Source organism: Chiloscyllium plagiosum, unplaced genomic scaffold (assembly GCF_037043375.1).
Source record: "Chiloscyllium plagiosum isolate Xiang-an unplaced genomic scaffold, Cpla_swu_hap1 HiC_scaffold_7, whole genome shotgun sequence".
Classification (NCBI taxonomy): Eukaryota; Metazoa; Chordata; class Chondrichthyes; order Orectolobiformes; family Hemiscylliidae; genus Chiloscyllium; species Chiloscyllium plagiosum.
The window spans coordinates 25,529,841-26,683,273 of NW_028270145.1; the positions used below are offsets into that span (position 1 = coordinate 25,529,841).

General features: G+C 42.3%; 4 protein-coding genes and 1 long non-coding RNA gene across 20 annotated transcripts; 4 read left to right on the plus strand and 1 right to left on the minus strand.

The window, feature by feature from the left end:
- The first annotated feature begins 18,872 nt into the window (after nt 1–18,872).
- On the plus strand, nt 18,873–55,062 carry asb18 (ankyrin repeat and SOCS box containing 18). Of its 7 annotated transcripts, XM_043693240.2 has the most exons (7): nt 32,980–33,089; nt 33,541–33,630; nt 37,082–37,150; nt 40,825–41,092; nt 45,541–46,042; nt 49,411–49,524; nt 51,955–55,062. In XM_043693240.2, exons 2-7 carry the CDS (start codon nt 33,585–33,587, stop codon nt 52,138–52,140), a joined length of 1,185 nt encoding a protein of 394 aa, XP_043549175.2. In that variant the 5' UTR covers nt 32,980–33,089; nt 33,541–33,584; the 3' UTR covers nt 52,141–55,062. The 7 variants fall into 7 exon arrangements, with proteins under 7 accessions (XP_087844979.1, XP_087844981.1, XP_043549174.2 ...); XM_087988853.1 differs by lacking the exons at nt 32,980–33,089; nt 33,541–33,630; nt 37,082–37,150 and adding exons at nt 18,873–19,131; nt 51,451–51,520 and having other exon boundaries at nt 51,955–52,090; XM_087988855.1 differs by lacking the exons at nt 32,980–33,089; nt 33,541–33,630; nt 37,082–37,150 and adding exons at nt 18,873–19,131; nt 51,451–51,520 and having other exon boundaries at nt 49,411–49,479; nt 51,955–52,090.
- Nucleotides 55,063–57,694: 2,632 nt separating this feature from the next.
- Nucleotides 57,695–64,006, plus strand: LOC148149580 (uncharacterized). Its single transcript, XR_015757521.1, has 4 exons — nt 57,695–57,776; nt 57,930–58,219; nt 58,859–58,994; nt 63,797–64,006. It is a non-coding gene; the product is annotated as an uncharacterized LOC148149580 (long non-coding RNA).
- Nucleotides 64,007–65,835: 1,829 nt separating this feature from the next.
- On the plus strand, nt 65,836–68,386 carry gbx2 (gastrulation brain homeobox 2). The gene is made up of 2 exons (XM_043694555.2): nt 65,836–66,632; nt 67,602–68,386. Exons 1-2 carry the CDS (start codon nt 66,077–66,079, stop codon nt 68,150–68,152), a joined length of 1,107 nt encoding a protein of 368 aa, XP_043550490.1. The 5' UTR covers nt 65,836–66,076; the 3' UTR covers nt 68,153–68,386.
- Nucleotides 68,387–110,308: 41,922 nt separating this feature from the next.
- On the minus strand, nt 110,309–876,319 carry agap1 (ArfGAP with GTPase domain, ankyrin repeat and PH domain 1). Of its 8 annotated transcripts, none has more exons than XM_043693245.2 (19): nt 587,771–589,586; nt 533,964–534,022; nt 475,473–475,560; nt 432,592–432,677; nt 424,986–425,127; nt 417,900–418,034; nt 370,470–370,597; nt 369,325–369,480; nt 366,035–366,127; nt 322,807–322,911; nt 308,860–309,028; nt 284,014–284,175; nt 256,916–257,077; nt 196,508–196,591; nt 193,426–193,580; nt 192,082–192,172; nt 189,789–190,011; nt 116,838–117,093; nt 110,309–114,079 (listed from the first exon to the last, which is right to left on the minus strand). In XM_043693245.2, the coding sequence occupies exons 1-19, from the start codon at nt 589,278–589,280 to the stop codon at nt 113,858–113,860; spliced, it is 4,026 nt and encodes a 1,341-aa protein (XP_043549180.1). In that variant the 5' UTR covers nt 589,281–589,586; the 3' UTR covers nt 110,309–113,857. The 8 variants fall into 8 exon arrangements, with proteins under 8 accessions (XP_043549180.1, XP_087844982.1, XP_043549186.1 ...); XM_087988856.1 differs by having other exon boundaries at nt 587,831–589,411; XM_043693251.2 differs by lacking the exons at nt 196,508–196,591; nt 587,771–589,586 and adding an exon at nt 875,698–876,317.
- A 147,796-nt stretch (nt 876,320–1,024,115) lies between these two features.
- On the plus strand, nt 1,024,116–1,095,199 carry LOC122551410 (putative methyltransferase DDB_G0268948). Of its 3 annotated transcripts, none has more exons than XM_043693253.2 (7): nt 1,024,116–1,024,358; nt 1,056,786–1,056,938; nt 1,063,135–1,063,295; nt 1,067,310–1,067,523; nt 1,083,514–1,083,614; nt 1,086,931–1,087,068; nt 1,094,765–1,095,199. In XM_043693253.2, exons 2-7 carry the CDS (start codon nt 1,056,828–1,056,830, stop codon nt 1,094,850–1,094,852), a joined length of 813 nt encoding a protein of 270 aa, XP_043549188.2. In that variant the 5' UTR covers nt 1,024,116–1,024,358; nt 1,056,786–1,056,827; the 3' UTR covers nt 1,094,853–1,095,199. The 3 variants fall into 3 exon arrangements, with proteins under 3 accessions (XP_043549188.2, XP_043549189.2, XP_087844988.1); XM_043693254.2 differs by having other exon boundaries at nt 1,056,793–1,056,938; XM_087988862.1 differs by lacking the exon at nt 1,086,931–1,087,068.
- Nucleotides 1,095,200–1,153,433: the final 58,234 nt, after the last annotated feature.

Here is a 1,153,433-nt window from a genome sequence, read left to right on the forward strand (position 1 = left end):
ACACAACCATTGCCCACAAGTCCATTAAAACACATACAACTGACCTTGTTGTCTTATCGAAATGGATTTGTAACATGGAGATGTTCATGGCTCAGGTCTGTTATGACAATGGCTGGCAATGAGTCCCATGCTCATAAGCTGAAATAGTTAGCACTCTTACTCATATTTTCACCATCCTCATCATCCAGATCCTGGGTAAAACAGTTCTGCTGGCTTCTCAACTGTTGATAGCCAAGTGATTTACATTCACGGTAATAAACACCCAAGTGAGAATTTGAGTCTGTATAAGTCAAGCAATTAGTGCATCAAAAAACACAAGAAAGAATGCAATTATATCCCAGATAATTTGTTCCTAACTAAGTCTTGGAGGAGTTATGTGCATGGGAGGGAGAAATTCTTTGTGTATGTGTAGCCTGGGGAAAATCCTATGAGTTGAATTGGTTAAAGGAAACAACCTAGCTTTTGGGTGTGCAAATGGGGCAAACGCTACCAAGTGATAAGGATAAGTGGGGCAAACACAACCAAGTGATATGGGTAAATGGGGCAAACACTACCAAGTGATATGGGTAAATGGGGCAAACACAACCAAGTGATATGGGTAAATGGGGCAAACACAACCAAGTGATATGGGTAAATGGGGCAAACACTACCAAGTGATAAGGATAAGTGGGGCAAACACAACCAAGTGATATGGGTAAATGGGGCAAACACTACCAAGTGATATGGGTAAATGGGGCAAATGCTACCAAGTGATATGGGTAAATGGGGCAAACACTGCCAAGTGATATGGGTAAATGGGGCAAACACTACCAAGTGATATGGGTAAATGGGGCAAATGCTACCAAGTGATATGGGTAAATGGGGCAAACACAACCAAGTGATATGGGTAAATGGGGCAAACACTACCAAGTGATATGGGTAAATGGGGCAAACACTACCAAGTGATATGGGTAAATGGGGCAAATGCTACCAAGTGATATGGGTAAATGGAGCAAACACTGCCAAGTGATATGGGTAAATGCCAGCTCCGTTACGACATTTAGCTGGGAAAGGAGAGCAAACGACCTGTACACAGCTGGTGAAATACATTGAATTGCAATCTGAAAAGATAACGAAACACCAGGCCAAAAAGAATCATAATAAATACAAGCTAACAAAAATCATTATTAAGGGTTTGTTGCTCAAGCAAATGTTATAATGAACTGTACAAGGGTGATGTGAAGATGAATATGGGGGTGGCACGGTGGCTCAGTGGTTAGCACTGCTTCCTCATTGTATTAGAAACCTGGGTTCGATTCCAACCTTGGGCCCTGCCTGCGTGCATTTATGCGTTCGCCCTGTGTCTGTGCGGGTTTCCTCCCACGATCCAAAGATGTGCAGGTCAGGTGAATTGGCCATGTGAAATTGCCCATGGTGTTAGGTGCATTAGTCAGAGGGGAATGATCATGTGATCTTGTTCAGCCAGATGGCCTGTTTCCATACTATAGGGAATCTAATCTAAGAACATGTCTATTTGTCAGCAGTGAACTCACACTTACGGGTGAATATCCCTAGTTCTGATCTTATGACAGACAAAATTTCATTGATGAAGCCTTTAAGGATAGTTGGACCGAAGATATTACCCTGAAGAATTTTTGCAGAGATGTCCTGGGAATGAGATGATAGTCCTCCAACAACCACAACCATTTTCTCTATGCTAAGTATGACAAGGCAGTGGACTTCAATGTTATCGGGGCTCCTTGATGCCACACTCAGTCAAATGCCACCTTGATGCAGAGGGCAGTCACTCTCACTTCGCCTCTGGAATTCCGCTTGTGCCAATGTTTGGAATAAAAATGCAATGTAGTTTGAGGTCGAGTGCCCTCGGTAGAAACCAAATTACTCATCAGTGATCAGATCATGGTAAGTAGATGCCATTTAGGTGTCTCAGGTAGAGAGACAAGATGATGAAAAACATCTAGCAAATGCACAGGAAGTATTGTTAATGAACCTGTCCAGGGATGTCCTCTCATATAGATGGGACTTGAACCCAGGTATCCTGGCTCAATGGGAGGGACACTACCACAGCACCAGAACATACTTATATATCATTTTTAGCCTTGTTGTGACACCTTTCAGCTGATAATTGAAAGTTCTAATTTAGAGAAAGGTCAATTTTGACGGTATTAGGCAAGAACTTTCAAATATTTTTGGGTACAGATGTTCACAGGTAAAGATACAGCTGGAAAATGGGAAGCCTTTAAAAATGAGATAACGTGAGTCCAGAGACAGTATATTCTAGTTAGGGTGAAAGGGAAGGCTGGTAGGTTTAGGGAATGCTGGATGACTATAGAAATAGAGGCTTTGGTCAAGAAGATGAAGGAAGCATGTGTCAGGTATAGACAGGATAGATCAAAAGAATCCTTAAAAAAGTATAAATGTAGTAGGAGTGCACCCAAGAGGGAAATCAGGAGGGCAGAAAGGGGACATGAGATAGCCTTGGCAAATTGGGTTAAGGAGAATCTGAAGGGATTTTGTAAATACAATAAGGACAAAAGGGTATCCAGGGAGAGAATCGGGCCCCTCAAAGATCAGCAAGGCAGCCTATATGTTGAACCGCAGGAGATGGGGGAGAAACTGAATGAGCATTTTGCATCAGTGTCTACTGTGGGGACATGGAAGATATAGAATGTGGGAAAAGAGATATCTTGAAAAATGTCCATATTACAGAGGAGGAGGTGCTGGATGTCCTAAACTGCATAAAAGTGGATAAACCCCCAGGACCTTATCAGGTGTACCCTAGAACTCTGTGAGAAGTTAGGAAAGTGGTTGCTGGGGTCCTTGCTGAGATATTTGTATCATCGATAGTCACAGGTGAGGTCCTGAAAGACTGGAGGTTAGTTAACATTTAAGAAAGGTGGTAAGGAAAAGCCAGGGAGCTATAGACCAGTGGCCTGACATCGGTGGTGGGCAAGTTGTTGAGGAAATCCTGAAGGATAGGATTTCCATGTATTTGAAAAGGCAAGGACTGATTAGGGACAGTTACCATGGCAAGGATTGATTAGGGATAGTTGACATGGCTATATGCATGGGAGAGCGTCTCTCACTAACTTGATTCAATTTCTTTGAAGAAGTAACAAAGAGGATTGATGAGGACAGAGCGGTGGATGTGATCTATATGGACTTTAGTAAGGTATTCAACAACGTTTCTCATGGTAAACTGGTTAGCCAGGTTAGATCACATGGAATACAGGGAGATCTAGCCATTTGGATACAGAACTAGCTCAAAGGTAGAAGATAGAGGGTGGTGTTGGAGGGTTGTTTTTCAGACTGGAGGCCTGTGACCAGTGAAGTGCCACAAGAATTGGTGCTGGATCCACAACGTTTCATCATGTATATAAATGATTTGGATGTGAGGTTAAGAGGTACAGTTATTAAGTTTGCAGATGACACCAAAATTGGAGGTGTAGTGGACAGCGAAGAAGGCTACCTCAGGTTACAACGGGATCTTGATCAGATGGGCCAATGGGCCGAGGAGTGGCAGATGGAGTTTAATTTATACAAATGTGAGGTGCTGCATTTTGGAAAGGACTTATACACTTCATGGTAAGGTCCTAGGGAGTGTTGCTGAACAAAGAAGCTTTGAAGTGCAGGTTCATACTTGAATGTGGAATCGCAGGTAGATAGAATATTGAGGAGGGTGTTTGGTATGCTTTCCCATATTGGTCAGAGGATTGAGTATAGGAGTTGGGAGGTCATGTTGCGGCTACACAACATTGGTTCAGCCACTTTTGGAATAGTGTGTGCAATTCTGGTGAGCTATAGAGGGAGGCTGAATAAGCTGGGGCTGTTTTCCCTGGAGTGTTGGAGGCTGAGGGGGTGACCTTATAGAGGTTTATAAAATCATGAGGGGCACAGATAGGGTAAATAGACAAAGTCTTTTCTCTGGGGTGGGGGAGTCCAAAACTCAACAGCATAGATTTAGGGTGAGAGGGGAAAGATTTAAAAGGGACCTAAGGGAAATCTTTTACATGCAGAGGGTGGTGTATGTATGGAATGAGCTGTCAGAGGAAGTGGTGGAGGCTGGCACAATTACAGCATTTAAAAGGCATCTGGGCAGGTATATGAATAGAAAGGATTTAGAGGGAGATGGGCAAAGTGTTAGCAAATGGGAATAGGTTAGTTTAGGGTATCTGGTTGGCATGGACAAGTTGGACTGAAGGGTCTGTTTCTGTAATGTACATCTTAATGACTGTCTGACTGTTGACTGGTGAGGTGCTGATTGACTAGATTGGATTTGTCCTACTTTGTCTGGACAGGCCCTACATGGCCAAATATGGGGGATATAATGGCCTCATGCTATTATCACTGGACTGTTAATTGACCCAGGGGACCTGGGTTTGAATCCTGCCATGACAGCTGGTGAAATTTGAATTTAATTTTTAAAAATCTGGAATTAAGTGTCTAATGATAACATGAATCCATTGTTGGTTGTTGAAAAAAACCCATTTGGTTCATTAGTATCCTTTTGTGAAGGAAACTGCCCATCTTTACTTGGTCTGGTCTAAATGTGACTCCAGCAAAGTGGTTTGAATCTGAACTACCCTCTGGGCAATTAGAGATGACAATAAATGCTGGTCTAGCCAGTCATGCCCTCGTCCTGTGAATGAATAAAAAAAAAAATTCCACTTTGTCAACTTAATGGCAATGCTATTGGTAACATATGCCAGGGCTGGAACAGCTTGGCTAGAGGTGTGTTTTAGGAATGCAAACCTTCAACACACAATTGGGCTATTATCAGGGCCACTGAGTTTGCTGCTTTGCGTGCAGTCAGCCCATGGAGGGGAGAACTGAGCTGTAATAATGGGGTCTTCAAGCAGAGCTGAATATCGTTGGAACCACTTCAGTCCAATGTGCCATATTCCCCCATTATTGACCTGCTGGAATGGTGGCTGTAATGTATGTTTCTGTGAGCATGTGCCTGCCAGATTGTTGTTTGTCCAGGCTGTGAGACAGCTCTCCCAATTTTAGCACAAGTCTCCAAACGTTCGTGAGCAGGCCATCGCAATGTTGGCTGAGCACGGTGGATCGTCATCCTGCCTGGACCTTAGCTCAATGCCCAAGGTTCCATCCAGTTCTATTCTGTCTTGACTTCGTAGCATTTTGACACACCGAATGACTGTTTTCCCTGGAGCATTGGAGGCTGAGGGGTGACCTTATAGAGGTTTATAAAATCATGAAGGGCATGGATAGGATAAATAGACAAGATCTTTTCCCTGGGGTGGGCGAGTCCAGACCTAGAGGGCATAGGTTTAGGGTGAGAAGGGAAAGATATAAAAGAGACCTAAGGCAGCTTTTTCACCCAGAGGGTGGTACGTGTATGGAATGAGCTGCCAGAGGAAGTGGTGGAGGCTGGTACAATTACATTTAAAAGGCATCTGGATGGATACAAATAGGAAAGATTTAGAGGGATATGGGCCAGGTGCTGGCAGATGAGACTAAATTGGGTTGGGATATCTGGTCAGCATGGATGAGTTGGACCGAAGGGTCTGTTTCCATGCTGTACATCTCTATGACCCTATGACTCTATGACTCACAGGGCCATTAAGTTTCAATTCTTTGTTGTGGGTCTGGAGTCACTTACAGGCTATGGATGGCAAATTTTCTTCCCCAAGGGACCTTGTGAGTCAATGTTTCCATGGTGAATATTATGGATTGTAGTATTTTACTTAATTAACAAGATATGAATTCCTCAACATCTGCAGTGGGATTTGAACTCAAATGATTAGATTAGATTCTCTCCAGTGTGGAAACAGGTCCTTCGGCCCAACCAGTCTACACCGACCCTCTGAAGAGTAACTCACCCAGACCCATTTCCTTCTGAATAATTGACCTAACACTATGGGCAATTTAGCATGGCCAATTCACCTAACCTGCACATCTTTGGACTGTGGGAGGAAACTGGAGTACCGAGAGGAAATCCATGCAGACACAGGGAGAATGTGCAAACTCTACACAGGCAGTCACCCGAGGCTGGAATTGAACCTGGGACCCCGGTGCTGTGAGGCAGCAGTGCTAACCACTGAGCCATCGTGCCACCCTTTTCTAGACTTTTATTCCAAGCTGCTGGAACTGACAGGAGCATAACTGGTATGTCACTGTACCTTCAGTCTGAGCCTGTGGTAGCTGGTGAGGGAACCAACACAAGGATAAAAACCTCTTTCCCGTTCTCAATAACCAAGTTGCAGATGCATCTGTCCACGACAGCACTGGTTACCACAGACCTTGAAGACACACCTCAATCTCATATATGTCTTGATTATGGAAAGCCTGCTTCTTTCTAATTACTTCAAAGCTTCCGTCGACACACAAAACCTTGCATTTACAAAGCAGTTTCAATGCAGTGAATCTTCCCAAGTGTTTCACGGGAGAGATATCAGATAAAAGTTGTCACCAAGCCACATTTTGAGAAATAGGCTAAGAATGTTGAGGGAGAGGAATCTAGAGCTCAGGCCTGGATGGCTGAAGGAACAGCCACCAAAGATGGTTATTTTAAGCAACCTGGTTGGGCATGTGAAACATATCTCCGTGACTGCGGGGGTGGAGGGTGGAATTTGAACTCAAACTTGCTGACGCCTCCCACTGGTAGGAAAGGAGAGATGACAGAATAAGAATGGTAGGCAATTTAATTGCTCATTCAATCACATGGGCATCATTTTACCGATTGCTTGTTGATTAATGCATGTTCTATCACTCTCTCCCACAGAGTTTATATCAACCTCATCAGCACATTTCCTCTTGATCACTTTGCCTCTGAATTAGAATTTATGTGACTTGCCTTTATGCTTCAAAGATTTGAAGTACTTCACACACTAAGAGGTGGCTTTTCATTGGGAATCCAACAAACAGTGGTCTGGTGTCATGGCCTGCACATAAATAGCATGTTCTGGATTAGTGGTGCTGGAAGAGCACAGCAGTTCAGGCAGCATCCAAAGAGCAGTAAAATCGACGTTTCAGGCAAAAGCCCTTCATCATGAATAATGGCAGAGAGCCTGAAGCGTGGAGAGATATGCTAGAGGAGGGTGGGAGTGGGGAGAAAGTAGCATAGAGTACAATAGGTGAGTGGGGGAGGGGATGAAGGTGATAGGTCGGGAGCAGGGGGAGGTGGAAAAGAAGATGGTTTTTTACCCACCGACTCCCACAGCTACCTGGATTACACCTGTTTCCACCTACCTCTTGCAAAAATGCCATCCTGTATTCCCAATTCCTCCGCCTCCGCTGTATCTGCTCCCAGGAGGACCAGTTCCACCACAGAACACACCAGATGGCCTCCTTCTTTAGAGACTGCAATTTCCCTTCCCACGTGGTTAAAGATGCCCTCCAACGCATCTCGTCCACACCCCGCACCTCCGCGCTCAGACCCCACCCCTCCAACCGTAACAAGGACAGAATGCCCCAGGTGCTCACCTTCGACCCTACCAACCTTCACATAAACCAAATCATCTGCCAACATTTCCGCCACATCCAAACAGACCCCACCACCAGGGATATATTTCCCTCCCCACCCCTTTCTGCCTTCCGCAAAGACCGTTCCCTCCGTGACTACCTGGTCAGGTCCACGCCCCCCTACGACCCACCCTCCCATCCTGGCACTTTCCCCTGCCACCGCAGGAACTGCAAAACGTGCGTCCACACCTCCTCCCTCACCTCTATCCAGGGCCCTAAAGGAGCCTTCCACATCCATCAATGTTTTACCTGCACATCCACCAATATCATTTATTGTATCCGTTGCTCCCGATGCGGTCTCCTCTACATTGGGGAGACTGGACGCCTCCTAGCAGAGCGCTTTAGGGAACATCTCCGGGACACCCGCATCAATCAACCACACCGCCCTGTGGCCCAACATTTCAACTCCCCCTCCCACTCTGCCGAGGACATGGAGGTCCTGGGCCTCCTTCACCGCCGCTCCCTCACCACCAGACGCCTGGAGGAAGAACACCTCATCTTCCGCCTCGGAACACTTCAACCCCAGGGCATCAATGTGGACTTCAACAGTTTCCTCATCTCCCCTTCCCCCACCTCACCCCAGTTCCAAACTTCCAGCTCAGCACTGTCCCCGTGACTTGTCCGGACTTGTCCGACCTGCCTATCTCCTTTTCCACCTATCCACTCCACCCTCCTCCCTGACCTATCACCTTCATCCCCTCCCCCACTCACCTATTGTACTCTATGCTACTTTCTCCCCACCCCCACCCTCCTCTAGCTTATCTCTCCACCCTTCAGGCTCTCTGCCTTTATTCCTGATGAAGGGCTTTTGCCTGAAACGTCGATTATGCTGCTCCTCGGATGCTGCCTGACTTGCTGTGCTCTTTCAGCACCACTGATCCAGAATCTGGTTTCCAGAATCTGCAGTCATTGTTTTTACCATAAATAGCATGTGCTCATGTGCAGGGAAGAGTGTTGGATGCAGCATCATTCCTCATTAATTGTTTTAACCATCGCTGTTTTTTTTATTTGTTCATGGGATATGAATGCCATTGGCAAGGACAACATTTATTTCCGATTTTAATTGTCCTTGGTAAGGTGGTGGGGAGCTGCTTTTTTCTACCGCTGTTGCAAGGGAGGGAGTTCTCGGCTCTTGATCCAGCACTAATGAAGCATTGCAATTCCAAGTCAGGAATGTGTATGACTTGCAGATCGCTTGTCCTGGACAGTGCCAAGCCTGCTCCAGTGTTGTTTGAGTGACACTCACCTAGGCAAGTGGGGAATATTCCATCTTACCATTCATTCACAGGATGAGGGCATCGCTGGCTAGGCCAGCATTTATTGCCATCACTAATTGCCCAGACAGCAATTAAGAGTTAGCCACATTTCTCTGGATCTGGAGTCACATGTAGGCCAGACCAAGTAAGGATGGCCGTTTCCTTCCCAAAAGGACATTAGTGAATCAGGTGGGTGTTTCCTGACAATTGACAGCAGTTTCACAATCAGCATTAGACCCTCACTTACAGATTTTTATTGAATCCAAATTCCACCATCTGCCTCGGTGGGATTTGAACCTGAATTCCCAGAACATTCTCTGGATCTCTGGATTAATGTCCTGTCCATTAGATAATACCAACTAGGCCATTGCCTCCCCCAGTTGCGTCTTGTAGACGGTGGATATTCTTTGAGGGAGAAAGGAGAAGATCTGAGGGCAAAATATTTTCACACGTTAACAGATATGACTCTTATTAAAGAGATACTTCTTCTTCACAGTTCAACCACTCCTTTAAAATCTTTCCTGAAAAGCATTGAGCAATTTAACAAAAAATTAGACAAATTCTGAGTTACGTCCTGAATGTCACTTTTTGTGGAAATTCATGCCAATAAGATTGGAAATTGGAAACAAACCAGATGCAGCAATCAGATATAGTCATATGAAAGCACAATAAATAGGAAGGTACTCCAGCCCATATCCAACACCCACAATGATTTCACTTGATTTCCTTGCTGCCTGGTACCTTAACCAGAATCCTCATGGGTTACATTGTCACCCATTCCCCAAAATCAATTCGGCTCAATCGAGAAGCTGAAGATTTTGAGGCAGCTGATGAAATGGAAGCTGTGAAGTTGGTTCCCCTGGTGAGAGAATCTAGAACACAATTTAAAAGGAAGGGGTCTCCCATTCAGCAGAGAAATCAAGATGATTTTCTTCTCCCAGAGAGTCAAAGAACAAAGAGAACAAAGAAAATTTACAGCCCAGGAACAGGCCCTTCGGCCCTCCAAGCCTGAGCCGATCCAGATGTACTGTCTAAACCTGTCAGTCAATTCTTAAGCATCTGTATCCCTCTGTTTCCCACCTACTCATGCATCTGCTCAGACGCATCTTAAATTAATTTACCGTGCCTGCCTCTACCACCTCTGCTGGCAACGCGTTCCAAACGCCCACCACCCTCTGTGTGAAGTACTTGCCGCATGTATCCCCCTTAAACTTTCCACCTCTCACCTTGAAAGTGTGACCTCTCATTATGGAATCCTTCACCCTGGGAAAAAGCTTGTCTCTATCTACCCTGTCTATTTTGTAAACCTCAATCAGGTCCCCCTCCCAATCTCCTTTTTTCTAATGAAAATAAACCTAACCTACTCAACCTTTCTTCATAGCTAGCATCTTCCATACCAGGCAACATCCTCGTAAACCTTCTCTGCACCCTCTCCAAAGCGTCCACATCCTTTTGGTAATGTGACGCCCAGAACTGTACACAGTATTTTAAATATGGCCAAACCAATGTCTTGTACAATTTTAACATGACCTGCCAGCTCTTATACTCAATACCCCATCCAATGAAGGCAAGCATACTATATGCCTTCTTGACCACTCTATCCACCTGTGCAGCAACCTTCAGGGTACAATGGACCTGCACTCCCAGATCTCTCTGCCCATCAACTTTTCCAAAGGCTCATCTGTTCATTGTATAATTCGCTCTAGAATTAGTCTTGCCTAAATGCATCACCTCACATTTGTCTGGATTGAAAACCATCTGCCACTTTTCCGCCCAACTCTCCAGTCTATCTATATCCTCCTGTATTCTCTGACAGTTCCTCATGCTTTCTGCTACTCCACCAATCTTCGTGTCATCTGCAAACTTGCTGATCATACCAACAGTGCCCTCTTCCAGATCATTTATGTATATTACAAACAACAGTGGCCCCAACACTGACCCCTGTGGAACACCACTGGTCGCCTTTCTCCATTTCGAGAAATTCCCTTCAACTACTACTCTCTGTCTCCTGTTGCTCAACCAGTTCTTTATCCACCTAGTTAGAACACCCTGCACACCATGTGACTTCACTTTCTCCATTAGTCTACAATGGGGAACCTTATCAAACGCCTTAGTACGAGGGGCAACATGAGCAATCCTCCAGTCTTCCGGCACCTCACCTGTGCTTAAGGAAGCCACAAAGATATCTGTCAGGGCCCCAGCTACTTCCTCTCTCGCATCCCTCAGCATCCTGAGATAGATCCCATCCGGTCCTGGGGATTTGTCCACCTTAATAACCTCTAGCCTACTCAACACATCTTCCCTAGTTATGCCAACGTGATCCAGACTAATCAAACTTCTATCTCTAATCTCAACATTCATCATGTTCCTCTCCTCAGTGAACCATTAGAGTTCAGAAAGTCATTAGGGTTTGCAGTACTCTTCCCCAAACAGCAGCAGAGGTTGGGTCACTGAATATATTCAACACTGGGTTAGATTGATATTTGATGGACAAAAGGCTGAGAACAGCCTGGAAGTGGAGTTGAGCAATCAGATCAGTTATTGAATGGTGGAGCAGACACGATGGGCTGAATGGTCTGCACTGCTCCTAGTTATAATTAAAGGGCAGCACAAACCATGTGCTCTTTGACAATGAATTCAACAATGGTTGGCAGAAACACAGAACACAATCAGAGTATGAAGTTTCAGATTCCTGCCAAGGAGCCAGTGTAAATATAGTCGCTGTGAAAGCAGCATTGCTTTTATATTTTATGAAGAGGCGGCAATACTTTGATTGCAGAACTTAACCTGTAAAGACAGTAGAAATGTTTTTGCATCTTGCGTATTTAAGGTTTAGATATGTATAACACAAACATTTTAAATTACTTACAAAGTTTCATACGCTGTTCTATATTGGGCCTTTGCAAACATTTTTCCATCATTGCCTCATCACACTTATTTAGTGTAACATAACCCACTTGAAAGCTGTCCAAACTGTTTCTTTTGTTTAATGAGTGAGTCTGGGTTGTCAGTGATCAACAGACCATTGTTCCTGATGACAAAACTGTTATGCTGCACAGGCTGAAACTAGGCTTCTTGAATAGGATTTCAATAGATTCAAGGTGGTAAAAACAATGACTGCAGATGCTGGAAACCAGATTTTGGATCAGTGGTGCTGGAAGAGCACAGCAGTTCAGGCAGCATCCGAGGAGCAGCAAAATCGACGTTTCGGGCAAAAGCCCTTCATCAGGAATAAAGGCAGAGAGCCTGAAGCGTGGAGAGATAAGCTAGAGGAGGGTGGGGGTGGGGAGAAAGTAGCATGGAGTACAATAGGTGAGTGGGGGAGGGGATGAAGGTGATAGGTCAGGGAGGAGGGTGGAGTGGATAGGTGGAAAAGGAGATTGGCAGGTAGGACAAGTCATGGGGACAGTGCTGAGCTGGAAGTTTGGAGCTGGGGTGAGGTGGGGGAAGGGGAAATGAGGAAACTGTTGAAGTCCACATTGATGCCCTGGGGTTGAAGTGTTCCGAAGCGGAAGATGAGGCATTCTTCCTCCAGGCGTCTGGTGGTGAGAGAGCGGCGGTGAAGGAGGCCCAGGACCTCCATGTCCTCGGCAGAGTGGGAGGGGGAGTTGAAATGTTGGGCCATAGGGCGGTGTGGTTGATTGGTGCGGGTGTCCTGGAGGTGTTCCCTAAAGCGCTCTGCTAGGAAGGGTCCAGTCTCCCCAATGTAGAGGAGACTGCATCGGAACCAACGGATGCAATAAATGATATTAGTGGATGTGCAGGTAAAGCTTTGATGGATGTGGAAGGCTCCTTTAGGGCCTTGGATGGAGGTGAGGGAGGAGGTGTGGGCACAGGTTTTGCAGTTCCTGCGATGGCAGGGGAAGGTGCCAGGATGGGAGGGTGGGTTGTAGGGGGGGGGGGCGTGGACCTGACCAGATAGTCACGGAGGGAACGGTCTTTGCGGAAGGCAGAAAGGGGTGGGGAGGGAAATGTATCCCTGATGGTGGGGTCTTTTTGGAGGTGGCGGAAATGTTGGCAGATGATCAGTTTAGCAGAGATCATTCCCTTTTTCACAATGCAGTAAGACTTTGATTTAGCCACAATCTCCTGTAAGTGGAGTACGTAAACCTGCCCTTCAGGATTAAAAACTAAAGTTATCACAGTAACAATATCAACAACAAAAGAGCTTGTATTTACATAACACCTCTAACATGCTTCACAGGAGTGTTAAACAATATTTGATTTGGGAAAGATCAGTAATGTATTTTTTGGAATCCATTTAGTAGTGTCTAAAAGTATGAAATGACAGAGTTCATGGATTAAATTTTAAAAAGGTAGTACACAAAAATCATCTTGAGCTATAATCACAATCAGCTATTTTAATTGGTCAGTTATATTAAAGGGAATTAAAGAAACACAACTACTGAGACTCCACATCAAATATTTTAACTCTACTTTCCTTCTGCACCCAATAGATTTATATCCTCAAATTCTTAATTCACATTACTTATCAAAACTTGAAAGATTACCAGTTTGATCTGGTTGCTGTGTCACTGATTTGTATATTGGTTCTGATTTCTTGAGGCTGCTGTTTACTTCCTGCAAGGTTGTCCCTTTCAGTATTTTCTAAATATCCCAAGGTCTCCATCTCCCCTTTCAGCAGAGGTGGTTCTGGTATCTTATGTGTATCTACCTCAGGTCAGAATGCTCCTGATTCTGAAATCTTCAATTATGGAGTTGTGACTCTTAATCTCTCTCTTCTGTCCTCTGTTTGGCTAAGCCAAAAATTCAACTAAATGTTAAGAGAGTCATTCGGTTAACAAGAGGTTTAACTCTTTTTGTCAATACCACGAATTTCATCTGAATTCTGTTGAAGGAGATGTTTCTTCATTTTAACTTATTCTAAACTCTCAGACTAAAAATTGCTTGAACCCAGAACCACCCCAAGGAATCGATTCCACTCTATTGTTGAACTATTAACCTTTTCTCTTTTGTTCATCTCCCAGGCAACCTGGTGCCCCAACTCCATACTGAGCCTCTCTCAAACCAGAATTCTGATCATTTTTCTTAAAGGAACCATCCCACATATAGCAACATGTTCCCTAAAAGCACAAGGGTCCTCCACAACATTGAGTCACATTAAGATTTTCATTTTGATAATTCGTAAAATTTGACCATTGTTGGCAAAGCCAACATTTATTGACCGTCTCTGATTTACCTTGAGAAGTTGAGATTGTGAACCATCTGCCTGAACCACAAACATTCATGCGGTCTAGGTGCACCCACAGTGATGCTGGGGAGCTGTTTCAGAAATTTGACTCAGTCACAGTGAACGAATAGCAAAGCTCAGATGGTGCACAACTTAGAGGGAAACTTGTAGGGGGTGGCCCCAGTGTCTATTACCTTTCTCCTTCTATATGGAGGTCTCAGGTTCAGAAGGTGCTTTTGGAGAAGCCTTGCCAAGTTGCCATAGTCTGTTTTTTCCATGATTGTAGCCATCCATGTGTGGTGGAAGAAGCTGATCATGTGACCTCCCCTTGTCCTGGATAATGTTGAGCTTCCTGAGTGTTGTGCTCTCTATATGGCTGAAATATTTTGGGGAAGATTCTGGAAAAGTCATTTGTCACAGAACTCCAAGTATCAGATCCGTTCTGCAACCACAGTATTTGACCGGCCAGTCTCATTAGGTTTTTGGTCAATAGTGACCACCAAGTTATGAATCTTTGGAGATTCAGTGATGAACATCAAAAGGAAATGGTGAGATTCTCTCTTGCTGAAGTCTTGCCTGGCACTTGTCTGGCACAAATGTTATTTGTCACTCATCAGGTCAAGTCTGAATATTGTCCAGGTTTACTCATGTGGACACAGACTGCTTCAACACCCGAGGAGTTACGAATGGTGCTGAATATAGTACGACCTTCCTTTCCCTGACCTTATGATGATGGAAGGCCATTGATGAAGCAGCTGAAGATGGTTGGGACGAGGACACCATCCTGAGGAATTCCTGCAGAGATATCCTGGAGTTGAGATGACTGACCTCCAACAACCATAACCAACTTTCTTTGTTCTAGATATGACTCTAATTAGCACAAACTTTTCCCACTTATTCCCATTAACTGTTTTGCTCAGACTCCTTGATTATTCAGGTTAAGGGCAGTCACTGCTGAGCACTGCTCTTTTATCCATATAATGAAGTGAGGACCTGAATATCTCTGGCATAACCCAAACTGAGTGCCCATGAGCAAGTTATTGCTAATCAAGCATTGTTTATCACTATTGAAGACCCTTTTGATGATTGAGAGTAGATGGACTGGGCAGAAATCAGCTGGGACTGGATTTTTCCTTCTTTCTGTCATTATGACATGCCTGAGCAACTGTCCACCTTGTCAGGTAAATTCTAGTGTTATAGCTATACTGGAATAGCTTGACTAAAGGCTAGTTCAAGAGCATGTCTTCATTCTATTCTGGATATTGTAGCCTATAGTTTTTCCCTGAGTCTGGTGGAGTGTGCTGGGGATCACAGAAATAAAACAGGAAATATTAGAAATATGCAGCAACATTTTGGAAGAAACAAAGATAGCATTTCCAGATCAATGATCTTTCATCAGAAGTCAGGATCTATTTAAAATTTGGCCAGAAACTTTGACTTTGTTATACCCTTCAACAATGTAGCCGGAATATTTTTGCTGATTTTTCTGCTTTTACTTCAGATTTTTAGCTTCTGCAGTAGTTTACTTAAACCCACGACTGAAAGCTTGGTTAAAGAGTTTAAAATTGTGCCTTCAAAGAGAACAAAGAGTAAGCAAGGAGAACAATGCTTGATTATATCACATAGGAGTAGAAGTAGGCCTTTCTGCCCATCAAGCCTGCTCTGTCATTCAGTGGGAGCATGGCTTTGAATGACTGTCCTCTTCCTGCCTTTTCCCTAGAATGCTTGAGACCCTTACAGAGTAAAAATCTGTCCATCTCCACTTTGCATATATTTAACAGCCTTGACAGCCCTCTGTGCTAAAGAATTCCACAAATTCACTACCCTCTGAGAAAAGAAATTCCTCCTCATCTCTGTCTTAAATGTGTGATCCTTTATTCTTAGAATTGTTACAGTGTGGAAACAGTCTATTAGGCCCAACAGGTCCACACTGACCCTCTGAAGAGTAACCCACGCAGAGTCATTCCCCTACACCATAACTCTACATTTCCTATGATTTAATGCACCTAACCTACACATCCCTGAACACTGTGGGCAATTTAGCATGGCTAATTCACTTAACCTGCACATCTTTGGACTGTGGAAGAAAACCTGAGGAAACCCACACAGAAACAGGGAGAATTTGCAAACTCCACACATATAGTCGCCTGAGGTTGGAATCAAACCTGGGTCCCTGGTGCTGTGAGGTAGTAGTGCTAACCACTGAGCCACTATGTCACCCCATTTTTCTGAGATCATTCGCTCTACTCTGAGAGTCTCCCACCAGGGGAAACAACTTTTCCACATGCACTGTCTTGAGTCCTCTAAGAATATTATATGTTTCAGTAGGGTCTCCCCTCATTCTTCTACACACCAACGAGTACAGGCCTAATCTATTCAACCTCTCCTCATAAAATTGTCACACGACACTTGATATCTTCTTTGTACTGCGTCCAATGCCTAGTATATCTTTCCTTAGATAATGGGCCCAAAACTGTTCACAGTATTAAAAGCTATTGTCTGACTAATGCTGCATATAGTTTTAGCAAAACCTCCCTACATTTATACACCATCCTTTTGAAATACAGGCCAACATTCCATTTGCCTTCCTTATTGCCCACTGAATTTGAATATGAGCATTTTGTGATTAGATTAGATTACTTTACAGTGTGGAAATAGGGCCTTCGGCCCAACAAGTCCACACCGACCCACCGAAGCGCAACCCACCCAGACCCATTCCCCTGCACCTAAAATTACGGGCAATTTAGCATGGCCAATTCACCTGACCTGCACATTTTTGGACTGTGGGAGGAAACCGGAGCACCCGGAGGAATCCCATGCAGACACGGGGAGAATGTGCAAACTCCAGGCAGTCAGTCGCCTGAGGCGGGAATTGAACCTGGGTCTCTGGCGCTGTGAGGCAGCAGTGCTAACCACTGTGCCACCGTGCCGCCTATGATTCATGGATGAGGATTCCCTCTGTACTTTAGCTTTCTGCAATCTTTCTCCATTTAAATAAAATTCCACTCCTCTGTTTTTTCTGCCAAAGTGCATAACCTCATATTTTTCCTAAGTTATATTCCATCTGTTAAGTTGTTGCCACTACTCGGCAACTGATGATGCGGTCACGGAAATTAAAACTGGGCATATACAAGTAGCCAGAATTGGAGGACACAGACACTGCTGGAGCTGAACGACTGGGGAACAGTTATCCTGTCATCATGAGTCATTATACTGTGTCCATTGGATAGAAGAATTCAAATGGGTGATTGCCACAGTGTCAACTAGCAGCCTCTGGAAATGGGATATATCAACAAGTGCTCAGCTTCAGAGGTCAATCCTCATCAGCCAGTTTTGGAGGTGTCAGAACTCACCAAGAATCTGTGTTTTTTAACAGGTCCGGCAGCATCTGTGGAGAGAAAGCAGAGTTAACATTTCGGGTCCAGTGACCCTTGTTCAGAACTTGATTTTGCTGTATTTCTCCAGCAATCTCTGTTTTAGTTTCTGATTTCCAACATCACCACAGAGTCACAGAGTTATACAACAGAGAAACAGTCGTTTGGTCCAATCAGTCCACACTGACCATGTTCCCAAACTAAACTAGTCTTACCTGCCTACACTTGGCCCATATCCCTCCAAACATTTCCTATTCATGAACTTATCCAAATGACTTCTAAACCTTGTAACTGTACCTGCATCTACCACTGCCTCAGGCATTCATTCCACACACAAACCACCCACTGTGTAAAAAAAAAGATTGCCCCTCATGTCCTTTTCAAACCTTTCTCCTCTCACCTTAAAAATATGCCCCTAGTTTTGAATGCCCCAACCCTACAGAAAAGACCCTTGCCTTCCACTGTATCTGTGCCCCTCATGATTTCATAAACCTCAATAGGGTCACCCCTCAGCCTCCTACGCCCTAGTTAAAATAGTCCCAGTCATTCCAGTCTATTTTTATATCTCAAACTCCCCATTCCCAGCAACATCCTGGTAAGTCTTTTATGAACCATCTCTAGTTTAATATCCTTCCTATTAAACTGGTAATAATGGCATTTTCCTTCCCTAAGGGACATTAGTGACCAAATGGGGTTTTCCCCAGCAATTGACAATGGTGTTGTGGTCATCATTAGACTCTTTATTCCAGATTCCAAACTGCACCATCTGCTGTGGCAGGATTTGAACCTAGGTCCTCAGAACATTACCTGGGTCTCTGGATCAACAGTCCAGTAATAATACCACAAAGTCATTACCTCCCCCTTAACAATTAATAAAGCCTAAGATGTTGCAGACTTTATAAACAAATCTCACAACCCTTTCTTTTATTACTTGGAGGATTATTCTCCCAGGCTGGACCTGTCTGTGACCATGAGATTCATCCTTTAAAAAGGTATAACACTTGCATTTATACACAGCAGTGACACTGAGTAGGAAAAATCTTAGGAATGTGGAAAAGGCCAGAGTTGTGGAAATGCAAATACTTTGGAGAGTGTGGGGATTGGGGGAGCTGATGTATACAGGGTGAGGTGAAGTCATGGAGCAGCTTGAAAATGAGAATGAGAATTGGAAAAATGAGGCTTTGCTGGAACAGCAATCAATGTAGTTCGTTGTGCACAGTGGTGATGAGTGAACAGGACTTGATACAAGTTCGGGAAGTGAATGTTTGGCTGGCTTTAATTTCCAGAGATAAAAATATAGCCCAGTCAGATGGTTCCAAAGCGATATCGTTTTCCAATATTCTTATACAGAACAACCCCAAAGAAACCTCTGTATCAGAGCAGAAATAACCTCAAGCTCAGAGCAACTCGGTCACAAACAGAAAGGTCTTTGCCTCCAGGAAGCTGACGGCTTTGTGCACAGCTTTTCATTCCTCTGCGATGTGTGGCGCATTTCTATAATTTGAGCTGCACATTCCACATCACAGAATAGCTTCAGTTTGCAGAAGCTAAACCCAGCAATTTGCTGTGCCTGTCCCTCCGATGGCTGACAAGAGCAAGCAGGGAGAAAGATGCCAGATACAATTGGGGCCTGGCTCCATTCCCGACCACCCTGTTGGATCGAAATTTGTTCAGGATCTAAAGTGCGCCCTTGATCAGCAGGACCAGGAACGGGTGAGCCACCTCCTTCAGCATCATGTTAAATGCGTGGATGCCATCATCGAACTTTCCAATGATGACTGGATGAAGGATCCATCTGCCCAACTGGACCCTCTCATTTTGCTCGGTCAGCAGTTGTACAGTTCATTTGTGTCTCAGGAATGTTAGATTTTACCGTTTTTAATGAATTTGAACTGCTTCCTGTTTCCCTTCAGCCATTTTGCCTGTTTGTTTGATTGAAAGATTTGGAATTCCTATAATACCCCAATACGAGACATCCAAAGCATTTCATCGCCAATGAAGTGTAGTCACTGTCGTACAGGGGGATATGCAACTTCAAATTTGCAACTCCCACACACTGCAAGCTGATTATGACCATCTCATCGACTTTATGTTGGTTGAGATATAAAGGGAACCAGGGAAAACATCTCAGGTTGACTCAGAAATAGTGCTCTGTGGTTCTTTGCAAGAACCCAAAGGACAGCACTTCCAACAATGCTGCATTCCCTCAGGAATGCACTAGAGTGTCAGAATAAATGAAGTTCTCAGGTTTCTGAAGTGGGATTAGAACCTACAACCTTTGACTTGGAAGTACAAATGTCATCAGTCAGTCATGGCTGACACCAAATTGCTCTCAAACTGTTAATCTCTCCATTTATCTAAATCATCCTTGACTTGTTCACTGATATAGTATTGTTGAAATGTCCAACTTTTATATATGCGTGTCGCTGATAAATATGGGTCAGAACAGAACAGCATTGGAATCTCTCCACCTGTCCCTCCACCTTAAAGATGCTCCCCACTGTTTTTTGAGCAAGGCTTTCTTCACTTGCCCTGATATCTTTACTTGTGACTTGGCATAGTGTTTGCCTAGATCATGTCCTTGCTATGTAGCTTGGAGGGCATTTTACTATGTTAAAGGTGCTACATAAATGCAGGTCACTTTCGTAAATCAAGAAAAAAAATGATTTACAAACATGAGCTGGGAATGGCTTCCCAGTCAATTCACTGGGACACAGTACACAAGGCACAAATGATAACCCTCACCACCCCAAATTACTGAGAAGCCCCCAAAAGAGAATCTAATTTCAGGATATTATGTGCTGAAAAAGGTAGCTAAACAAGATGACCAAGACTCATCTTCTTCTCAAGACCTCGACTGTTCCTTTGTTACCACTAGACAGGCCTATTCAAATGCTGTCAGAACCAACTTGGCTGTAAGCAATGCCAGTGGAATGTCTATAGATGTTGCCTATATTGACTTTCAGTGAGCAATGCTGGGTGCACTGCTTTTTTTCAATTATATAAATGATGGCGGCACAGTGGCTCAGTGGTTAGCACTGCTGCCTCACAGGTCCAGGGATCCAGGTTCGATTCCAGCCTCTGGTGATTGTCTGGGTGGAGTTTGCACATTCTCCCCGTGTCTGTGTGGGTTTCCTCCGGGTGCTCCGGTTTCCTCCCACAGACCAAAGATGTGTAAGGTAGGCGAATTGGCCATGCTAAATTGGCCATTGTGCCCAGGGATGTGCAGGTTAGGTGGGTTAGCCATGAGAAATGCAAGGTTACAGGGATACGATAGTGGGGTGGGTTTGGGTGGGTTGCTCTTCGGAAGGTCGGTGTGGACTCAATGGGCCAAAAGGCCTGCTTCCACACTGTAGGGATTTTACAATTCTATAAAATGATTTGGATGTGAATAGCGGAGGAATGGTTAGTAAGTTTGTAGATGACACCAATATTGTTGGCGTAGTGGACAATGAAGAAGGTTATCTCAGAGAACAATGGGCTAAGGAGTGGCAGATAGAGTTTAATTTAGGTAAATGTGGCAAATCAAGGCAGGACTTATACACTTAATGGTAAGGTCTTGGGGAGTGTTGCTGAACAAAGAGACATAGGGGGCAGGTTCATCTTGAAGGTGAAATTACAGGTAGACAGGGTGGTGAAGAAGGCATTTGGCATTTTCGCCTTCATTGGTTAGAACATTGAGTAAAGGGGTTAGGATGTCATGTTGCGGCTGTACAGGACATTGGTGAGGCCACTTTTAAAATTCTTCATTCAATTCTGATCTCCCTGCTATAGGAAAGGTGTTAAATTTGAAAGAGTTCAGAAAAGATTTACAAGAATGTTGCTGGGAATGGAGGTGTAAGGAGCTATAGGGAGAGGCTGGCTAGGCTGGGGCTATTTTCTCTGAAGTGTCAGAGGCTGAGGAGTGAGCTCATAGACCTCTTGGATAAAATCATGATGGAAATGGATAGGGTGAATAGCCAAGGTCTTTTTTCCCAGGGTGGGAGAGTCCAAAACTGGAGAGCATAGATTTGAGGTGAAAGGGGAACGATTTAAAAAAGGGATCTGAAGGGCAACTTTTTCATGCAGAGGATGTTATGTGTATTGAATGAACAATCAGAGGAAATGTGGAGGATTGTACAATTACAACATTTAAAAGGCATCTGGATGGGTATATGAATAGGAAGGGTTGAGAGGGATGTGGGCCAGGTGCTGGCAAATAGGACTAGATCAGTTTAGGATATCTGGTTGGAATGGATGAGTTGGATCAAAGGTTCTGTCTCTGTGCTGTACATGTCTATGATAGAATGTGATTAATGGTGGCCTGTGAGCATCTACATTGAGATTGAAACTATTCACTGGATTATTCGTGATGGAGATGATGGGAAAGAAAGATGTATAAGTTTGCCAGTGACACAAAGCTGGAAGTCGTTGTGAGTAGTATAGATGGAAATTTAAATTGCAGAGGTCTGAATAAATTAACTGAATGAGCAAAAGTGTGGCAAAACAATTTCAATAGATTCAAATTTAATGTCATCTATTTTGCAACTAAAAAGGATTTGAAAGAAGGTACTTTCTAAATGGTGAAATGTTGGAAACAATGGATGTACAATGAATAATCAAGTGGCAGATTATTATCAAACCAGAAAGAGAGAGAGATTCCAGAAAAATGCAGCACAGGGGAATTTGGGTATTGTGAATGAAACACGAATGTTTAGAATGCAGGTACATTGGGAATTAAGTTGACAAAGTGGAATTGTGGTCTTTATTGATTGGGTATTGGAGTTTGAAAATGGTAAAGACTTGTTACCACTGTCCAGGATGATGGTGAGTCTGCACCTAGAGTGCTGTGTGTAGTTTCAATCCCTATATTTAAGAAAGGATGCCTTGGCATTGGAGACAGTTCAAAAGAGACTCGCTTGGCTGGTTGCTGGGTTGAATAGGTTGACTACAGCTAAACAGATTAGAGTATACAAGGATAAGGGATAATGTTATTGAAAGGTTCTGAAGGAGCTAAAAAAGGGTAGATATTGAGAAGATCTTGAGGCCAGAGAGAGAATCTTGAACTAGGGGACATAGTTTCAGACTCAGGGGACATTCATTTAACACTGAGATACAAAGGAATTTCATTTCCCAGAGGATATTAAATGCCTGGAAATCTCAACACCAGAGAGTCATGGAGGCCACATGGTTGGAAGTAGGTAGGTTGGTAGATTATTGAAATAATGGGGAGCTAAGGGTTCTGATAAGGAGTTGAGGCCTGGGACAGATCAGCATGCTGCATGGCTGGACAGGCTTGAAGGATCAAACGGTCTCCTCATGCTCCTATTTCTTTTGTTGCTATGTTCTCAGAGGGTCATGTGTCTTTAGAATTATCTTCCTGAGAAAGTGGTGAAAGCAGAGTGCGGCAGCAGTTGTTAGAAGGTAGGCGGGATTGTGAATTTGCAGTTTCAGTCAGCCATGAGCTCAGCATCAATGGTGGTGCAGGCTTGCGGGGTTGAATGGTCTCCTTCTGCCCTCAGATTCAGATGTTCACATGCCCAGGCCATGTTGGAGAAGCAAGTCCAGAACCAACTTGGCACAGCATTCAGCTGAAGTCATGCAAGTTGTCTGCTGCTATCAGTAACATGTTACAGCTCACTCAGGAAATCCAAGCTGCTGTGTTGCCAGGCAATCTTACCTGCATGATGTAGCCCAGTGCTACATACAGTGATAGTATCATCTTGCCATCATGTGGCTGACAACGTATCTCACCTGCTCTTACTGCCTGCCATTGGTATGTGTTGGAAGGATTGGCAGGTTGATGCTCCCCTGGGTTTTCCGCGCTATGGTCATAGCTTCCATGGTCAGCCAGTCTAGGAGTGGGTCCCAATGCCAAAGCCCCTGATTCAGAGGCAGGGGGTACTGCACGCTGCTCAGTGTACCTCCTTCACTGGTCCTGGATACTGGTGTGCACAACATTTCAAGGATCTCATGGCAGCTAGGTAATCTGTTATCCAATCAGATTGGTGAGGGGGGGGGGTGCGGGGAGTTGCAGTAGTTGCAGAGAGTACAAACCAGTTGTTAGCTAGGGAAGGAGCTGTATGTGTGTTGAGCTGCAGGAGACTAAGAGAAGAAATTGACACGATATCAGTGTTGCACACTGATAAACAATACCATCTGCCTCATCCACAATCTTCGGCGCACTCTTACCAAAATGGTGTCAGGTGTGGCTCCCGTTGGAAAGATAAGAGTACAATTAGGGCGCCATTTTGGAGGGAAAACAGTAAGCAGAACACTGAAATCATGGGTGTAAAGGAATCAATTTCCACTGCCTACATCCTTCTTATGCAGAAACATAATAAGGGCTGCAGCAGGTGATGAAAAGGGTCAAATCACATCCTCAGGGGCAATTAGTGATGGCTAATAAATGTCAGCCTTGCTGCCAATGCACATATCCAGGGAATTATATTGTTTTAAAAGTAATATTGATTATAGTCCTTTGAGTAAATCAAATAAACAAATAACCATAGCCATGAAAAAAAAGCAGGCAGTCAGGGCGAATGACCCACTGAACTGCCCACTGTTCATGCCCAATTTATCCTGGAATAATGCAGAATATTTGTTACCAGCTCCCGACAGCAATGACACTGGTTTAACTTCTAGCCAAGGGTTCTCTGCTTGTCTTACCGTTCCTTTATTCAGGGTCAGAAATTGACAGACATAAACCTGTCAAAAACTCACATACCTAATGTTCTATTTTCAGCCACTTACAACACTGGCATCACGGGGCTGCAAATACATTCAAACCTTGCTGCCAGACGGATTGAGGGAACCTGGGAATGGCTTGCATGGAAATAAAATACACAGACATATGATTGATAGCACAGCTCAAAGTGAGAGCTTGTGACCCAGCTACTCATTCCAAGTTCGATGGTACCTAATAAGGTCGGAATGAGATGTAAGTGCCTGTAGACTTTCACAGCTCCGGAAGTGTAGAGGCTATACAGTTCTATGCTTTGGAAGTACATTGCAGTGTTTTAGTTGAGGCTGGAGCAAGAGTTCATTGCCTTCGGGCCCTTTTAGTCAAACTTGACCAGCTCAATCCTCCCTCTCACCCTCCACCAAACCGCCAAACAGCAGTGGTCACACTCCAGTCTGGATGTCCCAAGAGCTGAGGGTATGCTTTGTGTTGTAGAGTCAGGCAGGAAACTTCATCCATATGCACTCAAATATTGCTCAGGAAGCAGCTTCTGAATCTCATGAACTTGGATGCAGAAAACTCTGCTCCTGAGTGCAAAAGACGAGTGTCTACATTGGAAAATCAAAGGTGCAAAATAAGTAACAGAACACTTGATTGTGACTGTGAGACATGATCAAGGGTTGTGCAAGATTGCAGAAAAGGAGAAGACAGCACTGATTGTAGCTGAGCAAAGTGAAAATATTGGGATTGTTGCAATTTAAATGAGCAAAGAATAAACTGCAGCTATCCTCCGTTAAGGAATCTGGCAAGATTGTTGAATTTCTTCCGGCATTGCAGTCATGTCCTGAGCGCAGAGCACCTAGCAATCGCTCACACTGCAATGTTTCCCCGTGCAGAGCAGCAGCAGTAACCCAGTGTGGAGTGTGCAGTGGCCAGCAGTCAGAACCACATGGAAGCCCCCTGCGCTGGTCTACTGCAGAGATCCCTCCGAGAGAGACTGTGATTTCTTTTTAGCTTTGCTTCTTGTTTTTCTGACCCATGGTAACACGGAGCATGGCTGTAATCTAACTGAAGAAGCTGTACTTAGGCAGAAGACAGCAAATGCTGGAGATCACAGTGGGTCAGGCAGCATTCATGGAGAGAGAGCAAGCTAACATTTCGAGTCTAGATGACTCTCCATCAGAGCTGCGATGCTCAGCTCTGGTGAAGAATTATCTAGACTCAAAACGTTAGCTTGCTCTATCTCCATGGATGCTGCCTGACCCGCTGTAATCTCCAGCATTTGTTATTATCAGTACAGATTCCAGCATGTGCAGTAATTTACTCCTAAGCTGTACCCACGCACTTTGTACCTAAAATGGCGACTTATAAACCTTTCACTGCACTCATTTGAGTACATGTAACAATAAAGCTAATTCAATAACTATATTCTCATCCCCTCCTCAGTCATTTCTTCAAACAGAGGTCTTCCTTTGATATCTAGGCTCAGAACAACCCTCCCCTTTAAGAAATAGCAAAGCAGACGGTGCTGGAGAAACTCAACAGGTTTGGCAGGATCTGTGGAGAGAGAAACAGATTTGATGACTCTTCACTGGAGAATTCTAACATTGGATTTCTAAAGCAAGGTATTTTTAAGACTAGCCAATTCAACAATTAGAACAAAATTTCTGATGGATAGGGAACTCAAACAAAAATACTCCTCAATCTGATTTTAACAAAAGACTGTTCAACAAGAGGTGTTTTACGTGGATATTTGTAATGTCCACTGTAATGGCTTATCCATAAAAGGACACGAAAGGGTCCAGAATTTCTCCGGTCCTAGGGATTAAGCTGGATCATCATCTCACTCATCAGGAATGGTCAGTTGGAATCACCAGCAAGAAGCAGAGCTCCATACAGAGAAATTAATTAAATGTAAGATGGTGAAAGAGGCACTACAGAAGGTCAGCCTGGGCAGATACTGCCCCCAAGCAAATTCAAATCTCTTGGTTTGCAGCTAGAAAGTCGACTGCTTGAAAATGTTCACATTTAGCCTTGTGGTACTGCATCTGCCATGTGTTTGGCCAGTCACCCAACTTGCCCAAATCACCTTGAAACTTCTTTGCATCCTCTTCACAAACTTGCCCAATTTTATGTCATCAGCAAACTTGGTCCAAGCCATTTATATATGTTATGCGTAGTTGAGCTCACCACTTCCTTCAATATGCTGAAATGGAGATTATCAGGCACTAAATATTTGTCAGCCTTTATATCCATTGGTTTCTCCAGCATATTTTCTTACTAAGATTGCATTTCTTCAATTCCACTCTCTCACTAGATTCCCCAACTTACTGGGAGGTTCCCTTTTTTGTGTGGATAGAACCAATGTATGTGTTCAATTCTGCTGCCATTTCTTTGCTCCCAATTATAATTTCCACAATTTCTGGCTGTAACAATCCCTGCTCCAAATTCCAGTACAGAATCCCAGTACTGTAGTGCAGTACTGTGCCTCAGTATAGAATCCCAGCCCTGTATCCTGGTACCTTGTCGTAGAACAAATACCAAGAACAATGTCTCAGTATAGAATCCTAGTAAAAAATAAAGTTCCCAGTACTGTATCCCAGTACAGCAACAGTACCATATCCAGTATGGTGTTCCAATACTCCATCCTATATCTTTGTATTGTATTCTAGCACAGTATCCCAGTCTTGTATCTCAGTGCAATATCCTTGAAGTATTCAGTCCTGTGGTATCATGGAAATTTGGTTTAAAGACTGGCAAGGATAGCAGGTTAACATCTCCAGCTTTCCAGTGGAATAGAGAAGGAATTAAAAAAGATGTGGCATAGCATTATTGGTTAAAGTTTCAATTATGTTTGTGAGGAGAGATGATATAGCAATTAAGTATCGAAAGGGGGGACAGGAATAGAAAAGGAGCAGTAACTGTTGGGTATGTTCTAATGGCCCCCCCCCCCAAAAAAATTAGCAAAGAGACAGAGGAGTGAACTTGTATTTGAGCCAAAACTAGAGGGCAGAGGTTTAAGGTGAGAGGGGAAAGACTTAAAAGAGACATAAGGGGGCAACTTTTTCACACAGAGGGTGGTGCTAGAGGAAGTGGTGGAGACTGGTACAATGACAACATTTAAAAGGCACCTGGATGGGTACATGATTAGGAAGGGTTTCGAGGGATATAAGCCAAATGCTGGCAAATGGGACTAGATTAATGTAGGATATCAGGTCAGCATGGCCAAGTTGGACTGAAGGGTCTGATTCCATGCTATATAATTCTATAATTCTATGACTCTAGTAGTTATGGACTTCAACTACCAAATATCAGTTGAAATGCAAACAGCATGAAAGACGCAGAAGGCACAACATTTTTGGATTGATTTCAAGAGAACCTTTCAACCACCTGTTCCAAGCCTAATGAGAAAGGGGACAATTTAGATTTGGCCTTAGGAAATGAAGCTGAGCAGGTGAATGTAGTAGCAGTGGGTGACCCTTTTGGAGACAGTGATCATAATAGTTAAGTTTAGCATCATTATGGTAAGGGACCAAGATAGACTGGGGCAAAAATTGTAAATTGAGCAAAGGTAAACTTTACAAAGCTGAGAAATGTGATTCAAGTGAAGTTGTTATAGCTACCTGAAGGAAAATCATCAGCTAATCACACAGTGTAAGCATGTTCCCACAAAAAAAAACATGGATGATACTGTCAAATCTAGAAATCCCTGGTAGCATCCTATTCAGAAACATATGAGTTGAGATAAAGCAAAAAAATAGAGCTTAAGTCAATCTCAAAATAAACAATGCTTTGGTGGCTTAGGGTCAAGAAAATATAGCATAAAGTAAGAAAGGAACTTTGGAAAACAAGAAGAGGATATGAAAAAATATTGACCAGTAAAATTGAGGAGACTCCGGAGATATTTTATCAGTACATTACAGCAAGAGGATGATGAAGGAAGGGGTAGGGACTATCAGAAATATACATGGTTCCTCATGGCAACTTTGCCTTGTCTTCACAGAGGGCTGATAGAGACCTTTTAGTTAAAGAGGAAGAGTGAATATACCAGACAAATACAGTACTAAATACAGTATTAGATAAAATAAACGCAATGAAAAGAGAGTCCTGAAAGGATTGATCTTCTTGAACCACAAGGGCTGGATGAATTATATCCTCAGCTGTTAAAGGAAGTCACAGGAGAGATAGTAGTGGGGAACAAGGAAATGAATAATTACTTTGCATTAGTCTTCACAGTGGAAGACACGAGTAATTTCCCAAAGATTTTAGAGAGTGAAGAGGCAGGGCTGAGTATGGTGGCCATAACCAAGGAGGAAGTGCTAGAAAAACTGAATGGCCTGAAGGTGGATAAATCACCTGGACCAGATGGACTATAAACCAGAGTTCATAGAAGATCATAGAATCCCTACTGTGCGCGGATCCCTATAATTGTAAGAGAGAGAGATGGAGATAGTGGGGGCGTTAGTGGTAATCTTTCAGGAATCACTAGAATCAGGGAGGGTCCCAGAGGATTGGAAAATAGCTAATGTAACATTCCTGTTTAAAAAGGGAGTATGGCAGAATATGGAAATTTACAGACTGATTAGCCTAACCTTGGTCGTAGATAAGATTCTGGAATTCATTGTGAAAGATGAGATTTCTGAAAATCTTGGAAATGCATGGTAAAATAGGGCAATGTCAGCATGGTTTCATCAAGGGGAGGTCCTGTCTGACAAATCTCTTAGAATTCTTTGAGGTTAGATCAAGGAGAGCCAATGGATGTTATTTACCTGGACTTCAAGAAGACCATCGACAAGGTGCCACGCAGGAGGCTACTGAGTAAGATAAGGACCCATAGTGTCAGAGGCAAGGTGCTAGCATGGATGGATGATTGGCTGTCTGGCAGAAAGCAGAGAGTGCGGATAAAAGGGTCCTTCTCAGCCCTTGACAAGTGGTGTTCCGCAAGGCTCAGTCTTGGGACTTTTCACTTTATACATTAATGATCTGGATGAAGGAACTGAGGGCATTCTGACTAAGCCTGCAGATGATACAAAGATAGGTAGAGAGACAGGTAGCATTGAAGAGGCAAGGAGGCTGCAGAAAGACTTGGACAGGTGAGGAGAATGGGCAAAGAATTGACAGATGGAGTACAACGTGGGAAAGTGTGAGGTCATGCACTTTGGGAGGAAGAATAGAGGCATGGACTATTTTCCAAATGGGGAGAAAATTCAGGAGTCTGAACTGCAAAGAGACTTGAGAGTCCTGGTCCAGGATTCTCTCAAGGTAAACTTACCGGTTAAGTCAGTAGTTAGGAAGGCAAATGCAATGATGACATTTATTTCAAGAGGACTTGAATATAAAAGCAGGGATGTACTTCTGTGGTTTTATAAGGTTTATAAGGCCCTGGCACGTGATCAGAGGGGATTCACAAGTATGCTCCCAGGAATGAACAACTTAACATATGAGGAACATTTGAGGACTCCGGAGTTTAGAAGGATGAGGGGGGGCGGGGGGGGGGGGATCTAATTGAAACTTACAGAATACTGAATGGCCTGGACAGAGTGGATGTTGGGAGATGTTTCCATTGGTAGGAGAGACTAGGACCCAAGGCCTTAGAGAAAAGGGAAGACTCGATGGATTGAATGGCCTAATTCTGCTCCTATGTCTAATGGTCTAAGTTGAAGAGGGAACAATGATTGCTCTGAAAATCATTTTGCAAACCACATTCAAAACAGACAAGTACCAGAGATTGGAGTTCTGCAAACATTATACCATTATTCAAAAAGGATGTGAGGGATAGGCTTAATAATTAGAGACTAGTCATTCTGATTTCGATGGTGGGCAAATTATTAGAATCAAGACTGAGGGATAGAATAAATTACTTAGAAAGGCACAGATTAATCTGGGATAGTCCGCATGGTTTTGTTAGGGGGAGGTTGAGTCTTACAGACTGAATTGAATTGAGCAGATTGATTAAGTAGTGTAGTGTATGTTGTCTACCTGGATTTTAGGAAAGTATTTGGCAAGGTCTTATGTGGAAGACTGGTCAAAACAATTAAAGCCAAGTGGATACAGGAAAATATGACAAATTGGATCCAAAATTGGCTCAGCAACAAGGACCTTTTGACAATGCTTTTACAAGCAAAGTGATTTCCAGTATTGTTCCACAGAGCTCCATGTTGGATCCCCTGCTGTCTGTGGTATGTATGTGGTGCAGTGGTAATATCCCTACCTTTGACCCAGGAGGCCTAGGTTCAAACTCCAAATGTTCCAGAGGTGTGTAATAATATCTCTGAACAAGTTGATTAGAAAATAATTAAGATTTAAATACAAGAAGCGTGATTTGGAAATTTGCACACAACACAAAAATTAGTCATATAGTGATAGTGATGAGAATGGCTGTCAACTGTAGAAAGGTGTCAAAGGTTTGGTTGAGAGGGTGATAATGTGGCAAATGGAATTCAAGCTGGAGGAGTGCAAGGCTATGCATTTGGGGATGGAAACAAATTAAGGGAATACATAATAAATGGAGAGTATTGAGAGGGGAAGGGGAAGTGAGACACTTTGTAGTGCATGCTTACAGGTCCATGGAGGTACATTTCGGGTAGATACAATAAAAAAGCTGCCTATAAGATGCTTTCCTTCATTGCATGATGAACTGAATACAGTAGCAGAGGTGTAGTGCTGAAACTGTATCAAACACTGGTTAGGTAACAGTTGCATTTTGTGTAAAGCTCTGGTCGCCACATTACAGTAAGGACAGAATTGCTTAAGGAAATGTACAGAGGAGAATTACAAGAACATAGCCAGGGCTTGAAAATTGCAGCTTTGAGGAAAGATTGGAAGGCCAGGACTTTTATTTCCCCTTTAGAACAGAGGAGGCTGAGGGGCTAATGTATTTGCAGCACATTAAATATGAGGAACGAGGATAGAGTGGACAGGAAATTCCTATTTCCCCTCGTGAAGACGTTAGTTACCGGGCAACAGAGTTGATGTGATTGGTAGAAGGATGAGAGGGATATGAGGAGGAACTTTTCCACCTGGAGGGAGTGGGTGTCTGGAATTCTCTACCCAGTTTGGTGGTCGAGGTGGAAACCCTGAACTTTTTAATAGGAACCTGGAGCTGCATCTGAAGCACTGAAACCTACAAGGCTCCAGACAAGCTACTGGAGCATAGGATTACAATAATTTATTCAGCTGGCGCACTCATGATGGGCCGATTGGCATCATCCTGTGCTGTTCAATGGTTCCAAGTTGTCTTTCCCTGTCCTACATCCTGATACAGAATTCCAATACTGTATCCCAATATTGAATCACAGCACTATATCCCAGTATTTTACACTGATATTCTATCCAGGTACTTTATCCCTGTGTAGTAGCTCAGTCCCATATCCTATTTTACTCTAATGCTGCGTGCCACTATTGTAACTTAGCACCCTATCTGATATTGTATCCTAATCTGATACCCTGTATAGTGTCCCAAAGGTACAGCCTTTTTGTTTTCCAATCATCAGACATTGCTGAGTTGGCTGGATATGCACTTATTACCAGTCCCTCACTGACCATGAGAAGGTGGCAGTGAGTTGAATTTCCTATGATGTACGTCTATGCACAACCCATTCAGAGAAGCAGTTCCAGGATATTGACACAGAAACAGTGAAAGGACAGTGATATAGTTCCAAGCCAGCTTGGAGGGGTATTTTCAGTGGTGGTGATGCTCCCATGTATTAGCTTCCCTCGTCCTATGGGATGGGACAGATCACGGATTTGGAAGGGATTGCGAAAAGACTCCTTGCAAGTTTCTGTGGTCCATTGTACATATGATGCACACTGCCTGCATTGTGGGCCAATTGTAAGAGATGAAACGTCTTTGGTAATGCAGGGTGCCAAACAAAAGGGCTGCTTTGTACTGAATGGCATTTACCTACAGGTCTATTATTGCAGCTGCATTTGTCCAGACAAATATTCCATTAGAAGGCTTGTGTTTTGTAGCTGGTAGAATGATTTTGGGGAGTTAGGAGGTGAGTTAGCACTACAGAATCCCCAGCCTCTGGCATAGTTCAGTAGCCTCAGTATTCAACATGTCAGGCCCAGTTCAACCTATGGCCAATGTTAGCCTTCTGTGTGTCGATAGTGGGGGATTCAGCAATGGTAATGCCATGGAACGGTTAGGGGAGATTAATGGATTCCCTCCTTTTGGAGAGTTGCTGACCGGCATATGTGCTGTGTAAAATTTACTTGTGCTGTGTAAAATTTACTGTGTAAGATCACCTCAAGTCTGAATGCTCTTGTCAAATGTAATCATGGAGTGTTTCAGTATCAGAGGAGTAACCTGTCCCTGTGTTCTGGAACTGTATCTCAGTGCGTGCTGCTCCTACATTGCAGCCTGGACACTGAGTGTCTATTAACTGGGAGGGAGGCGGGGGGGGGGGGAGCCGACAGAATGACCCAGCCTGATTGATTCCTCAGCTGACATTCACACCAGCTTAAACCAGCAGAAAATGGCTGGACAGCGGTCAGGGGTCTAAAGGTCAGCCTCGTTGGACAGATTTAAGACCAATCCCTTCACAGCTGACAAAACACAATTACCCTGTCAAAGCAATTGAAGAGAGGAGCTGTCAACATATGAGCACACGGCAGACAGAACCTTCCAGTAGCCTTCAGTGAAATCCACTTGACTATTATAAATCAGTCAATGAAACAAGTCATGCACCATCTTGAACTCTGCCAATAATGAGATCGCTGCTTAACCTTAAGTATTTATAGAAACACAATGGATGGTGAGATCAGTAATTGCTCAACAGCGGTATATTTATAGAACAACAATAGCCTGTGTCCTTGTGTATAAAATAAGGCATCCAGGGCTAAAATAAACTACAGACACAACTCTCTCCAGGCAATGGACAGAGACTGTGTGCAGCGATCGCAGATATTCCTGGACTCTGAACAACACCAGTACACTGGGCCCTCTCATGCCATGAAACGTCGGGGTCCAGAGGCCTTCCACCAGGCACTGATGCACGGTGACCTGAGGCTTCTCAAGGTCATGGTCAGTGAGTATCGTGAAGATGTCAACATGGTCTTCGAGGTCCGCAGCAAGGAAATGGAGTGGCAGGCAAAACCGGTGGCCCTGGGGGTTTCAGGTAACCACTGGCTGTGATCTCCTTGGTTTTAGTATGGCTCAGTGTTGAATTCTCAATATGGAAGTTAGACTGATGCCTTGTTGCCTGTGTATAATATTGGCACCTCGTATAATATTGGCATTGTGTCGATTGAGTGGTCATTGTAGCAGTTTTAAAATTTGAATGTGGTATGTGAGTCTTTATTGGCTATGATTAATTGCCCATGAGAAGATGATGGGGAGCCACCTTTTTGAATCACTGCAGCTCGTTTGGTGTAGACAAACCAACAGTGCTATCAAGACAAAGGTTTATGTTTTTGACCCAGTGACAGTGAAGGAACGATAATATATTCCCACATCAGAATGTTGTGTGTCTTAAATAGATGGTGGTGTTTCTATGTATCTACTTTCCTTGTAAATAGAAATCACAGGTTTAGAAAGTGCTTGCTGAGTTGCTGCCCTACATCTTATAGGTGGCACACACTGCTGAGACTGCACTGTTGGCGGAGAGGATTTAATGCTGAAGGTAATGGATGGGTGCCAACTAAACAGAATACTTTATGGTATGTACTTTTTAAGTTTTGTTGGAGCTGCATTCCTCCAGGTTAATAAGGGGTACTCCATCACATTCCTGACTTACCTCTTCAAGGATTTGTGGAGTCAGAAGGGGAGACCTACTCTTATCGATAATGGGGGATTTAGCAATGGTAATACCATTGAATTTCATGTGGAAATGATTAGAATCACTCTTGTTGGAGATTGCTGCTGTTAATGTTCCTTTTCTCACATCCATCCAAGCCTCAATGTTCAGGTCTTGCAACATTGTCTCAGAAGCACAATCATCAATGAACATCCCAAGTTCTGACCGAATGATGGACGAGATAGCATTAATTAAGCAGATGAAATGCCATTTGGACACTACTCTGAAGAATGTTTGCATTGCTGGGGCCGAGATGATTCCAACAACCAAAACCATTTTCCTTTGTAGTAGGTACGATTCTAGCCAGTGAAGAGATTTCCCTTGAGTCCCATTGACTTCGCTTTTGCTTGGGAACCAATAAATTAGTTCATTAGTTTGTTGTTTTCCAATTCTTCGTCCTGAATTTGTCAGTGGTGACTTGCCATTGCCTTCCACTCTCAGGGGTAGGATGAGGAAGCAGGTCCTAAGTCTACTGCAGCTGAAATGGAAATCGAACCTCTGCTTTTGCCACTATTTTGAACTACATGCTAGTCATTTGGCCACCATTATCCCCCATTTAAGCCACACTCGATCAAATGCTGCATTCATTTCAATGGCAGTCACACTCAAATCACCTTTGGAATGCAGTTCTTTTGTCCATTTGAATCAAATCTCTAATGATGTCAAGAACTGAGTGTCCTTGCTTGAAGCCGAAAGGTGTGGCGCTAGAAAAACACAAGAGGTCAGGCAGCATCCGAGAAGCAGGAGAGTTGATGTTTCGGGCATAAGGCCTTCATCAAGGATCCTGCAATGGTCAGCTGGTGTGATCTCTTTGAAGATTTGAATTGATTGAACACGGGGAGGCAGAGTGAAGAACACAGGAGAGGGGAAAATGTTTGAGCAGAATGGTGGAGAATGATGGCTGCGGATGGGGCTGGGGTGCAAAGTCATAGGGAGCTCTCCACAGTGCTTGGCAACAGATAATCAGAACAGAAGCATTTCCTTGTCCTTTCTTTCTCACTGTGCTTTGCTTCTCATTGTCATTAAGTGTAGCAAAGATGTTTCCTCATGCAAGAGAATTCAAATCACAGGATCATAGACTATAAATTAGCTATCAATAAATCTGATTGGGAATCCAAGAGAAACTCCTTTATCCAGAGGATGGTGGGAATGTGAAATTTACAACCATGTGGGGATGGCATGATGGCTCAGTGCTTGGCACTGATGCCTCACAGCTCCATCACCCGGGTTCAGTTCCAGCCTCGGGCGACTGTCTATGTGGAGTTTGCACATTCTCCCCGTGTCTGCATGGGTTTCCGTCAGGTGCTCCGGTTTCCTCCCACAGTCCAAAGATGTGCAGATTAGGTGGATTGGCCACGCTAAATTGCCGATAGCGTGCAGAGGTGTGCAGGCTAGTTGGGTTAGCCATGGGGAACACAGGGTTATGGGGATACAGTAGGTGGGTCTGGGTAGGATTTTCTTTGGAGGGTTAGTGTGGAACTCAATGGGCTGAATGGCCTGTTTCCACACAGTAGAGATTCTATGATTTGTGGTGAACGTCAAGGCATTTAAGGGAATTACGTGGAAGAAAACAATATGATAGCAGGTCAAATGCAGAGATGTGGGAGCAGTGGAGTGAAGGATGGACACCAGCATAGACCAATTGAATGGCCTGTTTTAGTCTAGTTAATGCTGCAGAATGTCTTGTTGTAGTCTAGTTAATGCTAATGAATGTGTTCATGTGTATATAGAGAAAGAGAGAGACAGAGAGAGAGAGAAAGCAACTGAAGCCACTGCATTAAAACCTTAACTGGAGTCTGCCTGTCTTCAACAGAAGAGCTTAAAAGCTTGTTCTAATAAAGTAATAAACATTTATTTGACATTTACACTATTTACAAGATAGACATTTGCAGGATTTCATGAGAAATTCTCCCTCACCGGTTCCAGTTGCATGTGATCTGACCTCATTGATGTTAAACTCCACCAATTAGCATAATAGTTACTAATCCTTTACAGTGCAACCATGATCACCAACAGGGCAGCAAGGACAATCAGAGAGTGCAAAAGGTCAGAAATGAAGGAGCACAGAGATCTCAAAGAGATTTCGGGCTGGAGGTCTGAAGGAGATGACATAGTTTGAGAAAAAAGTTCAAATTGAGGCCTTGTTGGACTGGAATCCAATGTAGGCCAGAAGTGATGGGTGAATGGGAATGACTATGAGTATGGGCCATGGAGATTTGGATTCACGTCCCCATAGAGGGTGCAAGGTGGGAATAACCATAGTCTGTAATAATTATAGCCAAGCACAATATAATTCCACTGCTGCAGCAAAGGTAAAACCGATGTCCGAGTTTACCATGTATTCAGGCATATACATTTCAGAGGTGGCAGCAGAAACAGAGACTGAAGTCTTATAAGATATGAGAAACCCTTTTTTAATTCTATCATGGGACATGCGCATCACTGACTGACCAGCATTTATTGTCCATTCCTAGTTGGCCTTGAGAGGGTGGTGGTGAGCTGCTTTCTTGAGCCACAGCAGTCCATGTGCTAAAGTGTGGGCATCATTGATTGCCATCCAGGCACTGACCAATAACCCAATGGCATAGTTTAATAGGAAGGGCTAGGATTCCATCAATATAACTGACACTGTATATTCATTACATAATTGTATCAACCACATTCCCATCTTTTCTTCTCGTTTAGTGGCTCATTAGATGCTTGCAAAGTATGAAATGGGCTTGGAGACACACAATGACTGGCAATTTTTCTAAAGCTTCCATTACCGCATTCACATCACACAAAATCAGATGTTATTAAATCAGTAGCATTTTCATTTGGTTGGGAGTCATTAAAGACAATGTTAGGATTAATTGGACTAAATGATGACAGCTCCCCCTCCCCACTCCCCAAGTGCAAAGCCTGTGCCTCTCATCAGTGCTCACTTGCTGTCTTGGCCATTATATCTGAGCTGGCACCATTCACAAGGGTTGAAGATGGCCGCAAAAGAAAATAACAAAAAAGTGAAGACCAACAAGAAAGCAAGAAAGCAGACTCACTCCTCCCAAAGCCTACAGAGTACCCAGGTCAGACTGTGCAATCATTTTTACCTGAGAAGTATTTTTTTCAAAGAAAAAAGCTTAAAACAAAAACTTTTGCCATCTGCAAAACAAATATTCAACAGTTCTAAGTTGGCAAATTACCAAGTGTCTCTTGTGGAATACATAATTTGCTTACGTAATAAATGGGTGTTCAATTAATGTATCAAATTGAAACTGAAACTGACCTCAATATTAGGTTTTTACCATTCTATTTGTTTTGCTTTTGATCTCCAGGGTATGCACTTCCAGATGACCGTTACGTTTGTCTTTACTCTTTCATGGGATGTGGGTGTCACTGGCAAGGCTAGTATTTGTTGCTTATCCCTAATTTCTCTTCAACTGAATGACTTGCTGGGCAATTTCGGAGTTCAATTGCTATGGGTTTGGAGTCAGACGTAGACCAGACTGGCTAAGGACGACAGATTCCCTTCCTAAAGGATTTTAGTGAAACGGTTGGGATTGTATGATAGTCAATGATGGTTTCATGGTCACCCATCCCTGAGACTTATTTTCAATTCCAGGTTTTATGAACTGAATTTCAATCCACCAGCTGCTGTTTGAGCCCAAGTCCCCAAAGAATTAGCCTGGGCTTCTGAATTATTAACACACTACCCCCTGCTGCAGGTTTGTCTACACACCTCTTATTTTTCCTGACTGACATTTTTAAACCTTTTCATGGTAATATCAAAAAATAGTTTTTTTTAGATTACATTACAGTGTGGAAACAGGCCCTTCGGCCCAACAAGTCCACACCGACCCGCCGAAGCGAAACCCACCCATACCCCTACATTTACCCCTTACCTAACACTACGGGCAATTTAGCATGGCCAATTCACCTGACCCTGCACATCTTTTTTGGACTGTGGGAGGAAACCGGAGCACCCGGAGGAAACCCACGCAGACACGGGGAGAACGTGCAAACTCCACACAGTCAGTCGCCTGAGGCGGGAATTGAACCCGGGTCTCAGGCGCTGTGAGGCAGCAGTGCTAACCACTGTGCCACCGTGCCGCCCACCTGTGCCACCGTGCCGCCCACCTGTGCCACCGTGCCGCCCACCTGTGCCACCGTGCCGCCCACCTGTGCCACCGTGCCGCCCACTGTGCCACCGTGCCGCCCACCACGTTGGGAGCCAAATATAAGGTGTTAGAGTCACATACAACTCTGGAACTGCAGATTGTTGTCTAAGGACATCAAGATCAGCAGATTTATCAAAAGTATTGGGTAGAGAATCCACATTTAAAATATGGCAACCCAACACTAACTTGAACTTCTGCCCTCCAGTCCCCAGGAATCCCCAGCAGCATTGCATGGGTTTGATTTTGTCACGCTGTCCCCATTTTAACATCACTGAAGGTGGGAGACGATGGGAATTAATTGTCACTGCCACACAGCGCTACTGGTTTAGATCAGTTAGTGAGGCAAGCTGAAGCCTGCAGCCCACTCCTGGTCCAGACAAAATCCTTTTCCAAAAGGAATTAGTGCTCAGATAGAATCGTGCTCGAACCTCCAATCTACTCCAGTGTGAGAAAAATCTGCTCAGACAAATGCTAAACTTTTTCATCAGGAATGTCCGAAATGTCAATTCTCCTGCTCCTCCTGCTGCCCGACCTGTTGTGCTTTTCCAGCACCACTCTCTCGACTCTGATCTCCAGCATCTGCAGTCCTCACTTTCTCTAAACGCTAAAATTTCCACTCACAACTTTGTCAAACATAAATCCTTGTTTCAAAAATCACACAAAATTCCAAAGCCAAAACCACTGAGGGTACTGGTAATGTCACTGGTTTAGGAGAGCCAACACTTTGGGGGTTTAAGTTCATATCATATCATGGAAGCTGGAGGACATTGAAATAATCTATTAAATCTAAAATATCGTGGTGACCATAACAACTACAGTCAGTTTTGCTACAATGTGATAGCTCCATCCTCGTGCAATCCGTGTTATAAGAAAATCGCTTAATAGCCACACCATTTAAACTAATGGGGCTGTAATTGCGCTATAACTAATACATGCTTTAAAGAGAATATCCCCAATTCATCGATTACATTATAGCAAATTCGCATTGACGAAATGCGTGCTATAGCAGAACGACCTGTATTATTGATTATTTCTAAAGCCCGTCTGCTTCACTGATGTCTGTCTCCAAGAGGTAATCTTTACTCACCTAGTCTGGCTGCCATGTGACTCCAGACATGCAGTGTTGTTAACTTTTTCCTTAAGTGATCTGGAAAAAGCCACCCAACTCTCAAGATAGTGCCAGAGCAGGTATTCATAAGTTTGGTCAAGCAGTTAAGTATTGAGGATGGCATCAAAGCAGGAGAGAGAGTGGGGGGAATCTGGAACTCTGCTGCATCTGATGGCAGGAACACCTATGGTGATGTTAAGGAAATTGGAGATACACAGGGGACAGAATTGAAGGGCAACGACTGTCTCAGAGCATCAGAAAGCTGAAAGAGGAACAAGATTCAAAAGAGGACAAACTGTCAAAATAGTAGAATTATCACCTTGGCCTTATCCTTTCCACTCTCTGATACACCAGGTAAATGTCGATATTGTAAATTGTTGACATCTCCTGTTGTAAAATTACATCTGTCTACCACAGCTCACACTACAACATATTTTCCTATGCAGCAAGGAGCCTTGTTGTAGTGTTAAATTGCGACGTAATTAATTTACTTAAAATTGGCGAGTGCCCCAGGGCTGTATATCATAATAATTAAAAAGTGTTCATGATAATGAGCTGGAGGATTATTCGAGGCAGGCACTTACACTAATCCTGGTGTGTTTAATTACCATTAGTGCGCACTATCCCATTTTTTATGAGCAAAGCAGCAGATCCTCCCATTCGCAAAGCTAACTGAGTCAAGCACAGTGTTCGATACTGGAACTGCCAAATGGAAATGTGTAAACCCTATGATTAGGCTTTGAGGTAGGTTAAAGCATTTGCAGTTCTGGGACCAGATGTTATTAGTTGCCTATTTGAAAAGCAGTGGAAATCTGGGACTATCTTTCCCATGTCTGTTGCGGTTGAGGTGATAGGTGGTTGGGTTTTAAGGATTATGGATCAAGGTAGGCAAATGTGGCTAATATGCAAATACAATTTATTTGAACTTACAGAAATGAAAATAAATTCACCAAAGATCCTCAAACAGCACCTTCCAAATCCACAACCACTTCCATCTAGAAGGACAAGGGCAACAGAAACATGGAAACACCAGCACTGCAAGATCCCCTCCTAGCCACTCACCATCCTGACTTGGAAAGATATTGTCATTCCTTCACTGTCGCTGGATAAAAATCCTGGAATTCCCTCCCTAATGTCATTGTGGATTGAACTACAGCAGGTGGACTGCAGTGGTTCCAGACGGCAGCTCACCACCACCTTCTCAAGGGCAACTCGGAATGGGCAATAAATACTGGCCCAGCCAGTGACATCCTTCACCCACAAATGAATAAATAAATAATAGAATGATGGAGTAGGCTTGAGAAGTTGATTAGCTCACTCCTGGTCCCTTTGTGCAGATACTCAGGACCTGTACAATGGCTGCCTCACAGGATTGATCTCCAGTGTGCAGTAACACATCTAGGACTGGGATTGTTGGTACTAGCATGGGTTTCCCTCTGGTTTGGCACCGCACAAAGCTCTTGGAAGATTATTGAGCTGGGAGAGGCTGCAGAGATAAGGGGAGGTGGGGCTGTGGGGGTGGAGGGGTGGTATTAACCATCAAGGGATTTGATCACAAGGATGAGAGTTGTAATATCATGGAATTACTGAACTAGCCACAATCAACCTGCTTAACAATCATTGCATAGACTCTCATATTCAGGCACTTGGGTGAGTCAAATAGAGGGCACCTGATCTCTTGAAACAGTGAAAGCGTACCCTGCTGTGAGTAATCACATATGTGAAAGTTGTTGGGTTGGTGACCACTCGTTCTCACGGGTGCTGTCCTTTTCACTCTCTCGTAACACTGCAGGTCTCTGGTCTCTGGAGTACAAGCAAGAGCTGACCAGCCCCCTGTGCATCGCTGCGGGACATGGCTACACTGACTGCCTGCAGTACTTGCTCCAACGAGGGGCCAAGCCCAACATGATTGTGGGGACCAAGAATGCCCTCCATGCAGCCTGTGAGAATGCACACACGGAGTGTACGCAGCAGCTGCTAGAACACGGGGCTAACCCCAGACTGCTGACAGAGGACGGACTGTCAGCCCTGCACCTCTGCAACACCACGCAGACCTTTCGGTGAGTGCAACAGGGTGGCAGCTAAAGGGCTGGCAGAGAAAAGAAATTACATTTATATAGCACCGCGCACTACTTTATGGTGTCCCGATGAATTTTATAAGCAATTAAACGCTTTTGAATTAGTCACTGATGGCCTCTTGTACAGACTGCTTAAAATACTAAAGACCCATTGGATCCAGGGCAATGTGACAAATTGAATCTAAAACTGGCTTAGTGGCAGGAAGCAGAGGATGATGTTCGAATGGTGTTTTTGTTTCTGGAAGCCTGTATTCAGTGGCATAACTATAGGGTTTGGTGCTGGGTCCTTGCTGTTTGCAGTGTACAGTAATAAATACAGGAGATTTGATTCTTAAGTTCACAGATAACAAAAATTGGTGGGGTAGATAGCAAGGAGGAAAGCCTTAGACTAGAGGACAAAATAGATGAGCTAGTCAGATGGACTGAACAGTGGCAAATAGAATTTAATTCTGAAAAGTGAAAGGTGATACATTTTTGGGAGGACCAACAAGACAAGGGAGTACATGTTGAATAGTAGGGCCCTAGGAAGTCCAGAGGATCAGAGAGACCTTGGTGGACATGTCTATGGGTCCTTGAAGGGAGCAGGACAGGTATATAGTATAACTAAGACAACCAATGGGATATCTTCCTTTATTCATTGTGGTGTTGAATACAAAAGCAAAGATGTTATCTATAATATCAGTTAGGTCACAGTGGGATACTGTGTGCTGTTCTGTTTGTCATAGGATATCATGGCAAGGAGAGGGTGTTGAAGAGATTCACCCAGATGTTACCTGGGTTGGAGAGATTCAGCAATGAAGAGAGACTACACACATTAGGGATATTTTCCTTAGAGCTGAGAAGGCTAAGGGTGGAATCTGAATGGCACATACAAAGTTATGAGAGGCTAGAAAGGGAGAACCTTCCCCTTTATAGAGGGATCAATAGACAGGATGCAGAGATTTAAGGTATGGTCCCAGATGTTTAGAGAGGGTTAGAGGAAAAAGGTGTTCACCCACAGTGCGGTGGCACCCTAAAAGGGTTGTAGACTCAAGAACCCTCAAGACATTGAAGAATGATTTAGATCATGTCCAGGGAAGGTGATGGCTTGGTGATTTTAGCACTAAACCTATCAATCCAGAGAACCAGGTAATTTTTTGATTAAATTAATTACTTACTGTGTGGAAACAGGCCCTTCGGCCCAACTAGTCCACACCGACCCTCCGAAGAGCAACCCACCCAGACCCATTCTCTTACATTTACCCCTTCACCTAACACTACGGGCAATTTAGTATGGCCAATTCACCTAACCTCACATTTTTGGAATGTGGGAGGAAACCGGAGCACCCGGAGAAAACCCACGCAGACACGGGGAGAATGTGCAAACTCCATACAGACAGTTGCCTGAGGCAGGAATTGAATCTGGGTCTCTGGAGTTGTGAAGAGGCAGTGCTAACCACTGTGCCCAAATGTTCTGGGGACTTAGGTTGGAATCCCTCTTGGGCAGATGGTGGCATTTTAAAAATCTGGAATTGATAATCTACTAATGACCATGAAATAATTGTCAGTAAAAACCCATTTGGGTCACTAATGCCCTTGAGGGTAGGAAACTGCCATCTTTACCTAGTTTGGCCTACCCAAGGCCTACAGCAATGTGGGCAATTAGTGATGGACAACAGACGCTGGGCCAGCAACGCTTGCATCTTGCAAATGAATATAAAAAGATAAACAGTCCAAACACCAAAGCATACAAGGCCAAGTATAGATGTTTGAGGACCAAGATGATGGGCCAAAAGATTCTTCATAAGAACCACAGCATCCAAACTGAATGGAACCACTCCCACAACTAACATTGTGATACTGGACAGAAAGTCTGTTGAGAAGTAAATATTATCCAGAATATCAGAGAGAACGTACAAGCTCTGTTCAGACATGGTGCCATGGAATCATTTACGTGAGAGAGAAGGTAGGGCCTCAGTTCAACATCTCATTGGAAAGCTGGTATTTCCAACAGTCCAGCAATTCCTCAGAACTGTACAGGAAGTATATGCCAAAGATTTATGCTCTAGTTTCTGGAGTTAATCCTAATCCCTTCCATAATTAAAACTGCATGAGTGAGCAGGATATAATTCAATAGGATGTGCAGTAATTTTGAAGATTCATTTTTGGAAAACACAACATTTAGAGACAATGCCACACAGGGTGGGGTGGGCAGGGTGACCTAGATACAAATCTTCCATTCGTAGAATGTAGGTTGCATCAGTCTCAACCCAGCGAATACCTAGTAAATATATGTCCACAGTACAAATAATCTCTATAAATCAATATAGCATTTTCCCTGACATGTGAATGACAATAAATCTCTGCAGTAGTTGTATCATCATGGGGTTAATTTTCATTCTCAAAAGTATACTTGCTATCTTTCCCCACTATAAATACTGAAATCTAGTATTAAGGAAATAATGGAAAGTCTTGTATTAGAAAGAACTAATCAATTTATCCCACTCCCATGTGTTTCCTCCAATATCCTGCACATTTTTCCTTTTCAAGTATATACGCAATTCTCTTCTGGAAGTTCCTATTGAATTTGCTTCCAACGTCCTTTTGCACAGTGCAATCCAGACACCAACACCTCAATCACCCCAGTCTCTGATTCTTTTGTCAAATATCTTAAATCCATGTTCGTTGGTTGTCTGTTCTCAGCTTGCAGTTGAAGATTGTTAATGGGACTGTGTGGAAGGATTGCTGCTCTGCAAATTGTCTAGGATAAGCTGGACCTGTGGGTATTTAAAAGTGCCTTTTAAATGGTGCTTAGATTGTCGACCATCCCAGAAGCAACAAGCAAACCTGAGAAAAAGAAGAAATGAATTCTCAATGATCACTTTCACTGACTAAGTTTTTGAAGAAAATTGGAACTAATTTGACTGACAATCAAGAATAAACCAATCGATTAACAGAGGAGACAGTGAGGTCTGCAGATGCTGGAGATCAGAGTTGAGAGTGTGGTGCTGGAAAAGCATCCGAGGAGCAGGAAAATCGATGTTTCGGGCCGGAGCCCTTCATCCAGCCTGAAATGTCGATTGTCCTGCTCCTCGGATGCTGCCTGACATGTTGTGCTTTTCCAGCACCACACTCTCAATCAAGTAACAGAGCCTACTGGCTTTCCATACAGGTGATTTCAAAGGGGAGAGAGTATGAAAGAATGGAGGCTTTGCTAAAACTATAGAAGACATTAGTCAGATCACATATGGACACTGTGAAGAGTTTTGGGTCCCCTTATCTTTGGAAAGATATACTGTCATTGGAAGCAGCCCTGAGAAGGTTCACTCGACTGGTTCCAGGTATGGAGAGACTGTCTTATGAGGTGGGGTTGATTAGATTGGGCCTGTACTTATTAGATTGCAGAAAAATGAAAGGAGACCATATCAAAACATGTAAGATTCTTCAGGGAGTTGATAGGGGAGATGTAGAAAGGTTGTTTCCCTTCGTGCAAGAGTCTCGGACTCGAGGACATAATCTCAGAATAAGCCCATTTCAAACAGAGAGGAGAAAAAAATGTCCTTCTCTCAGAGAGCAGTGAGGCTGTGGAATTTGTTCCTGCAGAGGGGCTGTTGTTAAATATATGCAAGGCTGAGACTGTGGTCAGGTTTGGAGAAAAAACAGAAAAGTGGAGTTGAGGATTATCAGATCAGCCGTGATCTTGTTCAGTGGTGACACAGACTTGATGGGCCAAATGGCCTATGTCTACACCTATTTCCTATGGTCTTCTATGAAAGAACACCAGAGGCACTGAGCTAAGGTCACTGGCAGAGGAAGCAAGCGCAAAATGATAAGAAATATTTTCCAAAACAGTAAAAGATCTCCTTCTAAGTGGACCTATTCTACAAATGCCCTCCAACAATCAGACAGGGTTCAAAATTTCAAAACAGGACCTGCCCCAGCTCAGCAGCACAATGGGAGCACATGTTATGTGTGTGGTTAATCCATCAAAAACAACAACTTACATTGATTTAGTGCCAATGTTCCAAGAGACTTCACAGGAGTCCATTAAAGATTTACATTACGTCACACAAAAGAAATTAGGATGGGGATCAATAAAATGAGTCAACAACCCAAGTTTTAAGAAGCTTTATGGGTGGCCGGACCTGGGTTCCATTCCAGCCTCAAGCGACTGTCTGTGTGGAGTTTGCACATTCTCCCTGTGTCTGTGCTGGTTTCCTCCGGGTGCTCCACTTTCCTCCCACAGTCCAAAGATGTGCAGGTCAGGTGAATTGGCCATGAGAAATATAGGATCACTGGGATAGGTCTGGGTGAGACTCTCTTTGGAGGGTCGGTGTGGATTTAGTGAGCCAAGAGCCCTGCTTCCACACTGTAGACGTTTTGGAGCTTTGGAGCTTGCTGAGAATGAAGCAGAGTAGTAATCCACTCTCGATTTCCTTCCCTCCTTCTAGGTGTGCAAAGCTGCTGCTGAAATACCGTGCAGATGTCAACCAGTTGTCCGAGGATCTGGAGACCCCCTTGCATGTGGCAGCCAAACAGGGCCTTCACAATCATGTCCACCTCTATCTCAGATACGGGGCCACGGTGAACACCATGAATGGCCACCGGGAATCCCCGCTGGGCTGCGCCTGCAGCAATGCATGGAGCCTGGAGAGTCAGGAGGACTACCTCCGAGTGTGCCAGGTCCTCATCTTGAGTGGCACCGACGTGAATTCTGTGGATGATGAGAACCGCAGCCCACTGCACAAGGCATCCAAGAATGCCAGCTTCCAGCTGGTCCAGCTGCTGCTGAAACACAAGGCGGATGTCAATGCCATTGACTACAATGGGTGCTCACCCCTCGCCAACGTGATCCAGACAGCACCTTTTAAGGGAGAACTGAATCCTCACCGGACCGTCCAAACCTTACTCAACCATGGCTCCCACAGGGTGTGGCCTGCTGCCTTCCCCAAGGTAAAAGGTGGTGTCCTTACACCACATAAAATGGAGCCTACTCAGAGATAGGTGGCTATGACATGGAAGCTTAAACTAGGGTGAGCCTGGGTTTCAACTAATGCCTCTCCCATTAATGTCCCATCATGACAAGTCCAGAACATCAACTTAAACTTCTATAGTGCCTTTATCATAATAAAATGTCCCAAAGCGGCAATCAAATAAACTTTGTCACCAGGAGGTATTAGGGCAGGTGTGAAAACACTTAGTAAAGGACATGGGTTTTAAAGAGTGAGGCATGGAGAGCTTTAAGGAGAGAATTTCTGAGCTAAGGGCCTAGGAAGTTGGAGTCTCAGCCACCATTGTTGGAACGTTTAAAATCGGAGACTCTCCAGAGGCCACAATCAGAGGAGCATCTCAGAGGATTGTAGAGCTGGAAAAGGTTAGAAAAATGGGAAAGTACAGGACTAGGGAGGGATTTGAAATCAAGGAAGAGAATTTTAAAACTGAGGCATTACAGACCAGAAGTCAACAAAGGTCAGCAAGCACAGGGGTGAGGAGTCAACATAACTTCATGTGAGTTAGGTACAGGCGATGGTGCATTTATTCCCAATGCATTTCGCTTTGCACTTCATTTGGCAATGCATTTCTTGCACTGTAATTTACACCAAAGCTGTTTCACTCTTCAGTGTCTTCTCTGTGTCTCAAACTTTACTTTGCAAAACAGGTCCCAGACCTTGGACCAGTTATCAGCAGTTGGCTTGGCAAAACATGCATTCAAGTGGTTGTGGTGTTTAGGTTATTCCAAACTGGCTCCCGCTGTAGTCACCATCAGCTCATACCAAGAATCATCGTACATGTTCAAATCACTTGGAATTTAAGCCTTGAGTGCTATTGAATTTCTCTTAAGGCACTTGGTCCAAACTAAGTAGATGAGGAAAGAAGCTATAGACTAGAATATGGGGAGAGGCCAGGAACAATAACTGTGGCCTCATTTCCTTCTCATTAACATTGATCATTAAGCCATGATATGGAGGTGCTGGTGTTGTACTGGGGTGGAGAAAGTTAAAAATCACACGACACCAGGTTATAGTCCAACAGGTTCATTTGGAAGTACAGGCTTGCGGAGTGCTGCTCTGAGTCCTGTGATCCTGTCCCACTAGCTACCTGCTGAAGGACCACTGCACCAAAAGCTTGTACTTTAAACCTGTTGGAGTATAACCTAGTGTTGTGTGATTTTTAATTTCGGCCATTAAGGTTACTGTAGTGCTCCAACTGTAAAGGTAAAGTTGTCATAGTCTTACCAGACCATAGGGCTGCTCTTTCATTAGAGAGAGGCAACTGGTGGTGGTGGTTTAAACTGAGGGTCACCATGCCTCAGGTGAGGGGTGAGGGGTGAGAAGGAAAATCCTTCATGGTAATTCCAGCTGGTATAGGAATTGAACCCACACTATTGACATCACTCTAAGTTGCAAACCAGGTGTGCTGTTGCAAGTGTTGCTTTGACAAAGGCCAATCCACCCAACGTCAACAACCCTACTGAATCCTTTCTCAAGTGATAAGCCATTATTAATTCCACAAATATGCATCAAAAATAAAGTCATGGCTCAAAGCCAAATGAGCCAATGGTTTGAATTTTGCCATTTCCTAACATGCTGTCCCCTCCATGTGATTTTTCCTGAGGCAATGGGAGGACATTGAATGATGTTTCCATGGAGCAGTGAGTAAAGAGGACCAATGGATGGCTACAAACATCCAGCTGTCATTCTGAGAGCTTTGAAAGAGAGCGGGGATTGGGAGGCTAAATGGTTCTGTGCTTAATCATGGTCACATTTGAGATGCCAGGGTATCTCAGCATCTAAGGAGCTTGCTACTGTGGGTGTATTGGGAGGTGGGGGCTAGTAATCAGAACTAGTCTGGAGGAGTGATAAGGAGCAACATCCACAGCAACACAGCCAGCACCATGGCACTGAAGGAAGCAGCAGTGCTTCCTCGCTGGCCAAGGCTCCTCAGTTTTGCCAGCTGACTTCCTCCTGCTGTTGTACAGCAATGGACCACATTGTTGGCTCTCACTGCCTCTGGCATGACCTACAGGTGCAGAGAGACAGGGGGGCCTGTGGGTATCTGGAGAGTGTTGCTTGATCATGGAGTCACCATACCTCAGCAAATGACCACCTTAATGTGCTGACAGCCCACTCACTCAGGCCTGACATTTACTCCATCCATTTTGAAAATACACAGACCCCTTTTCAACAGGCCCCCACCGCCACCACTAGTAGCTCCCATCTCCTGACCATATTTGGCCTTTCCAAATGGGACAAATGTTGTGCAAGTTGCCCAGTAATTGGTCACCTCCCACAAAATGCTGGAGCCCTCCGACCTCCAGTGGGGTCGACAACTGGGAATGGACCCAAAGGTCGAGAATCTGAAGGATTCATCAAGGTCCAGTGCCCATAAGCGGATAATAAAACAAAATCTTACATTTCAATAGCACCTTGTCAGGATGTCCTAGAGTGCTTTACAGTCAATTATATCCTTTGGAAACACAGTGCCTGGTGTAATTTGAGTACAGCAAGCTCCCACCAACAGCAATGTGATTGTAACCACGTATTCTGCTTTTTAGGGATCTTGGTTAACATCAGCCCAGGGATAGAGTAATTGCTCTTCTTTGACATATTGCCTTGATTTAACATAGGATGGTGACTCCAATGTTGCAGTACTCTTTCTGTGCTCCACTGATGGTGCTAGCACTGATGGTGCTATACTCCCATCCCTCAGAAAAGGATTTGAACCCAATGTTTTGTCTCCAAGGCAAGAGTTCTATCCACTCAGCCAGGGATTCTTTGTGCAAGCCTGAAGTCAGGCTCAGTAATATTATCTGCCAGTATTTAATATTGAGCCAATGTTCATTACCTTGGTTTACACAGAAGGGTAGAAGAGGTGACAATCTGAACTGCCCAGAATAGCTCAGCATCCTGTATCTCATGGGACAGTAGGTTCACAGAATCACAGAGATGGTACAGTGCAAAAAATGCCATTTTGCCCATTATGCCTCCAACACCAGTTTGTTAAATGAGAATCATTACCTAGTGCCAAATTCCTGCTTTTTCCCCATACCCACACACATCATTTTTTAATCCAAATGATCAGTGCTCTCTTGAATACCTCAATTGAACGCGCCTCCACCACACATCCAGACAGTGTATTCCACACCCTAATTACTCACTGAGTGAAAAAGCTTTTTCTCACTTCACCCTTGCTTCTTTTGCAGATCATGGAGATGTGTAGAGAAGTCATGCACCAGGATGTTTGAATTTGGCTAAGAAATGGTTGAATCGGTGGTTGTTAAGTTTCCCAAATCACTTTCAGGTTGCTGTTTTGCTCCCTAGGTGCTGAAAAGCTGTGCAGACTCTCCCAAGACAATCGAAGTTTTGTTTAATTCATATCAACAAATCCAGGTGACTGAAGAATGGATGGAGGCTGTCCCAGAAGAGTTATTCCAGGTAGCAGCTCATGCAGATCAGGCTCCCCCACAGACTCTGGTGAAATAAGATGGGCTTGTACAATGACAGAGGGTTTCTGTGTTGTTTCTCTCAAGGAGTTATCCAATTTGTCTTGTCCAAATGTATGCTGGTTTTGGACCTTGCATTAACAGCACAGAAACACACTGGTTGGCCTTAACTATTATAACTCCTCCCCCCCCATCCTTTCTCCCCTAGGTATTGATGTGGTATTATCCTTTACATGCATCAATGCAATCCTCCTCAACTACTTTTTGAATTCCACATTCTCACCACACCCTGAGGAAGGAAATTTCCCATTGGATTTTTAGTAATTCTCTGATATTTGTAGCCTTCAGTTTCCATACAAATGGAAGTAGCATCTCTTCACTGACTAGATTAACCTCCCTCCCACTTAGTAATTCAACAGACCTCAATCAACTCACCCCTAAGTCTCCTCTTTTCTAAAGAAAGTTGTCCATAACATATCCGTCTTTTTGAACAGAGATGTTAAACTGGCAAATTTCCCAATATGTAGGATTGATGTAGCTCATCAATGTTTAATGAGATAATTAATTCATTGATGCAAGCCCTTTTCACCCCTTCTATGCATTGCATCCCAACATAGGGAAGTCAGGGTCAATCTGAACAGAATCCAGTGCCACTTCTCTATTGTCCTTCTCTACCTCGGCCCAAAATTAATATCCTGCGTTTCTTTACAAAGAATTGTAACTGTTATTATTTTGTTGTTGCACCAGAATATCTGTTTTCTTTCCTTTCTGTCACACCCGTTTCAGAAAGTTTTGCCTCCCAGGGGGTCTGGATAGATCGAAATAAACCAAATTATATATTGTTCCATACGAGGGCTGGGGTTCACACTGAGCTGCTGTGGTAACACGAGCCACATTCATTTCAAACCAAATTCCAAGAGTCAAGAGAGTGGAGCAAATGTTATTCCATGGTCTGGATCAGAAGCCAACTTAAGTCTTCTAAATTAAAGGACAATATATGACCCTATCAGTGTAAAATGCATGAATGATGTTTGGTATATCCTGGAAACAAACAGTGTGGAGTGGAGTTGGGGCTTCAAAGCTGCTCCTGCCTGATAAAGGAGCTGGAACAATCCAAGATGCCCCAGTAACAATAGCAACTTCACTTCAATGAATAGACTATCATCTTGTGTATCTGTTTAATTCTAACTCATTCCACTTTTGTATATCTCCAGTTAAATGATGGTAACAAGTCTATCAGCTGCATGTAACAGTCTATCAGCTCATCACCTCTTGCTTGTCAGCCCTCACTCTTGGCCAGCAGTACAAATATTGTGTATAATAGAACTTAGTCTGTAAGCCACTGCCATCAGTAAACGGTCTCTTCACTCGTGCCTCCCCATGGTAAAGTCTATAACTTTGTGAATCTGGGGTAAACCACAGGAGTGTCAGAGCAGACCTAGCTCCCTGACATACAGGCCCACTAATGCATGGGGTCACCACAAACTCAATTCCCAGCTATGGATGAGTAGCCCTATTGCCCTGGGGACCTCTGGAGAGGAGATGGCTCAGAGAATAAATTCTGAGAAAAAAAAATCCAGACTGGAATCCCACTGAGTAACCAGTTATCTATCAAACAACTGTCCAGCAGCTCTTCCACACAGCTGGTGCCAGACAGTATTTTTGAAAATTCTTTTAGTGATGTGGATGCATGGCCAGCTTTCGTTACCTTTCCTTATTGCCCCAGAGCAGAATGGCTTGCTCAGTCATTTAGAGAGCGGCTGAGACTTAACCACATCACTGTGGCCTGGAGTCACATGCAGACCAGACCAGGTAAAAATGGCAGATTGCCTTCCCTAAAGTACATCAGTGATTGATGATTGATGGATGACACATGTACCTCAGTACAGTGAAATGTGTTGTTTTTCATACTATACAGGCAGATTGTACCATAAAAAGTGCATCAGGGTAAGAAGAATGCAGAATACAGTGTTACAGCCACAGAGAAGGTGCGGGTTAAATAGGTTGATTTGTACAAAAACAATGATAGCCATCTTGATCATCACTATAGCTAACTTTATGCTTCACGTGTTATGAATTGTATTTAAATTCAACAAGATGCTGCGATAGAGATTAAATTCGTGTCCAGAGCACTCGTCTGGACTTCGGGATTATAGGTCAATTGGTAGTACCAATGCACTGCCCTCTCTCCCAGGACTTTATTGGTTATCCTTTCCTCTGAACAATGTTGAGAGTGTGGGAGACGCCAATAATTGGATTGTGATACAGAGAGGACACTCCAACGAGGTTTACCACCTCCCGCTGAAGTGCAGATTGATCAAGTTTGCAGGAGCCCGTAGAGCTTTAGTTTCGGTTTCTGTTTACGCAGGATTCAAGAGCGAACACTAACAAATGCTTGTATTGTTTCTCTCTCTGCACTTAGCTTCACCGGCCATTCTATGAGTCTCTCTTTGCTCTGGCCTGCAGTCCCCGCTCCTTGCAACACCTGTGCCGCTTCGCTGCCCGGAAACTGTTTGGTGCCCAATGCCACGTCCTCATCCCCAGGCTGCCAATGCCAAAGTGTTTGCGTGCATACCTACTCTTGGAGCCAGACGGCCTGGTGTGTTAATCTCCTGCATCGGTGAAGCATTCTTCCATCATCCGTTTCAAAACAAAACATAGCACCAACCGCAAAGTGTTTAAAGGACCGACTGGAGTCTCCAACATTGGAACCGGAACAAAAAGGGTTAAGTTATACCAACAAAGTTGCGCAGACTAGACTTGTATTCCCTTCAGTATATGACAATTATGGGGTGATCTAATTTAGGTGTTTAAGATTATTAAGGGAGTTGATAAGTTAATGGAAACTATCGCCCCCTGGTGAGTGACTCCAGAACAATGGGTCACAGACACAAAATCAGAACCATGGAGGGTAAATGGAGTTGAGCTTTGCAGTAGCACTGTTGAACTGACTAGCAGAACAGGCTTAAGGGGTTGAATGGTTTTCTCCCATCCTAACTGCAGAAGACGTCACTAATTCCAGCAGAATAGTTGGAATCACAAAGTATTGGAGAGCTCTTTGACTTAATGGAAGATGCTTCCAGGTGCAATTGGCAGGAATGATTTCTAATGGTACTCAAACCATCACCACCCAAGCATTTCTGTAGTTGCAAATAACTTTATTTTTACCCCGGTTCCTGCACCTCTTCCCCAGGTCCGTTTATCCATTCACCTGCACATCTCCAAGGGCTGGAATCCCACACTCAAAGTCAGCAGGAACCTCTCCAGCATCAGCTCAAGTGATTGTCCCTCAAACTGCAGGTTAAATATGAACATTTCATATCAACACAGTTTGTGGCTACACCAGAGATTTAAAGTAAGATTTGCATTTATAAATATTTTTAAACAGCTAATTCAGGTATGGTCTGCCACACCTCTGGCGCAGTTGGGATTTGAATTTAGGCCTCCAAGCCCAGACGTAAGGATGCTACCACCCCACCACTAGAACCCTAATACGTGCATTTATATAGCACCTTTCACAGGTTCACAGCTTCCCAAAGTATTTAAAGCCAATGAAACACAATTGTTGTTGGAATTGCAACAGCCAGTTTGTAAACTCTCACAAACAGCAATGCGATAATGATTAGATCATCTGCTTTAGCGACGTTGATTGAAAAATACGTTTTGGTCACGACATCAGGGAGAGTAGTCCTAACCTTTTTTTTCGAAATTGTGCGGCAGGAACTTTCATGTGCACTTGCGAGAGCTTATGGACCTTATTAATTAGCTCATTAGAGAGCAGTGCAGAATTCACTCAGTGTTGCACAAACTACGATTATTTGCGCCAGTCTCAGGAATGGAGATTGAACCATCTACCTGTTGGCTCAAAAGCAAGTGTTAACCACTGAGCTAGATCTGACACAGCTCCATCATAGGACACCACCCTCAGATACAGTACCATTAAGACTAACAGAATGGCTCTCCAGTGGAGGTCATTAAGATGACAATTCAGTCACGTAAAAGTTACAGAGTTCTTCTTCCTGCTGCTAAGGTTCCGGTACTTTTTTTTTAAGCAGATGTGCAGGTAGCTGTATTCTGTATTCAATTCTCCCACTGGAACTGCATGGCTGGGTTTGATGTGATCTCTCAAATGGAAAGAGGAAACTATTTCAACCTTGCAAAATAAACACCAGATCAAATCACAATGTTGCAGTGACATGTTTGGGCTATATATATATACAATATATACATGTACTGTTTGTAATGTCTGTGCACACACATATGGCAATTTAGGAGCTGAGAAGATATTAGTATTGAAGTTTTTTTTTCATTTACAATATGAATGTAGACGTTTGTACTGTGTGATCCCAAACAACATAAGATTTTTAACCCATGTTTTCGTCTCAGTAAATTTAAGAATAAAAGAAAATACTGTTTCATTTTCAGTGACTATCTTGTGTCACTAATCAAAGGGAGGACCTTTGCAATTATAACATTGTCATGTTGCGAAGATTTGTTCATACTTCTCCCGTTATTGAACTGTGCACTGTACCGAGCTCGAACATTCCTGCCGTGGTGTCCTTGCCTTGCCACGATCTGCCCTGCAGAGGGCAATGAAGCCACGGGATTTCGAACGCTCCCGGCTGACCCTTGGAGAAGTCCCTTTGAAGGAATGTAGATCGATGCACCGGACCATTGGCGCAATTAAGGATATTTCACAGCCTTTACAAAACACAAATTCAGAGATTTCCTCCATTCTTGACACATGGCAACGACCTGTTTGAATTGCCATGAATTTAATCCTTCTAAAATCATATATAAACGCCACAGAAAAACATGTTTTGTTGGATATTTGGAAGAAACCACAAAACAAGTTATTACTACCCATCTCCGTATAGATATGGGAAATATAGATAGGTTTGCACCGTATAAACAATGAGAATACATCATTTTTAAGTTATGATGAGGATAAGCGGATGATGCGTCAATGTAAAGTTTCTCACAACCAGGACTCATTAATATAGGGTTTAGCTCAAACCTTGATGGGGAGGTGACCCCGCGTGTCAGACAGGGGGAAGTTAACGGAATGGGATCCAAGGGCTCGTGCTCCAATCTTTATATATTATGGGCATTTTGTTGTTCTTGTGTAAGCACCAAGTGTCACAGTACCTGCTAAAGGAACTCTGCGGCAGCATCTGTAGAGAGAGAGCAGAGTTAACATTGCAGGTCCAGTGACCCTTCTCAGACCTGAAGTCCAGAAAAATGACTGGACTCGAAACGTTAACTATTTTTTTCTCTCTCTCTCCAGATGCTGCCGGACCTTACCGGGTTTCCACAGCAATTTCTACTACTGTCAATAAAAATGGGTCCTGCTTTTTTTTAAAAAAAAATTCGGAACATGTTCTCGAACTCCCGGCTATTTCAGCGTCAATCTCAGACAATACCTGAAAAAAAAAGAGCTTCAGCCTCCTGTATGTTTCTGCAAACGATTTCAAACATTTGACAAAGAACTTCTGTGTGGCCACAACTTTCCAAAACGGGCCTAATTAAACTGGAAGGGTGGGGTGGGGAGGGGGTGGTGTTGGGTGTAAGGGGATAGCGGGGGAAATGTAAAACATTAACGACACGATGTATTTAATTGGCATGGGGATTTGCAGGATAATGACACGAATCGACGGGCAGTTTTATATGAAAGAAATCATTTCTATTTCATCCTCCGCATCTCATCTTTCTAATAATATTTAACACACCAAGTAAGAGGCAAAACACTTTGTCGATTTAAAATGCATTAGCATTAATATAAATTCGTGGCATTGCACGGAATGCGGCAAATTGCAAATATTTTGAGAGAGAATTTTTGATGAGGGGAAAAAATGGTATATTCTCTCTGAACGGTCTCTAATGTTATCATAAATCATTAAGACTCCGTTTCCTATATTGATGCGTTTGGGGTAATGATTTACAATTTCACAAATGTCTGGTACACTATTTGTCTAATGACTGTGCGATTAAATTCACTTTTTAAATGACCCATGACTCATTTCATGGTAATATGTGAAGTCTATGTGTTTCAATCCGTCATATGTAATTGAATAACACTGCGTTTAGGATGTCTCAGATTGAATGGAGTACAGCTTTTAAAAAAGCTAATGCCTAACTTGGGAGTTTGCCACTTTCTATCGCTTCAAACTTGCATCAATCCCCCAGGCGAGATCCAAAGGTGACAGGGCGGAGGTAATGACACACTTTATGTGTCCGAGCCACTCTATAACCGAGGGAGGGGACAGGGGGAGGGGGAGGACCGAATAACAATGAACCCATCTTGTAATAGTAGCATAAAGGAGACAACTGTTTATGATTTTTTTTTAAAGTTACAAACAAAATTCAACCTCAAATCTCCACATTATTTAATTAAAGGGTTCCGTAGCTTCGGTGCTGTCTCTCGCCGGTTTGGGAGCCCGGTTGGTTTGGTATAACACAGAAAGAGAGAACCCTAGCCCCCTGTTCCCTACAGCAAGTTACCCCCATCACGAAATCCCGTTGTAATCTCCGGTTTTCCCTCAGTTCCGGATAATGCACATGACATTCTGATCGGCACCACCCCACAGAATGCTCACTTAGTTATCACTGTCGGGATGTGCTGCACAGATGTATGCTTTCGAATATTTGCATAAACTTGAAACTTTGGAAATCTGGCGGTGGCAACTAGAAACGAAAGAGGATTTGTGCTGCTGTTTTGAAAACAGGCTTTTTGTTTTGTTCAGAAAGCTATTTGATTTGGCAAAGAAAAAATTGGACCGCCGCGATTTCAGACACGGTTGTGTCAAGGAATAGCACTAATTACTGGAACACGTTTGCCTGATTGTAAAACCTTGCCAACATGCTGGGAGATGAGCGTCCGTAAGTCGAGGATGGACGGTTTTAATGTCTTTGAGAAGCCCATTCAAGGCAGCAGCTGTAATGTAACTGAAATGTAACTCCCCTACATTTTTTTAAAAATGTACATTACCCGGGTGGGGAACAGGAGTGGGCGGCTGAGACCCAACTTGGATTCCAACATGGTTAATATTTTACCCATCTGTGGAGTTTCTTTTCCCCACAATGACCAAGTCAGGTGGCGACTGATAGTTGGATCAACTCTCGAGATTAGATTAGATTCCCTATAGTGTGGAAACAGGCCCTTCGGCCCAACAAGTCCACACCGACCCTCCGAAAGGTAACCCACCCAGACCCATTTCCCTCTGACTAACACACCTAACACTATGGATAATTTAACATGACCAATTCACCTGACCAGCACACCTTTGGACTGTGGGAGGAAAACGGAGCACCCGGAGGAAACCCACACAGACACGGGGAGAATGTGCAAACTCTGCACAGGCCGAGGCTGGAATCGAAACTGGGACCCTAGTGCTGTGAGGCAGCAGTGCTAACCCCTGAGCTCTACTACTCGTTTACGGGAGATTTTTTTTTGGTGGGGGGGGGGGGTGTGGGACGGTGCTGGTTATTCAGTGATCGCTGGCTATGTATTTCTACATAGTCACTATCCGGATTCTCAAATCCGATTCCGTTAAAAACTCAGCCCCAACATCCACACACACACGCACAAAAACCGGGAAATAAATTGTCACGATTGATCACGCCTACACATTAAGCAAAATGAGAAATCTGTTCTGAGACTGAGCTACTAACTGCTTATTGAATATGTATTTTACCAAATACTTTTGGACATTTGACATGGATTTAAGTTAACGCGTTACTCTGCTCTGTAAGGATAAATGCACAGGGCATTGTTTCGGGGGTCGTGTTGGGGTCCAACAAATGCACTTAAAATGTGGTTGCTTCTGATGGCAATATTCTGGTATGGACTCTGCTTGATGCGCGTCGAAGTTCAAAATGATATTGAATTCTCTGGCAACGACTGTGCACTACTTTAACCCTCATAACTCTAACTTTTAACTCGGGGACGAATCTTTGACAAAAAATACTTAGGGTTGTTTAAAACTGGGATTTTTTTTTTGTATTTGTTGTTTGTTTTGTAAATTGAGCAGCAGTGTGCCCTTCAAGGATATGATAAACGATTGTAGCCGTGATCTATACTGACCTGAGACATTGTTTCTGCAGTCCTCACTATCTCCTCAGGGTTAAACATCTGAAGGGCTTATGCCCGAAACGTCGATTCTCTTGCTCCTCGGTTGCTGCCTGACCTGCTGTGCTTTTCCAGCCTCGAAAGAGTTCATATCTGTCCGTCACACCTCACCCCAGGTATATCTGAGTGCCCCCCCCCCCCCCACCCCCTTCTAAAGCACACCATTTTAGTACAACATTTTTCTTAACCGTGTCTATGGAGACGCCTGTCCGGTGTTCTTTAGCTAGTGACCGTTGGACTCCAAACATTAACTCTTTTTTTCTCCACAGGATACTTCCAGAGATCTGGCAAGTTTATCCAGCACTTTCTGCTTTTGATTCCTTGAAGAGAGTACCCTTTCTAAAATGAATTCAACCCGACAGACGCTGTTTAAAAAAATCCTTTAATCTGTGCTTTGCTGTCTTCTCTCAAAGTGGGTGCAGTCGGGTTTCGTTTCAGAGCCGATAGCCCTGGGATTCCGTACTCTCTTTCAATCCCGCGCTTGTTGGTTGACGGGGGGCTGCCTCTAAAAGCAGCCGGGAGGATTTTTATTTAAAACGCTATCGAAAGCGAACATAGAGTGAGTGCTTCAACTGGTTGCCGACATCAGTTTGTTCACTGTGTCTGTGTGTGTGTGTGTGTGTGTGTCTGTGTGTGTGTGTGTGTCTGTGTGTGTGTGTCTGTGTGTGTGTCTGTGTGTCTGTCTGTGTGCGTGTGTCTGTCTGTGTGTGTGTCTGTGTGTCTGTCTGTGTGTGTCCGTTTGTCTATGTTTGTGTGTGTCTGTGTGTGTGTGTGTCTGTGTGTGTGTCTGTGTGTCTGTCTGTGTGTGTCTGTGTGTGTGTCTGTCTGTGTGTGTGTCCGTGTGTCTATGTGTGTGTGTCTGTGTGTGTGTGTCTGTGTGTGTCTGTGTGTGTGTGTGTGTGTCTGTGTGTGTGTCTGTGTGTCTGTCTGTGTGTGTCTGTCTGTGTGTGTCTGTGTGTGTGTCTGTGTGTCTGTCTGTGTGTGTCCGTGTGTCTATGTGTGTGTGTCTGTGTGTGTCTGTGTGTGTGTCTGTGTGTGTCTGTGTGTCTGTGTGTGTGTCTGTGTGTGTCTGTGTGTGTCTGTGTCTGTGTGTGTGTGTGTATCTGTGTGTCTGTGTGTGTGTTTATTTGGGGAGTGGGGGAACTCCACCCTCTCTTGTTTCTTACCCTTTAACTTGGCAACTCTCCTTTTTTCACAGCTGGCTGTAGGATTTGCATTGCTCTGATGTGCCTAAATAATGAAGAATAGAAAATCAGATAAAGGGTGAAACCCACAACTTCAAGGTGCTGAAGAGGAACTTCAATGGGATACATGAATCGGCGAGGGGCTGGCCGGTTAGGAGATAAATAGATTTTTTTCTGCCCACCTCCCCCCTTGCCCCAACTTTTCCCTGTTAACCCACAGCCTTTTTATATAACGTTACGCTCATTCTCTCAGCGACATGCCGTCCGCATGGAAACTTGCAAAGGGGCCCTTTCAAAACATTTCACTAACATCCACGAACCTTCTCCTCAAATCTACCCCATACACATACATAGAGAGAAACACACACACACAGAGAAACACACACAAATACATAAACGCATACACACACACACACTCAGACACACAAACACATAGAGAGAAACACACACACAGAGAAACACACAGACACAGAGAAACACACACAGACACACAAACACACATATGCAAATGCACACACACACACATACACACACAGACATACACACACAAAACACACACATACACCCCACACATATTCACCCCACCACACATGCCTAAACCTCACACATACACACCACCACGCATACACCTCAACACGCATACCCACACACACCGCACACCCTACACACACCCACACACATACACCCCACAACACATACACAAGCCCCATACACACACCCCACCACACATTCACATAAACCCCGCACCTATTCAACCCACCACACATGCATACACCCTACACATTCTTACCCAACCACACATGCATACACCCTACACATTCTTACCCCACCACACATGCATACAACCCACACATACACCCTGCACATGCATACACCTCACCGCACATACCCCTCACCACACATGCACATCACACACATACACACTGCACATGCATATACCTCACCGCACATACGCCTCACCACACATGCATATCACACACATACACACTGCACATGCATACACCTCACCACACATACACCTCACCACAGCCACACTACACACACACCTCACCACACATATACACCACATACATACACACTGCATATGCATACACCTCACCACATACACACCCCACACACATACACCTCACCACATATACACACCGCATACATACACACTGCACATGCATACACCTCACCACATACACACCCCACACACATACACCTCACCACACATACACACCACATACATACACACTGCACATGCATACACCTCACCACACACTTCACACAGATACACCTCACCACACATACACATCACACACATACACCCTGCACATGCATACACCTCACCGCACATACCCCTCACCACACATACACATCACACACATACATACTGAACATGCATACACCTCACCACACATCCCACACACATACACCTCACCACACATACACACTGCACATGCATACACCTCACCACATACACACCTCACACACATACACCTCACCACATATACACACCACATACATACACACTGCACATGCATACACCTCACCACACACACACCCCACACACATACCCCTCACCACACATACACATCACACACATACACACTGCACATGCATACACCTCACCTCACACACCCCACACACATACACATCACACACATACACACCACGCACATACACCCTGCACATGCATACACATCACCACACACATACACCTCACCACATATACACACCACATACATACACACTGCACATGCATACACCTCACCACACACACACCCCACACACATACCCCTTACCACACATACACATCACACACATACACCCTGCACATGCATACACGTCACCACACACACACCCCACACACATACACATCACACACATACACACTGCACATGCATACACCTCACTGCTCATACCCATCACCACACATACACATCACACACATACACCCTGCACATGCATACACCTCACCGCACATACCCCTCACCACACATACACATCACACACATACATACTGAACATGCATACACCTCACCTCACACACCCCACACACATACACCTCACCACACATACACCTCACCACACATACACACTGCACATGCATACACGTCACCACACACACACCACACACACACCACACACACATACCCCTCACCACACATACACATCACACACATACACACTGCACATGCATGCACCTCACCACATACACACCCCACACACATACCCCTCACCACACATACACATCACACACATACACACTGCACATGCATACACCTCACCTCACACACCCCACACACATACACCTCACCACACATACACACCACGCACATATACACACCACATACATACACACTGCACATGCATACACCTCACCACACACACACCCCACACACATACCCCTCACCACACATACACATCACACACATACACACTGCACATGCATACACGTCACCACACACACACCCCACACACATACACCTCACCACACATACACACACTCCACTACACATAACCTCACTACGAACACATACACTCCACTACACATACACCTCACCACACACACATACACTCCACACACATAACCTCACCACACACACCACTTCATCACCACACATAGACAAAACCTTACAACACACAACCCACCACAGGTACATACACGCACATACACACCACACCACACATACACACACCCCACCACTCACATACCCACAGACAGCCGATCACACATATACACACACATACCACACATACATACTCACCACAGCACCGAGACTTAGTCTCCTTCTCGGTATCCTCCTGCTTGAACCGTTTGCTGGCTCTGTCAGTACAGTAAAGGCGCAACCCCAGCATCCTAGCCCGCGGGGATGAGTTCGATTACGGCCCTCCGCTGGGTGGCCTGAAGCTCTGGCTCTGTTTTGCTGCCAATCCCACCCCTTCCCCGTTCCTCGGGCCTTGTCCTTCTTAATACCACCTCACCCGAACTGCACTGTTAACGAGCACTTCAACAAAGAGAGGTACCTTCCGCGCCGCCCCCTCTGGACGGTGGCGATTCCCCCTTGAGAGTCTGCCTCATTACAGAGGAGGGGGCTGGGGGAGGTTCAGGATTTGTTTGGGTGGGGGGTGGTGGTGATGGAGAGAAAACCAAGTGGTCTCTAATTGATTGCACCGATTAATAAGGGCCCTGTCAAAGAGCATGAGCCTATTTATGTGCATCAGTCCATCACTGAACCGACTGAGAATTCGGTTAATTCACGTCCAACGTGTGACATGGTTTAAATCCAAATGGGATAAAGAGCAGGGGGGGAAACAAGGAATTGCTCGGCTGGTGAACCAGTCAAGAGGGGAGAGAACTATTTCCAAACACCGATCTGCAACTCGCCTCCTCAAATCTCTAAAAGGGAGTTGGTAAATACTGGGACACGTGCGGAGACCATTGTACAACGCGCTGTTGGGGTGGTGGAACTCATTGATGGCTTGTTGCAAAGGGCCAGCAGGGGGACGATGGGCCGAACTGGCATCCTCTCCTTGCGCTGTCCCACCCCTTGCATTTGTATGAGGTCCTTGTGGAAAGGCCGCAGGGCCGCGGCTGATAAAGATGTACCACGAAGGCGCGCCGTTCACAACAAAAGGGGAACAAGAGGGCTGGGGAACAAAGTTTTTTAATGTGCAAACTTCCACCGCTTTGCCCACGAAGGGGGATTGGGCGGCGTGACAAAAGCGGCCAGACTGTGGATAGCGAAATCCTCCCAGAACCGAGAGAGGAAAACTGAGATGTCTCAAAACAGCACTTGTACGAATGGTTAGTGACAAAACTGTCAACTCCCTGAATCCCACACATTGATAGCTCCGTTTGACCCAATCTGACGGATCACTCTGTGATCTGAATTACCGCCTGACTCCACCCCTGTCATTAGAGACCTGCACCAGAATCACACCCGCTAGATCACCAGAAAGCTGGACATCGGAGCGGGTGGCGCGTAGGGTCCAAATCCTGACAGTACAGAAGTTTAGTGTGTTTTATTCCTCAAAGTCTATCTAGTTAGTAAAGGGTCGACGCTTCCGGGGAATAAAACACCCCGTATCTTTTGCTTTTTTTAAAAAATACGATTTTCAAACTTATCTTTAGCTGCCTGCCTGCTAATGGTTAGCTGAGGTGTTTAGATCCAGTCTGACAATTCAGTCCAGTCGATTTGTTTATAATTCCTGAGAGACTGCTTAAAGTGCATGACCAAAAATATCAAGCCAGGTATGGGGCAGGTTTTTTTTAAAAAGTATATTTTGAAATGTGTTCATTACGTCCAGCAATTGTTTGGCAACAATTACCAGTTTCATTCCCTAGGGGCTTTCACAGTCAGACCTGGAAGAAATGATGGTGAATCCCAAAACGGTGAACTCCGGCAATGTTCGACGGGATGAAGGAGACTTGCTCTCTTTCACGTGACTCCATGTTCCCTCTCTACTCTTTGGAATCTCTTCTCCTTCCACGCTTTAACACACTGCTTCCTGTCCGCGTCTGTTGTGGTAAATGTCGACTTTCCCACGTACTCTCTTCCCAAGGATCCGGTCCACTCGGTTTCTCCATCCTTACTCTCCTAACCCGCCCAAGCGGCTTCGTTTCCTCCACCTTTTTAACTATCCACTCTCACTCTCTGTTCTATCCCTTCATTCTTTATTTTCGTTCAACTTCTCTGTTTTAAAATCCTCACCTGCCCCCTTTCTCCCTCCCTCACTCATCCACTTTAAAAAGTTAACATCTGTGTGTGTGTGTCTCTCTCTCACACACACAGAGAAACTCTCTCATTCCTCCCATTTCTGCGAGACGTGCTGTTTTGTTTTAAATCTCCGGTTTTAACGTCGCACACTCAGGATTCAACTATTTCTCTGGCGGTATAGATCACATATTTTATATATATAATATACATATTAATTTCCTCTCTCTTCTTTTACTGGCTTTTCAGTGCTGGAGAAACACACAGTGTTGCATCTGCCTTGGAAGCTACCCGAAACAGTAGCAGAGAAAAGAGCAGCCCCTTATCGATTTAATGCTATCACGTTAGTGAATAACTCGTTTACATAATCGCTGGCCAGGGGCTGACTTAGAACCACATGGAGTCTATTCTCCCCTTGAGTTGAAAAAAAATGCAATGAATAAAAAGTTTAACTCAGTGGTCCGCGTCTCGCAAATTAGTGTGTCTGAAGACTGAACCAATGCACAACAAGCCCTTTGTAATCCCAATATCCAGGACACTAAAGCGATTCTTCTCGATCGGGGCCCCGGCTGAATGGCGGTCCCTTTGCCTTCTTCCTCAAATAAAATCAACAAAATAAAATCTGACCAGCCTCCCCCCAAACACACACACACCGACTGTGATAAAGCCCACGACACCGGGATGTAAATAAATAGAGGGAGAGCCCGTGCAGTGTCCCTGGCACCAGCTAACCTGAGATTTCACTCATGGCACATGGTGCACTAAGTACCAGGTCGGACCTTCCTTGCCTACTACGGTTGCGGGGATGGGAAGGGAGGCTTAAATCAGGACATTCCACACACACACACACCTTCTCTGGGTGACGGCTGATCTGACGGATTGTGTGAAACCTTTGGTTTATAGTTATACTCAGTACTAACAGTTTGGCATCCCCCAACACCCCCCTCCTCCACCCAACCACAACCGCCACACACCCCCACCCAATCCCAGTTTCACAAGTTAACGGAGAGATGTGTAACCGTGCCCAGAAATGCAGAAGCCGCTCCAACTCACAGAGAGAGAGAGAGAGCTCCCAAGGACTTTTCGATCGATGGTGCCCATTAAGCAGCGATTTACGGTTACTGGCCGTCAGCTCTGCTCCCAGTCCTGCGAGCTTTCAGACCAATTTCTGAGCTCCCAGCTTGCACTTTTGCGATGTATATTTAATGCAGGTCCTGAATAAATAAAGTATATGAAGAGGTCACTTTTAAAGTTATCTTTGTTGCTAATGTGGTTGCATCTGGACAGAAAGGCGTGTCTGTCAGCGTGCCAGCCCCGGATCAGTGAGTGAGTCTGACTCCAATCATCTTCCCCCAACCCCCGAAAAAGACCCTGTGTCGTGGGCTGCAGGTCCTCCCGGTGTTTGGAGGCAGTTGCAGTTCGTCTGAGGGCCACAAAGATTGGTGTGTATGCAGATCCTGCCACACTTTTGCCTGTTTAGCATCCCACCATTACCCACAGTTAAAACTTTGCACTGAGATATGTGTCTGCGGTTGCAACATTTAAAAATAGACCAGATATCATTGTGTAGCACTCCCGTTGCAAGGAATAACATGCACATGTAAATATATATAATTGCTTGCAAGGTACATCCAGTAGAACCACAGCGGAATGAGTCAGGCTAACTGGCTCGATTGTCTAGACAGCTAGCAGGAGCCAGAAAGGCCGAATGGCCTGTGAAAGGTCATCGACTTGAAACGGCAGCTGTGTTTCTCCCCGCAGAAGCTGCCTGACTTCCTGAGATTTTTCATTCGTTAGTTCAGAAATTCCCAGGTTCCGCGGTTTCCCTCTCTGGCCCCGGTGTACCATTCTGAAGGCGTGCCTGAATTAAAATCAACAACAAACACCTCAGGCACACTTTAATAGCCACATAAAAGTTTGTGACAAATTTGAGAAGGTGCGGGCGGGGGCGTTTGCAATGCTGAGGGACAGCGAGGATGGGTGGACGGGCCAGGGGGGCTAGCTCAAGGTGCAGGGAGATGATGATGGGAAGGGGCCCCGTGGGATGTGTGTGTGTGTGTGTGTGTTGGGGGGACGCCCCGCCCAGCCCCTCCGAGCGCCGCCAATCCACGGGGAGGAGGGCGGGCCCACGTGACCCGGGACGGGCTGCAAGTTTGCAAGAAAATGTGAATGAGAGGGAAAAGGCGAGCGGGATTTGTAGCTGGCTCCCTTGGCCGGGAGGTAACCTCCTTGAAGTCGAGTCCCTGTCCCCAGCGTAGTGAGCCCAACACTCTTCACCCCCCCCTCCCTCCTCTTCCTCTCTCCCTCACTCTGTACTCCAACCTGCGACCCACTCGGACTGAAAGAGTGATGCTGTCCAGAGGAAATCGACCCCTCACTCTACCAGCAGGGAATTGAGTTGTAGCAGGGGTTGGCAGAATTTCTTGCATTCCCCCCTACACTCTCTCCCTCTTCCCCCCTCCCCCCCTTTCTTTTTCCTTCCCACGACCCTTCTCTGAGCCAGTACCCAGCTCCGAGGGCTTTTTTTGTATGTCTGCCGACTCCAGCCCGCTCACTGTAATGCAGAGGCCACTGGGGACCAGTACCGCTTTCAGCATAGACTCACTGATAGGCAGCAACCCTGCTCCCAGCGCCGGGCACTTCGTCTACACCGGCTACCCCATGTTCATGCCTTACCGCCCGGTGGTGCTCCCACCGCCGCCCGCTGCTCTCGCCCAGCCGTCCCTGCAGCACAGTCTGCACGCCGTGCCCCACGGCCAGTCCACTCACCCTCACCCTCACTCCCACCCCGTCAGCAACCTCGCCGGCTCACTGGCCAACGGCTTCTGCACCAGCCTGGGCCAGGGCATGGCCGTCACTACACTGATGGCCACTCTGCCGGGCACCGGGGAAGGCAGCCGCAGTTTCCCCTCCGGTCAGCAGCACCAGGAGCCGGCCGCTCGGAAATTCCTGCAAGCCGCCCTGGGCAGCCCGGACAAGGTGGAAGGCGGCCGGCAGCAGGACGGGGAGGAAGCCAAAGCATTCCTGTGCAAAGACAGCTCGGCTGTCTCCTTCCCTGTGGCCGAGACGGTGCACGCAGTGATCGGTGAGTGAGTGAGACGGAGAAAGCGGGGGTTGTGGGTGGGGGTGGGGGGGAAACAAGCTGACATGGCAGATCTGAGATGGGGAGAAGTTGGGGGAGATGTATGTGTCTGTGTTTGTGTGTGCCTCCCTGTGTGTGTCTATATGTATCTCTGTGTCTGTATATCTCTGTGTGTGTGTGTGTGTGTTTGCGGTGTTGGAGGTGGGGGTTGGTGTGGAAATTGCTCAGTGCCAGGATCTAGCATCCCCCCCCCCCCCCACAACCTCCTCCTTGGGCATGTTTATATCCTCCCCTCCCCTTGCAAGTCCCCCATTGCAACCTTTTTTTTTCATCTCTTTATTAAAGCAATCAAACTTGGGGAGATGGGGAAAATAAAAGATTGCACCATTGCTGAGGTTTTTTGTTTTGTGTGTGTGTGGGAGTGGGGGGGGGGGGGGGGGGGGAGGCTGTGGGGTGGGGGGAGAGAGAGAAAGGGAGGGGAACTACAAACAGAAGCCGCCGCTGGGTCATTCAGTACTAAACTGTCCGGGGGCGGAGGGGTGGGGGGAGGTGGGGCAAGGAAGGATCTTACTTCCCAAAACAAATGGGAATGAGGGACAATAATGGCCTTTGCGGGGAGAACGGGTCATTATAAACACATCAATTGCTTATAAGTTGTGTGTGTGAGTGTGAGGCAGCCAGTACCCCACACATTTTATCAGTAAATCTCTATCATATGAGCGAGTCCCAATTCATTCAAAAGATGTATCACAAATCGTACGTAATGCAACAGTTAAGAGTTTCTTAAAAGTTATTTTATAAATAATTAGCTGTAATCGCGTGTACCACTGACTAGTTTTGGGACTGGAGAAATCTGTCACCTCTCTCTCTCTCTCTCTCTCTGCCTCTCCCCCTCTCTCTCTGTCTCTCCCCCTCTCCCTCTGTCTCTCCCTGTCTCCCTCTCTCTCTGCCTGCCTCCTTCCCTCTACCCAGGTGCTGTCACCTCCGGCAGGGCGCCAGGGAAGGACGATTTGAAAGCAGCGGATGACGACTGCCGGAGTAAGGAGGAGAGCTTCTCGATGGACAGTGATCTCGACTACAGCTCGGACGAGAACGGCGCGGCGCCGGCGCTGCACAAGAGCGAGGACGCGTGCCCGGGTCTGGGAGAGGAGAGCACGCAGGGCCACACCGCGGGCCCGACCAACCCCGCGGCCAACACCGGCGGCAGCAGCAAGAACAGAAGGAGACGGACGGCTTTCACCAGCGAGCAACTCCTGGAGCTGGAGAAAGAGTTCCACTGCAAGAAGTACCTGTCCCTCACCGAGAGGTCCCAGATCGCCCACTCCCTCAAACTCAGCGAGGTGCAGGTGAAAATCTGGTTCCAGAACAGGCGGGCAAAGTGGAAACGGGTGAAAGCCGGCAATGCCAACTCCAAATCCGGGGAACCCTCCAGGAATCCCAAGATTGTCGTCCCCATACCCGTGCACGTCAGTAGGTTTGCCATCAGAAGTCAGCACCAACAGTTGGAACAACCCAGACCTTAAAACAAAAGGGGGAAAGAGAGAGAAAAAAACTAACTTTCAAACACTTTACAAGACTTCTTTTGAAAAAAAAATACGCACCACACGCACATACAAAGGACAAAACGATTTCTTTTTTTCTCTGAGAATCGAAAACTTGCCAATGGACAGACTCCCCTATTTATTATAAATGATTAAGTATACTCTGTTTGTATATAAGTACTGAGAGAGAGAAAAATACATCAGCTATATACAGTATTTTGACTGTTTTTTTTGTGGACCAAAACTTGTACAGTGAGAATTGCACAACATTTTGGAGAGAAGGGACCTCCATAACAGCACCATTTAGCTCAACTCAAAACATTGCTCTCTCATTGTTCCATCAAATGCCAAAAGGTAAATTTCCGTAAAATATTGCTATTTAATACTTGTTTTTTTTAAAGGAAGCAAAAATCTGTAACCGCAGACCTTTCCATTCTGATAGATCTTTGTGTGGGTTTTTTTTTACAATTCTATATAATACTTTTTCTGTTCGTTCCTGACAGCATTTGCTTTTCAAATAGCGGTTCCAGTTTTAAACGAGAAACGTGTGTGTATATGTATATATGTATAAGACGGATGGTGTTAATTTATTTTACATTTTGTCTTTTGGGGGAAAAATGTAGCACATTTCTTATAAATGATGAAAATACTCCAAAAAAAAATCACGTAAAATATAACAGTTGTGTAATAAATTCGAGCGGCGGTTCCATACATAATGCAGTTCCTGTCAAGTTTTCCGTTCGATAGGTTTCCGGTTAAAGATTTTAAGAGGCTTTTTTTATTTGGGGGAGGGGATTGATGGGGTAAGGGGAAGCAGGCAAAAAAAACGCTTCTCGAGACCGGATATTTTTGGAATCATGGTCTGAAAGGGAAAGGCTAGCAATAACGAGGGCGATCTCTGGGCGTCAGAAAGTTTCACATTTCACGGATGGTAAACAGGGAAACGATTAAAATGGTCTGAACGCAGTTCTGAATGAAGTTGCCCTGCCTGTAGCCACCGTTACCAAACTGTTGTCCTCTTAATTTTATAACATAAAACTTACTTCCTAGCCACGTGTAAATTCAAATAATCCACATAAAACACCTTGGCGTCTCTGAGTTTGAATAAATGACCCGAGATGTTGCACAAACGCTGGCAGCATTTCATCTGACCCAGAAACTCCCCCGTAATATATTCGTGATTTGGGTTTCTATATCGGATTATTGTTTGACTTTACATATAATTTAAGATTGTCTATCTCAAACCATCATATGCTTATTACGATTTAAGTTTATAAATGATTCGAGAAATGTGTGTTTCATGTGATGAATTTATGATTTGTGTTGAAATATATACATAAACTCAGACCATGATTTATATGATTTGAGTTTAAATCTCAAATCATACTCACATCTTTCGCTTATATCATTTGAATTTACGTATGTCATTACATGTATGAACTCAAATCGTGTATAAGTCAAACATGATATTTATGATTTAAGTTTATATATTTTATCATATATACTCAATCGTCTGTACATGTAAATTGTGATTTGAGTTATATACGATTTGAGGTAGAGAGATGATTTGACTTGGTTTATATTATGATTTCAGTTTATATATAATTTGTGTTATTTATCACAATTTGAGTTTAGATATAATTAAGTTTATATATTATGAAATATATAAATTTAATTTACGATTTGTTGTGTACGATTTGAGTTTATATATAACCAAATCATATACAACTCGAATCATGTGATTTGACTTTGCTTATATATCTCAAATCATAGACCCAAATCACAGGATTTGACTATATGATTTATGCATAGAAAAGCACTGAGCCAATTCCATATGTCATGCCAATCGATTTATCACAAAGATAAAACAGGGATCGAATTCATCAGATGAACATGTTGGTCATTTTAATTTTTTTTGCAATAAGTAAGCGATAGTGGTATTATTCTCTTCCAATTCTATCGGAAATGCAGCCGGTCAAATACCTGTCCACAAGAATTTGACACTTGACAGCACCCTTCCCTCTAACCCCCATCCCCAGTCCACCTTACTGCAACCAACCTAAAATAACAAGAACTTGGCTGAACTTTCACAGGGTTCAACTTGGCAGCGATTCGTCTGTGGGGAGTTCAAATTGGGGATCCACGTCTGCAGAAACAGGCCATATTTTGCAAATAAAATTACGGGGTGGGGGGTGACTTTGCGAGAAGCGAGCTCACAAGGCGGACTGTTTTCATGTAGAGTTGCTTGTGTATTTTATTTTCAAACGCTGTAATTTCTCCAGAGAGAAAACATTATCTGCAAATCGGTAAAATCAACACCCACAACAATACCCCAGTGACCACTTGCTACACAGCATTCGCTGAACTTCCTGATTGTCCCCTTGGCTAAATCAAATACAGGAGGTCAAAACGATTGAGGCAAATCATTTAGCCCCACATTCACATCGCAGCAATTTCTCGCCCCACCACCAACAATGAAAAAGTCCAAAGTTGCCTCGGCACCCCCTCCCTCTCTCTCTCTCACACACACACACACACACACACACACACTTTCTCCCCCCAGTCCCCCTGACAAGTGCACACACGCACACTCCAAAGTGTTGGCAGCGATGGTGACAGTGTTGTATTGTTGTAGCCCTGACCCAGAATAAACGATACACGTCAGGATGTAGCGAGTACAAGATAAACAACGGGGCATTTGATCGCTGTCACTATCGCCATCATCAGCGCTTTAATTTGGCTGCCTAATGAGTCAGATCACGGGGAGAGATAAAAATTGTCAATCGCCGTGGCTTTTAATGAATTTTTTCGCAAATTGTAATCAAGCACGAACGTCTCAGCCCAGTGATTAATGGGCCCCAAGAGAGATAGCTAGCAGCACCTCGCTTTTCATTACATCTCATACACGCTGCACTAAATTAACAGCAACTTGTCTGCGCTTAAAATTAAGTCCAAATGATTAATTTTGATGGGGAGGCTATAGACTAGCTCGTCCTAATAGTTACTGGCCCGCGCTGCTTCCTACAATGAATAGTGCTTCGGTGCTGAATATTATTCCCTTTCCCTTGTATAAGTTGCCTACTTACAACCGATAAATCGCCGGGGGAGGAGAGGGATATTTGTTAATGTCAGAAAACTATTAATAATGACAACACGCCAGGAAGCACACTGTGACTGAACTATTTTGATTTTCGCGTGTGGATAGGAGATAAATTAACATACACGGGGTATGTACATACATGTTGAAGCTATCTCGCTGAATTTCCCAACAGAAACCCACTCTTGCTTCCCTGAAAATACTTAACAATTTCACTTCCTCCTGGACAGCCACTCTTTTTTTTGGAATAGAGTCATGTCATGGATCACAGGGGGCTTCGGCTAGTTTTGGTTTTTTTGGAAAAGATGTATTTGATCGCCCTTTATGTCTAATTAGCTCACTACCTCGAACTCGGAGATGGGCAATAATTAGAGGGTGGCTCTGGTGAAACAGCATTTATCTGCGCCCGTTGGTTTGGCCCAAAAAAGAAACAAAGCGGTGCCCACCTTTCAGAAAGCACCCGGCTGCTGTGAAATCTCTGCCCGCCGCGAACTCAAAACAAATCGAGTTTTTGAACCATCTCCGACGTATTTTGTGTTGAGCGGCGGCTCTCAGAAAGTTAACAATTTGCATAAACTTTTAGTGACAGAGAAAAAAAAATCACGCAGAGGATTTGAAGAAACGGTGGTGTGTGGTGCATGACAATGTCCAGGGTTGCTTGAAGTTAGTGGGGGGGGGGGGGTATTCAACGCGGGGAAAATTGACTAGTTTACATGAGAATTGATCGAGCCACATATTAATGCGACACTGACCAGATAAGTAAGGTTATTTGGAATGCTCTTCCTGGTCTTAATGGGACCTGGCATCAGTCTGAAAGCAGTCTTTTTCCCACCTCCTCCATCCCCTCCCATACCCTCAAACCAGGAGACTCCCAGATTGTTAAGAGACACCCGAAGCAGGGACGAATCTCTGCAATAATGTTGTGGAGCACGTGTGCCTTCTCTCCTCTCACCCTGGCCTCAGTAATTCATTCACAGGTACACTCCCAAAACACAGCAGCTCCTAACCAACTCCACCACACGTTGATTTACATCTATTTTATAAACCGCGTTAAAATAGACCGAAATGCCAGGAGGAATTCGTGACCCTTTCGGAAGGGGAAATGCAAGTGTGGCAACTTTGCAATACAAGTGTGGGAGTAGACCTAAAGACGGGAATGCTCATTTCTTGAATTACAACTTTTTGAACGTGATCGCCGTGATAGGATATAGTACACGGGCTGGTGTGCTGCCATTTAAATGACATTGGAAATGGCCACGTTGCTCTGTGCGGAGGGGTTAACAGAAGTTGTCTAACTGCGACTTAGCATCAGCCGAGTGTCTTCCAAGGGAGCTTAATATATGTGTGGGTGATATTCACTGTTAAAATGAAGCGAGATAGAACCTAATAAAAACCTATTAGACAGATATTAATGGAGATCTGTTCTCCCACCTCGCGCTGACTCGTGTCTTGGAATCAATGCACACAGCCTGAAATGGTCGTAAAAAAACTCCAGCGTCTCTTTTTTTTCATGCAAGAGGGAACCAGGACCGGTGGGGACTCCGTGTAAAACCTTTCGACAGGCTAAACTTCACATCTCCTCGAGGTCTCGAAATACAGGATTTGCCTCTGTCCGATTTTGTGTTTTGAAGGTAAAGGGACTCCCCACCTCCCCACCCCATCCCCAGTCACTGAGCGGTCCACACTGTCGAGTCGGGCACTGTCAACGAGGGAGCAAGAGACTCCTGGCAAACCGTAAACATTCCAGGGTTGCAAAATGCAAACAACATCAAGATGTAACAAATGCACCCAGTCTTTCGAATATTTATTTCAATATTTTATGTAGCTGCAGTGACTCCCTTCTGAGGAAGAGGTGAGGCATATAGAATGACCTTGGTACTGGGGTAGCGGTGCAGGGATGATTGTTAAATGGTGTGCAGCTTATAGGAGTACCCTCCCCGATTTTACCCCAAACCTCCCCAGTTCAGAGCGAGTGAGCGCTCTCATGTTGCATGTGGCGTGTACTGTGTCCGTCCTACCCCCCCCCCCCTCAAGTGACAGCTCGTCTCAATACTAAACTTCCGCCTTGTTCAACGGGTGAAACTTGGGAATCCGCAAACAAAGATCCAAATGCGAATAGTTGTGAGTGCACCAAGTCCCAGATTCTGTTTTACTCCTGCCGAATCTCAGGGGCTGTTCCTGCATTCACAACACACACAGTCCGTTCACAGGTGCAATCGGTTTCTAACGCGTTCTGTTACAGATACTCTATAGCGACTGGTGCAGATGCTCTCTAACCAGCAGTAATGCTTGCAGACACCTTCAGTCTGTACCGATTTTTTTTTAAAAAGCAGAAACTGCCTGTTGCAGATGTTCACTGCTTTACTTATCGGAGATGTGCCCGAACCGTAACCCATACTGAACGGTACAGATGTACGACGTGATCGAAATTGACAGTCACAGATGTACACTGACTGGTACCGACATAAAGAAGTTATTGCTGATTTACACCGAGTGCCACACTGACTGTCACTCCACAGTGACCGATTACACCGATACTGATTCACAATCACTATCATGGGTGCAGATTGACTTTTTATTGTATATCCCTCTGATTATTGATGTACAGTTACAGATGCACCATGTTACCATGTGAAGTGTTAGAGGTATCCATTAAACATTACCGATGTGCACTGATTATCTCATGTGTAAGCTGATGCTTACAGATGTGAACTGACTACCACAAGTGTACATTGACTGTTACATATGGCTGACAAGGACAAATATACTAATGCTGACAATATACACCGCCATTACAAGTGTATGCTGAAGGTGACCTGTGTACACTTAATGTTTCACATATTCACTGGCATATTGTTCATGTTCACAGTGATGGTTACATACACACAATGGCTTTTACTAGTGAACACTGAAAATTAAAGGGGTACTGTGACTTACTTAGGTAAACTAACTGTAACCTATGTACACGGAGTACTCTGCTTCAAATGCACATTGATTGTTACAGGAACATAACTGATGTAGATTGATTATTAAAACTATACACTGATTCTTACTTCTGTACATCAGTTACTGATGAATACTGATTGCCACCAGGATATATTCTAACTGCTACACCAAGTGTTATTATGTAAACTGATTATGCTCACTAGTAAAGCATACACTGTTAGTGATGTACACTGATTGTCATTGATGTACACTTACTGTTGGTATTCACTAACTGATACCAATCTAAACCAACTAATTGTCCTGACTATTTCACATGTATACTGATTGTTACAGTGTGTATATAGATTATTACAGGTACACTGGTTGTTACAGATGTGAATTTTACAGATGTACACTATTACAGATGTATACCAGATGCTACTGGTATACATTGAATATTACCTACAGACACTACCCAGTTAATGAAGTACACTGAACATTACAAGTGTGTACTAAATGTTAAAAGCATAAATTAATTGATATTGATGTACAATGTCTGTTTCTTAGATGCACTAACTGTAACTAATGTACAGTGACTGTTATAGTTGTACACTGTTAATAATGCCCACTTATCGCTAACAGTAACAGACATAAACTGACCATTACTGTTTTATTAACATTTAGTGGCAAACACCAAGTATTGCAGATGTATACTTGAGTGTTGCAGGTGAACATTGACAGCTACTGATGTACTAAAGCTGTTACAGATGTAAACTGACTGTTATAGTTGTACACAGAATGCTGGAGGTATATACTAACTGGTACCGAAGTATAAAGCTTACTGTGGATTTGCACTGCCTGTTACAGGTCTACATTGAATGTCATAGATGTATATTGGCTATTGCTGATCTATGCTGACAGTTACAAGTGTGCATTGACTTTTATCAATGTGCATTCTTTTATAGATGTACAAAGACAGTTACATATACTGACCTTTACATATGTCCACTGTGTATGCTGTTGCAAATTCACACTGACCGTTACTGATGTATTCTGACTGTTGCAGGTGCACACAAAACATTACAGATGTGTACTTTTCCATCTTTACAGTTTCTAGGCCTGATGAACAATTCATCTTCTTAGGGGCACACTGACAATTAAAGGTGGATATTTACTGTTCATAGACTGACAATGATTCAAACTTCATGTTTCAGGCTTATCCTGTTATAATTGTACACTGACTGTTATAGGTCTCCACTAACTTTTACTGACATACGCTGATGGTAGCTAGTGGATATTGATTATCATGGGTATACATCAACTGTTACAGGTGTGCACTAATTATTACAGGTGTACATACTGAATGTCAAAGATGTTCACACTATTACTGACATTCATTAAAGGCTAGAGGTAAACACTGTTGTTGATGTGTACTGACTGTTAAAGTTGTGAATTAACTATTGCTCTTAATATAAACAACCATTCACTCTCTGTTTTATCTGGACACTAGCTGGTGTTGATGTATGCTGACCATGTTAGGTAAAAGCTGAACATTGATAATGAACATTGTTACTGTTGCGTCCCGGCTGTCCATGATATACGCTGACTTTACAATGAGGGGTTCTGATTTGCGATAACCATTTGCACAGTAACTGTTATTGGCCTTCACAGATTGTTACTAATGTATGCTGACTCTTAGTGGCAAACTTTGACGAGCAATGATTTGTGTTGCCTGTTACTGCTGTACACTGACTGTTAAACGTGTACAGAGAATGGTGCAGACATTTGCTGGCTGTTACTGTTGTTGACTGTCAGGTATAAGTAAACAGTAGCAACTATAATGCACACTATTGCAGATACTTACTATATATTACAAGTGTGTACAGTTTCAGCTGCAAACTCATTGTTGCATGTCTGCTCTGACTATTTGTGACACACTCAAGAAGTTACAAGTATGCATGACATTTTGTTGTCAATTCTGACATACATACTGTTACACATATAAAGTGACTGTTTCAGATGAACACTGCTTCAGGCATGCATAAACCAGTCTGGATGTACATGGTCTGTTATGGATGAATAGTTTGTTTCATTTATGCACTGGCATGCTTAAATTGCACATAGATTATTAAAGATATAATCTGAGTATTTAAGGTGTACATTAACTGCTACTCATATACTATGAGAGTTACAAGTGTACACTGTAGCCGATGTTCATAGTTGCAGTTATAGACTGACCATTATCAAAGTATTTTGACTGTTATATATGCAAACTGATCTTTAATGATGTACACTGATCATTAACATTTATGCTGTGTTTGAGGTTGGTTAACTTGGATGGCTAGCTTGTAACAATGGGTTCAATTCCTGCACCAACTGAGGTTACCATGAAGGACCCTACTTCTCAACTTCTCCCCTCTCCTGAAGTGTGATAACACTAAAGTTAAACCACTGCCAGTCATGTCTCCAAAGTGAGAGAGCAGCCCTTTAGGAGTATGACAACTTTGCATTCTGTATTCTATGGATAAACTGGCTATTATAGATTTGCTGGTGGTATGACATTTTGCACTGATGTATGTTGCTGTCAGGGCAATACCCCATTACAGATGTACTCCACCTGTTATAGTTGTATACTGCCTGTAATGGATGAACACTAACTGCAAAATGACTGTTACAAGTGTACATGGACTGTCACTTACCTACACTGACCAATCCTGATGTGTACAGACTTTTACAGGTGTACACTCTCTCTGATGGATGTATGCTGACTATTAATGATGGAGATTATGAAGGTGCCATCTTTCAGATGAGATATTAAGCAAAGGGACCACCTGCCCAGCATTGTGTCTGGAAAATACCCCATGGCACTATTTTGAAAAAAAGCAAGGGGGAGTTACCCCAATTGTATTGGCCAATGGTTAGCCCTCAATCAATATTACATTTATCTAATAACTATCACATTGTCATCCAAGAGTGTGCAAATTGACCGCCTTAATTCCAACAGTTACAACATTTCAAAAGTACTTTAAGATCTCCAGTGTTTGTAAAAAAAAAGCCACAGAAATGCAAGTCTTCATTTTACAATGAGATGTTAATGAGATGCACTGAATGTAATATACCCTGGTGTACACAGACTCTACACTGATTGTTCCAATATTGTCCACCGGATGCTGCCATTGTGGTACAGTATTGCGCAATCGTAAAGGTACAATAGGCCGAATGGCCTTCTTCTGGGCCGAAACATTTCTGTGATATTGCACACTAGCCGGTTCTAACCATTGTAAATGCACAGTCAAAGAATGGTTACAGCACGGAAAGAGATCATTCAGCCCTTCGAACCTGTCTTGGCTGTCCACAATCAGCTCCACAGCCGGATGGAGTCAGCAACAGTCTGCTGTGTGGTCAGAGGAGCTAGTCCAATGATGCAGACTTTGAAAGTGGCCGGTTTCTATAGCAATGCAAAACACACAACATGAGCTGGGACACGGGGCGGTGCCAGGAGCTGAAGCCTCTCGCCTCCCCTCCCGGGAGTGCATTGACCGCGGGATTCACTCTAATCGGCTTTAGGATTTGATTGTGCCGCCTTTGTCCCACAGACAGGGCTGCCTTTGTGATGTGGCCGCCACTTGTTTCAGGAGCTCCTTCCCTCTAGTTTGTGACTGCAGTGATGTGAGGCATTGCTTGAATTACACATGGATCAAGCGGGATTACACTTAACTGATCCCCATTAATAGTTGGAATCAATCCGCATGATGTTGCAGTCCTGGCCTGCAGACTCACTTACACACAGAGGAAGAAAGGAAACATTACTTTTCCTCACAACGCAGGCGCACTTTCCACTAAGTTTGAGTGAGATTCTCTACTCAGAATGTGATACACGAAAATTATGTTACAGTATTTACCCAGAAATGTTGTGATTGTAACTCTCAACATCTCATTGTGTGCCTGGTCAGGGGTAGTTCTTGAGGTTTGATTAATCTCCTGAGAGAATCTTAATGATTTACTTTCAGGGACGATGGGTGCACAGTCAGAGATAGTGTCCCACATTAACAACAATTAAAAAAAAAAGAAATTTCTGGAAAAATTCAGCAGGTCTGGCTGCATCCGTGGAGACATCAGAGTTAACGTTGCGAGTGCAGCGACCCTTCCTCAGAACTGAGTGTCTTATTTTAATATAGATTCACAGAACCCTGTACAAATGAGGAAACAGGCCATTCGGCCTATTGAGTCTCCACAGACCCTCCGAAGAGCCTCCCACCCAGATCCAACCCCTACCCTATCCCTGAAACCCTGCATTTCGCATGGCTAACCCATTTAACCTCCACATCCCTGGACACTGTGGCCAGATCCACCTGGTCTATAGGTAGCCCTCTATAAGTTGAGAGAGAGAGAGAGAGGCCATTCATTCCACCTCATTCATTCCACCCAGCCTATTTCACTACTTAATAACATATTTGGACAGGTGCAGGTGGGAGTTGAAATTAGAGCTCTGGTCCATATTTAGGATATTACTGCTGTATTATACGAGACTCATCAAAGATACAAAGGCGATCAACACTTTCCAGTTAGTTCCAAAGGAGAGGCATACCTGTCTCAATAAGTTAACTGCATCATTGTCTACAGATGCACATAGACCTGCTGCGTTTCTCTGGCATGTTCTCATTCAAGGCAGTCAGCCTTTGTTGGAAGGAACATTTTGAGGATATGCTCGACTGAAACGTAACCTTTGACATGAGTGCACTCAGTCATATGCCACAGTTAAAAATCACACAGTACCCAGGTTATAGTCCAACAGGTTTTTTTGAAAGCATTAGCTTTGAGAGCGCCGCTCCTTCAGGTGGTTGAAGGAGCGGCTTTCCGAACGCTAGTGCTTCCAAATAAACCTGTTGGACTATAACCTGGGTACTGTGTGATTTTTAAACTTTGCCCACCCCAGTCCAACACTGGCTCCTCCACATCATATCCCACAGTGTCCAGCTCTGTTACCATCTCAGCCCAATGTCGAGCTGAAAAGGCCATCTGCAGCTGAGAACCAAAGTGTCTCCCCAGGGCAGACAGAATCCTTGCTAAAAAACAGTGGAGAAGCACTTTCAACAGGAATACACGACCACGTCTCCCCCACCAGGAGCATGCCAGGGCATTTCCAACATGTTGCAATCATGACTGTCTTTGGGAAAGGAGGTAAAACCGACTGTGGTAACTACAGGGAAGTGTCTATGTTGTTTGCCACAGAGAAGATCATTACAAAGATCCTCCTCAATCATCTGCTCCCGGTGGCTAAGCAGCTGCTCCAGGAGTTACAACACAGTTTCCATCCATTAATTGATACAATGGATATGGTCTTCACAACAAGACAAGTTCAAGGAATGCGCAGAGAGCAGCAAGAACCTCTTCTTTAACTTTACAAAGGTCTTTAACTCTGATCCCTGACCATCAAAATCCACAGTGAGGAACTGGACAATGTGGATCAATTCTCATATCTAAATGGACTCCAAATCCTAAAGTGTGAAAACAGGCTATTTGGCCCAACAAGTTCACACTGACCATCCGAAGAGTAACGCACCCAGACCATTCCCCTACTCTATTACGCTACATTACTCCTGACTAATCCACCTAACCTACACATCCCTGGACAATATGGGCAATTTAGCATGGCCAATTCACCTAACCTGCACATCTTTGGAATGTGGGAGGAAACCGGAGCATCCAGAGGAAACCTACAGAGATATGAGGGGAATGTGCAAGTTCTACATAAACAGTGGCCCGAGACTGAATCAAACCAGGTCCGTGGTGCTGTGAGGGAGCAGTGCTAACCACTGAGCCATCATGCCGCCCCTAACCAACAGTGAATTTCAACATCAACTCCAGTGTGTTAGTACATGACGCACATGTTTGATGACAGATCTCAAACCCAACACCAAGTTCATGGTCTACAGGGCAGCTGTATGTACCAGAGGTACAGGCACCATGCAGGAATCCCTTGAGAAAGATCACCAGAATGTCTTGGTGAAATCCTGCCAATCCACTGGAATAGTTTTAGGGTGAAGAAATTCTGCTAAAATATACCTATATACATATACATAGATATATTGGAGAAACTGAAACTATATCCTTGGAAAAAAAGGTTGAGAGGAGATTTGATGAAGGTATGCAAAATCATGAAGGCTCTGGACATGAGTAGATAGGGAGAGAAACTGTTCCCTTCAAAAGAAGGATCGAGGAGCAGAGAGCACAGGTTTAGAGTAATTGGAAAAAAAGATTCAACAACAACATGTGATAAACCACTTTCACACAGCATGTGGTCAGGGTCTGCAAGGCACTGCTTGACACTGTGGTAAAGGCAGGCTTATTCAAAAAATTTGAGAGAGAATTGGACTATTATCTGAGGAGACAAAATGTCGAGGGTTACAGAGAGAAGGCTGAAGATTGGCATTAAGTGATTTGCTCATGTGGAAAGTAGATGCAGACATGACGGGCTGAATGGTCTCCTTTGCTGTAAAGATTCTGTAAATAGATTGGAGTTCATCTCTATTTCGATTCCATTTATCCTCCCTTGGCCTATATTCCTTGATACCCTTACCCAATCAGTCAATCATGGTTCTGAAAGCTCCAATTGACCCAATGTTCAAAACATTTTGGTGAGGGCTGGGGTGTGGGTGGGGACTGGGGTGGGTGGGGAGATGCTGGGGAGGAAGACAATTCCTAATTTCCCCTCTCCATTCTTTAAAAGGGGGCTTCCCAACTGTGCTCTGAAGTGACTGTGTTTGCTCATTTGAAGATTATTTCCTCTCCACCTCCTCCATCGGAGAAAGCAACTCCCCTGCAACTAACTCACGGAATCACTTCAAACGTTTCATTTAGTTTCCCATTCTATTGAAGGGAACAATACATGTATGAAACCTGTCCTCACAACTTAACCCCCATCAGGCCTCGATAGACCTCAAGAGAACACAAAAGGGCTGAAGGAATGGGAGGACACAGAGCAGATTAAGTTCTTCCTTTTGTTGGAAGAATGGAGAGACATTAAAATTTGAAGCATTAGACAGGGCACAGGAGTCTTGGGTTTCTCAATTTGTTGAAGGTAGCAGGGTGGTTTGAGAAAATGGTTAGTAAGATTTTATACAGAGGGGCACAATCAAAAAGGTCATGGAGACTTTACATACAACCCTGGGGCAGCCTTGATGAAGTTAAATTCTGGTCACTGCAATTGAGGAAGGCAGTGGAGAGGGTGCCAGGGAGAAAGGGCTTCATTTGCTTGGAAAGGTTGGACAATCCTCTTGGTGAAGAGGAGGCTGAGAGGACAATTTCATTCAAAATTGTATGGGCTCCGTACAAAAGTGCAGTTGAGAGAGAGAGGCAACAGTGCCCCTTCACTGAAAGGTTCAATAAAAGATGAGCAGCAATGGGAGAGAAAAAGAACGATTTCACATGGCGAGGAGTTAGCATCTACAATGCACTGCCTGAGAGTGTGGTCCAGTCAGATTTAATTGTGAATTTTGAAAAGGGAGTTAGATTATCATCTAAAGTGAAACTGTTTACAAAACCACATCTAAAGGGTGCGTTGGTGAGACTAAATGAGATTTGGTGCAGAGAACTGACACGGTTATGACAGGGCTGAATGGCCTCCATCCCATAGTGTAACCACTCTATGATCCCGGTCTAGGCATTGTTCCCCCAAAAGAAGGCTCCCACACAGTACTGAGAGTGGGATTTCCCTGCTCTACAGTTCAGTTGACTAACGGTGAGTAATTTGGGCTTGTGTCCCCAGGAATCACATAAGCAGCTCCCCACACCTTTCTGAGAAATCAGTGATGTTCAAAAAAATAGCAAGAGCAGACCAGCTGGCCCCTTGAGCCTGTTCCAGCATTCAATAAGATCATGGCTAAACTGTCAAATTCACTCTGCTTCTCTGCCATTCAACTTCTCAAGTCTCACCTGCCATCCAACAAGATCATGGCTGATCTGCCCCAGGCCTCAACTCTTCTTTCAGGCCAGCTCATCATAACCCTCAATTGCTTGCTATTTCAACATTCTATCTACTTCCTTTTTAAATACTTTCCCCCTCCAAAACTCTCTGGGGTATAGACTTTCAGGCATTCACTACACTCTGGGTAGTTATAAATGAGTGCCCCCTTAATCTGTGTCCCCTAGTCCAAGGTTTCCCCTCTGGTAGAAAGATCTTTTCATTATCTACCCTGTCTAGCCCCTTGGAATCTTGTAAGTTTCAATACGATTACTCCTCATTCTCCTGAACTCTAATAAATAAAGGTGTAAGCTGCTTAGCCATTCTTGATTAGTCAACTCCTTCATCCCAGGAATCAGCCTGTTTTGAACAGTCTCAACACTAGTATATCCTTTTATTAATGCCAGGACTAAATGGTATTCCAGATGCACCCTCACAAATACCCTATCCAGGTGTACCAAGGCTTTCCTGGTTTTAAACTCCAACAAAGCTCAAAATTCCATTTGTCTTCTTACTTCCATGTGGCAGCTGCATACTATCTTCTTGGGTTTCATGCACAAGAATTCCCAGATCCCTCTGTATTACATTATTTTGGAGTCTCTCTCTATGTATGTAATAGTCTACCCTTTGATTCTTCGTACCAAAGTGCATGATTTCATTAAACTCCATCTGCCAAGTTTTTGTAACTTAATTTGTTTGTACGCTCTTGCAGATTCCTTTAGTCCTTACCACAACATGCTCTTTTTTTTGTATTATAGGATAATAATATAAATATAAATAACATCACTTAGTGTTCATTTGGATACATTAACAATTTACAAGAGGAAACAGAGTGTAATGTGGATAGCATATAACTAAGGCCCTAGGAATGATCCTTGTGATGCTCCACTAGTTATAGAGTCATAGTCAGAGAGATGTACAGCACAGAAACAGACCCTTCCATCCAATGCGTCCATGCCGGCCAGATATCCCAACCCAATCTATTCCCCCCCCTGCCAGCACCAGGCCCATATCCCTCCAAACCCTTTCTATTCATATACTCATCCAAATGCCTTTTAAATGCTGCAATTGTACCAGCCTCCATCACTTCCTCTGGCATCTCATTCCATACACGTACCACCCTGTGCATGAAAATGTGCTCCTTAGGTCTCTTTTATAGCTTTCCCCTCTCACCCCGAACCTATGCCCTCTAGTTCTGGACTTCCAGACCCCAGGGAAAAGATTTTGTCTATTTACCCTATCCATGCCCCTCATAATTTTGTAAACCTCTATAAGGTCACCCCTCAGTCTCTGACACTCCAGGGAAAATGGTTCCAGCCTGTTCAGCCTCTCCCTGTGGCTCAATTCCTCCAACCCTGGCAACATCCTTGTAAATCTTTTCTGAACCCTTTCAAGTTTCACAGCATCTTTCCAATAGGAAGGAGACCAGAATTGCACGCAATATTCCAACAGTGGCCTAACCAATGTCGCGTATAGCCGCAACATGACCTCCCAACTCCTGTACTCAATACTCTGACCAATAAGGGAAATTATACCAAATGCCTTCTTCACTATCCTATCTAAGCACGACTCCACTTTCATTGAGCTATGAGCCTGCACTCCAAGGTCTCTTTGTTCAGCAACACTCCCTAGGACCCTACCATTAAGTGTATAAGTCCTGCTAAGATTTATTTTCCCAAAATGCAGCACCACGCATTTATCTTATGTCCTTCTAATCTAAAACAAATGACCCATTCATCCAGACTCTGTCTTTGATATGTTAACTAACCTTCAATATCACAAACTCTTATCTTGTGAAATAACTTTTTATGTAAATATCTTCTGGAAATCTAAATACACTACATTTAATGGTTCCCCTTTATCAACTCTGCTTGTTATATCCTCAATCCTCAAAGATCTGTAGCAAATTTGTCAAACATAACCTGCCTTTCACAAAACCATGTTGACTCTGTTTGATTGTGCTAACCTTTTCTAAATGTTTTGCTATTTCTTCCTTAAGAATTAACTCTGGCATCTTTCCAATGATAGATGTAATGATAACTGCCTTGCAATTTCCTACTTACTGTCTCCCCTCTTTCTTGAATAGGGGTATCACATTATCCTCAGCAGGTTCCGGAATATTTTGATGACTGTCTCTACTATCTCTTCCAGCTACATCCTTTAAGAGCCTTGGATTCAGCCTATCAGGTCCTGGCGACGTGTTTGTACTGAGCCCCATTATTTGGTCAAATATTTGTCTCGCGTGATAGAGACTGTGAAAAGATATTTCCTTACATTAGTATTTTGCTTCGGTGTTCTCCTTGGGATGTTTGTAATGTCCTCCACCATGAACACCAATGCAAAATACTTAACTAAATTATCAGCCATTTCCAAGTCCTCCATTATTAATTCCCAGTTGCATCATCGAAGGCTCCCTTGTGTACTTTAGCTACTCTCTTTTTATGCACCCACAGAAGCTCTTCCCATTTGTTTTTATATTTCTTGTCTGTTACTTTCATATTCAGACTACCCCCTTTTAATTAACTTTTTTAGTCATCCACTACTAGGTCCTTAAAAGTTTCCAATCCAACTGTCTACAAGACTGTTGTGATTTTTTTTATGTCTTAGTTTTTGAATGGATACTTTCCTTGACTGCCTTTGTTAACCACAGATGGTTCATCCTTCTTATAAAAGTCCTTCTTTTTGACCAGAATAAACTATTGCTGAATATTATAAAATATCTCTTTAAATGTTTTCCACTGTTCATCTACTGACCATCCTCCAGTCTATTTATTCTGTGTGCTTTAGACAACCCTTTGTTTGTACCTCTGGAACTGCTCGTATTTCAGTTGAGGACATTGGTTTGAGACCTGAATTGTTCTCCCTCAAACTGAATTTGAACTTCTACCACATTGTGATTACTGCCCCCTAGAGGATGACAAAAAGTGTGGCGCTGAAAAAACACAGCAGGTCAGGCAGCATCCGAGGAGCAGGAGAATCGAGTTTTCGGGCATAAGGCCTTCATCAGGAATGTGGGAGTGGGGATGGGGGGGAGGGAATGGAGGCTGAAAGATAAATGGGGAGTATTTGGCTTGGGGGAAGGTAGCTGGGAAGGTGATAGATAGATGAAGGTGGGGGTGATGGTAAGAGGTCCGAGCAGAGGGTGCAGTGGATAGGTGGGAAGGAAGATGGACAGGTAGGACAGATCAAGAGGGCAGTGCCGAGTTGGAGGATTGGATCTGGGATGTGGTGGGGAGAGGGGAGATGAGGAAACTGGTGAAGTTGATGCTGTGTGGTTGGAGGGTCCTAAGGCGGACCTGGCGTTGGGTGGCTTGGATTTGATGGTGGAGGAGGCCCAGGACTTGCATGTCCTTGGAGGAGTGGGAGGGGAAGTTGAAGTGGTTGGCCACGGGGCAGTGGGGTTGTTGGTGCATGTGTCCCAGAGATGTTCCTGGTAGTCCAGAGGGGTAGTCCAGGTAGCTGTGGGAGTCGGTGGGTTTGAAGTAGATGTTAATGTTGAGTTAGTCACCAGAAATGGAGACGGAGAGGCCCAGGAAGGGGAGGGAGCTATCTGAGATGGTCCAGGTGAACTTGAGGTCAGGGTGGAAGGCGTGAAGTTGATGAACTGTTTAACCTCCTCGTGGGAGCATGAGGTGGCACCGATACAGTCATCAATGTAGCAGAGGAAAAGGTGGGGAATGGTGCTGGCATAACTACGGAAGACGGACTGTTCCACGTGCCTGATGAAGATGCTGAAGGAAGTGGGAGGATTTGAAGGAGAAGTTGTTGATGGTGAGGATCAGTTCAGCCAATGGAATAAGTGTGTCGGTGGAAGGGTAATGGTTGTATCAGCAGGAGAGAAAGAAACAGGGGGCTTGGAGGCCTTCGCCATGGCAGACGAACATGTACAGGGACTGGGTGTCCATGGTGAAGATGAGGCCTTGGGGGCTGGGGAAACGAAAGTCATGGAGAACATGGAGGGCGTGGGTGGTGTCCTGAATGTATGGGAGGTGATGGAAAATTTGAATATTTTCATTCAGGAGTTTAACTGGTAAGCAACCATCTTTGAATCAGAGGAACCCACTTAAAGGCAGATACAGGAAATGCGGAAGATTTGGGCGGATACATAGATGCAATCTTGCCACGGCGGGATGCCACTAAAGGTTTAGTTATTGAGCAGAAACACTTAGGCTTTTGAGGGAATTAGTCTGTTTTCCTTTAACTCAAGATTCTATTGATTATAAAAGATGTTAGAGTCCACGATGATTGTTCTCAGTAGCTAAGGACAACTGGGATTTTAGAAATTAAACAAAACAATATTAAGAGTTAAAGGAAAAATAGAATGAAAAATGGAAATTAGAGGTAGAGCCACGGGCAAACCAAATCCAGAAACTTGGAAGATTATTTGTCGAGCAACCAGGGTCTGACATAGAGAGACGAGCTGGGCAGCCCCATCCTGACTAAGACACTGTGGTGTGACAGAGGCAGCTAAGAGGAAAACAAATCTGAAGAAAACTAAAGAGGAAAGAAAGATTGGGGAAAATTCCTCTCTGACCCTTACCAGGAGATCCCACCCTGACTTGTTTCACTTGGTACTGAGCTAGGTGACAATCTGGTTTTCTCCCAGCGATTGAACATTCCCAGGGCAAACCTTTCCATGTCCAAACTGCACAACTGGAATCTAAAACCAGGGATAACTACTTACGTCGTCCCATTATCCAGCCCATTTACCCAGTTTGTAACTTCCTCCCTGACTCTGAGAGCTGTTTCAACGACTTACAAATGATATATTTCAACGTTCTATTACTTTCACTCACTAACTATTACATTTTGAAATAAATATACCCTATAAAATCACTACTACGTTCACCCACTAACTATTACACTCTGAAATAAATATCCCAATAAAATCAGTGGCCAAGTGCGTTTCCTAAATCCACGATGGTCCAGATTCATTGGTTCTTCCCACTCCTGAACTGTTTCATTTTAATGGCCTCCAATATTTTTTGTATTGTAGATGTCAAGCTAACAGGTCTCTAATTCCAAGCATCATATGTTCCTTTATTATCAGCTTTGTGGCCAATGAGCGTTGAAAAATTACTGCAACGATTCCCCCACTGCCAGCCTCATTTCTTTTAGTACAGTCAGGTCTATTATGAATTTCCAATGACTTCAGGCTCTTAATGACCATCTCATGGATGACCAACACTTGTACCATTGGCACAACAACAGCTTGCATTTATAAACCGCCTATGACACAGTAAAACATATTTCGGTTATCAAACAAAACTTCAGCCTGATCCGCAAAGGAGAACTCCAAAAGGCAGAGAGCATCTTAAGCGAGGAGACAGAGAGTGAGAGAGAGAGAGAGAGCGAGAGAGAGAGAAAGAGAGAGAGAGAGAGAGCACGAGAGTGTGAGAGAGAGAGAGAGAAACCGAGAGAGAGAAAAAAATAAATTCTAGAGTGTTAAGTCCCAGGCAGCTGCATGCATGACTATCAATGTTGGGGGATTGAAAAATGCATGTAAACTTTTAATTCTCTATTTGAGCCAGTATAAAACAAAATAGATTATGGTAAAAAATTATGTTTGTCTATTATCAGCCATGGCTCAGATGATGACAAGCCCAAGTCTGAGTTAGAAGACTATGGCATCCAAAGATTTGAGCACATCCTCCTGCCCGACGCTCGTGTGTAGTGATGAGGGTGTGCCACATTGTCAGAGGTGCCCTCATTCCGATTAGGCATTAAACCAAACCCCCCCATTGGCTAAATGTAGATCCTCTGACATTACTTCAAAGAATACTGTATCCAGTTCTGGTTGCCCAGTTATAGGAAGGATATTATTAAGCTGGAGAGGGAAGACATGAGATTTCCCAGGATGTTGCTGGGTATGGAAGGTTTAAAGAAAGGCTGGATAGGCTGGGAATGGTTTCATAGGAGAGTAGGAGGTCAAGAAGTGACCTTATAGAATTTCATAAAATCATGAGGGTTATAGTTGCCTTTTCCCTGGAATGGAAGACTCGGGAGGCAGATTCTTACAGTGAGGGGAGAGAGATTTAAAAAAGACATTAGGGACAAATTCTTTGCTTGATTATGGTTCTTGTGTGGAATGATTGTTCTGGGGAAGTGGTGGGTGTGGGCACAGTGAAAATGTTTAAATTTGGAAAAATACATGAACAGGAAAGGTTTGGAGGGATATGGGCCAGGAGCAGGCAGGTGGGATTGGTTTAGTTTGGGATTATGGTCAGCATGGACTGGTTGGGCCAAAGGGTCTGTTTCCATGCTGTATGACTCTATAAATGGGGGAATTATTCCCCCAAGTCTAAGAGGCTACTTTTCACCTGTCAAGCAACATTGCTTAGGAAGACATGGTCACACAATGTCACAAGTAGACGCAGGGTAAGCTGTTTCTCCTGGGTGGGGAGTCTAGAACCATGGGGCACAATTTAAAAAATTATTTCCACACCGCTGCAGTGACTGTGGTCTACAACAGAGGTGTCCAAACAACAGAACCATCCCCAGGGTCGAGGTGAATTGGGGCAACTCTTGGAGGAATACCAGGGTGGGGGGGAATCTATCAATGGGGGAAAGTGCCCAGATGTGAGCTGTCCTTTCAGCTCTGGAGGGCAGATTTCAGACTGGAAGCAGCACAGCACGGATTGTGTGGCTAATGAGTTTTTGAACAATCTTTTTCAACTTGGTGACAATTGTACATTAGAAGTAAAATGTAGAATGGCACTCCTGGCAAAGTTTAAACGTGCCGACTCAGAGAGCTTTGTTTGCACAGTGTGGGTGGACTGGGGAGGAAGCTAGAGAGAGCTGGAGTTGGGGCGGGGGCTACACTGTGTTAATTACCCCCTGGGAGTGGGGCTTGGATAGGTCTCCCACAGTGCTAATCACACCAGGGAAAGGGCCATGCACAGTGTGAGCTGATTGGGGTGGGAGGGGGACACACAGTGTAATTTGCCCTGGGAAGGGGGACGTTTCACGGCCTAATTTCCCTGGGGAGTGGGGGTGTGGGGAAAGCCCTGCACAGTGAGTGTTTGCCCAAGGTGAGGGGGTTTGTACACGGGGTTGGGGAAGGGAGCCCAGTGTTTATCCCGGGAGAGGGGGTTTGTACGGGGTTGGGGGGAGAGCCCAATGTTTACCCCAGGTGAGGGGATTTGTACACAAGGTGGGGGGAGGGAGCCCAGTGTTTACCCCGGGAGAGGGGGTTTGTACGGGGTGGGGGGAGGGAGCCCAGTGTTTACCCCGAGAGAGGGGGTTCGTACACGGGGTGGTGGAGGGAGCCCAGTGTTTACCCCAGGAGAGGGGGTTCGTACACGGTGTGGGGGGAAGAGAGCCCAGTGTTTACCCCGAGAGAGCGGGTTCGTACACGGCGTGTGGGGGAGGGAGCCCAATGTTTACTCCGAGAGAGGGTGTTTGTACACTGGGTGGGGGGAGGGAGCCCAGTGTTTACCCCGGGAGAGGGGGTTTGTACACGGAGTGGGGGGAGGGAGCCCAGAATTTATTCTGGGAGAGGGGTTTATACACGGGGCTGGGGGGAGAGCCCAGTGTTTACCCCGGGAGAGGGGGTTTGTACATGGGGTGGGGGGAAGGGAGCCCAGTGTTTAGTCCGAGAGAGGGGGTTCGTACACGGGATGGGGGGGGGGGAGGGAGACCAGTGTTTACCCCGAGAGAGGGGATTTGTACACGGGGTGGGGGGGAGGGAGCCCAGTGTTTACCTTGAGAGAGGGGGTTTGTACACGGGGTGGGGGGGAGGGAGCCCAGTGGTTACCCTGAGAGAGGGGGTTTGTACACTGGGTGGGGGGGAGGGAGCCCAGTGCTTACCCCGGGAAAAGGGGTTTGTACTCGGGGTGGGGGGGAGGGAGCCCAGTGTTTACCCCGGGAAAAGTGGTTTGTACATTGGGTTGGTGGGAGGGAACCCAGTGTTTACCCCGAGAGAGGGGGTTTGTACACGGGGTGGGGGGGGAGGGAGCCCAGTGCTTACCCCAAGAGAGGGGGTTTGTACATGGGGTGGGGGGGAGGGAGGCCAGTGCTTACCCCGGGAGAGGGGGTTTGTACATGGGGTGGGGGGGAGGGAGGCCAGTGCTTACCCCGGGAGAGGGGATTTGTACATGGGGTGGGGGGGAGGGAGGCCAGTGCTTACCCCGGGAGAGGGGGTTTGTACACGGGGTGGGGGGGGAGGGAGGCCAGTGCTTACCCTGAGAGAGGGGGTTCATACACGGGATGGGGGGGGAGGGAGCCCAGTGCTTACCCCGGGAGAGGGGGTTTGTACACGGGGTGGGGGGGAGGGAGGCCAGTGCTTACCCTGAGAGAGGGGGTTCATACACGGGATGGGGGGGGAAGGGAGCCCAGTGCTTACCCCAGGAGTGGGGGTTTGTACACGGGGTGCGTGGGGGGGGAAGGGAGCCCAGTGTTTACCCTGAGAGAAGGGGTTTGTACACGGGATGGGGGGGGGGGGTGGGGGGGCGGGGAAGGGAGCCCAGTGTTTACCCTGAGAGAGGGGGTTTGTACACGGGGTGGGGGGGGGGGGAGGGAGCCCAGTGTTTACCCCGAGAGAGGGGTTTTGTACGGGGTGGGGGGAGGGAGCCCAGTGTTTACCTTGGGAGAGGGGGTTTGTACACGGGATGGGGGGAGGGAGCCCAGTGTTTACCTTGGGAGAGGGGGTTTGTACACGGGGTGGGGGGAGGGAGCCCAGTGTTTACCTTGGGAGAGGGGGTTTGTACACGGGGTGGGGGGAGGGAGCCCAGTGTTTACCTCGGGAGAGGGGGTTTGTACATGGGGTGGGGGGAGGGAGCCCAGTGTTTACCCCGAGAGAGGGGGTTTGTACATGGGGTTGGGGGGAGGGAGCCCAGTGTTTACCTCGGGAGAGGGGTTTTGTACATGGGGTGGGGGGAGGGAGCCCAGTGTTTACCTCGGGAGAGGGATTTTTACACGGGGCTGGAGGGAGGGGGTTACCCCGGGTGTCACACCCTTCCTTGTGCTGTTTCTCCCAATCAAAAGCTTGTGAACACTTGGAATAAGGTATTGGAAACCTTGAAGTGCGGATAGCCCTGGACTGACCTGTGCTCACGTCTCTAATTTATTAGCTCTTTGTCTTTGTTTGTCTGGATCTTTGGAATGAGCTATTGCTTGGACTATTACCTGGATAAATGTATCTGATAGCTGACCTGAGGGGTTATCACGATCAGGAAAGGCTGAACAGGCTCAAGCTGTTTTCTCCAGGGGAGACAAGGTTGAGGGGTGTCCTGTCCTCCAAATTATGGAATGGTTTAACAGGATGGATCTCGAAAAGATGTTTTTACGTATGGGAGGCCATAAATAAAATAGTCACTAATAGATTCAATAGAGACTTCAGGAGCAACTGTTTTACCCAGGCACAGACCCGGTGGGCTGAAGGGCCTGTGTCTGTGCTGTGCTGTTCTATGAGAGTGGTGAGAATCGCGACCACACTGAGTAGTTGTGGTGAATGGCAATCAAGCAACACAGGAGGGAAAACTGAAGTCAGGGAGTTATGGACAGGATAGAGCCTCAAAAGGTAAAATAGTCCAGGGCCATAAATTCTGTGAAGTACTTTAAAACTCCCACTCTAGGGCTACGCCTGCTCATGTATGTGCGAGCTCATAGGAATCTATATCTAAACTTCATACACGGCAAACACTGATGCACATCAAAGCACCAGGAACCGTTTGGCCTCAGGTTTATAATGGATCTTATTGAATGGACAGTTCTTCACTGAGTTGAAAGTCAACAGTGACCCTTGAAACAACACAGCATCCAGTATTGTCAGAGTAAGACACATTTTGGTAAGAATGCTGAAGTTTCATATCTCGAACAACCATGACCCAGTCAGTTCCCAGTCCTCTTCCTATGTGCCTACTGGGGACATTGGGACATTCATCAATAGCTTGTGGCTGGATCATTGCTCAGTCTTATCAACTGGGAAAGGTGGTCAGTCAGTGTAGGTGGCTTCCACATAACCCCCTTCACTCCACAAAAATGTAGCTCCACTAATGGTTTATCGGGTACGTGGACTTTGAGGTGATTGGACAGTGAACGAGTGTTATCATTAATGTCAGTATCCCAACTCAGTCAGGGGCAAGACACAGGGAGGGGCTCCCATTGCTGAGGGCGGTCTTCTCTTTCTTGTTTCATGAGACGTGGGCTTCACTGGAAAGGCCAGCATTTACTGCCCAGCCATCATTGCCCCTGATCTGAATGGCAATAATAAGGCACTGCAGAGGGCATTATCCAATAACTACTGCAGAACAGCAGGATGGTAACAATGGGCGGCACGGTGGCACAGTGGTTAGCACTGCTGCCTCACAGCGCCAGAGACCTGGGTTCAACTCCCGCCTCAGACGACTGACTGTGTGGAGTTTGCACGTTCTCCCCGTGTCTGCGTGGGTTTCCTCCGGGTGCTCCGGTTTCCTCCCACACTCCAAAAATGTGCAGATTAGGTGAATTGGCCACGCTAAATTGCCTGTAGTGTTAGGTGCAGGGGTAAATGTAGGGGAATGGGTCTGGGTGGATGTGCTTCGGCGGGTCGGTGTGGACTTGTTGGGCTGAAGGGCCTGTTTCCACACTGTAAAGTAATCTAATCTAATCTAATGACTTGTGTTTGCGTAGCACCTTTAATGCAACAAAAACATCTAAACACACCTCACAGGACACTGAGACATGGAGGAATCATTAAGATAGACAAGCAACAGCTCAGTTAAAGAAGTCTTAAAGGTGGAAAGTGTGTTAAAGAGGGGGGGAGATTGATTAGATTAGATTCCCTACAGTGTGGAAACAGGCCCTTCGGCCCAACATGTCCACACCGACCCTCCGAAGAATAACCCACCCAGACCCATTTCCCTCTGACTAATGCACCTAACACTCTGGGCAATTTAGCACAGCCAATTCACCTGACCTGCACATCTTTGGACTGTGGGAGGCAACCGGAGCACCCAGAGGAAACCCACACGGACACGGGGAAAATGTGCAAACTCCACACAGACAGTTGCCCGAAGCTGGAATCGAACCTGGTGCTGTGAGTGCTAACTAATGAGCCACCGTGCCGCCCCCGAGAGGGAGAGAATTTCATAGCTTAGGTAAAAGATCACAGAATGTGAATATCTGTAAAGTTAACTTTATTGTCAGAAACCCCCTCTGGTTCACTAATGTCCTTTTGGGAAGGAATGTGTCATCCTTGACTAGTTTAGGGTGTAGGTTTGCTCACTGACCTACACCCTAAACCTCAACCTGAGCTACAAACCTTCACAAACCTTGCAATCCTTAACTAGTGTGAGGTACATGTCACACTAGGCCCACAGCGATGCAGTTGTATCTTACTTGCCCTCTCACATGGGCGCATGGGCCACTCAGTTCAGTTAATGGACAATAAGTGCCAAGTTTGCCAGGGGCTGTCCCCATCCCATGAATCACAGAAGTGTTAGGGTACAGAAGAAGATTATTTGCCACATCTTGTCTGCACCAGCTCTTCAATTGAACATCATTGTCTAGTACCCATCTCCTGTTTTATTTCCCCATACCCTAGGACATTATTTCTATCCAAGTTATCATCCAATTTCCTTTTGAATACCTCAATTGAACCTGCCTCCACCATGCGTTCAGGCGATACGACCCTAAGCACTCACTGAGCGAGAATGTTTTTTCTCATCTCACATTTGCTTCTTTTGCAAAATCTATACCCTTTGGTTCTTGATCCTTTAACATACAGGAACAGCTTGTCCCTACACACTCTGTCCAGCCCACTCATGATTTTGAAAATCACTATGTGGCACTGTGGCTCAGCGGTTAGCACTGCTGCCTCACAGTGCCTGGAACCTGGATTTGGTTCCAGCCTTGGGTGACTGCTCATGTGGAGTTTGCACTTTCTCCCCATGTCTGCATGGCATTCCTCCCACAGTCCAAAGACATGCAGGTTAAGTAAATTAGATTCGATTCCCTACAGTGTGGAAACAGGCCCTTCGGCCCATCAAGTCCACACTGACCCTCTGATGAGTAACCCACCCAGAGCCATTTCCCTCTGAATGATGCACCTAACACTATGGGCAATTTAGCCTGGCCAATTCACCTGACCTGCACATCTTTGGATTGTGGGAGGAAACCAGAGGAACCCCACGCAGGCACGGGGAGAATGTACAGACTCCACACAGACAGTCACCCAAGGCTGGGATCGAACCTGGGTCCCTGGCGCAGTGAGGCAGCAAACCGCTGAGCCACCGTGCCGCCCCTAGATTGGTCATGCTAAATTGCCCTCAGTGTCCAGGACAAGGTAGATTAGCCTTGTAGGGCTATATGGGGTTAGAGTGGGCTAGGTCTGGCTGGGATGCTCTTTGGAGGGTTAGTGTGGACTCGATGGGTCAAATAGCCTGCTTCCATACTGTAGGGATTCTATGATTTTATCTCCTCTCAGCCTTCTTCCCTCCAAGGAGAACAGTCCCAACTCCTTCAATCTACCCTCAGAACTAAAGTTTCTCATCCCTGGACCCATTCTTGTAGACTCCTTCTGCAGTCTCTCCAATGCATCATTTCCAATCTGTGACACCCAGTACTGTACACAATACTCCAGTTAAGGTCTAAAAAACATCTTATGAAAGAACAAACACGAGTTGGGGTTTTGGGTCTGGGGCAGACCCATAAGATGTTTGTTCTTTCATAAGATGTGCCCTCTGGTTACTGACCCTCCCACCACCGGAAACAGATTCTCCGTCGATGCTACCGAAAGCCTTCATAAGGCATAATTTTCAATTTTAATTATAAAGGATGGCTTTGAATACTAGAGATGCCTGAAATATTATTGTGAGCCTGATGGAACGCACTTTAGAAGGCTGGCAGAGTGGATATTGTCTCTTTCAGTCATTTGTGGGGACATTTACAGCTCCTGGATTGTGTCTGCTTGTAATTGACATAGTCCGGTCGCTGCACCACCATTACCCTCATGAAATAAACTAAGAAGAAACAGCAATCCACCTCTAATCGCAGAGAACAGCCAGAGTAAAGTGTTTGACAGTGTCTTCCTCAGGATACTGGCCCCAAGTACCTTTCTTGAGAACGAACCCAAATCTCAATTAATATCAATAGTTTTACTGTCTCATAATTTTAAAATATCTTAAGGATGCTTTATAGATCTAACTACTTGGAAGTGCTGTGGTTATTAGTCCATGTTATTCAGTCTTCATGGGATATGGGCAATCCTTCAATGGTCTTATTTATTGCCAATGTGCAGTTGAACTGAGAATTTGTTGATGGACCTTCTTAGCAATTTTCTGCAGTTAAGGTGCTTCCATGCTTACGTTAATGTTCCTAACCTAGTGTTAATGAAGAAACAGCAATAACATACAGTACGGTCTGTATTTCAGACAGCAAACTGCATTGATGGGCATTCCCATAGTACTGACACTATTCACCTTTCTCAGTGGTTGGAAATCACATGGCTAGGAGATGGTCTTAATGCATTGCGTATATGGCATTATGGTGCCACCAGTAGAGAATCCAAGTGTATCTAAGATGCAAGAGAAGAAGTGGATATTAAACCGAGTGAAAAGGATGCTGACTGAACAGATGCTGTGTCCTGGGATCAATGCTGTTAACAACCATCCAGGCACTTAATTCATTACCACTTACCTTGAGCCTAATTGAAGGCAAAAGGCTTTGAGAAGGCTGAGGCTGGGCCACAGAGAGATTAGTGTTGACCTGGCAAATCCAACTAATGGCCCCAACAAATGGTGATCATTAAAGACTTGAAGGTGGTGATGGCTGAAGGCTGAGAGTGGAGATGCTAACTGTGTAACACTTCTGAGGCACAGACATTACCTGCCACAAGTCAGCCAAATCCTGTGCCTTGCTCCAGACTAACATGGACATCTCCATTGTCAGAACAGCTTCAAATCTTGGGTAAACATTCCAGTTTCTAACCTTATGATGGAGGTATTTTAAAAATGTAATATTTCCTGGGGTATAGATGTTGCTGGTAATTTCTGTATTTATTGCCCATCCCTAATTGCCCTTGAACTGAGAGACTTGCTAAACTATTTCACAGGCTGGTTAAGAATCAACCCCATTTCTGTTGGTCTGATGTCAGATGTTGGCCACACCAGGTAAGGACAGCAAGTGGGTTTTTATGGCAATCAGTGATAGCTTCATTGGTCTGAATCATATGATATACTGACTGTGTCAAAGAGGACTTCTCTCTGTTAGGCCCAGTGGGATTTGCTTCATTTGACCGAGTGGAGCATCAAGGAGCCCGAGCAAAACTGGAATCAGTGGGTATCAGGAGGCAAACTGTCTGGTTGTTGGAGTCACACCTGACATGCAGGAAGATGGTTGTAGTTGTTGGAGGTCAGTCATATCAGCTCCAGGACATCTTTGCATGAGTTCGTCAGGGTAGTGTCCTAGGCCAAACCATCTTCAGCTGCTTTATCAGTGACCTTCCTTCCATCATAAGGTCAGAAGTGGGGATGTTCGTCGATGATTGCACAGCATTCAGCACCATTCGTAACTCCTCAGATACTGAAGCAGCCCATATTCAAATGCAACAAGGTCTGGACAATATCCAGGCAAGTAACATTCGCGCCACACAGTTGCCAGGTTATGACCATCACCAATAAGAGACAATCTAAACACTACCTCTTGACAATCCATCACTGAATCCCCATTATGAACAACCTGAGGGTTATCACTGACCAGAAATTCAGCTGGACTCACCACCTAAATACGTGGCTACAAGAATGTGTCGGAGGCTATGAACATTGCGTTGAATAACTCACCTCTTGACTCTGTCCACCATCTACAAGGCACAAGTCAAGAGTGTGATGGAATACTCCCCACTTGCCTGGTTGGGTGCAGCCCCAACAATACTCAAGACGCTTGAGGACATCCAGCACAATGCAGCCTGCTAGATTGCTACTCACCCACAGGCATCTACTCCCTCTACCACTGACACTCAGTAGCAGCGGTGTGTACTATCTACTAGATGCACTGCAGAAATTCACCAAAGATCCTCAGACTGCACCTTTCAAACCCACGATCACTTCCATCTTGAAGGACAAGGGCAGCAGATACATGGGAAGATCACCACCTGCAAGTTCCCCTCCCAGCCACTCACCATTCTCACTTGGAAATATATCGCCGTTCCTTCACTATCACTGGGCCACAATCCTGGAATTCCCTCTTTAATGGCATTGTGGGTCAACCCACAGCAGGTGGGCTGCAGCAGTTCAAGAAGGCAGCTCACCCCCACCTTCTCAAGGGAAATAGGGAAGGACAATAAATGCTGGCCACCCAGTGATGACCACATCCCACAAATTAATACATTAAAAATAATTAACTGCCTACCATGCCTCTGTGCTGCCCCCTCAGATGATTCTAGCCCTATCTAACTATCACTCTGTACCTGGAAGAACTTGCTGGTGGCAGGATATCCCTGAATGGATTAGCAACTCTGACACTCGCACCATCTTTAAAAGGCTGATGTGCACCAGGGCACCAAGATGTAGTAAAATAGCCAAGGTTCCTTTGATAGCACTTTCTAAACCCACAACCTCTACCAACTCGAAGGACGAGGGCAGCAGGTACATGGGAAGATCACCACCTGCAAGTTTCCCTCCCAGCCATTCACCATCCTGACTTGGAAATATGTTGCTGTTTCTTCAATGTCGCTGGATCAAAATCCTGGAATTCCTTCCCTAAGGGCATTGTGGGTCGACCCACAGCACAGGGACTGCAGTGGTTCAAGAAGGCAGCTCACCATCACCTTCTCAAGGACAACTAAGAATGGGCAATAAATGCTGGTTTTTCCAGTGATTCTTGCATCCTCCACCTGATTAAAATATGTACAGCACCAAATAGTGGTACTCGTAATGGTCAAAACATTTTACACGTTTTATTTGAGCATGTCTCTAAGTCTTCAGCAGCTTTGCCATTTTCTTTATGAGCTTTCAAACCCGGCATGCCCTTAATGGACTTCCGACCTTCTAGATTAGATTTTAGATTAGATTAGATTAGATTAGATTACAGTGTGGAAACAGGCCCTTCGGCCCAACAAGTCCACACCGACCCGCCGAAGCGAAACTCACCCCATACCCCTACATTTACCCCTTACCTAACACTACGGGCAATTTAGTATGGCCAATTCACCTGACCCTACATATCTTTGGACTGTGGGAGGAAACCGGAGCACCCGGAGGAAACCCACGCAGACACGGGGAGAACGTGCAAACTCCACACAGTCAGTCGCCTGAGGCGGGAATTGAACCCGGGTCTCTGGCGCTGTGAGGCAGCAGTGCTAACCACTATGCCACCGTGCCGCCCTACACCATCCAATAAAAACTGTGTTAAACTGGGGAACCAGGCCTCAGTGGGGATTGGAGCACATTTTGCACGAGGCATTTCTGAAGGTCAAACTATAATGACAGAGGGTGTGTTGTTAGAAAAACAGGCCTGAAACATTGATTATCCTGCTCCTAGGATGCTGTCTCACCTGCTGTGCTTTTCCAGCAACACACACTTGACTCTGATCTCCAGCATCTGCAGGCCTCACATTCTCCTATAATGACAGAGGGTCATTTGTGTTCTGAAACAGCTCCTTAACCTTGGCCCTGGGGTTCCTCATGAGATCTGTGCCTTACATGACAGAAATAGATTTGATAAGAAACCCAGTGTGCCATCTACCATTTATAGTGAAATCCATCAGAAACAATGTTAAACAGAGGTCCACTGACCTGTCCTGATGCCTCAGGGGAACGTTAAAGATTCTGGGTGCTACATAGAGAACAACAGAGTAGTGAGGATGTGTCACTCAGACAAATAGTATTGATACATTTAAGAGAAGCTGGACAGAGAAATCAGGAACAAGAACAGATTGAGATGTAACAAGTGGGAGGAGACTTAAGTAGGACATAAATACCAAATGGCCTGTTTCTTTGCTGTGAACGCCATGCAATAGCTTGACACACCAATTGGAGTTGGTCAGTGATGTGTCTCTCAATTGTCCTGATAGTTCAGTGACTCCGTTGATTGCGGAATGGAGAGAGCAGGTCCCAGGCTTGAGTACCTTTCTGCATGAAATTGATTGATCGTGGGGGAGGAGTCTAATTGGTTTAATATATGCAACCGAGAGAGCTTGCAAAATGATGAGTCAAGCTTTCTGTTCCTGGCTGCTCTCCAGGATTCCTGTTGGAAAACATATAGGATGGAGCATTGCCCCAGTCAGTAAATCCATGCCTGAGAAACTTTATACTTTAGTAATGGTGAATGAAAGCTCATTATGTTGTGTCATTATATACCAAATCCTTTCATGGCCTCTCACCACTCTCCCCAACAATCCCACATTCCCCCCACCCTGCCATGTACCCAAACCCACCATCTTGATAGCCTCCTCCTGCCCTACAACTTCTAAGATCCCAGTGTTCCTTCTGTTCTAACTGCTTGAACATGCCCAATTTCCTTTTTCCCAAGCTTTGTGGTGGGGTCTATTGTATGGTGTACCTTGCCTTTAAGAGCATTCACCTTTAAGGCCTCTGTGTGTATGCAATGTTACCATTTTGTCTTGCAGTAAGTCTGCTTGTTTCAATCTCACAAATCAGTCACTTGACTGTAACGTGTGCTTCATAACTTGTAACATGTTTTACCATATTAAATAAACGAACCCAGAGAGTTAATCACTCCCGAATGAGTGATTGATTATTGCACCATTGACATTAACACAATACAATGGACAGCAGCAGGAATCATCATGATGTTGAGGCCCATTGTGTGTGAACAAGCTACAGCTGTCTGAACAGTAAGTCATGGTATTCCCTCTCTCAACCTCTCCTACTCTCCACGTCTTTATTCCCCTTTAAGGCACCCTTTAAAAATTGCTTCTTTGACCCAGATTTTGCCACCAGCTATAATGTGTCCTTTAACAATTCGGTATCAAACTTTTATCTGCTCCTGTGCAAGTCTTATGATGTTTAACTATCTAGAAGGTGTCATGATACAGTGGGGCTGTGCACTAGAAATCAAACCCCAGTATTCCAGACTTGTCACAAACATGAACAAATTTAATTAAATTATCCAAAGTCCCCACTTTACCTGACTGACAAACTTAGTTTAAAGGAAATCACTCAGTAGGTTTACAAAATCAACTAGAAATACTAATGGAAAAAAAAGCACAAATTGCTATTAAAATTTTTAATCCTTAAGTTCCACCCCTTTTAACACCCCCCACCTCTCAGAAACAGATAGTTACACAGAGACAAACAAGGCATGGAAGTTAAGGACAGAAAAGGGGAAATAAAAATCAGGGAACTACATTTCGATAGCACCAGTATGAACCACAGGAGTTGATGAGTAGCCTTTTTACAGTCTCACTTTTTAGTTCTTTGCTCTTGACACAGGGTTGTTTACGCACTGATGTTCGGTCTTTTCACTGGTTGAGAATTTGTCTCTTTTATGAAGATGACTTTTTTTCCTTTCTCATCAGGTGATTTGCAGGGAAGCGAGCGGAAGACAGCAGGTTGTCTCTGGACACTTTTTTACTTTCACACAGGAGAGACAGACAGAGAGAGACTTTTTTTATATAATATATTTTTATTAAGAAAAAATAGATTTTTAAATATTACAACAAATACAAAACAATGCAATTCAAAAAGGTACAAAAATAGTACAAAACTAATAAAAAAAATTCCCCAACCCACCCTCCTATACGAATGTATAAACATATATAGAGAAGTATAAAATTTAAAAAAAACCTAAACTAGCTATTTAACTAACTAAATAAATACCTAACAACAAACAAATAAATAGTAATAACTCAGCCCAGCCAAACAAAACACTCATACATTCACAGTTCCTCCTCCCTGGATATTGGACTCATGAAACACAATCGTTACGGCTATATAAAAGCCCTTGTTAGTGTGGCAGATAAATCTGTGTCCAGGTATTTCAAAAAAGGTTGCCATGTCTTGTAAAAATTCTCAGTTTTGTGGTGTACCATATTTGTGAGAAAATCCAGGGGAATATGCTCCATGACAATCTTCCGCCAACCCGACAGGCCAAGGGGGGTTTTCTGAGATCCAACCTAGCAAGATATTCTTCCTTGCACAGAATGTAAGAATATTGAAAAGTTTTGCCTTATGCGAGTCTGCAGGAAATACAATGGGTAGGCCCAAAAGGAGCGAAATAGGATTCTTCTCCACCCCTACACCTAAAATCCTCTCCATTGCACCACCACAGCACTCCAATATGTATGAAGCCTGTCACAAGACCAAAGACAATGGGTAAGAGTGCCCGTGCAGACCTTGCACTTGGGACATGCTGAAGATACCCCTGGTTTAAATTTTGACAAACGGTCAGGGGCTTAGTGGACCCTGTGGAGAATCTTCAACTGTAAAGCATGGGTCCTATTGCAAATTGATATCTTCCTTGCATTCTCCCAAATATCCTCCCATGCCTCTGAAGAAACTTCAACACCCAGCTCACTTTCCCACATCTTGCAGAGTCGATCAGACTCACCTGAGGTGGTACCCCCCAATTGGTGATATAGAGTACTGACAGAGTGTACTCTTAGTCCTTAGTACCCCTCTTTCTATGTCAGATTTGTAGGGATCAGTCAAAAGTGTGGTCCTTTTTTGAATAAAATCCCTAACTTGAAAAAAACGAAAGAGGTCTCTATTAGGTAACTCGTACTTCCGTACTAACTGATCGAAGGACATCATTACATCTCCCTCAAATAAATCACCCATGTAAGATATACCCCTAGCTGCCCAACGTTTAAATCCTGAATCTATCATACCTGGTTGAAAACTTGGCATACCCACTAAAGGTGTAAACAAAGATGTTTTGCCAATATTACCTTCCCTCTGCCGAATTGCCCTCCATGCTTTAACAGTATCGATGACTATCAGGTCATGGCAATGTTCCCTAACTGTCCTCACCTTGTCCAAACATAGCAAACTGGTAAGGGGGCACCTTGCCTGGGCGGCTTTGATATGTAGCCATATTGAAAGAGGGTCCCCACAAACCTAATCACTTACGTAGGTCAAAAGCGAGCTTAATTGGTAATTTTTAATGTCCGGAAGGTTTACTCCCCCCCCCCCCCCGCCCACTTTGTGAGGCAACTGCAGTTTGGATAATTTAATGAGGGGTCGTTTACGGTGCCAGATAAAGGAGCTGAACCAACCGTTCAGTCTCCTGAGTGTTTGTTTATTGAAAATCAGGGGGAGCATCTGTATAGGGTATAGCAAACGAGGGAGAATATTCATCTTAATAAGCGCTCTCCGACCCAACCATGAGACTGTAAATGCCTCCCATCTTTGGAGATCTTCTTTAAATTTTTTCAAATAATTGAGTAAAATTGGTTTTGAACAGTCAATCCAGAACTGGAGTAATGAATATGCCCAAATACGCAAACCCCCCTGTGACCACCTAAATGGGAATCTATAGTCACTCAAGAGCCAACTCTTTCGTAAGACCACCCATAGGCACAGCCTCTGATTTAGCAAAATTAATCTTATACCCTGAAAAAGCGCCAAACGTGTGAATGCATTGTATCAGGCAAGGCACTGATTTGTCAAGAAAATTAGAACATCGTCTGCATACAGCGAGATCTTATGTAATATTGACCCCACTTCTGGAGCTGATATATTGAGATCCCCATGAATGGCCTCCGCCAACGGTTCAATCACCAACGTAAAAAGTAACAGTGAAAGGGGACAGCCCTGCCGGCTGCCCTAGAAATATTAAAACTGCTTGATCGTACCCCGTTGGTAATGACCGCCGCGAGAGGTACACTGTAGAGAACCTTTACCCATCTTATGAAAACTTCGCCCAGACCCAACCGGTCTAGAGTATAGAAAAGGTACGACCACTCAACTCAGTCAAATGCCTTCTCTGCATCTAAAGAAATTACCAATCCCTGTATTGACTGCTGTTGGCATGTTTGAATTACGTTAAGCAGCATCCTAACGTTATTGAAAGATCTGCGACCCTTTATGAAGCCTGTTTGATCCTCTTTAATAATAGAGGGTAACACAGTCTCCAGCCTTAATGCGAGAGCCTTAGAGAGAATTTTAAAGTCCACATTTAAGACCGAGATGGGCCTGTACGAAGCACAGTCTTCTGGATTCTTCCCTTTTTTAAGGATAAGTGAAATATTGGCCTCTCTCAGAGATGGTGGGAGACAATCATGACTGTATGAATCATTAAACATATTCAGCATCGGGCCTGACAGTGAATTCCTTATAGAATTCACTGAGAAGTCTGTCAGGACCGGGTGCCCTTCCACTCTGAAGCTGCCTCACAGCTTCCTGCACTTCTTGCTCTGATAATGGGGCATTGAGAAAGGACAGTTGTTCGGAAGTCACACCCGGGAGCTTCAGATCTCTAAAAAAAGGATTTCATTTTGGCCTGCCCCTCCTCACAATTCTCAGACTGATATAACTTAGAGTAGAATCTCTGGAATGCCACATTAATCTTTTTAGAATCACATGTTAGATTCCCAGACCCTTCCCTAATCGCTGTAATGGTTGGTGGGGCACTTCTCTTTCTGGCAAGGTATGCTAAATATTTGCCTGGCTTGTCACCATGCTTGTATAACCTTTGCTTTGCAAAAGCCAGCTCCTTCTTTGCCGTCTGCGTGAGCACGGAATTTAGTGCAGACCGCAGTGCCGTAATCCTGTGTAGTTTGACCAACGAGGGTCTGTCAAAATAGGCCTTCTGGCTGTCTTCAATCGTGCTTCAAGGAAACATTACTGCTCACCCTTCTGCCGCTTCCTACTGGTGGAATATGAAATAACTAACCCCCTGGCATAAGCTTTGGCAGTTTCCCAGAGAACAGATGAGCTATTAACCGAGCCTATGTTGATGTCTAGGAATGCTGGAAATTCCCTAGAGAAATATTCCACAAACTTGCTGTCCATGAGAATAAAGGGGTCCATTCGCCAGTACCTTGAATCCAAAGTAACATCCTCAATTTTAACCATGAGGTACACTGGAGCATGATCAATTGTACAGGATGCCACCAGATCCAGGGTTACCGCAGGGGTGAGAAAAAAATCAATCCTCGTGTGACATCTATGCGGATTGGAGAAAAACATGAAATCCCTACCTGTAGGGTGGAGACACCTCCAGACATCCACCAATCCTAATTCCCCACACAAACCCAATAGCTGTTTAGTTTGTGCAGAGGGTATCGAGGGACCTTTCGGCAACCTGTCTACTGTGGGGTCCATGAGGCAGTTAAAATCTCCCCCTATAATGATGTGCCGAGACTTGAGACTTATCAGTTTAGAAAAAGCATCTACCAAGAATTTAAGAGGATGAGCTGGGGGACAATAAACATTTAAAATGCCATATTCTTCCCCATTTATCAAGGCTTTAAGAATTACAAACCTCCCGTATGTGTCTTTAACACATTCTAACAATTTAAATGAGAGATTTTTCCTAACCAATATAGCCACTCCCCTACATCTGGTATTAAATGATGAAAAATAAACTCGGTCAAAGCCATTCTGCTGAAATTTCAGATGCTCCTTGTCATCCAAATGTGTCTCCTATAACAAAGCAATATCCACCTTCTCCTTTCTCAGACTCAAGAGTACCTTCTTCCTCTTAATTGGTGAATGACTTCCCTTGATATTCCAGGTACACCATTTAATCAAATCATTAGCCATAATCTTCTGCAATTACATTTAAATTCCAGAGAGGAGGAACCTGAACCACAAATTGCTGAGCCTTAGTGTTGCATGGTCCACCAAATATGAAAACTACATAAACTACATTTAACAAACATACAAAATGATTAAAAATAAAAAACAACAAAAACCCGAAAACAAACCAACATATAAAGCGCCAATAGCGCTGAGTAGGGGAACTCACCCCCTGCCCAGAGGGGGCAACTACCCTTCCCAAACTGCCCATAAATAGGCATCTAACCATCTCAACCACCTTCACTTCTCCCAGCTAGAGCCGCATCGCAAGCACAAGCTAAAAAGAATAAACACCCCATAGAATATCAATATGAATAAAAAAATCTTTTATAAAAAAAGGGGAATAAATACCACACCCATCCTTTGGTATGTCCTAACTTAGAAATTTAAAATGTACATTTTAAGCACTGCCAGACATAGTTTGAACCAAATTATTATCAATAGAGGGAAAAAAGAGGGGAAAACAAAGCTCCAACCGGATTTCCTCCATTTCTTTTACAGAATGATAAACGCATACCCAAGCAACAATATTTATACGTACTACAATTGTTTAAATTAGGTTAATTTGTCCACAAAGTCTCTTGCCTTCTCCGATGTGTTAAAGAGATGCATGGATCCATCTAAGGTGATCCGAAGCACTGCCGGATATCTCAGGGAGTACTGAATCCCAAGCTCCTTCAGTCTTATCTTGACACCATCAAACGATTTTCGTTTCTGGATCACTGCCGTTGAAAAGTCCTGAAAAAACATGATCTTAGACTCCTCGTAAATAAGGGCCTTTGGATCTTTCCCCTGGAGTCTGGAAGCCTCCATGACTCTCTCCTTATCCCGGTAATGATGGAACCGCACCAGGAAAGGACAAGGGCGTTGACCCAGACACGACCTCCGTGCTGCGACCCGGTGAGCCCTATCTTCAATCCTCTCATGCCAGTCTCCAAGTCAAGGAATTTCGGAAGCCAATCTTCAACAAATTCTGCAGGCCGCTCACTTTCCTTACCCTCAGGCAGACCGATGATCCGAATGTTTTTTCTCCTGCCCGTTTTCAAGATCATCCACTTGGTCACGCAAATTACGAACCTGCGTCTTCAGGACTTGGATCTCATCCTTGAATGAACTGGCATCAGCTTCCACCACTGCGACCCTGTGCTCCACCTCATCTGTCCTCTTCTCCAGGTCTCCCAGCTGCTGCTCATGCTTCTGCAGCATGGGAGAGAGTGGAGCCAGCTTCTCTTCAATCTGTTTCCCCAACATCTCGTGAAATTTCGAGAGCTGGTTCACCAGGTCCTGGAGAGTAATCTGCTCTGACGCTGCTGCAGGCTGAGCTGCGGGCCCGGCCTCAGATGCTCCTCCTCCCTTTTTAGGCATTTCTGGATAGCTGAAAATACAGGTAAGTCAATTTTTAAATGTTTCTTGGCGCTCCACAATCTTTCCAACGCCCCAAGAAATCCTGATGATCTGGGTTGGGTGGGTTAAAGGACCGTCATGCTCCTGCTGCGATGTGAAGCACTGCAGTGTGATCTTCTCAGATCGCTGCCATCTTAGATCCCCCGAGAGAGACATTTTGATGCCTTTTGTCTTTGCAGCTTAGTCATTCTGCTGAACTGGTCCAACATAAGTCCAGAGATGGAAATGTGTTGCTGGAAAAGCGCAGCAGGTCAGGCAGCATCTAGGGAACAGGAGAATCGACGTTTCGGGCATTAGCCCTTCTTCAGGAATGAGGAAAGTTGGTCTAGCAGGCTAAGATTTATCTTAGCCTGCTGGACCAACTTTCCGCCTCCCTATCTTTTATCTTAGCCTGCTGGACCAACTTTCCGCCTCCCTATCTTTTATCTTAGCCTGCTGGACCAACTTTCCTCATTCCTGAAGAAGGGCTAATGCCCGAAACGTCGATTCTCCTGTTCCCTAGATGCTGCCTGACCTGCTGCGCTTTTCCAGCAACACATTTCCATCTCTGATCTCCAGCATCTGCAGACCTCACTTTCTCAACATAAGTCCAGAACCAATCAAAAAGTTTCTGTCAAGCAATTGTCCCCCAGTTCACTGGTGACTTTTTTTGGTCTCACTGTCCCAGGAAAACACAACATTATATAAAATTCAGGATGTGCTTCAGTAAACACGATGTTAAACTCCAGCCATTTCTTTGTCGTCTCCTTAGTTTAAAGCAGTATCTTTCTTCTCTAGGCCACAGTCCAAATCTAAAGGAAATAAAAAAAAGACGAGTTTGTTCAGCCATGATTGTATTGAATGGCAGAACAGTCTTGCTGAGCGAAAGGGCCTTCTCTTGTTCCTACGTTCCCAACAGGAGAGCACCAACACTAGAAGAGGGAGTTTTAGTTAGTAGCCAAGCAAAAACACATCCTGAATGCTGTATTGTGTGTTGGTGGTTTGGGGGTGTGCTGCACTATCAGACATGCCACAGGTCAGACAGAACATGAACATATCTGGCCCCTCAGGTGGACATAACAGATCCCTTGGCAGGCAAGTTATCACCAATGTCATGTCCAATATTTATCTCTCAATCAACACCACTACAGAATTGTTCATCATCACATCACTATTCTGGCAGCTTACTGCAAACAAATTGATTGCTGCACTTCAACACTGACAATACATTAGCAAATAATTTATTTAACTATAGCAGGCTTTGGACATCATCCTGAGATCGTGAGAGTGAAAACATAAAACAACCATTTTATGATGCAGACCAATGCAGTGTACCTCTACTTTCTGGAGATGAGTTGGCTGCCTTTTGCTGTTACAAAGAGCCAGCCTGCAGTTATTAAATAGAAATATAAAGTACAATGGAGTACATGGTATAAATGACAAGATAGCTGGCAAAGATGGCCACCCCCTTGAGCATGCACGGTGGTCAGCTTTCTCAATCTCATTCTCAAAAAAAGATATTTTCAAATCAACACAACAGCCAAATACTGCTGATGCCAAATTTCATTTGAACATAACATTTGATAAATTCCTGCTCTTTGCTGTAATGAAGGTGTCTGGTACATATTTCACTTGATTTGTTTGTGAATGCATGTTTTTTTTTGCACCACCTAAAGATAGCACTTATATAATTAATAGCCATTTCATATTGTCCTGTTATATATGACAGCATATGGAGTTAGGGCAGAGAGAAAAATGCCTTTTACTTGAGAAGCGGTCAGATTATAGGTGGGGACCATGCTGTTCAATGAGCAGAGCCTTGGGAATGACACTTCCTTCTCCCTTCCATGTATCCCAATGGGATGTGTTATGAGGATTCTGGCGACGGGGCATTTTCTAATGACTGTTCTTGGCCTTAGAGTAATCTGATTAGCAAAAGAATCAACCAATGACTTATAATTAGAGCCCCATGGATTTCACTGAAATGTTTGCTAAATTTCACAGACACATCGTTCTTTATTATTTCCTGATGTGTGCTAGACTGGAATTATAGCACTCACTTCAATATCTAATGAGAATAGCAATTATTCTAAATATATATCATTACACTCACCAAAAAAATTAAATATACAATATTACCATCCAGTGATAATTAAAAGATCCATTTTTCCCATTATGTGGAATTATATTCCCAGTTTGTCTTATGCACTTTATGCCGTGTAGTTGGTGCTATCTGCACCGTCGGTGCTGGAGGAACGCTTGTTTTTACTATATCAGTTATGTCTGGTAGAAATAACAAATAAAAGCTACTCTCTCTCTCTTCAGTTCTCAAACAGTTGACATTTGAAAAAAAATCGCCCTTGAATGACAAGATTTCCCAACTCTCATCACCTCAACCACTGATATACCTTTGCTTTTTCTCTCCCTCATGTACTTATCCAGTGTCCCTTTGAACCTATCTAAAGCCATTTGCATCAACTACTCTACCAAGAAACAAGCTCCACAATTTAAACCACACTCTGGGTGAAGTTCCTCCTGAATTTCCCATTGGATACATTGGCGGCTTTCTTAAATTTATTACCTGCAATTTTTGACTGCAGCCCCCCCTCCCACCTTCTCCAAACTGAAGGAAGGAAAATCTTATGAGTCAGCTGTCCTGATAAGCTGTATGGGAAGAAAGCCTGATGGCAGGTTCGATTCTTGGTCTGTGTGGAATTAGTTGTGTTTAGATCAGAACATGTGTTGGATGACAGGGTATGGGTGCAGTGACTTTCGTTTATCTTTGTTGCCTCCCTGGTGAGAGCAGGATTTGGGACCAGGAGGCAGCTCATTATATTCAAGTTTCCTCTTGGGGAGGGGGAGAAGACAGAAAGAATTCTTGAAGATCTGGCCCGGGCTCCCCTTCAAAGGTTCCCTACACCACTTACCTGAGTGCCAGGCTGCTGCCCTCTATCCCCTGGCTTCCTGCTCCCACCACCCTGGCTAAACAGTGGGTCTGCAAGAGTATTTTGAAACCGATGTTCAGCCAAGTTTTTTTATGCCCCTGGACTAATTGGGTTCCCTGCTCGAGTTTGGGATTTTTGCCCATACGGAGGCTTGGAGACTGACTCCAGAAAATGTTCATGCAGTTCTGAGATCAGGTTCATAAGTTCGTCAGACCGTTAAGATTTTGATAAAGGTGGGGAGATGATAGGATATTCAGATCTTCTAGTGCTGTGCTGTAATTTAGATACTGTACTTCGCGTAATGTTACTGCATTATATTGCCACATATCCAAATGTAATTACACAGTTTTTATGAGCTAATTGCTTCGTTTATTTTTATGTATACATCTAACAGGCAGATTATCACCTTCCATTTTGACAGTACGAAACCTTAAGTTTTAGATATTATCCATACATAATTCAAAAACCTTGTGTAGTGTGGGCATTTCATTAACCTTACAAACTGACATCATGAAATCTAGGTACAGTTTTCCAAGAGTGTTATATGTGTACCACAAATGCCAGCACTTAAATCAGCTTTTGGAACCACTGGAGTGGGTGTAGTTGATTGGCATCAGCATCTGATGCAAACAGAGGGTGTGCCTCAAACTCTTGGGCATCTCCATAACATAGCTCATATTGGCTGCTTAATCTCTTGTATTGTTATAAACATGGGAGTTAAAAACATAAGGCTGATTACTAATATGAATATAGTGTGTCTTGGCTGAAAAGGAATGCAGGTGTGATTATATGCTGAGTATATACAAAAGCATCATTTGTGGAGCTGACAAAATTGGATTATTTTATATGTTGCAATTCACGTTTACATGAGCTGCATTTACATGGAGCATTTCACAACCCAGGATGTTCCAACGAATTTGTTTGTGAAATGTAGTCACTGTTGTAATGTAGGAAATGCAACAGAAAGTTTGTGTACAGGAAGTTCACACTATTTAGCCAGCAATGTGATTACTACTAGACAGTCTTCTATTTTATGAGATGTTGGTCGAGTGATTAATATTGGCCAGGACAACACCTATGCTCCACAAGACGAAAAGTAAAATATATCTACTGCCACACTGAATAAAATCAAACACTCAAACAACATGTTAACAAGTTTTTTTTATTGAAAAGAGACATTTTACAATTACAGAGTTTAGTCTCCTTGCATTACTTTACAGTCTTTAACAGAGTACTGTACAGTTGACCCACAAAATCATAATACATACTGGTATGGTCAATCATAACTCGCCTAACAAACTCCACTGGCAAAATGCAGGCAACATCACACAGCTTTCATTATTATTACAAACATATAAATAAAGCATCTAGTCATTGCAAAACATGAACTGCCAAATGAGGTAATATTAAAACTTAAACCATTCATTCTGATATTGTCCATATTATATCTATTTACACTGAGATATGACTGCCAGTTAACAGCTCTTTACAGATACATTCCAGATTAGTGTAACAGCAGATAAACTGTAATGACTGGCACAGTTTATAAAGCACGATTAGGAATATGTTTATATTTAGGCTTGGCACTCTTTAGGGATGCTTTCCCTAAACAAACCAGAAACACAGGAATTACAAAGCAGGAATGTGGAGAATATACACCTCATAATTCCAAAACAGCAATCCAAATAGGGCATTTAGATGACAACAAACTATTAAACTGACCAGATTACCAACTGTCACTGAGAAATATTTACTGTGTATATACATGGCAGTGAATCTTTGCCAAAGTTCTTTTCACCACCTTAGTTCCATACACTGTTGTCATTTTGAGATGGAGGACCCAAAGGATGTTGGATTGATAGTGTGTCTCATGAAATTGTGTTAGATTTATGATTTAAGATCTGAACAGATTGAAGCAGCGACCGAAGCGTGGTATGGCAGCAATAATTCTGAACTTGGAGGAGCAATGGTTTGGGATTTGGAGGAATATTATTGAGTAACGATTTGGGATTAGTGGAATACTGGAGCAAGGAGCTGGGATTTGGGGGACTGTTACAGTAATGACTCAGATATGCAGGGATGTGAGAGAAATGATTCAGGTATTGGATGAGTATGAGAGCAATGATTTGGAAGAAGCATGATGCTTTCTACTTATGACAGTGAACCTAATGGTTTGTTAGATCTGTGACATGGAACCTGAAGGTGCTATCTGATCTTTGATACATATTCTACAATTTTAAAAAAAATGAATGAATTGCAGGAAAGCAAATTCCTTTGTATGTTTTATTTAGATGCTGTGAAGGTGAGCAAAGCTGTTAGTTTTAACACAAGAGCATCACCTTGGCACAACGGCAAACTGGATACTAAACACACAGATGCACTGCACTGCTGAAAGTGAAGGATCTCTGTTAACACATTTTGGGTGGTGCGTTATTCCTGTCACTTTTCCAAACAGAATTGTGTGTGTTTGTTTGTCAGACAAGAGGGAAATCAGCTGAGACACAAAGGTTCCCAGGCCTGCGGAAGTCTAGCAGGGATTTTAGTAGGACATTTTAATTAGTCAGCCTGCCAGATAAACATTGCACACTTCAGTCTAACTTGCCAAGCTGTGTTTCAGCAACATGCGTTATGCCAGGATTCAAACTAGTGGCTGGGTGGTGAATGGATCACTGCCAGAGACCTTTAGCTCCTTTCCCTACTTTCTAAAATCCATGATCAATAGTCTGTAGCATGATTTTACTCAGCTGTGAGTGAAACTAACCTGTCATGGTCTCCACAAAACTTGCCAATCTACCACGGAAGAGATTGGAAAAATCTACATGATATGATCCGTATATTTATGATTGTACTGATGGTGCCCGCACCTCTTCGTCAATTGGAAGGGAATGCAACATGGCACATCCTTCATTACCTTATTTTGCCAAGAAATAGATTTGTAATTGGGCCACGCACAATCGGCATGAATCAATATTGTGCTTCATGATACTCAGACTTGGTTTGGTAAATTAAAATTTTGAAGGCCAGAGCAACTTGACCCTCAAATTTATCAGTGGAATCACTGAAAATTGCCAAGTCTAAGTATTCATCATTTAAATGGTGGGGAATGTAAAATCAATTTCTGTAGTGTGCTGATGTTGATGATCATTTTGAAGGAAGCTTAAGTCTGTTGGAGGGAGCCAAATTCTTCTGATTAAATATGTTTTCACCAGGGATCTGTCACACAGAATGCGCAAGGAAAGCTAGAAAAATGCATTCTATTTGGGCTTAATGCTGGAGTGTGGAATGGAGTTTAAACTGTGCATTACTGGCCAATATTATCCAAATTACTGAGTTTCTACCTCATCCCTACAGCATCACTCCCTCCCAAAATAAACAGCGCAAATGACATACAGCCAACAACTCATGGACTAGATCAGCCATTTTCCAGAGTAAAGAACTGCCAAAAGGGTGTTCAAATCACCCCTTTTCCCCTCCCTGCAAAATAAATCAAAACTCCCATTGGAATGATCAAAATTATGTACAACATATAAATATTATAGCATCAGAGTTTACATCATACTTACAAACAGGACAGAAAATTCTTTCAGGAAGCACTCCCTTAGACAAGAGAACCATCCTATACATTGCGGATGCTGCTGCCAGTGATAACACAGGTTACAGGGGAAGTGTGCTAGTGACTAAGAAAGGAGGCAAAGACTAAGCGATTCCTTTTCTCTCCTTGCTCGAATGCATTAATTAATGCTTACAGCGTTTTAATCCTACACGGCACTCAAATCTGTTTCCAGCACAGCACCTGACTTTCACCAACCAGCAGTTTCTGCATTTACATCTGGGCAGAGTAGTGAGGGGTCACAGCATTTAAAGGGGGGGGGGGGGCAAGAGCTGGGTGAGGAAAAGACCCTATTTCTTTCTTTTGAATAGGATGAGGACCAAAAATTAAATAGACACTAAATTATGACAGTGAATTTAGGGAGGAGGGCTCAAAGGACTGGAAAGAACGTGACTGAGATACTGTGCTTCTTGTGAGAATATTACAATCACATCCAAGCAGTCATTGAACCGTGCCATGTAACTACCTCCTCAGCTAATATGCTTTTCTCTATTATGACTAATCATGTTCTATTAAACAGTGGTAATGGTGGAAGAACTGAACTATACAAGTGTAATGAAGCCAGTATTCTCCCTGGACAGATTAGCCACAACTGATTTGACACATACCATCATAGGAGCTTCAAATCTGACAAACTCTGTGCTCTCAGCTGATTTATGTCAGCAACGGCTCTCCGCAGAAAAGCTGAATCAACCTGTTTGGTAGAGGTGAAATGTACTGACAGCTAATTGTCAATGCCTGAAAGTTCCATTTTCCCTTGTCTGCATTCACAAATCTGTCCTGTTGGTCCAGTGTTGCAAAAGCACAGAGTTCTCACCCTTACCACTAGTCCTTCTGCACATAGACAATTCCTGATCCTTCCAAATCTTTATCTCTCTTTTGACGGCACAGAACCTTGTCTCATTTGTATTATGAGCTGCTCTGCGACTGGTCATCTTGTTTACCTCGTTTCTGCGGTTTTACGTGGAGTGACGCTGCTTGGAGAACATAATCAGGAGTGGAATGAGATTTCACAGATACGAGGCCGTAAAGGGAGAGGTTCAGTGCTGCTCTCTAAACACAAGAGTCCGATGCCCTCTTCTTCAAATAACAGTGGGCAGTTTCGTATCCATCCTTCCATTGTTGTTGTTGTTGTTGCGGTTGCTGCTCTTGCGGGACAGATTGGGTGTCGCCACCAGGATAAAGTGTTCCTCAGGACACCCATACTGCAGCAAGATGTCGCTGCACTCTTGACTCATCGCTTGTCTGGCATAGGCCAGTGCAGTGTTTCCATGGGCGTCACGTGCCATTATGTCAACTCCATACTGCAAAACAAAAGATAGAACACATTAATATATCAGGATGCCTTCCAACTCCCTGAACCTGCTCTGCCATTCCATTAGATCAATGTCAATGTCTCAACTCCATTTACCCACTTTGGGTACCCCTTATCCCTCAATAGGCTAACCCAACAAAAATCCATCATGCTCAGTTTAAACTTTTTCCATTTCACCTTGAGTTTCAATAGATTTTGCATGAGAGAATTCTGAATTTCTACTCCTCCTTGTGTGAAGAACTTCTTCTGAGCCTCATCTCCAATTTATGATGCTAATTTTAAGGCTGTACCTAAGTTAGATTTAGATCAGTTGTGTTATAATTTTGCTCTTAATTGTACCTATGTTGGCAAGTTGGACCTGCAGCTAATGTCAGTCCTGAGGTTAGTCAAAGCCTCTGCTATCTCTATCCAGCTTTCCATATATAGCTGTCAGGTGCCCGTGACTCTTCTACCTTAGGTTTGATACAAGGCTTTAGTAATATCTTTCTTCCATTAGATCTTCCACACCCAACTTTGATGTTGAACTTCAAACTCCATCTCCTCTGTGGTAACTAAGGCAAGTTACTTATAACCTTAACCATTTCCATGCTCTCCACTATCCCACCTTTGAGCTTTGGTCACTTTTACTTTGTCTTGACTGTTTTCTTATTATGTACACAAGCTTAGTTATTATCCAGAATCATTGGATTAGCAGCATAGAAGGCCATTCAGCCCATTATGCAAATCCTCTGCTCTTCCACTACAGTTAGCTAAGTCTTTGCTCCTTCAGATATTTATCTAATTCCATTTTCAAAGTTACTATTGAGTCTGTTTCCACTGTTCTTTCTGGCTATGCATTCTAGATCACAACTCGCGTCCTTTTTTTTAAATTTCGTAAACACTAAATGCATTATTGTTTTTAGGTTTGGACAAATCTGTCTATTCAACCACCACCTCACATGATAATTATTTTTAGTGCCCTTCACAACCAGAGAGTATTGCAAAGTGTTTTACAGCCAGTAAAATGTAGTTACTGCTGTACTAAAGGATAATTGTTATTTGTTTGTTTTCCTTTCCAATTGATTTAGACCTTGCTACCTCACTGCTTCAGTCATTTCAGTCTGTTACTGGATGTGTGGAGACTATGATGGTGAGGTGAGAGAGGGAGGAAAATGAGTAAGGATGCTTTCCAGTCCACTTTGGGGACGAGGGGTGAACAGTACTGTCCAGGCTCTTGAGCAACTGAGGAATTGGGGGTGGGAGGGTGGATGGGGGTTGTTGCTCAGGCTGTCATAGTTTCCAAATGCCTCTTTCAACAATACAGGACAAAGGCCATCATGGTGCCAAGACACCAGGGCACAGGACAACCACTCAATTCTGAGATGGTCCCATTAAAATTCAGGGCAGCTGGTTACCTTGGATACTGAATCAAATTATATTATGGTCACAGCTTCCACAATGTTTAAGTCAATGTTTACAATGAATCAAATTGCTTCCTTTTCTTGCCAAAGTAGCAACATACTGACGGTGAAGACAGGAATAACCACCCTTGAAAAAGATCTCTGCTCTCAAAACATTTCAGATCACTCCACGTTGATGTGGCCAGGGTGCATAATTGATTCATAACCAAAACTCTGACAACTACATCCAGTGTTGATGTTTCTCCCTCTATGGAAAGGTAGAAGACAGATGAAACAGGATGCAATTGAGACATGGATCTTCAGCTTTCTCTTGTTTAAAGTTCAGTATGAGGCAGTGATTCAATACAATTGGCCTCATTCTCAATTCACAACCAGGGCTGGGCGAATGGTAACTATGATTAAATAGTCAGTTCATAACCTGTTGGCCCCCATACTCAATGCAAATTATCTAGGTAAAGCGACCTTGGTTCATGACATTTCCTGGAGTTTACTTTCAATGTCATTCCTCCTGAATTGCAATGAAGTGTTAAATCTGCCAACTCTGATTTGACATATTTCTAGAAATGATCTCCCATTCCAGGGATCTCTCGAACCCTGAATTCCCTTCACCAATTCTTGTCTCTTCTCTTTTAAAAAGCTCTTAAATATTGTACTTTTGGAACCCCATAATAATATCTCATGTGTGATATTTTGCTTCATAACAGATCCAATGGAGCCTGGACAGTTTACTATTTTCAAGGGATTACACATTTCTAAGTTCTGGTTGTTGTTCTTGTTAAGTGGGGAAAGATGAGTCAGGATTCAGCTTATTATTATCCACCTCTAAGTGGAAGCTGAGTGTAGGGTGAAGACTGCAGTGCTCTGGACTATGATGCTTCCGGGAATTCCAGGCTGGAGGAACCAGACCCAATGGATCAACAGGAAAAGAGGGAGGATAAATGGAAGGAAACACATGCAATGCTCCCTCAGATTTCAGCCAGGGATAGGACTCTCATTGAAAAGTCACAAGGCTGCGGATTCAAATCACTGTCCATACCAATACTGGTGGTCTGTTGGAGTGATGGATGTCTTTCAGACGACAGCTTAAAACCTGGCTGTCTTCTCAGGTGGATCCTTTTATTTTGACGAGGAACAGGAAGTTCTCCCCATCATCCTGGTCAATATTCATTCCCCAACCAACATCACTAAGTCAGATTTGAGTTATTCAGCTCAGTGCTCTCTTTGGGACCTTGTGGTGCTTTGCCTTACAACCAGCTGTAAAACATTTCTTTGGGGTGCCCTTAAGTTTCACATGGCACTACAGAAATACAGGGCTGTCTTTTATATTGAATTATCATATTCACTTACCCAGATCAAAAGCTGGGTGAGGACGACGTTCCCTTTCCTACAGGCTAAGTGAAGGGATGTGCGTCCATCCCCCTCTCCGTAAGTCTCATTTACTTCATCCTTGGAGCCGTGGGCTAGGAGTAGAATGACAGCTCGTAAGTTCTCCTCGGCTGTAGCACGTAGCAGCTGTTGTCCCAGGGGAATGTCTGAACACGGTGGTGGAACCAGGAACAGTTTCTGTTCATACTTAGCACGGATCCAACGTTCCTTCTCTTCCCTGTGTTGCAGAAAAAAGACATCAAGTTTTAAGAGTTTTACCCAGGACATTTACACTATTTGTATTATGCAGCACACCCACCACTGACAACACTGTGGCTGTAGCACACATAACTTGCAAAGGTGCAACTTACCAACATCCCTTCAACAACACTTTCCAAACCTACAACCTGTGCTACTGAAAGGATAAAGTCAGCTGATGCTTGGGGAACACCACCCTCTCGGTCACACATCATTCTGACTTGGAAATATATTGCTGCCCTTTCACTGTTGCTGGGTTAAAATGCTGGAACTTGCTGTCATACCCTCACAACATGCAGCAGCTCATGATGATCTATTTCACCTTCTCAGGGGCAATCCTTAATTGGCAATAAATGTGATGCCTATATCCCAAGAATAAATACATTTAAAAAGTGGAAAAATGTACAAGATTACATAGGGATACTACCTAATGTCAATTTAATCTATTGCTAAATTGTTAATATAATCATGAATTAGATGAATAATTATTTTCTAAATATCCTACCTTCATCTCCTTTCTGTCTATATTACTGAAGGTATGGTTCCAAATCAATTGTCTGACTGGCTCAGCCTCAAGATGCCGTAGTTTTTTGGCAGAAAACGGTTCATGCCGTATTTAGAGATAACATGAAGCTTGGAAATGTAGTGAAGAAAACAGATGGCTCCAGGGATGAAAGACTGGAGAAACTGAAATGGTGTCCTTAGAGCAAGGAAGATTGAATGTAAGATTTGTTCAAAAGCGTGAAGCTTTTTGCAAGAGTTTCCAGTGGCAGAAGGATTGGTGGCCAGTTGTAATTGGTGACAAACGGTAATTTATGTTTCCAGATTTGATCTGGAATGCATTACCTGAAAAGATGATAGAAGTAGATTCGACAAACATTTTCAAAATGAAACTGGATAAATACTACAAGGGAAAAAATTGAAGAAAGGGCAGGGGTGTGTGCATTTTGTAGTAACTAACTTGCACTAACTTGGCAGGTGAATGAATTACTTCTGCTTCCATGAACAGCCTTTCCCACGTCATTACATCTGATGGTGATTCTCTGGTGTAGCTAGGAGAAGTGTTTCCATCATAGAAAGGGAAAGAGAGTAAAAATTGACAGAAGGCCTAAAAACACCCTGATGTCCAGAGACTCCTTGACAGAAGCTTAGAAATGAAGTGTTCTGTTTATGCCTAGGGGGATCTTAACAGGAGATTGAAAATTAAAGAGGATGCTGTTGTTTTACCCATTGGAATCCAGGAAGCTTTGCCTTGGGTTTGGAACGGATGGAAACTGACTTTGCAATGACCCTAACAGCTACAATCTATTTGCTCTCATGAGGCAAGGTAAAACAGGATTTGTCCTGAGAGCATCTAAGGGCCTGTTTACACTCTTATTGTAATCTAGTTTGGTGTTCACTCTAATCTGAATCAAAATGCAAAGGTAAATAGATTAACTGGATTAGATTTGCATCATTTCCTGGTGGGTTTGAATGACATTTCAGTGACCTTAGGTTCACCTGGATTCCTCAAACAGTCCCAGTTTAACAGCTCCTTTGTTTTGTCTTGCTCTACCTAACAGTTCCATGTAACAAATGCAATGCAACCCTGTGACTCCAGATGCAATGGGTCAAATTAGCAACCTTTTCCAATAGCAGCAGGAATGTAAAACATTTTTAAGTACATGGTGCTTCTGTTTTGGCATGTTGTGGAAATTATATCCAGGTGCTTACCCTTCAGAGTAGCAATGCGATTAGAAAACTACACAGAACTCGCAGCACAGTGAGAGGCCATTTGGCCCAACAGGTCCATGCTGCTTTTGATGCTCATCAGCCTCCTCTCACTCTATTCATCTCAGTTTATCAGCCCGTACTCTCAACTCTTTCACCTTCATGCACTTATTTAGCTTTACTCAAAATGTATCTGTGCCAAGTACCTCAACTGCTTCACATTCTCATCAATCACGTTTCTCCTGAATTCCCCATTAGATTTATTGGTTTGAATCGGTTATGAAAACCTTAGATTTTGGATACTCCCACGGATTCTCGAAGTGTAATCCTTCACAATTTGGACCGTTTTGTGTTATGGACCTCAATAAAGTAAGCATACATAGTTATTTATTTTCAAGATAATGGAGCTCCAAGCTTGTTCACTCTTTTCCCAGTAGTTACAACGGCCAGATAAAATGTGTTTTAATGATGTTGGTTGAGGTATAAATATTGGCCAGGACACAAAATAATTTTCTGACATTTTTCAGAACACTGCTGTGGGAACTTATATATTCATCTCTGGAGGGTGAACCTGGCCTTGGTCTAATGTCTCAGTTGAAATGTGGTATGTCTGACAGTGCAGCATTCCCTTCATATTGGGAAAATGTGTTCAGTTTTGTGCTCATGTTTTTGGAGTAAAACTCAAAGTTATAGCCATGCGAGTTGGAGGTGACAGTGCTACCAACTAATCTGTGATTAACACCAAACCTCCTACAACAAATACTCTGTAAAAATACTGAATTGGTTGTAAAAAATTTTTTTTGAATATTCAGCTATTGTGAGAGGTGCTACATAAATGTAAGTCATTTATTTTCTCGAATTGCTATAAAAGGTTTCTTAATCTCTATGACATGATCACAGCTTTAAAATCTTTTACATCTACTACATTGTTATCAGAATAACAGTCTTACCAAGTGTAGAGCCAGAGAGACAAATTTCAGAAACATGAAATGTAAAAGACCTATAAAAGCAGTAATATCCTTGTCCCTGGTACAACAATACACAGAATTGCTCCTGTTCACATCTTTTCAGATTCATACAGCGTGTCAATAGAGGAAGATTGGGCAGTGAGAGAGAGCTGTAGAGACAGAGAATGCTGTAGAGATAGGATAAGTGTGCCACAGAGACAGAGTGCATGCCATAGAGAGTGTGCTCCGAAGAGACAGTGCCTTGGAAAGCCAGAGTGTGTCATTTGGAGAGAAAGAGCCTGTACATGCCATGGAGGGATACAGATAGAGTCAGAGTGCCAGAGGGAAAGAGAGAGAGAGCGCACATCAGTTAGCACAGGAAGACACACTGGCAGTACAAGAGACAGTGTAACAAAATTTAATGCATCTCGGCATCCATTCAAACCCCCTAAATTTGATGGAGGGCTTTTAATCAGACAAGAGGTTAGCATTTGGGGATTCTGTAGCCTTACTGCCTCCATCTCAAATAGATCCTTGATGACCAGATCTGTGTACAGTCTTTCTGCTCCTCCATCAGTTGAGCCCTCGAAATGGGCAATTCATGGTTTCATCCCATTGCAGTCAGCAGCGAGGCAAGGCAAGCCACGGTCAGTCAGTATGCAGAGAGTTTACAGGAAAGAAAGGAATTGGAAGGTGCCTGGCAGAATATTGTCTACCTGAAGATTGGAAAATGCCAGGCAGAAATCTGAGGAATGGAGAGGAAATTAAGCATATCCTTTGGGTTTTTCTCTGCTAATTTCCAGTCTTCACATGAACAATGCGTGCCTGGTCACAGACATGGCAGCTATATTAAATAGTTTGTACCTTGGCCATCAATGCAGCCTTTAGAAACTGAATTAGCAGGGAGAAATTTGAGGCCAGCGGTTTTACACATTTTTCCTGCAGTGTGATTTAGTATCCCAGAATATACCCCAAACCTGCCCACCTTAATTCAGCCAAATCTTCATCAGCAATTACTATAAAAATCTGTAGCTGAAACAACAGTCTTTTTGGAACATAATTTTATGAAATAAATGCAAAGAAGGAAGAGAAAATGCTGGGAATACTCAGCCTGTCAAGCAGTATTGAATATAACATAATTGGCTGAAAAAAGATTTTAAGAAGTGCAGACATTTTTGGAAAAATTCACTTTGGAAACTCCAGATTATGTGTCATGTTCAACCGGAAAAATAGAAAAAGTTGAGTAATTTTTCCAAAAGGGTTATAGGTCAACACCTAGTTGATGCTCTTAACTGTAGGGAATTGGATACAATTTTTTTGTTTGTGGGGATATACACAACCTGGCAACAAAAAGGAGAGTGGGCTGTTGGGCTAAATAAACGTCTATTGTTGATGTCTTATCAAAGCTCCATTGTGACCTGTCACCAAAGGCTGTTGATTCATGTCCTGGTGTTCAATGCACTTGGCAGATTAAGCTGCTGTCATCCAAATATTACACAGAGCCCCAATTCCCCTACTTAAATGGTAAGAGGTTTTCCTTCGAAAATAAAAAAAACACTAACGATATACTGAAGTTTGCCTCAAGGGCTCTCTTCAGTTGTAAATAATACCTGATGTGGTGTACAAAGCAATAAGGACATAGTAAGATTCAAATTAAACCCTGATTAGTATTGTGTCATAGAGATGTACAGTACAAAAACAGACCCTTCTATCTAACTTGTCCATGCTGACCTGATATCTTAACCTAATCTAGTCCCATGTGCCAGCAATTGTCCCATATCCATCTAAACCCTTCCTATTCATATACCCAGCCAGATGCCTTTGAAATACTGTATTTGTAGCAGCCTCCACCATTTCCTCTGGCAGTTCATTCCATACACGTACCACCCTCTTGCGTGAAAAAGTTGCCCCTTAGGTCCCTTTTATATCTTTCCCCTCTCACCCTGAACCTATACCCTCTAGTTCTGAACTCCCAGACCCCAGGGAAAAGACTTTGTCTAATTATCCTATCCATGCCCCTCATGATTTTATAAACCTCTATAAGGTCACCCCTCAGCCTCCGACGCTCCAGGGAAAACAGCCCCAGCCTTTTCAGCCTCTCCCTATAGCTCAAATCCTCCAACCCTGGCAACATCATTGTAAATCCTTTCTGAACCCTTTCAAGTTTCACAACATCCTTCCAATAGGAAGGAGACCAAAACTGCATGCAATATTCCAAAAGTGGCCTAACCAATGTCCTGTACAGCTGCAACATGACCTCCCAACTCCTGTACTCAATGCTCTGACCAATAAAGGAAAGCATACCAAATGTCTTCTTGAGTTCAATGACAATACTTATCAGCAGCACAAGTGGATCACATAAAATGTAGAGTTACAGAGTATACAGCACATCATTCAGCTCAATGTCAGCTAAGTTTTATGCTAGACAGATTTTGCATTCCACTGGTATATCCTACTATTTCTCTCTTATTCAAGTACTTATCAAATTTCCCCTCTAATCCATCTGTCCTATTCACTTCAAATTTAAACAACGAGAAGTAGGAGTAGGATAATCATCCCCTTGAGCCTGCTCCATCACTCAAAAATAGGTTCAAATGATTGTGGCTTTAAGGTCACTTTCCTGCCTGAACCGCTCACTGGGGGAAGACAAGTCCAACGATTAATAACCACAGCACCGTCTTCTGGAAAGTTTCACATTCTTACTACCACTTGGGTTTATTTATGATGAATATAAAGTTGAATAGCTCTTTTGTTCCATTTGCATTATTGGAATGGCATCTAAAAAAGTTGCCAGCTGCCACACAGAATGGTTATGGACACATCTGGCAGTGCGGACACCATGATTTGTGGCTGTTCTCCATTTTAAAATGACAAACTGTACTCTGCAGTCAGAAATCTCCGATTTCACAAAGCAGCTATTTGTCTCCTCGGTCAACCACTGCCAAACAATGGAGAGTGAGATGGATGGTCCAGAGAGCAGGTGGGGCTAAGAGTGGGAACTGACTCATGTGATCCTTTCCCAGAAGAAACCCTCGAGAAGTCATCAACTTGAATTGTAGAAGGATAAAGCATAAGGAGTGAACATACACTGCATCAAGTTTGTGTTGGGTCTTTGAAATAACTATCAAATTCAATTTGCCCCAATCTTACATTCTTCATCCCCCTCTTCACTGCCTTGCAAAATTTCCCCTCAATTATCTAGTGCTATTATGAATTGCTACTGAATTCACTTGCACTACCTTTTGAGTCACTGCATTCCAGAAGAGTGCCTCAGGTTTGGAGGATTCCAGATGTTGGCAAAGGTTTAAAATAGAAAGTAATGACAGCTCAAACTACCGCACAGCTACCTGGCTGGAAAAGTTATTTAGTTGTTCTGTTGCTGGATGGAAACTGGCCACAAATTTTAGATGACATGATGGTTTGGAACTTTTAGCTTTTCCCCTAAAATGTAACTCATAAAATATTGATTTAGCTGCAGCTGGCACCTTGATAATTTCGTTGCCCACTGTCATGATTTCTGTTCATCGACTGAATAATGTAGAACATACAGCACAGACACAGTCCATTCAGTCCAACCGTGTTTATGTTTCACACAAGTCTCCTGCCACTCACTTCAACTATGCAGTGTCAGATCCCTCATAATTTGAACACCTCTATCAAGTAACTTCTTAGTTTTTTCTCATTTAAATCCTATTATTTAAGTAAACCTGGAATAAAAAGCAGCTATGCAGGAATGATGGCCAGGAAGCTACAGGACTTTTGTCAAATCTCATCAGGCTTGTTAGAGTTCTTTAGGAGAGGAAACCTGCCACCTTTACCTGGTCTGGCTTATGTGATACTCCAGAACTAGACCAAAGTGGTTCTCTTCTGACTGACTTGGAGGAGTCACAGTTTAATTCATGAGGCGATGGCCACTTCTGGGACAGCAGAAAATCTGGGAGGACAAACATCGCTGGATGTGCTGGAACCCAGGCAAGCAGATGGGATCTCTTCAAGTACAATCAAATAGGCCTTTACAAGGACGGTCAGAAGGGAGACAGGTTGAATTAAAGGATGAGGGCTCTACTAGTGTAGCCTTCCATCACCAAGCAAGAAGGACCTCCTTCTCTCAATAAGCTCTGAGATGAGGAGTGGGAGAAAAGTAAACACCTTGGTCTCCTACTTTAATCCAGGAGAAACCCCCTCAGATCCTGCAGCAAGCCTTAGTGCCTGTGCCAGTGGTGTAGGACTCACCAGGGTATACCTGGTGGTTTGTGTTCACAGGATGGACTCCTCCAATACACCCCATAGGCATTCTACATGTATTGGTGGCATAAGACTCTCAAGTGCAACTCATTTGGCCAGTTATGAGCCTTAACTGGCCAAGGAGCAGGAAAGGTGAATTTGCGCTTACCTGTCACACAGTCATAGAGTCATAGAGACATACAACATGGAAACAGACCCTTCGGTCCAACCCGTCCATGCCGACCAGATATCCCAACCCAATCTAGTCCCACCTGCCAGTACCTGGCCCATATCCCTCCAAACCCTTCCGATTCATATACCCATCCAAATGCCTCTTAAATGTTGCAATTGTACCAGCCTCCACCACATCCTCTGGCAGCTCATTCCATACATGTACCACCATCTGCGTGAAAAAGTTGCCTCTTAGGTCTCTTTTATATCTTTCCCCTCTCACCCTAAACCTATGCCCTCTAGTTCTGGACTCCCCGACCCCAGGGAAAAGACTTTGTCTATTTATCCTATCCATGCTCATAATTTTGTAAACCTCTATAAGGTCACCCCTCAGCCTCCGAAGCTCCAGGAAAAACAGCCCCATCCTGTTCAGCCTCTCCCTGTAGCTCAGATCCTCCAACCCTGGCACATCCTTGTAAATCTTTTCTGAACCCTTTCAAGTTTCACAACATCTTTCCGATAGGAAGGAGACCAGAATTGCACGCAATATTCCAACAGTGGCCTAACCAATGTCCTGTACAGCCGCAACATGACCTCCCAACGTCTGTACTCAGTACTCTGACCAATAAAGGAAAGCATACCAAACACCTTCTTCACTATCCTATCTACCTGTGACTCCACTTTCAAGGAGCTTTGAACCTGCACTCCAAGGTCTCTTTGTTCAGCAACACTCCCTAAGACCTTACCATTAAGCGTATAAGTCCTGCTAAGATTTGCTTTCCCAAAATGCAGCACCTCGCATTTATCTGAATTAAACTCCATCTGCCACTTCTCAGCCCATTGCCCATCTGGTCCAGATCCTGTTGTAATCTGAGGTAACCCTCTTCGCTGTCCACTACACCTCCAATTTTGGTGTCACCTGCAAACTTACTAACTCTACCTGTTTTGCTCGCATCCAAATCATTTATGTAAAGACAAAAAGTAGAGGTGAAAATGTGTTGCTGGAAAAGCGTAGCAGGTCAGGCAGCATCCAAGGAGCAGGAGAATTGATGTTTCGGGCATGAGCCCTTCTTCAGGAATGAGCCCCTTCTCCTGCTCCTTGGATGCTGGCTGACCTGCTGCACTTTTCCAGCAACACATTTTCAGCTCTGATCTCCAGTATCTGCAGTCCTCACTTTCTCCTACAAAAAGTAGAGGGCCCAGCACCGATCCTTGTGGCACTCCACTGGTCACAGGCCTCCAGTCTGAAAAACAACCCTCCACCACCACCCTCTGTCTTCTACCTTTGAGCCAGTTCTGTATCCAAATGGCTAGTTCTCCCTGTATTCATGAGATCTAACCTTGCTAATCAGTCTCCTATGGGGAACCTTGTTGAACGCCTTACTGATGTCCATATAGATCACATCTACTGCTCTGCCCTCATCAATCCTCCCCTGGACTTACTTGGGTGGAGTCAGGAAGGTGATGGACAATCTGCCTTGCACCGAGCCATTTGGTTAGACATCCCCTCCCTTGCTTCCCAAACCATTCCATGCTTGGGTGGGGTGGCATTAAATTCCACCTTCTGAGTGGAATAAGTCAATGTCCATGCGACAGAGGCCAGTATTGTGCCCTAACCATTGCTGTAAAGAACAGCAAGTAACTTGGCAAAAGCTTGAACCAAGGTTGTGAAATGCCCAGCCTACAAAGGCAGCAGTTTTCAAGATGTTGGCTGTGATTCAGTGGGAAGCATAGCTGCTGTGGATTTAAGTTCCAGGGAGTTGAGCACAAAATCTTGTGTGATACTCCCTAGCAGTCCTGAGGGGGTGCTGCATTGTTTCAGATGAGACACTAAACCAAATTTCCACTACCATCTCACATGGACATAAAAAAAACTCAACAGTTACTTTGAAGAGCTGCATAGGAGTAATGCAATGTCCTGGCAAATATTTATCCTGCAATAAACAAATACCATAAAACAGGCTATCTAGTTATTTTTCTTTTTGCTGGCTATGTGAACTTGCTATGTACATCTTGGCTACTGTGTTTACCATATTACAACTGTGAATGAATTTGAAAAGTGGCTTCAGTCTCTGTAAAGAGCTTAGGGATGTCCCAATGTTGTGAAAGGTTATTGGTGCTCTTGCTGCAATTGTATAGGGCCTTGGTGTGCCAACACCTGGAGTATTGTATGTAGTTTAGGGTCTCCTTATCTGATGAAGCAAATTCTGGCTATGGAGGGACTGCAACACAGTTTTGGTCGACTGCTTCCTGGGATGGCAGGAATGACATGAAGAGAGATTGGATCGGTTCGGTGTATTTTCACTGGAATTCAGAAGAATTACTTGGGAATCGCATAGAAACCTATATATTATAATTTGAACAGTAATATACAGGGTAAATGCAGAGTAATGTTCCTGATGACCAGGGAGTCCAGAACCAGGGACTATAATCTAAGGATACTGGGTAGGCCATTTAGAACGCAGTTGAGGGGAATTATTTTCGTGCAGAGTGATAGGCTTGTGTAATTCTCTGCTACAGAAAACAGTTGAGGCCAAAGCATTGAATTTTTTGAAGAAGGAGTTAGATATAGTTCTTAACGCTAAAGGGTATGGGGAGAAACTGGGAGCAGGTTACTGAGTTGAATGATCTGACATGATCATATTGATTGGTGGAGCAGGCTCACAGGGCCAAACGGCCTACTCTTATTTCTGTTTTCTGTTACATTTATATGCTTTCTATGAAATTAGCTTTCAGGATTTTTATTTATGGGATCATGCTCTTCCACTTGATAAGATCATACTGATGTAATTGTGGCCTCAACTCTACTTTCCAGTCTAGCACAATACCATTGACTCCGTTGGCATTCAAGAAACTCTTAAAAATATATTCATTGACCCTGCCAACAGTGCCAACTGTGGGAGATAAGTCCACAGACTAATGACCTAAAACAAACTATGGCACGACTTATATGGTTAATGGTAGGGCCCTTCTAAAATGATTTACAAGGATGTTACCGAGACTGGAAGGTTTGAGTTATAAGTAGAGGCTGAATAGGCTGGGACATTTTTCTCTGGAGGGTAGGAGGCTGAAGGGTGACATTAGAGAAGTCTGTAAAATCAAAGGAGCATAGCAAATTTGAATAGCCAAGGTCTTTTCCCTAGAGTAGCAAAGTCCAAGACCAGAGGGCACAGGTTTAAGGTGAAAGGGGAAAGATTTAAAAGGGACCTGAGGAGCAAACTTTTCACACATAGGGTGGTATGTACTGTACATGGAGTGAGCTGCCAAGGTGGTAGAGGTAGGTACAATTACAATATTTAAAAGACAAAATGGACAGGCACATGGATAGGAAAGTTTGAGGAAGATATAGGCCAAATTCAGTAAAATGGGACTAATTCAGTTTAGGAAACCTGGTTGGCATGGATGAGTTAGGTCGAAGTGTCTGTTTCTGCACTGTATGACTCTATGACCTCTGAAAGAAAACAATCCTCATCTCCTCTGTTTTTAACACTGTGTCCACTAGATCTAGCCTCTCCCACATGGGGAAACACTACCCATCGAGATGTTATATATTACAGTCAGATCACCTCTTTTTTTAAAAACTCCAATGGATACAAGCCCAATCTGTTCTCTTTCAGTTAGGTTGCAGTGGTACTTCCAACACAATTTGCAGAAAAAAGTAAAACAAAATTGTGCAAAAATGTGAAGGCTTCTGAGCACAAGTTACATTCAATGTAAATTGAGCCCCTGTGATACTTGGAGTTAATTTAAAAACTGACCATGGAAATCAGTCCTAGACACAATCCTGGCCAGTACCCCAAAGTCAATTAATCACCATGGCAAATTTCCACTAATTACACCTGTTTGAAGTCCTTTGAATAAAATCTTGAAATTATGGTATTTCTTTTGGCAAAGGAGGGCAAACATTCCAAATTTACAATTTAAAAAGAAACCAAGAAACTAAATTCTTACATCATTGTAACTTGCAAATGTGTCTGTATAGGTGTTGTTAAAGCCATCTCTTTACAACTGGATTACTTGCAGGTAATTTAATGTGGTTTTTTTTGCATGAAAAACCTATTTTCAGCTGTACTTATCAAACTGCACCAAGCTCCTTACTCTTCAATATTTCAAGAAATATCTTACTTGTAAATTCCAATGCTAAATGCTGCTCAATCACACTCATTCATGGAAGACTGTAGTCTCAGTTTTAGGCAAATAAGGTTGAAGAGAAACGATCACTTTTCAAAACAAATTGCTGAAACAGTTTGCAGATTTAACAAACCCACCTAATGTGACTATGCCTGGCTCGTCTGTTTTCTTACAAGAATTAAATCAGAATGACATCTCAAATGAGATTTGATAGCCAGGGGCTGTTTTATTGAAAAAAGACAAAGGCTGATATCTGATAGAGTTGTTATTCAAATGTTGAACAAGGCTAGACATTGAGAGGATGATTCCATGAATGGAGGAATCTAATATTGGAAGGTGCAAAAATAAGGTAGTTGCTTACAAAGTCGCAATGAGGCAATGATTGCAATGTGGTCATGGTCATAAACTAGTAATCCATGGACCAAGATTACCGATCAGGAGAGTTCAAACCCTACTATAGGAAGCTGGGGAATTTAGAAACAATAGGATTGCATTGGAAGAGCAGCTTTTGACGACACAAGGTGTCCCAAAACACCTTCTAGCCAGTAACGTACCTTCAAATTGTAGTCACTGCTGTTATTCAGGAAGTGTAGCAGTCCATTTGAACAGCACAAGCTCCCACAAACAGGAGTGAGACAATGACCAGATAATCTAATTTGATGATGTCAACTTTCATTTCTCAATCAACTAAACTACTGGGGCAAACACACATTCTTCTTTGAAAGAGCACTGTGGGATCTTTTACATCCACCTGAGGGGCAGATGGGCCTCAGTTGGAGGTGGGATGCTCATTCGGAAGGTCCTGGGAACCCCTAAAGCAGGGGGATAAGGGCCTAATTGGATTTACATTATGGCAGATTTAGATTATTTGGATTTTGAAGTGGCCATGGCTGGGCTTTCACAAGCTCTCAAGCTGGTGAACATGGCCACTGATGCAGCCATTAAATCCAGCCCAATGTCTGAGTCTGCAAATAATTAATGATCACCAGGATTAAGAACTGGAGATCTGACAACGCCAGGGAACCACATCATGCAGATTCAAAACAGAACAGGAATAATGGTAGACTGGGTTGGGATTATTACGATCCTTCAAGTAGAGGTTAAGATTAGATTTAATAGGAGTATTCAAAACCATAAGAGGTTTCAACAAAATAAATTAGGAGAAACTGTTTCCATTCGCAGGTGGTTCAATAATCAGATTAGATGTATTTGGAAAAAATAGAGGCTACATGAGCAGATTTTTTTAAGACTGAGTTATTCCGAACTGGAACACAATGTTGGAAAGGGTGTTAGAAACATGCAATAGTAATTTTCAATTCGAGGAATGAAAGGGTAAAAGCTGCAAGGTTTCTCGGGTAAAGAACATGGCAGTAAGACTAATTGGATGGTGTAAGACTAATTAGACAGCTCTTTCAACGAGATGTCACAGGCACGATGGAGAGAATGGTCTCCATTTATGCTGTAAAGTTCCATTACATTAATAGGCTTTACAGCAGAGTGCCACCAGGCCACTGGTGACTCTGATATTTAAAAGAAAATAATGCCTATACTTTAGGCAATAAATCTAACTTTCTTCCAGGGGAAAATGAATAATACTGTGATTAATTCCACAGTGTTACATCCTAGCCTCCCTTTGTTACCACAATCCAAGCTTCATCTAAACCACGTAAGTTAGTCTGATTGCTGGTGTTGTGGATGGTGCTATCTTGAGTTGGCCCTCCCAACCAGGGGTTAACAGGCATTGACTTGACTTGTTCCAACCTCTAACCTTGCATAAAGGGCCCTTGCCTATGGATTAATTAAATGTAAACGCCTGGTATACGTCAGCACTGCTGACTTGTAGCGTCACACAAACCGCTGTGCATGACCCGAGAGGGTGACCCATCACTTTAGCATTTTCTTATCTCCATAATAATCAAGAAGAATAAAACCTTTCACCACATCACCACCCCCCATCTCAAACCCCAAAACAGGCCATTTTCTTTAAATGGTAACCTCTGACATGAGCACAGCATCCAGAAGAGGATGAAACAAAAAGCACACCAACAAAAGTTCACTCAATTCCCAAAGTGTCACTGCGACTGTGTGATTGACAGGACATGACGACACAATGAAAGGACAGGGACAGCTCATACCGTGCAATTGGGATACTGTCCCCTCGCGCTTTCCGATTCTCAGGAATGTCGAATAACTTGGACAATGCACAGCACATGACGGCATTGCCTATATCACCCAGACAAGTGGTGAGGGAGTGGGGACAAAATAAACATAGATTTTAAACTATTCCTGTTGGGAGGGAAAAAAACACCTGACATCTTATACCTTCCCTGATCTTCCTCAGCTTTGAATTCACACTGGCAGGATCTGAAATTGGTTGCCAAAACACAATCGAGGATTGTGAGTTAAAATCCATCTGTTACTTTTAATGATTATCTGCCTGTTTTAATAATCAGTCAAAATTATCCTAAAGTTTTTTCTTTGCTTCATTCTCAATGAAGGTTTATGTTTTTATATCATCAGCAAGTACAGTGATTGTATTGCTATATATAGCTTCACAGCACTCCTCTGGTACAACACTACCAAACTATCTCCTACCCGAACAACACCATAAACTGTTGTCTGCTGGTAAAGGCAGATTTTCTACCAATTCTACTTCACTTCATCTTGCATCATTTATTTGAATTTTGATAATGAATACCTTGCTTTCAAAACCCTCTCTTCCCCTCTATGTGTGTAACCTCCTCCAGCCATTCAACCTGCAAACTACTCTCACAGTTCTGACTGTTTGCACATTGCTGTACTTTCAGCAGTTTACAACCACCCTGATTCTCTCCATCCCCACACCATGCTCCTCTAATTTGGAGGAGCCAGTTTTGGACTGGGGTGGACAAAGTTAAAAATCACACAACACCAGGTTATGGCCCTACAGGTTTATTTGGAAGCACTAGCTTTCGGAGCGCTGCTCCTTCATCAGGTAGATGTGGAGTAGGACCGTAAGACAGAATGTATAGCAAAAGATTACAGTGTCATGCAGCTGAAACAATATACTGAACAAACCTAGATTGTTGTTAAATCTTTCATCTTTTAGAATGAGTTGCAGGTTTCAGTTCATTAATATGTAAATCCCAGAACTTCTTTTAAGTCACATTCTAGAGATAACTTAAGGTTTTATAAAAAAAGTGACATCTCAGAGCTCAGAAAATGTATGAAAGGTGTGAGGTTAAAGTCCAAGTGTCTTCCAATATTGAGTCAGACTGGTTCTATTTCCAAAGTGGAATTTACAAACTATTACACGGATTGACTGCCTGCAGGTTGTATTTTGCTCAAAAAATGCACAATGTATTCGCAAATATAATTCTGCAAGTACCAAATCACCAGACTTATAGGTGTGTGTGCATGCATGCGTGTGTGAGACAGAGACAGAGCATATGAGTGCGAGTGCATGTGAGAGTATGTGCATTTACATGTGTGCAAGCTTGATAAAGTGTGTATGTGAGTGTGATGGAGTATAAGCCTGTGACAGGTTGTGTGCATGAGTGGTGTGTGTGTGTGTGTGTATGTGTCTGAGGGAGAGTCTGCATGAGTGTGAGTATGTGTATGTATGCGTGCTTGTGTGTGTGAGAGCGTGAGTGAGTGAGTGAGTGAGTGCGAGAGAGAGAGAGAGAGAGAGAGTGTGAGTGAGTAATGGGGTCATCTGTGGTGTGACATATACACAAGGCTCCGGTTGAGGCCATCCCCATGGGTACCGAACCTGGCTATCAGCCTCTGCTTGGCTGCTTTGCTTTGTTGCCTATCCTGAAGTCTGCCTTGGAGGATGGTCACCCAAAGATCCAAGGCCGAGTGTCCCTAACCTCTGAAGTGTTCCCTGACTGGGAGGGAACACCCCTGTCTGGTGATTGTTGCGCGGTGCCCATTCATCCTGTGTCATAGCGTCTGCTTGGTCTCGCCAAAGTACTATGCCCTGGGGCATTCTTACCTGCAACGTATGAGATAAACGCTGTTGGCCGAATCACATGAGTACCAGCGGCGTACATGATGGGTGGTGTCCCCATGTGTACGTAGAACATAACAGCACAGTACAGACTCTTCAGCCCTTGATGCTGCGCCGACCTGTGGAAGCCGATCTATCTTACACTATTCCATAATGTTTATCCAATGATCATTTAAATGCCCTTAAAGTTGTCGAGTCTACTACTGTTGTCGGTAGGACATGCTACGCTCCTTCTACTCTGAGTAAAGAAACTACCTCTGACACCTGTCCTATATCTATCACCCCTCAATTTAAACCTATGTCTCCTTGTGCTAGCCATCATCATCCGAGGAAAAAGACTCTCACTGTCCATCCTATCTAACCCTCTGATTATCTTGTATGTCTCAATTAAGTCACCTCTCAACCACCTTCTCTCTAATGGAAACAGCCTCAAATCCCTCATAAGACCTTCCCTCTATACCAGGAAACATCCTCGTAAATCGCCTCTGAACCCTTTCTAAAGCTTCCACATCCTTTCTCTAATGTGGTGACCAGAACTGTATGCAATACTCCAAATGCAGCTGCACCAGAGTTTTGTACAGCTGCAACATGACCTCATGGCTCTGAAATTCAATCCCTCTACCAATAAAAGGTAACACACCGTATGCCTTCTTAACAACCTTATCAACCTAGGTGGCAACTTTCAGGGATCTATGTACATGGACACTGAGATCTCTCTGCTCATCTACACTGCCAAGAATCTTACCATTAGCCCAGTACTCTTTATTCCTGTTGCTCCTTCCAAAGTGAATCACCTCACACTTTTCCACACTACCACCTCTCAGCCCAGCTCTGCAACATATCTATGCCCCTCTGTAACCTACATCATCATTTGGTACGGTCTACAACTCCAGAGCACCTCTGGGCCACCCGGACGAACCAACCCAACCACCCTGTAGCACAGCATTTCAACTCCCCCTCCCACTCCACCGAGGATATGCAGGTCATTGGACTCATCCACCGCCAAACCACAACAACGCGACGGTCGGAGGAGGAGCGACTTATCTTCCGACTGGGAACCCTCCAACCACAGGGGATGAACTTGGACTTCACCAGTTTCTTCATCCCCCCTCCCCCCACCTTGTCTCAGCCGAATCCCTCCAGCCAGGCACTGCCTTCCTGACCTGCAGTCTTCTTCTTGACCTCTCCGCCTCCATCCTACTCCGACCTATCACCCTCACCTTGACCTCTTTCCACCTATCACATTTCCAACGCCCCTCCTCCAAGTCCCTCCTCCCTACCTTTTATCTTCTCCTGCTGAACACTCTCTGCTCATTCCTGAAGAAGGGCCTGTGCCCGAAACGTCGAATCTCCTGTTCCCTGGATGCTGCCTGACCTGCTGTGCTGTTCCAGCAATAAAGTTTCAACTTTGATCTCCAGCATCTGCAGACCTCACTTTCTCCTACAACTCCATCGACCTTAGTATCATCCACAAATTTACTAACCTATCCTTCTATGCCCTTATCCAGGTCATTTATAAAAATGACAATCAGCAGTGGCCCCAAAACACATCCCTGCAGTACACCACTAGTAACTGAGCTCCAGGATGAACATTTTCCATCAACTACCACCCTCTGTCTTCTTTCAGCTAGCCAATTTCAGATCCAAACCGCTGAATTACCCTTATTCCCAAGCCTCTGTATTTTGAGCAATGTCCTACCGTGGGGAACCTTATCAAACACCTTACTGAAATTCATATACACCACATCAACTGCTTTATCCTCATCCATCTGTTTGGTCACCTTCTCAAAGAACTCAATAAGGTTTATGAAGCACAACCTATTCTTCACGAAACCATGTTGACTATACCTAATCAATTTATCCCTTTCTAGATGATTATAAATCCTCTCTCTTATACCCTTTTCCAACACTTTACCCACAACCAAAGTAAGGCTCACTGGTGTATAATTACCAGGACTGTCTCTATTCCCCTTCTTGAACAAGGGGACAACATTTGTTATCCTCCAGTCTTCTGGCACTATTCCCGTAGACAATGACAACAAAGATCAAAGCCAAAGGCTCTGCAATCTTCTCCCCGGCTTCCCAGAGAATCCTAGAATAAATCCCAGCCAGGCTAGGGAACTTAACTATTTTCATACTTTCTAGAATTGCTAACACCTCCTCCTTGTGAACCTCAATCCCATCTAGTCTAGTATCCTTTATCTCAATATTCCCCTCGACAACATTGTTTTTTGCCATTGTGAATACCGATGAAAAATATTTGTGTAATGGTGGTATCCATGCCGACACTCTGACACATCTTGCAGTGTTTGCCATGACAGGGTTGTACAGTGTTGTGGTCCATGTTGTCTGAAGGTTGGGCAGCTTGCTGCAAACAATGTTCTGTTTGAGCTTTGGAGCTTGTTTAAAGGTGAGAAGTGGAGGCATAGGGAAGGTCTTGGCAAAGTGCTCATCCTCAGTGATAATGTGCTGCAGACTGCGAAGAACATGGCGTAGTTTTTTGGCTCCCAGGAAGTACTGTACAACGAAGGGTACCCTATTGGTTGCAACCCGTGTCTGTTTCCTGAGGAGGTCATTACAGTTTCTTGCTGTACAGTTTATGTCGGAACTCGCGACTGATAAGTTGAGCATTGTACCCTGTTCTTATGAGGGCATCCCTGAGCACTTTCAGGTGTTTACATATTACAAACCAGGGATTTACATATTAATTAACCAAAACTTGCAACACATTCTAAAAGATGAAAGACTTAACAACAATCTGGGTTTGTTCAATATATCATTTCAGTTGCATGACAATGTAATCTTTTGCTATAATTCTGTGTCTGATGATCCTGCTCCATAACCACCTGATGAAGGAGCAGCGCTCCGAAAGTTAGTGCTTCCAAATAAACCCGTTGGACTATAATCGGTATTGCGTGATTTTTAATTTCATGCTCCTTTAAGACACTGTTTAAAATCCGCCTTTTTGACCCAATTATTGGTCACAAGAACACAACAAGTAGGAGCAGGTGTCAACCTTATGTCTGTCAATCCTGCTCCACTTCTTGATATGATCATGGCTGAAACCAAACACGTGTCTATCTCAGCCTTGAAAAAACTCAATGGTAAAACATCCACAAACCTCTGGGGTAGAAAATTCCAAAGATCCTGACTGTGTAAGTCCTAAGTGATTCACCCCTTAATATGAACCTGGTTTCCCACGTTCAAGATTCACAGGCCAACAGGGAAACAACCTTGCAGTAGCTAGTGTGTCAAATCCTGTCGAGAGAATGTAGGCTCATTCAACTCAATTACCTCTCATTGGGCAACTCTCCAGGGTAACTCACTCATTTCAGGAGCCAAGCTAATGAAACTTCACGGCAAAGCAAGTATTTCTAACCTTAAATGTGAAGACCAAAACTGTGCCGAGTACTCAAGATCTCACCAATGCCCTACCCAATGTTGCCCTTTACACCCCATCCCCATTGCAATAAAGGCCAACATATCATTTATCTCTGTAATTGCTCAGAAAGAAAGACATAATTAATTTTTGGGAGTAATTGCTCTGTAGAGTTGTTCTAGGCACTAACAGTGCTTTATCTCCCTGTCTTTCTATTTGCCTTGCATATTTTATCTCTCACTTCCTGTTCTTTTCAAGTACAGTACTGTTGATTGTAGCTAGATCCAACTCATTGATCTTTTTCACTCAATCACTTATTCTTTCTGTAACGTTCTCCTTCCCTGCATAGTATTTCTTAGTTAGTATGCACCTTATTCACTCACTTAATATATTTTATCTCTGTGAGATATGAGGGCAGACGGTACAGCCAACATTTATTGGTTCAATGGGAGCTATAACACTGGGATCACGAGGTAGTGGACAGAAAGCCACCAGGTAACCCTGCTGTTCATGTCTTAACTCATATCACATCCATCTTCCATCCCAGCTCTGTGCTCACTGACATACATTGACTCATTAAGCAATGTCCCCATAGCAAAATTATTATTTTATCCAAACACCTCCACGATCTCCCCCAATTAAACAGAGACCACCCTCCCCGCCCCACCCCCCACAACCTTCTGAAAAAGCAAGACTCCTCTAATTCTGGTCTTGTGAATATCCATCATGCCAACGATTCCACCAGTGACCCTGCCTTTAGCTGCCTGGCCCTGAGCAATTGAATCCCTTGACAGAGCTTTTGAGCTTAAGCCCTCCTTAAACATACATTTTAAGAAAGTTTTAAATCATTTCCCTTAATCACCTAAAGTGGCTGACCGTCAAATTTTACTATATTACACCCTTGTGAGATATCTTGGGCTGTCTTATTATGTTCATGTTGCTATATAAATATACATAGCTGTTGTTGCAACATGTAGAATGAATATGGGGTTTGGGAGGGAGTAGGCAAGCTGAAGATTTGGTGCTTAGAAGGAGGAAATTATGAATGTAATGACATGCTGACCTTGTCACCTGTTGAGGAGAAATGGAAAGAGAAAGAAAGTCACTCTGGACAATGAGAAAAAGACCTGTTATGGCCCAACACTGAGGGCTGATGGTAAGTTTTGTATTTGTGAGTGAGTTAGAAATTACAATAAAAGTGGCAGTAGAAAGTAAACTTGAAAATAATGTATGAAATGGATGTTATTGAACAAGGACAAAGGAATCTATTGTACCAAACAGGCTACAGAGCAACCCACACAATGTGTGAACAGGTCGCGGCTGTGTCTATTAAATGCCTGAACCTTGACCCAACATTGTGCCAATTCTTTCAACATAATGAACCAAGTGGGCCTGCTGAATTGGAGCAATGCCTTCCCGCCTCTCCGCTCGCATTCAAACTAACTGGTAGGCTTCTCTTTTTAAGGGAACAGTACAATCCCTGCCCGAGTCTTTTAAAGGCATAGAAAGTACAGCGGACACCCCCAGCCCTAGCACTTGTGTGATTAAATGTACATTGTTCATGGTTCCCTCAGTAACAGAGAATCCTGATAAAGCAACATTGCTCCTCTGCATTCTAGTGTCACAAAACATAGCTTTCACAGCTAGTATTACTAGAGATACGATGAGGTTTAAATAAACATACATTTTGATTTGACTTAATTTATTGTAGTCACAAATACAGCGAAAAGCTTTGTTTTGCGAGCAGTACTGGCTTAGACAGACAAGGCATTCAAGGTTACAGCTATACAGGAGTTTCATAAAACTAGGGTTAAAATTGTGGAATGGTTATAAGAAATGTGAAAATAAGATCTGCTGTAAGATCTTGCAAAGTGTTGCCCAGTGTCGGCGCCATCTTGAATCCAATAAATCAACATTTAGAATCTCTACCTCATATAGAGTCGTAGAGATGTATAGCACGGAAACAGACCCTTCGGTCCAACTCGTCCATGCCAACGAGATATTCCAATCTAATCTAGTCCCACTTGCCAGCACCCGGCCCATATCCCTCCAAACCCTTCCTATTCATATACCCATCCAGTTGCCTTTTAAATGTTGCAATTATACTAGCCTCCACCACTTCCTCTGGCAGCTCATTCCACAGATGCACCACCCTGTGTGTGAAAAAAGCTGCCCCATAGGTCTCTTTTATATCTTTCCCCTCTCACCCTGAACCTATGCCCTCTAGTTCTGGACTCCCTCACTCCAGGGCAAGACTTTGTCTATTTAACCTATCCATTCCCCTCATGATTTTATAAACCTCTATAAGGTCACCCCTCAGCCTCCGACGCTCCAGGGAAAATAGCCCCAGCCTGTGCAGTCTCTCTCTGTAGCTCAAATCCTCCAACCCTGACAACATCCTTGTAAATCTTTTCTAAATCCTTTCAAGTTTCACAATATCCTTCCGATAGGAAGGAAACCAGAAATGCACGCAATATTCCAAAAGTGGCCTAACCAATGTCCTGTACAGCCGCAACATGACCTCCCAACTCCTGTACTCAGTATTCTGACCAATAAAGGAAAGCATACCAAATGCCTTCTTCACTATTCTATCTATCTGCGACTCTACTTTCAAGGAGTTATGAACCTGCACTCCAAGGTCTCTATGCTGAGATTTTCACTAGTTTTTCAAGTTACCTAGATCTTACTGTGGTATCCATTCACCAATAATCATAATTTCTAAACTTACCTATAAAAAAGCAGACTGAGGGCTGTTTGATTGGGAACAGATGCATTTTATAGTAGTCATTCTGCAGGGCTGAACACAGTCTGAACAACCTTTGTTGGTTCAATTCTTAAACTCAAAGCTACCATCTATTTTGCTTCAACCCAGAGTGCCAATGACGTCACTGCATGACATCAGAAGTGTGTTACTGATCTTGACAGTGGCTAAATTGACAGATGGACTCTGAGTTGATGGCAGCATCACTCCTAATGTTAATTCTGTGTCCTTGTGTCCTCAGCAACACAGCTTGCTCCCTCCAAAAGCTTAAATGAAACAATTTCATTGGGCAAAAACAACAGACACAGTATAGGAAGTAACAGAAGTAGAGCATTGATATCAAAGATCCCTCTCAATACCAGCATTATCATCTTCGTAAAAATCAATAGTGTTCAGTTAATTGTGAGCATATTTTTGATCAGCAAACATTATTTATTCAAAATTCTTCTGTTTAAGGATTATACAGAACATTTCCCATACATAAATTAAACATGGAAAACACGCAGTAATTTCATTCAAGTGTTGTAGTATTTAATAGGGTCTTCTATTTTTTAAATGCCCGAATGAATTAGTGCCTCAGGCCATATAAATGCTACACTGCTTTTCAACAATGATATTATTGCCATAATAATCCTAAATTAGCTCTATACTGTATTTCATTCTAACCTTTACACAGACACTTAGTTCATTATGAAACTGGGTGCATAGCGATAGCAAATCAATAGCTTTCTGATCAATGATGCTGTAACATCCTTCACAATAACACTAGGCTTGTTTTGTTGGTTCAAATCACAGTCTATAAAGGAGCCACATTTTCGTTTTGCAGTCACCTTGAATGCAATGTATCTATCGTGTAAATAGTTGTCATCCTGGCGCTGCCGGGGCCTGCGTCTAATTCTTCAAAATAGAGGTTTTAATTTTCCCAGAGGAAGCTTTGTCCCAGGGCCCAGTCATCAGCTGCAGATTGCTTAACTGTTTCCCTATCCTCTAGAGTATGGAGGTTTATATCCCTGTCAGCTAATGAGCTGGAGATCAAATTACTGAAGCAACGAGAATTGGGGAGGGGGGTTGGGGTGGGGGATGGTGAGGGAAGGGGCGGAAAAAAACAAGGCCCAAAGATTAAGCTCTTTTACTTCTGTCATATGCTGTCATCTCCTTCTGCAATCTGTTCATAACCAAGGCTGGAGGAGACAATGGGACTAAAGAGATAAAAATAAATCGGCATGAATGAGAGGTGTTGAACAAATGAGAGAATAAATGAATGAGGCTAAACTGGTTTCAGATTAGTGGGTGATGGTATTATTTTCAGAACAACGCTATCTTGTGTAGACCCAAGTGACAGATATGGAAACACATCCTTGATTGACGAACCATGAGACCATAAAAATAGCAACAGGAATAAGCCGCTCTGTCCATTGGGCCTGCTTCACCATTCACTTGGATCATAGCTGATCTAACGTTCCTCACATCCACTTTCCTGCGCTTTCTCCATAACCAAGTTCCATTTATCCCATAAACCGTTTGGCTAACCATGTTGAAGTACAACTCACACAAGTATTTTAAACTGGCATTAGATTTGGCGAATTCCCTGATGTTAACATTTGGTGAAGAGCTTCTTCCAGGCTGTACAAACATAGCTTGGTCTCTCACCTGCTACTTTGGATAATACATAGGAAAAGATCATAACTATTTCAGTGGGCTCTCTCAATGTATAGGGCTGGGATTCTTAGCTGCAATTACCCTCATATTTCTAATATCAGACTGATCACAGGTGAGTAAGTGGAAACCTAAATGGAAAGGTCCAGGATCCAAAAAACAGTTTTATAGACAGTTAGGGTGATATATGAAAGACACTTTTGATTTCTCAAACCTTTGCTGTGAAGAGCTATTTCACAATTCAAATGTTCTAGAAAATAACATTTCGCATTAGAAATGAAAGATTTAGCTATATAAAATAAAGCCATCTTATAGAGACATTGATAAGCAATTCTGAAGTAATTGCAACTCAAACATGCTTGGAGTGTATTTCACTTACAAGGTGGTGGCTATGTTGATTCGAAGTCAGTGTTTGCAACTCTGGGAAAGAGGGCCATATAATTCCACTAGAGAGAGAAATCATTCAAATGGCTCCCAGAAGAAATGAAATCTTTGGAATTAAAAGATAAGTAATTTGCATTTCTATCCAGGAATAAACCGTGATGTTATGACTGAGGCAGGTCCCACTACTCCACAGTTCACAACAAAATAAAAATAATTTTTCCAGTTATTGAGATGATCAATTACATTTTTTAATCTACATCATCTTTTAAATAAAAAGATTATAAACTGAAATTCTTAGTAAACACAATTTTTGGTTTACTATCAAAACAAAATTTACTCAATGAAGATGCAGTAATTGGTAAACATACACAGTCAGTAATATAGAAGAAGAAATGCTTATCCCACTAAATATCCCCAAAACACACAAACACACTTTGGGAAAAGATAGAATGAGATGAAAATCATTGCAGAGATTAGCTTTCTGACAAAAAACCTTTGGTGGCCAATGAATTTATTCTTGACATCAAAAAGGATGTTCTGAAGTCTGTCGCTTTGATGTTCTGGCATGGTTGGTCACAAAACTAATCACACACATTTGTCTCTGGAGTTTTGTAGATGCAGCTTGCTCAGGAAATACAATATTGAGATGTTTCTTCAGTCACTCTTGTAAAGGAAGAAGTTCTTATCAGAAATAGCCATGATCAGGTTTCTTGTCCCTCAAATTAAGAATAGTTAAAACAAACAGCAGAGTCTACAGCAAAGTAAGCAGAATCACCAGTCATGTGATTCCGAGGAATAGTTATTAAAACTAAATCTCTATTGTCCACAGTGACCTTTCAATCACCTCTTTTGAACAAACCACTCCAGGTATTTCCTCAAACCTTGAAATAAATCCATTATATCACAATCTTTCAAAACTGAAGTCCTTCAAGAAATATTAACATACAAACAAGGAACAAGAGTAGGACTAGCGGCCCTGCCATTCAATAGGATCACTGCTGATCCAGTTTTAACCTCACGTTTACATTCCCGCATAGCCCCAATAATCTTTCGCCCCTTTGGTAATCAATAATCTGTCTAGTGCTACCTTAAAAATATTTAAAGATTTTGCATCCACTGCCTTTTGCAGGAAGGAGTTCCAAAGACAGTCAACCTTCTGAGAAAAACTTTCCTCATTTGTTTTAAATGAGCAACCCCTTATCTTTAAACTATGATTCTAGATTCTTCCAGAACAGCAAACACCCTTTTTATATCCATCTGTTCAAGTCCCCTCAAGACCTTATATGTTTCAATTAAGGCACTCTTGAACTCTTGCAAACTCCACAGGGTACAGGTCTAGCATGTCTAGCCTTTCCTTAGGTTATATTAAATACAAAGCATCTTCGTAACAATAGTGATTCAGGGTGTAGCCTGCGTTAAAAGTTCTTTTAAAGTCATAGAGTAATTGAGTCATACAGCACACAAACAGACCCTTCAGTCCAACTTATCCATGTTAACCAGATATTCAACATCAATCTGGTCCCATTTGCCAGCACTTGGCCCATATCCCTCGAAACCCTTCATATACACATTCTTTTAAATATTGCATTTGTAGCAGCCTCCACCACCACCTCTGGCAGCTCATTCCATACACGCACCACCCTCTGTATGAAAACGTTGCCCCTTAAGTCTCTTTTAAATTTCTGCCCACTCACCTTAAACCTATGCTCTCCAGTTTTGGAATCCCCTACTCTCAGAAAAGACCTTGATTATTCACCCTATCCATTCCTCTGGTTAGCAAAACAGCTCAGGTTGGGAACAGGCAGAAGCAGTTGTAGCTTTGTTTGGTGAAGACTGAAATGGGCCATAATGAGAAAGCCAACAAGAAATGATAGTTATTAGGCTTACATTTTAAGTATAGAAAATGCTAATTTAATAATTCACCACACGGAATGTATGCTGGTCTCCATTTCAGTTTGGATTTCATGAGGGAAAAGCTGCTAAAAGATTTGTTCCAGTTTGCAGCTAGTGGGACAAAACAGTCAGCAACGATAGCTTGGAAGCAGCAGGATGAGAACTGGATACTGGATAGCAACCCAAACAAGCCGCTGAGGCATCCAGAGTCTTAAGGCTGGCAAAGGAAAAGGTTGCATAGGCAAAGCTTAATGGAAAGTTTCCCAAAGAACACTACCTTTGAGCTAAGGAAAATTCAAATCAATTCCAAAAATTGAGTTATAAAATTGGTGATTCTGGTTTTTAAGTACATAAATTGAAATTCAAACTTTGTTTTTGTTCTTTAAAAAAAATGAAACTATATGGCATTATAAGGTGTTTGGATATATTCTTTAAATATTAGCAATTCCTAACAGGATTGTAGCACCATTAGTTTGATATGAACTTCATTTTAAATTAAGAGATTTGTTTCCACTTGTGTTCAGTAAGCTAAGATTGCAATTAACATAGGTCACTTTCACCCTCATTTGCTGCAGCATGGATCTGGGAGAAGAGGATGGAATGACACCAGATCTAATCTGGATGGGAGCCCAAGTTTCTGCTTTATTGATAGTTATCATTCTCATTTACTGAATCATTCCTGAATGGGAAACAATAGCTTCCTAAAGGTGAAAACAATTGGGAATGGTGTCACTTGTGTCCCAATGACAGCACTCTCACCAGTGAATCAGAAGGCTGTAATTTTATAGCGGTTTGTGGGTTCACTCTGGATTCACAAGCACAATAATTTAGGTTGGCACTTTAACTGCAGTAATAGGGAATGCTCCACAATTGGAACTGCCCTCTTTTGGATGAGATGATAAACATACCTGTCCTCTCAGGTAGAGATATAATGACACCATTCTAAGGAAGAAGGGGAGAGCTTTTCCCAATGTCCTACCCAACTTTTATTCCTCAACTGAAATAATTTTTAAGAAATTATCTGGGCATCATCACATCTCAACTTGTTAAGTGCAAATCGTTTGCCGTGTTTCCTACAACTATGTCAATAATTCAAAAGTATTTAACTGGCTGTAAAGGAATATCCTGAGATTATGAAAGACAAATCTTTATTCAGCAAAAATCCAATGTGGTGTGTGGGGCTATGGTATAAGTGGGGAGATAAGAGGCTCTAAGTGGAGAGTTTTTACTTGATGGAATAATGGAAGCGAACTAAGTGACCAGAAAAATCACTAGCCTTACAGTGTGGATTTTTACTGTGGGCTAGATGGGATGCCTACATTAGTCAATGTTTAAGTATCAATTATTCCGAAATGAGTTTTTTCAGTTTAGCTGGGATCTCCTTATCACATTTCTTAAATAAATACTATTTTGATAAACTATAAAATGAATGAAATGAAATATGCTTGAACAGAAATTTACTAAAATGACAGCACAGTACATAGTGAAAGGGCCTCACACAAGTCCCAAAAGAACACTGGAGATGATAATCCATTAATCTGCCAATATTCCCACATTATTAGAGATTATAATGAGCATAAGCTTCTTTAAAGTACATTGCTTAACGTCTTCCTTGTGATTCCACAAAGAAGTGTATATAAAATGTTTTGCTCCATGTTGTCTAGACTAGCAGTCTGTAAACTTTTGGCCAAAGCACAGGGTTTTTAGGAAGTAGCTAATTAGAAGGATCTTAATGATAGGAATTAATTTATGACAAATTAGTTCAGTTCTGTATTAGCTTTCTCACAGCCATCCTTTCCGATATTAGTATATATTCAAAACGTTCAGTTGCTTCCTGCCAGAACTAATTACGTGATCTGTTTAATTCTCAACCTGTTTTCCTTAATTGTACTGATACAGCCATGGAACATAATAGAATAATGTAATAAGCACCTCACACAATGCCATATACACCAATCATTCATGCCAACTCCGAAAATAATTGGGACATATCAAGGGATTATCACAAAGGGCACTGGGTCAAAATTACTCCCAAATGGGATCTGGACAATGGATCGGAAAATAATTTTAGCTGGGACAAAAAAAAAACTTGTGATGACACATCTTTGAAAGCCATTGGACACAAGGCAAACGCACAGTAGATGACAGCACCGATAACTAATGCATAGAGCTCACTACAGATAAAAGATGAACTGGTATGAAATGCTCTCACAGCACTAGGAGAAGGACCTAAAGAAGGGTGTCTGAATGTTATGACACAGGGTAAACCTCTCTGCTAATTTAAACCAGCAACACAGAAAAGATTCACCCCGTGCTGTAATCTGTTAAGAGGCAAAGAACTATCTCAGAGGTCACTATTTAAAGTAAAAGTTAACAATTTTATTCCTAAAGTCCAACACAGAATATTAAAAACCAACAACTATTTAAAACTCCTTTCTTTTAAACCTATATTTTACCTCCCACTCTACAATACTAGTCCTGTAAAAAGTCGGATTAAGATTTACAAAAAAAACAACTTACAAAACCAGGCAGCTGTCAAATTTTCTCTTTGCATCTTCCTTTGCAGATTTTCCTCTGTTGTCTTTTCAATGTTCTGCTGCGCAAACTTCTTATTGCCAGGTACATTTCAGAGAACTTTTCTGTTGGCAGTCTGTACTCGTTAGTGGCTTGGCAGTTCTGTCTCAACTGTTCAAAAATGTCTGGTTTTATACCTCAAAACATTGAATCGTTTCATTGGTTTTAATATTATCAAAATACTAAACTCAAGCTTGATTGGACTTTGCTATCTTGGGGCATAATTTAAACTGATTGATTGAATATGAATTTGTATTTGTCTCATGGTAGTCCAGCCGCTGTTAGCTGTTTTGACCAAATGTTACATTGTTTCTTTGTTCAGAACACTGCTGTGTCAGACAAGCCTTGCTAGCTTTCAGCTCTCAAAGGTACAGGACCGCTACACCTTCATAACATTGAATAATGGTGAATATTCAAACTCATTGTGACGAATTAATTCTTCCTGCATCCTATATTGCTGCTCTTTCTGTAGAGTCAAGCTCCCAAGCACATAGGAATGCAGTTTACAATTAGCACATCTTTTTCCTACATCACAAACAACAGATAACTGAAGTGCACAATATACTATATAAAGTAATGATCAAACTACAGGAAGGAGGCTAGATCTGGTTCTTGGGAAAGGCATGGGCCAAGTAGATCAAGTGCTAGTGAAAGAACATTTGGAGGTTACAAATCATTAAACTGTAAGGTTGGAAGTGACAATGGAAAAGGACCATGAACAATCTAGTCTAAGAATAATAAACTGAGGGAAAGCCAACATCAATGCGGTCTACACCTGGGTTGAATAGACTGGAGTTGAAGGTTGGCAGAAAAAATGGTAGTTGAGCAATGGGCTTCCTTCAAATAAAAGATGGTTTGGACACAATGTATATTCACGCTAAACAAACAAATCTACAGATAATAAAAGGACAAAGGAGAAAATGTGTGTTCTGGACAGACGTTAAGTGGAAAATATATTTGAGAATCAGGCTGAATATAGAAGGTGCAGAGGGGTGGTGATAAAGTAAGTAAGAGAAGCAATGTGGTGGTATGATAAGAAACTGGCAGCGAACATATAATGGAATTCCAAGGTCTTCTATAGGCATATACATAGTAAAAGTGCAATAAAGGGAGAAGTGAGACTGGTTAGGAACCAAAAAGGAGATTTACAAATAGAGACTGAGGACATGGCTGAAGAATTAAATAAATAATTTGCACCTGACTTTACCAAGGTGCGAACCAGGACATGGTGAAAGAGGAGGAAATTCAGATGCTAAAAGGGTTAAGGTTGACAAGGAGGTGGTAAAAGATAAGCTTTTTGCAAGTGAAGTAGACAAGAAGCCAGGTCCACATGCGAAGTGGAAGGTCCACAGGGAAGTGACGAGGGAAATTGCAGAAGCACAAGTAATATTTTTTCAATTGTTTTTTAGACTCAGGCATAATGTCAGTGGACTGGAGAATTGTAAATGTCACACCCTTGTTCAAAAAAACTAGAGGGCATAGGTTTAAGGTGAGAGGTGAAAGATTTAAAAGGGACCTTAGGGGCAACTTTTTCACGCAGAAGGTGATGCACACATACAACAAGCTGCCAGAGGTGGTGGTGCAGGCGCAGGTTGGTACAATTACAACATTTAAAAGGCATCGAGATGGATATATGAATAGGAAGGGTTTAGAGGGATATGGGCCAAATACTGGGAAATAGGACTAGATTAATGTAGGCTATCTGGTCGGCATGAATGAGTAGTATCGAAGGGTCTGCTTCTGAGCTGTATATCTCAATGACTCTTAAAAAAAACCTCTAACAAAGGCTGCACCCAGAACCACTATTGTTATGAAGATGCTTCATATCTAATGTAACCTGAGGAAAGGTTAGACAGGCTAGTAAAAATAATTTCACCCCAGTTAATGTCTGTAATGCACTGCCTGAAAAAGGGTGGTGGGAGCAGGTTCATGGCATCATAAATTCAGTCATTTTTCTCCAGCCAACCAAGAAGCTGGGAACTCTGGAGAGAATAGGGTTTTGTGTGTCCAAATACAGAACCTGCTACAAAGTATAAAAGACGATAAAAGAAAGCTAATGGAACGTTGAGCTTTATATCAAGAGATCTACAAGATAAAAAGGTGGAATTACTTTAGAATTAGCGAGTTTTGAGGAGATTTAAAACAGCAGCAAATGAACGTGACAGACCCTAGACAGACAACAAGCAAAACTAATGTCATTTACAAAATACCGTGCAAGAACTGTAACAAACACTACATTGGACAAACAGGCAGAAAACTAGCCACCAGGATACATGAACATCAGCTAGCCACAAAACAACATGATCCTCTCTCACTAGTATCATTACACGCAGATAAGGAAGGACACCACTTCGACTGGGACAACACATCCATCCTAGGACAAGTCAAACAGAGACACGCACGAGAATTCCCACAAGCATGGCATTCCAACCGGACCTCTATCAACAAACACATCGAGTTAGACCCCATCTACCACTCCCTGAGAAAAGGAACAGGAAATGACATCACCACAGGAAATGAATCACCAACCCAAAGAAACCCAAAAATATATATATAGAAAGCAGGAATTATCAGCAGTGCTTTGTCCGAAGGCCCACTGAAGATGTTACCTAGTATGGTGACGAAACATCTGGAAATGAACTTTCCAGCTCAGCGAGCAAACCTACATCCAATATGTTAGAATTATATGGACTTCGGTTTTATCCTTCCAAAAGAATTGCACTCATTCCTGGACAATGCATTGCAGGAAGGATATCCTTACCTTTGAGGCTAAAGGGATTGAATTTTGATGATAGCTTTATATTTTCTGGAATTTAGTAAATTAACAGGTGATCTGATTGAGGGCTTTATGTTGATTTGGGACTTGATAGGGTAGATAGAGGGTAACTATTTCCTCTGGTGCAAGAGTCCAAAACAATGAGGACTGGGCCATTCAATGTCATGTCAAGTACCCTCACTTCGCACAAAGCGCAGTGGAAATCTGAGCCTCTCCCTTATAAACAAAAAAGCTGTCGAGAGATGGGGAGGCCATGGCAGTGCGGTATTATCGTCGGACTGTTAGTCCAGAGAATCAGGTAATGTTCAATATGAATTCAATTTTAAAAAAATTTGGAATTAAGAAGCTAATTTTTACCATGAATCCAATGTTGATTGTTAAAAAATCCATCTGGTCCACTAATGTCCTTTAAGAAAGGAAACTACGACCCTTTCCTGGACTCCAGACCCACAGCAATGTGGTTGACTCTTAACATCCCATAAATCAATTAAAAAAAAGTCAATTAAAAATTTCAAAATTTTTGATAGAGAATATTAGTTAAAGATGGAGAAAATGAGCAAAACTGGAATTGATGGGAATGAGTGGGAAAACTCTCCACTGGTTAGAGTCACACTTGACAGAATAGAAGATGGTTGTGGTTGTTGGAGGTCAGTTACCTCAGTTCCAGAACAGCACTGCAGGAGTTCCTCAAGGCAGTGTGCTAGGCCCAACCATCTTCATCTGCTTCATCAATAATCTTCCTTCCACTGGAAGGTGAGAAATGGGGATGTTCACCAATGATTGCATAATGTTCAGCACCATTTTGCTTCCACAGATAGTGAAGCAGTCCATTTCCAAACATAGCAAGATCTGGACATCTGGAAAGGCAATGTGGAAAGTAATGTTCGTGCCATACAAATGCCAGGCTTTGACAATTTCTAACAAGAGATAATTTAACCATGACCCATGGCATTATCTTCACTGAATCTCTAACTGTCAACATCCTGAGGTTACCATTGATCAAAAACTGAACTAGCCACATAAATAGTGTGGCTACAAGAGCAGGTCGGAGGCTAGGAATCCTGCAGCAAACAACTCACTTCCTGACTCCCCAAAGCCTGCCCACCTCTACAAGGCACAAGTCAGGAGTGTGATGGAATACTCCCAGATGCATGGACGGATGCAATTCGAACAACACTCAAGAAACTCAACACTATCCAGAATAAAGCAGCCAGTTTGATTGGCAACATATCAACATTCACTTTCTCCACCACCAATGCAGCATTGTGTAATATTTACAAGATGGACTGTAGAAATTCACCAAGGCTCCTGAGATAGAACTTTCCAAACTCTCAATTACCACCATCTAGAAGCATAAGGGCAGCAGATACATCTGAACAGCATGACCTGCCAGTTGTCCTGCAAACCCAGCATCATCTTGACTTAGAAATACATTGCTGCTTCTGCAGCATCGCTGGATCAGCATCCTGGAACTCACCCCCTCATGGCATTGTACCTATACAACATGTACTGCCACACTTCAAGAATGCAGCTTGTTAGCATTTTCTCAAGTGCAATAAATGTATCGCCAGCCCACACAACCCAAATCCTAAGTCAATTAAAGAAAAGTTGGTAAACAGAGCCGCGATGTAACCGAAGGCAGAACAGACTTGGGACAAGCTGAATTGCGTATTGCTGTTCCTATGCTCCTTTCACTACTCTAGGGTTCAGCCTCCTGGTGCTTTTCTGCAGTCCTTGAGTATCTCCTGCCTCTCTCCAACTGCATCTTCCCTGTGAAACAATAATCGGAAATGCACGCGGAAAGCTGACAACTGGAAGAAGGTCCCGAGAAGTGGAAAAAGGCCTAAGAGTTATCTTATCACAGAAAACATTTGGAAAATCTTAACAAATATCTCCATTACTAATACTCATAATGACACACAATATATTATACGCAAAATGTTATCTTAAAAAATCTAGCATCAATTTCTAGAAATACTTGTTAAAAAATGACAGGTGACAGCCATTTGCTTAATAATACCTGAACAAATCAAATCAGCTTGCACAGAGAAATCTAAAATGATTGAACTGTCTTAATTCAGCACAGTCAAACTCAGTTCCAACTACTTTTTCTTCACTTCTGAGACTATCCAGCATTATAAGCATTAATCAGTTCCCCAGATTAACAATTCAATATATAATCATTGAATCCATAAGAATGACTTCAGTGTCTATTATGATGACCTTCTGATTGCTGCATTGCCCTCAGAATGTAAATACGACATTGTATTAACACTTCACATGTTAGATGCTAAGCACTCTTTGCAGTAGACCAGAATGATTACCTGTGACTCAGAGAATAAGATGGCATGCAGCCCTACAATTTCTACTGGAAGGAAGAAAAGGCTAGCAGCAAGGAATTTCCCAAGAGCCTTCCTGCCTTGGGCAAAGTAAGAACTGTTCTGGAAGCATGGAAGAGGAGCTAGAAACAATGTATGAAGAAAACAGAGGATCCTTCCTCTCTGCAGGAGCAGGGCTCTGAATAAGGCACAGGAAGTTCTTAGCAGTTGACTGAGTTCTCACATGCATGCCTTCCCTCACAAGCAAGGTTGCTAGGGGAAAGAACAGGCAGCTGGAGACATAGGTCCGTGAACAATCAGCAAGAGATACTGCACAACACTACATGGTTATTTATTCCTTAATTACTGAAATCTTCCTGATAGTTCACTGCTGTAAATCTCATCTTCACAGCAGCCTCAGGGAAAAAAAAGGGAAGATTTATGAACAATTGGTTGCAGTAGAAATAAATATCCCAGCTGCTCTCAAATCGATATCAGGAATATTTTCTTCAAACTAGTCAGGTGTTTTATGAGGTACAAAGAATAAAAGTCTTAATAGCAGCACAAACTAAACCATGAAGCTAATTGTCCAATTAACCTTCAGTCCAAAATCCCAACGTTTGGTTTAAAGAGTTTTAAGAATATTTATCTGCGAAAACAACTGCTGCCACAGGATGGTGTGGGATATAAGCACTCCTTTCCCTCTTTCAAAGAGTGACATGGTGGCTGAGTGGTTAGCACTGCTGCCTCACAGCGCCAGGGACCCGGGTTCGATTCCAGCCTTGGGTAACTGCCTGTGTGGAGTTTACACGTTCTCTCTGTGTCTGCGTGGATTTCCTCCCACCATACTGGTGCAGGTTAGGTGAATTGGCCATGCTAAATTGCTTATAGGGTTCAGGGATGTTTAGGTTAGGTACATTGTTCAGGGGTAAACAGGGGAATGGGTTACTGTTTGGAGGGTCGGTGTGGACTTGTTAGCCCGAAGGGCCTGTTTCCACACTGTAGGGATTCTATGATTAAAATACAGTATGAAAGCTAAAATTTGTTCAGATTGGAACCATATTCTATGTCAATAAATACTTCATCATACATTTGAATTGGGTACATCACATCACCTCTGCAATCATGGTTATGCTGTTAAATGATCCAACCAAAGTGAACTCACTGTTCTGGGTGACAATCTAACCTGGTTAACCAGGGCAAAGTGTGAAGCAGTTACTCGTTTTCAATCTTTGCTAGCACTTCCTTCCTTTACTATAACACTTCCATCTTCTCCTTTTGCTTCAGTATGAAAAGCTCCCTCTAAGCCCAACTACTTCAAAGTCCTGAGGAGCTGAAGGACAAAATGCTGGACTGGCTGAATCTTAGGTCACAGCCTCTGGTCATGATACATTCAGCAGGGATGCTAGCAGGCTACTGAACCCATTCCATAAATACAAGGTATTGAATATTTAGAATATACCACTGTCTGCATTTGATAGAATGCAGGCTGATTTGAAATGCCATTTGCCTTCTACCACGGGTTATGGGTAAAGTGCAGGGGAGTGGGCGCTGTTTTAAAGACATGGTGAAGGGTTGAAGGGCATCCTTCTGTGCTGTAAGATTCCAGCATTTGAGGCAATAGGCTTGATGATAGTTAAAGCTGTTAATGATTTATAAATATTAAAACGGCACAGAACTTAAAAAGCTACAATGGCCCTTACTACACACCAGCTACAACCTACACAATTCATGTACTATATGTACATCTGCAGCCCTTCCAATCAGATATGTGCTCCTCCCAGCTCATAACTTTCAATCCTGTACCCTGACCAGCAGAGTCTGTATGGTGCAGAATGGTGATATTTAACACAAAGGTGTACAGCTAACTGGCCTGCACACACTTATCTTCCAGTTGAATGCAGGATTGCGCATGATGCAAGGAGAAACTGAATTTAAATTTCTAAAGCCAGATAATGTAATGTATTCCTGACCTCTCCATTAGATGAAAGCTTGATACAGGCATTCAATCAAAATAAGTGGACATGCAGTCATTTATAGGAAATTAACATTTGAACATGTACACATGGTAATAGGCCAGATGCTGCCCCATTAGGGCATTAGAGTTGTGGCTCACTCATATATTCTGGCTTCAGCTGCTCGTCTGTGGCAACCTAAGGCTGGGCTCTTTTCCAGCTGTCATGCTCCCATCTAACCTGCCCAATGGCTTAGAATCATGGACTAACCTCCTCAAATCATTTTCAACTCCTTCTTTGCCTGTGACACTCTATTCCCTATAGAACCAGAAATCTGTCGCTTTAGCTTTGCTTTGAACGATTCAGCTAGGGTTGTATTTGCTACACCAGGGTCACAGGCAAATAGCTCTGAAGCAGCCACTCTGCCGAGTTTTAGATTTCCTTAATTGCTAATCAAGTCTTATTGTTCCTTCCTGTAGTTCACAAGCAACTCACACTTGGAAGCTGACAGAACAGTATAGCCTTAGGGGTGGCCAATCAGCCCATAATTTCTGTGCCAGCTTTTTGAAACAATAATCCAATCGAATCCATCGCCTTGTTATGTTGAGAGCCCTGCAATAATTTTTCTTTGTTCAAGTATTTTGCAATCTGTGTTTAGGTAATTAATTATGGTTTGTCACTGCCTCACACACAATCCTCCACATTCAGTACACCTCTCTCCTCCTAAAATAGCTACCTCTTTGACCAAGTTTTTGGTTATCTATTCCTAACATCTGTTTATATGGCTCATTGTCGATTTGTGCCTGTTATCTCCTCTAGTGAAGGTGAAATCTGTGGAATGGGACTTGCGAGGAAATCCACAGCTTTTTGAATTGGGGTGTATCCAGTACCAGTACATTGGGTTCCCCGGCCACACAAGGGAAAAGTAACAACAAAATTTATAATGGAAAACAAAATGGCAATAAATTTAAAAAATTAAAAATTAACAAATTAGAAAAAGATAGAAATCAATAGATTTCTAGACCAGTGATATGGAGATAGTGTGGCAATGTAGCATTGAGGCAGATGATCAGCCATGATCTAATCGACAAGCAGAGCAGGCTGGATGGGTTGAATGCCTTACTCATATTTCTATAGATATTTTAATCAACTCTATTGAAAGATGTTATGCCCTCTTGGGCAGGTGGGACCTGAATCCAGATCCTCTGGTTCAAAAGTTGTAACATTACTATTGCACTCATTTATATAAATGATTTGGATGTGGCATGGTTAGTAGGTTTGTTGATGGTGTAGTGCACAGGCAAGATGGTTACCTCAGTTTACAATGGGACCTTGATCAGATGGGCTGGTGGGCTGAAGAGTGGCAGATGGAGTTTTATTTAGATAAACGTAAGAAGTGCATTTTGGGAAAGGCAAATCAGGACAGGGCTTATACAGTTAATGGTAAGGTCCAGGGGAATGTTGCTGAACAAAGTAGTGTTGCAGATAGACAGGATAGTGAAAACGACATTTGGTATGCTTGCTTTTATTGGTCAGTGCGTTGCATATAGGAGAAGGGAGGTCATGTTGTGGCTGTACAGGACACCTTTGAATACTGCATTCAATTCTGGTCTCCCTGCTATAGGAAGTGAATGGTGTAAAACTTGAGAGGGTTCAGAAAACTTCTACAAGGATGTTGTCAGGGTTGGAAGGTTTGAGCTATAGGGAGAAGCTGTTTTCCCTCGAACATTGGAGATTCAGGGGTTTATAAAATCACAAAGGACATAGACAGGGTGAATAGCCAAGGTTTTTTTCCCCAGTGTAGAGGAGTCCTAAACTAGTGGGTAAAGGTTTAAGGTGAGAGGGGAAAGATTTAAAAGGGACTTAAGGGGGTGACTTTTCTTCACAGAAAGTGGTGTGTGTATGGAGTGAGCTGCCAGAGGCAGCAGTGGAAGCTGGTACAATTACAGCATTTAAAAAGCATCTAGATGGGGACATGAATATAAAGGGTTTAGAGAGATACAGGCTAAATGCTGGCAAATGGGACTAGATTACTTCAGGATATCTGGTCAGCATGGACAAATTGGACCAAAAGGTCCGTTTCCAAGTGGTACAGCTCTATGACTCTATGACATACCTGTCACTATATCTCTACAAAAACTACTCAATTTTGTCAACTGTCTTGACCATAATCTTTCCTTACCTCCTTATCCCATTCTGAAGTAATCAACCAATTGTACTGTCTGGGCTCTGGACACAAGGAATTGTAGGAGAGATTGTCAAAGATTTAAAGTGTCATTGAGGTTGTCCAATATTAGTCTCCACTTTCAAGAATGGAGAGGAGAAAATGAACGTATATGAACAGAAATCAAATGCTGAATTATAGGTTAGGATGGAGGCCAATTTCTGAGTTTTCTTGTTTAATGAAGAGTGCTCCCAAAGTGTGGACCAGATTGGGAGGGAGCTGATCAACAACTTAAAAGAACTGCAGGTAGTGAGAAGTGGGAGGAAGTCAGATGAAGCATCAAATCAATGTGTCCAAGAGTGTTTATGGACAGTCGACATTCTAATTGAAAACCAGAAAAAAGCAGCAATATCCATAGAAGACAATAGAAATAAAGCTTGATATGGTATTGATGGTCTGCTCAGATGACAATAATGAATTTAAATAAATGTCATTGGGTAATTTTTTCAAGATTAGTCACTGGTGCTGAACCTCAGTCCATGGATTGACCAACTTGAAAATGAAGCTAAAGGCCAGTAATCAGATTCATTCAGACTATCAAGATAAATCACAAAAGAAAATGTGTACTTAAATGGTGATGTTCACCGTTTCAGGATGTGCCGATGCATGTTACACGAAACAAGGAACATTTTTTTTAAAATATTGTTACTGTTGTCATGTATGAATCACAGTGACCAGTTTGTTCACAGTATGTCCCAAAAGCAGCAACGAAATATCGACCAGATAATCGGTTTCACTCATGTCAACTTAATGCTACACAGTGTCCAGAATATGAGGCAGAACTGAACTTGCTGCTCTTCTTTGATGTAATGCCACCTTTGGATCTGCCTGTGAAAGCAGACAGGTCATTGGTTTATTATCTAATCTAAAAACAGCATCTTCAATAGTGCAGAACTTCCTGAATACAGCACTGGACTATCAGTCAGGAGGAATGTGCTCAAGTCCCTGGAGTGAGTCTCAAACCAAAACCTGCTGACTTAAGAGGCGAGAGTGCTACCTACTGATCCTCATGGTTTTGGTTACAATCGGGCAAAGTGAACTGATTGCTATTATGGAACCAGTGAAGTGAAGCCTTTTTGAAGATCTGAATAGCAGAGAAAAATAAGAGTTTGAGCAAAGTGGTGGCTACCAACATCTAGCAGTTGGGAAGATAAGGAAAATCTTTTTTCTCCAGAATGCCAGATGAGTTTCTGTTATGAAGGTACTGATTGTTAGACAAAGCACTGTTTGTAATATGTGCAAATAAGCTATACTTGATGCAGCAACCAGTGATATTTATGCTACTGTAAGCAACCAGTAATGAACAGCTGTCATAGACCTAAATGTTAAATCTGTTTCTACCCACAGATGCTACCTAACCGTCTGCTTTTATTTCAGTTATGATCCTGGGATTTATTTATTTTACCACTAAAAAAAAGTTATTATTTTTATCTCATGATTTGCATTAATCATTCTTTCTAAAAAAAAAATTGAGGGGGTTTGAGCAGGTACATGTGAAGACACTGGTTCCACAGAAAGGAGGTTGGTAACCCAGTTGAGTTGAGAGTGTGGTGCTGGAAAAGCACAGCAGGTCAGGCAGCATTCGAGGAGCAGGAGAATTGACGTTTCGGGCATAAGCCCTTCATTAGGAATGATGAAATGTCAATTCTCTTGTTCCTCAGATGCTGCCTGACCTGCTGTGCTTTTCCAGGACCACATTCTCGACTCTGATCTCCAGCATCTGCAGTCCTCATTTTCCCCCGGTAACCAGTTGACACAGGTTTAAGACAACTGTTACAAATGGAGGAAAATTGAGAAGACCTTTAACTTTTACTCCCTGAAAGGGAGAAGGCAGATATGATAGCAGCTTTCAATAGGGAATGAGATAAAAACCTTAAAAAAAAAAAGAACCATCTTCAGGGATTACTGGGAAAGTGTGGGTTGGAAAGCACTTTAAAAAAGCTGGCATAGACTTGATGTTCCAGATGACAGTCTTCCATGCTGTATGCTTCTACAGTAAAAATATCCTTTTCCTTGATGTATCAAATATGGCCAAACATTCATTGGATTGCACTGGTATAAACAGAGCATAGAAAGCCTTCAAGATTGCTTAACCTCTTCACGTTCTTTTTTTTGTGAATTTGGGGAAATTAGGGAAAGACGGCTGAAAACGTCACATGGGTTCATAAAGGGTTAAGTTCTAAAATCCACTGACTGGTAATTTTCCAAAATTCGCTGTACTCTGGGACAATTCCAGCAGATTGTAAAACAGCAAATGTGACACCACTACTTAAAAAGGTGGTAGACAAAACATGAGGAATTGTAGGCTAGTTACCTTGACTTCTTCAATGTGGAAAATGCTTGAATCTATCACCAGGAAGAAATAGCAAGAAATCTAGATAGAAATTGGACAGATGCAGCATGGGTTCATGAAAGGCAGATCATGCTTAACTAATTTACTAGAATTCTATGAAGACATTATGAGCACGGTGGACAATGGAGGCCCAGTAAATGTGGTGGATCTGGATTTCCAAATGGTATTCGCCAAGGTACTGCACATAAGGCTGCTGCATAAGATAAAGATGCATGGTGTCATGGATAATGTATTAGTATGGATGGAGGATTGGTTAACTACCAGGAAGCAAAGAGTGGGAATAAATGATTACTTTTCTGGTTGGTGATCAGTGACTAGTGATGTGCCTCAGGGGTCAGTGTTGGGACCGCAATTGTTTACAACTTACATAGATGGTTTGCAGTTGGGGACCACATGTAGTGTGTCAAAGTTTGCGGATTACACTAAGATGAGTGGTAGAGCAGAGTGTGTAGAGGACTCAGAGGGATATAGATAGTTTAAGTGAGCAGCAAAGATACAGCAGATAGAGTACAATGTTGATAAATGTGAAGTCATTCATTTTGATAGGAATAACATTAAAAAGGACTATTACTTGAATGGTAAAATATTGCAGCATGCTGTTGTGCAGAGGGACCTGGGTGTCCTTATGCATGAATCGCAGAAAGTTGGTTTGTAGGTGCAACAGGTATTTAAGATGGCAAATAGAATTTTATTCTTCATTGCTAAAGGGATTGAGTTTAAAAGCAGGGAGGTTATGTTGTAGCTGTACAGAGTGCTGGTGAGGTCATATCTGGAGTACTGTGTTGGTCTCCTTACTTGAGAAGGGGTGCAGAGGAAGTTGACTAGGTTGATTCCAGCGTTGAGAGGGTTATGAAGACAGACTGAGTAGACTGGGATTATATCATTGGAATTTAGAGGAATGGAATGGTGGTGGGGTGTATTTTACAGAAACACATAAAATTATATAGGGAATAGATAAGATAGAAACAAGGAGATTGTTTCCACCGGCGGGAGGGCATAACCTCAAAATTAGGGACAGCAGATTTATGACAGAAGTGAGGAGGGACTTCTTCACCCAAAGGATTGTAAACTTGTGGAATTCTCTTCCCAGTGGAGTAGTTGAGGCTTTCTCATTGAATGTTTTTAAAGCTAAGATAGATGATTTTTTGAACGATGAAGGAATTAAGGGTTATGGAGAGAGGGTGGGTAAGTGCAACTGAGGCCATGAAAAGGTCAATCATGATTCTACTGAATGGCGGAGCAGGCTTGAAGGGCCAGATGGCCTACTCCTGCTCCTAGTTTTTATATATTATGTTCTTATGTGTTTATGACTTTGTTTCATTTGATGCCTTTCTGTCCTCCTGATAGTCAGTTTTGTGGCTTATGAAGTAGGTTGCAGTTCCACTGCTGAGAATGATAGAACCTGGATGAGACTCTGAAAGAATTATCTGATTCGTCCTACACTACTGTCTCTTTCGCCACAGTCCTTCAAATAGTTTGCTTTTCCTTTTCATTCATATATCCAAATTACTTCTGAAATTTATTACTGAATCTGTTTCCATCATTGTATTCCAGATTTAAACAACAGGCAGCATAGAAGAAAAAAGAATTACCTCATTGCCCTGGTATAACTTTAAATCTGAGTCCCTCTAATCACTGATCGTACTGCTAGTGGAAATGGCTTCTCCCTATTACTCTAGCAAAACCCTTCAAATTCCACCCCATCCCTTTAATCTTCTGTGCTTTTAAAAGAACACTTTCAGCTTCTCTGGCCTCCACAGCTCAAGGTGAAATGAGCAGAATGTTGGTTTTGCTCAAAGATGAACATTTGTCATCTATTACTAAAACAATGTCTATACTGGTGTCTAATCAGCTCTGATCTGTTACGCTGTTACAGCAGACTAATTCCATCATTAAGAATTTATTTGAGCTGTTAGTGCTCTATGTGCAGTGTGCTATGGTGATAAGGAACGTGACGATCACTATCTGCTAAGATTGTCCTTATTCTGCCGATACATACAGCCACACTTGAACATAAGGGCATATTAAAAATGGGTGCTGAAAATGTGTTGCATTTTCAGCTCTGATCTCCAGCATCTGCAGTCCTCACTTTCTCCCATATTAAAAATGGGTGTCCTACAACTAGGTTGATTATAAAGACAGACAATGAAGATAGAAGTTGGGCAGTAAATAGGCCGGCAGAAGATGGAATTGAATGTGAATAAGTATGGGGCAACATATTTTGGAAGGAAAGGCAAGGAATGAGAGTGCACACTTAAAAAAAGACTGATGCACACAATGAGTACAAATATATCCATTTAGTGAGAGTGAGTGTAACTAAATGAAATCATAAAACACTTTTGTGTTTTCAAAGTAGGGGCATAGAATACAACAGAAAGGACATAATACCACAAATTAGGCTAAATATAGGTAATGCCACCGTTACAGTCCTCTGCTGTACTAAAAGGTAAAGTCGCTATAGTCTTACCAGGTCATAGGGCTGCTCTCTCATCAAAGACAGATGCCTGGTGGTAGTTTAACCTGAGGGTCACTAAGCCTCAGGTGAGGGGAAAGGTTGAGGAGAGTCCTTCATGGTACCTCAATAGAATGAGGGTATTCAAATCATAAAGTGTGTACAATGCTGGTTGACCAGTGTTGGGACAACTACAGTTAAGGAAAGATTGATTTCAATGCAGCCCTGTCAGGCTAGCTTTTAAAGGTAAAGTTTTTAACATGAAGAAAGGCTTTGATAGAATGAATAGGTAAAAATTATTTTATCTGGTGAATGAGTGAGTCAGTAATTTAAATTCTCAAAAAGCAAAAGAGAACTGAGGGAAATTTTTATTTTACACAGAGGATTGTTGGAGCATGGAATGATTTGCCACAGGGGGTGGTTGAAGCAGAGACCATTGTGCTATTTAAGAGAAAACTGGATAACTATTTGAAGCAGAAGTTGTTACAGGGATATGGAGTGTGTGTGTAGCAGTGGGATTAGTTTTAGTGTGTACCAGTACTGAAACAATGTGCTTCATGGACCCCTTCTGAGCAGTAACCTTCTTAAGTTGGTCCTTTTTCAGGATTTTCTTTTCAGTTACACTATGCTTTTGAGTTGACAGTCAATGTCTTTTTTAAGCTGTCCGTTTTTCTGAGTGCTGCACATCGGCATGTATGTTGACTATGCCATTTCCACTTCCACTGCATTCAGTAAACAAAGCATGTATCACCAGATTAAGAATTACTATCCCTACAAAAATAACGTTTACTTCTCCAAGCCAAACATCCAAAAGCAAAAGGTTGGTTTCTCTGTCGCAAAATCATGAGTTCAAGTGGCTAGCGCACAAACTCTACTGATACTCCCACTGAGGGCGTGCTGCACTGTCAGAGACACTGCGATTCAAATCGGACCTCAAACCATGGTTGTCTCCCCTGTTCGGTAAATGCAAGTGATCCCACAATATTATCTGAAGGACAGATGGGAAGTTAGCTCCAGTATCCTGGCCAATATTCATCCCGCAGCCAATTTCACTAAAAAAATGATAGCGTGCAAATTGGCTACTCTGAGGTGATCAGTTTTGTAATATAGAAACAAAGGCAAATTTTTGGCTGTTAGATCTCCTTGGAGTGGCAGATCCTTCATGCATGCCCAGTCTCTGTGTGCCACAAACACTGCCCTGGTAAAGAGATTGCCATACATCTCCTTCTAGAATGTAACTTAGCAAAGAAGGTCTGGAGAGTGATGCAGTGGTTTTTGTCAAGGTTTGTCCCGAGCAGCCCCAGGACGCAGCTCTATTGATTATGCCTGGGGGACCATCAACTCAGTGACAGTCTGCTCTAAACCTGTTAGTCCTCCCATGTAAAGAGTTGACCTCAATGACTAGCACATTCCAAGGTCCAGGACTACGAACTGAGGGATGCTCTAAAGCTTGGGTCAGCTGCTGTCAAGGTACAGTGGGGAAAGACCACTGTTCAACTATCAGACTCTTTCATTACCCCTATGCCTGTAAATACTTCCGTGCATAAGTAAGAAACGCCTTTTGGTTTTCAACTGATGGGAATGTCAAATTCTAATGTTTGTTTTCCTTGATAGGCAAAGACTGCACAAAGCTGCTTTAGTACTTGTGAATGTGGATGACATTTTTAAAGAATAAATTATATTTTTGCAGGAAATTCTTTGTGGATCAGTATAGGAGGTGCTATAAAAACACAAGTCTTTCTTTTCACTGAAAATGAGACTCCATCTTCCCAGCTGCTGCTAAGGGCCAGGAATTAAACCTGGAATCGATCTGGAATCAGAAGTACACCAACTGATGAATGGTAACCACCTCTCTTTCAGTGCTTTGCATCCTCATATATCTATTTCCTAGTTAAGTGCAGGAGGCAAAAATTGCAATAGCCCTTGCCCAAAGAGCACTTCCTGACCCAGAGGCATCATCTGCGTCTTATTCCTATCGGAACTCCCTAATAACATCAGAATGCACCTTTTTCCGATGAAATTGTAATGAGAAACAACTGTCAATCACTGCCCTATTAGCCTGGATGGGCTCACTTCCTGAAACAATTTATTGGATTCCCAGCTGCAAGCAAGACCTGGTCTTTTCAGTCTTTTCTTGGGGCTATTCAGAGGGAGTGTGTGTGCATTCTACTACTGCTGTGCTCTCTTTGTACAGACTGTTTGCTCACAAATTCAGCTTCCTGAGTTTGCCACCTCCCTTTTTCCCAAAACCTGCCAAGTGTTTACCAACCTTTTGCTTTTGGTTTGTAGGCGGTATGGTAATCACCAGCTGTTCCCACGCACAGGGGAAAAGGAAATGCTTCGCGCTCCCCCCTTTCTTTGAAGCCAGCCCAAACAAGTGGGCTTTTAAAGGAACTGATCAAGGAGTCCAGAGTGCCTGTATATCATTACAAGTCACTCGTCAATCACTGTCTGACAGAACCTGACCTAAGCTTCGTAAATGGGCTTTGATTACGTCAAGAAAGAGCTAAACAAATCTGATAATACATGCAGCCAATGGAAGTCAATCTTTCATTCTTATCTAACATCCCCATAAAAATTAGCCAAAGTGTGCAAGTTTATAGTTGGACAAATTGCACTTTTGAAGGTATTAACCGCTGTTTCGCATTTTAGCCAAAAGATGACACCTCTTTTGCACACCCTCGGTACTTCACTGAATGGTTAACCTAGATTGTGCAGTTCAGTTTCAGGAGTGAGTCACAAACGTTCTGAATCAGAGGTGAGTGCAAGACTGAACTACAGCAGGCAACCAAGATTATCCACTGCAAAATGCCTAAATAGAAGGACATCAGGCAGCGATAGAATTGGGCACAATTAAGACGGCTAGCACAGAGAGAATATCCTGCCGATACTACTGAAACTTACACATAAATAATGAACACTGATGAGATGGGTTATTGCCTGTAGAATGATCTCTCACCCAGACTCAGCGTTTTTAGGAAAGGCATGAGAAAAATGGTCAAATGAGGAAAAAAAATTAATTTATATTCTTTATAAAAGAAGCCTTCATTACAAATGATACTCAAACCTAGGTTGATATCAGAGTGTAATATTAGGATATTAAATATTAACTGTGCTAATGACTTGGCTAAAATGGCAAACAGGCATTTTAGACAAATGTATGGGTTACTAATATTGTGCAACATAATTTCAGCCCAGAACATGCCATGTACATTCATGGTAATGGTCAAATCGTTACATAATGGAGACTTTCAATGAAGGTTCTAATCATAGCAGGAACCCGGACACTTTAAATAGCAAGAGTCAGAACTAAAAACAAAATATTCTCAGTGAAACGAGAACTTTAAGGGCAGAAGTTGCAATAGCTACTTCACATGTTGACTGGAAAAATGCATTTCATAAAAAGTACAAAAATCAAAAATGCTCCCAAACTATTCAAGACGAAAGGGAGCAATATGTGAGAGGAGCAAGTAAATGAAGAAACATGGAGAGAAAATTACATTTCCATAACATTTCTGTTTTGCATGCAATTTAAAATACTACATCACATGTGAAGTAAATGGAAAACTTATGCTCAAGCATGTATAAATTAAGAAACATTGTAGAAACTTTACCTTCAAATTTTGCTAAGTTCACAGTGTGAGCTATAAGCACAATATTAAGAACAATAGAAGTTGCAGTGCTTTATAAACCCACACAGTGCAGAAAATTGACACAGGCACTGAATCTTTGTAAAGAGTTAAATTTCTAAGTGTTGAAAGCCCTCTTGCATCCGGAATTATATACTGCTGTTGAGGTAGCTTTTGTCACAAAGGTTTGGTTTAGGTATAAACAATATGCCAAAGTGAATACAATGCTTGCCAATCTAAGCATGAGGGTACCTTGCAGACAGTCTCAGAGTAATCCAAGTGACTGTGAAAATCTGCCCATCATTTTCACATACAATACAAAGGCAATGCACAGCGAGGGCAGAGAAAGCAGAATCCATTCGTTAACACAGTGCAAGTTAAACTCCATTTTTATTAGAATTCTTGGAAAACTCTAATATTTTATTCGGTTTCCATGCCAGACAATAATATATACTGCATCTGAATGAACCTGGAGCAAGGTAAATTCAGGTAACAGGTTTTTAACTAAGATTATATAATTTGAAATATTATATGTGCAGTTCTAAGAGATTTTACTGACTCACTGAAAGCAATAAAAAAAGATTCCCAACTTTATGTGTGTGTCCTGATCCATTAAACTCTGGTAAAGCAAGGCAAGCAGCAATCAAAAATAGAAGTTGCAAGCAAGAATTTATTTTTAAGCCAATATTCCTGAAAACGTTTTCTGCCAGTTTCCTCCTGCACCCTCCCCAACATCCACCTCACTGCTTTGAACATTCTGCAAATGTTTTCCTTCATTGTGCATTATTTTGACATTTTTATTTCATTATTGTGGTTATTAAAAATAACAATGTCAACAGAACTCTTCACTTACAGGAAGAATTATTTAGATTTTCTGCTTCTGAGATGAAACATGGAGACTAAATTTGGACTCTCATTAGTGGCGAATGAGCCAATCATAAGGATATTATTCAGCCATGTAAAAAAAATTATCTGGCTAATTCTATCAGTGAATATTTTACAGATGAATTAGGCCACAGAATCTAATTATTTTTAATGTTCAAACAGCGCTGTCTGTCAAGCTGTGTTTAAGCTACTTAAGATGCAGTAGATAGGTTTGTTCTTATCAATGGCAGGGCTGATAATAGCCCTGGAATGACAAGTACAATCAGCTAGTTACATTGATCAAACTGATCTCACCCACGCTTCATATTCGCCCAACTAGGCTAAATGACTTATCGCAGGAATATATTGGGTTAGACAGAATGATTTGCTTTCCTTGCGTGTGGCTGACAACTATTGGGGATTTTGTGACTCCTATTAAACCTCCCCTCCTCGTCGCTGGACGGATATTGAGCACCTTGTGGGACACGGGAGATCAGACAGCAATGGTCCCTTAACAGGAGCTGAGCTGAAAAATAGCAACATGTGACTAATTAATGACCTCTTGCTCCCTGCCAGAGGAGCAGAGTCAAGGGTGATTAATTAAATTAGCAAAAGGAGGAAATTACAGTGTAAAGAGCCAAAGTTTGATTGCTCTATAATTAACCAGAGTGCAAATAATACCTGCATCTATAAATAATCCGAATGGAATTAATTGCAGCGTTGTTTAAAGCTGTTTCATTTTAAAATAGGTAAGATTTTTCAGTTCTCAAAAAAATGAAAATTGTCACACTCATAAAACTCAGCTGCTGTGCATGTTTTAAAAAAAATTGCGGTTTAAAGATTTGGACGTTTCCGAGATAACAAATACCACTTTTCAAATCAAAGTCAAATGATTTGATCTGTTCACAGAAACTGAGTGCAGCTGTAAGGACCTTAAGAATAAATATCTACTGGGATTTGGAAGCTGTATCAAATGGCATTAACTATTCCTATCTCTTATCCTAAAGACAAAAGCAAGTCTGATAATTAAACCCATGTAACAAGCCTAATTAGAAGTTAGCAAAAGCATTTATTCAACTGATTTTCACTAAACTCAGGCCACAGAAATGCACGTCACTCCACCCAATTTGAAGCAATTGCCAGAATTAACACAACAGAACCCACAAGCTACACAACACCAAAACCTAGAGAGAGAATCAACACAAAGTGAAACATCTCAATACGTTTACCAACTGGGCACCTATCATTTCAATAGATAGCTATAGTATCAGCAGAGGATAGGAAGTTATTAATTGCTCTTTACCACCACTCTGCATAAGCTGGACTAAATTGCAGGTCTCCATTGTAACACTGAGCTTTTTAAAACATTTGCAGCATCACCTAACTTCACAAATCACAGTTGTTCAGAAGCAGTCCAAATCATTTACAGAAACTAAAGTTACAACAGGTTTCAATGAATTTTCAAAACATTTTCCAGAATTTATATGTTGCATTTTTCTGGAAGAATCAACAATATATTTTAGAGGGAAAACAGTTCACAAGGGGCTGGAGTTTGCTGATAAAATCATGGTGAGGCTGTTGGAGCTTGCTGTTATTTTATGTGTAAAAGTTACAGCAAATTGTGGTGTAGCCAATTATGAAATTAAATGACAACATCTTAAAGTTACTGTCCAGTTGAGCTTAGCCATTGGCTTCATTAAAAAGGTATCTCACTGCTTTTAGTGAATGTCATGAAGGTGCTGCACTGATGTGGTAGATATAGTCTAAATGCGCCACAAATTTAAGTCTTGTCATTTCATGTCTAAGTACCTTTTAACGATGTGATAATTGTTAATTATTGCCAATCAACCTCTGTGGCACTGAAAATTAACTATTACAAGGGCAGAATTTCATTCTATCTTATTCTGAATTTTTCATGTCAGTTTTAAATATGTTAAATGTTAGATTTCATTTTTAAAAAACTTTCCCATGTTCCCTTCCCCCCCCCCTTAATTAACTCTTCATTTCCCCTCTTTTCATCCACCAGAAGTCTCTCACTCCTTTCCCAGTCCTTCAGTTCCTTAGGTTAAGTTCCTCTATTGATTGCCCTGTTCATTTGGGTCCACAATGCTCATTTTCTCTTGCAGTGTGGATAAAAGCTCACTTTCCAGCAGTATTGGAAAAAAAATCTTTTTTAGTTGAAGGGTATAGGGGCAATTCTCAAGGCACATGCAGTTAGATGCCTAGCTTGGGTAATTTCGGAGAGCTGTAATAAGATAATAGATGCTAAGAAGGCTTCAATTATTGAAGATTTAAAAACATATGATTTTAAAGTAATTGTTGGGAGATGGGCAGCACCAGGAAGACTGCCATATTTGTCCACTTCCAGTTATCACTTAGGTGAGTCTACCTTTTGCATAACAAGTCCACATGGGGAGAGTAATCCCTTAATTCTGTTTGGAAGCCAGTTGCTGATTTTTGCAATACTACTGTGGATGATACACACTGCTGCCACAGAGGAGTAGTGGGAGGGAGTGAAAAGGTAAAGTAGTGAATACGGCACAGATCAAGAAAATGGCTTTGTCCTGGATGCTGTCAACTTTGTCCTGTAGTTGTTGGAACTACACTCATTCAAGCAAATGCAGAGTACTATATGCTCCTGACTTGGGCCTTGTGGATGGTGGACAGGTGGGCATTAGGGGCTGAATTACACAGAATTCTCAGTCTGATCTTGCAACCACACATTTATATTCTGGTCCAGTTAATTTTCTGATCAAAGGTAGCCTTCCAGATCGTGACAATGGGAAAGTCAGAGTTTGTAATGGCAAAAGTACTCAAGGCACAGTGTAGAATTACCATTTTATATCACAAGTATTCAGTGTTTGGAATACACTGATAGGATGTTGGGAAACAATTAAATAGTCATTGTGAAAAGAGAATTAAGCACATGGTTGAAAGTGAAAAAAAATCATTTAAAGGGATATGGGTAAAGAATGGGGTTCAAAAGAACTGGGTAAGAATCAATCTGCTGTACAATTATACACTGTAACCACACTTCAAAAGTACAAAAGTGCTGTGGCATGTCCTGAGGTGGTGAAAGACACTACACATACACATGCCTTAATTTCTTGAAAAGAAATCCCCAATTTGAATTACTGATAGGATCAGAATCATTTGCTGATTAAATGGTTTAAAAATCCCTGAGCATGGATCCTTAATTTAAATATCAAACACTGGTTTCTCTGCCAAGTTCTCCATGGACTATTCTAACAATAATGTCTTGGCTTCAACCTCCGACATCCGTTCAAACCATCCATTGGAACAAATGATTCACAAAGTCAACAGAAGTAGCACAATTCTTGCAGTATCACTTCAGGTGTAGATTTAGCACTCATATCACTATTCTCTGGCTATGGGACTGGCCAGGTTTCAGAAGCTAGCAGAAATAATATTTAGAAGAGTCATCTTAACTTTGTACCAGTAATCCCAGACAGTCAGTTTCATTCAGTTCAAATAAACCATTCAGTTCAACTCAATCCCATGAAACTTATATTGAAAGCACCTAAATGCACATCTCAGACAGAGCTTGCTTGGTACTCAGATTTATCAACATGACCCCATGCTAGTATATCAGTTCAGTGGCTGCATCACCACTGCAAGATTTTAAGAAACTGAAATTAAAACAACTAATTTTGGAAGTTAGTGCTCCCAGCCCATCCCCTCCCCACATTAAGCTAAGCACACTGTCTATAAATTGGGTCTGGATTGCTGGGGGCAAATCTACCAACTATTTCCAAGTCTCTTGCAGTCTGGGAACTCTATAATGCAACTAGTAGTTGCTCAGTGAAATTCAATTCCTTACAATATGATGAGACCCCACTGAGTTTATTAGTTCAAAGATGCCTATTGCTAGTATTTGCCCTCCCTCTGGCATCTTGGCAGCATTATATCTATGCAATTCAGGAGTTTAAGCTTTTAAGCTTGGCTGTTCACTCACACATTGAAGCAGAAGGACCTTAATATAGAAAGTTATTCACATTAGAGGGCAAACAGGTGATGGCTCTTAATTAATTGATATTTTGATACATAAAGGGAAAAAGGATTGGTTTGCATTGCCCATGATGGACTTTGTATGGAAAGATTAAATTGGCTACACGGTGTTTTTACTGATGGTGGAGAGCAGTTTAAAAAAAATGACAAAAAAAAGACATGGTGATTTTGGCATTTGGACTTCAGAGTATACAAAAAAAAGGAAGGAATGGACTCTTGTGACAGTGGTAGTATCCCTATCTCTGGGTCAGGAGATCTGGATTCAAGTCTCACCTGCTCCAGGGGAGTGTATTAACATCTCTGAACAGGTTAATAAGAAAACATCTACAAAAGGGGAGCAGCTGAGACTCTTCAAGAGAGCTGTTGGACCAGTTTGGTTATAAACTCTGCATTAGGAAAGTCCATTCTTTTACTTTATTTGTTAGAATCTATTAGTAGTCGAGGCCATACAGCTCCTCAAACATGTTCAGTTCATGGCTGATATGTATCTTAACTCCATCTCACCTATCTTTCCTTCACAACTCTTAACTAGCAATTGCATGGATTAGTTTGACATCATATTTAAATTTGAACTTAATCTTGATGAGTGGAAACTTGGAAACAATCTGGAGATGCCTTTATGAGCAACTGAGCGTGTCAAGCTTGGATCAGGCAATTATAGCCCTCCTCTCAGCCAATGGTACCCACTTCCCATAATTTCACAATGGTGTCACAAGCTAATCCACATGTTTCCATTAGTGCTTACCTTGCTTGCGTAACACTGCTCCCCCATTCCCCAAGAGAAATACTGTGAAAAAGTCCCATCAATGGTTCATCCAACCAACTTGAGCAATGGCTACGTAATTGTTTCAGCAAAAATCCAGATCTGAAGAATACCAACACAAATGTGCTCCATATTGTCATCTCATGTGGCAAATCACCTATTGGTGTGAACTTGGATTGCATAAATGTTTTATTGACCCACGTGTTATTTACTGAACACTGGGTCAAGGAATTGGGTAACATTTGTAAGTTGTGTTCAATTTTTAAAAAAATATTGTCAACCATGCCCTCATTGATATCGTTTTGAAAGGATTATGAATGATCAGTGATTCTTTAAAAATCAAATTTGGGGCAGAATGTTGCTTTTGAATGAGTTATTAAATGTTGAATATGCCTGTTCAAATGTACAGTGGGAAGTATCCCTGGTGCAATTGCCAATATTTATCCCTTAGTCACCAAAAACATTTATTTGATCCTTATCTCTTCGCTGTTTGCAAACTGGCTGCCATCTTTCCTACAACAGTGACAACATTACAATAGGTCTTCCTTTCGGGTGTCCTGAGGATGTGATCGACAGTCAATAAATGCAGGTCATCCATTTTTTTTGCATTAAAAAGACTCATGGTCATATGCAAAAGAAGAGCAGATGGATTCTGCTCTTAAAATAACAGACTGTAATGGGCTAAACAATCCCTGAAAGTGCACTGTAACAGAAGCAACGAACAGTTAATGGAAAATTCTCAAAGTAAATTCTCCGGGGTAACGATGGCTACCAATTTCTAAAGGCCTCTATTGTCCAGATGACCCCTCATAATCCCTCTCAATGGATACTTAAGTGCGGTCATAACTGCGAAACCGGGACTCCTTCCCACAGCCTGCTTTGTGGACCTGTTAACGGCCACTTTGGCTAAGCCCAGGAGTAGATCCTCTGATCTGTCTGCCCCTCCTTGCACAGAGCATGGGGCTTAAATACAGCCAGAAATTTAAGACCAGTCCCTTAAAAAACTAAGGAGCTGCAAACAAAACCATTCAACATAAATGAGGAAAATCCTTTCTCCAAGTTCCAGAAGCAACATGTAGTCTGGCACCCAATGAACTTACTCAATCTACTATTTCATGAGATGACTGCATGCAACACTTTCCAACCATGATCTCAAATGGAAAGAGGAAAGTAAAATGTTATGCCAGGGTGCATTCGAGCGACAGACAAAGGTAAGTGGAGAGTGTACAGCAGCAGCCATCCAGAAAATGAGGAAGGGAGTTCACTCTGGCATCCTGGCTAATATTTATCCTAAACCCAACATCAATGAAGACAGATTGTCTGCCATTATCTTATTTGGTGGGAGCTTGCTGTGCATAAATTGGTTGGTACATTTCCCATGTTGCAACAAATTCTAAAAGGAAAAGTATTGAATTACCTGTAAAATGCTTTGGAACATCCTGAAGTCATGAAAGGCACTCTGTAAATGAATATTACACCCACCCCCTACAAGATTTCAAACCTGGAAAGATTGCACTCAGCAGCAGTGTACTACAAGGAGAATTAACAAAAATTCAAAATGGAAAACACCAACAAATTCCACACACTGGGCCATAACCACTGACAAGTGATGATGGTAATTTATGGTGAGTCACAATTAGAGACCCTGTCATTTTTGTGTGCTCATGCCAACTAATTAAATCTGTCAAATGAAAAAAACAGTAATGTTCATGTGATAATTAATACAGAGAGAGACAAGTGATCATGGAGCAGGATAGCAAGCTGCAATGGTCAGGATAATTCCCCCTCCAAGCATTAGCAGGGGAAAAAAAGGTGAAATTGCCCCATAATAATTGTCGTTACTCTGATCACTCAAGTAGAAGAGGGTTGATTAAAAAATAAAGTCAAGCCTTACTAGCTTAAATATCCAAGTGCGGGAATGATAAAATTGGAGGAGTTTATTCATACCATTAAGCCTGGGAGAACTTAATTGAAAGAAGAGCCGAAGCTGGACCTTGACAAGCAGGAGGTCACTGTAATTGCTGCCGGACATATTTAACATTAAGATAATCAGGCCATTAATTACCCTTTGGATCATTAAATCAGCCAGTTGCAAAATGAAATTTCTGCCTCTATTACTCACTTGAGAGACCACGAGGGGGCCTTTAATTTATCAGCAAGCTCGGGATACAAAAGGGCCTCGGCACTAGCGAGTGCTATGCTTCTGTGGCGTACCAATTCGCCATGCTCGCTGCTCAAGGAAAATTAAATAGGTAAAGTAACCTCTGTTTTCCATACAAACCCGGGGCTACGGAAATACAGAGAAGGAAGAAAACAAAGAATGGGGGAGGAGGGTTGGGATGGGGATGTGTAGCGAATGGGGGGGGCGGTGGAGGGGAGAGGTGAGCTTAACAGGAAGAACAGAAGAATAAAGATCTGAGGCTGCTCTCTACTTAACATCGTAATAAGGAAATCATCCCCGATTATCTGTGCTAATTTGGACACTGACAGTAGCTTGTTATGCGGGTTTCTGAGTGACATTTAATTAATTCAATTGCTTGTTAATGAGGGAAGTGACATGTGGGGAGCAGATGCCATCCAAATACAGATCAGGCTGTGGCCATGCAACTACAGAGGGTCAGTAGCTTTCTTCCCTCACCAAAAAAAGCCCATATTTGAATAAAGAAATTACATTGTGACTCATCTGACAGAGACAAATATTACAAGTGCTGCTGAAGGTGGAAGTGCCCATTTTTAACCTGCACTCCATCTCTCACTCCAACTTTTTTTTATCCCTATCCTTCCAAGTGTTTGCTTAAATTGTTTCGATATTCCAATTTTCATCCTTGTGCTTCTTCCATCGGCTTGTTTCTTGTCCATATTTGGAATCCCATACAATCTTGCAAGCCTCTGAAATCTCACACCTCCAATTCTGGCCACTTGTGTTTTCCCAATTTTCAGAATGTCCATCTATACCATTAGTGGTCTGAGCTCTGGAATTCCTCTTGTTATCTTCCTCTTTTGAGGCAGCCCCTTAAAACTAGCTATTTCACTGAGCTTTAAATAATTGGCACTAATGTTGCCTAACACAGCTCAGTATTACATCTTGTCTGATCACACTTGGTGTTTTTTGGACCTTGTGGGCAACTCTTAACTACCCTCTGGGCAATCAGGGATGGGTATTAAATGCTGGCTTAGCCAGCAACACTTTCATTCTGTGAATGAATGAAAAAGCATAGAGGGGGAGAAAGAAATCTACATTAAAAGCTACATAAATGCAATTGTTGTTATTATATTACATTGATCATCGGACACAAAGTGTCAGTATAATCCCCAGAGAGATACAGGATTCACTCTTCCTCTATTTTGCCTCTGATATTCTCTTCCTGCTATCCTTTTCCATACACCTTGAGGTTACCTCTGCATGACTTAAATCCACATGCCATCACTCTGACAGACTATGTTGCCAGCCATCACATGACCTTATTATTAAAGTGTTTTCAAAATAGAGTACAGATTATCAGCAAGTGGAAATGCTGGGCAAGTCACATCAACATTTATGTTTCACGCAGCTTCCAGAAAGAGAGATTTGCATTTCTGTAGTGCCTTTCATGTCTTCAGAACAAGCCAAATCACTTTACAGTCAATTTATACATAAGATCGCACAAACAACATGGCTATCACATTTGGATCATTTGATTTTGCTTTAAGGCGATGCTGATTGAGGGATACATTTTTGCCAAAGCACTAGGGAGAACCACACTCCTCATCTTCCAAGTCATCTCAGGAGACTTTTAGGTCCACCTAAGAAAGCAGAATGAGCTTCCATTCAATATCTCATCTGAATGATGGCATCTGCCACAGTGCTGCACTCCCTTAGTACTGCAATGGAACATCGGCCTAGATTTTGTGCTCACTTCTCTGAAGTGTCATTAGAAAACACAATTGTCTGCCTTACAGGTACCCAACTCAACCAGGTGAGGACTTCTGGATGCATTTAGCAACGTTAAAAATAAAAATTCTGATGATTTGTGTGAAAATGAAACAATGTCAACATAAGAGCACTTAAAAACTTATTGAAAAAACTAGGTGGCACAGTGGTTAGCAGTGCTGCCTCACAGTGCCAGTGCCGCAGGTTCAATTCCAGCCTTGGCAATTATCTGTGTAGAGTTTGCATGTTCTCCTTATGTTTGTGTAGGTTTCTGCTGGGTTCTCCACGTTCCTCCCACAGTCCAATGATGTGCAGGTTAGATGGTTTGGCCATGCTAAAAACTGCTCTACGTGGAGTTATGGGGATAGGGTGGGGTGGGTCTGGGTCGAATACTCTTCAGAGAGTCAGTGCAGACTCGATTGGCCGAATGGTCTCTTTCTGCATTGTCGTGATTCTATGATTCTAATTGATTAGATTAGATTAGATTAGATTACTTACAGTGTGGAAACAGACCCTTCGGCCCAACAAGTCCACACTGCCCCGCCGAAGCGCAACCCACCCATACCCCTACATTTACCCCTTACCTAACACTACAGGCAATTTAGCATGGCCAATTCACCTGACCTGCACATCTTTGGACTGTGGGAGGAAACTGGAGCACCCGGAGGAAACCCACGCAGAACTGTTCGGGGACAGCAATGTGCCTTTGCAACTCCAGCCTATTTCTCAAAATATTGAGACTGGCATTACCTAGAAGGACAAAATAAACCAGAGAATAGGAACCAATCATTGCCCCAGTGGTGATGTATGACTGCTCCTTCATTTTTGATGAGTAAAAATCTTGCACTACCAAATAAAGTTGGACTTTGGTGAAAAATGCTCAGTTACATGCATTTGGGTGGACCATATTACATTCAGGGAGGAGGAAGTTTTAAAAGCCAGCAATGGAAGGAATGGTGGCATTAATACATGATTACCCTCTACACAGCAAGACTGTAATGGATGGCAGTCATTCAAGGAAGCAACTCACCAGCACCTTCTCAAGGCAATGAGAGATGGCCATTCAATGTCAGCCTTGCCACTTATGCCCACATCCTAGGAATTAATGTAAAAAGCAGCAGTGTATAAACTGTCTGGGGCAGGGAACCCAAACATCAGTGCACTCCTGTTACTGGCAGACAGGGAGAGCTCATGGAATATGTGAACGATTAGATCAGTCAAAATCACAATGTTCACATGGATATCTTGAAATGTAATTGTAATAAAAGCAACAAAAAGTTCGAGATACTCTGTCCACTTGACAGCATCTGTCAGAGAGAAGACAATTTTTCATTGCTAATAAGCTGATATTTAATTTTTCACTGCTGATAGGTTGAGTTTTTTTAAAAATCAGAACAAATGACGGGGTATATGCCAGAAGGATCCCATGGAAACACTGAACTGGTTTCTCTTTCCAGATGCTGACCTGCTGTGTACTTCTGTTTTAATATCAGATTTCCAGGTTTTTTTTATTACTCAATGTGATAATTGAACTTGCTCACACTGTCGGGACAATTAATTCCTGCGTGCTAACTCTCTTTCAATGTCATCAGCTCTCGCTAATTAAATGCATTTCAATTTAAAGAGGGAATGAAATCGACGGCTGATGATAATTGCTGTAACTTTGAGAGATTTTCAAAGGATTTACTGAAGGATTGTTTTTGTGTGTGTGTGTAAAAGTGTAAGAAACATAAAACATTACATTCAAACTCAACTCTTGCTTTAGGTGCACAACCTCAGGATATTGGGCGGCACGGTGGCACAGTGGTTAGCACTCCTGCCTCACAGCGCCAGAGACCCGGGTTCAATTCCTGCCTCAGGCGACTGACTGTGTGGAGTTTGCACGTTCTCCCCGTGTCTGCGTGGGTTTCCTCCGGGTGCTCCGGTTTCCTCCCACAATCCAAAGATGTGCAGGTCAGGTGAATTGGCCATGCTAAATTGCCTGTAGTGTTAGGTAAGGGGTAAATGTAGGAGTATGGGTGGGTTACGCTTCGGTGGGTCGGTGTGGACTTGTTGGGCCGAAGGGCCTGTTTCCACACTGTAATGTAAGGTAAGGTAAGGTAACCCCAGCAAAGAACCAAAATTTTGAGTCATTTGTTCATCAATGGCTTATGTCAGGATACATGAAGGAGCAGTTCTCCATATCTTTTATATTGATTCATTTCTCCAAGTGTCAAGAATGCTCTGATAACAGCAGCGGTAAGTGAAAAAACATTTTCATTTCTTATTCCTCACGTCTTCAAGCTCGTAATGCATTCTGAGGCATAGTATGGTGACAATTCATCGATAATTTCAAATATTATAGAAGTAACTTCCACAATACAGTATGAGTCGAAGCAAAAAGTTACAAACTTCTTCACCAGTGTAAGAAGTACCATCTCCCTTAACAATCATACTTATTGCCTGAAGTCACTATTCCCTTTATTATACAGAATTCCCTTTATTATACAGAATGTAAAGATTGTGTATTCCTTAAGATTTACACCAACCTAAGAATAATTGTTTCACTGAACACACTGACCCCTACAGTTACTGTGGGTGGAACAGTTACCCAATAACTTCCACTGTCACCTTTTCACAAGTTCCTGTCCCTTAGTTACTGTTTAGACAGATATTGGTCTCTAGAAATATGGTCTAATTAACACACTGGCCCATGGAGTTACAGTCCCTTAGAATATACTGACATCATAAAGTTACTTTTCCTTAAACGCACTTACCAACAGAGTTACTGCCCCTTTAATACATTGAATACCAGTGCTACTGCCTTCTTTATCATCCAAACTCTGAGTGTCTCTCCTATAATAGAATTAATGCAGGTGTTGTATGTCTCCAGTTATGTGATGTGTTAAGTCGAGTGGGTGATGTATACTGGTTACTCTGCTTATCATTTCTTGCTTTTCAGCTCTCACACTGGCAAGCAGTACAAGTAATGTCTGAAAGTGAACGGAGAATGGAAGACACACCCACCTGTAAATACCTTCATCAGCAAGCTATTCACCATGAACCAGATCCTCAGCATTACCTTAAACACAACATCCCTGAATGTTATTGTCTGCTTTAACAAACTGACCTCAAGAATCCTCATCTCCTGTAACGCACTGACTACAAAAATCCTAGTCTCCTTTAATGTGTTGACCCCGAGAGGCACTGCCTCCTTTAGCACACTTGCCCTGAGTGTCACTGTCTCCCTTAACATATTGCCTTCTGAGAATCAATGTCGCCTTTAACACAAGGACCCCAAAAGTTACCGTCTCCTTTAACATAGTAACCCTGAAGGTTACTGTCTGCTTCAATATACTGACTCCAAAGAATCACTATCACCTTAACACACTTACTTCGAAATGACTGCGTCCTTTAACATACTGACCCCGAAAGTTACTGTCCAAGAATCACTGATTCCTAGTGTCACATGCAATGTTCAGGCACTGACTCTTAGATTTACTACCATTTTTTGCTTCTTTGACCTGCTTTTATTGTCCTGTTAACACATTGATCGCTAGAGTTTTGACACCATGAACACATTCACAATGGTCACTGGAGTTCATGTTAATCTTCACATATTCAATAGCCACTTATGTTACTGTTGCATCAAATATGCTGATAGCTACAATTACTTTACTCTTCAACTCTCTGAGCCTAGACCTGGACCACATCCAGATTTGTGCTCAAACTGCAAGTAACATTTGTGCCAGTCATTGACTATCATGAACTAGAGAATTCTTTTCATTCATGAAATTTTGGCTCTGCTGGCTATATCTGTGGTTATGGTCCATTTCTAGCTGCCCATGGGACAGTGGTATTGAGCTGCCTTCTTGAATTGCACAGTGAATTTGCTGTAGTTAGACCCACAATACTATGCCGGAGAGAGATTCAGGATGTTGACCCAACTATAGTGAAGGAACACAGATGGGGTTCCTGTGTATTTCCTGTCCTTATCCTTATAGATGAAAATGGTTGAGAGTTTGGAAGGTGCTGTCGAAAGAGCCTTGTTGAATTTCTGCAATGTTCTTGTATGTGGCACACACTGCTGCTATTGAGGGTCGGTGGTGGACAGCGTGAATGTTTGTGGATGCGGTGCCAGTCAAGCAAGCTGCTTTGTCATGGATGGTGTCAAGCTTCTTGAATATTGTTGGATCTGCACTCATCCAGGCAAGTGAAAACTATTCCAACACACTTCTGATTTGTGCCTTATAGACTGGGTAGTCTTTAGGGAGTCAGGAATGAGTCACTGTCTGCAGGATTCCTAGTCTCTGACCTGCTGTTCTAGCCAGAGTACTGATATATTGCATTCAGTCCACTTTCTAGTCAATGATAACACTCACAATCTTGATAGTAGGGGAATCAATGATGGGAATGTCAATAGGTGATGGTTAGATTCAACTCTTATTGGAGATAGTCAGTGGCGGGTATTTGTGTTGGACAAATATTGTTTGCACTTGTCAGACCAAACGTGGATATTGCATCGGTCTTGTTGCATTTGGACATTAAGTGCTTAAGTATCTGAGGAGTTGCAAATGCTGCCGGATATTGCACAATCAGCAGCGAATATCTTCACTTCTGGCATTACTTGCAGCGAATGTGCTGATGATGTTTTGGTGTTGGAAACTGTTCTGAGGAACTGTTACAAAGATATCCTGGAGCTGATATAACTGACCTCCAACAACCACAACTGTCTTTGTGCTAGGTAAAACTCCAACCAGTGGAGAGATTCCCCTGATTCCCATTGGTTCCTATTTTACGAGGGCTCTTTGATGCCACACTTGGTGTCAAGTCTCACCTCATCTCTGGAATTCAGAATTCCTCTCTATCAACATCCTGGAGATTACCATTGACCACAAACTGAACAGGACTGGCCCTACAAATATTATGGCTCCAATGGCAGATCAGAGACTGGGAATTCAGTGAATAACTCACCTCCTGTCTCCCCAAGTGCCTATCGCCCATTTACAATTCACAGGTCAGGACAGTAATGGAATACTCTCCATTCTTGCACACACAGTCATGGACGGGTTGGACCGAAGGGTCTGTTTCTGTGCTGTACATCTTTATGACTCTATTCAAATATGATAGCTACATTGATCAAGGAGTTGGCTTATCTTGACGTCAGGGTCATACAGTGGCTGACCACAAATCTTAAAACCTTCAATGGTGTGGGTGCCTGCAGTGTGCCCAAGGCACTGTGAGAATGATTTCAGCATTCCAATGGTTTGCTCTCACATTCTGTATGGCAGCATGGCTTTCATTGTATGCATGCTGTGTGTGTACATGCACACAGGTTACAATTCAAGTCATCGCTATGTTGGCAGTGGCTGGCCTCATCATCCACTCACAACCTCTCACTTTGTGGTAATATCTGAAATGCAGCTGGTCCAGAAACTGCCACAAAGTCATCATGGTGCCAGGATACTGGATATTAACCTGTATTAATCTCTGATAACTGTCACAACAGCAGCTGGTTGCTGAGGGACTGGAATCCCTTTGGGTTCCTGCAGAGGGCAGATTTGACAAGTCGCCCCTGTAAAACGATGTGTGCGCTATCAATGGCACTCTGCCCAAAGAGAGGCCTGTAATCCTAGCAAAGCCGTGTTCTTGATCCACCTGGTTCTCTCTGGCGAGAGAGGATGAATTGTGGCTGGCTCTGAATGACCAGAAAGCTTCAGTGACCTCCCTCAAAAAAAAAGTGGATGACACACACAGATTTCTAGTTATTTCCTGCTTCACCCTGGAAGATGCCAGGCACATTAAAGTTAATCACAACAATCATCCTCCACCTTGTTCGGAGGCTACAGTTGTGACTGAATTACATGGCAGATTTCCTAATTCACTTAGCCGACAAAAATCTATCAATCCCAAGATTTAGGAATTTCCAGTTAACATTAAACCTCAAATTTACCAGAAGAAAGGTCAAGGTTCTTATTTCTCTGAGTGAAGCAGTGCTTTCTGACACCATTCCCATTAAACTGCCCAACTTTCATTTTCATATTCTGTCCCCTCATTCTCACAGACCCATATACTGATATACTCCCAAGGATGCATTCTCAGCCCCCCCCCCCCCAACTGTACTCCTTATACACCCACAACTGTGTTGTCAAATTCCGAACAAACACCACCTATAAGTTTGCTAATGACACCACCGTGTTAGGATGGATATCAAACAACGAATTAGAATACAGAAAGGAGGTAGATGGCTTGATGACATGGTGCAATGAGAACAACCTCTTTCTCAACATCAGCAAAACTAAAGAACTGATCACTGACTTCAGAAAGAAGGGAGTAGAACACGCCTCCATCTACATCAACAGAACTAGGATTGAGTGGGTGGAGAGCTTCAAGTTCCTAGGAGTGATAGTAACTGACAACCTGTCCTGAACTTCCCAGGTAAATGTGATGGTCAAAAAGGCACAACAACGCCGCTTCTTACTCAAGTGGCTCAGGAAGTTTGGCATGTCCACAAGGTCCCTGACCAACTTTTACAGATGCACCATTGAATGCATACTGTCCGGGTGCATAAGGCCTGGCAACTGCTCGACCCGGAACCATAAGAAACTATAGAAGGTTGTGTGCACAGCCCAGACCAGCACAGGAACCAATCTTCTATTCAGTTACACAGTCCATTGCTGTGGTAAGGCTACCAACATCATCAAAGACCAATCGCAGCTGGGCAATGCTCTCCTACAGCCTCTTCCATCATGCAGAAAAAACAGAAGCTTGAACGCACGCACCAGCAGATTCAAGAACAGCTTGTTACCTGCCGTTATTAGACTGATGAATGAACTCTCTTACTTCAATAATGTTGATCTTGCCTAGCATATGCCCTATGCGATATAATCTGTATGCCTCTGTCCAAGCTTTTTTCACCCTATGGTCTGTATATCTTTGCTTACTATGATCTGTCTGTACTGCTCATAACAAAGCTTTTCACTGTACTTAGGTATACATGACAATAAATCAAATATTTATATAACTGAAGGAGGCCATTTGCCCCATTATGTCTATGCCAGTCAAAGAAGATCTGACTATATTGACTCCAATTTCCAGCTGTTGGTCCATAGCTCTGGAGACTATGCCTGTGCAAGTGAATATCTAAATGCTGCTTAAAGTGTTACATTAGTTTTTGACACAACCACCCTTTAAAACAGTGATTTCCAAACGCCCACTATTCTCTGGGTGAAATCATTCTTCCTCAACTGCCCTAATATTCTTCTCCTTCTTGCCTTAAGTCTATGCCTCCTGATTATTGACCCTGCTATTAGTAGGAAAAAAATCTTTCTATCCATCCTAATTAGTTCCCTCAATCTCATACACCTCTATCAGACCTCCTTTCAACCTTTACTGCTCCAAGGAAAACAAACTTAGACTCTCTAAATCTTTCTTTACAGCTCAGACCTTTCAGGTACAGACAACATCCTGGTATATCTCCTCTGCACCCTCTAGGGCAAACACACCCTTCCTATAAAATTGTGAGCAGAACTGCACGTAATACTCAAGTAGTAGTTTAACTTGCATTTGATTTAGCCCCAGCATAACCTCCTTCTGCTTGTATGCTATGTCACTGCTATTCCTTATGTCTTCTTAACCACTTTATCTACCTGATCCATTACTTTCAGGGATCTGTGAATGTGTACACCTAGGACCCTCTGATCTGCAGTACTTTTAGGGGTCCTATTATTCAGTGTGTAATCTCTTGGCTTGCTAGCCCCCCTCAATTGCATAAACTCACACTTCACTTGATTGAATTCCATTTATCATTGCTCTGGTCACTTGACCAGTGGATTTATATACTTCTGCAGTTTAAAGCTCTCCTCTTCATTTTTAAAATCAGTCTACCAAATTTCTTTCCAAATTCTTGATCATACTTCCTATATTAAAGTCTAAATCATTAATGATTACCATAACCTGCGAAGGCCCCAGTACCGAGCCCAACAGAACCTCACTGGAAACGGATTTCCAGTCCAGAAACATCCTTCTACCATCACCCTCTGCTTCCGACCTCTCATCCTGTTCTGGATCCAATGTGCCACTTTGCTTTGGATCCCATGTGATCTTACTTTCTTGATCAGTATGTCTTGAGGAACCTTACCTTGATAAAGTCCAAGTACTGTTGACACATTACTCTAAGAAACAGCCCCTTGCTACCACCTCAAAGACTTTAGTCAAATTTGTCAGACATGACCTTCCCTCACCAAACTCATGCTGACAATCTCAGTCATTTGATATATTCTTTCCCTTAGAATTCTTTCTAATACCTTCCCCACTACGGAGGTTAGACTAACTGGACCTTGTTCGAGACCACATGCCCCAACGCATCAGAGGAATTCGTTTTTCTCTATATACCCTCTGAGATCCTTCAATCAACTTGAATATGGAATCCATGGTGAGTTGGAAAGTTAGATACAATTTTGGGTTGGTCACAAAAAACAGAGGGTAGTTGGGGAAGGCTGTTTTTCTGAATGGAACTTTGTAAACAGTGGTATTCTGAAAAGATCAGGGCTGGCACCTCTGTTCTCTGTACATATATATAAAAATGATTTGGAAGAAAATGTAGGTGGTCTGATTAGTAAGTTTGCAGATGACATTAAAATCAGTGGAGCTGTGCATAGTGAAGACAGGTTGGAGTGTATTAGCTATATGGAGAGCTTGGACAAACTTGGATTGTTTTCGCTAGAATGTTGGAGGCTGAGGGACGACTTGATCAAAGTATATAAAATTATCAGAGGCATGAGTAGAGTGGATAGTCAGTGTTCTTCCCAGTGTGGAAATGTCAAACACCAGGGGGCATAGGTTTTAAAGCATGAGGGGGCAAGTTTTTTTATGCAGATGGTGGTAGGTACTGGAACATGGTACCAAGTAAGATGGTAAAAGCAGATATGTTAGCAATGTTTAAGACGCATTTAGACAGACACATGAATAGGCAGAGAATGGAGTGATTCAGATCATGTGCAGGTAGATGAGACTCATCTATAATGGCATCATGGTCAGCACAAAGTGGATCGAATAACCTGTTTCTGTGCTGAACTGTTCTATGTTCTTAAATTACGTAGCAAGTTATAGATCCGCTGGAAATTTGGGCAGAGAAGTGGCGAATGGATAAGTGTAAGGTGATGCATTTTTGGAGGTCAACTGCAAAAGGAAGGTATACCATGAATGGCTGGACCTTTAGGGTGCAAGTCCATAGCTCCCTGAAAGTAGCGACACAAGTGGTTAAGGTGGTAAAGAAGGCATGTAGCATGCTTGCCTTCAATTGGTCAAGGCATTGAATACAAAAGTTGGCAAGTCATGTTGCAACTGCGTAAGACTTTGGTCAGGCCGCATTTGGAATATTGTGTGCAAATCTGGGGGTTTGCCACACCATAGGAAGATGTGGAGGTTTTGGAGAGTATACTGAAGAGATTTAGCAGAATGTTGCCTGGATTGGAGTGTATTTGCTATAAGGAAAGGTTGGATAAACATGGATTGTTTTCGTCAAAGCGTCGGAGGCTGAGGGGTGACCTGATAGAAGTATATAAAATTATGACAGGCATGGAGAGGGTGGATAGTCAGTTTCATTCCCAGGGTGGAAATGTCAAATATGAGTGGCATTGGCTTTAGGTGAGAGAGGGAAAATTTAAAGCAGATGTGCGAGAAGAGCATTTTTTTTTAAACACACAGAGTGGTAGTTACTTGGAATGCGCTGCCAGGGGAGATGATAGAAAAAGATATAATAGCAAAGTTTAAAGACAGGTAAGTGAACAGGCAGAGAATAGAGGGATTCGCACCATATATGCGGGCAGCTGGGATTATATTAGAATGGCACCATGGTCGGCACAGACATAGTGGACTGAATGGCCTGTTCCCGTGCTGTACTGTTCTATGTTCTATCTCTAATACGTCACCCTTCATGTTCCATGCTAGAGGAAATACAGACATAGTACAATACAAGACTGCATACTAATGCAACATTAGTGGATGGCTGACAATGACTTTCAGATATTTTGTCAGTGCAAACTAGTAAGTGCTTGATGGGATGAGGAAGGGACTCCCGCATGCCTTGAAGATCCAGGGCATCCATCCCTGAAGTTACAGGCTTTTGCACAGTTCACAAGATTGACCTCTGGGGAGCTTGAACAGTGACAGAACTAACCCATAATCCAAAGCACTTGTTGTGTTAGTGAGTTAGTGCTGCCTTTATCCAACACTTAATTTATGTGTTGTTGGCACTTCTTCTCCTAAGTAATTGCTGGATTAAGCATGTAATACAAATTCAACACACCAAAAACAGAAGCTGAGCTGTCAAAGAAAATTACCACTGCATTAAATAAATACATTCAGGAACAAGTTCAAGTTAATTCTGGTCACATTGATCTTATTCAATCCTCACCCTCAGCACAGAGTGTGCCTATATTGAATAGAAGCAGATCAAGAAGAAAAGAATAATGAAAACTTCAGACAATTTATACTGAAAGAGTTTTGCTCACAAGTAATTAAAAAGGTGCCATGGAGGAGTAACAGCCTTTGTGCAAAAAGAATGGGAAGTCGATAGTCTTTCAGCAGACGCCAGCTTCAATTTGTTACCATCTCTGAGGAAGTTTCGGCCACGGTTCGGAGGCTGCTGATAATTGCAGGAAACCATTAAAGCCATTTACAGGTGACATTAACAGATTACCAGAAGGGGAGGTCGTAGGTATGCATCATAATCCGGATCCTGCATGGCTGAAGCTACAGTGCAAAACCTGGCTCTTTTTCTACTGCACCTTCCAAAACTACAAACTTCACCAGATGAGGCTGCAAGTACACAGGCACATCGCTTCCTGCAAATTCTGCTTCGAGTCACTCATCACCCCAACTTGGAAAAACATTGCTTTTCCTACAATGCCACTGGGTCAAAATCCTGAAACTCCTAACCTGATAGCACAGCAACACAGAAATTGCAGCATTTCAAGAAAATGGTTCACCAAATCATTCTCAAGTGTAACCAGAGCAGGGCAATAAATTCTGACCTTGCTGCAGATGCCCACATTCTGTGAATGATAAAATGCACGAAACACATGACTTTCACGGCTGTTTGTGTAAAAAGTGTTTCCTGTTACTACCCTGAAAGATCTGGCTCTAATTTGATGGTTATACCTCCTTGTTTTGGACTAGGCTTGTTCAGTAGGTCAGCACACTGCCCAATATCAAACAGCACTAACCTGCCCCCAAGAAACTGAAGCAGAAGTTGGAGTGACAGAACTGGCCTAGTGAAGGGGAAATGAGAAAAAAAATGGGAGCCCAACTCCTATTCACATTGGATCAGAATATGTTCTCGATTACATTGCAATGCCTCGCTTTGCTCTCCAATTTCCACTCCCTTTCAGTCACGTGGGTCACTGGGTGAGGCACTTACAAATATTTGAGGCTCATTGGACTGCATACCTTCAGGAATCAAACATCTACAGACAGGGCAAGAAAAAGAAGGCACTAAGGAAAAACATTTTTAATATCTATATTGTACCTTCCACAATCTCAGAACATCCTAACACGCTTTACAGGCAACAAGGTACTTTTGAAATGCAGTTGCCATGATATTTGCAGAAATGTGGAAGGTAATTAGCACATACAGCGATGAGCTGATTGAAGAATAGACATTGGCCACAATGTCTCTGTTCTTAAAAATACTGCCATGTAATATTTTTTACGTTTGCAGGTCTTTGCTTAACAGCTCACAAATACAGTTGTAACGTTAAGGTCAAACCTCTAAAATGGGTCTTGAACCCACATGTACAGATGGAGAGGTGAGAGTATCATTCACTGAATCATAGAAAGCACCAATGGAAACAAATCTTTGGCCTTTCCCATTAGCACTGACCATTGCCGTGTGGTCCTCATATCATAAAATATAGCTTCTACATAATTACGAGAAGCCTAAGTGGAGTGGGCAGGAAGGATCCATTTCCGTAATCTTTCATTCCATAACTATGGTACAATCCTTTAAAGTAACTAACAGAAATATTACAGGGAAGCTTAGAAATGTTTTCACCTCAAGCGTGGTGGGGGGCCTGGCTGTCACTGCCTGAAGAGGATGATAATGTAAACGACCCTAATCATATAAAATAAATGAGATACACTTAACTGCAGTAGCCGTGAGGGCTAGACACCAAGACTTGGAAAGTGAGAGGAGAATGGACAGACTTTCATAAAATCCAGCATAGACATGATGGGTCAAGTGGCCTTCTTCTGTGTCGCATATATTCTAAAAGAAAGCCAAGAGCTGAATTCTGACTTGCCGATCACTGTGAGCAAGATATTGATACTAGCCATAAAATTCACTTGTGTAATCAAACAATGGAAAAAGTGCTTCTGTTTGGATTTCCAAGTGGAGGGAAGGCTGATTGTCTTTTACTGAAATTTCCCAAGTAGTTTGGGCAGATTGAGTTTTTGCACAAGGTTCACACCTATATTCACAAACACTGCATGAAAAGCAGACTAGCACCCATGAATCTCATCTAAATTTGATAAATTAAGCTGAAAACTTTGTGATTCAATAGCAGTCCTTAATTATTCCTGAAACAATATTTACATGTGGTCACAAGTTCTACTCTCGACCCTTTTCTATCGTGACTGCGTTGTGTATAATACTTTGAATCCTGCTCGAATTTCATATCCTTAAGGAGCATTCACAATTCAAAACTGCAGGTCACTGATGAAAAAAATACCACAGCCATTAAGAGTTTGATCTCTGCCTTGGTTACTGAAGTTTTCACTACCTGCAAACACCTCTATTGAAGCTAGTCTATAAATGAAAAAAGACAAGAAATCTTAAACAGGCTCTAAAATTCTCCAAAACACACACTACTTTGCTACTGGGGCAAAACACAGCTGAGACCATACAAGGCTGGATAAGCTACAGATAATCCATTAGGTGAAAGTGAGGACTGCAGATCTGGGAGATTAGAGTTGAGACTGGGGTGCCGGAGAAGCACAGCAGGTCAGGCAGCATCCGGGGAGCAGGAGAATCGACATTTCGGACAAAAGCCCTTCATTAGGAATGAGGCTGTGATCCAAGGAGGTGGTGAGATAAATGGGAGGGGGTGGAGTGGTGGGGAAGATAGCTGAGGGTGCGATAGGTAGATGGAGGTAAGGGTAATGATAGGTGGGGAGGAAGATGGACAGGTCATGAGGGTGGTGCCAAATTGGAAGGTTGGAACTGGGATAAGGTGGGGGCAGGCGAAATGAGGAAACTGGCGAAATCCACATTAATTTTTTGTGATTGGAGGGTCCTGAGGCAGAAGATGAGGTGTTCTTCCTCCAGGTGTTGGGTGGTTAGGGAGTGGCGATGGAGGAGGCACAGGACCTGCATGTTCTTAGCGGAGTGGGAGATAGAGTTGAAGTGTTTGGCCGCAGGGAGTCTGGGTTGATTGGTGCGAGTGTCCCAGAGATGTTCTCTGAAGCGCTCTACCAGTAGGCATCCTGTGGACCATCTCAGACACCTCCCTCTCCTTCCTGGACCTCTCCATCTCCACCTCCATCAATGGTGACCGACTCAATATCTTCTACAAAGCCGACTCTCACAGCTACTTGGACTACACCTCCTCCCATCCTGCTTCTTGTAAAAATACTCTTATTCCCAATTCCTCCGCCTCTGCCGCATTTGCTCCTGAAGATGACCAGTTCCACCACAGAACACGCCAGATGATCTCCTTTAAAGACCGCAATGTCCCTTCCCACGCGGCTGATAATGCCCTCCAGCACAGCTCTTCCACTTCCCGAAACACCACCCTCGAACTGCGCCCCTCCAATCGCAACAAGGACAGAAACCCCTTGGTCCTTATCTTCTACCCCACCAACCTCTGTATACATTATATAATACTCCGCATTTCCGTCACCTACAAACAGACCCCACCACCACAGATAAATTTCTCTCCCCACACCATCCGCTTTCTGTAATGACCGTTCCCTCCGCGACTACCTTGTCAGGTCCATGACCCCCACCAATCCACTCTCCCCTCCCCTCCCGGCACCCTCCCTGCCACGGCAGGAGTTGCAAAACCTGCGCCCACACCTGCCCCCTCCACCTCCGCCCAAGACCTCAAAGGAACCTTCCACATCCATCACAGTTTTACCTGCACTTCCACACGTGTCATTTACCATATCTGTTGCTCCCAATCCGGTCTCCTCCACATTGGCGAAATAGACTCTTCAGTCCAACTCGGCCATGCTGACCAGATATCCTAAATTAATTTAGTTCCATTTGCCAGCATTTGGCCCATATCCTTCTAAACCCTTCATAGTCACATACCCATCCAGATGCCTTTTAAATGTTGTAATTGTATTAGCATTCACCACTTCCTCTGGCAGCTCATTCCATACACACACTGTGTAAAAATGTTGCCCTCTCACCTCAAACCTATGACCTTTAGTCTTGAACTCCCCTACCCTGGGGAAAAAAAACTTGTCTATTCCCTCCATTCATTCCCCTCACGATTTTATAAACCTCGGTAAGATCACCTCACAGCCTCTGACATTCCAGGGAAAGGATGCCTACTTGCAGTGTGCTTCAGAGAACATCTATGGGTCACCCACACCAACCAACCCCACTGCCCAATGGCCCAACACTTCAACTCCCCTTCCCATGCTGCCAAGGATAAGCAGGTGCTGAGCCTCCTCCATCGCCGCTCCCTAACCAGCCGACGCCTGGAGGAAGAATGCCACATCTTCTGCTTCTGGACCCTCCAACCCCACGAGATTAATGTGAATTTCACCAGTTTCCTCATTTCTCCTCCCCCCCCACCTTATCTCAGTTCCAATCTTCGAACTCGGCATCGCCCACATGACCTGTCCATCTTCCTTCTTACCTATTTGCTCCACCCTCCCCATCAACCTATCATCATTACCCCCCACCTCCATCTGCCTATTGCACCCTCAGCTACCTTCCCTTCAGCCCCATTCCCCTCTCATTTATCTCTCCACCCCCTCGGCACACAGCTTCATTCCTGATGAAGGGCTTTTGCCCGAATCGTTGATTTTCCTGCTCCTCGGATGCTGCCTGACCTGCTTTGATTTTCCAGCATCACACTCTCGACTACAGATAGTCCATTGCCCAGTCTCCTCACATTTTGCAGCCTAGTGTCTGGTAGCTACTGGCATTTATTTACCTGGTTATGTGGCTGAAAATGTTTCCTAAAAACACCACATGTCCTTTAAAGTTTTCAAGAACAAAAAAGTTCAGAAAAGTTTTACAAGGATTTTGCTGTGGCTTGAGGGTTTGAGGTTTAGGGAGAGGCTGATTAGGCTGAGGCTGGAATGTCGGAGGCTGAGGGGTTTATAAAATCATGAGGGTGAATGAATGGAGTGAATAACTAAGGGTTTTTTTCCCCCCAGGTTAGGGGAGTTCAAGACTAAAGGGCGCAGGTTTAAGGTGAGAGGGCAACTTTTTCACAGTGTGTGTATGGAATGAGCTGCCAGAGGAAGTGATGCATGCTGGTACAATTACATAATTTAAAAGGCATCTGGATGAGTACATGACTAGGAAGGGTTTAGAAGGATATGGGCTATGCTGGCAAATGGAACTAGATTAATTTAGGATATCTGATCAGCATGGCCGTGTTGGACCAAAGGGTCTATTTTCGTACTGCACAACTCCATGACCTCAACCTGTTGTTGTGACTTCACAACTTTGGAGTATTGCTTGCTGAAGCTTCTCACAAAGGACCATGTGAAAGAGATTCTTGAGTATGTAGGGTTGGATGTCCATCTAATTCTCTATTCTATCAAATTCTTAAACATCTCAAAGGGAAAGTACTTTCTGGGGTGGATGGTAAAGTTCTCTAACTTTAAAATCAGTGGTACTGTTCGGGGGAGGGGGGGGGGATAATACCAGGATGCACTTCTTAACACAAAGGGCAGTGAAAATCTCCCTTCACAAAATACTGTTGAGGCTGAGGTCAATTAAAAATTCAGAATGGACTTCACTAAATTTTTGTTTAATAAAGGGATGAAGACAAATGAAACCAGGCAGAATAGCCTCCTCCTAGTCCTATACTTAAAGAGGAGCTAAGTTTACATAATTATACAAAATGACGAGGAAGTGATTAACATGCTAGAAGAACAGAAAGAGATGGAAATGCAGGGTGAAGACAAGATGAACATATTTGGAAATTAAGTGGTAAAGAAATGCAGAAAATATACAGTGTAACTCTAGTTTTACTTCAAGCTGTCAAGTCTCATAACTGTTCGTCATATATTTTTGAGGGGCCAGGATATTGTTCCATTCCATTTGTGCTTTGCCTGAAATCTTGTCCTTGCCTCATTGCCTGTTGACCCTTCATCTTATGTTCCTCAGCATATTTTGTCAGAGACGAGTCACTACTGTCTTCCATTCTTATCGTCAGGGGAAGAAGGCAGATCCGAATTCCACCTTGGTTGGAATGGGATTTGAGTAGTTACTGTTGGTATTATTCTGAATCATACATTAACCATCTAGCCAAATGAATTAATCAGCTCCCATCTAAATATTGCAAATACAAAGAAAAATGTCAGCTGTCTCCAAAAAGGTACTCTTTTACCTTTGGGTAGAGAAATGAACTAATGCAATCCCTATCCTCTGGGGATATGTACATTCTGTGGGAGTTCTTTGGCTCAACTGATCTCATGGTGGGAACTTATTGTATGTTAATTACATCAGAAATTATCCTCTGCCTTTGAAATGTTGCTTTTATGTGCAGAAAGCTAACTGCCACAAAATAGTTATCCTCAAGGTCCAGCAATTTGACACATAAATGAAGTGTTAAAACTAAACCCATACAAACTATAGCAATCTGTTGTTCACAATCTATCTCCCTGAAACTTAAAACTGACTTTGAACATATTTACGTGTTGAGTATGAAAGGACTGTTCTGATCTGAGATGGCAAAGACCTGTTCAAAGTTATACAAGTGAGGCAAATTCTCCCTGTTCAGGAGTTTCCCCGCGTTCAAGCATTCATTTCTATGTTGCATGATTCATCAAATCTCTGTCAGGTATGAAGTTAACTTATCTTAGGACTGATAGTTAATAGATACTGAAAAGGAATCAAGATTTTATTTTTGGGACAGTTGACAGGAATATGTCAAAGCATTATATTGCTAAATTTTTTTACTGCTTTGGTGTAATCATAAATCTTGTAAATAAACTTGGTTACTAGTTTTTGCTAGTACATCATGATCTAACTGTGCAGTATTTTCCACCTATTTAAAAAATACTGTTAGATGCAGCCAAACAACTATATGCATAAAATATCTCAGTAGCAGAGCAGCTTTTAATCTTTGGGTCACAGTTTCAATGTACAGAGATAGTGAAGAGCAAGGCCATGGGGGAATGAATCATAAGACCAGAATTTTAAAATTCCTGAACCAATTTAGTCAGTGGGTACAGGGTGAGGGGTGATGGGAATGGTATGAGGTAGGACATAAGCAGCAGAGTTTTAGATAAGCCCAATTTTAGAGAGAATAGGCCAGCGAGGGCAGTAATGGATTAGTGCAGTTTGGAGAAAACAAAAAAATGGCCCAGAGTTAATTCAAGACTAATGAATAGAGATGAATGCATGTACCTTGTGGAATCGGGTGAGGGTTTAGTGCGTCCCTGGGCACTTCCTTCCCAAATGCTGTTAGCTACTTCATTCCCAATGGATGACATTACTCGGATAAGCTCCAGGGGCCAATCGTCAAGATCGAGGGAGCGGACCCGTGACAGGTGGGTGCCAAGGTTGCGGTGGATACCTGAGCATTCAATACACATGAGAGCTCCTAGGTTCAAACTGGCCCAGTCTGGATCTGAAACAAATTCAAATCAGTAAAAAGCTTACTAAATGGTGCATAATAAATGTCAACACACAAGAAAAATACTGGAAATCTGAAATAAAGCAGAAAATGGTAGAAATACTCAGCATGTCTGTCAGCAGCTGTAGAGAGCAAAACAAGAGTTAATATTTCATCTGATTGAAAGGTCACAAACTATAATGTTAAGTCTCTTTCACTCTCCATACATGCTACGTGTCTTGCTTACTAAATGTCCCTTCGTGTGCCTTTGAACTGGACGATGAGAATCGTTTTATTTGTGGACAGACTTATCCTCTGTTAACAGTATTTTTATTTGAACACTGGGTCCTGATGACTTCAGGAGAAGTTGTTGAGGTAACGTAATAGGGATGAAGGAATACAGTTATGTGGATAGACTGGAGAAAATGAAGCGGTTCTCCTTAAGTGACTGTAAATATTGTAAATATTTGATTGTGTAAATAAAGAGAAGCCTTCTCAAGTGGCTGAGGAGATCAATTAAGATGATCAGCAAAAGATCAAGAGGCAATGTGAAACTTTTGATCCACCAAGTGGTTAGGATTCAGAATGCAATGCCTGGTAGGATAGTGGATATGGAGCAGATAACGAGTGGAGCTGGAAAAAGCACAGCAGGTCAAGCAACATCCGAGAAGGAGCGAAGTCACTTTTCCTCATGAAAGGTTCTGACCTGAAATATTGACTCCCCTCCTCCTCTGATGCTGCTTGACCTGTTGTACTTTTTCCAGCTCCACTCTTTATCCACTCTGACTCTCCAGCTTCAGCAGTTCTCACTACCTCCAAGTTGGTGGATACAAATTTAAAAGGAGCTATCAAAAAGGAACTGAAGATTCCTGAAAGAGGAAAGTTTGCATGGATATAGGGAGAGAGCAGTGGAGGTGCCTTTAGAATGAGCTGTCACAGTGTAGATGGTCTAAACAGCTTCCTTATATGCAGTATCATCTCATAATTCTATGTTAAATAATAAGTGAATGGAATCATTAACCTAAGGAGAGTCAGCCACCTTGCTGTGTAGTTTAATAATCTTTAACACTTGTGATTCTCAGACTGTAAACCTGCTGAGGTCAGGAAATAAAATCAAGACATTTTTAGTTTTTATGGCTCAGTGACACTTTAGATATATCTATGAGCTAAATGAGAAATATAAAGTCTATCCCCAAAAGCCACCAGTTCATTAAACATTTTCAGTATTTATCACACACAGTAGACAAGCACAATATCTTGTTTAACACCGACAGTTGCACTATAGAAGGAGCTCCTAAAGGGATCCCTTCTTGTTACGATCAAAACATATTTTTTATCCAATTAACTGTGCTTACTACACGTGGTTAAAGCAGGGTCTTTGGCCTCAAAGTACTAGAAACTACTGGGAACACCCTCAAAGAATGCTGCCAAGCATGAGTGTTAGCCACTCAAGTGTACTGTTCTGTCATGAGGTACATAGCACCATTAACAACTTCTGAGCATATTATTTATGATATGGTTAAGCCTGTGCTGGAGTACTGCATCCAATTCTGGACCCAAAGGATTGGGAAAGCATTGGAGCAGGTGGAGACATTTCCAAGAAGAGAACCAGAGACCTCAGTTACGTGGAATGGTTACAGAGGGATTGTTTTCCTTAGACCAGATAAGAGGAAATTTAATAGAGATAATCAAAAATTATGAGGCAAATAGAGAGAAATTGTTTACACTGGCAAGAGGGTCAGCAACTAGAGAACACAGAAGGGAAAAAGCGAGGGGGAGACAAGATTACTTTTTTACTGTGTGTTGTTACGAGCTGGAATGTACTAACTTAAAGGAGATTTAATAATAAATTTTAAAAGGGAACGTAATCTGAAATATAAAAAATGAGACATTTGCTAGGTTAAGGAGAAAGAGCAGGAAAGTGGGACCAATTGCAAAGAGCTGGCACAAAAAAAATGATAGGCTGATGGCCTTCTCCTGTGCTGTATGATTTCTGTGATCTCCTAGAAATTCTTTCTGGTCAGGAATGAGACAGAGATGAAGAAGGAAATAACATCTGACAGAAAATGTCTTTTCATCACTTACTTAATGCCTCGCAATCCACACAATGAGAGTTGCCACGAATGTTTCTGATTGACTGAAGAGCGATAGCTTCATTCTGGCTCGCCAGTCGTGACTAAGCAAAGGCAAAATAATAGACAGATACAGTCAGTGCCAATGAATGTAGCCACAGCACATTATTTAAGCTGAATGTTTCTACAATGATCATGCTGTTTTTCTGAGATTAATTACCCCATGTTTCACAAATAAACACAGGTCTGCAGGTCTGGGAGATTATTCATAGTAGAATTCATGTTTAATCTGATCAATAGGTTAAACAGCAAGAAACAGAAAACCTAGAGAAGTACAGATAGTAATATTGATGGTCAAAGTATTTTACAACAACCTTAAAATTTGAGCTAGGGCATTCGGGGGTGTTGGGAGTAAACAGCTGTTACATAAAAGATAATGAGTCAAAGTTCAATTGAAAATTTCAAAACCGAGATTGACAGAGTTTTGTCATTAATTACTCCAGAACTAAGGCGGCAAATGGGAGCTGTGATCCAATTGAATGGTGAAACAGTCTCCAAGGGCTGAATGGCCTTCTACTAATCTATGTTTCTGCCAGCAACACTGCATGCATTTTGAGGATATTGAACAAAACCTTTGTAACAAGGGGATCACTGCATTCCCTCTTTTTAAACATCCAGATACAAGTGCAGAAAGGTAGGTCCATTCCTTGCACGTTTACCAGAAGATGTACTCAAGGCACTTCCACATTTACCAGAAAATATACTCAAGAAACTTGCATTTTATTATAAATTCTAACAAACTGCACTAGATAGATTAGCGCTGTGGAAACACAGGGCTGCTTAGTGGCACCCACTGTCCTTAATGGATCTTGTAAACCAATTGAAGATCACTGTTTGGCTGTCCCTGGAGACTGTTCTAATTGGATTGTTATATACAGAACAAAATTAAAGCTCCAACAGCAAACTAATGAAAGGGAGTGCAGTATTTGTTATTCTGTGCCGTCTTGATGCCAAATTTTACTCAACTTTCATTTTTCTCTTTAACCTATAACAGCTTTTCAATGAGGTTTTAACTGGGGCTTGTTTAAAAAGAAATATAATCTGAACCATGTACTGAAGGCACCAATACCAAATTTAGATTTGGTTGAAATAATGTACAGATGTTTAAACTGGAAGTGCCATGAGCAGACTGTCCTTTTAATAGCATGGAACCTTACTGAAAGGGAAGGAGAACTTTGGCTTTCAGTACCACAGCTACGACATGGAGAAAACCTTAAGAGAGGAAGCAGTTACAGTGCATATGATAGTGGAGCATTGTCAGTAAACCAAGTAGAACAGAGGAGCTCAGGAAAATCACCTTGTTCTTGCTGCTCTCGCAGGATTGCAAACTAGCCAGAATCTGACTTTCAATTGCTTGGACCCACGCGTCCCTTTCCTCATAAGAGGCAGCTTCAAAATGCCAGGTCTGGCCTGTCAGAGACACGATGATAAACTCAAAATTCTCTTCTTGCTCTGTAAAGGAAACAAAAAGTAATAGTCTGAATAAGTAGAGAAACAAAGCTATGGTAGGCAGTGGTGGTCGGCTGGGATGTGGGAGCTTGTTAACACCTGCTTGAACCCAAGGCCTGTTTTTTTGCAAATTGCTTCAATCTGCATACTTTGAGAGTCAGTTTGGAGTCAGTAAAGGTCAGAGAGAAAATGCAGAAGCATATGGCCAATAGGTCAACAAACTGTTAATGAGACAGTATTCAGAGTAAAGCACACTAAGGGTTAAGAAAACTTTGGAATAAGACTGGGTTCCCCAAGTGAAATTTAACAACTGAACTTTCACTGGCTAATGAGTCTAACATGTCTATTAGATTATATTGGGATCAGAAGTTAAACAGTTAAAGAGGAAGGTTAACATTTGGAAGTGATTACTAGAAGAAAATTGACCCCTGTTTTTTCATCATCTATTACAGAGACAACAGAGGCATAATTAGGAATTACTGGTATCATTCAGAAGCAGCTTTGAAAAGTTGACTAGTTTCAAAGGAGTGCCTTGCAACCCGATAGCTAACATTAAAGGGCATCAGAAGATTACTCACTCCTGCATATAATTTAAAAGGAAAGTCACAAACAGCATCTGGACAATTAAAGAACAGAATATGGAGAGAAGTTTTTTACTTCTCAAAAAGCAGAGGAGTTGCAAGCTTCCTTGAGCACTATTTCAGGCTTTGCAGGAGTACTTGAGTATTTTCATCATTTTGTACAACATATTACATTTGAAGACACACAGAATGACTGGAGAAAGTGAAAAGGTGACTTAAAGGATGATGCCAAGTCTGAAAAACAACAACTATCAAGAAATGGTGAACATGCTGTAGCGCATTTCTCTAAAAAAATGAAAGCTGAGGGGAAACATGCTAAAGGTGTTCAAAATTCTAAAACAGTTTTAGATGGACTCACAGAAGATGTTTCTGCTGATGGGACAATCGGAAGCTCAGGGTATAAATTTATCTTTGTCAGTTCCCTGCTCAGTGGCAAACTCAATGGCAAGACTCATTGTGACCCTGTCTCAGAGCTAAAAGGTCTGGGTTCAATCCCCACTCCAGGACTTGATGGCCAAGGAATCTGCTTTCCTAACGAGGCCAAACAGGGTCATGTTTCAACCTGGAAATCCAAAATCTGCCAATGGTCAGTGGTAAAGGTTAGAAAGGCGACCAGTCAGTTATGAAATGGAAAGAAATCGGAGCTTCTACTACCACTGTCCCTAGCTCTATGCTATTAACATGCAAATACAAATGTTGGCTGCCATAGCAACTCAAACCCCTAGAGGTTGGCGTATGGGGAGAGGGTTCAGGATGGGAAGGAGAAGAGAGGAGTGGATTAGATTCGTGCCAACAGCAGAGAGTTCAATTCCTGCTCTGCCTGCGGTGGATCCGAGAGCTGCTTCCTTGCCCTGCCCACGGAGGAGATCGCGATGTTGTGGTCAGACCCGCCTTTGGGCAGAGAACTCAACAAGCGGTTGAATTTGGACTAAATAGTCTCTTTTTGTGCTGTACGATTCCATACACACTCCCTCTTTAGACAGTTCTAATGATAGTATAGGCGGAGGCAACAGGTCTCATGTCAATGTAAAAGTTCATGTGAGAGCAGTGAAATGTCAGAGCTGAGTATATTTTTGCTGAAACGTAACAGCAATCACTAATACTGAAATTCTCTAATCATTTGTGATGCAGTAATGCATTTTTTAAGCAAAAGGTTGAGCAAATACTGACATTTAAATTCCTGCTGGGGGCACCCAGTAACAATGGGACTTCAATCACTTGTGGCTGACTCCACACTTTACAGTACAGATTTATTCAATGCCAATTGGTGATAAAACAGAAGCTGTATTATATAACAAAAAATGTTTCCAAAACAAATCAGAATCAATTATTTAAAAGCTGTGAAAATTACAATTTCAAATACAAGTTTATGGCTTATAAAAAAAACCATACACTGAGGGCCTCAGGCTCCATTCATTGTGATAGAACTTTACACATTAAAAAAAACATTGTCAGGAAAAAATTAAATTAAAACCATTCACTGACGTTGTCTGTAAGTAACATGGCAACAGCACCACGATTATCTGACCCACTCGTTTTCCTTTTAAACTGACAACAGCACTCAACTGGTTGGCTTACTGGAATGTGACCAACTTTGCATTCTGTATATCATATACAATTTCAGGACTACATGTATTAAAATGCCTTGAAATGGATTTCGGGCAGTTGAATAAATTGGCCTCTTGACATTTTGTATAAAGAAAGAAACTAATTTATAATTTTCGTGTACAAATGAAAAAACTCAATCTTCTATTAAACAAACATGTGATTGCTGCCTTTGCTGAAAGCATTTCAAGTCAATTTATGAACTTTGACTTGGCTGACCTTCAGCAGTGCAGAATAACAGGCATAGACTATAAAGCACCTGAACATGCAAATAACCTAGCATGCACCAGCTCTGGATTGGAGGCCAGCTACAAAGAGCATTACAGGCAATGTTTCGCAAAACAAATTAAATACTGTACTTAAATGTCACAGCACACGATTGTATTTTGCCACAGATCATTACACCTGCTACTTGCACCTTAAACTGCAATAACTTGAAAAATATTACATCGAATGCCAACATGTACAAAAAGGGGGTAGGGAGGAAGGGGGGCAGTGGTGAGAATGGAAAATAGGTTTCTTGAAGTAATTTAAACATCACTATTCCACAGCTAGAGGAAAGGTCAGAATTTAAGTAAAGAAAAAAGGAACATGTATGACATAAATGAAGCAGTTTAATAAAACAAAAACAAAACACAAACAGAATAAAAGCCCACACAAGTAGGCAAGTATGCTCCAGGCAAACTAATACCAATTTCTACTGGGTGATCAGGTTTAAGTTGGTGTTCCTCTTGGATTAATTACCTTCTGTGTTGGTGCTGGTGCTGCTGCTGCTGTATATGTTTCGCAAGCTACCTACACGGTTTAGTTTCCATGCTTTACGTTTGGCTGCATCCAGAGAGCAGAAGGAGAAGGCAAAAGGGAGAATGAGAGAGAGAGAGAGATATCAAAGTCACAGCGAGAAAGTAGACAACGAGCGGAGGGCGGGGGATGGTAGTGGCAGGCACTTGTTAAATATCCCGCAGCTAATAGGAGCAAGCACATTCAATTGCCACGGTTCTACCTCTCCAAACCGGGATCTTGGGTGGAGTGAAGACAAGTCTGGTGAAGTGGCAGAGCCCATACAGGCCAAGGAAGCAAATGACAGCTTGCTGATACTTATCCATCTCTCAATGCACTTCCTGCAGGTCTGAACAATCACACACATATTCACATCTGAACCATTATCTAGGTGCTTGAAATAGTTATAAAAAAACACAGTACTTTTCCCAACATAACTTATGTTATCAAAATATCCTATTTATTATAAAATAACAACACCTAACAATTGAAAATTAAACAAAAGGGACAATTTCTATTTAATGTAGCTTAAGTAATTACTGCATATATTCAACAAGACATTTCAGAATATAATTTTCCTCCCATGTTGTCTTTCCTATTTCTTCTGAAACCTTTGATATTTGGTGGCCAACACCAAATGAGTGTGTGGTCCACACATTCAGAGGGAAGGCCTGTTTTTTTCTCAGTCATACAAATCTTTCCCCTTCAAACCTTCATCCCTTTTGAAAATTACCACTGAATCAGCTTCCACTGCCATTTCAGGCAGTGCATTCTGGATCACAATAACTTGCTGTACAAAAATGTTTTGTCCACATCTCCCCTCTAGTTTCGTTGCCAGTTATTTTGTCATGTATTTCACAGTCACTCTTCCCAGCTAAAACAGTTCCTCTGCATTTACTCTGTCACAACTCCCCTTTACTTTAATCACTCCCCTAACCTTTTCTTGACTGAAGAGAAAAATCCCAGCTTCTCCCTCTACATAAATGAAGTTTGTTACCCCTACAAAAATGCACTGGGAGCATATCACAGGTCAACCATTGGAAAGGAATGAGGATAAGGCAGGTATAACACGGAACAATAATAGACGAAAGTACATTAGACTAAGTTGGAAAGTGAGGTTAAACTATGTTTTGGACTGCTTTCTAGATCAGAGCTGAAAATGTGTTGCTGGAAAAGCACAGCAGGTCAGGCAGCATCCAGGGAGCAGGGGAATCGACGTTTCGGGCATGAGCCCTTCTTCAGGACTGAGGAAAGTGAGCCAAGAGGGTTAACATAAAAGGTAGGGAGGAGGGACTTGGGGGAGGGGCGTTGGAAATGCGATAGGTGGAAGGAGGTCAAGGTGAGGGTGATAAGCCGGAGTGGGGGTGGGGGCGGAGAGGTCAGGAAGAAGATTGCAGGTTAGAAAGGTGGTGCTGAGTTCGAGGGTTGGGACTGACACAAGGTGGGGGGAGGGGAAATGAGGAAACTGGAGAAGTCAGAGTTCATCCCTTGTGGTTGGAGGGTTCCTAAGCGGAAGATGAGGCGCTCTTCCTCCAGCCGTCGTGTTGCTATGATCTGGCGATGGAGGAGTCCAAGGACCTGCATATCCTTGGTGGAGTGGGAGGGGGAGTTGAAGTGTTGAGCCACGGGTGGTTGGGCTGGTTGGTCCGGGTGTCCCAGAGGTGTTCTCTGAAACGTTCCGCAAGTAGGCGGCCTGTCTCCCCAATATAGAGGAGGCCACATCGGGTGCAGTGGATGCAGTAAATGATGTGTGTTGAGGTGCAGGTGAATTTGTGGCGGATACGGAAGGATCCCTTGGGGCCTTGGATGTGTAATTTAGGAGCTGTGGGAGTCGGTCGGTTTATAGTAAATGTCCGTGTTGAGTCAGTCGCCTGAGATAGAAATGGAGAGGTCTAGGAAGGGGAGGGAGGAGTCTGAGACGGTCCAGGTAAATTTGAGGTCGGAGTGGAAGGTGTTAGTAAAGTGGATGAACTGTTCAACCTACTCGTGGGAGCAGGAGGCAGCGCTGATACAGTCATCGATGTAGCGGAGGAAAAGGTGGGTGGGTGGTGCCAGTGTAGCTGCGGAAGATGGACTGTTCCACATATCTTACGAAGAGGCAGGCATAGCCGGGGCCCATGCGGGTGTCCATGGTACTCCTTTGGTTTGGAGGAATTGGGAGGATTGGAAAGAGAAGTTGTTCAGAGTGAGGACCAGTTCAGTCAGTCAAAGGAGGGTGTCAGTGGAAGGGTACTGGTTGGTACGGCGGGAAAGGAAGAAGCGAAGGGCTTTGAGTCCTTCGTGATGGGGATGGAGGTATACAGGGACTGGATGTCCATGCTGAAGATAAGGCCGGGGAAGCGAAAATCATGGAGGAGGTGGAGGGCGTGGGTGGTGTCCCGAACATGGGTGCTTTCTAGATCAGTATAGTCATTAGTGCAAAGTGGATAGGGGTTAAGCAGGATCTAAATCTAGAAATGAAGAGAGGCAAGCAATTAACTTAATGGCTGGGGAACAACATAAGAAATAGACCCAAAATAACTAGCTTCAATATAAAAATGAAAAAGAATGGAAAACTTAAAGGTAAAGCATTTGACCAAGGAAAAAAATAATGAAATTGCTCCAAATCACTGGATATGCACAGTTAGAATGTGCCCTCACTCCCTTCTGAGTCACTTTATGGGGTTAACACTGAGACTGACGCTCAGTCACATGCAAGAAGGGAAAATATTAGAGACCCAGGGTATCATGGCTGACTACTTATCAGTGCCTCAGCTTTATGATAACTCATTTTGTCTTCTTAGTTGGGCACAATACATGGCATAGAGAAATCCAAAGAAGACAGAGCTACAAAATAATAATAACTTGTGGTGCAGTATTTTTTAAAAAAACTTCTTTAAATTTCACATTCATTCTTAGAAAATGACAGATGGTAAAAGAACAGAATACATACACTGAAAAAGATATGGAGACTCGGAGTTAAAAACACAGGCTTTTTGGATTACAAAATACTAAATCAACTGCTCCTTGCCACAATTCTAAAGCTTTAATTATCTCCCACTGCTGGATAAGATCCATATACCCACAGTACAGTTACAATTATGTTTTAAACCTAAATTAATTTCACGTGGAGGTGGATTAATTCAAACTTGCTTGCTAGGAAAAGCCACTCTAGTCTTTTTAACGAGTATCAGGATGCTTCGATGGAACTGAATGACTTGTGTTTAGTGTCCATCTGGCTAGTCAACCACCAGAGGTGATGAATCGCAAAGAAATTCTCAGGAGGCTACATTTGGTGAGCAGACGTGACTATGTTCCAAGATGCAAAGCTCACACTACATCCAAACCTGTGTCACGATGGGCAGCTGGTGACAATTCCAGTAAGCCATGGGAAATGAGGTGGCCTTTTGTCATTAATGCAAACATGTTTTTATTTAAAAAGAAACAATGGAAAAAAAAATAAAAAGTTCTCAATCTGACAGACTGTCATAGTATAATGTCAATTCTGTGACAGACTGCACATTTTTATACTTGGAAGGTTGCCTTAAATTTTAATCTTCAGATTTGACATGCGTTTTTCCTTTACCACTTGGGGATTTAGTTTATTCACCTGTTTTTAATTTTATCTTTACGCATGTTTCTGCTTTCATACTTACTCCTACACATCTTTGAAAGGTTGTATAGGTGCAACAAATGCAAGTATTCATAAGTAGAAGTTTGAAAATCTATTTGAGAGAAATTTGCTTAGCTATTGACTGAAACAGTGTTGAACAGGAAACGCTACAAAGTTCTTTTCAACCAGTGGTGTAGTTAATAGCATTCTTGCCTTTGAATCACAAAATGTTTGGTTCAAGTCCCACTCCAAAAACTTGAGCAGGTATATGCTAGGTTGATATTTCCCAGTGCAGTACTGAGGGAGTATTGCATTGTCAGAGGGGCTTTCTTTCATTAAACTGAGGACTCATCTGTCCTCTCAGGTGAATGTAAATGACTACATAGCACCATTTTGAAGAATAGTAGAGTACAATTTTAAAAGAAGTGCAGGGACACAGAGACTTGGTGATGCACGCACACAAATGTTTGAAGGTTGCAACAGAAGTTCAGAATACTAATAAAGCACATGGGATCCTTGGCTTCAGCATAACCATAGAGAACAACAGCAAAGAAGTTATGAATAACTTCTATAAAACACTTTTAAAGTATTTGCATTGGTACAATAGATTTCCTTCTGTACAGTATCATTTTACTTTTCTATAATGGTATTGACAGACAAATATAGATAGTCTTTGCTAGAGCACTGTATTTTTTGGCATTAGGAAAGATGTTAAGATCTTAAAGAGGATTCTTTGATGCTATCTCATTCTAAGATGAATGGCGTTGTTTAAGAATAATGACAGTGGTGAAGTAAACTTCCCTCTCTAAACCTCTGCACCTGACTGCATCTCTCCTTTAAATTATTGCTCAGATCCAATCTCATCAACCAAGCTTGATATAGCATATCCTTGTGGCATACTGTCAAATGTTGCTTGAATATTCATGCACAAAGCATTGTTGGATGTTTCACTAGGTCAAGGGTGCTACATAAATGTAAGTTGATAGTGTTGTTGCTTTAAGATTGAAATAGATAGGAAAGCTGGAAATGTGGTATACATTAATGTGGCTATAGGAGGTTTACACTATGGAAACTGACAACTCAATACAAACATTCTGGAGATGTACAAAGTTAAAAATCACACAACACCAGGTTATAATCCAACAGGTTTAATTGGAAGCACTAGCTTTCAGAGCGTTGACAACCACCTGATGAAGGAGCAGCGCTCCGAAATATAGTGCTCCCAATTAAACCTGTTGGACGATAACCTAGTGTTGTGTGATTTTCAACTTTGTACACCCAGACCAACACCGGCGATTCTAGAGATGGATGGACATAAGCATGCAATTAATCACTGTCCACAAAGGACCATAAGCATTAGAGCTGGCAAGAATGGACATTGAGCAAGATCAGTGCAGGTACAGAAATGATGCACAGGCAATATCGGCAAGTATAAAGTTTTTCAGTGTGGTGGGTGCTGCATGTAACCAGCCAAGTTAGGAAGGTTCTTGTAGATAACAGACAGGTGTGGGAGTCAGGAGGTGAGTTACTCTGTGCAGGATTCAAAGCTTCTGACCTACTCTTATGACCACGATTTATATAGTGAGCCCACTTCACTTTCTGGTTAAAGGTGACCCCCTCCAGGATGTGGATAGTGGGTGATTTGATGATAGGAAGGGCCTTGATTTGATTATTTTCCCACTGACATGGTCAAAAATGCCCTCTAGCGCATCTCCTCCACTTCCTGCATCTCCGCCTTTAAACTCCACACCTCCAACCGCAACAAGGATAGAACCCCCGGTCCTCATCTACATCCCATTAATCTCCGGATACAGCACATATTTCTTCACCATTTCTACCACCTAAAATCAGACCCCACCACCAGAGTTATATTTCCCTCCCCATTCTTATCTGCATTCCACACAGACCATTCCCTCTGCGACTCCCTCGTTAGGTCCATGCCACCCCACCAACCCACCCTCCACTCCTGGCACCTTCCCTTGCCACCGCAACAGGTGTAAAACCTGCACCCACATCTCTCCCCTCACCTCCGTTCAAGGCCCCAAAGAATCTTTCTCCATCTGAAAAGAGATTTTCCAGATTACAACAGGAGTTGGACCTGATGGGCAACGGGCTGAGAAGTGGCAGATGGAGTTTAATTCAGATAAATGCGAGGTGCTGCATTTTGGGAAAACAAATCTTAGCAGGACTTATACACTTAATGGTAAGGTCCTAGGGAGTGTTGCTGAACAAAGAGACCTTGGAGTGAAAGTTCATAGCTCCTTGAAAGTGGAGTCGCAGGTAATTAGGATTGTGAAGAAGGCGTTTGGTATGCTTTCCTTTATTGGTCAGAATACTGAGTACAGGAGTTGGGAGGTCACGTTGCGCCTGTACAGGACATTGGTTAGGCCACTGTTGGAATATTGCGTGCAATTCTGGTCTGCTTCCTATCGGAAAGATGTTGTGAAACTTGAAAGGATTCAGAAAAGATTTACAAGAATGTTGCCCAGGGTTGGAGGATTTGAGCTATAGGGAGAGGCTGAATAGGCTGGGACTATTTTCCCTGGAGCGTCGGAGGCTGAGGGATGACCTTATAGAGGTTTACAAAATTATGAGGGGCATGGATAGGATAAATAGACAAAGTCTTTTCCCTGGGGTCGGGGAGTCCAGAACTAGAGGGCATAGGTTTAGGGTGAGAGGGGAAAGATATAAAAGAGACCTAAGGGGCAATGTTTTCAAGCAGAGGGTGGTACGTGTATAGAATGAGCTGCCAGAGGATGGTGGAGGCTGGTAAAATTGCAACATTTAAGAAGCATTTGGATGGATATATGAATAATAAGGGTTTGGAGGGATATGGGCCGGGTGCTGGCAGGTGGGACTAGATTGGGTTGGGATATCTGGTTGGCAGGGACAGGTTGGACCGAAGGGTCTGTTTCTATGTTGTACATCTCTATGACTCTATAAATGAAATGTCAAAGGAGTCTTTGAAGAGGTTGAGAAAAGTTAAATGGATGGTAATGTGGATGCGCCTCTGAGTTCTAGACATCATCATCTAGACAACAATGTGGTACCTACTGCTGAACTGCAATGAGGGAGAGTGGTGCAAGGAAATGGAAGAGAGGGCCCCTACAGCAGATACCCTACAGCAGAACGAGCATATGTAGAGATCACGAATCTGCAATCAGTAATGGAATGAGATGGTCTGAACAGCATCAATAGTGAAATCAGAATTGGACAACAGTGAAATAGCTTTCATTGACATTAGCATTCCTAGGAGAAATTGGAGAAAAGGTCGGTCAACAGGATTCTGACTGGAAAACATAGCAGCAAAACGATGCTGAGTCACAAAGCTCCCCATCCACAGTAGTGGAGGCTTTACCAATCACCCCACCAACACAACCCACTGTGTTCAAGAATTGGGGAAAAAAAGTAAAAAAAGAAATTGTTTCCTTTGGATTTTGATTTTTCCTTGCACAGATGAATAAACTTCTGCTTCTCACATATAATAACTGCTAGTTTCCTCCACCGTCTGCAATGGTTACAGCAGGCAGAGTAACAAGGCAGCACTGTGCACCTGCACTCATCCCAAAGGAGATGAGCCCAAAGACTGGCAGGCGTACGTGGAAAAACTGAGGTCAACTTTCTGTTAAACCTCAAGAAAAAAAAAGTCTGCAGTGTATAATTCTTACAGTCACTTTCATTTTCTGTCTCCCTTTTCTGAGGAGAGCCACTCACGTTCGGCACAGTTCCACTGGCACTGGCATCCCTCCAGTATCTCAATGAACTAGGTAATCCTTCATATGAGACTAATCAGCCTGTCTTGGCAGGTTATTTGACTGCTGGAATATCACAGCCAAGCCTTTAATAAAACATTCATTTGGTGGGAAAAGGGGGAGCCAACAGAATAAACTGATAGGAATTCTACTCAGTGCACTGACTCTGTCTTTGACTGCTTTACAACCTGTTCATATAAATATGGCAAAATCACCTTTCCACACATGTGAAATTTGAATTCCTGCTATCACTTATATAAAAGTCCATCATTTCCCTTGTGTTGTTTTGGAGTTCAACAAACTTCTTTTTGCATCTATCTACTTGTTAATCTGTTTTTGACGAATAGGTTTCTACTTGTAGCCATATTCCTTCACTCCAGGTGTTATCTTTGCAAAATCTCTGGTGTGATACCTTACCAAATAATTTTTTTAAATTCCTGTACGCCTTTGCTTCTATGCGCGGAAAGCACTGTAGATTTACCAGAGTAATCCCTGGGCTGCAAGGGGTTACCTTTTGAGGACAGATTGCACAGAAATGCTAGAGGGATCTATTCCCAGGAATTTGATTGAATACATGATTTGATTGAGGTTTCCAAGACACTAAAATGAAGCAATAAGGTAGGTAGAAAGTTACTAATTTCCATTGGTTGCATGGTGAGAGATTTAGGGTTTGGGGGCATTTTTATCCAAAAATTAGAACTATGAGTGAGGGTGGGTAATACTCCTACACACAAAAGGTGGTAGAAGTTTGGACTCTCTACCGTAAATAGCAATTGATGCAGAGTGGTTTTGAGTTTTAAATTGGAAACTGATAATTTATTTTGGTCAACATGAATCTAAGGGATATAGGAGTTAAAGTGCACATCATCCATGATCTCTTTCAATGGTGGAACAAGTGTTAGAGGCCTCTTTTTCTTATTTTTCTATGCATTTACTGTGTTTGTCATTAGCACTTTAGGGTTGACCATGTGGGGAGGATTTTCTGCTTTATGCAGTGGATGATGACGACTAGGGATGTACAATCTGGAACAAAAAACACAACAGCTTATCTGTAACATTACTGTATGTGTGGTGAAAAGGTCTGGGTTAATGTTTCAGGAACATGAGCTAAAACAGCAGCACAGGAAGTTAATGTCAGTTAATTAAGTAAACATCAATGAAAAGTTAGTATCTATAATCCAAACAACGAAACTATCACATTCTGACATGATTGTCTTTGAGGCAAAGATGATTATGTTCATTATGTAGGGAGATCTCAGAGATATATATAGGCATAATAACATTATAGTAATGGGGTATTTTAATTTTCCAAACATTGACTGGGCCACCAAAGTGTTAAAAATTTGGATGGTGAAGAATTTGTCAAACGTGTTCAAGAAAACTTTTTTTTATCAATATGTAGGTGCTCCTACTAGAGGAGCAGAACTACACCTTCCTTTGGGCAGCAAGGTCGGGCAGGTGATTGAAATAAAAGTGGAGGAACACTTTGGGTCTAGCTATCATAATTCTACTAGATTCAAAATGTTTATGGAAAAGGATAAACCTTGTATAAAAGTTAAAGTTTTTAACTGGAGCAAGGCAAATTTTAATGGTATGAGACAAGAACTTTCAAATTTGATTGGAGTAGACTGTTGGCAGGTAAAAGGACATCTGACATGTGGGAAGCTTTCAAGAGTGTGATGATGAGAGTTCACAGGCATTATGCTCCTGTTAGGCTGAATGGTAACATTGGTTTGATTAAGGAACAATGGATGAATAAAGATATTGAGGCTCTAGTCAAGAATAAAAGAGAATCTGATTTTGGATATAGACAACTTGGTTCAATTGAATCTCTTAATCAATATAAAGTGTGTAGGGGCATTCTTAAGAAAGGAATTGGGAAGGCAAAGAAGGGCTATGAAATATCCTTAACCTTATCTGCAAATACTATTCCAAATAGATCCTACAAATACATTAAGAGCAAGAGGGTAATTAGAGAGGAGGTAGGGCCCCTTAAAGATCAAGGAGGCTGTCTTTGTGTTGAATCCCAGAAAATGGGAGATATAGTAAATGAATATTTTGCATTAGATTTTACTGTGGAGAAATGATTTGGAGATGCCGGTGTTGGACTGGGGTATACAAAGTTAAAACTCACACAACACCAGGTTATAGTCCAACAGGTTTAATTGGAAGCACTTCCAATTAAACCTGTTGGGACTATAATCTGGTGTTGTGTGAGTTTTAACTGTGGAGAAAGAAATTGAGGCTAGAGAATCCCTAGAAATAAATGTTGATGTTTTAAAAACACTTTACATTACAGAAGAGCATGTTTTGGAGACCTTAAGAGAATATAGAGGTGGATAAAACTCCAGGACGATCTAATGTATCGCAGAACGTTTTGGAAGTAAGGGAAGAAATTGTGAGACAGCTTGTAGAAATATAACTATGGGTGAGGTGCCTGATGACTGGAGGGTGACTAATGTCGTATCTTTGAGAGAAAGCGAGGACTGCAGATGATGGAGATCAGAGTCGAGTGTGATGCTGGAAAAACACAGCAGGACAGGCAGCATTCGAGGAGCAGGAGAATTGATGTTTCAGGTAGAAGCCCTTCATCAGAAATGAGGCTCGTGAGCCAAGGGGGTAGAGAAATAAATGGGAGGGGGGTGTTTCAGGGGGAAAGGTAGCTTTTGGGTGCGATAGGTAGATGAAAGTGGGCGTAATGGTGATAAGTTGGAGAAGAGGGTGGAGAGGATAGATGGGAAGGAAGATGGACAGGTAGGACAGGTCATGAAGTTGGTGCCGAGTTGGAAGGTTGGACCTGAGGTAAGGTGGGGGGAGGGGAAATGAGGAAACTGGTGAAATCCACATGAATCTTGTGTGGTTGAAGGGTCAAAAGACGGAAGGTGAGGCATTCTTCCTCCAGGTGTCGGGTGATTAGGGTTTGGCGATGGGGAAGGCCCAGCACCTGCACGTCCTTAGCAGAGTGGGAGGGGGAGTTGAAGTGTTCAGCCATGGGATGGTGGGGTTGCTTCGTGCATGTGTCCCAGAGATGTTCCCTGAAACATTCTGCAAGTAGGTGTCCTGTCTCCCCGCTGTAGAGGAGACCGCATTGGGAGGGACGGATATAGTAAATGACATGTGTAGAACTGTAGGTAAATCTCTGATGGATGTGGAAGGCTCCTTTTGGGCCTTGGACGGAGGTGAGGGGGAGGTGTGGGCACAGATTTTGCAATTCTTGCAGTGGCGTGGGAAGGTGCTGGGAGGGGAGGGTGGGTTGGTGGGAGTGTGGACCTGAGAACAGAGCCGTGGAGGGAATGCTCTTTACGGAATGTAGATGGGGAGGGAGGGAAATTCTCTCTGGTGACCGAGTCCATTTGTAAGTGGCAGAAATGGTGGATGATGATGATACAATGTATACTGAGGTTGGTGGGGTGGAAAGTGAGGAACCAGGGGGGTTCTGTCCTTATTGCAGTTAGAGGGGTGGGGTTGGAGGGTGGAGTTGCGGGAAGTGGATGAGATGCGCTGGACAGCATCATCGACCACGTGAAAGGGGATAATGTTGTATCTTTGTTTAAGAAAGATTGCAAGGAGAAACTGAGGTACTTCAGGTCGGAGAGTCTGACTTCAGTTGTGAGTAAATTTTTGGAGGTGATTTTAAAAGATAGGATTCATTGACTTTTAAAGATGCAATCATTGATTAGGGACGAGTGCAGGTTCATAGCTCCTTGAAAGTGGAGTCGCAGGTAGATAGGATAGTGAAGAAGGCGTTTGGTATGCTTTCCTTTTTTGGTCAGAGTATTGAGTACAGGAGTTGGGAGGTCATGTTGCAGCTGTACAGGACATTGGTTAGGCCACTGTTGGAATATTGCGTGCAATTCGGGTCTCCTTTCTATCGGAAGGATGTTGTGAAACTTGAAAGGGTTCAGAAAAGATTTACAAGGATGTTGCCAGGATTGGAGGATCTGAGCCATAGGGAGAGGCTGAACAGGCTGGGGCTGTTTTCTCTAGAGCGTCGGAGGTTGTAGGGGTTATAGAGGTTTACAAAATTATGAGGGACATGGATAGGATAAATAGACAAAGTCTTTTCCCTGGGGTCGGGGAGTGCAGAACTACAGGGCATAGGTTTAGGGTGAGAGGAGAAAGATATAAAAGGGACCAAAGGGGCAACTTTTACACGCAGAGGGTGGTACGTGTATGGAATAAGCTGCCAGAGGATGTGGTGGAGGCTGGTACAATTGCAACATTTAAGAGGCATTTGGATGCGTATATGAATAGGAAGAGTTTGGAGGGATATGGGCCGGGTGCTGGCAGGTGGGACTAGATTAGGTTGGGATATCTGGTCAGCATGGACGGGTTGGACCAAAGGGTCTGTTTCCATGTTGTACATCTCTATGACTCTATGACAGTCAACATGGTTTTATGTGAGGAAAATAGCATCTCACAAACATGATGGAGTTTTTTGAGCAAGTTATCAAAAAGATTGATGATGGCAGTGCAATAGGCATTGTTTATTTAGATTTTAGTAAAGCCTTTGATAAAATTCCACTTGGTAAACTAATTAGTAAAGTTAGGTCACATGGGATTCAGCATGAACTTGCCAATTGGATACATAATTGACTTAATGGCAGGAGACAGAGAGTAATGATGGAGGGTTGTTTTTTGAAGGCCTGTGACCAGCAGTGTTCCACAGGGATCGGTTCTGGGTCCTCTTTTGTTTGTTATTTGTTATTTATGTAAATGAGTTGAATGAGAGTATAGAAGGCATAGCTAGTAAGTTTGCAGATGACACCAAAATTAGTGGCATAGTAGACAGTGAACATGGTTTTCTGAGATTACAAAGGGATCTTGATCAAATGAGTCAATGGCAGGTAGAGTTCAATCTGGATACAGGTATTGCATTTTGGTACAACAAACATTGGCAGGACTTACACAATTAATGGCAGGGCCTTGAGTAGTGTTGGACAACAGAGAGACCTACAGGTTCAGTTATATAATTCTTTGAAGTTCGCATCACGTATAGGTAGGGTGGTTAAAAAGGCATTTAGCACACTTGCTTTCATTGCTTAGTTCTTTGAGTATAGGATTTGGGAAATCATGTTGGGGTTTGTATAGGACACTGGTGAGGCCTCTTCAGGAATACTGTGTCCAGTTCTGGCCGCCCAGATAGTGGATAGATATTAAGCTGGAGAGGGTTCAGAAGACATTTACTATGATGCTGCCGGGTATGGAAGGTTTGAATTATAAAGCAAGTCTGGATAGGCCAGGACTTTTTTCACTGGAGCATAGGAGGTTGAGAGGCGATCTAATTGAAGTTTATAAAATAACGAGGGTTTGGATAGGGTTAAGGGTAGTTGTAAGACTAGGGGCACATTTTTAAGGTGAGAGGAGCGAGATCTGAAAAATATGCGAGGGGGAAATTTTTTCCGCAGTGTGTGGTTTGTGTATGAAATGAACCTCCTTAAGAAGTGGTGGATGTGGGTACAATTACAATGTGGAAAAGGCGTTTGGATCACTACATGAATACGAAAAATTTGGAGAAACATGGGCCATGAGCAAACAAGTGAGACAAATTTAATTTGGGATTATGTTTGGCATGGACTAGTTGGACTGAAGGGTCTGTTTCCGTGCTGTATGATTGTATATGGAGCATTGATTTGGGAAATCATGTTGGGGTTTGTATAGGACACTGGTGAGGCCTCTTCAGGAATACTGTGTCCAGTTCTGGCCGCCCAGATAGTGGATAGATATTAAGCTGGAGAGGGTTCAGAAGACATTTACTATGATGCTGCCGGGTATGGAAGGTTTGAATTATAAAGCAAGTCTGGATAGAAGCTGTAGACGACTGCTGAGGCCAAACTGCATCTGCAACCTTCTATTGGAACTGGTATAGGATACTGCTGATAATTCAGTTTTGGATGAGTTATTTGCTTGGGATTTTCTCTCCTGTGCTCTCTCTTTGCCTTGCTTTTGAAAGAAGCAACATTGTTTTTTTTATTTGATTGCACCGGGTCCAGCAATCCTGGAGGAGGTTCTCCCAGCACTTAAAGATGATATCAAAAACTCCTTAGTGAAACCTTTTAAATGTCCTTAAAACACTACCTTTGGCTACTATGAGAATCTGCAGCAGACACGAGCTCTCCAAAGAAGATATACTTTGGTAAGTGGGTGTCAGACATTCTGGCTACGTAACCAGTCTCAGTTCTGATTTCTAAATTTACTGTTGGTTTTTGGCATGCCAGTTGAGCTGAGCACCTAGGAGTGTAGCATTTTTCTCTGCCAACTGATCCTCAAAGCTTCTCTAGGGAGCTTGTGCAAGTGTTCAGCTTCCTGGAGGTTGATATACAGTCCAAATCTCACATGTATACAGCAGAGTGAGCAGGACGAGCAGTTGTTCCATGCCGTTCCATAGAAGGTCAGTTTGGTAAAATTACTCCTCTTCACTCCCTGATCAATGGTTGAACTCTACACTTGCTTTGGTAATTCTTACATGTGACATTGTCAATATAGACAGCTTGGAGGGGGAAGGTTTTATAAGTGAACTGCTGACAGGTCTTGGTCATGGACTGAAACCTCAGGCTCCAGACAGGCTTTCCTGAAGCAGACTAGTCATACTTCATGAAAACAGACCCTTCGGTCCAATCGGTCCAACCAGTCCATGCTGACCATAATCCCAAACTAAACTAGTCCCACCTGCCTGCTCCTGGCCCACATACCTCCAAATATTTCTTATTCATGTACTTATCTAAATGTCTTTTAAACGTTGTAATTGTACCCAAATCTACCACCTCCTCAGGAAGTTCATTCCACATGCGAACCACTCTCTGTAAAAAATTTGTCCCTGTCTTTTTTAAATCTTTCTCCTCTCAGCTTAAAAATGTGCCCCCAGTCCTGAAATCCTTCATCCAAGGGAAAAGACAACTACTATTAACCTATTTATACCCCTCATTATTTTATAAACTTTTATAAGGTTGCCTCTCAACCTTTGCTCTAGTGGAAAAAAAGGCCTCGCCTATCCAGCCTTTCTTTATAACTCAAACCTCCCAAAACTGGCAACATCCTGGTAAATCTCTTCTGAACCCTCTCCAGCTTAATAATATCCTTCCTATAACTAGGCAACCAGAACTGGACACAGTAGTCCAGAAGAGGCCACAACAGTGTTCTGTACAACCTTAACATGACTTCTGAATTCTTATACTCTAAAAGATTGAGCAATGAAGGCAAGCATGCTAAATGCCTTGTTACCATCCTCTCTATACTAATGCATTACATCAGTTTTCATTGTGCTGGTCTAGGGCTAAAGCTGTTGCATTTATTAGAGAACAAAATTATACTTCACAACCAGATCTGTACCAGTGGCCAGTGCATGATTACTGGCAAACAGCAAGTTGTAAAGTATGTTCTTGGAGATCTCAGTCTTTGCCTGGAGTCTCAGATACAGCAGTTCCTGACCATGTGATGCTTGACTTTGATGCCAGAATATTTTTGTATGAAAAGCACAGAAGAACATTGTAGGGCTGTGGCACAAGCACCAAGCCATACTTAAATCCATTAGGAACTGGGAAAAGGTCAGAAGACTCATCGACATCCAGGATAGATGCCAGTGTGCTGTCTTGTAACTGTTTGACTATTAAGATAAATTTCTCAGAGTAGTCACACAAATACAAAACTCAACTTGTTCATTAACCTTCCATAACATAGGATTACATATGACAATAGGCCTATAGAAATATAATTGACTCTTAGCTGTTCTGTGCAGTGACCAAGCAGGTCACTCAGTAGTATCGGGATGGGCAACAAATGTTGTCCTTTCAATGAAATCCCCATCTCACTTGTGATGAAAATAGGATGAGGAAACAGTTTCAAAGTAACTTTGAAAATGAATTGGCGAAATATTTGAAGAGGAGAAAGTAGCCAGGGTTAAAGGGACAAAATCCATAGTAATTGGATAGCTCTTTTAAAGAGCTGGCACAGGTATGATTGGTCTGGTGCCTCCTTTGTTTTCAAGGCACAGATGAACAGATTTTTACGAGGTATACGGGGTAAGGTGGAGTTGAAGGTTATCTGATCAGCCATGATTCCATTGAATGGCAGAGCAGATTTGATGGGCTGAATGGTCTACTTCTGTTCCTACATCTTATTGTTACAGTTAAGAATCTCGGATATCACCCCTTCATACTCATGTTGACTAGACATGATTAACTCATGTTTCTCTAAATGCTTGCAATTTCATTTCATTTTACAGACTCGACTAGTTTGTTCACAACTTTAGTGGGTCTGGTCTATAATTGGTCTGGTTATACTGGTCTATAATTTCCTGATTTACCTGTTTTTGGTGCGGGTTGTCACATTTGCCAATCCTTCATCTTTCCAAACAATTTTTATGTTGTGAAGTGGAGCTAGATACTCTTTACCTCAATAACAGTTGCCAATAATAGTTCCATACCCACCTCTGATGATTCTGCAAGACCAATATTGAACTCCTCTGTGAAAAGTGAAACAAAGTACTCATTTAGTGTCTCAACTAATGCTCCAGTGTCAAATGTATCACCTTTCTTTCTTAGGCACTTTCCCCTGGTTTAACCATCCTGCTCCTGCCATTGCTTCCAGAGAAAGTTTGCTTTTTTTTAATGCTTTTACAAAACTCAATTCCTCTTATTCTACCACTCTGTCAATGAATTTTCCTTCATGTTTGTTTATATTCTTTCTAGCTTTCATTCTTTATGATCTATCTTGTAAACATTGAACACTCCCTTTTCTGGCTTCAAATTTGGTAAAATCATTCAATCTTCCAAGATTTTCACAAACCCAGACTATTTCTGAATCACTTACCTCTCGACTCTTAAACTTTTCAGAAATTTCATCCTTCTTTTCCTTTTCTGTTTAATATGTCCACAGTAACACAAGAAAATTCTTGTCATTATCAATTTAGTGTAAAAGCTTTTATTTTGATGAATTTTGTTTTAAATCCTTCTGCTTTAGTGTAATACTGTTCAGAATGAACACTCTCTTCTTTATCATTTTTGCACACACACACACACACACACACACACACACACACACACACACACACACACACACACACACACACACACACACACACACACACACAAATACGAGGAAAGAGCAGGTCAGGACTAATAGCAGACCCGACTAAACGTTTTACAATGAGGAAGGATTCAACAATGCGGAGATGGAGGAACAATTTCAGCTAAAAGGCAGATCCAGAACAAGGGGACTTGAGTACAGGAAAGGCACTAGCACTTCAAGTAAAGAATCAAAGGTGAATTTAGATATACAGGCAGTGAGGATATGAAGTTGCTGTTACATGGAATGCTGCAAGTGAAAAGCACTGGTGCCTTTTAAGGGAATCTTGGCACATATCCATGGATAAGCTGAGGAAAGACAATTAGCCATGGAGTATAAACACCAGCAAACAGCAGGTGGTCAAATAATCCATTTCTGTGTTATAGTTTTAACACCCAGGGATGCTGGATTCTAAACTTGAGCCAGCTTAAAATCATGTTTTAGTTATTGTCATTGTGTCATGATTTTGTTTTAAGTCTTATTACTTTCAACCCTATTCGTGTTAAACTGAACACCTTCCTGGCTCCAATGTTAGCTGATGTTATTAATGGTTTTCTCACCTTGTGCTGTCCTTTTGCGACAAACTTACCCTCAACTCCACCCTCGTCAAAAAAAATTCACCCGTTCATTCCTTGCAAAATGCCACTACATCTCTAATGTCCAGCTCCTTTCCATAACCCTTGAATATGCCATTACTCCCAAACATATGCCCATCTTTCTTGCAACTTAATGTTTGAATTTCTCTGCTTTTTGCCTCTGTCACAGTACCAAACGTTACAAATGATACCCTAATTGACTGTGGCAAAGGTAAACTCGTCTTCCTGATTTCTGATTTCTCAGCAGTCTTTGAAATGGTTGATCATCAAACTCTGCTCCAATATCTCTCTACCTTTGTCCAGGTGAGTTGGGCTATACTTTCCTTCCTGCATTTCTTAACTCAGTTGCCCATTCAGGTTGCTGATGTTATTTTCTACTGTCATCAGTAATACTATATTCTAAATATTGTTTCTTACACTATGTATTTACAACCCAGTCATTTAATTTAGCTCTCTCAGTTTGATACTTTGTTTTTGGCTTCCTCATCCTGATTTCTTCTGTGCTAACTTGCCCTGTTTAACTTCTTTCAACATGTCCACTTCTTATTATTCTCTGTACATCTGAAAATTAATTTGTCTGCCAACCTGTCTACACCATTCTCTCACTCCTTACCGTCTAACCTTTCCTCCAAAGCGAAACTAATCTACTTGCAAGTAAAAAGATGCTGGCTCGAAGTGTATACTAGCTCCCTTGCCAAAGAACTGATCTCAGTGACCCAAAAATTTACACCCCATCTCAATCCAAAACAGAACACTTGCTGTTCCTCTTTAATGATATTACTGCTGTCCTTGTTATTAAGTGCCACTGATGTTAATGCTAAGATTAGTCAGCCTCGGCTAATCTTTGATCCCCATTCACTTGTAGCCACAACAGCAGTGGAGTTTGCAATTATTACACCTCACTTGACATCACCAATAAACAGATTATGTGGTTTTGACCACACTGTTGTTTAGGTGAGCTTACTATGTGCAAATAGTCTACCACATTATCTAACACTACAACAGTAATTATACTTTAAATCATTCACTGGCAATGGACTGCTTTGTCACATCAAGAGGTTGTGACAAAGGCTGTAGAAATGCAAGTTGATCTTTCTTTTATGTTTATTGAACAGGAACCAGCACCTAATTTTAACAATTTCATTGCATTAATTAAAAACAGTATCGCTCAACGACTCCGAAAGCTTGTGTGATATTGAGCTACACAGATTGGAAAGGTTCCATAATTAATCCCATGTTAATTTGTCCAAGTTGAGTTAATGGTGTAAACTGACCCAGACTTTTTATTAACCTGAGGACAAGGAGAAAAGCAACAACAGTTACTTTTGATAATTGCCCAGTGATCCCAATTGGAGTGTATATAGGCAAGGTCAAGCTCTGCTAGAATGTGTCTGAGCACCTGTTAGATTATGTAATGGTGCTGAAACTGATAGTAACGCTGTCAGAGTACATGGACAGAGAGTTTAGTCACCCAGACAGACAGAAAACATCTAAGTCGTGGAGGCTGCAGGCTTTGGTTCTGAGCAACACAACTGAAAGACAAAAGAACTTAGAGTCTTCAGCTTTGAAAAGACAACTGACAGAGGACCATGGTAATACAATTCGTGTCATTCCAAGTACAAAAAATGGAAAATCTGGAGCAGCATTACAAATCAAGGCAGCTCTTCACGCAATGTGCAATTAAAGCTTGGTTTGGTCTTCTAAGCTGTGAATTCAAATGTTCTGATTATTTTAGGAGCTATTGATTGTTATAATGAGGCAGAGAGGTATTGGGGATTGGTGTTTCTGATCTGGATAGGTGAATGAAGATAAGTTGATCAAATTTCTTTATCAGAACTTATATTTTCAAAATCCTGTCATATAGAAACTTGTCTTCAACCCACTACTGATTATCAAATTCCAATGGATGGATTCTTGTCTTTCAGATATCAATCAGGAATCCATGATCCAACCACCATCTTGGCAGTGTCCCCCAGCCCCACCACATTCTTTTCATCTGAATAGAGATTATTGCTACCTCCCAGTATGGGAGAATGCAATTAGAAAATTGGCCCCACTGCTGCATCATTGACCCATTACACAACATTTTTGTTAGGCCGCTAGCCCTCACCCCTCACTACACTCTGTTCAATCCCATATCCTGGCCACACATTCCACACCCTGGCCCTATACCTATGCTGCTGCTAAACCCGATAAAATTTCCATACCCAGACTTTCAGTACCCACTAATGATTTAATAGAGATTTATAAGATGATCAGAGGATTAGATAGGGTGGACATTGAGAGCTTTTTTCCTCTGATGGTGATGGCTAGCATGAGGGGCTATAGTTTTAAATTCAGGGGTGATCGAAATAGGTCAGAGGTAGCTTTTTTACTCAGAGAGTAGTAGGCGTGTGGAACGCCCTGCTCGCAACAGTAGTAGACTCACCAACTTTAAGGGCATTTAAATGGTCATTGGTTAAACATATGGATGATAATGGAAAAGTGTAGGTTAGATGAGCTCCAGATTGGTTTCACAGGTTGGTGCAACATTGAGGACCAAAGGGCCTGTACTGCGCTGTAATGTTCTATGTCGAGTGTGTGGTGCTGGAAAAGCACAGCCGGTCAGGCAGCATCCGAGGAACATCAATAATGTTCTATGTACTAAATACAGAATCAAAGAGCAGCCCTTAAAGGACACTGATAAGTCATTTAAATGATCATAAAAATTATCTAAATTAATTTCTATCCATTCAGAAATCATTCCAAAGTGACATTACTCTCTCAGCAGCTTGTAAAGAGTCAAACAAAGCCAGATCAATTTGGTGTTTTATTTTTTATTCATTCAATTATGGGGAATGGATGGTCACTGGGTGGGTCAGCATTTCTCAACCTTGAGAAGATGCTAGAAAGTGAGGACTGCAGAGGCTGGAGATCAGAGTCGAGGGTTCGGTGCCGGAAAAACACTGCAGGTCATGCAGCATCGACGTTTTGGGCATAAGCTCTTCATTCCTGATGAAGGGCTTAGGCCCGAAATGTTGAATCTCCTGCTTCTTGGATGCTGCCTGACCTGCTGTGCTTTTCCAGCACCACACTCTCGACTTGAGAAGGTGGTGGTGAGCTGCCTTCTTGAGTGGCTGTAGTCCATGCTTTCTGGGCAGGCCCAGAATGTTGGGGAGGGCGTTTCAGGATAATGACCCAGCAACAGTGAAGGAATGGTGGTATATTTCCAAGTCATGATATTGTGTGGCTTGGAGGGGAACTTGCAAGTGGTGGTGTTTCCAAGTATATGCTGCCCATCTCCTTCTTGAGGGTGGTGGTCATCAGTTTGGAAGGTGCTGTCTGAGTAGCCTTAATGAATTTCTGCAATGCACCCTGTAGATGGTACACACAGAGCATTGCTCATAGAAGGACGGAATGTTCATGGACGTGATACCAGTCAAGTGGTTATTTTTGTTCTGGATGTTGTTGGATTCATCCAGGCAATGGGGAGAATTCCATCCTGACTTGTGCTGTATAGATAATGGCTTTGGGGTGTCAGGAGGTGAGTTACTCATTGCAGGATTTCTAGCCTCTCATGGCTCTTGTAGCCATATGATTTATTTGGCTAATCCAGTTCAGTTTCTACTCAATGGTAGCTCCCAGAATGTTAAAAGTGGGGGAATTCAGTGATGGCAATGCTATTGAATGTCAAGGGGCAATGATGAGACTTTGACCTCACAGACTCAGAACTAGGGTACAGAAAGAGGCTGCCTGACCGTTTGTGTCTGCACAGGCTCTTCAAATGTGCAGGTTATTGGAGATGATTAATGACTGGCATTTGTGTTGCATCAGTGTTACTTGCCACTTGTCAGGGCCCTGATGCATTTGGGCATGGACTGCTTCAGTATCTGAGGGTGGTGAATGTGCTAAACATTGTGCATTCACTAGTGAACATTCTGTGATAATGCTGCTTCTTTAACAAGGTTATGGTGTCCTTAGCTTTTATTTCGAAAGAGGTTATAAAAGACATAGACTCCGAAAAGTCTACGTTTGGGCCAGTTTGATCACAGCTAACAGATACTGCCTCAGGCAAAAGGCTTTTAAGTTTTAAGAAAAAAAACACTTGGACAATGAATAGGGAGTGGCCAGTTCTCCCAACTCAGTTTTCTATGGTTTGATTTACTTTCTCTCTCTGACTTCTCTCCTGTAAGACCCCGTGTTGGATTTTACCTTTTGTGCCAAGGGGTGTTTCTGGGATTGTTGCCAGTATTTGGAACAGCATCATTAATGGGATGATCTGTTGGGTTTTCAAATAGGTTAAATTATTTGTATTCTGTTCTCTTTTGTTTATGTTTCATTCGGTAATCTTGTAAATAAATTCTGTTTTGTTTGAAACTATATGGTTTGACCAGCTGCATCCCTCCTGAAATATCTGTGTTACACCTGCTTAAAACAACTAGCAAAGTTAGGGTCTGGACTACTTCTTTGAAATGTTTCTGGGTGGGGTGGCGTCTGGCCTGGTCCATAACAGATTGGGGGGTCTTTGCGGGATTTGTTATACAGTTCTGATTTGGGATTAGGGTTGCTGGACTTGAAGGAAGAGAGTGGTAGGTGTTAGTGTCATTTGTTCCGGGTGTTGAAGTTGGCTGGTTTAAACAGTGTTTGGGATAGCAATGGCTCTCTCAGTCAACAAGAGTTTTCTGGGAGTGGAAGAAGTGACTTTGGAGGTTTTGCAAAAGGTGATTAAGGCTAAGCTGCTGGGGGTTGGAGCTGCCTCCTTCCATGAGGATTGGAGAGGTAATTACAGCAATAGCTCAGCATTTAAAATTTGCAGGAAATGCCACCTAAATATTTAGAGATGGCTAAAATTCAATTGAAAATGAAGCAAATTGAGTAAGAAGCAAAAGACAAGGAAAAGGCAATAGAAATGAAACAGTTTCAATTACGATTAAAAGCAAAGGAAAGAGAAAAAGAAAGAATTGCTACAGCAGAGCAAAGAAAAAGCGAGAGAAAGGGAGAGAAGAAAGGAGAGAGGGGAAAGGAAAAAAGAAAGAAAGGGAGTTTGAACTTCAGAAATTGGCACTTGGACAGGAGTTCAAAAATTCACTTTCTGTAGTAATGAGAACTCGTGAAAGAGCAGAGAGTTAAAATGGCAAGATTAGCAGCTGAAATACTTGATGATAATGAGTTGGTCCATAAATCAACATCTGGCTTCCAAAATCAATTTCAATCCATGAGGGATAGAAATTGGGGAAAAGAGAAATCATTGTGTGGAAAGGGAAAGGTAGATCTTGGTGAAGATCATAAGGATACTTATCACAGGGTAAAAATGAAGCCCCTGAACAGGAAAGAGAACTTAAAAGGTCCAGTATTTTCACTGCAATAAAACAGGCCACACAAAATCAGAGTGTTGGAGGGTTGGGAAAAGCACTGCGAAGCCAGATGTAGGAAAACAGGATAAGCCAGTGAATTTTGTTGGAGTGTTAATGGAAAGTACAGTGGAGGCTAGAAAGCTGCACCAGAAAGTACAAGCTGGTTGGAGGTTGGTTGAGGAGGAAGTGCCAGATCTTCTTAAACCATGTACATGTGAAGGTAAAGTTTATTCGCATAGGCCAGGAGCAGCACGTAAAGAGGCTATAATATTATGAGATACAGGATCCTCTCAGTCTATGATGTTGAAAAAGAAGGAGATATGTCCTCCTGAAGAACAATTGCCAGAAAAGGTACTGGTAATGGGAATTCACAGTGAGATGAGAAGAGCTCAATTATGTAAAGTGAGATTAGAGAGTCCAGAGAAGAGTGGGCAAGTCGTGGTAGGAGTACTGGACAAACTCTCAGCTCCAGGAATACAATGTTTTCTTGCCAATGATATTGCTGGTTCACAGGTAGGAGTGCTGCCTCCTGTGATTGAAAAGCCAGTGGAAACTCAGGCAACTGAACTATTGCAAGACACACATCCTGGGATTCCTTCTGACTGTGTGGTAACGAAGTCACCAAGTCACCAGTTGAAACAGGTGAGATCAAAGAGTACAAATAAGAAAGGTGAAGTGGAATTAGCAGAGACCATGTTTGATCAGATGGTTGAGACAAGCCAGGAGCAGACTGATGACACAGCAGACATCTTTAGCTCAGATAAATTAACTGAGTTACAGCAGATAGATGAAAATTTAAAGCAATTGTGTCAAAAGGTGTACACAGACAAAGAATCCGAATGAATCCTGAATGTTATGGAGTCATAGAGATGTACAGCACGGAAACAACCCTTTGGTCCAACTCGTCCATGCCGACCAGATATCCTAACCTAATCTAATCACATTTACCAGCAATTGGCTCATATGCCTCCAAACCCTTCCTATTCATATACCTATACAGATGCCTTTTAAATGTTGTAATTGTACCAGCCTCCTCTGGCAGCTCATCCCATTCACACACCCACCCTGTGTGAGTGTGGGTGGGTGAAAACGTTGCCCCTTTGGTTCTTTTTATATCTTTCCCCTCTCACCCTAAACCGATACCCTCTAGTTCTGGACTTCCCCATCCCAAGGGAAAGAATTTGTCTATTTTATCCTGTCTATGCCCCTCATGATTTTATAAACCTCTATGAGGTCACCCCTCAGCCTCCGATGCTTGGAAATCCTTTCTGAACCCTTTCAAGTTTCACAACATCTTTCCGATAGGAAGGAGACCACAATTGCACGCAATATTCCAAAAGTGGCCTAACCAATGTCCCGTATAGCCGCAACATGACCTCCCAACTTCTGTACTCAATGCTCTGTAATTGCTATGATATCCCAAGTCCCATGTTCATAATCATGCCCTGAGTTCATCTGCTTTCCTTGTTAGGCCTCTTTATCAGTCTTACCTTGTTCTCTGCTTTGTCCCTGCCTGCCCTGACTGTTTGACTCGCTTCGTTTCTCAACTGTACCAATCTCAGATTGATTTCTCTCCTCAGTATCTCCCTTGGTCCCAACTCCCCTTCTTACTAGGTTAAATCCTCCTGAGCAGCTATAGCAAATCTCCCTGCCAGTATATTAGTCCCCTTCCAATTCGGGTGCAATCCGTCCTTCTTCTACAGGTTACTTCTACCCCAGAAGAGATTCCATTGATTCAAAAGTGTGAATCCTTCTCCTATGCAACAGCTCCTCAGTCACGCATTCATCTGCTCTATCCTCTTATTCCTACCCTCACTAGCTCATTGCACTAGGAGTAACCTAGATATTATTATCCTTGAGGACCTCGTTTTTAAATTTCTGCCTAACTTTCTATATTCTCCCTTCAGAATCTCAACTTACGTCTTGGTTCCAATGTGTACAATGTCCTCTTGCTGATTCTTCTCCCCTCTGAGAGCATTCTGCACCCTCTCTGGCACCAGGGAGGCAGCACCATTCTGATTTTTCCTTTCTGGCCGCAGAAACGTCTGTCTGTGCCTCTGACTAGAGAGTCCCTGACACAATCAATCGCTTGGGACTCAATGTACCCCTCATTACATTAGTGCCTGTTTTGATTATCAGAAACTTGGCTGTTCATGCTACATGCCCTGAAAACTTGTTTGAAATGGAGATAGTCACAGAAGACTCCCGTACTACCTGTCTACCTCTCCTACCTTTCTTAGAGTTAATCCATCTACCTGACTGGTATCTGCGGCTTTTCTCCCTTCCTCTAACTGCCATCCGTCACACCCCCTAGCTGTTTGTAAATTCCTCACTACCTCTAACTGTTGCTCCAACCAATCTATTCAATCTGACAGGATGTGCAACTAATGACATTTATTGCAGATATAATCCTCAGTCACACGTAAACTCTCTCGAAACTCCCATATTTGACAAGAAGAGCATATCATTCTACTAAAGGCCATTTTGCTCCTTCCAATCGACAGACCCAGAAAATAGCACTATCTTATTGCTCTACAAAACACTGCTCCAGGCTAACTTAATACTCATGGCTTATATTTTAAAAATTTAATCAAGAGACAGAGCCCAATAAAAACATATAATCAAGAACAAACCCACTCTACTTACTATTGTAGATTTAGAGCAAGACTATACTTAAAACTATACACTTATCTGTTTCTATGCTGTAACCTCTCCCAGACAGGGTCTTTCACGATCTGTTGTGAATTTCACTGTTTGTTAAGTTTTCCTAGACACACTCCAATGTCCAGCAATATATAAATTCAAACAGCAAAGGCAGTAACTGCATAGATTCAATGCTGTGTCAGTTAGCAGTGTAGGTTTCTTCTCTCTCTCTTCCTTATAGATCATGTGCTCGCTGCCTTTGTCTATCTTTCTCCCATTTAAAAGTGTTGTTGTTCTGACTTTTTTCCTCTCCAAAGTTCCAAAACAATGCAACAGCATATAAAACAGTAATTGCTGCTCCTGGAGTTTGAGCAAATCATCTCCAACACCTAAAATACCTCACAAAATAAAAAGGAGCAGCTGTTACAACTACAAATTCTTCCCATGTGCCATCTTGGATTACCCAAAATTATTTAATCTTCTTAAAAATGATGTCTTAATGAGGAAATGGAGACTATCACATATTCAGGCAGATGACAAATGGGCAAAGGTTCATCAAGTCATATTGCCAGGGGTTATAGAAAGGAGGTCCTGCGAATGGCATATGAGCTACCACTAAAGGGTCATTTAGGAGTGAGAAAAACTCAAGCTAAAACACAAAACATTTTTACTGGCCTGGACTGCATGAAGATGTAGTTGAATTTTGCCAGACATGTCATACATGTCGGGTGGTTGGAAAACCACAGGCAGTAATAAAACCTGAACCTTTGATACCCATTCCTGCATTTGAGGAGCCTTTTAAAAGAGTCATAATTGATTGTGTACAACACCTACCTAAAACAAAAAGTGGGAATCATTATTTGTCAACGAGAATGGATGTGTCCACTAGATTTCCAGAAGCCTTTCCATTACGCAATATCACAGTTAAAACCAAAATTGTTGAGAATTACTCAAATTTTCCACTAGATACAGACTACCCACAGAGATACAATCAGATCAAGGGTCAAAATTTACATCAAAATTATTCAAGGAAGTTATGGACAACTTAGGAATAAAACAATTCAAATCTACTGTGTACCATTCAGAGTCACAGGGACTGCTAGAAAGGTAACATCAGACATTAAAAACCATATTGAGGTCTTTTAGTCAAGATTATCCAAATGATTGGGATAAGGAAATTCACTTTATACTCCGTCTCTGACTTCTCTCCTGTGTTGGATTTTACCTTTTGTGCCAAGTAGTGTTTCTGGGGATTGTTTCCAGTAGTTGGAACAGCATCATTAATGGGATGATCTGTTGGGCTTTCTAATAGGTTAAGTTATTCTGTTCTCTTTGTTTGTATTTCATTCGGTAATCTTGTAAATAAATTGTTTTGTTTGAAACTATGTGGTTTGACCAGCTGCATCCCTCCTGGAATATCCATGTTACACCTGCTTAAAACAACTAGCAAAGTTAGAGTCTGGACCACTTTCCTGAAATGTTTTGAGGGGGTCTGGCCTGATCCATAAAAATTCCCACTTCTGAACTTATGGAGTGTCCTAGGTTGAATCATCTTCAGCTGCTTCATCAATGAGGAACTCAGGCGGAGATGTTCTGGAAAGTAAGTTACTTATCTGAAAAACTACAACCAACTTCCATCTTGCTGGTCGTGAGAGTGTCTTCCCATTGACTCCAGTTTTGCTAAGGCTCCTTGATACCATATTCTTGTCAAATGTAGCCCTAACATTGAGTGAAGTCATTTTCCCCTCATCCCAGGAAATCTGCTCCCTTGTCCATGTTTGAACCAAGGCTGCAATGAGGTCAGGAGCTGAGTGGACCTGGCTGAACCCAAACTGTTGAACAGTTTCATATTATGCAAGTACGCAAGAAATGAGATGTAGCAAAGGGCTACCTTTGATACCGTTGTGTGTCTTAACTGGCTCGAATGTTAATTTGCAATGAGTTCTCTCAGTTTGGCATTCCAGAGGCACACAACAAGCTTCAACTCATCTACATGTCTGACATCGGTTTACAGAAATGGAAGGAGGAAGGGGAGACCAACACAGCAATCACACGAACTGCCGCTTTTGTCATTTTATGCCAGTGCTCGGACTTGGCACACAACAGGAAGACACAACAGGCAATGCAATGCGAGAGCATGAGACTTAAAGACTAGGATCAATGGGTTAAGTTTTGACCAAGTAATAGTATGAAATGAGTGATAGCAAGTTGACAGACCCAACTAAATCTATCATGATTTCAAAAGAAATAAAATTTAGTAGAGATGCAAATATGGCTGCTGACTTGCTGTTATAGACTATTGTACAAAATCAAGACCTACTCCATTAACACAAGAGGTGGCGGATGTATGTGTGAATGAAGCATCCAATACTGTGTGCTATTAAAAAGCAAATGGCATCCTGTACCAAAGTATTTAATCTTCACTGATTATTTGCGGCAGAGACATGAAACAATCAATGGACCCCTTATCAGCAAAAGGACAGAGTTTTGAACTCCCAGCAGTCTGCATGTCAGACTTTCCCAATATTCCCTTTGGACCTCACATTGATCGGACTCCGTCAGTTCTCAGAGCGCTCAGCTCTAACACTAATAATACACGAGGTGGCAAAGACCTGGGCAAACCTAATGAATAATTATTGACACGGAGAGCCTATGTGGAAACTGAAACACCAGGTTCAATGTGGTAGGACTCAGTAGACAGTAAATGAGAACAATTTTGCAGCTGAGTCGCAGTAAAGTCCAATTTAAAGCAAAATATAATCCAAACTGCTGCTGCAGGCATCAAAATGCAAGAGAACGGCAGTTTGCATTTCTGCAGTGCCTTTAACCTGACAAAATGCCCATGGTCTTTCACAGGAATGCTAATGGACACAAAATTAACACTGAGACACAGAAAGAAATATTACAGCAGATGGCCAACAGCTTGGTCAATGGAATACATTTTAAACAGCATATGAAGGGAGAAAAGAGAAGAAGACAGGCAGAGAGGCTTGGGAAAACAATGCCAAGCTAAGCACATTAAATAGTCAACGTGTTGATATCAATGATGGGTTAAGGCAACGATGGATGCACAAGAGAGGCCAGATTTAGAAGAACACATATACCTCAGAGAGGACTGGGTGGACAGTCTTTGGAAATGTCACGTACTAGGACGCATAGGTGTAAGGTTAAAGGAGGTAAGGTTAAAGGAGATGTGTAAGGCTAATTTTTTTTACACAGAGGCTGGTGGGTGGCTGGAATGTGCTGCCAGGGAAGCAACAGAAGCAGACATAAGACAATATTTAAGAGAATTCAGACAAGACACATGGACAGGACAGGGAACAGAAGGATATGGAAATCAAAAGTCAAAACAACAGCAGTTTTAAAAGGGAGAAGAACAGACAAAGGAAGCACATGGTGAGGACAGTGCAGGAGAGAGAGAGAGAGAGAGAGAGAGAGAGAGAGAGAGAGAGAGAGAGAGAGAGAGAAGAGAGAGGAAGAGAGAGAGAGAGAGAGAGAGAGAGAGAGAGAGGGAGAGAGAGAAAAAACCTGCACAGTTACTGCCTTTGCTGTTTTGAATTCATGTATCGCTGGACATCGGTGTGCGTCTGGGAAAATTAACAGTGAAATTCACAACTACTCTTAGAGGAACCTGTTTGGGCGAAGTTCACAACACAGAATCAGATAAGTTAATCGTTGTTTTAACTGTGTCCAATAGAAAGGCTGCAGTAGTGAGTAGAGTGGGTTCTTCCTTGATTATATGTTTTTGGAGAAATGTCTCTTGACTAAACTTAAAATATAAGCCATCACTATTAATTTAATCTGAGACAGTGTTTTTTCTGGGTCTGTAGATTGTGAAGGAGCAAAAATGGCCTTTAGTACAGTGATATGTACTTCTTGTCTGATATGGGAGTTTAAAGAGAGTTTAAAGGTTTCTGTAGATTATATCTGCCATAAATGCTGTTGAATGTGAATCTTATCAGATCGAATGTATCGGTTGGAGAGACAGTTAGCATCGATGAGGAATTTGCAACAGCAACAGTATGTAATGGATGGCAGTTATAGGAAGGGGGGGGGGGAAGTCTCAGATACAGACACATAACTCCAGGAAAGGTGAGAGAGGTAGGCACTTAGTGCAGGAGTCTTTTGTGGATATACCCATTTCAAACAAGGACCCAGGGAGATAGTGAGGGAAGAGATCAATCTGAGACTGGTACAGTTGAGAACAGAAGCAAGTCAGTCAGGACAGGCAGGGACAAGGTAGGACTGATAAATTGAACTGCATTTATTTCAATGCAAGGGGCCTAAAAGGGAAGGCAGATGAACTCAGGGCATGGGTAGGAACATGGGACTTGGATATCATAGCAATTACAGAAACATGGCTCAGGGATGGGCAGGACTGGTAGCTTAATGTTCCAGGATACAAATGCTACAGGAAGGATAGAAAGGGAGGCAAGAGAGGAGGGGAAGTGGCATTTCTGATAAGGGATAGCATTACAGCTGTGCTGAGGAAGGATATTCCTGGAAATACATCCAGGGAAGTTATTTGGGTGGAACTGAGAAATAAGAAAGGGATGATCACCTTATTGGGATTGTATTATAGACCCCCTAATAGTCAGAGGGAAACTGAGAAACAAACTTGTCAGGAGATCTCAGCTATCTGTAAGAATAATAAGGTGGTTATAGTAGGGGATTTAAACTTTCCAAACATAGACTGGGACTGCCATAGTTTTAAAGGTTTAGATAGAGAAGAATTTCTTAAGTGTGTACAAGACAATTTTCTGATTCAGTATATGGATGTACCTACTTGAGAAGGTGCAAAACTTGACCTACTCTTGGGGAAATAAGGCAGGGCAGGTGACTGAGGTGTCAGTGGGGGAGCACTTTGGGGCCAGCGACCATAATTCTATTCATTTTAAAATAGTGATGGAAAAGGATAGACCAGATCTAAAAGTTGAAATTCTAAATTGGAGAAAGGCCAATTTTGACGGTATTAGGCAAGAACTTTCGAAAGCTGATTGGAGGCAGATGTTCGCAGGAAAAGGGACGACTGGAAAATGGGAAGCTTTCAGAAATGAGATAACGAAAATCCAGAAAATCCAGAATCCTGTCAGGGTGAAAGGAAAGGCTGGTAGGTATAGGGAATGTTGGATGACTAAAGAATTTGAGGGTTTGGTTCAGAAAAAGAGGAAGCATATGTGAGGTATAGACAGGATAGATCGAGTGAATCCTAAGAAGAGTATAAAGGCTCCAAGGTTCCCCATGGGAGACTGATTAGCAAGGTTAGATCTCATGGAATACAGAGAGAACTAGCCATTTGGATACAGAACTGGCTCAAAGGTAGAAGACAGAGGGTGGTGGTGGAGGGTCGTTTTCAGACTGGAGGCCTGTGATCAGTGTAGTGGCACAAGGATCGGTGCTGGGTTCTCTACTTTTTGTCATTTACATAAATGATTTGGATGTGAGCATAAAAGAGGTATAGTTAGTAAGTTTGCAGATTATACCAAAATTGGAGGTGTAGTGGACAGTGAAGAGGGTTACCTCAGATTACAACAGGATCTTGACCAGATGGGCCAAAGGGCTTAGAAGTGGCAGATGGAGTTTAATTTAGATAAATGCGAGGCGTTGCATTTTGGGAAAGCAAATCTTAGCAGGACTTACACACTTAATGGTAAGGTCTTAGGGTGTGTTGCTGAACAAAGAGACCTTGGAGTGAAGGTTCATAGCTCCTTGAAAATGGAGTCGCAGGTAATTAGGAAAGTGAAGAAGGCGTTTGATATGCTTTCCTTTAATTGGTCAGAGTATTGAATACAGGAGTCGGGAGATCACGTTGCGGCTGTACAGGGCATTGGTTAGGCCACTGTTGGAATATTGCATGCAATTCTGGTCTCCTTCCTATCGGAAAGATGTTGTGAAACTTGAAAGGGTTCAGAAAAGACTTACAAGGATGTTGCCAGGTTTGGAGGATTTGAGCTATCGGGAGAGGCTGAACAGGCTGGGGCTGTTTTCTCTGGAGCATCGGAGGCTGAGGGGTGACCTTATAGAGATTTACAAAATGATGAGGGGTATGGATAGGATAAATAGGCAAAGTCTTTTCCCTGGGGTCAGGGAGTCCAGAACTAGAGGGCATAGGTTTAGGGTGAGAAGGGAAAGACATAAAACAGACCTAAGGGGCAACTTTTTCCCGCAGAGGGTGGTATGTGTATGGAATGAGCTGCCAGAGGAAGTGGTGGAGGCTGGTACAACTGCAATATTTAAGAGGCATTTGGATGCGTATGTGAATAGGAAGGGTTTGGAGGGATATGAGCCGGGTGCTGGCAGATGGGACTAGATTGGGTTGGGATACCTGGTCGACATGGACGGGTTGGACCGAAGGGTCTGTTTCCATGCTGTACATCTCTATGACTCTATGTGCAGGCATATGGGATTAATTTAGAATGCCATCATAGTCGGCACAGACATGGTAGGCTGAAGGGCCTGGTCTTATACTGTACTATTCTACGTTGTTCCAGTTGCAGGGCTGGAGGAAGGTTCCAAATATAACCTTAAGTTGAATCTCACTTTACTGCTTTAGTTAAGGGTTATTTCTGAAATTAAAGTAATTAAAATATTAGGCAAAATATGTTTTCTCATAATCAATTATCATAGAAAGTTGCATGCAAGCACCAGTCTTTGTCAAGGAATAAAGCATTAAATGGGATGAGGGTAGGTTCCTTTGGGAGTGAAAAATAATTCAATTAAGAATATGTCAATCTGAGCTTATGTTGCGTATCATTCAGCTGCCAGTAACACAAAGGCATCAGCAGAAATTTGGCAATAAATTTACTGTCCAATGCCTGAGTCACTGGTTGGCTGGGGCAACATGCTGCTTACCCTAAACATGTAGCCTGCTACAACAATATCTCCAGCACAACTACTAAGTGAATGATCACTGTGCCAATAGTGGACTACCCATTGGGGGATCAATGCCCAACATTGGACTACCCAGTGAGGGATCACTGTGCCAATAATGGACTATCTAGTGAAGGATCACTGTGCCAGTAGTGGACTATCCAGTGAGGGATCACTGTGCCAATCTTGGGCTATCCAGTGAGGGGTGACTGCGCAAATAATGGACTATCCAGTGAGGGATGACTGTGCCAATAGTGGCCTATCCAGTGAGGGATGACTGTGCCAATAGTGGATTATCCAGTGAGGGGTGACTATGCAAATAGTGGACTATCCAGTGAAGGATCACCGTGCCAATAGTGGACTATCTAGTGAGGGATCACTGTGCCAATATAGGATTATCCAGCAAGGGATTACTGTGCGAATACTCGGGTCCTAGTTGAGGTGTATTTGACTGTGATCAGGTTAAAAAAAAATCTCACGGGCAAAGGTTTCTTTGGAGGGCCACAGGGAACAGTGAAATTTACCCACTGAAGGTTCAAACTTCCCAGGTAATTCCCATGGAGAGCTCCCACTGGGCCATCTGAGGGGTTGCATTTTGCATCTTCTGAGTCATTATTTCTCCAACCTATCATAGAATGGTCTAACTCAGAAACAGCAATTTGGTCATCATACTTGTGCCAGTTCTTTGAAAGAGATATTCAATTAATCCGATTGCCCTGCTCCTTCCCTAGGGCCTTGCAATTTTTTCCCTTCAAATAATTATCTAGTTCCCTTTGAAAGCTCTTACTGAAGCTGCTTTTACCACTTGTTCAGTCAGTGAAGTCATGAACAATCCAATGAGGGACTGCCCTCCCACTGTGAGCAAAAAACACAATCACAAAGATATTTCTTTTTCCCTGAAATACGGCTGGCAATGAGGGAACAGGTAGAATTTGTTATTCTCATTTCCACTCCTGAAGATACAGTCATATGCTGAGGCCTGTTCTTCTGATGCTCAGTTATGCAAACAGATAGTATTAGCTGTGGTTACCTAGTATCTTCACATCACAACATCTCAGCATATTTTACACAAATTAAGTTTAAAGTGTTGAAGTTCCATTAACACAATCCAAGTGACCCATTGTTTAAGTGGCAACCAAGTCAACCATGTAAGACATCACAGTTGAACCTATCATAATCTGATCAAGAGAAACAGGCCTGGCTGATTTTATTTCTTCTTATTAATCCATTTATATAAAAATTACTGAACAGGAACGGGCCATTCAATATGATGTTTATGCTTCACACATCCTTCTTCATCTAACCCCATCAACATATCCTCTTATGCTTTTCTCCCTCATGTGTGCATTTGGTTTCCTATTAAAAGCATCCAACCTGTGACAAAATACAAGATGACATTAATAGGCTTGCAGAATGGCACATAATTGGCAAATTAATTTCAATATATATAGCTGTGATGTGTTACACTTTGCTGGGAAGAATAAGGAAGCCAAATACTCCTTGGAACATAAAAATCCAAATGGGATAGCAAAGCGATGTGTACAGTTACAGTAATTTCTAAAAATGGTGATTCATGTTAAGAAAGCTATAAACAAAAACAAACAAAACTTAGTGGCTCACTTCTAGGATAGAATTGAATAGTGGAGAAGATATACTAAATTTGCATCAAACCTTGGTTTGACCACATCTGCAAACAGTTCTGGTTTCCATATTACAAAAATAATACAGGCGTACTAAAAAAGAAGCAAAATATTAGGTAACAGATTACATCCAATCTGAGAAGGTACTCTTATAAATGGCTCTTTTCTCCAAGGAAAAAGACCGAAAGATGACCTGACAGAGATTTTAAAAAATTATTAGGCGTTAAGTAAATATAGAGAAATTGTTTCTATTTGTGGGAGATTGGGTGCATGTAAGGGTAGAAAATCTCATTGCCATAATTGTAAGATCATCACTAATAAATTCAACATGACATTGTAGTATGGTATAGTACAGAAGGAAGACACTGGGTTGATCATATATGTGCTGGCTCTTTAAAAGACTGATCCAATTAGTTCCACTCTTCTGACTTTCTAAATGGCCCAGAAAATCTCTCTCCTTCAAATACTTGTCCAATTTCCTTTTGAAAGTTACTACTGAATCTGCTTCCATCGTCCATTCAAGCACTACATCCTGGATCATAGCAACTCGCTGCTTAAGCAATGTTCCCTATTTCCCCTCTGGTTATTTTACCAATTGCCTTCAAGTTATGCCCTCTGATACTGACTCTTTCTCCACGGTGTATTTACTGAATTTTGAATACCTCAATTATTTCCCCCTTCCCTCTGTGCTTTAAAGAGAACATTTCAGTTTCTCTCAGCTCTCTATAAAGCTGGTAGAAGTAAATCTCACCTACAGCCCTCCAAGGTTTTGACACCCATGCTAAAGTGCCCCCAGGTTTAGACACAAAACTGAGACATGATAATTGCCTTATAACAATTTAGCATAACTACATAAGGCAAAAAGCCTGTGTAGTCCTTTTAAGTACTAGAAATTCTTGACACAAATAGGGGTGAGAATGAGGAGCCTTCAGGAAGCCTGGTGAACAGCAGAGAAGCTCGATGGAGAAAAGAGTAGTAGGAGAGACTGATAGGATTAAGAGAGGTAGTTGGGTGGTAAAAGGCTGGAACATAATTGCCAGCATTAATCAATCGGGCCAAGTGTCTTGTTTCTGCTCTTGCAATTCCAGATAACCTTTGTTATTTTTCTACTGTTCTTTACTCTATCGTGGACTGTGCAGCCCCATGTCACACTGATGGCTAAACTATTGAGTGTTGGGAAACAGTCACCCAAAAGTCTCACTGGAAGAGCCACAAAATAAAGGAGCATACTGATCGTTTTATAAGTAGATTAAGGGGTTTGTGATCATTAGACAGTAGGCAGTAGCTTAATTTGGGACAAATAAAAGAAAAACTTTCATCTACAATTTATGTAACAGCAAAGCTTACTGAAATACAGACAAGGGGCACTCTTAGGAGGCAAGAATTTTAAAGATAAATTTAATGTGCTGTGACTTAATCATGCTATTTTTAACCCTTAACAATAATAAATTTAAATCTTACATTAGGGAGAAACTATAGTGAAGACTACACAGCCAATTATAAACTTTCAGCTACCCAGCTTGCACTGATGGATTCTGACTAATGAATATGTGTGGTTCATTTGGGATAAAAGATGTCATTTCAGCATCAACAGAAGCACTGTAATCACTTACATAGGCTACATTTCAGACATTTTGGAAAGCAACAGGAGTGACTATTTCAGTTCAAAATGAATATTTCATTCACATTTAACAACAAAAATATAGGAAATAAACAAAATAGAGAGCTTACACTATCAGGGAAGAATGAACAGACTGGGGCTCAATTCATTCAAAAAGAGGAGGCTAAGGGCTGATGTAATGGAAAACTTTGACCTTTTGTTTTATTCTTTCATGGGATACGAGCATAATGGATAAGGATTCGACACCAATCTGTAACTGCTTGAGTAGGTGAGCCATGTTCTTGAATGTGTGCAATCCACGTGCTATAAGTATATTCCCAGAGCTATTAGGAAAGAAGATCCAGAATTTTGATCCAGCGACAGCAAAGAAACGGCAACATAGTTCCAAGACAATGTGTGACTTGAAGGTAAACCATATGTCTGCCACACTTCTTCTATGCCGTGGGTTTGGAGAGTGCTGTGAAAGGAACCTTCAAATTTTGGCAGTGCATCTTGAAGATGGTACATCATGCTGCCCTTGTGCATCAGTGGTACAGGGACTGAACATTTAAGGTGGTAGGTGGGATGCTAATTACATTGGTTGCTTTGTCTTGAATCTTTTGAAGTTTACCTTTGCTGTTGAATCAGAATCAGATACATGTGCCAGTTGTGGGGACAGTCTTAAACTAGAGATCATAACTTATAAGATAGTCACCAATAAATCCAATAGGGAACTTTATTTACCCAGAGTGTGCTGAGAATTTCAAACTTGCTGGGGAATGGCTAAGATGAATAGCATAGATATATTTATAGCAATCACAGATGATACCAAATGAGGGAAAATGGAATAGAGGGTTATTTTGATTGATTAAAGTGAAGAGTGATGAGAGGAACTTCTGTGAAGCATAAACTCTGGATCGAATGGCTTATTATTGTGCTGTATATTCATGTAGTTTGAGGCTGAATTGCGACTCCCAATGAGTCCTAGACTTTTCCATTGCTCTTATTTTTCAAATGACAGGAAACTGCAAGGAATTGATATAACAGCTTTAAAGAGTGCACCGCATAAACCGCAACAAGTGATAAGGGACAATTATACTATTAGGTTTCAAAGCTGCAGTGGACTGAAATTACAAGCTACACTCATCAAAGGTATAATTGTTTAACCCACCATCATTTAGGATATCCAACAGGAATCTAATTGTTTAAACGCAGCTGCCAAGGCCACCAGCTGTACATAAAATAAACCATCCTAAACAGTGTTATTGGATAGTTATTGTAGAACCTTCATCAAGAACAAAGCCCAAAGACTTGCCAAATCCTCAAAAAAAGCAATTTTATTTTGGCAGTCAGGTGAAGAAGGGAAAAGAGAAAATGGATTCACTACTAAATTTGAAGAAAAGCTGCTCCTTTAGATGCCACCCTCCTTCCAACTGCTTTTCCCACACTCGTCAAGTGACTGACAGCATGACCTACCTTGGGCTCTAATTAAAGACAAAAGACTTTTTGGTGCATTGATGCTCTGGCTGTTTCTTGATCATCCTGCCATATTCAACAAGATACATTCCTTTGCCGTACAGCTCCTGTTCTATTCCAGGATACAAATAAACCAGATCAGGAAGATTGAGCTTGCATTTTATGATGTGTTTGATGCATGGAAAATGTGCTTTTTTTGTTTAAATTATTCTTTTCCAATTTTCCTACCTTTTGTTCCCAAATATACAAATGTTTGTTCCAGAGGCCCACAGTATCTTGTCAATTCGCCATTCTCCTTTCGTGTGAAGACAAGTTGACAGACGATGGAAGGCACCACAGTCAAGTGCAATTTTGCATTTGACACCTCCACAATCTCATTTTTCAGCACTGATGGCTGGCTTGTGATCAGAAATTGATAGCTGGCTGGTTTTCCTACTGTGGTAAAGCAGGCTGGCTGCCTGTTATCTTTAGATGGATGGAGTTCCCATGGCTGCCACCTTCAAGTTGTAATATTATTGACCAAACACCTGTATATCTCAAAATATCTTAGAACAAAAACTTTGCAAATTAAATGACATTGGCCACATTGACAACAGTATTGCATTTGCAAGTAACAAGCTGCTTTAATGGAGATGCATTGTTTCTAAAACTTCCAGAGAGTTCACATGGCCAGCTTATAGGTGCAAAGGATGTTAGATTTAACCACAGAGACTCTGAGATATCTTGCCCCAGGATCAACAGACTTTGCCCTCTATTTTCTTATCTGAAACTCCTCTCATCAAAGTTTTGAGTTGGAAACCCTCAATAGGATCTCATCACAAGTGGACAATACCTGAAGATGAATTTGAAATCTAAAGCACTGTCTCCAGAAAAGCAAATTCAGCCAGCTGTAACTCATTCAGAAAGACATCCCATGCTGACAGATTTTGTGAAAGGTGACATTGGCTCAGGCTAACATTTGGGATAATCTGTGAATAACTCTTCTTCCTGAATTTGACTGTTACTTCGGCAAAGCATTTTTAAGATAACACTGCAGAGTTTTATAGTTTTCGCCCAAGGTTGAGAGAAAGTGTGTGCATACACATCATTTTTCAAGAAGAGTGGTTGCATATGTGTGCGCAGTGTAAAGTTTTCATTAAGAATCTTTATACCTTTCCTTGAATAAGTTTAATTTTCAAAAAGCTAGCTTTCACTTGTTACTTGAAGAACCTAGCTGACTTGTTTCTGATATTGAGCTATACATGCCTGATATATATAAAATGGCAATATCAACTATTTTTAAATTCAAACTTTGTTGTGGGACTAGACAGGAATCAGTTCACCCCTCTTAACTGGATTGTAACAATATCTTCACTTTAAAGTCTGCTTTCTTCTTTTTCTTTTGCACCAGACCCCAAAACATTCTAATGTAGAACTCCAATTTATTACTAGTATGCAGAACTGCTCCACATCTAACTCACAACTACAGGACTGTTTGCAGACTTGCCACAGTGACCTGGGTACTGTGGAGAATGACAAGGAAGGAATAGGCCCATTATACTTGAAGTCTTCAAGTGGTAGCTGCAGACAGTCATGAAGGTGGCCATTATCGACAGCGTTTAAGTTACTGACATCTCTGACTGAACACGGAGGGGATATGGTCTTTTAAAATAGATTTCCATTATAAAATCTGATTTATGACCAATTAATAAATAGGACAGAGTTATTTGTGTGACAGATGGACACACAGACACCAAATAATCACAGTAACCTCCTTCTTTATGTTTTATGGCTGCTAACGGGGCCAATAATCGAGTGTTGCTGAAAGCGACGCCACTATCTCATGCTAAAGCCTGAAGATCATGCGGTATTTCATTGGTCTCGCCCCCCAATCAATTCACAAACCACTGAGGGTGAAATGAAAGCCATTAGCAAGGCCTTTACATCAGGCAGCTAAGGCATGCTCCTCAGTGCAAGAAATAGATTCTGTCAATACACCAGGGGCGTTAGCAGTTCCTACAAACTCCCTGTACTTTATATTCCATGTCACTGACTCCTTGGCAACAGGGGATTTTGAACTTCAGGCTTTTAAAATCAACTGAGAGAGAGAGAAAAATAATCTCGTCTTTAGAAGCCCAGGGCAACCTATTGACTGCTCAGAACAAAATAAAATCAAATTTTGCTTGTACGTTACACAGCTATAAATGTCAAGATTAAATCAAGAGCATTTATCCCCTTTTTATTACTTACTACCAGTTTATTAATGCTTACAAATGGCACAATAAATTCAATTGAAAGGCTAACTCTAAAAATTGCATTCATGCCAAAAAATATCAAGCAGATTGAGGGGAACTTCACCAGTACTGGAGACCAGAATCAGGAAAGGCAGGCCATGGGCCAATCTGTAAGGATGGCCTTGCTCACCTGTATTGTGTGCTCTGAATATTTTAGATTATGTAGGGGCTGGATGCATCAGAGGAAGATCAGAGCCGTAAGAAACTGTAAGCCAACCAAACCAGATCTCCTCGTTTCAATGAATAACTGAAGCTCTTCACCCACTTCTCCTCTGTCTGCTATTTACCTGGGGCCATTTTACAAGACATACATGGGAGAGAAATGGTAAGCAAAGAACAGATGATGTCTTCACTGGGAAAAGCAAAAGGGGAGTGGGGCAGGGACAAAAGCACTGAGCAAGTTTCCTATGAATACTGGATCAGGTTCATCAGTCATAAAAGCCAACAGATGTACTCATTTTGGGGAAAAGCCAGTTAAGCAGAAGAAGCATCTCGTTGGTTTTTGACATGCTATCATTAGCAAAATTCGCCGATGGCTCAGCATGTTTAGGTGCTGACAATTAATCCTTACCGTTAATCCTTACTGACCAGGGAGACTCAACTTGGAGGTTCCCAATTCTGGCCCATCCAGCCCAATACACTTTTGTCCCTTCCTCCAACATCCATCAATCTTCAATATTTTCAATATTGAATAAAGATTTAGAAAGAAAATGAAAACAAAAAGTATTAGTTTTATGATTCTTTACTTGTGTGCCTCAAAGCAGTACCTGGGAGATTAGTTATCAATTCCTGGAGGGTTGACAATCTGCTAGTTTCTTTGCTGCTCTGATTTCAGTGCAGAGTGCAAAGAAGAGTATTATAACTGCCCTTGGAGGGTCGGATGGCAAGGGGCATGGGGCAAACTTGGCTACATTCCTGCCCTTGGTTGCTATCCAGGGACTGTTCAGCAATGGAATGTTTTGGCCCACTTATGCTGTCGTTGTGAAATGGCAGCTCAGAAACACTTGCTGTCAAGTTACTCACACTTGTACCCATTGATTTTGTATTAGATTTGGTATCTGGGGCCTGCTCATTAATCACCAGCAGTATCTGATAGTGCTAGGATAGGAATATACGATGTGAAATGCATCACACAATCAATGCTCTGATAAAGTTAGTAACATATCACTTGGTAATTGAACAATCTGACCACTGATTTCCTGCAAGCTGCTCAAGATGGCAAATCTTTAAATTTTTTGAAATTTTCCATGTTAAAGAGAAAGTAAGGGTTGAATCCACGTGAATATTATGAAATGGATCCAGCAAATTGCACTGTGTTGTTTTTAAGACCCCCATTTAAGTTACTGAACTGAAACTCTCAGGTTTCCTTAAAAGACTGGAACTCACTGGATTACTTTGATTACACTGAGTTTGGAAGGTGCATAGTACTGGTCAGTTGACTTATCAAATAATTTAGAAGGGGAAATTTAAATTCAGTTTTATTTTAAAATAGAGAATTGGGGGGGAGCTGAGGGATGAGGAGTGACTTGGCAGTGGGATGGGGGGAATATAGGAATGGGAGAGGAAAAAGGGAGTAGTTAGGAAAAGAAAAGGAGAAGCAGAGAAAAGTGGAATGGAGAAGTGTTAGAGTAAAAGGAGTGAAAGGCAAAGGGATCGTATAGAAGGAGGGAGGAAAGGGAGGACTGGAAAAGGTGGTGTGTGTGGGGTGGTGTTGAATGAGGGAATCAGGAAAAAAGGAATGGAAGTGAGATGATGGGAGTAGAAGGAAGCAGGTTTGGATTGTAGACTGTGAAATGTGAGTGGTGAAAGTTACAAGGAAATGGGCAGAACCAATTTTATCTGTGAAGATGGCCACTCTCCTTAAACATATATATCTTGCTCAGCTTTAGATATTTATCCAAGTTCCCTTTACAAGGATACAATAGTCTTTGCCTCACCCACACTTATAGCAAAGCATCATGAATTCCAACAATCTACTGAAGGCAGGAACATTGCTTAGTCTCATTGCTCTCACTCTCAGGAAAAGGTTTAAATTGTTGACTCCTCATTTCATAGAATCCCTACAGTGTGGAAGCAGGCCATTCCACCCAACAAATCCATACACTGACCTTCTGAAGAGCATCCCACCCAGACACATCCTCCTACCCTATATCCCTGTAACCTTGCATTTGCAATGGCTAATCCACCTAACCTACACATCCCTGGACACTATGGACAATTTAACATGGCCAATCCACCTAACCTGCACATCTTTGGACTGTGGGAGGAAACTGGAGCACCCGGAGGAAACCCATGGAGACACAGGGAGAATATGCAAATGTCACACAGTTACTTGGAATTGAACTCGGGTCCCTGGTGCTGTGAGGAGCAGTGCTAACCACTGTGCCACCATGCTGCCCCTCCAAGTTCAAAATCCTTTGGGGATTCCTTACTACTTACAAGTCCCATTGTCATAGGAGCTAAATAGCATCCAAGGAAGGAAGAGGAGAAACTTGATCCTCCACATTGACTTATGAAAATTCTAATATAATCATTAGAAGGTATTTTACTTTCTGATCATTTTCCCTGATCCTAGATTGCAGTCTGGATAATAAACCTGCTGCTAGCCCTCCATTATTGTATCTTCTCTCTCTAATTGCAATATTAACGTATGTGGAGAAAAGCCTGGCTGATTTCTCCTTCTCCGATTGACCCTTCCTTCCACCTCGGTTTCTGCTGCAATTATTCTCAAGATCAGGTTGCACCTACTTCAGACGCTCAAGAGATAAGTCAAGCTCTATTAACGAGTGGTACAGTGCCTTAGCTCAGTTGGAAGAGTGTCCAAATGAGAATTTCCCAGCAGTTTGCTCAATAATGAAACAATATGCAAAGTGACAATGGAGGGGGGAAGAACTAATTTGTATGTTTTACAGGATAAATGAAAGATCCTTCAGCTTCTTTACTCTTCAAAATAATTCTTTGCTTCAATATAACGAAGTCTGTAAATACAATGCATTTGTACGTGTGTTAGTGTATAAGGGCTGTTGTGTTAGTGTGCACTAGCATATGTTTTATTTTGTGTTTGTTCTAATCTGCGCATGTTTGATTGAGTTAGTGTTTTAATGAATGTGTATATTACTGTGTCTTATTGTGTGTTTTCTGTATCAAAGTGTTTTGCATCTCAGAGTGTGCCTGTGCACATTTGTTAGTGTATGCATATCAGTTATTGCATGTGCTTTAGTGCATGTTAATGTGCACGTGTGTGAGACCATTAGTGTGCATGTTAGTACATACTTGTGTTAGTATGAATTTGCATGTGATAGTATAAACTGATATTTAATGCATTAGTGTGCTTTACTGTGTGTTAGCTTCTATATGCATGCATTAACATGTGTGCTACTGTGTGAATTTAATTGTGTTGATACGTATGATGCATGGAGTGTATTAGTGTTGGGTTTGAGTGAGTTAATACGTGTTAGCATGTGTCAGCCTGTCAGAATGTGATTTAAGTGTGAAAATGTTAAGGTGTGTTGCTTCAATGCATATGTTGGCACTTGGGAATGTGTGTCAGTGTGTGCATGAAATATGTTAGTATGTGCTTTTGCATGATGTCTGTGCACAGGTGTGTTACAGAATAGTTACAGCTTTGCACATTGTTCTTTGATCCTTGCATTTGCATAAGTCATTCATTTAGTATCGATATCCTTCCGACTTGGCATCGTGGCCTCCTGGCCCAGTAGGACAATCTCTCATAGTCTAAAAGTGTTGCACTGGAAAGGCACAGCAGGTCAGGCAGCATCCAAGGAGCAGAAGAATCGATGTTTCGGGCATAAGCCCTTCATCAGGAACATACATTCCTGATGAAGGGCTTATGTCCGAAACATTGATTCTCCTGCTCCTCATTTGTTGTTTGACCTGCTGTGCTTTTCCAGCGTCACACATTTCGACTCTGATCTCCAGCATCTGCAGTCCCCACTTTCTCCTAGTCTCTCAGCCCAGCATGGTAGTCTTTCGGCAGTACATGGTGGTCTATCAGCCTGATATGGCCTCAGCGTGGGACATCTGGTCTCAAGGTAATTCCTCAAAGTGTGGTCCATCATGACTAAACACTGAAGAAAAACTGTAATATTTAAACTTTCACCTTTTTTTTTAGTTTCTACTTAAAACTAAGAAGGGCTTAAATGTGTAACTTTTAATCGTATGTCATACATTTTACACTATACTTTTATTACTGCAATGTTTAACTTTGTTCTGTCTTGTTACATTGTACTGAAGATGGCACTTTGAATGGCGACATTATACACTTTTCACTGTACTCCTGTACTTTTGCATTTGAGCACACGTGACAAAAAAATCAAATCAAATTCCCCTTTCCTGTAACCCTACACATTCCTCCTTTTCAGATAAGTCCAATTTTCTTCTGAAAGCTTCAAATGAATCTAGTTCCACCAGATGCAAGTTGGAGGCACAGTAGGTCGTCTGAATGCATCTGCGTCAGGCTGGCTTTATTCTTTTCCCCCTCTTGTTTTGCATCTTTTTCCTTTTTTCATGTTGTGGCAACAGTAGGCCTGGAGTGTGGACTCATGGACTTGGTGGGTCGTGGCTGTGGTGGAAGTGGTGCCCAGAGTGGGGACTCCTGGTTGCGGTAGGAAGAGTGGACTCTTGGTGTGGTCACCTTTGCTGTACCCAGAACAGAGACTCCTTGAGGCTCAGGACACATTGCAGAAGCACTGGTTTGAAGATCCCTTGTACAGAAAATGAACTCTGATTTATGTAATTTCTTCTTATTCTTTTTGTAACTCAAAATGGCGTGAATTGTGGCGATAAAACACTTCTCACTGGTTCTTTCTAAATATGTGACAATGAATAACTCACTCACATACTCTGGCGGTGCTTTACACATTGTAACCACTCAAGTGAGATCTCCCCTCCTTAATGTTGTTTCTGCTTCTTACACCAGCTACTTTAAATATGACTCTCTCAATCTCAATCCTTCATGAGTGGGTACGGCTTCTCCCTACCTAGTCTGTCTAGGCCCTTCATGATTTTCAACACCTCCACTGGACTCTGCTCAACCTCCTTTCCTCCAAGGAAAACAAGTCCTAACTTCTCTAATCTATCTTTGTTTTTAAGCTCCCTAGAATTCTGGTGAATTGTTTCTGCCCCTTCTCAAATGTCCTTGCATCCTTTCCAAAGTGCAATGCTCAGAACTGGACATGGTACTGCAGCTGAGGCCAAGAATGTAATACATGGCCTTTTATAAGCTGAGCATAACCTCCTTGCTCTTATCGAGAACAGTATATTTGTCATTAATCACTCTGTCAACTAGCCCTGTCACCTGAAATGAATAATGCACTTATATACCCAGAACTTTCTGGTCTGAAGCCCTTTTAGAATTGTGGCCTTTTTAAAATATTACTGTTCCAACTCCTACTCAAAGATCGAGCAATGAAGGCATGCGTGCTAAACTACCTTTTTAACCACCCTCTTTACCTGTGATGTAAATTTCAAAGAATTATGTAGCTGAACCCATAGGTTTCTCGTTCTACAACACAGAGCCCTACCATAAGTCCTGCCCTTGTTTGTTTTACCAAACTGCAATACCTCACATTTAGACAAATTAAACTCCATCAGCCACTCCTCAGCCTATTGACTCAATTGATCAAGATCTCTTTAAAATCTTAGATAATCTTCTTCACTGTCCACTGTACCACCTACTTTGATGTCATCCACAAATTTACTGACCCACGTCTCCTATATGCTCATCCAAATTATTTATATAAATAACAAACAAAAGTTGACCCAGTACTGACCCCTGTGGAACACTGCTGGTCAAAGCAAACAACATCAACCACTCTTCCCTCATCAAGCTTTTTGGGTACTTCCTGAAAAAATTGAGACATACAATTTTCCTTGCGTAAAATCATTCTTACAACCCCTAATCATTCCTTGCCTTCCAAAAGCATGTGAATCCTATCTTTCACAATCACTTCCAACAACTTACCCATCACCCAGATTCATCAGTCTGTACTTCCAAGCCATTCTTAAATAAAAGCACAACATTACCCACCCTCCAGTTCTTGGGTACCTCATCATGGCTATAGATGATACAAATATTTCTGCTCATGGCCCCGCAATTTCCTCCTAATATACGACAACATCCTGGGATACACTTGATCAGGTCCCGGGATTTATCAACCTTTATGTTTTCTAAGCCCTCCAGCACTTCCTTTTCCGTAACGTGAACTGTTGCCCATGTGTTAGTGCTCAATGTCTTAGTGCGCCTATGTTTGTTCGTGCATGTGTATATTATAGTGAGTGATGTTTACTGAACTTCATTCAGGACTTGAGCACATCTCAGGCTGCCTGCACCATGATTTGTTTTTAAAATTCAGAACCTCCACTTTCATTAATTTTCAGGCGACCCTAAAAATTTCAATCAATTAAAAATTATAACCATCCATTTTCAGAACGACTGCGTGCTGCCTACTGCTGACCTGGCTGTGTGCCAACATGCAGACAAATGCTATCAGTTTTTCTGACTATCACGAGTGCACAGAGGCCATGCATAATTGACTAAAAGATGGGCTAAAACTGTGGCCAATCAGTATGTGATCAAAACCCGTGGAATATTCAGTGCTTCTTGATTACAGAATACATATCCTTTGCTCTCCTCCCCTGAACACACCATGAAATCTCTTCAAGGTCCAGAGTACCATAATATGTTCATTACTGTCATGCAGTATGAAGTGCAGACTATAGGTTTCAGGTTAGAGTCTCATACTTCATAAGAGCAATTTCCTTTTATTTTACTGCATTTGAGATTGCACTCCATTAAAGCACGAAGGCAAAAGGGCTGCTTAACGATCATCGCAGAGCACACAAAGCAGAATATCTGTTCTGGAACAATAGGTGTGGTTCGACGAGAAATAAGGCTTTTATTCCCCTGGGTGGCTGCAGTAAACCTTTCAGGAGTAAATGCTGAAATACCTGCACCCAGAAAGTAGTAGGTGGCAGTCAGCCAAAAAATAGTCCCAGCATCTGGGAAAGGCAGCCCCTTTCCTTCAGAGCACCTTCTGCAGAAGTTTCAAGGCAACAGTCGGGAACCTAGCCAAGAGATCTGTTTCACTGCCATTAAGCCTCCTGAACGAGGCTTCATGCAAGCCCAGGCTGGGTTTGCTTACAGAATCTCCTATTGCCCACACTTTAGTGGGGCCTTCAACTGATGTGATGCCTAAAGATTTATGCCTAGGGATTTAGAGTTTTTTGAATGTGGTCTATGAAATAAGATCAAAGTCGCTTCAGGGTGAAACGAGCAGCATTCACATCAGCATAGGTGCCTCTTCTTAGAATACTGCTGGCAATTACCAATGATAAGGTGCTGCTCCCAATTTCCACTTAAATGGAATGTGAACCTTTCAGATACTAATGGTCATAATGGCAAGTGGGGGAAACCACAGAAAGGAATCATGTCTGCAGCCCTCACTGATGATCTTCCAACCTCTTTTGGTCTGAACATTTAGGGAGTTAACCTCTCTTGCCATTTTCCCCTTCCTCTTTTTCATGAGTGCACTCCAAGCCACATTGTAATATGACAGTCTCTGTGGGTAGTACTCTTGCTTCTCTAATGAAGTTGAGCTTCAGAGATCCGAGCACAAGTTCAAGGCTGATACTCAAGTGCAGTACCATAGGAGTGCTGCATTGCTGAATGCGCACCTTGCAGATGAAGTGTTAAATCAAAGCTCTAGCTGCCCTCTCAGATGGATGCAAAAAAATTTTAATGGCACTATTTTCAAGGGGTTTTCCCAATATTGCGCCACTTTTAAGAAGTGCTACATAAATGCAAGTCTTTTGCTTGCGAGAGCTACTTTGGATCTATCAGATGCCTTCTCTATCTTCACCGTATAATGTGAACATCCAAATGTCTCATGTTGCTTTTTATCTTGTCACTATGTTATTATGCGAATAGACAAATGGCATAGAATAATTCCTTCATATTGTCATTCCCTCTTGTTGGCTTTATACATTTCAAAATTCTACTGGCTTTTATTTTGATGCAATCCCAAAAAGAATGTTTTAAGGAAATGACAGTGATACTTCTAATGGTTTAGTCAGTAATAACTGTATGTCAATGAGCAACAGAAATCACAAGGTCTTAGACGGAATTCCAGCATCTGCTAAATTAGCTGATCTTAGCCGAGGTTGGATGGAGGGAGTAAGAGACAATGTAAAAGAAAATGAATTACAAAAGATAGGAAATAAAACAAGTATGACCCTTGAATTAATACAGGACCTGTCAGGACCCCACGCCAGCCCAAAGTGCTTTATTGCCAATTAAATACTTTTGAAGGGTAGTTACTACATTATTTAGGAAACTCAGCAGCCAACTGGCAAATTGAATCCTAACCTTCTGATACAGGAAACTGCTAGGAGGTTTCACAGGTTTTTGGGGGGTGGTGGGGGGGGAATACAGTTAACAGGGCTTTCTGATTCTGATCATCGTAGAACCTTTGCAGGACAGGAGATCTTTCAGCCTGTCATTTCTGCGTTGGCTCTACAAGTGAGCAATTTATTTAACACCACTCCACTGTATTCAAGCAAAAACCACACATTTTTTTTCAGATAACAATCCAATTGGCTCTTCAATGCCTTGACTCACCTGCCTTCACCACATTCTCAGGCAGTTCTGCATTGATTTCAGCCTGGATATGTATTTGCAAATCAGGTTAGGACTATAGTAATGTCCATACATGGATACATATCTCCCTCTCGTTCGTCTTCTTAACCAACTCAAGTAGTCAGTACAGTGTTTATGTTACTGAACTAGTAATCCAAGCGTATGCATGAATGCTTCAGAGATGTGAGTTAAAATTAACTGGAGAATTCAAATGTACTTAAATAAAGATGGGAATAAAAAACTAGTAATGGAGGTTTTGAAACTTCTTGATTTTCATAAAGACCCATACAGTTCACAGATGTTCTTATCTGGTCTGGCCTATATATGACTCCAGATGCACAGCAATGTGGCTGATTTTTAACTGCCTCTGAAATAGTCAAGCAGCCATTCATTTGTATTGAAAGCGGTGGTTCAGCACCACCTACTCAGGGTCAATTAGAAATAGAAATTCAATATGAGTGCAATATCCATATTCCATGACTGAATGGAAAATGTGAAGAATTGGGTAACTTATGGAAGCTGTACCCCACGCACCTGAGGAATTGTGTATAGCCTATGGAAGCAGGTTGGAAGGTAGCTGGGGTGGGGCCAACCTGGAATTGAATGGAGAATTGTGGAGAGATGTTCAGCCTCTTTCCGACTTCAGGGGTCAATCAAATGCCAATTAATGGTCACTTCTCACTGCTGCTGGCATTCTAACCAAGGGTTGGTGCTGGTGGAAAGGTCTGGAGTTAGCCCTACTCTTCATGGGACAATGCACAGGAAAAACACGTGGACATTCTGCAGACTCAGTGGAGGATGTCCTCTTGATTGGACAGTCAGTGGTCCATGGTTGGAAACCCTGCACTTAGTGCTAATCCAAGAAAACATACCAGAGACCCACAATCAACCAGAACCCCAGCTTCCAGGGCATGTCTGAGCATGCCCATAAGATTTCAACAACTCTTTCCTGGGTTCTCGGACCACCTCCATCATAGCTAATCCACACTGGGTGCAATTCTGTAGTGAGTGCTAAGATTAAAGAGCAGCAGGTGGGCCTTCACTCTTAAAAGGATGTGCATCCTGATGCTGGTCAGTTAATTGCCCAATGTGCAAAGGATTGGGGTGTCTGGAGACAGCCCAGGCACAGCTCCTGTAGATTCTCTGGCCCACATGTCCGCCAACATTAAATTCAGTTCCAGAGTCAAGCATCTTCAGCAGGTAATTGGGAACGTTTGGGAAGATCAATCAGTTTTTCTCTTCCTTTATTCAAATGTTACCTGCCATAAGTCAGCCCATTCCTCGATCTTGCTCTAGACTAACGTGGATGCCTCCATTATCAGGGGAGTTGTGTATTCAGTTGAAAATCACAGTGAAAATTCCAGTTTTTAAAATTGTGACTGAGGGATTGATGTGGACATCAATCGCAAGGCCAGTACTTGTTGCCTATCTCTCATTGTCCATGAACTGAGAGGCTTGCATGGTCATTTAACAGCGCTGTTATGAGTTAGCTCCTTTGCTGTAGGTTTACAGTCACATTTGGTCAGAATAGCTAAGAGTATTAGTGGACCAGGTGAGTCTTTTAGAAGTTCAAGGCTTCTAATACACATGGGGAGAAAGTGAGGTCTGCAGATGCTGGAGATCAGAGCTGGAAATGTGTTGCTGGAAAAGCGCAGCAGGTCAGACAGCATCCAGGGAACAGGAGAATCGACGTTTCGGGCATAAGCCCTTCTTCAGGAATACACATGTGCCAGAGTGGATAAGGATGGCAGATTTCCTTCCCTAAAGGATTTTAGTGAACCAAGTTGGTTTTTACAATAATGGATTGTGGCTTGATAGTCACTATCATTGAGACTAACATAGAATTTCAGATTTATGTATTCATTCATTTATTCATTCACAGGATGAGGGCATCGTTGTCCAGGCAGCATTTATTGCCCATCCCTAATTTCCCAGACAGCAGTTAAGAGTCAACCATGTTGCTGTGGGTCTGGATTCACATGTAGGCCAGGCCAGATAAGGATGACAGTTTCCTTCACTAAAGGATATTAGTGAACCACATGGATTTTTTCAACAATCGACAATGAATTCACGGTCATCATTAGACTCTTAATTCCAGATATTTTTAGATGAATTCAAATTCCATCATGTGCGGTGGTGGGATTTAAATCTGGGTCCTCAGACATTATCTGAGCCCCTCGGTTGACAGTCCAGCGATAATTCCACTCGGCCATCGCCTCCCCTATTAATTATTAATTGAATTCAAATTACAACAGCTGTCAGGGTGGGGTTTCAATTCTCATCCACAGAAAATTAGTCTTGACTCCTGGAATATTACTTCAATGACATTTGCATTGTATCACTGTACGAAGACCCGGGAAAGGACAGGGAAAGTCAGTATGCTCAACAGGGCCGCAGGAGCTGAGGCTAGTAAAAATGTGTCTGCAGGGTATATGAGTGAACAGAATGAAAAGTGAGAAGATGGACTGAATCATCAATCTCATCTTTTCTCCATCACTTTCCACCCTATTACAACTGCTCTAACACAAGTCCGGGAAGACTAATCCAGAAACTCAAACTAATTCAGGGGACAAGGATTCAACTCCCATAGCAGCCAGAGGAATCTAATTTCAATCAATTATTCAACCAGGCATTGAGAGCTAGTCTCAGTAATGGTAACCATGATCATTGGCTATCCACAGAACCCAGCTGGTTCAATTCTGCTCTTCAAGGAAGAACATCCTAACCTGGTCTGGCCAAAACACAACCTCAGAAGAACTGCAATGTGGTCGACTCTCAACAGCTCTTTAAAATGGCTGAGAAGCCACTCAGTTAAAGATAAGTCAAAACAAAGGGGCTGCAGTGGTTCAAGAAGGCTGCTCACCGTCACCTTTTCACAGGAAATGAGGGACAGACAAACAATACTGGTTTTGCCAGCGATGCCCATATACCATGAAAAGAATAATAATAAAAATAATTTGAAATTGAAAGGAAACGGTATCTTTCATGGAGATACAAATTTTGACTTATTCTTTGCTCTGAGATTGGTAATGTAAATGAGAATGATTGCCTGGTTTTGGCTGGTGGAATCCTGTGAAGGGTTGCTGAGATGTGGATTAATGTAGTTTGCAGACCAGGGTAAAAGATGATTTTCTGCGCTGCACTTGATCTGAGAGAGATAGCTAATGAGCTCCAAAGTCACTTTGCACTGACTGCCCTGACCACAAGATACTCCCATCATTTCAAGTTCACAATATTTTATCAATGATTAAAACTACAGATTTAAGGTCTTTGCCAATATACCTGAATGGATTGCAAGCTGATTGACTGGGGTAGATTGTAACAAGGATACAAGTCATTCCTAAGAATACTTGCTTTAATAAATAAAAACTTCCAACTTATATACATATCAGGAAAACGCACTTTGGAAGAAGGCCCCATCATTTGCAAATACTATAAAACACTGAAATCTTTTAAAGGAAAATCAATTGTAAATACAACTCGAAGAATTCTCATCATCTTCTGGTCAGCTTTTGGAATATCTTAGCTTGGAAATGAAAACTTATAATGCTATTGAAGTAACCAGTGGAAAGGGTTTTTGGGGCCAACGGTGAATGGGAACTGATTTATATCAATAGACTAAACTAAAAAAAAACCGTGGATGCTGGAAATCAGAAAAAAACCCAACAATTGCTGGAAAAACTTAAGCAGGTCTGGCAGCATCTGTGGAGAGAAATCAAAGCTAACATTTTGGGTCCGGTGATGGATCAATATTTCTATTTTTGTTTCATATCAATAGAGATAATTGAGAAAAGACTGGTGACAGGAGGAGTTACCGATGCCAACAGGCTGCAGGATCTGCATCAGCTGCTGTAAAGATTCAGTTATAGGAGGTATTACCAGCCCAATATGGTGAAAGGACCAGACTAACAGCAGTAGAGATATAGACTGTTAAGCAGGACAATGACTTGTAGGTTTAACTGAGCTCAATATGGTGAGGGAGCTAGAATGATTAAAGTTATAGGATAATTCAGTGATCATTTAATTTCAACCACAGAGAGCAATTCAGCTCCCTTGCAAATCAAAATTAATTCAAGCTGTAGCTCACTCCTCTTATGAGCAACACCTGATGATCTCAGTTTAAACAGGAAACCATTCAAACTCAAGATCAACTGAAAGAATGAGAGGTGCTTTTATAGGTTAAGGTGGGGGAGAAGGAAGAGAAAGTCAATGATAATTCTTTAAAAACGGTTCTCAAAGGAGTCCTCATTGTGGCACTTCTCTCTAAGTGCTGGTTATGAATGACTGTAATTAGGCTGGAACTTACATAAATGGTATCTTTATGTCATGTTGTTCAAAATGGGTTTCGCCAATATGAATAATTATGCGAGTGCACTTTTGTCAAAACATACTTTCTTTATAAAGCAACGTTTGCAGTCTTGCACTGAAACAAGTGAACAGGATTTTATTCTGTGAGTAAGCTTTCATCCTTTCCATCTGTAGTCTGTGTTGAGCCAAGACCGATTCCCACCCCACCCTCTCCTCCTCCTCCACCAGAGAAGGTTCAGTAAGTCTCCTGACTTCAGTGATTTATAGATTTTAAATACACCAGTTATGCAGTTTATTGAATTTGTATACTCACCTGCTCTTTAGGAGGCAAGTCTGTTGTGTACTTAACCTCTTGCTTTGGCAAATAATGAGGTAACAGTCAATTCATTTTGTGGAAGTTATTCCTCTGATCAAAATTCAGCACTGACAAATGTGAACATGTGTGTCATTGAAACATTATTTGTTGCCAAGCTGAATGCAGTTGTTTACCAACTGTCATTAAAGACTTTGGAAAGGCACCTGATGGGCCCTTGGGAATCAGTTACCCTGTCATCAATTATTTATATAAATCAGTGGCTATTCATCTCAGAGTCTGGCAAATCAAGATTACATGTCTAATAAGGAGTTTTAATCTGTAATTTATAATAAACCCTACAGCATTGTCCTGATCGGTTCTGAAAATAGTTTCAGCAGCCACTAAAAACTGGGCCTAAAGTCAAGAACAGAAGTCAGAGGGCCAGTGAGATCCCATGGAAGAGATAACCTCTGGCAATGGAAGCAGGGACAAATCCTCCAGGGTTGGGTACAAAATTTGAAATGTCGGTGGGGAGAGGGAAGAGAAGGGAAATGATGAAGAAGTGTCAATATTCTTCACATCATAAGTAACCCCTGTTAGAATATGTTATATATGAGTATGAATAAATTACATTGTAAATATTTAGGAGTTTGATTAAAACATCAATGCTTTCAACTTCGCCGATGACATGCAGATACAGTATTAAGCCAAGCAGATCCAGCTGGGATGAATAATCTATGCCAAGTTACTTGGTTTCAGATAAAGCGGTAATTTACCTCACCATCATTAGCAAGTGGATTAAAAAAATTAACTTTCCCATTGCAACCACGAGTGTTGGGAAAACACTTGTTATGCCCACCACAGCTGAATGGTTCATTCCCCAATATAGTGTGAAGGATAGCTATTTTACACATGATCTTGAAAAGCAATTGAAGCACCTCACTTGAATCAGCACTTTCTGGAGAGAAAGGAACAATATTTTTTATGCCCTTTGCAAGACACTTATTAGATCTCAGGTGAAGTACTGCATATGGTTTTGGCTGCCACACTACGGGGAGGCTGTGAATTCTTTGGAGAGTGTGCAGAAGGGATCAGAAAGTTCGGTCGAGGATACTGAAGATCGTTCTCCTTGCAGAGTGGATTACAAAGCGGTAAAAAAGATTTGTAAACTTAGCAAATATGATGCAAGAAGAAAACAAATTTTCCACACAAGTGGTTTGGGTCTGGACTACACTACCAGGAAGTGTCACGGAAGCAGAATCAATCAAGGCTTTCAAGAGGTTATTGGATGTCTACTTGAATAAAAACAATGTGCAATGGTGTGGGGAAATGTTGGCAAATAGCACCAAGTCATAATGCTTGCTGGAGAGCTGTTGCAAACATAATGGGCCAAATGGTTTCCTTCAATTCTGAGATTCTGTGACTTTTTGAACTGAAGACAAAAAATCCTAATTTTTAAAAGGAATTTTGCTCACTTTTTCTCTACTGACCAATTGAAACATCCAGTGGTACATAACGTGGCTTACAATAAATGGGTTTGGCAAAATAATAGGCAGACTTCAGGAATGGCTACAGATGATCAACACAATTTGAATTATGGCGAGCTCAGCAACATGGGTGGCACGGTGGCACAGCACCAGAGACCTGGGTTCAGTTGCTGCCTCAGGCAACTGTCTGTGTAGAATTTGCACATTCTCCCCATGTCTGCGTGGGTTTCCTCCCACAGTACAAAAATGTGCTGGTTAAATGAATTGGCCATGCTAAAATTGCCCGTAGTGTTAGGTGAAGGGGTAAGTGTAGGGGAATGGGTCTGGCTGGGTTGTGCTTCGGCGGGTTGGTGTGGACTTGTTGGGTTTAAGGGCCTGTTTCCACACTGTAAGCAATCTAATCTAAAACCTTTTTAATCATTCTATCGATAATATTAGCAAAAGAAGCAGAGCAAGCATAATACCAGGTGCTCTTAAAAAGGCTCTAACAAATGCAAGTAGCGAAAGGTCAGATGACTAGGAAAACTTTAAAAACCAATAAAGATACAAAAACGTAAAGCTTGCAGTAAGGGAATACAGGGAAAGGATCATCTGAACATACAAAATAGGAGCATAAGTAGATCATTTAAGCCCTTTAAGCTTGTTCTGCCATTCAATAAAATCATTACTGAATTTTTTGTGTTTCAAGTTCCACATCCCCTTTTACCTTGGACTTCTTTGCTAAATACGAGTCTACGTACTTCCATCTTAAAAATACTCATTGGTACCACTTCAACCGCCTTCTAAGGCAATCAGTTCCAAAGTCACATAATCTTCAGCAAGATAAGATATATATTTGATCTCTGTACTAAAAGGATGACACCTGATTTTAAAATATTGTGCCCCTAATTCTGGACTCACCCAAAGATAAATCACCTTTTCGCATCCATTTTGTCAAGACCATTCAGGATCTTATGCATTTCTGCCAATTAACCTCTCGTTCTTCTGAAACAAGCCTAGTGTCTCATCTTTCCTTGTAAGACAACCTGCTTATTCCAGGTAACAATCTCATTTACTTCCTCTGAATGATCTCCAACAAATTTACATCCTTCTTTAAATAAGGAGACCAAAACTGCACATAGTACTTGAGATGTGGTCTTATCAATGGTCTGCACAACTGAAGCATATCACCCCTACTCTTAGTTTCAGTTCCTCTCAATAAAGATATATCAAGGTCGAATTGCAAAAAAGGTTTCTTTAGTATTAAGACAAAGAGAGTGGAAATTGGAAATCCATGTCCTTTAAAGCCAATGCAAGCCAAGTTAAAATGAACACAAATGACATGGCAGACTTGATGAATGAGTACTTTGCATTCATATTCACAGACACAGTGGTCCTCCATCATGTTGGGCTCAACAGCATGGAGACCACTTCTAGAAAATTCAACTTCAGCAGGCCATGTCTCCCACATGGATGACGATAGAATCCTAATAATGTTTCCTATGGAGAACAGCCTCAGGGTAAACTGCATCGAGGTTGCAAGTACAAACAATATGACGGAACGATAAAAAAAGGAATTACAGACTTCTCCATTACAGACTACTGCTCTTGGGAAAACACGAGCGTTGTCTGACCCAGTTGGTGGAGAAAGTGCTGAAATTTGCTTCAAAGATCATCCACATTGAACTCTCAATATCCAACATATCAGAGAAATGCCATTGGTGGCGCAGCTACAGAGACTCTCCCAAACACCAACAATGACAACCCAAACTTCAAGATCAAGCTAATCAGCTTGTTTCATCAGGAGAGGATCCACAGAAGGCAATGTGATCATATTCAGTTTACATAAGTTTGAATAAAAAGCAGTCTAGTAGGAAGGTTCGTATTCATAAATGATAAAGGCAATATATAGTAGCTATAACAGAAAACCTAAAAAAAAGTCTCAGTGAGGAACTTAATGCGCTTTGTAAAAACTAAAACAAATGTAATGGAGAAAATAGTATGGCTTAAGATAGACAAATCTCCAAGGTGGATTCTTGAAGGTAGACTATATTCGAATCATCTGACGAGATTTTTGAGTCAGTCACTGGGATGGTGTCTACAGATGTTATTGAGACAGGCAACGGAGTTTTATGTAAGAGATGGTTTTATGTAAGAGACTATTGGTACAAATGACAATGCCTAAAATTGGAAATAACCTTGTGACATAGGCTGGTGATGGGCAAGAACTTGGATAAAGGAATAAAGTTTAAGGGAATATTCTAACTGGTAGAATTTGACAAATGTGTTTAAACTGATGTGTTTTATGCGGAGACTGTTGGGCGGTAGGTGAGGACAAGGGAGACTCTGTCTTTATTGTAATATGGCGGGGTTTAGAGCAGTGGAACAGGGAATAGAGGTGGTGTGGTGGAGGGCTGTCTGGATGACGAAGGGAGGTAAAGTAAGTTGTTCATAATAGATGGACAGCTGGGATGCTCGCGACTGGAATATCTCCTCATTCGAGCAGATGCTGTGGAGGTGGAGGAATCGGGAGAATGGGATGAAGTCCTTATAGGATACTAGGTGGGAGGAGATGTAGCCCAGGTAGTTATGGGAGTCTATGGGTTTGTAGTAAACGTACATCTGGAGATTGTTGCTGGAGATGGAAATGGTGAGGTCAAGAAAGGGGAGGGTGATGTTCGAGATGGACCAAGTGAATTGGAGGGCGGAGTGGAAGTTGTGGGCGAAGTCAAAGTCATCCAACGCATCATCCTCAAATACTTCCGCCAACCCCAAATAGACCTCACCACCAATAACATCTTCCCCTCCCCACCCCTCTCTGCCTTCCACAAGGACCGTTCCCTCCGACAGTTCTTAGTTCATGCCACCCCTGCCACTGAACCCCCAGGTACTTCCCATGCAACCAGAGAAGATGCAAAACCTACCGGTACACCACTCCCCCTCACCTCCATCCAGGGCCTTAAACAGTCCTTCCAGGTGAGACAGAGGTTCATCTGCCTCTCTTCCAACTTAGTTTAATGCATCAGGTGCTCCAGATTGGTCTTCTCTACATCGGAGAGATCAAACGTGAACTTTGGGAACAGTTCACCAAACATCTCAGCCAGGTCTGCGGGGTCACCCGGAACTTCGAGTTATTGCCGATTTTAATTAGCCCAACCACTCCCTTTTTGTCATGACCATCTTTGGCCTTCTCCATTGCCAAAACAAATCACAGCTCCTATTGGAGGAAAAAAACACCTTATCTTCCATCTGGGTAGCCTACAGCCCGGAGGACTCAACATTGGGTTCTCTAATTTCAAATAACCTCTCTCTCCATCCCCCGACTCCCATCCAAGCCCTTTCCCATCCCTTCCACTGCTCCCTGCCACCAACCGGATTCATTCCTCCCATTGACCAATCTACCTATCTTCATCTATCCCCACTCCACTACCCTGTCCCTGCCTCCCCCATTATCTACAGCTCCCCCCACCCACACTCACTCCCAATCCTGAAGGGTTACATCCGAAATGTCAACTTCTGCACCTCCTAATGCTGCCTGGCTTTGTGTTCTTCCAGCCTCTTGCCTGTGTACTTTGGATTCCAACATCTGCAGCTTTTTTTGTCTCTAACCAAGGAATGTCACTTCACAGACAGTGATATATTACTGAAACATAGTCACTGCTGTCATATAGGTTAGCTGCAGCAACCGTGCCCTCAAGAAAGTCCCACAAAGCCGTAACAATATTTATGGGATTGTTTAAGGGGTTTACGTTAGCCAATACAACAGGAAATTTTTCCTTTTGTTCACAGGTCATTGCTGGCTAGGCCAGCAATTATTCTTATCTATAAATTGCCCAGAGAGCAGTTAAGGGTCAATCGCATTGTTCTGGGCTTGGTGTCACATGTAGGCCAGGCGAAGTAAGGACAGTAGTTTCCTTCCTCAAAGAAGGTTAGTGAACCAGTTGGGTTACGATGACAATCATGGTTGTTTCATGATCATTGGATGGTCACCATTACAGAAACTCTTAATTCCTGACTTTTATTGAATTCAAATTCCTTGCTATGGTGGTATTCAAACCTGGGTGTCTTGATGAACAGTTTAGTGATAACACACAAGGCCATTGCCTCCCCAGTTATTCCTACTCTTATTCAAGTAGTGGTGTGGGATCTTTAAATTTGAAACCATGGTGGCGTATTGGCCTAGATGTCGTGCTCAAGTCTTTGCAGTCGGGTCTTGAATCTGCATCTACCTGATTCAATGCTGTCATTGCTACTGCTAAGCCACAGTCACATCACAATAAAATAACTACGGGTTTCAAATCAACATTTAGTTGAAGTTCTTGGCAAGGATTTGCAGTTTATCCAGACTGTGGAAACCCTTGTGCAGTATCCAGAACTTTTAAATGATGACTGAGTCTTGTTACTGCACTCAATTAAACTTTCTTCTGAAAGAAATACTAATGGAAGTTTCAAATATCTGGAACCAATAATGAACTTTAAAGCTCAGCAAGTTAACGATTGATTAGCTGATCTGAGCGATGTGTGAAATGAAAATGCAAAAAGAAACACAATTTCTTATCAATTTAATATTTTGAGTTATGCTTGCTGATTTAATCACCTATCATAGTAATTGCAATTTTTATGGTTTAAAGAAAGAGAGTTAATTTTTTTTTCATTTGCATCTCTTCTAAAGCCTGGACTCTTGACAGTTAGATTACTTGCAGGTCACATCCATTTGATCAGCTCCACAGAGCAATTGTGCAGTGGTAAGGCAGGGCTGACCAATCCAGCAAATCTCTGACTGCAATAGCATCACAGCCCAACACAAGTAAAATGGGATGGGAGGAACTATTTAGCTGTAATAGTGGTGGACCAGAGTGCTGCAAGATTTACAGCATGTAGCATCACTGCCACCATCCCACTGCCCCAAACTGGATCGACAATGTAGACATCAATAAATCTGATATTGTAAGCAAGGACTTCTCCTTTTCTAAAACACTGGCATTTTGACGCTGTTCTGTCATGAGACTAAGACTGAATCACGTGACACACATGTAAACTTTATCACGATGGATATCACAATAGATAACATAACGTAAAGAAGCATCTCAAAACATTTCATTGGAACATAATTGATTAAAGAATTTGGCATTAAGCGACAGAGGAAGATACAGTATTAGGGCAGATGATGTAGCTTGTGAGGAGTGTGTTAAAGGAGGAAAGTGAAGTAGAGAGGTGCAAGAAGAATATTCCACAGCTTGGGGCAAGGTTACATGAAGGCAAGGCCAGCAAGAAGTGGTGTGATTATAAGTGGAAATCAATCTTTTCATTTAGCCAATGCCATATATTAGAAAACCATTTCATCATGTACAACAACAAAGGTTGTTTATAAAGCACCTTTACTTTAGTTAAACATCCCTGGATGATGGAGGTACAGGAGCATTAACAAAGAGAAAGAAAACATGCAATCAAACAGAATAACAACACATTGTGCACGTCAACCACAGCAAAGAAATAACTTTAGGCATGTACCAGATCTATGACCCATCTGGCAAAACTCAACTTGCATTTGAATTCATGCCATTATTGTGGACCTAGCTTTGGGACAAAGACTTGATAATCATCTGAGACCATTTCAAAGTGGTGCCTACATGCCTCCAGAAATCTTCTCCTGACACTTCAGTGCTGGCAATTAAAGATCCGGTTTCTTGATGAATTATTGTTTTAAAGGATGTATGCTACTCAGAATCACATTTCAAATCCACTTGTATTACAGCTACAATTTCAGATGGCATGATTGAGGGAAGGGGCAGGTAAGTATCAGATCCTGTTGAGTTCCAATCTTCTCAGAGAGAGCAATATGTACTAAGAACACCAACAAGGGTTGTGGGAAAACACTAATTGATGATGTCTCTCAGTCTGTTAGAACCTGAAATTTACCCAGGGACTAAGTGTTCATCTGGCAGGGTGCTCTGTACAAGAGCACCTTTAAAACATCTCAGAACATTTCTGTCTACATTGAAGACACTGCTTGAAATCAAAAGGCTAGTGCAAATCATGCTGAGTTTGTAACATCTGCCAAAGTAGCAGCAGCACTGGAGATCATACAACTGTCCTGAATTTCAGCACAGTTCCTGAAATAGAATGAAAACTACTAGTGTTACAGCTCTTCATCAATCCCTAATGCCTACTCTTGGAATTTATGTTAAGTAGAGCATAGATTAGATCACACAATGTCTTCCAACGCCAAATATGACAACTGACTTTAACTGTTGTACAAGAATGGCAATTCTTGAACAACGGTGACACTTGAGAGGACCATTGACCAGAGGAATGGAGAAAAGCATAATGTGTGTCTCATCTACCTAACCATGATGTTTATAGTTGCCCTATTCACTGGTCTCTCCTCGGCAGAAGAATGCAACAGTAATCTGAATTAATCACCTACAAGTCTTCACAAGAAACAGAAACAGAGATCTGCACTCCAAAAGCTCAACTGTCTTTGATAAGTTACTATGGGATGAATATATGAAGCATAATCCCATTACCAGCTTTCCAGTGTAAGAAACATCAACACTAATGACCACCAACACTGAACTGATTCAGTCATCCAACACCACATAAACAATTCTACAAATAGGCTGTGCTTACAACGCACCAGTTTGAGAAACCTGTCAAACTCGAGAACAGGAGCACACAAGCAGGAATTTGAATGGTTGAAAATCCTAGACTTTTGCTCCCTTCCCTTAAATTAATGACCCTCTAAACAATTTAACTGCAGTCAATGATAAACACTATTAATGAACAATAAAATACAAAGAGTAGGTTACCTTCAGCTGTGCCGGAGATGCCATCTGCTTTGAAATTACTGGTGCTCTTCTTCCTGCGATGCTTTTTACGGTTGGCGTGGGGTGAAGGTGGAGGCTCTATCTTGGGACTGGTGGTGCTTGATATGCTGGGGCTTGAACAGACAGAGTCTCCCAGGCCAGTATCTTCAACAGAAACCCAAAACATCATGAGAAATAATTCAGTGCAATGATTTCTGAACACTTCTAACACATTGTTTAAAGACAAATCCTTATCGCAGCAAACTGGGGTCAACATCTGCAATACTAGACTTGTTCGTGGCCCCTTTTTTCCCCAGATAGACAGAAAAATAGAGAATGACTTTCATCACATCCTTCCTGGAGTCAATAAAGATGCTTAGGGTGCTTATTGTTGCTTGGGTATGTAGACCTGTGGCATACTGATAATGTCCCTGTTTCCTGGCCAAGGGTTCTGGGCTCAAGTCCAAATTTAGGACATAGTGGTCAAAGACGTGCGTTGACAACATGGCCTAACAGGTTGATTGTTTGTTTCTAAATCCTTTCGATCTGTCTGGTGGTAGGCAGGAAGGGGGAGAATCGCCTAGTTGGCCTTCAGCAGAAGGCAATGGCAAACCACTGCAGAACCGTGGAAAGCTTAGCCATGGACAATTCAATGGAAGTCCACAGTTGCCAACACTTTCTTAGTAAATGGTGCCTGAAGAGACACAGAATGCTGACAGACATCTCCTCGAAGATTTTCTCAGATAAAGTCATTGAATTATTAAGGGATAGAGGAAGCCATTTGGCCTATTGAGTACAAGCTATGCTTCTGTAATGCAACCTGATTAGTGCTATTACCAATTATTTAGCTCTATGGAAAGATGTAAAACTTAGGTCTGTTCGAAAAATAGCATCCATATACTTGTGAAATATACCAAATGCCCTCCTGCTCCATGTGGCCTTTTCACAGGCCTATCTGGGTTGAGGTCATGGAGAGACAGAACCTTGAGATATATGTATATATATATATATATATATATATATACACACACACACACACACACACATATCATAAAATTGAACCTGCAAATCCTGACATGTGAAGGATCCTAAGTGAAATCATTGATTGGAAAGGTAGTAGTAGACTCAAGACTGGATCCCTGGTTGGGAATGGTGCTTGCTCCAAATCTTTGGGCAGGGAATTGATGGTAAATAGTAGCACTCAAGAAGTGACTCGTAGGCACATAGATGTTAATGTATCAAAGAGATTCACCTGCACCATATTCTCAATGAGAGCCATGTTGAAAGATTTGAGGGATAGTAAAAGCTGCAATGTTGTAATTAAATTTCCAACTATTTTCTCTTGAGCGTGATTGAGATAAGAGAACAAGATTGGTGAGTTTGCAATCACAGTATCCTTTTTTGAAAATGATCCCCAACACTGTGCTGTGGACACACAGCTATTGGTTAAATCTTCCATTTCAGTTGTAGCTTGCCTATATTTTATATACTATGTCCTCTCTCCCCTACCCTTGCATTATATGTTATGAAGAAGGGGGGGGGGGGGGGGGGCAGCATCATGTCACTCTCAGTCTAACAAAAAGGTCACTGAACTGAAACAATAACTCTGGTGCTTGTTTACATGTTGCGTTCCCACTGAGCGTTGTTCAGCATTTACAGTTTTTATTTATTGTTTCTCGCATTCACATTATCTTGCTTTAGTTCACCTGTTCCTCATTACTCTATTTGTGAATCACACAAATCCCTCATTTATATTACAGAGGTCACTCCAAGCTCACTGCATTGAGCATGAGTAGCATCAGGAATAGAACAGAAAATTGACACAGGAAAATATATCAGCTGCTCACTGACATTCTGTTCACTGAACCCCAAGCTGTGCAAGATTTGAAATGCACATATTTGGTAAGAACTGATTTGGAGGATTATTTTTAAAAATTGTGGCAAGGTGATGTTGCAATGAATCTTTACATCACTAACAATAATTGCTCTTCAAAGTATTTTGCTGTATTTTATAGTAAATGATATTACACTTTGAGCAGATCAAAGGAGAATTATGATACTTGGGGGGAATATTTTTTGAAATCCACTTATCAATAAACATTGGTCTGGATTTTGAGGTAGTAATAATATTGAAAATATCAGCATTCATGGTCATCATTCCACTGAAACTGACAGAAACCTCTGGAGTCTACATGTGCAGAATAACACACAAATTCTGTGCTTCTGTAAAGGAACGGCTGTTAAGGATTCCCCATTGAACTTCCACTGCTTGACTGCAATCAGAGAAATGAACAGACTTCATTTCTATTTGGATACTTTTGGGCTTCACTGCAAACTTCCAGAAAAACATTACACCTTGTTTAAGGAGATGTAACTGGGCTCATAATAGTTACTGAGTTTCATAATTGCTACTCGACACCCTCCCAGGCATACAATAGCTAAATATCTCTGTGGAATGTCAAATTTCTCCATAAATGAGATTTTTTTTCCCTATTTTACCTGCAATATTAAATAACCTCTAAAGACTTATTTTGCTATCTGAAAAATTTAAATATAAAAGTGAAAGGTTTTAAGCACTTCTACTTTCTTGATTTGCTACTTCAGTAGGATTGTCTGTTTAACCAGTTGATGTAAACGTTGTTTTATGTCGGACATCCTCTTGCATCTGATGCCAGAGTAAAAATGCTTCTGAATGTGCCCAACAGATTGCTAGATCTTTGTAAATGGCTTTCTTTAAAATCAACAATGAATGTCTTGTTTCTCCACTGACTTCAACTCTGGTATTGGCATTCAAAATACTTACATCTCTCACTGAAGGTGATCATTGGAACCGATGACTGGAACTCAGTTCAAATATTTTCCAAATACATGAATTTCTAAGTTATTGGCTCTGAGCCCCAAACCCCAGATCAATCAATGTATAATTTTCTCTATTAATAAAAAAAACTCTGATCCTGTGCAGAAGTGCTGAACAATTGTCCGTTTGGCTGTTATGTTGATTTCTATTATACTCAATTTAAGCTCTAATGATACTGCAGACAAATACTTTCCACTACTTTCACCTCAAAAAAATTCAACAAATGCACTTTGCTACCTCCCCCTCAATTGGAAACATGCATTCACCACAGCCCTAAATCATTATCATTCAGTGTAGCATTGAGGTGGTGAAATCCTTTTCTTTAAATTCCCTTAAGGGCTGCTTCCTACTTCTTCTAAACACTACTATGCTCAGAACGTGGTTGCACGTACAGCTGGAAGCAAGCAATGTTTTGGCACACAGGCCTGAAGCAGATCCCCGGAGTTGCCACAGATGAGCACGAAGATGTTATCTTTCTATGCAAGATTACTTTTATTACACATTACAGTGATGTACAGCAGGAAAGCTTCATTTTTTTAAATGGACTGCATTGATGGGGATACACAGAAGAGATTCACTCACTTCACCTTTTTTTAAAAAAACCTGCCACAATTTTCTTTGAAGGATACACTACCCTTATTATCATCAGTGGTAGCCTTAGTCTTTCAGATGAGAATATTAAAACAAGACCCCTGCCTGCCCTGTTGGTTGGATGTTAAATACTCCATGATTTAACTTCAAAGAACAGCTGGGAAGCTCTTCACTCTACCTTGGCCAATATTTATCCATCAGTGACAATGAATAGATAACTTGTTTCAGCCACTTTTATGACACAGAGAACAAGGGCAGCCGATTTGCTTTTCGTGGGATGTTGCGCCGTGCAGACTGACGATCATATTACTACATTATAGCAAGATTACGTTTCAGAATATTTCACTGGTTGTAAGGTGCTTTGGTACATCTTAAGGATATAAAAGGCATTACAGAACAACCTTGATTACCTGAATGAGACGGGCAGGGATTACTTTGTTCAGATAACTAAGAGTTCGGATAATGAATTGTTCAGATAATGGATAACGTTTTATTGGACCTTGAGATCTTGTTTACATAATTGGAAATTCCGATAATTGATGTTCGGATAATCGAAGTTGTTCTGTATGTAAATGGAACAACTTCTTTGTTTTCTATTGAGGCTATTGAGATTATAGATGTAAGGTGAATGGCTTTCCAGGATTTGAACTTCAGGTCAGGAAATCAGTCTTACGGGAGTAACTTGTATTTGTAGGCCCTCGGTTGTTTTCTATCAGGTAGTGGCTGATGGGTCTAAGGTTGTAGCTCACTTACATTTTGCTTCTGCCCGTGCCTGGCCTGAAAGTGATAGCAGTGCCACTGTGTAGATGAGTGTATTGGACATTATGTGGTTTACACCAACTGTTCTATGACAGCACTGACCTCCCTTTGCCCTTCAACAAGGGCATCATGGTGGGTCAGTGGTTCGTAGTGCTGCCTCGCAGCACCAGGGGCCCTGGTTTGATTCCAGCCTTGGGTGATTGTGTGGAGTTTGCACATTCTCTCAGTGTCCGCTTGGTTTTCCTCCCAAAGTCCAAAGACACGCAGTTTGGCCTTGCTAAATTGTCCTGTAGTATCCAGGGATGTGTAGGTTAGGTAGATTAACTATGGTTAAAACAAAATGCAGGATTATGGGGATAGGTTCAGGAACGTATTTGAGTGGAATGCTCTTCAGTGGGTCAGTACAGATTCAATGGGCCAAATAGCCTCTTTCCACAGTGTAGGGATTCTATGACAATATTTACATTATAAAATGATGAGCTGCAGGCCAATCTCAGTTTTAAAACTTCAGCTGGTCCCCTGGAAGGCTCATGATATCTGTATCATCCAAAGGGCGGTGGGCATAAAAAAACACAAGGTTACAAACTGGAAACTAACTACCACATATACAGCACACCTTCAATTGGATCTTGGCTGATCTATGTCTTAACTCCATCAACCTCCTTGGTTCTAAATTTAAGGTTATGCCTTTGCTCTTCATCCAGAACTTCCTTTTGGACCTTCTGCTGTTCCAATGTCTGTTAAAATCCACTCAGCTTCAGAGTCCAAAGTGTAACACAGACAGCAAAACAAACACTGATGTGGAAAAGGAACAACAAAGTGATTAACTAAGCTTCTGATTCCAGAGTTTGGCACTGCTGAGAAAATCTTGAACCTCTCCATTCTAGATTTTTGTCTGTTTATTCTGAACACCACCCTTTTTCCAAAATTTGCACTGTGACTAATGACAGAAATAGAATCACAGAATTATTATGGAGCAGGAGGCAGTTATTTGATCTATTATGTCTATTGTTGTTCTGTTTGCCGAGCTGGGAATTTGTGTTGCAGACATTTCATCCCCTGTCTAGGTGACATCCTCAGTGCTGGTTGTGTCGTTTCGTGGCTAGTTAGTGTTCATGGATGCGGATCGTTAGCTGTCTTCCTGTTTGTCCTATGTAGTGTTTTGTGCAGTCCTTGCATGGGATTTTGTACACTACATTGGTTTTGCTCATGCTGGGTATCGGGTCCTTTGTCCTGGTGAGTTGTTGTCTGAGAGTGGCTGTTGGTTTGTGTGCTGTTATGAGTCCTAGTGGTTGCAGTAGTCTGGCTGTCAGTTCAGAAATGCTCTTGATGTATGGTAGTGTGGCTAGTCCTTTGGGTTGCGCATGTCCTCGTTCCGTTGTCTTTCCCTTAGGCATCTGTTGATGAAATTGTGCGGGTATCCGTTTTTGGCGAATACATTGTATAGGTGTTCTTCTTCCTCTTTTTGCAGTTCTGGTGTGCTGCAGTGTGTTGTGGCCCTTTTGAATAGTGTCTTGATGCAACTTCTTTTGTGTGTGTTGGGGTGATTGCTTTCGTAGTTCAGGACTTGGTCTGTGTGTGTGGCTTTCCTGTATACCTTTGTGGTGAATTCTCCGTTAGGTGTTCTCTGTACCATCACGTCTAGGAATGGGAGTTGGTTGTCCTTTTCTTCCTCTCTAGTGAATCGGATTCCTGTGAGCGTGGCGATGATGATCTGGTGTGTGTTCTCTATTTCTGTGATTTTAATGATTACAAAGGTGTCATCCACATATCTGACCCAGAGTTTGGGTTGAATGTGCGGTAAGACTGTTTGTTCTAATCTTTGCATTACCGCTTCTGCTATGAGTCCAGAGATGGGTAGTAGCCACACACGCAGATGACAAGCAACATGAATTCAACTGGGACAACATTACTATTATAGGACAAACCAAACAGAGAACAGCCAGGGAATTCCTAGAGGCATGGCACTCATCCACAGATTCAATCAATAAGCACATCGACCTGGACCCAATATACCGACCACTGCAACGGACAGCTGGAACTGACAACCGGAAACGGCAGATTCAAACCACTACAAATGCCGGAGGAAAGATCACAGAAGCGCTTCACAGGAGGCTCCCAAGCACTGAGGAGGTCATCTAGACAGGGGACGAAACATCTGCAACACAAATTCCCAGCTCAACGAACAGAACCACAACAACGAGCACCCGAGCTACAAATCTTCTCACAAACTTTGAAAATCTATTATGTCTGTATATGCTATTCAAGTGAGCATGACTACCTAGTGCCAATTTCCTGTTTTGTCCTAAGACACTGTTTAATACCATTGCACACTATTTCTATTCAAATAATCATCCAATACCCTCAAAGAAACCTGCTTTCAACACACTTACAGGCAATGCATGCCATACCTTATCTGTGGCCCCTGTCTGCCCTCATGGTGTCAGGACGGGACAGACTGGGGGTGAAACAGGGTAAACAAAACTAGCCTGGTGGGTCCAATAAAACTTTCGTTAACTTGAGACCTCAGAGCACAGTTCCTAAATCAAAAGCTTTGGTGCTTTTAGCAATTAAAATAGCTCCCTTGGTTCTCAGGAGGGCAAGAATGCCTTTGATTGAGACCCATGGAGGTAAGATCAGCACTTTGAGAGTGTGGTGCTCGAAAAGCACAGGTCAGGCAGCATCCATGGAGCTGGAGAAATTATGTTTCGGGGATAAGCCTTACATGAGGCTGAAGGGCTTATGCCTGAAACGTTGATTCTCCTGCTCCTCGGATGCTGCCTGACTTGCTGTGCTTTTCCAGCACCACACTCTTGACTCTGATCTCCAGTATCTGTAGTCCTCACTTTCCACTGGTAAGATTTACACAGTATTCGAGCCACTTGCCGATTGAATACTCTTTAACTTCTTAATCATCAATTTAACTTTGTAACATTGAAAACAGCAGTAACGACAGTCTAATTCAAGACTGTAAATTAGTGTCTGCTCTGTCTCCCTTTAAAGCAACGCATCCGACTTGGATTGAATACAAAATAGGCATGTGCCTTGTATCAATCAAAGCGTGAAAAGGTTGATTGCTACAAGTTATCTAAAAAAGGGGGCAGAAATTAGATGACTACACCATCATTTTTGCTTCTAAACCAGCTCTGACAGGAGCATTAAAACTCATAGGTTCCATTTCACAGGGGAGGGACATTTGCGACCCTTTCATATATTCAGTGTCTCATATTAGTTCTTCCCAATCGGGCATCAATGTTCAAAAAAAATAATAATCTGCAATAGCTGCATTTCGACACTTGAAGTACGAGTTGGGAAAGTGGTTTCACTTTTCACTCTGGAAGCTGACAAGCATGACTAGAGGGGGAATAAAATAACATTCAGTTCACATAAATATCAAGCAGCCTGCCCGAGACTGATGGGACCAGAATGCGTTCTCAGCCATCATTCTCCAGACAAGCCCAAGGACACCCATAACTTATTTTACAATCATTTAGTTTCAGCTGAACTGGAAAAGTGACAACTTATCTCTGCTGACAAGATGCCATCTCAAACCTTACAATTAACTGTACACGATTAACGGCCCGCTCCGTCATTATCTTCTATCATGATCAACTGTATGTGCAGCCCTCCATGCCAGAAGGCCATTAGGACTATGTAGCTACCCAAATAAGTAGTTGGAAATCTGGTTGAAGCAGTAAGTGCCACTCCTGAGCATCTCTGCAGAAAAATAGATTGTAATAATAAAAGCAACTGAATGGGAACAAGATGGCCCAGGTTTTAGACCTTTTACCTTAAGAGTGCAATTGAGATCAAAGTTTCTTATTACCTGGCTCAAAGGACACTATGTGAAATGCATTCGAGCAGTTTTAACCCAATTCTCACAGGCCTCAGGCCATAGTGCAAACCTATCCCATCCTAGCACTGGTGACATGAAACCCTAGCATTTTATCCATTGGCAATCACACTCAGAGCGAAATGAAATACTGTCAGATTGGCAGGATTAGCTGCCTTTCTGAAACGTGATTAGAGGAGGAGATCAGATTTGAGGTGTAGCAATCCAATCTGGAAATGCCTAACACAAACTCGAAGGCATTAAAATCAGTTAAAATAAGTGCGGATCAAACAATGTCCTGAATAAAGAGTTCCAACTCCACAAACATAATTATTTCTAAAGGCAAAGTAACCTTCAGATAGTTCCACACTTGGGTACTGGTTTTACCTACACTTCAGCCTGCAAGGTCATAACAATAAAATGACAATGTTGTATTGGAAAACGTGCACTGTTCTGAGCATAATTGCCATATCATGACAATCTAAGCCTCATTAACTTTCCATGTGATTCAGTTAAGTTTAATCAAGATGCAAGTTTGGTTTTGGTAGTCCGATACTGTGAAGATTACAGTACAAACTGCAATTTTCAGAAGCTGATCCTTTGTATGAACTGTATCAAAATTATTCAGAATATTATTTGGCTTGTTTGTCTAGGGGATGACTCTTGTCTAGGTGCTTTCAAGAAGGAGTCATATATATTTCTTAAGGCAAAAGGAATCAAAGGGTGCACCATCTGGAGACTGGTGAGTAGTAGGACTTTGATCTAATGACAGTGAAGGAACGATTATAGGGTTGTAGCTCAAGATGATGTTTGGCTTGGATAGGAACTTACAGATGACAGTGATCTCACTCACCTGCTGTCCTTGTTCTTTCCGGATGGTAAGGGTCAGGATTTGGAAGATACTGTCAGAGAAGGCTTGATGAGTTGCTGCAATTTGTATATTTTACATATTGCTGTCACATCAGTGTCGTGGAAGGTGTGAATGCTTATGGTGGGGTGTTGCATCAAGTGGGCTGTTAGCCCCGTATGATGTTGGACGAGTGCTAATGGAGCTGCACTCATTCAGGCAAGTCGGGAGTATTTCATCAAACTCCTGACTTCAGCCATGTAGATGGTGGACAGGCTTTGTGGAGTCAGGAAATGGGTCACGTTCCTGGGTTTCCAGCCTTTGACCAGCTCTCGGAACCAAAGTATTTATATGGCTGATCCAGTTCAGTTTCTGGTCAATGGCAATCCCCAGGATATTAGATTATATTCCCTACAGTATGGAAACAGGCCATTTGGCCCAACAAGTCCACACCAACCCTCCAAAGAGCAACCCACCCGGACCCATTCCCCCACCTTATATTTACCCCTGACTAATGCAGCTAACGCTATGGGCAATTTAGTATGGCCAATTCACCTGGCCTGCACATCTTTGGATTATGGGAGGAAACCGGACCAACCAGAGTAAGCCCACGCAGACATTAGATATTAGATTAGATTACTTACAGTGTGGAAACAGGCCCTTCAGCCCAACAAGTCCACACCGACCCGCCGAAGCGCAACCCAGCCAGACCCATTCCCCTACATTTACCCTTCATCTAACACTACGGGCAATTTAGCATGATCAATTCACATAACCTGCACATTTTTGGACTGTGGGAGGAAACCGCAGCACCTGGAGGAAACCCATGCAGACACAGGGAGAGTGTGCAAACTCCACAGACAGTTGCCTGAGGCAGGAATTAAATCCGGATCCCTGATGCTGTGAGGCAGCAGTGCTAACCACTGAGCCACCATGCTGCCCATATTGTTAATGTGGATTCAATACTAGCTATATTATTCAATGTTGACACAATAACATCAGTGGCATATTTCAAATATGAGATGTGCTTTGGGGTGCTTCTGAGAAACGTGTCATAGCATTGCGGAGGTGGCCAAAAGATTTCTTTCAGTTCACAAGTCTGACCACACTGTAACAATGGCGTAGCTACAGAGTACACTTTGCAAAGTCTCAGCAATCATTTAACTTCCAAAATTATAATTGAATTAATTGCAGCATCTGAAATGTTTGGGGAGGAACAGCCAAGTTTCATTGCTGTCTTCTCCAACATTTGTCCTTTGTAGGAGTTCTGCAACTGACCCTGTCAACACAACTTGATGGCAGATGTCTTGTTCCTAGCTCTTAGTTTAGATAATGCACTGTCAAAACATATAAATGTGTTGTGTAAGATGTGTTTAACGAAAGTGATAGGGGTCAAGGTTATGCTCCTGTTTGTATTCCACACACTGAGTGCTTTATGATAAATGTAGGAGAAATGTAATGCTAGCGATGCCCATTTGAATTAAATACTCAGGAAATTCCTGAAATTGCACATATAATCTTTTATATTTGGAAACATTTCAAAAAGATGTTCATTCTACTGTTCAGTTAAAGAGTAAAAGCCAAAATACTCATGTTATTCCAGATCTCATCAGTTTGCTTTGTGTTATACTGCAAAACCAGTGGTCAGATGTGGCTTGAGAGTGGATATTGCATGTGGGTTTGGGATCTTTGTGCCCCAATGTTTGGAAGGTCGTCCTCCAACTGTCAGTACTATTTCTGGTGAGAAAGGACATGTACAGAAAACCTGTTTTTATTCTTGCTTAAAGAAAGAGGTCAGCATGCTGTGGCCATTAAGAACGTAAACTCCCAAGGCCAAGTCCTGGCATTCAAATCACTGAGATTAGTGACCCAATCCCATAAGGCAGAATCTTGGTCTTGCATCTGTACAGGAAAACGGAGTTAATTCCCAGAACCTGGCTTTTTTGATAAAATGAACTATGGACAATGAAGAGAACTGCACCCAAAATGATGCCTACTTATTTGCTGTTGACCAATAATTTTAAAATAATACACAGAATGAGAACATGGGAAGCAAGTATATAGGCAATTACCTTTAAAGCCTTCAAGATTGGCTGACAATACAAGTCAATGCACTCCCCCAATCTTTGGCATTAGTTAAAAACTCCAAATACTCAAGCTGAGACATGGGAAACTTTTGATCAATTCAACATTATCATTGCATTTTAAGTAGCTTGACCTCACAAGGCTGCAACCTGTAATTTTTTGGACCTTGAAATTCTTGCATGGTTCAAATCAAAGACAACTGCACTGACATGCTGCAGTCAGGTCTTGTTTCAGGCTTGAACACAATGGGATTCTTTATTGATAGGTTGCAGCTGCACCAACTACTTGTTGAATTATTCTTTCTGTCTGAGTTATACATTGATGTGATCATTTTGAATTCTGAAACACCACTAATGTTGACAATCATTAATGAGCGACAGTCTCAATCAACAAATTTGATTAAAAGAATCAATTATGGAGAAACATCAAGAATTCAATGTCCTGTTCACATCGGCTTTCAACTGTTCATTAAAACAATCTTGACAAAATGGTTTAAAAAAAAAGCAAACTTACTGGAGTTACATAATGTGAAAAAGGTCAATTAGTCCCAAGAAATAGCCATGGTCATTAATACTGGTGGAGTTACTGATGTGGGTAGTTTGAGGGAACTCAATCAACTTCAACAGAAATTGTTGGTAATATAGGCTGCAAGTCAGAGAGAAGTTACTGAATCTGACAGCCTGAGGGAGCTGTGTTAACCCAAGTAGGGAATGCACAGTGCTGCTGTGGGAGACAATTCCTCTTTCAAGGAGGCAAAGTCTTAACGGGGCTGTGAAGAGTCATACTAATATTGCGTATTCGGAAAAAGTTCCTCATGAAAGACTGGTACTGACACTGGTGGGAATTCAAAGTAAAAACAGGTAGTAGGAAAGGAGAGAAATAAAGACAAGTCTGAAGGAGAAGCAGAAACAGGTATTTGCTGATCTGGTGTGGGGCAATAATAATCTAGTCCATGTGGATAATGTTTCCTAATCTACATAGTGCTTTAGATTCAGACACCCAAGAATAATAAACCGGTGAAGGTTGCTGTTTCAGAAATAGTCAAAAGAATAACAAAGTTTAGAGTGTCTAGTTTGGATAAGCTTACTGTTCTCTGGTCAAAACATTTTTCCTGAGTTCACCACTGATTCTTTTTTTAACTAACCACTTTTATGTTAATGGCTCTTAGTTTAAGATTTGTGGAAACATTTTCGAGGTATCTCTGTTCTATCAAGCCACTTCATAATATTTAAAGTCATTTTATTAAGTCATGTTTCAGCCTTGCACTTTTCTACAGGAAAATCCAATCTCAGTGGTGCTGTCATTCTGGCAAATCCATCTGACACCTTCACTAATGTTCCTACAATCTTGTAATGTGCAGACTGAAACTGTGCATAGTGATGGCTTACAGAGGTGTTTGTAAGTCATAAAATGCAAACTAGTTTTACAAACTCAACAGGTGACAGCACCAGTACTTTTTCTTGGATTATTTTAAGTTAGAAGTAAAGGTGGTGAAAGTGGATAACTCGACTGTGATTTTTTTATTTAATAAGTGGCAGCCCTTTTGGAGTACTGTTTCAGATGTGAATGAGATTTTTATTTCCATTTTTAAATTATGATACATTGCATTCTGTGGGCAGTGAGGTTCATGCTCATCCTGTCACTGACATATTAATTCGACATTCTTTGCCAGGTAAAGGCACATTGACTAACCTTTATGATTATGCCAGGTTAGTTAACCCTGGTATCAGGGTACTAAAAAATCCTTTTCAATGCTGAAGTAGATTCTAAACAAGTGGAACATAAACAGGACAGCCTTTACTGCAATGCAGCAATTGGAAATAATCAAACCTAGCTTCAGACCAACTGTGACACCAATTTATTGCTGAGATTCATTTGCATGCTGATGAGATGTCGTGGAGAACATTGCTATGGGGAAAAAAAATACACTCTCCCAAACCACCATTTCCCACTCTCAAGGTAGATTTCTTCAACTTGAAAAAGGAATGCCATCACAAATACAGTACAGAAACAAGCCATTCTTAAATGTGTTTGCATTACACGCCTCATCCAAATCAACCCAAACAAATTGTTGGGGTTTCCATATTCTAACGCATCTTTGGGTAAAGAAGGTTCTCTTGAATTCCTTGCTGGATTTATTATTCTATCTACTAGCCATACAAGTGAAAACAGTTTAAGACCTTCATTTGGTCACCCTGAGCCTTCTCTTTTCTAGAGGCAAAAAAGAAGAGACCTGAGATGTAAGGCCTTATACTTATAATATCACAATTCCAGTATCAACCTTGTCAGTCTTTATTTGCAGCAGTTCATATCCTTTTATGTAATTTGGAGAACAGGACTGTGCACAGTACCCAACTGCGATCTAATCAAATTTTTATACATACCTGTATTTAACTTCATTCATCATTATGTGTGTTCGACATTTCTGTGACATACAGATGTTTCTTTTCTCATTGTATCCAAATATTACCAAAACAGTTGATTACTTCAGTGAACCTTTACATCCAAGTGCTTAAACCTATGTTGGACTGACAGGATGGAAATGGTCTCTTTCTGCTCACCATATGCTTGTTTTATTTTACGCAGTTTCAACGTGGCTTCAAGTGGGTATGGGCCACAGAAAGTGGCTCCGAGAACAAAGGCAACATCAAAAGAATGTCTGATGTCAGATTGAAAAAGCAAATGGTAATGCAGTGAGAGGATCTTTCAAGGGTCTGAAACAGGGAGCCTTAGTTAAATCTTACAAAATCCTCATAAGTGGGTGAATGATTAGTGTCAAAAATGAGAAATCTTTCAATACTAATACACTATGATGCCTAGAAGAAACCACTGTATTACATACATAATATGTATGGAGCTAGCTCGGAGTATTGTAGCCTGGTGCAACAGGAGCAGCTAGATGTTAAAGCCCACTCTTTTTCTATTAAATAGGTGTCGCTGGCTGGGCCAGAGTTTATTTCTTGTCTCTAGTTGCCTTTGAGAAGGTGGTGGTGAACTGCATTCTGGAGCTGCTGCAGTCCCTGTCACATAGGCATATCCACAATATCGTTAGGGAGCGAATTCCAGGATTTTGACCCAGTGACAGCAGAGGAACTCCGATATATTTCCAAGTCAGGATGGTGAGTGGTTTGCAGGAGAACTTGCAGGTGGTTGTGTTCCTATGTACCTGCTGTCTTTGTAGAAGTGGTCATGGATTTGGAAGGTGTTGCCTAAGGATCTTTACTGAATTTCTGCAGTGCATTTTGTAGATGGTACACACTGCTGCCACTGAGCAGTGATGGTAGAAAGAGTGGACGTTGTCGATGTGAATCGAGATTGTGGTGCTGGAAAAGCACAGCAGGCCAGGCAGCATCCAAGGAGCAGGAGAATGGATGTTTCGGGCAAAAGCCCTTCATCAGGAATGTGGATGTGGATTTTGGATGTGATGCGAATCAAGTGGACTGCTTTGCCCTGGATGATGGCAAGCTTCTCAAGTATTGTAACTTTGCTGTATTCAGTGCCTGCAACCATTTTATAACATCACAAGGACTGAATTGAATTGGCTGAAGACTGGCATCTGTGATGCTGGGAATCTCTGGAGGAGGCTGAGATGGATCACCCACTCACACTTCTGGCTTTGTTGTGAATGTTTCAACCTTATCTTTCCGTCAGTGTTTGGAAGCAAGAGATGCTATCTCCTGCTATGCATAGAAGCAGCAGAGACATTGGTAGCCCACCTGCCCTTGGGACCTATTAAGGTCCTTAAGTAGCCTATTAAGGCTCACATAAGAGTCTTATTTCATTGCCACAGGTAGTTTTTAAGGCTTCCCATGAATCCATTGACATCCTAGTGAACAAAAATGGCTGTGGGAGATCCACTTTTACTTGGGATAAGCTTAAAGCCAAGTTTTTACTTGGGATGATGGGGCTGGGTGAAAGCAGTACAATGTTTTTTGGCTGTAATTCAGGTCTTTGATGAGCAGTCTACATACTTAACATCCAAAAGTAAAATGTCATCAGCAAGGTAAAATAATGGTGCAAAAATAACATTCTGTGGAAGAAGGAAATCTAAAATAAAAATGGTGCAAACGTGTAATGTTTGGCAGCATCTGTGGACAGAGAAAAATAGACCAGGTCCAATGCTAGCTCTCTGGCTAGAATAGCACAGTCAGATGCAAAGAGAATATTTCCCCTTGTGGGAGTATCTAGGATCAGTGGTCATAATCTTAGAATAAGGGGACGCCCATTTAAGACAAAAAGATACAAATGAATCTGTAGAAGTCATTACTATAGATGGCAATAAGGAGTATGTTGTTAAGTATATTCAAGGGTGAGATAGACAGATTTTTAATCAGTTAGGGAACCGAGGGCTATAGGGAAAAGGCAGGAAAATGGCGTTGAAATGATCAGATCAGTCATGATCTCATTGAATAGTGGAGTGGACCTGATGGGCCAAATGGCCCAGCTTTGCTCCAAATTTCATGGTCTTAGATTATGGGATTACAGGGTTAGAGAACGGAGGTTCAAAACCCACTACAAATTTTCTCTGAGTTTAAAACTTTTGAAATGTAAAAACTAGTTTCACGTAAAGTGACCATGAGGTTTTTGGATTTTTCTAAATCCACCACTGTTTCATACATAACATAAAACACTTTCATGGACCTTGGTGCCCTTACCCAGACTAGAATTTACATGACTCCAGCCAAATACTAAGGCACTCAGTTGGCCTACTATCACCTTCTCATAATCACACTGGAACGGGAGGAGGATGGCAGAAGTTCGATAGATATCTAAAGTTTTTTTATTGCTTTGCCAGGAATTGGCAATAAATGCCAGCAAATATCCAAGAAAAAATCTGAAAGAAACAAATGAGGATAAAAGTTGAACAAAATAGGCAGCAGAAAAACTGTCTATAAAGCCAGTTTAAGACTAATGTAAATTATTGATAGCACTTCTAATTACTGCTGGCGTGGATACAATCAATAATAGGCAGGCTTTAACTGCAAAGGCACAGGATTTTATATATGTATTATACGATATATATTCTTTGGTAACATGTGAAATTTGATGTCAGTCACATGATGCCATTCCCCTTCATACCCAATTTCAGAACTGCACTTTGTGCTGCTGTGATAGTACACACTGCAAAATGGTAAGGACTCTCAAATTTGAATGCTAAAGTCTAGACTACAAAATATAACAAATGACATAAGGTTGACAGTGAGTTTCAGGCCATAATTCATTTTCATAGTTTATGTCATCATTAGAGGTGTTTGATTGAATTACTGCCTTGCAACACCCTGCCAGACAGCAGCTATCGGATATTTGTTACCTTGCAGTGTGTCTGAAGCACCATTGCCGCAATCATTGGTCCAATGAATATCGCTGTCTAAAGTTCTCTCAACAAAGACTTTACAGTACTGCTGCAACCTGATGGTAACTGGCTCACCTGATACTCCAGTCAATTAATAGAGATTGACGTATGCAAGAGAAAAGCAGGAACAGGGTACTGAGTTGGATGATTAGCTCGGGTCATAATGAAGTGGCAGAGCAGGCTGGAAATTGCCTACTCCTGCTCCTATTTGCTATGTTTCCCTGTAATTGTATGTTATGGTATAGAATTTAATGATGACCATGAATCCATTATTGATTGTTGAAAAATTTCAACTGGTTCACAAAGGTCCTTTTCTTCCGGTAGGGAAGTAAACTGCCATCCTTACCTGGTCTGGTCTACATGTGACTCCAGACCGACAATAATGTGCCAGTGACACTCTCATCCTATGACTAATTTAGATTGACAGTAAAACACTCTGGGACATCTTTGGGTCATGAAAGTCACTGCAAAAATGCAAGTTGTGCTGCAATCAAAAATGGTTTGCTTGTTTGGGTTGTGAGGAGGAGCTGGGGGTTGGGGGGGGTGGGGGGGGAGGTTGGGGTTAGTACATCTGGAATTTTAGTGCATGTCCTGTGGTCAGATTGTAAACTTTCACACAAATGGAATAGATGGAACCTATGAAGAATCGTGACCTTGGGCAAAGCACTAAAGTCAGTGGCCTAGAAACCTGTTTGTACACTGACCAGTGCCAGCAGCAACCTGAATGATGAGGACCACACTGATTTGGGACTCCTGGCTTCATCAAGATGTGCTTGGCTTGCCAATAGACATCATCAGTACCCCAGGAGATAGTATGTAATCAGTGCTGGAAATACGAACAATCTGGGAGTCATGTAAAATTAGAAGAGGGAAAAACAAAATTAACTTGATATGAATGGCAATTTGATAGCATTGTCACAATTTTAATCATTCTTTTCCATTTCTGGACTCAATTTTAAGAAAATGCCATGTGGCACACTCAGGTGGCGAAGATTTTCCCTGAAACTGGATCCTTCATATTTTAAGATCTTAAGAAAACTGTGCATCCCTCCCTGGTGTGTCAGCAAATGTGGTAAGAGCAAAACCAGTTCAGATGTACAACTGCATCAATCAATCAATCAATCAATCCATCAACTGCCAGAAATAAGTAAAGCAAATAAAGAGTAGAAATGGGACAACAATTAAAAGAGACAAAAAGAATTTTGAAAACCAGAGCAGAAGAAAATCCCACAGATCAGATAGCTGGCAGAGACACCAGCACTGTTCATTTTCTAAGTTGATGTGAGCAGTTTTGTCTCTGCTGTCTTTCTTAAAGACAGCTGTTGTTGCCCGATCACATACATATCTATAATGGCAGCACAATTTTCCTGGAGACCAGAGTAAGGAGTCAGTGGCACAGAGCATGTGTCATCATGAGGGTACCTGAGGTGCAAGGTGTAAAGGAACATTGACCTTTCAGCTGTTAATTTGTTCAATCTGATACTTGTGAAGATCTGGAGCTGTTGGGGGTGACTATTAGATCGATCTCCTACTGCGTTTTGGGTAGCATGGTGCCATCATGATTACCTTGTGGCCACTACTAATGTTTTGGAGAACATCAGGGAAGAAAGCGAGAGAGATGGGTGGGGACACAATCAATGGAATAGTTTGAAATACAAGACAGAAATTGGAAAAAAAAATTCTGTACAAGAATGCACCATATTTTAAAAATGTATAAATAATTCCTCCTTCAACTTATTTTCTCTGCACTGTCAGGTCTTCTTCACTGCCAAAAATACACAACAAAGTTTGATGAAAAGGAAAACCTACATTTCTCTAGTGCCTTTCACAGCTGCACAGCATGCCAAATAAATTTTACTACCAAATAAAATAAAATCACTAGTGTCTAAATATTGAGTAGCAGCTGTGGTTCAGTTTTAGTGCTCTTGTCCCAATTCAGTAGATTCTTAGTTTAAAACCTACTCCTGAAGCTGAAAATCCACTTCTAGCTGGCAGTACAGAGTCAGAAGGTTGGTGGTTCATGCTTCACTTTGTGTCTTCAGCACAAAAATAAAGGCTGACAAACTAGAAGAGTAACGAGGGATGGCTGCCATCTCTTTGATAAGCTGCTTGATCAAGGCGCAGTTGCTCAGGCAAACATAAATAAACCAAGTGTGATATTTTTGGAATCATGGTGTTCAGACCAAACTTATTCCACCAACATCACAAAGTCATATTGCCTGGTTATTTCACATTCTGATGTTAATCATATTACTGCAGTGCATGTTGCTGCATTTCCCACCTTACAACAATGAACTTCAAAAAAATGCTCCATTGACTAAATCTTTTGGACATCATCAGGCTGCGAACGGTACAACAGATATGCAAGATCCTTTTTTTTCAAGGCTAAAGTGAAACAATGTAAATTAAGTAACATTATGCAAAAATGCTACACAATCACCTTCGCCAGCTTCCCTTTATGTTCAATGACATTACCATCATCAAAATCCCAAACGTCAAAATTCTAGGTTACCACTAACGACAAACTGAACTGGACCAGCCACAAAAATAGTAAAAACAAGGAGTGCAGATGCTGGAAACCAGAGTCTAGATTAGAGTGGTGCTGGAAAAGCACAGCAGGTTAGGCAACATCCGAGGAGCAGGAAAATCAAAATACTATAGATACAGGAGGAAGTCAGAGTCAGTGAATTCTTCAGCCAAGTAACTCACCTCCTGACTCCCCAAAACTGTCCACCATCTACAAGACACAAGTCAGGAGTGTGATGGAATACTTCATACTTGCCTATATGACTGCAGCTCAACAATACTCAAGATGCTCGACATCGTGAGAATGCAGCCCACTTGATCAGCACTCCATTCACCACCTTCAACATTCACTCCCTCTGTCATGGCGTAATGTAGCAACATTATGAACCATCTAAACAACACACTGCAGTAACACGTCAAGGCTCTTTCAACATTCAAACACTACCACCTAGAACAAGGACAGCAGGAATGCCAACACTAAGTCACACAGTACAGAAATTATGCGTTAGCATGATTTTCTCCAGTTGAATCTCAGGTACTAACAAGGCTGTCCTCTACAGGGGGAACAGCAGCCTCTCAACAACTGTGGCCAGAAGACTGCGTGATTATTATGAGATGTAATTGGGCTCTCAAATGACAGGATAAAACAAAGATCTGCAGACGCTAGGGATCCAAAATACAAATAGAAACTGCTGTGAAACCTAGCAGGTCTGGCAGCATCTGTGCGGAGAAAGTAGAGTTAACATTTCAAGGCTGGTCACTCTTCATCAGGACTGTTCTGATGAAGAGTATCTGAACAGAGGTATTTGTGAGACCTCCTGAGTGTTGCCAGCAATTTCTGTTTTTCTCTCAAATGACATGCTTTATTAACCACATTGCATGAACAGACTTTTTAAGTTGCTGGTTGCATAATCCATTGTGGACTTTTATTTCAATTCCTCTGATGAATTACGTGGACAAAAATGAAGAGCTTCAGAGATATGCAAGCAGATACAGGAGACTTTGGTACAGGAGAACAGTTTAATTATATTCCTGCATTAAAGGAAATTGCACTACACTTTCAATATTCTCAATAGCATACATCTGACCATTGTTATGAACCCAGTTGATAGTATTACCTGTACATTGCCATTAATCTCAAAACACACCTTTATAAATTGAAACAAAACCAAACAACAATTGACTAGTCAAAAGTCAAGTTGTCCAAGTCCCAGAGGCTGCTCTCTCATTTGAGATACAACCAGGGGTGATTTGACCTGACAGTCACCATGCCTCAGGTGAGGGGCAAAATTAAGAAACTGGGATCTGCATAGTAATCTCAGATGGCATGGGAATTGAACCCATACTATTGTTGTCATTCTACATCACAAACCAGTCGTCTAGCCAATTGAGCTAAATGTCTTACAGTTATGTGGGTTTCCCTTAAGTATATAAAAAAATTCCAGAATCTAACAAACAAGCCATGCTGGATTGCAAACAAATCAAAAATATGCAGATTCCATTAGTGGACAGATCCATTCACTGCACAGCCAGGCTTCAACAGCGTTTTTTTTAAATTAAAAATCACCAGGATTGCATAAATACAAGTTAGCAGTTAACTTCAGACACACAGAAAAACCCATCAGTTACCAACTCAAACACCAGATCCAAACACATTCCAAATAATATGAGACATCATACCTATGAATCCCACAGCTTACATCACACCATACATAAGCTATTAACAGATTGTTCTACTATAACACGAAGGCTGTGTTCCTCTGCAACCTTGTGCTATAGAAAATCACGCTGTGGAAAACCACTAAAGAAAATCATTCTGCAGGAAATTGCTAATATAAAAGCACTATACCCATTCAAAACAACACCCACAATCGTCAATTGGTTTATAGCCAAATTGCGTTGACAAAACGTGTGTTCTAGCAGAACGACCTGTATGTAAGAACTGGAAATTGGACATCGAAAGAGATATAGTGAGGTTGGCAAACTCATTATTGGTCACGCTCCTGGAGATGCCATCACCTGATCTTTTGCCTCCAATTGCCCCAACCCCACACTCCAGACAGTGGTCAACCAACATCCCAACACTCAGGGAGCCCCACAGCCTTCCCAACAGCCAATCAAAAAGCCAAACGTATCTCTATCATACAGGTTGCATAATCCTTGACAACTGGTCAAAAAGAGATTTGTTTACCCTATCCCTCAACTTTTTAAAACATTCTTCTGATTTTTCTCTTAAGATTGTTCACAGTCCTGGAGGTTAGTCACTAAATCCTGGAGTCTACAAGCAAGCTGAGGAAGATTGAGAACCCCAGAATGCAATAACCTACCCCACTCACACCATGCTCAACCCCTTCTGCCAAGGTGAGTTGTACTGTGTGCCTTGTGCTAGAATCATGGTGAATGCGCAAATCAACGCATTCAGCTAGAAGCAGCTTGAGTTGAATCTACTGGAACATCCTGATGGAAACATATCATGAAGTCTCAATTCTAAAATACAATGGTATGGAAACAATTGAAAATTGAGGTTTGAATATTACTGTGACCTCAATTCATAGTCTCCCTTGGAATGAGTTACAAAGTTTAAAGCAGTTAAAACAGTCCAATAGTATGCTCCATAAAAGCCTCCTCTCATGCTACTTCAGCAAACATCAACATAATAGCTCGGCCTTTCTCCCTTTTGTATTTGTCTGGCTTCCCCTTTAAATGCATTCATGAAAGAGATAAAGAGGGCTGAAATTTACCAGTGACTACAGTCCTACAAGCACAATTTACTGCATTCGGTACTATCAGACACTGGAAATAATAACTGAAGATTAAACTCAATCTCCCTCAGCCTTGCCACACAAGAATAATCCATCATTACTGCTTCATCCAGATCATTAAAGACTAAATGTGACTATAACCATAATGGGTGCAGGAAAATCAACAGACAAGTATCACTGGCTGTAGTTGTTAAACACCGCACGATGAAATCAAACTGCTTATTCACTTAGGGACGAAGCAAAATCTCTTTTGGAAATTGTTATAAGTTGATGCGCTCAGTCTGTGTGACACCATTAGTATGATAAACAGTTGTGCGTGTATCAGAGCCTGAGCCTTGGATCGAAGCGACTTGTGATAAATCTACTCCAGCAGTTACTGGAGGCAGGAGCTTAGCTCTTGGCCCCATTTTCTCATAGTTTAACTCGCACCTCTTACTCCCCTGTTCTGCTTCCTATAGTGCAATGTACCTAATGATACAAGGCACCTCTCTAAATGGCCAAGACCCAAGGGATCCCCAATAGCTGCTTAATAAGGACAGTAAAAATCCCCAGCATACAAAATGTCGACTAAATCTGGGAACTACTCAAAGGCTCCCAGACACTAATGAAGACACAGTATTTTTTAAAACTGTGTCAGGCTGCCATGAGATCTGAGAAACATTTCCCCTGCTAGTAGCTGTTAGTGCTGCTAAATGCTTAAGTTCCCACCTTGAAATCATCTCACTGATTACTGGGGACATCGATTACCAGCACAAAACCAAGATGCCAACAGTATCAAAAAGGGAGAAGCAAATACTACACTGTTAAGAATCGACCTTGTAAAAATGAAAATCTTGATCACTTTATGGTTTCAAGGTATAACATCCCTTCCTTTTGTTTACCTCAGCCTGATCTTTTAAGTAGAGTATTTACATATTATTGAGCTTATATTTGACTGTCAATCCTACTTCTCAAAGGCCTCATCAATTAATTTTAACTTGGCTGCTAACTTAGCCAAGTAATGCTGACTGGGCTGATTAAATGGAATATTAAGAGATTATTTTTGCTTTGTCTAAATATTTAGCGTAAAATCCAGTTTGTGTGGTCCTACAAATTGGACCACCTGGGGAAATTTGTGAAGATAATTTCATACTCCTAGTGCTCAGGGAAAGACTGAGACAGTCCATTAAGTTTAGCAAACGATGATATTGTGCCCAACAATCAGATACCAGGTCCAGCATAGACTTACATTTCCATTTGCTTCAGTAGGTAATAGTAACAAAAAAGCTGACTGTATAATTCTGGTCCTGCACTGCACTGTAAAGGCATTCTGCAAACAGTATAAACACCGCTTTCTTTTAAAGATTGCCTGCAATCTCCATGGGTTCTTGCATCATGAACAAATTAAATTGGTTACAGTTGCTTTGTAACTACCAGAATTTAAATTCATCTGCAGTCATTGAGCTTGATCTGTGTTCAATAATTCAGTAACACAAATGTATATTTTTTAAGCTGCTGACATTTCCAATGACTGATAAATGCATTTCCTTTAGGAACATATTACTGACTTTCCTGCACATTCTTTTCAATTAAACCCAAATTAAGGTGTAGGCAACATCAATACATAATTTCTCTTTCAGTTTGATACAAAGCTAGAGAAGTCTCGCCCAGTATTAGTAATACACTCACCAGTCCTTAATTATTGGAACGAATAAGGCATGAAGGCACATACGACTTTCTATTCTCCATTTCATTCCCCCACCCCCATCTTCCACATGGATTCTCACCTCATGAATCCTTCTTTTACAAGTAATGCTTAGAAACATTTGGAATTTCACAGGAAATGCTGTGTGAGTTATAACATTGCTAAGCATTTTCACCTCTATTTCCATCTTCAACGCCAACCTTAAATCCTATCAGTCACCTTGGTGCATTTCAGTTTTTAATTTTGTTTAATTGTACTTCAATGAAATGTCTTTGGAGGTGGTACTGTGTTCAAGACGTTACATAAAAGCAAGTTACAGAGGTTCATTTTGTATTCCTGAAAGATTTGCACTCCCACACCCACCTTGGATAGATTACTACTGTATAGTCAATTGTGTAAAGCTCTTAAAGGAATGGCTTTATACAGTATTTGCATTGATATGGCTGTAAACTCATTCCCTTCCTTTAATTGTTGTAGTCACTTGAGTCCTAAGAGTCAGATCATCGTGAATGACAAATCCACTCAAGACAGCATAAGCTTTATCACAAAACAACAATAACTACATAAGGCTGGACATGTTTGAGAACCGAAATGTCACCAGAATTCAGTAGTTTGTCCTTTTCAGAGTTCTAGTTCAATGAAACAAGATGAGGTGGAAGAGAGATGGTTGCGTCCAACCTCATGCTGTACCAGGGTGTGCTTGTTGGGATAGTGCAGAAAGAGTTTTATGATGTACTGAACCCTGTATGGTTCTTGTCCTTAGGATGATGATGAGACAGAGTACAGTAAACTTCACTCTATACAATATGCTTAAATTGAAGCAGCAAAACTAAAGTGGAAGAAGTGGGCCAGATTTCCTGGTTAGTGATGTGATGGGCCAAGTGCTGCCAACCACAAGGACATATATGGCCTTACCTTTTACTGTCCTTGCAGCTGGTCTCCCGCACTGGCTGCTGCAGCAATCTCTCATTGCGACCAAGCTCAGGGAACAATGCTGAAGAGGAAAAGGGCAGAGGACAGACTCCCTTTCAACTAAATCAGCTGCAGTGTTAAGGAAATGTTTAAAAGTCTCAAAAGTTTCAGTGGGATTAGTAAGGGGGGAGGGGCGATGGAGGGCTGAGGGGATGGTGGGGGAGGTGGGGGAAGTTGAGCGAGGTGGGGCAGTTGAGCGGGGGGTCATTGGGGGGAGGGCTTTGAGTCAGGGAGGCATTGAACGGGAGGGTTTGAGCGAGGGGCAGTTGAGCAAGGGGGGCATTGATTGAAAGGGCAGTTGAGCGATGGGGCGGTGTTGAGTGGGGGGGGGAGGGTGTTGAGGGAGGGAAGGGTGTTGAGTGGGGGGGAGGGCGTTGAGTTGGGGGGGGAGGGTGTTGAGTGGGGGGGGAGGGTGTTGAGTGAGGGGACGTGTCGAGTGAGGGGACGTGTTGAGTGAGGGGACGTGTCGAGTGAGGGGGCAGGTGTAGAGTGGGGGGGCAGGTGTAGAGTGGGGGGGCAGGGTGTTGAGTGAGGGGTGTGTTGAGTGAGGGGAGGTGTTGAGTGATGGAAGGTTGCATGGGAGGGTTGGGTGAGGGGGGTGAGCGAGGGGGTTGAGTGAGGGGGGGATTCATTGGGTGGGACGTTGAGCGAGGGGTGGCTGAGCAAGGGGCACTTTGAGCGAGGTGAGGAGGAAGTTGATGTGGGGTGTGGTTGAGTGAAGTGGGGGTTTGAGCGGGGGGTCATCGAGTGAGGGGGGCATTAAGTCGGGGGGCCATTGAGCGAGGGGGGGTTGAATGGGGGGAGTGATTGAGGGTGTGTTGACTGGGGAAGAAGGAGTGTGTGAGTGAATGGAGAGGTTGAAAGCACAGGGGGGTTTGAGTGGGGACTCAGCAGATAGGGTAATAGGGAGTGCAGTCGAAAGGGATGGGTGTGCTACTGAGTTGGTGTAGGGTATTGGGCAGTAGGGTGTAGACAAAGGGAGTGGAGATGCAGTTTGGAAGTTTGTGGTGGGTGCTGATGGAATGGCCTCCACTGTTAGCCCTTGACCTGGGACAATATAGAGGTGCCAAGGTATTTTTGGAGGGGCCTGGGTAATACAGATCTATCCATCACAAGGTTAAATTCCCAGGGAGGCTATCATGTACGTACAGTCAGGACATCACAAAAGGTCTCAGCGTGCGACAACTATGAATGCTCCAATCTTCACTGCTATTGCCATCGGAAGATCTGGCCCAGTATTTCAATTTGCATGAATAAAAACACACCCAAATGAAACAGAAATAAAAATGCATTGATTGTAAAAATAACATAGTAAGCAGTTACTTTCTGAGAAGATGCAGTAATTAAATTATAATTAAAAATACATTGCTGTGAAAACACCAATGATAAAAACTGACAGTGACAGCTGGTACATATAATGATGGATGTTTTTCTTTTCCACATCAATAAATCTCAATTCTCTAAATAAATGGAAAACTGCAAACCACATTTCACCCAGGTAACTGCGGATATGTAATTGTCCAGCTTGTAAAGCATGCTGTAATGGAATATGTAACTTCATCAAGTTGTTAATGCTATTAGGCCAATATGATTACTCTGTTAATGTTCATTAGACTCACGGATACACAGTTTAGGCAAGATGCTAGAAGAGCTTAGGCAAGATGCTCGAAGAGTTGGGGGTTAAGGGCATGAAGGACAGTTATATACGCATTTGAAACGGTTCAAGGAGGAGGCAAAAGCAAACAATGGTCTTTGCTCTCTCGGATCTGGTTCGCTTTCAGCTGAGATTTATTCCTTCTCTCCCTCTTAAATACATAAAGAACTCATGGGAAAGATGTTAGGATAATTTTAACTGAGCAGGTCAAATTATTATTATTTTAATTCACAAAGCCTGGGATGACTGGTGTGAGAAATGACACGATGGTACTGCACAGAAGACATGTCTAATGTTAAAGAAGGGAAGGCAGTGAAGGTGGGGGAGGTAGGGAGACAGTTTTCATCATCTCAGGACTTTGCAATGCATAGAGCCAATAACTGTAGTATTTAATAAATAATGTAGTCAATTTTCACCACATTAAGACACGTGATAATGACAAAATAGTCCGTTTCTGTGTTGACTGAGGGTTAAATATTGGTTTGGAAACCAAGGGAACTCCCTTGTTCTCCTTGAATAGCACCATTGGACTTTTTATGTCCAAGTGAGAGAGCAGATAGAATCTCTGCTTCATGCCTCATCTAAAAGGCAGCATCTCTGACAGTGCAGCACTTCCTCAGTGTGGGCACGTCAGCCTGAATTTTGTACTCAAGTTAGTGGAGAGAGTTTTGAAACCATAGCCTTGGGGCAAAGGTGAGTTTGCTAACTGCTGAGCCACAGAGGACACGATGAATCTAAAGTTTGAAGAATAAATTTTAAAATTAAATTTCTTGTCAAGAGAGGACAGATTTACAACAACAATGACAATTTGCTTCTTATATTTTGCAATAAACTATTCTTTAATTGGCAAAGCTGATCACAAACTGAGGATTTTATTATCTCAATCAAGTTCCAGAGTGTTTGATGTGTGAGCTTTATTGAATAAATCATATCCACAGAAATAAACAAGGTCATGAATGTGTTTCCTCCTCTGCACTTGTGGCAGCATACTAAATGGATATGATAACAAGGTGAAGGCATATTATGAGACAGTACGCCATTTCTCAAACACTCGGCCATTGTGAGGAAGATTAGGACTTATTTAGTTTCTGAACGGTTTCTCTCTCCTATACATGCTGACAGACCTGTTAACTTTCTCCAGCATTTCCTGTGTCTTCTAAACCATATTGTGTGACTTACCACTACTGATGCCAGAGTTGGCGATGACCGTGGCTTCACTCCACTGGTCAGCACTGGACACGGAGTATGAGCGTTGGTGCATGCCCTCAGGACGGCTGTTGAAGGAGACCAGGCTGATGCCACTCGCCATCTGTGTAGCTGAGCCTGTAGGAGTCACATTACCTGAGGTTGGAAAGAAAATGAGCTAAGTGCCTTAATGGAAGAATTGCCTTGTATATTGTGCACCTTGTTCTCTCAGATGCTGTTGTACTGATACACTTCTGAAACGATGCATAATGCTCAATGGGGGAGTAGATGGAATAGTAGAGATAGGCTGAGCCTTTATCCTCTGTCAAGTTCAGGCTTATCTATAACTCTACTGCCATATCGTAACCAACAACGAATCCACTCCAACCAACAACAACCAACACTTCACTCATCACTGCTTTGGATTAATACCTATACTGGCTCCTGGTTCCCCAACAATTTTACAATGTTAATATTCTCAAATGAGGTGCTGGAGAAACTCAATAGGTCTGGCAGCATCTGTTGAGACAGAAATGGAGTTAATGTTTTGAGTCCAATGTAACTCTTTGGAACTGAAGAGAGTTAGAGAATTATTTTTATGCTTCTAATAAAGAGCAAATAGAACAGGTGGCAAAAATCTCCAGAGGAAAAGGCAAATGCAGTGCAAATGATAGTAGAGTTTTTGATGCAGAATAGGGGTTAATGACAGGTTATTAGCAGATAACAGGTCAGAAATAAAAACAGAAATTACTAGAACAGCTCAGCAGGTCTGACAGTGTCCATAATGAGAAATCACTGTTAATGTTTCAGGTCTGGTGACCCATCCTCACAACGATAATAGGTCAGCTCTGCTGAGAGCAGACTCATGCAAGCCCAACAAGATGGGGTCAGGACTTAAAATGAAGGACAGTAGTATTCTTGCATTCAAGCTGTTGAATTCAGTGTCGAGTCCTGAAGGCTATAAAATGCTCAAGTGGAAAACAAGATACTGTGCCTCCAGCTGGTACCGGTTTTGTTGGAGCACAGCAGCAGGCTTCGTATAGAAATGTTACCTTCCAGTCATTGGCTATTTTAATATACCATCTTGCACTAAAAAAACCTCAACATCAAGCTGCTGTTTCCGATACTGTCATTAATCTCACCTCTGGAGATCTCTCTCCATAGCTTCTCACTTATAGGCCCCAAGCCCATACTGTCCACTTCTTCACCTCCTTCCCAAAATTCACTAACTAGATTGCCGAGAGCCTCATTGTTTCAGGCTGTTCCTGTCCAACCTGAACTTACTCCTTCCCATCTTGATGGGTATTTTTTTCCTCACCTCGTTCAATCTTTTCCCACTTAAATTTGGGATCCTTCTGATGTTTTATGTTGGTTCTATATTTTCAGTTTCCTGCTTCTAGCTCTCTCTTCACCAGGAACCGTGCAATTCCTCTACACATTCATACTCCATCAGGATGATCTAAAGGCTCTCTGCTTTTTCCTCAAAAGCAGGCGTGAAAAATCCCCATCCACTATCACTCTCCACAGCAGGGCCGAACTCATTCCCATGTTGAACAATTCTTGCTTTTTCATGTCACTTTCTCCAAGTAAAAGCTATGTATCTCCCTTTGCATGGATCTCAGTTATGCCTGATATCTTTGGTGCAGCTTTCTGCTCTTGTCTGGAATTCAGCTCTGCTTTCAATTTTCACCCATCTTCACATGTATTTTGTCCACTTCTGACTCTTCCCTTTACTCCCATGACTTCAGTTTCCATTTCTAGATATAGGTTGCCCACCAATATTAATAAATATTGGGCCGAAGGGCCTGTTTCCACATTGTAAGTAATCTAATCTAATCTAATCTAATCAATATCCATTACAAACCTACTGACTCCCAGTTATCTCCTTTACACCTTCTCACAACATCTTCTTGTATGGACTCCATTCCACTCTCCCAGTTTCTCGGTCTTCATTATATTGATTCCGACAGAATCATCTTGCACAGTTTCCTCAACCCTCAGCAACTCTGTTTGACAGGTCCACAGCTGTGCCTGACCTATCTCTTGCATTTCTACCCTCACTCTTTTGCCTTCCCTCTCAGAACAATGATAGAGTATCCCTTGCCCTTACTTTCAACACCCACAGCCTCTGAATTCAAAGGGCCACCATTTCTGTGATCTCTAGCAATATATCATATCTGCCAATTCCCTCTGTCAACAGCCTAGTCCACTCTGGATCACTGTAACACCTCTTCAACCCCCTCATCTATGCACTTCCCACACAATAATGGAAGTGAAACAGTTGTCCTTTTCCTTCCTTATTGTCAAAGGCTCCAAATACACCTTCCAAGTGAAACAGTGATCTGTTTGTAAGTCTTTCAAATTTAGTCTACTGAATTAGCTGCTCACAATGTGGTGTGTTCTACACTGAGTGAATGCTTTGTGGAAAACCTCTGTTCTGTCTGTAAGAATTATCCCAACTATACAACTGTTTCCTTTCAAATACACCACCTTGCAGTAATATTCTCAAACTTGGTTTCAAATCATTCTATGCTCTTCCTTTCCGCTGTCCTTGCCCTTTGCCATTGTAGTAACATCCTCTAGCACTTCCTTCAATTTGGCCTCTTGCACATTTGATTTTAATTGCCCTACAATTGGTTGACCTGGCTTTCACCGGTGAAGATTCTAAGCTCTTTTTTCTCTTTAAGATACTTCTTAGAACCTACCTCTTTGACCAAACACTGTTCTAATGTTTTACTCTATGGCTTGCAGTTTTTCCAACAAAGTACTTTGGAACAGTCCACTCTATGCAAATACAAGCACTGTGATGAAGAAAAACCATTACAGACAGTATAGATTTATTAATTTTACAGGGCAAGAGACAGTTTGGGGAATATTAACTGATATTTAATAATATTGGCAAAAGATTTCTCAAGCTTATCCAAACATCTGTTGGGTTGCCTGTAATACTCTTCTTGCACAGATAAAAATATTAAGCTGAGGACCTTTAGGAGAGGAAAATGAAATGAAAAGGATAAGAGGGAGATAGGAGATATACAAACAAAGACACAGAAACTTAGAGACGGAAAGAGACAGATGTCAAAGTGCCAAGTATTTGATCTAATAATTTTTAATGCCAATAGAAGAGGTAGCCAAATATAGAGTGCCTCCTGTTGATAACATAGATGCAATCACAACCAGATTTGGTCTCCCTGGGGGAAAACAAATGCTGTAGAACAACATGGTCGCTGATAGTCCTGTGATCCACAGGGAGATGGAGAGAATATACAGCAGACAGACATGGAAGTGGCCGGAGTATGCAACAACTCTGACTGGTTGAGTGAACCTCGTGGTTTGTACAGCCTGTTGCCATTAAATTCTTTGACATTGAACATCACATTTACTCAGGCTTCTCAAATGTGTTTGAAATGTCATATTCCAAGACCTTTGGCCTTGAGCTGAAACATTCCCAGAACAGCACAGAATTATCTGTCTCTGCATCTAAATTGGTTTGTGGTTTGGTGGAATGGGAGGCCCACAGTGACCTAAATCAATTCAGTTTGATCCAAATCAAGCACAGCCAGCTGGAAATCTTACTCCACTTCAAAATTCCAAAGGAAGCTTCCATTATTGCCATCTTGCTATAACTTAACGATTCTTCAAAACAGTTCAGGGATGCAGCTCACCACCAACTTCTCAAAGGCAATTAGGGATGGGCAATAAGTGCTGGCTGAGCCAGTGATGGTGATGTCCTAAGAACAAACAAAACATCTGTCCCCTACCTTCTGTCCTGGGCTCCAATTATCAGAAATCTTTATCTTCTCTTTACCAACCCTCTTGTCAGCAGTGTGCCACTGTACATTCCAAAATCTCTTATAATTTTGAATACGCCTGCTAAATTTTTCCTCAAATTTCTCAGCTTTTCCATTCTCTTCAGACAGAAGTCCTTCCAGAGAAGAATATGTAGCTCTAATATTGGAACATTTTATTTCCTTGTGGAGAGACTTCATTGCAAATCGGGATGCAGACAGGAAACCAAATCAGATTTATGGATTATTTACCACACACTGATTAAGAACACTGCAACAAATCCACTCACGCAGTTCACTGGTTTCCTCAACGTGATTAATTAGATCTCAGCTTTAAATGTGAACATTTAACAGTGGCCATTTTATCCAATTCGCTCTAAACTTCTCAGCAGACTTGGAAGTGAATTCATGTTTTTGTGTGTGTAGAACAGGTGAAAAAAACATTGAAGTGCATTGAGAGAAAGCAGGGTTATAGAAAGAACCTAAAGAAAGAATTAGTGAATTAAATTACAATTTATTGATATTAATTACCTTTACAAAACTGAAAGAAGCTGCCAGCTTTGTTACAAGTATGATGCTTTTATAGCTTTTCTACAAAGTATGCTACTGATCAAATCACAGGTTGATGTGCACATTTCCCTCATTCTCTTCTCTATTTTTTTGCTGATTGCAGTTCCCAGCACAAATTGCTCTGCTCATACTGTCCATGTGCCTATTTGCTTTTGCAGGAACTGTTTTAATGAACCACATGCATTGTTCACAATCCATATCCTGTTTTTACTTGATGCCAGAAACATAAAATTCACTAGTTTCTGGATGAGAATCGGAAACCAATGTGGAGTCTCTATCAGCAGTAGTGATACTGATTTCACTGTCATCATTGTGATTTTCACTAAGATCAGCTGACTAAAGCTTGAACCATTACTCCGAACGTGCTAATTGGCCTACAACAGCTTGTCTAGCCCTACCAGCCCCTGAGTTATCGTTCTCCTCCTTTAAGACATTCTGTAAAACCTAATTTATTGATGTAAAATTTTGGTAACCTAATGCCTAAATATATGGCTTGATATAAATTTACATCTGATTTATATTCCTGCCAGGCACCTTGGAATATCTTATTACAATGAGGATGCTACAGAAATGCAAATGTCTTGTGTATAAGAAACCCAGGCTGAAACCGAAGAATTCTAACATTCAGTTTCTGTGTATAGTTATGTAGAGATTTCATTCAGTGCATTAATCTCCTCCTGCAATTCCAAGCTGGCTGACTGCACCTTCATTTTTCTTGCTCTTTGTTTCTCCAGCAGCTGAGCAAAGGACTAGAAAGGGTTAAATGACAGCAGGCGGCTAATGATGTGCCGACCCATTCGCATCAACTACGATTGGTACCTACACAGGGGAGCACTCTGCTGTTTGCAAATGGATTTTAATTTGCAGTAGACCAGGAGTACGCCTGCACAGCGACTAAACATCACCCCCTCTGCACCCCAAACAAACAAATAATCCTGGGGTGGTGGTGGTGGGGTTGATCACAAAACCTATAGCAGGAGGGACTCAGGCTCACAAATATATCATTTATATGCACTACTGCACACAACAGATCAGTATCTTACTCTCGTGGTTTTGATCAATTGTGTGCTGGATGAGAGTCAGATTCTAGCTATTCAAGAAACCTGTTCCTGAACTATTTTTAGACTTGATTGCCAATGCCAATGCTGAGTCTGTGGTCAGAACAACTAGGTATAATCAAACGCCACAATCTCATTGATCAAAATTATACAGTTGACTTCTAATCACTGGGTTAATAGTTGGACTGGTGCAACACTGGCTTATACTTGGTTCAATCCATGACCCATTAAAAAGGGAGTGCTACAGTTAAGATTCAACGCATCTGGATTAGGATTCCAATGAGCCCTGAACAAAATTGCACATGTTGCTTTCATCTGAGAGCACCCAGCAGTGCTCAGCGCTCCTTGACTCACTTACTAAGCTCAAATAAGAAGCCCAGACATTTCATCCAAGGAGGTAGCTGAAGTCCATAGAAATCACACATCAGCATGAATAGTACATTCTGGAGTGGAGGGACAAAGAAGAGATGGATGTGGAAAAGGATAAGACATACTTTAACATTAATGGAAAAAAAATGCTGTGTTGGCAATTTGCTGGCTTTACGATGCTAGTAGATACTGCTGTGAAAATGTTAACAGAACATAGAGGGAGAAGCTCTTATAATAATGAAGGGGTTCGATAGGGTACACATAAAGAGGATGACATAACTTAAATAGAAATCACAGGAAAAACTCATCAGGTTTGGCAGAGAAACTGAGTTAACCTTTTGAGTTCAATATGGCTCTTCTTTGGATAAAATATTAACATTATTTCTTTCTTCACAGATGCTGTCAGACCTGCTGACTTTCTCAAGTGTTTCTTATTTTTGTTACATTTCCCAGCATTCACAGTGTTTTGCTTTTATTTTATACTCGTAGAAGTTACCATAGCTAGGAAAGCGGAATAGAAAGTAGTTGTGGTTCTGTTCGCCGAACTGGGAATTTGTGTTGCAGACGTTTCGTCCCCTGTCTAGGTGACATCCTCAGTGCTTGGGAGCCTCCTGTGAAGCGCTTCTGTGATGTTTCCTCCAGCATTTATAGTGATTTGTATCTGCCGCTTCCAGTTGTCAACCAGAAGCGGCAGATACAAATCACTATAAATGCCGGAGGAAACATCACAGAAGCACTTCACAGGAGGCTCCCAAGCACTGAGGATGTCACCTAGACAGGGGACGAAACGTCTGAAACACAAATTCCCAGCTCAGCGAACAGAACCACAACAACGAGCACCCGAGCTACAAATCTTTTCACAAACTTTGAATAGAAAGTAGATTCAAAGATGAGATTTATAAATATAACAGGGTTTTTGGGGAAAAAAACCTTTACCTAGAGGGTTGCTAAAATGTGGAACATATCAAGTAATTGATTAAATTATTGTCTAGATCGAATTAAATTGAACCTGCACAAACATGATGGAGAAATACAGGGTAAGATGAAGTTTGAAGAGGCTTATGAGAGATTGAAACACGAACACCGACCTACTGGACTGAATAGTCCATCTCTGTGTCTTAAGTACTATATTATAACATGTAGAATTCTTACATTTTCTAGTTAGTGGCACAAGTTATAAAGAAAAGGAGGTTTGTACTAGACCTAGTTGGAGTATTCTGGGGAACATCATTAAGGGAAGTTGAGTAAAATACAGCAGATAGTCCCATAATTGCTTTCTGGGACAAGACATAACTGGAGCAAAAAATAAATCTGACAGTGGGGTTCTATTGACCATATTGGAAAAATATAGTAACCTGTAGGAGATCCTGACGAAAATGAGCAGTAGTGAAAAGGTAATTGAGATGGAGGTAGATTTTTTCCAGCAGATCACTGAGATGATTTAATAGCAATGAAGAAGCAAATGGCCTTCATAACGAGAATATTTAAATATAGGAGCAGGGGTGTCTTGCTGAAATTGACAGGGCCTTGGTGAGATCATAACTGGAATACTGTGTGCAATTTTAGTCTTCTTTTTAAGGATGGATGCGCTGGCAATGGAGGAAATGCAACAAAAGTCTACCACTCAGAGTCCTAACTAATCCAGTCTCTCTTCATATGTCAGTCCCACCTTCCCAGGAATCACTAGCGTTTTGAAGAATGAAAGGGATTCCAGAAAGTTATAACTTCTAACAGAACTAGATAGAGGAAATATATGGAAGGATGTTCCTGATGAGCTGGGATCCAGAACCAGTGGTCACAGTTTAAGGATATGGGGTCGACCATTTAGGACTGAGATGAGATTTCTTCACATAGAGAGCTATGAGCCGATGGAATTCTCTGCCACAGAAAGCAGTTGAGGCCAAAACATTGATGACTTCATAGCGTTATAGTTAGTTATAGTTCATAGGGCTAAAGGAATCAAAGAATATGGGGGGAAAGTGGGAACAGGGTACTGAGTTGGATGATTGGCCATGACCATATTGAATGGTGGCACAAGCTTGAAGGGCACAATGGCCTCTACTTGTTCCTATTTTCCAAATTCCTATGATAATTAGAGTCCAGAAATTTTAAATTATCACAAAAAGAATTGGTGGAGAAAAGATATGCCTTTGGAATGAGGTGGAAGTTTTTATGGAGAACGCCTCTGGGGTGAAGTGCGAGAGAAGTCCCTCAATTCTTTTGGAAGGGAATTAGGTAGTTATTTGAAGATAAATTTTGGAATAGTTGAGGTTGAGCAGGAAAGGGGATTCAAATAGGTCATTCATGGAGAAAACACTGGCAGAGATTTGAGGGGTTCAGTTGCCTGTTTCTATGCTATGGCTTTTTTTATAAATCCTTTATATTGGAAGCAATTCAGAGATAGTTTACTGCATTGTTTCCTGGAGTGGGGAAATGATGAATAGATTGGGCCAGCATGAATGCATTTAGATGAATGGGAGGTGATCTCAATGAAATGTGTATGATTCTGTGGGGACTTGACGAGTTGGAAACAGAGATGTTCACATTAAGGGAGAGACTGGACCTATGGTACACAGTTTAAAAATAAGGAGCATATTCTCTGGCAAGTGGGCATACTCAATGCTAAACAGTATGTCCGTCTTTTGAGCAGAATTAGTTCAATAAGAGTCAGCTCATGTTGCTCTTGACCTCTCTTCAGTTAACAGAGTACTCCAGAATTCAGAGCTTCAACAGCAGTGCAACAAACAACTTATTTGTTCAGAATGTTGAGTAAAAACTTTAATCTTAACTTCAGTTCCTGGAGTGCAAATGCTTCCTCCATGTCTGTGATTTTTAAAACAACTTTGATTTATGTGGCTATTTTTGGGGCCTTAGCTGTCCCAAAAATCTTTGCAGGCAATGCACTACTTTCAGAAGTGCAGTCATTGTAATGGGGATAAACATGGCAGCCAATTTGCGCACAGCAAGTTCCCACAAACACCAGTGTGAAAATGGCCAGATTATTGGTTTGAGTGTTGGTTGTTTATGGATAAAATACTGGCCAAGGAGAATTTCCCTATGCTTCTGTGAAACTGTTCCCTGGGAACTTTTATACTTACCTGAGTGGCTCTCAGTTTAACATCACATCTGAAACACAGCACCTCTGAGAGCAGGAAACTTTCTGGGCTATCTATTTATAATATGGGCAACAGTCATATGAAGAAGTTGTTTTCTACATTATTCCATCAACATGACCAAATCGAATTTGTGAAGCATAAGACTAATCAATGAGAATACTGGTGATAACAGGGTTGTGTTAAGCAGCAGCATAAGGTATAGTGACCTGCAAGGATGTAGGAGTTTCAAGATTTTAAAGTATAGTGGAAGTGTTCGGCACCATCGGAAGGAAGAGCTATTCTGGCCCACTCCATTATACCAGCATGGTCCATCTTCCTTACCTATGTTTGTGACTTGGTAGAATCAGAGTTGATTGGGCAATTAATAGATTTGGATCATAGTTTGGCCAATTGACTCTCCTCCATTGGGATTAGGTTAAGACTTCATTGCCCAAAGCTAACAGCCATAAGTGTGAAGGAAAATATTTTAATTAATCTAGAAAAATTGTTCTGATGTGACACCTCACCCTTTCTCTTACAGTAGCTGGTTCTATGGGAGGAAAGGCCACATATTCCACTGAACTGAACAGCATTAGAAGTTTTCGCAATTGCAATGTGTGGTACTGTGACATGTCAGTATGATGCCGATATAAGTTGGAGCTGAAGGCTTGTATCTCTGTATGCTGTCAAAGCAATGTTACTGTTTCTTCACATGTTACAATATATTATAGTGTTGTCAGCTATGATGAAGCTCCTCTACTGCACATATAAGCATTAAATTCCCAGACCGTCACAAACTCCATATCTAATAAAATAGTAGTACTTTGCTATAAAAAGATACTAATAATTTGCTTGGACATATAGATTAGATTAGATTAGATTAGATTAGATTACTTACAGTGTGGAAACAGGCCCTTCGGCCCAACAAGTCCACACCGACCCGCCGAAGCATAACCCACCCATACCCCTACATTTACCCCTTTACCTAACACTACGGGCAATTTAGCATGGCCAATTCACCTGACTTGCACATCTTTGGACTGTGGGAGGAAACCGGAGCCCCCGGAGGAAACCCACGCAGACATGGGGAGAACGTGCAAACTCCACACAGTCAGTCGCCTGAGTCGGGAAATGAACCCGGGTCTCTGGCGCTGCGAGGCAGCAGTGCTAACCACTGTGCCACCGTGCCGCCCACATGAGCTAGCATAACATGTAGGGTAGAATTTTTAAAAATGATGTAACTGTTGGTCAACTCCCCAGTGCCTACTAGGCAGCTTCATGTTCAAGTTTATTTTCAATAAGCCAACACCACCAGGATAACGGAGGAAATGGCACTAAGGGGAGAAGGGGGGGAACAACAGAAGGAAAAAAACACAAAGATAGAGAAACAGTGGCAAAGCAATGAGAATATGGAGCAGTTAGCAATAGAAGTACTTAAAACTTTGTTGTATTTCCTGTGTTTTTCTGAGGGTAGGTACTAATAGAAACAACTGTTTTCTAGTTGTTGTTGCTCTGCTGACATTCCCCACATTTCTGTGTATGTAGGGCGAACAGGAACAAAGTAGTGGAAAACAGTTGTAATAAGAGAAAAGGCATAGCTGTGATATGAAGGCACTGTCAGAATTAAAAGGACATTAATTTACTCAATGCCACCTCTCTAGCTACTCAAATAGAAGAGACACTATTTGTGAATAACGTTTCTAGCCATCAGCCAGTATCTCCATAAAACTGGCTTCCGAGCCAGAACTGAACAATGGCTTGCCTGGAAGTCACATCATATTCATCTTGTTATCAGGTATGACCCTCAGACTGCCATGATCACCTCCGCACTCTTTCTAGCCTACGTTTCAGTCAGTTGTTGGGTGCCGGCTTCATCTGCCAGCAGCTGGTTTATGGTGCTTATCAGTCCGTTATAATGAAATGGCCATTAACTCACTCTAAAAGGTCAGAGTGCAATGCGTACATGACTGACACCACACTCAAACATCAGTAAAGAAACGCAAGACCCTTCACTCCCCTGAGACAATTTGTTATGACATTTGTGCCTGTTTTATTCACAATAATGAAAAGCAACTCTAACTTCCTGATAAGCGGAAGCCAAAATACTTGTAGTCAGTTTTTGCAGTAAATTATCTTGAGGTGGAATATAAACGCTTTTCACAAGTATATAAATCTGTATTTGTATTCAAATAAAATTACTTTAGGACAGTGAAAGTCTCAATTATACATTAATAATATACATATTTCTACCTTCAGCAGCGACTACGCTAGTAAAAACAACACCCATTATTTCTCATCAGAGAATTGCCTGTTCCAGTTACAAGGCTATTACACTCATTTTATTTCTTGTAAAACCTTTTTTCTCCCTGGTCAAGCAGTGTGAAAGCACACAGCAAGATCAGGACAGCATAACTGAAGATCTATGCCACATGCCAGTGAGACAAAGTCAGCAGCTAGGGTACTTAACCTCAAAATGAACATGCACAGCCAGAATAAAAAACATGACATATCTATACAGTTTTGCTTACATGTAATTAGTCACCATCAATAACCCACTTCTAACCAGCCTTCCCTTCCCAACACAATGCTCATATTCAAAGTCATCCACCAATCATTGCATGGAGAGATAAGCAATGATTTGTTTTTGTCACTGAAGTCATACAGAATGTAGTAGTGATAGTCGTTCAGAGTTTGCTTGGTTAATGTGTGTGACTTATTGGTGTGTACGTTACAGTATATTGTGGTGGGAGACAATATGAGCGGCAAATTGTCACAACTATTGGCCAATTTATACTTCTCTGAAAGGTGGCTTTGTGAAATTAGCAGCTTGTCTTCAGAGTTGCTTGAGTTTCCAGAAATTCCTGCAAAAGCAAATTCGGGTCACACCAGAAAGTTAGGGCCAATACTCCCTTTAAGCTGCATGGCTGTGCAATTGGTATGCTGACACAGACCATAGTATTGACTTCTGGTTCTGTAAATTGCTGTGGTGCATAGATCTCAGAAATCCATGCAGAAAATAAAACTAGAGGGAACACAGGTTAGGGTCAGTATTTAATGGTGTAAGGACCCTTTAACAATGAAATTTAAGGTCCTAAAATAGCATTCAAATTTTCTGGTGCTGAAATTGTGGGGTTTCCTTACTTCAGAAACTAAATTGTTGAAGTTATAGTCTAATTGATACTCTTTATACTGATTATTCAATTTTTTAAACTTTCCTTTCTGCCCTTTTTTGTCTCTCACCGAGTCCAATGTTTCCCTTTCTGTGCTTAACTTGAATCTAATTCAGTGGATTTCTTTCCCAATCCTTGAATCTTATTGATTAAGGAGAGTGTGTGTCGGTTCTGCCATTTACTAAGATCCCATATGCCACATTACGCACTCTGTGCCATTAGCAGCTCACATTTCTAATGAATTACAGCTCAAAAAAAATCTAACCAGCGAAGATACCCTGCTCCAGCAAAATCTGCGCAGAGTGCATTAGAGGAAGTCCTTGGAATATTCTATAATATAAAAATCACAAGGGTTCACTTTGGATGATGAAGTTTAATCACTCTAATGACCACTATACTTTATCACCTAATTTATGAAAAGGGAACCACATTATATACTAAGTGTAGAGTTAAAAATTAGCTGCTAAGCCACACGCACGTACACCTGCTCCTATCTTGTAATATAGAGTGCCACTGTGGCTTAGCAGTTAGCATTGCTGACTCACAGTGCCAGGGATCTGGTTTGATTCAGTATGGAGTTTGCACATTCTCCCCGTGCCTGCGTGGGTTTCCTTTGGGTGCTCTGGCTTCCTCCCACAGTTCAAAGATATGCAGGTTACATGGATTGGCCATGCCAAATTCCCCATAGTATCCAAGGATGTGAAAGTTAGGTGGATTAGCAATGCAAGTGCAAGGTTACAAGGTAGGGAGTGGGTCTGGTTGGGATGCTCTTCTGAGGGTCGGCGTGGACTCAATGGGCCAAATAGTCTGCTTTCACATTGTAGAGATTCTAAGACTGTTCTATGACTAGCCCAAGGATCCCCTTTCCTTTGGGGTTGAATGCACATCTCAAACTCTATAGGCAACACAGGATTACTTAGAAATCAGAGATAACCAATAACAAATAAAAAACATGATCCTAAACACAGAAAAGTGAAACTTAAATGAGGAAAGGCGCTACATAATTAGGTATAGGAGGTACAGATCTATCATTATCAACTGAAGCTCTAGTTAATAATCATTTGCTGTTTCTATGCAGTATACTAAGAATGAGCTGCACTAACAATAATGGAAAAAAAGAGAGGAAAACATAATTCTAGTCAGACAATATACACTGAGGGGAAAGGTCAACTGATGGGCAAGGAGGCAGATTTGTTCTTGAGAAGACTGACTGCTTCATGATTAATAAACAAACCAATAAAATGTAGTACAGTTAACATCCTTAAAAAAAAAACACCTGTATTTAATATGTCAGTGAAGAGGGTGAGGTATCATCAGCAACATCACAGTGAGAGCATAATAAATATTTTGTGTTACAATCATGTTACAACAGTTTTTGCCTTTTCCTACATATTGGACATATAACTTAGCGAGTTCCACAGACGCACCATCTTTGTACAAACTTCCAATTAAAAGTTTTCAATAACTAACCAATTTCAATTCTCTTCTGTCATATACGAGCAGGCCAATCCAATTAAACCTCTACTGGATAGGTGACCTTCCAATGAACTTGTTAAAAATGTTTCCCTGCTTCTAACCAAATAATTCTTGCCAAGTATTATTGGTGGGATTCTGGCAGTAACGGTAAGTGAGCAAGATTATGAACCAGTGAGAACGTCTGAAATAAATGGGGTGGCACAGTGGTTAGCACTGCTGCCTCACGGTGCCAGGGTCCCAGGTTCGATTCCAGCCTTGGGCGACTGTCTATGTGGAGTTTGCACACTCTCCCCGTGTCTGCATGGGTTTCCTCAGGGTGCTCCAGTTTCCTCCCACAGTCCAAAGATGTGCAGGTCAGGTGAATTGGCCATGTTAAATTGTTCATAGTATTAGACGCATTAGTCAGAGGGAGATGGATCTGGGTGGGTTGTTCTTCGGAGGGTTAGTGTGGACTAGTTGGGCCAAAGGGCCTGTTTCCACACTGTAGGGAATCTAATCTAATCTAAATCATCCACTAAATACATGGCATACATAATACTGAAGGATATCTCAGAAAGCTTCAAACTTTTAAGCATCAGTAGGACAGAAGCATCAAATTATGACAAAGGTTCAGTGGTTCGCAAGGAATATATGTCAGATCTGTGTAATAGAATTGTTCAAACCAGCACACATTAGCTCGTGATCACAGGAATCTGATGTAGCTTAGTAGGTATCACTCTTGCCTTTGAGTCAGAAAGTTATAGCTTTGGGTCCAATTTTGGAGTCGTGAACACATAATGTATATGATACTCTCATGTAGATCGGAGGGAGTGCTGCATTGTCTGGGGTTCCTTCTTTCAGAAAGGACCTTGAACTGAGGCCCTATCTGCCCTCTCAGATCATAGAATCGAAGAGTCATACAGCACAGAAACAGACCCTTTGGTCCAACCAGTCCATGCAGAACGTAATCCCAAACTAAACTAGTCCCACCTGCTTACTTCTGGCCCATATCCCTCCAAACCTTTCCTATTCATGTATCCATCCAAATATCTTTTAAACGTTGCAACTGTACCCGCATCCAACATTTCCTAGGAAGTTCATTCCACATGCGAACCACCCTTTGTGTAAAAAATGTATGTATGTCCTTTTTAAAATCTCTCTCCTCGCAACTTCAAGATATGCTCCCTAATCTTCAAATTCCCCACCTCAGAGAAAAGATCAACTCTATCTATATCTCTCATTATTTTATAAATTTCTATCGGGTCACCTCTCAACCTCCTATGCTCCAGTGAAAGAAGTCCTAGCTTGTCCAGTCTTTCTTTATAACTCAAACCTTCCATACCCAGCAACATCCTGGTAAATCTCTTCAGATTGATAATATCCTTTCTGTAACTGAGCGACTAGAACGGGACACAGTATTTCAGAAGAGGCCTCACCATTGTCCTGCACAACCTCAACATGACTTCCCAACTCCTTTACTCTAAGGACTGAGCAATGAAGGCAAGTGTGCCAAATACATTTTTAACCACCCTGTGTATATGTGACACAAACTTTAAAGAATTATGTACCTGCACTCCTACATCTCTCTCTGTTTTACAACACTACCAATGCCCTGCCAGTAACTGTATAAGCCCTAGTCTTGTTTGTTGTACCAAAATGCAATATCTTGCATTTATCCAGATTGAACTCCACCTGCCATTTTTCAGCCTATTGACCCATTTGATCAAGATCCCTTTGTAATCTTAAATAATCCTCTTCACAGTCTACAATGCCACCAATTTTGGTGTCAATTGCAAATTTACTAACCATGCCTTCTATATTCTCATCCCATCATTTGTATAAATTACAAACACCGCTGGTCACAGGCTTCCAGTCCAAAAAGCAACCCTCCACCATTACATTCTGTCTCCTGCCATTAAGCCAATTATGCATCCAATTGGCAAGCTCACCCTGAATCCCATGTGACCTAACTTTACTAATTAATCTCCCATGTGGAACCTTGCCAAAGGCTTTACTAAAATCCAAATAAACGTCTACTGCTCTGCTATCAACCACCTATTTGGTAACTTGCTCAAAAAATTCAATGAAGCTTGTGAGACACAACTTTCCTCACACTAAATTATACTGACTATTCTTAATCAATTTTTGCCTCTCTAAATGTCCATAAATCCTATCTTTTATACTCACCTTCAACAAGTCACCCTCAAGTGGTCAAACTCACAGGTTGATAGTTCCCTGGTTTCTCCTTACAACCTTTCTTAAACAAAGGTACAACATTAGCCACCCTCCAGTCATCAGGCACCTCACCCGTAGTTATAGATGATACAAATATTTCTGCAAGGGGTCTCGTAATTTCCTCCCTTACTTCCCACAACGTTCTGGGATACGTTAAATCAGGTACTGGAGATTTATCCACTTTTATATTCTCTAAGACCTCCTGTACATCCTCTTCTGTAATATGAACTGTTTTAAAACATCAAAGTTTATTTCTCTACATTCTCTAGAGTTCATTCTTTCCCCACAATAAAAACTGATGAGAAATATTCATTTACTATCTCTTCCATCATTTGGGGTTCAACAAAAAGACGACCCTCCTTGATCTTTCAGAGGCTCTACCCTCTCTCTAGTTACCTTCTTGCTCTTACTGTATTTGTAGAGTCTCTTTGGATTATCCTTAACCTTATCTGCCAACGCTGTCTTATATTCTCTTTTTGCTTTCATGATTTCACTCTTAAGAATGCCTCTACACTCTTTATATTGATTAAGAGATTCAATTGAACCAAGCTGTCTATATCCAAAATAAACTTTTCTTTTATTCTTGACTAGAACCTCAATATGTTTGTTCATCCATTGTTCCTTAATCATACCAGCCTTACCCTTCACTCTAACAGGAACAAATACCTCCAATCTCATCATCACAGTCTTGAAAGCTTCCCACTTGTCAGGTGTCCTTTTACCTGCAAACAGTCTACTCCAATCAACTGTTGAAAGTTCATGTCTCGTACCATTAAAATTTGCCTTACTCCAATTAAAAACTTTAACTTTTATGGAAGGCTTATCCTTTTCCACAACCATTTTGAAATGAATAGAATTATGATCGCTAGACCCAAAGTGTTCCCCTACTATTATTTCAGTTACCTATTACTGCATTACAGTCCAAAAAAAAGTCTACTTTTGCTCCTTCTCTAATAGGAGCAACCAGATGTTGATAAAGAAAATTTTCTTGAACACATTTGACAAATTCTTCACCATACAAGACTTTAACACTATGGTAGTCCCAGTCAATGTTTGGAAAATTAAAATCCCCATTATTACAACCTTGTTATACTTACATATGTCAGAGATTTCCCTACCTATGTTTATCAATTTCTCTCTTACTATGGGGGGGAGGGCTATAGTTAATCCCATCAATATGATCTTTCCCCTCTTTTTTATAATTTCTACCCATATATTTTCACTGGATAATTTTGCAGAAATATCTTCCTTAGTTACAGCAGTAATGTATTCCTTAATCAAAAATGCCACCCCCTCCTCCTTTCTTGCCTCCTTTTCTATGCTTCCTATAGCATCTATAACCTGGAACATTGAGCAGCCACTCTTGTCCATCCCTCAGCCAAGTTTCTGTAATAGATATGACAACTTAATTCCATGTTCTTAAACATGCCCTGAGTTCATCAGCCTTACCTGTAAGACTCCTTGCATGAACTAACTACAATTTAGTGGGCGGCATGGTAGCTCAGTGGTTAGCACTGCTGCCTCACAGCGCCAGGGGCCCAGGTTTGATTCCCACCTCGGGTGACTGTCTGTATGGAGTGTGCATATTCTCCCCACGTCTGCATGGGTTTCCTCCGGGTGCTCAGATTTCCTCCCACAGTCCAAAGATGTGCAGGTCAGGTGAATTGGCCATGCTAAATTGACCATAGTGTTAAGTGCATTCGTCAGGGGTAAATATAGGGTAGGGGAATGGGTCTAGGTTGGTTACTGTTCGGAGGGTTGGTGTGGACTCATTGGGCCAAAGGGCCTATTTCCATACTGTAGGCAATCTAATTCCCCTTCATCAGTTCTAAAAACTGAATACATATTTGGTAGAGGAATAACCACTGGAGACTTTTGAACTACCTTTATACCTTTCCTGACAGTCACCCATCTATCTGACTGATCCTGCTGGGTAATAACTTTTCTAAATCTACTAGCCATCTCACTCTGTACCTTATATATGGCCTTAGTAACTTTAAGCGTAAAAAAGGATGTTTCAATAACACCTTATATGTTAAATAAGCCTTTCATTATTAAAAAACATGTTAAAATGGAAAAAAATTAATAAATAAGATCAACCACTTAGCTGATTAACTGAATAAAAATAATTCCCCTTCAATAAATTTCTTGAAGAAAAAAAAATGTTCTCCAGAGCTGACCGCATATAGGACTCTCCAGAATGAAAACACAACTCCTTATTTAAAAGGAAACTGATTTCTTCAACAACAAAAAACACTGTAATATTAAAAGTTTTTGAATTAAGAATAAAAACAAACCTGAGCCATTCTCTGTAGATCCTTAAAAAATGTTTGTTTGTTTAAAAACGCAGTCCACTTGAAAACAAATTGCAATTTCTTTTGTTTGGTTTTTTCAGTTTTTTTTGTTTGAATGTTAATAAAACAAAATGGGAAAAAAAACTTATACGAAAAACTATAATGACTATAATAACTGTTTAAAAAAAATCTTAGTAAATCTTTAATTAAAGCTGCAATATCCATGCTGCTCCTGCATATCCATCCAGTCATAAGTCCTACTGATGTAAAAGATTCCATGGAACTAGCTTGGATAAAAAAGCAAGGGAGTTTATCCTGTGTGCTTTCCGATATCAATCCCTCAACCAACATCTGAAGTAAAATGGAGTGTTCATGATGACATTCATGTTTGTGGGAGTTTTCTGTGTGTAAATTGACTGCCTTACAACAGTATTTCACTGCTGCAAAGCACTTTGGGATTCCTGAGACTGTAAAATCACTACACAGAGATATCTCACAAACTGCACTGAAGATGAACAATTCGTCAATCAATCAGTCTTTGGTGGTGATATTGAGGGAAGATAATCAATCACAACACCAGGAGGACTCTAATCTTCATGAAGTCATGCTTTGGCATGTATTCCATCACCCTGCGCGTTAGTTAACTAATGCTAAGGAACCTCAGGACAGTAAGGTGAAAGAAGCATAAAATTCAAAGTACAAGTGGACTGCACACAATTAATTAACTCAACAGACTTGTTTAAATAGAAGGAAGGGTTTTTATTTTACCCACATTTTTTTGGAATGCTTGATGCCACCACTGGATGCCAAACATGTAAGAAATCCAGATTCTGCCTCCAATATCTTGACAGACCACAGAGATGTCATGGAATCACAAGTGTTACTAACATTGCTTTTACATAATCATCCATGCCACTTTCCAAAATGTAGTTTCGAGTAGAATTCCTAATGTGTGCCAAAGAATGAACTTCATAAACCCTAAAATAACAGCAAACATCAGAGCTGGGAAGGGAAGACCAGAGTAGCAAAGGCTATTTTCATCTTTACAGCTTGCTGAAGTAATCAAACTAAATTTAATCCACACACTCAAAAGCTGACTAGGGGCTAGGTGCCTGTTATTGGAATAAAAATGTTCTTGTCAAGCTATCCAGACATGACTACATCACTAGCAAAACCAAGGGTCAGAAGAATTTATGAAAATTCATTTTAAAACTAGATACATTTTTCCTCTAAATGCTGCAGTTCTGATTTCTGACATCATGAACTGCAACAGAAGTAGCACAACAATAAAGGGATAGGGTCTCTTTAAGGACTGCCAATGAACTGCTCTCCTACACAGCCAATTACTTTCTCATGTCTGTCAGTCAAAGAAAAAATGACTGAACCCATTAGATCAAACCTTTGCCACTGCTCATAATGCACCTCTTAGGCCTCATTAATCTGAGTCAGCGGCACACAGCCAGCGGTGCTCAACAAGGCAATGAGAGCCTCCCCCACACCCCACGTGAGTCCTCTCATCTCCGAAAACAGTGCTAATCAAGCTATCCTTATTACCCGACTCACTGTCATGTGAACAGCATTCACTCCTAACTGCTCTCATTACGGGCCCATCTTCAGAGACGTCTGACTGGAAAGAAAGTCTGATCGCATTAATATTCATGACAATAATTAGTATTCTAGGTCACTGAATATTCATGCTATTATTTTGGTTTTATGGGTTGGACAAAGTCCTTACTGTCAGCGTAGAGGGGACATGCATTCTCGGGCTTTTATAGATCAAAATTCTGTCACGTTCACATTCTGTGCAGCATGAAAACCTTGTTACGTGACACTGGCAGCTTGCTGACCGAAAGTTTACATCTTTGAAGTTTACAACTGTGATAAATGAATTTATCGGATGAAACAAAAAAATTAACAAGGCAATTATAATTCCTGTTAAGCTGCATAGAACTGGCATATGTGGTTTGCACTCTTTACTTGCAGAAACGCTATCTATATAAAAGATTTGCAGGTTTACTGATCTCACACAAATAAATATAAATAAGTTAATGATGTCCTGGAGGGTTTTGAAAGAAATTTACGAGAGGTTTCACATTAATGTCAGCAAGATGATTAATAGTCAAAACACGTCAGCAAATGCCTTCTTTATGCCTCAATTCAAGAGTTGCTAAAAAAAAACAATTTGATCAACTGATTTTAAGGGGTTTGAGAAATAAATTAGTTCACCTCAGGTACCAAAGAGTAAAGAATTGATACATTACATCAAGAAAGGAATATATTAAAAATTGGAAGCGGGTATTTTAGAATCACAGAAGTGTGCACTTCCCTCTAATTAGTGTAACTAACTATATATCACATGTCACAGTGCATTATTCTACTGAGCTATTTTACGCTATATAAATCCAGTTTTCTCTATTCCTCTCCTGAAGATGCTGACTCACACTGAGTTAGCTATCTGATTCACAGGCACTGGTTCCAAGTTTCTCTGTCTCCTTGGGTGCCACAATCTTGTGTATGTGAACCCAGCAAATGCCAGTATACTACCCTTCCCTCAATTGAGGTGGTTGGTCTATTAAACAAAAACACATATTCTTGAAACAGTATCAAAGTTTATCAAGACATTATTTTTCTATAACCCTTGGATTTATACAAGCAGTTCTGCTAGCTGATGTACTTTTTGGACTCAAACATAGCGTTACACATTTTTGACTCAAAATTCTGCCTTTTCTACTATGTTCTGGACAGTTCTTTATGATAAAAAGGAAATTTGACTTCTGAGGAAGAGTCATGTTGGACTTGGAATGTTAACTCTGTTTCTGTTTCCACAGATACTGACAGACCTGCTGAATTTCTCCAGTACTTTGTGTTTGTGTCCAATTTGACTTCTGATGCCTTCTAACAAAATTGACCTGGCATATTTAAACTACTACTGTACCAATTCTATCGACAGGATAAAGTGAGCACTTAGCCAAGGCTTCTTAAGGAGCAGCTTGTGGCTTAGCGGTGACCTTATAGAGGTTTATAAAATCATGAGGGGCATGGATAGGATAACTAGACAAAGTTTTTCACTGGGGCGGGGGAGTCCAGAACTAGGTTCAAGGTGAGAGGGGAAAGATATAAAAGGAACCCAAGAGGCAACTTTTCATGCAGAGGATGGTGTGTGTATGGAATGAGCTGCCAGAGGAAGTGGTGGAGGCTGGTACAATTGCAGTATTTAAAAGGCGTCTGGATGGGTATATGAATAGGAAGGGTTTGGAGGGATATGGGCCAAATGCTGGTATATGGGACTAGATTAGGTTAGGATATCTGGTCAGCATGGACAAGTTAGACCAAAGTGCATGTTTCCATGCTGTACATCTCTATGACTCTATAGCCGAGAACGACAAGGGCCACAGATATATGAAAACACTACAACCTGCAAGATTCTCTCCAAGTCACACAGCATCCTCATTCGAGCTGGGTCAAAATTCTAGATTTCCTTTCCTAACAGCATTGATTGCATATTCACCAGAGGAAACGCAGTAGTTCATGATAGCTCATCACTGACTTCTCAAGAGCCAATTCAAGGTTGCAACAAATGCCGAGAATCACTATTTTTTAATAAGTGCTGTCTGCAATGAGTTCTTATGCTTAATAGGTTTTAAAAAGTAACCTAACTGGTGGACATCTAAAAATGAAAGAATTGCATTTATATAGAGCATTTCACAACCACTGTGTGTTCTAAAAGAGCTCTAAAACAAATGAAGAATTTTTAATGTGCAGTCACTGTTGCAGTATAGGGAACATGGAAGTTAACATGGAAGGGCAAACTCCCACTATCAGCGACGTGCCCAGGATTTCTTTTTACTTAATGGTGATTGAGGGGGAAGGGTCAACCAGGATATCAGAAATAACTCTCCTGCTGTTGAAAATAAGGCCATATTTTTTCTACACTGACTTGAGTGTGTAGATGAGGCATTGGTTTAATGTCACATTGGAATGACAGCAACACAGTAGTGCATCGCTCCCTTGATATCACACTGAAGTATCAACGCTGCATCCTATGTTCAAGTCCTTAAATGGGCCTTGAACGTGGAACACTGTGGCACAGAGGCAAGGCTGCCACTAACTGAGCCACAGTTGACAATTAATAAAGTAATATAGTAATGGTTCAGCAGCTTTTAGAGAAAATACATTCTTGTTCAATACTTATTGTACAAATGTTGATTTTGTTTGGGATGGGGTTCAGTCTACTTTGAATTCAGAGTCCTGTTTATTTCCTCAAGAAAAGTCTGAACCATCCAACAGTTAATAATAAAGGGCAAAGTTTAATTTGCATGGTTTTTACTTGAAGTAGCAGATCACTCAAATGAAACAATGTTGAGCAAAAAACACAGGGCATGTTCACATCTCATGAAAGAACAAGAAATAAGAGAAGAGGCTGCATCATTTTCAATGAATATTATTTCCTCCAAAATAGTGTGCTTCCCCCATATACTGTACAAATACATAAAATAGTTAAGGATAGCCACCCTTAAACCATGGTAAAAACTATGATTGCAGATGCTGGAAACCAGATTCTGGATTAGAGTGGTGCTGGAAAAGCACAGCAGTTCAGGCAGCATCTGAGGCGCAGGAAAGTCGACGTTTCAGGCAAAAGCCCTTCATCAGGAATAGAAGCAGAGTGCCTGAAGGGTGGAGAGATAAATGAAAGGAGGGTGGGGGGTGGGGAGAAAGTATCATGGAGTACAATAGGTGAATAGGGGTGGGGATGAAGGTGATAGGTCAGGGAGGAGGGTGGGGGAAGGTAGCAAAGAGTACAATGGGTGAATGTGGGTGGGATGAAGGTGATAGGCCAGAGAGGAGGGTGGAATGGATAGGTGGAAAGGAAGATAGGCAGGTAGGAAAAGTCATGGGGACAGTGCTGAGCTGGAAGTTTGGAACTGGGGTGAGGTGGGGGAAGGGGAAATGAGGAAACTGGTGAAGTCCATATTGATGACCTGGGGTTGAAGTGTTCCGAGGCGGAAGATGAGGCTTTTTCCTCCAGGCGTCGGATGGTGAGGTAGCGGCGGTGAAGGAGGCCCAGGACCTCCATGTCCTCGGCTGAGTGGGGGGGGGGAGTTGAAATGTTGGGCCACAGGGCGGTGTGGATGATTGGTGCGGGTGTCCCAGAGATGTTCCCTAAAGCGCTCTGCTAGGGGGCATCCAGCCTCCCCAATGTAGAGGAGACCGCATCGGGAGCAATGGATACAATAAATGGTTTGGTGGATGTGCAGGTAAAACTTTGATGGATGTGGAAGGCTCCTTTGGGACCTTGGATGGAGGCGAGGAAGGAGATGTGGATGCAGGTTTTGCAATTCCTGCGATGGCAGGGGAAGGAGCTAGGACGGGAGGGTGGGTTGTTGGGGTGGTGTGGACCTGACCGGGTAGTCATGGAGGGAACGGTCTTTGCGGAAGGCAGAAAGGAGTGGGGAGGGAAATATATCCATGGTGGTGGGGTCCGTTTGGAGGTGGCAGAAATGTCGATGGATGATTTGGTTTATGTGAAGGTTGATAGGGTGGAAGGTGAGCACCAGGGGGGTTTTGTCCTTGTTACGGTTGGAAGGGTGGGGTCTGAGGGCGGAGGTGCAGGATGTGGATGAGATGCGTTGGAGGGCATCTTTAACCACCCTTAAACCATGGAACAATTTCATGAATAAATATACACCAACTGTGAATTAAACACAATTAGTTGTCAAAGGCTTACTTGGAGGGATCATCATCATTTTCTTTGCTCCTTTCTACACAATGTTCTTCTTTGAGCAGCCTCTCATTCTGAGTAAAATATTAAAGGCCTATTTGTGTTGTGCCTGCTTAATTCAGAACACAGTGCATTGATTTGTCAAAGATTTCAATGTCAACTCAAGCTTTACCACCGTCCTGCATTCTCCCTAAACAATTCATCTGCTGTATCTAAGCTCTAACAGGAATGAATGCGTCACGATAGCTTTAAGGATAGCAACAAACAGACTTTATTTTCTTAAGGTCATTTTATCCAATGGTTGGGATGCAGGACACCTCAAGTGAAAATTCAACAAACTTTTGGCACCTTGAATCACACTTTTTAAACGCATTTGTGTAATGGCTTAATGTCTTGAATAAACCTTTTATTTTCAATGGGATAACAAATGTAGTATTGCGCAATTGAGAGATTACAGAAATCTATCAGTGTGCCTCGATAAGAAATTAAAGCCCCAAGTCAGTGATCAAGCTCACTAATCTGCATTAACAACTTTTCTCAAGCCCCTTTTGAAACAACTGGGAAAAAATATGTTCCTCTTTGAGGGGGGGGGGCGGGGAGTGGTAGTTGTTCTAATTTCACTGTGTCAACCTCTAGACAAGAAAGAGTATCTGATACAAGAAGTACTTGTGTTCCCACATTTAATTTGCTAATTATCTTCGACTTAGCCTTCTCTATTCTCCTCACAATTCACAGGCAGCTGTCTCAGTAACTGATGCAGCAATGTGCCAGCCGCTTTAGTGGGACAGATCGCTTTGCTGCTTCATTAGCTGCACAACTGGCTGGGAATCACACAAAACAGAGTAAAAGAGAACTTTACATTAGCTTCAAATTGTACCATACTAAGTAAGCTGACTAGTGCCATATTACTAAGAGCACCTATACATGAACAGAAGAGCTGGTCTCCACTTCGGAACGGACTCAAGCCTGGTTCCTAGTTATTCCTAGTCAGTGCAAACATCATGTCATGTGTGCACTTCAGGACTATAACAGACATGCAAGCAATTTCCAGTGGTTAATTTCCCTGAGATCACGCTGCATTACTCACCTGGGTTCTGCGTAATGTGCAAATTGCTTAGGTCTTTGGGAAGACCATTTGTTTTAGGACTAGAGAGAGGTGCACAGGCCGAGGTGGCACGAGGGGGCCGCTTTCCAGGAACCTTGACTGTAGTTCGAAGGAGATCAATCTCTTTTCCATGGACATTCTGCATGTAATCCTAGGTACAGACATACAAACATTTTCAGAATGTGTCTCCCAAATAAAACAATAAAATGAAAAAGTACAAAGTGGATTTACATATCTTCCGGAAATCTTTAATTGCAAGAGAAAATATACTGTTATCACCACATTTGATGTCACCACTAAAATAAATGAAATCAAAATCTTTTTGTTCAGATTGCACAGGTTTTAAAAAAAATATCAAATAACTTTAACATATAGATAAAACAAGTTTATTTTTAAAAACTCTCGAGTTTAAAATACTTTTTATTTTATATTAACTCATTTTATTCCCATTAAACTGCCAGGAAACTAACACGAGATATTTGAAAACATCAAGCCCCAGTTATTGCGTGTGTGACAGAATCAGAAATTCAAGACAGTTTGTCCTGGTTTTCATGTGCAAATGCTGTCTCTATAATTAATTGTGTCAGTTGTGTCCCAAGTACTGATCAGAACAGAAAGATCTTAACAAGACACAAGGGCAATTCAGACCAAAGTACTCAAACAACTCTTAACAAGTCACTGGAGACTACTTGATGCAAGTCTCCACAAGTGTGGTCCTTGCAGACCTCTGCCCCATAACAGCTTGAAAAGAGTAATTGCAACCCATTTGCATTTATTGCTGTTCATCAACCCCAAAAAGCGTAACTGGGAGGGCCTTTGGGCCATTGCTCCTCTCACAAAGCATCAATAAACTAGGTGACCGGGTGCTCAAATCCACCCTCTTTGCTCCTATGCTGCCGCTTGTTTTTACACTGGGCTCCTAATTATGTTGCATCTATTGCCATCCACTTAATTAGCTGCATTAATGTGATTTCTTTTCACATAGTCAAGCAATTAAGAGCTATGATTGAGTTTCATTCAATTAGCCTCAACAAACATGCTAATTGATGCCCCAGATGCAAATGAGGTGCGATGAGGGAAACCTGCTAGCGATCCGCGATTCTGTCACAAAACCACAGCTCTCTAAGCACTGACAGGGCGACAGCATCAGTTCAGATACCTCCAGCGCAGCCGCTTGCGACTTCCAATGCACAATAAACTGGTGTCTTGCTAATTGTCGCTGCCGTTTATGAGCAAGTTATTGAGGAAAACAGACACCGTGCATTTTTAGATCGAAGGAATGAAGAATTCCCTCACACTTCTAAATAAGGGAGCAGACCTGGACGGTTGAACAAATCTGCCTTTTTAAAAGGACAGATGTTGCAGTCTCTTCCACGGCACAGACAGGTCTCAGACAAAGGCAGTACATACAGCAGCCACAAACATTTTGACCCAAAATCTCTACAACAATGACACAGAATTTGTTAAATGTAATCATATTGTAAAACCTAAGTTGAGTACAAATTATTTGAACAGCCTGAGCAACTGGCAGCACTACTGTGCTCTGATTCCATCTAAACATGCCAAGATTCTCCAGTCAGAGGGACTTAATGTTGCAAATGTTGCCCTCTCTAAGCAATGATGCAAAGTATTAGACCATGACCATTGTTCATAATGACATGCAGCAACACCCCAACAACAATTATGATACAAAGTGAGGACATATTAACAGCAGTCAGGAAACAATAAGGACAAAGAACACTGAATAAAAGGAGCTACTATTTGAGCTTCATTCTCTGAATAAAATGGAAACCTGAACCTTACTGGCAAATGTTTGCAGAGTTCAGTAGAATAACTAAGTTTCTCTGCTGGGATACTTATGTATACTTATTTACACGCCCACACACAAACACACCAAACAGAACCAGATGTGAACATATATTGATACGTCAAGATGAAACATTTCAGAGTGGACATCATAAAATGAGAGAAATTCTTAGTGAGCATTGCCTAATGGATCTATCAATGATTTGCAATTTCACATGCTGCTTTGTGAAATGGCAATATGCATTTCTGTTGGGTTCAGTGAAGCAAGATTGCAATTTATACTACTATGGCCTGTGCCCCTCAATTCTTCAAGGAGTGGGGATCCAATATTCAAGCAATACATTCTCACCAACACTTTCCATTTTATCAGCCAATGGCACAGGGCAACAGATAAAAGATGTTTCAAGGTATAGTGATCTAGAGTTTGCAGTTTTCCACCACTACCTTGTCCTTGGAAGTGCAGATCTGTGCGTTGAGATTAAGTAGAAAGATTTGCCAAATGTTGCCTAGCTCAATGCAATAGTAGGAAGGTACAGACGATATAGAACAACTTGACAGTACAAATGCAAATATTTCTGCATGCAAGAACAAATCTGTTGTTCCACAACCTTGGGATGTCCCAGAAGTACTTCACAGCTGAAGGACTCTTGAAGTGCATTCACAGTGGCATTTCATGCAAATATGGCAACTAATATGGACACAGAAAAGCACCATAAACAGCAAAGTAATAAAGACCAGACCATCAGTTTTCATTTAATAATATTAGCTGAGATAAATAACAGCCTGGGCCCTGGAAAAAATTATCTCAGTTCTTCAGCAGTTAATGACAATGGATCTTTTACATCACCAGAGAGGGCAGATGTTTACTCAGGTAGGTGTGTGGGGGTGCCGGATGGAACTGGTGAAACCCTAAGGGGGATGAGATGGACACAATGTTTGTGATAAATTTATAATCAAATCTGACTGCACAGACAACTTTCACTCCCTGCCTTCTAATGTACTTTAGAAAAAAAACTTGATATTGAGATTTTTTTCTTTCTATCACAAAAAACATTATCTTTTTTTCATGTGTCCTGGCAAATAATTATAAAAGAAACATCACATTAAAGTTACTGACAAAATGACCTGGTCAAAATCACAGTACTGCTCGTGGATTGTTGCTGTGCTGAAATTGACTGCCACTACGTTTCCTACAAGGAACAGTGACTGCAATTCAAAACATAGCTCATTGGCTCCAACAAACTTTGGGAAATCCTAAGGTTGTGAAAGACACAAGAAAAATACAAGCTCACTTTTGACTAACACTAATGAAATCCCAATTGTCAATAATGTCATGTGATTCATCGTGAGATTTCCTTCCTCCCTTTTGTTCATTGGGGGGGGGGAACAACGGGCATCTCTTCTAACATCATCAAATTGATGTTCTAACTAAATCTAACAGAATATGTAGTACCAGGACAATGGTGCTGGTCCTTCAGCACAGCTTGCTGATGAACTGAAATGTACTACTGGAGGTATCTGAAACAAAACTTACCTGGAATGGTCTGGCATCTTTTCTCAAGTTCAAAGCAAGACTAGAAGATGAGCATAGTTCATGATTTGGCATAATGGTTTGATTGGTAATTGTCTACTTTGCACTGGATGAAAGGCAAAGAATAGCATTTTATACAGCATTTTCCCAAACTGTTTTAGAACTAGTGAACTGCAGATAAAATGCAATTGGTGCTATACCTCAAGAAAAGCAATAACCAACTGGTGCACAGAAGGTTCTCGCAAACAATGAGACATTATCAGATAATCAATTTTAGCTAGATCTGGTGATGGATAAGCACTCAGACTTTCACTTTCACCTAAGGGGGTACGAAAGGCCTCAGTTTAACATCCTGTGAAAGACAACATCTCCAACAGTCCAACAAGTGCCCAACACCTTGTAGTCTTACACCCACAACTTTATTGGCTCTGATGCAAGAGCAATATCCACTTGGCCATAACCTTCTGTAATTATAAATTTATCAGGAATCAATGGCTTTATATTAGAAAAGTAAGCTGGTAGGGTGGAAGTGAAAGCAATCTTTTAAGGAGCAGTCTCTAGGCATTCAATTTACATTAGTAGAAATTGCTGATAGTTCATCCAAAGTCTGCCTGCCTGGTGCAAAAACCAAACAGATGCGAGTCCCATTTCTAAATGGGTTTTCAAACAATGCAATTTCTCCCTGTGATCTTGGTTGGTGATTTCCCTAATGTAACAGAAAATCTTCATCAATAATATTTTTATCTCCCCCACCAGCTTCCTTAATTGTCTGGTAACTGAAATTATACTTAACAATCTAATTGTGTGGACCTTCGGGTGTCATTAACAATTAAACAACTCAAATTAAGGAATGCACTAATTGGGAAGCCAGGACAGTTGGCTCTCTTATTCTCATATAAGCAGCAAATACTAGAGGTGACTTAACATTGCTGACACATTTGTGCATTTTATCTTCACAGCAGCTCAGTTTGAGTTGTGCACAGCATTATATCATTCATGAAGTTAGTGTTACTTAACTTTTTGAAGTTAAATACTGGAAGGTACATTGCGTACACGGTTCACAACAAAGAACAGACAAGTGGGACTGACTGCGTAACTCTTCCAAAGGATCAGAACCACTACAATGGGTAAAATGCCCTTCTTTTGTGCTGTTTTATTCTGCTTTAAAAAAAAACTACATTTTAAAAAAATGAGAACTCCTGGTGGCAATCAGTTGCTCCCTTGTTTATTTTACCTCTCCACTTCCAACTAATAACACTGGCGGGGAAGTTCAAGCGTCTGGAATCATGGTAAGATAGTTATAATTTAACATAATTTCCAAAGTGGTTCTTACTACTGGGCTCACTGAGAAATTGAGTGCTGTTTCAACATTATTAGAATGTATAATTCAATTAGTGGGGAGCTTTCTGGATTGAGGGCTCTTGGGTCAAAATCTGCAGTGGGACTACGTGGCACCCGTGGCTGCAGTTATTGTTCGGCACCAATGAACATGTGCTGTGCAGGTATATCTGTGTCGATGCACACTTGGCTGTGACTGAAGGTGGGAAATAGCACAGTGCTTCATAAGCTTGCCTGTGGTCATAGATATACATTGGAGGTGTCAGAAATAACGCCTGGATTCAGTTGTGTACAGGTATTAGTAATTTCAGCCACTTAAAGGCACTAGTGTGACAGTGGTTCCAGCTGTGTACAGGCATGAATGCAGCAGTGATTCAAAGCTGTGTAATAGTGAGGTTGCAGTTGTTTTAGTGTTGATGTGATAGTAATTCTGGCTGTGTACAGATGTTGCTGTGTCTAATCAGACCTTGTGCAAAGTGATGATGTGGCAGTGATCATAGTAGTTTATAGGTGTGGCTGTGACTGTGGTCAGAGTTGATATTGATTAGGTAGAATCCAAGTATAGCAAGGGCAGGGAATGGACTGATGACACTCAGTATATTCCTGGTGTGATATACCTCTCAAGTAAATGTGATGACAAGGTTTCCGGAAGGGATGATCAACCCACTATTGCCTGCTCTGTACCCATATCCAATTGGAACTTCCTCCCAAGCAGTATACAGTTCAGGGTCATATGTTTTTAACCATGGTACAGCTTGTATTGATAACAGCAATCAGAGTTCAATTGTAATTGGGGGCGTACTTCTGCATCACAGCTTGCTGGGAAGTGAAAATAGAGGTAAAGAGAGATGGCCACATTATAATGATTTCAGACATCGTTCAATGAGTCATTTGCTTCTCTCTGAATCACAAGGTGATGGGTTTAGGACTCACTTCAGAGACTTGAGAATATATTCTAGGACTCTGAGTCCCAAACCTTACTCTACTGTGGCCCCATTTTGAAGCTTTTCAAATTGTCACAACCCCTTCTTTGGGAAAAACCACTTGAGAGCAGAGTAGAATAGAAAAGTCTTTATTGTCACATATACTCAATAGTGAAAAGTTTATCCATTGCCAATTAAAGCACCGACTTCGATGCAGAAGTATCTAGGCACAGCTCCTTTAGTTATAAGGCTTTAGACAATAAAGAAATAAAATTTTCAGCATTACAGAATAAAAGTTCATTACAGCAGATCACTCTGGGATGTAGCTTCCAGTCTGCACTGGGCCCTGGCTTCACCACTGTGCTGGCAACATGCCATGAGGTCACGGCACCAGGCTGGGAGGTCACCATGCCACACTGGGAGGAGGCCGCTCTGCTAGGCTGGGAGATTGTCATGCCACGCTGGGAGACCAGGAGCTCAACATGCCAGGATGGGAGGCCGCTGTGGGAGACCAGGAGGATGCCACATTACTTTAGCAGACGATTATGCAAGGCTGCTGCACCAGGCTCCCAGAAGCCAGGGACTGTCGCCAGAGGCCAGGAGTTGTTGCCCACCAGAGGTCAGTAATCAAAGAAAGAAAAAGAAAGAAAAGCCGAGAGGAAGAAAAAGAGAGAGAATTAGCGGAGAGGACGAGTTCCAGCTGGAGGGTGTGTGGATGGTTTGGTGGGGATGGAGCATTGTGGTGACCATTGCTGCCTTGGAACCTGTGACTCCAACATTTCAGCTCACAAACCCACTTGAGTCACAACCTCCACTTTGGGAAGCCTTAATCGAGGGAGTGCTGTGCTAATGGAAGCATCATCTTTCCATTGAGACATTAAGCTAAGCTCCACTCATCCTCTCAAGTGAGCATAAAAGATCCCATGGCCTTTTTACAAAAAAGAGCAGGTGAGTTCTCCACAGACTTCTGATTAACATTTATCCCTGAAATAACATCAATAAACATAGATCATCTCTATGGTCACATTGCTGGTGGTAGGAACTTCCTGTGCACAAATTGATTCCCATGGTTTGTACATTACAACACCTCAAGTAGTATTTCATGGGTTGTGAAGTGCTTGGGGACATCCTACAGAAGCACATACCTTTCTTTCTTTTACAAAGAAAAGAGAACTGGCTTAAGAAAAGGCAAAGTAACCATACCTATAAGTGGTCTTATGTTTTTGGCGGGGGGGGGGGCTCTTTTAATCAAAAAGAGAGGTTTTTCAAAGCCATGTCGTAAGTGTCATGTTTGCAAAGAGAAGTTGTATTCAATTGAGGGTGAGGGTGAGATGCACAGTCATTACAGAATGAGACATAAGGACAATTGACTGTTTCAGGCTGTAGAGATATCTACCAAAAGTGGGGATTGGTTATCGTTAAAGTAGGTTGTTAATTCCAAAGAAAATTCTGTAGACTGAACAAATTGCAAAGCAACATGTACCAGTAGGGTCAAAGTGTGTACAACAATGCACCATACTGCATAATACCTCACATAAAAATACTTCAGTAAACAATGCCACCATGAATTACTGCAGCCAGAAGGGAATGAATATCTACTGAAAAGAAACTTCAAAGATATAACAACTACTACAAGTAAAACAACAGCTGGTTTGGACAGTGATTGGGACCAATTTCCCAAAAAAACTTTAAAGCTTTTTTCAGTTATAATCAAGGCAAACAGTGTCTGGAAAAGATGCAAAACAAGCTGCCGACCTGTGAAAAGCTGTCCAGGTTCCCGTTGCTTCTGGAGTTCAAAGGCATAATACACAAAGCCTGCAGCTAATGTGAAGCAGCGCTAATTTTAAAGGCATAAAATGCTATAAACTGGCCTTGAGGGCAGACAGCTTCGAAGCTAGTTGCACCCAAATAAGACATGGTTCATTTAATTCACAGCTTAACCTAATGTAACAATCAGCTACATTTTGCCTAAAGTTGCAGCAGGGAAATAGCCAATACTGTGTAGCCAGATTGTTTTTGATAGACGATACTTCATATCTGACAGGCATATAATGTAAACAGCAGTGCCCAAAATAAAAGCAATCAAATTCAAAATCACACAGCTTGCTTGTATTGTTTTACTTATTGACAGTTTCATGTTCATAGCACTCCTGATTAGATCATGTCATTTGAATGAACCTGTTACCTGAACAAACCTGCCCTTTGAACAAAACCATCAGCCCAACTGATCCATCACCTAAAATGACCCTTAGCTTTAAACTGAATCAATCACCTGAACGAAGTATGGTCTGCAAAATCCATAGGTCTCTCTTTTGAGTAGGCTAGCAAGTTTTGAGAAGATTGGAGTAGGCTATACAGTTCAACAAAAAAAAAAATCAGTGACCACGACATCTACTGAAAAGGAACAGCTCAAACCTTTAAATGCAGTCACATTTATTTCAACAAACTAACAATTATTTTATGGACCTTTAACCAAAGCCCACAGAGCCATTCCTCCCAATTGTGTAATAGAGTACCAACTTCTCCCAGGGTATGTGAGGCCTTCACTAGCCACAAGATAAAACAACATACAGATCATTAAGGACCCATGTCTTCTACCGAAAAGGAATTTTACTCTTAAAATCAGTTGTTTTCTTTTAAATGTTAAGCATAAAGGGACACAAAGACATGAACTGTGACAGCATGAACTGTGAAACTAAATGTTTATTTTTTAATAACTGCAAATTTTCACGATTGCCTCTATTTCTTACTTCCACTGACAAAATCAAACTCTGCATGTACCAGGTACAAAGATGAAGCCCAGTTCTGTTCCTGGCCATTGTAAACAGTACCAATGCACAGGACACAATTCAGTGCTTTAAATTGTTCACATGAGGAATTGTACAATTTTTGAATTTAGAAATTGCTCCAGATGGAGTCATTATTTTGACAATCACACCCCCCCAGCTTTACTTTAATCATGGTTCATTTCCATAAAACAAGAAACTCAAACATTAGTGTAAGCAGGCAGTAGCACAAATGGCTGCAAAGGAAGAAGGAAGCTCAATGGTGTCACTAGTTATTGCAATTTTTAATTGTAATGATTAAAAATGCAGAGATCGCACAACAGGGACAATTATTAAATTACACCAAAAACAGTCAACACTGCAAAGCTCACATATTATCTATCCATCCATAAAAACAGTCACATGTGCGAAGTTGTCTGTAGGTACACATAGTCACACGGGCATAGTCCCATTTGTGCACATACAGACTAGTCGTGCACACTATAGTCCATATCAGAATTATACAGTCAGAGTCACAAATACATGTACAGATAGAAATAATTGTTCCAATTTGTTCAAAATCCCAGCTTCCAAAGTAGATGGTGGATCATATCAAGTAGCATCTCTCTTCCACTGTTGTCTGACTACTCTCAACCAACCTGTGTTTGCAAAACTCAGAACAATGGGATTTCATAACTGAAAAGCACTTATAAACAATCCCTAGTGTGTTAAGAATAACACAAACAACCAATTTAAGTTTCCTACTCTGAAGAGTCACTGGCCTTGAATCGTTAACTCTGCTTTCTCACCACAGATGCTACCAGATCTGAGTTTATCCAGCAATTTCTGTTTATGTTTCTGATTTCCAGCATCCGCTGTTCTTTGTTTTCTTTTGTTTACCAATTTAAGTTTGTCTGTTGAGCTTGCAACATGTCTCATGCTTACTAGACACAACATGTATTTGTAGATATGGACCTGTCCCCTACATGAAAGGAACCTGCATGACCAACCAGAGCTGGTTTGCTAACCTGCCTCTCATGAAATATAAACTGATGCTCCCTTTGAAATGTGGGATTCTTGCATCTGTCCAGATGATTGCAAGCTGAAAAGTCTTATAGCATATTGCATCCCTTTCCTAGCAATATAAAAGTGAATATGTGTTTGAGATGCTAAGTCAAAAACATTCAATTCATATTAATGCTACGTGAATGAATAGACTAATTCTTTCCTCTAATCACAAAGGTTTAGGGGACACATACACAATCCAGAGTAAACAAAGCAGTTCCAGGTTTGATCACAAAATAAACCAGATAAGAGAGATCACTGGACTTAACTCAAATAATGTAAAAATACTTGGGCTCAATATCACATGGTTTGCTCAATAAGTCAACGAGATTCAACTAATGCATTCAAAAAGGATTTCAATTAAGATCCGGGAAGGAAGAATATCCTTTTGTGGAGAATGTTTGAATGTGACACTAAGGATTTTTTCTTCAGAGATAAGCTGAATGGCCTTCTCCTGTCCTGTATCCATTTCTATGATTTGACTTTTTAGTCACGTGGCACCACCATTAAACCTTATCAATTGCTGACTAATTTAGCACATTTGGAGGTAGGATTTAGAAGCCTCAGGGAGAGATCTAGGAGATATGAGGAGAATTGGTGAAATGCCAGGCTCAGCTATTCAGCTGTCTGACCTGTCTCTGAAGAAATGATCTCCAGTGCCACACATGAACCTTCTCCACAGAAGGATATTCTTCCTTTCTGGTTATTAACTGAAATCCTTCTTGAATGCATTGATTGATTTGCCTCCACTACACTTTCAGGCAGAGTGTAAACTACCTTCTTTTTCACAAAGACCTGCACATTGTTTTCTTCTTTGGTGAAGTTACAGACAAAGTATTAAACACCCTAGCCATGTCCTCGACTTTCATGTATAAATCCCCTTTTGGCCCCTAATTAACTGTACTCCTTTTTACTATTTAAATCACTGTGGAAGACTTTCTTATTCCCTTGTACGTTAGCTGCCAGTCTCTCCTGATTTTCTCTCTTTGCTTCTTATTTGCTTTTCAATTTCCCCGTGATCCTTCTGTATTCAGCCTCATTCACAGTTGCATTGTCCACATGACACCTGTTACAAGTTTGGTTTCCTTTCTTATCTTAAACTCTATCTCCTTTGAAATTCCAGGATTTATTTGCCATAACTTTCCACTTTCTGGGACTAGACCTTAATTGTGCTTAAAATATTTCTTCTCTTCAAGTCACAGAGATGCACAGCACGGAAACAGACACTTCGGTCCAACTCGTCCATGTCCACCAGATATCCTCACCTAATCCCGTCCCATTTGCCAGCACTTGGCCTATATCCCTCTAAGCCCTTCCTATCATATACTCGTCCAGATGCCTTTTAAGTATTGTAATTGTACCAGCCTCCACCACTTCCTCTAGAAGCTCATTCCACATACATACCACCCGCTGCGTGAAAAAGTTGTCCATTAGGTCCCTTTTAAATCTTTCCCCTCTCACCCTAAACCTATGTCCTCTCATTCTGGACTCCCCCATCCCAGGGAAAAGACGTTTTCTATTTATCTTATCCATGTCCCTAATGATTTTATAAACCTCTATAAGGTCACCTCTCAGACTCCAATGCTCCAGGGAAACAGCTCTAGCCTATTCAGCCTCTCCCAGTAGCTCAAATCCTCCAACCTTGGCAACATCCTTGTAAATCTTTTTGTGAACTCTTTCAAGGCAGCCCACTGTTCAGTTACAGTCCTTTCCAACAAGATGTAATTCCAGTTTATCTGACCCGACTTAAGTTGGCTTTGTCCCATTTAAATATTCTTACTCTAAATTGTTCCTTGTTTTTCTCCGTAGCCAGTCTAAATCTTATGACCCACTTGATATTGTCAGCTATGTGTTCTCCTCTTGACACCTGATTTGCTCTGGATCACCTTATCCACAAGAACCAGAACTAATTGTGTTCTTTTTTCTTGAACTGGAAACATTCTCATGGAGAAAGTTCTATCAAAAACACCTCAGGAACTTTTGTCCTCTCTGTCTTTTATACTACTATTATTCCATTCCAAATACTCGACAACTGACACATTTCTCTGTAATTTCCTTACACCTCTGTTCCTCTATACCATCCCTATTAGTCAGTAGCCTATAGATGACACCTAACAATAGCATCTTTTTCTTTTGTTCCTTAGCTCTAGTCAAAGACATTCTGTCCTCAACCCATTTGGGACATCCTCTTTCTCCAAGACTGCGATTTTCTTTTATTAATACCACCAGTCCTTACACTTTTGTTTCTTTCCCATCTTGCCTGAATACCTTGTATCCTGGAATATTTAATAATTAGTCCTGACTTTTTGTGAATCAGGTCTCTGACACAGCCATATCATATTTCCACATGGTTATTGGCACTTGTAACTCATCAGCCTTAATAACATGCATTCACATAAATGCACAGAACCTTGATTTAAACTTTATCAATCTTTCCCAGCTAATAGCATACTATTCTCTACTGTAGTACCATCTGTCTCCCCAGCATTCTGTGCACGTTGGTAGTTCTATACTCCCCTAGTTCCCATACCACTTCCATGTCACCTTCCTAATAGCACAAGCAAAATTGGTCCCTCCTCTTTTATGCCAATTCCTTCAGTTTGTAGTTTTACCTACTGACTGGGTGGAGGGAAGGGAGGAGAGGTCGAGTGTGGTGAAAATTGTTTAAACTGAGGGATTTTCTTTAAATAAGAACACTTACCTTTACATGTATTCTTCTGCAACAGTGATCTGTCCATCAGGCTACATCCACCATACACAAAATGTGAGGTTTTAAATGTGAGCTACATGCCAGCCATTGTTCACAAACCTCTTCACTCAGAGATCACTGAGAATGCAGAACTCAACATCACAGCAAGGAGACCAGCTGAATAGCATTTAAGGAGACATGGAAGGATATGTCGATAGGGTAAGATTAAGATTGAATGGACTTCAAACCAGTTGGGGTCGAAAAGTATGGCGCTGGAAAAGCACATCAGGTCAAGCAGCATCCAAGGAACAGGAGAGTTGATGTTTCGGGCATAAGGAGAAAGTGAGGACTGCAGATGCTGGAGATCAGAGCTGAAAAATGTGTTGCTGGAAAAGCGCAGCAGGTCAGGCAGCATCCAAGGAGCAGGAGAATCGACGTTTTGGGCATAAGCCCTTAATCAGGAATGTGAGGTGAGGAAGGAAGGGGCTGAGAGATAAATTGGGGGGGGGGGGGGGGGGGGGGGGGGTGAGGGGGGGGGGGGTGAGGGGTAGCTCGGAAGGCGATAGGTAGATGCAGATGGGGAGTGACGGTGATAGGTCAGTGCAGAAGGTGGAGCGGGTAGGACAGGTGGGACAGTTCAAGAGGGCAGTGCAGAGTTGGAGGGTTGGATCTAGGATGAGGTGGGGGAAGGAGGATGAGGTGGGGGAAGGGAGATGAGGAAACTAGTGAAATCACGCTGATGGCATGCAGTTGGAATGTCCCCAAGGTAGAAGGTGAGGCATTCTTCCTTCATGCATCAGGTGGCCAGGATTTGAAGGTGGAAGAGGCCTATGACTTGCATGTCCATGGCAGAGTGGAAGGGGGAGTTGAAGTGGTCAACCACAGGGCAGTGGGGTTGTTTAGTGCGTGCGTCTCAGAGATGTTCTCTGAAACATTCCACAAGTTGATGTCATGTCTCCCCAGTGTAGAGGAGACCACATTGAGAGCAACAGGCACAGTAGATGAGGTTCGAGAGTATGTTGCTGGAAAAGCACAGTAGGTCAGGCAGCATCCAACGAGCAGGAGAATCGACTGAAGGACTCCGGTCTGAAATGTCAATTCTCCTGCTCCTCGGATGCTGCCTGACCTGCTGTGCTTTTCCAGCAACACACTCTCGACTCTGATCTCCAGCATCTTCAGACCTTACTTTCTCACAGTAGATGAGGTGTTTGGATATGCAGGAGAATCTCTGGCAGATGTGGAAGGATCCTTTGGAGCCTTGGATGGAGGTGAGGGGGAGGTGTAGGCGCAGGTTTTAAACCTCTTGTGGCAGCAAGGAAAGGTGCCGAGAGTGGAGAATGGGTTGGTGGGTGGGGTGGGGGAGTGGCGTGACCTAACAAGAGAGTAGCAGAGGGAATGGTCTCTGCGGAACACTGATAAGGGTAGGGTGTGAAATATATCTCTGGCAGTGGGGTCTGACTGTTGGTGGTGGAAATGGTGGAGGATGATGCATAGTATCTGGAAATTGGTGGGGTGGAAGGTGAGAACCAGCGGGGGCGGGGGGGAGGAATTCTGTTCTATCTTCCTATGCTTCAAACCAGTTGGGTTACATAATCTGTTTTGATCTAAACAGATATGTAGCTTTCAAGGTTTGCAGAGTGATTTTAAGTAGTTACAAGCCACTAGGATTTTGAAATCCAAAGTAACAAACAACATGAGCAGAAGTGATGCTTTTCCCACCAATTCAACTCTCCCAACAGCGGCTTTTTCTGCTTGACTGCGTGGGTGAATAGCCCAGAGTTTGAGAAGAGTCTGCTGTAATCAAACACTTACGTGCAAACTTGGATGATACGTCAAGATTCCATTATCACACAGCGTTACATATTTCTTCTTCCACTCTTTGTTCAGTGACTTCCCACTTCTCTTGAGTAACATACCCTATGAAAAAGAAACACGATAGTTTCAAGGGAGTGTGTAAGCGAGTTTGCATACTCCGAGTCTGTACTACATGGTGTCCATGGTTCTATTTTGTGGTTATACAAATCAACTTCTGTTTTTTAAGTCTTGAAGTTCAAAGCCCAAATGTGTCTTTGGGTACAACTGCTCACCGCTAGAAACCGGGTCAGCATTCAGAAGAATGCCCAGTAGCAACGCCAGTGGCTGATCCTTTCCACACCTCCTCACCCAATAGCTGGGTTCACAGTTAGCATCAGCAAATTCTTCTCTAGCACATGGTGAAGGGGAAGAGATGAATAGAGATTTAAAAAAAAACTTCAACAACATCAAAGCAAAATATCGCAAATTCTGGAAAAATTGAAATAAAGAGGAATTGCAACAAATATTCAGAAGGTCAGGAAGTATCTGTAGATGGATAAACAGAGTTAATGTTTCAGGTCCATGACCTTTCATCGGAACTGGAAGAGAATTGAAATGAGCAATTGAAATGCGGGCAGGGTGGGAAGAACAAAGGGAAAGGTCTGCAGTAGAGTGAAAAGCAGGAAAGATTAAATGACAAAAGGGTTCATGGTGTAAGGCCAAAGTGAATGGCAATGGGCTAAGTAAGGAAACTAAAGGAGTCAAGAGTAGGAGTTATACAGGATCTTGAATAGTTGCTATTTGAAACAAAGAGGAAGAATTAAAAGAAAAACAAGAGAGAGAAAAACGCAGCAAAGAGAAAGGAAACAAACTGGGGACATGGGCTACAATCAAAAATTGTTGAAGTCGATGTTGAATCTTGATGGTTATGAAGAGCACAATTGAGAAATGAGGTGCTGTTCCTGGAGCTTGCAGTGAACACAGCAGCAATTCAACAGCAGAAAGGTCAGAGGGGTAACAAGGAGGGAAATCAAAATGACAGGAGGCAGGAAATTCCGGTTGTGCTTATAGACTGAGGGAAATGTTCTGCATTGGGTGTCCCCAGCATATAGGAGATCTTACTATGGTTAGAAAGCTAATTAATTCTGGGATTTACACTGGATCTACATTCATCTGATTCTCAACCGTACAAAATCAATATATAAGTCATTTCCCCTAATTGTTTTTACTCTCCGTCCATGAGCCTGTAGCTGTATCAAATTCCCTCTAGCAACTGTTATGTATGTCTCATTTGGTGATATATAAGACGATAAAATAACTTGCATTATGTTTACAATTTTGTTAGCTGCCTTTCCTTTACTTGGCTTAAAGCGATCACTTTAATGTTTTATAATATCTATCAAACTTGTTACTACAAAGGTTTGATAATTTTTTACATAAAAATAAATAAATGGGAGAGAAAGAGAAAGTAATGCACTGCTTAAGGAGCAGCAGAGATCTGAGCATATACTCTCATTAGAGTGTCAGATCACGCCAAATGTAGAGGGTTCAAAACCATATTTCCATAATATTTCTTCCTGAATAATTTGTAGAGTTATTCTTAGGCTAAGGAAGTTCCTGCTGCTCTTTGTAACGTGGCAGTACAAAGAATTTAGTTCTCTTGATTAGTGGAGCTGACACAGTATTTTCTTGTTTGCGCAGGTTATGTCTAAGTTCTGACAATCGACATTTTATTTCTGGAGTGACTTCAGAATGTTCCTCTGCAATCACTACAAATCTTGTTCTGTCATTGAGTCTTCAATATTTTCAGCAAAAACACGTGAAAGGAGTTATTTACAAGAAACATAGCCAATTTAGTTGTGCTTCAATAGTGATGCTCTGTCATATTTCAGTTCAAATCCAGACTGGACTCTCTAAGGGTTCTAGAGAAACCAATGGTGACCAGTTTAAGCTGCATCTCAGTTAAAATGTTGCCAATCTGAAAATATTGACTCTCCTTCTGTCTCCAAATGATGACCCCACGTAGCAGTTTCTTTTTTTGATACCAATGCTGACATTGAGGTCCCAAGGGGAGAACTGTTTTGCTCCCAGCTTTATCCTTTACCTCTATGTGCAATAAACCAGCTTTGGATGACGAATTTCTCTCCTCTCTTTAAAGCAGTGAATCATCTTAGGGCTACAGCTCAGACGGTATCCCTGTATTTCACCCAATTGGCCATTTTTCACACTTAATGCTGAATAGTGATTGCAAGATGCCTGCTCACCCATGGGGCATTGCACTGAGCCTCAATATTTTCTGTCTCAACGTGTCCTCACTCACAATATTAATCATGCTATTCACCCCATCTCTGAACACATCTTTTACTTCTTTATTTGAGCCATCACCATTCCTTTTGGTGTTGCACCACAAAACATTTTGGTGTAATCTTTCCTACCCTCTACCCAATCTCAGACCTTTCCATTTGTTTTACTTCCCACCTTCCATGCTTTCTCATGCTTAAAGCCTTTAATAATTTTTAACTTTTCTCCCCAGTTCCGATGAGATAGATCTGAAATATTAGCTCTCCTTCTCTCTCCATGTATTGACAAGTTAAGGTTTTCCAGCATTTCCTGCTTTTGGACTGCATGGACCATTCAAGAAGGCAGTTTACCACCACTGTCTCAAGAGGTAGGAAATACATGATGGCCTGGCCAACAATACTGATTTTCAGCATCTTTGGTTTTTTTTTCCTGTTATCACAGGAAAAACAGCCCATGTATCCTGGTGGTCGGCGAAGAGGCACAGTGAAACTTTAAACAATAATTTTTTTAAAAAATTTACTATGTGTGGCTCTTACAGCACATTATTTTGCAGCCCTGCAGCAGCAAATTAAATCTAACTACATCTAAAAGAGTCTTTAGAAGTAGCAGCACATCGAGTAAGTAATGACAAAATCGACACGCCACTTCTTCAAGATGATGGATGTTGCCTGCAGTAACCTCTTCACCAGTGTAAGCATAAACAAGTTTGTTATGTCAGAATAAGCACCTTTGAATGAAGTTAATGTTCCCCTCTCTACAAGGCCAACAGAAATGGGTTCTCCAATAGCACCCACGATAATGGTGGAAAAAGATAAACTGATTCTTATCACCAAGGTGCAGGAACACTTCAAAAGTATCATCCTACAGATCTCCTTTATTAAGGCCATCCCACAAGCTTTATCAGAGGAAGTATATAGCTATGCCTTGCCCTGTGAAATCTGATGGCTATCTTGTCTACTTGTCCTGAGGGAGCATTCTTCTGAGGAGTTCCCCAATACATGGCATTCTGCCTAGGGGTTGCGGGGTCAATCACGTGGCACAGTAGGATTAATACAGCTCTGCCTAGTCAAAAGCAAATTAGCATGAAATAAAAACTTGGGAAACAGGAATAACTAACCCCTGCATTGAAACAAAGCCTGAACTCCCCAGTGGCTAAAACTGGCAGAGAAATGATATTCTGTTGTGTGACACAGAACAATTACATGTCAAGTGATTTGTTTAACCTGGAGCTGAGCTTCAAACTCTATATCCATAGGATTAAGGTTAAATTGACACAAGAAAGAAAATAAAGAAAATAGCAATGAAATAGTGTCACCAGAATGTTGGAAACATTTTAAACATCTTTGTTCCCCTGAACATAAAGGGGAAACCAAATTATAAGGAGGGATATTGTTTTGGAAGCAAGAATACTTGGAAGATTTGCAAAGGTAGGCGAGAAAACCGGAAGCAGGAATACATCTAAAAGTTTGACTTTTGACTTTGTATGATTCAGATTAATCCAAAGTTTCTCCTTCTTTTGGGAAGTTCAATGTCTAATTGTGCTGCAAGTGGACACACTGAGACCAAGTGGAAAGTATATTAATCAGTTTCTAGATCGGCCGTGAATTTACAATTCCTGTTATTATATCCGTGAGGAAAAGGCAAAGGGACTGAACTATTAAGTCCACAATACTTAAATAATGCAGAAAACACTTTATATTAAAAACTTGTATATATAACAAATGTAACCAATATTTGAAAATCTATCACTCAGCAATGCACTTTACCCACCAGCAATGATAAAACACTGCTCATAAATTTATATTAAAACTCTGCTCAATAGCAATTATTTACCAACAAAGATTTATTGATTGCACTTGCCACCAGAGATTTGTGCTAACTGAGCCAATCACTCAGTGAGGCTGAAGCATTAGGGTGCCACAGGGCAGTAACTCACACTATCAGGTTAAATCCTCCTGATCATTACTGCAACAGTGCAAACAACTAATGATGAGTCATGTGAAACTCTCCCCTGGGATTGTCATTTGCACATGTGGTGTTGTTCAGGTGACTCCGGAGGAGAAGTAGTCCTGTTTCGATGGGAAGAAGTTGCACCGACCAATTAAATCCCCAGCACTGCCCCTTCAGCACTCCAAGCTAGTCAACAGTGGGGTTCCCTATAAGATTTAATGATAAAGTTGCATATTTACTTAGGAGGAAACCACAAATGCAGAGACTCCATTATGGGATTTAAATGAAAGCCTTGCTGGCTTGATTTATCCTCTGTAATCTGGTTCTGTCTTTGAAGCAGGTTTATGTAATGCTGTTACACATAGGTTATACTTTTCCACTTTTACTATCTTCTGATATTTTTGTGTTCAATTATGTGTCGCACATTACTTCTTGGAAACTGCAGGACATTAGGCTCCAATGCCTGCTTCCCTCAACCTACCGAGTAATTTGCAACTGGAAAGAGTCCGCTTTATGCCATTGTGAAAAGATCACGTCTCCCAGATGACCTGGTGCTTCATCTTGTAACAGATCTATTGGGTTGCAGGCTTTGTTCAACTGGCTGCAAGGGAATCCCATGGCACTTAATGCAAAGCAGTCGTGGTACTGAGATGCAGCACTCAGCTGTGCAGGAGGCACCATCTCTCCTATCAAGTGGGCCTAAAAGTAATTTCACAGAAGAGTAAGGAAGTTCTGTCTGCTGTCCTGGTCAACATTTATGCCTCAAACCAACACTGCTAATCAGCTCTGCTTTTATTGGGAGCTGGCTGTGCACAAATTGGAGGCTGCGTTTTCTACATTGCAACAATGAATACACTTCAAAAATACTTTGGTGGCCATAAAATGCTTTGGGACTTCCAGAGGTTGCAACGAGTACCGCAGCAATACGGTACTTATTGGAACTGTGTTTCTTCATTGCTCAAACCATGAGTGCTTTATTCATTTAGAAAGCAACTTAGGATTCTTTTTGCTGTGGACACACTTGGGCTTGTGATGAGGCAAATGTGCCATCAAGTGAGAGGAAAAATCTTGCTTCAAGATTTTTCGAGATTAGGTTATTTCTTCGTGTGTGCACACTTAATAAGGCAGAAGGGTGGCGACCCAGCTGCCTGTGTACCTCCACGCTTGTAAGGCCTGTGGTAAGAAAGCCCATGGGTAGCCTTTCTGCCCTGTAGCCAATTGAGGCCCTCAGGTGAGCAGTTGATACCCACTTAAAGGCCTCATTCTGCTGATCTCAGTCCAACAGTAAATGGGCTCCCAATCAGAGGGCAGATTTGCTTGCAGGATGCCAGTGGGATCCATTTCCTAGGGTTCTCAGTGTTTGATCAAAGGACTTGGTCATCAGGAATGAAGAATGGTCCTGCTGAGAGCTAACCCCATGTGCTTGGTGCTGACTCCCACCCAACACAATTCATCTGTGGCCTTGGATCCTCAAGTGGTCTCATTCAAGGAAAGGTTTGCATATATATGTCTTAGTTGCCCTGAGATCTTCTCTAGAAGAGGTGATGCAGTTGTTCACTAGTTTGCCAACCAGGTGGTAGGATATCTATTGGTTCTGTTATGTAACACCATGTGTGTGCAGTATTAGGTATCAAAAGCACAGGGAAGTAGCCATGAATCTAATTACCTCAAGGTGTCCATATCCAGAGGAGAAACAGTTTGATTAATTCTACAGAGCATAAAATGCTGCCTCACTGCTCAGATTGATATTCAAAGATTATCCTACGACTTGTAACAGTTTAGGACACACCTACACTCCAGATTGCATTTCAGATCTATTATGAAGAAGAATATTTTACATTTAAAAGTGGTGTAATTAAAGTATTTTCTATATAATTATTTAAAAAATAGACAACACATACTTCAGCTAAACATAAAAATTATCTAAAATTCAGTAGAATGTAGGTCTATTTTATTTTCCCAACCTTGTTCTCTTTCTATTATTTCCATAACTAAGTACGGTGAAACATATTTTTGCTCCCTTCCATTTAAAAGATCCTTTTCATGTTACAGCCCCCAACTATAGTCCTGCTATACCATAATTCATCCTCTTGACACTTTACTGTCCCCAATACAAGATATCCTCCAAATTTAGTGCCAGAATGAAGACACACAGACACCATAATCTATGCCCTGTTAGATGGTCAATGCTTAATAAAAAAAATTTTATTCTGGCATTTGGTGAAGCCAAATTGTAAACACATTATATAAACATTTTTAAGATACCATTACAACCGGGAACTGGAACTTTTATCTGTAAAGGTTATTATGGAGAGAGGTAGCAGGGCAATCTCATCATGTTTTTGTGCAATGTGTTTGAAGTACCAAGTGATGGTGCAGAGGTGTTGCAGCTTTATTCTTTATACTGTGGGCACCTGCTGTGTCAGGTACATTAGCATCCATAAAGCTTGCCCCCTCTCAAAGACTGGAGAACTGAGGTGACCTTCTCATCATTATCCCATTCATTTCCTCCCACAGTGCTATGCCCATCACACAATCTACTCATCAAAGTGGTTAAAGCCGGAGCTGGATCCAAGTCCTAATGGGGGAAGCAATCTTGTTGAAATAAAAACCAATGTGTTAAACACTTTATTCTCCATTGTTAAAAGGAAACAGCCAGTGAGTGTCTGTCCTGCTGCTCGTCATGATTGACACACTTCGGCCCTTACGACAACGGGTTGTACGCTTTATTACATTCGAGCACGTCTCCCCCGCCTTGTCTCCACACAACTGGAACTGTCATACTGAGAGATCGTGAAGAATACAAATGTAATGTACCCACAGTTCAGCTAATGGGATTTGACACAGGCTTTAAGTTTAATGAAGAAAGTTGCCAATAGCAACAAAACTGTCACTGCTTGCGAAGTGCAATTAATAAAGGCTCCGACAACATTACTCCAGACTGCAGCTAGCAAAAGGCACCCTTAGTTCAAGCTGTGGTAAATTAGCTGGCCAATTTTTCTTAAGTATCTGCACCATTTACAGAGCTATTTATTAATTTTTTGTCTGCCACTGGCACTTGAAAGGATGTAATTTGCACCTGATGTCCATTCAAGATGGGGCTCATTTCAAATGGATCGTGGTATTTGTGTCAGGTAATGAACAGGTTGTCACTGGGTGCTCAATTTATAACCATTCAGGGAAAGAAAAAGTACAGAAGATTCAACTGGCTAAAACATAGCCTTGTCACAGCTCCTCAATGACCCTCGAGGATTACAGTGAACAATTAAACAATTAATCAAGAAATACATGGTATTCAAATTGTGCCATTCTTTGGGGCTGGGGTGGGGAAACAATGAGTTAATAAGTGCTTCTCCATTCCCTCAACACTCCTGGGTTAGTGTTAAAGGCTCTGCATAGTTATCAGAAAGGTCTGAGGATAGTCTAGATAAAATTCAGTGCAAATAGTCACTTAGTAGTTCAGAATCAGGATTATTATCAAAAGAGGGAGATGTTGTTACATTTTTCATCTTGCACTCATCAGGACAGATGCAAGAAAGCCAAATTGCAAAAGGAACAACAATTTATACTGCATGAGGAAAATAAGGTGTTTAAAATTTGGCAAGTGGACTTCCATTGGTCAAGTCTTCATCATGAAGGATGCACCAGGGAACAGTTATTCCATAAGCTTTTGTTTAAATTCAGAAAAGTAAAGATAACCCTGAATGGTTGAGGCATTGTTAGCGAATGCAGTATAAAATTATGGGATTTTACCTGCATTGTTTCATGACTGGTTAACACTGGATATTGAAATGGACAAACAGAAACAAGTGAAAATTATAGGAAAGGAAAACAGAACCTCTGTATGGTAATCCAAAATCCACCTACAGACTGGAGTTAATAGAGAATGAATAAAGGAGAATAAATCACAAACAGGAATTCATGAATCAACAGAGTGTTGAGCATTGGCTCTCAGTCTAACTCTGACTCAAGTTTTAAATTATCATTCTTATTTTTAAAACCTTTTGCCTATTATTGTAACCTTATCCAGCCTTACAACCCACTCCAGTATTTGCACACCTCTAATTCTGGCTTTTCTTAACACCCCTGATTTTTTAAACTCTGCCATTGGTGACCATTACTTCAGATGCCATGGCTTCTAGGCTTTTGATTTCTCTCTCTCAACCTCTAACTCTCCGAACCTTGGAAATTCTCCTCACAAACTACATCTAACCAACACTGGTTCACTTGTCCAATTTTGACTCATTTGGTTCAGTGCCAAACTTTGTTTGAAAATACTTTACTATTTTATTAACACAAGATTTTGTGGCTGTGAATAAAGTGACTATCTCCAATAAAAATTAAAGAATGATTTTCATTTTTAAAAAATTTAACCTATTTTTCTAATCAATCTGTTTAGAAACATTATTGCACACCACTAGAGCAGGTGGGACTTGAACTCAGGCCTCCCGGTCCAGGGGTAGGGTAGAAGATGATCACTGCACACAAGAGGGTGCATATATAATTTTTTTTTCACATACACCAGATGCTTAAAAGTGACTTACAGTCAATGACCTCCATTTGTAATCACTGTTTGAATTTTCAAGCAGTTTGTGTTAAACAAACTTCCATAACCAAGAACAATATAATGATGAGATCATGTGTTTATGATGTTGTTTAAGATTAAAAAATGGCCAGGACTCCAGGGATAACACTCTTGCAACTCTTTGAAACAATGCCATGTAACTTATTATTCACCTAAGTAGATGGGACCTCTTTTCACACCTTGATCAAAAGACAGAACCTCTGACAGTTTAATATTCTGTCAATATAGCCTTGATTTTTGTGTTCAAGTGCTGGACTGGGATTTGAATCCAGAACTTTGTCATTCAAAAGCAAGAGTGCTACCAATGAGCCTTAACTTTCAGTACTTTTACAATTAACTTTGCAGTTATGGTGTATGCCATTTGGTTAAAAAGAAATTAAAGGAAAATTCTAATTATATCAGCTGCTGATCATAATGTTCCAATATTCCTTGGCTAAAAGTTTGGCGGTGGAGTACGAGAGGACAGTTAATGTTGTGTTGTTGTTTAAAAAGGGTGGAAACTACAGCTTGATCATGACAGGCCAGTCAGCATATGACTGACTACCGTGAAAGAGTTTCTTGTGAGGTAAGGAAGAAGTTTCAGGATGGTAGTGTGTTTGTTCTAGTCTGCCTGGATTTTACAGTAGGTTTTTTCACAAGGTCCTGCAGAGCAGACTGGTCACAAAATTGTAAGCTTATCCAAAGATAAGTAGCAGGTTACACCCAAAATTGACTCAGTGGCAGGACACAAAGGATAATTATTGATAGAAACACAGTTTCTCATAGGATTTTGCAGAGCTCAGTACTGGGTCACTTGATCTTTGTGACAGTATATCATGGATATACACTTAAATGCAGAAGTATGATTCAGAAATTTCACATCGTATGAACATTGGAGAATGGTATATCGCAAGGAAGGCTGCAGGGATTAATTCATTGCTCAGGAAGACAGAAATGTGGCAAATGGAATTTATTCTGGAGGAATATGAAGCCACACATTTGGGAGGATAACAAGGCAAGTCCATACACAATAAATGGTAGGCTTCTCTGAAAGGTGAAAGGATGGAGGGATCTTTAAATTAGGCTCTTAAAGATAGTAGGTATATGAGTAGACATGATGATAGTGGGGATACTTTCCTTTATTGGCCAAGGTCCCGAGTTTAAGGGCAGGCTGGTTGTGCTATAACTGTGGAAACATTAATTAAGAGTGCAGGCACTACTGTGTATAGCTTTGGTTACTGCATTACAGGAAAGATGTTATCACATGAGAAAGAGTATGAAGATACCGTCAAGAATGTTAAGTTTTGGCTGAGAAAAAAAGATTAGATGGCCTCGGGTGGTATTCTTTGGAACAGAGGAGGCTGGAGACAGACTTAATTGAGGGACATAAAAATTATGAAGGATCTAGATGGAGCACATAGGAATGATCTATTGCCATTAGCAGTCAAGTCAATAATCAGGGCTACAGAATTAAAGCAATTATTGGATAATGGGTTAAATGGCTTCATCCAATATTTGTATGAAATGTTGGCACGTGACAAAAGCTTTGCCAAACAGCCAGGTTTTAAAGAGGTCTTATAGGAGAAGGCACAGGCAGGGAGGTGGAGAGGATTAACAAGGGATTTCTAGAGTTTGAGGTGGGTGGGGCAGGCAGGGGTTGGGGGTGGTGTGGGAATTGCAGTGATGTTGTCTGGATGGCTGAAGATAAGGCGACCAATGATGGGGTGAAGGAATTCTGGCACTGCCCTTGTGGAAGGGGAACTAAATTAGTACAGCTGTAAAAGTGGTTCCAGAAACATTCCTTTCCATTTTACAAAGTATTTTCTTCATGATTCCTGAGCATTTTGTCTTATTGAGCAAATACTTGTTAAAAAATAGTTTCCTGAAAGTGACTCCGTGGTTGTAATTTACTCCAGAGATTCAGATGGTTTGTACATGAAATAAATATGCTGGAATAATTACAGGGATGAATGTAATCCCATTAAACAGTTCAGATCATCTCATGTTATAGCAGCAAAGCTCAGATCATTCACACCATTCCTGGAGAGGAGTCTATAACTGTGAAACCATGACCACCTAGTGGATATGCTGCTGAATTGTGTGGCAAATGAGAATATTGCTCTTTTACACTTCAATGTCATTTTAGTCTTCTTTGATGGCATGAATCACACAACTGTTACAATGGAAAAGGCTTTATTTCAGCCATCATGTCTGTACTGGCTCTTTGAGCATTTCTGATTTATTGCCAATCTCCTGTATTTTCCCTCTGTATTATTCCCTGCAAATTGTTGAATAGAAACATCATCTAATGCCCTCTCAAAGACCTCAATTGAACCTGCTTTCACTACACTTGCAGGAAGTATAATCCAGACCATGACCACTCACTAACCGAAAAGGTTATTTTGCATATCACATTTGCTTCTTTTAGAAAAGCCCTTAATAACATGCCCTATCAATCTTATCAGCAGGGATAGTTTCTCCTTATCCACATCGAGCAGTAATTGTTCAGGTTGGACTTGCCTTGCTTTTAGTGTGCAGGGTGTACCTGGAGGTAATTTATCACATTGTTGGGTAGATGCCAGTTTTACAGTTGTACCAGAAGAGCTTGGCTAGGGGAGCAATACGTTTGGAGCATGCCTCCTCAGGACTATTGCTGGAATGTTGTTAGGACCCACATTCAGAGCCTCCAGTCATTTCTTGATATCATGTGCAATGAACTGAATGAACCAAAAACTAAAATCTTTCAGGCTGGGTACCTGAGAAAAGGCGAGATACATTATCCACTTGGCATTCCTAGCTGAAGACTGCTGCAAACGCTTCAGCCTCATTCTTTGCACTAATATGTTGGGCTCCCGCATTACTGAAGATGAGAATATTTGTGGAGCTTTCTCCTCTTCAGAGTTACTTAATTTTCTACCACTATTCACTGGATGTGGCAGGTCTACGGAGCTTAAATTTGATCTGTTGGTTGTCGAATGTTAAGTCTATCGTTTGTTGTTTATTTTCTTTGGCACACAAGTAGTCCTATTTTGTAGTTTCACCAGGTTGACACCTCAATTTTATATACACCCGGTCTACTCTTGACATGCCATCTTGCACCCTTAACTGAACAGAAGCCTCATCCCCTGGTTTGATGGCAAAGGTACAGCTGGGAGTTATGTAGGACCATGAGATTGCAGATAGCATTGGGAATATAATTCAGCTGCTGTTGATGGCTAAAGAGCCACATGCAAGCCAAACTTAAGTTGTTAGATTTGTTCAAAGTCAATACCATTTAGTGCAGTGGTAGTACCACACAACATGACGGAGGACATTCTCACCTTGAAGGTGGGACTTTGTCATCACAAGCATGGTGCCGTGGTCACTGTGATTGATACTGGCACGGAGAAATGAATCTGTGGCAGTCAGATCGGTAAGGATGAGGTCGAACATGTTTTTCTGCCTTTGTTGGCTCTGTCACCACCTGCAACAGAACCAGACTTGCAGCTTTGTCCTTTCAGACTTAAACAGCTCAGTCAGCAGTGGTACTGTCAAGTTACTTTTAGTAATGGACATTGGAGATCCCCAACAAAATTACAGTTATCAGCCAAGGTTGTGCAGTTTGTGGTAATCAGCAGGATATTTGTGTGCCAATGTTTGACCTAATGCTATGGGACATCATGGATCTGGAGTCAATGTTGAGACTTGTCAACGCAACTCCCTCCCAATTAGATATACCATTGTGCCGCCACCTCTGTTGGGTCTGTCTTGCTGGCCAGACAGGACATATCCAGGGATGGTGATGTTCGGGACACTGACTGTAAGGTATGATTTCGAGAGTATGACTATATCAGGCTGACGCTTGACCTGTCTGTGAAACAGCTCTCCCAATTTTGGCACATGCCACAGTGTGGAGAATTTTCCTGGGTCGACATGGCTGTGCTTGCCATTGCGATATCTAGCGGGTTAGTCAATACCAGGTGGTCTATCCAGTTTGATTCCTTTTTGAGATTTTCCCGTGATTAATCGAACTGTTTCAGAGCAGTTAAGAGTCAAACACATTGCTGTGGGTCTGCAGTCAAATGTAGGCTAGATCAGTAAATGACAGTAGTTTTCTTCCCTAAAGGATTTTTGCAACAATTTGCAATGTTATGATCATTAGACTTGATTTAAATTCAGTATTAAATTCCACCATCGGCCATGGTGGGATCCAAATCTCTGTGCCCAGAACATTACCTGGCTACTCCAATGATAATACCACTAAGCCATCGCCTCCCCATGTTTTAGTAATCGACCTCTTTTGCCAGCTTTGAGAGACCTATACACACATACATATCCTGCCCACCCTTTAAAAGATTACATTTTAATTGTATACGATGCTTTTTTTAAAAACTAAGTTTATCATCTCATACTTCTACATATTGAACTTCATTTGTCCATTCCACCAAATTGTCAATGTTCTTTTGAAATTCAACAGTGTCCTCTTCACGAGTTACAGTTCTCCCAAATGTTGTGTCATACACAAACTTTGAAATGGTCCTCAGCACACCAAACTCTAGGTAGTTATATATATCAGGAAAAGCAAGGATCCCAATTCTTAGCCCCCAAGGAATTCTATGACATACCTTTCTACAGCTCAAAAAAACACCCATTAGCCACTACTGTGTTTCTTGTCCCTCAACCAACTTTGTATCCATGTTGCTTCAGTACCTTTTATTCCACAATTTTTTTCAAGTTCATCATGTGACACTGTACAGGCTGTTCTGCTCTAACAGTTGTGTTCCTCTGCAGTCCTGCACGGTAGTTCAGTGGTTAGCATTGCTGCCTCACAGTGCCAGGGATCCAGATTCGATTCCAGCCTCGGGTGACTATCTGTGTGGAGTTTGCATATTCTCCCCGTGTCTGCATAGGTTTCCTCCGGGTGCTCTGGTTTCCTCCCACAGTCCAAAGATGTGCAGGTTAGGTGAATTGGCCATGATAAATTACCCATAGTGTTCAGGGGTGTGTAGTTTAGGTGCATTAGACAGGGGGAAATGTAGAGTAATAAGGTCTGGGTGGGTTACTCTTCAGAGGGTCAGTGTGTGCTGGGCTGAAGGGCCTGTTTCCATACTGTGGGAATCCTAATTCTGTAGGAATTCTAATTCTAATATCCTGCCATGGAAAACCGCTATAGAAATCCATGCTGTAGAAGATCACTAATAGAAAAATCGCTATACACATTCAGGAGAAAGTTTGCGTTATCAAAACAACTTCCACAATTCATTATAGCCAATTCGTGCTGACGAAACATGTGTTACAGCAGAATGACCTGCGTCAATACCATTGAAGTCCATATATATCACATCGACAGCCTTACACTCATGACCCTTTTTTGTTATCTCTTCAAAAAACTTCTTCAAGTTAGATAGACAATGTTCCCTGAACAAAATCCAAGTTGACTTGTCCTATTTAATCCACATTTATCCATGTGTCTATTTATTTGACCTGATTAATTGTTTTGAGAGATTTTCCACACCAAAATCTAACTGACTGGTCTGTAATTGCTGGACATATCTTTACAATTTTTTTGCACAACGGTGTCACATTTGCAATCCTCCAATCCTCTGACAATAGCCCCAAATTCAGGGAAGATTAAACGATAATGGCTAGTGCCTCTACAATTTCCAGTCTCATTTCCGACAATATTCTTGGTTGAGTCTTATCAGGTTTTGGTATCTTATCAACTTTAAATATTGACTATTTGCTTGCTCCTTTTCAATTTTAAGCCCTTTTAGTGACTGAGTTTCCACTTCTGTCACCCTGGGCAATACCTACCTTAGAGGTAAGGACAGATGCAAAGCATTCATTTAACACTGCCTCCTGCCTCCATATGTAAATAATGTTTTGGTCACTAACCAACCCTCTTCCTCCTCTTATGACTGATATGCTTATAAAAGACTTTGGCATTTCAATTTAAGTTACCTGCCTGTCTTTTTTGTATAATTCCTCTTTGCTTTTTCACCTCCCTTCAGTATTCTGCGTGGTTCTCAATAGTATTGTGATACCTGCTATAAGCAATTATTTTTCTTCCAAACATTAATTTCTATCTTCTTTAATATCCAGGGAGATCTGTATTTATTTGACCTATCTTTTTTTGAGGAAAAGAGACCTCAACCATTCCTGAAATATCTCCCTGTTTGAAGGAAGCCCATTGTTTTGCTACTGTTTCTCCCAACAACCTTTGTTTCTGGTCCATTCAGCTCAGCTCCGTTTTTGTCCAATTGAAGTCAGTTTTCCACTAGTTGATTATTCTTTCTTTGGATTGATCAATGATCTTTCCACAATCATCCTAAAGCTTATGATACAAGGGTCACTGTCCCCTAAATGTTCTTTCACTGTCACTTGAATGACATTGCCCACCTCGTCCCCAAGAACTGGTTCCATCCAGCACTGCCTCTTTCGAGGTGGACTGGATACATTCTGAAGTAGAAAACCTTCCCAAACACCACCTAGGAATGCCTGCTCCTCATTGCCCCTTACACTACCACAATCCCAGTCTACATACAGGAATTAAAGTCTCCTATTATAACTGATGTTTACATCTCTGCAATTTCCTTGCAGATTTGTTCCGTCATGTTCTTTACACTGGTTGATGATCTATATACTGTACTGAATAATGTCGCTGCAACCAACTCAATTACAGTCATAGAGCCATACAGTCATACAGATGTCTAGCACGGAAACAGTCCCTTCAGTCCAACTTGTTCATGCCAGCCAGATATCCTAAATTAAGCTAGTCCTATTTGCCAGCACTTGGCCCATATCCCTTGAAACCTTTCCGATTCATATATCCGTCCAGATGCCTTGTAAATGTTGTAATTATATTTGTGTTCATCATTTCCTCTGGCAGCTCATTTCATACACGCACCACCTTCTGCGTAAAAAAGTTGTCCCTTAGGTCTCTTTTAAATCTTTCCCCACTCATCTTAAACCTATGCCCTCTAGTTCTGAACTACCCCACGCCAGGGAAAAGACCTTGTCTATTTATCCTATCCATGCCCCTCATGATTTTATAAACCTCTATAAGGTCACTCTGAGACTCTAGGGAAAACAGCCCCAGCCTGTTCAGCCTCTCCCTAAAGCTCAAACCCTCCAACCCGGGCAAAACCTTTGTAAATCCTTTCTGAACCTTTTCAAGTTTCACAACATCCTTCCTATAGGAAGGAGACCAGAACTGCAAACAATATTACAAACGTTGCCTAACCAATGACTGGTACTCAATGCTCTGACCATTAAAGGAAAGCATACCAAATGCTTTCTTCACTATCCTGTCTATCTGTGACTCCAATTTCAAGGAACTATGTACCTGCACTCCAAGATCTCTTAGTTAGCAAGGCTCCCCAGGGCCTTACCATTAAGCTTATATGTCCTGCCCTGATTTGCCTTTCCAAAATGCAGCACCTTGCATTTATCTAAAACTCCATCTGCAAGTCCTCAGCCCATTTGTGTATCTGATCAAGATCCCATTGTACTCTGAGGTAATCTTCTTCGCTGTCAAGTACACCTCCAATTTTGGTGTCATGGAGTCATAGAGATGTTCAGCATGGAAACAGACTCTGCGGTCCAACCCGTCCATGCCAACCAGATATCCCAACCCAATCTAGTCCCACCTGCCAGCACCCGGCCCATATCCCTCCAAACCCTTACTATTCATATACACATCCAAATGCCTTTTAAATGTTGTAATTGTACCAGCCTCCATCTGCCAACTTCTTCTGGCAGTTCATTCCCGTCATCTGCAAACTTACTAACTATACCTCCTACATTTACATACAAAGCATTTATATAAATATGACGAAAAGCAGTGGACCCAGCACTGATACCTGTGACACACCATTGGTCACAGTCCTCCAGTCTCGAAAGCAATCCTCCATCACCACCCTCTGTCTTCTACCTTCGAGGCAGTTCTGTATCCAAATGGCTAATTCTCCCTGTATTCCATGAGATCTAACCTCAGTAACCAGTCTACCATAAGAAACCTTATCGAACGCCTTACTGAAGCCCATATAGATCACGTCTACTGCTCTGCCCTCATCAATCCTTTTCGTTACTTCTTCAAAAACTCAATCAAGTTAGTGAGTCACGATTTCCCACAGACAAAGCCATGTTGACTATTCCTGATCAGATCTTGCCTTTCCAAATGCATGTACATACTGTCAGTCAAGATTCCCACCAACTACTTGCCCACCACTGATGTCAGGCTCACGTGTCCACAGTTGCCTGACTTTTCCTTACCACCTTTCTTAAATAATGGCACCACGTTAGCCAACCTCCAGTCTTCCGGCACCTCACCTGTGACTATTGACGATCCAAATATCTCAGCAAGGGACTAGCAATCACTTCCCTAGCTTCCCACAGAGTATCAGGATACACCTGATCAGATCCTGGGGATTTATCCACCTTTATGCCTTTTAAGACATCCAGCACCTCCACCTCTGTAATATGGATGGTTTTCAAGATGTCACCATCTATTTCCCAACATTCTATACCTTCCATGCCCTTTTCTACAGTAAACACTGATGGTAAATACACATTTAGTGCCTCTCCCATCTCCTGTGGTTCCATACAAAGGCCGCCTTGCTGATCTTTGAACAGCCCTATTCTCTCTCTGGTTATCCTTTTGTCCTTAATGTATTTATAAAATCCCTTCGTATTGCCTTAACTCTATTTGTCAAGGTTATCTCATGTCCGCTTTTTTTCCCCTCCTGATTTCTCTCTTATGTATACTCCTACTGCCTTTATACTGTTCTAAGGATTCACTCATTTTCTGCTGTCGACACTTGACATATGCTTCCTTCTTTTTCTTGACTAAAACTTCAATTTCTCCAGTCATCCAGAATTCCCTACAATTACCAGCCTTGCCTTTCACCCTAACAGAAACATACTGTCTCTGGACTCTCATTGTCTCATTTTTTAAAGCTCCCCATTTTTTAGCCATTGCTTTACCTGTGAACATCTGCTCCGAATCAACTTTTGAAAGTTCTTGCCTAATACCGTCAAAATTGGCCTTCCTCCAATTTAGAACTTCAACTTTTAGATTCTGTCTATCCTTTTCCATCACCATTTTAAAACTAGTAGAATTATGGTCACTGACTCCAAAGTGCTCCCCTACTGACATCTCAGTCACCTGCCCTGCCTTATTTCCCAAGCGTAGGTCACGTTTTGCATCTTCTCTGGAAGGATTCTTTACTTGAAGCCTCTGATATAGCCTCTTTCTCCAGTACTGCAATGCTGTCCTTAACCAAGAACATAATTCCCCCCTTGGTTTTTCCCCTCTTCATTTCTTTACTGAGCACCTTGTAATCAAGAACAGTTAACACCCAAATCTGCACTTCCTTAAACCAGCTCTCTGTTATCACCACATCATCATAATCCAACATGGTGATCCATGCCTGTAACTCCTTAATATTGTTAATTATACTATACTCTGTGCATTCACATACATACAATGTAACTCTGATTAGACTTCATTCATTTTTCCCTTACTTCTAATTCCTTTTATTAACTTACTATTCTCTATTTTAATGTTATCGGCTTCTCTCAGTATTTCATGCATGTTGATGTTACTTTCTAATATCCTGTTCGCCCTGCTGAGTTAGTTTATACTCTCGCCAACAGCACTTGCAAAACTCAGTAGGAAACTTAGACTCAGCCCTGTTCAGATGCAATCTGTTTGGCGTGCACAGGTGCCATCTCCCCCATTGCCAGTCCCAGTGTCTCAGGAATCTAAAAACCTCCCTCCTGCACTATCTTTCCAGTCACATGTCCATTTACCTTATCTTCCTTTCTCATAGTGACCTGCATGCAGCACCTGGGGTAATCTAGAGATTACTAATTTAGAGCTCTTGGCTTACTTTCTGCCTAGCTCCAGAAATTCCAACACTTAATCAAAATCATTCACCAGATTTGGGCATTGCTGGCTAGGCCAGCATGTACTGCCTATCTCTAATTGCCCTGAAGATAGTTAAGAACCAACCATACTGCTGTGGGTCTGGACTCTCATGTAGGCCAGACCAGCTACCTATGTCATCAGTACCATTCTGTGACATCCTTGACCTTAGCACCAGTTGACATTTGGTTGTTTACTCTTCCAACTTGGACTGTGGGCCTCAACCCTGAATTCTGAAATACATTCCAGCGCCAACTCACAGACACAATTTCAGCTTTTCACATATAGCTAGCTTCACCAAGTTGGTTCTGAACCTATATTTCCAATCTCTAATCTTGGTCAGTTGCACAAAGCAAACATTTCTTTTGGGCTTCCTTTATCCTCGTTCTCAGTTGCATGAATAATTAATGGCTCATGATTTCTTCTGAGCCCCCACAACTTCTGAGGCTTTATCTGAACCCTAACCCCCAATTTTAGCTGATTTGGCTGACTCACAAGACCCATCCTGAGGCTCAATGGATCTGATCCTATTACAGCAGTACCACTGTGGAATGGAGCCTCTTCTTCCTGCTCCTCAAAACCTGACTAATTGGGCAAACAGAGCAACCTTCTCTTCTGACTAGCTCTGACTGACAAAACTGACTGGTCACTAACTCTAACTGTTTTCAGTAATCTGATGAAAACTTTGAAACAAGCTGTGCCCTTACTGTTTGGTATTATTGAAGGCAACTAGCATTTTGGAACAGTCAAATGTAGCAACTGCCTTTTCCCTCAATGTCACAATATTCATAGACATTTGGCTGTAAAGCACAAAATGGATACAAAAAGAAGCTTTAATCACATTAATCTGGATCTTAATTATTCCTACAATTATCCACTTTGGTTCTATAACTTTAATAGCCTTGCGAAACAAATTCTATTGATCGCAATTTTGTAATTTTTAATTGACCTCCCAGTCTTGAAAAGTCATTTTTGCGTCGAGAGAGACCCGGTATCCACAACCCTTTGTATGAAGGGCTTCACAAATTGATGGCCTTGCTTTAGTTTTAATGTTATGCCCCTTTGTTCTGAAAACTCCTTCTATGACAGGACATACTTTCTCTCTATCTTTATCAATTCCTACAAGCCTAACCTGTCCTTGTAACCTAACTGTTGTAGCCTTGGTATCATTCTGGCGATAGGTTGCTTTCAGCAACAGCTATAATAGACAATTAACATGTTACACCGATATTCTTTTGAAACTGTAGTAAACAATGCGGGGGTAGGGTGCACATACAGATTTACTTCACATTTAATCTGATCATTTCCACACATAATTTGTGGTAAAGGCTTGAAAATAATATACATTTTTCCATTTTCAGTGTGAATACTTTTCCACTTAACATGAAAACATTTGTTATCAAAACCATATTTTAAAACCTCACACTAAAACACTCTTATATCACCTTTCTGCTGATCTTTTCTGCTTAAGAGTTGCCAACAGTATATGTTCCACTGGTGTGGCAGTGTTTCAGAGGTGCCATTCTCTGGATCTGGGTCCCAGATTTTCAATATAATGAAATGTCCAACTTGGTTAGGTATTACAAGAATGAAGATTTGCAGAGAAACAGGGGAACAAAGAAAATTCCTCGTGGACAAGCTCACCGTGGCATCCTCAAGCTATAAAAGAAGCAGATTGGAGACTGGGAGCAGGTTCCCACCCTTGCCTATTAATCGGGAAATCAGGCCTTGTTAAGGGAGCTTTGAACAAAGCCAAAACAGAGAAAGTAGGAAACACTCAACAACTGAGGGAACAAAATTCAGATCGTCAAACTTTTGGGCCTGAAGAATCTTGCTTCGGAGTGGAATATTAAGAGACTTAAACTAGAACTACCAGCTGATTGCCTTCCTGACTTGAGTAGTTAGAACCCTATGTTTTTTATTTCAGATTTTCATCACCAACAGCAAATGTTTAGTATGACTGACATCCTGAAATAGCAAAGGAAAATTAGAATACAAGAGAGCCACAATTATTCTGAACTTGGAACAAGACAGCATACAGTTCTCTGAGCAGTATTGGTCTCTATTCCCTGTAACTGAGCTTCAATCTATACCAGCGCATGTCTCAAGTTAATTAATTCCAATTGGTGTCTTGTTTTGCTCAATGATCCCATTGCAAATACAGTATTAAGGTTTGAAACACTGCAACACTGTGCGATTTGCTGCATTCTGCTTCAGTTTGTATTCTTGAATTTTGAACAGCAATTTTCTATGGCACTGCAGTACTATTGGTCAAGTTACGAGGGTCCACAATTGCTGAATAGACCAGTTGAGGTTTTGATGGATTCATGTTGTCTTATGCATTTAACCCTCAACCTTTCTACTCCCAGCATCTAAAATAACCTGACCTCTGTTCAGTGCCTTGCCAAATGCAACTCATGCCATAACGTTCTCTCGGTCACAAGTGAATAAAACAACCTCAAGCTAAATCTGAAAATGTGTTGCTGGAAAAGCGCAGGTCAGGCAGCATCCAAGGAGCAGGAGCATCCTGCTCCTTGGATGCTGCCTGACCTGCTGCGCTTTTCCAGCAACACATTTTCAGCTCTGATCCCCAGCATTTGCAGTCCTCACTTTCTCCTAGAAGATTTTAACCTCAAGCTAAAAACAACACAACTAATTTTAAAACATAAATTGGTGCCCTTGCACTGAAAATCCTCAGAAGTGTCTAGCTTGGCTAATCCGGCAACCTGGATGGGTATGATTTCTTTTTTGAAAAGAGGTACCTATTCAATATGTAGTCTCGGGCAGAGTAGCTCAATAGAATGCAGATCGTTAGGTTACAATGAAAACCTAACAAGCTGTAAGCCGTTTCAAACATAGCATTCTTGTTATATTTAGAAAATGTTTCTCGACAAATTCATTTCTCTCTTACTTTAGTTAGCTGGGTATCTAAAATAGATAGAATTTCGTGTGCATCGTCATTTCTGAGGCCTACTGAGAAACTCTGGTATTTTAATGTCAGTCATAGTACAGTGAGTCATGTTCTCATCTGAATTGGGAGATTCTAAGTTCTGGTCCTTTTCAAAAACAAGAGGGCTGCATCTTTTGGATGAGCAGAGTGATCACCCGCTCTTTCAGATGGATTAAAAGACCCCATGGCACTATTTCAAAGCAGACCAAGATGTGGTCATAATCGATATTAATCCCTCAATCATCATCACTAAAATATGACTATTATCTCATTACATTTTATGGGAGCTTGCTGTGTGCGAATTGGCTTCTCTATTTCAGGCAAAAGAAATAACACTTCAAAAATACACCACTGGCTGTAAAGTACTTTAGAGTATCGAGTGGTCATAGAAGATGCTATTTAAGTCTATATTCGGACTGCAATCCCATCAAATGAGGCAATTCGAAGTAATTTGTTGTGGAATGCTTTAATGTGCAAAATTAGATCGACCTCAAGACACAAACAAGGAAGAATGTCTTGGCTTGATGAGTGTACAAAGTTAAGGTTACACTTGCAGTGTGATTTGTTTGCACAAACTGAAACCTGCACTTAGTTTCACAAGGAGTCTGGTCTTTGTAGACAAAAGAAGTATGTCTACACATTATACCTTTTCTCAAAGAAGAACGAACGAAGTATGGAGATAAGCAATCCAGCTGCATTCCCAAAGCAAAAATGTGACCAATAAAGGCAACTTGCCTGGTTTGAATGTAATCAGTTAAGACTGATAGTTAACAGCTCGTACTGCATCTCAATGCCAACCATAGCCCAACCAATCAGCACATTCTTGTCATGTTTTAGATTAGATTAGATTCCCTACAGTGTGGAAACTGGCCCTCTGGCCCAACCAGTCCACACCAACCCTCCGAAGAGTAACCCACCCAGACTAATGTACATAACACTATGGGCAAGTTAGCATGGCCAATTCACCTGACCTGCACATCTTTGGACTGTGGGAGGAAACCGGAGCACCTGGAGGAAACCCACGCAGACATGGGGAGAATGTGCAAACTCCACACAGACAGTCGCCTGAGGCTAGAATTGAACCTGGCACCCTGGTGCTAACCACTGTGCCACCGTGCTGTCCCTCTCTAAATAGTTGTCCCTTTCTAAAGGTGGTTTTCTAGGCTTCAGTCCTAATGAGTGTAAGTCAAAGACAACTTCATATCTCTTTTTGGTAATGATTAAGGAATGTTCAAACCACAAAAGAATAATAACAATTTCAGATGTCAGATGTGAGGAGAAAGAGTTGTATAATAAGCTGTTACAAGACAGGAAGCAAGGGTTTTAGAGAAAAAGTTACAAGTTATTATCAAGGTTTAACATTTCCTGTAAATAATCCATTGAATTTGCACGAGTACTGGCAGTCCCCAAAGTACTGAAAAAAAAACTCTCTGAATCAAGGGATTCTTCAAGTATTTTACTGTTTCATCTTGCAGGTTCATTCATGAGAGTGCCTCAGTGTGTATTTATTTATTTATACACACTGCTGAATGACCACAAGACTGAACAAAAGCAAACCCATAAATACTGGACTAAATAAAATCATGTTCATCAGAATGTGTTTGAATGTTTAGTTTTTCATTGAATACATGAAGATGACCCATTAACTAACCTATTTTAATTACAAATTCCTATTGACTTCCTGTCCAATTTATATTCTACGGCTGATGGCTTCTCCAGTCTACTAAAAGTTAGAAACCAAAGAGGAACATATGAAACTGCTTATGATCTGGAAAATATGACCCTGCAATTATACAAATATATCATGTTGTAGAACAAAAAAGTCTTCCTATAACATCTACCACAACCAAGCTTCCCAGTTGAAAAGGTTGTTATGAGGAGAAATTTATAAAGGCTAAGCTTGTATTCCCTTGAGTGTAGAAAACTAAAGGTTGATTTAATGAAGTGCTTGAGATGATTAAAAGATTTGATATAGAAAGACCATTTGCTCTGATTGAGCAGGATTATTGGGGCGGAAGAAAGAGTCCAGAACAACAGGGTAGAATATTAAAATTTGAACAAGGCTATTCAGGGGTGCTGTAAAAATGACCGAGCTTCCAGTTGTCTGTTCAACACACCACTGGTTTCCATCCCAACGTTTCTATCTCAGATCTGGTTCAATGAAGGTTAACACTATCGGGGAAACAACACCTCAACTTCCACTGAGGTACCTTACAGCCTTCAGGACTTAACATCGAATTTAACAATTTCACAATGTGAACCACCTGCTCCAGCTAGACAGGGTGGTAAAGACGATGTTTGGCACACATGCCTTCATTGCTCAGACCATTTAATTTAGGAGTTGGAATGCAATATTGAGATGTTGGTGAGGCCATTTTTGGAGTACTGTGTATAGTTCTGGTCACCATGCCATAGGAAGGATATTATTAAATTGGATGGTTCAGAAAATATTGACAAGAATGCTACTGGGATTGGAGGTTTTGCGTTATGAGGAGGGGCTAGATAAGCTGGGACTTCTTTCCCTGGAACGTAGGAAGTTTTACCTAAGATGGCATAGTAATCTGTCATGCTGAACTTTTTATTTCTTAATTTTTCTAATTTTCCCCTAAAAACATATACTTAAGGATCTGTATCAAGGCACACTTGTACCTAAGATGGTGCTGTTAGTGGTGATTTGTAAACTTTTCACTGTACTCATATGAGTTCAGGTGACAATAAGCTAATTCTAAGTTTCATACATTTATTTTCTGCAGTGGAATACAAATAAGGAAGGATTTCAATATGAATTTGACTAAAATTAGTTCGTTAATGTGTTAAAGTTGTCGATACAATGAGAAACTGCATACTGAAACCCATATTCTATTGAATGCAGTATTAATTTGTTCAGTATTTTACACAATTGTATTTGCCTTCACTCGGGTGCAGCAATTTTAGGGAATTCAGTGAATTTATTTAAGTTCTAAAATGTATAAAATGCCATTGTTGTTCAATAGGTTAAATTAGTGAACTATTAGGCACTTTGAAGAATGCGAATACAGATAGCAATGAAATCAGGCATGTCACTTTTAATTTCAACAAACTGAAAAGACAGCAGCTCTTTTTGTGTCATGAATACTTGGTCTCTTGCTTTCTGTAAATCTCAGATGGTAGTCCCTTTTGTCTTGTGCTGTCTGTAGCCAGTCAGTGCCACAGCAGAATGATGGACAAACAGTGACAGTTCCGCCCTATCAGCTGGCTGATCTGTAATAAACCTTAATGTTACCTCCTATGGCTAATTCATCATCTGACCCCTAGACAGTCACTGTGATTGTAAAACTCACTCTCAACAAGGGAGAAGTGACCACAGAATAGAGAGAGAGGGTAGAGGCCTTAAGAAGAACAGTGATAAGTGCAACCTGTCAACACAAGGACAAAGAAGGGCAGGCCCCAGGGAGCGCAGGAAAAGAAGAGGGAAAAAAAAATCACTGCAACCAGTTTATCAGATGAGGGTTATGGGTAATTAATTATAAACTCAATTACCCAAACCTTACTTCAGTAGTCTCTATTCATTAAGAGATAAAATTTGAGCAGCGAGTACTTTCTTACAAACAATCAAGACCACAATCACTTTCCATTTAGGTCAGTCCATTTAACCCTCTCTTAACAACTGTTATGACAAGCAGGCATTCAGAAACCTGGCATTCATTTGCTGGGAATGGTTTCTTCAAGCCTGTCCATGTATTTGAGGCAACAATTTTCTCAATCATGGCTTCACAAGTAGGACTATTTTCTCTGCTCTACTCCAGAAATGTGGGCACAAGAAGTTGATGCTCAAATGGAGTACTGAGAGACTTACTATCATTCAGGTGAGATGTTCAACTGGGGGTCTGCCTGGCCTTTTGAATAGATGTAAAAGATATTGCAGCACTAATTTGAAGAACAGAAGTAACATTTTCTTCGATGTTCTAGTCAATATTTACATTCAGTCCACATCACAAAAAAATGAACTGAGCATTATTACATTGCTGATTATTGTAGGCCTTTTTTATTTTTGGGTCTACCTTATGATTTTTTGGCGTCTACTACTTTAGTTTTCATGGGCTCCTTTTTGAATCTCACTAATGTCTTTGGTAGATGATAGTCACTTAGTAACAATATGGTCTGCGTTTGTGTTGATATTTTGGGAATTTGGATTCATACAGAAGCAAAATTAGAAGAGTTCATCAATATTAACAAAAATCACCAGTCCATTGTACTTAAAGCCACAACACAGAATGAAGCATTAACTGCCTAGACACCTCAGTATTTAAAATGAGACAAGAGAGCTGGTGTAAGTTAGCAACAAATTATTTTGTTTTTAAAAACTAAATCTTCCAAGAGCAAAAGCCATCACTCAAAGACGGTTGTAATAACACATATACAAATCTTTGTGAAATAAAAATTCAATATGGAATTATTCAAATGAAATAGTGTTTACTTTAATTGCATCTATTACATTCACACTACTCCCAATATTAACTCCTGAACTCCCACAGCTTTAAGCTACAGATTCCTTATTAATTTGCAAGGATTTCATTACTTCAGTTTACAAATATCCCTTTTTTGAAAAGTTTAGAACTGTTTTCTCCTATTGGCAGTCCCCTTCTTCCTTTTCAGATCTGCTTCACATATTCAGACCACTCACTCCCCTCAAGTCACTCTCCCCACTTTTCAATGCCTCACTTTCCTTTCGCAGTGAGAAAATTGGTTGCTCTCTTTTCCATTTTACAACAATGACTGCACTTCAAAAGTACTTAACTGGCTGTAAAGCTCTTCGGGACATCATGAAATTGTGAAAGGATCTATTAGTGCAAGTCTTTCATTGCCAAGATTGAAAAAGGTAATAAGAGAAGGTCAAGTAAATCATAAAGTTATGGTTAGGTAATACTAAGTTGCACTTTAAAAGCTTAGAAATTATCAGAAGGAAAGCATGAGGTAATGGTTCCGAGGTTTGCTGCCCCATGACTTAAGAGACTTGGAAACTGTGATATGTGCCTCGACTTAAACATTAGGGAATGTGTGGAAAGGGAAAGAAGGAAGTTCAGATATCATCAAACATTAAGGGATCACAAAATAAAGAGGGACACCCAAATAATCAAACCGTACCAGTTCAGCAATTATTTTCAAAAATGTAACACAGAGCAAAATTCATCTTCCACTATTCAAATGGTATTTTGTACACTACATTAGTTTTGCTCATGTTGGGTATCGGGTCCTTCATTCTGGTGAGTTGTTGTCTGAGCGTGGCTGTTGGTTTGTGTGCCGTTATGAGTCCTAGGGGTCGCAGTAGACTGGCTGTCAGTTCTGAGATGCTCCTGATGTATGGTAGTGTGGCTAGTCCTTTTGGTTGTGGTATGTCCTCGTTCCGTGGTCTTTCTCTTAGGCATCTGTTGATGAAGTTGCGCGGGTATCCGTTTTTGGCGAATACCTTGTATAGGTGTTCCTCTTCTTCTTTTTGCAGTTCTGGTGTACTGCAGTGTGTTGTGGTCCTTTTGAATAGTGTCCTGATGCAGCCTCGTTTGTGTGTGTTGGGGTGGTTACTTTCATAGTTTAGGACTTGGTCTGTGTGTGTGGCTTTCCTGTATACCCTTGTAGTGAATTCTCCGTTCGGTGTTCTTATACCATGCAAGGACTGCACAAAACACTATACAGGACAAATAGGAAGACAGCTAACAATCCGCATACATGAACATCAACTAGCCACGAAACGACACGACCAGCTATCCTTAGTAGCCACACACGCAGACAACAAGCAACATGAATTCGACTGGGACAACACTACTATCATAGGGCAAGCCAGACAGAGAACAGCCAGGGAATTCCTAGAGGCATGGCATTCATCCACAAACTCCATAAACAAACACATCGACCTGGACCCAATATACCAACCACTACAGCGGACAGCTGAAACTGACAACCGGAAGCGGCAGGGACAGACCACTATAAACACCGGAGGAAACATCAAAGAAGCGCTTCGCAGGAGGCTCCCAAGCACTGATGATGTCACCTAGCCAGGGGACGAAACGTTTGCAACAAAAACTTCCAGCTTGGTGAACAGAACCACAACAACATTTCAATTGATTTCAATTCTGCTGTAATCTTCCTTGTGCACTGCTCACAGCATTGCCCAGGAAATTAATTTCAAAATTGAAGTGGTGGCATAGTGGTAACACCATTGGATTATTAATCCAGAGGCCCAGTTGAATACTTTGGGGACAAGGTTTCAAATTTCACCATGACACTGGTGAAACTTGTACTCTGTTAATAAATCTTGAATCATAAAGCGAGTCTCAGTGATGATAGCTACCATCACTATCATCAAATCTTGCAAAAAGCCAACTGGTTCCCTCATGTCCTTTAAGGAAGAAAATCTGTCATCCTCACCTAACCAGGCAGTCACACTGCAATGTGGTTGACTCTCAACTGCCTTCTGACATGAGCCTAGCAAGCCACTCTGTTCAAGGTTGACTAGGGATGGGCAACAAATGGTCAGCCCTGCAAGTGATGCCCATATTCAATGAAAGAATAGTAAAGCAAAAATTCCTGGAAACCGCAAGACTATCTTGGAGCATCAGTAACATCATCCTTTATTTTGTACTTAATTGCATTGCCCTGTGTGTTGGGCCATCTTCATTTATACAAAATGCACAAAACTAGCCATCTCGGTTTGAGTTTTTTTTAAATAAAAGTGAATGTATTAAATTAATACCTAAAAAAAGGACAGAACTTCATCAGCAGTTTACAGGACCATTGGTTTTTCATCTCAAAAGGTTTCTGCTTCAGTCTTCACTCTCTGTGGTAAAATGGTTCAAGGCAATGATGCTCAGAGCGAAGAACTTGGATGCAAAATCCCACTTAACTCCCAGACCTTGTCACTGCGACTGCAATGTGTGTCATCTACAAGATGCATTCCAACAACAGTCCAATATTCCTTGCACAGCACTTCCTATATCGCAACATTCACCTCTGGGGAAAAAAAAACACTGCAGGTGCATGGAAACTCTGCCACATTTGAATTTTCCTCCTAATCATTCACCATCCCGACTTGATGTTGCTAGATGTAGTAACTCACTGGGTTCAAGCTTAGAACTAATTTCCTAGCACAAGACTGGAAGCACTTTTACCATTCAGACCACTGAGGTCGAAGAAGGCAGCTCACACGCACCTACTCAAGGCCAGTTAGAGAAAGGCATTAATGACAGCCTCACCAGCAATGACCATTTCCCATGGGTAGGGGGCAGCATTCATCACAACCACTGTAACTACAAAGCACCTCTGGATAACAGGCAGAAATGACAGCTATTTTTAAAAAATGTAACAGTCCCTCTGTGTAATGTTAAATAAAAGCAAACTGAATAAAGTTGAAAAATCCCACATGAGGCAAATTTTGTCATCTTTAAATTTCAAACTGGACAGGAGGTATTAAGTACACAGTAGTACCATTAAGACAGTAGTTAATTTAATTAAATTCTGCCTTAGTGAATGAAGCAGACTTCAGGACATCTTTCATTGCAAGACATGAAATTACAGCCTGTCAGCTGCCACTGGCAGGGTAAAGGAATGAACTGCAAAGTAAATAACATTAATGTCCCTGTATTAAGCAACCAGCTTAACTGCGATTTCTCCCTGTTGCTCTAATATGGGCAGAAATCCCATTGCAACGTTTAAGGATCTTTAAATTGGGCAACTGAAAGATCAACAGAGGTAGGGTCTCAACGTACAATGATTTATGCATAATTAAAGGCAAAGAAATAAGCCATTTGGCCCAGATAGCTGGCCAGAGCAGATACTACCATGGTGCCACAGTATCTCCCAAGATACACTCAGCACATGACCGCAAAAGTGAGCTTCACTCTTTACTGGTCCTTTTTAAAAATAAAGTATTTGTTCATGGGTGTCACTGGTTAAGTCAGCATATATGATTCACAGCTAATCACTCTTGACATCATGTTGAGCTTGAATCACTGAAGTGTATATTAATGTTTGTGTGTGTGAGAGAGACAGAGAGAGAGCGCATGTGTGTGTGTGTGTGAAAGACAGCATGTGAGTGAGTGTGTGCGTGTGAGAGAGCGTGTGTGAGAGAGAGGGAGTGAGTGTGCATGTGTGAATGTGTGCCCAAGTGAGGGTATTACATCGTACTCTTAACCTGAGCTTTGTAGATGGTGCAGAGATTGAGGGAAAGCAGGTGGTGAGTTAGTCATTGCAAAATTTCCTGTCTCTGATCAGCTCTGGAAGCTCGAGTATTTTTATGGCTGGTCCAATTCTGTTTCTGGTCTATACCAGTGCTTAAGCTCTGCACAATTTCCCTCCCTTCATTTACCCATCATTCTATATCCTTCTCCCTCATGTACTTTTGAAGCTTTATCTTGAACACTTCTATGGTAACTGCCTCAATTACTCCATGTCATGGCAGCTTACTATTTGCAAATTATAATTTCATCTGCATTGGGCAAGAATAAACTTGCCTCCAAAGGAGGTTTTCAGTAACTTGATTCACCTAATGATGAAATTCTGCTTATGCAAGACAACAGATTAACTGGGGAAATCCTGCAACACATCTCTTTATTCTTGCTTTTAGGCATCTTAAATTTCATTTGCTTCATCACTGGTAGCTGTAATATCAGCTGCCTCAGCCCTCAGTTATGCAATTCCCACGTTCAACCTCAACATCTTTGTACCTCTCCAGTCATTCAAAATGTTGCTTTAAACAAAACACTTTGACTGAGCTTTCAGTTACTTGTCTTAACATGTTTTTATACAGGAGTACTGAACCCTTGGGCATTGCTAAAAAAGACATTTTGTTGCAGCTTTTCATCTTGCATTCATAAGGACAATTAGCAAGACAAAAAGATTCAATAGACTATCTCATTATTCAGTAATATTGCTTTATAGGGTCCAATGTCAAATTGTAGTTCAGTCTGACAATGCTCCTACGAAATGCTTTGGGCAATGTTCATATGCTAAAGGTGCATAGATGCTAAACACAAATTATTTTTGTACAGTCTTAATACTCATTGGATGCAACGTCCTGTAGCAAAGTGATTGTACTGTATTTGAGAGCTATTTGAGGCAGCATCATACCAGAATCGTATTCAACCATTTTTCCCCATGCTGGAGCCTTCCCGAGTGGCCCTGGGTTTGATATGCTTATTGGTGAACTCTGACTCAATATTATCTCTGAACCAGAAGGTCACAGGTCCAACCCATTAAACCACAGAAACTAGCTGATAGTACTGAATAGTAGCAAGAAACTGCCTCCATGTCAGAGGTGCTGTGCACCATCTCGGGTGGACACCCATGGTGTTGTACATTATGTTTATCAAATTATTTAGTGAATAAAGTGATAGCAACGTAGTATTTTGTGGAGTAGAAATGGGCATATCAACTCAACAAAAACAGAACATGCTTGTTGGAACTTTCTGCAGGAATTCAAATATAATAGAAACAAACTGAAAAGCATCCTCAATATTTCAGTATGTGCCCCTAGGTACGTTTCACACCAAGCCATAGGATTCAATTTGAGTTATAGAGCAAAATGGCATAACTCAACAATTATCTCTGAACCAGAAGGTCACAGGTCCAACCCATTAAACCACCAAAACTAATTGGTACTGTAATGCTGGAATTCTGACACAATAACAGTACTGGGGATATTCAGCAGGTCTGGCTATATCCGCAGAGAGATAGAGTTAATGTTTTGATCCCCACAAAGTTTTTCTTCAGAACTGGAATACTATAATTTTGTAAAACTGTTGAGAAAGTGGCTCAGGACCTCCTTACAAAGTCATTACCATCCTCACAATTGGCAAGAAGCTCAGAGCCACGTTTTGCTCATACCTTTCCATTTATACTATGCTGAAGAACTGAGGTAATCACAGCTACCTTTTCAATGGCAACTAGGAACAGACACTAAACATTGGTCTTGCTACTGTTCACATTCTAAGAATGAATTGAAACAAAAATCACATCCTTACTATGAACAGACTGACGTTTGTTCAACCCAAGTCCGAGTGCACCCCTAGTTACTGATGACTCCAGTTTTCCCAATCCGAAGTACAAAAGGCAGCAGGTATGAGAAATCCAAGAGAATGCAGCATTTTCCTTGCGAGTGACAATATCAAATTCATTCCCAGGTTCTAAGTTTATTCACTGAACTGGCCCTGCACCATGCAAATTAATTTGCAAGCATTCTTTGAAAAATGCATGAGTCAGTTTATTGGCAAACACACAAACTGTTTTTTTGGTAATTAGCTGTTAATTAGTACCACAAAACAGCTGCTAGTACAATTTCACTGGGCAAACAGAGTCTGTAAACAATGCTTGTAAATCTTGCTAATTTATTAATGACAGTACAACTGTCATCATTTTTGGCTCAGAGGTACAGAAATACTACTGTTTATTGTATATATAGCTGGAAGTACATATAGAGAAGCTGCACATTAGAGAAGCTAGCTTTCCCAGATAACAAAGCAATTCTGTGGAATTGATAGAATGCCTATAACTGTAATTATCTGTATAACTGCTCATAATCCAGAAATACAGCCAGGCTACTGAACTTTCCAAATTCCAGCATGAATGGATAGGCATGCAGGCATACATGTCTAACGGTTCTTTCAATTGTGAAGAGAAGTTACGAAAGTTTTGCACATTCAGAGTGAAACAAATGAGTCTTTATGGGCAGACTAAGAGTCAGCTTGCACACAACCAGAACTAACAAAAACCTAGAGAAAACATATTGAAAATTGCTTTCATCTTTGACATTCTCATCTTAATGTAAACTTGCAAAATCCTCCAGTACTTTGTGGGTGGCACGGTGGCACAGTGGTTAGCACTGCTGCCTCATAGCGCCAGAGACCCGGGTTCATTTCCCGCCTCAGGCGACTGACTGTGTGGAGTTTGCACGTTCTCCCCATGTCTGCGTGGGTTTCCTCCGGGTGCTCCGGTTTCCTCCCACAGTCCAATGATGTTCTGGTCAGGTGAATTGGCCATGCTAAATTGCCCGTAGTGTTAGGTAAGGGGTAAATGTAGGGTTATGGGTGGGTTGCGCTTCGGCGGGGCGGTGTGGACTTGTTGGGCCGAAGGGCCTGTTTCCACACTGTAAGTAATCTAATCTAATCTAATCTAATCTAATCTAATCTAATCTAATCTAAGAAGCTGTAACACACATGACATTGGAAAGGTGAGGTCTCTGTCGCCGAGACTGAGACCATACTGACTGAGAAGATGGCAGGTAACAAAGTACCATATCAAAGGTTACAAAGTAAGAGCTCATGGACTAAACATATTAGCATGGTGAAGGATTGGTTCATTAGCATGAAAGAGAGTAGACATAAATTAGTTGTTTTGGGGTTGGCAAGATATAATGGAGTGTCACTGGGATCAGTACTGGGCCCTCAGATATTTACAGACCACATCAATGTGGGGATGTAGGGATAAAGGGATGGAAAGTATAGTTGCTAAATTTGCTGATGAGCCAAATATATGTAGGGGAGTAAATTGTCAACAGGAGGTAGTGTGTCTGAAAAGGGATATAGATAAGCTGAGTTAGTGGGCAAATAATTGGCAGATAGTGTACAGAGTGGGAAAATGCAAACTTGCCCACTTTGGCAGGAAGAATAGAAAAAAAAGTGTACTATTTAAATGGAGAGAGATGGGTGTACAGAGGATCTGGTGTCCTGGTACATGAATCATAAAAGACTAGTATGTGGATTCAGCAAGCAATTAGGAAGGCAAATGAAATGCTGTTCATTGCAAAGAGATCAGAATTAGAGGTATACAGAAACTTTACTGCAGCCATACAATGCCCCTGGCGTGATCACATCTCGAATACCATACATAATTTGTGTCTGCCTATTCGAAATGGATATAAATTCATTTGAAGCAGTTCAGTAAAATGAGAGATTATCTTTTTGAGTGTATGAGGCCCTGAGAAGACTTGACACGGTGAATTGTGAGAGGATGTTTCTCCTTGTGGGAAAGACTAGAGTTAGGGCACACAGCTGAAGAATAAGCAATCTCCCTTTTAAGATGGAGAAGAGGGGAATATTTTCTTTCAGAAGGTCATTGGTCTGTGAAATTCTCTTCTCCAGAGAGGAGTGGAAGTGGGGCCATTGAAAACTTTTATGCAGAGTTACATAGATTTTTGATTAACAAAAGAGTTAAAAGGTATCGTGGTAGGGGGGAAATTAGAGTTGTGACAACAATCAGATTGCCATCAATTGTTCGAGCAGACCTGCAGGGTTAAATGGCCATTTGCTCATAACTGGTATATTCATTTGTAGGTAATGGTATCAGCCATGGCTCAATGGGTAGCACTCCGTTCTCCAAGTCAGAAATCAAGACAGACACACCCAGCCCAGTTGAAGGTGCCATCTTTTTAATGGAATGTTAAACTGCATCTGCTTTCACACATGGGCATTAAAAATCCCTGGACACCAATCAAAGACGATTAGGAGAGTTCTCTTTGAAATCCTAAACAATGTTTAACCTCCCAAACAATGTTACCATAAAAAAACTATTTGATCATCATTGCGTTGTTATTTGTTGGAGCTTACTGTGTGCAAATTGGTCACTATATTTCGTAATGATTACAATCATTACTGTTCAAAAAATGCTTCATTGGTTGCAAAGGGCTTTAGGATGTTCTGAGGACATGAAGTACATGTACTTTTTTCTTTAGCATAGCAGCACGCATGTTAAGGAGGTTCCGTTCGGAAAACTCAATTGGTGTCCATCCTCTCTGCTGCTATATCTGAGTCTCCACTGGCAATACATGAACGTGCTGATACAAGGTAAAATCAAGCCAGTATTTCCTTCAGTCCTGGCCAACAACACAGTTACAGCAAGAACAGGGAATAAATCTGAACAAAATGTTGAAGAGAGAACTCAAGAATACATGGCTACTTTTTTTGTGGCATCTAAACTGTTCTATTATCAAGATGAAACTTGTTGAGGTCCGTGGAGTATTGATGTTTCAGATAAAGATTGTGGATGGTGTCCTGTGGTGTTCAATATGATGGCAGGTTTTATATTGCTTTAAATACTGAAAGGTGGAAAGACACATACACAAATTAACTGTTTTCCACTTGCAGCTCCTTATGAAAATAGTTTTCTGCATTCAAAAACCTGTTTCAGGCTTAACAGAGCGTCATTATATGATAATAATTATTCAGCTTTATTGTTATACTCATTAAGGAAGGGGAGTGAGATGATAATGTCATATATACCGCTAATACTCTGGTCAGATGTGAATGGAAAGCAGAGCTATCAGTATTCCTATCTCATCAAGAGTTCTCAGGCTAGACACAGTCCATGCTGCTTGTGGAATCCTGATTTAGTGACTGTACTTTAAACGAGACAATAACACCAAGTTGGAAACTATCTTAACCAGAGCCTTGAAACCATGTTCTCCTTAAAGTAGGCTGCTGGTTCCATTCTCCACACATTACATACTTGGCGATTAATATAAATTCTGGCTCAAACTCATGAACTCAGCACATTTAACATGATTGGAGAAGACAATGCTCCAGCCTGATCAGTTAGTCCAGAGGTTCGGAAAAAGGGCCTGAACGTGGACTGCCTTTCTCTTCACAGAGCTGCTCAACTTGCTCAGTATCTTAAGCATCTTCTGTTTTTCTCTCGGGGTTAAGCAGGCAGAAATCTGATTGGATCAATATTTTTCATATGGCAAACACACTCAGTTTGTTATTTTTATCCCCTTCATTTGTTAATTATCTCCTGCCCCACCTTATTTTTGAATTACATCCCCATCGGAAATGCTGCCTTCATGAGGGATGGAATTGGAAGGAGAATGGGGAGGGAGAAAGTGCAAAAGGGGTGGAGGGAGGGAGTGTAGGAACGAGAAAGTACAAGAGGGAGAAAATATTGCAAGGAAATGAGAAAAGGAAAGAGTAAAGGAAGGAGTAGTTAAAAAAGGACAGAAAAAGAAGGGAGGGAAAAAAAATCACTCACTAGTTATAAGTGGCTGCACTGAACAGAGTACAGTTCAGAATTCTATCCCCAACGTTCCATCTAAGTGCTATGAAATTCGAAGCATACATACATCGCACATTTCTGGTGTAAGGACACAGTTTATCTAATTACTTGGAAAGAATTATTTGGACTGCTGTGGGAATAGCGACTACACCGCGTATACAATAGCAGGGGGGAAAAAAACAAGCAAGTAAGCCTGAGGGAACTTTCAAATCAATTAACGGTCCAGTCAAGGTCCAATTTTATCACGAGCTGCTTGCAGGAGACTGTATCTTTTACATTTGAGTAATGTGCAGCCTTTTAACTATTCTACGAGCAGCTTTTTTTTTAAAAAAAGGCTTTACTATTGAGTCCCATGGTCATAAAAGCTTAAGGAGGAGTTTACAGGGGTCACACTCCATCTCCAAGTCTGACAAATACCTCAACAATCACTAATAACATAGTTACAAGGTTTCTCTTAAAGGAAAGCTTTATTCAAACCAAAGAAAATCCTATTAAAGACACTATTATCACAACCTCAGTAAAACACACACAATAAGCAATTTAAAAGGCTTGAATTTTTAACACTGACTCCTTACTGCCCTCAGCAACTTACAGACTCCTGAAAGCACTGCCATTGAAATAGATTCATGTTCAAATATAGATTCTTGCTCCTGCTGCTTTGCCTTCACATCAGTGTCCTAATATTCCCTGTGAAGATACATTAACAATGTAGAGAGACTAATGGGAATTTTAATCGGAGTCCATTTCTTCATACATTTACTTTTTCATTATCAACCGTATAATTTAATTTGATTCACTGCGAATTTTAACAGGGGGAGCCGGTGCTGCTTGTAAAACAGGATGGATTCAAAGGCAGCACCAAATCATTTGATTCTCAGAGACCACTTCTAATAAGTGAATAACATGCTTTCTATGCTTTTTATTCTTGATAACATCTTTCACTTGTCTACTTTCTAGCACATTTTTAAACTATAATGGTGTGTGTACCCCTTGCAATACAAAAAGCATGAACATGCAGCTGAATGTGGATTGTTGCAATTCAGACCAGGAGTGAATCAGGTTCAATTTCACATTGAATTTCAAGCTGAGGTTCGGCTCAGCACCCTCATATGAAAAGGGAGTGGGGAAGGGACGGCAAAGACAAACATTTATGCTCACTCTTCACTTGCTTTTGTATACCGACATTGGGGTTCGCTCTAAAACTAAGAGCAGACAAGCAGCCCCATGATTTAGTGCAGATACACAGGCTATAAACAGCCATTTGACTGTATTGAAAGGCAATCAGGTACCTGTGACATTGGGCTCCAGAAAGAATCAGACCTCCTTCAGAAGAAGAAGGGGGAGAGGGGAGACCAGAAAGTGACAAAGGCCCTATTACAACCCTGCTTCCCATTTGTTTTATTGTTACACAAAGCTGCTACACTCCACACTATTGCCGCCTTGGCCAGCAGACATTTCAACAATCACGTACCACTTACTTCTTTCATGCGAAAACTATTCTGACAGCTCCACGTGCACCAGACTGGGAACCTTTTGCCAAAATAAGACATTCAACTTCTGCAAATATCAACATCAAATTCATTCCTCCTTGAGTGTAAGATTCTGGCAATATGACTCACAGACACATAAAAAAATGCAAAATTTGTAGGTACCAATGTCTAAGATATTCTTGCCTCTCTTAATGCAATAGCATGACTTGGTAGCATAGGACAAGGAACATTTATAAAATAGAGATATTTCCATTTTGAGTATTAAATTTGTATTTTTGCATGTAGCCACTACGTTTAAAGATTGGTGTGGATTCATCTCCTGAGTTGAAAAATGTGGTACTGGAAAAACATAGCAGGCCAGGCAGCATCCGAGGAGCAGGAGAATCGACGTTTCAGGCATAAGCCCTTCTTCAGGACTCTCACCTACTATCGTGACTCCAAGTCTACTGATGATAGATTTGGCATCCATTGTTGTTGTTTTTCAGTTCTCTGAACGAAAGGCATCAGATCCACAGTCCCATGATCTCCTTCACAGGGAAGGTGAAGAGGTTCTGATTTGGGGATTGAAACCTACCATAGTGGCACCAATCCAATCCACAGTGACCCCTTAAGGAGTCTGAGTTGTTGTGGTAACATATACTTTTACATGCACATTGTAATGTAGTGCTATGAACAGTTATGGTGAAGGTTCTAAATTTCTTTCTATCACATGGCTAACCAACAATCTCTCCCACTCTTATCACCCACCAAAGGCGTATGTTGGATGGATTTATAAGTCAATACTCAACCTGTCAGGGCACAATAGGAATGCACCTTTTTTTGGCCATCAATTCCTCATATGGAACTTGAACCAGGGGCTTCTGGCCTAGAAAAAAGGATGTTAACTGCAGCTTGAAACAACCTCCCATCAATCATGCTTTAAAAAGAAATGCTCCATTCACACTTAAATAAATGTTTTGTGGGTGCTGAAAGCAGGAAAAAACCTGAAGAAAATGTTGAGTTCAGCAGTGTGAATGAATTTGATTAATCAAAGTTGGCATTAAAGTGTCCTGGCTATAATAAGTGATTAAATCTGACAGTGAGACAAAGAGAGCTAGACTAACAACAATTCAAACAGAGTCAGTAACACAGCGCACTGACCACTGAGCCCTACAGTGCATGGGGTCTGGATTCACGAAAACAGAAATATAGTAGTTACAGACAGTCTGGTCATTTCAGGCTACAGTGCAAGGGGAGCCAGATTCATATTGGTACAGATGCAGCAGGTAACACAAGACACTTAAAATCAAGACAGTCCAGAAATCTAAGCCAATTGAGCTGATTTAATCAAGTACTTCACCAGAGTTTGCATTCTAATCCCTACAGGTCAATAATTTTTCTCAGATCAATAATCTTCACTCCATGTTCAAACAAAATATCAAAAGGAATATTAGCATTAAAATCAATTAGAGAAAACCTATTTTTTTTAAGAAAAAAGGGAAGATAGCTGAAGACAAGAGTTCATTTATATCCACTTCAAATCCAGCTTGGTTCCCTTTGTGTCAAATTAAACGATGTTTACGCCGAGAACTGAATCATAAACAATTGGCCGTGAAGAAGACTTGTACATGCATTATCATTGCCTGGTTATGTCCACAATTAGAAGCTTCTGGTCACATGGAATTTCCTGGAACTTGGAGGAAGATTTACAAGGACACTTATGTGTGTAAGTAAACGTTTGAATAAAAGAATAGGTGATATCAAACATTGCTACAGACAGCTGGATGGAAGCAGAAGAATCACTTCTTTGATATCCGAAAGAGATGATGCATGGTCGCCTGGGGTATATCACAGCTCTGCTTGCCAAGGCAGCAAGGCACTACAATGAGACATGGCAGCCTCCCTCACCTTTGTGAAGTCATCTCAACAGGCTATGGGAACACTATTCACCCTCTTTTGGTGTCATTTACACAGAGACAGGGGTCAGACTCTGGTTTTGTGTGAAAGCAGCAGACAAGACAGGAAGGGTAAAAGCATTGTATATATAAATCAAACAATTACAAGAAAAATTAATTCAATGGTAGGCTTTTTAAGATTGAGATTTTCAGCCAAGGCAGAAGAACTTTCTTTTACACGTATGAATCACTAGAGCCTTGAATCTGTTCAGACAGGGGTAGGCATCCAGCATCAAATATTGGGTCTTCAGTAGAACTCAACTGCTGCTTAAAAAGGCCATCTATTTCTTGTTATTAACACAGGCTGACGGGAGACAAACGACAGTCTGTTTCCTCATCAGATTATGTGAGAAGAAACTATTTTCCAACTAAAACTTTTGTCCTGAAGGCTATTTTCTCACAGATAACATTTATATTGTATTATGCAATATGTGGGACATAATTGGATTAGAAGATAACAATGTGTGCAAGGGATAATAGAAAAGTCTTTGTATACTGTAAAACACAAGCATAATTGGCACTCTTCTCTGCCTGTGTAATTTAATTCTTCAATTGTCTTCTAGTCTGCCCATGTAACATACCTTTGTTCTTCTCTCCTGCCTGTTGCTATCTCTGCTGGTCTTCTATTTTTCACCAGCACCATTTATTTGAATTCTGTTCTTCAACAGCAGTACACCCACAGCAATCTAGTCTTCACTATTCGATCCCCAACTCCCCTCTATTCTTCACCAGTAGTTTCTATTCTTTACCAATGCAATTCATTGGTGACCTTCCATTCTTCATCAGTGCTATTCACCAACAGTCTTCTTTTCTTTACTAGTGCTACTCTATTTCAGCATCAGTTGTTATTCTCCACCAGCCCAATACTTTGTTATTATTCTTCTTCACCTTCACATAGCTGTATGGTAACCTTTTTTACTTGATAAACGTCCACTGGCACTACATTTCCACTAACTAATTTTCTTTCAGGCACCTGGTTTTAATAGTGGAACTCACCAGCAGGCTTCAGTTCTCTATCTACACACGCTACAACCACCCTTCCATTGTTTCATGCAACTTATTGTCAGCTTACTATTCCCTTCTATGTAATTCACTGGTGATTCCTCACTCTTCTCCAAATTTCACATCTAATCCACTACCCTCCTCTCTGCTGGCCTCCTTTTGGCTTCTAAGCATTATTGTCCTAAGTTACCCCTTCTTCTTAATATAAGGCATTGCTGGCCATCTACTACAATTCTTTGTTTAGTATCAACTGTTCTTTGAACATCATTCCCTGCTACCTACTTCCATTAACCCCTTATTTACTTCAATTCTCAAGGCGACTCATCTTATTCCACATGATCTCCACGAACTCCCTCTCTGTAGGGTTTTGACAGTATCTGAGATATAGACTCAGTTCTCCATTTCCTTCAGTGCACAAAAGGCTAATCAAAGAGATGCACCTAGCACCACGACCTAGTGTGACCAAAGCATGCATAGGGAAACAGGTTATAAATAGTTCAGTACCGAGGACATCAATAGAACTTTACTCACCATCTCAGCATTTGATGTGAAAAGCAGGCACAGTCTTGCCTTTGAGGACTTTGAGATCATATGAGGATGTTGTAAAACCCAAACACATAGCCAGCTAGTGCATAACATGTGTGTGTAACACACTGGTGTGCATACACATGCAAACACACACAGCTGCGATCGCATAAACAGACTTCCCATCTGCCATCAGCCATTTCCATGTCACCTTCTTTGAGCTCATTTGTACTTCATTAACTGCCATTGACTTAACAAGATTTATGCAAATGAGACCACAGGACCTTGCCAACTCCCACTGCAATCAAGTGATTATGTATGTACGATTCTCCTGCTATGAAAAATTAATAAATGACAAGCCCAGTCAAGACAAAGCAGAGCCTCTTGTGATTTTTTTCTCCCTCTGCTTAGCTTTTAAAGCATTTGCATGCTTCTTTAGAAAACATTGAGTTTGCTTTACATTGGAATTAATCAAAATCTTTCGCTAATTTACCTGAAAGCAGCTCTTTCAGTCATCGAGAATAAATAAATACTTGTAATAAATCAATTTAGCTTACCTAACTGGAATTATTAGATAAATAACTGCAATAAGGCAGCTTGGCATGTTTCACATCTCAGCTTCTTGAATTCACACAGAAGAAATGATGCACCACTCTAATTAGTTATCACAAAAATCAAAGCTGGCCGACGTGGAGGTATTGGCCCACTAATCTAATATTGATTGACATGGAATTTTCTGATAATCAACTGCAAATGACATCCTCAAGAAACTGGGATAGTGGTAATCCTTCCATTAATGTTTCTGAATGAAAGTCAACATGGAGACAAGGATCTGGAGCAATACTGGAACACAAATATTAGACCATAGGAAGTCTGGATCATTTATAACAGGTACACCATAAGCCAGGAAGCACAGGCAACACTGATTTACTAATTTTACAATGGCTATTCTAAACAGTTCAGAGTTCACTGTCATGGTTAGGAGAGCTCACCTGAATGCCTGAATCAGATGTGGTGCTGGAAAAGCACAGCCAGTCAGGCAGCATCAGAGGAGCAAGAGAGTTGATGTTTTGAGCATGAGTTCTTAATCAGGATCATTGAATTGTTCCTTGGTCCTTGGATGCTGCCTGACTGGCTGTGGTTTTCCAGCACCACACTTTTTGACTCTGATCTCAAGCATCTGCAGTCCTCACTTTCTCCAGCCTGAATTAGATTCCAACCTATAATGCACTCCCAGGCATTTACTGTTGGACATACAGACCACTCCAAACCCTTTGATTATGTTCAAGAGAAGTAATTAACTCCTGCATACCTGTTATAAGTTGCTAGCTTGCACTTTATTTTTGGGTGTCTATTATTGTACTGATTAATACATCGGTATACCACTCAAACACTCGATTAGATTTCAGCCTCTCACTCCTCATATCTTATTATTTTATATATACACCTATATATCTAAACATATACCAACCGAAATTTTGAACAGATTTCAGCCAGTAACTCTTTCTGGGGGTCCATTATTCCCTATTGAAATAGGGAGAGTATGTCAGGATGCAGAAGGGTAGTATGGTTACTTTTGATGTAAATTTCCTAGCTGTCTTGTGTGCAGGATATTGAGTTAACTGCAAAAGTTGCGATACAGGAAAAAGTATAAGTATTTCAGCTAGTGATTTGCCAATGCGAAAAAAAATCTAAAATTTAGATTTAAAAAGGAAAGAAAGAAACTTATTCTGTGAATTCCATTGTGAAAAACAAAACTCTCAGTGTGCTCTGTGCTTCATTCAGAGAAGAAACTCAATGAGACTCCACATGTCAAGCCAACATAAACCTAGAATGTCAATGTTACATTGCTTAAGACAACATTCAACTTCATTTTAAAAAGCAGGATTCAAAAAAGAAAAAGAAAATGATTCTGTCTGAACAAACACCACATGACTGTCAAAATACCTTTTTTGCCTGATTGCATGGGGAAGATTGACACAAAGCCCACACTTGCAGCTGTCAAAAGAATTTCCCCATCCCCCATATTGAAGCAAGTAAGTTAATTTGCACATTAGTTGAGGGGTTACTGAAGCCTCTTCATTAGAGATTGCAAACAAGAGCAAATAGTCAGTGCACTGGCCATCGTTATCAGAACTAATTGCCTCAGCTTGGCAAGTGGAGGTAGTCGTGTTCAGATGTCCTCTTGCATTGGCAAATTGGGGCCAAGTCAAACAATATACGAGATCACAAGAGTTCTGTTCAATGATCGGATTCAGACACTCGCCTATTTCAGTTCCAACCATGGCACTCCGACAAAGCTGGTCTTTGAAGCATTCCAAGCTGGAAGCACTCCATATGCAGATAGGGCTGCAGATTGCAGTTAATTAGACCCAGTTCTTAATACTTCCCACGGTGTCGCGAGCATCTTACTCTAATGATCTTACTTTAGCACGTTTAGGGCCCAGCTAATTGATGTCAAGTGTGCAACTTCTATGTTAATGAAATGGAAAGCATCAAATAAACAGAGAGAGGGGAAAAAACAAGAGGCAGGTTACAGAGTTGAAACCATGTTGCTCCATGCCTCCAATTAAAAGGAGCAGTGGGGAGAAAGGGAAAACAGCACCTTACCTGCTTAATTGGGATTGCTCGGCCACTCCCAATACTGTCTGCTCTGGTGTCAAGATTTTTCTTCTCCTTGTCTAGCTCACTTCCTTTTCGAGACTAGAAAAAGAAAATGACCATTGTAAAATAGCAAGGATTAAAAGTTACAAGATACCAAGAAACTTTGTGCACGAACAACTTGATTTAAATACAGTACTGCAAAATGTTAATGGCACTTTTAGTCCCTCATTACATTACTGAGTCACATAAGTGAGAGACAGAAGATTTACATTATTTGTTTGATGAATATTCGCTTCTTTGTTTTTTTCAGAGAATTATTGGAACTGAATTTATTTCACCCTAAGAAGCTGAAGATGAGCAGCCTTTGAACTCTGCAGAGTACCAAATCCAGGGAAAGAGACGTCAGAAGCAAAAACAGAAATTGCTGGTAAAACTCAGCAGGTCAGGCAGCATCTGTGGACAGAAATCAGAGTTAATGTTTTGGGTCCAGTGAGCCTTCTTCAGAACTGATTTTTTAAAAACCAACCATCCTAACTGAGCAGGGAGTGCAATCAGGACCCATTGCAGGGCTTGTGAAGACAGGGCTAAAGGGTCAAGAGCCAGATAGGAAGCCAGAAAAGATAGGCCTGGAGGAGGTGGAGCTGCACAGGGGCCAGGGGAGGTAGGCTGTCTAATCCAAGTTTTGAAACACCAACTTTTTCCTATCTACCATCAGTTCGGAAGAAGAGTCACTGGACATGAAACGCTAACTCTGATTTCTCTCCACCAACTTGAAACCCAGAATACATTTATCTTTTGTCGGCCTGGAGGAGATAGTGTTGCACAGGGGTCAGTGGAAGTAGGCTGTCTCATCCAAGTTTGAAATCAAGAAAGGAGAAACAAAACTTCCTATGCACTTCAGACAGTTACAGTACAGTTAATCAGGTGCAAACAGATATTTGAAAAAATCTTAAATAGTCAGTGTTTTAAACATGTTATAATGGTCTCCTGCAATAAGATACACACTTAGTGTCATTTGTCGAATAGAAGCATCTGACTATGATAAGCAGGACCAGAAAGTGTGGAGGCTACAATAATACATTAGAAATAATTGCTTGTCAACTTATTCTATTCTCTTCATTTGATGTAATTTGTGTGATAACCTCAATTTATAACTTCAATCTCTTGTCACTACCATTACCTGTGACAAACCGACAAACAGCAACACATCATTGGTGAAAATGCTCTTTTCAGACACTTCCAGAGTTCTGAAGGTCACAAACTGAAACTATCATTTGCAGTTTCTGACAGTCCAAATCAACTCAGGATGAAAATGCACACTTCACTATCACTGTGCACTAAAATCTTCCCGAGCAGGGCACAGTACAGCATGCCAACTCTCATCATTATATTTTATCTCTTGGTCTTCTGAGGTCTTTTCCTCAATCTCCTTACTATCTTTCAGCTGAACTCTTTCCCCCAGTGACAGTATATTGTACAAATAGCTTCAGCATTCCTTTGGCTAAATAAATGCATCTTACAGCAAACAGCAACATGCATGTACATTTCCAAAGACCACTCAGGGCCACAGAGGAGGAAAAATAAACTCATAGTTCCAGATCTGCTTCAAAATTAGGAATGTGTTTTTAATTTAAACTTTTTTTTTAGCTGGAGTGGGTGGGTAGTAGTATCAAGATTTAATTTGTCCTTGAATGTAATTACATCTCAGCATAGCTCACGCTGTGAATCACCACTTGTCATGTTTTAAATATAGCAAGAGTTTAAAAATATTGTGATGGACAGGAAACCAAAAATGCATGCTTGACTGCTTGAATTTCACTTTTCAAATAACATTTAAACAATATTTATGTATTTGTATTTTTCGACAATTCATTCTTTTAGAGACATTTTGCTATTTTCAGGGCTCAGTATCTTTGATCTGTCATTAGGATGTAGAGCAAATGTTAATTAAAATGTGGGATGGTGTTGGAGGGAATGTGAACCATTGCTGAATTATAGCTAAGCGAGGGCATCTAGTGGCAGAAATCCAGTTCTGCAGCAGTTTTCAAAATCACTTTGGGGGTTGCAAATGTGAAATAAAAATAGCAAATTCTGCAAACATTTTGCAGTTCAAGAGAGGAGAGAGGATAAGGTGATTTCAGCTAAGTGACTCTATATTTTAATGGAGATTTAAAATTTTTAATGCACAGTCAAAAATCAGAATGCAACTTCTGCCAAAGTTAGTCATATATTTTGCAAGGGCCTTACGTGAGTGAAATGATTGTATATCAGGACCATTCACATAACCCCAACCTTTATTATCCCACTGATTCATGGGTGCAGGTCCACAAATAGTAGCAGGTCTTCAGTACATTCCTCAAGTGACCCTTCTTTATATGTTCACTGAGTCAATAAGTGTCAAGTAATTTTGCCTTGAAGGCATTATGAGCAAGCTGCACAGCAATCAATAACTAGAAGTGTACAATTTCCAGTATGGAGTATCTGAGCAGCAAAGACAAGCGATAGCTTTGGAAGCATGCTTACAAATTGTGTGAAAGTACCTATTTCAAAGCAATAAGGCAGATGGATTTGATAGCACATATCTCACTATCATTGCTACTTATTGGGGTAAAGGACATGCTTATCTCTGTACTGGAAATAAAAATAATTAAGAGCCAAGGAACAAACTAGGAAAGTAATATCACCAGCTATTTCATCTTCTTAATACCCACACCTGCTCAAGGAACAGATGAGGAGGGTAGGCCACTTAGTCCATCAAGGCTAACATTCTACTCAATACAATTTGTGGCTGACCGAACACTTCAATGCCTTTTACCAACCCCAACTCTGTACATCATTAATAATCAGAAATCAATCTCTACTGTAAACATACTCCAAACCCGAGCATCCACAGCCCATAAGGTTCACAACCCTTTGAATAAAATAATCACTCTTCATTTCAGACCCAATTGGCATTCCCCCTTATTATTAAATTGGGCCCGCTGATTCCAATCAGCAGAAACATCTTAGCTGTCTATATCTTGGAAGTATTTTGTAAGTTTCAGTGAGATCACATTTCATTTCTCAAAACTCTAAAGAATACAGGCCCAGTTTGCCCGACCTCTCTTCATAAGACAGTCCCACTAGACTGGGAACAAGTAAGCCGACCTAAATTGCACAAGGTATTGCAGTGGTCTAACCAATCTCGTACATAAGTGTCATTTGGTTATCCAGATGCTGTTTCAGCTAATCAGTGTCCATTATTTATATAGGTACATCGATTAATTAGATCTGTACAAGGTGAGGCAATTACTTACAGCAAATATGTTAGAACGCCGTTTTGACTGTTTGCGAACAGGAGTTGGAGTGTTGGCAGTTTGAGGAATGTCAATTCGCAGCTCCTTTTGACTTGTACTTGGTGTGGAAGGGACAGAAGAGGAATAATCACTCAAACTTCCTCCACCATTGCTTGTCTACAAAGCAGAGAAGAAAGCAATTAAAGATAGGAAGAAAACTGCCCTGTGTCATTTAAGACATATGCAAGTTATACTCTGGTCAGCTGTGGCCATCTAGCCTCAGGGATGTTGTGGGTTACTGTCCCACTTCAGAGACGTGGGCACATAATTGGGGGCCAGTCTTCCAGTGCAGTACTGAGAAACCGAAGGAAATGCTGGCTTTCAGATAAGGCGTGTACTCAGGTGGGGTCTTGCTGTGCATCATTTCAGAATGGTTACACTTCAGTAAGCATACTTACACATTAAGAAACAACAACAAAAAGTTATGGAAATATTCAGGAAAGAGACAGACAGCACTGGGGAAAGAAAGAGAGACTTGTGATGCATCTGGCAAGATGACCTTTCATCATAATTTTCATCAGAACAGCAAACAGATAATGAAGGGCTTTTGTCCGAAACGTCGATTTTTCTGCTCCTCGGATGCTGTCTGACCTGCTGTGCTTTTCCAGCACCACTCTAATCTAGACTCTGGTTTCCAGCATCTGCAGACCCTCACTTTTGCCTAAATGGCTTGGCAAATCAGCTCTCCCTCCCCTTAGGCAATGAACTCACCTGCCACATCTTTACTGGCACATCAAAACAGCACAAGGGGAACAGCACTGGGATCAAATCTTGAACCTTGTTTGCCTCTTGTACTTTTGTAACTCTCCTTAAATCTGTACCCTCTTGTTATCAATATGTTAGTCATTGGGACCAACTTTGTTATATTTGGGAACCCTGTTAAACCCTGGGTAAGGTGTAGCTTTCTACTGAACTATTCTGGACAGCACAGCTAAAGTATAATACATTTTCCAGTATGATTCCACTCATATGTGTTTAACTTCTAGGAAGGAAGCTGCTCTAGATAAAATGGGATGCCTGTCATTGCCCTGCAGTGCATGACAGTTTCATTCGATATGTTTCCCAGACTCATTCTGCTTTTTCTAAATCTTCCCTCAATCATTTACCTGGCTGATGTGGACAGCAGAGACTTGAGCAGAGCACACTGACGAGTGGCTTGGAGAATTGGGCAGCGACTTGCATGGTCCAATGGAGAGCTGCTGCTTCTTTCGGGTGGCCACTATCTTTTGGGCAACTGTTAAAACAAGGGAGAAGAATTCGGGTTAAGCTGCATCACTTCAGTCGTCTTGATCCTTTCTATCCAAAGACTTGAGCAGACAGTCCTAGTGCTGTACTGAGGGAGTGCTGTACTACCAGAGGTGCCATCAGCCAGATGAGACATGAAACAAAGGCCCTTTCTGCTCAACCTAGTCGAAGTTTGAAGATCCTGTGGCACTATTTTGAAAGGCAGAGCAGTTACACCACCAAGTTCAGTACCTCATCGATTATTATCCTTCAAATATCACCAAAATATCTGACTATTTTCATGTTGCTGTTTGTGAGACCTTGCTAGGCACAAGTTTACTGCCACATTTCATCCAACAGTCACTATACTTCAAGATCACTACTGACTCTGAAGTGTTGTGAAGCGTTATGTGTCATTAAAGCAGAAATGTAAGTCTGTCTTCCATTGGTGGAATTTTCCATCAGTGACAGACTGCAAAAGCAACCATGCTATTCCCCTGCCTGCCTCTCTATTCTCCCCACTACCAAATACTCCTGAGGAAGGTGTAATTAACGTAAAGCACAACTCAAGAAAGTAAAGCTAGGATTCAAACATAAACTGATGCTTTGTCTTACTTGGGTCAGATTTGAAACGAAAAAAAAAACACAAGAATATTGAAACAAGAATATTCCTCTTCATGCCTCCCCACCCAGTGATGCCTCCTGAAAATGTGAATGTTTAACTCAATCTAGGGATGTGAATGTCACATGGCAAGGCTGGCATTTAGTGCCCACCCCTAACTGGTCTTTGAGTTGTCGTAGAGATTTACTTTGACATAAACTGCCATAAGTGGATGAAGGATGTGGATAAAGATTTGGGGCATACTGCCATCTTCTAAACATACACTTGTCCAAGTCTATTGTGGATCTCCAAAGACAACATCAGTATTGAATCCTTAATCAATAAAGTCGTCTTTTTTTGGTCTAAAATGATGAAACACCTCTAACCCTACAAACCAATGTTTCCACTAAATTCTGCATTCTTCATCAAGGGTGGTACAAAACATTTTAAAGGTCTGCACACTTAAATAAATTGTCCTTGTACTACAAGAATGGTATCTACAAAGCTCCCTGATCTCAACTTTCTTTCAACATTGGGGATGTGCAAGAGCCAATTTTGATTGCTCCACCATTGGCAATTGTGACTTTGGATTTCTATACTCTACATTCTAGAATCTCCTCTGCACACTGCCTTATCTCTCTTTCGCTCCTGACCTCCTCATCCAATTTTTTGGTCACCTCTCCTAATTATCTTGACATGGCTGCGTGCTAGATTTTTGTACAGTGTCACTCCAGTGGATCATCTTGGGAAGCTTTATTGTGGTGATACTAAATGAATACAAGCTGCTGTTGCTGAGTAGTTTTGGCCCCTCATGACGATGATAGAATCACTGTTCCAATTACAAATATTCACAATTCATGTTCCATTCTTACATTTGGCGAGCAACAGTTCTCATATTGTCCCAATACTAATTTTGACCTGTTCACTACAACAATTCAGGCACATGTAAGATGATTTCCTTTTTAATATCTCCCTGTTTTATTGAAAGAGCTTAATCCCTGTTTGCAGCCCCAACAGTAAAACCGTAGCCACAGATTAGACGCATATGAAAACTGCAAGACCCACCCATGCCCTATCACTCTATGTTGCAGATTCCTCATGCACCATCTAGCTATAGCTCCAGTATGCTACCAACAATTAAAGGCAGCATTTGTTCCAACACTTGGAATCTGTAAATCACTGTGGTTCATTGTGGAGCTCATTAACATTTGCAGCATTGCTTCTATCAGCATCTGCTTAAGCAGTAGATTAATAGAATTGAGAAGCCAAGTTTGCTTTTCTTTCAAATCAACCTTTGCCACAGTCAACCACCATTCTCAAATAAATTAAAAGATATATACTGAAAGGGTTTACTTTGCACCGAGAAGGACAAACAGAAAAAAAGAGAAAGAAACAGTCGGGAAAATCTGCAGGGACAGGGTAGTCGGAAACTGGAACATACTGGAAGAAAGCAAAGAGAAACTAGGAGAGAGATTGGGGAGAAATTGGTAGAAGAAGGGGAAAATCTATCAGACAATCAGAAGGAACTGTCAGCTGGGCGAAACTAATGTTTAAAGTTTCAAGCTGAGTTGTCAGGTGCCCTACACTTTAGAATTACCTTGCCAAGCTTTGACTGGGTGCATTATCGGATAAGCTGAGCAATGAAGAGGTACTGCAGTAGCCTATCTTATTTAAGGACATAGATATACCTCAGTTTTCATGAAAACTAAACACTAAAAGTTTAAATTTAAACATGCTCGTGCTTTTCCAAGTTTACCATGACAGAGCTGTGCAAATCAATTAGTCACACCACCATTCAGACCATTGATTGGAGCTCAATTCACAGGCAATTTAAATAATTCAACAGACAATCTCAATATTGTTGTCACTGTAGAATCATTTGTTTATTGATAAAATAAGGTTCACAAGAGAACATTAAAAGAAAACTCGTTACAAAAGGGAATTGACACCAGGCACTGACAGAAAAGAAAATGTTTGCTGCTTCTGTTTTTCCCACAGTTGATATTACTGACACTTGAGGTTGAAATTTCAGGTCAAACGGAATGAAAGTATCAGTATTAGCCAACATGCCAGTTTCCCAACGCAGTGCCCATTACCATTGAGCCCATTACCATTGGGGAGTGAGGGCAACAGCACACTTTTGCTCAACCCATTACCATGGCTATTAAGACCACTGAAGAGCTCATTGAGGGCACATTCTGATTTTGAGAGAAGTGTACAAATAGCCAAATGAGACATATAGGCAGTGGAGAGCCAGTCATGACAATCCAGGGATACCAGTGGACCTCACAAAAGGGCGAAAAGTAGAATGGTGAGATGAAGGTTTGTTATTCACACACAGGAATCAGGCCAGTGCACACTGTGGGGAGTTTTGTTAGCAAGCACTTTAGCAGTGTGGGAAAGTTGCCACCCAGCTGGCATCAATGAGCAAAAGGAAGTTGGGGAGGTGGGGAAGAGGGATCAAGGATTTCAAATATAACGGAAGGTAAATTAGGAGAGCACCTGAAAATAGGTAATGGAGTCAGGCCTATGCCTTTCCAAGTGCAAATAACACAAAGTTAAAAATCACACTACACCTGGATATAGTCCAACAGGTTTATTTGGAAGTACTAGTTTTCAGAGTGTTGCTCCTTCAATAATGCAACAAAATGATAGCCCCAGTAACAATTGCTGTGATCCGCTTACATCGCTTGCACAATCCCATCTTCATGCCATCAAATGGATATTACACCTATATTCGTGCCTATTAAGTGGGTTCTAGCATAAAACTCAGGGTTGGTATTCCTACTGCAGAGGTGGATGCGGGACCCAGAAATAGTCCCTGTTTCAGTCCTTGATTTCCCATTACATTTAATTAACAAAACCTTTCCCAATCTCACTTTATTGACACAACTTATGCAGTTATTGTCATCAGAACTGGGTAGATTCTGATAGAAAGCCTGATGTTTGTTGTGCATTTCATGCAAATTCAATCAAGTTTCCTTGGTTTTTATTCAACTGGAGTAACTTTCCAAGACTTTGCACTTGTTATAATTTTCTCAAGGTGCCTTCCATAGTCTGGATTTGCAATTACCAGTGACAGCTTTACCTCGCAAGAGTGTTAGACCATGAGACAATATGAAATAAGAACAGAAGCTAGCCATTCAGCCTGCTCCACCATTCCATAGTATTGTGGGTTAACCCGAGATTCTTCATGTCCACTCTCCTGCATTTTACCCATAACCATTGATTCTCCTATTGATCAAGAATTTATCTCAGCTTTATATATATATAAAAATTGTCTCTGCCTCCTTAACTTTTTGTGGTAAGTGGTTCCAAAGACTCAACCCTCAGAGAAGACATTCCTCCTCATCGCAGTCTTAAATTGGTGTCCCTTAATTCTGAGATACCCTTCAGTCCTAGGATCATTAAGTGCTATGTTTTTAGGAAGGATTCAATGTGAGGACTAGACTCATTTACTGTATTAATGTTTCATCCTGGCTCGATACTGCAACTGTCTTCATTGAGCTGGCCCTGTCCACTGCCACATAACCTCAGTCAGATGGACTGGGAATTCTATGTGCTTATCTGTGAATATTGCGGTGCCTTCATTTATTTTAGCAGTACTGTCTTTAGCAGGAATGCTTTAAAAAGTTTGGGCTTACTGAAATTCTAGCTCCCTTCCCGCATTAAATGGCAAAGAAATACAATTTATTCACTAAAGGTGCGTCTGCCAGACATGGTGATGTGTGGTGCAGTTTCAATACAATATGTTAGACACATGCATACCTATGCTCTCCCATTTACATTAAAATATCACCCAAGGTAAGAGGAGAGCAGGTACCATCTCTGACAGCTCGGGCAAATATTTAAACTGGTTATTTTCACATGCCCGAAAGAACAACTGTACAGAAGTATTTGCTGAGAAAATGCTGAGGGAACTCAACATCTGTGGAGACAGAAACAGAAGTAAATGTTGAGAATCCTGTATGACTGTTCTTCAGAATGGAAAGGAGTTGAAAAATGGGCTTTTTAAAACTTGTGACGTGCACTTTCTCTTTGCCTTTAACATGTGCTTGCTTTTGTAGGAACAGCATTGTTTTATAACTAATTTGTACAGGGAGTAGCAATTGTGGGCGATCTTCTGCTAGGATGTGAAATCAAAATCAAAATTCCTGAACTGAAGCCTCCTTTGTGGGTTTTTACAGCATTTCCTCAGCACACCCCAGACTCAAAATCCGCAGAGAAACCTGTCCTGGTGAACTAGTGTAGGCTTTCTGCTTACACAGTCGGTCTGGCTCAGTTGGAGCCGTCCCTAAAGGATTTGATGCTTTGCATGCCAGCACCTCAGTGTCTGATATTTTGCCCTGTCAGCTGATCTTCAGAAGCTTCTGAAAGCAGCTCAAGTAAAAGCAGTTGAGCATCTTGGCATGATACTGCTGTAGAGTTGAAATCTCCAATACAAGGATTAGTCAGTTAATCGACTATTTATTCACGTATTGCCGAATGAACTCTATTCTGTTAATAAATTTACTGCGAAAGGCGTACTGTTCCATTTACCTGACTAATACTGACAAGCGCTCTGATCAAATAAGTTATGACTGTAGAATACCACCAGTTACTCATGAACAGTTAGAATCACAGAATCCCTACAGTGCAGATAGAGGCCACTTGGCCCATCAAAGTCTACACCAAAACTCTGAAGTTCCCCCCGCCCCCACCAACTCATCCCCATAACCCCATATTTACCAAAGCTAACCCAACTAGCCTGAACAACCCTGAATACCATGGAGAAATTTAGTACAGCCAATCCACCTAACCTGCACATTTTCGGACTGTTGGAGGAAACCATAGCACGCGCAGGAAACACACAGAGACCGGGGAGAAAGTCTGCTGGAATTTGCAGTCACCCGAGGCTGGAAACAAACCTTGCACCCTGGTGCAGTGAGGCAATTATGCTAACTACTGAACCACCATGCTGACTGAGAATGGATCATTCTCCATTTAGTATCATTCACAGCTCACTACCCATTTTCAAATGACCCACATTATTTAGCAACAAACAGAAAAACCCTACATATATCAAATGCCTTTTGTAAATTCAATTAACTTATTGTGGCAAGATTACTCTCATTGATTCGAGCCAGTCCCTTTTGCTAATCTAGTGGGCATTAAGACAATGTGTCTAAAATCATGCTGTAGCATTCTATAATTAAAAGCACATTTATAATATCTTGTGGAATCAAATATTTAACCCAACATGGATGTTACACCAACTGACCCATAGAAAACTAATTTGAATATCATGCACCATAAGGCCAGTGGGCTCGGCAGGGTGTGCCTATGTTTATGCCTCACACAAATCCTCTTCCAATCTTATTTATTCAACACCAAAAATATATCCTTCCATTCCTTCTTTACAAAGATGTTAATATTTCTTAGAGGACTTAAGTTTTGAAGGATCTTGGTAAATTGGAATCATTTCAATCTTTGTTGAATACCTAGCATGGTTTCTTTAAAAGAGGTTGTTGAAATATCACCATGGAATCTGGAAAAAAATTTTAAGCAAGTTTCCTAGAAATTACACAACTGGGACTACTACTTGCTCTTCTGGAGATCCCTACTGGGGTTGTTTGAAAAGTGACTGGATGGAGTGTGTTTTGGTTTGTGATTGGGGAACAAAGATGCTTGTGAGGAAGGGCAACCAGTTTCTCTCTCCTACTTTTCTGAATAGAACTTTCCTGTAGTGATCAGGGTGAAATCTATTTGTTCTTTTCAAAGAGGGATTGAAGGAAATTCTCAATATTGTATTTCCTGAACAAATGGTGTCTGCCAAGACTGCAGGTAAAACCATGATTAGTAACTTGATCAGACATGTCAGAAAATCAGAGCAATACACTTTGGAACATTTGATCTTTTATCCTTTTTGTACTCAAAGTAACTTACTGGCCAAAGTGTATACTTCAAAAAGTGAATCTCTGCATAGAAATCAATTTTTCCATCCTGTACCTTGTATATATGAGCATATGTGTGTGCATGTGTTGATGTTAAGAGGAATAATCATTTATATTCAATATTACAGAGTGTATTAATCAGTTAGTGCAGCCTCATTGTGTTACTACACAGGGTAAACCCTCCTGCTTAATTTAAATCAGCAACACAGAAAAGATTTATCCCATGCAGTAATCTGTGAAAATCTGAGAGGCCAAGAACTATTCAAAGTAAAAATTAACAACTTTATTTCTTAAAGTATAACAGAAAATAATGAACTCATAACTACATACACCTCCTTTCTCTAACCTATCTTAATCCTCCCTTCTATAATACTCGTCCGATAAAACTCCCAATTAAGATTTACAGAAAAATTCAAATTTTAAAACCAGCCAGCAGTCGAATCTTCTTTTTATCTTTGTCGGTAGATTGGTTCTCCAAGTCAGTGTTCAGGTTTTCCTCTGTGCAAACTCCTTCTCCAGATAGGTACCTCTCAGTGAATTCTGACTAGCAGTCTACAGCTGTTGGTCTAGTGGCAGTTCTCCTCCCAACTGTTAATTTTTCTCCTGTCTTATACCCCAAAGCACCGGATTGTGTCATTGGCTTTTAAGGTTGTCAATATACTCAATTCAAACTTGATTCGAATTTGGTACTTTTCGAGGTATAATTTAAACTGATTGGCCTAATTCGAATCTGTTTTGCTGTTTCCAGGCAACAAGCTACCCCAGGAGCAAGAGCACATGTTACATTGTGTTTAATTGAGAACATGTGGTGCTGTCACTGCTAGTTTTTAATTCTTAAAGGTATAGTACACCCACATGTTCATAACAATTGGAATAAGCTTAATTTCATGAATAAAACAATTGTATTTATTTTTTAAAAACTGGTTGATAGATACTTTTCTTTAAAACGTGATAAAGATATATTGGTAGTATTTGGCCATCTTGATAACCAGGAAAAGATTTTTTATGTTGTGACCTGATGAGAGTAGGCTGGAACAGCTAAGCACTCCATCAGCCTCAGCAGTAACATTTTCCCTCTTGTATGCTTTTCTTGCTTTCCTCAAAATGCAGATACTCAATTCATTTCAAGCACTTCCTTTGTTAACAAGTTCCACACTCTAACCATTCTCCAAGTAAAGAAAAGTCTTGGGAATTCCTTCATGAATTTATCTGAGACAATCTTATATTCATGGCCCAAGTTTTAGATTTTCCTCACAAGGCCAACATATTGGAATTATATTTGTTTGCTTTCAGTCTTCACTAACACTCTAAACTTTATTAAGTTTGGATTAGTATCAACCAAATCATTGCTAACTCCCGCTGTTAAAATTGGCAGAATTAGAAATTTGAGGATTTCAGGAGGTACTCTACTGGAAAGGAATATCATAACACAGTGACAATTTTACAAGGCAATTCCTATAAATTGGGGCAAAGAAATTTAAAATTGAAAATAACAAAATGTACAACTTTAGAATGGAAATCAAGTCCCATTTACATGCCTTAATCTAATGAACTCCTTACCCTCCAACACTGCACTGACTCTGCGCCCAGTTCTATGAGTGGATTCCCCTGTATTATAACTTACACTTACCAAACAGATTGGCAGTGAAATCTTATTATTATACATTCTGCTACTAATAATCTGACTAAAGGCACCACACACTGTTAGAAAAAGGAGTTCTTCATAAACAAACCAGTTTTTATTAAAAAGGTTCAAATCAGAAACATTACATGTGATGTTATCATACTCTTACAGCGAATGGATTTAAGTTTCTCCTTCCAGGTTACTTTACTCATCAATTGTGACAAGGATGTAAAGTTCATCTTTTACTGTTAACAACTAATTGCAGGCAAGTCCAAACAGGGAAATTGGAAATCTTCAAATCCCAATTCCACCGACAGTATATACTTTGCCAAATGAATATCAATTACCTCATTCCAAAGGCAATTCCTCAAACGTATTGAAAATTCCATTTGTCCATCATTTCTAGGAATTCCAACTCCCACTGGTGTTCCTGGAGGTTTGGTTGTGACTTCTGATCACATGACACTTGCCTAATTTACAACTATATCTCAGTACTCCTTTTGAGGATTCTGCTAATTCATAATCTCTGGTCCTTTCTGTTCCATGCATACCTACATCCATGCATGCCTACTGACTATTTCCTCTCAATTAAGTTGCCTCAACTGGAGTCCCCCTTTGCCTTCCTTCCCACTTCTCCAGCAGAAGTGCTGCTTGAGGATTCTTCACAGCTCTTTACGTGGTTGAAGCATACCTTGTCTTTACTGTACCGGCCCCTTTGCTAAGATCTCTCATTATCCGAGAAGACATCACTGTTATACACAAACCCCAATTACCTCCATATCTTTGGTGATATCCCTTCTGTTCCAAAATACTGTTACTATATCAGAGAGCATTACTTTTTCTCATCTGTCTTTGAACGCTGAGCTAATTTTCACTTGGGTCGGATTTAAGGTGTCTGTAATATATTATTTCCTGGTAAGGATTATCAATGCTATAGCATCTACTTGTTATTTTTAGAATCAATTGAAATGGCAGGTTGTTGCCTGAGTGGACCCTATGGGTTTGTAACTCCATGCGTACAACTCAGATAAATGTTCCCATTAATTTGCAAAGGTCCCAAGTGACTAACATTTGTGTATTCTAATTTGGAAATCTTCCATCAACAAAGTAACAGTGCCAAGAGCAGTGTTTTACATATCCTGGTTATAAAAGTGAAACATGACAGCCTAGTTAATATGACATGAATACAAACAGGACTGGGCTTCTTGGACTCGAGCCTTAAAGGATGGGTCTGGATCTTTTACAATTCTGCATTGCCAGCAGAAATGCTCCAGAAGTCAAACCAAAATTCCAGAGAGACTCCCAGGAATTAGCAAAGTCTGGCCCTGCACTCAATAACGTGTATGGGCTCTGGGATAATCAATGCCTTCCCTTTATAATTCTCATGATGTGGAGGTGCTGGTGTTGGACTGGAGTGGGCAAAGTTAAAAAGCACACGACACCAGGTTACTGCCCAATAGATTTGGAAGTATTAGTTTTTGGAACACTGCTCCATCAACAGATAGTTGTGGAGCAGGATCATAAGACACAGAATGATTACAGTGTCATGCAACTGAAATGATGTATTGAACAAACCTTGATTACTGTTAAGTCTTTCATCTTTTAGAATGGGTTGCAGGTTACGGTTCATTAATATGTAAATCCCAGAACTTCTTTAAAGTCACAGTGTCAAGATAACGTAAAGTTTTATTAAAAAAGATGACATCTCAGCTCAGACAATGCATTAAAGGTGTGAAGTTAGAGTCTGTCTGTATCCCAATTTTGAGTCAGGCTGGTTCTGTTTCCAAAGCAGGAATTTATAAAATGTTATATAGATTGAATGCCTACAGATTGTGTGCTTTTTGAGTAAAATAGAATGTATCTGCAAATGCAAATTCACCCCATCAACCTATATGTGCTTGCGTGTGCATGAGAGACGGAAAATGAGTATGTGCACATGAGTGGGTGCGAGCATGTGAGAGTGCATGTGTTTGTGTGTGGTAGAGTGCGTGCCTGAGGGTGACGGAGTATAAGCCTGTGAGAGAGTGTGTGCGTAGGTATAAGTGTGGGGGATTTATGTGCGTGTGTATCACAGAGGATTTGCGTGAATATGCTATAAAGTGTGTATGTGTGCTTGTGTTCCGAAGTAGGAATTTATAAAATGTTATATGGATTGACTCCCTTCAGATTGTGTGCTTTTTGAGCAAAATAGAATGCATCTGTAAATACAATCACACAAACACTCTCTTACATACTCACACACTCATGCAGACCCTCTCTAATACACACATCCATACACCTCCCACACTCACATACTTATATTCTATCACACTCACACATATCAAACATGCGCACACGCAAAGACACTCTCTCATGCACGCACACACACTCACTCTCTCATGTACATAGACACACACATATAAGTCTGTGGGGTGAATTTGCATTTGCAGAATTGTATTTGCAGATACATTCTATTTTGCTCAAAAAGCACACAACTTGCAGGTAGTCAATGTAGGCAGTCAATCCATATAGCGTTTTATAAATTCCTACTTTGGAAACAGAACCAGTCTGACTCAAGATTGGGATACAGACAGACTCTAACCTCACACCTTTAATACATTATCTGAGCTGAGATGTCACTTGTTTTTTTAATAAAACCTTAAGTTATCTTCAGAATGTGACTTCAAAGTAGTTCCGGGATTTACATATTAATTAACCAAAATCTGCAACCCATTCTAAAAGATAGAAGTCTTAACAGCAATTAAGGTTTGTTCAAATGTCATTATAGTTGCATGAGACCATAACCTTTTGGTATAAATTTTGTGTCGTATGATCCTGTTCTACAGCTAACCGATGAAGGAGCAGTGCTGCGAAAGCTAGTATTTCCAAATAAGCCTGTTAAATTATAACCTGGTGTTGCATGATTTTTAACTTTATAATTCTCATCCTCATGTTCAAATGCATCAAGGCCTTGTTCCTCTCTCTTTATAATCTTCCAATTTGCTTGAGATCTTCGTTTGCATTTGGACACTTGAGCATTTCCCTGTTCCTTCATTTCACCACTGGTGGCCCTGAGCTCTGGAACTTATTTCTTTTACCTCTCTGCTTCTTTCTTTTCTTTTATGACCCTAATTAAGGTCCACCTCTTTGACAATTTTGTGTTTACTACTTTTAATCACTCCTCCTTTGGCTTGATTATGGTTCTGTGAAGCACAGTGGGATGCTCTTCATTGTTACAAACACTAGATGAACACAAGTTATTTTCATTGGTGCAATCAATCAAAACGTAGGTCATAGTAAGCCCAGCACAGATAGAGTGTACACCAGATTGTCTATGAGTTGCAGGCTCGCTTCGCTGAAGCAATTCTGGCAGTACAACAATTCAGTAGCTTTCACCAAGATTCACATTTAATGATTTCAATGTCATTAAGGCCTGCAATGGGATGTTGAAGTCATGGCTTCCTAGTCCAGTATCACAGAAGCACACCAATATTAGATACCAAAATCAAGAACTGCTATATGAATTCCCCTTCAGAACAATAAACCATAATTGCAGAGCTGCTAGTAACACCATACTATGCACCAAGTAAAACATGATTCCTTGACTCGTGAATATGCTACTTTCAAAGGTACCTCCCTGCTGCTCACTCCCAAACTGAGGCCAGACACCTGCTCCCAGCCCAGGTCTTCCAACTCACTCTCAAAGTGCAGCAGTTCAAAAAGGCAACACATCAACCTCTCCAAGGCAGTTAGTTATGGGCAATGATACTTACATCCCATGTACAAATGAAAAACATTTACCTGCCAGGTCACTACAGGATCCAAACATGGAAATGAACAGATAAGTGAATTGTTAGTCACTTGGGGAAGAGGAAAGGAGCTCAATTATATTGGAGTCTTCTGAAATCTATACACTCAAAAGCATCATGACAATTATCTAAATAACAAAAATAATGTAATGCTGGAAGTATCTGCATCAGAAATTCAACACTATAGCATTTAAACATTTCTGGAAATAGAAAAGCCTCACTACACAAGATATTTCAATCATAGATCCTGGTTGATTGCTTTTAATGGAAATATCTCCATACTTCAACTGCAAAATTAATAAACGGCACACTCTCAGTGTCTTATAAAAGGAGCTTTAGGGGAGAGAAGCATTCACTTGAAATGGTAATATAGCTATCCTAACCAACATCATTACAGTGAATGCAAGCAGTTTTGTATTTCTTCATTCCATTCCAGTTCTAACACCATTCTCCCTTCCCAATAATGCTCGGGTTTGATTCAACGGGTTGTATTCAACAGATGAGAACCTGTCCTTTTTCTATGGCTTTGTTTTGCAACAAGTACCTCAATTATCACAGGAACCATCAGAAGGGCAAGCTCCTGTTTGGCTTTTAATAAATCCTCCCTCAGCATATACCAAGTGGTGAGCACAACCAATTTATCCCCTGAGCTTCAGTATAAGACAATCTGCCCAAAAGATATAAATATTAGCTCATTAAGGAGCATAAACATTCATCATATCTGCTGGTGAAATGAGAGAATCACAGCTAAAAAGGTCACTCTGCTAAGAACATTAGCCAAATAGAAATCAATAATATGTATAACGCAGTAATTAAAACATGCCAACAGACTCTCTGTGATGCTTCCAGCCATCTCCACTCTAACCTGAGTTGTTACTGTCTTGGAAAGCCTAGGGGTGGAATCTCATCAGATTCAGGGCCCCTCCAAGCTGTCATTCTGAATACAGTGAAAAGTTCATTTTCTGACTATTAGACCAATTTCCATCTTCTGATAAAAATATGTCAACACAGAGTCGAGTTGTGACACTGAACCACAAAGACAAGTGAGTCAATTTGTTACTTTAAAAATGCAGGGTTCTTATTAATGCAAATTTTACTTTTTTTTTTGTGTGGTTGATTTACCTTCAATAAAAACCTACTAAAATACCATATATACCAGGCTGATATTGTAGCGAAGGAGTGCAGCATTGTCGGAGGTACCTTCTTTCAGGAGAAATCCCAAACAGAGGCTCGCAGCCTGCCCTCTCAGAATGCAACAGAAGTTGTAGAATTTATATACAATACTATTTTTGGAAAGTAAATTTTGCCAGAGACAGATGAATGCGGAGTTTTTTTGAAATAAAATCAAGGCTAGATCCTTGTGAAACAGTGAACCCATTCCAGCACTGTTAATGGAAAATTGTTTATACTGCAGTAGTTTACTAAAGGTGGGTAAACCCTGCCTCACGAAACAGTGGAGGTGGAGGTCATTGAATTTTTCCAAGAACAAGGTGAATAGATTCTTGTTAGGCAGGGAATCTAGGGTCAGAGGTAAATGGGAATCTGGAATTCAAAACACAACAGATCAGCTATAATCTTACTGAATCCACCATTCGAGGGGCCAAATGGTCTAACGCTACGCCTATTTTCCACAAGACAATTAGCATAGTTTCAGTTCAGAATAACCAAGGATTATTGTTTAGAAGATTGAAAGTTTTTATAGCAGTTTGGAGCAGCTTTGACTTGGGTCACAGAAAGTCTTGGTTCTTTCCTTAAAAAAAGATTATGAAACACAGCTTCTAAGCAAGAAGCATTTGGATAGAAATGTGCAGGTTATGAGAAGCTGAGAACGTTTAAATGCTCATTGTTGACAGTATTCATTTAAAATGACTCCACAGTTCACAGGAAAGAAAGTGGGCAAAATCAGTTAAGTAGAACATATCAAGATAATTTCTCTGGATTTGAATAGCTATCCATCTATGATGTTAAGAATAGCTTGAAACTTTGTGGTACTGTGTTTATTTTAAAGTTGCTCTAAACTATCTATATCTAAATTGTTTCTTTTTATTTTGTTTTCATTCTATGTAATAAACTTTTGCTGTTGAAGAAACTCTGCAGCCGTTGGAAACTATATTTTAGTGATTGGTCACCACATTAAACAAAGGAAAAAAAATCTATAAAATCAGATTTCATTTTGGGATTAGACTTGTCCAGTAACACCATTAGCTGGAATCATGTCAGGTGGACAGAGAAATATCACACAGCTGTACACACAGAAACAGAAAATAGGAGAAGTTGACCATTTTACCCTTCAAGCCCTACTCTGCCACTTATAACAATCATAGCTGATCATCCAACTCAGGATCTGCCTTCTCCCCATACCATTTGATCCCATTAGGCCTTGTAACTAACTCCTTGAAAACATTCAATGCTTTGCCCTCAATCATTTCCTATGGCAGGAAATTCCATAGGCTCACCACTCTCTGGATGAAGATATTTCTCCTCATCTCAGCCCTAAATGGCCTGCCTATATCCTTAGACGAAAGTGAGGATTGCAGATGTTGGAGATCAGAGTCAAGATTAGAGTGGTGCTGGAAAAGCACAAGTCAGGCAGCATCCGAGGAGCAGGAAAATTGACGTTCTGGGTAAAAGCCCTTCATCAAGGTCTTTTGCCCGAAACATCGATTTTCCTGCTCCTCGGATGCTGCCTGACCTGCTGTGCTTTTCCTGTATCTGCAGTCCTCACTTTCTCTCAGAGTTCACAGGATCTTGCCTTCCTGTATAGCAATCCTAAAGCACAGGAGGTTGTGTGGTGCAATGGTTAGCATCCCTCCCTCTGAGAAAGTAGTTCTGGGATTAAGTTTCACTCCAGGACTAGATGGCCAATGAAGACGCATTTTATAATGTGCCAAGCAAATCAAGATTCAACCTGCGACAGTACAGTAGGACTGTTTCCTGGTCTGCCATGCAGAATGGTGCCTCTCAAACCACAGCCTCTGGCTGCAGGTTAACAACTTGTTCCGTGATAAATATGCCATGTAAATGGATGTAAGCACGTCTTTCATCTGTCTCATTTGCACTAAGCAGTCAAACAGCATCTAAAATCCCTACTGCTGTTTACAGCATCAACAACGCTCCTCTATTAGTGTCTGAAATGCCAACTAAGAAACAGTCAAACAGTGCTGTGGATATTGCTAAATCTACAACTTTTGATAAGATACACAAACATATTTATTCATATTTATATAGTCAGCTTCTTCACAATAGTTCTGCAGAAATTGTTGGGCAAAGTTGCTGAATATACTTCTGGGCTGTGCAAATGAACAAGAATAACAGCCATCTATCTGCTCTGCTTACTGTCATGACCCAATGAGCAAACTGATAGCGACATTGTTCCAGTCAAAGGACTCATGCAATCAGTGGACAACATCCTGCCAGGTTTTACACCCATTTCAGACTCTTTTTGTTTAAAGGTGTTTGGCTCACCACTGCTGGAATTTGTTTGCAAAAAAATGCATGGCGAGGCTAGCTCAGGGAAAAAATATCACACATCTCCAAAGCTTCTCTCAACCACTAAACTGGTTTGCATTCCTATTGCTTTGCACGAAAAGCTTGACTTTTTCCGTCACCCCGGGAATGACAACAAACAGGATGGATGGCATCTGCATTTTATTAACTCAGTAATTATGAACAGTTACACATGCCTCCCCAAAGACTGCTCAACATCTTTCATTTATCCAGACTGTCACTTTCAATATACAATTTCAGAAGTATTATATACACGCTCACACACAACCACCTGCAAACTTGGGAAAAGGGAGCATAGACCCTGCCAATGGGTATAATATGTTATATTATACCCTGTAATGAATGAATAAACCAAGTAACCTTGATTTCTGTACTAAGATGTATGCCTGATGACTTCACTGGCTAGGGCTGATGTATCTATTTTATATGTTATGCTTTCATAAGAAGCATTCAAATTAAAAAAAATGCACTTACATAGAGCCTTTCATAAACTCAGGATGTCCGCAAGCTCCTCTCAACCAGAATTTCAATGGAATGTAATCCCTGTTGTAATGTGGTCAATTTATGCATAGCATGTTCCAACAAACAACAATGCAATCATGACTAAACTGTTTCTAATTATGCTGGTTGATAGGTTAACTAAGGTTCGCTCCTATGTCCTTGCACAAAATAGTGACATGGAATCTTTGTGTCTACCTGAAAAGGCCAAATGAACATTTCATGGTTTAATCTTTTTTCTACAAGACAGTGTAGCCTTGCCTCTGAATTGCACAGTGTAGAGGACATGGGGATCAGTAGTCCTCAAACTGGAAAACATGAACTCTGACATGATATAATGTGCACAAAACATTATGAGGACGACAAACATTGAGTGAGAGGCTTCACTTAGCTTCAGCTGACGTCTTAATTTATTTTAATTTGCATTAACTACTCAGATTAACCCATTCATTCACAATTTTTCCTGCAACTCCAAAGCAAATTTTCAAACCAAAAGTTTCATGTGGAGCAAATATATTGAAATTTGTGAATTAGTCATAGAGTCACAGAGGTGTACAGCATGGAAACAGATCCTTCAGTCCAACTCGCCCATGCCAACCAGATATTCTAAATTAATCTAGTCCCATTTTCCAGCACTTGACCCATATCCCTCCAAACCTTTAACATTCATATAGGCATCCAAATGCCTTTTAAAAGCTGTAATTGTACCAGCTTCCTCCACTTCCTCTGGCAGCTCATTTCATACATACACCACACTTCGTGTGAAACAGTTGCCCCTCAGATCCCTTTTAAATCTTTCCCCTTTCACATTAAACATATGCCCTTAGTTTTGGACTCCCCCACCTCAGGGAAAATACCTTGTCTATTTACCCTATCCATGCCCTCATGATTTTATAAACTTCTATAAACCTCTGATACTCCAGGGAAAACAGCCCCAACTTATTTAGCCTCTCCCTCTAAATTAAAATCCATCTACCACTTCTCGGTCCATCAGCCCATCTGATCTCCGTTGTACTTTGAGGTAATTTTCTTCACAGTCCACCACACCTCCAATTTTGATGTCATCTGCAAACTTACCAACCATACCTTCTATGTTCACATCCAGGTCATTTATATAAATGACAAAAAGCAGTGGACCCAACACCAATCCTTGTGGCACACCGCTGGTCACAGACCTCCAGTCTGAAAAGCAACTCTCCACCACCACCGTTTGTCCTCTACCTTTGAGCCAGTTCTGTATACAAATGGCTAGTTCCATGTGATCTAACTTTGCTAACCGGTCTACATGGATCTCTAGACTTCAAACAAGAATTGAAGTTTAGCTACAGAACTGGAAAATTCCAGAGGCCTGACTACAGAATTTTTATATGATTTATCCAAATCGTTCCTAGGCATTGCCTATGGTTTTTAGGTGAGTATGCAGTGCGTTTGCTCATTAGTGCTTTTTAAAAAAATATTTGCTCTCCAGTGCTACTTGGTGGCTAACACTGCAATTATACTGGGACAGGCAAAAGCAAAATTAAATGGAAAATATTGACAAAAGAAGTGCGATAAAGAATTGGTGACAGCATCAAACTTTTAAAAATCACACAATACCAAGTTATAGTCCAACAGGTTTATTTGTAACCTAGCTTTCGGAGTGTTGCTCCTTCATCTGGTGGTTACACAACCACCTAATGAAGGAGCAGCGCTCCGAAAGCTAGAAAAAAAAATACCGTGCAAGAACTGTAACAAACACTACATTGGACAAACAGGCAGAAAACTAGCCACCAGGATACATGAACATCAACTAGCCACAAAACGACATGACCCACTCTCAGTAGTATCCTTACATACAGATAAGGAAGGACACCACTTCGACTAGGACAACACATCCATCCCAGGACAAACCAAACAGAGCCAACTGGAACTCTATCAACAATCGAGTCAGAGCCCATCTACCACCCCCTGAGAAAAAGAACAGGAAATGACACCACCAACCCAAAGAAACCCAAACTTTTAAATAGAAAGCAGGAATCAGCAGCAGTGCTGCGCCCGGAGGCCCACTGAAGATATTACCTAGTAGGATGACAAAGTGTTTGGAAATGAACCTTCCAGCTCAGCGAGCAAATCACATCCAGAACTCAATTCCCTCAATGATAGAATGCTCCACAAACAGTTTGGACTTCATTTTCTTCATCCATCTCTCAACTCTAACAGAACTTGTTAAACTTGAGTCTCTATGCTCCACCCTGTGCTTCAGAGCGAAGGTGAACAACCAGGGTCTGTGCCAGTTCTGTGAAATTTATGTACAAAATATCCAAAATATTTTTACTCACTGGGGATCTCAATGCAAGAGTTTGTGTGGACCAAGAGATGTGGTCTTCCTGTTTGAACATCATGGTTTGAGAGAGGCAACTGAGAACTGACAGAGACTACTTTCAGTTTTACTACTGTCATCAGCTTTGCGTAACTAGTACCCTCTTTCAGACCAAACTAAGCCTGGTGGTGTCCTGGAGACCTCCAAGATTAGGCCATAGGTACCCAATGGATCTCTTCACCAGCAGACGTGACTCTCTCAACACAATGGAGCTACTGCAGCACTGACTGTGATACAGATCACTCCCTGGTGTACACCAGGATTAGGATACATCAAAGTATTTTCTTTCAAAGCAAAAATATCATCCTCATATCAATATTGGCAATATAGCTTACCCAGATTAAAAATCATCCAGTTCCTCAACTCAACTGAACAGGCAATTGCTGCTATTTCGATGTGGAGTATGGAACCAAAATAGAACATATTTTAAGACATCTACAAAACTAAACAAATGGGAAGTAAGAGTGGGAAAAATGTCTGACTGGATCAAGGCTAGAAACACTGATGGAACCAGTTATTGAAGTCAAGCAGTCAGCTTACATTATGCTAAAAGCTCTAAGAGCTGCTTGAAGTACTGTTCAACAGACTGCTAGGAGGCATGCCAACAATTAATAGTTTCAACTGCACCAGAGTACCCAGAGTTAGGGGCATGAATGAAAAGATGAAAAAAGGCAACATGTCGATCATCAAAGAAAATAGCTCAACTGAAAACAAAGGAAGGCAAGTAAAATAAACTTCTGGAGAAATAGGTAGAACATTACCTTGAGATAGACTTAGGGAGAATGTAGTCACCAAGGAAGCACACACTACACTTTAGAAAGCCTGTCTGTCATGGAACAAGTGGAGAAACAAGGTGCTAATGTCTAAACTGAGAAGCACAAGAACCTGGTACTCCTGAAATATCTGCATGACTTTTCCTGTTACTGCTGGAGAAAGGGGGTTGCGTCCCAACTTTATCATAATGCAAAGGTTGTGACCTTGTACAGGAACAAGAGTGACTGCTGAGAGTGGGTTCCTGAATCAAGAGAGAACAAGTTAATTAGAAAAGACAGTCAAGAACAATTCAGAGAAAGATAACTCTGAAGATTTAAACTACATTCATTTCAATGCAATGAGTCTTAAAAGTAAGGCTGCTGACCTCAGGGCATACATGGGACAGAGACACCATAGCTATTACAGATACTTGGCTGAGGGAGGGGCAGCTCAATGTTCTAGGTATTGGATGCTATAGGAAAGATAGAAAGAGAGGCAAGAGAGGAGGGGAGTGGCATTTTTGATTGAGAAGAACATTACTACTGTACTTAGGATATTTCTGAGGGATCAGCCAGTGAAGTTATACGGGTAGAACTTAGAAATAAGAAAGGGATGATCACCTTGATGGGATTGTATTATAAATCCCCCAATAGCAGAGGGAAATTGAGGAGCAAATATGTAGAGAAATCTCAGATGCATGTAAGAATTATCGGGTTTTAATAGTTGGGGATTTTAATTTTCCAATCATTGACTGGGACAGCCATAGTGGGCTTGAATGGTGAGAAATTTGTTAAAAGCGTTCAAGATAATTTTCTTTATCAACATGTAAAAGTACCTGTACAAGAAGGAGCAAAACTTGATCTTCTCTTGGGAAATAAGGTAGGGCAAGTGACTGAAGTGTTAGCAGGAGAACGCTTTTTGACTAGCAAACATAATTCTATTAGTTTTAATACAGTTACTGAAAAGGATGGGCTTTCCATAAAAGTTAACGCTCTTAACTGGAGTAAGGCAAATTTTAATGGCATGAGACAGTAACTTTCAAAAATTGATTGGAGTAGACTGTTAACAGATAAAGGGATGATTGACAAGTGGGAGGCTTTCATGAGTGTGACAACAGAAGTTCAGAGGCATTATGTTCCTTTTAGAGTGAAGATTAAAGTTGGTAAGAGGAGGGAACAACGGCTGAATAAAGACATTGAGGTTCTCGCCAAGAATAAAAAGAATCATGTATTAGGTATAGACACTGGGATCAACTAAATCTCTTGAAGAGTATAAGGGGAGTAGAGGCATTCTTTAGAGGGAAATCAGGAAGACAAAAAGGGGAAATGAGATAGCCTTGACAGATAAGGTGAAAGATAATCTGAAGAGATTCTACAAGTCTAAGATCATAAGAGCAACTAGGAAGAGAATGCAACCCTTTAAGGATCAACAAGGTCAGGACATGGGTGAGACACTAAATTAATATTTTGCACAGAAGTTGGGATGTCATGTCAATTTTGTACAGGACTTTGCTGAGGCCTCTTCTCGAATACAGTGTAGAGTTCTGCTACAGGAAGGATATTACTAATTTCTTGGAGAAAGAAATTGAGGTGAGAAAAATCAGGGAAATAAATATCAGTGTTTTGAAAATAGTGCACATGACATTGCGGGAAGTGCTGGAGATCTTAGAAAACGAAGCTGGATAAATCTCTGGGCCCTGATCAAATGTATCCCATGACATTATGGGAAGTTAGGGAAGATATTGAGGTGCCTCTTACAGAGACATGTGTGTTATCCATTACCGGGGAGAGGTGTCAGAGGACTAATGGTGCCCCTTTATTAAAGAAAGGCTGTAAGGAGAAGCCTGGGAACTATAGACCAGTGAGTCTGACATGGATGATGGGTAATCAGTTGAAAGTGATTCTGAAAAATAGGATTTACAGACATTTTAGATTAGATTAGATTAGATTACAGTGTGGAAACAGGCCCTTCGGCCCAACAAGTCCACACCGACCCGCCGAAGCGCAACCCACCCATACCCCTACATTTACCCCTTACCTAACACTACGGGCAATTTAGCATGGCCAATTCACCTGACCCTGCACATCTTTGGACTGTGGGAGGAAACCGGAGCACCCGGAGGAAACCCACGCAGACATGGGGAGAACGTGCAAACTCCACACAGTCAGTCACCTGAGGCGGGAATTGAACCCGTGTCTCAGGCGCTGTGAGGCAGCAGTGCTAACCACTGTGCCACCGTGCCGCCCAATTTGGAGAGGCAAAGACTAATTAAGGATAGTCAAGGGTTTATGCAAGGGAAATCATGTCTCACAAACTTCATTGAGGTTGTTGACGATTGTTGTTGTTGAAGTAATCAAAAAAATTGATGAGGGCAGAGAGGTTGATGTCATTTACATAGGCTTTTGTAAAGCCTTTGACAAGGTTTTCCATGGTAGACTAATTAGTAAAATTAGATCATAAGGGATTCAGGGAGAGCTAAAAAACTGAATTCAAAATTGACGTTATGGTTGGGGGTTGTTTTTTTAGACTTAAGGCCAGTGACTAGCAGTGTTCCACAGGAATCTGTACTGGGTCCACTTTTGTTTGTCATTTATATAAGAGATCTGGACGAGAACTTAGGAGACATGATTAGCAAGTTTGGGATGACATCAAAATTGGTGGTATAATGGACAGCAAAGAAGGTTATCTAAGATTACAAAGTGATCTTGACCAATTGGCTCAATAGGCTGAGGAATGGCAGATGGAGTTTAATTTGGATAAATGTGAGGTATGGCATTTTGGTTAAACAAACAAGGGCAGGACTTGTGCAATTCATGGTAGGGCCCTGGGTAATGTTGCAGAACAAAGAGCCAAGGGATTCAGACATAATTCTTGGTAATTTGCATCATATGTAGTCAAGGTGGTTAAGAAAGCATTTAGCACCCTTATCTTCAATGTTCAGACCTTCTGAGTACAGAAGTTGGGATGTCATGTCAAGTTTGCACAGGACTTTGGTGGGGCCTCTTCTAGAATACAGTATAGAGTTCTGCTACAGGAAGGATATTACTAAACTGGAGAGCTTTCAGTGAAGATTTACCAAGATGTTGCTGGTAATGAAAGGTTCGAGTTATAAAGTTAGGCTGGGACATTTTTCACTGGAGGTTGAGGAGTGACCTTATGGAGGTTTATAAAGTCAAGAGAGGCATAGATAAAGTGAATATCAAGTGTCTTGCGAAATAAAAACTGTCTGGCTCACTAATGTCCTTTAGGGAAGGAAATCTGCCGTCCTTACCTGGTCAGATCTACATGTGATTCCAGACTCTTAACTGTCCTCTGGACATTTAGGGATGGGCAATAAATGCTGATCTAGCCAGTGATGCACTCATTCCATGAATGAGTCAAAAAAAAACCCACATGGCACTGGTTTGGTCATATTCACTGGCTGGTTGACAGCTGTATACCCAAAAATCTTTTGTATGATGAATTGTATGATGTAGTGGATTTACAATCTCCTGGGCTACCATATCTCCATCAGGTATCAAACAATGAACACTGATATCGACGGCTGGGAGAGATAGTCACTGACTTCTGGAAGCTGACTGTTTGAAAGGATGTGTAAACAAAAGATCAGTTGGCTGAGGGCCCCTGAGAAAATAGAAGCCAGTGAATCCTGCACCTTCTCAGCCCGCTTCCTCTAAAGTAAAGGTAGCAGACTGCCATTACAGAACAGGCTCCTGTGTCATACCAAATGCTGCTTAACACTGGGTTGCCCAGTGCAGATTAATAATGAGACAGTAGGTTGGCTCTGCATCCAAAAGTTAACACCAAGTTCCCAAAAATATTCTGTACACTATTGGGTGCACATTATAAAGCCTTGCGTGGAAGGTATCAAATCACTTCAGGAGTCATGGAATGTTGCTTCTTTCCTTTAACGTTCATTCTTTGAGATTTATGACCACTTTTTTTGGCATCTATTGTAATTTCGATACCATCCTGAGCTATGTATGATACAGATTGTTATGCTAATATTTTTAAATCAGACCAGCCCTAAGAAAGCAATGTCTGGGTTGCATTACTCACCTTCAAATCCACTCCAATACTGTTGAAATTCATGGAAATGAGAATGAATGAGGTGCAAATACACAGCAACTTGCCTTCAAAGTTGGTTGGTCAAAATGCACACTCTCACAAGTGCTGCAGAAATACAGGGAAGGGGAGAAAGATGTACACCTGTCTGTTGCATGTAGTACAATTGAATCCACTCAAGCATCATAGAATCTCGAGTGTGGAAACAGGCCATTTGGCCCAACAAGTCCACACCGACTCTACAAAGAGTAACCCACCCAGCCCAATTCCCCTACCCTATTTACTCTACATTTCCCCCTGACTAATGCACCTAATCTACACATCCTTGAACACTATGGGCAATTTAGCATTGCCAATTCACCTAACCTGCACATCTTTGGACTGTGGGAGGAAACTGGAGTACCCAGCGGAAACCCACACAGACACAGGAAGAATGTGCAAACTCCACACAGACAATCACCCGAGGTTGGAATCGAATCTAAGTCCCTGGCACTATGAGGCAGTGGTGCTGACCACTGAGCCAAAGTAAGTAATTGAGGTTACAATTGATACAAACACCATAGTCATGAAAAGTGAGGGGATCAATGTGCCCAAAGTGAGAGAAGGGAGAAAATAACCCTTTGGATTTCTCACTCACTGCCCAATGGATTTCTGTGGCATGGGAGCAGAGTGGAGATCCAAGTGGCAATAAGATCAGGCACAATGATGATGTCCTATATAGGCTGGCCAGCTTTACAGATAAAGCAGGTGTATGTGGTGAAGGGAATGAGAAGGCTTTCTTGTGAAACTGTTTCACAGAATAATACCTTCTTCAGGATCAATGATCACGCAAAGAAAATTGAGCCAGAAAAAAAAAATCTCTAAGATTAATTTGTTCAAATCATGAAAGAATATTAAAAGCACTGTCCAAATGCAACTTCTTTATTACCGGCTGTGATGGCTTTCACAATGTTCCTTGACGTAAGAGGATAGGACTTGCGATAAATCTTAAGCCTCTGACAATGCCGTGTGAACTACATTTTATCATTCACTCTGTGTGGGTTCTGTGTACAAGCTGTAGAACAGCCAACCCTGAGATCTGGTTATTTTCAATCCAATATCCATTTTGTGTAATTTTGTTTGCTTCTTTAAATCAAAAAAAGATGGCCACAGGATTTTCTGCCACAAGACTCAATGATGCAAACTCACCAGCCAGTTTGAGCAGTTTTAATTTTCTCATTACACATTTTTAAACAAAAGTCACAGCAATTACTGACATGTTTATGGTAATTTAATGTAAAACACTGCATCTGTCTTCTTGGATCCAAAACAATAAGTTGATGTTTGCAAGACAGTCCCACATATTGATCTCCAAACAAATCAATACATTCCCTTTAACACACCGTCAGTGATTGACTAAGAATGAAACGTCACTGTTATCAAACCTTTAATGAATCCAGACTCTGACTAGTATCTGGTGTAAATGCTGCTCTGGTGAATGGATAGAATATGTTACAGGGATAACATTGTTCCATAATATGGAGATCAGATCTACACACAACACTCCACACATGGTCCAAATAAGGTTCCATACAAATTTAATATTATTAGAACTTTATAGAGTCAACTGGAGTCTCAACCACTGCCTGAAGAGCTGGCAAGACACTAGTGTTGCCTCTGAGGGAAGCCACTTGCAGTTTTTACCTATTGTTTGTGGATCCTCTCACCATGGAATTAGTCAGGATGGAGGAAAGAGGGTGGCAAGGCACCCCATCCACCACTATCCCACCTAATTAAATCCCCAACTCCAAACTCACCCAGGAGGGAGCATAAGAAAAGCCTAACTACCGTACTTTAGAAATGAACCCCTCAATACATATTTTGCATTCTTTGTAGTCTGCAACAACTTGGATTGCTGCTTGTAGCAAGTCCAAGAGACCGATCTTAACTCAACAACAACTTATGTTTATATCACATCCTTATTGCAGTAAAGCACCCCAAAGGACTACAGCAGTGTCAAACAACATTAAATTGAACCCTATGAGGAGATTTTAGGCAATGACCAATAACATGGTCAAAGAGGAAGCTTTAAGGAGTGTCTTAAAGGAGAGAGGTGGAGTGAACGTTGGGAGAAAATTCCAGTGTTACTAAAGGCATGGCCGCTAATGATGAAAGAATTAAGAGGCCAACATTAGAGGGAGGCAGAGATCCTGGACCACTAAGAGGCTGGAAGAGAACACAGATAGAGAGGATGGAGGGATTGGAAAGAAATGAGAACTTTCAATTGAGGCGCTGCTTAGGAACATAGGAATTAGGAGTGGGAGTAGGCAATTCAGCCCTTCAAGCTCACTCTATCATTTAACCTAATCATGGATGATCCTATGCTGGTCTCAACTCTCAATTCCTGCTTCCTCCTCATAGCCCTTTATCCCATTTTTCATCAGAAATGTATCTATGTCTTTTTTCAAGCTGTTGATCGATTCCACCTCCACTGCACTCTGGGGAAGTGAGTTCCACAGATTCACAACCCTCCGAGAGAAGGGATTTCTCCTCATCTCAGTTTTGAATTTACCTTCTCTCACTCTACATCAATGACCTCTTGTTCGAAACTGTCCAACATTAGAACATTTATTCAATGTCCAGCTTATCAATCCCCTTCAGCATTTACATACCTCAATCAGATCCCCTTTTATTTTTCTGAACTCCAATAAGTACAAGCACAAGCAATTTAATCACTCCTCATGCAACAGCACTTTCATACCTGGAATCAACCCGATGAACCTCCTCTGATCTGCTTTCAGTGCCACCACATCCTTCCTCAAGGAAGGAGATGAAAACTGAACGCAATATTCCAGATGTGGTCTCACCAACACCTAAGATAACTGTAATACAACTTCTTTACTCTTACAATCCAATCCTTTTGCAATAAATGCCAAGATTCCACTTGCCTTTCTATGTTGCACCTGCATACCCACTTTCTGCAATTCACGCACAAAGATGCATAGATCCCTCTGTGCTGATGCACTTTGCATTTAGAGTATAATTTGCCCTTTTCTTTCAGCTAAAATGGACAACCTTGCACTGATCCACATTAAACTCCCTCTGCCAGATTCTAGTCTATTCCCCTGGCTTATCCATATACACCTATAAATGCTTTAACTCATCACTGTCTGATTTCCCACATATTTTAGTACCTTCCCTGAACTTTGTTATGTTTCGCTTTCTCTCTGCTTGCAGATCATTTATATAGATTGTAAATAATTGAGGTTTGAGAACTGAATCCTGCGACACCCTACTAGATACAGTTCATCATTCAGAGAACAACCCAGTTATCCTAACCCTCTGCTTTCTGACAGTCAGTCAATCTTCTTTCCAAATTATTCCTCTGTACTTAATCCTGGGATCTAACCTTCTGGATTAGTCTTTTATGCAGCATCTTGTCAAATACCTTCTGGAAGTCTAGATATACCACATTTATCAAATCCCTATCATCCACCTTGCTGGTTACATCCTCAAGAACTTCAGTAGGTTTGTCAGCAAGACTTGCTTTCGTGAAACCATGCTGACACTGGCGAATTGAGCTTTGTTATTCCAAGTGTTCCATTATCTCCTCCTTTATTTCTGACTCCAGCAACTTCCCCACTACAGAGGTCAAACTACTGGTCTATCATTTCCCACTTTTTGCCTATCTCCTTTTTCTGAATAAGGGTGTCATATTAGGATTTCTTCAATCCACTTATACCTTTCCAGAATCCAAGGAATTTTGGAAATGCATAACCAAAATGCATCCTCTAACTCTGCTGCCACCTCCATTAGTACTCTAGGATGCAGACCATCTGCCCCCGGGGACACATCTGCCTTAAACCTCAGTTTAGTTAATGCCTTCTTCTTAGTTATAGTAATTTCACCATATTCCTCTATAGTAACTGTAGTTTTAGGGAAGAAATTATCTTCCACTGTGAAAACAGAGACAAAATATTGGCTTACTCCTTCTGCCATTTCAGAGTTTCCCATTATTAGCTCACCATTTTTGACCTCAGAAGGGCCAACATTTACTTTCACTAATCTCTTCCTTTTCATAAACTTGTAAATGCTTTTGGTATTAGTGCTTATGTTTTCTGCTGGCTTCCTTTCATAGTTCATCTTAGCTCTTTTAATTTTGTTTTTAGCGACCTTTTGTTGACATTTAAAATTCTCCCAATCCTGCAGAGTGCCACTAAATTTTTGCAATATGATACGCTCTAGTTTTTGCCTTTATGTTATCCTTGGACTTTCTTGTTAAGCCATGGATGATTTTTCACCTTTTTACGATTCCTCTTCCTCTAGGAAAACACTTTAATTGAGAGGATTTAGTATCTCCCTCAGCTTTTGCCACTGTTCCTCAACTGTCCTGTCCTTTAATATATTTGCTCAATCCACTTGGGCAAACTCCTTCCTCAAGCCAATTTAATTACCTGTGCCCAACACTAAAACTTTCGTATGTAACTCTGCCATTACTTTTTCAATTTGAATTGAAACTTTAGCATGTTGTGGTCACTCCTTCCAAGATGATCCTTACTGCAAGACCATTTATCATAATACCAAATCTAAATTAGCCAATTCTCTGTTTGTCTCCAGGACATGCTCAATTGGAGGCAAATATGGATCAGCATAAAGAAAGACACTTTGGAGCAGAGGGGGAGGCCATTAAGCTTATCGTGTCTGTGCTCGCTGATAAAAAGCCCTCCAGCTCTTGGTTCACAACCTTACATTTATAATACCTCAAGTGCACATCCATGCATTCTTTAAATATGATGGAGGTTTCTGTACCATCCATTCAGGTAGTGAATTCCAAAATCTGAACCTCCACTGTGTAGAAAATAAATTCTACTTTGATTCCACCTAAGTGTTATACCAACTACATTTAAGCCATACCCTCTGGTTATTGACTTCACCATGAAAGGAAATTGGACATTCCTATACATTTTATTGAAGCCCTTGACAATTTTATACACCTCAATAAAATGTCCTTTTAACTTTCTCCATTTCAAAGAAACCTCCAGTCTATTAGATCTTTCTTCTTCATTAAAATTCTCCATTCTTGGTAATATTTCTGTAAATCTTCTCTATTACAGTCACACCCTGCAGTATGTTGATCAGAATTGTACAGTTATATAGTTGCCATCTAATTCTGGCTTTTTACAGTTCTAGCATTAACTTCCCTATCCTTATATTTTACCCCTTGGCTAATAAAGCATCCCATTTGCTTTCTTGACTATTTTATCGACTACCTTGCTACCTTCTGGAATCTGTGGAAATGTATTCCAAGGTTCTTCTGTTCATCTGCATTTCTCAGTGTCCTACAAGGATGATGAGTACATGAGACTTAGATTAGATTCCCTACTGTTTAGAAACAGGCTAGTAGGCCCAACTAGTCCACACCGACCTCCAAAGAGTAACCCACCCAGACCCATTCCTCCTGACTAATGCACCTAACTGTATGGGCAATTTATCATGACCAATTCACCTAACCTGCACATCTTTGTGACTGTGGGAGGAAACCCACGCAGACACAGGAAGAATGTGCAAACTCCACACAGACAGTCGCCCGAGGCTGAAATCGAACCCGGGTCCCTGGTGCTGTGAGGCAACAGTGCTAACCACTGAGCCACCGTGCCGCCCTGAGACTTGCTGCGAGTGAGGTCATGGATATTGTTTATTCAAATACCATTGTTGTTATTTTGACATATTCTGGTTTGGGAATCTTTTCTCTATACCAAGTTCAGAATCTGTATAATTATTAGTGGTAGAGGATAGATCACCAGCCAGTCTAAACAGAAGAGGCACTTGTCTTATGTGACAAGGTGGTTTACTGCAAAATAGCAATAACTACAGTGTACAACACTAACTATGAAGGACTCTCGCGATCTGTAAAAGGATAGATCTGCTCACTCCAGGTACAAAGGGAAAAAAAAAGAGAACAAAGAATGGTACAGCACAGGGACAGGTCCTTTGGCCCACCAAGACTGCACTGACATGATGTCTTTATAAACTAAAAACCTTTTGCCTATACACTGTCTGTATCCTTCTATTCTGCGCCCATTCATGTATCTGTCAAGTTGCCTCTTAAACATTGCTGTTGGATCCACCTTTTCTCGCAGCACATTCCAGACACTTACCAATTTCTGCGTAAAATGTCTGACTCTCACATCTTCTTTAAACATACCCCCTTTTACCTTAAACCTATGGAATCTAATCATTGACATTTCTACCGTGCGACAAAAAACTGACTATCCATGCCTGTCATAATTTTGTAATCTTCTATCAAGTCACCCAATATCCTTCGATGTCCAGGTGAAATTAAACCAGGTTTGTCCAATCTCTCCTCATAGTTAATACCTCCAAGTCAAGTGACATCCTGTTGAACTGTTTCTGTTTTCTCTCCAAAGCCACCACATCTTTCTGGTATGGAAATGTGTTGCTGGAAAAGCGCAGCAGGTCAGGCAGCATCTAGGGAACAGGAGAATCGACGTTTCGGGCATTAGCCCTTCTTCAGGAATGAGGAAAGTTGGTCCAGCAGGCTAAGATAAAAGATAGGGAGGAGGGACTTGGGGGAGGGGCGTCGGAAATGTGATAGGTGGAAAGAGGTCAAGGTGAGGGTGATAGGTCAGACTGGGGTGGGGGCGGAGAGGTCGGGAAGAAGATTGCAGGTTAGGAAGGCGGTGCTGAATTTGATGGATTTGACTGAGACAGGCTGGGGGGAGGGGAAATGAGGAAACTGGTGAAATCCGAGTTCATCCCTTGTGGTTGGAGGGTTCCTAGCCGGAAGATGAGGCGTTCTTCCTCCAACCGTCGTTTCGCTGTGGTCTGACGATGGAGGAGTCCAAAGACCTGCATATCCTTGGTGGAGTGGGAGGGGGAATTGAAATGTTGAGCTACAGGGTGGTTGGGTTGGTTGGTCCGGGTGTCCCAGAGGTGTTCTCTGAAACGCTCCGCAAGTAGGCGGCCTGTCTCCCCAATATAGAGGAGGCCACATCGGGTGCAAAGGATGCAATAGATGATATGTGTGGAGGTACAGATGAATCTGTGGCGGATATGGAAGTTTCCTTTGGGGCCTTGGGACATTTCCATCTCTGATCTCCAGCATCTGCAGACCTCACTTTCTCCTCACATCTTTCTGGTAGTGTGGTGGCCAGAGCTGTATGAAATATTTCAAATCTAGCCTAAGCAAAGTTCTAATCAACTGCAACATGACTAAACAGTTTATACATTCTATGCCCCAACCAATGAAGGCAAGCATGCTGTATGCCTTCTTGACCATCTTTTATATTTATGCTACCACTTTCAGGGAACTGTGCACCTGTATGCCTAGATCTCTCTGTATGTTGATACTATTAACGGTTCTACCATTTATTATATACTTCCCTCCTGCATTAGAGTCCCCCCTAAGAGCACCACCTCGTATTTGTTCAGATTAAACTCCATCTGCCATTTCACCACCCAAATCTCCAATCGATTTAAAACCTGCTGTATTCTCTGGCGATCCTTCTCACCATCCAATCAGAGGCTCCTTCAATCTTTGTGTCATCTGTAAACTTACTAATCAGGCCACCTACATTCTCCTCCAAATTATTTGTATATATTACAAACAACAAGGGTCCCAGCCACTGATCCCTGCAGAATACCATGGTCACAGATCTCCACAGCGAAAAAAAAATTCTTCTACCACTACACTATTTTCTATGACTCATGATTTGGCAGAGTCAGTGTTGGACTGGGGTAGACAAAGTTAAAAATCACAGCACCAGGTTATAGTCCAACAGGTTTATTTGGAAGCACTAGCTTTCGAAGCGCCGCTTCTTCATCAGGTAGTTGTGAAGCAGAACCATAAAGACATAGAATTTATAGTAAAAGATCAAATTGATACAATGATACATTGAACAAACCTAGATTGTTAAGTCTTTCATCTTTTAGAATGGATTTGCTGGTTTTGGTTCCTTAATATGTTAATCCCAGAACCTTTTTTCAGTCACATTCTCAAGGTAATTCTCAAGAAAAGGTGACACCTCAGCTCAGACAATACCTTAAAAGTGTGAGTCAGACTGGTTCTATTTCCAAAATGGAATTTACAAATATTATATGGATTCATTGCCTGCTTGCAGGTTCTGCATTTTTTTGAGCAAAATAGAATGTATCTGCAAATACAAATTCAGCCCATAAATGTGTGTGTGCACATGCAGGAGAGAGAGACAAAGTGTATGTGTGCATGTGAGAGTAATGCACTTGAGTGTGTGTGTTTGTGTCTGTACAAGCTTGGTAAAGCGTGTGTGTGTGCGTGAGTGAGAGAGTGAGGGAGAGAGAGAGAGAGACGGGGCATAAGCCTGCAAGAGCGTGGGTGAGTGTGTGAGGTGTACGTGTGATTTTGAATTTCTATGACTCATGAAGAATTCAACTGACTTCACCCAAAGACTGTGCAACATAATGAGATTGTACTGAGCACAACGTTAACATAAACATTCATGATTTCAGAACCATTACTTCATAGATAATGTAGCAGAGATCTGGATGATTTCAGGTTTATGATGATTGAATGTGGGAGGCCTACCCGAAGTGCATTTGAATAGTCAAGTTTAGAGGTAGCAAAACCATAAATGTTGGTTCAGCAACAGATGATACAGGGATTCGGTCATAGAGAAAACCAAGACAGAAATAAACAATCTTAGTAACGGTGCAGGTATGTTGTTAGAAGCTCAATTTGGGTCTCAAAATTGATGCCAACATTTTTGATGGTCCGATTTAGTCTCAGACAGTTGCCCAGGTGGGGGACGGACAACACTAAACAACTGAAATTGGCAGGTGGACTAAACGTGACAGTAAATCTTGATTATCCAGTACTGCATGGCAGACAAGCAGTCTGACAATGACAGTATAGGGGATCAACAGGAGCAATGAAGATGTAGTCTTTAGAGTGTATGTAAAGCGATGATTTTGGACATAGTTGCCAAGGAAGAGGATGGAGCCTGAGAGTGAAACTTAGAGGACTACAGAGGTAGTGGTCCAGAGCAAACGACTTCACTGGAAATTCTCTGTCTACATGCAAAAGCAAGGTGGAATGAGGAGTTTTGGATGGTCTTAAGTCTTCAGTCTACCCAGCTAGGATGGTAATGGCGAAACGTCGACTCTCCTGCTGCTCGGATGTTGCCTGACCGACTGCGTTTCCAGCACCACACTTTTCGACTTTCATTTATTCATTCTTTGGATTTTTAGGTTTTGAATCAGTAACTGGTGAGTTTTATGTGCATCTGAAATTAACAACTGGTAAGCATTTCTGTGGTCATGGTGATTTCTCTTAAAAACTGTCTTTGAGGCTTGGGTTTACAGTGAATGGATTCATGCACTTTGAATGGATTTTTGTGACTGAGAAAGTTAAACAATGGGGCCTCCAGCCTGTTAGAAATTCCTGGATCATATTTTATTAAGCTTAAGGGAAACTTAGAGAGGGAGACTTTCGGGTTTCAGTTTTTACGTTGAGTTTGGAGCAGTCCTGTGAAGTCTTTGGAATAAGGTATCTGCATGGATTAGTGCTCCTAAGGGAAGTATACATAGCAAACTGGAAACAAAAAACAGAAACTGCTGGAGAAACTCAGCAGGTCTGGCAACATCTGAGGAGAGTAATCAGAGTTAACATTTCGGTTCCAGTGACCCTTCCTCAGAACAATTAAGTTACCTTAGAGTGAAGAGTGAGTGTTAGTCCCAGATCAGAACTGTTGGGACAATATCCTGATGAAGTTATTTAAGGCTGAGTACATTTATGCAGGTGTGTGATAGCTAAAGGAAGAGGCTATCAGCAACTTTAATCTAAAAGTTGAAGTCAAAAGTGATTCAAATCTGTGTTGTTACATAGCTAAGTTGACTGGACGGCTGGTTTGTGATGCAGAATGGTGCCAACAGTGTATTTCCAATTCCTCTTACTTGACGCATAGTGACCTTCAATTTAAACTACCAGTCATCGCCAATGACAGAGCAACGTTATGGTCTGGTAAGAGTATGGCGACTTTACTCCGGTGTGAGTATTTTGAGCGGTGTTTTAGGCGCTATGTCTTGGATTTGTTCTGGATAACATCCGAAAACTGTTTTGTTCCTTTTCAAATTATTAAAGTGTGTTTGAGATTATTACTTATACAGCATACATAAATTTGAATTATAAGTAGATGGATTCTGTTTTATTTTCATTCTTTTGTTAATAAACTACTGAGTCCTTACAAATCCGTGACAGACCACTTTGTTCAACCTAAACTAAAAATATTATCTATCAAGCCAGGTTCCTGTCTGTGAATAACTTGTCCAGTAAGAACATCAGCTGGGACTAAAACAATCCTCTATATTGCCCTTGTCTACTCTTCATGTTTTTCTTTAAATAATTCAAAACAGTTATTTAATCATGATCTGCCTTTTAGAAAATACACGCTGACTTTTTTTAAACATTAGATCCTCTTATCTTTAGATGCTTTGTTTCTGATCTTGCAGTAAAGATTCAAGAATCTTCCTATCACTGTCATTAACTGATCTATAGTTCTTAGGATATTTCTTTTCCCTTTTTGTTGCTACTGGCTCTCTAGCACTCTTCCCGCATCTGCTTAAATTTCATCTGTCGTTATTAGAGTACCGGTTATCTCCTTAATGGCATCTTGAGAATCTGCAAGTGTAATCCATAACCCAGGGCTTTAAGTTACAGATGGTTTAATGGCTTATCAGAATATGGAAAGAGAGAGTGGGCCATTTTAGGCTTACTGTAATGAGAAGGGAATCATTGCCAATCTAGCTGTGCGAGACCCCTTGGGGATGAGCAACCATAACATGATAGAATTTTGTTATCAAGATGGAGGGCAATAGTGTTGATTCAGAGACTAGGGTGCTGAATCTTAATTAATGCAAACTATGAAGATATGAGGTATGAGTTGGCCTTGATAGACTGGGGAGAGTTACTTAAAGACATGACAGTGGACAACGGGCAATGGCAAACATTCATGGAATGCATGGGGGAACTGTAATAACTGTTTATTCCTATCCAGCACAAAAGCAAAATGGGTAAGCGGGCCAGTCCACGGATTACAAAGGAAATAAGAGATAGTATCCAATCCAAGGGAGAAGCATACAGATTGGCCAAGAAAATAATAGGTCTGAGGTTTAAGAGCAGTTTAGAATTCATTAAAGGAGGACGAAGGAATTGATTGAGAAGGAGAAAATACAGTATGAAAGTAAGCTTGCAAGGAACATAAAGACTGACACTAAGAGTTTCTCTCAGTATATGAAGAGAAAGAGATTAGTGAAGATAAATGTAGGTCCCCTACAGACAGAAATGTGGGAATGTATAATAGGAAACAAAGAAATGGATGAGCAACTGAATACGTACTTTGGTTCCATCTTCACAAATCGGGACACCAATCAGATGACAAATGTTGGAGAAAGCAAGATTTAGTGACAGTGAAGAACTGAGGGAAAACAACAATAATAGAGAAATGGTGCTGGGAAAATTGAGAGGATTTGAAGGTGGATAAATCCTCCAGGCCTGATAATCTACACCCCAGAATACTTAAGGAAATGGCTTTCGAAATAGTGGATGCATTGGTGGTCATCTTCCAGGATTCTATAGACTCTGGAAGAGTCCCTGCGGATTGGAGGGTAGCTAATGTTACTCTAATATTCAAAAAGGGAGGTAGAGAGAAACCAGGAAATTACAGACCTGTAAGTCTAACTTCAGTAGTGGGGCAAGTTCTCAAATCCATTATCAAGGACTTTATAGCAGAGCATTTAGAAAGCAGTGGCAGAGTCACATGGATTTATGAAGGGGAAATCATGCTCGACAAATCTATTGGAATTCTATGAAGGTGTAACTAGTAGAGTTGCAAAGGGGAAGCCAGTTGATAAGGTATATTTGGACTTTCGGAAAGCATTTGTCAATGTCCCGCGTAAGAGATTATTGTGCAAGATTAAAGCATGTGGGATTGGTGTTACAATCCTAGCTATTCACAATATATATTAATGATTTAGATGAGGGAACATTTCAAAGTTTGAGAATGATACCAAGTAGGGTGGGAGGGTGAAGTGTAATGAGCATGCAGAGGTCCTTCAGCATGATCTGGACAGGTTGGGTGAGTGGGCAAATCAATGGCAGATGCAGTGTAATTTGGATAAATGAGAGGTTATTTACTTTGGAAGCAACAACAAGGCGGCAGATTATTACCTGAATGGCTGTAAATTGAGACAGCGGAGTGTGCAGCGAGACCCGGGTGTCCTTGTCCACTCGTTGGTGGTAAGCATGCAGGTGGAGTAGGCGGTAAAGAAGGCAAATGGTTTGGTGACCTTCATTGTGAGGGGCTTCGAGTACAGGAGCCGGGATGTGTTGTTGCAGTTATACTGGGCCTTGGTGAGGCCATACTGAGAATATTGTGGGCAATTTTGGTCTCCTTTTCTGAGGAAGAATGCTCTTGTTCTTGATGGAGTGCAGCAAAGGTTTACCAGGCTGATTCTGGGGATGGTGGGACCAATGTACAAGGAGAAATTGACTAGGTTAGGATTGTTTTCACTGGAGATCAGACAAGTGAGGGGGGATCTCATAGAGACTTACAAGAGTCTAACAGGACTAAACAGGGTAGATACAGGGAGGATATGCCCGATGGTGGGTATGTCCAGAACCGGGGTGGGGTCACAGTCTGAGGATTCAGGATAGACCATTTAGGATGGAGATGAAGAGACATTTTTTCACCAAAGAGTGGTGAGCCTGTGGAATTCATTGCCACAGGAAGTAATTGATGCCAAAACATTGAATCTATTCAAGAGACGGGTAGATATAGCATTTGGGGGCGAATGAGATCAAAGATTATGGTGAGAAAGCAGGATTAGGCTATTGAGTTGGACAAGGAGCTATTATTGTGATGAATGGCGGAGCAGATTCAAAAGGTCAAGCGGCCTGTTCCTGTCTTCAATGTTTCTACGTTACAACACCAAAATAGTAATTTCAGATGGACCTGGAAAGAGAACAGGGTGGCACAGGGATTTGAAGAATTTTTGACACAGATGCCAGAATAAATTTCTTTACACGACAATGATGGACAGCTGGAATACTTTGCCAATGTCTTCCTATGCAATGGTGCAGTTTGATAGAGAGGAGGGAAACAGAGACCGTTCATAATTGTGAGTATCTGTTGGAATCTCTGTGCCGTCAGTGAAAGATCCTGAGCACCAAACATCCAGCTGAACGGAGAGGCAGTTTATCCTAACTGACAGTGTCACATTCTATTCTGCATTTAGATATTAGCAATTAATCATCTGTTTTAATTACCCATCAGACTGAAATTTATTGATGTGAGCAAAAATTATTAGTGTAATATTTCCTGTCATGTATATATTTTTTTCAAAACAGAATCAAGCCCTAAGGACTCAGAGTTGGGTTTCTTTCATATTAGCTTGATTTGCCATCAACACATGACTCCTCTGCCACTGTGCATGCTGCCATCACAACATTTTCCCAACCACATTAGAATAATTACTGAAAGAACAGGTTACAAGTCCTGCTTCCTTTATCCTGTGTCTGCATGTAGAGAAAGGATCAACCGCTTTACTAGGAAGCTTTAAATATCCCCTACTACACACAAGCACCAAGCTCTGATGGACAAGGTTTCTTCAGATCCCCATCTTTGTGATGAGGTGAGAGCGTCTCACTGTCGTGTTACCACTTTTATGTCAGGAGCAACATCACTGAGCAATCTCCTGTTAAATAGGAGTATCATTAATGATGCATGATCTTGCGTTAAATGGCAACATTAAGCAATCTCCAATTAAGTGGAGAGTCCTCTAGTCGGACTGCTTTCGCTCCTTCCTTTAAAGCAAATGATGCCCCAAATGGAAAACAACAATTGTGATTATTTCAAAATGTGTTCTCTTTGCTTCTCAATATTTACAGTGGCCGCTGTAAGAAATTACATAATAATGGAGATTAATTTATCTAACAAAAACTGCATTGATTCAGTACATTTAATCTAGTAAAACATCCTATGATACGGAAAAAGAGCATCATCAGTCAAAACAAAATAATGAATCACATAAACTTGGTGAAAGAGGTAAGTTTTGAGGACACCTTCAAGAATGAAATGTGAAAAGGTTTGAGAACAGAATTCAGAGGTTAGGGCACTGAACACAATGCCACCAAATGGTGCAATGAAGGAAATATAATTACAGTCATAGAGCCATGGAGTCATAGAGATGTACAGCACGGTCCAACCCATCTATGCCAACCAGATATTCCAACCCAATCTAGTCCCACCTGCCAACATCTGGTCCATATCCCTCTAAACCCTTCTTATTGACATAGCCATCCAGATGCCTTTTAAAATGTTGCAATTGTACTAGCCTCCACCACTTCCTCTGGCAGCTCATTCCACACACGCACCATCCTTTGCATGAAAAGGTTGCCTCTTAGGTCTCTTTTATATCTTTCCCCTCTCACCCTAAACCTATGCTCTCTAGTTCTGGACTCCACCACCCCAGGGAAAAGACATTATTTATTTATCCCATCCATGTCCCTCATGATTTTATAAACCTCAATAAGGTCACCCCTCAACCTCCAACGGTCCAGGGAAAACAGCCCTAGCCTATTCAATCTCTCCCTATAGCTCAAATCCTCCAACCCTGGTAACATCCTTGTAAGTCTTTTCTGAATCCTTTCAGGTTTCACAACATCTTTCACAATATTCCAACACTGGCCTAACCAATGTCCTGTACAACCGCAATATGACCTCCCAACTCCTGTACTCAATACTCTGACCAATAAAGGAAAGCATACCAAACACCTCCTTCACTACCCTATCTACCTGCAACTCTACTTTCAAGGAGCTATGAACCTACACTCCAAGGTCTCTTTGCTCAGCAACACTCCCTAGGATCTTATCATTAAGTGTATAAGTCCTGCTATTATTTGCTTTCTCAAAATGCAACACCTCATATTTATGTGAATTAAATTCCATCTGCAGCTCCTCAGCCCATTGGCTAATCTGATCAAGATGCCTTTATAATCCCAGATAACCTTCTTCGCTGTCCACCACACCTCCAATTTTGGTGTCATCTGCAAACTTACTTACTATACCTCTTATGCTCACATCCAAATCATTTAGATAAATGACGAAGAGTAGTGGACCCAGCACCGATCCTTGTGGCACTCCACTGGGAAAAACAACACTCCACCACCACCCTCTGTCTTCTACCTTTGAGCCAGTTCTGTATCCAAATGGCTAGTTCTCCCTGTATTCCATGAGATCTAACCTTGCTCCCATCAGTCTCCCATGGGGAACCCTGTCGAACGCTTTATGTGGTCAATAATAACTATGATGCTGTAAAAAGGTTTGGCCTGTTTTGTGTTTGACTATGCTAAAGACACAATATGAGTGTAAGTAATCAAGAGTATTTCAAACATTCAACATTGTTTTGTAGGATTGTCTGGCATACCTCCTGAGTGTATTTCATTTCAGCTTCCTTTAAAATTTACCAGTGTGACATGATTTATTCTCAGTCAGTCATATAATTTCATACCAAAAACTCACTATGTTTTAATAAAATGTCACATTAGGGTGCTTGATGTCCAACAGAAAAGCACTCACCCAACAGTAAAGCACCCACCCAACAGTAATCCAGCTATTTTAACTGTCCACAGTCTTGTATCCACTAGAGGGCAATATTATTCCAAATACAAGAGACATCTACATAGAGTTACAATCTGCCTATAGAAACTGTGAATGCTGGAAAGCTGAAAACATACTATTGATTTGACATCATGTGAAGGTAATTTATTTGGTTAGATGGGTTGAGTTAATTGGTCTTTATTCTGTCAGATGCTGGAGGGCCTGCTGAGCACTGACTGAATGGATTTTTGCTATTAAGTAAAAAAAAACACTTTTACCAAATGTAAAAGTAGCTGCAATTTCCAAAGATGAAAACTGATTTAATTGAAGTAAGATTGTCATCTACTAATTTCTCTCTGGTTTTACTACTTGTGCTGCAAAAACTATTGAACACATAGTATTTGCAGCACAGAAACAGGTCATTCGGTCTAAAAGATCTTTATTTCCAAATGAGTCGGATTTTATCCACTCACTCAACCTATCTGTCTGCAAATTTCTCAAAACTTCACATCGCATTTTCTATCAACAAAAGTGTTATTTTGATTGTTGTTTTTAATTGCTCTTCTTGCCCAAGTTACTGATGTAAATTTTCTAAAAAATTACTTACAGCAAAAATTTGGGCCTCAGAACAGACCACTGTGGACTCCAATTATAACATCCTGCCAACCAATGACACATTTATGCTTTCTCTGTTTCCTGCCATGTAGCCAATCTTCTATGCACAGTAATATGTTACCCCCTACACCATGAGCTTTTATTTTCTGCAACAATCTTTGATATGGCGTCTTGTCAAATGCCTTCTGGAAATTCAAATGCAATATATCTACAGGCGCCCAGTTACCCACAACATATGTTACTCCTTAAAAGAAACCTAATAAATTAGCTAAGTAGGATTTCTCTTTGACAAAACCATGCAGACTCTTTCCATTTACTTGATGTTTTCTAATTATGCAGCTATTACCTCAACAATGATCAATTTTAGTACCTTGACCAGGACAAATGTCAAACCAACTGGTCTAACTTTGCAGTGTTCTGCTTCTCTCCTTTCTTGAATATTGGGGTTATATTTCCTACTTTGCATAGGATGCCATATTTTCTGAATCTAGGGAATTCTGAAAAATTAATACCAATGCTTTGACTTTTAAGAGATTCTCCTTTAACCACTTTTAAGAGATCCTCCTTAAGGAGAAACAACAGCCCAGTCATTCAGTTTTTCTCAATAAATGTAACATCTCAAATCTGGTGTTATCCTTGTAGATTATTTTTTTGACTCTCACTAATACATCTATGCCCTTTGAACAAACTGGAAAACTAGTTGACAGCTGTCTAAGAATGGGCTAGTCAAGTTTGTATACACAATTAACGTAACTTTCCTGCTTTTCATTTCCAGCCATTCAAAAACAAACCCCTATCATAGAGTCATAGAGATGTTACCCGTCCATGCCGACCAGATATCCCAACCCAATCTAGTCCCACCTGTCAGCACCCGGCCCAAATCCCTCCAAACCCTTCCTATTCATATACCCATCCAAATGCCTCTTAAATGTTGCAATTTTTACCAGCCTCCACCACATCCTTCGGCAGCTCATTCCATACATGTACCACCCTCTGCGTGAAAAAGTTGCCCCTTAGGTCTCTTTTATATCTTTCCCCTCTCACCCTAAACCTATACCCTCTAGTTCTGAACTCCCAGACCCCAGGGAAAAGACTTTGTCTAATTATCCTATCCATGCCCCTCCATAAGGTCACCCCTCAGCCTCCGACGCTCCAGGGAAAACAGCCCCAGCCTGTTCAGCCTCTCCCTGTAGCTCAGATCCTCCAACCCTGGCAACATCCTTGTAAATCTTTTCTGAATCCTTTCAAGTTTCACAACATCTTTCCGATAGGAAGGAGACCACAATTGCACGCAATATTCCAACAGTGGCCTAACCAATGTCCTGTACAGGCGCAACATGACCTCCCAACTCCTGTACTCAATACTCTGACCAATAAAGGAAAGCATACCAAATGCCTTCTTCACTATTCTATCTACTTGTGACTCCATTTCAAGGAGCTTTGAACCTGTCCTTTGTCATTAATCCTAGGGACTGGTTTAAACCTTGGTCACTGCTTGTAAAAATAGAAAAAGAAAAAAGACTTGTAATTGTACATGGCCCTGAATATTGCCCCAAAGTTCTTTGCAGCCAATTAAATATCTTTATACGAAAATCAGAGTGCTGGAAAGAAATAGTTAACCTTTCAAGTCTGAAATGTCTTCAGAATCTATGGAAATACTTCTGAATCAAGAGTCTTTAAGGAGAGCAGCACAAGTATCCAATTTGACAGATGAATATCATGAAAAGATTATTTCCAACAATTAACTCCCAAATGGAATATTTTAATATCCCCTGAACCCTACCCCCAAGGAGTGTGGGAAATTCTTATACATCCAATCAAAATGTGCTACCTAACAGTTACTTTTATTGAAATTAAATTCCCAATTTATAGAGTATTTCTGCAAGTTTATTGATGACTATATATGTTAAAAATCTGATCTCTGCATAACGTTGTTCAGATTCACATCACCAAATAGGTATGTCCACCTCCAAAATTGCATTTTGTAGTCAGGGTGAGGGAACATACCATCAATAACAGATGAAGAACAATGTGCTGGTGTGTTGTGCCCTCTGCTGTTCAACCAAAACGATTACAAGAACAAAGAAGCACATGCCTTTGAGAAGACAGTGGTGAGAGTGCACTTGTTGAACTGCTGCAGTCCATGTGGTACAGATATATCTACAATGCTGCTGGGAAGTTGATTCTGAATAGTATTAATAGCGGGGCCCACTGGACTTTTCACGATCGGCTGGAGTTTGAGAGACCAGTGGAATGGAATCTGAGATAGAGCTCTGAGAGCCACCATTGCCAAAATCCCTAATGAAGAGCAGTGTGAGACTCACTTGTTTGCAACTTTGTATATTATGTAGTTTAAGCTAATAGATTCACACGAGTTTGGATATGTCTCAATATATCTAAAGTAGATTAAGCTAATAAATTTGCTTCATATTAATGTGCATGTGGCTACTTGTATTAATTTTGATCAGAGGTTCAAGAACCTATTAGATACTTTCAGCCTAACAAAACAAGTGGTGCCTACTTGTTGCAGTATTCCCAGCTTATGTGCTGCTCTTGTAGCCACAGAACTAATATGGCTGGCCCAGGTCAGATTCTGGTTGATGGTAAGCCCCAGGATGTTGATAGCAGTGATGGGCGAGGAGCAAACATGTGGGGGTGGGTAAGGTGAACACATGTGGCAGGGAGAGAGGCAAGCACACAGGGGCTGATTGGGGGGGGGGGGGGGCGGGGAGGTGGGTGAGTACGCAGGGTTATTGAGGGCCAGGGGTGTGGGGGAAAGAGGTGAGTGGGCAGGGAGGGAGGTAATGAGTGTACAGGGGTGGACAAAACTATTCACACTTAACAATTTGGCCTATACTACTCCATCCAGCAATGCACAAAGGAGTTTTGGATTACTTCAGGATTTTCCTGAACCATGTTTGATTAATTCATGACACCAGACTGAATTCCAAAGCTACGGTTACTCGGCATGGGAGTATGATGTGACTAACCAGAACCTGGCCCTGTAAATACTGTTGGGCCCTGTCGCTGTCATTTGGGAGTTTCTGACCTGATGTTACATCCTCCATCTCCCAACTAGATCTTCCCCCACTGCCCCCAAAACAATCATAGGACTGTTGTCGGTTTTACGAAAGGGGCTTAAGTAAACTGTCCCTTTCCAATATTCAGGTATTAAATAATCCATGTCCCACAGAAACACACCATCTAGTGGAATCTGGAAAGGCAGGCTGAATGGCAGATGCAAGTATGGAACTTGTTGTGGCGCACACACACTCTAAAGTTAGTATTAACTGAACAGTGAGTTTCCAACTTCTGATTTGGTAGATCGGGAGTTCAAGTCCCACTCCAGAAATTTCAGTAATCTAACCAACATCCCCTTGATACTGCTGATGTTGCCATCACTGAATCCCCAACTGTCAATGTCCTCAGGGTTATTACTGAACAGAAACTCAATTGGACTTGCCATTTAAACATGGTGGCTGCTAGGGCAGATCAGAGACTAGGAATACTGTGGCAGATAACTCACCGCCTGACTCCCCAAAACCCACCCACCATCTTAAAGACAGAAGTCAGAAGTGTGATGGAATACTCAAATCTTACCTGGATGAGGGGGCCCCCAACACCACTCAAGAAGCTTGACACCATCTAGAACAAAGTAGCCCTCTTGATAAGCGCCACATCCACAAATACCCATATCCCTCACTGAGGTTCTGTAGCACCAGTGTGTACCATCTACAAGCTGTTCTGCAGAAATTCACTAAATATCATAGAATGATAGAATCTCTACAGAGTGGAAGCTGGCCATTTGGCCTATCGAGTCCACACCAACCCTCCGAAGAGCAACCTACCCAAACTCAATTCCCTCCCTATCCTGTAATCCTGCATTCATTTCTCATGGCTAATCCACCTAACCTACACATTCCTAGACACTCTGGGCAATTTAGCTTGGCCAATCTACCTAATCTGCACATCTCTGGACTGTGGGAGGAATCAGAGCACTCTGAGGAAATGCACACAGGTACTGGGAGAATATGCAAACTCCACACAGTCATAAGGGTCATACAGCACGGAGACAGGCCCTTTGGCTCAAACTGGTCCATGCTGACCAAAATGTCCATTAACGCTAACCCCATTTCCCTGCACTTAGCTCATATCCTTCTCAACATTTCCTATCCAGGTATTTTTCCAAATGCCTTTTAAATGCTATTAATATACCCGCCTCAACCACTTCTGCTGGCAGCTCATCCTATACGCATACTACCCTCTGTTTAAAAAAGTTGTCCCTCACATTTCCTTTTATCTTTTCCCCTCCAACCTTAAACTGATGTCCTCCAGTCCTCAACCCTGGGAAAAAGACCAAGTGCATTCACCCTATCCATGTCTCTAATGATCTTATACACTTCTATAAGAACTCCTCTCAATCTCCTATGCTCTAAAGGACAAAGTCCTCACTTGTCCAACCTCTCCCTATTACTGAGACCTTTCAGTCCTGGCAACATCCTTGTAAATTTCTTCTGCACTCTTTCTCGTCTAATAACATCCTTCCTGGAGTAAGGTGACCAAAACTTAACACAATACCCAATATGCGGCCTCACCAATGTCCTGTACAAATGCAACATAATTTCCCAACCTATACTCTATGCCCTGACTGATGAAGGCCAGTGTGCCAAAAGCCTTCTTCACTGCCCTGTCTGCCTGTGACTCCACTTTCAGAGAACTGTGAACCTGAACTCCAAGATCCCTCTGTTCCACTACCTGAGAATGGAATAGAACCTGGGTCCCTGGCACTGTGAGGTGGCAGTGCTAACCACTGAGCCACCACGCTTGCCTTGATCTTTAGACTGCACGTTCCAAATCCACAGCCACTTCCACCTAGAAGGATAAGTGCAGTAGATATATGAGAAGTCTACCACATGCAAGTTTCCCATCAGGCCACACACCACCTTGACTTGGAAATATATTGTTGTTCCTTCACTGTCACTGGGTTAAAATCCTGGCATTCCCTCCCTATGGGCACTGTGGGGCAAACTTCAATACGTGTACTGCAGTGGTTCAAGGAAACATCTTCTCAAAGGCAATAGGCAATAAATGCTGGCCAGCCAGGAATGTGCAGTGAATTAAAAAAAAGGCTAAAAGGAGATAGAGAAGTATGTAGTAGAGCATCATCAGAGGAAGGATAAAGACAGTAACTTAAGGGTACAATTCTAAAGGAAATGCAGAGGCAGAGACCTGGGGTACATGTGTAAAGACCATTCACAATGTTAGTCCAAGAAAGTGATTAAAAATGTATGCAGGACTCTGGCCGCTATTGATGCAGAGACTACAGAAGCAAAGAACTTGTGATGAAATTTTATATAACACTGCTAAACAAAACTCTCATCATTTCATCTTAAATGTGAGACCCTTGACATTTAAACTGTTTTCCCCGAGTTCCAGTCTCTCCCAAAGAGAAAACATCCTTTCAGCATCACCTTGTTAAGTCCCTTTAGGATGTTGTAAAAGAATCATCATTCATTTTTCTAAACTGCAATGAATACAGACCCAAGCCATGCAACCTTTCCTCCAACCTAGTTGCCAGCATTTTGCTCTGTGCAGATCAGTGATCAGGCCTGGATGTAACAGGCAACATGGCTCGGTACCACATATAGTCAGAGCTGTACAGCATGGAAAGCGACCTCTCAGTCCAACTTGCCCATGCTAACCAGACATACTAAATTAATCTAGTCCCATTTGCCAGCATTTGGCTCATATTCCTCTAAACCCTTCCTATTCATATGACCATCCAGATGCCTTTTAAATGTTGTAATTATACCTGTTTTCATCACCCCCTCTAGCAGTTCATTCCATACGCCACCAGTTTTTGTGTAAAAAAGTTGCCCCTTAGGTCCCTTTTAAATCTTTACCCTCCCACCTTAAACCTATGCCCTCTAGTTTTAAACTTCCTTATCCTCGGGGGAAAGATCTTGACTATTCACCCTACCTATGCCTCTCATGATTTTACATAATGTCACCCCTCAACCTCTGTCACTCCAGGGAAAATAGCTTTAGCCCATTCAGCCTATCCCTATAGCACAAACCCTCCGACCCTAGGAACATCCTTATAAATCTTTTCTGCACCTTTTCAAGTTCAACAATATCTTTCATATAGCAGGGAGACAGGAAACAAATGCAGTATTCCAAAACTGGCCTAACCAATGTCCTTTACTCATTGTACTGACCAATAAAGGCAAGTGTATCAAACACCTTCTTCACTATCCTGCAACTCCACTTTCAAGGAACTATGAACCGGCATTCCAGGGTCTCTTTGTTCGGCAACATTCCCAGGTCCTTACCATTAAGTCCTGCCCTGATTTGCCCTTCCAAAAAGTAGAATTTCACAACTATCTAAACTCCATCTGCCATTCCTCAGCCTATCAGCTCATCTGATCGAGGTGCCACTGAGCTCTAAGATCACCTTCTTTGTTGTCATCTGCAAACTTACTAACTACACTTCCTATATTCACATCCAAATCATTTACATAAATGACCAAAAGCAGTGGACCCTGCACCAATCCCTGCAACATATTGTTGGTCACAGCCTCCAGTCCGAAAAGCAACCCTGCAACCCTCCACCACCACCCTCTATCTCCTCCCTTCGAGCCAATTTTGTATCTAAATGGCTAATTCTCCCTGCATTCAATATGATCTAACCTTGTTAACAAGTCTACCATGTGGAAATTTCTTGAAAGCTTTACTGAAGTCTATAAAGACAACGTCCACCGCTCTGCTTTCAGCAATCTGTTTTGCCACTTCTTCAAAAAAACTCAATTAAGTTAGTGAGACATTTCACATGCACAAAGCCTTGTTGACTACCCCGAACAGTCCTTGTCTTTCCAAATACATGTAATATTCAGATGACATATCTACGCTGAGACATTAGGAATAATTTAGCTATCAGTAAAATATATTTTGAGACTCTGGATTTTTGGGATCAAAGCATTCCTGTTTTAATTAAAAAAGGATAATTGTTTTGCAGCACCCAACTTTCATTCCAGTTGCCATGTTTTTCAGGGTTATGTTTCAATTCTATTGGCCAATTAATGCATCAGGCAATTTAAATGAAGATTTAAAAATAGACATGCACATGTCAAATAATATGCGGTCCTGGGCCAGCTGGCCATGACTCAGACACAACTGATTCTCGTAATCATAGGTCAGACACAAACAATTCCTTCCATCCTACCCAGTGCCTTGATATTCAGAGTCACCCAAAACAGCAGCTTTCCAATGGTGATCATGATGGAATTGTTCAAATCCAAGCTCCTCTCCTTTCCATCGACCACTGAACACGCAAGCTGCTGGAAAACCTACTTACACATTTCTTCCACATCTACCTCTGGCCCAAGTTCACAGCCTTACCAGGTGGAAATTGGATCATTCAGATATGACATGAAACAGTAATGGTAACCATTAGTGCAGAAGATGAATCAAAACAAAAATAAAGTGTGAAAGATGTAGAAATAAAAATATCGAAATTGGAAGGACATATTCAGGGAACATCAGGGAAATAGAGTTACAGCTGTGAAGAATTTAATAAAAATTCAGGAAAGCTTTAAGGTCAGAGACTGGAAAGGAAAATAAAGTATTAAAAATGCTGATGAAAAAATGCGATTTAATAAACATGTAGAAAAGTGCCTGGTTGAATGTGTAGTGTGTTGGACACCTGCTATTCCTACACATGATACACAGGGCACAGCCCGAACTCTACATCATTAACACTGCCAAACAAGAGACACAATGGGAGCTGGTGCATTTTGACAGCTGGGCATTAATAAGACACAGCCCTGGAATGTGATGGCTCTTTAGCTGCTCTGTGAGAGCTAGAAAATATGGATAAAGGCCACCAATCAGCTCCAATTTAGAAATTTAGAATTCAGCAAGTTAATAAAAAGCCTCACCATCTTGAAACACCCTCTCCACATTCAGGCCATAGGTGGCACATGTTTCATAGTAGGTGCATCGCTTCAGATCGTTGGAAAGTTTCCGGGCCCTTGAGTCATCGATCACACGTGGATTCGCGGCACTGATGGCATCTGTGGAGAGACAGTATGAACAGCAGATTACCAGATGCTGAGCACTCTTTGTAGAGATAAACCAACCAGGGTCCTCAGCACCTTTCTCACTGTAAGAGCAAGGGACTACAACATAAAACTATCTTCAACACGCCGAGTCTAGCCACAGCGGTGTTCAGCAATTGACTTCTGGAAGATGTGAACAATGATTAAATAGGCAGATACATGGCTGACAAAACCTAATGCAGGGAAGTGCTAAGAGATGGATCTTTGAAGAAAAATTAGGAAGGGCAGCATAACCTAAATGATACAATTTTACTGGGGACATAAGGACAAAGACAAAGGATTAATACACCAAAGATTTTAAAGGTAGCAAGACAAACTGATGAAGCTATTGTAAAAACATACAGGAGTCTTGATATTATACATAGACGAATAGGCTATAAAATAAGGAGTAAAAGCAACTGACAGCAGATGCTATATATCTGAAATAAAAACCAAGTGCTGGAGATACACAGTAGGTGTGGCAGTATGAGTGGAGAGATAAACAAGAGGTAATGCTTTAATGGAGGTGATGGCCTAGTGTTACTCTCTCTAGACTACTAATCCAGAGACCCTGGTAGTACTTTGGGGACCTACGTTCAAATCATGCCGTGGCAGGTGGTGGAATTTGAATTCAATAAATTCCTGGAGTTGCTGCCTCACAGTACCAGGGACCCGGGTTCGATTCCACCCTTAGGCAACTGTCTGTGTGGGGTTGCAAATTCTCCCGCCTCTGCATCAGTTTCCTCCGGATGCTCTAGTCTCCTCCCACCGACCATAGATGTGCAGATTAGGTGTATTGGCCATGGGAATTGCAGTGTCACCAAGGATTGGGGAGGGGGGACGTCGGTTGGTTTTGGTCTGGGTGGCTGCTCTTCAGAGGGTCGATGTAAACTAGATGGGCCAAATGGCTTGCTTCCACACTGTAGGGATTCTATGATTCTATGACCATGAAACCATTGTTGATGGTTCGAAAAATCCAGCTGGTTCACTAAAGTCCTTTAGGGTAAGAAACTACTGTACTTACCTGGTCTGGCCTACGTGTGATTCCAGACCCACAGCAATGGGTGACACCCATATCCCGTGAATTAATTTTAAAGGAAGTCTAATATAACTTCTTTAGAACTAGACCCAAATGTTGATAAAAACAAGGATGTGATGCTCAAGCATGATCAATTATAGGTTATATCTGAGCTGGAGTTTTGGACTTAATTTTGGATAACACACTTCAGGAAGGACATCAAGACCTTAGCAAGGAGATGGACTCACATGGTTATCATAAATGAGGGACTTTGAGTGCGTAGTGAGATTGACGATGTTGAGTTAATCAGAGCAGAGAAGATGAAGCAGACATTTGATTGAAAATGCTGAAAATCATTAAGATTTAAGATCACTGGCAAAGGGATCAGAGCTTGCAATATAGGAACTGCCATTTTAGCCTCTTTCAGCTATTCAATGCGGTTATGACTGATCTATGATCTAACTAGATAGACTTGTCATTGCCTTAGGATCCTCAATGCCTTTGAGAATAGAAGTCTAACAAGTTCAAAGGTTCAAAATTAACTTTTGATTCTGTATCAATCGACACTTACAGACTATGGTTCAAGATTTTTACCACCCTTTATGTATAAGAAACTTCTCCTAACTTCACTCCTGAAAGCTCTGGCTCTAACATCTAAAGCTATGCCTCCTCATCCAAGATTCTGCAGCCAGCAAAAATAGTTTCTCCAGCTACTGTTTTCTGTTCTCCTTTACATTATGAAACCTTTGACCACTGCATCTCAATTTTTGTATTGCTAACTTTGGAGATCATTTATCGTTCTAAGATGCACACTCTCCAAGGCCAATATATCTTCCCTCAGGTAAAAAGAAATGCTTTTAGACAGCAAGTTGTTATAATCTGGAATGTACTGCCTGAAAGGACAGGGGCGGATTCAATAATAACTTTCAAAATGGAAATGGAAAATTATAAAAGAAAAATTTTCAGTATTATGAGGAAATAACAGGTGTGAGAATTATTATTCACTCTTTCAAGCAGTGAACAGGAACATAATGGGCCAAATGCCATCTTGTGCGACAAGATTTCATGGCACTTCATTGTTAAGCAACATAACTTTGAGAGGGCTGTCATCTAATACAATACCCACAATCAGCCAGCAGAGGACAGTAGCAACATATAAAACTTACAAGGTCACTTCATTTGAGGCAATTCAAAGAAGATTCACTAGGATGATCCCCAGTACAGAGAGATTGTCTTATGAGTAAAGCTAAACAGATGGAGACTCTACTCACTGGAGTTTGAAAGAATCAGAGGTGATCTCATTGAAACATATCAGATTCTTAAGGTGCTTATGCTTAGAGGATATTTCACCTCATGGGAAAGTCTAGGTGCAGAGGGCATCGTCTCTGAATAAAAGGGCACCAATTTAAGATGAGATGAGGAGGAATTTCTTCTCTTGAAAGGTTGAGTGTCTTTGGAACTTCTTGCCACAGAGAGCTGTAGGGGCAGACACCTTGTGTGTATTTAGATTAGATTAGATTCCCTACAGTGTGGAAACAGGCCCTTCAGCTCAATCAGTCCTCATCAACCCTCCGAAGAGTAACCCACCCAGACCCATTTCTCTCTGACTAATGCACCTAACACTATGGGCAATTTAGCATGGCCAATTCACCTGACCTGCACATCTTTGGACTGTGGGAGGAAACTAGAGCGCCCGGAGGAAACCTACGCAGACACGGTGAGAATGTGCAAACTCCACACAAACAGTCGTCCGAGGCTGGAATCGAACCTGGGATCCTGATGCTGTGAGGCAGCAGTGCTAACCACTGAGCCACCATGCCACCCATTAATAGATTTTTGATCAGTAGGGGAATCAAGGGTTAGAGGGAAAATGTAGGAAAGTGGACGCGAGGAATGCAGGATCAGTCACGACCCTATTGAATGATGGAACAGGTTTGAAGGGCCAAATAGCCTACACCTGTTCCTACTTATGGTGTTATAGTCTTAAAACGTAGAATAGTGCAATTCTAACAACAATAAAGTGGTGAAGAGCACTTACGTTGCTTAATTTAAATTAAAAGAGGAAACAGATCTGTAGCTAGATACATAGGCTTGAAGTAAGCTGCAAAATATTCTCGGTAAAGATTTCCTCTGATTACTACTTGTAAAAGACTTAAGGCTACAAATAGCACACAGATCAAATCTGTGAAGTACATTGCAAATAAAAGTCATGCATTAAAGTAGACATTTTCCACAGCAATTCCCAATATTCACAGGGAGATCAAAGCACTGAATACTCACAGGCAAACAACAGCAAGCTGGCGTGGTGTGTGCCTAACTATACACTGAAATGGAAATAGTGATGGCAATTTACACTTCCATGAGTTTGAATGCTTTTACTAATCCCCCCACTAACCCACCCCGCTCCGCAGGAGAGTTGCTATGAATGGTCATTTTCTCCACAGCTTTCTCAGTAATGTGGTGACTGGATCATCACTCTGACTCAACAACTGACAATCTAAAGCTCTCTGGGGCAGAGAATTTAAAGCTTCACAACCCACGTGAGGGAATTTCACCTCATCTCAGGCAGCTATGGTAGATCTAAGAGTACAGCTTCTAATTTTAGGCTCTGCAACCAGGACAGCAGTGTCTAAGTCTCTTACACCTCATCAAACTCTCTCAGAATTCCGTATATTTTAACAAAATCTCATACTTCTAAACTCCAGGGAACATTTGCCCAACACATTTGATCACTCCTCATAGGTCGATTGCCTCAAACTGCACATAATTGTTCAACTGCGGACCTAGCAAAACCCTATATATTTGTAGTAAATCTTCCTTATTCACGTATGCGAACTCCTTGTAGCAAAGGCTAACACACCATTTGTCTTAATTATTTATTGTTTCTCATAAAAGGTCTAAAAATTGATAAATCTCCTGGCCTGGATGGGCTACATCCTAGAGTTCTGAGGGAGGCAGCTGAAGAAATAGTGGAAGCTTTGGCTGTAATCTTTCAAAAATCACTGGAGTCAGGGAAAGTCCCAGATGATGGGAAAATCGCTGTTGTAACCCCCTTGTTCAAGAAAGGTTCAAGACAAAAGATGGAAGATTATAGGCTGATTAGCCTAAGCTTGGTTGTAGGTAAAATTTTAGAATCCATTGTAAAGGATGAAATTTCTAAATTCTTGGAAGTGCAGGGTTGGATTAGAACAAATCAGCCTGGATTTAGTAAGGGGAGGTCGTGCCTGACAAACCTGTTATAATTCTTTGAAGAGGTAACAAGTAGGTTAGACCAGGGAAACCCGGTGGATGTTATCTACCTAGACTTGCAAAAGGCCTTTGATAAGGTGCCTCATGGGAGGCTGCCGACTAAGGTGAAGGCCCATGGTGTTCGAGGTGAGCTACTGGCATGGATTGAGGATTGGCTGACTGACAGAAGGCAGAGAGTTGGGATAAAAAGTTCCTTTTTGGAACTGCAGCTAGTGACAAGTGGTGTCCTGCAGGGTTCAGTGTTGGGGCTGTTTACTTTATATATTAATGATCTGGATGAAAGGACTGGGAGCATTCTGGCAAAGTTCGCCAATGATACGAAGTTAGGCAGGTAGTACTGAGGTGGTGGGGAGGCTGCAGAAAGATTTAGACAGTTTAGGAGAGTGGTCCAAGAAATGGCTGATGAAATTCAATGTGAGCAAATATGAGGTCTTGCACTTTGGAAAAAAGAATACAGGCATGGACTAATTTCTAAATAGTGAGAAAATTCATGAAGTCAAAGTACAAAGGGGTCTGGGAGTGCGAGTCCAGGATTCTCTAAAGGTTGACTTGCAGGTTGAGTCCATGGTTAAGAAAGCAAATGTAATGTTATCATTTATTTCAAGAGGGTTGGAATGTAAAAGCAGCGATGTGCTACTGAGACTTTATAAAGCTCTGGTTAAGCCCCGTTTAGAATACTGAGTCCAGTTTTGGGCCCCACACCTCAGAAAGGACATACTGGCACTGGAGCGTGTCCAGCGGAGATTCACACAGATGATCCCTGGAACGGTAGGCCTAAAATACAATGAACGGCTGAGGATCCTGGGATTGTATTCATTAGAGTTTAGAAGGTTTAAGGGAGATCTAATAGAAACTTACAAGATAATGCATGGCTTAGAAAGGGAGGACGCTGGGAATTTGTTTCCGTCAGGCAGGGATACTAGGACTCGTGGACACAGCCTTAGAATTAGAGGGGGTCAATTTAGAACAGAAATGAGGAAACATGTCTTCAGCCAGAGTGTGATGGGCCTGTGGAATTCATTGCCACGGAGCGCAGTGGAGGCCGGGATGTTGAATGCCTTCAAGGCAGAGATTGATAAATTCTTAATCTCGTAAGGAATTAAGGGCTACAGGGAGAGTGCGGGCAAGTGGCACTGAAATGCCCATCAGCCATGATGAAATGGCGGAGTGGACTTGATGGGCCAAATGACCTTACTTCCATTCCTTATTTCTTTATTCCTTATTCCTTTATTCCTTATGGTCTTATGGTCCATTGGAACATTTTGGAATTCACATACAAGGAGACCAATGGCAAATCTTTCAAATAATTAGAGGTAATTGACTAAAACTCACTGGCAAAGTATCTGGGGAGACATGGAGAAATGTTTTCACAGATGTTGGGATTTGGAACATTGTTACTGAAAAGATGGTGATTCGATAAATAATTTTAAACAGGACTTGGACTCACACCTGAGGAGAGGAACGTTCAGACAGTCAATGACAAAATGTGCACATGAGGGTGTAAGGACATCTGCTCTTTCAGTGAGCCAGCACAGGCACAACGTATGAATGATCTCCTTCTGCAAAAGGTCGTACAATTCTAATCTTTCTATCAAAGTAAAAAATTCCAGATTTTCCTGCCTCATACTCCATCTGTCATCTTACTGCCATTCACTTAACCTGTCTAGATCTCTTTGGTGTAATTTAGTTGCTTAACAATGAAGTTCCATGAAATGTTGCAGCATTTGGCCCATTTGTCCCATGCTGGGTGGCATTTGATCAAGCAGGAGGGTGCTGGGTGGTCATGCACCCCTTCCCTGTCTCTCCTGCAAAAAAGTACTAAGCAGGAAAGCCCGTGGACAGCATTTAAGTGGGCAATTAATGCACATTAATGCTGATTCTCAATCCAGCAGTGGCAAGGGATACCATGTGAGAAGCCCAAAGAGCAAGTCCCATTGTTTGAGAGCTTCTAGAGTTATTCCCTTTATTAATGTCACTCAGTGCCTAATTAAGGGATCCTGCATCAGGAAGGGAATCCTATTTGCCCTTGTTGCCAAACCACCTCCCCTTGAACTGGCCAGCAGATCTTGGGGGGGCAGGGGTGGGGGGAGGGGGGGATGGTGGTGAGTGGATTGCCTTAGTAATGTGTCTGATTGGCAGGCTTTCCGACAGCAGACTATGCTGAGCTCTCACCAGTTCTCCAGCTGGCAGGCAAAACCCCAGTCTCCTCAATTAAATACTGCCCACTTTGATGCCCTCTCAGTTTACATTCCCACTGAGCTTTTATCTGATCAGCAAATTTAGGCAAGTTATTCTCAGTCCACTCTGAAATCATCAATGTAAATTGAAAGTGGCTGGGTGCCCAGCATTGAATCTTGTGATAAATGACTAGTGACATCTTGCCAGCCCAAAAATAATCCATTCATTCCTATTCCCTATTTTTAGTTCATCCGTCAATCTCTGATCCTCTTCTTCTCATGAACTTAATCTTGTGAGATTAGCTCAATATAGTACAAAAGACAAAAGAAAAATGGCAACGCTACACGGAGACAATTGCTCAAACCTGGCATGGCCAACTATATACTGCCTGTGTCTCAATATTCCAGTTCTTGCCCATGAGGTTGCATCCTATACCACAGAGCATTAATTATAAATTACCTTGGCAACACATAGTTCCTTACCTTGCGTCCCAACCAGTACCATTGGCATCTCTGTGGTGCTCCGATAGTTAGCCATCCTGGTGTAGTAATAGTAAACTGCATGGAAGCTGTTCTCATCCTCCAGACTGAAGACAAAGATAACAGCATCCACCCACATTGCAAACTGGAAAGAGTCGAGATCAATCAGTGAGGAACCGCTAAGGCAGATCAATGCAAAGAACATCTCCTATTCCATCCTTTTCACCACCTTCCTGCTAATGGCCCCATCAAAGGTCTCAAATTTACTCACCCTCTTAGTCCCATGCTAAGGAAGATGTAGGTAATATAAAACAAGGATTTCCTTCAAACAGCAAACACCAAGAGCTAATAGGTGCACTTTCATTATCTCACTCTTTAAAATGAATGGCTTTTAGGCTACTAACATCCACCTGACATTTGCAAACATAGTTTTTCAACTAATTGGGACATAAATTGCAAGTGATACACTGGGCGCTCTTAATTACTGACCTCTTTATTTTTATTTTGGAAATACAAGTATGGCTCTGTTTATTCTAATGATTTGGCTAGAAAACATAATCTTTTGCATTAAGTCCCATTACTTTCGGCCTGTAATCAATGATATGATGTGGTTCCAGAAATTTGTACTTGTCAACATGTGTAATGCTAAAAATCCAAATGCAAAAAAGTTACCAGGTTCAGATTATGTTTACAAAACCATATTATCAACCAGGCATAAGATTTCATGAGAAACAATATAATTCCTTTGACTAAACCTCTCCAACCCACCAAGCTGTTGTTTAAGGATTTGAATTATTTACACTCAATATTCAGTGAAACCATGATACTGTTTGGTATCTGTGTATTACAGGAGAAAGTGAGGACTGCAGATGCTGGAGATCAGAGCTGAAAATGTGTTGCTGGAAAAGCGCAGCAGGTCAGGCAGCATCCAAGGAGCAGGAGAATCAACGTTTCGGGCATGAGCCCTTCATTCCTGAAGAAGGGCTCATGCCCGAAACGTCGATTCTCCTGCTCCTTGGATGCTGCCTGACCTGCTGCGCTTTTCCAGCAACACATTTTCAGATCTGTGTATTACAATCAGGTGAGATAGGTCACCTAAACCATGCCTGACCTTGTCTTGAGGACTTGCTCCATGTTCACTCTCAGAGAAGTGCTCCTGTCACAGGATTCACTTCACACTTATTCTTTATCTTTACCAGCTGGAGTGCACTGTCAGTGGGTTTCACTCAAGCATGTAACACAACTCAGCTTGCATAAGTCTTCAGAGTCTTTTTGTCAACCTTTCAAGCTGCCTCAGGATAAATCCCTTACTGCTCCTTTATCTGAGCCTTTTACTTGTTGGAATTTGAAACTCCTAATTTTCCCAAATCAAAAGGTACTTTCAAATGTCACCTATTTTGGATTATAAATGATGTTTTCACATTGTTTCCATTACGACACCAACTCTAAAGCAGACCCCACAGAGAGAATACAACTGTGTTCTGAGATTCAGGGCATTCTGAAATTAACTATCTCAGGCCTTTGAGAAAAATAAATGGTTGGTCTTTTTGAAGTAGATTAGATTAGATTACATTACAGGGTGGAAATAGGCCCTTCGGCCCAACAAGTCCACACCGACCCGCCGAAGCGCAACCCACCCATACCCCTACATTTACCCCTTACCTAACACTACGAGCAATTTAGCATGGCCAATTCACCTGAACTGCACATCTTTAGACTGTGGGAGGAAACCGGAGCACCCGGAGGAAACCCACGCAGACACAGGGAGAACGTCCAAACTCCACACAGTCAGTCGCCTGAGGCAGGAATTGAACCCAGGTCTCAGGCGCTGTGAGGTAGCAGTGCTAACCACTGTGCCACCGTGCCGCCCACAGATGAGTAGGTATTCTAAAGGAGATCTGTCTTAACAGTAAATGTACAAAATCCACTTCAAGAGTCCTCAGTAGTGTTAAGCTAGCAGAAATTAATAAACTGCCATATTGACCAACATATCCCTACGGTTATAGATTTTAAAAAGGCATCCATTCACCAGTACTCTTTCATTTCTTAAATCCTTTCTCACGATTAAAGTGTTGTACAGAACATTGAGAATGTGACGCAAGGCTGAGGAAACATCTTCTGTGGTTTCTAAAATACTGGTATCAAATTCAGCCTCAATTCTGGGATCAATCCAATAACAAATGTCTGCAGTCCCTCTGAAATCTCTTCTCCATTCACTTCACTTCCTGTTCAATTCTCCAAACAAACTCAGGTCCCAAACATGTTTTCATTCTAGGCCAGCCCCAAAGGAACCAATGTGGAGACATGCGAATCATGTCTAGAAAAAAACCCATCATTAACAAAAAAGAAACTTGCATTTACACAGTATTTCTCACAAGTGAACATCTCAAGGTGTTTTATGGTCAATTAAGTGTTTTTGAATTGTTGTCACCGCTGTAATGTAGGAAGTGCAGCATGTGTGCGAGATCCACAAACAGCAATATGATAAATCAGCAAATAATCTAATTGGTGGTGCCTACTGAGGGATAAATATTGGCCAGGATGCAACAGATATCTCCCCTGCTCATCTTCAAATTAATGCCATGGGATTTTTTACATCCGCCTAATCAGGCAGATCAGACCTCCGTTTTAATTCTCAAATGACAGATTGCACTCCCTCAGTACTGCAATGGACTGCCAGACTTGATTTTGTACTCAGACCCTGGACTGAGACTTGAATCCAAACCTTACGATTTAGAGAGGTAAGTGCTATGGAGTGATGGCTGATAGAGGGGCTGGACACTACTACTGGGAATGAGGTCAAAAGGCCAGGGAGGGTTAGGAGGAAGCCTAGCGTGTCAACTTCTTTGAGCTTCCGTGGAAAGCCAAGCTGGTAATGACAAAGGTAACAAGAGCACCAATGTAAATTAACAACACTAAACCAAACTTAATTTTAATGGAAAGGGCTTTTGCCCGAAACGTCGATTTTCCTGCTCCTCAGATGCGGCTGCTGCACTTTTCCAGCACCACACTCTCGACTCTCATCTCCAGCATCTGCAGTACACACTTTCACTTAGTTAATTTTAATGGAGTCTAGCATGTAGGAGATGTGAGAGGCTGGATAATCTGTCACTGTTTCAGTTTATTTGATTTGATGTCAAAAGGCAAAGTAATATCAGCCCATCATTACCCCATCTCAGTCAGGCCATTGTGAGCTTTTACTGACTACACATTTAGCCCTTTCTCTATGATGCGTAGGAAAACAGGAGTGTATAAGAGATTTTCTAACTACTGCAGGATTTTTTCTTACAACTGGCAATCGTGCAGGACTAGGGGAGGACTCCAAGTATATCCAAACAATCATTAATAAATCCAATAAGAAATTCTGGAGAAGCTTCTTTACTCAGTGTGGCGAGAACGTCAAAGTTTGCCACAACATGGAAAGGTTGAGGAGAACAGCACAGCCACATTCAAAGAGAAGTGAGATAGGCACGAAGGCAAAAGGATATGTTGACAGGGAAACATGAACTAGGGCAGGGTGGTGTCTTGTGTACAGCAAAACACCAACACTGAGTTGTTGGGCAAAGTAGCTGAAGCAGTCTTCCTCCTGGAAATATAATGTTTTTTTTGAAAAATGTTAAGATTTCTTTTGTGTAAAGATGCGAAATTCCTTATAATAAGATATAACACATTATGATACAGCTCAAGTATGCGTACCAGACATACTGCTTAAACAATGTTGAGCCAGAAACAGAAGATGGAAATAATTGGAGGTATAATCTGTCTCTATTTCATTTTATTTGATTTGATTTCCAAAGGCAAGGTGGTGGTGTTGACAAGGCCTGCCTTGAAAATACAGAAAATTGATGGATAAAAAAATCTGGTTGCCTGTTTGTAAATGCTCATTATAATAATAATTTTACTTTGCAAACTGACGCTAGAATAAATTCAGCAATTCCAATTTTTAAAAAAAATTCCAACATGTTAACTTGCACATTATCAGATTGGACAGGTACCAAATCCCAAAACTGATGGCAGCAATTCCAGACACTTGGAATTTACCCTTCGTTGCTACCCATTCCAGTGTCTGGTGACAACAATTCTTCCCAGGCACAGGAAGTTGGCGGTACACTGGTATTGTAACCAACTGGCCATCCTTAACATGCAAAATTGGATATGTAAGGGTAATTTATTGGACTGTTTTCCATGTGCATTCCTGATGGTGTGAGGCTGGTTTTTGAGAGATTCAAAGGAAGCAGCTTGGGTACACATTGCTCCACTAGGAGTTTGGTACAGAGTACTACCGGATTGAGAATAACCGATTCCTTTTCTTCCAATCTCATCACACACTGCTGTGCTGTTCCCTGACCATAAAGAAATCCCAAGGTTTTGGGGCACATCAGGAGTGCACTGAGCAACACGAGTAATGTCCAGTACAATGCCTGGTGGGATTTAACTAGCGATGCTCCTCAGTGGAGTGATTTGCACAGCAAGATTGGCACAACTTTCAGAAGGTATTCAATAAGGTCCTACGGAAGAGATTAGCATGTAAAACTAAAGTGCATGGCTCGGAGGTATTGTACTGATAGAGAGTAAACTGGCTGGCAGACAGGGAACAAAGAGTAGGAATAAATGGGGATCTTAGCGAAAGGCAGCCAGCGACCAGTGGTTGGACCCCAGCTATTAACTATATATATATATTAATATACATTAGATGAGGGAATTAAGTGCAATATCTCCAAGTTTGTAGATATCACAAAGCTGGGCGGGAGAGTAAATTGAGAGGAGGTTGCAAAGATGCTTCAGTGTGACTTGGCCAATGCAGTGAGTGGACAAATACATGCCAGATTGAAGTATAATGTGAATTAATAGGAGCTATTTTGGAAAAAAAAGGAAGTAGATTATTTTCTGAACAGCAAGATTTTGAAAGGAGGCAGTGCAATGCGACCTGGGTGTCCTTGTACAGCAATTGCTAAAAGTAAGCATACAGATGCAGCAGGCGGTGAAGAATGGTATGTTCATCTTCAAAGCAAGACGATTTGAGTACAGGATCACAGATGACTTGCTGCAATTGTACAGGGATTTGGTGAGACCACACCTGGAGTATTTATGCAGTTTTGGTCTCCTTATCGGAGGAAGCATGTTCTGGCTATGGAGGGAATGCAACAAAGGTTTATTATGTTGACTCCTGGGATAGCAAGATTGACATATAGAGAGAACTGGGTAAAAACAATGACTGCAGACGCTGGAAACCAGATTCTGGATCAGTGGTGCTGCCTGAATATAGAGAGAACTGGATCAACTAAGACCATATTCGTTGGAGTTGGAAGAACTAGGAGGGGGGAATCTCATAGAAACCTACAAAACTCTAACAGTACTAGAAAGGGTAAATGCAGGAAGATGTTTCTGATGAGCGGGGAGTCTAAAACCAGGGATCATGCTCTAAGGGTATGATTTGGCCATTTCAGACTGAGATGAAGAGAAATTTCTTCACCTGGAGAGAAGCGAGCTATAGAAAGTGGTTGAGGTCACAACATCAATGTTTCCAAGGAGGAGTTAGGTATGTTTTTAGGGCTAAATAGATCAAAGGGTATGATGAGAAAGCAAGAACAGGATAACAAATAGGATGATCTGCCACCATCAAATTGAATGGTGGAGGAGCCTTGAAGGACAAAAACGTTTACTCCTTTTCCAATTTTTAAAAATTCTCTTATGGTTGGATCAGGTGTCAGATGCTCTCTAAACCCATTTACCCACATTAGGGGGCACACTGCGGCTGCATCCTTACTGCAGAATGCATAAACATCACTCTATACCATGCCAGTACTGCAATATAAAGAATACCTACTCAGTTCTCAATTCCTCAGAGCTAAAGCATCATTAGGAACAGACTGAGTGAGGAGTTGTCAGGATGAATTGGGGCAGGATAGATTCATTAACTAGATTGGTGGATGGAGAAGAAAGAGTAGCGACGTGAACTGGAGATGTAGCAGCTGGAAGATAGAAGGGTGAGAGCTGAACTGAGAAAGAGAGAAGCAATATATAATTTATCAGAATCATGACAGGAAGATTAGCAATGTAACATGAAGATATTCAGCTTGTACCACAAGCTAATGAAAGGGAAACAGACAAAGGAAGTGCGTGCACATGAGAGATAGAGAGAGAGAGAGACAGAGACAGAGAGGGAGAGAGAGAGAGATAGAGATAGAGAGAGAGAGAGACAGAGAGAGAGAGAGAGAGAGAGAGACAGACAGCGACAGAGAGAGAGACAGCCAGTGACAGAGAGAGAGAGACAGACAGACAGAGAGAGAGGTGGAGGGAGGGAGGGGGGGTGGGGGGGGGGGGGGGGGGAGGGAGAAAGAGAGAGAGAGAGAGAGAGAAAAAGAGAGAGAGACACACAGACAGAGAGAGATACAGAGAGAGAGAGAGACAGAGACAGAGACAGCGACAGACAGAGACAGCGACAGACAGAGACAGCGACAGACAGAGAGAGAGAGACAGACAGAGAGAGAGAGACAGACAGAGAGAGAGAGACAGACAGAGAGAGAGATAGACAGAGACAGACAGAGAGAGGGGGATGGAGGGAGAGGAGGGAGAGACAGAGAGAGAGAGAGAGAGAGAGAGACAGAGAGAGAGAGAGACAGAGACAGAGAGACAGCGACAGAGAGAGAGATAGACAGAGAAAAGAGAGGATGAAACAGGAACAAGGTTCAGTCAAGAAAGATAATAGCTCTTAAGACAGCAGGAAGAAAAAGGAATGTTCACACTTCAAAAATATACTGAAGTTTCATATTGTAGCAACAAGATCTTTTGTTTCACCAACTTTAGAAATTTGTCATTACTTTAACTTTCCCATGTCACTGACTCTTCAATTTTTCCAAAGACACCCATTGTTGAATTTTACGCCTTAAAAGATGAATACCTGTCCACAGACCCATAGAACTGGGCCAATTGCATTATCTAAAATCTAGGCTTTTTAACAAGCTTTCCAGAGAATTGATCATCAGTTAGTTTTATTGCTCACTGGGTTAATAAGTTACAAATGTAATTCCCAAGTCAGTACAAGACAAGGGGATAAACAATCCTAAATTTGCCTCCAAATCATCACAGGGTAATCTATCGGTTCAAAAGGCAAAAAGCTCTTAAATCTAGACTATCAGAGCCCAGATCAGGATTCAATGTAGATTCCAAAGCAGCAAATTTGAATGATTGAAAAAGCCACCCAATTCAATAAACCCAGTAATAAAACAAGTGATGTTAGATACAGTAAATGATTGACTAAATGATTGACCACAAAGTGTCAAATGGATGTTATTTCAGTAATTTGACTTATTCCAATACCAGATGCATCCTGATCCCCATAGTAGTGCCCTTTTTTACAAACCAAAATTAGTACCAATAAGATCCAATGCTAATCATAATTTCTTATTTAAATAATTTTAATCCATTGTAATGGGATAATTCATTTTGATCCATTATCACAAGTTATAATAGACTTTATTCTTCCTTTACAAATGACGACAGCAGCAATTTTAAACAAATGCACTAATACAGTTTCCCATTCCTGCACTACGGTGTTTCTTTGCATGTATTTTTAACAACAGCGCAACTTGTCCACTGCAGTACCTACCTGTGCCTCTGGAGGTCCCCCTTCATCTCTGATCAGCAGGAGATAACTCTGGCCGTCTACCACGATCTCCTTCTTAAAGCGTCCACCTATCGCAGAAACAGGTTATTGAGATGGGCAAAATATGGCTGACAGCAGACAGGTCAGGAAAAGGCACAAGGTAAAGGTAATACCAACTACAGGGTGCACATACTCTACACTAGCAAAGGATGGATGTTTTTGGTAACACAGACAGACTGTTGACAATGGCTGAGAAGAGACAGACAAATCATGATGTGACCAACATCTACAGGTGAATTAGACAAAACGTTTTCACAAACATATATCGAAGAACCTATAACGTATATAATGATGAGTGGGCCATTGTGAAGCCCACAAGCAGATATTCTTGGTAAAAAGCAAGTTGAATTTATGGCTCTCTTAAAGCTGGGACATACAATTCAAAATGTGTTCAAAATTTGTGCTATCCCTCCTTACACCATTATTTGGATATTATAGAAGCAACGCTTCACAACCATGATAACGAATCACAAAATTATTATGGTACAGGATGAGTCCATTTGACCTATCATGTCTGCACCGGCTCTCTGAGCACTTTAACTTTGTGTCAATTTGCCGTCTTTACATCATCATCCTACACATTACTTCTGTTCAAATCATCGCTAGTGCTTTCTTGAATGCCTCAAATGAAGCACATTTCCAGGCAGTTCATTCCAGACCCTAATTACTCAATGTGTGGAAAACAATCTCTTCTCACCTTGCATTTGCCTTTTTTAACCAAAATACACTGTATCCTCTGTATCCTTTTACAAGAGCAGTTTCTCTACGTTTATTCTAAATAGTTTTTCATGATTGTGAAATCTTCTATCGAATTTTCCCTCAACTTTCCTCTTTCCAAGAAGTTCTCACAACTTCTCAATGTAATCTCTTAATTGATGTTTCTCATCCCTGGAATCATTCTCATAAACCACTAGTGCATTCTCTCTCATGCATCACAACATTCCTCAATGGTGTTGCCCAGAACTGTACACAATGCTCCAGCAGAGGTCTAACTAGTGTACTATCCAAGTTCAGCATAATATTTGTGCTCTTATACTCTATGTCTCTACTTATGAAGCCTAAAATACTGACTGCTTTACTATCAGTTTTCCCCATTTATCCTGCCTCAATAAACAATTATGCATCTACACTCTCAAGTCTCAAATGTTTTTGCACACCGGTGACAGTAATATTCTTTACTTTATATAGCCTCTCCACATTCTTTACACCAAATGGTATCATAGAGCCATACAGTACAGAAGAGGCCTTTCAGCCCATGGAGTCTATATTACCAGAAACAGACGACTACTGACATGAGTCTCACTTTCTTACACAAGACCCACAGTCTTGCAAGTTATGACATTTCAAGTTTAGTTTAAAAGGTTATGAGGTTTCTTGCATCATCTATCCTCCCAGACAGTGCTTTGCAGATTCCCACCACACCTCTGGGTGAAAACATTTTGCCTCATATCTCTTGCTTTTCAGCTTCAAATTATGCTCCCTTGTTGCTGACCCTGCGAAGAAGAGGAGCAGCTGCTTTCTACTTACCCTGCCCATGCCCTTCATAATCTTATCCATCTCTAATCAGATTCCCCCTCGATCTTCTTTGCTCCACAGAAAAAAAACTCAAGCTTTTCCAGCCTTTCTTCATGGCGGAAATGCTCCATTCCAGCCAACATCCTGGTGAACTTCCTTTGCAGTCCCTCCAGGCAACTGCATCCCTCCCATTACGTCACATCTCTCTGCACCTAACTTCATCAGTCACCTTTCCACCCTATCTGCCAACTTCTCAATGTCCTTTTGAAGTTTGACACTGTCCTGCTCACAGTTTACAATTTTTCCAAATCCCATGTCAGCTGCACAAATCTATATCATTTAGATATGAATTGAGAAAAGCAGTGGTCCCGATACAATCTGGAGGGAACTCTACTATGAGTCCTTCTCCAGCCTTGAAACTACCCATTAACTATTACTATTCTTCAGCCATGTTGCTACTGTCCCTTTATTTCATCACTCACAACTTCTCAAAAAACCGTTGCTTGGTTCTGTATCAAACACCTTTTGGAAGTCTATGCACACTACTTGAAGAGCCTTGCCTTTAATAACCCTCCCTTATCTGTACAAAAAGCTCCAGCAAGTTAAGTGCACATGATTTTCTTTTTTAAAATATATGATGACTTTTCACAATCAACCCATATTTTTTCCATGTGCCTGTTAATTCTATCCCAGATAATGATTTCTGGACATTTCCCCATCACATAAGTTAAACCTTTTCTGTAATTGCTGATCTGACCATTACAACCTTTTTGAACAACTGTGGATTACCTGCAATTCTCCACTTCTCCAGCACCACCCTCCGAAACCAAGGAAGATTGAAATATTACTGTGATTTACACTTTCACTTCCCTCAGTATCCTTGGATGAGACTAATCCAGTCCTGGTGCCTTGTCAAATTTAAATATTGACAGCTTTTGCAATCCTCCTTCTCACCAATTTTAAACTCTTCTAATTGCTGAACTTCCTCTTTTGTCACCATGATCTGGGCAACTTCTGTCACATTGGTGAAGACAGAAGCAAAGTGTTAACTCCTCTCCAAAGGCCTCTTGCCCTCATGTGTAAATCCCCTTTGTGGTCCCGAATTGGCCTGACTCTTCCTTTTACGACCCTTGCTTTTACTCAATAAAAGTTTGACATTTGTTAGATTTACGTCAGTCAGACACTTTAGCATCAATCATCCTAACAGCGCATAACAATAGCTCTAAACTTCCTATGTACATTCCTGAAGCAGCCAACCATACACACTTTGTGACTCTCATTGCGCTTGCCAATACACTGATATGAGAACATCTTGAGGGTACTGAAAAACATAGGGCACCCCTGGGAATACCAGGACACCCCTGTGTCCTGATACAGAAAATTTAATGCAAGTAGTTATCTTTTATCCAAGTTCTGCCCCAATGGTGATACTTTCACAGACAGTAAAAAATAAAAAGCTATCCTTTTAAACACATCTGTTCTTCTTTAAGCATTCTTCCACACATCAATATGCGTAAAATTTCTCATATAGAGTCATAGAGATGTACAGCATGGAAACAGACCCTTCGGTCCAACCTGTCCATACCGACCAGATATCCCAACCCAATCTAGTCCCACCTGCCAGCACCCGGCCCATATCCCTCCAAATCCGTCTTATTCATATACCCATCCAAATGCATCTTAAATGTAGCAATTGTACCAGCCTCCACCACATCCTCTCATTCCATACACGTACCACCCTCTGCGTGAAAAAGTTGCCCCTTAGGTCTCTTTTATATCTTTTCCTCTCTCACCCTAAACCTATGCCCTCTAGTTCTGGACTCCCCAACCCCAGGGAAAAGACTTTGCCTATTTATCCTATCCATGCCCATCATAATTTTGTAAACCTCTATAAGGTCTCGCCTCAGCCTCCGACACTCTAGGGAAAACAGCCCCAGCCTGTTCAGCCTCTCCCTGTAGCTCAGATCCTCCAACCCTGGCAACATCCTTGTAAATCTTCTCTGAACCCTTTCAAGTTTCACAACATCTTTCCGATAGGAAGACCAGAATTGCACGCAATATTCCAACAGTGGCCAAACCAATGTCCTGTACAGCTGCAACATGACCTCCCAACTCCTGTACTCAGTACTCTGACCAATAAAGGAAAGCATACCAAACGCCTTCTTCACAATCCTATCTCCCTGCGACTCCACTTTCAAGGAGCTATGAACCTGCACTCCAAGGTCTCTTTGTTCGGCAGCACTCCCTAGGACCTTACCATTAAGTGTATAAGTCCTGCTCAGATTTGCTTTCCCAAAATGCATTTATCGGAGTTAAACTCCATCTGCCACTTCTCAGCCCATTGGCCCATCTGGTCCAGATCCTGTTGTAATCTGAGGTAACCCTCTTCGCTGTCCACTACACCTCCAATTTTGGTGTCATCTGCAAACTTACTAACTGTACCTCTTATGCTCGCATCCAAATCATTTATGTAAATGACAAAAAGTAGAGGGCCCAGCACCGATCCTTGTGGCACTCCACAGGTTACAGGCCTCCAGTCTGAAAAATCTAAAAGAGTATTGTGTCCTCAAATCTCCAATGAATGGTGAAAGTTATAAGTTACAACCAGCGAATAAGCAGGTGGGAACAGGCTGACTAAACATCAAATTGGCACAAACTGTCCACACTGCCACTACCTAAATGCCACTGCAATCAAATCACAGGGGGAGAGCTGCCATAGTGTTTGGCTCAGTATAAGTTGGAGTAATGGTGAAGTGATACAGTCGCCGAGCATTGTGATGCAGGTGATGCAAACTTACCAAAACTTTCAAACAAAACATTAAAAGCCAGGCTGTCAACATAAAGAGCTAATGAGAAGTGGCAGAGTGTGACAGTTCCTGAGAGTGATGATTCAGAGGAAAACTGCTGTTCACAGTAGCGGGACACAAGGTAAAACGTATGTACCAGCTTCCATGATTGGGTTTCCTGGTTGGACTATATGAGCATTACTGGTCAATTCAGACAGATACAATCACTGTTTTACATGGAGAAGTGAACCTCCTCACTCCTGAATGGGAACATCCTCATTCAATTTTTTTTCATTCTGCTTCTCCAAGTGTCCCAGATAGCAATGACAGCTATACAGAAGTAGCAGTAGCTCTCCAAAGGGCATTGGTATTCATGAAGGAAAACCATCACGTTTGTCAACTCAGAATACAATCTGGAATTGATCAAAACAAACTGCTTTGGAGTGAATAGCAACTCAGCATCTTAATTTGAAGAAGTGCCTCTGTAGTAACTCTCACCAAGTCCTATATATTCATCACCTTTGTGCTGAGATCTAAACTGGCTTCAGGTTAAGCAATTTTTAAAATTTCACATTCTTTGGTTCAAATTTCACCATGGCCAAGGCTGAACCAGATTCAAAGGTTCTGTATTCCTTCCCTGAACCTCTGCCTCTTTCTTTCTTTAAGACAATCCTTAAAACCTTCCTCTCCTACCAGTCTTTTTATCAATGTTCTAATATTTCTTTATGTTGCTCCATGCCTGTGTCAATAATATTTTGATAAAACATCTTTGTTTTACTGCTTCAAAGGCACTATATAACTAGACTCCAGTACTTAGCCAGCACAACTCCAGATGTTTGCCACCTTCATCAAAGTAGATCTGTCTTCGTGTTTTCCCTGAACTCTAATCTTGCTCAGTTGCATTGGCTTTTCAAGCCTCACTAACTGAGCTGCACTGAAGCATTATTGCCCGCAGGCTTTGTCTGAGCTGCTCACAGCTTCCGCCAACAGAGCCAACAATTTGCCAACTTTCTCACGTCTTAAGGACTGGTGTGTTCTTAAGTGAACAGCCCAATTTCTTCCTTGAAGGACTACGTCAAAGATACATGGGGAGGTGGCAGGTGGATTCACCCACAAATATCCTCAAATTGACTGTGAAAATTAAGAGAAAAATCACTCCCTTGAATGGAACAGGTGGAATTGGTGAGGACAGTTCCTCCAGTCTCAGGATGGATCTCCCCAGAACTTATTGCTGACAACAATGTGGATAGCAAACCCATGGTTCTGGTCATGAGGAAGTCACTGGGAGTCAGGCATGGGGCGATGGGGGGAAAAGAAGGTTTGCACACAGCTGGTGAGAACTGTCATTGACCAAGATATGGGTATTGTGTGCAGACTTAAATGTAAGGACCTCCTGCTGGTTCTGAGCTAAGTAGCAGTGGGTGCATTTTGGATGAGAAGAAGGTGGCTGCAAGAGTATTGAGGAAGGGAGCTGCAAGTGGTGAGATTGCAATACTGGGGTGGGGGCTACAGCGAGAGCAATATGGTAGAAGGAAGCTATATATGAGATGAGAGGAAAGGAGGCATGGAGGGCAGTTGGAGGAGGGAGGTTGTACTGCAGAGAGAACAATTTTAAAACTGTCAACAAAGGAATACTCAGCTGATATGGAAGAAACCTCAACTCTGAGATAATTAATTTCTTGCAAATGAATGTAGAATCTCTAGTTTAGGGCTGCCTAAGTTCAGGAGTTACTACACTAGTAGCTCTAGTCTACTGTACTATTAGTTCTTGGAAAAAGAAATTAGTGGACTCTACAGTAACAAACACTGTCAATTGGTAAATACAAATGGAGATTGGAACTTGATGCAGCAAACAGGATTCGGATTAAAATATTCCAGCTTTGTGCATGTGCAATGGAAACATTTCAGCTGTAGCCTTTGTAATTTGCAGAAGGTGTGTTTAGAATGGTAGCGTGGTGTGTGTATAAGTATGTCAACTATTTTGAATAATAAATCAAAGGTTATCTTGACCTAATTTAAATGCTAATGTGTCTAGGAAATAATGCATGCCTTGTATTCTGTGGCTTTAACTTTAATTGAAAATTGATAATTGAGGATTGATAATTGATAAATCATATTAATTCTGCTTGCGTAGAAATGCAAATATCCCATATGTCAGGGCAAATGGAGAAGACATTGCTACTATGTGACTGTATTATTTATAAAATGAGTTAGTGATACTGAAAATGTAGCCTCAAAACCAAAAAGTCACCCTCAAAAATCAAGTAGTAGCCCTTGAGAAAATCTCAAGAGAACTCAAAGAAAAGTTTTTTTATTTCAAAAATATACTTTATTCATAAAATTATTTGGATCTCTATACAATTGGTCATGCCATTCTTGTGCACACATTACATTGCTTTACATACAGACATCGAAATTTATTTTTCATATATACAAGCCTGTACATTTACTATCCAGCTCTTCTGCTGAGGTGTCAGCGGAGCCCAAATGACTGGGTGACCTTCTTAGGCAGGCAATGTTACACAGTGGTCTTTCCCCACCGCGCCTTGGCGGCAGCTGCCCCAACACGTAGTCCTGGACCTTGGAATGTGCCAGTCTGCAACACTCAGTCGGGGTCAACTCCTTCAGCTGGAAGATCAACAGGTTTCGGACAGACCAAAGAGCGTCTTTCACCCAGTTGATGTTCGTCTCGGTATGCATCCCGGGAAACAGACCGTAGAGCACGGAGTCCTGCGTCACAGCGCTACTCGGGACGAACCTTGACAAACACCACTGCATTCCTCTCCAGACTTCTTCTGCATAGGCACAATCCAGAAGGAGATGTGTGACAGTCTCGTCCCCCCTGCAGCTGCTTCGAGGGCAGCGTGCGGTGCGGCAGAGAGTCCGGGCGTGCATAAAGGATCTCACAGGCAGAGCACTTCTCACCACCAGCCAAGCCATGTCTTGGTGCTTGTTAGAAAGTTCTGGTGATGAGGCATTCTGCCAAATGACTTTGACAGTCTGCTCGATAGGATCCGCCCTCTCCTTTTCCTGAAGGGTCTCAAGGACACTACGTGCTGACCACTTCCATGGATCTGTGGTCAAAGGTGTTTTTCTTCATAATAGAAAAGTTATTTTGACCCCTGCTGCATAACAGCTAAAAATAAACACTCCAGCCTGGGTCTGCCCCTGTTCAACTAAACCATTTTCATGGAACCATTGTTCAGTAACACCTGAACTGTTCTGATTGATCTATCAGAAAAAAATGGCCTTAAGCCTCTTCCCTATCACATGGCGGAATCAAGTGCTGCCATGTAAAACTCAAGGTTCTGTGGAAGTTACATTCTGACAGAATGTTGGAAATGGATTTCATTACAGGAAGGACACTGCGTTCCCTAACAGAGGTTAATGGTGCTGTACAAAATATCTGGAAACTCTTTTCTACTAAGCATAAAATTACATGCTTACACTGGGGAGAATTACAAAACAGTGCAAATGAATCTCTTGCACACATGCCAGAAATAGGGCCAATGCCCCTAGAATGGGTGCTGATGCAGATTATGTCTGTGCCATATGTCAGCAGCCTGCATGCAGGAACTGAGAGTTCGCAGTCCAGTCTGCCAGGGTGAAATTATTGCTGAATGCAGCTCACAATGCCAGGCATACTGAGGGTAAAAAAAGAAAATAATGGGCTGTTAACCATTCCCCTGCTAGAATATTCGGTTTGTGAAAAGCAGAAACTTATACAGTGTAAGATGCACCAGTTTTAATTAAACATTTGACTCCCATAATTCACAGCCTCCTTTGTAAGGGTTAAGTGCTCAAGTCTCAGTGGGTTGGCTCCTGATCATTATCCAATATTGCCACTGTGAAATGAGAGGACATCTGGTGAATCCGGGATCTATCCTGGATACAACACACTCTACAGCAAGTTGGCTCACATTCAAAGAATGACTGCTTGGGTTAAGTGCTTGAGAATTGCTAGTACTTTAGCAACAGCACAATGAAGCAAAAGCCATCATTAGGAGCAGAGTGGGGGGGTGGGGGAGGAAAGTGAGGGACATCATTAAAATATGATGCATCTACAGTGTCTGCTTTAAGGGGGTCTGGCAGTGATCCTTCAATTTACAGATCTTGTTTTTAGTCTCTAAGACATGGAGCAATATAAGAAGAATTTTTCTGCTTAGAGTAAAGAAGGTTAATAAGGGGAGATTTTAGACAGACATTTAAAACTAGATCAAGTCGTAATAAACCAGATAGGGAGAAGCTGTTTTCACTAGATGGATAAGTAACCAGAAGGGACAGATTTAAGGTAATAGGAAAAAGAACCAAGTAGCAGATGAGGAGATTTTGTTGAGCAGCATATTATGATGATCTGGAATGTGCTTCCTCCATCTGTTCATTCAAATTATTTTATACATACTGCTTTTGCATCTGATCTGTACAAGGAGCCTGTCACAGTGCCAATGTCATTGATAGTAATATATATCAGAAAAGAAGCATACTCCAGTACCCCTTACATCAGAAGCACTATCATTACCTGCACGAAGATGGTATTTCTAATTGTGACAGTAGTGAAAATTGGGACCCAAGCTCATGAAGAGCACTAAATAAATCAAAATTTTCATTCTTTCTCAGTTTTCTCCTTCCACTCCCTGAAGGTTTTCTGAACAGTGGCATCAATACCTCACCATTGTTTACATGCGCATATAAGACATAAATGCCAGCAGGTTACTTAACTACACAGATGTCACCTTCTAGTCCTGTACATGCAAGCTCTGTTGATCCAAATTTCCTAGCAATGTTTATTCAAGATCAAGAGCAGGACATTGGCTAAATTTTGTCTACCTTTAATTCAAGCACTTCACTGCAGTCCAACTACAACTCAAGGTGCAAAAACAGAAGTTGCTGAGAGTCCTGAGAAGGGTCACTGGACCCAAAATGTTACTTCTAATTTCTCTTCCGAGAGGTTGTCTAACAACTTCTGTTTTTGTTTCTGATTTAGAGCATCCGCAGCTCTTTTGGTTTTTACATCTCAAGGTGATTTGACATAGATAATCGAGTGACTATGAAATCATAAGGGTAAGAAAGACTAGGACATGCAGGCAAATACCCATGGAAAGTGACTTAACCTTCTCTCTCTAAACATTCATTAAATACAGCCACTATTACATCACCGAACAGGTGAGTTTCGAAGGTATACTTCAAATTCAGAAAGGTTTCAAAAAATACAATGCCAGCTTCCACTTTAATGCTGTTTAATAGCTTTGGGATTGATGGCAAGATTTTTTGGCTATGTTTACATGTTATTTTGAAGCATCTGTGTCCCTTTATTTTATGCATGAAAAAGAATTAGTATTGTCAATTTTTATGAAAGCCTATTTTCAATTCATTTCATTTCATAAGCTTTACTCTAAGATGTAATCCGAGAGTAAATGCCACGATTCTGTTGGCATAGCAACGCTTGAACAGTATGCTTTGAGTAGGTTACACAAAGCTCAGCTTCAACAATCCCGTTATGTACTGCTAGGTTTGTTGCTACATGATTCATAATGGTGGTCTTTACAGTCACAAGTCACATAGATCCCTCTATGACTCACTTCTATTTAATAACTGCAATCATCTCCAACCCTACAACTCTTCAAAATGTCTGGCATTTTGCACGTCCCCAATTTTCACTGCCTCACCAATGGCAGCCGTCTCCTTACAGCAGTCTACTCTGAGCTCTGGAATTTCCTCCCTATACCTCTAATTCTTTTGCCTCCTTGAAGAGGCTTCTTAAAAGCTACCTCTTTAACCAAGCTTTCACCACCTGAACTATTCGTTTACTGTGCAGGGGGTATCACATTTTAACATATATAGATGTCTTCATCATCTGCCCATGGAGCACCTTGGTAAATTATGTAGTTTATAGACACTGTAAAAGTGCAAGTTGTTGTTGTCAGATCTGGTTCTTAACCAGGCTTATAATCAATTCAATCTGCTGATGGGAAATTTCATTTCTGGTTTAGTGCCATGTTCGCTTAGAAAAGCAGTAACAAAAACATAAATAGAAGCTGGAGAAAGCTAGTGTATATCTTGGATGCAAAAGAGGTTCATGGTGTGAAAATTCTTATGTTATTCCCCATGACACAAGAAATAGAATGTGGGTAACCTGGTATTGAAAAATTTAATCAAGCATTTATTACAGTTCACTGCAATAAACAAACAATAGATCACACAAACTGTCAGAGTTAGTGTGGGGCTATTTGGTCATGGAGAATATTATGCATCATGCTTCAAGCTACCCCAGATTAAAATGAAGATTGCAACATTTGTACTGTCAGGACACATGTTATGATACAATGATAATATCATAAGCATGATTCTTAAAAGATATACTGACAGTGACAGTGAGACATAACACACATGCCATTGGACCTTTCAACCCTGCTCAGCTATTCAGTAAGATCTTCCATCTGCTATCTCCACTCTACCAGCCTCCATTATCCATTTATCCCTTCATATGCTTTTGTACCCAAAATTTCATCGACCTGCGTTGAATACAGAAAATGACTCAGCATCTGCAGCTCTTCAGTACAGACTCTGAATGATTCACAGTCCTTTGAGTGAAGAATCTCAGATCTAAATGGTTAAGGAAAAACATGAAGAAATAAAAAGAAACTCTTTTTAAGAAATAACTCAGAGTCATAGAGTCATAGAGATGTACAGCATGGAAACAGACCCTTCGGTCCAACCCGTCCATGCCGACCAGATATCCCAACCCAATCTAGACCCACCTGCCAGCAACCGGCCCATATCCCTCCAAACCCTTCCTATTCACATACCCATCCAAATGCCTCTTAAATGTTGCAATTATACCAGCCTCCACCACTTCCTCTGGCAGCTCATTCCATACATGTATCAATCTCTTTATGACAAAGTTGCCCCTTAGGTCTCTTTTATATCTTGCCCCTCTCACCCTAAACCTGTGCCCTCTAGTTCTGGACTCCCTGACCCTAGGGAAAAGACTTTGCCTATTTATCCTATCCATGCCCCTCATAATTTTGTAAACCTCTATAAGGTCACCGCTCAGCCTCCGACACTCCAGGGAAAACAGCCCCAGCCTGTTCAGCCTCTCCCTATAGCTCAAATCCTTCAATCCTGGCAACATCCTTGTAAATCTTCTCTGAACCCTTTCAAGTCTCACAACATCTTTCCGATAGGAAGGAGACCAGAATTGCACGCAATATTCCAACAGTAGCCTAACCAATGTCCTGTACAGGCGCAACATGACCTCCCAACTCCTGTACTCAATACTCTGACCAATAAACGAAAGCATACCAAACGCCTTCTTCACTATCCTGTCTACCTGCGACTCCACTTTCAAGGAGCTATGAATCTGCACTCCAAGATCTCTTTGTTCAGCAACACTTCCTAGGACCTTACCATTAAGTGTACAAATCCTGCTAAGATTTGCTTTCCCAAAATGCAGCACCTCACATTTACCTGAATTAAACTCCATCTGCCACTTCTCAGCTCATTGGCTCATCTGGTCCAGATCCTGTTGTAATCCGAGGTAATCCTCTTCGCGGTCCACTACACCTCCAATTTTGGGGTCATCTGCAAACTTACTAACTGTACCTCTTACGCTCATAAGGTAAATGACAAAAAGTAGAGGACCCAGCACTGATCCTTGTGGTACTCCACTGGTCACAGGCCTCCAGTCTGAAAAACAACCCTCCACCACCACCCTCTGTCTTCTACCTTTGAGCCAGTTCTGTATCCAAATGGCTAGTTCTCCCTGTATTCCATGAGATCTAACCTTGCTAATCAGTCTCCCACTGGGAAGCTTGTCGACCGCCTTACTGAAGTCCATATAGATCAGGTCTACCGCTCTGCCCTCATCAATCCTCTTTGTTACTTCCTCAAAAAACTCAATCAAGTTTGTGAGACATGATTTCCCACGTACAAAGCCATGTTCACTATCCCTAATCAGTCCTTGCCTTTCCAAATACATGTACATCTGATAATGACTATAAAGGTCCAAGATCACATATGGAGTGTGTTCCACGTTTTGTTCTGCAGTCTGTTGAGTGATCCAATCTTACCCCAGATGGTGCTGCAGCTACAAAACTAGCCTCCCATTACCCACAAGGGTTGCAAAGAATAATCGGCATGTGCTGAAACGCTGCAAATGTTTTAAGGGAGCCTTAATCAGTTCTTCAGGTGTAGGGGGAGGACAACGGGCAAGGGGCAGGAATCTAGCTTCCTCACGGTAGCAAATGTTCAAATTAGCTCACTATTTCAAGAAGAGGACATACCTCTTGAGCTTAGACTATTAACAAAATACAAATATGGACCTCTGAAATGGATGTGCTTCTGTATTTTTAAAGAAAGATTTATGATGATTAAATAAAATTTTTCGAATCAGGAAGGGAAATAATGTGCGGTTTTCATCATTCTTGATAAATACCCATGATTTTCTGTCTCCTTACCTGCAGCTCTGCCTCCCACTACAAATCTTAACTGTACAAATCCTATGTGCAAAACTAAGTCAAAGGGTTTAACACAAAAGGAACAGGGAAAGACAATACATCTAACCTGACTAAAGGTTCAGACCGTGCTTTATAATATGCAATCCAATTTAGTATTATCTCAACCTCAAGCTTTATTCTGCAGCTCACCATTTGTTGTGAAGGAAACCCTCCATTTTGCTTTTCCAGCAACTTCTGTTTCTGATTTATAGCATCTGCAGTTCTTTTGGTTTACCTTTTAAAGTGTTTGCTTTTGCTGGTGTAGGAGGAAACTTATTCCAGCAGCTTCACACGGTTTCATGATTTTTCAATGGGCAGTTCAAATGTGGTAATGTAAGTTAGCAATAAATATTGGCAGAATATTCAAGGTTTGTGTAAAGATTTGTAGCCATAGATGTGGATATGTCTGCCAAGCTGGGAAATTGATTTGCAGATGTTTTGTCACTGTCTAGGTGTCTAGCTAATCAACAGAATAAACAACCTACAAAAAAAAAGGACTGATAACCAGTGCTTTGAAGCCTCCTGTGAACAGCTGCTGTACTGTATCTTCTGGAATTTATTTGGTTCTATTCCTGCTGCTTCCAGTCGCTTGCTGTAGTGGCTGGTATATTGGGTCTAGGTCTGGACAGGGGGATAAGTGTCTGCAAATCAACTTCTCAGCTTAGCAAACATACCCACAAGTATGGCAACCGGCACCTGAGCTACAAATCTTTATGCAAATCTTGAACATCTAAGCATGAGACATGGTAAGGCAAGCAAGGAAATGGGAATTTGGTGCCAACCGCCTAAGCGCTACCTATGAACAACTCCGATTCCTATAGGGATGCTGAAGGAATCAAGTACTACAGCCTGTCAGATACAGACCACCAATCAACAACCCAAAGAAGAGAAACAGTCTCAGGATGATCCAAGTTATGATTACGGACTCACACAACAGACTACACAGGTACAGACGAACATTTGTGTGCCAAAAAATCATTAATTTCAAAAACAACCAATCAGAAGTAGACCACGACAATCAAACAGGCCATCACCATAGGACAGAACAGAACCAATACAGAAAGAGAATGGCAATACAAGACAAAATGACTAAGCTAGCCAACAACAGCGAAGACAATACGACTGACACCTGGGTAAGAACCTCTCCAATAGACAGCTCACAGACACAGAAAAAGCCAAGCAACTCAACTACAACCACAGGAATGCAAAGACAACAGACTTCCTAGCTGCACTGGAATATATGCTCAGAACTAATGGACTAACCGAAGAGACACAGCAAGCAGTCAGACAAACTAACAAAGAAAAGGCAAATGAACAACCTCAACACCAGAGAGGAGCCCTAAAAGACTCAAAAAGGACAAGAATCATAGTACCAGCAGATTAAAGCAGAATGACGGTTATTACAGACAAGACTGAATATATTCGGAAAGCAGAGAAACTATTTGCAGATACCTACATCTATCTACATTACAGCTAACCAATAGAATAAACAACACACTAAGGAACTTACAAAAAAAAAGGGCTGATAATCAGGATTGACCTACAAAGGATAAAACCAGAAAGCAACAACACACCAAGATTTTACTGATTACCCAAGGTACACAAAGCAGACATACCACTTAGACCCAATATGGGACTTCCAGGAAGTCCATTACATAAGCTGGCAAACGAACTCTTAAAAACTGAAATATCTTATTAGCAAAGGTTGGTGGGGTGGAAGGTGAGGACCAGGGAGGATCTGTCCTTGTTGCAGTTGGAGGAGTGGAGTTCGCGGGCAGAGGTGCGGGACATGGATGAGATGCATTGGAGGGCATCTTCAATCACGCGGGAGGGGAAATTTCAGTCTTTAAAGGAGGCCAACTGTTGTTTTCTGTGGTGGAACTGGTCATCCTGAAAGGAGATTCAGCGGAATTGGGAATACGGGACACGACAGGGAAGCTATCAACAAGGACAACATACCCAAATTACTCGATGTGCTTGATGATGCACCTCACATTCAACAACCAAATATATGAACAGATCAATGGGAGCAACCACCTCTGGGGTCATAGCTGAAGCAGTGCTGCAAAGACTGGAACAAACAGCGCTCCCACAAACCTGATCCAAACTCTGGATCAGATATGTGCATGACACTTTTGTTAACATTAAGAGAACAGAAATTGAGAAAACACACCAGATTATCAACATTATGCTCACAGGGACCAAGAGGGAAAAAAACAACCAACTCCCAATCCTGGAGGTGATGGCAGAAAGAACAGAATGGTGAATGCACTATAGGAGTGTCCAGAAAAGCCACACACACGGACCAGATCCTGAACTACAACACCAACCACCTGAACACACACAAGAGAAGCTGCATTAGGACCCTGTTCAAAAGGGGTACAACACATGACAGCACTCCCAACCTGTAAAGAGAAGAAAAACACCTCTACAGAGTCTTCAGCAAGAATGGCTACCCTCGCAACATCATCTGCAGATGCTTAGCAAATAGACAACCTGATGAGGACATGCCACGATCTAACACACTAGCCATGCTATTTTGTCTAAAAAATGTCTTGATACTAACAGCCAGACTTTGCCGCCCACTGGGATCCATGACAGCCCATAAACCGACAGTCACTATCAGACAACAACTCACCAGGATAAAAGACCCTAAAACCATCATGTGTGAGACTAACATAGCTTACAAGATTCCATGCAAAGACTGCATGAAACACTATATAGGAGAAACAGGAAGACAACTAGCACTCCGCATCCATGAACATCAACTAACCACACAACCAGCTGTCCCTCTTAGCCAGACACACAGATGACAGGGCCACTAATATGACTAGGACAACACAACGATCATAGGACAAGCTAAGCAGAGGCCAGCCAGAGAATTTTTTAGAAGTATGGCACTCATACATGAACGTCATCAACAAACACATAGACCTTGACCCAATATACCGGCCGCTACAATAAACAATTGGAACCAACAACCGGAAGCAGCAGGAACGGAACCAAATAAATTCCAGAAGACAAATACAGCAGCACTTCATAGGAGACGCCAAAGCACTGAAGATATTGCCTTGATAGGGGATGAAACATTTCCAAATCAACTTCCCAGCTCAGCAAACATACCCACAACTAAAGCAATAGGCTGAATATAGATAAAGTAGAAATAGTAGAATCTACATTATCTATCAACCTCGTCAACTGGAATGCTCCCTAATTGGAATCTCTGACATCCCCACAGGGCGTCACTGTTACTACAGAAAATATAACATCAGTGTGAAGTGATTGTTAAAGAATTGGCTAAAAGTTGAAGAATCTTTCTCTTGCGTTCACAGTGAAAAGAATTAAAGATGGAGAGCCTCTAAGCCTTCTCAAATTGCAGTATAGATTAGGGCATTTCTTCATTTAATCCTACAATTGCCGCAACAATTTACTGCACCACCTAATCCCAAATCATGCTGGACCATGTAACTTTTAAGCGTGAACATATTGCTTCCACAATTATAGGAACTGGTAACCAGAACATACAGACTTATGATAGTTAAGTGAAAACGCAGGGAGGAATGACATTTAGTGTGATTCAGGATGCATTTCTTTAAAGGATAGTGGAATCCGACTTAACTGATTGATAGTTAAGTAAGAGGATTTTGAAGGGATATGGTACAGCAAATCTCTTTCAATGAGGAAATACAGGCACGATGGCTGAACACCTTTCTGTGCTGTGATTGTGAGAATTTATGGCTTAGTATAAAGCCTAGTATGTCAAACAACAGTGCTTTATAAAAAACATGACCAGGAAAGTAATGCGCCAACAATCAAACTCTCAGTTTAGCAATTACAAACACATGCACAATAATCAAACATCTGTAGGACATGCGTCACTGCACATACCGCACATACTGTAACTGAATACCAGAAACAAAGTCTCCACAGTGAAATACATGACAATCACTCCATAGGTTATTCAACGTGCCAAGGTATCTTGTAGATGCAACCAAACAAATTTGGCAAACAAATTAAGTTATGCAAAATCATGAGAACCTTGTCCCCTACATCAGTAAATCTGGAAAAAATATACTGACAAATGAACATTAATATTCTTCAATTAAAAACAGGAAATGCTTGAAATACTCATTTACTTCCAATTTTTTTTTGGTTAAACGATGATTGCTGCAAGCAATAGATTGGTCCATTACCTCAAGTCAACAGCAGAAGGGGACGGAGTCCAACGCTGTTGAGAAAACGCACCATTTAAACTGTCACAGTTTAAGGATGATGCATCATTTTGCTCAGTAGCTCCAAGTATCCAACAATGCACTTTATTCAATTATTCAGGCAATTTAATGACAAGGATTCGAATAATTTCCATACACAATCTCAACAACAAACTGCATTTAAACAGCATCTTTATCATCGTAACACATTCCAAGGTATTTTTTTTATAAGCTATGCCAGACAAAGTGACACTGAGCTGTGGAAGGGGATATTAGCTCAGATGAAGGCTTGGTCAAAGAGCTTGCATTCAAGAAACCTCTTTAAAAAACATATTGGAGGAAGAGGTTTATGGAGAAAATTTCAGAGTTTGGCATCAAGACATCTAAAGCATAATGACCAACGAAGGGAAGTAGTAAATTAGGCATTCACAGAAAGCAGATGAACACTATCTTAGAGAATTGTAATGCAGTTAAGGGTGAATCAAGAAATAACAGTGTTGAGTGGGATGGGTGCTACACTTCGAACTTAGTATAATTCACTCTTATCGTATGAAGATTTTTTAAAAAATCCTTTGTGCTCTTCGAAAGCACTGGGAGGTTTTGTCACAGTCCCTTAATACATTATTTCACAACACTAAAAACAACTGTGTCCAGACATCACCAAATGAAGTAAATTATGGTTTAACGTTGAGTGTTAATTGAATAAATGTGTGCGTGTGTTTCAGTAGTGAAGCAGAAGAAAAACAGTAACAGCACAATGGTGTTGATAACATTTACGTTACGTAATTATGCTGTTAACATCTCTTAATTCACCCACCACGTACAGACCAGATCTTGCTGCAAAAGTAACAGTGTTTTAATAGTTTCCAAAATTCAGAGAGGCTTGGACTAATGCTCCAGTGACATCCAGTGATAAATCCCACTATAGCAACAGAGAGAATTTAATTTATGATTTGTAGGACCCAGTGTTGGACTGGGGTGGACAAAGTTAAAAATCACACAACACCAGATTATAGTCCAACAGGTTTATCTGGAAGCACTAGCTTTCGAAGCGCTGCTTCTTCATCAGGTGGTTGTGAAGCAGGATCATAAGACACAAATTTATAGCAAAAGATCACAGTGTCATGCAGCTGAAATGATATATTGAACAAACCTAGTTTAAGTCTTTCATCTTCTGGAATGGGTTTGCTAGTTTCAGGTCTTTAATATGTAAATCCTAGAACTACTTTTAAGTTACATTCTCAAGATAACTCAAGGTTTTATAACAAAAGGTGCCATTTCAGCTCAGACAATGCATTAAAAGGTGTGAGGTTAATTCTGTCTATATCCCAACCTTGAGTCAGACTGGTTCTACTTCTAAAGCGGAATTTACAAGATATTACATAGATTGATTGCCTGTAGGTTATGAATGTTTTGAGCAAATAGAATGTATATGTAAATATAATTCTACAAATATAAATTTATCCCATAAACTTATATGTATTTGTGCATGCAGGAGCGAGACACACACATAAGTTTATGGGGTAAATTTATATTTGTTGAATTATATTTGCATGTACATTCTATTTTGCTCAAAAAATGCATAACCTACAGGGAGTCAATCTTGTAATATCTTGTAAATTCTGCTTTAGAAATATAACCAGTCTGACTCAGGATTGGGATATAGACAGACTTAACCTCACACCTTTAATGCATTGTCTGAGCTGAGAAGGCACCTTTTGTTATAAAACCTTGAGTTATCTTGAGAATGTGACTTAAAAGTAGTTCTGGGATTTACATATTAAAGAACTGAAACTAGCAAACCCATTCCAGAAGATGAAAGACTTAATCTAGGTTTGTTCAATATATCATTTCAGCTGCATGACACTGTAATCTTTTGCTATAAATTCTGTGTCTTATGATTCTGCTTCACAATCACCTGACAAGAAATAGCGCTTCGAAAGCTAGTGCTTCCAAATAAACCTGTGGGACTATATCCTGTTGTTGTGAGATTTTAAAATTTAATGTAGTTAGTCTAGAATAAAATTCTACTAATTCTACGAATGATCATAAAACTATCTAAGTGCTGTATAATCTAAACTGATTTCACTCATACCCTTTTGGAGGAAGAAATCTGCTATCCTTCCTAGTTTCTGAAATACACATGATTCCAGAGGAACCTCTGAAAAGGCCCATCAAACCACTCAGTCGTATCATACAGCAACACAAACAAAAAATGCTTCATGGATATACTATCAGCAAATGCATTGCAGCAGTTTAACAGCAATAAAGGAAGACAGTAAATACTGTCCAAGCCACTGCCACTTGCAACTCAAGTATAAGCTAGCAGGTTCAGCAATATGTTATGAACTGCAAATCTCCAGAATTTGTCAAACTATTTATGTCACTTCACTACCTGCTTCACACAAACAGCACAGTGCCTCATGGCTGCCTCATTATTTGCACTTGCACCTTAAATGAGCATAAAAGTAATCTTCATACAATGTGAAGATTAGTGGGAAGTCAGAAGATCGTGAAGCCTTTAAAAGTCAGACCGTAACTAAAAAGCAGTGGGGGGGGGGGGTTCAGACCGTAACTAAAAAGCAGTGGGGGGGGGGAAAGAATGAAATATGAGATATGAGAATACACAAAATTTGCAACTTTTTATACAAGAATTTCTGAAAGGCCAGAGAGAGGCTGGAATAAACATTGGGTTACTGGAAAATGAGGCTGCATAGGCAGTAATGGGGAATGAAGAAATGGCGGAGAAACTGAATAGATACTTTCAATCAGTTTTCACAGTAGAAGACACCAGCAACATACCAGAACTTCAAGAGAGTCGGGGGCAGAGGTGAGTGTAGTGGCCATCACTAAGGAGAAGGGGCTGAGGAAGTTGAAAAATCTGAAATCACCCAAACCAGATGGACTACACTGTAAAGTTCTGAAGGGGATAGCTGAGGAGACTATAGAGGCAAAAAAACTGCAGATGCTGGAATCTAAGATAGTCAAGCAGGAGGCTGGAAGAACACAGCAAGCCAGGAAGCATCAGGAGGTAGAGAAGTCAACTCTTCAGGTGTAACTCTTCTTCAGGAAACTGTAAAGGTATTGGTGGTGATTGTTCAGTAGGGTCCCAGAGGACTGAAAAATGGCTTATGTAACACCCCTGTTTAAGAAAGGATGGAGGCATTAGACAGGAAACTATAGTCTGGTAAGCCTGATTTCAGTTTTGGTCAGACTTTATTAAGGATGAGACTGCAGAGTGCTGGAAGTGCACATTAAATTAGGGTGGAATCAGCACAGCTTTGCCAAGGGAAGGTCATGCCTGAAAAATCTGTTAGAATTCTTTGAAGAAGTAACGAGCAAGTTAGATAAAGGATAGCCAGTGGATGTGATGTATTTGGATTTCCAGAGGGTCTTTTGCAAGGTGACGTATAGGAAGTTGCTAACTAAGACAATAGCCCATGGTGCAAGGGGCAAGATACTGGCACGGAAAAAGCATTGGCTGACTTGTAGAAGGCAGAGAATAGGGATAAAGGGATCTTTTCCAGGATGGCAGCCAGTGACGAGATGAGTTCCGCAGGCGGCAGTTTTGATACCACAACTATTCACGCTATACGTTAATTATCTGGGAGAAGCAACCGAGAGCATGTTGCTGAGCTTGCAGATGACGCAAGATATGTGGACAGACAGGTAGTTCTGGGGAAACAGGGAGGCTAAAGACTTGGACATGCTAGGTGAGCGAAAGACAAAAATAACTACAGATGCTGGAATCCAAGGTAGATCAGCAGGAGGCTGTAAGAACACAGCAAGCCAGGCAGCATCAAGAGGTGGAGAAATCAATTTTTTTGAATGTAACACTTCTGGGCAAAGAAGTGATTGATGGAATACAATGGGAAAGTGTGAGGTTAAATATTTTGGTTAGAAGAAGAGGTGCAAAGTATTTTCTAAATGGGGAAAGGCTTTGGAAATCTGATGCATGAAGTGACTTGCCAGTTGGAGTTCAAGGGTCTCAAGATTCAGTTGCCAATTAGGAAGGTAAATGCAATGTTGGCGTTCATTTTAATAGGGCTAGAATACAAGAACAAAAATGTACTGCTGAAGCTGTATAAGGCTCTGGTTAGACTGCATTTTGAGTACTGAGAGCAGTTTTGGGACCCTTATTGAAGGGAGAGTGTGCTGATGTTGGAGGGGGTTCCAAAAGAGGTTCACAAGAATAATCCCAGGGGTGAAGGGCTTGTCATATAAGGAGCAATTGAGGACTCTGGATCTGTATTCAGAGTTTAGACAGAGGGGGGGTATCTGATTGAAACTTACAGGACACTAAGGTCTGGATACAGTGGAAACAGAGATAATGTTTCCACTAGTAGGAGAGACCAGGACATGGGGGCACAGCCTCAGGGTGAAGGGATGACCATTTAGAACTGAGAGGAGGAGAAATTTCTTCAGCTAGATGGCGGTGACACTGTGTAACTCACCGCCACAGAGGGCAGTGGAGGGCAAGTCATTGAATAGATTTGAGACAGAGACAGATAGGTTCTTGATTATTAAAGGCTTCAAAAGTCACGGGCAGAAGGTAGGAGAATGGGGTTGAGAAACATATCAGCCGTGATCGAATCGCAGAGCAGATACAGTAGGTTGGATGGCCTAATTCTACTCACATCTTACGGCCCATGGTCTCATTCAATTCAGCACAAAACATTGGGACTGACATTTAACACACACAGTATTGTTTTAATAGTTAATTGTTAATAGAAATCAAAGTTTGTGAGAAGATTTGTAGCTCGGATGCTCGTTGCTGTGGTTCTGTTCGCCGAGCTGGGAATTTGTATTGCAGACGTTTTGTCCCCTGTCTAGGTGACATCTTCAGTGCTTGGGAGCCTCCTGTGAAGCGTTTCTGTGTTGTTTCCTCCGGCATTTATAGTGGTTTATCTCTGCCACTTCCGGTTGTCAGTTCCAGCTGTCCGCTGCAGTGGCCGGTATATTGGATCCAGGTCGATGTGTTTGTTGATAGAATCTGTGGATGAGTGCCATGCCTCTAGGAATTCCCTGGCTGTTCTCTGTTTGGCTTGTCCTATAATGGTAGCGTTATCCCAGTCGAACTCATGTTGCTTGTCATCTGCGTTTGTGGCTACTAAGGATAGCTGGTCGTGTCGTTTCGTGGCTAGTTGGTGTTCATGGATACGGATCGTTAGCAGTCTTCCTGTTTGTTCTATGTAGTGTTTTGTGCAGTCCTTGCATGGGATTTTGTACACTACGTTGGTTTTGCTCATGCTGGGTATTGAGTCCTTTGTCCTGGTGAGTTGTTGTCTGAGAGTGGCTGTTGGTTTGTGTGCTGTTATGAGTCCTAGTAGTCGTAGTAGTCTGACTGTCAGTTCAGAAATGTTCTTGATGTATGGTAACGTGGCTAGTCCTTTGGGTTGTGGTATGTCCTCATTCCGTTGTCTTTCCCTTAGGCATCTGTTGATGAAATTGCGGGGGTGTCCGTTTTTGGTGAATACATTGTATAGGTGTTCTTCTTCCTCCTTTTGCAGTTCTGGTGTGCTGCAGTGTGTTGTGGCCCTTTTGAATAGTGTCTTGATGCAACTTCTTTTGTGTGTGTTGGGGTGGTTGCTTTCATAATTTAGGTTTTGGTCTGTGTGTTTGGCTTTCCTGTATACCTTTGTGGTGAATTCTCCGTTTGGTGTTCTCTGTACCATCACATATCGGAATGGGAGTTGATTGTCCTTTTCTTCCTCTCTAGTGAATCGGATTCCTGTGAGTGTGGCGTTGATGATCCGGTGTGTGTTTTCTATTTCTGTGTTTTTAAATGATTACAAAGGTGTCATCCACATATCTGACCCAGAGTTTGGTTTGAATTTGCAGTAAGACTGTTTGTTCTAATCTTTGCATTACAGTTTTTGCTATGGGTCCAGAGATGGGTGAGCCGATGGGTGTGCCGTTGATTTGTTCATATATTTGGTTGTTGAATGTGAAGTGTGTTGTGAGGCACAGGTCCGGTAGTTTGAGTATGCAGTGTTTGTTGATAGGTTCCCCGTCTTGTTGTCTGTTCTGTATGTCCAGCAGGTTGGCTAATGTTTCTCTGGCTAGCGTTTTGTCGATAGAGGTGAACAGTGCCGTTACATCGAATGAGACCATAGTTTCTTCCTTGTCTATGTGTATATTTCTGATGATGTCCAAGAATTCCTGTGTTGACTGTATAGTGTTTCTGGATCCGCTGATCAGGTGTTTCAGTTTCTGTTGTAGTTCTTTAGCCAGTTTGTGTGAAGGTGTCCCTGGTAGCGATACGATGGGTCTAAGTGGGATGTCTGGTTTGTGCACTTTAGGTAGTCCATAGAATCTGAAGGTGTTGTTGCTTTCAGGTTTCATTCTTTGTAGGTCAAACCTGGTTATCTGTCCGTTTTTTTGCAGGTTCCTCAGTGTGTTGTTTATCCTATTGGTGAGCTGTGGGGTGGGGTAAAACTCCCTCTTTTGGTAGGTGTTGGTATCTGCAAGTAGTTGTTGCGTTTTCTGGATGTTCTCTGCTTTGTCCAGGATGGCCGTCATTCTGCCTGTATCTGCTGGTAGTGTGATTATGTTCTTATCATTTCTTAGTGTTTTCAGTGCTTCCCTCTCCTTGGTGTTGAGGTTGTGAGTTTGTCTTTTCCTTGTTATCAGGGTTATGTTACTTTGTCTCACTGTTTATTGTGAGGGAATGGAATTGTTAAACAGGGATCAATTTTACATTGTTCAAGCTTATTCTTTAAGGTACTAGTTGTTGTTAGAAATACCAATTTTTAAAAGTTTCCTTCTTTTAATTCAAGTTTCATTCTCTGTTTATATCACACTCCTGTTGCTGGGTTTGCTCTGATTCAGCCTATTTCATTCTCCATCGCTCTGGTTGCTTTCTCAAGTCTCCAAACTATTCATTGAGGAGGACAGACTGTTGTGCCCACCGGTTACAAATTTCCCAGATGCATGTTACCTGAGGGAGGCTCATACTTCCAGTAAGTTTGAAAACAGGAAACCTTCGGGTTCAAGGCTTCTGTAAAAACTATAACGTGGCACAACAAGAGATGCTATACTTCAACTCTGTAGGTATATGAGCTAGGTTTGCCAAATATACCCAGAAAGGTAGGACAGTAAATTGTCAAGTGGAGGTACAGAGACTAGAAAGGGATATAGACAGGTTAAATAAGCACACAGAAATATGGCAAATGTAGTATAATGTGGGAAAATGTTCACTTTGGCAAGAAGAATAGAGAAGCAACATACATTTTAAATAGAGGGAGATTGCAGAACTCAATGGTTAGGGGATCTGTAGAGGGTGTCCTGGTACAAGAATGACAATAAGTTAGTGTGCAGGTACAGCAAATGAATAGGAAGGCAAATGATATATGGCATTTTTTGCAAGGGGAATAGAATAGAAAAGTAGGGAAATTTTACTGCAGCTGGTGTGACCATATCTGGAGTACTGTGTAAAGATTGGTCTTGTTATTTGAAAATACAAGAATGTGGAAAAACCCGTGCACCTGAGAAATTGGTAAATGGTGAGAACAACTGTCTATCCTACTTAACCAATTATACACAATGTAGGACCAAATTACAACAGATGCTGGAATCTGTATTGAAAACTACAAATGCTGGAGATCACAGTAGGTCAGGCTGCATCCATGGAGAGAAAGCAAGCTAACATTTCAAGTCTAGATGACTCTTCATCAAATAAGGCTTGAGAAAGAAAAAGGAGTGATGGAGAAGGAAATTAGACTGAATTAGAGTGAAACCAGCTACAGGAGTGATAAAGTGAGAGAATGAAAATGGGATTAAAAGAAATAAATTTACAAAAATTGATGATTGACCACTAATAACTATCAGATAACTGCATAACATACAAAATTAAATCCACTTTTTTTTAAAAAGACAACTCATCATTGAATCTGTGTCAATCTAGTGGAGCATGCTTAATTGAGACATACTGCTTGCATTGAACAGGCTAATTGCTACCTGTTCTTATCATCTCACTTCACTCACACTCCTACCAGTTTAAAATCACACAACACCAGGTTATAGTCCAACAGGTTTAATTGGAAGCACACTAGCTTTTGGAGCGACGCTCCTTCATCAGTGTTACGATCGAGCCCTCCACAATCACCTGATGAAGGAGCGTCGCTCCGAAAGCTAGTGTGCTTCCAATTAAACCTGTTGAACTATAACCTGGTGTTGTGTCATTTTTAACTTTGTACACCCCAGTCCAACACCGGCATCTCCGAATCATGACTCCTACCAGTGTCAGACAGTCTTAATAACCTACAGGTACATTTGGTATAATTAACTACCCAATTTAATCTAAGTTCAATAAATACTATTTTCCTTGAGATGTCAATGTTAAAACACAGTGTGGTGGCTGGTATTGCCAGTGTTTAGCAAAGCCCATCGATTGCTCATTACTGTACGCGTAGAAAGCTTGAAATTAGTTTGAGTCACTCATCAAGACTTTTTGTTATCTTTAGAAACGAGTGGAAGGGTTTTGTGGTAACATTCCTAGTTCTGGGCCAGGATTTCCATGTTTAAATCCCATCTGCTCCCAGAGATGTGTCATAGTATACCTGAGCAAATTAATTAAAAATATCTAAAAATATGCAGATACAATAATACATACCTCAGTCTACAACATCAGCCAAATGCTTAAAACCGCCTTCCCCTTGTATAAACATAAGGTATTCTCCACCAGAGATGGCTCCAGGGTTATTTAATGGCATTGAAAAATTAATTAGCATTCTGGATTTAAATGCAGAGAAATGTTTTCCATTGGTGGGACAGTGCATAACAATAAGCCATTAATGTAAGAGAGTCATTAATAAACCCAATAGATAATTTAGGGGAATCTTCTTACTCACAAAGGACGAAGGTTAAAGGAATATAAGGATTTGTAATAAGATTATATTATTTTTCTATATTCTTTCACGGTCTACATTTACCAAGTTGCTTGCTATTTCAGAGGTCAATCAAGAGTAAATCACATGATTGTGGATCTGACATCACAGGCCAGATTGGATAAGGACAGCAAATTTCCTGACAGACATTAGTAAGCCAGATGGTTTTCCTTAACAATTGATTAATCAATTCCACCAGCTGCTGTTTGGTTTTGAACCCATTTCCCCAGAGCATTAGCCTGGGCCTCCAGATTACTAGCCCAGTTTCATTACCGCAACACCACCATCTCCCCATCAAGTGGGAAGAGGCTCGTGGTGAGCATAAACAATGACACAGATTAGTTGTGCTGAATGACCTGTTTATGTGATTCAAATATTAAGTAAATCTATGACCGGTTCTGGCAAATTTCAGATACGCTACATCTGGACTCAGGGGACCATGGATCTTCCAGTTTCTCAAAGTGGAAGCTCTTTCAGTAGCTCACTGGGGGTGAATACAAATTAATTTTAGTATCAGCAATTATAATACGATTGACTGAACTTTGCATTCAGTTTGAGGTGGAGAAGACTGGGTCCAAGATTATATTTTAAAATCTAAATAAGAGCATGAAAGCAGAGCTCGTGAAAGCAAACTTGCAAATTAAGTTAGGTCAATAGAGATGGAAAGGCAGACATTTAAAGGGCTGTTTCAGAACACACACAATAGATACATTTCAAAGAATAAAATTCCAAAAGTAGGACCCACCATCCAGTGTTGAGTAAAAACAAGTAATAGATACATATATATTTTTAAGATATTAGGAGGAAGGTATAGAGGAGATGTCAGAGGTACATTTTTTACGCAGAGAGTTGTGAATGCATGGAATGCATTGCCAGCTGTGGTGGTAGAAGCAGAGTCATTAGGGACATTTAAGCAACTGCTGGACATGCACATGGACAGCAGTGAATTGGGGGTTGCGTAGGTTCGGTTATTTTATTTTAGATTAGAATAATCCTTGGCACAACATCGTGGGCTGAAGGGCCTGTTCTGTACTATACTTTTCAATGTTCTATACATACGTACACCAAGTGTAAAGATCGGTTGCAGGTCCGATAAGTGACAGATCACAAGAGTGGACAGAATATAAACACAGCAAAGAATGATTGAGACAGGATGGAAAAATTAGAATATGACAGAGAGTTAGATAGAAATCGGTAAAAAGGAAAAGAGTTAACAAGTAATTGAGACTGGAATTAATCATGGAAAATAGAGAGATGGTAAATCAATAGACATTTTGCATTGGGTATTTTTTGTGGAGGTACAAGTAACATCCCAGATATAGCTTCTTATTGAATAGGAGAGCAGGGTCGAGGGGTCAACTGGCCCTGCTCCTAATTTGTATGTATGTATGTTCATCTGATCATGTTAAGTATAAGTAGCAGGAGAGTTCAATATTTCAGGTTCTTCTAGGTCACTGTTCAAAGTCAACTTGTGAGAGATACCAAAAAGTTGCCAGTAGCCAGGGCACTTCAATATGAATCAGTGCTTCTGCGGTAGAAATGTGATAAAAGTACAAGCCATGTTAGGAAATGAAATTTAAATACAGGTTATATAAATATCACTCCTGCATAGGGGCGGGGGCGGGGGGTTATGGGTATCACAGTGAATTAAACTGAACATATTCTCAATGAAAAATGCACCGAATAGGGTAAAGTCTGCTTTTTACATGAGTGCAATTCTAATCAGGACAACAGAATAAACATAATTTTGCAAGTGTGAGACACGTTGCCAATTGCTGACTAAAGTTGTACTCATGGGAGATAATAAATAAGTGAGTGTTCAATGGCCAATAAAATATCCAGCATTTAGAAGTATAAGATTCAATCCACTGCAAGACTGATAAATTACCATAAGGGGCTAACAACTAGTACTAGGAGAAAGTGAGGACTGCAGATGCTGGAGATCAGAGTTGAAAAGTGTGGTGCTGGAAAAGCACAGCCAGTCAGGCAGCATCTGAGGAGCAGAAGAGTTGATGTGTTGAGCGTAAACTCTTCTTTGCTGATGAAGAGCTTATGCTTGGAATGTCGATTCTCCTGCTCCTCGGATGCTGCCTGACCGGCTGTGCTTTTCCAGCACCACATTTTGACTCTAACAACTAGTACTGTTCAGCTTATAGGTGAATTCAAACATCAGGAAGGCCTTAATATGACAGTAATGGATGATTTTGTAGATATTTTCTAATCAACATGTTTTGAGATATTATGACACACTTCTGGAACAGATGGGACTTGAACATGGTCCTCTTGGTGCAGAGATAGGGACACTACCACAGCAGTACAAGAGACCTGCTGGACGATTTTGTATGTTGTAGCCATTATTATAGGTGCCATGCAAAGGCATTCACTTTGTGGGCTAATCAAAATCTTTGTGACAACTGCAATAAAATCACAATGATCCCTCAACCTTCCCAACTGCATTATATATGCATGGGAGCGGAGTATAGAGAGGATGATGCTTATCAGGAAAGTTTATAAGTGAGGAAGGTTTGTGACACAGTCATAGTATCCCTGTGGGGCAGAAGGCCCAAGTTCAAATCCCATCTGCCTTGGAGATATGTCATGGAATGTCCAATCAAGTTGATAAAAATAACTAAACAGGTGAAGGGCTCTTTTCTCCTCAGAGAGAAGGCTGAGGAGTGACCAGAAAAAAGGACTTTAACATTACGAAAAGGCAGAAGTAGAGAAAATGTTTTCACTTGCAGGCAAGTCTACAACTAGATGGTGCGAAGTCAAGATAGCCATTAATAAACATGCTAGGGAATTCAGGAGAAACATCTGTACCCACAGAGTGGTTAGAATGACACAAAGGTGGAAGTTGAATTACATTGATGCATTCAAGAGCTGTTAGAAAAACACATGACAGAGAAAGGATTACAAGGATATGATCTTTCATTGAGCTTATAGCACAGGGTCAGACCATTTGAATGAGCGTATTTGCACTGTCCTTTTTAATTTTTTTAAAAATTCATTTTTGGCCACCATGCAGGGCTGTCAGCCACTCTTGGTAACAGACACTGAAGTCCCCTACCCAGAGTACTTTCTACAACCTCACCACTGTAAACGAGTCCTCAAAGCGTAATTCATCATGGAGATGTACTGATTTATTTTAAGCCAAGGTGGGGTTGTGGAAGGCTTCACAAGTTCAAGGGTGATGTTGAAGATTCTCTCCCAAATGTATACCACATTGTAGCCACCTCATCCAGAATGGTGGTGATGATATGTGGAACCTTGATTCTGAGAGTATGACTCCGCCCTTGTGAGTCAGCTCTTCCAATTTTAGCATAAGCCTCAGGATAGTGGCCTAGGCACAACCAACTGTATAGAGTAATAGAGATGTACAGCATGGAAACAGACCCTTCGGTCTAACTTGTCCATGCCGAATAGATATATCCAACCCAATCTACCTGCCAGTATGGAAGTTATTCTGGCAGTTGTGTAGTTTAACTTAGTGTTGCAATATATGCCCAGGATCATGTTACAGAGCTTCAGTAACAGATAATGGTAGTGCATTATGAAAGGCTAGTTAAATCACAGGTAGATGAGATAATGCTGAAGATGATGGTGTTTTAATGTGATAGGTTAAGTGTAATATGCTGATAAATTGGACAGGGTTGAGTTTCCTGTTGTCATTGTCTAGGTTTCAGGTGGTCCATCCATTTTCATTTTTGTTTAAGACAATTTAGTGGTTTTGATATAACTTGGTGGCTTGATAGGCCATTTCAGAGAGCAGTTAACAGTAACTACTTTGCTGAGAGTCTGGAGTCACATGTAAGCCTGACCAGGTAAAGATGGCAGAATAGGTGGAGGGGCAGGGAGGCTGCAGAAATATTTAAACAGGTTAGGAGAGTAGGCAAAGAAGTGGCAGATGAGACACAACGTGGGAAAGTGTGAAATCTTACACTTTAGTCGGAAGAATAGAGGCACGGACTGTTTTCTAAAGGGGGAGGAAATTTAGAAATCTGGAGTACAATGGGACTTGGGAGTCCTAATCCGGGATTCTCTTAAGGTAAACTTGCAGCTTGAATCGGTAATTAGGAAGGCAAATACAATGTTGTCATTCATCTCGAGAGGACTAGAATATAAAAGCAGGGATGTACTTCTGAGGCTTTATAAGGCTTTGGTCAGACCACATTTAGAGTATTGTGAGCAATTTTGAGTCCCACAACTCCAGAAGGATGTATTAGCCCTGTATCAGGTCCAGAGGAGGTTCACGAGAATGATCCCAGGAATGAAAAGCTTAACGTTTGAGGACTCTGGGAATATACTTGATGGAGTTTAGAAGGATGAGGAGAGATCTGATTGAAACTTACAGAATACTCAATAGCCTGGACAGAGTGGATGCTCGAAAAAGGACCCAAGGGTAGAGTCTTAGAGTAAAGGGAAGACCCTTTAGAATGAAGAGAAGGAGAACATTCTTCAGCTAGAGTGTGGTGAATCTGTGGAATTCGTAGCCACAAAAAGTCTGCGGGGGCCAGGTCATTGAATATATTTAAGACAGAGATAGATAAGTTCTTGTTTGCCAAAGGGATCAAAGGTTACAGAGAGAAAGTGGGAAAATGGGGTTGAAAAACTTATCAGCCATGATCAAATGGTGGAGCAGACTCGATGGGCCAAATGGCCTAATTTCTGCTCCTGTAGTCTTATGGTCTTATTTCCTTCATTAGTGAATCAGATGGATTTGAATGAGAATGGTTTCAGGGTTACCATCTGCTGTATTGGGTTTGAACATGGATATTACTTTTAGATTACTAGCCTAGTGACAATGCTTTTTTAGACTGCGGTTCACACAAACCCCCTTTACTGTTGCTACTGAAAGACAAATTGCTCGCTGTTGACTTGCGAGGAGTTTCTCAGAGCTGTTTTCTTTTGGAATAAATAGGTCAATAATATACAGGTTGAGTCCACCAGTGGCAAGCTTGGCCTGTAGAAGTAATTGACAAGACTTTAACTCAAAACTCACTCCCTTACATAGAGCTGAAATTGTGCCCCACCAGTTAAGAACTCACATCAGTGGAAATCTTCGTGCAGGTCTACACAATGCAATCTAGATTTCTCTGCCACACACGCAGCTGAAAGGTACACAATTTCGCATTCAAAAGTTAAACTTCAATAGTAATTCTAATAGAGTCTTACATAGCGAATGATCTGCAGCAAGGTTTCAATACAGAAATGGCTGGATACCAGAAACATTCAGGAAACAAACCTTCCTATGCTTGGCTGAACGTATGGAAGTAAGTCAATTTTTTTTGTAATTAAGACACGAAACAGTTTAGAGCAAGTTTGTGGGAACTAGGCTACAGCCCCCTCCTTCTGTGAATCTCCATACAGAAATACATTTGCCATATAGGGAATGCAACAAAGGGTTTTCCAAACTGATTTCTTGGATTCTGGGATTTGCCTGTGAAGAGACAATAAGGAGACTATATGTTCCGGAGTTAAGATGAATGACAGATCATCTTATTGGAAGATACAAAATTCTTACAGGGAGTAGCAGGGTAAATAAAGGAAGGAAGTTTACTAGCTGGAAAGTCTAGAACCGAGAAGAGTCTCAAAAAAAGAATTTGACCCGATAAAAGTGAGATAAGGGTAAATTTCCACTCAGGAAGTGAAATCTCTATTTCAGTGATCTCTGGAGGCCCAGTTTTGAAGTATATTCAAGACAGAGGTTGATAAATATTTCTAGATCTCTAAATTTTAAGGGTGGCATGGTGGCTCAGTGGTTAGCATTGCTACCTCCCAGTGCCAGATTCCAGCACTGGGTGACTGTCTTTGTGGAGTTTGCACATTCTCCCCCGTCTGCGTGTATTTCTGCCGGATGCTCCAGTTTCTTCCACAGTTCAAAGATCTGCATATGAGGTGGATTGAACATGCTAAATTGCCCCTTAGTGTCCAGGGATGGGCAACTAGATGGATTGCCATTGTAAATGTGGGGTTATGGGATAGGGAGGAGGACTGGGTGGAATGCCGTGAAGAGATTGGTGCAGACTGAATTGGTCAAATCCACACTATAGGGATTCTATGATTGTACATATTGAAGCTATCATGGGATATGGAGATAATGTGGGAAAATGGCATAGAGACAAAGGTTGAATGGTGCTGCAGGTTAGGTGGGCCAAGTGGCCTACTTCTGCTCTAGATTTTTTTATGCTTCTATGATTCTGATGAACGACATTTTCTGATCTGGATTTATTAGACTGTAAAGAAAAGATTTCACAAACAACGAGCTACTTCTGCTCATTGTTAATCTGTACTCTGATGGGAACCTTTCTATGTATTGCACACTTAATACAATTCAATGCAGCATTGACCATGAATGAATCAGTATTTAAGATAGTGATTCTCTGTGCAACTTGATTTTCTGGGTTGGCAGGAAGAGGGGGATATTTTTAATAGTTTCAGTGCCTTTATTTCTATTTCATTCTATGAAGAAACCTTGGAAAGAACCTTCAAAAATATAATTTTAAAAAATGTAATGAACTGACTAAAGAAGCAGAATTTATTGTCCTTATGTGGGAGAAGCTACAGGAAAGTTTGAGAGAGGTGTTTAAAAATCTCAAAGGTTTAGATGGAGTAAACAAAGACAAATTGTTTCTAATGCTAAATGGAATGAGGTGTCAAACAGAGGACAGAGACTTAGGGTGTTTGGCAAAAGAATTTTTGAGGCAACAGGAGGAAAAATTACACGTAACAAGTGGTTAGGATTTGGAATGGACTGGCTACTAGATACAGAATCAATGATAGCTTTCGAAAGGAAACTGGAAAAATATGTGGAAAAAAAACTGCAGGAATATAGCAAAGAGCTAAAGAGTGGGATTGTTCTTTGAAACTCCTGATGAGCCTAATCGCCTCCTCTCCATGCTGTACTTTTCATTCATGATATATAATGGCTTAACTATATGTTGCTGACTAGATTTAATGCACAACAAGACTGCACTGTGCTACTCTATAGAAGCACCAGAGATAACAATTTGCAAGAAATATTACTGCTCAACAAGCCGCAATAATTAACTGCACAGAGACATCAGGTAGCATTTCTGGGTCAATTCACTTGAGTTGATGCCATGCATGCTGTCAAACGTGGTAACATGCATAAAAAGCTTATTGAATGGAGAACAACCACACCACTTTCTCTGGCAAGCACAAATTACCTCGCTGACACCATGAGAGCAAGTAATTTTTCACAAAACGTTTACAGGCCAGAACAGATATAAAATGGCGTCCAACACCCCATGAGGTGAGATAGAATCCCACCTGAAAAAAAAAGCCACTTTGGTGAGGTCATAGTCATAGAGCTGTATAGCATAGTAGCAGACCCCTCGGTCCAACTCATTCATGCTGACCACATATCCTAAATTAATCAAGTCCCATTTGCCAGCATTTGGCCCATACCTCTCCAAACCCTTCCTATTCATATATATATCAAGATGCATTTTAAATGTTATAATTGTACCAGCCTAAATCACTTTCTCTGGAAGTTCATTCCATTCACACACTACCCTCTGCGCGAAAAAGTTGCCCCATAGGTCCCTTTCAAATCTTTCCCTTCTCACCCTAAACCTATGCCCTCCAGTTTTAGACCCTCCATCCCATGCCCCTCATGATTTTATAAACCTCTAAAAGGGTCACCCCTCACCTCTGATGCTCTAGGGAAAATAGCCAAAGCCTATTTCGCCTCTCCCTATAGCTCAAATTCTCCAACCCTGACGACATTTTTTAAAATCTTTTCTGAATCCTTTCAAATTTCACAACATCCTTCTTATTGTGGACCAGAATTGAATGTGGTGTTCCAAAAGTAGGCTAACCAATGTCCCGTACAGCCACAATATGACTCAATGCATTGATCAATAATGGCAAGCATACCAAATGCCTTCTTCACTATCCTGCCTACCTGAGACACCACGTTCAAGGTACTATGAACCAGCACTCCAAGGTTTCTTTGTTCAGCAACACTCCCCAGAACCCTACCATTAACTGTATAAGTCCTGCCCCGATTTGCATTTCCAAAATGCAACAATCGTATTTATCTGAATTAAATTCCATCTTCCAACCCTCGACCCATTGATCCATCTGATCAAGATTCCATTGTAGTCCGAGATAACCTTCTTCGCTGTCCATAACATTTCCATTTTTGGTGTTATCTCCAAACTTATTAACCATATTTTCTACATTCACATCCAAATCATTTATATAAATGACAAAAAGCAGTGGACTCAGCACCAATCCTTGTGGCACATCGCTGGTCACATGCCTCCAGTCCGAAAAGCAACCCTCCACCACCTCCATCTGTTTTACACCTTCGAGCCAGTTCTATATCCAAAATGGTTAATTCTCCTTGTATTCCATGCGATCTAAACTTGCTAACCAGTCTACCATGCAGAACACTGTCAAATGCCTTAAGTCCACATAGATCATGTCCACTGCTCTGCCCCCATCAATCCTCTTTGTTACTTCTTCAAAAATCTCAAGTAAGTTTATGAACACAGCCATGTTGACTATCTTTGCCTATCCAACTGCACATAAGTCCTGTCCCTCAGGATTCCCTCCAACAACTTACCCACCACTGATGTCAGGCTCACCAGTCTATAGTTCCTGGCTTGTCCTTATCACCTTTCTTAAATAGTGACACGTTAGCCAACCTCCAATCTTCCGGCACCTCACCTGCGACTATTGATGATCTAAATATCTCAGCTAGGAGCCCAGCAGTCACTTCCCTAGCTTCCCTCAGAGTTCTCGGGTACACCTGATCAGGTCTTGGGGATTTATCCACTTTTATGCTTTTTAAGATGTCCAACACCTCCTCCTCTGTAATATGGACATTTTTCAAGATACCACTATTTATTTTCCAACATTTCATATCTTCCATATCCTTCTCCACAGTAAACACAAATGCAAAATAATGGGGTGGCACAGTGGCTAGGGGTGGCACGGGTGGCTCAGTGGTTAGCATTGCTGCCTCACAGCGCCAGGGTCCCAGTTTCGATTCCAGCCTCGGACGAATTGTCTGTGTGGAGTTTGCACATTCTCCCCTTGTCTGCGTGGGTTTCCTGTGGGTGCTCCAGTTTCCTCCCACAGTCCAAAAATGTGCAGGTTAGATGAATTGGCCAGACTAAATTGCCCGTAGTGTTAGGTGAAGGGGTAAATGTAGGGGAATGGGTCTGGGTGGGTTGCTTTTCGGAGGGTCGGCGTAGACTTGTTAGGCCGAAGGACCTGTTTCCACACTGCAAGTAATCTAATCTAATCTAATCATTTAGTATCCCCCCCATCTCCTGCGGTTCCATGCATTGGCAGATTTGCTGATCTTTGAGGGGCCCTATTCTCTCCCTAGTTAGACCATAAGACATAGGAGTGGAAGTAAGGCCATTCGGCCTTAGTTATCCCTTTGCCCTTAATTTATTTGTCGAATTCCTTTGGATTCTCCTTAACCCGTTTTGCCAAAGCTATCTCATGTCCCCTTTTTATCCTGCTGATCTCCCTCTTAAATATATTCCTACTGCCTTTATACTCTTCTGGGGATTCACTCGATCTCTGCTGTCGATACCTGACATATGCTTCCTTCCTTTTCTTGACAAGAGCCTCAACTTTTCTAGTCATCCAGCATTCCCTACACCTACCAGCCTTGCCCTGACAGGACCACAGCATCTCTGGACTCTACTTATCTTATTTTTGAAGGCTTCCCATTTTCTGGCCATCCCTTTACTTGCAAACATCCAGCTCCAATCAACTTTTGAAAGTTCTTGCCTAATATCTTCTAAAGTAGACTTCCTCCACATTAGAACTTTAACTTTTAGATCCGGTCTATCGTTTTTTTATGACTATTTTAAATCCAATAGAATTATAGTCACTGGTCCCAAAGTGGTCCCCACTGACACCTCAGTTACCTGCCCTACCTTAGTTTCCAAGAGTAAGTCAAGTTTTGCACCTTCTCTAGTAGCTACATTAACATACTGAATAGGAAAACTTTCTTGTACACTCTTAACAAACCCCTCTCCATCCAAGCCCTTAACACTATGGCAGTCCCAGTCTATGTTTGGAAACTTAAAATCCCCTACCATAACCATCCTATCATTCTTACAGATACCTGGGACCTACTTACAAATTTGTTTCTCAGTTTCCCACTGACTACTGGAGGGTCTATAATACAATCCTAATAAGGTGTTCATCCTTTTCTTATTTTTCACTTTCACCCAAATAACTTCTCTATCCATATTTTAGGACTATCCTCCCGAAGTACAGCTGTTAAGGTTTCTCTCCTTTCTTACACCCTTCCTCCCTCCCTTCTCACCCCCTCAACTTTCTATCCTTCCTTTGCATCTATAGCCTGTAACATTAAGCTGCTAGTCCTGTCCATCTCTGAATCATGTTTTTGCAACCACTATGATATCCCAGTTCCATGTACCCAACCATGCACTAAGTTGATCTGCCTTACCTCTAAGGCCTCTTGCATTGAAATCAATTATGTTTAATTTATCAGTCCTGCTTTGTTTTCTACTTTATTGCTGCCTGGCTTGACTGTTTAACGTTCCTTTTCCCAACTGCACCAGACTCAACTGATCTCATGAGTACATCCTGCCCCTACCCCTGCCCCCCCCCCCCCCCCCCCCCCGCCACCCATTCCTCCCCCCGCAGTGCAATCTGCCCTTCTTATACTGGCCACTTCTATCCCAGAAGAGATCCCAATGATCCAAAAATGTGAATCCTTCTCCCCTACACCAGCTCCTCAGCCAATGACTTATCCACTCAATCCTCCTATTCCTACCCTCACTAGCTCGTGGCACTGGGAGTAATTTGGATATTACTACCCTAGAGAACCTACTTTTTAAATTCCTGCCTAACTTGCGATGTTCTCTCCTCAGCATCTCATCCTCTTCATATGTCGCTAATTCCAACTGGTCCTTCTTCCTTTTCAGAATATTCTGCAGCCTCTCCAAAATATCCTTGATTTTGACATAAGGGAGGCAACACACCATTCTGAGGTCTCATGGTGCTGATGAAAAGTTCTTCGCAGGAAAACTATATCTCATCAGTAGCTGGTAGCTTCAAAACAGCATTGAAGAAAGCCAGTTGAACTGAAACAAAATCATTGAGTGATTCCAGGGAGGCCCTTGGATATTTTGCAAACAACTTCTCAAAAGCACCTCAGCAACAGGAAGATTTTGAATTTTTTTCCCAGTCAGGAAGCAATTATCCTTCAGAAGAAGAAAACTGTTGCAGAAGATGGGAATAGTAGCACACAGACAAAAAAATGTACAGGCAGCTACATCTTCCAGAAATACAAATATGATGTTATTGAAACATCATAGGCTGCTGCCTTACATTACAGGACATGTCTAACATAAAGACTGTGGGGGAGAATAAATTAAGTGTGTAGCTTTGTTATTGAAATCTCAGAATAAATCAGTTGAAGAGAAGCTTTTAAATTCCACCACATGTTCCTTCCTTGTTTGTTACATATACCTTCTGTGTTTTCCACAAGTACCTAGATCCTCAGGTGGCACACATCAAAAAAGACCCTCAATCCTATCAAAATATCTATGTGAAGAGGTCACGGAGAGGAGTGTCAGTTGATTGCTTTTCTTCAACACCTGTTTCTCCTTTGAGGCAAATGCAAAGACAGAACACAGGAGCAAGAGTCGGCCAGTAGGCCCACCTAACTTGCTCCACCATTTAGTACAAATATGGACTATCGTTTAGCTAAATGTCATATACCTGATCTCTTATTATACCTCATACTACTTTGAGGGTCTAGAAATCTATTCCTTTCTTTTTAAAATATATTCAGTGACTTGGTCTCCACAGCTTTATGTGGTAGAGAATTCCACTAGTTAACCAACTTCCGAATGAATAAATTATTCCTCATCTCACTCCGAAATGAAGTACACATATCCTGACACTATAAACCCCTTGGTGTAGATCCCCTATATACAGGAGAAACAGCATCCTTAAATACAGTACATCCAACACTGTCAGAATTCTATACATTTCAATAAGGTTCCTTGCTCATTCTTCTAAACTCCAGGAAATATGGCATATTTGATCTAATTTCTCCTCATTCAACAATCCTGCCATCCTAGGAATTGGTGTGGTGAACTTTCACTCCACTCACTATATAAAAGTATATCCTATGTCATGCAAGACCACCAAAACTACCCACAATACTCCATGTTTGGTCTCAAGGATAGTGAGATGTAGTTTTAACTGTGATAAGACAAACTCCCATACTCAAACCCTCTTGCAATGAAGACTAACATACCATGTGTTTTCCGAATTGTTTGCTGCACCTGCATGTATGCTCTCAGTGACTGAATTACAAGAACACCCAGATCCCATCATACATTAATATTTCCAATTTAATATGCTGCTATTCTGTTTTACCTACTTAGTTTCTGCTCTACATATGATATGTACATATCATCTTTAGCGTAACAAAACATCTATGGTGCTTCACAAAGACATTATAAAACAAATTTTGACATGAAGATCCATAAGAATGTATTAGGGCAGATGACAAAAGGTTTGCTTAAAGAGCTAGACCTCTTTAGCAAAGGCGGACAGTGAGGTTGACAAGGCAGAGGGCTTTAGGAAGGGAATTCTAGAGCTTAGAGCCTATGTAGTTTATGTCACCATCACAAAGTGAAATGAAAAACTGGAGATTCTCAAGTGGTCAGAATTAGCAAATCATGGATATTTCAGGATGGTCACTGGGCTGGAAAAGATTACAAAACTGTGATTATGGAAGGATTTGGAAACAAAGATAAGAATTTTAAAACTATGGCATTGTTTCATCAAGAGCTCAGCACAACATTAATGGACAAATGGGATTTGGTGCAAGCAAGGAGACAGCAGCATTTTCAATGTGGGAGGCTTGTCAGAATTGCATTGAAATAGTTCAGTCTAGAGTAAATGAAGGCAAATATGAGAATACCAATTGCCAAGAGTTGAGGCAGAGGTGGAGGGACAGAATGTTATAAAGGTGGAAATAAGAGGTTGCAATTTCAGCTGAGAGTAACATATGGTATTGAAAGTGCAAACAGTGGGTTCAGCCTTACGTCAAATGCCATGGAGATGGATAAAGTCTGGCAACAAAACAGAATCTATGGTGTGACCGAAAACAACTGGATTCGGTCATTCTAATATTTTAAGTAGCACTCGATGCAGAAGGTGGAGTCTGAAGAGATAGGGTGAGGTAGTGCTGGGTTTCATCAGCGTACATGCAGAAACTAATACTTTGTCACTTTTGTTAATGTCACTGAGTGACAACATGTAAGTGAGAAATAGGAAGTGGTTGAGGATGGATTCTTCGGGGATCCCTGAGGAAATTGTGGGGGAACGGGAAGAGAAGCTATCAATGGCAAATCTCTGGTATGATTGGAGAGATAAATGAACAAGCGAGGCTAATGTTGAGAAGAATGAGGAAGGATAGTTGCCTTTGTAACAGACAAATGGGATGAGATTTGTGCTTTCATCAAAGCCATTTCAATACCCTGAAAGGGTGGGATACCCAACTGCCCATGACATGATTTCCATGTTGTGAGAAGGAACTCAATGCGTTGAGAAAGAAAAGCACAGAAATGCACTCTTACATTTTAGCAGTTTTCCCACCTGAAGTTGGTGGAGATAAGAATGTGTTGGCAGAGGAAAAAATCTTGAATTAATAGGTTTCCCTGAAGTCAACCTCCTTCAATAGAAAACGAAGGCTAATCATGTCAAACTGCTAATTAGAGTATTGGTTCTCCACTAACTACACTCCAGGTGGCACTTGTCATGGTGTTACCATGGCAACTTCTCCGTGTTTGCACTGCAATTCCATTAGCCAAAAAAGATAATCAAAGAACAGGAATTATTTTCTCCAGCAACATTCAAAACAGAGGCAGAAGTTTTCTACATTCAATATAAATGAATAAATACAGGCAGTATTTGCCAGGGAAATGATTATTCTGACAGAAAACATGGGATTTACTACAAGGTGCCTGATAGACAAACAGATTGAGATGTTTCAACATTACAAGGATGGGCACACTGAACAATCAGAACTGTACTGTACAACATTGGAACCTCTTCCTTCTTGAAGAGAGGATTGCTGCTGCCACGAATATAGTGTACAATTACCTGCATCCATGTCTGCAAAGAATGGAACAGCCAGTCATCAGTAACAATATGACTGAAGGCACACATTTACTGCTCCTAAATTGCCTAGTGTATGCCAGTAAGCCAAACACAACTGCACAGACAGTGTTTCTTTTTAACTTAATCCCTCTGGATCATTTGTGCATGACCTATTTTGTACAAGCGTGCACATCTAAACGTCTTAACCTGAATATATAAATTAGAAGCCTGAGGTTGCTTCCCGTTCAGTCATTTGGTTGGCAAACTGCAACATCCTTATTTTACTAAATATTGAATGTTTTTCTTAAAACAGGGCACCTAACATTAATCTATCAAAGTGTGATATGAGCATGGTTTGAAAACAGTTCAAACTTAGGAGTGGTTTGAGAGTTCCAAACGCAGGAAATAAAATCAGTAAAGTGGATTTCAATCATACAAATACAGTTTTATTTACAATGCGTTACTTGGGAAATAAGGCTGAAGCAGATAATTCTTGACTGTGTATCAAGAGATTTTTGGGCTCTACAAGTTGCTGCAGCTGGTGAAAAGATGTGGTTAAATTAAACAGAGGTGTCAAGCTCCAATTCTGAGCTATGTCAAACCAGTGGAATACAGGCTGCTCCAACAGCTTTCAATGCCCTACAGTAGGCAGTAATTGGATAGGTTAGGATGCCACAGCATTCCCATTTGACCTGAAGCAAATTCTGTGGAGAAAGACAGTTAAGTGCTGTAAAAGCAATCAAACTCTGCTGAAGAGGAGCAAAGAAGTACATTTGTGTGGAGGTACATGGGCATACATTGTTTGGACTCATTCCCAAATATTGGCTATTAGAGTGAGAAATATGGAATCACATCAGAGCAAATGATCAACACCATGAAGGGATATGAAATAAAGCACGAAAAAAATGCGAGGAACTAAGTGGAATCACTTGCCTACTCTCACAACTCAATAAGTAATCACAGACTAACGGAAAGCAGCCAAGCTTTTATGAATACAACGCTTTAAAATGGCTTTTGGAAATAGAAAAACATAGCTTCACAGACAAAATACACCTCTCCACACAAATGCACCATTAAAATGGGTGAGCTATTTTAAATCCTGCATTAAATTTAAGATCCTCCTGTTCATTATCACAGACTATTTAAATTATTAGTACATTGAGATAAAATTAGCAAGCTGGTTTGTAAATTTCAGATTGCTCTTGTTTAAGCAACGCAATGCTTAACTGTTAAACTGGGTAGATTTTGATGATCAATGTTAACAGAATGACTGTCTGGGAAGCAAATGAACCTGGAGATATTCTGATAGCTTTTGTTATTTTGGAAAACAGTCGGTTTAACCTTTAATAGTTAATAAAATGTTCCAAGGTAATTTCAGCAGAACAAAGCAACACACGTTTTTAGAAAGATGCATGTTGGTAAGAGAAAAAGACAAAAAAATTTGATAGCAGCTGAGGTAGAAATTTAGCCCTTTTTGACAGCACACACTAACCAATAAAGAGAGGCAATTACATAATTATAAAGCAGTCTGTAAACAGATAGAGACACAAGAATTGCAGATATATTCAAAGCACACCACGATTTAGGGGGAGGAAGTAGGAAACAACTAAGGATCATATTAAAATATATTACCAAATTACTTTCATTCCAGAAGTATGAATCACAAAATATCCCATGCATTATTCTGGGTATAAAGACCAAATATAAACCACAATGCAATTAAAAGCTTTCAGTGGTAGGTGTGAGGGAGGGAGAGGATGACAGCTAATGCAAGACAAAAGGTAAAAAAGTAACCTCCATCAGTACATCTTATCCCATTAATATTTTTCTCTTTTTAACCTTAAGTTGTAGATCTGCTCATTTTAACAGACTGTGTGCTAAGGGAGCATGGAGAATATCATGAGCAACATGTATAATATTCAGAAATGACATTCTAAAGTCATCATTGGAAATTTCAAAATATAAAATCTATGTGAGAGGAACACATGTCCCACAGTTGTGATTAAATCAGTCAAGATGGGTCCTACAACTGCCAGAGCACTGGGCAGGAGAATGCTGTTTCCAGACAATTACGAAGTATGTTTATTTAAAATGAAGCTCAATATCTAATGAACATCTCCTATACTAATCAATAATTGAGTGAAGTGTTTATCATCCTGTAACTCAGTGGCTGCTGTTACATAGCAACATAGGTGCTAGTTCACACAGCCTTCACTCAATCAATCAGTCATTCTTTACGTCAGGGTATTCCACAAAAAGAACATTAAAACTAAGGCTTTTGCCACAAAGACACTTTGGCAGATAGTGGTCTGGAGTGGGAAATTTGGCAAGATTTCCCGAGACATCAAGATTCACTGCAGTACCCAAGGGTGAACCATTCCATAGGAGATTAGATAACTCAGCATGGGAAAGCTTTGAGACTTGGAACTATCACAGCACACGCTGTGGTGCATCTAGCTACTGAATAGTAATGAGTACAATTCCATGGACTATTATCCCAGCACGATCCGTACAATTTGAGGGATTTCAGTCAACTGAGCACAATCTGTACAAATTGGGCCAAGAATCAGCTAGCTGGCCTTTATTCATTAGGCGAAGACCTGGTGATTTTACCTGTGTGCTAAATCTGAGCAGCTCTATTTAACATTACTTGTATATTAAACTAGCAATAATTAATCTGTATGGCTGCATCTCGACTGAACAATAGAAAGGTCAAAAAAGTATCTTCAATTGATCTCTAAGTCTAAACCGAAACAACTCAATAAAATGAAACTGCTCTTTGCTTACCCTCAGGTGATTCCTCCTGAACGTACGTTCCTGTCAGATATCGATGGACCAAGGCAGATTTGCCACTGGCTAAATTACCGACAATTCCCTGAAAGACAAGATTCAGTGTCAATGAGATATCTTTCTACCTCAGGGACAGTTTGGAACATTATAGCCTCAGGTTGTGTCTCACCACTGTGGATATTATACAAAACATAAAACCAGTTTATGTGGAATTCCAACTGGAACACTCATATCCATTAGCTTCATGACTTCACTTTGAAGGAGAGATTACAACCTCTAGCAATCATTAAATAATTAAACATCTCTGGAACTTAGGAAAATTCAACAAACCACTTTAAATGGTTATCACAGCTTCTAGTACAGCAACAATTGAACATCTCAATGTAATCTGATATTCAATTGATTCTGTACCTTCCCATTTGCAATAACAGTTTTACAGATAACACAGCAATTTCTGCAAGGCTTTAAACAAAATCCTTAAAATTCTGCATACAAAAAGTATTTAGGTCGATATGCAGTGAGGCTGCCAAGGGTTTAAGGGTTAATTTCCAAATGTTCTCTCTGTCTTCTGCTTATGCAACCTACTTTACAAAAAACTGCAGCCCAATTCAGTCAAGTCCTCGCTTGATCATCAAGTTTAAAAAGAAACAAACATCTCTAGATTTTCCAGGAAGCCTCATTTCGAAACAGTGCAGTGCATGTGCTGTACAGACCACAAGCTGGTCAAGGAAAGAAATCCAATGTCAAGGGAAAACAACCATATTACTGCATGAGAGCAAAGTGCTGACTGATTGGCATGTAGACTTCGAACGTTATAGGCAGTGTCATGTAAAAAGGAACCAGTTATATGATGACCGACAGTTAACTGTAAATCTTTGCTTCAATTTTAAACCAGTCAAGTTAAATGCAATTGGTCAAGGTCTTACCATGGGAAATGTCCCAGAGAATAACTGTAATTGTGATTGTGTTTTATTGAAATAGATGTCCTGTGTTGTATATTCTTCCTGACTACAAAGAACAAAACACTATGTATTGATATATATAGCTTTGTTAATGTACACACACAAGATTGATTGACAATCTTAAATTGGCTCAGTATAATTCTTTTCACACAGGATTATCCAGCAACTGTTTTCCAATTACAGAATCACACCTGAAATTAGACACTATTGTAAGATTTACAAATGTAGACTGGCTGGGGATGGTTAGTAACTTGCATGTTGGGAACTGTCGAAGGGATATATTGCTTTATACAATCCAAGGTTGTTAGATGTCTGTGCTACAGCTGGTTTTGAGCAAGCTTTTCACCTATATCATGAATTTTGAAGAGACCATATAAGCCTTCCATTTTGATAACATTCTCTTTTGACATTGCTAGCCTATTCAATGAAGTGTAGTTACATCAATATTGCAGATATATGATAGTGATCTATATCTGCTGCTGTTTTGTGAATCAGTATTCTTTGAACCAATGAACTTAGCAACTTGAGCAGTTAAGCTCCTTTCAACAACATCATGTAGGCCAAACCAATGGTGTTGCCATGGGATTTCCATGAGGCCAACTATCTCAAATATCTTTGTTGGGTTCTGTGAAGAATATGTTTTTGAAGGAATGGCACCTAGCCTCCGATTCCTTGCATATTTTCAAAAGTAGAAGATATGTCTATTTTATTGAATCTGCAGCTGAATGTAAGGCCCCTTTCATTAATGCCCTAGTTGAGAAATTGGCCAAGGGTTGTCTAGTCTTCGAAAGCTACCTTCCCTGTTTAGATTAGATTCCCTACAGTGTGGAAACAGGCCCTTTGGCCCAACCAGTCCACACACCAACCCTCCGAAGAGTAACCACCAAGACCCATTTCCCCTCTGACTAACGCACTTAACACTATGGCCAATTCACCTGACTTGCACATCTTTGGACTGTGGGAGGAAACCGGAGCACGCGGAGGAAATTCACGCAGACACGGGTAGAATGTGCAAACTCCACACAGACAGTTGCCCGAGGTTGGAATCAAACCTGGGACTCAAGCACTGAGGATGTCACCTAGACAGGGGACGAAACGTTTGCAACAAAAACTTCCAGCTCGACGAACAGAACCACAGCAACGAGCACCCGAGCTACAAATCTTCTCACAAACCTGGGACCCTGGTGCTGTGAGGCAGCAGTGCTAACCACTGTGCCACCGTGCCGCCCCCGTGGGCATTGGGATTTCTGCAGTTCCGTGCTCTCTAAAATTAGCTTTGTTGGCAACCTTATAAGTAGGGCCCAGGAAACATTAATTTTGCAAACTTTCTGCTGAAATAAGGTGCATCAAATACTTAGGTGCAGTACTGTCAGAGGTGCTGCCTTTTGGATGAGATGTTGAAAGCAGTCCGCAAGTCTGTACTGAAGATTCCATGGCACGACTTTGAAGAAAAGCAGGCAAATTCTCCTCAGTATCCTGCCCAATACGTATACCCTCAGACAACATCTCAGAAATAAATTATCTGGGTCATTGTCTCATTGTTATTTGTGGGACCTACCTGTGAGAAAATGAACTACTATATTTCTCACATTACAATAACTTTGTTGACTGAAAATTGTTTTTAGACTTAAAGGGATCGGGGAAGGTGTTCTATAAAAGCAAGCTTTCTTTCAATTTCTTTATTTTAAAATTTGATTCCTAACATGCTTCTCTAACACTTTACTGAAAGTTCAAAACATGTACAGAGTACTGTGGCTCCAATGCTCTTCATGACTCAGCTTTAATGAATCCCACGGCTATTAAAGGTGACGAAAAAGGGCGAGTAACAGCAAAGAGGCCCACAATCAGCAGAAACCAACAAATTAAACAGAATCGCAGGTGGCCCTTTGCACATTGTCCTGGTAGGAATATAGTAGTACCCTTTAAGCAATTCCACTGAATTGTAATAGCACAAGTGCCATGTAACTGCAGGAGATTTATCCCTTCCCCCTACCCAATTTCTTTTTCTCTTATTCTTTGATCCCTTAGGACCATTCTCAATCCTATGACCAAAAGGAACAGGGAATGGAGCTGCTTTGTATTCTCATTCTGCCATTAGTTGCTTCTGGGAGGTATATTCAAGAAACCTAGCAATGCCAAAGAGTACAGCTACACTCTCACTTTCTGGCTAATCATTCTATCACGCTAGATTAAAATATACAGGATTCAACTGTAAACTGTAACAGGCCAACATAATCTACACTATTTTATTAAAAAGTGCACAGACACACACACCAAAAATTTCAGCTACAGATGAGACACAAAATGTTGCCTCATTAAGCAACTTCCAGCCATCACAGACTTATTCAACAAGATTTTCTTTCCGATATCCTCTCCAGCAGAATACTACTCAACTGCACAATTGAAGTACTTAGACATCAGCTGATACAAGAGGACACCGTTCAATTCTTGAGCTTTTCCACAGCAGGATATTGGCATAGAATCTGCCTCTTGTGTGTGACAGGGTTCATTACTGAGCCAAGGGTGGCAGAAGGTTGGATGATGGGCTGCTTTATCAGCCTGGATTCATGCATGAAACCTTGGATTTTCTCTCATTTTTGTTCATCAGCATCTTAGTTCCATAATTTGTAAAGGCTGTGGAAAGCCTGCAATGTTCTACTTACCCTTTTTTCCCCCTCCAGTTTAGTAGTCCCTTTTAATTATCCTTTCATTTCAATTTTCATTTGCATATCATCCTTCCTTTGCTGCATGTTTGCACTCCATGCTTCTGTCCAAATCCTTATGATTTGAAGCACAAAATCAAACCCAACTCCTCCAGTTTTGCTATAATTTCTTTTGTTCAACAATTGCAGCACCAAAAATATATTTTTGAAGCTCTCATTTCAGTATAGAAATTATGATTCCTCCCTTTAAATCAAATTCTTCTATCTCTAACTTGTAACTACCAGCTCAACATTTGAGCATTGCTACATTTTAGTACTTTAAACAAGGAATGCAAGTAAAAATGTTCGCTTTTCAAAGAAAAACACGATTTAGGCTTTAGCACTTCCAAGGAGCTTACAGTCAGAGCAATATTCTGCTTTCCTGTTGTTACGATACTGGGTAAATCCTTCTGATAATTTAAATCAGCCACACAGAAAAGTCCACTTCGTGCCATAATCTGTTAAATTTCAAGAGGCAAAGAACTATCTCAGAAGTAAAAATTAACAATTTTATTCTTTAAGTCCAACAGAGAACATTTAAGCAAAACTATTTACAACTCCTTTCTCATAAACCTATCTGGTAGATGTTGAGTTTCTTTGAAAAGTAATCCCATCATCATCTCCCTGTAGCAGTCTAGCTCCAATTCCTATGTCACTAGCATCGATGGCAACTTAGAAGGTTTTGAAACATTGGTGTGGTGGTTAACATTGCTTTTAAAATCTCAAATGCCTCCTGGCATTGTTCTGTCCACCGAAACTTTGTGTTCCTCTTCAGCAAATCGGTTAACGGTGCCACTACACTGAAGAAGTTTGGAACAAACTTCCGATAGAATCTGCTGAGCCCCAAGAATCTTCAATGGCTTACGTCTTTACGTTCCCTGGCATCAACCTTCCATGACCAATGTTGTGTCTCAAGAATGTTACCTCTGCTTTTGCAAATTCAGTTTTGTTTAAGTTTATTACCAGTTTTGCTTCTCGTAGGTGTTCAAAGAGCTCTGCCAACTGTACCATGTGATCTTTCCAGGACTTACTAAAGATCACCACATTGTCTAAATAGACTGCAGTTTGTTAACTCAGCCACAATTCTGTTCATGAGCCTTGGGAATGTGGGGGTGTGTTCTTCATTCCAAAGGGCATCACTTTGAATTGATATAGCCCATTTGGGGTTACAATCACAGAAATGTATTTCGCAGTCTCTACTAAAGGTACTTGCCAGTAACCATGCAGTAAGTCCAACTTGGTGATGTAACTGGCTTGTCCAACTTGCTCTATACAGTCCTCCAATCTCAGTATTAGATATGAGTCCAATTTTGTAATGGCATTGACCTTCTAATAATCCACTCAAAATCATCGAGTCCTGTCCGGTTTGGGAACTAAGATGATTGGCGAACTCTACTCGCTCTGGCTCGGTTCGATGATATCCTTGTTGAGCACGGCCTCCACCTCCCTCTGGACCTGTCTGGCTTTGCAAGGATTAAGCCAATAGGGGTGTTGTTTTATCGGAACAGTATTTCCTATATCTATCTCATGTACATAGTATTAGTCCTCCCCATCTGATTCTTACATATGTCTTCGTACTGCAGTAACAAACCTTTCAAATGTGTTCTTTGCTCCTGAGACAGATAGTTTACTGACCTATCCCACTCCTCAAGGACTTCATTTTTTTAAACATATTTTGAGGCACATCAAAATCCACAACATCTGAACTCTGCAGGGCAGTAACTAATACCTGATAGTGTTTTTCTACTTGGCACCTTTACCAGACAGTTCAGCTGACTTGATTTTTTTTTCCTCAATTTGATAGGGACCACTAAACCTGGCTTTGAAGGGATCTCATATCACTGGTAACAGTACTAACACGTCATCCCCTAAGGAAAACAGCTGAGTCTCAGAGCTTTTATCGGCCACCTGCCTCATTCTATGCTGTGCCCTCTTTAGGTGCTGTTTAGCTAACTCACCTATTCGATTTAATCTCTCCCTCTCCTCCGCCACACAATCTAAGTGTGGGATCTCTGACTTTGGTCCTGTCAATTTCCCTTTAATTAATTTCAAAGGGCCTCTCACTTCATGACCGAATATTAACTCAAATGGAGTAAACTGAGTAGATTCATTTGGGGCACCCTAATGGCAAACAATACGAATGGGATATCTTTATTCCAATCATTCGGGTAATCCTGACAGTATGCTGTCAACATGGCCTTCAAGGTCTAATGCCACCTTTTTAAAGCTCCCTGGGATTCAGGATGATACACACTGGATTTAAAATGCTGTATACCTAAGCTATCCATGACCTCCTTAAAAGGAGGTCTAGCAGTAAAATTAGACCCTTGGTCTGACTGAATGTCTCTGGGTAGTCCATATAGTGTGAAGAAAGCTACTAAATCCTCAACCACCCTTTTTGCCTTGATACTCTGTAATGGAATTGCCTCCAGAAATCTGGTAGACATATCCATTATGATTAACAAGTACTTGTTCCCAGTACTCGGGAGGGGATCTACATAATCAATTATAACCCACATGCAAGGTTTTTTGAATGTGGAAATTGGCAACAAAGGTGCTGGTTTGATTACCGCCTGTGGCTTAACTATCATTTGGCACGTATGACATGTACGGCAAAAGTTCACATTCTTCTGCATTCCAGACCAATAAAAATGTTTTTGTACCTTTGCCTGAGCCTTTTGTACCTTTGCCTGAGTCTTTTGTACACGTAAGTGACCTCCTACATATAGGTCATGTGCTACACATAACACTTCTTGTCTATATGCTACCGGCAACACAACCTGGTGTACTTCAGCCCATTTCTCCTTGGCACTAACCTGCCGTGGTCTTCATTTTCATCTTAAGATTCTATCTTTCAGATAATAACCCTCAGGAATATTGTCTGCCTCCTTTTCGGAGTACACATTCACATATATATCTTCTATCATCTTGTCTTTCTGTTGCAAGTCCCTTAGCCATTCAGGACTAAACAATTCTGCCTGACCTTCTGCCTGTTCAGGTTTTTCCTGCACCATTACGTCAAACAAGGTTTCCGCTAACTGAACCTCAACTCCTTCATCTTTCTCTTCAGTTTATTGCTTCATGAAGTGACTTAGGATAGTGGGATTTTGTTACTACATAGTCTGGGAAAATACTTGGATATTTTTCTTTTAACTCCTCAGTTTCTTGATCTCCACAACAAGGGGTGTCACACCCACTTTGGACCCTGTTAAATCATTCTCAAGAACAAACTGGATTACTGGAACTGACTCTGTCAATCACTCCCACTGTTACTTCCCCAGTCTTAAGTTGGCACTCCAATCTGACCTTACATAGGGGGTACACTAAATTTCTGTCCATCTATCTCACAAATTACCACACTCTTGGGTAACGGATGAGAAAGCATGCAAATGTGCTCATCTCTTCCTTTTAGAGACAGGTTAGATCCTGTATCTCTCAAAATTATAATTTCTTGCCTTTCTCCCCCTTTATTTTTGAGTAAACTTTACCCTCACAGGCAAATTCTTTATAGAGATCAGGCACTAACTCCCTTACCCAGCCCTCGCCTTGGCTGTGCACACTCCTAGTGCTCCTTGGTTTTCTTGGGGTTTCCTTTACTACTTTCACTAATGCCATTGGCTTAGCTTCTTTGACCCTATCTTTTATCACAATATCTTATTTTAATGACCTGCACTGGGACTTCACTTTTCCCACTTTACCACAGTGGAAACATCTGATGCCTTTCACCTCCTTTCCACCCTCTTGAACTTCTTTTGTAACTTGTGGTAAAACACTTACCAGTGTTCTCTACCCAGTAGGATCTCCCCTTCTCCCAACTTCTATCCCTCACAGGATGAAATTCTTGCTGGGAGCTTGTCAAAGGCATCAACATGTATTCATCTGGTAACTGTGTTGCTTTTCTCACTTCCTGAACCTTCTGTCTATCCACATGAATTCTTATCATCTCTGGAAGTGAGTTTTTAAACTCCTCCATCAGAATACCCTCTCTTAGAGCCTTATAGGTCTTATTTGTAAGGCCTGCATCCATCCATCAAAACAACTATGTTTATTTCTTTCGAACTCAACATGAGTCTGACCTGGTTCCTTCTTTATGTTTCTGAACCGCGTCTGTACGCTTCTGGTACCAATTCATAAGCACTTACAATAGCCTGTTTGACCTCTTCATAATCTCTTGACACCTCATCTGACAGCGCGACAAATACCTCACCAGCTCTGCCGACCAGTTTAGGCTGAACTAGCATTAGCCATAAATCCTCGGACCACCCCATCTGTCTAGCCAATTTTTTCAAATGAAACAAAGAGGGCTTTGACATCTTTCTGATGAAATGTGGCAGAGTTTTGACACATTTGTATATATCACTACCTTCTCTTTTAATCTCTATCCTGTTAACTTGACTTTGCTGACTAAGGCGCAGCTCCTCAAGTTCAAATTCTCTCTCTTTTTGCTCAGCTAAGAACGTTCTTTCTTTTTCTTCTCTTTTTCTCTCGCCCTTTCTTTTCTCTCTCTCTCTCTCTCCCCCCCTTTCTTTTCTCTCTTTGCTCAGCTGAGAACCTTCTCTCGCTCTCCTTTTCCTGACTCCCTTTGTTTATCTTCTAACTCCATTTTCCTCAATTGTAATTTAATCTTTTCTAACTCTACTCCACTTGTCTGTTTCTCTGACACAGAGGTGTTTGAGTAATTCCCTTACAATTTCAGCTTTACTTTTATCCTTTGTTAAACCCAATTCTAATCGGTTTGCTAATTCTAAGAGGATGGTCTTTTCTTTCTAAACTTTTTTGGCAAATTTGGGAATCATCTTCAAACCCCAAAACCTCTCTAGCAATTCTAAGAGTCATTTCTCTCACTTTTAATTTAACCAACCACAAGTAACTTAAATTAACCAAATTCTCTCACATATTTACAGATTTAGGACACTAACTGGCAAGTGTTTGAAAATACTGGGCTTTTGTCGTACCCTGAATCTATTTGAATCTATCCAAATCTCAGACTGGATCTGTCAAAACCTGTTCAAATCCCAGACGAGCCCCCAAACTGTTATGACATGGGTAAACCCCTCTATTAATTTAAACCGGCCACACAGAAAAGTTCACTTTGCGTCGTAATCTGTTAAATTTCCAGATATCACTATTTAAAGTAAAAATTAACAATTTTATTCTTTAAATCCAACAGAGAACATTTAAACAAAACTATTTACAACTCCTTTCTCTTAAACTTATCTTTTACCTCCCACTCTACAATACTGGTCAGATAAACAAAATTAAGATTTACAAAAAATAATGACGTTTCAAAACCAGCCAGCTTTGTCGATTCTCCTTTGTAGATTTTCCTCTGTATTTTCCTGGGTCATCTTTTCTTTGGTCTTCTGCTGCACAACCTTTCTTATGGACAGGTACCTTTCAGAGAGCTATTCGGCTAGCAGCCTGTACTTGTTGGTGCTTTTTGTTGTTCTCCCCCAAACTGTTCAAAATGTCCAGTTTTATACCACCAAAACATTGTATCATTTCATTAGTTTTAGATTAGATTCCCTACAGTATGGAAACAGGCCCTTCAGCCCAACAAGTTCACACCGACCCTCCGAAAAGTAACCCACCAAGACACATTTCCCTCTGATGAACGCGCCTAACACAATGGGCAATTTAGCATGGCCTAAACTGCGCATCTTTGGACTGTGGGTGGAAACCGGAGCACCCGGAAGAAATCCACGCAGACTCGGGGAGAATGTGCAAACTCCACACAGATAGTCGCCCGAGGCTGTAATCGAACCTGGGTCCCTGGTGCTGTGAGATAGCAGTGCTAACCACTAAGCCACCGTGCGATTGTTCACCCACTAATAGGGAACGTGAGCTGGGTTTAGACCGTTGTGAGACAGGTTAGTTTTACCCTACTGATGTTGTGTTGTTGCAGTAGTAATCCTGCTCAGTACGGGAGGAAGCGCAGATTCAGACATTTGGTGTATGTGCTTGGCTGAGGAGCCAATGGTTCAAAGCTACCATCTGTGGGATTATCATTCCAAACAGTAAAATTCTAATTTGATTAGAATTTGGTATCTGGGGCATAATATAAACTGATTGCCTGAATTTGAATTGTTTTTGTTCCATGGCAACACAACTCCAGTTTTCTGTTTCAACCAAATGTGACATTTTTAAATTGTTCAGCACACTCTGTGCTTTCAGTTAGTCCTTGCCAGCTTTCTCTCTCTCTCTCAAAGGTACAGTACACACCTACATCTTCATAACACTGTCGAAATGAAGAATCATGGCAGATTGCTGAGAATAAAAGAAAATTCATACAATTTATAATTTGCACAAATTATATTTGTATCACACTTTCCATGACCATAGGATGTCTCCAAGTGCTTTACAGTAAATGAAAATTATTTTGACATGTATAACTGTTTTGAAGGAAATGCTTCATCTGATTTGCACAAAGCTTGCTCCTATGAACAACAACGTAATAAAAATCAGATATTATGAGACATTGATTGAAGGTTAAATATTGACCAGGACACTAGGGATTGCCATCCAGGTCTTCTTTAAAATATTGCCTTTGGATCTGTTACCTCTGAGAGGACAGCGCTCCCACAGGGGCTGTTTGCTCATGTCCTGAAGAGGGATTTGAACCCTAAGTCTTGTGTCTCATAGTTGGTTGACATTAAGATATAAATTAATTACAAGCCCAGATTAACCATTAAATCAGTGAATATCTATTCTATTCCTTAGTCTGATCATCACTTGCATTGCTAGATTTGTTCATGCAGTATTTTAAAAGGAATAATATCCCTTCAAACATTTAAGTGTCAAGGGCCAGGAGGATGGATTAAATAAAAAGATTGCAAAAGTGCCAGTTATATGAAGTGTTACAGATCACTAAGCCAAGGAATTGTGCCAAGTACATCAGCATTGTGAACTCACCTGTTGTTTTAGCTGCTGGTTAAACTGAAGCATATTTGATACAAAAGACTGAAATTCGACAAGTCAATATTGCAGTAAGCGAGAACACTGAAGTTTACAGGACTGACGTTTCAGAATTTGTAATGTAAGAACAGAATCTCCAATTATAATACACTACTGATAAGAGTGAGCCTCAGCACGTTCAGCAATTCAACATCTCTTTAGAGTAGACTGATCCTGTTTGAAACATTAATCAAAACATTGCTATGTCCAAAAGATTATGGGCATAGACAGGAAGGAGGATAATTTTTAGTGAAGTAAGAATGGTATTTAGCCAAAATCTTTACTGAAATGATTCAAACAGACAATGACAAGACCAGGAAGATCTGAATCTGAGACTTGAGAAGAAAAGGGAGATGCTAGTGCAGTGGCATAGCCACTGGGTGAGTAATTTAGAACTCCAGGCCAATGTTCTAAGGACATGAGTTCAAAGTCCACCTGAAGTCAATAAAAAAAATCTAGAATAAAGAATTGGCCTAATGGTGCCTGGAATGACTGTCGACTGTCATATTTAAAAACAAAACCCATCCAATTCACTAATGTCCTTCAGGGAAAGGAAATCTGCCTCCTTGTCTACATGTGACTTCAAATCCAGAGCCCTTTGGGCAGTTAGGGATTTCCAACAAATGCTGGCTTGACTAGTAACAGCCACACCAATGAACACATTAAAAAAGGGAATGAGCAACAGTTTACAAGGATAGAGGGCTTGAGGGTAAGTTTGTTCAAGATGGGAGGTGGAGGCAATATTGGAAAGAAGAGGAATCACCTTACAACATCAGTTGGTATGGGCACCAGAGAGGAAAAGCGTTAGGAATGGTTGAAGCATTACATAAATATAGCCTTATGAAATCTTTCAGATAATGGAGATTAACTGAGACCAAAACAACACAAATTTAACAGCAAAGTTGAATAAAAACTAGGATTAATAATACTAAATAAAATTAAGAAAGATAGAGAAACAATGATTGGAATGGTGTACATGAATATGGACAAAGGCCAGCAGATAATATAAAAGATAATACCAGAGGTTGTGAAAGCACAACTAAAGTAAATAGCTGACTGAATAGAGGATAGGAATGCTTAAGAATAAAAGGTAAATCTGGTTGTGGAGAATGGTATTATGGCAGAGGTATATTAAAAGGTGGTGAACGCTGAAAAATCTGCCAATTTACTGAAAATAAGCTTTACCCTTACCATTGACAATCACAGGCATAAACCTTATACCTGTGGGTGGCAGTGTGACCAGACAATTCAATTTACAATGTATTATGGTACCATATTAGGTTGAAAAGCAGCAGATTATATACTGTATACCACCAGCCAACATTCAATTGAGGTGAGCATCCACACAATGGGTCTATAAGGCAAATTACAACCAGGGTAAATGAGATTGTTAAAACTTTCCAAACTCAGCAGGTTCAACAGTGGAGCTGAAAAATGTGTTGCTGGAAAAGCGCAGCAGGTCAGGCAGCATCCAAGGAGCAGGAGAATCGACATTTCGGGCATAAGGGCTTATGCCCGAAACGGTGATTCTCCTGCTCCTTGGATGCTGCCTGACCTGCTGCGCTTTTCCAGCAACACATTTTTCAGCTCTGATCTCCAGCATCTGCAGTCCTCACTTTCTCCTCGGTTCAACAGTGGATCCCTGCAAGGGAAAGCCATTCAATCCATACATTAAAAAAAACCTTTCTTTCTTACCAAAGATATTTTATTGCAGCTAAATCTGGTATGCATGATGTTTGTCTTCCTGCAAACTTTAAAACAGGTCATAGAGTCAGAGAGATGTACAGCACGGAAACAGACCCTTCGGTCCAATTTGTCCATGCCAACCAGATATCCTTAATTTGTTCAGATAGCCTAAATTAATCTAGTCCCATTTGCCAGCATTTGGCCCATATCCCTTTAAAACCTTCATATTCATATACTCATCCAGATGCCTTTTAAATGCTGTAATTATACCAGCCTCCACCAGCCTATTCAGCCTCTCCCTTTAGCTCAAACCCTCCAAACTTGGCAACATCCTTGTAAATCTTTCCTGAACCCTTTCCAGTTTCATATCACATTCTTTGGCATGTTATTCCATACACACCACCCTGTGTGGAAAAAGTTGCCCCTTAAGTCCCTTTTAAATCTTTCTGCCCTCACTTTAACCTATGCCCTCTAGTTTTGGACTCTCCTCTGGGAACAGACCTTAGCTATTCAACTTATCCATGCCCCTCATAATGTTATAAACCTCTATAAGGTGGGGACAGTGCTAAATGTGGGATGCCAGTGACTACCCTTCACATCAAATGGCCTAGCAAAACTAAAGTCAATGGAAATAAGAGGGTAAAATCTCCACTAGTTGGAATCATATCCCATACAAAGGAAGATAATTGTAGCTGTTGGAGATCAGTCATCTCAACTACAGGACATCTCAGTTGAAGCTCCTCACGGTACAGTCCTAGGCCCCACTATCTTCAGATGCTTCATCAATAGGCTGCCTTCCAGCATAAGATTAGAATGTGCAATATTCAGCACCATCTGTGACTCTGAACATATAGATGACGTGCATGGCTGAAGAATAGCAACGAACATTCATGTCATACAAGTGTCAGGCAATGACCATCCCCAACAAGAGAGAATCATTTCCCCATGACATTCAGTGGCCCCAACAAGAGAGAATCTAACCATTTCCCCATGACATTCAATGGCATTAGTGGTTACCATTGACCTGAAGCTGAACAGGACCAGCCATATAAATACTGTGACTGGAAGAAGAGGTCAGAGCTATGAATTCTGCAGGCACTTGTTTCCCTACTTTTTAAGCCAGGTAGCATCAGGCAGTGGAGAAGTCAACATTTCAGGTGTAACCTTTGTTCTTCCAGCCTCCTGCTTGTCTACTTTGGATTCCAGCATCTGCAGTTTTGTTTTGTCTCCCCACTCTCTAAGGCACAATTCAGGAGTGTGATGGACTACTGTTCATTTGCCTGGATGAGTGTAGTCTGGCAACATTCAAGCAGCTCAAAATCTTCCAGGATGAAGCAGCCTGTTTGAAGGGTGATTGGACATTGAAACATTGACTCTGCTTTCTCAACAGAGACACTGCAAGGCCTGCTGAGTTTTTGTCTCAGATTTCTAGCATCTGCAGTTGTGTTTTTGTTTTGCAGCCTGTTTGAATGTCACCTTATCAAAGGCCTTCAACATTCACTCCCATCATTGTGTACCACCTACAATTTGCAGTGCAGCAACTCACCATAGACAACACCAAGACACCTAACTTGTGGAAGATCAGCAGTTGCAAGGGGACATTACCACCTGCACGTTCCCCTCCATGTACACACCATCCTGATTTAGAATCATATCACTGTCCCTTCATCATTGCTGGAACAAAATCATTGAACTCTCTTCCTAACAACACTGTGGGTGCACCTACATCACTTAGACGGCTGCAGTTCAAGATGTGAAGCTGCCGGTGTTGAACTGGGGTAATAAAGTCAGACGGCACACAGCACCAGGTTATAGTCCAACAGATTTATTTGAAATCACAAGCTTATGGAGCGCTACTCCTTTGTCAGGTGAAGTCAGGTTCACCTTGTGTTGTGCAACTTCTGATGCAGTTCAGGAAGACAGCTCTTCTAAGCTTCTAGTTTGGTATGCAAAGCTGAGGGGAAGGAAACACCACAATGTAAGCTCTGGCTTGAAGACAGCACTCTCATCAGATTTTTGAGAGTTCAAATCCTACTCCCGAGACTTGAACAAAAAATTCAGATCGACACCACCAGTGCAATACTGAGCGACATTAAACTGAGCCCCCATCTACTCTCTAAAGGACAATAACTCAATATTTTGGAGATAGGGAAGTTATTCCCCACCTCCCTGAGCCAATATTTTTCCTGAACCAGCATCACTAAAATAGAAACTAGACGACATCATGATAATATTTATGGGAGCTTGCTGCGTGTGAATTAGCTGCCATATTACCGAGAGTGACCACACTTCAAATAGTACTGCATTGGATGTAAAACACTTTGGCACCTCCTGCAGTTGTGAATGACTGTCATTTTTTAATTTAAACTTCTAAGTTACTTTCCATTGTTTTGGCCACTATTCAATGCCTCTCATATTAGTACAGTTGAGAATAGGAATTTGTCTATTAATGCGAACACATGCTCTAACACTCTGCAGAACTCGTTAGAATTCCAACTTCCCCCACTATCCCCAAGATGATTAACATGAGCACACATTTCTTAGGACAATACACCCACTTCTCAGGCAGTAATCTATTTTCCTGATTCAGAGTAAATAACATGAAGCAACAATTTACGATGAAATATGGATCACATTTTCACACTAATTGTTTTAAAACTTGCAAGCAAATTAAAGTTGTTACTTTGATGCTACCATCGGCAATGTTTTGGTGCTTAGTAGCTAAGTGCCTTGCACCTTTACAATATAGTTATAACTCAACACACTCCAAAAAAAAGTGCAGTAGGTGAAAGGGATCCATTTTCCCAGAATTCAAAATTAACTGAGTTTGTTTAGAGAAATTTTTTTGTAAGTCAAATATTTTTAGACTTACTTATCAGCTGGGCAATTGGCCACAGAGCAACATCACATGGTCCCTGAAACATACATTTATACATGATGCTCAATTTAGTACTGTTTGACATGCAGTCACTGCTGTAATGAAGAAAATGTGGCAGCCAATTTGCAGCAAACCGATAATGAATGGATAATCTGTTTTTCTATCATTGTTCAGAATATAACTAAGTCCTCGACACAAATATTAATTACCTTGCTCTTCAAAATAGTCCAACTGGGATCGACTACATTCACATGAAAACAGTCGCTGTTTAAAGTATCAGCTGAAAGCTGTAACCTCTGACAGTTCACCTCATAACTGCGCTGTTCAGCCTAGATATTTGTGTTGAAGTCTCCGAAGTGGGGGTTGAGGCCATTACATTTTAACTCAGAGGCAAGAATGCTGCCAACTGAGCCATGGCTAACATTATTAATTATACTGGACTCTCCAAAAGCAAACAATACGGGTGCCTTGCAAACAACTCCAATAGCACTGAATATGCACTACAAATGATTGCAATTGTTCGAAATGTTTTAAGAAGTTTGATAATGATGTTGTTGTAGATTCTTTTAGCAGTTAAGACTTATCTGACTGAGCATTTGAGGCTTCTATCACCTTTGTTCTTTGGAAATCCTTTATACAGAGTTACAGAGATGTACAGCACAGAAACAGATCCTCTGGTCCAACTCGTCCATGCCGACCAGATATCCCAACACATTCTAGTCCCATTTGCCACCACTTGGCTAACATCCCTCTGAGTGGCACGGGTGGCTCAGTGGTTAGCACTGCTTCCTCACATTGTCAGAGACCCGGGTTCAATTCCCGCCTCAGGCGACTGACTGTGTGGAGTTTGCACATTGTCTGCGTGGGTTTCCTCCGGGTACTCAGGTTTCCTCCCACAGTCTAAAGATGGGCAGGTTAGGTGAATTGGCCATGCTAAATTGCCCATAGTATTAGGTGAAGGGGTAAATGTAGGGGAATGGGTCTGGGTGGGTTGCGCTTCGGCGGGTCAGTGTGGACTTGTTGGGCCGAAGGGCCTGTTTCCACACTGTAAGTAATCTAATCTAAACCATTCCAATTCATATACCTATCCAGATGCCTTTATGTTGTCATTGTACCAGCCTCCACCACTTCTACTGGCAGGTCATTCCATACACCCACCACCCTCTGCGTGAAAAGCTTGCCCCCAGGTCCCTTTTCAATCTTGCCCCCTCACCCTAAACATATGTCCTCTAATCCTGGACTCCCCCCACCCCAGGGAAAAACTCTATTTGCTCTATCCACACCCCTCATGATTTTATTATTGTCTATAAGGTCACCCCTCAGCCTTCAATGCTCCAGGGAAAACAGCCCCAGCCTATTTAGCCTCTCCCTAAAGCTCAAACCCTCCAACCACGGCAACATCCTTGTAAATCTTTTCTGAACCCTTTCAAGTTTCACAACATTTTTCCTGTCGAAGGGAGACCAGAATTGCATGCAAAATTCCAGAAGTGCCAAACCAATGATTCCTGATGAAGGGCTCTTGCCTGAAACATTGATTCTCCTGCTCCTTAGATGTTGCCTGACCTGCGGTGCTTTTCCAGCACCCCACTCTTGACAATGTCCTGTACAGCCGCAACACCACCTCCCAACGTCTGTACTCAATGCACTGACTAATAAAGGAAAGCATACCAAACACATTTTTCACTATCCTATCAAGAACTAGGATTCTAGAGCTTGGGGACATAGTCTGGGAATTAGAGCCAGACTATTCAGGAGAGCTGTTAGGAAGCACCTCTACACATCATCTCTCCTGAATAGTCTGGCTCTAATTCGCAGACAAATGGCAGCAGATGGTGGATCGGTAGGTAATTTTGAGTCTGAGATAGATAGGTTTTTGTTAAGCAAAGGTATTAAGGGACATGAGCCAAAAACAGGTATGTGGAGTTAGGCTACAGACCAACCATGATCTAACTGAATAGCAAAACAGGCTTGAGGGGTTGAATGGCCTTGTTCCTATGAGTGATCTCGTATCACTCATCATTCAATACCCCAACTTCTGGAAGGCATCACACAACAATCTGCGAGAGCAGATTGACTTAGTTTTCCTTCCAAGCCAAGAGTCACTGAGGCACAATTGCCACTACCGACTGGGGTCAACAAATTCAGAGGGATCCATCCAAAGGCCCACATCAGTTGTCAGGGATTTTATGCATTTTTCCTAGACTTTTACTTCCCTGTACGATCTAAAAGATTTTATCTGAAGACTATACAGTAAAACACAGGGCATATGGAACATTGTGTGACAGTAATTGTATTAATAACAAGATGTTCTAGTGCTAAACTCCCCAGGGAGCACTTCACCAAAGAGCCCCTGGAAATAAATAGTAAGTGTTCTCCCATCATCTCCATAAAGGAAGACCCAGCCATGAAAACAAGCATCTGCTTCCGAAACACACCATAAACTGCTGTAACACACAGATTATATTCCTACAATCATGAAATGAAAAGGAAAATTCACTTGTAATAATCATTTAATTGCTTGTTTGTTTATTTGATTCGTTTATTAAGAGAACATTACTCAGTGAATGCAGTGTTCACATCTAGTTTCAAGAAAAGTTCAAGCAGATAGGTTTAGGGTGACAGAGGAAAGATTTAAAAGGGTCCTGAAGGGGCAACTTTTTCCACATAGAGGGTGGTGCGTGTATGGAATGAGCTGCCAGAGGAAGTGGTGGAGGCTGGTACAATTACAACATTTAAAAGGCATCTGGATGGGCACATGAATAGGAAGGGTTTAGAGGGATATGGGCCAAATGCTGGCAAATGGGACTAGATTAATTTAGGCTATCTGAACAAATTAGACCGAAGGGTCTGTTTCCGTGCACCTCTATGACTTTTTAATCCCCAACCAGTGGAAATAGTTTATTTAACTTGCCTTCTTCTGTTACTACCTTGAAGATTTCAATCAGATCACCTATTAACCTTCTAAATTCTGGAAAAAAAAGCCTAATTTGTCGTCTTGTAGCTTAACCCTGAAGTCCAGCTATCATTCTTGTAAATCAATTTATACTTCCCCAATACCATTATATCCTTAAGGTATGTTGCCCAGATCTGCTCACAGTATTCCAAGTAGTACCTAACCATAAACTTTCGTGATTACCTTCTGCACCTGCTTCTGGCATTTTAAAGGTTTATGCACCTGAACCCTCAAGTCTTCTTGGAGATTTGCTGTATTTAATTTCATTTCATTTAGATTGATGTCAAGGGTTGGTCACACTGCTATGATATTAGAAGGTGAAAGGTAAAGGTGCAATTGCCATAGTCTTACTAGAGCATAGGGCTGTTCCCTCAGCAGGGACTGAGAACACGAGAGCATGAGAGAAACCACTGGTGGCGATGGCCGGAGGGTCACCATATCTCAGGCGAGGGGACAGTCAGAGTCAGAGAGATGTATAGTATGGAACAGACCTTTCAGCCGAACTTGTTCATGCCAACCAGATATCCTAAATTAATCTAGTCCCATTTGCCAGCATTTGGCTCATCTCCCTCTAAATCCCTTCTATTCATATACCCATCCAGATACCTTTTAAATGTTGTAATTATAGCAGCCTCCACCACTTCCTCTGGCAGCTCATTCTCCTTGTGTGAAAAAATTGTCTATTTGGTCCCTTTTTATCCCTCCAATGTGATCATATCCTCCTGATATGATTGCAAATTTTAGATGCATTGTTGAAGGTATTCAAAGTGACAATATAGATTTTTAGTGTCTTGGGGAATCAAGGGATATCACAATAATGTGGGAGACAGATATTTGGCCATAATCAAATTTAATGGCGGAGTGGTCTCGATGCAAATTCTTTTTATGTCTTACATTTTTTAAAGGTCCGACTGAAATACAGGTTACAGCTACAAATGTCTCAGTTTGTGCTGGCGTCCACTAAGTAAAGTTGTCAGTACAACATTGTGCATAAAGAATATTGCCAAGGAGGAATAATCAAATCTCTTGAATTTGCCTGCTCTCTTTCATGTCTTTTGGCTCTCTTTGGATCTAACTGGAATAATGACAACAAACTCTGAATCTTGCCCACAACAACATTATTGGGTTTCATCTATCCAGTTTTAATTTCTCCTTACCATTATTGCCTGCCTGTCTGTGTGTTTGCCCGCCTGCATCCTCCTCTGGCCCCATGTTCCACTACCAAACAGCAATAAACAAGCATTTAAGAGTTATTCTATATTATCATGCACAGGTTGAAAAGGTTCACCCTTTTTTCAAATGACTTAATGCTCTACTTCTGTTAAGTTAATCTGTTAAAGTTTATTTAACATTGCAAATAGTAGTCAGCAGTTCCAGTAACAAATTTTGCCCTTTCGTTAAACGAAGAACTGTAGCAACATGAAAGCATCTCAAAGAAAAAAAAACATCTGATAAGTAAGTGAATTATTCTCTCCTTTTCATTTATGCTGTAGAAAATACTAGTTGGTCAATACTCTTCTGATTGGAAAGTTACCATCTCAGCATATTGGTGCAAAGTACCCTGTGTGCAAAATAAGGTTAGACTCTGAACTATAACCCATGACTGAGATTTATGCGGCTCTGCGCATGAACAAGGAAAAGAAACCAAAGGAAAATAGCTATACCTGAGTGTAACCAATGAGTTTGGGGAATAAGTACCATTAAAATTAACAGAGCCCAAAAGGCAAAATTGTAAATACAAAGACCCTGACGTTGGGCAGTGGAAGTGGGAAGCAGGCAGACATGATTGATGAACGCAATTAGAATTTTCAGGCGATGATGCAACAGAGGGAAATATAAAGAAGAGTGGAAAAGTGATAGCAGGGAGAAAATAAGATGTAACATATTAATCTTAGCATTAATGAAACAGATTAGGTCCCAGGCTGGGAGCCCTCAAATCGATTCTGTCCACGCTTGAAATAAGTACTTTCTTGCTGTTACCATAGGAAATGCATGCAATGAAGCATGCATGAAGTGAGGAATAAAAACTACAATTTCAATTGATTCAAGACAGATTCTGTTCAGTCTTAAGCATTTCGAGAAGCCAGGCATGATTTCCAAGCTAAGGCCAACAGCCTTTCCCAGACCTTAGCACACAAGAGTAGATTGCTTTTTCTTTTCAGTCCTTCCACTCAACCATCAAACAGCCACCCTGTCAGAAACATCATCGATAGGGAGGACGATAAGGAAAAAGTTATAGCAGTCTATAGTACAATCAAGTACGCGAAACATTAACTTCAATGAATTTATAGATAGATTTGCAAAGAACAAATATACTCCATTCCAACCTCAGCCTCACTAGAAGGGACAAAGACAAATGCAAATGCCCCACAGGTTCTAAAGAGTGCAGAAACTCTGATCAGCATTGGAAACAATACTTTATACCCTTATTAGATTAAAAATATACATACTTTTAATCAGTTCTACCCAGGAATTTCCTATCAACTCTATAGAGAACAATTCAGGGATCAACGTAGAGTGGATTAGTGTGGAACCCACTCTCACTCTTTCAGTGGGAAGCATGTCTTATCCTGTCATTTAAATGTCCAGTAGCCACAATGACAGCTACTGAGAAAGAAGTAAGCATGTAAAGGTGAGTGCAGGTGCAGGGTGAATGAGAGGTAAAGGTGTCACGTGGGTTCAAGAGTTGGGAGGCAGGTGGGTGAGGTAGTAAGGTGTCATGTAAGAGGGTGAAGGGTTTTGGTTCATGGGAATAGGGTTTATCAGGTCAGGAGAACAGAATGCATCACAGAGGGGCTGAGGAGCTGTGTATTGGCCTATGCGCCAATGTTGATGGCTGGGTGTTCGGTTTAATACTTACTCAGGAATTAGAGTAAGATTTTAACATCCAACCTTCCATGGTAACTAACAGACTTAAGTTCACAACCCTCTGCAATCTCCAACTTTAATTCAGAGTTGGAGACTTTTTTTGAAGAGTTCTAGATGCTGGGAAATTGTTCTAAGAAAATTTAAGTATCTCAGGCAATTCTTATAAAATCAGCTGCATTGGAATTGTTGTACACACTCAACCCCATTTTCTTGCTGAATGAATCTCCAATGATTTCTGAAAAAGAGAATTCCACAGACTAATAATGCTCAAAGAAAAAAAAAATTCTCCTCACCTGATTCTTAGACTGTATCCTTTCATCCTAGTCCCCAATACAAGGGAAACCACTCTCCTGGTCAAGTCCTGATTCAATAAGATAACTGCTCATTCTTTTAAACATCAACAGGTACACTCCAATCCTGATTAACCTTTCCTCACAAGAAATGAGTGTATCTTTTCTGACTGCCTCTAATAAAATGAGACGTACTTTCAAATAAGACAATCAAAATTGATCACAATACTCCAGATGAGGTCACGCCAGTGTCGTGAGCAGCAGTAACAAAACAATCATTTCATATTCAATTCTCCTTGCACAAAATCACAACTTTACATTTCCATTCCTAGTCCTTTGCTGAACCTGCATGTTAACTTTTTTGACTCATGAACCAGGTCCCTCTATATCACCAACTTCTTCAATTTTGCTCCATGTAAATAGTATATTACTTCTCTATTCTTCTTGCTCATGTAGACAAGTTCATATTTTCCCACACTAGACTTCATTTGTTGATTGTTTGCTCAGTCAATTAACTTATCAATTATCCATTTTCCATCTCTATCGCCTCTTGTCAACTAACTTTCCTATCTATCTTAGTGCCATGATAAATGTAACAGATGTACATTTGGTTCCATCATTCAAGTTATTGATATAGATTGTGATGGGCTTCAATATTTACAATGTCTGCTGCACTCCATTTGGTACAGCTAGCAAATTAAAAAAAACACTTAGCTCTGTATTCTGTTGGCCAACTCATTCTTCATCCATACTAACATGTTCTACTGCTGCTACCGATCCCAATTCTCCACCCCGCCCCCACCCATTCCCACCTTCACACCCATGAGCTGTGATTTGTGTAGTAATTTTGATGTAGCATCTGATTAAATGCTTGTTGGAAATCCAAGGAGAACGGATCTATAGGTTCCCCTTTAACACTTGTTTGGTATTTCATCAAAAAAATTTTTAAAAATCAGATGAACACAATTTCCCTTTCACAAAATAATGTTTTATTGTCTGCTCATTTTCTGATTTCTCAGGTATCCTCCAATATCCTCCATAAAATTATGGATTCTAGCACCTCTCCAATGATAAATATTAGACCAACTAGCCTTTAGTTTTCTTCTTTCATGAATAAATACATTGACTATTTTTATTCACTGGGACACTTCCAAAATCTAAGAAATTAAGAAGATTATAACAGATGAATTCCATAGATTCACTACGTTCAGAGAAAAAAAAATCTTCTCATCACTGTCTTGTCTTAAACACTCAAACCCTTAATCTGTAATTATGTACTCTGATTCGAGATTCCAAACGCCTTCTTCACTATCCTATCTACCTGCAATTCCACTTTCAAGGAGTTATGAACCTGCACTCCAAGGTCTCTTTGTTCAGCAACACTCCCAAGGACCTTACCATTAGGTGTATAAAGTCCTGCTAAGATTTGCTTTTCCAAAATGCAGCACCTCGCATTTATCTGAATTAAACTCCATCTGCCACTTCTCAGCCCATTGGCCCATTTGATCAAGATCCTGTTGTAACCTGAGGTAACCTTCTTCGCTATCCACTATACCTCCAATTTTGGTGTCATGTGCAAACTTACTAACTCTACCTCTTATGCTCACATCCAAATCATTTATGAAAATGACAAAAGGTAGAGGACCCAACACCGATCCTTGTGGCACTCCACTGGTCACAGGCCTCCAGTCTGAAAAACAACCCCCCACCACTACTCTCTGTCTCCTACCTTGCTAATCAGTCTCCCATGGGGAACTTTGTCGAACGTCTTACTGAAGTCCATATGGATCACAGCTACCATTCTGCCCTCATCAATCCTCTTTGTTACTTCTTCAAAGAACTCAATCAAGTTTGTGAGACATGATTTCCCATGCACAAAGCCATGTTGACTATCCCGAATCAGTCCTTGCCTTTCCAAATACATGTACATCCTGTCCCTCAGGATTCCCTCCAACAACTTGCCCACCACTGACGTCAGGCTCACCAGTCTATAGTTCCATGGCTTGTCCTTACCACCCTTCTTAAACAGTGGCACCACGTTTGCCAACCTCCAGTCTTCCGGCACCTCACCCGGGACTATCGATGATAGAAATATCTCAGCAAGAGGACCAGCAATCACTTCTCTAGCTTCCCACAGAGTTCTCGGGTACACCTGATTAGGTCCTGGGGATTTATCTACCTTTAACTGTTTCAAGACATCCAAGCACTTCCTCCTCTGCAATCTGGACATTTTGCAAGACGTCACCATCTATTTCCCTACATTCTATATCTTCCATATCCTTTTCCACAGTAAATACGGATGCAAAATACTCATTTAGTATCTCCCCCATTTTCTGCGGCTCCACACAAAGGCTGCCTTGCTAATCTTTGAGGGGCCCTATTCTCTCCCTAGTTACCCTTTTCTCCTTAATGTATTTGTAAAAACCCTTTGGATACTCCTTAATTCTATTTGCCAAAGCTATCTCATGTCCCCTTTTTGCTCTCCTGATTTCCTTAGGTATATTCCTACTTCCTTCATATTCTTCTAAGGATTCACTCGATCTATCCTGTCTATACCTTACATATACTTCCTTCTTTTTCTTAACTAAGCCGTCAATTTCTTTAGTCATCCAGCATTCCCTATACCTACCAGCCTTTCCTTTCACCCTAACAGGAATATACCTTTTCTGGATTCTTGTTATCTCATTTCTGAAGGCTTCCCATTTTCCAGCTGTCCTTTTACCTGCGAACATCTGCTTTCAAAAGTTCTTGCCAAATACCATCAAACTTGACCTTTCTCCAATTTAGAACTTCAACTTTTAGATCCGGTCTATCCTTTTCCATCATTATTTTAAATCTAATACAATTATGGTCGCTGGCTCCAAAATGCTCTCCCACTGACACCTCAGTCACCTGCACTGCCTTATTTCCCAAGAGTATGTCAGTACATCCACATACTGAATCAGAAAATTGTCTTGTACACAATTAACAAATTCCTCTCCATCTAAACCTTTAACATTATGGCAGTCCCAGTCGATGTTTGGAAAGTTAAAATCCCCTACCATAACTACCCTATTATTCTTACAGATAGCTGAGATCTCCTTACAAGTTTGTTTCTCAATTTCCCTCTGACTATTAGGGGGTCTATAATACAATCCCAATAAGGTGATCATCCCTTTCTTATTTCTCAGTTCCACCCAAATAACTTCCCTGGATGTATTTCCGGGAATATCCTCCCTCAGCACAGCTGTAATGCTATCCCTTATCAAAAATGCAACTCCCTCTCCTCTCTTGCCTCCCTTTCTATCCTTCTTGTAGCATTTGTATCCTGGAACATTAAACTGCCAGTCTTGCCCTTCCCTGAGCCATGTTTCTGTAATTGCTATGATATCCCAGTCCCATGTTCCTAACCATGCCCTGAGTTCATCTGCCTTCCCTGTTAGGCCCCTTGCATTGAAATAAATTGCAGTTTAATTTATCAGTCCTCCCTTGTCCCTGCTTGCCCTGACTGTTTGACTTGCTTCTGTTCTCAACTGTACCAGTCTCAGATTGAACTCTTTCCCCACTATCTCCATGGGTCCCACCCCCCCCCCCAATTTACTAGATTAAATCCTTCCGAGCAGCTCTAGCAAACCTCCCTGCCAGTATATTAGTCCCCTTCCAATTTAGGGGCAATTCGTCCTTCTTGTACAAGTCACTTCTACCCCAAAAGAGATTCCAATGATCCAAAAATGTGAATCCTTCTCCCATACAACGGCTCCTCACCCATGTATTCATCTGCTCTATCCTCCTATTCCTGCCCTCACTAGCTCGTAGCACTGGGAGTAATCCAGATATTACTAATCTCGAGGATCTTTTTAAAATTTCTGCCTAACTCGCTGTAATCTCCCTTCAGAATCTCAACCTTTTCCCTTCCTATGCCATTGATTCCAATGTGGACAATGACCTCTTGCTGGCCCCTCTCCCCCATGAGAACATCCTGCACCCTCTCTGAGACATCCTTGATCCTGGCACCAGAGAAGCAACACACCATTCTGCTTTTTCACTGCTGGCCACAGAAACGTCTGTTTGTACCTCGGACTACAGAATCCCCTAACACAATTGATCTCTTGGAACCAGATATACCCCTCATTGCATTAGAGCCAGTCTCAATACCAGAAACTTGGCTGTTCATGCTACATTCCCCTGAGAATCCATCACCCCCTACATTTTCCAAAACAGCATACCTGTTTGAAATGGGTATATCCACAAAAGACTCCTGCACTAGCTGCCTACCTCTCTTACCTTTTCTGGAGTTAACCCATCTGTGTGACTGTAACTGAGACTTTTCCCCCTTTGTATAACTGCATCCATCACATACTGTTACTGTGCAAATTCCTCATTGCTGCTAACTGTCTCTCCAACTGATCCATTCGATCTGATAAGATTTGCATCCAACAGCATTTATGGCAGATATAATCTGCAGTAACCCAAACCTATAAGAATATAGCATTCATTTTGCTTTTTGCTCTTGAACACCTCCTTCCCTTCTTTCTCTACAGCCAAAAACCCACCATCTCTCCAGCTCCCTTCAGTTCGGAAGTCGTCACACTGGACTTGAAATGTTAACTCTCTCCACAGGTGCTCCCAGATCTGTTGAGTTTTTCCTGCAATTTCTGTTTTTAAAAGAGAAGAGCCTGCACCCAGATGGCTGCAGAACATGAGAAGAAATTGTCCCAAATGCACTCTACAAACTAATTTTCAAGGCTAACAGATTGAAGTCGGCAATGATTGTTGCAACACCTTTGATTCTCCAGCCACAGACACCTTCTGCAGCTAAGTTCGCTATGGGAGTTTCTTATGGGCTAGTTAAAGTAATATGTTTTGGAGGTTATAAGGTACAGAAGTGAGAAGCTGTGTCTCACCATGGTGAAGGCTCATTGCCGGAATAACACAAGGGTCGCTGTACTCTAAAGAATGCTATAAGTAACTCAAAAGATTCTGTGGCACAGTGGCAGTGTCCCTGCTTCTGGGCCACATCAACATTAATGTCCCACCAACCCCAGCAGTGAGTAATAACATGTCCAAACAGATCACTTCAAATTACATACAACTAAACCAAAGGTCAAATTACATACAACTAAACCAAAGGTCAGCTTGCGCCAACATTCTCTTTGGTGAGGAAGACCTATAGATTAGATTAGATTACTGACAGTGTGGAAACAGGCCCTTTGGCCCAACAAGTCCACACCGACCCGCCGAAGCGCAACCCACCCAGACCCATTTCCCTATATTTACCCCTTCACCTAACACTACTGGCAATTTAACTTGGCCAATTCACCTAACCTGCACATTTTTGGACTGTGGGAGGAAACCGGAGCACCCGGAGGAAACCCACGCAGACACGGGGAGAACGTGCAAACTCCACACAGAGAGTCGCCTGAGGCGGGAATTGAAACCGGGTCTCTGGCGCTGTGAGGCAGCAGTGCTAACCACTGTGCCACCGTGCCGCCCACCTGTACTGACATGGTGCAAAATTTCACAATCAATAAAAGTAACCCAAAAGGTTTTCTACAGCATCACCACAAGAATAACTGAATCTTTTTGGGAAGAATAAAAATCTTTGTGGCTAAGGATTATCAGCCCTTCCACAACTGTCTTTTCGAATGGCCATTTATTCAATTATATAATCGGGAATTAATACAGTACAATCTATTGATATATAAGTTAGGTAACCTTAACAGCACATCATCAACAAGTGGCAAAATAAAAGTTTAAATTTGGCCTCTATTTTAACAAACAAATTCTACAAGTTGCTCAAATCTAAATTCTCATACAGCATGGAGACAGACCATTTGGTCCAACTTGTCCATGCTGACGAACAAGCCCCATTTGTCTGCGAGGACCATATCCCTCTAAACCCTTCCTATTCACGTACCTATCCAAATATCGTTCAAATTTGTAACTGTACCTGCATCTACCACTTCGCTGACAGTTCATTCCACATACAAACCATCCTGTGTGGAAACAGTGCCCCTCAGGCCCCTTTTAAATCTTTCTCCTCAACCCTAACATTATGCCCTCTGGTTGTAAACTGCCCTACCAGATGGAAAACACCCTTGCTATTCACCTAATCTATGCCCCTCATGACTTTATAAACCTCGATAAGGTCATCCCTCAAATTCCCACACTCCAGTTGAAGAATCGCAGCTTATCCATCCTCTCCTTATAACTCAAGCCCTTAAGTCCTGGCAACATTCTTGTGAATCTTTTCCGAACCCTTTCCAACTTAATAATATCCTTCCTATAGCAGGGCAACCTGAACTGTACACAGTACTCCAAAGGTGGTCTCACCAAAGTCCTGTAGAACCGCAACATGATGCCCTCATTCTATATCTAACGATCTCAGCAATGAAGGCAAGCATGCAAAATGTGTTCTTTACCATTCTGTCTACTTGTGATGCAACTTATAATGAATTGTGTACCTGAACCCCAGGTGTCTTTGTCCTAACACCCACTATCAGATTTTATTGGTGAGTCCTGTGAAAGGATGTCAGTCTTGATCAAGGTTAAACTACAAACCCCATTATGTCTCACCTAGAAATTATCAATAGAAACTTAGCACAATTCATTTTTTCTTATTCATCAAGGTGACATCCTGATGCTAACAGCAGAATGCCCTCTGTGCCCATTATTCTCCACACATTAGTTTTTCTAAAGTAATAATGTGAATTATTTTCACATATAAAAGATCACCTCTGATTTAGCGTTTTATAACAGAAGCAGAAAGAAATAAAAGTTTGTATTGTTGCTTTCCCAAAATTTATTGCAATACACAAAGAACCATTGTCAGGATTCCTTACACTGTGCAGATCCAAGCTCATAAAACATCTAGATTTTGAAAAATCTTGCATTAATACCAGACAAATTACACCAATAGTCAAACATCTCAAGATGCTTCACGGAAGAATAGTTCGACAGTCGCAAAATATTCAGAAAAGTGACAAAAAGCTTGATCAAAAAGGTAACCTCTCAGGAACATCTAAAGGAGGGGGAGGGGGTTGAGAGACAGGAAGGCACTCCTGAGGTAAAAGCAATGACTGCAGATGCTGGAAACCAGATTCTGGATTAGTGGTGCTGGAAGAGTCCAGCAGTTCAGGCAGCATCCGAGGATAGGCAAAATCCAAGGACAGGCAAAATCGACGTTTCGGGCAAAAGCCCTTCATCAGGAAAAAAGGCAGAGAGCCTGAAGCGTGAAGAGATAAGCTAGAGGAGGGTGGGGGTGGGGAGAGAGTAGCATAGAGTACAATAGGTCAGTGGGGGAGGAGATGAAGGTGATAGGTCAGGGAGAAGAGGGTGGAGTGGATAGGTGGAAAAGGAGCTAGGCAGGTCGGACAAGTCAAGGAGACAGTGTTGAGCAAATGTGGCTATAGTAGCGGTTTGTTTCAGGACATGGTTGAAGAGCTTCAGGGCAGAGGAAATGACCTGGGAGTTGCAGTGGGAGAGAGACTCCCTGAGATTCTTGTAGAGAGAGGAGGAAAACTTCTTACTGACCCTTGTAACACCTCACAACAAATACTCTGCCAATTTGAAGATGAGTTGTTTATTCCTACTTTGTTTTCTGTCCTTCGATCAATTCACAACCTATGGCAATATATTCCTCCCTATCTCATGAACCTTTCCCATACAATACAACCATTTCTGTGGTCCTTCATCAACTGGTTTTTCAGAATACAAGTCGTTCTGCTATAACGCACATTTCGTTAATGCGAATTCGCTGTAACGCGATTGATGAATTGGGACGCTGTTTCTAACGCGTAAACCTTTAAAGCCTATGTTGGCTATAACACGATTACATCGCCAACACTTTAAGTCCTGTTGCTATTTTTCTATAACACAGGGTTGCACAAGAACTGACTGTACGAATATATTACTGCACTGCTTTTCCTTTATCCACTCTGCTCATTTCATCCTCAAGTACTTGAATAGATTTGTTTTCCCAGAAAATCACATCGACTGTGTCTGGTCATACTAGGATTTTCTAAGCACTCTGGTTCATAGGTAGGAATGCAAATTGTGAAAAAGCTCAAAAGGATATTACAAAAGGGATAGAGATAGGTTAGGTCACAAAGCAAAATTCTGACCAAATGGAGTATAATGTGGGAAAATGTTAAATTGTCCCTTTGGCAGAAAGAATAACAAATCATATGATCTAAATGTTGTGAGATTACAGAGCTCTGTGATGCAAATGGATCTGGTTCCAAGAGTATGCATTACTTACATTAGTATGCAGGAACAGCTAACAACAGAAGGAATGCTAATAGAAAGTTATCGTTCATTGCAAGGGGAATTGAATACAAAGGTTATACTTCAGGACACTGGTAAAACCTTAGTTGAGTACTGTGTACAGAATTGACCTCTTTAGAATTTAAATTCACGGGAAGCAATCCAAAGAAGATTTACCAGATTAATACCATGGAATGGGTAAATTGTCGTATGAAGAAAGGGTTGACAGCCTAGGTTTATACCCGCTGGAGTTAAGAATCACAGGCAACTTGATTGAAACATACAAGAATAAGTACTCCAAAAGCAGCCTCACCACTATCCTGTACAACTGCAACATGACATCCCAACTCCTCTACTCAATGGTCTGAGCAATAAAAGCAAGTGTGCCAAACATCATCTTAAAATCTACCTGTGACACAACATTCAAAGAACTGTGCACTTGAACTCTACATCTCCCTTTTCGACAACAGTACCCAGGGCCCTACAGCTAACTGTACAAGTTATGCCTTTGTTCATCTTACTAAAATGCAACACCTCACATTTATTCAAATTATGCTTTATCTGCCACTCCTTAGTCCATTGGCCCAACTAACCAAGATTCCTTTGTAATCTTAGATAACCTTCTTCACTGTCGACTACATCACCAATTTTGGTATCACCTGCAAATTTACTAACCATGCTTCCTAAATTAACATCCAAACTTTTTGAGGACCTGACCAAAAAAAAAGATGAACTGATAGAGCGGTAGACATTGTTTACATGGACCTTAGCAAAGCCTTTAACAAGGTTTCACATGGTAAACTGGTTAGTTAAGTTAAATCACTTGGGATTCAGGAAGAGCTTGTTAATTGGATACAAAATTGGCTTAACGGTTGGAGACAGAAAATGGTGGTGGAGGTGGAGGGTTGTTTTTCAGACTGGACGCCTGATGAATGCTGGGTCCACTATTGTTTGTCATTAATATAAATGATGATGAGAAATCTATGACATGCTGTGCACTGCTTATGTTTCTCAGGTCTTCTGATTTATATGGACTTACTCAGTTAAGTTCATAGCCCATATATAGCATAAGATGGAAGCTGTAAGTAACAGCAATTCATAAAACAGTAACCATTTCCTATTGTGTGAAGGAAATCTCATGCATGTTTGTAGTGCTTAAATGCTCATACAGTAAGCCCTTGTGAGATATGCAGAAGCAAAGTGACTAAAAATAGATTTGTTACCTAGTATGGTGACGAAACGTCTAAAATAAACCTTCAAGCTCGCAAGCTTACTTAGATTTCAATAATTATGCAGAACTTGTTCTACTAGCACTGAAGGTAGAAGTCAAAAGGTTGAAAAAAAAGTGACAATTTCTCAGCCATGAATGATACATCAAGATATGGTCTATAAGAACCTTGTGGTATGTGAAGAATGCTCTTGCAGAAGTTAATTTAACCAATAATAGATTGCAACACTTTTCACACACTCAGAAATAAAATGTTATGAATAAAAGGTGGTACATACTCAGCAGGTTGGACAGGACTGTTCTCAAAGAAGCTCAAAAATCCTATCCCTCAACTCTCCTTATTCAGGCTTGGTGTCAAATCTTGCTTGATAATGCTCATGCGTATTATCTTGACTTCTTTTGTTACGTTAACAATGGCAATTAACTCAAGATGTTAGTGTTGAAAGAAGTAGAGTTGAAGTTGTAAGTTGGTGATCTTTTTGGTCAGAACTTGTTGTTAAAGATACAAGAAACTCTACCTTTGCTATGCTTAGGTGTGCCCCCAAGAAGGCAGACATTGTAGAAATTTTTCCACTGTATTCCGACAATGGAGTATATGTGACAAAAGGAGTATATATAGAATAAATCCTATTCTTTGAGACAGAAAAAGAATCAACAAATATTGGAAGTGATTATTAACATAATTTCATGAAGAACTTCAGATGACATATCAGCCTTCAGAGGCACTGTTGATTTTAAAAAAGGGCAGGCAAATGGCAGCATCCCCACTTCCACTCCACCCTGCCATCACCATCACCAAAAAGCAGGTTCCACCACTCAATTAGATTGTGAATGATACACATTTAAACATCATCTACCTGGTTTGGCTTCATAACCCTTCATACCCTTACCTTTAAACAAATGTCTGTCATGAAATAATCAATTGACCTCAACCTAACAACCTTTTGAGAGGTGAGCCTGGGGTTTCATTAGAGCATGTGTAGAAAAAGTACTTCCTGAAATCACCTAAGTTTCAACTTTAAAATTCTCCTCCCTTGCTCAGAATTCTGCAACTCCAGCACGCAGCCCCATACTGCCACAGCCCCACCCAGAGGGGAATATCTTCATTCTATCTACCCACTCAAATCCTTTAATCATCTTAAGTGCCTCAATTAGATCATCCTTAATCACATACACTTGGTGAAAAGTAAGCCTAATCTATGGAACCTGCCTTTACAATTGAAGTCTTTTGGCCTTCTATATTTAGATTCTGGTGAACTTGCTCTTCTACTGCTGCAAGACAATACATCGTTCCATAGGTGTGGTATCTCGAATTAAATGTAACATTCAAAGTGGTGTCCAACCAGAGTCTTGTATAACTTCCAGCCTTTTGTAATCGAGACTGCTTGAGATAAATGTCAACATTTCCTTAGCTATTTTGATGTGTCCTCTTGATTTTGTAATTTTTGCACTTATATAACTAGACAGCAAACCATAGCAACTAGCAAATGCCAGAGATGAAGAAGAATATTTGGTGTACTACTACACCTTGTGTGGGGTGAGACCTGGAGCTGAAATCATATTTTACTTTCTGATCACTTGAGGTTGTGGTTTGTTCACATGATGACCATGAGAGAAACATAAAGCAAAAAGAGATAGTTTGCACGTGTGCAACTTCCCAAATGTCCACTGAACGTGCACAGCAGTGCAGAGGTCAAGACAACAGACAACAGCATAATGAAAAAAACCCATTAGGATCCTTTCTTCTTCAAAACAGCCCAGACCAGCTTAACATCGTAGCATTTGACCGCTTTCTAACTATCTTGATCTCAACTGCACCTACTGCAAACTCTCCCAGTTACTGATTCATGTTTGCGTAAAGAAACATATTCTTGCATGTGTCCTTCAAGGCTCAGAACTTGTATCATCCTGTCCTCCATCCCAAGCAATCCGAAAGCATTGTTTCAGCTTTTGCTTTACTTTCCTTATTGTTAATTTATCAAAGCTGTTGACACAGAACACAAGTAGTAGAGCAATAAATCAACCGAAAGTAAAAAGGACTGCACATCCAGACATTCAGAGAAACTCACGAGGAGATCAAAGCCCCAGTAACCAGGGATTAAAATTCAGTGGATGGAGAAGTATAGTGTCATAGAATTGGCAAACAAAGTGAAAGAACCAAGCCAGGAAACTAGAAGTCATTTATTGCCAGTGGTAGGAAAGCTACTTGAATCTTTGCTGAAAAAAACCTGCAGACAGATTATAATATGAATTGATTATCATGGTGTCTCCGTAGAAGGCTGATTTTTAATCAACTGCATTAAATTATTTGACAAAGACAATGCAGTATATGTGGTCAATAGGGACTTTCAGCAACCCTTTGATAACAGTAGAAACACATGATAAAGATCAGACGCCTGGAGCAAAGTAGCAGAATCAACCGAAAGATGGTAGCAGACAAAAAGAAGGGAGGTTTAATTACAGTATCTCGGACTGGTGGGAAGTGGAAAAAGTGTAATGCAGGGATCACTGTTGTTCACTAAATACAGAATTAATCTGGATACAGAATTGGAGATCCAGTATCATAATTTTCCAAACAGACCAATTTGGAATGTGCAATGTGGTGCACAGCAGCACAATAAAGTTAGTTCTAGTCAAACCTACACAATAGGTTGGTTAGTAGCAAATCAAATACCTTGTAGCAAAGTTTGAGTTTGCTTAATAGCAAGAATAAGGAGGTCATTTATTGCTTGAAAGGTAAGAAATTAAGTGGGATACAGGACCATAAGATCTTGAAATCGAGAGATAAATTGCCAAAACAGCAATATAATTGATGAATGCCATGAAGGGTTCAAAGTAAGTACATTTCCACAGTAATGGGATTAAAGTACTGAGATACTGTTAAATTCAGATCGAGCCTCAGTTAGACAAAACGTGGAGTGTCATATGCATGTGTAGTATCCATAATATAAACACTATATTTCTATTTTGTTATTTGTCCATAGGACAGGAGTGTCCTAGCATTTATCAATCACCCCTAATTGCCCTTGTGAAAGTAATGCTGATGTGACTTCTTGAATCACTGCAGTCTGTGGAGTGCAGGAAGACCCAAAGTGTTGTAAGGGAGGGAGTGCCAGGATTTTCACCCAGTGACACTAGAGGAGCAACAAGGCATTTCCAAGTTATGATGGTGTGGGGCTTAGAAGGGAACTTGCAGGTGGTGTTCCCATGGATCTGCTGCCCTGTCCTTCCAGGTCAGCAGTTCTCAATCTTTTGCATCTGGTATGCCACCAATTATTTTGTCAAAAAATTCTAGTCTCACCATAATAAAACCAAAACCTCACTTCTTTTTTCACCTCAAAGAGTGTACTTTTACTTGCATATTGGTATTAGATTAACCATAATAGAAATGTTTTATGACACAAGTTCAGTGATTTCACTGACAGTGTTGCATTGCTAACCTCCAAAAGAAATCAGAATGAGGTAATGATCTCATCATTAATCAGAAAGCTGTGGATACTTTTCATTGGCAAGCATGTCAAATCTCAAGGTCCCAACTATGCAACCTTTACTGGTTGAAAAAACATTATTCTAAATAGTAAAAGTTGTAAGTTTGGAAGGTGCTGCTGAAGGAGCCTAAGAAATTTATGGCATGATTTGGAGATGCCGGTGTTGGACTGGGGTGTACAAAGTTAAAAATCACACAACACCAGGTTATAGTCCAACAGGTTCACCTGATGAAGGAGCGTTGCTCCGAAAGCTAGTGTGCTTCCAATTAAACCTGAGGACTATAACCTGGTGTTGTCTGATTTTTAAATTTATGGCAGTGCACCATGGAGATGTGTACACTGCTGCCACTTTGTCAGTGGTGAAGGGAGTGAACATTGAAGGTGGTGGATGGGCTGCCAATCAAGCAGATTTCTAACATCTGCTTAAAATTTCACACTGCTCACAAATTATGGAGAAGTAGAATGAGAATAAGGGTCGTAAAGAATTTCTTCACAGATAATGGCAGAGATTAAACTTGCAACTGAAAGAAATGACTCTTATACATGCATGAGCAAAAAGAGAATACAGATACGTGACAGGATGGGAACTGATAATTCAATGGGAGGAAGAGCGCAGACTGGTTGCACGAATGGCCTGTTCCGTGCTATACATTCTATAAAATTTTTCATGTTTTGTTTCCCATTTTATTTGTCACTTCTAAACATTTTGGAATGGAGAAACATGTTGCTCCAGGAAAGCGTCACCCAAAGCTTGTCAACTTCCCAATTGAAGTGAAAAGGAATAGCCCACCTTGATGGAAATGATAACCAACCAATAGGAGGAGATAGGTAGAAACATTTGTAATCATGCCATGAAACTTACAGGAGTATATCCAGCCAGAAAGTGCGACCCTAATCACGAGTGTAGACTAGTTTCCAACTTTGTGGCCTCTCATGCTCATGTATCTCATTCTTATCTTCAAATCTCTACATAGTCTCCTTTCTCCCAATCTCTGTAGCCTCTTCTAGCCCTTTAACCCTGAGAGATCTCTGAGCTCATATAATTTTGGTGTCTTGTGCATTCCCTAGTTTCATTGTTCCAGCTGTTTAAACCTTGAGCTCTGGTATTTCATCTCTCAACCGGATTTTCCAGTGCTCATTCCTCCATTCAGAATATTTTTAAATCTTTGACCAAGCCTGTCCTAATATTCCCTTATGTAGCTTGAATCAAAGCACATTCAATAAGGCTCCCACGAAGCACCTTTGGGCATCTTACTACATTAAAGGAGCTACATAAATGCAAGTTGTTGATATTTATGTAGCTCTGCAATGTGATGAAAATACAAATCCTGGTTGCTATAATTTGATTTGTGCAAAGAACCACTCTCCTCACATGATGGAACTCTGAATGCCAGATGCTAACTATTCTGAGGAGATAAGTTTCATAACTTTAAACAGATTGATCAAATGCCTTACTGCTTTGCTTTTGCTGTAGGTGTAATATTTTGGGTTGCTGGAGTGTTGAGTGCACATATTTTTGCTCCAAATAAATACACACACTACAACAACAATATGGAGGGGTCCAGATCTAAAGGTGGTGATTATGTGAATTGTTGCATTGGCTACAGCTCAAATCTCCAAAATTTATCCTAATAGTTTCAATAAAAGCCTTTACTCTCCATTGTAGTACTGGGAGAGTTTTCTTCTTTATCAGCAGCATTCTGGAATCAAGGAGGACTTGCCTCCAATCTAGTTTTATTGATTTTTGACTGGTCCAATATAGGGGACCTACAGACTGTGCCACTTCCAGAGCAGGTGGTCGATTTGGAGGATTGAGACTTCTGTCCAACACCTCGACTGTCTTTCTGCATGCCTCTCACAAAGTCTTGCAATGTGCTCGGCACCCTCAAGAATAAACCTTCTCCCCTTTTGGTTAGCCACAGGCTACAGAATTCTTTGCATCAGTGGGTCATGTGCTACATTCCCTATAATTTTGTTTTCAATTTTCAAGATTCATGTGTGGCAGAAGTTTCCAGAACCAGAAGTCAATATGCTAACATGATGATCAGCACGTGCAGGCCCTCCAAGTGACTGTGGGTTCCTCAGCTTTGAAGGAATATTCGAGGTGTGATCTTTTTATGGACGCTTTTAAAATATCCCTAATGTGTTCCTGTCTTCCTGAGTGTCTCCTGCTGCAATGGAAAGAAATTGATTGGGCTACACGGTTGGAGGTGCTTACTTTTGGACGAGGTTAATCGGCGATTCACATTTATCTCTCAGATAGATGTAAAAGAGTCCGGGATCTAAGCTGCCAACAAGATTACTAAAAGCAGATTAGCTGTGAATATAACTTTACAGTCGGTGGTGGCTTGCTCAGTACAATCTGACTGCCATGTTTTTAACATTACAACAATGACCATAATCCAGAGTACTTTACTGCTTCAACAAAGCACTTTGGAAAATCTGAGGTTGTGAGAGACATTAAATAAATTTATCTATTCCATCTGTGTTTTCAATAGCTTTAAGTTAGAAGAGGATTCAATCACTAAGCAACATTACATATTAACAGAAGTCGTGGGAAACAAGTAATCAAGTAACAAAACCATCATGAGATTATACATCTTGTAATCTTATTCTTTCGGATCTTGAAGTCATTGTAAGATTGACTCTCAATGTTATTTCACGTTTCATTTGCCTCCTCATTTCACTTGACAAATTCCTGCACAAGATAGGTTTCACATTGTAAACTGACAGGAAAAGTTGTGATCCCAGCCTAAAATTACAGGACTGCATTTCTTCGGCTGCAGTACACAACTGCACAGGAACGAGTTGGACTCCCTGAAGAGTGCACTCCCCGCTCGTGTACAACATTTACACAGAATTGTAGCATACCTGGTGTTGTGCGCATGCAAAGTAGCAGAGAAATGACAGGCAAGATGAAAAGGTCAAAAACTCAACACGCATATACCAAAGAGTCTGTTGACAGGAGTTGGTGAGTGATGTCCTGATGCCCTATGTAATGGGTGGTTAAGTGGCTGTGCCACTGCACAAATTAGATGTAAAAGAGAGATGTACGATTTAAATCACGAACAGAGCATTGAATCACTCCTGGAAGAAAATGCATCCATCAGCAGAGATTTAGAATAGATGCAGAAGATAGTGCATTTTAAGGAATGTAACTAGGTAAGACTACTCAATTCTTCAAAATACCAGGTAAATGGACCAAGATCTCTCAAAATGTTATCCTTCAACCTGTTCTATAAATAACTGCTACTTGTGTCAAATGCTCTCAGACCTTTACAGCTCTATCATTGAAGGTCGCAACAAACAACAGAGACTTGCCACAGTCCCATTTCTATGTTTGCACATCAATAATCCCTTTTTCTAATTTCCATGCAGCCTCTGACGGCATCATTTGTTAGCACTGAACTGTTCCTATTTTTTATGGTGCTGATCCTCATCTCCTTACAGCACAATGAACAAGATGATGGATTCAACAGGATTATATTTAATGCAGTTACACAATGGTTGCTTTTGAAGAGATGGCATAGATCTACAAAAGCTTTTTTGTAAAGAAGAAATATACCAATAATCTTCACCATTCAGCCCTGTGCTCTCTGATCTCCTAGTCTTGCAAATATCTCATGAAAATTGTCATCCTTGCTTTCAAATCCCTGCATGGCCTCCCCATTCCCCAACTTTGCAATCTCACCCAGTCCTATGATCCACTGAGGTTATTAAATTCTGACACCTTATGCTTTCCTGAATTCAACTGCTCCATGACCAGTGACTGCACTTCCAGGTGCCAAGGCCTCATGGTCCGGAATTTCCTCCCTAAATCTGCTTGTCCACCACTCTCTCCTCTAAGATACTTGTGAAAACTGATTTGCTTGAACAAGCATTTGGTCACCCAAGCTAATCTCTGATAACACTTGCAAAAGTCTAGAGATGAATGTTCTATTACTTTAAAAGTACTATATATATGCAAGTTTTCCTATTCACTCTTCAGTGCTTTACAACATTGTGCATATAGAGGTGTACTAGTTGAAGTGGAATTCTACTAGACTGACTTTTTTAAAATTCACTAACCTTTGCAGGTCTGCAGGTTTTAACAAGATTCTGGAAAGTAGCCAAACCTAGAAAATGTCTGCGCACTCCTAAATCGCAGCCCACACACCTCGAGTATTATGGCTAGCCGATACAAATTCAGCTAGATCTAATTCAAAATGTTTAAACTGCAGAAAGCCTGAATCAGCTCATCTTCAGTAAATCATCATTAAACAATACAAGACAGGTAAGGAGAGAGCAAAACTGCAGAAAAAAGATTTAATTCTAGTTTCAAATAAAAATAAAACAGTTTGGGAATGTCCTCTGGGCATAAGATGCAAACAAGAAAAGTTAAACTACTTAGTCCTTTAGCATTAAAATAGTCCCATGGCATATTATAGCTGGAACTGGGAATCAGCATTTGCAAAGGAAAAATGAATTAGGTAACAAGCAGAAAATTTAATCCAAGAGACAGGTTTTAATAAAAAAAAAGGTTTGATGATAGAAAGGAAAATAAAAATCAAGGGAAAGTGGCCAAGCGAACCTGAGAAAGGAAAGACTCCAAATACCAATGGTGGGCTATACAGAATGATCAGAGAAGATCAGAATCAAATTATCAGCAGGACTCATGGAAATGGACAAAGTTATCAAACACAGATTTGCTTAATACCGGAGTGGTGAAAGGGGATTCATAGATTCGATTTGATTTGAGTACATTAAGCATTAAAGTTTGTGGAGAGGGGAAGTTGGTTGGAAAGTAATTCTGATAGGTCGGAGAGCAGGGTGAAGCAGATAGTTGGGGAGGAAGATGGACAAGTAGGACGGGTCGAGAGGGCAGTGCTGAATTGGAGGGTTGGATATGTGATTAGGTTAGGGGGGAGAATTTGGAAACTACTGAAGTCAATGTTGATGCCGTGTGGTTGAAGATCCCAAAGCAGAAGATGAGGTGTCCTTCTGGGTGGCTTTGATTTGGCAGTGCATGTCCTTGGGGGAGTGGGAGGGGGAGTTGAAATGGCCAGTCACAAGGCAATGGGTTAGTCACAAGTATATTCACAGGAGACTGCAAATGTTATTACAGATGTTTAGCAGGTCATTCAGCCTTTTGTGCCCATGCCAGGCAACAAAAATTAAACTACATAAATAAATATTCCAGATCATAGCCCACAGCCATGGAGGCTCTGGCATCGCAAGTGAATATCTAAACACTGCCTAAATGTTTGAACTTAACAATTTTATTACACAAAAGAAGCAAAGCAAATAAAGCCAAACCTGGTATAGGTTTTGTTTAGAAAGAGCTTAACACAAACACCAAAATACATTTTCAACCCATTTCCCAACACTGTCTAATACACAGACTTAACTCCAGAGAAATATTACCCATCTCAGCTGATTAAATCTTTACTTAATTGCTGCTCTTCAGTTTATTTCCTTTGGACGGTTGAGACCTTTCGTTTTAAGAATGATTCCTGAGAGTTTGTTGGCATGAACCTTCCCGATGACCTAAACATTTTCATTTTCAACAAGTTGAAGATGACTATCCAAACTCTCCTAGGTTGGAAGCTGCAGAAACTAGAAACTGCTTCTGCCAAGATAACTCATTTTCTTGAAATAAACTGAAAACCATGGTTCTCCTTCAAGGAGAAACATCTGCATTCTGAACGGAACCCTGGGTTCTTTCAAACTAAAGCCTTGTTGATGAACAGGGGTTTAATGCAAAGCATAGTCTGCTTCATGGGGAAGCAAAATTGAGACAACTGCCCTTATCATCTGACAGCCACGTGAAACAAACTGATCAAGAGTATTACTACACCCTGAACATACTTCTCTCCTTCACCATTCAGGATAGCTGTGGCATATCAGTGAAAAGGATAGCAAAAGAAGAAAATAATCTGAGTTTGTTAATTTAAACATATGGTAAGGTCTGCAATGGACTATTAACAGTTTGATAGTACACAAAACACCAGGAAAGCAATAGTGAATTCATGATACTACATGCCCAAGTCTGCAAATAATTACCAAATTGCGTGAAATGCAACACTCCCTTCCCTGCTGGCCGTATAAAATAATTGCCATTTGCAATATAACCAGCCTAAATCCCTGCTTTTATCCCCATATACTATGCCTATAATCTGGAGTTTACTCTACAGGACATAATCCCTCAGTAAGAGTCACTCGAGGGAAGCAATAGCTAAGTAGCATTATCGCGAGACTATCAATCCAGAAACTCAGCTAATGTTCTAGGGACCAGAGTTTGAGATGAAGGCTGAATTTAATTAACTAAATCATTTTTTTAAAATGTGGAATTAAGAATCTTCTGATGACCATGAAATCATTGTCAAAATATCTTACCTGGCTCACTAATGCCCTCAGGGAAGGAAATCTGCCATCCTCATCTAATCTGGCCCACATGCACCTCCACATCCAGAGCAATGTGGTCAACTTTAAACTGGCCTTTGAAATGACCTAGCAACTAACTCCGTTGTATCAACTGCTCTGAAATATCAAGAAATAAATGAAACCAAACGGAGCACTGGCATCGACCTAAGCACTAGAAATGACAATGGCAGAAACCGCTTTGTGGACCCTCCAACATCTGGGGTTCATGCCCAAATTGGGAGAGCTATCTCATGCACTGGTCAAGCAACAGCTTGACAAAGTCATTATCACTGATTCATATCTTACAATACCTCAGAAACCACCTTCATCATCCCTGGAGATGTCGTGTTCCACTGGCAAGCAGAGGTGGGAGCATAGTGGTACAGTCAGGAAGGCGTTGCCTGGGAATTCCTAACATTGACTCAAGATCCCACGAAGTCTCATGGTTTCAGGTTAAACATGGACAAAGAAACTTCATGCTGATTACCATGTACCATCGCCTCTCAACTGATGAATCAGTACTCCTTTACGTTGAGCAACACTTGGAGAAAGTAGAGAGTGTGGTATGGGTGGGGTACTTTAATGACCACCAACAGTAGCTCAGCAGCAGCACTAATGATCGAGCCTGTTGGGTCCGAAAGATCAAAGCTGCTAGGTCATTTGCAAGAGATGATGATGGAAGCAAGAGAGAAAAATACACTTGACCTCACCTTTACCAATCTGCCCGCTGCAGAGGCAGGTACATGACATTATTAGTAAGAGTGACCATTGCATGGTCCTTGTGATGACAATGTCCCACTTTCACACTGGACAGAGTTTGAACAGATCTAGCAAATCAGGTTTGGGCATTCATGAGGCACAATGGGCCATCAACAACAGCACAATTGTACTCAACACAATCTGCAACCTCATAGCCCACAATATCCCCCACTCAACATTACCATTAAGCCAGGAGATCAACCCTGGTTCAATGGACAGTACAGAAAGGCACGACAGCAGTAGTACCAGGCATACCTAAGAATTGTGAAGCTACCAAACAGGACTATATCATTAGCAGCAAGTAACAGACAGAGCTAAGCAATCTCACAAGCAAAAGATCAGATCTAAGCTCTTCAGTCCTACCACATCCAGTCATGAATGATGGTGGACAATTAAACAACTCACTGGAAGAGCCCAACTCATCAATGCAAAAGTTAAGGCTCAAGTATTTGCAGGAATTTTTAGTCAGAAATGAAGATTTTGGCTTTTTAAGTAGGCTTTTTTAAGTAATTCCCAGCACCACAGACACCGGTCTTCAGCTATTTCAACTCATGCTGTGATATCAAGAAACACTGGAGACACTGGATACTACAGGGGCCCTAACAACATTCTGGCAATAGTACTGAAGACTTGAGCTCCACAACTTGCCGCTCCCCTAGCCAAGCTCTTTCAGTATGGTTACAGCATTGGAAACTACCTGACAATGTGGAAAATCACCCAGGTATGTCCTGGGTACAGAAGGTGGGACAAATCCAACCTGGCCAATTACTGCCCCAGTCTATTCTCAATCAACAATGAAGTGAAGGAAGGTGTCATCAACAGTGCTACCAAGTGGCATCTGCTCAGCAATAACCTGCTCAGTGATGTCCAGTTTGGGTTCTGCCAGGGCCACGCAGCTTTTGACCTCATTGCAGTCTTAGGTTCAAACATGGACAAAGGAGCTGAATTCCAGAGGTAAGGTGAAAGTGACTGCCCTTGACATCAAGGTGTACTTGACTGAGAGTTGCATCAAGGAACCCTACCAAAACTGGGCTCAGTTGGTATCAATTGCATAGTCTCTGCTGGTTGGAGTCATACCTGGTACATAGGAAGATGGTTGTGGTTGTTGGAGGTCAGTCATTTTAGTTCCTGGACATCTCGGCAAGAGTTTCTCAAACTATTGTCCGAGACCCAACCATCTTCAGCAGCGTAACCAATAATCTTCTCTCCATCATAAGGTCAGAAGTGGAGATATTCGCCGATGATTGCAGAATGTTCAGCTTCATTCATGATTCCTCAGAGATTGAACCAATTCATGTTCAAATGCAACAAAACATGGACAATTTCCAAGCTTGGACTAATAAATGGCAAGTAACATTTGCACCACAGAATTTCCAGGCAATGGCCATCTCCAGAAGCGACAATCTAACCACTGCCCCCTGACATTCAATGGCACTACCATCTTTGAATATCCAACTATCTACATCCTGAGAGTTACCATTGACCAGAGGTTCAACTGGACTTGCCATAAAGATAACAGGTCACAGCAGGTCAGAGGCTAGGAATACTGCTGCCAGTAACTCACCTCCCAACTCCCCAAAGCCAATCTACAATGTACAAGGCACAAGTCAGGAGTGAAAAATGTGTTGCTGGAAAAGCGCAGCAGGTCAGGCAGCATCCAAGGAGCAGGAGAATCGACGTTTCGGGCATTAGCCCTTCTTCAGGAATGAGGAGGATGTGCCAAGCAGGCTAAGATAAAAGGTAGGGAGGAGGGACTTGGGGGAGGGGCGTTGGGAATGCGATAGGTGAAAGGAGGTTAAGGTGAGGGTGATAGGCCGGAGAGGGGGTGGGGGCGGAGAGGTCGGGAAGAAGATTGCAGGTCAAGAAGGTGGTGCTGATTCCGAGGATTGGGACTGAGATAAGGTGGGGGGAGGGAAAATGAGGAAGCTGGAGAAATCTGTATTCATCCCTTGTGGTTGGAGGGTTCCTAGGCGGAAGATGAGGCGTTCTTCCTCCACACGACGTGTTGCCATGGTCTGGCGATGGAGGAGGCCAAGGACCAGCATGTCCTTGGCGGAGTGGGAGGGGGAGTTAAAGTGTTCAGCCACGGGGTGGTTGGGTTGGTTGGTGCAGGTGTCCCTGAGGTGTTCTCTGAAACGTTCCGCAAGTAGGCGGCCTGTCTCCCCAATGTGGAGGAGGCCACATCGGGTGCAGCAGATGCAGTAAATGATGTGTATGAAGATGTAGGTGAATTTGTGATGGATATGGAAGGATCCCTTGGGGCCTTGGAGGGAAGTAAAGGGGGAGGTGTGGGCGCAAGTTTTGCATTTCTTGCGGTTGCAGGGGAAGGTGCCGGGAGTGGAGGTTGGGTTGGTGGGAGGGGTGTGGATCTGACGAGGGAGTCGTGGAGGGAGTGGTCTTTCCGGAACGCTGATAGGGGAGGGGAGGGAAATTAAAGATCGTATGAGGAAAGGCTGAGGCACTTGGGGTTGTTTTCATTGGAGAAAAGAAGGTTTAGGGGTGACTTGATAGAGGTGTACAAGATGATTAGGGGTTTAGATAGGGTCGACAGTGAGAATCTTTTTCCATGTATGGAGTCAGCTATTACAAGGGGGCATAGCTTTAAATTAAGGGGGGGTAGGTATAGGACAGATGTTAGGGGTAGGTTCTTTACTCAGCGAGTCGTGAGTTCATGGAATGCCCTGCCAGTAGCAGTGGTGGACTCTCCCTCATTATGGGCATTTAAGCGGGCATTGGATAGGCATATGGAGGATAGTGGGCTAGTGTAGGTTAGGTGAGCTTGGATCGGCGCAACATCGAGGGCCGAAGGGCCTGTACTGCGCTGTATTCTTCTATGTTCTATGTATCCTTGGTGGTGGGGTCTGTTTGGAGGTGACGGAAATGACAAAGGATGATACGATGTATCTGGAGGTTAGATTAGATTAGATTACTTTTACAGTGTGGAAACAGGCCCTTCGGCCCAACAAGCCCACACCGACCCGCCGAAGCGTAACCCACCCATACCCCTACATTTACCCCTTACCTAACACTACGGGCAATTTAGCATGGCCAATTCACCTGACCTGCATATCTTTGGACTGTGGGAGGAAACCGGAGCACCCGGAGGAAACCCACGCAGGGTTTCCTCAACCACGTCTGAGGGGAGAACGTGCAAACTCCACACAGTCAGTCGCCTGAGGCGGGAATTGAACCTGGGTCTCTGGCGCTGCGAGGCAGCAGTGCTAACCACTGTGCCACCATGCCGCCCACCAAGGTTGGTGTGGTAGGTGAGGACCAGTGGGGTTCTGTCCTGGTGGCGATTGGAGAGGCAGGGTTTAAGGGCGGAGGAGCAGGAAGTGGAGGAGATGCGGTGGAGAGCATCGTCAACCACGTCTGAGGGGAAATTGCGGTCTTTGAAGGAGAAGGCCATCTGGATTGTTCGGTATTGGAATTGGTCCGCCTGGGAGCAGACACGGCGGAGGCGAAGGAATTGGGAATATGGGATGGCGTTTTTACAGGGGGCAGGGTGGGAGGAGGTGTAATCTAGGTAGCTGTGGGAGTCGGTTGGTTTATAGTGAATGTCCGTGTTGAGTCGGTCACCTGAGATAGAAATGGAGAGGTCTAGGAAGGGGAGAGAGGAGTCTGAGACGGTCCAGGTAAATTTGAGGTTGGGGTGGAAGGTGTTAGTAAACAAGTCAGGAGTGTGATGCAAAACTCCCACTTACCTGGATGGGTGCAACACTGAAGAAGCTTGACACCATCCAGGTCAAAGCTGGCCACTTGACTGGCAGCACATCTACTCCCTCCACGACTAACGCTTAGTCGCAGCAGTGATCACTATCTACAAGATGCATTGCAAAAATTCACCAAACATCCTTTGACAGCACGTTCCAATCCATGACCATTTCCATCTAGAAGGACAAGGGCAGCAGATACAATTGAACACCACCACCTGCAAGTTTCCCTCCAAGCTATGAACCATCTTAACTTGAAAATATATTGTTATTCTGTCACTGTCAGTAGGTCAAAATCCTGGAATTCCCTCCCTACCGAAAATTGTGTGTCAACCTACAGCACATGGACTGCAGGGGTTCAACAAGTCAGCTCACCACCACCTTCTCAAGGGTAACTAGAATTGGGCAATTAATGCTGGCCAGGCTGCAACTCCCACATCCCACGATTGAATAAAAAGTCTCGTGATCTAAGAATAACTCAAAATAGTCCCTAGTCAATGAAGATTTTCTGAAGAATTATTATTCTAATGAGGAAACATTGATAGACAATTTGAATTTAGCAATTTACATTTAATCAGTAATGGATCATCGACTTTGCCTGATACTAGTTAAGAAATAAATGTTGGCCAAGACACTGGGAGAACTCCCATGCTCTTCTCTGAAACTGTGCCATGGGAACTTTTAGAACCACTCAGTGGAGCAGACATGTCTCAGCTGAAAGACAGCACTTCCACAAGTGCAGCATGCCCTCAGTACTGCAGTGGAAGAGTTAAACTGGATGGTGTGCTCAAATATCTGAAGTGGGACTTAAAGCCATGATTTCAGAGTTCACAGGAGAGTGTGCTACCCAATAAGGCAAGTTGATATTAGTTCAGTATCAAATGGATACATAGAGACAAGGTTTGGCATTATTGTTCTTAAGTCATATATATCACATTCCCAATTCCTTTGTATTCTGGATGTAGAATGTCCCTGATCGCAAACCCACTATTTCCCCAGGACAGTTCTGGTGCCTGTCTGTACACACTCACATCCAGATCTGCTAAAAAAGTGGTTGTTGGCTGACACTTGCTATTGCCTCTGGAGGTTTACAGCACTGCACAAAGGTCATACAAGATCACTGGAGTTAGATTCAGGTTCAAGCATATGAGCTTCTTGAGCTTGTTTCACCATGCAATTAGATCATGGCAATCTCATTCAAGTTTACTTTCCATTCCACATTCATTAATACCCTTGCTTAATAAATATTTATTAACCTCAGTTCTTGAATGACACACAACCTCAAACTTTGGTTAAGGGACAGTGTCCAGTGTTCAGTGTGCCACTACCCTTATTGTGAAGAAGTGCTTTGCGACAATATCCCTGATTAGCCTAGCTCTAAGATTACACCCTCCTGCCTTAGACTCCCCACCTTGGAAAACAGTTTCTCATTGCTTACCTCAAATCATTTAACAATTTTATGTCTTTCAATTTGATCACTCCTTAAACTTTTATACTCAAGGATTACAAGCTGAGGCCATACAGCCCATCTTTGCAATTTAGCCTTTTTTATGTAAATTAGGGCATCTGTATCCATTCCAGGACTGAACGTATCCTTCCAGAACAGAAGCATTCCCAATGAAATCTTACCAGAGCTCTTCATGACAATAACATAACTTTCATGCATTTGTATTCTTGCTCCTTGACAGAAAAATAAACATTAGCTTTTCTAAAATTATTCATCCTTCATCAGTCAGAGCATTGAGTACAGACTTGGAATGTTATATTAAGGCTGTACAACTTATTGCTTAGCCACATTTAAAGTGCTGTGCACAATTCTGGTCGCCCTGCTATTGGGAGGATGTTATTAAACTGTAAAGGGTGCAAAAAAGATTTACAAGTCGGTTACCCAAGACTGGAGGGTTTGAGTTAGATGCAGAGGCTGGATAGGCTGGGATTTCTTTCCCCGGAGCAGAGGAAGCTGAAAGGTGACCTTAAAGCTGTTTATAAAATCATGAAGGGCATGATCAGAGTGAATAATCAAGGTTTTTCGTCCCCAGGATAGCGGAGTCCAAAACTAGATGGCATAGGTTTAAGGTGAAAGGGGAAACATTTAAATGAGGCTTCAGGGGAAACTTTTTCACACAGCATGGTGCACGTATGGAACAAGCTGCCAGGGTTGGAGGATTTGAGCTATAGGGAGAGGCTGAACAAGCTGGGGCTGTTTTCCCTGGAGCTTCAGAGGCTGAGGGGTGACCTAATAGAGGTTTACAAAATTATGAGGGGAATGGATAGGATAAATAGACAAAGTCTTTTCACTGGGATCGGGGAATCCAGAACTAGAGGGCATAGGTTTAGGGTGAGAGGGGAAAGATATAAAAGAGACCAAAGAGACAACTTTTTCACACAGCAGGGGGTGCATGTATGGAATGAGCTGCCAGAGAATGTGGTGGAGGCTGGTACAATTTCAACATCCTAAGAGGCATTTGGATGGGTATATGAATAGACAGGGTTTGGAGGGATATCGGCCGGGTGCTGGCAGGTGGGACTAGATTGGGTTGGGATATCTGGTCGGCGTGGACAGGTTGGACCGAAGGGTCTGCTTCCATGCTGTATGACTATGACTCTAAGAAGTGGTAGAGGCGAGTATAATTACAATTTTTAAAAGATATTTGGGCAGGTATTGGATAAGGAAAGGTTGAGAGGGACATGGGCCAAATGCAGGCAGATGGGGCTAGTTCAATTTAGGGAGTCTGGTTGGCATGGATGAGTTGGGCCGAAGGGTCTGTTTTGGTGCTTTGTTATTAGTGGGCAATACATGACCACTACTTCCAATAAGCTACGTGTCATTAGAGGCAACTTAATAAGATATGCTGAGCACTGAACAAGATTGGTCAGTGGTAGCCAGTGTGTGGAAACAGTTGGTGCAAAGCACACTATTTGACTTGCTGAACCATCAAAGCAAGCAGAGAACCAGCCCTAAAATTTCAGGCCAGCAATCAGGCATTACCTTCACATGTTTTTCTAAAAGTAAAAATGTGTGAGATTTTGAATGCAGAAAATTATTCGAAAGAAAGACCAATGAAAAACTGCTTACTTTCTCTATTAGGAAGCATTACATAACTCACTCACGATAACTAGGAGATTGCTCTCTTGAGCAGGAAGAATCATCCGTCTTCTAGCACCTAATTATCCATCCTCTAACAATGTAGATAAATCACTGTTTATTTTGGTAGAGAAAAGGAGGGGACAATTTTTGAGAGCTGTAATAAATTATCAAATTACTGTGGAAGTTAAGTGCTCCTTGTGGGTTTGCAATATGTGAAAGATAGTAAAGAAGTGTCACTGATAGAGAGATGAACAACAGAGAGGAACACAACAGTGTGACTGGGTAGAATGTCATTCCAAGGTTGTTCAGTAGACAGTTATATACAGTACCTGTACTACACATAATTTGTCCTGTGTTTTCTTGATCCATTCACAGGTTGTGCATATCACTCGGCAAAAGTGAGGACTGCAGATGCTGGAGATTAGAGTAGAAAGTGTGGTGCTGGAAAAGCACAGCAGGTCAGGCAGCATCAGAGGAGCAGAAAAATGGACGTTTCAGGCAAAAGACCTTCATCAGGATATAACTGCATTTCACTGACTAGTCTAGATGCTGAACTGTAACATCTTAACTCAGACAGCCAACAAGGCTAGAAACCAGAGCTCACACTGAGCAGAGTAGTCAGACTGGTTCACATTGGCTGTGGAAGTTAAATGGCAGGTCCTTAACTGCAACATTTTTATTTCCCATCCTAAACTGCCCTTTAAAAACTGATGGTGAGCTACCTTCTTGAACTGTAGTCTATGTGGTTTAGACAATATACAATAGACAATAGGTGCAGGAGTAGGCCATTCTGCCCTTCAAGCCCGCACCACCATTCAATATGATCATGGCTGATCATCCTTAATCAGTATCCTGTTCCTGCCATATCTCCATAACCCTTGATTCCACAATCCTTGAGAGCTCTATCCAACTATTTCTTAAATGAATCCAGAGACTGGGCCTCCACTGCCCCCTGGGGCAGAGCATTCCACACAGCCACCACTGTCTGGGTGAAGAAGTTTCTCCTCATCTCTGTCCTAAATGGTCTACCCGTATTTTTAAGCTGTGTCCTCTGGTTCGGCACTCACCCATCAGCAGAAACATGTTTCCTGCCTCCAGAGTGTCCAATCCTTTAATAATCATAAACGTCTCAATCAGATCCCCTCTGAGTCTTCTAAAGTCAAGGGTATACAAGCCCAGTTGCTCCTGTCTTTCAGTGTAAGGTAATCCCACCATTCCAGGAAATGACCTCGTGAACCTACGCTGCACTCCCTCAATAGCCAGAATGTCTTTCCTCAAATTTGGAGACCAGAACTGCACACAGTACTCCAGGTGTGGTCTCACCAGGCCCTGTACAGCTATAGAAGAACCTCTTTGCTTCTATACTCAATCCCTCTTGTTATGAAGGCCAGCATGCTATTAGCCTTCTTCACTACCTGCTGTACCTGCATGCTTACCTTCATTGACTGGTGTACAAGAACACCCAGATCTCTCTGTACTGCCCCTTTACCTAAATTGATTCCATTTAGGTAGTAATCTGCCTTCCTGTTCTTGCCACCAAAGTGGATAACCATACATTTATCCACATTAAACTGCATCTGCCATGCATCTGACCACTCACCTAACTTGTCCAGGTCACCCTGTAATCTCCTAACATCCTCATCACATTTCACCCTGCCACCCAGCTTAGTATCATCAGCAAATTTGCAAATGTTATTGCTAATACCATCTTCTATATCATTAATATATATTGTAAAAAGCTGTGGTCCCAGTACTGATCCCTACAGTACCCCACTGGTCACTACCTCCCATTCCGAAATGGAGCCGTTTATCGCTACTCTTATTTCCCATCAGCCAACCAACTTTCAATCCAAGTTAGTACTTTGCCCCCAATGTCATGCGCCCTAATTTTGCTCACTAACCTCCTATGTGGGACTTTATCAAAAGCTTTCTGAAAGTCCAGGTACACTACATCTACTGGATCTCCCTCGTCCATCTTCAGAGTTACATCCTCAAAAAATTCCAGAAGATTAGTCAAGCATGATTTCCCTTCCATAGATCCATGCTGCCTCTGACCTATCCTGTTACTACTATCCAGATGTGTCGTAATTTCATCCTTTATAATAGACTCCAGTATCTTTCCCACCACTGAGGTCAGACTAACTGGTCTATAATTTCCTGCTTTCTCTCTCCCACCTTTCTTAAAAAGTGGTACAACATTAGCCACCCTCCAATCCGCAGGAACTGATCCCGAATCTATCAAATTCTGGAAAATAATCACCAACGCATCCACGATTTCTCGAGCCACCTCCTTCAATGTCCTGGGATGTAGACCATCAGGCCCCGGGGACTTATCAGCCTTCAGACCTAACAGTCTCTCCAACACCAATTCCTGGCAAATATAAATTCCCTTCAGTTCAGATCCTTCAGCCACTGTTACCTCAGGGAGATTGCTTGTGTCTTCCCCAGTGAACACAGATCTGAAGTACCAATTCAATCTTCTGCCATTTCTTTGTTCCCCGTAATATATTCCCCTGTTTCTGTCTTCAAGGGCCCAATTTTAGTTTTAACTATTTTTTTGCCTTTCACATACTTAAAAAAGCTTTTACTATCCTCCTTTATATTTTTGGCCAGTTTACCTTCGTACCTCAATTTCTCTGCGTATTTCCTTCTTAGTAATCCTCTGTTGTTCTTTAAAAGCTTCCCAGTCCTCCGTTTTCCCACTTATCTTTGCTATGTTATACTTTTTCTCTTTTAACTTTATATGTTTCTTAACTTCCCTTGTCAGCCATGGCCACCCATGCCTCCTCCTAGGATCTTTCTTCCTTTTTGCAATGAACTGATCTTGCAACTTCTGCATTATACACAGAAATATCCGCCATTGTTCCTCCACTGTCATCCCTGCTAAGGTATTGCATCATTGAACTTTGGCCAGCTCCTCCATCATAGCTCCATAGTTCCCTTTATTCAACAGAAATATTGTCACTTCCAATTGTACCCTCTCCCTCTCAAATTGCAGATTGAAGCTTATTGTATTATGGTCACTACTTCCCAATGGCTCCTTCACTTCGAAGTCCCGGACCAATTCTGGCTCGTTGCACAATACCAGATCCAGAATTGCCTTCTCCCTGGTCGGCTCCAGCACCAGCACCAGCTGTTCTAAGAATCCATTTCTGAGGCACTCCACAAAGTTTCTTTCTTGAGGTCCAATACCATCCTGACTCTCCAAGTCTACCTGCATGTTGAATTCCCCCATAACAATTGTAGTAACATCTTTGCGACTGGCCAATTTCAGCTCCTGATTCAACTTACATCCAACATCCAGACAACTGTTTGGGGGCCTGTAGATAACTTCCAAGAGGGTCTTTTTACCCTTAGAATTTCTCAGCTCTATCCACACTGACTCTACATCCCCTGATTCTAGGTCCCCCCGCGCAAGGGACTGAATATCATCCCTTACCAACATGGCCACCCCACCCCCTCTGCCCATCAGTCTGTCTTTACAATAGCACGTGTCACCTTGAATATTCATTTCCCAGGCCCTGTCCACTTGAAGCCACGTCTCAGTTATCCCCACAATATCGTATCTGCCAATTTCTAAAAGAGCCTCAAGCTCATCCATCTTATTTCTAATGCTTTGTGCATTCATGTATCGTATTTTTAACTTATTACTGCCCTCCCCCTTCCCATCAACTCCTATTTCACTCAACCTTACAGCATGATCCCTTTGAGTTTTTGCTTCATTGATACAGTTGTCTTTCTTGACTTCCCTTGTTCTAACTTTCCCTTCAATTTCCTTCTTAAACATCCAGTTTGTCCCCTCCCCCCCGCTACTTAGTTTAAACGTAGCTGTGTTGCAGTAGCAAACCTGCCTACCAGAATGCTGGTCCCTAACCTATTAAGGTGCAAACCGTTTCTCTTGTAGAATTTATGCTTACCACAAAGCATACCCCAGTGATCCAAGAATTTAAATCCTTGCTTCCTGAACCAGTTCCCCAGCCACACATTCAAGTCCATTATCTCCCTGTTTCTGGCCTCACCAGCCCAAGGAACTGGAAGCAAACCGGAGATGACCACCCTGGACGTCCTGCTTTTCAGCCTTCTTCCTATTTCTCCGAAGTCCTACTGTAGTATGTTCCTCCTCTTCTTCCCGACATCATTTGTGCCGACATGTACCACCACCTCTGGCTCTTTACCTTCGCCCTTGAGGATTTCCTGCACTCTGTGATGTCTTTAACCCTGTCACCAGGAAGGCAACACACCATCCTTAAGTCCCGCCTGCTGCCACAAAAACCCCGGTCAGTTCCTCTCACTATGGAGTCCCCTATTACCACGGCTCTGTGCGATGTCTGACTCTTCCGCTCTGCCTCTGCGCCAACGTTTGATTGACAGACCTGGCCACCTTGCGAACTGGCAGTGTCATCTGTCTCTACTGTTTCCAAAAGATTTTTCCTGACAGGTACTTCCCCCGGGGTCTCTTGCACCTGTCTCCTCTTTGCCTTCCTCATCGTCTGCTCTCTTCTGGTACGATTGGTGTAATAACCTCGCTGAAGGTCTTGTCCAGAAAGATCTCGTTCTCTCGAGTTCTTTCATCAGTGCTGCAATATGCTCTGTCAGTAGCTGAACGTGCACACACTTTCCACACTTATACGAGCCAGACACACCAGAGTCGTTGATCTCCCACATCAAGCACGTAGCGAACTGAACCAGCTTGGCAGTCATGTCTTCACCCTCTTCAACTGTGGCGTAATCACTTCACTCAACTTCCTTGTCAAAGACTCCTGAGTTAAGCCTCACTCTTCAATCCACAGGAACTTCCTTGGACCCTCTTTCTGGGGCAAGTCTGTGGACTTTTAATTTAGGTTAGAGGAGGAGGGAGGGAGGGAGGCCCCACTTTGTAGGATCTGGGGTTTAGAACACACCCAATCTAATAACAATCACTTTCCTTCCCGACCAGCTTTGCGCTCTGCCTTCACTTCCGCCCAGCTCCCGCCGCTCTCTGATGCGAAAAGACCGTTGGCGTCGAGGTATGTTCTTAAATAACAATCACTTACCTTCTCGACCAGCTTTGCGCTCTGCCTTCACTTCCACCCAGCTCCCGCCGCTTTCTGATGCGAAAAGCCAACATACACCAACAGTGCTTTTAGGCAGGGTGTTCATGGATTTTGACCCAGTGACAGTGAAGAAACATGATATAGATCCAGGTCAGAATTGTGCACAGCTTGGAGAGGAATTTATAAGCGATGGTGTTCCTGTGAAAGCACTGCTCTATCCATTTAAATGTCAGAGGCTGCGGATATGTGATTGTGGCACGGTGGCTCAGTGGTTAGCACTGATGCCTCACAGCTCCATGTACCTGGGTTTGATTCCATCCTGGTCTGTGTGGAGTTTGCACATTCTCTCCGTGTGGGTTGCCTCTGGGTGCTCCAGTTTCCTCCCACAGTGCAAAGGTGTGCAGGTTAGGTGGATTGGCCAGTGTCCAGGATGTGCAGGCTGGGGTTAGCCATGGGAATGCAGGGTTACAGGGACAGGGCGGGTCTGGGTGGGATGCTCTTCGGAGGGCCAGTATGGACTCGTTGTGTCGAATGGTCTGCTTCTGTCATGTAGGGTTTCTATGTTTAGAAGGTGCTATTGAAGGAGATTTGATGAGTTGCTGTTCTGCATCTTCTACACGATACATATTACTACTACTAGGCACCCATGGCAAAGTGAGTGAATGTTGAATACATGGAATAAAGGGCCAATCAATCGGAGTGATTTGTCTGAGATAGTGTGAAGCTTCCAGAGTACTGTTGGAGTAGCATTTGTCCAAGCCAATGAAGAGTATTCCATCACATTCTTGACTTGTACTTTGGAAACTGTGGGCAGGATCTAGAGACTCACTAGCTGGGTTACTTGTGCTAGGTAAAACCAATGACTGCAGATGCTGGAAACCAGATTCTGGATTAGTGGTGCTGGAAGAGCACAGCAGTTCAGGCAGCATCCAAGGAGCTTCGAAATCGACGTTTCGGGCAAAAGCCCTTCATCAGGAATAAAGGTAGTGAGCCTGGAGAGATAAGCTAGAGGAGGCTGGGGGTGGGGAGAAAGTAGCATAGAGTACAATGGGTGAGTGGGGGAGGGGATGAAGGTGAGAGGTCAGGGAGGAGAGGAGTGACCCTTACTTGCATATATTATAGACCGAGAGATGGTGAGGGTTGGTAACCACACACTTGACAGGGGAAAGCAAAAAAAGGCAGCTGCATATGAGAGTGGGGGAGGGCAGCCATGCAAATACAGAGTCTGATAAGATGATTGGCAATCACTTGAGAGTGGCTGCACATGAGTGGGGAAGGCAAGGAGAACAGCAACAAGAATGCACAGAAGTGGCTGTAAGAAATGGGGACAGCAAAGCACAGCTGCAAGGGGAGGATGGGAGAGGGAAAACATGCACAAGGCTGAAGGGTGAAGGCAGCAAGCTATGCCCTTGTCACCTGCCCAGAGAAGTGTATTAGATTGCAGAGAGTGGATCAAAGCTACATTAACCATGTTTCATTGCAAAGGACATTAATTCCACATGTGCATTGACATCTGGGTCCTTTTGCGACTTGTCACCTAAATCAAACCAAATCAAATGCAACAAATGATGGTCATGCATACAACAAATTGTTGACTATTTCTCCATTCCTTCAAACACAATGCGGAAAATAGGAGCAGCAGCAGCATTCTGACATTGCAGAGTTCACCTTGAACATTGCTAAGTTATTGTTTGAAAGCTCAGGAGTGAGAAGCACCCCAGAATACAGAAGGCATCTGAATGACTATTCTGTTGTGGGGGAGGTATAACAGGAGACGCTTGAGCAATATCTGCTCTGGAAATCACTATCATAGGACAGGCTCTGACAATTAGATTCCACCCAATTATTCTTTTGCAAAATCCAGTATTTTTCTGTTGTACACAGGAAAGTGAAAGCATTTGATCATTTTCTTTGTTAAATTCTGGTAAAGGAAATGCTGCTTCCATAACCTAGCCTTGCTTATTTACTTAACAACAAGTGATAACCAACGCAGACACCAAACTGAAATCTGCAATTTGGAAGCTAACGATTTTCCACAAAAATGCTATTCTTCTAAACAACAATTGAGGAATTACATATCCAGCATGGAAAATATTTGTATTTCTATGTGTTAGAAGCAATTTTAAACTAATATATATTCTACATCACTGTGATCATGCCAACATGTCACACATACAGATCAGATGTCTCAAGATGAATAAGCAATTACATGATAAAAACTCTCAAATAAGAAATTGTATGTTTGCAAAGAACTCATAGGTGAGTAATTTTCTGCAGCATAAATTAGAAATAAATAAGGCCATTGTATTCCTCCAATATCTCAGTGAACTAAAGACAAAAAAAAATTCAATTCTTCATGAGAGCAGAAATGAGCCAGCATCCTCGTATTGATAGGGAAGGAAGTGTGGAAAAAGCCAAAGTGTGTTTCAAAGAGCCATGTTACAACATAGATTTTTCTGAACAGTGGGTAAGGGAAGAGCCAGGCTTGGCATTGATGCTCTTAGAATAGTGTGGCTTAACAACACTCATTGATTAAGTAAATAAAAATAAACAAACAAACAAACAGTAACTTCAACGAAATAGCAATGCCAATGTTTCTCAAGCTGTACTGCAACATCCAGCTTCGGCAAAGATCAGTGTCAGGGGAAGCTATTCCGGGAGGAGACAGAAACAGGCAGAGACAAACACTAACCAAAGGACAGAGAGTGACAGAAGGATATTTGGATTTCAACAGGCATTAAATCAGATCAGTCTTTTTTGAACATGTTATTGGTGAGAATAGTTTGGAAGGTAAATTGTGAAGAGGGTATAAGGGGTTTTCAATTTGAGTAAGGTAGAGTTAGTAAATGAGTGGGTAAAACTTTGTCCAATGCAGTATCAAGTGGAAAATAATGGACTTGAATATGTGGCTGGGGAACTGGTTCAGGAAGCAAGGATTTAAATTCTTGGATCACTGGGGTATGTTTTGTGGTAAGCATAAATTCTACAAGAGAAACGGTTTGCACCTGAATAAAGAGACTTCAGTTTAACTGTGGAGATGTTTCAGGACTCTGAGGTCCAAAGGGATCTGGGTATCCTGGCATATAACTCACACGGAGTTTGTCTGCAGGGGTAGCAAGTGATTGGGAAGGCAAGGGCCTTTTTTTTCATTCATTCACAGGATATGAGCATCACTGGCTGGGCTAACATTTATCCCCCATTCCTATTAGCCCTCAAGGAGATGGTATTGAGCTGCAGTATTGAACGGCTGCATTCCATAAAACTAATTTTTCTGGAGAAACAGAATGTAGCAGAAATTAAAACTGCAGCTTTCTCTGTTCCTGCTCCCAGTTCAACATTCAACCATTTAGTTTGTAATGAGTTACAGACTGGAATATAACAGATTTCTCAGCAAGTTTATACATAGCATAACAGACATGATAGAGCGAGTTACTGACAGGACTATAGTTGAGGGATTCGTTGTAGTTTACGCATCCAATAACCAATAATGGGGAGTGAGTTATAGACTGGACTGTAATTGAGAAGTTATATAGAATAACAGACACTTGAGTTACACACTGGAATCTCATAGCGGAACACAGGGATGGTTTATGTAGAGAATAACAAGTACTCAAGAATGAGTCAGCCATGGGAATCTACTCGAGAGACAGATGGGCCCAGGAGTGGCAGACAGAGTTTAATTTAATTAAATGTGAGGTGTTTCATTTTGGTATGGCAATTCAGGGCAGGACTTATACAGGTCTGGGAAGTGTTGTCAAACAAAGAGGCCATGGGATGCACATGTATAGCTCCTTGAAAATGGAATCACAGATAGATAAGGTGATGAAGACTATGTTTAGCAAGCTTGCCTTCATTAGCCAGTGCATTTAGTATAGGAGTAGGGAGATTATGTTACAGCTGAACAGGACATTGGGGAGGCCACTTTTAAAATATTGCACTCAGTTTTTGTCTCCCTGCTGTAGCAAAGATGTTGTTAAACATGAAAGGGTTCAGAAGAGTTTTACAAGGATATTACGCCGGCTGGAGGGTTTGAGCTATAGGGAGAGGCTGAATAGCTGGGGTTATTTTCCCTAGAGCATCAGAGGCTGAGGGGTGACATTATAGAAGTTTACAAAATCATGGGGGATACGGAAAAGATGAACAACAAAGGTCTTTTCCCTAAGATAGGGGAGTCCAAAACTAGAGGGCATAGGTTTCAGGTGAGAGGGGAAAGATTGACAAGGGACCTAAGAGGCAACATTTTCATGCAGAGGGTGGGACATGTATGGAACGAGCTGCCAGAGGAAGTGATAGAGGTTGGTAAATTACAACATTTAAAAGGCATCTGGATGGTTACAGGAGTAGGAAGTGTGGAGAGAGATATGGGCCAAATGTTGGCAAATGGGACTAGATTTATTTAGGATGTCTGGTCTACTGGATGAGTTGGACCAAAGGGTCTGTTTCCGCGCTGTACATCTCTAATACTTTATGTGGAAAAATATAGAATAGAATGAAAAATGACTTTCATTGAAGCTTTTGGTTGTGCACTCATCAGAACAAACACAAGAATTTCAAATTTCAAACTGGCAAGTTGACTCCAAGGGGTCAAAGTTTTGCCATGTAAAAAGCAACAGGGAACTAGAGGCTCCCCAGGCACCTGGTTGTTCTTGAAAATGTTCCTTTTGTTTGAAGAGAAAGATCCTTATTTATGAAAGAATGTCATTTCTAACAAGTGAGTCACAATACGAGCTCAACTGACTACAGGTGCACAAACCTTTATCCAAAATTCCGAAATCCAAAAAGCTCCAAGATCCGAAGGTTTCTCGTGAAGTTTTTTTTCTGTATAACAAGGTTGTTTGGTGTGCGAAAACAACTCCACACCCACCTGACCCATGTCACTCAGATTAGATGTGGCGGGGTGGCCCAGCACTGACAGCCGTCAATTGTCTCTCAGCACTCTTCTATTTACACTTGGGTCTGCTGTGTGATAATTTTTTTTATTTCACTGTGAAAATGTCATTTATTCAGAAATCTGGAAAATTCCAAATTCCGAAAAACAATTGGCCCCAAGAATTTCGGATAAAGGATTGTATACCTGTACTTAAAATTTGTTGATAATGTACCTATTAATGAAAACACTCTCATCACAGAATTCAGACAAAAAAACATCAAGGATTACACCTAATGTTAACAAAATTTTCCAAGAAGATATTTTTTGTTGGAATGGTGCCTTATTTAAGTGCACTGGTAACCATACTTACCACTTTAAGTTCTGGCACAGATCGACTAAGAGTCCACTCTTGGCTGTTCACAAATGCATCTGCAAAACAGAGAACCATAATATAAGTTAATAAACTCTGAAAAACCAAGAAATATAATATTTGAAAAATGCTAAGCAACATTATGGCTATGACTTTAAAAAGACTGCAATTTAGAGAAGAATAGGAGACTGATAATTACAATACAGTGATTGTTAAGTGAAGTACTGAGGTGAAGTCTACTCTATCCCTAAAATTAGCCCTCATCTTCACAAAAGCCATTGATAAAGTTTGAAATTTCCTCCCAAAACAATGATATGCTCCACTCCTCCACATGTTCCAAGTTTCAAATCTCAGCAGTGACTGTCAGAGCAAAATATTAGCAGAGAAAGTCAATTTGCTGCATGGGCATCTGGCTCAAAATCATAACTAAAACACTCTCCAGGCACTTCTTGCAGTAGCCAGCACAAAGAATTTCTCAACAATTAAGCCTGCAGACCCAAAGGTCCAAAGCACAACTTTATGATCAATCTAATGTGAATACTAGCATATTCAAAGTAAACAAAATTCCCACACATTTAAAACCAAAAGGAAAGCTTGCAATCCGTGCTCTGGGGGAAAGGGATATTAAGTCTTTAACTCCCCTGGTTGTCTTCAGATAGTGTGATGGATCTTTTCCAGTCACCTGAAAGGGACAGATGGAGCCTCAGTTTAACGTATCATCCAAAAGATACATCCCTGGATGCTTCGGCCTAGATTTCAATACTCAAATATCTCGAGTATGATTTGACTCACAAGGTGGAGTGCACTATCAACTGCGCCAAAGCTAAAACTTTTCACAGAAATATTAGAAATGGTGCATGTACCATCAAGATCAAAAAATATCTGGGAAAGTGGGGATTCAAGAGAGGAGTGACCATTCTGGGCCCTCAGACCCATCCCCTTCAGTCAGCCCAGTAATCTTTGCATTACACACTAGTTAGCAGTCTATCTGGATATGGTTGGCACACCTGCTTTTGAAGTAAAAGCCTGTAATTTAGCTAGAGACATATTACATAACAGTCTTCAGAGACAAGCAACCACTTTAAAAGATCACCAACCGGCCAAGGAATGAGAATACAAGAGAAATATTTGCAGTGTAGTTTTCACAAATTGAAATTGGGAGATCACTCAGTTAGTCATAACCAGTGTTAGCAGACATCATGGCATGGACCTCCTATTCACTGCCTTTGAATCAGGAGACTACAGCAAAAGAGACTTAAAAGGTGGACATAAAAATAATCCCAGAGCATTATTTCTGAAAATCAAGGGAAGCCTGATGTTTCCACTCATATCTTGGTGAAGGATATGAGACGAGATCACAATCTATTAAGGAGATATGGACCTTTGAATAAAGGAAATGGGTCAAATTATGCAGAAAGGAGGAAGGATAACCTTTTATGGACATAATCCGATAGATACCTTGTTAATGAAGGTCCATGCACAAATTGAACCCTTGGGCTACAAGTAATGGTTCTTGCTCATGTTAGAGATATCACGTAGTGCAGGAAACAATTTACAATGGAGGAAAGTGCTGCCAATGAATACACTTCATTACAAAGCCATTACAGGCGACTGGGGAAATAGAGCAGCCTTCCCAGTAAATCAAGTACAAGGCAATGTCTGCGTTGTTTATGTCACGACTAGCCTTATATCCGAGTCAGGTTTGTATTTACTCCAGAGACAGATCCAGTTTACCAAAGCACAGTGCTCCCCAACAGCTGGTCACTTTGCCCGGAATGAAAGCAGCAAATATATCTAATTAGTGTCACATTACAGTAACAAACTGCTGTGCTGACGCGCTCCCTCATTCAACAATCAAATTGCTATTGCCACATAAGATACCTTACACTAGACATGGTCTTTTGTTGCGATTCAGTTCATGCCAAGACAGAATATTTTCTCACTATTTATGGCATGTACAGAACTAGGATCAAATTGCAAAATTGCAACTTTAATGGCACAGCACATTCTTAAAATGCCAATAATAAATCAGGCAATAATAAATGCTTTCATCAATAGACCCAATGGCTAACTGCGCATGTGCTAGCAATGGCACTATGTACTGTATTTAACTCAAGGATAAACATATCCAAGGCACCTCAGACAGTCAAAAAGTGCTGGGACCACTGCTTTCTGTCATTTATATAAATGATCTGGCTGTGAAAGTAGAGGCACAGTTAGTGAGTTTGCAGATGACACCAAAATAGGTGGTGTACTGGACAATGAAGGTAAGTATCACAGATCAGATAGGCCAATGGCTGAGGAGTGGCAGATAGAGTTTAATTTAGATAAATATGAGGTAGTGCATTGTGGTAAGGGAAACCAGGACAGGACTTATACAATTATTCATAGGACCCTGCGGAGTGCTGCTGAACAGAGAGACCTGGTAGTTCAGGTTGGAGACAGTGAGGACTGCAGTTGCTGGAAAGTCAATGTCGATAAAGCATTGAGCTGGAAAAAGCAGATCAAGCAGCATCAGAGGAGCAGGAGAGTTGATGTTTCAGGTCAGGACCTTTCATCAGGAGATCCCGACCTGAAACATTGATTTTCCTGCTCCTCTGATGCTGCTTGACCTGCTGTGCTTTTTTCAGCTCCACACCTTTTGAATCTAGGAGTGTAGTTGCATATTTCTTTGAAAGTGGAGACACAGGTAGATAAGATGGTGAAGGTGGCATTTGTTTTGCTTGGCTTCATTGGTCACAACATTGAGTATCAGAGTTGGGATCAACTGGGAGAAAGTGAGGACTGCAGATGCTGGAGATATAAGTCGAGAGTGTAATGCTGGAAAAGCACAGCAGGCCAGGCAGCATCCGAGGAGGAGAATCAACGTTTCGGGCATAAGCCCTTCATCAAGAATGGCTTATGCCCAAAATGTCGATTCTCCTGCTCCTCAGATGCTGCCTGACCTGCTGTGCTTTTCCAGCACTTCACTCTCGACTATAAGAGTTGGGATGTCATGTTGCGGCTGTACAGGACATTGGTGAGACCACTTTTAGAATAGCACATACAATTCTGGTCTCCATGTTATAGGAAAGATGTTGTTAAAGTTGAGAAGGTGCAGGAAAGATTTGCAAGGATGTTGGCAGCTTGGAGGGTTTAAGCAGGGAGAGGCTGAATACGCTGGGGCTATTTTCCCTGAGGTATTGGAGGTTGAGGGGTGATCTTTAAAGAAATTTATAAAATCATCAAGGCATAGATAAGGTAGATAGCCGAGGTCTTTCACCTAGGCGAGGAGAGTCCAAAAATAGAGGGCATTGATTTAAGGGGAGAGAGAAAAGATTTAAAAAGCACCCGAGGGGTAACTTTTTCACGCAGAGGGTGGTGCATGTATGGAATGAGCTGTCACAGGAAGTGCCGCATGTAAGTACAATCACAACATTTAAAAAGCATCTGGGTGAATATATGGATAGGAGATATGGGCCAGATACTGGCAAATGAGACTAGATCACACTGGGACATCAAGTCAGTGCAAACAAGTTGGATCGAAGGGTCTGTTTCCATGCTGTATGACTTTATGGCAAAAAGACACTGAGCTAGGGGTGCTATTTAGAGAGGTGGCCAAACTCTGGATCCAAATAACTTGACCTCTGGGCCAATGTCTCTCCCTGCCACACTGCTATATTAAAACATTCAAAATCCTAGAATATATTATAGCCTGTAGCTTGTATTATTCATTCCAGACTAGTTGCTTACTTTTAAGTTTCTATTTTTTATTGAGGTCTTGCAATGTTTTCCTCCTCCCATTGTGAAAGTATCAAGATACTTCAGAGTCCAGTTGCAATGGAAATATCCATATTCACAAACAAACCTCAACAGCAAAAGTCTAGTATAGGAAGTCATTACACATGAAAGTGATCCTACCCAGTCCAACAAAAGTTCCAGCAAAAAGTGGTAGATGAATAGTAACTGTCTGATTTGTTTTCTTCTTTTCTAATACATGTTGAGGCATAATGCCAAACAGCTACTATGTTTTCATGCTCAGAAACAATTGTGTTTATATACGACATTCAATAATTTGTGATTGTACTTGGACAGAAATAAATAGCATTTCCACTTCTACATAATCATATAATGGCACTAGTTATAATTTAGATTTTCTGTTAAAAAAATTACTTGCATAAACACAAGTAAACTCTTCAATGAACAATATAATCTGGCATTGAAATGCAACTTAATGGTATTATGTTAATGATTACTGTATTACTGTAAAATTGCTGCATAATTATCTATGCAGTATGTTTACATTACTATATGCTTATAAACTTTGCAGCAGAAGATATTCTTGGATGCATGTAAGGGGTAACCTAGTGCAGATGTATTAACAATTAATCGTGGATTTACCCCAAAAACTAAGTAGAGTCATAGATTTCCCTCTGACTATTGGGGGGTCTATAATACAATCCCAATAAGGTGATCATCCCTTTCTTATTTCTCAGTTCCACCCAAATAACTTCCCTCGATGTATTTCCGGGAATATCCTCCCTCAGCACAGCTATAATGCTATCCCTTATCAAAAATGCCACTCCCCCTCCTCTCTTGCCTCCCTTTCTATCCTTCCTGTAGCATTTGCATCCAGGAACATTAAGTTACCAGTCCTGCCCATCCCTGAGCCATGTTTCCATAATTGCTATGATATCCCAGTCCCATGTTCCTAACCATGCCCTGAGTTCATCTGCCTTCCCCACAACATCTTTCCGATGGGAAGGAGACCAGAATTGCACGCAATATTCCAACAGTATTTTAATAAAAGTCCTCCACTCATAAATAACATGATTTAAATCATTGAAAGAGCTTTCAAACAAAAGCTGTACTGAACCACATATTTGACGGTGTACACTGGTCAGATTCTTGCAAATTAAATATTTTTAATACAAAAAATAACTTTTAACAATGTGCCACCACATGCTTGTGCATCCAAAAAAAATCAGCTTAATTTGAATTCCCTTTGTGCAGAACCGCTCAATGTTGGATTGTGTCATGGCCTCTTTTTTAGGCAGAGCTGATCTGACAAACTACATTTCTGACTAGTGAAAAGGGCAGTGGAAAGCACCAATGTATGCCCTTGATCTTTGCACTTCTACAACCAATTCTGCAAAAAATGGAGCTTAAATTGGTGTTAACAAGGGATAACTCCACACTTTAACCTACAATTTCCCTTTCCTAACAACAGACAGATTTTACTACTTTCTTGAATTTCTTAATTTGCATGTAGTGACATTTACAATGAATTTATTCCACATATTCAGCAAGGAAAAAAACATGCTTCTTATTTGTAAACTTAGTCGAAGTTTGTTAAGTATACTTGTGACCTTATTTCCACGTGGACAATCTATACTAAATAAGCTTATTTCATTTACATTTCCAATCTCTTAGCTTCTGATACTGCCCTCTCAATGATTTTCTAACAAAGAAAACCATTCTAGTCCGTGCCTTGCATCACACTTTAGAAGCTAAGGTCCAGAAATCGTGCTTGCATGACAACATTTTTATGAAGGAAACATGCCTATAATTGCCAATGTGTAAATGTAGTCTGACCTGTGATCTATCTATTTAACCTTAAAGCAGCTAACAATGAATAACTTTAAAATGTATGCATGCACTTAATTATAGATTAAAATGAATGCAAAAAGTAAATATGGTGAAGTTATTCTTTTTAACATACTGCAGACTATGAGAACAACATGTTCACCTCAGCATATGTCCACATCACCTGCACCTACTCAGTTATCTTTCTGGAGAGATAGTCAGAGACCATCATTTAAAATGTTAGAAAACGAGTTCTATTTTGAAAATGATCATATTGACTAAGTAATTTTCAGTGGCTACATTAATCAAATGTTTTTGTAAAAGGTTGCATTTGGTAAAGAACATTTTATGCAGTAAATAATTGTTTTATGGCATAAAATGAACATTGCTGAAAAAGAAATTAGTCAGTTATTACAAATTGTACACAATTTTACATCATACCTCACCTAAACAAGCTCAATCACTCCATATCAGTGCTCAAGCCTCCTTTAACCCAAGCCTATATAAACTTACAAACATAACTTTTGCCTTCTCCCTCATATGTTTATCTCACTTCCTGTTCTGTTCAATTACTCCCTGTCGTAGAGAGTTCCACATTCTCACCCCCGACTCTTTGTACACTGAAGCTTCTTCTGAATTCCCCATGGGATTTCTTGGCAACCATCTTATATTATGTTAAAAATCACACAACACCAGGTTATAGTCCAACAGGTTTAATTGGAAGCACACTAGCTTTCGGAGCGAAGCTCCTTCATCAGGTGATTGTGGAGGGTTCGATCGTAACACAGAATTTATAGCAAAAATTTGCAGTGTGATGTAACTGAAATTATACATTGAAAAATTGATTGTCTGTTAAGCCTTTCATCTGTTAGAATACAGTGATAGTTTCACTTCTTTCATGTGTAAATCACAAAACCCTTTTTTTTTTAAAAGTTGCATTCTTGGGTTAGCTGTTAACAGCTGTTATCTTATATTATGTCCTCTAGTCATGCTCTTCTTGAGAAGAGAAAACATTTTCGCTGTATCCACTCAATTAAACCTTTCATAATTTTGAAGACTTCTATCAGGCCATCCATGAGCTTTTGTTTTTCAATTAAACCAGAACATGTCAATCCTTTCGTGTAATGCATCCCCACACATTTCTGGTTTTAATACTAATATTAGCAATGTAGGTCCATTTATCAGACTCAAATTGCATTTACTAATCATTCTGACTGAAGATTTATTGGGTGAGAATACATTTTTTGTTTGTGGGGAATTCAAAACTAGAGACCACAAAAACTAAAAGTCCCTAATAAATTCAATATGAATTCACGAGAAACGTCTTTATCCAGAGTGATGAAACAGTAACCCTTCTACCATTTGGATTTGTTGAGATGAATAGTATAGATGTGTTTAAGGGAAAGCTAGATCAGTAAAATGAACATAAGAACATAAAAACTAGGAGCAGGATTAGGCCATCAGGCCCTTTGAGCCTGCTCCACAATTCAATAAGATCATGGCTGACCTTTCTGTGAACTCAGCTCCACTTACCCGCCCTCTCACCATAACCCTTAATTCCTTCATTTTCCCAAACATTAACCGAAGTAGCATCAACTACTTCACTGGACAGGGAATTCCATAAATTCACAACCTTCTGGATAAAGAAATTCCTTCTCAATTCAGTCCAAAATCTGTTCCCCCTAATTTTGAGGCTATGCCCTCTTGTCCTAGTTTCATCTGACAATGGAACATCCTCTCTATATCTATCTTATCTATTCCCTTCATACTTTTACATGTTTCTATAAGATCTCCCCTCATTCTTCTAAATTCCAATGAATATAATTCCAGTCTACTCAGTCTCTCCTAATAAGCCAACCCCTCAACTCCGGAATCAACCTTGTAAACCTCCTCTGCACCCTTCCAGTGCCGGTACATCCTTTCTCAAGTAAGGAGACCAAAACTGCGCACAGTACTCCTCAGCAGCATCCTGTACAGCTGCAACATAACCTCCTTGCTTTTAAACTCAATCCCTTTAGCAATGAAGGAGAAAATTCCATTTGCCTTTCTAATTACCTGTTGCACCTGCAGACCAATCTTTTGTGATTCATGTACGAGGACACCTGGGTCACTCTTTTTACTACCAAGTAATAGTCCTTTTTATTGTTATGCCTACCAAAATGGATGGCTTCACGTTTATCAACATTGTATTCCATTTGCCAGACCTCTGCTCATTCACAATGTTCCTCTGCAAAGTTTCACAGTCCTCTGCACATTTTGATCTGTCCCTCAACTTAGTGTCTTCTGCAAACTTTGACACACGTGGTCGCCAACTCCAAATCATCTATGTAAATTGTGAATAATTGCCGTCCCAACACTGATCCCCGAGGCAAACCACTAGTTACTGATTGCCAACCAGAATAGCACTCATTTATCTTCACTCTTCTCTTCCTGTTAATCAACCAACCCCACTATCCATAATGCCATGCATCTTTATCTTTTGCAGAAGCCTCTTGTGAGGCACCTTGTCGAAGGCCTTTTGGAAATCTAGGAACATAACATCTACTGAGTTCCCTTTGCTCACTGTGCTCATAATGTCTTCATAGGATTCCAAAAGAATGACATGCCCTTCATGAACCCATGCTGTGTCTGCCCAGAGGACACTTTCTATCGAGATGCTTTGCTATTTATTCCTTGATAATACACTGAAGCATCTTCCCCACTACAGGAGTTAAACTAACTGGTCTATAATTTTCCACCTTTTGTCTACCACCCTTTTTAAACAGTGACATCACATTTGCTGTTTTCCAGTCTGTTGGAACTGCCTCAGAGTGCAGTGAATTTTGGAAAATTGCCATAAGTGCACTATTTATTTCTCCTGCCATCTCTTTTAGTACTCTGGGATGCATTTCAGCAGGGCCAGGAGACTTGCCTATTCTTAACTCCATTAGCTTGCCCAACAGTACCTCTTCTGTGATAACGATTGTTTCCAGGTCCTCAGCTACCTTCGTCTCTTTAGCAATTACCGGCATGTTATTAGTGTCCTCCGCTGTGAAGACCGACACAAAATACCTATTCAATTCCTCGGCCATTTCATCATACCCCATGAATAGATGCCTCTTCTCATCCTTTAACATTTACTTTAGCCACTCTTTTTCATTTTATATATTTCTAGAAACATTTGCTGCCTGCCTTTATATACTGTGCTTGTTTTTTTCTCATGTTCTATCTTACTTTTCTTCATAGTTCTTTTTGTGGCTCTGTTGACCTTTAAAGCTTTCCCCATATTCTAGCTTCCCACTGATCTTGGTCACTTTGTAGCCTTCTCTTTCAATTTGATCACTTCCCTTATTTCTTTAGACACACATGACAGATTACCCCTTTTCTTACAGTCCTTCCTTTTCATTGGAATACACCTTTGCTGAGTACTTTGAAAAGTTGAAGGAATGGAATAGAAAGCCAGTAGGAGGAGGTTCAAGTGGATAACAAAAACTGCATTGATCTATTGGGTTGAATGGCCAGTTTTTACACTCTAAAATTCTATGTAATACACTTGCAGATGGAAAGACGTCTCCTCGCATAAGGTTCCTATGACTAGACGAATAAGCCGACCTGATAGTCTGTCACTGCAGTTGCGATATTTGGATAATTCAAAACTTGTAACTTTGTTAAATGCAGCCTTTGTAACCACTGGACAGACACCCAGTCTCAGTGTATCTCAACAATCTTCCCTCTAAGTAGATGTGTAAAAATACCAGGGTTGTTACATGGAGCTGGCTCATACACAACAGATTTGAAGAACATCAGAACATTCGGCTTCTTATGGCCCAAATATAACCTTAAAAAATTGTAGGCTCTAGTGCAGTACAGTGCTGGGTCGTACCTGGCACAGCATCACATCTACATGGTAATGCCAGCTAATTTCTGAGCCAAACAATGAGGGGCTAAGACTGTCTGGCAAAATACAGTGTTGACCATGTGATGCATCATCTGCCAATTCTGGAACTTTACTTGCAGAAGTCAATACAGACCTTCAAATTGGAATGCACATTGATGGAATTTCATTCAGTATACAGTTGGTTCTGATATAATGCTTTAGTTCCGTTCTCGTGCGATCTCGCGTTATAAGAAAACTGCACAATAGCTGCACCATTTAAACTAATAGGGCCGGAATCGCGTTATAGCCAATACAGGTAAGTAAAGTTCGCATTTTACAAATAACGGTTTGCAGTTTTCAATTGCGTTAAAGCCAATTTGCATTGAAGAACCGTGCGTTATAACAGGACTGCACTTGCTTTGAATATCATTGCAAGGTGTTGGATATTTGAGAATTCAAACATTACCTTGTCATACTGATCGTTAATGCTTCAATTATAAAGTAAAACTCTGACCTTCAAATCTGAAACAAGCTCTTATATTATGGTAAACAACTACACATTTAATAACCCACAAATTTCTCTGTAGAGAAGAGTATAATGTCCCAGATATTTCATAAAAGGCTTGTTTTCATTCTAAAGGACTGAAAATGGAGGAGTGTTGGGGAGAGCTGGGAAAAGAGAGAATACAAATAACCACCATTCATTTTATTACTTCAGTCATTAATCCTATACGGGGATGTATGCTGAATTGCAAGGCCTCTACACCATAATGACCAATTTTGACCATATATCATTATTTTCTGTTTGTTATAAATCAAATTTTAATTGAATATTTTCTACAATTCAGAAAACCCTGCACATTCTTATCAATGTGATGCACTTTACTAAACACTTCTGGTTTGTGTTTGCTATAGCCTATGAACAAAGACCTCCAAAGATCATTAACATAAAAGTTTCCAAGGTCAAAACGGCAGATTGCTCAATGACAAGGGTCAGAACAGAACATTATAGTATTCTAGCTCAGAGTGCAGCATGTAAATTCCAGTCCTGGTGATAGTGTGCTGTTGCAACTACAGGTACAGTAAAACCAAATGTATGAATTTTACACTAATTATATGCAATACCACCCCCAGTATGTCTTTATAAAACTACAGACTTTCAGACTGAGAATTCTAGGCTTGAGATATCTTCAGTTAACTATATTTTTGGTTACCAGCATGTTGCTGCATATTAATAAAATAAGATTCCTGCTGTTTTTCTCTTGGGTAACTGGAGTTTCCCTATGGTCTCCAAACACTTACTTTCAAATGGTATGTGTCAGTTAGAACATCTTCAACAGACCTGAAAACAAAACCACTGTTCTAAATGTCAGAGGGTATAAAACAAAATTATTCAGATCCAGCCCTACCAAGGAAAATATCATGTCATATAATCAACAATTTTATATACCCCCCCCCCCCAATAAGGACAGATTGATACTCAATACATAAAAACCCTAATCAAATCTATAAAATCAATGCAGACTAGGTAAATGGGGAGGTGTTTGACTTAACTAGCTGATACCTGGTGACATGGTACCGGGATAAAAAATAAACAAAGCATTATCAGGCATAAAGCTCAAGAAATATTGCTTTGCAGTATTTGGTCACATTGTGCACAGCTTGTGTACAGTCACTTTAAAACGGAGTTTTCTTTGAAGGCAGGTCCTCAACAAGGATGTTTCCATGACAACTGTACAGTTCGGCAGACTCAACGCATATACCCTACTTCTCTCAAATCTGCAGAAATATTCAGGCTGCATTCAGTCAGTTTTCTGATAACACCATCCATCAGATGAAAGATAAAGCACATTCACACGATAATAAGATTATACAAAGGCTCAAGATAAGATTTTTGGTTTTCTTTTGAAGATTTTTCCCATCTCAAACACTAGCACTGCGCAACATTTGCTTCCCACCGTGAACCAACTATGCAAAAGATCCAGGATGCTTTCCCAGCATGGGTTCAGCCATAGGCTTCTTTTGAGCCAAGCCAAGCACGAAGAGGTGCAAATTGAAGTGTCTCTTATTTCGCCCCATTTATTAACTTGCTACTGTTTAAAGCAACTTGTAATGTTATGGAAGCCATGGTTACTGAAGTTGAAATTATGGACAACTCCTCTCCAACTCCAAACATCATAAAATCATTAAAACAAACTGAAAAGATTAGTTCATGATAAAATAAAACCATCTGGAACATGATAAATTTACAAATAATCTTAGCCTCTGTAACCAGAATGGCCCAGATCAAACCACAAAGTCTATTATTTCTCAATAATACTGTTAGGACATCACAAATACTTATCATCATATGCTGCATTTAAAGTAACTTTTACCTTTTACAGTCAAGAATGGTCCTAGATTTCTACTGAATAGGGTAGCATATCAATTAGGACACACAAATGCAAATGTTTTCCAACAAGAGAATCCAACAATCACCCTTTGACATTCAAAGCTGTCATTGAATCCCCATTATCAAATGCTGGGAGTTCTCATTGATCAGAAACTGATTGGACTTACCATATAAATACAGTAGCTACAATGGCAGTCAGAGGCTAGGAGTCTGCACCAAGTAAATCATTTCCTGATCTCCCAAAGCCTATCAGAAGGCTCGAGACAGGGGTGAGATGGGCTCCAACAACACTCAAGAAGCTTGACAACATCCAGAACAAAGCAGCCAGCTTAATTGGCATCATATTCACAAGGAGAAAGTGAGGTCTGCAGATGCTGGAGATCAAAGTTGAAACTTTATTGCTGGAACAGCACAGCAGGTCAGGCAGCATCCAGGGAACAGGAGATTCGACGTTTCGGGCACAGGCCCTTCTTCAGGAATGAGCAGAGAGTGTTCAGCAGGAGAAGATAAAAGGTAGGGAGGAGGGACTTGGAGGAGGGGCATTGGAAATGTGATAGGTGGAAAGAGGTCAAGGTGAGGTGATAGGTCCGAGTAGGATGGAGGCGGAGAGGTCAAGAAGAAGACTGCAGGTCAGGAAGGCGGTGCCGGGCTGGAGGGATCCGGCTGAGACAAGGTGGGGGGAGGGGGGATGAAGAAACTGGTGAAGTCCAAGTTCATCCCCTGCGGTTGGAGGGTTCCCAGTCGGAAGATAAGACGCTCCTCCTCCGACCGTCGAGTTGTTGTGGTTTGGCGGTGGATGAGTCCAATGACCTGCATATCCTCGGTGGAGTGGGAGGCGGAGTTGAAATGCTGTGCTACAGGTTGGTTGGGTTGGTTCGTCCGGGTGGCCCAGAGGTGCTCTCTGAATCGCTCCGCAAGTAGGCGGCCTGTCTCCCCAATATAGAGGAGGCCACACCGGCTGCAGCGGATGCAGTAGATGATATGGGTGGAGGTGCAGGTGAATCTGTGGCGGATATGGAAGTTTCCTTTGGGGCCTTGGAGAGAAGTGAGGGGGGAGGTGTGGGCACAAGTGTTGCACCTCCTGCGGTTGCAAGGGAAAGTGCCGGGAGTGGAGGTTGGGTCGGTGGGGGGTGTGGATCTGACAAGGGAGTCGCGGAGGGAGTGGTCTCTATGGAAAGCTGATAGGGGAGGGGAGGGAAATATATCCTTGGTGCTGGGGTCTGTTTGGAGGTGGCGGAAGTGACGGCGGATGATGCGCTGTACATGGAGATTGGTGGGGTGGTAGGTGAGGACCAGTGGGGTTCTGTCCTGGTGGCGGTTGGAGGGGCGGGGCTCAAGGGCGGAGGAGCGGGAAGTGGAGGAGATGCGGTGGAGGGCACCGTCGACCACGTCGGGGGGGAAATTGCGGTCCTTGAAGAAGGAGGCCATCTGTGTTGTACGTATTTTGAACTGGTCCTCCTGGGAGCAGATGTACGTATTTTGAACTGGTCCTCCTGGGAGCAGAATTCACAAGAATTCATCATATTCACAAGATCCACTCTCCCCACTGATACTAAGTATCAGTAGTGTGTACCATTTATAAGAGGCACTGCAGAAATTCACCAAGCCTCCTGAGACAGCACCTTCGAAACCCACCATCATTTCCATCGAGAAAGAGCAAAGGCATCAGATATATGGGAACACCAACGCCTGCAAGCTTCGGTCCAAGCTATTCACTGCCCTGACTTGGAAATATAATCAACATCCCTTCAGTATCTTTGGGTCAAAATCCAAAAGGCAAATAGGGATGGACAGCAGTTGCTGACCCAGCCAGTGATGCCTATATTCTATGAGCAAATAAAAAACGTATATTCCAAAATTTTCCTTCAATTCTTTTGTGAGAACATTTACATTGGTACCATTTTGTTATTTCATTGACCAGTTAATCACTGTTTATTTTGTCATAGCTTTTCAGAACCTAGAACAGCCATTTCAGATCAGGTCATTATACATTAGTTACATTAGAAAAAGCACACCTAGTTTATCATTGTATTCCATTATCATTCTATGGCAAAGTAAAAGTATAGGTTATTACATTCTTAATACAACATGACATGTAAAACTTTACATAACACTGCTTCCATGCACTCCCTTTCAAATAAGTAAAACAAATTTGACCAATCCATACTCATTTTGACATCTTGACAAACACTCATATTAGTACACTTACATGCATTCGTTTTGTTTTTAGGATAACAAGATGGAAAATACACTTGAAAGGAAACTTTAATAAAAAGTAATGTTTCGACAGGCAAATGTGAGTAAAGGGTTTTTATTAACCCGTGTGCTCTTGGCAAACATGCAGTCAACAGATGTAGCAGACATCGGAAAATGTTCTTCTTGCTCATCAAGACCGGCGCTGACCTGAAAATAAACTTTCAGGAAGCTTTCAAAATGCTGAGTGAAACCAACCAATGAGTTGATCTTGTACACTATTATTAATAAAGCTGCACAGAGCAGCACATAATAGATCTCTGTTTGGGCCAACTCAGACGCATCTACTTAGTCTGATTGTATCAAATGGAGCAGCATGAACACAGGTATTGAATGAAAAAACCTAGCAGTCGTGAATAGGGATACCTCTCCAAGTCCCTGTCAGGTTACTGGAACAGAATTTTTGTGTCCTCACATCAAAGTTAGCTATAAAAAATTGTCTTCTCTCAACGAAGTTGTCAGTTATGACTGTCCCTTTTTGAACAGTTGATGGAATCATTGCCACGCAGTTTCATTTGTTTTAAAAAGAACGTTGAGTTCAGAGGCTCTTATTTCATTCATGGGATGCAAGTGTCAGTGAAGGATTAACATTTTTTTCCAGGCCCAAATGCCCATATGTGATAGCGAACTGCTTTCTTTAATTGCTGCAGTTCACATAATGTAGATGTATCACAGTGCTGTTAGAGAGGAAGACCAGGATCTTCATGCAGTGATAGTGAGGGAATGGAGACATCATACCAAATCAGGATGGTGCATATGCTGAAGAGGAAATGTGACGCTATGGTGTTCTACGCACCTGGTGACTTTGAATACATTATAACTTCTCTCTATCATCTCTCTATCTAATCAGGTTGTAAATAGCAAAAATACAAAAGACCTTCCATAGACTTTAGCTTCAAGGAGTAACAGTGATTTTATGAGTTCCTGGTCATGTAGTAACTAGCAATGGCAGTAATTCAGGCCAATAGCAGAAGCTTCATTCGCAGAGAATATGAAATGTTTACCTCATTAATTTTGATGTTTCATTGAAAAACGAATATAGTTTTGGGAAAAACAAATTAGGCTGAGATTATAAAAATTTTTTTACAGCAGATCATTTACTTCGGTATAACATCAAGTTGTTGCCAAGTTAATTACATTTGGGCAAATCCAATGAATGACGTTTCCAGTTACAAATCTCATGCTCTACACAAACTTAAAGCATAAATCAGCATGGATAGAATCATAAACTCTATTTTTGTCCCAGGTCACAGAAAACATTCTATCATGTTTTAATCATTTGCGGTTAGCTCAGTTGGTTGGTTTGCTATGCAAAGTGATGCCAGCAGCGTGGGTCCAAATGCCGCACCAGTTGAGGTCATAGAACAGACCATGAAAGACTCTCCTTTTCAACCTTTTCAGTTGCCTGAGGCATGGTGACCTTCAAGTTAAAAGACCACTAGTTTCTTCTCTAATGAGAGAGTAGCCCTATGGCCCAGTAGGACAATGACAACTTTACCTTTACCTCCAACCTTTAAAGGGACTGTCTAGTATTTGCTTATACAATAGCAAGATCCAATGGCATTAAAAATAAATTCCCTCCTAAAGTAACTGCATCTAGGCATACTTTTCTTCAACTGTATATCCTCAGACTTATTAACAGCAGTTCCACTCATTGTTTAATGAGGTAAAATCTGATTCAAATTGTAGGATGACATCAGAGACAATATTAATGACTACAGTTACTCAAATCAACTAGTACTTTAATTCTGTATTATTATACAATGCTAAGAACATAAAACACTCCTTCACTCCAGTGGGAACCTGCTTATCTTTTAAGAGTAATGTCTCTGCTTTCTGTTTACAAGGTGAGGAAGAAGCAGAATGATCTCCTCAGTAAAAAAGCAAATTACTGCGGATGCTGGAATCTGAAACCAAAAGGGAAAATGCTGGAAAATCTCAGCAAGTCTGGCAACATCTGTAAGGAGAGAAAAGAGCTGATGTTTCAAGTTTAGCTGACCCTTTGTCAAAGCTATTTTGTCTTTTTTTTGTTATGTGGGGGATGGGTGGGGATGGGTGAAACAGAGGCAAAATGGAAAACAGAGGAGAAGGGTAGCAAAGGGGGAAGAGGAGAGGAAAAAGGTGATGAGAGAGTGGGGAGCGAGAGAAAGAGAGACAATCAAGAAAGAAGAGGTACAGAACAGTGAAAAAATAGGTAAATAAAATAAATGAAATAAAATTACGGAGCAGAATGAAAACAGAGGGGTCGAGATGAGATAATCATTTGAAGTTGTTAAATTCAATGTTGAGACCGGCAGACTGTAACGTGCCTAGTCGGAAGATGAGATGCTGTTCCTCCAGTTTGCATTGAGTTTCACTGGAACAATGCAGCAGGCCAAAGACAGACATATGGGCGTGGGAGCAGGATTGTGTGTTGAAGTGGCAAGCCACGGGAAGGTCCGGGACCTGACAAAGGGTCAGTTAGACTTGAAACGTCAGCTCTTTTCTCTCCTTACAGATGCTGCCAGACCTGCTGAGATTTTCCAGCATTTTCTCTTTTGACCTCCTCAGTATATGTTCTTTCCTGAAAAGAGAAGTGATTTGAGTGACAGTTCAGCCCTCCCAAATGTGAAAATAACTACAACTAGAGCCAAGTATTGCACCAGGTTTGCAAGTAGTATCACTTAAGATAGGGTAGTCAGGAGAAAGAAATTTGTTAACCTAGCTTGCTCTTATCATTTCTCATGACCATACAGGTTGGCACTGGAATAGCCTGAAGAATAATGAATGGCGTAAAGAAGATGAGGATAAAGAAATAAACACCTCACATACCAAGGTTACACAAACCAAGGACAATGGACTGTAACTACAGCTGCTTAAAGCATGTACAGTTCAGTGCAATTTTGAATGCTCCATTGGACTTGCCAGATTGCATTACTAGAAGAGAATGTGATTCTAATCTAAATCCATATTTCAAGTTAGCTTGTTGTGGCTAAAGAATAGGATTTGGAAAGCAAGTTTAATTTGCATTCCATCATTCTTTCAACTTAGAGTCATAGAGATGTACAGCATGGAACCAGGCCCTTCGGTCCAACCCGTCCATGCCGACCAGATATCCCAACCCAATCTAGTCTCACCTGCCAGCACTCGGCCCATATCCTTCCAAACCCTTCCTATTCATATACCCATCCAAATGCCTCTTAAATATTACAATTGTACCAGCCTCCACCACTTCATGAAGTATTTGAATTTTCAGTGACCTACCAAAAGGATCATGGCAAGATTTCAAATTTGAAAACGTATTGACAAACAAAAGCAATATTGTCTAAACATTACTCAGTAGGTAATATATATTCCAAGCTACAGAGAAATTTCCTCACTGAATGTATGTAATGACTGCAAATTCTCCAGTACAGTTGCACTTTGTACTGTCCTTAAAGAACATTTCATTTTCCTAGAACAAGTTCAAAGCTATTCTGTTTTTTCCTAATGACCTTGCTTTTCCCCTTACTTCGAACACTAGAACTGACTTTCACTGAGAAGATTACACTGAGATTCCTTCTTTATATCTCCAATTTGACAAACCTTCCAGCCTCCTTTAAATCTCACAATCACAGAATTGTTATACTGCAGAAAGAGGACATTCAGTCCATTATGTCTGCACTGGCTTTCTGATGAATAGTGATTTAGTGCCATTTGGCTGTCTTTTTCCCAAACCCGTGCAAATTGCATTCAAATAATCATCCAGTGCTCTCTTCAATATCTCAATAGACTCCGCTTCCAGCAAATTTCCAGGCAGAACATTCTCGATCCAAACCACTCATTGTGACTTTTTTTTCCCTCACATCATGTTTGCAACGTTCACTTCACAAGCTTTGTTTCTTCAACCTAATGTTAATTGTCACTGTGTTCTGGTTGATACCTAACAAAGTCAGCATTTGCTTTACTTGAAATAATCAACTAGAATCTTTATAATCATCTAGAAAGGAATAAGTTGATTAGGTATAGTCAACACAATTTTGTGAAGGGTTGGTCGTGCCTCACAAACCTTATTGAGTTCTTTGAGAAGATGACCAAACAGGTGGATGAGGGTAAAGCGGTTGATGTGGTGTATATGGATTTCAGTAACGTTTCCCACAGTAGGATATTGCACACAATACAGAGGCATGGGATTGAAGGTGATTTAGTGGTTTTGGATCAGAAATTGGCTAGTTGAAAGAAGACAGAGGGTGGTGGTTTATGGGAAATGTTCATCCTGCAAGGATGTACTGCAAGGATCTGTTTTGGGGCCACTGCTGTTTGTCATTTTTATTAAATGACCTGGATGAGGGCATAGAAGGATGGGGTAGTAAATTTGGAGATGACACAGAGGTCGGAGTTGTGGACAGTGCCCAAGGATGTTGCACATTACAGAGGGACATAGGTAACCTGCGGAGCTGGGCTGAGAGGTGGCAAACAGGGTTTAATGCAGAAAAGTTGAGGTAATTCACTTTGGAAGGAGCAACAGGAATAAAGAGTACTGAGCTAATGGTAAGATTCTTGGTAGTGTAGATGAGCAGAGAGATCTCAATGCCCACGTACATAGATCCCTGAATGTTGCCACCTAGGTTGATAGGGTTGTTAAGAAGGCATACGGTGTGTTAGCTTTCATTGGTAGAGAGATTGAGTTTCGGAGCCACAAGGTCATGTTGCAGCGGTACAAAGCTCTGGTGCGGCCACATTTGGAGTATTGCATACAGTTCTGGTCACTGCATTACAGGAAGGATGTGGAAGCTTTGGAAAGGTTTCAGAGGCAATTTACTAGGACGTTGACTGGTATGGAGGGAAGGTCTTTTGAGGAAAAGCTGAGGACTAGAGGCTGTTTTCATTAGAGAAAGAAGAAGGTTGAGAGGTGACTTAATTGAGACATTTAAGATAATCAGAGGGTTAGATAGGATGGATAGTGAGAGCCCTTTACCTCAGATGGTAATGGCTAGCACAAGGGGACATAGCTTTAAATTGAGGGATGACAAATATAGGACAGATGTCAGAGGAAGTTTCTTTACTCAAAGTAGTAGGGGTGTGGATGCCCTGCCTGCAACAGCAGTAGACTCACCAACTTTAAGGGCATTTAAATGGTTATTGGATAAACATATGCATGAAAATGGAATACTGTACAATAAATAGACTTCAGATTGGTTCCACAGGTAACTGAGAGAAGTGGTGATGAGGTAGATCTTGGCTTTGTCAGAAATAAGAGGTCAAGAGTGGATCACTGGTGGATACAAGAGATGACTATTTTCATCCCTCCCTCCATTGCCTTCAGCAGCCAAATCTATAAACTCTGAAATTCCCTTCCTTCACTACCTCACTTTTTTTTTAAAATAAAGATGCTCCTTGAAATCACTCCTTGATTTAAATTTGGTCATCTGCCCTAATATCATCCTCTGTGTCACATGTCAAATTTATCTTTTTAATTCTTCTGTGAAATGACTTAAAATATTTCATGGTACTACATAAAGACATGACATAAAAACAATGTTCTTATTAAAATTAAAACTTACTGTATTGAAAAGCACCAGATTGCTCAATAAATCCAATACAGTATTCTGTTTGCACTGTTCAGCCACGACCAATAATAAAATATCTCAGCTAGTTTGCAATCACAGTGCTGCATCTAATTACCTGTTTTCAGATTTACCCTAACTCTTGAAACAGCATTTTAAAAAGTATATTTTCACTTTTTACAATTTTTGCTGAATAATGAGAAGGAATGCCGTTATCAGACATTTTTACACAGATTTCAGACACAGTGAATAGCTACATTTCTGATAAAAGGTAATGCAACATCATATAAAAATAATCATGGTACTTTTTGACCTCAATGTCAGTATGGCACTTGCCTACAAAGTCACAGGTGCACTGTTAATATCGGGTGGAAGGAATATGACTGATTGAGACATGAAGAAGGGGTAGATCAGTTCCTGTGTTGAGAAGCTGAGTGAGTTAGGCCTATGTCTGGAGTTCAGAAGAATAAGCAGTGATTTTATTTAAACATATAAATTGCAAAGAGGATCAAAAGCTTTGGCAAGAGAGGCAGTTTTCCCTGGCTGGACAATCAAGATCACGGGGGTACATTGTCAGGACAAGACATCAATCATTTAGGACTAAGAAGGAGTAGACATTTCTTCAGTTAAAGTGTTGTGAATCTTCGGCATTCTTGACCTAAGAAGGTGATGGATACTCCATCATTGTGTATATTTAAAGTTAAGATAGATTCTTGACTGCTCAGATACTCAAAGAATGTGAAGGAAATGAATGAGAAATTGGAGTTGAGGCAGACATCAAGCCATAATCAATGAATGGCGGAGTAGGGTTGATGGACCATATGATGTGCTCCTGCTCCTATTTTTTTTTAATGAGATGAGAGGTGGGGAAAAAAGTGACGAATGAAGTGTGAATTAGGTTTAGCAAGTTAGTGCACAAGACATTGAAGAATCTTACTCTGGTTAACAGAAAAGATCCCGTGGCACTATTTTGAAGTGGCATAGTTGAGTCATCCTCGGAATCCTGACCAATATTGATCCCTAAATCATTGTCACTAAATCATCAGATTATATTGTCATTATCAGATTGCTGTGAGTAGGAGCTTAACACATACCAACGGCTGTCACACTTCCTACAATAGCGCCAAACTTCAAAAGTATTTCTAAAACTTTCAAGCTCTTTAGCACATCCTGTGGTTAAAGATGTGAGATGAATACAAATCCATCTATCTTCTAACATCTCAAGGCTCTGCTGTTTGCTGCTAGTAAATAGGAGAAAGTGAGGTCTGCAGATGCTGGAGATCAGAGCTGGAAATGTGTTGCTGGAAAAGCGCAGCAGGTCAGGCAGCATCCAGGGAACAGGAGAATCGACGTTTCGGGCATAAGCCCTTCTTCAGGGCTTATGCCCGAAACGTCGATTCTCCTGTTCCCTGGACGCTGCCTGACCTGCTGCGCTTTTCCAGCAACACATTTCCAGCTCTGCTAGTAAATAGGTTTGCCTTCATTGTTCATGACTCCCACGCAGACATAGATAACTCAATTCACCATAAGTTGGGCTACAAAGTACAGTACTTCAGAAACAACATCTACTGTCAGGTAGGTAGTAGGAAATATTTCCATTTACATTAGCTCCATCTCCTTTAAGCAACTGAACTAAGAGGTGTGATGGATGGCAGTTAAAGGAAGGGAGAAAAACCACAGATACAATCGTCAGGTAGATGGTTACCACCAGCAAAGGTAGGAGAGGGAGGCAGGTAGTGCAGGGGTGTCCTGCGGCTTTCCCCATTTCAAACAAGTATGCGGTTTTGGAAATGGAAGGCGTGATGGACTCGCAGGGGAATATAGCACGAACAGCCAAGTTTCTGGGACCGAGAATAGGTCTAATGTAATGAGGGGTATGTCAGGTTCCAAGTGATCAATTGTGAGACGGGACTCTGTAGCCAGAGACACAAACAGGTGTTCCTGTAGCCGATAGCAAGTAATCAGAATGGTGCGTTGCTTCCCTTGTGCAAGGATCAAGGATATCCCGGAGAGAGTGCAGAATATTCTCAAAGGGGAGATGGACCAGCAGGAGACTGTTGTACACTTGTACACATTGGAACTAACGACACAGGAAGGAAAAAGGATGAGATTCTGAAGGGAGAATATAGGAATTTAGGCAGGAATTTAAAAAGGAGGTCCTCGAGGGTAGTAATATCTGGATTACTTCTGGTGCTTCGAGTCTGCGAGGGTAGGGATAAGAGGATAGAGCAGATGAATATGCAGCTGAGGAGCTGGTGCATGGGAGAAGAGGTCACATTTTTGGATCATTGGAATCTCATCTGAGGTAGACGTGACCTGAATAAGGAGGACGGATTGCACCTGAATTGGAAGAGGACTAATACACTGGCAGGGAGATTTGCCAGAGCTGTTTGGGAGGATTTAAACTAGTAAGGTTGTGGTTATGAGACTCAGGGAGATAGTGAGGGAAGAAATCTGTCTGAGAATGCTACAGTTGGGCAAAGGAACAAGTCAAACAGTCAGAGCAGGCAGGAACAAAGCAGAAAATTAGGTAAAATAAACTGCATTTATTTCAATGCAAGAGGCCTAACAGGGAAGACAGATGAACTCAGGGCATGGTCAAAAACATGGAACTGGGATATCATAGCAATTACGGAGACGTAGTCAGGGATGGACAAGACCGGAAGCTTATTGTTCCAGGATACAAATACTATCGGAAGGATAGAGTGTGGGGTGGGGGAAGTGCCATTTTTAATAAGGAACAGCATTATGGCTGTACTTAGGGAGGATGTTCCTGAGAATATGTCCGAGGAAGTTATTTGGGTAGAACTGAGAAATTAAAAAAGGAATGATCACCAGATTGGGATTGTACTATAGACCCCCCAGTAGTCAGTGGGAAATTGAGAAACAAATTTGTAAGGAGATCTCAGTTACCTGTAAGAATAATAGGGTGGTAATGGTAGGGGTTTTCAGCTTCCAAACATAGACTGGGACTGCCATAGTGTTAAAGGTTTAGATGGAGAGGAATTTGTTAAGTGTGCACAAGAAAATTTTCTGATACAGTATGTGGATGTACCTAGAAGAAAAGGTGCAAAACGTGATCTGGTCAGGATCAGATGAGCCAATGGGCTGAAGAGTGCAGATGGAGTTTAATTTAGATAAATGTGAGGTGCTGACATTTGGAAAGCCAAACCAGGACAGGACGTATACACTTAATAGTAAGGCCCTGGGGAGTACTGTTGAACAAAGAGACCTTGGAGTGGAGGTTCATAGCTCCTTGAAAGTGGAGTCACAGGTAGATAGGATAGTGAAAAGGTGTTTGGTATGCTTTCCTTTATTGGTCGGAGTATTGAGTATAGGACTTTGGAGGTCATGTTGCGGCTGTACAGGACAATGGTTAGGCCACTTTTGGAACATTGTGTACAATTCTGGTCTCCCTCCTATAGGAAGGATGTTGTGAAACTTGAAAGGGTTCAGAAAAGATTTACAAGGATGTTGCCAGAGTTGTAGGGTGAGCGCTATAGGGAAAGGCTGAATAGGCTGGGGCTGTTTTCCCTGGAGCATCGGAGGCTGAGGGGTGACCTTATAGAAGTTTATGAAACCATGAAGGGCATGGATAGGGTAAATAGACAAGGTCTTTTCCCGGGGTTAGGTGAGTCCAGAACTGGAGGGGGTAAGTTTAGGGTGAGAGGGGAAAGATATAAAAAAGACCTAAGGGGCAACATTTTCACAGAGGGTGTTGTGTGTATGGAATGAGCTGCCAGAGGAAGTGGTGGAGGCTGGTACAATTACAACAGTTAAAAGACATCTGGATGTGAATATGAATCAGAAACGTATAGAGAGATACGGGTTATTTGCTGGCAAATGAGATTAGATTAATTTAGGATATCTGGTCAGCATGGACAAATCGGACCAAAGGGTCTGTTTCTGTGCTGTACATCTCTGACTCTGTGAATCAAACTGCACAGTTCTGTAAAATAAACAACAACCTTGGAGTCAAGTACCTCTTTCACACACTTTCAATCATTTGCCCAAAACATACAATTATAAAACAATTTACAGACATTTGAATCTCTCTCATTTCTGAGGGTTTTTCCATACTATGTACAGCAGGTGAGAGACCAAGCAAGCAGATGCACAGCTTGGCCAAAAGTGGCTTTCATTAAGGATCACCCCAAAATAACTGACATTTTGTTGCTCTCAGAGGCCAATGGACTTATGTACTTTTGTATTTAGCTATCACTGGCAATTAGGAGCCAATTTTATATAAAGTAGTGATTTTTGTTAAGTTCCCATGATATTGGCACTTAGCATTTACAGAATTTAGTACAGCTCCCTTACTCTGATGGTGTGATTATAAAACCACAAATAGCTCCATCAGACTGCCAAAATGAGTGGGTCAGACTAAGTCAGATAAACACCACTCACTCTCCCAGAATCCAAACTAAAAAAGGTTGTATAAAAGCAACTAAATACTTTGAAAACACCAGAGTACTACCCCATTGTTCCAAATGATGAGCGCCCTCTTCCACAGCAGAGACTTGTAGCTCCCTCTATGGGGATCAGAGATGTACAAATTGCATTGTATTGTCTGCCAGCAAAATAATTCTTTTAGGGGCTGTAATTATGTGGTCTCTCTGTGCTCTGAATTTTTTTCTAATTACATCACCCAGACATCCTTAAGTCTTTCCAGAACTATGTTTAAACTTGCAACAAAAGAGGCATCAGGCTCTCTCCCTGATTGAATAAATGTCTAAGGTGTGCTCCTGAACCATACATTATGGAACTGATGAAGTGCAAGTCCAAAATATGTCATGGAACAGGAGACCTAGAATGAGCTTGAGAGGGTGGTTCCAAAACAAAAGGATACTTCAAAGACTTTGGCACATAATCTGAAGAGTCACCGCAAAGATATGTCATTTCAATTCTGGCAAAACATCATTTATCTCCGAAGATCTTCCTCCAATGAAGTAGTTTGTCTCAACTCAGATGATTTACTGCAAAAATGAGGTAGGATCATGACTGTGATGCAATTAGTTTGCACTCACTCTCCATTTTTCTTCTGCAGGCTCATCCTCAATGGTTAATATAGCTTTTTATTGCATTATTGTAGATGATAATTAGTGGCCTTTTGAACACAGTAAAGAGGTCATAAAACCCTTTCTGTTCACATGGTTTCCAAGTAATAGAAAGTCATAAAGTTATTCACAAGCTAATTTATAGCTCATATTAAGCTAATGTACTTCCAATATTTTTAAAATTTTCATCAGTTTTTGTTGACACTCCAAAAATAGATGTCCAGATCAGAAACAGCAAGTATGGAACTGCAATACACGGCCAACCAAAAATGTTGCAAAATAGGAGAGGGAGCTAGCCGATGTGCATAATGTGGAACATCTTTGGACTGAAAACTACACATTTTACTCTGAAGAACAAATCCTCTGCTTTGATAAGCCTGAAGAAAATAATACAACAATGTGGAGTCTCAAATAAAATGGAAGTATTCTGACAGCTGAGTTAGTACACTACTGAACCTCCTAGACAAGGAATCCCTCTCCTGCCTTGAGCTAGGTGAGCTCCGTTATAACAATGACTGGACTAGTAAACATTAGTCTCTGCCCCATTGGATTAGAGGGACAGTACAATCAATCAAGGTTTCTCTCATTACTATCCAATGATGGCTGTTGGAAAAGTTACTATCTTGAACATTGATCAGCTGACAACGGAATTGCTTTGTGTATTGCCAACGCATAAAGAAACACCATTGGTGCAAGGTTCTGGGGTTTTCATGGGTATCCAATCACAGTTTGTAGATTACAGGAGGTGGTCAATTGGAAGGAGAACAAACAAAACCTTTAAGGGATTAATCACCTCAAGTTTGTAGCTCCCATATCAACTGACTTGAAAGAAAAGCTGAGAAGTTAAGAAAACAGTATTTAATATGCATAATATCCTTAGTGTTGAAGTCTGATCCAACTATTTCAGAAAAGAATATCTGTAAACTACATTCTAACAAATTAATTTCAACTTCTCAGTGTCAAAAGTCGCACACCCGATGAAGAAGCAGCGCTTCGAAAGCCTGGGATTTCAAATAAACCTGTTGAACTATAACCTGGTGTCATGTGATTTATGACTTTGCCCACACCAGTCCAACACCAGCACTTCCACATCACAATTTCTCAGTGGACTGTTGGGATAAGAGAACATTTAGCAAAATCTACAAAGACAATATTTTTGACAATTCCAAATGACAACTTAGAGAGTTTATGGCCACAACGTAATACCAAGCTCATTAAGCTCTCCCTTCAGCTTTTAGCAGCAGGACCAATTTGTCTACAATGCTGATGAATTCTCTTAGCAGAAAGGTTTATGGCATGTGAAGCTCTCTAAACTTCTCCAAATCCTGGGCAAGCTTTTTATCAGAATCACTGCAGGAACATTAAGTCTTTAAGATTAATCCACTTTTAAACTTATTGTTTCCCAAAGAATGGTCTTAAAAAGAGACTGTGTTCCTACTGCAACCATTGTGAATGGTTTAGATAGCAATGCTTTCGGCAGCATTAATTCATCCTAAATTCAGATCAGGGGAAGTAAAGAGGTTCCCGTCTGAATCTTCATCTTTACACAATTATTAAAGATTAGCACTGATGGAAAGACCTTCATATTTCAAGTTACTTGAAGCTGTATTTGTATTAACACTTTTCACAATCTCTGGATGTCCCAAAGCACTTGACAACCAATTAAAATATTTTAGAAGTGAGTAAATGTTGAAAGTAAAACATAGCAATCTATACACAGCATAAACTCCATTAACTGCAATGAAACAAACAGGCAGATCAGCTGTTTGGAGATTATGGAGAAGTATTGGCCCTGGAACTGGAGGAACTCCCCTTCTCCACTTTGACTGAATGTATCAGGATATTTTGTATCTACCTGAGAGGGTTTAACACCTCATCTAGAAAAAGTTTAACATGAAGAACTATAACTTTAAATTATTTTTTTAAATCCTTCTGGTTTTTGTTGATTGAGTGATGGAAAGCAATGACTACTTAAAAGACCATCAACGTCATCCTTATTTAACCCATCAGGGATATCAAGCTGTTAATCACCATATGGTCTAAGAAAGTACAGTTGACAGTGTACAGGTAGTTCCAAAGGAAGTTCCTAAAGATTCACAAATAAAAAAACAGGCACTAAATTGTCACAGTACAAAAGTACCATCATGGCACTAGACAAATAATTGAGCTATAAAAGGATAAGTAAGAACCTTTCAAGTTACGAGTTTGAATGCAAACCCAAAGAATTGCAAATATATTCTAGCAGTTGGTGAAGCAATGTAGCTGACACCAAAACAACAAGTAAAGAAAATAATCAGGAACAATACATTCAAAGTCAGAAGGACTCAAGAGTTCTACAGTTGCGGGCCAATGGCTGCTTAATGCAGTTCAACATGGATAAGTGCAAAATAATTAGAATTAGAGCATAGAAAATAAGGGGAAGCAAATATTAAATAAATAATTTCTATAATGTGATTAAGAAAGAGATTGAAGGCACTGGTAAAATAAAACAAAGAACTGTGGATGAAGATCTGAAGAGGGTTCACTGGTCTCTAAATGTTAACTCTGCTTTCTCTCCACAGATACTGCCAGATCTACTGAGTTTCTTCAGCAATTGCAGTTTTTGTTGAAACCACAGGACTTAATAATGAGGTTCCTGTCTGCATTAGCAGAAGCATAAAATGCGAAATACAGACTTGCATGGTGCAGTGGTCAAGTTACTACCTCTGGATCAGGAGACCAGGTTCAAGTCCCACCTGTTCAAGTCCCAGAGGTGTGTTATAACGTCTCTTAACAGGTTGATTAGAAAATACATAAAAGCTAAACAGGGCTTGTGTAGCACAGTGTCACTAACTTTGGGCCAGAAGGTTTGGGTTCAAGTGCCATCTGCCCTGGAGGTGTGCCATGAATTACCTGCACAAATGGAATTTTAAAAATTGTATACTTTGTCTATAAAAAGATATGAAATTATTGCATTCAGTTTCAATCAGCTAATTCCAGGGAGGATGTCATTCTTTGGAAGGTAACAAAAGAAATCAGGGGACTATGCCAATGAAAAGGGTGGAGGTAGCAGTTTACTGCAGTGCACCTTGCAGACAGCACATTATGTCTATCTCAGTGCGCTGTTAGTGAAGGGGTTGAATGCTTAAAGTGGTAGATGGGACATCAATCAGGCAGGTTGCTTTGGGTGTCAAGCTTCTACAGTATCATTGAGCTTCAACAGCTGAGAAAATGAGAGTTTATTCCTGACACAGTCCACATGTACATTATGCTCATTTTCTATTGCTCCTTCAGGTCAAATTGAAATCGAGAAAATCAGCATGGACTCAATTCTGAACTCATATTATAGACAAACAAAAATTTGCAAGTGCTCAGTGCTCTCGTCGTAATTCAACATTGTATCCCAACTGTTCAAAGACCAATGCTGCAATTCAAATTTGAATGAAACCTTTTAAAATTTTCATCTTTCAGCTTTATTTTTATGGTCTTTGGAAAATAGCAGAATTCAAGGTGACCTCATTTACAGGTTGATGGCTCTGAAGGAAATAGGTGAAGCTGTTCAAAACAAATTGATTACTCTGATAAAAAGTTTATAAAATGGGGAAAAAGGAACTAAGAAAGTCAAATAGGTCTTTCTTTACTTAAAGGGCATCAGAATTGTGGCAAAGGTTAAAAAGGAAAAGCAAATAAATTTGGAGAGCAAGTGCAAGATCAAGAGCTTGAGAGCAGGTGGATGAGTGGAGTTGGTCGAAGAGGGATGTGCTTATTTTGTCTAATGCCCATTTCCTGTTCCAAAAATATGTACATTCAGAGAATGTCACTATTGAGGAATTTAGCTCAGCAGGGTTCCTGATCTTGACAGACAGGTGGATGGAGTTAAAATCAACCATCCAAAATAATCTTGAAAATTACAGAACAGCAAGTCATAACTTTCTACAACTTCCATATACTTAGGGGCTTTCCGAACAACTCTGACCTCTTTTCACTTTAACTGCTATAAAAATAATTGTTAATGAGGGGAAGAAATCTCTCATCGCAATTACATTGTACTCTCATCACAGTAACTGTGGGTATTAATGATTGGTTTGATCAGTAATGCAAATGTCCCTTTAGTTGAATGGAATACATTTCAATACCACTAAGGTGCTTCTTGAACCATTTTCCTTTGCGATAAATAACAAAGCAAGCAAATATTTACATAGGTGCAAAGTGTTGTTTTGAACCAGTACTCACTCCTCTAACAATTTTACAAATTGGGGGATGAACTCAAGTAGATCCTAACAAACAAAACAGAGAAAACAATAAGAAACAGGACCTGCTGGAAGCCTCTTGTGTTAGTCGCTTCTTGACTTGGAGGTGCGAGTATTGGACTGGGGTGGACAAAGCTAAAAATCACACACCAGGTTATAGCCCAACAGGTTTATTTGGAAGCACTAGCTATCGGAACGCCACTCCTTCATCAGGTGGTTGCAGGAGCGGTGGTCCGAAAACCAGTGCTTCCAAATAAACCTGTTGGGCTTTAACCTGGTGTTGAGATTTTTAACTAAATCATCCTTGGCTCAAGGTCAGTGCTAACAAATAATGCATCTGCATTCTGAAAGAACACAGAGACATCGTTGTCATCGCATTGTGCCAATGACTTTACAAGGAAATGGGGAAGTTGAGAACAAGATGGCCTCATTTATAATCTTCAACTAAACCGATAAACAAAGGAAAACATAAATTGCAAAGTCTTCAATAATGCTTAAGAAATGTCACATTAGAATGTTGATAACTCTGATACCCTATCATTATTCTTCAAAAACATCGATTAGGTTTGCATTGCAAAGTGCAACTAAGATATATGGATTATATTGAGCTTTCTATACTGAACATATACAAAGAAAGCAGTTGCTGAGGAGCAAAGGTCTCAATTTAAAATAAAGATACTGTACACTGATGAATTGTGTAACTGGTCAGTTGGGGATCATTCTGAAATGAGCACTTTCCAGTTAGGATCACTATATAGGAATGGGAATCTGAATTAACTTTTCCCTCTCTTGCTCAGAGACACTGAAGTCAATTCTGCAATGCCTACTTGCTCAGCACAGACTTGAGACTTAATCTGAATGTTCCTGGCCTCAGCAACACATAGGAGTGAAAGAAGGAAAAATTCAATTGCACGACATCAAGTGTTTTACAAGAATCAAACCTTAACTTAGACTTGCTATCAGTTTTCTTTTTTGTTGAAGGGTTCAATTTCCTTTCCAGAAAGCTTGTGTTGATCCAGAGAACATTTAGTATTGATCACAATTTACTGTAATAAGGCAATATTCATGGATCAAACTATCACATTCAGATTTATTGCTCCACTGGGATTTCAATATATTGCACACAAAAGCCAAATGCTTACAAATATCAACAATGCTGCAGAAAGACATGAACACATGTGACTTGTGCTGCTTTAGGGACCTCATTTACAATGTGCAGAAGAGGATAACTCTATTACAATGGAAAAAAATGAATGCACGACTGAAAGAATAAGACAGTAAGAAAGAGTGAAAGTGGAAGTGATAGGAAGAATAAGACAGAGAGAAAGAGCAAGCAAAAGCAAGTGAGAGTGAGCGTGCTAGAGTGAAAGCAAATGAATGAGGGAAAGAGAGTGTGCACAAAAGAGCTGTGTGAAACAGACAACAGTTTCATATGTGCCGTGAGTTGGTTTCTCCCACTTCTCCTGCTCCCTACCTAATCAAAAATACAACCATACACAGGGGTACAGGGAAGGAGGAATATCTAGATTGACAGCCAACATGCTTCTAAACCCTAGTTTCATATGAAATCTGTCAAAGTCAGCTCAGAGATTTCACTACCAGAGATGGACCAAGTTCAATGGTACTTAAAACCAACTCCTCAGCTTGGCCTTAGTCTCATCTCTTTCTCTGGTGACCAAAACCTGGAGCCTAGTCTGTTTCTCAATTGAAGATATTTGGAATTGTTTTTGTTTTTAATTTCACATTATTGTTACTGCAGACCTTATCTAAAATTTTCTCACTGACCATAAGTGAGAGAAAATTGAACCAATAGCCCCTGCAATATGAATGGACAAGCAGTTTCAGATGATATTCACTGTGTGTACTGCTAGTGGAGGGAATGAATGTTTAAGTTGGTGTACAGGATGCCAATCAAGCAGGCTGACTTTTTTCCAGCATGGTGATGAGCGTCTCAATTACGTTGGAGATACACTCATCCAGAAAAGTGGGATGCACTCCATGACACTTTGACTTGTATCTTGTACTTATTTCACATTGGTTCCTTCAAGTCAAAACAAGATCTAGAATAGTTAGCCTCAACTGAATTTTGAACTCTGACATTACAGACAAAAAAAATTGCAAGTTCTCCTGATTCTATGTCTTTGCACACCTGTGCCCTCTGACCTATCATGGCTCTCAATCAGGCAAAACCTTATCAAAATTTTCATTTGTGCATTCAAATTCCTTCATGGTCCTGCCTCTCCTTATTCTTTAAACCTCCAAATCTAAAAGTACTCAGACTTCTCTGTGCTTCTCCAATTATGGCCACTCACAGATCCCCAATTTTCATTAATCCATCGTTGACAATTATGCTTTCAATTTTTGGCCCAAACTGGAAATCCCTCCCCAAATTCAGCTCCCTCTCCTCAAAATGCCCCTCTTTGACAAGTATCATTATATCTCCTTTTGTACTCGATGTTAAATTTCGGCTGATTATAGTCTTCGACGTGCCTTGAGAAGTTTCAGTATATTAAAAGCACTGAAAGGAACAGCTCACATTAATATAAACAATAGGTTATAAAATATTCATGCCCTAATTCCTGTCTATTTAATTAATGCAGAATTCATACATAAAATACAATCCTCATCAGGTTTCAAACAAATACCCTGGGATCTTTCCAAGGATAACAATTTGCTTTCTCCAAATATTTTTATTGTGAGCCCTGTGCCATGTCCAAAAAAAGTATGGAATGTGGAGCATTACAGTCATGTTCGAGTGTTTGTTAAGTTTCATAACAAAGTCTAGGAGCTTTCTACACTTAGCCCATGATGTGGGAAAATTACAAAAAAGTCACAACTTATAAATTCAGGTTTTCAGTTAGGGCAGCACTGGCTCAGTGGTTAGCACTGCTGCCTCACAGCACCAGGGATCCGGATTCAATTCCGCCCCCAGGCAACTGTCTGTGTGAAGTTTGCACATTCTCCTCATGTCTGCATGGGTATCCCCTCTCTGGGGAAGGTTCTGGAAGGAGCTCCTGGGGCAGCAGTGGGGAATCAACCCCCTAAATAGTGGGTGGTATGGTGGCTCAGTGGTCCGCACTGCTGCCTCACAGCAGCAGGGACCCAGGTTCGATTCTAGCCTTGGGCGACTGTCAGTGTAGAGTTTGCACATTCTTCCCATGTCTGCATGGGTTTCCTCCCACAATCCTAAGATGTGTAGGTAAGTGAATTGGCCATGCTAAATTGCCCATAGTGTTAGGGGCATTAGTCAGGGGTAAATATAGGGTCTGGGTGGATCACTGTTCCGAGAGTTGATGTGGACTTGTTGGGCCGAAGGCCCTGTTTCCATACTGCAGGGAATCTAATCTTCTGTGCATCATTCTTCCATAATGTATTGTTCATTACCATCCAGTGACCTTCTGCTGGAACTGCAGTGTTGCATATTTAGACATTAGATCAAAAGGAGCCAAAAGCAGGCCAAGAGTCTTCCATGTTCCCTGTTCAGACACACAGAGTATGGTTACATAGTTATAGTAATATACTCTGAGCACAGACATGATTGAAAATCCACATCCACACACACCTTCAAGGTTACTTTTGATGCAATGGATTACAGGGTCTTGCTGTCCACATATCAGAGGCATTAAGTAAAATTTCAGGCTACTGTGGCTATAATACAAAGTCTAGTTAAAATATGAATAAAGTGTTAAGAGTTAGTTGGGATTTAAGAAAGCAGACAAGATTCTGCTTCCCACTAAAACTGTAAGTATGTATCTCTTTCCAGTGCAAATTATCTTTCAACCTCCTTAATCTAATAAAAGTGAACAGCTTAATAGCCACACCCTGTATGTGACAACAAAATAACTTATTCAGTTAGATTTGGCTTGAAATGTGAGATCAGATATGCAGTGAATATGTTCAAGGTTTTCACACATACAGTGAAAGCTGAGTTTAATACACACTTGAGAATTCAACCATAAATCCACATGCCAATAAAACATAGCCAGCACAAGTCATGCTGCGCACAAACTATTAAATCAAGATCAGATTTTATGCTGTCATTTAATGCATTTAAATATTACAGTAAAAGTCAAAATGTTCCTTACTTAGATCTCCAACACAGCAGGACACACATATGAATCCAGATCAACCAACTCTATTAGTCACTACATTATATTCATGTTTCTCACCTGTATAGGTTTTCATCCCTTTTAGCTGTCTTGTATCTAATTATTTTTGAGGTTCAATTCTGAAGGGTTTCTTGCTTTTAATTTTTTTTTAAAAAGGGACAGCTACCATTTCAACATTAAACTGACACTGAACAAAACTCCAAAAAAAGTCACATTGTAATGAAAAACCTACAGCCAAAACATTAGTTGAATGTGTTATATGCAGTAATTTACAAAAACATATGCCTGAAGTAAATTAGTTAATTTGAGAGATAGGGTTAGTTATGAAGATGTCACTTCTTCTCATTTCTTCCACTTAATTTGCAGAACTGCAAATTCACTTATTATAATCATTGGGCTATATTTCCATCTCCCTGGCAACTGATGTATGGACGAGCAATTCAGTGAGAGAACAAAAGAGAAAAGAAGAAAGACAAAAAAAAGGACACAGTGAAACAGGAAGGAAGAGGAGAGGTCGATTCACCTTCTATATATACCCAGCTCCTATCCAATCCCAATTTGTATATGACACCATATGAAGATGGAGTCACTGGGTCCAGTTCCCATAACTGCGTAAAAGTGAGGTCAATTGGTGCAGTCACACAGCCAGTGCTGAGAGAGTGACGCATGTGGTGTCAAGTAAGCCTTTCATAAGAGAAATTCCCTAATGGGCACATACTGTCCAATCCTCAAAACAAAGAAGCAACTGTGGGTTTACAGAAGCTATGCCATTGTCACTCATTTACTTAAATTGAAAGGTATCACACTTATTGAACTCTGAAATATGCTTAACCAAAATATCACAAGCTTTCAGTCTTTGAATAATTCAGGTTATACATAAAGTCACTTTACAATAGGTGGCGTAATACAAAAAAAAGTGACAAGGAGTTTATAAAAATATTGCAAATGTCAGAATTGCAATATACAAACAGGAATTCTTTGAAAACCCACAACATTCGTGCTTTGACCCATAAACAAGTCTCTGACACTGAGATTGGTGATTACAAAAGAAAAGATATTTAAGCTTTGTTAGCATCCATGTAACCCCCATCATTGCAATGTCACATTTTAAGTCTGTGATCATTCACCATTTGACTTGACGTTCTCAGCCTTCACATTTACAAAATGCACCTTAAATACTTGGACCATACATCACAAACACATACATGAATATGGCCTCCACAATGTGCCTTTCTTGTAATCTTTACTCTCAACCATCCAATTATCTGGCTTATTGGACAAGGTTAGAACTGGCTTGATTTACTCAAGCATGTACATGCAGCACAAGTCACTGCAACTACAAAGCTTCCTAACCACAGCAAAAAACACTCTGCTACAATGCAGAAAAGACAGGAGTACAAACCCAGCTGTTGCTAATGTAGGTATAAATACAGCTCTTAACATACATTCAACTTTTGCTTGAACACAGAGTAAAACCAATATGCAGTTATGATACACACCAAGTTTTCTAAATTTACTTTTCACTTTAATTCATCAGAAATAATAATATATGGTATAATACATGAAGGGCTCACTAATTATAGGACCTTGAAAAGAGGATAAAAGGTGTCTTTGCCATAAATTTCCAACATCTGAGAAGCACCATTGAAACATTGGGTTTTGCTGCTTCAACTTAAATTTAAGTTCTCTACCTATGCTCATTGTAGGAGTACTCCACTTTACCTGAATCAGCTTGGAGCCATCTCAATGCGTTTCTTAGTTAATTGAGCAAACTATACCCACCCTGACAAAAATTCGCATTCAATTAAAAATATCAATAATTCAGGCTTTAGGTTAAACCTGTTCATTGGCTTAATTTGGATACACTAAATGGTAAGTACTAGCTTCTGTTTTGTTAAAGAATTTACTCAATTTAAAAAATTAAATTCTTAAATTAACCTGATCAGAAATAAGAGATAATAGCCAACTATAAGAAAAATGATTTGCAACCAAATGGTTAAAATCTTCAACAATTTTAAGAAAACATGAACAAAAGTATTAAACAGTTTGGATGCAGTTATTCAATAAAAACTCAGTTTCCTCATGGCCATTGTAAGATGTTACAGAGCATGCACAGACAAAACATTTACTTATTTGCTTTCATACAAGATCTTAGCTTTAAGCACCAAAACACAAATGCCCTCTTGGTTTTTCCAAACTGAAATTAGTCTAAACAACAGCAACAAAACCAAATACAGGAGTGACTGACATGAACACTGACGGAATGTAAACAAAGAATTAAATACCAATCAACCTCTAATAGAGTCACCCAACCAAAATGTAACAACGTTACAAAAACATTTCACCAAAATATAAACACACTTGCTGTGAAACTGCCTTAGTGTGAACTGCCAAAGATAAAAATTACTAAGGTGAAGGATACAATGCCACAAACAGTAAAACAGATACACTTCTGAAAGCAGTCTGTATAAGCCTAAAAATGCAGCGTGAATATAATGATCACCTGATCTCATTCCCCCTTGTTAATTATATATAATAAGCAAAACCACTGCTGGCCACATCAATACAGTGTACGAAGGGCCATCTCAATACTAAGGTCCCAGGAGAAAAATATTTTCTTTCATCTTGACAATTCAAAACCACTACCCATTGTCCCAGCTGCCTTCTCTTACTTTCGCAAAATCAAAAATTACAAGGGCCACAAAACCTTTATTCCTTCAATTGAATTACAAAATAAAGAAAGTAAGACATCATAAATCACCATTATTACAGAATGCAGCCTTGAAATTATATAAATTCTGAGTGTGACAGATTACTACAGAAATTATAATGGAGCTCTCTTTGGAAGCAAGATGACATTCATTCTAATGTAAAATGTTGTTTTTTAATGAAAATCAGTAACCCAACACTGGAATTATGATGACTTAATGCTGTGGTGCTAAGAATCATTACATTTAAATCACGTTTAAAAATGCTTGCATTAATTTTTTGGAAACAGAAACTTTCTGTAGTTGTCTTTTGAGAACAATATCACATGAGATGGATTAACTAATTTCACCTTTATTTTACTTGTTTTTGATCACAAAATACTCCCTTACAGCACTGTGGATCTTTGTTTCAAATCAATAGGTCACCATCACTAGCTCAAGGACAACTTGGGATGAACAGTAAATGCATGCCTAGCCAGTGACACTCACTTACCATGATTGAATTAAAAATAACAGGAATTCCAAACGACACCTTATTTCTCCTCCAGCAGGACATCATACCAACAGACTAAGCTTAGGCCCATCAGGTATCCATACATATATTTCTGTGGATGGGAAATAAGAATTGATCTTTTAACAGAGTGTTAGCATTGATTCGATAGCCCAAATGGCCTTCCTCTGTGCTGCTATAATTTATGACCTCATATTACATCAACAAGGACTCCCATTACACCTTTACTGATTGCTACTCAGAATGGCATTGACACTAATACCACAATAGGATAGCAATCTGCATTTACTGTTCATCCCAAATTGTCCTTGAGAAGGTGGTGGTGACCTATTGACTTGAAAGGAAAGAGCCACAGTGCTCATAGGGAGAGTGTTTTGTGATCAAAAGCATGTACAATGAAGGTGTGAAATTAGTTAACCTGTCTCATGTAATTGTAGAAGGAACGTACAATGTAGAAGGAATCAGAGATTGCCTATCCCACGATGAATCAGTGTCAACTTCCTCAATGTTCACAACCTCAAGAAGTGTCAAAACTTTTTGTAAGACTCCGTACCATACAATGCAGTATTTATATCCACTTAGCCATGAAGGATGGCTTTTTAAAGCCATAACAGATAGGTTTTTAAAAACAGATTGAAAGGAGAACGTCCGACATAAATGCTCATTATTTTACTGCAGAAATACATTTTGATTATCAAACACTATTACTGTAAACATTATACAATCTTGAGAGATTTCTGACATTAGGATTAGTCAAGGTTTATAAAAGGATGACATTTCCTTTTCATTTTCATAAAATGAAAGCTAGAATATAGAAATACACATCTGCCAAGATTACACAGTATTCGCAAATCAACAGAATTTTAATCAAGCATTGTGCAACTCAATCCATTTGGGAATATAAGGGTCTTATTAAAACTGGCTATAGAACATAGAACAGTACAGTACAGGCCCTTCGATCGTCTATATTATCTCAGCCTTTTATCCTATTCTCAGGCTAACCTACATTGTACTAACTTCCATGAGTCGCTTAAATGTCCCTATTGTGTCTGACTCTATTATCACTGTTGGGTTCGAATTGTTACCAAGCCTCCTCATTCATACCAAATACTTTTCATGAAATCCACAAAAGACAGGAGAATGGCAAAGGCAGAAATGCCACCATTACCATGTTGTGGGAGAAAGGCAACAACTGTCAGAATCACTTTGTTGTCCAATACAAATGAAAACATTATGCAGGTTTGACCTTTCAAACATAATTCAACTACAATTAGGTACACAACACACTAGATACCCTCTTATGTGACAGATGATTTTTATCTTCTTTAGTTATTAATCTCTGGCAGAAATTAGGAGTACAGAGTAATTATTTCCACAGTGTTTGAGAACATGTCCTCCAGCACTGACTGGGACTAAAGCGTATTGAAGTCTCCAAATTTTGGGTCACCCAGGTTAAATTTAACACCAACTGGAGCAATTCCCCAGCTCTTTGAGGTGTTTGTGAAGAACATGCATGCAGAGATGCAGAAAATTGTGTTTTTATATTAGAGAAAAGAAGCCTTCGATCGCCTAGGGGCGGCACGGTGGCACAGTGGTTAGCACTGCTGCCTCACAGCGCTAGAGACCCAGGTTCAATTCCCGCCTCAGGCGACTAACTGTGTGGAGTTTGCACGTTCTCCCCGTGTCTGCGTGGGTTTCCTCCGGGTGCTCCGGTTTCCTCCCACAGTCCAAAGATGTGCAGGTCAGGTGAATTGGCCATGCTAAATTGCCCGTAGTAAGAGGTAAGGGGTAAATGTAGGGGTATGGGTGGGTTGCGCTTCGGCGGGGCGGTGTGGACTTGTTGGGCCGGAGGGCCTGTTCCCACACTGTAAGTAATCTAATCTAAGTAATCTAATCTAAAGCTTGAAAAGACAGGAAGATAGGAAGAAAAGGCGGATGTATTTAGAGCATGAGTTGAGCATAAAGTCAAGATAGTCAAAGTCTCTACCACTGATGGTGGTAGGAAAATGTTAACTCACTTCAAAACGGGATATAAGACACGTGCAAATCTGTCCAGAATGAAGCACAGATTTGCACATTATTAACTGCCTCACTCAAGACTACAAGAATGGACAATGTGGGAAAGTAGGAAAAGCATCAGTTTAAGAGAGGACTGATTAAAGTCTTGATTGGTCAGCTCTGATTTCTCTTGCTAGAACTTCCACCTAAGGTGGCTTATACCAGTTAAGATTTCATTCTGGTGTTGCAACATATCACTCTCTATTTCCAAGTTTGAAAGACCAACCCTGCAAATGTACTGAGTGCAATTCATTCCAATACTTGTACATGCAATACAAATTAAAACAGATCTCCACAGGTTCACAATACATTTTCCATTTTTCATACAGCTCAAACTAGCTTTAACCATTTTTTTCCCCCAATTTAAACAGAAGAGGCAAGATGTACATTACACTGTTTAATCTGAGCAAGCAGCAAGATGAGAGGAAGAGCTTGAGCAATGACCCCAGGCAGGCTTTCCTTTTACTGGGGCCTTATTTTTGCTCAATGATGTAGATCTTATCTCTTAAACTTATCAAGCTAATAAGCAAACAAACTGATCTGGCAAAACAATGGAACTTGATGAAGCACAGTATAGCTACAAAAGGAAGGAAGCTGGATGGGTCAATGAGCAGCGGGATGCTTGAAAAGGTGGATACAATGCCACATTCCAGAGATTGTTCACTGATTGATTGCCTCTCCTCACTCTGTCAGGCTTCCTCTCCTATTCACTGACAAAAGAAAGGTGCAATCTTTTAAAAGCCTGTGCTTTAATTATTTTTCCACAATCTGCTTTTAAGCACATCACTGAAAAATTATGAACTTGTGCACCAGACAATTTGCCATACAGAAATCAAAAGAGAAAATGCTGGAAAATCTCAGCAGGTCTGGCAACATCTGTAAGGAGAGAAAAGAGCTGATGTTTCAAGTCTAACTGACCCTTTGTCAAAGCTAAAAGAAGGGAGAAATAGGGAGGTATTTATACTAGTATTTTCCTAGTATAAATACCTCCCTATTTCTCCCTTTATTTAGCTTTGACAAAGGGTCAGTTAGACTCGAAACATCAGCTCTTTTCTCTACTTACTCTTGCTGCCAGACCTGCTGAGATTTTCCAGCATTTTCTCTTTTGGTTTCAGATTCCAGCATCCGCAGTAATTGTTTTGCCATACAAACAACTTTCCGTCCACTTTTATGTTACAATTCCTTACTTAAAAAGCAAATTTTTGGGGATCCAAGATGGCGGCGATCTAGGAAGATCACACTGCAGAGCTCCGCACCACGGTGCAAGCTGGATGAACTCTTATCCCACCCAACCCGGACCACTGCAATATCCTGGGACTCTGGAAAGGTCGTGGATTCCCAGAAAACTGTTAAAAATCAACTTACCTTGGTTTTTGCCATCCAGGGGTGCCAAAGAAGAGAGGAGGACTGTCCGACACCAGACCTGCAGACCAGCCTGAAGGATCCTTGGACTCTATTTTTTGCCAGGCCCTGGTGAAGGAGCTCGTGAAGTCTCACGAGATGTTGGGTAAGCAGATAGCGGAGAAGCTGACCCCGATCTCAATCATGCTGCAGAAGCATGAACAGCAGCTGGGAGTCCTGCAGAAAAGGACGGATGAGGTAGAACACAGAATCGCAGTAGTGGAAGCTGATAGCGGTTCCTCTATGAATGGATCCAAGCCCTGGAGACGCAGGTCCGTAATTTGCTTGACCAAGTTGATGACCTCGAGAACAGGGGCAGGAGAAAAAAAATTTGGATCGTTGGTCTGTCGGAGGGTAAGGAAGGTGAATGGCTGGCAGAATTTATTGAGGACTGGTTGCTGAAATTGCTTAACTTTGAGGCTGGAATGAGAGGCTTGAAGATCGAGAGGGCTCACCGGGTCACGGCGCAGAGGTCAGGTCTGGGTCAACGTCCCCGTCCTATTTTGGTGCAGTTTCATCATTATAGAGATAAGGAGAGAATCGTGGAAGCTTTCAGAATCCGGGGAAGGATCCGACGGCCCTAGTTTACTAGGGTTCTAAGATTATGTTCTTCCAGGACTTCTCAGTGATCCAAAAAAGAAAATCCTATGCCGGCATCGAGAAGACTGAAGGAGCTTGGGATCAAATACTCTGAGGTATCCTGTGGTGCTTCGGAGCACCTTAGATGGATTTGTACATCTCTTTGACACATGAACAAATTAACTTAATCTGAACAATTTAGTATGTACAAATAGCAGTGGTGTTTGGGTGTGCCTTTGTTTTTTCTTAAAAGAAAAAAGAGGAAGTCCAGCGGGTGCTTTCATTTCCTATCTTTTTGATTGGCAATAATCTGGTCTAAACTATGTTTGGTGGCGGTTGAGATATACACTTTCAACTTCTAAGTTATACCAAAGGATGGGTGGGGTACCTCTCCCTTTCTTGTTCAAAATTTCCTTATTCACATTGCTACTCCTTGTGTATTTTCTCTCTTTTCTGCTTGTGTTTGCGGTATGGCTCTAGCTTGGAGGAGGGAAAATGGGTTGGGATGGCTAGATGCCTACTTAAGGGTAGTTTATGCCTAGTTCAGGTATTTAAATGCCTGGGCTGCAGTATTAGCAGCGGGATGGGAAGTTGGGTTTTGGGACGTGTAGTTGCCCCATTTGGGCAGAGGGTGAGTTCCCTTATTTAGCGCCGTTGGCACTTTATACATTGGTTTCATTTTTGTTGTATATCGTTTTTGATAGCTTTGTAGGTTTGTTAATTGTAGTGGTTTTAGTTTATGTAGATTTTATGTTCAATGGATCTTGCGACACTAAGGCTCGCGAATTGTGGTTCGAGTTCCTCCTCTCTGGAATCTAAATGTTACTGCAGAAGGTTATGGCTAATGACTTAATTAAATGGTGCACCTGGAACATCAAGGGGAGTCACTCACCAATTAAGAGGGAGAAGGTACTTTTCAGTCTCAAAAAGGAAAAGGTGAATATGGCTTTGATGCAGGAGACACACTTGGATGATAGGGAGCATTTGAAATTAAAGAAGAATGGTTTTGATCAGGTTTACTTTTCATCTTTTGATACCAGAGGTAGGGAATGGCCATATTGGTTCAGAGGAATGTCCCATTTAACTTACTAGATTGTGTTAATGACACACACGGGAGGTTTGTAACTCTCAAAGTCCTGATAAACAGGGAAGAATACTGTATTTTAAATGTTTATTGCCCTCTAGCCTATCCCCTCAAATTTCTGGTCGATGTGTTCTCTAAACTGATCAATCTTGAGTCCCAGCCTATCATTATAAGGGGAGATTTTAATTGCCTTATGGATCCCACAGCAGACAGGTTGCCCAAAGAAAATGGGGGAGATACTAAATGAATATTTTGCATCAGTATTTACTGTGGAAAAGGATATGGAAGATATAGACCGTAGGGAAATAGATGGTGACATCTTGCAAAATGTCCAGATTACAGAGGAGGAAGTGCTGGATGTCTTGAAACAGTTAAAGGTGGATAAATCCCCAGGACCCGATCAAGTATACCCAAGAACGCTGTGGGAAGCTAGAGAAGTGATTGCTGGGCCTCTTGCTAAGATACTTGTATCATCGATAGTCACAGGTGAGGTGCCGGAAGACTGGAGGTTGGCAAATGTGGTGCCACTGTTTAAGAAGGGTGCTAAAGACAAGGCAGGGAACTATAGACCAGTGAGCCTGACCTCGGTGGTGGGCAAGTTGTGGGAGGGAATCCTGAGGGACAGGATGTACATGTATTTGGAAAGGCAAGGACTGATTCGGGTTAGTTAACATGGTTTTGTGAGTGGGAAATCATGTCTCACAAACGTGATTGAGTTTTTTGAAGTAACAAAGAAGAATGATGAGGGTAGAGCAGTAGATGTGATCTATATGGACTTCAGTAAGGCGTTCGACAAGGTTCCTCATGGGAGACTGATTAGCAAGGTTAGATCTCATGAATACAGGGAGAACTAGCCATTTGGATACAGAACTGGCTCAAAGGTAGAAGACAGAGGGTGGTGGTGGAGGGTTGTTTTTCAGATTGGAGGCTTGTGACCAGTGGAGTGCCACAAGGATCAGTGCTGGGTTCTCTACTTTTTGTCATTTACATAAATGATTTGGATGCGAGCATAAGAGGTACAGTTAGTAAGTTTGCGGATGACACCAAAATTGGAGGTGTAGTGGACAGTGAAGAGGGTTACCTCAGATTACAACAGGATCTGGACCAGATGGGCCAATGGGCTGAGAAGTGGCAGATGGAGTTTAATTCAGATAAATGCAAGGTGCTGCATTTTGGGAAAGCAAATCTTAGCAGGACTTGTACACTTCATGGTAAGGTCCTAGGAAGTGTTGCTGAACAAAGAGACCTTGGAGTGCAGGTTCATAGCTCCTTGAAAATGAAGTCACAGGTAGATAAGATCGTGAAAAAGGCGTTTGGTATGCTTTCCTTTATTGGTCAGAGTATTGAGTACAGGAGTTGGGAGGTCATCTTGCGGCTGTACAGGGCATTGGTTAGGCCACTGTTGGAATATTGCGTGCAATTCTGGTCTCCTTCCTATCGGAAAGATGTTGTGAAACTTGAAAGGGTTCAGAAAAGATTTACAAGGATGTTGCCAGGGTTGGAGGATCTGAGCTACAGGGAGAGGCTGAACAGGCTGGGGCTGTTTTCCCTGGAGCGGAGGCTGAGGGGTGACCTTATACAGGTTTACAAAATTATGAGGGGCATGGATAGGATAAATAGACAAAGTCTTTTCCCTGGAGTCGGGGAGTCCATAACTAGAGGGCATAGGTTTAGGGCATAGGCATATACACCCTTCAGGCAGGGATTTTATGTTTTTTTTCCAAACAACACATATGTTACACCATGAATAGTTTTTTTTCTGATCCCCATGGCAACCTTGGACTCGGTGGCATCGTGTACGATTGGTAATATTACCATCTCCAAACACGCCCTAATGTACCTGCTGGTTAAGATTCAGGACGTTACTTGAGATGCAGAGAAGGCATTTGACAGAATTGAGTGGCAGTTCCTTTTTTATCATCTGGAGTGGTTTGACTTGGGCACTGGCGAATGGATTCCTTTATCCTTAAAGATAACAAGTTTGTGGAGTACTTCTCCAGGGAATTTTGGGCGTTCCTAGGCATTAATTCAGGTTTAGTTAGTAGCCCGTCTGTCCATTGGGAAACTGCCAAAATCTATGACAGGGGGTTAGTTATTTCCTAATCTGCCAGTAGAAGGCAGCAGAAGGGCGAACTGCAACATCTCCTCAAAGCACAGCTGAAGGCAGCCAAGAAGGCTTACTCTGACAGGCCCACGTTAGTCAAGCTACAGACGATTACGATGCTGCTGTCTGCATTGAATTCCGTGCTCACGCAGACAGCAAAGAAGGAGCTTACTTTCGCAAAGCAAGGTTATATGAGCATGGTGACAAGCCAGGCAAGTACCTAGCATATCTCGCCCGGAAAAGGAGCGTCCCTCAAGCCATTATGTCAATTAGGGAAGGGTCTGGGAACCTAACATGTAATTCCAAAAAGATTAATGTGCCATGACAGAGATTTTACAATAAGTTAATCAATCTGAAGGTTGTGAGGAGGGACGGGTCAAGGATCTGAAGCTCCTGGGCATGACCCCCAAACAAGAGGCTTTTCTCAATGCCCCCTTTTCACAGCAAGAGGTGTAGGAGGCTGTGAACTAGCTTCAGAGTGGAAAGGCGGCTGGTCCTGATGAACTTCTCAGTGAATTCTATAAGGAATTCATAAACATATCATCAGGCCCGATGCTCAATGTGCTTAATGACACACAGTCATGATAATCTCCCGCCATCTCTGAGCGGCCAATATTTTACTTATTCTTAAAGAAGGGATGGTCCCAGAGGACTGTGCTTTGTACAGGACAATTTCATTCTCTAAGACTCTTCCATTAAAGCTGGAGACCGTGCTACCTTCTATTGTTAAAGAGGATCAGACAGGCTACATAAAGGGCCGCAGATCCTCCAAAATGTTAGGAGGCTGCTTAATGTAATTCGAGCGTACCAACAACAGTCAATACAGGGATGAGTGATTTTTCGAGATGCAGAGAAGACATTTGACGGAATTGAGTGGCCATACCTTTTTTATAGTCTGGAGTGGTTTGGCTTGGGTAAAGCCTTTTATAAAATGGGTAAAGGTTCCCTATAGTGACCCTCTTGCAGTGGTCATCACCAATTGGGTATGATCAAGCAATTTTAACATTTTTAAGGGCAACCAGCAGGGCTGTCCCCTTTTGCCACTGCTTTTTACATTGGTGATTGAACTATTAGTGGAGGCCATTCGTAGGGATCCTAATATATTGGCTCCAGAAATCGGGTCAAAATTACAGAAGATTTCATTATACATGGATGATGTTCTCATTTTTTTGTCTAATTCAGCAGTTTTGGTGCCTTGCCTGATAAAACGCATCAGCACGTTTTGCACCTTTTTGGGGTACCAGACTAATTTTGCAAAGTCAGAGGCAATGCCTATGGGTGGTCTTACGAAGGTGCTAGGTCTTGAGGGTGACTAGAGATTCCCATTTAAGTGGCTACAGGGGCGTTTTGTGTATTTAGGCATATTCATCACTCCAGTTCTTGATCAGTTGTTCAAAGCTAATTTTGTTCAATTATTTGACAAAATCAAACAAGATCTTCAAAGATGAGTGGGGCTTCTGGTCTCATGGTTAGGTCAGATAGCGCTTATTAAGATGAATATTCTCTGTTTGTTGTACCCTATCAAGATGCTCCCCCTGATTTTCCATAAGCAAATGTTCAGGAGTCTGAACGGCTGGTTCAGCTCTTATTTGGCATCGTAAGCAGCCCCTTACTAAATTAACTGCAACTGCCTCTCAGATTTGGGGAGTGGATTCTACAGGACATTAAAAACCACTAACTAAGCTCACTTTTATCTTACGTGAGTGATTGGGTTTGTGGGGACCCTCTTTCAATATGGTTAGACATCAAAACCTCTCAGGCAGAGTGCCCCCTTACTAGCTTGCTGTTTTTGGCCAAAATGAGGACAGTTCGGGAATACTGCCATAACCCAATAGTTATCAATACTGTTAAAGCATGGAGATCAATTCGGCAGAGGGAAGGCAATATTGACAAATCATCATCTTTTACACCTATAGTGGGTATGGCAGGTTTTCAACCAGGGATGATAGATTCAGGATTCAAACATTGGGCAGTTAGGGGTGTGTCTTGCATGGGAAATTTATTTGAGGAAGACACAATGATGTCCTTTGATCAGTTAGCACGGAAATAAGAGCTATCTAACAGGGACTGCTTTTGTTTTTTTCAAGTTAGGGATTTTATTCAAAAAAAAGAGACTACACTTTTGATTGATCCCTACAAGTTTGACAGAGAGGAGGGTGCTCAGTGCTAAAAGTACATTTTCTGTCAGCACTTTATATCATCAATTGTGGGCGTCTCCTCAGATGAGTTTGATCGACTCTACAGGGTGTGGGAGAGAGCTACGAGTTGAGGTCTCCTTAGAGGCATGGGAAAATATTTGGGATAACACAAGAAAGATATCAATTTGCAATAGGACCCATGCTTTACAGTCAAAGATTCTCCACAGGATCCACTTGGCTCCGGATCGTTTGTCAAAAGTTAAATCAGGGGTACCTTCAACATGTCCCAAGTGCAAGGTTGGTATGGGCACGCCTACCCATCGTCTCTGGTCCTGTGGTAGGCTTCAAACATACTGGAGCGCTCTGGCGGGTGCAACGGAAGGGATTTTGGGTGTAAGGGTGGAGAAGGACCCAATTTCTCTTCTTGGCCTGCTCATTGATTCCCTGTAGATGCGCTAAAGAAAAATACTTTTCAACATCCTCACTTTCTGCACAAGAAAGAATACCTTGTTCAGTTGGGTATCTGAAAATCCTGCCAGATTGGCGGAAGATTGTTATGGAGCATATCCCCTCAGATTTTCTCACAAGTATGGTACACCACAAGACTGACAATTTTTATAAGTCATGGTGGCCATTTTTGGAATATCTGGACACAGATTTGTCTGCCACACTAATAAGGGTTTTATATAGCTGTAAAGATTGTGTTTCATGAGTCCAATATCCAGAGAGGGGGAACTGTGAATATATGAATATGTGAAAAATAATGCTCTCGATATTCAAGAGGGAGTGTTTTGTTTGGTTGAGCTGAGTTATTATTAGTTTGTTGTTGGTTATTATTTATTTAGTTAAGTAGTTAATTGGAGTTTTTTACATATATATATTTTTCTATACATATTTATACATTTGTACATGAGGGTGGATTATGCAAAGCTGATGTAGAAACCAACTTAGAGGCTTGGCATTGCAAATTCCGGAAAAGGTTATTGTGGAGAGAAAAAAAAAATTCAATTTTGGATTCTAATATTTATTTCAGTATGAGCTGGACTTCTGTAATCCCATCTACAAAGATGTTGCCGCTACATTAATTTGGTTGGGATTTTATTTCATTTTTTTGGTGTTCTTTCTTTGTATTGTTTTGAACTGTATTGTTTTGTATTTGTTGTTATAATAAAAAATCTATTTCTCAATAAATATATTTTAAAAAAATTTTTTCAACTATCAAGCACAGTACTTTTGAGACTTTTTAATAAATCTGAATATTTGACTATATCATACAGGATCTTCAAAGATATTTCATTTCACAGGAGGGACTTTCAGGATTGTGTGTGAAATGTGATAAGCTTCCACTCACCTAAATTAGCAAAATCTCTCTTTCCTTCCTTAAATTTAACAGTTTGAAATTGGCCCATATGGCTGCCAGTGCTGTCCTAATCAGCAAACCCCTTAATGAATGAGGAAGGCCACCAATTTGATATATCCACCATGCGGTTGGAGTAGTGCAACAGCAGAAAGGCATTACCAACTGTATTTTGTTTAGGCATCTTACATCCATTACAAACTTAAGCTCATCTAAAACTCTGTTGGCTGTATTCCTAATCCAGCATCTGCAGTCATTGTTTTTACCTAGTTAATTTTAACCCTACTGCGAATCCTCTTGCAAGGATGCCTGCCTTGAAGAAGTTTTCCTCCTCTCCTCGGATGCTGCCTGAACTGCTGTGCTCTTTTAGCACCACTGATCCAGAATCTGTATTCCTAATCAGACCAGCTCGTTCACCAATCACCCCTATGCAAAGTAACAACATTGAGACATTTCTTGAATGGGAGCCAATGCCAAAAATCTTATCTTTGTTTTCAAATCCAGCCAAGGACTCTTCTCTCCTTATCCCTGTAATTTCTACCAGCACAGGGATACCTGCTCTCCTCTTGCACGTTTCCAAAATTACAACTTACGCTGCTGAGGCCCCAAGCTATGTTATTCTCTCATTAAACCTCTCCACACCTCAATCCTCCTATAAGTCATTCAAAAATCTCCATCTTTTGGTCTTAACTCTTGGTCATCTGCTCAAGTATCCCATAATGGGTGCCACGCTTTGTTTGATTATGCTCCTGCTGCAGCATATTTTTTGTTCCAGTTAAGAGCTCTGAAGAACATAACTGATACATTCCTCAATGAAACACTGAAAAGCTACTGCTGCAACCAAATTAATGTAGCGGCAACATCTTTGTAGATGGGATTACAGAAGTCCAGCTCATACCGAAATAAATATTAGAATCCAAAACTGATTTTTTTTTCTCTCCACAATAACCTTTTCCGGAATTTGCAATGCCAAGCCTCTAAGTTGGGTTTCTACATCAGCTTTGCATAATCCACACGGCTAACAAAATCATAGATTTGGTAGAAGAATGTGGCACTCCTACTACTAAGGCAATAACATTATCAGGAAAAACACAAATACAAATATACTGACAGTCACTCATTTAGAAATTGGAACTTGAGAATCTCCTGCTGTTTGAGTGGGACATAGGGTGAGAGCAACAGCAGCCTCCCCAGTGCAAGGGAATAATTGCTAAAAGAAATGACGAGCTTGGGAAATAAAAATGTCAAGAGGGCCTTAGAAGTGGTAGCTTAACACAGCTTTACAGGGAGAGAAATGCCAGATTGAATTAACAAGGGAGAAGGTTCCCAGTATAAACTAATGTGTAGAGGATTTAACAAGAGGAGAGCTCCCATGAAAGGATGAGGAGCCAGTTGGAGGACTACACTGCTGAATTAAGTCTAGGCTAGGAAGTGCTTTGAACTAAGGAAAGTGACTGTTTTGATATATTTGGACTAATTTACATGCTGATTATTCTGTCAAAAATTTAAACCTAAAAATAGAAACAAAACAAATGAATCATAGTATGTCTTCATACTGAAAACATCTAGTGGAAGATATTTCTAGGGTTCCCTTGAAATGTAGTTCTTATTTATTTCAAGATTTGAACCACATTTGTTTTAGCTATTTCAACATTTACATTCCTTCTGAGTATTGCACATACTTATTATCATTTTCTGATTATACCATTTAAGCTTTAAAGCCAGTGAACAGACACACTTTCAGGACTGGGTTTCCATTGGTTCCTCGTTTAGAAGCAAATCAGTTAAGGGTTCTTGTGGTGTAGTGATAATGTCCTACTTTTGAGCCAGGAGGTTCATGTCCCACCTGCTCCATAATTATGTAATAATACCTCTGAACAGGTCGATTAGAAAATATTTAGAAGCAATTGGTTAGCTTTTGACCATTTTCTAGGTTGGCATGTGTAAAGACCTAGTTGAATCTTACCACATACTTTCTCCATCACAGCCATTACTCAACTCCCAACAGCCCAATAAGCTGTTACGGGTTGATAACATATGATAAAAAAAACAGGACTCAAATCATGAAACAAAATCTCAAAATATCAATGTCCCTGGTATATTCTCCCCCATTTCTCCCCTGAACACCTGAAAATCCAGACACATCATGGGTTACAGTTCCACAGTCACAGAATATCTTTTGATACTTCATCTAAATATGAATTCCTCATTTACTGGTCTAGACATTTAATGTCAGCTGTCTATCAGCTGATGGGAGAGCATCCATTCTGCTCTTATATATTGTGTGCACACAAGCATTTTGTACGACAAGGATCACTGAAAGTCAGTTACGGCTGTTCACTGGCTGATTTTTCTCTATGTAGCCCCAAAAAGAAAATCAACTTGAGCTGACAACAGCTATCGCAGTGCACACAACTCATTAATCTGGATCTGTCGTACTCAATCCCACAAAGGACTTAACAATACACTGATCTAAGTGTGAGGTAATATTGAGAAAGTTTGCACAGGATTCACCTTATTTATCACAGCACTTAAACATTCATCATGGAAAATTTAACAAATTTACTTTAAGAAATGTAATTATAACTGTAATAATACAAATCATTCTACCACCAAGTTCCAGTAGTACACTACACAGTGCAAAAAAAAGATTAAGTCAGTTATAACATGTTAAAAGCATTCTACAAGTATAATGCAACAAATTGCTTAAAAGTTATCCATGAACTTCTATTCGGGTATACCAAATTTACTTCAAAACCTCAAATCGGTTAAAGCTCTTCCCGTTCTTGGACAAAATTATCTCAGATTATCCATTATTTTAATGACATAATTGAAATTATAATACTTGGGGCTGAAGCTTTCAATCAATGTGTCAGAGAACAGTTTGGCCTTTGAAGCCACACTTTTAAAATACTGTAGCAAGACAAATCAATGAAGGAATATTTTATAACAGAGCCTGAAAATTTCTTCACTGTTCATGTGATTGTGATAGACAGTCTGGCACTACTAAAATGATATTAAAAGCATTAAAATATCAATATTAAAATATCATTTTCATTTACATTTTGTTCTTACTAAAAGCAAGGTTTTGTAGTAGTATGAAATGGAGCATTTTTAGTATGCTTGTAAATGAATTTTGCTTTAACCACTAGTATCTAATACCAGTACCATTCTCATCTCAATAATAAGTTCGGAGCTTGTTTTATGAAGGAAGGTTGATTCTTCAACCATTGGAATGTAGAAGAATGAGAGGCGACAATATTGAAACACAGCATGTTAAGGGACTTGACATGTTGAATTTTGGGGTGTTTTCCCTTGAAAATAGGTCAGAACTAGGCAGCACACCTTAAGAATAAGAAGCGTCGCTGAGAAGACTGAGAAAATGACATTTGCTTTTCCTCTCAGAGTGTGCTTGTCTATAGAATTCCCTTGGAAAAAGTGAGGATTGCAGATGCTGGAGATCAGAGTCAAGAGTGTGGTGCTGGAGAGCACAGCAGGCCAGGCATCATCCGAGGAGCAGGATATTCAACATTTCGGGCATAAGCCCTTCATCAGGAATGAGGCCAGGTAGAATTCCCTTCCCCAGAAGGTTGAAGCATTTCAATGAATTTGTTCAAAGTCAAGCTAAATAACGTTAAAAAATCACACAACACCAGGTGATAGTCCAATAGGTTTAATTGGAAGCACTGCTTTCGGAGCGCTGCTCCTTCACCAGGTGGTGCTGGTGTTGATACTCCACAACCACCTGATGAAGGAGCAGCGCTCCAAAAGCTAGTGCTTCCAATTAAACCTGTTGGACTATCACCTGGTACTGTATGATTTTTAACTTTGTACACCCCAGTCCAACACTGGCTTCATAACAGAAAACAGGTCAGAGGTTTTGAGGAAAAAGCAAGAAAGTGGAGTTGACGCCACAATCAGATCAGCCATGATGTCATTGAGCAGCAGAGCAAACTCAACAGACTAAATGGCTACTCCTGCTACAAAAGTCCTGTGCTCCTATGTAACAACTTACATGAACATGGAGCCTTTAATGTTATGAAATATTCGAGTACCTCGCAGCAGTTGCAGAAAATGGGCATAGACAGGCCAAGTATTCTACTCTTGAGTGCAACCATCCTATGATTCTGTAATACAGCAATATTTAAAACAAACAATGACACCAAGGCACAAAGAAATATTAGGTCAGATGATCAAAGTGGTAAATTTTATGATCATAGCACCAGATTTTAAAGAGTGTCTTAAAGAAACAAAGTGGGGTAATGAAGCGAGGAGACTTAAGAAGGGTACTGCAAAGCTCAGGGCCCATACTGCTAATGGCAGTATGACCAAAGGTGAAGAGATTAAAACTGGGGATGCACAGGAGGCCAAAGTTAAATGAGCACAGAAATCCTAGAGGATTGCTGGAATGAAGGAGACTATGGAGAAAGAGAAGAGCAATGCCATGGAGAGATTTGAAGAGAAGATTAAGAATTTTAAAGTCAAGATGTTGCTTGACCAAAAACAACTGTAGATTAGCAAGTACGGTGGAATGCATGAAGGCGACTTGCTATGAGTTAGGACACAGATGGCAGCGTTTTAGATAACCTCAAGTTCAGTAAGGGTAGGTGGAAAGCCAAATAAGAATACATTGGAATAGAGTCTTGAGGTAACAAAGGCACCAATGAATCCAGGAATAAAATGATTAGTGCACCAAAATGAAATAGCATCAAATTTTTATATCAGATCCTGACGTATGGTGCTATAATTATAGTTTCTTTCCATAAGAATATTTCATATGCATATTTTAAAATTCAAATTATCTTCCACTACATCACTCATATCAGATATCTCCTTCAGGAATTGCACAACAGACATTACTTGGTCAATACACTGAGAGACTGGCTTAAACCACTTGTTTTTATTTGATCACCGAAATAACCAGTTGGAAGCTACTGCCATTCTTCCACCTACAAACACATGCAATAACATCTGTTAATGCTGGGATTCAAATCCAAACCTCTTTAGGTCATGGCTTTTTATAACGTGAATAACCTTCAGTAACAATGTATAATTCTCTAAATACCTAGCCCAGTGACTAATGAGTTAATTTCTGACAAAACCAACTACCAGTTGCTTCAATAAAAAAACTGACTAGAAACCAGAAGCCAAAACAGAAATTGCTGGAAAAACTCAAGTCTGGCTGCATCTGTGGAAAGCAAGTAGAGATTACAGAGTGTCTTCTGTCTCTACGCAAGTGCACACTAAAGATTACGAATTCTATTTACATAGGTGTATGTTCTCTTGATGCAAAAATGCGACACAAGATAGTAACACAGGTGTATGGGATTCAATTTTAAACATAGTCCGTATTATTTTTGAATTAAATATTAACAATAAGTTCAAACAGGTGATAAGTAACTCATTCTATCATTTAAATACAGATGTGAGAATTAAATAGTGGTTCTTTCAGCTTTTATAACAAATAATTTCAAGCATCTATGTCTTGAGATTCAGTCTTGAGATGTCACCAAATGAGCTTTTCCATTTTTCAAATCTTAAAGGAGATATGCTGCTTGCCACTACAGATGACAAATAAATATCAAATTCATAGGTTTTTTTGCCAACTCAGCATCCAGGACTAACTCTCAGCATCTGGCATACACGATTCAAACCCGACTGTGACTTCCTGACTCCCTTAATTCTATCTAACCTTTATCATCTACGGATAAAGGTCTGAACATGGCTAACATTTAATACAGTTCTCCATTTGATTCCCGATTTGCAAGGCTTTCTACAAATCAAATGACACATTTGACAGTCATCTTTTAGAAAAGGAACAACTCGTCCAATTCTTGACAGGTCCTGAAATGTATTAAACTCCCATTTACTTACAGCAGTCCCTATGATTAGCTACATGCTTGCATAAGACTCATTGTTTCGATACTTAGTTTCTTCCAAAAGGGCATTTGAATTAACATGTTGAAACCATAAACGTGTTTGCATTTGTCAAAGTCAGTTATGATTCTGCCTAAAATGTGGAGACTACAGAAAACGATCTGCAACATGAATAGGAGGTTTGAAACGAAAAGTGTTGGGTGGCAGAAGAGCATGTTTTGAAGTTTCAAGTTCCAATACATTTATGACACAATTAAAATATTCAAACTTAGGGTAAATATCTGACAACTATAAAAGCTTTCCAATAAGGGCCAAACAGTAATGCACACAGTTCTCATTTCTAGTCAAATTAACAATTAAAACCCCAACTGAAGACATTATTTTCATTTCATACAATTCAAGCACTAAGTTAATGCTTTACACAGCTGAACCCCAAACAAATTCAGCAAAATGAAATACATTTATGTACAACCTCGCAAAATTGAAGTCTCCGGCTGCTTGCATAATGCACACTTAACATATTTTTCCAACCTGCAATTACAAGCTTTCCAGCACCCATCATGTGGACTGCTGAATACACATAATGTAACTGCCATCTCAAAGCTAATTGTCTGGGATTTTCTCTCTTCGAAAAGGAAATTGAATACAATCCATTAAGGGCTTGCATTTGAGTGCTAAAAGCCCTTCTGCTATGGAAAACACCTCAACTTTCAACCTCTGTGTCAATCAAACATCATCAGTTATTAAAAATTTTTCCTAACTGACTTAAACGCAGCACAGCAAAGTACTTGTACTTCATGAATTAATTTTTTTCCACCTATACTAATAGACGACGCTACTAACCATTCCTTAACTTTGATTTGCAACCCAGTGGCATGTCCTCTGTCTACTTATTTTTGCAGAAGTGTTGGGTTAAAGCATAACTACTGGTTAAATTTTCAGAACATGTCTAAACTATCAGATTTTACACAATTTCAAAGAGCAGAACGCTATCAATGCCATACCATTTTGATAAGTATTTTCATCAATGCTCTCACTGCTGGACTGCTCAAAAGGAGAGATACCTTTCTTCTGGCCGCGAGCATATCCTTTGGATTTGGCAACATAATCCCTATGTGATTTTCCATAAGGACTCGTAACAGGTGTTGAAGTACCATCACGCTTTGAGAAAATACCACTAAAAAACCTGAAGAGTTTGTGCTCCTGGGAACTGGATCTCACAGCACCTGTTAAAAAGCTATCCTTCCCCATTTCCAAGTTTTCAGAAAGCTTGTGAATGTCACTGTTGTCTAAAGTCCTATTCTTTCGTTTTCCCCGCTCCCACCGCCCAGGCTCAGAGAGTGGATCAGTTTTGTTCAAGACTTCCCCAACATCCAAGGTGTTTCGTTTCTCATTTGCTACAGATTCCCCACAATAAGGCTCAAGCTTTTGGGTTCTGAATTCACTTTCGACCTCGCCACCAGAGAGACAACTGGAGCTGCCATGATGTTTCTCCTTTGATAACGCTTTAAACCTCACTAGCTCCCCATTCCAGTGTCTGAAGCTGAAGCTTCTTCTGAGTAAACTTGGGTGCCTCTTGTCTGTTGCCATGGACATCGGAGGTGTTTGTTTGATGGCATCTACACAAACAGTCGAATAATCAGGTAGCAGAGGTGAACCCACTGCTGGAGCTACTGACAGCAAACTGTGTTCTCCTTTTGGAACAATGTGCTTCGAGAAATCAAGCTCTGAACCAGGAGGGGACATTGTGATTAACTCCTTGTTCCCCAAAGGACTCTTTAATGAATCATTTGAGTTTCTCTTGATGGTTGTCTCAATTTTCTTCAAAGCAGACTTGCTACCTGCCCTTGGTGATTTCCTTGGATAAAGCACTTCTGCATTAATGGACTGTAAAGGCACCAAGTGCTCCTTTACACTAGCAGCTTTGGCTGCATCCCGTCTCCGACTGCCTTCAGCGCAAGCTCTGCCTTCTTGTTGATCCTTTCCCCGGTTTGAGATATTGACACATTCTCCTGATTCAGGCCCTGTCACCAATCTCTCGGTGCAATGTGCCCAATTTTTCTTGTTTTTTAATTCCACATCCACAGTTGCCAGCATACTACTCGGTCTAGCTGAAGTCCCATCTCTGCACCTCAGTGTTACCAAGTCTTTGGTCGGATTGTCTTTGAGCTTGAAGCCCAGATCATGGGATCGCCTGGCCACCTTCAGCCTGCCCAGTTCCAGGTGGCCAGTGCTGAAGGTGCGAAAGCTCCGAAGATTCGCTTCTGGCTCAAATTCATCATCTGTTTCACCGCTCTCTGCCAAGCACTGACTTCCAGGCTGGTGGGTGTCGCTGGTACAACCTCGTCGCTCCGGAGGCCCCTCAGATCGAGGGGAAGGAGAGGATTTGCTACCAGCCTCGGCTGTGGCAGCCTCCCGTTTGACAAGAGTGAGGGAGATCCGGTAGACAGTCTTCCTCTGAGGAGTTCCTCTCTTCAGCATCTCGGGATATGGCTCGTTGTCCAGCAGGTACATGGCTCCTGCCACCCTTCTTTGTACCTGAAATACCCAACAATAGCGAACACAGCTGAGCAATATCCAAAGACAAACTGCTCCAAAGGAAGAACATCCAACAATGGATAATTCAACTGAGGAACATCCAACATGAGACTGGCCCCAATTGCGTGTGTGGTTGAGTGTATATAAAAGAGAGAGAAAAATCACTTTATGCAGGATGCAGCATAGACACAGAGGCAGGTGTGTGAAGAGCCAGAGCTCGGGATCCGAAAGCCATCGATTCCCTCCTTCCCTTGGCAGTTGCAAACATGCGGCGGTATTGGTTCAGGGTTGCATCGCCCGCCTTCGAACAGAGCGGGGGCACCGAGTTCCTAGAGCGGATCATCTGGTTCGTAGCATGCGCAGCATCACCGCAATGAGCAGAGAAGCGAATGCGTTCCACCACCCCGGCGTGTTACAAGCACCGACTCCCGGGGGCGGAGGATCAGACGCCGAGAGACAGAGAAAACTGCAAACGCCGGCCTGGATTTCTTCCACAGCGTGGGCATGGACTATTAAAGGACTTTTTAGAAATAACATGCAAGAAATCTGAATGTTTTCGCAATGCCCGGGGTCTGCTGCAGATCTTTTCCAAAACGAATTTTATAAGTCACTTAATGGGAGGTTTCACTGATTCCTGATGAAGGGCTCCTGCTCGAAACGTCGATTTTCCTGCTCCTCGGATGCTGCCTGACCTGCTGTGCTTTTCCAGCACCACTCTAATCTTGAGGTTTCACTCAATTGCTGAGCCATCCCCCAAAATCCTGTAGTTTCTGGTCTGTAAACTCAGCTAACTTCACTTCTGACAGCAACCGAAAAATAGCCTGCAATTTACTGGCTCATCCAACTCCTGACTCGGTTTCTAGTAGAGGCATTAACCATTCATTTTAAAGCCTTCATTAGTATTGAAAGTTATTAACAATTGTGAATGACCTGCATTATTCCCACACAAGTTTTTTTTTGAAAAGCTTCAATAACTGAAATGGAAACTATCTTAACTAAAACTAAGAAAATAGTTCCAAACTTAAACAGATTTAGGCAGACAGGAAATCAGAGTTAACATCGTCAAATCTGATAGAATTTGATCAGCCATGGTACAGTAAACAGGCTTGACGGCCCAAATGGCCTATTCTTTCTCCAACCTCTTTTTAAGTTAGAATGTCATATGGGGTAAAAGTAATGAGTTCTGCAGGCAAAGCTATCAAGAACAACTTATAGTTAGATTGTTCCAAACAGTTTCTGAGAGGGATGATCAAACTTCTGGTCTCTTTGGCAACCCCTTGGGATCAAGGATGTGTTGGTTCAGTGGATTTCATAATGTTTGACAAGCTCAATGCATGATCAACAGATTCTGCAACATGCAGGGTAGGTGGTGCTTGAAGGGACGGATACAGGAGTTGTTTTGAAGAATTGTGCACTCAACCCTACCTCTGCATGTTCCTAACAGGGCCACAATGTGAAATCTTCTCATTTGGTCAGTCAAAAACAGACTCCCATAAATCCCTGATCAGGGATTCTTTGAGGATGGCTTTAAAATATTTGCACCGTCCTCCTGGGAGTATTCTGTCGTAACTATGTTTCAAATAAATGAGCTGCATTGGGACGATGATGTCAGTCATGTGAATGACGTCCCACCCAATGTAGTTTTGCTTCGATGCTGGGGATTTTGGCTTGGGACTTCCTTTCTTGCCATAAATTTTAACAACTTTGCGACAGCACTGCTGGTGTGTACTCTAAGATAACTTTTAGGTGACTGATTTATCTAGCTGTCCAAGAAAACAGAGATCACTGTCGCCAGGCTATGATTTTAGTCTTGGGTTTGAGACCCTGATCCTCAAATACTCTTCTCCTTAGTCAGGTAAAGGTGAGGCTGGACGTTAGTGATGGTGAATAATTTTGCAATATATGCTTGCTTGCATTGAGCAGACACTCGCAATGTACAGAAAATGACCCCCATTTCCCATGATTTTGTTGTTGATCTTTATCTATTAGTAGCAGTATGCTTTGGAAGTTGGTTGGAAAAGCACTTCCGTTTTCTGGGCGTTTAGAATCAGAGTCATACAGCACCGAAACAGACCTTTTGATCCGACCCATACGTGCTGACCAGGTTTCCCAAATTAGTCCCCCTTAGATTTCAGAGATTATCAGACAAAATTTAACCTGAGTAGACAGCAGAACAGGTGACGAAAATATTTTAAAAAACAGATTAGGAAGAGAATTCTAAAGTTTATGAACGAAGCAGCTGAAGACAATGGCCACCATGGTAGAGAGATTGAAAATGGGGGCAACAAAGACCACAAAATTGGAGAAGCACAGAGATCTTGGAGGGGTGGAGGGCGTTACAAGATGGAGAAGGACAAGACCTTGGAAGGATTTGACAAGGATGAGAATTTTAAAATTGAGGAGTCACTGAACCAGGAGTCCGATTAGCAAGCACAGATAAATGGCAGCAGAGTTGACTCCAATTTGTACATGTTTACAGTGAAAGAGTTGCAGAGAGAAAACCTCAATCTCAGCGCTGAAACAATGCTTATACATCAGATCAGGACAGAATTAGAGCACTCTCTGATGTCTCTCACTATGAAATCACTTGTTAAATGTTCAAGGATACAAGTTGAAGAGAATTTTAGTTTTACCAGGCAAAATCCCTTTTTTACAATGTTTCTCCCCTCTGTTGAGTTAAACATTTTCTAGTATATTTTTCTGTCTACATTTGCAGTAAGACCAAAAATATCTCACAGTTTTACATTGTGAAATACAAGAATATCTCAGGATATGCTCCAGTGTTGCAAACCAGGTTACTTTAACTGTCAAAGGCTCAAAAAACATGGCAGGTTCAGGAGTTTTACATGCTACCACTCGTTCAGAAGCAGTGCAATAAAATCCATATTTTACTGTTGCATGTTTTCAACAGCATATAGAAGTTTGTACACAAACATTTTAACCAATCCACACAATGAGATTTAAAATTTTGCTCATATTAATCTAGTGCTAAAGAAAATATTTCGAATGCAAAAATAATGTAAGGACTAAAACACGTGAAACATGATACAGCTAGTGGGAAAATAACAGAAATACCCTTAACGTAATGTGTAACCAATATGAATAAAATGCTAGGGTGCAAAATACTGATGTTCCAGAAGAAATTTAAATGAATAATTTTTCACAATATATTCCAGAGTTCAATGGGTCCCTTACTAATAAACTAAGACTATTTTGCATTTGCGGGGCTTCATTCATTAACAAGAAATTCAAAGGAAAAAAACAGATGTATTCATTAAAGCCACTTGATATCCATTAATGATGATGCCCAGGTTGTACACAGTGACTGCAAACATTCTGTATCACTGAACGAAATGAAGATCCTGTTGAAGTAATGTTTAATACATTAATTTATACATATGATGAATTATTAACCATAGGGATGCCATCAAGGGAGCTACCAAGCTACAAGAGACAAGGAAAAAAGGTAAATCAACAACCAAGTCATCTTGTATTCCTTTAGTAAATGCCCTGCTTCTTGACTCAAGTTAGAAATTGACTCAAATCAAAATTCTTCCTTGAAATTTTCAGCCATTAACAATGACATTTGAAAAAATAGTGGTAAATATCCAGCATGTATGCAATCTATTTTTACAAGAATTTCCAGCTTCCCAGGAATGGGACTGGAAGTAATTAGAATCTGGGTAAACAAATTGAATAGCTTTCCCATTCTGTCCCTTCATCACTCTTATTTATGGTAGTTTTCTTTATGACATGGCAAAACCATTTTTTTTAGTTTAGTAGTTTATAAGATTCCATCAGGTTGTATAGAAAACACATCTCCTTGTTGAAAGATTATAAAGACAATATACCATTGAGCAAAGTATAGCAACTTAAAAAGGACAGAGTAGAAATTAATGTATTAAAGGAGAACTGAGCTAGTTTTACAAACATAAAGTATGAACTATTTTAAATAACAAATATTCCAGGCATATGCTAGTAATGCTAAGTCATCCAGAGCCAAAATGCAACAAAGTACTTTCTCCAGAATTTATGGTTAAGCATTTATTTTTCAAACAAAACATGTGGGACAGATTTGGTGGTGTCTGGATGTTCATGATCCCATTAGCTAACCTCACCAGAAGGCAATCAAATCAAGTCTATTCATTGCAAACTCATTCTCATGGGAAATTTCAAACACAAAGTCTTTGCTCATAAAACAAAAGGTTATTGGTGTACAGGACAAAACATAATGCAATTACATTAAAATCTGGACTGCAAAACTTCACACATCCTTTATACCATGGACTTATTGCATTAACTCTGCATGAATAGGACTGCCAGAGTATCACATCCTGACAGATGTAATTATTTCCTTATATATGCCCCACTCAGCCCCATCCTTGTTGACCAACATCAGTTACCAATACAATACATCTCAAAATTAAAATTCTCATTCTCACATTTAAATTCCACCTTGACCTTGTTCCTCCCTGTTATCTCTGCAAACTTCTCCAGCCCTATAATCAGACCTCACATGAACTCTGTGTTCCATGGACTGCTTGTGTCCACCCTTTTGCTCCACAATTCTTAATCATCTTTTATAAAGGTAAAACCATGAGCTGGAATTCTTTCATAGTCTCTTCCTCTCCTCCTTTAATGCTTTTCCTTAAAATCAAAGCTGTCTGTCACTCTCCAATATTCCCTTTGCATCAGCAACTATTTTTGACTGATTACCTTGCAGTGAATCTTTTTAGAGCATTTCTCCATATTAAAGGGGCAATATTACTGTTTTTCCAATATGTTCTTATGTAATATTAGTATTCACGAAGTTATTGTCCTTTCAGTAGTACTGCTTTCTGTGCTGAAATGAGTCTTATATGATAATTAATTGGCAAATTCTAAAGGATTTATTTTAGATTTAGCAGTATGTCTCGGCAATAGTGAAAGAACACAATTCACATAGCTGAGTTACAAATAAAATAGCACTTCTGTCTCTAGCACACAGCTGAAAGTGGTTTTGCGTTACACTGTTCAAAGGCACATATAGCATAGTATTGCCCTGATCTTTACAGATGAACCAGCATCAGAATTTTAAAGCTGCAATACAAATTTTTCTATTATCAGAAAGGGGCCAATTCCAAAGCTCTTTAACTATCACAAGCAGGTTTGCTTCAACTTGGTTCGATATATTACAAACTGAATACTATAAAGATGTATGGGAGACAGGACAGAAGAAAAAGGTCTTTCATTTATGTAGCACCTTGTATGACTTCAGTTTTTCCCAAAGTCAATAAACTACTTTTAAAATAAAGTAAGTGTTCTAATATCGGAAACACAGCAGTCAGATTGCATGCTGCAAGGTCTCATAAACAGCAATGAGATAATAACAAGACAATCTTTTTCAGAGATGCAGGTTGAGGGACATTGGTAATCATACCAGGAGAACTTACCTACTCTTCTTCAAATATGGAAATGTTTGGGTTTAGCATGGAAGGCTGATGGGACATCAGTTTAACACGTCAACTGAATGGTGGCATTTCCGACAGTGCAACACTTCCTCAGTAGCATGCTAAGATTGGAAGCCTGGGCTGTGTGATTGAGGGCAGACATTTATGGGTTTAACAACCCATAAAATTCCCCAAGTGGCCTTTCCTCCCCCTGCCAATCACCCATCCATAATTTTATGTGGGGTGAGCAAGTGGCCTTAAGTTGCCAATTACTGGTCACTCTGTTAGTGCTCGAAAAGGATGCAGACATTATGCTGCAGGTATAGAAACCATTGGTTAGACCCACTTGGAGTACTGTGAGCAGATCAGGGCATCACACCTTCAGAAGGATACATTGGCCTTGGAGGAAGTACAATGTATGTTTACAATGTATGATATCTACATCCTTACTCTACACTGAAGAAACCAAGCACAGACTGGATGACTGCTTTACAGAACACCTCTGGTCTGTGCAAAGCATGATCCTGACCTTCTCATAGTTGGTCATTTTAACACAGCATTCTGCTCGCGTGTCAACTTGTCTGTCCTCAGTATGCTGCAGTGCTCCAGTGAATCACAGGAACAACATCTCATCTTCAGACTAAGCATTTTACAGTATTCTGGACTTAATATTGAGTTAAACACATTCAAATTGTGAACAACTCTCATTTCTTCCCTTTCTTGTTGCTTCACTTGTTACATTATAGAACATAGAACATAACAGCGCAGTACAGGCCCTTCTACCCTCAATGTTGCGCCGACCTGTCATACCAATCTGAAGCCCATCTAACCTACACTATTCCATGTACGTCCATATGCTTGTCCAATGATGACTTAAATGTACTTAAAGTTGGCGAATCTACTACCATTGCAGACAAAGCATTCCATACCTTTATTACTCTCTGAGTAAAGAAACTACCTCTGACATCTGTCCTATATCTGTCACCCCTCAATTTAAAGCTATGCCCCCTCATGCTCGCCGTCACCATACTTGGAAAAAGACTCTCCCTGTCCACCCTATCTAACCCTCTGATTATCTTATATGTCTCTATTAAGTCACCTCTCAACCTTCTTCTCTCTAACGAAAACAGCCTCAAGTTCCTCAGTCTTTTCTCGTAAGACCTTCCTCTATACCAGGCAACATCCTAGTAAATCTCCTCTGCACCATTTCCAAACACTTCCACATCCTTCTTGTAATGTGGTGACCAGAACTGTACACAATACTCCAAGTGCGGCTGCACCAGAGTTTTGTACAGCTGCAACATAACCTCATGGTTCCGTAACTCGATCCCCCTATTAATAAAAGCTAAAACACTGTATGCCTTCTTAACAACCCCGTCAACCTGGGTGGCAAATTTCAAGGATCAGTGTACGTGGACACCAAGATCTCTCTGCTCATCTACACTACCAAGAATCTTGCCATTAGTCCAGTACTTTGCATTCCGGTTACTCCGACCAAAGCGAATCACCTCACACTTGTCCGCATTAAACTCCATTTGCTACCTCTCAGCCCAGCTCTGCAGCTTATCTATGTCTCTCTGTAACCTACAACATCTTTCGTCACTATCCACAATTCCACCGACCTTAGTGTTGTCTGCAAATTTACTAAACCACCCTTCCACGCCCTCATCCAGGTCATTTATAAAAATGACTAACAGCAGTGGACCCAACACCGACCCTTGCGGTACACCACTAGTAACTGGACTCCAGGATGAACATTTCCCATCAACAACCACCCTCTGTCTTCTTTTAGCAAGCCAATTACTGATCCAAACTGCTATATCTCCCACAATCCCATTCCTCCGCATTTTGTACAATAGTTTACTGTGGGGAACCTTATCGAACGCCTTGCTGATATCCATATATACCACATCAACTGGTTTACTCTCATCTACCTGTTTGGTCACCTTCTCAAAGAACACAATAAGGTTTGTGAGGCATGACCTATCCTTCACAAAACCATGCTGACTATCCCTAATCAAATTATTCTTTTCTAGATGATTATAAATCCTATCTCTTATAACCTTTTACAACACTTTACCAACAACTGAAGTAAGGCTCACTGGTCTATAATTACCAGGGTTGTCTCTACTCCCCTTCTTGAACCGAGGAACCACATTTGCTATCCTCCAGCCTTCTGGCACTATTCCTGTAGACAATGACGATTTAAAGATCAATGCTAAAGGCTCGGCAATCTCCTCCCTGGCTTCCCAGAGGATCCTAGGATAAATCCCATCCGGCCCAGGGACTTATCTATTTTCACACTCTGCAGGATTTCTAATACCTCTTCCTTGTGAACCTTAATCACACCTAGTCTAGTAGCCTGTATCTCAGTATTCTCCTCGACAACATTGTCATTTTCTAGAGTGAATACTGTCGAAAAATATTCATTTAGTGCTTCCCCTATCTCCTCTGACTCCACACAACTTCCCACTACTATCCTTGATTGGCCCTAATCTTACTCGTCATTTTTTTATTCCTTAAATACCGATAGAAAGCCTTGGGGTTTACCCTGATCCTTTCCGCCAACCACTTCTCATGTCTCCTCCTGGCTCTTCTGAGCTCTCTCTTTAGACCTTTCCTGGCAACCTTGTAACCCTCAAGTGCCCTAATTGAGCCTTCACATCTCATCATAACATAAGCCTTCTTCTTCCTCTTGACCAGAGATTCCACTTCCTTCGTAAACCACAGCTCCCGCGCTCTACAGCTTACTCCCCACCTGCCAGGTACATACTTATCTAGGACACTCAGGAGCTTTTCCTTGAATAAGCTCCATATTTCCAAAGTGCCCATCCCCTGCTGTTTCCTTCCTCATCCTATGCTTCTTAAATCTTGCCTAATCGCATTGTAATTGCCTTTCCCCCAGCTATAACTCTTGCCCAGTGGTATACACCTATCCCTTTTTATCACTAAAGAAAACATAACAGAATTGTGATCGCTATCACCAAAGTGCTCACCTACCTCCAAGTCTAACACCTGGCCAAGCTCATTACCCAGTACCAAATCTAATGTGGCTTCGCTCCTTGTTGGGCTGTCTCCATACTATGCTGAAAATGTGTTGCTGGAACAGCGCAGCAGGTCAGGCAGCATCCTGTCTCCATACTATGTCAGGAAACTCTCCTGCACACACAGGACAAAAACTGACCCATCTATAGTACTCATACTATAGTGTTCCCAGTCAATATTTGGAAAGTTGAAGTCCCCCATGACAACTACCCTGTCTCTCTCACTCCTATCAAGAATCATCTTTGCTATCCTTTCCTCTACATCTCTGGAACTATTCAGAGGCCGATAGAAAACTCCCAACAGGGTGACCTCTCCTTTCTTGTTTCTAACCTCAGTCTATACTACCTCAGTTGACGAGTCCCCAAACATCCTTTCTGTAACTGTAATACTGCCCTTGACCAACAATGCCACATCTCCCGGGGCGGCACGGTGGCCCAGTGGTTAGCACTGCTGCCTCACAGCGCCAGAGACCCGGGTTCAATTCCCGCCTCAGGCGACTGACTGTGTGGAGTTTGCACGTTCTCCCCGTGTCTGCGTGGGTTTCCTCTGGGTGCTCCGGTTTCCTCCCACAGTCCAAAGATGTGCAGGTCAGGTGAATTGGCCAGGCTAAATTGCCCGTTGTGTTAGGTAAGGGGTAGATGTAGGGGTAGGGGTATGGGTGGGTTGCGCTTCGGCGGGGCGGTGTGGACTTGTTGGGCCGAAGGGCCTGTTTCCACACTGTATGTAATCTAATCTAATCTAATCTAATCTCCCCCTCTTTTACCATCTTCTCTGTTCTTACTGAAACATCTAAATCCTGGAACCTGCAACAACCATTCCTGTCCCTGCTCTATCCATGTCTCCAAAATTGCCACAACATCGAAGTCCCAGGTACCAACCCATGCTGCAAGTTCACTCACCTTATTCCGGATGCTCCTGACGTTGAAGTAGATACACTTCGAACCAACGTCTTGCTTGCCGGTGCCATCTTACATTCCTGAAACTTGATTTCGGACCTCCCTACTCTCAACCTTTTCTACACTCAAACTACAATTTTGGTTCCCATCCCTCTGCTGGATTAGTTTAAACCCACCCCAATAGCCTTAGCGAATTTCACCCCCAGGATATTGGTATCCCTCTGGTTCAGATGAAGACCATCCTGCTTGTAGAGGTCCCACCTACCCTAGAAAGAGCCCCAATTATCCAAAAATCCAAAATCCTCCCTCCTGCACCATCCCTGTAGCCACATGTTCAATTCCTCTCTCTCCCTATTCCTCGCCTCACTAGCACGTGGCACGGGCAACAAACCAGAGACAACTCTGTTCGTCCTAGCTCTAAACTTCCATCCCAGCTCCCTGAGTTTCTGCCTTAAATCCCCATCTCTCTTCCTATGTCGTTGGTGCCTATGTAGACCACGACTTGGGACTGCTCCCCCTCCCCCTTAAGGATCCCAAAAAATGATCAAAGACATCACGAACCCTGGCACCTGGGAGGCAACACACCAACCGTGAGTCACTTTCGTCCCCACAGAACCTCCTATCTGTCCCCCTAACTATGGAGTCCCCAGTGACTACTGCACTGCTCCTCTTCCCCCTTCCCTTCTGAGCAGCAGGGGCAGACTTTGTGCCAGAGCCCTGTGCCCCACTGCTTTCCCCTGCTCAGTCGTCCACCCCAACAGTATCCAAAATGGTATACTTATTGTTGAGGGGAATGGCCACAGGGGATCCCTGCACTGCCTGCCAGTTCCCTTTCCGTCCCCTGACTGTAACCCATCTGCCTTTTTCTTGTACCTGAGGAGTGACTACCTCCCTGTAACTCCTCTCAATAACCTGCTCTGCCTCCCGAATGATCCAAAGTTCATCCAGCTCTAGCTCAGTTCCCTAACATGGTTTGAGGAGCGGGAGTTGGGTGCACTCCCCGCAGATGTAGTCAGCAGGGACACGAGTAGCGACCCTTACCTCTACACATTCTGCAGGAGGAACATTCAACTGCCCTAACCTCCATTCCCACTATTCTAAATTCCCAAAGAGACTGTTGAAAAATAAGGAATAAAAAAAAAATTATCTGTCACTATGTCCTCTCTCCCCTTCCAGGACTGTCTGTTCTTTCAAGTCTGGCAGTTAGATACCCCATTGGTCTGCCATTCTCACCTCACAATCACTTAATCTGAACTCTCCTCCAGCAGTCGGCACCCCACCCCCCCCCCCAAACCATAGCGTAAATGCTGCCCCCTCCACACTTCATTTCAACTCTAAAAAGTCATCTAGACTTGAAACGTTAGTTTGCTCTCTCCATCGATTCTGACTGACCTGCACTGATCTCCAGCATTTGTTGTTTTCAGTACAGATTCTAGCATCTGCAATAATTTGCTCCTACATGATGATGAGAAAGTGAGGACTGCAGATGCTGGAGATCAGAGCTGAAAATGTGTTGCTGGAAAAGCGCAGCAGGTCAGGCAGCATCCAAGGAGCAGGAGAATCGACGTTTCGGGCATGAGCTCTTCTTCAGGAATGAGGAAAGTGTGTCCAGCAGGCTAAGATAAAAGGTAGGGAGGAGGGACTTGGGGGAGGGGTGTTGGAAATGCGATAGGTGGAAGGAGGTCAAGGTGAGGGTGATAGGCCGGAATGGGGGTGGGGGCGGAGAGGTCAGGAAGAAGATTGCAGGTTAGGAAGGCGGTGCTGAGTTTGAGGGATTTGACTGAGACAAGGTGGGGGGAGGGGAAATGAGGAAACTGGAGAAATCTGAGTTCATCCCTTGTGGTTGGAGGACCCTCCAACCACAAGGGATGAACTCAGATTTCTCCAGTTTCCTCATTTCCCCTCCCCCCACCTTGTCTCAGTCAAATCCCTCAAACTCAGCACCGCCTTCCTAACCTGCAATCTTCTTCCTGACCTCTCCGCCCCCACCCCCATTCCGGCATATCACCCTCACCTTGACCTCCTTCCACCTATCGCATTTCCAACGCCCCTCTCCCAAGTCCCTCCTCCCTACCTTTTATCTTAGCCTGCTGGACACACTTTCCTCATTCCTGAAGAAGGGCTCATGCCCGAAACGTCGATTCTCCTGCTCCTTGGATGCTGCCTGACCTGCTGCGCTTTTCCAGCAACACATTTTCAGCTCCTACATGATGATATCTGGACTTCAGGAATTATAGTATTTGCAGAGATTACCAAAATTGGGTCTATTTTCTGTAAAGTTTAGGTCAGAGGTGATCTGATCAAAGTCTTCAATATATTAACAGGAAAACATGGGGTTGATAGAAGTCTAAGAATTAAAGCTAGACCACTCAGGACGGATGTTAGCATGGTCGATGTTTGGAACACTTTTCCACAACTGGCAGCGGATGCTGGACGTTGTTAATTTTAAATCTAACATAAATAAATTTTTATTAAGCAGTTGTATATGAAGTGCAGTCACAGCCTCATTGAATGGTGGTACTGGCATCAAGGGCTAAATGGTCTATTTATGTTCCGATGGAAGGGGATTGCCTCTCTCAAGGGCCTGATTTCTACATTGGGCAAGCCATGGAAGGACACTCCCCCATCACTCTAATATCTCTACCAACATCTTCAATCCTCAGGCCTAATCTCACCTTCCTGCCATCAGCTTTCTGAGGTAGGATTTCAGCCCCAGTGAGGGCAAAAGTGCTGTCTCCAGCCAATTATAATCATCGAATCATACAGCTGTACATCAGGGAAATAGACCATTCCATCCATGCCTACCAGATAACCTAAATTAATCTAGCCCTATTTGCCAGCATTTGGCCTATATATCTCTAAACTCTTTCTATTCATACGCCCATCCAGATCCTTGTAATTGTGCCAGTCTCCACCACTTCCTCAGCCAGGTCATTTCATACGCACACCACCCCCTGCATGAAAAAATTGCCCCTTAGGTCGCTTTTAAATCTTTCTCCTCTCCCCTTAAACCTATGCCCTCTAGTTTTAGACTGTAACACTTTTGGGGCATTCAGTGGCTGTGGAGCTGCTGTGGCAACACATATTGTTATTGACTCTTTGGATACCAAAGACTTTGGACTTAGTTTGAACACACAACATTCTTATTCAGAGGTAGGAGTGCCATCCTCAGTTGATACAAGTCATGAGGATTCGATAGTGGCCTGAAGAAAGAAAATCAATACAAGCAGCTCAAGGTAACAAGCAACAAAAACTCAAGGACCCAAGTACGAGCAGACAATGACACAAAAACATAACAAATGAAGTTTTGTGGCATACAGAACAGATCAGGTGTACAAAAGTACACATCAATGCTGAGATGGGAGTTTCAAACATTATGAGCGAAATTTTAAAATGTCAGATTTCCTCAGCTGCAAGATAAAACAAATTTTCAAGTGTTTCAACAGTTTAGTTGTGACATTTCTGTAACAAGAAACTTCTAACTAGGTTTTAACTGCCTTTATTACTGAATCCATCATGACAACTCTATTTAGCAGTCAATCTAACACATTTTGCCAAGAATTTGTTGTATGTTAGAGGACTTCAAACATCAGCCAACTTTATACTGGTTGTTGGTTTATTTATACAAACACCAGGGTTTTTAGTATCAGTTCTGGTTAGGCAGCATGTCATTTATACTAATAGATCCTGACTTTAATTCTAATGGTCAAGATGGAGTTTTACCTTTGCACCCTTCTCTCTAAACTTCTAAAAGCACTCCAGGCCTGTTTACAAGGAGTCAAAAAGACTTCCAGGCATTTTTTGAAGCTGGTTTATCCAAACTGAAGTTACATCCTCACTCAAATCAGAAATTTGTCATAACTCAAAGGTTACAATGCACCTGCACACTGTTTCTCATAGTGAAAGATACCACAACAGGAGTACTTTGCATTCCTTTGGTCTCCTTAATAACATACCATGGATGCTGAAAACCTGAAAGAAAAACTGGAAGTGTTGCAGAAACTCAGCATTTGGCAGCATGTGTAGAGAGAGAAGCAGAGTTAACATTTTGAGTTCAATATGATTCTTCCTCAGAATAGAAAGGGGCTGGACTAAAAAACCACTTTCTAGCCTCGTTCAGTTCTCAAGAAGTCATAATGGACTCAAAACATTAACTATGGTCTCTTTACCTTCATATAGAGCAGATTCAAGGGGCCAAATAGCCCAGTCCTGCTTCCTTCTGATACAGTTATAGAAGTGCTCTGAACAGTATGACGATTTTGTGGGTGAGCAGACTGGGATTTACATACACGCAAACTGTTTCATTTTGCATTGCTTCGCATATGCATTAAATATAATCAGAAGACACCTTCCAACTGATGCTACATTTAATGAATATTAATTAAATTCTCACAAAGAGTAGCTTACGAAAAACAAGGTTTGTCAATGAGCCAAGATTTCTTCATGGCATGGAAAGCAATCTGCAATCTGCAGCAAAGTAAACAACCAAAATCTAGGACATTTGATTTTAGGTTGAACACTGACTTACAGCTCGTTTATTAGCTAATTGAATGATGTTAGTAAAATAATTGAAAGGCTTACAAAAGGATATGTTTTGAAAGTCAAAATTACATTAATTGATTTCTAAAATTTTTATATTGACTTTGTTTGGATATGAAGTTTATTGGCATTTCAGTTATTTCCTAACTGATTGGCAGAATGGGCTCAAGGGACTAAATCTTTGAGGAGAAAGTGAGGTCTGCAGATGCTGGAGATCAGAACTGGAAATGTGTTGCTGGAAAAGCGCAGCAGGTCAGGCAGCATCCAGGGAACAGGAGAATCGATGTTTCGGGCATAAGCCCTTCTTCAGGAATGAGGAAAGTTTGTCCAGCAGGCTAAGATAAAAGGTAGGGAGGAAGGAATTGGGAGAGGGGCGTCGGAAATGTGATAGGTGGAAAGAGGTCAAGGTGAGGGTGATAGGTCAGACTGGGGTGGGGGCGGAGAGGTCGGGAAGAAGATTGCAGGTTAGGAAGGCGGTGCTGAATTTTCCCCCCCGACGTGGTCGAAGATGCCCTCCACCGCATCTCTTCCACTTCCCGCTCCTCTGCCCTTGAGCCCCGCCCCTCCAACCGCCACCAGGACAGAACCTCACTGGTCCTCACCTACCACCCCAACAATCTCCATGTCCAGCGCATCATCCGCCATCATTTCCGCTACCTCCAAATGGACCCCACCACCAAGGATATATTTCCCTCCCCTCCCTATCAGCATTCCGTAAAGACCACTCCCTCCGTGACTCCCTCGTCAGATCCACACCCCCCACCAACCCAACCTCCACTCCCGGCACCTTCCCCTGCAACCGCAGGAGGTGCAAGACTTGCGCCCACACCTCCCCCCTCACCTCCCTCCAAGGCCCCAAAGGAAACTTCCATATCCGCCACAGATTCACCTGCACCTCCACACACATCATCTATTGCATCCTCTGCACCCGATGTGGCCTCCTCTATATTAGGGAGACAGGCCGGCTACTTGCGGAGCGTTTCAGAGAACACCTCTGGGACACCCGGACCAACCAACCCAACCACCCTGTGGCTCAACATTTCAATTCCCCCTCCCACTCCACCAAGGATATGCAGGTCTTTGGACTCCTCCATCGTCAGACCACAACAAAACGACGGTTGGAGGAAGAACGCCTCATCTTCTGCCCAGGAACCCTCCAACCACAAGGGACGAACTCAGATTTCACCAGTTTCCTCATTTCCCCTCCCCACATCCTGTCTCAGTCAAATCCATCGAATTCAGCACCGCCTTCCTAACCTGCAATCTTCTTCCCGACCTCTCCGCCCCCACCCCAGTCTGACCTATCACCCTCACCTTGACCTCTTTCCACCTATCACATTTCCGACGCCCCTCCCCCAAGTCCCTCCTCCCTACCTTTTATCTTAGCCTGCTGGACAAACTCCTCATTCCTGAAGAAGGGCTTATGCCCGAAACGTCGATTCTCCTGTTCCCTGGATGCTGCCTGACCTGCTGCGCTTTTCCAGCAACACATTTCCAACTCAAGGGACTAAATGCCAGGCCTGGAAGAGGGGTACAGAGGCCTAATCACCGGGGTCCGCTGTGCTCAGGTCAGGGTTGAGGACCGGTGATTTCTACCCCTGCCTCTGGCTAAATGTATCTATTTTCTAACGCATGTGCTGCTTGAAAACCTCACCATGAAATAAAATAAATCACAAAATATTCAATAACTCCCTTCTATTATTAAAATTAACTATTTATAATCCGTTATTTTATTGAACAATGATGCAAAAATCAACTGTCAAGTACCCTATGAAACCAACTCCTTCTGCCTGCCACATACAATTTGTGTGAGTATTCTATGGAATCTTCTGTCTATAAATCAAGTTAGACTTCTCTCTATGGATGCTGTCTGACCCGCTGTAATCTCCATCATTTGTTGTTTTCAGTACAGATTCCAGCATCTGCAGTAATTTGCTCCTAAAGTTAGATTTCTTTTTGGTTGCAAAGTTAATTACTGAAGACAGTTGAATATTATTTTACCTTTAACCTAAACATGATTTACAACACATTATCAATGAGGATGAGCACCTCACCAAGACCTTCCTCGCGCCTCCACTTCTCGCCTTTAAAACACCCACCATACCTCAAACGGATAATTGTTTGCAACAAACTGCCCGGCTTTCAGGACAACACCACACAACCCTGTCACGGCAGACGCTGCAAGACGTGTCAGAGTCTCGATGCGGATACCACCATTATATGTGGGGACACCTCCAACCATGTATGCAGCAGGTACTCATGTGACTTGCCAACGTTCTCTCTCATATGCTGCAGGCAAGGATGTACTGAGGCATGGTACATTGGCAAGACCAAGTAGAGGCTACAGCAATGGATGAATGGACACCACACAACAATAACCAGCCAGGAGTGTTCCCTTCCAGCAAGAGAACACTTCAGTAGTCTGGGACATTTGACCTCGGAACTTCGGGTGACCATCCTCCACGGTGGGCTTTGGGACAGGCAACAATGCAAAGTGGCTGGGTAGAGTCTGATAGTCAAGTTCGGTACCCATGGGTTAGCCTCAACCGGGACCTTGGGTTCACATCACACTACAGGTGACCCCACTGCAATACACACTCTCACAGACCCATACACTCACACAGACCCTCTCTCATACACAAGTTATCCCTCATACACTCACACATACACACACTCCCCACTCTCACCTTCTCACACATTTATACCCTTTATATATATATATATATATATATATATATACACACACACACACACTCACTCACTCACAACACCACTGCTCCCCCCACACCACCACCTCCCCCACCACACACACAAGTTTGTAGGGTGAACTTGTCCTTGCAGAATTACATGTTATTTTGCTCAAAACCTGCATGAATTCATGTAAGATTCTGTAAATCCCTTTTATAGAAATAGAGTCAATCTGAGCACTGGGGCACCTTCAATGCATTATCTAAGCTAACATGGCAGCTATTGTTAAAGCTCACTTGAGAATTTAAACGTTAAAAAAAAACTTCTCTGATTTACATATGAAAGAACTGAAACCAACATGGTCATTCTAAAAGATGAGAGACTTAACAAACAATAAGGTCTTTTTCAACATATAACTTCAGTTGTATCACACTGTAAATTTTTGCTATAAATTCTGTGTCTTACAATCTTATTCTCCACAATCACCTGATGAAGGAACAGCGCTCCGAAAGCTAGTGCTTCCAAATAAAACTACTGGACTATAGTTGGACTATGTGTGATTTTTAACTTTGTTAACCTAACCAGATACTTTGGAAGCTTCACATTTCCACAGATCCATCTGCAGCATGTTACAATGAGTACTTGAAATTATTTGCCTGTATTTAAATTCTTTGCTGGTTTTTCACTACAGTATGACTCATCATTGCTTCCCTTCTTTCCTCACCATATGTTCTTCAGAAAGGCACCCTGCTAACATTACCAGAAGCTGACAGGCTGTAGAAGAGTGTGTTGGCAAGGATTGTTGCAAATAGGAAATATACCAATCCACACATGGAACATGATGCAGAGGGTGATGATCAAAGGCTGTTTCTGTGACTGGAAACCTATGTCCAGTACCACACTACAGAATGTATATAGAAACATAGAAGATAGGAGCAGGAGGCGGTCATTCGTCCCTTTGAGTCTGCTCCATCATTCATCATGATCGTCCAACTCAATAGCCTCATCCTGCTTTCTCCCCATTACCTTTGATCCCATTCACCCCAAATGCTACACCGAGCCACCTCAATGTTTTGGCATCAACTACTTCCTGTGGTAAAGAATTCTGCAAGCTCACCACTCGTTGGGTGAAGAAATGTATCCTCATTTCCGTCCTAAATGGTCTACCCCAAATCCTCAGACTGTGACCCCTGGTTCTGGACACACCCGCCAACAGGAACATGCTCCCTGCATCTACCCTTAGTCCTTTTAGAATTTTATAAGTCTTTATGAGATCCTCTCTCAATTGTCTGAACTCGAAAGAAAACAATCCTAACCTAGTCAATCATGCTGCTGAGTTCCTTATTGTTTATTGTGTTTATTAATAATCTAGACATGACTGTAGGAGGCATGATAAATAAATTCACAGATGTTACAAAATTTGCTGGTGTAGCAAACAGCAAGGAGAAAACTCAGAATATAGGACAATATAGCTGGGCTGGTCAGAACAATGACAAATGAAATTTAATCCTGAAAAGTGTAAGATAATGTACTGTTAGCCCTCCCAAAATGCGAGGCAGTATATGATGATTTGTAGTGCCTGAGCAAGCACAGAATTAGATGGACATTGGTGTGCATGTCAATAGATTACTGAAGTTCAGAGGACAGGTGCATAAAGGTGGTTAAGGCAGTATATGGAATATTTACCTTTATTAGTTGAGGCACTGAATACAAAAGCAAGAAGGTTGTGATGGGGCTGGAAATAACATTACCTAGGCCAAATCTGATGTATTGTGTGCAGTCCTGTTGCCACACTACAGGAAAATTTGATTGATCTAGACAGAGGGCAAAAGAAATTCATCAGGATATTGCCAGAGTTGAAGCATTTCAGTTATGAAGAGAGAGTAAATAGTAAATAGAGTTATTCACCTTAAAGCAGAGAAGGCTGAACGGGGTCCTGATTAAGGTATTCAAAGCTATGAGGGGTATGGATAGCACATATGGGAAGAAACATTTTTCCTCAGTAGAGGGGTCAATTACCTCAAATGCATAACCTCCGATTAAGGGCAAAAGGCTTAATGAATTTAAGGAAGAATTAGAATTAGCTTTAGTGTCACATGTACTCACATGAGTACAGCAAAAAGTTTATAAGTCACCAATTATGGCGCCATCTTCAATACAAATGTTCCTAGGTACAGATTCTTAACTCCAAATTCTTAGGAAAAGATTAGTAAAATAAAAAGTGCAGCATTACAGATCTTTGCACTATCTCAGGTACAAAAGTACAAAATCATAGGATTAAACTAGAAAAATAAAGAAATAAAAAGTTCAGAACAACAGTTCATCAAATTATAGAGTCATACAGCATGGAAATAGGCCCTTTGGTCCAACTTGTCCATGCTGCCCAAGTTTCCCAAACCAAACTAGTCCCATTTGCATGAATTTGACCCATATTCTTCTAAACCTTTCCTATTCATGGAACTGTCCAAATGTCATTTAAATGTTGTAACTTCCTCTGGCAGTTCATTCAAAATACAAATCACCCTCTATGTGATAAAGTTGCCCCGCATATCCATTTTAAATGTTTCTCCTCTCACCTTAAAAATATGCTCTCTAGTTTTGAACTCCCCAACCCTAGGGAAAAGACCTTTGCTATTCACCTTACCTATGCCCCTCATCATTTTATAAACCTCTAAGGTCACCCCTCAACTTCCTGTGCTCCAGGGCAAAAAACTCCCAGCTTACCCAGCCCCTCATTATAACTCAAAGTCTTCAGTCCCAGTAACATCTTTGCAAATCTTTTCTGCATCCTCTCCAATTTAATAATATCCTTCCTGAAGCATTGCAACCAGAATTGTACACAGTACTCTTAAACTGGCCTCACCAAAGTGCTCAACATTACGTCCCAACTCCTAAACTCAATGGTCTGAGCAATGAAGGCAAGCATGCCGAACATCATCGTTACCACTGACTACCTGTGACGCAACTTTTAATGACCTGTGTACCTGAACCCCTAGATCTCGGTGTTCTGTAATATTCCCCAGACCCCTGCCATTCACTGTGTATATCCATCCCTTGTTTGTCTTACCAAAATGCCACACCTCACAGTTATCTAAATTAAACTCCACCTACCAATCAGCCCATTGGCCCAACTGATAAAGATTCCCTTGCAATCTTAGACAATCTTCCTCATCACTGTCTGCATACCATCATGGAGTCTGCACTACCCTCCACATAAAAGCATTGCCCCTTAGGTCCCTTTTAAATTCTCCCCTCTCATCCTAAACCTATGCCCTCTAGTTCTGGATTCCCCCACCACAAGGAAAAGAACTTGTCTATTTATCCTATCCATGTCCCTCATGATTTTATAAATTTCTATAAGGTCACCCATCAGCCTCTGCGCACCAGGAAAATAAGCCCCAGCCTATTCAGCCTCTCCCTATAGCTCAAACCCTCCAAACTTGGCAACGTCCTTGTAAATCTTTTCTGAACCTTCTCAAGGTTTCACAATTTTGGGATCCTCTGCAAATTTAGTAACCATGCTTCCTATATTCTCATCCAAATCATTTCTAAAAATGACAAACAAATTAATTTTACCCAGAGAATGGCTTGTATCTGTAATCCTGCTTGAATGATTGAATGAGGTGGGAACAATCCTAACATTTATGAAGTATTCAGATGATCACTCAAAGTGGCATTGCATACAAGGCCAAACACCAAGTGCTGAAAAATAGGACCAGAGTAGATAGGCACTTGATCATGCAAACACTGAGTCAAAAGGCCTTGTTTCCTTCTGTAAACTCTGACTATTGCAGACTAGGAAAAGACAAAGACAGCAGAGGTACTGCTGCTAAGTTGTACCCAATGCCAATAACAGGACTGGAATCAACATGCCCACTGAAGTTCAGAAAGTTACTATCATCCATAGTTGATTAATGGGAGGAATAGCCAAGCTCCAATGTAGCCAAACGCCATCAAGGTGCCACTGATTTCAGCAAGGGAAAGAAAGCCAATGGGGCATTTGTTCTTTTTGACATTACTAGATACTTAGTCCACTCAACTTTCCTGGATTTATGCTGTAGGATTTGGCTTGTTGATGCCAAAAGTCAAGATAATTGGAGTTTACACCTACTTCCTAACTGAAGCAACTTTATTCAGTGGATGACAGTTATAACAGTCCATGAAAACCAAAAGACTGAATTAAACAGATACAGTCCAGTAATAACCAACGTCAACCATATCATTGTGTGAAGCAGAATGCAACATGCAATAATTAAGACAAAGCCACACTGTAACTGGACAAACTGCACAAGGTCCTACTTTTCTTTCCAAAGTCTTAGCTTTTAACTTTCAACTAAGCCATAGCTACAGCAATGCACATCTGGGGAGTTTTGTAGACTGAATATCTGCTAGAGATGTTCAAAATTATGACGAGTCTGGACAGAGTAAATGGAGAGAAATCGTCCAAAATAGGAGGGTTGAGAACCAAGTCAGGCAGATTTAAGCTGAAAGCCAAAAGTATTGGTGCCATGAGTAAAACATTTATTAAACAAGTGTGATTGGTACAGATCTGGATTTCTTTTGCACTCACTAGATATGGCTGGGCCAATATTTATTACCTATCCCTAATTGTTTTTCAGAAGGTGGTGGTGAGCTTCTTTCTTGGATGTCTGCAATCTACGTAGTGTATCAATACCCACCATGCAGTTACTGAGGGAGGTTCATAAACTAACCCAGTGACAGTGAAGAAATGGCGATAAAGTTTCAAGTCAGGATGATGTGTGATTTCGAGAAAACAAAATCGCAGAATTTTTTAAATTCATTCACAAAGGTGAGGGCATCACTAGCTGGGCCAGCAATTATTATCCATCCCTAGTTGCCCAAAGGGTCAGTTAAGAGTCATCCACATTGCTGTGCATTTGAAATCACATGTCTATTACCCTTTATTAATCTAATAATTCCCACATATTTGTTGCCCTTTCCTTCAACATGGTAGATGTTTCAAATATGGAATGAGCTCTATAAAGTGTCTTGGTGCTTTGTTGCAGTGCACTTTGGAAATGGTACAGACTGTTATTACTATACATCTGTGTTGGTTAGAGTGAATGCTGAAGGGTGTTAAATAGGTTGCCAATCATATGCCCTGATGGTGTCAAGCTTTGTTAGAACTGCAGTCAACCAAGCAGGTGGACAGTACTCCATCACACTCCAGATAGATTTCCATGTAGGTGTGGAAGAGGCTTTGAGGAGTCAAGTGGTGAGTTGCTCACAGTAGAATTCTCAGCCTATTTAACTGCTCATGTAACCAGTTTCTACACAACAGGTCCAGGTCAATTTCTGGTTAATGGTCACCACCAGAATGTTGACAATCAATCAGGGTTTTGGCAATGGCATGGATTCTCTATGTTGGAAATGTTTGTTACCTAGTACTTGGTGGTGCGAATATTACTTGCCATTTCAAAGGGAGGTGACACCTTAATATTATTATTGCTGGACTGTTCATTCAGGTAATGAATCAGGGACCTTGGTTCGAATCCTGACACAACAGGTGGTGAAATTTGAGTTCAATAAAATTCTAGAATTAAGAATCTAATGATGAACATGAAACCATTTTTGACTGTCAGAAAAAAAATCTGCTTCATTAATATCTTTTAGGAATGGAAACTGCCATCTTTATCTGATCTGACCTGCATGTGACTCCAGACCCACGGTAATTCAGTTAACTCTTAATTGCCCTCTAGGCAATGAATGCTGGCCTAGCTAGCGACACCCTGTGAACAAGTTTAAAAAAACGCTCATCAGCCAGAGTCTGAATGTAGTACACGTCTTGTTGCATTTGGACAAAGACAGCTTCAATATCTCAGGAGTAACAAATGGCTAAGCGTTGTTCAATAATCAGCAAACATCCCCACTCTTGACCCTACGATGAAGGGAAGGTTATTGCTGAAGCACCTGCAGATAGTTGGGCCTAGAGAACTAAATCTGGAATTAGAAACCCTCACATGGTACAGTGGTAATGTCCTTATCCTGAACCAGGCAGCCCAAGTTCAAGTCCCACTTCCTCCAGAGGTATATAATAACATCTCTGAACAGGTTGATTAGAAAACTAGGTGAATTTAAAAAAAATTAGATCTGGAGTTAGAGTTCTTGTGGTTCACTGGTAGTGTCCCCAATGTAGTGATATCTTGGGATTGAGATGATTAACCAACTCCTTTATGCTTTGTATGACTTCAGCCAGCAGAGTTTACCCCAATTCCCATTAAGCACCAACTAAAACTGTGCTGGAGGTAGTTTCAACTGTGGCTTTCAAGCTACATAGGCACACAGAGAGAAACATTTATAGATCTAAGGCAAAAGTGGGGGAAGGAGAGTCAGAATAATTGTGTCATTCTTCGAGAGCAAGCGTGGACATGACTGGCCAAATGACCTCCTTCTGTGTTATATGATTTTATACCCTAAGCACAGTATAGTTGACTCACTGATCCAATGATTGATTTCTGTCTACAGTATAGTGCTGGAAAAGCACAGCAGGTCAAGCAGCATCCAAGAAGCAGGAGAATCGATGTTTCAGGCATAAGCCCTTCAACTCAATCCTATAAAAAAGTGCTTTTTGCAGATTAATAATTATCAACAGCCAATGGATGTGCAGACTCACCATTTGGAATGTAGATCGTACGAGCAAACTTGCACTAGCTCTATTCCCGAAAGGCAAGCAAAATATTTAATTCTCAGAAAAAGTCATTTTGTTTGTGATGGTTGTAGCCAGCCATTAATATTGTAAACCACAACTCATAATGCTGTCTTTACATTCACCAGAGTGGTTTGTAGCACTTGCACTGAGGAGGAACTGTAATTACAGTTTGACATTTATATAGTCCATTCCAAAACAAATTTGACACGAACACAACATATTTAAAACATCTCAGTATGGAAAAGTAGACTGGTAAATACTACAAGAAACTGCTACAAAGTGAACAATCCACGTTACATCCTTTCAAACTTTAGGCATAATTAGAGGGCTCAATTCACCAGTGGAATTGTAGCTGAACTGAGAAATGTCTTCAGAATACACAAAATCAAAACAAAATGCAGTCTGATGTATTGGTTGAATCAACGTAAAAGGTGGCTCACATTTTTACATGGGTCAGTAAAATAAGAAATATTCCCACTGATGCAACAACTAAACTGTACTGGAAACAGTTTTACATGGGACTTGTACAAACAGCATTTAGAAGAGAGGATTTCATGAACTCGGAAAGAGGTCGCAATTTAGAAAGTGATTTTTCACTCCTAATTTTCTACAGTATTTAAAATGCTGCAGAAAAAAAATCAGTGAAGTGACCCTGAAATTAACAAATTTTCAGTTCTTCAACTTTGTTCAGTCACTTTCTCCAGAAAAAACTTCAAATGCAAACATGTTTCCGGCAAAACTCTGAGTAAAGATTACGTGAAACAAAACGTGCAGTTCCTTGCATACTGTAGACCAAAATCCACTGCACATTTTCCAGCAAACTTTATCCGAGCTGTGTGCAGAGTCTCTGGCCAGTCACTGGAAGATACCATCTTTCAAAATAAAGGAGGGAGTTCCTGAAGCTTTAGGTTAACTTCATGCCAAATCTGAATTCTGTAATGCTTTATTCCAAAATTACAACCAGATGAATATGCAGATTTACAATTCGCTGTAGATACAGAATATACAAATACTGTGACAAAAATAAATCCATATCAATCCAAACTTATAAATTATAAAGGATTAAAAACACTTGCATTGGACTATTGCAATTCTCCAATATTTAGAGAGGACTCAAAATCTACCATAGGTATACAGATTTTACAAGTGTGATACCTTACTTTTCTCTGCAAAGAAAATTTATTTAGAACATTTCAAACAAACGTGAAAACGTCAACTTTAATCTGCGTATTTGCTGTACTTTTACTAGAAGAATCAGCTAACGGTGCCTAATATTAAAACACAAAGCAGATCTTTGCCACACAGAAACTAAGTGATGTGATCTATCAGAACATGGAATATTTAGTGTACTATCAAGGGAGAAAAATACAAAATTGGGAAAAGGTTTCCATTCGGTTGTGTCAGTTTCACAGTAAATAAAAAAAATTTAAAACTTTTAAGTAGCATGTGATGATGCCACCATGTACCCTAAGGTTCTATACAAATTCAGATCTTTCAAGTTCCTTTCATAGTAAATCTTCTTGGAATAAGTAAACGGTTTCAATATTCTTTTACATGAAGCACATTCTAGAAATCAATAGTTCATGGCTAAAGGTATCCCCAACTACGTGCATATACTGAGAAATATGAAAATCATGACAACTATTGGCACTGAGCAGAAAAGCAGCTCCTCACATGAGATTAACAAATATAATTTGTGGAATACTAAGACATAGCGTTGACCTCGCACTCCAGTGTGTTCCTATTTATTATTTATTTGGGCGAGGTTGCTGGAGTTGTGGGGAAGTGCAGAGAGGGAGTCACCTCTGAGCTACTCCAATGATTAAAGCTAACCCAGAGCAGCAATGATAAAAGACTGGAATCAGGTCCCCACCTGTTTGCCAGCCCATTCTTGAACACAGGAGATGCAAATCCTGCAGAGATACAAGTGAGAGAGAGCGCGTGCAAGCAAGCGAGATCACACACCCTATATTGGCTCTCATCTTTATTACATGAAAATTTCTCAAGGCAACTGACATATTTCTCACCAACAGGCATTTTAAAAGAGTAACAAATAACTTATTATAAAATTGGCTAATTAACAGATTCCACAAAAAGACTGAAGTGGTGCAATGAATCAGCTCACTTTGGAAATAGGATTAGCAAGAGACTAAACATTCAAAATTGCTTTCAAACCTATCAAAGAGCTGGTGTACTTTTTAAAGAGGAATACTGATTATTTCTACATCTGCTGATTGCCAGTGATAATCTACCTGCGGCAAGCATTATGAAAAGCATTGCCTGACTGAGGTGGGAGATGGTGGGGGGTGGGGGGAGGCTTAAAATTCAAATTCTTACTCTGATTTTGTTCATGCTGGTTTATATAAAAAAACAAATCCCAAATTGCTTCAGATCACTTTTTGGTTTGGTCACAATTGCCCTTACATGACTTTAATAGATCAATTTTAAGCTACAAGCTCTCATCATAAAGTGACACAGACCCTGACTGAAGAGAGAGAGGAGTTCCTCAGTTTGGCAAAGAAAACATAGTATGAATCTGTTATATAGCCCACTTGTTCAAATTGGATGCATTTTAGCTTACTATCTTTTATTCATTATTGATTTTCAGGAATGGGCTTCATGTAAAAGATTTGAGTCCATTTAATTGCTCAAAAAAACATTTAATATATTAAAAAATGTGAAAAATCTGAATTTGAATAATACCTTGCGAAGGCTGAGGAAAGCCAACTTCCCACCCCCCCATCCTCACCACATTCTTCGGAGGGTTCATTAACAGTACCCTAAGCTGCTGCATCACTGCCTGGTTCGGGAATTGTACCATCTCGGATTTTAAGACCCTACAACGGAGAGTGAGGACAGCTGAGAAGTTCATGGGGGTCTCTCTTCCCTCCTTTGCAGACATTTACACCACATGCTACACCTGAAAGGCTAAGAGCATTGTAGAAGACCCCACACATCCCTCACTCAAACTCTTCTCCCTCCTGCCATCTGGCAGAAGACACCAAAGTATATGGTCTATCATGGCCAGACTGTGCAACAGTTTCTTCCCCCAAGCCATCAGGTTCCTTAATACAGACTCTTTCCCATCTGATATTCTTTCCTATTGCTGCAAGAAAAATGTCTATCATTCATCATTCTTCTGTTCCACTGTAACTTGCGTGTTTTCCACATCTTATGCACTTTATGCGCGTACAGTTGTGTAGTTTGTGCTGTCAATGTAGCACCCTCAGTACTGGAGGAATGCTGTCTCATTTTTACTGTATCAGTTGTATATGGTAGAAATGACAAATAAAAGCTACTCTACTCTACCTTGCACAACCTTAAGACATCCTGAAGTTTTTCACAACCAGTGGGATACTTCTGAGATAATAATTATAGTTGAATGTAGCCAATTCACATACAACAAGCTTACACCAAAACAATGTGAAGGCCATCAGATCATCTGTGTTTTCATGTTGATTGAGGAATAAATATTGACAAGGTCATGAGGGAGAACTCCTATGCTCTTCTTGTAAGTAGTGTGACAAAATCCAATTTGCCCACATGAGAAGGCAGAAATTTCCTCACACTTTCTCCCGAAAATAATTTCCTTCAATTTTCAAAAACTTGGGGGTTGAACCTCTGAAGGGATCTGTCAATTGCCAACTGTAACTTGGGCAGAAATTACATGGAGAAAACAAAGTTAAAAATTACACAACACCAGGTTATAGTCCAACAGGTTTAATTGGAAGCACACTAGCTTTCGGAGCGACGCTCCTTCATCAGAAAGCTAGTGTGCTTCCAATTAAACCTGTTGGACTATAACCTGGTGTTGAGTGATTTTTAACTTTGTACACCCCAGTCCAATACCAGCATCTCCAAATCATAGAGAAAACAAGTTGTAGAACAACGCAGCACAGAAGTGGTTATTCAGTCCATCATGTCTATATCAGCTGTCAAATTAGTTCCATTCCCCTGATCTTTCCCCACAGCCCTGTGTTTTCCCCTTTTTCAACTATCTTAATTTAACCTGCCACCTTTATATATGCTCCCTTTAAAACAGTACTATTTTATTTATATATTGCTTCTCCTCAATCTCCCTATTAAAATGTAGTACCTTGCACTTTTCAGCATTAAGTTGCATCTGCCATGCGTTTTCCGAGTTCACCAGTCTGTTTACATTCTCCTGACATCTGCTACCCTCCTTCTCACTGCATTTCTAAGTTTTGTGTCATCTGCAAACTTTGAAATTATGCACTACCAATTGATTTGTTTCTCTGGTGTTTCAATGGCTCTCTCAGTTACAGTGGATGCTCGGGTGAAATCTCCATTGAAGTTCAACTTCTATGCTTTCTCATGCACTTTCCAAGTCTAATTAGCACATAATGGTATCTTCATCTTTAGTCTTCCATCTAACAATTCTGTCATATGAGCTCAAGTAGAACTCCCATATCCTGTTCAAAGCTAGAACCTCTTTCAAAAAGGTATGCTTCCTCTTTCAGCCACACATTTTCTGAACGGGCTCTGATATTTCACTTTTGCTCCTAACTTTGAAAATCAATAGACCATATCTACCTCACCTTCAGTCTCTGATCATCCTGAACGCTTTCAATTGTCATAGAGATGTACAAACACAGAAACAGACCCTTATATCTATGCCAACCAAATATCCTAAATAAATCTACTCCCATTTGCAAGCAATTGGCCCATATCCCTCAAAACTCTTCCTATTCATATACCAATCCAAATGGTTTTTAAGTGCTGTAATTGTAACAGCCTCCACTCCTTCCTCTGGCAGTTCATTCCATATATGCACCACCCTTTGCATGAAAAAGTTGCCCCTTAGGTCCCTTTAAATCTTTCCCCTCTCACCTTAAACCTATACCCTCTAGTTTTGGACTCCCTGGGGAAAACACCTTGGCTATTCTCCCTATCCATGCCCCTCATGATTTTATAAACTTCAAGGTCACCCCTCAGCATCCAACACTCCAGGGAAAACACCCCCAGCTTATTCAGCCTCTCTCTGTGGCTCAAACCCTCCAAGATGGCAAAACCCTTGTAATTTTCTTCTGAACCCTTTCACATTTCACAACATGCTTCATATAGGAGGGTGACCAGGGTTGCCCGCAGTATTGTAAAAGTGGCCTATCCATTGTCCTGTACAGTAGTAACATGACCTCCCAACTACTAAACTCAATGCACTGATCAATAAAGGCAAGCATATCAAATGCCTTCTTCACAATCCTATCTACCTGCGACTCCATTTTCAAGGAGCTATGAGACTACACTCCAAGGTCTCTTTGGTCAGCAACGCTCCCCAGGACCTTACCATTAAGTTATAAGCCCTGCTCGGATTTGTCTTTCCAAAATGCAGCACTTTACATTTATCTAAATTAAACTCAGTCTTCCACTCCTCAGCCCAATGACCCATCTGATCAAGATCCTGTTGTACTCTGAGGTGGCCTTCTTCACTGTCCACTATGCCTCCAATTGTGTTGGCACTATTACAGTCGATGCTGCAGCTTTCTGTATATGCCATTGGTACTCATTTACCTTCCTTCCAACCTACATGTTGAAATCAAGTTTCATAGAAACATGGTATATATTTCATATTACATAGGAATTGGTCCTTCAAGTCTGCTCTGCCATTCAACATAAGCATGGCTCACCATCTAATTCAGCACCCTGCTTCTGTCTGCTCCCCATTTCCTTTGATCTGTTTAGTCCTAAGAACTGTATCGATATCTTTCTTGAATGTCCTCAATGTTTGGCCTCAACAGTTTCCTGTGGCAGAGAATTCCACAGGCTCGCAATTCTCTGGGTAAAGAAATTCATCCTCATCATTATCCAAAACAACCTACCCTTTATCCTGACAATGACTCCTCATTCCGGACTTTGCAGCAATCAGGAACATTGTTCTTGTCTTACCAGTCTAATCTTACTGGAATTTTAAAGGTCGCTTTACGATCTCCCTCATTCTTCCAAACTCCAGTGAATATGGTGTGAGCGAATCCAGTCTTTTCTTATATGGCAGTCCTGCTATCCTTGGAATCAGGCTGGTAAACCTTCTTTGCCACAATAACCAGAACATCATTCCTCAGATAAGGAGGCCAAAATAGCATACAACACTCCAGGTATGGTTTCACCAAGGTCCTGTACAATTGCTGCAGGAAATCCCTACTCTTGTATTCAAATCATCCCACTCTGAAGGCCAAATTACCCCCTTGACCGCCTGCTGCACCTGCACACTTACCTTCAGCGACTGGTGCACAAGGACACCCAGAGCTCAGTGCACCTCCCCCTTTCCTAATTTATCACCATTCAGATAATAATCTGCCTGCTGTCTTTGCTACCAAAGTGGATAATGTCACATTTATTCACTTTGTACTGCATTTGCCATGTATTTACATAACGTTTTCCTCTGTACTCTCCTCACAGCATACCCTCCTACCCAGCTCTGCCATTTGCAAATATGGAGATACGACATAATTTCCTCATCTAAATCATTAAAGATATCATGAACAGCTGGGGTCAAAACACTAATCTCTGCGGTATTGCATTAGTCACTGGCTGCCATTCAGAAAAAGACCCATTTATTCCTACTCTTTATTTTCTGTCTGCCAAACAGACAGTTCTCTATCCACGTCAGCACATAATTTCCAATCCTAAGTGCTTTAATTTTGCACACTAATCGCTTATCTGACGCCATATATGAGACTGCTCAGACTATCAATATCAGGTCATTCTTTCCAACAGTCAAAAACTGTGGACCTCCACAAAATCCTCCATTATCTTCACATCATATCACAGAATCATTGAATCCCTACAGTATGGAAAGAGGCCACTTGGCCCAAAAGGTCCGCATCGACCCTCCAAAGTGTAACCCACCCAGACCCATTCCCCTACCCTACTACTCTTAAATTTGTCCCTGACTAATGCACCTAACGTACACATCCCAGAACACTATGGGCAATTTAGCACGGCAAATTCACCTAATCTGCACATCTTTGGATTGTGGGAGGAAACCAGAGCACCCAGAGGAAATACATGCAGACGTGAGGAGAATGTGCAAACGCCACACAGAAAGTCGCCTGAGGCTGGAGTCAAATCTGGGTCCATGGCGCTGTGAGACAGTAGTACTAACCACTGAGCCACCATGACACCCCAGGAAACAGGCCATTTGGCCCAACAAGTCCACACCGACACTCTGAAGAGTAACCTACCCAGACCCATTCTCCTACCCTATTACTCTACACTTACCTCTGACCAATGCACCTATCCTACACTATACTCCCTATTCATGGAAATTATCAGGTCTTCTCTTTAATTTTGGAGGGTTCACTATGGATTTTCATTTCAATAAGGGGTAAGCAAAGGGAAACGAGGGGAGGTGATGTAAAGCAAAGCTGAATGGACAGGTTTTGAGGAGGCGTTTGAAAGTTGGAAGAGAAGTAACAAAGTGAAAACGCTCAGGAAGGAAATTTAAAGTTGTTAGTTTGTTAAGTATTTGAAAATAACTAATGAAGACTGGGCCAATTCAATCCTAATTAGTAAATAGTTGCAAAAATTAAAGAAAATAATCAACTGCATGCTGCATAAACTTATGTCATACAGAAAGGGTTTTTGAAGAATTCCTTTAAACCAATGACAACCCACGTAATCACTAAAATTGACAGCAATTCCCAATGAGCAGCACTCAACTAAGTTGCAAATGTAGGGATATGGCACACGGTTAACATTTGAGCATTAAAGGGGGGGGCAATGCTTGATTTAACAGGAGTGCAGAGTGCAAAATTAATTTCAATTGTGAACTCCTAGCCCAAAATGCTCAATAATGATGGACAGACCCTTTCATAATGGACACTGGTTTTTGTCATAAGTTTAATGGCATCATGAAGATCAATCATGCTAAATCTTCAGACAGGAAGAGTGTCATTAAACCCTTGACTTGTCATCAGATACTGAATGGCTGCCCTCTAACTTACATTAACTTTAACTTAGGGCCCTACTACCCACAGTCAATCCATATAAAGACCTGCACTTTTCATGTCTTTATCCTCACTATCCCAGATTCCTTATGCATGTAACTGACTCTTAAGAACATCAGATTTAAACCTTACCTTTACTTTCAAATGTTACATCCTCCTTCATCATTTAGATCCAAATTGTTATGATTCCAACAGATATTAATTCTGAACAAGTCAGATCCCAGAATGAAACCTGACTTCATAAATCATGTGCATAATTTTTGCAGCTGTTTCCCATGATGGCTAGTCATGAAATCAGATTCATCTGAGGCTGAGGATATTCTTTAATAACAGGACAAAAGTCTATTGCACCAATGAAAGAAAAAACAAACATGTATGTATATATATATATATAATATAGATTTGGAGTTGCCGGTGTTGGACTGGGGTGTACAAAGTTATATTGCCATGGCCAGAAACCAAGAGGAGAAAGCCCAATGAAAATTGCATTAACCTCTTTATTTCCAGGTTTAAATTCTGTTGCTTTTAAAAATGGGCAATCAAAGTGGCTGAGGCTGATCATATGATGGTATCTCCAGAAGTTTCTCTATGCCCTGAATTGTACAGACATTCCAGATGAAGCTTGCAGAAAGGACTTGAAGTTGAGTTGTCTGTTTCTAGCTATCTCTGGACAAAGGAAAACTTTAAGACACACTATGCTATAATGAGAACTAACGATGTTACAGTTATCTTGTCACCTTGTAATGGAAATTTTAATGGATAAGGTCAAGTATATGTAGCTTAACAACTTTTCAATTAAACCACCAAGAGGAGCCATCAGCCCCTAGAACAACTGTCTTTGTCAGTCATGACATAAAACAGAGTTGGTAAAATTAATTAAATACAATATTTTGAGATTCTAAGTCACTTGCTGTTCAATCTCCAGAGATAGAGCAAGACCCGAAGCTGAATTGGAAAGCTGCCTTGAACCCTCTATCGCAGTCTCCAAGTTGGAAAGAATTCTGCACTATATCTGAATGAAAATTATTGGGTTCAGCTCACCAAGGAAAGCATTATCAGATACTGACCTTTGGGAAGTTGTAACTCATGTGAAAAAGCACACAACATCAGGTTCTCGTCCAACAGGTTTAATTGGAAGCACTAGCTTTCGGAGCGCTGCTCCTTCATCAGGTGGTTGTGGAGTATAAGATTGTAAGACACAGATTCCAATTAAACCTGTTGGACGAGAGCCTGGTGTTGTGTGATGTTTAATTTTGAACACCCCAGACCAACACCGGCATCTCCAAATCATAACTTGTGTGAATTCATTTTTGAATAACTTTCAATGATCAGAACTTGTAATTCAGAGCATATTGCCTCTGATAGCTTGTCTTTGTTATTTTATGAAGTGCTTAGGTGTGAATGTGAAGTAACAAAGCGATTCTCCCACATTTTAATGCTCTGTTAATAAACCATATCCTTGGTTTCATTTTAAAAGCTTTGTACCTTGGATTTTTCAAAAGCTAGAATCCAAAATAAAAAGAGTTTGGGAAACACCTTTTGGCCGACCTCAATAAGAGAAAAAAGTAAAAAGGGAAAAGAGTAAATCAAACTTTATCTCATTGTCTCAGGCTTAAAAAAGGAAAAACAATAAGTTAAATACACTTCCATTCCTCCTTTGTCAATAAGAGAATATATTTAATATAGTTGTTAAAAAAGACCGTAACACAAACAACAATACTTTATGTTTATCTTAACTGACACTGTCCTATTTCTCTTTCTTGACGTATGGAGACAATTTTACAATTTCTTCTGGAATCCAATGGATTTCACAATTCTGGGGGCTTCATCATTTTCAGTCTTAAGAATATGGAATATTTCTATCCAAACTTTATTGGCTTGGAAGCTCCATACTAAAACATTTAAAAGGCATTTGGATGGGTATATGAATAGGAAGGGTTTTGGAGGGATATGGTTCAGGTGCTGACAGGAGAGACTAGAGTAGGTTGGGATATCTGGTTGGCATGGACGAGTTGGACCGAAGGACCTGTTTCCGTGCTCTACATCTCTATGCTCTATTTCAGCTAGAGTTGCTGGTCCCCTTCAAACTCCCATGAGAAAAAACTATTCTATTTTCACAGCTAAATTCTGGGTCCTTCTGAACTAAAGTTAGAACTAAACTAACAACCTTAAGTTGTTCACTGTAATTGTCCTAAACTCAGCAATATAAATATTTAATCTAATCATGCTACAAAGATTCTGCCATACAGTGGACACGTTACATGCTTTCTTAGAAATAATTTATTTGCATCACTGTTCCAATGACATTCTGAACTGTTTTAGAAAAGTCCTTTTACAGACTGACCCACATCATTTTAGTTCATTATTGAAATCCAAATCTCAAAATGTGTTATACATCTTCATCATAGCATATGACCACCACATTTTGATCAAAGATTCATGCTTTCCTCTTCCTCTCCACTCATGGTAAGATAAACAATTCACTCAGTGTCCTACTACTCTCAGTTCTGTTGCAAAACTATCTTCTGAAAGGGTCTCCTCAAACCCATCCCTTTAATCTTATTTTTACTCATCTCTCCTAAATTCGCGCCCTAATCCTGTAATACTGACCAAATAATTAGTGGATTTTACCTTTCCCACAGTAAGTTACATATTAGATCAGACCTTCAGCAGGACTGTCACAATCAGATGACTAAGGTAAAAAGTGATCGGTATTCTGCCCAAGTGACTTGGTGGAGAGAAAGTGTCTTTGGGGGTCACCCACTCAGGGTGATATGCTCGTACAGCTAAGCTTATGGTCAACAAGGATCCCCATTTGGGGACATTGCAATTGTGCTGCCATTGAAATTGGATACATAAGAGCTTTTCTCTTTGGAAATGGTCAGTGTCTGGCACTTCAATAGCACAAACATTACCTGCCACTTATTAACTCTAGGGGAGTCACTGTGTATGTCCCACTGTAGCTTGTCAAGGACTGTTTATTTTTCAGGACATTTGAATGGAACTAAAAACTGAAACTCAGTGAAGAGCACGACTCCTGGCTGAAATATCATCAATGAAATCGCTGCTGGTATTAAATGCTGCTAGCATAGCAAGTTTGTTGCATGAGGAGATATTGGGTCAACTGGAGTATTCACTAGAATTCAGAAGAATGAGATGGAATCTTACAGGAATAAAATTCTGACAGGGTTAGGCAGACTAGATATAGGGTTGATATGTCCCCTGGCCAGGGGATCCAGAACAAGGGATTACAGCCTCAGTATGTGCCATAGCCTGTTTTGAACTGATGTGGTGGTGCGGTGTTGGACTGGGGTGGACAAAGGTTTCAAAGCACTACTTCAGAGCAGAGCTCCAAAAGCTTGTGATTTCAGATAACCTGGTGATGTGTGACTTGTTTTCAAAACTTTGTTATGAACCAAGATGAGGAGAAGTTTCTTCACTTAGGAGTGCGGTAAACATGTGGAATCCTTCACAACAGAATTTGTGGAGGCCAAGGCACCAAATAGATCTAAGAAAGCACAGGTAGATCGAAAGGCTAACAGTGTCAAGAGGTATTGGAAGAAGGCAGCAGTATGACATCGATTGAGATTAATAATCATCCTTGATCATCGATTGAGATTAATAATCAGCCTTGATCATGTTGAAAGGCAGACTGGGCTAGATGAGCCAAATTGTCTACTCCTGCCCCTACCTTTTCGTGTTTTGTTAGGATCTTCAACAGCAATGTCCTAGAACTCATAATTGGCCTCTGGAACCCATAATCACTTCCCTGGACAGGTACTATTTCAGCCACTGAATTTACATTAACTCTTTTGTGTATTCCTCCGGTCAGAAACAAATTGGTGGCAACAGAAATTTAACTTGGCATCAGCAAGGTTAAGGAAGAGTGGATATAGGTGCTTCTTCTGGATTTGAAGCATGAATTCTCTCTCTCTCTCCATAGATGGTGCCGTGCCAGACCAGCTGATTTTTCTCCAATGCTTACTGATTTTTTTTCCCAGCATCTGCAATAATTTGTTTTCAAGTGCAACAATCTTCAGACAGAAATGCCATCTAGAGATCCATCTGTCCCTCCTCTGGAGGTACCCAGCAGCACTGATACCAGTCTTCAGCCAACTTGATTTACTCCATGCAATAAAAAAAATGGTTCAAGGCAGCAAAAACTGTAAATACCTTGGCAATATTTTACCAATAGTCCTGAAGGATGTGAGATTTAAAATTTGCTGTGCTTCTAGCCAAAGCTATTCTAGGGCAGCTGCAAAACTGACATCTTCCTGACAATGCGAAAAATTTGCCAGATACATTCTGTCCACAAAAAGCAGGATAAATAGTTTATTCTCATTCATCAGTAAAAGCAATGGAAGGGCACATCAACAGTGCTAAAACACAGCACTTATTGAGCAATAGGCTGTTCACTGCCTTTATGTTTAGGTTCTGGTAGTGCCACTCTGTTCTTGACTTCAGAGTCGTAGTTAAAACGTGAACAAAGAGCTGAACTCCAGAGATGATGAAAGTCTGATGACTTATAACATCAAGGCCACATGTAGAATGTGACATCAAAGGACCTTAGTCAAAGGAAACTAGAGGAAATCTCTCTGCTGAGTGGAGTCATACATGGCTTAAAGGAAGATAGCTGTGGTAATTGGAGGTCAGTCAGCTTAGCTCCAGTACATTGCTGGTCGAGTTCTAAGCCCCCAGCATCTTCAGCTGCTTCATCAATGACTTCACTCCATCATAAGGTCCTAAATGGAGATGCTTACTGATAATTACAGAATGCTCAGCATCATTTAAAGCTCTTCAGATACAGAAGCAGTCCATATTCAAATGCATGAACGGCAAAAAATCTAGGCTTGGACTGACAAGTGCCATGCTTGGGCTTAGAACATTTTGCACCTCATAGATGCCCAGCAATCACCATGTCCAACAAAAGAGCATCTAACCATTGCTCTGGATGTTCAATGGCATCATCATCTCTGAACCCCCTATTATCAACGTACTGTCATTAACCAGAAACTGAACTGCAAACACTGTGGCTGTAAGAGCAGGTCAGAAGTCAGGACTTTTTTTATGAATAACACCTCTCAACTCTCTAAAGCCAATCCACCATATGCAAAACATAAGTCAGGAGTGAGATGGAGTACTCGCCACTCTCTAGCCACAATCAAAGAGCTTGACACCATTTAGATTACATGCACTGCAGAAATGTTCCAAGGTTCCTCAGACACCTTACAAATTAATAGTTGAATGTGTGTTGCTGGAAAAGCATAGCAGGTCAGGCAACATCCGAGGAGCAGGAAAATCAACTCTCATCTCCAGCATCTGCAGACCTCACTGTCTCCTTACAAATTAATAGCCAATTCCATTTAGAAGGGCAAAGACAGCAGATACATGGCATCAATATCTGCAAGTTCCCATCCAAACCACTCAGCATCCTTGGTTGGAAATATGTCAAACTCCTAGAACACCTCCCACCGAACAGCATCCCTCCCTACACCAACTGCAGTGATTCAAAAAAGTAGCTCATGATCACCTTTAAAAGGGTAATAAATGCTGACCCAACCAGTGAAGTTCCATCCCCTGAATAAAAAAAAAGTTGTCAAGGTTTAACTTTGCCTGGATTTCTACATATTAGACATATCTGAGAAATTTTCCACGGCTGCAATGAAATAGTCTGGCTAGAAGGCCAGAAAATTGCATTGTGAAGGGACAGTTGGGACTAAGTGAATGTTCAATTAATTCCTATCACTGCAATCCAATTAAACACAATTAAGACAGAACTATCAAGGTGGGAATGTAGGATTATGCATTCTGTATCTTAAACTGAAGAAGCTTCAAAACAATTTCCTGCCTTCACATGAACATTTATGTAAATACATTCACCCATCAAGTGCTCAGTTGCTCACCATTATTACTAACTTGATATATCAGGGCAACGGTACTTTGGTCTGATCGAAGTTGCTAAGTTGCCACAAAACCAGGTTCATAACATTAACCTGCTGCTATGATGTGGACTGAGATTTACATATATATTATAAATATAATTCATATTAAGTTTGTTTTTTTGGGATTTTAAAGTCGTGGCATGAGCTCTTCTGTGTCTCAAAAGGAATTAAGAATTAAATTGTGGATGTTTCTGCAGCCATGATCATTTTTTTGGTCAGTTTCTAACAGCTAGTTTTCAGAGCTAATGGATTTTTATTTATTTTAGTAGGATTCATGGCCTATTGAAGTAAACAGTTATGCATTTAAACAACATGATGTATTTAAGCAATGACTGCAGTTTTGCGACAATCAATGCAACAGATTAGCAAGTTTTGAGAAGGTTTGTAGCTCAGGTTGAAGTTCTGGATGGAGGTTTGCTCACTGAGCTGGAAGGTACATTTTCAGATGTTTTGTCACCATACTCGATAACATCTTCAGCGAGCCTCTGGATGAAGCACTGCTGGTAGAAAGCAGGAAACACCAGCAGTGCTTCATCCAGAGGCTCACTGAAGATGTTACCTAGTATGGTGACAAAACGTCTGAAAACGAGCCTTCCAGCTCAGCGAGCAAACCTACATCAAATGCAATAGATTACCGTAGCAAAAGGGGAGACAAACCTTTGAAGAATTAACAATGGTTGGAGTCAAAATTACGACTTCTCTAAAAAAGGAACTCACCGCTACAAGTGGTCTATAAACAACTCAAAAACATAAAACAAGTAAATCCTTGACATTCAATGAAAGAACAAACATTCTCTCACTGAAACAACATGTTCTTCCAGTCTTTCCAGAACAGATTTACTGTTCATGGTCTTAGCGTTCTTGCCACTTATAGAGGCCATTGCTTTAGTTCCCTGCATAACATAACCTTTTGATGAAATGTTAAAGCCAAATACAGACTTCATTTCAAGTTGAAGTATGGCACAGAAATGGTTGACCTGCTGACCAAAGTCAAAAGGTAAAACCCATACCAGCAGAATGCAGCAATCCGACAAGTAGGAAGTTTCTTTTCCTCTGTCTCACAAATATTCCTTCTTTTTAAACAAGCTACTTCACAAGTTACCAACTTGTGTTTTGGAATATATCACACGTTCAGTAACCTGAGCAGATGTTAGATGAAACTAACTTAAAGATGAATAAATCGCCTTACTGATCCCCTTGGGAAATAATTGCATTTGAATTATTTGTGGAAAGTCTGATAAAATTTGGTTCATTACCTTTTGCATGAAAATGGTCAGAAATAGAACATGATGGAAGATTACGGATAATAATCGATTTGCTTTTAATTAGTCTTTCTGCTTCCCAGAACAATTGACATTTGCTTATTGCACTGGATGTTATTTGTAGAAAAGAACTTACCATGGCAGTCATTTTTTTCAGTTTAATTAGAATTACAAAAAATAAAGTGTTTTAAGGCAGTGGGCTAATCAAAAAGATCAAAATCTCATAAGTTGACCTAAAGGAAGTCAGTTTTCTATAATTGGAAATATAGTTCCGTTCTTGGCTTTTGCTGCTTAAAACTAGTGGATAAGCAGTACCAGCTGTCCAGGAAATACCATAATACTTAACACAAGACTGTATGGTGGGAAAAAAGATTTTGGTCCAATAGTTTAGTCACTGTATGCAACAGTGATCCTTAACTATTCATGGTTCCCTTGTCCTTAACATGCACTTCTCCACTCACGTTTTCCTGGCAATTCTGGTTTTGTCATGCAAATGCTGGTTAAAAAGGGCAAAACTAAATACAGAATATAACGAAATAATATCTCTCATAACAAAATGGAGGTGCACATTGGATTGAAGCTATCCTGAGGGGTTTTGGAGTAAATAAAGAGAAACTGTTCCCAGTGGATGAATGATTGGTATCCAGAAGGCACAGCATTAAGGTGATTAGCAAAAGAACCTGAAGCAACCTAAAGAATGTCCACAGAGGCCTGACAGGCTGCAAGGTATAGATTCAATAATAGCCTTCAAAATGAAACTGAATAAATACTTGAAGCAGAAGAATTTACAGGAAGATGTGAAAAGAGCAGGGAATTGGGACTAATTGGACTGCTCTTTGAAAGAGCTGGCCCCAAATCAATTTGCCTTCCTATTCTACGCTTCCTTAACATCATATGGCAATATGCTGCATTTGGGATTTTGCTTTCAGTACTATCTGGTCAGTGAACTTTTGATCACATCTACTCATTCATACGTCATAGGATGTTGGTGAGGCCATTTTTGGACTACTGTGTAAAGTTCTGGTCATCCTACTTTAAGAAGTATATAATTAAATTAGAGCGGGTTCAGAAAAGAGTTACCAGGATGCTGCTGGGTTGCAGATACAGATGAAGCTACAATATTTAAAAGACATTGGATAGTTACATGAATAAGAAAGGTTTAGAGGAATACGGACCAAATGCAGTTAAGTGGAACTAGTTTAGTTTGGGAAGCTTGGTGGGCATGGACTAGTTGGACCAAACTGTCTGTTCCCATACTGTATAACTCTAAAAATGAATATATATAGCAGAGACAATTGGATATCTCAGTTTCCATTGTTGGTCAATGCTAAGTTAACAAATTTCAGACAACCATGGGACGCAGTTCAGAATTACATGTCTGATTACGACCCATGTTCATTGTGGGAAACTGTATGTGTGGGCAAGAAGTGAGAACAGGGTCAGGCTTTATTGTGATATTGTGCATGTTTAAATGGCCTGCCCACACTTACCACCAAAGTTCATCAATTGTCACTTGAGAGAACTTAGCAAAGTCAGATTTTTGAACAAGATGGAAAACTTGTGAACAATACAAATGAACACTCATGTGGGCAGATTGGAATATTATTAACTGTACAATCAGAATTCTTACCACAAGGACAACCAATCAGACATGATACTGAAAAAAGGTTCAGCTCATGTTAAAAGACTTTCTTCTACAATTGCCACCTTCCATATCTAAAGGTTAGCAACAATCAACACCTTTGAAAAGCACGACAACATTAGTAGAAATCCTCAACATTTCAGCTCATATTTTCCACTCGGTTCGTTTCGCCCTGATAAGAATTCATTTCAAACAGAAAGGTTAACACTTGTATTAAAATAATGGATGGAAAAATGCAAGTCATAGGGTCATGGACTTATACAGTGCAGAAACAGGCCCATTGGTCCAATTTGTCCACGCTGACCAGATATACTAAATTAATTTAGTCCACTTGCCAGCATTTGGCTCGTATCCCTATAACCCTTCTTATTCATATACCCATCCAAATGCCTTATAAATGTTGTAATTGTAATTGTACCAGCCTCCACCACTTCCTCTGGCATCTAGTTCTGTACACATATCACCCTCCATGTGAAAAGGTTGCCCCTCAGATCCTTTTAAATCTTTCCCCTCTCACATTAAACCTATGCACTCTAGCTCTGGACTCCCCCACTCGAGGAAAAAGACTTGGCTATTCACCCTATCCATGCCCCTCATGATTTTATAAACCCCTATAAGTTCACTCCTCAGCCTTCGACGTTCAAGGGAAAAAAAGCCTATTAAGCCTCTCCTGGCCTCAAACCCTCCACTCCGAGCAACATCCTTGTAAATCTTTTCTGTATCCTCCCAAGTTTAACAACATCTTTCTTAATCCAGGGAGACTAGAATTGAACACAATATTCTAAATGTGGTCTCACCAATGTCCTGTACAGCAGCAACAAGACGTGCCAACTCCTTTAATCAATGTTCTGACCAATGAAGGCAAGCTTGTCAAATGCCTTCTTCACCACTCTCTCTACCTGTGACTCCACTTTCAAGGAACTATACACTTGCACCCCAATATCCCCAGGACCTTACCATTAGGTGTACAAGTCCTGCCCTGATTTGCTCTATAAGAATGCAGCACCTCACATTTATCTAAATTGAACTCCATCTGCCACTCCTTGTCCCATTTACCCATCTGATCGAGAGCCAATTATATTCGGTCTACTACACCACCAAACTTACTAACTGTACCTCCTATATTCACATCCAACTAATTTGTCTAAGTGACAAAAAGCAGTGGACCCAACACTGATCCTTGCAGCACACCACTAGTCACAGGCCTCCAGTCCAGTTCGAAAAACAACCTTCGACCAACATCCTGTCTCCTATCTTCAAATTAATTTTATCTAATTGGCTAGCTCCCCCTATATTCCATGTGATCTGACCTTGCTAACCAGTCTATCATGCAGAACCTTGTTGAACACCTTGCTGAAATCCATGTAGACAACATCTACCACTCTGCCTTCATCAATCTTTTTTGTTACCTCTTCAAAAAACTCAATCAAGTTTGGGATACACAAGGCAGCATGGTGGCTCAGTGGTTAGCACTGCTGCCTCACAGCACCAGGGACCCAGGTTTGATTCCAGCCTCAGGCGACTGTCTGTGTGGAGTTTGCACATTCTCCCTACATCTGCATGGGTTTCCTCTGGTTTTCTCCCACAGTCCAACGTGCACGTTCGGTGGATTCACCATGCTAAATTGCCCATAGTCTTCAGGGATGTGCAGTCCAGGTGAGTTAGCCATGGAAAATAGAAGGTAGGGGGATGGACCTGGGTGGGATGCTCGGAGAGTTGGTGTGGGCCAGATGGACCAAATGACTTGTTTTCACTCAATTACGACTCTGATTCTATGAAGGCCATGTTGACTATCCCAATTAGGCCCTGCCTTTCCAAATGCATGTAAATCCTGATCCTCAAAATCCCCCCCCAACAACTTACCTACCACTGGCATCAGGCTCACGTACAGTTTCCTGGATTTTCCTTACCACCCTACTTAAATAATGGCACCACGTTAGCCACCCTCCAGTCTTCCACACCTAGTGTGATGGAATCTGAGTTTTCAAAGTTTGCAAGCTTTTAGACAGATTGTAACTGAAATGGAAACAGAAAACTGAGCCTCACAACTTTGATGTAAACAAAAACCAAAACTTCTGGAACTGGACGAAACTACCATAAAGGGATAAAGAGCTATCTGAGTTTGGTTGTTGTAGCTGATGAGTCCATTCGTGCTGTACTGGTAGGCTGGAAAAGACAGAGGCTGGAACAAAAAGCTGAGAATAAGCGGCTGTTTGGTTACTTGAAAGAAACATGTTTGATCGACACCATCCAGACTGAGTGAGAAGTTTCAGCAGATGTGTGCCATTTTTGCTGAAAGGTTGGGAGCTGCAGTTGTGTAGGGATCAGGCTATTCCCCAAGGAGAATCAGAGCTGAAATACCCAAGGATGACAGAATTTTGATAAAAATTGATACAGACGTCAGAACTACATGAAAACGTCCTGGCAAAAGAGAGAATGATCGAAGCTGTACAGAAAAATGGGAAACCTCAAAAAAAAATTCTAAGAAATCACAACTGAATATCCAACTAAACATTATTCAGCATTCATCTTTTGACACTTTTTGAACAAAAGAACTGTACCATGAAACATGCAAATTGCTCACAATTCATCTATCTGTAGCAAGTTTAATCCCTACCTACCCCTTGCTGGAGTATATTTCTTATTATACATTCAGAAATTGCATTCAAACTCAGCAAATGCTGAATGCCTTAATCTACAATCTATTTTGGACATTCAGAAAACTGAGTGAATTCAAGCCTCCCTACCAAAGGGCTAGTCCTTAACTGGATGCAATTCCCCATTATTACATTATTTCTTAAGCTGCAAAGCTTATCTTTGCTTAAAAGACACTGGAATCAAACTGAGCCTATTCTCAATACCCTACCACAGCTAATTGTGAACTGTCAGAAGATAAATACAAATAAACTGTGAGTTGGCCTGTGTCTCACAAATAACACTCCTTTCATGTTTTAGAACCTCTCCTTGAAGGTGACTCTTGAACTCTTGTATGTTAATTTTTGCTTGTGAAATTTTTCAGTGTCAGGACTTATCCCTACACTGATGCTTTATCAGGGCCAAAGAAAATCAGATCAGGGCAAGTTAAAATGGTAGCTGCGGAGTCTTTCCAATAAACTTGGTATCAGGAGGTGATGCTCTTGTTACGTTAAACTGTGGCAAATGCTGCATCAGTGTCATGTGTCTGTTTTGTTTGCTATACAGAGTTGTGTGGATGCACAACAATGCAAGTATAGGCTCCTAAATAGATTTTAACTAATGTAATACAGAGAGAGAAAATATTGGTGAAAAAATATAAGGCTGAAGTGAAGAGGAAAATAAGCGAAGAGTGTCAGTCGATACGCACAATGTTATTTTTGTCCCACTCAACATGATAACAGTGGCTAAATAACTTTCATAAGCTTTCACATTTGAAGAACATATCAGAAACCCCCAATTCAAAGTTAATTGGGTTAGAGTTTTGCCATTGTGACCCAAGTTGCAGTATCATCTCTATCTTTTTCCTTTCAATAGACTTGCAAATCTTCTACCTGGTGCCATCTGCTGATAGATGATAAAAAGAATGAGAATCTCACAGGAAACTATGTAAACATTCATATGTCAAGTTTGAATGACACAATGGCACGGTAACAATATTTGAATTAATGTTAAACAATTCACAGAAAAATGTTCAACAGGAAATTTAATCCCACTATGAGACTCACCACACAACCAAAAAGTGAACAAGATACTCTTTGAATACTTTTAAGCACGAGTCTCTGCATCGGGCTTACAGAGTAAAGTTTGAGTTATCAGAATGGATATTTAATTTTTTTAATTAATAATTTACATATACATTACAGTTCAGAAAACAATTTACTCAATGTTACCTATTAAAGATTGTTTTGATTTATTTCAGAAATAGCATTCTCCATATAGCACACGTTCACCCATATAATGAGAAATATGTTCTCAAATGCAGGATGCGTATAATAATAGAATCCACTACATAGCGACTCAAAACTTTTCAGAAAATGTAAACCTTCTGCCTAATTTGTATTTTATTTTTCTTCTAAAAAAACTACCTGCGTCTAAATCAAGCATATGTTTTCAGTAATAATAATCATGTAATATATTTCTGACAGTAGTAAAGATTTCAATTTAGTCCCCCCATGCTCTTGTTCAATCTGAACTGCACAGGATTTTCTCCCCCTGGATTACAAAAAGAATTTTAGCTTTTTATATCCTGACGCAACTAAGTATTTTTAGCCTTGGGCTTTTTCTTTGCCCTCTGATCAATTTTTGTTTGCATGTGATAGCATGAAAATTTTACTCACAAATCACACCCCCTCCTTTCCCAGTCTTTAAGTACAGTAGTACAAAACCAGTGATAATAACAGAGAATTAATCTCAACATACAGATACAATATTACAAAGATAATTAAGTATTGAAAAATCATCCTTTATACAAAATCTCACAAACATCTAAAATCATAATATACACCATTTTCCTGCAAATATTAGCAGTTAAGAACTTGAATTCATCCAAAAATTTGAATTAATTTGCTTGCAAGATGTATCAATTTAGGAAAATTGCTAATATGACATCCACTCACTTAAGGCATTATTATGAAAGATGGTTTAAGACAGAATGACAGAATGCATATATGAAATGACAAGTGTTTGTCGGTCAAATGTGCTCATCTATTTTCGACTGAAACAAAAGATTGTTGTGAACATGTGGTACCCAAGTTCCACACCCTCCATTAACACCCACACATGGCTGCAGGCAAAAAAAAACTCTAACCAGACTGCTTGCACCAAATAATGGCATACATTTGCTAAAAAGGATCTTTGTACATAAACTGAGGGGAAAACCCACAGAGGTTCCTGTCTTTTTAAGGTTGATCCAACCACTCAGCTTCCTGGCCAGAAGAAACTGGAAGATTATTACCACCTTTACAAAGAATTTCAGCATCTAAGCCAACTATTGATATGTTTTGGGTGCTCAGCACATTACAAACTTTCCATATTTTCTTTAAATCAAAAATGGTGTTTATGTTGCACACAAAGACAACAGAGTTAACGTTTCAGGTCCAGTGACCTTCCCTCAGAATCTAACGCAATCCAGTGCAGAACCTATACAATTAATGGTAGGGCCCTAGGGTGTGTTGCCGAATAAAGAGACCTCGGGTGCAGGAGGGTTTCCTGACACAATACGTAGACAGATTCTGGATCAGTGGTGCTGGAAGAGCACAACAATTCAGGCAGCATCATCGATGTTTCAGACAAAGGCCCTTCATCAGGAATAAAGGCAGAGAGCCTGAAGCTTGGAGAGATAAGCTAGGGGAGGGTGGGGGTGGGGAGAGAGTAGCATAGAGTACAATGGGTGACTGGGGGAGGAGATGAAGGTGATAGGTCAGGGAGGAGAGGGTGGAGTGGATAGGTGGAAAAGGAGCTAGGCAGGTCGGAGTGGCGAGCCCACATTGGATTTGGTACTGAGTAATGTACCTGGCCAGATGTTAGGTGAGGACTTTGGTGATGGTGATCACAATTCGGTTATGTTTATTTTAGCAATGGAAAGGGATAGGTGTATACCGCAAGGCAAGAGCTATAGATGGGGGGGAAGGCAATTATGATGCATTTAGGCAAGAGTTAGGATGCATAGGATGGGGAACGAAACTGAGGGGATGGGCACAATTGAAAATATGGAGCTTATTCAAGGAACAGTTACTGCATGCTCTTGAAAGCATGTACTTGTCAGGCAGGGAGAAAGTGGTCGAGTGAGGGAGCTGAGGCTTACTACAGAAGTTGAATAAAGAGAAAGAAGGCGGCTTATGTTAGGGTGAGACATGAAGGCTCAGTTAGGGCACTTGAGAGTTACAAGTTAGCCAGGAAGGTTCAAAAGAGAAAGCTAACAAGAGCCAGGAGAGGACATGAGAAGTCATTGGTGGATAGGATCAAGAAAAACATGAAGGCTATCTATGGGTATATCAGGAATAAAAGAATGACGAGAGGAAGTTTAGGGCCAATCAGGTATAGTGGTGGGAAGGTGTGCATGGAGTCTGAGGAGATAGGAGAAGTGCTAAATGAATACTTTTCGTCAGTATTCACACTAGAAAAAGAAAATGCTGTTGAGGAGAATAACAAGATACAGGCTACTAGACTAGATGGGATTGAGATTCACAAGGAGAAGGTGTTAGCAATTCTGGAAAGTGTGAAAATAGATAAGTCCCCTGGGCCAGATGGGATCTATCCTAGGATTCTCTGGGAAGTCAAGGAGATTGCAGAGCCTTTGCCTTTGGTCTTTATGTCATCATTGCCCACAGGAATCCTGCTAGAAGACTGGAAGATAGCAAATGTTGTCTCCTTGTTCAAGAAGGGGAGTCCAGACAACCGTGGTAATTATAGACCAGTGAGCCTTACTTTGGTTGTGGGTTGTTGGAAAAGGTTATAAGAAAATCGGATTTATAATCATCTAGAAAGGAATAAGTTGATTCGGGATGGTCAACACGGTTTTGTGAAGGGTACGTTGTGCCTCATAAGCCTGAGATATTTGAGAAGGTAACCAAACAGTTGGATGAGGGTAAAGCAGTTGATGTGGTATATGTAGATTTCTGTAAGACGTTTGATAAGGTTGCCCATGGTAAGCTGTTGCATAAAATACAGCGGCATAGGATTGAGGGTGATTTAGTGGTTTGGATCAGAAATTGGCTAGCTGAAAGAAGATAGAGGGGTGGTGGTTGATGGGAAATATTCATCCTGGAGTTCAGTTACTAGTGGTATACCGCAAGGATCTGTTTTGGGGCCATTGCTGTTTCTCATTTTTATAAATGACCTGGATGAGGGCATAGAAGGATGAGTTACTAAATTTGCGGAAGACACTAAGGTCGGTGGAGTTGTGGATAGTGCCAAAGGTTACAGAGAGACGTAGATAAGCTGCAGAGCTGGGCTAAGAAGTGGCAAATGCAGTTTAATGTGGAAAAGTGCGAGGTGAATCACTTTGGAAGAACAACAGCAATAAAGAATACTGGGCTACTGGTAAGATGCTTGGTAGTGTAGTTGAACAGATAAATCTTGGGTGTCCATGTACATAGGTCCCTAAAAGTTGCCACTCAGGTTGGTAAGGTTATTAAGAAGGCATTTGGTGTGTTAGCTTTTATTGGTGGAAGGATTGAGTTTCGGAGCCACGAGATCATGTTACAGCTGTATAAAACTCTGGTGAGGTCGCACTTGGAGTATTGCATACAGAACTGGTCACCACATTATAGGAAGGATGTGGAAGCTTTGGAAAGGATTCAGAGGAGAGTCACTAGGATGTTGCCTAGTATGGAGGGAAGGCCATATGACGAAAGTCTAGGGAACCTGAGGCTGTTTGCATTTGAGAGAAGGTTGAGGGGTGACTTATGAGACATATAAGATAATCAGAGGGTTAGTGAGAGCTTTTTTCCTCAGATGGTGATGACTAGCACAAGGGGACACAGCTTTAAATTGAGGGGCTATAGATATAGGACAGATGTCAGAGGTGGTTTCTTTACTGCAACAATAGTACACTTGCCAACTTTAAGGGCATTTAAATGGTCATTGGATAAATGTATTGATGAAAATGGAATAGTGTTAGTTAGATGGATTTCAAATTGGTTCCACAGGTCAGTGCAACATCGAGGGCCAAAAGGCCTGTACTGCGCTGTAATGTTCTATGTTTTATGAGTGACATAAACGAGAAAAGACAATTGGAGAGGAGGAGAGTTTTGGAAAGGAAATTCCAGAGTTTCCTAAACAGCTAAAAACACAGCTACTAATTGTGGGACAAAACAGGTGGGGGGCTGAATAAGAAGCCACATTCAAATTTGGATGATTGTAGGGCTGGAGAAGGTAAGAATGATTAGTAGGCGTGAGGTCATGGAGGAATTTGAAACCAGGGATAAGAATTTGACATCTGGAGTTTCAATATAGAAGTGTCTAGGAACAACTAGTTTATTTGTTTCCATTAGCTTATGAAGTCTTGCCAAAGTACCACTACATTGCCTGACATTCAAAGATACTTTAATTGCAAAGACACAAGTTTTCCTGAGAATACGATTTTGCCTGGAAAATTTAAATAATGGATATCTATTTTCACTGAGCAATGTTTGTCAAATTTATCATAACTCTTTGATAAATGCAAATGTATATCTTTGAGGATACTGCCAGACATATTTTACTGTCAAAGTACCTACTTCATAAACTGCAGTAGCAGCAATTTGTTAGGTCAGTGATTGAGCTAAATCCTGCAGATGTATTAACCTCCAAGGGAGGAAATAAAAACAGAAAATGCATGTAGGAGGTGTAGGTTGATCTAAACTTTCCTACTTCGACATCTAAACAGACTTTCCATCTCTCGCTTTTCAAGAATAAATCAATGAATATTTGACACCAGAGTTAAAAATGAGTACTTTTTCATGTTTCAATCTGCAACTTAAATTTCTGCTGCTCTATATCTGTCTGATCACTCATGTCCTATGCAACAAAATGAAGTACTTGGCCCTTGATAATTTCTTGTGGTGCACCAAAGATACGAACATCATCTTCAGAGATTGCTTCTCAAACAGAAAACCAGCAACACTATGGGGTGATCTCCTATGCTTGCCTTGCTTTCCACATTCATTCAAATTAAAACCCTGCAAGAGCTAGAAACCTGGAATACCAGTGCTGATAGCAAGAGAATTCAAGTGTTTTCTTGAGTCCCAGAAAGGGCAAGACTTTCAAAAATCTTGAAGTTAGGTGCATGCTTTCTCGCTACAGAAGTGTGTCTATAAAATAAAAGATGTGGAAAAGTTTGAATTGTTAGTTTCATTCAAAACTCAGTTCAAAAAAAAGATTGATTCCTTGATTTTTATCAGCAGTAAGGTTTTGTGAAGATTTCCACATTGTGAAGATCTGTGTCTTGAAAGGTTCAAAACACCCTGAATATTCACTGTTGTTTTTTGGATACCTGCTCCATCTTGACTTCAAAAGGCTGACAATCCGGAAGCATAAAATAATGGAGGTGTTCTTCCAAAAGTTGGCACCTACCTAAAATGTCAGGCTGAGTGGCATGATTGTCTCTAAGAGCAACCCCATCTAAATGGCCTATTAGTGAATCAGACTATTGAATAAGTCACATAGGAGATAAGTATTTTATCCACATGAATTTCCAGGAAGTTAAACTGCAAAGGGTTTTGACATGTCACAAACTTTTACGTGTTTAATCACTGCATTTTAATTGCTATGCCACTTATTTATTTGCAAGTATTTGCTTCAGTCTTTAATATTTGCCATTTTATGTGGAGCCTTGTAGAGTACTACAATTTATGCAGAGTCAGCTGATGGCTACAAGTTGTGCAACTTCAGGTATAAGTGCATAATATATACAGTGGCTATGGCTTCTCAATAGTAGATGTTAAGGTTCATTAATGGTTTTGCAAAGAAAAGAAAAAACTCCCAAAATATAATGAAGGTTTCTTACAATAAAACATATAGGTGCTTTCACTGTCCTTTGGTGTCAGTTTAACACTCCCAGAGAAAATTACTTATTCAAAAGAAGTGTTATGCAAGATTTAATTTATTTTGGCTTTGCCATTTTGCCTATATCCTCCAGGTCTAACTCCAACCTTGTAACTTTCACATCAATGATGAAAAGTGGGAAGAATGAGGTGGTTGCAGGCATGTTCCACAGGGACCAAAACTATCAAAGGCATACTAAGCAGTTAAACAATCAAATGTCCTTTTGAGTATTTTTGTATTTAATCAACCTGTGCAGAGATGTTATTACACACCTCTGGAGCAGGTGGGACTTGAACCCAGGCTCTCTGGCTCAGAGATGGGGACACTACTACTGCACCACAAGACCCCCTTTCCTACTGGGATTTTTTAGTTTAACCTATTTTTCTGAACAACCTGTTCAGAGATTTATCACATCCTTTGAGCAGCTGGAACTTAGACCCAGACCTCCCAATCTTGGGGGTAAAAACACTATCATGGCACAACATTGCATGATGATGTTCACCCAGACAAGAATTTGGAGAAGATTTGTAGCTCAGGTTACCTGTTTGCTCATTGAGCTGGTGGGTTTGCTTTCAGATGTTTTGTCACCATCCTACATAAAATATAGATGACGTTGGTTTTGTCCATGGGTTGTACTGGATCTTTTAAGTTTGTTAGTTTTTGTTTGAGAGTTGGTGGGTTTGTGTGCTACTAGGATGCCGAGGGGTCTCAGTAGTCTGACTGTCAGTTCTGAAACCTCTTTGATATATGGTAAGGTGGTTAGGGTTTCTGGCTGTGTTTTGTCTGCTTGTCGTGGTTTGTCCTTGAGGAATCTGCGCACTGTGGTTTTTTGAGTATCCATTCTTCTTGAATACGTCGGATAGGTGGTTGTCCTCTGTTTTTCGAAGTTTGTCTGTGCTGCAGTGTGTGGTGGCTCGTTGGAATAGTGTTCTGATACACCTTCGTTTGTGTGTGTTGGGATGATTGCTGGTGTAGTTGAGTATTTGGTCAGTGTTTGTCGGTTTTCTGTATACGCAGGTTTGTAATTCTCACTTGTCCTTTCTTTCTACTGTGGCGTCCAGAAATGCGAGTTTGTTGTCAGTTTCTTCCACCTTGGTGAACTTTATGCCTGTGAGGGTGTTGTTGATGATGTTAAATGTCTCTTCTATCTTGTTTCATTTTGTGATGACAAAGGTGTCATCTACGTAGCGAACCCAGATTTTTGGATGATTGGTAGGGCTGTTTGTTCTCGCCTTTGCATTACCGCTTCTGCTATGAATCCTGATACGGAGATCCCATGGGTGTGCCGTTGGTTTGTTTGTAGACACTATGTTGTTGAAAGTGAAGTGGGTGGTGAGGCACAGGTCCACTAGCTTCATGATGTTTTCGTTGGTAATGTGATTGATGGCACCAGGATACATGAACACCAGCTAGCCACAAAAAAGACACACCCCCTCTCCCTCACAGCCCTACACACAGATGAAAAAAAACACCATTTCGACTGGGACAACACATCTATCCTGGGACAGGCTAAGCAAAGACATGCCAGAGAATTCCTAGAGGCCTGGCACTCCAACCACAACGCCATAAACAAGCACATAGATCTAGATGACATCTATCAACCCCTCAGAAAACAAACAGGAAATGACATCACCACAAACCCCAGGAACCCCATCCAGGAGAAAGATAGAAATAGAAAGCAGGAGACAACAGCTTCGCTTCACTTGGAGGTCGCCACTGATGATGTTACCTAGCCAGGTAATGAAACGTCTGGATATCAAACCTACAGCTCAGCGAGCAAACCTACACCCTAAACCTCAACCTGAGCTACAAACCTTCACAAACCTTGCAGGTATAATATTGTCCTTAAACATACATCATGTTTCAGATACCTGAGACACAAGAAAGAAAGGAAAAGATATGCTATCATCTCCCTCCCTTATCTGCAACACCCCAGTATGCCTTGGATCGGAACAGATCTGCAATAGGATTAACTGATTTACCAGTGACTAATACCTCTTCCACTCAGACTGGTTGACCAATGATCCAGAATGCTGGGCTTAAATATTGCATGGAATTGAGGAAAAGACCCCTTAAGTAATGGACTAGGATCTGCAACACTTCTTTCTCCATGTAGGGATGGAAGGTGGTTTCATCTAAGCCACTGAAGTTGTAAAGTTAAGGGAAGTTACTTAACAAGTATTTTGGCTGTCACTGCACCCCAAATCCCCAAGGATGCAGGAAAACTTTTCTGCTTAAATAGCCTATGTTAGCTCTGCTTCCAGTTTATTGAAATTAACTCAATTCAACTTGCAATGGATTATTTTTGAATAAAATGGATCCTTTGAACCAGCTGCAGACATCAACTCTAAGCCAGAGCAAGAGTAGTAACTTTCCAGAAGTGATACTTGGTATTAAAATAGCCCATAATTTTTGACCAACTCGCACCACCTACTTAAGCCCCCACCTTATTCAGGATGATAATCTACTTTTATATTGCACTTTGTTGTTGGTCATGTTGGGTGTTTCAGAGTGTGCACAAACTACTGCAAACTTAAAGGATCAGCTTCCAATGTTTACAGAAACTGATGACTTAATTTTATGCAGGCTGACAAATCTGTATATTGTTGTCTATTTCTAGATCATTTGTTGAGCTTCAGCTGCATCACTACTAATTTTTAATGAATGTGTTACAAGATTGCTGTAGATTTAGATATTTTTGGGATGTACAAGGTCAAAAGGTGATTTGATTCAAGTTTTTAGGATTTGACATGGATTTTCAAAACTTCTTGCATGGATCAGGGAGAAGCAGACACTACCTTAAAATCAGGACCAGGAAATTCAGGAGAGAAGTTAGAAAAGCTTTTTCACAGAAAAGGTGATAGAACTGTGAAATTATCCCTCAGAAAATTGAATAACACAAAAGGGAGAATATAAAACATGGGTGCAGTCTCAGAATATGAGGCTAATCATTTCAGCTTAAGTTGAAGAATGCGAACCTTTGGAAGTTCTACCCTAGAGGACTGGGCAACCCTCCACCATCATACATATTTAACGCTGTGATAGAGAGATTTTTGATCCCTCAGGGAGTTGGAAGGAAAGTGGAGTTAATGTCCAAGACATATGATCCTACTGAATATTGACAGAATATATGGTCCACAGTTGCTACTATTTTTTGTGCTTTTGTGAGAGAGATAGAATACCAAAGTGTCATGGTGCTGGGTCAGTGAGTCAGAACAATACAGGGGCAGGAAATCTGATCATGCAGAGCAGCAAAACTGCAGGATCCTCAGGGACACGGTTCAGGAGAATCCTGAAGGTACTTTTAAGGAGTTTCACATTGGTGACAAATTCCGCCTGAACAGAACTAAGTGGAGGAGGGAGAGGACAGTTCAACACACTCAATCTTCCTCAACCCACCTACTGGAATCAAGACTGATTATGAATACTTCCTCGTGTGGTGCAAAATCTGTAACATTTCCTTTTTCTTCTGTAGATTTGGTCTCAAACATAATGGTCACTCTGGATCAGAACATTAATTCAAATCTCTCAAGTGTAAAAATTATGCAATTTATTTAGTTTATAAACCAAACCAGTTTAACAAAGATGCAGTAAATGCAAGCATGGGAGAATCAACACAAATTGCTTCTGAGAACCAAAGCTCACTCCAACCCTGTTATCCACTGTCCAATTTATCGCGATTGTTACAAACCACTGTAATGTTCCTATACCTTACACATCTCTCAAAGCTTCAAGCTTTCCCTGCATCTTCCCCCAGCTCGCACCTCACATTAGTCTTAATGCATCAAAACAACAGGAAAATCAATCTGCAAAACAAATTGGTCATACGGGTTTGAACACTCAGGACCAGTGTATTTTTCTCCCAAATTAAAACAAAGTCAAATTAAGCTCTTTTTGAAATTTTAACATTAAGAAAAAATAGAAAATTGTAGAAATGCAGATGAGAACAAGTTAGGATGGATGCTAATGTTTGAAGTGACAGTTCCATTAGAAAAGATTGCAACTTCATATGTAATGCTAACTTTGCTCTCTATTTCAAATTTGTGCCAAGTTTCTATAATTTTCCACCTTTTTAATAAATAAAAAAGAAAATAAGCACTCACATGTATTGAAGCAGGAACAGACTGCAATAATATTTACAGGAAGTTATGATTAATTTGCATTTAGATTTACTTTTATCCTGTTTCTTAAAACAGATTATGAAGTCTATCAATCTGCAACCTCCAGAATTAAAACCAGATTTGGTAAATTAAACTTTTCTGTATAAAAGAAACCCAATCTGGAAAGGACAAAATTCATTCCACATAACAAAGGTAAAAGAAATTCAAGAGAAAAAGGTGCAGTCAAAAATGTTTACAGAACACCAACTTTCCTCTTTTGTTTTATATTTTTTGCTAGGTTATAGACTTCTTGTTAGACTGCCAGTATCTTTAAACAAGCGCAGGCACCAAACACTTCAGATAATCCTAAACAGTATTGCATGAGCTCTTTTCTATCATTAACCAATCCCTCGCACTCTAATCTACATCAACTCTGGTCCAGCAAAGCCTTCATTTTAAAATTCTTATTCTCGTTTTCAAATCCCTCCATAGCCTTGCACCTCCCATCTTTGTAATCTTCTCCTATCCCACAACCCTCATATCTGTGCTCCTCTAATTATGGCCTCTTTAGCCTATTCTTGTTTTAACCTGTTCTGGCCTGATTTCAATCACTTCACCATTGGTGCCCCTGCACCTCAAGAACCAAGGCCTTAAGCCAAGGCCCCCAAAATTGGGAGTCACAAATTCTGAGGCAGCAACAGCTACTGTGGAACTCTGACAGAATTATGACAACTGTATCTTCCTTTAACAGGCTACGACCAATCTCCTCACCCTTAACTTTCACAGTCCTCACTAAAGGGATCATGACAATCTTCAAGTTTCAAAATAAGGTCACAGTGGTAAAAAGTTTAGAAAGCCCTGTCCCAAGCTCTGGAACTCCCTCGGATCCTCTCTTTCCTTCTTTAAAATGCTCATTTTAACCTATCATTGAGCCACATAAGTTTGGCCAACGAGTACAGTCTTGCTTTATAATTCTTCCATGAAGTGCTTTAGGACATTTAATTACAATCTCACCTATCTTTGTACAATACTTTATAGTAGAGTGGCACATTGGCTCACGAGTTAGCACTGCTGCCTCACAGCACCAGGGATCCAGGGTTCAATTCCACCCTTGTACAACTATCTGTGTCGAGTTTGCACATTCCCCCACATCTGCGAGGGTTTTCTCCAGATGCTCTGGTTTGCTCCCACAATCCAAGTTGTGTAGGTTAGGTGGCTTGACCATTCTAAATTGCCCATAGTGTTCAGGGATGTGCAGACTAGGTGAACAAAGTTAAAAATCACACAACACCAGGTTATAGTCCAACAGGTTTAATTGGAAGCACACTAGCTTTCGGAGCGACGCTCCTTCATCAGGTGATTGGACTATAACCTGGTGTTGTGTGATTTTTAACTTTGTACACCCCAGTCCAACACCGGCATCTCCGAATCAGGCTAGGTGAGTTAGTCAGAGCAACTCTGAATCCACAGCATCTTCAAGCCAATCACAACACCTCTAGCCCAATCCTAGGTGAGCATGCATCAAATGAGTTTAACTAGCCAACCAACACCAAGCAAACTTGGCTTCTAAGACTTGAAGACAGTACAAAAACAAACTTTGAGGCTGACAGTTAATGAGCAAAACTTAGATCTCTGAATCAGCATGATTAATGCATGTGGAAAATAAAAAGCTTGACAATAATCAGGATACATCAACCAATAAATCACATCACATACTGGCTTCATGTATACATATATACTGGCTAATAGTCTCCTATTAGCAAGTTTTAAGATGGAAAGTTTTAAGTATCTGCTCAGAGATCCATTATCACCTTAATAGTAGTAAAATTAGGGACTACTTCTGTACAAAGCATTTATTTCTCCAGCCATCTTTTTTCATAAATAATGGAAAATGGAAATATATTAATTTTGTACTACATTTTGAAATGCTAGCCCTTAATCAACAACACAAAGACAGTTTACCTGGTCAAGATCACATTGCTGGTTGTGGAGCTTTCCCTTGCACCATTAGCTGCTACATTTCCTATAACAATCATTACACTTCAAAAGCACTAATTGACTGTAAAATGCTTTGCAATGTCCTGATGTCATCAATGGCGCTATGAAGAAAGAAGGTCCAGGAATAAATTCCTAATTTGCTCCAAATCAAATCTTGAACACAGGCAGAAATACACCAAATAAAAAGGTTTCTGTAGCATATTGCCACAAGACAGAAAGCAGTACAAATTGAGGACCGCCAAGAGGAAGGACTTTCATAGTTTATTTGCAGTAACGATGGGGCTTTGTTGGTATTACAAACATAGTTCGTGCTATAACTTATGTCAGATTTTGGATGTACTGAAATATATAGCAGTTCAGCAACACCTACAGAAAAGCTCAGTTGTGGTATGAGCAAAACTCTTTTTTGATTCTGCTCAATGGCATTATCCTGTCTTTTATCTGCTGATGCTAGCAGGGCTTGATCAGATTTTCAGCATTCGCATCGTTTTGCTTTAGATTTGCATAATTCTTTATAATACATGGCTCACTAAATGATCTAAATGGCCATTTAGAAGCGAGAAAGGACAATTAATGCTGAAGAGCAATGCTGCAATGCCCAAGGTAATTCTCCCTATGCTCTCTCACTTTTCAGCAGAAATCACAGGACAGCAACCTCTAATAAAACTGTTTGATTTTTCACCTTTGTAGTTCAGAGGCAACAGGGTCAATCCTAACGTGCAGTTTGGATGCTTCAGCCATCATTGTGCATGATAAGCTAGTCCCTTGCCTAACCAACATTTTTACATGCTTATTACCCCCACCTTTGACCTTAATATCAGCTAAATCAACATAAAACTGATCAAGCGACAAACTATTTATTTTCTCCCAGACATAAACTCAAGAAAGTTGTTTTCAAAAATATATTGGGCAGCAGACAGCTAGCCTGCTTGTCAATTTCAGTCACTATTTTTTTTTTAACAGAAGAAACATCTTCCCAGTAGTGGAAACCATTTCCCCAACAGAAATCAAGTTCTCAACAAATCTTCTTGGATGCAAAAATAGCTCACTGAAGACATACTGAAGAAATGCGCAACATCAGTCAAGCTGTCATAATTTCATAAGCAGTACACAAATGCCCATATACGCTCCAGCCAAAGTCTGTCTTAAATATACAAATGTCAACACATAAATCTAATTCATTTTCAACAAACTAACATTAGCTTAAGCAAAATCTGATCTCAAAAGGTTATGCACAAACAGTGCAGAATAAATTGGTAACTAATTTACCAAAAGCATTTTCACAATGTTCATTCAAATCTGGAGGGTCTAACTGGACCAGGTTTAAAACGATGGAATTAAAGAAGAATATAGTGTTAAAATCTTATAAAGATGATTTCATCTTGATAATAATGCCGCATGGGGAATTTAATCACTATGAGAAACCAGATTGAGAGATTTTAATTTGTTTTTCTATTGGCAATAGGGAGTAAAAGTGTTAGGAGACCACCAGTGGTGGAAATAATCAGTGTTTACCATTAAATAGTGAGCCATATACAGGGGAACCTCAATCATCCGAACGAGTTGGGCGGGCACTATTTCGTTCGGATAATCGATTATTCGGTTAATCTATTAAATGCCTTTCCTCTGGGGCTCGGAGTTTTTAAAGTCTGCTCCACGTTCAGGAGACTGCAGCAGCACACAGTGCATGAACCCCTGCCACCAACGCCACCCCCCACACAACCCAGTCCAACACCACCGCCCCCAAACCCCGTTCAACACCATCCCCCGCCTGTCTCTACTCCCCCAACCCCATCCAACACCGCGTCCCCAACTACTTATTATCTGCCTCCAACTCTTTCACAATGTGCTGTTCCAATAAGACACTTATTAAATTTACATCAATTTAATTTCAAAACCACACAGCCACTGTCATCTTCGGTGTCTGTCTTCTTCTGGCTGAAGATCTCCCTGGGTTGTCGTCTGTCCTTTTATTGTGAATATGTTTCATACGAAAAGGTACCTTTGATAGTGATTGTTTCCTAATTTCTTGGGTCTCACTTGACAGCAGTTGCTTTCTCTTTCTTCTCTCATGGCTCTTCCTTCCCTTTATCATCTAACGCCATTTATCTCAATTGTCATTTAAGTTTTTCTAACTCTACTGCACTTGCCTGTTTCTCTGACATACCTAAGTGCTTGACCAACTCCATTACAATTTCAGCTTCCCTTTTGTCCACAAACAAACCTAATTTTAACCTATTTGCTAATTCTAAAAGTATGCCCTTCCTCTGTCTTTCTAAACTTTCTTAGAAAATGTGGGAAGTATCTTCAAACCCCAGAACCTCTTTAGCAATCTTAACAGCCATTTCTCTCACTTTTAATTTAACCAACCATAAGTAATTGAAATTAAATAAAACTAGGTGAAAAAAATTTGTTTAATGATCCATGACACTAATCGGCAAGTTTTTAAATCTGCTGGGACCTTTTGTACCCCAAATCTGCTCAAATCTGTCCAAATTTCAGATTAGATCTATCTAAGCCTGTCCAAATGTATTCAAACCTCAGACCCAAGCCCCCAAACAGTGACCTCATGGAAATTTGCAATCTCAAAATTTTAACAAAACTACAAACTGGGAAACACAATGTTACTCTTTCTAATATGTACAGGTTGAAACTGAACAGTGATGCTATTCATTTGAATCAGAATTGCTGCCCAATTCAGAGTTGCAACACTTAGTGTAACCAGGATGAAAGTTCCGCAGGAATAAGAACATAATAGGAGTTGGATTAAGGTAATTTGGGCCCTCAAGCCTATGTTGTATTTCACCAAATCGTGGCAAAACTCCGATCTCAACTCTATTTTTCTGCATTATCCTAGTATCCCTAATTCCTTTAGTGTCCACAAAATATTCTAAACTCTGCTATGAATTAGCTTAATAATAGTTCCAACAATCCAAAATCCTTTAAGTGAACAAATTTAATTTGACCTCAGTTCTAAATGGCAAGAGCTCTTTATTCTGAGACTATCATTTACCGTTCCTACAACCTCCCATCAACTACCTTAAAATGTATCGATCACCTTAATTGTTCTCAACTGTAGAGAACATAATGCCACTGTGTTTTATTCCAGAAAACCAAGTGAAGGAGGAAGAACTGTCTCTAAACCTGACATGGGTTTCCCCAAAGCATTAGAAATACCCATCTCCTTATCCAACAAATGGTTCATGTGTGGGATGAACTGCCAGAGGAACTGGTGGATAGAGGTACAGTTACGATGAGTTTTGAGAAGATTTGTAGCCCAGGTTGAGGTTCTGGATGTGAGTTTGCTCACTGAGCTGGAAGGTTTGTTTTCAGACATTTCGTCGCCATACTAGGTAATATCATTAGTAAGCCTCCAGTGAAGCACTGGCGGTATGACCCGTTTTTATTTGTGTTTAGGTTTCCTTGAGGTGGTGATATCATTTCCTCTGGTGATGTCATTTCCTGTTCTTTTTCTTTGGGGGTGGTAAATGGGATCCAAGTCAATATGTTTGTTGATAGAAGCATGACATTCTAACTGAAACTCTAGGAATTCTCGTGCGTGCCTCTGTTTGGCTTGTCCTAGGATGGATGTGTTGTCCCAGTCGAAGTGGTGTCCTTCCTCATCTGTATGTAAAGATACCAGTGAGAGTGGGTCATGCCTTTTTTGGCTAGTTGAGGTTCATGTATCCTGGTGGCTAGTTTTCTGTCTCGCCTGTCCACTGTAGTGTTTGTTACAGTTCTTGCAAGGTATTTTGCAAATGACATTAGTTTTGCTTGTTGTCTGTATAGGGTTCTTCAAGATCATTAGCTGCTGTTTTAGTGTGTTGGTGGGTTTATGGCCTACCATGATGCCAAAAGGTCTGAGTAGTCTGGCAGTCATCTCTGAGATGTCTTTGATGTAGGGGAGAGTGGCTAGGATGCCTGGAAGCATTTTGTCTGCTTGGTTGGGTTTGTTGCTGAGAAATCTGAGGTCTGTGTTCATTGGGTACCCGTTCTTTTTGTATACACTGTATAGGTGATTTTTCCTCTGCTCTTTGTAGTTCCTCTGTGCTGCAGTGTGTGGTGGCTCGTTGAAATAATGTTCTAACTGAACTTCATTTCCGGACGTTGATTGCTTCTATACTTCAGTATTTGGTCTGTAATGTGTTGTTTTCCTGTAAACGCTGGTTTGAAGATCCCTGTTGGCTGTTTGCTCTACTGTGACATCTAGGAATGGCAGTTTGTTGTTGTTTTCCTCCTCTTTAGTGAATTTTAAGCCAGTAAGGGTATTGTTGATGGTCTTGAAGGTTTCATCTAATTTGTTGCATTTAGTGATGACAAAGATGTCATCCACACAGCGAACCCAAAGTTTGGGTTGGATTGTTAGCAGAGCTGTTTGTTTGAGTCTCTGCATTGCTGCCTTTGCTGAGAACCCTGATATTGGAGATCCCATGGTGTTCCGTTGGTTTGTCTGTAGGTTTTGCTTTTGAAGGTGAAGTGGGTGGTAAGGCATAGGTCCAGTAGCTTGACGATACTGTCCTTGCTGATGAAGTTGGTGATGTTTGGTGTATATATCTTTGGTTCTTCTTGGTAGTCATGTTTCCTTGGCCAGGTGGATGTTGATGGATGGGAATAGGGCTGTTATGTCAAAGGAGACCATTATTTTATCCTCTTTTATCTTGGCGTCTTTGATGGTCTTCAGGTATTCTTGGGTGGAGTGGTGTGAGTCTTTTACTAAGTGTTTTAATCTTTGTGTACCTTCTTGGCCAATCTGTAAGTTGGTGTTCCAGGTAGGGAGACTATTTGTTTAAGGGGGCTCCTGGTTTGTGAATTTTGAGTAATCTGTAGAAGCGTGGTGTGTTGGAGCTGTCTGGTTGCATTTTTTGGAAGTCGACCTTATTTATTTTTCCAGATTTCTGAAATTTTTTTGAGTAGGGCTGTGATTCGGTTCTTTAGCTGTGGGGTCGGGTCTATTGCCACTTGTTGGTAAGTGTTAGCATCTGCAAGCAGTGCGTTTACTTTCTCAATGTAGTCTATTTGATTTAAATTACTGTCAAGCGTCTTTTGTCTGCAGGTAGGATAACAATGTTTTTATCGTAATTTTTAGTCCTTCTGATGCTTTTCTTTCTTGTGTATTGAGATTGTTTTCTTCTTTTTTTTACTGCTTAATGTTGGTGCAACTATCTGTCTGATGGTTTGCTGGGTTTCTTCTGTGAGTTCATTGTCTTTCAGTGTTGTTTCTAATGCTCCTGAGAGAGAAAGGAGAGAGACAGAGGGAGAGAGAGAGAGAGGGAGAGAGAGGAAGGGAGAGAGAGAGAGAGAGAGAGACACAGAGACATACACCTCAGATCTTCAGGTGATCATCCTCAAGGTAGACCTCAGGATACACATCAACACAGAACTGCCGAGCAGAGGCTGATAGCTAAATTTGGTACCCATGAGGATGGTCTCAACCAGGAGCTTTGATTCATGACACACTACAGGTGACCCGACCACATGAGACACACACACACACATACACACTCTCTCTCTCTCATCCTCATGTTCGCTCTCAGATACACGCACTCCTTCTCACAGGCATATACTCTGTCACACTTGCATGTGTGCATACACACTTCTCTCCACCTCTCCCCCATACACACTCTTGCACTTCCTCCATCATACACACATAATCCAAGCGGTAAATTTGCATTTGCCAATTTATATTTGCAGATACATTCCATTTTGTTCAAAAAACACAATCTATAGGCAGTATGTCCATGTGACATTTTATCAATTCCTACTTTGGAAATAGAACCAGTCTGACACTAGGCTGGGATACAGATAGACTTTAACCTCACACCTTTAATTCATTGTCTATGCGGAGATGTCACCTTTTTTCATGAAACCTTAAGCTATCTCAGGAATGATATTTGAAATAAGTTCTGTGATTTACATATTAATGAATCGAAACCTGCAACACCATTTGAAGTGATTAAAGACTTAACAGCAATCTAGTTTGTTCAATACATTGCATTAGTTATATGACATTTATCTTTTATTATAAATTCTGTATCCTTATGTCTTGAAATGGTTAAAGGTGGATAAATCCCCAGGACCTGATCAGGTGCACCCGAGAACGCGATGGGAAGCTAGAGAAGTGATTGCTGGGCCTCTTGCTGAGATATTTGTATCATCAATAGTCACAGGTGAGGTGCCGGAAGACTGGAGGTTGGCAAACGTGGTGCCACTGTTTAAGAAGGGCGATAAAGACAAGCCAGGGAACTATAGACCAGTGAGCCTGACCTCGGTGGTGTGCAGGTTGTTGGAGGGAATCCTGAGGGACAGGATGTACATGTATTTGGAAAGCTAAGGACTGATTAGAGATAGTCAACATGGCTTTGTGCATGGGAAATCATGTCTCACAAACTTGATTGAGTTTTTTGAAGAAGTAACAAAGAAGATTGATTAGATTAGATGATTAGATTAGATTACTTACAGTATGGAAATAGGCCCTTCGGCCCAACAAGTCCACACCGACCCGCCGAAGCGCAACCCACCCATACCCCTACATTTACCCCTTTAACATAACACTACGGGCAATTTAGCATGGTCAATTCACCTGACCTGCACATCTTTGTGTGCTGTGGGAGGAAACCGGAGCACCCGGAGGAAACCCACGCAGACACGGGGAGAATGTGCAAACTCCACACAGTCAGTCGCCTGAGTCGGGAATTGAACCCGGGTCTCTGGCGCTGTGAGGCAGCAGTGCTAATCACTGGGCCACCGTGCCGCCCATTGATGAGGGCAGAGCAGTAGATGTGATTTATATGGACTTCAGTAAGGCGTTCGCCAAGGTTCCCCATGGGAGACTGATTAGCAAAGTTAGATCTCATGGAATACAGGGAGAACTAGCCATTTGGATACAGAACTGGCTCAAAGGTAGAAGACAGCGGGTGGTGGTGGCGGGTTGTTTTTCAGACTGGCCTGTGACCAGTGGAGTGCCACAAGGATCGGTGCTGGGCCCTCTACATTTTGTCATTTACATAAATGATTTGGATGCGAACATAAGAGGTACAGTTAGTGAGTTTGCAGATGACACCAAAATTGGAGGTGTCGTGGACAGCGAAGAGGGTTACCTCAGATTACAACAGGATCTGGACCAGATGGGCCAATGGGCTGAGAAGTGGCAGATGGAGTTTAATTCAGATAAATGCGAGGTGCTGCATTTTGGGAAAGCAAATCTTAGCAGGATTTATACACTTAATGATAAGGTCCTAGGGAGTGTTGCTGAACAAAGACCTTAGAGTGCAGGTTCGTATCTCCTTGAAAGTGAAATCGCAGGGAGATAGGATCGTGAAGAAGGCATTTGGTATGATTTCCTTTATTGGTCAGAGTATTGAGTACAGGAGTTGGGAGGTCATCTTGCGGCTGTACAGGGCATTGGTTAGGCCACTGTTGGAATATTGCGTGCAATTCTGGTTCAGAAAAGATTTACAAGAATGTTGTCAGGGTTGGAGGATCTGAACTACAGGGAGACACTGAACAGGCTGGGGCTGTTTTCCCTGTAGCGTCGGAGGCTGAGGGGTGACCTTATAGAGGTTTACAAAATTATGAGGGGCATGGATAGGATAAATAAACAAAGTCTTTTCCCTAGGGTCGGGGAGTCCAGAACTAGAGGGCATAGGTTGAGGGTGAGAGGAGAAAGATATAAAAGAGACCTAAGGGGCAACGTTTTCACACAGAGGGTAGTATGTGTATGGAATGAGCTGCCAGAGGATGTGGTGGAGGCTGGTACAATTGCAACATTTAAGAGGCATTTGGATGGGTTTATGAATAGGAAGGGTTTGGAGGGATATGGGCCAGGTGCTGGCAGGTAGGTCTAGATTGGGTTGGGATATCTGGTCGGCATGGACGGGTTGGACCGAAGGATCTGTTTCCATGCTGTACATCTCTATGACTCTATGATCCTACCCCACTACCTACCTGATGAAGGAGCAACACTCTAAAAGCTTGTACTTCAAGTAAACCTGTTGGACTATAACCTGGTGTTGTGTGATTTTAACTTTATCTAGAGGAGCACAACTTATCCCTAGTTAATGCCCACAATCTGCATACAACTAATATAGAATTAAAATTGTACCCCTTCTAATCCCAGGAATCTTTTTGGCATTCCTTCCAAGGAATATGTATTCTTTCTTAGGTTAGGCAATCAAAACTGCCAAAGGTACATCAGGTTAGTCTCATCAAGGCCTGCAGAACTGTCACAAGACTTTCTTATTCTAATCTAAAACTTTTTAAAGGCAATTGAATATTAAATCTTTCAAAATTATAGATAGTTTTCATTCTCTTATTACTAAAGTGCAATTACTGATATTAAACCTCGGATTCAAATGTACTGTATTTTGGGTGCAAACCCTGTATCTGAAAATTAATCCTACTAATTTCCTTTCAGAAAGATATAACAGGAACGTACAAAACAGAAAATTGAGAGAGGGAAACATTTTTCCTTAACTCTCAAGTCTGCATAACCAATTTCTTATCAAAACTAATACTGGAATTTCAAGCTCGTAATCATATCAAGAATGTAGATTCAATCAAACCTACCTAACTGAATGCATTAAAACACATGAATTAGGATTCATACAAATTGCGCCAAACTATCGCATTTCTTGGTTTCATTGACCAAAGCAAAGTAAAATTTAGAGCCATTATACTCTACTAATCTTTGATACATTCTTCAAAATGGTAGTTGCTCCCATTATAAAGGAGACAAACTTAGAATTGTTTCACATCTGCACACATTGCACAGATCACAGAATTTCCATACAGATTACTAAATACTGTTCAACTCACAAATAACAGCATCAAGGTGATTTCTAGTAGAATTTGGGAAGCAAGACGAAAGACTGAAAATCAGTATCTCTTGTACAGTAACGTCAAGATTACTCTCAGCAGCGCGAGCTAATACGCATAGAAATAGAAAAATTGAGTGAATTAAGACATGGCTGATAAAAGTAGCGTAGGAAGTAGGGCTTTAAATTAATGGAGCATTGGGAGTAGTTCTGGAATCTGTAAATGTAGCACACGTTACACAATAGAAATCTGGGATGGATGTCCTGGTGGGGAAATTTGGGAGTGATGTTGGTGAGGTTTAGACTAGCTTTTTGGGAGATGGAAACCTCAGAGGAAATTGGCATAGAATAAAAACAATGCCAGTTATGGGAAATAAAATACTTGTAAATGAAAATGGAAAGCAGGAGAAATAAATCCTAGAATCAACCAAGGTTGAATTACAGAAATGTTTAGAAAAGGGAGAACTCCGGACAGTTTGTCAAAATTTAAACCAGGGGTATCTTCAGCATTTCCCAAATGCAAGGTCTGCACGGGCGCTCTTACCCATTGTCTCTGGTCTTGCAATAGACTTCAAACATATTGGAGCGCTGTGGCAGGCACAATGGAGAGGAATTTGGGTGTCAGGGTGGAGAAGGACCCTATCTCTCTCCTTTTGGGCCTGCCCACTGTATTTCCTTCATTCACGCATAAGAAAAAAACTTTTCAATGTTCTCACATTCTGTGCAAAAAATAATATCTTGCTAGTTTGGATCTCCAACCGCAGCCCCCCTCGCCCCCCCCCCCTTCCCCAGCCTGTCAGGTTGGCGAAAGATTGTTATGGAGCATATTCTCTCACAAATATGGTACACCACAAAATTGAGAATTTTTTTACAAGACATGGCATCCCTTTTTGAAATACCTTGACATCGATTTATCTGCCACACTAACAAGGGCTTTTATATAGCCGTAAAGATTGTGTTTTATGAGTCCAGAAGAGTCCAGGGAGGAGAAACTATGAAGGTATGAGTGTTTTGTTTGGCTGGGCTGAGTTATTACTATTTATTAGTTTGTTGGTTATTTATTTATTTATTTAGTTAAATAGTCAGTTTGGGTTTTTCTTTCTATATATGTTTATACATGAGGGTCTGTTGGGGATTATTTTTTATTTGGGTTGTTTTTTTGTATTGTTTTGTAGTTGTAATAGTTAAAATCTATTTTTTCAATAAAAACATATTTTTTAAATAAGGGGCAGCACGGTGGCTCAGTGGTTAGCACTGCTGCCTCACAGCACCAAGGTCCCCAATTCAATTCCAGCCTCAGGCGACTGTCTGTGTGGAGTTTGCACATTCTCCCTGCGTCTGCGTGGATTTCCTCTGGGTGCTCTGGTTTCCTCCCACAGTCCCAAGATGTGCAGATCAGGTGATTTGGCCATGCTAAATTGCCCATAGTGTTAGGTGTATTAGTCAGAGGGAAATGGGTCTGCGTGGGTTCCTCTTCTGAGAGTCGGTGTGGACTGGTTGGGCCGAAGGGCCTGTTTCTACATCGTAGGGAATCTAATCTAAATAGAACTGAAAGCACTCGGAATGCAGGCACCATTTGCAATAAGATAGGTGAATTGATGGTGCGAGTAGAAGCAAAAGAGCATGATTTTATTGCCATTATAGAGATGCAGCTGCAGTGTAACCAAGACTGGGAACTGAATATTATAGGATATTCGACATTTAGGATGGATAGACAAACACAACAAAGAGGTGGGATAGTTGGTTTTAAAACAAAATGCAGCTCTTTCAGGCGAATTTACTTAATAGGAAAAGTGAGACAGCATTATAGCTAACAAAGGAAGTTGAAGATAGCATTATATCAAAGGAGAAGATTAATAAAGTTACCAAAAAGACGTTGTGGAAATCTTTGGAATTCTCATCCCCAGAAGGCTGCGGTAGCTCAGTCATGAGTAAGTTCAACGCAGAGATTGATAGAGTCATAGAGGTGTACAGCACAGAAACAGATCTTCGATTCAACTTGTCCATGTTGACCAGATATTCCAACCCAATCCAGCACCCAGTCTATATCACTCCAAGACAAAAGTGAGGACTTCAGATGCTGGAAATCAGAGTCTAGATTAGAGGGGTGCTGGAAAAGCACAGCAGGTCAGGCAGCATCCGAGGAGCAGGAAATTTGACGTTTTGGGCAAAAGCCCTTCTCCTTCCTATTCATATACCAATCCAGATGACTTTTAAATGTTGAAATTGTACGAGCATCCACCAATTCCTCTGGCAGCTCATTCATACACGTACCACCCTCTGCATGAAAAAGTTGCCCCTTACGTCTCTTTTATATTTTTCAAGAATAAGGGAATAGTGCAGAAATATGACCTTGAGGTAGACATTGATCTAGAAAGTCAGGCTCATGGGGCTGAATGGTTTACTGGTTCTCCTGCATTGCCAGTATTTCCTGCAACAAAAATATATATATTTTTTAAAAAATCACTGTCCTCTACATATTCATGAACAGCAGTCAGTAGATATCCAGCATTCAGATGGTTTACAAGAGAATTATCTGTTGCTGAAGCATTCATCGATGCCTTTATCACCCTTAGTCTTGACTATTTGAAAGCTTTCCTTGCCATCCTTCTATTTCCACCGTACATAAACTTGAGGCCATCCAAATGCTTGAGCCAGGGACCTAATGAAGTCCCATTCAGTCATAATTCCTATGCTCTGACTTATATTTGAGCATTGCTTAATTGGAAACTAATTTTAAAATTCTCATCTTGGTTTTCAGATTAAGGACAGGAAGTAAATAAAGATCTATCTCCAATCCAAAAATGCTCTTAGATATCGGCACTCTTCAAATCATGGCCTTTTAAGTACCCCCAATTTCAATTGCTCTGCCTCTGATGGCTGTGCCTCGAGCTGCCAAGGCACTAGGCTCTGGAATTCTTTCCTTAAAACCTTTGTATCGTATTTTCCTTTACACAAGTACCTAGGATCAACTTACTGAAATTCATCTACCCAGAAAAGATATTTTTGTGATTCCCCCTTGAGACATTTTACTGTATTAAAGGCACAAAGTTGTTGCACATGAATATACACTTTAACAATCCAAAATGCACTGGCTAAACATGGTGATAACAGTTCAATCTTAACTTTCAAAAGGGAATTGGGTATACGCTTGAAAAGGAGAAATTGGCAGGACTGAGAGGCAAGAGCAAGGAAGTGGAACTAGTTCAATAGTACCTTTTGAGGAAATGGCATGAGCAAGATAGGTTAAGTGGACTGGCCATGCCAAATTGCCAATAGTGGCCAGGTATGTGCAGGCTAGATGAATTAGTCATGGGAAATGCAAGGTTAGAGGGATAGGGTGGAGGGGTAGGCCTGGGCAAGATGCTCTTTGGAGGGGTTGGTAGAGACTCAATGGGCTGAATGGCTAACTTCCATACTGTAGGGATACTTTGATTCCATAATAAGTTGTTTGATCAAACAACACAATAGGTGACCAGTTTAACCGTCTTCAAACAGACATTATCCTTTTGAGTGGATGCAGAATCTCTTGGCAAATATCAGTGTAAACGTCAGTTACAAATTTAACCGCATTAAAAAAAACACGCAACACCAGGTTATACTGCAACAGATTTATTTGGAAGTACAAGCTTTAGGAGCGCCGCTCCTTCATCAGGTAGCTAGTTGAGCAGAATCATAGGACACAGAAATTATAGTAAAAGATTAAAAAGTGTCATACCACTGATGCGATGTATTGAACAAACCTAGATCGCTGTTAAGTTTTTAATCACTTAGAATGGGTCGCAGGTTTCAATTCACTAATGTGTAAATCCCAGAACTTCTTTCAAGTCACATTCCCAAGGTTTTGAAAAAAAAGGTGACATCTTAGCTCAAATAATGCATGAAGGAGCACTCTGTAAGACTGTACTTCCAAATAAACCTGTTGGTCTATAACCTAGTGTTGTGTGATTTTTAACTTTGTCCACCCTGTCCAACACTGGCACCTCCACATCACAGATTTAACAGCAGCATTCTTCCAGTGAAGCAACAGCAATTTGAAGAAAATAAATTTGAGGATGTAGCAGGAGAATGACACTTCCCGACAGAGAATAGATTTGATGGGTCGAATGGCTTGCTTCTATGCTAGTAATGACTAACTGTGCAGGAGAACTTGGAGGAAATTCCCAGCAGTAACCTACTCCCAACACCCTGTTGAACCCAGGGCATTGTTTTGGTATCCTATGTCAGATTCTTTAAAGGATACAGCAAATGTAGGTGTCTAGAAGACTTGGGTTACGCATGAAACAGCCCATGGTTTTCTTCAATAGGTCAACCAAAGCATAAAGAGAGAGCATCATTTGAAGATTGGTAAGAATTATAGTGATGGCAGAAAAATACTTTACTTCCTTGTCCATTTGACCCCTCCACACAAATAAAAAAATGACCTGGTTTCAAAAGTCTTAGTAAGGCCATTTGAAATAAACTCATGGTTTTAAATGATGCAAATATGAATAGACAAAAATACGTACAAAAGACTGCAAATTATTTACTCAATTTAATTGCTTTGGAGACAAACAAAAATATTCTACACATTGAGTCAAAGTCCAGCCAAAACATCTACAAAATTATATAAAAGTAACTGTCTAAAATGGTAGACATTCTTTGTTTTGTTTAGATGAAAAGTTAATGATCTATATACAATAACATCACACTTTCACTCTAAGAAAGGGAATGCAGTGGTGAACAGAAGTTTCTAGAATGCTTTTCCTGCACTTTCTGGCTGAACATGGGCTTTAATTTGTTTTAGCTTTACCAGAAGCTCTGAAAGCAAATGCATCAGACAATGGCTACACAAAAACAGAAAATTCTAAATGTTACTCCATTGAGGGTCGAATTAGCTGATTTTGACCAGTGTGGTAGGGTTTACCAAAAGGCAGCAAAATTATCTAGTGCATCACAAAACATTAAACAGGACAAAGTTAAGGTTGCAAAGCCAAGTCATAATTCTAAAATTATTTCAAATGTTCAACATGTCCAGATGGTTTTGTTGGTTGGATGTTGACCAGCAATCGTTTGCACCAAGGCTTGACAGTTGGCTAAATGGCTATTGTAAGATTTTATGACAACAGTAAAGGTGCCATATGAAGCGATTTTAAATTCTCCCATTGATTTTCCCCTCTCATGCTCCTATCTCTAACCACACCTCTACATTGTGAATGGAAAACATTTCATCTGCTAATAAATTTAGATTGAGAGATCAGAAGGGCCTGATCAGGTGGACCCGAGACCTCTGTGGGAAGCTAGGGAACTGACTGCTGGTCCCTTGCTGAGATATTTGTATCATCGATAGCCACAGGTGAGGTACCAGAAGACTGGAGCTTAACTAACGTGGTGCTACTATTTAAGAAAGGTGGTAAGGAAAAGCTAGGGAACTATAGACCAGTGAGTCTGACAACAGATTCTGATCTCCAGCATCTGCAGACCTCACTTTCTCCAGTCTGACATCAGAGTTGGGCAAGTTGTTGGAGGGAATCCTGAGTGACAGGGTTTACTTGTATTTGGAAATGCAAGAACTGATTAGGCATAGTCCACATGGCTTTGAGTGTGGGAAATCACATCTCAGTAATTTGATTGAGTTTTTGAAGTAACAAAGAGGATTGATGAGGGTAGAGTGCTGAACGTGATCAAAATGGGCTTCAGTTCAACAAGGTTTCTCATAATAGACTGATTACCAAGATGAGATCACATGGAATACAGGGAGAACGAGCCATTTGGATACAGAACTGGCTCAAAGGTAGAAAACAGAGAGAGGGTGGTGGCAGAAGGTTGCATTTCAGACTGGAGGCCTGTGACCAGTGGTGTGCCTCAAGGATCTGTGCTGGGTCCACTGCTTTTCGTCATTTATATAAATGTTTTCGATGTGAACAGAGGAGGTATAGTAAGTTTGCGTGTGATACCAAAATTGGAGGTGTAGTGGACAGCGAAGAAGGTCACCTCAGAGTAGAACGGGATCTTGATCAGATGGGTCAATGGGCTGAGGAGTGGCAGGTGGAGTTTAATTTAGATAAATGAGGTGCTGCATTTTGGAAAGGCAAATCAGGGCAGGGCTTATATATTTAGTGACAAGGTCCTAGGGAGTGTTGCTGAACAAGGGAAGCTTGGAGTGTAGGTTCATTGTTCCTTGAAAGTGGAGTCGCAGGTAGATAGGATAGTGAAGACGACTTTTGGTATGCTTTCCTTTGTCAGTCAGAGTATTGAGTAGAGAAGTTGGGAGGTCATGTTGCAGCTATACAGGACATTGGTTAGGCCACATTTGGAATAGTGTGTGAAATCCTGGTCTCCATCCTATTGGAAGGATGTTGTGAAACTTGAAAAAGGTTCAGAAAAGATTTAAGGATGTTAGCTGGTTAGGAAGGTTTGAGCTATAAGGAGAGGCTGAATAGGCTAGGGCTGTTTTCCCTGGAACATTGCAGGCTGAGGGGTGATCTTAGAGGTCTATAAAATCATGAGGAGTATGGGCAACTTTTTCACACAGACGGTGGTGCATGTGTGGGAATGAGCTGCCAGAGGAAGTGGTGGAGGCTGGTACAATTTCAACATTTAAAAGGCATCCGGACAGGTATATGAATAGATAGAGTTTAGAAGGATATGGGTCGAGTGCTGGCAAATGGACTAGATTAATTTAGGATATCTGGTCGGCCTGGATGAGTTGGACCAAAGGCTATGTTTCCATCTCTGACTCTAAAAGGAGAAGAGCCAAGCTCAAGGATGTTTTGGTGCACATGCCCTTTGACACTCACCCTCCCAAAAAAAACAGCCTAATCCTTCTAAGAGATTTACTTGCTGCCTTGAGGTGTAGCTACTCTAACATGCGTCAATTGGAGTTTGTGAGCCACCTGTAGGTAGCAATGACTGTGCGGAGTGCAGGATGGGGAGCATGGTCAAAGATAATTGGAAGTAAGGGGAGCTCATCAATGTTGCTTTGGTTGGAGGTATGGGACAGTAAGGAGGCTGCAGCATGGAAAGAATGGAAACTTGATAGCATGGGGTGGAAGGATGCATGGGTAGTTTGATGTGAGGAATGCAGAGGGACGGCTCTGGATGGAGATTTAAAATAGTATTGATGCAATAAAGTTACTAATTTTACCACAAATATTTTGCAGGTCGCTGTCAGTACAAATTAAATGCAAGTGCAAACATTAGATGAAATGAGAAGAAAGTTCACTAGTATGGAAGCACTACACACAATTACTACCTCTGAACTTATTCTGAGATTCAGCTGATGTATACAATGGTTAGGCTTTCCTTTTTCACAGCTTTAGGCAGCATCTCATCATTCAATTTGATGATGCGTATACTTCAGAAAATTGTCTTTTACCCTTTAAATACAGTCCTCTTGCAACAGGCATTGTTGCAATCTCAGATATACATTTAATTATGACAATGGCTATCTTCAAATAGTATTTAATTGATTGAAGCTTTTTAGGGTGATCTGACATTACTAAAAGTACTATATAATGCAAATCTGTATTTTATTGTTTATCTTAAGGGAAACAACTCTGAAGTGAACCTCTTCACACTGAACTAAAAGCTCTCCATGCCACTAGAGGTTGATCTGAGTTGAAAGATTAGTGTGCAAATAACCGACAGTGCACAGTCCATCTGCTGCATGCGTCCAATTCTGTAAATGTGTATTTCAAACCAAAATTGCCAAGAAACAGGGACTGCAATCATCCAGGACTTCTGAATGGAAGATCCTTGTCCTCAATGTCAGAACTGACAGAACTGTGCACACGTAAAGCAGACATTTGGAAGTAAAAGCACTACCTAGTTCAAGATGACCTTAGTTCCAGAATATTTTGCAGAGTAGTCAATTTCCCGACAATATTTAGTAAGAATTGATAATAGCGCAAATCATGTAATATTAAATATGATATAAATGAGGAAAATCATTCAATATAATGGCATTTAAAATTTGAACTAAACTGACTGTTAGGCTCAGGGATACAAATTCAGTAGAAAGTTTCAAGATGCAAGTGAAATAACATTTGAATGAGAAATTATAGGGATATGGGGAAAGGCAGAGGAGTAGAATGAATCGGGATTGTTCTTTCAAAGAACCAATGTAGATTCAATGAACTAAATGGATCCTTCTGAACATTACCATTCTATATATTCTAACTGTGTTCTTTGAAACATAAATCAATCCAACCCAGAGTTATAAATTCAACGATATGGTGCAGCATTGTAATTGCATCTTTACATCATAACACTCTGAAGATAATTTTGAAGGAAGATTAGCTTGACTTAAATGAGAAGGATGATTATGGATGCACACATGTACACACATCCACAATGGATAACAGCCCTCAGTAAATTCAAGGCAATAATCCAACTTCAAATCATGAACATAAATCACTTAACCTCTGATCTTACAAGTTATATTGGTATCTGGCCTACTTGATCAAATTACTGTCTTTTAATTCACTGAGAGGTGTTTTCTATTCTCCATGTAATTGTAACCATTATCGTTTATTAATCAGATTGAAGCACTTGCACATATGCTATCCACAATCTGCCTTTATCTGGTTTAATTATTTCCAACATTTACTCATGTAGCCTGTCCTAACAGGACCAATGCTGTATGTCAAATACATGTTGAAAAGAATGAAATTTTTGAATTCTCAAACCATCAAAGTATACTTGGCAAAGCTCAATCAAACATCCATTTTTGATAGCTCCCTGAATGGTTCACAAAACTGCTTCACAACAATAAAGATTCAAATGACTCCCAAAGAAAGGTTATGTACACATATTACACTGAGCTCCCTGAACTAGAAAGATATTTACTTTTCAAATATTAATGGAGATATTTCCACAAACTGGGATAGAAATATATCAATAATGAATAACTGTACTAAATTTCCTTTCCCATTTCTCCTTATAAGACTATTTAATTGCTGTCCCACTGGTTCTTTTACTTCTCCCTTGTTCTTATTTCCCTCTGTTCTTTTCCAGATCCCAAGTCATATATTTGCAGCAGTTGTATTTTTCCTTAGTGAGACAGAGGCTGAAGCTTTTTTATTTCACAGCCATCATGAACAGATGGCTTTTTACATTATTGTCTGTTATCCAAAGTAATTCCACATGATGCGATTTTTCATCACAAAGTACCATTAATATCAAACATGAACAGATACCTCGTGGTTGAGAGCCAAAGATAATATGGAAACCCACAGTAATCAGTTAACATGATGCTATTTCTTGGTGTATTTACAATATGATGCAGACAGCGTAGGCTCAATGCAATTAGTGAAATGATATCCAAACTAAAGACCTTGTTGAGCATAATGGTTTCAGAGGCACTGATCCTCCACAATGATGTACATCTAGGTTTTCTACAATTGGGCAAGTTTCAAACACCAGTACACTATGTCATTGAAACTACCCTTCAGGTCAGTGAGTAAGTCTACAAATGTGTTCCTCAGTCCCTGGATAAATTCCAGCCAATCAACCTGTCCGGATGCCTTTTAAATGTTGTAATTGTACCAGCCTCCACCACTTCCTCTGGCAGCTCATTCCCACACACGCACCACCGTCTGTGTGAAAAAGTTGCCCATACTCCTCATGATTTTATAGACCGAGGCTGCCTTAAGTTGAGTTTCGGCTCAAGATCACAAGATGAGATTTAGGGCTTTCAAGCTTCAAGGCAACCACAGTTGCCCTCAGTTCAGAAGGCCTTCTGGAAACACAAATGACCCATTTTTTTGTTGTGATACCAAATCGACTGCTCAGAGGCTTGTTGCAAAAATACCTATACTAAGGTAGGGGGTTGATTTTTTTTTTGGAAAATGCTGCCTTTGCATTAACTCCTATAAAATTCATCACCTGTTCTCCAGCTTATCCTGGTCAAAATCTAAAGTCCAGCTCCACCCGATAATGTCACTATCCCATCGTGTTTAACCACTGTTGTACTATCAAAATTTTCACTCTGCAGTCATACAAAGTCTGAAGCAATAAAATGCAGTCACACCACAAAAGAAATTTGCAAAATGCTGGACTAGGCTGAGCGGCAACAGGGGAAAACTAACACGGTGTTTTGATTAATATATTTATTTTTATTTCATTCACGGGATAAGAGAGTCACTAGCTTCGCCAACATTTATTACACATTCTGAGGTATCCTTGAGAAGGCAGTGCTGAGTTGCCTTCTTGAATTGCAGTCATCCATGAGAAAATAGCATAGCACCAGAGGAATGGTGGGATAGCTAATGTAAAATCTTTACTTAAGAAGGGGGGGAGTCGGCTTAATATCAGTGGTTGGAAAGATTTGAAGAACAGCTGAAAAGTAAAAATATAGTAATGGCCAGCATGGAATGCAAAAGGGAAAATCTTTATTAGTCATCTTTAACTTGGGCAGCACAGTGGCTAGCACTGCTGCCTCACAGCGCCAGAGACAAGGGTTCAATTCCAGCCTCAGGCGAAAGTCTGTATGGAGTTTGCACATTCTCCCGTGTATGCGTGGTTTCCTCTCACAATCCAAAGATGCGCAGGTTAGGTAAATTGGCTGTGCTAAATTGCCCATAGTGTTCAGGGATGTATAGGTTAGGTGCATTAGTCAGGGGTAAATATAGGATAAGGGAATGGGTCTGGGTGGATTATTCTTCAGAGGGTCAAAGAGCCTGTTTCTACACTATAGGGATTCTATGATCCTGACTTGTGCATTGTAGATGGCAGAGGCAAGGAATCCTGCAATGACTGACTCTCTTCCTGACTCCTTAATGCCTGTCTGCCATCTACAATGCACAAGTCAGGATCATAGAATCTGACTCTGACTGAATCATAATTGACCTGAAACTGGGGCTATGAGAGGATGTCAGAGGCAAGGAATCCTGCAATGACTGACTCTCTTCCTGACTCCTTAATGCCTGTCTGCCATCTACATATGGTTAGCCTGGTACAGTTTCAGGTCAATTGTAACCCCTCAGTATGTTGATAGTGGGGAATTCAGTCAGAGTTGTGCCATTGAATGTCAAGGTTAGATTCTTGTTAGAGATGTTCAATGCCTGGCATTTGCATGGTGCAAATGTTATTTGCCAATTGTCAGCCTAAAACTGGATATTGTGCGGTTCTTGCTGTATTTGGACATGGACTGCTTCAGTATCAAAGATTCACAAATGGTGCTGAATATTGTGCAGTCATCAGCAAACATTCCCACTTTTGTCCTTGTGATGGAGGCAAGTTCACTGATGAAGCAGCTAAGGATGTTGGGCCTCTGACACCACCTGCAGAGGTGCCTCGGAGCCGGGATGAAGCTTCTTTCATGTCTGATATGACTCAAAACATACCGTGAAATGTGAAGTTAGGAGACAAGTAAAATAATTGATCGTTAGTTGGCTTTAAGACAGAAAGCAGACAGTGGAAGCAAAGAGTAGCTAACTAGAATGCAAAAGGTATGATTTTCCACATGGATCAGTGCTGGGGCCTCTGCTATTCATAACTTATATCAATGATTTGCAATAAAAAATATTTGTAAATTTGTGGATGGCACCGGATTGTAGTATTCTCAATATTATACCTGTTTAGAGTACTGAGTGCAGTTCTGGTGGCCATAGTATAAAAAGGATAGTATAAAAGGAAGCCCAGAAATCCAAGTTTAAGTCCCACCTCCTTCAGAGATGTGCAACAACATTTTCTAATGCTTCAGGTAGGATAGAGTGGGAGGTAAAAGGGGTGGAGGAGTTGCATTACTGGTCAAAGAGGATATCATAGCTGTGCTGAAGGAGGGCACTATGGAGGACTTGAGCAGTGAGGCTGTATGGCTGGAGCTCAGAAATAGGAAGAGTGTAGTAACAATGTTGGGGCTGTACTACAGGCCTCCCAACAGCAAGCGTGAGATAGAGGTACAAATATGTAAACAGATTATGGAAAGATGTAGGAGCAACAGGGTGGTGGTGATAGGAGATTTTAATTTTCCCAACATTGATTGGGATTCACTTAGTGTTAGTCTAGATGGAGCAGAATTTGTAAGGAGCATCCAGGAGGGTTTTATAGAGCTTTATGTAAATAGTCCAACTCGGGAAAGGACTATACTCGATCTGGTGTTGGGGAATGAGCCTGGCCAGGTGGTTAGAGTTTCAGTAGGGGATTACTTTGGGAATAGTGATCAGTATTCCCTAAGTTTTAGAATACTCATAGACAAAGACAAGAGCGGTTCTAAAGGAAGGATGCTAAATTTGGGGAAGGCCAACTGTACCAAAATTCAGTAGGCGCTGGGGAATGTGGATTGGGAGCAGCTGTTTGAAAGTAAATCCGCATTTGATGTGTGGGAGACTTTTAAAGAGAGCTTGATTAGAATGCAGGACACACATGTCCCTATGAAAATGAGGGATAGAAATGGTAAGATTAGGGAACCATGGATGACAGGTGAAACTTTGAGTCTAGCTAAGAGGGAAAAGGAAGCATACATAAGGTCTAGGTGACTGAAAAAAGACGAAGCTTTGGAAGAATATCGGGGAAAATAGAATCAATCTGAAATGAGCAATTAAGAGGGCTAAAAGGGGTCATGAAATATCTTTAGCAAACAGGGTTAAGGAAAATCCAAAAGCTTTTTATTCATATATATGGAGCAAGAGGGCATCTAGAGAAAAGGCTGGCCCACTCAAGAAAAAAGGAGGAAAGCTATGCATGGAGTCAGAGAAAACAGGTGAGATTCTTGATGAGTACTTTGCCTCAGTATTCACCGAGGAGAGGGACATGACGGGTGTTGAGGCTAGGGATAGATGTTTGATTACTCTAGGGCAAGTTGGTATAAGGAGGGATGAAGTGCTGAGTATTCTAAAAGGCATTAAGGTGGACAAGTACCCAAGTCCAAATGGGATCTATCCCAGGTTACTGAGGGAAGCGAGAGAGAAAATAGCTGGGGCTTTAACAGATATCTTTGCATCATCCTTGAACATGGGTGAGGTCCCAGAGGACTGGAGAATTGCTAATGTTGTCGTCTTGTTTAAGAAGAGTAGCAGATAATCCAGGTAATTATAGATGGGTGAGCCGAAGTCAGTAGTAGGAAAGCTGCTGGAGAAGAAGGATAGGATCTATTTACATTTGAAAAAGAATGGGCTTATCAGTGATAGGCACATGGTTTGTGCAGGGAAGGTCATGTCTTATCAACTTAATAGAATTCTTTGAGGAAGTAACAAAGTTGATTGATGAGAGGAGGACTGTAGATGTCATGTACGTGGACTTCAGTAAGACGTTTGATAAGGTTCCATATGGGAGGCTGATGGAGAAAGTGAAGTCGTATGGGGTCCAGGGTGTACTAGCTAGATGGATAGAGAACTGGCTGGGCAACACGTGACAGTAATAGTAGTGGTGGAAGGGAGTTTCTGAAAATGGAGAACTGTAACCAATGGTGTTCCACAGGGATGCATGTTAGGACTACTGTTGTTTGTTATATACATAAATTATCTGATGAAGGTACAGGTGGTCTGATTAGCAAGTTTGCAGATGACAATAAGATTGTGGAGTAGCAGATAGTCAAGGAGACTGTCAAAGAATGCAGCAGAACATAGATAGATTGGAGAGTTGGGTAGAGAAACAGCAGATGGAGTTCAATCCAGGCAAATGTGAGGTGATACACTTTGGAAGATCCAATTCAAGAGCGAACAATACAGTACATGTAAAAACCCTGGGGAAAATTGATGGACACCGAGATCTGGGTATTCAGGTCCATTGTACCCAGACAGTGGCAGTGGCAACGCAGCTCGATAGAATGGTCAAGAAGGCATACGACATGCTTTCCTTCATCGGACTTGAGTACAACAGTTGGAAACTCAAGTTAGAGCTGTAAAGGACTTTGATTCGGCTACATTTGGAATACTGCGTACAGTTCTGGTCACCACATTACCAAAAGAATGTGGATGCTTTGGAGAGGGTGCAGAAACAAGTTCACCAGAATGTTACCTGGTATGAACAGCGCTAGTTATGAAGAGAGGTTGAGTAGATTAGGATTATTTTCTACTCAGTAGAAAGTTTGGAGTCGGGAGGGGGGGTGCCCTGATTGAGGTCTACAAAATCATGAGAGGTATAGACAGCGTGGATAGCAAGAAGCTTTTTCCCCTCCAGAGTGGGGGACTCAATTACTAGGGGGTCACAAGTTCAAGGTGAGAGGGGAAAAGTTTAAGGGAAATATGTGTGGAAAGTTCTTTGCACAGAGAGAGGTGGGTGCCTGGAACGGGTTGCCAGCGGAGGTGGTAGAGGCAGGCACGTCATTTAAGATGTATCTAGACAGATGCATGAATGGGCAGGGAGCACAGGGATAAATCCTTGGAAAATAGGTTTTGATGGTGGATCTGTATAGGCACAGGCTTGAAGGGCTGAATTGTGATGTAATTTCCTTTGTTCTTCAATCAACTTGCTCAGAGATATCTATAAAGATCACTGCAGAGGATTCAGAGAAGACTTAGAAAAGTAAACACCCACAGATCTCTGGTATCATATCAGGAAAGGATTGCCAGGTTTGAATGCATTTTTACTGAAAGCTGGTGACTCTGGGGTGACCTAATTATGAAAGATTTTCTTCAATTGGATTCGGACAGAATGTTTCCTGTTGTGAGAAACAGCTTAATACAAAAATAAGGTAGTCACCAAAAAAATCCAAAAGGGAATTCAGAAGTAACCTCTTCACCTGAAGCGCAGTGAAAATGTGGAACTTATTATTATAAGGAGTGGTTGAAGTGAATAGTATAAATCCATATTAAAACATATACAAACAAATGACGGGTAAGAGTATAGAGATTGTAATGTTAGATACAAATGAGGAAGAACAGGAAGAGGCTTGAGTGGAGCTGAACCACAGAGGTGGATTGGTTTCAATTGTGTACATTCTACATCATCCTATGTCTTCCTTTCTGCATTTGGAAGTCATGATGATGGTATTAAAGTGATTCTATACACAACCATGATAGACAACTTTACGTATTTGCATCTACCTTGTGATCAGATCCAGGTAAGCACTTGAAAACAAACAATTCTCAGCCCAGTGGGTGAGGGAGGGCAGAAAAAAAAAAGCACAGCCAGGTTAGACTCTCTATTCAGAATACTAACTTCCCACTCTTAGGAGAAAGCGCACATCAGACCCTAACGCTGGCCATAATTGCTGTCAAAAAATTAGTCACAACAGCTGTCCGGTCTCCCACACAGAGTCACCTATTGAACAAGATACACACAGGATAAGCTGAATAATAGAGTTGAATACACAGTCAATCTTCAGAATGGATGATGGAGCACGGTGAAAAGAAACTCAGAAAAGACATGCGATTTGACAAGGTTCCACGTGGTAGACTAATTAGTAAAGTTAGATCACATGGGATTCAGGGAGCACTTGCCAATTGGATACAAAACTGAAATCAGGCTGCTTAAAACTCAGACAGATTCTGAACAAAGTTTGACACCTACAATTCAGTATACGACCTGAGATGTCACCTTTTGTACATTTCTATCGCTGTGCCTGATTGTCATGACAGCACAGCACTGACATTGACTTTATAAGCAGTTTGCACACAGACTAACACTCTTGGTCACCTGTAGAGATGTATCATCTGACACTTCACTTACACCAATTGTATGATCTTTTGATCTCTCTGCCCTTGATTCTCTGCCAATAAATCTGTGTCTGTGTGTTGCTCTGTCACTGCAACTGACAAATGGGCTGCACTCCGAAAGTTCATGTGATTTCAAATAAATTTGTTGCACTATAACCCAGTGTTGTGTGACTTCTGACTTTGTCCAACCCAGTCCAACACAGGCACCTCCACATCCTGTAACAGGAGACCAGAAACAGAGCAGTGGCAGCTTCACCATAATGTATCAGTGCAGCTATTACTTGGTCGGCATTATATCATGCCAGCAAATTTTGAGAAGATTTGTAGCTCAGGTTGAGGTTCTGGATTTAAGTTTGCTTGCTGAGCTGGAAGGTTCGTTTTCAGATGTTTTGTCACCATACTAGGTAAATCCGTGAGCCTCCAGTGAAGCGCTGTTGTATGGCCCACTTTTTATTTATGTGTTTAGGTTTCCTTGGAGTGGTGATGTCAATTCCTGTGGTGTCATTTTCTGTTCTTTTTCTTGGGGGGAGGGGTGGTAAATGGGATCCAAATCAATGTGTTTGTTGATAGAGCTCCGGTTAGAATGCCATGCTTCTAGGAATTCTTGCGCGTGTCTCTGTTTGGCTTGTTCTAGGAAGGATGTGTTGTCCAATCGAAGTGGGACTCTCGATATCATGGTAGCCCATAAACCCACTAAAACAGCAGCTAATGAACTTGAAGGACGCTATACAGACAAGCAAAACTTTTATGAAATACCTTGCAAGAACTGTAACAAACACTACATTGGACAAACAGGCAGAAAACTAGCCACTAGGATACATGAACATCAACTAGCCATAAAAAGACATGACCGCTCTCACTTATATCCTTACAGACAGATGAGGAAGGACACCACTTTGACTGGGACAACACATCCAACCTAGGACAAGCCAAACAGAGATCCATGAGAATTCCTAGAAGCATGGCACTCCAACTGGAACTCTATCAACAAACACATAGGGGGTGGTAAATTGGATCTAAGCCAGAGAAAAAGAACAGAAAATAATGTCACCACAGGAGATTATATCACAAACCTAAACATATAAATAAAAAGGGGGCCTCAGTGCTTCACTAATGATGTTACCAAGTATGATGATGAAATGTCTGAAAATGAATCTTCCAGCTCAGCAAGCAAACTTACATCCATTATATCATGCCATTGTACCCATTCACAGAGATTAGTGTCTCTGCCAATCTAGATCTTATTGTAATGGCAGCCATTACCCTCCTACTGAAGGCACTGGATGTTGTCACTGACACTCTTACTGCTGGCCCTAATTGGAAAGGGCTCCCAGAGATGGCTACTGCCAGGAACATCCACAATTAATGCTCCACCGAGGTCACCTCTGGGTTCAAGCCATCAAGACTCCAATTCATCCACTAAAATTTAGCTCATTTTCTCTACATTTCCTAATCATTCTTTTCATAACAAAATAATTCTATTAGATCACTCCCACTTTAAACAATTTAAGCTTGCTCTTAACTTTCTATATTCTAGTCTAGTCTATGCAATGTGTCCTCTTAAGTTAACCCTTTTTGTTTTGAACCAATTTAAGCACAGAGAATCACATTTAAGAAAAAAAAACACTGGGTTAGCCTTTTAGTGAGTCCTCAGGCAACAACTCTGTTACGCATCATTCTATCAGATCTCCATTCCTCACAGAACTTGCATAACTCTGAAAGCCCAAAATGTTGTGGCATATTTATACAGACTAACTTGTTTCATTTAATATGAAAACATTCTATAGCTCCTGAAGGATTAACATAGCAACAGTAAAGAAAAAAATGCATTTATTTAGCATCTTTTACAACCACCAGATATCTCAAAGTGCTTTATTCCCAATGTCCTGGTCAGTATTTATTCAGTCACAAAACATTTTTTCTGGTCATTATGACCTTGCTGCTTGTGGAATGACTTAGAGATGCCAAAATTGGACTGGGGTGGACAAAGTTAAAAATCACACAACACCAAGTTATAGTCCAACAGGTTTATTTGGAAGCACTAGCTTTCAGAGTGCCACTCCTTCATCAGGTGGTTGTGGAAGTGAAGATCATGCTCACAGGATTTAGAGCCAAAGGAGTCCAGTGTCATGGAGTTGTGATACAGTAAACAATCTTACATTAAAACTTTCATCTTTTATAATAGGATATACTGGTTTCTGTTCTTTGATATGTAAATCCCAGAACTTCTTTTAAATTACATTCTCTAGTTCAGGTTTTTAAACAATAGGTGTGAAGTCTGCCTCTGTCCCAATATTATGCCAGATTGATCAAAACTCTGTATAGTTTTAGAGTTTTAAATTGATTCATGCAGTTTTTGAGAAAAGTAAAATGTAATTCTGCAAAAACAAATTCGCCCCATAAGCTTACATGTGTCTGCATGTAGGAGTGACAGATTGAGTGTGCCTCCGTACCTCTCGCTTGATTGAATTTGCTTATGGAAGTTTGCAGAGTGCAAATTGGCTGCCATGTTTTCTATGTGCTATATAAATGCAAGTATCACTTTCAAACTACTGTAAAACATCCTTTGTATTTCTTTAAATTCTCAAAGCCTGCTCTATTTACTCTCATTATCATGCCTCTCGTGGTTGATGACTGTTGTTGATACAATCAACATTATGCAATACCAGAAGGACAACATATATCACCCGATACAGAAAGGTCCATCTGAAAATTTCATCAGGTGACACATCGTAGAACAATGCAAAATACGGAAATAGGATCAAAAATAATACATCTTAGCAACAATAAATATGATAATGTGAGGTGCTTTAAGCAACTGCAATAATATGGCTACGGAATCATGCCATTTTCAGAGTAACACTTTACAAAAACATGCTACAATACAATTGTTCTGTTCCAACTCAAGTTTGCCTTTCATGTCTGGCTTCTAATTTAGGTCCTGAAATCAGATTGCAGAAAACATTGCCCCTTTTGACAAAACAATGCTACGGTGAAGCTGGGAGTTCACAAAACAACTTGAGCATATTTCTCCCTGGAGTTACCCTTCACACCCTCATATTCCCTCTGCCTGAAGCCATCCCAGTTTTTCTTCTTCCCCAGAGCATTCCTTCCCACACACCATGCCCCCCGCGCAACAACCCGTTCCCTTGCTACTCACTTCCACCCTCTTGCTCCAGAGATCTTCAGCTCATCATCAGCTGCCATCTCCCCCAACTCCCCCCATAACCTTCCACCGTCTTTCCCTCCCCCACCACTCCCAAGAATGCATTACTCTTATTCACCACAAAGCACCAATTAGGCTGTGATAGAGCTCCTCATTACATTGTAAAAGCAAAATCTAACAAGCTTGGCAAATATACAACACAAACTTTTACAAATGCAGACATTTCTTGCCATATGCAGATTGGCCCGATCTATGCTTGAATATTTGGAATACGTATAATTCCACAGACAAATATTCTCTCCATTCATAATTTTATTCAACACATTTTCAAAATTTTAGGGGCGGCACGGTGGCTCAGTGTCAGCACTGCTGCCTTACAGCGCCAGGGACCCGGGTTCGATTCCAGTCTTGGGCGACTGTCTGTGTGGAGTTTGTATAATTTCCCAGTGTCTGCATGGGTTTCTTCCAGGTGCTCCAGTTTCTTCCCACAGTCCAAAGATGTGCAGGTTAGGTGAATTGGCCATGCTAAATCGCCCATGTGTTCAGGGATGTGTAGGTTAGGTGCATTAGCCGGGATGAAATGTAGGGTAACGGGCAATGAGATTAGGTGGGATACTCTTTGGAGGGTCATTGTGGACTTCTTGAGCCAAAGGGCCTGTTTCCACACTGTAGGGATTCTAAAATTCTATTCTAAAAAAAAATCACAGATATTTTAAAAAACCTATCCATCCTATGCAGTTTGTTGGCAGAAATGTCTAAAGATAATTCTGTTTTGGAAAATATATTACATCTTTAAACAAAGTTCCAGAGGTTAAATCAACAGCCGTTGCATTCTTGATTATAAAGGAGAATGTTGAAAGGCATAGAGAGCCTGAGCTATTCAAGCTTCCTCCTTGCGGGTGGAATCTCCTATACCATGTGGCTCAACTAAAACTGGGAAAGAAACCACTTTGCCAGGATAGTGAAATCTGACATTACCTTTGGTGAGACGAGTCTTCCAAAGAAGTGAGGAAGAACAAAAAAAATGAGAAATTATGTGCCTAAAAGGTTCTCATGAGTTCTTATGCACCCAAAAAATAGGCCTTCATATTATTGAGTCGTGCATTGTCAGCCAGGAGTGAGAACAAGTGACCATAATCTCGCCAATTCAGTAATGTCTACCAGTAATGTACAGTGTTCCTCCTTACCATTAACATGGTTCAATTGTCATTTTAACTGGAAAGATTTAAATTATGGTCAATATTGTCAAGTCTAAACCAGTTAAGTACCAATAATAGGAAAGGATCTAATACGAAGCCCAGTGGAATCTTGGAACAATTTTCTGGGCGCAAAAGCAAAGCTCCTGCCACAAAGCCTAATTTGGATCCAATTCAACTCATTCCCATTGATCTCAAGAGCTTTTAATGATCTGATTCATCTTTCTATTGCTTTGCTACTCTGTACCACTCCTACCTCCCCTCATTCAATACCAGCAGTTTCCTAAAATTCCTTAACTGGTAGCATTCTCTTCCTATTGGAAAACAATTCTGAACACTGCTTTAGCCATTTTCTCACAGACAAAGAGTACTCTATTCATATTATGGAAAGCAGAATACCAGCAGTGGACAGGATGGTTTGGACAGGTGCCCAGGCATTACGCCATTATCTGCAATTTCTTTCAAGGCAGAAATACAACAGAAAATAACTATATTAACACATGTGTATCAAATTCAAATTCATACAACACTTTAATGAAATTTCCCTGACGTACCAAAGAGTTCACGTACAAACGGTCAGGGTGGGTTACTCTTCGGAGGATCAGTGTGGGCTTGTTGGGCCAAAGGACCTGTTTTCACACTGTAGGGGAATCTAATCTAAAATCTAATCTAAAAAATGACACCCATTGGAGTACAATCATTATTATGGATGCACATCAATACTTCATAAACAATTAAGCAAATGACTTCGTAATCCATTTCCTGTGGATAGTGGTTGAAGGAGGAATGTTGACCAGAAATCCAAACTGGAGTCCCTCAATTCTAGGGAATTTGCAAGGTGATCCCGCATAACTGCAAGCTCATCAGATGCTATATGCTTCTGACTTCAGCATTTCTATTCTGTTTTTATATTAGCATATAGGAAATGTGTCAATAATTGCAGAAAGTATCCCATAGAGAACAATCCAAGCATTACTACTCTTCACCTAAAAACCATATGGAAGCAGATACAGATTATGGTCACAATTTCCTTACCCAACACCCCAACATAAGTTTATAGCAAGACAATAAATCTTCCTCAACAGTGTTTTAAGAGTGGCCCATTATCCATCCCTCACTTACAGAATATTCCAATAAAACAAAGTTAACAAATTAGTTCCTAAAATATAAATTAACGGCTTTCCAAGAATCTGGATACGTCAAACTGCAAAAGTAATGTTAGTGGATTTAGTAATCTGCTTTTAAATCAGTAGCTCTCATGAAGAGCGTGAGACTTTTTCTTAAAAATACATTTGATCATTCCTCAAGACATGGTAACTCAACCATGTAAACACAATGCCATGGCCAGGTTTGTGGATTATGTACTGTCTTGGGAGCCCAGTATTCAACACACACTATAGGTTTAACACATTATATAAAAATTTAAGATTATGAAGACTTAACATCAAGTTCGGTTGAAAGAATCACAGAAACAAACTAATTTTCTTGGGCAATGCAATTGCTTAAACAGGGGAACATGTATAATACATGCATTTTTATATATCAAAAACACATAATCCTATGCTAATCAGGCCCTTCAGAAAGAATACTTGAAAGTTGCAGTTTTAAAGAAAAAACAAGTAAAAAAAGTATTTATTCTCCAAAGCCCTGCACTTCCACTCCCACTAAGCATAGGGACACTGTTTATGGAATGTAACAAAGCAGGTTTGGGTTGCATTGTGTAATAAAGAGATCTTCAAGTTAGGTAAATCTCAAAGGTTTTTAGCTATCTTGCAACAGTTAATATTGGTTGTTTTGTCACTTAATAAGGATGTGAATTTGCACGCCCTGTTGAAATCATGAAAATCAATAGGATAAATAACCTTGCCCCATTTTCCATTATCATCTGTTCACATTGACTGCACAGCCACAAATGTACCATTAATACTATTAGAATATATGTGAATAGAACATCCACATCATCAACATGTGTATTTTTTTTAAAACACACTCAAGACGAAATATGTTACTTGCTAAGCCACTATTTGTTATCTATCTCTACTTGCCCTCAAAGTGGTGGTTGAATCAACTTCTGGTATTGCTGCAGTCTATGTGGTGCAGGGACAGCCACAGTGCTGTTAGAGAGAGAAGTCTGTAACTTTGACCCATAAATAATGAAGGAATGTGATATGCTTTCAATTCACGATGGTGTGGAAACTGGAAATGATGGAGTTCTCTTATGTCTGCTGCCCTTGTCCTTCTGGGTAGTAAAACTTGTGGGTTTGGAAGGTATTTTGTAGGCACCTTGGTAAGTTGCCACAGTACGTTTTACACATTGGCATACACTGCTATAGGCACCGGAGTGATCGAATATTTAAGGTAGGATGAGGTACCGATCAAAATAAGCAGTAAACTACCTCACACTTCAGAGCAGCTTTAACATTTCTTCAAAGTCACATTGGTTTACATTACTCATTACAATTGGGCACCCCGACGAGTCATAAATGTACTTTGTGGTGTTGTAACAAGGTATCCTATCAAGGAATGCTCTGTGCTCAAAGGTGTCTTTTCTCAAGCAAGCCAGATTCTTTCCATACCAGAGAAGAGACGGAAAACGACATAGCATCTATTCTTGTCTGGTATCCAAAGATTGGTCTTTGAGGGGATTAGAGAGGAATGTTCCTTTTTTTAAAAATTGGCTTCTCCCAGGAAATGTCAAACTTTTGGCAGGGGTAGGGAGTGTATATTTTATGTTAGACAAGATATTGCAAGAATGTGGGAGACACAGGGTGGACCAGTAAATCTTTTGATGTCAGTAATTGCTTAAATATGCCTGATGGGAAATACACACTTGAACAATGAATAAGAATAGTTTTGTTCGTGATAAGATGTACACTTGCTCTCAGCAAATGGTCAGCAAACAGAATCAAAGAATGAAAGGTCATTTGATCAAACTTGTCTCCATCAGCCAGAAGATTATTCAATTAGTTCTTTCTCCATTTTCCTACAAATATTCTCCGCACACAGGCCCACCTTTAAGAATTCATCCAATTTACTTTGGGAAGTCTCCTTTAAATCTGCATGCACCATACTTTCAAGCAACACATTTAAATCAGCATAACTCAAATTTTTTTTTCTCATTTCATCTGCATGCCAAATACCTTCCATTCTGTCTTCAGCCTTTCAATATGGAAACAGTTATACCATATATACTTCATGCAAACAATCCATGATTTTGAGAAACTTAATGAAATTATCCCTTCATATCCACTGAAGAGGCAAGCCCAGATTCTCTAATATCCCACATCCCTCCTTAATTTGGTAAACTCCTCCTTTTCCTTCTTCAATGCCTTGATATTCTTCCTAAAGCTTGGTACCAGAATTGGACAGTAACGCATCTTGTGCCTTCTCTATCAATCCAGCCATCTTTAAAGATTTGTATACATAAAACCCTAGGACTCTCTGCTCCACCTCCTTTAAATTTGCACCATTTAATTTCTATTGCCAGTCCTTATATTTCTTACCAAAATACAGAATTTCACACATTTCTACAATCAGGCTGTATTTGGATGAGTGTACATTTCTTTCATATCCCTGTACTTTCTCCTTCATGGTTTACTATACCAAGTTTCATGCCAACTGTAAACTTTAAAGGTTTTCCCTGTAAAGTATGCCTGAGTCCAGGTCAGTAACATACCTATTGCTGGAGAATACTATACATTTCCTTTAGAATAAAACAAAAACATTCAACATCACTTCCTGCTTTCTATCTTTTAGTCAATTTAATCTTACTGTTGCCACTGTCCTTCTAATTTTCTAACTTGAATTTTGCCAAAAAAGTGTGCATTTGAAACAATACCTTTTTAAAAGTTCAGATACATAATAGCAACTGCACTAGCCTCATCAACTCACTTTATCGCAAAGAATCTGCTAGTCAAAATGTGATTTCTTTTCTTCAAATCTAATCGGTCAGTCATTTATTATCCCATATTTTTACAAGGGCAAGAATTGGATCTTTCATTCTTAGTTCTAAAAATTCCCCAATGTTAAGCCGTCTGGCCAGTAGCTCTTAACTTTATCGCTCTTACTTTTTAAAAGTAGTGCAGCATTTTCAATCCTGTACCACTCTGGCACACACCTTTGCCCACAAATGAGATTTTGACCAAATCTGCTGTTATTTCCACTCTTACTTCCCTCAGTTACCAAAAATGCATCTCATCCAGTTTGTGTGCCTTCTTTATTTTGAGTATTGCCAAACCTTTCGGCAACTGCTCTCAGTCTAAGCTCATTCCCTCTTTTACTGCGAATGAACTTCATCCTCTTTAACAAGTACAGATGCAGAATACTCAGTATCTCAATAATGGCCATCACACCCAAAAGAAAATTTCTTTTTTAGTCCTTTCACTACAGGGTCAATGGGTCAAATGATGCTTCCCTGTGTTTTACTATTAATTTGACCTTCCTTTGACTTCCCTTGTAGTAGGTTTTATGTCTATAAAAGACTTTTGGGTTCCCTTTTTACATTACCATCTAAATTGTTCTCATTAGGGTAGAATAGTCAGAAGTAGTAATATCAGTAATTAAGAGACCATACAAATCCTGCGGGTTCAAATCCCACCAAAGCAGCTGGTGAAATTGCTGGTCAATAAATAAAACTGAAAACTCGATTCAGTAATGGTGACCTTGAAATTATTGATGCTCATAAGAAAAAAATCATCTGGTACATTAATGGCCTTTTGACATATCTGCAAACTCTGTCTGGTCTATACTATTTGTAACGCCAGAACTACAGTAATGCGATTGACTTTTAACTGTCAGCAATGGCTACAACTCATGAAAAGAATACTAGAAAAGAATCAACTCTATTTCTGCTTCATTTTCCCTTTCAGCTCTCATCCACAGTCATTTATCAGGTCTGATGCTACATTTATATCTTCAGTCATCTGGAATTCTAGATTTGGATGCTCTTCATTTTCATCTGGTGGTTTGTGTGGAACAAAATTCATCATGAGACCCCTTTCCCAATATAAGTCACATCTTTAACAGGAATACAAATCAAAGGGAAATACTGACATAGGTACTCAATAGTGATACCTAACAAGAAGTAATTACTGCGCTCAGTCCCAAGTTGATTCAATATTGCTAAAATCACAATTGTTCGGCATAATAACCCACAGAGTGCAAACAGATACTAAATTTCATTGTCAGTTTGTGTGGGTTTAGCTGACAGTAATCAGAGCTATAAAATGGGTCCTACAATACTTGCATCAAGCTGGTGGGTGCTGAAGGATCAGTCTGTTTCCTCATCACTATTAACTGGAAGTGGTTATGTATGGATCTGGACAAGGCTGCCATGTCTTCTGCAATTCAGTTGGCCACAACACTCAATGCTGATGCTCATTAAGGTTACCAGAGGGCTAATGAAACATGCAAAGCCATATTATAAGCAAACATTCAACACCCTCAGAGGAAAGAAATAGTTGACAAGAAAATGAAAATGCATTTGTAACTTGATGAGCAGGTGCATAACAGACAGGCATTTCAAGATTTGTGCCATAGAGGAAGCATTGTGATGGACATTCAGAAATTGAGCTGTAGTTCAGATGATTAACATAAACAAATATTTTAAAAATGACTTTATGTCTACATTGGTAGGCTGACTGAACAACTTCCAAACTTTCAGCCAGAGAACCAGTACAGGCTTTGAAATGGTAGGTTGAACCGGATTAGACACCACTTCAAAGAATAATTAGTGACAGAGAATAAATAACATATCGATGTTATTTATATAGATTTCCAGAAGGCATTTAACTGTAGACAAGGTGTGACTCAACTGACGTTTTTAGGATAATGAATAATTGATTATGAGTAATATTGCCATTGAATGGGGAATCTAAGACTAGGGAATTAAAGCCCCGAATATTCAGTGAAAACATGGAACTCTTTTACTCTAAAGGATTAAGATTTGAGGAGGTAATAGGTTCCTCCTGCTCTGTTGTTCCCATTTAAATACAGACCATCATTTCATAGCTGGTTTTTGTACATAAATGAGGCCAATTGGAAACTTATTGAAAAGATTTTTTTTGTTTAGGTTAAGCACATGCACAGAAAAGTGACTCATGGGAGCACAATCCTGCTCTTCTAACACATCACTCATTCAAATTCTCACAAAGCAAATTTCCTGCCACAAACGTGAGAAATCAGCAATGAGAAGCCTGCAGTATATAAGTCATCTCCGGATGTCTTCTTGGGGGCTGAGTTTGCTCACAGATAAAAGGTTAGAATTGCTAGTCAGGAAGCGGACCTTTTTCTGTTTCAGCACATGCCATCAGTTTCAACCAATACAAGTGAGGTTTTACTTGCTTATCTAACACCCTTGTCCAATAATACTCCAATATTTCCTCCAGTAATTCACCTCAACTACACAAACTACTTCCATTTCTATTACGGCATTATTGAATATCATGTTAGTTTGAAGGGAGGAGCAGGTGGTCAGATTGCAATAGGAGTAGGAGGGAGATTATACAAAGTGAGTTAGAGATAGGGAGAATTTAAGATAGGGAGAGTTGTAACAAGGCAGAGAAATGTGTGGAGGGAGTCACACATTGAGAGGAAGGATGCCTCCGCCACCAATAAAAAGAAGTGGCGGGAACTGTGCAGTACAGCAGTATTAAGAGAAGGATAACTAGAATGTGAAAACCTGTTCCATGTTCTATTCAATTTCTACCTTGGGTACAAAGAGTTAGTTACAAACAAATCTAGTCAAAGAAACTGGATATTTAGGTAAAGACATAACAGTCAAATCTTCAGATATGCAATTCTGTCAAAAAGCACATTAATGTGGCTATGACTAAGACCACATCTGCTCTTTACGTAATAGTACTTTTGACTGTTCTTTCACAGAAGTCTTGTTCTGTGCTCATGCTGAACCACAATATATCCAAGAAACTCTACTGCCTCTTATATAGATCACATATTTAAATTGGAACAGAGGATACTGGAATTTGGCTACATCGATCCGAAGTGAATCAGAATGCTGGATAAATCAGTTTAGAGGTGTAGGTAGCTAACTGAAATGATAAATGTATGAAGTAATGCTTTGGAACTTTGAAAACATATTACATGTATAGTGAGAAAGAACCTAACCACAGACTGCTCCGTTATCTCAGTGTTCTGCTACCTCATTCAAAAAAAAGTTTGTGTCTTGTAATTTGTTAGATTGCTCAGAATATCTCTATTAGGCAACATAAACATTTACAAAATCCAATGCCGAGGATTCCATTCAAACAATGCCCCAATATACTGCTTGTTCTGTTTTAAAATCTTTGCCCATCACCATATATTTTCTTCTTTGCTCTTCAGTGGTGTTGCAATAGTTTATGTAACTGAATTAGTTGCTCAAAGGCTAACGTTGATTCAAATCCATCTTGTTCACTAAGGTATTTTCGGGAAGGAAGCCTGCTGTCGTTATTCAGTTTGGCCTAATATAATTGTAGATCAATGCAGTTATCTCTTAGCCGCCTTCTAAAATGGTTTAGCAAGCCACCAACCCAGCTCCCCACTGCCTGAGGGTCATCAGGGGCAGCAAATAGCCTTTCCAGTGCCATCCCATAAATGAATGGATTGCAGAATTACTGAGCACAAATCAAGAAAAAACTCCCAGTAGAGACTTTCACAATTCATTTTTTACAGTAAAAATAAATCAATATTTAGATGAAGAAAACGCAGCAAGAGTATGGGAAAAGAATAGAGGGGTGGGATGAACTCCACAGCTCTTTCAAAACAGCTAGCTTTGGCATGTTGGGCTAAATGTTCTTCGACTGCATTGTATCATTCTTGGATCCTGCAATCATAAATGAACCAACGTAACAAAGAAATCACAATACAAGTATTTCATACGAGAGATGCAATCAGTTTTCTCTTCATACCTCCTCATTGATTGACTGTCTAACACATTAAGAGAACACCATGGTTATGTATATTCATTTTTTAAGAATTAGGACTTTTTAAATTTGTATTATCAGCCATATTTTTAAGCTGATGACAATATAATTCATGCTGATTTACATTCCTTCATTAGTAGATGAAGCTGCACCTCTTTTGCTGCTGTTGCCATGGCAGCAGGCTCCAGACACCTCCGCCATCTATTATTTTTCTAATTATTTCAAATGAGGCATGGATATGCATTCTCTTTTAGCATTTGTTTGAATAATGCATGAACACTGATGTAATGAAACACGGCAGAGATCCACCGAATACAAAGAAAAAGTCAGATAAGTCACATTGTAATACTTGTGACAAATCACAGAATAACAATCTTGACCAGTAAATTCATACAAATATTCATACTTCAGCACCATTAATGGTCATAAACAAAAATAAAGTCAAATTCAGATAATATAAAACCCATGTTCTGAGAGAGATACTGAATTGACAACAATGTACTCTTTGCCTATGACAGACAGCATTGGAATTGAATTGACAGCATTTCATTAACTACAAAACCTTTCACTGCATGGTTTCTAGGTATCCTGCCTGAATTTTTCCTGCCCCTCTCTGTGTAGGCAGATAAAACTACATTAAAATTCAATATGCAAAAATAAATCTGGACTGCTAAACAAAGCTACCACAAAATCTGTTTCATTGTCATAAGGAAGGTTTCATAAGATGTTTGTTCTCTTGGAAATCAAATACATAGAACTGTACAGTGCAGAATCGTACCCCAGATTATTCAGTCTTTGACACAAACAAAATTTAAGTGTCAATAGTACTGTGAGCTATTTAGTACCTGGTTTAGACAAGCCAAATAATCTTTATTGATTTTGAACTTTATGTACACACTTGAAAAGAAAAACCTGTGCAGGATTGTGGGGAAACAGCATAGAAGTCGGGCCAATTCGAAAGTTCTTTAAATGGGCACAGCCCAAATTGTTAAATTCTGTGTTGGAGGATTTTGTAATCTTTAGTCTTTTTGTATTGTCTTTTAAAACCAGTTTAAGAAAGTTATTCCAAAAGTCAGTATTTCAACATCGATTGCATTGGATATCACTTACTTCTTGCCTTTCATATTTAAAATTTAAACAAGTTATTGAACCAAATTACCTAGAGTTCTTTTTCTTTAATTTTTCCATGCAAAATAATGTTACAGATGCCAACTGTTTCTTCAGCATAAGACAGAAATTTCAGACACCATGAACTCCTATCCATATTTGCAAATGGAAATGAGCACCTCACTCAAATTCATCCCTCATTCTGTTCTTGAATGTGGCATGGGTTGAAGCAAAACTGATGGAATCCTGAGGAAAAGTCATGGTTCCTGCCCAAAGCTGATCTGTGAACCTCAAAACAAGAGAGTCAAAGGGAGGTGACTGAAAGAAAATGGAAAATTGAGCCATCACTGTCAGCTGGAGACAAAGAAAATTAGAGACAGCCTCGCCATTAGTTTGGGGATGTAGCAGTGGAGAGAAGAGTAAGAAGATCATTGTGAACTAGCAGGGAAGAATAATCCTGGAATGGACTGATAAGGAAAATGGAGGGAAAGTTCACATTGGGGAAAAGAAAAAGAGAGAGAGAGAGAAGGAGGAAAAGGAAAAATGTTGTCCATGTTAAATTGATTACATGGTGTCACCTTTATGGCAGCATTTCAATTCATTGTTAGAATAACCAAAGCTTTCTCTGCAAGAAGAAAAAAAATTGAACATTTATCCCCATAAGCATAAGCTATTGCAAATGCAGGAGTATTTAGACCAGGTTCACGCTGCAGAACTACACAGCAGAGACTATTAGGTGTTTCCAGCTTCTGCTTGCTTTGCCAGCTTCTCCAAGTGATTGGTCAGTATTGCTTCATTCTCTTGATTGGCATGATATATACAGTAAATGCTTATATGAACACAAGGCAAGTAGTAATTGCATTGTGTGCTGAAACCTAGAAAGCACGGACACAGAATGAAGGAGCAGGAACCAAGGGGAAAGACTGAAGAAACCAAAGTCAATTTGCATTTAGTTTGTAAATTTAGTTTGTAAGCAGCACTAATGCAACATGCATAGACACTAATCAGGAACCATTTGCTTCAGTGCCAAGTTGATAGAATAGAGGAAATGGAGAAATGGAGTTTGGTTAGCTTTGGGTCAGGAATCATCTTTGAAAGCCTAAGCGTAACAAAGTAGTAGGTTGGAGTTCTAGATACTGCAAACTATATATGGTCAACAGGAGGAGTTAACTGATGAGCAAGGAACCTTCAAGATTCAATTAGGGTCAAAAGGCAACTTCAAATTCTTGGCCCTTCAGTCACGTTTTCTAACACACCTTTGACAGAACATTCCATGAGGAATTTTAAAAACACAGAGCAGGAATATTAAAGGAATTCATCTGTACCACTGAAGCTGACAATCTGGATAGTTGAGAGCACACCAGGTGTCAAAAGGCTTTGTAAACAGCAGATATACCAAAATAATCCAATGAGTTTGCACCAGCCATATGTCAATTTGCAATAAATTAGAACAATTGAAATGAATGTTTAATGGACAGTCAAGAGGGAAAATGTACATACAGAACAATTGAGCTTGGTCAAATAGCACTTTTTTTGTTCATTCGGGTCAAATAAAATCCATGATGTGTAATCATACTCACCTTAAAACAATTCACTTTATAAGAAATCAATAGGAGATTATGAAGTCCCAACTCTCTCTGAAAAATACAGTACAGAAGAATCTACACCAGTTCTTACAAAAAGCAATTCAATCAACGAAACAAAGAACAAAACAGTACGGCACAGGAAACAGGCCCACCAGTCCATCAAACCTTTTTTTATTCATTCGTGGGATGTGGGCGGCACTGGCTGGCTAGCATTTACTGCCTATCCCTAGTTGCCCTTGAGGAGATGGTGCGCTGCTTTCTTCATAGAATCATATAATCCCTACAGTATGGAAACAGGCCCTTCAGGCCAACAAGTCCACACCGACCCTCCAAAGAGTATTCCACCCAAACCTATTCCCCTACTCTATTACTTTATGTTTACCCCTGACCAATGCACCTAACCTACACATCCCTGAACACTATGGGCAATTTAACATGGCCAATTCACCTAACCTGCACATCTTTGGATTGTGGGAGGAAACTGGAGCACCCAGAAGAAACCCATGCAGACACAAGGAGAGTGTAGAAACTCCATGTAGACAGTTGCCAGAGGCTGTAATCGAACCCAGGTCCCTGGCACTGAGGCAGCAGTGCTAACCACTGAGCCACCATGCTGCTATGAACCGCTGCAGTCCACCTGCTGTGGGTTGACCCACAATTCCATGAGAAAAGGAATTCCAGTATTTTGACCCAGCAACAGAAAGGAATGGCAATATATTTCCTGCGCAGACAAATGCTTTTCTAAACTAAAAAATTAGAAGTCCTTCCCTCTAAGCCTGCAGTTTTGTTTTTCTTCAAGTATTTCTTCAATTCTTTAAAATTTGAGATGAAATGTCAGCCTGAATTTGTGTACTCAACGTCTGGCACAGGACTTGAATCCACATTCTTCTGAGTGAACGTGACACTCAGGACATAAAAATGAATTCAAATGCAGAAACATTGTAAAGGAACTATGCAGGTGCGAGTGCTTGTTGAACACAGTGTTTTCCAGCCTGATAGCACTGTAGGTTATAAAACCAAAAGTATATTCAAGCATTTTATTCAAAATGATGTAAAGACATCTTTCTCAGCCAGCTTTTCAAGTAGTTAGTTCTCGGTCTCCATCCACTTCTGAATATCCTTGACAAGTTTGATTTTACAATCAACAAAGACTGTTCTGAATATTAATTCTTTTGAACATGAGAAGCCTGTTGTTCTAAGTAGAAAATTCCTTTCAGCATCCAAAATATTGTATTACTTCTATTAATAATGCTTTGCATAGTGGTTGTAATTCATTGTTAAAATCACAATAGTTGGGCATTTTGCTAGTTAACACCACTCACCCTATTCTGCAGTGAAGTGCATATCCCCAGGACTTCTTTTGCTATTTTATATATTAAAAGAAAGTGAGGACTGCAGATACTGGACAGTCAGAGTCGAAAAGTATGGCACTGGAAAAGCACTGCAGGTCAAGCAGCATCCGAGGAACAGGAGAATCAATGTTTCAGGCACATGAGGGGCATAAATAGGGCAAATAGACAGAACTGGAGGGCATAGATTTAAGGTGAGAGGGGAAAGATTTAAAAGGGATAACTTTTTCCACTCAGAAGGTGGTGCATGTATGGAATGAAATACCAGAGGAAGTGGTGGAGGCTGGTACAATTACAACATTTAAAAGGCATCTGGATGGGTACATGAATAGGAAGGGTTTGGAGGGGTGAGCCAAGTGCTGGCAAATGGGACTAGATTAATGTAGGATATGTGGACAAGTTGGACCTATGACTCCATGACTTGAAAAGCACTTTACTGTAGTTACTGCTCATGTGAACATCACCATGGAGACGTGTGCAAAAAACTGTATTGGCAAGTACAAGCACTGCATGTGTCAAAAAGTGCATCTACACTACATAAACTATATTCAATGACAATGCTTTCAAAGAATGGATCTGTTAAAAATTAAAAGTGCACAAGCACCAAATTCAGCAAACAGTATATCAGTTAGAAACAGTGTCTGTAAGATATTGCACAATACCGATATTAATTTAGCTGATGAAAACATGCTGGTTTAAAATTGTGCATTTAGCTGTGCTGGAGAGCAAGTGTTCCACATAAAGTATATTAAACCAATACATAAATATAGGCCTTTAATCTAAAAAGTGCCAGAGAAGGAACATAACCAACCCTTATTACATGCTTTCTTACGGAAAAGTGATTTTTGTTCAGCACGTTCAAGAAAATACAAGGAGCACTAACGGAGGGATGGTTGTGTTTAGAAATTTGAACTTGGATAGAACAAAAGGATTTGTCACTCATTAACTATAAAATTTGCAGTTTAACATGCATATAACCAAAGACAAAGCATCGCTCAATCAACTAATCAAAGGTAAGACATGAACACCATATAATCTTTACTCCAGACTTCTAGCGATTTCAATTCTACCATCTGTTTTGGTGGGATTCGAACCCAGAATGCTCCCAGGGCGTTGGCTTGAGATTCTGGATTGCTAGTCCAGTGACATTACCACTACACCTCTGCTTCCCCATAGCTGGATTTGAATGTGCTTGTAATAAAGTTTAGGGCATGGGAGATAAGAGGTTAGATAGAATAGCAATAGAACAAATCAATACCATTTGTGGAAAAAAAACATAGATGAGGATTGTAGAAACATATGAGCTGAAGTTAGAATAGAAATTGTGATTCGTGTGTTGGAGTGTCCAAGGGTCAAAGCAATGAGATTACTTATGGCATGGTTCAGTTCAAGAGAACGACAAGATATAGGAATGAAATTTGTGACAAGGGTACAGAGTTCATGGCAAGAACTAAAGACTTTAATCTTCTTATGTTTAACAGCAGGAAATTGTGCCTGGGCCGCAACATTGGACAAGGTGACAACACAGCTAGCGGACAGCTAAGCCTGGAACATAAGGAAACTGACCCCACCTGCTGAGGATATGTGTTTGGGGTACTCGAGAGAAAGCAGCTGGGGATGTTGAAGATGATCATCAGACTGCGGCCATATAGATACGAGTAGGACCAAGTTACAGCAATCCAGAGCTACACACTACAGAAAAACTGACTGCTGTCAAGTCAAAAAATAATTTTAAGTGCAATATCATGCTTTTATGACTCGTGATGCACAAAATGCTTTTGTAACTGACAAGCCCAATAGAACTACAAAAATTACAGAAAAACCAAGCTCATTTCACAATAGTTTATCTTGCTAGATAATTCAAGGCCATTGCCCCCGAGATCCAATTACAGGATCTAGGACTCACAGCTGACATGAATTATTTAGCCCAATCTACTGGATTTGATTATGCACATATATTACATAAAGTGCATTTGGGTTCCACACTGATGTTGCTTTGTTGTACTTAATAAACAAAGAAATCATGTCAAATGAGGATAAACACTGTATTAAACACTTTTCCTGGTCCTCTCCTCACCCCCACAAACAGCTCTACCAATAGCAAACACAGAGTTCACAGCAAAATAAGCATACCAATTGTAAATTAGCACAGCAACAAAATCAGCATAAGGTAAAATATTTAACACATCAGCCAGTGTACATCTGTCCTATGATTGCCCACAGCAGCCATTAGATTATGTATAAGAGCTCCTCCTGATTATTAGTATTTTCCATGAAGAATTTTGGGAGCTGACTTGGACTCCCTTAAGTCTGCAGCAATACAAAGCCACAGGGTTTGTAAACATAGGAGAGAAATCCCAAACCAAAGTGGTTGTTTAATCTATTACTGGAGAATCATGACATAATCCCAGTGAGCAGAGTAAACCCGAATGCTTTTTTTCAAACAATGCTGTTAACCCAAGCACCATGAATACAACTCAGTAAGAAGGGCAACCCAAAAGTTTCAAGGTATTTCAATCTGCTGCTGCAAAAATGGGCCATTTCCAAAAATTTGTGCAATTTTCACAGCAAATTACTCCTATTCAATCCTATTAAAATGCCTATGTATGGCACTACATCGTTCTCTAAGCAAACAGACTATTGTATTGTCATCAGAGAAGAAATCTGCGTCCACATAAATTCCTAAAAAAAACATTTGAAATACCATTGTTACATACTGGATAAATATGAGCCCATGCTTTTAAACTCGCACCAAAATCCCAGCCATAATTCAAGGGCTCACTAATTCAGTAAATTTTAACTTGCACCTTTTATACCAACATGATTGTAGGAACCTTTACGTTTCCCCTGGGATTATAACAGTTCACATAAGCAGTTAAGTAGAATATTGTTTGGGAAAAAAAAACAGACAAAACAGGAAAAGTTAATGACTGCAGAATTACAAGTCAATTTGGATATGTACTGTTCATTTACATTATATTTAATTATAGCATCCATTTCTGTGGAATTTGCTTCTGAACACAGTGAACGAAAACTGATGATGGACATTAGCAAATTGACAGATCACTTTGTTTATATTTCCCATTGACTTTCTCAAAACAAATGAATACTAGGAAATCAGCTGCCAATATGTACCACTTAATTGCCAATTTCAGGTTTGGAAAAAAACTCACTGCTACTAGCAACCTTTCCTTCTTGTTTACATTAAATTTATCCAAACAAAAGATTTGCCCATCAACCAAGCCCCTCTTTCTTGCTTCAGTGGTGATGATCGTGAGCACGTACCGTGTCAATATTTCAACTTGGAGTCCAGGTGCACGGAGTGAAGTTTGGTCAATCGGCAACCACAAGGGATGGATTCAGCAAATTAATATGCAAATCTAACATCTTTTGGAAATTATAAATGTAGCACCTACTAGGCATACCAGTTCCCTGGAGACAGCAGAGTCCAGATCAGGATAATCTGAATTGATCGATCTTCCAAGGCTCACACATTGCAGCTGTCCTAATTCAGTTAATCCGCCAACATTAATTTGCTAGTTTGAGGTCTCCCCCATCCAGTAAAACAAGATAAAAGTTCACACAGACTTCCAACTGAAATAAATTGCTTTTATGCAAAGAAGATGCTGGTACACTGAAAATGGATGTATCAGAAGGGATGTTAAAACTAATTTCAATCAACTCTAGCCAAGATAAAAATGTATACATTTTGATATTTTATTAGGCATTTTTGTTTTTCATAATTTACTAAAGTTTTGATCCTGATCTAATCAAGTTCAGTCGAAAATTTTTTACTCTGTACACTGGAATATTATTGCAATCAAAAACTTAGCTCACAACATATATCTCAAATATCTGGCTTCTTATTGAGACAGATGTCTTGAAATTTATTTACAGTAGTGTTTATATTGCCATAGTCTGTCTGGGTTATGTGCTCATATACTTTACATACACATTGTTATGAGGCCAGCTGATATTATTCCCAGACTGAAAAATCTGGCTTGATACTTTTTTTAAATTTTAATAAGGTGGCCTTTCACAAACACAAAGTCGCAATATTGCAGATTTGGTTCTCACAATAAAACAGAAGTTTATCATGCATAAGACTGAAATTAAAATAGAATAAACAAAACTCTTTACAAGATTTTGAAACACATGGCAAAACACAATCCCAAAGGATCGTGCCTGAAGGTGAGACAGATATTTTATGTCAGAAATCACATGTTGCGATTACATGTAACTGCCTTAAAAAGGTATAGGTCTGTCTGCTCTGAGACTGATGAGATAACAAAACAGTAACAAACATTACAATCCCAAACAGTTGTTTATGGATAAAGGTTAACATCAACACAGACCTAAATATTTACTATGCCTGGAATGCAAAGGGATGATTTTAGTCAACAGATGGAAAGTAAGGGTCACATGGCTAAGAGAGGGACAAATATGGAAAAGAGAAATATTATACATGAGAAGGCACTTTAGGCTCAATGTAGTCTCTCTATCCAAGATGAACCAAAATCTTTCACATCAGATTTTCTGCCTTAAGCTCTGGACTCACCTGAAGAGTTAAATTCCAGAAAGAACATCAGTGGGAATCTTGATTAAAATTGATTTGTGTTGGTAACACATGGTAGGGAAACCTAGATGGCAGGGTGCATTAATTTCACACACCTTATCAGAGTTCAGCTTCATTTGAAGTTTGCCTCAGAAAGTAGAGTGGATATCAAGATATTGTCTTTTATTGCGATTGTAGTAAACTGATAGTTTTTCAGCTTATGAAAATTAGATCACAAACAGTGACACTACCTAAAAATATGTTGTTGGGTCTTTATTCAAAGCTATTGATGACAAATCCCATTATACAGCATTATTTTCAATCAATGTCACATTATTTTCTTATAAAACAGGCCAGCAGCAGGGGAGCATGAGGGATATGGAACAAGGTATGGGATGACATGGGGATGAAAGGAATGGCATAGGAAAGATTTAATCACAATGTAAAATTTGAAGAAATACTGATGAAATAATAACACTAATTTCACTTAAACATCTATAGTAATGAATGGAAGACAAGGTCTCAGTCTCAGAGATTGCTCTTACTACTGTACTTTGATTTCTCTTGATCTCCAACACTTTTTACAAAACAAGTTAACAAGGAAAAGCACGGAGAAATAAATAAGCCCAAAACACAAGTAGATTTTACAAAGAAAATAGATTGAGGGATGTACTAGAAAATATGCAAATAAATGACCCATCTATGGGGTACTGGCTTATTGGGTAAAAAAGCCTTTTATAGTCTTGAAATAAATGACAAACTTTAGTTGTTTGGTCGTAACAGGCATCTTGTGTGTATATTTTTTTTCTGTCTGCAAAGGACAGTTTCACATACAACTGTTCAAAATTCTGAGCCCACCTGACAATCTTCAACTGACTGTCAACCTAATTCTTCATGCACTTACGATGACATTGCAAATGTCCAATTGCAGAACCATATTAGATGTTGAACACCATGTTGTGGGTTTTGCAAGTGCAAGCTACTGAGGTACAGTCAGTGTTTTGTTTGTTGTATACAGCCAGAGGAATATGCAGTTTTACACAATCCACCAATCTTTGGGCACAGCCTACTTAGCTGGATCACATCAGCAATTAAACTCATAGCCCACATTATTCATTTGTGTGAAAGGTAGAACATTTTTTGATTTGATGGTAGGATCTTGTTAGTGGAGAACACGGCTTGTACTGCTACTACATACAAACAACATGGAACAGCTAGCTTCACCTGTTGCTGTTGTTATTTTGAAATATTTATCCTTACAGAGCAATCAGAGAAAACTGGGTGCTTTTTAGAACCAAAAATGATGCCATTAGGCCCAGTTATGATCTTGGTTAATATATAGTCAGAATTTGTCTCATCAGAATAATCATTAATCTAAAGAATAGCTTTGATGTGCCCTATTTCAGCATTGGTTTTCAAAGTTGACACATTTCTTGGACCCCTCTTTACAAGGTTACTGACAAGGTCAACCTCACAAGAGCATGAAACCGCAAAAATTCCATGCCTACATTGACTTGTGGAGGTAGGTTTTCAATAGATGAGAAGAGAACTACCAGCCAATTTCTCAACTGGGGCACCAATGAAAGGGATCTTATTTAACTGCACCATTTCAAAGGTGGGGTACAGCCCATTATTACTTACAAGGAAGTTCTTACATGCAGCTGCAGATTCATAAAAGAGGCATTATCACTGATGTTAGAAAATATGCAAGGGTTAAGGTTTGGCGTCATTCTAGCAAAGACACATTCCTGATAGAATCCAATAAAGATGTTTAAAAGAGCTGGGCCAAATGAAAATCCCATGGCATTACCAGTAGTTTGGGCTGGCTTGATGTTGTTAAACTGAACTCAACTGTGCAAGTTACTGATCAAAACAATAGTGGCAGATCTACATCGCTATCATATAGTGCTATGATATAAACCCTTACACACTTTCTTTTTGGAACATTGGTGAATAGGCTAGCAATGTCAAAATGTACGTCCTGTATGGTCACTTCAAATGTGAAGGCATCCTTTACCATGTATGTGGAAAACTTGGTCAACATCGGCTGTGGCAAAGACACCCCGTAATCTTGGATTATATCACGCAGTACATCCCTTCATCAATTCCCAACACGCAAGTTACTAATCATATTCAGCCAGTCCACGGTTGTAAATCTTACAACAGTGTCTTACATCAGATGAGATGGAAAACAGCTGCTGGATAATCCTGAATGTGAAAAAGAATTATGCTAGATCAATCAGGATTATCAATCAAGCTCCAAGTATGGCACTTATATAGGAAGGTGAAACAGTCAACTAACAGCACTGAACTTACTGCAAGCGACTGCACAAGTCACGGACCTTAACAATTATGTCAATAACTGTCACATTTTAGATCATTCCATCTCAGGAATAGTTGAAATCAAACAATTTACGTGAAGTTAAATTGTAGCACTGGTCCTAAATTAACTAGTTTTTCTTAGGTATCTAACCAGTATGAATTCAATATGAATGGCTTACTTCATAAACTTTTTTCAGAATATTTGGCAAGAACCTTCAAAATACCAAACTTTGCCACAATGTTGCACACCACAAATTTGATTCCTTTCAGTGACAAAATATTTGGATTGAACATTGCCAGAAGGATTGAATAAATATAAAAGAAAGTGAACATAGGCTACTCCAAAACAATCATAACAAAGGTGAACAAGGAGATTTCCATTCTATATACCAGCCTTTAATGCACAATGATTTTGATTACACATCTAAATTTGAGAATTGTAGAATAGTTAAAGCGCAGAAGGACATTCAGTACATTGTGCTCACGCCCACACTTTACAAGTGCAATTTGGCAAGTTTCATTCCCCAGTCCTTTACCCAGAGTTGTGCAAATTATTTTCTTTGAAGCACTTACACGGTTTCCCACTGAAAGCCAAAATTGAATCTGCCTCTTCCAATATTCAGACAGTGTTTTCCAGATTCCATTCACAAGTTGCATAAGAATAATCCTTTTAGCTCCAAAATAGCATTCATTTTTCGTGCAGGCTGCACCAGATAACACTTTGGGTACAGTTGGCAGGATGGACACTGGGCATATGTGCATGAACTATGCAAAACAGGCAGACTGTCACTGTGCAACACGGACTTGACTTCAGCCATGTCATTTGACCTCCACATTCCAGCTAGCACTTTCTCTCAATTTTGTTTAGGTAAGCATTTATTCATTTACAGCAATTAGTTGCTACCCGGTTTGAAGGGATCATCAATCACTTTCAGATTAAATCCAGAATTCCATTCTAATGCATTGCAAAGGACTTGGATTATGCTTTGTCTTGAGATAAACATAGATGACAGATTATAGGTTTAAAAATTCTGAAAATATTCCAAGACTATTTGGAATTAGGATGCTGAATATTGAACCTTATATTACAAATTATTCACTGATTAACGGATCACTAGTGCACCCTGACTGCATTCCTCAATAATGTTTAATTTCAGAGTAATGCCAACAATTTATGTTGTACTGCTGCCACCTTCTGGAATTGATGTCAAAAAGGAAAAATGCAGTGGCATCTTCAAAATATAGTCAGAGGGCTTGAGTGTTTTAATCAAGAAATTCCCACTGCAGACCATTCTGCTATAATGTGAAAGTTGCATTCTCGTGCAACCTCGTACTATGGAAAAATCACACTATAGAAAACGGCTAAAAGAAAATCATGCAGTATACTCAACTTTGAGCTTGATATTTCTGAATTTGAATCTTATTCAGTGTATTTAAAAAAAGACAGGGACAGATGTGGTACTTCCAGCCCCTCAATTTCATCATTCAGCAAGGTTGTAGCTGATCGATATCCCAACTCCAATCTGACGTGGTTGCATATCTCTTATCTTTAGAATAGTACAGCACAGAAGACTATTGTTGGAGTTCCACCAGTCAATCACAGATTTAAATTAATTTAACCAGCACAACGTAATGCAAGAAACTCAAGGAGACCAAATGGAATGTCTAACCTGCTTTGCCATTCAGTACAATTGTGACTAAGGGGAGATGGTGGCATAGTGGTAACGTCACTGGACTAGCAACCTAGAGGTCCGGACTACTGCTTCAAACTAATAATTCAGCTGGTGGAATTTAAACTAAATTAACAATGTTATAATTGAAAACTGGCAGTGCTAATGAACATGACAAAGATCATTGATTTATTAGCCATGATCAAATTGTGGAGTGGACTTGATGGGCCAAATAGCCACATTCTTCTCCTATATGGTGTGGTCTTGTATCTAATCTTGGGCAGAAAAGTGGATCTAGAGCCCAGAAGCTTTACGTTTTAATTTCCCGAGACACCAAAATTGTATTCAATGATGCATCATACTTAGGGGTAGAAAATTCCAAAGATTCCCAATACTTTGAGTGAAGAAATTTCTCTTCTTCTCAGTCCTAAACAATTAACTATATCTCATGAGACAATGTCCATGTTTTTCATTCTGCTTTTTGTCCTATTCAGTTTTCTATGTGAAAGTTCCTGTGTAATGCAGTTCCTAATATTTCTCCTAAATGACTCAGCCTCAGATTTGAAAGTTACGTTCACTTGGCCTGGATTCTCCAAACCACAAGACAAGAAGAAAAGTCGATACCAAGTCTAAAAGATTCAATAAAATCACCCTTAACCCCTGTACCTTCCAAGGATTCAAGCTTGACCTATGTACAAGGTAAATCCTTTATAATGATCGCATCATAAATTCAGTATATGTAATTAATGATGCAGCTAATGAATTGTTTGAACAATTGATAAACAATTGTTTGAAAATTAGACAGCAAACAAAAGAAAACACAGATTCATCAATCTACCATGAAGTTAAGGAGTTGTGTAAAGATGGCTGAAGTAGTCTATGTACTACACAGACCTCCACATGGCAACAACTGAGTGGAATATAAAAGTTCACTGTCACTGTAAGAAAAGAAACGTTTGAATAGATGGTAAGTGTATGCCACAAGTTACAAGCTACGTTAATATCCAATACCATCTTGGAAATTATTCATTTATTCCTGATTTAGAGTTAGAAGTCCATAGTTGGTTGAAAGCATTCATTTGATACAAAATAAAACCACAGCAATTTCAAATGACCTGACTAAATTGGTCCACTTCTCAGTAATAACTTAGAAGTCAGAATGTATTTCATTATCAGGTTAAAAGTAAACAATGAAAAAGCCAAAATGTTCAAAGCATTTTTGGTGGGCTCTGTGGTTTTAAAAAACGTGCTATTTTGGAGCAGCTGGCACAACCACGGATTCTTCCGAAGTTTTGAAGATTCCAGACTTGGTTTACGAAAACTGGACAGAAATTTAAGAACAAACATTAAATTAGCAAAGTTTTCCTTCAATTTTTGTTTTAATCATGCAAATATCAGAAACAGAATTTCATAAGCTAGGCTGACACTTTAGTCCTTTAGGATGTTAAACACAAAGGCCCCTCTAGGTTATGCGGTGAGTATATAAAAAAAGCCCCATGGCACTACTCCAAGAAAAGCAAGGGAATTCTTCCTAGAGTCCTTGACTAACACTTACCTCTCAACGAGCATCAGATAAACAAATTATTGGGTCATTTATCCCACAACTGTTTGCTGTGCACAAGTTGGCTGCTACACTTTCAACAATACTGCAGACTATTAACTGGACAGTACATTGGGTTATTCTGAAAACTGCTATGTGAAGATAAGTTTTCCATCCCATCATCAAGACATATAACTAACAAAGGTTCAAAAGGCAGAGTAACAGTTTGAAGTATTCACACAGGATACAGCCTCAGTGAGATCCTGATGTCCGGGCAAAATGCAGGGTAGAAGTCTGAGAGAAAAAAAAATCAAGGTCAAATAAACACTGTTGCAAAAAAAAAGAGAATCTCAGGCAAGAGGTTGGTTCGAAGAACAAGCACAGAGCAACAAGCCAACTTTAAATCATGCAAATGCTATCAAACTTACAACATATCTAACACTGAAAACAGTATACAGCATTACTTTTGTTTAAAAATAAAGGCCTACAGCACCACAGAAATGAAATCATGTGTAAGATTTGTAAGTCTAAGATATGTCCTCAGCTGAGTATCTTGTTCAATTCTAGGCACAACACTTTCAGAAAGGTTTCAATCAATTGAGGGATATTGACTAAGAAGAAACAATTCTCAATGGCACACGGATTGGTGGTTTAGCACCATCAGGACACTGCTCCCAGAACAATGCCAGTCGAGGCCCAGGATCACAGAGCAACCCAGACAAAAAGTGAGTGATGGCAGGAGGAGTTTAATGGAGTGGAGGGTGCAGGGAGAGAACTTGTGTAGGAGAGTCAGCAATAAGGTTAAGAATTTGATTCTCCACCAAACAAGTCCCCCAGTGCTCGATGCTAGGTGCCTTTGATTCGAGAACGACCTTCCCCAGGAGATCGCAAGTAACCTTGAAGAAGTTATACTGACGGTGAAAGGAAGATTAGGGACCTCAAGTGGGGGCAGGCCAGAAAAACCTGTTGGGCCTAACCAGCATGGAGATAGGTCGAGGCAGGGTTCTCACCCATCTCCATCCAGTCCAGTTAGATGCTGTCCTCACCTTCAACCATACAATAGGGTAGGCATTAAATAATACCAAATGGATTTACAGAAACAAAGTACAAAATCTGATTTTAAGAAAAAGGAACTCTAAACCCAACAAAATCAATTCCACATCCAAGCCCAAAATTTAATTAGTTCTTACTTTTTCATCTCAAAAAGATAATGAAAGTAGACTCTGAATAATTTTAAGGCACAGGTACGTCGATTCTTGATGAGCAATTGGTGAAAGTTTACCAAGGGTAAGTGGGAATGTAGAGTGATCAGATCAGCCACAATCTTACCAAATACCAATGCAAGAATAAGACAGTTATTCAACTTGAACTACTTGCAAAACTATCAAACGCAATTAAGATTGTAAACTTCAGTTCAGATGTAATTAGAAACATTTATGATTTGGATAAATTAGAGTCAAAAACTAACTCTGTAGAAATCAGCTTTTAAAAAGAATCTGGACAAACATCTAACCAAAGGAACGTTAACTGAATTCAGTCCTACAAAATCAAAGGAGTGTCATATCTGGAATATCAATTCCTAACACCTTGCTGATTTTCTCTTATTCGAAGTATACTCATGGTTGTTTATGACAGAAAATGTAGTATCTAGAAGATTGTAAACGTATACTATTGGAAAATAATATGGGTACTTCTCTCTCTCAATCCAATTAATAATTGAACCTGAAATAACCATCTGTTCTAGACACATAATTGATTCTAGCTTGAAAAGAATGGCACTGGGATATATAGCAATTACAGAAACATGGCTCAGGAATGGGCAGGACTGGCAGCTTAATGTTCCAGGATACAAATGCTACAGGAAAGATAGAAATGGAGGCAAGATAGGAGGGGGAGTCGCATTTTTGATAGGGGATAGCATTACAGCTGTGCTGAGGGAGGATATTCCTGGAAATACATCCAGGGAGGTTATTTGGGTGGAACTGATAAATAAGAACACCATAGTGAATACCCTCAAGGTAAGCACTGCTCAGAAAGTCAAATTTGATATTGAAAACTCCAAGACTGGTTTCCTCGCAATCATTCAACTTGTTCTGCATAAGGTAGCCCTGAATCATACAACAGTGAACCCCCAGATGAGGTAGCTGGTTTCAGCTGAGTATCAGTGACAAAACTACAAATAAAACAACAGAATTACAAGATGTTTACTGCAAATCAGGCTACCATTTGGCCCGCTGAATTTGTACTTGGTTTCTGCAGGAACAACACTGTTAATTCTATTCTGTGTGCTTGCCCCATGGCCCTACAATTTTTCCTTCCATCAGTCACTCATACAAAATTCCTTTGGAAGCCACTGTTTCATTTCTGTTTCCACTACACTCCAGATCCTAACTACATCTTACATTAAAAAAAATCCCATGTTGTCCTGAGCATTTTTAGATGGAATTGGATGGAGAGAAAAACAAAAAAAACCAACCAAACATTTCCTGGTTCAATTTTTGTCCCATATTGGAAGTGTGTTCTTATTGGAATCAAGTGAGGGGCAGTTCAGGGTAATTCACAAAGGCAGCTATTGTCAAATAGCCTGCCAACTCTTAATGTGCAAACGTAATCATTAAAAATTGTGTCAATCTAGAAAAGTACAACAGAGTGAGCAATGCCCATGGAAGCAAGCCAGTTGTCATCATCCTTGGGAACAGAGGGTAAAAAGGAGAAGGTCAATGAAGAGTATTCTTAAAATAACTCTTGAGAGAAAGAAAAGAGGCTATTTGTTGGAAAGCTTATTAAGTTATATCATAAGCCTGTATTACCTCAAACGTGCCAACAGAGGGCAGCATTTAAACACTTAAATAACACACATTAAAACAAGCAGCAGCTGCCATTCACTATGACATGACTTCAAACTTGGCCTTTTTCAAACAGTCCATTTTATTTTATAGAAGGTAACCAACAGCTGATCCTGCAACTACAACTTTAGACAGGTTTCTTCACCTCCTTGAGCCTATAAAATAGGTAAAGAAACCAAAACATGTTCCAAAGCAGCATTAGAAAGCCTGGCTAAGTGAAGTGCACTCATCACATAAATAGCTCACCTCTGGGTGTAGCATTAGCTTGCTGTTCTCAGACAGCATTAAACGCAAATTTTACGTATCTTCAAACCACTGGGCAGCTTGTTATCACGAGGCATAATTTGGAGCTTTCATGTTGTTTACTTTCTATCCAAGTTTTGCCTAAATTCTATTAAGTGGTTTACTGAGCAATGAAAAGCCCAAGTGCAATAATTTAAAAAATACATTTAATCTAACATGTACAATTTTCAGCAGGATTCACCTGCCATGAATAAAATGTTAAAATGCCCTTTCCATAAATGCACTGATAATCAAAATAGTGTGTTGCCAGGTGATGGATGAGCCTGGCTAGCTACAGTGGTCTTAAATAAACTTTGGCTGTTTTAATTACAAGTAGGCTCATTGTATAACACTCAGACTTTTAAAACCTCTGCACGTGAGCAAAAAAGTCAACATCACCCATTAGTGCCCAAAATCAGATTTAATATACTCATTGGCTGAACATCCATATTTTCTGGGGACAACCCTCTGAACAATGAAATGCCTGCTCATCTCAGTTGTAAATATACAACTCTATGTTCAGACTGCAACGTTAAGATTTAGACTCTCTAGCTATGGGATGCTGCCTTTCAACATCTTGAGTATCAGGTTTTCCCATAATCTTTTATGCTGAAAAAAAGAATACTGCTCATTCTTTCTAACTGGAGGAGAAGGTGAGAACTGCAGATTCCTGAAGAAGGGCTTATGCCCGAAACGTCGATTCTCCTGCTCCTTGGATGCTGCCTGACCTGCTGCGCTTTTCCAGCATTCTTTCTAACTGTATGGAATATTAACCTATTCTACCCAATATTTCCTGTTAGAATAGTTTATTTCTATCAGTTGTATATTTTCCTGCAATAACATGTAAGAGTGCTGCACTTATTAAAAAAGCAATTTTTGCACTGGAAATAGTTTCTTGTATATATTCTGTGTATTTAATTGTGTCATGACATTATTTGATATTAAATGCTCTGAAGCGAAACTAACTAATTGAAAACTAATAGCACACGTTACTAATAACTAATAGCACACGTTACTTTGAAGATAATAAAATAGTTAGGAGAAATGGAATGGTAATATTAAAAATTAATGTAATGACTACAGACAGCTATCCATAACAGAAGGTAACTTATGATTTTTTGATTCAAGGCACTTCACAGGTGTACTCGTTATTTATTTCTAAATCTTGTTTGTAGAAATTGCTTTTCTTCAGATCTTAGGTGTCATTGTGCTGTCACTCCGTACTTGTGCTGCGTCATGTCTTCAGTGTCATATACACATCAGACGTATCTTCTGTGTCAGAAGCCTCATCCACAAATTTGAATTATTCAGTTAACATACCACAGACACCTGTTAACTCTTTTGAGTCAATCATACTCACGGTACCGTACTAGTTTTGAGTGAAATGTGAAGTTACGTTGGAGAATTAGTTCATTAGAGTCCAGATAGCAGTCATAGAATCCTGGAGATGCGCAGCATTGAAACTGATTTTTTGGTCCAACTTGTCCATGCTGATCAGATATCCTAAATTAATCTAGTCCCATTTGCCAGCATTTGGCCCACAGCCCTCTATACCCTTCCTATTCATTTACTCATCTGATGCCTTTTAAATGTTGTAATTGTACCAGCCTCCTCCCACTTCCTCTGGCAGTTCACTTCAAATATGCCCCACCTCTGTGTGAAAACATTGCCCCTTAGGTCCCTTTTATATCTTTCCCCTCTCACTTTAAACCAAAGACCTTCAGTTTTGGACTCCCCTACCCTGAGGAAAGACCTTGAATATTCATCCTATCCATGCCCCTTATGATTTTTGTAAACCTCTATAAGGTCACCCATCAGCCTCCAATGCTCCAGGGAAAATAGCCCCAGCCTATTTCAGCCTTTCCCTATAGCTCAAACCCTTCAATTATGGCAACATCTTTGCAAATATTTACTGAACTAAGTTTCACAACACCTTTCCAAGACCAGAGAGACAAGAATTGAATGTAGAATTCCAAAAGTGGTCTAACCAATATCCTGTGCGGCCACAATATGACCTCCCTACTCCTATATTCAATGCGCGGACCAATAAAGACAAGCATACCAAACACGTTTTTTTCTACCTTGTATTCCTGAGACTCCACTTTCAAGGAATAATGAACCTGCACTCCAACATCTTTTTGTTCAGCAACGCTTCCCAAGACCTTACATTTATGTGTATAATTCCTGCCCTGATTTGCCCTACCAAAATGTGACATGTCACATTTATCTAGATTGAACTCCTCGGCCCACCAGCTCATCTGTTGCAAGATCCCATTGCACTCTGAGATAACCTTCTTTGTTGCCCACCACACTACCAATTTGGTATCATCTGTAAATTTACTAACCATCCTAACTTTCCTATTATGCCATGCAATAGTGAGTGTCATCTTCTAATAGATTATACTAATGTTTTTAGCAGCTTCCTAAGCTCATGAATTTGAATGTACTGCAATTTAACCTTATCAATAGCCTAAGCTACTCTTACTAACCATACCTCCTATATTCATATTATTTATATGAATGATTTGCATGCGAGTATAGGAGGTACGGTTAGTAAGAGTAGATTAGGTTATTGATAAAGTTAAGATTGCAGTACATTCAAATTCACGGGCTTAGGAAGCTGCTAAAAACATGGCGCAACCTATTTGAAGATGACATTCACTATTACATGGCATGATAGGAAAGTTACGTGGTGGAGAACACTGATTCAACAACAATGCATTTCATCCTTGGCTTTCCATTCCCTTTAAGAAAGGCTGGCTGCAGTCACCGCCTGCTGCAAGATACCAAACCAATTGCACTTAACTGTTCTACACTAATGCAAAACCTCTGACATGTTTTGTCTTCTTCAGCCAGGCCCAGAGTCTGAAAATAAAATAAATCCTGCTATATCCAGCTTCAAATCCATTATAACTCAATGAAAACACAGGATTAACTGTCTCACAACAAGAGAAATAATCAAATTACTAGTATTAATCAATCCTATACTTCTATGAAAATGCAGCACACTTAACTGGTTTTAATGCTGACTAAACAAATATTTATATGCATCCAATTTATTTCTTTGTACAAAAAGCATTAGACAGGCTAAGCAAAAGTTTCACTTCCTTCGTACCTAGAAAGATTCATCCAGGACTCAATCAGCCTCCTATTGTGCATTCGTTTTTGTATGTTGGCATGCTAATTTCCAATGAACAATCTTCATCAGTAATCAATTCACTTCAGCAAGTTACTGCTACAAATGTGATGTTAATGATTCTGATTCAACACATCCTTGTATAAAAATGTCAATAGTTCTTAATGGAAAATGGGATGTTGACTATTGTCAGCAATGACAACCAAGACTTTACACTCATCTGCAATGTCACACATCTGTTTCACAAGGAGAACAAATCACTAAAGTTAAAGTGTGTTTTCAAAACAGTCACCAATAAAACATTAAAAATTACCAAGGAAAAAATAACAAGAACACTTTAAGGGCCATCTGATTTAAAACATGCAGTTTGCACATTCGCGCTAGGAAACTCCTGGCGAGGGTGGTCATATTCCTTTATGGGTTGGCTAATAGGAATCCTTCAACCAACAGACAATCTGCTCATTAGCACATTGAAAGTTTGCAATGCACAAAGCGATCGATGTGTTTCCAACAACATAAGTGACTGAGAATTTCAAGTACTTCATTGACTATAAAGTAGTTTGCCAAAGTGCTATGTTCATGAAAAGTACTACAGAAGTGCAAATCATTTTCTTAGAATTACATAAATTACACATCCCTTATTTTTAATCATTGATACCACGTTGTTTCAGTCATTACAATTGTGAACTCTCAAAGTATTGTACTTCATCTCGAAGATTCTTTAGGGAATTATTCTCATTTTATCACTGGGGACACTAAAGTGATGCAACTTTGAACTGCAGGTACTGCATTTCTGTCCAACAGCATCACTTGTCATTGGAGTGACTGCAACCATACAGATGAGTATTTGCAACTGCAGACAGGGGGCAGAATTGCTCTTGCGCACAACATTTCACCCTGGTGAAAGATGCTACATAAATGCAAGTTATTATCATTGATTACATTCCCAAAGATTCTGCTCACATGCTATTGTGTACTCTGGCAAAATTAGATCTTCCACTGTAGGACTCCCACTGCTTGGATACTGCTGTAAATTCATCCAAATGTTATAAAAGATGTGATTAGCCAACTTCCTATGATGTCTGAAGAAACCCTAGCAGGTTGGGGGGGGAGCAAATTATTTCTGCACTCATCACATTTACAAACAAGTGTAATGGTGAGGTCACATTTACTGTAATGTCTGCACAAAAACGATGTGAAGTGCTGAAACGCTGTGTTCACTACAGAAACAAATAGGTACGTTTTAGAACAGTGGGAATGAATCAAACTTCTACAGTGAAAGTCTTGCAAAGATTGTAAAGTCATGCACACAGCTGAGCAGATCTCAAAATTTTGTTTAACAATACACGGAAATACAGGTCCTTACGTTTAAGTCTGTAACTTGCTAGCTTATGAATGGATAAACTGATCATCTCAAAATACACGCCATGGCTCTTTTGGAGATGGAGGACAATAACCAACCACTGAATGTCAGAAATTTACCACTTAAGTTGCTTTACAATTGGATAATGAATTTGTTAATTTGCAAAAGTGACTGACCCTGCGGTTTTCAAACCTCTACCGCCCATTCTCGAAATTGCCCAATTCCCATTTTCAGCTGGAATGTTCAAGGAAACCTAGAAAACCAAATTTTCTGATCATCATTCAAGGAGGTGCCAATAATTCCACTGGTTGAAAATAATCAAGGCTTGGAACTGATAGATGGTTCTTGTCTCTCACTTCTATGAGCCTTTGACGCCCATCAAATCGTTTTCCTTCAAAATGGTTCCCTACTTGGAACACTAAAACAAAAGCAAGATACCAAGTAGTAATAATAAAATTAAATGTTCAAAATATTCAGGAGGATGGGCACTATCTGAGAAGAGAAACTGAGTTAATGGGTCAGAACTGGTTCTATTAACTCCATCAAGAGTATCTGGTTTTGCTTCTTCCAGCTTCTCTCCCCTTACACAACACTTTGTTCACTTCACTCACTTCTACAACACTTCTCAACACAACCAGAACAGATGCAAAATCTATTTGGAGCCCATCAAATACAATTTCAGACTGAAGTTGCACCACTCTTCTCCAATCCATCTGTTCACTCTTTCAATTTATTGATAGGTTTATGAACGAATTTTTTCCTGTTTCTATTTCATGACAATCTTGACATTTATTTAAAAATAAAAAACAAAAAATGGAGATCATGAAGAAACAAAGAACTAAAATGAAAAGTCAGCAGGAAAGAACACTTACAGCTTCACTCAAGATATTACCATCTCCAGCAGTTTCTGGTATTATTCCTAACTGTGTCCTTATTTAGCTTTGCTCAAAAAACAACAGCTATCAAGATAAAAAGAAAATTATACATCTCAATCATCACAAAGGGGCAGAATTTGCTAAAAAAAAAAGGCTTATCAAATCTTAGAAAACACAAAACATAAGTAACTTTGGATTTACAGATGATAGAAACAAACTGTAAGCAAATTATGGAAGTATAATTCAAAGTTTTAGAATACAGATCAAGTTTCTCGGCTACGACATTTTTTATGATGCACTTGTTCTATCCATTCATTTTTCCAATTCAATGAAAAATTTTGACCATTGTTTGTGAATGATTTAATGAAGTTTGGTGCAGCATTAACAATAAAGTTGCAAATAACTTTACACATGATGACTTCAAAAGCCTTCAATGGCTTGGTTATATTACGTGGAATGTGGAACTTTATTGCAAGTTAATATTGCACAACAATGTTAAAAGCACCCAACATTTGAAAATGGTTTGCAGTTTAACAATCAAAGAGAAAACCAATGCACTTTAAGTCATATTTAATAAATATGTGTGGATCCACCATATTCTTGGCTCATCTCCGCTCAAAACACCAGCAATGGTTCTCCTGCCGGATCTCCACCTACCTACTGCACTCTCAGCTACCTTCTCCCCAGTAACCCCACCCACCCCCCGCCTCAATTCTGATGATGGGCTTTTGCCTGAAATGTTAATTTTCCTGCTCCTCAGATGCTGCCTGACCTGCTGTGTTTTTCCAGCACCACTCTAATCTTGACTCATTTGCCATGAATGCCTATCATCTCTTTAATGGCAAACATATTGAAATACATGAACAATCTGAGCAACTTGTTAAAAAAAATTGCAGCAACTACTGAAGATTAAAAAAAGTGTTGCCAGCAGCAGAGTTAAAATATATTTTACTCACTAGTCTACTTTGGGTCGTTAGTTGTGCTACTAAAAGCAACTAAGCCAACCTAATACAAAAATAATGCACCTGTATTCAGAGGTTCTGCTGAGCTGCTGGTAATCCTTTGCTTGTTCATCAATGTAACAACTTCAATCTTTCAGAGGGACAGAATTATATAAAAAAGATTGAATTATAAAACGTACAAAATAAAAGAAGTCATTTCCAACCCATGTTACTGAAGCCAATTGAGAGACTCAGTGATAACCTGGCTCAGGCTAACTAACCCAGCATACATCAGATTATATTGCTTGGTGTTACTTAAGCAACGCTTTCACCCAGTGAGTTAATAAGAGCAGATATTCTGGAAAGCTCTGTTAAATGAGAACTGTCTTGAAATGGTACATTCTGCAATTCTATTCAGAGAGATCTCAGGGCAGTAAAATCCCTTTTCTCAGGGTATTGCTATCTGTGCTTCACCAATAGTATTCTTAAAGGAAAAAACAATGAGTACAGTGACCACCCTTTTCTCCAACTGACATCTGTAGATTCTACTTACCATCTGCAAGTTTCTCAATGGAATTACTAAAGATAACAAAATGAGAAAGCTAAAATGCCTCTTGTGCCAAGGTCCATAAATCTATTTTTAGATTGCTCTGCACTATCATATATTAAACTCAGAAATGTTTGCCAGCTCAGACCTTGTTAGAGACTACCACACATCAGTCAATGTTCAGTATCCCAATATGAAACAGACACAGCAGATACACTCAGGAACATGTACCAATAGTTTAATATGGTGTTGGGGGGTGGGGGTCCAATGGGTCTTTCAATATACACGATGTTTAAAATCTGCAAGAAGGAAACCAAATTCAATTACAGGGTATTTGTGTGTCTAATACTAATGACATTGAAAACATTGACTGAGAGAGCTCGAAATTTTATGCAAGGTTCAAAACCTTTTATGTTGCTTATTTGTTCTGGTGCCTAACTGAGCATGTCTATGGATGCAAATACCCAGAAAATTTCAGCTCCTAATGGATTCTGAAATGGTTAAGAACTAAAGAGAAGACAAAATGAAAAAATAAGCAAAAAGGATCTAAAGAACTTTGTTCAACTCCATATTTACGTTATTATTTTCAGTTAAATCCTAAATGTTGGAAGGAATTTTTTTTTTAATTGAGGCTTATTACAGAGAATGCAGAAGCAACTCGGGCCTGCCAGCATCTTGTGAAGAGTGAAACAGAGTTAATGTTTTGAGTCCAGTATGATTCTTCTTCAGAACTGAAGAATAGGCTCTGGACAAGAGTCATTCTGAGTCTCTCCAGCATTTTGTGTGTTTGTTTCAGATTTCCAGCATCCACAGTATTCAGATTATAATAGAATTAATAGAATTCATGTTCCTGAATGGAAATGGACAAATTCCAAATTAACACAATCTGGCACAGGAATCTAACATAAGGAAAGGTCAGTAATCCGTGTGGTGCATAAAACCTAAATGCAAGTCATGTTTACAGAGTAGCTGAACTCCGTGGAACCCTTGATGAAATATCAGCAAGTTAATATTTCAGCAATTCTGTTAATACAAGAGCTGAAACTTCAAAAGAGCAATGCAACCTATATATTTGAATAAAGGAAAGCGAACCAGAGTGGTTAATGAACGACAGTGACACTAGCAGCAGGATAACTTAAGTTTTGTTGCAGGTCATCGAAATCCACTGAGTTGTGCAAGTTGGACAAGTCGGGATAGTTTAGAAAACTAAAGATGTTGTCTCATTTATCAACTGGAATTCATTGATTTCTTTGAGTAGCAGGCAAGGCCCATTCTCAACATAAATTAACACCAATTTCTGGAAGATATTTGATTAAGTTCTACCTGAAGCTTATATAACAGAAACTAAAGACAAAAAGAAAAAAAATTAGTGATGCTAAACCCAGCTTTCTGGAGTGATTCCCTTGATGAAGTACTGTATTCTTGATATATCATCCTTTAACTATCACTTTAACAATCACTCCTTTTGATGTGTCATTGATCCTGTCATTTACTCGTACACAGGCCAAAGCTATTAAGCTTTCTTTCATTAACAACCTCTACCACTGAAGATGGGAACAAAAGTAATGTTTTCTTCACATATAAATCTGTCTGGAAACAAAAGCAAATGGACTGACTTCAATAAAACATGGTGCATAGACAGGGTATGATGAACAGAAGTGTGAAGTCGTGTTATGATCCCAGCTGTTATTAATGCTGGAAAAGTCAGATTCCAAAGTGAAACCTCACTTGATGGACCACAATTTATATTTTCCTTTTTGTTTACTGTGGAGGTCAAGCACTGAACCTTATCAAAGAACATTAATACATGAAAGAAAAACACAAACTATAGTATACTAAACAAGTATTTCTCAAATGTCAGAAGGAAATGTTCATCAACAAATCTCAGATATACCCTTCCCAGCACACAAACTTCAGTGAAAGGTCACCCCTTATGGTACGTTGAAGCTTCTTGCTCAGCTGGCATGGCTATAATTGGTTTCATTTTGCAAATTGCTGTGTATTCCCTAGATGCGATTCTCTACAGTTAATGTCCCTCACAAAGACCCTTAAACTTTACTCTGCTTACTATTACTTATCATACATTCCCGGAACTTATGTCTTCAACAGTTTTTTAGGATATCTTTCCCTGACAAACCTATAATCTCCTGCTTCTGAAGCTCTCTTTTCAGTGATTTCTAAGCACTTCAAGACTTATCCCAAGCCCGAACCCTTGGAGATGGCTGATAAAAGCACATCTGCTATAAATGGACCTTCTCCCTGTTTCTGACTCCTGTCTCTCTTCTAGATTAGATTACATTACAATGTGGAAACAGGCCCTTCGGCCCAACAAGTCCACACCGACCCGCCGAAGCGCAACCCACCCATACCCCTACATTTACCCCTTACCTAACACTACAGGCAATTTAGCATGGCCAATTCACCTTACCGGCACACCTTTGGACTGTGGGAGGAAACCCACGCAGACACAGGGAGAACGTGCAAACTCCACACAGTCCGGGGAGAACGTGCAAACTTCACACATTCAGTCGCCTGAGGCGGGAATTGAACCCGGGTCTCTGGCGCTGTGAGGCAGCAGTGCTAACCACTGTGCCACCGTGCCGCCCTATAGTGATAAAATTCAATTCAGCAAATCCCAGATGGGTTGCCAGCGTTTATTTACAAGAAATCATATGATTTCAATTAATGTTTCGAACTCATTGTTGAATATAATATTTTTTATCTTTAAATCTTCACATTAATGAAATCTATTTTTCCTCTACTGTAGATTCAAGGTCTCAAGTAATATGATAATATATTATAACATACAATAATAAAATTAAAATTAGATTTCAGCAAACATGATAATCTGCATATTGCAATTTTTGTTAAAGGTGTCTGTTAATGCAGGGCAGTGGGGAAAATTGACTTAAGAATGTTGTGGATGATTTCATTCAAAATGTTGATTGTTCGAGAATATTGTAGATTGCCTTAGCTGCTGTGGTGTAGCATTTGTAACAGCTGACAAAACTGGAGAAGAATTTTCAGTGGGAGGTTGTTGGATGTGGATTGGCCTGAAGGGAGATGGAAGCTCTTAATAAAAGATTTATTGTTACAACTTTGCTGTTACGAAGCAATCAGACAAGGAAAAGCCTCAAAAAAAAGTCATTGTATTGGTGCTGGAATAGCACACAGTAAGTCCAAAGCTGTGTAGCCACTGAATTTGCAGTTGATGCGGTGACTTCCAGTTTCAGAAGCGGTTGCCACACTTGGACCTCTGAGGTCTGAGCACTAAAAAATAATTAGAAAGAGAATGGATTGTGGCAAAGATACGTACGCTACCGAGTACCTTCCTTACTTGTTCCTGTCTGCATTTTCATGCAGCAAATAATTAGGATCTGACAGGGACTGCCTGGCAGTATGGCGAAGACAGAAAAACTGCAGATACTGGCAGGAGACTGGAAGAACACAGCAAGCATCAGGAAGCATCAAGTGCAGAAGTCGACGTTTCGGGTGTAACCCTTCTTCAGGGCTGGGACTGGGTGAAGAGGGAGCTACAGCTAAAGGGGTTAGTGGAGTAGGGTGGTGAAGTGGGTATAGGTGAAATCAGGCAGAGGGTACGACTTGGTTGGTCAATGGGAGGAATGAATCCGGTCGGTGGCTGGGAGGAGTGGAAGGAATGGGGAGGGGCTGGGGAGACAGGGGATGGGGAGACAGGGGATGGGAAGGTAGGTCAATTAAAATTGGAGAACTCAATGTTGAGTCCTCCAAGCTATAGGCGGAAGATGAGGTTACGTTCCTTCAATTTGAGGTTTGGTTTGTTGTGGCAATGGAGGCCAAGGATGGTCATGTCGGGAAGGGAATTCAAATGGGTGGTGACTGGGAGGTCCAGTCACCACAACTTCAACCCCGCCCTCAAACTCACTTGGTCCATCTCGGACACCTCCCACCCTTTTCCTGACCTCTCTATTTCCATCTCCGGCAATAGGCTGCAGACAGAAATTTGCAGGAAATAGTACATCATCAAAGAATCTTGAAAGTAAACAAGGTGGACTGACTGGACGTTGTCTCTGTGTTGGCCCTGTGAAGGAGCTGTTTTACCTAATGCTGCCTCTTTTGTTTTCTCCACATAATGCTAGATATTCTTCCTTTCCAGATAACAATTCCTTTTGAAAGCCTCTATTAAACCTGCCCCCAGGAGGTTTGTAGAGCACAGCAAACCTAGACTCCCATAACTATCTGAACTACACCTCCTCCCACCCAGTATCCTGCAAGAATCCCATCCCATTCTCCCAATTCCTCCGCCTCCGCCTCCGCCGCATCTGCTCGGATGAGAAGATATTCCACTTCCACACATTCCAGATGTCCACTTATTTCAAATGTGCTTTTCCTCCTTCTGTCATCCAGACAGCCCTTCACTACACCATCTCCATTCCCCACTCCACTACTCTAAACCACCCCCCTCCGAACGCAATAAAGACAGACTCCCCATTGTTATCACCTACCACCCCACCACTCTCCACATCCAGCGCATCATCCTTAAACATTTCTGCCAACTCCACTTCCATTCCCCTCCCCAGCCCTCTCTGCCTTCCACAGGGACCGTTCCCTTCGACTGTCCTAGGTTTGCACCACTCTCCCCACCACCACCCCCCGAACCCCAGGTACCTACCCCTGCAACTGGAAAAGATGCAAAACCTGTCGTTCACAGTGAGACAGAGGTTCACCTACTGCATTAGGTGCTTCTGATGTGGTCTTCTCTACATCGGGGAGACCAAATGTAAAGTTAGGGAACACTTCACCAAGCATCTCAGCCAGACCCGCAGCCAACCAGACCTCCCAGTCACCACCCATTTTAATTCACTTTCCCACTCCCTTTCCGACATGACCATCCTTGGCCTCCTACTTTGCCACAAGAAACCAAACTGCAAATTGGAGGAACACCACCTCATCTTCTGCCTGGGCAACCTACAGCCCAGAGGACTCAACACTGAGTTGTCCAATTTCAAATTACCTCCCTTCCCATCCCCCAACTCCCTTTCCCTTCCACTCCTTCCAGCCAACTACTGGATTCATTCCTCCCATTGACCAACCAGGTCATGCCCTCTGCATCTATCTCCACTTCACCACCTTGCCCCCACCCCCTCCATTCATCTGCGGCTCCTCGTCCACCAACCCCCAGTCCTAAAGAAAAGTTACACCTGAAACGTCGACTTCTCCACCCCCTGATGCTTGCTGTGCTCTACCAGCCTCCTGGGAGTATGGTGGGGGCAGGTTTAATAGAGGCTTTCAAAAGGAATTGTTATCTGGAAAGGAAGAATATCTAGCACTATGTGGAGAAAACAAAAGAGCAGCACTAGGTAAAACAGCTCCTTCACAGGGCCAACACAGAGACAATGATCAGTCAGTCCACCTTGTTTACTTTCAAGATTCTTTGATGATGTACTATTTCCTGCAGATTTCTGTATGCATTTTTCTCCTCATAATTAAGAGTACCAGTAGCTCATTAAAATCACCAGCAAGGTCAAGCTAGACAGTTTTCATGTCTGTACATTTATTTGGAGGAAAAGCTTACTTCAATTAAGTGCCACCAGTCTTGGATGAGTTGCTCCCAATTTTGTGGAAGAATGGAGTCTGATAAGGACTTAGAATCTGCAGTTAATGTTTCATGTACATATATGTCACCCTCTCAGGCTGTGCAAGAGGTTCATTCCCAAGAAAAGAAAGATTAACCGGTGAGGGATTAGACAACCTTGGCTGACAAAGGAAGTCAGGAAATGTATTAAAGAAAAAGAGAGATCCTATAAAGTGGCTAAGAACAGTGGGAAATCAGAAGATTGGGAAGGATACAAAAGCAAACAGAGGATAACAAAGAGTGTAATAAGAAATGAGAGGATCAAATATGAAGGTAGGCTAGCCAGTAATATTAGAAATAATAGTAAAAGTTTCTTTCAGTACATAAGAAACAAACGACAGGCAAAAGTAGACACTGGGCCACTTCAAACTGATGCAGGAAGCCTAGTGATGGGAGATAAGGAAATAGCAGGAGAACTTAACAAGTACTTTGCGTCAGTTTTCACAGTGGAAGACATGAGTAATATCCCAAAAATTAAAGGGAGTCACGGGGCTGAGTTGAGTATGGTTGCTATTACGAAAGAGATAGTGCTAGAAAAGTTAAAAAGTCTTAAAATTGATAAATCTCCTGGCCCCGATGGGATACACCCTAGAGTTCTGAGAGAGGTGGCTGAGAAAATAGCAGAGGCATTGGTTGAGATCTTTCAAGAGTCACTGGAGTCAGGAAAGGTCCCGGATGATTGGAAGATGGCTGTTGTAACCCCCTTGTTCAAGAAAGGATCAAGGCAAAAGATGGAAAATTATAGGCCAATCAGCTTAACCTCGGTTGTTGGTAAAATTCTAGAATCCATCATTAAGGATGAGATTTCTAAATTCTTGGAAGAGCAGAGTCTGATTAGAACAAGTCAACATGGATTTAGTAAAGGGAGGTCATGCCTGACAAACCTGTTGGAATTTTTTGAAGAGATAACAAGTAGGTTAGACCAGGGAAACCCAGTGGATGTGGTCTATCTGGACTTTCAAAAGGCCTTTGATAGGGTGCCACACGGGAGGCTGCTGAGCAGGGTGAGGGCCCATGGTGTTCGAGGTGAGCTGCTGGGATGGATTGAGGATTGGCTGTCTAACAGAAGGCAGAGAGTTGGGATAAAAGGTTCTTTTTCAGAATGGCAGCCGGTGACGAGCTGGTCCCGCAGGGTTCGGTGCTGGGGCCACAGCTGTTCGCATTATATATTAATGATTTGGATGAGGGAACCGGGGGCATTCTAGCGAAGTTTGCCGATGATACGAAGTTGGGTGGACAGGCAGGTAGTACTGAGGAAGTGGGGAGGCTACAGAAGGATCTAGACAGGTTGGGAGAGTCCAGGAAATGGCTGATGGAATTTAACGTGAGCAAGTGCGAGGTCTTGCACTTTGGCAAAAAGAATAAAAGCATAGACTACTTTCTAAATGGTGAGAAAATTCATAAAGCCAAAGCACAAAGGGATCTGGGAGTGCTAGTCGAGGATTCTCTAAAGGTAAACATGCAGGTTGAGTCCGTGATTAAGAAAGCGAATGCAATGTTGTCTCTTATCTCAAGAGGGTTGGAATATAAAAGCAGAGATGTACTACTAAGACTTTATAAAGCTCTGGTTAGGCCCCATTTGGAGTACTGTGTCCAGTTTTGGTCCCCACACCTCAGGAAGGACATACTGGCACTGGAACGTGTCCAGCAGAGATTCACACGGATGATCCCTGGAATGACAGGTCTAACATATGAGGAACGGCTGAGGATACTGGGATTGTATTCGTTGGAGTTTAGAAGATTAAGGGGAGACTTAATAGAGACGTACAAAATAATACATGGCTTGGAAAAGGTGGATGCTAGGAAATTGTTTCCGTTAGACGAGGAGACTAGGACCCGTGGACACAGCCTTAGAATTAGAGGGGGTCATTTCAGAACAGAAATGCGGAGACATTTCTTCAGCCAGAGAGTGGTGGGCCTGTGGAATTCATTGCCACGGAGTGCAGTGGAAGCCGGGACGCTAAATGTCTTCAAGGCCGAGATTGATAGATTCTTGTTGTCTAGAGGAATTAAGGGCTACGGGGAGAACGCTGGTAAGTGGAGCTAAAATGCACATCAGCCATGATTGAATGGCGGAGTGGACTCGATGGGCCGAATGGCCTTACTTCCACTCCTATGTCTTATGGTCTTATAATTCACCACAGTGCTCAAGAGCACAGACATCTCCAATGCACTGAACCTTGGAAAAACCAAATAAGAATGTAATGAACTAGAAATTCATTTATGCAAGGACAATACACAATAAGCTCCATTTTAACTTTCTCATGTGTTTTTACTGTTAGATATAAGCGTATTCGAAGATAAGCCTGAGATTTAGCCATTTCTCTCAATCAGTTCTTTAGCGCCTTTCTTCTGCCTTGACATGAAGCCTAAGGTCGTTTATCCCATGAATACCCGCAAGTATTCATGGGATTGGTGGGCGGCACGGTGGCACAGTGGTTAGCACTGCTGCCTCACAGCGCCTGAGACACGGGTTCAATTCCCGCCTCAGGCGACTAACTGTGTGGAGTCTGCACGTTCTCCCCGTGTCTGCGTGGGTTTCCTCCGGGTGCTCCGGTTTCCTCCCACAGTCCAAAGATGTGCAGGTCAGGTGAATTGGCCATGCTAAATTGCCCATAGTGTTAGTTAAGGGGTAAATGTAAGGGTATGGGTGGGTTGCGCTTCGGCGGGTCGGTGTGGACTTGTTGGGCCGAAGGGCCTGATTCCACACTGTAATGTAATCTAATCTAAAAAAAGTCCCTTTGTATCTTCACTTGGAGTAATACATTCCTGATAAAATGCATCATTTCAGAAAATGACCATAGCTGAAGGACAAAGGAAGCTCAGTATTTCTTCATGGGTGGAGATTAGTATAAATAAATATCCTTGAATTTACAGGCAAAGACAATCCACAAAGCTGGTGTACTCACAGAAAATCACACAACAGAAGAATATACGAAGCTGCTTTTTGGCTCATGAAGTCTATCCCAGTTCTTTAAAAAAAAACAAAACGATGGAAAAACTCAGCAGGTCTGGCAGCTACTTTGGTGAAAGAAACAGAGCTAACTGAGTCCAAAGACTCCCTTTCAGTATTTGAAGAGCAGTCATTGAACTCAATGTTAATTCCGTTTCTCTGTCCACCGATGCTGTCAGATCTGTTCATCTTACTGGTATTTTCTGGGTTTTTTTCAGGTCTGAAGCATCCACAATATTTTCCTTTCCATTTTAAAAGAAAAGCAATCCAGTTATTGAAACGCTATCTTCATATCCCCGTCATTTTGCTTTTCAAGTGATTCACAGATTAGACAATTCTTAGGCACCTAATGCTTGCAAATGGAATTAGAAATGTGTAAACACACTTAAGATGTGATGTGGACTAGGTAGCACTGTGATAAAGAGGAATACATGCGCAAACCCAATAATACCCTCTAGCAGAATACATAAATTTATTCTGTCAATGTGCTGCTCTACTTTAGCATAGTACTTTCAATTTTAAATTCCACACGGGATCGCAAAATACTTACAGGTTCATTGCTGGCTGCTGTTGCTTGTATGAGCTTTCTGCAAATTCCTTGTACTTGATTAAAACAGGAATAATCTACAGGAAATGGTCTAAATGCTGTTGAAGTAATTTTCTGTTAAGTTAAACGTTTATGCTGAATATTGTGGGTTCCAGATGGCTTGTTTAGAGCTTTCATCTGGGAATTCTGCAAGACTGGGAGAATGAAAGGAGGCCACACAGAGCACAACACATAGCTAAAAGGAGACAGGCGAAGGGTTTGCTGCAAAAATTTGAAAAGATTTCACTTCACAAAAGAAATCATGACTGAAATCTGTCAAAGGGCAAGGAAATTGTTTATTGAATGACAAAGGTTATCCATTCATGACATGGTCATGACTGCGGTCTGCTACAGTTTCCACTATAATAGAAACAACTCCAGTATAGTTCTGACTGACGGATGCTCAGACTGCTTCTAGTGTGCTTCTCATACTAGTGTGCTTCCAATTAAACCTGTTGGACTATAAACGGGTGTTGTGTGATTTCTAACTGTTCAAAGGGACTTGCAGGATATCACAATAATCCTTCAAACTATTCTCCAAACAATCAACAGGACTCTTAAGGCACTGCCCAACAGCAATAGCCTCCTTCTTTCTAGCAGCCCATTCCACAGAAAGATCACTGTCAATCCTATTCCTGATTCGGAAACCCCCACCCCAGACAGACACACACACTGACAGACAAAGACCCACATGCACACATATATTTTGTGTGGTGAATTTTTTTGCACTTGCAGAGTTACATTGCACTTTGCTCAAAAACTACATAGGAGAAATGCCGAGATGAGTTCGGTTGGGCAGGAGCAGGCTAAGACGATGGGTCGTCCGGGGCAGTCAGGTTTGTGGATTTTGGGCAGGAGGATTCCTGAAGAAGGGCCTGTGCCCGAAACGTCGAATCTCCTGTTCCCTGTTTGCTGCCTGACCTGTTCCAGCAATAAAGTTTCAACTCAAAAACTACATACATTCATGTAGAACTCTGAGCTCAAAAACTGCATGAATTTATGTAAAACTCTGTTATCTCACTTTTTAGATTAGAATCAATCTAAACATCAGGTCATAGACAGAGAACACAGGGGGCTAACACCTTCATCATATTGTCTAGCTATCACCATTGTTAACTGCTAATCCGAGAATGCAACTTCTAAAAAAAAGGGTTTTATGATTTACACATGAAAGAAGTGAAACTATCACTGTATTCTAACAGATGAAAGGCTTAACAGACAATCAATTCTTCAATGTATAATTTCAGTTACATCACACTACAAATTTTTGCTATAAATTCTGTGTTACGATCAAGCCCTCCACAATCACCTGATGAAGGAGCGTCGCTCCGAAAGCTAGTGTGCTTCCAATTAAACTTGTTGGACTATAACCTGGTGTTGTGTGATTTTTAATCCTATTCCTGAATTCTTCAGTCTAAGGTGCTGAGCAGTTAAAATGAAATCTAATTTCCACTATGTCAATATGTAAGATGCATCCAGGTTCCACTCTGTATCCCCTCCAAGTCAACGTGGTTAAAGTCAGGAACTCAACACAGGATAACTTGCAGCCACAAACAACTGCAGGCTTTAATGTACTAATACATTAGATTAGATTAGATTACTTACAGTGTGGAAACAGGCCCTTCGGCCCAACAAGTCCACACCGACCCGCCGAAGCGCAACCCAGCCATTCTCCTACATCTACCCCTTACCTAACACTACGGGCAATTTAGCATAGCCAATTCACCTGGCCTGCACATCTTTGGACTGTGGGAGGAAACCGGAGCACCCGGAGGAAACCCACGCAGACACGGGGAGAATGTGCAAACTCCACACAGTCAGTCGCCTGAGGCGGGAATTGAACCCGGGTCTCTGGCGCTGTGAGGCAGCAGTGCTAACCACTGTGCCACCGTGCCGCCAATACAGTTTCCAACAGGTTAGAACAATAAACAGTATTGATTTAGAAAGAATGCACAGGTCACCATATGCACAAATTTGAATTAAACCAAAGCAGCTTTATGAAATCTATTTCTCACGTTCTTATGCATATGCCTTTTTAGCCATTCACCTCTGCAATTCTGAACATATTTTAGAGATAATATCTGAAATTATGCATTTGTTCCCATGCCTGGTGCTTAAGTTTTCTTTGTTGAGTTGGTGCTTCCCAACAAGGAATGACATCTAGAAGAAATATTTGAACCAACCCTAATCCAGGTGACATTTAGGTCAAATACAAAGATTGGTGATCATCAATTCTGGTGTGAATAACTATTCTGCAAACTTCAAGTATTCTAACAAGAACACAATTAATTAATAAATGTCAAACAAGAGGCCAATATGTTAACCTCTCTCCACAAATGCAGCCTGACCTGAGCGTTTGCAGTATTTTCCATTATTAATTCAGATTTCACCTTTGCAATATTTTGCTTTGTCATTAAATGTCAATCCATATGAATAATTACTGAAATAAATTACTGAAGGATTTCAGTATTTACTTCATTATCAGGAAATAAACAATTTAAAAATTTTCAATCATGACAAGAGTTATTAATCATCTATGCAGAATATGTACATAATTGTACCAGTTTAAAAGTCAGTTTAAAATTGTTAGTAACCACTTTGGGACCAAACTGAACAGTACTGTAGAATGTATGGTTTTGTAAGATCTGTACTGGACAAACATGAAGTGAAGAAATTCTCTTTCCCTCAAATCCCAAAGAGATTTTAGCAGTGAATTACTCTAGCTCCAGCTTAAACTGGAACTTGTCCAACTTCACCAAAACACCTCCTCTGATTCATAACCAATTGGTCTTCAGAACTAAACTAGTGCCATTATTTCCCAGGAGTAAGTTAAAGAAAACATATGTGGAGACAAATTTGCTTAAAATATATTAACATGCTGATAACTTGACTGACCAAGGTACAATTTGCAAACCTTTGAGCTGTTGGAGTTGTCCAAAATGATAGAGAATGATCCTTTGAATGTGGACTCTGGTGGGATAAAAAGTGAGGACAAAGGGAAAACCAATCAATCACTCTGTTGTGAGTGATGGTAAATGGCAAGGACAGAAGCACAGATGATAGGTTGGATGTGGTTGAGAGCCCTGGCAACCACAGTGGTTGGGAAACCATGGTCGTTGAAGCAGCAAGCCATGTCAGCAGCACTGTTTTAGAAGATGGCATCATCCGAACAGATGCGACATAGGCGAGGGAACTGGGAGAATGGGAATCGAGTCCTTGCAGGAAATGGGGTGTGATTAGCTGTGGTGAAAGAAGCTAAGAGAGTCAGTGGCTTTGTAGCAGATGGTAGTGTACAGTTTATCCCCGAGAGGTCAAGAAAAGGAAGGGAAGTGCCAGAAATGAAAGTTATGAAAGCTAGAGGGGTGGAAATTGGAGGCAAAATGTACAAAGTTTTCGTGGACCTGGTGGGAACATGAAATGGCACAGAAGCAGTCTTGATGTACGGAAGAAATAGTAGTGGGAGGGGACCAGTTTAAGACTCGAACAAGGATCGTTCCACATACCCCATATACAGGCAAGGCATAACTGGGATCCATGCTGGTGCCCATAGCTACTCCTTTGACTTGGCAGAAGCGAGATGAATTAAAAGAGGAATTGTTTAGTGAGAGAACAAGTTCAACCAGACGGAGGAGAGTGGTGGTGGTTGGGAAGTGTTCTGGCCTCTGCTTGAGGTAAAAGCCAAAAGTTCTCAGATCATCCTAGTGGGGAATGGATGGTAGAGAGGGATTGGACATCCAGGGCCACGGAACTGGAAACTATAGATATGGTGAAAGGCTTCATAGGAATCATGAATGTAAGTGGAGTGTGCAGAGAGGATAGAGTCAAGGAAATGAGCTCAGAAGGACAGGAACAGGCTGATATGATGGACCATATTGGCAACTTCCAGTTCCCTGGTCCTCATTACCTCCTATTCACCATGGATGTCCAATCCCTCTACACCGCCATTCACCACTTCCCATCACTCACAACAGCATGATTGGGTTGCCCTTGTCCTCACTTTTCATCCCACCAGTTTCCACAACCAAAGGATCATTCTCCGCCATTTCAGACAAGTCCAACAGGACACCACTGCCAAACACACCTTCCTCTCACTGTCCCCTCTACATTTCACAGGGATCATTCTCTCCAGGACACCCTGGTCCATTTCACAACCAATACCAACCCCGCCCTCCATGGCAACTTCCCATGTAACCACAGAAGGTGCAATACCTGCCCCTTTACTTCCTCCCTGCTCACCATCCAAAGACCTAAACAGTCTTTCCAGGTGAAGCAGCATTTCACCTGTACCTCCTCCAATTGTGTGCATCATATTCACTGCACCCAGTATGGTCTACTCTACATGAGAGACACCAAATGTGACCGCTTGTGGAACACCTCCAATCTGTACGCAACCATGACTCCAATCTTCCCATAGCTGACCATTTTAACACAATGTCTTGTTCAATGCCAAATCTGTCCTTGGCATGCTGCAGTGTTCCAGTGAATCACAGCGCAAACTGGAGGAACAATATCTCATCTTCAGGCTACGTGCTGTTATAAATTTGTAGGTGTAGTGTACCTTTAAGAGAGTTCAAAGGCTGGCAAGGAAACTTAGCAGGCACACAGTACTGGAAAATTTAAAATATAACATTTCGTCGAACAGCTAGCAGCAGCTGGGTTGCTATGAGACAAAAACAAATTCAAATTCAGTTTAAATTATGCCCCAAGATACTAAACTCCAATCAAGTTTGAATTTAGTACCTTGATAATATTAAAACCAATGAAACGATTTGATGTTTTAGGGTATAAATATCAGACATTTTTAACAGTGAGCAAGCGTGGGAGAACTGCCATGTCACCAACAAGTACAGACTGCCAGCTCTCTGAGAGGTACCCATCTATAGGTTTGTGCAGCAGAACATCAAGGCTGACCTGGCGAGAGAAACTACAGAGGAAAATCTACAGAGGACACTCGGCAAAGCTGACTGGTTTTAAAACGTGATTTTTTTTTTGTAAATCGTAATCAAGATTTTTATCGGACTAGTATTGTAGAGTGGGAGGTAAAAGATAGGTTTAAGAGAAGGGAGTTGTAAACAGTTGTTAGTTAATATTCTCTGTTAGACTTAAGGAATAAAGTTGTTAACTTTTACTTTAAATAGTGACTTTTAGGATAGCTCTTTGCTTCGCGAATTTTAACAGATTACAGCACAGGGTAAATCTTTTCTGTGTTGCTGGTTTAAATTAGCAGAGGGGTTTACCCCATGTCATAATAGTGCTTTATAGCCTTCTGGACTTAACACTGAGTTCAACATCTTTAAATTGTGAACAAGTTCCCATTTTTTCCCTTTCTTCAGAATCTGCAGTAATTTGTCCTAACATGTGCATGAATCATCATTTATACAGGGCCTTGTTAGTCACATCTTTCAGGTAGGTGATTTTCATCTATATTTGTCAATAGGTCAGATAATCTGCCTCAGAAGAGATGGTGTACAATCGTACAACACCAGGTCTTGCTGCTCTTTAATGCACAGAAAGTTGAAAACAACCTCAGTAATTGATTTAATCACCCTTATCGCACTTGAAGCTAATTAATTTCCTCATTTGTTACAAGTCCTGCTCTTTAAGATCCACTTTCTCTGTCTTTTCCTCTTTGAGGCTTTCAGGGCTTCTTAATCAAAGAAATGAATAAAAACTGAACATCTGAGCTAAAACAGCACATTATTTCTGTGCTTCCAATCATTCCCCACACTTCCCACTTAAAAGCTTTGCTTAACTTTCTCACAAACAGTGCAAAATCACCTAAGTGTGTACTTAGTTCTCAGGAAGTACCTTACAAAATGCTTTTCTTGTGCTGTGGGGGAAGCAATTGCTAATTTCGGAATCTTTCTTCCTTTGCAGTTGTTTTCCTAAAAGCCTTGCTGGATAATTGAGAAAGTGTTTCACTGTAGTTGTTTTTGGACACACACTATACCAACAAACAACCAGTAGGTCATAATGAACCTGTTGGTCTAAGAGTTGATCTCACCTCCATGCCACTTGTCATACCCTGCATGACCTGATCTTCCAGAAGCTCTGTGGACAGTGAAAAGTGCATACTCTCAGCAAGCTTTGCCAGCTTGCTGCATCATGTTTCAATTGGTCCAGATGAATTTTAAATTTACATGGTGGCAAGGAAAGCAAATGAACAAGTTTGATGTGTGAAGCCAGTACATTTCAATTCTAGAAACATAAGAGACTATACAGCTCACAATGTATCTGCTAGTCTGATTCCTCCATCCATTCTTTATAGACCCTCACTTTTTTTATGTAGCTACCTTTTCATTAGGTACATGCAGGATGAAGAAAACATCAACATGCACCAAATTTAATATCCAAGTAATGCAAGGTGACCAGGGCCCCTGGTAACAAATTATCATCACAAAATTGACCTCCTGTGCAACCACACTTAAACAACAAACAACATTCTGGATCTTAGAGGCCAAACTGCAGCATGACCAATGCCCAAGTGATGTCACAAACTTTAAGGTGAAGTAATAATGATGAAAGAATGTGGACCGTCTAAAAGCAAAGTAAAAGGGGAAATTTGGAATGACAAATGACACCACAAAATGATGAACAGTAAATTCAAGGATAGTTTTCCTTTGAATATAACATACTTTGGACAAAGAATGTTGACGAGCTAGAGACTGTTTTCAAAGTTCAAGTCATTTTTTTTCTAAACCAGCAGCAAAATATAGTGACAAAACAGAAATTGCTAGAAACAAAAACACAGCCGGTCTGGTGGCATCTATGGAGAAAAAGCAAAATTAATGTTTCAAGTCCAGTGAACTTGCTTGAGAAGAAGGTTCTGAAGCAGGGTCAATGGCCCAGAAATGTTAACTCTGCTTTCCCTTGACAGATGCTGCTCGACCTGCTTAACTTTTCAAGCAATTTCTGTTTTTGTTTCTGATTTCTAAGCATCAGCACAAGCATCCTTTCGCATTTGTCATCTTCTGGCAAAACATGGGCGGCATGGTGGCACAGTGGTTAGCACTGCTGCCTCACAGCGCCAGAGACCCGGGTTCAATTCCCGCCTCAGGCGACTGACTGTGTGGAGTTTGCACGTTCTCCCCGTGTCTGCGTGGGTTTCCTCCGGGTGCTCCGGTTTCCTCCCACAGTCCAAAGATGTGCAGATTAGGTGAATTGGCCATGCTAAATTGCCCGTAGTGTTAGGTAAGGGGTAAATGTAGGGGTATGGGTAGGTTGCGGGTCGGTGTGGACTTGTTGGGCCGAAAGGCCTGTTTCCACACTGTAATGTAATCTAAAAGTAATCTAATTCACATACGCAAAATAAGTCAAGAAGCAATGATATACGGTTCTTGATTATCCTAACTCTCTACTCAAAGAATTTAAGAACAACAAAAAATAATTATGGCAATTCACAGTGTATCATTTGGTGCTTCCACAGTAGTAGCCAAGTGGCATCTTTGTCAGAAGATGTCCTTCAGCAATTACAGCAGGACATGAAGGACGGTGAAAGCTTCCTAAAACAATTTGATGAATCCCTCCACATGACTGACACAGCACAGCTGATTGATAATAACAGGATTTTCTTACCCGTTTTCCCAGTAAAATGAGAACGTAAGGATACCAGAACAAATTCAAAAGGTAAATGCTGAGAAAAAAAATTCAAAGTAAGAAACTGATGCAGACTTAGCTTTTTTTCCCCCAGAAATGGTCTTGATTTCCCTTCTTTTGTCAACTACTACTATAAAATCTATTAGCAAGCAGGTTAACTTATGGACTTTTGTTAAGTAATGAAAGTTGTTTTTAAGATTGCAAACTCAATCTCTGTGCACACCTGAGGTAGTTAGCAGAGGAATTCAAAAGGCAATTTCAGAAATTAAATGCAATGAAACAAATTGTTACTTCTTCAAGCAGACACTGGTTGGTTAGCCATCAAATTCCATTAAGTGCTCGGTTTTACAAAACAGTGGAAGTGATATGAAGATAATGCAAAATAATATTAAGCCAAAATAATATTAAGCCGGCACGGTGGCACAGTGGTTAGCACTGCTGCCTCACAGCGCCTGAGACACTGGTTCAATTCCCGCCTCAGGCGACTAACTGTGTGGAGTCTGCACGTTCTCCCCGTGTCTGCGTGGGTTTCCTCCGGGTGCTCCGGTTTCCTCCCACAGTCCAAAGATGTGCAGGTCAGGTGAATTGGCCATGCTAAATTGCCCATAGTGTTAGTTAAGGGGTAAATGTAAGGGTATGGGTGGTTTGCGCTTCGGCGGGTCGGTGTGGACTTGTTGGGCCGAAGGGCCTGTTTCCACACTGTAATGTAATCTAATCTAATCAGAAGTCCGATCAAGGGACAGTAACTTTTGAGGACTTGTAAACAGACAAAAATAACCATTCCTTTCAGCCTCGAATTCTGAAGTACATACTTTGACTCAACGTGCCTCTGCGAGGCAGCATTTCATAAAGGTAGATAAGCAACTCCAAATACTGGACTAACCTCACAGTTACTCATTTAATAGACTATGACTAGCAGTCTCAGACTCCAATCCAGACTTCAAGGCATTGGCAGACAATGTGCAGTCAGAGGTGTCACTGAAATTTAGCGCGTAGAGGACAAATTAGTCATTGTATTTATATGGCTTTCAATTTACATTGTATTAAAAATAAATTGGCTATTTTATATTTTCTTCAGGGTAGATCTTGGGATGTATTTAAGTTCAAATAAATTCAAATGCTTAAAACGGTTGGAGACCACTACACTACATAATGAATACCCAGGTCACCTACTCTTCTTAAAAAAAAACTGGTCTGCACACATCACACCTAGCTTGTCTCAGTGCCACTATTGTTGTTGCGTTTATAAATAGCAGTTTTATTCACTGGTCTACTACAGAAGATATACAATAGTTTGTTATTAAAACATAACTATTTGTTGGTTAGAATATGCAGTAATTCTTAGATTCCCTTTCTTGCTTTGACCTTACGCTTCTGTTTGAAGACATTAATTCCTGCGATGCATACATAATCCCACTGAAGCGGAAAACATTTTTCTTCATTTGTTAAAGCAAACATGAGACCAGCATTGTGTTAAGGATAATGTTTTTTCTACCAATTTGCAAAACCAGCTAAAGTTCAGACATTGGTTGAAGTCAGATCGGTGAATGTGAGGACTGCAGATGCTGGAGGTCAGAGTCAAAATTAGAGTGGTGCTGGAAAAGCACAGCAGGTCAGGCAGCATCCAAGGAGCAGGAAAATCAACATTTCAGGCAAAAGGCCTTCATCAGGAATGAGGCTGGGAGCTTCCAGGAGGGGGTACGGCTGGGGAGAAGGTAGCTAACAGTGCAATAGGTGGATGGATGTGGGGATAAAGATGATAGGCCAGAGAGGAGGGTGAAGCGGATAGGTGGGAAGGAGGATCGACAGGTAGGACAGGTCACGAGGATGGAAATTGACCTTTCCTTAAGATAGGGTTAGGAGGCTATAAATTGAAAAAATTGGGGTTATTCTCCTTGGACAGTTGAAAGATTTGATAGAGGTGTTCAGGACTTGGATCTTGACTCATCTAGTCACCTTTGATACAGAGAAACTGTTCCCAATTGCAAAATTATCTACAGCCTGAGGACACCAACTTAAATAAGGTGTCAGAACCAACAGCAACAAAGAAAAAACTTTTTAAAAAAAATAGCGAGTGGTTAGGATCTGAAGTGCACGATGCAAAAGGAAGTGGAGACTGATTAAATTGTGGCTTTGGAAACAAACGATTTGAAGGGAACACATTTGAACAGAATAAACTGCAGGTCACAAAGAGAAGGGTGGGGTGTGGGACAAGTTGGATTGTTCATGCACAGTGCTGGCATGGTCTGGACTGGCAAATGATCTCCTTTTGTGTCTAAATTCTTTTTGGTCATTCATGGAATATTGTTGTTACTTGTAAGGACAGCATTTAATTGTTGACCTCTCAGACAAGTGGATGTTAGAGGGCAGTTAAAAGTAAACTACATTTCAATAGGTCTGTAGTCACATGTGGGCCAGACCAGACAAGGATGACAGTTTGTCTTCCCTCAAGAATATCCATGAGCTGAATGGGTTTTCAAAACAATCCAGTAATTTCACCAAAGGAGCAGCGCTCCTAAAGCTTGTGATTTCAAATAGAGCTGTTGGACTATAACCTAGTGTCATGTGACTGGACTTTTTCCACCCCAGTCCAACACCAGCACCATCACATCACAGCAACATCAAGTGTACTATCACTGACTGTCATCCCAGATTTATTTAAATAAATGAATTTAAATTTCCCAGCTACAAGAGTGAGATTTGTATTTTTGGTTAGACCACAGGTCCAGTAACATAACCCCTAATTTGTCCCACCCATGCAGTGTGTTTCTGATGTTGGGGGAAGGCTTGGGAGAGAATGGAAAAGGAAAATTATGTTCAGAGATTTACTCTGATCCAAGAATGAATTTATCCATCTGATGAATTTATCTTTCTCCTCAATTATATAAAGATGAATCTAGTTAATCCTTAACGTATATTCAGGAAACATGTTGTTAATGCACTAAATGTTCCTGCACTAACAGTTAAAGTAGCTTTACTTTATTGTCTGATCTCAAATAATAATGCAATGAAACTCCAAACTTCAATCTAATTAAGACAAGAGTTCATTACCTAGGTTAACTCCTCATAGAGGCAAAACCTCTTGCCCATCTCCTAGCAACCAGCTCCAGAAAGATGACAAGTATTACTCTGCTGGTCTCAGTCACATGCAAATATCAATACCTTGCTAGAAACTAAAATAACAAAATGGACTTGGGAAAGGCAGTGGAATGTCAAAGGGAATGAGAAATCTTAGCAAAGTAGCACACAATGTCTAAAAAGTTAAGATTCCTTAATGGCAGTTGCATGGATTTTATGGACTGAATGCCATGTTTCTGTGTTGCAATGACTATTAGACTTGAAGACATAGCTTAGACATAGGCAACCTAAGTTATACTTCACTGACAGTGAACCTCTTCATGATGTTCTGAGGTCATGACAGACCTACAGAAATGCAAGCTCCTCCTTTGATAAACTTGTACAAAATTGTCTTTGCACTTGTGATTAAGTGAATGAGTTGCTGTGATATGGCCAAAACTTTGCAGTTTGTGAGCATAAAAATGTCATCCATGCTAAATCCTGACTTCAACATCTCAGTTCTTAACTGAGACTTGTATGTATAAGAGGTGCAAAAAACTTGCAAGCTTTATCAAAAACAACATCAAATGCTTTTATAAATGCATGAAATTGAGGAGGGGAGGATAATTACTGTGTTTTTGTTATCACAGGAAGGATACTACTAGTAGTACAAGGGCACTTTAAAACAAAACAAGAGGAAATTCTCAGTGGATTTAAGTAAAAGGAGGAAATGAAATTGAGATAATAATGTGATTCGATACAGACAATTCGCCAGAGTTACATATCCTCTCTTTAATTCTCTGGAAGGTATCATCAATTACAGACACAAACTTTTTCAGGTCAATGATCACTCTCCACAGATACTGGCTGATCAGATTGTTGAACGTTGCCAGTATTTGGTATTTTTATTTCAGATTTGTAGCATCAGCTTTTAAAATTATGACAAACATTCATAAAATACTGGTCCAACTTTTAGTATTGAGTCCAGTTCAGGACACAGTACAAATAAGCCTGCGAAGGTAAAGGTTTTAGAGAGGATGCAATAAATAAATTCACAAGAACAGTTCCTTAGATGAAGGATTACAGTTATATGAATAGATCAAAAAAGGTGAAGTCTTTTCTCAATTGCTGGAGGCATTCAAAATTGTCAGCAGTATAGAGAAGGAGAAACTGATTTCACTGGTGGAACACAGATACGAAGAATCTTGTTTTCTTCAGTGAGTTCGAAAGATATTGAATGCAATGGCTGAACATGTGGTACATTCAAAACAGGATAAGCATTTGAAGATGATTATCATGCAGGGCAAGTGAATAGGACAAATTGACTTGTTCTTGCATAGGACTGGCATGGACATAAGCAGACTGATAACCTCCTCCTGAGTTATCATATTACATGATTCACTGGTGGAGAATCTCAGGGCCAAAATCTTAGAATAAGAACGAGTTCAGAGTGAATTCAAGTTGCACTTTTTCACACAAAGGACAGTGCAGAGCTAGAAATGTGCCCAAACATCTGTGGATAATGGGCTATTTGAAATGTTCAAGACTGGTGCAGGTATTTCTTAGATAATGATATCAAGGGATAGAGAGAAAAGATGGTTAAGTGGAGTACAAATCATTTATGATCTAACTGAACGATGAAACAAATTCAAGAGCGAAATGGTCAATTTATGTTTCCAAAACATTCAACCCTCTTTACAACATTATATAAAATGCCGATTGGAAACATAGCTAAATGATATAACTGCAGCAATAATTCAATGAGCACAGAGGAAGGGAGAAACATTTAATAAGGAGAAAGTGAGGGCTGCAGATGCTGGAGATCAGAGCTGAAAATGTGTTGGCTGGAAAAGCGCAGCAGGTCAGGCAGCATCCAAGGAACAGGAGAATCGATGTTTCGGGCATAAGCCCTTCTTCAGGAATGAGGAAAGTGTGTCCAGCAGGCTAAGATAAAAGGTAGGGACTTGGGGGAGGGGCTTTGGAAATGCGATTGGTGGAGTGAGGTCAAGGTGAGGGTGATAGGCCGGAGTGGGGTGTGGGCGGAGAGGTCAGGAAGAAGATTGCAGGTTAGGAAGGTGGTGCTGAGTTCGAGGGATTTGACTGAGACAAGGTGGGGGAAGGGGAAATGAGGAAACTGGAGAAATCTGAGTTCATCCCTTGTGGTTGGAGGGTTCCCAGGCAGAAGATGAGGCGCTGTTCCTCCAACCGTCGTGTTGCCATGGTCTGGCGATGGAGGAGTCCAAGGACCTGCAGGTCCTTGGTGGAGTGGGAGGGGGAGTTAAAGTGTTGGGCTATGGGGTGGTTGGGTTGGTTGGTCCGGGTGTCCTAGAGGTGTTCTCTGAAACGTTCCGCAAGTAGGCGGCTTGTCTCCCCAATATAGAGGAGGCCACATCGGGTGCAGCGTATGCAATAGATGATGTGTGTGGAGGTGCAGGTGAATTTGTGGCGGATATGGTAGTGACCCTTGGGGCCTTGGAGGGAAGTAAGGGGGGAGGTGTGGGCACAAGTTTTGCATTTCTTGCAGTTGCAGGGGAAGGTGTCGGGAGTGGAGGCTGGGTTGGTGGGGGGTGTGGACCTGACGAGGGAGTCACGGAGGGAGTGGTCTTTTCGGAACGCTGATAGGATAGGGGAGTGAAATATATCCCTGGTGGTGGGGTCCGTTTGGAGGTAGCGGAAATGACGGCGGATGATACATTGTACATGGAGTTTGGTGGGGTGGTAAGTGAGGACCAGTGGGGTTCTGTCCTGGTGGCGGTTGGAGGGGCGGGGCTCCAGGGCGGAGGAGCGGGAAGTGGAGGAGATGCCGTGGAGGGCATCGTCGACTACGTCTGGCAGGAAATTGCGGTCCTTGAAGAAGGAGGCCATCTGGGTTGTACGGTTTTGGAACTGGTCCTCCTGGGAGCCGATGCGGCGGAGACGAAGGAATTGGGAATATGGGATGGCGTTTTTACAGGGGGCAGGGTGGGAGGAGGTGTAGCTGTGGGAGTCGGTCGGTTTATAGTAAATGTCCGTGTCGATTCGGTCACCCGAGATAGAAATGGAAAGGTCTAGGGAGGGGAGGGAGGAGTCTGAGACGATCCAGGTGAATTTGAGGTCGGTGTGGAAGGTGTTGGTAAAGTGGATGAACTGTTCAACCTCCTTGTGGGAGCACGAGGCAGTGCCGATACAGTCATCGATGTAGCGGAGGAAAAGGTGGGGGGTGGTGCCAGTTTAGCTGCGGAAGATGGACAGTTCCACATATCCTACGAAGAGGCAGGCATAGCTGCGGCCCATGCGGGTGCCCATGGCTACTCCTTTGGTTTGGAGGAAGTGGGAGGATTGGAAAGAGAAGTTGTTCAGGGTGAGCACCAGTTCAGTCAGTCGAAGGAGGTTGTCAGTAGAAGGGTACTAGTTGGTACGGCGGGAAAGGAAGAAACGGAGGGCTTTAAGTCCTTCGTGATGTGGGATGGAGGTGTACAGGGACTGGATGTCCATGGTGAAGATAAGGCGTTGGGGACCGGGGAAGCGAAAATCATGGAGGAGGTGGAGGGCGTGGGTGGTGTCCCGAACGTAGGTGGGGGGTTCTTGGACGAAGGGGGACAGGACTGCGTCGAGGTTTGCAGAGATGAGTTTGGTGGGGCAGGAGCAAGCTGAGACAATGGGTCGGCCGGGGCAGGGTTGTGGGACTATGAGGTTGGAGGCGGTGGATGGGAGATCCCGAGGTGATGAGGTTCTGTATGGTCTGGGAAATGATGGTTTGGTGGTGGGAGGTGGAGCCATGGTCAAGGGGGCAGTAGGAGGAGGTGTCTGTGAGCTGGCGTTTAGCCTCAGCGGTGTAAAGGTCGGTGCGCCAAACTACTACCGCGCAAGCAACAAGACTGAACACCAACCACAAATAAAGCTGCCCAAATTTGCAACTGGTCTCTGTCACGTGAATTTTTAAATAGAGCAGCAATTCCAGGGGAGTCCCAGTAGTGCAACAACATCAACCAGGGTAAGCAGTCAATCATGTTGAAGGATTCCAACAGATTAAACCAGGAAAATAATGCATTTGATAATCTTCACTTGTAATTCAAATTTTCAGATAATACAATTAATAATTATGAGTAGATGAATATACAGTCTAAAATATTCTTTTAAAAATAACTATAAAATGAAATGCTGATATTTTTCATCATAAAGAGATTAGATATGCCACAAAAATTACCTTTTCAAGTCAGAGAGAGTTCAGCAATAATTATTGACATTAGTTTGCTTTTAAAAATCCAGTTACACCTCATGTATCAAGTTTTGAAGGGTTTATAAAGATAAGCTAAAAGTACAACAGTGAAAAGATAATGGCACAGTGGTCATGTTACTGGACTAACAATCTAGAACCACAAGCTAATGGTTTGTGAACATGGTTTCAAATCCATTGTAGCTGGTAGCATTTGAATTCAATAAAGATCTGGAATTCAAAAGACGCTTGTCTTTGTGGCGACCATATAACCATTGTCAACTGTCATAAAAACCCACCTGGTTCACTAATGCTCTTTATTTTTTTTTCTTTTTTTAACCATTGACATTCCTGATTTTTTTGATTTTTTTTTTACTAACCACTATACTACTCAGGACTGGATCACTTCTGTTTCTTTCTTTTTATTTAATTAACCCCCGCCTAACTGCGGTAGTGCTTATTTGATGTCCTCTTTTATTTTTTTTATTAAACCCCCACACTACCGCCTAAGTGCAGTAGTGCTTATTTTTCCCTAGCACCCATGGTGTGTGTGTAGGTGTGAGACACAGTGAGAGACACAAGGTGCACAAATCTTTATTCAATTTCCACCACCAGGAAGATAGGAAAACACCCGGGTGGCTAGTGACAAACACTGCCCTTCACATCAAAGGACAGTGCTATGTGATCAAAAACAGTGAAGGGGAGGATAGGGACTAAATCAAAATGGAGTTGGAGGGAGAAATGATGCACTCCACTCCCTGCGGCACCCACCTCTCCCTGAATAACTCCAGGGTGTTGGTCGACACCGCGTGCTCCTTCTCCAAGGATACCCGGGCTCTAACGTAACCGCGGAAGAGGGGCAGGCAGTCGGCACTAACGGCCCCCTCCACAGCCTGCTGCCTGGACCTGTTAATGGCCAGTTTGGCCAGGCCCAGGAGCAGACCCACGAGGAGGTCTTCAGACCTGCCCTCCTTCCTCTGTACCGGGTGCCCAAAGATCAGGAACGTGGGACTGAAGTGCAACCAAAAGCAGAGGAGGAGGTTTTTAAGAAAATCAAAAAGGGAGTGCAAACGCCCACACCCAATATATACATGGTCCACGGACTCCACAGCGCCACAGAACAAGCAGTTGGGCTGGGAGTCCGTGAACCACCGCAATCTGTGGTCGCAGGGGACTGCTGCGTGCAGCACCCTCCACCCCGGATCCCCGAGAGAAAGGGGGAGGACTCCCGCGTAGAGAGCCCTCCACTGGGGATCCCCACCGCCCGATGGCAAATGGGCACGTCAAGGCATGTCCGGACGGTGGATGAGGGAGAAGAGGTGGACGGTGAGCAGCAGCAGTCTATATAGGGCCCTTCTTTTCACATCCCTAAATGAGACAAAATTAAAATTTCGGAGGCGGCTCAGGTTGTGGGGCACAGGCTCCCGCAGGAAGTACGGGACCTTGGCGCTGGGGTGAGCGCGGACGGGATCCCACCGCACACCTGAGCGTCCTCCAACTGGTGCACTACGTCGGGTCCGAGCACCGCCGTTTTAAGGCGTCGGATGGCGGTGGCCACGTACTGGACGTCTACCGCTGCCCTGCTTGCTATGGACTAATGCTCTTTATTTTTTTCTCTCTCTTCCTAAGTGCGGCAGTGCTTATTTTTTTTCCCCAGCACCCATGGTGCGTGTGTGCAGGTGTCAGACACAGTGAAAGACACAAAGTGCACGAATCTTTATTCAATTTCCACCACCAGGAAGATAGGAAAACACCCGGGTGGCCAGTGACAAACACTGCCCTTCACATCAAAGGGCAGTGCTGTGTGATCAAAACAGTGAAGGGGGAGGGTAGGGACTAAATCAAAATAGAATTGGAGGGAGAAATGATGCACTCCACTCCCTGCGGCGCCCACCTCTCCCTGAACAACTCCAGGGTGTTGGTCGACACCGCGTGCTCCTTCTCCAAGGACACCCGGGCTCTAACGTAACCGCGGAAGAGGGGCAGGCAACTAATGCTCTTTATAAGGAAATTTGCCATCCTTACCTTGTCTGGTTTACATATGACTAGGAGAAAGTGAGGTCTGCAGATGCTGGAGATCAGAGATTGAAATGTGTTGCTGGAAAAGCGCAGCAGGTCAGGCAGCATCTAGGGAACAGGAGAATCGACGTTTCGGGCATTAGCCCTTCTTCAGGTTTCGGGCATTAGCCCTGAAGAAGGGCTAATGCCCGAAACGTCGATTCTCCTGTTCCCTAGATGCTGCCTGACCTGCTGCGCTTTTCCAGCAACACATTTCCATCTTACATATGACTAGACCAATGGCAATGTGGCTGTCTAAATTGCTCGTTGGGCAATTAAGGATGGGCATAAATGCTGGCCTAATTAGTGCTGCTCACATCCCATGAAAGAATAAAGAGAAAACAATAGTGTACTCTCTGGAGAAGCATAGAATCACAGACTGAAGCCTCTGGAATTGCACATCATTCTGTTCACATGTGCAGGCTCCAATAATTGCTAAGGGTTTCAATGGTGGTGAAAGCTTACTGTTGTTCCATCCCTACCACAGCAAAATTCAGGCCATTGATGAAAACCATGCTCTTATCTAGAGTTTAAGATAGATCTCTCTAGAAGATTGCATCAACACAAATGTAAAATAGTTGTGAGTCAGACCTGGATTATGAATGGTCAGCATAGCAGTTAAAAAGACATGACAATCATTTTTCTTATATAATTAATCCAAATGCTTAGGAGTTTAAAAGGTTCCTGTGGTTGTGCCCTTTTGCCCCAAAATTTATATCTATACAAGATGATCAACATGTACTATTAAGACACTACTGACACTTAATAGCCTGACAGACTGCTTTCCTCACCACCTATCCAAACAAATTTAAGAGTTCTGTAGTGTGTGCTTTGTTAAAATCAAAGCGTTGACGCAACATCGAGGGCCGAAGGGCCTGTACTGCGCTGTAATGTTTAATGTTCTACTCCCTACACTGTGAAAAGAGGCCATTCAGCCGACTGAATCTACACAGACGCTTTAAATAGCATCCTACCGAGACACAACCCCCACCCTATCTCTGTAACAATTGTTTGTAAACTATGGCTAATCCACACAATCTGCACACCCCTGCGCAGTACATGGCAATTTAGCGTGGCTAATCCACCTAACCTAGACATCTTTGGACTCTGGGAGGAAACTGGAGCAACTGGCAGAAACCCACAGACATGGGAAGAAAATACAAAAATTGACACAAACAGTCATCTAAGGCTGGAATCAAACCCAGATCCCTGGAACTGTGAGGCAGCAGTGCTAACCACCATGCTGCCCTGTTGTGATTAGACCAAGAGAATAGTGACCATTTACAGCTGTGATTAGTTTAACAAATCAAGCAACACCACAGACTCAAGTGAATATTCAGTGGCATGTCCTCAGCCTTGGCAAATTTTAGTGTCACATATCATCTAACCTTAAATAAGCCAGGGACAATGGAGGAAAATAAACAAATATGAAAATTGTTTTTACAAACTGGAAAATTAAGATGATCTGCAAATTCGCTATCTACAAGCCTATTAACTGTACAAAAATAAAACTAGTTGAATTAATCCTTTATATATGGTGAAACTTTTGACATTGGAGGTAATTCCTGGCATCCTTAATCAGGCATTTCTTCAGATTACTTTTCAATTGTCTGAGCTAATTAAGGGAAAGGTCAGAGCCTCTGTGCATCTCAGCCATTTCTTGCAATACAAGTCTTCCCAAACAATGCTATTCACATGGCCACTTCAACAGAATACAAAAGCATCAATCAAATTGAATTCCGGCAGTCTTGTGCCTTTTGTTTGACTCTGAATGGCTGATTAAACTCTGTGCATAGTAAACCACCACACTGCAATGAAGATCTTCAGCAGAGGCTGAATGCACGTTTTGTCCCCAGTCAACTAGCTGCCAGAAAACACTCAGCTCAGTTTTAGGAAGAGATTGTGAATCCTCATTGTCGCAATATAAGACCTGTGCCTGCCAGCGCTCAGATTCTTTATTCAGTTGAGAATAGTTCCAATTCCTTAAGGATGTAACACACAAGATTCTGACTTCTCTCCAGTGACAGCACCAAACAATCGCAAAATCTAAATACAAAGTACACCTTTTTTTAAAAAAGGTTATTGTAAAGTTCATATTGTTTATTTTTGCATATCTTAAATTAAACACTGAAATGAGAAAGGTACTGTTTTAAAAAAAACAGGGACTCCAAGAATGGCTGCAAATTTTGAACACAAAATTTGGGTAACAGAAGTGTTTGCAGACATAACTGGAGCTGAAGAATAGTGGACAAAATGGAATTTTATTTTATAACAATTAGCAGATTGGTAATTGACCACTAGTCCAAAACCAATGACAAAGGTCTTCCCTCTACCAACAATTACATAATTCATTCTCAGGAAGCTAAACAGCTTGGAGTTGTGAACAAGATAGTGAAGTTTTTGGACCTGCTTCAGCTCTCTGTTCCCTGCATAAGCCGCATTAAGCTTGAAAAAAAATTTCTATTTGCTTCCGCAATGGTGTAAACTGTGACTTTTAATTGATTAAGTCAAAGATATTTTATAAGTAAACCAACCACCCTGTGCCTTTTGCAAACCATCTGGAAAAGGACAACTGAGAGAGAATTAGCATTCTGTCCAGAGAAGGATCGTAAGAATAATCTCAGTTCCCCTTATGTACAGGAACCACTAAACTGTTTTTCTAGTTTTGCCCTGCATCTGTACCCTATGTCTTTTTTTTCCCCTTGTTATCCCTGACCAGTTAATCTATGACAAAGGCCTTCTAAAGCCAACAATATTATTATTGCTTCACAAGTTGCCAAAGAACTCAGAACTGTGAGCCTGTAAGTTCCCACCAGCTCAGGAGCGTTCTACAGCGAAAGGTACTGCAGGCCTGAAGAATACAAATTTATTTTTACCTCCAGTAGTTGCTTGGACATTTCTAAGTTTAATAATGGTGAATTAGATAAGCTGGTCAGGGCAACAATAAAAACTCCTGTAAAATTCTAATCCTTACTCAATTGAATTGAACTGAATTGAATTTATTGTCACATGTACCGAGGCACAGTGAAAAGCTTTGTCATGCAAGCAATGCAGGCAGATCACATAGTTAAATAGCATAGATAAAGAATGCATTTGGATCTTTGCCATGTTTTTGATGAACGGCCTTTAAGTTCAGTGTAGGAAGGCTGTTGACAGGCAGTCACATCCCTTTTTGTAAAATGACCCAGAGAACAGTAGAGTCTTAGGTGAAGCACAAAACGTGAGCAAGACTTCATTCACTTGCTGTCCATTTATATTGTCTACCGAGTCAGAATCATCTCCTTCAACACACCATGAGATCTCACTTTCCTGGAGAAATCTGTTTAATCAATTCTTTTTAAACTTGAGAAATTATTAGAATTTTCGTCAGAGGATTAATATTTAAAACTAAAACATCCAAAAAATTAAAAATGTATGAAAACTGGCAGAATTCAGGTAGAGCTACAGCACTGCCTTGGTGTAGCTCTGAGAATATCAGCCTGAATTACGGGCTCAAATGAGATTTAAAAACCTGTGACCTTCTGAGTCAGAGGACAGAGTACTGTCAGCATGCAAAGCTCTCCTCATTGATGCTGCTAGAACAGTGATAGTGCACTGTAGTAAACACTGGTTGACTGTTAGCTAGGTATGAAACAAAGTCAGCTGTAGCAACCATAGCTAACATAAGATAAAGAAGATTTACAACTGGTTTCTTGTGTGCATCTTACCATGCACCCCCCCCCCCCCACAAAGAAATTAGCTTTGCTCATATACAGGACACAGTCGGCTTTGGTGTCAAGAATTATTCAGGTTTTACAGTCCCATCAGGACAATAGTTGATCAACAGCCATCAATAAACACAGATACTATCAGATTTTTTTATATTGATTAAAATGAGAATCTAATAATGATCCCCACAACTGTAGTGATGAACTGTGCATTTTTTCTAGACTGTCATAGCTTAACAGTTTATTTTTTTACACCAACACTCCTCACTTTCTTAAGCCTCAGCAATGCCAACATAAAACCCACCTTTTAGCAAACCACAAAATGTATTCAGGGCTTTCCCATTCCATATTTTACAACTGAACTTTTGCCTTTTTAATTAAAATATTTGAATAGAGTCAGATAAGCATGGAATAAGGACACTCTTAAATGGTATTTAAAACTTGATTGACTTTAATGGTATTTGCTTATTCACGCTGTTAGGTACATGCCATGCTATGTATTTACAAATTGAGCCATCAGCTGGATGTTAAATGCTGGAAATGTCATACTGCCCTAACATAATGGCAAACACTTTATAGCAATTCCTGTGAAAACTTCTACCACTAGTAACACAACTTACAGATGTTGGTCCACACTACAACAAAAAGGGAAAAAGGCTATTCCAATAAAAAAAAGACCAACCACACTTTAAATCCACCTAATCCAGCATTACTACCAATGATGGTGTTTGTACAATGATGTTTGAACCACTTCAACACAACCAGATATGGAAAGGGGATAAAAAGATGTAAATGCCAAACTTCACATTCTGGCAGCTAAACAGAAGGTGGTATACATGAACACAGTGCCAAATGCCAATACAACAAGATGCCTGCAAAATATTCATTATAGTGACTTAATTCATCTGGACAATTACTCTTCTACAGGGAGAAAGTGAGGACAACAGATGCTGAGACTGTGGCTGAACATTTTAACTCCTCCTCCCACTTCACCAAGGACATGCAAGTCATGGGCCTCCTCCATCACCAAATCCTTACCACTCGATGCCTGGAGGAAGAATGCATCATCCATCTTAGGACCCTGCAACCACATGGGATCAATATGGACTTCACCAGTTTTCTCATTTCCCCTCCCCACCTTAAGGTGCCTCCCCCTTGACTGGTCCTACCTGTCCATCTTCTTCCTTCCTTCCCACCCATCCATCCACCCTCCCATCCGACCTATCACTTACATCCACACTTTCATCTATCTATCGCATTCCCAGCGAGGGAGAGGAAATAGCCAGATGTTTTAATTAGTAATGGGTTGAAAGTTATGGAGAGTAGGCAGGAAAGTGGAATTGAGACTAAGAGATCAGCCATGATCATATCAAATGTGAGCAAACTTAAGGGAACGAATTGCCTATTCCTGCTCCTAGTTCTTATGTTCGTGTTGCCTATCTCTAATTGCCTCCAAGTTGTCCATAATGAGCTTTCCTGAAGAAGGGCCTGTGCCCGAAACGTCGAATCTCCTGTTCCCTGGATGCTGCCTGACCTGCTGTGCTGTTCCAGCAATAAAGTTTCAACTTTGATCTCCAGCATCTGCAGACCTCACTTTCTCCTCCATAATGAGCTGCCTTCTTGAATTGCACATGTGGTGTAGGTATAGCCAATGCTGTTAGAAAAGTAGTTCTCCTTTTGACCCAACAATGAAGGGACAGTGATACAGTTTCAAATTAGAATAGTGTTTGGCTTGGATAGTGGTGCTCCAACACATCTGCTGCCTTTGTCCTTCCAGTTGGTAGAGGTCACAGGGTTGCAATAAGACATTGAAAGGGTCATGTGTGATGTTGCTGCAATGCATCCTTTTCATTAGCAGTCCCTCGCAGACAAGGATGAGTCTTGTTTACTCTCAGAGCGAGTCCGTAGGTGGCTGTACAGACCAATGCAGCCATGGCAGGCTTTGTTACACATGGACAGAAAGTGGTTCCAGGAAGGGGTGGGTGGGGCTTCTTTCGCAGTTTTTGTCTGGCTTCTGCTTTTACCCAATGGCAAATCTTGAGATACTCAATGCCTTCTTAGATGCACATCCTCCACTTTGGACAGTCTTGGGCCAATGATTCCCAAAGCTTCCTCATTTGGGTAGATGTTTAATGTCCACCATCATTTAATGATTGCATACTGAAGGACTGGAGTGCTTTGATCAGATTCCTTGTTGTCAGATTGCTTAGCTCTGTCTATAGCACGCTGCACCCGTTCTTGGGCATGCTGATAGCCCTGTTTGTAGCTTCACCAGATCGACATTTCGTCTTTAGGTATTTCTGCTTTAATCCTGGCATAACCTCTTGCACTCTTCATTGGACCAGGGTTAATCCCCCACCTTAATGGTATTGGTAACGAAGAATATGCCAGTCACGAGGTTAAGAAATTGCAACCGAATACAAATCTACTGCTGCTGATGGATTAGAGCACCTATGGATGTTCAGCCTTGATTGCTGGATCTTACGGAGTAAAGTGGTAATGCCATAAAACATGAAGAGTATTCTCAATGTGAATACAGGGCTCAGTTTCCACAAATACAGTGCAATGGTCTCAGCAACGGCTATCTATATCAGAGTTCAATCGATGAGAATAAGATCAAGATGTATTTTTCCCACTTTCTGGTTCCCTGACCACCTACAAAAGGTCCAATTTATCAGCCAACTCCTTGAGAACTCAGCCAGGTCGAACAGTCACAGTATTACAGAGCACCTCCTGGTGATGAACATTAAAGTCACCGAATGGCTTTTGCCCGAAACGTTGATTTCGAAGCTCCGTGAATGCTGCCTGAACTGCTGTGCTCTTCCAGCACCACTAAGCCAGAATATGGTTTCCAGCATCTGCAGTCATTGTTTTTGCCTATTAAAGTCACCAACCCTAGCACACATTCTGTGCCCTTGTTACTCTCAGGACTTCCTCCAATTGGATAGGTGATCGTAATTGGATAGTAATCAGTAGATTTCCTTGTTCATGTTTGACTTGTTATTAAACATTGAGGACTCCCAGGGTAATCGCTCCCATTTGAATACCCATTGTGATATTATGGCTGATGATTGACTTTTGCAAGTTTATTTTTCATTCATTCACAGGAGGAGGGCATCTATGGCTAGGCCAGCATTTACTGTCCACTCAAGGGCAATTGAGATGCAACCCCATTGCTGTAAGTTGTCTGTTTTCATGCTGTACATCTCTATGACTCTGTGACTCTATAATTCTGGAGCTACATTTCGGCCAAATAGGTAAGGATGACAGTTTCCTTCCCTGAAGGATGTCAGTGAAGCAGACAGGTTTTTCCAACAAACAACAACAGTTTCATGGTTATCGGTAGAACCTCAATTCCAGATCATCATTGTAGTAGGACAATTCATGCCCCGGAGTGATGTTAATGTCTGGGACATTGTAAGGAATGATTTTGAATGTGACTATGTCAGACTGTTGCTCGACTAGTCTGAGGAAGAGTTCTCCCAATTTGGGCACAAACCCCTAGATACTCATAAGGAAGACTTTGCAGGGATGAAAGAGCTAGGCTCACCTGTGTCATTTTTGGTACCGAGCTTAATGAAGGGTCATCCATATGACTTAAGTTTCTTTTTGAGCTTTCTGTAGCTTCTACATACAGCTGAGAGAATTGCTCGGCTATTCCGGAGATACTTTAAGTGTTAAAACACATTGCTGAGAATCTGGAGTCACATCTAAACCAGACTAGTTAAAAGTGGATTTCTTTCCCTGAAGGGGATTAGCTGAACTAGGTTTTTACGACAATTGTTTCATAGTCTCTACTACAAAGACTAGCTTATTTATCAAAGAATTGAATTTAAGATCCACCTTTGGTGTGATTTTAATCTGTGTCCCCAGAGGTTTGGACCTCTGGATTACTAGTCCAGTCACAACACTATACTACACAGTTTCTGCTATCTAGGCTGTGTGTCCACAACTGCTAGCAAGTATCCATTACTTTGACCAAGCTATCTTCAGCTGTTGAGTATACATTGGTCACCAGCTTGCATTGGGGTTACAGAGTAGTGATTATGATGTGAAAATCTGCTGTATCAACTTGGGGTGCTGAAGTTAACTTTAGGATCCCATTTCTGAAACAGAGAAACTCTCTGCAAGCAAGGCCCTGGATTACTGTTGCACTTCAAAGCCAAGTTCTGCAGCTTACCCAAGAATACTCTGTGGCATTTTATTCCTTGGTAAAGATAAATTTATATTGTAAGAGGAGCCTAATGAGATCTTGCTTTTGCATTAGGAAAAAGCAGCCTAACTTTAAAGAATGGTACTTGAAGTTTAAATTTAATAGGCAAGGAGGAGATGGGAGCAGATGGGGGCAGATGGAGACAGTAGGGTGACAAAACAAAACCTCGGAAGAAATTTTATGGAGTCCATGAGGCCAGGAAGCACAACATGCAAGGCAACTTTTGATTTCTCAAAGATGCGTTCAGATGTAAAGATTCTGTCAGCAGTGTGTTTTCAGCATGTCAAGCATTATGCTAGTCTGTGGTGGGTTTGTACTTCCAATATGTTTGCATTTGGAATACTCATTACGGTGAAAGAGGTTACAATAAAACCTTCAAGGTAAAGTCAGTGGCGCCCAAAAATCTGACATCCTGATCACAATCTTTAAACGTGTTGTACATTACTTATTCTAGTGCAATGTGTGAAGCTTGTGGTTCACTTTGTTTAACCCTTGGGCGTAAGAGTGGGGAACAAGAGAATGGACACTTGGATGGAGGTTCAGGACTAGCGAGTATGTCAATGGTGAGGTGGGCTGTAGAGTGCAGCTGTGCACAGAGGATTGGAAAAGGCACCCAGGACAGAATAGAGGATGCTGTCAGGAGCACAGAGGAGTGGTGGAAAGGTAAGTTTTGGTTAGAATATGAGAGGCCGAGTATCAGTATTGGCCAGTAAAGAAAACACAGGTGTATGTCAGATATATACAGGTAGGGTCAAGGGAATCCCTAGAGTATCAGGCAGGATTAGTGTAATAGTGATGTCTTCAAAAGTAACCATATTACAGAAGAGGTGGTGCTAGAGGTCTTAAAACGCATGAAGGCAAATAACTCCCTGGGATCTGATTAGGTATATCCCAGAAGTTTGTGGGAAGTTAGGGAAGAGATTGTGGGGCCCCTTGTTGACATATTTTTATCATTGACAACCATGGGTGAGGTGCCAGGAGACTAGAAGCTGGCTAACATTGTGCAATTGTTTCAGAAAGGTACTAAGAAAAGCCAGAGAACTATAGACAGTGAGTCTGACGTCAGTGGTGGGCAAGTTGTTGGAGGGGATTCTGGGGAACAGGATTTACATGAATTTGAAAAGGCAAATACCGATTAGGGATAGCCAGCATGGTTTTGAGGAGGTGAAGAAGAAAATTGAAGATGACAGAGTGGTAGATGTTATCTATAAGGAGTTCAGCAAGGTTTTTGACAAAAGTCTGAAACTTAGACGAGTTAGCAAATTTAGGTCACATGTAACCTGGGGGAGCTAGCCAACTGGATAAAAAAGTTGGTTTGAAGGTAGGAGACAAAGGGTGGTGGTAGAGTGTTGCTTTTTGGAGTAGGAGCCTATGACCAGCGATGTGCAAGTATTGGTGCCGAGCCCACTGCTTTTCATCATTTAAATTGAGTCATAGTGTCATTGACGTGTACAGCATGGAAGCTACTTTGGTTTAACTCGTCTATGTCAACCAGATATCCTAACCTAATCTAGTCCCATTTGCAAGCACTTGGCCCATATCCCGCCTAACCTCTCCTATTCATACACCCATTCAGATGCCTTTTAAATGTTGTAATTATACCAGCCTTCACCACTTTCGCTCGCAACTCATTCCATACATGCACCATCCTTTGTGTGAAAAAGTTGCCCCATAGGCCCCTTTTAGGTTTTCGCCCTCTCACCTTACCCTAAATCTATGCCCTCTAGTTCTAGACTCACCCTTTCATACACCCACCTGGATGCCTTTTAAATCCTCAAAGATCAGCAAGGCGGCCTTGGTGTGGAGCTGCAGAAAACGGTGGACATACGAAACGAGTATTTTGCATCAGTATTTACTGTGGAAAAGGACATGGAAGATATTGAATGTAGGGAAAATTGTCCATATTACAAAGGAGGAAGTGCTAGATGTCTTGAAACACATAAAGGTGGATAAATACCCAGGACCTGATTAGGTGTACACTAGAACTCTGTGGGAAGCTAGAAAAGTGATTGCTGGGCCTCTTGCTGAGATATTTGTATCATCGATAGTCACAGGTGAGGTGCCAGAAGACTGGAGGTTGGCTAACGTGGTGCCACTGTTTAAGAAGGAAGGTAAGGACAAGTCAGGGAACTATAGACCAGTGAGCCTGACTTCGGTGGTGGGCAAGTTGTTGGAGGGAATCCTGAGGGACAGGATGTACATGTATTTGGAAAGGCAAGAACTGATTAGGGATAGTCAACATGGCTTTGTGTGTGGAAATCATGTCTCACAAACTTGATGGAGTTTTTTGAAGAAGTAAAAAAGAGGATTGATGAAGGCAGAGTGGTAGATGTGATCTATATGGACTTCAGTAAGGCATTCGAAAAGGTTCCCCATGGTACACTGCTTAGCAAGATTAGATCTCACAGAATACAGGGAGAACTAGCCATTTGGATTCAGAACTGGCTCAAAGGTAGAAGACAGAGGGTGGTGGTGGAGGGTTGTTTTTTAGACTGGAGGCCTGTAACCAGGGGAGTGCCACAAGGATCGGTGCTGTGTCCTCTACTTTTCGCCGTTTATATAAAAATGATTTCGATGCAAGCATAAGTGGTATAGTTAGTAAGTTTGCAGATGACACCAAAATTGGAGGTGGAGTCGACAACGAAGAAGGTTACCTCAGATTACAACAGGATCTTGATAAGATGTGCCAATGGGCTGAGACATGGCAGATGGAGTTTAATTCAGATAAATGCGAGGTGCTGCATTTTGGGAAAGCAATTCTTAGCAGGACTTATACACTTAATGGTAAGGTCCTAGGGAGTGTTGCTGAACAAAGAGACCTTGGAGTGCAGGTTCATAGCTCCTTGAAAGTGGAGTTGCAGGTAGATAGGATAATGAAGAAGGCATTTGGTATGCTTTCCTTTATCCTGCAGAGTATTGTGTACAGGAGTTGGGAGCTCATGTTGCGGCTGTACAAAACATTGGTTAGGCCACTGTCGGAATATTGCATGCAATTCTGATCTCCTTCCTATCGGAAAGATGTTGTGAAACTTGAAATGGTTCAGAAAAGATTTACAAGGATGTTTCCAGAGTTGGGGGATTTGAGCTATAGGGAGAGGTTGAACAGGCTGGGTCTGTTTTCCCTGCAGTATCGGAGGCTGAAGGGTGACCTTATAGAGGTTTACAAAATTATGAGGGGCATGGATAGGATAAATAGACAATGTCTTTTCCCTGGGGTTGGGGAGTCCAGAACTAGAGGGCATAGGTTTCAGGTGAGAGGGAAAAGATATAAAAGAGACCTAAGGGGCAACTTTATCGCAGAGGGTGGTACGTGTATGGAATGAACTGCCAGAGGAAGTGATGAAGGCGAGTACAATTGTAATATTTAAAAGGCATTTGGATGGGTATATGAATAGGAAAGGTTTGGAGGGATATGGGCCAGGTGCTGGCAGATGGGACTAGATTGGGTTGGGATACCTGTCGGCATGGACGGGTTGGTCCGAAGGGTCTGTTTCCATGCTGTACATCTCTATGACTCTATAAATGCTGTAATCGTACCAGTCTCCACCACCCTCTAACAGCTCATTCCATACATGCACCACCCTCAGTGAAAAGGTTGCCCCTTAGGTTCCTGTTATATCTTTCCCCCCTTGACCTAAATCTATTCCCTCTAGTTCTGCACTCCCTCACCCCAGGGAAAAGACCTTATCTATTTACTCTATCCATGTCCCTCATGATTTTACAAACCTCGATAACGTCACCCCTCATCCTCCAATGCTCCAGGGTAAACAGCCTCAGCCTATCCCTATACTCAAATCCTCTAACCCTGGCAGCATCATTGTAAAGCTTTATTGAACTCTTTCAAGTTTCACAATTTTTATAAATTATTTTCACATTTTTACTAAATTATTTTTATAAATTATTACATATGAGGTATAGTTAGTAAGTTTGCAGATGACACCAAAATTGGAGGTGTACTGGACAGCGAAGAGTACAACGGGACCTTGAATAGATGGGTCAATGGGCTGATGAGTGGCAAATGGAGTTTAATTTAGATAAATGCGAGGTGCTGAATTTTGGAAAAGCAAATCAGTGCATGACTTATACACTTAATGGTAAAGCCCTGGGTAGTGTTGCTGAATAGAGACCTTGGAGCGTAGGTTCATCGTTTCTTGAAAGTAGAGTTGCAGGTAAATAGGATAGTGAACAATACGTTTGGTATGTTTTCCTTTATTGGTCAGAGCACTGAATAGAGGAGGTGGGAGGTCGTGTTGCAGCTATACAGGAAATTGGTTAGGCCACTTTTGGAAGACTGCGTGCAATTCTGTTCTCTTCCTATCAGAAGGTTATTGTGAAACTTGAAAACATTCGGAAAGACCAACAAGGATATTGCCAGGGTTGGAGGATTTTCGCTAGAGGGAATGGTTGAATAGGCTGGGGCCATTTTCCCTGGAGTTTCAGTGCTGAGGGGTGACCTTACAGAGGTTAACAAAATCTTGAGGGACGTGGATAGAATAAATAGACATGGTCTTTTCCCTGAGTGGGGGAATGCAGTACTAGAGGGCATAGGGGAGAGGGAGAAATATATAAAAGGAACCTAAGATGCAACTTTTTCACAGAGGGTGGTGCATGTATGGAATGAGCTGCTAGAGGGTGGTGGAGACTGGTACAATGACAGCATTTAAAAGGCATCTGGGTGGGTATATGAATAGAAATGGTTTTGAGGGATATGGGCCAAGTGCTGGCAAATGGGACTAGATTAGGTTAGGATACTAGTTGGCATGGACGATTTGGACTGAAGGGTTTGTTTTCGTGCTGAATATCTCTATGACTCTGTAACATCCTTCTGATAGGAGGAAGACCCAAAATTATGCACAATATTCCAAAAGTGGCCTAACCAATGTCCTGTACAGACGCAACATAACTTCTCAACTCCTGTACTCAATCCTCTGACCAATAAAGGAAAGCACACCAAACACTTTCCTCACTACTTTTTGTTCCTGTGACTCCAATTTCAAGGAACTATAAAGCTGCTTTCCAAGGTCTCTTTATTCAGCACACCCCCCAGGACCTTACTATTGTGTGCATTCGTCCTGCCTTGAAGTGCCTTTCCAAAATGCACCACCTTACATTAAATTAAACTGCATCAGCCACTCCTCAGCCCATTGGCCCATCTGATCAAGATCTCATTGTACTTTGAGGTAACCTTCTTTGCTGTCCACACAGCCTCCAATTTTGGTGTCATTTGCAAACATACTAACTATACCTCCCACGTTTACATTCAAATAATTTATATAAATGATGAAAAGCAGTGGACCCAGTACTGATCCCTGTGGCACACCACTGATTACAGGTCTCCAGTCTGAAAAGCATCCCTCCACCACCATCCTCTATCCTTTACCTTCAAGTCAATTCTGTATCCAAATGGCTAGTTCTCCCTATATTCCATGAGATCTAACCTTGCTAACAGTCTACCATGAGAAAGCACATTGAACACCTTACTGAAGTCCACATAGATCACACCCATCGCTCTGCCCTTAATCCACTTTGTTACTTACTCAAAAAATCAATCAAGTCTGTGAAACATTATTTCCTATGCACAAAACCAGGTTGGCTCTCTCTAATCAGACCTTGGCTTTCCAAATGCATTTCAATCCTGTCCCTCAGGATTCCTTCCAACAACTTGCCCACCACCAATGTCAGGCTCATTGGTCTATGGTTCCCTGGGTTTTCCTTACCATCTTTCTTAAATAGTGCACCAAATTAGCCAACCTCCAGTCTTCTGGCACCTCATGTGTGACTGTCGATGATACAAATATCTCAGCAACAGGCTCAGCAATCACTTCCCTAACTAGCGTACACATGGTCAGGTCCTGGGGATTTATCCACTTTTGTGTGTTTCAGACATCCAGCACTACCTCCTCTGAATCATGGACACTTTTCCAAGATGTCACCATCTATTTCCCCACATTCAATATTTTCCATGCCCTTTTCTACAGTAAACACTGATGTAAAATACTCATTTAGTATTTCCACTATCTCCACTATCCATGCATAGGCTGCCTTGCTGATCTTTGAGGAACCCTATTCTCTCCCTAGTTACCAGTTTGTCCTTAATATATTTATAAAATCCCTTTGGATCCTTCATAACCCTATTTACCAAAGCTATCTTGTGTCCCGTTTTTGCCCTCCTAATTTCCCTCTTAAGTATACTCCTACCTTGAAAGTAGGGTCGCAGTTGGATAGGATAGTAGAGGCGGCGTTTGATATGCTTTCCTTTATTGGTCAGAGCATTGGGTATAGGAGTTGGGAGGTCATGTTGCGGCTGTACAGGACATTGGTTAGGCCACTTTTGGAAAGTTGCATGCAATTCTGGTCTCCTTCCTATGACAAGAATGTTGTGAAACTTAAAAGTGTTCAGAAAAGACTTAGAAGAATGTTGCTAGGGTTGGAGGATTTGAGCTATAGGGAGAGGCTGAATAGGCTAGAGCTGATTTCCCTGCAGTGTCGGAGACTGAGGCATGACTTTATAGAGGTTTATACAATCATGAGGGGCATGGATAGGGTAAATAGGTTTTCCCTGGGGTGGGGAGTCCAGAACTAGAGAGCATAGGTTTAGGATGAGAGGGGAAAGATATAAAAGGGACCTAAGAGGCAACTTATTCACACAGACGGTGGCACATGTATGGAATGAGCTGCCAGAGGAAGTGTGGAGGCTGGTACAATTACACCATTTAAAAGGCATCTGGATGGGTATATCAATAGGAGGAGTTTAGAGGGATATGGGCCAAAGTGCTGGCATATGGGACTGGATTATGTTAGGATATCTAGTCAGCATGGACAAGTTGGACCGAAGGGTCTGTTTCTACGCTGTACATATCTTTAACTCTAATTCACTTGCTGAGAAGTCCCAGTTTTAGTGGAGCTAAAAGAGTATTTCAATATAAAAGTATAGCAACATCAAAACAGCCAATTAATTTTGAAAAAGGGGAGCATGGATGTCTTATTGTTTAGTCATCGAGCAAAAATTCACATTCAGCAACTTTTATTGCCCCATGTGTATATATGCCACATAAATACATATCTGCAATATAAGGGCATTTCCCGCCTGAGATAAATTTGGCAGCACCATGCTACACGGTGTGAGAGTACAGCCACATGCAAAGTAACTATACACTGCAGCAGAAAGGAATACACATTAAGTGAAAAAACTCACTAACAGGAAAGACTAACCAGCTGTTTCCCATAATACAAACCTTTGCGTCCAAATTAAGGAAAACATTAGCCACAGCTAAAGCAATGATCATTGTTTAAAATATGATTAAGTATAAAAATAACAGACTGATCATATTTCAGACCAGATGAAATAAAGCATGCGCTATCTGCCGAAGAGCAGTACACTTGTTTAGCTGGCTTTTTTTGTCATGAGCTACGATTTCTGCTACTGAATTGCCCCCACTAAAAAATGAAGTATGCCTGTGTAAAGACTCCTCTGGTTCCCACTGAATAACAGCAAGTAAAATCCTTCTTTAATCTTTAATCCTTCAGTGATATTTTCTAAATCAAGCGAGGCCTCAAGGAGAAAGCAATTACTGTACATCACAACATCAGAGAAAGTCCATTCTCGTAGTTTCAATGGACTCTATTGAGGGAAAAAAACACCAGTCTTGGAGTCAGAATCGGGGTTCGATGACAGAGTTAATTGCACAAGGAAATACCGGAGCTCTGGGGACAGAAAGCCACCAACAGCACAGTGGTCAGCTGCAAGCCTTCTCTCGACCTGGAGCACGTCAAGAAACTTTTTTATATCTTGTGATACAATAGGTCAGTGATGAGATTATTGTCTTTGTAACATGGTTGGTTTATGGTAATTATTGCAGAATTGTTGATTGTATTGATACAGTCTTTGTTAGTTCCAGTGCAACCTTTGTTAATTTCTACATGGTCATTGTCAGTTTCAGTGTAGCCATTGTCAGTTTCAATGTCTGCATGGGAATCCATTGCTGTAGTAATGGGCACAAATCGCTCTTCCTGAGAAGGACAATTACCGCAGCCCTGGCTATTAGCATTTCGTATGGAGTCTGTATCAAGCTGTTAGCATTTCTATAAGAGGTGTTGGCTGGATCCAGACACTTCGGCAGGCAGTGTTACTCATGTGTATTGTCTCCCCCACCCGCCTTGAACTAATCAACTGGGTCGTGAGTGCATTGTACTGGCATTCTGGTGGCCCCAGGCAGTGTCTGTATCTGCTCTGTTTGTCTCTATATGGAGATCCGGCAGCTATCTTGCATGTCATGTTGGCCAACTGATGGCTCAGCTATCATCTTGTGTGTCCGTGTGCCTAGTGTCACCCTGCCCCGTGCCATCTCCCTCTTCAGACTCCTACTTATGCTTTTTTCTTATTCACCTTAGGCCATTACACCATCTATGTCATGACATGCTTTGGTACAAAACACAATGTAAACACTTACTAACTCCATTTACCAACATGCAATTGTACCACAGTGATGTTACTGAGCAGTTCCTAACTACCTTGTGCTTGAGATTTTCACAGGAACGTCTCTCAAACCAAACACATCTTTTTAAAAAAAGTAGAACAAAGAGAGGAGCATTGAATAAAAATGTGTAATATTATAGTAAAAAGAGCAAGAGCCTGGGACTAATTGGATAGCTCTTTCAAAAAGCCAATTCATGTATAATGGGCCATATGTCCATTTTTTTGTCTTGTATGATTTTCCCTATTAACACGTTAACGTAGTACTTTTCCTAATTGGAACTTTAGTTCTAAAAGATGTAAAAAGGCAAAACCATTTAAAAATTGACTCAAGAGAGAACCACCTATTCTACAATATGGCAAAATTCAAAAGAGCAGATACAAAAAGCTTATGGTAAAGACTGCAATACCTACATTCAAACGCTGTAAATTTCGAGTGCCTTTCTTGCCTCATAATATGACCAGCCAAATCAATGGATTTTTTTCCAGGAATAAGGATGCATTTTCCGTATAGATCCACTGAGAAAGATAAGGTGAAAAACACCAAACTAACTACACGGAATTCATGTGAAGTTGGGAGGTTAAAAAGGTACTGCTGGCACTTGATGACAGTATGATACTTCCCACAAGGATAAATGATTTTCAATATAAACCATGATGCTATTACCTTTATTGTAGTCATTACACTACAATTGGATTATCTTATCATGGGTCTAAAGACCATTGTCTAGTGTTAGTTTCCTTTTCTGGCTCTTTGAATGAGAGAGACCTGTCCAGCAATGTGAAGCGATTAGAATGATAGAATAGAACTGTATCATTTTCATGCACTTCTTAGTCAAATATGAGCCTGGGAATTGAGAAGAGCCAAGGAGCTATAGGAATGGAAGAAAATCTTGCATTTCTGAATGCAACAACCAGCGAAAAACCCAATTTTTTTCATTCAACACATTAAACTCTGAATCACTTTTAAAACAAAAGGTCAAATTATGATATTCCTCTTTCCTTTATTATTTTTAAACAGCTTTATTAAGCACATAATCAAGTCTCACCTTGAACTACTTGGCATCAAATTTCATACACAACCCCAAAGAGGATGATCACAGATGCCATGAAATTTTTACTTCCAATGGAAGAGAAAACCACAAAAAAAATCAAATGGAAAATGCGTTCCTCAGATCAAAGGCTTTATTGAGATTTTCAGTGGTTAAATTCTGAGCTGTCAGCTATTAAACTGAGCAATGTACCACTTGGCACCAAAGATTGACTCGTCAGAGCAAAATGTCTATAACCAAATCCCAATCTGCTGGGTTCAGAAAGTAAGCTAAAATCATACTGCCTTTCTACCATCAGACTTCACTGGCACGAAATAGCTTGTGGGCCTCTCTCAATTCCAGTCAGTGAGTGCAGCAGAATACATGCTCCTAATATAAAATACAAAACAAGGTCACACATAAACGTGGAGTGAAAATGCAGTGCTGCATGACTTGCAGGAATAGTAGCTAATAGCCAAGATCATCTGACACTGATATCTCTGGGCTCCTCCCATGCAATTTCCCATATGGTCAGTTTCTGACAAGAGGAGCAAAACTATTCATGCTAAGGGAGGATAAAGTGCTTACTGAATCAATCTGCAATGATAGTTTCAGTGTATGTATAGATGTCAGTGCACCAAATTACTGGATCGAATATGGAGGTCAGAAAAAGCACAAATGGTTTTACAGAACTCTAAGCTGCTCAATGAAGGCTTGGTTCGCTGATGTACAGTCCCTCAGGACTCAATGAGGAAAGATGAAAAGAAGCTTGTGAATATCAAAGAACAGTGCCAGTAATTTCCAGATCGCAGCATGGGAAATGGTGCATAATTCTGTGCACATGTGAAGTTAAATGCAGGATGAATTGTTCACAATTTATGTTGCTTTTCTCATTTGGAATCCACACATTGCTGCAACCTAGTTGCAGCCATCCAGCTACTTTAGACTTCATCAGTCTTCATATCAGATAAAACACATTAAATTCACATTATACACTAAAGACAATTAACTAACCAATATCCAAAAGAGTTGATTGAGAGATTTTGGAATTGTGGATCAGAATGATATAACAAACAGCTATTCTGACTTAACAAAGCAACCAGTTTCTTCTTATTTCATTCTGAATATGCCTTTAAGAAATTATATCATAGAACTAACAGTGAACAAACAAAAGGTCCCTTACACCAGGGACAATACATCGGATAGAGTATCACAAAAGCAATATAATTACTACTGCCATAGGCAATAACTACCAACTTCCCGCAGCATTTCACCAGATCACACAGGCCATCAATACTTTATTCCCATCCACATGCTGCCCCTCAGCCACAATCAGAAGCGCAGTCAGTTTTCCCATCCATGCCCATTGAGAAAATGCCAGGCGGTATTGAGGTTCAAGCCTCCTAGGTTTAGTTGAGGGTTGAGCCCTCTGCCCGGTATTGGGGTTCAAGTCCACTGGGTTTGACTGGTGTTCAAGTCCCTGGGTTTTATTTGGGGTTAGAGTTGCCAGACATATAGCGTAAGAAAAGGGGTTTGAGTCCCCAATGAGAAGTAAAGTGAGAAAAAGTTAGAATTTGGTACTGCTTAGAGTTGTTGCCTTTGTCTCCACGCCTCCCCTTAGAAGTACCTTTAGGCAACATGGCATCATTGGGAAAAGGGGGAGAAAGTGGAGCCAGTCTGCTTGGATCTCAACAGTGAAGTGCATTGACTGACAGGGAAGCTTTGTCCAGGTTTTTGTGCTGTGGACTCAACTCTGCAAGTCTTTGTTTGGGGTCTGGGCGGTGGGTGGGGGGGTGGCTTGCACTGCGACGCCATGTGGTCCATTGCGAGACCTCTCTCTTTTTATAAGTGTAATTTCATTGAGAGGATGAAAGAAAAAGATGAAATGCTTAAATTAATGTTGTACTATACTTGGGTCAGAAAAGGAGGTTTCAATGTAAATTGGGCCATGCTGATATTTAAATATTTTGATTTAAAATCCTGATTCAGAAAATCCTTTTAATTAACTGTTTTGCCTTATTTGAATTGAACTGAAGTTATTGTCACGTGTACCAAGGCACAGTGAAATTCTTTGTCTTGCAAGCAATATGGCAGATCATATAGGTAAACAGCGGCAAAACAAAAACACAGGTACAGGCGAATGCTAAGAGTTTGTGAGTCCATTCAGTATTCTAACAACAGTAGGGTAGAAACTGTTTCAAAACCAGCTGGTGCGTGTTCAGGCTTCTGTACCTTCTCCCTGAATGTAGAGGTTGTAGAAAAACATTGCCAGGGTGGGATGGATCTTTGAGAATGCTGGTGGCCTCTCCTTGACAGCAGGCCTGGTAGATGGATTCTAGATGGGAGGTTAGCCTTTGTGATTGTACGGGCTGAGTTCACCACTCTCTGTAACTGTCTCCAGTCTTGACTGGTAAAGTGATACCAGGTACATTCAGATAGAATGCACTCGGTGTCGCACCTATAAAAATTGGCAAGGGTATTCGCCGACATGCCAAATTTTCTCAGCTGCCTGAGGAAGAGGAGACGCTGTTGGGCCTTTGTAACCAGTGCACCCACATTAAGAGTCCAAGAAAGATTGTAGTTGATGACCACTCCCAGGAGCTTGACACTCTCCACTCCACTATGCTGTTTATGTGTAGGGGGGCATGAGTTACATCCCACCAAAAGTCAATAATGGGTTCCTTGGTTTTGCCAGCATTGAGAGCTAGGTTGTTCTCAGTGCACCATTTTTCAGGTCTTCCACCTCCCGTTGTAGTCTGTTTTGTCACCATCTGAGATTTGACCGACTATGGTGGTGTCATCAGTGAACCTGTAAATGGCATTAGTCTGGTATTTGGCGAGACAGTCATGGGTATACAGTAGGGGGCTGAGTACGCACCCCTGTGGGGGTCCAGTGTTGAGTGTTAGTGAGGATGAAATATTGTCCCCAATCTTCACTGATTGTGGCCTGTGGGTCAGGAAACTGAGGATCCAGTTGCAGAGAATGGGGTTTAGTCCAAGATCACTACGTTTAGAAATCAGTCTCAAGGGAATAATAGTCAATGAGTAGAATTCTTACATAGCTGTTCTTAGTGTCAAGCTGTTCTAAGGTGGAGTGAAGGGCAAGTGATTTGGCATCTGACGTGGATCTGTTGGTCCGATAGGCAGAATGGAGTGGATCAAGAGTAATGGAGAGGTTGGAGTTGACTAATGTCATGACTAGCCTTTCAAAGCACTTCATGACCACCAAAGTTAGGGCCATTGGGCGGTAGTCATTGAGACAGGCTGTACAAGCCTTCTTACACACAGGGATGATGTTGGCCCCCTTGAAACAGGCAGGATCAGTGGCCTGCTGGAGGGAGAGGTTGAAGATGTCCAAGAAGATCTCTGCCAGTTGATCTGAACATGCTCTGAGTGCACGGCCTGCTTCTCTGTCTGATCCCATTGCTTTCTTTGGATTCACATAAAGGAAAACTGATCAGACTTCTGATGCAGTGACTGTTGGGATAGCTTCGTCAGGACTTGAATCAGGATCTCAAGTCAATGTGTTTTGTGGGCTATGTAACAGGGCAGATTTTGTTCTTACACTGAAATTGTATAACATTATGTCCTTTTTAAAATTATCAAACTATAACCTTAAAACAAATTGAGAGCCTTGAGCCCCTGATTTGTTTGAAATTCCACAATGCCTGTTTAAAAAGGAACAGTTGGGCCAGTGGTCATGCTGTAGCCAGATGAGTGTGTTGTATTAACATATCTTTGCTGCTTTTTTTTTAAATGCACAGTGTGCTCAAAAAGAAGAGTGCATTTTGAGTTTGATGTTTTGTTAAGATTTTACAGAATATTAGAACTTGAGGCTGAACTGTTTCAGTTCTGTTAATCATTAAGACTTCATCGGCCCCCTTCATATTGCAAATTCAAAGAATGTTGATCTTTGCCAAAATTGCCACTGTAATTCCAACATTTTATTTGGGAAGCTTCATTTGGAGAACATATTTCAATATATTCTGCATTTGTTTCCCACGAATATTTGAGATTTAAATCTGAACTGAAACTGCCTCTTCAATTGTTAAAGCACAGGAAATATTGTTTTCTTGCTGTTCCAGACTTTTGAAATACTTTTCCTGACAGCTTTCACATTTGCCAAGTACCAATTTGTTAAATGAAAATAATTTTTGAATAACCCGAATGACGTACCCGAGAGTTTGATTTTGGGACCACTGATTGTTGTTTATAATTGATTGTTTAGGCAGTACAGTTTAGAAGTCTATGGATTGTATAAAACTTGAGAATGTCATAAACAGTGAACAGAGTAACATACTTCAAGAGTTCAAAGAATGCTGAAATAGGCAGACACAATTCTGTGTAGTTAAATGTGTTACTGTCTTCATACTGATAACCACCTTGGTAAGGAAGGAATGAGAGAGGGAATGCAAAGATTCTTTCAGCAGCTAACATCTTCTCTAGAGTTTCTCCATTCACAGGTAAAGCACGCCTTCGGACCACAGCCCGACTCCTCCACAACATGATCCAATGGATTCAAACAGCTCCCCAGTTATGAGCACAAAAAGTGAAGAAGCCAACAACAGTAAAGAGGAGTTTGGTATGCTTTTTGTTAATGGCCTTCCTACGGACATTAAACCACGTGAGCTTTACCTTGCCTTTCGATCATTTAAGGACATGATGGTTCACTGACCAAGCTAACATCACAACAGCCAGTTGGCTTTGTTACATTTAACAGCAGAGTGGGAGCAGACACAGCAAAGAATGCTGTGTTCACCTAGCCTGCTGCTGCAGCTACTTCACTGCACACTCAGATGCACCGGTATCCTCCATCTGAAGTATCTCTGAAAGGCCGGAAGTCTTGGCAGTTTTGTTAAGTATTTAACTGCCCTTATAGAAGAATTCAGATTTCTCTGAGGAGTGATGCAAGGACAGTCTGAATTTTGTTTTCAGGTTGGACTTGACTGAGGGCGATTTTGGAGGATTGGCTTGTTTCCAATAGACTTGGAGGGGATGGAGTGGTCACTAAAGACAGTGGATTTAAGAACTTTACTGGTGATTTTTTTCCATGTGGAAGGATTCTTCAAATTCTATTTACTGTAACAGACTAGTAATTTTTGTTGTTGTAATGATTGTATGCTGGGTGTCAATAACTTGCTTGAATACTGGCTGTCAGAGTCTTATGAAAGCTGGTAGTGCCACCTAGGTGATTATCATTAAATGATAAAAGGAGGGAATGAGAAAGTGTGTAAGGTATGAGCAGATAGTGAAAGAGTTAAGTTTTGGGCTGTGAGAGACAAAGGCTCAGCTCGCATGACTTGGATCAGATATGAACTTGCAGTAAACAATGAGGTACTGGAGGCAAGGCTAGTGGTTTGATGAGACATTGTATAACGCTAGATGGCTTAATCTTTACTGTTGGTGCTCGCTGGTTGTAATGGTCACTCAATCAATATAGATGCTGCTCCCGGTGACAATATAATTCATTAAAAATCTGCTATTCGAGAGAAGACTGAGAACTCTTGTCTCTGTGCACACGGGCAATCGTTCTCTTGCCCTTCAGGACCCGGAATAAAGATGAAGGAGGTAAAGCCATACTGTGTCTCTGAATGTTTGCTTCGACTGATACGGGGATAGGGAAACGGGATAACACTCATGACACCCAGCTGCAGCTCACCATCTCACTTCCTCTACCAACCCTTTCACCGTCTCAAACATACCAGGCTGTTGGCCAACACCTAACACTGGATGAAAATTTTCTCCAAGTAGAGAGATCAAAACTATCACTTTCTCTCCCTGAAACTCCCTTCTAACTCCATACTTCTCACGAGCAACTGCCAAAGGTTGAACCAGGCAATTCACAACCTTTGTATCATTTCACCAAGATGAACTTGCAACCAGTATGCAAACTGCTCACATTTATACAAACTGCTAAAACAGATCATTTCCACTGCCATAACGTTGATCAATCTGTCTCTGCCTCAGTTCACATGCCACCAAAACTATATCTTCGTTAAATCTAGGTTTGACAATTGCAAGGCACTCCTGGTTGGTGTTTCTCAGTAAATGTAACAGTTCAAAACTTTGCTGCCTGCATGAAGAATCAGAAAATTATGTTTTTAGAAATGACTTTTGCAAATGATAAAAACATAGACAAAGTACCAGTATATGCTAGCCACCAGGGACTGATGAAAGAAAAACTGCAAAATGCAAACACGTCTTGTCCCTCAGAGCTGGCTGTAAAAGAACTGACAGCAAGCAGCTAAAATCTATACATAGTATTTATATTTAATGAAAGTAATTTTTTTTGAAAACTAGAGAAAAGATAAACAAAGAACATGCATTTATAAAGCATGTTTTACATTCAAAATGCCTCAATGCACATCACTGGTAATGGATAAAATTTCCATTGCAGTCACTGTTCTCTGGGTCAATTTTCAACCTATCAACTTCCACAAACCACTCCAAAAGATAGCCCACTCTGATTTGTAGGTTGTAGGATAAATGTTCTTCTACACATACTCAAATAACAGGACTGTGCTTTCAGAGATGGTATTTCCAATAATGTTTTTTCTTCAGTCTCACACCGAATTGACAGTCCAGATTATGAGCTCAATGAAGCACACTTACTGATGAGTCAGCAGATTGTGCATTGAAGATCAACTCCAAGGATTTGGAGGACCATGCTAACACTTCAGAGTAGGACTGAGGAAATGCTATATTAACTTTTGGATGAAAGGTTAAACCAAATGTCCAGTTCACTTATTCAGATGGGTGCAAAAGATTCCAGGATTTTTTAATTTGAAAAGTGCAGGAAGTACTGTGTCCCAGCCAGCATTTATAATCCTTAATCAACAAAAGCAAATTAAGCTTTCATAAAAGAATTCTCTTAGCTGAGGTGCTCTGACAAAAAGTCACATATCGACTCTGTTTCTCTCTTCATGGTTGCTGATTATTTCCAGTCTTGGGAGTTTGGATTTATTTATTTTAGGCTGCCATGGAGCATTTTGTTTTGCAAATTTATGTGCTAAATGATTATAATTTTCTGGCTGGTAAGTGCATTGTAATGTCCTGAGGATGTGAAAAGCATTATTTAAATAATCAAGTTTTATTTCTACCCGAGTGTTAGAATGTTGATTGAACCTATGACCTTCTGACCCAAACATTAGTATAATCACTGAACCACTCTGTCATTTGTATTATCTGTTTATAACTCTATGCTAAGCAATGTGTCTCATAATAGAAAGCACTGGGACCACAACATCACACTTTTAAATGTAATCCTTCTCCAATATCAGTCTGTCACAATATCACACTGAATGGCTTTCAGCTTATTTCAAATGTGTTTTGTTCTCCAGCACAGTAACAATGAAAATTATCACAAAGCACTGATTACAAAAAGCTACCATAATAATCAGGTGTTGTACAGGATGGCAACACACTAACAACATGTTTAGGAGGAGGTGGTTAAAAACTAAGCCTCCACTAATAAGAACCTTGGTAAACCTCTTCTAAATGGAATTGTTGTTCATGTCATCACAATTATTTGCTACTTCTGCTAGAATAATTCTATGCTGTCCTTAAAAGCTTATAGCGAATAGCTTATTAAAATTCTTGTTGCCAACTCCTGCTGTGAGATTAAGAACTATTTTGCCACATGAATTGGCAAAATGAAATACTCCCAGCCAGTTTCAACTAAGAAAATTATTTTTAAGTAATTAAGATTTTAATGCAATTTTTCTTTAGGATTACTATAATTAAGACTGAAACTATTAAATTAATTTACAGTGACATCACGCACCAGCTGCACATGAACCACTGACTTCATAGAGGTTTTACTAAATTGAGTAGGTAGAACCACCACCCGAAAGATGCAATTATTTGTAGGTTGTTGCCATTAAGATTAGATTATTTACAGTGTGGAAAAAGGCCCTTCGGCCCAACAAGTTCACACCGACCTGCCGAAGCGCAACCCAATTCAAACCCAATTCCTCTACATTTACCCCTTCACCTAACACTACGGACAGTTTAGCATGGCCAACTCACATAACCTGCACATTTTTGGACTGTGGGAGGAAACCAGATACCCGGAGGAAACCCACGCAGAGAATGTGAAACTCCATACAGTCAGTCGCCTGAGGCGGGAATTGAACCCGGGTCTCTGACATTGCGAGACAGCAGTGCTAACCACTGTGCCACCGTGCCGCACATCACATATAGTTTCCTGTTAAGCTAGATACAAACAGAGTGATTTGAACTTCGAACCACGGCTATGTGGATCTCATTGACTATGAGATCCTTGATTGGGGTTGTTGACCTGGACCAATCAGTGAGCCCTGCCTGACAGATATAAACAGGAGATTAAACCTTCTCCTCTGTTTTTGGCTGCACTTCAGTCCCACGCTCCTGATCTTTGGGCACCCGGTACGGAGGAAGGAGGGCAGGTCTGAAGATCTCCTCGTGGGTCTGCTCCTGGGCCTGGCCAAACTGGCCATTAACAGGTCCAGGCAGCGGGCCGTGGAGGGGGTCGTTAGGGCCGACTGCCTGCCCCTCTTCCGCGGTTATGTTAGAGCCCGGGTGTCCTTGGAGAAGGAGCACGCGGTGTCGACCAACACCCTGGACTTGTTCAGGGAGAGGTGGGCGCCGCAGGGAGTGGAGTGCATCATTTCTCCCTCCAACTCTATTTTGATTTAGTCCCGACCCTCCCCTTCACTGTTTTGATCACACAGCACTGCCCTTTGATGTGAAGGGCAGTGCTTGTCACTGGCCACCCGGGTGTTTTCCTATCTTCCTGGTGGTGGAAATTGAATAAAGATTGGTGCACTTTGTGTCTTTCACTGTGTCTCACACCTGCACACACACACCATGGGTGCTGGGGATAAAATAAGCACTACCACACTTAGGTGGTAGTGTGGGGGTTAATAAAAAGAGGAAAAAAAAAGAAAAAAAAAATATATATAAACAGGAGAGCCCGGGTGTCCTTGGAGAAGGAGCACGCGGTGTCGACCAACACCCTGGAGTTGTTCAGGGAGAGGTGGGCGCCGCAGGGAGTGGAGTGCATCATTTCTCCCTCCAATTCTATTTTGGTTTAGTCCCTACCCTCCCCTTCACTGTTTTGAAGGAAAAAAAAAATAAACAGGAAATTAAACCTTCTCCTCTGTTTTTGGCTGCACTTCAGTCCCACGCTCCTGATCTTTGGGCACCCGGTACGGAGGAAGGAGGGCAGGTCTGAAGATCTCCTCGTGGGTCTGCTCCTGGGCCTGGCCAAACTGGCCATCAACAGGTCCAGGCAGCGGGCCGTGGAGGGGGTCGTTAGGGCCGACTGCCTGCCCCTCTTCCTCGGTTATGTTAGAGCCCGGGTGTCCTTGGAGAAGGAGCACACGGTGTCCACCAACACCCTGGAGTTGTTCAGGGAGAGGTGGGCGCCGCAGGGAGTGGAGTGCATCATTTCTCCCTCCAACTCTATTTTGATTTAGTCCCTCCCCTCCCCTTCACTGTTTTGATCACACAGCTCTGTCCCTTGCTGTGAAGGGCAGTGCTTGTCACTGGCCACCCGGGTGTTTTCCTATCTTTCTGGTGGTGGAAATTGAATACAGATTTGTGCACTTTGTGTCTTTCACTGTGTCTCACACCTGCGCACACACACCAAAAAGAAAAAAAAAAAGAATAAAAACAAAAAATAAACAGGAGTGTCAACATGATGTTCTGCCTTAGTTGGTTAAAGTACTAGCTTGGTAAACAGTGAAATTTGGGGTTCAAAAAAAAAGATTGGTGCACTTTGTGTCTTCCACTGTGTCTCACACCTGCACACACACACCATGGGTGCTGGGGATAAAATAAGCACTACCGCACTTAGGTGGTAGTGTGGGTGTTAAAATATAAAAAAAAAATTAACAAGGAATTAACTGAATAAAGATTGGTGCACTTTGTGTCTTCCACTGTGTCTCACACCAGCACACACACACACACACACCGAAAAAAAAAAAGAAAAAGAAAGAAAAAAAAAATAAATAAATAAACAGGAGATTAAACCTTCTCCTCTGTTTTTGGCTGCACTTCAGTCCCATGCTCCTGATCTTTGGGCACCCGGTACGGAGGAAGGAGGGCAGGTCTGAAGATCTCCTCGTGGGTCTGCTCCTGGGCCTGGCCAAACTGGCCATCAACAGGTCCAGGCAGCGGGCCGTGGAGGGGGTCGTTAGGGCCGACTGCCTGCCCCTCTTCCGCGGTTATGTCAGAGCCCGGGTGTCCTTGGAGAAGGAGCACGCGGTGTCGACCAACACCCTGGAGTTGTTCAGGGAGAGGTGGGCGCCGCAGGGAGTGGAGTGCATCATTTCTCCCTCCAACTCTATTTTGATTTAGTCCCTACCCTCCCCTTCACTGTTTTGATCACACAACACTGCCCTTTGATGTGAAGGGCAGTGCTTGTCACTGGCCACCCGGGTGTTTTCCTATCTTCCTGGTGGTGGAAATTGAATAAAGATTGGTGCACTTTGTGTCTTTCACTGTGTCTCACACCTGCACACACACACACCATGGGTGCTGGGGATAAAATAAGCACTACCGCACTCAGGTGGTAGTGTGGGGGGTTTAAAAAAAAACAAAAAAAAAACAGGAGATTAAACCTTCTCCTCTGTTTTTGGCTGCACTTCAGTCCCACGCTCCTGATCTTTGGGCACCCGGTACGGAGGAAGGAGGGCAGGTCTGAAGACCTCCTCGTGGGTCTGCTCTTGGGCCTGGCCAAACTGGCCATCAACAGGTCCAGGCAGCGGGCCGTGGAGGGGGTCGTTAGGGCCGACTGCCTGCCCCTCTTCCGCGGTTATGTTAGAGCCCGGGTGTCCTTGGAGAAGGAGCACGCGGTGTCGACCAACACCCTGGACTTGTTCAGGGAGAGGTGGGCGCCGCAGGGAGTGGAGTGCATCATTTCTCCCTCCAACTCTATTTTGATTTAGTCCCTACCCTCCCCTTCCCTGTTTTGATCACACAGCACTGTCCCTTGATGTGAAGGGCAGTGTTTGTCACTGGCCACCCGGGTGTTTTCCTATCTTCCTGGTGGTGGAAATTGAATAAAGATTGGTGCACTTTGTGTCTTTCACTGTGTCTCACACCTGCACACACACACCATGGGTGCTGGGGATAAAATAAAAAAAGAAAAGAAAAAAAAAGAAAAAAAAGAAAAAAAAATAAACAGGAGATTGCTTTTGTCTGAATGCCTTACTGATTTCACTTGGGCAATCTGGCTCCTCCCTAGGGAGAAGGAATATGTTGGCAAGAATGTAATGAATGTACCATTTGAATGGAAATGAATAAAATGTTCTATTGATCTTGAGAAAAAAATAAACAGGAGATTCAGAGGTCTTCTCAATTTAGGGGACTGACTCTGTGCTGGCTGGTCAGTATGTTACTGTTGGTTTCTGCTCCTTTTGTTAACTGGCATTCCTTTCAGTGAGGACTGATTGTTACACTCCTGATGCACATAATGTGTTTCAGGTGTAACTCAGTTCTCATTAGGGGATTGTTGTTTCACTGGCTGGTTACAGCCTGTGTGTTACTCTTTTCTCTTTCTGAGAAAAGGACAATGTTAATTTTATGGTAGGGCTTAGGCCTTGGACTGTAATTTTCTTTGTTTTTTGTATGTGTCTTCACTTTTTATTGGTGTTTTGGACTGAGCCCTGTGGAAGACATACATTTTACCAGAGGAGCTGTTCCTGTGGGGAGGCCTAGCCCTGGGACTGGGCCTCTGAAGATTGAACACCTGTGTGTGTGTGCTGGGAGGTGAGCAGTTGCAGTATCCTGGAGTTTGGGAGAAGACCTTTCCTTCAGGAGTGGACCAAACCCCTGTGAGTTAACTGCACCTGTACTATGTACTGTGTTCCTGTGAGTGGGCCTGGCTCTCCAAGGCTGGACCAGGACTCCATTGAGACTGAACACCTGGGTGCTGTGGGGTGTGCATTTGCTGCCTCCAGGAGGCAGCCCTTGGTTGTGGACTGTTTTTAACAACGGACTCTGCAGTTTGGAGCGGCGTCTAATTCTGACATTGCACATTGTATACTGGAGTGGACTCTTCCTGGAAATGGATTCCATATCTTGAAGACTGTATAGATTTGGACTGTATACCAGAAAGGAGTTTTTCTTTTTTGGGGTAACTAACTGTATTGTGGTGTTTCCTGGGTCTATCACTTGCACTGTCCTGCGTGTCCCTGGGTCTGGCAGTCCTTGCTGTGAACCAGGAGGCTCATGGGTCGTCCTGAAAGCTGTCACCCCGACAGCCGGAGGGTGGGTAGGCCATCCTGTGAATCTGAAGGTTGATAGGCTGTCCCAAAAACCAGAGGGTGGGTAGGCCACCCTGATGCCAGTTGCCCCGAGAGCCAGATGGTGGGTAGGCTGTTCTGCGCACTGTCGTCCCGATAAGGGGTAATCGGGATGGGCTGTCCTAGAGGTGGTTGAAAGGTGTCAGAGCAGCCGAGAGCCAGAAGGCGCATAGGGGCGGGCTGAGATCCGGAAGGCTTGTGGGCTACCCTACACGCCGTCGTCCCAGGGAAGGGGACGGGCTGTCCTAGAGGTGGCCGGAAGGCGTGCCAGGATAGCCCACTGGTCGGAGGTGCAACGGGGTGGGTGAGAGCCCAATGGTACGTAGGGGCGGACTGAGAGCCAGAAGGCGGGTAGCCGTCCTCTGCGCTGTCACCCTGGGCAGGTACCGGGGCGGGCTGCCCCAGAGGTGGTTGGAAGGTGCTGAGGGTGGTTAGTGAAGCCGGAAGGTGGGTAGGCCGTCCTGACCGCTGTCACCCCGGGCGGGTACCGGAGTGGGCTGTCCTAGAGGTGGTCAAAAGGTGTCAGGGCAGACCGAGAACTGGAAGGGGCATGGGGTGGACCGAGAACTGGAAGGTGGGTAGGGGCGGGCTGCCTTAGTGGTCGGAAGGTGGGAGGGGCGGGGGCTTGCTGGGTCTGTATTGTCTGCACTTTTATATGTAACAGTACTGTGTAATGTACAATTGTCATTGCTGTTGTCCCTTTATATCTTTGTGAAACTGGGATTTGAGGTTTGTCCTCATGTCCCTGTAAACTGTTTGAATGGTAGGGTTTGGGGCCTGGCTTTGCTCCTCTCCCTTATAAAATTGCTATCTCTTGTATGCAGCTGTAAATGTAACTGTTTGTTTGCTGTAAACTGTTTTTGTAATTTGATTAATAATAAACAGGAGATTCATTCTATGTTGGCTGGTGTTACAGTCAGTATGTTACTGTTAGTTTCTGCTTCCCTTCTTTTCTGGAGGGGGAAAACCTGATTCCTGAACTGGCTGAATTATTTAGCCAGTTTGTTAACTGGCATTCCTTTCAGTGAGGACTGATTGTTACACTCCTGATGCACATAATGTGTTTCAGGTGTAACTCAGTTCTCATTAGAGGGTCGTTGTTTCACTGGCTGGTTACAGCCTGTTACTCTTTTCTCTCTTTTTTTTCTTTCTGAGAAAAGGACAATGTTAATTTTATGGTAGGGCTTAGCCCTTGGACTGTAGTTTTCTTTGTTTTTTGTATGTGTCTTCACTTTTTTTATTGGTGTTTTGACTGAGCCCTGTGGAAGACAGACATTTTACCAGAGGAGCTGTTCCTGTGGGGAGGTCTCTGAAGACTGAACACCTGTGTGTGTGCTGGGAGGCGAGCACTTGCTGTATCCTCGAGTTTGGAAGAACACGTTTCCTTTGAGAGTGGACCAAACCACTGAGTTAACTGCACTGTACAATGTACTGTTCCTATGATTGGGCCTGGTTTTCCAAACTCATGAAGACAGCAAATGCACACCCCACAGCACGCAGGTGTTCAATCTCCATGGAGTCCTGGCCCAAGGCCCAGTTTGGAGTGGACTCTATTTCTGACCATGCACATTGTATACTGGAGTGGACTCTTCCTGGAAATGGATTCTATATTTTGAAGACTATGTAGATTTGGATTGTGTACCAGAAAGGACTCTTTTCTTTGGTAATTAATTGTAATATGGTGTTTCCTGGGTCTATCACCTGCATTGTCTTGCATGTCCCTGGGTCTGGCAGGCCTTGCTGTGAGCTGGGAGGCTCATGTGTCGTCCTGAAAGCTGTCACCCTGAGAGCTGGAGGGTGGGTAGGCCATCCTGTGAATCTGAAGGTTGGTAGGCTGTTCCGAAAGCCGGAGGGTGGGTAGGGCACCCTGATGTCAGTCGCCCTGAGAGCCGGATGGTGGGTAGGCCGTTCTGAACACTGTCGTCCCAAGAAGGGGTAATCGGGACGGGCTGTCTTAGAGGTGGTCGAAAGGTGTGTCAGAGCAGCCGAGAGCCAGAAGGCGCGATCCAGAAGGCTTGTGGCCACCCTGCACGCTGTCCTCCCAGGCTGCGATCCAGAAGGCTTGTGGCCACCCTGCACGCTGTCCTCCCAGGGAAGGGGACGGGCTGTTCTAGAGGTGGCCAGGTGTGCCAGGATAGCCCACTGACCGGATGGTGCATCGAGGTGGGTGAGAGCCCAATGGTACGTAGGGCAGACCGAGAACCAGAGGTGGGTAGTCTTCCTCAGCGCTGTCACCCCGGGCAGGTACCGGGGCAGGCTGCCCCAGAGGTGGTCGAAAGATGCTGAGGGTGGTTAGTGAAGCCGGAAGGTGGGTAGTCTGTCCTGACCGCTGTCACCCCAGGCGGGTACCGGGGCGGGCTGTCCTAGAGGTGGTCAGGACGGATCGAGAACTGGAAGGGGCATGGGGTGGACTGTGCGCTGGAAGGTGGGAGGGTTGGGGGCTTGCTGGGTCTGTGTTGTATGCACCTTTATGTAACTGGATTAGTTTTTTTAAGTACAAATGTCACTGTCTTTTATATGTGAAACTGGGATTTGAGGTTTGTCCTCATCTCCCTGTAAACTCCTCTGGTTGAATGGTAGGGTTTGCGGCCTAGCTTTGCTGCTCCTCTCCCTTGTAAAATTACTGTTGTATACTGTTGTAAATGTTAACTTTTTTGTAAACTGTGTTTTGTAATTTGTTTAATTTAAAAAAAGGGAAAAAAATAAACAGGAGATTCAGAGGTCTTTTCAATTTAGGGGACTGACTCTTTGCTGGCTGATGTTCCAGTCAGTATGTTACTGTTGGTTTCTGCTTTTGAGGGGGAAACCTGGTTCCTGAACTAGCTGAATTAATTAGCCAGTTTGTTAACTGGCATTCCTTTCAGTGAGGACTGATTGTTAAACTCCTGACGCACAAAATGTGTATCAGGTGTAACTCAGTTCTCATTAGGGGATTATTGTTTCACTGGCTGGTTACAGCCTGTTTCTCTTTTCTCTTTACTTTTTGAGAAAAGGACGATGTTAATTTTGGAGTAGGGCTTAGCCCTTGGACTCTAGTTTTCTTTGTTTGTTTTTGTATGTATCCTCACTGTTTTTGGTGTTTGGATTGAGCCCTTGTGGAAGACATACATTTTACCAGAGAAGCTGTTCCTGTGGGGAGGCCTAGCCCTGGGCCACTGAAGATTGAACACCTGTGTGTGTTGGGAGGTGAGCACTTGCTGTATTCTGGAGTTCTGGAGAAGATCTTGCCTTCAGGAGTGGACCAAAAACTCCTGTGAGTTAACTGCACCTTTTTAAAATGTACTGTGTTCCTGTGAACGGGCCTGGCTCTCCAAGGATGTGCCAGGACTCCATGGAGACTGAACACCTGTGTTGTGCATTTGCTGCCTTTGGGAGTGGACTCTGTATTCTGAAGACTGTGTACATTTGGACTGTGTACCAGAAAGGACTCTATTTTTTGGCAATTAACTGTATTGTGTTTGGGTTATCACCTGCACTGTCTTGTGTCCCTGTGTCTGGCAAATATTACTGTGAGCTGGGAGGCTCATGGGTCGTCCTGAAAGCTGTCACCCCGAGAGCTGGAGGGTGGGTAGGCCATCCTGTGAACCTGAAGGTTGGTAGCTATCCTGATGTCAGTCGCCCCGAGAGCCGGATGGTGGGTAGGCTGTTTTGAGCGCTGTCATCCCAAGAAGAGGTGATCAGGACGGGCTGACCGAGAGGTTGTCAAAAGGTGTGTCTGCGCAGCCGAGAGCCAGAAGGCACATGGGGGGAGGCTGAGATCCAGAAGGCTTGTGGGCTACCCTGCACGCTGTCATCCCAGGGAAGGGGACAGGCTGTCCTAGAGGTGGCCGGAAGGTGTGCCAGGATAGCCCACTGGCCGGATGGCACATCGGGGTGGGTGAGAGCCCAATGGTACGTAGGGGCAGACCAAGAGCCAGAAGCTGTCCTCCGTGCTGTCACCCCAGGCAGGTACCGGTGTGGGCTGCCCCAGAGGTGGTCTAAAGGTGTCAGGGCAGACCGAGAACTGGATAGCATGGGGTGGACCGAGAGCAGGAAGGTACGTAGGGGCAGGCTGCCTTAGAGTGGTCGGAAGGTGGGAGGGACAGGGGCTTGCTGGGTCTGTATTGTATGCACTGTTTATGTAACTGGGTTAGCTTTTTATGTACAAATGTCATTGTCGCTGTCTTTTATATGTGTAACTGGGATTTGAGGTTTGTGCTCCTCTCCCTGTAAACTGGCTGAACAGTAGGGTTTGGGGCCTGGTCTTGCTGCTCCTCTCCCTTGTAAAATTTCTGTATACAGCTGTAAATTTTAACTTTTTTGTAAACTGTGCTTTGTAATTTGTTCAAAATATCATAAACAGGAGATTCAGAGGTCTTCTCAATTTAGGGGACTGACTCTGTGCTGGCTGATGCTACAGTCAGTATGTTACTGTCAGTTTCTGCTTCCCTTTGTTTTTGGGAGGGGGAAGGGGACGTGCTGTCCTAAAGGTGGCCGGAAGGTGTTTCAGGGTAGTCCACGGGCCAGATGACGCATCGGGGTGGGAGAGAGTCCAATGGTATGTAGGGGCAGACAGAGCCAGAAGACGACGGGTAGGCCATCCTGACCACTGTCACCCCAGGCAGGTACTGGTGTGGGCTGTCCCAGAGGTGGTCGAAAGGCATCCGGGCGAACTAAGAACTGGAAGGGGCATGGGGTGGACCAAGAGCTGGAAGGTGCATAGGGGTGGGCTGCCTTAGAGTGGCCAGAAGGACAGGGGCTTGCTGGGTCTGTATTGTATGGACGGCTTTTATGTACAAATGTCATTGTTGCTGTCTTGTAATGTTTGAAACTAGGATTTGAGGTTTGTCCTCATTTCCCTGTAAACTGGGTGAACAGTAACATTTGGGGCCTGGCTTTGCTGCTCCTTTCCCTTGTAACAGTGCGGTTTCTTTGTATACAGCTGTAAATGTTGACTTTTTTTTGTAAACAGTTTTGTAATTAACTTAAAAAAAATAAACATGAGATTCAGAGGTCTTCTCAGTTTGGGGGACTGACTCTGTGCTGGCTGGGCCACAGTCAATGAGTTACTGTTGGTTTCTGCTTTTTTTTTTGGAGGGGACAAACCTGATTCCTTAACTGGTATTTCTTTAGTGAGGACTGATTTCTAAACTGCCTGATGCGTACAATGTGTTTCAGGTGCAACTCAGTTCTCATTAGGGGATTGTTGTTTCACTGGCTGGTTACAGCCCGTGTGTTACTCATTTTGTGCTTTTCTCAAAAGTTAAAAGAGAAATGTGGATTATATGGTAGGGCTTAGCCCTTGGACTCTAGTTTTCTTTGTTTCTTTTTGTATGTGTCATCATGTTTTAGGTGTTTGGATTGAGCCCTTGTGGAAGACATACATTTTACCAGAGGAGCTGTTCCTGTGGGGAGGCCTAGCCCTGGGACTGGGCCTCTGAAGATTGAACACCTGTGTGTCTGCTGGGAGGTGAGCACTTGTATCCTGAAGTCTGGGAGAAGACCTTGACTTCAAGAGTGGAACAAAAACCCCTGTGAGTTTACAATGTACTGTGTACCTGTGAGTGGCCCTGGCTCTCCAAGGATGTGCCAGGACTCCATGGAGACTGAACACCTGTGGGCCGGGGGTTGTGCATTTGCTGCCTTTGGGAGTGGACCTCACTTCTGACAATGCACATTGTAAACTGGACTGGACTCTGTTGCTGAGAATGGATTCTATATTTTTGAAGACTCTATATGTGGACTCTGTTTGTTCACAATTAACTTTATCATGTTTCTTGTTGGGCTTATCACCTGCAGTGTCTTGTGTATCCCCGAATCTGGGAGACTCACAGGTCGTCCTGAAAGCTGTCATACCGAGCGCCGGAGGGTGGGTAGGGCCATCCTGTGAGCCTGAAGGTTGATAGGCTGTCCTGAAAGCCCAAGAGCAGGTAAGCCAGCCGCTCCGAGAGCCAGAAGGTGGGTAGGCCGTTCTGAGCGCTGTCGTCCTGAGAAGGAGTAATCAGGACGGGCTGTCCTACAGGTGGCCGGAAGGTGTGTCAGGGCAGTCCACTGGCTGGACGGCATATCGGGGTAGGTGAGAGCCCAATGTTACGTAGGGGCAGACTGAGAGGCAGAAGGTAGGTCACCGTCCTCAGCGCTGTCACCCCGGGTGGATAGTGTGGGCTGTCTTAGAGATGGTCGTAAGGTGTGTCAGGGTGGACCGAGAGCCAGAAGGGATGTAGGGGCGGGCTGCCTGAGAGTAGCCGGAAGGACGGATGCTTGCTGGGTCTGTATTGTATGCTTTTTTTTAATGTAATTGGATTTTTTTTTTTGTGTACAAATGTCATTGTTGCTGTCTTGTCATGCTTGAAACTGGGATTTGGGGTTTGTCCTCATTTCCCTGTAAACTGGTTGAACAGTAGGGTTTGGGGCCTGGTTTTGCTGCTCCTTTCCCTTGTAAAATTGCTGTCTCTTGTATACACCTGTAAATGTTAATAGTTTACAAAAAAGTCATGTAATTGTTTAAGAAAATAAAAAATACAGGTGATTCAGATGGTCTCCTCAGGCTAGGGATTGGCTTTGAACTGGCTGGTCAGATCCCATGTACAGTGCACATGTTAATAATGGGTTACTTGGTGACAAGATACCAGCATCTATGTGGTTATTTCAGTAATAAAATGGTGGAAATCAATCTGCCAAGTTAGATCACTCATGATTTATGGCAGAAAACTATATAACTACAAAATATGCAAAACAAACACCTCAAATGGCTCTTTAGACTAGACTTGAGGCTTAGCATTAAAATTTGTCAAGACCCACTGTTCATACTCTTTATTAATAAAATAAAAAAGCAGAGCCCACAACTAATAAGGCTTTCCCAATTATTTTGTGGGTATGGTTGCACTGGTTCAGGATATTCTCAACCATGTCACTCATGCCCACTTTCCATATGCTAGTCTGGTCAAGTGTCAATGACAGGAATATCCAAACTGTCACTGAAACTTGTTCTGATAGTCCACCCTGAAGTTCAGGCAATGCAATCCTTTCTGTACGAACTGTTGACCTGTCCTCTTTTTGAAAATTGTTACCTCTTAAAAAAGAGCTGCTCTTAGTACTGTTGTCCTCTTGGTGGATTAACTCTTATCAACACTAATGAGAACATAGATTAAAGGAGATGGATTTAAACTAATTGCACAATTCATATCTATAAAATTCATAAAAAAACCTTTTCATAAGTTTTAAACACGTTGCACGTTCTCCCCGTGTCTGCGTGGGTTTCCTCCGGGTGCTCCGGTTTCCTCCCACATCAAAGATGTGCAGGGTCAGGTGAATTGGCCATACTAAATTGCCCGTAGTGCTAGGTTAGGGGTAAATGTAGGGGTATGGGTGGGTTTCGCTTCGGCGGGTCGGTGTGGACTTGTTGGGCCGAAGGGCCTGTTTCCACACTGTAATCTAATCTAATCTAAACAAGAGGAAGCATTATATCCAAGTTCAAAGTTTAGCAAATTACAACATCCTAGCAAAGAAAGCAACTATCATTGATTTTTCTCTCTTACGCAATGATTTCAAAGCTCCAACAGTTGAGATCACAGGCCAGGATCTGGTTTAGCTACTTTGTGGGAGATGGAGCTCACAAGAACACATTGCAATACAATGTCCAGTGTGACATCTGGTGGATATCAACCTTACATAAAAATTCTCTGATCCAGGCTCTAAAAATATGTGTAATGAAACAAAATGCCTGCTCGAAAATTCTTTACTACTTCCCGTTTACATTGCAAACCTGGAATTTCAGGAAATACTCTCAAAAGACAACCATCCTGGACAGGATTCTCTAATAGTTTTATTGATACAGGGAGTACCCAATTTATAAATGTCTGACTTAAGAGCACTCGTACTTACAAATCCCATATAGGATTGTAATTTTCAAGGGCAAACATGTGAGCATTTCCTCATACTTACAAATGGCTAGTTTACATTGTCCTGCATTGTGTTCTGACTTGCAAACTGGCTCTAATATATTATAGTATTAGTCAGCCAGATACTAATTATCACTATCCTATACTGTTTTTTGACCCAATTACTGGTACCATCAATCCATATATATTTTAATACTAGTGTAAACACAGTCACTCTAAAATTTGTCTTACTAAGGACTTAAAGAGAGACAAAAATATTGGAAATATTTATTGGAAAAATCAAGCAACATCCGTGGAGAAAGTGTTTTTGTTTTAAATCACTGACTGGCCAGCATTTATTGCCTGTCCCTATTGCCCTTGAGAAGGTGGTAGTGAACTGCCTTCTTGAATTGCTGCAGTCCACCTACCGTGGGTTGACCCACAATGCCATTAGAGAGGGAATTCCAGGATTTTGACACAGTGACACTGAAGAAAAGGCATTATATTTCTAAGTCAGGATGGTGAGTGGCCTGGAGGGTACTTGAAGATGGTGATATTCCCATATATCTGCTGCCCTTGTCCTTCTAGATGGAAGTGGGTGTGGGTTTAGAAGGTGGTATCTGAGGATCTTTGATACATTTCTGCAGTGCATCTTGTAGATAGTAGACACAGCTGCTACTGAGCCTCAATGGTGGAGGGAGTGAATGCTTATGGGTGGAGTGGTATGCTTTCTTTTACTGGTCAGAGTATTGAGTAGAGGAGCTGGGAGCTGAAAATGTGTTGCTGGAAAAGCGCAGCAGGTCAGGCAGCATCCAAGGAGCAGGAGAATCGACGTTTCGGGCATAAGCCCTTCTTCAGGAATGCCCGAAACGTCGATTCTCCTGCTCCTTGGATGTTGCCTGACCTGCTGCGCTTTTCCAGCAACACATTTTCAGCTCTGATCTCCAGCATCTGCAGTCCTCACTTTACCTCCCAGCTCCTCTACGGGAATGTTGTGGCTATATAGGACACTGGTTAGGCCACTGTTGGAATATTCCATGCAATTCTGGTCTCCTTCCTATCGCAAAGGTGTTGTGAAACTTGAAAGGGTTCAGAAAAGATTTACAAAGATGTTGCCAGGGTTGGAGGATTTGAGCTATAGGGAGAGGCTGATCAGGCTGGGGCTATTTCCCTGGAGCGTCAGAGGCTGAGGGGTGGCCTTATAGAGGTTTACAAAATTATGAGGGGCATGGATAGGATAAACAGACAAAGTCTTTTCCCTGGGGTCGAGGAGTCTAGAACTAGAGGGCAAAGATATAAAAGAAACCTAAGGGGCAACCTTTTCATAAAGGGAGGTACGTGTATGGAATGAGCTGCCAGAGGAAGTGGTGGAGACTGGTACAATTACAATATCCTAAAAGGCATTTGGATAAGTATATGAATAGGAAGGGTTTGGGCCAGGTGCTGGCAGGTGGGACTAGATTGGGTTGGGATATCTAGTGCCAATCAAGCAGGCTTCTTTGCACTAGATGACATCAACTAAGAGTGTTGTTCGTGCTGCACCCATCCAGGCAAGGGAGGAGGATTCCATAACACTCCTGACTTGTGCCTTCTAGATGGTGGACAGACCGAGGGAGTCAAAAGGTGAGTTACTTGCCGCAGTATTCTTAACATCTGAAGCTCTTTCTGCCACTGTTGAGTCAGTTGAATTTCTGGTCGATGATAACCCCCAGGATGTTGATAGTGGGGAGTTCAATGATGGTCACATTGAATGCAAACAGGTGACGGTCAGACTCTCTTATTGGTATTATCACAGCCTGGCTTTTGTAGGAAGTGAATGTTACTTGCCATTTATCAGCCCAAGCCTGAATATTGTCCAGATCTTGTTCCATTTGAACTGATTGGGCCTGGGACACAGCCCTGACCATCTTCCTATCTTCCAAGTATGGCTCTAACCAACAGAGTTTGCCCCCAATAACTTTTGACTCCAGTTTTGCTTGGGCTCTTTAATGGGCTTTTTGGGCTCAAGTGCAGCCTTGATGTCAAGCATTCTCACCTCTGAAATTCAGCTCTTTTATCCACATTTGAACCTAGGCTATAATGAGGTCAGGAATTGAGTGGCCCTGCGAAATCCAAACTGGGCATCATTGGCAGGTTAGTTCTGAACAGGTACAGCTTGATAGCATCGTAGATGACACCTTCCATCACTGATGACCGAGAGTTGACTTATGGGGTGGTAGTTGGCCAGGTTAGACTTGTCCAACTTTTTACATATAGCTCATATCTGGGCAATTTTCCACATTGTCAGGCCAATGCTGTAACTGTACTGGAACAGTTTGGCCATGAGAGTAGAAAGCTCTGGAGCACAAGTCTTCAGTACTGTCACTGGAACAGCCATAGTCGTTGCAGTATCCAGTGTCTTCAACCACTACTTGATATCATATCAGCATTGAGTTAATGAGCTTTCGCCTGACCAGGAAAAGGTTAGATATGCCTTATGCAAATACAAAGACGATGAGGTAAAAACACAGGGGGGAGGCCTTTGTTAGGATGGAGGTAAGGGAGATTAAGTCTCAAAAGTGATTAAGTACAAGGCAAAAGATCAATGATATTGGGCCAGGGAACAAAATTAAAATTTTTAAAAAGTGTTAAATTACAACAGTAGGACAATTACTGGCAATCCATCTCTCCCAAAACAGAGCAGTGATGATGATCTGAAGTCTTTCAATCTTGATGTCTGTCTTATACCCAAATGAAAGATGTTCCTTGAGCTTATGCTGGGCTTCATTAGAAAGACATAGGAGGTCAAGTACAGATTGCTCATAAGAGAAGTGGAACAGCTAACTAAAATGGTAAACAGCCAGAACCTGGGGGTGCTACTTGCTAAGTAGGAACAAAAAGAGATGGTCTGAGAATTATGGGCCGACTATGTAATCTGAAAACCTCTCACTTGCCCATGTGACCAAGAGATAGTCTTTCTCAAAAAAATGTCGCAAAATATTTTAGACAATGTTCTGGATGCATAAACACTGGTTTCCTATATTCAACAAAGTGTCAGCCTAACTTGTGGTTGATCTTCCCAATATAGAGCAGATCATGAGCAACAAACACAGTAGATTAAATGGAAAGTACAACTAAATCATTATTTCACCTGGAAGGATTTTTTTTTAGCTCCAAGAGACTGGAAAGCTAATAGACAGAAGAAACTTCATGTCCTTCCATAGGAAGGTACTGTGGGAAAGCACCAGGCTGTTACAAGTAGTGAAGAGCAAACTAGGTATCATGCAGAGAATGGACCCTTCAAGATGCTGAAAAGGGAAGGGAAAGTGTGTTTAGAATTGCTGGTCCATCAATTGTTGTACCATTTCTACTGAGACTGCTTATTTAAATTCCTTGTCCTAGGTACAAAGTTGGCAATGACTCGGTGTCATAGTGTTTGCTAAAATTAGCAGCTTGCTGCTATCAATAATTCTGTTCTTCAGAGCAAGGATTCCTTAGTCTTTCGGACTCATCTGTGGAAGCAACCTTTTTGGAAGCATAGGGAGCAGCGTTTTCAGTTTTCTCCCTTTTAATAGCAATAAGGAACAAAGAAGTGGAGTGGAGTAATACTTCAGTGAATGTTTATAGAAGTCAGCATTCTACAATTTCAGCTTTTCCATTTTTTTCTACAAGTATCTTGGCTACCTGGTTATATGTGCTGAAATCCAGAATGGCAGCAAATTTGACAAAGGACCCATTAACAAATCACAAGCAAGTCTTCAACGGTCATTGCAAGGCCGTTCACAGTTGTTCGGGAGAGGGCATCTAATGATGACGGCAGACTCTCATACAATATGAGGTTTGCTAATATAACCAAATAACACACGGTCTCTGTGTCCATGGATATATCTTTGTCAACTCTTCTCATCCAAGGAGGAAAACAATAATTTATGGTCAATCTCTAAGAATTATGGGCTGACTATGTACCCTGAAAACCTCTCACTTGTCCACATAATCAAGAGATCATCTTTCTCAAAAAACGTATGCAACATATTTTAGACAATGCTCTGGATACATAATACACTGGTTTCCTGTATCATTCCTATTCCTTCTGAAACAGCCCTGCACTAATGCCCATGACTGAAGTATCCACAGTGTAAATATTTGGGAATGTTGTATGGAAGTGGGCAAGGATGCCTGTAGAAGTTGGAATGTTTTTGATTCATTTTCCTGAACTGTCAGAACATATTGTGACATTTTTAGTACATGTCTTATCAACATATCAAACAATTCTCAGGAAAAGTTGTTGCACATTTTAGAGAAATTATTAAATTTTCCTTTTTTCAAACTTCCCAGCAAAAAATTACACCATTAAACTTAGTTTTTTTTAATCTTCTCCTCTGAAAACTCAGCTGACATTGGCAATCCGATGTCCATTACTTCTTTCCCAGATTGTGAATCAGAAATGCTGCCTTGTAACTTAAGTGAGGCTTTACTCATCTTCACTTGACATTTGAAAACTTTACTTCCTCGTTCTGGCTGATAGCACTTTAGAGAAAGGCTGCTATGCTGCTTGAGCTTTTGCAGTGGCTGCTTGGTCTACTGCTCTTTATTTAAAACTGCAATATTTTTTAAAAGGCATCTTTTGGTGCAGAATTTTTTAATCTTCTCTTCTGATTTCTGTGGACAGTTTGCACTGTTGGTGATTTTTTTCACATTACATACCAATCTGCACTGATGGCACCATGTAGTAAATGATGTCTGACCTGGCTCCTGGTCCTGCTTAGGATCTTCCTTTGGTGTTTTATGCTGTCACCAATCATTCTTGTCACACTAATCTGCACAGCTTACTGATATTAGGTGGCTCACAAAAGAATAATCATGAATAAATCTTCGGCAGAAGAGGCTCCTCTTTCAATAACCAATTCATTTATTATATATTAGAAATGTAAAAGGCAACATTACATTAGCTTTTATAAAAATATTGGATGCTGGATACCAGAAATAAAAACAAATGTTGGAGAAACTCAGGTCTGGCAGCATCTGTGGAGAGAGAATCAAAGTGAAAGTTTCAAGTCAAATAAGACTTGTTTAGAACTGTTCTATGCTACATGCCTGTAGACTGCAGAATTGACTACAAATAACAATGTTTAAACTGCTCACAGAAATATTAATTTATCTATTAAGAGACACAGTTGCTCCCAAGTTCCCATGTTAACCCTTTCAGACACTGCCTTATACAATAGTTGAGAGAGAAGACATTGCGTTTCTTTTAATATATTTTTGATTTCACAGAAGGTAAAAATCCACCCAAAACTGCTAAATCAACATTGTTGGATTAATTGAATAGCACTGTCATTCCTGATGAAAGGTTTTTGCCCAAAACGTCTGTTTTCCTGCTCCTCAGATGCTGCCTGACCTGCTGTGCCTTTCCAGCACCACATACTCAGCACTGTTTACATACTAACTCAGCAAAAGATTGCCAATAAATTTGGCAGACACAAAACACAACCACTGATCTATGTGCATACCTCGTTTATGCAACAAATCGCCTAAATTATATGGAAATAATTCTTCTGAACGTTTACACTCCCTCTGAATTAAGATCAATTCATTGGACAGAATTTGGTGATAGTTGGAAGTTGTACTTAGATGCTCAATGCACTGAGAGTTCAGACTAATATTAAACAACTCAATTTATATCTGTCTTCATCACTGAAGATGATACTGTCAACGTAACAAATGCATGCAAGATATTGAATACAATAATTAAGATAAAAAGGAAGTACTTAAAAAAATTGGCAGTGCACAAAGTGGGAAAATATCTAATTTGATGTGTTACAGCTTAGTTACCCAAGAATAAGGGCGGTGATAGCAGAGGCTCTATCCACTATATTCCAATCACCCTTGGATGTGGGAGCATTATCAGAGGATAAAAGGTTCACACCCTTGGTTATAAAAGAGTACATGAGATATACAGTAAATAGCAGAATCCTTAATAGTATCAACATGCAGAAGGATCTAGTCATACAATTTCCTGAAAGTGGCAACACAAGGGGATAAGGTGGTCAAGAAACCGTACTGAAGCTTGTCTTCATTGGTCAAGGTATAAAGTGCACAAGTTGCTAAGTCATGTTGCAGATGCATAGAACTTTAGTTAGGCCAGATTTGAAATATTGCATACACTTCTGGTCACCAGACTACCAGAAGGGTGTGGAGAGTTTGAACAGGGTACAGAAATGGTTTACTGTTGCCTGGTCTGGAGAGTATCAGCTATGAGGAGAGGTTGGACAAACTTGATTTGTTTTCACTTGAACATCCAAGGATGGTGAGTGACTTGAGGGAGGTTTACAAAATTGAGAGGCATATGTAGAATGGATAGTCAGAGTTGTTTTTTCCAGAGTAGAAATCTCAATTACTAGGTGACATCGGTTTAAGGTAAAAGGGGGTAAGTTTAAAGCAGATGTAAGAGGGAGGTTTAGTTTTTCAACACAGGGTGGTAAATGCCTGGAAGCTGCCAGAGGTGGTGGTGAAGGCAGTTACAACAGCAACATTAAGGAGGCACCTTGACAAATGTATGAAGAGGTAAGGAATAGAGAGAAACAAACTGCATAGAGGCAGAAGGTTTTGAATTTAGCCTTGGTGAGCCAAAGCATCTGCATCTGTGCCATACTGTTTTTTGCTTTTTTTTAATGGTATCGCTAAGCCAATCAGCTCAAGCATCAGTCAGGAAATACTTTTGAAGGCAATTTTCTGGATCAGTATAATGACTGTTACTTGAGAAAATATAGTTTAATAAACGACAACCAGAATACATTTGTTAACAACAAGTTATGTTTGATTAACTTGACTGAGTTCTGATTCTAATAACCAACAATACGATTACAGGCCTTGAGGTCAACCAGCCTTCCAGCAAAGTTTCTGTCCAATAAATGGATTTTCTTCATACAATTTATTAAATGCTGTGACAGTGTTACTTGAGTGTAGTAGCTCACTGTATAACAATCACCTATTAGGTTATTACAGTTTGAGATCAGTTTCTGTTAAGTCATCACCATTGGTTGAGATTCTGATAGGCCTCTTATCCTCCCTCGACCTCTCTATCTTTAACTACCATTGCGACATTGACCACCTCAATGTGTCCATCCCTCTCACCCACTCCAACCTCTCACCTGTGCAACGTGCAGCCCTTCAATCCATCCACTCCAACCCCAACCTCAGCTGACGGGACGGGGGCGCAGCAGTAGTATGGCGCGCCAACCTCAACCACACCAAATTGCTGATACGTCCTCCTACTGCTGCTCGACCACGACCCCACCTCTTATCACCAAGTCATCATCTCCCAAACCATCCACAACCTCATCACGTTAGGGCATCCACAGCATCCAATCTCATAGATCCCCAACCCCGCACCACCCAATTCTACCTCTTACCCAAAATCCACGAACCTGACTGCCCTAGTCGACTGATGGTCTTCGCCTGTACCTGCCCTACCAATCTCTTCTCCTCTTATCTCAACTCCGTTCTATCCCTCATGGTCAATGAACATCCCACATACATCCACGACACCACCCACATCCTACACCTCCTCCATGACCTTAGATTCCCAGCCCCAACACCTCATCTTCACCATGGACATCTGGTCACTATACACCTCCACTCCAATCTTCGTCATAGTGAAAAGCCTCCTAATTCTTGCTCTCCTGCTGATCCAACCAGTCTCCCTCCACCATTTCAATTGGCAGAACTGGTCCTCACCCTCAACAACTTCTCCTTTGTGGAGAAAGTGAGGACTGCAGATGCTGGAGAGTTAAAGTGAAGACAGAGGAATTGGGAGTAAGGGATCACATTTTTACAGGAGTGGGGTGGGAGGATGTGCAATCAAGGTAGCTGTGGGAGTCAGTGAGTTTGAAACAGATGTCTATCTTGAGGCAGTTGGCAGGTGCCAGAGACAGAGATAGAGAGGACAAGGAAGGGGAGGGAGGTGTCAGAGATGGTCCATCTGAACTCAAGGTCAGGGTGGAAGGTGTCGATGTTCAACTTCCCAAAGAAAAAGGTCGAATAGTTCATCAACTTCACTGTATCTGCTCCCAGAAGGAGCAATTCCACTCCAGGACATCCTAGATGGCCTCTTATTTCAAGGACCACAATTTCCCCTCCCACGCCACTTACAATCAGACTTCACCATCAAAGATATATTTCCCTCCCCACCCCTATCTGTATTCCGCACACACCACTCCCTCTGTGACTCCCTCATTAGATCTGCACCCCCACCAATCCACTCTCCACCTTCACTTGCTGCTGCACAAGGTGTAAAACATGTGCCCATACCTACCCCCTCATCTCTGTCGAAGGCCCCAAAGGATCTTCTCACATCCAGCAGAGATTTTCCTACACACCCAGTCACCTCATATACTGTGTCTGTTGCCCTTGATGTGGTCTCCTCGACATGAGGGAAACAGGATGCCAACTCGCAGAGCATTTCAGGAACATCTCTGGGATGTATCCAACAAACAGTCGTGGCCAACGACTTCAACTCCCCCTCCCACACCCCCAAGGAATGCAAGTCCTGGGTCGCCTCCACCACCAAACCTAAGCCACCCACCAAATGGATGAAGAATGCTTCATCTTCCACCTTGGGACCCTTCAACCGCACAGCATCAACATTGACCACTGTTTTCCAAATCTCCACTCACCACCTCTCCCCCCCTCTCCCCCCCCCCCCCCCCCCCTCATCCCAGATCCAACCCTCCAACTCGGCACAGCCCTCTTGACCTGTAATACCTGCCCATCTTCCGTCCCACCTATCCACTCCGCTCTCCCTACTGACCTATCACACTTATTCCCCCATCTGCATCTATCTATCACCTTCCCAGCGACCTTTTCCCTAGCCCCAACACCACATTTATCTCTCTGCCCCCTTTCCCCTCCACATTCCTGATGAAGGCCTTCAGCCCAAAATGTTGACTTTCCTGCTCCTCAGATGCTGCCTGACAAGCTGCGCTTTTCTAGCTCCAACATCTCCTTCAAATCCTCCCACTTACAACAGACAAGATGGGTAGCCATGGGCACCCGCAAAGGCCCCAGCTATGCCTGCCTCTTCATAGGATTGCTGCGGAACAGTCCCTGTTCCGCAACTACACCAGCACCATCCCACATCTTTTCCTCCATTACACTGATGACTGCTCCCACGAGGTGGTTAAACAATTTTACCAAACCTTCTACCAAGACCTCAAGTTCACATGGACCATCTCCGACACCTCCCCTTCCTGGACATATCCGGCAACTGATTCAACATGGACATCAATTTCAAACCCTCAACTCACACAGCTACCATGACTACACCTCCTCCCATCCCACCATCTTGTAAAAAATGCGATTCCTTACTCCCAATTCCTCTGCCTCCAACATATCTGCTCCCAGGAGTAGTAATTCCACTCCAGTATGTCCCAGATCCCAATTTTCCCTTCCACACAATCAACAATGCCCTCCATGGCATCTCCTCCTCTTCCTGCACCTCCACCAGTGAACCCCACCTTCCTCAGCCGCAACAAGGATAGAACTCCCCCTCGACCCTCACATCCCAACCCATACATCTCCAGATACAGTGCATTTTCGGCATCAGACCCCACCAATAATATATTTCCCTCCACACCCCCATCTGCATTCCACAGAGACCATTCCCTCCACGACTCCCTTGTTAGGTCCACACTGCCTACCAACCCACCCTCTACAACCAGCACCTTCCCCTGCCGCCGCATGAGGTGCGAAGCCTGCGCCCACATCTCACCTTTCAATTCTGTCCAAGGCCATAAAGAACAATTTCAAATCCGACAGAGATTTTCCTGCACCTAACTTACTGCATCCATTGTTCTCGATGTGGTCTCCTCTACATCGGGGAGACTGAGCGAGCGTCAACTAGATGAGCAATTCAGGGAGCACTTCTGATCCACACAGACTAAACAACTGCACCACCCTGTGGCCAACCACTTAACTCCCGCTAGGGACATGTAAATCCTGACTTGCCCTCCACCGTCAAATCAAAGCCACATGACAACTGGAAGAAGTACACCTCATGTTCTGTCTGAGGACCCAACAACCACATGGCATCACTGACCACCAGTTTCCAAATATCCTTTACCCCCACCTCATCCCAGATCCAACCCTTCAACTTGGCACAGCCCTCTTGACCCGACTTACCTATTTTCCTTCCCACCTATCCACTCCACCCTCCCCATTGACCTATCACAATAACCCCCAATCTGCATCTACATATCACCATCCCACCTACCACACCCTCACCCTATTTATCTATCAGCCCCCTTCCCCCTCCATATTCCTGATGAAGGGCTTATGCCTGAAACATCAACTCTTCTATTCCTCGGATACTGCCTAACCTGCTATGCTTTTTCCAGTGCTGCACTTTTCGACTCTGACTCTCCAGCATCTGCAGTCCTCACTTTTTCCATCAACTTATACACTCAATGTTACGGTCCTGGGGACTGTTGCTGAATAGAGAGACCTTGGAGCGCAGGTTCACAGTTCCTTGAAAGTAGAGTCACAGGTAGATAGGGAATAGGATAGTGAAGGTGGCATTTGATATGCTTTCCTTTATTGGTCAGAGCATTGAGTATAGGAGTTGGGAGGCCATGCTGCGACTGTATAGGACATTGGTTAGGCCACTTTTGGAATATTGCGCGCAATTCTGGTCTTCTTCCCATCAGAAGGATGTTGTGAAATTTGAAAGGGTTTAGAAAAGATTTACAAGGATGTTGCCAGGGTTGGAGGACTTGAGCAAAAGGGAGACGCTGAATAGGCTAGGGGTGATTTCCCTGGAGTGCGGAGGCTGAGGGGTGACCTTATAGAGGTTTATAAAATCATGAGGGGCATGGATAGGATAAATAGACAAAAGTCTTTTTCCCTGGGGTGGGGGAGTCCAGAACCAGAGGGCATATATTTAAGGTGAGAGAGCAAAGACATAAAAGGGACCTAAGGGGTAATGTTTTCACAGAGGGTGGTGCATGTATGGAATGAGCTGCCAGAGGAAGTGATGGCAGCTGGTACAATTACAGCATTTAAAAGGCATCTGGATGGGTATATGAATAGGAAGGGATTTAGAGGGATATGGGCCAAGTGCTGGCAAATGGGACTAGATCAGGTTGGGATATCTGATAGGCATGGGTGAGTTGGACCAAAACTGTTTCCGTGCTGTATAACTCTATGACTCTACATCCCTGTCAATCTGAGGATGAGTCATCACTTTCAAAAGAACAGGAGAGAAAAAAAACTCAAGTATTGTATAGTGAAAAGTGTTATAAGGGATGAGTCATTAAGAGTGCATGCATACATTAAAGATTGGATTTACTACCGGACTTCAATTTCTCACCATAACCTACTCTCTAACCGGGGAATAAAGAATTATGTAACCTACATTGCTTAAATACTGTCATTTGAATTGGGCCTCTTTGCCTCACCTTGTATTTATAATTCCAGTCCATGACAAATTAAGCATACTAATATGTGGCATGGCAGGTCACACAGGAAATCAAACATGTTATGATTGCCAAGTTATAAATCTGGTATTGTGAATGCAGCACTACTTCACGCATTTCACTTCACCTGGAGACTCCAGTTAAAATTAAACTTGCCAGGAACGGGTGACAGAATGTATCACACATCACCCTCAAACTATAACCACAGCTTTGTGAAAGTAAAGCAAAACTGACCAGACACCCAAAAAAGGCATGACACAGGTCCTCCTGCACTAGCTCATCCTTAGGTTCTGGAAGGCACTGGATAAATCAGAGTCTTTCTTCTGTATGTTGCCTGCTCTTTATACTCGTTCCTTTTTGGGCAATGGTTCTGGTTATGAGACAACACTTGGCTTTACTTTGGTCAGTCTTTCTGAACCAGTTGATGACAAGGAAATGGAGATAAAGTATAAACCATGAAATGGGCAGTGAAGATCCCATGCTGCAAAAACTGAGCAGTGTCAATTATTCTCAGACTTCAAGTTAGTTGCTCTACCATTAAAGCAAATCAGTTTGACAGGTTCTCTTTCAACACAAAAACTGACAAACATTTCATCAAAGAATAAAACCAGCTGAATACCACAGCAAATGCCATGTTTCCAACTTGATAAGGAATGTGTTCACCAATCCAGAGAAAACACTTTCTACGTCAGTGATGTTACTGACTGAGTCCCCTTAGAAATTCTTCATGTCTATGTGATTTACCACTTTAACAAGCTGGCCAATTCCAACAGTAGTGGAGGTTGAAGAAAGAAGAAATGCTTTCATCAGCGGAACCATATCTCCCAAAGGTGCACACAATAAATAACTGATAAGATGCAATAGTTACAACATTTTAATGAAAGACAGTAAACCTAAGCTATTTAAATAATAGTTGGCTTTCATTGGACAGAGATAATGAATGGTTAAAGCAATGAGTTGACTCAATAATTTCAGCATAAATAGAACCTCAAAGACAGAAGTTTAATCCACTGTAAGGGTTTAACTACAATTTGCATCTATATAGTACCTGTGATGTGAAAGGACATTGGTACAGAAGAGAAGATATTAAAAGGAGATGAAAAGGAATAATAATAATTACCTACAAGGATCGGAGAATGGGAGTTGTGAGGAATTCTACAAATAGGAATACAACTACTCCTTTTTATGGTTGAATTATCTTCTATTCCCTTCTTGTTGTTGTGCAGTAATAATCAGGGAAGTAATCACTTAATGAGACTTGCTCACACAGAATCATGTTTATCCAGTGAATGTGAAAGACTCCAATACAATTAACTTGGTTATAATCTGTGCTTTTGATTGTGCAGAACCACTACAGTGCTGAGACAGTTTGAAGATCACTAACCCAAATGCTTTGCGCAGTGTTATGAAAAAGAGACACAATCATCAATATGTTCCTACATTTCTTAAAGACTTATTGACAAGTGAGGAGAAATTTCTTCATTCTTTGGCGATTTCTCAGGATTCAATGTGATATGCTTCCACTCCTGTTTGATGGATTTTGAGACGGCTGATAAGTCCATTGCTCGATTTTCTGACTGTACCACAAACAGGATAAGTGGTGCTAAAGTTTCCAAGTGCAACTGATGCCCTTCTGAATGAATCTATAGTACTGCCTTTCTTCTCGTCACAAATGTAAAATCTTGCAGAAACATCACTGATGGTACTTCTTCAGTGCTTTGAGGAGCCTGCTACACATTATCCAGGTCTTAAAGGGTGAACAGGCACATTAGAGGCAACAACGAATTAATCACCAGTGTATACCTTCATCTAGAGCAGACTCCAAAGATATAGAAAATGGTCCACATTTTCCAGGATCTCATCGTTGATTTTAATTGACGGGGCAATGTGCTGTGCTGTGAAGGCTGGTTGCCCTTAGGTTTCCAGATGTTTCAATTTCTTCACTCAAGAATTTAGAGCACAAAATGATTTACCATGATGTTATTCAGGCAGAGACCATTGTCTATGCACAGTATGTAAAGATTTAAAGCATGGACCACACAGGGCTAATAGAAGGAGCACAGGCAATAGAACGCTTGCTTTTACATAACACTTGCAGCACAGAACCCCATCATTTGGACTAAGTGAGTCACAATAGTGTTTATGACCTTCAAGCTTCCTCCCAGCTACCTTCATTTAATCCTGTCAACATACATTTAAGAGAAATAAGCACGAGGCAAAAAGGTATCAAGACACTCGGCCATGCCATCGATTAGCAAGCAACACATTCTTATCACTCTCTGGATAAGTAGGTTTCCCTTTTGGGTTTATTAATAATGATCTCATATTTATGTACATCTCCCAAAAACTTACATAGACATGACAGACTGAATGAAACCATTCCTTGCTTTCAACTGCAACATTTGAAGGAAATGACATTCAGTTATAAATTTTGCACTCAGTTTCCCAAAAGGTAGACAAAAAAGTTAAAATAACAAGCCCAACTTATCCAGGTGCTGCCATGTGGCTTCTCAGTACACCACAGCCGACCCTCAAATTTTATTTTCATCCAGCATCAATACCCATGACAATTTCTTTCATAGCAGTAATGGGAATAATGACCAAGACAAAAAATCTAACAGACTTTACCATCCCACTCGAGTTCAGAGACTTGAAAGCCATTAAAAACCATTTATCAACACAGACCTAGCATCATATCTGGCCAGTCTTGTCTGTGTGGGTGAGTAATACTCAAAACAAAAACCAGATAGGTCGATATTTTATATTCTTTGTTGTTGCCGTTTAAAACAAAACTGTTTTAACATTATTCATTGAAGATAAATCATCTGTCAAATGGCCAAGAAAATGTAGTGAGTCATGTTTAATTGAATTAATGTGGAATGGGCTGAACATTCTTCCAACCTTTTGTGGTTTGCACCTTTCAGCTGATGACCTTAAAACAATGTACAGTACTGAACTCAAACACCAGGTGACTAAATGCAAGGGACCTCCTCTTGGCAACAACTTTCAATCTTTCAGAACAAAGCACAACCACATCCTGGATTTAATGTACAAACTCACAACAGCTAATAAAGGATCAGTGACCTCATCAGCAAACAGATGCCAACTACCCTTCTCAGCTTGCTTTTTAACATACAAAAACTGGATTGGAAATTAATTACAAGCAGTAACACAACTGAAAGGTTCTGGTGAGGTCACAGAGCACCAGAACACAGCTGAGCTGGTTAATATAGTTAACCAAAACCTGAAATAAAGAACACCCATAATTCACACAGTTATTTACTTCAACATATCTTTCCTGCATTTTCAACTTCCTTGGGTTGCTGAACTTGCCCTTTTGAGGCCAGCAATTTTTCATCAAATGATGCAGCTTTTGATTGCATTTAACAAGATTTCAGTTTACTGATATTACATTACAATAAAATAGCCACATTTTTGTGCCTTTAAGATAATATATGTACTGTTACGTTAGTGATTCAGTGTATTTATTTTTTGTTTAAAACACTCGACTGAATTTTTGAGCAGTGTACCACTGCAACAAATGCCTGTACAGAAATTAAAGGTAAATTATCAGGAATATTGCAAAAGACTAAATATGCTTTGACTGGGTTGCCTATACTTGTTGGCTTTAGAGGTGTGAGATACGGATGCACAAATAAAGTTCCAAATCACATTCCAACCAATTTTTATACCAGCAGATCTTTCTGTTCAGATTTAGGATTTATTTCCATGTGAATTACAGGCTTCTCCAAATCTCTGAACGTATAAATTGAAAATAGACAAATAAGGAACTAAGAAAGAAGAAAAACACTTTTGAAGTTCAGTGAAGCTGTGACATTGAGAAATTTGTAGCCAATTTGCACTAACCAGTTCCCAGAGCCAATAATCTTCTAATCTGTTATAGTAATACTTGTGAATGATGTGTGTGTTGCAACACACACACACACACACACACACACACACACACACACACAGGTGAGTAGGCCGATGGAAATGTTTGCAAATGGAAATCATTTCAAGTGGTGTCTTGTAGGGGTCAGTGTTGAGATCATTGTGGTTTGTGATAAATATTAACTACTGATTAATTATGGAAGGCATGATTGAGAAATTTACAGATGACTTAAAAACTGACCATATAATTGACAGTGACGAAGATGGTTACTGACTGCTGAATGATATCAAAGGTTTGACTGAGTGGACAGAAGAGTGGCAAATGGAATTTAATCTGAAGCATGGGAAGTGAGATACCTTGGAGTACATGCACACAGGTTCCTGAAGTGGCAGGACAAGTGGATAAGCATTTAGTGATTGCAGCATATGGGACTTTTTTTTCATTGACCACAAGAAACAAGAACAGCAGAACACCATTTGGCTCCTAAGCTTACTCTGCCATTCAGCAGAATCATAACTGATCTGACATTCCTGATCTCCACCTTTCTGTCCTTTCCCTGTAACCCTTGATTCCCTTTTCAATCAAGAATCTATCTTCACCTTTAAATGTATACAAAGCCTCTACCCCCGCAGTGCTCTGGGGCTAGGAGTTCCAAAGACTCATAACTCAGCAAAGAAATTCCTTTTCATCTTAGTCTTAAAGTTGACCCCTTTATTCTGAGACTATGTCCTCTGGTCCTGGACTGTCCCATGAGGGGAAACATCCCGTCAGCATTTATCCTGTCAAGCTTAAGAATCTTACACATTTCAAGGAGGTCATTTCTCATTCATCTAAATTCCTGACAGTAGAATCCTAACCTTTTTCAGCCTTTGCTCATAAGACAATTCTTCCACCCCCCCCCCGCCCCCATATCAGGGATTATCCTAGTTAGCTTTTGTTGAAGTGCCTCCAATGAAATTATAGCTTTACTTAAATAAGGGGTCTAAAACTGCTTACAGTACTCCAGATGGGTGAGATATTGAAAACAAAAGCAGGAATGTGATGTTGAAACCATATATAAACACCAGTTAGACCACAGCTGGAGCTGTGTACACCATTCCGGTCATCACATTACAGGAAGAAAGTAGTTGTCCTAGAGATAGTACAGAAGAGTTACAAGAATGGTGTCAGCACTTGAAAATTCCAGCTATGAGAAAAAGACTGGCTCAGCTGGGAGGGGTTTTCCTTTGAAGCAAGGAGGCTAAAGGGCGATTAAATGGTGGTAAACAAGATAATGAGGGATTTGGATAAAGTGGACAGGGAGAAGTAGATTATTGGGGGCACAGATTTAAGGCAATTAGTACAAGGTTTACACCGGGCATGAGGAAAAATCATATTCATCTACAGGCTGGTGGGAGTTTGGAATTTGTTGTGTAATTTGGTGGATGAAGCAGAAATCCTTAACTCGTTTTAGAAGAATCTTGATCTGAACTTTTGCAAGGTTATGGAGTAGGTGCTGAACAGCTGGGTTAGAATGGGAAGTTATTCAGCTGGCAGACAATGCACTGAAAGGTGTCTGTCTGTGCTGAAGCTCTTTAATTCTATGATTAAGCGGGCAAATGAAGCCTCAGTCGAACACTCATCGAAAAAGTTGATACCAAAAACATAGTGTTCCTTCAGTACGAGCACAGAATTACGTCAAATAAACAGAAATAAAAAGCTACTCACTAGGAATACTGAGCTAACATGCAGCATTGTAAGAACAGATTCCTTCCTACTCATCAATCCCCATTAGGAGAAAATACTTATTAATCATAATTTAAGCAATCCTTTTAACTACCAAAAAGGCTACATTAGCCACATACAAATCCTTGGAAGAAATGTTTTGACTTATCCTGCACCAGCCAACTCTCCCACAGGACTTGGATAGTTGCCCAGATACATGGTCTTCTTTCTGCTTGATCAGCAGCAGGCAAAATTGCTAAAGCCCCATATTATTCAGGCTCCTGCAATGCAGCCAAGATTTTGTTCTTAGGATTAAAACATTTTCTTAAAGGCTTCATGAAAGGAATAATGGAAAATACTCAAGTAATTTCTTACACCTTACAGGAGGTAAACTATTTTAGCTTCTAAAATGTGCTTGCATGTCACAGCGATACTGGAAAACTGCAGCATTCAGAGGCCTACCAATGCAGGTTGAAATGGTATGATGCAATTCCTTGAATACTGGCATAATGCTGCCAATAACTAGTTTGAATCTACAATGAATATGAAGGTCTAAAATTACGAATTTGGGGACACATTTAGTCTGACAGTCTATAAGAAAAGCAAGCAGGTTTTTTCTATCTTACATTGTTAAAAGCTCTAACAAGTAATTAACTGAAGCAATAAACTTCCACCTTTCAACTACACTTTCTGAGCTAGTGAGATTGAAGATAGTCATTAGAAGGATAGTTCTGCTGTTAATTTCTGGACTTAACGTTCCGCATTTCAAAGGAACAGAGAAAGGAATCACTTGAGATTCAAAGTCAGGATCATCCTTTTTCAAGACACCTAAGCCATGACAATAGTGAGCTAACTTATTTCTGTGTTTACACCAATGGCCAATTAATAAGAAAATGAAGGAACCTCATGAATATCACAGAAGTTAAATAAGAGCTCAATTTTCAAGCACCTTGAAGGCTGGCATGCCTTTCCTACTACAAGCTGGTGCACATTACTAAGGACATGCACTATTCACATTGTACTGCATCAGCAAATTCTAGGTTAAAAACAATGACGGCAGATGCTGGAAACCAGAGTCTAGATTAGAATGCTGCTGGAAGAGCACAGCAGTTCAGGTAGCATCTGAGGAGCAGTAAAATCAACATTTCGGGCAAAAGCCCTTCATCAGGAATACAGTTGTACTGTACTAAAGATGTTTTCACATTTTGAAATGAGGACTCAAAGTAGGTTATATATTACATTTGTGTAGACTTACTTTGTAAGCAGTTATTCCAAAAGATAAATTACCTACCTGCAAAGAGTCAACACAAAAAGGAGATAAATCTGCATATTAACAAAAAATAACGAAGTACCATCAGGGGTAAGGGGAAATGTATTTTTTGAGAATTATAGACCTCAGCTACAGGTGATTATTGCAGGTGCTGATTCCAACAACTAACATGGAAATGTTTAAAAACAGTGTGGGTGGCAACTTGTATACTATGTGAATAATTAAGTTAAGATTGGTAACATTGCCAAGTGTTGAGGAGGTAGAAAACACTCTTGATTTTGTTTTAAATGGAGTTTGACACGACACTTGAACTGCATTGTCAATTTGAGTGGTAGAAGTCAGTTTCCATGGGGCTCTCACATCACTTTTCTCAGAAATCAGATCGCATCTTCATTTCTGGTTTTGCCTGGTGTAAAATGGACCCCATTTTGAAGTGCAAATATAACTGGTGTACACTAATGTAGCCTTAATATGACAAAAATTTTAAAACCATTTTCCCTGGATTAGGATATAAGGCTACTGATGCATTCAGTTGCATCATGGTTGGAATCACTGACATTATTACTCGCATATACTAGTAGATAACTTTGTTTTTGTGTATGTGGTTGCAATTTGTTTTATCAGACGAGAAACACAAATTGGTGATACGTAACAAAATCATGCTGACATAAACCTGGTTTCATTGTGTCTTTCAAAACACAACGGCCAAGGATGCAAAAATTACATACAAGGTTATATACTTCATTGCCAATGCTAACTTCACTGGCAAGATATCCTTAAACGAAATGTGTATTGCACAACAGATGATTGATGGAAAAGAACTGCTTTCACTTCACATGGCCACATGGAATGTTAAATGAGGCCAAGAATACAAAGTAGGAAGATCCCAGCTCACTGCACAAATGTTAAAATACCAGACATTCTCAGTCTCCCATATAAATAGTGAATTGGTGTACATGTGGAGAATGTTGGCCTTTTTAATGAGATAATGAGGACTGCAGATGCTGGAGATCAGAGCTGAAAATGTGTTGCTGGAAAAGCGCAGCAGGTCAGGCAGCATCCAAGGAGCAGGAGAATCGACGTTTCGGGCATGAGCCCTTCTTCAGGAATCATGCCCGAAACATCGAGTCTCCTGTTCCTTGGATGCTGCCTGACCTGCTGCGCTTTTCCAGCAACACATTTTCAGCTTTTTAATGATATGCCTAGAATTTCAAGAGCAACAAGTCAAATATTTTTTGTGGCACTATCAGAAGTCTGGACACAGGTCACCAGCTTATCTGGAGAGCGATATATCTGCGAAGACACTCCGAAAGAAAAGCTGACAAAAATAGATGCGGGGGCAAGAGAGTTAAAAAGATATCCTTGTCAATAAAATAAACAGAACATTGTTGCTTTATTTCCTTTAAAAGAAAGCAACTAAGCACTAAAACTTTAACCTTGTGGCTATTGCTTTCCCTACAAATTTTGTTCAAACCATCCTAAAGGACGCCAATGAGATAAAATAGGTTTCAAATTTTCAACTACTATTACTTAACTGTTCCCACTGAGAAAGAGCCAATTAATAATCATGAAATGTGACAATCATGTGAAACGTGACATGGTTTGAAAGAATCTTGGATGTGCAACTGACAAATCGGCTTCTTATTGGCAAGCTTCAGAAGAATTGTGGCCAGAAGCAACACAAAGTTTACAAACAGAACAGCAGCAGTCACACAGCAGATATGTACATTCACCAGCATACCTAGTTTACGGTCTATCAAGTCATTTGAGAATAAATATATTTCTACAAGTCAAAGCCAACTGGTTCAAATATGAGGATCAACAGGCAGGAGATACAACATCCAACTATCTAATCCTCCTTCATCTCAAATTTAAGCAATGGTTTACAGCTAGCATTACACATTATGGCAGTGTTCTGAACGGTTTCCATTGCCCAGCTTGGGTAATGACATGTGTCGCTGAAAATGTGTTGCTGGAAAAGCGCAGCAGGTCAGGCAGCATCCAAGGAACAGGAGAATCGACGTTTCGGGCATAAGCCCTTCTTCAGGCTTATGCCCGAAACGTCGATTCTCCTGTTCCTTGGATGCTACCTGACCTGCTGCGCTTTTCCAGCAACACATTTTCAGCTCTGATCTCCAGCATCTGCAGCTCTCACTTTCTCTTAATGACATGTGTCATCTGAACCAGTAAAGATGACAGGATTAAGAGGAAGGATAAAGCAATGAAAGCAAATCGGAGAAAAAGCTAGTGGAAATTACAATGACGTCTCAATGGCTAAACTAATTTCAATTCACTGCAAAATATGGGAGATAAGGGTCACCACTAGTGTCCCTGCTGACTGCATCTGTGGGAAGTGGACACAACTCCAGCTTCTTGAAAACTGCATGAGGGAATTGAGCTGGAGCAACTTGGGATCATTCGGACGGCGGAACGGATTATGGACAGGAGTTACAGGGAGGTAGTCACATCTCAGATACAAGAGCAATGTAAATGGGTTACCGTCAGGGGACGGAAAGGGAACCGGAAGGCAGTGCAGGGATCCCCTGTGGCTGTTCCCCTCAACAACAAGTATACCTTTTTGGATACTGTTGAGGGGGACGACTTACCAGGGGTAAGCAATGGGACACAGGTCTTTGGCAGAGAGTCTGTCCCTGTTGCTCAGAAGAGAAGCACAGCATTAGTTAGGAGGTTCAAGAGAGACTCAAGGTTGGTGTGTTGCCTCCCAGGTGCCAGGGTTCCTGATGTCTTTGATCATGTTTTTGGGATCCTTGGAGGGGAGGCAGCCCCAAGTCATGGTCCATAAAGGCACCAATGACACAGGTAGGAAGACAGACGGGGATTTAAGGCAGAAATTCAGAGAGTTATGGTGGAAGCTTAGAACTAGAACAAACAGAGTTGTTATCTCTGGCTTGTTGCCTGTGCCATGTGCTAGCGAGGTGAGGAATAGGGAGAGGGAGAGTGAGGAGTTGAACAGGTGGCTACAGGGATGGTGCAGGGAGGGAGGGTTTTGGATTCTTGGATAATTGGGGCTCTTTCTGAGGCAGGTGGAACCTTGACAAACAGGATGGTCTTCACCTGAACCAAGAGGGTGCCAATATCTTCGGGGGGGGGGTTGGGAGAGAGAGAGAAAGAGGGTGGAGTTTGCTAATACTCTTTGGAAGGGGTTAAACTAATTAGATGGGAACCTAAATTTAGTTCCACTATACAAGAGGTTGAGAGTAATGAGGGCAGAAATAAGGTTTCAAGGTCGCAAAAGTGCACCGACAAGCAAAGATTAGTTTGAAGGGTGTGTCCACTTCAATGCCAGGAGCATCTAGAATAAGGCAGGTCAACTTGCAGAACGGGTTGGTACCTCAGATTTTGATTTTGTGGCTATTTCAGAGACATGGGTAAAGCAGGGATGGATGGGCAAATGGTAAAATGTTGGGGGTGGCAGCGGCATTGTTAATCAAGGCCAGTATTACAGTGACAGAAAGGACTTTTGAGGACTCATCGACTGAAGTAGTTCGGGCTGAGGTTAGAAACGGGAAGGGAGAGGTCACCCTGTTGAGAGTTTTCTCTCAGACTCCGAATAGTTCCAGAGATATAGAGGAAAGGATAGCAAAGATGATTCTTGACAGGAGTGAGAGTGACAGGGTAGTTGTTATGGGGGACTTTAACTTTCCAAATATTGAGTGGGAATACTATAGTTCCAGTACTTTAGATGGGTCAGTTTTTGTCCAATGTTTACAGGAGGGTTTCCTGACAGTATGTAGACAGAGCTGAAAATGTGTTGCTGGAAAAGCGCAGCAGGTCAGGCAGCATCCAAGGAGCAGGAGAATCGACGTTTCGGGCATGAGCCCTTCTTCAGGAAACTTTCCTCATTCCTGAAGAAGGGCTCATGCCCGAAACGTCGATTCTCCTGCTCCTTGGATGCAGCCTGACCTGCTGTGCTTTTCCAGCAACACATTTTCAGCTCTGATCTCCAGCATATGCAGTCCTCACTTTCTCCTCCAGTGTGTAGACAGGCCAACAAGAGACAAGGCTACATTGGATTTGGTATTGGAGAATGAACCCAACTAGGTTAGATATGGAGGTAGGTGAGCACTTTGGTGATAGTGACCACAATTTGGTTATGTTTTCTATAGCGATGGAAAGGGATAGGTACACAACACAGAGCAAGAGTGATTGCTGGGGGAAAGGCAATTATGATGCGATTAGGCAAGATTTAGGGTGCAAAGGATGGGCACAATTGAAATGTGGAGCTTATTCAAGGAACAGCTACTGCTCGTCCTCGATAAATGTGTATTTGTTAGGCAGTGAGGAAGTTGTCAAGTGAGGAAGCCGTGGTTTACTGAAGAGGTTGGAACGCTTGTCAAGAGGAAGAAGGCAGCTTGTGTTAGGATGAAATGTGAAGTTAGCCATCTAAAGAGAGAAATAAGAAGAAGTGACATGAAAAGTCGTTGATGGATAGGATCAAGGAAAACATGAAGGCTTTCTCATGGTATATCAGGAATAAAAGAATGAGTAGAGTAAGATTAGGGCCAATCAAGGATAGTAGTAGCAAGTTGTGCGTGGAGTCAGAAGAGATGGGGAGGTGTTAATTGAATACTTTTTGTCAGTATTCACACTGGAAAAAGACAATGTTGTTGAGGAGAATACAGAGATACAGGCTACCAGACTAGATGGGATTGAGGTTCACAAGAAGGTGTTAGCAATTCTGGAAAGTATGAAAATAGATAAGCCCCCTGGGCCGGATGGAATTTATCCTAGAATTCTCTGGGAAACCAGGGAGGAGATAGCAGAGCCTTTGATCTTTATGTCGTCATTGTCTACAGGAATAGTGTTGAAAGACTGGAGCACAGCAAATGATGTTCCCTTGTTTAAGAGGGGAGTAGAGACAACCCTGGTAATTCTCAACCAGTGAGTCTTACTTAGGTTGTAGGTAAAGTGTGGGAAAAGGTTATAAGAGATAGGACTTATAATAATCTAAAAAGGAATAAGTTCATTAGGGATTGTCAACACAGTTTCATGAAGGGCAGGTCATGCCTTATTTATTGAGTTCTTTGAGAAGGTGACCAAACAGATGGATGAGGGTAAATCCATTGATATGGTGTATATGGATTTCAATAAGGCATTTGATCAGGTCTCCCATGGTAGGCTATTGCACACAATATTGAAGCATGGGATTGAGGATGATTTAGCGGTTTGGATCAGAAACTGGCTAGCTGAAAGACAACACAGGGTGGTGATTGATGGGAAATGTTCATCCTGGAGTTCAGTTAATAATGGTGTACCACAAGGATCTGTTTTGGGGCCACTACTGTTTGTCATTTTTATAAATGACCTGGATGAGGGTGCAAAAGGATGGGTTAGTAAATTTGCAGATGACGCTAAGGTCGGTAGAGTTGTGGATTGTGCCGAAGGATGTTGTAGGTGACAGAGGGACATGGGTAAGCTGCGGAGATGGGCTGAGGGGCGACAAATGGAGTTTAATGCGGAAAAGTGGGAGGTGATTCACTTTGGAAGGAGCAACAGGAATGCAGAGTATTGGGCTAATTGGCAAGGTTCATGATAGTGTACTTGAATACAGAGATCTGGGTGTCCATGTACATAGATCCCTGAAAGTTTCCACCCAGGTTGATAGGGTTGTTAAGAAGGCAAACGGTATGTTATAGAGTCAGAGAGTCATAAAGATGTACAGCATGGGAAAAGACCGGTCGGTCCAACCTGCCCATGCCGACCAGATATCCTAACCCAATCTAGTCCCACCTGCCAGAACCCAGCCCATATCCCTCCAAACCCTTCCTATTCATATACCCTTCCAGATGTCTTTTAAATGTTGCAATTGTACCAGTCTCCACCACTTCATCTGGCAGCTCATTCCAAACATGTACCACCCTCTGTGTGAAAAAATTGTCTTGTACACACTTAAGAAGTTCCTCTCCATCTTGGATTACCCAGAATTAAATAATAAATTACTCAGTAACTGCTCCAATATAGTAACATTCCATACACCCTTGGCAAAGTCAGGAAACATGATTTCCTCACATGCATTTAATAAGCAGGATGAAAACCCACGAGAACCCTAACACCTACTGATAAACTAAACTAAAAATTCTGATTCTGTGGAGCCTGACCCTAACATTCAGGCTGCATATAATGATCTATCTTTAAAAAAAACCCAAGGCCTCACAAGCTGTTCACTTGATTGGCTTTGAGCAGACTGCTTCACACCTCTATCTCAATTGTTCTTTATAATAAAAAAGGACAAAATACACTTCTTAAAATCACAGTATCACCTTAAAAGACTTAACTTCAATATCAATCAGAAACATAATAGACTCTCTTCCAGCTTATCCTGAGTATTATTTTTGAGTTGTCCTTACTGTAAACTAATTTGCTCAACTGCATACAGTGACCAAGGGAAATAATTGAATCCCTTCAATGAAGTGATGTTGGTAGAGAGGCTGATTATGATATTCACAATTTCCTCCATTAAAGTCAAGGCCATTAAGATTTCACCTGATCTGGAGGCTGAACCAAAGGTCTGGAAGTGCAAAGTATCGAGGGGTGAGGAAAGGTAGCAGAAAAATAAAACTATATAGAATCAGGCAAGTAGTAGGGAGTCTACTGGCCTCTTGTCAGGAGACACTGCCATGGGGCAGCATGCAGATAAACAGGCATACTTCATTCCAAATTATTAGTTTTAAAAATATATAACAGCAAATTAAGTTTCATTTTTGGCAAGTGGTCAAACGTTGAAGGAAAAGTAGATTTGTTGCTGAGTGAATCATAGAATCCCTACAGTGCTCTTCGGCCCACAAAGTCCATACAGACTCTCTGAAGAGTAACCCACCCAGACCCATTCCCCTTACTCTATATTTAGCCCTGACTAATGCACCTAACCGACACATCCCTGCACATCGTGGGCAATTTAGCAAGGCCAATTTACATAACATGCACATCTTTAGACTGTGGGAGGAAGCTGAAAAATGTGTTGCTGGAAAAGCGCAGCAGGTCAGGCAGCATCAAAGGAGGAGAATCGACGTTTCGGGCATAAGCCCAAGCAACACATTTTTCAGATCTGATCTCCAGAGCTTTTCACTGTGGGAGGAAACCAACGCAGACATGGGGAGAATGTGCAAACTCCACACAGACAGTCGCCAGAGGCTGGAATCAAATCCAGGTCCCTGGAGCTGAGGGGCAGCAGTGCTAACCACTGAGCCACTGTGCTGTGAAGTTTGTTTACATGTGAGGCCTGATACAACTCAAAAGAGAAACCCAGCTCCAAGCAATCTGTCCAGAACTCAAAAATTTTTGAACACTGCATTAAAAAATTTCAAAGGAAATATCTTCTAATTAATGGTGCAGCAATGCTTGTGTTTACAGCACACTGGATCTGTGTAGGTTTATTAGATTTCTGGTCATCAGTTTCTGAATTATTGCTTCCTTTGCTATAATCCAAGTGTCTCAGAGCTGTTGCTGTATACTCAAGCAACAGTTTCTGCAATGATAATATTGTTTCTATTTGGACAGATGACCTGGTCCTTTAAAGGTTGGGGGCATCAGTAATTGCAAGGATGTGCCAGACTAATTAAAAAAGCACATAGTTTGGATAGATTATTAACAGGTTTCTGTTTCACTGGAAGACGCGAAATAATCTTTCAATGTCGTTACACGAATACTCTACAGCCACAATAACCACGCATGAGAGCTTTAGGAGGAAGCGGTCAAACAGAATGCAGGAAGTGATGATATCAGGTGAGGGAGAGGAGACAGAAACTTGAAGACAGCAGCAAAGGCTGAGTGTGTGACAGATTATTATTTTGTTTCTCCAAATATCTTCAAACAATAACATGAAGAAATTTACAAGGATGCTATGGGTCGCAATGCTCTCCATCTAGGCTTCTCATATGAAAAATGAGACTTGGATCTGATAATGAGTCTGTGGAATTGTATCAATAGAAGCAAAAGCATAAAGGGTAGTGTTAAAAGAGATATTTTGAACAAGAAGGAAGGCAGAAAAGAATTAGATTTAATTTGATCAGTCTACTAGGCATTTTTCATCCTTCCAACCTTAATAATGTTCAACAACTTTAGATCTGAATTACCACTCTGGTTTTCACTTGGACTTTCTGCAATTATCTCATTCCAACCCTTTCCATTGTGCCATCTGTCATTTAATCACTCTCACCATCCATCTGATCCCAGAACTTGCTTTCTTGTTCTTTCCCTGCCTTCAGACCACTCCCACCCAATGCTCTGTTATTCATGGCCAGCAAATTCCAGTTCTGAGAAAAGGACACTAACATGAAACTTCACTGTAGCTTCTTGCCCCACACGTGCTGCCTGACTTCCTGAGTGTCACCAGTAGTTTCTGTTTTTGAGCCTATAATGTCTTCCAGCCACAGTCAGTAATATACAGAGAGTGAACATTAAAGTTAGCAAAACACATTTCGTATTAACACAGCAACATCTTAGTCACTGCATCAAAAGAACACAACTCTTTAACACTGCTGCCCTGTGACCCAATTACACAAAATCAATTTGTCTCCGAGCACAGGTCTCTCGTGAAAATGCACAGGGTCATGTGCACCAAATCCCAAGGGCTTTACATCCAACATACCCTGGAACATTCTGCAATTAGCAACCAGGGGATGAGTCCGTATACCTGCATACTTTTCAGTGGTAATTTGTGGCAGGATATAAAATCACTGCCTTGAAGTGACTCCTGAAGTTGCTGTGTGAGCTCGACAGCAATTTACAGCTTGTTCAGCCCGACAGCTGGTCTCATTAATGGCTGCATTCAGTGCATCAAATTAACACCTCGAAATCCCAGCACCAAACTGTTAGAAATCAGACTACAAACCTTTTTTTCTGAAAACATTATGGTGTCACATTGCAACACAGCAAATTTTAATTGCAACTAGCTGAATTATTTTTGGAGAAAACACCGTTGACTTAGCTCATACACTGTCAACAAAATTTACCCACGAAAATCTCTCCCATCATCAAAATCAAAATTCCAAATGCAAAATATCAGCTCATGCCAACTCTCTCTTTATCTCAAGGGGAAACTTCATGAAGTGGTATTTAAAATTCTATGCTTTGTTTCCATGCTTATCACTCAGCTAACTGAATGTCAACTTCCAAATGGAGTTGATTCAGGGGACAATTAATCTCTAACAATCATAAGGGAAGATCCCACATTGTCAGCAGTTGCTTGACTTCAACAAGTTAATGTTGATTTAAATTTAAAAAAAAATACAAATCCTGAAATTCAACCTGTTTATGTTTGACAGAGTGTGGTATCAAGGAATCCTAGCAAAACTGGAATCAATGGATGTCAGGGGGCAAACTCTCTGCTAAGTGGAGTCATACTTGATAGACAGGAAGATGGTTATGGCTGTTCAGGCTCAGCCATCACAGTTCCAGAACATCTCTGCAGGATTCCTCAGCATACTGTCCTAGGCCCAACTATCTTCAGCTGCTTCATCAATGATCTTTCCACCATCACAAGGTCAGAACTGGGGCTGTTCGCTAATGATTGCGCAATGTTCAGCACCATTCACAACTCCTCAGAGACTCAAGACTCCATGTTCAAATGGAACAAGATCTGTACAATATACGGACTTGGACTGACAAGTGGCAAGTAACATTCACACCACAAAAATGCTACACTATGACTGTCACCAATAGGAGACAATCTAATCACCGCCCTTTGACACTCAATAGTGTTAGCATCACTTAATTCCCCCAGTCAGCATCCTGAGATTTACCATTGACCAGACTTGCCAATAAGCACAGTGGCTTTAAGAACAGGTCAGAGGCGAAGAATACTGCAGCGAGCAGCTCACCTCCAGACTTCCCAAAGCCTATCCACCATCTACAAGGCAGGAGTACGATGGAATCCCCCATTTCCAGCAAAAATCTTGTAACCATCCAGGACAAATGCTTAACTAGTACTACTTCCACAAACATCCACTCCTTTGAGGTGTTTTAGGTGTTGGAGGTGATTTCTCGAATTCCAGAAGCAGCAATTACTGTTTTATATGCTATTGCATTGTTTCAGAAATTTGGAGGAATAAAGTCAAAACAACAGCACTTTTAAAGGGAGCAGAACAGAATAAGGAAGCACATGGTGAGGTCAAGTGCAGGGGAGAGAGAGAGAGAGGAAAGAAACCTACATTGCTAACTGACAGAGTTAGCAGTTACTACCTTTCCTGTGGAATTCATGTATCGCTGGACATAGGAGTACATCTGGGAAAATTAAAAACCAGTGAATTTCACAACTGATCTTGGAGAGGTCACCCACAGAAACAGATAAGTGGATGTTTTAAACGTGGCCTTAAAATAAGTGGGTTCTTTCTTGATTATAGTTTTACTGAACTATGTCTCTTGATTAAATTTAAAATATAAGCCATAAGCATTAATTTAACCTGGAGCAGTGTTTTGAAGAGGAATAAGTGCTATTTTCTGGGTCTGTAGATTGAAAGAAGCAAAAATGGCCTTTAATAGAGTGATATGCTCTTCTTGCTGGATATGGGAGTTTAGGGAGAGTTTACAGGTTACTGAGGATTATCTGCAATGAATGCCGTTGGTTGTGAATCCTATCAGATTGAATGGATCGGTTGGACAGACAGTTAGAGGCAATGAGGAATGTATAAGAGCAAGGGGATGCGATGGATAACAGTTATGGGGGGGGGGGGTAGTCTCAAATACAGTCACATACATGAGTTAACTCCAGGAAAGGTAAGAGAGGTAGGCAGGGAGTACAGGAGTCTTTTGTGGCTAACCCCATTTCAAACAAGTATACCGTTTTCAAAAATGTGCAGGTGATAGATTCTCAAGGGAACATAGCACAAACAGCCAAGTATCTGGTATTGAGAGGTACGTTGGGTTCCAAGCAGTTGATTGTCTTAGGACACTCTCTAGTCTGAGGCACAGACAGACATTTCTGTGGCCAGCAGTGAAAAAGCAGAATGGTGTGTTGCTTCCCAGGTGCCAGGATTAAGGATGTCTCAGAGAGGGTGCAGAATGTTCTCACGGGGGAAGAGGGGCCAGCAGGAGGTCATTGTACACATTGGAACCAATGACATAGGAAGGGAAAACGTTGAGATTCTGAAGGGAGATTACAGAGAGTTAGGCAGGAATTTTAAAAAGGAGGTCCTCAAGAGTAAAAACAATGACTGCAGATGCTGGAAACCAGATTCTGGATTAGAGTGGTGCTGGAAAAGCACAGCAGTTCATGCAGCATCCAAGGAGCAGGAAAATCGACGTTCCTGATGATGGGCTTTTACCTGAAACGTCAATTTTCCTGCTCCTCAGATGCTGCCTGAACTGCTGTGCTTTTCCAGCACCACTCTAATCCAGAATCTGGTTTGCAGCAACTGCAGTCATTGTTTTTACCTCGTTGATTTTAACCCTACTGCAAATCCTCCTGCAAGGATGCCTGCCTTGAAGAAGTTTTCCTCCTCTCTCTACAAGAATCTCAGGAAGTCCCTCTCCCACCGCAACTCCCAGGTAATTTCCTCTGCCCTGAAGAAAAACATTCCAGAAGAAGGGCTTTTGTGCGAACGTTGATTTTCCTGCTCCTCGGATGCTCTCTGACCTGCTATGCTTTTCCAGCACCACTCTAATCCAGTTCACAAGAGTAGTAATATCTAGAATATTTCCAGTGCTAAGAGCTAGTGAGGGCAGGAACAGGAGGATAGAGCAATGAATGCATGGCTGAAGAGCTGGGAGGAGAAATCACATTTTTGGATCATTCGAAGTTGTTTTAGGGTAGAAGTGACCTGTATAAGAAGGATGGATTGCACCTGAATTGGAAGGGGACTAGATTTGCTAGAGCTGCTCAGGAGGTTTTAAACCAGTAAGGTGGCAGGGTGGGACCCAGGGAGATACTGACAAAAGATTTCAATGTGAGACTGGTACAGTTGAGAACAAAGGTGAGTCAAACAGTCAGGGCAGGCAGGGATAAAGCAGAGAACAAGGTATGACTGATGCATTAAAATAAATGCAGTTTAATTTAAGAGGCCTAACAGGGAAAGCACATGAACTCAGGGCATGGTTAGGAACATGGGACTGGGATATCATAGCAATTACAGAAACATGGCTCATGGATGGGCAGGACTGGCAGCTTAATGTTCCAGGATACAAATGCTACAGGAAGGACAGAAAGGGAGACTAGAGAGGAGGGGGAATAGCGTTGTTCATAAGGGATAGCATTATAGCTGTACTGAGGGAGGATATTCCCAGAAATACATCCAGAGAAGTTATTTGGGTGGAACTGAGAAATAAGAAAGGGATGATCACCTTATTGGGATTCTATTATAGACCCCTAATACTCAGACAGAAATTGAGAAACACATTTGTAAGGAGATCTCAGCTATCTATAAGAATAAGAGGGTAGTTATGGTAGGGGATTTTAATTTTCCAAACATAGACTGGGACTGCAACAGTGTTAAGGGTTTAGATGGAGGGGAATCTGTTAAGCGAGTACAAGAAAATTTTCTGATTTGGTATATGGATGTACCTACTACAGAAGGCGCAAAACTTGACCTACTCTTGGGAAATAAGGCACGGCAGGTGACTGAGGTGTCAGTGGGGGAGCACTTTGGGGCCAGCGACCATAATTGTATTAGTTTTAAAATACTGATGGAAAAGGATAGCCCAGATCTAAAAGCTGAAGTTCTAAACTGGAGAAAGGCCAATTTTGTCAGTATTAGGCAAGAACTTTCAAAAGCTGATTGGGGGCAGATGTTCCCAGGTAAAGGGACGGTTAGAAAATGGGAAATCCTCAGAAATGAGATAACAAGAGTCTGGAGAAAGTGTATTCCTCTTAAGGTGAAAGGGAAGGCTTGTAGGTATAGGGAATGCTGGATGACTAAAGAAATTGTGGATTTGGTTAAGAAAAAGAAGGAAGAATATATCAGGTATAGACAGGATAGATTGAGTGAATCCTCAGAAGAGTATAAAGGTAGTAGGGGCATACTTAAGAGAGAAATCAGGAAGGCAAAAAGAGGACATGAGATAGCTTTAGTAAATAGTGTTAGGAGTATCCAAAGGGCTTTTACATATACATTAAGGACAAAAGGGTAACTAGAGAGAAAACAGGAACCCTCAAGATCAGCAAGGCAGCTTTTGTGTGGAGACGCAGGAGATGGCGGAGATACTAAACGAATATTTTGCATCAGTATTTACTGTGGAAAAGGACATGGAAGATATAGAATGTAAAGAAATAGATGGTGATATCTTGAAAAATGTCCATATTACAGAGGAGGAAGTGTTGGATGTCTTGAAATGCATAAAGGTGGATAAATCCCCAGGACCTGATCAGGCATACCCTAGAACTCTGTGGGAAGCTAGGGAAGTGATTGCTGGTCCTTTTGCTGAGATATTTGTATCATCAATAGTCACAGGTGAGGTGCCGGAAGACTGGACATTGGCTAATGTGGTGCCACTGTTTAAGAAAGGTGGTAAGGACAAGCCAGGGAACTATAAACCAGTGAGCCTGACATCGGTGGTGGGCATGTTGTTGGAGGGAATCCTGAAGGACAGGATGTACATGTATCAGGAAAGACAAGGACTGATTAGGGATAGTCAACCAGGCTTTGTGCGTGGAAAATCATGTCTCACTAACTTGATTGAGTGTTTTGAAGTAACAAAAAGGATTGTGAGGGCAGAATGGTGGACGTGATCTATATGGAGTTCAGTAAAGTATTCGACTGGTTAGCAAGGTTAGATCTCATGGAATACAGGGAGAACTAGCCATTTGGATTCAGAACTGGCTCAAAGGTAGAAGACAGAGGGTGGTGGTGGAGGGTTGTTTTCAGACTGGAGGCCTGTGACCAGTGGAGTGCCACAAGGATCGGTGCTGGGTCCACTACTTTTCGTAATTTATATAAATGATTTGGATGTCAGCATAAGAGGTACAGTTAGTAAGTTTGCAGATGACACCAAAATTGCAGGTATTGTGGACAGCGAAGGTGGTTACCTCAGATTACAACAGGATCTTGATCAGATGGGCCAATGGGCTGAGAAGTGGCAGATGGAGTTTAATTGAGATAAATGTGAGATGCTGCATTTTAGGAAAGCAAATCTTAGCAGGACTTATACACTTAATGGTAAGGTCCTCAGGAGTGTTGTTGTGCAGAGAGACCTTGGAGTGCAGGTTCATAGTTCCTTGAAAGTGCAGTCGCAGGTAGATAGGATAGTGAAGAAAGTGTTTGGTATGCTTTCCTTTATTGGTCAGAGTATTGAGTACAGGAGGTGGGAGGTCATGTTGCAGCTGTACAGGACATTCGTTAGGTCACTGTTGGAATATTGCGTGCATTTCTGGTCTCCTTCCTATCAGGAGAATGTTGTGAAACTTGAAAGGGTTCAGAAAAGATTTACAAAGATGTTGCCAGGATTGGAAGATCTGAGCTACAGGGAGAGGTTGAATAGGCTAGGGCTGTTTTCCCCAGAGGCTGAGGGGTGAACTTATAGAGGTTTATAAAATCATGAGGAGCATGGATAGGATAAATAGACAAAGTCTTTTCCCTGGGGTGGGGGAGTCCAGAACTAGAGGCCAGAACCAGGGTGAGAGGGAAAGATATAAAAAAGAGACCTAGAGGGTAACTTTTTCATGCAGAGGGTGGTACGTGTATGGAATGAGCTGCCAGAGGAAGTGGTGGAGGCTAGTACAATTGCAACATTTAAAAGACATCTGGAAGGGTATATGAATAGGAAGGGTTTGGAGGGATATGGGCTGAGTGCTGGCAGGTGAGATTAGATTGGGTTGGGATATCTGGTCAGCATGGACGAGTTGGATCGAAGGGTCTGTTTCCGTGCTGTACATCTCTATGTACATCTACCACCAATGCTCAAATGGTAACAGCGTGTATTATCTCAAAGATGCACTGCAGAAATTCACTAAAGATCCTGAGACAGCACCTTCCAAACCTACAACCATTTTTAATTAGAAGGACAAGGGCAGCAGATACATGGGAATACCACCACCTTCAAGTTTCCCTCCAAGCCACTCACCATCCTGACTTGGAACTATATTGCTGTTCCTTCACTATCGCTGGGTCAAAATCCTGGAATTCCCTCCCTAATGGCATTGTAGGTCAACCCACAGCAGGTGGATTGCAGTGGTTCAAGAAGGCAGCTCACCACCACCTTCTCAAGGACAACTAGGGATGGGCAATAAATGCTGGTCAGCCAGCAACGCCCTGATCCCACAATTTGTTTTTAAGAAAGAAAGTGCAGAAGCCAAGCATTTGCTATTCAAACCTGGCATTGGTCCCACACCTCCCTTACTGCCATTAGAAGTTTGTTTTCTCTTGTTACGTATGTTCATTGGATTTAACGAGAATTTGTAAAATTGCAAGAGCCAGAATTCATCATGAAGTTTAAGTAATAAAGAATTTTAGTGCAGAACTTCAATCTCGACTGTTACAATGTGGTTTTTAGAGCTTGGTTAGTTCAGTTGGCTGCAGATGCAGAGTGAAGTCAACATGGTGGCTTCAATTCATTCATCAGCTAAGGTCACTCTCCTTTTCAACCTGTCCATTTGCCTAAAGCGTGGTGACTGTCAGATTAGAGAGAGAGAGAGAGAGAGAGAGAGAGAGAGAGAGAGAGGGAGGGAGGAAGGACAGGCTACTGTTTAATGAGCAAGCAGCCATATGGTCTGGTAGGACAATGGCAACTTTACCTTTATACTGTGTTTATATTAAGTGTCAGACAAGATTGACAAATAGGAGAAAGTGATGTCATAAGCTGTGGTCTGTTCTACCTCATTTCTGGTAACATTAACTCAAGTCTAATGTGATCAAGACCTTCTCTGTCAATTTACATTATTTACAAAGCGCTGCAGATGAAACAATCATACATTGCAATGTAGAAACAAAAACGGACATTGCTGGAAAAGCTCAGCATGTTTGGCAACGTCTGTGAAGAGAAATCCAAGTTAATGTTTCTGGTCCAGTGACCCTTCCTCAGAATAGCCACACCTGCTGAGCTTTTCCAGTAATCTCTGTGTTTGTTTGATTAACAGCATCTGCAGTTCTTTCAGTTTTTCTACATTGCAATGGCCACATTTTTGTTGTGCTCATGTAAAATAACCATGTCAAATACCTCACAAGGAATCAGGGAGATCAAATGTAAAAATAAATCTTGAGTAAAGGCAAAATCAAAAAGAGAAGTTTTCAGGAGTTCTTAAAATTAAAGTGGGAGTTGGGGTAGAAAATAATTTTCCAAGTGTCCCAGAGGATAACGGAATTACAGTTTAGAGATTGGCTTCTGGTAATATTGCAGATGCATGGAAAACAAGCAACAGTACCTCCATGAAACCTTGAGCTTAAGAGCTCCAATTTTAACAGTGAGCACATTCAAGACAAGTGGATTGCAAGATGCCACCACCCAAGTATAGGTTGTCAAGTATAGCCACATATATAACCAACTAAAGCCAATGTTGCTGTGGGAGGGACAAAAAAAATGTATTCTTTCCCAACAGTTTTTAAAAGTAATTGCCAAAATATTTGTTGATTGTTAAAGTACAGTTATTCTCGTGGATGGCAAAAGTATCCTCAACACATTTTAAAGTGAGAAAATTTTTTTCACATTGGGGCCAACAATTCTTTATCAAACAACATTAGCAAATCGTGAACAAGCTTGTGGAATACTGTGATGCACTAAATGATTTCCAAGTTTCCCCACAGGCCAGCAGTGACAATAGTTCAAAATAATTTACTGGAATGTTTGGGAAACGTTGAAGTTGTTATATTATTGCAATGATATGAATGCAGAATTTGGATGCACAATTGTCACAATCTCATTTTTAACATTCAGCTCACATTTCAATTTAACTGGAATCTGTTTTACATACGGAACGCTATCAGAAATTTATAAGACACAATATACAGGTCGTTCTGTAATAACACGTTTCTTCAATGCGAATTCACTGTGACGCGATTGATGAATTGGGGACGCTATTTCTATAATGCGAACTTTTAAAATGTGTGTTGGCTGTAATGCAATTACAGCACCAACACTAAGTGCTGTTTCTAAAGTCAATTCTCCTGCTGCTCGGATGCTGCCTTACCTGCTGTGCTTTTCCAGCACCACACTCTCGACTCTGATCTCCACCGCCTTCAGTCCTCACTTTCTCCTAGATCCCCTAAGGTTTTGTACATAGTGAACCGAAGAGCATGCTGCAGGTCCAAAATAAGAACAGAAAGTGCTGTGCATATGTAATTAGCAGATCTGTGCAGAAAAAGAGTGGTTCAGCTGATGCATCCTAAAAATATTTGCAACTTCATATAGACCACGTCTACCTCTCTTCCAGATACACAAATAAGGTTGCCGTGGAAAGAGAAATCTGATGATGGGAGCAAGTCAAAGAAACGGCTAGGGAAATGAAGGCTGTGAAAGACAAGCTCAGAACTGCACGGAGCTCAAATTTCATTGAGGTCAGTAAGGGGATGAAACGGAAACATTGCTGAAGACTGATAATTCTAATTCAAATGGGCCCAGATGATGAGTTAGTGAGAACAGGTTATAATGGGTCAAAGGAAAATGAAAGAGGAGGAATCACAAGGATACTGGAATTCAAGAGTTGTTTACAATCCTTAACACATGAACAGAGGAAACAAAAACGTTTTTGTTAAGGCACTGAATATGGTGAAGGATGAAATGGAATGCATTTCTGACAACTGAGGTAAAGTAAGTCAGTACTGCAGATGAAAAGTTGACAACAGCATGTGTGTGAACCCTGTATCATGAGTGGCAAGACCTTCAGCCACATCCATTTTCTATCCTTTGACTCTTACCTATTTCTGGGACCAGGGTGGAGCTCCCTTTCTCCTCACTTTTCACATCCATCAATTATACTCTAACACTTACAATTCAATCACCTCTAGCTTGATGACACTAAACACATCTTCCCCTCCACTCTCCTTTCAGCATTCCTTAGGGTGCTTTTCTGCTGGAAACCCTGATTAATCCTTAAATTATCTTCAACACTCCCTTTCCACAACAAAGCACAAATGTAACGTTACCTTTAAATTAGATCCTTAAATATCTAATTGAAAGATAAGGAGCTGTTTTCAACTTAACACTAAGTTTCATTGGGACCACATGATTCCAAGGATAGAGGGATTTTTACCTCTTCCTTTTTCACCATCCACACCTTTCATGTGAAACAGAGATTTATTGGTACTTCATTCAAATTCACATTCTACATTTGCCACTCACAACAAAGTCTCCACTGGGGAAGCCTAAGTCAGGTTGAGTAGCTGCTTTGTGAACATTTCTATTCAGTTCGCAAGCACAATTCAGAGTTTCTCGTGATTTGCCACTTTAATTTCCTGCCCACTTCCACATTGATCTCTCTATCCTTGGATTCATACATTGTCCCAATGAAGCGGTGTTAAGTTGAAAACAGCACCTTGTCTTTCAACTAGATACTTAGTAATCTTCTGGGCTCAGAACTCAGTAATTTATGGACACAATGTCTGCTTCTATTTTGTTTTCAGAAAGCAGCTGTTAGGATCTCCTTTTACGCTTCCTCCAGAACCATATGTTGTTTAATTACTTGTCACAGTACCATCAAATATTTTTGCACCTTTCCCACTTTTGATGAAAGGCCATTAACTTAAAAAAAAATTAACTTTGTTTCATTCTCTTGCTTGCCACAGATGCTGCCTGACTTGCCCAGGATTTCCAATATTTTGTGTTTCTAGTCCAGATTGAAAGCATGTGTAGGATTTTGCTTTGTATAACCTCCTTGCCTGCATGCAAAGTTACTTCAGTATAATGTACTATCTAGACCAACAGCAAGTTCAATTAATAGGTAGTGCTTCTGCCTCTGAATTTGAAGGTGTAGTAATCTTAAGTCGCACACCAAGACATGCTAACCATGGAAGCAGAATTCACAAGTTTCTGAAAGCTGGTCAGTTTTGTTAAAAAAGAACTCTTTAGGGAATAACAGTACAACAAAACTTGCAGGGGAATAACAGCCCCAAGTCAGCTGATTAATGAGTCAACTGATTCAGCAACTTGGATATTCTCATCACTGGGCTGCAGAGTATTTAATTACATGCCACATAGCAAAGCAAACCAAACCAAACCCCAACCCAACCCCCAATGCCAGAGGAACAATAGCTGATAGCATATCCACCACAAGCTGAATATGTAATCTGAATGACAACATATTCCTCTTTCCAGACCCATCTCTCAATTAGCAGACATGCAAGTAATTGCATTTCCTAGGAATGTTCAAATCTGGGATTAATACTCAGGTTGAAAGAATGAGAAATCACCAGAGGACTAGAGAATAGAGACTATCTTTATCAAATGACACTTCTATATAGACCTGGTAACCTTCTCTGATTTATTAGATAACAAAATTTCCCCAAATGAGCACATTAGCCTCCAGAGGATAACAACCAAGGTATATAGTACTCTATATTAAACATATTACTGTTATCAGAAGTACAACACCACTTTAAGCATCCCACAGCTGATCAATTAGCCATGTGTGAATAATAGAAATCCTTATGTTTCTTTTTTTGACAGTGATGTATGAAACTATAAAATCATCCTATGCTATTCACTAATCTATTAATTTGGTGAGAAACAGGTAAACATGCCCAAAATTGGCTGAGCAATATAGCATAACCCTCAGAGTAAAGAAAATTCAATAATGCTTCTGAGATTTGGCAAAATAAACAATAAAGAACATGAAGTGCAGTCTCTATTGTATAAATCATCAAATCATTTTTGCTTTTTATGAAAGAACTTTAAAATCAAATTTCTTGCATTTCCTTCCAAGCTTCTTCCCACTGCCCTCCCCACCCCCTTCCCCCCCTCCTCTCCCCAATATCCCCAAACCCCCAGATACATTCCCCTGAAACTGGAAGAGATGCAAAACCTGCCAGTACACCAAACCCCTCACATCCATCCAGGACCCCAAACAGTCCTTCCAGGTGAGACAGAGCTTCACCTGCCTCTCTTCCAAGGTTACTGCATCAGGTGCTCCTGATGTGGTCTTCTCTACATCCGGCAGACAAAACAAACTTCGAGAATGGTTCACCAAGCATCTCAGCCAGGCCCGCAGGAGCTGACCGGACTCCCAGTCACCGCCCATTTTAATTCCCCTTCCCACTCCTTTTCTGACATGACCATCCTGGTCCTCCTCCATTGCCATAACAAACCAAACTGCAAATTGGAGGAACATCACCTCATTTTGCACTTGGGCAGCCTACAACCTGGAGCATTCAACACTGGAGTTCTCCAATTTCAAATAACCTCCCTTCCCATCCAGACTGTCTTCCAGCCTCTCTCCCTCCCTTCCACGCCTCCCAGCCACCAACCAGATTTATTCCTCCTACTGACCAACGAGGTCGTACCCTCTGTCTGACTTCACCTATCCCACTTCACCACAATATAATAATATTTCCATAGTTCAGTTCTTCCATAACACGATGGTTGCATTCTTGTGCAATCCCATGTTATAGAAACATTGCCCTTTAGAAACAGCACTTAAGTGTTGCGCTGTAATCATGTTACAGCCAACACATTTTGAAAGTTCACGCTTTTGAAACAGTGTCCCCAATTCGTCAAACGAATTTGCATTGGCAATTCGTGCATTATAACACAATGACCTGTCTATGTTTCTTATGCCTTATATAGCCATCAATATTTCATATTACTACAAATAGTTCCAAAGTCAATTGCTAAATTGAAACCATTTTCATAGTGCATGACCAAACTGCTACCTGTTGTCATTCTGAGGAGCATAATACATCACGTGTTACATGATAATCATTAACTTAATTACGGACTCATTTATAAAATGAAACAGCCCAAAAAATGAATTAAACAATGTGGATGAAACGCAAGCACAGTGCGATACATAAATTATTAACTTTACTTAATTCACATACTCTATTATTTAATAGCATCCGTCTATGACTGTGGTGAGCAGTGAGAAATTTTAAAAAGGTACCACTGTATAACAGTTGCTGAATAGAAGTGACAGGAACTGTAGCCAATACCTAAATATATACTTCTGGCACAGTTAACGTGTTCAGATCTGAATACTGCTGACATTTCCAGGTCTGATGTGGAACTTACTCAAACTGTGATCTAGAATAATTCAAATAATGGCACATTATACCCCAAACACGAATTCAAATCCTAAAAATTAACATAATACGTAAATGACTTACATAGAATTTGCACCATTCAGTCCAAAAAGTCTATGCCAGCATTTCAATCCCACACAAATCTCCTCCTAATTCTCTTCATCTAATACCAATAAACCTGGTACTCCTTTCTTCCTCACGCACTAACAGCTGCTGCTTAAATGTATCTATGCCATTCACCTCCAAATTCTCCTTGTGGTAGCAAGTTACATATTCTAACCAAAGTATGTTCTCCTGAATTTCCTAAAGGAAATATTCGAGACCACCTTAGCTTTATGACCCTTAGACAAATGGAAACATTTTCTCAACAACTGCTATAAAATAGTGCCATAAGTTCTAAGAGTCTTCACAGAAGCATAATCAGGCAGAAAAAGAACATTCAGCAAAAGATGAACCAAATGCTCAGAGAGAGAAAAGTATTGAGAAGTTCAAAGGAAGAGAGAGGGAGATAAAAAAATTTCAGAGCCGGCATTAGAGAATGTGAATAGTGAAGTTACAACCTCCAGTGGCAAGATAAAGAAAATGGACATTAGCAGAGAATGGAATTCAGAATTGAGAAATTGGAGGGCTGAGAAAGGTTCAAGATCATTCAGTTGTAATAATGGAAAGAACTCCAAATGTTTTAAGAATGTGGGTCAATAATGTAATGAAAGTATAGTACTCCATAAATCTCTATTATTGTGTTTGGGCCATGAAAAATGCATTTTAATTATTATTCCAATAATACAACCGTTTGTACAGGAGCCTCAGGCCTTCGTGAACTTTTAACATCATCAGTCAAATGTCCTAAATCTTTGTGACAGATGTTACAAAAGAGAGTGGATCTGTGTCCTGCGCACCACCTATCACAACTCGCCACTCCCCACACATACACAAACAATAAAAATTTTTGGAAAGACAATAATGTTGCACTTTAGAACAAAAATAGTGGCCACAGAAACACCTATAAACTAATCATTTAAAGCAAACATGCAATTTGATTATTTCATCCCATTTTTCTTTCCAATTTTACTAAATTATTTACTATATAATTTACTAATTTCACAAAGCATTAATTCACTGGACTTTTCACAAGTATTTACACTAAAGCAGTGCAATCTCACTTTTACATGCAGGAGAAAGTGAGGACTACAGATGCTGGAAAGTCAGAGTCGAAAAGTGTGGCACGGGAAAAGCACAGCATGTCAGGCAGCATTGGCCTTTTCATGCATTACCCTTCGTCAGGAATGGGGGAGGAAGGCTGAGAGATAAATAAGAGGGTAGGGATGGGATTGGGTGGGGAAGATAGCTGGGAAAGCGATAGATGGATGCAGGTGGGGGGTAATTGTGAGAGGGGAAGATGGAGAGGATTGATGGGAAGGAAGATGGACAGATAGCTCAGGTCAGTTGTCGGGTAGCTGGAGGAAGAATGCATCTTCTTCTGCTTCATGGCATCAACATCAACTTCACCAGTTTCCAAGTCTCCCCTCCCGCCAGATCCAACCCTCCAAATCAGCACTGCCCTCTTGACCTGTCCTACCTGTCCATCTTCCTCCCCACCAACCTAACAAAATTACCCCCCACCTGCATCCACCTTTTTGTATTCCCAGCCACCTTCTGCCCAGCCACACCCCTACCCTCCGCCACCTTACCCCCCTTTTCGTGATGAAGGGCTTATGCTCAAAACATGAACTCTCCCACTCCTTGGATGCTGCCTGACCTGCTATGCTTTTCCAACGCCACACTTTTCAACTCACTTTTACATGAAGCCAAAAATGCAGTCTCTCTCTACTTTTATACAGAATCCTATGCCAGAGAATCAACATGCGAGCAACTTTTATTGTTGATGTGTGTAAATGTTTTTGCTGTCTCTCATCTATAGATTTATAGACTCACCCATCAAAAGGTGAACAGCATTTTTACATGGAGGTAAACTACATGCCATTGTCGTGAGCTCAAACAAGCTGGTCTCTCCCTGCCAAATGCCACCCCAAAGTAAATTGGTTAGATTGCCAAGGACAGGCACATGAAAGACGTGCACAAAAAAACTAATAACTTTGACATAAAGCAACTGAGCTATTTAGATTAAAAGACAGAAATATGTGCAGTTAGACAGCACCACTCACAACCCTACAAAATGGTTTAGTACTTCTTCAGTGCAGTCATTGTTGTGATTAAACAAATGCAGCAAGTAATTTGTTAACAGCAAGCTCCAATGAACCACAGTGTGATAAAGATCAGATAATCGTTTGTTGTGATGTTGATTGAATAATAAGTATTTGTCAAGACACAAGTGTGCTCCCTTAGAATCAGGACAAAATTGACTACAACGCCACACAAAACTGGTACAGCAACCTCGACCAGACATGCCAGATCATCGACATGGACACTACCATCAAACGTGGGAACACCACCCACTGCGTACACAGCAGATACTCATGCGACTCAGCCAATGTTGTCTACCCTGAGGCACAGTATATTCGTGAGACCATGCAGATGCTACGGCAACGGATGAATGGATACCACGCAACAATTTCCAGAGAGGAATGTTCCCTCCCAGTTAGGGAACACTTCGCCAGTCAAGGACATTCAACCTCTAATCTTCGGGGAAGCATTCTCCAAGGTGGCTTTGACATACAAGAGAAAGTGAGGACTGTAGATTCAATTCCCATACTGTTCACCATGAAGGCCCTGCCTTCTCAAACTCGCCACTTGCCGGAGGTGTGGTGACCTTCAGGTTAAATTGACCACCAGCTGGCTTTCATGAGAAAGCAGCTGTATGGCTTTCTGGGATTATGGCTACTACTAATGAGAATGTTCGCCTATATTTCTTTTTGAGTCTTTGGAATGCAACTTGAACCAACAGCTTTCTGTCTCAGAGCCAAATTGCTACTACTCAGCCTCAGCCGACACATACTAATGCAATATGGCTAAATTAAGGAGACTAGAACAACTAGTCTCCAACAACTGAGCCGACAATGTTAAATTATTAAAAGTCCATTTTGTTAATGAAGACCGTGTGGAAAAATATTGCTACTTAAAAGCTATTGCAATGTTAGATTTCTAACTTTATATGATGAAAAGTCACCTATCAATATCCAAAGTTAGCGCTACCAAGAGCTATAGAATCAGATTGGTTATTATATTGTGGTCAGACTCTTAGATCTACATAAAATTACTGCTGAGGAGAAAGTGAGGTCTGCAGATGCTGGAGATTAGAGCTGAAAATGTGTTGCTGGAGCAGCGCAGCAGGTCAGGCAGCATCCAGGGAACAGGAGAATCGACGTTTCGGGCATAAGCCCTTCTTCAGGAACGAGGAAAGTGTGTCCAGCAGGCTAAGATAAAAGGTAGGGAGGAGGGACTTGGGGGAGGGGCGTTGGAAATGCGCATTTCCAACGCCCCTCCCCCAAGTCCCTCCTCCCTACCTTTTATCTTAGCCTGCTGGACACACTTTCCTCGTTCCTGAAGAAGGGCTTATGCCCGAAACGTCGATTCTCCTGTTCCCTGGATGCTGCCTGACCTGCTGCGCTGCTCCAGCAACACATTTTCAGTGCAGATAAAATTACTGCTGCTCTATGTTTACCATTGAAAGTTACAACTAGTCTTCCAATACAAAAACAGAAGTTGCTGGATTTCAGCTGGACTGGCAGCATCTGTGAAGAGAATTTAGAGTTAATATTTCAAGGAGTGTGACTCTTCCGCAGAACCTGTCTTTCAGTACTCCTGTAATGAATGGTTCTAATTATGCTGTAAGTTAATCACGTTCCGTTGAAGACCAAGATTACTGGTTGGCCTAGACGATTAAATTAATTGGAAAAAGCATTCAATCTGATGCAGTTAAGGTTTCCTACTAAAAAAGTGAATATTTTCTAATCCTTGTAGCCTTTTGTCTTCATAAATCATTTTACTTTTTATCCACATTTGGAGATGTCAACATCCCTATTAGGAGGACTTGGTGGAAAAAATTCATCTCCACCCTGAACTAACACTGCTCTGTACTTTTAACTAGTGGAAATACTGACTGATTAAATACTCCTGTTTGTTGCAACATTGAAATATCTTGCTTATATTGGAAAAACAGCCCCACTAGAATGTGAGGGGTGCTAAAGGTGGCCAAGTACTTGTGTTCATTAGACAGGTTGATATTTGAATATTAGCAGAAGGGCAAAGGGGCATAAACCGCACAAGGTGGGATGTCATGACAAAGATAGTTCTTAGGAGGACTTTCCACTTAATGGCACAGGGATACAAGGGAAAACTATTTTGGATACCACACTGGTGGATGTGGTTTCAGTTGCTTAGGAGCCATACCAAAATTCATTACAACGCACATTCTCAACTTTGTACTTCCATAGTTACTTACAAGTTAAAAGTTTCTAATCTTCTACTTTATCAGATGTTGCTCTCAGTCAGGTTCATAAATAATGTTATATAAAATGCAAAGTTAAAACTACCACCACTACAATCCACCACACAATTGTGCAATCACCCCAAATAGTGAACACAATTTGGATAAAAAAAACCAAGAGACAGAGGAATTTTGATGAGAAAAAATAATTATGGGATATGACTTCTCCCCTAAACACCACTGTAGCTTCTGACGCAGTCAATCATACTATCTTCCAAGCCAATGCCTCTCTATTAACGGTCAACTCTCTTGGACTCCCTCAGGACAGCCCTCCCTTACTTGGTCGCTGCTGCCTATCCAGTAACAAATGTGCTTCCAAAAATTGCTTTTCCTTCCATCCCTAAATTGATACCTGGAAAGTGATCCCAGGATTTTAACTTTATCCTCTCTGCCATTCCTCATTGTACATTATGCACTCTTTTTGCCCTTCCACACTAGCAGATGCACCTTCAGTTGCTTAGTTGCCGTACTGAAATTCACTCAATGTTTATCTCCCTTTGTTTAATATCCTCCTCATAATAGCTGCTTTAGATAATTCTGATCAGTCCCTTTATTTCTTTCTCAAGCTCTGTCCTTTGTGATTACACCAATTTGGGTATACAATTCCACATTAAAGCAAGTTAAACACTAGTTGTTGGAAAATAGAAATAGATTAAAAAACACTGATTTTTGCTGGCTTGTAAGCCAGAAATTTGGCAATTTTAAACAAGCAGCATTACTCCTTTGAGCAGGGATAACATAAAAAATACACTGAGTTGTACCTTTGCAGGCAGGCACACAAAACTCTATACTGCATTTTTTTGGCCAACAGCATTCTTTGCTGCGAAGAGTCACCTTTATTTATATTCTATAGTGTACAGTAATCTTTTACCTTCTTGTGATTCTGTAACAGTGCCTGAAAGCTGTCAGTTATCAATGACCTTACAGTACAGCTGTATCCTTTAATACAATACTGTATAACAGGAATAAATTTATCCCATTACTGAGTACAGGTGGTTATGCAGCTACTCTCCAGATTTAGCCTTGTGCATTCCTCAGGGGAACAATGTAGGTCAAAGCCCTGGATGCCAGTTCCTGCATTACAATGCTACACAATGCTACTTCACATCCAAAACAGCAAAGGAAACCTCCTTCTTTACTAAAAGGGTTTGATTCAAAGAAGCCACATCAATTTTTTTTCAACTTGTTAGGAGAAATTGGTAGAGATTATTCACTGGTTACAAAAATAACAATCTGCAAACAGAGCTTATGGAGATGGCAAAGTTTGTATTTATTTTAACAAATCCAACCTCAAGATCAAGGCAGGCAGGCAAACTGGCAAGGATTATTCAACACCTACACAAATAAAAGACAGGGCCAAGTTTCAACTTAAACCAATGAAGGAAGGATTCTTTAAATCTCAAATATCGTTGTCTTTAGTTTTCCCTATCCTTAGTAAACTTCCATCTACATCAGATAGAGAACATGCAGCAATGGGATATGATAGGTAGCTTCGCCACTCATATAGTAAGGAAAACTAATATCCCTAAGTTCACAAATCTCAGCATGGACTGCCATCTGTTCTGCCAGCAGGTGTAAGAATGTCAAGAGTTATGACATAAGCAAATGTTTGAAGCACGATCCTTCGGAGGAGGGAATGTTAATGATTTTTGCACCATTGGATTATAGACATTTTATCAAACTCTTCAATATATCCTATTACATTGACTTAGACATTTATCAAAGCACTCACAAGCATACTTTCAAACTGTCTGTGCATCATGACTAAGACTTTCAAATAATTAGTAACTTTTGCAATTAATATCTTAATTATTTTTGGAGATCAAGTTCCAATTTAAAAAGGAGCATTTAAACTGCAATCAAATTAAAAGACAACCATTTAAACAACTGAAGTTACAATCTCAAAAGGAGGAGGCAATTTAAACCAGTCAAAGTGCCACTCTGCCAAATTCACTCCCTTCCCAGCTTCTAAGCATAACATGATGGCAATTCAGCTTAAGCGAAACCTTCACTGCCACTAGGTACGGGAGTTAGTGGGTGGGGTGGACATTCAGGTGGGCAGACCTTTGCAGAGACCAGGGGCCATCCTCATCCGAAGTAGCCAACCATATTTTAAAAAAACTTCACACGACAAGCAACATCGACATGAAATTCATGACCTGTCATGGCGTCACAAGCTGAAACAATCAATAATTTCAACAGCAATTGGATGTGCATGGATGGGAGAAAGATGTGCAGGGACAGAGCAGGGAAATGGGACTAACTGAAGTTCTTTTGAGAGAGTAGGACTACTCCTGTGATCTAATAACTGAAAATTTGAGGACTAATCTTCGGCAAACCAACAGGCTTGCAGTGAGCTACAACTGACAGATCAAGACTGGAGGAAGAAAGGATGGACCCAAAGGCAGCTACAAAACAAAGAACTGCTGCTTAAATCAACCTGGCAGAGAGCTGAAGCCCTGGGTACTGGGAAGAATAAAACCACCTCTTCAGACACACATAGCTATATTGACTGACCTACTGTGCAGTTCCCATTTTAAACTGGTGCATAACAAGAACAAACTAGATGTAACAGAAGCAACAAAATAAGCGCTTATTTCAGGCTTACAAGTAGGCAAGAACAATGAAAATTACAACAGCCACTGACAATCTATTACTGAACATCTCCACTGCATTTTCTTAGCAGTTATGAAATAATCAGAGGTCACGCAAAGACAAAACTGGAGGACTGGGCATTGTCATTAATGAAAAATTGATTGCCAATGTTCGGATTTTATTAACCTGTCTATGTAGGCTGCATAACGGATGCTATTTCAAAAACATCTCAGAAGGATCCCTAAAGAATATCTCTTGCATAGTCTGCTGAGACAAGGCATTGAGATACCTAGGAGAGGAAAGAAAGATTTAAAGACACCTTTGATTCTCCAACTTGACATTAAATATCAGTTCTGTTAAAACAAAAGCTATTTTTTTCTCTTTCTCAGACTTCAGCAGCTGCAGAAATTCTTCATGGTAGCTGCATGGATGAAAGATATGAATTTTCTGATCATACCATTACATATTGTGTCACAATCAGAAAACGCAGGCTATGACAATCTTTGCCAGGAAGTGAATCATTTTCCACTCTGTAACCTGGTGACTCCATCAAATAGCCCTTAGTCAGTGGCATACATTGCAGTGCAGAATCACATTTCTATTCCTCAAATTGTCCAATCTTCCTGGACTCCTCAGATAAGCTTACAGGATATGTGCTGTGGATCTCTAATTCAGATTTCATGAACTCTTCGAACACCTTTTGAACTTTCAAAATTAAAGATATTCATCCATAACCTAAGAATGAAGGGTTAGGTATTCAGTAAAATTAGCAAATGAGTTGCATCTCTCAATGCAGTAACCACATTTGAAGTTTTAATGTACATTTTATTCACAAAAACATGAACAGTTAAACTTTCTTCACATTATACACAAAAAGTACAAGAAACAAAAAAAAGTTAGAAGAGAAAGATCAGCAATATGAATCCAGAATTGAGAAAAGCAATTACAATATTACATATGTCAGGTGCACAATGATAAATTGCATCCATAACCAAATAAACATAGACACAGGAATTGTATCAATTAAATATACAATTAAAACCAAAATTTTAAATTGAGATTAATTACAATTACTCTTGAAAATACGTTGGACAACCCAAATGATCGTGAATGCTGATCACTGAACACAGGCTAAGACTGAACTTTGATTTAGCTGAAGGGGTTAAATTTCTTGAACAAATTCCGGGATTACTGTATTGCAATTTCAGTATACCATGAGCGTACTTGCATCATCCAAATATTATAACTGTGACAAATACACATTTGGCAAGAAGCCACCCACTGCAGAGGTCACATTTGTGGCTCAGTACTTAATTCAATCTTGTTTCATCCACTTTGAAATTTGCTTTTTAGATAGGAAATGGGCAACCTGCACCCATATCTCTATCAAGACCACTCAAACTGACCTATAGAAAATTTACAAGAGCAGCAAGGATGATAGTACGTTTGCAGAGGACACGAAAATTGGAGGTATAGTGGACAGCGAAGTAGTACAACAGGATCTTGATCAGATGGGCCAATGGGCTGAGAAGTGGCAGATGGAGTTTAATTCAGATAAATGCGAGGGGCTGCATCTTGGGAAAGCAAATCTTAGGAGGACTTATACACTTAATGGTAAAGTCATAGGGAGTGCTGCTGAACAAAGAGACCTTGGAGTGCAAGTTCATAGCTCTTTGCAAGTGGAGTCACAGGTAGATAGTAGAGTGAAGGCGACTTTTGGTATGCTTTCCTTTACCGGTCAGAGCACTGAGTGTCAGAGTTGGGAGGTCATGTCGCAGCTGTAAAGGACATTGGTTAGGCTACTGTTGGAATATTGCGTACAATTCTACTAAAGATGTTGTGAAACTTGAAAGGGTTCAGAAAAGATTTAGGAGGATGTTGGCAGGGTTGGAGGGCATGAGATATAGGACGAGGCTGAATAAATTGGGGCTGTTTTCCCTGAAGCGTCAGAGGCTGAGGGGTGACCTTATAGAGGTTTATAAAATCATGAGGGGCATGGATAAGATAAATAGACAAGGTCTTTTGCCTGGAGTGGAGGAGCCCAGAGCTGGAGGGCATAGGTTTAGGATGAGGGGAGAAATTTAAAAAGGATCCAAGGGGCAACTTTTTCCACACAAAGAATGGAACGAACTGCCAGAGGAAGAGGAGGAGGCTGGTACAATTACAACATTTAAAAGGCATCTGGATGGATATATGAAAAGGCAGGGTTTACAGGAATATGGGCCAAGTGCTGGCACATGGGACTTGGTGAATTTAGGATATCTGATCGGCATGGACGAGTTGGACCGAAGGGTCTCTTTCCATGCAATACATCTCTCTGATAGCGAGGGCAGAGATGTTGAATTAACTGGATGGCTCCACCAACAGTAAGTTCATGGACAACTGGTCTCCTATGCTGTCATTCCATGATTCTATAACCACGGAATTAAATCAACTTTTATTTTATTAAATCCAATATTGAGATTTACAATTGCCCATAACAATCCAGTAAAAAACAATATACTTAGAGCTTCAAAATAAATTAGTTTCTAGCCATGCATGTTAGCCAGTTTTCAGAAATGAAAAACAAGCCATCGCTCAATAAACTTGCTCTAATGAAAAGCATAGTTAAATTCACAGCAAGAGTGGCAGAAAATACCACAGGCAGTAGATTGTCACTGTCGGCACAGACAGCCACTGCTGGCATTAGGTTAAAAATACATAAAATGCAGATTATATAATGAATTTCATACTCCCCACCCAAGGAGATAAGGAAGTCTATAAACTAAATGAGCTGGCAGTGACGGCAATAAATTGTTCAGTACAAAAGCAAACTACAGCAGATGCTGGAAATCCGAAATGAAAACAGAAAATGCTGGAAAATTCAGCAGATCTGTTGATATTTTTTGAAGGGGACAACATATTTCAGATCAATGATCTTTTAACAGAACTGGACAAGTTAAATTTAGCAGGTTTTAACAGGGAAAAGAAAGTGGCAAGGGGGGGGGGGGTGGGGAAACAGAACAAAAGGGAAGGTTTGCAATAAGATGGAACCCAAACATGATTAAATAACAAAGGGCTGATGTTGCAAAGCAGTCCAGAGGTGGTGGTTTTGGGCAAATAAACAAACAAAAGTTGAGACGAGAGGATCAGTAAATGAAAAAAAAACCTAAGTCTTTACCAACATCTGCTGTACAATAAAAAGGAAATAGAGTGGATGACCTGAATGTGCTGGATTTTTTAACTGTAAGAGGAGACTCTGGTCCTAGAGCTGACACCAGGGTAGAACAAGAACAGAGAGTTAGAGAGAGGATGGGGCAGTAGAGTAAAATAATAGGCAATCCAAAGATTGGAGTTTCACGTTTGTGACAGAGGCATTCCGCAAAGTAGTCACTCAAACTGCTTTTAGGGCCCTAATATTGAAGGACCATGTCATGAGAAGCAAATGCAATGTGGTAAATTGTAAGCAGCACAAGTAAATTGCTGACTCACTTGAAAGAAGCAAATGAGGCCTTGAACAGCAGGAAGCACAGACATAAAATGGCAGAATATTGCCTCTGCTGCATGACAAGGTGTTGAGGAATGGATTAGGATATTACGGAACAACAGTACGATAAGAATACTGAAAGGTATGTGGAGAAGAATCACATTAGGTGGTGCATCATGTTGGAGTGAATGGAGTTTGTTGATCTGTTGAATATGGGTGCTAAGGTGGGAAATGAAGGTCAGGGAAACTCTGTCTTCGTTCTGGGAAGAGTGAATAGTGTCAGAGCAGTTGTGCATGATTTAAAAAAAAAAAGAGGAGAAAAACAGTTAAGGAATCAGTCAACCAAGGTGGAAGGAAATAGTCCATTGAATGAAGACGACATATCAGAATTCCTGGTTTGGCGCTAGTTTCAACAGAATAGATAATGACAATGACAGCAAAAGAGTGTTATTCAAAATAGTCCATATGGAAGTCAGATGGCTGGTAATGTAGGCAAGATAGTAATACGAGCCAGTATACCCAGGGCAGAGATCAGTTGACAGCCTATCCCAGAAAAGGAGTTTGCAAAATCGGGCAGAGAAGATTTAGATGTGGACTATATGAAGGTGAGGGAAGGATATAAATTGGAGGTAATATGAATGAAATTTTTCAGTTCAGGGTAAGAGCAAAACAAGGCAATTGTACAGTTATCACTGTGCCAGAAGTGATAGGAGAGAAAACTTAAATAGGATTGAAATTAAGAACATTTCACATATTCCATGAAAAGACTAGCATATCTTGGATCTATGCAGGCTCCCATCGTAACAGCTTTTGGTGTTTTAAAGAAAGTCATTGGACTCTAGAGAGAAGTTGTTAAAACAACCAGGCACAATTAAGTGTTAGGTGATTGGTCTCCTTTCCTGAAATGAATCTTCATAATTCATATATTTGAATAAATCATTTTCTACTCCCTCCCTCAGAATCTGTGGCCTCACCCTCTCAAGGAGCGTACTTCAACCACTACCCAAAACAGTCAGCGTTATTTGTCCAAAAACATTTCTTCACCACAGTGGCAAAAGATCAGCTTTGAAAATCTAAGACTTCATATCCCACTAAACATGACGTGCTGTTATCACTATTAAATGTTAAGAACATGACACAGCACAGTCCAGAGTTGAGTTCAACCTCAATGATGCCAGAGGTACCAAAGCAGAGACAAAAAAAACTACATCCCCTGCCCCTGATTATAAGCCAGTGACTGCGACTTCATGTACCAATAAACATCGGGATACATGATGCTCTGCTACGATGGTCAGTTCTCAGTTCACTAACAATTATGTATATGCTCTATAAGCGACAGGATTCTGCATGATAGACTAATTAGTAAAGATAAATCACATGAGATTCAGGGTGAGTTTGCCAATTGGATGTGAAATTGGTTTGACAGTAAGAGACTGTGATGGTGGTGGATCATTTTCTGGACTGGAGGCCTATCACCAGCAGGGATCGATACTGGATCCACATTTGTCATTTATATCAAAGATATGGATGAGAAAATGAGAGGCACAGTTGCCAATGATACCAAAATTGGGGATATTGTGGACCAGTGAAGGTGGTTATCTAAAGATTACAAAGATCAAGTGAGTCAAAGGGCTGAGGAATGGCAGATGAAGTTTAATTTATAGAGATGCGAGGTTTTGGTAAAACAAATAAGGGCAGGACTTATGTAATTAATGGTATGGCCCTGGGTAGTGTTGTAGAACAGAGACATATAAGGGTTCAAGGACATAATTCTTTGAAGTTTTGTCACAGGTAGACTGGGTGGTTAAGAAGGCATTTAGCACACTTGCCTTCATTGCTCAGACCTTTGAATACAGGAGTTGGGACATCATGGTGAGGTTGTACAGGAAGTTGGTGACACCCCTTCTGGAGTACTGCGAGTTGTTCTGGTTGGCATTATTAAATTGAATAGAGTTCAGAAAACATTTACCAGGATCTTGCCAGGAATCAAAGGTTTGTGCTATAAAAGTACACCAGATCAGATGAGACTTTCCTCATGGGAGCATAGGAGGTTGAGGGGTGACCTTCTAAAGGTTTATAAAATGGGAGGCACAGATAATATGAATAGCAAGGGTCTTTTCCCTAGAGTAGGGCAGTTCAAAACTAGGAGGGGCATAGTTTTAAGGTGACAGGAGAAAGTTTTAAAAAGGACAGGAGGGGCTTTTTTTTTAAAACAGGAAGTGGCTCGTTTATACAATGAGCTACCAGGGGAAGTGGTGAATGCAGATCCAGTTACAACATTTAAAACACATTTGGAAAGGTACATGAATAGGAATGGTTTGGAAGGATATGGGCCAAAAGTAGGCAAATTGGACTAGTTTAGTTTGAGAATGTGGTCAGCATGATCTAGTTGGATAGAAAGGTCTTTTTCCATGCTGAGTGACTCTACAAGACACAAAAGGTGGTTTGGAGCATTTCTTGGGAAGAAGCAGAATCAAATAGGTAAAAACAGGGTCTAAAGATTAAATGATGCATTTTACTGCACTCACAAACCTGCATATCATGAAAATAAACAACTAGACATTAAAAGAACGCCCCTCAGTCACGCCTTAATTCTTCATAACTGCTCAGTAGAGGCATAAAATCTTAGTAGACCTCACACCCAGATATCATTAAGTTCAAACATCATTAATAATAATACAACAATGGAAAGGCCAAGAGATAATTTTGGTCCATGTAGCTAACAAAGTTTAAAAGAACAGACAGTTCAGACATGACAGTTATGCATAATTTTTTTTAAAAATGTTCAGTTCCTTAAAAAGTGAAAGTGATAGCCTCAACCACCTTCCTGAATAGTCCACTTCAAAATTCAACTGCTGAAAGCAGCAATATCTGATTAGTTGATCTTTCTATTCATCTTTTTGCCCAAGTTTCATCTAGTCAATCTTGGGGCCATGGCTAAACACATTTGCAGGGTTAATACATTCAAGGATTTAAAACACTTCAATAAAGCATTACCTTGATTTTCTCAGGTTTTAAGTAACTCAAATAATAAAAACAAAAGGTCAGGAGGTTTGGCAGCATCTGTGAAGAGAGAAACAAAGTTAACATTTAAAGTCCAATATGGCTCAGGACTTTAAAGTTTGGCAATCCTGGAGCTTGTTCACTTTGTTTTTATTTCAGATCTCCAGTATCCACAGTACTTTCCTTAATAAACTAATTCCACTTCTGCTGTCTGCCCGTGTAGCTCAGGTAGCTAATGCCAGAGTCACATCGCAATAATTTTCACTAGAACAGGCATGTGGTAGCCCAGATAGTGACAACCAATGTGCTATGCAGACTCAGAGCAGTATATAGAAATCCACACTATTTCACATGCTATACCACACTTTTGTTCATTTTAGTTAACATTGCAAAGGTGTCCTTCCTTCAATCCATTCTCCTACAGGAGACTAAAATGCAGGGTAATGCCCAACATTATATGAGTTATTATTGCAATCCTGGAAGGATAGAAAATAATGAAAAAGAGACACAGAGAGACTTCAGGTGAGGCGTTGAGGCCAGTTAATAAGGGAGACTATCTCAGTGTTCCAGAGTTGCACTTTAACTTGACACCTGCTAAGATTAGCTCTTTTAGTGGAGGCTGTAAAGATCATAATTCAGGCTCTCTTGATTCTAATGTCACTTTCTTAAGACCCTCACTAAGACAGTGATGGGAGAAATTGTTATTACATACAATTAAGCAGCTTGAGGTTATATGTAGTCTTTAGAATAACACAAGCCATTATTTTTAAAATATAAAAATAACTTCAGGACATTAATTAAGTGTTAATTCATCATCTTTTTGCTGTAATTACAATTACAAGATGACATTTATGCTTTCAAAAAAAAAAGCAAACGGGTTAGGATATGAGAAGCGACACGGAAACTATCAAGCGAGGTAGGCCCTAAAAACTAGCTCAGCAGGTTAGTACTTATTAGCATTGTTCTGTATAGCTCTGTATAGCATCCCATATGCCAATTATTTCAACAAGTGGAGTATCAAAATAGGGATTTTTGCTGAAACTATACAAAGCACTAGGTAGACCACAACTGGAATCTTGTGAACAGCATGGTCCCCTTATCTACGATACTGGCATTGCAGGCAGTCCAGGCAAGGTTCACTAGATTGATAGAAACAAAAACAAAAATTGATAGAGAAACTCAGCACATCTGGCAGCATGTGGAGAACAAAAAAAAAGTTAACATTTCAAGTCCAGTGACCGTTCTTAGAAGCTGATAATGGTGAGAGTGAGCAGACAGAGTCAGAGATGTACAGCACGGTAACAAATCCTTAGGTCCAACTCGTCCATGCTGACCAGATATCCTAAATTAATTGAGTCCTGGTTGGTCCATATCTTTCCAAATCCTTCCTATTAATATACCCATCCAGATGCCTTTCAAATGTTGTAATTGTACCAGTCTCCTTCACCTCCTCTGGCAGCTCATCCCATACACGCACCACATTCTGCTTGAAAAAAATTGCCCCTTAAATCTCTCGTAAATTCTTCCACTCTCACCTTAAACCTGTGCCCTCTCGTTGTGGACACCCCCTACTCTGGGGAAGATGGAAGGGGAGCCCAGAAGAGAAATAGAAATAAAGAGCAGGCAGACAAGATTGATTAGGGAAGAGGAGAAGTTGGATAGTCAATGATACGGACTATGAGTGGATGAAAATGGCTGAAAGCATGACAGAACCTGGTGCGTGGGGGTGGATAATTATCATGAAAGTTGATGTTCTGGCTCTAATATTATTAAACTCTATATTGAGTCCTAAAGGCCGCAATCTCTTCAAGTGGATGAGATGTTCTTCTTCTAGTTTGAACTAAGCCTCATTGGAGCACTGCAGCAGGCCTGAGACAGAAACATTAGCCTGGAAACAGCAATACTTTGAATTGGCAGGCAACTCTCAGGGTAATTTTTACAGACAGAATGTGAATGTTCCATAAAGCAGTCAGTCAGTCTGCATTGTATCTCCTCAGCGTAGAGGGCATTGTGAGCTATGAATACAGGCGATTTAAACGAGTGAAGTGCAGGTAGATCAGTACTTCACATAGAAGGCATTCTGGCACCTTGGTTAGTGAGGAGGAATTAAACAGGCATGTAATCACCTTCTGTGATTACATGGGACAGCCGTCTGGAGGGGTTGGGAATGGACCAGGATGTCCCAGAGGGAAAAGTTCTTGTCAGAAGGACCATTAGGCTCGAAACATTGACTCTACTTTCCCTCCACAGATGCTGCCAGACCTGCTGAGTTTCCAATTTCTGTTTTTGTTTATTTCAGTTCTCCAGCTGTTTTATTTCACTAAGTTGATCCTGGGTATGGACAGGTTCAGAGTTTGGGCCTGTACTCACTGGAGTTTAGAAACATAGAAGATTCTTCAAGGATCTTGACAGGGTCAAGGTTGTTTCTCGTGGTGGAGGAGCTTAGGACCAGAGGGCATAATCTCAGAAAGAGGGGTCACACACTTAAGACAGAGTTGAGGAGAATTTCTTTTCAGGGCATAGTGAATCTGTGGAATTGTTTACCACAAAAAGCTGTAGAGGCTAGGTTGTTAAGTATATTCAAGGCTGAGACAGACAGATTTTTAATCAGTAAGGGAGTCAAGAGTTATGGGGCAGAGACAGGAAAGTACAGTCGATGATTATATGCTTAGCCGTGATCAGATTGATGGACTGAATAGCCAACTTCTACTCCTGTGTCTTATGGTCTGGCCACCTAGCCAACCAACCTAATTATCCCCCACCTGTATTCCACACCTTTTATTCCTCCAAAAACATGCAACCTAACAATTGTCTCAGCATCCACAGATATTTGGAGAGAAAGTTATAGAAAATATCACTAGTCTGTGTGTGCAAAAATGCTTCCTGCTTTTATTCCTAAATATAGTTTGTCTGTATTAACTGCAAGCACTCTGATTCATCAACAAACTAAAAACCCAGTCATGTGACAGCCAACTGAAATGCTATTTAAGATCCAAAATATTCTATCATATTGGTCTCTGCTGATTATAGCAAGTATACAAAATTGATAATTGTTGCACATGGATAATTTAGGGGAACTTCAAACTTATTCAATTAGGGTGATAAGTGCCTCTGAAATTAGATAAGGACAATGCTGAAACACAATCTATTTTAAGCACATAAACCAGGAAATCCCACGCAACATCAAAGGCCAAATCCTCTCAAATCAGATAAACAAGACAAAAATGCAGAAAAGTCAAGGACGCAAAGGTCCTGCTGACAACAAACATGGGTACAGGTATTCAGAATAGCTGCAGCTTTTCTACCAACAGCCACATTGAAAAGTTGGCAATAGGATCTTAAAATTTACATTCTGATGTTCGTGTTTCTCATGGCTTCACAACACCTTAATTTTAAGCTCCCTCAATTCTACAACCCTCCAAGAGCTCTGTATCCTTCCAAATTCACAAGCACCCCACACTCACTTGGTGCCATCATTGCTGACCTCATCAGCCACCTCTATCCCAGGAGCTCCCATCCTAAAATACTGCACTCTTCTTTATCCTCTACTCCCCTTAATACTACTTAGAACCTGCTATGTTGAACAAATCTTGAATCACTTACACCAAATTCTCCCTCCTTTGCCTTGTGACTGAAGTGCCTTGGGATGCTTTCTATGTTAAAGATGATACATAATTTCTTTGTGTTTAGTTGTCACAGCTTACTATTAGTCGTCACAGCTTACTATTTTTGTATCAAGAATTAAGTACACTTAGTTATTGCTCAGACCTTTGATTTTTAATTTCCAAATTTATAGTCAGTGGTGAACTCATGGCAGTTTCGCACAAACAACTCTCAGATGTTTAATGTACTTTTGTGCTACAAACAGTCTTCAATAAAAAAAATCAACAGAACGCAATGGCCTGCAGGGATCCAGGACCATTGTGAACAGGACAACCAGGTTGAAAAAAAAGGCCTTACAGAGACCTACAACAGTGCGAACCAGGATTATAATGTTAAATTCAACGTAAAATCATGCAAATCAATAAAAAAGTACAGGGAACAAAGAAGTGGAATAACGGGTAATAGAAGAAACAAACTCAAAGAAATTTTACATTTTCTTTAACTTCACAGAATTCCTATCATGTGGAAACAAGCCATTCAGTTCAAGAAGTCCACACCGACTCTCCAAACAGCATCCCACCCACACTCACCCCCCTAACCTATCCCTGTAACCTTACATTTCCAATGGCTAATCCTGCTAACCTAGTTAAAAATCACACAACACCAGGTTATAGTCCAACAGGTTTAACTGGAAGCACACTAGCTTTCGGAGCGACGCCTGATGAAGGAGCGTCGCTCCGAAAGCTAGTGTGCTTCCAATTAAACCTGTTGGACTATAAACTGGTGTTGTGTGATTTTTAACTTTGTACACCCCAATCCAACACCGACATCTCCAAATCATGCCTCATAACCTACACATCCTTGGACACTATAGGCAATTTAGCATGGCCAATCCACTTAACCTGCACATCTTTGGACTGTGGGAGGAAACCGAAGCACCTGGAGGAAACCCACGCAGTTGCAGGGGAAATGTGCAAACTCCACACAGACAGTTGTCGAAGACTGGAACTGAACCCAGGTCCTGGTGCGAACAGGCAGCGGTGCTAACCACTAAGCCACCATAGAACCTTCAACAAAATCTTCAATAAATTAAAATCAGAAAGTTTTACAAATATGGGATCTCAATCTTTGTTTTCAAAGTCAGGGAAGATTTTGTCGGTAATTAAGACTTAGCATGCTGCTTAATAAAAAGTCACAATATTCTGAAAGGACAAATCTATTTATATCGAAAAGTGTGGCACTGGAAAAGCACAGCAAGTCAGACAGCATCCGAGGAGCAGGAGAATCAATTTTTCAGGCACACTTTTTAACTCTGATCTCCAGCATCTGTGGTCCTCACTTTCTCCAACCTTGGCAGCAGTTCAGTGGGTAACCAGTAGTAAAGTGTACCAACCTCACATACTACTTAGGTTTTTATACCAAATCTCTCACTGAAATTCATTTCAAAGTGAAGCTTGTAGTGGAGTGATCAAAATCGGACAGTGCACATTTGACACCAGAATCCTTGGCCTTTATGGAAAGGCCAGACCAACACCAGAACATTAATAACTTTTGATAGTTTCTCAGCTGATTATTGAACAGTGGAAAAAAAAACACTATTACTTCTGGCCGTTTGTGGAATGTCAGCAAGTTAATGCAAGTTTTGTATGCATGATAATAAGTGATCACGTTTGAAAACACCAATCAGTAACATGGAACCGAGCTCCAAGAAAACTAGAGTAACGGTTGTTAGAAAGACCACCACAACTCAGTGTGACCACCTCATTTGGCAGAACCAATGTAAAATGTGAGATAAACTTTGCGTAACTTGATTAGCTCTTTACAGAAGCTAAATGTGGCTTTAAAATTTTACAAAATTGAAATTAAAAGATGAACAAAATAAATCTGAATGAGAATGAGTCTATTTCCTTAAATGTAAGCAAAACCAAAAGAACTGCAGATGCTGTAAATCAAACAAAAATAGAAATTGTTGGAAAAGCTCAGCAGGTCTGGCAGCACTTGTGCAGAGAAATCAGAGTTAACGTTTCGGGTCTGGAGACCCTTCCTCAGAACTGATGGCAGCACGGAAAATGTCGGTTTTTATGCAAAAGACAGGGTGGGGAGAAGGGGTAAGGAGTAAACAATAGGTGGGGATGGAACCCAAACAGACAGAAGAACAGTTGGACAGACAAAGAATTAGATAACAATCTGGCCAGGAGTGTGAATAGCTGTTAATGGAGACTCTTCGTGGCTAACAATGTGTTGTATGTAATAGCAGACAATTATACACAACCCACTGTTACAAACTAACAGTCTCCATTAACAGCTATTCACTCTCCTGGCCAGATCATTATCCACTTCATTGTCTGTCCAAGTGTTCTGCTCTTTCTGTGGGCTCTATTCCCACCCCTGGGTTATTCCTTACCCCCTCCCCCTCTCCTATCTTTTGCATAAAAACCAAAATTTTCCTAGCTACCATCAGTTCTGAGGAAGGGTCACCAGACCTGAAACATTAACTTTGATTTCTCTTCACAGACGCTGCCAAACCTGCTGAGCTTTTCTAACAATTTCTGTTTTTGCTTAAATGTTGTCTGATAAACATTTTTGTATTGCTGTGAAACCTGGACTCTAGGCAACCAAATGATCAAAGACAGGACAACTTTGCAAAGTCAGCAAACTAGAAAAATTCTTAGAATATCTTGGAAAAGAGAGGATAAATAACAAGAATATTTTAGAATGAATTAAATCCAGAAGTGACATAAAAGATATCATCAAGAACCAAACACAGTTATTCTGGCGAGCTGATAAGATACAACAACATACAGCTGATAAGATATAACAATACATTGACAGGTGGTGGAATTTAAATTCATGCTTTGAGGGCTCTTGTGGTACAGTGGTAGCATTCCTACCTCCAAGCCAGAAGGCCCGGGTTCAAGTCCCACTTGCCCATAACATCATAACATGCTTGTTTGAAAACAAATCTACAACAGCAAACATAGAACATTGCTTAAAAGTTACATCAATGGTAAAAGGAATTAAGGAATAAAAGTCTTTTCAGGACAAGCAACATCAAGAAATGGACAAACATGAACTATTAGGGAGCAGTGAAGACAGCTCACAGTAGAAACGACTGATGTAACAAAGCATCTGAATTTCATTAAGAGGAAGGAACCAGCATAGGGAGCGGTGTCACAGTCATGGGGAATACAACCAATTTACTGGCAAGCAACGAATACTTTCTGAATTCATCCTGAATCCAACATGAAGTGAACAAAGTAGGTTTTATATCTTTAAAACCTGTCTACAGCACTCTCATGCGCAAAACAAAAATCACATGCCACAGGATAACAACAGTAAACAACAGCTGATATTCAAACTGTGCTAGGGAGGAAAGAGCAAAACTACAAAATACACCCAACAAATATTTTAATTGATTAGACACAAATTGGTGAGAGATAAACAGCTGAGTGTTTCTGGAGCCAAATCTGGTAACATAGGCGAGAAGACAGGCTCATCCATTTTCCTGTTATTCCACCAAGATCACCATTAACAAATTGAATTGGACATGGGAGCAGCTACACATTCAATTTTAGGATAAAGTATAGAAACACAAATGTAAATCTCTTGTTCCTGACTGGTAAAGTTAGTTTTAAGGTGGACTACCTTGACCATATCAGGATTCAATTTAATGAAAATAACACATACGCAAAGGTGACTAGATAAAGTAAACAAAAAACACGTTGCACAAATATCACAAACAAAGTTACTAAATATTCCTGTAGAATTCCTTAAGTATCAATCAGATTGTTTTCCTTTAATGGCTTTTGCCATCACAAACTAAATATTTGTCATACATCTCTAACTATTTTCGAGAAGGCATCTTCTTGAACTAGTGGTTCATATGGTGTAGGAGCACCCACAGTTCCATTACGAAGAGAGTTGCAGTGAAGGAACGTCTGCATATTTCCAAGACAGGTTTGTACTCAGCTTGTTAGGGAACCTGCAGGTTTTGGCACATCCTGCGCTTTTACTTCTACGTGATAACGACAGACTTGGAAAACACTGTCAAAAGTGCATTGGTGAGTTGCCATAGTGAATATTGTACACAGACACTGTGCTTCAGTGGTGGAGGGAGTGAATATTTAATTTAGTAGGAGTACAAATTAAGTGTGCTGCTTTGGCCTGGATGGTATCGAGCTTCTTGAATATTGTTGGAGCTACAGCCCTTCAGGCACATGGAAAGTATGCCATTACATTCCTGTCTTCTGCATCAGAGATGGAAGACAGATTTAAGATAACGAAGCCATGACATAAACTGTTCAGGTCAGAATTCCCAACTTTTGACCTGCTCTTGTAGCCACAATACTTATATGCAAAATTCCATTCAGTTTCTGCTCAATGGCAATCCCCAGGATGTTGCTAGTGGGGGATTTAGCAAAAGTAAGGTCAGTGGATTTCAAAGAGAAAAGGTTCAGTTTTTTTCTCATTTGAAATTATCATCGTCTGGCACTGGTGTAGCTTTAATGTTAATTGTCACTTATAAACCAAAGCCTGAATTTCTCCGGGTCTTGGTGCATCTGGACAGGGACTATTGCAGTCTGGGTCATTGCAAATAGTGCTGAATATTCTGCAATCATTAGTGAATATTCCTATTCCTATTTTTGACTTTATGACAGATGGAACATCTTTGATGAAGTAACTGAAAATGATTGGACATGGACATTACCCTGAGGAACTATCGGGAAGGAGATGGCATAGTAGTATTGGCAACCCAGATTCCCAAGCTAGTGTTCTGGAGATATAGGCTGAAATCCCATCATGGAAGATTTGAGAAAATTTGATGGTTACTATAGTGCACTGGTAGTGTCCCTATTTCTGAGCCAGGAGACCCAGGTCAAGTCCCACCCGCTTTATAGCTACGTAATAACATTGCAAACCTGTTCAGAGATATCTACCCTGAGGAACTCGAAGTGTTATTCTGGGACTAAGATGAATGGCATCCAATAACTAGAACTATATTCCTTTGCAGTCAGCGGGATTCCAACCTATGGATTTTTTTTTTTCCCCTCGACTCACATCGACTTAATGTTTGACAGAATTCTTGATGCCACATTTGATCAAATGTTGCCTTGATGACAAGGATGGTTGCCCTCACTTCCACTCCTGAAGAGAGCTGTAATGTCATAAACCCTTGAATATTTTAAATGTAGTTTAAGTGGAGTCTAAGATGTACTCCAAAAAGAAATGGATTTCATCTATTCGTCACACTCCTTCCAAAACAGATTTGCTCAAATACTAATAAAGATTACTGAAAAACTAAGAGCTGCGGCTTAAACTACCATGACATCCAAGCACGAGAAACACCAATCTAAATAGCTTGTTTAAAACAGCAAATATTTGTCCTTTTAATTTAAACTCCTTTGAATGAACAGCAACCACAGAATTCATATTTTCCCACAGCTGCCATTGCCAACTCTATGTTTGGCCAGGAAAGCAGCCCATGTTTACAACTGCAAAAGTTTGAGTGAGAATCACAGCTGGAATTTGAAATTGCAGAGACAGCATTGCAAAAAGTGAAAACTAGAATAAAAATGCATAAAATTTATAAAGGCTGTTACACCCAACAGTTGAATTAGAAGAGTTATTCCCTCAGGCTGCTAAAGAGTCAGGAAATTAAACCATTCTGATTGCCCTCTCTTTTCATTTATCCTTCCCAAATTCAGCCTTAAAAAATCCTTTATGACTGATGATACCAATATATTTTGCAATCAGATCCACCATGAACACACATTGTTGTCACCATACTATTCCACACTTCAAAAACATTCCAATTTAAAACATGCTCTGAAACTACACATCACCGAACAATTTCTGCCTCTCATGATATTGTCAACCAACAACCAACAAATCAGCCAGATATACAACAAGCTTGGTCCACCTGAATAAAAACAAACACTATGGTCACCTTGGCACACAGCAAATACCATCGCTACAATTATTATTTCTGAAGCCCAAGAAGCTTCCAGTCACCATCACATGTGGAGGACATGAAAAATAATGTTAAGCTGAAAGCCACTTTTGACTTTTGTCTGCTTACAATATGCTTGACCATACCTGTCCTGTAATGAAAACAGAAATTGGTAGAGAAACTTAGCAGGCCTGGCAGCAACTATGGGAAGAAAGCAGAGTTAATGTTTTGAGTCTGGGGACTCATCAAAGCTGTTAGTAGCCTGTCTTATAATTGTCTTGGAAGTGTTTGTTTTGTACCATTTGTAACAGAATTCCGTTTTACCATTTGAATTTAAAGACTATATGGGCTTCAGTAAGGCATTCGACAAGGTTCCCCACAGGAGACATGGAATACAGGGAGAACTAGCCATTTGGATACAGAACTGGCTCAAAGGTAGAAGGCAGAGGGTGGTGGAGGAGGGTTGTTTTTCAGACTGGAGGCCTGTGACCAGTGGAGTGCCACAAGGATCAGTGCTGAGTCCACTACTTTTCACCATTTATATAAATGATGTGGATGTGAACATAACTGGTATAGTTAGTAAGTTTGCAGATGACACCAAAATTGGAGGTATAGTGGACAGTGAAGAAGGTTACCTTGGATTACAACGGGATCTTGATTAGGTGAGCCAATGGGCTGACAAGTGGCAGATGGAGTTTAATTTAGATAAATGCGAGGTGCTGCATTTTGGGAAAGCAAATCTTAGCAGGACTTGTACATTTAATGGTAACGTCTTCGTGTGTTGCTTAACAAAGAGACTTGGAGTATAGGTTCATAGTTCCTTGAAAGTGGAGTCGCACGTAGATAGGATAGTGAAGGTGGTGTTTGGTATGCTTTCCTTTATTGGTCAGAGTATTGAGTACAGGAGTTGGGAGGTCATGTTGCAGCTATACAGGACATTGGTTAGGCCACTTTTGGAATATTGCATGTAAATCTGGTCTCCTTCCGATCTGAAGGATGTTGTGAAACTTGAAAGGGTTCAGAAAAAATTAACAAGGACCTCGCATTTATAAGAATGTTGCCAGTGTTGAGCTATATGGAGAGGTTGAATACGCTGGTGCTGTTTTCCCAGGAGTATCAGAGACTGTGGGGGTGACCTTATAGAGGTTTATAAAATCATGAGGGCAAGGATAGGATAAATAGACAAAGTCTTTTCCCTGGGGTTGGGGAATGCAGAACTAGAGGGTATAGGTTTAGAGTGAGAGGGGAAAGATAAAAAGAGAGACCTAAGGGGCAACTTTTTCACGCAGAGGGTGATACATGTATGGAAGTGATGGAGGCTAGTACAATTGCAACATTTAAAAGACATCTGGATGGGTATATGAATAGGAAGGGTTTGGAGGGGTTTGGGCCAGGTGCTGACAGGTAGGACTGGATTGGGTTGGGATATCTGGTCAGCATGGACAAGTTGAACCGAAGGGTCTGTTTCCGTGCTGTACATCACTATGACTACTTATAACTCTATGTTTAGAAGGTATTTTTGCTGTAGCAATTAACCATTTTCAGAACTTTCTCCTGTATTTTGTCTTTGCAATACCCATTGTATCATTAAAAGCTTGGTCCAGTTGGCAACACACCCCAGTTCTAAGTCAGAAGATTGCAGGGTTCAAGTCCCATTTCAGGAATTAAACATAAAAATCAAGGCAAACATTCCAGTGAGCAGTCTCACAGATGAGATGTTAAACTCATGCTCTGCCCTCTTAAAAGACAAAAGAACCCAACACACTATTTCAAAGAAGAGCCCCAGTTAACCCCAGTGACCTGGCAAATTTTACCTCAACCAACATCATTGTCATTATCACATTCCTGTTTGAGACATTTGTGAACAAATTGGCTGCACACTTCCTATGTTACAAAAGTGATGATAACAATAACACTACGTTATTGTTTTGAAAGCACTTTGGGGACTGCACTGGATGCAAATGGCACAGAGTAAATGGAAACCTCTCTCTTCAAAATCCATTGAATCAATACTATCATTTATCAAGGACGGAGGGTAGATCTCAGGTATTTCCACAAGTAAATCATTCATTCTTACAATCAGCATAAAAAAAACACCACCCAGTTAAAGGTGTCACCCATGAAGAAGCAACGCACTAGGCGGTTTTCTGAAGAGGTGACTATGAAGTCCGATGAAGGCAGAGCAGTAGTTGGTGTCTATATGGACTTCAGCAAAGTGTTCAACAAGGTTCTGCATGGTAGACTGGTTATTAAGGTTAGGTAACATGGGATCCGGGATATAAAATTAGTTCGAAGATGGGAGGTAGAGGGTGGTAGTTGAGAATTGCTTTTTGAACTGGCGGTCCATGATCAGCAGTGTACCACAAGGTTCAGAGTTGGGCCCACTACTTGTCATCACTTATGTAAATGATTTGGATGTGAATATAGGAGGCAAAGTTAGAAGTTTGCAGATGACTTGAAAATAAGTGATATAGCGGAGAGTGAAGATTACCTCAGAGTTCAACAGGACCACAAATGGGCACAACAAATTGAGTTAATTTTAGATGAATGTGAGGTGTTGCATTTCTGTAAGGCAAATAAGGGCAGAACTTCTACAGTTAATGGCAGGGCCTTGGGGAGTGTTGCCAAACAGAGACTAGAGGTGCAGATTCATAGTACCTTGAAAGTGCAGTCACAATGGACAGAGTGGTGAAGGTGGCGTTTGACACTCTTGCCTTCATTGGTCAAAAGGTTGAGTATAGGAGTTGGGGCGTCATGTTTAGATTAGATTAGATTACTTAGTGTGGAAACAGGCCCTTTGGCCCAACAAGTCCACACCGACCCGCCGAAGCGCAACCCACCCATTCCCCTACATTTACCCCTTTACCTAACACTACGGTCAATTTAGTATGGCCAATTCACCTAACCTGCACATCTTTGGACTGTGGGAGGAAACCGGAGCACCCGGAGGAAACCCACGCAGACATGGGGAGAATGTGCAAACTCCACACAGTCAGTCGCCTGAGTCGGGAATTGAACCCGGGTCTCTGGCACTGTGAGGCAGCAGTGCTAACCACTGAGCCACCGTACTGCCCCTATGTTGCGGCTGTACAGGACACTGGTGAGGCCACTTACAGTTCTGGTCGTCTATCTATAGGAAGCATGTTGTTAAACGTGAGAGGGTGGAGAAAACATTTACAAGGGTGTTGCCGGAACTGGAGGGTTTGAGCTATAGAGAGACGCTGATTAGGTTGGGGCATTTTTCCCTTTGGAGCATTAGAGGCGGAGGGTTGACCTTGTAGAGGGTTATAAAATCATGAGGAGTATCAATGGGTGAATAGGGGGGAAAAAGAGTCCAAAACTATATGTTTATGGTGAGAGGAGTAAGATTATAAAGGGACATGAGAAGCAACATTTTTCACACATTGGGTAGTGTGTGTATGGAACAAGCTGCCAGAAGTAGTAGTGGGGTTAAAAAGGCATTTGGATGGGTTTAGAGGGATATGGGATGGAAATGTGTTGCTGGAGAAGCGCAGCAGGTCAGGCAGCATCTAGGGAACAGGAGAATCGACGTTTCGGGCATTAGCCCTTCTTCAGGAATGAGGAAAGTTTGTCCAGCAGGCTAAGATAAAAGATAGGGAGGAGGGACTTGGGGGAGGGGCGTCGGAAATGTGATAGGTGGAAAAAGGACAAGGTGAGGGTGATAGGACAGATTGGGGTGGGGGCGGAGAGGTCGGGAAGAAGATTGCAGGTTAGGGAGGCGGTGCTGAATTTGATGGATTTGACTGAGACAGGCTGGGGGGAGGGGAAATGAGGAAACTGGTGAAATCCGAGTTCATCCCTTGTGGTTGGAGGGTTCCGAGCCGGAAGATGAGGCGTTCTTCCTCCAACCGTCGTTTCGCTGTGGTCTGACGATGGAGGAGTCCAAAGACCTGCATATCCTTGATGGAGTGGGAGGGGGAATTGAAATGTTGAGCTACAGGGTGGTTGGGTTGGTTGGTTCGGGAGTCCCAGAGGTGTTCTCTGAAACGCTCCGCAAGTAGGCGGCCTGTCTCCCCAATATAGAGGAGGCCACATCGGGTACAGAGGATGCAATAGATGATATGTGTGGAGGTACAGGTGAATCTGTGGACATCCAGTCCCTGTACACCTCCATCCCCCATCACGAAGGACTCAAAGCCCTCCGCTTCTTCCTTTCCCGCCGTACCGACCAGTACCCTTCCACTGACACCCTCCTTCGACTGACTGAACTGGTCCTCACCCTGAACAACTTCTCTTTCCAATCCTCCCACTTCCTCCAAACGAAAGGAGTAGCCATGGGCACCCGCATGGGCCCCAGCTATGCCTGCCTCTTCGTAGGATATGTGGAACAATCCATCTTCCGCAACTACACTGGCCCCACCCCCCACCTTTTCCTCCGCTACATCGATGACTGTATCGGCGCCGCCTTGTGCTCCCACGAGGAGGTGGAACAGTTCATCCACTTCACCAACACCTTCCACCCCGACCTCAAATTCACCTGGACAGTCTCAGATTCCTCCCTCCCCTTCCTCGACCTTTCTATTTCCATCTCAGACGACCGAATCAACACGGACATCTACTACAAACCGACCGACTCCCACAGCTACCTGGACTACACCGCCTCCCATCCTGCCCCCTGCAAAAACGCCATCCCATTCTCCCAATTCCTTCGACTCCGCCGCATCTGCTCCTAGGAGGACCAGTTCCAAAAACGCACATCCCAGATGGCCTCCTTCTTCAAGGACCGCAATTTCCCCCCCGACATGATCGACGATGCCCTCCACCGCATCTCTTCCACTTCCCGATCCTCCGCCCTTGAACCCCGCCCCTCCAACCGCCACCAGGACAGAACCCCACTGGTCCTCACCTACCACCCCACTAACCTCCATGTACAGCGCATCATCCGCCGTCATTTCCGCCACCTCCAAACGGACCCCACCACCAAGGATATATTTCCCTCCCCTCCCCTATCAGCATTCCGTAAAGACCACTCCCTCCGTGACTCCCTCGTCAGATCCACACCCCCCACCAACCCAACCTCCACTCCCGGCACCTTCCCCTGCAACCGCAGGAGGTGCAAGACTTGCGCCCACACCTCCCCTCTCACCTCCCTCCAAGGCCCCAAAGGAAACTTCCATATCCGCCACAGATTCACCTGTACCTCCACACATATCATCTATTGCATCCTCTGTACCCGATGTGGCCTCCTCTATATTGGGGAGACAGGCCGCCTACTTGCGGAGCGTTTCAGAGAACACCTCTGGGACACCCGGACCAACCAACCCAACCACCCTGTAGCTCAACATTTCAATTCCCCCTCCCACTCCATCAAGGATATGCAGGTCTTTGGACTCCTCCATCGTCAGACCACAGTGAAACGACGGTTGGAGGAAGAACGCCTCATCTTCCGGCTCGGAACCCTCCAACCACAAGGGATGAACTCGGATTTCACCAGTTTCCTCATTTCCCCTCCCCCCAGCCTGTCTCAGTCAAATCCATCAAATTCAGCACCGCCTCCCTAACCTGCAATCTTCTTCCTGACCTCTCCGCCCCCACCCCAATCTGTCCTATCACCCTCACCTTGTCCTTTTTCCACCTATCACATTTCCGACCCCCTCCCCCAAGTCCCTCCTCCCTATTTTTTTATCTTAGCCTGCTGGACAAACTTTCCTCATTCCTGAAGAAGGGCTAATGCCCGAAACGTCGATTCTCCTGTTCCCTAGATGCTGCCTGACCTGCTGCGCTTCTCCAGCAACACATTTCCATCTCTGATCTCCAGCATCTGCAGACCTTATTTTCTCTTTAGAGGGATATGGACCAAATGCTGGCAAATGGGACTAGGTCAGATGGGTTGTCTGGTCAGAGCAAGCGAGTTGAAGCAAAGGGTCTGTTTCCATGCTTATGACTCTATGACTCTAAGTGTGTCATGCTTGGGAATGCTAGAAGAGGGTCAGGTTTGAGTAATGATTCAGTCAATTTCCTGCAAACAATCAGGTGCTGGATCCACTTAAACATAAAAGGTGAGAGAGGCCAAAAAGAATAATCAAAAGCTGACCAACAAATTGGATTCTGGCAAGGACACCTATCTCCAAAAGAAAGTTGCCCATACATTCTTGAATCTTGCTGTAGAATCTGATGACGTTGGAAATCTATGCAACAGTAGATATTTGCACTTCTGCCAAGAACATGGAGCAAATCAGAAGTACGACAAATATCAACTCCGGTCAACTGAACGACTTGCACGCCTAAACCAACATTTATCCAATCTCTGGTTCTAATCATTTCCAGTAATAAAGTTACCATTTATAAACCAAGCCTGATTTTACAAGGTAAAGTTGAAGAACCATGAAAGCAACGATTAACTTCAAAATGTATTCGGTTCAAAATCAAGTGATTTTATGTTTGGAAAGATGCAAAGATCAATACAATCGTACTTTCAGGAATCCAACTTCTGTACATGTCAGACAACACGAGAAAAATGAAGTTACAGCATCATGAATATAAGCACTAGCATTGGTAGGTCATAACACTGACTGTACACTGGTAGGTCATAACAGGACACTAAGCAACAGAATGCACAGCAAGTTCCTGAATTTAGTTACAGCCAACTCAAAAATCATCAGGCAGAGACAAGTCACTTCCTGAAGATAGCTAATTCCAATATGTCATGTGCCTAAATGGCAACTAAATTCAGAGCGATAAGCCAGAATTTTGGATTTTATTCTGAGAGTAGCTTGCAACATTGAATAAAATTGGAATGATTAAGCTCACTCAATCATGGGATTAAGCCGTCAATGGGAAGGCCAGCACTTACTGTCCATGCCTAATTTTCCTTAAGAATGTTGTTGCAAGCTGCCTCTTGAACCACTTCAGTTCGTCATTTTCTTCACAAATTTTTCAACAGTGAAAGGATATTGAATTGAACAATAAGAACCACGATTTGGAGATGCCGGTGTTGGATTGGGGTGTACAAAGTTAAAAATCACACAACACCAGGTTATAGTCCAACAGGTTTAATTGGAAGCACACTAGCTTTCAGAGCGATGCTCCTTCATTAGGTGATAGTAAGAACCACAACCTCTTCATTATTTTATGATGAACCATCAGTTAATTAGAAAGCAAACCACCTTTAATACAATACATAAATATTTTCAGCAAGTAGGAAATGTGCAAAAGAATACATAATAAGATTATATAGATTAGATTATGTAATCTTGGAGTCCTGCCACTTGCAAACTTCGACATCCACTTTCTTGATCAATGAGCTTTAGCAGCCCGTTTCTCTTTCCCTTCCAAATCCTCAACATTAACACTAAGACTAACATTAAGAACAATGGTCCTATGCAGATCATAGCTACTTTCAGGCAATAGCTGTTGCTAACAGCAGCTGAAGAAACTAACTTTGGGGCTGTTCCACCATCAAACACTTGAGACTTTGCACGGTCTGGCAACACATCACATCTGCTAATGCATTTACCGAACAGCCAAGATCACAGGCCATGTACAAGTACTGGTTCCGACTGCTGCATATTCTCAAGTTAATCAATGAACCGCAGATTATTTCACAATTACAAATGCTCGAGAAGAAACATAGTTAAAAAATTCCAAAGTTCTGTTTACCCAAGTACGTCTAATGTTTTGGTCTCAATATAATTCAGTTGTTGTGTTCCCAAAGGTTCAAGGAATCCAATGAATTCTGTGATTCCTCAAAGAACAAAATCTCATCCTCTTTCAATGATTTGCTGTCCACGCAGCATTTTCTAGCAGGTTGGTCAAGTGATTACTTCTGGATCATTGCCAATATTGCTCTACGGCCAAGTATCAATCTGGCCAGCTTGCTCAATAACATTTCCCTCCTTTCCTCAAGGAAGTGCACAGTCTCCAGCTGGGGAACTGAAAGAAAACTAGATGGAAGACAATATCAAACGTTACTCCAATCTGTTCTAAATCAAACAAACCATTTTACAACTAGTTGTCCTTGCTTTCCAGCTAAAATTGATTACAACAGGTTACCACAGCAGGTATCCTTCTGTAAAGAATGTGGCAATTTGAACTTCTTACTCTATTTACCATATCAATTAATGCCCGAAATTTTGACAAATTAAACCCCCTACAGAGAGTTGTCAAAGGAAATTGGTTGATCGTCTACACAAATGAGTATAATTTCCACTGTACACGAATTATCAGGTGTTATTTACTGACCTTCATGAGTAATGTTCTCAACCTCTAAAACTAGAATTGGCACTCTAATCAACTTTTGGAATCACGGCTGGGGTTTTAGCACTTCAGACTTTAAATCCAACAAATGCTGGTTATGGATGGGGTCAAGGAAACAATATTATGCCTTTAACATAATAAACTGTACAAAGACACTTCACGGAAGCACAATAAAACTAACAGCAGCAGTAACCGGAGATCTGAAACGAAAACAGGAAGTGCTATAAAAACTCAGCAGGTCTAGTTGTATCTGTGGAGAGAAAAGCAGAATTATCATTATCATCGAGCCCAGTGGCCTTTCTTCAGAACTTTTGATTTCTCCATCAAAGCTCAAAGTAGTAGGTTTCCAGAAACATCTTAAAAAGGAGGAAAGGAAGGTAGAAAGACAAGCTATGGAGAGCAGGCAGTAGAGTGGAGTTGAGGCAGAGATGAGATCAGCCATGATTGTTTCAAACGGTGAAGCAGGCTCAAAGGGCTGAATTGTCTTCTCCTGCTCCTAGTTCTAATGTTCTAAGTGAAGGACAAAGGCAAAGAAGCTCAAGAGAAGAAATTTTAGAGTTTTGGGCCTAGGCGAATGAAGGCAGAGAAATATAAAACATTTTAGGACATAACTGGCAAGATCAACATTTGTTGCTCATCCCTAATTGAGCTCAAATTGAGGGGCTTACTCAACCATTTGAGAAAAAATTTAAAAGTCAACCACATTGCTGCGGGTCTGGAGTCACATGTATGCCAGACCAGGTAAGATATGCAGATTCCCTTTGCCGAAGCGCATTAGTGAATTAAATAGATTTTCTTCACTACAATCGATGATGGCTTTATAGACCTTCCAAGTGACACAAGCTTTCAATTCCAGATTTATTGAGTTGATTATTTATGCCAGTAGCTGCTGTGATGGGATTTCGACCTGCATTCTAAAGTATGATCAGGTTCGCTGGTTTACTAGGTTAGCAACATGGACAACATACAACCATTTCCCCAGGTGGAGCGATTACACTTAGGGATGCTAACGATGTCAGAATGAGAGGAATACCAATAACTCAGAGGGGTACCTGGATGAGATTACAGAGATAGGGAACATTGGAATAAAAGGAGGTAAAGATATCAAGAGATCTGAAAACAATGGAAGCATTCATAAAGGCAGCAAGCTGGGATTAGTTATTAGGAAAGGTAAAGAAGCTCAAAGACAACAGATTAAAAGACAGGACTGGGGATCTAAGATGGTGGCAATCTGAGAAGATCACACTGCAGAGCTTTGCATCGCAGGAGCAGGACGGTCCTTTAACCTGCCCAACCCAGGTCATCAGGATTTCTTGGGGCATTGGAAAGATTGTGGAGCCCCAAGAAACATTTAAAAATTGACTTACTTTCAGCTGTCCAGAAATGCCGAAAAAGGGAGGAGGAGCATCTGAGGCCGGGTCTGCAGCTCAGCCTGCAGCAGCCTCTGAGCCAATTACTCTCCAGGACCTGGTGAACCAGCTCTTGAAATCTCGCGAGATGCTGGGGAAAGAGATTGAAGAGAAGCTGGCTCCATTCACTCTCATGCTGCAGAAGCATGAGCAGCAGCTGGGAGACCTGGAGAAGAGGACGGATGAGGTGGAGCACAGGGTCACAGTGGTGGAAGCTGATGCCAGTTCATTCAAGGAAGAGATCCAAGCCCTGAAGACGCAGGTTCATAATTTGCGTGACCAAGTGGATGATCTTGAAAACAGAGGCAGGAGAAAAAACATTTGGATCATCGGTCTGCCTGAGGGTAAGGAAGGTGAGCGGCCTGCGGAATTTGTTGAAGATTGGCTTCCGAAATTCCTTGACTTGGAGACTGGCATGAGAGGACTGAAGATAGAGAGGGCTCACCGGGTCACAGCGCAGAGGTCAGGTCTGGGTCAAAGCCCTCGTCCTTTCCTGGTGCGGTTCCATCATTACCGGGATAAGGAGAGAGTAATGGAAGCTTCCAGACTCCTGGGGAAGGATCCAAAGTTCCTAATTTACGAGGGGTCTAAGATCATGTTTTTTCAGGACTTTTCAGCGGCAGTGATCCAGAAACGAAAATCGTTTGATGGTGTCAAGATAAGACTGAAGGAGCTTGGGATTCAGTACTCCCCGAGATATCCGGCAGTGCTTCGGATCACCTTAGATGGATCCATGCATCTCTTTGACACATCGGAGAAGGCAAGAGACTTTGTGGACAAATTAACCTAATTTAAACAATTGTAGTACGTATAAATATTGTTGCTTGGGTATGCATTTATCATTCTGTAAAAGAAATGGAGGAAATCCGGTTGGAGCTTTGTTTTCCCCTTTTTTCCCCTCTATTGATAATAATTTGGTTCAAACTATGTCTGGCGGTGGTTAAGATGTACATTTTAAATTTCTAAGTTAGGACATACCAAAGGATGGGTGGGGTATTTATTCCCCTTTTTTTTATATAAAAGAATTTTTTTTATTCATATTGATATTCTATGGGGTGTTTATTCTTTTTAGCTTGTGCTTGCGATGCAGCTCTAACTGGGAGAATTGAAGGTGGTTGAGATGGTTAGATGCCTATTTATGGGCAGTTCGGGATGGGTAGTTGCCCCCTCTGGGCACGGGGTGAGTACCCCTACTCAGCACTATTGGCGCTTTATATGTTGGTTTGTTTTCTGGTATTTGTTGTTTTTTATTTTTGATAATTTTTATTGTTTGTTAAATGTAGTGGTTTTAATTTATGTAGTTTTTATATTTGGTGGACCATGCGACACTAAGGCCTAGCAATTTGTGGTTCGGGTTCCTCCTCTCTGGAATTTAAATGTAATTGCAGAAGATTATGGCTAATGATTTGATTAAATGGTGTACGTGGAATATCAAGGGAAGTCACTCACCAATTAAGAGGAAGAAGGTACTCTTGAGTCTTAGAAAGGAGAAGGTGGATATTGCTTTGTTACAGGAGACACATTTTGGATGACAAGGAGCATCTGAAATTACAGCAGGATGGCTTTGACCAAGTTTATTTTTAATCATTTAATACAAGCAGGGGAGTGGCTATATTGGTTAGGAAAAATCTCTCATTTAAATTGTTAGAATGTGTTAAAGACACATACGGGAGGTTTGTAATTCTTAAAGCCTTGATAAATGGGGAAGAATATGGCATTTTAAATGTTTATTATCCCCCAGCTCATCCTCTTAAATTCTTGGTAGATGCTTTTCCAAACTGATAAGTCTCAAGTCTCGACACATCATTATAGGGGGAGATTTTAACTGCCTCATGGACCCCACAGTAGACAGGTTGCCTAAAGGTCCCTCGATACCCTCTGCACAAACTAAACAGTTATTGGGTTTGTGTGGGGAATTAGGGTTGGTGGACGTCTGGAGGTGTCTCCACCCTACAGGTAGGGATTTCACGTTTTTCTCCAATCCGCATAGATGTCACACGAGGATCTGGTGGCATCCTGTAATTGGTAATATTGCCATCTCTGATCATGCTCCAGTGTACCTCATGGTTAAAATTAAGGATGTTACAGTGGATTCAAGGTACTGGCGAATGGACCCCTTTATTGTCACGGACAGTAAGTTTGTGGAGTATTTCTCTCGGGAATTTCTGGCATTCCTAGACATCAACATAGGCTCGGTTGATAGCTCATCTGTTCTCTGGGAAACTGCCAAAGCTTATGCCAGGGGGTTAGTTATTTCATATTCCACCAGTAGGAAGCGGCAGAAGGGTGAGCAGCAACGTTTCCTTGAAGCACGGTTGAAGACAGCCAGAAGGCCTATTTTGACAGACCCTCGTCGGTCAAACGACAGAGGATTACGGCACTGCGGTCTGCACTAAATTCCGTTCTCACGCAGACGGCAAAGAAGGAGCTGGCGTTTGCAAAGCAAAGGTTATACAAGCATGGTGACAAGCCAGGCAAATACTTAGCATACCTTGCCAGAAAGAGAAGTGCCCCACAAACCATTACAGCGATTAGGGAAGGGTCTGGGAATCTAACATGTGATCCTAAAAAGATTAATGTGGCATTCCAGAGATTCTACTCTAAGTTAAATCAGTCTGAGAATTGTGAGGAGGGGCAGGCCAAAATGAAATCCTTTATTAGAGATCGGAAGCTCCTGGGTGTGACTCCTAAACAACAGTCCTTTCTCAATGCCCCATTATCAGAGCAAGAAGTGCAGGAAGCTGTGAAGCAGCTTCAGAGTGGAAGGGCACCCGGTCCTGACAGACTTCTCAGTGAATTCTATAAGGAATTCACTGTCAGGCCTGATGCTGAATATGTTTAATGATTCATACAGTCATGATTGTCTCCCACCATCTCTGAGAGAGGCCAATATTTCACTTATCCTTGAAAAAAGGAAGAATCCAGAAGACTGTGCTTCGTACAGGCCCATCTCACTCTTAAATGTGGACTTTAAAATTCTCTCTAAGGCTCTCGCGTTAAGGCTGGAGACTGTGTTACCAGCTATCCTTAGTAGCCACACACGCAGACGACAAGCAATATGAATTCGACTGGGACAACACTACCATTATAGGGCAAGCCAAACAAAGAACAGCCAGGGAATTCCTAGAAGCATGGCACTCATCCACAAACTCCATCAACAAACACATCAACCTGGACCCAATATACCGGCCATTATAGCGGACAGCTGAAACTGACAACCGGAAGCGGCAGGGACAGGCCACTATAAATGCTGGAGGAAACACCACAGAAGCGCTTCACAGGAGGCTCCCAAGCACTGAGGATGTCACCTCGACAGGGGATGAAACGTTTGCAACAAAAATTTCCAGCTCGGCGAACAGAACCACAACAACGAGCACCCGAGCTACAAATCTTCACCCAAACGTTGAACTGTGTTACCCTCTATTATTAAAGAGGATCAGACAGGCTTTGCAGATCCTCCAATAACATTAGGAGGCTGCTTAACGTAATTCAAACATGCCAACAGCAATCAATACAGGGATTGGTGATTTCTTTAGATGCAGAGAAGGCATTTGGCCGAGTTGAGTGGCCGTACCTTTTCTATACTCTAGACCGGTTGGGTCTGGGCGAAGTTTTCATAAGATGGGTAAAGGTTCTCTACAGTGTACCTCTCGCGGCGGTCATTACCAACAGGGTACGATCAAGCAATTTTAATATTTCTAGGGCAGCCGGCAGGGCTGTCCCCTTTCACCATTACTTTTTACGTTGGTGATTGAACCGTTGGCGGAGGCCATTCATGGGGATCTCAATATATCAGCTCCAGAAGTGGGGTCAAAATTACATAAGATCTCGCTGTTTGCAGATGATATTCTAATTTTCTTGACAAATCCAGCAGTTTCAGTGCCTTGCCTGATACAATGCATTCACGCGTTTGGGGGGGGGGGGGGGGGGGGGGGGGGGGGGGAGAACCTTCCGGACATTAAAAATTACCAATCTAGCTCACTTTTGACCTACGTGAGTGATTGGGTTTGTGGGGACCCTCTTTCAATATGGCTACATATCAAAACCTCCCGGCAAGGTGCCCCCTTACCAGTTTGCTGTTTGTGGACAGGGTGAGGACAGTTAGGGAACATTGCCATGACCTGATAGTCATCGATACTGTTAAAGCATGGAGGGCAATTCAGCAGAAGGAAGGTAATATTGGCAAAACATCTTTGCTTACACCTTTAGTGGGTATGCCGGGTTTTCAACCGGGTATGATAGATTCAGGATTTAAACGTTGGGCAGCTAGGGGTATATCTTGCATGGGTGATTTATTTGAGGGAGATATAATGATGTCCTTTGATCAGTTAGTATGGAAGTACAAGTTACCTAATAGAATATTGGGTATCACATGTGCTTTTATTCTACGGAATCAATACCTCACAGTGATCACTTAGCCTGATTCACTTCATCATAACCCATTCAAAAAAAAATTAAAAATGAAGTCATTGAAGCTAAAGCATGGCTTGTGCAAGTCAGTTTGAGATGCTGATAATCCACTGCATTTTGATTTATGAGTACTGAATAACAGGGAAGCATGGCATACCCAATACTTGTTTTTTTCAAGTTAGGGATTTTATTCAAAAAAAGACCACACTTTTGACTGATCCCTACAAATCTGACATAGAAAGAGGGGTACTAAGGACTAAGAGTACACTCTGTCAGTACTCTATATCACCAATTGGGGGGTACCACCTCAGGTGAGTCTGATCGACTCTGCAAGATGTGGGAAAGAGAGCTGGGTGTTGAAGTTTCTTCAGAGGCATGGGAGGATATTTGGGAGAATGCATGGAAGATATCAATTTACAATAGGACCCATGCTTTACAGTTGAAGATTCTCCACAGGGTCCACTAAGCCCCAGACCGTTTGTCAAAATTTAAACCAGGGGTATCTTCAGCATGTCCCAAGTGCAAGGTCTGCACGGGCACTCTTACCCATTGTCTCTGGTCTTGTGACAGGCTTCAAACATATTGGAGCGCTGTGGCGGGTGCAATGGAGAGGATTTTAGGTGTAGGGGTGGAGAAGGACCCTATTTCTCTCCGTTTGAGCCTACCCATTGTATTTCCTGCAGGCGCGCATAAGAAAAAAACTTTTCAATATTCTTACATTCTGTGCAAGGAAAAGTATCTTGCTCGGTTGGATATCAGAAAACCCCCAGGCCTGTCGGGTTGGTGGAAGATTGTCATGGAGCATATTCTCCTGGATTTTCTCACAAATATGGTCCACCACAAAACTGAGAATTTTTACAAGACATGGCAACCCTTTTGGAAATACCTGGACACAGATTTATCTGCCACACTAACAAGGGCTTTTATATAGCCGTAACGATTGTGTTTCATGAATCCAATAACCAGGGAGGAGGAACTGTGAATGTATGAGTGTTTTGTTTGGCTGGGCTGAGTTATTACTATTTATTTGTTTGTTGTCAGGTATTTATTTATTTAGTTAAATAGGTAATTTCGGCTTTTTAAAAATTTTATACTTCTCTATATATGTTTATACATTCATATAGGAGGGTGGGTTGGGGATTTTTTTTTTATTATTTGGGTTTAGTTTTGTACTATTTTTGTACTGTTATGAATTGTATGGTTTTGTATTTGTTGTAATATTTAAAAATCTATTTTTTCTTAGTAAAAATATATTATAAAAGGACGGAAGAACTTCAATGAAATAATCAGCTATGATAATTCATAGTTACAGCCTAGATTAGAGTGGTGCTGGAAAAGAACAGGACAGGCAGCATCCGAGGAGCAGGAAAATCTACGTTTCGGTCAAAAGCCCATCATCAAAACAGCAATTTTCCTGCTCCTCGGATGCTGCCTGACCTGCTGTGCTTTTCCAGCACCGCTCTAATCTAGATTCTGATCTCCAGCCTTCACTTTTGCCTAATTCATAGTTACATTCTACAGTTATTTATATAATTTACACAATCACATGTGCTTTTATTCTACGGAATCAAGACCTCACAGTGATCACTTAGCCTGATTCACTTCATCATAACCCATTTAAAAAAAAATTAAGCATGAAGTCATTGAAGCTTAAGCATGGCTTGTGCAAGTCAGTTTGAGCTGCTGATAATCCACTGCATTTTCATTTATGAGTACTGAATAACAGGGAAGCATGGCATACCCAATACCAGACAATTTCTGTCCTGTACACAGTAACATGCCATGCAAAAGTTGAAAACAAAACTCCTTCTATATAATAAGCACACTTATTGCAGGTACTCTCTTGATCTTGTTGAAAGCAAACAAAGCAAAGTTGGCAGAGCTGGGTTGGTTATATAAAAACAGAAGGGTACTTATTTTGGTAGGTGAACTAAGCTCATGTTCTTACTCAGGAAAGAGTACCTGTATTGCAGATCTGGCAGCACCTCAGCAGCAGTCTGTTGACCTGACACCCTGTAAACGAGTCTTTCCTGATCCATGAATATTCAAAATATCTATTCTTCCCATATACAGAATAACCTCAAATTATCTGAACGAGACGGCGGGGAGTATTTTGTGCAGATAACTGATCGTTCAAATAACGTTTTTAATAGGACACTGAGATCTTGTTTGGATAATCCAAAATTTGAATAATTAATGTTTGGATAACCAAGGTTGTCCTGTACAACAGTGTACCAGTGAGCTGTAGGTAACCTGCAGGGATTCAACTTTAAATAGAAATAAAAAGCTATTGGTGTCGGGATAACAAAAATAACTAGAATAAAATTTGGAGACCAAACACAACATTGCCTCCATTTGCAATATGAAGCCTGCAGTTGAGTCAAGACCTAGAATATTGTATCCTCAATTCTTCAACTCATGATCCTGAGGTGCAACTGGCTGTGCGGGTTTGCTGAAATTTACTCATAGATTAAATACTTTAGAAATAACAAATTAACTTCAGAAAACATGAAACCAGAAATAGAATTTTACCATCTTGGTTATGGCAAGCAACTTACTACAAACTCCAAAGGGGGCAGTAAGAAAGGCTTGAATGCTCACTTTTCTGAACCAATGAGAACTGGCCAGTAAGAGCTTCATGTTTTTCCCCCAAAAATATTTAAATTGAGACCCAAGATGTAAATTCTCTCGCACACCAAACCTAGAGAGAGTATTTCATCTTTACAGGTGATACACTGTCTAAGTATATTCTAGCAACCATCATCATTCTGGACTTATTAAATCATGTTGCACCGAAAGACATTAATTCAAACTCTTAATTACCTCCAATTTATCTCATTAGAATAAAAAAGTAGCAGCAACAAACTAAATTTTAAAGCTTTTGAAACTGAGGTTTGGCAGAAGCCATGAATGACATTAAATAGTCAATCTATTTTCACTGATCTAATGATCTAATAGAGGAAATCGATATTCTCAAAGACATTTATCTTTGAAAATACTGCATAAACATGTTGTTCATTTTTTTGTCAACGAACAAAGATCAACATATATAATAAAAAAAAGGGCAGCTGGTTAAATATTGATGCAGGAAATATTCCTAAAATTCAGTCTCAACATAAGCTCTTTTTTACTAATCTGGAGTAATTTTGACTGCTTACTCCCAATTAGTACAATTACTGTTATTTAGAAAGATGCAAACTAAAGACAGCAGGAGCAGATATTGTCAGAATTCCAAGCTTGACAAGGAAATGTACAATATTGGGCTAGAATTTGGTGTCAAAGTAATCGTGAAGCTAATAATGTTTGGCATTATATAGAACATAGGAGAAAGTGAGGACTGCCACTCCCAGTCCACCAAGGACATGCAGGTCCTTGGACTCCTCCATCGCCAGACCATAGCAACACGACGGTTGGAGGAAGAGCGCCTCATCTTCCGCCTAGGAACCCTCCAATCAAAAGGGATGAACTCAGATTTCTCCAGTTTCCTCATTTCCCCTCCCCCCACCTTGTCTCAGTCAAATCCCTCGAACTCAGCACCGCCTTCCTAATCTGCAATCTTCTTCCTGACCTCTCCGCCCCCACCCCCACTCCAGCCTATCACCCTCACCTTGACCTCCTTCCACCTATCGCATTTCCAACGCCCCTCCCCCAAGTCCCTCCTCCCTACCTTTTATCTTAGCCTGCTGGACACACTTTCCTCATTCCTGAAGAGGGGCTCATGCCCGAAACGTCGATTCTCCTGCTCCTTGGATGCTGCCTGACCTGCTGCGCTTTTCCAGCAACACATTTTCAGCTCATTATATAGAACATAGATCGGTACAGCACAACAGAGGCTTTTGGTCCTCAGCGCTGTGCCAATCGTTTATCCTACTCTAAGATCAAACTAACCTATGTACCCTTCATTTTATTATCATCCATTTGCTTATCCAAGAGTCAGTTAAATGTCCCTAATGTATCTGACTCTACTATCAATAAAAAAAAACATTGAGATGACACAGCAACATCAGGCAAGGTCTAGGTGTCTTTCTGAGTGGCAACATGAAATAGTGTTGGCTCGTCACTTCTTGAAAATGCCATTTCAGTATGTGCTACACCATGAGCACTAAATTAATGCAATGAAGTTCTGCAATTGCATAGCAGACATGAATTAAATTTAACACAGAGATAATATGAAATGGACAAAACGCAAGTATGATTTTAACTGCAGCAAATGTTGATTATTGCCTTTAAACCATTCAAAACCAGATGTTAACTGCTGTTGGAGATGTTGAAATATTTTTAAAATTACCTTTCCCTCGGACTCCTCTCTCCCTCTAAAGCCAATCTTTGTTTTCTTCCTGTATCGGATTTGAGATTGAAATCACTCACTCCAATTTACACTTGTTTCTCAGTCTTTAAAATGCTAATTTTGTAATTCTTCAATCTGTTTTAGGAAACGTATATTTGCCTGCACCTTAGCTCAGATCCCAGATGTTCTATTTCCCTCATTGCACTATCAGCAGCTTGCCACATTAAAAAAAATATAAAAAAACATTCTGGAATTCTGCATAAAGTTCTGGTCTCTATGCTATGGGAAAGATGTTTTGAAATTTGAAACAGTTCAGAAAAGATTTACAAGGATGTTGCAGAGTTGGATGTTCTGAACTATAGTAAGGGGCTGAATAGGCTGGGACTATTTTTCCTGGAGCAGAGGATGAGGGCTGACCTTATTGAGGGTTATAAAATCATGAAGGGCATGCATAGGGTGAATAGACAAGGTATTTTCCCCGAATAGGGGAGTCCCAAACTAGAGAGCAAAGTTTTAAGGTGGGAGGGGAAGATTGAAAATTAAGCGGTAATGTTTGCACAGAGGGTGGTGCATGGAATGAGCTGCCAAAGGAAGTGATGGAGGCAGGTACAATTACAACATTTGAAAGGCATCTGGATGGATATATGAATAAGAAGAGTTTGGAGGGATATGGGCCAAATGCTGACAAATGGGACTAGATTAATGTAGAATATCCGGTCGGCATGGATGAGTTGGACCAAAGGGTCTGTTTCCGTGTTGCACATTTCTATGACTCTATAGACATCTTAGGATAAAGCTAATTTACATTCAGATGACATTAGAAGCCCAGCTAATGCAAAATCTAACCTATCAGAAAATGAACATCACAATTTCATGGCAGACCTTCCAAGACAGTATCACGTCCATCTGTTTCCATGAACCAAGTGTGTTTGGCAGCCGATACAGCTAAAACTGCACTCCCAAATACCAACTTGCTCCCCCTCAAATTATGGGCAATTATTAGTCTGACATTTAAGGTGATATTAGCAAGCTTATAACAATGCTACAACTTATTCTATCATCAAATTATTCAATTTAATCAGGCAAGTTCAGGAAACAGACAGCTGCATTATGTTGGAGAACAAATCAGGTCTTACATGTGGGATACTAAAATGCAATTTCTTGACCAAAGGTGTGCAACAGAGACTGTGTGAAAAATTAACCATGTTTGGGCATATTGCCAAATGAAGAGGTTTGCACTGCCATGCAGCACATTTATTAGATCAAGTGATCATTCTTTAGTCAAAAAGTGAACAACAAGAAGCTACTCAACTATTTTAAGCATCGCAGCACACATCCAATTTTGCCCTTGACGATGATTGAATTCAATGTACCTGGGCAACTGAAGAAACGAAAACAAATTGCTTATAGTAATAACAAACTTGAACAACGGTGCAAAGAATTTCATCTTGCACTTTTCAGGACAATACAAGAATCCCAAATTTCAAATAATCTCAGTAATTCAAACTCCAAGAAACAAAAAGCAGATTAGGCATTCTTGTACCTATCCTGATGCGCAAAACATAAATCTTCAATATTTCTCTTTACAGGAATAAGCCAAATTAAATTAGCATGGTTCCAACTTCTGACTATGTGTTAGCCTTGACTAGAAAGTACACATTTAGAAATCTGACAAGATCAATTCAAACTGTAATAACATTTTAGAGATGAAGAAAGACATTAGCACAGTTGCAGAGGTTATACTTCCCATCTTGTATTAGTGCCTTACAGAAGAGGGGAAAATCTTTTGGGGGAGGCGGGGGGAGAGAGAGAGAGAGAGAGAAAAAAAGACAATGCTTCCCCTCGTTATTCAATTTGTTGTGGGACTTTGTTCTTTCTCTCCAAACAGCTAGAATTAAATCAATACAGACTATGTAAAGAATAATAGGAGCTTTAAAAATACAAAAAGACAGAATTCTAATCCTGGCTTTCTCCAACACAAGCAGCCGATTAAAATATTCCCATTTTTAGGGCAGACAAAATGTTAGCTTTGTTGAGAAACCTCCAAGTAAGGCAATGAAGGAATACTGAAAATTTATGACACACAGGAGGAACAAAAAGACACACTACTTTCAACATTTGAAGTTAATTCTTTGATGCAAGATCACTTAATGCAGATCATAAGCAGCACCTAAGACACATTTACAACAAAAAATGATTCACAGTAAAAGCTGGAGAGTTTCTGAAACCACTTCTCCTCCAACAATCCATTTGAGAAAAATCAATTAACTGAAGGAAATAAAATAATGACTACAAAGAGTACAGTTTATCAAGGAGTACTACAGTAAAATGTAGAAACTCATTTGTCAGACCTACAAATTATGTACACAAATCAAATTGTGGCATTCATATCTGCAATTCACTTGCATATGTATTCCTTATTTGCACTCAATATTTAGTGATACCTTTTCCCTCAATCTTCATCCTTCTAGGAAGTGCTTCAGACCATTACCAAAATCATGGCAGGCAAAGATGCTGCTGCAAGTCCTCTTTGAGTTAGTTGGTCAGTGGGAAGCATTAATGAACTATATATGAAACTCCACCCACACAAGTTTAAAAACCTCAAGGTACTTATCAAATCTGAATGCTTGCCTGACTTCATTCCACCTTCTAGGTAAGAAGTGTAGCCAGCTATTGTAGACATGAGCATAAAATACAGACATTTCATAGCTCAGCCTTGCCTCCCAGCTCCTTTTCATGTTATTACCTGCTTTTAATTGAGCAACAGATGCTGCTAAAACTGAAGAACGAGACAGTTTTGCAGCGCAAAAGTTGAAAAACCTGACCAGAATGAATAGCTTTTAAGAAAACTAAAATGTGCACAAAAAATATTTTGCAAATATTTTGCAAATATTTCAAAGTAAGGTCATGCAGGCATAAATAGTAAATCAGCTAAAAGTAAAAACTATCAAAGCCAAATGAAACATGCATATAGAAATACCAATTAGACAAATTGACACGACATCATACATAGGTTGCTTCAACTTTGCTGGAATTTTTGAACCATCAGATCTAACAATACTTTTCTAATTACAAGATCTGTTCCATTTTGTTCACAAACTGAACCTTTGTGATCCCCTGGGCCCAGGAGTCAGAACATCAGCTTATGAAAGAATGAGACAGGTACAATAAAGCTTGCCTGGTATATCAAGTTAGTTAGTACGTCAAATGAATCTCTCATATTGAGAGGGAAACAAATGAATTCACAGTAAGACAGTCATCAAAAGCTGATTATATCAGTTATAAATCCATCAGGAGATATGGGTTATAATATTGTAAATGTGCAGAATGCTTGAATGTTACTCAGACAACTGGGACACACAGTTATTTACAATATATGTGAATGACTTGGATGAGGAAAGCAAATGTACTGTACAGTCAAATTTGCAGATGACACAAAAACAGGTGGGAAGGCAAGTGGTAAGGACAATACAGAGTCTGAACAGGGATATAGTTGTCAAACAAGAGGGTGAAAACTTAGTAGAAGGAATATAATGTGGGAAAATGTGAAGCTATTGTTCCTGACAAACTGCATGGAGGATCTGAATGTTATTTCAATGGGGAAAGTCTGTAGAAAGCTACAGAATATGGAAATGGGAGTCTTCATGCATGAATTACAAAAATCAAGCACCCAAATTCAGCAAGTATTATGGAAGGCAAATGGAGAGAAGTATAAAAGTATGGGGGTTTTACTAAAATTACCAAGGCACTCTCAAATCACAGCTGGAATGCTATGAACAGTTTGGGCCCCTCATCTTGGGGAACTAAACCGACATTGGAGGCAACCCACAGAAGGATCACTCGGCAGTTATCAAGTATGAAAGGACTGTCTTATGAGGAGAGGCTGAGTAAGTTGGGCCTGTATTCATTGGAATGTAGAAGAATGAGAGGTGACCTTATTGAAACATGTACAATCGAAGGAAATTTACAAGGTAAATGTGGAAAAGTGGTTCCCAATCATAGAAAAGTCCATGACCGGGGGGCATGATATCAGAATATGACATTGCACAATTAAACCAGAAATGAGGTGATATTTCTTCTATCAGAGGGTTGTGAATCCGTAGAATTCTTTACCACATGGGGCTGTCAAGGCTGGATCATTAAGTATATTCAAGGCTGAGACTGACAAAGTTTTATTCAGTAAAGAAATCAAGGGTTATGGGAAAAAGGCAAGAAAATTCAGCTGCGGATTATCATGCAGACTCAATGGGTTGAATGGTCTACTTCTGCTGCTCTGTTTAAGTCCCACTCCAGGGCTTGAGCACATTCTCTAAGTTGACCCTCCAGTACAATATTAAGGGAGTGTAGCATAATTAGAGGCACCAACTTTCAAGAAAGATATTATGCTTAGGTCCCATCTTTCCTACTGTTCAAGTTGATGTGAGAATCCCAAAGCATTATTTCTTGGAAGAACAAGGGGTTTTTGGCCAACATTTATCCCTCAATCAAAATGACTAATCAACAATTTTCTGATCTTTATTAGATTAGATTAGATTAGATTAGATTACATTACATTACAGTGTGGAAACAGGCCCTTCGGCCCAACAAGTCCACACCGACCCGCCGAAGCGAAACCCATCCATACCCCTACATTTACCCCTTACCTAACACTACGGGCAATTTAGCATGGCCAATTCACCTGACCCTGCACATCTTTTTTGGACTGTGGGAGGAAACCGGAGCACCCGGAGGAAACCCACGCAGACACGGGGAGAACGTGCAAACTCCACACAGTCAGTCGCCTGAGGCGGGAATTGAACCCGGGTCTCAGGCGCTGTGAGGCAGCAGTGCTAACCACTGTGCCACCGTGCCGCCCACAAACAGCAGTGTACAATTTGACTGCCCCATTTCCTACATTACAATATTATTTAATTGACTGGAAAGTTGGGGTGTCCTTAGCTTGTGAGAGATGCTACTTAAAGCCTTTCTTTCAAGCAACATTACTAAGACAGATTACCCACTCACCTAAATCAATGTTGCGTATGGAAGTTTTGTGAAAGCAAAGCTCTCCATTGTCTACAAAATGTATATAGCACTTCTAAATATAGTCAAATGTCCAAAGGTGCTTGGCAGGGATGAACATTTGTCATCGGCCCACATGAAAAGAGGAGTACAGTTGGCCAAATGCTTGATCATAAAGGTTGGTTTCAAGCAGTGTCTAAATAACAACAGTGACTACACTTCAAAGAATAATTCATTGGCCATGAAATATTATTATAACCTTTCCTTCTTTGAAATAAAACACAAACCTCCAAAAAGAAACATAATTCTATCATGAGTTAATATCAGACAATGCACATTATTAACTTTTTCTCCAGGACCTTAATACCACAATAGCAAAGTCTCTGAAAACTGTACAACCACTCCAGCCCACAATCTATAAAAATATCTGCAGCACCCACCTTTGCCAATGTAAATGGCTTCAATCAACAGAATCAATAAGTGTACGGTTAGATTTTACTGAAGAATCATTACGATTTATATAAATTTAAAATGAAATCTTTGAACAAGGTTTTTTAAAAAAATTCCATTCATGGGATGAGAAAATCACAGACAAAACCAGTATTCATAGTTTATCCCTAATCACCCTTGTGAAGTGGTGGTGAGTTACCTTCTTGAACCACATAAGTCCATCCAATATAGGTACATCCACAGCTCTTTAGGAAAGGAGTCAAGCTCCTGGCAATAGATTTCCAAGTCAGAATAAGGAGAGATTTGGACGGCAACTTACAGTTGACGATGGGGCTTATATAGGAGAGAGTGAGTACTGCTTTATCCCTAAATGGGGCTATATCCCTAATGCTCTTGCCTTTTACTAAAGGTTGAGGGCTTGGAAGGCATTCTAAGGAGCCCTATTGAGTTGATTTGGTGCATCTTGTTGATAAACAAGAAATGACGCCACTGAATCACTAAATTCTTGAGGTGGTGAATGAGGTACCAATCAAGCAGGTTGCTTTATCCTAAACCATGTGAGGCTTTGAGTGCTGTTGGACTTGCACTCATCCAAATTAAAGAACTCATCTACCTAACACACAAGTTTCAATGTATTCCAATGCACAGTACAGACTTCCTCCAGTCTTTTACACTTTTTATACCATTCACCCATTTAACCTCACTCATAAAACACCTCACCCCATAGTTGTGTCAGCAATTGCACATCTAAAATTCATAAGCCATTAGAAGTCATATATCCCATCATTTTTGATCTAAAATATTTTCATCATCAATTTTGCAGCTTGCTTATTTGATAAGTTCAGCTTGTTTCCAATGGGATGGCGTTTGAGGGTGGAGCGTGTGGTAGATACTGAAATGCAGGAGAAAGCACATTGCAAACTACAAACAGCCAGTCTGGATTGCAGTCTGTGGTCCTCAGTGCTAACATAATGAATGATGATTCAAAAGTGTACAAAACTTTAAAATTACACACAAAGAACAAGAACAATCAAAACTTGATAAGAACATCAGATCCCTATATCCTTATCCACCTCACATACAAGAAAGACTCCATGACCTTGAGAAGTAATTTAGCAATGAATACTGCAAGTGATAGAATACAAAACACACACAAATATTACATTTTACAAAGAATATGGACACAAACTATTGCCACAGCTAGCTTTCACCATCTAAAACAGAACAGAGAACTTTTCATGGCCAGGCTCAAAAGGTGCAAATCACTGAAAGCATCACCCCCCCTCCAGAAATCTAAACTGACTGGAACTACTCTATCATAAATAATTATCTCACTTCATTTCCTCCTTTACATCAAGGTCCTAACACATGCATTTCTATATCCCGTCAGGGCTGTGTTCCACCTCCCCAGTGGCTATCTATTCTAAGCTGCAAAACCTTGCGACCCACCAATCTAAATTTCCATTCTCTCTACTTCCCTACACCCATCCTCTTATTTTGTTCTCTCACCTCCTCATATTGGTTCCAGTATCTCCAATTTACTAATTCTGCTCAACCTGAAAATGGTATCTCTCTTGCGCTGTCTCTTTCCATCTCTCACACACAGTAGACAACAGAAATCTTTTATAGCAGAACATAAAACATAATGGTTGCCTTCCCTTCAACATTGCTACTTGAAATAGATCCCTGAAGCTGGGTGTAAAATTTATTGCAACAGACATTTAGGCTCCTAACCAGCTGCTTTTTAATATCATTATGCTGTGAGGTGATAGGGAACAGCAAACGTCAAAATTAATTCCAAGATTTATTATTGTACCTGTCCTGCAAGGCCAAACTCACTACCTACAAATATTTAGCCTCTTAGTTTAGCCATATCCTATTTGTGCTGAGACAGATATGTGTTATATGGTACATATGCACCAACAGATTGTGTAGCCCTGTTCAGCAAGCTGCAGTGAATCAATATCAAGATTCTCATTGAAGTAAATTGTAAACTGACAGAGTAGTGCTCATTATAAGAATGGCTTAACCAGTCAGAAAAGTCAATTCTTTAGGAATCAATAGCAAGTGGTCAGTGCTTTATAATAGACTGTTTAAGCTGCAACCCCGAGTTTAGCAATCCAGCTGACCTCCCTGGCCAACCTCTCCAATTTGCGCTCGTATTTCTCATTTGTTGGTTTCTCATGAGCCTAAAGGCTTGGAGAGAACCATTTTAAGTGTTGCACCTTCATTAGTAGAAAAACAAAAACCAAGACACCAAAGTCCATCACCAGCTATTCCCAGAAAAACAAAGATGAACAGGAACATTAAGTTTTACGTGACTCTCAGTATGCAGCAATCGATTATTATATGGTTTCAACAACATTAACCCGAAAGATTGCAACTCAACCAACACTAGAATAGAAAGCTAATACAGTACTTAAGCCAGGCTTACATCACCAGGACATTAAGTACACTGCATCAATGCAACCAGCCTACACAGTATATCAGCAAGAATATTTAGCAGACCACATTTTCCAGCTGCCAAATCCCTGCTCCGAAACACACACTCAAAACACTATTTTCTGCATGCTGAATTATCCACTAATTGCTGAACCATCCATTAATTGCTCAACCAGGGCTGAAACTGTTGGAAGCATCCACTGGGCTCTCCATTACAATTGCCCCAATCTTCTCTATGTGCTCAGCAGTCAAGGTGAAACCTGGAAGACTGATGTCTCAAACATAGCTGAACTTTGAGAACATTCAGATGCTTGTAATAGTAACTAAAATGAGATAAGAATTGATATGATTGCAACATTGCTAAGTTGTGAAATGTTACATCATTCTCAAAGTTGTAAAATCCATTTTATAACTCAACACAAAATGTACATGGACAAAGTGAGGACTACAGATACTGGAGATCAGAGTCGAAAATTATGGCGCTGGAAAAGCACAGCAGGTCAGGCAGCATCCGAGGAGGAGAATCGACATTTTAGGCATAAGCCCTGCATCAGGTTGGGGGGGGGGGGGAGCGGAGAGATAAATAGGACAGGAGGGTGGGGCTGGCAGGGAAGGAAATAGATACATGCAGGTGGGGAGTGATGGTGATAGGTTACAGCAGAGGGTGCAATCGATAGGTGGGAAGGAAGATGGACAGGTAGGACAGTTCAAGAGGGCAGTGCCGAGCTGGAGGGTTGGATCTGGAATGAAGTGGGGGAGGAAAGATACGGAAACTGGTGAAATCAACTTTGATGCCATGTGGTTGGAGAGTCCCAAGGTGGAAGATGAGGCATTCTTCCTCCAGGCGTTGGGTGGCTAGGATTTGGAGGTGGAGGCGGCCCAGGACTTGCACGTCTATGGCAGGGTGGGAGGGCTGAGTTAAAATGGTTAACTACAGGGCAGTGGGTTGTTTGGTGCACGTGTCCCAGAGATGTTCTCTGAAATGTTCTGCAAGTTGGTGTCCTATCTCCTCAATGTAGAGGAGACCATATTGACAGCAATGGAAACAGTAGATGAGGTGTTTGGGTGTGCAGGAAAATATCTGCTGGATGTGGAAGGATCCTTTGTGACCTTAGACGGAGGTGAAGGGGGAGGTGTGGGTGCAGGTTTTACACTTCTTGCAGCTGCAAGGGAAAGTGCTGAGCGTGGAGGGTGAGTTGATGGGGGGGGGGCGCGCCTTGGAGCTAACAAGGGAGTTGCAGAGGAAATGATCACTGCCGAATGCTTTTAGGGGTGGGGAGGGAAACATATCTCTGATGGAGGAGTCTGACGGTAGGTGGCAGAAACGGCAAAGAAAGATGCACTGAATCCGGAGGTCGGTGGAATGGAAGGTGAAGACGGGTGGGGGGTGCATCTTTGATGCAGTGGAGGTGGAGTTCAAGGGCAGAGATGCAGGAAGTGAAGGAGATGCACTGCAGAGCATTGTTAACTACATGGGAGGGAAAATTATGGTCCTTGAAATGGGACCACTGGGATGTTCTGGAGTGGAATTGCTCCTCTTGGAAGCAGATATGGCAGAGACGGAGGAATTGGGACTAAGGGATTGCTTTTTTACAGAAGGGGTGGTTGGGAGAAGGTGTCGTCCAAGGAGCTGTGGGAGTTGGTGGGTTTGAAGTAGATGTCTGTGCTGAGTCGGTCACCGGAAATGGAGATGGAGAGGTCCAGGAAGGGGAGAGAAGTGTCTGAGATGGTCCAGGGGAACTTGAGGTCAGGATGCAAGGTGTTCGTGAAGTTAATGAACTGTTCAACATCCTTGAGGGAGCATGAGGTGGCACCGATACAGTCATCAATGTAGCAGAGGGAAAGGTGGCAAATAGAGCCAGTGTAACTACGGAAGGTGGACTGTTCCATGTACCCTCAAAAGAGGTAGGCCAAGTGGGTACCCCTTTGGTTTGAAGGAAGCGGGAGGATTTGAAGGAGGCATTGTTGACTGTGAGGACCAGCTCAGCCAAACGAATGAGTGCCAGTGGAGGAATGCTGGTTGGGTCGGTGGGAGAGGGAGAAACAGAGGGCATGATGGCCTTCACCATGGCAGACAAACATGTACAGGGACTGGGTGTCCATGGTACTGAAAGTCATGGAGAAGGTGAAGGGTGTGGGTGGTATCCTGAATGTATGTGGGAAGTTTCTGGACCAAGGGGGACAGACAATGTCAAGATATGAGGAGATAAGTTCGGTGGGGCAGGAGCAGGTGGAGACGATGGGTCGACTGGGGCAGGCAGGTTTGTGAATTTTGGGTAAGAGGTAGAACCAGGTGGTGCAAGTTCCACAACTGCGAGGTTGGAGACTGTGGACGGGAGATCCCCTCTGGTGACGAGGTCATGTATGGTCTGGGAAATGATGGGAGGCAAGGTCATGGTCAATGGAGGCAGTAGGAGAAAATGTCTTCGAGTTGGCGCCTGGCTTCAGCGATGTAGAGATCGGTGCGCCAAACTATCACCGCGTCCTATTTGTCCACTGGTTTGATGGTGAGGTTGGATTGGAGTGGAGTGAGTGGACTACTGTGCTTTGTGGGGGTGAGCGGTTGGAGTGGGTGAGAAGAGTGGCTAGGGGGAGGCAGTCACTGTCATGGCAGCAGTTGAAGATGAAGGGGTCGAGGGCAGGTAACAGACCAAAATATACATGTCCAAGCTGTCAGGGTCATATACTAAATTCCTCATTCAATGAAAGGATTCAACACACATTTCTCAAAAGTCAATGGCTTAAAATATCAATAACCTGCAAAATTTACGGTACTACTTAAGAGTTTGATTGCTGCAGAAGAATATGATCAAACTTGTGCTTTAAAATGTATTTACAGCAAACATAGAATTGTTAAGAATTTACTGGACTGCAACAGAAATTCAGAATTCAGTTCTGGATCCATCCTGAAAGTACTCCATTAATCTGTATTTTGTACTCCCACTACATCTAACATTACACTGCTCAATAGTACAGAGAAGCAAAAGTTGAACCCTCCACCTCGCTCATCCAGTGACCTGGGAACAGTCAATTAAATATATGCTGCAGTAGCGAGGGATAATTATGCGTGTTAAGTGAGCTGACAATTTATGAAAAAGTAACATACTATACTCATTGGATTATCATTCTCCGTTATGCCACAAAGCTCATCCAAATTGTATGAGGAAGTGCTTTGAGATATCCTCAAATAGTGAAAAACACTGTAAATGCCAATGTGATTTCTTTGCATCTTATTGCTTATCTATTCAACTTTACTTTCAAAATATATTTTGCCTTAATAATGAGCACATTCCAGTTTCTATGGTGCATTTCTTTTTCAGAGCAGCATATTCCATAATCCAATTTCATGTGCACAACATAGCTTTGGAATATGGTGATATACAGACTTCAATAGGACTTTGAGGAGAAAGTGAGGACTGCAGATGCTGGAGATCAGAGCTGAAAATGTGTTGCTGGAAAAGTGCAGCAGGTCAGGCAGCATCCAAGGAACAGGAGAATCGACGTTTCGGGCATAAGCCCTTCTTTCTGAAGAAGGGCTTATGCCCGAAACATCGATTCTCCATTCCTGAAGAAGGGCTTATGCCCGAAACGTCGATTCTCCTGTTCCTTGGATGCTGCCTGACCTGCTGCGCTTTTCCAGCAACACATTTTCAGCTTCGATAGAACTTTCCCCACATTACTAATAGGGAGGGAGGTTTAAACAATATGACAAGTTGACTACATATCTATCTCCCATAGACCATCTGAATCTCACCACATATTTGAACAATTGTGAGATGACACAGAACTTAAATATTGCTGAAAAGCGACACATGTTGCTGAATCTTTACATCCTGCATTTAGGACAAATGCAAGAACGTTCATTGTTTTGAAATTGGGCATTCTTGCATTTAATCTGATGAATGCAAGATGAAAAGCTTCAACAATAAAAAAAAGGAAGTAATATGGAACTTCCCTAACATTAACTCAGATAGGTGCAAAAAGATTTAGAGGAGGTGGAGTCTGAAAATGCATCCAAGATAGCTTTTTAAGCCAGTAGACAAAATGCCCGACAAGACAAGGGGTGGTTTTAAACTTAATTTTAGGTAACGAAGCTGGGCAATTGGTTGAAGTATCACATTTTGCAAACAGGGATCACAACTTCATTAGATTCAAGATTGTTATGAAAAGGACAAAGTCAGGCCTGGAATTAAAGTTCTCAACTTGGGTAAGGCTGATTTTAATAAGCTCAGATATGATTTGGCCAGTTTGGACTGAAAGTAGATACTTTCAGGTAAATCTGTCCCAAAACAGTGGGACATATTCCAGGAGGAAATATGAGAATGTAAGGCCAACAAGTCCCAAAACAAGAGTGGAGCCATCAAATCCTGTGAACATTGGATGAGGAGGATTAACAGAAAAAGGGAGGTTTATGGCAAATATCAAAGGCTCCAAACTGCAGAAGCCCTACAGAACTACAAATTGTGCGAGAGGGAACTTTAAAAGATTAGAAGAGCTAATAGGGGACATAAAAGAATACTGGCAGGTAAAATAAAGGAAAATTCTAAGTTGTTTTACAAGTAAGGGTAAAAGGATAACAAAGGAAACAGTTGGGGTTATTAAGGACTACAGTGGTAATTTGTGCTTGGAGCCAGAGAATGTCGGTAAGGTTCACTCGTGAAAGGAATGATAGGAGTGTAGAAATCACTGAGAAGGTCTGTGACACAATTGAAGAAAATAGCATAAACAGAGAGTTGCTTCTGAGCAGTTTGGCCCATTTTAAAATAGTTAAATCTCCAGGGCTAGATGAAATGTACATCAGAGTCAATAGTGTGGTGCTGGAAAAGCACAGGAGGTCAGGCAGCATCCGAGGAGCAGGAGAATCGACGTTCCGGGCAAAAGCCCTTCTTCAGGAATGAGGCTGGGAGCATCAGAGGTGGAGAGATAATTGGGAAGGGGTAGGGCTGGGGGGAAGGTAGCTGAGTGCACAATAGGTGGATGGAGATTGGGGTAAAGGCGATAGGTCAGAGGGGAGGGGGGTGCAGATAGGTGGGAAGGAAGATGGACAGATGGGCCAGGACATGAGGACCATGCTGAGTTGGAAGGTTGTGGGGCAGCACGGTGACTCAGTGTTTAGCACTATTGCCTCACAGCACCAGGGTCCCAAGTTCGATTCCAGCCTCGGGCGACTATGTGGAGTTTGCACATTCTCAGAGTCTGCATGGGTTTCCTCTGGGTGCTCCGGTTTCCTCCCACAATCCAAAGATATGCAGGTCAGGTAGATTGGCCATGCTAAATTGCCCATAGTGTTAGGTGCATTAGTCAGAGGGAAATGGGTCTGGGTCGGCTACTCTTCAGAGGGTCGGTGTAGACTGATTGGACTTAAGGGCTTGTTTCCACACTGTACGGAATCTAAAAAAAACTGGGGTAAGGTGAGGGAGGGGAAATGAGGAAACTGGTGAAATCCACATTGATGTCATGGGGTTGGAGGGTGCTGAGACGGAAGATGAGGCATTCTTCCTCCAGGCTTTAGGTAGTAAGGGAGTGGCAATGGAGGATGCCTAGGACCTGCATGTCCTCAGCAGTGTGGGAGGGAGAGTTGAAGTTTTCGGCCATGGGGTGGTGGGGTTGATTGGTGCAGGTGTCCTGGAGATGTTCTCTGAAGCGCTCTGCAAGTCGGCATCCTGCCTTCTCAATGTAGAGGACACTGCATCTGGAGCAATGGATACAGTAAATGACATGTGTGGAAGTTCAGGTGAAACTTTGATGGAAGTGGAAGACTCCTTTGGGGCCTTGGACAGAGGTGGGGAGGGAGGTGGGGGGGGGGTAGTTGTGGCCGCAGGTTTTGCAATTCCTGCCGTGGCAGGGGAAGGTGCCGAGAGGGGTGAGTGGGTCATTAAGGGGCTTGGACCTGACGGGTTAGTCACGGAGGGAAAGGTCTTTACAGAAAGTGGAAAGGGGTGGGGAAGGAAATCTCTCTCTTGTGGTGGGGTCCGTTTGTAGGTAGTGGAAATAGCGGAGGATGATGCGATGTATATATGGCCGGTAAGGACTGGGGGTTTCTGTCCTGGATGTGGTTGGAGGGGTGGGGTCAAGGGAGGAGATGCAGGAAATGGATGAGATGCACTGGAAGGTATCAGCCACCATGTGGGAAGGGAAATTGTGGTCTTTAAAAGGAACTGGTCCTCCTGGGAGCAGGTGTGGCAAAGGTGGGAAAGTCAGGAATAAGGGTTAGCATTTTTGCAGGATGCAGAGTGGGAGGTGGTGTAATCCAGGGAGTCAGTGGATTTGTAGAAAGAAAAAAAAACAAATCCACTCCCACAGCTCCCTGTGTCCACAACCACCTGATGAAGGAGCAGTGCTCTGAGAGCTAGTGTTTCCAAATAAACCTGTTGAACTATAACCAGGCGGTGAGATTTTTAACTTTAGATTAGTTTAGGATATCTAGTCAGCATGGACGAGTTGGATCACAGGGTCTGTTTACATGCTGTACATCTCTATGACTCCAATACAAAAGGATATAGAAGGATGGTCAGATGGAGTGTCCAGTGGCAAATGGAATTCAGTCTAGAATTATGTGAAGTAACGCATTTAAGTAGGATAAATAAGGTAATGGAATACATGAACGTTAGGACCTTGGGAAGCACTGAGGATCAAATGGATTTTGGTGTGCATGCAAACCGGTCCCTTAAGATTTCGGGATTGGTGGGTAAGGCCATAAGACATAGCAGCAGGAATTAAGCCATTCAGCCATCGAGTCTGCTGTGCCGTTCAATCATGGCTGATAAGTTTCTCAACCCCATTCTCCTGTTTTCTCCCTGTAACCCTTGATCCCCTTGACAATCAAGAACCTATCTGTCTCAGTTTTAAACATACTAACTGTCCTGGCCTCCACAGCCTTCTGTGGCAGAGAATTCCATAGATTTCCCACTCTCTGGCTGAAGAAGTTTCTCTTTATCTCAATTCTGAAAGGTCTTCTCTTTACTCTAAGGCTATGCCCTCAGATCCTAGTCTCTACCACCAATGGAACCATCTTCCTAATATCTACTCTGTCCAGGCCATTCAGTATTCTGTGAGTTTCAATTAGATTCCCCCCCACCCCAATCCTTCTAAACTCCATCGAATACAGACGCAGAGTCCTCAAACGTTCCTCATGTTAAGATTTTCATTCCTGGGACCATTCTTATTAACCTTCTCTGAACCGACTCCAGGGCCAGTACATCTTTCCTGAGATATGGGGCCCAAGAATGTACAAAATATTCCAAGTGTGGTCTGACCAGAGCCTTTTGGAGTCTCAGAATTACATCCCTGCTTTTATATCAAAATACTCTCAAAAATAACGCCATCATTACATTTGCCTTCCTAAATAGTGACTCAACCTGCAAGTTTACCTCGAGAGAATCCTGGACTAGAACTCCCAAGACTCTTTGCACTTCAGACTTCCAAATGCTCCCCCATTCGGAAAATGGTCCATGCTTCTATTTTGATGACCAAAGTGCATGACCTTACACTTTCCCACATTGTACTCAGTCTTTGCCCATTCTCCTAAACCGTCCAAATCCTTCTGCAGCCTCCCCACTTCCTCAATGCTAACTGTCCCTTTGTATCATCTGCAAACTTAGCCAGAATGCCCTCAGTTCTTTCATCTACGTCATTAATGTATAAAGTGAAATGTTGTGGTCCCAAGGCAAAAAAGTGAGGACTGCAGATGCTGGAGATCAGAGTCAAGATTAGAGTGGTGCTGGAAAAGCACAGCAGGTCAGGCAGCAACCAAAAAGCAGGAAAATTGACATTTCGGCCAGAGTCCTTCATCAGGAATGAGGCTGGGAGCGTCCGCAGTGGAGAGATAAATGGAAAGGGGGTCCCAACACTGACCCTTGTGGAATACCACTTGTCACCAGCTGCCATCCTGAGAAAGACCTTTTATCCCCACTCTCTGCTTTCTACCAGACACTAATCTTCTATCCATGACTCTATCCTTGCCACCTTACCTCTAACACAATGGGCTTTTATCTTACTCAGTAGCCTCCTGTGCAGCATCTTGTCAAAGTCCTTCTTGAAGTCCAGGTAGATAACATCCATTGGTTTTCCTTGATCTAACCTACTTGTTACTTCCTCAAAAGAATTCTAGCGGATTTATCAGGCATGACCTCCCCTTGATGAAATAATGCTGACTTTGCCCTATTTTGCCATACACTACCAAGTATTCAGAAATCTCTTCCTTCACAATGGACTCTAAAATCTTACCCATGACCGAGGTTAGGATATTCAGCCTGTAATTTTCGGTCATTTGCCTGACACTCTTTTTAAACAGGGTGATTTTTCAGTTCTCTGAGACTCTTCCTGACTCTAGCAATTCCTGAAAGATCACGACTAATACTTCCACTACTCTTCAGCCTTCTCCTTTAGAATTCTGAGGTGTAGTCCATCTGGTCCAACTGATTTATCCACCTTCAAGCCATTCAATTTTTCTAGCACCTTGTCTTTGGTGATGGCTACCATACACAGCTCTCCCCCCTCACACTCAGATTTTTGGGATATTACTCGCGTCTTCCACTGTGAAGACTGTCGCAAAGTAATCATTCAGTTCCTCAGCCATTTCCTTGTTCCCCACTACTGTCTCTCCAGCTTCATGTTCCAGCAGTCCAACGTCCACGTTTGTACATACACAGTCTTCCTTTATGTTACTGGCTAGTTTACCCTCATATTTAATTTTCTCCCTCCTTATTTCTTTTTTCGTTCAACTCCGTTGGTCTTTGCAAGCTTCCAAATCCTCTGGTTTCCCACTGCCCTTTGTCAAATTATATGCTTTCTCTTTTGCTTTTATGCTATCCTTGATTTCTCTAGTCAGCCATGGTTGCCTCATCCTCTCTACACTATGCTTTTTCCTAGGGATGAATTTTGGTTGTATCTCCTGAATTATTCCCAGAAACTCCTGCTACTGCTGTTCCACTGTCTTTCCTGCTAGGCTCCTCTCCCAGTAAATTCTGCCCAGCTCCAGCCCCAAGCCAGCGCTAAAGTGATGATTTGGAGTTACTGGTGTTGGACTAGGGTGGAAAGGCTACATATGGGACAACTGTCTTTATTAGGGGGAAGCAAAAAATTTAAGAGCAAGGCAGCTACACTGGAACTGTGTAAAATGCTAGTTAAGCCATAGCTGGAGTACTGTGTGCAGTCATGGAATCCACATCACAGGAGAATGTGACAGTACTAGAGGTGGTGCAGAGATTTATTAAGATGTTGCCTGGGCTGAAAAGTTTCAGTTATGAAGAGAGATTAGACAGATTGGGGTTGTTTTCCTTAGAACAGTAGAGAGAAAGAGGGTACGTGATTGAGATGTATAAAATTGCGAGGAGCATAGATAGGGTAAACAGGAAGAAGGTTTTCCTCTTCCTGGAGGAATCAGAGTCATAGAGATGTGCAGCACAGAAACGGACCTTTGGTCCAACTCATCCATGCCAACCAGATATCCGAAATTAATCTCGTCCCATTTACCAGCATTTGGCCCATATCCTTCTAAACCTTTCCTATTCATATACCCATCCAGATGTCTTTTCAAGGTAGTAATTGTACCAATCTCTACCACTTTCTCAATGACCAGGGGATATAGATTTAAGGTAAGGGACAGAAGGTTTAGAGGAGCTTTTATCCAGAGGGTGGTGGGATCTAGAACTCATTGTCTGAACAGGTGGTAAAAATTAGATTAGATTCCTTACAGTATGGAAAAAGGCCCTTCGGCCCGCAAGTCCACACCAACCATCCGAAGTGACCCACCCAGACCCATTCCCCTACCCTATATTTACCCCAACTAATGCACCTAACACAATGAGCAATTTAGCATGGCCAATTCACCTGAACTGCACGTCTTTGGGTTGTGGGAGGAAACCGGAGCACCTGGAGGAAGCCCACGCAGATACGGGGAGAATATGCAAACTCCACACAGTCACCCGAAGCTGGAATCTAACTTGGGTCCCTAGCACTGAGAGGCAGCAGTGCTAACGACTGAGCCACCGTGCCACCCTGGTATCAGAAATCCTGGTAATATTTAAGTATTTAGATGTGCACTGCGATGCCAAGAGCATAGAAGGCTATGGGCCAAGTATGAATAGTTAGGTGGTTGTTTTTGACCAACACAGGCATGATGGGTCGTCGGGCATTTTTCTCTGTAATTCTTTATGGCTCTTTTCAATAATGTTATAATATTGAAGTTATAAACAGTGTTAAGACTTGTGGTTCCCAAAAGTGTGAAACAATCACACTTTTAGCTCAAAATGCTGGAGATTCATTTTCTGTACTTCTCAGATCTCACCATGTGTTACAGACTAGTGGCTGTTAATTCATTACACAGATTACAGTGACACAGTGGGTCTTTGGACACTCTGGATATTTCTATAACCATATGTGAACACAGATTTCAAGTCATATTGTAAATAATGCAGCAATATAACAATTAGTTATTTTTGCAAGTCACACTACCCTCTGACCTTTAAGTCAACCAATTACTGAGCAGTATCACCGACCATGACAAAAGGAGTCGAAATTCCCATAAATGCCAAAGATAACAACTTGGATTAATGTCAGAGGCCAAGACCTATATTACAGTGCTCGCACATTGAAACTCCTGCACCCATGCAATCCAGTCTTAAGTATGGTAGTATAATAGTTAGAAAACTGGACGAGTAATCGAGAGGCTTGGATTAATGATCTAGAGACATATCCCACCACAAAATAGCAAATTTAAATTCAGTTAAATAAATAAGTCTAAAATGAAAAGCTAGCAGGCAAAACAATGATCGTGAAACTATCAGATTGTTCGAAAAACATATCTGGTTCAATGTTATTTCAGGAAGAAATTTGATAACTTCTCTTGTCTGACGTGTATATGAGACTCCATGCCCACAGTAACTTGCTTGACTCTTAGCTGGCCTCTGCAATGGTCTAGTAATTCACTCAGTTTTCTCAAGGACATGTGGTACAGGATATAAATGCTGGCCTTGGCGGTGACACCCACATTTTGATTTTGTTTCTATTTACATTTTCGAGCAACCTGGGATGATGATTTAGGTAATGAATCAACATTTACACACTTGGACTACAGAGTTAAATAAAAAAGAATCTCAAAATTTCAACAATAAAAAAAGGGTATGATTCACAGTTTGTCAAACGAAGTACATAAATATCCCAGCAATTAGTATTGGAGGTGACACTACAGCATCTCAGCACTGCATCATCTGCCTGAATTGATAAAGTCTAGTCATTGGTAAGACCAGAGTTAGCAAAAGCTGATTTCTAAAGAATTTAGTTCATGCAATCAATTGGAACTGAACCATAATTCTTTACTATGACCAGATCTATTCTGACATAAATTAAAGTCAGTTACTCCCATTTGGGTGCCCAGGGCATGCCCAAACACAATTGCAGTAGCTACAGTATAAAGCAGAATTTATAAGTCTGTTAAACATTAGAGACATTCTCACTGTTGCAGCTGGAAAACAGATCTCATATTCTTGTCTATACAGGTGGATTTTGCAGCTTGTTTTGCCCTAATGTGTTATGGCTGGATCAGAACTTCTAGAAATGGTAAAGAAAAAAGGCCTATGAGTTCATTTGCATGGTGGATCAGAGAGTACAGTACAAACTAGTGGTGTCAAATAACACGATTAGAGAACAAACTAACAACAACATTGCACAATAAAAACCATGAGGAACTGCAGACAATGTTACACTCAACGAAGAAAAATGCATTCAATGTGTGCAAATCGGAAATTACATGGAATGGTAAGGAATAAGTAATTATGTACAATATAATTTCATTTGGAGATAATTACATATGGATAAAGACATGTTTTTAAATGAACAGTGGTGCAGAAACTCAAAAATAGACCTTGAATCAACTTTGAATAAATACAACATGCAGCATTTTCATCCACAACATTATGTGAAAGCAGTCTTCTAGAATACTAACTGACCATCACGTTTCTCCTTATAACAGCACTGATTCAGTTTCAGTACAATTCTTCTATAACACAATGGTTGCATTTTGTGCAACCTTGCATTTTGGGCAACCTTGCATTTTGGAAACTCAAGCTTTTCAAACAGCTCTTCACGTGTTGGCAACATAATCGGCAACACATTTTAAAAGTTCGGGCTTTAGAAACAGCGTCTCCAACTTGTCAATCGTGTTACAGCAAATTCATGATGATGTGTTACAGCAGAGCAACCTGTATGTGGCTTATTTAATCAGATTTGCATTAGACGAACAAACTCATTGTGAAACTTGGAACGAAAAGGTAGAAGTATCAAAACCATAATAAGGAGCAACAAATCAAGTTCAATGTCAATGTCAGGCATGGAAGAATTTATTTTCAAAATCAGATTCCACTTTGTCCAGTTGATGTTTATGCATGTTTCAGATTTACAAGTCTTTATTGTTAAAATCATGGCAAATGCTAAATATTTACCTAAATATATGAGTTAGCTCATAGCAATACTAGAGATGTGCTTTATGGCCATCTCCAAGTCAGTAACTTTTATTATTGAACGTAAAATATGGACTGTTGCAAAATGTACTTTTGCACATCAAGGTCTTAGAGCTCTAGACAAAACAAAGTTCAGGTTCTTTCTGTAACAGTAAGGATGCATAATCACATGTTTGTCCATGGGTTATCTTTAGGCTATATTACATTACAGTATAAATTTTCAACTCAAGTTCACCAGTGCCAGTCAGGTCAATGGTTTTCTATATTACTACTTATTACTAACCTACTAATTTTAAACATTCTTCTATGCTGAAAGGTGACTGTGCCTTTCAAAAGCGAAGGCAAAGAACACATGCAGCTTGCCAATTATATTTTGTCCAGTCACCCAGAAAAACAGGTTGTGTTTGTGAGGAGTTTCAACGTGTCTCTTCATCTTGCAAACAGGTGAATTTTCCAGTGTTTCCCAATATTTAGTTTTAGGAAGTAAAGTTGTACAAATGAAAGTTATAGAATTACCCCAATCAAAAGCTAGAATTTTCATGCTACAGAACCTTTCAAAAGTTCAGAACATAAATAGAGGAGATTCAAAATGCTGACGCCCAGTCTTTTGTCACATGTCCTCTTGTGTATGTAAAGCCTTTATATTCTTCTGTTACTTACAATGGCCCTGTAATCACAGAACATAGAAAGAAATACTCTAAAAGAGAAAGCCGTTTGGCCCATTGGGTACAGGCTACATGAGAAACATCTTTCCAGCCCAACCCTTCCTTCCAACTTAGACCTTAGCTCTGTAGTACAGATTCTAGTTTTTGTTTAAAACTTGAATGTTCCTGCTTCTACCAACCTTTCAGGCAGTAAGTTCCAGAATTTCTTGGTAAAATAATTATTCCCCAACCTCCACAAGTTTTCTTAAAATTCTCACAGCTTGTCACCTCCCAATTCCACACATTTTCATGAACAAGTTATTTGAGTTCAGACACAAGAAATGGAGTTCATCTGTCACCTATTCTAAAAGGTCATAGTTGATGTGCACCGTAACTTCATTTAGCCTCATTGCTCCACACCTCCTTGGTATGATCACCAAAAGACTTATTGATCTTAATATGACAATTTTTAATGAGTCCAGAAACTGCAGCCTTTTAGGGATACAAGTTCCAGGATTCCAATATCTTGTGTGAAAAAAGCGCTTCCTGATTTATGCCTGCTTGTTTTGGACAGCCCCACCTGACAAACGTGCTTCTCTGTAACAACATTATTGAATCTCTTCTTTTCAAGCATCTCAATTTGATCATCTTTCAAAGCTCAAAAGATACAAGTCAAATTCATGCAATCTGTCTGTTTTATTTTAAACCCTGATATCTGATGAATCTGCAGTTACATCCCTTCCATAATCAACATATTGATTATCACGTTTGATACCCAAAAGTGAACGCAATGCACCCAATGGGGTTAGAAAAGGTTCTGCAGAACTGATACATACCTCCCTCACTTCTGCATTCCAACTACCTTGAGATAAAGTCTAATATTCCATTAGATATAAAAGTAATCAAGAAGGCTATTTGATAGCTTTCAGTGACTTGTTTGTGGAAATCTAAACTTCTTGCTCCTTCAAACCTCCTAAACATTCTCCATTAATTTTCAGATTTGTATTCCATGCATATTCATACCAATTAAAATGAGAACAGTGAGAAATGAAAACCAGAAATGAACAAAGCTCATCCCTTCTGTACACCAACTCTCCCAATTTAATTATATTTTAAGGTTTTGCCCTTGCTTCATAGCTTATTTTACGATACACGGCTAAAAGTTATTTTGCAATACTGTACTCAATATTAAGTGTCCATTGTTCCCATTTTCTTGGTGCATCTTGAATCAGAGTTCACCTTGTTTAAAACTTCAATACTTTGACAAGGTCACTCTTAGCCACTTTGTTTCCAGACAGTAAATCTCAAAGATGCTTCACACACTTTACAGTGGAATCAGTGTTGCTGTTTTATTCAATGATTACTCTTTATAATGCAGAAACTATTTATCCTACTTGCAGCATCATCAAACATGAGCAGAGGATTCAAAGATACTGAAAGAGAGAAAACTGTAGACGCAAAATAATTCTGAGTCTATTGAATAAGGAGAAGTGTATGTGTCTATATTTCTCCACTTCCTTTGACTGTCAGGGGCAAATCATAAAGTACATCTCTAATTGTCCATTTCAAAGTATTATCAGAGGCGAACTGCTGAGTCAAAAAAAATGCAAGACATTTAAAGGACCTGAAAAGAACATGGGGGAAAAGCGGAGGGTAAATACATTTCTTCGTCCATTAAGGCAGTATCAGGTCTTCCCATGAACATATGTATAAATGTCAAGAACTGACAAAGTCTGTAAATAATCTCTTGGCTAATAAATACATTCAAAAGTCAAAATTACGATGGTTAAAAATAAACAGTTCCTCACCAATACTACATAGTTATAAATAACATAAAGCACTTAAGATTTATTGCCCTAAAGTCTATTGAGACCAGGAAGCAGAACATGGCAAATCTCACAGAGTGCAACTTGCAATCCATTCAGTTAAGTGCTTTGCACATCTTTGAAAACACATCAGTAAGTCAGAGAGGGTAAGTCAAGAGAGCAGGAGATGCCTTATACAGTACAAGAGTTATTGGTTAGTTGGCAGCCTTTCCATAATCAGTACAAATACACCTACAGATTGCAACGACCTCTTCTCATTCCAACATAACATGCACACCCAGGCAGCACAACAAAATAGCTGCATGCTCCATCTTCAATTCAAAGTGTTTAATTTCAAATTGTTTTAATTTAATTTTCAAACATTGAATTCCTTCTTTGCTGTGCTATTTAACTCAATTCAATTGTTGTACAATTCAGATTTTAGCAGAAAATGACTGATTGATCAAGACTGCAAGCTGGAGATTGCCAATAAGCACTCAGCACAGACAAAATGAACTAAATGACCTATTCTATCTGTGTGGAATCCTGCTTGAAACATCTGTAACAGCTTGTTCAAGGTGCTTTCCACATGCAAAATATTCATATTTTTAGTCTGACAGAGATATTAAGATTAAAAACCAACAAAAGCATTCATTCCACACAACTCAGAGCAAACATCAAAACTAAAGGCATTATCACAGTAAAACAATATAACATTACATGATAATAGTAGAATATCAAAATAGCTTACACATTTGAATAATGTCTGGATCACAATGACTGATGCAAGAATAGAATGGAGACCACAAGTTAAGTAATTGACTTGGGATACAGTGATGAGGCATAAAGGGATATAACGTTCCTAAATTATAGGCAGTCATAAAGAGATAATTTATGCCAGCACACCAAGGTTACTCTCAGTTCATAATTCTGAAGCTGCTGCCCAGCTCCACTTAATTCCTGATATTGGCTGACATCATAACTGTGACTTCAACCTTCAGCTGGGAAGGGTATTGAGACCACGTTTTGACTGGGCAAGGGAAATTACGATTCGGCTGTGAAACACCTCTGACTGTTGGGGTTACACTTTCATATCTTAATGAGCCAATCACAGCACCTTCTCCCTATCTGTCTTCATTTCTACCACTGCAATGCACATGCTTCAGCCCATTACAGTTGGAACATAAATAGGCCACAAGACAACCCCATTAACAAGATTCCAAAAATGAAACTTACTTTCTAATAAAACTTTAGAATAAATTGAAGTAGACCAAGCAAGGAATAACTGATGGGTGTCTGTCACAGTGCTTTTTTATTCATTCAAGGGATGAGAGAGTCACTGGTTAAGCCAGCATTTATTGCCCATTCCTAACTGCTCAGAAGGCAATTAAGTATGGCCTTTTCCTACTTAGCATTTTGACTTGCTATATTGACAAAATATTTAATGCAATTAGTAGTATAAGTCATCTAGTAGACTTTGAAGTTAAGAACTGAAATTAAATTAATTTTCAAATTGTAACATTCATGTGCTATATTTTCATTGCACTTAAATCAAACAATCCTATATGCAATTAGATAAGCAATAAAAACAATAAAATCAACTCCAAATTCAGGTCCTGTATACAGCAAAAAAAATCTTTCATTAGTTTAATTTCCAAATGTTTATTTGTAATCAAACATCATTCTTTCACTGATATTGTTTAAACTAAAATAAAACACTTCAATAAATGCTGTTTAAACTAAAATAAAAACATTCAATAAATGGCTGTCAGGAAAATAAAAGAACTGACACAAGTAATCAGCAACACATGGATTTAAGTGACACAGCTTCCTTCTGTAAACAACTGAGTATGCTTGACTTTAAATTCTGACCATGCCTTTTAAAAAAAAGGTTCATTCAGCGACAAACACTCGCTGACAAACAGATTCGACTTTCTGTCATCACTAATGGTCCTAATACATTGACAGGATTTTTAAAAAAATCTTTGGAATAAAATTCTTAATATTTACAAAGGCACAACTACAACATGCAACTTGGAAACCCATACTGTAACAGGCAATGAAGATATGAGGTGCAACAGTTTTATTTATGCAAGACCACCTGAAGGACTAAATCAAATCTGAGCAACAATGCCACCCTCACAAACTCATTTGCTTCATACAGAGCTGAAAAATTGCATTCAATCTTAGAAACCATTTGTCACAATCTTCAGTCATAAAGAGAGATAAGTTTAAAAAAGAATTAAAAACTGCTTGACAGCCGTCCATGTTCTCTCCATATCTCACCTTAGCAGTATGCTTTCCTCTGTCCTAACCCTTTACCAATAATTCATTAGCATGTCACTTACTTTCTTCATTGTTATAAATTTGTTCCATGCTTGTACTCAAAAAGTTGAGTACATTAAATTGTAAAATGCTTTTCAACAACAAATGACATTTGTGTTTTTGATTTGATAGAGGGGATGCACAAAACCCAGCACTGCTGTAGTATTGCATTCACCCAAACCTTGTTTTGTTTTTGGCTGCTTTTCTTGCCCTCAGTGCTCACTTTTGCTACTTTGCTTACCCTCAACGTGTATTTTTGCCGCTTTGCTTACCCTCAGTGTGCGCTTTCCGCTGCTTTTCTTAGCCTCAGTTTGTGTTTTGCTTCTGCTGCTTTTCTTACCCTCAATGCTGATGACATGTTCCCTGATCTGGTTCTGCAGGATGGGCTCCTCAATCTTCTCCAGCAGGTCGTAGATGGAGTAGATGTTGGGGTGGACGCTCTCGAAGCGCTGGATCTCGGCTCGGATGGCCGCCGAATTGGCCAACTGCTGCTGGTAATTCATCATTTCCAAACCCTAAAAACAACCCCCCCCCCCCCCAACCTTTCCTCCCCCTCCTCCTCCTCCTGCCCCAGGAGAGGAGGGTTTTCTGAAGGGGATGGGGTTGGGGAGCGGGGAGTAAAGAGGAGGGGGAGGGAAGGCCGGACTAGAGCAGGACAACCTCCCCCCGGCAGCCCTGCAGCATCCTCCGCCTCGACAACGCTCTCGGCCCCAACCAAAGTGCCACAGGCTCGGCCAGGAGCCGCTCCATAAGCCGCCGGGGTGATGAAGAGAGGGAAGGAGGGAGGGAGGGAGGGAGAGAGTGAGGTGGGGCTGGGGAGGAGGGACGGGGCTGTGTTTGCCGTCGCGGGCCGGTCTCTGTGAGACGGGATGGCGGACTCGGACTCTGTCTCTGTCTCGCGCGCTCTCTCTCTCTCTCTCTCACATCGCGCTGCTCGCGGGAGGGGTGGGCGCGAGAGCGACAATCACCGGCCGCTGCCGTTAATGTCGTTAACGTCACTTCAGCTGCTGGCGAGGCCGGCTCTCTCTCTCCCTCTCCTGGTCTCTGCTGTTTATCTGCCTGCCTCTCTCTCTCTCTTTCACTCTCTCACAGTCTCTCTAATACTTCTCTCTTTTTCTCCCCTCAGTTACTCTCTTCACACTGAGTCTCTCTTTGCTATCTCTCTTCCTCTCTCACTAGTTCTCTCTCCTCTCCATTTCTCTTTTTGCTTCGAATTTCTCTCTTCATCACTCGCACCCTCTCTCTCCCTCCCAGTTTCTGTTTTTGCTCTGATTTTCTCTCTCTGCTATCTCTCTTCCTCACTCACTCACCCTCTCTCTCCTCCCAGTTTCTCTTTTTGCTCTGAGTTTCTCTCTCTATCTCTCTTCCTCGCTCACTATTTCTCTCACCTCTCAGTTTCTCTTTTTGCTGAGTTTCTCTCTCTGCTACCTCTCTTCCTCACTCACTCACCCTCTTCTCCCAGTTTCTCTTTTCGTTCTGTGTCTCTGTCTCTCTTTCTCTCTCACCCATTCACCATCACTCAATGCCCGCTCTCACTTTCTATCCACTCTAAGTCTCTCTCTGCTATCCTTTTAGCTGCCTGTCTTACTCTCTTGGTCATTCTCCGTCACTTTCTCTCTCTTCTTCACCCTCAGTCTCTCTCTCTCTCTCTCTCCATCTGGCTGGTTCTCTTACCCTCACATCCTCTATCACTCTTACTCATTCTGCATCACTCAATCCTGCCTGAAACATCAATTTTCCTGCTCCTCAGATGCTGCCTGACCAGCTGTGCTTTTCCAGCACCACTCTAATCTTGACTCTGCATCACTCAATCTCTCTCTTCCTCAATCCTCTCCCACACTGCTTCGCTCTCACTTCTTTACTCTCAGTCTCCCTCTTTAATATCTCTCTGATTTGATTTGATTTCTTCTTATTATCGTCACATCTACCAAGATACAGTGAAAAGTGTTGCATGCTAACCTGACAAATCACATAAGTACATCGCGATAGTAGAACAGAATGCAGAATATAGTGTTAGAACCACAGAGAAGGTGCAGAAAGAGATCAACTTTAATATGAGAGGTCCATTCGTAAGTCTGATAACAGTGAGAAAGAAGATGTTCTTAAAATGTGACAGTATGTGGTTTCGAACTCTTGTATTTTCTGCCTCATGGAAGGGTGGAAGAGAGTATAACCTGGGTGGGAGTGGTCTATGATTATGTTGGCTGATTTTCCGAGGCAGCAGGAAGTATAGACGGAGTCAATGAGAGGAAGACTGCTTCTCGTGATGGACTGGGCTGCATTCACAACTCTCTGTAATTTCTTGCGGTCTTGGGCAGGGCAGTTTTCATACCAAGCTGTGACGTATCTGGATAGGATATTTCCTATAGTGCATCTATAAAAATTGGTAAGAGACATTGTGGACATGCCAAATTTCCTTAGCCTTCTGAAGTCGTAGAGACATTGATGTCTCTTTTCTTGACTGTAGCACTAACGTGGAAAGATTATTGGTGATACTTACACCTTGGAATTTGAACATGTCAACCCTCTGGCTGCCTCTCTTCCATATCCCCACTCCCACTTTCTGTCTTCACTGTTCACTCAGAGTCTCTCTCCATTATCCTTCTGACTGACACTCTTCCTCTCTGTATCACTCTCTTATTCATTCTCCCTCATTCAACCTTCCCTTCCCAGTTTGTCTCTCTTCTTCCCTCAGTCTCTCTCCCTCTATCCATCTGGCTGGTTCTCTTACTATTACATCTTCTATCATCTTTAGTATGTTGTTGAGTATGGTTAAATCTCACAGGACCCAGACAGAGCTAGCCAGTTGGATACAAAATTAGCTTTATGATAGAAGACCGAGGGTGGTGGTAGAGGGTTGTTTTACAGACCAGAGACCTATGACGAGTGGTGTTGCACAGGGACCTATGCTGGGTCCACAGTTACTTATGAAATATATAAATGACTTAGATGAGAATTTAGGAGGTATGGTTAATAAGTTTGTGGATGATACCAAAATTGGTGGTACAGTGGATAGTGAAGAAAGTTATCTGGGAGTCTAGTGAGATCTTGATCAAATTGGCCAGTGGGCTGAAGAATGGCAAATGGAGTTTAATGTAAATAAGTGCAAGATGTTGCATTTCGGTAAAGTAAACCAGGATAGGACTTACACAATCAACGGTAAGGCCATAGGGAGTATTATAGAACAAAGAGATCTAGGGGTACAGGTTCATACCTCCTTGACAATGGAGTCACAGATAGGCAGGGTGGTGAAGAAAGCTTTCGCCATGTTAGCTTTTATCAGTCAGAACATTGACTATAGGAGATGGGACGTCTTGTCGCACCTGTACAAGATGTTGATGAGGCCACATTTGGAGTATTGTGTGCAGTTGTGGTTGCCCAGTTTATAGAAACCAGTTTATAGTTCTATAAACCAGAAAGAGAGCAGAAAAGATTTACTAGGCTGCTAACCAGACTCAAAAATCTGTTTAATAAGGAGAGGTTGGATAGACTGCGACATTTTTTCCCTGGATCGTAGAAAACAGGGGTTATCTTATATAGGTATATAAATTCATGATAGGCAGAGATAAGATAGATAACGGATATCTTTTCCTCATGTTAAGGTCGTCTAAAACTGGAGAACATATGTGAGAGGGGAGAGATACAAAAAGGTCCAATTTTTTTCGCACAGAGGATGATGAGTATGTTGATTGTCTGTTAATGTATAATTTTTCAATGTATAATTTGAGTTACATCACACTGCAAATTTTTGCCATAAATTCTGTGTTACGATCGAGCCCTCCACAATCACCTGATGAAGGAGCGTCGCTCCGAAAGCTAGTGTGCTTCCAATTAAACCTGTTGGACTATAACCTGGTGTTGTGTGATTTTTAACTTTGTACACCCCAGTCCAACACCGGCATCTCCAAATCATGGATGGGATAGGTATGGAGGAATATGGACCAAACAGTCAAATGGGACTAGTTTAAATTGTGAAAAATGGGTGGCATGGGCAAGTTGGGCCAAAGGGCCTTTTTTCATGTGGTAGACCTCTATGACTCTCTTACTCATTCTGCACTGCTCAAACTGTTTCTTCCTTAATCTTCTCAATCAACACTCCTTCAGTCTCACTTCTTCACTTGCAGTTTATCTCACTCTTTCTCTCTTTGTGGCTTGCTGTTTTACTCTATCTGAACTTCTGGTCACTTCTACTAATTTCCTGCCTCCTCCACCCTCCCATTCCCCCCTCCTAAATATGTATCCCCTCCCCCCCCCCATTCCCCCTTCTCTCTCTCATTTTCTTCTTCACTCAATCTCTGTCTCTCTATCTCTCTTACACACAAACCCTGGCCCTATCTATGAAGCTGGATCATTCTACCTCGTTCAGTCCTTTCTCTCTCATTTTCTCTCTTTCCTGCACTTTTAGTCTCTCTCTCTCTTTCTCTCTATTCTCTCTGTGTGTATGTGTATGTCTCTCTCTCTCTCTCTCCCCCCTCCCTCCCTGGAGACACAATATCTGAATTTTGACATTATTGGCTTGACCAACTCCCATTCCGCACAGATCAAAGCTCAGCATGATCCAGTAGGGCAATAGTACCAGTAAGAAATGGGAATTCGGGCCATAGTCCCAGCAGGATAATATCACTCTAGAACACAGTCCCAGCAGGATAATATTACTCAAAAACACAGTGCCAGCAAGGCAGTGTTAGTCTAGTACGTAGTCACCCAAGGTAATATTAGTCAATTCAGCATGCAAAGATGGTAGAGCTATGCAAAACCAGCCCAAAACTCATCACGGATGAGTTCCATGCTTTATAACTCTATGACTAGGTGCTTCTTCAGTTTGGGCACTCTTAAGCCAGCGATTCTTACTGAATCATTGAGATTATTGCATTTTTCAGGCAATCTTTAAGAAATCTTTGACTCATTCTCTTTGCCGTCCTGATATTTACTGACCATGATGAAGCTCTGAGTAGAGAGCTTGTTTCAGATGCGGATGATGTAGCTACCCTTAGTTCAGCTGAGTGACAGTAACTGGTACTTTGTTGCTGAAAAATGTTGTCCACAGGATACTGATATTGGAGCACCAATCCTGCTAGTAGATTTGCAACATTTTGCTGAGGCATCACTGGTAATATATTTCAAAAATTCAAGTTGTTTGTTGCACATTAGACATGTTTCTGAGAGGGTGAGTAGCACTGGTAGGACAATATCAACTAGCATATGGTTCCAATAGCAAAAGGCAATTCCAGTACAGTCCCAACAGTGAAAGGCCAGGTCCAACGCTGTTCCACCAAAGCTAGGAGACGCCATAACAATCACAGAATTGTTCCAATGTGGCAATGTTAACTCATCACAGTTCTACAAAACAAAGATGCCACAGCACAGTCATTCCAAGGCAAAGTTAATCTATCACAACTCCTGCACAGGTCCAGAATGGTAAGGACAGTCCCAACATAGTCTTTGATGCAGTATCAGCACATCTCAGCTGGGCACAGGTAATCCAATAGGGCAATGATACGGCAATCCCTGCCAGGGATGATCCGCCCAGCATAATTCCAATGGTCAATGTCAACCCATTGCACCAATATTTAAGGTAATGGCAGCCACATTATGTTCAAGTGAATGACGTCAGGCCACTGAGATATTGCAATCCAGTAGTGGGCTGTGGTGGTGCAGTGGTAGTGTCCCTGCCTCTGATACTAGGTCGGACTGCATTTGAATCCCATCTGCTGTAGAAGTACGTACTGACAGCTCTGAACAGGTTGATTTAGAAATATCTCTTGCAGTCCAATGGAGAGGGTGGCTTATACTGAAGTGGCAGTGCCCCTTCCGATGGGCCAGGAGACCCTGATTCAAGTCCCATCTGCTCTAGGGTGTGAAATAACATCTTTGAATTGGTTGATTAGGGAAATGTAATAGCAGTCCTAACCGAACAATATTAATGTTAACAAAACAACAAATGCTGTAAATCACAGCAGTCAAACAGCATCCATGGAGATAGAGCAAGCTAATGTCTTGAATCTAGATGACTCTTTATCAGAATGTTATCCCAGCATCATTCCTAAAGGTAGTTATCCCAGCAACAGGCATGCCTGGATATGTCAAATTACTTAAACTGTAGCTGCAATTTAACAAGCATTTGTCAATCCAATACAATCCCAACTGAGCAAAGTAAATAACCCACAAGGTCAATGCCAGAGCAATATAGGACTGTTTAAGCAATTCAACTTACTTAGTTAATTTACCCAAGTAATGAAACTCAATCAGGCAACTCCAACACATTAAAGCCAGTATAGCCGGGCAGCACTGTGGTTCAGCGGTTAGCACTGCTGCCTCACAGTGTTAGGGACCTGGGTTCAATTCCACTGTCAGGTGACTATCTGAGTAGAGTTTGCAATATTCTCCACATGTCTGTGTGGGTTCCCTCTGGGTGCTCTGGTTTCACCCCACAGTCAAAGATGTGCAAGTTAGATGGGTTGGCCGTGTTAAATTACCCTGTAGTATCCAGTGTAGATTTGGTGTGCTGGAAATGCAGGGTTACAGGGGTGGGCCTGAGTGGGATGCTCTCTGGAGGCTTGGTATGTGTTTCCACACTGTAAAGAAATTTTAAAAAAGGGGAAAAACAATAAAGCCAGTATAGCTAGTCAGTCATCCAAAAGAAAAGGCAGTAGAGCAAACTAAGCTGAGAAACTCTACTGGGCATTAGCAACTCAGCCACACAAAGATAGGCCAATGTCACCAAAGCAAGTTCAGCCACCTAATCAGGCAATGCTATTCTGTTTGTAAAAAATTCACTTTCACGCTGGCTGAAGGGCCTATTCCCGTGCTGTACAATACACAGCTACCCAGCCAGGCAATATTAATCTCTGATAGTTTCAAGTCAGGTGTTGGTGGTAAGGCACAACCGGCTAACAGTGCCAAGTAGTTAATGTTAACTAAATAAAGTTAATCAGGTACAAGCAAGGAGTTGGCAATTTCAACCTGGCAACTGCAGCCTAGCCAAACAATGTCAACTCTGCTGAGAATTGTCAGGCCTATGCTAAATACCGAACCAATGCCAGCCACTGGTATCCTTCTCATGTATCAGGCACAAACCAGATGTAAGCATCCACTGCGCTGGACTCCACTGGCTTTTTGCCCAGCTAGATCAGGAATATTCAGACTTTTGATTTCCTACTGCATCTCTGCCCAATTGTACATCAATTCTATTTACCTGCTTTTGCTCAGTACCTTTATTTAACAATCTATTCCCAATCTTGAAATTTGCAACTGATTCCTGCAACCTTCTGAAGAGTTGCAGATTTCCACCAACCTTTGTGTGAAGCCGTGTTTCTACTTATATATACGAACAATTCCATTTATCATTTCAAAAATCTTAATAAGAACACCCCTCAACTTTTGAAATGCAAAGCTGTTTAATGGAACCTGTCCTTATAATTTAAGTTTTCCAGCCTGAAATCATTCTGGTGAACTCATGCTTTATAGCTCGCTAGCCGAAGATACCTATCCTGTGGCTTCATAAGTGAAAAAGAATGCCTTGTTCTAAGTGGGGTCTGATGAACATTGTGTACAACTGAAGCTTTGCTTCATCTTGTCCATATTTTTGGAATGAAGGCCAACATTTCTCATGCTTTTTTAAAATTACATTTTCTAACTGCCTTTTAATGAATTCTCTTCATGAATACTCAGACCCATTTGCTCTTCCAGTTTTGAATCTCTCACCATGAAAATATATTTTTAATTCATTTCATCTGCCTATATCCTTGCGAAACATTTTGCTTCTGCGGACAATTTTGCTTCCTAACAGTGTCTTTGACAAACCTGAATATTCAACACAGTCTCTTAATCACTACATATACATTTAAAAGTTGATTGCAGAGAAACAATATTTGTCATGTTCCACCAATCAGGTAGCATTCACATTCACTTAAATTTTCCAATGATATTTAGACTAGCTGCAACATTGGTTGATTGCCTTTCTTCATCTGTATCAACCATTAATTTTGGATTTTTTTAGGTGATTTTTATAGCTGGGTGTCATTTTTCCATGAATCCTTTGTAATTATACAAGCTGGGGATCAGCACTAATGCATACTGGCTTGTCTGCACTGGCTTAGCTGGGTTCTTCCATAGCCAACAAGTCATGGAGTGAGAATTTAACCTAGAACATTCTCTTTCAGAAACAGGGATGCTGCTGCCCTGGTCGCAAGACCTATTTTCACTTCTAATTATGGCTCTAAGCTCGTTAATGAAATTTTAACAGAAAATGCCAGGAATATTCAGCCAATCTGACAGTCTGCGTGGAGTGAAAAGCTGTGTTAGCATTTCAACTTAACATTCTATTGTCAGAATTGGAAGATATAGAATCAAATGCAAAGGAAGGAGGGGAGAAGAAATACCTTTCTCACATGCATATTGTTGATGATAGTGGCCTCAATTTTCTTTTCCATCACAAGGCTGACCAGAAATTTCTCCCAGTCATACTGTCTAACATTGGCATATATTGGAAAGATTTTGATATTTGATTGCATTGAGATGACATCAAAATAATGTTGTATTCAGTTGCAGAATAAAGGGTTGGTCATTTAGGACTGAGGTGTGGAGAAATGTATTCACTCAAAGAGTTGCGAACCTTAGGAATTCTCCACCCCAGAAGATGCTCAATTATTGAGTATATTCAAGATGAAGGTGAGTAGACTTTTGGGCACTAAGGAAATTAAATAATGTGATAATAATGCAGGAGGGAAGAGTTGAGGTGGAAGATCTGTCAAAGTATTGTTAAATGGTGAATCAGTTTTGAAGGACAAAATGTGCTGTTTCAGCAGGGAAGAGGGAAGAACAAAAGGAAAGTTCAGTGATAACATGGAGGACAAAGACAATTTAATAACAAAGAAAGGACATTGGTAAAGACAAAAGGAATGATAATTAGACAAATAAAGAAAAAGAAATGGGCCTTCCAGTTCTGAAGAAGGATCACTTGACCCGAAACATTTCTCTCCACTGATGGGCTGCCAGATTTGCTGAGCTTTTCCAGAAATTTCCATTTTTGTCAAAAATTCAGCTTTCAGTTTAAAATCTTTCAATTGAAATCAAGTCTCTTGCAGATATTTTCTAATTGACCCGTTGGCGGGTGTTATTACATGCCTCTGGAACAGGTGGGATTTGCACCCAGGCCTCCTGGCTCAAAGGTAGAGATGAGCGTTCAGTAATAACAACAGAACATTAGATACCCAATGCTAAATAAAATGATCAAAAGTTGTTGAGTTGGATATTGTTCCTGGGAGGCTTTTAAGTACCTGTTTAAAACTGGGCTGCCATTCCTATTCATCAGATTTGATCTCATGCCTTAATGTCACTCTTTGATCAACTTATATCAGCTTGTATAAGCACTCAGCCACTTGTCCTTGATGATAGATTCTAGTGACTTTACAACAACTGTCAGATCTGTGTGTGAAATGTAGAAAAAACTCAGCAGCTGTGAAGATGGAAACAAAATTTCACATTGATGATTTCATCGGAAGTCGAAGACATCATAGATTTAATAGCTTATGAGCAAACAGAAGATTATCATACCAGGAAAAAGCAAACAGTGGTTATAATTTTGCTGCAATCAATGGTGATTCTATACAGTGTTAGCTGGAGATGCAAAGTCTGTTCTTCAAGCTTTTGTTGAGCTTCATTAGAACCATGTAGGAGGCTGTGGTCAGAGTGGGAGTAGGACAGAGATTTCAACGAGCCTGTGGTAACCCAGATTCTCCCTCCCTCCCTATTTAAATTCTCAAGTGGCATTTACAATTTTCTAATCAAAAGGCATAATTTGTGGAACTAAAGAGCTTTGGTCAATTATGACAAACATACCAGCAATTTTCTTATAGTCTTGTTTAAAATTAATGCTAATCTTTTCCACCACTATCAGTCTCTCCCCTACAGTTTCCAAATGATGTTAGCTTTTATTACAAAAGTAATGGAATGCAAGAATAAGGAATAAGGATAAGGAAGTCTCAGTACAATTATGAGGAGGTCTTCTGATGCAGTGAATTGTATCCCTGCCTCTGAGCCAATAGCTCTGGGATTGAGTCCCACCCAGGACTTGATGGCTAAGGGAGATGCAATCATGCTGCAGCTAAGTATCAGCCTATAAATTTTTCCAGATCATGCAAATGGTGTAGGAGGTGGTACATAGAGGAGAGATTTCTGGTCAGCTATGTAATGGAAGGAAAGTTAGCTCCAAAGTACAACATGCAGGTTAAAACTGTGCATGATGTAATAGCAACTGGGACTCCCAGAAGGAACTATAAGATATCATTGCCACTAAAACTCCTGCAGACCACATCTGAAATACAGCTCTCCTTATTTGTGGAAGGACATTCTTGCCCTAAGAGGGTTTACAACAAACATTCACTAAACTAGTTTCTGGGATGAGGGAATTTGTCCAATGAGGAGTTATTGAGTAAACTAGACTTATATTCACTGGAATTTGCAAGAATGAAAGATATTATTTAATTAACATATAAAATAATTAAATGGCTTGATAATGTAGATTCCTATGGAGGGGAATCTAGAAAACAGGAGCTTGGTCTCGATGTAACAGAACCTCCAGCATCTGGCGCCAATGTTGAGGGAGGGTGCCAAGCAGAGCAGCTGGAGAAACAAATGAACCTATTCTGGTGCAAAGTGTGATTTTGGAGGATAAGGCCTCATGGAGAGAAGGATCAGACAGACAAAGGATTTCCTCAACCACATGTAAACAATAGGTTTAATTTCATATAAATCTCGTACCTTCCACGTTTAACCCTAATTTCCATTCAAGTTTGATCTAATGCTTATGAAATAAAGAAGTCCTGCTTCATGATCTTTGGACCCACCATGTGTTCTTCTCATGTTACTTTTCTGGAGCAGTTGACAGGATTCCACAGCACAGACATCAAGCCATGATGGACAAAGTTGAAAGGCATCAAGCCGAGATGGAGAAGATGATGGAGGATTTGAAACTGGGAGGTCCATGAGGAAAACTGAGTTGCTTTGAGACCATAGAGTCATAGAGTCCCCACGGTGTGGAAACAGGCCATTTGGCCCAAAAAGTCCACACTGCCCTCCAAAGAGCAAACCACCCAGGCCCATTCCCCTCCTCCTCTACATTTACCCTGACTAATACACCTATCCTACACATCTCTGAACACTAAGGACAATTTAGCATGGCCAATTCACCTAACCTGCACATCCTTGGAATTTGGGAGAAAACAAGACCACCCAGAGGAAACCCACGCAGACAATGTGAAAACTCCACACAGACAGTTGCCCAAGGCTGGAATTGAACCTGGGATCCTGGCACCGTGAGGTAGCAATGCTAACCACTAAGCCACTGTGCCACCAAATGGTGACTTAGTCATTAATGGAGAAAATGAGACCTTTCAACCAAGCACAGGCAGAGGCCCCACAAGTGCATTCCTTGCCTGTATGGAGGAAGGGAGCAGTCCTCCTTACCAATTATTCTACTTGCTAGTGAGTAAAAGCTGGACCAAATTCTGAGGAAGACCATTCGAGACAGGGGTGAATACATTTTTTGGGTACTGTTTGAATGAAGAGATATGAAAATGGTGCAGGAAGGAGGAGTTGACATAGGACACTAGCCTTATCTTGTTGAATAATGAAGCAACCTTGAAGGACTAAATAGCTTTTTCCAGCTTCTTTTGCTTATGTTCCCAATGCCAATCTGTCATGTAATGCCATCCTCTTGTTCACTATCTGTTTAATGACAAACTGAATAAAGTATTATTGGGTGGTAATTAGCAGGATATTAGGCATGGGGAGGGGAAAGGTGGTGATGCTACCTGGTGTATGTCAGGCAGCATGGTCAGTTGCTCAGACCTGCAACTCTTTCATTTCTGTTGTGTGCTTAGGCCAAGCTATAAGTAAGCCCCATGGGGTGTGCCAACTTCCACATATGCAACTGCCCTTCCCTGAAACCACCATGGCTTGGACTTATGCAGCAGCTTTCAGAGGTTGGAGTGCAGGCTGTCAGTAGGGGGTGGAGTGTGGGGATAGGACGTGCCATTGGTGTCATAGATGGGGCATGGGCCTGTTCCAAACTACAAAACTAAAGGACTCAGGATGATAATTTTGGTTCTTGAGAGCCTGTGAGGTTTTTCATATCTGAAGTCCCTCATTCCTTGTGACATTTCCTCTGGATCATTTTAAAGGTATTTACACCTTTTCTGAAGTGTGGTGCTCAGAATAGGCCATAACACAACAACTGCAATGTGCAAAGTAAAATCAAAAGCATTTTCAGGAAGGGGTAGTGAAGACCAGCTTCTGTAGTCCTTCAATATGGCAGCAGACCATTCATGTAAAACTGTGAACTCTCAAGAAGAAGATAAGACTTTGCATAATAACCAAGAGGGTTTGAGCTTCTGCTGGATGACCTTTGACAGGGACCAGACAGAAATGTTTGACACAAGCCACAGAATTTGCTAAAGCTTCTTGCACCATTCCTCTCTCTAGGAGGTGACAGGTGAAGGAAAAAGAACATTGGGAATACAGGGATACCTCTGGTGAGAAATGACACAGAGGCATATGGCTCTAATGATTCTTCCTGAGTACCTAACGGAATGCAATGCAAGCATATGAACATTAATTCACTCTAATATCATGACATTATATTTGAAATGGCACAGTACAAAAGAAGATGGGTGAAAGACTGGTCTAGGAGAAAGTTCTCATGATTTCAGAGTGACATTGATAATCGTTTTCAAGCTTACTTTTTCAGCACTACTTCGAAAGGCAGTAGTGCTGTTAATGATCATAATATTGTATTTTGTGTCCTCAGTTCTCTCTATCGCTGTGGAAAATCTGAAGACTGCTCTGCATTGTGTGGAAGAGAAGTTGATTTAATTACATTATTGCTTGGGTTGAATTTGTTTTTTGACTAAATTAACTGAATGACTTACAGATAGAATCCCTACACTGTGGAAAAGTCCATTCAGCCCAACAAGTCCACACCAACCCACCAAAGAATAACCCACCCCCAACCCTATATTTACCCCTGACTAATGCACCCTGAACACTATGGGCAATTTACATAGCCATTTTACCTAACCTACACATCTTTGGACTATGGGAGGAAACCTACACAGACACAGGGAGAGCGTACAAACTCTGCACAGACAGTTGTCCGAAGCTGGAATTGAACCCATGTCCCTGGGCTTACGAGGCAGCATTGCTAACCACTGAGCCACCATATTTAATACTGAATAGTAGTGATTGCCATACAAACTTGTGAATAAAAATATATTCTTCAGTGATTGCTATTTGCATTTAAACAGCACCTTCAATGTAGTACGATATTCCAAGGTGTCTCATAGGAACATAATCCAATAAAAAATTGACAGCAAGCCAAAGGAGATATTATAACAAGTGACCTGTAACTTCGATTTTATTTTCAGCAATAAAAAAGCCATAATAAATGGAATCAATCTCCACCAAAGGCGCGAGAACCAATTACTCATACAATTTATATGTCAAATGTTATGCTATATGCATTATTAGAGGATGGTCTTTGTTAATTGAAATGAGCTAGTATTAAAGTAGGGTCTGATTTTCATATACCTGCAAAAATATTTTCTGAGCAAAAATCTAATCAAATCATTTTTTTTTGTGATTAGCAAAAAAGCTTTGACTTCAGTCTCTGTGAAATTCCATTCCTTCACCACTGACTCCATCTTCTTCCCTGCCGAAGGCTGTTTGCACCTTCAGCATCTTATTTAATCCAGAGCTTCTCCATTAGGAAGTGTACCAACTTCCACCATCGTAAGCTTGTCTTATTTGCCTCTACCCAAACCCTTCTGCTATTGAATGCCTAATCTATGCTTTTATTACCTCCAAACTCAACTTTTCCAATGTCTTCCTGGCTGTCCTTTCTTCTATAAATTTGAGCTCATCAGAGCTCACCCAAAATCCCATTCATCCTTCACTCCTGTAGATGACTAACCTATATTGACTCCCTTTAAAATTTTCTTTAAAATTTTTAAATTTTCTTCCTTGTTTTCTAAACTCTCCCTGGCCTCACCCCTCCCTACCCTTTCTTAGCCCTACAACTCTCTGTCGTCCTCCAGTCCTGGCATTTTGGGCTTCCATCATTTCCTTCATCCTACTATTAGAGGCTCTACCTTCAACCATCAAAGGTCTGAGCTATGGAATTTTTTCCCTAAATTTCTTCTCCTCTGTGTGTCACACAAACCCTTTAAATTGCTCCATAAAACCTATCACTTTACCACACTTCTGACCATCTGTCCTGACATCTCCTTATGTGGCTTGAGCCATTATTTTCTGATGACTCTCCTGTGAAGCCATTTTGGGATATCATATTATGGTGAAGGTAATAGAAACATTCAAGTTGTTATTGTCAACACAGTCTGTGCTCCTTGTAAGTGACATTGGGCTCCCATGCAATCTGGTAAATTGATAAGTGACTACCTGCATCTTATAGGTCAGGCCAACTCCTTGTTTATGTTGGTGTAAGCATACGTTAAACATATAATTCAGAGTTAGGAGAAAGAAAAAGTCAATTCTGTTTCACGTCAGTGTTTGCTAAAAATGCATGAATATGGAGATCAGGGAGAGGACACGATTATTCTTTGTGCATGACAGTTGGCCCAAGAGAGTTGCTCCTAAAGTGATGCACAGCTGAATGCCAACAAGGAGTAAACTTGTTAGAGGATGGTCTTTGTTAATTGAAATCAGCTAGTATTGAAGTAGGGTCTGATTTTCATATACCTGCAAAAATATTTTCTGAGCAAAAATCTAATCAAGTTATTGTTTTGTTTGTGAGGAAGCTAGCAATATGGAAGAGTTTTTTTAAAAAACGTGACATTGATTTATTAGTCTTTGTAAAGTGAGGCTATCTCAGTTTCTAAGTAATAACCTTGAAATATGACTCCATCTTTACTTTAGACCATCTCTGCTGTATGGTGAGAAATGGATCTGAGTTATTCCACCAGAGAGTATTTTTACTGGTAAGCACTTGCATATTAGTTGCATTACTTCCCTATCTTTGGTTGGATTACTTCTATTGACAGAATGCTGAAATGCTATTTACTGTGCGACAATAAGGACAGATGCAGTAGCTTGGCATCTTCTCAGAGGTTCCCTTTGATTCAATAAAAGGAGTTTAAATGTAATCAGCTCGCTTAGAAACAGACATTGGTAAGCTATCTCATGAATTCAGACTCTAGTCTGTGCCAAACTGATATCCTTTCAGTGTGGTGATCTGACAGCTTATACAATAAAATATACAGGACACAGAACTGTAGATTACCCTGTAAATATTATCTTGATATTATTGCTTTGCTGTCTGTGAAACAATTCTGCTTCAGTTTGACAGTCATACTTGCTGTCTTACAACAATGACCACAATTCACAATGCATTGTTGGCTATAGAGTACTTTTAAATGTCTTGAAGTTGTGAAAGGTTTCTTCTTCTTTCTTTTCTTCAATCCAATCATTGAGAAAGACATAGCAGGTGAAATTAGCTTTTCCTATAATTAAATGTGGGAATCTTGGTGTAAGTGTCACCCATGCCTACTTATTGTGTTGTAACCACCATGTTAAATTTGTGCTGCCTGCTCTTTCAATCATTTTTATTTGCAGCTAATGATTACCATGCTGTTCACTGGTGGCCAACACCAGTTTTTTAAGAACTTGTGCAAGAAATATGTGCGTCACTGACTAAGATAGTATTTATTGTACTTTCCCAATTGCCCTGTTACAGGGGGTGATAAGGTGGTAAGAGCTTCTTATGTAGCTGAAGGTCTTGTGAAGTAGATACACCCGCAGTTCTGTTCAGAGTTTTGGGGTGGGGGGAGGTGGAGGGTTAATTCCAGGATTTTGACCTGGCAATAGTGAAGGAATAGGAAATTTTTGTCAAGTCAAAAAGTAGTGTGTGACTTGGAGGAGAATTTGGTGCTTTTCCCATGTATCTGATGCCTTTGTCCTTCTAGGTGGTTGATGTGATATGACATAAACTGAAATACTGGTGATATACTGATAATCTGCCACTATTACATTGTGCTATTTAAGACAGGTCACATAACATAAGGGTGTGATGTTGGTCACGTAGTACTCGTTGTACTAAAGAATAATAAACTTTTATTATATCACCTGGTATCTATCTAAGTACATTACAATCACAGGCAGTGGTGTCTCTGGGCTCAAGCTCAGTAATTCCAATATTCTGTAGCACACATCCCTCAGTGTGTCATGCTGCAAGAGGACAGCGCTCAGTAATATGGAGACTGAGAGCTTTATTCCATTACCTTGCGCTCTCTGATGATATAATGAGCACATCCCTTAAAGGTGTATTGCATCTTTGGTGTGAGACATAGCACAACATCCCCTTTATTTCCAAAGAAAAGACATCCGGATTAGATATATATTGTTGTATATGGACACGTGTTGTTGATTCAACAATTATACAGATATGTAAAAACAGCGTTAACTAGATTAATAATTCAAACTTTGATCTAATATTTCAGAGTTTACCAATTCATCCTGATTTGGTGATTGTGGAGGCCTACTGGTATTCTTGCTAGACTATTCGTCCAGAGACCAGCTAATTCACTTGGGAACTGGGTTCAAATCTCACCAGAGTAAATGGTGGAATTTGAGTTCAATTTTTTTTTAAATCTGGAATTAAGAGCCTAATGATGACCATGAACCATTGTTGATCATTGGAAAAAATCCATCTAGTTCACTAATGTCCTTTCAGGAAGGAAACTGTCAAGCTTACCTGGTCTGGCCAATATGTGACTCCAGACCCACAGCAATGTGGTTGACTCTCAACCCTCTGGGCTATTAGGGAAGGGTAATAATGCTGACCTAGCTGGCGATGCCCTCACCCTGTGAATGAATAAAACAAAATATACCCCTCAGGAGAGATAAGTCCAACTTAGTTGTCTTCCTGTTGTTTGCTATAAGTCAATATCGCTGCACAATCATTATTGTTGGAGTTTTCCTCCTCATTGTCTTCATGATTGACATATCGTGCATTGGTCTGTACTGGCTTCTGCTGCTTTGCACTGTAATGGCATGATCAGTAATGTTTTCAGATGACTTCAGCTGATTAGCTATCTTAGAAGCCTTTGTTGCTATCCAAGTATATGTGACTGGATTTCTGATTCACATTGTCTGTCCGGTGTGCTGTTGTGGTGGTTCTCTACCTACTCAGTCTTTGAAGAGAAAAGTCTCGTGACTCATTCTCATTGCTGTGGGTGTGGTGTGAATCTCATGAATGATTATGGTGCTGAGATCTGTGTATACTGGTAGTGGTGCCATTATACTTACTAGATAAAACATTTCAGGAAAGCAAGCTAAATGAGCACCTTGGCAATCCTGTGTGGTTGTGCTACTGCACAGAATTGATGAATTGCTCTACACTGTGAGAAGGACTTTTGTTCATAAAATATTCATAGAATCCCTACAGTGTGGAAAGAGGCCATTTGGTCCATCAAGTCCACACTGACCCCCACCCTCATAACTCCGCACTTAAGCATGGCCAATCCACCAAATCTGCACATCTTTGAACTGTGAGGAAACCAGAGCATCCGGCAGAAGCCCACACAGGACACAGGGAAAATGTGTAAACCTCATGCAGACAGCCACCCAAGGCTAAAATGAACCCAGTCCCTGGTACTGTGAGGCAGCAGTGCTAACCACTGAGTTACCGTGTCACCCTCAGGTGAGTTTTTAAAATAGAATACCACATTATGGAGTCCGCCCCTTTTTAGATGAGTAGTGGTAATATGTTGGCATGAGCTGCTGGATCAATTTTGGTTATTAGGGGGTGCTTTAATTATTGGGGGGTGCTGATTTGTTTTTGAGGATAACAATGTTAATGGTCATAAACATTTCTGCTGATCTCACACTGTTAATATGGTATGTGAGCTTGACAATTCTTTACCTTCCAAAGGTTGCTTTTTGTTTGGTTAGCCATTTGTGTATGTATGCCTTCCCTGCTGCCATCATTGTGGTATTGTACCCCATTGTTGGTCACTTGGGTCCTGTTCTGGATTCTGGTTTCGATTTTGCAACCAGACTTGCTGCAAATGCATCCTAGTATCTTTTGCATGTGCTTTGCAATCATGAAAATATACTAGATAACATCTGGGTGGATATGAAACTGCATCTATATGAGGTCTTGTTCGTTTGGTATACTTTACTGACTGGAACAATAGTATCTGCATCTAAAGAATGTAATTGATGTTGGCCGGCACAATGCATTCAAGCCATTAATGGCACTATCCCCTTGCCTGTAAGATCTTTCTAAGGATCTTTGATTAGAATAGAGATGATTAAACACTTAATTATGCTCTAATCAAGTTATTCAGCATAATCATACTTAAGCCCTTTGCTGTGGCATTTGGCAACAGTCATCAATAGGCTGTTGGGGTTTCTATCTATACAATAGATATGGAGTCAGTTAGCTTCAGCTGATTCACAAGCTCCAGATTTCCTTTGGATCTTTTTATTGCCCTCAGAAAGACCAGTGGTGTTTATTTAGCAAAACCCCTCCTTCCAATAGCATGTCATATTTTTTACAGATCTCTTCTCAGGATCTCATCTTAGGATCCATTATAAGCAATAAAGTAATTACATTACTTAAAGCAGTATAGTTCAGAGAAGATGCCACTCACTGCCCACTATAGTCAAACACTTCAATTCATACATCACGGAAATAGACCTTTGGACGACTCATCCATGCCGACCAGATATCCGAAATAAATCTAGTCCCATTTACTATCATTTGGCCAATATCCCTTTAAACCCTTCCTATTCATATACTCATCCAGATGCCTTTTAAATGTTGTAATTGTACCAGCCTCCACTACTTCCTCTGGCAGCTCATTCCATACACGCATCACCCTCTGCGTGAAAACGTTGCCCCTAAGGTCCCTTTAAATCTTTTTCTTCTCACCTTTAAACTTATGCTGTCTAGTTTTGGACTCCCTTACCTCAGGGAAAAGGCCTTGTCTGTTTACCCTATCCATGCACCTCTGATTTTATAATCCTCTATCAGGTCACCCTTCAGCCTCTGACACTCTGGGAAAATAGCCCCAGCCTATTCAGCTTCTCCTTTTAGCACAAACCCTCCAACCCTGGTAATGTCCTTATAAATCTTTTCTGAACTCTTTCAAAGTATTGCAACATGCTTCCAGTAGCAGAGAGAGCAGAATTGAACCCAGTATTCCAAAGGTGGCCTAACCACTTGCCTTCCATTTCTTTCAAATAATCCTAGAAACTGACCTTGAGATATTTTATGACTATAATCAATTTCCATCTTTTCATCACTGTTGGGGTTCTTACATTTAATGGCATAGAAAGTCGATTGGAGTTCGGAGTCCCAGAATGGCAATGATATTGTCAAATCAGTGTTGCTCATCATCAAGCCAGCATTGCACACTGTTCAAAGCCAAGTCACCAGTGCCCATTGTGTTTGTCTGTACTAGTGGCTGTGGTTTGGGTGGCACGGTGGCACAGTGGTTAGCACTGCTGCCTCACAGCGCCAGAGACCCGGGTTCAATTCCCGCCTCAAGCAACTGTCTGTGTGAAGTTTGCACATTCTCCCCGTGTCTGCGTGGGTTTCCTCCGGGTGCTCCGGTTTCCTCCCACAATCCAAAAAATGTGCAGGTTAGGCAAATTGGCCATGCTAAATTGCCCGTAGTGTTAGGTAAGGGGTAAATGTAGGGGTATGGGTGGGTTACGCTTTGGCGGGTCGATGTGGACTTGTTGGGCCGAAGGGCCTGTTTCCACACTGTAATGTAATCTAATCTAATTCAGATCATGTGTACAAAACCATTGCAAGAGAATTTGAGTTCAGAATTAGGAATGTGTAACTGCAGTTATATAGGTAAAAATGTGTTGCTGGAAAAACGCAGCAGGTCAGGCAGCATCCAAGGAGCAGGAGAATTGACGTTTCGGGCATGAGCCCTTCTTCAGGAAAGGCTGAAGAAGGACTCATGCCCGAAACGTCGATTCTCCTGCTCCTTGGATGCTGCCTGACCTGCTGCGCTTTTCCAGCAACACATTTTCAGCTCTGATCTCCAGCATCTGCAGTCCTCACTTTCTCCTGCAGTTATATAGGGCCTTGGTAAGACCCCACCTGGAATATTGTGTACAGTTTTGGTCCCCATAGCTAAGAAAAGATATAGAGGGAGTGCAACAAAGACTCATTAGGCTGATTCCGGGGATGGCAGAACTTTCCTATGGGGAGAGTTTGATACAACTGAGCCTATATTCACAACAGTTTAGAAGGATGAAAGGAGGTCTAATTTGAAACAAAATTTTAACCGGGCTAAACAGACTAGGTGCAGGAAAGTAGTTTTCCCTGGTTGGGGAGTCCAGAATAGTGGCTCAGTGGTCAGCACTGCTGCCTCACAGCGCCAGGCACCCAGATTGAAATCCATTCTCAGGCACCAGTCTGTGTGGAGGTTACACGTTCTTCCTGTGTCTGCGTTCTTCCTCTGGGTGCTGTGATTTTCTTCACAGTCCAAAGGTGTACAGATTAGGTGGATTGGCCGTGCTAAATCGCCGCATATTGTTCAGACACGTGTCAGTTAGCAATGGGAAATGCAGGGATTGGGTAGGGGTTGGATGTGGGTGGGATGCTCTTTGCAGGGTCAGTGTGGACTTGATGGGTCAAGTAGCCTGCTTCCACACTGTAGGGATTTTATGAAACCAAAGGACACAATCTCAGGATATGAGCTAGACCATGTAGGACCAAGATAAAAAAAGTTTCTTCACACAAAAGGAGTAAACCTATGGAATACTGTACCACAGAAGACTATGTGGGCCAATGCACTGAACATATTCAAGGAAGATATTGATAAATCTTTAGATTTTAATGACAAAAAGGGGCATGGGGAGAATAGCAGGAAGATGGCACTGAAATAGAGGATCAGCTGTGCATATAGTGGGGCTTGCTTTAAGTGCCTTTTCCTGCTTCTAGTTTGTTTGTTTCTGTGTCTATATTTCTAAGCTAATATCCCAATTTTAAGCTTCATGAGGATGATGCTTAGAAAAACATGGCTTTTAGAAAAAACAGTTGCTCCATAAACTCCTCTAAATGTCTTTTTATTTGGTTTTGGATTGTTTTGAAGCCCAGTTTTGGAACAGGTTATTGGATGAAAAGCTTCGTCATGATGGTAATCTTGGAAAGTCAATGTCCCATCAGCAGCCATATCTACTGCTTCATTCATTTCTGTAATTTAGGTATCATCAGAATTTTAGACAGAGGTAATGACCACCCCATATGCCCTACCCATCCTCCAGCAAACGCAGACGGTCAGCCCACCTCTGTGTGGTCATCATGCTGTTAACTGGCTCAGGGAGAGACTTCTGAACCCATCTCAGAGGAGGGTCTGGCTCAGACTGCTGCCAGACAATCAAGAGCCTCGAGCTCTCTAGTCCTAGATGCACCATCAGGAACCGTGATCAATGGTGTGACTACAGACAGTCCCCAAACTTCAAAGAGCCATGGTTCTGGAGATCCAGATACGTTTTGGATATCAGAGGGGAAAGTCTGGCAGGCAGTGGGTAGTAGAAGCACTGATTTGGGAAGCAAGGAAGTGGATTAGTATCATGGGGTAGTTGGCCTCTGTTGGGTACATGATCCCTGAACAGTAGGGATCCTCCTTACCTTGCTATTAAGTGGACCCTTTAAGTGCCTCAATTGCTCCATGACAGTGCAGCAGTTATTGCTGAGGTACACCATTTTCCAGCTTATCCCTCCATTTCCACCCCCCCCCCCCTCTACCAGCTCATTCCTGGTGTGTTGCAGAGTTGAGAGGCAGTGCTGTAAAAGGAGGTGCCTTTGTTATTTTATATCCTGGCTTCAATTAGAGCAATGATTAAATCAAATTAATTTGCAACACAAAATTTGCTAGTGGCCATAAACATAACAACGTGGCAGGCAAGTCAATTTTCCAGGACAGCAATGTCTTTTTCAACTTGCTCTGGCTGTCAGTAGATCAGTTTCTGTATACCTTTTGTACACAGGCCTGTTCAATTAAACTATTAAAATAACCATTGATTTCCCAACAATATAACTGGAATTACATGGTAATCTCAGTAAGTAGTTTTCTGCGTTTTACTTAAACAGGAGTTGAAAAATAAAATTTATGTCACATAATTATAGAAATTTGACGAAGCAATGCATTCACCATGTATGTTGAAATTACCTGAAAGCTATACATAATTGGATCAACAGATTAGCTGACTGATTTGAAACTTATATCAATATTGTGCAATAGCTCTGGGAGCTGCACTTTACCCAGGTCACCACTTGTGATTAATGATTAACATTGTTGACTTACCTTGTTCTGTCATTGTTGAGAATTAGTAGCTTTTTGAACCTGTATCAAGTATGTTAAGCTCCATAGTTTAATTCCAGATTCAACTCGGTTTGACTTTCAAAACATTTTCCTCCTCTCAGTCCAAAATGGCCAACCATTTATTCTGAGACTGACTAGTTCTAGATTCTCTCACAATGGAAACATAAGGACTCTTAAGAACTCTTAAAAACCTAGCCAAAAACAACAGCTGCTATCTTGTAAAGGAGACAAATCCTCTTTTTTACAGTCTTCTCTTGCACCTGGTGTGGACGCTCATCAATGTTTCAGTTGGAATTGGAAGGGCTTGCTGAAAAAGTGCTCTCTCAATCTCTCTCTCTCTCTCTCTCACACACACACACACAAAAAAACCACTGAGGCCAATAGTAAACAGCATCCAGTCTGACACCAGCATAGTGAAGGAATCAAACCTAGAATCTTATGGAAAAAAACCGAAAGCAATGGTTGAATACAGCCTTGTTTCTACTCAACTAAAAAAGGCTGGCTAGAATTTATGAATGGTAGCCGTATTCTCTGGCTTGTGAGAGAGACTTCAAGGGAACAGTAATTCTCTGTTCTGCTGGGACTCGTCTGTCCAGATTGACATCAGTTTCTTGCATAATGCTTCATGTTCAAAGGTGGAGGACAATATAAATTCAAACTAAAGTTGTTGAATGGCCCTGAAGGCATGTTCAACAGAAAAAAAAAGATTACTGAGAAATGTAGAATTGATTTGAGCTGTGTTCTTCAGATTTCACAATGACAAAGCTAAGGAGGGTGAATAGGGCAGGCTATTGTTTAGTATGTGAATGAGTTCACAGAGCAAGTTGAGAAGATCCGGACACAACGTATGAAAGATGAGTCAAAACGTTCTGCAAAACCACACTTGATACCAGTGAGCAAAGTGACTGTCGGTCAATTTGATTCATAAAAACTCCCAACAAGTGGAAATTAAAGTAAGTTAAATAGGACTAACCTGACTATTGAAAGATCTATAATCTCTTTTAATAATGTAGCACTGTTGAGAATGTGATCAAGAGACAAATAAATCCCTGGCACTCGCTGACATTCAGCTAAACATTTTAATGGCCAACAATAGATGTGATTTAAATCAGTCAAAACTGGACTTCCTGAAGATCAAATTACTTTGCAATATTATCCCCATTTAAAGATTGTAAGTCTGTTTAAACTGAAAATAAAAGAAAATCCAAACCATTTCTTTGATACGGTGATGTTGGTAGTCTGTGCTACTTACCAAATTTACTTAATGGCTTAGAGCCAAAAGTCCATTGGTAATAGGATCCTCCATGTCTAGCAACAGGGTTTATATCTAAAGTGGAAGAGTATCATTTCACAGGGTCATGTGCAAGTGAAAAAAACCTATTAAATCAGCGGCATCATTTTTCCTTCTATTTTTGTAAAGTTAATGGGAATTTAAGGCGGATGTCCTGATTACCTTTAGTCACTCCCAGTTTCTCATATTCCCTCTTCTCTATCACCTTTCCTCCCTTACTGTCCAGCAGATAGTGATTTGTCTGACTCCATGGGTGTTGCAGCATGTTAGTGTCTGTTTGAAGTTGCATTCCGGGTTCAAACAGAAACTGGTTGCCGAGAATTATCAGGACCGAACAGGAATTGATGAAGCAGTGATTGTTAAGAATATACAAACTCAAAAAATGGAATAATTCATTTGGTTCCCCCAAGCGTGAATTGCCTTTCAATCATATGGTTGATCTCCTTATCGCTTTAACTCAAATTTCCAGCAATTCTTAACAATGGAGATCAAAAATCAAAACTTGTCTTTGAATTTATTCAATGACCTAGGCTCCATTGCTCTCTTTGGTATAGAATTTCACAGATTAATGGCCCTCTAAGAGTTTAAATTTGTTCTCATCTCCACCTTAAATGAGATTCCCTATTCTGAAACTCTGCCCCCTTAGTTCGAGATTTTGCCATGGGGGGAAACATCACTTTCAGCATCTACTTTGTCAGGCCTCCTCAGAATCTTATGTGTATCAATAAGACCACCTATCATTCTTGTGCACTCCAATGAATATAATCCAAACCCGCTCAGCATTTCCTCATGAGACAAAGCTTTTCATCTCCAGAATCAACCTTGTAAACCTTCTCAAAACTACCTCCACTAAATAAGGACCAAAATTGAATGCAGTATTCAAGGTGTGGTTTCACCATTGCCTGGCACAGTGATACAAGGCTTCCCTACTTTTATGTTCCAACCACTTGCAAAAGGATTTTTTGAAAAGGGATTATTGGGATTGGGATACTGGGACAGGGTTATTTTGAATAGGACAAGGATTATTGGGACAACATGAGTTGTTAAGAGACAGTTTGATTGGGTTGAATAACTGCCATGGTAAGACCTAAATCTATCACATGTTTGAAATGGCATCTGCATTTGTGAAGTTCTTAATCGAACAACTTATTTAATTTTCCATCCTCTTCATTTTTATTTGACTGAACTGTCACTGTGGCCATTGCATCCAAAACCTTTTCTGGATCATTTTGACAAATATTTGGGCCTTCTCTTAAGTAAAAGAAACTTTCTGATCTGGTTTGATAAATGCCCTTTCACAGGGAGATTGCTGCACAGGAACTATGAGTCAGTCTTGCAATACAGTCATTGTCAGTAAGTGCTGCTCTGGTATTTGGTCTTAGATCATGCAATCCCCATATTTATAATGTTCAGTTCCAGTTTTCACTCCTACTTCTATAAGCTGGCTTATATATATAACAGGGATGGAAGGTTTTGAAAGGACAATAATGTTCAAATTTTTTTCTCAAGATCTTTCACGACAGGTTCAGATCCCACTTCTGGGTCTGGGTACAATATCCAGGCTGACACCGCAGTGTATGTACATTGTTAAAAGAACTGTCTTTCAATGAGACATTAAACATTAATTCCATCTACCAGTCCAGATAGATGTAAAATATCTGAAGGTAATATTTGGAAGAAGACCAGGTGGCTGGGGCATTATTCATTATACAGTCAACATGATAGGAAACAGAGTGGTGGGAAACAGAAAGTATTAGAGTCATAGAGATGTACAACATGGAAGCAGACCCTTCAGTCCAACTCGTCCATGCTGACCAGATATCCCAACCCAATCTAGTCCCACCTGCCAGCACCTGGCCCATATTCCTCTAAACTTTTCCTATTCATATACCCATCCAGGTGCCTTTTAAATGTTGTAATTTTACCAGCCTCCACCACTTCCTCTGGCAGCTGATTCCATACATGCACCACCTTCTGTGTGAAAAAGTTGTTCCTTATGTCCCTTTTAATTATTTCCCCTCTCACCCTAAACCTATGCCCTCTGATTGTGGATTCCCCCACCCTAGGGAAAAGACCTTGTCCATTTATCCTATTGGTCAATGGATATCTTTTGAGCTGGAGGAAGATTTATAATGGAATTCCCAAAGGTTATTATTAAGACCCTTGCTTTTCCTGGTGTATATTATTAATCTGGATCTTACTGTGCAGTGGACAATTTCAAAGTTTATCGACTATGATAACATTGGAAGAATTGTAAACTGTAAGGAGGATAGTGTGGCACTTCAAAAGAAACATGACAAGTTCGTGGAATGGGCGGATAGGTGGAATATGAGATTTAATGCAGAGAAGTCTGAGGTGATGCACTTTGGTATGAAGAACAAGGAAAGGCAGCCTAAAATAAGGGGTACAATCCTAAAGGGAGTTCAGGAGCAGAAGGACCTTGGTGTATATATGCAAAGATTATTGAAGATGGCAGGAGAGGGAGGGAGAGTAATGGATAAAGCATACAGTGTTCCTAGCTTTATTAATTCAGGCATAGAGTACAAGAGCAAAGAGGTATTGTTGAATGTGTGTGAGACACTTGTTAGACCTCAGCTGGAGCATTGTGTAAAGTTATGGACACCATATTGTCAGAAAGGTGTGAAAACATTGGAGAGTGTGCAGAAGCGATTTACAAAAATGGTTACAGGAATGTGAAACTTCAGATATAAGGATAAATTGAAGAAACTGGGACTGTTCTCCTTCGAGAGAAGGTTGAAAGAAGATTTGATGGAGATTTTCAAAATCATTAGAAGTCAACAACAGCAGCAGCAACAGAATGAAGGAGAGTGAACCTAGAGGTGAACAGTGGCAACAGAATAAATGTCAGGAAGCTTGGGCAGGCAGTGCAGGAGTCTTCTGTGGTCATTGGCCTGGATACTGTTTGACAGAGGGATCGGCCTCTCAGTGGAAAGCAATAGCAGCAGCCAGATCAGTGGCACCACGACTGGCTCTGTTGTACAGCCGGGAGGGTCAAAGTGTAGGTGAGCAGTAGTAATAGGGGACTCTATAGTTGAAGGCAAAGTTAGGCATTTCTGAGTGAGTCTCCAGGATGGGATGTTGCCTGCCTGGTGCCAGAGCGAAGGATGTCTCTGAGGGGACACAGGAATTCTGATGGAAGAGGGTGAGCAGCCAGAGGTTGTGGTCCATATTGGTATGAGTTACAGAGGCAGAAAGAGAGATGAGGTCCTGCAAAGGGAGTTAAATAGGAAGTTGAAAAGCAGGAACTCTAAGATTGTATTCTTGGATTACCTCTTGTGCCACATGCCAGTGAGGCGAGGAATATGAAGAAAGTACAGTTAAATGCATTGCTAATGAGCACTTCAGGGAGGAGGGAGCACTTCAGGTATGTGGATCATTGAGATGTCTTTTGGGGATAGTGGGATCTGTACAAGAAGTGCAGCTTGCACCAATATTGAAGGGGCACCAATATCCTGGCATGAAGGTTTGCTAGTGTCACTTGGGAGGGTTTAAACTAATGTGGCAGGGAGATGGGAAGCAGAGCAGTAGGTCAGCAAGTGAAATAAGGGGGAATCAGAGATTAAGGTCAGTATCCTCAAGAGAAGTCACAAGAGAGGTCCTGGAGGACTGGAGAATAGCCAACACTGTTCCATTTTTAAAAGTGGAGCAACAGGGATAATCCAGGAAATTACAGGCTGGTGAGCCTTACGTCAGTGATAGGGAAATTATTGGAGAAGATTCTTAGGAATAGGATTTACTCACATTTGGAAAAATATGGACTTATTAGCGATAGGCAGCATGGGTTTATGCAGAGTAGGTTGTGTCTCGCGAGCTTGATTGAATGTTTTGAGGAAGTGACAAAGATGGTTGATGAGGGCAGGACATAGATATTGACAACATGAACTTTAGCAGGGTCTTTGACAAGATCCTTCATGGTAGGCTGATACAGAAGATGAAGTCACGTGAATCTGCAGTGAGCTGATAAGATGGATTCAGAACTGGATTAGTCACATAAGACAAAGAATAGCGGTGCAAGGGTGTTTTTTTGACTGGAGATCTGTGACCAGTGGTGTTCCACAGGGATTAATGTCTGGGACCCCTGTTATTTGTACTACACACAAATAGTTTGGAGGAGAATGTAGGTGGCCTGATTAGTAAGTTTGTGGATGATACAAAGATTGGGGGAGCTATGGATAGTAAAGAAGCTTGCCAGAGGACATAGCAGGACATAGATAGGCAGGAGACTTGGGCAGAAAAGTGACAGATGGAATTTGATCCAGACAAATGCAATGTGGTACATTTTGGAAAATCTAATGCAGGAGGGAGTTATATAGTAAATGGCAGAACCTTTAAAAGCATGAACATCTGGAGAGATCTAGGTATACAGGTACACAGTTCCCTGAAAGTGGCAACACAAGTTGATTAGGTGGTCAAGAAGTCAGGGGATAGAAATATAGAATCCCTACAGTATGGAAACAAGCCCTTCAGCCCAACAAGTCCACACTGACCCTCTGAAGAGTATCCCACCCAAATCCATTTCTCTACATTTACCCCTGACTAATGCACCTAATTTACACATCACTGAACACTATGGGCAATTTAGCATGGCCAATTCACCTAACCTGCGCATCTTTGGATTGTGAGAGGAAACTGGAGCACCCGGAGGAAACCCTCGCAGATATGAGGAGAATGTGCAAACTCCATACAGACAGTCGCCCGAGGCTGGAATCAAACCCGCATCCCTGACGCTGTGAGGCAGCAGTGATAACTGCTGAGCCACGTGCCACCCCGGATAGAGTTGGGAAGTCATGTTGCAGCTGTATAGAACTTTACTTTGGCCGTATTGTGTAGAATATTGTGTACAGTTCTGGACACCACACTACTGGATAGATGTGGAGGCTATAGAGAGGGTACAGAAATGGTTTGCCAGGATGTTGCCTGGTTTGCAGGGTATCAGCTATGAGGAGAGATTGGACAAACTTGGTTTCCTTTGAACATCAAAAGTATAAGGTCAACCTGATAGAAGTTTACAGAATTATGAGAGGCACGGACAGATTGAATAATCGTAATCTTTTTCCCAGGGTAGAAAATTCAATTACTTGGGGACATAGGTTTAAGGTAAAAGGGGGTAAGTTTAAAGGAGATGTGAAAGGAAATTATGTTACAGAGAGGGTAGTAAGTGTCTGGAACGTGCTGCCGGAGGAGGTGATAGAGGCAGATATAACAGCAACGTTTAAGAGGCATCTTGACAGATATATGAATAGGCAGGGAATTGAGGGATATGGACTGCATAGATACAAAAGGCTTTTGGTTTAAAAAGGAATCATGTCAGCTGAAGGGACTGTACCTGTGCTGTACTGTTCTTTGTTATAGAGGCATGGAGATGTACAGCATGGAAACAGACCCTTCAGTCCAACCCATCCATGCTGACTAGATATTCCAACCCAATCTAGTCCCACCTGCAAGCATCCGGCCCATATCCCTCCAAACCCTTCCTATTCATATACCCATTCAAATGCCTTTTAAATGTTGCAATTGTATCAACTTCCACCACTTCCTCTGGCGGCTCATTCCATACCTGTACAACCCTCTGTGTGAAAACGTTGCCCCTTAGGTCTCTTTTATATCTTTCCCCTCTCATCATAAACCTATGCCCTCTAGTTCTGGACTCCCCGACCCCAGGGAAAAGACTTTGCCTACTTACCCTATCCATGCCCCTCATAATTTTGTAAACCTCTATAAGGTCACCCCTCAGCCTCTGATGCTCCAGGGAAAGCAGCCCCAGCCTGTCCAGCCTCTCCCTATAGCTCAAATCGTCCAACCCTGGAAACATCCTTGTAAATCTTTTCTGATCCCTTTCAAGTTTCACAACATCTTTCTGATAGGAAGGAGACTAGAATTGAACGCAATATTCCAACAGTGGCCTAGCCAATGTCCTGTACAGCCGCAACATGACCTCCCAACTCCTGTACTCAATACTCTGACCAAATAAAAAACGCATACCAAATGCCTTCTTCACTATCCTATCTACCTGTGACTCCACTTTCAAGGAGCTATGAACCTGCACTCTAAGGTCTTTGTTCAGCAACACTCCCTTGGACCTTATTATTATGTGTATAAATCCTGTTAAGATTTGCTTTCCCAAAATGCAGCACCTCGCATTTATCTGAATTAAACTCCATCTGCCACTTCTCAGCCCATTGGCTCATCTGGTCAATATCCTGTTGTAATCTGAGGTAACCCTCTTCGCTGTCCACTGCATCTCCAATTTTGGTGTTATCTGCAAACTTACTAACTATACCTCTTATGCTCGCATCCAAATCATTTTTGTAAATGACAAAACGTAAAGGACCCAGCACCAATCCTTGTGGTGCTCCACTGTTCACAGGCCTCCAGTCTGAAAAACAACCCTCCACCACCACCCTCTGTCTTCTACCTTTGATCCAGTTCTGTATCCAAATGGCTAGTTCTCCCTGCATTCTATGAGATCTAACCTTGCTAATCAGTCTCCCATGGGGAACCTTATCGAACACCTTACTGAAGTCCATATAAATCACATCTACCACTCTGCCCTCATCAATCCTCTTTGTTACTTCTTCAAAAAACTCAATCAAGTTTGTGAGACATGATTTCCCACGCACAAAGCCATGTTGACTATCCTGAATCAGTCCTTGCCTTTCCAAATACATGTACATCCTGTCCCTCAGGATTCCCTCCAACAACTTGCCCACCACCGAGGTCAGGCTCACCTGTCTATAATTCCCTGGCTTGTCCTTACCACAGTTCTTAAACAGTGACACCACGTTAGCCAACCTCCAGTCTTCCAGCACCTCAACTGTTCTTTGTTATTAGTGGGCTGGATAGATTAGATAGGGAGAAGGTGTTTCCACTCTTTAAAACGAAGGAACAAGAGGACATTGATTTAAAGTGATGTGCAAATGAAGTGAAGGTGATAGTGAGAAAAAATAAACTTTCACACAGCTATAGAAGGCACTACCTGGAAGTGGAGTGGAGCAATTACATTTGTGGGATCTTGCTAAGCACAAATTGACTGCGTCATTTTCAACAGTACGACCCAGTGACTACACTTCAAATTGTGTTTCATTGGATGTAAAGTGCTCTTGTGATCATGAAAAGCACTATATCAATGCATTTTTTTTTATTTCTGCGGTACTATCCTTTATGTTTAATGCTGGTCAGATTTGTAGGAGGTGGCAACACTCTAAGTGTACAAGAAAGAAAGGTTTTTATTTATATAGTGCCTATCACAAACTCAGGGTGTCCTGAAGTGTTTAATAGAGTCAAGATTATTCCTGAGAGGCTCATTCCTGATGAAGGGCTTTTTCCCCGAAACGTCGATTTTCCTGCATCTCGGTTGCTGCCTGACCTGCTGTGCTTTTCCAGCACCACTCTAATCTTGACTCTGATCTCCAGCATCTGCAGTCCTCACTTTCGCCCTGAAGTGTTTAATAGCCAATCAGGCACTTTTAAACTTTGATGTAGGAAACACAGCACACATCAAAGTCCCATAAACAGCAACATCATGAGAATTGTTTGTTGGAGATATGAAGGAAAACTCGACATTCCTGTAACAGTGCCATGCACATTATCTTGGGAGAGCCCTGTTTTAAAGTCTCATCTGAAAGACAGTGCCTCTAACCATGTAGCACTCCCTCAATGCTGAACTGGGAATTTCAGCATTAGTTATTTGTTCAGGCCACAGGTTTCTGACTCAAGGAATATGTATCAGGGAAGCTTGTTTGGTCTGATATTTCAGAATGTTAATGTGGAGTCTGACATCACCCAGACACATGGTAGCACAGCCAGTGTAATGTTGTGCGGTTTGCCTGGGAACAGTTGGTGGAGCAGGTGGGCTCTATAGTTAATCTGCTCACAACAATAGTTAGGAACAAGCCACTATCCTGCTTGGGGCTCCAGGAAGTCATTACTGAGAGCTCCCTAGGGTCCTCTAAATGCCAGACCGCGGAGCCTGGAAAACAGCTTGTTCCACAGTGTCGGTTGTATGTCCAGTGTGTGACCCCTTGGAGTGCATCAAATCTGGAAACACACTCTCCCTTTCACTTTGTGCCCTTACCCTCATTGTGACAAGCTGTAGGAGGAACAAAGTTAGATTGAAATGTTTGTAGTTAACATTCCAGAGTACTGGAAGAATGTAGATGGTGAGCCAAGATAACATGTAATGTCAGTGAAAAACAAAGGCTCTGCCTGAATTTAAAGCTATTTACAGGGGGAAGGATGCAGTTACTGTACAGGACACCATGTTTGAACAAAGAAAGATCAAACCTGTTCTCTTTGCTGGTGAAATGGTGCATGTTTTGCTCATGAAAATTTATAATTATGCTCGGGGCCAATGGGCCTCTCAGGGGCTGATGTGCATTATCACACCTGATAACGAATTTTCTTTGTTACAAGTGATCCACTGGAGGCTGTTTTCACCTGTTTAGTGTTTAATAGTGAGGAGAAAGGAGAATGCTGATTCAGGCAATGGCTTAGTTGCAGTATTGAAGCTTCTAAACAGAAGATCCTGGATTTGAAACATGTTAGTGTCTTGCTCAACTCTTCCCAAGCATGGCTTAAAATTAAATTGGAGATAGTGAGGACTGCAGATGCTGGAAAGTCAGAGTCAACAAAGTGTGGAGCTGGAAAAAAGCACAGCAGGTCAAACAGCATCAGAGGAGAAGAAAAGTCCCAACCCAAAACATCGACTCTCCTGCTTCTCTGATGCTGCTTGACCTGATGTGCTTTTTCCAGCTCCACACTTAACATTAAACTGAAAATGCACCAGAGAGCGCTTGGATTGACAGGCATTATGACAGTAGCATCCAGGTTGCTTTTCCAGGCACTGGTTAACCTGGTTATTTGAAAGGAGGATTTATGGGAGCGCTCTACCCTAAGTAGAAGTTAACAGTGATTGGCGCCACAATGCGCAACAATAGCCAATCCTCATTTACTCTTCCCAGAAGTAAAATGTATTCATAAGCAGAAACCTGCGCGATGCAAATGAAAGGAATGATTTCAAACCTTTCACTTTCTTTTTGAATTATTTGGAGGGGTCTATAGTTTTTGGCTGCTTGACGATTATCAAGCAATTAGGAATCTTTTCTCCTTTAATATAAGTTGTTGTAATCATTTGAAATTCGGCATTCTCACATTTATCTTGATGGATGGAAGACAAAAACGTCAGCAAAACCTTTTCCTTTCAGCAACTTTCACTAACTAGTAGCAGTATGAATGTGATAGCTGTGGTTATTATGCAAACTGACCACTATGACAGTGAGGTGGGCAATTCACATATCCCAAGAGGAAGAGAAAACCCTGACCACTAACCTTTTTTAATTATACTGTATACACCAGGGTTTAATCACATACACTGTGACATTGTCTCCGATACTCTCCCATGGTTTTGGATCTGGATTCTAGCTCATAAACCCTAGTTCAGCTTGTGTATAAATAAATCATGAATAGAGATACGGTCAATTTATTTTAACATGTTCTCCAAACGGTCACACACTTGAATAATTCAGGGGATGCCCATAACTGCACGGAATTAGTGAAATGGAAGTGACACATAAATCCTATCTCAGTGTAAGGAAAACCTTTGCAGAGAAAATGTTGGGACTGTGCACAATAGGTTGTTGTTATTAAACTTCTCACGATTGGTAAAGCTTCAAGTTGTGTTAGTGCAGAGTATCGAGTGCCATTTAATATTAAAGGACTCAGCACGATAAAGTGGCAGAATGGAGATTTAGAGATTCTGGGTAATCCAAGATGGAGGACGGGAAAAATTTCTGGCTGTAAGAGCTGCTCCTTTTTTTGAGGTATTTTAGGTGTTGGAGGTGATTACTGTTTTATATGCTGTTGCATTGTTTTGGAACTTTGGAAAAAAAAAGTCAAAACAACAGCAGTTTAAAAGGGAGAAGAGCAGACAAAGGAAGCACATGGTGAGGACAGTGCAGGAGAGAGAGAGGAAACCTGTACAGTTACTGCCTTTGCTGTTTGAATTCGTGTATCGCTGGACATCGGAGTGTGTCTGGGAAAATTAACAGACAGTGAAATTCAGAACTAATCTTGGAGGAATTATTGGGCGAAGTTCACAGCACAGAATCAGATAAGTTAATTGTTGTTTAAGTCTGTCCAAGAGAAAGGCTGCAGTAGTGGGTACAGTGGATTCTTTCTTGATTATATGTTTTTGGAGATAAGTCTCTTGATTAAACTTAAAATATAAGCCATAGCTATTAATTTAACCTGGGGCAGTGTTTGTAGAGGAATAAGACAGTGTTATTTTCTGGGTCTGTAGATTGTGAAGGAGCAAAAATGGCCTTTGCAGTGATATGTACTTCTTGTCAGATGTGGGAGTTTAAAAAGAGTTTTAGGGTTACTGCGGATTATATCTGCCATAAATGCTGTTGGATGCGAATCTTATCAGATCAAGTGGATCGGTTGGAGAGACAAATAGAAGCAATGAGGAATTTGCAACAGCAACAGTATGTGATGGATGGCAGTTATAGAAAGGGGGGAAAGTCTCAGATACAGTCACATAGATGGGTTAACTCCAGGAAAGGTAAGAGAGGTAGGCAACTAGAGCAGGAGTCTTTTGTGGATATACCCATTTCCAAAGTTCCAAAACAATGCAACAGCATATAATGTAGGGGGTGATGGATTCTCAGGGGAACGTAGCACAAACAGCCAAGTTTCTGGTATTGAGACTGGCTCTAATGCAACGAGGGGTACGTCGACTTCCAAGAGATCAATTGCGTTAGGGGATTCTGTAGTCAGAGGTACAGACAGACGTTTCTGTGGCCAGCAGAGAAAAATCAGAATAGTGTGTTGTTTCCCTGGTGCCAGGATCAAGTTTGTCTCAGAGAGGGTGCAGAATGTTCTCACGGGGGAGAGGGGCCAGCAGGAGGTCATTGTCCACATTGGAACCAACGACATAGGAAGAGAAAAGGTTGAGATTCTGAAGGGAGATTACAGAGAGTTAGGCAGAAATTTAAAAAGGAGGTCCTCAAGGGTAGTAATATCTAGATTACTCCCAGTGCTACGAGCTAGTGAGGGCAGGAATAGGAGGATAGAGCAGATGAATGCATGGCTGAGGAGCTGGTGTATGGGAGAAGGATTCACGTTTTTGGATCATTGGAATCTCTTTTGGGGTAGAAGTGACCTGTACAAGAAGGATGGATTGCACCTAAATTGGAAGGGGACTAATATACTGGCAGGGAAATTTGCTAGAACTGCTTGGGAGGATTTAAACTAGTAAGATGGGGGGCTGGGACCCAGGGAGATAGTGAGGAAAGAGATCGATCTGAGACGGGTACAGCTGAGAACAGATGTGAGTCAAACAGTCAAGGCAGGCAGGGACAAGGTAGGACTAATAAATTAAACTGCATTTATTTCAATGCAAGGGGCCTAACAGGGAAGGCAGATGAACTCAGGGCATGGTTAGGAACATGGGACTGGGATATCATAGCCATTACGGAAACATGGCTCAGGGATGGGCAGGACTGGCAGCTGAATGTTCCAGGATATAAATGCTACAGGAAGGATAGAAAGGAAGGCAAAAGAGGAGGGGGAGTGGCATTTTTGATAAGGGGTAGCATTACAGCTGTGCTAAGGGAGGATATTCCTGGAAATACATCGAGTGAAGTTATTTGGGTGAAACTGAGAAATAAGAAAGGGATGATCACTTTATTGGGATTGTATTATAGACCCCCCAATAGTCAGAGGGAAATTGAGAAACAAACATGTAAGGAGATCTCAGTTATCTGTAAGAATAATATGGTGGTTACAGTAGGGGATTTTAACTTTCCAAACATTGACTGGGACTGCCGTAGTGTCAAAGGTTTAGATGGAGAGGAATTTCTTAAGTGTGTACAAGACAATTTTCTGATTCAGTATGTGGATGTACTTACTAGAGAAGGTGCAAAACTTGACCTACTCTTGGGAAATAAGGCAGGGCAGGTGACTGAGGTGTCAGTGGGGGAGCACTTTGGGGCCAGCGACCATAATTCTATTCATTTTAAAATAGTGATGGAAAAGGATAGACCAGATCTAAAAGTTGAAGTTCTAAATTGGAGAAAGGCCAATTTTTACGGTATTAGGCAAGAACTTTCAAAAGCTGATTGGAGGCAGATGTCGCAGGTAAAGGGACGGCTGGAAAATGGGAAATGAGGTGGCAAGAATCCAGAGAAAGTACATTCCTGTCAGGGTGAAAGGGAAGGCTGGTAGGTATAGGGAATGCTGGATGACTAAAGAAATTGAGGGTTTGGTTAAGAAAAAAAAGGAAGCATATGTCAGGTACAGACAAGAAAGTAGGAGTATACTTAAGAGGGAAATCAGGAGGGCAAAACAGGGACATGAGATAGCTTTGGCAAATAGAATTAAGGAGAATCTAAAGGGTTTTTACAAATATATTAAGGACAAAAGGGTAACTAAGGAGAGAATAGGGCCCATCAAAGATCAGCAAGGCGGCCTTTGTGTGGAGCCACAGAAAATGAGGGAGATACAAAATGAATATTTTGCATCAGTATTTACTGTGGAAAAGGATATGGAAGATATAGATTGTAGGGAAATAGATGGTGACATCTTGCAAAATGTCCAGATTACAGAGGAGGAAGTGCTGGATGTCTTGAAACAGTTAAAGGTGGATAAATCCCCAGGACCTGATCATGTGTACCCGAGAACTCTGTGGGAAGTTAGAGAAGTGGTTGCTGGGCATCTTGCTGAGATATTTTTATCATTGATAGTCACAGGTGAAGTGCCGGAAGACTGGAGGTTAGCAAGCGTGGTGCCACTTTTTAAGAAGGTGGTAAGGACAAGCCAGGGAACTATAGACCAATGAGCCTGACCTCGGTGGTGGGCAAGTTGTTGGAGGGAATCCTGAGGGACAGGATGTACATGTATCTGGAAAGGCAAGGACTGATTCAGGATAGTCAACATGGCTTTGTGAGTGGGAAATCATGTCTCACAAACTTGATTGAGTTTTTTGAAGAAGTAACAAAGAAGATTGATGAGGGCAGAGCAGGAGATGTGATCTATATGGACTTCAGTAAGGTGTTCGACAAGGCTCCCCCATGGGAGACTGATTAGTAAGTTTAGATCTCATGGAATACAGCGAGAACTAGCCATTTGAATACAGAACTGGCTCAAAGGTAGAAGACAGACGGTGGTGGTGGAGGGTTGTTTTTCAGACTGGAGGCGTGTGACCAGTGGAGTGCCACAAGGATCGGTGTTGGGCCCTCTACTTTTTGTCATTTACATAAATGATTTGGATGCGAGCATAAGAGGTACAGTTAGTAAGTTTGTAGATGACACCAAAGTTGGAGGTGTAGTGGACAGCGAAGAGGGTTACCTCAGATTACAACAGGATATTGACCAGGTGGGCCAATGGGCTGAGAAGTGGCAGATGGAGTTTAATTCAGATAAATGTGAGGTAATGCATTTTGGGAAAGCAAATCTTAACATGACTTATATACTTAATGGTAAGGTCCAAGGGAGTGTTGCTGAACAAAGGGACCTTGGAGTGCAGGTTCACAGCTCTTTAAAAATGGAGTCACAGGTAGATAGGATAGTGAAGGAGGCGTTTGGTATGCCTTCCTTTATTGGTCAGAGTATTGAGTACAGGAGTTGGGAGGTCATGTTGCGGCTGTACAGAACGTTGGTTAGGCCACTGTTGGAATATTGCGTGCAATTCTGGTCTCCTTCCTATCGGAAAGATGTTGTGAAACTTGAAAGGGTTCAGAAAAGATTGACAAAGATGTTGCCAGGGTTGGAGGATCTGAGCTACAGCGAGAGGCTGACCAGGCTGGGGCTGTTTTCCCTGGAGCGTCGGAGGCTGAGGATTGCTCTAATAGAGGTTTACAAAATTATGAGGGGCATGGATAGGATAAATAGGCAAAGTCTTTTCCCTGGGGTCGGGGAGTCCAGAACTAGAGGGCATAGGTTTATGGTGAGAGGGGAAAGATATAAAAGAGACCTAAGGGGCAACCTTTTCACGCAGAGGGTGGTACTTGTATGGAATGAGCTGCCAGAGGATGTGGTGGAGGTTGGTACAATTGCAACATTTAAGAGGCATTTGGAAGAGTTTGGAGGGATATGGGCCGGGTGCTGGCAGGTGGGACTAGATTGAGTTGGGATATCTTGTTTCCACGCTGTACATCTCTATGACTCTACGACTCTATCTCAATCCAATTATACTTAATTGTTGTTCTAGCCACCTTCTGTTGGAGTTGTTTAATATTATAAGCAAAGCAAAGTTCCACTGATAAATTAATTAAGTGTTCCATTTCCCACTACATTTGGTAACAAGTTGTGGTAACCCATGATCCAGGTAACTATTCTGGTGACATGCATGTAGGTGATAATGCTATTAAGTTAACACTAGACAACACATTTCCATGGAGCAGCAGCAGAAAGTATTTCTCAAATATTTTTCCAGGTGATAAGCAAATTTTCTGCACTGTCAAAACTTTAGAGTGACTTTTCAATTGTATGGAAGAGAGTTGCCTCTCTGCAGCAAATTCTTTGCTGTAACTATTCTCTGGTCCTCAAGCTAAAGGGCTGACTTGAATACTTAATTTTTTTATCATTGTAACACCCTGTGTCTCTCTCTTACAATGCAGCCATGAAATAGAAAATGTCAGAAACTGGATCAGGGTATCACCTATGGTGGCAGAAGCAAGGGTAACATTTTGAAGGTCGAGATCTTTCATCAGAACTGGCTTTCTTTGGTCAGACTGAAATAAGATAGAGTTAGCAGTGCAAAGACAGGCCTATTACCTATTGCCTGTTTGTCCACACCCACTCGTTCTTTCTCTGAAAGCATTGATACTCTCCCTTTACAAATTTACCACAACACTGCCAGTACGTTATTGACCCCACACAACTCAAGTTTACACCACCTGCATCCTTTTTTTGAATTTATTCATGGGATCTGGGCATTGCTGGTGAGGTCAGTATTTATTGCCTATCCCGAAGTGCCATACAGAAGATGATGACGAGCTATCTTCTTGAACTGCTATTATACTTGGGCATACTTAACACCCACAAGGCTATTAGGAGGGGAGTTCTTGGATTTTGATCCAGTGACAGTGAAGAGGTCACAATATAGTTCCAAGCCATGATGGCAGTTGGCTTGGAGAGAAATTTCTAGGTGGTCTTTTCCCATGAAACTACTACCCTTGTCCTTCTGGGTGGTAGAGGTCATGGGTTTGAAAGGAGGAGCTGGAGGAGCCTTGGTGTGTAGGCAGTACGACTGACACTGTGCATTGCTTGGGAAAGACGGATATCTTGAGAGTAATGGATGTGATGCCAAACAAGTGGGTTGCTTTTTCCTGGATGGAGCTTGAGTATTGTTGGAGCTGCAGTCATTCAGGCAAAACTGGAGTTCATCGGGATTTGGGGAGAACTCCCCACCTGTCAGAGTCATACCTGGCAAAAAGGAAGATGGCTGTAGCTGTTGGACGTGACTCAACTCAGTGCTCAAGCATCAGTGCAGTAGTTCCTCATGGTAATGTCTGAGATACAACCATCTTTAGCTGCTTCATCAATGGCTTTGCCTCTATCATAAAGTCAGAAGTAGGAATGTTCATTGATGACTGCATAAAGTTCAGCATCATTCGTGTCAAGCAATTGTGAATGCAATGCTGGCAATGAGTGCTAGGTTACTTCCTTTCCAACCTTGGTTTTTAGAACATTGCTTTTCCCATTTCAGAAATTCGTGTCTCACTAACTTGATTGAGTTTTTTGAAGAGGTAACAAAGAGGATTTATGGGGCCAGAGCAGTGGATATGATCTATATGGACTTCAGTAAGGCATTCACCAAGGTTCCACATGGTAGACTGGTTAGCAAGGTTAGATCTCATGAAATACAGGGAGAACTAACCTTTTTAATACAAAACTGGCTCAAAGGTACAAGGTAGAAGACAGAGAGTGGTAGTGGAGGGTTGTTTTTCAGACTGGAGGCCTGTGACCAGTGGGGTGCCACAAGGATCGGTGCTGGGTCTACTGCTTTTTGTCACTTATATAAATAACTTGGATGTGAACATAGGAGGTACAGTTAGTAAGTTTGCAGATGACACTAAAATTGGAGGTGTGGAGGTCAGTGAAGAAGGTTACCTCAGAATACAATGGGATCTTGATCAGATGGGCCAATAGGCCAAGGAGTGGTAGATGAAGTTTAATTTAGATAAATGTGACGTACTGCATTTTGGTAAGGCAAATCAGGGCAACACTTATACACTTAATGGTAAGGTCCTGGGGAGTATTGCTGAACAAAGAGATCTTGGAGTGCAGCTTTATAATTCCTTGAAAGTGGAGTCTCAGGTAGACAGGATAGTAAAGAATGTAAACAAGCAGGAGGCTGGAAGAACACAGGCAATACTGTCTACTTGTTTCACCATTACTATCTCACCACTCCACCCCTCTCCACACTCATAACCCTCTCCCACCCTTCCACCCCATTTATCTGCAGCTCCTCTTACCCCCACCCCCAGCCCTGAAGAAGGGTCACACCAAACATATCGACTTCTCCACCTCCTGATGCTGCCTGGCTTGCTGTGTTCATCCAGCCTCCTGCCTGTCTACTCTAGATTCCAGCATCTGCAGTTTTTTTGTCTCTAACTAGGATAATGAAGAAGACATTTGGTATGCTTACTTTTATTCATCAGTGCATTATTGAGTAGAGGAAGCTGTGCAGGACATTGGTTAGGCCACTTTTGGAATCCCTTTGTATAGAAAGGATATTGTAAAACTTGAAAGGGTTTGGAAAAGATTTACCAGGATGTTGCCAAGGTTTGGCGGATTTGAGCTATAGGGAGAGGCTGAATAGGCTGAGGCTATTTTCCCTGGAGCGTCAGAGGGGTGACCTTGTAGAGGTTTATAAAATCATGAGGGGCATGGATAGAGTGAAGAGCCAAGGTCTTTTCCCCCAGAGTAGGGAAGTCGAAAACTAGAGGGCATTGATTTAAGGTGAGGGGGAAAGATTTAAAAGGAACCTAAGGGGCAATGTTTTCATGCAGAAGGTGATGGATGTATGGGATGAACTGCCAGCGGAAGTGGTAGAGTCTGGTACAATTATACAATTTAAAAGGCCCCTGGATGGGTATATGAATAGGAAGGGTTTAGAGGTATATGGACCAAATGATGGCAAATGGGACTAGATTTATTTAGGATTCTGGGTGGCATGAACGAGCAGTACTGAAGGGTCTGTTTCCGTGCTGTATAATTCAATGACACTAATTACAAATGCAGTTTTAATGCTGCAGACTTGAATTAAATTTTATATTTACTATGTGTTTACCCCACAGGCTGGAAAACTCAAAGGGAAAGGGAGGTGTGAATTGGTTGCTCCAGATAGTAGGTGCCTTGTAGTACTCCTCGTACTCCAAGAAGTAAAGGGACAGCCCCCACAACTATAACTTTTATGGAATGCCTTTCCCACTTAGATAATTGCCAACCATTCCCTCCCTTCCATGATAGCCACTGGACATTTCCTCCCAAATTCTGGATCAATGGTGCTGGAAGAGCACAGCAATTCAGGCAGCATCGAGGAGCTTCAGCAAAATCGACGTTTCGGGCAAAAGCCCTTCATCAGGAATAAAGCTTTATTCCTGATGAAGGGCTTTTGCCCGAAACGTCGATTTTGCTGAAGCTCCTCGATGCTGCCTGAATTGCTGTGCTCTTCCAGCACCATTGATCCAGAATCTGGTTTCCAGCATCTGCAGTCATTGTTTTTACCTTGTTGATTTCCTCCCAAACCCTTTTTTCTCCCTTCCAATTGCTGGGCTCTGCCCACCCATCCACACACTCTCCCTTAAATATTGAGGTCTTCATGCCTGAGAAGTATGAGTAACACCATCGTGGTAAATTCAGGATAATTATGCAGGGAATCTTTTCAAACTTCAGCATTAATGCATTATGGATAAAGCAGGGCTAAAACCACTTGTTTCAGCATTTCGAGCCAATAAGTCAGCAACACGAGCTGCTGACCGCGATTATGTGTCAATTAAATTAACTCAGGAGTTGAATTAGGGTCATTGCCAGAAAAGATTTGGAAAATCTGACGAAAGTCAAATTGAATATTGGTACTGGAGTTGCCTGTTTAAAATGGTAATTTAAATCCCCAATTGTTAACCTTGCACTGGAGCAAACAAGGGCATTATGTTAAATTGGGTTAACTCTCTTTTATAAAGTTCCATTCCTGTACAATTCTGAACAAAGATGGAGTTGGGCAGAGGAGTTACAATCACATCGCGCTGGAGCTGGTTATCATGATGCTTTTTTTAAAGAGAGAATCTGAAATAAAATGGGGTAGATCTTGCCTTTATGCAGTTAGTATACTGCAGATAATAGATGGTAAGTTTGAGGATGGCACGGTGGCACAGTGGTTAGCACTGCTGCCTCACAGTGCCAGAGACACGGGTTCAATTCCTGCCTCAGGCAACTGTCTGTGTGGAGTTTGCACATTCTCCCCGTGTCTGCGTGGGTTTCCTCCGGGTGCTCCGGTTTCCTCCCACAGTCCAAAAATGTGCAGGTTAGGTGAATTGGCCCATAGTGTTAGGTGCATTAGTCTGGCGTAAATGTAGGGGAATGGGTCTGGGTAGGTTGCTCTTCAGAGGGTCGGTGTGGACTTGTTGGGCCTAAGGGCCTGTTTCCACACTGTAAGTAATCTAATCTAATAAAGTAAGTATTTCTGTATTTACTTAAGTGGTTGCGGCAGAACTCAGCTGCCTGATTGGTAGAATGTATTCACATTGCAGGTTATAGAAGCGAAGAGTGTTACAGCACAGGAGGAGGTCATGCAGCTCATCGTACTTGTGTTCACATTTTTCCATTAGCACCTCAATTTTTTACCCTCAAAATATTTATGCAATTCCCTTTATAAATTTACTTTCAATTTGCTTCCAGCCACCTTTTCGGTTGAAATCTGAACAGAAGAAAAAAAGACTTCTCATGTCACTCCTATTTCTTTTGCCGGTCACTTTTAATGTGTTCTCTTACTGGCTGCCAACCTTTTGCCACTGAAAATAGTTTCCCCTTATTTAAAATAAGAGCCTTCATGGTGTTGACCATCTCTGCTTTGAGAAGAATAATCCTACCTTCTCTGTAAAGCTACAGTTCCTCATTCTGTTCTGAAGATGTTATATTGGACTCAAAATGTTAACTGTGTTTCTCTCCCTACAGGGGCCTGCTGAGTTTCTTCAGCATTTTCTGTGTTTCTCTAAAGTTCCTCATCTTGATTCTAGTAAATATCCCCTGCATACTCTCCAAAAGTGTGGTGCCTAGAATTGAACACAATCTTCCAGCTGAGGCCATTTTAGAAATAACTGCAAAGAGGCAGGTATCCCATCACCAAGTCACCCTTTATTTACACATGGGAAGTTATTGACATTGATCCAGGTCCCTCAGAGCCAGCTCTCAGAGTGACAGGATGTCTGACACTCTTCATTTTATCTGTCAGCCAGGGCTTCCTGATTGGACCAATTAACAGCCCTAATCAGGGAACTCAGAGTCTATGAGGTCCACCTGACTGACTTCATTACAATCACTTCAGATACCTGTTGTTTTTGTATTCCAAGCTTCCATTTTTAAAGCTAAGGGTCCAATATGTTTCTTTTTAAAAGCACTCTCAACAAGTCTTTCTACAAATCACGAACTTTTATATGTATACCCTCAGGTCTCTATTCACTCACCCATTAAAAGTTTTACCATTTAGTTTATGCTGCTTCCCCTCATTCCTTCTCTCAAACTGAATTAGTTCACAATTTGCATTTGTCGGCCACACGTCCAGCCATTTCACTGTCAATCCATGCCTTCGTAATGCTTAAAAATCACACAACACCAGGTTATAGTCCAACAGGTTTAATTGGAAGCACACTAGCTTTCGGAGCAACGCTCCTTCATCAGGTAATCAGACAATCACCTAATGAAGGAGCGTCGCTTCGAAAGCTAGTGTGCTTCCAATTAAACCTGTTGGACTATAACCTGGTGTTGTGTGATTTTTAACTTTGTACACCCCAGTCCAAGACCGGCATCTCCAAATCATTTGTAATGCTTGTTTGCAATATTTTATTACATTTCTGAATGCCGAGTGTCTGTGTAATGTCTATATCACTGTGCATGTATGCTTTCAACTTCCATCTTCTCAAGATTGCTTTTCCGATAGCACAAGATCTTAAATCAAAGATCCAAGGGTGCAGAAAGGATTGCAGGGATAAGGGAGTTTAGTAATATGCTTACACTAAAGAGACTAGTATTAGTCTTCTTCAAGAAGAGAGGATTTAGGGATATTAACAATCATGAAAGTTCTGCTTGGAGTAGGAAGAAACTGTTGGGAGGACTGTGAACCAAAGGACACAGATTTGAAGTGTTGGACATAAGAACCGAAGGCAGCATGTGGAAAAATGTCTTTACGCAAGGAATAGTCCAAGTTCAGAATGCAGCACCTGGGAGTGTATCGGAGACAGATCCAACTGCAGTGGCTGCAGGTTAAATAATAAATTTAAGGCATTGCAACATTAGCACCAATTAAGTACAAAACATCCTAAAAATTGTACCAAATTAATTGCATCAACATAAAAAAAAAAGCCTAAGAAGCAGCACATGTCACTCATTTGCAATAAGTAGAATTTCAATACAACTACCAATAAAAGAGTTTCTCCAACATTTCTGGGGACAGTGGACCTTTGTGCTGAACATGGACTTGCATTTCTCTAACACCTCTCCTGATTGACTCAATTCATTACCCATGCACTGGGGAGGATCTAATCCAGTTAGGAGGCACTTACATGGGCAACGGTGTGTCTTCTCTGGGCTCAAAGACTCCAGGGGGCAGAAACCTTGCCCCATTCCCCTGAGTTACTGACCAGTTTGAGGTTGGTCCTCTTCAATGCTATCATGCAACTGGGGCATGGTGGTAGAAGCTGGAAAGACACCCACGGAGGCCCAGGCTGGATGAGGGATCCATGTCATAGGAGAGTGAGGGTTGGATGGAGATTGCAAGGAGAGGGGTTGAATGCCAGAAGTGATGGGAGGTAATCAGAGGATTATCTTTCAGTGGGGCCTTCTATCTTTGGGATCTCACATGCAAACTCAAAGAGATTTGCCTTTGAAATATCCACACTGGTGAGTGCCTGCATCACCGTTGATTGAATATCATTGGTGAGGCCTCTAAAATGGCATTTATTGCTACAAGTTGTTTTCGAAGGTGATTCAAGTTTCTGGGGATTCTCATCCTGTTATTTTAATTTCTAAATAAATTATTCTCAGGATATGGGCATTGCTGACATGACCTGACATTCATTATCCATCCCTGGTTGCTTGGGAATGTGGAAGTGAGCCATCTTCTTGAATTGCCACAGTCTGTGTGGTGAACTGACAGCTACCTTGCTGTTAGGGAGGGAGTTCCAAGATTCTGATGTAGCAAGGGTGGAGGAATAGAGATACCAAGTTAGCAGGTTTGGCGAATCTCTTACAGAAATATTGCAACATGTTGAGCTGACAGTATTCCAACCAGAAAACAAATTCACTCAAAAACACCAGGCGTTGAACATTAGTGATGTAGGTAGTGTGACATATCAGACGTTAGTTCCCCAAAGTAACTGTTTTGGAGGAGATACAGAACTGGTGCTATAAATAACTTCAGCTTCCCACTCCTCTAAAATCATGCACAAAAGCAGCCATTCATTACTGTCGACATGAGCCGCTTTAGTCTCAACCCATTCTCCTACTCCCTCTCCACATTCTTTTTAATGTTCCTCATTTACAATCATTTACACAAATTTCAAATTTTCCTTCAGGCCTCTCTACATCCATTAAGTGTGTCAAACACTTGTTCACATTGCTTTCTAATTTCGGTTGCAGATTTTTTAATATGCAACTATTATTAACATTCTGCCCTCTATCATGTCAAACTTATAACTATATGAATTAAGTTATTTGAACAATTAAACAGTTTTAAATGTTTTTGACATAACAGAAAGACTAAGTGCCTACCTCCCCCTCAATTTTCATGGTTTGCATTGCCCTTAACAGACCTTGTATGTAAATATTTAATTGGTTGCAAGGATGATTACTGGTGGTGATTAGTAGTTTACAAAATAAAACACAGTCTCGGTGGGGAGAAAGTTGCTCAGTTGTGTGTAAGAACACTATTGGGTATAAAAACAATTTTTAAAAGAACATGGGCTGTTTAGGAAACTCCCTTTCATGTTGCTAAATTAACAGCTGGTATTTCTTTCATTGCTGGGATATAAAGCATTCAATTCTGACGAAGAGACTCAAAACTTTAACTCCATTTCTCCCTCTACAAATGCTGCCAGACTTTCTCCAACGTTCTCTGTGTTTGTTTCAGGTTTCCAGCATTCACAGTATTTCACTTTTACCATAAAAACATGGTCACTTGAATGAGAGCTCATAGTAACACAGGCAGGAATGTCCTTGTGGGCTTCGGAATGCCTGCTGTCAGATTCAAATGCAGGTCAGAAATGTAGCAGCCACTCATCTGTGTTCTTCTCTGAATTGAATAATTATGGTCAGAGAGTAGGTTTGCAATCCAGTTGTGGTTGGAAGAGTTCTTGTACCAGGAAGGCCTAATGGCAGCCTTGCACCACTGAGAAATTAGGAGAATACCATGATAATTAAGTGAGAGAGAGGGCACTTTGAAATGGTGGGGCCTTCTTTCCTGCTCCACCAAGAGGGAATCTAAATAGCCACCCCGCTTTGGCATTCATTGACATTATCATCACTGAATCCCCTGAACTAGGGCCAGTTATATTTATGTGGCTACAAGAGCAGGCCAGAAACTGGGAATTCTGTTGTGAATAAATCACCTCCTGACTCCAGCTTATGATCATCTACATGGGACAAGTCAGGAGTGTGATGCTGATGAGTGCAACGCCACATTATTCAAGATGTTCAACACCATCGAGGGGAAGCAACCATCAACCACACAAACATTCAGTTCCACCACCTTTAGCACATTGTTGAAGCTGTGTTTATTCTATACAAGATATACTTCAGAGTCCCTTGACAGCAGCTTCCAAACTTGTGATTTTTACACCTGAATGGACATCGGAATTGTGCAAAAGGAATCACCACCAACTGTAGGTTCCCCTCCAAATCACACATCCATCTGGACTTGGAATTATATTTGCTTTCCTTGTCTGTGTCACTGGGTAAAAATCCCAATTCCTTCTTAATTATCCTGTGGATGTACTTTCATTACGTGGATCGTGGCATTTCAAAAAGGCAGCTCAACACTATTTTGTTTGAGTCCAAGCATTTAAAATTTTTTACCTTGCATTCATAAGGACTACAACACATAAACATCCACTCCAAAACAGAAACAACAAACTTTATACAGTATGATATGAGAGTACTGAAGTTGGATTATGATTGGCAGGGAAATGCAGCAGTTGAAAATGTGTTGCTGGAAAAACGCAGCAGGTCAGCAGCATCCAAGGAGCAGGAGAATCGACGTTTCGGGCATGAGTCCTTCTTCAGCCTTTCCTGAAGAAGGGCTCATGCCCGAAACGTCAATTCTCCTGCTCCTTGGATGCTGCCTGACCTACTGCGCTTTTCCAGCAACACATTTTCAGCTCTGATCTCCAGCATCTGCAGTCCTCACTTTCTCCAGGGAAATGCAGCAGAAACTGTTCACTGTCTTCGCTGATTAAATTCAAACCAGAGAAGTAAACTGTGATTGGCCAGAGTCTAAAATTGGACAAGGAGAAAGTGAGGACTGCACATGCTGGAGATCAGAGTCGAAAAATGTGGTGCTGGAAGAGTACAGCCAGTCAGGCAGCATCCGTGAAGCAGGAGAGTTGATGTTTCGGGCTTAAGCCTGAGTCATCGACTCTCCTGCTCCTCGAATGCTGCCTGACCTGCTGTGCTTATCCAGCAACACACATTTTGACTCTAATATTGGACACTTCGGGTGGAGTCTTCTCAGCACCTAAACAATATGAGCAATGGTGAGATAATTGAGTGAGTTGTGAAGCAAGGCTCTTCTTGAAGCCCAGAACAAAATGTGTGTTATCTAACCATGTCTTGAATGTCATGTTAAGATTCTCATTAGTGTGGCAAGGGGCTTATTAGCATGGATTATTACTCATTATCTCCCTCATTATTACCTAACGAAGATGCAGACTCCCATTTTCCTACCAACCGGATAGAAACTAGACTTTAAGAATTTTCAACACAATAGTCAGAGCAAGCACTTGCTGACTGTGGTTTGCCATTTGCTCTTCTAGACCTCCACCTTGGATGCCTGGTGCCAACATCTCAGGGCTCACTCCACTGGTAGCGATTGTGCGCACCCCACATCCGTGGACATTGGTATCTGAAATGTACCACCTTCTCCGAATCTCTAATTCACTTAGAGTTTGGATCTGTATTTCAATGCTGCACTTTGGAGTGCACTGGCAGCTTTCATTGCAGTACATCTGCAAGAACACCTTGTGTGCAGGGACAGGCAGTCACTGGACTCCGGACTGCTCGCTCTATCTTTCAGCGCATGCTCACGTCATCTCTGCTTTGCCATGCCTTTTTGCCTTTTGCACCTTCAGCTAGAGCTTAAACACCTCAAAGTAGTTCTGCCCTGCCTTGCTGTACAGCACCGAAAAAATGCCAGGCAGCCTGTCATGGTTGTCAGCAGTCCATAACTAAAGGGGTAGACAGTTTGCTGTACAGCATTGTCCTATCTCAATGACAGATCTATTGCACCTTACAGCAGCCTATGGATTGTTGCCCCATACTGGGGTAGCTCTACTATTCCCGGAGTCATCACAGAAGTTAGATTTTAATGTTTGCAGGATTCCCAAATACACCTGTCCTTTTGAAACCAGATTGATGGAAAGCATGGAACAGATTTCTGTACTTGACAAAAAAAAAGGCTATTATAGCTGATTAGTCTTTAGCTACAGGTAAACACCTATGAACCATTCTCACATAACTCGACCAGATAGTAGCAGAAAACCCAATGGCAGATTTCACAATTAGCACATCAAGCAAAGCAGGCATACTTTGGATATAGAGATGACATATTTGCTATTTCCGAATGTACAGCTACATCTGAGAATTTCCTTGCATAAATTTTTAATATTCTCCATCCTGCAATGAATTTCTCCTTTGAAATGGAGCATACAAACCAGCTCCCTTCCCTCTCAATTTTAGCAATGTTTAAGTTCTGTACTACCAAGCAATTAGGGAAGGTCAGTAAGTGTTGGTCTTTCTGGTGATGCCTATGTCCCATGAATGAATGTGCCAAAATGTGCTCCCCATATATGAAACATTCAATTTCTAGTTTTCACTTGCCTGATTCAGATAGAATCTGTTGAAGCTTTGTTTCCTTGCTTTATTATTTTGCTATTGCACTCCGGCTGGAGATATCCATTTAGTGTTGTGATAGTGTCGATTTTGTAACTGGTACCTCAGGACAGGCTTAATATCTCAATCTTGGACAACGTAGCATCCTTTCAGCATCACATTGGTTGTGTCAGCCTGGACCATGTGCTCAACTCTCTGGGAAGGGGCTTGAACAGACCACCCTCTGGCTCAGAGCTCTGATGACTAACTGAGCCACCTTACATGATAGCCTGGCGTCTTCACTCCTCCCCCCACACACCCCTGCCGCGCCACACCCACACCACCACCACCACCACCACCACCACTACCACCACTTCTACTACCACCACCACCACCACTACCACCACCACCACCACTACCACCACCACCACCACTACCACCACCACCTTCACCACCACCACTACCACCACCACCACCACCACCAAAAGAAGGAGCTGGGAATTACAAGCTATATTATCACAAAAAGTAAATTGCCTTATTACCAAACTCTGAGGGATGGACATATTTACATCATCTTACCATTGGAGACCATTTTTTGTCCTTAAAGGACTAGGTTGGATAAATGCAACTTAATTATACAACCAGAGAGGCATAAACACTGCTCTTATTATTACACAATAATACACTATGTGTTATATGTCCTAAAGTCAAACAGCGTACCTTCTGAGCAATAACAGTGGGAGATTCAAGCAATCAATGTGCCCTTTGTGCAAAGCTCAACATCCAAGCGCAAAGTTATCTGCATCTGACATTTAAACACGGTTTTCAAACTAATGGCATCTGTTGAATTTCAAATATTTATAACATCTGTTACTTTTCGAAATACTCAACTTCTTGTTAAACTTTACCAGCATGAGGTCATAATTTAATAATTAATGTCGAAACACAGCACATTAAGGAAATAAATTTTGCTCTGGAGCATGGTTTCCATAGGAACATTCTCCAAACACATGGTTGTTGTTGCAAATGATTGAACGTGACTTGCTGGCAGATATAATTTCCCTTCATGAATATCATGCATGGCATTTTACACTAACCTCTTGACATTTTGGACATTCCTGGTGTAGCTATTCCATCACGAGATTGTGGGCCACGTAACAGTAGTGCCCTCATACCCGCGGGAGATAGGTTTGGGAACCTATCATGGAAGCCCAAAACCCATAGGAGTGAACCCATTCATTTAAATGGGAAGTTTATGTTCCTGGCAGCCCCCGGTCCCTGGTTCCGGAAGGTTCCCTATAATATGTTCTGGCCGCAGTAAATCACGGTTAACTGAAACTGCAGAAAACGATTCCGTGGATATGGGGGTCCCTCTGTAATTTGATAATGGGCTCTTGGGAAATCTTGCTAAGGATGCCTTTTATCTTATCATAATTTGAAATGATGTGTAAGATATGAAGCACAACTTGACAGTCCATTTTAAGTGTGAGTTAATGAGAAAGGTACCCAGGAAATTAGGGCAGAAGTTCCATGGTTGAAACTTTATTGCTGGAACAGCACAGCAGGTCAGGCAGCATCCAGGGAACAGGAGATTCGACGTTTCGGGCACAGGCCCTTCTTCAGGAATGAGCAGAGAGTGTTCAGCAGGAGAAGATAAAAGGTAGGGAGGAGGGACTTGGAGGAGGGGAGTTGGAAATGTGATAGGTGGAAAGAGGTCAAGGTGAGGGTGATAGGTCGGAGTAGGGTGGAGGCGGAGAGGTCAAGAAGAAGACTGCAGGTCAGGAAGGCGGTGCCGGGCTGGAAGGATCCGGCTGAGACAAGGTGGGGGGAGGGGGGATGAAGAAACTGGTGAAGTCCAAGTTCATCCCCTGCGGTTGGAGGGTTCCCAGTCGGAAGATAAGACGCTCCTCCTCCGACCGTCGGGTTGTTGTGGTTTGGCGGTGGATGAGTCCAATGACCTGCATATCCTCGGTGGAGTGGGAGGGGGAGTTGAAATGCTGTGCCACAGGTTGGTTGGGTTGGTTCGTCCGGGTGGCCCAGAGGTGCTCCCTGAATCGCTCCGCAAGTAGGCGGCCTGTCTCCCCAATATAGAGGAGGCCACACCGGCTGCAGCGGATGCAGTAGATGATGTGGGTGGAGGTGCAGGTGAATCTGTGGCGGATATGGAAGTTTCCCTTGGGGCCTTGGAGAGAAGTGAGGGGGGAGGTGTGGGTGCAAGTGTTGCACCTCCTGCGGTTGCAAGGGAAGGTGCCGGGAGTGGTGGTTGGGTCGGTGGGGGGTGTGGATCTGACAAGGGAGTCGCGGAGGGAGTGGTCTCTACGGAAAGCTGATAGGGGAGGGGAGGGAAATATATCCTTGGTGCTGGGGTCTGTTTGGAGGTGGCGGAAGTGACGGCGGATGATGCGCTGTACATGGAGATTGGTGGGGTGGTAGGTGAGGACCAGTGGGGTTCTGTCCTGGTGGCGGTTGGAGGGGCGGGGCTCAAGGGCGGAGGAGCGGGAAGTGGAGGAGATGCGGTGGAGGGCACCGTCGACCACGTCGGGGGGGAAATTGCGGTCCTTGAAGAAGGAGGCCATCTGTGTTGTACGTATTTTGAACTGGTCCTCCTGGGAGCAGATGCGGCGGAGACGAAGGAATTGGGAGAATGGGATGGCGTTTTTACAGGGGGCAGGATGGGAGGAGGTGTAGTCCAGGTAGCTGTGGGAGTCGGTAGGTTTGTAGTAGATGTCCGTGTTGATTCGGTCGCCTGAGATAGAAACAGAAAGGTCTAGGAAGGGGAGGGAGGAGTCCGAGACTGTCCAGGTGAATTTGAGGTCGGGGTGGAAGGTGTTGGTGTAGTGGATGAACTGTTCAACCTCCTCGTGGGAGCACGAGGTAGCGCCGATACAGTCATCAATGTAGCGGAGGAAAAGATGGGGGGTGGGGCCAGTGTAGTTGCGGAAGATGGATTGTTCCACATACCCTACGAAGAGGCAGGCATAGCTGGGGCCCATGCGGGTGCCCATGGCTATTTTTCCATGGTGAAGATGAGGCGTTGGGGACCGGGGAAGCGGAAATCCTGGAGGAGGTGGAGGGCGTGGGTGGTGTCACGAACATAGGTGGGGAGTTCTTGGACTAATGGGGACAGGACCGTGTCGAGGTATGCCGAGATGAGTTCGGTTGGGCAGGAGCAGGCTGAGACGATGGGTCGTCCGGGGCAGTCAGGTTTGTGGATTTTGGGCAGGAGGTAGAAACGGGCGGTTCGGGGTTGTGGGACTATGAGGTTGGAGGCGGTGGATGGGAGGTCCCCTGAGGTGATGAGGTTATGGACGGTCTGGGAGATGATGGTTTGGTGGTGGGGGGTGGGGTCATGGTCAAGGGGACGGTAGGAGGAGGTATCTGCGAGCTGGCGTTTGGCCTCAGCGGTGTAAAGGTCAGTGCGCCAAACTACTACTGCGCCTCCCTTGTCAGCTGGTTTGATGGTGAGGTTGGGGTTGGAACGGAGGGAGTGGAGGGCTGCGCGTTCCGAGGGTGAGAGGTTGGAGTGGGTGGGGGGAGTGTGGGAGTTCAGGTAGCGGTTAATATCGCGGCGGCAGTTTGCTATGAAGAGGTCGAGGGCAGGTAGGAGGCCAGCACGGGGTGTCCAGGTGGACGGGGTGTGTTGGAGGTGGGAGAAGGGGTCGTCAGAGGGTGGGCGAGAGTCTTGATTGAAGAAGAAGGCACGGAGGCGAAGGCGGCGGAAGAATTGTTCGGTGTCACTCCGTGTATTGAATTCATTGACCCGAGAACGTGTGGGAACGAAGGTGAGACCTCTGCTGAGGACTGATCTTTCATCCTCAGAGAGGGGCAAGTCTGGAGGGATGGTGAACACACGGCAGGGCTGGGAGCTAGGACCTGGTGTGGGGCTGGAGCTGGATGTGGGGGCGGGGTTAGGCCTGGGGGCGGGGACAGAGGTCGGCTTGGGGGCGGAGTTGGACATGGTGATAGAGACCGGCGGGGGGGCGGGGTTAGTCGCGGTGACGGAACTCGGCCGGGGGGCGGAGTTAGGCGCGGTGACGGAACGCGGCGTGGGGGCGGGGTTAGGCGCGGTGACGGAACTCGGCCGGGGGGCGGAGTTAGGCGTGGTGGCGGAACGCGGCTTGGGGGCGGGGTTAGGCGCGGTGACGGAACTCGGCCGGGGGGCGGAGTTAGGCGTGGTGGCGGAACGCGGCGGGGGGGCGGGGTCAGGCGTGGTGACGGAACGCGGCGGGGGGACGGAGACACATGCGGCGATGTGGTCCAAACGTAGATTGTTGACGTCACTGGGGGCGGAAGTAGCTGCGGCGACCACGCAGACAGAGTTCTTCCCCGTAGCCGCGGAGGTCGCCAATCTGTTGGTGATTGTCTTCATGACGATCGCAGGGCAGGTTGTCTGTGCGGCGATTCCGGAGGCGGTTGTTTGGGCCGCGATCATGAAGGTTGCGAGGTCGGTGGGGGCGGAAGTGACGTCATCGTCGGCGGCGTCTGCGGCTATTGCCGCGGGCGCTGTAGCGGCCGCGTGTGTAATGGCGCCGGACTGGTTTCGGAGGCCGATGGAAGTTTCTGGAACGGTTGAGGAATCCGGAGTTTGGGGGTAAGTGCATGAAAGTTTTTGGTACTTACTGCCTTTAATTTCCGAAATGGCTAGAAAGAACTGTTTGTGCAGACCTCACTTTCTCCCAGAAGTTCCATGGGTCAAGTAGAAACTCATGGCTCTGATGTTGATCACTCTTCCTGTATTTTCCCCCTATCAGCTCAGTTGGCTGGATAGCTGGTTTGTGTTGCCAACAGTGCAGGTTCAACTTCTGTACTAGCTGACATTACCATGAAGGCTCCATCTGTTCAACCTTGTCCCTCAGCTCTCACCTGAGATTATTCTAAGGTTAAACTCACTGTCGGTGAGAGAGCAACCCTATGGGCCTCTGGAAATGTAGTGACTTTAGTTTTACCTTACATAGGAACAGTTAACTCATCCAAGCCTGTTCCCCTACTCAGGGAGACCATAGTACATTTGTGACATAACCTCATATACCTATATTTGTCCCAAATCTTTTAATATCTTCAATTAATAAAAATCTATCAATCTTAGATTGAAAATTTACAACTAAATCAGCGTCAATTTCTTTTTTATGGAGCAAAGTTTCTCTCAACCTTCTTGTAGAAAAGTTTCTAATTTCACTCCTGAAAGGTCTGGCTCTAATACTGAGACTCTAGTGCCAACCAGTGGAAATATCCACTCCATTGATTGCATTCAATATCTTGCAAACTCATTGCATAATCTTGTAATCTGAGGGAATACAACCTGAGTTTGTTTTGGAAAGCAGATTCCTGGATACTGCACAGAGGAAAAGATTTGAATTTAGCTACATTTGTTATTACTTATTACATTCATTGTAGAATTACATACAGGACAAAGCAGGTCTTGGGGCATAGCAGTTGGCTTCTGAGCCAGAAGCTTTGGATTCAAGTCCCACACCAGGATAAGGAATCTGTGTTTGTGACTTGGCCAAACAGGTTGATTGTCAACCTGTAATTCCTTCTGATATGCCTATAGCAGATGGTAAGATTGGAAAAGTTCCTTGGTCAACCAGAACCATGTGATAACTGTAGTTCAAGAGCTCCCCATATTAAATGATTCTTGCTAGAGGCTCTGTGGCAAGCTACCTCTCCAAGGTACTATGAGATCAATACACATACAGAAAAGTAAATGCAATCCTACATTTGGAAATCATGTACAATTACTTGTCAGATTGCAAGGATGTGAAATTAAACAGTGCAAGGACTGAGATGGAAATAGGTGAATCAATGTCAAATCAGCTCATAAAGAGAGGGAAAAGAAATATTGGATTAAAATAAGTCTGACAATTTTTAAAATCTCTATCAATTAATACTGAAAGGAATAAGGCTACAGAATTCTATTAGTTGGTTTTCTTTGCTAGAGAACTTGATTGGCAGGAGTGAATAATGACTGAATTGTCTTCTTGGTTGGAACGACAAGACTTAACTAAATGTTTAGTGCACACCCATCGAGCAACACATTTTTTAACTCATTCATAGGATGTAGGTGTTGCTGTCCGGGCCAGCAGTTATTACTCATCCCTAGTTGCGTTTGAGAGGGTGGTGGTGCATGTGCAGTAGCTAGACCCACAGTGCTCTTCAGGAGAGAATTCCAGGATTTTGACCCAAAGGCACTGAAGGAACCATGATATATTTCTAAATCAGATTGATGTGTGGTTTGGAAGGGAACTTGCAGGTGGTGGTGTTCCCATGTATCTACTGCTCTTGTCCTTCTAGATGGAAGTGATCATGTGTTTGGAAGGTTCTGTCTAAGGATCCTCTGTAAATTTCCGCAATGCATTTTGTAAATAGTGCTGATGAGTGTTGGTGGAGGAGAGACTGGTGTTCAACTGGGCTGCTTTGTTCTGGATGGTGTGGAGCTTCTTGAGTGTTGTTTGAGCTGCACCCATCCAGACAAGTGGAGAATATTCCATCACCCTCCTGTCACCCCCCCCGGGGTAGCAAGCTGTAACACAATTTCACACAGAGATTGGTACGTGTATGGAATGAGCTGCCAGAGGAAGTGGTGGAGGCTGGTACAATTGCAACATTTAAAAGGCATTTAGATGGATATATGAATAGGAAGGGTTTGGAGGGATATGGGCCAGGTGCTGGCAGGTGGGATTAAATTGGATTGGGATGTCTGGTCTGCATGGACAGGTTGGACTGAAGGGTCTGTTTCTGTGCTGTACTCTATGAGATGTGACTTTTGATTGACAAGTTAGAGATATTATTGTTGCCTTTTGCAATCACGTAGGAACATTAATAAAGGAAAGTCAAGGATAAAGCTTCTGATCAACAGGTACCAACTCATTAGGGTTAGATAGATGTGTGTATGTGGGATGTTTTATGTATGGTTATGAATGTTTGGGGGATCTGTGTGGGAGTGTGATATGTGTGTATGGGGGAGATGTGTGTGTCTAAGGGTATGTGTTTGGAAGAGTGGGATAAGTGTGTGTTTGGGAGTGTATGTGTGGGAGGACGATGTGTATGTTGGGGGTGGAATGTGTATGTGTGTGTGGGGAAGGTGTGTGTGGGTTGGAGATTATGTGTGTGGGAGAAATCTGTGTGGGAGGGTGATGTGTTTGTGGGAGTTGCGTTTGTGTTTGGAATGTGTGGGTAGGGATATGTGTGGGGCAAATGTGTATGTGTGGAGTGATATGTGTGTGTTTGAGAGATGTGTGTGTGTGAATGTGTATGCGTAGAGGGAATGAGTTTGAGGGTGGGTGAGGGGTTTTGTGTCTAAATGTGGGATGGGGTGTGTGTGTTGGGGGAATGTAGGTAGGAATGTGTATGTGTAGAAGGATGCATGTGTAGGGAATGTGTGTGTGTGAGGAGGATATGTGTTTGGGGGCGATGTGTGTGTGTGTTTATACATGTGGCAGGGGATTGTAAGTGTTTAGGTAAAGTGTGTGGGGGATTTATATGTGTGTTCAAAATGAGGAAGTTTAAAATGATTACAGTTTTAATTTATACTGTTATATGTAGTGGTTTATGAATGTATACCTGTATCTGGACTAATTATTTGTAAAAATTTGTAATTTTTGTTAAGCACAGAAACCTGGTCCATGCTTTCCATCAACTTGGGTCTGAAAATTAGGTAAATTTGTGAATTTTGTGAATCTATTTTAAAACTTCGGTAATGACTCCAACAATAGTCGTAATCATAGATATAGAGATGTACAGCATGGAAACAGACCCTTTGGTCCAACCCGTCCATGCCAACCAGATATCCCAACCCTTCCTATATACCCATCCAGATGACTTTTAACTGTTGCAATTGTACTAGCCTCCACCACTTCCTCTGGCAGCTCATTCTATACACATACCACCCTCTACATGAAAAAGTTGCCCCTTAAGTCTCTTTTATATCTTTCCCCTCTCACCTTAAACCTATGCCCTCTGGACTCCCCCACCTCTGGGAAAAGACTTTGTCTATTTACCCTATCCATGCCCCTCATAATTTTGTAAACCTCTATAAGGTCACACCTCAGCCTCCGACGTTCCAGGGAAACAGCCCCAGCCTGTTCAGCCTCTCCCTGTAGCTCAAATCCTGCAACCCTGGCACCATCTTTGTCAATCTTTTCTGAACCCTTTCAAGTTTCACAATATCTTTCTGATAGGAAGGAGACCAGAATTGCACATAATATTCCAATAGTGGCCTGACCAATGTCCTGTACAGGCGCAACATGACCTCCCAACTCCTGTATTCAATACTCTGACCAATAAAAGAAAGCATACCAAACGCCTTCTTCACTATCCTATCTACATGCGACTCCACTTTCAAGGAGCTATGAACCTGCACTCCAAGGTCTCTTTGTTCAGCAACACTCCCTAGGACCTTACCATTAAGTGTATAAGTCATGTTAAGATTTGCTTTCCCAAAATGCAGCACCTCGCATTTATCTGAATTAAACTCCATCTGCCACTTCTCAGCCCATTGGCCCATCTGGTCCAAATCCTGTTGTAATCTGAGGTAACTCACTTCGCTGTCCACTACACCTTCAATTTTGGTGTCATCTGCAAACTTACTGACTGTACCTCTTATGCTCGCATCCAAATAATTTATGTAAATGACAAAACGTGGAGGGCCCAGCACCGATCCTTGTGGCACTCCACTGGTCACAGGCCTCCAGTCTGAAAAACAACCCTCCACCACCAACCTCTGCCTTCTACCTTTGAGCCAGTTCTGTATCCAAATGATCTTCCTGTATTCCATAAAATCTAACCTTGCTAATCAGTCTCCCATGGGGAACCTTGTCGAACGCCTTACTGAAGTCCATATAGATCACATCTACTGCTCTGCTCTGATCAATTATCTTTGTTACTTCTTCAAAAAACTCAAGACACAGACAGAATGCATCAGTTCTCCACCAGCTCAGGAGCTGTGTCTCTGTTCTCTGCAGTAAAAACCAATTTTAAACCTGAAAAAACCCCATTTACCTTTCCTTCAGCATTTGCTGGAAGATAGAGTCATAGAGTCATAGAGATGTACAGCATGGAAACAGATCCTTTGGTCCAACTCGTCCATGCCAACCAGATATCCTAACCCAATCTAGTCGCACCTGCCAGCACCCAGCCCATATCCCTCCAAACCCTTCCTATTCATATATCCATTACCCTGAGGTGTTCACTTATCTGAGAACTAATCACATCATTATTGGCAGGCAAAAGGAGTTCATCATTGATAACTGGTGACTAATCCATAGACTAATCAAATTCTTGGTGTCAACCAATGATCCATCTGATGACAGAGCCACCTGGCTCCATTTCATCTGCAACTATTCTTCAGTTATTCATTGATTAAACTGCTGTTCAAACAATTCTTGCCATAAGTGTCAGGTTACTTGGATTTCTAGTTTTAAAACAGTCTTCTTTTCATTTCAGTCCACAATTTAAAAAAATACAAAAATGAAAAGAAATAGTCCTTACACTTCTGACTTGTGCCTTGTAGTTCATGGACAGGCTTTGGGAAGTCAGGAGGTGAGTTATTTGGTTCTGTGTTCCTAATTTACTGTCATCATTAATATTCACATGGCTCGTCCAGTTCAGTTTCTGATCAGTGATAACCTTCTGATTGTGAACAAATCAATGTTCGGAATACCAGTGATTATCAAGGGTTGATGTTTAGACTCTGTCTTTTTGGAGTTGGCTATTGCCTGGTAAATGTTGGCCCAAGCCTGGATATCATCTAGGTCTTGCTATATTTTGGATATGGATTGTTTCTGTATCCGAGGAGTTGCGAATGGTGTTGAATGATACACAATCATCAGCGAATATCCCTACTTCTGACCTTATGATAGCAGGAATGTCAATGGTGAAGCAGCTGACAATGGTTGCTACTCTGACGAACTCCTGTAATGATGCCATGAAACTGAGATTACCGATCTGCCACATATACAGCCATTTTCCTTTGCACCAGGTATGACTCGTTAAGTTAGTTTCCCCTAGATTCCTGCTGATTCCAGTCAGACACAAGGAAAACAGTAGGAGTATCTAGATATTGTAGTCAGTGCCAGCAGACTTGCGATTGGATGTGGTAGTGAAAGAAGAAGATAACAAACCTGACAGGAGTGCTTAAATTCAGTGAATGTACATTCATCTGCCTTATCCTGATAAATAAGCCATTGGTCTCACTCACTGATCCTTTAAAGACACCCTTCCAATTGTATGTCAACATTCTCTGTCAAGCATGACTCATACCTTCATTTCTTAACTTCCCCCTCTTGTACTTAACACTGCTGCCAACCTTACCCACATCACTTACACATTTACACCGAGTCAACCGTGACATTGCACCAAACTCACTGACACACTCCCCTTTCATTTGCAGGTTATGGCAATACCTAATCAGAGGCAGCTCAAGTAGGCGCATTAGCATAAGAACAGATAAAATTTGCAGGGTGACCATTGAGTTTTGAACAGAACATTAGATGTTTTGTTGGATAACATTGGTCTGGAATATTTGTTCTGTGATGTCATTTTGTTCAGGATTCTGGCCAAGGGGATTCTGTGACAAAGGGGATGGTAAGAAATGGGATTTTTCAATAATTGGGATCTGGAGTTGTAGTTGCCTGGAAGGGTAATTTTATTTTTAAATTTGTTTTGTGGGCATTGCTGGCTGGACCAACATTTATTGCAAATCTTTTATTAATCAGAAGGTGGTTAAGAGTCAGGCACATTGCTGGGAATCTGGAATTAGGTCAATTGATTAGGTAAGGATGGTAGATTTTCTTTCTGAAGGTAATTAGTGAATCAGATAAGTTTTATGACAATTGATACATGGGTACCATTAGACAATAAAAATTTCAGATTTTTATTGAATTCAAATTTCACCTTTTTATTTTAAGATTAGATTACATTACAGTGTGGAAACAGGCCCTTCGGCCCAACAAGTCCACACCGACCCGCCGAAGCGCAACCCACCCATACCCCTACATTTACCCCTTACCTAACACTACGGACAATTTAGCATGGCCACTTCATCGAACCTGCACATCTTTGGACTATGGGAGGAAACCGGAGCACCCGGAGGAAACCCACGCAGACACGGGGAGAACGTGCAAACTCCACACAGTCAGTCGCCTGAGGCAGGAATTGAACCCGGGTCTCTGGCGCTGTGAGGCAGCAGTCCTAACCACTGTGCCACCGTGCCGCCCACATCTTCTATGGAGGGAATCAAATCACTGTCCTTAATCATTAGTCTAGAATTCGGGATTATTGTTTCAGTGACATAATCATTACACCACTGTCTTTCTAATTGAAATAGGTACTTGCAGACACCCCATCAGAATGTGCATGTATCAGCTGCCTCCTTCTTCCTGGGGTAGTTGTTAGTTAATGTCACCATAGTGCCAGAGGACAATAGGATGCTTTTCCATTAGAGAAAAAGAGATGGCTGGTGGTGAGTTTAAGTTGAGGGTCTCCATATCTCAGGCGAGGGTGAAAAGACGAGGGCTTCAAGGTGACCTCAATCACTATTGGAAATGAACCGATGCTGTAGGCATCACTTTCTGGTCAATTGAGCGAACCAACCCCAAAAAGTTTAAAAGGCGAATTGCAGACAGTAACTCCCAGACTGCAATAAACTGAGAGGGCTGTAAATCGAACCCAGGTCAACAACTTGTAATACATCTATGTTCACCACAAGTTTAACTTCAATAGTTTTTATGGATTGTCAAACCCAAGATGGAAAGGGCTGTGGCTCTGCAACTTCCAGGTTGGGTAGAATATGTTGGGTAGCAACATATCATCAATGAGGGCTCATTGTGGCCCATTCCACACTGGCTAGGTAATAAAACTCCAATTGCATACTTGATGATACAGAGTGTTCATATGAAATGTTCCTCTGCTTTGATGCACTGGCTGATGTTGCTTGAAAAACACACTGGCACAGAGTGAACTAATTTTGACAGCTGTCAAGATAGTCAGCTTAATTCACCAGCTCAATATACAGAGCATAGTCACAGACCAAATGCAGTTACATTACTTTACATCTTGGAAATAAACTTGTAAGGCTGCAGTAATCAAGAAGGGAAATGGGACTGAGTAGGTTCATCGCACAGAGTTGGCATCGAGTTGATGAGCTGAATGATCTCCTGAGTTGCTAATCCTTCTGACTTTATCTTAGTAATGAGCTGGGACGCCTGCAAAGACGTGTACAATTGATGGTACCCTAAACCATGGGGAAACTTTGCAATCTTGGCAAAGCCATGGTGCACGGTCCACTAGCTTCTTTATGTTCAGCAGTTCTGCTTTGGGTCCTTAAGAGAATCCATGAACTAGAATATAAATACAAAATGGCAAAGCTGGTGTTAAATCAGCCTTGCAAACTGCTGAATCTGTGCAGGCTCATAATGGCTTTGGCAAGATGGTGTTCAGCAAGGGCCACACAGGGGCTGATTGGAAGCAACCTAAATGTCATTTAGTAATTAAAAAGGCACCTTTATGGCTGAAAAGACTGGCCATCCTTTGCCAGTAAGCTGGAGAAAGGGGTCATCACCGCATGGCAATCAGAAATGGAAGCCACAGAACCTTTGCTAATCCAAATATAATGTCTAAATGCAATGACCAACTTGGATTCAGTTAGCGCAACACCAGGGATTGAACTTGAACATGTCTATTCATTGTGCTTTTGAGTTGGACAATTTACCATCAAGATGGCCAAGAATTCACTATTTGAGAAATGTTATAGCAGAGGCACCACACGCGGCCTCATTAATACAACCTTTCTGTTACTTTGTATAGATAATGTGAACTGTAAACAGAACATCCAAAAACGTAAAATGAAAATAAGTGCTGAAAATTCACATCAGGTAAGGAAGCAACTGTGGAGAGAGATCAGAGGATCTAATGTGGATCTGGAGCGTATTTAGACAAAGCACAAACCTATTTTTAAAAAGAAAATTGAGCTGATTTTGATGGGTAACTAGAGAATTAGAGAATCAGATAGCAAAAAAGAGGCTCTTTGGCCTACTGAGGTTGTACCGCCAAAAATACACTAAATCTAAACTAGTTCCACTTTCCATCACTAGACCCATAACCTTAATGATAGGTCCACATTTTATCACATGGTAAGAATATATATAAGCCTGTAATTCAAAATGATCTACAATCTGTCTTTGCTTTGGAGGAGTGTTTGGATTTAATAAAGCAAAATTTTATTAAAATTCTCATTCTTTTCGCATCATTAATTTTGTCAGATAAGTTAGACTCTAAAATTTGTAACTGCTTATAATAGCAAAATCATTTATGTTGCACCTTTGTAGTAAATGATCCCACAGGAGCATTATCAGACAAAATTTGACACCAAAACTCCTTTTGGGACGCCTTACTCAAAGAGAGATTTTGAGTAGAGAGAGGTGGAGAGATGGAATGTTCCCTCCAAACATTTCTTATTCATTAACTTATCCAAATGACAGAGCGAATCCCTTCCTTCACGTAGAGCAAGTGAATGTTTTCTCTCCAGTGTGAACTCGCTAGTGTGTCAGCAAGTGGGATGACCGAGTGAATCCCTTCCCACACTCACAGCAAGTGAATGGTCTTTCTCTGGTATGTATTCGCTGCTATATCAACAGATGAGTTGAGTGAGTGAATCATTTCCCACACTCAGAACCAAGCTTAAGGCCGAGACAGTTGAAACCCGAGCCACTAATAATGGGAACTATGATGCAGAGGTGCCGATGTTGGACTGGGGTGGATAAGGTCAGAAGTCAGACAACACCAGGTTATAGTCCACCAGGTTTATTTGAAATCACAAGCTTTCAGAGCACTGCCCCATTGTCAGGTTGGACTGTAACCTAGTGTTGTCTGATTTCTGACCAATAATGACATGCAAGGGAATGCACAAAGAGGCCAAATTTGGAGGAACATAGAGAAATTTAAAGGATTAAGACTGAAGGAGATTACAGAAGGGGTACGATCATGGAGGAAATACTTATAAAAATTACTTCTTGTCGCAACCATCGCTACACATAGCTCCAGACTACAGCATGGATGTGAAAGTACATGCTCCCACAACAGCTCAAGTTTGAGTGAACTGTAACACACAAAATACCACCACAATCAGCAAGAGAGAAATCTGACAAGAGGAATTGTAGTATTAGAGCTTGATATAATAGAAATGCACAACAATCTCAAATCTCATAGAAATCTGTTCCTCGAAATGCATTTCTAATTCTAGACCTCCCCTTGTACATTGTCACACCCGTTTATTGAGGTAATTGGATTTTCCTTCAACTCCTATCTTACTGTCTGCCATCTTCCAAATGACCTCACTCTGAAACCTGCATGGCTTTTCTTACTTGTGAACAAGGTAGGACATGCCAACTCTTCATTTAACAGACGTTTGGCTGAAGTGTGTTCTTTGCTCAATTACAACATCAGGAGTCGATTTCTCATGTTCCAAATCTGGACTGTGTACTTTCTTTTGGCAAATTTTCACGTGCATCAAAGTAAAAGATGTCAACGGTGGGGAGTGAAACACTTTCTGAACTTTTGTGCCTGTCACAGCCTCAGATAATACGAGATCAGGTATGGCACAGCTCAGGTGAAATCTTATGTTCTCTGAAGTGTTTTTAGATTAGATTAGATTACTTTACAGTGTGGAAACAGGCCCTTCGGCCCAACAAGTCCACACCGACCCGCCGAAGCGCAACCCACCCATAACCCTACACTACGGACAATTTAGCATGGCCAATTCATCTGACCTGCACATCTTTGGACTGTGGGAGGAAACCGGAGCACCTGGAGGAAACCCACGCAGACACGGGGAGAATGTGCAAACTCCACACAGTCAGTCGCCTGAGGCGGGAATTGAACCCGGGTCTCTGGCGCTGTGAGGTAGCAGTGCTAACCACTGTACCACCGTGCCGCCCACCACTCTGCAGGGTGTCAGTCACAGGATAAATGAGTAAAGCTCTCTACAATGATCCAACAACACACCTTTATCACATACTCAATGCCATACTTTCCTGTAGCTTCTGTCCGATATTTTGCATTTGAAACCCCAGTCTCTGTCAGTGATATTTACTGCAAAGCAGAATCTCTTGTGGATTTATACATACCAGAACATTTGACTCTGGTCAAAACCATTTCACATGAGCATCAATTAGGAGGCTTCCACCTCATTAATTTGAAACACATTTAAACTCGGATTCCTGAGGTGCAAAGAGAGTATCCTGGAAATACCCAGTCCAACCAGTTCCTGTTATAACCCAAACATAAATATGGACCAGAAGCTCTTAATTGCTGTGCCTGTAATTGATTGACATTATACCATCTCTTAAAGCAATCGGGTTTATCTCTGTAATTGCACTAAGTTGCATCCATTCCAATGTGCAGGAAAACTTTTTTTTTACTACCACCTAAGTGCGGTAGTGCTTATTTTATCCCCAGCACCCATGGTGTGTGTGTGCAGGTGTGTGACACAGTGAAAGACACAAAGTGCACAAATCTTTATTCAATTTCCACCACCAGGAAGATAGGAAAACACCCGGGTGGCCAGTGACAAACACTGCCCTTCACATCAAAGGGCAGTGCTGTGTGATCAAAACAGTGAGGGGGAGGGTAGGGACTAAATCAAAATAGAATTGGAGGGAGAAATGATGCACTCCACTCCCTGCGGCACCCACCTCTCCCTGAACAACTCCAGGGTGTTGGTGGCAGGAAAACTTTATTTTTTTTTCTTCTTTTTTTTAAATTTTTTTTCTTTTTTTTACCTAAGTGCGGTAGTGCTTATTTTATCCTCAGCACCCATGGTGTGTGTGCACAGGTGGGAGACACAGTGAAAGACACAAAGTGCACCAATCTTTATTCAAATTCCACCACCAGGAAGATAGGAAAACAACCGGGTAGCCAGTGACAAACACTGCCCTTCACATCAAAGGGCAGTGCTGTGTGATCAAAACAGTGAAGGGGAGGGGAGGAACTAAATCAAAATAGAATTGGAGGGAGAAATGATGCACTCCACTCCCTGCGGCGCCCACCTCTCCCTGAACAACTCCAGGGTGTTGGTGGCAGGAAACCTTTTTTTTTCCTTTTTCCCCACACTACCACCTAAGTGCGGTAGTGCTTATTTTATCCCCAGCACCCATGGTGTGTGTGTGCAGGTGGGAGACACAGTGAGAGACACAAAGTGCACAAATCTTTATTCAATTTCCACCACCAGGAAGATAGGAAAACACCCGGGTGGCCAGTGACAAACACTGCCCTTCACATCAAAGGACAGTGCTGTGTGATCAAAACAGTGAAGGGGAGGGTAGGGACTAAATCAAAATAGAATTGGAGGGAGAAATGATCCACTCCACTCCCTGCGGCGCCCACCTCTCCCTAAACAACTCCAGGGTGTTGGTGGCAGGAAAACTTTATATTGTAATGTTCCAATTTATGATTATTCAACCTAAAGCACTAAGAACAGCCCTTGCCAAACCTTGGGCTTCAAAAGGCTTAAGCAGGAGAAGCCAGCAGTTAAGAAATCCAAGTGCAGATAGGGCCAATTTGTTTGGACTCTGAGCTCAATTGACAGAGTTTCATTGCGGGGGAGTGGAGAAATTGGTTGTGATGAGGGAGTGGGTAGGGGGTACACTCTGGGCATGTATCAAATTCTCAGTGTTGGTGATTTCCACTGTCCAGCTTTGGCCAGTTTCTGACACACCATTGTTTTAACATGTCAGAAGGTAGCAAGGAGACTTATAATCTAACACAGCGAGGCTACAGGTCTTCATTCTATGAATTTTTTTTTGAAGTGTCAAACTTCTTACACTCCAGCCCAGTCTGTGAAGAAAATGGCTCTTGTCTTAAAAGCATATTGAGAAAGGTGGCAAAGCATTTTCAGTTTCACAAATAGACAGGGCTAGGCTTTCATTGGTTACAGTATTGGGCGGTGGCGCAACTTATGGTGCAGTTATCAACCAATTTCTGTAATAAATTTCTGTTGTTGGTACAATACTGTACTTCAACAGGGGAGGTTTTTCAATTGAAGATTTGTACTGACAACTCTCACAATGTATTGGAAGTATTTCAATGTTTAAGTTTCTCACTGATTATGCCTGAAGTGAAGAGTGCTGCTGGTGAATAGGGAGATAACACATTCCCCTTCAACAAGTCAGATTCAATTACTTAAAACTGATCCAGTGGGTCAGCAAGTTGAAGGGGTGGAAGGACTGTAAATTGAATACTTTTTTTTCATTTTTATTCTTATGTTGGACTTTTTTTTCTTTTTTATTCTAAATACTTAAGTATTTTTACTGAGGTATCTTGTACCTAAGATGGCGTCATAAGTGCTGACATTGAAAACTTTTCACTGCACTCATTTGAGTGCTTGTGACAATAAAGCTATTTCATTCATTCGTTCATTCAAGTTGATGTGCAAACAAATGATTCATGCAGGGAAGGGAAGGTTTGAGTCTGATCCATGTCATAGAGTTAACTGATCTCTGGAATCTCTGGACTCAGTGACCGTGGAAAAGGACCCATCCAGACATTAAGTTCATTTAGGATATGCCAAGGATGACAGAGTGGAGAATTGAGCGAAGCCTGGGGAATACTCTCCCTGTTAGGTGTTAACATCTTCAGGAAGGGAAAGGAGAAAACAAATGTGGACAAAGATTCCAGAAAACAGCAGTTCTTAAACAAAGAAAAAACTTTAGCCCGATTGACTCTGGCTGCAAGAATCCATCCATTCTGAGAGAGTGATACCATTTTAAGGGATTGTGCTTTGTCTAAAGTTGGGAGGGGTTAGTTGCTGCTCATGCACCCTCAGTTGACATCACATAACTACGCTGAACCTTTACCCACGCAAACTGTACCAATGTATCAGCCTTTTGTACACTGTCTCAACTGTTAACTCTGGAAGTGAATCCCAAAGTCTCTCATGCCTCTGCATAATTAAGTTTCTCCAGCTGTCTGTTCTGAACCCCTTACTTTCAGCGATAGTTACATCATAGAACAAATAGTGGCAAAAAAGATCATTTAATCTCGTAAGTATGACCCTTTTCAATGGACCCTTCAATTATTGGAAACAACATGCTTCTATCTGCTGCATTTCATTTTTTCATGATTTTAAATACTTCAGTTACATTGTTCTGCAATCTGCATTGCTCTGTTGAAAACACATGATTTTCTAAGTCTTCATATCTGAATATCCACATATCAGCTTGCAGTGTGAAGCCCAATATAACTTCTTGTGCTTACTGTTTCAACAGGGGTAATATTTAAGCCTTATTACTTCTTGACTTTTATATTTTTCAATGCTTGTGATAAAGCCTACAATTCCATCTGTCTCTTCTATGCCTTTACAACTGGAGGATTTGCACTTAATAATGACTTGTTAAATGGTCTCCTTCAAATTGGTCTGTTCTTCCACAAACTGATTCTACTTCCAAACCTGATATAATTTCTAATGTTATTCCTACTGGCAGAAAACATCACTTCACGACATTGAATTCTGCCACTTGTTGGCCCATTTCCACTATCTTACCAGTGCCCCATTCATTACTTACTTCTGTGTTTTAAAGAATGAATGATGGTACCTATTTTGGAATCAATGAGTGGCCATGACATGGAGTTCAGTCTGGATAAATGTGCGGTATTGAATTTTGGTACGACAAACATTATACAATTAATGGTAGGACCTTAGGTAGTGTTGTAGAACAGAGGGACCTAGGGGTTCAGGTGCATAATTCTTTGAAATTTGCTTCACAGGTAGACAGGGGGATTAAAAAGGTGTTTGGCCTTCTTTCCTTCATTGCTCAGTCCTTGGAGTGTAGGAGTTGGGAAGTCCTGTTGATGTTGTATCGAGCATTGATGAGGCCTTTCCTGGAATACTGTGTCCAGTTCTGGTTGCCCTTTTATAGGAAGGATATGATTAAGCTGGAGAGGGTTCAGAAGAGATTTTCCAGGATGTTGCTGGATATAGAAGGTTTGAGTTATAAAGAAAGGCTGGATAGGCTGGGATTCTTTTCAATGGAGCGTCGGAGGTTGTGAGGCAACCTTATAGAAGTTCATAAAATAATGACGGTATAGATAAGGTTAATGATAGTTGTCTTTTCCCTAGGATGTGGGAAATTTCAAGAGTAGGGGGGGCACATTTTTAACGTCTGAGGAGAAAGGTTTAAAACAGACATGAGAGGCAACATTTTTACACAGAGGATGGTTTGTATGTGGAATGAACCTCCTGTAGATTTGGTGTATTTGGGTATAATTATAATGTTTAAAAGACGTTTGGCTAAGTACATGAATAGGAAAGGTTTGGAGGGATATGGGCCAGGAGCAGGCAGGTGGGACTAGTTTAGTTTGGGATTATGGTCAGCAAGGACTGGTTGGACCAAAGGGTCTGTTTCTGTGCTGTATGATTCTATTACACTATGACACTGCCCAAAAGGGTATGGAAGCAGAATTGGTTAATGCTTTTGAAAGAATATTGGATCGGCACTTGAAGAAGATAAACTTGTAAGACTTCATGAACAGAGTGGGGAATGGAACTGTGTGCTATTCTCTACCGAAAGCCAGTATTGACTTGATAGACTGAATGGTCTCCTTCTGTGGTGTAATTGATTGTGAAATTAGCATCAAGTGTCTGGTGGTAGTGATAGTTGTGGGTGTGGGGGTGCGGGGAAATAGATAAGCAGGGAGGCTGTTTCTCCTGGCAACTAGAACTAGGGGGCATTGTCTCAAAGGGGGCGCAGATTTATAACTGAGTTGAAGAGAAATGTCTTCACCCAAAGATTTGTGAACCTGTGGAATTCCCTTCCCAGTGAAGCAGTTGAGGCTTCCTTGTTGAAAGTTTTTAAGCCAAAGAGAGATGGACTTTTGAGCAGTAAAGGAATTAAGGGTTATTGGGAGAGGGTAAGTGGAGCTGTTTCCACAAAAAAGATCCGCCATCATCTTATTGAATAGTAGAGCTGGCTCGAGGAGTCAGATGGCCTCCTTGTTGTTATGTTTTCTCCTTGTATGTTACGAAGCTTAGTTGCATTGAGCATTATGAACCAGACATGATCTGATTAACAGCCAGTTCCAGTGGAAGAGAGCTGGGTGCTGTAGACCATCATGGAACAGAGAGTAATCATTGATCGTTATACCAACATCTGGTTTGCATTGTGAAAGCGAATTGCTGCCTCTTTTTACTTTGGATGTATTTGTTTTGGCTGGCTATAAAATAAAGCTCAGTGTTTAGAAATGTTTGATTGTGTGCCTGTGTGCAATGTTCTCCTACTGAACAATGACAAGCCGTGGTTCTTCAGTGGGCATTGGGGATGGAGTATCAGTGACTTAGGCAGAGTAGCTAAGGGCAGCTAAACTGAGTAGTCCTGTGGTTAAGTAGCAACTAGCATGAGAGATTTTGTTGTACATTTAAGGGACTTTCAGAGATGTTCATTATGTGCCATAAGCAGTGTGGCTTTTTGGCTATTGCGCCATTATGTTGGTGATGAGGGGCAACGCCCAGTTGCTGACGCTCAGTTGGGGGCACAAGGAACTGCTAAGTAAAAATTTGTAACAGAAAAGGCACAAGATAAGATGAGGCTAGAATCGGGCAAGAAGATCAGCATTGTGCGGAGTGGGTAGTTAATATGGTGAGTTTGGTAAGATACGGTGAGAAATCTTACCAGCCCTTATGGTGAAGCCTGTCTGGAAAACTTGACGCAATTGGCAGCTGGCCAAAAACACTTCAGATTCAGCTCTGAATCAATGCAACCCTTTTAGCCCCATTTTCATTATGGTGAATATATACAGTGCCCTCTCCAAGACCAATATTTCTTTCCTGAGGCACAGTGCCCTGGGTTGAATGACATGCTCCAGATGTAGTCCAAACAGAACAGCAGCAGTAATCTCCCAAGAGTAATGACTTAAACAGTATTTACAGCATTTACTGAGGTTCTTACAGCTGTTCTGTCAATGTTGCAGTTTCAAAGGGCAAACTTCCCATGGAAATTATTCGGGACTTCTATGCAATGAATGCTAATACATTCAAAGACAGATGTTAGGTAGGCAATTAGGTGCATTGAAAAAAACCAACATGTTAGCAGGTGCTGAGTTGTGATAATGATATGAGCAAAACAAACAATCATAATTCCTATCCAACTTATAGGCAAAGTATAAAATAATTGGATTACACAATTACAAACTATTTCATTACACAAATAATTACAAAACATTGCAAAATGCAGGTCTCCTTAATTTACAAACTAAGATCCACTCCAATCAGCAATTTGTATTCAACTCCATAAATTGTCTGTTGCCAGGTTGAGTTCATTAAATTTTCAATCATTTGCATACTAATTATGAGTGTTCTTAAGAAGTAAGAATGCTGTCTATTCCTTCTCTATTTTATTAGCGGAATGGACTGTTTCCTCCTTAATTCCACTGCACATTTACTTTTGTGATAGTGACAATGGGAGGTGGGGTTGAAGAGTTTCCTAACAAAGCCCAGCATGAGGTTTTCCACCTTTCAGCAAGGGAACCATATATTCAGCTCTTTGAGTTCAGTGTATTTTTTTCTTGTTGGAATTGTAAAAGATAACCTCATGAATAATATAAAATGCTTTCATAAATATTTCACCACGTGCACATTTCAATGATTATTCCCTTGTAAAATGCTGGCTAACACTTCTATTCACAATGTACAGAATGTTATCAGCATACGTTGCCTGTCTGTATTTTGAAAGCTGACAAAGGACATTCAGTACTCTAAGGATGAATAGGGGATGAGTTCCATCTGCTACTAGGCACCTGTCAATTTCGATGCCAAAACATTGCCATTCTTGGCATTATTTTATATTGACATCAGTTAAAAATGCTTAACACATTTTAAATGTTTTTCTAGACATGCTATACAAAAATTTCTGTCTACCTGTATGTAAACTGCATGTCTGTGCAGCTATCTAATATCAGCCCTCATGAGATAATGACGCCATACAGCCTGTTTTTTTGGAGCCTCTTTGTCTATCAGCGCCACCTGGTTTAGTCCCCAAGGTGCTTGCTGGTTTACTTTCAAACTATTCATCATTCAACTGGAGGCTTTCCTTTTTTTGTTGTTCTTTAACTCAGCTTGAGCACAAGCTCAGAGGCAGCACAAAGCAGAACCTTTGCTTTTGCCACAAGCAGTGGTTAGCATCTGGAATATGCCATCTGATAGGATAGTGGAAACCAATACAGTTGCTTCTTTCAATGGGGATTGAAGAAGTACATGAAGGAGGAAAGATTTTGGGGATATGGGCTGTAGGTTGGGCAGTGGGATGATATAGATTGCTTATTGAAGATCTGATGGGCCAAATGGCTTCTTTCTGTGTTGGTTCAATGTTGTGAGAAAGGAAGAAATCACATTTGCATCGCAGCTTTTGCAACTTCAGGATAGCCCAAAGCCCTTCATGGCATTGAAGCACTTTTGAAGTTTTAGCATCTGTAATGTAGGAAAAGTGGCAACCAATTTTACACAAAGCTAGATAGATAATTTGTTTTTAGTGATGTTGATTAAGGGATGAAACATGGACCAAGACACTGGGGAAAGCAGTGCTACTCTTCTTGATAGCGCTTTGGAATTCCTTTATGAGAATGCAAGTGGGGCTTTGGCTTAACATCTTGTCTGAGAGACATTAGCACTTCCTCAACATTGAACACTTAATTTTCCATAGTTATCATGTGGTCATTCTTAAGCCAATGGAATTAATTCAATGCTGCATTTTGCATGGGGGGCAGCAGATATTGTCTATCAACAGTAAACTGAGCACTTGGGAGACATCACAGCCGTCTCATGCTAGGGGTTGGTTTGTTCAGGTGGCTGGATGGCTGGTTTGTGACGCAGGTTGATGCTAATAGCTTAAGTTCAAGTCCCACATTGACTGAGGTTACCGTGAAGGACTCTCCTTTACAACCTCTCCCCTTGCCTGAGGCGTGGTGACCCTTAGTTTAAACCACCAGTCATCTCTCTGTAATAAGAGATCAGCATCATAATCTGGTAAAACTATAGCAACTTTACTTTTTATCTGTTTCACAGCAAATGTAGATTAGAATGGAATCAAATAGAATAGAATAGAATAGAATATCCTTTGTTGTCATGTGTACTCAAGTACAGAAGTACAGGAGTACAGTGAAAAGTTTTACAATGTTATCTCTTATGGCGCCATCTTAGGTACAAGTACCTAGGTATGAATTTTACATATAGAAAGAGGAATAAAAAAGAAATGTAGTTGCATTACTTTGCAGTGTTTAAAGAATAAGTTCAAAATAAGACATAGTAAAAGAATTGGTATTGCAGACAAATTAAAAAAATAGTTTTCAAATAGACATTACATTGCAGAAGTTGAGTGTAGGGGCTTCCACCTACGGTCTGACTGTCTGCGCCAGCCCCCAGTCTGACAACTATTCCTGCTTCAAGCCACCGGTCCACTCTGCACTGGCTTTCACCTCCTCCAAGGTACGTTTTCTCCGGGACTGCTTCCCCATGCTGGCTGCTGCTCTGGGACTGCTCCACCAAACTGACCGCTGCTCTGGGACTGATCCCCCATACTGGCCGCTGCTCTGGGACTGATCCCCCATACTGGCCGCTGCTCTGGGACTGATCCCCCATACTGGCCGCTGCTCTGGGACTGTTCCCCATGCTGGCCGCTGCTCTGGGACTGATCACCCATACTGGCCGCTGCTCTGGGACAGCTTCCCCATGCTGGCCGCTGCTCTGGGATTGATTCCACATGCTGGCCGCTGCTCTGGGACTGCTTCCCCATCCTGGCCGCTGCTCTGGGACTGATTCCCCATGCTGGCCGCTGCTCTGGGACAGCTTCCCCATGCTGGCCGCTGCTCTGGGATTGATTCCACATGCTGGCCGCTGCTCTGGGATTGATTCCACATGCTGGCCGCTGCTCTGGGACTGCTTCCCCATGCTGGCCGCTGCTCTGGGACTGATTCCCCAGACTGGCCGCCGCTCTGGGACTGATTCCCCATGCTGGCTGCTGCTCTGGGACAGACTCCCCATGCTGGCCGCTGCTCTGGGACAGCTTCCCCATGCTGGCCGCTGCTCTGGGATTGATTCCACATGCTGGCCGCTGCTCTGGGACTGCTTCCCCATACTGGCCGCTGCTCTGGGACTGATTCCCCATGCTGGCCGCTGCTCTGGGACTGATTCCCCATGCTGCCCACTGCTCTAGGACTGATTCCCCATACTGGCCGCTGCTCTGGGACTGCTTCCCCATGCTGATTGCTGCTCTGGGTCTGTTCCCCATGCTGGCCACTGCTCTGGGACTGCTTCCCCATACTGGCCGTTGCTCTGGGACTGATTCCCCATAGGACGAAGGGCTTATGCCCGAAACGTCGATTCTCCTGTTCCCTGGATGCTGCCTGACCTGCTGCGCATTTCCAGCAACACATTTTCAGCACTGATTCCCCATGCTGGCCACTGCTCTGGAACTGCTTCCCCATAATGGCCGCTACTCTGGGACTGCTTCCCCATAGTGGCCGCTGCTCTGGGACTATTCCCCATGCTGGCCGATACTCTGGGACTGATTCCCCGAGCTGGCCGCTGCTCTGGAACTGCTTCCCCATGCTGGCCGCTGCTCTGGGACTGCTTCCCCATGCTGGCCGCTGCTCTGGGACTGCTTCCCCATAGTGGCTGCTGCTCTGGGACTGTTCCCCATGCTGGCCGCTGCCCTGGGACTGATTCCCCATAGTAGCCGCTGCTCTGGGACTGATTCCCCATGCTGGCCGCTGCTCTGGGACTGATTCCCCATGCTGGCCACTGCTCTGGAACTGCTTCCCCATAGTGGCCGCTGCTCTGGGACTGATTCCCCATGCTGCCCACTGCTCTAGGACTGATTCCCCATACTGGCCGCTGCTCTGGGACTGCTTCCCCATGCTGATTGCTGCTCTGGGTCTGTTCCCCATGCTGGCCTCTGCTCTGGGATTGATTCCACATGCTGGCCGCTGCTCTGGGATTGATTCTACATGCTGGCCGCTGCTCTGGGACTGATTCCCCAGACTGGCCGCCGCTCTGGGACTGATTCCCCATGCTGGCTGCTGCTCTGGGACAGACTCCCCATGCTGGCCGCTGCTCTGGGACAGCTTCCCCATGCTGGCCGCTGCTCTGGGATTGATTCCACATGCTGGCCGCTGCTCTGGGACTGCTTCCCCATACTGGCCGCTGCTCTGGGACTGATTCCCCATGCTGGCCGCTGCTCTGGGACAGCTTCCCCATGCTGGTGGCTGCTCTGGGACTGATTCCCCATGCTGGCCACTGCTCTGGGATAGCTTCTCCATACTGGCCGCTGCTCTGGGACAGCTTCCCCAAGCTGGCCGCTGCTCTGGAACTGCTTCCCCATGCTGGCCGCTGCTCTGGGACTGCTTCCCCATGCTGGCCGCTGCTCTGGGACTGCTTCCCCATAGTGGCTGCTGCTCTGGGACTGTTCCCCATGCTGGCCGCTGCCCTGGGACTGATTCCCCATAGTAGCCGCTGCTCTGGGACTGATTCCCCATGCTGGCCGCTGCTCTGGGACTGCTTCCCCATACTGGCCGCTGCTCTGGGACAGCTTCCCCAAGCTGGCCGCTGCTCTGGGACTGATTCCCCATGCTGGCCACTGCTCTGGAACTGCTTCCCCATAGTGGCCGCTGCTCTGGGACTGATTCCCCATGCTGCCCACTGCTCTAGGACTGATTCCCCATACTGGCCGCTGCTCTGGGACTGCTTCCCCATGCTGATTGCTGCTCTGGGTCTGTTCCCCATGCTGGCCACTGCTCTGGGATTGATTCCACATGCTGGCCGCTGCTCTGGGATTGATTCCACATGCTGGCCGCTGCTCTGGGACTGATTCCCCAGACTGGCCGCCGCTCTGGGACTGATTCCCCATGCTGGCTGCTGCTCTGGGACAGACTCCCCATGCTGGCCGCTGCTCTGGGACAGCTTCTCCATGCTGGCCGCTGCTCTGGGATTGATTCCACATGCTGGCCGCTGCTCTGGGACTGCTTCCCCATACTGGCCGCTGCTCTGGGACTGATTCCCCATGCTGGCCGCTGCTCTGGGACAGCTTCCCCATGCTGGTGGCTGCTCTGGGACTGATTCCCCATGCTGGCCACTGCTCTGGGATAGCTTCTCCATACTGGCCGCTGCTCTGGGACTGCTTCCCCAAGCTGGCCACTGCTCTGGGACTGATTCCCCATAGTGGCCGCTGCTCTGGGACTGATTCCCCATGCTGCCCACTGCTCTAGGACTGATTCCCCATACTGGCCGCTGCTCTGGGACTGCTTCCCCATGCTGATTGCTGCTCTGGGTCTGTTCCCCATGCTGGCCACTGCTCTGGGACTGCTTCCCCATACTGGCCGCTGCTCTGGGACTGATTCCCCATAGGATGAAGGGCTTATGCCCGAAACATCGATTCTCCTCTTCCCTGGATGCTGCCTGACCTGCTGCGCATTCCCAGCAACACATTTTCAGCACTGACTCCCCATGCTGGCCACTGCTCTGGAACTGCTTCCCCATAATGGCCGCTACTCTGGGACTGCTTCCCCATAGTGGCCGCTGCTCTGGGACTGCTTCCCCATAGTGGCTGCTGCTCTGGGACTGTTCCCCATGCTGGCCGCTGCCCTGGGACTGATTCCCCATAGTAGCCACTGCTCTGGGACTGATTCCCCATGCTGGCCGCTGCTCTGGGATAGCTTCTCCATACTGGCCGCTGCTCTGGGACAGCTTCCCCATGCTGGCCGCTGCTCTGGGACTGATTCCCCATGCTGGCCACTGCTCTGGAACTGCTTCCCCATAGTGGCCGCTGCTCTGGGACTGATTCCCCATGCTGCCCACTGCTCTAGGACTGATTCCCCATACTGGCCGCTGCTCTGGGACTGCTTCCCCATGCTGATTGCTGCTATGGGTATGTTCCCCATGCTGGCCACTGCTCTGGGATTGATTCCACATGCTGGCTGCTGCTCTGGGACAGCTTTCCCATCCTGGCCGCTGTTCTGGGACTGCTCCCCCATACTGGCCGCTGCTCTGGGACTGATCCCCCATACTGGCCGCTGCTCTGGGACTGTTCCCCATGCTGGCCGCTGCTCTGGGACTGATTCCACATGCTGGCCGCTGCTCTGGGACGGATTCCCCAGACTGGCCGCCGCTCTGGGACTGTTCCCCATGCTGGCTGCTGCTCTGGGACAGACTCCCCATGCTGGCCGCTGCTCTGGGACAGCTTCCCCATGCTGGCCAATGCTCTGGGACAGATTCCCCATGCTGGCCGCTGCTCTGGGTCCGCTTCCACATGCTGGCCAATGCTCTGGCACTGCTTCACTATAATGGCCGCTGCTCTGGGACTGATTCCACATGCTGGCCGCTGCTCTGGGACTCATTCCCCATGCTGGCCGCTGCTCTGGGACTGATTCCCCATGCTGGCCGTTGCTCTGGGACTGATTTCCCATGCTGGTCGCTGCTCTGGGACTGCTTCCCCATACTGGCCGCTGCTCTGGGACTGCTTCCCCATCCTGGTCGCTGCTCTTGGACAGATTCCCCATGCTGGCCGCTGCTCTGGGACAGCTTCCCCATACTGGCCGCTGCTCTGGGACTGTTCCCATGCTGGCCACTGCTCTGGGACTGATTCCCCATGGTGGCCGCTTCGCTGGGACTGTTCCCCATGCTGGCCGCTGCTCTGGGACGGCTTCCCCATCCTGGTCGCTGCTCTTGGACTGATTCCCCATGCTGGCCACTGCTCTGGACTGCTTCCCCATAGTGGCCGCTGCTCTGGGACTGATTCCCCATGCTGATTGCTGCTCTGGGTCTGTTCCCCATGCTGGCCACTGTTCTGGGACTGCTTCACCATGCTCGCTACTGCTCTGGAACTGCTTCCCCATAATGGCCGCTGCTCTGGGACTGCTTCCCCATAGTGGTCGCTGCTCTGGGACTGTTCCCCATGCTGGCCAATGCTCTGGGACTGATTCCCCATGCTGGCCGCTGCTCTGGGACTGCTTCTCCATTGTGGCCTCTGCTCTGGGACCGTTCCCCATGCTGGCCGCTGCCCTGGGACTGATTCCCCATACTGGCCGCTACTCTGGGACTGATTCCACATGCTGGCCGCTGCTCTGGGACTGATTCCCCATGCTGGCCGCTGTTCTGGGACTGCTTCCCCATGCTGGCCACTGCTCTGGGACTGCTTCCCCATGCTGGCCACTGCTCTGGAACTGCTTCCCCATAATGGCCGCTGCTCTGGGACTGCTTCCCCATAGTGGCCGCTGCTCTGGGACTGTTCCCCATGCTGGCCGCTACTCTGGGACTGATTCCCCAGACTGGCCGCCGCTCTGGGACTGTTCCCCATGCTGGCTGCTGCTCTGGGACAGACTCCCCATGCTGGCCGCTGCTCTGGGACAGCTTCCCCATGCTGGCCAATGCTCTGGGACTGATTCCCCATGCTGGCCGCTGCTCTGGGTCCGCTTCCACATGCTGGCCAATGCTCTGGCACTGCTTCACTATAGTGGCCGCTGCTCTGGGACTGATTCCACATGCTGGCCGCTGCTCTGGGACTGATTCCCCATGCTGGCCGCTGCTCTGGGACTGATTCCCCATGCTGGCCGTTGCTCTGGGACTGATTTCCCATGCTGGTCGCTGCTCTGGGACTGCTTCCCCATACTGGCCGCTGCTCTGGGACTGCTTCCCCATCCTGGTCGCTGCTCTTGGACAGATTCCCCATGCTGGCCGCTGCTCTGGGACAGCTTCCCCATACTGGTCGCTGCTCTTGGACTGATTCCTGATGCTGTAGCTGCTGTGGGACTGATTCCCCATACTGGCTGCTGCTCTGGGTCTGCTTCCCCATCCTGGTTGCTGCTCTTGGACTGATTCCCTATGCTGGCCACTGCTCTGGAACTGCTTCCCCATAGTGGCCGCTGCTCTGGGACTGCTTCCCCATAGTGGCCGCTGCTCTGGGACTGATTCCCCATGCTGCCCACTGCTCTAGGACTGATTCCCCATACTGCCCGCTGCTCTGGGACTGCTTCCCCATGCTGATTGCTGCTCTGGGTCTGTTCCCCATGCTGGCCACTTCTCTGGGACTGCTTCCCCATACTGACCGCTGCTCTGGGACTGATTCCCCATGCTGGCCGCTGTTCTGGGACTGCTTCCCCATGCTGGCCACTGCTCTGGAACTGCTTCCCCATAATGGCCGCTGCTCTGAGACTGCTTCCCCATCGTGGCCGCTGCTCTGGGACTGTTCCCCATGCTGGCCGCTGCCCTGGGACTGATTCCCCATAGTAGCCGCTGCTCTGGGACTGATTCCACATGCTGGCCGCTGCTCTGGGACTGCTTCCCCATACTGGCCGCTGCTCTGGGACTGATTCCCTATACTGGCCGCTGCTCTGGGACTGCTTCCCCATGTTGGCCGCTGCTCTGGGACTGCTTCTCCATGCTGGCCGCTGCTCTGAGACTGCTTCACCATAGTGGCCGCTGCTCTGGAACTGATTCCCCATATTGGCCGCTGCCCTGGGACTGATTCCCCATACTGGCCGCTACTCTGGGACTGATTCCACATGCTGGCCGCTGCTCTGGGACTGATTCCCCATGCTGGCCGCTGCTCTGGAACTGATTCCCCATATTGGCCGCTGCCCTGGGACTGATTCCCCATACTGGCCGCTGCTCTGGGACTGATTTCCCATGCTGGTTGCTGCTCGGGGACTGCTTCCCCATAGTGGCCGCTGCTCTGGGACTGATTCCCCATGCTGGCCGCTGCTCTGGGACTGATTCCCCATACTGACCGCTGCTCTGGGACCGCTTCCCCATGCTGTCCGCTGCTCTGGAACTGCTTCCCCATAGTGGCCGCTGCTCTGCGACTGCTTCCCCATGCTGTCCGCTGCTCTGGAACTGCTTCCCCATAGTGGCCGCTGCTCTGGGACTGATTCCCCATGCTGGCCGCTGCTCTGGGACTGATTCCCCATACTGGCCGCTGCTCTGGGACTGATTCCCCATGCTGCCCACTGCTCTGGGACTGATTCCCCATACTGGCCGCTGCTCTGGGACTGCTTCCCCATGCTGATTGCTGCTCTGGGTCTGTTCCCCATGCTGGCCGCTGCTCTGGGACTGCTTCCAGATACTGGCCACTGCTCTGGGACTGATTCCCCATGTTGTCTGCTTCGCTGGGACTGTTCCCCATGCTGGCCGCTGCTCTGGGACGGCTTCCCCATAGTGGCCGCTGCTCTGGGACTGATTCCCCATGCTGGCCGCTGCTCTGGGACTGATTCCCCATGCTGGTTGCTGCTCTTTGTCTTTTCCCCATGCTGGCCACTGCTCTGGGACAGCTTCCCCATACTGGCCGCTGCTCTGGGACGGATTCCCCATGCGGGCCGCTGTCCTGGGACTGATACCCCATGCTGGCCACCGCTCTGGAACTGCATCCCCATAGTGGCTGCTGCTCTGGGACAGCTTCCCCATCCTGGCCGCTGTTCTGGGACTGCTCCCCCATACTGGCCGCTGCTCTGGGACTGATCCCCCATACTGGCCGTTGCTCTGGGACTGTTCCCCATGCTGGCCGCTGCTCTGGGACTGATTCCACATGCTGGCCGCTGCTCTGGGACTGCTTCCCCATGCTGGTTGCTGCTCTGGGACTGATTCCCCATACTGGCCACTGCTCTGGAACAGCATCCCCATAGTGGCTGCTGCTCTGGGACAGCTTCCCCATCCTGTCCGCTGCTCTGGGACTGCTCCCCCATACTGGCCGCTGCTCTGGGACAGATTCCCCAGACTGGCCGCCGCTCTGGGACTGCTTCCCCATACTGGCCGCTGCTCTGGGACTGATTCCCTATACTGGCTAATGCTCTGGGACTGATTCCGCATGCTGGCCGCTGCTCTGGGACTGATTTCCCCATGCTGACCGCTGCTCTGGGACTGCTTCCCCATAGTGGCTGCTGCTCTGGGACTGATTCCCTATACTGGCTGCTGCTCTGGGACTGATTCCCCATGCTGGCCGCTGCTCTGGGACTGATTTCCCCATGCTGCCCGCTGCTCTGGGACTGATTCCCTATACTGGCTGCTGTTCTGGGACTGATTCCCCATGCTGGCCGCTGCTCTGGGACTGATTTCCCCATACTGGCCGCTGCTCTGGGACTGCTTCCCCATGCTGGCCGATGCTCTGGGACTGATTCCCTATGCTGGCTGCTGCTCTGGGTCTGCTTCCCCATGCTGTCCGCTGCTCTGGGACTGTTCCCCATAGTGGCCGCTGCTCTGGGACTGTTCCCCATGCTGGCCGCTGCCCTTGGACTGATTCCCCAGACTGGCCGCTGCTCTGGGACTGATTCCCCATGCTGGCTGCTGCTCTGGGACTGATTCCACATGCTGGCCACTGCTCTGGGACTGATTCCCCATTCTGGCCGCTGCCCTGGAACTGATTCCACATGCTGGCCGCTGCTCTGGGACTGCTTCCCCATAGTGGCTGCTGCTCTGGGACTGCTTCCCCATAGTGGCCACTGCCCTGGGTCTGATTCCCCATGCTGGCCGCTGCTCTGGGACTGCTTCCCCATAGTGGCCGCTGCTCTGGGACTGATTCCCTATACTGGCCGTTGCTCTGGGACTGATTCCCCATGCTGGCCGCTGCTCTGGGACTTATTCCCCATGCTGGCTGCTGCTCTGGGACTGCTTCCCCATACTGGCCGCTGCTCTGGGACTGCTTCCCCATGATGGCCGCTGCTCTGGAACTGCTACCCCATGCTGGCCACTGCTCTGGGACTGATTCCCCATGTTGGCCGCTTGGCTGGGACTGTTCCCCATGCTGGCCACTGCTCTAGGACGGCTTCCCATACTGGTCGCTGCTCTTGGACTGATTTCCCATGCTGGCCACTGCTCTGGGACTGATTCCCCATGTTGGCCGCTTCGCTGGGACAGCTTCCCCATCCTGGCTGCTGCTCTGGGACTGATTCCCCATTCTGGCCGCTGCTCTGGGTCTGATTCCCCATGCTGGCCCCTGCTCTGGGACAGCTTCCCCATACTGGCTGCTGCTTTGGGACAGCTTCCCCACACTGGCCACTGCTCTGGGACTGCTTCCCCATGCTGGCCGCTGCTCTGGAACTGCTTCCCCATACTGGCCGCTGCTCTGGAACCGCTTCCCCATACTGGCCACTGCTCTGGGACTGCTTCCCCATGCTGGCCGCTGCTCTGGGACTGATTCCCCATACTGGCCACTGCTCTGGAACTGCTTCCCCATAGTGCCCGCTGCTCTGGGACTGATTCCCCATGCTGGCCACTGCTCTGGGACTGATTTCCCATACTGGCCGCTGCTCTGGAACCGCTTCCCCATGCTGGCGCTGCTCTTGGACTGCTTCCCCATGCTGGCCGCTGCTCTGGGACAGCTTCCCCATACTGGCTGCTGCTTTGGGACAGCTTCCCCATACTGGCCACTGCTCTGGGACTGCTTCCCCATGCTGGCCGCTGCTCTGGGTCTGATTCCCCATGCTGGCCCCTGCTCTGGGACAGCTTCCCCATACTGGCTGCTGCTTTGGGACAGCTTCCCCATACTGGCCACTGCTCTGGGACTGCTTCCCCATGCTGGCCGCTGCTCTGGGTCTGATTCCCCATGCTGGCCCCTGCTCTGGGACAGCTTCCCCATACTGGCTGCTGCTTTGGGACAGCTTCCCCATACTGGCCCCTGCTCTGGGACAGCTTCCCCATACTGGCTGCTGCTTTGGGACAGCTTCCCCATACTGGCCGCTGCTCTGGAACTGCTTCCCCATACTGGCCGCTGCTCTGGAACCGCTTCCCCATACTGGCCACTGCTCTGGGACTGCTTCCCCATGCTGGCCGCTGCTCTGGGACTGATTCCCCATACTGGCCACTGCTCTGGAACTGCTTCCCCATAGTGCCCGCTGCTCTGGGACTGATTCCCCATGCTGGCCACTGCTCTGGGACTGATTTCCCATACTGGCCGCTGCTCTGGAACCGCTTCCCCATGCTGGCGCTGCTCTTGGACTGCTTCCCCATGCTGGCCGCTGCTCTGGGACAGCTTCCCCATACTGGCTGCTGCTTTGGGACAGCTTCCCCATACTGGCCACTGCTCTGGGACTGCTTCCCCATGCTGGCCGCTGCTCTGGAACTGCTTCCCCATACTGGCCGCTGCTCTGGAACCGCTTCCCCATACTGGCCACTGCTCTGGGACTGCTTCCCCATGCTGGCCGCTGCTCTGGGACTGATTCCCCATACTGGCCACTGCTCTGGAACTGCTTCCCCATAGTGGCCGCTGCTCTGGGACTGATTCCCCATGCTGGCCACTGCTCTGGGACTGATTTCCCATACTGGCCGCTGCTCTGGAACCGCTTCCCCATGCTGGCGCTGCTCTTGGACTGCTTCCCCATGCTGGCCGCTGCTCTTGGACTGTTGCCCATGCTGGCCACTGCTCTGGGACTGATTTCCCATACTGGCCACTGTTCTGGGACAGCTTCCCCATCTTGGTCGCTGCTCTTGGACTGATTCCTCATGCAGGCCGCTGCTCTGGGACAGCTTCCCCATACTGGCCGCTGCTCTGCGACTGCTTCCCCATGCTGGCCGCTGCTCTGGTAATGCTTCCCCATACTGGCCGCTGCTCTGGAACCGCTTCCCCATACTGGCCACTGCTCTGGGACTGCTTCCCCATGCTGGCCGCTGCTCTGGGACTGATTCCCCATACTGGCCACTGCTCTGGAACTGCTTCCCCATAGTGGCCGCTGCTCTGGGACTGATTCCCCATGCTGGCCACTGCTCTGGGACTGATTTCCCATACTGGCCGCTGCTCTGGAACCGCTTCCCCATGCTGGCGCTGCTCTTGGACTGCTTCCCCATGCTGGCCGCTGCTCTTGGACTGATTCCCCATGCTGGCCGCTGCTCTAGGACTGATTCCCCATGCTGGCCACTGCTCTGGGACTGCTTCCCCATACTGGCCGCTGCTCTGGGACTGATTCCCTATACTGGCTGCTGCTCTGGGACTGATTCCCCATGCTGGCCGCTGCTCTGGGACTGATTTCCCCATGCTGGCCGCTGCTCTGGGACTGCTTCCCCATAGTGGCCGCTGCTCTGGGACTGCTTCCCTATACTGGCTGCTGCTCTGGGACTGATTCCCCATGCTGGCCGCTGCTCTGGGACTGATTTCCCATACTGGCCACTGTTCTGGGACAGCTTCCCCATCTTGGTCGCTGCTCTTGGACTGATTCCTCATGCTGGCTGCTGTTCTGGCACAGCTTCCCCATACTGGCCGCTGCTCTGGGACTGCTTCCCCATGCTGGCCCCTGCTCTGGAACTGCTTCCCCATAGTTGCCGCTGCTCCGGGACTGTTGCCCATGCTGGCCACTGCTCTTGGGACGGCTTCCCCATACTGGCTGCTGCTCTGGGACTGATTCCCCATGCTGTCCGCTGCTCTGGGTCTGATTCCCCATGCTGGCCCCTGCTCTGGGACAACTTCCCCATACTGGCTGTTGCTTTGGGACAGCTTCCCCATACTGGCCACTGCTCTGGGACTGATTTCCCATACTGCCCGCTGCTCTGGGACTGATTCCATATGCTGGCCGCTGCTCTGGGACTGATTTCCCATACTGGCCGCTGCTCTGGGACTGATTCCCCATGCTCGCCGCTGCTCTGGGACTGATTTCCCATGCTGGTCGCTGCTCTGGGACTGCTTCCCCATACTGGCCGCTGCTCTGGGACTGCTTCACCATCCTGGTCGCTGCTCTTGGACTGATTCCCCATGCTGGCCGCTGCTCTGGGACAGCTTCCCCATACTGGCCGCTGCTCTGGGACTGCTTCCCTATGCTGGCCGCTGCTCTGGAACTGCAACCCCATAGTGGCCGCTGCTCTGGGACTGTTCCACATGCTGGCCACTGCTCTGGGACTGATTCCCCATGGTGGCCGCTTCGCTGGGACTGTTCCCCATGCTGGCCGCTGCTCTGGGACGGCTTCCCCATCCTGGTCGCTGCTCTTGGACTGATTCCTCATGCTGGCCGCTGCTCTGAGACTGATTCCCCATACGGGCTGCTGCTCTGGGACTGCTTCCCCATGCTGGCCGCTTTTCTGGGACTGATTCCCCATGCTGGCCACTGCTCTGGTACTGCTTCCCCATAGTGGCCGCTGCTCTGGGACTGATTCCCCATGCTGGCCACTGCTCTGGGACTGCTTCCCCATACTGGCTGCTGCTCTTGGACTGATTCCCCATGCTGGCCGCTTTTCTGGGACTGCTTCCCCATGCTGGCCACTGTTCTGGGACTGCTTCCCCATGCTGGCCACTGCTCTGGAACTGCTTCCCCATAATGGCCGCTGCTCTGGGACTGCTTCCGCAAAGTGGCCGCTGCTCTGGGACTGTTCCGCATGCTGGCCACTGCTCTGGGACTGCTTCCCCATGCTGGCCGCTGCTCTGGAACTGCTTCCCCATACTGGCCGCTGCTCTGGAACCGCTTCCCCATACTGGCCACTGCTCTGGGACTGCTTCCCCATGCTGGCCGCTGCTCTGGGACTGATTCCCCATACTGGCCACTGCTCTGGAACTGCTTCCCCATAGTGCCCGCTGCTCTGGGACTGATTCCCCATGCTGGCCACTGCTCTGGGACTGATTTCCCATACTGGCCGCTGCTCTGGAACCGCTTCCCCATGCTGGCGCTGCTCTTGGACTGCTTCCCCATGCTGGCCGCTGCTCTGGGACAGCTTCCCCATACTGGCTGCTGCTTTGGGACAGCTTCCCCATACTGGCCACTGCTCTGGGACTGCTTCCCCATGCTGGCCGCTGCTCTGGAACTGCTTCCCCATACTGGCCGCTGCTCTGGAACCGCTTCCCCATACTGGCCACTGCTCTGGGACTGCTTCCCCATGCTGGCCGCTGCTCTGGGACTGATTCCCCATACTGGCCACTGCTCTGGAACTGCTTCCCCATAGTGGCCGCTGCTCTGGGACTGATTCCCCATGCTGGCCACTGCTCTGGGACTGATTTCCCATACTGGCCGCTGCTCTGGAACCGCTTCCCCATGCTGGCGCTGCTCTTGGACTGCTTCCCCATGCTGGCCGCTGCTCTTGGACTGTTGCCCATGCTGGCCACTGCTCTGGGACTGATTTCCCATACTGGCCACTGTTCTGGGACAGCTTCCCCATCTTGGTCGCTGCTCTTGGACTGATTCCTCATGCAGGCCGCTGCTCTGGGACAGCTTCCCCATACTGGCCGCTGCTCTGCGACTGCTTCCCCATGCTGGCCGCTGCTCTGGTAATGCTTCCCCATACTGGCCGCTGCTCTGGAACCGCTTCCCCATACTGGCCACTGCTCTGGGACTGCTTCCCCATGCTGGCCGCTGCTCTGGGACTGATTCCCCATACTGGCCACTGCTCTGGAACTGCTTCCCCATGCTGGCCGCTGCTCTGGGACTGATTCCCCATGCTGGCCACTGCTCTGGGACTGATTTCCCATACTGGCCGCTGCTCTGGAACCGCTTCCCCATGCTGGCGCTGCTCTTGGACTGCTTCCCCATGCTGGCCGCTGCTCTTGGACTGATTCCCCATGCTGGCCGCTGCTCTAGGACTGATTCCCCATGCTGGCCACTGCTCTGGGACTGCTTCCCCATACTGGCCGCTGCTCTGGGACTGATTCCCTATACTGGCTGCTGCTCTGGGACTGATTCCCCATGCTGGCCGCTGCTCTGGGACTGATTTCCCCATGCTGGCCGCTGCTCTGGGACTGCTTCCCCATAGTGGCCGCTGCTCTGGGACTGCTTCCCTATACTGGCTGCTGCTCTGGGACTGATTCCCCATGCTGGCCGCTGCTCTGGGACTGATTTCCCATACTGGCCACTGTTCTGGGACAGCTTCCCCATCTTGGTCGCTGCTCTTGGACTGATTCCTCATGCTGGCTGCTGTTCTGGCACAGCTTCCCCATACTGGCCGCTGCTCTGGGACTGCTTCCCCATGCTGGCCCCTGCTCTGGAACTGCTTCCCCATAGTTGCCGCTGCTCCGGGACTGTTGCCCATGCTGGCCACTGCTCTTGGGACGGCTTCCCCATACTGGCTGCTGCTCTGGGACTGATTCCCCATGCTGTCCGCTGCTCTGGGTCTGATTCCCCATGCTGGCCCCTGCTCTGGGACAACTTCCCCATACTGGCTGTTGCTTTGGGACAGCTTCCCCATACTGGCCACTGCTCTGGGACTGATTTCCCATACTGCCCGCTGCTCTGGGACTGATTCCATATGCTGGCCGCTGCTCTGGGACTGATTTCCCATACTGGCCGCTGCTCTGGGACTGATTCCCCATGCTCGCCGCTGCTCTGGGACTGATTTCCCATGCTGGTCGCTGCTCTGGGACTGCTTCCCCATACTGGCCGCTGCTCTGGGACTGCTTCACCATCCTGGTCGCTGCTCTTGGACTGATTCCCCATGCTGGCCGCTGCTCTGGGACAGCTTCCCCATACTGGCCGCTGCTCTGGGACTGCTTCCCTATGCTGGCCGCTGCTCTGGAACTGCAACCCCATAGTGGCCGCTGCTCTGGGACTGTTCCACATGCTGGCCACTGCTCTGGGACTGATTCCCCATGGTGGCCGCTTCGCTGGGACTGTTCCCCATGCTGGCCGCTGCTCTGGGACGGCTTCCCCATCCTGGTCGCTGCTCTTGGACTGATTCCTCATGCTGGCCGCTGCTCTGAGACTGATTCCCCATACGGGCTGCTGCTCTGGGACTGCTTCCCCATCCTGGTTGCTGCTCTTGGACTGATTTCCCATGCTGGCCACTGCTCTGGTACTGCTTCCCCATAGTGGCCGCTGCTCTGGGACTGATTCCCCATGCTGGCCACTGCTCTGGGACTGCTTCCCCATACTGGCTGCTGCTCTTGGACTGATTCCCCATGCTGGCCGCTTTTCTGGGACTGATTCCCCATGCTGGCCACTGCTCTGGAACTGCTTCCCCATAATGGCCGCTGCTCTGGGACTGCTTCCGCAAAGTGGCCGCTGCTCTGGGACTGTTCCGCATGCTGGCCAATGCTCTGGGACTGATTCCCCATGCTGGCCGCTGCTCTGGGACTGCTTCCCCATGCTGGCCGCTGATCTGGGACTGCTTCACCATAGTGGCCTCTGCTCTGGGACCGTTCCCCATGCTGGCCGCTGCCCTGGGACTGATTCCCCATACTGGCCGCTGCTCTGGGACTGATTCCCCATGCTGGCCGCTGCTCTGGAACTGATTCCCCATACTGGCCGCTGCTCTGGGACTGATTTCCCCATGCTGGCCGCTGCTCTGGGACTGCTTCCCCATACTGGCCGCTGCTCTGGGACTGATTCCCCATAGGATGAAGGGCTTATGCCCGAAACGTCGATTCTCCTGTTCCCTGGATGCTGCCTGACCTGCTGCGCATTTCCAGCAACACATTTTCAGCACTGATTCCCGGAGCTGGCCGCTGCTCTGGAACTGCTTCCCCATGCTGGCCGCTGCTCTGGGACTGCTTCCCCATGCTGGCCGCTGCTCTGGGACTGCTTCCCCATAGTGGCTGCTGCTCTGGGACTGTTCCCCATGCTGGCCGCTGCCCTGGAACTGATTCCCCATAGTAGCCGCTGCTCTGGGACTGATTCCACATGCTGGCCGCTGCTCTGGGACTGCTTCCCTATACTGGCTGCTGCTCTGGGACTGATTCCCTATACTGGCCGCTGCTCTGGGACTGATTCCCCATGCTGGCCGCTGCTCTGGGACTGATTCCCCATGCTGGCCGCTGCTCTGGGACTGATTCCCCATGCTGGCAACTGCTCTGGGACTGCTTCCCCATCCTGGTCGCTGCTCTTGGACAGATTCCCCATGCTGGCCGCTGCTCTGTGACAGCTTCCCCATACTGGCCGCTGCTCTGGGAGAGCTTCCCCATACTGGCCACTGCTCTGGGACTGATTCCCCATACTGGCCGCTGCTCTGGGACTGCTTCCCCATCCTGGTCGCTGCTCTGGGACTGATTTCCCATGCTGGCCACTGCTCTGGGACAGCTTCCCCATACTGGCAGCTGCTCTGGGACTGCTTCCCCATGCTGTCCGCTGCTCTGGAACTACTTCCCCATAGTGGCCGCTGCTCTGGGACAGCTTCCCCATACTGGCAGCTGCTCTGGGACTGCTTCCCCATACTGGCCGCTGCTCTGGGACTGCTTGCCCATGCTGGTTGCTGCTCTGTGTCTATTCCCCATGCTGGCCGCTGCTCTGGGACTGCTTTCCCATACTGGCCGCTGCTCTGGGACTGCTTCCCCATACTGGCCGCTGCTCTGGGACTGATTCCCCAGACTGGCCACTGCTCTGGGACTGATTCCCCATGTTGTCCGCTTCGCTGGGACTGTTCCCCATGCTGGCCGCTGCTCTGGGACTGTTCCCCATGCTGGCCGCTGCTCTGGGACTGCTTCCCCATACTGGCCGCTGCTCTGGGACTGATTCCCCAGACTGGCCACTGCTCTGGGACTGATTCCCCATGTTGTCCGCTTCGCTGGGACTGTTCCCCATGCTGGCCGCTGCTCTGGGACTGTTCCCCATGCTGGCCGCTGCTCTGGGACGGCTTCCCCATAGTGGCCGCTGCTCTGGGACTGATTCCCCATGCTGGCTGCTGCTCTGGGACAGCTTTCCCATCCTGGCCGCAGTTCTGGGACTGCTCCCCCATACTGGCCGCTGCTCTGGGACTGATCCCCCATACTGGCCGCTGCTCTGGGACTGTTCCCCATGCTGGCCGCTGCTCTGGGACTGATTCCACATGCTGGCCGCTGCTCTGGGACTGATTCCCCAGACTGGCCGCCGCAATGGGACTGATTCCCCAGGCTGGCTGCTGCTCTGGGACAGACTCCCCATGCTGGCCGCTGCTCTGGGACAGCTTCCCCATGCTGGCCAATGCTCTGGGACTGATTCCCCATGCTCGCCGCTGCTCTGGGTCCGCTTCCACATGCTGGCCAATGCTCTGGGACTGCTTCACTATAGTGGCCGCTGCTCTGGGACTGATTCCACATGCTGGCCGCTGCTCTGGGACTGATTCCCCATGCTGGCCGTTGCTCTGGGACTGATTTCCCATGCTGGTCGCTGCTCTGGGACTGCTTTCCCATTCTGGCCGCTGCTCTGGGACTGCTTCCCCATCCTGGTCGCTGCTCTTGGACAGATTCCCTATGCTGGCCGCTGCTCTGGGACAGCTTCCCCATACTGGCCGCTGCTCTGGGACTGTTCCCATGCTGGCCACTGCTCTGGGACTGATTCCCCGTGGTGGCCGCTGCTCTGGGACGGCTTCCCCTTCCTGGTCGCTGCTCTTGGACTGATTCCTCATGCTGGCCGCTGCTCTGGGACTGATTCCCCATACTGGCTGCTGCTCTGGGTCTGCTTCCCCATCCTGGTTGCTGTTCTTGTACTGATTTCCCATGCTGGCCGCTGTTCTGGGACTGCTTCCCCATGCTGGCCACTGCTCTGGAACTGCTTCCCCATAATGGCCGCAGCTCTGAGACTGCTTCCCCATAGTGGCCGCTGCTCTGGGACTGTTCCCATGCTGGCCGATACTCTGGGACTGATTCCCCATGCTGGCTTTTCTCTGGGACTGCTTCCCCATGCTGGCCGCTGCTCTGGGACTGCTTCCCCATGCTGGCCGCTGCTCTGGGACTGATTCCCTATACTGGCCACTGCTCTGGGACTGATTCCCCATACTGGCCGCTGCTCTGGGACTGCTTCCCCATGCTGGCAACTGCTCTAACTGTTTCCCTATACTGGCTGCTGCTCTGGGACTGATTCCCCATGCTGCCCACTGCTCTGGGACTGATTCCTCATGCTGGTTGCTGCTCTGGGTCTGTTCCCCATGCTGGCCGCTGCTCTGGGACTGCTTCCTCATACTGGCCGCTGCTCTGGGACGGATTCCACATGCGGGCCGCTGTTCTGGGACTGCTTCCCCATGCTGGCTGCTGCTCTGGGACAGCTTCCCCATCCTGGCCGCTGTTCTGGGACTGCTTCCCCATGCTGGCCGATGCTCTGGGACTGATTCCCTAAGCTGGCTACTGCTCTGGGTCTGCTTCCCCATGCTGTCCGCTGTTCTGGGATTGTTCCCCATAGTGGCTGCTGTGGGACTGTTCCCCATGCTGGCCGCTGCCCTTGGACTGATTCCCCAGACTGGCCGCTGCTCTGGGACTGATTCCCCATGCTGGCTGCTGCTCTGGGACTGATTCCACATGCTGGCCACTGCTCTGGGACTGATTCCCCATGCTGGCCGCTGCCCTGGAACTGATTCCCCATACTGGCCGCTGCTCTGGAACTGATTCCACATGCTGGCCGCTGCTCTGGGACTGCTTCCCCATGATGGCCGCTGCTCTGGAACTGATTCCCTATACTGGCCGCTGCCCTGGGACTGATTCCCCATGCTGGCCGCTGCTCTGGGACTTATTCCCCATGCTGGCTGCTGCTCTGGGACTGCTTCCCCTTACTGGCTGCTGCTCTGGGACTGCTTCCCCATAGTGGCCGCTGCTCTGGGACTGATTCCCTATACTGGCCGCTGCCCTGGGACTGATTCCCCATGCTGGCCGCTGCTCTGGGACTTATTTCCCCATGCTGGCTGCTGCTCTGGGACTGCTTCCCCATACTGGCCGCTGCTCTGGGACTGCTTCCCCATGATGGCCGCTGCTCTGGAACTGCTAACCCATGCTGGCCACTGCTCTGGGACTGATTCCCCATGTTGGCCGCTTGGCTGGGACTGTTCCCCATGCTGGCCCCTGCTCTGGGACGGCTTCCCCATACTGGTCGCTGCTCTTGGACTGATTTCCCATGCTGGCCACTGCTCTGGGACTGATTCCCCATGCTGGCCGCTTCGCTGGGACAGCTTCCCCATCCTGGCTGCTGCTCTGGAACTGATTCCCCATGCTGGCCGCTGCTCTGGGTCTGATTCCCCATGCTGGCCCCTGCTCTGGGACAGCTTCCCCATACTGGCCACTGCTCTGGGACTGCTTCCCCATATTGGCCGCTGCTCTGGGATTGCTTCCCCATGCTGGCCGCTGCTCTGGAACTGCTTCCGCATAATGGCCGCTGCTCTGGGACTGTTGCCCATGCTGGCCACTGCTCTGGGACTGATTTCCCATACTGGCCACTGTTCTGGGACAGCTTCCCCATCTTGGTCGCTGCTCTTGAACTGATTCCTCATGCAGGCCGCTGCTCTGGGACAGCTTCCCCACACTGGCCGCTGCTCTGGGATTGCTTCCCCATGCTGGCCGCTGCTCTGGGACTGCTCCCCCATACTGGCCACTGCTCTGGAACTGCTTCCCCATAGTGGCCGCTGCTCTGGGACTGATTCCCCATGCTGGCCACTGCTCTGGGACTGATTTCCCATGTTGGCTGCTGCTCTGGGACTGCTTCCCCATACTGGCCGCTGCTCTGGAACCGCTTCCCCATGCTGGCGCTGCTCTTGGACTGCTTCCCCATGCTGGCCGCTGCTCTTGGACTGATTCCCCATGCTGGCCGCTGCTCTGGGACTGCTTCCCCATACTGGCCGCTGCTCTGGGACTGATTCCCTATACTGGCTGCTGCTCTGGGACTGATTCCCCATGCTGGCCGCTGCTCTGGGACTGATTCCCCATACTGGCTGCTGCTCTGGGACTGATTCCCCATGCTGGCCGCTGCTCTGGGACTGCTTCCCCATACTGGCCGCTGCTCTGGGACTGATTCCCTATACTGGCTGCTGCTCTGGGACTGATTCCCCATGCTGGCCGCTGCTCTGGGACTGCTTCCCCATAGTGGCCGCTGCTCTGGGACTGATTCCCTATACTGGCTGCTGCTCTGGGACTGATTCCCCATGCTGGCCGCTGCTCTGGGGCTGATTTCCCCATGCTGGCCGCTGCTCTGGGACTGCTTACCCATACTGGCCGCTGCTCTGGGACTGCTTCCCCATGCTGGCCGCTGCTCTGGGACTGATTTCCCATACTGGCCTGTGTTCTGGGACAGCTTCCCCATCTTGGTCGCTGCTCTTGGACTGATTCCTCATGCTGGCTGCTGTTCTGGGACAGCTTCCCCATACTGGCCGCTGCTCTGGGACTGCTTCCCCATGCTGGCCCCTGCTCTGGAACTGCTTCCCCATAGTTGCCGCTGCTCTGGGACTGTTGCCCATGCTGTCCACTGCTCTTGGGACGGCTTCCCCATACTGGCTGCTGCTCTGGGACTGATTCCCCATGCTGGCCGCTGCTCTGGGTCTGATTCCCCATGCTGGCCCCTGCTCTGGGACAACCTCCCCATACTGGCTGTTGCTTTGGGACAGCTTCCCCATACTGGCCACTGCTCTGGGACTGATTTCCCATACTGCCCGCTGCTCTGGGACTGATTCCCCATGCTGGTCGCTGCTCTGGGACTGATTCCCCATGCTGGTCGCTGCTCTGGGACTGATTCCCCATGCTGGTCGCTGCTTTGGGACTGATTCCCCATGCTGGCTTCTGCTCTGGGATTGATTTCCTACACCAGCCTCCATGTAGGACTCACTCTGTTCGGGGCTTGTTTAAATTTAAAAACAAACCATCTTAAAATTACTAGACTAGGTCAATTGCTTAAGTGGATATGGCTAATGGAGGAGTTACCAAGCATCAGAAACAAGAACATCATTTAATGTGTCTGTAATGTAAATGTATTGTAAAATAACTGTTGAGTTGAAAAAGCTTCAGCCAGTGATTCAATGAGTAAGAACATCACGTCTTAAGAAAAGATCACAAAGGTTGCAGCATTGAGCACAGACTGTGCTAAAAGAGCTGCCCTTGGTTAGACCAAACTTTATAGTAGCATGCCCTTTTTATAAAGAATGCAGAAGCATTGGAAAAGTAATGCAAAAATAGATTTACCATGATGATGCCAAAACTGAGTACTCTCAGGAACAAATGAACAGATTCAAGCCCGTTAACGGTGTGATAGGGTAAAGAAGACAAGATGTGTCAACTAATGGAGAGGTCTGAAAGTATGGATCAAAATGATTAACTGTCACTAATAAATCTAGTGTAGATTCATGAAGAACTTCTTTACTCAGTGGTAAGAATGTGGAATATTTTATTGCAGGAAGTGGTTGAGGTGGACCGTATGGACATATTTAATGGCAAGCTAGATATGCACATAAAGGAGAAGGAAACATAAGCTTGATATAGAATTGTGCAACAATGCACCACAAAAAGAAAACCTACAGCCCATTGAGCCTTTGCTGTTTCTTTCAAATAGCAAACTAATTACTCTAGTCCCCCGCTTTTTCCCGTATCGCTACAATGTTTTCTGTTTCAAGGAATTATTCACTTCCCGGTGAAAGCCTGTGTTGTTAGAAATACATAATCTGAAAAGAAATGTGAAAGAAACCAGTAAAGCTGGAAGGATTTGGATAATTTCGTGGTTGCAGAGGGTTTTCCATGTGAATTTTTTGAACTTAGGAGTTGAAAGATATAGTCTGTTGTGGTTCATTGTTTATAAAAAGTCACTGACTTTGCAGAAAGGAGAGAACACAGACAGGTGTTATGGCTTTAATAGCTTGACAAAATTGATTTGGAAGAAATAGGGCCCTGTACTGAAGATTGCCTAGCAACAGCCTCTGAACTAAAGCTGCTGTTTTAGTACACACCTAGGTGTGCCAATTGAAGTCCATGAAGCTAACAACAAAAGAAGAAAAAGAAGAAAACATACAGTTGAACAAGCCACACAGATCAGTCAGTAAAGTGTTTTCTGGGAACCTGAGAAAATTCTAGAAATCAGTACGTTTAACCTCCTCTTAAACTCTACATATGCTGAGTTGTCACTCCAATTCAAAAAGCTAACTTGAACTGACTCTCATCTAAACAGAAGTCTGATCTAAAAGTCTGCCACCAATTCGGTGTCTGTCAGCATTATGATGTCAATTTAGGAAATCGACTAGACCATGGCTGGGGATCTTTTTTATACATTGAGGTCAACCCTGTTTGTTAATGTATCCTGCACTTTCTCAGCTTTGTTGACAGGCTGAGATGTGGTAAAGTATGAGGAGCTTTGTGTGAAGGGAAACCATCAGCAGACATTTGTTGGATCAAATGGTTTCCTTATGTTATACACAATGCCCCAGATTTTGTAGTAGTTAATGATAGCAAATGTGTCAGCATTCACTGTTTCACTGTAAAAGCTGACACCAATTTCTGAAGTCTGCACATTCACAAATAAATGCATAAATCAAAAGTTGCTGTCAGTAACTTTAGACTTTTCCATTGATTGCACTGTTGAAATGTCCAGAGGCTGTAATATAATAGAAAGCACTGAACTGATTAAAATGTGCCCTTTTACGTTTTTAGTCCTGATGTAAAAATACTTGAAAACAATATCAATTTGTTGTATGCGGTGTTATAGGTTTCTCAGAACATAACAAATAGAAACACCAACAGGTCATTTAGTTTCCTCAACTATTCAGTAAGATCATGGTTGATTTTACCTGCTTACCTGCAATTTATACACATTCATGGATTCTTCAAGAACACAATATCCATGTCTAGCTCCTTTTCTTCCAAGGAATAACTTAAGCAATGCTGCATCAAGTAAAATACTCTGCTAAAGTCAAAACCCACATTACCTAGAACACTTAACATCCTTGTCTTTCGAAAATCTGTCTCAGAGCATTGAATAGTTCAATGGCTCAATTTCCTCCATTTTCTGGAATAGACAATCCTAAAGATTAATGACCCTCTTAGAGAAGAAATTCCTTCTCACCTTCACTTTAAATGCGAGACCCCCAATTTTGAAACTGTGGCCCTACTTCTAGATCTCCCCCACAATAGGAAACATTGTTTCAGCGTTTACCCTGTAAACCCCCCTCAAAATCTTATATATGCACCAATAAATTTGTAGGAATGCAGAAGCAGGAGTAGACCATTCAGTCTGTCAAGGCTATCACAACATTCAATACAATCATGGCTGATCAATCACTTCACGTATCCTTTTACCTACCCCATCCCCATCATCCTGTATGTTACTGGTTATCAGAAGGCGCTATCTTAAGTGTACTCAAATAACTTCTTGTCCTTTTAAATTGCAATAACACAAGCCCAACCTGCTTAGCCTTTCCCTATAAGTTAATCACTTCAGTCCTGTAATCCAGTCGGTGAACCTTCTCTGAACTTCCTCTAATGCAAGTATACTTCTCTTTAAGTAAGGACACCAGTTGTATACTGTACTGTAGGTATGGTCTCAACAATGCCCTGTTCAACTGTGGCAAGATGTTCCAACTTTTATACTATTATCTCCCTCAGCTTACACCTAATATTCCATTGACATCCGTAATTATTTCCTGCTCCTGGATTCTGATGTTTTGTAATTCATGTACAAAGTCACCCACATCCCTCTGCTCTGCAACACCTCTGCGTTTGAGTATGATTATGCTTTTTTATTCTTCCAGCCAACTTATTTTCCCATATTATACACCACTCCACTCATTCCCTTCACCTATCTGTCTACAACCTCAACTTCTTTCCTAGTTTGTGTTGTTGACAAATTTGGCTATAGCATGCTGGGTCATTCAAATCGATTGCAAATAGTTGAGAATCCAGCACTGGTCCCTATGGCATTCCACAAGTTACAACTTAACAAATTGAAAATACCTACTTATTCTGACCCTTTGTTCCCTGTTTGTTAGTCAATCTTTTATCCATTCTAATATATGACCTCCAATGTCCCAAGCTCTTATCTTGTGGAGGAACCATTTTTAGTACCAAATTAAGCTCTTTTTAGAAATCTAAATTCAGTGGTTCTATATATTTTATTAAACAAATTACAAAAACAGTTTACAACAGTTACATTTACAGCTGCATACAAGAGACAACAATTTTACAAGGGAGAGGAGCAGCAAAGCCAGGCCACAAACCCTACCATTCAAACAGTTTACAGGGACAGGAGGACAAACCTCAAATCCCAGTTTCGCAAAGATATAAAGAGACAACAGCAATGACAGTTGTACATTAGACAGTAGTGTTACATACAAAAGTGCAGACAATACAGACCCAGCAAGCCCCCGCCCCTCCCACCTTCCGACCACTCTAAGGCAGCCCGCCCCTACCCACCTTCCGGTTCTCGGTCCACCCCATGCCCCTTCCAGTTCTCGGTCCGCCCTGACACACCTAATTCAGTGGTTCTATTTTTTTTTGGTGCAGGTGTGAGACACACTGGAAGACACAAAGTGCACGAATCTTTATTCAATTTCCACCACCAGGAAGATAGGAAAACACCCGGGTGGCCAGTGACAAGCACTGCCCTTCACATCAAGGGACAGTGCTGTGTGATCAAAACAGTGAAGGGGAGGGGAGGGACTAAATCAAAATAGAATTGGAGGGAGAAATGATGCACTCCACTCCCTGCAGCGCCCACCTCTCCCTGAACAACTCCAGGGTGTTGGTCGACACCGCGTGCTCCTTCTCCAAGGACACACGGGCTCTAACATAACCGCGGAAGAGGGGCAGGCAGTCGGCCCTAACGACCCCCTCCACGGCCCGCTGCCTGGACCTGTTGATGGCCAGTTTGGCCAGGCCCAGGAGCAGACCCACGAGGAGGTCTTCAGACCTGCCCTTGCAAGCCATTATTTTTTTTTTTTTTCGTTTTTTTCTTCTAAGTGCGGTAGTGCTTATTTTATCCCCAGCACCCATGGTGTGTGTGTGCAGGTGTGAGACACAGTGGAAGACACAAAGTGCACCAATCTTTATTCAATTTCCACCACCAGGAAGATAGGAAAACACCCGAGTGGCCAGTGACAAACACTGCCCTTCACATCAAGGGACAGTGCTATGTGATCAAAACAGTGAAGGGGAGGGTAGGGACTAAATCAAAATAGAGTTGGAGGGAGAAATAATGCACTCCACTCCCTGCGGCGCCCCCCACCAAGTTTATTTATTTATTTATTTATTTATTTTTTAGGAAAACACCCGGGTGGCCAGTGACAAACACTGCCCTTCACATCAAGGGACAGTGCTGTGTGATCAAAAACAGTTTAGGGGAGGGTAGGGACTAAATCAAAATAGAATTGGAGGGAGAAATGATGCACTCCACTCCCTGCGGCGCCCACCTCTCCCTGAACAACTCCAGGGTGTTGGTCGACACCGCGTGCTCCTTCTCCAAGGACACTCGGGCTCTAACATAACCGCGGAAGAGGGGCAGGCAGTCGGCCCTAACGACCCCCTCCACGGCCCGCTGCCTGGACCTGTTGATGGCCAGTTTGGCCAGGCCCAGGAGCAGACCCACGAGGAGGTCTTCAGACCTGCCCTTGCAAGCCATTATTTTTTTTTTTTCTTTTTGCTTATTTTATCCCCAGCACCCATGGTGTGTGTGTGCAGGTGTGAGACACAGTGAAAGACACAAAGTGCACGAATCTTTATTCAATTTCCACCACCAGGAAGATAGGAAAACACCCGGGTGGCCAGTGACAAGCACTGCCCCTCACATCAAAGGGCAGTGCTGTGTGATCAAAACAGTGAAGGGGAGGGTAGGGACTAAATCAAAATAGAATTGGAGGGAGAAATGATGCACTCCACTCCCTGCGGCGCCCACCTCTCCCTGAACAACTCCAGGGTGTTGGTCGACACCGCGTGCTCTTTCTCCAAGGACACCCGGGCTCTAACATAACCGCGGAAGAGGGGCAGGCAGTCGGCCCTAACGACCCCCTCCACGGCCCGCTGCCTGGACCTGTTGATGGCCAGTTTGGCCAGGCCCAGGAGCAGACCCACGAGGAAATCTTCAGACCTGCCCTCCTTCCTCCGTACCGGGTGCCCAAAGATCAGGAGCGTGGGACTGAAGTGCAGCCAAAAACAGAGGAGAAGGTTTTTCAGGAAATCAAAAAGGGAGTGCAAACGCCCACACCCAATATATACATGGTCCACGGACTCCACAGTGCCACAGAACAAGCAGTTGGGCTGGGAGTCCGTGAACCACCGCAATCTGCGGTTGCAGGGGACTGCTGCGTGCAGCACCCTCCACCCCAGATCCCCGAGAGAAAGGGGGAGGACTCCCGCGTAGAGAGCCCTCCACTGGGGATCCCCACCGCCCGGTGGCAAATGGGCACGCCAAGGCGTGTCCGGACGGTGGATGAGGGAGAAGAGGTGGACGGTGTGCAGCAGCAGTCGGTACAGGGCCTTTCTCTCCAACTCCCTAAACAAAACAAAATTAAAATTTCGGAGGCGGCTCAGGTTGTGGGGCACAGGCTCCTGCGGGAAGTACGGGACCTTGGGGCCAATGTGAAATTCCGTCCGGGCTGGGGTGAGCACGGACGGGATCCCACCGCACACCTGAGCGTCCTCCAACTGGTGCACTACGTCGGGTCCGAGCACCGCCGTTTTGAGGCGTCGGATGGCGGTGGCCACGTACTGGACGTCTACCGCTGCCCTGCTCGCTATGTCCTGCGGCAGCGTCCAGCCCAGGCCCCCGGCACCCAGCACGTCCCCGACCCTGGTCACCCTCGCCGCCGCGGCCCTCCCCTCCGACAGCCACTCGAACCCGCGAGTACGGAGGTGCGGATTCCTGAGCAACGGCTCCCTGACGACAGCCGCTACTCCAGCCGGAGGGTAGGCGCGACGCGATTCGACCATGTTCCAGACAGTGATCAGGTCCTGGTAAAAGACAGGCAGCGTCTTGAGGGCGACCTCCAAACCGTCACGGTCGACGAACAGGAGCTGCGTGTCGTAGTTGAGGTTACGCACCTGGCGGAAAAAATACGTCACCAGGGCGCACCACCTAGGAGGAGGCTCGACGTAAAGGTATCGCCGCAAGGTCTGAAGGCGGAACGTCGCGACCTGGGTGCGGACGCACACCAGCGACTGACCGCCCTCCTCAATAGGGAGACTCAGAACCTGCGCGGCGACCCAGTGCATCTTTTTGTCCCAGAAGAAATCGACCAACGTTCTCTGGATGTCAGCGACAAAGCCAGGAGGAGGGACCAAAGTGACCAGCCGGTACCACAGCATGGCGGCCACCAGCTGGTTTATGACCAGCACTCGACTCCTGTAAGATAGCACTCGGAGCAGTCCTGTCCAGCGGCCTAGGCGAGCCGAGACTTTGGCCTCCAGCTCCTGCCAGTTGGCCGGCCAGGATTCCTCAGCCGGGCCGAGGTAGACCCCCAGGTAGAGGAGATGGGTGGTGCTCCAGCTGAACCCCCGTAACTCCTCCGGCAGAGAGTCCACCCGCCACGGGCCGACCAGTAGTCCGGAACATTTGGCCCAGTTGATCCTGGCGGAAGATGCCGCCGAGTACACGGCCTGGCACTCGCGCATCCTCCCCAGGTCAGCCGGGTCGGTGAAAGTGAGGAGCACGTCGTCGACGTAGGCCGAGAGGACCACCCCCGTGCCCGCGCCGCGCAGAACCAGCCCCGACAACCTCCTCCGCAAGAGGCGCAGGAAAGGCTCCACGCACAGGGAATACAGCTGGCCGGACAGGGGACAGCCTTGACGCACTCCTCTCCCGAAGCGAAGGGGCGTCGTCAGGGACCCGTTAACTTTAACCAGACACTCTGCGGCGGCGTACAAAAGTCGGATCCGGGCGACGAACAGCGTCCCGAACCCGAATGCCCGCAGAGTCCCGAGCAGGTACTCGTGATCGACCCTGTCGAACGCCTTCTCCTGGTCGAGAGACAGGAAGACGCTCGGCAGACCAGCCCGTCGACAGAAATGGATCAGGAACCGGCCCAGGTGGACGTTGTCGTGTATTCTCCGGCCCGGGACCGTGTCGGACTGGTCTGGGTGGATCATGTGGGCCAGCACGGAGGCCAGGCGAGAAGACAACACCCTGGCGAAGATTTTGTAATCCGTGCTGAGGAGGGAGACCGGACGCCAGTTCTTTAAAGGAACGAAGGTCTCCCTTCTTTGGCAGCAGGACGATGACCGCCCTGCGCCAAGAAAGGGGCAGCTGTCCGGCATTTAGACACTCCCCCAGGACCTGTGCGTAGTCGCTCCCCAGGACGTCCCAGAACGCTCTGAAGAACTCCACAGTCAGCCCGTCCAGCCCCGGGATTTTGCCCCTCGAGAGCCGGTCAAGGGCGCTGGTCAGCTCCTCTAAGGTGACGGGAGCGTCGAGCCTTCCGGCGTCCTTCGGGCTGAGCTGCGGCAGGTCCTCCCACAGAACTCTGCGAGCATCCTCGCTGGACGGATCCGGAGAGAACAGGGCCATGTAATAGTTTCGGACGTGGGCCCTGATGCCCTCCGGATCCGAGACGAGGGATCCGTCGTCGGCCAGCAGCATAAGGTGCCATGCCTTTTTTCCAGCGAGTAGAAGAAGGGGGAGCCGCAGTCCAGGTCCTGGAGGAGCTGGATCCGCGACCTCACGTACGCGCCCCGAGCCCCGACGAGCTGCAGGTCCCAGAGCGCGGCCTTCTTCTCTTCATACGCCCCGCGCAGGGCCGGGTCCGCGTCGGGCTGACCGAGGCGTGACTCCAGGTCGAGCAACTCCCTCTCCAACTCCCCGATCCTGGATTTCCGCCTCTTCGTCGACCCCCTCGCGTACTCCTGACAGAAGACGCGGACGTGAGCCTTGCCCACGTCCCACCATATCCTCAGGGAGGGGAAGCTTCCCCGCTTCCTTCTCCAGCCAGCCCAGAAACGACGAAACGAGTCCCGGAACCGCTCGTCCTCCAGCAGCAGGTTGTTAAAGTGCCAGTACGCGGAGCCCAGCCTGGCGCCGAACGGAAGGAGTTCCGCCCATACCAGGTGGTGGTCCGTGCACGACACCTGCCGCGTGGAGGCCTTCGGAAAACAGGAGGCGTACGCCCGCGAAACGTACAGGCGGTCGATTCTGGACGCTCCGACCCCAGGCCTCACGAAGGTGAAGGCGATGGAGTCGGGATGGAGATTCCGCCAGACGTCCACCAGGTCGAAGGACTTGACCAAGTCCCCCAACCTCTTCCCCGACGCGCAGCCAGTGCGGGCACCGCCGTGGTCCCTGCCCTCGAGGACGCAGTTAAAATCTCCCCCGAGGACGACGCACTGGTTCTCGTCGATGGAAGCGAGATGAGCGGACACTTCTTCGAAGAAGCTCGCTTGCCTCGGCCCGGCCAGGGGAGCGTAGACGTTCACCAAGTGAAGCACCGCGCCCCCCAGCCGAACCGTCAGGTGAAGCAAACGGCCTGGCACTGGCTCCCTGACCCCCAAGATCTCCGGCTGAAAATGCGGGGCCAACAGGATAGCCACCCCGTCAGATCTGCGGGTGAGGTGACTCATGTAGACCCCCCCTCGCCACTCCAGGAGCCAGGTGGCTTCGTCTCCCGGGGTAGTGTGGGTTTCTTGCAGGAAGCACACCGCAGGGTCTGGAATCTGCGCTGCGACTCCCTGCTGCCGTTGATGTTGAGGCTGGCTATAGTCGTCTCCATGTCGGAAGCTTTGTGCAACCACCACCGGTACAATTAACAAGCCCGTGTATATATTTACAGGGAGGACGAGGGAGGGGCACTGAAGTCCCTCGCCCTCACCAGGAGTGCCCCCAGGAAGTTCCTGACTCGCTTTCGCTCGTTAATGTCGAGCCCAGGCGCCTGGCGGGCAGCGAGGGTCGACCAGTAAACTTTTTCGAAAGAGCTCCAGCGGTCGAGCGCCAGTTGGGCTCTATCCCGGCGACTCCGAGTTTCCTCGACAAATTCCCGGAGTTCCTCGAGGGGGATGAGGGGGAGATCGGTGGGGGGCACCCGGGACTCAAAAAAGTCACTGCAGACGGAGTCCGCGTCGTCCCCGGTGTCCGCCACCGATCCCGAACCCTCCTCCAGGTGGTCGCCCTCGGTCACCGACCCCTCCCCCACCGAGAGGATGGGGGCTGGTCCGGCGCCGCCAACCGGCCTCAAACCCCCGGCGACCCCACCCCCAGGGTCACCGGCGGTACCTTCCTCGGCGCACCCCTTCCCGGAACGCCCCGAGTTCGGGTCGTCGGGCGGCAGAGGCTGGGGGCCCCGCTCCTCTCCCGACACCGGGACGCCTGGCTCCTCGGGGAAAAGGTCATCCCCAGGAAAAGGTCATCCCCCAGGACCAAGGCCCCTGGAAAAACAGTCTGGGAGGGAGGAGCGAGGATAACACCCTCCTCCCCTCCACCGCTCGACGACCCAGCGGAGGGTCCTCCATCGTCGCCCGCACCACGGCCCTCGTGGTTCTTAAGGTCCTCTCCAGGGGCCAGAGGAGTCGAGGCAGCAGGATACCCTGCTGTAGCCCCTGGGGGTTTGGATGAGTCGGGCCGCGGTGCGGGACAGTCGTGGGGCACCGTTGGTTCATCCCCCGGAGAGGGGCAGCACCGCTGGCGCGCTGCTGGAGAGTCTCTCCCTTCCAAGGGCCGGTGCCTCTTCCCCAGAGAGACCAGGAGGGATTTATTTTTTTTTTTTTTTTTTTTTCTTTATTTTTTTCTTTACCCTACACTACCACCTAACTGCGGTAGTGCTTATTTTATCCCCAGCACCCATGGTGTGTGTGTGCAGGTGTGAGACACAGTGAAAGACACAAAGTGCACCAATCTTTTATTCAATTTCCACCACCAGGAAGATAGGAAAACACCCGGGTGGCCAGTGACAAACACTGCCCTTCGCATCAAAGGGCAGTGCTGTGTGATCAAAACAGTGAAGGGGTGGGTAGGGACTAAATCAAAATAGAGTTGGAGGGAGAAATGATGCACTCCACTCCCTGCGGCGCCCACCTCTCCCTGAACAACTCCAGGGTGTTGGTGGACACCGCGTGCTCCTTCTCCAAGGACACCCGGGCTCTAACATAACCGCGGAAGAGGGGCAGGCAGTCGGCCCTAACGACCCCCTCCACGGCCCGCTGCCTGGACCTGTTGATGGCCAGCTTGGCCAGGCCCAGGAGCAGACCCACGAGGAGGTCTTCAGACCTGCCCTCCTTCCTCCGTACCGGGTGCCCAAAGATCAGGAGCGTGGGACTGAAGTGCAGCCAAAAACAGAGGAGAAGGTTTTTAAGGAAATCAAAAAGGGAGTGCAAACGCCCACACCCAATATATACATGGTCCACGGACTCCACAGCGCCACAGAACAAGCAGTTGGGCTGGGAGTCCGTGAACCACCGCAATCTGCGGTTGCAGGGGACTGCTGCGTGCAACACCCTCCACCCCAGATCCCCGAGAGAAAGGGGGAGGACTCCCGCGTAGAGAGCCCTCCACTGGGGATCCCCACCGCCCGGTGGCAAATGGGCACGCCAAGGCGTGTCCGGACGGTGGATGAGGGAGAAGAGGTGGATGGTGTGCAGCAGCAGTCGATACAGGGCTCCTCTTTTTATTTCTTTAAACAAAACAAAATTAAAATTTCGGAGGCGGCTCAGGTTGTGGGGCACAGGCTCCCGCGGGAAGTACGGGACCTTGGGGCCAATGTGAAATTCCGTCCGGGCTGGGGTGAGCGCGGACGGGATCCCACCGCACACCTGAGCGTCCTCCAACTGGTGCACTACGTCGGGTCCGAGCACCGCCGTTTTGAGGCGTCGGATGGCGGTGGCCACGTACTGGACGTCTACCGCCGCCCTGCCTGCTATGTCCTGCGGCAGCGTCCAGCCCAGGCCCCCGGCACCCAGCACGTCCCCGACCCTGGTCACCCTCGCCGCCGCGGCCCTCCCCTCCGACAGCCACTCGAAACCGCGAGTACGGAGGTGCGGATTCCTGAGCAACGGCTCCCTGACGACAGCCGCTACTCCAGCCGGAGGGTAGGCGCGACGCGATTCGACCATGTTCCAGACAGTGATCAGGTCCTGGTAAAAGACAGGCAGCGTCTTGAGGGCGACCTGCAAACCGTCACGGTCGACGAACAGGAGCTGCGTGTCGTAGTTGAGGTTACGCACCTGGCGGAAAAAATACGTCGCCAGGGCGCACCATCTAGGAGGAGGCTCGACGTAAAGGTATCGCCGCAAGGTCTGAAGGCGGAACGTCGCGACCTGGGTGCGGGCGCACACCAGCGACTGACCGCCCTCCTCAATAGGGAGACTCAGAGCCTGCGCGGCGACCCAGTGCATCTTTTTGTCCCAGAAGAAATCGACCAACGTTCTCTGGATGCCAGCGACAAAGCCAAGAGGAGGGACCAAAGTGACCAGCCGGTACCACAGCATGGCGGCCACCAGCTGGTTTATGACCAGCACTCGACTCCTGTAAGATAGCACTCGGAGCAGTCCTGTCCAGCGGCCTAGGCGAGCCGAGACTTTGGCCTCCAGCTCCTGCCAGTTGGCCGGCCAGGATTCCTCAGCCGGGCTGAGGTAGACCCCCAGGTAGAGGAGATGGGTGGTACTCCAGCTGAACCCCCGTAACTCCTCCGGCAGAGAGTCCACCCGCCACGGGCCGACCAGTAGTCCGGAACATTTGGCCCAGTTGATCCTGGCGGAAGACGCCGCCGAGTACACGGCCTGGCACTCGCGCATCCTCCCCAGGTCAGCCGGGTCGGTGAAAGTGAGGAGCACGTCGTCGGCGTAGGCCGAGAGGACCACCCCCGTGCCCGCGCCGCGCAGAACCAGCCCCGACAACCTCCTCCGCAAGAGGCGCAGGAAAGGCTCCACGCACAGGGAATACAGCTGGCCGGACAGGGGGCAGCCTTGACGCACTCCTCTCCCGAAGCGAAGGGGCGTCGTCAGGGACCCGTTAACTTTAACCAGACACTCTGCGGCGGCGTACAAAAGTCGGATCCGGGCGACGAACAGCGTCCCGAACCCGAATGCCCGCAGAGTCCCGAGCAGGTACTCGTGATCGACCCTGTCGAACGCCTTCTCCTGGTCGAGAGACAGGAAGACGCTCGGCAGACCAGCCCGTCGACAGAAATGGATCAGGAACCGGCCCAGGTGGACGTTGTCGTGTATTCTCCGGCCCGGGACCGTGTCGGACTGGTCTGGGTGGATCATGTGGGCCAGCACGGAGGCCAGGCGAGAAGACAACACCCTGGCGAAGATTTTGTAATCCGTGCTGAGGAGGGAGACCGGACGCCAGTTCTTTAAAGGAACGAAGGTCTCCCTTCTTTGGCAGCAGGACGATGACCGCCCTGCGCCAAGAAAGGGGCAGCTGTCCGGCATTTAGACACTCCCCCAGGACCTGTGCGTAGTCGCTCCCCAGGACGTCCCAGAACGCTCTGAAGAACTCCACAGTCAGCCCGTCCAGCCCCGGGATTTTGCCCCTCGAGAGCCGGTCAAGGGCGCTGGTCAGCTCCTCTAAGGTGACGGGAGCGTCGAGCCTTCCGGCGTCCTTCGGGCTGAGCTGCGGCAGGTCCTCCCACAGAACTCTGCGAGCATCCTCGCTGGACGGATCCGGAGAGAACAGGGCCATGTAATAGTTTCGGACGTGGGCCCTGATGCCCTCCGGATCCGAGACGAGGGATCCGTCGTCGGCCAGCAGCATAAGGTGCCATGCCTTTTTTCCAGCGAGTAGAAGAAGGGGGAGCCGCAGTCCAGGTCCTGGAGGAGCTGGATCCGCGACCTCACGTACGCGCCCCGAGCCCCGACGAGCTGCAGGTCCCAGAGCGCGGCCTTCTTCTCTTCATACGCCCCGCGCAGGGCCGGGTCCGCGTCGGGCTGACCGAGGCGTGACTCCAGGTCGAGCAACTCCCTCTCCAACTCCCCGATCCTGGATTTCCGCCTCTTCGTCGACCCCCTCGCGTACTCCTGACAGAAGACGCGGACGTGAGCCTTGCCCACGTCCCACCATATCCTCAGGGAGGGGAAGCTTCCCCGCTTCCTTCTCCAGCCAGCCCAGAAACGACGAAACGAGTCCCGGAACCGCTCGTCCTCCAGCAGCAGGTTGTTAAAGTGCCAGTACGCGGAGCCCAGCCTGGCGCCGAACGGAAGGAGTTCCGCCCACACCAGGTGGTGGTCCGTGCACGACACCTGCCGCGTGGAGGCCTTCGGAAAACAGGAGGCGTACGCCCGCGAAACGTACAGGCGGTCGATTCTGGACGCTCCGACCCCAGGCCTCACGAAGGTGAAGGCGATGGAGTCGGGATGGAGATTCCGCCAGACGTCCACCAGGTCGAAGGACTTGACCAAGTCCCCCAACCTCTTCCCCGACGCGCAGCCAGTGCGGGCACCGCCGTGGTCCCTGCCCTCGAGGACGCAGTTAAAATCTCCCCCGAGGACGACGCACTGGTTCTCGTCGATGGAAGCGAGATGAGCGGACACTTCTTCGAAGAAGCTCGCTTGCCTCGGCCCGGCCAGGGGAGCGTAGACGTTCACCAAGTGAAGCACCGCGCCCCCCAGCCGAACCGTCAGGTGAAGCAAACGGCCTGGCACTGGCTCCCTGACCCCCAAGATCTCCGGCTGAAAATGCGGGGCCAACAGGATAGCCACCCCGTCAGATCTGCGGGTGAGGTGACTCATGTAGACCCCCCCTCGCCACTCCAGGAGCCAGGTGGCTTCGTCTCCCGGGGTAGTGTGGGTTTCTTGCAGGAAGCACACCGCAGGGTCTGGAATCTGCGCTGCGACTCCCTGCTGCCGTTGATGTTGAGGCTGGCTATAGTCGTCTCCATGTCGGAAGCTTTGTGCAACCACCACCGGTACAATTAACAAGCCCGTGTATATATTTACAGGGAGGACGAGGGAGGGGCACTGAAGTCCCTCGCCCTCACCAGGAGTGCCCCCAGGAAGTTCCTGACTCGCTTTCGCTCGTTAATGTCGAGCCCAGGCGCCTGGCGGGCAGCGAGGGTCGACCAGTAAACTTTTTCGAAAGAGCTCCAGCGGTCGAGCGCCAGTTGGGCTCTATCCCGGCGACTCCGAGTTTCCTCGACAAATTCCCGGAGTTCCTCGAGGGGGATGAGGGGGAGATCGGTGGGGGGCACCCGGGACTCAAAAAAGTCACTGCAGACGGAGTCCGCGTCGTCCCCGGTGTCCGCCACCGATCCCGAACCCTCCTCCAGGTGGTCGCCCTCGGTCACCGACCCCTCCCCCACCGAGAGGATGGGGGCTGGTCCGGCGCCGCCAACCGGCCTCAAACCCCCGGCGACCCCACCCCCAGGGTCACCGGCGGTACCTTCCTCGGCGCACCCCTTCCCGGAACGCCCCGAGTTCGGGTCGTCGGGCGGCAGAGGCTGGGGGCCCCGCTCCTCTCCCGACACCGGGACGCCTGGCTCCTCGGGGAAAAGGTCATCCCCAGGAAAAGGTCATCCCCCAGGACCAAGGCCCCTGGAAAAACAGTCTGGGAGGGAGGAGCGAGGATAACACCCTCCTCCCCTCCACCGCTCGACGACCCAGCGGAGGGTCCTCCATCGTCGCCCGCACCACGGCCCTCGTGGTTCTTAAGGTCCTCTCCAGGGGCCAGAGGAGTCGAGGCAGCAGGATACCCTGCTGTAGCCCCTGGGGGTTTGGATGAGTCGGGCCGCGGTGCGGGACAGTCGTGGGGCACCGTTGGTTCATCCCCCGGAGAGGGGCAGCACCGCTGGCGCGCTGCTGGAGAGTCTCTCCCTTCCAAGGGCCGGTGCCTCTTCCCCAGAGAGACCAGGAGGGATTTATGGGCCTTCCCCTCCCCGCCCGCCTCGGTGGTCATGGGGCCCGGGGTCCCTTCCCCCAGCCTTTTCAGGAATACGAATGGCTGGGGGAAGACAGGGGGCGTTGCCAGGGTGGGGAGGGCCAGCCCTGTCACTTCCTGCCCCGCCCTGGGTTTATCAGGTGAGGGCGGGCGGGGCAGGGGCCCGGTTCCCTCTCTGGGGCCCAGAGACATGGTCGCTGCAGGTGGAGGATCAGCGGTGGTTCCCCCCGGGTTAGTGCTAGGGCGTGGCTGGGTTGGGCAGGGCTCAGGCTCAGGGGCTCCCGGGCCAGGTGTCACGGCGCCAGGGTCGGACGTTAAAGCCCGAGGGGTTTCTCCATCGGGGTGGGGAGTGGGTGTGGGGTCAGTGGGGTTAGGGTCAGGTACGGTTTTGGGGGTTTGAGGGTCAGGGTTCCCGCGCCGGGGCGACGCTGGCACGGCCGCAGGGGCATTGTCGTGCCGGGGCGTGGCAGGTCGTGGGCTAGGTTCTGGGGAAGGGGATAGGGTGGTCTCCCCGTGGGCAGGCCTGACGCGTCGTGTTTTCGTCCGCGCCTTCTGGCCGGCCGGACGCTCACCCCCCTCCCTGCCAGAGGCTGGGACATTGCAAGACCCTGGCTTAGCCTCCAGTGCCGGGGCCTGTGGTGTTGACTTCGGGGGAGGGGGAGTGGGTGCGGCGGCACCACCATCAGCCAACGGCGCGGGCTGGGTGGCCTTCTGGGTGGGGCAGTTTTTTCTTATGTGCCCCACCTCGCGGCACAGGTGGCACCGCACGCCATCCGCTGGCCAGAAGGCGCGGTAGGCCGCGCCCCCATGGAGGACGGTGAAAGTGCCCTCGGTGATCTCCTTCCGGGCCAGGCAAATGAACACCTGGCGCCGGAAGGAGTATACGTGTCGGAGGGCAGGGTCCTTCAGACCGAGCAGGAGTGGCTGGACCCCCGACCGGATCTCCCCCAGGGTGGCGAGGTGGGGGAGAAGGAGTTCGCTGGCAATGAAGGGCGGGACGTTAGAGATCACGACCCTCTGGGCCGTAGCCTCCAGAGGGTCGACGGGCAGATGTGTCCCGCCCACAGCGAGCCCCCTCTCGACGGCCAGGTGGACCGCCTGCTCGGTCTTCAGGAAGAAGACGGCCTTCCCGTACATCCGGGCCGCAGCGATGATGGCCAGTGGGCCGACCACACTAGCCATGGCCTTGCTGCAGGCCTCGATGGACATATTAGGGTGGGGATAGGCCTTGACCCCCCAGGCGTTTGGTCAGGTGCCTGAAGGGGGTTGACGTCGCAGCCGGGGTTGGGACAGCCGAGCCCAAGGCAGCGGCTACCCCGGCGTAGGTGCGGCTGGGCCCCGCGACCTTCGGGCTCGCCATACTCTGCTGCCGAATGTTAGGCCCCAGGCAGCAGCAGCGACGGTGGAGGCAGGCCTCGGACAACAGCAGCGGTGGAGGCAGGCCTCAGGTGAGTCTACGGTAGGCCTTCGGTCGCAGACCTGTTGGGGAGACTCCCCAATGCAAGTCCCAGGCAGCCCCAAAATTGAGTCCCAGGCAGTAGTGGTGGAGGAGCCCAAGGAGAGTCTCAGGCAGCGGCAGCAGTGGAGGTAAGCCTCAGGCAAGTCCCAGATAGGCCCTTGGTCGCAGCAGTAGGGGGGCAGACCTGTTTGGGGAGGGTCCCCAAGGCAAGTCCCAGGCAGCCCCAAAATTGAGTCCCAGGCAGCAGCAGTGGAGGTCCTGCGGAGGGGTCCAAGGCGAGTCCCAGGCAGCGGTGGTGGAGGCGGGCCTCAGACAACAGCAGCAGTGGAGGCAGGCCTCTGGCAAGTCCTGGGCAGGCCCTTGGTCGCAGTGGTGAGGGCAGACCTGTTGGGGAGAGTCCCCGAGGCAAGTCCCAGGCAGCCCCAAAATTGAGTCCCAGGCAACAGCAGTGGTGGAGGTCCTGGGAGGGGCCCCAAGGCAAGTCCCAGGCAGCAGCAGTGAGGTAGGCCCCAAGCAGCAACAGCTGAGGCAAGTCTGGGCGGGGTCCCAGAGACCAGCAGTGGGAGTGCTGCCTTCTCCTCCTTCTCCTTCTCCTTCTCCTTCTCCTCCTTCTCCTTCTCCTTCTCCTTCTCCTTCTCCTTCTCCTTCCTCTCTCTGTAGGGCAGCTGGTCTAGGGATAGTCACCTTCAAGGAGAGTCCTTGCACATACACTCACAATAGGCAAACACTCAAGTGGCCAGTGACAAACACTGCCCTTCACATCAAAGGGCAGTGCTGTGTGATCAAAACAGTGAAGGGGAGGGTAGGGACTAAATCAAAATAGAATTGGAGGGAGAAATGATGCACTCCACTCCCTGCGGCGCCCACCTCTCCCTGAACAACTCCAGGGTGTTGGTGGACACCGCGTGCTCCTTCTCCAAGGACACCCGGGCTCTAACGTAACCGCGGAAGAGGGGCAGGCAGTCGGCCCTAACGACCCCCTCCACGGCCCGCTGCCTGGACCTGTTGATGGCCAGTTTGGCCAGGCCCAGGAGCAGACCCACGAGGAGGTCTTCAGACCTGCTCTTGCAAGCCATTATTTTTTTTTTTTCTTTTTTTTTTCTTTTTTTTTTCCTTTTTTTTTCCTTTTTTTTTTTTTTTTAACCCCCACACTACCACCTAAGTGCGGTAGTGCTTATTTTATCCCCAGCACCCATGGTGTGTGTGTGCAGGGGTGAGACACAGTGAAAGACACAAAGTGCACCAATCTTTATTCAATTTCCACCACCAGGAAGATAGGAAAACACCCGGGTGGCCAGTGACAAGCACTGCCCTTCACATCAAAGGGCAGTGCTGTGTGATCAAAACAGTGAAGGGGAGGGTAGGGACTAAATCAAAATAGAGTTGGAGGGAGAAATGATGCACTCCACTCCCTGCGGCGCCCACCTCTCCCTGAACAACTCCAGGGTGTTGGTGGACACCGCGTGCTCCTTCTCCAAGGACACCCGGGCTCTAACGTAACCGCGGAAGAGGGGCAGGCAGTCGGCCCTAACGACCCCCTCCACGGCCCGCTGCCTGGACCTGTTGATGGCCAGTTTGGCCAGGCCCAGGAGCAGACCCACGAGGAGGTCTTCAGACCTGCTCTTGCAAGCCATTATTTTTTTTTTTTTCTTCTTCTTTTCTTTTTTTTTTATTTTTTATTTTTTTATTTTTTTTTCCTTCCTTTTTTTTTTTTTCCCCTTTAACCCCCACACTACCACCTAAGTGCGGTAGTGCTTATTTTTTCCCCAGCACCCATGGTGTGTGTGTGCAGGTGGGAGACACAGTGAAAGACACAAGGTGCACGAATCTTTATTCAATTTCCACCACCAGGAAGATAGGAAAACACCCGGGTGGCCAGTGACAAGCACTGCCCTTCTCATCAAAGGGCAGTGCTGTGTGATCAAAAACAGTGAAGGGGAGGGTAGGGACTAAATCAAAATAGAGTTGGAGGGAGAAATGATGCACTCCACTCCCTGCGGCGCCCACCTCTCCCTGAACAACTCCAGGGTGTTGGTGGACACCGCGTGCTCCTTCTCCAAGGACACCCGGGCTCTAACATAACCGCGGAAGAGGGGCAGGCAGTCGGCCCTAACGACCCCCTCCACGGCCCGCTGCCTGGACCTGTTGATGGCCAGTTTGGCCAGGCCCAGGAGCAGACCCACGAGGAGGTCTTCAGACCTGCTCTTGCAAGCCATTTTTTTTTTTTTTTTTTTTTTTTTTTTTTTTTTTACAGACCCAGCAAGCCCCCGCCCCTCCCACCTTTCCCCCATTTATTTTTTTTTTTTTTTTTTTTCTTTTTTTTTTTCTTTTTTCTTTCTTTTAACCCCCACACTACCACCTAAGTGCGGTAGTGCTTATTTTATCCCCAGCACCCATGGTGTGTGTGTGCAGGTGGGAGACACAGTGAAAGACACAAGGTGCACGAATCTTTATTCAATTTCCACCACCAGGAAGATAGGAAAACACCCGGGTGGCCAGTGACAAGCACTGCCCTTCTCATCAAAGGGCAGTGCTGTGTGATCAAAAACAGTGAAGGGGAGGGTAGGGACTAAATCAAAATAGAGTTGGAGGGAGAAATGATGCACTCCACTCCCTGCGGCGCCCACCTCTCCCTGAACAACTCCAGGGTGTTGGTGGACACCGCGTGCTCCTTCTCCAAGGACACCCGGGCTCTAACATAACCGCGGAAGAGGGGCAGGCAGTCGGCCCTAACGACCCCCTCCACGGCCCGCTGCCTGGACCTGTTGATGGCCAGTTTGGCCAGGCCCAGGAGCAGACCCACGAGGAGGTCTTCAGACCTGCTCTTGCAAGCCATTATTCAGTGATCCAGTCCAGAGAACTATTGGAGGTTGTTATCAAGGGAGACACTGGTGGTTATTATCAAATTAAGCAGTGGAAGCTGTTATTCAGTAAACCAGTGCTAATCATTATCCAGTGAGCCAGTGGAGGCTTTTTTCCAGTGAACCACGGCTGTTAGTTGTTTAACTCTGGGTCCAGAGGAAATTTGACTGTAAAGACCACCAATTAGCTCAGAAATCATACGTGTCCTGGATTACTTGCAAGAAATCCTGAAAGTAGCTTCTTCCAGTTGCCCCTGACCCCTGGGAACCCCTACTACTCCCGGTTAGTGTCTTTTAGGAGAAAGTGATGAGAATTGTCGAAAAATGCGCCCTGACCATGCTGGCTGAAAGGACTCATGGTTTAGCTATAGTTACTTATAAGAAAGGGGAAATACTTTACTCAGGAAAGCCACAGAAACTCATTGAATTCCTCATTCTCTTTCCTGCAATACTGAGAGAGCTTCTTATCCGGATACTCACATGGAAAAAAAATCAACCACATCTACCACTAATTGGCACACTACTTGTTGAGTCAATCTTGTCAAATTCAAACATAATGCTCCACTATATAATACTTTCCCACTGTGATATGTCTGCATCTAAAGACACTTTAAATTTATTGGAAATTTTATTTATTTTGCTTAAAGCTGATAGTTCAATCACATCTGGAGATCTATGGTTTAATCAACCAGGAGAAAGTGAGGGCTACAGATGCTTAATCTGTCAGCCCCCTTGAACCCCAAGCCTTATTTCTGATGAAGGGCTTATGCCCAAAACATTGACCCTCTTGTTCCTTGAATGCAGCCTGACTGGCTCTGCTTTTCCAGCACCACACTCTTGGACTCTGATACCCACAGTAACCAACACCACCGTCCTGTGGCTGAACACTTAAACTCCCCCTCCCACTCCGCCAATGACATGCAGATCCTGGGCCTCCTCCATCACCAAACCCTAACCACCCAATGCCTAGAGGAAGAACACCTCACCTTCCACCTTGGGACCCTCCAACCACACGGGATCAATGTGGATTTCACCAGTTTCCCCATTCCCCCTCCCCCCATCTTATTCAGTCTCGACTTTCCAACTTGGCACCACCTTCTTAACCTTTCCATCTTCCTTCCCTCCGACCTGCTCCACTCTCCTCTCCGACCTATCACTTTCACCCCCCCCCCACTTTCATCTACCTAGTTACCTCCCCCTGCCCCCACTCCCAACCCCACCACCACTCCCATTTATCTCTCAACTCCCTTAGCCCACAAGCCTCATTCCTGATGAAGAGCTAATGCCAGAAATGTCAACTCTCCTGCTCCTCAGAGACTGCCTGACCTGCTGTGCTTTTCCAGCACCACACTCTTCGATCTATGGTTTAATTATGACATGAGTAGAAATTTGATACAAACTTCATAAATATCATAGTGAAGAGAAGAGCCAGAAGTGAGGAATTTTGATGACAGTATCTAAAGTTAAGAGGGAACCTGAATAGCTCAGTATAGTATGTGTGTTTGGCTCATGTCTGATGTTTGTTTTTGCTGTATAGGTTTTGCCCATGGGGGTTTGCTGTTGGTTTTTCACTATCAGGGGGCAGGTCCCAAGTCTGACACAGCCAGAATGGGAATCAAACCTGCACTGTTGGCATTATTTGGAATCACATGGTAGCTATCTAGCCAATGGAACTAACCGGCTCCCTTACTGAACAGCATAGAGGAGCTGGAAGTCACAAACAGATGTTCTCAGATTAATCAGTGAGCAAAACTGGCAGGTGAATTTCAATGCAGAGAAATGTATGGTTCTTCACTTTGGACTGAAGAAATGTGGATCAGATTTTATTTGAAATGGGGATAAACCAGAATTGGAGAAGAGCAGAGGCATCTAAGGGTCCAAGACTAGAATTCAATGGATTAGTACAAAATCTAGTTAAAAAGGAGAAAAGGTTGGTCCTTAATTCAAGGGGCCTGGGATGCAAAGGTGTGGAAGACCAGTTTTTAAAAATTCTGGTTACATCCCTTTTGAAGTTCTGCATTTAATTCTGTGCATTTCACCTCAGGACAGCTTTTGACGGCAGTGCATATCCACCAGAACGATCCCAAATTGTGACGGTTAAATTATGGCAATAGGTTACATAGTCTGGGTTTGTATCTGTCTTGGATCACAGCATGTGTTTAAGCAGTTCTTTTGGATTCAGGTTAAATGTAATTAAGAGAAGACTCGGAAACAGCAAGTTGCTTAAATGTACAATAAGCCTCACGCCCTTCTGCCCATTGGGTGTCCCTCAATCGACGGGCTGGTCTGGAGGCTTAGCTTCATTCCTGGCACCACTCACAAACCCGGTCTGAGGTGATATCCTGCAACTTGGAACAAAACTCTCTCTCTCTCTCTTATACAGTGTAACAAACAGTCCGTACAGAAAAAACAAGCTGCTGGTGCTGTCTGCAGTCTGGAAAGGAATGTTCACAGAACTCATTCCAGGTCATGCAGCTGTTGAATATCAGCAACAATTTTAGTCTTTCAGCCTATCCTATACAAGCCACCCCAATGATATTTGACAGGGCATGTTACAATTGCAAATGCAGATGCAAATCATCAATAATCACAAGAGAATGTATAATAAGAGTATGTAACCTACACCAGATAATTAAAACTGTAATAAAAATATCCATCATTAATAAGAATAATACACTATAACAATAGGATGTATCATCAAAGTCATGATATGGTGGATTAAATACAGTAGCTGCCAATTGTTGGATCAGTCACAGCAGCATCCACCCATAATAAATTTGTATGGTTCTGTGAAGAAATCATGTTTTATTAGATTACAATCTTTGAGAACGCACTGTCTTTTTGTTAACCTCTCTCTGTCTAGACACTCTGATACTTCCTGCCCAATTATGAAAACCCAACGGGTATCACCTTGTCCACAGGCAAGTATCTCACCAGGCTTAGGAGGGTGTTGTAGGTGAGTGTATCCATACTTTTCCCTCTGTACAAAGGTCATCAGAAGTTGTAGGTTTATTGGGATGATGTAACTGGCATTCTCCTTCAAACATTCTACTCATGGGTGTCTCTCCTGTCAGAGACCAGTTATTCAGATTATATAATGTCCGTGGCAGCACTTTGAGCCACCCGAACAATGTATGATTACGGATTTGTTGTTTTAATAACCCATTCATTCACTCTACAAGGCCAGCTGGTTGAGGGCAATAAGGAATGTGGAACATCCAATCTATCCCATTATTTGCAGCCCATTGCTGCACCTGTTGACCTGGAAACTGTGAGCCATTATCCGATTGTATTTCTGATGGTTCGCCATTGTAGGATATCAACTGTTCAAGGCCTTTAACGGTGTTACTGATTTGCTTTGGTTGTCGGGAAAGCTAGCATTAGCTCAGATAGTTAACAGATATTGATATTGTTGTTGTAACGGTAATAGGCCTGCATAGTCAATCTGCCAGATTTGAATGGCTGATCTCCTCATTTATGTTGTGCCATTGGCTTTTGCACCAGTGGTACATGTTTTACTTTTTGACATATTTCACACCTGCCAATAGCTCCTTTCATCAGATCAGCAGGTAAGTGCAAACTTTGATCTCTTGCCCATTGCACAGTGCCATGATATCCTAAATGTCCTGATTTTTCATAAGCCCATTTTCCAGTATGATATTCTTCAGATGCATCTTCAATTTTCTGGCTTTTATGATTCCATCTACAGTATTGTTGTGATCAGCAGGTTCCTTCACATGGACATCCGCACAGTACGCAATAATTTCCAAGTACTGTGCCTTTGCCCATATTTGTTTCCATAGTTCTGTTCTCCACAGGGACTTACCAGCAATCTTGGGGCAGAGATAGGGTAATTAGACAAGGTCTTTTCCCTGGGGTGGGCGAGTCTAGAATTAGAGGGCACAGGTTTAGGGTGAGAGGGTAAAGATTTAAAAGGATCTAAGGGACAACTTTTTCATGCAGAGAGTGGCACCGGTATGGAATGAGCTGCCAGACGAAGTGGTGGAAGTTGGTACAATTACAACATTTAAAAGGCATCCGGATGGGTATATGAATAAGAAGGGTTTAGAGGGAGATGAGCTAAGTGTTGGCAAATGGGACTAGATTAATTTAGGATATCTGGTCAGCATGGATGAGTTGACCGAAGGGTTTGTTGCCATGCTGTACATCTCTATGGCTCTATTTGATTGCCAGGTCAGCATCCATACAGCCACCCAGTTGGCCACTGCCCACATGTCAGTATAAATGTGCAAACACTAACTCTCCTCTTCCAGCACTGGGACCACAGTGGCTAATTTGGCATACTGGCTCGATCCCTCGTCCCTTTCACTATGGATAATCGTCTGTGTGGAAGGATTAAACGCAGCCACTCGTCACTTCCTTCCGCCATTCTTCCAGGGGCCTGATCTGTCAGTGACCCAGGCATAGTGATGAGTATCTCTGGGCCCCATTGAACAGGAGATGCAGGCACGGCCTGTTCAGAGCTTAGAGTTGGTTTACCTGGTGGATATTCAGGTATTTGTTCATGGAGGAAGGGCTCATGCCCGAAACGTCGATTCTCCTGCTCCTTGTATGCTGCCTGACCTGCGCTTTTCCAGCAACATGTTTTCAGCTCTGATCTCCAGCATCTGCAGTCCTCACTTTCTCCTATTTGTTCATGGAGTTTGGTAACCCCTTCTTTTCCCTTCTTGATGGTCAGCTATGTACCATTTCCATTTTACAATGGAGCTTTGTTGGGCTGTACCGACCTTGTTGGTTGCAAGGTTAGATAACGCCCACATCAGAACAGGTTCTGAGGAGCACTTTGTCCTCACTCGTCTGCCCTTTAGATCCTACGAGGGCCCAGTAACAGGCCAGAATTTGTTTTTCAAATGGTGTGTAATGCTTAGCTGCCTCAGGCAGTTTTCTGGACTAGATGCCCAAAGGTATTGCTTTCCCCTTTTGTCTCTGCCCTTAAGTCCACGTGGCTATATCTTATAGTCCTGATACTTGTAATTCAAAGGGTAAGCCAGGTATCCGAGGAGCCAGCGATAGTGCCTCCTCAGCAGCTATTAATGATTTCTGCTGTTAATCAACCCGTTCAAACTGAGCTTTCTTTTGCGTAATGGTATGTAAAGGTCTTATGAACATGGCCATGTGAGGTATATGTTTGCAACAATATCCAAGCAGACGTATAAATTTCTGCTCCTCAGCCTTGCTAGTTAGAACAGACATTTCTTGTATTTTATTCTTTACTTTTTTCAGGAATGACTCTACCCCCTTTTGCCCACTGAATGCTCAATAACTGCACCGATTGTGCTGCTCCCAGCATGTTTTTGGACTTCACTTCCCAACCTCTGTCTCACACATATTGCTCCAGTGCAGCTAGGGCTTCCACTACCACAATTCCCGTTGGTCTGTGGATCAAGATGTCATCAATATAGTGTGCTATATGAATGTCCAGTGGCAGCAGATACATATCTAAGTCCCTTTGCTACAGAGAAATAAGCTGCTGGTCCATTTGCGGCCCATAAAGGAATGTTCACAGAACTCATTTAAGATCATGCAGCTTTCAAATATCATCAACCATTTTAGCCCTTCAACCTATCCTATACAGCATCCTCTTCTGTGTAGAATCTCTGAATTCTACCTCATTCAGAGAATGTAAGATGAGTTTGATTTGGTACATAGAGAGAAACTATTTACTCTAATGGTTGGGAAATGATGGGGAAGGGAGGTGGTGTTGGTGGTGATTGTATCAATCCAGGGTAAGGGGCAGAACCTTAAAATTAGGACCAGGCCACTCAGAATCGATTTCAGGAAGAACCTCTACATCTTCATCTGGGATTCTGTCCCTCAAAATGCTGTTGAGTTTGTGGACGGTCAGTTGAAAATTTTAAAATGACGGCTTTCATTCAAGAAAATATTAAGGGATATGAATCCAAGGCAGATAGATGGAGACAGATCAACTCTGACCTAACTGTGGGGCAGACTAGAAGGGCTGAATAGTCCCCACCTGTTGTTATGTTCCTATCCTAAAACTACATTTCACACATGATACACTCATCGATGACACAGGAAAAGACTAACTGCTTGATCCAAACTTTCCAATAGTTATGGTGCCTTGTGCATTCCTAAATAGATACTTACAACACAAGGAATTTCTCAACATGATCTTTAAACCAGTAAATCTAGACAAGAAAGCCACATTGAGCCTAGCCTATATTGGGAGCTCAGTTAGTCGGACAGTTGGTTTGCAACGCAGATTATAACAAATAGCATGGGCTCAATTAACACACCATTGGAGATTACCATGAAAGATTCTTCTTCTCAATCTCTTCCCTTGCGTGAGGCATGGTGACCCTCTGACGAATCTCCAACGGTCATCTCTTCCTAACGAAAGAGTAGCCCTGTGGTCTTGTAGGACATTGGTGACTTTGCCTTTAATCCATGTTTTAAGGTGTTTATCTTATGTACAATGTGATCTCTGCCCTATCCAGACCATGCCCTCTCTGTATTGAATTGAACACTGTACTATGAATCTGTGCTCTTCACAGGAAATGGGAACTTTCTCCACAGTTTTGGTATTCTCTGGGAAAAGAAGAACTGTCAAATGTCCAAAGTCAATAGATGTGAAGCTGGAAAAGCACAGCAGGTCAGACAGCACCTGAGGAGCAGGCAAGTCAATGTTTTGTGCTGAAACCCTTCAGGACTAGAGAGGGGAAGCGGGGGGCCAGAAGTAAGTAGAGGGAGGGCAGTGGGGCTGGGGGAAGGTTAGGTGGGATAGTGATAAGTGGATGCAGGTACAAGATTATTGTGATTGATCTATGGGAAGGTGAGTAGGAAAATGGACAGGTTAGGTCAAGTCAGGGAGGCGAGGAGGGAGAAGGGCCGGACATTGCATAAGGCTGGGGTTTGGGGGATTTTGAAGCTGGTGAAGTCAATATTGAGGCCATTGGGCTGTAAGGTCCCCACGTGAAATATCAGGTGTTGTTCCTCCAATTTATGTCTGGCTTTACTCTGACAGTGGATAAGGCCAAGGATGGACATGTTGCCAGGGGCTCTGCAAACCAATCCTCAAGTCTGCATTTGGTCTCCCTGATATAGAGATTAGATTAGATTAGATTACAGTGTGGAAACAGGCCCTTCGGCCCAACAAGCCCAGACCGACCCGCCAAATCGCAACCCACGCCATACCCCTACCTAACACTACGGGCAATTTAGCATGGCCAATTCACCTGACCTGCACATCTTTGGACTGTGGGAGGAAACTGGAGCACCCGGAGGAAACCCATGCAGACACGGGGGGAACGTGCAAACTCCACACAGACAGTCACCTGAGGTGGGAATTGAACCAGGGTCTCTGGAAGTGGAACAGGAAATGGAGGAGATACAGTTGAAGGCATCCTTAATTACCGAGAAGGGGAAACTACGGTCACTAAGGTAGGAGGATATCTGGGATGTCCTGGAGTAGAGTGCCTCATTCTGGGAGCAGATGCAGCGAAGGTGGAGGAATTGGGAGTATGGGATAGCATGTTTGCAGGAGGGTGGGTGAGAGGAGGTGTAGTCAAGGTAGTTTGTTCTGTCCATTTGTAGTTTGTAAGTGTGAACCCTGCTCTTCTCTAACCTATCCAGATGCAATATTTTTTCCATGTTAACACTGTTAATGTTTGCACTATTCAATGAAGTTTGGCCCTGAGTCAATCTATTTCGGAGCCTTTCTAAAGTTAACACTGAGTCTATCTGGGTGAATGAAGTGTTTGAAGCTAAAAACCAATTTCATTACACTCATCCCCACTCTTTCCAAAGTTTCAAGTTCACTCACGTTGTCAGGAGACCAAAATAGGAGACAATATTCCAATAGAGGCTTGTACAAGGACAAAATGGGAGTTATGTTTTGTATTGTATTTTCCTGTGAATTCAATCTTGGCTCTTGTTTTCTTTGGCCACTACATCATGGTATTGTTCATGAAGATTACAAAGTGATGCACTACAGCACTCAGATTCCTCTCTCAACCCTGGTTTCAATTCAATTGTCTAGGGTGTGCGTGTATATTTAGCACTAGATCGATGTGCATAATACTTCCAGGCAGGCAAATAGAATATCTCTATAAACAGCATATTTCCAACAGAAACACTGAAGCATGGAGCCTGAAACAAGTTCATGCGGTGCCCTTTCATCACTGGGCCCAGAATTCAAGCTCTATAGTAGTAAGTCTGTAATGATTGTAACAAGGTCAGCTAGGTGGGTCTCATAGAATATGATTTCCTGGCTGGACCAGATTAACAGCCCCATTCAGGTAGCCCTGGCTGATAGATAAAAACAGGAGTGTCAGACCATCCTGACCCTCTGAGGGCTGGCTCTGAGGGAGCTGGATCAGTGTCGAGAACCTTTCACTTATCAATAAAAGACCAAAGAAAATTTACAGCCCAGGAACAGGCCTTCGGCCCTCCAAGCCTAAGCCAATCCAAATGTATTGTCTAAACCTTGTCGGTCAATTCCTGAGCATCTGTATCCCTCTACTCCTCACCTACTCATGCATTTATCCAGACGCATCACCACCCTCTGTGTGAAGTACTTGCTGCATGTATCCCCCTTAAACTTTCCACCTCTCACCTTGAAAGTGTGACCTCTCATTATTGGATCCTGCACCCTGGGAAAAAACCTGTCTCTATCCACCCTGTCTATACCCTTCATGATTTTATAAACCTCAATCAGGTCCCCCTCCCAATCTCCTTTTTTCTAATGAAAATAAACCTAACCTACTCAACCTTCCGTCATAGCTAGCACCTTCCATACCAGGCAACATCCTCATAAACCTTCTCTGCACCCTCTCCAGAACGTCCACAGCCTTTTGGTAATGTCGTGACCAGAACGTACACAGTATTCTAAATGCGGCCGAACTTATCTCTTGTACAATGTTAACATGATTTGCCAGCTCTTATACTCAATACCCCGTCCAATGAAGGCAAGCATACTAAATGCTTTCTTGACCACTCTATCCACCTGTGCAGCAACCTTCAGGGTACAATGGACCTGCACTCCCAGATCTCTCTGCCCATCAACTTTTCCCAAGGCTCTTCCGTTCATTGTATAATTCGCTCTAGAATTAGTCTTGCCCAAAAGCATCACCTCACATTTGTCTGGATTGAAATCCCTCTTCCGCTTTTCCACCCAACTCACCAGTCTATCTATATCCTCCTGTATTCTCTGACAGTCCCTTATGCTTTCTGCTACTCCACCGAGGGTGACTCAGTGACAGGATACTGGCCTCTATGGAGTATTTCAGTGGAAATGACAGTAAAGCACGTCCTGAAGAAACTAATTTGCAACAGTCTTCTTTGAGTTGGAGTAAGCCTTGCTCGCTGTTGTTTGGGAAACTTGACCTGTTCGACCCTGCTGTCAAAGACTGGGCCCAATGTGTGGAAAGAATGCAATATTTTCTCCGGGCAAATAACATTGGGGCAAATGAAACAAGTAATTCGCCTGACAGTTTGTGGACCTGCAGCTTTCTCGGTTATTAGAAGCCTAACTTCCCTGAGGCACCAGATACTAAAACCTTTCAAGAATTGACACAATTAGTTCAGGAGTATGGCAACTTCAGGCCTTCTCTAATTCTGAGACCATATCATTTTTACTCAGCAATTCAAGAACCATGGGAAATCCTATTAAGAGTTTAGACTAGGTTACAATGTCGGGCCAGAGGCCCGTGACTTTGGTTTAACCATTAATGAAGTGCTGAGAGACTGTATGTGGTATATGGGATTAATTAAATAACCATGCAAAACAGCCTACTAGCTGCACCCCAACTGGATTCCAATAGACACTACAAATGGCTTTATCATTGGAAAATGCAGCAAGTGTAGCATATGAGTTGTAGAGTATTCTGATGGAAGTGGACAGCCTCGCCAGTCCAACAGAGCTAAGGGAATACCATTTCAGTAAAGGTAATTGCACAGCCTCACTCAGGTCATATCCTGAAAAGAGGGACTCTAGGTCAGCCCACAGCAAAACCCAAAACAAAGTCAACCCTTGGCCAAACAGTTCAGATTTTCTTCAGGATGTGGGCTGGAAAGCCATTGTAGTTTCTTCTGGTATGCTGAAAGAGCAGTCCAAACTTTGAAGGCAGACTTAAAGAAGCAGCCTACAGCTTCACTAGATACAAAGCAGTCCTGGTTCCTTTTGATTATAAGACCACCCCTCATGCAAGACCAGGGATAGCTCCAGCAGACCTGCTAAGAGGGAGAAGACTCTGCACCAGTATCAAATCTGATCTTCCCGGACGTGGGGGAGAGGGTGAAATGGCATCAGGAGCACCATTGCCAAACATGAGACTCCGCTAAGCAAGAGAGATCGTTTGGTGAAGACCAAGTTTAGTGTAGGAACCACGGGAATGGCCCTGCATAGGTAAGAGGTATGGTCAACGTGAGGTCAGGTCCAGTGATATATAACATTTGGGTAGCAGCGCTGGTTCTGAACAAGCACGTGGACTATCTGAAAGCTGCAAACTCTCAAATGGTGGGGGGGAGCAAATTGTGCCCGGCTCTTCGGAACTGTCATAAAGGCTGGAGGAACCTATGGACTGTCCCTTCCTGTCAAGCATTGAACAGATCTTGGAATCTGAGATGGACACAGCGAATGTCACCACCTTGACACCTTTGCTATCTGAAGAAGAAAATGAATTTCTTCACAGATGCTCCAGGCATAAGAGGTGAGCTTCTGTGCGTTACACGCTGCCTGTATCTGAGGCAGAATCAGAGGGTTCTTAGTCTTGGGGGACAGGGGGGTGGGGATGTAGTGATTGTAATGAGGTGGAGGTGGGTACTGCAGATGCTGGAGATTAGAGTCTAGATTAGTGTGGTGCTGGAAAAGCACAGCAGGTCAGGCAGCATCAAACGAGCAGGAGAACTGATGTTTTGGGCAAAAGCTCTTAATCAGAAATGAGGCTGGAAGCGTTGGGGGTAAAGAGATAAATGGGAGGAGGATGGGCTTGGGGGGAAGGTAGCTGAGAGTGCAATAGGTGGATGGAGGTAGGGGTGAAGGTGATAGGTCAGAGAGGAGGGTGGAATGGATAGGTGGGAAGGAACATTGTCCGCTCGGACAGGTCATGAGGACGGTGCTGAGCTGGAAGTTTGGAACTGGGGTAAGATGGGGGGAGGGGAAATGAGGAAACTGGTGAATTCCTCATTGATGCCCTGGGGTTGAAGGGTCCCGAGGTGGAAGATGAGGCATTCTTCCTCCAGGCATCGGGTGGTGAGGCGGGGAGATGGAGGAGGCCCAGAACCTGCATTTCCTTGGCAGAGTGGGAGGGTCAGGCAGGTGGACTTCATAGAATATGGGTTCCCTGATTGGGGGTGTTAATCTGGTTCAATCAGGGAGCCCTGGCTGACAGAAATAAACAGCAGTGTCAGATGTTCTGTTCACTCTGAGAGTTGGTTCTGAGGGAGCTGGATCAGTGTCAAGGCCTCTTCATGTGTAAATAAAGGTTTCTGTGGAGTTATTGCAAAGTCTACTAAAAGAAATGAATGTAGGGCAGTCACCTCTCAGTTCCTGATGAATGTAAATCTACAGCTGAAAATGCTCACAATCTTGAGGTGAATTATTTCAGTCTGGCACCTGAAAGTTGGTTTGACAAAATACTAAAATCTTCCATCTTGAGGAATACAGTGTGAGGTTGAAGACTCGAGTTCCAAAGATTCACTTTCGGTTTCAGGTTTTCATTTTGGTGTGCAGAAACTCTGGGTTATCATAGGCCCATTGATTATTCCATCAGTACGGTAGTGAGATGCGGAAGTTGAAATGCTAAGAATGCAGGCAATTGATGAGAAATACAGGTGAATGGAACCGGAAACAAAAGAAAACGGGTGCTGCATTAAAATGGCACTCTGCTTTCTCGGAGTTACCAATAGAGGAATGTATTGAGACGATTACATCATGATCTAATTAGCATTGTATCTGACCTACTAGTTCTTAACAAAGCTGTCTGTTCATATCAACATATTATCATTTAGGTTTGGTGCTCTATCAGAACATTGTAGGAGGAATCTACTCTAAGTAATCAGTGCTGTTTATGAGCAAGCAGTGCTTAATAAAGTTTAGATGTAACTTTCTGGCCTGTGCTAATCTTGACCCAGACTGGGTTGGGGAGTTGTGTGTATGTTTCTCATGCACACATGCATACATTAACATGTGGCACACACACACATTAGCATATGACACACACACATGCACTGACACATGCAGAGTTCACCATTTCTGATCTTAAAAAAAACACAAAACTCAATAATTTTTAAAAATAAACTTGAGTCTCTAAAGCAAAATGTGTGTGTCTTTCTGTTGTAGGAAATCTGGAGATATGATTATTTAAACTCCTGAAGTTTAATATTTTAGTCCATGAATATAGAGAGACACAGAACTCGAAAAGTGATGGGAATCTTCTTGTGATGCATTTCATGAATACGCTAAAATGTTATTTTGATGGAGGCTTAAGCATGTTGTATGGCAAAGTGCCAAACTGTATTCTAATAAACAAATGCAAAAAGCAGTGATATTGCAGGTAAACTATTTAGCACATTCCCACGGACAAATCATTCCCATAGCATCATGACTAATAAATCAACAATGTTTGGTTTGAGATATTCCACAGTTGTCTAATGATAATTTCATGAAATTGGTCATCCTGCCCTTTTATCTGGTGAGACGCAGCCTTGTATTCAGCTGCTGCTAGCCAGCTGGGAATTGCTACAAGAAAAACTGCATTCTCCAACTCCGTGCCCAGTGACATCACAGGACTAGCCATCACCTAGAAACTTGTATGTTATACTGAGTGTAGGGGTGACTGATTGCTGAATAATCACTCAGAATGACTGCAATTACTTACTTAAAAAATTGAGCCTGGATTTTCACCGTCAAGGTAAATAGCTCTAGTTGTCAAATTTCCCAACTTGCTGCACGTCCCCAGGAAGAAACAGACCTCGATATGCCACAATTTTTCCTCTGTGCTGGCGAGTGTGTAGTATGGCTCTGGGATGGTGTTAAGTCTACTGAGTCCAAAAGCATAGCCAGCCTCAGAGGTGGCTGAGAGTTGAGGTGGGTTGTTAGGAAGGCCATGAGTTGGCATGAAGGCTATAAGGGGCGAGAAAGGCATGGTGGACTCATGGGTTGGCATGGGATGGACATGGGAGACACCTTTTAAACAGAAGTTTCAGGGGATCCAAGATGGCGGCGACCCAGTAAGACTGAGTCTATAGTGCTCCTCCCAAGACTTGGGCACAGTGGGTCACCTACCCCCTACCAAGCTCACCAAATCATTTATAAATCATTTATAATAGTTTAGTAACTCAATTAGTTGTGTAATATTACATTTAAGCAACTTAATCCTAAGTTAAAATGACTAAAGGGAAGGGAGCCCGCAGCTCTCAGCAAGCAGGAACCCCTTCCCCACACTCTCCAGCTGCAGCAGAGGCGTCCACAGCCGCCCCAGGGGACTTACCTACAGTAACAAGCCTTGCAGAAATGCTTTCCAAGCTTGACTCGAAGATCGATGCCTTTATCGTCGAATCCAGAAATCGTTGGGAGTCGCTCTCGGCCGCGCTGCAGAAGCACGACCGTGAAATTGAAGAAATTCAATGCCGAGTCGGAGGGGCGGAGCTAAAGGCCGCGACCTCCGAGACAACCGCTCAATCGGCCGTGGATCAGGTCCGGACTCTCGAGCAGCGAGTCCGGACCTTGGAAAATCATATTGACGACCTCGATAATCGAGGTCGTCGAAAAAATATTCGTTTGCTGGGCCTTCCCGAACAGGAAGAGGAAGGCCAGCGTACAGCATTCCTGGAGCAGTGGCTGCCACAACTTTTAAATCTGCAAGCTGGATCAGGCCAGGTAAGGGTGGAATGGGCCTACCGGGTAGCAATACGCGGGCCCGGCTCGAACCAGCGCCCACGCCCGGTCCTGTTCCGGCTGCAGAGCTACAGGGAGAGGCAGATACTCCTAGAAGCCTCGAGAAATCTCGGAAAAGACCCCCAAGCTATGATCTACAAAGGATCTAAGATCATGCTATTTCAGGACTTTTCCCCGGCTCTGGTTCGAAAGAGGAAAGCATTCGATGAGGCGAAGAAGCGTTTAAGGGACTTAAATGTTCAGTACTCCTTACGCTACCCAGCGATGTTACGCTTTAACCATGAAGGATCTGTATATAACTTTGGATCACCAGAAAAGGCTAAGGAATTCTTGGACTCTCTTAGATAAACTGTAGGACATAATGGATGTTGGTCTGCCTTCCCCCCCCCCCCCCCCCCCCGCTTTGGTTTATATCCCCTCCCTTTTTTTTTCTTACCTTACTGCTTAATATTATTATGGGGGGTGGGGAGAGGGATTTGATTTTCTCCCCCCCCCGCCTTGGAGTTGTTTTCTGTTATTATTTTATGTATATATGAGGGATGTATGTATATGTGTGTATGTATGTATATATATATATATATATATGTGTGTGTATGTATATATATGTATATATAAGCTGGGGGATTTGGTTAATGTTGGTGGGGGGAGGTGGTTACCTTATTCGATTTTACCTCTGTCTTTAGGAGCGGGGTTGTTTTTCCCTTCGTTATTTTGTATTATCATATTTAATTATTATTTGTTGAACTGGTAATTTTATAGTTATATGTTTATATATGGTATTAACTTTACCAAATATACCCAGGTGTTGGTAGGGGTGGGGGTGGGGTGCTCACTGTTAACTCTAGCTTTGTATTATATTTGAATTTTCCTCATTTTATTGAGGAGTGCCTGGGTCAAGGGTGGGGCATTGGTTGGGAGAGGATATGAGGGATTTTTGGAGAGGAAGTGACACCCCCTGGGAACAAGGGGGAAAGTCTCCACTTAGATACGTTTTATATTTTTTTTATTTAGAAATAGTTTTTTACTGTATTGTTGTGGGTGTATTAAAGAGGCTTTATTTTTGTAAATTTTACATGTTCCATGCTCGGGATGTTCTGGATAGGGTTCCCCCTCCCGAGGGGTCTCGGATTGGCCCAGAGGATTATGGTTGATCAGTCGGTTAAGTGGTGCACCTGGAATGTCAAGGGGAGTAATTCGCCACTTAAAAGGAAGAAAATATTATCAAATCTTAAGAAGGAAAGAGTTGATATAGCTCTCCTACAGGAGACACACCTGTCAGATAAAGAACACTTGAAATTACGACAGGGCGGATTTGATCAGGCCTTTTTTTCTTCTTTTAGCTCAAAAAGCAGGGGAGTTGTTATTCTTGTTCGGAAGAATTTCCCTTTCAAAATCCTAAAGCAGATAAAAGACGAATCTGGACGATATATCTTGATTAAAGCCCTCATAAATGGAGAGGAATATGGGATTTTAAATTTGTACTGCCCCCCGGCACACCCCTTTAAATTTATAACGGAAGCCTTTTCAAAATTGATGGCTTTTGATGCCCGTCATATAATTATAGGGGGAGACTTTAATTGTATTATGGATCCGGAAATAGACAGGATTCCCAAGAGTACTGCAGGAGTATCTCCCAGATCTAGACAATTGATGGATCTGAACAAAGAATTAGGATTAGTAGATGTATGGAGATGTCTTCATCCACAGGGTAGAGATTTTTCTTTCTACTCTAATCCACATAAATGTCATACCAGAATTGATATGTTTTTTGCCCCCTCGATTTTTTTAAATTCCATATCATCCTGTAAAATAGGTAATATAGCAATTTCTGACCACGCTGCTGTATATATGGAAACTAAGGCGAGGAACAGTGGGACATCCCCTCGGCATTGGCGTATGGACCCCTTCTTAATGAAAGATAGTAAATTTGTAAAGTACTTCTCTCAAGAATTTAAAACTTTTTTAGAAATTAATTCAGGTACAGCTAGCAACCCGTCAATGATGTGGGAGACCATCAAAGCTTACACGCGAGGCTTGATCATCTCCTACTCAGCGACCCAGAAGAAATTAAAGGGAGAACAACAGCGTCTGCTTGAAGCCCGCTTAAAAGCGGCTGAAACAGCATACACTGATAGACCTTCTATTATTAAATTGCAAAGGATTACAGCTCTTAGGACAGCTTTAAATACTACACTTACTCAAACGGCTAAGAGGGAAATATTATTTGCAAAGCAAAGGTTATATGAATATGGCGACAAACCGGGTAGATACTTAGCATTTCTTGCAAAGCAAAAAAAGGCCCCTCAGACTATTATGTCTATCAAGGAAAGTACGGGTATTTTGACTCATGATCATAAAAAGATTAATGCGACCTTTAGAGAATTCTATTCTGAGTTATATAAATCACAGGATTGTGAAGATAGGACGAAGAGGATGCAATAATTTTTTAAAAATTTGACTTTTCCAGACCTAACTCCGGAACAAGTATCGGTCCTAAATGCTCCTCTTACACCCCAAGAAATAGTTGATGCAATTAGGCACCTTCAAAATGGTAAGGCGCCAGGCCCAGATGGCTTTCAAGCTGAATTCTATAAAGAATTTACAGAAATACTGGTTGGTCCACTTATGGACATGTATAACTATGCATATAGTCAGGGCTGTCTCCCGCCTTCGCTGAAAGAGGCAAATATCTCTCTTATCCTTAAAAAAGGAAAGGACCCAGAAGATTGTACATCATACAGACCAATATCCTTGCTAAATGTAGATTTTAAAATCCTCTCTAAAACGTTAGCACTGAGATTAGAAAGGATACTGCAACATATTATAAAGGAGGATCAGACGGGGTTTATTAAGGGCCGTAGATCATCCAATAATGTTAGAAAGGCTCTGAATATGATTCAAGCTTGTCATCAGGGAAAGATACCAGGAGTAGTGGTTTCATTAGACGCGGAAAAGGCATTTGATAGGATCGAATGGTCATATTTGTTTTACACATTGGAGAGGTTTGGTGTTGGACAGGTGTTTACCAAATGGATCTCAACATTGTATAGTGATCCCAAAGCAGTTGTGGTTACCAATGGATTAGGCTCGGATAGCTTCAGTGTGGGTAGGGGCTGCCGTCAGGGATGTCCCCTCTCGCCATTGTTATTCAAGCTAATAATTGAACCACTAGCAGAAGCTATACGAGCTGATCCTAATATAGTGGCCCCAAGGATTGGTACAGGTAAACATAAAATTACCCTTTATGCAGATGATGTTCTTCTATTCCTCAGTAACCCTTTGATGTCCATACCTCGCTTAATCCAAGTTATTAATACATTTAGTGCATTCTCAGGCTATAAAATTAATTTTTCAAAATCGGAGGCTATGCCAATGGGTGGCCTTGCTGTGATACCCCGCTTAGCGGACGGCTCCCTTTTTCCCTTTCGCTGGTCCCTGGAGGGTTTCTTATATTTAGGCATTTTTATTACTCCAGTATTTGGTCAGTTGTATAAGGCTAATTTTGTGTATTTATTGGAAAGGATAAGGCAGGACCTCCAGCGATGGGGAGACCTGCCAATTTCCTGGTTGGGTAGAATAGCATTAATCAAAATGAATATCCTGCCCCGTCTCCTATATCCTATGAGAATGCTTCCGGTGATGCTGCCGAGGACGGCTTTATGTAAATTATACGGCTGGCTGAGTTCCTTTATCTGGAATCATAGGCGGCCCCTCATTAAGCTGAAGAAGCTACAGCTTCCACAGGCAAGGGGTGGATTGGACTTTCCAGATTTTAGGAAATATCAATTAAGTTCCCTATTAAGTTACATAGCTGATTGGGTCTTGTCTGATCCACAATCAATCTGGTTGGACATCGAGGCTTCTCAAGTAAAATACCCACTTATTAACCTTTTATTCTCAGACAAGAGGAAAATCATTACAGATCACTGTAAAAACCCTATAATACTGAATACAATCAAGGCTTGGAATATAATGCGGCAAAATGAGGGTAATTCACATAAAACATCCCCCTATGCACCAATAGTGGGAGCATGGGGATTCCAACCGGGGTTAACAGATGCCACTTTTAAACTCTGGAGATCCAGGGGTATCTCATGTCTCGGGGATTTATTTAAAGATGGGGTCCTGATGTCTTTCGGACAGCTGCGTCAGAAATTCGGATTACCCAATGGAGACCTCTTTCGATACTTCCAAATTCGAGATTATATACAGAAGAAGACTACGTTATTAGATAGTCTTTATAAATCTGATAGAGAATGTAGTGTCCTACGACCAGTGGGGGTATCTTCCGTCAGTAATATTTATCATTTGCTACATGATGAAGTATCGGGAGATATGGATAATCTGCTTAAAACATGGGATCAGGATCTGGGACTAGAAATCTCCACAGAAACGTGGAATGATATTTGGGAAAACGCTAGAAGAATTACTATCTGTAACAGAACCCAGGCTATCCAGCTGAAGATACTTCATAGGGCCCATATAGCACCGGTTCGATTGGCAAAATTTAAGGCAGGAGCATCTCCAATGTGTCCTAAATGCAAAATAGAGGTGGGCACTCTTGTACATTGCTTATGGACCTGTCATAAGATCCGTAGATATTGGACTAAAGTAGCAAGTACCCTGACAGAAATTTTCGGAACGGAAATAAAAGTGGACCCCGTATCTCTCCTCTTGAGCTTTTCGAACTTTCCCTCCCTGGACACGTATGGGAAGAGACTATTTTCTATTCTTTCTTTCTGTGCAAGGAAAAATATTTTGATGAACTGGGTGGCGGAGGGCCCCCCTGGACTTTCAAATTGGCACAGACTAATTATGGAATGTATTCCCCTTGACTTCCTTACAAATATGGTGCACCGAAAGACCGAATTATTTTATAAAATATGGCAGCCCTTTTTGAATTACATAAATACAGATATTTCGGCTATCCTAACAAGGGCTTTTATTTAATTGAGATTACAAACCTGGCTGGTCCACTGCCCCTCGGGGGAGGAATCCCGCACGAATACGGGTTTTATCATATCTGATGCTAACACATCCCGAGCATGTAAGAGACTTAAATATATACCCTGGTTAGTTGTAGGTTAGATTAGTAGATAGTTGAGTTTTATTTGTTTGTTTTTTTTTCTTTTCGGTTTTTTTTTGTTGTTTTCTTTTTTTTTGTCAAATTTTGGCTATTGTATATTTGAGCTAATTGTATATCAATGTTTATATCTGAGAGTTTTGTTTATTTTTGTAAACTTGTAAAAATGTTAAATTTCTAATAAAAATATCTATAAAAAAAAACAGAAGTTTCAAAAGCTTCCTGAATCCTGACAGTAGTTCAGAACTCCTCAGTCCTTGAGGAGCTGGCCTGACTCAGGAAAATTGTAGGGAGGGCTGACAAATGCTTTTCCCCATGATGGTCAGGGATGCAATGTATGGGCTTAGTATCTGCACCCTTATCCTGCACCAGCTAAGAATTGGGGATATCAGGAATAGAGCTGGTATTCCTGGGTTAGGGACAGATGCTGGAATCCAAAGTAGACCGGCAGGAGGCTGGAAGAACACTGCAGGTCAGGCAGCATCGGGAGGTGGAGAAGTCAATGTTTCGGGTGTAAACCTTCTTCAGGATTCGGGGTGGGTGTGGGGGGAGCTGCAGATAAAGGGGTGGGGGCAGGATAGTGAAGTGGGGATAGGTGAAGACAGGCAGAGGGTACAACCAGGTCGGTCAATAGGAGGAATGAATCTGGTTGGTGGCAGGGAACAGTGGGAGGGAGTGGAAGGGGCTGGGAAGGGATTTCGTGGATGGGGAAGGAGGTTATTTGAAGTTGGAGAACTCAATGTTGAGTCCTCTAGACTGTAGGGTGCCCAGGGAGAAGACAAGGTGTTGTTCCTCCAATAGGAGCTGTGGTTTGTTTTGGCAATGGAGGAAACCAAGGATGGTCATGTTGGAAAGGAAGTGGTTGGGGGAATTAAAATGGGCAGTGACTGGGAGTTCCGGTCGGCCCTCTGGGCCCAGCTGTGATGCTCAGTGAACCATTCCCTAAGTTTACATTTGGTCTCCCTGATGTAGAGAAGACCACATCAGGAGCACCTGATGCAGTAAACAGTTGGAAGAGATGCAGGTGAACCTGTGTCTCACCTGGAAGGACTGCATCCTGAGGTTCACCTCCTGATGCTGCCTGGCTTGCTGTGTCCTTCCAGCTTCCTGCCTGTCTGCTCTCCCTGGGTTAGGGACATATCTGCCATTTCTACATGACTCTGGAGATGTTCTAACTCCATGAAAATCCAAACTCAGTAGTTTAGTAATAATAATAAATATTGTTCCATCGATCATATATCATAAATATAATTAATATCTTGTTTCAGCAGTCTTTATCTTCATTTCATATCCAAGGTGTTTGTAGATTATTTGACCATTTGCTGGAGCACTGACTTACCAGTCCATCCTAACTAGAGAGCTGAGTGAGGGTTGGTTACTGGAGAGCAGCCCTTTCATTCATTCACAAGTGGCAAGTCAGTTGATTGAGAAGGAATGCAAAGAGGAAAACGTACCCAAATGCTGCTGTAAAGAAATATAGTAAATGTAAACAATATTGATTCATTAATTAATAGTCAAACTTTGAGAAATGCGCTGTGCCTGGGAAGAGGCAGGATGATTGCAGCATATTAAATATAGTAGATTAGAGACAAGGTTGATACTGGGAGGTGGTTTCTCCTAGTTTATTTCACTGGAGCATAGGAGGTTGAGAGGTGACCTTATAGAAATTTGTAACATCATGAGGAGCATAGATAGTGTTAATTGTGGATTTCAAGAGTAGATTAGATTAGATTACAGTGTGGAAACAGGCCCTTCGGCCCAACAAGTCCACACCGACCCGCCGAAGCGCAACCCACCCATACCCCTACATTGACCCCTTACCTAACACTACGGGCAATTTAGCATGGCCAATTCACCTGACCTGCACATCTTTGTGACTGTGGGAGGAAACCAGAGCACCCGGAGGAAACCCACGCAGACACGGGCAGAACGTGCAAACTCCACACAGTCAGTCGCCTGAGGCGGGAATTGAACCCGGGTCTCAAGTGCTGTGAGGCAGCAGTGCTAACCACTGTGCCACCGTGCCGCCCACAAGTAGGGAGCATATTTTCAATGTGAAAGGAGAGAGATTTAAAAACTGATATGATGAGGGGCAATTCTTTGACACAGAGGGTGCTTCATGTTTGGAATGAACTTCCTGAAGAAGTGGTGGGCACAGTTGGAACATTTAAAAGACACTTAGAAAAATGCACGAATAGGAAAGGTTTGGAGAGATATTGGCCAGGACCAGGCAGGTGGGACTAGTTTAGTTTGGGATTATGGTCAGCATGGACTGGTTGGACCAAAGGGTCTGCTTCCTTGTGGATGACTCTATGACTAGGAAATCTGGAACACAGTGGCATCTGTCTTAATACAGGGGATAATCATTTATTACTGAAATGAGGACAAATCTCTTTACTCAAAGGGTTGGAATCTGGTTGAATTCTCTATCCAAAACGTTTGTTGATGTTCTATTATGGACCACCTATAAAGTTGGGATAAGCGGGGACTTGCCTTCTCAAGCAATTGAGGGAGAGTGGAGCTGAGGCTAAAAAATCAATTGCAATCATATTGAATGGCAAAGCAGGCTCAAGGGGCTTCATGGTCTACTCCTGCTCCTGATTTTAATGTTCTTAGGGGGATCGCCAGAAAAATTGACCACAAAACCATGCTGACACACCAGTATAGTATTGGAGAGTACTGCACTGTCAGATGAACTAATGTATACAAGGGCTGGAAAGTGGAAGGCCAAGCAGGAGAGCATTAATATATTAGTGAGTTTTGAGACGATTTGTAGCTCAGGTTGAGGTTCTGGATGTAGGTTTGCTCACTGAGCTGGAAGATTCATTTTCATACATTTTGTCACCATGCTAGGTAACATCATCAGTGAGCATCCGGTGAAGCACTGGTGGTATGGCCTGCTTTTTATTTATGTGTTTAGGTTTAGGACTCACTGATGATGTTAGGCAAAAGTGAGGACTGCAGATGCTGGAGATCAGAACCGAGAGTGTAGTGCTGGAAAAGCACAGCAGGTCGGGCAACATCCAAGGAGCAGGAAAATCAATGTCTTGGGCAAAAGCCCTTCATCAGGAATGAGGCTGATGATGTTACCTATTATGGTGATGAAATGTCTGAAAACGAACCTTCCAGCTCAGTGAGCAAACTTACATCCAGCATTAATATATGTGGCAATCCAATTGTTAATAAGTTACCCAACTTGATGTGAATATAGGGACTAGGAAAAAGTGAGGACTGCAGATGCTGGAGCATCAGTTGAAAAGTTTGATGAAGGGTTTGTGCCTGAAATGTTGACTCTCCTGTTCCTTAGATGCTGCCTGACCTGCAGTGCTTTTTCAGCATCACACTTTTCATGAAAATACAGATAGTTGTCTAAAATATGAATCAACTCATCAATTCCACAAGACAAAATGACAGCTTGTTGTCAGAATTTTATCAGAGCTTTATGGTATGTCTGGTACAGTCATTAGCTCCCGGGCCGAAGTCTGTCAACTGAAACAATATAACAGGGAATGCAACAAGACTGAATTGATGTGCATTTGTTGGAACCCTTTCCAATTACTTTGTGTGAAATGAAACTGGCAATAGCAAGCTGACAGATAATTGAAATATGAGAAAAACACATTGCATGGTAGGGCACAGTCACCATGTTGTTGTTGATATAAAACTATAAGATCTTCTTCCAGTTGGTACTATTACAAGAAATGATGTCAGCCAGAGGTTCCTGAACAATGGTCCTAATTTTCATAGCTGTGGAATGGTTATGGGTTGGCCAGAGCCCAACAGGAAACCAGTAAACCTTGGACTGCAGGAAAGAAATGAGCTGAAAGATTTTTGTGTGGGTCCAGCACAACTATTCTTTATATAAGGCTGGAGCCGTAGATGAATACCTATCTGATTCCCACACAAGAAATAAAAGGCAGATTTGCACTTATGTCGCTGAAGAAACTCAAATGGTCTGGCAGCATCTGTGGAGAGAAGAACAGAGTTAACGTTTCACATCCAGCAAAGAAGAGTCTTCTCAGTCTCGGAATGTTAACTCTGTTTTTCTCTCCACCAATGCTGCCAGACCTGCTGAGTTTCTGTTGCGTTTTCATTTCAGGTCTCCAGCTTCTTTGTTTTACTTCATACATTTACGTAGCTGCCTTGCACAACCCCAGAACATCCTCAAGCACTTTACAGCTAATCAAGTACCAAAGGGTTGTAAACATTGGGGAAGGGGCAGCCAGTTTACACACATCCAGCCCAGTGTCCAGATTTTTTTTGTTTTCAGTGATGTTGGCCAGCATTGGCACTTGAACCACAGTGACAGACCCAGGGTCCCGACTGGATGATAAGGACTGTCCACTGAGCACCTAGTTCAGGCTTTTGCTATGGAATCCACCCACACATGGCAGTGTTTGTGCAATAAGAGCCAAGCTGCCACATGGAATGCCATGGAGCAGACCATCGGGGTGCCTCAGCAATTCTCTGGACTGCTCTGCAGGAATCCTGCAGAACCCAACAGATTTTGTGAGTGCTATAACTCATAGGTGTTGCCACATTGAGGGCATGGACCTTGGCACAAGAACCATAACAGGGAAATGGAAAAAGAGGAGTACAAAAAGGAAGGAGTCACCAACACGTTCTCTCTTCAGCTGGACTGTTATTAACTGGCCCATCCAACTGTAATACCGGTGAGTGTGATTCGCATGTACTAGTCTGTCACAGCTCCCTACCTTCACTTCTCACTGTCGCTTGCCATCACAAACATCCTTTCAGCCAAGATGCTGAAATAATAGCTTCCACAAAACAAACATTCCAAACCACTTTATCAAACAAACCATCCAATATTCCACACAAAGTCAACTATTCACTGTTGCACATTCCCTCATTCTCTCTCTTTCCCGTACCTTTGGTGATCTGAAAGCTCCCATGTAGTGTTACATCCGCCTCCCCCCCCACCCCGCAATCCGTGACAGCATCAGCTTTGTTCGTGAACGAGTGCTATCTTTCAGTAGGGCAGATGTTCTTGCTGGGCTTCAGACTGTACCATCTCATCATGAGAGGCAGCAGTCTGGAGTGGCAGTGATGGAGATACAAATGCTACAATCCTAGTGGTGAACTGCAGGTTTATTGTCACTGCCAAGGGGTGGTGTCTCAGATATTGATATTCTTGTTGGGGGTGAGAGCATTTATCTGTATCTGTTCCTGCCGGATTACTCTCTGCTGCCTGTGCATGTGTGTTACCTTGTCTAATGAGAGCACGTGAAGTGTGGCTATCATGATTGAATAACTAACAATGTGTCCAAGACATTCCTGATGAAGGGCTCCTGCCCGAAATGTCGATTTTCCTGCTCCTCGGATGCTGCCTCGCCTGCTGTGCTTTTCCAGCGCCAATCTAATCTTGACTCTGATCTCCAGCATCTGCAGTCCTCACTTTCACCTAACAGTGTGTCCAAGCTGAGTAGAGTGGATGTGAGCTGAAAATGTGTTGCTGGAAAAGCGCAGCAGGTCAGGCAGCATCCAAGGAACATGAGAATCGACGTTTCGGGCATAAGCCCTTCTTCAGGGCTTATGCCCGAAACGTCGATTCCCCTGTTCCTTGGATGCTGCCTGACCTGCTGCGCTTTTCCAGCAACACATTTTCAGCTCTGATCTCCAGCATCTGCAGTCCTCACTTTCTCCTAGAGTGGATGTGAGACTTACTGCGTGCTATGTATTTGAGAGGCTGAGATGAAGCCATGAATGTGAGGCGTGCATGATGATTGATGGAGAACGTTGGCAGACTGAGTGAAAAGGAGTTGTAGCTCGTGTGTGAGGCTAATGGTTCAGTTGATAGGGCACAGCATTCAAAGATGTTTTCATTAAACTCAACAGTGATCAGTGGAGTGCCACAAGGATCGGTGCTGGATCCACTACGTTTCATCATTTCTATGAATGATTTGGATGTGAACATAGGAGGTATAGTTAGTAAGTTTGTAGATGACACCAAAATTGGAGGTGTAGTGGACAGTGAAGAATGTTACCTCAAATTACAACGGGATCTTGATCAGATGGGCCAATGGACTGAGGAGTGACAGTTGGAGTTTAATTTAGATAAATGTGAGGTGCTGCATTTTGAAAAGGATTATCAGGGAAGGACTTGTATGCTTAATGGTAAGGTCCTGGAGAGTGTTGCTGAATAAAGAGACCTTGGAATACAGGCTCATTGTTCCTTGAAAGTGGAGTCGCAGGCAGATAGGATAGTGAAGACAGTGTTTGATATGCTTTCCTTTATTGGTCAGAGCATTGAGTACAGGAGTTGGGAGGTCATTTTGCAGCTGTACAAGACATTGGTTAGGCCACTTTTGGAATATTGTGTGCAATTCCCACCTATAGGAAGGATGTTGTGACACTTGAAAGGGTTCAGAAAATATTTGCAAGGACGTTGCCAGGGTTGGAGGGTTTAAGCTACAGGGAGAGAATAAATAAGCTGGGGGTGTTTTCCTGGAGCATCAGAGGCTGAGGGGTGACCTTATAGAGGTTTATAAAATCATGAGGGCCATGGATAGGGTAAATAGACATGGGGGAGTCCAGAACTAGAGGGCATAGGTTTAGGGTGAGAGGAGAAAGATACAAAAGGGACCTAAGGGCAACTTTATCACACAGAGGGTGGTGTGTGAGCTACCAGACTAAGTGATGGAGGCCGGTAAAATTAAAGAATTTAAAAGGTATCTGGATGGGTATATGAATAGAAAGGGTTTAGAGGGACATGGGCCAATTGCTGGCAAATGGAACTAGATTAATTTGGGATATCTGATTGGCATGGATGAGTTGGACTGAAGGGTCTGTTTCCATGCTGGACAGCTCTGTAACTCTATGACTCTACAATTCTTGTGTAAGCTCATTGAATTCCTCCCTGCAGAGCATTTAGTTTCAGCGGTTGCTGCATTCAGAATGCACCTCCGTCTTTGCAGTACAGTTTGGCTTTAGGCTATGCAAGATTCATTTAACAGACAGTTAAGTTAGTGTACTGTCTAAATCGGAAAGAATGGGGGAGTGTTAACCCTACATTGTGCTCTCTCTGTGTCTATTTTCAGAGGCTGTTGAATTTTGAAACCAAGATCCCATGGTAATATTGACAGATACGCAGCGACATTCTCCCCTGTGTCCTGACGAACATTTGTCCCTTGACCAATACCTAGATCCAAATTGTTTAATCATTATTTTATTGCCATTTGTACTTTGAACTATGCTGTACATGAATTGGTTGCAGTGTGTCTTGCATTACAATAATGATTACACTTTAAAACCAGTTGATTGGCTGTGAAGCACTTTGGGATATCTAAGGTTGTGAAAGATGCTATATAAATGTACTTCTATTCTGTCTTTGTAGGGTGCATTACCCAGGCAAACAGAATCCAAGAACTGTCTCTTTGTTTGCAGCTCCCTGTCTGCAGTCATTCACGAACTGATTGTTGATTCTGTATTATCTTAGTGACATTAGTAATTCAGTGTAACTTTCGTAAAGCCTTTACAATGCAGCTAATTGCTTTAAAAAAACCAGTGGCTGGTCTGTGAAGTGAGTGTTTCATCACTAAACACACGAATTATGTTGTAATTTAATCCCTTTCTTTCTATTTGCTGTCCGTGTACAGTCATTTGTTTTAATAATAGAATCCCTCATTATTAATTAACTCTGCCACATAATCTGAATCAGGTTTTTGCCTAGTGTTGTTACTGCAATGGTGCTGTATTATACCAGAAGCAAAACTAACACTTTGAGGTTGGGCTCCAATTGAATTGGTGAACTGTTTTTATTGAATGTGCAATGTTCTATCATTGCAATTGTTTTCACATTAAGATTTATTTAGTACAAGTGTCAACTCACCATCAAAGCAATGTAAAGAGCACCTCAATTACAGTACAGCAATTTCAAATTGAACTGCATGGTAGACAGATTTTAATTGTTATTTACTTTGATGGCCTTGATTTTAAAGTTCTCTGAATGGCATTGTGGGTCTGCCTACTCTAAATGGACTGCAGTGATTCAAGAAGGCATCCCACCACCACCGTCTCAAGGGCAAGTCGGGGTGGGCAATACAAGCTGGTCAGGCCAGAGATGCAGACATCTGATAATTGAATAAAAGAAATATTGTTTTATAATTTCTTCATATTCTTAATCCTCCCTATCTCTGTAACTTCGGGCAGCCCCACAGCCCTATGCTCAGTTGATAATGTGCAAGGATCATATACATCCAAAAGGATCAAAGTGCAGATGAAATGCACAATGGATCACATCTGGCTATATGAATTAATCCCTTTACAATCACTGAGTATTGTCCAATGTTTAAATGAACACTGCTCCATTTCTGGCATATCACAGACAGGAAGGAACAATAGGCCAAATGGCCTCCTTCTGCACACAACAATCCTATGCTTATAGAACATAGAACATAAAACAATACAACGCAGAACAGGCCCTTCTGCCCTCGATGTTGCGCCGAACTGTGAACTAATCTAAGCCCAGCCCCCCAACCCTATGCCATCATCATCCATGTGCTTATCCAAGGACTGTTTAAATGCCCCTAATGTGGCTGAGTTAACTACATTGGCAGGCAGGGCATTCCACACCTATACCACTCTCTGAGTAAAGAATCTGCCTCTGACATCTGTCTTAAATCTATCACTCCTCAATTTGTAGCTATGTCCCCTCGTACAAGCTGACGTCATCATCCTAGGAAAAAGACTTTCACTATCTACCATTTCTAATCCTGAAATCATCTTGTACGTCTCTATCAAATCCCCCCTGAGCCTTCTTCTTTCCAATGAGTACAGACCCAAGCCTTTCCTCATAAGACCTTCCCTCCAGATGGGTAAGTCTCCTCTGCACCTTTTCCAATGCTTCCACATCCTTCCTGTAATAGGGCGAACAGAAATGTACACAATATTCGAAGTGCAGCCGCACTAGCGTTTTGTATAGTTGCAGCACGACATTACGGCTCTGGAACTCAATCCCTCTACCAATAAAACTTAACACACCGTATGCCTTCTTAACAGCGCTTTCAACTTGGGTGGCAACTTTCAGGGATCTATGTACATGGACTCCAAGACCCGTCTGCACATCCACACTGCCAAGAATCTTTCCATTGACCCAGTATTCTGCCTTCCTGTTATTCTTCCCAAAGTGAATCACCTCACATTTATCTGCATTGAACTCTATTTGCCACCTCTCAGCCCAATTCTGCAGTTTATCCAAGTCCCCCTGCAACCTGCAACATTCTTCCACACTGTCCAGCACTCCACCGACTTTAGTGTCATCTGCAAACTTAGTAACCCATCCACCTATGCCTGTGTCCAAGTCATTTATAAGAATGACAAATACAGTGGTCCCAAAACAGATCCTTGTGGCACACAACTATTTACCGGACTCCAGGCTGAATATTTTCCATCAACCACCACTCGCTACCTTCTTACCAAAAGCAAATTTCTAATCCAAACTGCTAAATCACTTCAATCTCATACCTTTGCATTTTCTCCAACAGCCTACCATGTGGAACCTTATCAAAGGCTTTACTGAAGTCCATGTATACCACGTCAACTGCACTACCCTCATCTACATGCTTGGTCACTTTCTCAAAAAACTCAATGAGGTTTGCGAGACATGACCTGCCCTTGACGAAACCATGTTGACTATCTGAAATCAAATTGTTGCAGTGGTTCTGCAATATCCAATTTTAAATCTTTTTTAAAGTAGAGGCAGTGTTTTTCAGCTGCTTTGGTCCTCATCTTTGAAATTTCCTCCTTACAACTTTTTGTCTCTCCACCTGCCTCTCCTTCTTTAAGACAGTCCTAAGACTTAATTGAATGACCAAGTATTTAGGCATCTGCCCTAATGTCATGTTATGTGGCTTGTAGTAACCTTGAGCTTGATAATGCTCCTGTGAAGCACCATAGGATGTTTAATCATATCAAAGATGCTATATAAATGCAAGTTGTTATTGTTGAATAAAGAAGATGGGGGGGGGCGGTGTGTAAGGAGGTACGTTACTTTTAGCTGAAGCTTAATTGGAAACAAAGCAATGTCTCTAGTCTGACTGAAGAAAGATCGACATTTTCTTCTCGTAGGAAGGCTGGAGGCGATCAGGCAGCAATTAATTGGAAGTAAACACAGAATGTGCTGCAGGAACTCAGCAGGTTTGGCAGTGTCTGTGGAGAGAGAAACAGAATTAACTTTTCAAATCCAATATGAATCTTCTTTGGAACCCTTAATTGGAAGCTTTTGACCACAGGGCTTCACTCTCTGTGATTTCACAGTGTTTGGCAGAAATCACTTGTGTAAAAGTGCCCAGGTTCAATTTGTGTGGCACTTTTTCACCCCCAGTGACTTGTACTGGACTTGAATCTGATGTTCCTTGTTTTCACAAAGCTCAGTTTTTGATCTATATTTCATATTTATATACAATTTAGCTGCATGACCTGTGGTGACTCCCGGGAACTCTTGTCATATATTGTCAAAAACAAACAGCGACAGCAAATTGTACATCTGATTGGGCAAATCTTTTCACTCATTTTTTACAATATCACTGTTCGACATTAGTGGTATCTACCAGCATCAATTCTAGCCCTAGGTCAGTAATAGAATTGTAAAAGAGAAGAGCAGACAATTTGTCAGTGTCCACAAGACACTTGGGGAGAAAGAAAGGCTTTTGAGCATCAGGTACAACAAGAGTAAATGAATTTAACATTCAGTACAAGTCTGGTTTCATCTGTGGGTATTAATGTGTGTCTCTTAGCCAATAGCAATGACATTAAAAATTATAGAAATTTGAGTTTTGTCTGATATTGTATCTTGAAAAAGGGGAACGGGAAGAAAATCAAAGGCAAACTGGACTGTGCATGATAAAATTAAAGTAATTATGTGGCTTCGTTTTACAAGGTACTTAACTAGCTAACGAGCAAAAGACAGTCAGTTCCAAGAGAAGTACAAAAGAGAAAATCTAATCACATCTTGATCTAATTCAGCCCACATCTGACCAACTGCTAGTTTGTGTGCAGTTAGACAAAAATGGATTAGGGTCCTACTGTGCTGTGCTTGGGGAGCAGTGTTCAATTAAACATTGGACAATACTCAGTGATTGTATAGGGATTAATTAATATAGCCAGATGTGGCCCATATTAAGGTCCATTGTGCATTTCATCTGCACTTTGATCCTTTTGGATGTATATGATCCTTGCACATTATCAACAGAGCACTTGATGGGCTCTCTCTGGAGTAATGCCATAAATATAATTCAAAGTTTAATGTTGCATCACTTTGATATTCGAATATGCTGGAGAGTCCATAAATGAAAGCAGTTCAGTATATTGCCACACTAACTGGAGTGCTTATTGAGATGTGACATTTCAAAGGATGGTATTCATAAATACATAAGGGAGCAGGAGAAGATGAAATTAGAGAACTGAAAATATTTTTCCTCTTGTGGCTATTCTTTCTTTTTCCAATTACTTTAAGTCTGTGCCAACTGATTCTCCATCCTTGCACCAATGGAACAGTTTCTCTCTATATCTCCACTGGCAACCTCACTATTTTGAATACTTCCATCAAATCTCCTTTCAGCTGTGTCTTCTCTGAGGAAAGCAGTACCACCTTCTCCCATTTATCCATATAATTGAAATTCCACATCCTGGGGAACTATTCCAAAGCCATCACAGTTTTCAAAATGTGTGGCACCCAGAGCTGGACATTCCAGCTGAGGCAAACCAATGTCTTTAGGAAGTTTAATGCAAGTTATTTGCTTTTAAATACTGTGGGCCTGTTGATAAAGCCCAGGATCCTGTATGCCTTATTGAACACTCTCTTAAAATATTCTGCCACCTTCAATGATGCATCCACATATTGAGCCAGGTCCTCTTCTCTTGCACCCTCTTCAGAGTTTTAAGCTTTACTTTATGTTGTCTGTCAGCATTGTTTCTATCACCACATCAACCACTCCAGAGCACAACAAATAACCATTAAAAACCAAAATAAAACAAACAGCTACAGGTGCTAGACATCTGAAACAAAAAGAGAAATTTCTGGAGAAATTCAGCTGGTCTAGCAGCACCTATGGAGAGAATTAAACTCTGTTATATGCACTGCAGTGTTGCAAAACTACTTAATTTTAAAAATATTTATTTGAGGATTTAAGCTTAAAGGATTGTAGAGATGCCTGGATTTTTTGTTGTAGATTTACTTAGAGGGGCAAGCATTCATATTTTCATGTTACAAATTACATGCATTAACCAGTGGATGAGATTTATTGGATGAGATTTCATAATAAATCTATTTGATGAACCTTTTCATTCTAAATCTAATTTGGAGAAAGCAGATGATTGGCCATATTGGAAATTGGATAAAATGTTTTAAAATTTATGTTGTGGTCCATCCAGCAGGAGACGAGAGAAAAAGAGTGCACTCCTTCCACCTCAGTCATAACATCATTGTAAAGTAGCTGCAATCTGGGAGTTTGTTGCATTACTTTTGCTGGGGAGTTGACACCTGTACTGAATACGTCTTAATGTGAAAATCTACACAATAATAGAACATCATCACGTGGTCAATATTCCATCTGTTCAAAAGGATTCAAACCTCAAAAATGGTAATCATTGCTTCTGGTAAATAACAACACCAGTGGCAACACTAACAAAACCTGCCTTAGATTATGTGGCACAGTTAAGTATAAATGAAGGCTTCTGATGTGCAAAAACATGACTGTACAGGGGCAGCAAACACAAAGAATAGGATTAAATTACAATATAATTTATATGTTAGTGGTGAAGCAGTCACTTAACAGACCAGCCACGATACTGAATTGTTTTAAAGTGGTTAGCTGTTTTGCAAAGGCATGACAAAAGTTACACTAAACTATTTATGTCTGTAAGATAATATAGTATCAGCAATCTGTAGAGGAATGGCTGCAACAAAGTGCTGAAAACAGAGAGGGCACTCTTCTTGGATTGCATTTACCTGGATAGCGCACCCAACAGAAACATTTATATGGCACCTTTCACAACCTCAGACGTCCCACGGTGCTTCACAGACAATGAAGTGATTTTGATGTGTAATTATTTGTAATGCAGGATATACTGCAGCCAATTGATGCAGAACAAGGTTCCACAAACAGAATCCAGGTTGTAACTAGATCATCTGGTTCTCGATGTTGGTTGAGGAATAGATTTGACCAGGACTCCAAGGAGAATGCCACTGCACCTCTTTCTGTACTGCCATGAGATAGTTTACATCCTCTTGAGAGAGCAGAGGTTTAATGTTCCAGCTGAAAGATAGCATCATCAGCTGTGCTGCCACTGAGTGTCAGCCTGGAATTGAATTCATGAGGCAGTTATGAGAGCCAATCTCTCTCTGGTTAGACCTTTCCATACTATGAAGTTTTCATTTACACTGTTGAGCTTGACACATGGAATGGGGTTATTATCTGCCAGCTATCTGCTGGTCTGTTCTATTTGACTGGGCTGTAATGTTGCTGCCTACATGCAGGGACTTGATAAGTTAACATTTTAAAAGTCTGTTACATTGATCAGGCAGATTGTCAGGAGACATTTCTTCTAATGAATGGTTTTTGTTCATGAATATAAAAGAATTGTTTTTTCTATCTTCCATCAAGTGATTGTTTAACCAGGTTCAAAAGGAACTAACGACTCTGCAAACAGTTGCTTGGTAGTACAGAACTTGAGTGTTATTGAAAAGAGATGTAGCCAAAGTTTTTCATCTTGGACTCATGAATACAAACCCAAGAAGATCAGATTTCAAATGATCTCAATAATTTTCATGTTGTCCTTATCCCCTCATGGGGTATGGTTATGGCTGGCTGGGCCAGCACGTAATGCCCATTTGTAATTGCCATTGAGAAGGAATCCACACACTCAACAAATGCTTTTTCGCCAACATATCAAACGTCAAGGAATATAAGTACGCTAAACGTTCATGTACTTACCTCCAAACTCGATATTCCTTGATCGTCCCAGAACCTTCTCCCGGCCTCTGGAACCGCTCAGATGCCATTAGCCTTGCGGCCGCTGCAGCCACTACCACTGTGGCAAATGATGACGTCACTTCCGCCCCCGCCACCCTACAAACCGCAGCCACCGCTGACTGTACCACATTCGCGATTGCCACCAAGACAACTGTCTCCGCGACCCCCGCAAGAACCACCGCTGCTGAAACCACCGCAAAGTCTACCCGGCACGTTACTTCCGCCTCCATATATGCCGCTGCCTCAGCCACTTTTTTCTGGTGACATCACTCACCAGAACACCGTCAACAAACACGCAGCCACTGCCGAAGACATCACAAAAGTCACGCAGAATATCACTTCCGCCCCCAGAGATGCCATCGAATACACTGCTTCCACACACCCCCAGATCCCCACGGTATGCGTCACATCTGTTGGTCATCCACAATACCATAACCATACCCACTCTAGAGACAGTCTCCACCCCCACTCCCATCTCCATCCTCACACCAGGTCCTAGCTCCCAGCCCTGCTTTGTTTTTACCATCCCTCCAGACCTCCCCCTCACTGAGGATGAATGATCAGTCCTCAGTAAAGGCCTCACCTTCATCCCACTATGCTCCCTGATTAATGAATTCAACACGCATAAAACATAAAACATTACAGCACAGTATAGGCCTTTCAGCCCTCGATGTTGCACCGACCTGTGAAACCAATCTGAAGTCCATCTAACCTACACTATTCCATTCTGTCCAATGACCATTTAAATGCCTTTAAGGGTGGCAAGTGTACTACTGTTGCAGGCAGTGTGTTCCACGCCCCTACAACTCTGAGTAAAGAAACTACCTCTGACATCTGTCCTATATCTATCACCCCTCAATTTAAAAGTATGTCCTCTTGTGCTAGCTATTGCCATCTTAGGAAAAAGACTCCCACTGTCCATCCTATCTAACTCTCTGATTATCTTATATCTCTCAACCTTCTTCTCTCTAATGAAAATACCCTCAAGTCCCTCAGACCTTCCTCGTAAGACCTTCCCTCCACATCAAACTTTTCTACTGCCACTTCCGCCTCTGTGCTTACTTTTTCCTTTGGTACTCCCACCCACCCTCCGAGGACTCCTTCTCCCACTCCAACACACCGCATCCACCTGGACATGCTGTGCTGGCTGTTACTCACCCTCGATCCCTTCATCTCCAACTGCTGCCATGACATTGACCGGCTCAACTTGTCCACTCCCCTCACTCACTCCAACCTCTCACCCTCACAATGCGCAGCCCTCCACTCCCTCTGCTCCAACCCCAACCTCACTATCAAACCAGTGCACAAGGGGGATGCCATGGTAGTGTGATGCACAGACCTCTACACCGCCCAACTTGTGAACACCTCCTCCCATTGCCCCCTTGACCACGACCCCACATCTCCCAGACCATCCACAACCTCATCACCTCAGGAGATCTCTCACCAACAGCCTTCAACCTCATAATCTGGGAACCCCACACTGCCTGGTTCTACCTCCTACCTAAAATTTACAAACCTGACTGCCTCAGTTGACCTATCATCTCAGCCTGCACCTGCCCCAGCGAACTTATCTCTGAGTACTTTGACACCGCCCCATCCCCCTTGGTCCAGCATCTCCCCACATACATTCGAGACACCACTCACGCCCTCCAAGTCCTCCAGGACATTCAATTCCCCAGCCCCCAGTGCCTCATCTTTACCATAGACATCCATTCCCTGTACACGTCCATACACCATGATGAAGGGCTCCATTTCTTCCTCTCTCCACTGACACACTCATTTGATTGGCTTAACTGGTCCTCACCCTCAACAATTTCTCCTTCGAATCCTCCCACTTCCTCCAGACCAAAGGGGGAACCATGGGCACTTGCATGAGCCCCAGCTCTGCCTGTCTCTTCGTCAGGTACATGGCACAGTTCATCTTCCGCAGCTACACTGGCTCCATTCCCACATTTTCCTCCTCTACATTGATGACTGTATCGGTGCCACCAGGTGCTCCCAAGAGGAGGTTGAACAGTTCATCAACTTCATGAACACCTTCCACCCTGACCTCAAGTTCACCTGGACCATCTCGGACACCTCCTTCCCCTTCCTGGACCTCTCCATTTCCGGCAACTGACTCAACATGGACATCCACTTCAAACCAACCAACTCCCACAGCTACCTGGACAAACCTCCTCCCATCCCCACCTCCTGTAAAAACGCTATTCCTTACTCCCAATTCCTACGCCGCTGCTGCTTCTGCTCCCAGGAGGACCAATTCCACCACAGAACATCCCAGATGGCCTCCTTCTTCAAGTACCACAATCTCCCCTCCCATGTGGTCAACGATGCCCTTCAGTGCATCTCCTCCACTTCCAGCAACTCTGCCCTTGAACCCCTCCAACCGCAAGGACAGAACACCCCTGGTCCTCACCTTCCACCCCACCAACCTCTGGATTAAGCACATCATCCTCCGCTATTTTTGCCACCTACAGGCAGACCCCAGCATTACAGGTATACTTCCCACCACACCCATATCAGCATTCCACAGAGACCATTCCCTCCATGACTCCCTCGTTAGGCCATGCTACCCAACAACCCACCCTCCATTCATGGCACCTTTCCTTGCCACCGCACCTCACTGCCCCCTCACACCCATCCAAGGCCCGAAGGATCCTTCAATATCCAGCAGAGATTTTCCTGCATCTCCACACATGTAATCTACTGTGTCCATTGCTCCCAATGTGGTCTCCTCTACACTGGGGAGACAGGACACCAACTTATGGAACGTTTCTAGGAACATCTCTGGGACACACGCACTAAACAACTCCACCGCCCTGTGGCTGACCACTTCAACTCCTCCTCCCACTCCACCAAGGACATGCAAGTCCTGGGCCTCCTCCACTGCCAGATTCTAGCCACCTGACACCTGGAGTAAGAATGCCTCATCTTCCCCCTTGGGACCCCCCAATCACACGGCATCAATGTTGATTTCACCAGTTTCCTCATCTCCCCTCCCCCTACCTTATCCCAGATCCAAACTCCCAACTTGACACTGCCCTCTTGATCTGTCCTACCTGTCCATCTTCCTTCCCACTTATCCACTCCACCCTCCTCTCTGACCTAGCATAATCACCCACGCTTTCATCTACCTATCGCATTTTCAGCTACCTTCCCCCCCAGCCCCACCTCCCATCCCATTCATCTTTCAGCTCCCTTGGGCCTGTCCCACATTCCTGATGAAGAGCTCATGCTCGAAACATTGACTCTCCTGCCCCTCCGATGCTGCCTAACTGGCTGTGCTTTTCCAGTGCCACACATTTTGACTCTGATCTCCAGCATTTGCAATCCTCACTTTCTCCCAGCTGGTGGTGAGCAGCCTCCCTGAACTGCTGCAGTCCATTTGAGGTAGGTACATCCATAATGCTGTTAGGGAGGGAATTCTAGGATTTTGACCCACCAAGAGTGAAGGAAGGTTAGTATGTTATCAAGTCAGTATGATGAGTAGCCTGGCAGGGAAATTGCAGGTGGTGGCATTCCTATGTATTTGCTGCTCTTGTCCTTCAAAATAGAAGTGGCTGTGGGTTTGCAACTTGCTGTCTGAGGAGCCTTGGTGAACTTATGTGGTATATCTTGTAGATAGTGCACACTGCTGCTACTGAATGTCAGTGTGTATGGCAGTGTCTTCCATATTGCATGTATAAAAGTCCCTGATTCACTTTGACAGCTATTGAGATATGGTAAGTATGTAAAGTATGTAGTAAGGGGATAGGATGTCAGCTGGGTGGGGACAGGCCACATTGGAGGTGGATGGGGTTTGGGTGCCAAGTGGGTGAGGGGTACCAAGTGGGTGGTGATGGTGGCAAGTGGGTGATGGTGCTAGCTGTGAGAATGTTGGCTGCTCAGTGGGAGAGAATGTTAGGGGATGGGAGGGTGATTGGATACAAATAGCTGTATTTTCTATAACTATTACACCTCTGAAGTCTCTGACTCTAACTCAAAGTAACACTTTAAATGAATGCACTGATCGTACTGGAGCTCACTTTTGAAATATCCAAAGTCCAGTGTGTATCATTCATAGTTTGTTTTGTTCTCAAGTTCTGGAGGGGAATGACCCCGACCTGTGTAACAGAGTGCTGGCACCAACCCATAATGCAGTCACAATCCTATTGCGCAGTCCAGTTAAACTCTGTCTCCACTGACCAGATACTCAATCGAATGCTTAAAGATTATAGGGAAGGAGTAGATGAGGAAGACAATCAGTATCTTCATTTTCACACAGTCATCGCTTGGGCAACAGCCTCCCAGCAGCAGTCACCTGCATTGGAAGTGAAGGAGAGAAGGACGGTTTTAACGAGAGGCTTATGTTGAAGAAGTGAGATATTTTGGCTTCTGTCGAAGTGAGGAAGGAGGTAAGACAACAGGGAATCAAGCAGCAGCATTTTTTCTCAGCTCTTGAGTTCTTCTGGCAGCTTGCATGTAGTTTTCTATCCTTCTTTAATCAATATTGAGGCTTCTCAATATGTCCATATGAGAGGGATCAGTACCAGGATTTCATCATGACCGATACCTTCTCATCCCAGAATTTAAAATGCCTGTTGCTCCCTATGCTACCTTACTTGGCTTCACAAACAAAGAAGTGTCTACGTGGTTAACCCGACCCCAGCTAGATATATTTCCAACTAAATCCATCAAGTTGAATACTAATCACGATGGGCCCAGAATAAATTGCTGACACAATCACATTGGATCGCTAGGCGTGCTATCGAAGTTTGGGCTCCATAAGGCTAATGTTCCTTGATCACTACCATCTGATTCAGTTCAATACAGAACATTGCGCAATTTCACAGTTATACAAACATATAAGATTCTTATTCAATCTCAGGCATTGAAGGAAACCAGAACAGTGCAGGTAATGGTTTCCATCCTGTCTTGGAAGCAACCAGATAATCACTTCTAAATTCCATTTGCCACTCAACCTGTGTGTTAGACTCCAGCAGCAATCCTGGCCTGAGTGGGACCGACATAATGATTAACATATCAGAGCATTGGCAAACAATCTCTTCTGGAAACATTGGTGTAAAGTGACATACTTGGAATATTTTCAAAATTTTTACTGTGGTCACATTCCCTGGTATTCCCATTAAAGGGAGGGATAAGAGTGCAAGTGTGTCATGGAATACATCACCATCATCTGGTTTTCTCTTTGGCTTGCCATCCAGTTGATGTATATGCTTTAAATTGTTTTACTAAAGGCTGTCGGAAAGACCTTGCAGAAATATATGTTTGAGCAAGCACACAGAACAAAGGTCTCCCCTTCAGACTGCCACCCCTTGGCAAGCCATTTTGTTTCTACATGTTTAGCAGAAGTGGAGGTGAGGATTTTCAATGAGATTTATCAATATGTAGGTACCTAGATTATCCAGTCCTAGTATCAACATCATTGTTTCATGTATTTGTCTGTACAACGTCCACCGATGTCACATCCTTCAGGACACAGCAATATACTTGATAAGTTGCCCATCAATTCCCTCCACCACTGACACCCTCTAGCAGCAGCGTCTACCATCCATAAGATGCGCTGCAGCAACTCACCAAGACTCTTTAGACAGCACCTTCCAAACCTGTGACCACTTCCACCTTCAAGGACCAGGGCTGCAGATGCATGGGAACACCACCGCCTGCAAATCCCCCTCCAGGCCACTCATCATCCTGACTCCCACGCATCCTTGGCATCCATTTACCTGAAGTGTTAACAGTGGCAGGGCAATTTGATAAATCAGTTATAAAAACAGTATGGTGACTTATGTTCACCAACAGAGACATACATTAGGAAAGCAAAGAGATAGGCTAGAATTGAGTATAAAATTATACTCTGCTGGAGTATTGTGGACAATTCTGGGCATGACACTTCAGGAAATTGATAAACTCTTTAAAAAGGGGTGGAGAAGAGACTTGTTAGGATGTTGACAGGGATGAGGAATTCTGTTGGGCGGTAAGGTGAGAAATGTTTACCCTGCTCTCTTTGGAATAAAAGACATTCAGTGTTTACAGTGGAGGTTTTCAAGGTGATGAGAAAGGCTAATGGAGAATTATTAATCCCTCTGCTGTTTGGATCCATGAGCAGAGGCCAGAGGGTACAAAATCTTTGGCAAATGATGTTGTGTAACCTTTTCGCTCAGAGTGTTTGGGAACTAGAGATGATGGTTGAGTGGTATTATTGTTGGACTGTTAATCCAGACGCTCAGGCGATGTTCTGGGGACCTGGGTTTGAATCCTGCCGTAGTAGATGGTGGAATTTGAATTCAATAAAAAGCTGGAATTAAGAGTCTAATGATGACAATGAATCTATTGCTTATTGTTGGGAAAAACCCATCTGGTTCACTAAAGGAAACAGCCATCCTTACCTGGTCTGGCTGCATGTGACTCCAGACCCACAGCAATGTGGTTGACTCTTACCTGTTCTCTGGGCAATAAATGCCAGCCTAGCCAGTGATGCTCTCATCCCGTGAATGAATGAAAAATGCTGCAGCTGAAAAGGCGGATGTAGCTTATTTCATGAATAAATTTAATGAAGGGAGCTGAGCAGGTATTTGAGGATGAGGAACTTGCCGTGTTGCAGAAGTGAAGAGTACAGGACTAAGCAGGACTGCTGTTTCAAAGTGCCAGCCCAGACACGGTGGCTTGAACAGTCTCTTTTTATGTTTTAACTGTCAGTGATTCAATGACCTTGCCGTTCCTTCATTGTCACTGGGTCAAAATCCTGGGAAAGCATTGTGAGGGCATTTGTACCACATGACCTGCAGAGGATCAGGAAGTAACATCACTGGCAGTTTGGATTGGACTATAAATGCTGTCATTGTCAGTGATGTCCATTTCCCAAGAATAAATAACAATAATATTGAAGGCCACGTCGCAAATTGAAGGCAATGCAAAAGACAGTGATTGATTCAACTGTCCTGTTAATGTATTGATTAGTCCAAATACACCATTGTCTAAATGGAAAGCTATCAATAACCTGGACAGGTATCAAAAGGCAACCAATCAGCAATAAATACAACACAAATTGAACACGGACGATCAAAGGTAGATGATAAATCCACCTTGTATCAACGCTGACATTGCATGAATGAATATGGAAGTAAAAACAGCAGTGTTAACAAACAAAATCTGACACCAGACCACATAAGGCGATCTTGTGCTGCTGTAGGTAATGTCCCTGCCACTGAGGCAGGAGTTCTGGGGTCAAGGGTAGTAGATGCATGGGAACACCACTACTTGCAAATTTCCCTCCAAGCCACAAACCAGTCTGACTCCCACACATCCTTGGTATCCATTTACATCCACAATGTGCTGTCTGACTGATTTTTATATTAGCAGCAAATCTAGTAAGAATACACCCATTTCTTTCATCCACACTACCAATATGTTGTAAATAGTTGAGGACCCAGAAGGATCATTATGACATTCTACTGATTACAATTTGTCACCCTGAAAACAACCCCTTTATCCTCATTCTGTTTTCTCTTAGCCAATTCTCTAACCATACCAATTTTCTCCCCAACAATATAAGCACTAACCTAGCACTAAGCGGTAGCCATGCATTATCAAATACCTTTTGGAAATCCAAGTATACTGCATTTACAGATCTTAATGGCCAAGGAAGGTGCCCTCAGAACATGGCCATCCTGTAAGTCTTTTCAACAGACACCACTGGCAAATGGCAGAAGCGGGTGAGATTTCCTGGTCAGCCATGTGATGGAAAGAAAGCTGGACCCTCCACTGTCAGTACCCACTGCTCCAGACTACAACATGCTCGTAAACGTGTATGTTGTTAGAGCATCTGTGACTGGCTTGGATAGCTGGTGTTGATCATATTGATGCTACCAGCACTGAGTTCATTTCCTGTTCCGGCTTGGATGGATTTAGGACCTGCGGCCTCTGTTGGTGATGAAGGTTACAACGCACTGGCTCAGACCCATCTTTTGGCAGAGAATGCAAGAAGATCTGTAAACAGCTGCACAAATCTCAGCTACCATCAAATTAAATCAACACTGGTCTGGATCTTAAACTCCATCTTGCCAGCTTGGTTTCATAACCCTTACCTAATAGAAAACCTTATAATCACTTTATAAAAATTCCAATTGACCCTCCCTTTGGATAGGAGTTCCAGATTATCAAAGGTGTCCCTGACATCTACTCTGAATGGTCTCGTTCTAAACTGAAGATGGTGCTGGAGAGAAACCAAATGGCTGGAATAACATGACAGGTATGAGTCTAACCAAATTAACAAGTAATCCAAAACTGTACAAACGAATTAAGGTAGAGAGATCAGAACAAGTTATGAAGGTGATGGAGTCAAAACAGGACAGTAACGAAGATTTTAAAGATACAGTAACATATGGTGGGGGGTTACATGTAGCACGACATGAATCCAAGATCATGGTTGAGGTCATCTTTATGAGTATGGAGCTTGGCTATCAGCTTCTGCTCAGCAATTTGGCGTTGTTGTGTATCTGCCTTGGAGGATGCTTACCTGAAGATCGGAGGCTGAATGTCCTGGATCTGCTGACCTGTTCCCCGACTGGGAGGGAACATCCCTGTCTGGTGATTGTTTCACGGTGTCGTTGTCGTAGCATCTGCATGGTCTCACCAATATACCATGCCTCGGGGCATCCTTGCCTGCAGTGTATGAGGTAGACAACATTGGCCGAGTCACATGGATGTCTACTGTGTATGTGGCGGGTGGTGTTCCCATGTGTGATGGTCGTATCCATGTTGATGATCTGGCATGTCTTGCAGAGGTTATACCTGACATGTTATTCCAGCCATTTGGTTTGTCTTCAGCACCATCTCCTTTTCAATAGATTGATAGATTCCTACCATGAAGCTAATTGTATATCCAGTTTGCCAGTTCCTCCTAGATTCCATGAGATCTAACCTTCCTGAGCAGCCAACCATGTGGAACCTTATCAAAAGGCCTTACTGAAATCCATATAGACTACTTTTCCTGCCCTTGTCAACCTTTCTGATCATTTTATCAAAGAGCTCTAACAAATTTGTGAGGCATGATCTCCCACACACAAAGCCATGCTGACTATTCCTGATCAAACCCTGTCTTTCCAAATGCATGTATATCTTATCCCTCAGAATCTTCTCATGTAACTTATCTGCCACAGATTTTAAGCTTACTGGTCGATAGTTCCCAGATTTTTCGTTGTAGCCTTTCCTGAATAATGGCACAACATTCGCTACCCTCCAGTCTTCTAGGACCTCACCTCTGGCTATCGATGGTCCAAAAATATCAGCCATGTCCCCCACAATTTCTTCTTTAGCCTCTTGCAGTGTCCTTGGATATATCTGGTCAAGACCAAGAGATTTATCCACATTCATATGTTCTAATACATTCAACACCCCCTCTACTGTGATATGGAATGTCCCCAAAATATCACCACTAACTTTCCCAAATTCCCAAGTCTTCACGTATTTCTCCACAGTAAACACAGAGGTGAAATATTCATTGACGACCTTGCCCATCTCCTGCGGTTCTATACATACATGTCCACTTTGGTCTTTGAGGGTCCAATTCTCTCTCTAGATATTATTTTTCCTTTAATATACTTAAAGAACCTCTGGATTCACCCTAATCTTCTCAGCCAAGGCAAATTGTGCCCCCTTTTCGCCCTCCTGACTACCTTCTTCAGTAAACTCCCGTATTCCCTGTATATACCTCCAGAGATTCCCTTGACCCCAGCTGCCTATACCTGAGCCACACCTCCTTTATTCTGGTCAAAGCCTTAATATCTCTCATCATCCATGGCTCCCTATTCCTGTCAACCTTGCCCTTCACCCTCATAGGAACATATAGACCTTGAACTCTAGGTATCTCACTTTTAAAGGCCTCCCACTTGCTGGAGGTCCCATTGCCTGCAAACAAACTATTCCAATCAACCCCTGCGAGCTCCTTCTAATTCCATCAAAATTTGCCTTGCCCCAGTTTAGAACTTGAAGCTGTGGACCAGTTTTGTCCCTCTCCAAAACTATTTTAAAATTAATAGAACTATGGTCACTGGGCACAAAGTGGTCCCCCACTGTCACATGTCCTCCCTATTGCCCAAGAGTCGGTCAAGTTTTGCTCCTTCCCAAGTAGGATCCTCTATATACTGCTGGAGGAAACGTTCCTGGACACACTTAACAAATTCCACCTCATCGACGCCCTTAACGCTCTGGCAGTCCCAGTCTAGGAAAATTAAAATCCCCTACGATTAGGATGAAATTACAACACATCTGATAGTAGCAAAAGGATAGGTCAGAGTCAGCATGGACTTATGAATGGGAAATCATGCTTGATTAATTTTCTGGAATTTTTTGAGGATGTAACCCTGAAGATGGACGAGGGAGATCCAGTAGACGTAGTGTACCTGGACTTTCAGAAAGCTTTTGGTAAAATCCCACATAGGAGGTTAGTGAGCAAAATTAGGGCGCATGGCATTGGGGGCAAACTACTAACTTGGATTGAAAGTTGATTGGCTGACAGGAAACAAAGAGTAGTGATAAACGGCTCCATTTCGGAATGGCAGGCAGTGACCAGTGGGGTACTGCAGGGATCAGTGCTGGGACTGCAGCTTTTTACAATATATATTAATGATATAGAAGATGGTATTAGTAATAACATTAGCAAATTTGCTGATGATACTAAGCTGGGTGGCAGGGTGAAATATGAGGAGAATGTTAGGAGATTACAGGGTGACCTGGACAGGTTAGGTGAGTGGTCAGATGCATGGCAGATGCAGTTTAATGTGAATAAATGTATGGTTATCCACTTTGGTGGCAAGAACAGGAAGGCAGATGACTACCTAAATAGAATCGATTTAGGTAAAGGGGCAGTACAAAGAGATTTGGGTGTTCTTCTACACCAGTCAATGAAGGTAAGCATGCAGATACAGCAGGTAGTGAAGAAGGCTAATAGCATGCTGGCCTTCATAACAAGAGGGATTGAGTATAGAAGCAAAAAAGGTCCTTCTGCAGCTGTACAGGGCCCTGGTGAGACCACACCTGGAGTATTGTGTGCAGTTCTGGTCTCCAAATTTGAGGAAAGACATTCTGGCTATTGAGTGAGTGCAGCGTAGGTTCATGAGGTCAATTCCTGGAATGGCGGGACTACCTTACACTGAAAGACTGGAGTGACTGGACTTGTACACCCTTGAGTTTAGAAGACTGAGAGGGGATCTGATTGAGACAATAAGATTATTAAAGGATTGGACACTCTGGAGGCAGAAAACATGTTTCCGCTGATGGGTGAGTGCCGAACCAGAGAACACAGCTTAAAAATACGGGGTAGACCATTTAGGACAGAGATGAGGAGAAACTTCTTCACCGAGACAGTGGTGGCTGTGTGGAATGCTCTGCCCCAGAGGGCAGTGGAGGCCCAGTCTCTGGATTCATTTAAGAAAGAGTTGGATAGAGCTCTCAAGGATTGTGGAATCAAGGGTTATGGAGATAAGGCAGGAACAGGATACTGATTAAGGATGATCAGCCATGATCATATTGAATGGTGGTGCAGGCTTGAAGGGCAGAATGGCCTACTCCTGCACCTATTTTCTATTGTCTATTACACCCCTATTGCTCCTGCAGGTCTCTCCAGTCTCCTTGCATATTTGTTCCTCTAATTCCCATTGACTATTTGGGGGCCTATAGTACAACCCCAAAAACTTCACCATCCCCTTTTTATTTCTCAGCTCCACCCACAAAGCCTCACTGGATGATCCTTCAGTTACTTCATCTCTGACTATTGCTGTGATACTCACCTTGATCAAAAATGCAACTCCCCCTCCCCTACTTCCACCATCTCTGTCTCACCTAAAGCATCTGTAATCTTTTGAATTATCTCTCTGCCTCAATCAATCGAATTATAGGTCATCGCTTCACTTGCTACTTAGCTGTTGACACTTTACTCACACCGTCTGACACTTGATCACCGGCAGAGACTTGTTATTCAGCCTGTTGGCACTCCACCCACACCATTTTCTATGATCTTTTAATCTCTCTACATAAATTATGTGCCTGCTTGCTTCTCTTAACTCCACCTGATGAAGGGGCAGTGCTCAGAAAGCTTGTGATTTCAAATAAACCTGTTGGACTTCAGCCTGGTGTTGTGTGACTTCTGACCTTGTTCACCCCAGTCCGATACTGGCATCTCCACATCATGGCTACCATGATGGTAAGCTACAAAGTTGAAAGCACAGGCAATCCCATAATAGCTAATATGGTCCATTCTTGAGTCTGTTTCCAAGTTGATTTCATAGAATCCCTACAGTTTGGATACAGGCTATTTGGCCCAACAAGTGCACACCGAGCCTCCAAAGAGTAACCCGCTCACAACCATTCCCCTACCCTTATTACTCTACATTTACCCCTGACTAATGCACCTAACCTACACGTTCCTGAACACTATGGGCAATTTAGCATGGACAATTCGCCTGACCTGCACATCTTTGGATTGTGGGAGGAAACCGGAGCATCCGGAGGAAACCCACGCAGACACGGGGAGAATGTGCAAACTCCACACAGACAGTCCCCCAAAGCTGGGATCAAACCCAGGTTCCTGGCGCTGTGAGGCAGCAGTGCCAACCACTGAGCCATCGTGCTGCCTGATTTGATGCAAGTCTGAACACTATGCAGGACAAGATAAAATAGCTGATTTTTATGCTTTTTATGTAGACTGCTTTTTATGTAGAATTCCATTTGACCAATTCCATTCCATTTTCTCCTATCGTATACAATTCTATTTGGTGAGTAGGTGAGGGTTAGAGGTATTTTTGCCAGAAGGTTTTGGAAGCTTTGATCCAAATGTTTAATTTCAATGCAATGTGAGAGTTGAAGAAATGTAAGTGAACATAACAGATGTGATCAATGGTGCAAATGCATCATCTCCTCACAGTGTCATGTCTCACATTCAGTTCTATGAAAGTTCTGAAATTTATCATATTTGACATGAAACAATATGCAGGGGTAAGTTCAATGCTACAATAAGATTTCAATGAAGGTCCCACCTTCTCAACCTCCCCCCTTGCCTGAGCCGGTACACTAAGGTTAAACCACCACCAGTCATCTCTCTATCTCTCTCTCTCTCTAAGAAGACAGCACCCCTATGGTCCTTACATTTGCAATGCAGTAGAAAGATTTTTGCTCTTGTGACATTCACATGTACAGGATAAATTCCAAAACGCCTTTAAGTAAGTTCTGTAATAATGCCAGATCATTTCATGTACCATTTAAATTAGGACGATTAGTATTATCTGAATGATCTGTCGACAGCTTTGCTCTGTTGCCACAGACATTTTGAATATTTTTCAAGATGGGCTTTCAAATGATGATATTTCCCAGACTCAGCTTTTGGCTCACATCCATACAAACCACCGCCTTTGTCAACAAACTGTTGGCGTCTGTCAAAGTCCCACAGTCACCAAGTGATCCTCATTGACCTTCACTTCCACATTCCCAACTGGCTCAGCTTCGACTGCATAGAAAGGACTTGACCTAACATTTCCTGGTGAAAGTGGACAAGGAGGAAGATGGGTTGATCAGAGAGGACAGGCAGCTTGAAGCGATTATAATAAAGAGAGTGCAAAGTTCCACAGAACGCTGCGTTTTACATAAAAGTACTGAAGGGCTGTCAAATTTTATCTTGGACTTTGCCCTTAAATGATCCTGAATTTTGGGCTGATCGGGAGTAGTTACTAGTTAATCAATCATTTTGCTCTATGTGCCTTTATTAAGCAATGGTGGCTCAGTTATAATGTGGTTTAGATGCAGAATATTTTGTTCTAATGTATTGAAGAGCTCCCAGGCATCACACTTAAACCTGAGAGACAGAATTTAAGCTGGGACGTTGGAAGGGATTGTGGATGGCTGTGCAGGTAATATAGACTACTTTCCGGTATTTGTGCTGGCACTGCTGTTCTTGAACTTTGAGCTAGTTCCTTATTTTTTTTTTATTTCCAAGAATATACTTTATTCGTAAAATTTATAGAAGTGCATTACAAAACAGTTTGGCTTGAAAGTTACAGGATGTGCAATAAAATTCAACTTGTCTCCACACAGCATGTTCTACTCTTTGGTGCATCAATCCAATTTTAACATTCTCAATGTACCCAGTGTACGCTCCTCGTCAAGCATACACCCCAGGTTTCTAACCCTTACAGTAATATGACTGTACCAATGGACTCAGACAATGACCTTTCCTCAATCTGCACCTGTGGAGGCTGCACCAAGCTTTAGTTTAGGTCAATTTCCTGATGATGCAGTTACATGACTGGACCTTATTGTCATCACTGCAGTTCAGTTAGCTTAGTTGTCTGGATGGCTGGTTTGAAATGCAGATTGATGCCAACAGTGTGAGTTTGATTCCTGTACTGGCTGATGTTACTGTGAAGGACTCTCCTTCTCAACCTCTCCCCTAGCCTGAGGAGTGGTGATCCACAGCTTAAATCACCAACAATTGTCTCCCTTTAATGGGAGAGTAGGGCTATAGTGATTTTACTGCTAATTCCTCTGCATAATCTGGAAACCACCTTATGTATCCCTCATCCCTTTTCAGAATGTGGCTTCAGAACAAGCAATAATAAAGCACTCAAAGAACTTAGATCCATATTACAGATTTTCAAATGAAGAAACACATTTTTTTCATGACCTGTTTAAACTAATGCTGAATCTATTTCTAGGATTCAGAACCAAACACGACACAGTACCATATTTTGGTGTGATAGTGACACCAGCACTAATTTTTTAAAAAATGACTATTTTCTTATATGTTCAGCGCAAATTGTTCCAATACCACTGTCCCCCATTTTACACAGTACTACCCACTGAAAATTACTCAGAGACTAATAATGTAATTGTACATTAAATATTGCTGCCTGAGAAATAGTAAATGTACTTAATAGCTGATCGATAATAAAAGAAAACTCTCTGTTCTCTAGATGCTGCACTCAGTTTTCAATCTTGGGACTGCAATAAATTATCCTCAGATTTCAGCCCATTTCAAGGGCACCGGGGCAGCTGCCTCAGAGAATGCATGCAGTACTGCACAAAGGCAGCAAATGATGAGATTCAGCAATATCTTAGTAAATATAAGAATGTAAAGAATAGGATCAGGAGTCAGCGATACGTCTCGCCCACAAGCCTTCAGTCTTCACTGAGGTCATGGCTAATGTTATATTTGCCTCAACTCCATTTCTCCCAGCTCCCCATAAATCCTGACTCTGTTATGCTTCAGGAATCTCTCTCAGCCTTGAATATATTCGATCAGTCAATCTCCCCAGCCCTCTGGGATGAAGAGTACCAGAGTGTTATGGAAATGTTGGCATATATCACTTATAAAAGGCACCAAGATAAATTCATTGCTCCATGTATCAGTAAGTATAATTCCACCTGAGTTGAAAAAGTGGGAGATATTCCCATATTTGGGCCTCTTTTGTTAAAAAAAGTCATTCAAATTACTTCAGAAAAAAATCCATTAGAGCTGCTGTCTTGAAGTCCAAGACCAGTTTCTGGGGGGAGCTAATACTTCTGATTTCTTTAAAATGCAATTTTGAGTTTTAATTCCATAGTGAGTTGATTTGATTAATTTATTTATTGTCACTGTATTTTGCAACAAAAGTGTTGCATAGTGTTGCCACTCTTGGGCAACATTGTAAAACACAAAGAAAAACAAAATGTAGAATATGAAGGCAGAAAAATGAAGAAATAAAGAAAAGGCGATCAACTTTACAATCATTTTTGATAAGTGCTCAGTCATGGGCCATTGGTGCCTGGTGACCAGCCATAAGTTCCCTTAGCTGTACTGATGTGAAATAACTGCATAGTGGCCAGCATCCCATCACCAAGTCACTCTTTATTTACTTGTGCACTGTACGCTGGCTGTGGCCAGTCAGCTTGGAGTTGGTTGCCCGAGCTGAGGTGATTCTAATCTCCTGGTTACTTTTTCTTGGTTTTCAAAATTCACAGGTTAGAGTGTCAAAGACACAATCAAAAACAAATCACTGAAAACAGATGCGTTAAAAAAGAACATTCTACAGAAACAACATTGCAAGTCAAGCAGTAGATTTAAGCCCACAGTGTCTCAGACATGACACATAGCAAGATCATTGTACATCAGGTAATTCACCAAAGAGCATAGAGACGTTGACATAAAATATCGTATAGAAACACGGCTTGGTTCAAACGGGTAGTACAAAAATTCACAAACAAACACACATTCCCTGGGGCTATCAGTCGGCCTACCCGCAGGGCCAGGCTATCAGTGGGCCTACCCGCAGGGCCAGGCTATTGGTCGGCCAACACGTGGGTCAGTGAGAATACTCAGAAGCACAACAGATACACAAAAACATAGTCCAAACGTGAAGACACAGACGCACACAAAGGCTCGGTCCAACACAAGCTGAAACATGGCTTGACACACAAAGAAATGGTATGCCTGGAGACATGGTCTACCTACAAAGGCCCAGTACACTCATGAATGTATGATCCACAAGCCAGCCAGCTCAAGATACAGTTCTCAAAAACAGTAGTGTCACTGGCTATGGCCAGCCAGCTCAGAGTGAGTCCCCTGAACTGAGGATCTAATCTTTTTTTTTTCTTTTTTCCCCACACTACCACCTAAGTGCGGTAATGCTTATTTTATCCCCAGCACCCATGGTGTGTGTGTGCAGGTGTGAGATACAGTGAAAGACACAAAGTGCACGAATCTTTATTCAATTTCCACCACCAGGAAGATAGGAAAACACCCGGGTGGCCAGTGACAAGCACTGCCCTTCACATCAAAGGACAGTGCTGTGTGATCAAAACAGTGAAGGGGAGGGTAGGGACTAAATCAAAATAGAGTTGGAAGGAGAAATGATGCACTCCACTCCCTGCAGAGGATCTAATCTTTTTTTTTTTCTTTTTTTTTCTTTCTTTTTTAAATTTAACCCCCACACTACCACCTAAGTGCGGTAGTGCTTATTTTATCCCCAGCACCCATGGTGTGTGTGTGTGCAGGTGTGAGACACAGTGGAAGACACAAAGTGCACCAATCTTTATTTAATTGCCACTCCTGTTTATATTTTTTTTTCATTTTTTTCTTTTTTTTTCTTGTTTTTTTTTCTTTCTTTTCTTTTTTTTCTCTTTTTTTTTATTTTAACCCCCACACTACCACCTAAGTGCGGTAGTGCTTATTTTATCCCCAGCACCCATGGTGTGTGTGTGCAGGTGTGAGACACAGTGAAAGACACAAAGTGCACGAATCTTTATTCAATTTCCACCACCAGGAAGATAGGAAAACACCCGGGTGGCCAGTGACAAGCACTGCCCTTCACATCAAAGGACAGTGCTGTGTGATCAAAACAGTGAAGGGGAGGGTAGGGACTAAATCAAAATAGAGTTGGAAGGAGAAATGATGCACTCCACTCCCTGCAGAGGATCTAATCTTGTAGTCAGCCAGGACTTTGCTGATTGGCCCAAGTTAACAATCCCAATCAATGACTTCATAGTCAATGAGATTCACCTGATTTCCATCACCACCCATTGGAACGCAAGTCACCACCTCGCCTCCACCTACGCCCTCGCCACTGTGAGTCCTCGACAGACCTCATCAATGCGGACGCCACCATGCACCGCCCCGGCCTAAACTCGACTCCACCACCGCCATGAGTCCACTTTGGGCCCACTTCGCTAATGCAGCCGCTGCTGATGCCACCTGCTCCCCCAATGGGCCTAGACTCACTGCTGCATGTGCAGTTGGGAATGTAAACTCACCTCACCAGCAGCAGCACTGAGTTGGTGCTGGGACTGCCTCGTTAGTGCAGAAGCAGGGTGGAGATCGAACTCACCTGTGAACATCGCTGTCATGAGACTGTGCCATTGGGTCTGCTCGAGACCATGAGGCTTTGCCCACTTGATGCTGAGACCGAGCTCTTCAGTAGGGGTTAAGATTTTTATTGAAAATGAGAAACTAGAGAAAAAAAGTGAAAAGAAATGTGGGAGAAAAGCAAATGGAGCAGAAGAGCCTTGGGCTCAGAAACCCGACTCTGCTAACATGCTGGGAGTTATTAAGCTTGGAATTAACAAATTAGTATCGGCCTCACTCCTAGATGCTGAGTATTTCTACACATGGCCAAGATCAAGGTTAACTATTAACTACTTCCATCGGATAGGATTGAAAATTGGGCACAATGTCAAATGGGACCTGCTGATCCAAGATAGCAGCGGAGCAGCAGCGCAGCGTGAGGGCACCTGCCCACAGCTCATCTACTCCCCTCACTTTTACTTTATTTTTCTTCTTCCACTGTTTTCTTTCCTTGCTTCAATCTACTTAGCTTCCATGAAGAGTAAGTTTGTGCAGAGCAGGTGAGAGAGAGCCCAGCACATGGGAGATGGAGCCACTGCAGAGAGAGCGAGTCCAACATGGTGGCCTGAGGGGTCCCGCAACAAATGCGGCAGTGGTGGTGGGTGCAGCAGCCACAGGTTTCCTGGCAATTGTGGCAGCAAGTGCGGGGGAGATTGAACTTACCTTCTGAAGAGCTCTCAGTCATGGATGCAGTAGCCATGATGGCATCACAGCGGGGACAGCCAGCTTCCAGGGTGTGGCAATGACTGAGGACCTGGATCAGGACTTTAATGGTCAGAGATTGACCGCAGTGCGGGAAGGGTGTATCAATGTGTCCAATGTGGCGGGATACTGTGCCAAAAGTAGGCAGCCCAAGATCTCCCAGAGAGCAGGCCAAAGAAGAGGAGATCAAGTCCATGTCGAGAGTGTGAGCTCAGATGGCTTAGAAAGACTGTTTAACTTTTAGCTTTATTTCTTTATTTTTCCACTTAATACTAAGCAGGAGTGTAATGTTTAACTTTTAACATTATTTCTTTATTTTTCTACCTTGTACCTAAGGTTTTGTACCTAAGATGGTGCCAGGAATGGCGACATTGTACACTCTTCACTGTACTCATGCACTTCTGTACTTGAGTACATGTGATAAAATCTAATTCTAATTCCAAAAGTCTGATGGGGGAAGGAACAAAGATCAATAGTGGTCCACACTGCCCTCTGGTGACTAATTTGGATTTAGCAGGGGTTGTCGAGAGAAAGGACAAGTACTGTATTCAGCAGTTGATCATTCCTGATGAAGGCCTTTTGCTCGAAATGTCGATTTTCCTGCTCCTTTCTTTTCCAGCACCATACTTTTGACTGTAATCTCCAGCATCTGCAGTACTCACTTTCTCCTAGTGATCCAACTGGTTTTGACTAACAATGGCAGTTGAGGAGCTGTGTCCATCTTAGGACTCTGCATAGGGCCAGCAGTAATTTACAGACTCTCCCTTAATAGCCTCTTCTAAAGTCCCTCACAAGCTCCACCACTGAGATATACAGAACAGCAGACACAGGGAACACCATGCACTGTATGTTCCTAGCTGATTGACACACCATCCTGACATGGAACTGAACTGCCATATTTTTACTATCCCCCTAAAGGCATTGTGGATGTACTTGCAGCACATACTGCAGCTGTTCGGGAAGACATCTCACCACCACTTTCTCCGGAACATCCAGAGATGGGCAGTAGACACTGACCCAGTCAATGCCATTTGAGCCTCATGAGCAAATGAATATATATGCTTTGGATAGCTTACCTCAGTAAAAATGGCAATGGATGTAGAGTCAGCATTGACAGGACAGCTGTCTACCCAGCCCCTCCTCCATTATCTGAGACTATCAGAGCCTGGGATAGTCTGGCACTGTGTTCACACAAAGATTACACCAGGAACAAACACAGGCAGGCCATTTACCAAACTTCTTGGTTGCCTTTGGAGATACGTGGAATGTTCTAGCCTCAGAAAGCTGTCTGTCTGTCCATCGGTGTAGCTGCACCATTAATGTGTGTGAGATCAGCATTGAGATTGCTGCAAGTAGTCTAGGTTCAGTCAAGAAAGAGTTCTGCTCATATATACACGTTTGTGAGAACACTCATTCCTGATTTATTGCTTTGTTAATAAAAAATGGACTTGTTCAGATCAGACATATCCGCATGGAGTGCAATTAAATGGTTTCTCTTTTAATGACTAAAAGACCTACAATGATCTGCATTTATAGGAAGCCTTCAAGGGTCTTACAATCCATGCGTGAAAGAATCATAATGCATATTTTGAATAGCTGTAATATTTCTATTTCGGCTTGTTGCAAAGTAATGGTTGAAGTAATATTTTAAAGCCTGATAAATGAATCTGTTGCAGTGAAACTATCACCCAGAGGCTTGCAAAGATAGTCTCACTATTCAGATTTATTTAAACAGGTCGTTAAATTGCCTAACTCATTTTCAAATTCAATTTGCTTTGCCCTTCTCTTCAAGCGGCTCACAAAATGGGTGAGATATTTTTCAGATTACAATTGCTCATGCAGAGTCTCTGAGTGCGGAGACAATTTGCAGTAATCAGTGCTGTTTACATCACTTCAGTGCCTCGTTGTCATTTAGAAACTGCTACTAAACTAGCAGAGACAGTGCCTCGTAATTATGTCGACTCAACACAGTGTGTGCTGTACTCCTGCAATAGAATATAGAACAGTACAGTACAGGCCCTTCAGCTCTCGATGTTGTGTCAGCCTTTTATCCTAATCTAAGATCAGACTAACCTACATACCTTTCATTTTGCTATCATCCAACTGCCTATCCAAGAGTTTGTGCAGGATCTATGCATGTCCTTATTTGGGAGAACATACACCTCTGCAATTTTACCTCAACTCATGGGAAATATGACACAGAAAAAGGCCATTCAGCCCAACATGTCCATACTGGTGCTATTGCTCTCTTTGAGCTGCCTTCTAAATCCATCTGCGTAAGTAAACAAAAGCACCTTTCTCTGTCAAATGCTTATTCAGCCTCCCTTGGAAACGCAAGCTGGAAGAACAACACCCCGTTTTCCGCTTGGGGACCCAGTCGCCCTCCGGACTCAATATCAAGTTCAATAAGTTTAGGGTCTGAACGCTCCAATGTCCTCGCCCCCAAATCCACACACTAGGCCCTGTTATTGCACAGTCTGCCATTACACACTACCTATTGTTAGTCACTAACAGTCTCCATTAACACCTATTCACCTCCCCAGCCAGATTGTTATTCACGCATAGAATTATAACAGTGTGGAAACAGGCCCTTCGGCCCGACAAGTCCATACTGACCCTCCAAAGAGGGTCCCACCCAAACCCATTCCCCACTACTCTACATTTGCCCCTAAGTAATGCTCCTAACCTATACACCCCGAACTCTACAGGCAATTTAGCATGGCCAATTCACCCAACCTGCACATTTTTGGATTAGGGGAGGAGACCTGCGCCAACACAAGGAAAATGTACAAACTCCACACAAATGGTCGCCCAAGGCTGGAATCGAATCCAGGCCCCTGGCCTGGCAGCAGTGCTAACCACTGAGCCACCATGTCGCCACTCCTTTGTCTGTCCAACTGGTCTTCTCTATCTGTGCTCAATATATCCCTACCTAATGTTTACACCTTACCCTCCTGCTGTCTCTTCTGCATATAAACCAACATTTTCCTAGCTAGCATCAGTTCTGAGGAATGGTCACCAGTCCCGAAACGTTAACTTTGATTTCTCTTCACAGATGCTGCCAGACCTACTGAGCTTTTCCAACAACTTCTGTTTCTGCTTCTGATTCCCAGCACCTGCCATTCTTTCAGTTTTTAGTGAATTTTGGAATTCTTTACCGTAGAGGGCTGACGGGACTGGGTCATTGAACATGTTCAAGGCTGAGATAGAGGGATTTTTAATCAGTAACAGAATTAACAGAATCAAGGGATATGGGGATAAGGAAGAATAAGATCAGCCAGGATCTCACTGAATGGTGGAACAGACTCGATGGGCTGAATAGCCTACTCCCACATCTTATGGGGTAAAGACTCTTCTGATTTTTTTCAAAGGCTACTTTCTTATTCTCACTAATCATCAGGTAGTAACAATGATCTCTTGAACAACTGGGAACATGGTGAGAAAGATTCACAAGACTGAGGGGAAAAAAATTGTTTGATTTTCTACACAAGGTTTTAATGTTGAGAAGCCTTGTTGCACACATGAACATCTCATTATTATATATCCTCGCCTCATGTCTAGTCTGGTTGACGTTTTCTCAGGCAGCCAATTCCTGACGTATAGGTCTGAGACTGTACCTTACGACAAGTTAACTTTGATTTCTCTTCACAGATGCTGCCAGACCGACTGAGCTTTTCCAACAACTTCTGTTTCACACTTGCCCCTCTAGGCCTCCATCTCGACCAACATCGCCTACTCAGGGCACACTATGTGGGCAGCTCAGGGGGTAACCAGGAGAGGAATTTGGAGGGTGTGTTGAGTTAGTGTCCAACGGAAGGGCTGAGAGTAAATTGCTGGCACGGGGAGTCAGGTTTCAGGCTGGGGGGGGGGGGGGGTGTGGTGTATTAACTTTCTGGGGTAGGTCCAGATCGGGGTGGGTGAGGTTAATTGAACAGTTCCTCAGGGGTTAGACTACGTATTTGGCAGTCTATTTTTTCCTTAGTAATTATTTTTCTTATTCTTTTCATAACCCATCCGAAGTCTCTGATTTAAATGGGAATTTTTGTGGCAATCCTAGCCAGGAATTGCCCATTGGAAAATTCATTTTCACGATCCATTCCTTTGCAGTGTGCTGCTACTGGGATTCCACAGTGTCCCCATGCACACATCCCATCTACACTGGAGTAATGACTGAGTGACCAGTGGAAAATCTGCCCCTTCGTCTTTTCAGGCTGTACTAATAACTGACTGCAAGACATAAAAGGAGAAAGTGAGGACTGCAGATGCTGGAGATCAGAGCTGAAAATGTGTTGCTGGAAAAGCGCAACAGATCAGGCAGCATCCAAGGAGCAGGAGAATCGACGTAGGGCTCATGCCCGAAACGTCGATTCTCCTGCTCCTTGGATGCTGCCTGACCTGCTGTGCTTTTCCAGCAACACATTTTCAGTGCAAGACATAAAATAACAATGAATACCCAAAACTGTATTTTGGGCAACTGTCTGTGTGGAGTTTGCACATTCTCCTGTGTCTGCGTGAGTTTCTGTTGGGTAAGACATTTCCCTCCCATAGTCCAAAGATGTGCAGGTTAGGTAGATTGGCTGTGGTAAGTAGTCCGATAGTGTCCAGGGATGTATACATTAAGTGGATTAGAAATGGGATATGTGGGGTTTTGGGGATGGGGGTCAGGTGCCTGAGACTAGGTAGAATGCTCTATGGATGGCCAGTTTGGGATTCTATACTATAATGTAAGGATCTCACAAAGGAGATTCCTGTAGGAATATGGATTCATATTGCAGGATATACTGCAGGTTAAAAATCGTAATGGTTTGAGGATCCCGCTATACCTGAATCTTCATATCGCCCATAAGATCATTAAAAGACTCTTGTTTGCCTACTAGAATCATGCATGATGATGCCTTCTAAGAATGTGACTCTGTGTTTGTTGCAAGCTATGCCTTAGTACTCTGGCATTTCCGGTGAAAATTAGACTAAGAAAGCAATCCCACCAATGTCTCCCTCATTAATAATGTCTCATTTTCCCTGGGGACGAACCTGTCTCACATGGTGCCTGACCCCTTTAGCTTTGAGCCTAAGAAGGGAAATATTCATGAAGTGGTGTGGTTATAAAGTCCAGCCATCCCTTTGAGATGTCAAATGATCAATGTCAGGGAGATGAGAATGAAATGAGAGCACTTCTTTCTTGTAACCTACATAATTCTGAGAACTTGAAGTGTGATGACCAGCAAATGAGAGGTAAATGGTGGACAAATTATTTTGCTATCTTTGAAAATAGAATGAGGTCTTTTGGCCCATTTTCTCTATGATAGCTCCTTGGTAGTGCTACCCCATGAATCCCACTCCCCTGCCCCTCAGGTATTTATCGTGTTGTCTTTTCAGAATTATTCCTTAATCAGTAGATTCTTCTCCAGTTTACTGAAACCATTCACAACGTTGAACAACTCTCACTCATTCCTAACAACTCTATCAAATCTCAGTAGACAATAGATAGTAGGTGCAGGAGTAGGCCATTCGACCCTTCGAGCCAGCACCACTATTCATTATGATCATGGCTGATCATCCACAATCAGTATCCTGTTCCTGCCTTATCCCCATAATCTTTGATTTCACTATAGAGTCATAGAGATGTACAGCATGGAAACAGACCCTTCTGTCCAACCCATCCATGCCAACCAGATATCCCAACCCAATCTAGTCCCACCTGCCAGCAGCTGGCCCATATCCCTCCAAACCCTTCCTATTCATATACCCATCCAAATGCCTCTTAAATGTTGCAATTGTACCTGCCTCCACCACGTCCTCTGGCAGCTCATTCCATACAAGTATCACCCTCTGTGGGAAAACGTTGCCTCTTAAGTCTCTTTTATATCTTTCCCCTCTCATCTTAAACTTATGCCCTCTAGTTCTGGACTCCCCGACCCCAGGCAAAAGACTTTGCCTATTTACCCTATTCATGCCCCTAATAATTTTGTAAACCTCTATAACGTCACTCCTTAGCCTCCGACGCTCCAGGGAAAACAGCCCCAGCCTGTTCAGCCTCTCCCATAAGCTCAAATCCTCCAACCCTGGCAACATCCTTGTAAATCTTTTCTGAACCCTTTCAAATTACACAACATCTTTCTGATAGGAAGGAGACCAGAATTGCACGCAATACTCCAACAGTGGCCTAACCAATGTCCTGTACAGCCACAACATGACCTCCCAACTCCTGTACTTAATACTGACCAATAAAAGAAAGCATACCAAACGCCTTTTTCACTATCCTATCTATCTGCGACTCCACTTTCAAGGAGCTATGAGCCTGCACTCCAAGGTCTCTTTGTTCAGCAACACTCCCTCGGACCTTACCATTAAGTGTACAAGTCCTGCTAAGGTTTGCTTTCTCAAAATGTAACACCTCACATTTATCTGAATTAAACTCCCTCTGCCACTTCTCAGCCCATTAGCCCATCTGGTCAAGATCCTGTTGTAACCTGAGGTAACCTTCTTCGCTGTCCACTACACCTCCAATTTTTGTGTCATCTGCAAACTTACTAACTGTACCTCTTATGTTCGCATCCAAATCATTTATGTTAATGACAAAAAAGTAGAGGACCCAGCACCGATCCTTGTAGCACTCCACTGGTCACAGGCCTCCAGTCTGAAAAACAACCCTCCACCACCACTCTCTGTCTTCTACCTTTGAGCCAGTTCTGTATCCAAATGGCTAGTTCTCCCTGTATTCCGTGAGCTCTAACCTTGCTAACCAGTCTCCCATATGGAACCTTGTCGAATGACTTACTAAAGTCCATATAGATCACATCTACCGCTCTGCCTTCATCAATCCTCTTTGTTACTTCTTCAAAAAACTCAGTCAAGTTTGTGAGACATGATTTCCCACGCACAAAACCATGTTGACTATCCCTAATCAGTCCTTGCCTTTCCAAGTACATGTACATCCTGTCCCTCAGGATTCCCTCCAACGACTTGCCCACCACTGAGGTCAGGCTCACTGGTCTATAGTTCCCTGGCTTGTCCTTACTACCCTTCTTAAACAGTAGCACCACGTTAGCCAACCTCCAGTCTTCCGGCACCTCACCTGTGACTATCGATGATACAAACATCTCAGCAAAACGCCCAGCAATCACTTCTCTAGCTTCCCACAGAGTTCTCGGGTACACCTGATCAGGTCCCGTGGATTTATCTACCTTTACCCGTTTCAAGACATCCAGCACTTCCTCCTCTGTAATCTGGACATTTTGCAAGATGTCACCATCTATTTCTCTACAGTCTATATCTTCCATATCCTTTTCCACAGTAAATACTGATGCAAAATATTCATTTAGTATCTCTCCCACTTTCTGCAGCTCCACACAAAGGCCACCTTGCTGATCTTTGAGGGGCCCTATTCTCTCCCTAGTTACCCTTTTGTCCTTAACGTATTTGTAAAAACTCTTTGGATTCTCCTTAATTCTATTTGCCAAAGCTATCTCGTGTCCCCTTTTTGCCCTCCTGATTTCCCTCTTAAGTATACTCCTACTTCCTTTATTCTCTTCTAAGGATTCACTTGATCTATTCTGTCTATATCTGACATATGCTTCCTTCTTTTTCTTAACCAAACCCTCAATTTCTTTAGTCATCCAGCATACCCTATACCTACCAGTCTTTCCTTTCACCCTGACAGGAATATAGTTTCTTTGGATTCTTGTTATCTCATTTCTGAAGGCTTCCCATTTTCCAGCCGTCCCTTTACCTGCGAACATCTGCCCCCAATCAGCGTTCGAAAGTTCTTGCCTAATACCGTCAAAATTGGCCTTTCTCCAATTTAGAACTTCAACTTTTAGATCTGGTTTATCCTTTTCCATCATTACTTTAAATCTAATGGAATTATGGTCGCTGGCCCCAAAGTGCTCCCCCATTGACATCTCAGTCACCTGCCCTACCTGATTTCCCAAGAGTAGATCAAGTTTTGCACCTTCTCAAGTAGGTACATCCACATACTGAATCAGAAAATTGTCTTGTACACATGTCACAATCTTTAAGAGCTCTCCCCATCTCTTTCTTGAAAGTATTCAGAGACTTGGCCTCCACTGCCTTCTGGGGCAGAACATTCCATATATCCACCACTCTCTGGGTGAAGAAGTTTCTCCTCAACTCTGTTCCAAGTGGCCTACCCCTTATTTTTAAACTGTGTCCTCTGGTTCTGGACTCATCCATCAGCAGAAACATGCTTCGTGCCTCCACAGTGTCCAATCAGATCCCCTCTCATCCTTCTAAACTCAAGTGTATACAAGCTCAATTGCTCCAATCTTTCAACATATGATAGTCCCGCCATTCTGGGAATTGACCTCTTGAACCTACGCCGCACTCCCTCAATAGCCAGAATGTCCTTCCTCAAATTTGGAGACCAAACCTGCACACAATACTCCAGGTGCGGTCTCACCAGGGCCCTGTACAGTTGCAGAAGGACCTCTTTGCTCCTATACTCAATTCATTTTGTTATGAAGGCCAGCATGCCATTAGCTTTCTTCACTGCCTGCTGTACCTGCATGCTTGCTTTCATTGACTGATGTACAAGAACACCTAGATCTCATTGTACTTCCCCTTTATCCAACTTGACTCCATTTAGATAGTAATCTGTCTTCCTGCTCTTACCATCAAAGTGGATAACCACACATTTATCCACTTTAAACTGCACCTGCCATGCATCTGTCCACTCTCCTAGCCTGTCCAAGTCACCCTGTATTCTCATAACATCCTCCTCACATTTCACCCTGCCACCCAGCTTTGTGTCATCAGAAAATTTGCTAATATTACTTCTCATACCTAAATCTATATCATTAATGTATATTATAAACAGCTGCCGAACCTTGTGGTACCCCACTGGTCACTGCCTGCCATTCTGACAGGGACCCGTTTATCACTACTCTTTGCTTCCTGTCAGCCAGCCAATTTTCAATCTAAGTCAGTCGCCAATACCATGTGCCCTAATTTTGCTCACTAATCTCCTCTGTGGGACTTTATCAAAGGCTTTCTGAAAGTCCAGGTACACTACATTCTCTGGCTCTCCCTTGTCCATCTTCCTAGTTAAATCCTCAAAAAATTCCAGAAGATTAGTCAAGCACGATTTCGCCTTCGTAGATCCATGCTGACTCTGACCTTTCTCTGCTATAAAAGCAACTACAGTTTCTCCAGTCTCTCTACATAACTGATATCCCTCATCCCTGGTACAATTCCAGTAAATCCCCATCTTTGCATCCTCTGCACTGCCTCCACATTCCTCTTAGGACAGGACAATGGAAATGGAGTTGAGTGTTTGAGGGCAGGCAGTGCAATTGCCATTAGGAAAGCCAATACTGGCAGAGGGCACTGATATGTCCAAAATAGAATCCCCTCATTCCCTCCCCAGGCTTCTGGGCTACAAGTTTGAACAGAGTGGGCTCCCCAGTCAGGGCTGAGCCCCTTCGCAAAGGGTGAATAATAACATGGGTGCAAAAGCTGCTTAAGCCTCCTGCAACAGTGAAATTTGTCAAGAAGTGTTAACCCATTAAGAGGTGTAAAGGGCTCCCTTCATTTGGCAAGATTTTTACGAATGAGACTTTGTTTCTCAGTAGAGTATAATCTGCAATGTCAAACTGAAAGTGATAGCCCTATATTTATTCTCTGATCTGCATGGGTTTTTGTGGATGCAAGGTGAGTTGGCATGGTATGGTGAAGAGGGGAAAGGGTGATTGGTGATAGTAGACATTCACTTGGTAGAGTGAGTATGTGGGACGATGGGAGTGGATAGAGTGATGTATGGTGACACAAGTGATGTGAGGGGCCAGGAATGGGTGTGGTGCTGTGGAGACATCTTTAGGTTGCATGCACTGGCATTGATGATCAAGATTAGGCGAATGGGATCGTAATTGGCTGGATTGGATTTGTCCAGCTTTTTGTATATGGGATATACTTGGGCAATTTTCCATGTTGTCAGTCAATGCCTGTGTTGTAACTATACAGGAAGAGCGTGGCGAGGGGAGCAGCAAATTTGGCAGCACAAGTCTTCAGAACTATTGCTGGAATGGTGTCAGGGCCCACAGTCTTTGCAGTATTCAGTGCCTCCAACTGTTTCTTGATATCACGTGGAGTGAACTGAATTGTCTGAAAACTGGTATTCTGGGGACCACTGGAGGAGGCTGGAATGGATCATTCATTCAGCACTTCTGGCTGAAGACTGCTGCAAATGCTTTTTCTTATCTTTTGAATTCATGCTTTGGGCTCTTCTGTCACTGAGAATTGGGATGTTTGTGGAGCCTCCTCCTCCAATGAATTGTTTAATTATCCACCATCATTCATGACTCGATTTTGCAGGACTGCAGAGCTTACTTCTGATCCGTTGGTTGTAGGATCGCTTAGTTCTGTCTATCATTGGCTGTTTATGCTGTTTGGATGCCAGTAGTCCTGTTGGGTGACTTCGCCATGTTGAAACCTCATCATTGGGTATGCCTGGTATTGCTCCTGGCATGTTCTCCTGCACTCTTCATTGAACCAGGGTTGATCCCCTGGCTTGATGGTAATGGTTGAGTGAGGGATATGCTGGGCCATGAGGTTACAATTTGTTCTGGAGTACAATTCTACTGTTGATGACCCACAGCACCTCATGGAAGCTCAGTCTTGAGTTGCTGGATCTTCTTGAAGTCTGTCCCATTTAACACAAAGGCAGAACTTCATCTCCACAAGGACTCTGCAGTAGTCATTCTACCAATACTAGGAGAAAGTGAGGACTGCAGATGCTGGAGATCAGAGCAGAAAATGTGTTGCTGGAAAAGCGCAGCAGGTCAGGCAGCATCCAAGGAGCAGGAGAATCAATGTTTTGGGCATGAGCCCGAAGAAGGGCTCATGCTCGAAACATCGATTCTACCAATACTGTCATGGACAGATGCATCTGCAGCCAGCAGATTGATAAGGATGAGGTTAAGTATGTCTTTCCCTCGTACTGGTTCCCTCACCACCTGCCGCAGACTCAGTCTAGCAGCTATGTCCTTTACGACCCGACCAGCTCGATCAGTAATGCTCCTACTGAGCCACTCTTGGTGGTCGTCTTTGAAATCCCCCACCCAGAGGACATTGTGTGCCCTTGCCATCCTTAGTGTTGCCTCCAGGTATTGTTCAACATGGAGGAATACCAATTCACCAGCGGAGGGAAGGTGGTATGAAGTAACCAGCAGAAGGTTTCCTTGCCCATATTTAACCTAAAGCCATATTACTTCATGGTATCTGGACTCAATGTTGAGGACTCCCACGGCAACTCCCTCCTGATTGTATATCATTGTGCTGCCACCACTGATGGGTCTGTCCAGCTGATGAGATGGGACATGGGATGATGAAGGTGGTGCCTGTGACATTGTCTGTAAGGTATGCTTTTGTGAGAATGACTGTGTCAGGCTGTTTTGAACTCACTAAAACTGAAGAAAAAACCTTTGCTATTCACTTATCTTTATGATTATATAAACTTGCATAAGGTCCCCCCTCAACCTCCTACACACAAGTGAAAACGGTGCAGTCAATCCAGCCTCTCCTTATAACTCAAACCCTCCAGTCCTATAACATCCCTGTAAATCTTTGCTGCACGATCTCCAATTTAATAAGATCCTTCCTGTAGCAGGTCGACCAGGCCTGTACAGAGAAATCCAGATGGGGCCTTAATAACATGCTATACAACAGCAACATGACAAACTCATTGGTCTGGGCAATGAAGGCAAGTGTGCTAAATGCCTTCTTAAGTATTCTGTCTCCCTGTGATACAATGTTCAAAGAAATATGTGTCTTAATCCCTAGGTTTCTCTGTTCAACAATACTCCCCAGATCCCTACCATTAACTGTATAACAAACCATGTTTGTTTTACCAAAATGCAATACCTTACACTTATCCAAATTAAACCCCATCTCCCACTTCTCAGTCCATTGGCCCATTTGATCAAGATCCCTTTGTAATCTTAGATAATCTTCCTCACTATCTACGACACCACCAACTTTGGTGTCATCCACAACTTTACTAACCATGCTTCCCAGGTTCTCATCAAAATTGTTTATAAAAATGACAAAAAACAGTGGACCCAGCATCAATCCCTGTGGAACACTGCTGGTCACTCCTGTCTGAAACATAACCCTCCAGCACCACCCTCTGTCTCATACCATCAAACCAATTTTCTCCTTGGGTCCCATGTGATCTAATCTTACTAACCAGTCTACCATGTGGAACCTTGCCAAAGGCGTTACTAAAGTCTATGTAGACGATGTCTACTCCTCTGCCCTCATCTATTTTCTTGGTCACATCCTCAAAAAACACAATCAAGTTTGTGAGACATAATTTCCCTTACACAAAGCCATGCTGGCTATTCAAATGCATGTAAATCCTGTCTCTTAGGGTCCCCTCCAACAACTTGCCTACCACTGATGTCAGACTCACCGGCCTATAGTTTCCAGGCTTCTCTTTGCAGCCTTTCTTAAATAAAGGCAAAGCATTAGTCTCCCTCCAGTATTCAGACATCTACAAATGACACAAATATCTCTGTTACGGGCCCCACAATATACTTCAAGCTTCCCACAAAGTCCTAGGATACATTTGATCAGGTTCCAGAGAGTTATCTACCTTTATGATTCTTAAGACTTCTACAGTAAATACTGAAGTAAAATATTTGATCAGCATCTCTCCTATCTCCTGTGGTTCCACACATGGATGACTTAGTTGATCTTTAAGTGGCCCTTTTCCATCCCTAGTTGCTCTTTTGCCCTGAATATACTTGTAGAATCTCTTTGGATCAACCTTATCTGCCAAGGCTATATTATCCCAGTTTTGCCCTCCTGATTTCCCTCTTAAGAATGTCCCTACTCCCTTTGTATTCTTCAAGAGGTTCCCTTGGTCACCTGACACATAGCCTCTTCTTATTCTCAACCAGGGCATGGATATCTCTATTCATCCATTGTTCCCTACTCCTACCAGCCTTACCTTCCAATTTAACAGGAACATACTGCCTCTGAACTTTCACTTTTGAAAGCCTCTCCACTTGCCAGTCATCCCTTTCCCTACAAACAGTCTACCCCCCAACCAACTTTAGACAGTTCTTGGCTTGTACCGTCAAAGTTGGCCTTACTCCAATTTAGAAGTTTAACTTTTATACAAAGACTATCTTTTTCCATAACTATTTTCAAACTAATAGAATTATGATCACAAGTCCTGAATTGCTACACCACTAACACTTCAGTCACTTGCCCTACCTTATTTCCCAAGAGGGAGTCAAGTTTTGCTCCGTCTCTTGTAGGTACATCTATATATTTATAAAGAAAATTTTCTGAAACACATGTAACAAATTCCTCCCCATCTAAGACCTTAACATTGTGGCAATCCCAATCTATGTTTGGAAAGTTAAAATCCCCTACTATTACAACCCCAGCATACCTACATACATCTGAGGTCTCTGTACATATTTGCTCCTCAGTTTCCTTTTCCTTCTTGTATAAACTGTGTTTATGTAGTCAGTCCAGTTCAGTTTCTGGTCAATAGTAACTCCAGGATGCTGATAGTAGGGGATTCAATGATGGTAATACCATTGAATTTTCAAGGGGTGATGGTGATATTCTTGCTGGAGATGGTTATTGCCAAACATATGTGTGGCACTAATGTAACGCCACTTGCAAGCTCAAACCTAGATATTGTCCAGATCTTTCTGTGTTTGGTCATGGATAGCTTCAGTGTCTGAGGAGTTGTGAATTGTGCAATCCTTGGCAAATGTTCCCACTTCTGACCTTATAATGGAGGGAAGGTCATTGATGAAGCAGCTGAAGATGGTTGGGCCTAGGACACTAGGCCCAACTGAGGAGTTCCTGCAGTGATATCCTGGAGCTGAGATGACTGACCAATATGACTCCAACCAGACAAGGGTTTTCTTCAGATACCCATTGAATCCAGCTTTGCTCAGCCTCTGCCATGCTAGACTCATCCAAATACAGCTGTCTCTCTCACCTCACCCCTGGAAGTCTGATTTCCTGCCCATATTTGAACCAAGACATAATGAGATTAAGGTTTGAGAGGCCCTAAGAGAACCCAAAACCGGCCTCAGTGAAAAGGTTATTGCTAATCAGGACGAGGTTTACTTGTTTATGTTTAACCATGAGACTTCAAGGTGCCAGTGTTGAGGAATGCCACACAACTCCCTCACGACTGTATATCACCATTCTGTCACGATCCCTGCTGGATCCGTCTTGCCGATAGGACAGGAGATGTCCAGGAAAGGTCATGGGGGCGGTGTTCTGGGACATTATCTGTAAGGTTTCGTACTGTGAGTCTGCCTATGTCAGGTTATTGCTTGACTAATCAATAAGATAGCTCACAATGCTGGCACTACAAGCCCCAGATGGTAGTAAAGAGAGCAAAGTTCCAGTGTTAGTTTAGTCCAGTGCAGCAGGACCATTTCAGAATGAGAAGTATTTCACACAGGAGAGAGCAACAGTGTACACTGATATGATAAATAAGCCACAGCACCATTGAAAGCAGGACACAGTAGCATTGAGGAACAGGATACAGCCGTAACGGAGGAACAGGCGACAGTCACACTGAGGAACAGGCTACAGCCATAACTGAGGAACAGGTGACAGCCACACTGAGGAACAGGCGACAGGCACACTGAGCAATAGGATACAGCCACACTGAGGAACAGGATACAGCCATACTGAGGAACAGGTGACAGCCACACTGAGGAACAGGCGACAGGCACACTGAGCAATAGGATACAGCAGCACTGAAGAACAGGCTACAGCTGCACTGAGAAACAGGATACAGCAGCACTGAGGAACAGGATACAGCCGTATTGAGGAACAGGCTACAGCAGCATTGAGGAACAGGCTAGAGCCACACTGAGGAACAGGATACCACAGCATTGAGGAACAGGCTACTGGTGCACTGAGGAACAGGCTACAGCCACACTGAGGAACACGATACAGCCGCTTTGAGGAACAGGCTACAGCCACACTGAGGAACAGGATACAGCAGCTTTGAGGAACAGGCTACAGCAGCAATGAGGAACAGGCTACAGCTGCACTGAGAAACAGGATACAGCAGCAATGAGGAACAGGCTACAGATGCACTGAGAAACAGGATACAGCCGCATTGAGGAACAGGCTACAGCAGCATTGAGGAACAGCCTATAGCCGCACTGAAGTACAGGATACAGCAGCATTGAGGAACAGGCTCCAGACACACTGAGGAACAGGATACAGCAGCATTGAAAAACAGGCTACAGCCGCACTGAGGAACAGCCTACAGATGCACTGAGGAACAGGACACAGCTGCATTGAGGAACAGGCTACAGCTGCACTGAGGAACAGGACACAGCCACACTGAGGAACAGGATACAGCCACACTGAGGAACAGGATACAACAGCATTGAGGAACAGGCTACAGCTGCACTGTGGAACAGGCTACAGCAGCATTGAGGAACAGGATACAACAGCATTGAGGAACAGGCTACAGCTGCACTGAGGAATAGGCAACAGTTGCATTGAGGAACAGGCTACAGCTGCACTGAGGAACAGGCAACAGTTGCATTGAGGAACAGGCTACAGCTGCACTGAGGAACAGGCAACAGTGGCATTGAGGAACAGGCTGCAGCTGCACTGAGGAACAGGACACAGCCACACTGAGGAACAGGATACAGCCACACCGAGGAACAGGATACAACAGCATTGAGGAACAGGCTACAGCTGCACTGTGGAACAAGCTACAGCAGCATTGTGGAACAGGATACAACAGCATTGAGGAACAGGCTACAGCTGCACTGAGGAATAGGCAACAGTTGCATTGAGGAACAGGCTACACTGCACTGATGAACAGGCAACAGTTGCATTGAGGAACAGGCTACAGCTGCACTGAGGAACAGGACACAGCCACACTGAGGAACAGGATACAGCCACACTGAGGAACAGGATACAACAGCATTGAGGAACAGGCTACAGCTGCACTGTGGAACAGGCTACAGCAGCATTGAGGAACAGGATACAACAGCATTGAGGAACAGGCTACAGCTGCACTGAGGAATAGGCAACAGTTGCATTGAGGAACAGGCTACAGCTGCACTGAGGAACAGGCAACAGTTGCATTGAGGAACAGGCTACAGCTGCACTGAGGAACAGGCAACAGTGGCATTGAGGAACAGGCTGCAGCTGCAATGAGGAACAGGTGACAGTTGCATTGAGGAACAGGCTACAGCTGCCCTGAGGAACAGGCTACAGCTGCACTGAGGAACAGGCTACAGCTGCGCTGAGGAACAGGCTACAGTTGCATTGAGGAACAGGCTACAGCTGCCCTGAGGAACAGGCTACAGCTGCACTGAGGAACAGGCTACACTTGCATTGAGGAACAGGCTACGGCAGTGTTGAAGAATAGGATACATTTCGGTCTTTGGAGGTCATGTGGGCGGCACGGTGGCACAGTGGTTAGCACTGCTGCCTCACAGCGCCAGAGACCCGGGTTCAATTCCCGCCTCAGGCGACTGATTGTGTGGAGTTTGCACGTTCTTCCCATGTCTGTGTGGGTTTCCTCCGGGTGCTCCGGTTTCCTCCCACAGTCCAAAGATGTGCAGGTCAGGTGAATTGGCCATGCTAAATTGCCCGTAGTGTTAGGTAAGGGGTAAATGTAGGGGTATGGGTGGGTTGCGCTTCGGCGGGGCGGTGTGGACTTGTTGGGCCGAAGGGCCTGTTTCCACACAATAAGTAATCAATCTAAGTAATCAATCTAATCATGTTGCAGCTGAACAGGACATTAGTTAGGCCACGTTTCGAATACTGCGTTCAATTCTGGTCTTGCTACATGTAAGATATTTGAAACTTGATAGGGTTCAGAAAAGATTGACAAGGATGCTGCCAGTGTTGTAGGGTTTGAGCTCGAGGGAGAAGCTGAATAGGTTGGCACTACTTTTTCTGGAGAGTCGGAGGCTGTGGGGGATGACATTATAGAGGTTTATAAAATAATGAGGGGCATGGATAGGGAGAATAGTCAAATTCTTTTCCCCACGATAGGGGAGTCAAAAACTAGAGGGCTTAAGTTTAATATGAGAGGGGAAAGATTTAAATGGGACCTAAGAGGCAATTTTCTCATACAGAGGGTGATATGTGTATGGAATGAGCTGCCAGAGGAAGTGGTTGTGGCTGGTACAATTACAACATTTAAAATGCATCTGGATGGGTACATGAATAAGAAAGGGTTTAGTGGGATATTGGCCAAGTGCTGGCAGGTGGGACTAGATTAGGTTGGGATATCTGGTCAGCATGGACAAATTGGATCAAAGGGTCTGTTTCTGTGCTGTACATCTCTGTGACTCGAGGTCACAAACGCTTTGTGCACAGTTTGCAGCATTCATTGAGGAACAGGCTACAGCTGGTAGGAAACTATTCACAACGGTATCTGGGGAGGGACCGGTTATTTGAACCACCTACTCCTATCATAGAACAGTAATCCCGACCCCATCACTGCCTCCCCACCCCATCACTGTTCATCCCCTCCCACAATCACTGCCCCTCTCCCCCATCAACAACCCCACCACCCGTCATCACAGTAACCCCTCACCTCATTGTTGTCTCTCTTCCCCATCACAGTCCCCCTCCTCCATCTCTGTCCCTTTCCCCCCATCACCATCCCCCCTCCCCCATCACGATCACTCTCCCCCCATCACTGTCCCATGCCTCATCACTGTTCCCCCTCCCCAATCATTGATCCCTCTCACCATCACCGCACCCTGTCACCCATCACTGGCCTCCTCCCCCATCACTGTCCCCCTCCCTCATCACCGGTCCCTTCCCCCCATCACTGTCCCAGTCCCTATCATTGCCCCTCTCCCCCAACGCCATCTTCCTTCCACCATTACCACCTTCCTCTCCCACTACTGGCCCCCTCTTCCCTCCTCCCACCAATGCTGCCCCCCTCTCACCCCATTACTCCCACCTCCCCCATCACTGTCTTCGTTCCCCCATCACCACTTCCCTCTGCTTTTACTGTCCCCCTCCCCCACATCACTGTTTCGCTCTCACCAGCACCGTCACATAAACCTGTAATAAATAGTCATGCTTGTTAAGCACAGAAACCTGGTTTGTTTTCCTGTCAAGTACTTTTAAAACATCTTTCACTTCTATGACAATTCCGAGAATAGTGGGATTTGATTTCCAGCATGCTATCCTTTTGGCATGCCTTTCTGGAAGTGTTTATATAAATAAATTTCCTCTAATGTTGTTAAAATGTCAGTGAGCAGGTGACAGAGGTGTAGTCATTCTTGAGACACCAACAATGACGCAATACTTTTTCGAGAAGCCGGGACATGCTGCCCTATATCAAAAATACAGACTTCCTTCACCCAATGAAATCAACGACCTCATCCTCAACTACCTGCAGACAAAGGTGAGTAAGTGGCTGAAATAAAACTCTTCACTTTCCAGGGAGGAATTGGATACAGTTTCAGGAAACCCAGAAGCAATCTCAGTCTGTCTGTCATGACAGCAACCTGCAACCAGATCCGGTTTTTATCACTCGTGGGGCGTGGGTGTCGCTGGCTGGCCCAGCATTTATTGTCTGTCCCTAGTTGCCCTTGAGAAGGTGGTGAGCTGCCTTCTTGAACCCCTGCAGCCCATGTGTTGTGGGTTGATCCTGAGGGATGGAATTCCAGGATTTGTGACAGTGAAGGAATATTTCCAAGGTACAAGATGGTGACTGGCTAGGAGGGGATCTTACACGTGGTGGTGTTCCCATGTATCTGCTGCCCTTGTCCTTCTAGATGGAAGTGGTCATGGGTTTGGAAGCTACTGCCTGAGGATCTTTGGCGAATTTCTGTGGTCCATCTACTAGATAGTACACACTGCTGGCAAAGAGCATCAGTGATGGAGAGAGAGGGGATTTTGTGGATATAGCACCTTGTCCTTCTAAATGGATGTGGTCTTGGCTTTGGAAGGTTCTGTCTGAAGACCTTTGGTGAATTTCTGCAGTTATGCGGCTCAGAGAGAACATTGCTTGAATGCTAAACAGGAAAAGCAGGAAAACATAGACAGGTGTGAAGTGATTTCACGAATAACAAATCAGGTCAGAATTCTGTGGTTCTGCCACATCCATTCATGAGTAGGAGGGAACAATTACACAATCGACTGGCATAGAAAGCTACACAAACATCCCCAGTCTCAGTAATGGGGAGATTCCAGCACATCAGTGCAAAAGAGAAGGTTGAAGCATTGCAAGCGTCTTTGGTTACAAATGCTAGTGGATGATCTGCCTTGACCTCCAGTCTTCAGGTGGCATAGGTACTAGAAATGGTGTGTTTCTTTAAGGTTAAGGGAAATGCCCAAAGCTTGGAAAATCTTTTTCATTTCAGCTTGACCGGTCATAGAGTCATTGAGGTCTACAGCCTGGAAACAGGCCCTTTGGCCCAACTTGGCCATGCTGCCCAGTTTTCACAATTAAATGAATTGCATTTGCCTTCTTTTGATCCATGTCCCTCTGTACTTATTCCATCCATGTACCTGTCTAAATGTTTCTTAAACGATGAAATTGTATTCGCCTCCACCATGACCTCTGGCAATCCATTCCAGGCACTCACCAACCTCCATGAACAAAATTACCCCGCTGGACTCTTTTGTATCTCTCCCCTTTCACCTTAAACCTATGCCTTCCGGTTTTAGACTCCCCTACAATGGGGAAAAGTATTGGCTATCTATCTTGTAAATGCCTCCCATGATTTTGTAGATCTCCATAAGGTCACCTACTCATTGTCCAATGCTCCAGGGAAAAAAATCCCAGCCTATCTAGTCTCCCCTTATAACTCAAACCTTCCAGTTGAGGTAGCATCCTAGGAAATCTTTTCTGTACTCTTCTAGTTTAATATTATCCTTTCTATAGTGCAGTGACCAGAACTGTACACAGTACTCCAAATGTGGCCCCACGCGTGTCTTATACCACTATAACAAGATGTCCCAACTTCTATAATTAATGCTCTGACTGATGAAAGCAAGCATACCGAAAGCCTTTTTCACCCCCTCATCTACCTCATTTTCAAGGAGCTATGAACCTGTACCTCTAGATCTCTTTGTTCTGTAACATTCCTCAGAGCCCTACCATTGACTGTGTAAGCCCTCCCCTGGTTTCACCCACCAAACTGCATTGATATAAATTAAACTGTACTTGTCATTCCTCATCCCACTGGCCCAGTTGATCAACATCTCGCTGCATTCCCAGATAACCTTCTTCACTGTCCACTGTACCATCAAACTTGACGTCATCCACGTTGCAGAAGTTGTGGCTGAAACTGTATGTGCAAAACATGTTCCTCAACAAAGGATATAGTGTAGAACTACTAAGAAAGAGCTTATCTCAGTATTTGGAGTTTTGTTTTAAAGTGCCAGATCAGAAGTAAAATTTGAAATTGCTGGAGATCTGGCAACATCTGTGAAAAGAATGCAGAGTTAACATTTCAGGTCCACTGACCGTTCTTATTGTAACTGTTGGTATATATCGTTGGATGAGGTGGGGGACGGAGAAGGAGTAAGCCATAGGCAGAGCTTGAACCCCATACAGAGAGAACAACGTTTGGGAAAATAAAGGAATGGGTAGAGGTCAGCCTGGGGGAAGCAACAGCTGCTAATGGAGACCGTTAGTGGCTGACAATGGAGTGTTTGCAGTAGCAGCCCGCGTGACAACAAGGCCCAGTGTGTGGGCTTGGGGAGGGACATGGATGAAGATGCTCAGGCTGTAAAATCATTGAACTCAATATGGAGTCCAAAATGCTGCCGGGAAACCCAGATATTGTTCAGGGAGTGTTGGCCAGGGAGTGGTGTGTTGAAATCAGAAGGGTTTTCAGAAACCAGATCAATAATTATTTGGTTGAAACCCTGAAGGGGTTACTTGAAGTTGAGAAAGTTTTATGAAGGCTGAAGGAACAGGCTAATAGATTCTCAAAGTGTGGATTTAAAGCCACAGTTACATTAAGCCTGATTGATGTGATAGAGAGGGGAATTGGTGTTGGTTTTGTAAATGAGTGCTGTTGTGATGAATGGGATTATATTTTTGTTGTGGATTGTTAGAAGAACATCTGGTTCACTGGTGTCCTTTAGGGAAGGAAACAGCTGTCTTTATGTGGTCTGGCCTCCGTGTGATTCCAGACTCACAGCAATACGATTAACTGCTCTCTGGGTGATTAGGGATTGGTAATATATGCTGATGTGGTCAGCGTCACTCTCATCCCATGAATGAATTTTTTTTAAAAACCAGGACAAAGCAGCTGACTTGATTTTCAGCTCATTCACAACCTTCAACCTTCACCCCAAACAGAGTAGCAGCGCTGTGTATCATCACTGCACTGCAGCAACTCAGTAAGCACCCTCCAAGTCCACTTACTCTAACACGTATAAGGGCTAGGGCAGTAGTTACGTAGGAACACCACCACCTTCAGGCTCCTCTCGAAGCCACACGCTATCATGACTATTGCTGGGTCAGAATCCTGGAACTCCATCCTGTATCTACACCTCAAGGACTGCAGCAGTTCAGGAAGGCAGCTTGGGCTAGTTGGGATGGGTAATAAATACCGACGTTGTCAGTGATGCTGAAATCCCAAGAAAGGTGTTATTGTTGTACTCCCAGTTTTGGATAGGATTCTCATTTCCATGCCCGAAGGTGAGAGGTTCACAATGTCGTGTTGATTTGAGTTTACAACCAAGCACAGCACCCAAGGAATGCTGCCCTGTCAGAAATGCTGATTGGCAGACAATGAGGCCTGACTATTTCCTGCTTTGAAAGAAATTTTGGAAAAAGAGTTTCACTCAGTGTTACAGAAATTATTTGAAACAATAATTGTCCGGTGTCATTACTAACAGCTGCATTGAAATGTGTTCTGTAAACTTCCCAACCCATTCACCACCTGCTGTGGCCACTGCCATTTTAAAAGGGATTTCTGTGAGGTGGCCAGAGTACTTGCCTGTTTCAGGCAGGACCACATTAGTTGTCGAACTTTGCTCCTGTGATATAGTTAGGACCCCAATTGCAATTTTAAAGGATATGTGGGTTGGTGTGGTGTTCTTGTGCTGCCTCCAGACTTTGAAAAACGTTTTGCAGAGTCCCTGGAAAAGGGAATCACTCTGACACTTATCAAAGAATGGTTCCCAAAACCTTTTCAATGTTGCCAGTGTTGTGCAGGCAGAAGGAGGGTGCTTAGGAGAAAGAGCTGTGGGGCTTGTCTGCGGTTCCTCCTCTGGCACTGGCACAGTGAGTCCGGCACTGCCCTGTCTCCATATGAAGAAAGGGCACGTGAAGTAGGGTCTGATTTCCCAGCATCCTTCAGTGCTGATGGGCAATTCCTGGGGTGATGGAGATGCTCCACCTGGCTTTCCACGGAGGCAGACAAACGGTCGCAGTATTTACTACATCGCTGCAGCTTCTGGGCAATAAGGGCCATTGCCTCCCACATTCTTGTCTGCTTCTGCTGGCTCTCCCTATGCATGTGGATGAAATCTCTGGTTGCTGACACCACAGGTTCCTGTCCAGCTCGGGGATGAGCAGCTCCCTGCTCTCTGGCAGCCCTCCGAGTGCCAGCGGACTGGGACCATTCCTCCCTCGGCCAGCTATGGAGCTGTCACACTGAGTGTGCTTCCACGTTCTTGAACACAAACATTCCCATCGAGGTGTCAGTGTTTGAGCTGCTGCGAGGAATCCTCGAGGTGTCGAGGATGAAGCTTCTGGGGGCGGGTGAGGGGTGCGGTATTTCTGTGCTGACTTTATGAACCTCCTGCTGGACAAAGGGAGAGAGAGACACAGTATTGCAGTGGGTGGTTAGGCGAGGCAATGGCCGCAGTGCTATTATCACTGGACTGTTAATGCAGAGATGGAAATGTGTTGCTGGAAAAGCGCAGCAGGTCAGGCAGCATCTAGGGAACAGGAGAATCGACGTTTCGGGCATTAGCCCTTCTTCATCCTGTTAATGCAGAGACCCAGGGGTAATGTTCCAGGGACTTAGGTTTGAATCCTGCGAGCAGCAGATGATGGGAGCTGAATTCAATAAAAATCTGGAATTAAAATTCTCATCATGACCATAAAACCATTGTCAGTTGTCGGGAAAAAAGCACATCTGGTTCACTTTAGGGAAGGAAATTGCAATCCTAATTTATTGCAGCGTACATGTGACTCCAGACCCATAGCAATGTGGTTGACGTTTAACTATCCTCTGGGCAATTATGGATGGACAATAAATGCTGGCCCAACCAGTGAAGCCCTCATCCCATAAATGAATAAAAAAAGGTTCAAAGTGGTGTGCAATGTATAAGACTTGAAGCATGATTAATAGGAGAGTGGCCGTGAAGTGCAGAGTGGTACATACCTGGATGTTTCTGCATCTCCCCAGGAGTAGTCTGTTTTCTCCTGTGAGGGCAAGCATTCTCTTCTTGTTGGGGCTAATGTCAGACAATCTACACCCCCATATGGCCTCTCTCTCCCCCGGTGTGGGCTGTCCTCTCCTCTGAGGTGTTTTAAAGGACTGTGGAGACAGTGCGAAGGGCAGACAGGGTTAGTGCTGTGAGGGGGTGGGTTGAGGCAGGCAAAACAAGAGCAAGTGAGGGATGCATTCAGAAGAGTGGCAGAGTACAAGCCTTAGCGGGAGGTGGATGCATTTCCCGAGACAGAGTGAGTGTGAGACAGTTAAGAGCAGAGTGTGGCACTTACCCTGATGGAGTGAAGGTGGTATTGACCTACTACACCTGGAATCAGTGCACACACAGGTGGCAATCTCAGACCAGGCTGGCAGGGTAAGGTGACATGGCCTGTTTTACTGCTCCTTTAGGAAGAGGGCACCTCTCCTTTTCACTACCCAACTCCCAGTTCCCTGTCAAAGAATCACAATGCCATTTTTCCTTCCTTCATCATGTTCAGGCTCTGTCTTTGACCAAGCAGGGCGTCATTGGAATCTGGGTGCACAGTGACTGCTTGTAGATGTCAAAGGCTCCAAGAATGCCAGCCTTTCAGTGGATGTCTATTGTGTGGCAAGTTGTTGTGGACAATGGTGCATGCTGAGGTGGGGCAGAAATTGGATAAAAGAGATGTTATAAGATATGGCGACAAAACTCACTAGGGCCTAATGGCAGATTTCCTCCTACACAATCTGAACTAAATCAAAAAAGTGCAAGTGTCAGCCCACAATCCTTTTCTTTAATGTGTTTTTTTCCCTTCCTAGATGTCTTTATAATTTGTCTCCTAGTTACATAATTTCAACGATGGGGCACCACAATTTATGTTTGGCCAATGGTCAAGAGCATTCAAGTGGACAATGAAGAGTCTGTGTGCTTTCTGTTTGGCTGTGTGTACAGTACGGAACCAGTGAGGGGCTGGGGCAATTTAAGGTCATGTGATGCAATCTCCTGGAAATTGACCAACTGGAGATGGCAACCTGAGCGCTTGCCTTCCCCTCGCTATTGGTTTGATTTGTTGATCTGTGAACCAGTTTAAATGTGCACTGTCTTTGCTGGGCAACTGTCAATAATTGAACATGGAGTTACTAAGTGTGGATGTTTCTCAGGAAGGGGAGGGGGATGAAGTATGTGTTTAACTAAAAATGTGGTCCTGTTTTCAGAAAGGGAAGCCATTCACCCTGGCAGTGGATGTTGGATGTGGTTCAGGTCAAAGCACCAGGGGATTGACTTCTTACTTTGAAGAAGTGGTTGGGATTGATATAAGTGAAGCTCAAATTGAAGAGGCAAAGAAGATGGAAAGATCTGATAATGTCTCTTACAGGTAACCATAGTCATCTCAAGCTTTTTCACAGACTGCAACAATTAAAGAGAGTCTTGTCCATTTTGTTGAGAGAGATTAATTTTATTTTAGAAAGATTGATCACACTTAGAGGGATCTAGCCCAATAAAGTTGATTGCCATAGGATTGCTCGATGGATTTTAATATAACTAAAATGCCTTTTTGGATTGCCTTTATAGCTGGGCGGCACAGTGGCTCAGTGGTTAGCACTGCTGCCTCACAGTGCCAGAGACCCGGGTTCAATTTCTGCCTTGGGCAACTATCTGTGTGGAGTTTGCACATTCTCCCCATGTCTGAGTGGGTTTCCTCCGGGTGCTCTGGTTTCCTCCCACAGTCCCAAGATGTGCAGGTCAGGTGAATTGGCCATGCTAAATTGCCTGTAGTATTAGGTGGATTAGTCAGCGGTAAATATAAGGTGGTGGGTTACTCGTCAGAGGGTCGGTGTGGACTTGTTGGGCCGAAGGGCCTGTTTTCCCACTGCAGGGAATCTAATCTAAAAAAGCTGAATGGGCTAGGCCTGTATCCTCTAGAGTTTAGAAGAGTCAGAAGTAACTGAACTGAAACGTATAAGATCCTGAAGGGATTTGACTGACTGGATGTTGAAAGAATATTTCCCCTTGCAGGAGCATCTAGAGCTAAAGGTCATAGTTTATAAGGGGATGTCTACTCAAAATAGATAAGGAAACATTTCTTCTCTCAAAGCTTTGAGTCTTTGGAATTCAGTCCCTCAAAAGTCAGTGGATATGGAATCTTTAGATATTTTTAAGACAGAGGTAGAAAGATTCTTGATTACGAAAGGGATAAAAGATTATCAGGGATGTGCAGGAATGTAGCAGTGAGGTTAAAATCAGGTCAGCCATCATCTTATTGAATGCAGAACAGGTTTGAAGGGCCCGGGTGGCCGATTCTTGTTGCTTGTTTGTATGTAAATGAAAGGTAACAGGAAATGTGGATATTGGATACAGATATGCCAAGATATCATTAGCAAAGATGAAAAAGGATTGGATGTGATTATTGATCATGGGCTCAAGTTATCTAATCAGAATGCTACTATTATCAGCAGTCCAGCACCATTCTTCATATTGAGGTAATTTCATTATAAATTCAATAATAATCCGTATAATTTATTGATACAGCCACCATCAGAACATGAAAAATGATGGACTGAACAAAACTCACTGGGCTTTTATTTAGTAATTCACAGGATGTGGGCATTGCTGGCTACGTCCATTTGGTCTGTCTCACACAACTGAAAGGCCTTGTCTATCACGATATAATTGCTCCTTGCCCCATTCAAATCCATGTGATCTTCTGGAGGAGGCGAGACACGAGATAAACCCACACCAAATGGGGGGAAAATCAAACAATTTCCTTTGTGATATCTTTCAGCTGGTTGGAATGACTTGTGCTGTCTCTTCAAGCAGAGGCTTGTTGAACCACACACTAAACAGGCATCAACGAAGCCACCCATTGGACTTAGCCTGAAATCAACACCCTATGGATGGAGATCCCACCAATCAGAGGCTCTTGCGTTTAACAGCACCTCAGAGGAGCCCGTGGCTGCTGGCAAAACAGCACCCTGAAGTCCCAGAATCCTTGGAGGTTTTGAGGCTGAGGTAGCTGATTTGTGATGGGCGAGGTGAGGTAGTTCTCTGGTTGGTGATCAAGGTGAGATAGGGGCAAGAGGGTCAGAAGCAAAGGCAGGTGGTGACACATATTGGGCAAGCCCCTGCCCTGTGTTTAATCCTACAACTTGAGGTGACAAGCTGCCTGAACAGACTTGCTGTGTTATGTGTATGGGGTAGAACTCCAATAAGTCTCTCAAAGTACTGCTGCATATGGACCTTTCTGCAGGAATCTTTATGCACAGCTTTATCTCTGCCCACGTTCTCCCATGACTATGTTGGAATTTCTGCACCCCAATAGTTTTATTGTGTAATCACGTGACACTAATGTCAACAATACCCGTGATGCTGGCATCAATCTGGATGTGTTGCTTGGTGTCCCAGTTTTCCGATTCCCTGAGGTCCCTGTTCTTTATCCTGACTCTCATTATATATTTACTCTTGCCTGCAACTGGCCACCTTAGACACCTCAAATGGCGATAAGGCGAGAAGGTCAATCAGAAGAGGGAAGACCAAATGGTTTAGATACACCACCGGCCCATCGAATATTAAGTGCTCTTTCTGTTCCCAAGTCCACCATCTCTGGGAATGGAGGATATCTGGAGCAAAAGGCTCTCGCTATCAGAAAACACTAGAGCAAGTGGAAGTGATTAACTTTGAACAAAGATGGTTAAAAGGAAAACTGATTGAAGTGTTTGAAATTATAAAGGATGCAGTAAGTTAGGCAATTAACTATCTCTATTTGTCCATGAGTGAACAACTTAGTCATTTAATTGAAGATCATTTAATTGAGGAAAACAAAGTAAGATTTAAACACAGAATAATTATGTCATGCATAGGACTGAGAGATTGGGTCTGTTTTTGACCAAAACAAAGCTAAGGGGTGACCTAAAATTATGAAATTATGAAAGGGTTTGGTTAGAGTGGATGCAGAGAAAATGTTCCCTCTGGTGAGGGAGAACATCAATATAAGATAATCACCAAACAATCCAACAGGGAATTCAGAAGAAATTATTTTTCTTATTATCCAGAAGCAGTATCACACACAACTGAACATTTCTTGTTCCACTGTGATTTGTTTTCTTACATTATCAGTAGATCACCGGCCCATCAAATATTAAGTGCTCTTTCTGTTCCCAAGTCCACCATCTCTGCGAGGCAACAGTGGTTGCCTCGCAGCGCCAGAGACCCGGGTTCAATTCCCGCCTCAGGCGACTGTCTGTGTGGAGTTTGCACATTCTCCCCATGTCTGCGTGGGTTTCCTCCGGGTGCTCCGGTTTCCTCCCACAGTCCAAAGATGTGCAGGGCCAGGTGAATTGGTAATGCTAAATTGCCCGTAGTGTTAGGTAAGGGGTAAATGTAGGGGTATGGGTGGGTTCGCTTCGGCGGGTCGGTGTGGACTTGTTGGGCTGAAGGGCCTGTTTCCACACTGTAATGTAATCTAATCTAATCTAATCACCCATGTTAATGATTGAATAATTTATGTGCAAAGCCCATTAAGGGTAAAACAGCAAACCATAAAAGGTGAGCAAGAAGGAGAGGGAGTTAAATCAAAGTGATTTGGGAGGGGAGATAAAGCACTGTACCCCCTCTGGTGTCCACCTCTCTCTAAAGGTATCGAGAGTATTGGTGGAAAAGGTCAAGGCACCTTAGTTGTATTTTGTCATCAGAGACAGACAACTGGTGACAGTTTAACCTGAGCTTCACCACTTCTCAGGTGAGGGTGAGAGTCCTCAGCTGGCACAGGAATTGAAGCCACGGTATTAACATCATTCTACATTACAAACTAGTCATGCAGCCAACTGAGCTAACCAACCTCTAAGCTAAAAAGTGTCTTGACTCAAAGAGTGATGAGAATGTGGTACTCACTATCATAGGGAGTAGTTGAAATGAATGGTATCGATGCATTTAACTGGATAAACATTTGAGCCATAAGGGAGCAAAGAGTTGCAATGGTAGATTCAGATGAGAGAAGATGGGAGGAGCCTCAAGTAGGGCATAAAGATCTGTTCTAAATGGCCTGTTTCTCTGACATATATCTTATTTTAACATAAAGAATGGTGAGTTCAGAATCCTTAGTCTCTTTTATATTTGAAGTGAATTAATATTTTCGATGGGCGGAAAAGTCAAATATTAACAGGAGACCAGTTTGAGGGCACTTTTAGAGTCCACACAAACACAATGGGCTGAACAACCTTCGTCTGTGCCATAAAAGTCTCTCTGGGTTTGTGCTGTCAGACCTTCCTATCGTCTGTTTTTCTTTATCAGCGAAGAATTAACTCCTGGCGTGTGTGATATACCCAGGACATCCATTAAACATCTACAGAGTTTGAAGCTCTTGTATTCATGTGTTTGTCGATTCACTCCACAGACAGGGCCTGGCGGAGGAGCTGGGGTTCCAGGACGGTTCTGTCGACCTGGTAACAGTGGGAGCTGCAGCACAGTGGTTTGACTTGGAGAAGTTCATGAAGGAAATTGACAGGGTTTTAAAACCCAAAGGCTGCCTGGCTCTCTATTGCTATACAGTTCCCTGTATACTGAATTTCGATGATTGCTCTGAAACCCTGACCCAGATTATCCAAGACGTAAGTAGTCTGAAAGAAAGACTTGCCTTCATACAGCAACTTTCACATCCCAAAGCACCAATGCCAATGAATTGTAGTCACTGTTGGAAAATGGCAGCCAATTTGTACACAGCACACACAAATAACATTGTGGTATTGAGCAAATAATCTCTCTGCTTCGGGAAGGAATAGTGACCAGACCACTAAGAGGGAGTCACCAGGTGATCTTCAAGGGAAATTTCTCAATCAGTTCCAGTTTTTCACACAATGTCCCAGTATCCTGACAGCTTAATTCCAAATTTCTCAACTGTCCCAGTTTTTAGATTCCCTGACGTCCCTATCCTTTACCCCGACTCTCATAGTCTCTTGACAGTTGCCCCCACCCATATATAAGGCACCTTGTGCTGTGCTCTAATCTGGGATTCAGAATTATGGAGAGGGCATGAACAATAAGTGAATCCTTCCTGGCTGTATTCCCTCGACTTTGCAAGAACACTTTCGCAGTCTTTCCCTTCAAAGGAAGCTGAGGTAAGGGACTGTCCTGCTGTCTTTCAAATGGTGAGTGTATAAGTCCATAAGACTTAGGAGTAAATACAGCCCATTCAGTCCATGGATGTGGCTCTGGTATTCAATGAGATCATGGCTGATATATGGCTGATGTTCAGGGTCTAGCAGCACCTTCAGCTACACGGCCAGTCATTTCACTCTGGATCCAGAACAAATACAAGGAAGATGAGGGGAGGATTTGGTAAGCAGGGAGGAGAGAGGGGGAAAGGATTGATTCGTAGGATAAACTGAGGGTAATTTACCCACATGGTCATCTATAAATTAATTCCGTGAGCAGTAGGGAGGGGATCAATCTCTGGTTGATGACTGAAGATTGACTGGATGACTGTCAACTGCAAGCTGCACTTAATGAGGTAGTCAGATACCATACACCTGCAAACTGTCGATCAGCACCAGGAAAGGTGACAGACAAGTTTGGTTAGCCATGCCAAGTTTAACCAAACTTCTCATCGAAAGAGCCTGTACTTTCCTCTGAGCGCAAAGACAGCTTCACATCCCTCAGGTACTGTTGTTAATTGAAAATCCAGCTTCTAACTGAAAGTAACTATTGTTAGACACTAGCGTGCAAATGAAAATAAACAAGACTTTGGAATGGAGCTTATTGTTAGGCTTGTCACTGTGCAATGTTATGGACCAGACCAAAACCCCTCAAAGCATAGCAAGGAGATAGTCTAGACCCGACCTTTTATCTTATTTAAAGGCAAATGTAAGGCATTGTGTTCTAGATGCGATTCAATTGGTCCATCTGCTAGACTTTAAGCAAAACGCACTTCATTATTATGCTATAGTTAAAATCCAAACAAAATGAGAAAAATTGGCATAGTTTTAAAACTCTATTAAAAGACTCAATAAAATAATATAATATTTAACTACTGCTCATCAACTGTTCCAAAATAGCAACATACCATAAACACACCCTTGGCAAAGGCCAATTCAGCAAAACAGATTTCCCTCACTTGCTATCTCCTTCAGCCCATGAATGAACATCAAAAGAATGGATCTAGCAGCAGAGAAAGAACTCAAACTTTTGTAGCAGCATAGAGAGAGAGAGAGACAGAGAGAGAGAGAGAGAGAGCGGCATGTACCAGTGCCAACTCCAAAACCCTAACTTCAACAACTGAAAGCTGAATTAAAATCTTAGGTCTGTGTGAGCCTGAGTCCACCCACTCATGCTTCTTTTGTCTAATTAGGAAAAAAAACCCTTTACCCTGCTTTCTATGTGCCAAACACCTCAGCACCAGGTGGGAGTGTTGTAGAACAGAGAAACCTTTGGGTTCAGGTACATCATTCTTTGAGGTTTGCATCACATATAGATGGGGGTTAAAAAGGTGTTTAGCATGTTTGCCTTCATTGCACAGTCCTTTGAGTATAGAAGTTGGGAAGTCATGTTGAGGTTGTATAGGACATTGGTAACGTCTCTTATAGAGTACTGTGTCCAGTTCTGGCTGTGCTGTTACAGGAAGGTTATTGTTGGGCTGGACAGGGTTCAGAAAAGATTTACCAGGATCTTGCTGGGTATGGAAGGCTTGCATTATAAAGAAAGGCTGGATAGGCTGGAACCTTTTTCACTAGACCATAGGAGATTGAGAGGTGACCTTAAGGGTTTATAAAATCATGAGGGGTTTGGATAGGGTTAACGGTAGATGTCTTTAATCTAGGATAGGGGATGTCAAGACTAGGGACATATTTTTAAGGTTAGAGGAGAGAGATTGAAAAAAGACATGAGAGACAAATGTTTAACACAGAGGGTGGTTCGCGTGTAGAATGAACTTCCTGAGGAAGTGGTGGATATGGGTACCGTTATAACGTTTAAAAGAAACTTCGATAAGTACATGAATAGGAAAGGTGTTGAGGGTTATGAGCCAGGAGCAGGCAGGTGGGACTAGTTTAGTTTGGGATTATTTTCAGCACGGACTGGTTGGATCGAAGGGTCTGTTTTCATGCTGTATTACTCTGTGCTAACATCCATCTTCAAAAGAGACAGGACAGAACAAATCCTTCTTAAAGGCACATAATGTCACAATTGTACAATTGAGAATTATTTGGAAGAATTCCCATCAGTGAGTGTTTGATACGATATAACTGAGGGATAGTTTAATGACTATCTAAGTCAGATGTTCTTGACCAATTTTGAGTAAGACATAGGATAAATGCCCACCAACACGACAATGATTCCTCCATTGAATTCATTCCCCAAGGGGATGCAAACATGAGGGATACTGTCAGACATGGTATGATTGCTTTAGAAGACTTTTGCAATTTCACAGAAGTAGCAAAGGATAACAATGGAGTTTTCTGCTGTTTGTGTTAATAGAGACATACAAGATAATCAGAGGGTTAGATAGGGTAGACAGGGAGATCCTTTTTCCAAGTATGGGGACGGCAAACACGAGGGGACACAACTTTAAAGTGAAGGGAGATAGGTATAAGAAGATGTCAGAGGTGGTTTCTTTACTCAGAGAGTAGTAAGGGTATGGAATGCTTTGCCTGCAACGGTAGTGGATTCGCCAAGTTTAAGTGCATTTGAGTCGTCATTGGACAGGCAAATGGATGTAAATGGAATAACGTAGGTGGATGGGCTTCAGATTAGTATGACAGGGCGGTGCAACATCGAGGGCCGAAGGGCCTGTACTGCACTGTAATGTTCCATGTTCTATGTGCAGGTGAAATCAGGCACATAGTTCATTCTTAACTCTGAAAATGATATTTCCTGATCAAGGAGAATCAAATCCTACTGAGGCTGTACTGTGGTCAGTGTCAGCCTTGGTACAAGTTGCTAATTATGATAAACGGATCCTGGATGAGGGCATAGAACATAGAAAAGTACAGCACAGAACAGGCCCTTTGGCCCACGATGTAGTGCTGAGGTTTAATCCTAATGTAAAATATAATAACTTAACCCACGCACTCCTCAACTCACTGCTCTCTATGTGCCTGTCCAGCAGTCGCTTAAATGTCCCCAATGACTCTGCTTCCACCATCACCTCTGGCAATGCATTCCATGCATTCGTAACTCTCTCCATGAAGAACCTACCTCTGATGTCTCCTTTGTACCTTTCCCCTAATTTCTTAAAACCAAGACTGGAGCTGGAGTTGGATGAACTGAGGATTATTCGAGAGGCTGAGAGGGTGATAGATAGAAACTACAGGGACATAGTTACGCCAGAGAACAGAAGTAGCTGGGTAACATGGTGGCACAGTGGTTAGCACTGCTGCCTCACAGCGCCAGAGACCCTTGTTCAATTCCCGCCTCAGGCGACTGACTGTGTGGAGTTTGCACGTTCTCCCCGTGTCTGCGTGGGTTTCCTCCGGGTGCTCCGGTTTCCTCCCACAGTCCAAAGATGTGCAGGGTCAGGTGAATTGGCCATACTAAATTGCCCGTAGTGTTAGATAAGGGGTAAATGTAGGGATATGGGTGGGTTTCGCTTCGGTGGGTCGGTGTGGACTTGTTGGGCTGAAGGGCCTGTTTCCACACTGTAATGTAATCTAATCTAATGTAATCTAATCTAAACAGTTAGAGGTGGGAAGGGGAGGAAGCATGCAGTGCAGGGATCCCCTGTGATCGTTCCCCTCAACAATAAGTATACCGCTTTGGATACTGTTGGGGGGGGGCGGCCTAGCAGGGGTAAGCTGCAGTGACTGGGTCTCTGGCACGAGGTCCGGCTCTGAGTCTCAGAAGGGAAAGGGGGAGAGGAGGAGAGCGCTAGTTATAGGAGACTCTATAGTTAGAGGGACAGACAGGCGGTTCTGTGGACATGGGCGAGAGTCTCGGATGGTTTGTTGCCTCCGGGTGCCAGGGTCCGAGACGTCTCGGACCGTGTCTTCGGAATCCTTAAGGGGGAGGGTGTGCAGCCAGAAGTCGTGGTGCACGTTGGCACCAACGACATAGGTAGGAAGAGGGGTGGGGAGGTCATTCAGGAGCTCAGGGAGTTAGGCTGGAAACTAAAAGCTAGGACGGACAGAGTCGTCATCTCTGGATTGTTGCCGGTGCCACGTGACAGTGAAGCAAGGAATAGTTGAACACGTGGCTGCAAGGCTGGTGTAGGAGGGAGGGCTTCAGGTATTTGGACAATTGGACTGCATTCTGGGGAAGGTGGGACCTGTACAAGCAGGACAGGTTGCTCCTGAACCAGAAGGGCACCAATATCCTGGGAGGTAGGTTTGCTAGCACTCTTCGGGGGGGTTTAAACTAATTTGGCAGGGGGAATGGGATCCGGACTTGTAGTCCAGCAATTAGGTTAGCTGTTTGTCAGGATGTCCAAGAATGTAGGGAGGCTGTGGAGAAGGTAGCACTGACAGGGAATACTTGTGGACACAGAGATGGGTTCAAGTGTGTATACTTCAACGCAAGGAGTATCAGAAATAAGGTGGTGAACCTAAGGCGTGGATCGGTACCTAGGACTACGATGTTGTGGCCATCATGGAAACATGGATAGAAGAGGGACAGGAATGGTTGTTGGAGGTTCCTGGTTACAGATGTTTCAGTAAGATTAGAGAGGGTGGTAAAAAAGGAGGGGGGGGGGTGTGGCGTTGCTAATTAGAAATGGTATAACGGCTGCAGAAAGGCAGTTCAGGGGGATCTGCCTTTGGAGGTAGTATGGGCTGAAGTCAGAAATAGGAAAGGAGCAGTCACCTTGTTGGGTGTTTACTACAGGCCCCCCAATAGCAGCAGAGATGTGGAGAAACAGATTGGAAAACAGATTTTGGAAAGGTGCAGAAGCCACAGGGTAGTAGTCATGGGCGATTTCAACTTCCCAAATATTGATTGGAAGCTCTTTAGATCAAGTAGATTGGATGGGGCGGTGTTTGTGCAGTGTGTCCAGGAAGCTTTTCTAACTCAGTATGTAGATTGTCCGACCAGAGAGGAGGCCATATTGGATTTGGTACTTGGTAACGAACTGGGACAAGTGATGGGCTTGTTAGTGGGTGAACATTTTGGTGATGGTGACCACAATTCTGTGACTTTCACCTTGGTTATGGAGAGAGATAGGTGCGTGCAACAGGGTAGGTTTTACAATTGGGGGAAGGGTAAATACGATGCTGCAAGACAGGATCTGAGGAGCATAAGTTGGGAGCATAGGCTGTCAGGGAAGGATGTCGTGGAAATGTCGAACTTTTTCAAGGAACAGATACGACATGTCTTTGATATGTATGTACCTGTCAGGCAGGAAAGAGATGGTCGCGTGAGGGAACCTTGGTTGACGAGGGAGGTTGAATTCTTGTAAAGAGGAAGAAGGAGGCTTACATAAGGTTGAGAAAACAAGGTTCAGACAGAGCGTTGGAGGGATACAGGATAGCCAGAAGGGAGCTGAAGAAAGGGATTAGGAGAGCTAAGAGAGGGCATGAAAAATCTTTGGCGGGTAGGATCAAGGATAACCCCAAGGCATTTTATGCGTATGTGAGAAACATGAGAATGATGAGAACGAGGGTAGGTCTGATCAAGGACAGTAGTGGGAGACTGTGTATTGAGTCGGAAGAGATAGGAGAGGTCTTGAATGAGTACTTTTCTTCAGTACTTACAAATGAGAGGGACCGTATTGTTGAAGAGGAGAGTGTGAAACGGACTGGTAAGCTAGAAGAGATACTTGTTAGGAAGGAAGATGTGTTGGGCATTTTGAAAAACTTGAGGATAGCCAAGTCCCCCGGGCCTGACGGGATATATCCTAGGATTATGTGGGAAGCAAGAGAGGAAATTGCAGAGCCGTTGGCAATGATCTTTTCGTCTTCACTATCAATGGGGGTGGTACCAGGGGACTGGAGAGTGGCGAATGTTGTGCCCCTGTTCAAAAAAGGGAATAGGGATAACCCCGGGAATTACAGGCCAGTTAGTCTTACTTCGGTGGTAGGCAAAGTAATGGAAAAGGTACTGAGGGATAGGATTTATGAGTATCTGGAAAGACACTGCTTGATTAGGGACAGCCAGCACGGATTTGTGAGGGGTAGGTCTTGCCTTAAAAGTCTTATTGAATTCTTTGAGGAGGTGAATGAGGATGAGGGTAGAGCAATGGATGTAGTGTACATGGAGTTTAGTAAGGCATTTGATAAGGTTCCCCATGGTAGGCTTATGCGGAAAGTTAGGAGGCATGGGATAGAGGGAAATTTGACCAGTTGGATAGAAAACTGGCTAACCGGACGAAGTCAGAGAGTGGTGGTTGATGGTAAATATTCAGCCTGGAACCCAGTTACAAGTGGAGTTCCGCAGGGATCAGTTCTGGGTCCTCTGTTGTTTGTAATTTTTATTAATGACTTGGAAGAGGGAGTCGAAGGGTGGGTCAGTAAATTTGCAGATGATACGAAGATTGGTGGAGTTGTGGAGAGTGAGGAGGGCTGTTGTTGGCTGCAAGGGGACTTAGATATGATGCAGAGCTGGGCTGAGTAGTGGCAGATGGAGTTCAACCCTGTCAAGTGTGAGGTTGTCCATTTTGGAAGGACAAATAAGAATGTGGAATACAGGGTTAACGGTAGGGTTCTTAGTAAGGTGGAGGAGCAGAGGGATCTTGGGGTCTATGTTCATAGATCTTTGAAAGTTGCCACTCAGGTGGATAGAGCTTGTAAGAAGGCCTATGATGTATTAGCGTTCATTAGCAGAGGGATTGAATTCAAGAGTCATGAAGTGATGTTGCATCTGTACAGCACCTTGGTTAGGCCACATTTGGAGTACTGTGTGCAGTTCTGGTCGCCTCACTTTAGGAAAGATGTGGAAGCTTTGGAGAGGGTGCAGAGAAGATTTACCAGGATGTTGCCTGGAATGGAGAATAGGTCGTACGAGGATAGGTTGAGAGTGCGAGGCCTTTTCTCATTGGAATGGCGAAGGATGAGGGGTGACTTGATAGAGGTTTATAAGATGATCCGAGGAATAGATAGAGTAGACAGTCAGAAACTTTTTCCCTGGGTACAACAGCGTGTTACAAGGGGACATAAATTTAAGGTGAAGGGTGGAAGGTATAGGGGGGATGTCAGGGGTAGGTTCTTTATCCAGAGAGTGGTGGGGGCATGGAATGCGCTTCCTGTGGGAGTGGCAGAGTCAGAATCATTGGTGACCTTTAAGCGGCAATTGGATAGGTACATGGATAGGTGCTTAAGCTACGACAAATGTTCGGCACAACATCATGGGTCGAAGGGCCTGTTCTGTGCTGTATTGTTCTATGTTCTATGTTCTAAGACCCCTCACACCCGTCAATCTTGCCCTGGGGAAGAGTCTCTGGCTATTGACTCTATTTATTCCTCTCATTATCTTGAAGGACTGGTTAGTAAATTTTCGGATGACACTAAATTCAGTGGAGTTGTGAACAGTGCCGAAGGATGTTGTAGGTTACAAAGGGACATAGATAAGCTGCAGAGCTGAGCTGAGAGGTGGCAAATGCAGTTTAATGTGGAAAAGTGTGAGGTGATTCACTTTGGAAGGAGTAACAGGAATGCAGAGTACTGGGCTAATGGTAAGACTCCTGGCCATGGAGATGAGCAGAGAGATCTCGGAGTCCATGTGCATAGATCCCTGAAAGTTGCCACTAGGTTGATAGGGTTGTTAAGAAGGTATACAGTGTGTTAGCTTTTGTTGGTAGAGGGATTGAGTTTCGGAGGCATGAGATCAGGCTGCAGCTGTAAAAAACTTTGTTGCGGCCACACTTTGCGTACAGTTCTGGTCACTGCATTATTGGAAGGATGTGGAAGCTTTGGAAAGGGTTCAGAGGAGATTTACTAAGATGTTGCCTGATGTGGAGGGAAGGTCTTATGAAGAAAGGCTGAAGGACTTGAGGCTGTTTTCGTTAGAGAGAAGAAGGTTGAGAGGTGACTTAATTGAGACATATAAGATATTCAGAGGGTTAGATAAGGTGGATAGTGAAAGCCTTTTTCTTCAGATGGTGATGGCTAGCACAAGGGGACATAGCTTTAAATTGAGGGGTGATACATATAGGACAGATGTCAGAGCTAGTTTCTTTATTCAGAGAATAGTAGGGACGTGGATTGCCCTGCCTGCAACAGTAGTAGACTCACCAACTTTAAGGGCATTTAAATGGTCATTGGATAAACATATGGTTGAAAATGGAATAGTGCAGGTTAGATGGGCTTCAGATTGGTTCCACAGGTCGGGGCAACAAGGGCGGAAGGGCCTGTGCTAAGCTGTAATGTCTACAGACTCAACGTTTCTATGGATATGTAGTCTCGGTTCATTAGTCAGAAGAAACGTTGAGAAAGAGGGAATGGGTCTGGGTATTCTACTCTTTGGAGGGTCGGTGTGGACTTGTTGGGCCAAATGGCCTGTTTCTATGAATATCGGCTCTCTGGAGCATTCCCAATTCTCAATGATTCATTAAACCTTTGGCTGTTAAGTCTTAAGTCTGGAATTCCCTCTTTTAGACCTCTCTTCTTCACTATATCTTTTCTCTCTCCTCCTTTCAGATGGCTCCTTAAAAGAGCTTTTGCTCACCTGCCCGACTACCGACAAAGGACTTCCTTGTCCACAGGAAGTGTTTGTGATTTCAAATCTCTGTCGTGAATAGGGACCAACTGCTTAGTCTGACTGGACGTTGAGCGGAGACAGACACCAGTCCATTCAATGTCACGCATGTATTCCTGACATCTTGGACCATCACTATGTGGCTGTGCATCAGTTGTGCATACAGACTATGTGGCTATGTAAGCATTAGGATGTTACCTGCTCGGAGAGGTGGTAACACAGCTCCCAATATTTGATATTCCCCAGTGCAAGGCGTATGACATACTCCACAGGAAGTGATACCACCCAAAGATTTTCTGAAGAACAGAAAAATGATCTTTCTTGTAACTTCCCCAATGGTTCCTCCAGCTTGCAGTTCAATTTAGTGTCTGCAGCTTGGCCTCAGTAATAAACTGACAGATATTAAAAGGGTACATTCACTCTGTCACTCAATTTGAAAACCTTCTCCCTAATTTGTCCTCAAGATCCTCAAATCTTTGGAAAATCCAGTCATTTTCTCTGGAAGCCGTAACCTGTGACCTTTAGCCTTGACCTTGACAGGAAGGTTGCCCTTTGTTTTTCCAAACAGGGCCAATTTCCTTCAGCTGGAGAGTGGCCTCCATAGAGAGAGGGATTGTTAACGAATGGTATTTGTGGGGGATCCAAGATGGCGGCGACCCAGCAAGTCTGAGTCTGCAGTTCTCCTCCCAAGACTTGGGTAAAGTGGGTCACCCACCCCCACCACACTCACTAAATCATTTATAATAGCTGTTTAATTTAATTAGTTGTTTAATATTAAATTTAAACAATCTAATCTTTAGTAAAAATGACTAAAGGGAAGGGAGCCCGCAGCTCTCAACAAGCAGGAACCCCTTCCCCCACCCTTTCCAGCTGCAGCTGAGGCATCCACAGCCGCTCCGGGGGACTTACCTACAGTGACAAGCCTTGTGGAGATGATCTCCAAATTGGACGCGAAGATCGATGCTTTCATCGAAGAATCCCAAAGTCAATGGGACTCACTCTCCGCCGCGATGCAGAAGCACGACCGAGACATCCAGGAAATCAAGCGCCGAGTCGGAGGGGCGGAGTTAAAGACCGCGACCTCCTAAACTACAGCACAATCGACCGTGGATCAGGTCTGGACTCTCAAACAGCAAGTCCGGACCTTAGAGAATCATATTGATGACCTTGATAATCGAGGTCGCCGAAAAAATATTCGTTTGCTGGGCCTTCCCGAATGGGAAGAGGAAGGCCAGCTTGCAGCGTTCCTCGAGAAGTGGCTGCCACAGCTTTTAAATCTGGAAGCTGGATCAGGCCAGGTAAGGGTAGAATGGGCCTACCGGGTCGCAATACATGGGCCCGGCTCGAACCAGTGCCCACGCCCGGTCCTGTTCCGGCTGCAGAGCTACAAGGAGAGGCAGATACTCCTAGAAGCCTCTAGAAATCTTGGAAAAGACCCCCAAGCTATGATCTACAAAGGATCCAAGATCATGTTATTCCAGGACTTTTCCCCAGCTCTGGTCCGAAAGAGGAAAGCATTCGATGAGGCGAAGAAGCGTTTAAGGGACTTAAATATTCAGTACTCCTTACGCTACCCAGCGACGCTACGCTTTAACCATGAAGGATCCGTGTATAACTTTGGATCGCCAGAAAAGGCTAAGGAATTCTTGGACTCTCTTAAATAAACTGTAAGACATAATGGATGTTGGTTTGCCTTTCCCCCCGGTTTGGTTTATATCCCCCCTTTTTTTTCTTACTTTACTGATTAATATTATCATGGGGTTTGGGGAGAGGGATTTGATTTTCTCCCCCCCCTTGGGGTTGTTTTCTTTTATTATTTTATGTATATATGTGGGATGTATGTATATGTGTGTGTGTGTATATATATATATATATATATATATGTATGTATGTATGTATATATATATATATATAAGTAAGCTGGGGAGTTTGGTTAATGTTGGTGGGGGGAGGTGGTTACCTTATTCAATTTTACCTCTATCTTTAGGAGCGGGGTTGTTTCTCCCTTGTTATTTTGTATTAGTATATTTAATTATTATTTGTTGAGGTTGTAATTTTATAGTTAAATGTTTATATATGGTATTAACATTACCAAATATATCCAGGTGTTGGTATGGGTGGGGGTCGGGTGCTCACTGTTAACTCTAGCTTTGTATTATATCTGAATTCTCCTCATTTTATTGAGGAGTGCCTGGGTCAAGGGTGGGGCATTGGTTGGGAGAGTATATGATGGACTTTTGGAGAGGAAGTGACACCCCCTGGGAACAAGGGGGAGAATCTCCACTTAGATATGTTTTATATTTTTTTTATTTAGAAATAGTTTTTTATTGTATTGGTGTGAGTGTATTAGAGAGGCTTTATTTTTGTAAATTTTATATGCTCTATGCTCGGGATGTTCTGGATAGGGTTTCCCTTCCCGAGGGGTCTCGGATTTGCCCAGAGGATTATGGTTGATCAGTCGGTTAAGTGGTGCACCTGGAATATCAAGAGGAGTAATTCGCCAGTCAAAAGGAAGAAAATATTATCAAATCTTAAGAAGGAAAGAGTTGATATAGCTCTCCTACAGGAGACACACCTATCGGATAAAGAACACTTGAAATTACGACAGGGTGGATTTGATCTGGCCTTTTTTTCTTCTTTTAGTTCAAAAAGCAGGGGAGTTGTTATTCTTATTCTGAAGAATTTCCCTTTCAAAATCCTAAAGCAGATAAAAGACAAATCTGGACGATATATTTTGATTAAAGCCCTCATAAATGGAGAGGAATATGAGATTTTAAATTTGTACTGCCCCCCGGCACACCCCTTTAAATTTATAACGGAAGCCTTTTCAAAATTGATGGCTTTTGGTGCCCGTCATACAATTATAGGGGGAGACTTTAATTGTATTATGGATCTGGAAATAGATAGGATTCCCAAGAGTACTGCAGGAGTATCTCCCAGATCTCGACAATTGATGGATCTGAACAAAGAATTAGGATTAGTAGATGTATGGAGATGTCTTCATCCACAGGGCAGAGATTTTTCTTTCTACTCCAATCCACATAAATGTCATACTAGAATTGATATGTTTTTTGCACCCTCGATTTTTTAAAATTCTATATCATCCTGTAAAATAGGTAGTATAGCAATTTCCGACCACGCTGCTGTATATATGGAAACTAAGGCGAGGAACAATGGGACATCCCCTCGGCATTGGCGTATGGACCCCTTCCTAATGAAAGATAGTAAATTTGTAAAGTACTTCTCTCAAGATTTAAAACTTTTTTAGAAATTAATTCAGGTACAGCTAGCAACCCATCAATGAAGTGGGAGACCATCAAAGCTTACATGCGAGGTTTGATCATTTCCTACTCAGCGACCCAGAAGAAATTGAGGGGAGAACAACAGCGTCTGCTTGAAGCTCGCTTAAAAGCAGCTGAAACAGCTTACACTGATAGACCTTCTATTATTAAATTGCAAAGGATTATGGCTCTTAGGACAGCTCTAAACACTACGCTTACTCAAACGGCTAAGAGGGAAATATTATTTGCAAAACAAAGGTTATATGAATATGGCGACAAACCGGGTAGATACTTAGCATTTCTTGCAAAGAAAAAAAAGGCCCCTCAGACTATTACATCTATCAAGGAAAGTACGGGTATTCTGACTCATGATCATAAAAAAATTAATGCGATCTTTAGAGAATTTTATTCTCAGTTATATAAATCGCAGGATTGTGAAGATAGGACGAGGAGGATGCAGTCATTTTTAAAAAAAATTGACCTTTCCAGGCCTAACTCCGGAACATGTATCGGTCCTAAATGCTCCTCAAACAGTCCAAGAAATACTTGATGCAATTAGGCAACTTCAGAGCGGTAAGGCACCGGGCCCAGATGGTTTTCAAGCTGAATTCTATAGAGAATTTACAGAAATATTGGCTGGTCCACTTATGGACATATATAACTATGCATATAGTCAGGGCTGTCTCCCGCCTTCGCTGAAAGAGGCAAATATCTCTCTTATCCTTAAAAAAGGAAAGGATCCAGAAGATTGTACATCATACAGACCAATATCCTTGCTAAATGTAGATTTTAAAATCCTTTCTAAAACGTTAGCACTGAGACTAGAAAGGGTACTGCCACATATTATAAAGGAGGATCAGATGGGGTTTATTAAGGGCCGAAGATCATCCAATAATATTAGAAGGGTTTTGATTTTGATTCAAGCCTGCCATCAGGGAAAGATACCAGGAGTAGTAGTTTCATTAGACGCGGAAAAGGCATTTGATAGGGTTGAATGGTCATATTTGTTTTACACATTGGAAAGGTTTGGCGTTGGAAAGGTGTTTACCAAATGGGTCTCAACATTGTATAGTGATCCCAAAGCAGTTGTGGTTACCAATGGATTAGGTTCGGATAGCTTCAGTGTGGGTAGGGGCTGCCGTCAGGGATGTCCTCTCTCGCCATTGTTATTTACGCTAATAATTGAACCACTAGCAGAAGCTATACGAGCTGATCCTAATATAACGGCCTCGAGGGTTGGTATAGGTAAACATAAAATTAACCTTTATGCAGATGATGTTCTTCTATTCCTCAGTAATCCTCTGATGTCCGTACCTCACCTAATCCAAGTTATTAATACATTTAGCACATTCTCAGGCTATAAAATTAATTTTTCAAAATCGGAGGCTATGCCAATGGGTGGCCTTGCTATGATACCCCACTTAGTGGACGGATCCCTTTTTCCCTTTCGTTGGTCCCTGGAGGGCTTCTTATATTTAGGCATTTTTATTACTCCAGTATTTGGTCAGTTGTATAAGGCTAATTTTGTGCATTTACTGGAAAGGATAAGGCAGGACCTCCAGCAATGGGGAGACCTTCCAATTTCCTGGTTGGGTAGAATAGCACTAATCAAAATGAATGTCCTGCTCCGTCTCCTATATCCTATGAGAATGCTTCCGGTGATGCTGCCGAGGACGGCTCTATGTAAATTATATGGCTGGCTGGGTTCCTTTATCTGGAATCATAGACGGCCCCTCATTAAGCTGAAGAAGCCACAGCTTCCACAGACAAGGGGAAGATTGGACTTCCCAGACTTTAGGAAATATCAGCTAAGTTCCCTATTAGGTTACATAGCTGATTGGGTCTTGTCTGATCCACAATCAATCTGGTTGGACATCGAGGCCTCTCAAGTAAAATACTCACTTATTAACCTTTTATTTTCAAACAAGAGGAAAATCTTTACAGATCACTGTAAAAACCCTATAATACTAAACACAATTAAGGCTTGGAATATAATGCGGCAAAATGAGGGCAATTCACATAAAACATCCCCATGCACCGATAGTGGGAGCATGGGGATTCCAACCGGGGTTTACAGATGCCACTTTTAAACTCTGGAGATCCAGAGGTATCTCATGTCTAGGGGACCTATTTAAGCATGGGGTCCTGATGTCTTTTGAACAGCTGCGTCAGAAATTCGGATTACCTAATGGAGACCTCTTTCGATACTTCCAAATTCGAGATTATATACAGAAGAAGACTACGTTATTAGATAGTCTTTATAAATCAGATAGAGAATGTAGTGTCCTACAACCAGTGGGTTATCTTCTGTCAGTACTATTTATCATTTACTTCATGATGAAGTATCGGGAGATATGGATAATCTGCTTAAAACATGGGATCAGGATTTGGGACTAGAAATCTCTATAGAAACGTGGAATGATATTTGGGAAAACGCTAGACGAATTACTATCTGTAACAGAACCCAGGCTATCCAGCTGAAGATACTTCATAGGGCCCATATAGCACTGGTTCGACTGGCAAAATTTAAGGCAGGAGCATCTCCAATGTGTCCCAAATGCAAAATAGAGGTGGGCACTCTTGTACATTGCCTATGGACCTGTCATAAGATCCGTAGATATTGGACTAAAGTAGCAAGTGCTCTGACAGAAATTTTAGGAACGGAACTTAAAGTGAACCCTGTATCTCTCCTTTTGGGCTTTGCGAACTTACTCTCCCCTGATATGCACGGGAAGAGACTATATTCTATTCTTTCTTTCTGTGCAAGGAAAAATATTTTGGTGAGCTGGGTGGCTGAGGGCCCCCCTGGACTTTCAAATTGGCACAGATTAATTATGGAATGTATTCCCCTTGACTTCCTTACAAATATGGTGCACCGAAAGACCGAATTATTTTATAAAATATGGCAGCCCTTCTTGAATTACATAAATACAGATATCTCGGCTATCCTAACAAGGGCTTTTATTTAATTGAGATTACAAACCTGGCTGGTCCGGGGCCCCTTACGAGAGGAATCCCGCACGAATACGGGTTTTATTACATCTGATGTTAACACATTCTGAGCATGTAAGAGACTTAAATATACACTCTGGTTAGTTGTAGGTTAGATTAGTAGATGGTTGAGTTTTGTTTTTTTTTCCTTTTCGGCTTTTTTTTCTTTTGTTAAATTTTGGCTATTGTATATTTGATTTAATTGTATATCAATGTTTATATTTGAGAGTTTTGTTTATTTTTGTAAACTTGTAAAAATGTTAAATTTCTAATAAAAATATCTATAAAAAAACAAATGGTATTTGTGAACCAAAGTGTCTGTGCAAACATTAGTTAATTCATGAAAATAAAGAGCGTAATAAGCTGACATGTCTGTCTAATCACCAGCTGCTTCCCCATTCAATCTTCTGCCCATCTCTCAACCAGTGCATTTTTTGTTTGAAAAACAAGTGCCCCATTTCATGATATGAGGGAAGGTTCATGCCCTGAATGCAGCAAAGACAAACCTGTCTAGTGAGCACCATGATGCTGCTGAGACCATGGGTTTGTAAATGATGACAGTGCAATGGAGGTGGGTGTGGCAGTAACTGCATCCTGGTTTTCAACAAAGCAATTATTTCAGATAAGAATTGAATCTGAGCATGTTTGAATGCAATATACATTTGACCTTTCGTTCAATGTTATAATTCTTTCCATTGCATGTTCTGTTCGCAGCTGTTCACAGAACTCAAACCCTATGAGACGATTGCCACAAAAAGGGTCTGGAATGAATATCGTGATCTGTTTGATGCTATCCCTTTCCCAGAAAAAGCGAGGTAAATGTATAACTCACTGTTAATGCCAGTCTTCGGGAACCAGGAAAAATAGAAGCATATGTTTATCGAGATGAAGAGGGATTTCTTCACCCAGAGAGTAGGGAGCCTGTGGAATTCTCTGCCACAGAAGTTGGTTGAGGCCAAAACATTGAATATTTTCAAGAAAGAGCCGAATATATTTTTTCGGGCTAAAGGAATCAAAGGATATGGGGATAAAGTGGGAACAGATTACTGAGTTGGATAATGAGACATGATCATATTGAATGGTGGAGCAGGCTCGAAGGGCTGAATGGCCTACCCCTGCTCCCATTGTCTATGTTTTTATGTTTGTTTCCTGTTCTCGATGCTGGATCCTGAATAGGTCAACTATTACTTTATTTCACATTAACAATGAATCATATCAATCGCCAAATTAGTAGGAGCAGATCTAGCATAGATGGGTTACGGCTCAGAAGGATGCCATTCAGCCCATCATGTCTATGCTAACTCCTGCAACTGCAATTCAACCAATCACTTCTTTGCTCTTTCCCATTGTCTGGCACTTTCTCATTTAATCTTCAGATGCTCATCTGATTCCCGTTGAAAGCCATTAGTTCTGCCGGTGTTGAAATACTGGCATAGGATAAACAGTGTTTCAGTTCTGATACAGTCAATAGATTTGGAAGCTGATTCGTCAGAAACATAAATGGTTGGCAGATACTTATCAAGGCAGCAGCGGCTGGAGGCACATGGAGAGGTCCCAGCTAAAGGTCTGCTCAGGATGTCCGGGAAGTATCATCCACAGTGCCATTTCCACCAGATGTGTGAGGCACTGTGTTGCCACAGACTGAGGATGTGCCAGGACACTGTCACCAAAATATACCAACTGATGGAGTGGGACCTGAGACATGAAGGAAAAGGTGGCAAGTCTAGTCCCCATGGTTGTCAAACTGTGAGTAACTAGCTCCTTCCAAGGATTCACTTGGGATCTGTGTGGGATCTCACAACCTCAACCCCCTCCAGGTGGACTTGTATCTGTTTTCCATTTCCAGGGTGTGTTTAGAGTTTGCATGAGGATGGAAGGCAATTCAAGATTGTGCTTGGTGCAGAGAGGTACAGCCTCATTTTGGTAATCCAGGGGCTCTCCACCTCTGCTCTCCCACTCTCACAGTTTCCTTACCTACTTCCATCATCTCCACCCCGTCCCCAACTCTCTTTGCCCCGAGCCTCCATGTTCCTTCCTTTCTGGCACTCCCTGTCAATTCCATCAATACGGAGCTATCACACATTCCTTGGGTATGACTTTCAATTCCAACTTCATCTTCCAACATCACCCCTTCAGCTTAGTCACACCAACAATCATACATTCCTTTCTCCCCCTGTACCCCCACCCCCATTGATGTCACTGCGATTGTGACCATTCATCGCTCGACTCTTGTACCTATGTCTTTCAATGTACTATCATCTCCCCACCTTACCTGTCGAGTTGCCGCCCCCGTCTCCATCTTCAATCCTTACACTTTATTTCCCCAACATTCATACTATAGCAGCGGCCCCTGATGTCCACCCATTGTCTCTCATTGAGCTAAGCCCCAGACCTGACTGTGGCCCACTGACTAACTTGGGTGGACAACCCTGACAAACAAGTGATTCGATCCATGATTGTTCTCTGTGCAGCTCCTCACTGACTTATTCATTGCATTGGTTTTACAGAACTGAGTGTGGTCTGCTCCCTAGATTGTAGTGATCCAGAACCTCTACTCTGGACTGCCCAAGTGGTCAACCATCTATGCCCAAGTTCCCTGGATGGATATCAGACTTTATTTAATGTATCAACAAGACTGAAAATTGTTTCCTGTGCTGTGATTGAGGACTACTTCCCTCAGAGTTCCAGACATGACCATTTAGTTGATGCACATTCAGTGTACTTGTCACATGTACTGCTGTCACATGCTGCAGGTATAATGTGTGTACAATGAACACAGTGCTAGGGAAAGAGGCAGAAAGTGTGAAAAGAATGGGGAGAGCAGGGAGACGATGCACTGAGAGGAAGGCAGCAAGTTTAGAAAGAGAGTGGTGGGGGGAATGACTTCATTCTGTATACAGCATCAAAAGAGGAGAAAGCAAGTTTAAAAAGAGCCCGGTAACTGGGCTGTGGCTTCATTTTGAATCAGTACCAAGAGAGGCCGAGTCTAAAATAGAATCTAAGAGTGTTATCACAGGAAATCAGTAAGATTATTGGTTGGTGAGAAGCTGATGTAGGGAACAAATAACTTAAAACTGGTGGTGTCGATGGTAGTCATGATTTGGAGGTGCCAGTGTAGGACTGGGGTGGACAAAGTTAAAAATCCCACAACACCAGGTTATAATCCAACAGGTTTTTTTGGAAGCACTAACTTTCGGAGCGCTGCTCCTTCATCAGGTGGTTGTGATGTATAAGATTGTAAGACATAGAATTTATAGCAAAAGTTTACAGTGTGATGTAACTGAAATTATATATTGAAAAAGACCTGGATTGTTTGTTAAGTCTCTCATCTTTTAGAATGATCATGTTGGTTTCAGTTCTTTCATGTGTAAATCACAAAACATTTTTCAAAAGTTACATTCCCAAGTGAACTTTAACAATTGGGGTCATGTCGGCCCAGATAATGTATTGAAGGTGTGGGCTGCCCTGTGTGCCCAATCCCCATGGAAACGTAGTCACCTCCGCTTTGCTGTTCTGATCCTATGACCCATTACTTTTGTTGATTTTCCTGTTTCTCCGATTTATTCTCCCCCTTTCCGATCATTTTCCACACATGCAAGGAGCAACTGTTTTTTGGGTAAATGCACATAAATGTGTGGATATACTATTTAAGTTCCATGGAATATCTTTGAAATGAAATGCTTCTTTTATTAAGCAAGCAGTGAATACGCAAGAGGTGGTAGGTGTGCTTCAACGTTTGCAGGGAATTCAAGTTGCTACAGCAGCTTGCACTTTTACCCACATGTTTTGGTCTGAAGCTACGGATAGTGATGGTGGAGACTCCAACATTCCTTCCATCACCTGGCTAGCCCGGAGTCTCTCCCACTCTAATTACTGCGACGTGTTGAAAGGATTTACCAGTTGATGCTCACCCTGTTTGGCCACATTTTGAATAGACCTCCATTGGCTGTCAAGTCCTGAAGCGGGACTTGAACCCAGAACCTCTAGCTCAGAGGCAGTGAAGGCTACCCTCTGTATCACAAGATCTCTATAGAACCTCACCTATTATCCCAACACCCTCCAATGATATGCAATAGATAAACTAAATATTAGTATTTTACTCTGACATTAACAACACCTTCTTTATCATAGAGCCAAAGATATCTTTATTACGTTTAAGAAACCTGTCTCATGGTTCATTGGATATCTAAACTCTTCGGTTTTATTTCAAACTTACCTGAGGGAAAAGCTGGAAGATGCTAAAGCCTTCATGGAAAATACTGAACAAAGGTAAACAAACAACTGTATGAAAACCGTGTTATTTTCACTGGTCTTCCTGATGAAATTTAATTGTACCAAACACCGTGGAGTTAGCTAAGGGCTCCAGTGACTCCCAGAGGCTGCTTTGGAACTGGGCTTGGCAACCTCTCTGTTAACCCTAATTTGTGTTAATGGCTTTGATGGGTTTCTTCAGTTTTTTTCAGAATCTAAGTTAGAGTCAGTTCAATTCCAGGAACTGATAGATGAATTTGATCAGATATATCATCAGGCAAGTCTTAACATTGATAACTGTGTATATGAACATACAGGAGCAATATCTACACTCATCTGTTTGGGAACAGGTATGTTTACAAATACCTTCAGAAGTCAGTATATTTTTTTCATAGTCATTTACTGACTTGCACAGGAATTGAAAGGAAATTGATGACAACAATCTACAATGATTACACATACACTGAAGAGATTTAATGAAGAGATCACCCATACAGTGTTTGAGCTCAAAGGTATCTGCTGGTCAATCTGCGTCGAATTCTGAATAATATTCTCTCACATTTGTCTTTTAAACATTTCTTTCCTCTTTCGTTTGTGTCGCATGTTTATAGTAGTATTCATTCCATCAGCTGTAATAACTTGCATTTCCAACAAGAGTCAATACTCAAGCCTTCACCTCGACTGGAACATTCAATTAACTCAGAACAGCATTCTCTGCAGGGCTGTTCATTTCTTAAAGCCACAGCTTATTAACTTGATTGGATGCATATAACTATAGTATATCTTAGTTCTGGGAAGACAAGGACAATCATCAAGCTCAGGAAACAGTTGTGGCGTTTTAATGAACCTCCGTCTCAGATAATAGGTCATTCAGGCCATCGAGCCTGGCCTGCCTTTTGATAAGATGATTTCTGATCTGATTGAGGCCTCAACTTCACTTTCCTGTCTACCCCAGTAACCTTTGACTCCCCTGCTAGTCAAGAACATAACTCTGACTAAAATATATTCAATGATCCTTCCCTCAGCACTCTCCATGAAAGGACAGTCCACAGACTCTCAACTCTCTGAGAGAAGAACACGTTCTCCTCATCCCTATTTTAAATGAGGGATGCCTTATTTTTATACCCATTTGTTTTACACAGCGTGAGTTTAAAAAAACATCCAGTTTGTATGGAATTAGTAGACAATAGACAATAGGTGCAGGAGTAGGCCATTCGAGCCTGCACCACCATTCAATATGATCATGGCTGATCATCCTTAATCAGTATCCTGTTCCTGCCTTATCTCCATAACCCTTGATTCCACTATCCTTGAGAGCTCTATCCAACTCTTTCTTAAATGAATCCAGAGACTGGGCCTCCACTGCCCTCTGGGGCAGAGCATTCCACCCAGCCACCATTCTCTGGGTGAAGAAGTTTCTCCTCATCTCTGTCCTAAATGGTCTACCTCGTATTTTTAAGCTGTGTCCTCTGGTTCGGCACTCACCCATCAGCGGAAACATGTTTCCTGCCTCCAGAGTGTCCAATCCTTTAATAATCTTATATGTCTCAATCAGATCCCCTCTCAGTCTTCTAAACTCAAGGGTATACAAGCCCAGTCGCTCCAGTCTTTCAGCGTAAGGTAGTCCCGTCATTCCAGGAATTGACCTTGTGAACCTATGCTGCACTCCCCCAATAGCCAGAATATCTTTCCTCAAATTTGGAGACCAGAACTCCAGGTGTGGTCTCACCAGGGCCCTGTACAGCTGCAGAAGAACCTCTTTGCTTCTGTACACAATCGCTTTTGTTATGAAGGCCAGCATGCTATTAGCCTTCTTCACTACCTGCTGCACCTGCATGCTTACCTTCATTGACTGGTGTACAAGAACACCCAGATCTCTCTGTACTGCCCCTTTACCTAAATTGATTCCATTTAGGTAGTAATCTGCTTTCCTGTTCTTGCCACCAAAGTGGATAACCATACATTTATTCACATTAAACTGCATCTGCCATGCATCTGACCACTCACCTAACCTGTCCAGGTCACCCTGTAATCTCCTAACATTCTCCTCACATTTCACCCTGCCACTCAGCTTAGTATCATCAACAAATTTGCTAATGTTATTCCTAATACCATCTTCTATATCATTAATATATATTGTTAAAAAGCTGCAGTCCCAGCACTGATCCCTGCGGTACCCCACTGGTCACTGCCTGCCATTCCGAAATGGAGCCGTTTATCACTACTCTTTGTTTCCTGTCAGCCAACCAACTTTCAATCCAAGTTAGTACTTTGCCCCCAATACCATGCGCCCTAATTTTGCTGACTAACCTCCTATGTGGGACTTTATCAAAAGCTTTCTGAAAGTCCAGGTACTCTACATCTACTGGATCTCCCTCATCCATCTTCAGAGTTACATCCTCAAAAAATTCCAGAAGATTAGTCAAGCATGATTTCCCCTTCATAAATCCATGCTGACTCTGAGCTATCCTGTTACTACTATCCAGATGTGTTGTAATTTCATCCTTTATAATAGACTCCAGCATCTTTCCCACCACTGAAGTCAGACTAACTGGTCTATAATTTCTTGCTTTCTCTCTCCCACCTTTCTTAAAAAGTGGTACAACATTGGCCACCCTCCAATCCGCAGGAACTGATCCTGAATCTATCGAACTCTGGAAAATAATCACCAACGCATCCACGATTTCTCAAGCCACCTCCTTCAGTATCCTGGGATGTAGACCATCAGGCCCCGGGGACTTATCAACCTTCAGACCTAACAGTTTCTCCAACACCAATTCCTGGCAAATATAAATTCCCTTAAGTTCAGGTCCTTCAGCCACTGTTACCTCAGGGAGATTGCTTGTGTCTTCCCCAGTGAACACAGATCTGAAGTACCAATTCAATTCTTCTGCCATTTCTTTGTTCCCCGTAATATATTCCCCTGTTTCTGTCTTCAAGGGCCCAATTTTAGTCTTAACAATTTTTTGCCTTTCACATACCTAAAAAAGCTATCCTCCTTTATATTTTTGGCCAGTTTATCTTTGTGCCTCATTTTTTCTCTGCGTATTTCCTTCTTAGTAATCCTCTCGTGTTCTTTAAAAGCTTCCCAGTCCTCCGTTTTCCCACTCATCTTTGCTATGTTATACTTTTTCTCTTTTAACTTTATATGTTTCTTAACTTCCCTCGTCAGCCATGGCCACCCATGCCTCCTCCTAGGATCTTTCTTCCTTTTGGAATGAACTGATCCTGCATTTTCTGAATTATACACAGAAGTATCTGCCATTGTTCTGCCACAGTCATCCTTGCTAAGGTATTGCACCATTGAACTTTGGCCAGCTCCTCCATCATAGCTCCATAGTTCCCTTTGTTCAACAGAAATATTGTCACTTCCGATTGTACCCTCTCCCTCTCAAATTGCAGATTGAAGCTTATTGTATTATGGTCACTACTTCCCAATGGCTCCTTCACTTCGAGGTCCCTGATCAATTCTGGTTCGTTGCACAATACCAGATCCAGAATTGCCTTCTCCCTGGTAGGCTCCAGCACCAGCTGTTCTAAGAATCCATCTCGGAGGCACTCCACAAAGTCTCTTTCTTGAGGTCCAATACCATCCTGTTTCTCCCAGTCTACCTGCATGTTGAAATCCCCCATAACAACTGTAGTAACATCTTTGCGACAGGCCAATTTCATTTCAGGATTCAACTTACATCCGACATCCAGACTACTGTTTGGGGGCCTGTAGATAACTCCCAAGAGGGTCTTTTTACCCTTAGAATTTCTCAGCTCTATCCATACTGACTCTACATCCCTTGATTCTAGGTCCCCCCATGCAAGGGACTGAATATCATCCCTTACCAACATGGCCACCCCACCCCCTCTGCCCGTCAGTCCGTCCTTACGATAGCATGTGTAGCCTTGAATATTTATTTCCCAGGCCCTGTGGGCGGCACGGTGGCACAGTGGTTTGCACTGCTGCCTCACAGCGCCAGAGACCTGGGTTCAATTCCAGCCTCAGACGACTCTCTGTGTGGAGTTTGCACATTGTCCCCGTGTCTGCGTGGGTTTCCTCCGAGTGCTCCAGTTTCCTCCCACAGTCCAAAAATGTGCAGGTTAGGTGAATTGGCCATGCTAAATTGCCTGTAGTGTTAGGTGAAGGGGTAAATGTAGGGGAATAGGTCTGGGTGGGTTGCGCTTCGGCGGGTTGGTGTGGACTTGTTGAGCCGAAGGGCCTGTTTCCAGTAATCTAAAAAAAAACACTTGAAGCCACCTCTTTATCCCCACAATATCGTATCTGCCACTTTCCAAAAGAGCCTCAAGTTCATCCATCTTATTTCTAATGCTTCGTGCATTCATGTATAGTATTTTTAATTTGTTACTGCCCTCCCCCTTCCCATCAACTCCTATTTCATTCAACCTTACAGCATGATCCCTTTTTGAGTTTCTGCTTCATTGATACAGTTGTCTTTCTTGACTTCCCTTGTTCTAACTTTCCCTTCAATTTCCTTCTTAAACATCCAGTTTGTCCCCCCCCCCCCCACTACTTAGTTTAAACGTAGCTGTGTTGCAGTAGCAAACCTGCCTGCTAGAATGCTGGTCCCTAACCTATTAAGGTGCAAACCGTCTCTCTTGTAGAATTTATGCTTACCACAAACATACCCCAGTGATCCAAGGATTTAAATCCTTGCTTCCTGCACCAGTTCCCCAGCCACATGTTCAAGTCCATTATCTCCCTGTTTCTGGCCTCACCAGCCCGAGAAACTGGAAGCAAACCGGAGATAACCACCTTGGACGTCCTGCTTTTCAGCCTTCTTCCTAGTTCTCCGAAGTCCCGCTGTAGTGTGTTCCTCCTCTTCTTCCCGACATCATTTGTGCCGACATGTACCACCACCTCTGGCTCTTCACCTTCGTCCTTGAGGATTTCCTGCACTCTGTCTGTGATGTCTTTAACCCTGGCACTAGGAAGGCAACACACCATCCTTAAGTCCCGCCTGCTGCCACAAAAACCCCGGTCAGTTCCTCTCACTATGGAGTCCCCTATTACCACGGCTCTGTGCGATGTCCGACTCTTCCGCTCTGCCTCCACACCAACGTTTGATTGACAGACCTGGCCACCTCACGGACTGGCAGTGTCATCTGTCTCTAATGTTCCCAAAAGATTTAAATTGTTCCTGACAGGTACTTGCCCCGGGGTCTCTTGCACCTGTCTCCTCTCTGCCATCCTCATCGTCTGCTCTCTTCTGTTCTCTTCTGGTATGGTCGGTGTAATAACCTCGCTGAAGGTCTTGTCCAGAAAGATCTCGTTCTCTCGGATGAGCCTAAGGTCCTCGAGTTCTTTCAGAAGTGTTCCTTATCTGTCAGGCAGCTACCAGTGTGTTTATCTCTAATTTGATGTTTTAATTAAGATAACGATTTCTCTATGGACCTGGTATTGCTACGTGGATGGTTTCTCATTCTCTGCCACATTCATGTCACAATGTGGTCAGCAGGGTTGAGCCTAGCTGACATCTCATCATCTGAATATGGTTAGGTTCGTAGGGGCTACTCCTGTAAGCCAATCAGCCCATCAAGCCTTCCTCATCCTTCAGTAAGGTTAGGACTGATCTGATTGTGGTCTTCACTCCATTTGCCTGTTCACCTAACCCCTAACAGCCCTCATTCATCAGAGATTTGTCTCAATCAGCCTTGAATATATTCCATGATATAGCTTCCTCGATGGAAAAGTATTAAACAGACCAAAAACCCTCCGAGAAATTCCCCTCAGCATCATCCTAAACAGGAACACCCTTATTTTCAAACTGTGCTCCCTAGTTCGATACTACCCTGTGAAAGGAAACATCATTTCAGCATTTACCCTGTCAAGCCTGTTCAGAGTTTTATGCTTCAGTAAGATAACCTCCCAATTTTAGTACTGAGAAGAATATTGGCTTGATTTGCTGTACCTGCCATCAGAAAATAGCCCTTCATCTCAAACATTGCCCAGTGAATCTTCCTTGAACTCCCGCCAATGCAAGTATGTCCCTTCTTAAGTAAGACAGAGCGGAGCTAGACAAAGGAAACACAATAATCTTGGCACTGTTTCACCAAACCCAACTCATGACCACTTCATTCTAGAAGGACACGGGCAGCAGATACATTAGAACACCACCACCTTTAAGTTCTCCTCCAAGCCACTCACCATCCTGATTTGGAAATATATTGCCATTCCTTCCCTGTCAAAATCCTGGGATTCTCTTCCAAAAGGCATCATGGGTCTACCTGCAGCAGACAGACTGCATTAGTTCAAACAATCAGCTCACCACCACCTTCTCAAGGGAAACTAGGGTTGGTAATAAATGCTGACCCAGCCAGTGACACCCACCTCCCATGAATAAATAAACAATGATCTCATTGAAACATATACGATTGTTAAGGGACTTGGCTGGTTAAATGCCGAGATGATGTTTCCTCTTGTAGGGCTGGAGAACCTGGTCTCAGAACAAATTTAAAACAGAGGTGAGGAGAAATTTCTTTTCTCAGAGTGTTGTGAGTCTTTGGAAGTGGAACTGGAAAAAGAGTTGACAATGGGAACTGTGTATCTGAACAGGATGTATCTCATCTGTTACATATTGTAGTTTTGGAAACTTAACGGTCTTCCTGCTCAGAATTCAAATAAGTAATAGCCACGGATTATTTGGTACAACTTTAAGGGGTTTGTAGGAACAGAGAGATAGATGCGGATTTATATCTATAAAGGTTGTAGGACAAGGTGAGTGAGCTGGTGAAAGAGATTACAGGATCCTGGTCTTTATAAATGGAAGTGCACAGGATAAATGCAAGGAAGTTATGCTGAACCATTATAAGTCATTGTGTACTGCATTCAGGAGGAGTAGGCCATTCTGCCTTTTAGGAGACATTGAGGTCTGCAGATGATGGTGATCAGAGTTGAGAGTGTGTCACTGGAAAAGCACAGCAGGTCAGGCAGCATCCGAGGAGCAGGACAATCGATGTTTCGGGCCGGAGCCCTTCATCAGGAATCTGCCTTTTAGCCAATCCCACCATTCAAGATCATGTTTTCAGAAGGACATTCAAGGTCTTGGATAGGCTATAGAAGATTTACTGGAATGATACCAGAGATAAGTGGTTTCAATCACAGGGATTGTTCACTTCAATGCAGCAAAGAAAAAAGGGAGATTGGAGTGGCTGTTGTGGTGCGATGCTGATATTCCTACCTTTTGAGCTTGCAGGCATGGGTTGAAGTTTATTTGCTCTGGAGATGTGTGTTAGCATCTCTGAGCAGGCTACTGAATCTAAATGGAGGGTAGGGTAGGCTGGATTTGATTGAGTTCCATCAATCAAAATGGTTTCCACTAACAGAAAGGTCAGTAACCAGAGGAGACTGATTGGTACAATTGGTAAAATTACAGGCATGTGAGGCAATTTGTTTATTCATGAACCAAGTGGGTAATGATCCAGAATACAGTGCCTGAAAGGGCAGTGGAATCACATTCAATAATAATTTCAGAAGGGAATTTGATAAATTGTTGAAGGGATTAATTTCAATGCAAAGGGAAGAGTGCAGAGCGTGGGACTAACTGCTTCCAAGAGCATGATAGGCTGAATATTATCCTTCCAACATTTCTGTGAATTTATTCTCTCTCTGAGAGTGTTGCACAATGTTGCACTGATTTCTCTTGAGTTGAATGTTGTATTATGTAGATTTTATTTGATGTATTTTCTCTCTGTCTGTCTCTAGGCTTCTGAAGGCCATGGGAGTGTCCAGTGAGGCTATTGTAGAATTCCGTACCAAATATTACTGTCTCTTGGCAAGCAAACCTGAGTGATATCTTCAGGCCTCCCTCCAGAATCCTTCATATGACACAGACTAACTTCTATCCGCAAACCCTGTGACTCTCCAAGAACAAGATTTCAGGGAATTTTTGTTGCTGACGTTTTGTCCCCTGTCTCGGTGACATCCTCAGTGCTTGGGAGCCTCCTGTGAAGGGCTTCTGTGATCTTCCCTCTGGCATTTGTAGTGGTTTGTCTCTGCCGCTTCCGGTTGTCAGTTCCAGCTATCCTCTGCAGTGGTCGGTATATTGGGTCCGGGTCGATGTGCTTATTGATTGAATCTGTGGATGAGTTATCCACAGATTAAAATCAATAAGCACATCGACCTGGACCACTGCAGCGGACAGCTGGAACTGACAACCGGAAGCGGCAGATTCAAACCACTACAAATGCCGGAGGAAAGATCACAGAAGCGCTTCACAGGAGGCTCCCATGCACTGAGGATGTCACCGAGACAGAGGACAAAACGTCTGCAACACAAATTCCCAGCTCGGCGAACAGAACCACAACAACGAGCACCCGAGCTACAATCTTCTCACAAACTTTGAACAAGATTTCAGTCAGAAATAGTTTTAAACACAATAAATTGCTGGATTCCTTGAGATGAAATATGGTTATTTGAAAATCCATTTGATGTGGTCAACCAAAATAATTTTTTTTTAGATATAGACTGAACAGTGTCCCCTTAAAACAGCTCACCATCCTTCAGATACTGTCTCTTATAAAAGGATGACAGTATTGTCCTATGACCCGTGGGACTGTGGTAGAAACGTAGCAAGATTAATGTGATAGAACTCTGCAGTATCGACACCATGAGGGTGATTTTGGTTAGGAGCTCGGCTTATAATGTTGTTCAATATACCCAAGCTGTAGTATCAATTGGAGGTCTCAGTTATCTGTTTCAATGACTTGTAGTGCACATTTAAAACATATAGGATATGGAGGGGATTTGTCAGGGTAGATGCTGAAAGGATATTTTTACTGTAGGAGAGAATCAGGGACATAGTTTTAAAATGATGGGGTCTCCCATTTAAGATGGAGATGAAGAGGAATTCTTTGACTCAAAAGTCCTCTTCCCCAGAGAGTGGCAGAGGTTGGCTCATGAATGTTTGTAGAAAGTCAAAAGGTATTGAGGGTAGATGAGAAGGTGGACTGAGATCACTATCAGAGCAACCATGAGCAGCACGGTGGCTCAGTGGTTAGCATCACTGCCTCACAGCACCAGAGACTGTCTGTGTGGAGGTTGCACATTCTCTCCGTGTCTTTATGGGTTTCCTCCTGGTGCTCTGGATTCCTCTCTCAGTCCATAGATGTGCAGGTTATGTGGATTGGCTGTGCTAAATTGTCCATTTTACCCACGGATGTGTGGCTGGATTAGCCATGGGAATTGCAGGGTTACAGGGATGGGGGTGTGTGGGGTGGGGTTGTGTGAGTCTGGGTGGGATGCTCTTCAGAGGGTTGGTGTGGACTCAATAGGCAGAATGAGCTGTTCCCACACTATAGGGATTCTATGATTCTGTAGAATGACAAAGCACGCTCAAGGAACCAAATGCCTTTCTCCTGCTTTTAGCTCTGCTATATTTTAGCTTTGATGTATGGAGTGGAATGGGACAGCTGGCCACACAAACTGTGCTGTTTCTCAGGAGCTCACCCTGTGGAGGGGAGTGTAATCAGATTGGTCGCAGTAGGCAGGAATGTTTGGGAAAGCTGAGAATGCAGCTTGGAAGGGGACTGGAAGTAAGATGTGTTAAAGGGAAAATGTGTTTCACCAACGGAGATGATTATGGACATGTACAGCAGTGAGGATATGAAAGCCTGGGTGCTTCAAAGATTCAAGTCTCCATGAGCTGTGAACAGTTTCTCCTGAATGAAGCTTCTGACTAATGTCTCCGCCCATGATTTTTATGATGAGGTTGAGATTTTCAACATGGGAGAATAACTGAAGAGGAAAATGGTTTTGGAGGACTGTGCCTATGTGAATGAGCCCCTGTTTAAATGTCTCAATTCACCACCTGCACCATGGGAGTGTTGGAACACAAGAAATTGCTTACATTTATATAACACCTGTCATAACCTCATGTTACCTCAAAGTCCTTTACGGTTAATGAAGTGTGGTCGCTGGTGTAATATAAGAAATGTGACACAATACCCACAAACAACAATGTGATAAGGATCAGATCAATGCCTTTGCGTCATTGTTGCATCTGATCCTGTGAATGAGCTTCCAATCTCCTGTTCCCACTGTTGCTAAGACAGCCAATTTCCAACACTGTCATTTCAGGCTCCTTCCTTTCTGTCTCAGCTTATCTGCTGTGGGAACCATTATTGAAGACTTCGTCTTCTGCAAAGCATTCCCGAGTTCTCGCCTCCATCTGCCCTCAGAGACGGCTGTACTCCTCCAATTCTGGCCACTTGACCACACTCGGCTCCAACACTGATGGCCATTCCTTCAGTTGGTGCCCAGGTTCTGGAATTCCATCCATAAAGCCTCTCCATCAGGCTTTAATTCTCTCCATGTCTTCATGGGTTTCCTCCTGGTGCTCTGGTTTCCTCTCTTAGTTCATAGATGTGCAGGTTAGGTGGATTGGCCATGCTAAGTTGTCCATAGTGTCCAAGGATAATACATTTAATACATTCCTTAAATCCTATCTCCTTTACCAACCTTTGGCCTTCTAACCTAACATCTACTTCTGTCACTCGGTGCCACACTTTATTCTAGAATGAGTTGAAAAGTATGGCGCTGGAAAAGCACAGCAGGCCAGGTAGCATCCGAAGAGCAGGAGAGTTGACATTTTGGGCATAAGCCTTTCACCAGGGCTTATCCCTGCCTAGTGCAACCAGTCTGATTACCCTCCACTCCACAGGGTGAGCTCCTGAGAAACAGCACAGTTTGTGTGGCCAGCTGTCCCATTCCATTATATACGTCAAAGCTGAAATGCAGCAGAGCTCAAAGCAGGAGAAAGGCATTTGGCTCCTTGAGCCTGATTTGTCATTCTGTAGCATCGTGGAATCCCTATAGTGTGGGAATAGGCCATTCTGCCTATTGAGTCCATACCAACCCTCTGAAGAGCATCCCACTCAGACCAACCTCCCTATCCTATCCCTGCATTTGCCGTGGGTAATCCACCGACACATCCTTGGACACTATGGACAATTTAGCATGGCCAATCCACCTAACCTGCACTTCTATGGACTGAGAGAGGAAATCAGAGCATCAGGAGGAAACCTATGAAGACACGGAGAGAATGTGCAACCTCCACACAGACAGTCCCTTGTGCTGTGAGGCAGTGGTGCCTACTACTGAGCCACTGTGCTGCTCATGGCTGCACTGATTGTGGTCTCAGTCCACCTTCTGGTCTACCCTCATTCTCGATGAAGGGCTTATGCCCAAAACGTCAACTCTCCTGCTCCTTGGATGCTGTCTGACCTGCTGTGCTTTTCCAGCACCACATTTTTCGACCCTGATCTCCAGCATCTGCAGTCCTCACTGTCTTTGTTCTGTAATGATTCTATGAAGTTGCTTGGAGCCATTTAAAGGTAACAGAGATTGTTGCTGGTTGAATATTGGTCAGGACGACGGGAAGAACTCCCCTGCTCTTTGCTGTGGGGGTTGTGGTAAGAGGGTGGACCTTGGTTCAACATCTCATCCATGATACATCTCCTCTGGCAGTGCGGCACGCTCTCTGCACTGCGAGAATTGGCCTATCCCACACAATCAAATCTCTGGACTGGAACTAGTATCACAGACAAACTGAGAAGCAGGCCGAAATTAAGGTCAGCTTGAAAGCTGACCGCTGGTGACATGAATTCCCAATTTTCACCCTCTTGCTGCTTCAATTTCAGGTGGAAACAGAGGGGCCAGATTTTCTGTGGGGTGGCAGTCTCATGAAGATTGACCCTCTGCTCCATGTTTGTTGTGCAACAAATGAGCACTGCATTTCTGACAACAGATTCCGATCGGAACCCCCTTCCGAAATGCAGAGCTGTACTGCCATTCTGACAAGTCCCTCGTAGATGTACAATAGTCACAGGATGGCAGATCCCCATGTTCACAGCGGTCAGTTGCCGCCTTCTGAAATTGAAGCATTCAGAATCGCAGACAAGCCACCCAAGGTGGTGGGAGGAGGTGAGGATAACAGCAGAACCTCTCCAGATTCCCCATTTAAATGGAGACCTGTAGGGGATTCCAGATGTAGCGAAATTGACCAGAAGAAACTTCAATTTCCTGCGCAATTCCTTTGGAGTGTGCTATGGTGTGGATTCCGCAGGATCCCCACGTGCAACTCCCATCAACACTTAGGAAGCAGTGATCTGGCCATTGGAAAATCCAGGCGTTGAGTGGTGATGAGTTGAATCTTGGCTCCACTCATTACAGTGTATGAGCAGGACCTCAGATCCAGACATCTCATAATTCAACGTGTCTCAAAGCTGGTCCCATCTCTCCTAAAGCTGTTCCTTTTCTCAAGGATACTGTGTCCTTGATTTTTTTTTCCAGTGGGGTTGTAAACGGGCTGGCATCTGATTAGCTGGCAATGAAAAGCTATTGAGAGGCTTTTTTGTTTATTTGCAAACAGATGAGACTTCAGGCCAAAGTGGTCATGTTTTAGAAGTGACCTGTCTAAAAGAAAGGGAGTGGTCAGCTCTCTAGCTGAGTAGTTCAGTCTAGAACTAGTTGGGAGTTCAGCAGCGGACTGTGTGAACAAGTTCTCTCTCCTCCTGCCCTTTGAACCTCAACCAGTAAGCATCTGTTCCTTTTTTTTACTTGGGTAAAAAAGTGGGTTTGCTTATTGGGACTGTTGTTATATTCAAACAGCATAATTAAGTCTAGATAGACTGAGTTCTGTAGGGGTTCTTTATTCTGTTCTTTGTGTTTCATTGTGTAATTTTGTGAACGAATTTTTGTCTGTTTTAAAACCTGGTAGTCAAGGTCGCTAACTTACTCCGGGTAATTTTCATCATACACTTACTGAAACAAATTGCAAAGTTATGGTCTGGGCTGCCTGCTTAAGAATGTTTTGAGTGGTCTGGCCCAGTCCATAACAGATTGGAAGCTCTTTGCGGGATTTTAAACAGTGAGTGGTAGGTGTTCGTGTCTTTATTTCGGGTGTTGGTTTGGTTGGGTAGACAAAACTTGGGATAGTAATGTCTCTTTCAGTCACCAAAGGTTTTCTGGGAGTGGATGTGGTGACTTTGGAAGTTTTGCAAAAAGTGAATAAGACCAAGCTGCAGGAATTAGCAGAGAAGCTGGAATTGGAACTGCTTCCTTCTGTGAGGAAAGGAAAGATAATTACAACAGTAGCTCAGCATTCAAACTTGCTGGAGAAACCATCGGAATCTATAGAGATGGAAGAATTCAACTGCAAATGAAGCAGCTTGAGTTAGAAGCGAGAGATAAGGAAAGGGCGGCAGAAATGAAACAGTTTGAGTTACGATTAAAAACAGAAGAAAAGGGAAAAGAGAGAACTTTTAAACTTCAAAAGCTGATACTTAAAAAGGAAAGTCAGCTGAAAAGGCTGGAGATAAAGGCTGAAGGTGACCTTAGCAAGGAAGTGGTGTCAACTCATGTGGAAGAGCAGTGAGTTACAGCAGCAAGGTTAGCAACTGAAGTGGCTGATGGTTACGAGCTGGTCCATAAAACACGGTTTGGCTTCCAGAATCAATTTCAGTCCATGAGGGATAGAAATTGGGACAAAGAGATCCTTATGTGGAAAGGGAAAGGTGGATCTCAGTGAAGGTCATAAGGATAGCTCACCACAGGGTAAAAAAGAAACCCTTGAGGGGGACAAAGAAGTTAAAAGGCTTTGGTATTTTCATTGTAATAAAGTGGGCCATGCAAAATCACAGTGTTGGTGGGTTAGGAGAACGCCAGATGTTGGAAAACCAAACAAACCTGGAAGTTTGGTTGGACAAGTAACGAAAAGCACAAGGGAAGTGAGACAACTGCCCAGTATGTACAAGATGATGTTGATTAAGGAGGAAGTGCCAGATCTAAAAAAATACATGCAAGGATAATGTTTATTCACATAGGTCAGGGGTAGCAGGTAAAGAGGTTACAATATTAAGGGACACAGGATCCTCTCAGTCTGTGATGCTGAAGGATGAGGAGATATGTATTGCTGAGGGATTATTACCAGAAAAGGTACTGGTAACGGAAATTCATGGTGTAACAAAAAGTGTTCAATTATGTAAAGTGAGGCTAGAGAGTCCAGACAAGAGTGGAGAATTTGTGGTAGGAGTACTGGATAAACTCTCAGCTCCAGGAATACAATTTGTTCTTGTAAATGATATAGCTGATTCATTGGTAGGTGTGCTGCCTACTCTAGTTGTAAAGCCAGTGGAGACACAGGCAACTGAAGACATGAAGTATGTTTATCCAGGAATTTTCCCTGATTGTGTGGTCACAAGATCACAGAGGCACAAGCTGAAGCAGGAGAGATCAAAAGGCACAGTTAAGGAAGCTGACATAGCTTTATCTGAGACTTTTTTTGATCAGATAAGCAGGACAGAGCGGGAGCAAATAGGTAAACATGCAAATATCTTTAGCTCTGCTATACTTATTGAATTACTGTAGAAAGATGAGAACTTAAAACAGTTATATCAAAAGACATAAACAGAAAAGGAGAGTGAATGCTTTCACGTGTGTTATTACTCAACAAATGATGCCTTAATGAGGAAATGGAGACCATCACACAGATGAGAAATAGGCAGAAATTCATCAAATTGTTTTGCCAGTAGGTGCTGTGAGTGGTGCATGCGCTACCACTTGGAGGTCATTTAGGGGTGAGGAAAACGCAGGCTAAGATACAAAGGCATTTTTACTGGCCTGGACTACACAAGTATATAGTTGAATTTTGCCAGATATGTCACACATGTCAGCTAATTGGAAAAGCACAGGTGGTAATAAAACCTGCACCTTTAATACCTATTCCAGCATTTAAGGAATCTTTCACAAGAGTCTTGATTGATTGTGTCGGTCCCCTACCTCAAATAAAAAGTGGGAATAAGTATTTATTAACAATAATGGATGTGTTGACTAGATTTCCAGAGGCAATCTCATTACGCAACGTTACAGCTAAAAGCGTTATAGAAGAATTACTATTTTAAATTATTATTACTATAAATTATCTAGTTTATAGATATGGACTACCAATAGAGATCCGGTCAGATCAAGGATAAAACTTCACATCCAAACTATTCAAGGAGGTTATGGATAACTAGGGAATAAAGCAATTTAAATCTACTGCAAACCATCCAGAATCACAGGGAGCACTAGAGAGATGGTATCATACATTAAAGACCATGTTAGGGGCTTATGGTCAGGATTATCCAGATGATTGGGATAAGGGAATTCCATTTGTACTTTTTGTAATTAGAGATGCACCAAATGAATCAACCAAATTCAGTCCATTTGAATTAACTTTTGGGCATGTAGTAAGAGGACCAATAAAATTAGATTAGATTAGATTAGATTACAGATTACATTACAGTGTGGAAACAGGCCCTTCGGCCCAACAAGTCCACACCGACCCGCCGAAGCGCAACCCACCCATACCCCTACATTTACCCCTTACCTAACACTACGGACAATTTAGCATGGCCAATTCACCTGACCCTGCACATCTTTGGATTGTGGGAGGAAACCGGAGCACCCGGAGAAAACCCACGCAGACACGGGGAGAACGTGCAAACTCCACACAGTGGGTCGCCTGAGGCAGGAATTGAACCCGGGTCTCAGGCGCTGTGAGGCAGCAGTGCTAACCACTGTGCCACCATGCCGCCCACTCTGTGCCACCATGCCGCCCACTTGTTTAAGGAGAAATTAATTAAGGAGAAATTAATATGTCCGAATTCAGAGACCACCCATTTGGACTATGTGTCACATTGTAGAGAATGATTAAATAGAGCTGCAGAGTTGGCTCGACAGCATTTAAAAGTATCACAACATACAATGAAACAGGAAGCGGATAAGAAATCACAAATTTGGGGATAAGGTATTGGTGTTACTTCCAGTAACACGCGAGCTTTTAAAAGTCAGGTTTAGTGGATCTTATCAAATTGAGAGGAAATTGAGTGAGGTGAACTACTTGATAAGGACTCCAGACCAGAATAAATCTCACGGAGGGTGTCATATGAATATTCTCAAAAGGTATTTTGACAGGGAAGGAAAGCAAGAGGAGAAGGTGGTAATGATTACAGCACAGAAGGAAGAACCAAGTTCAGAGGATTCTGAATTGGACATTCCTCAAATCAAATTGGACAATAAGGATGTTGTCAAAAATTGGGATAAATTATTGAGTTACCTTCCTGAGAAAAATCTAAATGACCTGAAAGAGTAGTTACTATCACATGGGGAGATATGCAGAAATAATCTGGGAAGTACTAATTATGCATGATGTAGATATAGGAGATGCTATTCAGATTAAGCAACATCCTTTGTGGGCGGCACGGTGGCACAGTGGTTAGCACTGTGGCATAATCGAAATGAGTTACAATGGCTGGAGCTCACCCATAGTCATGGCGCTCAAGCTAGATGGTATGTGTGGACTGTCACAAAGTCAACGCCATTACAAAGACTGTTCCATATCCTATTCCGCAGTTAGAGGACTATGTTGAAAAAGTTGGACAAGCAACTTACATTTCAAAGTTGAACTTGCTCAGAGGCTACTGGCAAGTACCTCTGTCAGAGAGAGCAAAGGCAATTTCACCTTTTGTTATGCCAAATGGACTATACTAGCTCAAAGTCATGCCATTTGGTATGAAAAATGCTCCAGTCACATTTCAGAGACTGACTAATAAGATCATTGCCGGGTTACACAATTGTGTTGTTTACATTGATGACCTGCTGATTTTTAGTCACTCATGGAAGGAAGATTTAGAGCATTTATCGTACTTTAGATTGACTTCGGAAGGCAGGCTGGGTGGTAAACCGAGCTAAAAGAAAATTTGTCAATGTCCAAGTCAACTTCCTGGGCCATGTTATTGGACATGGACAAATGGCCCCAAGGAATGAAAGTAATTGGGGAATTTCCCACACTGTCCATGAAAAAAACAGTACTGCGGTTCCTGGGATGGAGTGGATTTTACCCAAAGTTTGTGCCAAACTTTAGTAGTGTAGCTACTCCACTCATCGAATTGTTAAAGAAGGGCAAGATGTTTCAGTGGACAGTGGACTGTCAGAAGGCATTTGACAGCCTAAAACCCTGTGTTAACCACTGCCCCAGTATTAGCCACACTGGATTACACAAAGCCTTTCAAGGTGGCTATCGATGCTAGTGACGTGGGTGTCAGTGTGGTGCTCCTGCAGGAGGATGATAAGGGAATAGAAAGACCCATTGGGTAATTTTCCAGGAAGTTGAACATTCATCAACAGAAATATTCAACAGTGGAGAAAGAAACTTTAAGCTTGGTGTTGGCATTACAACATTTCAGTGTTTATATTACCAGCAATGCATCTGAGACAATTGCAGACACTGATCACAACCCATTGACATTTGTGGAAAACTTTAAGGACAGAAATGCCAGACTGTTTCGATGAAGCTTGTTGTTGCAGCCATTCAATGTGACAATTGTATATGTGGCAGGTCGTGAAAACATGATTGCCGATGCATTATTGAGACTCGAATGAGATACGGAGGCGTTCGGTGGCAGGTGTGTCACGGCCTGAATTCGCATGTAGTTGTGCAGGTTTGCAGGTTTATAGTTAGTATAGTGTAGATGTATGTTTAGACTACTAACCAGGTCTTTGATGGGTTTTAAAAATGAAGCCATCTTTTGATATTGATGGTTCTTTTTTTAAAGGGGGAGATGTCACAAAGCTGGTTGCTTTTTTATAAAAGCTGTTCCTTTTCTCGAGGATACTGTTGTTATATTCGAACAGCATAATTAAGTCTGACTGAGTTTTGTAGGGATTCTTTATTCTGTTTTTTGTGTTTCATTGTGTAATCTTGTGAATGAATTTTTGTCTGTTTTAAAACCTGGTAGTCAACCTCGCTAACTTACTCTGGGTAATTTTCACTGTACATTTACTGAAACAACTTGCAAAGTTATGGTCTGGCTGCCTGCTTAAGAATATTTTGAATGCATAACAAATGCAACACTGAAGAAATATTTGGTGTACTGATCTTGGGATTGCCTGTTCTGACTTGATTTGTTGCATTTATTGCTGACAGCTAATGAGGTGGTAGTTTCTCTGAAGACAGCCAGCACAGCAACTTTAAACAGTGTTATCTTTCCCATCTTCCAAAATGGTTCACTCAAAGACACAAAAGCTGTTATTTAAAACATTCCTCATTCATGAACAAAGCTTATGCCTGGGCTCACGTCTCAGGAAGGATTTTTGCAAGTTAGTTTCACAATGGACAAATGTTCAAATTGAGTACTGGGACTTAACCACCCTGCCCAGGTGGATGTGTAGAGATGCACTGGGGGAACATCATATTGTTGGATTAATAAAGGAGGAGGGGCTTTATCCTGTGGAGACAGTTCTGCCATTCAATGAAATCATGTCTTATCTGTGACCTCCCTGAATCTCCCAACATCAAGATACTGGGGGCTTACCACTGACCAGAAACTGAACTGGGCCAGCCATAAACATACTGTGGCTACAACAGCAGGTCAGAGACTGGAGTAATACTGGTTTGCCCATCATCGACAGGACAGAAATTAGGAGTTTGATCGAATAATCTCCATTTGTCCAGCGAGTCCAGCCCGAACAACACTCAAGATGCTGGACACTTTGCCCCAGAAGGCAGTGGAAGCCAGGTCTCTGGATATTATCAAGAAAGAGATGGGTAGAGCTCTTAAGATTGTGGAATCAAGGGTTATGGGGATAAGGCAGGAACAGGATACTAATTGTGGATGATCAGCCATGATCATAATGAATGGTGGTGCTGGCTTGAAGGGCTGAATTGGCCTACTCCAGCACCTATTGTCTATTGTCTGTTGACACTGTCCCAGACAGAGCAACCTGTTCAGCCATGCATCCATGACTTTAAATATTGACACCATGTCATTGATGAACAATGGTAGATATAGAAAAAGCAGTATTAATTCACGAAGACTCTTTCAATGATATCTTCCAAACCCGTGACATCTACCATACAGAAAGACAGGGCATAGGTTTAAGGTGAAAGGGGACAGATTTAAAAGGGACCTAAGGAGCTACTTTTTCACGCGGTGGGTGGTGCTTGTATGGAATGAGCTGCCAGAAGAAGTGGTGGAGGCTGGTACAATTACAACATTGAAAAGGCATTTGGGTGTATCATAGAATACCTATAGTGTGGAAACAGGTCATTCAGTCCAACAAGTTCATTCTGAAGAGTAACCCACCCAGACACATTCCCCTACATTTGCCCCGAACTAATGCACCTAACCTACACATTCCTGAACACTATGGGCAATTTAGCATAGCTAATTCACCTGGCCTGCACATCTTTGGATTGTGGGAGGAAACTGGAGCACCCAGAGGAAAGCTACACAGACGCAGGGAGAACATGCAAACTCTACACAGACAGTCGCCTGAGACTGGAATTGAATCTGGGTCCCAGATGTTGTGAGGCAGCAGTGTTAACCACTGAGCCACCATACCATTGGACATATGAATAGAAAGGTTTAGAGGAATAAGGGCCAAACGCTGGCAAGTGGTAGGCATTGACGATTTGGACAGAAGGGTGTGCTTCCATGTTGTACAGCTCTATAATTCTATGACAAAGGCAGCAGATACATGGAAATACCATGCAAGTTCCCCTCCAAGCCTCACACCATCCTGACCTGGATCATATTGCCATTTCTTTATTGTTACTGTGCCAAAATCCTGGAATTGTCTCTCTAACACAGCACTGGGACTATATCGACACCACTGCAGAAGTGGCTCAGACTATCTTCTCAAGGTTGATTAGAGATGGGCAATAAACGACAGCCTAGCCAGCCATGCTTGTAACTCACAAATGAATAAAGGAAACATTCTGTCACCCTTTGTGTTTGGAGACATGGCTCCTAATTTTACTCTTAAAGATCCAGCTTTACATTTTTTAGACTGTAGCCTCGATCCTTAGACTTCCTAATTGCAACTCTCTGTCCCACCGCATCTCCTTAATACTTGAAGACTTCGAATGACTCTTTAACCTTCTAAATTATTAGGAAGAATATCAGATATGATTGAATAAAGGGTTTGTGTACACACTCTTATGAATGGATTAGCAGAATTAAATTAACCATCAGCTGCACACTAAGTTAAAACTCAGTAGGTCAATTTGTAACTCCAAGAACACTTCTAACCAGTGAAGTATCCCAAAGGATGTTCAAACTTACGCTATTAAATAAAAAATTGACACTGAGCTGCAGTGTTAGGATAGGTGATGAGACGTTTTATGAAGGATGTCAATTTTAAGGAGCATCTTAAAGGAAGTTAGAGAGATAGCATGACAGAGACAGTTTAAATTTCAGAGCATGAGGCCAGGCAGCACAAGACATGACCATCAATAGTGGAGTGATTAAATTTGGAGAGGTCACCAAAGAGGAAGGACATCAATTCTGGAACGAGGATGCTGTAAGGTGGTGAAGGTCAGTGTGGGATATGGGACTTGGCGTGAGTTAAAGTGCAGAACACTAGAACACTCAGAGAACACTCCCACTTTTCAAATTGCTCTATGTAATCTTTCACACCCACCAGACAGGACTTCAGTTTCATATCACATCCAAAAGATGGCACCACAGGAATGCCAGCTATAATTTCTATTCTCAAGGCTCTAAGATCAGTTAGTCTTGAATTCACAATTTGCCAGCATTAGAGAGCTGAGGCTGTTAAAACTAACTCCTACTGCTGTAATAACATGGCTACTACAGACTTAACAATTACTGATTTGTCATTCTGCTAATCTTTACAGAGACACACAGTTGAATTTCCATTCTTCCAAATAAACTCCCAGCCTCCCCATGAAGACTGTCTATTGAACACTTCCAAGAGTTTTTGCCTCTATTGAACTAGCCTGGCATTCATTCTGGTCTGAAACTGGATGTCAAATAAATTAACTGAAGTAAATAGGTGGAGCTGGCTCAACAGACATAATTTTAACATCACTTGTATATATTAAGTAATTAGAGATGGGTGTAAAGTATTCTAACTATTGATTATAGAGTTCATAGGTGAAATAGATAACTAATTGGAGTCTAATGTCATATCTATCTTGTTTTCAAGATTCAAACTGCAAGTATCCTTAAATTTTGTAGCTTTATTAAGGACAGACAAAACATCCTCAAAACAAGACACTACATTATCTCAGAAAATGACTACATGGAGACATTTAACAAATAGTGCATCCCTGTCTTCAGCAGAAATGTTCCTGGTGGCCATCTTCTATTACAGTTAACAATATTCAATCATCTTGGGTTGGTTTCTTTTTGGAGGCCTCTTGTGATGATGTCTTTTGGGCTGATTCTTCAGCACCATCACGTGGCTGTGTTTCTTGCTTGCTAGGTGTATTGCCAGCCACACCTTCTGGATTAGTACCCCGGACACGCACTGTATTATCCGTATGGAGCACTTTCAGAATGCGTTCCGAATCCAGCCTTTCCACAGAAGGCTCATCCTTTCGTACATATCTGCACGTTGCCTTTTGCTGGGAGTGCCCCTTTGTGGATCCTGTCTTCGCTTTGTGATGTTTTTTATCGACTGCTTTCTCTTGTTCTCGTACATATCTGTGCATTTTGAAGCCCAGGATGCCTTGCTTTCGGTCTGTCACCACTACTTCAGGAAATAAAATCACTTTTTTACATCTGTCACCAGTTTTCAAATGGCGCCTCTGTGATTTTATTTAAAAAAAGAATAAATATTAGTATTAAGTTGTCTTTTTGGGTATTTTAAACTCTTCCCAATAACTAGTACAAATACATCACATAACAGAAATGCATTTGCTGCCTCGATAGATCTGTCAATTTGAACACTACTTAGAGGGTACTAATTAGGACTAAAACAACTGATGAGAAGAGACTTGAATAGTGCTGGAGAAAGAGATGCTCTTCAAGGGTTTTGTCTTAATCAGGACATGTGCACAAATGCCAAGTTTCAAAAGGAGTAGTGATTTATACTTGCATGAGAAAGGGTGCTGTTATGTTGCCAAGTAGACACTGGGGCACTGCCGGAGAGAATGCACCATAAAGTATTTAATGCAACAAAAGGTACAAAATTTGGACATGTTCCTTTTGTCTGCAGAGGACAGTTTGCTAACTCTGAAAATATATGACTCCTGGAAATGGGAAGTGAGAGCCCGAGTTGTTCTCAGTGTTTGTGTAATACTTTACACAATCTTGTGGCTTGAGATGTCCAGTTACAAAATCACATGTAACAGTGGACTATATGTATTGATTTGTAAGTTTCATTTGGCTAAGACAGTTGAGGTTTTTTTTGAGGATTTTTTCACCACAGGACTTGGTGAATTTTCGTACCCTATTTTGCTAAATGCACCTCATTAACAACCTATGTGACCATGGCATCCCTCACCACTGAGACGATTTTGGCACACACCATCCCCAAAGCAAACTCTGGACCCTCTCCGAATAAGAATGAGGAGCCAAATGTAAAGCAACTATCACCCATCTAGACTCTTTCTGGGGGTTGTTTTTGTTCTGGAAAGACAGGGAGGCAGGTATTAAGGGAAATGAATGTGGGTAACACTGCCATGACTGTTGGTGCTGATGGGGAGGGCAACCTGTATCTCAGGGTTAGCGGTGTTTGGGATTCAGGTTGGGGGGAGTGCGAAGGGCAACCTGCAACACAGCAGATGTCCCAGAATTCATCAACATTGCACCAGGGTTAAAAGCTGGTGATGCACCCAGCCGAGCACTGTCAGTATGGAATTGGGCTGCACGGTTCCTGACTTTCGCTGTAGACATAGTGGACAGGCAACTCGTAGTGTAGGCAGTGACTTGGAGATCCTGCTGGATGGGCCGGTGCAGCGGCAGGATAACCTTCTCCCCCAGGGCCAGCAGTGGAGGCCATGACACTAGGCCATGCCAGCCTGGTCTGAGTTTGCCACCTGGGTGCGAGCAGTCTGAGTTGCCTGAAGAAATAACCAGCTCTGGCAGAAGAAGATCAATGTCCTTCTCGACTTCATCAATGTAAGTGTCACCACCTTCTCTCTGTTACCTCACACTGACTCTCTCCCTGGCACTGTACTCAGCTCCCACCAAGTTTCATGTCTCTATCACTTGCATTATTGTCCACAATGTCTTGCCTCACTCATTGTTTTCCCACCCAAACCCCTGACACCACTAATCCTGTCTGCCCACTCTGCTGCTTCCCTACCTGTGCCGACAGTAATGGTGGTGCCACCCACACTCACCTCCCTTAACACCTGCCTCCCTCTCACCCCAGAAGGAAACCAACCTCCAATTTGGCAGAAAGAGTCAAGATGGCTGATTGGCCGCCTTACATTTAGCTGCTCATTGTTACTTGGAGACAACCAACCAACCTTGACTCTGACTGGACTGAACAGGCCCCAAGCTGGTGTCAGAGGCTGCCCTTTTACTTTGAACAAAGAACAAAACAGCACAGGAACAGGCCCTTCAGCCCTCCAAGCCTGCACTGACACATTTTCTTCATGGTGCTGGGAGCCCCGAGTGAAGATTGCCCGGCTTGATCTGACTGCGGCTTGCTGATAACCGTGACAAACTTTGTGCCCCTGCTAAATGGCAAAGCAAGACTAAAGTGATGAGACTGGTATCTCTGACGGAGGGGACAAAGGGCAAAAAAAGAACATGGCAAGACAGGAATGCTCATGTCAAGCCAAAATGACATTCTGCCTCCTGCACCAATGGGTAAAGAGGTTTAAGATTTCATTGTCAGTGCAGTGCAAAACCTATACATCACATCAACTGGCTGATTCTAACAGAATGTCCCTTGCCCTGTCCACAATAAGCAAGTATAAATTGTTGCTCACTTTGAAGTTTGTCATTCTTGTGTCTGTCTCAGTGACTGCACAATGAAAACCTTCAACAGTGTGTTGTTTCTGTCAGCAATAAACCAATTGGAAACAATTAGACAATCAATGCCTGATCAACATTTCTGTTTTTATAAATCCTTCATCTCACCTGCTCTTCAGTATCACTTGCTTCCATCTCCAGTTCATTCATTGCCGAGGAAATCATAATTTCAAAAATGTCTTCACCCTCAGGAGCCTGTCCAAGAACCTTGGTTGCAGCTTGATCACTGGAAGTATCAGATACTTTTCCAGAAACTTCAGCTTCCGATATTTGTGGATTACTATCGGACTCCAGCACTGCCTTCCCACCATCCTGAAAATCAAACTATCCATTAAAAATTGGACACAACAGTTGTAATGATGACCACTATCGAGCACGTAAACATGAGCCACTAGAGGGAGATTCACGTGGAATCGTCAGTGATATCAGCATTAGAAGGGACTTTCTGAGGTACAGGTCACAACTGCAGAGGGTTTTTTCAGTCTGTGAGTTTGCCTCTGTTTAAAAATGAAAAGGGCAGTTCATAGAATCCCAATAATGCAGAAGCAGTCTATTTGGCCCATTGAGTCCACACTGACCCTCCAAAGAGCATCCCACCCAGACTAACCCCCCCACCTAACAACTTTATTTGTGTATTGCCATGGCTAATCCAACTAGCCTGCACATTATGGATAACTTAGCATTGCCAATCCATATACCCTACACAGCTTTGGACTTCCTCATGGGAGGAAACCAGAGCACCCAGAGGAAACCCACACAGACTTCACACAGACAGTTGCCCAAGGGTGGAATTAAACCCAGGTTCCTGGTGCTGTGAGGCAGCAGTGCTAACCATTGAGCCACACCATGCCACCCTATTTAGTCAGTTTCTATTTTTGCAGGGAGGTTTGCTCGTACTAAGGGGAAGGTTTAAATTAAGTGTGCAGGCGAAAGGAATCCAGGGACAACATTGGAGGGGAGCAAAGAGATATGTGATGAATTGACAACACGAAAAGAAAGCAATTCAATATGGGATAAATTAGCCTTTCATGTGTATGAATTCATGTAGTGTGGTAAATAAGGTCGATGGCAGTCACATGGGAACTTCATTTTCGGTTAAAAAGAGAGGCCTGGTCCAAAAAAAAACAAGCACAATTGGGAATTAAATATCTCTGGATACAAGAGATTAAGCTTTTGAAAGGTTCGATGTGACAACCAGAACTGCACCAGCTGCCAGAATCTGAAAATGCTATGCTTGAACCTGGCGCCGGTCATTTCACTGGCCAGTGGGCAGTGGGTGGGGACATTTTTCACACAGCCACTCTTCAGGCAGACGGCAGCACATTCAAAAAAGTGACCGCCTTCAATCACAAGCAACTCTGGCCAGTGAAGTTTCAGAACCATGCCAGAAACATGGGATTTTGTGCCATTGAGGAAAGTGTCTGAGCCAAGCAAAGTTCTTTGGAAAGGTAAGGTGTCCTTTTGGAGATGTTCTGTTAACTCTTTTGGAGAGGGCCAGGCAACCCTTTTGAGGAGTTCATGTCTCCTGTTGGTATTATTTGGATTAGACCTAAAGGTATATAAAGTGGATGAGCTCTGTGGAATTATCAAGTCATGTTAAGCTGCAGCACTTTAAATATTGAAACAAAAATTCAGCCTGCAGTTGAAAAAAAATCGTGGCTTGGTGCTTCAGTAGATGTTATTTGACATAAACTTGGTTGCTATCATTAGAGTATTACTTCTTCCTGAAAGCATCAACAACCTCTAACTCTCACTGTTGGGTGCCTTGAAGTTAACAATCTGATTGACAACTTCAGAGAGGCTATAAGGGAATTGTTGCTTTCAATGTGGGACCAGAAATACAAATGTTTGATTTTATAAAGGTTTAAGTGGCTTAAATGTACCAAATGGGATTTTCTCAATAAGTGTATCATGTTTAATAGAGTGCAGTCTGTAGTAGATAGAACTTGATTTAATTTCATCTCACCATGGGAAGGGAGGGCTCCTCATGAGATGTTCCCAGTGAGTTAGCATGGAAGCTGTAAGGGCAAAGGTTGGTGAGTGTGGTCTGGTTAGCATAATCTTATTACAGGAGCAATAAAAGGCTAAGAGAATGAGTCGGGGGGAGGGTTCAATGAGTTCGCATAAAATGATACTAAGCTGCCATTGGGGCTATAAGTAGCTATGAAGGTGAGTGGAAGGTTCGTGGCTTGGTTCTTAATTGGCATCAAGGTGGGTATAGAGCTCTAAGTTGGCATGGATCAGGTATGGGGAGTGTGGGGGGAGGTGAGAAATTATGTAGTGAGGGATTGAGGATTTCTTTTAGTTTTGCTGCTTTTTTTTAAAACCAGAACACTGGAATGAGTCTTGAAATGGTGGACTGGAGTGTTCAGTGGCTGCAAGTTAGCTCTTGCTGGGGTTGACAGATCTGATTCCAGTTACCCCCCACACCAGCACTCTCCCCCAACCCACTGAAATGGTAAAGACTGTATAACTTTATTTTTCAGTATTTTTAATTGAAATGGGAAAAGGGACAGAGGGTGGTGGTGCAGGGTTGCTTTTCAGACTGGAGGCCTGTGACCAGTGGTGTGCCACAAGGGTCAGTACTGGGTCCATTGCTTTTCATCATTTATATAAATGATTTGGATGTGAACGTAGGAGATATGGTTAGTAAAATTGCAGATGACACCAGAATTGGAGGTGTAGTGGACAGCAAAGAAGGTTACCTCCGATGACAATGGGATCTTGATCAGATGGGCCAATGGGCTGAGGAGTGGCAGATGGAGGTTAATTTAAGTAAATGTGAGGTGCTGCATTTTGGAAAGGCAAATCAGGGCAGGACTTATACACTTAATGGTAAGGTCCTGGGGAGTGTTGCTGTAAAAAAAGAGACCCTGGAGTGCAAGTTCATAGTTCTTTGAAAGTAGAGTTGCTGGGAGATAGGATAGTGAAGAAGGCGTTTGGTATGCTTTCCTTTATTGGTCAGAGCATTGACTATTGGAGTTGGGAGGTTATGTTGCAGCTGTACAGGACATTGATTAGGCCACTTTTGGAATATTGCATGCAATTCTGGTCTCCCTCCTTCCAGAAAGATGTTGTGAAACATGAAAGGGTTCAGAGAAGATTTACATGGACGTTGCCAGGGTTGAGGGGTTTGAGCTGTAGGGAGAGGCCGAATAGGCTAGGGCTGTTTTCTCTGGAGCATCGGAGACTGAGAGGTGACTTTGTAGAGTTTTATAAAGTCATGAGGGGCATGGATAGGGTAAATAGACAAGGTCTTTTCTTTGGGGTGGGAGAGTCCAGAACTAGAGGCCATAGGTTTATGATGAGAGGGACAACACGCAGAGGGTGGTATGTATATGGAATGAGCTGCCAGGGAAAGTGGTGGAGGCTGGTTCAATTACAACTTTGAAAGGGAACCTGGATGGAATTATGAATAGGAATTGTTTAGAGGAATATGGGCCAAGTCCTGGCAAATGGGACTAGATTAATTTAGGATATCTGGTCAGCATGGACGATTTGGACTGAAGGGTCTATTTCTGTGCTGTACATCTCTATGATTCCATGACTATTTTAAAAGAAAACAAATTTTAGAAGAGTTTGTGACACTTTTTAAAAACAGGCTACTAACACTCATTGTAAGTGCTGTTTACACTGCTGTTTGATCAAGTAGTTAAGGGAAGGTTCACTCCAGCTGTAATAGAGCCAGGGATAGTGAATGATATGAGATTCAGCTGGCAACAAGTAGTTGATTGGTCTGTGGAATAGAGTCATTGAGTCATAGAGATGTACAGCACAAAAACAGACCCTTCGGTCCAACTCGTCCATGCCGACCAGATATCCCAACCCAGTCTAGTTCCACCTGCCAGCAATGGTGATCAATTGTCACTGACAAAGGACAATCTGCCTGCTAACAAATATGTAACCGAACAACTTATGGATGTGAATGATTTGTTAGAAGCCATCAAACCTCCTCTAACTGTTGTTCTGGAAAGAAAACAAATTAAAGCCTGAAAAATGTCATTTTATTTCTTCCCGCCTCCCCCCAGCAGATGCTGTGTCCTGTGGCTTTTATCCAATAAGTAAGGAGATTTTTTGACTTTTTTGACTCCTCTGTTGTTGCTAAATTATCAGACTGTTTATTGGATATCCCAAACGGATGAGCAAAATTGTCTTCCAATCAAAGATTGGGAAGGTTGAAGCTGCTGTTTGCAGTCCCAGCCCCATTTGTTCCCTAACAACTCAGTCCATCCCTTTACCTGGCAACCAGTCTGTTTGAAACTTTTGTGTCATATTTGACTGTGGGATGAGCTACCCAGCCTTGTATCCACACCATCACTAAAACTGGTTATTTGCCCTTGTCCCAGCGTATCTGCTGCTAAAACACACATCAGTGCCTTTGTTCCTTCTTGGCTCAATTATTCCAGCACTGTCCAGGCTGGTCTCCCACATTCTACCCTCCGTAAACGTGAGGTTGTTCAAAACTCTGCTGCTTATGCCTTAACTCATGCTAAGTACCATTCCCTAACTTACTCCGATGTTCACCCTGATCGACACTGACTCTGGGTCAAGCAACAACTTGATTTTTAATATCTTGAATCCCCTTGTCAAACACATCTATAGTCTTAAGTGCCCCTTTGTAACTATGTCATCTTCCCCATCCCCACAATCCTCGGAGATATCTGTACTCATCCAATACTAGGATCTTGTGCACCTCCAGCACTCATTGGTCTCCCTTGATGGCTCAGTGTTCAGTTGCCTCAGTTTGAACCTCTGGAAGTTCCTCTCTCGGCCTCTCCACCTTGTTTTTCTCAGTTAAGACATTCCTAAAAAGCCCATCCCATTGATCAAACTTGTGGTCATCTGGCTCAATATCTAATACAGTCTGCAGTTCAATGTCTTAGTTTGATTTGTAAGGCTCCAGTGACACATCTTGGGACATTTCATGCTGTTCACGGTTCTGTGTAAATAGAGGTTCCTGCTGCTGTTGGTAAATATAGTTATTTACAGCTAAGAAATTAAATTTCTTGAACATCTTTGGATGGGATGCAAACGATGAGGCTGAAGTTCAGTGAAAAGATCAAGGGGAATTCTTCAAAAACTGAATAAAACAGAAACAATGGAAGGAAGGATGTCACCCTGTGATTAAGCAGTAGTGATGAGGCAGCACAAATATAGGGCGCTGACTGAGTCATTTGCCAGAGACTGGCACAGATCAGATGCCATCTCATGTGTGTCCATTTCTGGAAGGCCCCAGATGTCCCCAGCTTTCAGTTTACCGTCTCTAATTCATGCTGGTGACCATGACATTGCTTAATTACTCAGGCAGTAGATTCAGACATCCTGAATAAATTACCCATCCCCAAAAGAGGGAAATCTTCGAGATCCCAGCCTGGGCACAAGGAAACCCAATTGTGCTGTTTATGCTTCAAATTGACAGTACACGCATCGTAACCCTCAAACCCTCTCAAACACTTCACTGACCCCTTCCTGTTGCTCAGTCTTTTCACGGTTGACCTCATCAGCTGTGGCTGGAGATTTGGAGATTGTTTCATTTTGATCAGGCGATGACTCACTCTCAGATCTGGGAAGCTGGTGCTTAGGAAGTTTCCTTTTCACTGAGTCCAGACTAGAATCGGGCTGTGTTGGAGGTTCCTGTGTTTATATTCAGAAAGGAGTTAGCAATGATCAGGCAGAAACAATGTTTCGGAGATCACAGAATATCTGCAGTGCAGAAGCAGGCCATTCAGCCCATTGAGTCGACACCGTCTTTCCAAGTGCATCCCATCCAATTTTCCCAAACCCCTGTGACCCTGCATTTCCCATGGCTAATCCACCTAACTTACACATTCCTGAACACTCTGGTCAATTTAGCATGAACAATCCACCGAAACTGCACATCCTTGGATAGTGGGAGGAAACCGGAATATCCGGAGGAAACCCATACAGACAAAAGGGAAAATGGCCAAACTCCACACAGACTGTTGCCCGAGGGTGGAATCAAACCCAGGGCCTTGATGCTGTGAGGTATTACAATGGGACTTAGGTTGTTCTAGATCTTTCTTTGAGTTACATGGAATCCCAGGCAGTGAGAAAGTCTTTCATCCCAAATAATCCATCATGTTCTGGGCAAGCATCTTCCCAACCATCTTCATTCCAACATAATCAGTACAACGTCCTATTCATTTCAGTGTCATGTTTAACCAGCATCCCCTTAAATGTACCTCATGTGTTGTGTGGTAGTGAGTTCTGCATTAAACAACTTTCTGGGTAAAAAGGATTCCCCAGAATTTCAATTTGGATTTGTTGGTGACCATCTTACATAATGACTCAAAGAGCTCAACAGGTAGATGTTTATGGTCCATTTCCTCTGGTTGGTGACTACAGAACTAGGGCCATAGTCTCAGGATAAAGGCTTGGACAATTAGGACTGAGTCATAGAATCATACAGCATAGAAACAGACCCTTTGGTCCAGCTAGTCCATGCCAAACATGATCACAAACTCAACTAATCTCATCCGCCTGCTCCTGGCCCAACCCCCTCTAAACCTTTCCTATTCATGTCCTATCTAAATGTCTTTTGAATATTGTATTGCACCCATATGCACCATTTCCTTAGGAAGTTCATTCCACACGTGAACGACCTTCGGTGCACAAAGTTTGCCTCCTGTCTTTTTTAAATCTCTCCCCTGAAAAATGTGCTCCCCTCGTCTTGAAATGCTCCAACCTAGGGAAAAGAGAACAACCATTAAACCCATCTGTACCCCTCACACTTTTATGAATCTCTTTAAGGTTGCCTCTCAACCTCCTACCCTCCAATGAAAAATGTCCCAGCCTATCCATCTTTTCCTTATAACTCAAACCTTCCATAACCGGCAACATCCTGGTAAAGCTCTTCTGAACCCTCTCCAGTTTAATAATATCCTTCGTATAACTGGGTGACCATGGAGACCCTTGATTCCACAATCCTTGAGAGCTCTATCCAACTCTTTCTTAAATGAATCCAGAGACTGGGCCTCCACTGCCCTCTGGGGCAGAGCATTCCACACAGCCACCACTCTCTGGGTGAAGAAGTTTCTCCTCATCTCTGTCCTAAATGGTCTACCCTGTATTTTTAAACTGTGTCCTCTGGTTCGGCACTCACCCATCAGCGGAAACATGTTTCCTGCCTCCAGAGTGTCCAATCCTTTAATAATCTTATATGTCTCAATCAGATCCCCTCTCAGTCTTCTAAACTCAAGGGTATACAAGCCCAGTCACTCCAGTCTTTCAGTGTAAGGTAATCCCGCCATTCCAGGAATTGACCTCGTGAATCTACGCTGCACTCCCTCAATAGCCAGAATGTCTTTCCTCAAATTTGGAGACCAGAACTGCACGCAGTACTCCAGGTGTGGTCTCACCAGGGCCCTGTACAGCTGCAGAAGAACCTCTTTGCTTCTATACTCAATCCCTCTTGTTATGAAGGCCAGCATGCTATTAGCCTTCTTCACTATCTGCTGTATCTGCATGCTTACCTTCATTGACTGGTGCACAAGAACACCCAGATCTCTCTGTACTGCCCCTTTACCTAAATTGATTCCATTTAGGTAGTAATCTGCCTTCCTGTTCTTGCCACTAAAGTGGATAACCATACATTTATTCACATTAAACTGCATCTGCCATGCATCTGACCACTCACCTAACCTGTCCAGGTCACCCTGTAATCTCCTAACATCCTCATCACATTTCACCCTGCCACCCAGCTTAGTATCATCAGCAAATTTGCTAATGTTATTACTAATACCATCTTCTATATCATTAACATATATTGTAAAAAGCTGCGGTCCCAGTACTGATCCCTGCGGTACCCCACTGGTCACTACCTCCCATTCCGAAATGGAGCTGTTTATCACTACTCTGTTTCCTATCAGCCAACCAACTTTCAATCCAAGTTAGTACTTTGCCCCCAATACCATGCGCCCTATTTTTGCTCACTAACCTCCTATGTGGGACTTTATCAAAAGCTTTCTGAAAGTCCAGGTACACTACATCTACTGGATCTCCCTTGTCCATCTTCAGAGTTACATCCTCAAAAAAGTTAGATCTGGGAAGCTGGAGTCACAGCCCCTGGTGGTGAAGTGATGAAATTGAGGAGATGCAAGAGGCCAGCATTGGAAGAGATCAGAGGAATTGGAAGGTTAGACGCCCACAGGAGGTCACAGACAAAGGATTGGGAAAGGCCATCGATGGATTCAAAGGCAGGGTTGAAAGTCTTAAGACTGAAGCTTGGACCAATCAGAGGCAAATGTATATTAGAGCACACAAGGGTAAAAGGGGGAGTAAGGTGTGTACAAGCTGGGATGTGACTCTCAGATGTTTGGAGAAGCTTAAGCTTCTGGAAGAGGAGCTGTGGGAAACTGACCATTCCTCAGTGTGGGAGTTGGTGGTGGGAGAACAAGGGCTAATGGTGAGGCAGTGGGAGGTGGACAAGCTGAGCTGTCCAAAGTCAGAGAAGCTGCCAGCACAGGATGGGGACAGATGAAGACAGAAGTGGGACCACTGCAATCTGGTATCTCCCACATCTGAACAAGCAGTGCAGGAGACACTGTCTGCTTCACTCATGATAACGATACGGTGGTACAAATATTATGTGTTACCTGGGTCAATTACACCACAGTATGCAGTCTGTGTCCCATGCCCTGTGTCCCCATTCCTGGGCATGACATGCTATCCAGGTTTCTCAAACAGCCATCTCTCATTATTGCTGGCCACACTAAGGTGCTTGAAGAACCAAGGCCCTAAATCCTAAATAACTCAACCTTCATCAAAAAATGAAAATGATTCCTCCACCATGCGCAGGGTACAAACAAACTCCATTGTGCTGTGCATGTATGAATTATCACAAGATCCTTTAACTTTTAACACACATCACTGACCTGTTCCTGCTGGGAACTCCCCTGGTGCTCGCCTTCCTCAGCCGTGGCCTTTGTTTTGGAATGTTGTCTGGTAACATCAGAGGCAAACGAGAACCTGGGAGATTTTCTTCCTTCATCTCCGTCCTGATCACTCTCTGCACTTTGAATCGATTTCAACGAAGATCTATAGTTTAATAAATCCAGACTGAAACGTTTCCTTGAAGATTTCTGTGTTTAAAAGCAGGAAGGTGATTATATTTGGCACTGCTGAACATTTGCCTCACCAAACTGTCGCTCATAGTTAACCAGAGAGAGTCGTGAGACCTAGGGGTACATTTAGACATTATGAGAATTAAGGAGTCAAATTAAATACTGAGTCATGGGATTTTCACAACTGTTTTTGCCACCACCATGAACCAGCTCAGGATGATTAACTGTTTATGAATGGATTTTTTCTGAATCTGTTCATTACATTTCTTATGCATGGTAAAAGGAGGTTTATTTTTCTTTCCTTTTCCACACTACTGTCAAACAGCGGTAGTGCTTATGTATTCCCCAGCACCCACATTATGTGTGTCTAGGCGTAGGACACAGTGAAGAAACAACGAGTGCAGAAAACTTTATTCATATTCCACCACCAGGAAGAAAGAAAACACCCGAGTGGCCAGTGGCAAGCAGTGCCCTCCTCATCAGAGGGAAGTGCCTAAGTGATTGAAAAAGTGAAGGTGGGGCAGGGATTAAATAAAATAGAATTAGAGGGGGAAATACAACAGTCCAAGCCCTGCGGTGCCCACCTCTTCCTGAAAACCTCGAGAGGTTCAGAGGAGGTTTATTTAACAGATGAAATGTCCAGCTTGTAATTGAATGCTTTCCTCTTAAACGCTGAGCTCATTCATGGACTCAGGATATTTTTCCTGATTTACTGAAGAAAAACTGTATTTGCAAATAACTAGTGTGCCAAGTTTCATGTGGAAGTACAGGGATCTAACGTGATCAGCTTTGTGATCAACTAGCTATGAATGCTAATGAGGGTCAGGTCAGAAAACATTAGATATTATGGAGACAACAGCAAAATAAATTAAATGATTGGCAGTGCTGAGAAATACCGAGGACAGAAGGATCGACACTTGACCTAACTTCTGAATCTCCTTCTCTAAAGCCTTCCTTGTCCCTGCCTCTCAATTCTCTTTCAACATAATTCTTTTGTCCATTCAGACTTATAACACAGTGTATGGTTTGGTAACTTTTTTTTTCATTAATATCATCGTGAAATGCCTTTTGAAAAATTGAAAGAGGATCGAGATGGATTTCAAGTTGGACAAGTAGGCGGCATATGCAGTTTAATGTGGAACTGTATGATATAACACCAACTGGAAGTATGAACAGATAAAGGAAATATGCCTGAAATAATAAGGTTTGAAATGCAGTTATGGTATTAGCGATCTGGATATGATTAGATTAGATTACATTAGATTACATTACAGTGTGGAAACAGGCCCTTCGGCCCAACAAGTCCACACCGACCCGCCGAAGCGAAACCCACCCATACCCCTACATTTACCCCTTACCTAACACTACGGGCAATTTAGCATGGCCAATTCACCTGGCCCTGCACATCTTTGGACTGTGGGAGGAAACCGGAGAACCCGGAGGAAACCCACGCAGACACGGGGAGAACGTGCAAACTCCACACAGTTAGTCGCCTGAGGCGGGAAGTGAACCCGGGTCTCAGGCGCTGTAAGGCAGCAGTGCTAACCACTGTGCCACCGTGCCGCCCACAAAGGACACATAGCCATGAAAAGTGGCATTGCAGGTAGATAAGGCAGAATAACAGGATGAATTAAATTCTCACTTTGTGGTTCGAAGTGTAAAGTATTCTATCTCTGAGAATTTATTAAATCTATACAAGACATCGGCTAAGGCAATCTTTGATTCTGATGTTAATGTTTTGGTCACTATAACACAGACAACTATCTGCTGTATAAAATCTGCTCCTCTGAGCCTTCATGTGGCAGGTTTCTGAAACCTGGTTTGTACCAATCCCCTTGACCCAACCTCTTGCCTCTCTTTAAAACATGCAATCAATGAGCACGGTGGGTAACATCGGCTGCACATTTTTGTCATGATAATAATTGGGCTGCACCTTCGACCAGTCAGAATGAACAGGACCAGCCGTCTGAGTCAATTCACCAGGACGTGCAGTGGTTTTCGGTGTGCCTTCAGTTCTGAAATGATCGGATAGTCACTTTCGCTTCAATTTCGCCAACTCTCCGTATTGTTGGTGATCACAGCGGGTGCTCGATGATCCCTGAATAAATCGACCATCAGTAAAAGAGGAAACATTTGCTACACACGCAGGGTGTAAATAAATTCCACTGAGCTGTGCACAGATGTTAGACAGCTGCACCACCCCAGTCCCACCCCTCCAACCTTTAATACTCAAGGATTGCTGAGCCCTTTAGCATGTGTAGCTCCAGGTTTGGGCAGTTCTGTGATTACCTTAGACGTTGAGGCACGTTTAGTGAATTTAGATTCATCTCGGTCTTTGTCAGCTTCCAACTTTGACCAGTCCATAGTATGACGTCTTGCTGAATGTTTCTGCAGTGATAAGAGAAAGTTTCAGAAATGCTGCATGTAGCTTTCTATGACTATACAACTCCTGCTACAATGACCAAGACAGAGCCATCAGATCGAGGCCATATTTATGCTTTTGAGACCGTGTGTAGCCATTGAGCAGTGTGGGAGTGCTGGCTGCACACCCCACTCATTAGAAGATGCTGTGATTCCTGAGTCAGTTCCAATCGGAATGTGCAGATTGTGTCCCCCTCCTTACTGTCCATTTCTGGTCACAATCAGATGCTCATGGTGCCCTGATGCAACAGAAAGAGACATCGTGAATAAATCAAACTTCACCAAAGGAGGGGAAAGTCCAAAATCACACCTGGGGACAAAGCTACCTCGCTGAGCTTGAATGTACAGAATCACTGCACAGCTTTCCCATCCTTCCAACTTTGGATAATCAGGGATCACTGCCTCCTTCCCATTGGATCAGGATGTTTGGCTTCATCAGCTGCAGGCCCAGCTTAGGCTGAAGGATTACCTTGCGCTTTAAGGCCTTTTTCAGAATTGGATGATCTGCCTCTTTCATTGAACCTGATGATAATTGCTTGACTAAATCCAGCTTGTGATCGCTGTCTGAAAGATCCTAAAGAGAAGAATACGATTACATGTAGCATAAAGCATTCAGCTTTGAAATCATTTGGGTATTGATTCCTCTCAAGAATATACTAAATAAATATGATTGTGTAGGATCAAAATAAACAAAGATGAACAGTTCATATTGCTGAGATTGCAGGGACAACCGAATCGAAAATGATATTTTCAGAGAAAGGCACATCCTCATGTTAACTTGAGTTGAAGACAGGATATTTACAGTTCTGTTGGAAGCACAGAGTGTCTCCCAGTTTGGATCTGTAACCCTGCAGTCTACCTGCTTTCCTTTGGTCAAATTACCAGACCCTGGCCATCCACTGCAGGTGGTCAGAATCTCTGCACTCCACGGAGGCAGCCTTAGAGCTCAGTACAGATTGAACAGAATGCTCTCCATTTGCAAAGCCTTAAGCCAGGTCCTCCCTACTCTATGCTGTGGTGTGTCTCATCTCGCTGGCTGGTTTGCCCAGTGAACGTGGCCATCTGCCTGGTATCTAGAACCCTAAGAATCAGCACCAAGAGCACTGCACAGTGGGAGATGTTTGAGATCTCACTCTTTTCAGGACTGGTACATGTGGTGTCATCTCTAAGTGCTCTGTGCTCTGGGAAGTGGTGCCTGTGAGTCATACAGATGATCTGGACTCAGGAATATGGAGTGGGATTTCAAGATGTGTGGCTGGCATCAAGTCAGGACATAGAGTTACTGTAGAGGACTGCCAAAAAATACCGGGAGGAATAATAAGCTCGACCACTAAGTGGATTGATATCGATTCTTTTCGGAGCCTGTGTTTTGACAGTGGGAATGAAGGAGTTATAATTTCTTGGAGAGTCTGAATCTAAACAAAATGAAGGAGCAAAGGGATTGAGAGGGACTGATTTATAGCTGTCCCACAGTGGCAGCAGAGCGAGCAGGCAATTCCCAGAGTGGCAGTGGAGTGGGCCAGAGCCGGAGCTGGAGTGGTGGCTAAGTGTGTCCTGGATGGGACCGGCCCCTAGAGGCAGCATGGCCTAGTGTTCTAGGGATGGCAGGTACCGGCTCATGTTGGAGAGAGGTTGGAACTTAAGTACTTTATGGTCACTTTCCAGGATCTTTCTGGATTTTTTAAACTCTCTTCGCATGCTGATCTATACTTTTTTACTCAGTAACAGCAGTTAAAGTATCTGTGCCGAGGTACTTTGTATACGAGATGGCGCTGAGTGGTGACATTACAAACCTTTCACTGCATTCATTTGAGTGCAAGTGACAAGAAAGGCTCTTCTATTCTAGGACAATGAAAATGCAAGGAAAACTCAGGGGTTCATTGCTGACTGTTCAGTTCAAAGGGGGTCTGCATGACTCACTGCAACTCCAGTATTGACAGGGACAGATCCGGAGTTGGCAGGCTCCTTACTGCTCACCAACCCAGCAATGTCTTCCCACTGATGTTGATGTTTGGATGGCCTCCAGGCACTACGTGGAGAGAACAGATTCCTCCCTCCTCACAGCCAGGGCCTCTGAAGCACCATTGGAAAAGAACCATGCCCCCTCAGGAGTAATGTTAGCCACATCTCTTCACCCACATGTTTCTCCAGGGCATGTGCAGCCAGATGCTCGCCATCTGTTTAAGAACCATTGGCTTCCTTTAGGTGGGATCATGTATACCTGAAACCTGGTCACCACCTACAGGCGTGACACCAGTGAGCAATGTGGGAATGCTGCCTGAATGAGTTTAATAGGCATGTGCGGTTCACATCTCACCCTCTGCATGGCCATTGCTGGAGACAGATGCTCAGCTCTTTCCAGCTTTAAATATCGTCACTGATCCACCTGTTGTTTAATTAATCACCCGAGGGAACAGATCAAAAAATAAATCAACCTCTACCACAGGAGATAAAAGTCCAGAATCTCACCCAGAGGACAAATAAACTGCATTCCTGACCACAATCCATTTACAACACCATAAATTACTGACCGTTTCCTTGTATTTATCGTAATCTTCATCAGTTGTGTTTTCAGTTGTGAGATCTCCACTCGACAGGAGGGTAACATCTGCAGTACTTTCTTGATTTGAGCTTGTCTTTGATGAAGAGTTCAATTCTGACCATTCCTGGTCAGGAGATCTAGCTGAATATTTCTACATTTAAAAAAAGTTGATCTTTTCACAAGGCTTTCATCTTTTCCAAACACTCTGCCCCATCTCCTACATTGAATAAGACAGAGCTATGAGCTCTAGGATCTGTTTCCCCATTGGGAAGTTGGTATCCGAGGTAACAGCTGAGCCATGGCTCTAGGTGAGTGATCCCCCATTTCCCGGGTGATGAACATTCATTGTGAATGCAGAACCCTTTTAACAAATCTGCTCATTGGCTTTCTTGTGAGTGGCGATGGGAGGTTTGTAAAATGGACAGAATTAATTACACATTGGACTGGAGTTTTATCTCGAGTGTTGAAGAGGGTTAATGAACTCGGGATGTTCCTGTTGACTCATTTCAGGTGATTACCAGACAAGTAACTCGGATTCTAGCCATCATTCAGAAGTACAAATTTTGGTGCTGGTGTTGGTGAAGACTAGCCCAGAAAAACAGGCTTTCAGGCAGAAGTTCAAATGATTACTGAGAGATAGTTTGGGTATAAACAGACAGAGATCACTGGTATTCATGAAAAGTACATCCTTTGGTTAACAACTTGATTTTCAGGCTAAATAATAAGAGGCAAATTTTTCCCAAATACTTCATGCGCAAAAGAGCCTCTGAGATGGCTCTTGATCTGCAAACCAATTTACCTCACTGTGACCATAAAACATAGAACATAGAACATAGAACAGTACAGCACAGAACAGGCCCTTCAGCCCACGATGTTGTGCCGACCATGTCAGGGAATTGAAGCACATGCTGGGATATGACCATCCGGAGGCTGCTTAAAGAAATGATTGTCACTGAGTTGCCTGGCAACACTCATTAAAGAGGCTGCACAGCATTTCTACATCTAATATTTGAGCAAACACCCTTTCTGAATGGCCACTAAGAGGAAACAAGTCATTCAGAGAATGTGTGGACTACAGATGCTGGAGATTTCAAAGTCGAGAGTGTGGTGCTGGAAAAACACAGCAGATCAGGCAGCATCCGAGGGGAAGGAGAATCGACGTTTCCTGATGAAGAGCTTTTGCCCGAAATGTCAATTCTCCTGCTCCTCGGATGCTGCCTTTCTCGGATTTCGGGCACTGCTTGTTGGATAGAATCAAAATTTGGAGGGATTAAGAAGATTGGCCCTATGTAATACGTCCTCCAGCAGTCACCATGTGTCCAACACCATATAGGTTAGATTACTTACAGTGTGGAAACAGGCCCTTCAGCCCAACAACTCCACACAGATCCGCTGAAGCACAACCCATCCAGACCCATTCGCATTTACACCTTCACCTAACACTAACCCACGCAGACACGGGGAGAATGTGCAAACTCCACACAGTCAGTCACCTGAGGCAGGAATTGAACCCAGGTCTCTAGCACTGTGAGACAGCAGTGCTAACCACTGTGCCACCGTGCCGCCCATAAATGTTTTCTCTCCTTGGAATTTCATTCACTCAATCCCCCCAAAATTCCATCTTATGATTTCTCAAGCCAATGTCCTCCTTTACTGACAAATGCTGCCTCACCTCCATTCCCTATTTGTCTGCCCTTCCATAGCCTTGAATATCCTTGAGGTGGAGGTGCTGGTGTTGGACTGGGGTGGACAAAGTGAAAAATCACACAACACCAGGTTATAGTCCAACAGGGTTTATTTGAAAGGACAAGCTTTCGGAGCGCTGCTTCTTTGTTGCGTAGCTAGTGGAGCTGCATCATAGGACACGGAATTCATAGTAAAAGATCGAATTGTCATTCAACTGATGCAATGTATTGAACAACCCAGGTAGCTGTTAAGTCTTAATCACTTAGAATGGGTTGCAGGTTTCGATTCATTAATATGTAAATCCCAGAACTTTTATAAAGCCTCAAGCTGAAATGTAGCCATGAGGTTATGAGGTCTAATTTGGCACTGACACATGAGGGAACTGTACAAAAAGACTTGGCAGTGGCTAGGCTATGGTTAATATCGAGATCCCATTTTGGGCCGTTAATAATTACCTGAGCTGCTGCAGATTGTGAGGACCCCTCGGCTAATCCATTTTGGTTTCCATCCTCCTGTGGAATTAAAAACGCTTTCAACGATGATCTCAATGAGCTCACGTCCACACTTCGTCGTCTCGATAAATATCTCTGATTTGACAAATATAAAGAGAGGATTTGTTTTCTTATGCACTAATGGGATGTGAGTACCATTCAGCATTTATTGACCCTCCATGGTTGCCCTACAGAGTGCAGCAGTAAGTCGCCATCTTGAACTGCTGCGGTGCAGGCCTATTGGAATACCTACAGTTCAGTTAGAAAGGGAGATCCAGATCTTTGACCCAGAAACAGGAAGGGAACACTGATTGGCTCTAAGTCAACACAGAGTGTTTAAATCAACAATAACCAGACCTCACAAAAGCCTTGTTCCAAACATGTTTAAATGAGCTGAGTTCCTGAAGTAAAGTGAGAGTTATTGCCCTCTCATTGCAGGTGTCTTCAATCACTTGTTCAATGCTGTCCCTTACACCACTTACTGTTTGGGAGTCTATATACAAATCCCATCAATGTTTCTGCCCCTCAACATTTCACTCATTCCCAAAGAAATTCCACATTATGATTTTCCAAGCCAATATCCTCCCTGAATGATAATGCTTCCTCACCTCCTTTCCCTATTTGACTGTCCTTCCAGAATCTTGAATACCGCTGACATTTCCAGTTCCATCTCTGTTTAACCAACAGCCACAGCTCTGTAACTGCAACTATACCATAACCGTGGATATTGTTTGGCATTGGCTGCATTGTTAGACACATGCGATAATTACAAGAATGTGATATGGGTAGCATTAACTGACCTCTAGATTGGACAGCCCAAACTGGCAATAATATTGTGGAGGAGGAGTTTCTGGATTAAAAATCTGATGCTTTTTAGACTCATTCATTGAGAAACCAATCAGCGATCAGATGATCCTAAAATGTTTGTGGTGCCATGAGGATGGATTAATTAACAGCGTTGATTCCTGGAGTCTGTTAGAGAAGAGATAACATAAAATGATAGAATTGTTCATTAAGATGGAGAGTGAAGATATTGACTTTGAAATGTGGGTCATAAAAGGGAACTATGAGGTTTGGGGATCTGAGTTGGCAATGATGGATTGGTAAACCTTACCAAAAGAGTTGGCAGTGGATAGGCTACTATTAACATTGACGGACTCTATGCATGAAATACAATGGTTCTTCACTCTAACTTAGCACAAATATAAAGCAAGCAATGTGGCTTAACCACGCATTAGAAAATAAACAAGTTTGGAGGTTTTCGATTGGAGGAGGAGATGTAGAAGGTCAGTTAAAAATCAGCAAGTCTGAGGACTTGGAGCAGTTTAGAGATCAGCAAAAACCACAACAGAATGCATTAGTAGGGGGAATAATAATGATGATTAAAAACTTGCAGGGAACACAGAAAACTCTGAGAAACTTATTAGAGGATTCCTGTTGTCTCCACCATGCACTCTGACAGGCTCCGTATTCAAAGGTTCATCTATCGAGCCCACCCTTTTACACACCATGAAGCACTTGGTGTTACAGTCTGCACAGCCCACACAATTCACTGTTACACATTATATACATGAAAGACTGAACAGCGCATATGTCAAATCCTCTCTTCCAGCTGCTCCAAATATCGACAACAATCCAAGTCTTTCGATCTGCTGCCTCTAACTATAATTGATAATAAATGCCAATTAGTGATCTGAGGCAGTAACTCAAGAACACCCTGTTTAAATGAAACAAAACCAAAAGAAAATAAAACTCTGAAATGATGTTGAAGAAATTATGAATAAACTGCATTTTGCTGCACACAAACTCTGACTCAACAACCTGAAACAGGTTTTACTGATATTCCCATTGGTAACTCTATTCAATGTTGAATTATTGATGTCTGATCCCAGTTTGGGAAGTTAATAATTACCTGAGCTGCTGAGGTTTGTGCGGAGCTCTCTTCTGCATCATCTTGGTTTTCATTCTCCTCTGGATTTACAAATGCTGCTAATGAGGGGCTCAATGTGTTCACATCCACACTTCGTCGTCTTGATAAATATCTCTGGTTTGATAAATAAAAAGAGAGGATTTGTTTTCTTGTACATTAATGGGATGTGAACGTCATTGAGCATTTATTGCCTCTCCCTGATTGCCCTTGAGAAGGCAGTTGTGAGTCACCATCTTGAACTATTCTCGGACAGGGCTTTAGGAATACCCACAGTTCAGTTCGAGAGGGAGATCCAAGTCTTTGATGCATCAACAGGGATGGAACACACATTGGTTCTTACTAAACAAAGCACTCTGTGCTGACTTGGAACCAAACTGTTTGGGAGTCTACATCCAAGTCCCATCAATGTTTCTGCCCCTCAACATTTCACTCACTCCCCAAAAATTCCATATTATGATTTTCCAAGCCAATATCCTCTCTTAAAACAATGTTACCTCACTTCCTTTCCCTATTTGTCTGTCATTCCATTATCTTGAATACCGTTGACATTACCATTTCCATCCTTGTTAAACCTGCAGTCATATCTCTGTAATTGCAACTATACCATAACCATGGATATCTTTTCGCATTGGCTACATTGTTAGACACATGCAATAATTGCAAAAATGTGACCATGGGTAGCATTAACCTAACTCGAGATTGGACAGCCCAAACTGGCAATAACACTGTGGAGGAGGAACTCCTGGATTTACAGTCTGATGCTTTTTAGACTCATTCATTGAGAAACCAATCAGAGATCAGATGATCGTAGAATGTTTTGAGAATGGATTAATTAACAGCTTTGTTTCCGAGATTCTGTTTGCAAAGAGCAAACGTAAAATGACAAAATTGTGTATTAAGATGGAGAGTGAAGATATTGACTTTGAAATGTGGGTCGTGAAATGTAACTATAAGTAACTATGAGATTTGGAGATCTGAGTTGGCATTGATGGATTGGTTAACCTTACCAAAAGAGTTGGCAGTGGATAGGCTACTGTTAACATTGACGGACTGTATGCATGAATTACAATGATTCCTCACATTGACTCAGCACAAATATAAAGTGAATAATGTGGCTTAACCCTGCATTCGAAAATAAACAATTATGGATGTTTTTGATTGGAAGAGGAGATATGAAAGTTCGGAGAAAAATCAGCAAGCCTGAGGACCAGGAGCAGTTGAGAAATCAGTAAAAAGCGCAACAGAATGCATTAGTAGGGGAATAATGATTATGACTAAAAATATGCAGGGAACATAAAAAACTCTGAGAAACTTATTAGTGGATTCCTGATGTCTCCACCATGCACTCTGACAGGTTCCATATTCAAAGGTTCATCTATCTAGCCCACCCTTTTACAAACAATGAAGCGTTTGGTGTTTCAGTCTGCACAGCCCACACATTACACTGTTACACGTTGTATACATGAAAAATGGAACAGAGCACATCTCTGACCACCCCCTCTCCCACCACATGCCTTGTTCCAAATATTGACAAAAATCTAGGTCTTTCGATCTGCTGCCTCTAACTATAGATTAGATTCCCTACAGTGTGGAAACAGGCCCTTCAGCCCAACAAGTCCACACCAACCCTCCAAAGAATAACTCACCCAGACCCATTTCCCTCTGACTAATGCACCTAACACTATGGATAATTTAGCATGGCCAATTCACCTGCCCTGCACATCTTTGGACTGTGGGAGGAAACTGGAGCACCCGGAGGAAACTCATGCAGAGACGGGGAGAATGTGCAAACTCCACACAGACAGCCACCCAAGGCTGAAATCGAACCTGGGACTCTGGTGCTGTGAGGCAGCAGTGCTAACCCCTGATCAATCGTGCCACCTAATAATAATTGATAATAAAACATCAAGAGTGATCTGACGCAGTAACTCAAGAACACGCTGTTTAAATGAAACAAAACCAAGAGATGATAAAACTCTGAAATGAAGTTGAAGAAATTATGAATAAACTGCATTTTGCTGCACACAAACTCTGACTCAACAACCTGAAACAGGTTTTACTGATATTCCCATTGGTAACTCTATTCGATGTTGAATTATTGATGTCTGATCCCAGTTTGGGAAGTTAATAATTACCTGAGCTGCTGAGGTTTGTGCGGAGCTCTCTTCTGCATCATCTTGGTTTTCATCCTCCTCTGGATTTACAAATGCTGCTAATGAGGGGCTCAATGTGTTCACATCCACACTTCGTCGTCTTGATAAATATCTCTGATTTGATAAATAAAAAGAGAGGATTTGTTTTCTTGTACATTAATGGGATGTGAACGTCATTGAGAATTTATTGCCTCTCCCTGATTGCCCTGGAGGGGGCAGTAGTGAGTCACCATCTTGAACTATTCTCGGACAGGGCTTTAGGAATACCCAGAGTTCAGTTCGAGAGGGAGATCCAGGTCTTTGATGCATCAACAGGGATGGAACAAACATTGGTTATTACTAAATAAAACACTCTGTGCTGACTTGGAACCAGACTGTTTGGGAGTCTACATCCAAGTCCCATCAATGTTTCTGTCCCTCAACATTTCACTCACTCCCCAAAAATTCCATATTATGATTTTCCAAGCCAATATCCTCTCTTAAAACAATGTTACCTCACTTCCTTTCCCTATTTGTCTATCATTCCATTGTCTTGAATACCGTTGACATTACCATTTCCATCCTTGTTAAACTGCAGCCATATCTCCGTAATTGCAACTATATCAGAACCATGGATATCTTTTTGAATTGGCTGCATTGTTAGACACGTGCAATAATTGCAAGAATGTGATCATGGGTAGAATTAACCTAACTCGAGATTAGACAGCCCAAACTGACAATAACACTGTGGAGGAGGAATTCCTGGATTTACAGTCTGATGCTTTTTAGACTCATTCGTTGAGAAACCATTCAGAGATCAGATGATCCTAGAATTGAGTTTTGAGAATGGATTAATTAACAGATTTGTTTCCGAGATTCAGTTTGCAAAGAGCAAACGTAAAATGACAGAATTGTTTTTTAAGATGGAGAGTTAAGATATTGGCTTTGAAATGTGGGTCGTGAAATGTAACTATAAGTAACTATGAGATTTGGAGATCTGAGTTGGCCTTGATGGATTGGTTAACCTTACCAAAAGAGTTGGCAGTGGATAGGCTACTGTTAACATTGACGGACTGTATGCATGAATTACAGTGATTCCTCACACTGACTTAGCACAAATATAAAGCAAGCAATGTGGCTTAAGAAAATAAACAATTATGGATGTTTTTGATTGGAAGAGGAGATATGGATGATCGGAGAAAATTCCTGAGGACTAGGAGCAGTTTAGAAATCAGTAAAAAGCGCAACAAAATGCATTAGTTGGGGGAATAATAATTATGACTAAAAACATGCAGGGAACATAGAAAACTCTGAGAAACATATGAATGGATTCCTGATGTCTCCACCATGCACTCTGACAGGTTCCATATTCAAAGGTTCATCTATCTAGCCCACCCTTTTACAGACCATGAAAGGCTTGGTGTTACAGTCTGCACAGCCCACACACTACACTGTAACACACTGTATACAGGAAAGACTAAACAGAGCACATCTCAAACCCTCTCTCCCATCTCATGCCATGTTCCAAGTATCGACAAAAATTAATGCCTTTTGATCTGCTGCTTCTAACTGTAATTGACAATAAAATGCCAAAAATGCCAGTAACTCAAGAAAACCCTATTTAAGTGGAACAAAACCAAAAGAAAATAAAACTCTGAAATGACATTGAAGAAATTATGAATAAATTGCATTGTGCTGCACACACACCCTGACCCAACAACCTCAAACAAGTTTTACTGATATTCCCATTAGTAACCCTTTTCAATATTGAGTTATTGATGTGCGATCCCAGTTTGGGAAGTTAATAATTACCTGAGCTGCTGAGGTTTTTGCAGAGCTCTCTTCTGCATCATCTTGTTTTCCATCCCCCTCTGGATTTATGAATGTTGCTGATGAGTTCACGCCCACACTGCGTCGTCTTGATAAATATCTCTGATTTGACAAAGAAAAAGAGAGAATTTGTTGTCTTCTGCATGAGTGGGATGTGAACACTATTCAGCATTTGTTGCCCTTCTGCAATTGCTCTTGAGAGGGCAGTAGTGAGCCATCATCTTGAACTGCAGCAGTGCAGGGCTTCAGGAATACCCACAGTCCATCAAGAGAGGGAGATCCAGACCTTTGACCAAGCATCAGGGAAGGAACACAGATTGGTTCCAAGTCAGCACTGTATGTGTCATTTATTTAGCAATAATCATTCCTCACTTGTACCCTGTTCCAAACATGTTGAAAAGAGCTAGATTCCTGAAGAGAAGTGAGAGTTTCTGCCCTCCTATTGCCTATGTGTTTAATCCACTTGTTTAATTATTTCTCGGTCACCGCTGCTACTGTTTCAGGCCTATGTACAAGCCTCACTAACGTTTCTGCACCTTGGTAACACATTCATGCCACAAAAAATGTCATATTACGTTTTTCTAAAACAATATCCTCCCTGACTGATAACACTACACTCCCCTCCTTTCCCTATTAGTCTGACCGAACAATGTCTTGAATACCATTGGAGGTTCAGGCTTCCATCCTTGCAGTTAACATGCAGTTAACTCTCCATAATGGCAACTATATTATAACTGTGGATATAGCTTTGCACTGGTATCCTTGTTAGACACATGCAATAAGTGCATGGATGTGATGATGGGGTGACAACATTAGTTGAACTCTGGACTGGATAAAAGGAACTGCCAATAACACCATGGAGGAATAATTCCTGGATTATATATCTGATGGTTTTTCGACTCACACAACGAGATATGAACTCGAGATCAGTTGATCAGTTTATTGTGCAGTGAGAATGGATTAATTAACAAGGTTGTTTTTCTGGAGTTCGTGAGCGAATGTCAAACATAAAATGATACAATTGTTTATGAAGATGGAGAGGAGGATGGTGTCTCTGAATCCAGGATCATGGAATGTAAGCCAAGGAAACAATGAGGGTATGGGATTTAAGTTGACACTGATGGATTGGGGATCTTACTGAAATAGGTGGCACTGGTTAGGTAATGGTTAATAATGAAGCATTGTTTACATGTATTTCAATAATTTTTGATACTATTTTAGTACAAATATAAAACAGATGATGTGCCTTTCCCATGCATTACAAAAAAAAGTTAAAGGATCTTTTGGTTGAAAGACGAGATGTAAATGATCAGCAGAAAAACGAGCAAGGCTCGACCTCAGACAAGGAGCAGTTTGGGATGGAGCAAAATAATCCAAAAGAATGGATGAATGGGGGGACAATAATCTTGCAGGGAACATAGAAAACTCTCAAAAACAGATGGAGGGGTTCCTACTGTCTCACTGTTCACCCCAACAGGCTCCATATTCAAAGGTTCATCCATCTCGCCCACCCCTTTACAGATCATGAGAGTGCTTGGCATTTCAGTCTGCACAGCCCACACATTACACTGTTACACACTGTATTCATGAAAGACTGCACAGAGCACATCTCAAACCCTCTCTCCCACCACATACCCTGTCCCAAGTATCGACAAAAATTAAGGTCTTTTGATCTGCTGCTTCTAACTATAATTGACAATAAAATGCCAAGAGTGATCTGAGGCAGTAACTCAAGAACATCCTGTTTAAGTGGAACAAAACCAAAAGAAAATAAAACTGAAATGATGTTGAAGAGATTATGAATAAACTGCATTGTGCTGCACACACACCCTGACCTATCAACCTCAAACAGATTCTAGTGACATTCCCCATTGGGAATTATTTTCAATGTTGAATTATTGATGTGTGATCCCAGTTTGGGAAGTTAATAATTACCTGAGCTGCTGAGGTTTGTGCGGAGCTCTCTTCTGCATCATCTTGGTTTCCATCCCCCTCTGGATTTATGAATGTTGCTGATGAGTTCACACCCACACTGCGTCGTCTTGATAAATATCTCTGATTTGACAAATAAAAAGAGAGGATTTGTTTTCTTGTACATTAATGGGATGTAAACAACACTGAGCATTTATTGCCTCTCCCTGATTGCCCTGGAGGGGGCAGTTGTGAGTCAGAATCGTGAACTACTCCAGGACAGGCTTTTAGGAATACCCAGAGTTCAGTTAGAGAGGGAAATCCAAGTCTTTGATGCAACAACAGGGAAGGAACACACATTGTGTATTACTAAACAAAGCACTCTTTGCTGACTTAGAACCAGACTGTTTGGGAGTCTATCTACAAGTCCCATCAATGTTTCTGCCCCTCAACATTTCACTCACTCCCCAAAAATTCCATGTTATGATTTTCCAAGCCAATATCCTCCCTTAATGCCAATGTTACCTCACCTCCTTTCCCTATTTGTCTGTCATTACATAATTTTGAATACCGTTGACATTACCATTTCCATCCTTGTTTAACCTGCAGCCATATCTCCGTAACTGCAACTCTACCATAACCATAGATATCTTTTGGCATTGGCTGCATTGTTAGACACATGCAATAATTACAAGAATGTGATCATGGGTAACATTAACCTAACTCGAGATTGGACAGCCCAAACTGGCAATAACACTGTGGAGGAGGAACTCCTGGATTAACAGTCTGATGCTTTTTCGACTCATTCATTGAGAAACCAATCAGAGATCAGATGATCCTAGATTTTTGATGTGTTTTGAGAATGGATTAACTAACAGCTTTGTTGCCGAGATTCCGTTCGCGAAGGGCAAGCAAAAATGACAGAATTGTTTATTAAGGTGAAGAGTGAAGATATTGACTTTGAAATATCGGTTGTGAAATGTAACTAAAAGGAACCATGAAGTTCTGAGATCTGAGTTGCCAATGATGGATTGGGAAACCTTACCAACAGAGTTGGCAGTGGATAGGCTACTGTAATATTGACAGATTGTATGTATAAATTACAATGGTTCCTCACATGGACTTAGCACAAATATAAAGCAAGAAATGTGGCTTAACTGGGCATTATAAACACAACACAATCATGGAGACTTTCGATTGGAAGAGGAATTATAGAAGATCGGCTAAAAATCAGCAAGCCTGAGGAGTAGGAGCAGTTTAGAAATCAGCAAAAATCACAACAGAATGTATTAGTTGGGGGAATAATAATTATGACTAAAACCCTGCAGGGAACATAGAAAACTCAGAGAAGTGTATTAGATGATTCCTGTTGTCTCCAGCATGGACTCCGATAGGCTCCGTATTCAAAGGTTCATCTATCTAGCCCACCCTTTTACAGACCATGAAGCGTTTGATGTTTCAGTATACATAGCCCACACATTACAATGTTACACATTGTATACATGAAAAATGGAACAGAGCACATCTCAGACACCCCCCCTCCCACTCTATGCCCTGTTCCAAGTAACGACAAAAATCCAGGTCTTAGGATCTGCTGCCTCTAACTATAGATTAGATTCCCTCCAGTTTGGAAACAGGCCCTTCAGCTCAACAAGTCCACACCAACTCTCCGAAGAGTAACCCACCCAGACCCATTTCCTTCTAACTGATGCACTGAACATTATGGATAATTTAGCATGGCCAATTCACCTGCCCTGCACGTCTTTGGATTGTGGGAAGAAATCGGAGCATCTGGAGGAAACCCATGAAGACACAGAAAGAATGTGCAAACTCCACACAGACAGTCACCCAAGGCTGGAATCAAACCTGGGTACCTGGTGCTGTGAGGGAGCAGTGCTAACCATTAAGCCATCGTGCCACCTAATAATAATTGAAAATAAAATGCCAAGAGCGATCTGAGGCAGGAACTCAAGAACACCCTGTTTAAATGAAACAAAACCAAAAGAAAATAATACTCTGAAATGACGTTGAAGAAATTATGAATAAACTGCATTGTGCTGCATACACACTCTGACCCAACAACCTTAAACAGATTTTATGACATTCCCCATTGGGAATTATTTTCAATATTGAATTATTGATGTGTGATCCCAGTTTGGGAAGTTAATAATTACCTGAGCTGCTGAGGTTTGTGCGGAGCTCTCTTCTGCATCATCTTGGTTTTCATCCTCCTCTGGATTTACAAATGCTGCTAATGAGGGGCTCAATGTGTTCACATCCACACTTCGTCGTCTTGATAAATATCTCTGGTTTGATAAATAGAAAGAGAGGATTTGTTTTCTTGTACATTAATGGGATGTGAACGTCATTGAGCATTTATTGCCTCTCCCTGATTGCCCTTGAGAAGGCAGTTGTGAGCCACCATCTTGAACTACTCTAGGACAGGGCTTTAGGAATACCCACAGTTCAGTTCGAGAGGGAGATACAGGTCTTTGATGCATCAACAGGGATGGAACAAACATTGGTTTTTACTAAACAAAACACTCTGTGCTGACTTGGAACCAGACTGTTTGGGAGTCTACATCCAAGTCCCATCAATGTTTCTGCCCCTCAACATTTCACTCACTCCCCAAAAGTTCCATATAATGATTTTCCAAGCCAATATCCTCTCTTAAAACAATGTTACCTCACTTCCTTTCCCTATTTGTCTGTCATTCCATTATCTTGAATGCCGTTGACATTACCATTTCCATCCTTGTTAAACCTGCAGCCATATCTCCGTAATTGCAACTATACCAGAACCATGGATATCTTTTGGCATTGGCTGCATTGTTAGACACATGCTATAATTGCAAAAATGTGATCATGGGTAGCATTAACTTAACTTGAGATTGGACAGCCCAAACTGGCAATAACACTGTGGAGGAGGAACTCCTGGATTTACAGTCTGATGCTTTTTAGACTCATTCATTGAGAAACCACCCATAGATCAGATGATCCTAGAATTTTTATTGAGTTTTGAGAATGGATTAATTAACAGCTTTGTTTCCGAGATTCCGTTTGCAAAGAGCAAACGTAAAATGACAAAATTGTGTATTAAGATGGAGAGTGAAGATATTGACCTTGAAATGTGGGTCGTGAAATGTAACTATAAGTAACTATGACATTGGAAATCTGAGTTGGCAATGATGGATTGGGAAACCTTACCAAAAGAGTTGGCAGTGGATAGGCTACTGTTAACATTGACGGACTGTATGCATGAATTACAATGATTCCTCACACTGACTCAGCAGAAATATAGAGCGAATAATGTGGCTTAACCCTGCATTAGAAAATAAACAATTATGGATGTTTTTGATTGGAAGAGGAGATATAGAAGATCAGCTAAAAATCAGCAAGCCTGAGGACTAGGAGCAGTTGAGAAATCAGTAAAAAGCGCAACCGAATGCATTAGTAGGGAAATAAAAATTATGACGAAAAACCTGCAGGGAACATAGAAACTCTGAGAAACGTATTAGTGGATTCCTGTTATTTCCACCATGCACTCTGACAGGTTTCATATTCAAAGGTTAACCATCTAGCCCACCCTTTTACAGATCATGAAAGGTTTGGTGTTACAGTCTGCACAGCCCACACATTACACTGTTACACACTGTATACAAGAAAGACTGCACAGAGCACATCTCAAACCCTCTCTCCCACCACATACCCTGTCCCAAGTATTGACAAAAATTAAGGTCTTTTGATCTGCTGCTTCTAACTATAATTGACAATAAAATGCCAAGAGTGATCTGAGGCAGTAACTCAAGAACATCCTGTTTAAGTGGAACAAAACCAAAAGAAAATAAAACTCTGAAATAACGTTGAAGAAATTGTGAATAAACTGCATTGTGCTGCACACACACCCTGACCTATCAACCTCAAACAGATTCTAGTGACATTCCCCATTGGGAATTATTTTCAATGTTGAATTATTGATGTGCGATCCCAGTTTGGGAAGTTAATAATTACCTGAGCTGCTGAGGTTTGTGCGGAGCTCTCTTCTGCATCATCTTGATTTCCATCCCCCTCTGGATTTACAAATGCTGCTAATGAGGGGCTCAATGTGTTCACATCCACACTTCGTCGTCTTGATAAATATCTCTAGTTTGATAAATAAAAAGAGACTATTTGTTTTCTTGTACATTAATGGGATGTAAACAACACTGAGCATTTATTGCCTCTCCCTGATTGCCCTGGAGGGGGCAGTTGTGAGTCAGAATCGTGAACTATTCCAGGACAGGCTTTTAGGAATACCCAGAGTTCAGTTAGAGAGAGAAATCCAAGTCTTTGATGCAACAACAGGGAAGGAACACACATTGTGTATTATTAAACAAAATACTCTGTGCTGACTTTGAACCAGACTGTTTGGGAGTCTATCTACAAGTCCCATCAATGTTTCTGCCCCTCAACATTTCACTCACTCCCCAAAAATTCCATGTTATGATTTCCCAAGCCAATATCCTCCCTTAATGCCAATGTTACCTCACCTCCTTTCCCTATTTGTCTGTCATTACATAATTTTGAATACCGTTGACATTACCATTTCCATCCTTGTTAAACCTGCAGCCATATCTCCGTAACTGCAACTCTACCATAACCATAGATATCTTTTGGCATTGGCTGCATTGTTAGACACATGCAATAATTGCAAGAATGTGATCATGGGTAACATTAACCTAACTCGAAATTGGACAGCCCAAACTGGCAATAACACTGTGGAGGAGGAACTCCTGGATTAACAGTCTGATGCTTTTTCGACTCATTCATTGAGAAACCAATCAGAGATCAGATGATCCTAGATTTTTGATGTGTTTTGAGAATGGATTAACTAACAGCTTTGTTTCCGAGATTCCGTTCGCGAAGGGCAAGCAAAAATGACAGAATTGTTTATTAAGGTGATAGAGTGAAGATATTGACTTTGAAATATCGGTTGTGAAATGTAACTAAAAGGAACCATGAAGTTCTGAGATCTGAGTTGCCAGTGATGGATTGGGAAACCTTACCAACAGAGTTGGCAGTGGATAGGCTACTGTAATATTGACAGATTGTATGTATAAATTACAATGGTTCCTCACATGGACTTAGCACAAATATAAAGCAAGAAATGTGGCTTAACTGGACATTATAAACACAACACAATCATGGAGACTTTCGATTGGAAGAGGAATTATAGAAGATCGGCTAAAAATCAGCAAGCCTGAGGAGTAGGAGCAGTTTAGAAATCAGCAAAAATCACAACAGAATGTATTAGTTGGGGGAATAATAATTATGACTAAAACCCTGCAGGGAACATAGAAAACTCAGAGAAGTGTATTAGATGATTCCTGTTGTCTCCAACATGGACTCCGATAGGCTCCGTATTCAAATGTTCATCTATCTAGCCCACCCTTTTACAGATCATGAGGCGTTTGATGTTTCAGTATACACAGCCCACACATTACAATGTTACACATTGTATACATGAAAAATGGAACAGAGCACATCTCAGACACCCCCATTCCACCCTATGCCCTGTTCCAAATATCGACAAAAATCCAGGTCTTACGATCTGCTGCCTCTAAGTATAGATTAGATTCCCTCCAGTTTGGAAACAGGCCCTTCAGCTCAACAAGTCCACACCAACTCTCCGAAGAGTAACCCACCCAGACCCATTTCCTTCTAACTGATTCACCGAACACTATGGATAATTTAGCATGGCCAATTCACCTGCCCTGCACGTCTTTGGATTGCGGGAGGAAATTGGGAGCTTCTGGAGGAAACCCATGAAGACACAGAAAGAATGTGCAAACTCCACACAGACAGTCACCCAAGGCTGGAATCAAACCTGGGTACCTGGTGCTGTGAGGGAGCAGTGCTAACCATTGAGCCATCGTGCCACCTAATAATAATTGAAAATAAAATGCCAAGAGCGATCTGAGGCAGGAACTCAAGAACACCCTGTTTAAATGAAACAAAACCCAAAGAAAATAAAACTCTGAAATGTCATTGAAGAAATTATGAATAAACTGCATTGTGCTGCACACACACTCTGACCCAACAACCTTAAACAGATTTTAGTGATATTCCCCATTGGGAATTATTTTCAATATTGAATTATTGATGTGTGATCCCAGTTTGGGAAGTTAATAATTACCTGAGCTGCTGAGGTTTGTGCGGAGCTCTCTTCTGCATCATCTTGGTTTTCATCCTCCTCTGGATTTACAAATGCTGCTAATGAGGGGCTCAATGTGTTCACATCCACACTTCGTCGTCTTGATAAATATCTCTGGTTTGATAAATAAAAAGAGAGGATTTGTTTTCTTGTACATTAATGGGATGTGAACGTCATTGAGCATTTATTGCCTCTCCCTGATTGCCCTTGAGAAGGCAGTTGTGAGTCACCATCTTGAACTACTCTAGGACAGGACTTTAGGAATACCCAGAGTTCAGTTCGAGAGGGAGATACAGGTCTTTGATGCATCAACAGGGATGGAACACACATTGGTTCTTACTAAACAAAACACTCTGTGCTGTCTTGGAAGCAGACTGTTTGGGAGTCTATCTACAAGTCTCATCAATATTTCTGCCCCTCAACATTCCACTCACTCCCCAAAAATTCCATGTTATGATTTTCCAAGCCAATATCCTCTCTCAAAATAATGTTACCTCACTTCCTTTCCTATATTTGTCTGTCATTCCATTATCTTGAATACCGTTGACATTACCATTTCCATCCATGTTAAACCTGCAGTCATATCTCCGTAATTGCAACTATACCAGAACCATGGATATCTTTTCGCATTGGCTGCATTGTTAGACACATGCAATAATTGCAAAAATGTGATCATGGGTAGCATTAACCTAACTCGAGATTGGACAGCCCAAACTGGCAATAACACTGTGGAGGAGGAACTCCTGGATTTACAGTCTGATGCTTTTTCGACTCATTCATTGAGAAACCAATCAGAGATCAGATGATCCTAGAATTTTTTTGAGTTTTGAGAATGGATTCATTGACAGATTTGTTTCTGAGATTCCGTTTGCAAAGAGCAAACGTAAAATGACAAAATTGTGTATTAAGATGGAGAGTGAAGATATTGACTTTGAAATGTGGTTCGTGAAATGTAACTATAAGTAACTATGAGATTTGGAGATCTGAGTTGGCAATGATGGATTGGTTAACCTTACCAAAAGAGTTGGCAGTGGATAGGCTACTGTTAACATTGACGGACTGAATGCTTGAATTACAATGATTCCTCACACTGACTTAGCACAAATATAAAGCGAATAATGTGGCTTAACCCTGCATTCGAAAATAAACAATTATGGATGTTTTTGATTGGAAGAGGAGATATAGAAGATCAGCTAAAAATCAGCAAGTCTGAGGACTAGGAGCAGTTGAGAAATCAGTAAAAGGCTCAACAGAATGCATTAGTAGGGAAATAAAAATTATGACTAAAAACTTGCAGGGAACATAGAAACTCTGAGAAACGTATTAGTGGATTCCTGTTATTTCCACCATGCACTCTGACAGGCTCCGTATTCAAAGGTTAACCATCTAGCCCACCCTTTTACAGATCATGAAAGGCTTGGTGTTACAGTCTGCACAGACCACACATTACACTATTACACACTGTATACAAGAAAGACTGAACAGAGCACATCTCAAACCCTCTCTCCCATCCCATGCCCTTTTCCAAGAATCGACAAAAATTAAGGTCTTTTGATCTGCTGCTTCTAACTATAATTGATAATAAAATGCCAAAAGTGATCTGAGGCAGTAACTCAAGAACATCCTGTTTAAGTGGAACAAAACCAAAAGAAAATAAAACTTTCAATTGACGTTGAAGAAATTATGAATAAACTGCATTGTGCTGCACACACACCCTGACCTATCAACCTCAAACAGATTCTAGTGACATTCCCCATTGGGAATTATTTTCAATGTTGAATTATTGATGTGTGATCCCAGTTTGGGAAGTTAATAATTACCTGAGCTGCTGAGGTTTGTGCAGAGCTCTCTTCTGCATCATCTTGGTTTCCATCCCCCTCTGGATTTACGAATGTTGCTGATGATTTCATACCGACACTTGGTCGTCTTGAAAAATACCTCTGATTTGACAAATAAGAGAGAATTTGTTGTCTTCTCCATTAGTGGGATGTGAACACTATTCAGCATTTGTTGCCCTTCCGCGGTTGCCCTTGAGAGGGCAGTGGTGTGCCACCATCTTGAACTGCTGCAGGGCAGGTGTTCAGCAATACCCACAGTCCGTCAAAGGAGGGAGATTCAGATCCTTGACCAAGCACCAGGGAAGGAACACAGATTGGTTCCAAGTCATCAGTGTGTGTGTCATTTTCTCAGCAATAATCAGACCTCACTAGTACCCTGTTCCAAACATGTTCAAAAGAGCTGGATTCCTGAAGAGAAGTGAGAGTTTCTGCCCTCCTATTGCCTATGTGTTTAATCCTCTTGTTCAATTCTTTCTCGTTCACCGTTGCTACTGTTTCAGGCCTATGTACAAGTCCCACTAAAGTTTCTGCACCTTAGTAACACATTCACGCCACAAAAAATGTCATATTATGTTCTTCTAAAACAATCTCCTCCCTGACTGACAACACTGGTCCCCCTCCTTTCCCTATTTGTCTGTCCTTACAATACCACTGGAGGTCCAGGTTTCCATTCTTGCAGTTAACATGCACTTCATTCTCCATCATGGCAACTATATTATATCTGTGGATATAGCTTTGCACTGGTATCCTTGTTAGACACATGCAATAAGTGTATGGATGTGATGATGGGGTGATAATATTTGCGTATTCGAGACTGGATAAAAGGAACTACCAATAACACCATGGAGGAATAATTCCTGGATTATATATCTGATGGTTTTTCGACATTGAGATATCAACCAGAGATCAGGTGATCAGAGGCTATTTATTGTGCAGTGAGAATGGATTAATTAACAAGGTTGTTTTTCTGGAGTCCGTTAGCGAATAGCAAACATAAAATGATACAATTGTTTGTGAAGATGGAGAGGAAGACATTGACTGTGAAACCAGGATCCTGGAATGTAAGCCATGGAAACAATGAGGGTATGGGATTTAAGTTGGCACTGATGGATTGGGGATCTTACTGAAATAGGCGGCAGTGGTTAGGTAATGTTTAATAATGAAGCATTGTTTACATGTATTTCAATAATTTTTGATACTATTTTAGTACAAATATAAAACAGATGATGTGCTTTTATCATGCATTACAAAAAAAATGTAAAGCATCTTTTGGTTGAAAGAGGAGATATAAATGATCAGCAGAAAAACTAGCAAAGCCTTGACCTCAGACGGGGAGCAGTTTGGGATGGAGCAAAATAGTCCGAAACAATGGATGAATGGGGGGACAATAATCTTGCAGGGAACATAGAAAACTCTCAAAAACAGATGGAGGGGTTCCTACTGTCTCACCAATCACCCTGACCCGGCTCCATATTCAATGGTTTATCCATCTAGCCCACTCTTTTACAGATCATGAGAGCATTTGGTGTTACAGTCTGCACAGCCTACACATTACACTGTTTCATGTTGTATATGTGACAGGGACTGCACAGAGCACATCTCAAACCCTCTCTCCCACCCCATGCCATGTTCCAAGTTTCGACAAAAGTTAAGGTCTTTTGATCTGCTGCTCCTAACCATAATTGACAATAAAAAGACAGGAGTGATCTGAGGCAGTAATTCAAGGACATCCTGTTTAAATGGAACAAATCCAAAAGAAAATAAATTTCTGAAATGATGTTGAAGAGATTATGAATAAACAGCATTGTGCTGCACACACACCCTGACCCATCAACCTCAAACAGATTTAAGTGACTTTCCCCATTGGGAATTATTTTCAATGTTGAATTATTGATGTGTGATCCCAGTTTGGGAAGTTAATAATTACCTGAGCAGCTGAGGTTTGTGTGGAGCTCTCTTCTGCATCATCTTGTTTTCCATCCCCCTCTGGATTTATGAATGTTGCTGATGAGTTCACACCCACACTTCGTCGTCTTGATAAATATCTCTGATTTGACAAATAAAAAGCAAGAATTTGTTTTCTTCTACATGAGTGGGATGTGAACACTATTCCGCATTTGTTGCCCTTCCATGATTGTCCTTGAGAGGGCAGTGGTGTTCCATCACCTGGAACTGCTGCAGGGCAGGGCTTCAGGAATACCCTTAGTCCGTCAAAAGAGGGAGATCCAGATCTTTGACCAAGCATCAGGGAAGGAACACAGATTGGGTTCCAAGTCATCACTGTGTGTGTCATTTATTTAGAAATAATCAGACCTTACTAGTACCCTGTTCCAAACATGTTGAAAAGAGCTAAATTCCTGAAGAGAAGTGAGAGTTTCTGCCCTCCTATTGCCTATGTGTTTAATCCTTTTGCTTAATTCTTTCTCTTTTACGGCTGCTACTGGTTGCGGCCTCTATACAAGCCCCACTACATTTTCTGTGCCTTGGTAACAGGAAAAAGGCATATTATGTTTTTCTAAAACAAAATCCTCCATGACCGATAACACTAGCCTCCCTCCTTTCCCTATTTGTCTGTCCTTACAATATATTGAATACCACTGGAGGTCCAGGTTTCCATCCTTGCAGTTAACATGTACTTCACTCTCCATAATGGCAACCATATTATAACTGTGGATATAGCTTGGCACTGGTATCCTTGTTAGACACATGCAATAAGTATACGGATGTGATGATGGGGTGACAACATTAGTCTAACACGAGACTGGATAAAAGGAACTGCCAATAACACCATGGATGAATAATTCCTGGATTATATATCTGATGGTTTTTCGACATTGAGATATCAACCAGAGATCAGGTGATCAGAGGCTATTTATTGTGCAGTGAGAATGGATTAATTAACAAGGTTGTTTTTCTGGAGTCCGTTAGCGAATAGCAAACATAAAATGATACAATTGTTTGTGAAGATGGAGAGGAAGACATTGACTGTGAAACCAGGATCCTGGAATGTAAGCCATGGAAACAATGAGGGTATGGGATTTAAGTTGGCACTGATGGATTGGGGATCTTACTGAAATAGGCGGCAGTGGTTAGGTAATGTTTAATAATGAAGCATTGTTTACATGAATTTCAATAATTTTTGATACTATTTTAGTACAAATATAAAACAGATGATGTGCTTTTATCATGCATTACAAAAAAAATGTAAAGCATCTTTTGGTTGAAAGAGGAGATATAAATGATCAGCAGAAAAACTAGCAAAGCCTTGACCTCAGACGGGGAGCAGTTTGGGATGGAGCAAAATAGTCCGAAACAATGGATGAATGGGGGGACAATAATCTTGCAGGGAACATAGAAAACTCTCAAAAACAGATGGAGGGATTCCTACTGTCTCACTAATCACCCTGACCCGGCTCCATATTCAATGGTTTATCCATCTAGCCCACCCTTTTACAGATCATGAGAGCATTTGGTGTGACAGTCTGCACAGCCTACACATTACACTGTTTCATGTTGTATATGTGACAGGGACTGCACAGAGCACATCTCAAACCCTCTCTCCCACCCCATGCCATGTTCCAAGTTTCGACAAAAGTTAAGGTCTTTTGATCTGCTGCTCCTAACCATAATTGACAATAAAAAGACAGGAGTGATCTGAGGCAGTAATTCAAGGACATCCTGTTTAAATGGAACAAATCCAAAAGAAATTAAATTCTGAAATGATGTTGAAGAGATTATGAATAAACAGCATTGTGCTGCACACACACCCTGACCCATCAACCTGAAACAGATTTAAGTGACTTTCCCCATTGGGAATTATTTTCAATGTTGAATTATTGATGTGCGATCCCAGTTTGGGAAGTTTATAATTACCTGAGCAGCTGAGGTTTGTGCGGAGCTCTCTTCTGCATCATCTTGTTTTCCATCCCCCTCTGGATTTATGAATGTTGCTGATGAGTTCACACCCACACTTCGTCGTCTTGATAAATATCTCTGATTTGACAAATAAAAAGCAAGAATTTGTTTTCTTCTACATGAGTGGGATGTGAACACTATTCCGCATTTGTTGCCCTTCCATGATTGTCCTTGAGAGGGCAGTAGTGTTCCATCACCTGGAACTGCTGCAGGGCAGGGCTTCAGGAATACCCACAGTCCGTCAAAAGAGGGAGATCCAGATCTTTGACCAAGCATCAGGGAAGGAACACAGATTGGGTTCCAAGTCATCACTGTGTGTGTCATTTATTTAGAAATAATCAGACCTTACTAGACCCTGTTCCAAACATGTTGAAAAGAGCTAAATTCCTGAAGAGAAGTGAGAGTTTCTGCCCTCCTATTGCCTATGTGTTTAATCATTTTGCTTAATTCTTTCTCTTTTATGGCTGCTACTGTTTGAGGCCTCTATACAAGCCCCACTACATTTTCTGTGCCTTGGTAACAGGAAAAAGGCATATTATGTTTTTCTAAAACAATATCCTCCTTGACCGATAACACTAGCCTCCCTCCTTTCCCTATTTGTCTGTCCTTACAATATATTGAATACCACTGGAGGTCCAGGTTTCCATCCTTGCAGTTAACATGTACTTCACTCCCCATAATGGCAACTATATTATAACTGTGGATATAGCTTGGCACTGGTATCCTTGTTAGACACATGCAATAAGTATACGGATGTGATGATGGGGTGACAACATTAGTCTAACACGAGACTGGATAAAAGGAACTGCCAATAACACCATGGATGAATAATTCCTGGATTATATATCTGATGGTTTTTCGACATTGAGATATCAACCAGAGATCAGGTGATCAGAGGCTATTTATTGTGCAGTGAGAATGGATTAATTAACAAGGTTGTTTTTCTGGAGTCCGTTAGCGAATAGCAAACATAAAATGATACAATTGTTTGTGAAGATGGAGAGGAAGACATTGACTGTGAAACCAGGATCCTGGAATGTAAGCCATGGAAACAATGAGGGTATGGGATTTAAGTTGGCACTGATGGATTGGGGATCTTACTGAAATAGGCGGCAGTGGTTAGGTAATGTTTAATAATGAAGCATTGTTTACATGAATTTCAATAATTTTTGATACTATTTTAGTACAAATATAAAACAGATGATGTGCTTTTATCATGCATTACAAAAAAAATGTAAAGCATCTTTTGGTTGAAAGAGGAGATATAAATGATCAGCAGAAAAACTAGCAAAGCCTTGACCTCAGACGGGGAGCAGTTTGGGATGGAGCAAAATAGTCCGAAACAATGGATGAATGGGGGGACAATAATCTTGCAGGGAACATAGAAAACTCTCAAAAACAGATGGAGGGATTCCTACTGTCTCACTAATCACCCTGACCCGGCTCCATATTCAATGGTTTATCCATCTAGCCCACCCTTTTACAGATCATGAGAGCATTTGGTGTGACAGTCTGCACAGCCTACACATTACACTGTTTCATGTTGTATATGTGACAGGGACTGCACAGAGCACATCTCAAACCCTCTCTCCCACCCCATGCCATGTTCCAAGTTTCGACAAAAGTTAAGGTCTTTTGATCTGCTGCTCCTAACCATAATTGACAATAAAAAGACAGGAGTGATCTGAGGCAGTAATTCAAGGACATCCTGTTTAAATGGAACAAATCCAAAAGAAATTAAATTCTGAAATGATGTTGAAGAGATTATGAATAAACAGCATTGTGCTGCACACACACCCTGACCCATCAACCTGAAACAGATTTAAGTGACTTTCCCCATTGGGAATTATTTTCAATGTTGAATTATTGATGTGCGATCCCAGTTTGGGAAGTTTATAATTACCTGAGCAGCTGAGGTTTGTGCGGAGCTCTCTTCTGCATCATCTTGTTTTCCATCCCCCTCTGGATTTATGAATGTTGCTGATGAGTTCACACCCACACTTCGTCGTCTTGATAAATATCTCTGATTTGACAAATAAAAAGCAAGAATTTGTTTTCTTCTACATGAGTGGGATGTGAACACTATTCCGCATTTGTTGCCCTTCCATGATTGTCCTTGAGAGGGCAGTAGTGTTCCATCACCTGGAACTGCTGCAGGGCAGGGCTTCAGGAATACCCACAGTCCGTCAAAAGAGGGAGATCCAGATCTTTGACCAAGCATCAGGGAAGGAACACAGATTGGGTTCCAAGTCATCACTGTGTGTGTCATTTATTTAGAAATAATCAGACCTTACTAGACCCTGTTCCAAACATGTTGAAAAGAGCTAAATTCCTGAAGAGAAGTGAGAGTTTCTGCCCTCCTATTGCCTATGTGTTTAATCATTTTGCTTAATTCTTTCTCTTTTATGGCTGCTACTGTTTGAGGCCTCTATACAAGCCCCACTACATTTTCTGTGCCTTGGTAACAGGAAAAAGGCATATTATGTTTTTCTAAAACAATATCCTCCTTGACCGATAACACTAGCCTCCCTCCTTTCCCTATTTGTCTGTCCTTACAATATATTGAATACCACTGGAGGTCCAGGTTTCCATCCTTGCAGTTAACATGTACTTCACTCCCCATAATGGCAACTATATTATAACTGTGGATATAGCTTGGCACTGGTATCCTTGTTAGACACATGCAATAAGTATACGGATGTGATGATGGGGTGACAACATTAGTCTAACTCGAGACTGGATAAAAGGAACTGCCAATAACACCATGGATGAATAATTCCTGGATTTTATATCTGATGGTTTTTCGACATTGAGATATCAACCAGAGATCAGGTGATCAGAGGCTGTTTATTGTGCAGTGAGAATGGATTAATTAACAAGGTTGTTTTTCTGGAATCTGTTAGCGAATAGCAAACATAAAATGATACAATTGTTTGTGAAGATGGAGAGGAAGACATTGACTGTGAAACCAGGATCCTGGAATGTAAGCCAAGGAAACAATGAGGGTATGGGATTTAAGTTGGCACTGATGGATTGGGGATCTTACTGAAATAGGCGGCAGTGGTTCGGTAATGGTTAATAATGAAGCATTGTTTACATGTATTTCAATAATTTTTGATACTATTTTAGTACAAATATAAAACAGATGATGTGCTTTTATCATGCATTACAAAAAAAGTGTAAAGCATCTTTTGGTTGAAAGAGGAGATATAAATGATCAGCAGAAAAACTAGCAAAGCCTTGACCTCAGACGGGGAGCAGTTTGGGATGGAGCAAAATAGTCCGAAACAATGGATGAATGGGGGGACAATAATCTTGCAGGGAACATAGAAAACTCTCAAAAACAGATGGAGGGGTTCCTACTGTCTCACTATTCACCCCAACACGCTCCATAATTAAAGATTCATTCATCTAGCCCACCCCTTTACCAACCATGAGAGTGCTTGGCGTTTCAGACTGCACAGCCCACACATTACACTGTTACACGTTGTATATGTGTGACAGGGACTGCACAGAGACACCACAACACCTCCACCCCATCCCATGTCCTGTTCCAAGTACCATCACAACTCCAGCTCTTTTGATCTGCTGCCTCTAATTGATAATGAAATGCTCATTAGTGATCTCAGGCAGTAACTCAAGACCACTCTACTTAATTTAAACAAACCCAAAAGAAAATAAAACTCTGAAATGATGCTGATGGGGTTATGAATAAACTGCACCACCCTGCGCATGTACAAAATCACTGCACACACACCCTGACCTATCAACTCAAACCCATTGGTAACTCTTTACAATGTTTGTGCGATCCCAGTTTGGGAGGTTAATAATTACTTGAGCTGCTGAGGTTTGTGCGGAGCTCTCTTCTGCATCATATTGGTTTTCATCCTCTTCTGGATTTACAAATGTTGCTGATGGCTGCCTCAATGCGTTCACATCCACACTTCGCCGTCTTGATAAATACCTCTGATTTCACAAATGAAAAAGAGAGGATTTATTTTCTTTTACACTAATGAGATATGAGCACTATTCAGCATTTATTGCCCTTCCCTGATTGCCTTTGAGAGGGCAGTAGTGAGTCACCATCTTGAACTATTGGGGATCGTACGATTTTAGTATGATCTCCAATCCATCAGTGACAACTAAAACCTCATACCCTTCATTGTTAGGTTGACTTACATTCCAGGATCCTTTAGGAATACCCACAGCTCAGTTAGCGAGGGAGATCTAGATTTATGATGCAGCAATAGGGAAGGTATACAGATTGGTTTCAACTTAGCATAGAATGTTTTGTTCAACAATAACCAGACCTCAGGAGAACCTTGTTTCAAACATGTTTTAATGGGCTGAGTTGCTGAAGTGAGAATTTCTGCCCTTTCGATGCATGTGTCTTCAATCTTTTTTTTAATGCTTTCCCTTGCACCACTTCTACTGTTTGCGGTCTATATACAAATGCCAGCAATGCCTCTGTCCCTCAACATTTCACTCACTCCCCCAAAATTTCCATATTATGATTTGACAAGCCAATATCCTCCCTCGATGACAATGTTATCTGACCTTTCCTTATTTGTCTGTCCTTCCATTATCTTGACTACTGCCGACATTTCTATTTCCATGCTTGTTTAATCTGCTGCCATGTCTCTGTAATTGCAACTATATCATAACTGTGGATCTTGATTTGCACTGGGTGCATGCGATCATGAACAGCGTTAACCTAATTCGAGATTGGACAGCCCAAACTGGCAATAACTCTGTGGAGGAGGAATTCCTCGATTAAAAATCTGACGCTTTTTAGACTCATGCATTGAGAAACCAGTCAGAGGTCAGGTGATCCTAGAGTGTTTGTTGTGCAATGAGAATGTATTAATTAAGTGTTATTTCATACAGTCTGTCAGAGAAGAGCTGTTATGAAATGGTAGAATTGTTTATTAAGATGGAGTGTGAAGGTATTGACTTTGAAATGTGGGTTCTGAAATGTAACTGAAAGGAACTATGAGGTTCTGAGATCGGAATTGGCAATGATGGATTGGGAAACCTTACCAAAAGAGTTGGCAGTGGATAGGCTATGGTTAATATTGACGGATTCTATGCACGAATTACAATGATTGCTCACACGAACCTAGCACAAATATAAAGCAGGCAATGTGACTTAACTGGGCATTAGAAAAACAACACAATCATGGAGACTTTTGATTGGAAGAGGAGATGTAGAAGATCGCCAGAAAATTCAGCAAGGCTGAGGACTCAAAGCAGTTTGGAATTCAATGAAAAAGAACAACAGTATGGATCAATCAGGGGAATAATAATTATCACAATAAACTTGGAGGGAAAACAGAAAACTCTCAGAAACAGATGAGAGGATTCCTGTTGTCGGCATCTCCCACCCAAGACATGCTCCAAATTCAAAGGTTCATCCAGCTGGCCCACCCCTCTACAAAGGACTTGGTGTTTCAGTCTGCACATCACTGTTACATGTCGTATATGTGACTGACTGCACAGAGAACACTTCAACACCTCTATCCCTTCCCATGTCCTGTCGCAGATATCTTGAGTAGTCTAGGTCTTTCGATCTGCTGCCTCAAACTATAATCGATAGTAAAATGCTGATTAGTGATCTGGGGCAGGAACTCAAGAACACCCTGTTTAATTTAAACAAAACCGGAAGAAAATAAAATTCTGAAATGATGCTGATGGGGTTATGAATAAACTGCATTGTGCTGCACATGTACAAAATTACTGCACGCACACCCTGACTCATCAACCTCAAACAGGTTTTAGTGATGTTCCTCATTGGTAACTCCTTTCAATGTTGAATTATTGCTGTGAAGGAAGCTAATAATTACCTGAGCTGCTGAGGTTTGTGCAGAGCTCTCTTCTGCATCATCTTGGTTTCCATCCCCCTCTGGATTTATGAATGTTGCTGATGAGTTCACACCCACACTGCGTCGTCTTGATAAATATCTCTGATTTGACAAATAAGAGAGAATTTGTTGTCTTCTACATGAGTGGGATGTGAACACTATTCAGCATTTGTTGCCCTTTCACGATTGTCCTTGAGAGGGCAGTGGTGTTCCATCATCTGGAACTGCTGCAGGGCAGGGCTTCAGGAATACCCACAGTCCGTCAAAAGAGGGAGATTCAGATCCTTGACCAAGCACCAGGGAAGGAACACAGATTGGTTCCAAGTCATCAGTGTGTGTGTCATTTTCTCAGCAATAATCAGACCTCACTAGTACCCTGTTCCAAACATGTTCAAAAGAGCTGGATTCCTGAAGAGAAGTGAGAGTTTCTGCCCTCCTATTGCCTATGTGTTTAATCCTCTTGTTCAATTCTTTCTCGTTCACCGTTGCTACTGTTTCAGGCCTATGTACAAGTCCCACTAAAGTTTCTGCACCTTAGTAACACTTTCACGCTACAAAAAATGTCATATTATGTTCTTCTAAAACAATCTCCTCCCTGACTGACAACACTAGACCCCTCCTTTCCCTATTTGTCTGTCCTTACAATACCACTGGAGGTCCAGGTTTCCATTCTTGCAGTTAACATGCACTTCATTCTCCATCATGGCAACTATATTATATCTGTGGATATAGCTTTGCACTGGTATCCTTGTTAGACACATGCAAT

What these genes read in the sequence shown, in the direction of transcription:
- asb18 (XM_043693239.2), top strand. Translation starts at nt 18,888, where the DNA reads ATGGCTGACAAGAGCAAGCAGGGAGAAAGATGCCAGATACAATTGGGG. An exon ending in GGACCCTCTCATTTTGCTCG is followed by an intron (nt 19,132 to 40,824) that starts GTCAGCAGTTGT and finishes GTAACACTGCAG; the next exon opens with GTCTCTGGTCTCTGGAGTAC. An exon ending in TCCCAGAAGAGTTATTCCAG is followed by an intron (nt 49,525 to 51,954) that starts GTAGCAGCTCAT and finishes CTCTGCACTTAG; the next exon opens with CTTCACCGGCCATTCTATGA.
- gbx2 (XM_043694555.2), top strand. Translation starts at nt 66,077, where the DNA reads ATGTCTGCCGACTCCAGCCCGCTCACTGTAATGCAGAGGCCACTGGGG. An exon ending in GACGGTGCACGCAGTGATCG is followed by an intron (nt 66,633 to 67,601) that starts GTGAGTGAGTGA and finishes CCCTCTACCCAG; the next exon opens with GTGCTGTCACCTCCGGCAGG.
- agap1 (XM_043693245.2), bottom strand. Translation starts at nt 589,280, where the DNA reads ATGTACCTGCTGGACAACGAGCCATATCCCGAGATGCTGAAGAGAGGA. An exon ending in TCAGGAGGAATCACCTGAGG is followed by an intron (nt 432,678 to 475,472) that starts GTAAGCAAAGAG and finishes TTTCTGCGATAG; the next exon opens with GTGGACGCTTTAAGAAGGAG. An exon ending in CATCTCCGGCACAGCTGAAG is followed by an intron (nt 196,592 to 256,915) that starts GTAACCTACTCT and finishes CTCTGGATGCAG; the next exon opens with CCAAACGTAAAGCATGGAAA.
- LOC122551410 (XM_043693253.2), top strand. Translation starts at nt 1,056,828, where the DNA reads ATGACGCAATACTTTTTCGAGAAGCCGGGACATGCTGCCCTATATCAA. An exon ending in TCAACTACCTGCAGACAAAG is followed by an intron (nt 1,056,939 to 1,063,134) that starts GTGAGTAAGTGG and finishes TCCTGTTTTCAG; the next exon opens with AAAGGGAAGCCATTCACCCT. An exon ending in CCTTTCCCAGAAAAAGCGAG is followed by an intron (nt 1,083,615 to 1,086,930) that starts GTAAATGTATAA and finishes TCTTTATCATAG; the next exon opens with AGCCAAAGATATCTTTATTA.